Source organism: Homo sapiens, chromosome X, assembly GCF_000001405.40.
Source record: "Homo sapiens chromosome X, GRCh38.p14 Primary Assembly".
Lineage (NCBI taxonomy): Eukaryota > Metazoa > Chordata > Mammalia > Primates > Hominidae > Homo > Homo sapiens.
In genome coordinates this window covers 6,519,585-7,673,017 of record NC_000023.11, presented here as the reverse complement: position 1 = coordinate 7,673,017, position 1,153,433 = coordinate 6,519,585, and the positions used below count along the sequence as shown (strand labels likewise).

At 40.4% G+C, this 1,153,433-nt stretch overlaps 3 protein-coding genes, 3 long non-coding RNA genes, 1 other non-coding gene and 1 pseudogene across 18 annotated transcripts, besides 63 other annotated features; 3 read left to right on the top strand and 5 right to left on the bottom strand.

Annotated features, from left to right (window-relative positions):
- Positions 1-57,754: 57,754 nt before the first annotated feature.
- LOC124905241 (uncharacterized) lies at positions 57,755-79,335 on the bottom strand. The gene is made up of 2 exons (XR_007068386.1): positions 79,224-79,335; positions 57,755-58,244 (listed from the first exon to the last, which is right to left on the bottom strand). It is a non-coding gene; the product is annotated as an uncharacterized LOC124905241 (long non-coding RNA).
- Positions 79,539-80,141: an enhancer, noted in NCBI's record as "NANOG-H3K27ac-H3K4me1 hESC enhancer chrX:7510918-7511520 (GRCh37/hg19 assembly coordinates)". NCBI's record gives its function as "activates a minimal SCP1, AML or CMV promoter by ChIP-STARR-seq in primed H9 embryonic stem cells {active_cell/tissue: H9 hESC(primed)}" and the evidence as "EXISTENCE:reporter gene assay evidence [ECO:0000049][PMID:30033119]".
- Positions 223,545-224,088: an enhancer, noted in NCBI's record as "NANOG hESC enhancer chrX:7366971-7367514 (GRCh37/hg19 assembly coordinates)". NCBI's record gives its function as "activates a minimal SCP1, AML or CMV promoter by ChIP-STARR-seq in naive H9 embryonic stem cells {active_cell/tissue: H9 hESC(naive)}" and the evidence as "EXISTENCE:reporter gene assay evidence [ECO:0000049][PMID:30033119]".
- Positions 298,996-300,195: an enhancer, noted in NCBI's record as "MED14-independent group 3 enhancer chrX:7290864-7292063 (GRCh37/hg19 assembly coordinates)". NCBI's record gives its function as "activates an origin of replication core promoter dependent on BRD2, BRD4, P300/CBP and CDK7 cofactors, and independent of MED14, by STARR-seq in HCT116 cells {active_cell/tissue: HCT116}" and the evidence as "EXISTENCE:reporter gene assay evidence [ECO:0000049][PMID:35650434]".
- STS (steroid sulfatase) lies at positions 318,377-525,728 on the bottom strand. Of its 7 annotated transcripts, NM_001320751.2 has the most exons (12): positions 524,935-525,306; positions 512,965-513,118; positions 482,010-482,138; positions 419,682-419,822; positions 415,655-415,776; positions 415,430-415,552; positions 413,246-413,669; positions 396,931-397,067; positions 367,835-367,972; positions 347,520-347,679; positions 338,911-339,032; positions 318,377-323,130 (listed from the first exon to the last, which is right to left on the bottom strand). In NM_001320751.2, the coding sequence occupies exons 3-12, from the start codon at positions 482,039-482,041 to the stop codon at positions 322,757-322,759; spliced, it is 1,773 nt and encodes a 590-aa protein (NP_001307680.1). In that variant the 5' UTR covers positions 482,042-482,138; positions 512,965-513,118; positions 524,935-525,306; the 3' UTR covers positions 318,377-322,756. The 7 variants fall into 7 exon arrangements, with proteins under 7 accessions (NP_001307680.1, NP_001307679.1, NP_001307681.2 ...); NM_001320750.3 differs by lacking the exons at positions 512,965-513,118; positions 524,935-525,306 and adding an exon at positions 525,416-525,728; NM_001320752.2 differs by lacking the exon at positions 512,965-513,118.
- Positions 381,919-382,420: an enhancer, noted in NCBI's record as "NANOG hESC enhancer chrX:7208639-7209140 (GRCh37/hg19 assembly coordinates)". NCBI's record gives its function as "activates a minimal SCP1, AML or CMV promoter by ChIP-STARR-seq in primed H9 embryonic stem cells {active_cell/tissue: H9 hESC(primed)}" and the evidence as "EXISTENCE:reporter gene assay evidence [ECO:0000049][PMID:30033119]".
- Positions 427,136-427,430: an enhancer, noted in NCBI's record as "tiled region #5189; K562 Activating DNase matched - State 9:DNaseU". NCBI's record gives its function as "activates a minimal TATA promoter and a strong SV40 promoter by Sharpr-MPRA in K562 cells {active_cell/tissue: K562}" and the evidence as "EXISTENCE:reporter gene assay evidence [ECO:0000049][PMID:27701403]".
- Positions 427,136-427,430: a silencer, noted in NCBI's record as "tiled region #5189; HepG2 Repressive non-DNase unmatched - State 24:Quies". NCBI's record gives its function as "represses a minimal TATA promoter and a strong SV40 promoter by Sharpr-MPRA in HepG2 cells {active_cell/tissue: HepG2}" and the evidence as "EXISTENCE:reporter gene assay evidence [ECO:0000049][PMID:27701403]".
- Positions 435,710-436,334: an enhancer, noted in NCBI's record as "OCT4-NANOG hESC enhancer chrX:7154725-7155349 (GRCh37/hg19 assembly coordinates)". NCBI's record gives its function as "activates a minimal SCP1, AML or CMV promoter by ChIP-STARR-seq in naive H9 embryonic stem cells {active_cell/tissue: H9 hESC(naive)}" and the evidence as "EXISTENCE:reporter gene assay evidence [ECO:0000049][PMID:30033119]".
- Positions 453,907-454,096: an enhancer, noted in NCBI's record as "active region_29391". NCBI's record gives its function as "activates an Ori minimal core promoter by ATAC-STARR-seq in GM12878 lymphoblastoid cells {active_cell/tissue: GM12878}" and the evidence as "EXISTENCE:reporter gene assay evidence [ECO:0000049][PMID:35858748]".
- Positions 474,340-474,389: an enhancer, noted in NCBI's record as "active region_29390". NCBI's record gives its function as "activates an Ori minimal core promoter by ATAC-STARR-seq in GM12878 lymphoblastoid cells {active_cell/tissue: GM12878}" and the evidence as "EXISTENCE:reporter gene assay evidence [ECO:0000049][PMID:35858748]".
- Positions 524,386-524,435: an enhancer, noted in NCBI's record as "active region_29389". NCBI's record gives its function as "activates an Ori minimal core promoter by ATAC-STARR-seq in GM12878 lymphoblastoid cells {active_cell/tissue: GM12878}" and the evidence as "EXISTENCE:reporter gene assay evidence [ECO:0000049][PMID:35858748]".
- Positions 524,626-525,345: a silencer, noted in NCBI's record as "silent region_20649". NCBI's record gives its function as "represses an Ori minimal core promoter by ATAC-STARR-seq in GM12878 lymphoblastoid cells {active_cell/tissue: GM12878}" and the evidence as "EXISTENCE:reporter gene assay evidence [ECO:0000049][PMID:35858748]".
- Positions 524,865-967,180, top strand: PUDP (pseudouridine 5'-phosphatase). 6 transcript variants are annotated; one of them, XR_007068202.1, is made up of 8 exons: positions 524,865-524,965; positions 567,180-567,398; positions 595,569-595,798; positions 694,675-694,853; positions 695,776-695,885; positions 905,307-905,511; positions 951,474-951,601; positions 966,552-967,180. XR_007068202.1 is itself a non-coding variant. In NM_001135565.2 (5 exons), exons 1-5 carry the CDS (start codon positions 524,905-524,907, stop codon positions 622,720-622,722), a joined length of 756 nt encoding a protein of 251 aa, NP_001129037.1. In that variant the 5' UTR covers positions 524,865-524,904; the 3' UTR covers positions 622,723-624,098. The 6 variants fall into 6 exon arrangements, 4 of the variants coding, with proteins under 4 accessions (NP_001129037.1, NP_001171607.1, NP_036212.3 ...); XR_001755734.2 differs by lacking the exons at positions 905,307-905,511; positions 951,474-951,601; positions 966,552-967,180 and adding an exon at positions 903,350-904,184; NM_001135565.2 differs by lacking the exons at positions 694,675-694,853; positions 695,776-695,885; positions 905,307-905,511; positions 951,474-951,601; positions 966,552-967,180 and adding exons at positions 555,984-556,052; positions 622,546-624,098.
- On the bottom strand, positions 525,081-525,158 carry MIR4767 (microRNA 4767). The gene has a single exon (NR_039924.1). It is a non-coding gene; the product is annotated as a microRNA 4767 (primary transcript).
- Positions 556,163-556,662: an enhancer, noted in NCBI's record as "H3K4me1 hESC enhancer chrX:7034397-7034896 (GRCh37/hg19 assembly coordinates)". NCBI's record gives its function as "activates a minimal SCP1, AML or CMV promoter by ChIP-STARR-seq in naive H9 embryonic stem cells {active_cell/tissue: H9 hESC(naive)}" and the evidence as "EXISTENCE:reporter gene assay evidence [ECO:0000049][PMID:30033119]".
- Positions 556,663-557,164: an enhancer, noted in NCBI's record as "H3K4me1 hESC enhancer chrX:7033895-7034396 (GRCh37/hg19 assembly coordinates)". NCBI's record gives its function as "activates a minimal SCP1, AML or CMV promoter by ChIP-STARR-seq in naive H9 embryonic stem cells {active_cell/tissue: H9 hESC(naive)}" and the evidence as "EXISTENCE:reporter gene assay evidence [ECO:0000049][PMID:30033119]".
- Positions 556,879-556,988: an enhancer, noted in NCBI's record as "active region_29388". NCBI's record gives its function as "activates an Ori minimal core promoter by ATAC-STARR-seq in GM12878 lymphoblastoid cells {active_cell/tissue: GM12878}" and the evidence as "EXISTENCE:reporter gene assay evidence [ECO:0000049][PMID:35858748]".
- Positions 561,987-562,236: an enhancer, noted in NCBI's record as "active region_29387". NCBI's record gives its function as "activates an Ori minimal core promoter by ATAC-STARR-seq in GM12878 lymphoblastoid cells {active_cell/tissue: GM12878}" and the evidence as "EXISTENCE:reporter gene assay evidence [ECO:0000049][PMID:35858748]".
- Positions 562,247-562,296: an enhancer, noted in NCBI's record as "active region_29386". NCBI's record gives its function as "activates an Ori minimal core promoter by ATAC-STARR-seq in GM12878 lymphoblastoid cells {active_cell/tissue: GM12878}" and the evidence as "EXISTENCE:reporter gene assay evidence [ECO:0000049][PMID:35858748]".
- Positions 563,567-563,616: an enhancer, noted in NCBI's record as "active region_29385". NCBI's record gives its function as "activates an Ori minimal core promoter by ATAC-STARR-seq in GM12878 lymphoblastoid cells {active_cell/tissue: GM12878}" and the evidence as "EXISTENCE:reporter gene assay evidence [ECO:0000049][PMID:35858748]".
- Positions 563,767-563,836: an enhancer, noted in NCBI's record as "active region_29384". NCBI's record gives its function as "activates an Ori minimal core promoter by ATAC-STARR-seq in GM12878 lymphoblastoid cells {active_cell/tissue: GM12878}" and the evidence as "EXISTENCE:reporter gene assay evidence [ECO:0000049][PMID:35858748]".
- Positions 589,689-589,758: an enhancer, noted in NCBI's record as "active region_29383". NCBI's record gives its function as "activates an Ori minimal core promoter by ATAC-STARR-seq in GM12878 lymphoblastoid cells {active_cell/tissue: GM12878}" and the evidence as "EXISTENCE:reporter gene assay evidence [ECO:0000049][PMID:35858748]".
- Positions 589,878-590,378: an enhancer, noted in NCBI's record as "H3K4me1 hESC enhancer chrX:7000681-7001181 (GRCh37/hg19 assembly coordinates)". NCBI's record gives its function as "activates a minimal SCP1, AML or CMV promoter by ChIP-STARR-seq in naive H9 embryonic stem cells {active_cell/tissue: H9 hESC(naive)}" and the evidence as "EXISTENCE:reporter gene assay evidence [ECO:0000049][PMID:30033119]".
- Positions 590,379-590,879: an enhancer, noted in NCBI's record as "H3K4me1 hESC enhancer chrX:7000180-7000680 (GRCh37/hg19 assembly coordinates)". NCBI's record gives its function as "activates a minimal SCP1, AML or CMV promoter by ChIP-STARR-seq in naive H9 embryonic stem cells {active_cell/tissue: H9 hESC(naive)}" and the evidence as "EXISTENCE:reporter gene assay evidence [ECO:0000049][PMID:30033119]".
- Positions 603,647-604,147: an enhancer, noted in NCBI's record as "H3K4me1 hESC enhancer chrX:6986912-6987412 (GRCh37/hg19 assembly coordinates)". NCBI's record gives its function as "activates a minimal SCP1, AML or CMV promoter by ChIP-STARR-seq in naive H9 embryonic stem cells {active_cell/tissue: H9 hESC(naive)}" and the evidence as "EXISTENCE:reporter gene assay evidence [ECO:0000049][PMID:30033119]".
- Positions 613,694-613,843: an enhancer, noted in NCBI's record as "active region_29382". NCBI's record gives its function as "activates an Ori minimal core promoter by ATAC-STARR-seq in GM12878 lymphoblastoid cells {active_cell/tissue: GM12878}" and the evidence as "EXISTENCE:reporter gene assay evidence [ECO:0000049][PMID:35858748]".
- Positions 614,648-615,148: an enhancer, noted in NCBI's record as "H3K4me1 hESC enhancer chrX:6975911-6976411 (GRCh37/hg19 assembly coordinates)". NCBI's record gives its function as "activates a minimal SCP1, AML or CMV promoter by ChIP-STARR-seq in primed H9 embryonic stem cells {active_cell/tissue: H9 hESC(primed)}" and the evidence as "EXISTENCE:reporter gene assay evidence [ECO:0000049][PMID:30033119]".
- LOC107987331 (uncharacterized) lies at positions 646,148-660,519 on the bottom strand. The gene is made up of 3 exons (XR_001755781.2): positions 660,363-660,519; positions 657,465-657,533; positions 646,148-646,577 (listed from the first exon to the last, which is right to left on the bottom strand). It is a non-coding gene; the product is annotated as an uncharacterized LOC107987331 (long non-coding RNA).
- Positions 682,997-683,689, bottom strand: RPS27AP17 (RPS27A pseudogene 17; annotated as a pseudogene).
- Positions 696,608-696,778: a silencer, noted in NCBI's record as "fragment chrX:6894281-6894451 (GRCh37/hg19 assembly coordinates)". NCBI's record gives its function as "represses an EF-1alpha promoter that drives an FKBP-Casp9 reporter gene in an ReSE screen in K562 erythroleukemia cells {active_cell/tissue: K562}" and the evidence as "EXISTENCE:reporter gene assay evidence [ECO:0000049][PMID:32094911]".
- Positions 705,795-706,308: an enhancer, noted in NCBI's record as "H3K27ac-H3K4me1 hESC enhancer chrX:6884751-6885264 (GRCh37/hg19 assembly coordinates)". NCBI's record gives its function as "activates a minimal SCP1, AML or CMV promoter by ChIP-STARR-seq in primed H9 embryonic stem cells {active_cell/tissue: H9 hESC(primed)}" and the evidence as "EXISTENCE:reporter gene assay evidence [ECO:0000049][PMID:30033119]".
- Positions 712,983-713,606: an enhancer, noted in NCBI's record as "OCT4-NANOG-H3K27ac hESC enhancer chrX:6877453-6878076 (GRCh37/hg19 assembly coordinates)". NCBI's record gives its function as "activates a minimal SCP1, AML or CMV promoter by ChIP-STARR-seq in naive H9 embryonic stem cells {active_cell/tissue: H9 hESC(naive)}" and the evidence as "EXISTENCE:reporter gene assay evidence [ECO:0000049][PMID:30033119]".
- Positions 713,607-714,232: an enhancer, noted in NCBI's record as "OCT4-NANOG-H3K27ac hESC enhancer chrX:6876827-6877452 (GRCh37/hg19 assembly coordinates)". NCBI's record gives its function as "activates a minimal SCP1, AML or CMV promoter by ChIP-STARR-seq in naive and primed H9 embryonic stem cells {active_cell/tissue: H9 hESC(naive and primed)}" and the evidence as "EXISTENCE:reporter gene assay evidence [ECO:0000049][PMID:30033119]".
- Positions 739,772-740,437: an enhancer, noted in NCBI's record as "H3K27ac-H3K4me1 hESC enhancer chrX:6850622-6851287 (GRCh37/hg19 assembly coordinates)". NCBI's record gives its function as "activates a minimal SCP1, AML or CMV promoter by ChIP-STARR-seq in naive and primed H9 embryonic stem cells {active_cell/tissue: H9 hESC(naive and primed)}" and the evidence as "EXISTENCE:reporter gene assay evidence [ECO:0000049][PMID:30033119]".
- Positions 740,438-741,104: an enhancer, noted in NCBI's record as "H3K27ac-H3K4me1 hESC enhancer chrX:6849955-6850621 (GRCh37/hg19 assembly coordinates)". NCBI's record gives its function as "activates a minimal SCP1, AML or CMV promoter by ChIP-STARR-seq in primed H9 embryonic stem cells {active_cell/tissue: H9 hESC(primed)}" and the evidence as "EXISTENCE:reporter gene assay evidence [ECO:0000049][PMID:30033119]".
- Positions 954,030-954,079: an enhancer, noted in NCBI's record as "active region_29381". NCBI's record gives its function as "activates an Ori minimal core promoter by ATAC-STARR-seq in GM12878 lymphoblastoid cells {active_cell/tissue: GM12878}" and the evidence as "EXISTENCE:reporter gene assay evidence [ECO:0000049][PMID:35858748]".
- Positions 979,528-980,086: an enhancer, noted in NCBI's record as "OCT4-NANOG hESC enhancer chrX:6610973-6611531 (GRCh37/hg19 assembly coordinates)". NCBI's record gives its function as "activates a minimal SCP1, AML or CMV promoter by ChIP-STARR-seq in primed H9 embryonic stem cells {active_cell/tissue: H9 hESC(primed)}" and the evidence as "EXISTENCE:reporter gene assay evidence [ECO:0000049][PMID:30033119]".
- Positions 1,008,057-1,008,869: an enhancer, noted in NCBI's record as "OCT4-NANOG hESC enhancer chrX:6582190-6583002 (GRCh37/hg19 assembly coordinates)". NCBI's record gives its function as "activates a minimal SCP1, AML or CMV promoter by ChIP-STARR-seq in primed H9 embryonic stem cells {active_cell/tissue: H9 hESC(primed)}" and the evidence as "EXISTENCE:reporter gene assay evidence [ECO:0000049][PMID:30033119]".
- LOC124905240 (uncharacterized) lies at positions 1,057,687-1,060,650 on the top strand. Its single transcript, XR_007068385.1, has 2 exons — positions 1,057,687-1,059,010; positions 1,059,447-1,060,650. It is a non-coding gene; the product is annotated as an uncharacterized LOC124905240 (long non-coding RNA).
- Positions 1,137,662-1,141,827: a meiotic recombination region, noted in NCBI's record as "meiotic double-strand break mapped by DNA meiotic recombinase 1 chromatin immunoprecipitation followed by single-stranded DNA enrichment and sequencing in the germ cells of some male individuals with PRDM9 A/A, PRDM9 A/B, and PRDM9 A/C genotypes". NCBI's record gives the evidence for it as "EXISTENCE:chromatin immunoprecipitation-seq evidence [ECO:0000229][PMID:25395542]".
- VCX3A (variable charge X-linked 3A) lies at positions 1,137,900-1,139,400 on the top strand. The gene is made up of 3 exons (NM_016379.4): positions 1,137,900-1,138,060; positions 1,138,375-1,138,622; positions 1,138,815-1,139,400. The coding sequence occupies exons 2-3, from the start codon at positions 1,138,521-1,138,523 to the stop codon at positions 1,139,271-1,139,273; spliced, it is 561 nt and encodes a 186-aa protein (NP_057463.2). The 5' UTR covers positions 1,137,900-1,138,060; positions 1,138,375-1,138,520; the 3' UTR covers positions 1,139,274-1,139,400.
- Positions 1,138,554-1,138,569: a nucleotide motif, noted in NCBI's record as "nucleotide motif; similarity, but not exact identity to the predicted 16-mer PRDM9 C-type binding motif, CCNCNNTNNNCNTNNC".
- Positions 1,138,758-1,138,773: a nucleotide motif, noted in NCBI's record as "nucleotide motif; similarity, but not exact identity to the predicted 16-mer PRDM9 C-type binding motif, CCNCNNTNNNCNTNNC".
- Positions 1,138,985-1,140,581: a non allelic homologous recombination region, noted in NCBI's record as "sub-region a, recombines with sub-region a' within the S232-VCX2 recombination region". NCBI's record gives the evidence for it as "EXISTENCE:nucleotide sequencing assay evidence [ECO:0000219][PMID:15888481]".
- Positions 1,139,022-1,139,259: a tandem repeat, noted in NCBI's record as "variable number tandem repeat (VNTR); RU1 (repeating unit 1) with a 30 nt motif, and 8 repeat units in the GRCh38 reference assembly". NCBI's record gives the evidence for it as "EXISTENCE:nucleotide sequencing assay evidence [ECO:0000219][PMID:1549475]".
- Positions 1,139,234-1,140,253: a tandem repeat, noted in NCBI's record as "variable number tandem repeat (VNTR); RU2 (repeating unit 2) with a with a variable number of a tetranucleotide repeat (GGGA, TCCC on the complementary strand) within the repeat". NCBI's record gives the evidence for it as "EXISTENCE:nucleotide sequencing assay evidence [ECO:0000219][PMID:1549475]".
- Positions 1,139,427-1,139,439: a nucleotide motif, noted in NCBI's record as "nucleotide motif; similarity to the predicted 13-mer PRDM9 A binding motif (LD hotspot motif), CCNCCNTNNCCNC".
- Positions 1,139,464-1,139,476: a nucleotide motif, noted in NCBI's record as "nucleotide motif; similarity to the predicted 13-mer PRDM9 A binding motif (LD hotspot motif), CCNCCNTNNCCNC".
- Positions 1,139,497-1,139,509: a nucleotide motif, noted in NCBI's record as "nucleotide motif; similarity to the predicted 13-mer PRDM9 A binding motif (LD hotspot motif), CCNCCNTNNCCNC".
- Positions 1,139,530-1,139,542: a nucleotide motif, noted in NCBI's record as "nucleotide motif; similarity to the predicted 13-mer PRDM9 A binding motif (LD hotspot motif), CCNCCNTNNCCNC".
- Positions 1,139,560-1,139,572: a nucleotide motif, noted in NCBI's record as "nucleotide motif; similarity to the predicted 13-mer PRDM9 A binding motif (LD hotspot motif), CCNCCNTNNCCNC".
- Positions 1,139,593-1,139,605: a nucleotide motif, noted in NCBI's record as "nucleotide motif; similarity to the predicted 13-mer PRDM9 A binding motif (LD hotspot motif), CCNCCNTNNCCNC".
- Positions 1,139,626-1,139,638: a nucleotide motif, noted in NCBI's record as "nucleotide motif; similarity to the predicted 13-mer PRDM9 A binding motif (LD hotspot motif), CCNCCNTNNCCNC".
- Positions 1,139,655-1,139,667: a nucleotide motif, noted in NCBI's record as "nucleotide motif; similarity to the predicted 13-mer PRDM9 A binding motif (LD hotspot motif), CCNCCNTNNCCNC".
- Positions 1,139,717-1,139,729: a nucleotide motif, noted in NCBI's record as "nucleotide motif; similarity to the predicted 13-mer PRDM9 A binding motif (LD hotspot motif), CCNCCNTNNCCNC".
- Positions 1,139,747-1,139,759: a nucleotide motif, noted in NCBI's record as "nucleotide motif; similarity to the predicted 13-mer PRDM9 A binding motif (LD hotspot motif), CCNCCNTNNCCNC".
- Positions 1,139,777-1,139,789: a nucleotide motif, noted in NCBI's record as "nucleotide motif; similarity to the predicted 13-mer PRDM9 A binding motif (LD hotspot motif), CCNCCNTNNCCNC".
- Positions 1,139,810-1,139,822: a nucleotide motif, noted in NCBI's record as "nucleotide motif; similarity to the predicted 13-mer PRDM9 A binding motif (LD hotspot motif), CCNCCNTNNCCNC".
- Positions 1,139,843-1,139,855: a nucleotide motif, noted in NCBI's record as "nucleotide motif; similarity to the predicted 13-mer PRDM9 A binding motif (LD hotspot motif), CCNCCNTNNCCNC".
- Positions 1,139,873-1,139,885: a nucleotide motif, noted in NCBI's record as "nucleotide motif; similarity to the predicted 13-mer PRDM9 A binding motif (LD hotspot motif), CCNCCNTNNCCNC".
- Positions 1,139,906-1,139,918: a nucleotide motif, noted in NCBI's record as "nucleotide motif; similarity to the predicted 13-mer PRDM9 A binding motif (LD hotspot motif), CCNCCNTNNCCNC".
- Positions 1,139,936-1,139,948: a nucleotide motif, noted in NCBI's record as "nucleotide motif; similarity to the predicted 13-mer PRDM9 A binding motif (LD hotspot motif), CCNCCNTNNCCNC".
- Positions 1,139,969-1,139,981: a nucleotide motif, noted in NCBI's record as "nucleotide motif; similarity to the predicted 13-mer PRDM9 A binding motif (LD hotspot motif), CCNCCNTNNCCNC".
- Positions 1,140,028-1,140,040: a nucleotide motif, noted in NCBI's record as "nucleotide motif; similarity to the predicted 13-mer PRDM9 A binding motif (LD hotspot motif), CCNCCNTNNCCNC".
- Positions 1,140,087-1,140,099: a nucleotide motif, noted in NCBI's record as "nucleotide motif; similarity to the predicted 13-mer PRDM9 A binding motif (LD hotspot motif), CCNCCNTNNCCNC".
- Positions 1,140,120-1,140,132: a nucleotide motif, noted in NCBI's record as "nucleotide motif; similarity to the predicted 13-mer PRDM9 A binding motif (LD hotspot motif), CCNCCNTNNCCNC".
- Positions 1,140,150-1,140,162: a nucleotide motif, noted in NCBI's record as "nucleotide motif; similarity to the predicted 13-mer PRDM9 A binding motif (LD hotspot motif), CCNCCNTNNCCNC".
- Positions 1,140,183-1,140,195: a nucleotide motif, noted in NCBI's record as "nucleotide motif; similarity to the predicted 13-mer PRDM9 A binding motif (LD hotspot motif), CCNCCNTNNCCNC".
- Positions 1,140,209-1,140,221: a nucleotide motif, noted in NCBI's record as "nucleotide motif; similarity to the predicted 13-mer PRDM9 A binding motif (LD hotspot motif), CCNCCNTNNCCNC".
- Positions 1,140,283-1,140,295: a nucleotide motif, noted in NCBI's record as "nucleotide motif; similarity to the predicted 13-mer PRDM9 A binding motif (LD hotspot motif), CCNCCNTNNCCNC".

Here is a 1,153,433-nt window from a genome sequence, read left to right as displayed (position 1 = left end):
TCTCCTCCAGTTGGCAATGATGGGCTCTTATTCACGACCAGGATAAGAAACATAAAATGTATTCAGAAAGTACCACAGGGAAAAGGGAAGGCAAAAACACTCTTGTGTCTTTGACAGTCTCATCTATTCTACCAGTCTCTAGTTAAAATGAGCCAATTTTCTTCTAGCACTGGCTACTTATAGCTTGGTTATTTCTAGCACTGTCATGGATTTTTTTAAACCTGCAGTGTGGATGAAATGCATGAACATGTGTACAGATCTTCAGAAAGAATCTCCTACCCCCATGCAAATGTAAGTTGCTGTCAGAACCATTACACTAAAATTCCAAGGTGCTAAAATATTACAAGTTCCACTTGCCGATACCATAGGCTAGGAGATTAACACAAAGATAATATCCCCAGCATAGGAAGAAATACTACTCTGCATAATTTAATGAGTGCTATAGTAAACTTGCAGGAAATGAAATCCATAATTGCCCATCTTGGAGCACTGAAATTAAAAGAAGGCGCTAATGTATAGACAAAACTTGAAATTCAGGAAACTGTTAGGATCACTTAAATCATTGATCTTGGCTCTCTTCTACCTTTGAGGTAGAATTTGGAATGTAGACATTAAAAGGGTTAGGAGGGGTTCAGTTCAGAAGGAGAGGACAAGAAACCTGGAGGATTCTAGCTTGAATACTAATTCATCTCTTCTTCCTGGTCCAAGGCTAGACTCATTTTCCAACTTCCTTGAGGTTGGGCATCACATGACTGACTTCCAGAGGAAGGAATGTGAGCGGAAGTGTTGAGCGACACCATAAAAACCTCCCATGTGCACTTCCTTGTATTCCTTCCACTTGCACGGACTTGAGACTACAAGCACGGAGAACTTGGAAACTATTCATAGAAGATGGTAGATCCATAGGATGTAAGAGCTCAGGGTTCCCATTGGCTGCTTGGGGAACAGCTGCCTTCCATCAAGGATGCCTGTTTTGGTCTTTGCAGGAATGATAAATGAACTTCCAGCATGGTGGAGCCATTACATGTGCTCGGATTCACTTATTTTAGCAGCTAGAATTCCCTGACGAATGTAGTATCTGTGCAACATCGAATAAGATATTCCACATGTCTGAGACTCGATTTTATCATAAAAAAAATCACATTAGTCCATCTAGAAGGAAAAGAAGCAATGAAAATAATATATTTTGGATGCTGTAATCAGTATTATAAGCAGTGTTATCATAATCATCATCTCACATAAATGCAAAATTAGATAATTCCAGCCTAAATGTGCACCTAAGATTTAAAGACCATATTTCATTGATTCTAAGACCCAGATATGAAATTAGCATGTGACTCAAAATTGATGGACTGACATTGCCAAAGGGATAGCTTGTTGTTTTAGATGTGTGTGTATGTGTGTGGGTGTGTATTTTACATGCCCTCATTCTTTAGTGGCATGTAAAATAAGGATACAACTTTCAATCTATGGTATCTTAGAATTGATGAAGTGGCATGCCATGTTCTGGATTTCAGAATTATAATTTCCATACAGTTTCTGTTCTTCCAGGATTAGGCCACCCTTATTCTGAGTTTTCCAAAGCTACACCACCCCAGAAAGCAAGGATGTTACATAGTCAAGGCCAAAAGAAGTTAAAGTAAAACTCAAACATCAACAGTAACACAGTCCTGTCAGAGTTCTGTAAGAACAGGGTGAGAGATTTTACCTGGATATAACAGTTTTCCCCAAGCTAAGTACAGTACCCGAGGCTCAAAACTCTAATGTAATGGTTTATATAGATATTTAAATTTTGTCCTAGTGGTAACTGTATGGACATATGGAAATATTAAATAAAAAGAAATTGCAGTCATGTCCTAAAGCTCCAATTAAACCATAATTGGACAATAATTAATCTCTATAAATCATACTAAATGTATTTTATATGTCCCATTGATCCATAGTGTAATATTAAATACAGAACAATTAAACAGATGGTTGATATCTTCTCTAAATATAATTTCCAGAAATTAAAATAAACATGAAAAAACAAATGTGGTCTTAGTGTCTAATCTCCCAGGATAATGTTTTCTTAAAAGCACATGAAACTCTTTACTTCTTTTGCTTTTTCAGATAACTCCCATAAACAACTTGCATCTGGGGATGGAGGAGAATGTCTTGTTTTTATTCAAGTATAATCCACTTCTTGCAGATAGCTCAATCTACTATAGAATGATGAATTAAAGCAGAGATCAGTGCACTATGGTCCCAGGTCAAATCTGGCCCCCCACCTGTTTTCATACAGTCCATGAGCTAAGGAAGTTTTTTGCATTTTTAAATGTTTGAAAAAAACTTAAAATATAATATTTTGGCCTGGCATGGTGGTTCATACCTGTAATCGCAGTGTTTTGGGAGGCCAAGGCAAGAGGACTGCTTGAGGCCAGGAGGTCAAGACCAGCCTGGGCAACATAGTAAGGCCCTGTCTCTACAAAAAAAATTTTTTTAATTAACTAGGTATGGTGGCACATGCCTGTAGTCCCCCCTACTTGGGAGGCTGAGGCAGGAGGACCACTTAAGCCCAAAATGTGGAGGCTGCATTCAGCCATGATCATGCCACTGCCCTCCATCCTGGGAAACAGAGTGAGACCCTGCCTGAAAGAAAAAATAATATAAAATTCAAAACTTAGTGTCTGTAAATAAAACTCAACTGAAACACAGCTACAGTGTTTCATTTTTTCATTGTCTCTGGCTGCTTTTGGGCTAAACTGGGAGCACTGAGTAGATGGCACAGATCATCTAGACCAGAAATGTTTCCTATCTGGTGCTTTACAGAACACATTGGCTGATCCCTGACTTAAGCCTGACTACCCCAAGGACCTGAAGCAGCATGAACATGACCTAGCAGCTGGGCGGTAGAATGCAGAATCCCAGTTCCTGCTCCAGAGCTGCTAAATTATAATTCGTATTTTAAAAAGATCCCCAGGTGATTTATATAAACATTAAAATTTGACAAGTACTGCTTTAAAAAATGGATATGCTATATATTAATCAAGAATAGGATATCTGTTTGAGAAAATGCAAACAAACAGATTCATAACTTCTATAAGTCATGGAAACGATGTGTCCTAGTTCATTTTCTGTTGCTTATAACAGAATAGCTAAAATTCGGTAATTTATTTAAAAAAAAGTAATTTACTTTTTGCAATCATAGAGGCTGAGATGTCTAAGGTTGAGAGGCTGCATCTGGTGAGAGCCCTCTTGCTGGTGGAGACTCTGCAGAATCCCAAGGCGATGCAGGGCAGTATGTGGTGAGGGGGCTGAATGTGCCAACCCGCTCGTTCAGGTCTCTCTTCCCCTTCTTATAAAGCCACCAGTTTCCCTCCCATAATAACCCATTAAGCCATTAGTGCATTAACCCATTAATCCGTTGAATAAATTAATCCATGAGGGCTCTGTCATGATCCAGTCACCTTTTAAAGGCCCCATCTCTCAACCCTGCTACATTGGGAACCAAGTTTCAACATGAGTTTTGAAGGTGACAGACATTCAAACCATAGCTCATAGTTGAGAAGTAAATATTAGATGAAGAGATGTTAGCTTTCATGGGGCAATACTCTGAGGAAATTTTGGATTTAACCCTAAACAACTGTATAATGTAAGAAAATAACAAATATAAATCTAGATTAGTTTTGTAAACCACACACTTGCTTAATTGTAGTAGTTTGTTGTTACTGTTTCTTTCATAATTGATCTTAACTGTTCCTTACTGTATGTATCTGAATAATTAAACAGGAGCACCATATAAACTCATTCATCTGTGCAAGAGAAGACTGAAGATTACAAGGGGATATATGTTCTAAGGTTGCATACTATTATAATAAAAAATAACAATAATTTTAAAAAGTCAGTTAGATCATGATATGGTTTGTCTCTGTGACTCCACCCAAATCCCATCTTGTAGCTCCCATAATTCCCCCGTGTTGTGGGAGGGACCAGGATGGAGATGATTGAATTATGGGGTCGGGTTTTCCTCGTGCTGTTCTGTTGATAGTGAATGGGTCTCACAAAATCTGATGGTCGTAAAAATCGGAGCTGCCCTGCACAAGCCCTTTTTTTGCCTGCCGCCTTCCACGTAAGATGTGACTTGCTTCCCTTTGCCTTCCACCATGATTGTGACGCCTCCCCAGCCAAGGGGAAGTGTGAGTCCAGTTAAACCTCTTTCTTTTATAAATTGCCCAGTCTTGGGTATGTCTTTATCAGCAGCGTGAAAACAGACTAATACAGATCACTTCTGTGGGACAGGTACCACAACCAATTAGTCAATATCCAGTTATCAGAATAAGCAATGTATTGTGCTTTTCACTTTGACATTTTCAGCCTGAAATTTCATCTTCCTTGGACAATGATTTCTTAAAGATGACTCAAGTATCCTATATACTCAGAGAGTAGTTTAAACTCTTAACATTCTGTATGTCTTAAATTTAAGCCCATGTTTCTTCTGAGGGTGTTCCAGACAATCCTTAGAAATGTCTTCTCTGGTCATTAATCATAGAGGAAGAGCTGACAAGATGAGGATTGTAGTAGCTTTTCCTTGGGCAATTGTTAATTTTCCCAAAATAAGGTATGTAGTCCAGGTTAGAAGGGATGACCTCAATGAATTATCATTTTCCAGGTATTTTTCTCACCAATGCATATGTTTTCTGTTGGTCTAATTTTAATTTAGGGTGAGAAATTTCAAAAGGTTTAACCTTCAAAATATTGGAGGGTGTGGAAGTGTTTGTAAAAGACAATGACATCTAGTTAAACCTCTCAAGTTAAAACAGTCATACTTATCAATCAATTTCATTTACTTAGCTGTCATTAAATGGATTTGCATAGAAATCAGCTGTCACATGCTATTTACAAACTTAATCGATCATCTGTATCTTTTCTTAATTATTGGCATTGTGGTGATCTATGCCCACACAGGGGTTTTCTGATTCAATTTCAACCAGTGGTTATGGCCCCATCAGTTTTGGTCCACATCACTACAGCCTCATTTACAACATGTCGCAATGAGTTTGCCCTTTAATCATTCCTACCCTTCATATTACCAGAATGTCCATTAATCTGCCTCTGACTTAATACCCAGCCTGGCCTCATTCTACTGGTTGTGACTTGGAGACTGGGAATACTAATGGTTGTTTATAACTGCAGCTATTTCCCCATAGGAAATGGAACCCTACTGTGTTAATTTAATTATTGTGACTTTCACAGTCTTGAGTCCTTCAATGGAAGAATCTTTATTACTAAAGGCATTCTGATTTTTATTTTAAACTGTTACAGTTATTAATGCAATTCCTGTAATAAATATAAGATTTACAATAATATCAATATTCTGCACTGGGCACCCTCAATGATTAAAAAAACAGGAAAATGACTAATCTAGTGTTTTGAACCAGACGGATAATTGATTTTAAGTAAATCATATTCACCTAACAAACTATCGTATGTTGAAATTAGTCATAAGGAATGTCAATGTGGATTTATTTATTAGTCCCAGTGATAGAAACCATTGCTAGCTAACTTAAGGAAAGAAACAAAAATGATTTAAACAATAGGATCATTCATAGCTCAGAAAGAATTAGGGCCAGAAACTAACAAGGACAAAGGTGTCTCCAGAATCCAGGAAATAATGATTGCTTGATTGCTTCTTTGTGTACAGCTCCTGGGATAAATGAGCTCCAATTATTTTTCTGCCCTGTGTAACATTCAAAGGCCTTGAAAAGAGAATCCAATTTCTCTAACATGGATTACATGCTCACCCTTTCACGATGTTCTTGGAGGCCATTTTATCATAAAGTCCCTTATAAGACCGCACACGATGAAGACATAGCAAACCGCGCAAAGAAGTGAAGATACTATTCTGGGGAGTGATGAATGATTGATATGTGTTCAAAAACAAAAACTCCCATGAAATTCCTTGCTGCTCCACTACCCAAAAATAGGCTCTTCTTCATATATACATTTTCATAATTATCCTCCACCTAACACGTTGCAACAATTCCATGTACAATAAAATCCTGACTGACTTCTCCCTGAAAGGAGACAACTGAAAGCCCAGCCTTGAGTCCTGGACATCATGGGAATATCTATCTCCTCTCTGGCTTTATTTGGATCCATGTTAATATTCAACAATAGAGGTAGTAAGTGGTACATTTAGCCATCACAGCCAACATACACTATCATTTTAGGGCAAAAGACAAGGAAATAAGGCATTTGATTTAAAAATGTAAATAAGTGAGATACCAAAACAGGAAATATGGGTAGAACCTACAGACTCCATATGGTATTTTCCGCTTGCATCCTTCACTACCTAGTTCAAATCCCTCTTTATTGTAGATGGCTCTTCTACTCATGAGGGTTCTTTACTTGATGGAATGAGACCAATGTAAGCAATCATGACATCTCAAGTGCTGCCCAGGTAGGGTTAATACTGTCTTCTATGAACACTGACCATTACACATGGTGTGAAAAGGAAGCAGCCTCCTGGATCTCCCAAGGCTCTTCTCTGTCCCCTTGTAGAAGAACACATTTCCCCTTAAGTGTCCAAGTCTGTGACGCCAGACAATACTACTAACACCTAACACGGGGATACAGGGGCATGAAAAGCTCCCCATACACAAACATGGACGCCTCAGCTTCACAATACTGCTACTAAGGGTATGTCCCATTGAAGGGGAATTTAGTCAATGAATAATAAAATGTCTGCATCAGCTGACTCAGAGTCAACTAAAGGAAAAATATTTTCTGAGTGGGACTTTAGGAATACTCATGAAGAGAGACAGAGAGAGAAAGAGAGAGGATAAATGAAAACATGCTAGTCTGATGATTAAGGTATTAAGGTAGGGAGAATATTTTGTCAAAAATATCTTGAGCACTGGCAAAAATGTTATGTGTTTTTACCTAAAATTCTGCAATTCTTTTTCACCTTAATTAAAAAAAATTAGTTGTATTTGGATTTTTTAAATCTATGTGTTTTATGTACTATAGGGTAAAAACTTTACTCTTCTCTGTAGAAAAACTGTGCAAATTCTTCTCCAAGGCCCTTTTCAGTTTTTAAAGGAATGGTATCCTAATATGATGATAATTTTGCTTTCCCCATGGAAATTTAATGTGGAATTTTTGCTCTGTATTGGAGATTTCCAGGAGATCTATATATGGGAGAGAAAAAAATAATGTATTTTTAGATGGTAAGTTCACTTACAGCATTAATAAAATAATTAATGGTGAGAAATGTAATAATTTGAACACAAAAAGCAAAAGCATCTGTGTTGTTTGACTGTTGTGATATTTTTCTGGAGTATGTGCTACAACTAAGAAAGGAAGAATAAGGAGTTAGAGTATGAAAAATTTATGATAAAGGAAACCATAATCCTGTGGATTTATATGTGATTATTGCAAAGGGTAATATAGAAAGAGTGTAATAGGACAAAACCAATTACCTACTTATTACTACAGAGATGTGCTGAGCAGGAGAAATGGGAATATTTGTGCTTTCCAAGGCTCATAAACCAGCAAACATTACTGATTCATGGGTGCAGGAGTTGAGTTAGCTGATGTAACCTACCAAAAATGCTCTCTTGGGATACCTAGAATTCTTCATTTTTGATTTATCACAACAACATTCTTTATTTTATAGCAATGTTTACAGTTTACTGATTTACTGGTAAACAGGTTCATCCATTTTGGGACAGCACTCTGCTTACAAATAAACCATAAAAATCATAAAATTAATAAAAAGAGGCATGGCAAGAGAAACTTGGGCATGAAATTGAAGTAATAAATAAGGCAAATTTTTCTTTTGATGTGTGTTTTTATGACCCAGACTGTGTTTTATTACAGAGAACTAATGTGACCATTTGTTGTAAATGAAAGAATTCTCCAAGTAATATTCACCAACCAAGTACTCAGGCAAGATAAAGTTGAGCATTAAAATCATTAAGAGTATTTTGTAACTAAAAGAGATAAGCCCGCATTTTAAATGTTTGTTCAGCGTTTGATTTATAAAATATCTCGCATTTTATATCATAATGTGTTGCATCCGTATCATCAAATGCCTTAATAGTCAATCCCCAGCTTTTACTATAATCTCCTAGAGGACAAGAACTATACCAATTTAACTTTCTTGGAGATACAACTAATAGAACAGCTTGAGCTTGGAGATGGGGAAAATGTTTCTTTTGGTAAAGTCTTTGATTCATTCCTCATTTCCTTTCCCAAGCCATTTGCATAATCCAACTCATAGTTGATATTTTGAGTACATTTATATAGTTTTCACTTGTGTCCCTATTGGAAGACCTCCACTTGCAACATGTGTCATTTCTAGAAGCATCTATTTCAGGGGTTTTCAATCTTGGCACTACTAACATTTGGGGCTGGATAATTCCTTGTTATAGGGGGCTGTCCTGTGCATTGTAGGAAGCTTAGTGGCATCTAGGCCTCTGCCCACTAGATGCCAGTCACATTTTTACCACCCAGCCATAGCATCCAAATATGTTCCCAGACATTGCCAAATATCTCCTGGGACAAAAGAGTCCCCACTTGAGAACCATTGCCATAATAGAAGTTAAATACAAATCTAGAAACTTCATTGCCATAGATTGGCAGAGAGAAAGATATATCTATATCTATATCTATTGTCTTTTCTTCCAGTTCTCTTCACCTTCAATATCTAAACTTCTTACTGTTTTTTTTATTATTCCTGTTATTAATAGCTTTCATTTTTGCACAGTCACTATCTGCTAGGTGTTTGACATGCATTTTTGTAGACTTCATATTTCGGAAGATTGATAATTTTTCTGTATTTTACAATAGAGGAAACTAAAATTCAGAGTGTCTAGTCCAGTGCTTCTCAAAATGTAACATGCACACACATCACCTGGGGACCTAGTTAAAATTCGAACTCTGGTTCTGGATTGGCACATCTGGAATGGAGCCTGCAAATCTGCATTTCTAATAAGCTTGCAGGTGATGCTGATGCTGATGCTGCAGCTCATGAAACTATACTTTGAGAAGCAATGGACTAGATAACTTACCCAGACTCCTACAGCTACAAAATGCTAGAGTCAGAATTTGAACCCAGGTCTGCTTCTCACACAGGATACCCTCTCTCTTCCTTCATGCTGCCTGTCTATGAGCAATGCTGTGCCAGGGAGTTAGCTTTACTCTTCCTAGAACTGTCTCAGGTTCTGGTATTTTATCTCTACCTTTATGTTTAGCTATAGTGCTTCAGGTCTGGTGGTAAAAGATAGAATGAGTGTAGTCAGTTTAAGTAAATGGACAGTAGTTGGAATATAACTATGCTTCTTTAACTTTTCATGCATATATCCAATAGTCCCTGATTGTAACACATTCTGGCTGCTAGACAGGAGACTAGCAGCTTGAATTCACAGATGAAGGGATATAAACCTTTTGCTCTTAAAGTTCAAATTTAATTGGGGATATCAATGCATGCACAGATAATTATGAAACTACTTCCTAGATGTATCATTGAAGCCTGAACAGGGAAATTATTGGAGCATTGAAAAAGGAAGAATTACAATTGCTTGTTAGATTATGGTCATCGCAGACTGAAATTGATATTGTACCACCTCATCTAGGATAAGCCCGAACACTGGTCAAGTCCCCTCAAATTCTGTGGCCATTGCAATATGGCACCGCCATTTTGAAGTTGTTGCCCTGATCTTTGAACAAGCCTGTCCGGTTCTGCCTGACAAGCTGGAGGTGGTAATATAAGTTCACACTTGAACAAGGTATGTGACACACAATAGAACGAATAGAAAGCTTACTTAGAGAGATGAAAATGAAATAATCTACTGATAGCTTTCATAACTCTTCACCTTGCGATTTATCCAAAATGTATCCACTGTGTGCTACTGTATCTTTGCCTTTTATGAGATGTGTACTAAACACTTAAAAAAATGGTAGATAATGATTTCAACAATTGAAAAATGTTTCCAATTAAACTTGGGAGGTGAAGTTAACGATCTATGAGTTATTCAATGTGGTCCACTCATAAGATGGTGGAGTTGACTTAGATGCCTCCTAAAGGGACTTCATGGTTAAGGGATTACTCACATTCATGCTATCTCATCCTAAATTATTTGAGACCTCACTCCACCTACTTTGTCTCTCCTGCACCTTTAACATCATTATTTCTACAGATACATACCCATTTCTTTATCATTAATTAGCTGATAGGCCATTGAGAAATGGAAGAATAATGTCAGAAAAATGTGAAAGTTGCATTGGCTTATATTACTTTGATTCCAGAGATAAATGTTTCATACCACCAAATAACAGCAAAGGAATACAAAGTGTACTTTTAAAAGCATGAAGGCATCAGCCCCATACGAAAAAAAGAGAACTATAACAATTCCCGTTCACCCCATTTTCTCTTTCTGGCAGTTATTACCTGGTGCTCCCTGACTTTTGTGCATTTTTGCCTGTTTCTTCTGAAACCTTCTGTGCACCCCCTCCCATTAAACTATCACTATTTATTTTATGATAATATTCTACACTCATTTTGGCATCCTTTTAAAAATAGGACTTTAAACATCTGCATTTCCTGTGTTTTTGATACAGTTATATTTATTTTTTTAATTAGGTTAGAAAGTTGAGTTCAAAAAATTTTGAGAAAAGTATTTCCCACATATCTTCCCACGAGCCCTGCTATTTTTAGACAACAATTTTGCTAACTACTGGATATGTTTTTCAGGTGTGTATATATCATAACAGTAAAACAAACAAACAAGCAGGAACAAAAACTCTGTATTCTCCCTTTAAGTATCCCCCTTTAAGTATGATTAAATATCTATTTTCCTACAATAAAAGTAACAATCTTCATTTCAGCTGATTTCTCATTGGAACTACAGATCACTGTCTCTCCCTTGCTTCCCAGCCAAATTTCATAAAATATTAAACTAAAATTGCCTTCTCCTCTTCACAACTCCCCATTCCCTCCTCATCCAACGTCTGTTCAGCTTTCATTCCAACCACTGAACTAAAACAGCTTTTGCCTTGGTTACCAGTAACATTTTCTTAACTCAACTTAACAGATGAAAAAATAGAGACAGTACACATGCCCCTTGAATGGGGAATGTGGTTGCATCCATGCAATGGAATACTACTCAGCAATAAAGAGGAATGAACCACTTGTAAGCAGTGGCACAGATTTATCTCTTGTATATGATGTTAAGTGAAGGAAGGCAAATTCAAAGACTGACTACTTTGTAATTCCATTTATATGACATTCTTGCAAAGGCACCACTATATGGACAGAGAACAGGTGAGTACTGGCCAGGGCCTGCATTGTGGATGCTGTTAAGTGTAAAAGGGCATGTACTTCTGGAAGGTGTGTAGGAAGAGTGATGTTAATAAAGTTGATCTATATCTTCTTCATTTTGTGGTGTTGCACAACTGTCACTGTATATGCCATTCACATGATGAACACTTAAAGGGTTAATTTTACTGTATGTAAATTACATCATGTTGGGGCTCATAAAACAATATCCCAAAGTGAAGGTCTCAGAAACAGAAGGATTTCTCTGATCTTCTCCTGCCCTTCTGTCTCTCAGTTCCATTCTTTCCAGAGGCACCACAGAAACTAGAATCCCTCTTCCCCAAGGCAGGTCCTAGAAACCAAAACCCCTTTTCTCCAAATTCAGCCATAAAACCCTAAAAGTATGACTCTAATTTTCCCTCTGCCTTTCTGTGTAAAACCTGGCCATAACAAAATTCCCTGACCTACCTTGTTAGACTTTAGGTCTTAAGACCCCCTATTCCAGAGGGTCTTAAGACCTCAGAGTCTTAAGTGCTTTAAGACCCCAGAGGGTCCTGCCCCACACCCAGAAGGGAGAAATATTGCTCAGAGAGGCCAAGAAGAATCTCGACAGACAGGTCTTGCTGGGTTTCCCTGCTCAGTCTATTAGCATTAGATCAGGCCCTTTTTGTCCAACCCTGTTTCTACACAGCTTTTCAAACTTTGTCGAACCTAAGCATAAAAATGGGCAATTTCTCCGGTATCTTTGGGTCTTCATTTTGAAGTCTCCTGTGTGCACATTTTAAATAAATTTATATGCTTTTTCTCCAATTAATCTGCTTTTTGTGAGTTGATTTTTCAGCAAAACTTCAGAGGGCAAAGGTGTGAACTTTTCCCTTGGCTCTGACAACCACAATAAAATAAATAGGTTTTTAAAATAGACATATCTGGTCCCTGGTATATTTGATGCAATTGCTGTACATGGCATCCTTGGTTTTCTCTTCTTAGCTGCTTTCCGTGGACATCTTCATTTCGCTCCCTCCTTTCTGATGTCTTCTTAGTATCTCTCGTGGACCCCCACTTTCCTTTATCCAAATCCTCTGAAATGGCTCAGTTCCAAGGCATTCCTTCCTGACCCTCCTCTTGTCTTAGTCTGGCCTTTGCCAGCTCCTTCAACCCAGGAGCCAACAAGTCACCAGTTTCCCCAGGGATGTCTCCTGCTCTGGGGAACCCTAAATGACATGATTTTTGGACATCTCATTAATACGTATCCTATGTGCTCTACCCTTGACTTCCCTTCTGTGCCCTCCAGCTTGATAAAAAGCATCACAATTTCTCCTTCAATGTGGAGAAACACAACTTCATCATTGACTCCTCTCTTCCCCACCCTCCCTCTCCCACCACTGGATGAATGAACACCTGGGACTGAGTCCACTATTTCTCATCTTCCATGGGCCCTTGAATCTGTTTTCTCCTGTCAACATGCCTTGCCTCTGGCTTGGGTCAGACACCCATCATTCTCTCCTGGGTGACGGTGCTACCTTTCAGCTCTCCTTCCTCCCTCTCCCCCTGCTTCTTTCCCACCCACTTGTTGCAATGCAGTGAGAATGAACTTCCAGTCAGCTATTCATTTGCATAACATGTATTGGGCCCTCTCTGCAGGTCAGTACTCAATATGTGATTTCAAGGACCTCAAACCCCAGTCGGCACTGGCTAAAGTCCTGACAGGTACTTAAACCAGAAGATGCTCATGAGAGCTGCCCTCGAACTATGTTGAATTTCTCATAAGAAAAGTATTTATTTTCTGTGAAGTGACATACACTTACAAGCACTAAGCACTTAAAAGATGATGGATATTCTGTGCTTCCTTCAAGGAAGGAATTGATAAAAAGCATCACATGTTAACATGGTAAGTAGATAAGTTTAATAAAATGTCAATATAGACAGGCGTGCCTCAGCCAGGCTCTTCCCCACATCATTACCCACACACAGCCCTCAAAGGTACCTTCTGCAATACCTGTGTGTTTGGAAGAAATGGAGAGGAAAAGAGAAAAGGGGCTAGGCAGGGGAAGTGGATCGCTTGTTTTTGTCTTTGATTGTCCCCAAAGGAAAGCTGCTATTATGCTGTTTTTCAAGGTGAAAAATCAGTGCTGAATTGAAGTCCCTCCTCTATGTGGACACAAAATGACAAACAAAAACCTAACACAGTTGAAAGTGAGGAATTAAGGCATATCAAATATTCAGGTATGAGATCAAATCAACATTACCCCAAATTGATTAAACTATCACCTTAGCTTAAGAGAATGGAAGCAAGAGGATTGAAGAAGGAGATTTCCTACATTGGCAAAGCAAATGTCAGCAATGTTATTAAATAATGTTTAATATAATTTAATGTTGTTAAGTAGTAACGGTAATAACAAACACTTCTGACTTGCTTACTATACACCATGTAATGTCCAATACACTTCACATATATTCCTGATCATCACCACAACCTCATAAAATAGATACTTTTATTATCCCCATTTTACAATAAAACAAACCAAAAAGTAATCTAGAATAACCCAGAAGTCCAGTCATTTGCCTAAGATCACACATTTAGTAAATGCAGACTTAAGATTAGTAACCAGCCAGTATTACCCCATAGTATACACTCTGCATCATTTTACTTTTTCAGGAAATTGATCAAAATGAAGAAAAAAATGAAAAATTAATTTTTAATGCCCAAAGCTTTAAAACTGCAAAAAGAGAGAAGAGTAATGATTTCTGAAAAATCACTCCATAGAGAACAAGGGAATTAATAAGGACAACAATTCTGTACAAATTAGTCTTAAAAATGACATTTAAATTGATTAAAGAAAAGATGTCTCTATGAAGCCTATTGAATTATATGGACAAGACCAGGATGGACGGGTGACTATCTCCTTCCTGGGCCCATCAGTTTCTCCCTCGGAAAGCCTCTGGAGTTAGAATAGAATGCATTCACTCATAATGACTTCAAAACTTGGAAATCATATTTCAAGGGAACTCGCTCCATTTTTAAACTAAGCAGATAAAATATAGTCAGTTCTATTTTCAAAGGTATTTCACTCTGACAGACCTGGCAGAGTATGTGCTATAGCAGGTTGTTTTTCAAAAACTCACAAACTGTATCCTAATAACTTTTTTTCCCTGTTACCAGACAAAATATGGAGTATCATATATCTGAGAATGTTAAGTACCTTATTTTTTCAGTAAAAAAATAAAAAAGGAAAAATTTTTGCAGGGAAAAAATAAAGGAATGCTCATTTCATACTCAAACGTACTCTTTCATTTTCTTTTTACATATGCCCAGCATATGTCAGACTATAGAGGCAACATCATTCTGTTCTTTCAGTTTCCAGTAAATCTAATAGTAAATATGGAGCATTCTCTGGTAGCTGAATCCAATTTTTTTCAGATAAAAATATATGGAGGAAAATCTCTGCAGCATTTTCAAGATGGGCATTTCTTCAAAATATTAAGAATGCATCTGTTTGAATGGTCTATTTCAACATTTATCAAGTAAGTAATATCCATATGAGTGTCAACATGGCCAATTTTACAGTGATTGATTCCTTAAAAAGGATAATAACTTAGGGTGATAAACTACTTGTATGCTTTATGTTGCATTCCATGTCAATATTTGTATATCTACAGACCAGGACAATCTAGAGTCATACTTTGCTAGTAAAAGGTCTTTCCCAGAGTAAGGGGAAAAAGTCTGTGGGTGAAAAATCTATTGTATTTTTTTTTACTGTTGAAGTGTAGATCAATAATCCTCTATCTGGACGTTTTGTGTATTTTTTTAGATTTTTCTCCTGAGCTTGAACATCAAAGAAGGCATGCTAAACAATAATATATGCTCACTTGTCAAACTCAAAAATAACTGCACTTTACCCAGGTGCTTATACCTCATGCTACAAAAAGGGGGAAAAAATCTCCATTGAATGGAGAGTGGCCATCTCCCAGGATGTAACAGTGGCTCAGAACAGGAACCTCTGGAAGTCCTGGAATAGTCCTCATTGGTTACTCAAGTTCACACTGCATGGTGTGCTTGTGCCTTGGTGACCATGTGCATGTGCTTGTAGGATTTAAGGATTTATGCTCACTTGGTTTGGGCCAGCAGGGTAGACAAATGTGCTGAGTCTCCTATTCAAAGGAGGCCTGGTTTTTAATAAGGAGGTACAAGTGAAAGAGTAGGTCAGAGAAGCATTCTTTCCATTTTTGAAATGTATTCCTAAGACAGAAGGTGGTCGATGGCATTATCTTCCACATAGGGATTGATAAGTGAGTTTCATCTTCAATGGCTCAATGCTATTTATCTTCAGAGTTGGGGTGAAAATGATGCTACAGAGACGAGACATGAACTAAGAAATGAAACATATCGTGGTATTTCTGAGCCCCTCTAAATAGTCTCTAGGCAAAACTTAGAACCTAATATCCACCAAATCAAAATATTTTGGTCGGGTTGTTGATGTTGGTGTTTTCTCCTGCAGTTACGTGATCTCAGAGAAAGAAGTGTTCTAACCAAAAGCCTTCTCAACATGGCCTGGGATACAGCAGGACTAGATTTGAGTGTGCACTTGATCTCCTGAAATAGGCTGTTTTGTGCACCAGATGAAATTCACTGTCAGAAGTTCAGAGAACCAGTGTTGTCTGGTTTTTAAAGATAGGACTATTTAACCTTCACCTGTAATAGAAGAAAGTCTGTTTAAGGTTTTTTTATTGTGTTAATGTAGCTAAGGGAGTTCTACGCTTTTCAGAATTTGTTTACCTGTATGACTCTGGGTTAAGGTTGGCCACACAGAAAATTTTGTGAGACTGGTGAGATGGAGTAGAGAACCCTCTGAGGGACCTGCCAGTGCCCTTCCCCCATCCCCTGCCATGTATGGAAATAAAGGAAAGTCTTGAGTTCCTACAAGGGAAATTCCAGGCACCTAGCTAGCCTTGAGAAGTAAAGAAGCAACCTGATAAGCAAGGACGTAATAATAGCTTAAAACAATATTTAAGGAAGTTACAGTCCCAAAATGTTTGGTTCCTTATAGACACTAAAGATAATATCTTGACATATGACCCTAATTTTTCAGGAATCCAGGCTACTACCAAATGAAAAATGCCATCCATTTTCTAATTCCAAACTAATTCCAAACTGTAATTCCAAAACTCTAGTGAGTGATTCCATACTGTCTTATGAGAAGAATTTCTAAGCCTTGTAGTCATGTTCCTAATTCCCTTTATGTCCCTCAAAGTGCTAGGAGACTCTTTGAGGCTTACACCAACATACCTGGATCTGGACCTCAGATAAAGGGTGACCGAGGACTGACATCTGACTGCCATCCTTTGCTCTAAATTTATTCCTGAGGGGCCTGGAAGAACTCACACCCATAGAACAGAGTGAAAATTCTTTTCTGCTGATCCCAAGTCTGTAAACAAAGCTCTGCTTCCTTAACCAGTTGCAAATCAGAAAGTTTCTGAATCTACCTGTAAGCTCCCACTTCAAGATAAACTGCCTTTTTAGGTCAAACCAATGTATAGCCTCTGTGTACTGATTTATGACTTTGCCTGTAGCCTCTGCCTCCCTGCCTTAAAAACCCCCACTTTCTCGCACTGCAAACCCTGATGTCAGAATTTGGCTTTGTTGTGCCAAATGGGTAAACCCAAGTTGAGTTTAATAATACAGGGAAGTTATGAGGAATTAGCAGCCATTACAGAAGGCTGACATGGGGACAAGCAAGGATGTACCAGTTCAAGTTTTCATTGGTCACTTCCACTCCATGTTGGTATGGAGTGGTCACTGGGCCTATAACTCCTCCAAATCCTTCCAAGCACTTCCTCCAGTGACTCCAGGCCCCAGGCCAGGTCCACATGCAATTTCATCCAAAGGGCACTGGCTTTTTCTACAGATCACTGAATGGTCCAGTTTCAATGTGGAATTAAATAGATGTGGGTTCCAGTTTGTCTTGGTAGACTCCAACTAGTCTGCATGGGCTCCAGGTTATCCTTATTGGCTCTAGGTGTCCTTGCAGCTTTCAGTTCCAATACTCTCCATGAGTACTGGAGAGTATTTCTAGTTCCAATACTCTCCATGAGTGCCCAGTTATCCTAGAAAGCTCCAGTTTGTCCTTGCTTTCCACTGCTTCATGTCCAACTTTCTTCTCCCCTGTCTCCCCTGCTGGTAACTAGAATGCAATTTAATTAATTCCTCTACCAACCACATGAAGTAGGAATTTTTATACCCAGCTATTATGTGACAGAGCCAAACTGTAAACTCAGACTAATAAGTCTCTAATTCCATACTCTAGTGAGTGATTCCACACTCTTTCAAGAGAATGATTTCTAAGCCTTGGATTCATGTTCCTAATCTCCTTTGATTATGTCCCTCATAATGCTAGGAGATTCTTTGAGGCTTACACCAACATACCTGGATCTATATGTCTTGCAGCTGAAAAGCCCCTTTGAAACTATGTGCTATTCATCAGTTGCTTTATTTTAGAATTTCCCAAGTCCAGTGACCACCCACCTGAATGTCCTACTTGTTTGATTTCTTTGCTTCAAAGCTTGGCAAAGGGAGGCCAATGAGAAAATTCAGAGTGCCAGTAAAAACAAGAGTGGATCAGGGCTGCACAATGTGATGTGCTTTCACAGACACTTGAAATATAAACCAAAAGGGATGAAAAGCTATAGATAACTATGAAATACTTGTAACAAAGACAATGGTATGAATTCCATGCTGCTGCTCTGACTAGCTATTATACTCCTGTTTATATATGTTATGTTCAACCACATGAGTGTCTCAAAAGTGCAAAATAGCTCTGAAAAGAATTGCAGAACAAGCTCAGTCCCTCCATTTCTGTCTGCCCAAAGTTCAGCATGACAGAACCTGCTTTGTTCATGTCCAGGCTTCATGACATGCATTTCTATTGTTTTTGTGCTATTTCTGTCCCCAATTTCAGTCCCCCCTGAGTTGGTAAAATTAGAAACTGCTGGAGTTTGGATTCTGCACTGTGTTGTCCTATGAAGATCCTGGTGTGCCTGCAATTGTCTTCCTCCTTAGGTTGTTCAAGAGGATGCTTTAAGAAGAAAGAGGAAAAAAAGCAAATGTGTGTGTGTGTGCATGTACACTTCAATGCTGCTTCTAAACTCTCTGCATTACTCAGATTGCCCCTTTTCTGTGGTTAGATCCTGTCTGTAATGACAAATGCCTCCACTGGGGAGGAACCACCTGCTTCGTGGGCCTATTTGGGGAAACTTGGCTGAGCCAGCACTTTTATGTTAACTGCATAGTGCCCACACTCTGTACGCGACTCGTCAGGAGGAGAGAGACAACTGGGCAACATCCATCACGAAAAAAAGACCAAGCATAAAATGTATTCTTACATGATGGAGATAGATTTAGCCAGTAGTACATTATATAAGACTCATTAGTGAATTACTTCTATAAAGAAATATGTTATTACTGAACTATCCTGCTATGACTCTTTAATTTGAAGGTGGAAACCCTGCCTACTTCTATGTCTGAGAACAGACAAGTATTTATACATTAAACAATTAGGGAACGAAAATTCAAGTCCAACATAGACCTACTCCCTTAAAATGGGAAACAAATAAATATTGCTACTGGAAAGGAAGGGAGGCAATGTATAAGTAATTGATAAAAAGATATACACCATTTAAAAAAAAATGATTAGAAACATTAACAAGATACCAGCAATAGGTCATAATGGGCAATCTCTCAATTCTTCTCAAATTAGAGAGGAATCTCTTAGAGCTTAAAATACTGACACTTCATTATGGCCAAATAATTGGTTCTGATTTTTCCTACTTTTTCATTTAGATTTGTGACTAGGTTTAGGTGGATCAAGTGCTTACTTAGTTTTCCTTCAGGAAGACTCACTTGCTCCAAAACAGTCACACACACACACACAGACACACAGACACACAGACACACACACACACACACACACCACATTGCAGCAGCACTGAATGTCCATGCTTTACTTTTCTTTGCTTGTCAGATGCCTATGACAGTGCTTAACAAATATTTCCTGGAATTAATCTAATCTTTGTTAAGAATTTTCCCAAAGAACCTTTTTTCAAATACTATCTTGGAAGAAGCCATGCTTTAGCCACTAAGATCTCATTGATAATGAGATTATGAAGTCATTTTTTCTTTCTTTGAAAGAGAGAAATCAGAATCGTCCTTCATAACTGGGCAACACACGTGTGTGTGTGTGTGTGTGTGTGTGTGTGTGTGTGTGACAGAGAGAGACAGAGATACAGAGAGATACAGAGAGAAAAGAGAGAAAGGGGGTTGGGGGAGAGAGAGTGAAAAAGAAAGAGAGAGAAGGAGGAGGCGATGGGAGAAGAGGAGGAGGAGGAGGAGGAAGGAGGTGCTAATTTAAAGAAAGCTGAATGCAGAAAGAAAAGACAGCACCTACAGCAAAGAAGCAAGTACCTACCATAATTTTTCCTGGTAATACAATTGGTTTTTCTGGGATATGAGTGGAGGAGCAGGAATATCTACTTCTGTTCTCTCAAGTCACTCAGTGTGACACTACTGGCCTGTGTTTGAGCGAGGAACGACCTACACCTTAGTAATGACCTGGCAGGAAATAGCTTGGAGGACCCGGGACATGTGTGTCCAGTTCCAATACTCTCCAAAGTGCCTGTGATATTGTGACATACTAAGAAATATATTTTTGTTCTCTGTCCCCTGAGTCCTGGTACAGAGGTCCTAAAACCACATATGTAGGATTGCTAGGAGAATCATTTGTTTCTACACTTGGTCTTTGACCCTCAGTTCCCATCACAGAGCTCCTAAATTTGTAGGAATTTGCTGGGTGATAGGAGCATGTTTTTTTTCTCATGAGGAGACTCTTGGTGGGCTTCTGGACAGCCTCAGGATGGGGGCTGATGGCCAAGAAAACCAACCTTGTCATTAGAGGGTTGGAGCTTGCAGCCCCAACTCTTGACCTCTGGGGAGGGAAAAGGAGAAGTTTGAATTGATCACTGTCTTATCCTTTCATGTTGCTATGATAAAATATCTATCTTATCCTGGGTAATTTGTAAATAATAGAAATTCTTTTCTTGCAGTTCTCGAGACTGGGAAGTCCAAATCAAGGCATCTGCCAATTCAGTGTTGCATGAGGGCTTGCTCTGCTCCAGAGATGGTGCCTGTGGCTGGGTCCTTACATGGAGGAAGGGGCTGAAAAGACTACAGAGCTCCCATCAAGTTCCTTTCTAAAAGAACTAATCCCACTCATAAGAGCAGAGTGCTCCTGACTTGATCACTTCCCAAAAGGCCCCACCTCTTAATACTATCATATCACATTGGCTCTTAGGAGCCAATGTATGATTTTGGGAGCATACATGCATTCAGACTATAGCATAATCACCAATGGCTAATGATTTAACCAATCATGCCTGCATCATAAAGTCTCCATAAAAAGCCCAAAAGGATGGCATATTACTTCCTTCTCCTGCTGTTAATAAAGACACACCCCAGATTGGGTAATTTATAAAGGGAAGAGGTTTAATTGACTCATAGTTCCACAGGGCTGGAGAAGCCTCATGAAACTTACAATCATGGTGGAAAGGGAAGCAAACACGTCCTTCTTCACATGATGGCAGGAAGAAGTGCAGAGCAAAGGAGGGGAAAGCCCCTTATAAAACCATCAGATGTCGTGAGAACTCACTCACTATCACAAGAACAGGATGGGGAAAACTGCCCGCATGATTCACTTATCTCCACCTTGTCCCTCCCACAACACATGGGATTATCGGAACTACAATTCAAGATGAGATTTGTGTGGGGAAACAGCCAAACCATATCAGATGGGGCTCAGGGAGCATCCAGATATCTGAACACACGGAGCTTCCTCGAGGATGATGGACCCAGAAAGGGCATGGAAGCTCTGCATGTACCCTTACATCCCTTGCCCTGTGAATCCCTTCTATCTGCCCATTCATCTGTATCCTTTGTAATATCCTTCCTAATAAATGGGTAAAGTGTTTCACTGAGTTCTGTGACCACTCTAGAAAATTCACTGAACCTGAGGAGGAGGTTGTGGGAACCCCCAATTTATAGCCAGTCAGAAGCACAGGTCACAACCTGGGACTTGTGACTAGCATTGAAAGCGTGGGGGGCAGTCTTGTGGGACTCAGTCTTCAACCTGTGGGATTTGACACCATCTCTGGGTAGATAGTGCCAGAAATTAATTTAACTAGAGGAATCCCAGCTGGTGTCCGTGGGAGAATTGCTTGGCGTGTTGGGACAAATGCCCACCCATCTGGTGTCAGAAGAATTATATTGAGTGGCGTGTGAGTAGATGGGAAAAAACTCATTCTGTTATGGTGCCCCACGATGGGACTTGAATTGCTGGAGTAATTCAAACACTATAGCACCACTTACTCAACATATTATCTATAGGAGAAGAGATTATTTCCACTCACCCTGTGTGTGGAGGTATATAAGAAGGCACACACGTGTGTACATGCACACACATACACACACTATATATATAGACACTGTCTCCATTCTGTAGGGCAGACATTTGTGCACACTTAGGTTAGGAGAATACCTCCAAACATTGGAACATACATTTTTGTTGTTGTTATTATTGTTTGCTGTAATACGTCAGTTCTCCAATAAGATAAATTAGGGCTTTCCAACTACTCTAAACCAGGGATCTCAATTAGGGATGATTATGCCCTCACCCAGGGGATATTTGGCAATGTCTGAAGACATTTTTTAAATTTACAACTGGAGGCAGGATGTGCTACTGGCATCCAGTGGGTAGAGAACAGAGATTCTGCTAAACATCCTCCAATGCCCAGGTCAGCCCCTACTATGAAAAATTATCTGGTCCAAAAAGTCTGCAGTGCCAAGGTTGAGAAAGTTTGCCCAAAGTCTGTATAGGAAAAATCCACTGACAATAACTTGGTACAGGTTGCAGGATAGTGGTGCTTGGAAAAGAAGCAATCCCTGTATCCCTGAAGCTTCAGTTGTCCATTTTACTAGCACATATCAGACGCTTAAAAGTGGAGTGAAACCCATTCTGTTGTTTCACGTGCCCAATTACTTCAATACTCCATTGATAAGCCACTGGCCTTGAGGCAGGGATCAGAAAAAAAAAATAAGAGAAAGCCTCATATGCTAAGAAAAATCCACAGAGGAATACTAGGTGACAACACTCTATTAGGGCTGCTGGGAGTGTAATCTCCTGAGAGGGTAAACTGGACTCAACTCGCATGAGCCTTAATAAATTCATACCATACAGAATCATAATGTGGAAATAAGGGAGAGAAAAGAAATATTCATATCCTTGGGCACATTACATTTTCCTCATGAATTATATTTAACTGTGGGCAAAAGGGTTCTAAAATGCCTTCCAGTGAAAAACTCTATAATTAATATCTATGAATGTGAGCTTATATAGCTTTAGGGGAAACAAAACTAAAAAACTAAAGATCTTGAGGGGATAAGCATAAGCAGATTTTTTTTTTTTTAAGATGGAATTTTACTCTGTCTCCCAGGCTGGAGTGCAATGCCACGATCTCGGCTCACTGCAGTCTTCGCCTGCCAAGTTCAAATGATTCTTGTGCTTCAGCCTCCCGAGTAGCTGGGATTACAGACACCTGCCACCATCCCCAGCTGATTTTTGTATTTTTTAGTAGAGACAGAGCTTCCCCATGTTGGCCAGGCTGGTCTCGAACTCCTGACATCAAGGGATCTGCCCACATCGGCCTCCCAAAGTGCTGGGATAACAGGCATAAACCACCATGCCCAGCCAACACAAGCAGATTCTTAATGGTTTCCAGAATACAAAATACAAGTTGGCGCCTCTTTGAAATTTGTTATGTTTGGTGGGTTTCTGGTTGGTTGATTAGTTGGTTTTACATTAAAAAAATGTAAAGAGTCTGTTTCTTTTTCTGTTTATGTTTTAAATTTACATTTATTTTTTGTTCATTAGAGTTACGGATTCTGTCTTTCTGTCTGCTACAGGTACTTTTCCACCTAATGGTTGGATTTTTACATACAGTTTGTAACTCTTTTAGTGTTTTCATTACTTTAAAATTTTACAAACTCACCCATTCAGATTACATGATTACTAATTTGTTTATTTTTGTTGTTTGTTTGTTTTGAATTAGGGTCTTGTTCTATTGGCCAGGCTGGAGTACAGAGTCATGACCATAGCTCACTGCAGCCTCAACCTCTCAGGCTCAAGCGACTCTCCCACTACAGCCTCCTGAGTAGCTGGGATTACAGGCATGCACCACCATGCCCTGCTAATTATTGTATTATTATTATTATTTTTTTTTTTTAGTAGAGACAGGGTTTTGCCACGTTGCCCAGGCTGATCTCAAAGTCATGGATGGGCTCAAGCGATCCAGCCACCTTGGCCTCCTAAAGTGCTGAGATTACAGGCATGAGCCATTGCATTCATCCAATTCCTTTGTTTTCAAATTAAAATAGGTTAAGTATATCTAATTAGAATTAGAAAAACTAATTCATGCTCACGTAGAAAATTCAAGCATAATATCAGTCTTTGGCATTCAAAGAATTTTGATAAGTTTCAAACGCTCTGAATTATTTTAAGTTGACATCTAAAAATTTTAACATAAGTTTAAATAGTTGCAAGGGATGATTTTGCTTTCAGGATAAAATTTATTCTCTTTGTCATAATATCATTTGATTTAAAAAAATAATTCAAGCTTATTTCTTTAAGACTCTTCAAAATGATGATCCTGCAGACATTTACCTCCCCACTCTGTGTCCACAGGTCTCTGTTTTCCTCTAAAGGTCTTGGCTGATCTCCCCCACTCTGTCTCCAACATGATTGCTTTATTTAGTTCGCTCATCTGACTGCTCTCTTATCCTCCATCTCCACAGTGCATTTATTTTCTCAGTGGGAAAAACAAACATTTGCAAAGAGGCAGGTATTGGAGAGGGAAAGGATAAAGGAACTAGTTCCTGCTGCCAGGACTGACCTTTTGGCCATTTTGATAGACACAGACCTTAAGCCCAGGGGAACACTCCTGCACCACAACTACCCCAGCACTTGGCTGTTTGCTACAGAGCGGGCTTATTTTCCTAACTTAAGAAAACACAATATGTCCTTTAAGTCAGTCTGAAGACGTTTGCTTTCAGTGCCACAGAGTTGCGTGGCATTTTTCATGTTATGCCATGTTATGTCTTGTCGTGTGTGAACTTTGTTTTCTGTTATCAAAAATAAAAAATAAAAATAAAAGAGTGCATAGACAGGTTGATTGACCTGACAGAAAAGTAAGCTTGGAGGATTTTCAGAAGCATTGGTCACAGAAGCCCCTCTTTCCTCTCGAGAGCACAATTTCCCTTGTCCGTGATGATTTAAAGAATTGGAAAAGCATTTCAGGGGATAGATAAAATGTAGAGATTGAGAAGAGTCTCGACCTCTTTTCGGGCAAGGTTTTTATTCAATTTGAATAAAACAAAATGCACTAACTGATAAAGGAATTCAAACAGGCTGCTTTCCTAACATGATATATACCAGGCTCCAGGATTTTTTTTTTTTAAATCCAGCCTTTCTTCTTCACTGGGGGACAGGAGCAGTGAAATGGCCTAAAACAGAGTCTCACTTTAAATTGCTCTGTAGACCTCACTTTAAATTGCTCCGTGGACCATAAAAGCTACTTGATCTGTTTTGCTGGCTGAAATCTGATCAGGGATTTCCTGCGCAGGCTGAATGGAGAGAGAAGATTAAGGTAAATGCAGGCTGATCTTTAGGGCCCATCCTAAACGGTACCTTTTCTGTGATGCCTCCTCTCATTGCCTCCAGGTGGAATTTACAGCTCTGTCCATTGTACCTTCAAGGTATTTCTTATAACATTTCATTACTGATCATTCAGAAGATCATCTCTCCCACATAAATGGGAGAACCTCAGAGACAGCAGCAGCAGGACCTTGCTTATTTGTACTTTTTTTTTTTTTTTTTAATCTTAGAGACACGGTCTCCCTATGTTGCCCAGGCTGGTCTCAAACTCTTGGGTGCAAGTGATCCTCCTGCCTCTGCCTCCCAAAGTGCTAGGATGTACATTCTTCATATCCAATGCACAGTGGATGCCAATAAATGCTTATTAAATGAATGAATGCATGAATAAGAGCAATAGCTCACCCATTCAGCTTACCAAGTACCAGTTGCTATTCTAAGCCCTACAACACCATAAGGAGGGTAATTCAACTGGGGTTGCTCAACTCCAAAATGATGAAGCGAGTCCTTAAGGTCTTAAGGTCGTAGATCCTTTTGCTAAAGGCATCAAACTAATGGTTCAAAAGTAATGATGATAGGAAGCTCCCAAGGACAATGCCAATTGATCCTCAGAAGTTATTCATAAATCAAAATAATACACAGCACTAAACAAACTCCCTGCTAAGTGTCAGCAGACAGACAAGGGCATGGGCCATCTTATTATACAATCATCAAGTAAAATTAAAGATGTCGAATATTGTGACAAGGAGTCCTAGGCATATTATTCTGAATATAGGCAGATACGAAAAAGGAATGGAAAAGCATGTCACACAGATATAAATGTGCACATTCTGAGAACTACATTCTATAGGAACCTGCAGTTTACAATTCATGGAGTGAACAGGCTAAGACTTTGTCTGTGCATCTGCCAGAAAGGCTTAGAGGAAGAACCCCACCCCACTTCAGGCCCCAAGATGTCCTGTCTGGGAAGAAGAAGAAGGGGGAAAATTAAGGCCCTTCTTTAAGAGAAGCTGGATGTGAAAGCCAGAACTCAGCCTCTGTCTGCAAGCATTCTAAATAAGTAAAGAAAGACACAACTGGACTCAGTTTTAATTACTCCACTTATTCAATTATTTATTTATTTATTTATTTTTATTTATTTATTTTTTTGAGACGGAGTCTTGCTCTGTCACCAGGCTGGAGTGCTATGGTGCAATCTCGGCTCACTACAACCTCCAACTCCCTGGTTTAAGCGATTCTCCTGCCCCAGCCTCCCAAGTAGCTGGGATTACAGGCACGTGCCACCACGCCCGGAAAATTTTTGTATTTTTAGTAGAGACGGGGTTTCACTATGTTGGCCAGGATGGTCTCAAACTCCTGACCTCGTGATCTGCCTTGGCCTCCCAAAGTGCTGGGATTACAGGCGTGAGCCACCGTGCCCAGCCTATTCAATTATTTATTAATGTGAAACATTCATTTATTTATTCATGAATGTTGCACGTGAAAATAAATTTTACAAATTTATTCTATAAATACTTTCTATAAGTGATTACTGATCATCTGTTAGGGCCGCACTTCTCAAACTTTGATGGGCATGCGAATCAGCCAAGGGTTCTGTTAGAACGCACTTGCTAACTCAGTAGGTCTGAGGTGGGGCCTGGGATTCTGCATTTCTAGCAACCCCCCAGAAGATATAGATACTGATGGTCCGTGGATGACATTTTCCCAGGCACTGAGAATATTAAGATAAATAGGACACAGTCCTTCTGATCCAAGGAATGCCTCTACTAAACTAGGAAGATAACCAATGAGGCTTTCCTCAAAAGTTCATTCATACTGCAACCAACTTGGATGTTCAGGGACAAAAGTATATCCTTTGTATTCTGTCTCTATATGATTATGTATGTATATAATACATATAATATACATATGTACATATGCACATACAAGTTGACTATCCCTTATCCAAAATGCTTAGGACCAGAAGTGTTTCAGATTTTGGATTTTTTTGGATTTTGGAATCTTTGAATTTTACTTAGGGGTTGAGCATTTCTAATCTGAAAATCAAAAATCCAAAATACTCTAATGAGCATTTCCTTTGAGAGTCATGTTGGTGCTCAAAAAGTTCTGGATTTTGGAGCATTATGGATTTTGGATTTTTGGATAAGGGATACTCCACCCTTGTTTTAGAGGATAATTATTCTTTAATCTCATCTGGTTTGGAATTGTTATGAGGTTAATCTCAGTCTCTCACACTTGCTATGGTCTGTTCTCTGAATGGTACCACTATACTGATCTCTAGGTACATGGAAGGTCATGTGTGTGAATTGTCCTAACTCGATGAGAGGGATAGTCAGGGTGTCTGAACACAGCCTCTCTGGCTCCCATGTTCTCCTGGGAAGTGCACCCTAAAGGTCTCCTGGTCACTGCTTGTCCTGCTGGAAGTCACCACTGAAGCCCAGAGAGCTGACCACTTGGTCCCTGTCAGGACCCAATAGACCTCTCTGGTTGGTGTGGCCTGACTTTGGCCCTTCCTGGTACCACAGACCACGAGTCAGCTCTATGACTTCCGTCTTACTGAACCGAGCTTGGATCCAGCACCCCTGGAACAGCAAAGGCAAACATTGACAGGATTTGCAGCAAAAGAAGGTGAGGCATTTATTGCAGGGCTCTGAGAAAGAAGAATACAGTAGCTAACACTTAAGACCCAAACTCTTCAATGCCTTGTGTGTCAGGGTTTTCAAAGGCAGGAGGCAGAGGTTGCAGGCAAAGTCATAAATCAATACATGGAGGCTATACATTGGTTTGTGCTAAAAAGGTGAGCCACATTGAAAGGGGGGTCCACAGGTCAGAGGTGGATTCAAAGATTCTCTGATTTGGGATTGGTTAAGGAAGTGAAGCTTTGTCTAAAAACTTGGGGGTTTTAGACAAAGGAATTTGAGCTTGGCCTATAGGTGAAAGCTCCTCCAGCCACCTCAGAAACTTAGAACACAGAACAGCAGTCAGAGTTCAGTCCTCATTCACCCCTTATCTGAGGTCTACACGTAAGATCTCGTGAGAATTATTCACTATCATGAGAATAGCATGGGGGCAGACCTTCCCCTTGCTATTCTCATGATAGTGAATAAGTTTCATGAGATCTGATGGGTTTATCAGTGGTTTCCACTTTTGCTTCTTCCTCATTCTTCTCTCGCCACTGCCATGTAGGAAGTGCCTTTTGCCTCCTGGCATGATTCTGAGACCTCCCCAGCCATGTGGAACTATAAGTCCAATTAAACCTCTTTTTGCTTCCAGTTTCGGGTATGTCTTCATCAGTAGCGTGGAAACGAACTAATACAGTGAGTATTGCCCAAAAAAGATTAAAGTGGGTAGTGGGAAAAGGAAATCAGCTAAAACAATAAACTATAAGTCTTCACAGTCCTCTGTTTCATTTGTTAATTTTATTTTTATTTTTTATTTTAGATTCAGGAGGTACATGTGCAGGTTTGTTGGAAGGGTTTAATATGTGATGCTGAGGTTTGGACTTCTACTGATCCCATCACCCAGATAATGAACATAGTACCTAATAGGAAATTTCTCAGCCCTTGCCCTTCTCCCTCCCTCCTTCCTTCCTTTTGGAGTCTTCAGTGTCTATTGTTCCCATCTTTATGTCCATGTATACCCAAGATGTAGCTCCCACTTATAAGTGAGAACATGTGGTCCTCTGTTTCTACATTAATTTGCTTCGGTTATGGCCTCCAGCTGCGTCCATGTTGCTGCAAAAGATATAATTTTGGCTGCATAACATTTCATGGTGTATATGTTCCACATTTTCTTTATCCATTGCACCATTGACGGGCACGTGGCTCGATTTCATGTCTTTGCTATTGTGAATGGTGCTACAATTAACATACGCATGCATGTGTCTTTTTGGTAGAATAATTTATTTCCCTTTAAGTATATACCCAGTAATGGGATGGCTGGGTCGAACGGTAGTTCTATTTTTAGTGATTTGAGAAATCTCTGGAATGTCCTTCTGTTTCAGATGTAAATGTCACAAATATTTTGCATCTTTTCCTGAGAAAAACAAAAATCTTGGGACAATCTCCCTTCTGGTTTACAGTTTGGTCTCCCAGGCCTTGACTACAGCTTACCCTGGGAGGATGGGACCCTGCCTGATTATTGTGAATAGGTAAAAACTAAAACTCTGGGTTGTAAAATTAAAGATTTATTTCCTTATTTCACATACATTATGAGAAATACTCTCCTTTTCTAGAATTTTTCAAGACTCCAAGATTTTTGGCTATGATTTTCAGATAACTCAGATTCATTTACGGTACAGAGGGATAATTCTTAACGTTGTAGTGGCATTCTTCAGACAGAACAATTTCATTAAATCAACGTAAATAGTTTAGGTGAGCATACATGAAGAACATATTCATCACATGCCATAACAAGTATTTGTCATGCATTTCTGTGCATAAACACATATAGATAACATGTTACCATGTGTATATGTAGTCAGATATGTAATGACTGCATACTATACATAAATATGTAAACTTATATATGAACTCTCTCTGGATTCAAGCTTGTAGGAAATGCTCTTCACCTGGTGTTTTTTTTTTTTTTAATTTTGTTTTGGTTTAGCACCTAAATTAGCATTTAGGCCATGTCAGAGTGAGTGATGTTGTTAAGCCACTCACAATTGAAAATAATCTTTGTCTCCATTGATAAGGCATCTTTAAATCTTTTGAATACACACTGCTCTACAACAACATAACGTACTAATCCACTCCTGGAACTGCACAACTCCATTTCTCTGTTCTGTTTACTGTGTTCATTTCCAAGCCATAATGCTGTAGGCAATCAACGATCTAGTATCATTGTGTTCTGAACAAATACACTTCAATTTCAGTCACAAAGCACAGAGGATGAGATGATACCAAAGATGACAAAACATGGCCAAAGAGATAAAAGCAAACAAACATTCGCACAACCTTTTAAAACACAATACAGAGGCAACACATTCGGATAGCAACGTCTTTAACCTATTCTAACATTTCTATGTTCTACAGATGTTTTTTTCTCATCTCCATCATGCAAAAAATGTAATAATCAGCACACTTTTAAACTTACTGTTAAATAAGCCACTACAGCTTTAATTATGATAGCAGAAATGAGTCAACATCTAAAATGTCATGTTTTTTTAATGATCAAATAATGTATGCCCAAGTCAAAGGACAAAATTGTGAAAATGAAAAATCGTGGCTTAAGAGAAATTTTCAGTAACATGGGACAATATTTGTGGTGAAAGATTCAAGGAGGAAGTAGCATATTGTCCATGTATGCATTGTGTATATACTGTTTTATTAAATTTAAGCAATGGGTAGATAGGTGAGGGATAGACATAGCTATATAATGCTCTGATACATAAATATTAAGAAGAAAAAATGTAAAAGAAAAAGCTGCAAAGAGACATATCAAAATTATAACTATTTAGTGATGTGTGGAGGGGTTTTCTGAACAATTATTTTACAAAAGAGTTAAAGAACCCTGTAAACATCAATACATCTTGATAATTTGAGTGACATCTCATGGCTTTTCCCTAAATATAAAATTTTCATGGCCATATATGCTCATCTGTGTGTCTGTGCCTGCCCACCCAAGTTACCCCCTCAAATTAGTTCAAATCAATCATTAGTACAAATAAATTATTTATGTCAAATGTTTAATGCTTTTTTCTACTTCCCGAGTTACAGGCTGTTTAATATTCTAGATTATTTTAGTCTCAATGATGATGAGTAACTAAAACGTAGAAGCTAGGCACATGTGAATAACAATTGACTGTTGATTGTTAACACGTCATGTTAATATATATACACACACATATAGATACATATAAGTCTATACACACATGTATATATATAACACACATACACATATATATACATATTATATATACATATTTATAGTGTTTGTGTGTGTGTGTATATACATATGTATATATATATGAGATCATAAAGGTAAACATTACTGATTTAGGAGAGGTGTGATATTGTGATATAATAAAAAACATATATTTGATCTTCATCCCTAGCTCTTGAAAGAGAGGTCCTAAAATTCCTAAGCTCAGAATTTCCTAAGTAACAGAGATTTTTGTTATTTGTAATGAGCCCCTTTCAACCATAGTTGATGCTACCTGAGTTTATGCTAATAAGGTAAACTTTGGTGGGCCCATGGATAGTTTCACAATGGGTTCCACTTACCAGAGGAACCAGCCCTGTAATTAGAGAGTTGGGACTTTAAGCTCTACCCCCAACCTCCCAGAAGGGAAGAAAGGCTGAGACTTGACTCAAACACCAAAGGTCAATGATTTCATCAATCATGCCTATGTAATGGAAGCTCCATAAAAAACCCAAATGGAGGAGCTCAGAGAGATTCCAGGTTGATGAACGAGAATGTATCTATATGCTGGGAGAGTGGTGCACCCCAAGCTCCATGGGGCCAAAGCTGTCATGCTCAGGATCCTTCTGGACTTCACTCTATGCACCTCTTCATATGACTGTTCTTTTGTATCCTTTAAAATGTCCTTCATAGTAAATTGGTAATAGTAAGTAAACTGTTTGCCTTAGTTCTGTGAGCTGTTCTGGCAAATTGCCAAACCCAATTTGTAATCAAGTCTGATAGAAGTTGTGGGTAACCTGGGGACCACTACTTGCTATTAGTGTTGGGGTAAGAGTGGGCAGTCTTGTGCTACCAAACCCCTAACCTGTGAGTCTGAGTTAACTCCAGTGAGTTAGTATCGGAATTGAGGACACCCAGTCTGTATTAGCTGAGAACTGCAGAATTGGTTAGTATCGGGGGGATCCCCATAAATTTGTTGTCAGAAGTGTTGAGACTATAGAAAAACAGTTTATTTTCTTTTTAAGAGGCTGGTTTGGAAGAACAAACCCATGGCCTAAGGCCTCCTCCATCATCCTGTTTCCTGGTCTTGGTTCTGCTGGGACTCAGAGAATGATACCTCAAAGTGTCATTTGCTATTTTGGCATGCTGAGAACTTTTGAATTAAAGGACATTGGAAGGCCTTAGAAGTTGCCTCAGATTCAAAGACTTTCTAATCTTCTCATATTTCTGCCTCCAATGCTCAGGTAGGGCCTCTCTGGAAATTCCCTTATGTGACAAAGGAAAACTTCTTCCAAAAGACATGTTAATTGTCTTAAGGCCCCCTCCCTTGGAATCTCATGAAATAATCAGAAATGATTAACCACTGAAGAAGAGAAAAGACCAAAAGTTATCATGTGCCCAGAGAGATTTTTCATCTATTCTTCTGAGGACGGTTCCAAGAGATTACCTGGGAAATTTCATTTGCATAATAAGTCAACCTTTGTTCATTGTGCAATTCTGCTCCTCACCTTCCCTCCACTTCCTCCAGAGCTCCGAGGAACTTTGTCCCAGCCATTGTGTATTCTTTGGGCTCATTCATTTCTCTTGAAAATAATTTACTAGCCCTCACAATTGCCTACAGTTTCCATTCCCCTCTCTCCTATGAAGAGGGTATTTAACTGTCAGCCATCAGTGCCTTCTTTGAGTCTCATATTTTGTATGGTTTCCATGCTTATGCACGTTAGTAAATTTGTTTAACTTTTCTTCTGTTAATCTGTCTATTGTCAGTTCATTTCAGTAGACTTGAACCTTCAGTGGGGGGAAGGGTTTGGAGCGGAGAGGGAAGCTTTCCCTTGGCCCCTACAGTTCAAATCCTGCTTGCCCTTCTCCCCTCTACTCTCTTCATACACAGACATTCACTTCTCATCTGTGAGATTTTAGGAAAGCTACTTAATGTCACTTTGCCTCATCTTGTCAATCTGTAAAATGGGAGTAATAAGAGTAAGACAAGCTCTGATTTGTTTTAGGGGGATGTAAGTCTCAACACAGAGGCTAGTACACACTAAGGAATTAGTAACACTTATCTAGTATTGGGAATCAGAGTACTCTATTCCAATGTATTCACACTCACTGATTCCTCTCCAATCCCTTCTAAGCCAGCCTTCACCAATATTCAGAGGTATCCAGAGGTGGCCCATGTGGTAACACTCAGTTTCTATCCTGGGGCTAGAACAGGAATTAGCTAACTGCAGCCTGAGAGGCCACATCTGGCCAATGCTTGTTCTGTGCTGCCCTGAATTAAGCCAGCCACATTCATTCATTTCTGCACGGTTTGTGGCTGCTTTCTTGACGCAAATGCAGAGTGTATGTCTTGTTGGCCAGCAATGCCTAAAATATTTATTCTCTGATCCTTTACAGAGAAAGCTTGCTGAGTCCTGGGCTGGAATCTCGATGAGGGCTGTAGATAACATTTTTATTCTATATTCAAGGTTTTACTGATATATATTAATATAGTACCAAGACACGCACAGTTGCTTATGTTTGACACCAAGTACAGCGTCTCTATCCATTTGAAGTGCTACATGATGAGGTAATTGCTCAACTATAAATGATGATTTATGATTCATGGGCTTAAATAACCATGAAGAAATGTAATTACTAAAGACATAAGTGGGGAAACAGCACTAATCGAATCCATGCTACACAATAAATTCGCCAGCTGAGTGAATAATGCCATCTTTTAATAGGAAAGAAGACTAAAACAGTGACATGCTAATTTTCCCTAGAATCATCTTCTATTTCATTGGCTACATAATTATAACTCTCTGTGATTTTATTTTATTTCATTGTAGCATTCTCATTTTATAATGACTCTCCTCCAGTAGAATTCTCAGTGATTAGGGCTTTTGCTAGAACCAATGGTCCACATTGGTAACATTCCCCCTTCCACCATGGCACAACCATGGTCTTATGAATAAGTCAAATGTAAAGAGTAAAATATATGGACAGAAATTGATGAAGGGTGGTTTAGGAGGCCGGATGAAGGTAACAAGATGTCTCTTATTCCCTCAACCCTGAAAGACAGTGATGTGTCTTGTAAGTTATCAGGGCAGATGCTATCATTTATCTTTTCCAAATGGCAACCAGTATCCTCCTTTTTCTCTTTGTGGGCTGACAGTTGTGTCCAGAAGGCCTGGTTTTATGGGAAGATTCCCCAAGCTTTCTCAAACTTGCAAATTGTGTACCATTGACATTGAGTGTCAACCATTCCCTTTATAAGGGGAATGGAAGCATCGTGCTAATGATACTAGGCTTGGCAAGGCTTCAAAACTTATCTATCCACTCAAAAGAGCTTGTGCAAAGTTGAGGAACAATGGATCAATTCTCATTGAAATGGACTAGCCATTTCCCGATGGTAGAAAATAAAACAGAATTCTTAGGGTGGGCTACAATCATTAAGGAGCACGAATGCACCCACACTCTTGTCTTTTTAAGATCAGTGGACCAGAGTTTGAAAAGATTTAGCCCTAGAATGCCAGTTTCTGGAAGACTCTTTTCACTGATGACAAGCAGTTTATTTGCACTTTTGTTAGGGCTGCGGTGACTTACATGTCTGGCAAGCACTTCTTTGCAAAATGTGACAACTGCTGCCATGAAAATGCACTGGTTTTAATGACAATAACTTGATATTATGGGTGGCACCATCAATTGCTCAGAAATTGCTGTGGGTGATAAAAGGTCTGTAAACTTAAAACGTGATACAATGGTGGTTAAGAAGGAGAAAAAGACACTCTCGGGAAACCATCGTAATAAAAATGTCTGAGCTAGCGGTAAATTGGGACAAAGAAAATGCCCTTTGGGAAATAAAATTCCTGCCTGAAGGGGGCATAAAACCTGTTCCGGGTTACCAGATATCAGCTATCACTTGAGAACTAAACCAATTGTCTTCTATCTTTTTGAAAAATAGGATTTGAGTCTTTCTTTTCTGTTTTTCCCCTATAAAATAATAAAAGATTTTATCATCATTAAAATCAAATATAGAGGGTTACATGGCAGTTATCTGTACTCTGCTCAGGTTCTTCCGTAAATAAAAAACTCTTCTTAAAAATTAAATCTAGTAAAATGCAAAACTACAAAACGCTTAGAAGATGATTTCAACTATAAGGATGACATTCTGGAACAGGCAAAGCTATGGAGACAGTAAAAATATTAGGTGTTGCCAGGGGTTAGGGAGGGATGAATAGGTGGAGCTCAGAGGATTTTTAGGGCAGTGAACCTACTGTGTTATATTACGATGGTAGATACATGGCATTATACATTCATCCAAACCCATAGAATATGCAATATCAAGCGTGAACCCTAATGTAAACTGTCGACTTTGGGTGATAATGATGTGTCAATGTAGGTTCATAAATTGTAAAAAATCTATCACTCTGGTGAGGATGTTAATAATGGGGGAGGCTGTACATATGCAGGGGCAGGAGGTATATGGGAAATTTCTGTACTCAATTTTGCTGTGAAAAGAAAACTGCCCTAAAAGTGTAAAGTCTATTAAAACACACACACACACAGACACAAAATCCCCTTTTAAAAATAAAGTATATATATATATACCCAAAACCTGACAGTCAGTCAGAATGTTGTGGGAGAGATGAAAGAAGCACCGTGACTGTTTCGTTGGTGAAATTTGCTGGTTCTTAAGCTCAAGGCTGCTACCCATGGTTCCTTCCTTTCTGTTTCCTAAGCCTAGGGCTGCTTCACAGCTGTTTGCTAAAAATGTGGACAGATTCCAGAAAAAAAAGAAACTGAAGACAGTGTAACATGCTTTAGACTTTCTTTGGTGTATTTCAATGACAAAGAAAGGTCACTTGCTTTGAGGAAGCAGGCCCTGAAATACCATGTGCAAGTGCACTGCCAGGCCTGCCATCATTATGTCCAAGTCTGAATGAAATGTTTACCAGATGATGAAAGGGAACCTCCTGGCATGTGTCTCAGGAAGTCAGGCAGGATTCCAATACGAAGAGATGATTTGGGATGCTAAGATGGAAAATCTATTAGATCCTTAGGATACAGGGTTGAATGAAGTGTTTAATCTTATTTGATGTATTCACCTTTACCTACTTGTTTGGGTTTTTTTGGGGGGTTTTTTTTTTTGTTGTTTGTTTGTTTTTTGAGATGGAGTCTCACTCTGTCACCCTAGCTGGAGTGCAGTGGTGTGATCAGTGATCATAGCTCAAACTCCTGGGCTCAAGTGATCCTCCTACCTCAGCCTCCCGAGTAGCTAGGACTACAGGCGTGTGTCATCATGCCAAGTTAATTTTTTATTTTCTGTAGTGACGGGCTCTGGCTATGTTGTGGAGGCTGGTCTTGAACTCCTGGTCTCAAGCAGTCCTCCCACCTCAGCCTCCCAAGTTGCCACCACATCCAGCCCCCTCATCTGTTCTTTCAAGATATTCCATTTGTTCCCTAAAAATAAACGGCAGCCACACACTGGGATATTCTTTAAGTCCTGTTCCTGCTAGAGCTATAGAGAGAGAAAGAAGAGCAGAGAATGGAGGCCCTGGGGAACTCCAGGGCTTTCCGTCTCGGTGTCTGATTGGGGTACTGTGTACTAATGCCCTAAAGCTATACAAAGTGTGGCACCTGGGCACCTACCACCTCCACCTCCATTCTTGCTGGGAACACATAACCCCCTATTTGTAGCAGGTGTTCAGGTGATTGAACCTAACTCTCTCCATTCAGGTCATAGAATCTGAACCTCCACGAAATTGGTAGGCTGAAAACATGTGCTTTAGCTTGCTTGGGTTCTAGGGCAGTTAGGTTTTCTTGCTTAGGTCAAGAAGTAGGTTACTCTCTGTACTTCCTGGACCATATTAGCTCCCTATCGTTTTTATTTGTTTTTCAAATCTAAAAGTGCAGCTAATTACAAAACGTTTCTATGTCTCTTTGCATGTGCTTTCCTCAAAAACACACAGGACACGGCGGCTTGCTGAGGACAGAAATCATTTTCTCATGGTCAAGGTGGTTGGCAAAGTCAGTCTTCTGTTCAGGCCACTTAATTCTCTACTGCGACTGCCTCTCAACTAGTCATTTAAAGATGATTCTTGTCATTGAATTAAATGATTGTGGCAGTCTTAATGTAATAATTTTGTTTTAATATTCTAAAATAAAAGAAGATAACCCCCACCCCAACTCCCCTGTACATCTGTATGAATCGAATCCAGTTAGCTCAGGATCTTTTTGTTTGAAAAATTCATTCGATGTAAGACTGCTTTTAGCGAAGTATGAGTCATGCATTCAAAGTCATGCATACATTTAGATCCAGACTTCTGTACTGAGACTAGGAGATGACAGCTTTAGTGAGACTTTTTTCTACACTTTTGTGTTTACTGTCTCACTTACAAGGGACCACACTGACTTGTTTAAAGCAGTATTTCCTTTCATAAAATCTTATTTGCTGAAAAATGTTTTAAAATGAACTCTAATGCATTAATAAATTATGTCAAAATTCATTTGCAATTGACAAAAACATTATTTTATCAACTGTTTGAAAAATAACATTTCATCTGATTTGTAAAATTTAAATATTCCCTTTCCTCGCCAAAATTTAAAAAAAAAAAAAAGAAGCAGCAGCTTGTCATTTTCTTCATGATTAACATGAACAGGGCTTCTACTTGACATGTTAACTTGTTAAATTTTTTATATCTGAATTAACAGAACTTTCACCTTTTAATTAAACGAGGTACTTCAAAAGCTCTGACCTCTTTGGGCATGATCCTTTTCATCTTTCTCAGTCTCTGCCCAAAGGGGAGTTAATAGTGCTACAGAAGTTTTACTAACATGATTTCTTGAGATCTTCTAATAACTGTCAGCCTGGATGTGCCTCCTTTTATAATCCAGCAAATGCTGAAAGTTTGAAAAATGTCTGTTTTTTTCTCAAGGATTTTCTGCTTTCTTTGATTATACAAATCTGCTTTATGTGGGACCTGGAGGCTTTCTCCAGGTTGTTGGAGAATTGCTATTTCAGCTGACTACAGAATAACAGATACAATACTCCATCACTGTAGAAAAGGTAGGTTGAAAGATTTTAGATACACAGATATTGATACAATTAGTTATAATATATATTACATACTGATATATACAGCTATATATGATATACAATATACACAGCTTATATAAAATATGTATCATATGCTAAATTAGTTATGTAAATGTGTAACTACAAAGAAACCTTTAAGTGAACCAAGTATTAAAATTTATTTATTTTTTAAATTTCAACTTATAGGTTGGTGCAAAAGTAATTGTGGTTTTGCCATTGAAAGTAATGGTAAAAACTACAATTACTTTTGCACCAACCTAATATATTTTAGATACAGGGGTTACATGTGTACATTTATTACATGTTAATTTGAGATCTTTCTAACTTCTCGATGAAGATGTTTAACGCTACAAACTTTCCTCTTATTACTTCAGCTGTATCCTAGAGATTTTGGCAAGTTGTGTTTCTGTTTTCATAAATTTCAAATAATTTTTTGATTTCTGCCTTAATTTTGATGTTCACCCAGGAGTCATTCAGGAACAAGTTGTTTAATTTCCATGTATTTGCATAGTTTTGAGAGACCTTCTTGATATTGACTTCTGGTTTTATTGCACTGTGGTTCAAGAGTGTGCTTGGTATGATTTTGATTTTTTTAAAAATCATTAACACTTGCTTTATGACTGAGCATGTGGCCAAACTTAGAAAATGTTCTGTTTGCGGATGAGGAGAATGCATATTCTGCAGTTGTTGGGTACAGTGTTCTGTAGATATCCATTAGGTCCAAATAGGCAAATGTTGAGTTTAAGTCCAGAGTTTCTTTGTCAGTTTTCTGCCTTGATGATTATCTAACATTGTCATTGGGGTACTGAAATCTTCCAATGTTATTGTGTGGCTAAGTCTTTTTGTAGGTCGAGAAGAACTTGTTTTAGGAATCTGGGTGCTCCAGTGTTGGGTGTGCATATGTTTAGAATAGTTAAGTTTTCTTGCTGGATAGTATCCTTTATCAATATGTAGTGCTTTCATTGTCCTTCTTAATTGTTATTGGGTTAAAGTCTGTTTTATCTGATATAAGAATGGTGACTCCTGCTCTTTTTTTGCTTTCCATTTGCATAGTACATCTTTCTCCACTCCTGTACATTGAGCTTGTGGGTGTCATTACATGTGACATGGGTATCTTGAAGACAGCAGATGGTTGGGTCTTATCTTTTTATCCAGCTTGTCATTCTGTGTCTTTTGATTTTTGTTTTGTTTTGTTTGAGACAAAGTCTCACTCTGTTGCCCAGGCTGGAGTGCAATGGCATGATCTCAGCTCACTGCAACCTCTGCCTCCTGGGTTCAAGCAATTCTCCTGCCTCAGCCTCCTGAGTAGCTGAGACTACAGGCGTGTGCCACCACATCTGGCTAATGTTTGTATTTTCAGTAGAGATGGGGTTTCACTATGTTGGCCAGGCTGGTCTTGAACTCCTGACCTCATGTGATCCACCTGCCTCAGCCTCCCAAAGTGCTGGGATTACAGGCATGAGCCACCATGCCCGGCCCCATTCTGTGTCTTTTAATTGGGGTGTTTAGCCAATTTACATCCAGGGTTAGTATGTGAGATTTTGATCTTCCCATTGTATTGTTAGCTGGTTATTATGTAGACTTGATTGTGTAGTTGCTTTACAGTGTCTGTGGGCTATGTGCTTAAATGCGTTTTTGTGGTAGCAGATATCATGCTTTTGATTCCATGTTTAGCACTCCCTAAATGACCTCATGTAAAGCTGGTCTAGTTGAAACAAATTCTCTCAGCATTTGCTTGTCTGAGGATTTTATTTGTCCCTCACTTATGAAGCTTAGTTTGTCAGAATATGAAATTCTTGATTGAAATTTCTTTTATTTAAGGACACTAAAAATAGTTCCCAATCTCTTCTGGCTTGTAATATTTCTGTTGAGAGATCTGCTGCCATTCTAATGGGATTCTCTCTGTATATGACCTGTCTCTTCTCTCTAGCTGCCTTTAAGATTTCTTCTTTTGTATTGACCTTGGTGAATCTCATGACTATGTGCCTTGTGAATGGGCTTCTTATATAGTATCTAGCCAGGGGTTTCTGTATTTCTTGAATTTGCATGTAATCCTCTCTAATGAGATTAGGAAAATTTTCATGGACTACAGCTTCGCATATATTTTCCAAGTTGCTTATTCTCTCTCCTTCTCTTTCAAGAATGCCAATGCTCTTTACATAATCCCATATTTCTCAAAGGTTTTGTTCATTTTTAAAAAATATTTTTTCTTTATTTTTGTCTGGCTGAGTTGATTCAAAGAACAGGTCTTTGAGCTCTGAGAGTCTTTCCTCAGCTTGGTCTATTCTGTTGTCAATACTTCTTACTGAATTATGAAATTCTTGTGGTAAATTTTTCAGCTTTAGAAGTTCAGTTTGGTTCTTTTATAAAATGACTATTTCATCTTTTTGGCCCTTGGATCATTTTACTGGATCCTTTGGATTGTTTTTCAACTCTCTCCTGAATTTTGATGAGCTTCCTTGTCATCCAGGTTCTGAATTCTACATCTGTCATTTTAGTCATTTCTGAGTGGTTAAAAATCATTGCTGGGGAACTAGTGGACTTGTTTGGAAGTAAGGGGACACTCTGGCTTTTTGAGTTTCCAGAGTTCTTATGCTGATTATTTCTATCTGGGAGGGTTGGTGTTCCTTTAACTGTGGTGAAAGTTGAGTATAGTCAGTTGGCTTTGTTTCTGGGTGTTTTTACAGGGTCAAGGCTCTGCACAGGGTCTTTATTTGTGGCTGAATCCTTGCCCTTTGCTTCACAGGGGGGTATTTTAGCAAAATATTTTTGGTGTTGTAGTTTGGGCTGTGTTCCAGTAGATAATGCATAAGAGTAATGGCTGATAGGCTCTTAGCTGCCTGTATTTCCTCATGTTTGCAGCCATGCTCTGCAGTGTGGAGGGAAGAGAGGTGACTACCTCACCAGGCCCACTCCTGGGCCTTGGGGGAGCCCCCTCCAATCACTGGCATTATGCCTACACTTCTTTTGTTAGGTGTTCTGGGCCGTGGGGCTCCCTTGGGCAAAATCCATGGCAGGGAGCTAGGCCACGCCCTTTCTGGGCTGGCTCTATGGAAGGAGGCATGCCCCACTTCTGCAGCAGCCTATGAACCTGTGTATTTCACCCCTCTCAGTTCTCTGAGAGTGAGTGTTCCTCCCCAGCTCAAGTGCTGCCCACAGGTCTCAGCCCAGCACTCCTGAGCTGCACATCACAGCCCTGGGTGGTGGGACACCCCACACCTCCATCCTCCAGACACCTGGGCTTGGGTTCCTCATGTTCTAGGAGATCCAAAGTGCTTGGAGGATGCTGGGAATGTACTCAGGTGCAGCAAAGCACCTAGGCTGGGCAGCAGAGACTGTACTATGCACATGCACACACTCTTGTAGGTTGGCCAGATAGGGGCCCTGAGAGGGTCTGGCAGGCAAGAGGGCCTGCATAACAGACATGCCCCAGTCCCACAGGGAAGCTGGTTCCACTCTCTCCTGGCCCAGCAGTGAGCTGAGGCTAGAGCTTCTTGGAGGGAGGTGGGGAGCCCCAGGGGGATTGGCGCCTATGGTCGGGCTTGCTGGAGCTGCCCCATACACAAAGGCCCCCGGTTGTTCACTGGCTAAAGCCCTATCTCTGCCTACTCTCTGGATGATCCCCTGGCTGGCTCAAATGTCCATGGGGTTTGTGGGGTTCCCTCTAGCTAAGGATCCCCAAGGTCCACCGCAAGAGTGGGAAGTCCCACAGTCCTTCATGTACCCCTTCCCCAGGAGCCCTTCAGGGCTGGGAAGTAGCCCTAGCGTTCAAGTACCCAACGCCAGGTTCCCAGCTTCCTCCTTTTTGAGCCTCAGTGTCCACATCACATCTCCATCCATTCTCAGCATTTTCTCTCTAAGATCTATTCAAATTATGATGGTTTACTCAAAATGTTGGTCTCTCTTGGTGGGAACAGTACTTCCTGGCTATGTCTAGCTGGCCATCCTGTCCCACTCCAAGTATTGAAATTTAAATTCAAGAATGAAACATTTTCTCAAGATTGGGCAAGCCACATATGGTCTAGAAATTGTTTTTAAAATATGGACCTAGTTAGAAGAAAATGCCAACAGACACCATATGAAATGGTCATAGTACACTGTCTTATTGGAATGTGTTTATGCAGTTATCTAAAAGGTTTTTTTATTAAAAATCTCTAGTTTGGAAGGATTTTAAAGCCAGATTACCATAAACATTATTCATTTCTTCATAGCTGTATGTTTCTAAATGTATATGTACATGTTTAATATATTTGTACAACTATACCTGTTGGGGGTGTGTGGGTATGTTTATGTATACAAGTATCCATATCACTAAAAATATTTAATTTAGATGCAAATAATATATTTCATAGTGGATGATATTTTTACTATAAATTTTTTAAATACCATAGGAAGATTTTTAGAAAGGGGAATAAATTTGGCCAGCTTTCTAATTTTTTTCTAAATCAAATATTTCCCTAATATCCAAAATTTATATACAAAATTATGTGTCTTAATTAACTTCATCAGAAACATCCTGGGAACAGGCTTTTGCATAAGACTGATTATATTAATAAATGCTTTATACTGACTTTTTATTTTCTAATTAAATTTAAAATAAAGTCAAAACAATCTTTTACTTTTGATCCTTCATCAGAAGTAGAAAAGCGGTACAGAACGTAGGAAACAAAATAATCAAGGAGGAAGATAGGGTCACTGTTGGGAAGTTTATTTAAACATTTCTTTATGAATAGAATTTCAAGTTTGCAGAACAGATTACAGAATAAATCCTGTGTTGAATTCTAGACCAGAGAAGGTGAAATTAATGCAGGAAGGGCTCTGTATTTTGCCAACTCAGCTAATGACTGTAGAAATGTTCTTAGATTGAAACAGAAAATATTCCTTATAAGAGCAAATGTGATTATTTTTAAAGACATCAGAGAAGGCACCATTTGGTTGTGTAATCTCAGCAAAATAATTAAAATCAGCAGCAAGTAGAGCACAGAGGAAGATGAATGGAAAGGCAATGACATAACAGTCAACCCAAAGCAATTCTCCTTTAGAACCAGTCTTAACATACATACGGCTGCTGAGACCTCTGTTTCAGCAGAATTTGAGAAATAGCAGATCAGGTCTGGATATTGGAACACAATAGAGGGTAAGTTTATTTGAATTAAAAAGACTTAATAATACTATTAGATTATCAAATGAGCTATTTGAAAGGAAGCAAAGGCTAAAATGAAGACACTCCGTGCAACTGGAATGTGTACTAATTTTAGCTCCAATAAGGCAGTCTTTTATACTTTTTGTTCGCTCCTGTATTCCTCACACGTACAACCACGTCTGACACCCAGAATATGAATTACACATTGGAAATGACTCACCCATATTTCCATAACTAGGTAATATTATAACGAAGCCATAGAAAGCATAATGATCAAATTGAATCAACCAATTTTCATGGTGCACCAAAGAGGAGGCATTTTTAAAAAATCACACTGGTGTTATATGACTCCAGTTTTCCTAACAGAAAATGTGTGTGTGTGTGTGTGTGTGTGTGTGTGTGTCTGTCTGTCTGTCTGTCTGTTCTTCAATTTGATATAACTTTTGCCTAAAAATTATTGCTTGCTTCCTTGAGAAATCTACTGCCTCTCATACATCGCATTCTATAACTGTTAAAATTAGCCAAGAAAATTACCTAAAGAAGATATATTTAACAGAATTTGGAAGAACGGTGACTCAGGACATAGAAGAGGGAATCTGCATTGATAGGCTGAAGTCTGAGCTGTCTGGAGATAAGTGGCTTTCAAACAGAAGAACCGGGAATTGAACGTACACAGGAAAAACCAGTGTGAAGACCAAGAGGAATGCGGATAGGCAATGCAGTAGGGAAGCTTTAGTAGCCCCTGCATGGAAATGTTGTGCAATTCAGTAACAGGAGAGGCTTCAGGAGGCTTCATTCTTCTCCAAAGTGAGGACCTATTCAATCCTGTCTGTAACTGTCATTAGGACTCTCTTCTTTGCTTGTGTCCACATATCTGTGCTCATTAACAACCAAGTTTTTTAGCTTAAGCTTTCCTGTTGATCTCTTTGGTATAGGTATATCTCCCACTTTCCAGAAACCAGATATATCAAAACTACAGTCACTCAATCTCAGTTACAGAAGCCTGGTAATAAAACCAATTAACTAAGCTTAGGCTCCCACGAGTCAAAATGGGAACAGGGTGTGTGATCACAGTACATGAGTTTGCATGTTAGTAATTTTGGTGGCATCCAATTTCACCCTGGAAAATGTTTGTGGCCCTCTTCAATGAGAAGTCAATTTAAAGCCCAATATTTCTTCTGTTTTCCCCTGGGATGCAGCAGAGTCCCCTAAGGTGCAACACAGTTCGTGCATTGTATCCCTGGAGCTGGGACAGAGGCAAGGACTTCATTATAAGGAGGCAAAGGAACCAAGAGGATACCCAAGCCTCAAGGAAACTAGTGTAGCACCATCCTGCCACCTAAAGTTTTGAAGTTCACCCCATACCCAGGGGCACATATCTAATTTTGGAGGGGTGATTACTGGGATTACAACATCCTTCCTCTTCATTCACCAATAGATGCAGAAGTTGTGACAAGATGGGTGGCTCATTATCATATTATTAAAGTCTACACAAACTCTGCTTGGATATCTTTAAGACATGGGACCTATTCTCTACCCATAAGCAGACAGTATGTTGCTTACATTTCTTCCAATCAGAAAAAAACACAGACAATTGCTTTGTAATCTCAGAAATGCCATTGTATATCCAGGTTCTGCAGCCCTCAGCTATAAATTCATTCCTGTCCATAGTAGTAATTGTTCACAGCAATGTGAGACTTTGCAAAGTTAGAAATTAATATCAAGAGGATTTAGGTAAACCCTCTCTCATACAGAAGTTCCTCCCTTTGAGCCAGTCCATTTTGTACTAATTTCCTGGTATGTTCTAATCATGAATCTGACTACTTTTCTCTAAACCTAGCATAGTACTTGCTTGTGACTCTTAATTTTCTCTTAGAAAGTAGTCTGTGTCCTAGGCTACAAAAGTTGTTTGGTTTTAAAATTCACAACTTCAGCCACAAGACCACACATGAGCATGACTTAGCAGGCAGCTGCCTTGAGCCACTACAGAAAAGATATTTCTTGGACCACCTCTCTCAGGACTAAATACAGGAACATTTAGTTCCAAACTCTGCCATTGGAAAAATGTACATTGTATCTTCACTATGATATTTATTTCCCACATTATTCCAAAAACTGTCACGACAGAGATTTGATCAAATCTCAGTATTTGGTCATTGTTCCAATAGTCTGGCCATTCGAGTGAAGTGTGTTCATGATTCAGGTTTAAAGTCGTGATTTTAGCTCCAAATAAGACTAGATGATGTGCTTTAGCTAACACATGCTAGGCTACCCTTGACAGGCCAGCTACTATAAGCCCATTGAAGTCACCATCTAGGTGGACCATTCTCAGTGGGGCTTAACAGTCAAGGGAATAAAATCCAGCATCCAAAAGGTGACTTTGAAACTGTGCTCAATCTCCATACTTGTATTTCTTGAACACCATGGCATGATAGATTGCCCACAGCGATAGTTTACAAACTTAATTTCTTTCTCCCTGAGTTGCATCTGATTCCCTCCTAATCAGTGGCTCCTACAGCACTGCAACGTTCCAGACTTAGTCTAAAGCTCCTCATTTAGATGTAGCCTGGGGCATGGGGAAAGCTGAACAGGCAAATCCACGCTTCTTTTAAACAGACAAGGAAAGAAAAAAAGTGAGAAGCACAGATACACCTGCATTGTTATTCCTCAACAAGATATGCTTGTAGAAGACAGAACTCTGATTAAGAGCTTCCTGCTATTTTAAAAAGGAATTAAGTTCAAATATTTAGGGGACTTGCTTAGGTGACCTCTAAGCGATGGACTGATCCCTCTGTTTTTTTTTTCCCCAAACAAGCATGTTTCTTTGGGTCCAGCACTGCAACTTCAATTTCATCTGCTTCTGTTTTGTGAGATGATGCCCTCTTTGTGCCCTGTATTATCAAAACTTTGATAATGTGTTAGAAGATGAGGAAGTGGGTTCTCCTAAAGTTAATTGGTTTTATTACCAGGCTTCTGTAACTGAGTGAATCTAGTCTGGATACATCTGGTCTCTGGAAGGCAGGAGATATGCCTACCACATAGATCAATAGGAAACCTTCACCTAAGCTGAAAAAGTTGGTTGTTAATGAGCACAGGTGTGCAGACACAAGCAAACATCACACCTCCAATAAATAACCCCTGTTCATGGTAGTCTACGTGGGAAGGCTTCCTGGTAAAGGTGCCATTTCTGCTGCTAGAAGAATTAAGTCAACATTCAACTCGCCACACAGTAGAAGGTGGACATTTGCACAGATGCAAAATCATACCCACCTAAGGGACAAAGGACCTTCTAGAACTTACTTGAATCTGCCTGGAAGTTTAGATTTGGGCAGACAACTTGCAGAAAAGGAAGGACCAGGTTGTTTTTATTGCTAAAGCAGTTTGCTGTTTATGTGCATCCTTTGCTATGCCTGGAACTTGGAACTGTTGCAGGGCTGTCCTGGGAAAGCCAAGGAGACAGAGCTTAGCATATGAGAAGTTTGGGGAATGGGGGGCATCCTCTCAGGAGGAGGAAAGGAAGGAGGCACATCTGAGCAAAGGGAAAAATTTGAGCTATAGTGCTCTCACAGTAAGGACTTGGCTGAGCCCATGAGAGCTCTGAGGTTGCAGTGGCCTGGTAGAGTGCTCTGGAGTACATGAGGTTGCAGTGGCCTGGTAGAGTGCTCTGGAGTAGATAAGGTTGCAGTGGCCTGGTAGAGTGCTATTGAGTAGATGAGGTTGCAGTGGCCTGGTAGAGTGCTCTGGAGTAGATGAGGTTGCAGTGGCCTGGTAGAGTGCTGTTGAGTAGATGAGGCTGCAGTGGCCTGGTAAAGTGCTATTGAGTAGATGAGGCTGCAGTGGCCTGGTAAAGTGCTATTGAGTAGATGAGGTTGCAGTGGCCTGGTAGAGTGCTCCAGAGTAGATGAGGTTGCAGTGGCCTGGTAGAGTGCTCCGGAGTAGATGAGGGTGCAGTGGCCTGGTAGAGTGCTCCGGAGTAGATGAGGGTGCAGTGGCCTGGTAGAGTGCTCCGGAATAGATGAGGGTGCAGTGGCCTGGTAGAGTGCTCCGGAGTAGATGAGGGTGCAGTGGCCTGGTAGAGTGCTCTGGAGTAGATGAGGGTGCAGTGGCCTGGTAGAGTGCGCTGGAGTAGATGAGGTTGCAGTGGCCTGGTAAAGTGCTATTGAGTAGATGACGTTTCAGTGACTTGGTAGAGTGCTATTGAGTAGATGAGGTTGCAGTGGCCTGGTAATGTGCTATTGAGTAGATGACATTTCAGTGATTTGGTAGAGTGCTCTGGAGTACATGAGGTTGCAGTGGCCTGGTAAAGTGCTATTGAGTAGATGAGGTTGCAGTGGCCTGGTAGAGTGCTCTGAGGTGTGTTTGTGGGGAGGAAGATTTATACCCTTGCACTGAACAGTTACTGGATGCAGGATGGTCCTGAAGTAACAGCACGACCTAGGAAAAGAGATGTCTTCAGAGAAGGGTAATTCTTGGAGAGGATGAAGAGTTGAGGGCTACTAGCAGGGACAGCACCTCCTAGCAGCTGGAGGAGTAATCCCTTATCCTATCCTGTAGTGGGGCTGGCAGAGTAGCATGGTCTTCATCACAGGTCCTGATAAGATACTCCTGGGGGGCCAACACCGCCATGTGCATGATGTTCAGGGATGGGATGCGGGCAGCCAGTGTCCGTGGATAAAAGGTATTTCCTGAGCTGAGATGGAATGTGGACAGGGAGCACTCAAACTGATCATCTGACTGCTCAAGAGATGTCTCTGCAGGCTTTCCTGGATCCATTAGTACTGCCCAGCCCTTGATGGAAATGTTTGCTTCTCATCCAGGGACCACCCCACTGCCTCTCTTTCTTCCACTCAGTTCTGGGCCACTGGGAGCCCTGGGATGTAGTTAAACAAAAGTTCACTGGGGATGGGAGGAGAGGAGGAATGGGGACTCTCCCAGGACATGGGAAGTATGGTCAGGGAAGGCTTCTGGGGAAATATGATCTTTCTGCTGCCCTAGAATAAGTCAACATTCTACTAACCACATACTAGAAGTGGATACTTGCACAGATGCAAAACCATACCCACTGACAGGACAAAGAACTTTCTAGGAGTAATTTGTGTGCCTGGACTATGGTCCATTTGGGGCATAGGTTGAGGAGGGCCTTGGGAGAGGCTAGAATGGGGTCAGCTGAAGGGCCTGGAGAGCACTTGAGATTTTACCTTGATACTGAGAAGGGATCACTAAGGCCCTTTGAGCTGTTGAGAGAGATGCTTAGATGTGCGATTTGGTACAGGAGTCAAAAGGGAATGTTGCTAATACAAGTCAGTGCTGTGAACAAGACTTTTGTAATACTCTCAATGCTAATGCCTTTCACCTTTACTATGCAAATCCATACTTCAATTTCATCCACTTGAACTGGCAAGAAAATAAATGCCTGTAGTCAGTCCTTTGTACTTAGAGATAAGATTAGCTACTTCTGTAAGGCAGGTATTTAGTAACACTTTCAGGACAAAGAACCTTGTGATTAAAATATTTAAAAAATCTCAAACACTTAGGAAATTGTCTTTTAAAAGATCAAATAAATAATTTAAAGTAGTAATGGCAAGACCATCTTATCTGCTGTAGGAGCTATTTCTGTGAACCTTCCTTAATAATCATTTTTTTTTTCAGTCTGATAAATGTTGTGTACCAAGGCAGGGATAGACATTTCTCCACCTAAAGAAAATGCTGAGATTATAAAATATGCCTTCTCTATTGAGGAGGCATCAAGGGTAGGTATCCTGCAGCCACACATTACTTAAAACGAGCAAATAAAAGGCTCTAACATAATGCCCAAGCCGTGGCAGAGGGACACCCTATCCCTGAACTCCCAAGACCTTTAAGATAACAATTTATAAAGTCGAGGTCTCAGGCATTTCATGAATGAATAGTCCATGGGCTTCCTGTCTAAATAATTGCTAATTTTCAAAAAAGAATTGATTGGATGCAGGACAGATGAGAGCATCTTTAATAATTGAAAGGCTCAAACATTGTTTGCCTTAAATCAAAGAAAAAAGAAAAATGACTTACACCAGGAGGACAGGATAGCTTCCTTGGCAATTTAGGAAGCTCACTGCCATTGTCAATAAAGTCTCTGCAGAGAAACACTGCAGCCTGTCACCTATGCACACTGTTTCCCAGAGCACAGCCTCTCTCATACAGTTTAGACAATTATTTCCTCTTAACCAAAAATTGCCTTTTGGCTTATCTAACAGAATCAACTCTCTTTGCTGGAATAGGTGCTCTTTATTTCTAGGTCCCAGTAGAAAGGTCTGGGAATAGAACCACTTGGATTGTCTACCTTTGCCCACTACAGAGGAGATGCAATGAGTGATACAGCAGTTTGGGGAACAGAGCCAAGCTTATTAGAAGCATGTTCTCTTCCTAGGTCATTGCATAGCCACTCATAAGAATAACAATTTCATCCATAGGGCACACAGCACTGCTTACTGAGGATACTATAATAACCCTGGCCACACATAAGCAGATTCTGGTAGGTGATACTATTATAACCCTGTAGTATATTTCCAATACCAAGCACCAAATGTTACTAGAAGAAAACATGTGGTGTAATGGAAACAGAACTGTAGAAAGGGAGTATAAATACCAGCCTATAGAGTTATTGTGAATGTTAAATGAGCTATCATGTGTGGGGTGGTATATGACACAAGGGGAGAGAGTTACTACCATTTGGGTTGTTGGCTTTTCATATGGTATGCTCATATTTTCATCCCTTCATTTATTTATCTGTCCATTTATTCAACAGATGAGGAGTAGAGATAGAATTCTAAGCAAAATAGACTTAGTTTCTGTCCATAGGAAGCTTAGGGCTAAGATGAAGCGATGTCAACTTAAAAAGGAGAAGATAGTACAAGAAAGGATAATGAAGAAAGAAAAACAGAATGAGGAAGAAGGGAGGGAGGGAGGGAGGAAGGAAGGAAGGAAGGAGGGAAGGGATTAAGGAAGGGAGGGAGGGAAGGACAGAGGAAGGGAGGGAGGGAGGAAAGAAGGAAGGAAGGATGGATGGAAGGGAGGGAGATAGGGAGGAAGGAAGGAAGAAAAAAAGGAAAAGAGGAAGAGAGGGATGGAAGGAGAGGAGGAGGAAGGGAGGGAGGGAGGAAGGAAGGAAGGAAGGAAAAGGAAAGGAAAGAAGGAAGGAAGAGAGGGAAGGAGGAAGGAAGGAAGGAAGGGAAGGAGGGAGGCAGGAAGGGAGAGAAGGAGGGAGGAGGATGGAAGGAAGGGATTAAGGAAGGGAGGGAGGGAAGGACAGAAGAAGGGAGGGGAGGAAAAGGGAGGGAGTGAGGAAAGAAGGAAGGAAGGGAGGGAGGGAGGGGAAGGGAGGAAAGAAGGAAAGGAGGAAGAGGGGGATGGAGGGAGAGGAAGAGGAAGGGAGGAAGGAAGGAAGGAAAAGAAGGAAGGCAGGGAGGGAAGGAGGAAGGAAGGGAGAGAAGGAGGTAGGGAGGAAGGAAGGAAAGAAAGCAGGGAGGGAGACAGGAAGGGAGGGAGGAGAAAGGAAGCAAGGAAGGGAGGAGAGGAGAGCAGGAAGGGAGGGTGGGAAGAAAAGGAGGAAGGAAGAAAGAGAGGAAGGGAGGAAGGAAGGGAGATAGAAAGGAAAGACGAAAGGATGGAGGAAAGAAAGAAAGGGAGGGAGGGAGGAAAAAAGGTGTAAGGCTAACAAGATAGAAATAAGGGAGAAAGAAAATGACAGAAGGAAAGAGAGAAGGAAGGGAGGGAGGGAGGGAGGGAAGCTGTAAGATGGTAGCTGTAATAGTAGCTATGAAAGAGAGAATGGTGGCCCTTTTCCTAGACTGGAGTGCACACGGAGGGTGTCCCAACACTCAATGTTGGGGTGGTAATTTGACCACAGCAAGGAAGTACTACAGAAAGGTGTCTGGAAATGAAGACTCTGACAGAAGGTAAGATGTAGCAGATTTATGAAGATGGGAGTTGGAAAGTAAGACAATTTTCTGTGTGCCTGAATGTCTTCCTCTCCAAAGGGGGAGTAATACCATTGAGTTCCAAGTTGCTGTCAGGACTGACTCAGGTAAAGTAGAGGAAGACACCTGACAGGTCCTCACACTAATTAGGTCGTCTTAGGTTTGTTTATACATCTATCATTTTGCCTCTTTGTTCTTTGCATAAGTTTTGGTAATGATTCAGGCATGAGACGAGAGAGAGGAGAAATAGAGGCAAATACTAAGATTGTGGCTAAGAAAAGCTACTGTACTTGGAAACGTGTAGAAAATAAGATTAAAAATTAATGGACCACTGATTGTTATGGGAAATGGAAAATTTCTATTGCTTTGGGGTTTATGAGAGGGCAAGAAAATTAGAGGGTTGCTAAACTAATGTTTCTTGACTGCTCCCCTTAGGGGAAAAAAAAACTAAAAAATACAGAGCATCAGATTAGAGTCTCTTACCATTAAATGATCAACATATTAACGTTAATTCTTTTTTTCTTTTTTCATAAATGACCTTACTAAGTTATTAATGTTAATTCTTTACAAGGTTCACCTAGAAAAGTGTTGTTTTCTTTTGTTTTTTTTGCTTTTTGGTCTTTAAATATGGAAGAGGAAGAAACAGATTATAAACGCAAAGAAATAAGATTGCTGCATAGTGTATTGGAAAAAGCCCTGAGAAACAGGTAGGCCATTGCCTAGCACATACATGTATTGGAACTTATTTTACATACCTCCTTAGTGTCGGGGTGCAAAAAATGCTACCCCAAAACCTAGCACCTCAGAAACTGAGAAAATAGCAGAAGCAAGGATGGTCACTCTCTGACCATATCCCATCCTTCCTCCCTGAGAGCTGGCCATAAAAGAATTCTGGCCTACCTCCCCTGAAATGAAGTCATAAGACCTCATTTCAGAGGGATCCTGCCATATATACCTGGAGGGAAGGAATGCTGCACAAAGAGGCCATGAGGAATCTAAACAAACAGGCCCTGCTAAGGTCCTCCCCGCTGCCCCCAGCCCCCAGAGTTTCTTGGATGGCCCTGAAGTACAACAGTGTTAAGACCCCGTAGGGGAGCTCAGATGCAAAGCCATACCTATTAATATATACCCCTTCCTCCCCCGGTGCACTTCTCTGGATGATGTCATTCTTCCTATGCAGACATGTCCAGCCTGCCTGAACAGCCAGCTGTGCTTGCTCCTCAAGCTATAGCCAGTTCTTTAAATGCATCAATTCCTCCTTGATTTCCTTGAGCTTACTTTCTCTTGGTAAAATGTAATTCTGGGGGTAATCACTCTCTCATTCTCCCCATGTACATGTTGACATGTTGATAAATGTGTATGCCTTTTCTTTTATTAAAAAAAAAGTAGGCTGGGCATACCAGCTCATGCGGAAGATTGGTTGAGGCCAGGAGTTCACTACCAGGCTGGGCAACAAAGAGAGACCCCCATCTCTACAAGAAATGTAAACATTAGCTGGGCGTGGTGGCCTGCACTTGTAATCCCAGCTACTCTGGAGGCTGAAGCAGGAGGATTGCTTGCACCCAGGAGTTGGAAGCTGCAGTGAGCTATGATTGCACCACTGTACTCCAGTCTGGGTGAGACCTTGTCTCTAAAAATAAAGAAATAAATAATGTAATCCCACAAGCTGTGCCTTAGCCACTAGTTTCTATGGAATCCAGGTACAGACAATAAGCACCTTCTTGGACTAGAAAACAGACCCACTGGAGAGGATTCAGGACTTAAGTCGTCCATGTCATTTGAAGCAGTAGGGACTAGCTCGCTGGAGGTAAGTGGAGATGGTGATTACACTTTGCAAACAGTGGCCTCATGGTAGCAAAAGCTTTCACCTGTGGATAATTGGGATGCATTACAGATGGAAGAAAAGGCTTTGAAAGACGAGTGGCTGCTATCCTTAACTGCTATGCGGGCAGTGATCATTGGAATGAGTCTGGTGTGGGAGGGCTACTTTCAACAGGACTGAAGAAGGACCGCACTAAAAGAAAATGAGAGACTCAGAGTGGCATGTTGCCCATTTAAGGGATACTGTGATGGCCAGGAGGCCCCTTGGGAAGGTCTAGAGAAGACTTTCATCTTCTGCAGCTACAGGGCTGATTATGTAACAAATCAGTCCCAAGTTGGATAATAATAAGACTAAGCTCCAAAAGTGACTAAACAAGGAGCCCCAAGAGCAGCACCTTGAGACCTGTGATGGAAATATTTCGGTGGACAAGCTTGAGGATCTCAAGCTCCCAACATCTCCTGGAACATTCCTAAATGGCACAAGCAGCCCCATTCCACCGAGCAGAGGAAACATTTCTGCCATTGCAGTGACCTCACCTGGCAGAGGTGCCTTGAAAATGAAGCACAGGTTCTGCAAGACCCACCCCCATCTGTGTTTGTGTTCTCCAGAACTGTGGTTTTCAAACCTGAGCATGCATGAGAATCACTTGGAAGACTAGTTAAAGCACAGGTTGCTAAGACCTACTCTCAAGGTGTCTGATTCATTTGGGTTGGAGTTGGTGCTGAGAATGTGTCCTGTTAATTATTTACCAGGTGATGCTGCTGCTGGTGGTCTGGAGGCCACACGTGTAGGAACCTCTGGCAGATAAGAACTCTTATACAAGTGGTCTATATAGGAACCTCTGGCCTAGTCCTATAACCAGGTCTTATCATAGCCCGAGTTGGGCAGTACAAGCCCAACTCCTCAGAAATAAACTCCTGTATGTCAGAGGAGTTGCAACACTGGGCTCATCTGTATCAGTTGTGAAAACATAGGTTTGTATGCTTGTTTGTTTGTTTTTAGATACAGGATCTTGCTCTACCACCCAGGCTGTGCAGTGGCACAACCACAGCTCCCTGCAGCCTCAACCTCCCAGGCTCAAGCAATCCTCCTGCCTCAGCCTCCTGAGTAGCTGGGACTACAGGCATGTGCCACCATACCAAGATAAGTTTTTAACTTGGGTGTAGAGATGGGGTCTTCCTGTGTTGCCCAGGCTGGTCTCTAACTCCTGGCCTCAAGCAATCCTCCCACCTCGGCCTCTCAAAGTGCTGGGATTACAGGTGTGAGCCACTGCGCCTGCTTTGGGACTTGGATCTTAAAACAATGAGAGTGGAATTGGAGGATAATAATATAAAGCTAAAGAAGAGAGAAGTCATTGATTAGGTAGCACTCACACGTTCCTTGAGGTTCAAATTCTGGAAGGACATCTAGAGCTGATCATGAGAGTCTGACGTGAAGGCACCTGGAATAGTGGACATAGCAATGCCTTCTATAAATATGGTGGAGTTGCCAGATCTCCTTAGCATAGAGATGGGAAGGGGTGAGAAGGATAAGAGAAGCTGGGATGCTAGAATGAATTGCACATGGAAAATAAGAGACCTCCTACCTGACTTTGTTCTCTGGGAGGATTCAAAGGGACCCCTCCCCACTTCACTGTGGCTCTAAGCAACGCATGAATGAATGGGGCATTAGCCCATTTTAGAAGCTACTCAGTGGCTGTTATCTACAGGCCAGGGTTGAGACTGAATGATGCAGCCATACAACTAGGTTCCCTAATACCAATGACATGACTGAATTCTGGTGGAGGAAATGCCAGCAGTTAGCCATCAGATGCAAGGTGGATCTAATTCCTGTAACTAGCGTCGACCCAGGGTAACAGTCAGGATGTCTGATGCCTGGGGAACCTGTGGTTTCAGTGGTGTTTCTCTATTGCTTTCATAAAAAGAAACTAGAACTAGCAAACAGAAAACTCTATCAGCTGCATCAGTGCCGAGCCCCTTAATCAGTTTGCAAAGCTAAGGCAGCTCACAGACCTAGAGCCCACTGATAGGAGGGAAAACTAGATTCTGCTGAGGAAAGACCCTACAGCACTATTACAAGAACATAATGGGTAAATATTTCAGTTACTTTTCCTCAATGGTATCCATAGACAATTGCCAGGACATTAGGGAGAATGGAATACCCAGAAATTTTTAGGAGCCTTACATATGAACTTTTGACCCAAATTCTTCTCACAGTAGATTCACTGGTTCTGTAGAGTTTCCCAGGTCATTCTCCAAGTTTGCAAGTGTATAACTGAGATTATCTACTGAAGCGGGCAGAGGCTTCGTGTGAGTTTTCTGACCTAAGAAGTAAGTGTCATTATAATAGGAAAAGCCAAGAAGAATCCCCTAAACTCGTCAAGACAGTGCATCAGTAGCAATCATACATGTAGGAGAAATGGCAAAGGTTAGGGGAAGCATGAAGACATGAAGGACTCAGGAGCTGTAAGTACCATCATATCCTATTCAAATCACTTGTCTAATCTGTGCCAAAGTCAATTGGGACATAGAAAGTAATTGCTGTTCACCATAGACCTAACCAGACAGTAGCCCCAACTGCAGCCACTACTCCAGAAATGGTATGTTGTTTAGTGGAGCAGTTCAAAATCATGTTTGGTGTGTCACTATTTGAGAATTATTCCTTCTGTGTACTCATCATCAGGGATGATCAAAAGCATTTCCCTTTCACATGTTGACTCTTCTACTCTCTCGCTATCTTGCTCTCTCTCTCTCTATTTTTGATCATCTTGACATTCTGCACAGCATCACACTAGTCTATTGTATTTATAACATCACATCATTGAGCAGGAAGTGGCAAGTTCTGTTTATGGTCTACTAAGACAGGCACACCAAAAGGGGAGAGATTAACTCAATGAAGACTTCACGGCCTGCCACACTGGTGGAGTTTGAGGGGTCCAGCAGTCTGGGGCATGCTGGAACATCACTTCTAAGGTAAAGGGCAATTTGTTGTACCATAAACTTCCTCCTACTGACAGACAGGCACAGAGCTTGGGGGGGTATGAGAGAAACAGCAAAGTCCAAGTTGTATCCAAAGCTTGGGTCAAATTAACTTGATGAAGATTTCGTTTACTGAACAGAGGAGCAGGTTGGGTAAAATAGCAAAAATCACTCACTTTAGACATATGAAATTTAAGATTCCTATTCAAGAAGCACTTGAATATGTGGGTGTGTATTCAGGGTGGAAGTCACTGCTAGAGTCATCAGCACTCAGGTACTGGTTAGAATCATGGAACTGAATAAGATCACCTAGAAAAGTGAGCATAGCTAAGAGATTCAAGGACTGAATGCCTTAATATTTAGGGGCATTGAAGTGACACTGCCTGACAGAGCTCTCACAGGTGAGCTGATGGATTCTTGGCTCACATTTACGGAGGGGGCTTAGCCTGAAGTTTGTTTTACATTTATGAAACCACCATCCCAATTCTTTTCTGGGGAGTGAACTCCCCAGATGTGATGGAATCAAGCATTTAATAGACATAATGATTGCTCAACAAGAAGTGCCTCACAAAAGCATTTAGCCAGGTTTCAGTTCACCCAGGAAATGAAGATTTTCTTTAAGCCTTCAACAATTGCATGGCAAAATTTAAACAGCCTGTTAGACGGGCTGCTCACTCAGCTTGAATATTAACACACTTCATTTTCACAAGCCCCGGGTCCTTTTTTGTTTGTTTGTTTTTAGACAGAGGCTTGCTCTGTTGTCCAGGCTGGAGTGCAGTGGCTGGGACCTTGGCTTGCTGCAACCTCTGCCTCCCGGGTTCAAGATTCTCCCACCTCAGCCTCTTGAGTAACTGGGAATACAGGTGCGCACCACCATGCCTGGCTAATTTTTGTATTTTTTTGTAGATACAGGGTTTCACCATGTTGGCCAGGCTGGTCTTGAACTCCTGGACTCAAGCAGTCTGCCTGCCTCTGCCTCCCAAAGTGCTGGGATTACAGGCATGAGCCACTGTGCCCAGCCAGCCCTGGGTGGCTTTGAGGAGATTCTAACTATGACTTATTTAGGATTAGATGACACAAGAAAATTTGAGAATGCTTTGAGCTCCTGAGCTTACGACAAACACATATACATATATAAATTATAGTCATTTATTTTTTCTTATTTAAAAATGATTTTTTATTATATACGATATGAAAAATAGGGAAAGTTATAATGAAAAGAGTAAAACTATCCCAAATCCACTTCCTAGATTTAACTCTTGATAACTTATTGCATGTTCAACTCCAACCAAAATCTAGGTTGTGAATTTGCTCAAAGAAGATTGTAATGCAGGACTCCTATTTGGGGGATAAGAAGAGACTCATGGAGGTGGTTTCAAGCTAAGCAAAAAAGCATAGGCTTTGCAGAGTGTGAAAGAACGTCTGAGAAAACAGCTCAGAATATAAAATCTATAGGTATTTAACATGAATGGAATCTAAATATAAAAATAAATATATATGCATGTGTGTGTGTGTGCGTGTAAGGGTCTGTGCAAAGACCCACCCAAAAATGAGGATTCCATTATTGCCTTTGCACCTAGTACATAGTTGCCGATGTTACCTCTTAATTATCAGTTCCAGGTATCCAAGGATTAAATGAGAAAGAATATTTGGAAGAATAGATACATTTTAATTGGGATCTCTATATATGTGTCTTTTCCAGAGCAAAAGTCATCTCCCTTTTCAAGGAAACCACAGTGTGTGATTTTCCAAGAATGTGAATTCTGTCTCTTGGTTTATGGTCATTGTACTCCAAGCAGAGCGCAATGGGAGTTTTCTTTTTTATTAAAAAAATAAACAAAGAGAGCAATGAGACGTCACTTTTGCCAACTTTTTAATTATATTATGATGGTTTTTCAGGAATAATACCTTTCTGTAATCATACATCATAAGTAAACACAATTAAACCCACACCTGAGGGCCTACAAAATCACAGTGACCTTTACTGAAACAACACAAAATTATTTGAGAAATGTTTATAGGAAAACATTTTCCCCTCACTCTTATGTCTTCTATATATCAATACCTAAATGTTTGTATTACTTTTCATCGCTGCAGTTGGTAACCAGGTGCTGACATTGCCAGGATTGCAATAATCAGGAAAGGGTTTTTTTTTTTCTGCCCTCTGCTGTGGGCCATCTCAGTCTTTCTGAGGAGGCCTCTCTGTCAGTCCCCTGCATGACAGGCCTGCATCAATAACACCTCTCATGACACTCGGTGATTTTCCAAGAGTGTTGAGAGTGAAACCCACAAAGAGGTGCTTCAGATCCCCACATGCTAGGTGTTTGCCATTTGAAGAGCTCTCTCAAATCTGTGTCGAAAAGAACAATATGAGTGCTATTAATGTCTTTGCCCGGAACTCCCATCCCCCACCTTAGTATCAGAATACAGTTGCTGTCCTTGCCAAAACAAAGACACCTGGTTCCATGTGTCAGTGTTTTCTTCTGCTTCTCACTACTGAACAGCTACTTCCAACAATTCCTGAATTTACGTCAAATCCCAGTCCCATAAATCAGACAACAGTCCAATGGAAACATAGATGGTTGAGTGATAACATTGAAAGTATAAGGATCATATGCCTTTTGGTTATTAAACTCCGGCTTATAGGTGTGCAATATTTTAAAATCCAAACTCTTCATTAATTCATTCAACAAATATTTACTGGATACCACTGTGCATTAGACCCTGAGCCACGTGCGGGGAATTCACCACAAAGGGTGACCCTTTTTGTATGTGTTTTTTGTTATTTAAAATTTATTTTTTCTTCCTATATTCAACAACTTTTATTGGATACCTCCTAGTTCTAAAAACTGAATTTTGCAGTGAATTTTTGAATCGCCCAGCAGATTACATAGGAGTCCCTAGGAACAATGACTACCCAGAGATGGTCCCTTATTGCTTCTGCTAAATGGATAAGATCTGTGGTGGTAATACTACTAAAATGGATAACTAATTACAACTGGGATGATCCTAACATCAAAACTAACGTGTAGGAAGCTCTTGATCCCTGCCAGAGGCCATGCTATAGCTTTTTGCATGTTTTTAAAATGTTTAATTTAGAAAAAAATTTAATTGACAAAAACCTGTGTAAGTGTACAGTGTACAATATGATGTTTTGGTATATGTATATATTGTGAAATGGTTAAATCAAGCTAATTAACATATGTAACCTCATGTACTTATCATTGGTTTTGTGGTAAGAAAACTTAAAATTTACTCTTTTAGCAATTTTCAAAGATACAATATGTTGTTTTTAACTATAGTCACCATGTTGTACAATAGATCTCTTGAACTTACTCCTTCTGTCTCATTGAAATTTGTTTCCTTCGTCCAACATCTAAATAACCTGACATTGGTCTTATTAAAACTCCACTCATATAGATGCCAAATCTAAAATTTTAGAGTAACTGGTCCAATATCAGCACATCATTAAAAAGAAAGAAAATACTGAAATGCAGACGCACCCACCCTATAACATGGATGTCCCTCAAACACATTGCACTATGTGAAAAAGCCAGACAAAAAACAACTGCAAATTGCATAAATCCTTTTACATTAAAAGTCCAGAATAGCAAATTTGTAGACACAGAAAGTAGATTAGTGGTTGCCAGGGGCTGGAGGTGGAAGAAGGAATTGATTACACTTAGGCACAAGTGATTTTTTAGGGCAACGCCAATTGAATTGTGGTGGTGGGTGCACAACTCTATAAATTATTAAAAGCCATTAAACATGCGAGTTCTATGGTATATAAATTACACCTCAATACAGCTGTTTTAAAAAAGAAAGAAATGGTCCTTGTCTCGGGAACAATGAGGGACCTTGTCTTTCAGGGTGGTTAATCCACATTTCCACATGGTTTCATGTTTATCATCTCCCTCACCAGGAGACTGCAGGTCTTTTGCATGGCTTCCGGACCCCAGCTTTTCAGCTGAAGTTTAGCTGCCCTTCAGAATACAGGATGAATTGCCTCTGAGCCCCACTCCTATCTGAGCTGTCCATGCCTGAGGTTTCAGCGAAGTACAGGGTGCAAGTTCTGTTCTCTATGCCCTCTCTCCCTGAACAAGTCGGCGAGCCTGAGTCTTGGTATGTAGGAGAAGCAGTATGTATCCAGCCCCTGCTGTGTGCCAAACACAGCCACTTTGCAGAGGTATTTTATTATTCCTCATAAAACCATGGAGAACGCATCTCATCATCCCACTTTTCAGGTGCAGAAAGTAACACGTAGAGAGGGGAGCTATTTAGATCCAAGGTCACACAGATAATAAATGGCAGGGCCAGAATGTGATCCCAGCCATCTCTAGTTCCAAGAGCTCTCATGTTGATTGATTTGGTCTGCTCAGGTAGTGGTTCCTTATCCCCATATGCACTCTGAGTGTGTCATAATTCCATCTTATCGATGGGCATCTTAAAGCTGCCAGAAGGTTGGTGAAACTTGTATTTTGCAACCATAGAGTGCTCAGCTGTGGGACAAAGTTCAATAAATAGCCAGGCACAGTGGCTCATGTCTGTAGTCCCAGCATTTTGGGAGGCCAAAGGGGGAGAATTGCTTGAGGACAGGAGTTTAAGACCAGCATGGGAAACATTGTGAGGTCTCATTTCTGCAAAAATTTTAAAAATCAGCCAGGCATGGTGGTGTGCACCTGTAGTCCCAGCTACCCAGGAGGCTGAAGTGGAAGCATCACTTGAGCCTGGGAGATCAAGGCTCAGTAAGCTATGATCGTGCTACCGCACTTAACCTGGGCAACAGAGTGAGAACTTGTCTCAAAAAAAAAAAAAAAGAAAAAAGAAGAAGAAAAAAGAAAAAGAAATTTCAGTAAATACGTTTGCAATGCCTTCATTGCTTGAACTCTAATTACATTTTAACTAAAGCCACGCAAAAACCTTGAATAAATGTAGTACTAAGTTGTCTGTACCTAACGTATATCTTCAACATTTAGTTGAAGATTGGCCACACCAATGAGGCCAAACACACTTTAATTACTATATATATTTTTTCAAAATTCTACTAAAGTCCTTTTCTAAAAATAACATTTTCATTGCTCAAGGATCACGTAAGACAAGCTGAGAGGATGAACAGCATTCTGGTCTTAATAGAGGACACAAAAAATCCAGATAAAGAAATCGGGACATGTAGGGAGAAAGCGAGGCACACATGTTTGTCAAAGTGTTTAAAAAATGCTGGAGTGTTTTTCATGACAATTCAGAAAAAGACAATGAGAATGGAAGCATATGTATAAGAGGAACTCATAAGATTGTATTTAATTTCAAGAACATCAATATTGAGTAGTGCAGCAAGTAAGTTTCTATTTAAAGAATTATATAAATTGTGTTATTTATATCAGTCCTTCTCAAATGGGGGGATTTTATATGTGGGTACACACACACTTTATGTGATACAGTCAGCAATGTGTGGAGACATTTTTTTCTTTTCACAACTGCGGGAAAAAAGGGCTACCAGCATTAGGCAGGGACCAGGGACTCTTCCAAATATCCTACAATGCACAAGGTAGTTCCCCCCAACAAAGCTATTCAGCCCCAAATGCCGAGAGTGACAAGGTTGAAGAAATCTGGTTTCTACTGAAGCCGTGAAGAACCTCATGTGCTGCTAAAAAAATAACCGGCCTTAGGACTTTTACTTAGTGATGATTTGGATTATATATTTTCTTAGTATCACTTGATATCATTTATTAGAATTCTACAGACTCCCAGGCTGGGCATGGTGGCTCGCACCTGTAATCCCACTTTGGGAGGCCAAGGCAGGTGGATCATCTGTGGTCAGGAGTTCGAGACCAGCCAGTCCAACATGGTGAAACTTCATCTCTACTAAAAATATAAAAATTAGCTGGGCCTTGTGGCGCATGCCTTTAGTCCCAGCTACTTGGGAGGCTGAGGCAGGAGAATCATTTGAACCCGGGAGGGAGAGGTTGCAGTGAGCTAAGATCATGCCACTGCACTCCAGCCTGGACAACAGAGCGAGACTCTGTCTCAAAACAAAACAAAACAAAACAAAACAAACGAACAAACAAACAAACAAAAAAAGAATTCTACAGACTCCCAAGTCATCAAACCGGAGCATCATTTCAACCCTTCTTTGAGGAAAGGACTTTTTTTTTTTTTTTTTTTTGTAGAATAACTGTGCTACCGAAGTACTGTCCAGCAACATCCCGTGGGGAGGTTCATAGCTGGACTTGGAAGACAGCCATTTTCATCTGTTTTTAACATTGCCCATCATTGTGTGTAGTGCAGAATGATATACTGGATCACATAACCACTCAAACCAGCCTTTGCAGAAAAATGTTCCCTAGATGAAATGAACAGATTTTTGAAATCTCTGTTACAAGTATGAGATGTCATCAAGGAGCTTCATTTCAGAGCTACCTTTCGCTGTGAGATAGGAATTCATCTCTCTTTAGGATTTTTGTTTAGAAACTGCTCAGCTATGGATGTTTTGGTTTTCAGGCTAAGTTTCCCAGGCCTGATCATTGAATAAGTAGACTGATTGTGCTTCAAACAGAAGGACCTACAAATAAAGCTGCTCCAAGCTGCTCTATTCATTAATTTTGTGCAGTCACAGCAGCAACAATTATATATTGATTTATTAGAGAAATTTTGGGTTACTATAGCTGCGTTGCGTTCTCACTCATGAGAGTCACTTACGGTTTACCAAACAAAAAGCATTTTTCCAGTTAATAAACTTCTTATTTATCTATTAATCCTCACACAAAAGGACATTCATAAAATCCTTCTGGCTCTCCCTCTCCCTCTCCCTCTCTCCACGGTCTCCCTCTCCCTCTCTCCACGGTCTCCCTCTGATGCCGAGCTGAAGCTGGACGGTACTGCTGCCTGATTCTCCTGCCTCAGCCTGCCGACTGCCTGCGATTGCAGGCGCGTGCCGCCACGCCTGACTGGTTTTCGTATTTTTTTGGTGGAGACGGGGTTTCGCTGTGTTGGCTGGGCTGGTCTCCAGCTCCTAACCGCGAGTGATCCGCCAGCCTCGGCATCCTGAGATGCCGGGATTGCAGACGGAGTCTGGTTCACTCCGTGCTCAATGGTGCCCAGGCTGGAGTGCAGTGGCGTGATCTCGGCTCGCTACAACCTTCACCTCCCAGCAGCCTGCCTTGGCCTCCCAAAGTGCCGAGATTGCAGCCTCTGCCCGGCCGCCACCCCGTCTGGGAAGTGAGGAGCGTCTCTGCCCGGCCGCCCATCGTCTGGGATGTGAGGAGCCCCTCTGCCTGGCTGCCCAGTCTGGAAAGTGAGGAGCGTCTCTGCCCGGCCGCCATCCCATCTAGGAAGTGAGGAGCGCCTCTTCCCGGCCGCCATCCCATCTGGGAAGTGAGGAGCGTCTCTGCCCAGCCGCCCATAGTCTGAGATGTGAGGAGCGTCTCTGCCCAGCCGCCCCGTCTGAGAAGTGAGGAGACCCTCCGCCCGGCAACCGCCCCGTCTGAGAAGTGAGGAGCCCCTCCGCCCGGCAGCCACCCCGTCTGGGAAGTGAGGAGCGTCTCTGCCCGGCAGCCACCTCGTCCGGCAGGGAGGTGGGGGGGTCAGCCCCCCGCCCGGCCAGCCGCCCCGTCCGGGAGGTGAGGGGCGCCTCTGCCCGGCCGCCCCTACTGGGAAGTGAGGAGCCCCTCTGCCCGGCCAGCCGCTCAGTCCAGGAGGGAGGTGGGGGGGTCAGCCCCCTGCCCAGCCAGCCGCCTCGTCCGAGAGGTGAGGGGCGCCTCTGCCCGGCCGCCCCTACTGGGAAGTGAGGAGCCCCTCTGCCCGGCCAGACGCTCAGTCCAGGAGGGAGGTGGGGGGGTCAGCCCCCTGCCCGGCCAGCCGCCCCGTCCAAGAGGTGAGGGGCGCCTCTGCCCGGCCGCCCCTACTGGGAAGTGAGGAGCCCCTCTGCCCGGCCAGCCGCTCAGTCCAGGAGGGAGGTGGGGGGGTCAGCTCCCCGCCCGGCCAGCCGCCCCGTCCGGGAGGGAGGTGGGGGGGTCAGCCCCCCGCCCAGCCAGCCGCCCCGTCCAGGAGGGAGGTGGGGGGGTCAGCCCCCCACCTGGCCAGCCGCCCCGTCCGAGAGGTGAGGGGCGCCTCTGCCCGGCCGCCCCTACTGGGAAGTGAGGAGCCCCTCTGCCCGGCCGGCCGCCCTGTCCGGGAGGGAGGTGGGGGGGTCCGCCCCCTGCCCGGCCAGCCGCCCCGTCCGGGAGATGAGGGGCGCCTCTGCCCGGCCACCCCTACTGGGAAGTGAGGAGCCCCTCTGCCCAGCCAGCCGCCCCATCCAGGAGGGAGGTGGGAGGGTCAGCCCCCCGCCCGGCTAGCTGCCCCGTCCGGGAGGTGAGGGGCGCCTCTGCCCGGCCGCCCCTACTGGGAAGTGAGGAGTCCCTCTGCCCGGCCAGCCGCCCCGTCCAGGAGGGAGGTGGGGGGGTCAGCCCCCCGCCCGGCCAGCCGCTCTGTCCGGGAGGGAGGTGGGGGGGTCAGCCCCCCGCCCGGCCAGCCGCCCCGTCCGGGAGGTGAGGGGCGCCTCTGCCCGGCCGCCCCTACTGGGAAGTGAGGAGCCCCTCTGTCCGGCCGCCACCCCATCTGGGAGGTGTACCCAACAGCTCATTGAGAACTGGCCATGATGACAATGGCGGTTTTGTGGAATAGAAAGGGGGGAAAGGTGGGGAAAAGATTGAGAAATCGGATGGTTGCCGTGTCTGTGTAGAAAGAAGTAGACATGGGAGACTTTTCATTTTGTTCTGTACTAAGAAAAATTCTTCTGCCTTGGGATCCTGTTGATCTGTGACCTTACCCCCAACCCTGTGCTATCTGAAACATGTGCTGTATCCACTCAGGGTTGAATGGATTAAGGGCGGTGCAAGATGTGCTTTGTTAAACAGATGCTTGAAGGCAGCATGCTCCTTAAGAGTCATCACCACTCCCTAATCTCAAGTACCCAGGGACACAAACACTGCGGAAGGCCGCAGGGTCCTCTGCCTAGGAAAACCAGAGACCTTTGTTCACTTGTTTATCTGCTGACCTTCCCTCCACTATTGTCCTGTGACCCTGCCAAATCCCCCTCTGCGAGAAACACCCAAGAATGATCAATTAAAAAAAAAATTAAAAAAAAAAATAAAAAAAAAATTAAAATTAAAACATCAGCTTCGAAAAAAAAAAAAAATCCTTCTGAAGGCTTGCTTTGGAATTTTGAATGAAAGGCATCCACTGTAGGGAACCACATTTTATTCCTACAGCTCAGGTTTTTTATGATTCTGTGCAATCCTGGGTGCGTTCTGCCTTCGGCCAAGGATGGAATGTGGTCCACATCCTCCATTCAAAGGCAATACTTTAGCTTCATGCAGCGCTAAAACTCACCACATTGGTGAGACAAGCAAGACTTGAAGGTTGCCATAACTCTTGATTTTGAGGTTTGGAAATCTTGTACCCAAAACTACTCTCTCTTTATTTATGTTTTTCTTTTTTGAGACAGGGTCTCCCTCTGTTGCCGACACTGGAGTGGAGTGGCACACTCTCGGCGCACTGCAACCTCTGCCTCCCAGGTTCAAGTGATTCTCCTACCTCAGTCTCCAGAGCAGCTGGGATTACAGGCATGCGCCACTGTGCCTGGCTAATTTTTGTGTTTTTAGTAGAAACGGGGTTTCACCATGTTGGCCAGGCTGGTCTCCAACTTCTGACCTCAGGTGATCTGCCTGCCTCGGCCTCCCAAAGTGCCAGGATTACAGGCGTGAGCCCCAGTGCCTGGCCAAATCTCTCTTAAGAAGGGATATGAATGCTAACGGGGGTCTTTAATGGAGGATGCAACAAGTGTGTTTGAGTTCTGTCATTGACTTTACAAAGTAGTGTATTAGTCAAGGTTCTCTAGAGGGACAGAACTAATAGGATATATTAGTTAATATATATATAAAATATATAATATATAAACTCATGTATATATATATGAGTTTATTAAGTATTAACTTACACAATCACAAGGTCCCATAATAGGCTGTCTGTAAGCTGAGGAGCAAGGAAAGCCAGCCCGAGTCCCAAAACTAAAGAACTTGGAGTCCAGTGTTCGAGGGCAGAAGCATCCAGCATGGGAGAAAGATGCAGGCTGGGAGGCTAGGCCAGTCTCTCCTTTCACATTTTTCTGCTTGCTTTGTATTTGCTGGCAGCTGATTAGATTGTGCCCACCAGATTGAGGGTGGATCTGCCTTCCCCAGCCCACTGACTCAAATGTTAATCTCTTTTGGCAACACCCTCACAGACACACCCAGGATCAATAGTTTGTATCCTTCCATCCAATCAAGTTGATACTCAGTATTAACTATTAACCATCACAATTAGGGTGGAGTATCTGAGCATAAGGATGGAGAAGTCTCATCTATTAGACGTACCTAGCTGTGGTTAAAAAGAGGATCACTTCCTCCAACTCATGGGAATTAAATTAGGGTGTGAAGGGTGTTTGTCAGAGGAGATTAGAATGCTATTGCCTCTTGTCTTTCTCCTTATTCTCTCTTCTCCCTCCATCCTTTCTCCCCATCCTCCACCCTGTCTCTTCCTCCTCCTTTCTCCCATGCAATGCGAATATCCAGGAAGAATTGGAAACCGCTGCTCATAAAGCAGCGGTTCATGAGTTAAGTTGTCTTTGTGTTGGGAGAGCACCTGCATGTGAACACAACACCACGTTGTTTGCAACCACAGAATGACGCTTCAACTCCTTTCTTCTTTCCCACTTCCCGTGAATGTTTGTATAATATTTAACCATTAATTATGTAATGTTTGTCAAGTGTTTGAAGCTCCTAGGGAAAAGGCAGTAAATTAACAGCATTATTATTAGCATTTTCCCCATTAAATTTCCATTACAAAACACATCAAGAAATGAGAAGCAGCCATCTGTCACGCAGCTTAAATGCTTACAATCTACAGGACTGTGTTTACCTCAGAGTGGTGGTACTTTGTAAGCCATATATGAAAATAATTTGCAAAAATGAGTTGAACAGCTGCTGTGTCTTGTACTAAATTTAACACCTTGCTGGCAGTTATTATTTTTAACAACATGAAAAGCAAATCACAGTTTGCATTGCTCAGTTCTAATAATGACCATGTAAGCATGCATTGTGTTATACCACAAATAATTTCATTGGGAATGAACAAAGGCAGAGACTCATGTTTGGCTTTTTGATGGATCTCAGGGTCTCTGTCAAGGTCAGTTTTTGCCCAAGCCACAGCACAGCCTGGAGAATGACCAGAGAGGTTGTTTTCAAGTAGGGTTCAGTGAGCAGGGGCATCGTGGCCCTGCCTAATCTTCACCTGTGCTTTTCATCAACACTGAGATTACCCCACTTTTGATCCCTGCTAATCTAATAGGTGTAAAAAGCATCTTAGCTTTTAAAAATTTCTTCAGTGTTCCGTAGAATTGAATATTTTCTATGCATATTTGTGTTAAAGAAAATAATATTCAATGATACTTGTTAAAGCATGGTAAGGAAGACTTTAATCAGGACCTTTGAGTTAGGTGTAGGGCCCATAGCCATGGAAACCAGCGGTTTCCGATTCTTCCTGGAAATTTGCATTGCGTGGGGGAAAGGAGGAGGAAGAGGAAGAAGAGATGGGGTGGAGGTCTGGGAGAAAGGATGGAGGGAGAAGAGAGAAGAAGGAGGAGAAAGACAGTATGGGGTCTTGCAGTGAGGGAGAGAGATTGGGCTCAACTCTGAATATAGCATGGGCAAGTGGGAATTTATAGCCAAGGAGCAGAGGGAGGGTCAGTAGAAATTTGGACATTGGATGGAAAATGACTAGAAGGAAACATCAGGGGTAAAGGAGGTTCTGGATAAACCCATCTAACAGGATTCTAGCTGAAGACAGGCCAGAGTCACCAGATATCACCTGGGGAGGGTGGAGGATGAGGAACTCACTCAGGTATTGAGGGTGATAGGATATCGAGTGTGGGGAGTTCCTGCCAAACTGACTTAGCAGGGTTCTCTGCTAAAACTGGATTTTACAGGGAGGTACACAGGTGGGCCTAGGAGAAGATTCAGAAGCCTGACTACAGTTTGGCCAGACAGAGAATCTTTGTCATTCGCCATTGGTACTTTATTTTCTTTAAACTTCTTGTTCATACTCTTGTCCATATTTGACTTGAGTTGTGATCTTTTTCTTTTTTATTTCTAAGAGACCTTATTTTAGAAAGAAAAGCAACTTAACTAGACATACTGTTCTAAGTACTATTTTTCCCTCCAAATTTTCATTTCACTTTTAGATTGCTTATGCAATGGTGAGTGTGTGTGTGTGTGTGTGTGTGTGTGTGTGTGTGTGTGAGAGAGAGAGAGAGAGAGACAGACTTCACTATTTGGAAGACATCAACTTATAATACATTTTCTTTTTGACTTCTGGGCTTAACAGTGATAAGAAAAGCTGTTTCCAAGCCCCTCTTACCCCCTCAAAAAGCTATCAAATGATTTCTTTTTTTTTTTCCTCCAGACTGAGTCTCGCTTTGTCACCCAGGCTGGAGTCCAGTGGCACGATTTCAGCTCACTGCAACCTCCACCTCCTGGGTTCAAGTGATTCTCATGCCTCAGCCTCCCAAATAGCTGGGATTACAGGTGCCTGCCACCACGCCCAGCTAATTTTTTTGTATATTTAGTACAGACGGAGTTTCACTGTGTTGGTCAGGCTGGTCTTGAACTCCTGACCTCGTGATCCGCCCGCCTCGGCCTCCCAAAGTGCTGGGATTACAAGCATAAGCCACCGCACCTGGGCTATATTTTCATTTTTTAAGTAGATGTTTACATTACATATAATTTATTTTGGTGCAAATTGTAAGAAAGGAATACCAGTTGTGTTATTTTTCCAAATGGTTTTTTAGTTGCCCCAACATCTGTATTTTTTTAATTATTCATGTTTCTAAAATATAACACTAACATTGACTAAATTCCCATGTCTATCTGGTCATTTTTGCTGACATTCTGCTCGCTATATTGATCTGTCACTCAGGCCAATAGCAAACCATTTAGATGTGGTTTTTCAAATGCACGTTACTGAGGATTAAAAGCATCCTCAGTAGTTGCATTTTCTTTCTTGAATGACTTGGGATGGAAGCTACTATTTGCAAACCCTGAAATATGTCTTTACACATAGGAGAAATTAAGTGCCAATGCATTGACCAGAAACCCCATCAATATTTTCACAAAGCAAAGCCATTCTTGTCACTGAAAAATTTTTGTAGCAAAGCAAATCCATTCTTGTCACTGAAAAATTTTTGTAGCAAAGCAAAGCCATTTTTGTCACTGAAAAGTTTTTGTAGCATTGAAACTACACAACTCCTAGAGGTGAATGACCTAGAGTTTATCAGATATGTTACAAAATATCTTTAGGGTGCCTTATTTAAAAGTACAATTGATAGTTTTCTATTAGGATCTTTGAACTTTGTGTGTAAATGTGCAGACCTGAAGGCCACGGTGACTTTCCTCTTAGATACAGTAGTAGATACAGAGTATTTGGTCTTGACTCCAAACACAGATGTATGAAAAACCATGTGTCAGGACTTCCTTTAGCTGTTACCATATCCTTTGGCTATGAGTCACACAAAGCTCTGCTAGGGTAACTTAAATAGACAAGGGGTTTGTGATGGTTAGTTTTAGATGTCAACTTGAGTGGATTGAGAGATACTCAGATAGCTCTTCAAGCATGATTTCAGGGTGTGCCTGTCAGGGAGTTTTTGGAAGAGACCGGCATTTGAATCAGTGGACTGAGTAAGGATCCACCATCATCCAGTATGGGTGGGCACCATTCAATCATCTGTAGGCCCGGATAGAAGAAAAAACAGAGAAAGGCAAATGAATTTGCATAATCTTTCTCTTGTGGAGCTGGGAGACACTTCTCCTGTTCTTGGACATCATCACCCCAGCTTCTTCACCCTTTGGACTCCAGGACTTGAACCAACAATGCCCCTCTCACTCTGCTTATTGTCTGCGGGATCTCAGGCCTCTAGCGCTGAACTGATAATTACACCATCAGCTTCCCTGGTTCTGAGGGAAGTCCCTTGGACTGAGCCATGCTATTAGCTTCCCTGGTTCTCCAGCTTGTAGATAGCCTGTGGTGGGACTTCTCAGCCTCCTAATTGTCTGAGCCAACTCCTCCAATAAATCCCCGTTTCTCTATCTCTCTATCCATCTCTCCATATCTCTCTCTACTTGTCTATCTATCACCTATCTATTCATGTATTCTATCTATCTGTCTGTCTGTCTGTCTGTCTATCTATCTATCTATCTATCTATCTATCTATCTATCTATCTATTCATCCAGCTAGCTATCAGATCTGTTTATCCAGCCACTTAGCTATCCATCTATCATATCTATCTCTCTATTCATCAATCACATTTAACTATCTATCCAGCTAGCTATCAGATCTATCTATTCAGCTACCTAGCTATTCATCTATCACATATACTTCTTCATCCATCCATCATATCTATCTATATATCTATATCTATTCATCTATCTCTATATCCATCTATCTCTCTACCTACCTACCTACCTACTTACCTACTTACCTTCTACTCATTCATTTATTCTATCTATCTATCTATCTATCTATCTATCTATCTATCTATCTATCAATCATCTATCCATCCTATTGGTTCTCTTTCTCTAGGGAAACCTGATGAATACAAGGTTGATTCATCTCTGGAAACTATAGGGATTGGTGTGTTTATGGTTATTCAAGAAATGTACCTATGACATTGACTTCTTCTGTCTTTACTCACAAGTGGTTTTATCTGCATGGTCATCGAATGTCTGCTGAGCCTATAGATATCGTGCTAAATTTCTAAGCAGAAATAAAAGGGAAAAGAAAAACGGACAACAATAAATGATACATATGTTTCATTGGCCACTCTCACAGCACATGGACACTCATCGCTGCAGAAAAGGTAGATGAATCTAGTTATTTTCATAGCCTTTGGAAAGAGGCAAATTAAGAGGAAAGGAACTAGACATGGTGATAGAGTTAGCTAAGCTATAGTGTCATACTGTAAAAAAAAGGAGTCTTTCATCTTCACGTCAGTGGGAGCTCTAAATTAATTAAACTAAACCCATGCCTAAATATATCTTGAGAAAATGCTTAAATTCAAAGCCATGAAAAAAATATTGTTGGAAATGGGTGCTTGGTGTCACGAAATCACCACTGAGACAAAGGATCTCTCAGCAAGGCTAGCTTATTTTCTGCAGAAAGGGTGCCCTCTTGCTAGCAGTCTTGCCATGAGAGCACACCCAAACAAAGGAGACAGGGACATTTATAATCTTTGTAACCTGATGCAATCGTCCTATGGCTGTGTCCCATTTCCATTGGCTGGAACAGGACCTCACCTTCTAAGCTTGACACGATTGGCTAACAGCTTGAAACTGTTCTAAAGAGGCAAAGGGGAAAGAGAACAAAGAAAAGAGGAAGCTAGTCATGAGAGGGTTAGGAGGGTTTCCAAATAAGGAATGTCATGCACTATGGTTCGGGGCTCGCTTAAGCCTGTCCAGGCATGCCAGGTCAAGTCAGAAGAGCTCCACTGGAACATATATAGACATGCATAGAGCAAAGAAATGCCAAGCTCTTTATGGTTTTAAGAAACTTTGAAGAAGAACTTCTCCATTCCTCACAAATATGAAGACTTCAATCCTCCATATCTTTAAGAAATAAGATATTTTTGATATTTTGATATTTTTGATATTTTCTTTGAGAAAATATCAAGTTAGGTCCATAATTCTCCTCCAAAGTATAAGCTGTGAAAAGGACATGAGGATTTGGGGACCTAGCATTGTAACTCACAAATTCTACAACCAAACAAGGAAAATATTCTGTCATGCAAGAATTTTAAATGGATGCTGATCTTTAAAATACTCAAGTACTCCAATAAGCTAATAGATGAATCAAATTAATATCCCCATGAAGAGAAGTTATACGTATAAACAAAAGGTCAGTGAGCAACGGAACAGTGAAACTCTTGGCTAATGTCTGAACACTGGATGATATCATGGTGACTAAGCATAAGACAAGAGCCAAAACTAAATCTTAGAAGAGAAAAAAACGATGTAGCATTTATACATTAAAACATAATGAAATATGTTATATATAACATATATAATACATTGTAACTAACATGGTTACACTAGTCTTGATCTAAAAACTCAATTCATTTTAATACAAATCTATGCAAAGTGAAGTTAAATGCTACTGAAGATTGTGCTAAATCTCTCATTACTAAGGGGCAGAGGGCAGTTGATGCTAGTATAGAGCTAAGTATCCAAATATATTTTGTTTGATATAATTTCTAAATAACCAGAGGAGGGAAAAAGCCAATAATATTTGAGCCATCAAGTAAAACAGAGGACATAAGTAAGAAAATAAGAAAAAACAAAAATACAGATTTGAGAAAAAAAAATGGCAAAGCATCAAATATCATCCACTGATGGAATTATATATACTTAGACTGCTAACTTGGTAGTTGTACTTTAGACTTTAGACATGTGGTTCCTTAAACATTTTTCCCAAAGCAACTTGCCTTGTTCCTTTAAAAAGTTAACAGGTTCTCACTGATAACAACAGGTCAATATAACTGCTAGTTTCAAATCAGGGATTATGTCCCACTTCATCTCAGCATCAAGTGTGTGAGTCAACAGTCTCAAAACAATAACACACAGGTAATTCTGATCTATCTCTAACTTACGGAGGTTGGAAAACACTTGAGAATCACTCATTAGAGGCTTCAGTATTGGTACTCTTTTTTGGCAAGAAATAAACCAGGTGGCGGTAATATTCCACCATGAATCATGGCTCAGGAGATAAATAGATAAATTAGATATGCCTTACCAGAAACAATAAAACCCTTCTTAACCAAGGTGGAAAATCCTTATTTAGCATCTACTGGGGACACCCCCCATTAATTATGTGGGTTTTTCATAAAAAGTTTAAAGTCTGCTAAAGAGAAATTCCATTGTTGATACTAGGTAGCACATGGTATCAGTAACTGTCAAATTCAGAGGAAGCTATGTGACTTGGGCTGAGATAATTAAGAAAGGCAGGTGGAAAATGTAGTATTTAACTTAATCTTAAATTATGAGCTGCTTTTGATATCTATAACTGTGTAAAAAGGAGATGTATAATCATGTGAATTGGTCTTTTTTTTTTTTTTTTTTTGGTTTTTGGAGTTTTTGTTGTTTTGGGACAAGGTCTCGCTCTGTCACCCAGGCTGGAGTGCAGAGGCATGATCTCAGCTCACTGCAGCCCCAACTTCCTGGTCTCAAGTGATCCTCCCATCTCAGCCTCCTGAGTAGCTGGGATTACAGGTGTGAGCTGCCATGTCAGGCCTCGTGTGAATTGTTTTAAGTAAAAATACAAAGAACAAAGCCAAGTGCAGTGGCTCATGACTATAATCCCAGCACTTTGGGAGGCTAAGGCAGGAGGTTCACTTGAGGCCAGGAGTTTGAGACCAGCCTGGGAAACACAGCAAAACCCCATCTCTACAAAAAATTTAAAAATTAGCTGAGCCCGATAGTGCACACCTGTAATCCCAGCTGCTTGGGAGTCTGAGGGGCAGATTGCTTGAGTCCAGGAGTTTGGGGTTATAGTGAGCTCTGATCACATCGCTGCACTCCATCCTGGGCAACAGAGTGAGACCTTGTCTTTGAAAAAAAATAGAAAGAGGAAGGCATAATCAGGTTGGCTGAAATACAGAATGAACATAAGAAACAGGCAATAGATAAAGCTGTTCAAAAACGTGCTTGCCCTGCCTGAGGGTTAAGGATTATTGATTCAGGAAGAGCTGCCCAATGAGTGTGGCACAAATAACTTATATGTGATTTTCACAACTGAAATAAATTAAGGCTACTTTTCTTCAGACAGCTTACCTTTGGGATTCCAGCTCTATCTTTGCTCCAAAGATGTGAGCTAGACAAGGTTATTTAACTTCTAACCCTTAGTTTCATCTCTGTGAAATATGGATCATAATATTTCCTAGGTCATGGGGATTTTTATGATTTTGAATTAATTCAGGCAAAGCACTTAGCATCTCCCTGGTCATATATTCATGTTTCTTTAACTATTGCCATTTGTACTTGTTCAGAAGAAAAATATTGAAGAGCTAGTGGTGTCTCAAGGTGAAACTATTCAACCAGAGTTGGAAATTAGAAACTAGAAACTAAGTCAATGTACAGTGGGATGTATCTGCATGGAAATGACACCTGAAATCAAAGGAAGGAGGTACAAGGATATACAAATAGTGATTTCACAACAAGGATTTATGTTTCTGTTACTAAAACATTCAGGGAAAGATTAATTTGTCATAAGATTTAAAGATACATAAACCTGGAACTAAAGCAGAGGTTTCTATGAATTCTCCCAAGTATTGGCTTAGTTTATAACTTTGGCCATATGAAAGTCTTTCCCTCTCCTCCCTGCAGTCAGGAGAATATTCAGCCTGCTCTTCTTGGCTCAGCTTTTTGATTAGTCCTCACAAAGCTTTGTATTTCAAGTTGTGACACATTTAACTTTCTGACCTTCCTCTCCATCTACTTAAAAAAATCTGGTCATGCCCAGGTGTGGAGGCTCACACCTGTAACCTCAGCACTTTGGGAGACCAAGGCAAGAAAATTGCTTGAGGCCAGGAGTTTGAGACCAGCCTGGGCAATAAAGCGAGACCCTGTCACTAAAAAAATTTTTTTTTAAATGAGCTGGGTGTCTTGGCGGTGGTTGTAGTCTCAGCTACTCGGGACGCTGAGGTGAGAGGATAGCTTGAGTCCAGGAGGTCGAGGCTGCAGTGAGCTACGATCGCACCACTGCACGCCATCTGAGGTGACAGAGCAAGACTCTGTCTCAAAACAAGCAAAAAAATAAACAATAGAGTCTTTCTCTGATGTTTGGCATAAGCAAGATGTGGCATTTACCTCCACACCCAACTGTATTTCCTTAGGCACTAAACTTTGGCTTGTTCCGGTATTGCCTTGGTTTCCCCTAGACCTTCCAAAATTGAAGCTTTGGTCTGCATTGAAATATGGGACCCATGCTGAAAAGACTAAAGCCAAAATGTACAATGTAGATATTAGGAAGATGGCTACTTCTTCACCAAATCGATTGCCTCTTTTTCACTGGCACTTGGCCAAACAGTACTTCACAGCCTATCTTTCAGTTAGGTGCAGTTCCTGGACATATTCTAGACAATAGTTAATGAACAGAAGTGATGTGTGCCACTTCCAAGACTGGCTCACAAATTTCTCCAATGAATTTCCTCTGTGTTTCTCTCACTTTCTGTGGCCTGGGATAGAAATAAACCCTACCACTTCCCCACAGGGAAACCTTGGACACCATGCATTGAAGATGAGTCCTGAAAAGATGGCTTGGAAACAATGATCAGAGTGAAGAGACAAACCACAGATGACTGTGAGAAAATACTGGCAAACCATACATCTGATAAGGGGCCAATTCCAAAATGTATAAGGAACTCAATTCAATAGCAGTAAAACAAACAACACAAGTAAAAACTGGAAAAAAGGACCAGAACAGACATTTCTACAAAGAAGACATATGAATGGCCAGCAGATTTATGAAAAAATGCTCAACATCTCTAATCACCAGGGAAATGCAAATTAAAACCACAATGAGACATCACCTCACACCTATTAGAATGGCTATTATCAAAAAGATGAAAGATAAGTGTTGGCAATGATGTGGAGAAAAGGGAACCGTTATACATAGTTGGTAAGAATGTGAATTAGTACAGCATTTTGGAAAACAGTATAAAGAGTCTTCAAAAAATTAAAAACACAATTACCATATGATCCAGCAATCCAATTTTTGGGTATCTATCCCTTAGCGGATGAATAGATGCAGAAAATATGGCTTATATATACACAATGGAACACTAGATAAACTTTTAAATAAAAGGGAAATTCTGTCATTTCGAACAACATGGATGAACCTGGAGGACATTATGCTCTGTGAAATAAGCCAGGCACAGAAAGACAAATACTGCATGTTCTCACTTACATGTGGAATCTAAAAATATTGAACTCACTGAAGCAGAGAGTAGAATGGTGGTTACCAGGGGCTGGTTGTGGGGAAACAGTGAGATGTTGGTCAAAAGGTACAAACTTTCAGTTCGAAGAAAGTTTCACTGATCTAGTGCACAGCATGGAGAACATAGTTAATAATGCATGGTGTATTTCAAAATTGCTAAAAGAGTAGCTGATTGATATGTTAATTGGCTTGATTTGTTCTTTCTCCAATGTATAAATATATCAGAACATCACCTTGTACCCCATAAATATATACTGTTATTGGTTGTCAATTTTTTTAAAAAAAGATTGCTTGGAGCAGAGAACCCCTTCCATCCAATCCTGATAACTAGGTACCACATCTTAGATTGTTAGCAAGAAGACAACTTCTATTAAGCCAGAACATTATTCATTTTTATTTTATTCGTTACAGCAGTTTGGCATCCTCAAACTAACTTGGCAATTCTAACTATCTTGACCCAACAGGAGAATTCCAGAAAATGCTGGCCACCTGGGAGGGCCATCCACATTAGCAAGGGCTCCTCTTCTGCAGGATATATTGGATATAACACCAGCTGACTCCAAGAAGACACAGGTGGAGTGTCAAATCTATTTCTTATGTAGGCATAGTCTACATTTGTATAAGGCTTCAAATCCTTTTATCTCTCACAGTAAATTCGTATTAGGAAATTTTGATTTAAGAGGTCATTCTTTCACCTTTTAAGTATGTACACATATTGGGATTAGTAAAACGCTGGTAAAATATTAAATATTCTGAGAATGGTCCCCACAAAGTTTACGGAAAATGAATATATATCCATATATATTCATATATGTGTGTGTATATATACACATATATACATACGTGAATACATATTCACTTGTATATGCATATATACATGTATACAAATGAATATATATTATAAATATACAGATATCTTATAAATATACCTATAGTCAATGTGTATATATACTATATATGTATATATAAACAAATTATATATACTTACGATTATACACATATTCACTTATATATGTATATATACACTGTATGTTATGTACAATATATACATACACAACATATGTATATATTAGGTATATACATATATACTATATACATTATGATATATAATGTATATATGTATACATATACATAAAAGAATATATGTATATTTGTAAGTGTATATATATTTGAAATATATATATTTAAAATTGCAGTAAGGATATTGCCCACTGTCCAGGTCTCTGCATTTCAATAAAATAAAAACACAGCAGAAAAAGGCTCAAAGAAGAAGAACAGGATGATTAAAAGTCCAGAGCCGTTGCTGTATGCAGACAGCCTTAGAGGCTTAGTATGATTCCATCTGCAAACACTGAAGCTGACAGGGGATATGACTGAAGTCTATAAAACTCATAAAAGGTAGGGCTGTGATGAACACAAACATGTTCACTAAATCTCAGTTTGCCAGGACAACAGTCTTTCCCTTATATCTTGAAAGAGGGAAATTTAGAACAAACAGAGAAAGGATAAGTTAACAAAACAGAGCAAGTAGCAATGGCCACATTGGCAGAAATCATAACCTTGAAAACTAGAGGCAGACTGCAAATATAAATAACTTCAACTAAGTACTAGAAAAATCCATGCATGACAGTTCCATTAAGGGAGCTAAAATGATGCCTAAAAATTTAAAGAGGCTAAAAGTGATTGACCAAAAATGAATGACTTAGAATTAGGCATCTTTCTAGATTTAGAGTCTTCATAACAACAGCATTGCACACACATCCTCACCAGCTGTGCACCTTTGGAAATTGCCCCTGCATTGCTTCCTCTGGTTTGCTGCAAAATATTGTTTCTGGTAAATTTATCTCATGTCAGCCAAAGTGCTGTTTTTATGGAATTGCCCATGGAGAGAAGCCCATCACAGATTCTGAGCGACATGGAGAAGCCCTGGTACACCACTAAATTTAGACAGAATTGAGCCATACACTAAAACTCTTAAATGACTTCACTTTTCAAATCTCCAGGCATGAAATAGACCCACTAGTGTAAGATGTAGCATGGACATTTTCGGAGGAAATAGGAGATATTCTACTCTTCCAACAGCAGGCATATGAATCACAACGAAGTCATTGATTAAATCCCTGGATGCTTGCAGATTAAATTTAGTTACTTTTTTAAACCTTGCCTTCTGGATGATTGCACTCTAAAGCAAGTAGCATGGCTTCTGGTTACTGCCAGCCCAAGACTTTTTGCTTTTCTAGGAACTGTTTCAATTGGAAAAGGGCACTTAGTCTTTGGAAACAATCCCATTTCGAAATAGCAATGATCATACTCAACTGATTAAAAATTAGTATGTACTGTGCTTGAATGCTACACCACACAATTTCTCAAAAAAAAGGCTGAACTTCTAGGATTCTTCTCTTCAGTATTCCTTACCACACAAAATATGTGTTTTGTGTTAATTCCTAAATTATAGATCATGACTAATCTCTGTCTACTCAATAAATAGATGTTTGTTAAATATTTACTGGTTCTCTTTGGACTTACAAGGAAAAACACTTTTTGCAGTTATTTTTTCTTAAGACAGTGGATAAACACTGCCCAGCTGGAAATGTACTGCCTGGAAGTAGCTTCTGATGCATGTCTGCATGTCTGCATGGTACTCAATTTCAGGGCACCAATATCTTTACTGGGTATGGTGCTCTACCAGGTTATTGTTACCTTTTTCCTTCTGTAGGCACTTTCTAATAAAAGCATGAAATTAAGTACTCCTTGTGATTTACCAGTTAAAAACTTGCAAATCCCTGCTGGCCAAACATGTTATAGTCTTAATTGTGGAGGTATAAATAGACATCCTCCTAGTAAAATGTTCTATAATCAACCAAAGGGAAACCCTTTATAACCATTGTCATATCAACCTTATAACTAACCCTAAATCCCCTACCTGGACTGACAGTCTAACTGGGACCACAAGGAACAGAATAATATAGTTCCCAAAGAATTGTCCAAAGTAGGAGGAAAGATTTTAAGTAAGCCATGCACAAAAACTCTGCTACATAAAGTTCATAGTCTTGTGGTTTGCAAGATTGAGGCAACAGTCATTTTGTCCCATAAATACAATATTATTAAGGGCTGGAAAATTATGGAGGAATCAATAGTATAGAGGTCATTTTTTTCCAACAGCTAAAAAGAAGTGTGTGTGTGTGTGTGTGTGCGTGTGTGTGTTTTAGGTAAGTAGAATCCAGCTAGAAAGTGTAATTCAAAATACAGGAAGCTCCATCACAAGACACTCACCATTTGTTGTATCTTCATGTCCTCTTGAAAATCAGCCACTCTGAGGAGCCAAGATGGCCGAACAGGAACAGCTCCGGTCTACAGCTCCCAGCGTGAGCGACGCAGAAGACGGGTGATTTCTGCTTTTCCATCTGAGGTACCGGGTTCATCTCACTAGGGAGTGCCAGACAGTGGGCGCAGGCCAGTGGGTGCAGCGCACCGCGTGCGAGCGGAAGCAGGGCGAGGCAGTGCCTCACTTGGGAAGCGCAAGGGGTCAGGGAGTTCCCTTTCCAGGTCAAAGAAAGGGGTGACGGACGGCACCTGGAAAATCGGGTCATTCCCACCCGAACACTGCGCTTTTCCGACAGGCTTAAAAAACGGCGCACCACGAGATTATATCCTGCAACTGGCTCGGAGGGTCCTACGCCCACGGAGTCTCGCTGATTGCTAGCACAGCAGTCTGAGATCAAACTGCAAGGCGGCAGCGAGGCTGGGGGAGGGGCGCCCGCCATTGCCCAGGCTTGCTGAGGTAAACAAAGCAGCCGGGAAGCTCGAACTGGGTGGAGCCCACCACAGCTCAAGGAGGCCTGCCTGCCTCTGTAGGCTCCACCTCTGGGGGCAGGGCACAGACAAACAAAAAGACAGCAGCAACCTCTGCAGACTTAAATGTCCCTGTCTGGCAGCTTTGAAGAGAGCAGTGGTTCTCCCAGCAGGCAGCTGGAGATCTGAGAACGGGCAGACTGCCTCCTCAAGTGGGTCCCTGACCCCTGACCCCTGACCCCTGAGCAGCCTAACTGGGAGGCACCCCCCAGTAGGGGCAGACTGACACTTCACACGGCCGGGTACTCCTCTGAGACAAAACTTCCAGAGGAATGATCAGACAGCAGCATTCGCGGCTCACGAAAAGCTGCTGTTCTGCAAACACCAATGCGGATACCCAGGCAAACAAGTCTGGAGTGGACCTCTAGCAAACTCCAACAGACCTGCAGCTGAGGGTCCTGTCTGTTAGAAGGAAAACTAACAAACAGAAAGGACATCCACACCAAAAACCCATCTGTACATCACCATCATCAAAGACCAAAAGTAGATAAAACCACAAAGATGGGGAAAAAACAGAGCAGAAAAACTGGAAACTCTAAAAAGCAGAGTGCCTCTCCTCCTACAAAGGAACGCAGTTCCTCACCAGCAATGGAACAAAGCTGGATGGAGAATTACTTTGACGAGTTGAGAGAAGAAGGCTTCAGACGATCAAACTCCAAGCTACAAGAGGAAATTCAAATCAAAGGCAAAGAAGTTAAAAACTTTGAAAAAAATTTAGACGAATGTATAACTTGAATAACCAATACAGAGAAGTGCTTAAAGGAGCTGATGGAGCTCAAAGCCAAGGCTCGAGAACTATGTGAAGAATGCAGAAGCCTCAGGAGCCGATGCGATCAACTGGAAGAAAGGGTATCAGCGATGGAAGATGAAATGAATGAAATGAAGCGAGAAGGGAAGTTTAGAGAAAAAAGAATAAAAAGAAACGAACAAAGCCTCCAAGAAATATGGGACTATGTGAAAAGACCAAATCTACGTCTGATGGGTGTACCTGAAAGTGACGGGGAGAATGGAACCAAGTTGGAAAACACTCTGCAGGATATTATCCAGGAGAACTTCCCCAATCTAGCAAGGCAGGCCAACATTCAGATTCAGGAAATACAGAGAACGTGAGAAAGATACTCCTCGAGAAGAGCAACTCCAAGACACATAATTGTCAGATTCACCAAAGTTGAAATGAAGGAAAAAATGTTAAGGGCAGCCAGAGAGAAAGGTTGGGTTACCCACAAAGGGAAGCCCATCAGACTAACAGCGGATCTCTCAGCAGAAACTCTACAAGCCAGAAGAGAGTGGGGGCCAATATTCAACATTCTTAAAGAAAAGAATTTTCAACCCAGAATTTCATATCCAGCCAAACTAAGCTTCATAAGTGAAGGAGAAATAAAATACTTTACAGACAAGCAAATGCTGAGAGATTTTGTCACCACCAGGCCTGCCCTAAAAGAGCTCCTGAAGGAAGCACTAAACATGGAAAGGAACAACCGGTACCAGCCAATGCAAAATCACGCCAAAATGTAAAGACCATCGAGACTAGGAAGAAACTGCATCAACTAACGAGCAAAATAACCAGCTAACATCATAATGACAGGATCAAATTCACACATAACAATATTAACTTTAAATGTAAATGGACTAAATGCTCCAATTAAAAGACACAGACTGGCAAATTGGATAAAGAGTCAAGACCCATCAGTGTGCTGTATTCAGGAAACCCATCTCACATGCAGAGACACGCATAGGCTCAAAATAAAAGGATGGAGGAAGATCTACCAAGCAAATGGAAAACAAAAAAAGGCAGGGGTTGCAATCCTAGTCTCTGATAAAGCTGACTTTAAATCAACAAAGATCAAAAGAGACAAAGAAGGCCATTACATAATGGTAAAGGGATCAATTCAACAAGAAGAGCTAACTATCCTAAATATATATGCACCCAATACAGGAGCACCCAGATTCATAAAGCAAGTCCTGAGTGACCTACAAAGAGACTTAGACTCCCACACATTAATAATGGGAGACCTTAACACCCCACTGTCAACATTAGACAGATCAACGAGACAGAAAGTTAACAAGGATACCCAGGAATTGAACTCAACTCTGCACCAAGCGGACCTAATAGACATCTACAGAACTCTCCACCCCAAATCAACAGAATATACATTTTTTTAAGCACCACACCACACCTATTCCAAAGTTGACCACATAGTTGGAAGTAAAGCTCTCCTCAGCAAATGTAAAAGAACAGAAATTATAACAAACTATCTCTCAGACCACAGTGCAATCAAACTAGAACTCAGGATTAAGAAACTCACTCAAAACCGCTCAACTAAATGGAAACTGAACAACCTGCTCCTGAATGACTACTGGGTACATAAGGAAATGAAGGCAGAAATAAAGATGTTCTTTGAAACCAATGAGAACAAAGACACAACATAGCAGAATCTCTGGGACACATTCAAAGCAGTGTGTAGAGGGAAATTTATAGCACTAAATGCCCACAAGAGAAAGCAGGAAAGATCCAAAATTGACACCCTAACATCACAATTAAAAGAACTAGAAAAGCAAGAGCAAACTCATTCAAAAGCTAGCAGAAGGCAAGAAATAACTAAAAACAGAGCAGAACTGAAGGAAATAGAGACACAAAAAACCCTTCAAAAAATTAATGAATCCAGGAGCTGGTTTTTTGAAAGGATCAACAAAATTGATAGACCGCTAGCAAGACTAATAAAGAAAAAAAGAGAGAAGAATCAAATAGACTCAATAAAAAATGACAAAGGGGATATCACCACCGATCCCACAGAAATACAAACTACCATCAGAGATTACTACAAACACCTCTACGCAAATAAACTAGAAAATCTAGAAGAAATGGATAAATTCCTCGACACATACACTCTCCCAAGACTAAACCAGGAAGAAGTTGAATCTCTGAATAGACCAATAACAGGAGCTGAAATTGTGGCAATAATCAATAGCTTACCAACCAAAAAGAGTCCAGGACCAGATGGATTCACAGCTGAATTCTACCAGAGGTACAAGGAGGAACTGGTACCATTCCTTCTGAAACTATTCCAATCAATAGAAAAAGAGGGAATCCTCCCTAACTCATTTTATGAGGCCAGCATCATCCTGATACCAAAGCCGGGCAGAGACACAACCAAAAAAGAGAATTTTAGACCAATATCCTTGATGAACATTGATGCAAAAATCCTCAATAAAATACTGGCAAACCAAATCCAGCAGCACATCAAAAAGCTTATCCACCATGATCAAGTGGGCTTCATCCCTGGGATGCAAGGCTGGTTCAATATACGCAAATCAATAAATGTAATCCAGCATATAAACAGAACCAAAGACAAAAACCACATGATTATCTCAGTAGATGCAGAAAAGGCCTTTGACAAAATTCAACAACCCTTCATGCTAAGAACTCTCAATAAATTAGGTATTGATGGGACGTATCTCAAAATAATAAGAGCTATCTATGACAAACCCACAGCCAATATCATACTGAATGGGCAAAAACTGGAATCATTCCCTTTGAAAACCAGCACAAGACAGGGATGCCCTCTCTCACCACTCCTATTCAACATAGTGTTGGAAGTTCTGGCCAGGGCAATTAGGCAGGAGAAGGAAATAAAGGGTATTCAATTAGGAAAAGAGGAAGTCAAATTGTCCCTGTTTGCAGACGACATGATTGTATATCTAGAAAACCCCATTGTCTCAGCCCAAAATCTCCTTAAGCTGATAAGCAACTTCAGCAAAGTCTCAGGATACAAAATCAATGTACAAAAATCACAAGCATTCTTATACACCAATAACAGACAAACAGAGAGCCAAATCATGAGTGAACTCCCATTCACAATTGCTTCAAAGAGAATAAAATACCTAGGAATCCACCTTACAAGGGATGTGAAGGACCTCTTCAAGGAGAACTACAAACCACTGCTCAAGGAAATAAAAGAGGATACAAACAAATGGAAGAACATTCCATGCTCATGGGTAGGAAGAATCAATATCGTGAAAATGGCCATACTGCCCAAGGTAATTGATAGATTCAATGCCATCCCCATCAAGCTACCAATGACTTTCTTCACAGAACTGGAAAAAACTACTTTAAAGTTCATATGGAACCAAAAAAGAGCCCGCATCGCCAAGTCAATCCTAAGCAAAAAGAACAAAGCTGGAGGCATCACACTACCTGACTTCAAACTATACTACAAGGCTACAGTAACCAAAACAGCATGGTACTGGTACCAAAACAGAGATATAGATCAATGGAACAGAACAGAGCCCTCAGAAATAACACCGTATATCTACAACTATCTGATCTTTGACAAACCTGAGAAAAACAAGCAATGGGGAAAGGATTCCCTATTTAATAAATGGTGCTGGGAAAACTGGCTAGCCGTATGTAGAAAGCTGAAACTGGATCCCTTCCTTTCACCTTATACAAAAATCAATTCAAGATGGTTTAAAGACTTAAATGGTAAACCTAAAACCATAAAAACCCTAGAAGAAAACCTAGGCATTACCATTCAGGACATAGGCATGGGCAAGGACTTCATGTCTAAAACACCAAAAGCGATGGCAACAAAAGCCAAAATTGACAAATGGGATCTAATTAAACTAAAGAGCTTCTGCACAGCAAAAGAAACTATCATCAGAGTGAACAGGCAACCCACAAAATGGGAGAAAATTTTCGCAACCTACTCATCTGACAAAGGGCTAATATCCAGAATCTACAATGAACTCAAACAAATTTACAAGAAAAAAACAAACAACCCCATCAAAAAGTGGGCAAAGGACATGAACAGACACTTCTCAAAAGAAGACATTTATGCAGCCAAAAAACACATGAAAAAATGCTCACCATCACTGGCCATTAGAGAAATGCAAATCAAAACCACAATGAGATACCATCTCACACCAGTTAGAATGGCAATCATTACAAAGTCAGGAAACAACAGGTGCTGGAGAGGATGTGGAGAAATAGGAACACTTTTACACTGTTGGCGGGACTGTAAACTAGTTCAACCATTGTGGAAGTCAGTGTGGCGATTCCTCAGGGATCCAGAACTAGAAATACCATTTGACCCAGCCATCCCATTACTGGGTATATACCCAAAGGACTATAAATCATGCTGGTATAAAGACACATGCACACGTATGTTTATTGCGGCACTATTCACAATAGCAAAGACTTGGAACCAACCCAAATGTCCAACAATGATAGACTGGATTAATAAAATGTGGCACATATACACCATTGAATACTATGCAACCATAAAAAATGATGAGTTCATGTCCTTTGTAGGGACATGGATGAAATTGGAAATCATCATTCTCAGTAAACTATCGCAAGAACAAAAAACCAAACACCGCATATTCTCACTCATAGGTGGGAATTGAACAATGAGAACACATGGACACAGGAAGGGGAACATCACACTCTGGGGACTGTTGTGGGGTGGGGCGGGGGGGGGAGGGATAGCATTGGGAGATATACCTAATGCTAGATGACGAGTTAGTGGGTGCAGCGCACCAGCATGGCACATGTATACATATGTAACTAACCTGCACATTGTGCACATGTACCCTAAAACTTAAAGTATAAATAATTAAAAAAAAAAAAAAAAAGAAAATCAGCCACTCATAATGCATGCTCCAAGACTGCATAAGGAAAGATGAAACACAAGCAAGCATTGGTCTTTTAAGTGCAATACGAGAGCCAGGAGCTGAGGCAGCATGGCCAAGATCATAGGCTCTTACTATGACAACATGTAATTCAGAGGCCCCCTGTGAAGGGAGATGTCATAGGCAACTGCTGGAAATTTAATTGGTGTCTGGGACTTTATGAGTGACAGCTCCTTATTTGTGTTACCCAGAGAAGAGGAGGAAAAACACACTAACCAGCATCCTTTCAAAAGCAAGTCTCAAAGACCCAACTGCAGCTTACATGCAAACAGCATTTTTTAGAGGTGACACCAGACATTGACACCACACATGTTAGAAACAAACCCAGGCTGGGCGTGGTGGCTCATGCCCGTAATCCCAGCACTTTGGGAGGCCAAGGTGGGTGGATTACCTGGGTCAGGAGTTTGAGACCAGCCTGGCCAACATGGTGAAACCCCGTCTCTACTAAAAATACAAAAATCAGACGGGTGTGGTGGTAGGCACCTGTAATCCCAGCTATTTGAGAGGCTGAGGCATGAGAATCGCTTGAACCCGGGAGGGGGAGGTTGCAGTGAGCCGAGATAGCACCACTGCACTCCCGCCTGGGTGACACAGTGAGATTCTATCTCAAAAAAAAAAAAAAAAAAAAAAAGGAAAGAAAAGAAAAGAAAGAAACAAACTCAGGCTTAAGGCTGAGTGGCAAAAACAGCTGCTTGTATTGCTATTGTGCACTCAAGCCTCTTGCCTCAATGAAACTTGAGTGTTTTCATTTAGAACTTTTGAATTACAGTTTCTGGCCTTATGGCATGTTTCATCTGGGCCACTTCCAAATGGACCCTCTGGCATGGTTATATCCAACGATAGAGAGATGTTCAGTTTAAAAATAATTACCTAAATCATCTCTGCCACTTTGATTTAGTTTGAGGGGTGGCTGATTTTGTTTTCTTGCTCACTGTGAAAATTTTACTCATGGTAACATTACTTTGACTTTTAAATTGAACTTATAGACAACAAAATGCAAATTTAGAGTATATAGTTTTGGGGTTTTGTTTCTGACACCTGTGTTGAATCAAATTTGACAATGTAACTTTTCCTGAGTTGAACCAACCACAAAAATTTAGTGTTTGCTTGAGATAAGAGAACAGAAGAACTGAATGTATTGGGAATCTTCTGAATCTAGTTGGAGAACATTGTACTGTCAGTAGTTTCCATACTCACCCACTAGGAGGAAGACTCGAGCATGTTATGCAGCCAGATCTGTGAAACAACTTCTTGTCTTCATTCAGCTTGGCTTAATGACTTCATCTTGAGATGTTTCCTAATTTCTTAAAAATAGTTTCTTACAGGGAACAAAAAGAAAAATAGGTAATTTAAACTACTTCAAACGTAAAAACATCTGTGCAGCAAATAATATAATTAACACAGTGAAAAAGCAACCTATGGAACAGGAGAAAAGAATTGCAAATCAGATATCTGATAAGGGGTTACTCTCCAGGATACCAAACAAACAAACAAACAAACAAACAAACAAACAAAAACTCTTGCAATTTAACCACAGCAACAACAAAATATTCTGATTTTAAAACGCACAAAGGCCTGGAATAGACATTTCTCCAAAGATGACATGAAAATGGCCAACAAGCTTAGGGGAAGATACTCAACATCACCAGTCATTAGGGAAATCCAAATCAAGACCACAATGAGATATCATCTCATACCCATAAGAATGGCTACTGTTTAAACCAAACAAACAAACAACAGAAAATAAGTGTTGGGAAGGATGTGGAAATATTGGAACCCTTCTGCACAGTTGGTGGGAATGTAAAACCCTTCTGCACTGTTGGTGGGAATGGTGTAGTTGCTACTGTTTAATGGAGGTTCCTCCAAAAATTAAAAGTTGAATTATCATATGATCCAGCAATTCCATATCTGAGCGTGTGTTCAAAAGAACTGAAATCAGAGTCCTGAAAAAGTATCAGTGTTCCCATGTTCATAGCAGCATTGTTCACAATAGTCAGGAAGTGGAAACAACTCAAGTATTCATTGACAGATGAATGGATAAAGAAAATATAATGTATACACACAAAGAAATATTATTCATACTTAAAAAGGAAGAAAATTCTGACACATGCTACTACATGGATGAACCTTGAGGACATTATGCTAAATGAAATGAACCAGTCACAAAAAGACAACTACATCATGATTCAATTTACATAAGATATCTAGAGTCATCAAATTCATAAAAACAGAAAATAGAATGGTAGTGTCCAGGGGTTGGGAAAAGAGATTGGATAATTATTGCTTTGGGTAAAGAATTTCAGTTTTGTAACATAAAAAAGTTGTAGAGATTGGTTGCACAATAATATGTCTACACTTAACACTACTGAACTGTTAAGATGGAAAATTTTACATGTATTTTACCACAATTAAAACTGTTTAAATTTAAAAATAGTTTCAACCTAGCACAGTGGCTTATCCCTGCTATCTCAGTACTTTGTGAGGCTGAGGCAGGAGGATTGCTTGAGGCCAAGAGTTCGAGACCAACCTGGACAAGATGGCAAGATCCCTGACTCTATAAAAATTTTAAAAATTAGCAAAGTGTGGTGGCACATGCCTGTGATCCCAGCTACTCAGGAGGCTATGGTGGGAGGATCCCTTGAGCTTGGGAAGTCGAGGCTGCAGTGAGCTGTGATCATGCCACTATACTCCAGCCTGGGTAACAGAGCAAGACCCTGTCTCAAAAAAAGAAAAAAAAAATCGAACATCAAGAGATTTGCCCTTTTTTCCCCTTTCAATCAAAAACTTCTAAGCCACGTGTAGAATGCCATGTGTATCTACCTAAAACTAAATTGGGCCACTTTAATCAAACATAATGATTGAACAGTTCAAAAAACTGCCGAATTTTTGGAAAGATTTTCAAGCCAGACAGAAATGTTGGGATTTGATGTTACATTCCTAAAGCTACCTTTATCATTCCTTCTTTTGAACATCATGCGTAGACTTCTTGTAATGTTTAGCTTCAAAATACCAAAGTGCCATTTATAAACTGTGGATGTTAGCCCACAAGCCTTCAGTTAAAATAAGCATTAAAGTTTTATGTTTTCTAAGCTTTTTTAATTGATGATACAAATGAATGGGGGAGGGGTGGTGGTGAAGTGTGTGTTATCTGTCTGATGCTTAAATAAATATTTCAGTTTCAGAAAGCTAACATTTTTAAAGAGGCCTTGTAAAATAACATTATTTGGTGTCATCAACAAACACTGGTCAATCAATCTTGGGTATCTTGGTAGCTACCAATAAACAAACAAAAAAAGACATCCTATTTTTTGTCTTCATACACATATACAAAATTAACCCTGGGAAATAAAATAACAAGAAATTCCACATGCTTATGTCAGAATGTGTAAGTGTCATAGCACAAAATATAAATGCTATCATATCTAACCCAGTACCTCTTTTCTAAGAGGTGGATCCAGGAAGAGCTTACTGGAGTGTCCAGGACCCCAAACATGTGGTGGAGCAAGAATCTTGGGGCTAAAAAACAAGCTGGCAAGGCAAAGGTCACTAAGTGTGCAGGTGAGACACACAGACACTGGAACCAACTGATGTTGCCAGGTTAAGTGCCGTTGCTGGAGTGAAGGAGACAGCAATAGCAACCTTACAAGATGTAGTAAGTTCTTTCTCACCTCTTCCTGTCCGCCAATATCTTCTAGGTCCCCCTATTGGTAGCACTAAATATAGAGTCAACTGACAAAGGAGAAAGACATTTGCCCCATCATCACCGTGGAGAATATAGATGGTGGATTTGGAACTGAGAGATAAATGCTTAATAACTAGCACAGGAACCCTCTTGAATTTTTTACAATCCATTCTCAATGGGTATTATACGCTCTGCACACCACAAAAGAATGATTCCTTGCTGACTGGCATACAGAAGTGCCTAGCTTTGGTTTATCCTGAAAGTCCAAAGAATAAACCTCTGCACTGAGAAACAGCAAAGTAGGAATCTGTGAAACTCTTGCCTGAGTTTCCTGCCTGTCATCTTATCCTATGGAATTCAGACGTGCCAGACCCCCAATTACATGAATCAAGTCATTAAAGTAAATTTTTCTCTTTCTCACTCTTTTTCAATAGATTAGATAGATAGATAGATGATAGATAGATAGATAGATAGATAGATAGATAGATAGATACAGTGAGTGAGCTATCATTTGAATGCTTGTGTTCCTTCAAAATTTATGTTGAAACAACACTATTCCAATGCAATAGTATTAAGAGGTGGGGTATTTAGAAGGTGATTAGGTCATGAGCACTTATGAGGGATTAAAGGCTTTATAAAAGAGACTTCACACAGCATTTGACACTATTGCCCTTGCATCCCTTCCACCATGTGAAGACACAGTGTTTGTCCCTTCCAGAGAGTGCAGCAATAGGAAGCCACTTTGGAAGCAAATAGCAGCCTTCACATAACACCAAACCTGCTAGCACCTTGATCTTGGACTTCCCAGCCTCCAGAAGTGTGAGAAAAAAATATATTGTTTATAATTATATATGGTATTCTGTAATAGCAGCACAAATGGACTAAGATATGTAGATTATATATGACAGATAGATAGATAGATAGATAGATAGATAGATAGATAGATAGATAGAGTTCTTTGGCATATCCTATTGTTTGAAGAACCCCAATTAATACAGTTCTTTACCTGTGCAGGAAATCAATGGTCAGGAAGCAGAAACCTGAGCTGCAGAGACAATAGTGGCAACATCTTATGTCATACTCTCCCTGGGAGAGATAATGCTGCTTTTTCTCCCTGATGATTATTTTTGCTTGGTAAGGATTGAGCAGAAAAATTATTTCTCAATGTTGCTTGAATCCAGTGATCCCACAGAACTGGAATCATCTCAGTTTCCTTCTTTCCATCATTGCCATTGCCCTTTAAATATTGAGGGAGTGTTCTATCTGGTTATCGATGATGTGTCCTGCTGCATAATTCATTCTGGAGACTGGTGACACTGTGGCCACTTCCCTTCTCGAGATACCTAAGCCTGGAGAAGTGTAAACATACATGTGAGGACTCCCCATCAGACTTTGCAAATCCTTTCCCAAGCGAGACTCATAAATAAACATAAGCAGTAGCCAAAATGTGGTTAGCCAGCAGGGAAGTGCTCACGAATAATAGCTTTATTGTGGAGTGCAGCAGACCATAAACACAGAATGCCTGTGGGCAGCCTAATGAAACATGAATTGTAAGATGGAGTAAATGCATTTCCTTCATCTACCCTTACTTCTAAGATAGATTAAATAGCTTTTCTTAAAACAAAAACTATATATTTTCTTATTTAGGAAACTCAGTTTCAGTTCCCTAGGTGGATAATAATTAAAACCAATATCCATAAAGGAGATGCCACAGTAGATTTGGACAGTTAAAAACAGAATAGCTAGTTTGGAGCATAATCTTTGGGTTTTTGTCTCTTCAAATATGTTTTCTGTCGACAAAGGTGAATAGCTTCCAGTTTATTCACTGAAACCACTTCTTTACATCTCATTTGCCCTTATTTTCTCTTATTTTTGTGGGAATTATCACACCCAGACCTTCAAAATTTCTCACTTGACTTCTCAGTCATTTCTGTGGAGTTTTGCAGGTATTTCTTGGTACCTATATTATTAGCCAGGACACTAGAAAGTATCAAGGGATCCAGACATCTCTCTACATACCTTGTAGATAAACATCATTCATATCACCTAGATATTTCCCTCCTAAAGGATCATGGCGCACAGGAGGTAAAATATTTTGTGCAAACATCGTGCTAAGAAGAATAGTGATAAATTTTGGGAGAAATATTTCCTGGCTTCTTTAATGCATTTTGCATGGTGGGATTCAAAATATTGTACTACAGAATTCTGTGAGCAAAGCAAAGTCCTCTGGAATGTCATGAAATTTATTTCTGCCAATATATAGGTAATGTTAGTTTTTATGGAAATGGTATAACTAGGCTTGCAGACAGTAATTTCTATGTCCATCTTTATATTAAGAGAAAATTATTATTTAAAGGTAGATTCCAATCACAGGGTATCTTGTAAGCATACCTATGGGCATGTTCTATCAGAAATAACCCTAATAAACACATTAGTTTATTCTACAAAGTCTTTTCATGTATGAAGAGGCAGAAGACAAGGCATAAAGTACTGTAATTTAAAAGCATCTCTATAATTACCTGAGAAGTTCTTCTTCCCTACCCGTCTTTTCCCTGCCATCCTTTCCTATTTCTTTTCTGCTTAGCTTCAGAGGTTTTTGCTTAAGACAATATAATGCAAAAGATATAACTCTCACCCCGTTGACCTCTTTCTACCTTCTATTTACTACCTCTATTTCTTTTCTAGAGATAACTACTTTTGTGAGGTTAGTGTACAATTTCCCCTCCTCTTTTTATAGTTTCAGTTACAGGACAGTGCATTATTATTTTAATTTAAATTTTCATAAGTACTAATCAGGCTCATTCATTCCCACAAACCTGTCTGTATCCTCTGGCCACTTTTAGATTGAGTTGTTTGTCTTTTATATTGACTTTTAGAAATTCTTTACATATTTTAGGTACAAACATTTAGTCACTTGTATATGTTACAAATATAAACATTCCCAGTCCGTGGTTTCTTACTTGTTTGTTACTTGCTGGTTTCCTTTTAATGAAGATGGTTTTAATTTGTATGCAGTCACATTTACTTTATTTAGGGAGGAAATCTATGCATTCCTATTCCAGGCACTAACTTAGTATTCCATGTAGTGAAGAGGAAAAAAAGATGGAGGCTCAAAAATTTGATATGCATCTTTTAATTTCTTCTTCTGTTTCCTCCCTGTGTGTCTCTTATAACTATCATGTACCTTGTTTCATTGATTTACAAGTTTCTCAGGGTTAAATCATTTTCCTCCCCGTTGCCCTAATCACTCTCTACAAGTATCTAAGAAAAAGGATTCACCCACTTTCCACGCTCAATACCAATACTCTTCTATATGTGTTTCTGTGTTCAGAATTTTTGTGATTTATTTAAATACACCCTCCACTCTTCTCTTTATCATTTTATTATCTTAATATCATTGGGTGTAGGAAGAAATAAATAAATGTGTGTGATCCATTTATGCTTTTTAATGTAAAGACCACACAACTGTTGCCAACTCAAGGGATTTGTCTAATGCCCTCCAGAGAGCTAGTAGGGAGATGTCCATGGTTCTGATTTTAAGAACAACTCTTAGATGCTGTGATTGACTAATAATGTAGTCTGGCTTTGTATCCCCACCCAAATCTCACCTTGAATTGCAATCTCCATGATCCAAATGTGTCAAGGGCAGGGCCAGGTGGAAGTAACGGAATCTTGGGGGCGGTCTCCCCCATGCTGTTCTCATGATAATGAGTGAGTCTCATGAGATCTGATGGTTTTATAAGCATCTGGAGTTTCCCCTGCTTGGATTCACTCTGTTCTGCTGCCCTGTGAAGAAGGTGACTGCTTATCCTTTGTCTTCTGCCATGACTGTAAGTTTCCTGAGGTCTCCAAAGCAATACAGAACTGTGAGTCAATTAAACCTCTTTCCTTTATAAATTACCCAGTCTCAGGAAGTTCTTTATAAAAGAGAATGGACTAATACAACTAACAAGTAAAAATGTCCATAAAAATATAAAATGAGAAACTACTGCTTAGTGATATGGAAAGTAAACATATTACAATGTGTTTTCTATTTCTGCATGCATCTTTACATGTGGCTATATGTTAAATAACCACATATGTTTATGACTGTACAACACTGAATTTAATATATTATTATTTGCATAACCACTCCCCTATTGTTGGACCAGTTTAAAATTAGCCTATTCTTTATTTTGGAGATTCTAGAAGTGTGTGTTTGAGCAACTTACATTATAATTATCTTACATTATTTTGAAAAATCAGATTCCTTGACACCACCCAAGCCTTGCCAGAAAAGAAGCAATGATAAAATCAACACTTGAACTACCTCCTTAGTTGATTTGCATATGCCTCAAATTTTTTATATTATGTCTTAATTCTGTGCTTGCTATTTTGATTATGCTAGTCCAGCACCATAATAGGGAAGTCTGTAGAAAGAAATTGGTGATAAAACACTGAGAATAGAAGCAGAGAGGCAATTGGAGTGGGTAAATTTAAGTATATTCCTCTCCTTGACTACTCTACTGACTTCTAGTTCCAAATTTTTCATTTAATGAGAATACTAATACATGTTCCACTATCACTGCAAACTCAAAATGTTTGAAACAGATAATGAATTTTCAGTTATGACAGTTATATAAACAGTAAATTAAGCCCTCTGGGGACACAAAGTGTGGTTTGTGGATGCTGGGATGGGAAGACAGGAGTGGCTTCTCTTAGAAGATGAAATTTGAACAAGCAACAATAATTATGAAGCACCAAAATGTGTTCCACAAAAGGAGATAATATGAGAAAGAGCCTGACAATGAGGGAATGGGAGATAGGAGAGGGTAAGCCAAGAACGATACAAAGGCTGGTCATATGAAATAAGAAAATATGTGTTTGAAATTAAAGTGTTTCCATTGTTATGGGTCTCTTTAATAGGAGAATGATACATTGACATTCTAAGAAATAACATGGAGAGACTGCAGATTTCTGAACTGGTAAATAATATCTGTTGTGTGATCCAGATTATTCTGACTGAATGAAGCCCTATTTTAACCATGGCAAAATCCAGGTGTAAAATGATGAACGGTTGGATGGTGGTTTTGTGTTGCTAGATGAAGAAATAGAGAATAGGCAAAGAGACATGTGGAGCTCTTGCTGGGATTGGCAACCCAATCCAGAAAACTGCTACAATGTGTCTGCTAAATGAGCAACTTCCTCAGCTAAACTGTATTACTAAAGTGACACAAGTATAAAATAATTACCTAACATGTCCAAATTCCTTCTCATTCAAGCCTGACACAGCTGTTACTGTATCACTCACAGCTTGCTCTTGCCGACAGCTTAACCACCTTGAAAACCCATGCCCCTTCCATTCTTAGGCATCTGTTAGTAGGCAATTTAAGCCATCATTCTATGTCTGCATCCTCTGGGGCCATTTCATTAACTATGAGCAATGTTGCTAGTCAGAGAGAGGTGTAAATTAAAGCAGCCAAAATTGAATCTAGTAAATTTGATTACTTGATAATCATGCTCATGCAGATATTGAGACAGAGTTTGAGACTATTGAATGGAATTAGGTTTGAGATTTAACTTACCCTTATTCCTTTTGTTTATAATCAGCATAAATTACAGAGTTGAGCTTGCACTGAAAACAAATTGTACTTCTCACCATACGTATCACATTCATTTTTGCCAGAAAAATGGTGATATGTTTCTGAGAATATAAAACCTAGTGAGAATTTGTCTTGTACTATTTGTAGCTTTCTAATTGTTCACATTTTTCTTATTTTTTTTTAAACAGAGACAGGGTCTTGCTATGTTCCCCAGGCTGGTCTCAGACTCCTGGGCTCAAGCAATCCTTCTGCCTCAGTCTCCCAAAATGCTAGAATTGCAGATATGAGCCACTGCTCCTGGGCATGAAATCGCTTTTTCTTTACTTTCAGTACTTTAGCTTGCATATTGGTCAGGAGAGATTTAAAAAAAAAAAAAGAATGATAAAACAGTTAATTAGAAGAATGAGAGAGAAGTTCTACTTCAACCTCATTGCACTCCCAGTAGTGAATACTACTTAGAGAGGCCTAAGGAGGTGAAGCAAGAAGAATTTTTGAAGAATCAGATGTCTTCTCAATCTGTGACCTATTCATCTTGCCTTTATGGGGAGAAGAAGCATGTTTTGCTAGTATTCTAAAATCATGGACTGCAAATCACTTACAGCATGGATCATAACATCCATCTCTCTAACAGCAGAAAATATATTTTGAATTGTCATATGTTGTTATTGACCATTTATTGAATACTACATGCATTAATCTGCGAAAGCACACAGAAATGAGATAGACAAAGATGTTTCAGCAAACAGCTTGGAACTGGCTTTGGCCTTCTGAGATTAAAATCAGCTACAGGTTTTGTTCCTGTCTTATGAGAGTGATAGATAAAAGAACAAATCCCTACTGTAAAAAGTGCCTTGTGTTATTTTTATGTAAAAATGTTGGACATGTAAGGCTAACAACAATTTTGTAATGCCTACCTGTCTTAAGCCAGGTCCCAAAAAGCAAAATTTAATAAGAAGACACACATGAAAACAATTGATTAATAAAGTAGCCAGGTGTATTAGTCTGTTTTTATGATGCTGTTAAAGACATACTTGAGACTGGGCAATTTATAAAGAAAAAGAGGTTTTACGGACGCACAGTTCCACGTGGCTGGGGAGGCCTCACAATCATGGTGGAAGGTGAAAGGCATGTCTTATATGGCAGCAGGCAAAGAGAGAAATGAGAACCAAGTAAAAGGGGTTTCCCCTTATAAAGCCATCAGGTCTCATGAGACTTATTCACTATGACAAGAACAGTATGGGGGAAACTGCCCCCATGATTCAATTACCTCCCACTGGGTCCCTCCCCAAACACATGGGAACTATGGAAGCTATAATTCAAAATGAGATTTGGGTGGGGACACAGCCAAATCATATCACCAAGAAAGATAAATTCTCAATTTGATAAGAAAAAAAAGCTCTGGAAAATCTACAGCAAAAATTATACTTAATCATGAAATATTATAATTTCTTTCAAAGATTGGGAATAAAAGAAGGATATTGACTCTAACCACTTATAGCCAACATTGTATTGAAGTTGCTAGGACAAGAAAAAGAAATACAAGGCATAAGAACAGAAAGAAAGAAGTTAAACTATTTATATTTGAAGATAACATATTTTTTTCCATGAAAAATCGTAAAGAACTTATCAAACACACACTACAACACTTAATTTAGCAAGACCTTAAGACATAAAATCAACATATAAAAATCACTTGTATTTCTATGTCAGTAGCAAGAAACCAGAAAATGACATTTGGGAACCAAACCGTTTGCACTATTATCATCAATAAAAATAGTTAGGTGTCTACAATGAAAATGACAAGGCATTCCTGAGAGAAATGAACAGAGACATTAATAGGGACTTGAAAACAAAAGCAATAGCCCTCTGGCCCTTGAAAGCTTTGGGCAACAACTCTCTCCTCCAATACCCTAACTGTGGTCCTTAGCAGACAGTCCTTCTAAAGAAGAATGCAAGTGAGAGTGTTCGGAAAGAAACACATGAAGTTGGGGGGTAGGCACTCAGAACCAATTGTCTGAGTAGCTGGCAGAGCAGGACTGTCATTTCCTCAGCTGGTGAAAACCAGTAACACGTTTCAAGTAGGGAGATGAAGAGCTTGATATGGAGCTTGGTAAGTGAGAGCTGCCTACTAGACCCTCAAGTGAAAATGCTGAAAAAGAAGTTAGATTTATGAGTCTGGGCTTCAGGACTCATTATGTACCTTCAGGGCTGGAGATTTAATTTGGCTTTTAACATCATCCAGTTAACATTTTAATTTGAGATTATGTAAGATAATCAAGGCAGTGAATACAGAAGAAGAAGAAGAAACTGCCCAAGAAATAAATACTGAGGCATACTCCAAGATTTAGAATTGGGAGAGAGGAGAAAAAAGTGAAGGAGACTGATAAAAATTGACCACAAAAGTAGGGAGAAAATCACCAGAGTGTGTTCTCTTAGAATATAAATTAAAAATAACTATATTATGTAAGTTGAAGGACATCAATTGTCTCAAATAATGTTAATAGAGCAGACAAACTGAAGATTAAGAATTGGCCATTAGATTTAACAATATGAAGATTATCAGCGACTTTGGCAAGGGATGTTTTGTGGGATTGTTGGTGGCAAAGGTTTTAGTAGAGCACATTCAAGAGCAAATAGGCATTTAAAAGATAAATTATACAAATGTTAATGCTTTATATTTTCATCATGTAGCTACCATGTTTCTAGTAATGATAAAAAGTATTCATTGGTATATTAAGCTTACTGGAAGACTTTTTTTGAGACAAAATCTCTCTCTATAACTCACTGCAGCCTCGACCTCCCAGGGTCAAGTGATCCTCCCACCTCAGCCTCCTGAGTACCTGGGACAAAAGGCACTTGTCACCACTCCTGGCTAATTTTTTTTTTATTTTTTCAGAGACAAGATTTCACTATGTTGCCCAGGCTGGTCTCAAACACCTGGGCTCAAATGATCCTCCTGCTTCAGCCTCCCAAAGTGCTGGGATTACAGGTGTGAGCCACTGTGCCTGGCTGGAAGATATTTTTCAACTTAAAAATATATATAATGCCAAAGGCATGTTTTTCCTCAGTATATATTCCCCTAAATTTTCAGGAAGCAGAGAAAACATGCTTAAAGACAAAATACTTATATACCAGTATTCAGGAGCCAGTTCTCTGACACTATGGCCAAGAAGAAGAAGAAAAAAAAACCATGGATGGAGCTCCTTATTAGGATTCAGTTGGAGGGTGTTGGAAACCTAGGAGAAGACTTTAGTTGTAAAAAAGTTTAAAGAACCAAAGCAGGAAAAGGAGACAAGAAGGCCAGAGGATACCAAGCTAATGGCTGAGAGCTCAGATCAATAAGGATGTCAAAATGAGGTACAAGAGATGAATTGAAGGGTTAACATAAACCAAGCAGAGACAGCAAGGAGCTGATAGGTGAAGAGACAGTTCAGTGTGAATCTTGCAAACACTAAATTTTTGTCTCCATGTTTCCTCTCATTCAGGATTTGCCACTACTGCCCTACTGGAAGTTACATTTTTTTTAAGGATCCATTTAACTGGAGAAATAAGTGAATTGAGAAATTGAAAGTATAAAATGAAAGTATCCCTCAGTCATGAAACATATTGTAATATTTCAATTGGCTTGGACGACAAGCAGATAGCATTTCGTTTCAGAGAGTTGTTCAGAGGGCAAAGGGAGTTTGTGTAAAGATTCCTAGGACTGCTCTCTGCTGTCCCTGGTCCTGAAAGTTGAATATCAGCGTGATAGACAGTGTCATGGCAGTCAGGACTGTGTCTGTTCTTGTCAGCTCTGATTCATAAGGTACAAGGCAGGACTGAACTGTCCTTGTCTGTTACTAACTAAGCATACAATAAGATGGGGCAGATCAAATGTAGTTTTGGTGAATGGAATACTTTAATTCATATATTACTTGCAAAGGATGCTCTTGGTTTTAATAGTTAATGCTATTCTTGTATGTAAATGAGTTTAAGCATTATAGACCCAACTTTGATGGGTTACTAAGGACTCTTTTCTTCTGACACTAAAATCATTTAAGGGACCTGCAGTTTTGTGTCCATTTGTAAAACACTAAAATATATAATTGGTTTTTAAAAAGGGAACAATAATTGTAAACCATGGTGTCAAGAATTAGAAAAAGATTAATTGCAAGTGGTCCTTGTTTAGGGTGAATTAACAACCCCAACTAGCAAGGTTCTAGCAATTAATAAAACACCCAGCCATAAGACTTACATTAGTGTTCAAAGGTCAATCTATTACAATGAAGGAGTGTATTCATTAGGAAAAGGAAACTTCAGGGAAATCCTATAACTACCCCTCATTCTGCGCACTTCTATCAGTCTTTCCACTGGCGAAAGTCTATAGAAAGAACATGATGTTCCAATGGTAATGGATATGAACTGCTCCTCATAAACACTGAGTAGTAATTGGATTATTGTTTAGCTCTTGAACTGGCTTTCAGGAAACACAATAAAGGCTTGAGGAAGCGAATATGTTGCTCCACTTTCAATAATACAGAAATAATGACTTATTTCTGTCAATGAAAACGAAGAGGGCAGTGAGATATCTCAGAGCTTTCAAAATGTAAAATCTACTTTCTTTCATTCAAACCTTTTATCTTTTGATACAGATGAGATGTGTGAAGTTGTGATGGCAAGATTTCCGATTTGTAGAGAAGCAAGCCAATATAGTTGTATGGAAACACTCAATTTAAAAATGATGGATTCTAAAATACATATAGTAAAGTACATATTACTTACACTATAGCTTATATTAAAACTGAATATAGCTTGATTTTTTTTTCTTTTCTCTTTTCTTTTTTTTTATTTTTTGAGACAGGGTCTCACTCTCACCCAAGCTGGAGTGCAGTCGTGCAATCAGCTCACTGCAGTCTCAACCTCCCAGGTTCAAGCGATCTTCCCACCTCAGCCCCCTGAGTAGCTGGGACTACAGGCATGCACCACCATGCCCAGCTAATTTTGTAGCAACTGGGTTTTGCCATGTTGCCCAGGCTGATCTCTAACTTCTGGACTCAAGCAATCCACCCACCTCAGCCTCCCATAGTGCTGGGACTACAGGCATAAGCCACCATACCCAGCCTTGATATTTTTTTTTCTGTACATATATACCTCTGTAACCAAATACAAGAATAAAACATAAAACTTTTTCACTACCCAAAAGCCCCCTTATTTTTCTTTCCAGTCAACATTCTCTGAAGTTAAGCACTGTTTTGACCCCTAGTGTATGCTCTTGAAATTTACACCAATGAAATCATACAACACGTACTCTTTTGTGTCTAGCCTCTTTTACTTAATATTATATCTGTGCCATCCATCCATATTCTTGCATGGAATCATTCATTTTTTTGTTATTATATAATATTCCATTTTAAGAATACAGAACAACGCCTTTATTTTAATAATGGACATTTGGCTTCTTTTCAGTTTGGGGCTATGATGAACAAAGTTCCTATACACATTCTTGTTCACGTCTTTTGGAGAGAATAAACACTTATTTCTTGTGACCTAGGAATAGAATTTCTGTATTATATAGTAGGTGTGTTTTCAGTTCAAATTAATACTGCCCAACAATTTTTGTAGCAATTTATATTCCTACCAGCTGTGCATGAAAATTGCTTCCATTGTGACTAACTTTTGACATTTTCTTTCTTTTTAACTTTAGCCATTTTGTTAGGTTAAAATGCCATACTTTTGATGCATATTTGGCTTGCTTATGTATGTTACAATATCGAGTTATTTTCATATTTTTAAAATTTAAGATATCTTGTAAAATATGTATTAAGATATGTATTACTTTGTGCTTGATATTAAAGATGTTATCTCATATTAACCAACATTTATTTAATTACAAAAAATAGAGTTTGCAAGATTTACATTGCTTTCATTGGACTTAGTATGACTAAGACCTGGTTACATTTTCTTTCTAATGTCTCAGACCATTCCAGAGATTAGTATTTCTAAGCCCTTCTCATTTTTATCTCATTTTATTCCACTGCACCTGGCCATTTTCTCTTCTTTCTATTGATCTTCTGATTTTTCTATAATAAGCAGATGCTACACTTAACATTTTAGAAAGACTATGTGAAACATTTTTAAATAAATTATGTACAATTTATGAATAACTAGTGATTTAAGGTTCCTAAATGTCCCTTTTGAGGTCTTGGCATAAGTGTGCTTCATTTGATAACAATGATTGCTAGTTTAGCCTGGTGAAAATGTGATATCTGTGTTGCATACTCACATGGTATTTTATGCACAAAACAAACCTTGGGTCTCACAAATTAGTGCAAAACAAAACCCTAAACTTTTATGTGCCTTTAGCATGGCTACAGACCCTGAATAAAACAAGAAAACAATGAGCTGGTATAAATTTGACTCATAGATCTAAATGTTAGTATATCTAAAATGACTATAGCCTTTTTCAGATCCAGATGAGTAGCATTTTAAAAATAAAAGAATATCAACTCAAAGAGTTTCTACTGAAATCCTTAAAATGTATATTTACTGAGTATTTTATAAAAAATAAGAGAAAACAATTCAATATTCGAATGCAATACGTATTCACTTTTAAATTCATTCAACTGACATTTATTGAACACCTACTAGTCTATGCCAGGATTAAAGTGTGAGACTTTATTTCATGTTTACCTAGTTAAGGAGACAGAAATTAAAGTAACCAAATACATATTTAACAGTTTCAGGTAATTATTCCTTCAGGTCATTTGGTGATATGATCGCTAAATTTTAACCCAAGTCACTCACTGATATGGTTTGGCTGTGTCCCTACTCAAATCTCATTTTGAATTACAGCTCCCATAATTCCCACATGTTGTGGAAGAAATCTGGTAGGAGATAATTGAATCATGGGGGCGGTTTCCCCATACTGTTCTTGTGGTAGTGAATAAGTCTCACGAAATCTGATGGTTTTATAAGGGGTTTCCCCTTTCACCTGGCTTTCATTCTCTCTTGTCTGCTGCCATGTGAGACGTGCCTTTCATCTTCCACCAGGATTGTGAGGCCTCCCCAGCCATGTGGAACTGTGAGTCCATTAAACTTCTTTTTCTTCATAAATTACCCAGTCTTGGGTATGTCTTTATCAGCAGCATGAGAACAGACTAATACACTCACTGATTTTAAACTAAACATGGAATTTGATCTTTGGAAAAGTTTATTCCAAGTCAGGGATTTCAAACTTCAACATTTGGCATGATGTGCATTTTTTTGTTTTGTTTGTTTGTTTTGTCTCCTACCAACCAATATGAGTCACATTTTGGATGAAAAATGGACTCTAGCAGGCAGCTTAAACATCACAGGTTGCTGATTGGTTCTCGGCAATGCAATTCTTACAAGTGCCACTTTCTCGAGGAGGCAATTTGAGAAATGATTTTCCAACACCATCTGCCTGAAGCACCTGATGACATTCATGCTGAGCTATTTCATAAGGAAAATGTAGGATGAAAAAGACAGTGAGCTGAGGCACGTTCCTGGAATGTTCTGCAAGCACCAGTGCACCAAGCTGATAGATGACTGTCATCTGCCACCGGGGCTCACTTGTGCAAAAGGTTTTCTTCCTAGTTGATTTAATTTTTGTTAATTCAGCAACTTCCTGGAAGAAATTTGCAGTGTGTGCATTTTCCTTACAACAGCGGAAATCCCTGCGGAGGATTTCCTTGGAATACAAGACTAACGAAAGTAATCCAGATTGCCTTTCATGCAGCAAACCATTTACAAGAAAACCACACGTGTGCACAGAGCGAAAAAGCCCTCCTATTGAAATTGCCATTGTTCAGAAGAAGAGTAACTTTAAATCCCTAACTGAAGGTGAACTGGGTCAGGAATTGTGCAAGTTAGCACTGCCAAGGGACTCAAGACTCTTCTAGGGAGGCTTCAAATACATTTTCTGAGATTCCCATGAGTAGACATTTTGCTTAATGTAGCCTGAATTTACTATATCTCTGAGCTATTCTCCCTAGAATAGTAAATGTGAGAAATAATGAAATAAGAAATGAAGGTTCCACATCAGTAATATTATATTTTGTTATAATTTTAATTGCCATTTAACACTTAGCTCACCATGTTGATTGAAGGAGAGAAAATGCTTCAATTTTGTCATCACTGACAACATTTAACTGACAACATTTAACAGGCTTAAAATCTATATGTCAAATAAGAGATGAAATAACTAAATGCAATTCATCTCCATAAGTTACCTCCCGGTTATTGACTGATCTTTATGAAACATATAAATTCCTTGGAGTGTGTGATTCTACTTATGGAAGAATTGAGATAAGGAATGCATCATTCATATAGGTGACTCCACTGATGTAATTGCATGAAACTAGCACTTCTTATGCACCAATATTTTATTTATAAAATGTAGATAAAATCTACTTCTTAGAAAGTTAAAAATAATCATTCCCAAGTTTCCTCTGGTGGTCCATTTTTACGAAGCAACATTCATCTGATTTCTCCATCTGCAAAGGTATTTTAAGACCAACAAGATCAGGGGCCAGAAATCTATATTTCAAACCTGGGCTCCGCTTGTTTTTGTACATAAAGTTTTATTGGAACACAGCCACACCCATTGATTTATATTCTGTTTACAGTGTCTTTTGAGTGCCACACCAACAGAGTTGAATAGCTGCACTAGAGATAGTATGGCTTCCCAAATATTTACTGGCTGGCCTTTTAAGAAAAAGTTTCTTCATACCTGAACTGGCCCAATCCCCTCATTTAGTGATGAGGAGGCTGAGGTTCACATATATTCAGACAGCCACCCTAGAACCAAGCAAAAACCTCATTCAAAAAAAATCCAGGCTGGACATGGTGGCCCACGCCGGTAATCCCAGCACTTTGGGAGGCTGAGGAGGGTGGATTGCTTGAGCCCAGGAGTTCAAGACCAGCCTGGGAAACCCCGTCTCTACAAAAAATACAAAAAATAAAAAATAGGCATGGTAGCACCCGCCTGTAGTACCAGCTACTTAGGAGACTGAGGTGGGAGGATCACCTGAGCCCAGGAGGTTGAGGCTGCAGTGAGCCATGATCACACTACTGCACTCCAGCCTGGACAACAGAGTCAGACCCTGGCTCAAAAAAAAACAAAAAACAAAAAACAATAAATTCCAAGGCCACCTTTTGAACTTGATATTTGGATAGAACTGCAATGTTATATAAAATAATTGGTTTTCATTGGTGCCTTTCAAAGAGGGGTAAAATGAAATATTAATATACTTTTTTTAGTGTAACAGGTAAAAAGAACTCTTTGTATTATTGTTATACAAAATAAATTAGCTAAACATCAATGTGGATAAGATGTTAGTACTTATGTCAATTTAATCAAGCACTTTCTATAGTATTGCGACTGAGGGGGAAATGGTGTCTTTCCTTTTCTCGGTGCACATTACCACATAAGAAGTATGTATGAAACTGATACCACAGAACAGTGGTTGGCGAACTACATCCCAAGGACCAGATCTGCTTGCTGCCTGATTTTATGCAGCCTACGAGCTACAAATGATGCTTACATTTGTAAATAGTGTTCCAAAAGAAAAACCAAAAGAAGAATATTTCATGACATGTGAAGTGTATAAGAAATTTAAATTTTAGTGTCCATACATACAGTTTTACTAACATGCAGCCATGTGCATTGTGTATCATGTGTGGATTGCCCACTGTGACTTTTGTGTTAAAATGGTGCAGCTGAGTATTAGTGGCAAAGACTGGCCTGAAAAGCCTAAAATCTGATAATAGAGCTTTTTGCAGAAAAAAAGTTTGCTGACCCCTGATCTAGAAGCACTTGTGTCTCTCCTGGTGCCTGACAAGTCTCGCCTTTCAAAGTTCTGAATGCATAAGGAAAAGTTAAAACAGAGGCTTGCTTTGTTCTTGTTATAAAAATATAACTTCAGTTCTCAGCAGCTTCTCAAAAGGCCACGTGCTTCTGACCTTGTGTCCCTGTATATCTCTCTTGTGTAGTTCAGACCCTTTTCCCAAGCCCTCAAAAGAGTTGTTTTTCTTTGCACAGCTCAATGCAATTGCACAAGAACCTTGTCTGATAATAACCTGTCCCACGAATGTTGGGTAGGAGCTTAATGATGGTTGATTTAAATTGAAGTAAATGAGCACAAAATGAAGATAATCAGCGAAATCACTCCCATTTGATTAGATAAGCAGAAAGCCTGAATTCTGCCATTCCTTTCCAAACGAGTTGTGGAAGCATAATTTATGCTAATCAAATGGTATAGTCCTGACCTATGACATGGGAGTATTTGGAAAAGACTTTAATCCATTTACACAATGTGTGCATAAGTAGAGAAGATAGCTATATTAGTCAGGGATCTCCAGATAAATAGAATTGATATGAGATCTGTATGTCTCCAATAAAGATATACATATTAAGATGTGTCTGTGTGTGTGCATGTGTGTAGTCAGCCTCTATAACTGCATAAGCCAATTCTTTAAAACAAGTCTCTCCCTACATAGAGAGATACAGGATAGACAGCTCCAGTAAAGATATACATGATATATATAATCTGTGCACACACACATACACACAGAGAGAGACAGAAAGAGACTTATGATAAGAAATTAGTTCATGCAATTGTAGAAGCTGAAAAGTCGAAAACCTGTAGAAACTCCAAATGATCTCCCAATACAAGTCCTAAGGCTGGCAGGCAGCTGCAGAACCAGGAAGAGTCTATGCCCCAGTTTGAAAGCTGACAGGCAGGAGAATTCTCTGTCGCTCGGGGAAGGTCAGTCTTTGTACTTTTCAGGCATTTGACTGATTGGACAAGGTCCAGCCACATTGGCAAGGACAATCTGCTTCATTCAGTCATCGATGTAAATGTTAATCTCATCCTAAAACCCCCTCCCACCAGAGGTTAAATGCTGGAAGGAATGAATACCTAATTTTCCATGATGTGATTATTATGTACTGCATGACTGTACCAAAGTATCTCACGTGCCCCATAGTTATATGTGCCTACTATGTACCCACAAGAATTAAAAATAAAACATCTAAAACACCTTCCCAGACAGACTCAATAAGTTTGACCACGTATCTGGGCACCCTGTGGCCCAGTCAAGATGACAGATGCAATTAACCAGCCCAAGAGACTTGAGTAACCAATGACTGATACTTTCAGAGTCCAAGGACACTACAGATATGCAATAGATAATCTCTAAGCTTAGAAATGCAACAATCCTGATGGGAAAATAGAATAGGCTTGAAGGGAGGCCTTAGCAGTTTCAGAGCTTAATACACATGAAGTCCCTCACACTGCCAAACCTGCCAGACTGTGTCGGAAATCAACACCAAGGCCCAGAAATCATTATCTTTGTTATTACTCAACCCCATGAAACAAATAAACCTATCCCGCTTTCTGAGTGTGTTTCATCTTCTGCCCAGGTTTAAAAAAATTAATTTACATTTTATTTAGGCAATAAATCTGCTAATAAAGGTGTGAAACTTAAATTCTATAAGAAAGCTATGCAAAATATCGAGACCTTAAGGATGCTTCCAATATTATTTTTCTCACTTGTCCGTTCTCATAAATGCTTTTCGTTAACACCCTTTTCAAGGGTTTCAGTATGGATTGTTTATTATTATTTATTTATGTTTACAATCCTAACCCTCCTAATTATTTCTGCTTCCTGAAACGTTCCACCTGGACCTGATTCAGCACATCAAAATAAAACTCTTATGTTTTTTAGAGTATGTACATTTAACTTCCTTTTTTTGATGTGTCTGAACATCCAATTACACTTACTGGGTTAAAAGGAGCCTAAACACTCACTCAGGAGGCTGAGGTGGGAGGATCACCTGAGCACAGCAGTTTCAGGCTGCAGTGAACCATGACTGCGGCACTGCATTCCAGCCTGGGCAATAGAGCAAGATCCTATTTCAATAAATAAATAAATAAATAAATAAATAAATAAATAAATAAATAAGTGAATAAATTTTTTCCCAGGGCAATGAGGAAGAGAAGCCTATTTAGAAAATAAAGGAAAGGAAAAAAAAAAAGAAAATATGAGCAAAGGAAAAAAGAAATGGATGGAAAATGAAGGGAAGGAAAAGCAAAAGTATTTTTGTGATTTCCCCTCAAAAACCTATAAACCCAGTCTAATCCTGGGAGAAAAACATCTCATTCATATCAACTGAGGGGCATTTTACAAAATATCTGATTCTCTAACTGTCCCCATAATTGTCAAGATCACCAATAAAGCGTTTGAAAAATTGTCAAAACCAAAGAGAGCTCAAGAAAACATGACAAATAGTGCGATATGTTACCCCGGATGAGATCCTGGAACAGAAAAGAGACATTAAATAAAAATGTAAGGGAAATCCGAATAAGAAGTGGACTTTAGTTAACACTAACATGTCAACCTTGGTTTACTAAAATTTTGATAAATTTAGCAGATGTTTACAATAAGGGAAGGAGGGTCTGGGGTATATGGGAACTCTCTGTACTACTACTCATTGTAATTTTCCTGTAATTATAAAACTATCCCAAAATCTTAAGTTTATTCTTAAAAGAAAAACAGAATAAGAAGAAAACTAGAATTAGTTGAGCTGCTACTAAAAGTAAGGACTATTCCGGGGGGATAATGCCATTAGCCTCATTTTGTGGAAGACAGTGACTTACCTTGGGAATTATCTTGGGTAACTTTTGTACCATCCTGCTAAGGGATGACCATTCTTTCCACTGTTGTAGATGAAAACAAAACAAAACAAAAGAACAACTGAAGCTGAAAGAAGGAATCTTTGCCCAAGTCCAAAGAGGTAAAATACCCAACTCTTCCTATTTCCACTCTCATCTTCTCTCGACCACAGCAAGTATAGAAATAATTATTGTAATCTATCTATTAGAGTAATTGCAATGTTAATAAAATTTCAGACCGAGGATATTAAAGCAGTTCAAATGCCATTCCTTTTTACCAAGAGATCACAATTTGCACAACCAAGGAAAACTTTAGAGAACCACTCAAAACCTCATATAATTACATGCTAAGATGTACTACGTGATAAGACTGCCAACGATTGTTACTTTGGAATCACACACCCTAAAATAATCAGTGTGAGCCAGAAGGTAACTAAGTGGTAAGTGGGAAGATGTCTTAAAACCAGAATTGATTTTCCTCACTGAATTGTTAATGCCTAAAGAGAGGTGGTTCTTAAAATTTTGGAGCTGTGTTACCCTCCCCCAAATGAAAAGGCTACAAGTATGTCAGTATTTTCTCAGTGATTTGCTTTGAACTTATCTGTGCAGAATCATCCGCAACGCTCATTAACAGTGCTGGGAGTTGGATATGCCACAGTGAATTTCCTGATTTTCTAATTCACTGGTGATTATTAGCTAAGGAGCTACTTGCAGACAATAATACATATTGGAAGTATGACAGTCTGTGAATGGAAATATCAAAAAGAGACTGTTTCATTATGTCTTTTTTCTCCATATAGGAAGGTAGTTCCTTAGACTAGTATTTTAAGTAACTGTGATTTTTTTAAAGCCATCACAAACAGTTTTGAAAAAAAGACAGGTGGCTCTCAAAGATAAATAGCTAGAAGCGTCCACTAATGACTTCAGGTTTTCACTTTTTGTACAGAAGAGAATGGAAAGTACAAGGCACTATTTAAAATTGAATTCTAATAACAACTACCAGAAGCCAATACTAATTCCACCCCATCTCCAGCCCTGTCTGCCTCACAAGATGATGAATCGCCAAAAAAATGCTAACTTTGATTCCATGTGCTCTATTTAATATGGCAGCAAAACGTGCTGGTACAATCTGGAATTTTTTGCAATCACAAGAGTAGAAAGATGTCTCAATGTCCTTACATGAAATGGAACATTCAAATAATCAGGCCATCTATTCTCAAATATAGAGAATGTACACTATTTTTAAATTTTAAATCATACTAATTTTAATATATAAGTGAGGACAAAAGTGAGCTAATTTTATGCCGAGATAGGTAAACAAGATCGTTATAGATATGCATGTATATGTAAATATAGGCATAGATGCAGATGGAAATAGGTCATTTCCATCACTAAACACAGGTTCTGTCTCCACATGTGACATTAGACATGCAGCCTTTCAGTGGGTGGTGAAAATTACTACAAAATGCCTGTAAATGAACACTTGCATAATCCTCTGATTTCAGGCTCACTCATTTATACGTCTGTCTTGTCCTCCAGAATGGCAAGAGGGAAATTGCCAAATAACATGTTAGCATCTAGACAAGTTATATCCAGGGCTTTTAATAAAACTGGCTTGGTAGGGACATACTTTGGGCAAACCCATTGAGCCTCTGGAAATTGCTATTTCATTTGCTATGGGCTTATAAGACATTTGTTAGGTAATCTATTCTAGAACACAGAGGATTATTGTCAAATTTAATAGTCTGTAATTTCCAGAATGCTATCCTCTTTTAAGAAAAGAAAAGAAAGGGGAAATGGGGTTATATTTACCCATCTCTTATATTTCAGTAGTTCTCTTGTCAAGCATCATTAATCAACAACTACTAGCAAATATTCTCCATTCTGGAGATAGAATTCTTCTGAGTTGGAATTTATTTTAAGAAGCTTTGTCCTCTCATTGTTTCTTCACCTATCAAACGCTTAAATCCTTGTCACCTCTATTTGCTTTCACCTTTAAAATTTAAAGGCCATTTTCTTTGGTGTAGAAATAGAAGAAGAAAGTCAGTATTTGAAAAAGCTCTGAACTCTCTTTACAGCTGCTAACATACCACCTGCTCTCAGAAATAGGCGTGGGTTTTCTTGGTCTTCTTACCCAAAAGCTACCACCAAAATACTTCTTAGCTTTCCTTAGCATTTTTCATAAGCCTGCGATTCAATGTTCTTGACATTCATTTACTGTGATCTGATCACTGCATATTTTAAAATGTCATTTCGATTGTCAGTGTCAGTCAGGGAACATCTTGAGTTGCCACACACTCTCCCAGCCCTGAGAACTCTACTACTCCTGTTAGCTTAAAACATGGTATAATTGCTTTCATCTTCTTAATAATAAAAAAATCCCTGTTACTTCTATTGCTTCCCTTTATAGCAAAATTTGTATTTTTTCTTTTTAGAATATTTTAAACTTTTTACTGTGAAAAATATCAAATACAGAAAAAGTAAACAGACTGGTTTATTGACTCTCCCCCAAATCCACCACCACACCTCAGTGCTATCCATATTCTGCCATTCTCTATGATCAATACCTCTACCCATTCCCAAACCCTAGGTAATTATTATTTTCACAGTGCTTTTTTTAACGATAAAGTATGTAGTGCTAAAACACACAAAAAATAACTGCACAATTTTGACAAACAGATACACTTCCATAATCCACAACCTTGCTACCATATAGATCATTTTCATCCCTTTTACCTCTTCCCAGTTAATCATCCAACAAGAGGCAACCACAGTTCTGATACAGTTTTCCTTTTGTTAGCTTTACCTGCTCTAGCATTTTGTGTAAATGGAGCCATACAGTGCAAGCTCTCTGCTATCAAGTTTCTTTTTACTCATCACCGTGTATGTGAGCTTCATAAGCATTGTTGATGTGTCAGTCCTTTGTCCCTTATGATTACTGAGTGGCACTGCACTGTAGGAACATTAAAAAAAAACAGCTCCTTTACCCATTCTCCTTTTGCACATTTCGGTTGCTTGCAGCTTTTGGCAACTGTAAATACAGAAGTTATGATGATTCCTGTACAGTTGTTTTTCATAGATTAACCCCTAGGCATGAAATTTTGGGGTCAAAAGGTAGGTGCATATTTAATTCCATAAGAATTTGCCAACAATATTATTGGACCATTTTATACTTCCACCACCAATGCAGGAGAGCTTCACAAATATTTTGTTCTCAACTTAAAAAAAAATTTTAGCCATTCTAGTTGCTATACAAATGGCATTTTGTCTTGTTTCTAATTTGCTTTCCCCTGATGACTAATGACGTTGGAAGACATTTTCATGTGTTTATCAGCTATTTGTGCATCACCTTTTATTTAAAACAATTGTTTTGAACTAATGTTAGACTTACCCCAAAGTTGTAAAAATAATATTGTCCTTACCTCATACCCCAATGTGAACATCTTACATAACCATAATGTAATTATCAACCATAGGAAATTAACATCGGTAGAATGTTAAACTAGATCTTACTTGATTCAATGTATCTTAGACAAAAATTTATGTGGTTCCAAAATCATGGTATGAAAAGGCATATATTGAGTAATCTCCTACCTGTTAATCCCTCCTCTCCATTTCTGGCCTCCCCATTCTATATGCTTCAAACGTTTATTCAAATATGAATATATATTATTACTCCCCTTTTCCTAAGCAAAAACTGGCATACTGTATATACTCTGTTTCTGTTCCTAACTTTTTCTATGTAAAAGCTTTCTGGAGATTTTACATATCAGCACATAAAGCACTTTCTCATCCTGTTCACAACTGCACATTATTTCATTGTTGGGATGTGCTCTAGTTTATGTAACCAAATGTATTTTTAAAGGTTCCTCACCTTCCCATTTATTAGAGTGATCTTTTATGATGGTGGTGTCAGAATTGCATCTCGTTTAAGAATTTCCAATCAGATTGTAATCCAAGCACTTTGGGAGGCTGAGGCAGAAAAATCACTTGAGCCCAGGAGTTGCAGAGCAGCCTGAACAGCATAGTGAATCCTGGTTTCTACCAAAAAAATAATAATAATAAAATAAAAAAAGAAGGCCAAGGCGGGTGGATCATGAGGTCAGGAGATCGAGACCATCCTGGCTAACATTGTGAAACCCCGTCTCTACTAAAAAATACAAAAAAATTAGCTGGGCGTGGTGGTGAGCACCTGTAGTCCCAGCTACTCGGGAGGCTGAGGCAGGAGAATGGCGTGAACCCGGGAGGCGGAGCTTGCAGTGAGCTGAGATCGTGCCACTGCACTCCAGCCTGGGAGACAGAGAGAGACTCCGTCAAAAAAAAAAAAAAAAAAAAAAGGAAAGAAAATTAGCCTGGTGTGGTTGCATGCCTGTAGTCTCAGCTATTTGGGAGGCTGAGGCAGGAGGATTCATGGAGCCCAGGAGGCTGCAGTGAGCCATGATTATGCCATTGCACTCCAATGTAGGCAACAGAGTAAGACCCTATCTGAAAAATATTATTATTATTATAGTTTCTAGTCAGAGGACCCTAACCACATAAGTTCTGGTGTGAAGTACATGGGGTTAACCTCGTTAAGGTTTGGTTGTCACAAACTCTGAAACAGGGCCCCTCATGGCAAAAACCTCAGCTCATTCACAGCGAGCTGCTGAACTCCAGAGAACAAGGACTCCAGGGACAATGGGAGGGTGGACCTGCTGACTGCTACAGGAAGCAGAATGCCTCATGAAGACCCCAGCCCATCTGGTGGGCGTATTAATACACACTGACTCAAATATTGGAAGGTTCTAGACATAAGAGGACAGAACCTTCTACCTCCAGGAACTGTTTACTGATCTACCTGGCCTGTAAAATGGAGAAGGTCCTCTCTTTGTCACCTCCCACTTACCCTAGGCAGATCTCACAAAGTAGCTAAGACACATGCAGAGGAATGGGGTTCACAGGCTCTAGTCCAGAATCCAATCCCATAGCACCCTTGAAGATGTCCGGCATACGGTGTGTCAGGCAGTTCTTGTCATCTTCTTTCCTTCTCCAACAGGACCTACGCCAAGCTTTAGCAAGAGCTTTGGAGCTCAATTCATTTCCTGTCCTCATGCAGCATGACTTGGAGGCAATTCCTTAACCTCACTTGTTCTCTATGGTCTCGCCTTTATATCATGAAGTTCTTGTGAGCCACTTTTCCTTTTTGAAGAGCTCACAAATCATACTGTAACACATCTGTTCTAGAGTCCTTTGGTGATTAATTTTGAACTCAACAGCATAAATTTCTATAGTGATTCCCCCATTGATGAAAGGATAAAACACAGTCGTCATTGCAGAAGGGTGTATGCTATAACTCTATATTTATAAACCTCTTAAATATGTAAAATTATGTAATTTAAGAATGCACACCTATGTTATAAAAGTATAAAGACATGTATAAGAGTGCTAAACACCCATTCAGGATAGTGCTCATATCCATGGTGAAAAAGGAGAGAAATGAAATCAGGGAGGGGTATTTAGAGGGCTTCACTTAACACACACCATTAAATAAAAGAGAGAGCCTCCTCCTCCTTTGTTCTCCAGAGATAAAAATAATCAGCTACCAGCCCTGGTTTGGTCGCATGGTTCCCATGCGTGGGGTAGACTAGCTGAACCTGCCTAGCACAGAAGCCAGCGTTCACGTGATTCTAAGATGTTACAGATGGCATTTTCTGGACTAACAATGGTACCAAAAAAATCATGTCAGCAGCACAAAAGTATTTGTTAGTAAAAGTAAGCATAAGCCAAATTTTAACTTCAAATTCCATCAAGAGCTGGAGGATTGGAACTATTTTTAATTTAAGTTTGATGTCATGAGTGTAAGCATGGGAATAATATACTATTCACAAGTTGGTGGGAAATAAGACTTAAAATACACTGTTTTGTGGAGTAGTCAGGGGAGAAGTTGCATTCCTACTGTTTTTCCATTTATTTAATCATTGGAGTGTAGACTTTCTTATCCCCCACTAAGTTTTTAAGTTGAAACAAAGAAAATCATTTTTCAGTCTAGATGGATTAAACCCACATCCTGTTTTTCTCCAAATGCGCAAATGACTGGAACAATTTGATTAACACATATTTGGAGAGGTTGAAATCAAAAGTGTTTACTAAGAGAGCACTTAAAAAGCCTTCAAAGTTAAGGCTTTGTCACTCATAAAGCCTTAACTTGTGGATGTGCCATTTGTATATTGATGGAATTACTGCACATTCTCTATTGTCTTCTTTTAGCTACTTTATTCTAAAAACGCAGAGGGAAAAAAAGAAAGAAGGTAGGAAAGAAGTAAAGAAAGAAAGAGATAGAAAGAGAGAAGGAGGAAAGAATGATGGAAGGAAGGAAAAAAGGATGGAAGGAAGAGAAGAAGGAAGGAAGGGAGGAAAGGAGAGAGGGAGGGAGAATAAAAATTAATTTATCTACTATTTAATCTACCCTTATCAAATATAATATGGTGGTTGAGTGGCTGGGCGTTGTTTGCTGTTTCTGAACCACTGTTATTTTATTTATTTATCTGAGATATAGATCAACACTAAGACAATCAGTTCCTTATTTAAGCTGTCATGTCAAATGCCCTAACAGTATGCACGGATTTACTCTATGAACATTTATTGGGCATCCCGTATCTGGCTGGCTGTTTAAAGCCATCAAGAATCCAAGGTAGAATGATACATGGAACAAGTACTAAAGAGTTACAACAGTTACATCTCATTTTTAAAACTATGCATGGATAATTTTTTTCTTGATTCTTTCTAGAAAACTTATATTTCAAAAAAAAACACACCAAATTCCTTTGCTCTGGGCTAGTTTGGGATTTCTTTCAAGGAAGAGCAGGGAGGGGAGCAGATCACAGAGTCAGCAGTTGATGTCTTGTTAGGATTTTCTATTTTGTGCAGGGTATTTGAGGAGTAAAAGGCGGCATACTAAGATGGAATAAGTAATTGAGATTTAGTGAAGAACTACTTACAGATGTGCAGGAAGTTGGCTTGTGAGGGTAAGAAAATACATGGGGAATATGGAGCACCCTGAGTTTAGGGACTAGGGAGCCATTCTTATCCTGAGTCTGAAGGATCAGGAGGAGAGAGCAGGTACCAGAATTAGAAACAGCCTCCTTCAGCTCAGGAATGCAGCCAGCAGCGGGGTGTGGTCTCCTAGGCAGAGAGCACAGAGGATGCAGACCATGGCTTCACTCCCAGCTCACCTTTGGATACATTACTAGCTCACCCGGAGAGTTCAGCTGACAGAAAGCAAAGGGCAAAGGGACCTGTTAATGATGTCCACTGTAGGTCAGCTGAGAGCAGGCTGGAGAAGGGTTCAGAAGAGATACGAGGTGGAGAATGTCCAGGAAAATATTCAGGCATCGAGGGAGATTGCCAAGACTTCATTTTTCCTACTACACACCATGAAGATCCATCAGCAATTTTAACTGAGATGTCCCTAAGGAGACCAAATCTTGAGAAGCAGAGATTCCACTAAGAAGAGTTTGACCTATTGGCTCACTTGTTATTTTTCTTCCATATTAGACTCGAAGCAAGATGTTCATTTTCTTTCATATATCCCCAGCACTTATTAGGACAGTGACTGCACATCACGGGTGTTCAAAAAATAGCTACTAAGTCATCTGGCATAAATTCAGAAATATCCATGTGAGACAATTAGACACAAGGGCAGACACTGTTTAACAGTGAGTATTTTGTTCTAATTGCATCTCCATGGTGCTGAGACTTGCTCTCACAGAACCTAGCTCTGTAAACTAGAGTTAAATAATGTGCAGTTGCAATGGAATCACAGCAGCCTGCCCTGGTTCGCAGGAGGATGGAAGCATAAGTCAATGGTTAAAACTTGTCAGTTCTAAGTTTTTCCAAAAGCTTTTCTCAAGTCACAGGAATTTGCTACTGCCTGTCTACTTGTAAAAGACAAACCACTCTCAAAGAAGCAAATAAATAGCCTGAGGAAAAATTCAGAACTGGCCTGTTATAGAGAAGCACAGCTGTGGCTGAGCTTTGGGACTGCACATAGAACATGGTCATATTTTATTATAGAATTTCTCTTCAATAATTTCATGGAATTAAAATATCAACATCCCACCATGCCCTACAAAGAACGTTATGAATTTCAGTCTCTCTGTCAGCTGAAAACAGGACCCATGTCAGGGTGTCCGAATGTTCTTTTTTCATGTCCCTTTCATCCTGATAGACAGATCTTAGGTGGGATATAAATCAAGAATGTGACACCCATAGACCCTTGAGGAAACGTGCTGCATCTTCCCCGAATTTCTCCCAGGCAAGATTTTGGTTGGGATTACAGGTATGAGTGACTGTGCCCAGCCCCTAGTTGTTGGCAAAGATGGGAAGGTGGATAATGAGCTCCACTCTCAAAAATGAGATAAACAGAGTGATGACGCTTAGGGAATAGCTGCCAAGCCCATCAGAATGGGTAAGTCAAAATAGTGACAAGGAAAATTCAGCGGGGTTCTTTTCATTCATTCATTCATTCATTCATTCAACAAATGAGTAGATTATATGACTATATTAGAAGGTCATAAACATTACAGGGGAAAATAACGCAGGGTGAAGAGCCAAGATTTATTTTTAAGACTTTCTACTGGCTAGCCATATGCAGAAAACTGAAACTGGACCTCCTCCTTACACCTTATACAAAAATTAACTCAAGATGGATTAAAGACTTAAATGTAAAACCGAAAACCATAAAAACCCTAGTAGATAACCTAGGCAATACCAATCAGGACATAGGCATGGGCAAAGACTTCATGACAAAAATGCAAAAAGCAATTGCAACAGAAGCCAAAATGGGATCTAATTAAACTAAAGAGCTTCTGCACAGCAAAAGAAACTAGCATCAGAGTGAACAGGCAACCTACAGAATGGGAGAAATTTTTTACAATCTACTCATCTGACAAAGGTCTAATATCCAGAATCTACAATGAACTTAAACAAATCTACAAGAAAAAAACAAACAACCCCATCAAAAAGCGGGCAAAGGATATGAAAAGACACTTCTCAAAAGAAGACATTTATGTGGTCAACAAACATGAAAAAAAGCTCAGCATCACTGATCATTAGAGAAATGCAAATCAAAACAACAATAAGATACCATCTCACACCAGTTAGAATGGCGATCATTAAAAAGTCAGGAAACAACAGGTGCTGGAGAGGATGTGGAGAAATAGGAACACTTTTCCACTGTTGGTGGGAATGTAAACTAGTTCAACCATTGTGGAAGTCGGTGTGGCGATTCCTCAGGGATGTAGAACTAGAAATACTATTTGACCCAGCCATCCCATTACTGGGTATATACCCAAAGGATTATAAATCATGCTGCTATAAAGACACATGCACACGTATGTTTATTGCGGCACTATTCACAATAGCAAAGACTTGGAACCAACCCAAATGTCCAACAATGATAGACTGGATTAAGAAAATGTGGCACATATACACCATGGAATACTATGCAGCCATAAAAAATGATGAGTTCATGTCCTTTGTAGGGACATGGATGAAGCTGTAAACTATCATTCTCAGCAAACTATCGCAAGGACAAAAAACCAAACACCGCATGTTCTCACTCATAGGTGGGAATTGAACAATGAGAACACATGGACACAGGAAGGGGAGCATCACACATCAGGGACTGTTGTGGGGTGGGGGGAGGGGGGAGGGATAGCATTAGGAAATATACCTAATGCTAAATGACGAGTTAATGGGTGCAGCACACCAACATGGCACATGTATACATATGTAACAAACCTGCACGTTGTGCACATGTACCCTAAAACTTAAAGTATAATAAAAATAAAAATAAAAATAAAAAATAAAAGGAAGAATTGTATTTTATCCTCTCAAGGATCCCTCAAGAGGAGATGGCCAAGGCATCGATTTAAAGGAGTGCTTGATTTGGGAACGTCACAGTTATGAAGGGTAAAGTTCAGGACTTGGGGTTGTGTGGTGCCCAAGCATGGAGGCTCTCACAGACAATGGAGACTGCAGGGCTACCCTGGCAAGCTCATTCTCCCGCCATCCTCCCTCCTTCCCTCCTTCCCTTATTTTCTTCCTCCCTCTCATCCCCTTCTTTCTCTTCTTCCTCCCTTCCTCCTTCTCTTCCTCCCTCCCTTTTTCCCTCCCTTCTTCCTCTCTTCCTTCCTCCCTCCTTCCTTTCCTTCCTTCCCTCCTCTCTTCTCCCTTCCTCCCTTACTTCCTCTCTCCTGTCTCCCTTACTCTTTCCCTTCCTCCTCCTTCCTCCCTTCCTTCTTTCTTTCCTCTCTTCTCCCTTACTTCCTCCCTCTCTCCCTCCCTTCTTCTCTCCCTCCTGTTTTCCTTTTTCCTTCCCTTCCTCCCTCGCTTCCTCCTTCCCTTCCTTCCTCCCATCCTTTCTCCCTTTCTCCCTTCTTTCTTCCCTCCTTCCATTCCCTCCCTTCCCTCTCCCTTTCCTTTTTCCTTTCTTTCCCCTTTCTTTTCCTTCCTTTCCTCACTTCCTCCATCCTCTCTTCATTTCCTCCTTCTTTCCTTCCTTTCTTCTTTCCATCATCCCTCCTTCCAACCTCTCTTTCTCTTCTCATTCTAAAATCATTTCACTTACAGGATTTCTAAAACGTAATATGCATTACAAAATCTATGAAAATATATTTATGACAACAACATCAAAAAAACCTACCCACAAACTGAAACTATTATGAGAGGAGTTAGAATAGAGGCTGCAACCTGGGGATCTGGGTAGAAAAGAACATGAACAAGCTTCCCAGGGTGTCAGAAATCGCCCATGTCTACATTTGGGTGAATGTTACACAGGATTCTCATAGGTAAAAACTCATCCAACTGATCAACAAAACTGTTTGCACTTTTAGGCATTTGATACCTCAAATAGGGACAGAAATTTTAAAAATAAAAATATAGACCAGGCGTGGTGGCTCATGCCTGTAATCTCTACACTTTGGGAGGCTGAGTTGGGAGCATTGCTTGAGGCCAGGAGTTTGAGACTAGCCCAGGCAACATAGTGAGAAATCCTGTATCTACAAAAAATAAAAAATTGAAAACATTAGCCAGGTGCGGTGGTGTGCACCTGTAGTCCCAACTACTTGGGAAGCGGAGGTGGGAGGATCACTTGTGCCCAGGAGTTCAAGGTTGCAGTGAGCCACGATCAAGTCACTCTAGCCTGGGCAACAGAGCAAGAGCAAGCCCCTGTCTCAGAAAATAATATGTGTATATATTCATATAAATGCCTTACTCTTACCACCAAGAGGAAACTGATGTGTAGCTGTTTCTGACCATGTGTTGCATGAGTGCGTGAGTCCATTTGTGTGTGTGCACATGTATGTATGTGTGGAATTGCATGCACATAAGGTTTTCAACCCCTTTTTCCTCCCCTTAATAAATGAGAACATTTAGTCACATCCCTCCTTCCTCCTCCTCTTCCTCCTCCTCCTCTTCCTCTTCTTCTTCCTCTTCCTCTTCTTCTTCCTCTTCCTCTTCTTCTTCCTCTTCTTCTTCTTGTTCTTCTCCTCCTCCTCCTTCTTCTTCTTCTTCCTCGAGATGGGGTCTCCTTCTGTCACCCAGGCTGGAGTGCGGTGGTGCAATCTAGGCTCACTGAAACCTCTGCACCCCAGGTTCAAGCGATTCTCCTGCCTCAGCCTCTGAAATAGCTGGGAATACAGGCACCTGCCACCACACCCCAACTAATTTTTGTATTTTTAATAGAGACAGCTTTTCACCATGATGGCCAGGCTGGTCTCGAACTCCTGACCTCAAATGATCCACCTGCCTCTGTCTCCCAAAGTGCTGGGATTATAGGCGTGAGCTACCACACCCGGCCCCCTTAGTATTCTTCCTAATTATACCTTTTAAAGATGATAATATTCCATTGTGTGGAGTGCTCTCTATAGTAGGACCCTTAAGTAATCTTCTGTTTTCAACCATTAAAAATAATACTCTAAGAAGCATACTTGCAGCACGTTATGTGTTCAGTATGCTGCTATTTTGTTGTATAGTTAAAATATTTTTTTTTCTAAATTAGTCCTTTGAAATTGCCGCCCTTAATTAATCTTCTGATGTCCCTACAGAATTAAGGGACCGTAAGTTTAATGTTGGGCATCAGTATTTTGTATTTGAATGTTGAAAAGAAAATCATATTTTATTTTATAGTAAAGAGAAAAGTTATTTTGAAGAAGTAGCTGAAGAAAATAAAGAAGCCCTTTCCCCTTCCTTTTTGCTCTTATATATACCAATACATCTTTTAAATGGAGTTTCCATTTTTAAAACCCATTTAACCATCTGGGAGTTTTTAAAATTATTTGAGAAGTTGGACTGGGAAGGAGATTTTTCTCATAAAAAAAACCAAAGCCTATTCCACACGAATAAAGAGCCTCTCTTATTTTTTAAAAAATAAGAAACATATTATTAAACCGACTATTCCCTAATGTAAACAGAATTAGGTTAATTTTTAAATTATTAATGGATGAGTAAGGGCTCAATACGATTCCAAGGAAACCAAGGGGTATTTGGAAAGGAATGAAAGACTGAAACTGAATTTGAACACTGGCAAAGGAAATAACAAAACAAAATATACAAGGCATGTAATGCCACAGTCACACAGCAGAGAGCAGGAGGTTCATTCTTTCCTGGCCTACCATGGTGGACCCTAGGGCATATCTGAAGTTGCAGAAAAAGAGTGGGTTCTGGGATTTACTGGAGCAAAGTTGAATCTGATTCTTGAAAATGAGGGAGAACAGATTTCACAGGGAAATGGCAGAACACACAGAGACATTGTTTTTGTAAATGGTGTGATCTGCAAGAAATGGCAATAATACTGGTTACGACCCCATCATCCATGTAGAATGCCATGCTACATAAGGGTAAACCTGGTAGCAGGAAAGAAGTGACAGGGAGTGAATTTTTTTGTGGATAACGTGGTTTAAGCAAGAAAAGAAATTTAGGAAATAACCACATAATGTTAATTTCATTCTACATGTCTTAAGGATCTGTTGGTGTCAGGCTCTTTGATGGGAGGAGGGGAGGGGAGAAGGAAGACTCCAAGAATGAATAAGATATGGCTCATGTTCTAAGGCAGGATTCCTCAATCCCAGTTATTATTGACATTTTTTGCGTGGTGGGTCTTTGTCATGGGGGCTGTCCTGGGCATTGTAGGATGTTTAGGAGCATTCTTGGCTTATACACACTAGACACCAGCTCTTCCTAATAGTGACAACCAAGAATGTCTCCAGATATGGCCAAATGTTTCCTGGAGAACACACTTATTTTCAGTTCAGAATTACCGTGCTACATAAGACATGTCAATGTAATGTGTTAGGTGCTGTAGGGAGGATATTGCAAAGTGTCTGAGGAGAATAGAAGATAACTCTGCTAAAGTTAGAAGGAAAATAGATCAGCAAGTGTGATATTTGACCTGGATTATAAAATAGGATTTCCCCAGGTGAACTAGAAGGAAAAAGCTAATCTAGGTAGAAGGAAAATGGCAGGCTTAAAAGGGTCTTTTGAAGGGGTAGGTGCAGACCACTGGGGACAGGGCTTTTAATTGGTGAGGATTTCCAGGCTAATAGTGAAGGCTCTTGTACACACCATGGGAAATTTGAGCGTTATCCTCTAGAAAATGGAAAATACTGAGGGTTCTTAAACAGAGGAGTGATAATCAGAGGTCAAATAGATGACTTTTAGAAAGTCATTTTGGCTGCTAACTGCTTATTTGAAATTAGGACAGATGACGGGGGAAAAAAGGCCTTTGTAAGTTTCCAGAAAAGCAGTCAGTCAGTCTCATGTAACCAAATTGAAAACATGGTAACATACAGACTCCAAACAAAAAGTGATTGTTCCACTTACTGGATTAGAGGAAACATGTAGAAGAAAAAAAATCTTGTAAGTGAAAAACTTTAAGAAATTATTCCTTTTCTTTCTCTACCATACTAATTTTCAGTATTTATATTTATATCCCAGCTGTTAATTAGGAAATCTAAGAAAACACTTTTACAACCTGAATTATGTCTGTGTAAGATTTTTGGGCAGAGGTTTTATCATGAATGTATCTGAAGGGAGAGAAAAAAGCAATATGAAGGCCCACGTTCATGGAGCAAAGCTATTTAAAAACACACTGGGCCGGGCGTGGTAGCTCACACCTGTAATCCCAGAACTTTGGGAGGCCAAGGTGGGTGGATCACTTGAGGTCAGGAGTTTGAGACCAGCCTGGCCAACATGGTGAAACCCCATCTCTACTAAAAATACAAAAATTAGCCGGGTGTGGTGGTGTGTGCCTGTAATCCCAGCTACTCGGGAGGCTGAGGCAGGAGAATGGCTTGAACCCGGGAGGCAGAGCTTGCAGTGAGCCAAGATTGTGCCACTGCACTCCAGCCTGGGTGACAGAGCGAGACTCCGTCTCAAAAAAACAAAAACAAAAACAAAAACAAACAAAAAACAAACAAATAAAAATACATTGGATCCGACCTAGCATCCCATTCAACCTAAAACACAACTAGTAAATTCACTCTCATCTGTATACTTCTGTAACATTTTGCTGGCTTTAAAATGTCTGCAATATACCTAATGTAAATGACGAGTTAATGGGTGCAGCACACCAACATGGTACATGTATACATATGTAACAAACTTGCACGTTGTGCACATGTACCCTAGAACTTAAAGTATAATAAAAAAAAAAGTCTGAAATAAATGATTCCTCTTTGTCATTCATGAATCCAATACGTCAGAATGATATCAGCTTCCACCTCTGTATTCAACAAGAAGTTTTAATATTTTATAAAGCAGAGGCTGAGGTGGGATGTTAAGCCAGGAGCTAGAAACTAGCCTGGGCAAAATAGTGAGGCCCTATCTCCACAAAAATAAAAAAGTAAAATTAGCTGGGCATGGTGGCACTCACCTGTACTCCCAGCTAGTTACTGGGGAGGCTAAGGCAGGAGGATTACCTGAGCCCAGGAGTTCGAGGCTGTACTAAGCTATGATTGTGCCACTTTACTCCAGCCTGGGCAACACAGCAATACTCTGTCTCCAAAAAAAAAAAAATGTTAATGCATTCTTTTGCATGGGCCATTCCATTTTTTTCTCCACTGGGGATAGGGAAACCTTAGTGAAAGATATATGAAATCTGACATTAGATTCCAAAAACCCAACCCAATTGTCTATTACAAAAGTGTTAATGAGGAAAGCTAACAGAGAAGAAATAAGAGCTACTGTCAATAGTAATCACTCAGTAATCAGCTACTTAAGTTTGATAGCCTCTTTCCCACTATTATATTGTTAATTAGCTTAAGTACTATTGAATACCGTACTACTAAAACGTCCATGTAGAAGTATAAAAAGATCCTAGGGGAAAAAAAGTGAATCGCACTGACAAAATCAGCACCAATCTATAATAACTTAAACAGATATTCTATTTTAGCCGAAGAGTTAATTTCTAACTTGCAAATCATTTTTTAATTTTAATGGTATCATTCACAGTGGATTCCTGGGCAAATGACTTTGTTGTAACTGACTTGAATTCATGTTCTCTTTGAATTCCACAAACAGGATGTGACTTACTACAAAGCAGCCTTAATTTAGATATTACCAAGAACATATTGAATCTATCTTTCAAGAGAATGATTTTCAAACTATGCTTCAAGGATGGGCAGAAGACAGAGAATATGGAAGAATGAATAAGGGAAAGGGGGAGATGAGTGGGTGGGCTTAGAGTCCCCCATCTCCTCAACTTCCAGAGAAGGGTGGTTTAATTTTTTTTTAACATATTAGCCATATTCTAAAGAGATTTCAGTACAGACTAAATATTGGAAGAAGGTTTAGAAGAACAGTTTGTCTTCGTAATCATCCCCTGAGCATTATGGGATTCTAAAATAGACAAGGAAATTGAATTTGCTTTCTACTTTTACTTTCCTCTCACGTTTTCACTCAATAACACAGGAAAATCTTATGTGTGTAGCAATGTGGAGTTGCTGGATTAAGAAAAGAAGAGCTCATTTTCAAGTGTCTGTTTGCTTACTTCTAATACAGGGATTGCAATATCCACCCCCAATTTCCTTTACAAAAGGTACTAAAGTCCAAATGAAACACTAATTTTAAGAATGCCTTATGAACTATAAAGTGTTGTGCAAAGGATGGTATATTTACATAAAATCCCAAAGAGTAGGTGGTAAATGATTCTTCTCTCCGGAAGGTAAGGATATTGTGTCTCTGATATCTTCTATATTTTCTGATTTTTGTATAAGGCATAAGAATATTTATTTGATATATTCAGTGTTGGAGTACAGTAATTTTCTCAGAATCACTAATAACATGAGTTGGCAAAATTCTTAAAAGGGCCTTGTGTGTATTTCTGTGAAGTTGACATTGGTGGTGCTTTGAAACTGCAACCTCTTGCCTTAGACTGCATTTCCATAGACTCCGATTCCACGTTAAAGGTGAACCCCTAAGGTTTTCGTAATAAAATCTAGATTTTTCCTAAGAAATTCTACATTTTCCTAGAAAGAAGATCTGTGCAAATCTGGATGGGAAAGAATTTTCCAGTTACTAGTTTTTCTTTCTCCAGTAATGCTTTCACATTTCCAGCGGTCAGATGTACTGATAACCTCAGTCAGACATACAGTAGCTTCAGACTGTGAAACAATTGCAAGAAAAAAAAGGGGGGAGGAAACATCAGTGTTGGCGAACTTTGCTGCAAAGGGAGGCATGATGCTGGCCCAACCACAACCTACCAAATGGACAAGGTATATAATCACTATTTTAATGATGTCAATGATGTCATTTCTACTGCAGTGCTTTTCTAGGCTATATGTGTTAGGCTGAGTGTCAAGGAAGACAGAAAACAAAATCATTTAAATTTAAAACTGATAAACTAACAAATAATAAACTGAGAGCACCCTGGAATCCTAATGGCCCTTTGAAGACATCTAGTTGAGTAGTCAAAAGCTTTATAGATCTCTCTTTCTCTCTATATATACTGTATATAGTTATATATATAGTAGTGTGTATATATATACATGTATATATATATACTGTAATTTTTGAAGGAGCTTCCTGGAATAGTGTACTTTAAAAAATCAATATGCAATATCTAGAAAATTCACTTTTAATGAGTGCCCTCCCTCTTCAGTGATGATGGGGGAAATAATCTTGTGTTCATTCATTTATTCAATAAGTATGTTTAAATATTTACTACATGAATGGCAATAACCAATGAGTTAGAAATGTAACAGCCTCCAAAGGAGCCAAAAAACTCCACCTGCATGCTGATGTCAGCTTGTGGGTAATGTCACATTACTCTACCAGAAGAAATTTATATTAAAAGACAGAAACTAACTGTTACTGGTGGCATTGTCATATAGACTACCATCTATAAAAAGTATGCTTTCTGTTATCAATCCTTTCCTCCTACTATACTGGAGACACTGCTATCTTCAGATGGCATATGTAGTGTGTATATATATATATATATATATATATATATATATATATATATATATATTAGGATATACAATTATCTTCCAATCACATCTTCACCTTTCAGGGTTAGAATGACCATGATCATCCTATAACATCTAAATCTTCCTTCTAATTCCTAGCATCTTCTTCACTATACCCATAGGAATCTAAAGTTCACTTTGTCCAACACAAAACTAATTTTCTTCTTTCCCCCAGTCCAGACCCAGTTATTAGATCTCTTTTCCCACTCAACAATGGCACCATCCACACTTGCTGGAAACATCCACTCTCATATGTGCCTTTCCTTATGGTGATGATTTGTTACCAAGACAGCAGGGGTTTGGTCTAGGTCCTGCTTCTTACCACATGGAAAGCCAATCACTGAGACAAGTATTGCCAAAGAAGAAGGCTTTAATCAGGTGCTGTAGCCAAGGAGATGGGATATCAGTCTTGAATCTATCTCCCTGACCAACTAGAATCAGAAGTTTATATAGCAGGGAAGAAAGGTTAACTATGCCTGAGAAAACAGGAACTTGGGAGGGGTAAGAAAGCAATCATGAGGAATGAAGGGCCTGGACCCTCATTGTCTACATGCAGTGATCTGGTGAGTTTCAGCCCTTCGATACTTTTTTTTTTTTTTTTTGAGATGGAGTCTCCCTTTTTTGTTGCCAGGCTGGAGTGCAGTGGTGCGATCTCGGCTCACTGCAACTTCCGCCTCCCAGGTTCAAGCGATTCTCCTGCCTCAGCCTCCCAAGTAGCTGGGACTACAGGCACACACTATGACGCCCAGCTAATTTTTGTATTTTTAATAGAGACGGGGTTTCACCATGTTGGCCAGGATGGTCTTGATCTCTTGACCTCGTGATCCACCCGCCTCGGCCTCCCAAAGTGCTAGGATTACAGGCATGAGCCACCGTGCCCAGCGCCCTTTGATGCTTTTTGAGAGGCTTGGGGGGTCCTTTCCTGAGGATGGAACTCAGATAAAACAAATGTAAGTTTCAAGCTTTAATACCAGAAGGGCCCATTTTTATGTTTATCAAAAAACTCTGTGCAACTACTGAGTAGGTTTCAGATTCATGTAGTCTCCAATCTATCAGGTATAAGTTCTTCTGTGACCTTGTTATGTTTTTAAAACACAAACATCATCGATGCAGGATATTTTCTTGACCCCTTGGCGGGACTCTTGACAGGGGTGCCCCTGCCGTGCGGCGGGGAGCGTGCAAGCGAACAAGTGCAGGAACCAGATCAAGCGAGTGCAGGAACCTGCCGGAAGCCTGGCAGGAGCAAATTCCATTCACTAGGGTCCCCCGGGCTCCAACCCTTGTGGGAGGGAGCGTGTGAGTGAACGAATGCAGGAACTGGTCGGCCACTTCAGCGCCGGCAGGAGCAAACTCTGTGCAGGCCTTGTGGCAGCATCCAGGTTAGGGTGTGTTATCAGCTCAGTGGGCCCTTTGCCTCATCACATGGGACGGCTGCCCTCTGGCAGCGAGGGCAAAGGGCCAGTGTGACTGCCTTTTGGGGTACCCCACTTGGTGCATCCCAAATTCTTGTCTGGTTCCCTAGAAGAATGAGGTCATGCAGACAAATTGAAGGATGATGAATGTGGAGAATTTTATTGAGTAATGAAAGCAGCTCTCAGCAGAGAGGGAAGCTGGAAAGGGGACAAGAAGGGTAGTTTGCTCTCCCTTAAAGTCAAGCCACCTTTCAGTCTTTCTCTTCCAAAGTCAAGTTGCCTCAACCAGCCGCCATCTCTGAAGTTAAGTCTCCTCTCCCCGACGTCCAGCTGCTTCTCTCCTTTGCTGACTGAGTCTGTGCTCTTTATAGGCACAGGATGGGGGCAGGGCGGGCCATAGGTAGTTTTGGAAAAGTCAACATTCAATTGGTAAAAAGACATTATTCAGAAACAACCAACTGGGAGACAGAAGGCACACAGGGATGGAAGTTCTCCCTTTGGGCCTCAGGTTTCAGGCTTTCTGGCTCAATGGTGAGGTTTTGCCAGGGACCCACCCCTGTCTACTAAAATTTCTCTGCCTCCTGTAGCTATCATCATCATGTATTGCTCTGCTTAAAACCCTTCAAGGACCCTATATTTTTTTACCTAATAAAAGTCAAGCTCCTTAACATGGCACACAAGTTCCTCTCATCCTTTCCCTAGTCTCTCTACTCTCCTGCTCTTCAGTTCTCATCTCCTTTGTCTAATAATTCAGCAGCCACTCTCTTCTAGCTGTTATCTATCTAAAAAGAGCATTTGCTTCTGCCTCTGAGCCTGTGCCTAGGCATCCCCTGTTTCTGGAATGTCTTTCTCCTTCTTTGTTCAATGGAGATCCCTCCTCAGTCTTTAAGACCTGGCATTGTTGTCAGCCTCTGAGTCACTTGCTGACCTTTCAATTGGTGTCCTTGTTAAAATCACCCTCCCCTCTGCACTGGGTGCACACTTTGATTTGCGCCTGTGACCAGGCAGTATTACAAACCTCTTTTACTTCCTTTTACTCCTACTTTAGAGAGTTATTTTTATGCATAAAAGGCACTCAACTCATCTTGGCTTCTGCTGTATGTGGTCCAGCCCTTAAAATGAGTAGATGCCCTATTCAGAAAAGGTTGGTAGAAGTAAAGAGTTGAATACAAATCACATTTTAAAAATTATATCATGGCGTATATCTAAAAAGAGACTTTACTGTTCAAAGTACTATGCCAGCCTCAACTAATCTTGATGGAGATTCCTTGTGAATTGTGAATCTCTTCCTCAATTAATTATTCTGAAATGTTTAATGTTTCCAAAAATAGGCTAGCATCTGCATTTGCAGAAATATTGGCAATAAAAGTGCTTTACTTTGGAGGTTTGCTCCACTAGAGCTTGTAGTAAACTACATTGCAATACCTGCTAGCAAAAAGAAACCTCATGGAAGGTCATGAAGAGAACATCTGGGCTTGTCCTCAAGCACAGAATTAAAAAGCTCTAAGGATTTTATCTAGTAGGAACACTGCTTATCAAAGCCCTATTCACATTCTAGTTAATAACAAAAAACAATTTTGAAAAATCTTTCCAAATTGAGAGTTTGTGGGAAGCAGCACAAAACCAGATAGGTCCACATGTTCCTGATGCAAATCTGCCTTGTACATCCTTGGAAGCTTATTCATTACTGGCCTCTTGGCTTTTATTTTGTGCAACTCCCATTTCTTTTGCTTCAAAACAAAGAAAATATTCCACTGTGCATCTTAGGAAAGCAGAGGTGAGGAGCTCAGTGATTCCATAAAAGATCGACTGACAAGTGGGATGTAGACCAGTAAAGGATGTATTATATAAATTCTTATTTTGTTGGTGACAGAGAGAAATCATGGAAGTAGGAAATAACACGCAGACAATCAAAGATAAATTTTCCTTCAAATGTGCAGGTTTTAGAAAATATCTTCTTAGAAATCTGGATATTAATTGGTCAATGCTTAAAAAATAAAACACCTATCTGCTATAGTGAGCTGTTCATTATGAATACCTCTGGGCTAAAGAAAAATCACACACACACACACACACACACACACACACACACACATGCACACACAAACCTATGTTCACACTATGCATTCTGCATGTAGATAACAAAGAAACAGATAGTGTGGAGACAGAAGGAATGGAAAGTGTATTAGTCTGTGTTACCAGCATACTGAGAACTTAAGCAACATGCGTGCCCTCTCTGGGCTTCTGTTCCTCATCTGAAAAAGCAAATGAACAAAAAAAGTCTTGCACCAGAATATCTAAGGGTCCCAAACTCAAGTGCCTACAGCATTGAGCAAGGTGATGGAAATGAATCCTCAAAGCACTTGATTTAAGGCAATAGGAATAGGAATGCTACACTTCTTTCTTGTTCAGATGAGACTATCTTTGGGCTGGATAATTACTCACTGTAGTCAGGAAGGGAGGGAATGTCCTGTGCGTTATAGGGTATTGAGAAGCATCCCTGGCCTCTCCCCACCAAATGCTAGTAACCTCACATTCCTCCCCAAGTTGTGACAACCAAAAGTGTCTTCAAGCATAACCAAATGTCCCCTGGGGGATAAAATTGTCCTCCTTCATTTAAGAATTTGTTTTCTAGATATAAAGTCAAAGGGAAATGATTTTCTTTTAGTATCAATTGACTACATCTGAAAATAGAGAAGAATAGATTTTTTTTTTTTACTTTCTTGTTTCAAAATCATTACAAAAAAATCATATTTATTCCTCTGGCCCTTTCCTTTAAACTGATGAAGACAGAGTCGGATTAATCCGTTGGCTTCTCAAGCCCTGGTAGAAGGACGGTGAGGACATTCATATTTTCGCTGCCCTCTTAACCTTGCCACGACTCCTTTCCCATTGACAGAGCAGGCAGGCAGGCAGCCACATAATCTTACCATCTGTTTGCATCTAATTCACACAATTTCCTTCTGTGAAATTTTTTTCTCACATTCAACAAATGTCTAATTTCATTTTTATGATAGTTTTTTTTTTTTCAGAAAGATTGGACCCACTAAAAAGTCAAAAGACACATTCACGGTAGAAGACTAGATAATATTTTTTTCCCATGACAGTGCCAGATTTCTCATTAGAGAATCAAATTACATACATCTTTAATGCTCATACAGCCGTTTGTGAGAACATCATGCTGTATTATTCATTATGACACATAAATCACTAATACATTTAAATTTTAAATAAAAATTCGTGCCAACACTAGATGCCTTTGATCTTCTATGGGTAAGTTTTCCTCCTAGGTCCTGGCTAGAAACAAAGCTCTTATGAAGGAAACGCATCCAGTTGGGCATAAGCACAACAACTGTGGAAAAGAACACATTGTTTTGTGTTTGTGTGGCATGTGGAGGGCAAAAGGGCCTGAGCAGAATTGACCAGCAAAGCTTTTGTTCCTTTTTGAAGGTTTCACTCACAGCTGTGCGAGAAGAATTATTCCACACAATATATGACACCCTGGGGAGTCCATTGGCATGTAATTAATTTTCTTGCCTGTATTATGAGACCATTTGCAAGCTGTTTAGAAGCCAAGTGTCTGTCTTTTGAAATCACTTTTTAAAGACCAGCTTCCAGTTGTCCCTCACCATGCTGAGATACCGATTTTATCTGAAGTATTGGCAATGCGCTGCAGGCAGGATCAATATCATGCATTGCTAATAAGAAACAAACAAGCCATATTTGCAAGGAAGCAATGCTTTTCTTGATTCTTTCTGTCATGCTTCGGTATGTTGAGCCAGCACTCCCAGGGCCCCTGGCGATTGTTGACTCTGAGCTTCATAATGTGTCTGGCTTAGCCATGACATGAACACATGGACAGTGTGCTCATTCCTACTGAGAACAGCTCAGTGTAGTTTTGCCTTATCCACCAGTTTGTCTTTTCCTAAGGAATGTGCCATGATGCCAGTAGAGAAGGATGTGATGAGTAGAGCCAGCTGCAGCCCCAGTTTCAGAATTCTTGTGCAGTTCCAGAGGTTTCATACTTTGAAGGATTTCCTTCTGTTTTTCTTCTTTAAATAGTTTACCAGCTACCAAGATAATAAATGTGATGGGGAAAGATAAGAAGATCTCTTGATTATAAGCTATTTATGGTTTTTTATGGTAGGGATTTATGGATTGCATACTAAATCAAATATGACATGTGTCAACCTACAGTTTCTTAGGTTTGGACTGGAAGTCCTTGCAGATTTTTCTCATCCACACTTGAAATAGTCTAGCCAAAGCAAGACTAAACAAAAAGAACAAATCTGGAGGCAGTGCACTATCCGATTTCAAACTATACTATAAGGTCATAGTCACCAAAATGGCGTGGTACTGGTATAAAAATAGACACATAGATCAATGGAACAGAATAAAGAACCCAGAAATAAACCCAAATACTTACAGTCAACTGATCTTTGACAAAGCAAACAAAAACATAAAGTGGGGGAAAGACATCCTTTTCAACAAATGGTACTCAGATAATTGGCTAGCCACATGTAGGAGAATGAAACTGGATCCTCATCTCTCACCTTATACAAAACTCAACTCAAGATGGATTAAGGGCTTAAACCTAAGACCTGAAGCTATAAAAATTATAGAAGATAACATTGGAAAAACCCTTCGAGACATTGGCTTAGGCAAGAATTTCATGACCAAGAACCCAAAAGCAAATGCAATAAAAACAAAGATAAATAGCTGGGACCTAATTAAACTAAAGAGCTTTTGCACGGCAAAAGGAACAGTCAGCAGAGTAAACAGACAACCCACGGAGTGGGAGAAAATCTTCACAATCTATACATCTGACAAAGGACTAATATCCAGAATCTACAACAAACTCAAACAAATCAGTAAGAACAAAACAAACAATCCCATCAAAAAGTGGGCTAAGGACATGAATAGATAATTCCAAAAGAAGATATACAAGTGGCCAACAAACATACGAAAAAATGCTCAACATCACCAATGATCATGGAAATGCAAATCAAAACCACAATGCAATACCACCTTACTCCCGCAAGAATGGCCATAATCAAAGAAATCAAAAAACAGTAGATGTTGGCATAGATGCGGTGAACAGGGAACACTTCTACACTGCTGGTAGGAATGCAAACTAGTACAGCTAGTATGGAAAACAGTGTGGAGAGTCCTTAAAGAACTAAAAGTAGAACTATCATTTGATCCAGCAATCCCACTCCTGGGTATCTACCCAAAGAAAAGAAGTCATTATACGAAAAAGATACTTGCACACACAACCCAAATGCCCATCAATCAATGAGAGGATAAACTGTGAGATACATATATGTATCTCACACACACACACAATGGAATACTATGCAGCTATAAAAAGGAATGAATTAACAGCATTGGCAGTGACCTGGATGAGATTGGAGACTATTATTCTAAGTGAAGTAACTCAGGAATGGAAAACCAAACATCAGATGTTCTCACTCATATGTGGGATCTAAGCTATGAGAACGCATAGGCATAAGAATGATACAATGGACTTTGGGGACTTGGGGGAAAGAGTAGGAGGGGGGCAAGGGATAAAAGACTGCAAATATGGTGCAGTGTATACTGCTCGGGTGATGGGTGCACCAAAATCTCCGAAATTACCACTGAAGAACTTACTAATGTAACCAAATACCACCTGGACCCCAATAACTTATGGGAAAAAAAAAGAAATACTTTTTTCCCTATCACATGGGAAAGTTGCTATTCACATGCAAACCTAAGACTTCAACAGAATATTGAAAAACTATTGTTTCCAAAATTCCATCATCCCTTCATCCTGTTCCAAATTATTTTAATAGGACTCGTGGTATATTTGTTTATTTTTTCCTTATATTTATTCATTCTGGAACTAAAATTTTAAAAAAACATACACATCTAGCGTTTTCTGAGAAAGAAAGAGTGTGTTTTCCTTGGATCTATCTTTTGGAGGATATCAGTTGCATAAACTGTCTTCCCAGAGTTACAGATATGGGATAATGGCTGATATGTGGAACTCCTTACTCAGTCTTCCATGTCTAGCAGATTTTTCTTCTACATCAGAGCTGCCAGTTCCATCATGCTTCACCATCATGACTTTCTATTCAGATGTGCACGTGGAAATGGCCACCAGCAACAGTACTTCACCCCAGAGACAGTGCAACCCTTGTAATATCTAACACTCAAGAGTGCTAATGGTGTATCAGGCACCATTCTGGGCACTTTACACATGTACCTCAGGCAATGCTTTTAGCATGTCTATGGGGAAGGACTTCAAATTATTCCAAACAAAGAGAGTAAGAAACTGAGGCACAGAGAAGTGAAAACATTTGCTGCAAATAATAATGTTGTTAAGTGGTGGCACCGGCATCAGGAACAGACATTTTTATGTCTAAGGATCATACACTTAATTTGTACCCTGTGGATATCTCCACCAGGTCCCCTCCACTCCCCATTCATTGTTCACTCAACTTGCTCTCCATGGCTAGATTTATTTGTTGATTCAGAAGTATTTACTGAGTAGAGATTGATGGAAGGATGAGGGTATAATTCAGGGTGATTTAAACAGATACAGTCAGTCCTGGCCTCAGAGAGCTAAAGTGCTACTTTAGTAGAAAACTAACAAACTACTATAGTCAATACTGATACATTCTGCTAGAGCAAAATTATAGTCAACACGTTGCAGGAACACGTAATTCAGCTTGGGGGATCAGAGGCTGCTTCCATGCAGAAATTACATTTTTGCTGAGACCTAAAGTTAGAATTAAAGTGAAAGGGTTATGACCGGGATCAAGTGTGTTCCAAAAGGAAGGCATGATTTTTGAAAGCCCCCAGTTCAGGAAAAAAAAAAAGTTTCTACTGTTATTTATTCATACCATTATGGTCAGAAATGATACTTAAGATGATTTTAATTTTTAAAAGTTGGTTAAGTCTTGTTTTGTGGCCTACCACATAAGCTACCTTGAAGGACATTACATGTGCACTAGAGAAAAATGCTGCTACCATTGGATATTAAGTTCTGTATGTATATTTTTGGTCTGTTTTGGCTAAAGTGCAGTTTAATTCCAATACTTCATTATTAATTTTCTGTCTGATTGATCTGTCTATTGTTGAAAATGGGGTATTAATGTCCTTTACTATTATTGTATTGCTACCCATTTCTCCCTTTATGTCCATTAATATTTGCTTTATATATTTAGGTACTCTAATGTGAGGTGCCTATATATTTCCAATTGTTTTGTCTTCGTGATGAATTGAGCCCTTTCTCATTAAATAATGATCTTCTTTGTCTCCTGTGACAGTTTTTGTCTTTAATCATATTTATATAAGCATAGCCAATCCTATTTTCTTTTTCTTTCTCCATTTGCATGGAATATCTTCTTCTATCCCTTTACTTTCAGTTTATGTGTATCTTTAAGGCTAAAGTGGGTCTCTTTTAGGCAACATATTCTTGGATCTTGGATTTTTTTGTCCATTCAGTCACTTTATGTATTTTGATTGGAGAATTTAATCCATTTACATCAAACTAATTATTGATGGGCAAGGACCTACTACTGCCTCTTTATTAATTGTTTTCTGGTTGCTTTGTAGATCATTTGTTTCTTTTTTGCTCCCTTTGGAAACTGTGCATATACATGGAAATTAAACAACATGCTCCAGAACAACCAACAGGTCAACGAAGAAATTAAAAGAGAAATTATAAAATTTCTAGAGTCAAATGAAAATGGAAATACAACATCCCAAAACATATAGGTTACCAAAAAAAGCAGTATTTGGAAGTTATAGCAATAAACTATATTAAAATGCCTACATTAAAAAAGAAGAAAGATCTCCCATAAACAACTTAATGTTGTACTTCAAAGAACTAGAAAAACAAGAACAAATTAAACCCACAACTAGTAGAAAGAAAGAACTAATAAAGATCAGAGCAGTATAAAGAAAACAGAGATAAAAAAGATAAACAATATAGTTTGTTTTTTGAAAAGATAAACAAGTGACAAAATTTTTGTGAGACTAAGAAAAGAGAGAGAATATTTAAATAAATAAAATCAGAGATGAAAATAGACATTATAATGGACACTACAGAGATACAAAGAATTATAAGAGTCATCTGTCAACAAGTGTATGCCAACAAATTGGAAAACACAGAAGACATGGATAAATCCCTGATCCCATATAACCTGCCAGGATTGAATCATGAAGAAGTAGAAAATCTGAACAGACCATAACAAATAACAAGATTGAATTAGTAATAAAAAGTCTCCATCAAAAAAAGAGCCCAGAACCTGACGTCTTCACTGCTGAATTCTACCAAACATTTAGAGAAAAATTAATATGAATTCTTCTCAAACTCTTCCAAAAAACTGAAGAGGAGGGAATTCTTCCACACTCATTCTATGAGGCCAGCATTACCCAGATACCAAAATTAGACAAGGACACATACAGACAAAGAAAACTACAGGTAAATATCTCCAATGAAGATAGGTGCAAAAAGCCTCAACAAAATACCAGCAAACTGAATTAAACAGCATATTATAAAGATCATTCACCATAATCAAGTGGGGTTCATCCCATGGATTCAAGAATGATTCAACATATGCAAATCAGTAAACGTGATACATCACATTAACAAAATGGAGGACAAAAAACATATGATCATTCCAATAGATTCAGAAAAAGCATTTGAAAAAATCAACATCTATTCATAATAAAAATTCTCAACAAATTACACACAGAAGGAACACACCTCAACATAATAAAATAAATATATGACAAATCCACAGCTAACATCATACTGAATGGGAAAAAAATAAAAATCTTCTTCTCTGAATCTGGAACAAGACAAGGATGCCCATTTTCACCATTTCTATTCAACACAGTACTGGAAATTCTAGCCAGAGCTGTTAGGCAATAGAAAATTTTAAAAGGCATCCAAATTGGAAAGGAAGAAATTAAATTATCTCTGTTTACAGATGACATGATTTTATATTCAGAAATCACTAAAGACTCCACCCCAAAACTCTTTGAATTAATAAACAAATTCAGTAAAGTCACAGGATATAAAATCAACATAAAAAAGCAACAGCATTTCTATATGCTAATAATAAACTATCTGAAAAATAAATATAAAAATTCCCATTTATAATAACTACAAAAATAAGTAACTAGGATACCTAAGAATAAATTTAAACAGTGAGGTGAAGGATCTCAACACTGAAAACTATAAAACATTGATGAAAAAAATGGAAGAGAACATAAATAAATGGAAAGATATCTTGTGTTCATGGAATGGAAGAATTAATATTGTAAAAACGTCCATACTACCCAAAGCAGTCTATGGTTTCAATGCAATGCCTATTAAAATATCAATGACATTCTTCACAGAAATGGAAAAACTAATCCCAAAATTTGTATGGAACCACAAAAGACTTTGAACAACCAAAGCAATCTTGAGTGAAAAGAACAAAGCTGGAGGCATCACATTCTTTGATTTCAAAATAAACCACAAAGCTACAGTAACCAAAGCAGCATGGTTCTGGCATAAAAACGGACACTTAATGGAACAGAATAGAGAACCCAGACATAAAACCACACATCTACAGGCAACCAATTTTTTACAAAGGTGCAAGAATATACATTGGAGAAAGGACAAGTCTCTTCAATAGATGGTTCTGGGAAAATTGGATCTCCATATGCAGAAAAATGAAACTAGACCCCCATGTTTCACCATATATAAATATCATCCCAAAGTGGATTAAAAACTTAAATTTAAGACCTGAAACCATGAAACCTAGAAGAAACTATTGGGGAAGGATTTTTGGTTAAGATCTCAAAAAGCACAGACAACAAAAGCAAAAATAAACAAATATGATTACATCAAACTAAAAAGCTTCTATTCAGCAAAGGACATAATCAACAGAGTAAAAAGACAACCCACAGAATGGGAGAAAACATTTGAAAACTATACATCTGACAAGTTGTGAATATTCAGAATATATAAGGAACTCAAACAACTCTATAGAAAAAAAAACCCAACAAATAGTCCAATTTTTTAAATGGGCAAAAGAAGACATACAAGTGGCCAATAGGTGTATGAAAAAATGCTCACCATTGTTAATCATCAAGGAAATGCAAATTAAAACTGCAATGACACATCACCTCACTCCAGTTAGAATGGCTATTATCGACAAGACAAAAGATAACAAATGCTGGCGAGGATGTGGGAAAAAGGGAAACCTTTACATGTTGTGGATGGGACTGTAAATTAATATAGCCATTATGGGAAACACTAAGACATTTCTCAAAAATTAAAAATAGAACTACCATATGAATCAGCAATCCAACTACTGCATATATTCAAACCCAGAGAAAATAAATGATTCACATTGCAAAAGAATAATTTTGCAAGAGAGTTTAAGTTAAGAGTCAATGCAGGAAAAATGATATCTGCACTCCCATGTTTATTGCAGCACTATTCACAATAGCCAAGCTATGGAATCAGCCTAAGTGTTCATCAATGGATGAATAGATAAAGAAAATGTGTATACATATACACAAGGAAATACTAGTTAGGAATGAGATTCTGTCATTTGCAGCAACATGGATCAACCTGGAGGGCATCAAGTTTAAGTGAAATAAATCAGACACAGAAAGAGGAATACTGCATGATCTCACTCATATGTATAATCTTAAAAAGTTTACCTCATAGAAGTAGAGAGTAGAATGGTAGTTACCAGAGGATGGAGAGAGTAGAGGGGAGGAGAGGTGGGAAGAAGTTGGTCAATGGGTACAAAGTTACTGTTAAATACAGGAGTAAATTCTGCTTTTCTATTGCATAGTGGGGTGACGATGGTTAACAACAATATAGTGTATATTTCAAAATAGCTAGAAGAGAGGATTTTGAGTGTTCTCACCACAAAGAAATGATAAATATTTGAGGTGATGAATTTGCTAGGTACCTTGATTTAATCATTATACAATGTATACATCTATCAAAACATCACATTGTATGCCATAAGTATGTACAATTATGTACAATTAAAAATAAAATGACTAAATTAAAAACAAAACAAAAAACAAGGTATAATTAAATAACAAGGTATAATTAAACAACTGGAGAAAAATATCAGTGCATCTGGAACGTGGATAGAGTATGGGTCTATAGGGTTGGTTTGGCCAGGTAAAAGGGCCAAGTGTCAATTGATGTGGTTACAGAGTTAGGGAAACTCTAGGTAAAAAATAGGCACATTAAAGTCAGCATGTGGTGCCACCAAAAATCTGGGGCCATGGCTGGGCACGGTGGCTCACCCATGTAATCCTAGCCCTTTGGGAGTCCAAGGCGGGCGGATCAAGAGGTCAGGAGTTTGAGACCAGCCTGACCAACATGGTGAAACCCCATCTCTACTAAAAATACAAAAATTAGCCGAGCGTGGTGCGCTCGTAATCCCAGCTAGTTGGGTGGCTGAGGCAGGAGAATCTCTTGAACCCGGGAGGCGAAGGTTGCAGTGAGCTGAGATCGCACCACTGCACTCCAGCCTGGGCGACAGAGTGAGACTCCATCTCTAAAAAAAAAAAAAAAAAAAATTCGCAGCCACGTAGTTGCATACAGTTGGCACTTCTGAAGAAGGGGGAATAGAAGGTGAAATACAGAGGTCTTGTTCTCATCTTTTGGGTAGACACAACATGGGCTGGGTGTCCATTTTATTTTTTAATTCTGTTTTTCCTCTAAAGGTTCACAGATTAGCATTCTTAACTTCTGACTATGAATTGTTGGCAAAGTTCTCCAAGTTCTTCCCTTTGCTAGATTATTCTCTTGAACCTATCTGAAGCCATTGTTTCTAAGCTCTCACTTTTCTTTCCCAAAACACTCTTCCATGTTTATCAGAGATAGTCATGGCCCAGCATGTGTTCTTCCAGCTGTGGGGGGGCTTGGGTCTGCTGCTATATCATGAGGAGGTGGCTACAGAAATGGTTGCCAAAGAATATCTGAAAAATATTTGGACAATAAAAGATAAATATATGCTTCCCTAGTAGACAAGAGAACAAAGGTATTCTAGATTAATGAGTCCTTTCCTGCATTGATTTTCATCCTAGACACTCTTACCAGATCATTCTTCTGCAATGTGAATCATTCATTCACTTTTATTGATTACCTATACTGACTAAGTCACTGATATTTACCAGGGATTCTGGGGGTGACGTAATAATGACCTGCAGTAAAACATATGTTATCCTAGATAAAAAGCACAGATTTTATTTCCGTTTACTTACATCATTCTCAAAAAGGGAAGAAATGAAGTAGCATTTATTGATGTCCTCTATCAGCCAGGTGCTGTTCTATGTGTTTGGGATACCACCATAATTAGACGAGTATGGTATCCCAAACTCTGGGATAGACAATCAGACAGTCTGCTATCCCAAACTGAATGTACCATGTCCGAGATGAGAATTGCCTTTTAAAGAGTCCAAGATCAATTCTCTTGCAAACAGTACATTCAGTTGACTACCAAAATAGAGACTCCAGGGTATTTATTTGTCTATTATTTAAAAATTGGCAAAAAAATACCTCAAGGATGAAACACTCAAACTATCATATCCAGTCAATTTGAAGTTGTAACTTTAGGTAAACACAGGAATGCTTCTTTTTAGGCATTATGTTAGAAGACTATGTTTATATTATAAGATAATGGTTTGCTTACTCTTGTCATTTCTAGTTTTGCATAGAGATCAACAACAACTTCTATCATTTAGGATACATTTTTGATGCACTAGGCATTTTACATTTGTCAATGATTTAATTCCTAGAACAATTCCCTAGTGTAGGTGTTACTATTTTTATCAATTTTACAGACGAAGAAACTGAACTTATAGAGACATTAAAGAACTTTCTACATGTGTGAGAGGCCAAGTAGGACCTGAGACAGAGCTGTCCACCTGCATTCACTTGCTCTATGAATTATTAAAGCAAAACACCTACATCAATATGTGGTTCAGCCAGCTAAGCTCTAGCCTGCTGTTCAGGCATCTGTCACAAGCTAGCAGCAATGATGAAAATGCAGCAAATCAACCCAAACCCCCACATTATTTATATCTGTGGTTGCATTGGCAGCCAACAGAGTTGAAGAATTTTCAAAAAATCGATGTTGCAAAAATCTTTTCTTTAAGTTCTTGAATAAGCAGAAACCTGGATCAAAGCACTAGAACCTTTAAACAAATTCTATAGATACTTCTGAAATGAATCAAATTCCACTTGAACATCAGAGTCACTATTACTATCATCTGCAACATCCCTCCACCCTGTAATGGCAAAGAAAAGACCTTTGAGAGACAGAATATAATCTTTTATAATCTTTTTCCTGTTAATTGCAATTCTTTTTTATTTATTTTTATTTGTTTATTTATTTTGAGACAGAGTTTTGTTCTTGTTGCCTAGGCTGGAGTGCAATGGCACGATCTCGGCTCACTGCAACCTCCACCTCCCAGGTTCAAGCGATTCTCCTGCCTCAGCCTCCCGAGTAGTTGGGATTACACCCATGCACCACCACGCCTGGCTAATTTTGTATTTTTAGCAGAGATGGGGTTTCTCCATGTTGGTCAGGCTGGTCTCAAACTCCCAACCTCGGCCTCCCAAAGTGCTGGGATTACAGGCACCCACCTTGGCCTCCCAAAATGCTGGGATTACAGGCGTGAGCCACCGTGCCCGGCCTATTAATTGCAATTCTTAAAGAAAAAAGGGCCCATGCTTTTAGACAGCTATTCTTTGTGTGTAAACATGTAGATTTCAGAGCGGTGAATCTGTACACTATAGGTTTTATTTATGTACGTCAGTTCTGTCATTGCCAGTAACATGCAACATCTCCCGTCCTGGTTACTCACATTTAATGGGTGGGGTGGATATGTGTTCTGGCTCCAGAGAGATTAAGTTGCTGGCACTCATAGTCTATACCTCATTTATTTTGTATCTCACCAGTACAGAGCTAGTTTCAGGTACTCTATGAATGTGAGTGGGTGAGCATGTGGGCTGGTACAAAAAGAGCAAATTATTTCCCAAAAGGAGCACAAGAAGGTAGCAACAGACTTGAAGCATGGTCTAGAAATAATACTTTTAAGAACCCCAGCTCAACTTGGTGGTGGTAATCATTCCATAATATATACGTATAGTAAATCATCATATTGCACACCTTAAATACAAACATTATATTTGTCAACTATACCTAAATAAAGCTGGGAGGGGAAGCTAAAAAGAAAGAGCCCAGTTCAGTTCACAGTAGTTGCTAATGTCACCACTGCCTTCCATAGCTCAACACAAACCAAGTTTCTTTGAGCAGAAGATTTTGCTAGGTGCATTAAAGCAGGGGTCCCCAAGCCCCAGGCCATGAAATCGTACCGGCTCGTGGCCTGTTAGGAACCAGGCCACACAGCAGGAGGTGAGTGGCAGGCAAGAGAGAAAGGTGCATCTATATTTACAGCTGCTCCCTGTCACTCACGTTATGGCCTGAGCTCCCCCTCCTGTCAGATCATCAGGCATTAGATTCTCATAGGAGCGTGAACTACTGTGAACTGCACATGTGAGGGATCTAGATTGCATGCTCCTTATGAGAATCTAATGCCTGATGATCTGTCACTGTCTCCCATCACCCCCAGATGAGAGTGTCTAGTTGCAGGAAAACAAGCTGAAGTCTCTCACTGATTCTGAATTATGATGAGTTGTAGAATTATTTCATTACATATTACAATGTAATAATAACAGAAAAAAAGTGCACAGTGAATGTAATGAGCTTGAATCATCCCAAAAGCATCTCCTCCACCTGCTGGCCTGCAGAAAAATTGTCTTCCATGAAACCAGTCCCTGGTGCTTAAAAGGTTGGGGCCACTGCACTAAAGGACACCATCTGTCATCTTAGGGCACCTGAGTTCATGGTGCCCTATATCCCCCAGCTTTATGGCCCTACATCAATCACCAAGTCCTCTGGTCTCTGACCCATCTCCCTGAATCCATCCTTGTCTTGTCCTCACTTAGAGATTCTAATATGATCCTGTCCCTCTCCCATTTAAGATCCTCCAATACCTTCTCATTTCTCCCAGGATAAAGAGAGAAGCCCACAGGGCTGCTGCATCTCAAGCCTGCAGTTTGTTACCCCAGGGCCTTTGCACAGACAGCTCCCTCTCTCCAGTTTCCTCAGCCTGAAAGAACTGCCCAATCATTCTCTCCCAATTAGTCTATAAGCTTCCAGAGGGCAGGGAGAAGGTCTATTTTTTCTTACCTTTGTAATCTTTGCCATTATATCCATGAGACATGGGTATACCTGTGCACTTACGCACAAGGTAAGTGCACAGGTGTGTGTACAGGTGTATATACAAGTGTGTACATGCACACATACATACTGTACACAGCTAAGGGCATAATTATTTTTCCTGGTATATTTATCACTGAGAACAATGCCTGGCACATAAGAGTGTTCAATATATTCATGTGGAATGAATAAATATTAGCGGCAACTAACTATTTTTCTTATCAGATAAACACTCGGTGAATAATTATTGAATGAGTTTGATTGGGTGTTCTCTAAGACCCTGAGTGGTCTCTGTCATCTTTCATTCCACAGCCAAGAGGGTACCGTTATCTTTTTGCCTTCTTTGGTCCCATTAATCATAACAAATTGTACAAGGGCAAATTGAAGGGCACGGAAGAGAAATTCCAAATCTGCTTATGAACTTGCAGACAATGACAAATAGTTCCTCACCAGAATGAGTCACCTGAGTGTGGCACACAAATGACACTCAGTAGTTTGTCACATTCAGTGCAGAACTGACATCCTGAAGGAGAGGATGAGGAAATTCCAGCCCTTCCTGAACCGAGGCTGGGAAGAAGATTAGCAAACGAGGCACTTGGTTTGGATGTAAAATTTAAGAGGGCACACACAAAAAAACCCTCAGTCACAGAGATTATAATAGTGTAATGCATTTTTTTAATTTAACTTTAATTTTAGGTCCAGGGGTACATGTGCAAGTTTATTATATGGGTAAGTGTGTGTCATGGGGGTTTGTTGTGCCAATTATTTAGTTACTTAAGTTCTAAGCCTAGTACCCATTAGTTATTTTTCCCTGATTCTCTCCCTCCTCCCACCCTCCATCCTCCAATAAGTGCCAGTGTGTGTTGTTCCTCTCTATGTGTCCATGTGTTCTCACCATTTAGCTCCCACTTACAAATGAGAACATGCAGTATTTGGTTTACTGCTCCTGCATTAGCTTGCTAAGGATAATGGCCTCCTGCTCCATCCATGTTCCTGCAGAGGACATGATCTCATTACTTATTATATCTGCATAGTATTCCATGGTGTATATGTGCCACATTTTCTTTATCCAGTCTATCATTGAGTATTTAGGTTGATTCCATATCTTTAACGCAATTATTTCTTAAAAATCAGAATTAATACAAAACACCCATGAATAACAAAATACCAAAATTTGGAATGAAAGGAACATCAATATTGATTTTTTTTGCCTTAAGCTCCAATTTGGCTCATCACAAAAGGGCTACTGATTCTCAGTATTTAAGTCTGATATTTTGTTGTTCATGGATGTCTTACATTAATTTTTTTAAATATTGCATTAAAATACTATTTATCTCTATTACAGAGTTGAATTTTGCACTACAGGTAAATGGTCAACAAATAATAACACACCTCATTTACCATACCCTAATCCTGGCCCAGTTGCCAACTATCACAAAAAATATCCTGTTAAAAACCTTAGCAAGTCCTCCAAATTTTTCCAGCATTCGAAAAGAAATTAAACACTCCAAGAAAAACAGACCTTTTTTTTAAAAAAAAAAAAAGAAGAAAGAATAGTAAATGTGAAGTATATGTTGATAGTGTACCTCAATGATGTATATTACCCATCCCCCAAAAAAATCTTGGAGTTTAAATCAAAACTATCTACATTAAAATCCGAATAATTATTTTTACAAGGATCTTCCTTGAGTAGCTAATTAAAGAACAACTCATGAAAGTATATTTTATGCTGTAAGGTTTGCTGAGGAAGTATTTTTATTATTATTATTATACTTTAAGTTCTAGGGTACATGTGCACAACCTGCAGGTTTGTTACATAGGTATACATGTGCCATGTTGGCTTGCTGCACCCATCAACTCATCATTTACATTAGGTATTTCTCCTAATGCTATCCCTCCCCCAGTCCCCCATCCCCCAACGGGCCCCAGTGTGTGATGTTCCCCGCCCTGTGTCCAAGTGATCTCATTGTTCAGTTCCCACCTATGAGTGAGAACATGAGGTGTTTGGTTTTCTGTCCTTGTGATAGTTTGCTGAGAATGATGGTTTCCAGCTTCATCCATGTCCCCGCAAAGGACATGAACTCATCATTTTTTATGGCTGCATAGTATTCCATGGTGTATGTGTGCCACATTATCTTTTTTTTTTTTTTTTTTTTTTTGAGACGGAGTCTCGCTGTGTCTCCCAGGTTGGAGTGCGGTGGCACAATCTCGGCTCACTGCAAGCTCCGCCTCCCGGGTTCACACCATTCTCCTGCCTCAGCCTCCCGAGTAGCTGGGACTACAGGCGCCCGCCAACACGCCCGGCTAATTTTTTGTATTTTTAGTAGAAACGGGGTTTCACCGTGTTAGCCAAGATGGTCTCGATCTCCTGACCTCGTGATCCGCCCGTCTCGGCCTCCCAAAGTGCTGGGATTACAGGCGTGAGCCACCGCGCCCGGCCTGTGCCACATTATCTTAATCCAGTCTATCATTGATGGACATTTGGATTGGTTCCAAATCTTTGCTATTGTGAATACTGCCACAATAAACATACATGTGCATGTATCTTTATAGTAGCATGATTTATAATCCTTTGGGTATATACCCAGTAATGGGATTGGTGGGTCAAATGGTAATTCTAATTCTAGGTCCTTGAGGAATCGCCACACTGTCTTCCACAATGGTTGAACTAATTTACACTCCCACCAACAGCGTAAAAGCGCTCCTATTTCTCCACATCCTCTCCAGCATCTGTTGTTTCCTGACTTTTTAATGATTGCCATTCTAACTAGCATGAGATAGTATCTCATTGTGGTTTTGATTTGCATTTCTCTGATAACCAGTGATGATGAGCATTTTTTTCATGTGTCTGTTGGCTGCATAGATGTCTTCTTTTGAGAAGTGTCTGTTCATACCCTCTGCCCACTTTTTGATGGGGTTGTTTGTTTTTTTCTTGTAAATTTGTTTAAGTTCTTTGTAGATTCTGGATATTAGTCCTTTGTCAGATGGGTAGATTGCAAAAATTTTCTCCCACTGTGTAGGTTGCCTGTTCACTCTGATGGTAGTTTCTTTTGCTGTGCAGAAGCTCTTTAGTTTAATTAGATCCCATTTGTCTATTTTGGCTTTTGTTGCCATTGCTTTTGGTGTTTTAGTCATGATGTCCTTGCCCATCCCTATGTCCTGAATGGTATTGCCTAGGCTTTCTTCTAGTGTTTTTATGGTTTTAGGTCTAACATTTAAATCTTTAATCCATCTTGAATTGATTTTTGTATAAGGTGTAAGGAAGGGATCCAGTTTCAGCTTTCTACATATGGCTAGCCAGCTTTCCCAGCATCATTTATTAAATAGGGAATCCTTTCCCCATTTCTTGTTTTTGTCAGGTTTTTCAAAGATCAGATGGTTGTAGATATGTAGTGTTATTTCTGAGGGCTCTGTTCTGTTCCATTGATCTATATCTCTGTTTTGGTACCAGTACCATGCTGTTTTGGTTACTGTAGCCTTGTAGTATAGTTTGAAGTCAGGTAGTGTGATGCCTCCAGCTTTGTTCTTTTTGCTTAGGATTGTCTTGGCAATGTGGGCTCTTTTTTGGTTCCATATGAACTTTAAAATAGTTTTTTTCCAATTCTGTGAAGAAAGTAATTGGAAGCTTGATAGGGATGGCATTGAATCTATAAATTACTTTGGGCAGTATGGCCATTTTCAAGATATTGATTCTTCCTATGCATGAGCATGGAATATTCTTCCATTTGTTTGTGTCCTCTTATTTTCTTGAGCAGTGGTTTGTAGTTCTCCTTGAAGAGGTCCATCACATCCCTTGTAAGTTGGATTCTTAGGTGTTTTATTGTCTTTGTAGCAATTGTGAATGGGAATTCACTCATGATTTGGCTCTCTGTTTGTCTGTTAATGGTGTATAGGAATGCTTGTGATTGTTGCACATTGATTTTGTATCCTGAGTCTTTGCTGAAGTTGCTTATCATCTTAAGGAGATTTGGGGTGGAGATGATGGACTTTTCTAAATATACAATCATGTCATCTGCAAACAGGGACAATTTGACTTCCTCATTTCCTAATTGAATACCCTTTATTTCTTTCTCTTGCCTGATTGCCCTGGCCAGAACTTCCAACACTATGTTGAGTAGGAGTGGTGAGAGAGGGCATCTCCGTCCTGTGCAGGTTTTCAAAGGGAATGCTTCCAGTTGTTGCCCATTTGGTATGGTATTGGCTGTGGGTTTGTCATGAATAGCTCTTATTATTTTGAGATATATTCCATCAATACCTAGTTTATTGAGAGTTTTTAGCATGAAGGGCTGTTGAATTTTGTCAAAGGCGTTTTCTGCATTTATTGAGATAATCAGGGGGTTTTTGTCATTGGTTATGTTTATGTGATGGATTACGTTTATTGATTTGCTCATGGTGAACCAGCCTTGCATTCCAGGGATGAAGCCGACTTGATCGTGGTGGATAAGCTTTTTGATATGCTGCTGGATTCAGTCTGCCAGTATTTTATTGAGGAATTTTGCATTGATGTTCATCAGGGATATTGGTTTAAAATTCTCTTTTTTTGTTGTGTCTCTGCCAGGCTTTGGTATCAGGATGATGTTGGCCTCATAAAATGAGTTAGGGAGGATTCCCTCTTTTTCTATTGATTGGAATAGTTTCAGAAGAAATGGTACCAGCTCCTCTCTGTACCTCTGGTAGAATTCAGCTGCGAATCTCTCTGGTCCTGGGCTTTTTTTGGTTGGTAAGCTATTAATTATTGCCTCAATTTCAGAGCCTGTTATTGGTCTATTCAGAGATTCAACTTCTTCTCAGTTTAGTCTTGGGAGGTTGTATGTGTCGAGGAATTTGTCCATTTCTTCTAGATTTTCTAGTTTATTTGCGTAGAGGTGTTTATAGTATTCTCTGATGGTAGTTTGTATTTCTGTGGGAAAAGTGGTGATATTCTCTTTATCATTTTTATTGCATCTATTCGATTCTTCTCTCTTTTCTTCTTTATTAGTCTGGCTAGAAGTCTATCATTTTTGTTGACCTTTTCAAAAAACCAGCTCCTAGATTCATTAATTTTTTGAAGGGTTTTTTTGTGTCTCTATCTCTTTCAGTTCTGCTCTGATTTTAGTTATTTCTTGCCTTCTGCTAGCTTTTGAATTTGCTTGCTCTGGCTTCTCTAGTTCTTTTAATTGTGATGTTAGGGTGTAGATTTTAGATCTTTCCTGCTTTCTCTTGTGGGCATTTAGTGCTATAAATTTCCCTCTACACACTGCTTCAAATGTGTCCCAGAGATTCTGGTACATTGTGTCTTTGTTCTCATTGGTTTGAAAGAACATCTATATTTCTGCCTTCATTTCGTTATTTACCCAGTAGTCACTCAGGAGCAAGTTGTTCAGTTTCCATGTAGTTGTGCAGTTTTGAGTGAGTTTCTTAATCCTGAATTCTAATTTGATTGCACTGTGGTCTGAGAGACAGTTTGTTGTGATTTCTGTTCTTTTACATTTGCTGAGGAGAGCTTTACTTCCAACTATGTGGTCAATTTTAGAATAAGTGCAATGTGGTGCTGAGAATAATATATATTCTGTTGATTTGGGGTGGAGAGTTCTGTAGATGTCTATTAGGTCTGCTTGGTGCAGAGCTGAGTTCAATTCCTGGATATCCTTGTTAACTTTCTGTCTCATTGATCTGTCTAATATTGACAGTGGGGTGTTAAGGTCTCCCATTATTATTGTGTGGGAGTCTAAGTCTCTTTGTAGGTCTCTAAGGACTTGCTTTATGAATCTGGGTGCTCCTGTATTGGGCGCATATATATTTAGGATAGTTAGCTCTTCTTGTTGAATTGATCCATTTATGATTATGTAATAGCCTTTTTTGTCTCTTTTGATCTTTGTTGGTTTAAAGTCTGTTCTATCAGAGACTAGGATTGCAACCCCTGACTTTTTTTGTTTTCCATTTGCTTGGTAGATCTTCCTCCATCCCTTTATTTTGAGCCTATGTGCATCTTTGCCCATGAGATGGGTCTCCTGAATACAGCACACTGATGGGTCTTGGCTCTTTATCCAATTTGCCAGTTTGTGTCTTTTAACTGGGGCATTTAGCCCATTTACATTTGAGACTAATATTGTTATGTGTGAATTTGATCCTGTCATTATGATGTTCGCTAGTTATTTTGCCCATTAATTGATGCAGTTTCTTCATAGCATCGATGGTCTTTACAATTTGGCCTGTTTTTTCAGTGGCTGGTACCAGTTGTTTCTTTCCATGTTTAGTGCTTCCTTCAGGAGCTCTTGTAAGGCAGACTTGGTGGTGACAAAATCTCTCAGCATTTGCTTGTCTGTAAAGTATTTTATTTCTCCTTCACTTATTAAGCTTAGTTTGGCTGGATTTGAAATCCTGGGTTGAAAATTCTTTTTTTTAAGAATGTTGAATATTGGCCCCCACTCTCTTCTGGCTTGTAAGGGTTTCTACTGAGAGATCTGCTGTTAGTCTGATGGGCTTCCCTTTATGGGTAACTTGACCTTTCTCTCTGGCTGCCCTTAACACTTTTTCCTTCATTTCAACCTCGGTGAATCTGACAATTATGTTTCTTGGAGTTGCTCTTCTTGAAGAGTATCTTTGTGGTGTTCTCTGTATTTCTTGAATTTGAATGTTGGCCTGTCTTGCTATGTTGGGTAAGTTCTCCTGGATAATATCATGAAGAGTATTTTCCAACTTGGTTCCATTCTCCCCATCACTGTCAGGTACACCAATCAAACATAGATTTGGTCTTTTCACATAGTCCCATATTTCTTGGAGGCTTTGTTCGTTTCTTTTCACTCTTTTTTCTCTAACCTTGTCTTCTCATTTTATTTCATTAATTTGATCTTCAATCACTGATACTCTTTCTTCCACTGGATGGAATTGGCTATTGAAGCTTGTGCATGCGTCACGAAGTTCTTGTGCCATGGTTTTCAGCTCCACCAGGTCATTTAAATCTTCTCTACACTGTTTATTCTAGTTAGCCATTCTTCTAATCTTTGTTCAAGGTTTTTAGCTTCCTTGCGATGGGTTCGAACATGCTGAGGAATTATTTTACACACCCAGATGACAGAAATTCTCATTTGAGAATAATAGTTTTAGCAGCAGAATTTATAGTCTTCTCATAATCTATCTTAATGTTTAAGAATTGAAACTAGGGCAATCTGAAGTTTAAGAGAACTTTCAGGTTGCACTGTTTTTTGTCATTGTTGTGGAAGTTGAAATTTTCCAAATTGTCCACCCAAAGGTTGATCAAGATTTACATTCCCAGTTACCTTCAAAAGTGTCTATGATTTCATGTTTTCTTTGTTTTTATGTTTATGTATAAGTGGATCTCCCCAACTATTATTTGTTTTATTAAAAGCTGCCTCCTCTTATTCATATTATCATACGGACAGCTTGTGTCAACTCCTCCTTCTCTAAACCTTGGCATGTTTCTTGTCTTACAGACATAATTACCACTTATTTTCATATGTGTGGGCCTTGCCTCTCCAATTAGTTTGCAAGCATTTTGTGGATTAAAAGGTTTAAGTTCTTTTATAGCCAACTTACACTGGTATTAAAACAAAGTGTTAACAAAGTGTTTGTAGTACACTATTAGTACACTAATACTAAACGTTTAGTATTAGTGTACTAATACTAATACTAAATGATCTCTAAATGTTTCCATTTATTTTTAAATTGAAAAACCCAGAATGCAAAATTAATAATCATGAATTATAATATTTCTGCTTTGTTCCTCATTCTAGTTAACATACAAAACATTCACTTAGAAATTGCATTGAAGAGATTTTTAAAAATCTACTGTGTGAGAATTTTGCAGATTTTTAATGTAAGTGAAAGAGAATCTCTTTTTTTGGCAAATGAAAGGAATATAAAACAACAGATTGACTTTCTGGGCATGAACCTCAGCATGATAAAAATAAGAGTTACATATTGTGGACGAGAAGAAAAAAAAATCCCAAATTCTCATGAATCATGTGTAATGTTCAAGTGCTAAACTATTGAGACTTCATCACTGGAAAATAGTAAGCAAAAGTTGTACATTTGATTTTCATCAATTTCTTTTTCTCATCTAGCTTTACTAAACATCTTATGTGGAATATTCCATGCCTTTTATCTGTTTTAATAATCTACTTCTACCACGTTTTATTTTTGGTTAAATGTGTGAAAGCAGAACCTAGGATAGATATTCTGAGCTGATCTGGAAGGTAAGCCCAACACTAGACTGGTGTCACTGGCTCCTAATTTATGTCTGGGGGCATAGAATCTTCTTTTGACGCATCCTATAATTCCTTACAATGATAGATATGCATATGTCAGCAATATGCATTGCTCTCAGTTCCAGGGTATTTATTTGAATTATTTCTCCACTGGGCTGTTGGCCATTCTTTCTCTGTACAAAGATCCTCTTTTGTTTTATTGTAGTGCATAATTCTCTCACTCTTGTTCCACTCTCTTGCACACATTGTCACATGTGTAACTTTATGATCTATTCTGATCTTTGTGATCTGTTTATTCAAGATTTATTTAAGATTTATTTATGATATATTATTTAAGATCTTTATTATCTATTCTGCATACATGTATTAAGTATCTATCTACATAACCATGATAACTACACAGATCCAATGGCCATGAGCATCTCCTCTTTTGCACCCATTTGAAAGTTCTTGTGGGCTAGGAGTATGATTGTTGGTGATAGCCAGTTTCTTTCCATCTTGCTATATGGCTTTCCAAATTGATCGTTGATGGTAAATTGCTAACAGCTCACTGATCAGCTGGCTGTATTTTGAATGGTGCTGCAGGCAACAGCATATCCCCAATGAAAATCTGCACATAGGCTCAAGAGTCATTGGGAATAGCCCCTTGGTATGCTCAAGCCATTGGCTGTTGAGAATGAGTCTACTCTGACACACATTAAGGTGCAGTCTAGTTACCAACTCTATATTCATGTTCTGTGTGCGCATGCACAGTAAATCATGCTTTTGATACACGCCCAAGCCAATATGGTACATACAGCTGCACAACTTCTTTGTTCTCCTAGCTTGGCCGAACGTCTGTTTCTAGGCCGGCTCATCTGGGTGTCCTCAGTTATTTACAAGCTAAATTCAATCCCACCTGTCAAGAGCCTCTCTGTCTTGACTAAGAATTTAGGAACCTAAAGCAGAGCTGGGAAATAAGGAGAATTGGAAGGATTCCTAAAATTGAAAAAAAATGAAATCTCCTCCTGTTTCTGTTTTCTAATATGTTGTGGAATAATGGATGGGTGAGCCACAGTGTGAATATTAAAGGCACCTGCATGGACCTAAATTGGAAGACAAACTTTGCCTTAGGTTCTAGGGCCACCATCCTCTGTCCCCATATGTTCCTACAATGACAAACAACAGAAAACATATTTGTATGGAATATACAGGAAAGATTCAAATGTCATTGTCCAAAACAAGCAACATGGTTACATTTCACTTCCAGTGGACATGAAACACCAGGTGCTTCCAAAAGAGATTTAGAATATTTGCAAACAGGCTTCATGACTACTTAATTGTGTTTCTCTTTTAATTTTTCTTAGGAGGTTTTACTTATTTACTTATTTGTAGAAATACAAGTTTATATTTTAACTAATTGACTGTATTGAATGTTTTTCTTTTGCAGTTAAGTTTTTTGTGTTTTATGTAAGCAAGCCTTTCTTACTTGGAAGTCATAAAAATATTCCTATCTGTTGACTTCTAAATATTTTGCAGTTTTGTCTTTTACATTGATCCCTATGGGAGTCATTTTAATGTATGGTGTGAGAAAATGATTTTTATTTTTTTCCACATATAGTGAATTGCTACAGCAACAATTGTTAAGTGTTTCTCTTCTCAACCCTTGACTTTGTGAATTCTTGCTATAAGTTTGTCTAGGCTGCAGTGTAAGGTTGTTCAAATTTGAAATAAACAGTGTAGGGTGGAGTATTGTATAAATACACTACAATGCAAATAATGTTCTCTAGAGTTTGGCTATGCAGGTTCCTTAGGGTTTTGCTATGATTTTAACATTCCCTTCAAAACTTGTGTTGAAATTTAATTGTCATTGTGATGGTACTTAGAGCTCAGACCTTTGAATGGTGATTAGATCATAAGAGCTCCACCTTCATGCAAGGACCAATGTCATTACTGGAGAAGTGGGCTCCTTATCATAGACATGATTTTTAATAAAAGTGAGCTCTGCCTTGTCTTCCTCTCTCAGTCTTCCTCCGTCTTGCCCTTCTGCCTTCCACCATGGGATGACACAGAATGAAGGTCCTTGCCAGATGCTGGTGCCTTGCTCTTGAAGTCCCCAGTCTCCAGAACCACGAGCCACATTAGCTTCTATTGTTTATAAATTACCCAGTCTGTGGTATTCTGTTATAGCAACACAAAACAGACTAAGACAGGTTGTCTGTTTCTTTATTTGGCTTTGTTTTGTTTGTTTTTACATTCCCTTAGTTTCTACTTTTACCTTCATAATTTTACTGTTCATTTTCTATACTCTTAAGTTGGATGATTATTTATTGAGTTTTGATTTATTTTCTTCTCTTTTTCTAACATAACCATTTTGGTCTATAAATTTCCCTCTAATTTTGTTTTAGTGAAATTTACTGATTTTCATATGTAATACATTTATTTAGTCCTAATTATTTTCTCATTCTCATTACTATTTCCCTTTTTACCCATGAATATGTATCATTATATTTTAATTGTGAAAAATAAGATAATTTAATTATATTGTCACTTGAGTTCAAATTTTATTTTATTGTGTTCAGAGAATGTTATCTGCTTGATTTTTGTTGTTTCAATGTGTTGAGATTTACCATAGCAAATATGTTCATTTTGTGTTAAAATCATCAATATCTCTTTTAAATATTTTATTTTGAAAAAGTTCGAACTTACAGAAAGTTCATATATAATCTTCATTCAATTTTCCCTAATATTTACAACATATAACTATAGTATCATTGTCAAAATCAGGACACTAACAATGGTGTCCTATTTTGACAATGAACACTAACTATTAATTAAACCACAGACCTTAACATTACACCAGTGTTCCCCTAATATCTTTTTAATTTCTAGGATCCAATCCAGAATCTCACACTGCATTTTGTTTTTGTATATGTTTATTCTCCTGCAATTTGTGTGTCCTTATTCTACTCTAATTTATTTCCTTGTCTTTTATGCCCTTAATACTTTTGGTGAGTATTGGTCAGGTATTTTGTAGACTGTCTCTCAGTTTGGGTTTGTCTTAAGATTTCTCATAATTAGTTTGAAGTTATGCATGTGATGTTGTGTCTTCAGTGCATCCTACCAGGATACAATGTTTTTAAAGGAGAACCTTTTTATTTTCAAGAGTATAACAAAACTTTGTTTATATTGCCTCGTTCCCTCTTGTATTGTATAATTTTACTTTTTACTCCATGTCCTAGGAGTTATTAAAAAAGGTAATGTTGGCTGGGCGTGGTAGCTCATGCCTGTAATCCCAGCACTTTGGGAGGCTGAGGCGGGAGGACCATGAGGTCAAGAGATTGAGACCATCCTGGCCAACATGATGAAATCCCCGTCTCTACTAAAAATACAAAAATTAGCTGGGGGTGGTGGTGCGTGCCTGTAGTCCCAGCTGCTTGGGAGGCTGAGGCAGGAGAATCGCTTGAACCTGGGAGGCAGAAGTTGCAGTGAGTCAAGATCACACCACTGCACTCCAGCCTGGTGACAGAGCGAGACTCCATCTCAAAAAAAAAAAAAAAAAAAAGGTAATGTGAATTTTTAAAATACCTTCTTGTTCTTCTGATTTACTTGTTTTTGCAACATTTTTATTTACATACAAGATAATAATATTTTTATATTTTCCTGATGAATAAAATGTCTTTTTTGAATGTGGTATGTAGTGCCCTTCTCTGTCCCTATTAGTGAGATTTGCCTTGAAGGCTCTTTTCTCTGATAGTAATACATTTGCAGTAGATATATTTACTTTAATAATCATCTAGTATATATTTGTCCATTATTTACATTCCATTCTAGTAAGCTACACCTTTGTATTTGTAAAGTGTACTTTATTTATATAATAATTATATGTATAATTATTCCTGAGTCAATAAAACCCCTCTATAATGCAACTGTGTTCTAAAAATCTCATATGAACGGAATGTCTGTGGGATAAGCATGTTCTTCAGAGTTTAAATAATGTCCCAGGTAAGTGTGAGTTCCTAATGAGACATGTTTTAGAAAAAGGTTCTATAACCTTCCCACTCCTGATGGTGATTTGCCATCAGTGGGTAGCGGTTTACTCCAGATTAAATAACAATGGTGGAAGCTCTGGGTCTGTGGCTGGCTAGGAGAGTACCACTGAGTCCTGTAGTCATCCAAATAATTGGTGCTCAATTGGATGTTTAAAGATTTATATACAGTTTCTTGCTATTTTTTGCTCTTAATTATCCCCCATAAAATATTATGTTTCAAGACATATTTATTACTTATAGAGATGTGACACATATTTTTGTTTTGATAAATCATAATTAATAAAAATACAATGAAAGCTCAGAATAAAATGTTAACATATGAGTCACTACTATTTTAGGAATCAAAAAAGGTAAATTTTCAATTTCTATACTTATGTGAATATAGGAAAGGACATTATTATAATCAATATGTTTTCAAAAAATCTATTACATTGAGGTTAAAATTCTAGTCACTATGATATGAAAATACAGTTGGATACATTTGTAAGAACAATGTAAGAATTTTATTTTAATATGTCAAAGTTATACACAACTGAAAATTATGTTGTTTTCAGACATTTAAATTCATAATATAAAAATTTAAATGCTAACTTAATATGTATGCAGGTGAATAATGAGAGAATATTCCAGACCAATATTAGTTATGAATACTGATGCTTAAGTACTAAATAAAATATTGTCAAACAGAATCCAATATCACTTTGCAAAAAATGCCATGACCAAGTGGGATTCATGCTAGAAATGCAAGCCAGAATGTAAAATATCTCCACTGCTATTCAACATTATGCTGAAGGTGTTTTCTAAACAAGGAAATAAAATAAACCAATTAGAGGCATAGGGACTAGAAACAAATTAATTCCTATTATTTTTCAGATGATATCTGGAAAGCTTTAAAGAATTAATGTTCAAATTAATTCACAAAATAATATAATTCAGTAAAATTAGCAATAAAAGTAGCATATGTAAGTCCTTAATATAACCCTAAAATAAAAAATTATAGAGTTATTTAGCATGAAGTCCATGTACAATTACACCAAAGAAGATGACATACTACTTAAGAATAAACATAGTAAGAACTGTGCAAACTCTATATAATTTTTAAAAACCTTTAAAATCTCCTGAAAGAAATAAAAGTAGTAGGAACAAAAGGAAAATCATCTTTGAATAGGATGGCTCAAAAATGTAAAGAGGTAAATTCTAAGTGGGTGAATTTATAAAAGTAATGTTATCAAAATTTTTGAAAATTACAAATTGTCTTATGCAGTAGTTGACATGGAAGTTCATGTGGAATAACCAGCAGGCAAGAATAGCCAGAAAAACCCTTAGTAGGGTCAAGCCCTTTCAGATTTTAAACACATTATTAAGCATCTATAATGAAAATAATATGTTACAGGTGCATGAGAAGACAAAAAGACTAGAGGAATATAAGAGAACATCTAGAAACAGGTAGAGGTACAGAAGGAAGTTTAGTATACAATTAAGGTGGTATCTCAATTATTATTATTTCAATCCATTATTGCCCATCTCAAACCACTGGGCAATAATGGATTTTTTAAAGAAGGGTCTCACTCTGTTGCCCAGGCTGGAGTGCAGTGGCTCGATCATGGCTCACTGCAGCCTTGGTCTCCAGGCTCAAGCAATCCTCCTGACTCAGCCTCCAGAGTATCTGGGACTATAGGCATGCACTACCACGCCTGGCTACTTTATCATGTTTATTTTTAATTTAGAGACAGGGTCTCAATATGTTTCTTAGATGGGTCTTGAACTCCTGAGCTCAAGCCATTCCGCTGCCTCAGCCTCCTAAGTAGCTGGGACTACAGGTGCGCACCCCAGTGTCTGAAATAATGGATTTTTAAGTAAATGTTGGTGGGACCACCTGGAAAATGATATATTTAGATCCACAGTTTATTTATACACAGGAATAAACTCCACATGAATCATGTATCTAAACATACATGCACATACACATGCTTAGGGGTATGCACAATAACATACATACAGCCATGTAAGTACTAGAAGAAAAGTGAATTAATTCTTCTATAATCTCAGTGTGGAGAAAGGTTTCTAAGTACCACTCAAAATCCAAATGCAATCAAATATACAAAATTTGAATATATAATTTTTTAAAAAATTTGCTGGGCAAACAGTGCAATTAAAAAGTCATGAGAAATATAGAGATGTACCATATAAGAATATTTCAGTCAATGACAGACCACATATTTGACAGTGGTCCCATGAGATTATAATACCGTATATGTAGCCTACCTTACCTAGGTTTGGATACGTTTAGGTGCACAAATATCACATGTAACATGTGTTACAGTTGCCTAGAGTATTCAGTGCAGTCGCAGGTTGCACAGGAGTGTAGCAGGCTACACTATACAGCCCAGGTATGCAGTTACCTGTGCCATCCGGGTTTGGGTACATGCACTCTAGGATGATTGTACAAGGGCCAAATCAGCCAAGGATGCATTTCTCAGGAAGTGTTCCCAGCACAGAATTGTATAAGTTGCCTCATAAAGGGGCTAACGTTAACACATTTTTTTAAAAAATTGAAAATGGAAGGAAAAAACATTAAAAACATTCATGAAGAAGAAGTCCAAGTAAACTGATTGTAAAATGAGCACAACAGGAAACACAGACACCATTCCTCCCCTATCATACTGGGGGGAAAAATTAAAAGTTTTGCCACACATGAACTTTGGAAGGCATTGTTATGCATTCTCAGATGGGCTGAAACTTCCTGAAGGAGGCTTGGATACACATGTGTATAAAGATATGTTCATGTATTTGTGTACATATTTATGAAAATAAAAATATACTTTTATTACCAGCAATCTCCCTTCTAAGACGACTGAGGTGATGAAGAGATCAGTCCAGGAAAAGCAATCAATGACTGAGTCACTCCAGGGAACATAATCAATAACCGAGTCTGTCCAGGGAAAATAGTTGATGATCTAGGGATTCCAGGGAAAAGACGTGATTACACAACAGTTCAGGGAAAAGAAGAGATGACCGAGTCACTCCAGGGAAAATACTGATGACAAAAAGAAGAGGAGATGACCTCAGCCCAGGGAACACAGCCTCTGACAAAGTCACAACAAGGGAAATAAATAGTTGATGAGGTGGCAGGGCATGATCTCTTCAGTTCATTTAAAAAAGACAGTTACCAAGCCACACCAGAAAAAATAGTGATCATAAGTCATTCCAGAGATTGGAAAATAGTGATCATGAGTCATTCCAGAGATTAGAGTCTATGACTGACTTAGTCCAGGGAAAGCATTGATGATAGGAAGTCATGGAGATGCCCTCAGTGTGGAAAATAGTGAATGACTGAGTTGTTCCAAGTAAAACAGGAAATGAGGGCAAATGACTGAGTCAATCCAGGGAAAAGAGTTGAATACCAGACAGTCCAGGGCACAAATCATTTCAGGGTAGAGTCAGTCCAGGGAAATGAGTTGAATACCAAGTTAATCCAGGGAAACAAGTTGAATATGGTGTCAATCCAGGGAAACCAGCTGAGTACCAAGTCATTCCAGGGAAACCAGTTGAGTACCGAGTCGAATCAGGGAAATGAGTTGGGTACCAAATCATTCCAGGGAAATGAGTTGAGTACCCAGTCAAACTAGGAAAAAGAGTTAATGACTGAATTAATCCAGGGGAAATCAGTTGAGTACCAAGTCAGTCCAGGGAACACAGTCAATGACCGAGTAAATCCGGGGAAAAGAGTTGATGACCAATCAGTCCAGGGAAAGCAGTTGAGTACCAAATCATTCCAGGGACAACAGTCGATGACAGAGTCAGTCCAGGCAAAAGAATCGATGACCAAATCAATTCAGGGAAAATAATTGACCACCAAGTCACTCCAGGGGACACAGTTGATGGTGAACTGAGTCAATCTAGAGAAAAAATTGATGATGAAATGACAGGGAGATATCCAGGAGAAACAGTGAATGACTGTGTCACTCTAAGGAAAACAGTTGTTAAGAGGATGACAGGAAGTGATTGCCTCAGACCTGGGAAGACAGCCGACACTTGAGTCACTCCAAGGATAACAGTCAATCACTGAGTCAGTGGAGGGAACAGAGCCCAGGACAGAGTTGGTCCAGCAGAAACAATTGATGACCAATGACTGGGTATTCCCCTCATTCCAGGGAAAGCAGTCAATGACTGAGTGGCTCCAAAGGAAACAGCTACATGATGGCAGACAGTGATGGTCTCACTCCAGGGGACACAGTTTCTGATAGAGATACATAAATATTAAGCATGCATTTAATAAAGAGACAAAAGCACACCATGTAAACCAAACTCCTACCAAAGTAGAGAGCACAGGCTTCACCAGAGAGTTTCCTGTGTCAGTTTTCAGTAACATCCACAACTGCCCCAGCAAGCACTATGCTGACCTGATATTTTTCCAACAGGTATTGTTTTGCCTGTTCTAGACACTCATAAAGATGGAATCCTATAGTGGATGGTCATTGGTCAAGCCTTTATTCATTCAGCATATTTTTAATAAAATAATCCATATCCTATGTATCAACAGTTTGTGTCCCTTCATTGCCAAGTGTATTAAAATAGCAAAGTTTGTTTTCCCTTTCTCCTGTTCATAGATACCTGGGCCAGTTCCATTTTTAAACCTATTATAAATAAAGCTACTTTTAATTTTCTTGTACTAGTCTTTTTGGACATAAGATTTCATTTATCTTGGGTAAATAGGAGTGGAATGGCTAGGTCTTGGGTCATATCTAGAAGTTTGTGTAATTTCCAGCAGTTTTCCCAAGTCATTGTACCATTCTACACTCACTAAATGTATATAAAAGTTCCTTTTGCATGTGGGCACGGTGGCTCACTCCTGTAATCCCAGGACTTTGGGAGGCTGAGGCAGGCAGATCACCTGAGGTCAGGAGTTTGAGACTAGCCTGGCCAACATGGTGAAACCCCCAACTCTGCTAAAGAAAAGTACCAAAAAAAACTCCTTTTGCTTCATGTCATCGTGAACATTGACATTGTCAGTCTTTTCAATTTTAATGTTGGGATGTTGGGTGTCTAGTGGAATCTTGGTGCATATACCTGATGACCAAGGAAGCTGAGTTATTTTCCATGTGCATATTGGCCATTTATTTATGTTTTTATGAGAGTTGTTTAATTTTTTTGCCTTTTTAATGCAATAATTTGTCTTTTCATTACTGAGCTGTAAAACTTGCTCATAGATCATAGTTCTCAGTCTTTTATCCACAATTTATTTGGTGAGTATTTTCTCTGTCTTTGTCTTGAAGCTGTTGATGACTCCTGTGTATTATGAGATCTCTGCACTCTGGCTGGTGTGAACAAAAACTGTTTTCATTCCGGTGGGAATTCAGGGACTCATTCAGTGGACTTACTTCTGTTGGTTCTCTACAATATTGTAGAGATCTGAACAGAGAGGGTGGCTAGAGACTGCTCTGTAGATCCCAGGGGCTATTTCTTTGTAGTTATCCTTCCCCTCCACCACTGTGCCTTGCAAATCTCAGCAACCTCAGCCTCCTAACAGTTTTAACTTGGGTCTCTGTGTCATCAGTTCAGCAAAATCACCAGCTATTTAGCTTTCTCCTCCTTGCGTTGAAGCGTAGAAAGTACCCTAGGCAATAAGCCGGGGCCATGTGAGTGCTGACCTTTGGTGTTCTTCATCTCAAAGATCACCGTCATGTTTCCTCTTGTCCATAGTCTGAAAACCATAGTTTCATATATTTCCAGCTAATTGTTTACAGTGTTATAGCAATTCCCTTAGCTGTTAATCTTTCTTGAGGAGAAGTAGAGTGTTCCTAATTCCTTCATTATGTTTCTCTTTCTGTTGCAAATGTGGATCAAAAGTGCTAAAATTTACTATGTATAAATCAATTCTACAATTATAATATTCTTCTAGAATTGAATTCTTCATCTTAAACTTCTACTCTTCTCCTTTACTCAATATATACATCTATATAACTGGTGACGCTTCAATTTTCTTCCATCTCAACACAGAGCTCAAGTCATGGCCCAACCCTTTGTGGATACTCAGTGAATATTGCTGAACTACTGAGAGCCGTTAACTTAAGGCCATCAATTTACCTGTCAGCAATCCAGTTTTATTTTTCCTTTTAATTTCTTTTTCTTTTACTCATGTTCCCTTCTCCTGCCAGCAAATCTATTATCTCTGCATTTTATGTAGGTATTCAAACACTTTTCTTCATTATGTAAAGTTGCAAATTGTGTTTCCTGCTGCTTTTTTTTTCTTTGCACTGACTATAAATCCTTTTATTAGCATCTATCCCCCATGACTTTTACATTTTGTACTATTTCGTGCGACAGGCACAAATCACATGGCCTAGACCTTTTCAGAGAGTAAGAAAAATTAAATATTCTTTATACTGTGTTTTTTGTGCATCAACTGACATTAAAGTGTTGTCTCTCCTTTTTATCCTTAAATGTATATGTAAGTAATTACATGTGAATAACTTGCATTTATAACTTCTCAAAATATAATTTACAGCTTCTTGACTACAAAATTGAGGCCTTGAAATTCTGTGGTGTTGGAGGCTTAGTAGACATCTTTTCTTGTCCAATGTAACAATAAAAATGCCTTCCACTAACAACAAAAGGCCCGAAATAAAATGACTAGAAATATAAGAAAAATGACTGAAAATTAGTTTACACAACAAAAGGGAAGATAAAAAGGTGACTCCAGGATCAACAATTTCATGTGTTCAATTTTCTTCTAATAGTATATATATTTTCATTAATCATCAAACCCATGTGTAATTTGCTTGTAAATGTTATTGCCTGTAACAATGCAGGTATAAAGAATTTTTTCCGTGATAGAGCTACTTATCAATGAAATCAATCATATCAGTTTGTTTCCACTGAATTATACTGTTACCTTGATTACATATGTATTTAATATATATGTTATTTATTTAATAAGTATATATATGTATGTATAAGCACATACATATATCAGTAATCTCTTCAGGTTAATTAATATATTTATCCATTTCTTCACCAATATTATCTGCTTTAAATAGCAGGGACTTCATGGTAAGTGTTCATTTCTGCTGAATTATGCACATGCACACATGCACAGAGGCACACACTCGTAGACATCATGGTACAAACACCATTATTTTTCACAAGACCTTTCGCTCTTAAGGTAAGCTAACTAAGATTCTTATTGGAACGTTAAGAATATGTAATCAATTTCCTCTCCTTCTCCTCACTCACTGGGATTTTTATTGGAATGCATCTAGTTTACATATTTATGTATTTATAAAATTAAATATTCAGATCCAGGACAATGAACTATCTCTACATATGTTCAGGTTTTGTATTTTGTACTTAATAAGATTGTCCAGATTTCTGCATATAAATTCTAAATCTTTTTTATTAGAATACTCTCCATGAATTAATTATTTTCAACATTATTATGAGTTTTTTTTTAATTCCTTAAAGAGATGATTATCACCATGGGGTAAAAACTATTGACTTGTGTGTTTAACTTGTGTTGATGTTTCTAATTCAACCTGACAAGGTTTACTTAATTCTAGTTAGTTTTTATCAGTTTCCAAAAATACTCTGCAAATATAAATAATTTTGCCTCACATTCTAATCTTGCCATAAATTTTATCTCCTTCTTTTGTGTTTTATCATCTAAAGTAAACCAAAAAATTGATAATAGTGATGACAACTAATATCTCATTTCTGTACTTAACTGTAAAACAAATTTTCCAGAATGTTGCCGTTAGACTGATGATTATTATCGGTAAATAATATTTATCATATTTAAGCAGCTTCTTTCTATATCTATTTCACTTAGATTTTTTATTTGTAAGGGCTGTTTTATCTACCAAACACCTTTCTGGCACCCATTGGTAGTTATGTGTTTTTTCTCTTTCAATTTTTGTTATCAATTATGCTGATGTAATTGCTGATGTTGAGCCCTTTATCATTTATGGAATAAATTTTACTTGATTATAATATATTATTCTTTGGAGCTAGACTTGCGTAATGTCTGCCAACATTTTATTCAGAATTTTTCATTTGTGTTCATAATAAAAAATAATTTATTTATTTTCTTTTAATCTTACCATCTGATTTTTCATCAATGTTATACTCATGTATAAAATGAATTTGGATAGTTTACGTATTTTCTATTGTCTAGAATATTTTAAACCAGTGCTTCTCAAACTTAAGCATGCACAAGGCACCTAGAAAGCTTTTTAAATTACAGATTTCTGCTCCCATCCCCAGTGCTGTGTTTCAACTCAGTTATCTCCATGCGGGTCCTGAGGCTATGATTTCTAACTAGCTCCCAGTTGAGGCTGATACTTTTGGTTGACCAGCACTCTGTAGCACATTTAGAAATACTGGTACACCCATTTTGTAGGTTGCCTGTTCGCTCTGATGGTAGTTTCTTTTGCTGTGCAGAAGCTCTTTAGTTTAATTAGATCCCATTTGTCAATTTTGGCTTTTGTTGCCATTGCTTTTGGTGTTTTAGACATGAAGTCCTTGCCCATGCCTATGTCCTGAATGGTAATGCCTAGGTTTTCTTCTAGGGTTTTTATGGTTTTAGGTCTAACATTTAAGTCTTTAATCCATCTTGAATTAATTTTTGTATAAGGTGTAAGGAAAGGATCCAGTTTCAGCTTTCTACATATGGCTAGCCAGCTTTCCCAGCACCATTTACTAAATAGGGAATCCTTTCCCCATTGCTTGTTATTCTCAGGTTTGTCAAAGATCAGATAGTTGTAGATATACAGCGTTATTTCTGAGGGCTCTGTTCTGTTCCATTGATCTATATCTCTGTTTTGGTACCAGTACCATGCTGTTTTGGTTACTGTAGCCTTGTAGTATAGTTTGAAGTCAGGTAGCGTGATGCCTCCAGCTTTGTTCTTTTGGCTTAGGATTGACTTGGCGATGTGGGCTCTTTTTTGGTTCCATATGAACTTTAAAGTAGATTTTTCCAATTCTGTGAAGAAAGTCATTGGTAGCTTGATGGGGATGGCATTGAATCTATCAATTACCTTGGGCAGTATGGCCATTTTCATGATATTGATTCTTCCTACCCATGAGCATGGAATGTTCTTCCATTTGTTTGTATCCTCTTTTATTTCATTGAGTAGTGGTTTGTAGTTCTCCACAAAATGGGAGAAAATTTTCGCAACCTACTCATCTGACAAAGGGCTAATATCCAGAATCTATAATGAACTCAAACAAATTTACAAGAAAAAAACAAACAACCCCATCAAAAAGTGGGTGAAGGATATGAACAGACACTTCTCAAAAGAAGACATTTATGCAGCCAAAAGACACGTGAAAAAAATGCTCATCATCAATGGCCATCAGAGAAATGCAAATCAAAACCACAATGAGATACCATCTCACATCAGTTAGAATGGCAATCATTAAAAAGTCAGGAAACAACAGGTGCTGGAGAGGATGTGGAGAAATAGGAACACTTTTACACTGTTGGTGGGACTGTAAACTAGTTCAACCATTGTGGAAGTCGGTGTGGCGATTCCTCAGGGATCTAGAACTAGAAATACTATTTGACCCAGCCATCCCATTACTGGGTATATACCCAAAGGATTATAAATCATGCTGCTATAAAGACACATGCACAAGTATGTTTATTGTGGCACTATTCACAATAGCAAAGACTTGGAACCAACCCAAATGTCCAACAGTGATAGACTGGATTAAGAAAATGTGGCACATATACACCATGGAATACTATGCAGCCATAAAAAATGATGAGTTCATGTCCTTTGTAGGGATATGGATGAAATTGGAAATCATCATTCTCAGTAAACTATCGCAAGGACAAAAAACCAAACACCGCATGTTCTCACTCATAGATGGGAATTGAACAATGACAACACATGGACACAGGAAGGGGAACATCGCACTCTGGGGACTGTTGTGGGGTGGGGGAAGTGGGGGAGGGATAGCATTAGGAGATATACCTAATGCTAAATGACGAGTTAATGGGTGCAGCACACCAGCATGGCACATGTATACATATGTAACTAACCTGTACATTGTGCACATGTACCCTAAAACTTAAAGTATAATTAAAAAAAAAAAGAAATACTGCTACACACTGCACTGAATTATTAATCAAAGGGATACATGTAAATCAGACATAAACCCATCCATAAACCCATCAACTGCCATTTTTAACGACAGATTTTTTAAACTTACTAAGATTTTCTATATTGTGTAGATTAATTTTGGAAGTTTACATGTTCCTAGGAAATCATTCATTTCCCCTGGATAATCAAATATGTTGCCACCCTGGGCACTTAACATTATTTTATAATCCTTGTCTTAAGTTTTTAAAAGAACCTTGAATTAAAGGAGTATCTGCATTAGCATGACTTTGTAAACATTTTGTGAAGTATATGATACTTCAGTTTGGAGTGTGTGTGTGTGTGTGTGTGTGTGTGTGTGTGTGTTTTATTTTGTATTGTTCTGCTTTTTCAATGATAAAGTTTTTATTTTCCAAACAATTATACCATTTGTTATTATAGAAGAATGTATACCAAACCCAAGAGTCAAGGAGATATTTCTTACAATCAATTAGAGAAAGGCCATCCATTATTTTCATAAAGTATGTTTTCTGTTCCAAGAATGACAACATAAATATAAATCGATGAGTATAGGTTGGTGCAAATGTAATTGCTTTTAATGACCATTGCTTTTAATGGCCAAAACTGCAATTACTTTTGCACCAACCCAATAAAATCCAGCACACCATAAACAAAAAGAATCCCATGTGTCTTTGCTGCAGAGCCTGGTCTGGAATCCCGCATCTAAATAAAATGGCAGGATCCTATAAAATCCTTGAGATTGTGAGCCATAAAAATCACCTTTGAGTCTTCTTCACTGGCAGAGCCTACCCACCAAAACGTGAAGCAAGTTTAGCTATAATAACCTTCTAGAATGACAGCACCAATAGAAACCCTGGCTCTGAATCTGAAGTTGACCAGTTCATCTGGCAAGGGTAGATGGTTTTTCTGGACTTGGTAGGCAACCTCATCATAACTAACCATATTCCATGAAGTTCCTCCAGGTCAAAACTGGATGCAAATTGTTTTCGTAAGTCTTGTCAACATTCCACACTCTGTGGGTGTTGAAAGAAATACTCTTCCACAATAAAATGCCACAAGTGACCATGGAAATGGCTTCCCAGGAAAGGTGACCCATCTTCTTTAGGAAGATTTCAGGGGTCTTTCACACCCACCAATAACTGTCAGGCCAAGAACATGCCACAGGAATTGCATTTCCTGTTAAGGAAAAGCAGGCTGACATAAAGTGCTCTGCAGGCTGGTAATTGGAGATTGGTCTAAATTGCATGAAATCTAAAAGTAGATTCAGGAGCCTCTGTGAATCCTGATATCAAAGCTTGCAATGTGGGATACCCTCAAAATCTACTCTAAGACTCAAGTATCTCTGCTTCTGTTTCCACCCCTACAGAGTCATCTCAAAGATGGCCAGTTGTTGTCTCTCCTGAAAATCGTAGAATAATTTTACGCACTTTCCCTCTTCCTTACAAACCTCGTGGTCCCCCGCAATCACTGCTAAGATGATGTAACTCCTTCTCTCATACATTTCCATTCGTATCAAGTTTACCCTATGGCATTTATTACCCTAAATCCTACCTCTTTTTTCATTTTTTGCTGCTGCTTAATCTTGTCTAACACCCTTTCTCATGATTTCCATAGTGCAATGCTTCCCTAGTCATGTTTTGGAAACACTTCTAGAATATTTCAAATTATGTGCAATGGTTTCCAACTTTCTAATCCTTGTTCTAGATTTGAAATTCTTGAAAAAAACCCCAACTATATTCTATGCATCTCTCAGTCATAGTCTTGTGGTAGAATACACTGCAGGTGTGCAAAGGTTTTTTCAATCAAATTGAATCTTGGTGAATTCTTTTCCAGAATTCATTTCTGTTTCTCCAAGGCATTTATGATAAATCCTTTCTTTTGTGAATTCAACCCAATCATTTTACCTCCTCTCCTTACCACTATTAATTATTCTTTAAGTCATTTTTCTAGATTATGAAACAAAATGTTCATCTTCATTCCTCAGTTTATTTAGTTTCACACAAGAAGATGAATAACATAAGAATTATAAAGAAATTATGTATTTTAAAATGTACTCTGTTTTCTTTAATTGGATAGACAGCACTTAACAAGCTGTTCTTGTTTAGTTATAACTAGTTTGGTAAACAACATTTGTGTTTTATGCCTGACCGAATAAACCAAGTACGGACAAAAAGAAAAAAAAAAGCATTTCATATTCTAAGCATTGGATATAAGTAAAATGACTCTAAGCCCACATGTGCCATTATACAAGAGACTGATCCACCCGCCTGTTAAAAACATAAAGTAGCAACGAAGTCCCATGAAAGAACAGCAACAAAAGATCATTTATAGTTTCCCGAACAATAGCCATGTCCACTTATATTAGGAAATCTAAAAACCAGTAGCGTAGAAAGCATAAATTAGCATATTCTTTAAGATTTTCAAAAAGCATGGTACAGTATGAAATTTCTATTTTATTTTCAAAGCTTATCCCACGAATCATGCCTCTAAATACCACAGTGAGTACATTCACCCTGGCAAGGTTAGTGACACTTGGCTTGAATCACACCCCAGAATTAGAATTTTCAAAAGCTGGAGCCAAAGATTACACACCTAGAAAACTGCTCCATTGATTTTAATGATGGACTCTGTTTCAGGATTATTATTTTAAAGCTTGAAAGTTTTAGTCTCAGAACGCCTTTATATCCCTAAAGATTGTCAAGGACCCCAAGGAGCTTTGAAGGATACCCAGAGCATATATTTATTGTTATTTACCACCTTGGAAATTGAAACTGAGACATTTCTGTAATATGGACTGAGTAATGCTATGTCATAACGTAAATAACACATTTGTAGTTTGCAAAGCAAAGTGAAAAAGTGAGAAGGGTGCTATTGGTTTACACTCTTGCAAATCTCTTAATAGAAATGGTGGGATTCTAATACCTGCTCCTGCAAGCAATCTTTTGTCATATGTTGTTTTGGTTGGAGTCTATGAACAAAATCCAGTCTTGTGCAGATATGTATTTGGAAAAGAGAAGAGGCTTTAAACAACCTTTCAGATGATTGTGGACATTCTTTGACTCTATACCCAAAATCTAGAAAGAGAAGATTTTTAAAGATTAGTTGAAATTTGGAATCTGTCTTCAGTGTTCATAATCACACTGTTGTATTAAAATCCATGGATATATGGATTTAAATGAGTACTTCAAATGGGTCTCTTGGCTTCACTTGACCAGCCTAAAAAAAAATACATATTTTAAAATGGGTCTTTTAGCCATGCATCATTTTGTATCACAATGCATTCTTCATTTAAAAAATATTGTTTCAGTAAGTTTATTTAGATCTTCCAAATACTCACACATTTTATTATGTAGTATTAAAAATATCTTGCTGGTCAATATCACCATTCATCTTCTCAGAAAAGTCTTTAAGTATTGGAAAGCTGTTGAACATTATCATTGACAATTACTGTCAGGAATTTATCGTTGGAATACATACTTGGAATATACTGAAAGAGACCAAAGTGACCTCACTTTGGTCACTTTCAAGAAAATATCAACCAAATCCTCAAGTCCAAAGGACAATAGTTTATCTGGAAGTCATTATTTCAAATGAAAATTGTGCATCCTCTAAAAAGTGGCAAATTTAGCACACACTTCCCACATCTGCACAAGTGCTTTCCTTCACACATACACGAAATGACACTTTGGTATCTGGAGAACTCACAGTTTTTATCTTGTCATACCAAATATTGAATCTATGTTTACCCTAGGATTAAGGTTGAAGACAGTTAAGATTATTTTGTGCTTCATCAGGGACATTCTTCAGTGATACTGGCTTTTTATAAACTACTAGTGCATAGCAGGGAACCATACTGTGACAACTAGCACAGTTTAGTATCCCTGAATTGATTTGTGCTAAGGTACCGGCAGCTTAACTCTGCACTGTTTGGCACTGTCAGTACAAAAGAAACCCAGTAGGAAAAAGAAAAATATTATCTCAGCATTATTATCAAAATAGTTTTGGCTTAACCCCTGAAAGTGTTCAGAGACTCCCCGGGGTCTGTGAACCACACTATAAAACCCCCAATTTAGTGTCAGAAGTGTTTGTTTCCCTTGAAGACTTTGGACTATATAAGGTGTGTTTTTGTTTTTGTTTTGTTTTTCCTGTTATTACCACATAATTGCTCTTGCATTTGACAAAGTTTTAAAGGTCCTTGTCTGATGTTTGGAAATTGATCTTGTTTTATGCCTGGTATCCTGCAATGCATGAAGCACCTGTATTTGCAAAATGCACTATGATAATTGCAATGCATAATCGCCTTCCAGTCTCCAAAATGAACAATGCTAAGCTCTTATGAATTATATGGTCATGATTTGTAACAGAATGATTGATATATAAAAGGTGTTAGGGAGTAAAAAACTGCTTGCCCAGTGAAATTGAATTAAATTAGGCACAGGAAAGAGCAGAATAAAGTCAGGCAGGGTTCCGTGTTCTTGCCAATCCATCACTGGATGTCTTCAGGGAGCCTCACAGTTCCAAGAGCAGCTTCTCTGTAGAATGGAGTTCTGAAGAGGAATTCGAAAGGAAAAGGGTATAGCCCAGGGAGAAGAAGTTCAGAAAAGAGAAAAAGCAAAGCTTTGACTAATACCTCCTATAATCACCCTTTTGTGAACTGACAGGTCAGCACAGCCAGTTGACAACTTGGATAATCCAGGGATTTTTGCTAGTGACAAAGAATGCTGAAAAGACCGTTTGCTACTTTCTCATGGAAGCAAGACTGGGTAGACAGCCTATGTAAAGACCCCAAGGAACCTTTCCAGTCTTGAGTGTTGCTATGTATATTAAACTTACTAGAACTATTGAATCGATAAGCTGGATTCTAAACACACTTTGGACATCAAAGCTGCTTGGGTGAGAATCTTAGTGTTCTGATCAAACTGTGTAGCGTTTTTTGTTTTTGGGTTTTATTTTTACTTCTGGAATCAGCCCAGAGAATAAACAGGTCTCTGGAAAAACAGTGCATCCTTTCCTCTGTATTGTCTCGAAACACCTCCCTTCAAGAATTTGATAACGTGTGTAACTCCTTTAAATACACAGATGCACATACATAATTTTATGTATGTATGTATGTGAAGCCTTGAGTTTCACATACCCGCTAAAAAGTTTATCCACAAGGAGCTTTTTTATCTAAGTTAAGAACCTCAGTATAATGGTATCAGACATGTTTAATCCAAAGCTGGATGTACCTAGAACGTTTTCCTAGCACTCTTTAATTGCATTTGCTGGGATGTTGCAGACTGGCTGGGGTGTGTTGGGATGTTATTGTAACCCCTTCCACAACAACACATATCACTTCTCTTCCAGAAATTTCCACTTGGAATATTTACATTTTGGAATATTTAAATTTTAACAATAAAATTTGTTAATGTGAACTATACTGGAGCAGCCAGAACAATTCCAAAGCAGTTCAGTACCTCATTTCCTCTGCCGTTCTTCAGCTTATAATTATGCAAATGAACCTTGCCTTTTGCTAGTACTCATAATTCACACTCTCAGGGCTGCCCGCCGACAACTGCTTATTGAAAAACTGCCATGTATCCAGGGCTCCGCCAGGCGCTCTCAATCCATGACACAGCCCACTATTGAAGAATGCATAATAGGAATGAAAAGTCAAGGCTTGCATTAGCAGGAACCAGTGGAAAGAAAAAAGGCTAGATGGAATCAAGGGTTGAGTATGAAATATCAATAAGAGGTGCTACAGAGATCAGGAAATGGCATGTCCAAGTAAGGCTCCATCCTCCCTTGCAGAAATTGGGTGTAGGCTTAATGGCTTGGGGCAAAGTGCAGATACTGGCTAATTTTTAGCTCTGACTTTCAGGGGAAGGTGTGTGCCATTCCATGAAGTCTATAAGGATACACTATCTGAGGTCCACAGGGTATTAGCTTGATGAATCAAAGATGTTTGGAATTTTTTTCTTAAAAACAAGAAGTATTCCCATGGGAGTGACAGGATATTTGAGATGAAAGATACAAAAAGATACATCCTATAAACACAATGGCAATGCATTCATCTTCCAGCTAAGGAATCCTCTTACAGATGGCTCTTTTTTCCTGACCTCTTTTCCATAGCCTCTCCAGACTAAGCAAGAGGTAAGTCATATTTACATACCTAATCAGACACATGATTGCCTACTTCTGTTATATCAGATCACAAACAGCTTGAGAAATGATGGGGTGCCATTATTTGAGTCATTTGACAAGTAGGGTCTTCTACTAGTCCAGAAATACAGTCAGTATGATGTATGGATCTGTATATGCAGATTTTGGGGAAGTTAGATGGGAAGACAAAGATACAAGAATAAATACCATAAGAGTTCACAGGCTAACAGACAGACAGCTGCAGAGATGAATAATCATAAAATAGTGTCATGCTACAATGGAGATACGCCTAAAATGCTGAAAGAGCCCTGACAAGCTATGTTGAAGTTGCTAACACCTTATTGACACTCTGTAAATTGGGAACTGAATGAAAAAAGGAGTGCAAATTAAAAGCCAAGATCCCTGCACTGCAGAAAATATGCCATCCAGTGGAAATCAATACAGAAGACAGTATTGACAGTTGGTGGTGATGTGACACTTAAGTGACCCTCAGACAAGTCCAGCTGCTAATTAATGTGTGGCATGTTCCCGAGAAACAGAAAGGTACACTTTCGTATTTAATGCTGTGTGTTACTTGGGGATAGGATATGTCAATAAATACTAACAACAAAATAAGCTAAGTATTGTATTTGCTAAGAAAACAAGTATAAAACGCGCAGAGCTGTAATCTGAGAGCCACAAAAATAGAATGTAGCAAATTTATGACATAGTAACACAGTAATTCCATGTAAAAGGCAGATTAAGCTATGGTTGAGTAAACTGACAAACAAATATATATATATTTATATGTATATGTGTATATAAATATGTACACAAATATATACATTAATCTTAATTAATCTTAATCTGCCTTTTACATGGAATTACTGTTACTATGTCATAAATATGTTACATTCTATTTTTGTGGCTCTCAGATTACAGCTCTTATATATATATATTATATATAAACATATATATTATATATATTTCCATAGGTTTTTGGGGAACAGATAGTAGTTGGTTACACGAATAAGTTCTTTGGTGTTGATTTGTGAGATTTTGGTTCACCCATCACCTGAGCAATATACACTGAATCCGATTTACAGTCTTTTATCCCTCACCCCCTTCCCACTTTTTCCTCCTGACTCCCCAAACAAATATTTTTAACCCACTACACTAACATGTAAAACACTAATATGGAATAAAAGGCATTTTATTCCATAGCAATGACCACTACCTCAACAGCTGGTTTTTCTTCAGGTCTGTTCCACTGATGTGGGTTTCATTGTATTGCATCTATTTCTATCTTTTTGGTGGAAATGCATTTAGTACTTTGGTGGAAATGCTTCAGAATTATATACAGTGGTCAGTATATAATTCCACTAGATAGACAATAACAAATGATTTTGTAACTCTGGTGTAAAGCTGCTTGTGTTTCTCTCTCGTGCCATACACTTGTTAATGGCAATTTTAATAGGATGGTCACTCAATAGAATATCAAGATGTTCACTGTACAGCAAGTATACTAGACAAATATACTGGCTAGTGCGTCTATATATTGTTATTCTGCGAATGACCAAAGGGCTGACTTAGTAGAAAATGCCTTTCATCAAGGAAGTCGGCAGGGTTCATGCATTTTTTATTAGTGAATAACTAAAATCCAGCACTTTTTTTCAAAGTCACTTATAAACTAATCTAACCCAGTCAAAATAAATTCACTTCACATTTGAGCTTTAAAACTTATTGATTTCAAGTTTCTCATTTAGGCCTCTTTTTTAACTCTTCATACTCTTTATAATCTGATTCCACCGAACTTCCACCAAACCAGGTTCTTTCTCCCTCTGACAAATGCCACAGCCTTGTTCCATCTTTGCCATCATTTCCTTTCATTCTCCTGCTTTGAATGTCAAATTTCACAGAGCACAAGAGTGTCATTGACAGAGCTAATTCTCATTTTGATGATGAGTATGATGCTTGTTCTTTATTTTAAGCTTCCTTTGACTACAAAGTCTGATCTTTATGACTTTGAAACCCAGGCTCATTCCAGATCACTATTCTAAACTTAGATTTTGATTTTTCCTTTCATTCATTCTAATTGTGGGAAAAAAACAGATAACTAACTTCTCTATGAATATATTTTACCTTATTACTCTTTCGTCTATGTTTCTCCAAGCCATAATATGTTTATCTCATAGAAGAGCATGAGACCTGTCTCACACAGGGACCCTCCTGGCACCCTCTGTTTGCCTCTGATTTCAGCACTGTTGAAGTGAACAGCTCCAGGAACACTACCTCTGCCCCGCCTTTGACAATCTCTGTCCTGTTCCATGGCTTCATTCCAATTCAGCTCATAGAAGTGCAGGCCAAGAATGCCAATATGCCATAGGTTTCATTGCTTTACATTATCTACAATAGCAAAGTCGTAGAATCAACCTAGGCACCCATCAATGGTGGATTGAATAAAGAAAATATGGTACATATACACCATGGAATACTACACAGCCATAAAAAAGAATGAGATCATGCCCTTTGCAGCAACATGCATAGTGCTGGAGGCTATTGTCCTAAGTGAATTAATGCAGAAACAGAAAGTCAAATACCACATGTTCTCACTTACAAGCATGAGCTAAACGAAGGGTACTCATGGACATAAATGATGGAAACAATAGATACTGAAGACTTTTATAAAGAGAGAGTGAGAGAGGAAAGGAGGTAAAAAGAAACTACATATTGGGTAGTATGATCACTATTTGGATGATGGGTTCAATAGAAGCCAGCATTAGGCAATATACCCATGTAACAAACCTCCAAACGTACCCCCTGAATCTTTAAAAAAAAAAAAAAAAAAGACTTTCATGTTAGGAAGTTAAAACCCTGAGAACCACCTTCAAACCAACAGGAGATGGGAATCAGTGGGTAAATATCCTAACTTCCTATCCTTGTTTACCAAATTTTTGTTTACTAAAAATATCTCAATGGACTTTTGTAAGAGCGGTTGAGCAATGCCCTTTCTTTCTGATCAACCTTAATGTCAAATGGTAGGATGGCTAGCCAGGTAGATACTGACCTAATGGCCTACTGGCATTTCTTTTTACAAAGAAACACAAGATACATGTTTTAGAGGTGCCTTTTCTGTAAGCGATATTTCAAAGGCTGTCAATACCTGAAGATTTCAGGTGACTTTGTATCCAGAGACTGGTTAAATAGAAAGGCAAGCTCCACTGTAATTTTATCTGAAGGAGCGGTTGAAACAGAAATGGAAATTACCATCAAACATAGAAGATTGCTTTCGTGCAATTTCTCTATTTTATGTTCAAAAGCTTATATTTTCAGAAACATTGTCTGTCTTTTCCTTTCCAAGGGATCAAATTCACAACTTGTTCTTGAGTCTCTTTTGCTTAAATTGCCTTAGCATTAAACTGTACAATTCCTGGCTTCTTCAAAGCACCCACGTCCTGTTTCAGTGAAATTCCTGGAGAGACCAAGGGTTGTCTCTTAGAACAGACAGCACCAAAGGGCCTTCATTAGTTTCTCACAGAAACCTGGATGGTGAGAGACATCACACATGTCTAACTAGAGTGCTTCATCTTGTATTCGTTTTCTTACAAATGCCCACAGGTAAGACAGCACATTATAAGGGAGAAGTCCTTCAGAGGTGGATGCCTGGGATCTCATGATGCAACAGCGTAAAAAACCCAGACAAAATAACCCCACACAAAGAACTCCTGAAGCTAAACACCTTCATCATCTGTGGGCAGCACTGAGATGTAGCAAATTGCACAAAGAAAAGCTCCTATTCAGCTGTATATACTTTCCCTGAATCTCATCTTTCCCCAAAACCATCTGATAAATTGCCTTCCAATTGCTAAAATTTCCTCTGGGGAGGTATTAGATACATACTCAGAGTTTGTTTCTATACAAAATCAACTCTTACAATGGCTGACTGTTCACTTCCTGAATGGTTGTTAAAATGACTGACTATTCACTTCCTACTTCTTCCTCAACTCCCTGAGTTCTACACCCGTGCTCACTGTTTGCCTTGCTGACTACAGTTTCTGCTACAACTCTTGAGGTATACCACAGAAAAACAACAACAACAAGGGACAAGACAGGGTTTTCTGGGAAAGTGGTGCTGAATTTTTAATTAAAAAAACAAACAGCAAACATTACTCTTTTATTCTTTGAGAAGTTAACCATGATTATTCCCTATTCCCCCCAAATAGAAAAAGCTATAGTGCAATATGAAAATTAGCCCGTGTCAATAATAATTATAGTGAGGCGTTCAGCCTGTACCTACTCTATCCATCTGTATCAAAAACCATCTTAAGTTTGTGGAACTAAATAAAGACTTCCCCCTTCTTTCCAAAATGAGAGCAGAGACTTTTTAGTCAGAGCTTGCTCTAGCAAGGGAGTCCGGCACTATCGCTTGCATTTGGCAGAGACTCAAAGGCCAGTGGGGAGTGAGAATACTTTAAAGTGTTACAGGTAGTCAGGCATGAGCTGACTCTCCCCGCCACCCCCACTGGAAATATCAGGTGATGGTTCAGCAATTATGGCATTGCCTCTCTAAAAGGGATAAATTGCCAGCACTAGGAAGAGGCTAGTTGCTGCTGGTCCACACCTCTTAACATTAAAGTGTTAACTAAAGGCAGGCCCCAGGATGAAGCAACTTCCTGGGCATGCGCATTAAGAGACAAAAATGGTGACGTATGACCTTCCAGGTATACTCCACTGGAAGAAGGAAGAAATCCTCAGATGGGCATGCATACAATTCCCTAAACACACTGCGCATGCTCATCTCCCAAGGGTAAGGAGGACACTGCAGGTGGAAGGCCCACCCTAAGGGGAGAATCATGGGAAAGAGAGTACCCTATAAAGTCCAGGTACAAGACTAAAGTTTCTCCTCTTTTCTCTTTGACCTACAGGCGGCCACTTGGGTCTCTTCCAAGGGTTCTTTCCTTTCTTGCCTGTTCTAAAGCCTTTTTAATAAACTTCCACTCCTGCTCTAGAACTTGGCTTGGTCTCTTTTTCTGCTTTATGCTCCTCAGTCAAACTCTTTCTTCTGAGGAGGCAAGGGCTGAAGTTGCTGCAGACACACACGGATTCGCCGCTGGCAACTCAAGGTAACTTGGATCTCTTCCACCGCTAACAAAAGGAGAAGGCTGTGGATGTGCCGCATTTGGAGTTTGCTGGCATGGGGGAACCTCAGGTGAGCTGTCCGAAAGTGGGGCATCTCACGTCATTGGTTTGGGGAGCATATTTCACTTTCCCTGGTTGGTTCTGAGTTGGAAGAGGGGAAAAATATAGGAAAGCTGGCAGAAATGGATGAAGTCTTGATTGCTGGGGATGACTGTTGCAGAGATTGTAGTTTGGATCCCAGAACTGGGTGCTGAATGGGTGGTAGGACAGAGTTCTGTTGTCATATATGGTCTTACCATTGTCTGTTGGTGTACTTGGCCTCTAAAGTCCATTTGCAAAGCTCCACTATTGAAAAATGATTACCTGTTAGGATTAGTAATGAAATATTTGTTTACAAGAACAAAATAGATTCTTAAGAAATTACAAACTGCCAATAATTTGTTAACCAAACCAATGGAATTTTAGAATGATTTTATACATACACACACACACACACACACATATATACATGTATACATATGGACATATAGAAAATACAAAATATAATATGCACATATATAATACAAAATATATATAATACACATATAAACAATACAAAATATATACAATTACCATGATTATTGCTGGCTATAGGCATTGGAAGAGATCTCAATGGTACTGGGATATTTGGGGGCCAACTCTTTAATTTTCTAAATAAGGAAACTAAGGAATAGACAAATGTATGATCTTGTGCAAGATCATACAACTAGAAAAAGAAAGTCTGAACCACATATTCAAATATTTTCACATGGGGTATCCTGTGCAAGGTTCCTATTCGATTATGCTTTACTCTAAATTTGAAATCCACATGTCAAGTTTAGTAAAACTAGAGTCTCAATCGTGCATAAAACATTTACTTGGTATTGCGTTCACTTAATGTAAACTATTTGACTCCTAGTTTAAAGTGGTAATGCCAGATTCTGCATAAATGTTAGAACAGGCCATTCAGCAAGTGGACAGGGAATACAAGACTTTTTGTATCAACAATAACAACACATCTTGACAGGCACATTGAATGTGTTTGCAAAGTTCCAAACTTCAATATGGATTGAAGATGCCAAAAAACAATTATTAATTAGTTATATTAAATAATATTATAAAAACAGAAGATGAGCCTGATCTTAAAATTAAGAGAGTCTTTAGATAATTGTCTATGGGGTTGGGGGAAATTTAAGCATTATTGATGTACAGCAGTTACTCCTACCCTCTACTTTGATTTAGCCTGTATCTTCAAAGAAGCCAAGACTATTTTTGGAGAGAGAATCTTGCAAACAATGATCAAAGTGTAAATGTATGCAAATACAGTGCTTCACCTTAATTACCTAGCTAGCACTTGTCAGCAGTCTCTTCCTTGGTTTCGCTGATTAGCAAGCAATCACAAATAATTATTGTTTCATCTACAATTACAATGATTCTGAGTTCTGGCTTCCAGCCCAGCAACTGCACTGCCTTTTACCCAAGTTCACTCTTCATACATTCTGAATTAGCAGCGACCCCACCTCATTTTTAAATAAATCTCCATAAAGTCCATAAATTCCTTTATGATTTTGCAAGCCAGGATCTCTCCACCGCTACAGGTAAAGAAGGTGTGTAAAACTGACAAATAGGGTCTGTAATGTGGCCAGGAAAACCTTTGTGCTTACGTGATTCCAACCGCTCACCAAATCCACCCTTTTCGGTTTGCTGTAGCATGCTTTGACTTTCAAAGTTCACCTTTGCTGACTGAACTCAGAATCCTCAAAACTCTCAAAACAATGTTCCAAGAAAACAATTTCAAAATAACTACAAGATGAGATGGAAGTGTCGGGGCACATGAAATCAGCACGTTATTTCGTTCCATATAGAAATGACCAAAAGTTATATTTCACACTCAAGAGGAGCCAATTGACCTAATAGCCTGAACCAAGCCTTGTGTGTTTTAAGAACCCAGGCACTAGTATTAACTAAAGTTGGTGAGAAACCACCACAGTAGCTGGGAATGGGTTGTTAGCCTTTAAAGAAAAATCTCCCTTTTTGAAAGCTCATCCTTGTTTTAGCTCAATGAAGAAAGAGGAAAGATAAGACTTAGCTCCTGCTGAGTATTTAATATATATGTGTGTGTTGATCAGATGAAGAACAAATGAATAGCCACAAAGAGAACAGAAAAAGGGATGAATAAATGCCAGTTGAATTACTATGTTTCCAGAATCCTTTGGGGGTGATAATGAAGGGATATTAATTATATTCGTGCATTGGTTACATTGATTGGCAAAGTTTATCAAAATTTGAAAGTCCTTACATAGCCTTTCAAGGATCTTTGTGGTGCATATTCACAACCTCCCGTCCCAACATCATATTCTCCCGCTATGGGGCATTGGTTAATGTGGCCACAGGTGACACCCACTCGTGATGTGGTCAGGGTCCTGAGGGGGAGGTAGCTGCTTTCTGGACCTCCTGCAAATGCCTTTTGCCTATGAGCTTCCATTTTCTCATCTGTATCATGTGCGCTGCACAATTCACTTTGCAGGGTGGCGGTAAGGCTTAGCAACAGTTTAGGCAACATTCCTCAAACACACCAGGTTGTCAACAAAAATAGCTACTTCCATTGAACCTACCTGAATAAAATTTATTTTTATTGAGACAAGTGACTTTAAGAATTTTGACATAGAGTCTAAGAATATGTGATTATCTTCTCTACCTGAATAAGTAAATGGTTGATTTAGGGTACACTTTTCTTTGAAGTCTCTGTTTTTCTTTTTTCCTTTAAGTAAAAAGCTTAAATGTTTTGAATTTTTCTTGAGAATGCATGTGAACCACCTTGTGAAATATATATTTTCCTCATTTAATATATTCTATTTGTTATATTACTATATTAATGTCACGTATTTATTAACAGAAAAATATGGGGGCTGTGTTTTATTTTTTCCATGCAACAGTTTCTGAAAGGTTTAATGCTCTTTTGTATTCTTATATTTGTTTCCATAGAAGGATTTATTAAGACACAAAATGTCATTTGAACACTGAGTGAAATATTCCAGGTTACCAACCAACTTTATTTGTAACAGTATATTTTCCAAAACCTCCTTTAAACATTAAGGCTTAAAAAGATTGTTGGATGTGAAATATCAAAGGTTAAATAATATCACTGATTAAGAAGTGATCTGTCTATTGGCACAGCATGAAATTATAGATTTCAAAAATTATAAAACTAGATTTTTGAATATACATGGGACCCCTTAAAACATTTAAATCAATTCCATCCACCTACCATCAGATTCACTCTCAAAAAGGTCCTAAAATGTAACAAATGAGTCTATTGGTGCTAGCACCTAACTATAGAAAAGTGTTTATTTTGTTATTTTTTCCTCAATTCAGAGTTGAAGGTGGAAATAAACACTTGGAGTTTGACATGGAGTTTTAAATCCATAGGGTGTGCAGGTATACCTGTGTCTCCTTTTGCTTGTGTGTGTGTGGTTTTTTGTTTGTTTGTTTTTGAGACAGGGTCTCACTTTGTCACCCAGGCTGGAGTGCAGTGGTGTGATCTTGGCTTACTGCAATCTCTGCCTCCCAGGTTCAAGCAATTTTCCTGCCTCTGCCTTCCGAGAAGCTGAGATTACAGGCACGCGCCACCGTGCCCAGCGACCTTCTGTATTTTTAGTATAGATGTGGTTTCACCATGTTGGTCAGGCTGGACTTGAATTCCTGACTCCAAGTGATCTGCCCTCCTCGGCCTCCCAAAGTGCTGGGATTACAGTTGTGTGCCACCGTGCTTAACCCTTTTGCTTGTGTTTTGTTCTGCTTTGCTTTCTATGGAGGTGGCCTTTGCTATGACTTTCTGCATCTGCTCTTCATGCCTGTCATCGGGATGATGACAATATTTGAGATATCCACTACAGGGTTCTCAGCCTAAGGTGGGGGGGCATCACAGATCCAGGCCACACAGGTCCTTTTACATCAACAAAGGTCTAGGTCTAAAGCCTCACCTCCTCCTGTACCTTCCACCACTATGCTAACCATGTCTCTAATTCTATACCCTAAGTATACAGATGAGGAAATAGGTTCAGGAAATCACATGGAACCAGCAATCCCATTACTGGGTATATACCCAGAGTAATGTAACTCATTCTACCATAAAAATACATATATATGTGCATTCATTGCAGCACTATTCACAATAGCAAAGACACGGAATCAACCTAAATGCCCATCAGTGATAGACTGGATAAAGAAAATGTGGTACATATACACCATGTAGCCTTGAAAAAAGAACGAGATCTTGCCTTTTTGCGGGCACATGGATGGAGCTGGAGGCTATTATCCTTAGCAAACTAACACAGGAACTGAAAACCAAATACCACATGTTTCACTTATAAGTGGGAGCTAAATGATGAGAACTCATGAACTCAAAAGGAAACAGTACACTGGGGTCTACTGGAGGTTGGAGGGTGGGAGGAGGGAAAGGAGCAGAAAAAATAACCATTGGGTACTGGGCTTAATACCTGAGTGATGAAATAATCTGTACAGCAAACCCCCATGACTTGAGTTCACGTATAACAAACCTTCCTATGTACTCCTGGGCTTAAAATGAAAGTTAAAAATTAAACAAAAGAAAGCTTGGTGCCCGAGGTTCTAATGAAGAATGGAAGAATTCAGGTTGTACACATTTGCAATTCTATGATGACTTGTATGTCTTTTAGTGAGCAATTAGAAGGTATGAGAGGCACAGTAATTAATATCACTAGACATGATAATAGGGTTGGAATCTTCTTCCACCATGAGCTTTGGTGTGTACCTTAGCGTAAAACATTTTATAGCATACAACATGTTATTACTGTTCAGTGGGCTTTGAGCACCAACTTAGCTGTTGCTCAGAGCTGAATTTAGAATCAGGCAAGCTCCTGAACCGTTACTTGTTGATGCAAATAATGCTCTAATTTTGGTTCAAAGTAGATTAGTTCTATTCTTTGCTAGATGAGGTTTATTGCCTTTTCTGCTAACACTATAAATTGAGAAAAGCCAATTTTGACTGTTGAAAAATCACTGGTGAGTAAATTTTCAAGTGTTGATAGCCTAGGTGAAATTACTTTAGAATCTTTACCTGTGAAGGAACAGTTAACAGAGTGTTTCTCTTATTGAAATAGTCCCACTTCTAAGAAACTACTATAATTTCAGTTTATCCTGTATTTTGCTATTTTTTGGTGAGGTGTTCTTACTAAGTAGCCATATTATGTAAAATTAGATGTAGTTTTAAAGCACCTTTATAAAGATTAATTTCCTTCAGTCATTATAGTTCCTCTTAAATGTAACAGGAAATTCCCCTTATATTGTAAATTTGTGCCTTTTTATCTATTTCAAAGTTTCCTGACAAAACTAAGAACTCTAACTGTGAGAAAAAGCTCAATATGACAAATCATGTTATTCCTTACGTGTGAAGGACGGTATGAACTTGCAAATGAAGTGATGTTTACTGTATCCCCATTAGTGGAAACAGAATCTGCCTAAACATAACACTCTGGCTTCCTGATAAAGACACGGTCAATCTTCTGCAGCTAAATAATAATTACTCATATTTTGTGCACAGTTGGTCTGGTAAAATAGAAAATCCAAGAAAAAATGAGGTAGAGAAAGAGAGAAAAGGAACAAGTGAGAGAATGATGAAAAAAAAATTGGAAGTCCAATCCCAAGGTCAGTAGGTCAAAGAATTAATTGTAAAATATGAGTCAAAATGAAATAGGAAGATCAAACATCCAAAGATCTAATCAGCCTTGAGAAAACAGGTCATTATCCCGTGGGGTCAAATGTGTTTTGGGATCAGTACATACACATATTTTTGTTTAAAGAGAAGATGCAGAAATCTCAAAATCTCCATAAATCCATGATATAAAATAGGCTCTGATCATCTAGTTAATAATCATTTGTAAGGAAATTTTTAAGTGATAAGAGTGTCAACTGAGTCAGTTGCAGCCACATTTACCTCCTTCCCTCCTGGAAGTTATAAAAATAATTATCAATTCTGCAGTAGGGTGAAAAAGAAAAAAAGAGTCCACCGGTCTCCCAGGACATTTGAAACAACCAGAACTCACCCATCATGACAGATATCAGAAGAATGTTACCATTTTGGGATCTGTAGTGGTTCGGAGTGGGCAAGAATGGGTCTTCCAGAAGAGTCATGTTCCACTCCCTTTTTTTTTTTTTTTTTTTTTGAGACGGAGTCTCGCTCTGTCGCCCAGGCTGGAGTGCAGTGGCGGGATCTCGGCTCACTGCAAGCTCCGCCTCCCGGGTTCACGCCATTCTCCTGCCTCAGCCTCCCAAGTAGCTGGGACTACAGGCGCCCGCCACTACACCCGGCTAATTTTTTGTATTTTTAGTAGAGACGGGGTTTCACCGTTTTAGCCGGGATGGTCTCGATCTCCTGACCTCGTGATCCGCCCGCCTCGGCCTCCCAAAGTGCTGGGATTACAGGCGTGAGCCACCGCGCCCGGCCTCCACTCCCTTTTTTATCTTGTTACTGGTGACATACATCTGTCAGTTTGCAAAACAGAATAAGATGCTAAGTGTTGTGGACACCGATTTGGTCTGTGAGGGCCATAGAAAATTACCTTGAAATCTAAAGTAAGCATATTTCAGACAAACAAAGAAATGAGCTTTTGTGATTGAAGGTACTAAATAATGTTTTTTTTTTTTAGAGAAAAAGTCCACTGACCAGCATGGGAGGAGACATTTAACCAAGATCACACATAACATGAGAGGCGGATTTGGGGGCTAGTAAGTAGGGTCGTGCCATGGGAAGCAGAAAGCCCACATTCTTCCTCTGTCTTCATCTTTGCCAGGACAAGTAACCTCTGGCTCCATTTTCTCATGAGTAATTATAAACAATTCAGAACTTGGAGTGAGTATCTGAAAGAATGTATACCTCATAAGAGTGATCCTAATAGCTAGTCTATGTCTCAAGGATGTCATATCATCAATGATGCATTGATTAATAAGAGTTAACATTAACTGAACAGGCACTCCATTTTAGAGCCTGTGCTACTCAGTTTCTATCTATTGTGTCTTTCTCTAAAAAAAATTATTTTTTAAATTGACAAATAAAAATTGTATGCATTTATGATGTACAACATGTTTTGAAACAGCTACACATTGTGGAAAGGCTAGATTAACCTAATTGACATATGCATTACTTCACATACTTATTTTTTGCAGGTAAGAACATTTAAAATCTACTCTCTTAGCAATTTTCAAGTATACAATATCATTACTAACAGTAGTTACCATGTTCCTTAATATTCCTCCTGTCTAATTGACATTTTGTATCATTTGATCAACAGCTATTGTCGCTTTTAATCCTCATGGTATCAGAATGCCATAGAGTCTATTGGGTGTAGATCTTACACGTGGACAAAAAGTAGCTTATGAAGGTGGAGTTATTATACTTGGAACAGGTATGTGATGTTGGCATTCTGACTCCAGAGCTTACTGCTATGAACTCTGCCTATGCACTAACTTGGGATGAGAGGAAAAGGAGGGCCATGTGGTGTTTAGGTCCCCATCCTCTTCCCACTAAGAAAAGGCCTTCCCTCTAATCTACATGGCTCTGGTGGAGCCATCAGGCACATGTATGTATAAGATGACACATGTTTTTTATTGATTAAGCTGGCCCGTGAAGGTATCTGTGCCTTGCATACCCCCGTCCCCAGCCTGACTAATAAATCATAATGTGATAGACCTTGATGGACATTTGAGGTATTTCTGGAGCTGACAATTCCCATTTTGAAACAATGAAACCGTGCTTCTTTTTTACACAAAATTTATTTTAAGATAATTACTAATCCTAGGAGATATGGAAATGTGAGGCTAAGAAAACGGCAGATGAAAAAGAAAGCGGAAGAAGTCACAGGTTCTGAATCACAAGCAAATTCCCAAGGGCAGAAGTAAAACATGAAAGCCAAGTGTGGTAGAATAATGCTTACACACTTTGGGAGGTCGAGGCAGGCGGATCACGAGGTCAGGAGATCGAGACCACCCTAGCTAATACAGTGAAACCCTGTCTCTACTAAAAATACAAAATATTAGCTGGGCGTGGTGGCTGGCGCCTGTAATCCCAGCTACTTGGGAGGCTGAGGCAGGAGAATGGCGTGAACCCGGGAGGTGGAGCTTGCAGTGAGTCAAGATTGCGCCACTGCACTCCAGCCTGGGCGACAGAGCAAGACTCTGTCTCAAAAAAAAAAAAAAAAAAAAAAAAAAAAAAGAAGAATGCTTACAAACCTCACGTCACAGCAAAAATTCGAGTATTCAACAAAAAAATAGTAGTTTGTAATTAAGATCTACATTATCTATAACTCTGTGAGTAAAGTCATCCTCAGATTCAAACGCATCAGTATTAGCTCTGGGAGGACAGGAGTTTTTGTTTCTTTATACGTTGCTGTATAATACCTTGCACGTAGAAAGATGTTGTCACATAGTAGGCATTCAATAAATACATGTTGAATGAATGAATCATCCCACATTTCCCATCAAGTAATTCATAAGTTCCCTATGGTTTGAGTGTTCTGTGACAGGAATTATGGGACTTAAGTTTATCTTACAGCTGGAGGTTAAAGGGTACACATACGACAGCAGGTGGTTATGAATGCATGAGGTTACCTTGATAAAGTCCAGTGAGGCTAGAAACACAAAGCGGGTGAGGATATAGTCACTGTACTAAAAAGATCATACTTCACATGTGTTTCCAGAGAGAATGGATTTAGACTGGGGAACAAAAGACTGAAAAGTAAATCCTAGGAGGAAAATAATTAGGAGAAGGAGGAGGAGGAAACCACACTTCAGGGGTAGAATGTTTTGACTTCCTTGGCTCAAAAAAGGACATAAGAGATGATAGAGTTTTCACATCAGCTCAGAACGATATAAAAAAGGAAAAATAATACTATTGCACATTATGGGAAAACAGCGCATAATATCAAATTAAGTCTGAAGAGGAAAATAATTATATGAAAGAGAGTATCACTGTTCATCTTTTCCTCTCACTTTAATTCTCTCCCCCGCTGGCCCACATTAAATGTCTCCATTATAAGGTGATTTTAATATTTATAGCCGGATGCATGAAGGTTTATACTTCTTGGATTGAGATTACACTCATCTCTTTAGGATCACTATATATTGAATTTTAACATGAATGAATAGAACTCTTTTAGGTTAGTGCATTATACCATGAATTACAATGTTTGCCTGCATTGGATAGCAAGGCTACACATCAGCTCTCTTGCAGGTAAATGGGGAGATAGTTACTGTTACCGATGAGAAATAATTTTAAAGAAACTACTTACAGACATTCACTTAATTTCTTTTTACTTATAAAAGTTACAATAGAGAGACAACCGGGTTGTCCACAGGATAACACAGAGCAGCTGTCTCTTTTCTGGACAATAATGTACCTGGTACCAGTGCCCCCTCCTCTTCTCCCCAAAAGAGGGACTGTGCATAGGACATGTGACCTGCCTGTCCCCCTGCCTGGTAGCCCCAGCTTGCCCTGGGTGACACGGGGCTGTTTGCAGAGGCCTTTCACTCCACAGAGGAAATGATCAGAGAGTGAATGATAGGATGCCATTTGGAGGGAGAATGAAGTCAACACTTTTCTATGTACGTAAAGCATTGTGTGTGGAAAATGTAAAAAGATACTGCATGTGGACCAACAAGGTTGAATATTTAGTTTATCTTCAGGGAAGATTCCAGTACTTCTCCTTGCTGGTGACTCAGAATGTCACTGTGACATGGAGAAAAATTCATTTATTTAATAGTCCATTTCTTGGACAGTTTACACATTTATATAAATGGTATATAAATGGTTTTAAAGATTATCTATTTAGACCTTGGGCTAATAGTGAAAAGTTGGAAAAGGTATTCCTTTTCATAATACTAAGTATATCCAAGTGATATGTGTGTGTTTGTGTGTGTCTGTGTGTGAGTATAACTATAAATGTATATATGTTATAACAAATGTAGATTATATATAGTATTGTATACATACACATTATATAGAAAACACTGTATACATGTATATGTTATATATATTAAGCACATTACATATATAACTTATGAATTATAGTACAGTGAAAAGTATTATGTTATATATATGCATTGTTATATAACAATTTTACAATGTATAACATATATAGCATAATTTTTAACATTATATGTATCTCTACATATAGAGAAAAAGAGACATTATACATTGTGTGTAGATGGATAGATAGATAGATAGATAGATAGATAGATAGATAGATAGATAGAAAGAAAATTTCAATTTAAAGCTCAACTTTTCCCAATTACCTTTTTCAAAAAGTTCTCAGTCTAAAATTCAACAATCTTTGCATGCAGCTGAATCAAGAAGAGGTTTAATCTCCCATTATTCTCTGTACACAGAACCAATATCTTTTTCTCAGCTAATGGGAGTCACAGAAATAAAGAAAAAAATCTATAAAAATGTCTTATTTTATTTTTAATAGTTTCATAGTGTAGAAAACTTTAAATCCTCTCTGAAACTTAAGAAATGCTTCTCTGTGGCCTTTGCTGACCTCATTTTTCCACAGTCTCTTCCTTTTTGGTTTTAAACAAGCATGGTTGATACACTACATCAAAGGAAAATAAAGGTAATTTGTTCACTCTCTTTGTCCTAAGGGCAGTCAATGAATCTAGACAAGTTTTAAAAGATCCTTGAAGCAGATCTTCCATGACAAAATGAAGCAGATATTTTGAAAAGGGGAAGAGAAGAAAATTCAAGCAGACAAAATTATGAAATGTAGGTAAATCTCAGTTAAAATTCAGGCAGGGTGATTTAATGGCCTGGTTTGGTGCACAACATTAAACACATTTCTAAGATCTCTTTAGCAGATCTCAGAAAACCTCCATCAGTGGGATCTATGGATGCCCCTTGTAAACTGAGAAATAACTGGGCATTCTACTTCCGTGGAAAGTCCTCCAGAATGTGGCCATCTGGTGGTTTTCTCACACTGACAATTCACTCTAGCTAGAGTATGCATACTAAGTGCAGTCCCGCAGCCAGGAGTTGCTGAATTTCCATCACCTCCTTCATCAGACCTGGTTTTGCTTTTTCCTTGGAGGAACGCAGAAGAGTAGCCTTTGTCTGAAATAATATTTGCTTCCTTGCTTATCAACTAAACTCAACTCCCCTGCAGGAGGAATTTGTTGCTGTTTTCTTACCCACTTAGACTCAGTCTAACTACTGGCTGTGACCTTGAATCCCTGTTCTTCCCTGATTAGTGAGTCATCTCTAACTTTTGATCGTGGCTCCGTTTATGTTTTCCCTTTAAAATAATAGCTGACAGTTACAGAACTCTAACCACTTGCCAAACATCATTCTATTTGCTGGACAAGTATGAAGTTGCTTAGCTCTTCAAACACCCCTTGAGGTAGTTACCATCATTTTCTTCATCTCCCATTCAAGGACACTGAGAAGGAGGATTGCAGAAACTTGCCTAAAACAATGCATCTAGGGAAGGGCAACACTAGGATTGAAATCTGGAGTCCGCACAATTGTGACCCCTGAGAAGTTTCCATTCCTTAATCCCTGGGACTGTGAACATATTACCTTATGTGGAAAAAGGGAATTTGCAGATGTAATTAACATTACTAATCATTTGACTTTAAGATAGGGAAATTATCCTGCATGGTCCAGGTAGTTTCAAAGTAATCACAGGTGCCCTTAAAAGTCAAGGCAGGGCAAGCACAGTGCTTCACACCTGTAATCCCAGCACATTGGGGTTGCTTAAACCCAGGAATTTGAGACGAGCCTGGGCAACATAGCAAGACTCCATCTCTTAGTAAATAAATAAAATATAAAAACAAAGGCGGAGAGGAAGTCAAAGAAATTCAGTTTCCTTGCTGGCTTTGAAGATGGAAAGGGGGTATGAGCTAAGGAGTGTAGGTCACCTCTTGAAGCTGAGAATAATCCCAGGCTGAAGCCACTGAAGAAACAGGGATTTTAGTTCTGAATGAGAAGAGAAGCAGATCCTCCCCCTCTGACCCAGCCCAGACGACACCTTGACTTCAGATTTATAAGACTCTACACAAGGAGCACAGCCAAGTCCATCTGGACTTCTGACCTGAAGAACTGTGAGATAAAAAAATAGTGTTGTTTTCAGCTGCTTGGTTGGTGGTGATTTGTTAGGTTCTGGAAGCAATAGAAACCTAACACAAAATCTAAGCAAATCCGTAGCAGAATGGTTGCATTTGACACTGATGCTTCCAGCACTGCCACCTTGATATTTGGACATACATTCAACTCCCCAGCATCTTGGCACCCAGCTCCTGTTGCCTAATCATCACTGAAGAAAGTGTCAGATTCCCATGTATTCCCCTCATCATTTCCCCAAGCACTTCCCTTCTCTATTATTCTCACTTTCCAGAGGCCACCTCCTTTTGTTAAATATTTGCAGAGCGAAACAGAAAGACAAGAATGTCTAACTACAGTTGCTATCTCACTTCCCTTCATCAAGGTTAAGATTGAAACCTCATCCTTAATCATCTTGTCTCCTTAGCCACCTTGTCCCTGATACTACCAAAATTGATATATTCTGCTATGAATTTTTATGTTGATCTTCCAATTGAATCACACATAACCTAGCAATTTCCTCATTTCAGCATCTCTCTCTTCACTTAGTCCTCTGTTTCTTGGACACTATTTTTTAAGGTAAATATTTTAGGTAATATTCAGTGGAGATATGGATTAAGACTATGTGTGTTATATTTCTATAATGGATTCTTATTCAATTTATAATAAAATTCAAGCTACTTCTACAACCCCCAGAACCCTCTATAAACTGACCCCTGATAACTTTTCCTGTCTTATTCCTGTCATTCTAGCATTTACCCACCCAATTCTAGGCGGGACTGGCCTTTCTATTAATCAAACAACTACAGCAGCATCCAATAAATGTTTGTGATATTGATGTGCTTACCGAGGAAGGGCTTCCTTGGGAATTCCTCACCCCTCCAAGGGATTCTTTGGGTCTGAGGAAGTCCTTTCATTTTCATGAGTCAATCAAAGAGGAAATAGCCACTCTTTGGGCTACCAATTCTATGAGCTACCGTAACATGTCATCTCATATTTGTGCACCAGGAGAGTTTCAGTGAGGCCTACTGGATTCTCCGGGTTCATTTACAGAATCTTAACATAATCCTGTATACCATAGGAGTCTTTGAGGAAAACAAAATGATACCTAGGTGATATGGTTCAGCTCTTTGTCCCTACCCAAATCTCGTCCCGAATTGTAATCCTCATGTGTCAGGGAGAGACATGGTGGGAGGTGATTGGATCATGGGGGTGGTTTCTCTCACACTGTTCTCGTGACATTGAGGGAGTTCTCACAAGATCTGATGGTTTATAAGTGGCAGTTTCTCCTGCACTTGCTTCTCTCTCCTGTTGCCTTGTAAAGAGGTGCCTGCTTCTCCTTCATCTTCTCCAATGATTGTAAGTTTTCTGAGGCTTTCCCAGCCACGTGGAACTGTGAGTCAATTAAAACTCTTTTCTTTATAAATTACCCAGTCTTGGGGTAATATCTTTATAGCAGTGTGAAAATGGACTGATACACTAAGGAAAAACTCAATCCTTGAAATAGACTGTTGCATTAGTCTGTTCTCACACTGCTATAAAGAAATACCCAATACTGGGTAATTTATAAAGACAAGAGGTTTAACTGGCTCATGATTCTGCAGGCTGTACAGGAAGCATGGTGGCTTCTGCCTCTGGGAGGCCTCAGGAACTTACAATTATGGCAGAAGGTAAAGGAGGAGCCAGCACTTCACACGGCTAAAGCAGGAGGAAGGAGGGAGGTGCCACACACTTCTAAACAACCAGATCTCAGGAGAGCTCATTCACTACACAGTTCCAAAAGGAGTTGGTGCTAAACCATTCATGAACACTCCACCCCCATAATCCAATCACCTCCCATCAGGGCCCACCTTCAACACTAGGGATTACAATTTGACATGATATCTGGTGAGATCTGGGCAGTGATATGGTTTGGCTGTGTCCCTACCCAAATCCCATCTTGAATTATTGTTCTCATAATTTCCGTGTGTCATGAAAGGGACCCAGTGGGAGATAATTAAATCATGGTGTTGAATCATGGTGTCAGGTCTTTCCTGTGCAGTTTTCGTGATAGTGAATAAGTCTCATGAGATCTGATGGTTTTATAAAGAGGGTTTCCCCTGCACACACTCTCTTGCCTACTGCCATGTAAGACATGACTTTGCTCCTCTTTCACCTTCTGCCATGATTGTGAGGCCTCCCCAGCCATGCAGAACTGTGAGTGAATTAAGCCTCTCTCCTTTATAAATTACCCAGTCTTGGGTATGTCTTTATTAGCAGCATGAGAACAGACTAATACAGGCAGGGACACAAATCCAAACCATATCAATGTGTACAATTGTTTAACAGTGGAAATGTAATAGCAAACATAATGCAAGGACACTATCAATCCTTTCTAACCAGGGTTTGGTTTTCAGGCTGGTGTCCCTGGACCAGAGTCTCTGCTGTGCTCTTGGTCAAGAAACCTTAGTCACCTGAATTTTCTGTCTTGGACTAAGGTGAAACAGTACCTGAATGATGATACAAATTACTCTCAAAGAGTAAGAATCCAAGTGTGTGACATTACATAGCTTTGCATCTATGGAAACCTAAATCATAATTGTTTCCACTGCCCAATTATGTTCCTTTTCATAACATTTACTATTCTGGCTATATTTATCATAGAACCTAGGAACCTTAGAGTTGACCTGAATCTAATTAAATTTCAGACCTCCTGGCCAAAGACCCTAGTGGAAGAGCAAAACTAAATCAACATATTACCAATCTCAAGTATTTCTCTGAGGACCCAGACCACTGACTTTTTGTTGTCATTTTCAGGTTGATCCTATAACTGTATGTTCTACAATATCTGTGCTCCACCAGCTCAGTGAGGAATCAACGGAATATCAAAAGTAAATATTGGTCACCATATACCTTTTGGTACTAGTCTACGAAATAATTGGCTGAGGAACTGTTTCATATTAAAGAAAAGCTAAAAGCAATGTGTGATCTTAGATTAGACCTATGATTGGAATGTATGTATATTTTATATACAAAATATTGAGGAAATTGACAAAATTTAAATACAGAATATGGATTAGATAATAGGAATGTATCAAGGTCAATATTTAAAAAGATAATTTCAACTTTTATTTTATTCAGTGGGTACATGTGCAGACTTTGTTTTACATAGTACCCAACAGTTTTTCAACGCTTATCCCCCACCCTCTAGTAATCTGCAGTGTCTATTATTGTCATCTTCGTGGCTATTGTACATGGGATTCCATACTTGATTTTGCTCTCAACATGAACATTATTGGTGTAGAGAAATGCCACTAAGTTTTGTACGTTGCTTTTGTATCCTGAAACTTTGCTAAAGTTATTTATCATTTCCAGGAGCCTTTCGTTGGAGTCTTTAGGGTTTTCTAGTTAGAGAGTCATCAGTGAAGAGAGATAATTTGACTTCTTCTTTTCCTTTTTGGGTGCCTTTTACTTCTTTCTCTTCCCTGATTGCTCTGGCTAGGGTTTCTAACATCAAATTTTTTGATGTTGATCATTATACTGTAGTTATGCAGGGGAATGTCTTTGTTCTTTCTAAAGAACATTCAATGTTAAACATTGAAATGTTTAACAATGAAAGATCATTATATGTAATTTACTCTCAAATGGTCAAGGGAGAGGAGAGAGAAAGAGACAGAGAGAAAGAATAAGAAAAGAGAGTGAGTAAATGGGGCAAAATGCAAACAATTTGTCAATCTATGTAAAATGTTTACAAGAGTTCTGTGTTACATTTTTGCAACTCTTCTGTATGTTTAAAATAATGTTAAAATAACAATTTTCCCAAATGTCAAATGTTGCCACATACAAGCATTTATGAGCATGGAAAATGTGGCTTCTGAATGATAGGATACAAAATCTGGTGATGAGCGAATACACTGAATATATCAAGATTGAGTTGCCATCTTAGAAGGAGAATATTAGCTATAAATCACATGATGAATACATCAATATTAAATAGACTAGAAAACCAATAATTATAAGGTCACAAGAGTGCAATAAACATGAATTATCTCCATTGCATGTATTTTCATCTCTACTTGCCAGTTTTATGAGATTCAGTCCCCAATATATTTTCAATTAATTCAACATAGAAGATTCACTTCTAGTATGTTTTCAAATTGTTTCAAACCCTGACCATCTTTTTGATTGCTCTACCTTCCAAAAGAAAAGAAGGGAACACTAATTTTCTTTCCTGATTTACTTCATTGTTTTCTTCTGTTAGATTAACTTTACCTATAAAAGATTGTCTCTTGACTTTATATATATATATATGTGTGTGTGTGTGTGTGTGTGTGTGTGTGTGTGTGTGTGTGTATTTGAAGAGGACATGTGCCTCCATAAAAGGAAATAAAATGAGAGAATACATTATTGATTTTGTGAAATCAAAATATTTGAATTATGGTTTCTCAATATTCAAAAACTCTTGCAGTTTCTGTACTTATTTCTTCTGATGCATAGAGTTTCGGGGACTACATATGTTTCACAACCAAAGATATCCACTTGAAATAAAAACATTATAAAGTTAGAAAGTGACTCTGTCGAAGTTTTTCTTTAAACTCTCCAACCAATGCTTCCTAGCTATGACTCTTGTCTTTCCCATTCTTTCTCCTTGGCCATTGTATTCATCATTTATACCCACACCATGTGGCTGTGGACTAAAGAGGTTGATTTAAATTCCAATCCATTGTCTACCTCTGCTGGCTTATCCTGTGAAAGTTTAGCAATGGTGCTGCATCTACCCATGAATTCCATTTGTTGTTCCCTGCTTTTCCAATGAATAATAGAAATTTTGCTAGATTTTCTTCTGCCAGGGCACTTTTCAATCTTCCATGCCCTCAGGATTCAGAATTCAGTTAAGATGCTTCTATATGAACACAACCATCAAATTGTCTCCTAGGTTAGAGAGAAATCTCTCACTCGGCTGTCTAAATTTCAGCAACTGTAAAAGAATAAATAAAAAATAAATTGTTTTGTAATGCCAAAAGGATAAAAACAGCTAGTAGAAATGGAAAATATTTTTTATCATACCAAACTCTAAGCAAAAGAACTCCTTTAAGTTCAAAGAATGCAGTTCTGGAGCTGTGAGAAGTTCCAAAAATGTTTCTCCTAAAATTCACCTCAATCTGCTTTATACTATTTTAGATATCAGATTCACAGGTTTAAAGCTTCCTTGAGATAAACTATGATGTCATAAATTCAAAGATTCTTGGCTTTTTGTAAATCAAGCCTTATCTTGCCTTTATTGGCCCGTGGCTATATAGTGTCTCACCTACATTAATGATGTAAATCAGACCTTCCAGAAACTTTCTGATTTTTGTCTTTTAGGAGGTCCAACTTCCCTTTGCTGCCACAGGATGCCCCTTTGTCCTTAGAATAAACATGTTTTTATTTGATAAAATTAACTTGACTTGAATTCTGATGTTTGCATCCTTCATTAAGGGGGTTCAGAAAATCCACTCCCAATGCTGGCTGTGAGCCCTCGGAAGAATCATGCTTTGTATTAGAGTATGTAAATTGGTCCTCATCCCCAAACATGAATATCTCTTCACCCAGCCTGACCAATGTGTCAACGTGCTCAAACCATTCACACCTCCCTGCTTCCACCAAATAATTCTTTGCTTCTGAATATTCTGAACTTTGGCTTGGGCTGTCCCTGCATATAGAACATGTGAAACCCTTCTAAACCCTACTATCCCCACCACCACAACCTTGTCACCCATGTTCCAACCCGGTCTCTTATTGATGGTCTTCACTGCATGCCATTTATACTATAAAGACAAATTTAATTCCCTCAAAGAGGAAGTCATATTCTCCTCTTCCAAACTCCCATAGACCTTTATTTCAAACTCCCATAAACCTGGAATTCTTTATATTTATAGGACTTATCACACACTAACTTTTTTTTTTTTTTTTTTTTTTTTTAAGAGACAGTGTATCACTCTGTCACCCAGGCTGGAGTACAGTGGTGCAATCATAGCTCACTGCAGCCTCAAACTTCTGGGCTCAAGCAATCCTCCCACCTCAGCCTCCAAAGTAGCTAGGGCTACAGACAGAGCCACCACAACTGGGTGATTTTATTAAAAAAAATTCACAGAAACAAGTTCTTGCTGTGTTTCCCAGGATGGTCTCAAACTCTTAGCCTCAAGTGATCCTCTTGCCTCGGCCTCCCAAAGTGCTGGGATTACAGGCCTGAGCCACCACACCTGGCCACTAATTTGAATAACTGTGAGTCATGTGTCTCTTCTGTGTTCCCTTCATATACACAAGAACCTCTAGCAACGGGTTTACATAGTAGACATAATTTAATGAAGTTTTGTGAGGTGAAGGATGTGTGCTGTTTGTTCCTGTTTGAGGTCCTCTTTGGCCCCATAGATATCCCAATTCTGTTTCTACAGCCCTGACATTTGTGGCAATCAACTTGTTCTTGACTATCTACTGTGCAGAACAACCACTCAGAGCACCCAATCACTAAAAGCTCATGCACACACACACACACACACAAATACAACATACACACTCCTGAGAACTTCTCCCTCCACATCCCAACATTCTGGGCTGTTATCAAACATGATAGTAGGTAGTGCAGGCATCACCCTCTGGTCACGCTCAATTGTAGCAAACGTAGAATCATGCCAGCTGGACACTTAAAAACATATTTTTTCTCTAGGAGGAAATTAGAATTGAGATTTAGAAGCACTGTTCCTTTGAAGCAAGATCTTGCAAAGTCAGCATGGGAGCCATGTATCTTTGTGCATTCAGAATTAGTAAAAGCAAGATAGGAAGAGATGCTTTTCAGAAAAAAAGATAAAAGCATGACTTCCATACAGGTAAAAAAAATGAACACATGTAAATGATTTTATTTTACTCATTAATCAAATGAGACAACCGGACAGATAATATAACTGGTTCAAGGGGGAAAATGCACAAATTCATATACAGCAAATCAGTTGAATTGCAAAAGAAGGCAAAACTGTAGACATTTTTGAGAATCAGTTGAAACTCTATCATACAAGACAGAGTTTGCGTATCAGTTACCTCCAATTTACAAAGAGTTACAAAATAGCTCAAAGTCAATGAACAGGGATAGAGTTGTACTGCCTGGAAAAGTGTGTAAGAGCCAACGCATGTGATACGGTTTGGCTGTGTCCCCACCCAAACCTCATCTTGAATTGTAACTCCCAAAATCCCCACGTGTCATGGGAGGGACCCAGTGGGAGGTAATTGAATCATGGGGGCGGTTACCTCCATGCTGTTCTCATGACAGTGAGTTCTCACGAGTTCTGATGGTTTTACAAGGGGCTTTTCCCCTTTTGCTCAGCACTTCTCTCTTCTGTCACCATGTGAAGAAGGACGTGTTTGCTTCTCCTTCTGCCATGATTGTAAGTTTCCTGAGGCCTCCCCAGCCATGGGGAACTGTGAGTCAATTAAACCTCTTTTCTTTATAAATTACCCAGTCTCAGGTGTTTCTTCATAGCAGCGTGAGAGCAGGCTAATATAGCATAGTTTTTCATTGAAGTACATTTATTCCCTACAGTGCCATATGGGCAGAGGGAGAGAGCTAATGCCTGTTTTCTAATATATTTGCAGCATCTTGTTTCAGTTCTCAAGAGGCTGAGTTACACATCTTCCCCTGAGTTTGAAGAATGCTACAGTATCCTTGTAATAAATTCCTCTTATTTGGTTAGTTCAGCTTGTTTAAGAGATTTTCTGTTGTGCATTTGATAAGATAACATTCATTTCTTCAGAAACAAATCAAAACAAAAAGCCACCAATACTTGCCAGGCATACTTTCTGAACCCTTGGTTCCTTTCCTTTCGGGTACACGGTTTCTGGAATTTCTTTGGTTAAATCAAGACAGAGGGCACCCTGGATAGAGACACTCATATAATTTCATATCCTTTTGGGGTAGCTCGATGCTGGTCTGTGATTTGGAAAACCGTAAAATAAAATAAATAATGGAAAGAAGGCAATGGTCTTAGATAATTGTACTCAGCACAAGTGAGGGGTCATGACATCAAGATCACGACAGAGGGTGGGCACATTCTCTTGGAAAGCAGATGGCCTAGTGACACATGACCAGCATTTCTACTGAGCAGCCGTGGACTGAAGCTGAGTAGGTGATCTCTTTAGACAGTGCACACCTGCCCCATCTCACCCAGGTGCCCACTCCACCTATTCCACCCTTTCACGTTTCTCTTTCTGGCCCCAGAAGACATCAGAATCTCCAAGTCCTTCTTCTAAGCCCCTAGAGTCTGACCTGTAAAAAAACTCTGACTCCATTCACACCCACATCCAAAGACACACCCCGCCGTGATACAATTGCTATTCCTTTTCAGGCTGCAATGAATGTTATGAGCTTCTTTTCACCTGGGATGAAGCCCACCTGCATGGAAACCTTGTCTCCATTGTTAGCATCCCTCAAAGATTATCCTGCTTTATGGATGAATGAACGGTTCCCAACAAACCCCCATGTGATGGCAGTTCCTGACCTGCCACTCAGACTCAGTCTTCTCATCAAACTCACTAATGCTAGGTGGAAAAAAAAAAGATAGCATTATTTAAATACACTTTGACTGCACCATATAAATCAAATTTTACAAAAGTTCCAGGGAAAACGCCACTTCTTACTCTAGTGAGAACACTTTTTAAAACATATATTCTAAATTTTAAGCATCTGTTAATTTTGTTGTGCTTTATAGTGTCTTAGTTTCTTCTTTCTTACTAATCATTTAGTCATTTTCAAAGAATGGCTTAGGTACCTTTATTATTTTCTCATAGATATTCTTGATAAAAATTACTAATTAAAATAGATAAAATGGTCTTTTGTTGTAAAAATTATACAGGCTTATATTGTTCTAATTTATATATCTTCTTCATAATAATAAAAAGCTCAATAGAGAGTTAAAACAGAAAGGCTTCTACTTTTGAGTTGTATTAAAAATTTGGGTCAGATTCCTAGACTCAGAGCTGGAAGTAACCCTAGAAATAAAAATAGTTCTATGGTTCTTAAATTTTGTATTATTCCTTAGTTAAGAATGCCCTTTTGAAATAAAATCAAACAAAAAATCAACCTGGTATATGAAGCAGATCAAAGCTGAGCCCATTTTATACATTGGAAAATTGAAACACAGAAAAATCAAGTGGCTTTTCCAAAGGTCCAATTGTCATAGAAGGCACAAGAACTCAGATGTCTTGACTCATATCTTTCCTTTCTCTACACCTATTAAGAGTTGACCCTCCCACTGTGTGTGTGTGTGTGTGTGTGTGTGGTCTATCTTTTAATTCTGTTTAAGTAGAGCTATCACTTACTACTTACAAGAAAATAGCCAGTGTTTCATTTAAATTATTTCTTTGGAAAACAAAATACTCCTGGGTTATCTGCCATCAATCATGGGTTTATCACCCAGTTGTAGGTGGCAACAGAGAGATGATGTGAGAATGGGATACAGAAGGAGACAGTGAAGCATGGTCCAGAACAACTCAATGGAAGGTGCTAAGCCAGCAATGTATGGATGAGATACACATGTGTAAAGGATCTCAAAATCACCATGGGTGTGATAAAAGGGACCAACCAGCAAAGCAGACTGCACTGACATTTACACAAAGAAAGCCCACCTAACTCAAGGTTTAGCCTTAGATGCCTGCAACCATTCTACAGAGTGGGGATTATGAACACATAATCCGGAATTTTTAAGAATGACAGTTTACACACCCTAAAGACACTTATTGTCTTGTCTTTTTCTTTCCAGTTGTTCTAATGATGGGAGTTTGGCAAAGAGGAGAAACCAGGCTGCTTCGTGCACCTCTTTCTGCCCTCCAACTCCTTTTTTTTTTTTTTTTTAAGACAGAGTCTCGCTCCGTCACCCAGGCTGGAATGCAGTGGTGCGATCTCGGCTCACTGCAACCTCTGCCTCCCGGGTTCAAGCGATTCTCCTGTCTCAGCCTCCTGTGTAGCTGAGATTACAGGCACCCTCTACCACACCTGGCTAATTTTCGTATTATTAGTAGAGACGGGGTTTCACCATGTTGGCCAAGCTGGTCTTGAACTCCTGACCTCATGTGACCCGCCTGCCTCGGCCTCCCAAAGTGCTGGGACTACAAGTGTGAGCCACTGCACCCAGCCCCAACTCCTTTTCAACAGCTCGTAGCAGCCCACCCGGCTCTGATTCCCTATTCTGTGGAAGAGACCATGACAATATCCCCAACCAATAAATAAGTACACAGAGGAGGTCTGAACAGATACCAGGGAAGGCAGAATCAAACTTTGTCTCAGTATAATAAAGACAAACTACAACAAGCCCACCAGGAATTATTAGAAAACTAGGGAAAAGAAATAGAAAAAGTATCCTCTATGGCAAAAAAGGAACATCTTTTATCACAATTGAGGAAAAACAATTGAATTTTAGAGTTTCCTCATTCATCTGGATTAAAAAAAGTCACTGTTTTGATAACTAAGATTGACAATGATGAAAAAAGTTGATAATGCCTAATATCAATATACAGTGTCAATAGTTGCACGGACAGTTGGAAGTAGGCTTCAAAAATCTTAATTGCATATGCACTTCTTTCTACTCAGAAACCTCACTTTAGAAATTTATCCCAGGAAAAAAGTCTGACAAATATAAAACGGATGTACAAATACACTCATCACATTTTTGTATGAAAGAGTGAAAAGTTTAAAAACACTTTAAATGTTCATCAATAGCGTTGATTTAACAAATTATAGTACAATGAAACATAGCGAGTTACTTAAAATGATAATAGAGACAGATGAGCTAGATGATAGATAAACAGGTAGATAGATACATAATAGAGACGCAGATGGTAACAGACAGATGAATAGATAGATGAGATAGAGACTAGATTAGATAGGTAGATAGATAGATATTAGATAGATGTTGGATGGAAAGATAAGATAGGTAGATAGATGATAGACGATAGATAGATAGACGGACACATAGATAGATAGTAGAGAGACAGATAGGCAGACAGCAAAACTGAGCAAAACTGTCCTTGATGTATTCTTGGGAGGGGGAAGCAAATTTGAGAGAGCATAAAAATAACCGATGTATCTTTCTGTACAAATATATGTGCACATGTGTAGAAAGCTAAGTAACACGTTCACCAGTATATTTACGGTGACTCTCTCTGGGAACGGAATTTGTACATACAATTTTATGTCTGCTTTACTTCTGTGTTGTTCGGAGTATTTCACAGTAAACCTACATTTATTTATATAATTTTTAAAAATAAAGCAATTTTTATTGTAATGAAGAAGGGAAGGCCCCTGTGAGTTTGAATCAATGTCCTCCAGAGATTGCACAAATGTTGTCTTCCATATAAAACTGTTGTTTCATATTTATTAGAGCAGCCTATAATCATGGCAATAATCACATTACATTTTTTGTGCCAGGATGCACATTTTTTCCCTAAAATAACTGAGGTATAATCCAAAGATTTGACATAAATAACCCAGAAAACATAAAAGTGGATGCAGTGAGCCACAAGGACATAGCCAAAAAACCCAGGATGGTGTCGATGACCCTAACAATACCCCTGACATATCCTACCAACGTCAGGTGTTTTAACATGGAGACAGTGCTGTCAGCAGTGGCCCATGTATCTGTTGATGATCACAATTCACGAAGACCTGCATTGAGTGCAAGGTCCTCTCACACCAACCAAGATCAACTCTGCATGTTTCCATCCAAGTAATCCCAGCTGAGGCATTTTTGCTGCTATTATAGAGTTTAAACAATATGCCAGAGACTTCTTTTATTTGTCCTTCTCTGAAAGACAAGAATGTAAACTGTCAGGGTCTAACTCGAGTTCCTCATTAGTGCAAAACCCTTCAGTTACTCCTACTATTCCTATTCCTATTACACACAGCCTTCTCTTGACATGCCCTCCTGATGCTAAACCTCATGCCCATCAGAACCGTGTTCTCTCCCTGAAAATCTGTGACCACAGAACGGTGCAAGGTGAAAACATGATTCCAACATGTGTGAGTTTTAATTGTCATGATAGTGTGCAAAGTGAGGACTGCGGATTGTCATCAACAGTAATACTGGCATTAACTGTAATGAAGGTTCACTCTGGTTAGCCCTACCTATGAGCCACATCTTGTGCTAGGAATTTTATATTGATTCTCTCACTAAATCTCTACAGCCTCCCATGAATGGAGTAGCATTATTGTTAGCATTTTACAAATGATTGCATAAAGGTGTGATGTAGCAGGTGACTTGTCATGAACAGAGAAAATATTTAGGCCTGAAGTTTCATGGAGGAGGTGGCATTTAAAGTGGGCTTTTGCTAAATAAAGAAGAATCTTCTGAGACAGAATATTCTGGAAAAAAGAATACAGAAACCCGCAGAACTCTAAAGCCAGAAAAGGGCAGTATGCATGTGGGGAAGAGTGAATGCTGCATTGTGTATGGGATGTGATGAGGATGTGGCCTTTGCGGGGTCATACTTCCCTGAGAGCCAGGGTCTCTCACCCATTCTTTTTTTTTTTTCATTTATTTTAGAATCAGGGGTTTATGTGCAGTTTTATAATGCGGGTATACTGCATGGTGCTGAGGTTTGGAATATATAAATGAATTGCATCCCCCAGGTGGTAAGCATGGTACCCAATAGAAAGATGTTTTTGACCCTTACACCTCCCTTTTCCTCCTCCCCTTATATTCCCTAGAGTCTATTTTCCCATATTTTTAAACTTTGTTCAGGGGCACATGTGCATGTTTGTTACATAGGTAAACTTGGGTCATGGGGATTTGTTGTAAAGATTATTCATCACCCAGGTATTAAGCCTAGTACCCATTAGTTATTTTTTCTGATCCTCTCCCTTCTCCCACCTTCCACCCTCTGATGGGCTCCAGTGTGTGTTGTTCCCCTCTATGTGCCCATGTGTTGTCATCATTTAGCTTCCACTTATAAGTGAGAACATGTGCTATTTACTTTTCTGTTCCAGCAATCCCATTATTGGGTATATACCCAAAGGAATATTGTTCCCATTTTTATGACCATGTGTACCCAATGTTTAGCTCCCACTTATAAGTGGGAATGTGTGGCATTTGGTTTTCTGTTTCTCTATTAGTTCACTTGGGATAACGGTTTCCAGATGCATCCATGTTGCTGTAAAGGACATGATCACATTCTTTTTTATGGCTGAATAGTATTCCATGGTGTATATGTACCACATTTTCTTTATCCGATCCACTGTTGATGGGTACCTGGGTTGATTCCATGTCTTTGCTATTGTGACAAGTGCTGCAATGAAAATATGAGTGCCTGTGTCTTTTTGATAGAACAATTTCCCCTTCTTACTATCGGCCTTGGCAAAGAATTTATGGCTAAGTCCTCAAAAGCAATTGCAACAAAAACACAAACTGACAAATGAGACCTAAACTCTTGCCCTTTCTAAATTACTTTCACCACGTGTTATCTGTCCCACAGAATTGTGACAATACATACAGGATTGCCCTCTTCTATTGCTCCATTTGATAATATCTTTGGTTTTGAACTAGGTTATTATTACATTTAAACTTATTTTTTAAATTTAACTTTTAAGTTCAAGAATACGTGCGCAGGTTTGTTACATAGGTGAATTTGTGTTATGGGGGTTTCTTGTACAGATTATTTCATCACCCAGGTATTAAGCCTAGTACCCATTAGTTATTTTTCCTGATCCTCTCCCTCCTCCCTCCCTCTTGTCCTCTGACAGGCCCCAGTGTCTGTTGTTCCTCTCTAAGTGTCCACATGTTGAACTAGATTATAACCTTCAAGGATAAGGGGGCTTTGCCTTCAAAATTCCAGCATGCTGACTGGACATAGAGATGGAACTCAAATTAATCCGCTGCTGATCAATTACTTGTCCACTGTGAAAGTTCAGACACTACCTTCATGTGTCCTGTCAACACGTTCCTATTTTTTGAAAAGCTGCATTCTTTATGTAGATATGGGAGGAAAGATGTGGAATTACATCTTGTTTGTTATTTATTGGAATTGTCTGGCCTCTGGCAATTATTTAGTCTCTTCAGGCTTCAATTGTCCTTCGCTGGAACTTAAGCTCCCAAATCTAGGTTGGGCATCCATTATATATGCTATATGTCTCTTTTTGCAGTTGTCAAATTGTCCCTCCTACTCATCGTAAGCTCCAAGGGTGTGAGGAACAGCATCTATGCCATTCTGCAGCTCAACATCTGGCATAGAGTAGATAAACAGGATGTGATATTTGCTATATCAAATGGAAATTATATGAAATATGTGCCTGCCTAGGATTATCACTCATCTCACAGTGGTTTTTAAATAAAGTAGGATTATACTTGTGAAATTGTTGGGTTTCTTCTAAAGTTCAATAGCAATTGTATTTATATATGATAGAGGTAAATACTATATAATCCTAAGTTGTGATAAAAAAGAGCTTCCAGGAACAGATGTCTAGCAGAGGGTCTTTAAGAATTCCAGTGATATTAATTTTAAAGTTCCATTTTGGGACTCAGGATCAAGGAGGAAGCTACTTATAGCCAGGGAACATTCTGATGAAGCCCTAAGAGTCCAAATTAGAGGGACAGTGTTCAGCCGATTTCTACATTGATAATAGGTATCAGTGTTTGGATCTATGAAGTATCTAGCATTCCTTAGAAACTCAGGTGAATCAAAGTTCCAGTTGGTCTTTGAAATTATCTGCACCTGGTCACCTGGGTTCTCCATCCATTAAAAGGCAGCTCTGAGCTTGATAAGATGAGAGGCCACCATCAGCATCCTCTTTGCTTTCTCCCATGGCTGGTTTGACTCTCACTCCAAGGATGTATAGTCCATCTCATCTGAGTAATAAGACCAAGTAGAACAACTTCAGAGAAACCATTCTTATCTCTTGTAAGGACTGTTTGTGAGTTTAGGTCTATTTCCTTAAAAAAAAATAAGACTGAAATTCATGAGATGCCATAAAAAATACAGAGTTTACAAACTTGGGTCATTTTCCTGCACATTCTTTTAAAAGTGATTTGTCCTTTCTTTTCTTTCAGTGAACAGATGGATAGAATCATGAGTTTCTCCCTACAATATAAAATCGTGTTTGTTTAACATTTATGAAACTTGCTCCCTGGGAACATTTATCAGACAATTTGGGAGTAAAACCAGATATATGATGACAGAGAAATATTGGGCGGCTCCCATTTTTCAATTCATGTTTATGACAAACTTATTATGAATTAAATAATAATGGCCCAGGGTAGAATTAAAAGAACATTACTGAAGGTTGAGAATGTCTCATTTCTCAAATCTTCTGTTCTCTTCCGATATTTCTAATTCAGCAGGAGTATAAAAAAGAAAGAAATGCCATGTTAAAAATTATTAGTTTTATTATCACAGTAAAAATTTTCTTAAAATGGCCTCCAATTAATCATCTTGTCAGATTCATCAACAGAGCCCATCACTTCTGTAAAATGTTTTGGCTAATTCACTAACATGTTGAGGTCTTAGTATAAACATGGCAGTCTCTAGTTTGTCTATAACTTTCTGCTTCTGTGAGTAGAGTTGTTTGCCTACCAGAAATCCATTGCTTTGATCCCAAAACTGTGTTACAGCTTGCACTTGTTATTGTAATTATGGAATTTGATTTGCCAGAATGTAGCCTAATCTTATTTGATGGCATCAAGAAAAAGAGCTGCTACTTTCAAAAGAACATAGTGGTTGGTTTTTGTAAAACTAAGTAAAAGTGAGCTAAATATTTCTATTAAATTTGGTGGGGGCAGCATAACCATAAATGCTTGAGAAGAAAATCATAAAAATCTAGAAAAATTTTGCACTGAGATTTCTTTATATGTGTCTTAATTTCTACCTCTGCTTTAAAAAAAATACTGTCAATTGTATATAATAGATTAGTTACCTGTTACTATATAACAAACTACCACAAAACATAGTGGCTTAAAACAACACAAATTTGTTAGCTCATGGTTCCTATAGGTCAAGAATCTGGGCATGAGTTACGTATACAGTTCCTGTGTTGGGGTTTGCCACTGGGCTACAAGCTTGGTGTTGACCAGGGCTGAGGTCTCATCTGAAGGCTTGACTGAGGCAGATCCACTTCCAAACTCATGTGTGTTCACTCAAAGGGACATCTTAAGCTCAGCTGCCCACAAAGAACATGGATATGTCTTATACAGAAAACAACTCCAATTTGTGAACACATACTCAAAGAAACAACTTGATCTTATTTTAAAAACGCTGGTGGAGGATAGACAGAGATTGATCTATATCTATCTATAAGTAGATAGATATAATATAGGTATAGATATAGTTAAGTGTACTATTTTAAGTATGCGTACATCATTTTATGTGGATCTCCATTTTAGCCAATCATTTAGTAATTAAATGATTATAAACCTGGATCTCTTTGGATAAAAAATGACAAGCTCATGAGATTTCCTTTAAAAATGCCCTAGGACATATTTTAGCTTTGTTCAAATATCCTTGCAGGCCAGAAAGTACAACAACAATCCCAGCTTTGCAGTAACAGTAAAATTAAAGACCAGCAAATCTCCTAATTGTCCTTCCTGACTTGAGGAAGGCCAAGCCTTTCCTCCAAACCAAGGTGCATAGGAACATTCAGCCTGTGTACCTCCCACAAGAGGAGAGGAAGCAAACAAGACCTTGTTGACTCCCATACTCTGAAATACAGCAACCATAACCAATAGCATAGCAACTCTCCCATGTGAAGTAGCTATAAAACAGGGCAGGTGGAGGGGAAGAAATGTGGAAGGAAGATACACAAATGTCTACGTTTGAATGGAGAGATGGCCAAAAGTTCCCATTTCCACAGGCCCTACTGTATTGTTCAAATTGAGTGTATAACATAGAGTACAAAATTCTGTTAACTAAATAACATGAATTTTTATATAAATAAGTGAAATATGACTTCTATAAATGTCATAGAATTTTGGGAAAAATATGTGTAATTTGTAGCTATCAACCAAGGATTTTAAAATAATTTCCCCCCAATATCAACTTTTTTTTTAATGAAAGAATTTGCCTCCAAGAAAGAACATCCAATATACTGGGTACCAGATGTCTCAGGAAATATTTCAGTCAGAGTCCATGTACCCTGAACCTGGTAGTATTGATAAGTACACTAAGAAATGTCTTTGGTTGTCATATTATATCTGAATCAATCTGATGCTACTGTTATTCACCAAACTATTCAAGTTGATTCACTTGATGAACACAAGCTTCCTTTTTCAGATTTTAGGACCCATTTCAGGATGGGTTATTTTCTGTCAATCCATCCAGAACAATGTTCCCAGAATCCCTAGTGCATTGAAGGCACAAAAAAGTGACAGTAACTCATTATTTTTCTCTCTGATCCATAGTGATCTAACCTTAGACCTACCATTCAACCCCATTTTCACTTAGCATATTGGATATGGAAATTTAATCACCTTCCTATAAATGCAATATAGTGGGTAATGGATTTTCTGAAAATATTGTGTTTATATTCAATACGACTTCCCCCTTTTTTTTTCATTTAGTTTGAAACCCATAATCAGCAAATGCCAGTGCCATGTAAGTTTGGCGAGTGAGATAACACACGGCAGGAATTCCAGACAGAAGCCAGAAATCCAGAAACCTAGCTAAGCTCTTTACCTGCCGCTGGGATTGACTGTTTGACTTTGAGATGTCATTTCAGCTTTTGTCTGTTTCTTCATCTCTGAATTGGGGCTGATCAAAACACAAGCAGACCGTGCTCACATGTGGAGATGAATAACTAACCAAAGCAGTATGAACATTGCAGTGCTGTGTGACTGCCAGGGGTCATGAAATCCTGAACCTTCTCTTTGGGCTCCTTTGGAAGACACATGGATTTGTATTCCGAGCGGGAAGAACACTTGATCCAAGAGCCTGGCTGCTGACCAGCACTTCAAATCCTTCTGAAGGACTTCTTTGTCCCCCATTAGAAATTACAATGCTGAGAGGATGAGATTTTAGGTGTTTGGAGGTGTAGGGTGTAATTTCAGCTGGGAATGGATTCATTTCTTGGTTAATAGGAAGGTAAAGAAGAAATGGGTAAGGGAAAAAGAAATGTGTTTTTTCACCTGACCTAAAAAAAGAAAATGTATGAGATCTACAGTGAGCAGAATGAATTAAAAATGTGATATGAAAGATAAGTGTTACTCACGTACCTTGAACATCTACCCTCAGATGCCTGGCATTGGAGGTCTTTGATGAACTGAACCAAACTTGCATTTCCAGCCCCACCCGCCGTCCCCCTCTGCCTATGTCTGTGTAACCACTCCAGCGCTCTTGCACTTCTGGCTGACAGTTGAAATATGCAGCAGACATTTATAACTCTGTGACTGGCTCTCTCCATTCTCTTTGAGTAGAAAACTCTTAACCTCCACTGTCGGATAAAACACAATTCAGCTCATAATTCACTCCTCCAGTGTAATTAGAAATCACCACATCTCTGATCCATCAAAGCATGTTGTCCATCCTGACAAAATGGCCATAATTATGTTGCCTGTCACTGCATGCATCTATACTTCATTGTGCATTATGATCTCCAAAACGTAGGGGATGTGCTTCAATCATTTTCGTACTCCTAAGTTTGAGCACCGTACCCAGAACCCAATACCTTCTCAATCAATATACACGGGAGGAAAAGTGAGGGAGAGACAAACTGATGGATGAGGCCCATGAAAAAAATGAATTGCATGCATTTTCTTTGCACTAACAATTCCATTTATTATTATTATGAATATGTTTTATTTTGTTTATTTGGGCATATCATGCCAGAGAAGTCATTACTCCCTCTTAGTCATTTGGATGTTTTCTGAAGCTATTTAACTGTTTCAGGTTTTGTTTCCCTCCGGTTTATTCAGTGTGTCCCTGTTTTATTTAATCATGATCTAAACTGAATTTCCTCAGTCCCATGTTGTCGGGAGTCCAATTAAGATCCACAGCAATCCGAGTTCTACTGGTTGGCTCACTCCATCTGCCTTGTTCAATCTTTGCTAGTTTTTCTAGAAATTCAAGGTGCTCATATCACGTAAATGCAAACACAAATCATTTCTTCCACCACAGTGCTTCAGGTATGCCCATCTATGCTAAACACAGGGATTTCTCCTTCTAGTTGATGGTTCCCCACTGACATCTCCTGCTAACTGCTATGAATCACCCTAGGGGCCCAGAGCACATGTGGCACACTAGGATCACTGGTGCATTAGTAGCACCCAAGGTCCACTATTCTGTGAAGTGCACTAAAGCCCCAAGAACCAGGAAGATGGGAGAAGGAAATTCCTGTCTTTGCCACTACTGATATTTGGCCTGGACCCTTCCTTGCTGTGACAGGCTGTCCTGTGCACTGCAGGATGCTCAGCAGCATCCCTGGCCTCTACCCACTGGATCCCAATATCACCACCCCCTTCCAGAATGACAGCCAAAAATGTCTTCAGACATTGCCAAATGGCATCCCAGGAAAAGCTGTGGATTAGCACCCTCTCCTGAATATTCACAAAGAACAATAATTTGATAAAGGCTCTGCAAAGTCCTGTGGTACAAAAAGAAGTCTGGTCAGCTGCATTGTCCAAATACATGGAGCCATTTATCAGAAGACAGCCCACAAAGGTAGCCTTGAACACAATAAAATCATAGAACTACTCTTTCAACCCTATTTTAAGCACATGAGACCAGCACTTGACCTAACTTAACGTACTTTTGAAAATACAGCCTGTAATCAAATGTCTATTTTTAAAACCTCTTATTATTTACTTATGAATATTAATGCATACCTAATAGGTACATTTGTAATGGAGATTATCACTCTAAAATTACTTTAATTACTCCATGATTTATTATTTATTAGCATATTTATTTGGGATATATTTATATATATGTGTGTATATATATATATATACACATATGTGTGTGCATGCAATAAATACATTATATATTTTTTCTGGCAATAGGCAGTGTCCCAATAGTAACACCCTGTTGTGCTCTTATTGTGCAGGGAATATATTATTTGGTTAATTATTAGCACACACCTCATAATGCTTTGAATTCATTCAATACTTGATAATTTTTATATATGCGATATGCTGCAAAGACCACAAGCATTAAAATTGGCTGTGCACCCAACTCTTTCTCCTTCCCTAGCAAACACAGCAGTGCTGGATAAATCACTCCAGCCTTTCAAAGTAAGAATGGTGATATTTATTCCAGAAAATTATTGTCATGCTCGTGGAGGAATAAGTAAAATTTTCTTGGCACTGAAGATGCTCATTAGAAATGGATTTATGTCCAAGATCCAACCCCACCACCTACTGATTACAGAGAAGGAATGCTCTGATATTTTTTACAAGTTCGTAGGGTTTTTTAAAAAATATTTTTTATTATAGAAGGTATACTTCCATGCTTATTGTTAAAATGCAAAAAATATATAAATGTGCAAAGAAAAAAAATACAGCTATTACTTTACTTCCCAGAGATGAATCATTGATGAGAGCTGGTGTGTTTCCTCTCCAATCTTTTTTCATTCTGTATTTCAGAGACTTTTAATGAAAACATTAGGCAATAGGATATGTTGTCTTTCCTGAGATAAATTCTGACCTCTTATCTTCTCCCAGGATTTTGAAGGATCTGCTCAGAGGCCTCTGATTTTTCTATAAAGCAGATGAGGAAGGAAAGAGGTGCTGTAGGTTTTGGCATTCATCCACATCCTAATGCAGGGGTCAGCAAACTTCTATAAAGAGCCAATAATAAGGACTGCAGGCTTTGTGGGACATATGGTCTTGGTCACAACTACTCAGCGCTGCTCTTGTAGCACAAAGTAGAATTAAATTGCAGCCATAGGCAATACATAAATGAATGGGCATTGTTGTGTTCCAATAAAACTTTATTTACAAAAGCAGGCGATGGACAGAATTTGGTTTCTGAGCTGTAATTGGCTACTTGCTATCCTATGGTGGCAAATGATGATAAGCAATGAACTAGTAATAAAGTTCCGGAAATAGAATAGCACTTGTATCTAACTGCGAAAACAGTTCCTGTTCCGTTAAAAAAAAAAAAAAGGAATACAAAAGAACATCAAGGGGAAAAAAACATCCAAGTTTATGACTGAAAAATCATTTATTAAAACTTTGTGTCAGGGAAAAATATTGCACTGATGAATACTTTTCAAATTGAAATGCTGTCACGTGCTTCACTGACTGTTGTTTTGTTCGCAGACAACCCGTTTGAGGGAGTATCGATCCTACTTTAATCCCCATGATTCAGCTTTTTCTGGCTGCTTTCCAAGTTATAACCATTTCTGTCACTACATAAATCTCTTCAATAATTTTCCCCCAAATTAAGTCCCCTCTGTCTTTTCTGATAAACCAATTTCTCTCCTACAAACTCCAGATTCGACCAGCCACACATGGCTGACAGAATCTGTTTTTTTTTTCTTTTTGGAGATGGAGTTTCGCTCTTGTAGCCCAGGCTGGAGTGCAATGGCGTGATCCCAGCTCACTGCAACCTCCACCTCCTAGGGTTCAACCGATTCTCCTGCCTCAGCCTCAGCCTCCTGAGTAGCTGGGATTACAGGCGCTCGCCACCACGCCTGGCTAATTTTTGTATTATTAGTAGAGACGGGGGTTTCACCATGTTGGTCAGGCTGGTCTTGAACTCCTGACCTCAGGTGATCCACCTGCCTCAGCCTCCCAAAGTGCTGGGATTACAGGCGTGAGCCACCGTGCCCAGCCCAGAATCTGTTTTTAAAAGGCTATTTTGTGATTAGACAATTTTCTTCAAGGATGATTTGTGAAAAAAGCCATCAACAATTATATTTTTTTTTGCAAGGAATACATTCAAGATGAAGATGGATTTCTGGTGCATTTCTTTTCTTTTTTTTTTCTTTAAGTCATCAATTTGCTAGGGATTTAATCATTGCAGAGTCTACAGACAAATGGGGTTTTAGCTCAGCAAATACTGAGCGACCACTGTAGCCAAAGTTGCTGCTCTACCAAATTCTCAGCAGCTCCCTTTTACCTATTCTGTGTGGCAACGTCTCGCTGCTGAGTGCTTTTTTCTAGCACTTTTATCAGGGGACCTGCTGTCCTTGGGTTGCTGGAGCATGGAGAAATGCCAGTAGTTAATATCACTTCTCATTCTGCATCTCCATCCTCTCACTCACCAAAGCCCCAAACTGCAGCCAACATAGTCGATGATTGAATGGGGGTAGATAGGAATGCCCAGCTCCCTTACCTCCAGGCAAAACAAACAAACAAACAAACAAACAAACAAACAACAACAAACAGAAATCCTCTAAGACATTGTATAAGCCTCAGTGATCCCCAGAGATCAGACTGAAGCTGGGACTTTGCAGGAATCACACTCTATTTGACTTTCTCCCTTTTTCTATCCAGCTTTCTCACTCCTTTGCTGGCTTCCCCACTCTGAGATCCCAAGAACCCCAGTTTAGGAGCCACCTTTTGGGACCCTGACTTAACTAAAGCCCTAACCTGTAGTAGACACTGTACTGGTTACCTGCAGCTTTTCCTCACCTCTAACTACTTATGGGTCCATGCCAGTCTAGCTAGGATGCCATAACCTACACAGAGGGCTAGGATCAATGCACCAAGCATCTGTGCTAAGAGAGAACAAAAGCGTATGCATTGATCAGGTAGGTCTATAATTATTTGTTTTTTTTTTTTTTTTTTTTTTTTTTTTTTTTTTCAGATTTTCCAGACTGGCTACAAGCCATCGCATGGGTAGAATAAAGTATTAGTCAGGGTTCTGCAGAGAAACAGAGCCAATTGGAGACTGATTTTCCAACTGGAGAGATGGAGATAGATACATAGATAGATAGATAGATAGATAGATAGATAGATAGATAGATAGATAGATAGATGATAGATAGATAGGAAGAGAGAGATTATAAGAAACTGGCTCATGAAATTGTGGAGGCTGAAAAGTCCCATGATTTGCCATCTACAACCTGAAGACCCAATAAGTCCAGTAGTATCACTCAGTCTGAATCTGAAAGCCCAAGAACTAGGGAGCTGATAGTGTAAACCCCTATCCAAGGCAGCAGAATATGAGATGTCTCAGCTCAAGCGGTAAGGCAAAAGAAAAAAGGAGAAAGATGAATTCCTCCTTCTTCTGCCTTTTGTTCTATTGAGAGCCTCAACACATTGGGTGATGCTCGCCCACATTGCAGAGGGCAAACCCTTTGCCTGTACCATCCACCGATTCAAATGCTAATCTCATTCCAAACAGCCTCACAGACACACCTGGAAATCACGTTTAACCAGATACCTGGGAATCCTCTGACCCAGCCCAGCTGACACACAAAATTAGCTGTTGCAAGTTATGTGGGTCTCTTCCAAGGCATTATAAGAATTATCTGGGCGGTTAACTGAGTGTCTTTTAACCACATAATACTTGCATCGGGTTCTGCCAAATTATTGTGATGGCAAAAAGGCTAGAGCCTACACTGATGAATACTGTCACCTCTGCTCTCAGATCAATACAGTCTGAACCTGACCCAAAATACAATTTTTATCTGTTTACCCAGCATTGATCAAGCCCTGGGAAACTGATTCAAAATGATGATACAGAATAATTTATGAAACAAAGTGTCAGCTTGCAGACTAGCCATTAAAAGAAATTGAGTTTATTTATGGGGGCTTTTGTACAGCTCAGCCCACCTCAGCTGGTTAGTTATGTACATAGGAACCAAGATGTATTATCACATGGGAACTTTAGTAGAAATAAGAGTAAAATGATTTAAGAAAGGTCCAGCTAGGCTTGGTATGAATGTCCTAAACCCTTAAACAGGAGGGGTTTGTATTGGGAATTAGCTCAAATAGTCGTTGCCTTGGAGTTCTAATTGTTTGCATAATGAAACGTGGCTGATACCAACAAGAGTTCAACAAAGGTGATTTTGTTTTACCTCTGTTCCTGTTCAGGTTGTTAAATATACTTTAGAATTAAGGTGATTATCTTTACTTTTTATTAGCAATTAAGCCTGAGCATGGTATATACATTTTATTTTCTATTCCTCAGCTATGATAACACTTCTTGCAGCCTAAATACCTGACTTGATAACTATTAGAGTTCAGAAGCAGATGACTTTACAGGAAGGGTATTTTGAAAAGATATATATAATTAATTGTACCTGAGTAAAATAGATTAAAATGTTATGACTTTGAACAGTAAAAGTTTTCTTAGCTAGACATAAAGAACACGAATCTAGTCCAGGCATGGTACAGTGTGCACCTGTAGTCACAGATACTTGGGCAGATAAGGCAGGAAATTGCTTGAGCCCAGGATACCAAGGCTGCAGTGAGCTATGACCATATGATTATGCCACTGCACACCAGCCTGACCAACAGGGTAAGACCCTGTCTCTCTCTCTCCCTCTCTCTCTCTCTCTCTCACACACACACACGGAAATGACTGATATTTTGATAGCCTTAAAAGTTATACAGTAAATTGTTTAGCCACCACTTTGACAAACAACAAAAACAAGACCAAAAATACAAGCCACCATTGTTATCAGGGGTTTTTGTGCACGTAATTGACAAATGTTTTATATCAATAATATATGTATATAAATATATATAATATGAAAAATTTTATATTCATAATATATGTATATATGTGTGTGTTAGTGTGTGTAAATTTCTATAAATCTGTTAGAGAAAAAAATGGTCAAATAATCTGAACAGGAAATTCTCAGAAAATCCAAATGACCAATAAGCATATAAAATGATATTTGACTACACTGGTAACGAGAGGAATGCAAATAAAAACAATAAGTGAGCTCTGGGAGGTGGAGGTGTGAGGATCACTTGAGGTCAGGAGTTCGAGACCAGCCTGGGCAACCTGGCGAGGTTTTTCTGTCTTTCCCAAAAAAAAAAAAAATTAAAAAATAAGTACGATATGTTATTACATCATAACAATCAGATCAGCAAACATTTAAAAGTCTTCAATTTAAATTGTCAGGTAAATTGTTTCAAACCCCATATTGGTAAGCAATACTAAATAAATATACCTGCCCTCTGAGCCAGCAATTTCATTCCTAATTATATATGTTGAAGAAGTTCTCATATTGGTGTTCAAAATGACGTGTACAGGAATGTTCCTTGAGGCATTTTCTATAACAGCAAAAAACTGGAAACAACTTAAGTTTTCATCAACAGAGAAGCAAAACCATGTGTTTTATAGCCACACAATAAAAACATGTACAGTAGAACAAATGAGTCAACTAGAGATATATTGACACACACAAAAAATCTAACAAATTGAAAGCAACAGAGAATGGCAAGTACCAGGAGGATATGCACAATATAATTGCATTTATTTACATAAATACTTTACATTATTACAGTTTTGAAATCAGGCAAAACATGTCTACATGTAGGTTCTAAATAGCTAATACATAGCAACAATTTTAAAATATGTATAAAAAATACTAAATTTATGGTCCAGATTTTGGGGGTTCACGGGGAGAAGACAGTATGGAAATAAGTGGGGAAAAGGTACCAAAAAATTCAACTGTGTCTGAAATTTTCTATTATTATTATTATTATTTTATGAGATGGAGTCTCACTCAGCCACCCAGGCTGGAGTGCAGTGGTGCTATCTTGGCTCACTGCAACCACCATCTCCCAGGTTCAAGCGATTCTCCCATCTCAGCCTTCTGAGTAGCTGGGATTACAGGCACCCACCATCATGCCTTGCTAATTTTTGTATTTTAGTAGAGACAGGGTTTCACCGTGTTGGCTAAGCCTAGCCTCAGGTGAACTGACCTCAGGTGATCCACCCGTCTCAGCCTCCCAAAGTGCTAGAATTACGGGTGTGAGCCACAGTGCCCAGCCTGACATTTTCTATTATTAAAGATTGATAGAAGATACACAGATAAATAGATGATAGGTAGATACACAGATAAACAGATAGATGATAAAATCAATAGATTGATAGCCAATAGATAGATGGATAGATAGATGATAAGATAGATAGATAGATGGATAGATAGATAGATAGATGATAGGATGGTATATTAGCCTGTTTTCATGTTGTGGATAAAGACATACCCGAGACTGGGAAGAAAAAGAGGTTTAATTGACTTACAGTTCCACATAGCTAGGGAGGCTTCAGAATCATGGTGGGAGGTGCAAGGCACTTCTTACATGGTGGTGGCAAGAGAAAATGAGGAAGATGCAAAAGCAGAAACCCCTGATACAACCATCAGATCTTGTGAGACTTATTCACTACTATGAGAACAGTATGGGAGAAACCACCCCCATGATTCAAATTATCTCCCACCAGGTCCCTCTCACAACACGTGGGAATTATGGGAGTCCAATTCAAGATGAGATTTGGGTGGGGACACAGAGCCAAACCATATCAGATAGATAGATAGATAGATAGATAGATAGATAGATAGATAGATAAGATAGATAGATAGAATGAATATATAGACACAGGTAAATTTTCATTTTTTATTTGTAATTCCTTGAGCAGAGCCATTCAATATTTGTCAGACAAGTCAAAAGGCCTAACACTATGCCAGACACTATTTATTTAGGGAAAATAATTAAGCCACTTCATTTTCTCAAGGCAAATGATGGGTCTCTAAGACCATGCATGTCTTAAGCGGAGCTCTGGATCACAGCCAATGAGCTGACCCTGGGTTTTGTTCCACTTCCGCCCAATTAGATGTGTGGTTAGTCATTAAAAATTAATTTTATCTCACTTTAAGAGGATTGTGGTTGGGAAGTTGATTGTTACACTAAAGTTAAAAATAAAATCGCAATAAAAGCAAAGCTACCATTGTCTTCTGGATTCCTGTTGGCATGGCATCTTTTCAGGAGTATAGGTTTCAGAGGGTTAGCAGTTTCACAGAATTCTACTTTTGGGAATCAATATTCATCCATGTGATTGGAGGTGTGGAGACTGTCATTGTAAGCGGGTCGCTATTCTGCTGTCTCTTTTTCTTTGCAAAGTCATTTTAAGTAACTGAAGTCTTATAGTGTTTCTATGAAAGGAAATCCAAACTTGAAGAACATTCATAACGAGAAATATGTACAAGAGAAATTTTCAAAAGAAAAGCAGCAATTAACTTGCTGCTCTGTAACACATTCTATGCAAATTATTTCCAGAATTCTTAATAAGAAGGTTAGCTAACTCTCAGATATTAAGAATAAAAATAAAATTATTTAATATTTACCATCTATGAACCTCAGCAATCATAGAATTATTAATCTGAAGTAAATATCCCAGAATTACAATAATTTGGTATTGTTGAACCCACACTTGCCTAATTTCAAACATTTCCAGAAAGATACTTCAACCCAAATAGCATGGAGCTGCAGATTATAAAGTTTACTCACAATCACAGTCAATTCTATTAAATAAATTATGTTTCCTTTTGAGCTATTGGCCTACGACCCTCTATGTAACATAATTTGAGTGTCATGTTTTATTTAGGTAACTGACATTTTGACCGACATACACAATATTTTTGTCACTCATGAAAGTTTACATAATTTACTCTCAACTCTAAGGCTTACTGAATCATAAAGATGTGATTCATGCATAATAAATGTAACAAAATTAAAAGAAAGAAAGCAGCCTCAAGGTTATAGTTTGGTTGGAAGAAGAAAAAAGAAACAAAGAACTACTTACTCTTGTAAAGAAGACATAAATAAGAGTTTTATATCTGGTACCATATCAATACATTTTTTTTGTGGGCTAGACTTTATAATATGGGCATTGGAAAATTAGAGGTGAAATACACAAATACCCATTGCTTATGTGCATACACACATAAACACATAACTATGTGGTGTGTGTGTACACATATATTGTTTTACGGATGAAAATCACACCACTGTTCTGCTTGAATGTACCTAGCAGAGGATGCTTAAGATAATACATGAAATCAAGTCATGTTTGAGTGCCAGTGGGGCTCATGAAAGTTCTGAGCTAATTAAGAAAAAAATACATAAGGTTTATGGACATCAAAATGTCACCTTGATGGTTGATATGGCAGATCTTGAAGAATGTCATTTTTGTCTGGAGGCAATCTAGTCCTGACCCCGAAATCCTTCCCCTCCAGTGAGTCTCAGCCAGCATAGGACTGAGACAGACTTCCCTAGTAAGACTGCCCTCTTGAGACTCACAATACTGAAAGAGAACAATGGCTGCTCTCTATGGAGCTGCTGACTCCCAGTAGAAAGGGAAGAAGCATGCCCTGTTTCTCCTTACAACAAAGGTAAGTCATTCCACTCCTCATGGGGGTCAGGAAGTAAGTGAACAGCAAGAGAAGCTACACAGACTGCACCCACTATTGGAAAGACACACCAGCCATGGAGAAGTGTCCTCTCTTTTCTCGAGTTAGGAGGCAAAAATTATTTATGTGAGGACCTGAAATCCATGGCTATTCGACATCACATCTATCCATTGCACAAATATTTATTTGAGCAGCTACCATGTGCCACGTGTATATTTGCTGAGAATGTACACTCTGTGTTCATGCCCCTTGAAGTCTGTGGGTCACACTGGCATGTGCATTGGAAAAAATTTATTTGTGCCCATTGTGTATTCATACAACACCCAGAGCAATTTCAGCCCAAGAAACATAAGATTGAGGTAGCTAACCAAGATTTACATGCAGACTTTCACCATGGAACAAAGCCAAATAAAGCAGTCTTGACAAGGCTGGATGGGAGCCTCACCCTATTTAACAGGGTACCAAAACCACTATAAATTTAGAGTTACCCAGTGAGTGGGACTTATCTTCTATTGAATCAAGAAAGGAAGGCTAGAAAGAAAGAAGGAAGGAAGAAAGGGAGGGAGCAAGAGAGGAAGAGAAGGAGAAAGAAAGGGAGGGAGAAAGGAAGGGAGGGAAGGAATAGAATAACATGAAGATTTGTATGTCCACATTGCTAATGATGCCATCATACCCAAAATCAACTTCTCCAACAATTTTCATGTTGATAAGTCATGGCAAAGATTTAATAGAGACATTGAAGAAAAATACAGACAAAGGGCTTATCGTAAGTCAGAAATATTTGAAGAGCTAGTGAATGGAAAATAAAAATATTAAAATCTGATTTATAACACTGATATTACTCATTGAAGAGGTAATGTACTGAGCTTCGGATTAATCATCACCATTATTGGAATGCAGAGAGAGAACTGTGGGCTATAAAGATATCCTTGTTTTCCTTAAAGAATGATGCTGTTGAATTTTCATAAAACACTAAATTAAGAGTAACTTTTTTGTGTATCTCTGTGTATTTGCAATGAAATTTTAAAGTCAGAAGGCTCTATAAATTTTAATCTATGAGATATGCATAGCTCTTTTTGCACAAATAATTTAGTGAGGTCTTTTCTGCTTAACTTTAACTGCACAGGTAAGAATAAAGAATTTTTTTTGTCGCCTACATTAGTAGACAAATTCAAGTAAACTTCAGAGGAGCTGATTCAGGCAGTAAGTTTTTCTTCAGTTTCATAAACATCCTTCTTTGGTTTGGGGTACGACTACTTCTTTGCATTTTATGCACCAGTGTTAAAGAATAAAGTAGAAATTATAGGGAAAAAATTCAGTAACTGCATGATACTCTCTTACCTAATTGTGAATTTGGGGAATACTAATTGAAAATATGATTTAAAGTCTGGAAGCTTCGTGTTGCAGCAACTGTTTTTCCAGGATGGAACCTCTAAAATAACAGGTAAAATGTAACTATTCTTTTACTTTTTAAGTAAATCTGATCTGATGGTTAACTAAGAATCAAGTTCTTGCCCTAAAGTAGTCTTCCAAATCCTGACTACCATTAAGTCTCTCATTTAAGGGTCTCTGTGCTGAGGACTTAAGTCCAAGGTTTTGGCCTGAAAAATGGATGTGCAGTTTGAAATTCTTGCATAAAGCCAAGATTCCCAAACAATTACAACCACCATGGTCAGTTAGTGGTCAGAAACTACTCCGTCAGAGTGGCTAAGTTACAATTTCTTTACAGTGCCTCCAAATTTGTAAGTACCAAGAGGTTCCTGGTAGAAGCAAGAACAAATCCTTACCAAAAAAATCATTTTAAACAGAGTTCAAAGAACTTCTACAAATCAAGTTCCAAAGAACATGAGACTGTGTTCTTTCTCTCTCTCCACCCCGCCACACCAACACAATCATAACATACACGAGAAATCATTAGAGAATCAATTAATTTTGAAAAGTAAGGAAAAAAATAAATGCAATTTATGAAAGCAACAAAGGCTGGGCGTGGTGACTCACACCTGTAATCAGAGAACTTTGGTAGGCTGAGGCAGGCAGATCACCTGAGGTCGGGAGTTCGAGACCAGCCTGGCCAACATGGTGAAACCCTGTCTTTACTAAAAATACAAACAAATTAACTGGGTGTGGTGGCGTGCACGTGTAATCCCAGCTACTCAGGAGGCTGAGGCAGGAGAATTGCTTAAACCCAGGAGGCAGAGGTTGCAGTGAGCCGCGATCACACCACTGCACTCCAGCCTGGGCGACAGAGTGAGATGCTGTCTCAAAAACTAAAACGAAAATAAAACAAAACAAAACAAAAATAATACTGATAAAATCAACAAAAAGCATAAAATACCTAAAAATAAATTTGCAAGAACATGTATAAAATTTCTACACTGAAAGCTACAAAACTTCGCTGAGAGAAATTTGTTAAAGGCATAAATAAATGGAAATATATACCATTTTTACAGATTGGAAGACTCAGTATTACTAAGATTTCTACCGTTCCCAAACTGGTGTATAAATTGAATTCAAGCCCAATCAAAAAAACAAGCAGACTTTTGTGGAAATTGAGAAGGTTGTTCTAAAATTTTAGAAATTCAAAGGACCCAGCATAGCCGAGACATTATTAAAGAAGTTGGAAGACTTAACGTTCCACATTTTGAGACTTATAATGGTGGAAGTAAAGACACTCCTAACCCAAATGAGAACAGGAACTCTTTATTCAAAGCTTGCTATGGGAAGGGAGTCAGCCACCAATCTGTGGCCAGAACCTACATGCAGGCAGGAGAATGGTGCAGCTTTACCGTAAAAGAAAACAAGGAAAGGCTTCAGGTGTGAACACTGGAGGTTAGTGGTGTGAGAAAACTGTGGTCAGACTAAGTAAAAGTAGCATGCTTTAGGTGGTTGGCTTGCAAAACATATTTGATCTTCCCTGGTTGGATCTGATGTTGGAAGAAAAGGCAAAAACTAGGGAAACTAGCAGAAATTGACCAGATCCTGATCATTCTGCGTCAGTAGCTGCAGAGGCTGTGGTTGGACTGCTAGGCTGGTCAGAGTTCTAATTTTGTATATAATCTGGACATGGTGCATTTGATATTCACTTTCTCAATGTGACACTATAGTAATTAAGATGGTGTGGTCACGACACATGCATAGACAAACAAAACAGACTGGAGAGTCCAGAAAGAGACTCACACATGACTTAGGGCAAAAATGTCATTGCAATTTCAATGCTGGAAAGATGGTCTTTTCAATAAATAAAGCTGGAGCCGTTGATTATTTCTATTTTGAAAAGCAAGCCTTGATTCATTTCAGACTTATTAAGCTAAATGTGCCTATTAAGATAAAAGCAGAGTGCGCAAATGTGCATATAAAATAAAAGCAGAGTGCACAACTTCTAACTCTACAGGGGGAACAAATGAAATTTTAAAAGAATATTAAATCTAGGGTCCTGCACAAGGTTTTTCAGGGTTGCAATTTTTTCCTATGCACTGCTGAATGTAAAATTGATGACCAAAAAAAAAAAAAAACACTGCAGAATATCCAGGTTAATGAACTAAATTTAATTATTAGGTGCAGAAAATAACAATAGCGATTGCTAGTGGAATACAGTGGCCTGGATTTTTAGAGACAGGCAAGAAAAGGGAGTTAAGTCCATGAATAGAACCTGAGCTTGCAGATTGTAAATTTTTCTTGCTAATTATAACCTCAAAATGAGTTTCCTTTTAACTAAATGTACGCTATACAAGCATCAGGATGCTAGAGACAGCATTGGATCTTAGAGCTTAGCTCCCACATTTTAAAGGTTGAAAGTATTTGAACAAAATGACATGAGTTAATGTGATAATTACTGTGATTGGTTTCACGCTATTGTTGCCTCAAAGCTTCCCAAGGCAGGCAAGCGTATTCTAGCTCACTGCAAATGCATCTGCAGAACAGAGCCTAGCAGAGAAATATTTCAGTCTCCACTGAGCACTATGCATGGGCCACAGTCAGGCAGAAATCCTGCAAGGGTGCATTGTGCACAGGGGATATTGCTGTAAAAAAAAATAATAGTAATGATACTCTCAGAATTGGCAGGGTTCTGAAGGTTAGAAGGCAAACTAAATATTAGCCCTTTGTCAGATGAGTAGATTGCAAAAATTTTCTCCCATTCTGTAGGTTGCCTGTTCACTCTGATGGTAGTTTCTTTCGCTGTGCAGAAGCTCTTTAGTTTAATTAGATCCCATTTGTCAATTTTGGCTTTTGCTGCCATTGCTTTTGGTGTTTTAGACATGAAGTCCTTGCCCATGCCTATGTCCTGAATGGTACTGCCTAGGTTTTCTTCTAGGGTTTTTATGGTTTTAGGTCTAACATGTAAGTCTTTAATCCATCTTGAATTAATTTTTGTATAAGGTGTAGGGAAGGGATCCAGTTTCAGCTTTCTACATATGGCTAGCCAGTTTTCCCATTACCATTTATTAAATAGGGAATCCTTTCCCCATTTCTTGTTTTTGTCAGGTTTGTCAAAGATCAGATAGTTGTAGATATGTGGCATTATTTCTGAGGGCTCTGTTTTGTTCCATTGATCTATATCTCTGTTTTGGTACCAGTACCATGCTGTTTTGGTTACTGTAGCCTTGTAGTACAGTTTGAAGTCAGATAGCGTGATGCCTCCAGCTCTGTTCTTTTGGCTTAGGATTGACTTGGCAATGCGGGCTCCTTTTTTGGTTCCATATGAACTTTAAAGTAGTTTTTTCCAGTTCTGTGAAGAAAGTCATTGGTAGCTTGATGGGGATGGCACTGAATCTATAAATTACCTTGGGCAGTATGGCCATTTTCATGATATTGATTCTTCCCACCCATGAGCATGAAATGTTCTTCCATTTGTTTGTATCCTCTTTTATTTCATTGAGCAGTGGTTTGTAGTTCTCCTTGAAGATCCAGAATCTACAATGAACTCAAACAAATTTACAAGAAAAAAACAAACAACCCCATCAAAAAGTGGGCAAAGGATATCAACAGACACTTCTCAAAAGAAGACATTTATGCAGCCAACAGACACATGAAAAAATGCTCATCATCACTGGCCATCAGAGAAATGCAAATCAAAACCACAGTGAGATACCATCTCGCACCACTTAGAATGGCAATCATTAAAAAGTTAGGAAACAACAGGTGCTGGAGAGGATATGGAGAAATAGGAACACTTTTACACTGTTGGTGTGACTGTAAACTAGTTCAACCATTGTGGAAGTCAGTGTGCTGATTCCTCAGAGATCTAGAACTAGAAATACCATTTGACCCAGCCATCCCATTACTGGGTATATACCCAAAGGATTATAAATCACGCTGCTATAAAGACACATGCACAAGTATGTTTATTGTGGCACTATTCACAATAGCAAAGACTTGGAACCAACCCAAATGTCCAACAATGATAGACTGGATTAAGAAAATGTGGCACACATACACCATGGAATACTATGCAGCCATAAAAAATGATGAGTTCATGCCCTTTGTAGGGAAATGGATGAAGCTGGAAACCATCATTCTCAGCAAACTATCACAAGGACAAAAAAACCAAACACCATATGTTCTCACTCATAGGTGGGAACTGAACAATGAGAACAAACGGACACAGGAAGGGGAACATCACACACCAGGGCCTGTTGTGGGGTGGGAGGAGGGGGGAGGGATAGCATTAGGAGATAATACCTAATGTTAAATGACAAGTTAATGGGTGCAGCACACCAATATGGCACATGTATACATATATAACAAACCTGCATGTTGTGCACATGTACCCTAAAACTTAAAATATAATAAAAAAAAAAAAAGAAGGCAAATTAAGACAGCTGATTGCTTCTTTATCCAGTGCCAGATACGCGCTAGTTTCCCAGGCATCCCCTTGCTTTTAAAACTGGGATCGTTAAGGCTTCTAAACACCTAAATCTACACATGCAAAAAGACATGCACATATGCATACTTCGTAAAGTGTCTGAGAGTAGGTCACCCTTGTTCTTTAAAACCATGTCCAAGAAAAAGGATCTTGTTTGCCTCATATCTGGAACATACCTTCATTGTCCTGTGCAAGAAAGCTGAATGATAAAGAATCCAAGCCTTGCAGAAATGCAATCACTATTTAAATGAAAAGCTTAGGGGTATATTTAGGCTTCTTAGTCCAGGACTAAATCTGCTTTCACAAGGGAGTCCACCGCTAGCAACTGTGTTTGGCACAGACTCAATGGCAGGTGGAGAAATAAAAAAGCTTTATAGTGGAAAAGGGAAGGCTTCAGGTATGCCCCAAGTGGAGGTGGTTGGCATCAGGGGACCTGCCAGTGGGCTACTTAAAAGCACAGCATCTCATGTGATTATGTGGGGGAGCATATTTGTCTTTCTCTGGTTCCTCCTAAGTTGAAAGATGGGCAAATATTTGGGAAGCTGACAATCGCTAACCCAATCTTGATCATTCTAGGCAGATTCCTGCAAAGACTGGAGGGCAAAGTTCTATTGCCCTGTGTGGTCTGGCCACTGGCTTTGTGCATCTTCAGTCTTGAGTACGAAACTCTAAGTGAAGCATTACAGCATTACAGAAGAATGATATGTTTTGAAACCACCCTCACAGGATTAAGAATTCTGGATAGAAATACAGCCATAATTAAGCATTAATCAGGCTGCACTTTGACCCCCTTCCTTGTAACTGAAAGTTACATAGCAGATACTGACCATTTGCACCCCCAGTGTTCCTATAGATAGGATTTCTGACACTAGAATCATAAGGATTTGTTTAAGAATCAATTTGAATCACCATTGTTCTTATAGATAGGCTCTCTGATGTTAAAATTAGAAGGGTTTTTGTTTAAGAATTGCTTAAGACTTTTTTCAGATCTTAAATTCCAGCAAAACAGCTGACACCAACCAGTTTGAAGACACCCCCGCCCCACGCACGCACAGAGAAATGGGATCAGCATGAGAACATGGCTTCTTCATCTCCCTGATCCATGACTTCACCCTACACTCTTCCACCCGTCAATGATTTCCACACTTCCACCCACTCCAAAACCCTTATAAACCCTGGACCCAAACTCCTCGGAGAGAGGGATTTGAGGTTTCCTCTAGTCTCCTCATTTGGTAGCTCTATGATTAAACCTCTTTCTCTGCTGCAACCTGTTGTTTCCACATATTAACCTAATACATGAAAAGATGGGAGAGGATCAGCAGATGCCCTTTTACTCACTGAAACTGAAGACAGTCTCACAAGATCACACTTGATCATTCTAGGACTACAAAAAATGAGGATGTTAAACTTCAACTCTCTGAGCCTGGGCGTAAATATCTGGCTAGACCTCCCTTAAGGGCTCATATCTCCTGACTTGTGATGTTGGACTTGTGTGACAGTCACTGGAACACAAAGAGGAAGCTATGTTTTTGTGTCTCATTTGGGCAGTGAGTAGTTCTGTTTTACTCATTGGTGCCAGGCTGGGTATGCCTGGAAGGTGGAGGGAAGGAGATCCAGCCACCAAAACACCCAAGATGTTAGGCGATCCAACCACCAAGACACCCAAGGTATTAGGAGATCCAGCCACCAAAATATCTCATGACGTTAAGGTGTAGTGAGGTGTCTCCTTTGGAAGCAGAAAAGATAGGCTCATGAGTGTTGTTGTGGAAATTTAATTAAAAAATAAAATAAAATTTTCTCCCAATCCAGAAAACCTCTTCACAAAGGAAGAAGGGGAAGAAAACAATTTCATTATTGAATATGCATTAAATCAAAATGTAATGGATATCATATTCCACAATCTCTTAGAAATTGTGAAGATAGAAAGAAATCTCACTCTGTAGAACCAAGCAAATATAACCCCCTTACATATACATTCCGAAGATAAACAATAACTAGTCCTCAAGTAAGAGGACTTGACAACATTGTTTATTACACATAGTTCACCATCAGTTCACCCCATAAATGGGGTGACCATCGTGTTAGTTAATTTGTTTTGTACAAAGCAAAAATAAAGTCTGCTTACTTTTATGACACAGGTGGTTTTGCAACCAGGATCCAGGCCCTTCTGAAGTTAGGCTCCTACCTTCCTACAGAGACTGAGAGCGGGAGGTGATAACTCCCTTGATGTTTACATTTCAAAGGGATGGCTCCCAGGTCCTTAAGGAAGACACTGCTAGTTCCTAATGCTGGAAAGAGTCTTCTTGAGCTTTCAAAATGATTTACATATATTTCAAAGAGACCAGGAAAAAAGTTACAAGTTTTCTAAAGGAAATGTTCCAAATAAAAATGTAAGGGCAATTTGGGCCTGCCCTCTTAGGTCCGGTGGTCCTGGTAAGTCAACATGTATCTTACAAGGGCAGCAGTCTACTGCTGTTGCTCAAAATGCCTTCACGTTTTCCAAAGTGAATTCACTTGTGCTAAGTACTAAGACTATTTCTCAAATTTTAATTGGGTAAGAGGAAAAGAAAATATTTCTTTTAACTCTACCAACCTACATTGATGTCCTTTCCCTAAAAATCAGCCCACGCTTTGGCTCAGTAACTTGTCCCTTCTGGTGAGATGGACTGAAGCTAAGGGGATAGGATAGATGAGCAATATTTTTGTCTACCCCTTCTCCAAGCCTTTGAGAGAACCTTAAAAGAGATACATCTAACGTAGCCTGTAAGAAACATACCTCGTATGTCATAATGTTGGGATGCTACATGGATATCAATTTAGGAATTGATTTCAGAATTATTTGATAAAGGAGGAACAGGGGGAATCAAAACTTACGATTTCACTTATGATTTGATGAGCACATCATTTATACCTTTCTCGCTACCCAACATGTTATTCTCCAAACTCAGGTCCCAATAACTAACGATTTTTGCAAAAGTGGTTTTACTTACTGCCCTGTTCATGGATAGCATATGCAGTGGCCCATGAGCACAGACTTCTGGTAAACCCACAGTGCATAGGAGATCAGCGAGATTCAGAAAGAGGACAATGTAAGCATGGGACACCTACAAGTGAGTAAGCTAACAGCCAAGCGAGGCCATGCTTTCCCTTGAAACCACAACTTCCTTCAAATTCAGAAAGAAGGCACAGGCGTTCTGAGAAACATGCAAAACGAAAAAATCCTGGGTTACCCTGCATGAGCCAACTCCTTAGGATGAAAAATGATGACAGAGAATAAAAGACTAAGAAGGGAAGCCTGTAATTCCTTTTCCATTAAGTCCTTCCTTACCAGTAACTAATCATAGTGAGGTACAATGTGCACATAGAAAGAAGCAAAATAAAAACAGTTGATTTAGTTTTGTGTAGTGTTTCCACTGTTCTGGTAAGAACAAAATACATATGCATGTATGCACCATGAAACATAAATTAGGTAATTTCGGTGATTCTGTCCACAAGTTAAATGCTCTTCTATTTGCATTTAAAGCTGGTATTACGTCATATAAAGACGAATGGTAATACTCATGCTAATAATTTAAAATTTTAATTTTCCTTTTCTCAGAACAACATTAAATAGCAAATACAAAACACCATGACAAGCCAAGTGAGAGACTGCAGAAGAGAGGTAAATGCTTTATACTTATTTTTCCTTTAATGGCACTTTGGGCTGTTTTTTTGAAAAAGGGGCACTACGTTTTCATTTTATACTGGGCCCCAGAAATTAGATAGTCAACCTCATTACAATATGTACACTTTACATCCTCCACCCAAGTTTCTAGAATAATCTAGATATTATAAACCAAATTCTGCCATTCTATTCACTGGTAGCTTTTATTCACTTTGATACTCAAAAAACATCTTATACTCAAACATCCTGCAATTATGTGTGCTTTTTGGAACATTTTAGAATAAATCACTTTAACGTAAAAAGATGAGCTGACAGTCTTGCTTGGAGTAGGTCAGTTTTGTGGGAAAGCACATATCTCTTAGAACATTAATGGCCTCTATCCCTCTTCCCCATTATATAACTAGCATGCTTACTTGATGGAGTACTTGACATTTGCTATCTTCTTGCTAGGGCTTGCTGAAGATCAGCAGTTCTTAAATTTGGCTGCATGTTAAAATCACATGGGGAGTATTTTTAAAAAAAAAAAAAAAAAAAGAAAGAAAAATACCAGTCCCCAGGCTTCATCTCAGACAATGCACCTCAGACTCTATGGGAGTCTAAAATGTAACCAGGGTCAAGATTCACTCCCTAGCTATATGACAGTGCTTCTCAACTTTGCCTGAGCAAAAGAATGTCATGAAAGTCTCGGTGAAATTCTAGACTCCTTGGCTCCTCCCCCACCAAGTCAATGAGTCGTAAAGGTAGGAATTCGGTACATTTCGCAAGCACTCCAGGTTATTCTTATGATCAGGGTCATTTAGGGAGCATGACTCTAAGATGAGTTGAGAAGGAAGAGAGAAGAAAAATGATTAATAAAGCTGCCAGTGATAAAAGGCTCTGAGAATCAAGCTGTTCTCTGGTCTTCCCTCTCTAATCATACTAGCCCACCTGCATTACTTATCTATATGTGTGTAACAAATTACCATGAACTTAGTGGTTTAAACCAGCCCACATTTATTATCTCATGGTTTCTGTGGATCAGGAATCTGGGTATGGCTTGTGTAGATTTTCTGCTTCAGGGTCTCACAAGACTGCCACCAGCAATCAAAGTGTTAGCCAGTGCTGTGGTCTTATCTGTGGCTCAACCGGAGAAGGATCCACTTCCAAGCTTGCAACATTTTTGGCAGAATTCAATTCCTTGTGAAGTGAAGGACTGAAGGCCTCAGTTTCCTGCTGGCTGTTGGCCAAAGATGGCCCTCCCTTCCTTGCCATGTGGGCCTCTGAAATATGGTAGCTGATTTCTCCAGTGCCAGTGAGGGAGAGAAGCACCCAGCAATATGAAAGTTACAACCTTATGTAACACAATCACAAAGGAAGCATCACATCTCTTCTGCTATATTCCGCTGGTTAGAAGCAAGTCTCAGGTCCTGCCTATGCTCAAGAGAAGGGAATTAGGGTCTGCCTGTCACAACTCTACACAGCAGAGTACTATAGCCACAGCAACTGTCCATAAATTCTAAAGCCATAACACATGGGTTCATATATCTGGCATCCCAGCTTACCAACATTCACCTTCAACGGGCTCCTTAGCTTCATGGATCCTTAGTTTTCACATCTGTACAATGGGGATAAAATAGGATATACCTTATAGTGTCACCGTCATAGGCATTTGAATGATTACATGCAATGAGCTTGGCAAACTGGTCTACACATACTATGTAAAAATAAAAGCAAGTCTTGTAACTATTTTTATATGACACATGGTTAAACCATATTCAAGGCGCATTTGTCCAGGGTTAGTGAACCAAAATCAACGTTTTGCACACCAGTTCTATTGGAAAGTGGCAGAGCAAAGGGCAGCTTCTGTGACTCTCTTAAATGCGTGGGTATAGATACCTGGTGCATAATAAATGGCATTGTGCTTTTCTCCTGTCTTTGCTATTGGCACTCAAAATGGATTCATTTATACATTCAGGGAACATAGATTGTATAAGGCACTGTCCCATGATGACCAGGCAACCCTGCCTCCAAAGCTCTGCAATGTACTCATTTTGTGAGTACCGTAGTATAACTGCAGTAAAAGGAATAACGTAATAAGTTGTGTAAGAGACTGACAATCAAAATGCTATGGCAGTTTATAGCAAAGAGAATCACTTTGGGCTGTGGAGATAAAAGAAAATTCCATGTAGAAGGCATCTATGGACACAGCAGTAAATAAAATATATTGCTATTAGAAAGTATATTAAAAAGCCAGTCATTCAAATATCGATGGGTAAGTGCATTATTATTTTGCTCCAAGGAGTAAATTCTGCTTGTTCTGCAAAATGATATTGGGCTCTTTATGGTATTGCTCAGGGCTGGGACCTAATACCCACTGTAGTCATTCCACAGAGGTGGGATGGACCCCTCCCTCCAAACACGCACACATCCAAACTTTGCTTTAGAGGTCAAGACTGATGACATTACATGCATAAAGAATGTATGAGAAGGCTTATGACACAGTGGGGCTTTCTGGGAAGAGCAAGGAAGACTCCCAAGCTAGTACAAAGATGGCTTCAGTCACAGAGAAAGGAGATGACTCAGCTTTCATGGTGGTTAAGGTGTGAGGTTGCAGGGAGCCTTCTTGAACACAGGCTGTGGCTTGCATAGTTTCACTCCCTCAACCTCCAGGCATTCTTATTACTTACCTGGCTGTGGTGACAGAAGGGGAAGGGGAGTTGTGGGTTTGAATGCTGTTTGCGGTAAAACATCCAAAATGGATTCAGAATATTTATTGCAGTTTTTTCTTTATGCACGTGAAGTAACTGAATCACAAGGATTTATTTGTATGCCCTGGGTCACATGCCAACGCAAGAAGCCCAGAAACAAACCAAAGAAACAGGCTTCTCTCGGCCTTCCTGGGCTCCAGGTTAAGCTTGTGTGTGCTTTCTATTCAGAGTAGAAAAAGAGAATAACAAAGAGTTTTCCCTTTCATGTGACCTCTTGAAATACATTTTCAAGGATGGAAGACAATGGACTCTACCTATCATATCACGGAAGAGGATGGGTGAAGAGACTTAGAAGTTCAAGGATAAGGGCTCAGTCAGTTACAAGGCGTATATTATCATTCCCCTTGTTTGTGATAATACCCTCCAATTAAACTCAAAGATTTCATGCCAAGATTCTTTTTTAAAATGACAATTTTATGCCAGGGTTATGAATTACACATCTCCAGAGGAGACAGTTCAAGGTTTTCTATTATTAATATTACAGCATTACTATTAAATAAACAATGATCAGTATCATCCCCTCCTCTTCAGAGGGCTGGTTTTCTCACCAGACTGTGGGACATAACAGAAGTTTTCAGAGATGAGGGTCCTCCCCTGGTCCTCATAGAAGTAAATAAAAGTCAGAGACAACAGACAAGGACTTCACTATCTGGAGTGTCTCTTACCACAAGTTAGCAATGTGTGTGTGTGTGTGTGTGTGTGTGTGTGTGTGTGTGTGTGTGTGTGACAAGGTCCTGTTCTGTTGCCCAGGCTGGAGTGCAGTGGCATGATCTCAGCTCACTGCAACCTCTGCCTCCTGGGTTCAAGCAATTCTCAGGCCTCAGCCTTCTGAGTAGCTGGGACTACAGGCACGTGTCATCATGCCCGGCTATTTTTGTCATTTTAGTAGAGACGGAGTTTCATAATGTTGGCCAGGCTGGTCTCAAACTCCTGACCTCAAGTGATCTGCCCACCTCAGCCTCCCAAAGTGCTAGAATTATAGGCGTGAGACGCCATGCCCAGCCACAAGTTAGCAACATATTTTAATAGGAGATGAAATAACTTCAAGGCTCATTCTCAAAATCCATTCATCTTTTCTCAGTAACCAAATCCAGTTAGCCGACATAAGTTGTTAGAGACATCACATAACAGATGCTCTCTCTTGTAATAAAATCTCCTTTAAACATTTTGAAACGACTCTTTGAGTAAACCCCACAGGAAAAAAATAATACCAGGAAATGCTTCCACTGTCTGAGAAATCATTTTATGTACTTGTTTCTTGCTGGCTGATAAGTACGTGTGAAGTTCCATAGGCATGTATTCTGTGCTGGGCACTGGGTGAGCACCACGAAACACATCAATGAATGGCCAGAAACACAGGTAAATGCAGGGTGCTTGGAGGCATGTTAAGGTAAAGAAATGTGCACCATGCTAACTTGAGCAGAAGCAAAACTCAGACCAAATCAGGGATGAAATTCAATTCATGCTTCAATATCTAGTCCAAAGAACTTTTTTGAATTCAAGACTTCTTCAGTGTTTTCTTATTCAGTCTATGGCTGAAAGAGATGGCTCAACTTTTATGGTGGTTAGGGCATGAGTCCTACTTGAGATGATTATAAATAATGCTGCCAAAAACACTGTTTTCCATGCTGATGGTGAACAAATGCACAGATTTTTAGGATTGGAAATGTTGGCCCATAAAATATGAATACATTCTACAATACTTAAATACTGCCCAACAGTTCTCCAAAATGACCAATTTGTATTTTCACCCAACATGTATGAAATTTCCAATCATTCCACATCTTCATCAAGATTTGATGTTTGCCTTCTTCATTTTAGCAAATTCTGAAGGTTGTGTAGTGGCATCACATGGTTGTTTCAATTTGCATATCTCTGATTGCTGATAGGTTTGAGAAGCTTTGAATATGTTCATTGGTTTTCTAGTCACTTTTTAAAGGGCCTATTCCATCCCATCTTTCTATTGGGTTTTCTACAATTTTTATATTGACTTATGGGAGTTCTTCATATATTCAGTCAGTCAGTCTTTCATTGGACATATGTTGCACTTCTTCCAACTCTCTAATTGGCTGCATCACTTCTTTAATGGTGTGTATTGATGAACAGAAGTTACGCATATTTGTATTTTTGATTTTGGTATAATTTACCTTTCCCCAGTGACTGTGCCTTCCATCCGTGACCACTGAAAAGCACATATTTCAGTAATAGTCTTTATTAAATGCATCCATTGTAGTTTTCAACAAACTACATCCTGTGTACTTGTTTATGTATTTAAATCATCATACACAGAACACGAACTGCACCACAGCATGGCTGTCTTCATCATAGTAGGAGTTTAATAACTCCTGATAGCTATTTTTTTAGATGTGAAGATTTAAGCAGCACTCAATAGGTTTACTGTAAAAAAAAAAATCAGCAGGCAGTTTGCACTAAAGTCATATGATAATTTCATATCAAATGAATATCCTCAAGCTATTAGAGGCAGTTTTTGTTCAGTCAGTGACTCCCAAATCCACCTGGATTAGTCACCAGACTTACTCTTTGAGCTGCAGTCAATCTGCTTTTTTTCAGATATCTATCTGAGTTTGACTCTAGGAACTTGTAATTAGGAATATGTTATCTCTTGAGAAGCCAGACCATGGCAGTATTTCTGCTTAATCTTTTATAATCAAGGTGCTTGAACAACTAGTTGATAGGTAAACTGCCTACTTAGCATGCTAATGAATGGAAACAAAAATAAAATGTAAGTGTGGAGATATTCATGCTGATATTACCTTGTGTAGGATAAAAATAGGGCTAAGAGGCTGGGACGCGATGGCTCACGCCTGTAATCCTAGCACTTTGGGCGGCTGAGGTGGGTGGATTGCCTGAGCTCAGGAGTTCGAGACCAGCCTGGGCAACAGGGTGAAACCCCGTCTCTACTAAAATATAAAAAAGTAGCCAGGCACAGTAGCATGCACCTGTACTGTAGTCCCAGGTACTCAGGAAGCTGAGGCAGGAGAATTGCTAGAACCCAGGTAGCTGAGGTTGCAGTGAGCCGAGATCACACCACTGCACTCCAGCCTCGGTGACAGAGCGAGACTCTGTCTCAAAAAGAAAAAACAAAAAACAAACAAACAAACAAACAAAAAACAAGGATCTGGGTGGGAATGCATCATAAAGAGTTTTATGAGGATGAGAGAACCCAGATTAGAGAAATGGAGGATTAGCTATTAACTGGCCCACAAATTCCCTGGAGCAGTTGTCAAAGGGAAGTGTATCAGTCAAGGCTTAAAGCATTGGCAAAATAAGAGAGGAAGGAATGGCTGGATTCAGAGGATCATAGACGCTAGCAGCTGACAGAAGGTATAGCGTTAGAGACTTCGAGAAGAGGAGAGGTTTGCAGGATGAAAGAGGATTTTAAGGCAGTTTTATAAATTTCTAATACTCCCTAGCTTCTGATCTTGGTCTAACTTCTCCAGAACAGTGGCTGGCCTGCCCTGCCTGGATTAGTATTAACAGAGAAAAGAGTTTGGAATGGAAAATGCCAAGATTCCAGTTAAAGTCACTTTGGCTCCCAGGAATTTCCCTGTCAGTATCTCATTAACAGAATCTTTACCATCGACAAAACAGATCATGAAAATGGCATATATTTTAAAAGTTTCAAATGGATAAAGATTATGAAAAATTATATACTCTGTGGTACAGCTAAGAGATTTATCCAAAAAAAGTTTTAATTTTTTAATTGATACATAATAATCATACATATTAATGGAGTACATAGTAATGTTTTGAGACATGTATACTAATCAGATCAGGGTGATTAGCACATCCATCATTTCAAATATTGATCATTTCTTTGTCTTGGGAACATTTAGCATCCTCCTTCCAGCTATTTGAAACAACAATATATTATTGTTAACTACAGTCATCCTATACAGATAGAGAACACTAGAAACTATTCCTCTTATCTAGCTCTAATTTTGTATCATTCAACAAATCTCTCCCTATCCTTCCCTTCCCCCTTCCCTTCCCGGCATCTAGTATCCTCTGTTGTACTTTTCAAGTCTATGAGATCGGTATCTTTTTTAGCTTTCACATATGAGTGAGAACATGAAGTAGTTAACTTTCTGTTTCAGAGTTATTTCACTTAAGATAATGTGCTCCAATTCCACCCATGGAGGTGCTCATGACAAGATTTCATTGTTTTTATGGCTGAATAGTACTCTGTTGTGTGCATATAGTGCATTTTATTTATCCCTTCATCTGCTGTTGGCTATTGTGAACAGCTAATAAACACAGGGGTGTAGATGTCTCTTCCATATACTGATTTCCTTTCCTTCTATTTGGACAAATACCCAGTAGTGGGATTCCTGGATCATATAATAGTTCTGTTTGTGGTTTTTTGAGGAACCTCCATTCTGTTTTCCATAATGGCAATACTAATTTACATTCTCTCTGTGTATAAACGTTCCTTTTTCTGCACATCCTCACCAGCATTTGCTGATTTTTGTCCTTTTGATAATAGCCGTCCTAACTGGAGTGAGCTAGTACCTCATTGTGACTATGATTTGCATTCCCCTGATGATTAGTGATGTTGAACATTTTTTCACATATTTGTTGGCCATTTGTATATCTTCTTTATTTTATCTAAATAATTTTGCAAACCTCTCATGATGTTGCTAAATAAAAAACATAGTACCTCATCCTGCTTGGATCTCTGAATGAATAGAGGTAGTTGTTGGGTGTGCACACCAATTACCTGGGCATCTTATCCAAATGCAGATTCTGATGCAAGAGGTCTAGGGTGGGATGTGAGCATCTGCATTTCTAACCAGCTCCCAGGTGATGCCTAGGCTGCTGGTCCACAGACCATACTTTGTAGAGTCAGGGTCAAAATCATTTGAGGTTATCAGGTAGAGACCCAAAACAGTGGTAAAATACACTTGTATTAGTTTTCTATTGCTGCTGTAACAAAATTTCACAGTTCAGCAAGTTAAAACAATACCCATTTATTCATTTTCCATTCTGTAGGTCAGAATTCCTGGTGGCTCCATGAAGTTCTCTACTGAAAGTCTCACAATGGTGAAATCAAGGTGTCAGCTGGGCTGGGCTCTTATGTGGGGGCTCTGGGAAAAATCCATTCCAGGCTTATTAGGGTTGTTGGCACAATCTGGTTCATTGCAGTAGGACTAAGGTCCCTGTTAGTCTTTCTGGCTGTTAGTGGGGACTGCCCTCTGCTCCTAGAGTCATCTTTTAAGACCTTGCACGCAAGTAGCCAGCTACGTCTCAGAACCAGCAATGATGCACACGTTTCTTTCTTTTCTTCCGCTGCATCTCTCAAACAGACTCTTCTTAGACGTTAAAGGGATTGAGTGATTAAACTGGGCTCATTCAGATAAACCAGGATGATCTCCCTATTTTAAAGCCTGCAAATTTAATCACATTTGCAAAGTCCCTTTGGCTGTGGGATGTAATAACTGCACAGGTTCTGGAGACTGGGGCATGGAAATCTCTGGGCAACCATAATACTATGTACTGCCATGCCTGAGGGTATCATTTTGTAATTACCTATAGTCCACGTCCTTGTGCCAACAAGGGCAGGTGTGAGTTAGGTCTCTTGACCTGTCTTTGAAAGACAGCTACACCCAAACACACTCTTCTCCCTTGTCAACCCCTGCCCCCAACACAGGGTCCTTTTATAGTGTATTAGTTTGCTCTTGCTATTATAACAAAGGACCACAGACTGGGCGGCTTAAACAACAGAAATGTATTCTCTCACAGTCCTGGAGGCTGGAAGTTGGACATCAAGTTGTGGGCAGGGCTGGTTCCCCCTGAGGCCTCTCTCCTTGCCTTGTAGATGCCATCTCCTCCCTGTGTCCTCACAGGGTCATTCTTGTGTGTGTGTCTGTGTCCTCATCTCTTCTTGTGAGATGTCTAAGTCCATTTCAGGCTGCTGTAACAGAATACCATAGACTGGTGGCTTATAAACCAAAGAGATTTATTCTCTCACAGTCCTGGAAGCTGGAAGTTTGAGATCAACGTGTGGGCAGGGCTGGTTCTCCCTGAGTCCTCTCTCCTTGGCTTGTAGATGCCGTGTCCTCCTGTGACCTCACAGGATCGTTCCTGTGTGTGTGTTTGTGTCCTCATCTCCTCTTATAAAAACACCAGTCCTATTGGATCAGGGCCCGCCCTAATGACCTCATTTTAATTCAATTACCTCTTTAAAGACCCTATCTCCAAATAAGGTCACATTCTGAGGTCCTGAGAGTTAGGGCTTCAACATATAAATATTAGTCGGTGGTGAGGGTTGGGGGGTGACACAATTCAGCCCATAACACATAGGAAGGGCACTGTCACTGGTTCAGTCCCCTTCACTCCCTATGGATGCTTTTGATCAATTCTAGGGACCCGTAAAACTGCATCTAAAGCTTAGCTTCCATTCTCATTAAAGAGAGTAGCCAATGTTCATCCCCACCACACACACACACACACACACACACACACACACACACACACACACACTGCAGGTATGTATACATTTTGTTCTTGCAAATCAACCTTTTTCATGTCGGGGTCACAGAGAGGCACTTAAAGAGAACAGCTGGTCCCAGCAATAAATAAAAGTAGACTAAAACTCAGTACTTCATAATAGGTTTGCAAAAGACCTGAAATGGCTTCAATTATATAGCAGTGCACTTTTCTTGAGAAGTGGGGCAATTTGTACTTGAGTTACTCTCTGATGTCAGATTATAGGATACGCAAATCAATTAGTTGAAAGCGTTTGCAAGTATTCAAATGCAAAGTTCAACAGCAACAATCAATATGTTGCATTTTCTGTCAACAATAGATGAATTTGCATAATTACAAATGTGAATTTCAGGGTCCTATGTAACCAGGCTGATTTTGTTCTGTCCTTCCTATTAAGGGACTACTGACAAGAAAAGGTGGGTCAGCCATTTCCCTCGGAATGAAGTCATATTGGCATTATTCCATGTAGACACACACCTCAGGCCCTGAGGACTGATGTGTGAGTTTAAAGACAGATTCCAGGGTTAGGGTTTGCTAATGTTACAAGAGCTTTTGAAACCAGCCACAACTTAAGTCACTTCAGATTTCAAGCATGTTCACAGCTATCAAAATACATTTGACCTCAAAGTCTATGATCTCAAATAGACTTTATATTTTGTCTTTATTAAGGTTAAATTCCAACTGCTTAATGTACTGATTAATGTATATCTGAAAAAAAAAACACCAGGTGATAATAATGTTGTTACTGCGCTATTTTGCAGAATCATGCTAGACCTTTATCAGATTCTCAGGGAAATTACTTCTATAAAAAGAAGCAGCATTCTCCTTTATAGAAACCAAGGAGGAAGGGGGAGCATGAGACATTTAGAGAGCTGACTGCTAGGACTTCGGAAAGAGAGCTTGTCTTGTGAAGCCGACCAACAAACACGTGGTATTTTAAGTAAACTAAGCAAGATGGAGGAGGTAGGTGATTATAATAAACTTTGCCTTGAAGTGAGTTGGAGTTAATATGCTGTGCCCACATTGGCTAAGTAAAAGCACTTAATAATTACTTCTAAGCATGAGCAGATCACGTGCATGCAACACAAGACAGCTTCAGAGCGCTAAAGGTGCAGGCATTTTGCATACCTGTTTGCAAGGTGTCAGGGCTCTGCCTCCTAGACTGGCCTCATGTGGTACCCACCCACACTGGCTGGAATGCAAAAGCAACACTCCAAAGAATATGCTATTGGCCATGGCCCTTGTACCCCAGTCTTCCTCTAATTCCTTATCTCCTGATTCCTCTCCTACCTTTAGGGTGACACAGAGCAGGGCCCAAGCCCCCAGAGAAATTCCTTTAAGTCAAGGAAGACACCTTTCTTGAGGATTTTTTCACTGCTCCCCTGCTCACAAAAGTCCCCTTTCAAGCCCAGGGAAGAAGTCAGGTGGAATATCACTCTCCAGAGATATCACTCTCCCAGCGGCGCTAGAGTTCCTTATGACAAGGTAGAGTTTGTATTAACTCTGAAAACTCTGAGGCCCAGCATGATGGCTCATGCCTGTAATCCCAGCACTTTGGGAGGCCGAGTTAGGAGAATCACTTGAGGCCAGGAGCTCAAGACCAGCCTAGCCAACATGGCAAAACCCCATCTACACAAAAAATAAAAACTAGCCAGATGTGGTGGCATGCATCTGTAGTCGTAGCTACTCAGGAGGCTGAGGTGGGATGATTGCCTGGGCTCAGGAGTTGGAGGCTGCAGTGAGCGATGATCGTGCCACTGAACTCCAGCCTGGGTAACAGAGCAAGACTCAATCTCTACATAAAATAAAATAAATAAGCCTCAGAAATCTGACTCCTGGCAAACTCTACTGGGGAGAGGCCTTAGTACCCTAACATCAGCAGAGTGAGTATTTGTTAGAGTAGGAATTTCTAATCTCCATCCTAGTAGAGACAAGGCCCCAGTGGGACCTGTGAATGAAGCAAAGTAAAGGGAAGATTCCAGGGCATGAAAACATGGCTTTTGAGAACCCCTGAGCTATTTAGGGACAGAACCTAAGGCACAGCCACTGGGGAGCAAAATGAAGGGGGATGATAGAGAAGACAAATTCTGCCTGCATCATAACATTGACTTTCTTTAAAGTATTATATAGGCTGTCTCTCTCTCCTAGGTTATGGAATTATTTCATTTCCATGAACAAAAATTTTAAATGACCGAAATTTTTCTGTGTAAACGTGATATGAATAACTCAAGCATTTCCAACTATTATTTCTCTTTCAAGAAGCAAATAATTTTCTTTGTGCAAAATCATATTTCCTGAAAATGAAAGCCAGGTTCATTGTCCATACTAAACAATTCTAATTCATCTCATGCCATTTTTTTTCTTTTGTTCCATTTTAATAACAATTATTTTAATTTCAAATTAGGTTGGGACAACACAGAGCTGCAAAACAAATGCTGTCAATGGGCTTTATTATCACAAAACAGAGACTTGAGCAAAAGTTGATTGCGAAATCCACAGCTTGCTTAAAAAGAGTAGCTAGAAATAGGAGCAAAGCTTATGTTGTTCATTTCTGGATGTCTTGTGCAAAAAGGTTTTATCTTACCCAAAACTGTGTAGCGTGGGCTTATTTCTATTGTGTTTGTTGTCAGAGACTTGGTCTACTAGGTTTCTTAAAATTGAAAAGAGGATTAGGCTACATTTATAATTGTACCTATAAATACAGTGCTTGAAAGGACTTTTTTCTCCCCTTGGGGAGAAAAAAAAACATTAGATTAAATGCTCTGCATAAATGCACATTTTCTTCTTTTTCTACTGAAATCCAGTCTTTCCTCTTTCTGTCATGTCTGTCTTTTAATTTTTCCCGGTGGTCATGATCCTAATTTTACCTAACTGAGTCATCACCACATATGCTGAAGTGACAGCTGTGTTTAATATTATTGGAATTTAGCCTGTCAAAATAGCTTCACTCCAAAAAGATGCCATTTCCATATATTGACTTTGGATTGTCACTTCTGAGTGCCATTTATTATTAATTGCTAGTGATATTAGGAGGGTTTATTAATGCTCAAGATGTTTCTACACTTCCCTATTGCTAAGACAAAACCAAGACTGTGCACTATTCCAAAGACTTTCACCCTACCCTACCGGGTTTGACTTAATGAAATTTATCCTAACCAAATGTTAAGCAGGGAAGGGTTTAACTACTTCAGAACTCATAATGTCAGGAGTTTTGATAACCTCCCCAGAAAAGATATTTCTAAACAGGATTTCTAGTGAGTGGGAATTCCTGGGGCCAGAGGTTTTGGAAAGGCCATTCACGCCCTCTAAATTTTAAGTTGCCAAATGTTGACTCTACTCTTATCATCAACAGCAAGCATTATTGAGTATTGCCTGACATCATATTTTTCCCCCAGAGATCTTTTTTTAGTGAGAATAAACTGGGTTGATTATAGTATCTAACCACTCAAAAATTTCATTGGCTTAAAACAACAAAGATTTATTTCTTGCTTAAGCTGGCATCCAATGTGGTTGGCAGAGAGACCTGCTCTGCCCTTATAGAAGGTCATCGTCTCAACATAAGGCATCATGGGAGGAGATGGCCAGAGAGTCCAGTAAAGGTGATTAAATACTCCAGCACATGCAAAACACATCACTTCCATTCATGTTTCATTGCGAATAGTGAGGTAGTCACCTGAACACATCTACTACTTCCAAAGGCTTGGGTATAATTATAATCCTCCCTGTACAGAAGTAGAGGAGATACAGAAGAAATTTATGATGCATACCACAAGGGAAAAGGAACCTTAAGTATGACTAAGCCATGGCGCTAAGCAAACACAGGTGCCCTGAGTCCCCTAGTTCATTTTTTAAGAATAGTCATTTATTCCTCGGAATTAATGCAACTAACTTGTAGAGATATATTGTGTTGAACAATATACAAAACTGTCATGGGTGAATATTGGCAATTTCATATGATTCAGCATAAAATTGTTGATGGAATGGTGTAAACATATCCAAAATCGACTCTATCAAATAATGACTCTTATCATGTACCTCGTTTAGGGAGGGTAGAGGGTACACCATGCTCTGGTGTAACAGCAGCAAGTTTAGAAGGGAGACACTGTAAAAAAAAAAAATAGATAGTAATCATCTCTGTTTTCAGGCTCTTTCTTTCAGCACCATGGATTTATTTATACTTGTCTTAAGAAAAGCATATCGTATGGCCCCAGGAAAGTGAGGGGGAAAAAGAAGAAGATCTAGCAGCATGTGGCTTTATGATTTTTCTTATAATCTTCCTTTTTTATTTTTGATTCATCTCCTCTTCCTCTGCCTGCATTTTGCCTCTTGGAGAGCACATGGCGTTGACTTTGTTTCCCACAGAAAACTCCATTTCACAGGATGTTTTTCCTACCCAGTTTCATGGAGACTGGCCATTGCTGTGGCTGAACCAATTATCTTACAGGACACAGATTTCGACAAGATCCTTCCAGTGGACAATTGAGCCCAGCTGGGCAGAGATTACAGGATTTGTTTCCAAAGAATAAATTGTGTCTTGACCGTCTAGTTCAATGAGATAAAATCCTCTTTCAAAAATACAGCACCAAACGTTTCGAAAACTGTTCAAATTATAATAGCAATTAAGTTTCTTTTTCTTACACCATCTAATTTCAGCATTGTCACTGAAACAAGCAAAAAATGAAATTCAAAAGAAACAGCTAGCAAAGGATGTTAAGCAACGTTTGGTTCGACTATATTCTAAATGTTAGCATTTTGAAATGAAAACATTGGCATTCAAATGCAGTCAGTTTGCATTGATCATGAGATTATGACCAGACAATGCTAATTAGATCATCCAGGTAATCCTCCAGGTATTTATAATCCTTTAGTTGAAAAAAACAGCATTTTCTCTTGTGGCTTTTGATGTGACATGTCCAAGGTGTTCTCCTGTATGTAGGGCATATGGCTGTGGTTACTGAGTAGGTACTTTTGGAGATATTAAAGAGAAACAATAACAAAGTATATGTGGAAGGAAAAATAATGCTACTGTAATTATTTTAGTTGTGCATATTCAGGAATGACAACAGATACATGGAAATGTGGACAGTAATTGGATTGCTTCTTCCAGCCTCCGCCTTCCTGAGTTTGAAGACCAATGTTCATACCTTACAGATGGATAGATGTAAATGTTTATTCTTGCTTTATTGATATAGATCATCGTTTTATGTAAGGAGTGATAACCTGTGTCAAAACTCCTTGGGTGTCATTCCTATCTGCCAGGAAGGGAAAGAAAAAGAAATATCTACTTAAAGGATTTAATGTTAGGAACCCATATGCATATTTTCCAATGCAATTTAGGCAATGACTGAGTCTACATTGTATCTGGTTTTGCAGACCAATGCCCTCTAATGACTCAGTCCAGTGGCCCTGTCTAAAATCATGTGTATTCTTGCCTTACGGTTTCTAGCATTTCTTGTTTGGTAAAAGTACAAGCCATGTACATGCTTAGACAAGAAGAAAAAACACTTATAACAGACAACTTTTCAGTTTTGCCTCCTTGAAATATTATCACTTCAAAGACTTGGCAACTTCGGAAATGTTTCTCTGACTCCCAGCCTTTCTTCAGTCAATATGTTTATGTCTTTCTGCCATGTCTGGGTTTGTTTGATTTTTTTCTTAATTGTATGCATTTCTGAGTATATATGTTCAACGATTGATGTTACTGTAAAATACCCTTTTATAAGATTAAAAATGATCTTGCTGATTGAATATGCAAATCTAAAGCAACTCAATCATCTTTTCTTAGTTCTGATCAATTTTGTTGCCCTAAGAATTTAAGATGCTTTTATTTTCCTCTTACAGTTTTTCAATGACTATGGTGAACGGATAAGACCCTGCCTTTCTTTGCAAAGTGGTATATTTCAAGAGGCAAACTTATTTCATGTTATGATTCTATATAGTCATTGTGTGGACAAAAATATGTTATTTCTAACTTTCCTCTTCTTTCTTGATAGGAAAAAATCTAGAAAATATTAATTATTTCTATAATACTTATATGACAAATATTATGTAAGTGTATTAACTATTTGACATCTGATAATTATCAATGCTTGGTTTCAAAAGCAATGATAAAAACAGGTTGGTAAGAATGAGATGTCTTACAAGATTGGTACTTGATACTATATTATTCTCAACAATGCATGAACTCAATTTTGCTATAAGAGAAAAGATGAAAAGTATGAAAAAGCTAGTTTGTTCAGGCTGCTATAACAAAATGCCATAAACTGGGAGGCTTATAAACAACAGAAATGTATTTTTCACAGTTCTGGAGGCTGGAAGTCCATGATCAGGGCATGGCAGATTCACTGTCTGGTGAGAACTCGCTTCCTGGTTCATAGACAACTCCTTCTCTCTGTGTCCTCACATGGTGGAAGGGGTGAGGGAGCTCTCTGGAGTCCTTTTATAAGGGCACTAATCCCATTCATGAGGCTCCTCCCTCATGACCTCATTACCTCCCAAAGCCCCACCTCCTAATACCATCACCCTGGGGATGAGGGTTTCAACACAGGAATTTTGGAAGGACACACACATTCAGACCATAGCAGGATCTATACATTATGATAGAAACCTGGAGCACAGAGGATTAACAGTTTTATGTTATTTTCTTTCTGAATTCATGATAATTCCAGGACTCCATGCTGGGCAGACCAATAAAAGTCATCCACTCTACAACAAACATTTTTGAATGTCTACTATGTGCTAGGCACTATTCTAGCCACTGAGAACATAAAACAAAGTCCTGCTCTCATGGATTCATATTTAATGTAGAAGATAGATAAGATAGAGGATAAATAGAAGATAAATAAACAGAAGATAGGTGGATAAGATAGATGATTGATAAATAGAAGATAGGTAGATAGGTAAGATAGATGATAGATAAATAGAAGATAGGTAGATAATAGGATAGATGATAGAGATAGATGATAGATAGATAGGATGGATAGATAGATAGATGGAACAGATAGGATGAACAGATAGATGTTAGGCAGGTAGATAGATAGATAGACAGATAGGACAGATAGACAGATGATAGGTAGATACATACATACATACATACATAAGATAGAGAGATGATAGATAGATAGATAGATAGATAGATAGATACATCAGATACGATGGATAGCTAGGTAATAGGTAGGTAGGTAGGTAGGTAGATAGGTAGGTAGATAGATAGATAGATAGGACAGATAGGATGGATAGATAGATATAGGTAGATAGATAGAACAGATAGGATGAATAGCTAGATAACAGGTACGTAGATAGGTAGATAGATGATAGATAATAAGATAGTGACAGAGGATACATAGATAGTAGATAGATGATAGAGAGATTAGAGAATGAATAATAAGGTCTTAGCTGGAATTTGGGATTGCCATTTTATACAGAGTATTTAAGGAAAGCCTCTCTAATAAGGGGATGTTTGAGAAGAGAATTGAAGAAAATAAAGACCGAGCAATGTGTCTTTCCACCTACACAGAGAAAGTGGTAAGCACAAAGTCTCCAGATGCTGTTGGCATATTTGAAGACCAAGCATGGGAAAGAAGGAGATGTGGAGGGGTTGTTTGGGCAGAACACAAACAGAAATGAAGAGTAATAGCAACCAAGAAGGAATCTTAGAAAGAAGGACTGAGAGTCTTGACACAGAGGCTTGCAAGCAAAGGAAGTGTGGTCAATACATGGTAAAACATGCTTGAGGACAATTATTTACAACTAAAAGGGTTGGGCATGGTAGCTTATGCCTGTTATCTCATTGAGAGGCTGAGGCTGGAGGATCGCTTCAGCCCAGGAGTTCAAGACCAGCTTGGGCAATATAGTGAGACCTCAACTCTACAAAAAGAATTTAAAAATTGCTGGGCATGGTGGTGCTTGCCTGTAGTACCAACTACTCGGGAGGCTGAGGTGGGAGGATTGCTTGAGCTCAGGAGGTAGAGGCTGCAGTGAGCCAAGATCGCACTACTGCACTCCAGCCTGGGCAACAGAGCGAGACCTTGTCTCAAAAAAAAAAAAAAAAAAAAGATTAAAAAGATTAGGCTCGATCGGGCCGGGCGCAATGGCTCACGCCTGTAATCCCAACACTTTGAGAAGTGAAGGTGGGCAGATCATGAGGTCAGAAGATCAAGACCATTCTGGCCAACATGGCGAAACCCCGTCTCTACTAAAATACAAAAAATTAAAATAAAAAAAAATTAGCTGGACATGGTGGCACACACCTGTAGTCCCAGCTACTCGAGAGGCTGAGGCAGGGGAATCGCTTGAACCCTGGAGGCAGAGGTTGCAGTGAGCCAGGATCATGCCACTGCACTCTAGCCTGATGACAGAGCGAGACTCTGACTCAAACAAAACAAAACAAAACAAAACAAAACAAAAAAAAACAAAAAAGGAAAGAAAGAAAGATTAGCTTGATATCAGCTTATAAAGCAGATGGTGGGTCAGTCCATAGTCTATTTAGCCATGGACTAAAACAGAATGAATGAGACTAGACGAGATAACAGCAGAATGCCTTGATCACCTCCCAGGTTTCCTCCACTGTCTTTCTCTACCCATTCACTCCACTCTCTTGCATCTTCAAAGCCCACTTTGCAGATGTTTTCCCACGGTCTACATTCAGATGGAAGCTTCTCTCATTCTCAAAAAAAAAAAGACCTCTTTCCCTGGCTTCCTCAGATGTGCCATTCCAGATCTCTAGTGGAACTCTCACACCATTCGAAAGGGAAGGAGAGTGGACCTGCCATGCCTGCCTATCTTCATATCTCACTGCCTATGAATAGCTCGCGCTCGAACGTTCTTTGTCTTAGCGCTACCTGCCAAACCAGGCTCTCACAGCTCACAGGCGACCTGCAAATCCACACATCTACTGGCCCTCTGCAGCTCTCTCTCTTTCTTTTGCTCCCCTCCACCTTCTTTATCCTTTTCTCCTTCCGTGAGGTCAACGCCAGCTGGAAACCTGGCTTCCTTCCTTTCCTCTCAAGGCTCCTTTTCTTTCTTCTCCTCTTTTACTCGCTCCACTGAAATCACATGTTCCCTCTCCTACTTCAATATGTTGTCCAGCTGTGCAGGTAACGCCTACATCTCTATTGCAAGTTCTATACCTTCTGGTGCTGACCGTATTCATGTTCTACTGCTGCTGTAACAAACCGCCATGAAATGGGCAGCTGAGAACAACACAAATTTATCATCTCATACTTGTATAGGTCAGAAATCTGGGTGGGCTCAGCAGGTTCCTCTGCTCATGGGCAGTCTCACAAGGCTAAAATTAAGGTGATAAGCAGCCTGGGTTCTTATCTCCAGGCTCTGAGGGAGAATCCGCTTCCAGGTTCATTGAGGTGGGTGCAGAACTGTGTTTGTTCCTTACAGTTCTAAGACCAAGGTCTCAGTAGGACGTCTCTGGTGCCACATCTCTTTCTCCTCAGCCAGCAAAATTCTCTGCTACTAAGGACTCCTGATTACATTGGTCCCATCCTGATAAGCCAGGAGAACCTCCCTCTTTTAAGGTCAGCTGATGATAACCTCAATGACATCTGTAGACTCCCTTGGGCCATCACATAACCATGGGAGGAACACCAAGGGCCAAAACTCATGGGGGCCAAAATTCTGCCAACCATACCGCCTTCAATATCTTTGCCTGAACTTCCAGTCTGTACCTCAAACTCAACAAGATGACAGCTTGGAAGTTAAGGAAAACGTGATCAACACATGGTAAAATGTGGTCAATTTATTAAGCAGAATAAGTTTCAAGGAGCAGCTACCCTCTTAGGACATATGAGAGAGTTTGTAGTAGACAAACAGCCTTCCCTTTCAAAATTATATGTCTTTCAATTTTCTAAATAGTTGTAACGGCATCTCCATTCTTCGTTTTTTTTGTTTGTTTGTTTGGGTTTTGTTTGTTTGTTTGTTTGTTTGTTTTTGCCCCTTCTTGTCTCTTCCTCAACTTGTAAATTTCTCAGTATCCTTAACATGGTGTGAGAGTATGAATACCAACCCTTTTCTTGCCCCTGTTCATATAGAAAATAATCACATTGTGTACCTCACTGGTGTCCATAAATATGGCTGCTCCTGGCCAGGAAGAGGGGAGCTGATCAGCCATCCTCATGGCTGCACGGATCAATATCACAGCATCACCTCTCACTGTAGGAGAGTGTCCTGATGACTTGCTCCTCAAACTGTGGTCCACGGATCAGGAGCATCAGCATAGGCAGTCTCAGGCCCACCCTTGTTTACTGAATCTAAATCCAACATAATCCCCAGCTGATATGTAAGCAAGAGATACAGAAAGAGGTCCTATGCCTGAGGTCTGGAATTTCCTTCCTCACCTTCAGGGTGTTGCAAAGAAGTTTTCCTGCCAAAAATGTAACCAACTATTCTGATTTCTTCTCTTTCTTTTCTGGGTCTGCACATCCTATCTCTCATCTCTTTAGATACACGTGTGCATTCCTGCCATCCTTGACACTCTTAACCCTTTTCCAAAATCTCACACTCTGATTTTCTCTCCATCGTCAAACACTATCTAAAGTTGATGCTTCCTGAAGGTTCTTTGAAGGCCATTGATAACATACTTAATCTTGGTGGATAATCACAGATCTGTGATGAATTCCTTCAATTCCTCAGGCATGCTCTCATTTTATTTTGTTTCTGTAATTCACATTTTTTTTTTCCAGAGACAATGTCTCACTGTTACCCAGGCTGGAGTGCAGTGGTGCTATCATGGCTCAATGCAGCCTCAAACTCCAGGCTTAACCAATCCTCCTGCCTCAGCCTCCCAAGTTGTTGGAACTACGGGTACAAGCCAGCATGCCCAGCTATTTTTTTTTTTTTTTTGTAGAGACGAAGTCTCACTATGCTGTCCAGGCTGGTCTCAAACTCCTGGGCTCAAGTGATCCTCCCACCTTGTCCTCCCAAAGTGCTGGGATTATGGGCATGAGCCACTGCACACAACCTCATGTTGTTCTTTATCAGTTTTCATATTCATTATTTCTCGATGGATTACTGCCTGGTTACAACAAATATTGTTATTGATATTTGTCATTAAATGCTCAAGGTACAATTGAGTTTGATTCCTTCTTTATTTTCATAAGGCAAGGGAGAGAACGAATTTTAATCTCAGTAATATATCTTCCAGTGGGTTATATCTGTATAGGAATGTGAACCTTAGACTTAAATAGTTTATGGGGATGAATTGCATATCATTCAACAGTCACCATTCTTTGTGTTCCATTTTCCTTGTATATTTATAAAATGAGATTTAATTGCAAATGGCTGAAATTATGATAGAAATTGTTTTCTATCAATGTCCTTTACATTATTGATTTTTAGCTGATTAGTAATCTTATTCTGGTTTTAGAAACTATTATTATTTCATAATCATGGTATCTTCCTTGCCAGGTAAGTATACAAACTAGTATTATTTCAAATCTGAAATTGCATAAATGATGCATGTCCTTATAGTGATTAATTAAATGTCATTGGTTAACATAAGAAACTTGTATTTTAATCCTATTGTTAAAGTGTATAATTGCCATATCATCTCTAAATATAGAAAGCACCAGAATCTCAGAAATCATCACTAAAGAACTTACTCATGTAACCAAACACCACCTGTTCCCCAAAAATCTATTGAAATAAACAATTAAATTTAATTAAATATAAAAAAAGAAAGCAACTATAAAAAGACAAAAAATAATAAATAAGTAAATGTACAGATTTCATTTTTATTCTGGGCCTCTCGTTCAGCTATGTTTCCCATAACTGGGGAAGACTATAATTCAATCAACAATATATATTTTATTGGAAACTATGAGAATACAAAAAAAAAATAAATAGGATGTAGAACCCACCTTAAAATCTTACAGTATAATTGTCACATTGACACATGAAAAGTTACAGAGCAGAATAAGTTTCAAAGAGCAAGTACTCTCTTAGCACTCAAGAGAGCACTCACAGCAGACAGGACTGACAAAGAAAGGCCCCCGGTGCCTTAAAGAATGAATAGAATTTGAATAAATGGGGGAGGTAGACGGGGAACTGAGGAAGAAATCTCAGTAATGGGAACATATGTCGCTTTGTAGAGGAAAGCCATATACATCAAAGTTCTCATTATGTGAGTAGCACCTAAAGATTGATTTTAATTCCAGAGAACCAAAATGGGAGGGATGTGATGGGAGGGTGGGCAGAACAGGGAAAGACCTGTCTTAAACCCACCTACTTTATAACAGCCATTCCCTTTTGCCTATAAAATGCTCATAAAGCAATGGCAAATAAGCCATGCATAATATGTAATCCACTGACATAAAACTGGAACATTTAATAATGGAATAAAGTTTAATGGAAAGATACTCATTAATTGCCATTGAATATGCTCCTCTTGGCTGCATTCATTATTTAGGATGTAGAAATTCTAGGGGAGAAATGTGGAAAATTCATGTTCTGAGTTTTCAATGAGAGCAGAAGTTTGGTGGAGAACAAATGATACTAGCTCTCTATGTTGACGTTTTACTGCAAGAGGAAAACATTCTCTTGGATCCCTGAGAGCTTTCCCCAACATCCACACTGGCATGTAAATCTACCACCTTGACTATCTTTTGCATTTTACATCTTTTCAAAAACTAATATCATTTGTCCATTTTCCAGTCCCTAGGTAGGTGGACTATCACATGATTTAGAGAGATGTGTAAAGGGCCATGGTTGTGTTGATTAGCAGTATGAAATGCTGTCATTTTCTTCCCATTGGGTTTACAGATTATTGGTTTCACGGCCTTCTGAGCGATTTAAAAAAAAATAGGGTCTCACTTGGTTGCCCAGCGTGGAGTGCAGTGGCACAACCATAGCTCACTGCAGCCTTGAACTCCTGGGCTCAAACAGTCCTCCAGCCTCAGCCTCCTGAGTAGCTGGGACTATGGGCATGCACGACCACACCCAGCTACTGAGTGATTTTTATAGCCAGAGGATCTGATACTTCTTGGCCTTTTCATATGCCTTTCCTAACATCTGCCTAATAATGGTAGAGTTGTTCATTTTTGTACATTTCTGCCTCTTTCAGTAGAGACCAAGCTTAGTGAGGTCTTTCTCAATTTTGTGCCACTCACCAGCCTAACACAGCCTCTTACACAGTTACTGTTCAGCAGGCATGTGTTGCTTGACAGGACATTCAAGGAATTATGACAGAAAATGGAAACTGTTACCAAACAAAAAGAAATGTAAAGATGTCTAACTAGAAAGATGCTAAAGGAAAATGAAAGAAAAACCACAGAACAGATAAATATTTTCCTTTTTAATTTATTTATTTATTTATTTATTTATTTTTGAGACGGAGTCTTGCTCTGTTGCCCAGGTTGGAGTGCAGTGGCGTGATCTTGGCTCACTGCAAGCTCCACCTCCCAGGTTCATGCCATTCTCCTGCCTCAGCCTCCCGAGTAGCTGAGACTACAGGTGCCCGCCACCACACCTGGCTAATTTTTTGTATTTTTAGTAGAGACGGGTTTCACCATGTTAGCCAGGATGGTCTCAATCTCCTGACCTCATGATCCACCTGCCTTGGCCTCCCAAAGTGCTGGGATTACAGGCGTGAGCCACCGCGCCTGGCCTTTAATGTATTTTTAATTAAGAAATAATAATTGTGTATACTTATGGGGTACAATGTGATGTTTTGATCTATGTATACATTATAGAAAGGTTCACTCAAGCTAATTAACTGTATTTCACAAATATGGTTTCAATATTCTTATCGTGCCTAGTAACGAAATCTGTTAGGAAGCATTGAACACATAACAACACGAGCTTTCTGTACACAGCGTTTAAGAGCTCTGCTTTTCAAGGTGGTTTTATGTGCAACCTGAAGGGCACATTGATGTGGACAGTTTCCAGTACTAGCAGTTTTATTTACTGTATTTGAAACCCACGACTCCCGCCTAATGGCTTAAAAAAAAGTAACATTAGGCTTTTGATAAAAGATTGAACTACATGAAATTCTTGTTCACAACTTGAGACAGAAAGTATGAGCACACAAACACATATACACACATACATCACAAGTATTGGAAGGAGTTGGAAGGAGATAAAATAATTACTGGATATTGAAAAAAAAAATTTTTTTTTTTTTTTTTTGAGGGAAGGTCTCCCTCTCTTGCCCTGGCTGGTGAGCAGTGACGCAATCTCTGCTTACTGCAACCTCTGCCTCCTAGGCTCAAGCAATCCTCCCACCTCAGCCTCCCGAGTGGCTGGGACTACAGGCACGTGCCAGCAGGCCCGGCTAATTTTTGTTCTTTTTTAGTAGAGATGAGGTCCCACCATGTTGCCCAGGCTGGTCTTGAACTCCTGAGCTCAAGCGAGCTTCCTGCCTCAGCCTCCCAAAGTGCTGGGATTACAGACAAGAGCCACCATGCCCAGCTGCAGAAAAATTCTAACTAAATACTTTACAATTTTTCCTTTACCAAGAATGAGTTATTTCCTTACATGGCATAACTGTTCCCTGGAGCCTGAAATAGGCTGTGAAAACTGTGACACTGTAAACTGTTCCCCACATGACTGATACTAAATTGACATTTGCAGGGAATAGAATTGAGTACTTCTAGTCTGAGAACAAGTACTTCCATACAATTCGTAAAAGGGGTCTACAGACCTGCAGATAACTTCATTCTAGGCTGGTATTGAGAACTTTTACACTTGAATAGCAATATGGAACTACAAGAAATATTTTACTTTAAAAAACAATAGCTTTATCACACTGCGGGTGGTCACACTTGCTTTCTCTCTTTTTAGGCTGACACACTATGTTTTGGTTTATGCCAGTTTACTTAACAAAAACATGCACATGCCTGCTTTTTCCCAAGACTCTCCTTAAAAAGTTTTTCCTGGAAGTGAGGATTGTCCGGGAGAGGCTATTTTTCCTGTGTCCTGTGTTCACCTGAATGATACCAACATTTCCATTGTACCTATTCATTTATTGCTTCTATAACCTATCTCTTTAGCTTTTCATTAATTCTTTATTCTTACTTTCCTGGGGCAGGGGCTTGGGGGAAACTGGATCCCTCATATCTCAGGGGATTATCCCCTTTAGAAGCAAATATCCAGTCCCTGGCATACTACAAAGACTCAAATGGCAACTATTGTTATTAGGAAATATTATGATTTTGTTTGTGATCAGACAGCTTACATGTTCTCCAAGAAAATGGGCTCTCAAACAAGCTTTATACTTTATAACTAAAAATAATCATGTATTAAGAGCAGCTAGTTCTGAAACTCACATTTTCCCCAACATCCACTTTTAGAGTTAAAGGTCAAATTATATGGGCAATCAGTCTTACATAGCAATAAATGGCCAAGTTTTTTTTCCCCACAATGAGCCCAAACAGACATAAGTTTAAAACGTTTTTCTATTATCAGATGGTGTTTAGAGCATCTTATTTTGGACTTGTGGATTTTTCCAAAGCCATTGTGTGAAAGTCACTCTATCTCTGGCTCCTATAAACTGACATAGCAAATTACTTCTACTATTTCATCGTAATTCACAGCCCAATAAGCTTGCCTAAAAATGTAACTATAACTTTCCAAATTTTCCATAACTTGCTATGATCACCAACTCTTAACACTGAGGGATAAATCATAGAGACAGAAAATTAACAAAGACATTCAGGATTTGAACTCAGCTCTGGATCAAATGGACCTGATCGATATCTACAGAATTCTCCACCCCAAAACAACAGAATATACACTCGTCTTGGTGCCACATGGCATTTACTGTAAAATTGATCACATATTTGGAAGTAAATCCCTCATCAGTAAATGCAAAAGAACTGAAATCATAACAGTCTTGTAAATTAGTTCAACCATCATGGAAGATTATGTGGCGATTCCTCAAAGATCTAGAACCAGAAATACCATTTGACCCAGCAATCCCATTACTGGGTATATACCCAAAGGAATATAAATCATTCTATTATAAAGATACATGCATATGTATGTTCATTGCAGCAATATTCACAATAGCAAAGACATGGAATCAACCCAAATACCCATCAATGATAGACTGGATAAAGAAAATGTGGTACATATATACCACGGAATACTTTGCATCCATTAAAAGGGAATGAGATGATGTCCTTTGCAGGGACACGGATGGAGCCGGAAGCCATTAATCTCAGCAAAGTAACGCAGCAACAGAAAACCAAACACTACATGTTCTCACTTAGAAGTGGAACCTGAAGAATGGGAACACATGGACATGGGGAGGGGAACAACACACCCTGGGGCATGTCAGGGGGTAGGGTGGAGGGAGGGAGAGCTTTAGGAAAAAAGCTAATGCATGCTGGGCTCAATACCTAGGTGATGGGTTGATACGTGCAGCGAGCCACCATGGCACACGTTTACCTATGTAACAAACCTGCATATGTACCCCGGAACTTAAAATAAAAATTAAAATTAATTTTCTTTAAAAAAGACTGTGGGGTGATAATAGGGAACTGAACAAACAATACAGTTCTGTTCCACTGTGTAGGTTTGATGTGCAGAAAAGAATTCTACACCCCTACGTCCTAAGATACTTTTACTAGGGCATTCCTGCATAATTATCTCTACTCAGCTTCCAATATTTTCTTCCTTTGTCTGGGAACTGATTTCTCTCTCATTTACTCTTTGAAGTTGAGAATAATTAAAAAGCCATTAGGGTTCTCTCTTCACAATGACACTACATAAATTAAATCTTGGTAGTGTTGAAAAGCAACAACGTGACCTAACCCTTCCAGAGTGTCACTTTATCTACAATTCAAATTTCATCTGTGCAAACGGGTCTCCTTCAAATGTTGTTAATTTGAAACTCAAGGATTTGGATGAAAATAATGAAAATATATTATTTATTATTAATGTGACAGCTTGTAAATAATCTTCCATATTGGAGACGTATATTAGTAGGTAAAGAATAGTATTTTCTATGGCACCTGGAAGGGGCATCTCTATTACTATTTTAGAAGTTCAGTGGTTGGTTTCCTTGCATTGCTTGGTAGAAGACAGCTTCTTAATCCTTCTACATTCTGTCAGTTGGTATCTAGACAAAGAGGATATTTACTGGTTTTCAAGTAGAAAGGATTGATGCTGGAATGAAATAAATCCAGGGTGATTAGAGTCACAGGCTACAAAGACATTGAAGAGAGTCCAAGAGAGCATTCTCATAAACACACTCTCACTCTCCCACTCTCTCTATTTAACTCAATAGCATGCACCAGTTGCTATCCCTAGCCATGAAGATTCAGAGTTGAATATATTATTTTTGCATGACTGAGTCACAGGGCCCAGTAGATACCACAGGAACAGAGATGCAATATAAGGTCAAGTGTGTAATGGGAATGGTAGCCTCAAGATTGTGCAGCGGCAATGAGAAGAGAGCCCCAGGAAGAGCAGAACTGAAGGATTAAGGAAGGCTCCCCAAAAGACTGGGCTGAGTCTTTGAGAATGAGGAGGAATTAGCAAGAGAAAAAAAAAGGCAGAAAAAGTGTCTTAGGAAAAGCAGCAGAACAGAGGTGGTAACTACTGTAGTAAATGTATCCAAGCAACTGTTGCTATGGCAAAGGTATCCAGGTAACCACTACAGCAAAGATACCCAAGTGACTATTACTATGGTAAAGGTGCCAAGGTAACTATTACTATGGTAAAGGAGCCCAGGTAACTGTTACTATGGTACAGGTACCCAAGCAACTATTTCTGTGGGAAAGGTGCCCAAGTAACTATTGCTATGGGTAAGACACCTAAGCAACGAATACTATGGTAAAAGTACCCAGGTAACTATTACTATAGTAAAGGTGCCCAAGCAACTACAACTATGGTAAAGATACCCAGGTAACTATCACTATGGGAAAGGTATCCAAGCAACTATTGCTATAGCAAAGGAACCCAGGTAACTATTACTATCGTAAAGGTACCCGGGCAACTAATACTATGGTAAAAGTACCCAGGTAACCACTACTATAATAAAGGTACCCAAGCAACTACAACTATGGTAAATATACCCAGGCAACTATTACTATGGCAAAGGTACCCAAGCAACTGTTGCTATAGAATAGGTACCCAAGCAACTACTACTATGGTAAAGGTACTTCAGATAACAATTACTATCGTAAAGGTACCCAAGCAACTATTGCTATGGGAAAGGTACCCAAGCAACTATTGCTATGGGAAAGGCGCCCAAGTAACCATTGTTATGGCAAAGGTGCCCAAGCAACTACTACTATGGTAAAGGTACCCAGATAATGGCTATAGTAAATGTACCCAAGCAACAATTACTATGGTAAAGGTACCCAAGCAACTACTACTATGGTACAGGTACCCAAGCAACTACTACTATGGTACAGGTACCCAAGTAGCCACTATAATAGAGGAACCCAAATAACCACTATAGTACAGGTACTGAAGAAACAACTACTATAGTAAAGGTACCCAAGTAACCACTATAGTAAAGGTACCCAAACAATCACTATAATAAAGGTATTGAAGTAATGACTCATATAGTAAATATACCCAAGTAACTACTAATGATACTGATGTTTGTCCTGTTCAGGTTTCAGTGAAAGGCTCTGGAAAACCAAAACACATTGCAATCCACAGAAAACAACTGGCTGTGAGAATATTGTGACTACAAACTAAGCCAGAAGGAAGGTGCTTGGTTGGGGTTGAATATCATTGTTGACATTCCTCATATACACTATGCACCTTCTAAAAGGCATGAAAAAATATGGTTTTGAAGGAGGGATGTGATATGCATAACAAAAATGTGCAAAGATTCTATATATTGAGTTTAGGTCTCAGTGATAAAATCTCCATGGGGGATTATTTCAGGTTTCAGAAACAGCTTCCATGGTGTGTTACCGCTGCTGAAGAGCTTCAGTCCCGATCACCTACTCATTAGGTCTAAATTCTTCCACCTAGCAGTCAAGACATTATAATAATAAGACCCCACAACAGCATTCTCTGCCATGAAGTTGAGCCTATTTCTGCTTACCTTTCCATGTGGGCGCACTCTAGGGTCCACCTGCATGTGTTTGCCCACATTGTTGTTTTCTCCTTGATAACATCAGAAAATCTCCCTCCTCTGAGGACCCTTCCAAGTTACTGGGGAGGATGAAAGTGCTGTGTGCCAGGTAAAATAGATACTACCATTGTCCTCCAGCCTACTGGAGGAGAGAGGTATCCAATACTTTAAAAAAGAAATATAACTTCCAATTGAGTGCTGCAAGGAAAACAAATAGGACTCTGAGAATGACAGGAGGGAACTCACTGAGATTTGGGCATGAAAGAAAGACTTTGGAAAATGAGAAGTCATTGAAAGTGGAGTCTTTGAAGGGCTTTAAACAGAATTGTAATATAATCTAATTTATTTTTTTAATCAGAATCACTCATGTCTTCAGTTTTCCAAACTAGATATTATTTCTCCAATAAAATGCTTGCTTAATTATCCTTCCTCCATACTGTCTCCTGCCTCTTTCATGTTAGAACATGTTGTGTTGTTATACATAGTAGGATTCTTGGTGAGTAAGTTCTATGCCTTCTCTTTAATACCTTAACCCGTCTCCTCAGATTACTAGTAAGTGTGGATGCCAATTGATAGAGACTACCCAGCCTGAAAACTGTTTGTCTGACTTGCCCCAGCTGTCAAATGGGGGTAAAGGGAGAGTTAGACAGAGAAAATTCTAAAGTAGGATTTCTCAACATCAGTAATACTCACATTTGGGGATGCAAGACTCTGTTATGGGGGTGTCCTAGGCATTATAGGATGTTTATCAGCATCTGTGGTGTCCATCCCTTCATGACAGGTGGGAACTCACTAGATACAAGTAACATCCCCCTTCCAGTTGTGACAAACAAGAATGTCTCCAGGAATTGCCAAATGTCCCCTTGGCAGGGGGCAGGGATGATTGACAATCATTCTTATAAAGTAATAAATATATACAACTCACTCACGAATCATGAAAAAAAACTTTTGTATGCCAAAGAATATTTAAGGTGTGCAAGATCATGTTAAAATATAAATATTCAAATTCAGAATATATTAAACTTTTCAGAAAATATTAAAAAATCAGAAGAGGTATTAGTTTTAGGAGAAAAACAGGTTTGGAAGAAACAGGTAATGAAAATATTGGTGACGAGTCTCAAAATTATATGAAAAGGGAAATGCAAATTAAATAAAAAGTATTCTTGCTTATTCTGCAATGCAAAAATAAAAATTATTCCTCAAGTTTCTTCCAGTTCTCAATGAACAGGACTTACTTTAGTAGTGGGTCACCTTCAAGTTCATAGAGCTTGCTCTCCTAAACTTGAAGGCATGAGAGAGCTAATCCTATTTATTCTACCATGAAATCCATTTTTCAAACATGGTAAGTCCGTCCCTAGATCACAAGTTCCTCCACTTTCTGTAACTTTCTTAAAGATAAACATGTTTTATACCTATAATCTTTGTCATAGGTAACAAAAGTTACACCTTTCTCTTTGAATCTGATATGATTATAGTACACTGAAAAGAAAAATAGGATTTTGTGATGATAGCATTTCCTTTCCATCTATATTCCCTTTACAGTGTAATTTCTGAGCTTGCCTTAGTTTACAGTCAGCTTTTTTCAAGTCTCTTTTGTGAAATGACATTGAAAAATATTTGTATTCTGTAATGCTGGATAAATGTTATTATGTACTTTTCAAAACCCACAGAACTATACAACACAAAGAAGAAAGCATAATGTAAACCAAGGACTTTATAGTTGATAATAATGTATCATTATCAGTTCATTGAGCATGAAAAACTGTACCACACTAATGCAAGAGATTAATAAGAGGGGAAACTGAGGAAGGCTAAAAGACAGCATATGAGAATTCTTGATGCTATGTGCTCAATTTTTCCATAAATATAAAGCTGTTGTTTAAAAAAGAGTCTGCTAAATGAAAAATACATACTGTATTTAATAAAATTCAAACATATGAATAATAAACTAAAGGTGAACAGTAATTCTGGAATGTGTATTCTCCTGTCATGTCAATCATACCCAATCCCAAGGAAGAATCTGAATAGTCCTCCTTTATCAGAAGTGGTCACAGATGGATGGGATATTATAAACCCTGGGATTCAGTGACTGCTGGGTGACCATTAGATATTGGCTTCTCATCTGAGAGACGTCTGGGGATTAGCTGAGCCTCAAAGCATCATCCAGTTAGTAAGATGTGCTGCAGGTGCGCTGTGGAGATGGTTCAACCTGAGTCCCTGCAGCTCATGACCACAGAGACAAACTGTCTCCTATGGTTACTCTGCTCCAGTGTTTCTACATCAGGAATGAGATGTACATCTTTCAGTGACTTGGCTTCTTCATTTCCCTGGTTGTAAAATGACTTGGAGGTGCCGGAAATCAAAACATTTGTCTTCTATGACCAGAATACACAGATCAACAGTAACTAGTCCCTCTAGAGAACAGTGTTCTCTAGATGTTGTGTTTCTTATATGAGTAAGAATATACCTAGCTATCCTACTAGTGGATGTTTATTCATGAGAATAAAAGTATATGTCCACACTTAGACTTGCACATGAACCTTCACAGCCACTGGATTCACAAGAGCCAAAAATGGGAAACAATACAAATGTCCACCAACAGGTGACTAGGCAGACACATTGTGGTATTTTCATTCAACGGAGTACTACTCAGTAATGAAAGATTTTCATTCAGCAAAATACTACTCAGTGACTAGTCAAATGATCCACATACGACTAAATCACAAATTTCTTATTGAGTAAAAGAAGCCAGACTCAAGAGGGGATGTACAATACAATTCCACTTATATAAAAGTGTAAAAAAAAAGTTGAAGCAAATATTTAGTGTCTGAAAGCAGGTTGTTGTCTTCATGAGCTGGGGCAGATGCTGTCATTAACAAAGAAACTTTTGGGGGTTTGGGGAATATTCACTGTCTTGTTTGTGATAGTGGTTTTATGGGTGTACACAACTCATTTTATACTTTCAATGGATGCAGCTTAATTTACACAAATCATACCTTAATAAAATTATTTTTAAAGAGCCAGAGAAGCAAATTTTACTTAGTGGAGTAGAGTTAGAAGTACTACTGACTTTTAAATACTAATTATGAGAAATAGTAACATAGAATATATAATAATAACAACTAATATGCAATAACTAGTATAGAGACAAAGAATCTAAAAAAAAGATGGAAACAAATAGATGAAAGAAAAGAAACCTCATCTATACCAAATAAATAAAAACCAAATTAAAAATATTTTGTGCTATCAGGCAAAATATATTTTATAAACGAATTATTGTTGAATAAATGAAATATATAGTGAGAAAAATATATCAAAGCCCCAAAAGATGTAAAGTAAAAACTGACAGAATTAAAAGGAGTTATAGACAAATTTGTAATTATCAAGGAAGAATTTAATATATCTTTTCCAGCCATTAAGAAAACCAAGACAAAAATTTTAGTAACAATAGAGGAGATTAGAATGATTCAATTAGCACCTTTGACTTAATGGACATATATCAATTATTGCACTACAAATGGAAAAGTACGTATTCTGTGCAGCCATGCCTAAAACATTCACTTAAATTGATGATATACTGCACCAAAACACAAGTCTTCAGATATGTCAAAAGACTGAAAACACAATGCAGATCTCTGACTTTGAAATCCCCATATGTTTGGAAATTTTTAAAAATTCTCCATTATCCACAAGTAAATGAATAAAGTAAAATGGAAGTTGGAAAATATTTTTTAAACAAATGATCTGAAAAATACATATCAAACATTTTAGGTGTATCTAGATCAGGGCCTAGGATAACAGTGTGTATTAACAAAGAAAACAAAAAACAAAATTAGTAAACTCATCACATCTTAGAAAGTTATAAAACAAAAAAAATCAAGAAGATGGTAGAAGGAAGGAAATGTAAGATAAGAGAATAATTTAATTAAATAGAAAAAATATATATTCTATAGGGAGAACTGACAAAACCAAAAGTTGATTCTTCAAAAAGTCCAATGATATTAACAAATTGGCAAGTCTGATCAATAGGTAGGGAAGGAGAGAAGGTAGAAATAACCAACATTAGCAATGAAAAACAGAGCACCATAGAATCGTACCACATTAAAAAGACAATAGTAAAAACATGAAGCCAATAAATCCCTAGAAAGATGCAACTTAAAAACTAAGGGGCTACATGGAAAGCCTCAAGTGATGTATTCATTAAGAAAATTGCATTCCCAGTCCAAATATTTCAAGAAAGAAAATGCTTGATCCACATGGTTTCATCAATGAGATCTACAAAGCATTAGGGAGAACAGAGAACGGAACATTCAATAAATCATTTTATGAGACTAACATAATCTCCATTCTAGTATCTGATAAGGCAGGATGAGAAGGAACACTTATGAGCCACTCTTTCTCAACAAATTCAAAAAGTATAAAGAAAATTTTAGCAAATACCTCCAGCAGTGTATTAAAACAATGATAATACATCCTAAGTGACTTTTGCTTAGGGACGTAAGTGCTGATTTGACATATTAGTATCATTCTGAAAACCTTTACTTATCAACTAAGTTTTCATTGTATGCATTTCCATTTTCATATGAAATTAATAACTTTATTGGATTCCTTGAATCAAAATCGTGTGAAATAAAATATACTGTTTGTTAGGAAATATTGTTTGGAAAATGAGGTTGAAAGTAGATCATGTTTGAATTAATTCAGTTAATTATTGCATGATATTTATGTCATCTTTAACAAAAATTTTTAAAGAATTTGTTTTAAAATCTTTTAAAAATCATTTTTAAAGAAAAAAATATTTTTAAAAAATTTTCCATGTTTCATTTATACAAGCATTGTAAAGGTTAATATATTTCTCTGATAACATTCTTGGTTGAGTATTTTTGTTATTTGTCTATTGAGATTAACTGTGCTGAATTGACCAACACTGCATCACAGATTCTGGGAAAATATGAAATGTAATTTAAGCTCTCTCTACTTTGCATCAAAAAAACTTGCAGTCTTCTAGGGGTTGAGAATGGGGAAAGATTTATTCTATTACCATTTTGCTCCTACCTGGAGTGTGGAATGCTTGAGGACCCAAACTTTATGGAGCCAGGTCTTCCATCAGACCCTAGTGAGCCTGGGCTTAACCCTAATATCTGCTCCTGTGCCCCTTAAGACGATCCTCCCCAAAGCTCAAGTTCTCATGATTCCATGAATGTCTTCAAAGAAATAGCGTCTGCTCCATTCTGCCTGCCTCTCTCTGAACATTGTGCCATCATGTCTTAGGGGTTATCTCCAAACTCCCTTGTCCATCCATTCTTTATCTTCTTAATGTGTGCTCCATTTTATAATTTCCCCTTAAATATTAGTCTTGTATGGAATTATTTCTGAGGTTATCTGTCCCTCAGTCATTTCCAGGATAAAATTCAATCTTCTTGCCTTTGCACACAGAGCCTGGCATGACCTGGTCTCTGCATGCTCTTTAATTAGTATGTACTGCTTTTGCCAGTTATATAGAAACAACACTACTTCTTTAAATGCTCCATAACAATATTCAAAAAATAATTTAGTTTTCTTTGCCAGAATGTTTCTCTTCTTTGTCTAGCTAACTGCAACAGCTCACCCCCCCATTGCAACAACTCACCCCCACATTGCAACAAGCTCATATTTCCTACAACTTCTCCCATTGCATTTTATTTGGCAATTTCCATATCAGACTCTCTCTGTTATAGAAACAAAGAGTCTCTTCTCCCTGAAGGAAAGAGAATATCTAATTTGGTTTAGTATTCCCACACTTTATCCCAGACATGGTACTTAGTATGCATTCATAATAGTCACAGTAATTATGAGAATGTGCTAATGGCAGGAGTAAGTCAGCAGTCGTGATAGGAAGAAGAACAGGAATAAATGTTGTGATTGACAAAATATTACTTAAAGGCATCATTTTTACAGCTCCTTTCAAGAGGCATATAGTAGAAAATAAAATTGTGTGAAATTCCCAAATGATTTAACCCTGTTCTTCCACTTGGCATTCTCCGCCATTGGACTCAGAGAGTGAAGCACCATTATCCAGTGAACAGGAAGCTTAACTGCCTAGTTTTCCACAAAATGGAGCTAAATCTCCTGTGTTATGGAATTCTTACCTAAGGAAATAGAAGGAAATTTTGCATCAACACTATAAAAGGGCTTTGGACATGGCCAACTCTAAGGTTAGTCTACAACACAACTAGGAACTTGTCATTTCCCGAACACAGTCCTCTTTAAAGAAGGACGATTACATGACTCTAGAAGAAAAAGTAAGGCACATCCTCAGAAAACAGGGCAGTGTGTTTGACTTTAAAGCAATCATAAAAGGGTTTTTGAATGTTGGAAAAAAAAAATAAAAGCATTGTAATTTCAGACTGCCCAGAAACCATGCGGCTGAATAGGTTTGCAGATCTGTGGCTCAGATTTCAAGGTTATCGCTCCAGGCAGTGACAGTCTGTGTTTTGTAAAATTGACATGGAAGCATATTAAAAAAATTTTTTTTCATCTCTTTGCTGCCATTGTGTTTTGAAGGTCAGGAATGCATGTAGGGTCTATTCACTGACAGCAGATGTAACAGGAGTGTGGGCAACCTACTTAAGTTTTTCTACAGGCTGTGATTCTAAAGTTGGAAGTCAGAAGGCATTACATGCATAGATAAGTGTGTGCTAAGTAGTTAGCATCCTCCCACAGTGGTTGGACCTACGTATGCCAAAAGGTGGAAGGCAGTAGATGGATTTTGGGCAAATTGCAAAGGTGAAGACTTCCATTCTTTGCACTTTTCCTATCTTGCTGTAAAACCTCAATCAATTCACTTAATTTGCTGGTCCTAATTTTGACAGTTAATGAATCAGAGTAGGCATCTATGGAAGTCAGCCTTCTAAGATGGCTTCCAGTGATCCCCACCTCCTGATATTCATAATCTCTTGTGATACCCTCCCCTCAGGTATGGGCTGGGACCTAATGATTCACTTCTATAAGAATATTGTGAAAGTATAGGAAAGACATGGAATCAACCCAAATGCCCATCAAAGATAGACTGGATAAAGAAAATGTGCTACATATACACCATGGAAGCAGCCATAAAAAAAGAATGAGATTATGTCCTTTGCAGGGACATGGATGGAGCTGAAGGCCATTATCCTTAGCAAACTAATGCAGAAAAAGAAAGCAAAATATCTTATGTTCTCACTTATAAATGGGAGCTAAATGAAGAGAACACTTGGATACATAGAGGGGAACAACACACACTGGGGCCTATTGGAGGAGGGAGGAACGAGGGAGATGATAAGGAAAAATAGCAAATAGGTATTAGGCTTAATACCTAGGTGATGAAATAATCTGTACAACAAACCCCCATGACACATGTTTACCTATGTAACAAACCTGCATACCCTGTACATGTACCCCTGAACTTAAAAGTCTTTTAAAAAAAGAATATTGTGAAAGTAATGGATGTTGCTTCATCATGAGGTTACAAAACACTGTGGCTTCTATTTTGCTAGTAGACTTTCTTGGTGGCTTTGATGATACAGAGGCCATGTTGCAGACACCCAACTTACATATTGGAGTGCTACATGTGACAGAACTGAGGGTGACCTCCAGTCAAGAGTGCACAACGAACTGAGTCCTTCAGTCAAAGAGCTTGCAAGAAGCTGAATCCTACCAATAAGATCAACTGAGTGAGCTTGAAAGAAGATCCATCCCCAGTCAAGTCTTGAGATGAGAATGCAGCCCTAGCCAACACCTTGATTGCAGCCTTCTGAGAGATGCTGAGCTGGAGGGTCCAGTTAAGCCATGACTGGGCTCCTGATCCACAGAAACTGTGAGATAATAAATGTGTGTTTCTTTAAGCCACTAATTTTTTAATTAAAAAAATCTAGACTGCCATATCCAGTACACTGATAGTTACCTACTAAGTCTTATTTTTTTTCAACGGATCTTTCAACCTGGAAATAAAAGTAGAAATAATAACATGATCTCAGAAAAGGGTTTATATATCTAAGGCAAGATAACATAATCTGCTGCATCAACAACCTAAATAATGTACCATATTTTTCAGTATTTATTATGGGTAATACACGTATAGAGCCTGCAACATAATTTTGATGAAAGTCCTTCTATTCCCAAACTTATAGACATGCTTTAAGTATGGGGGCAAAAATAAAAGTTTTTTAAATTCCTTTCTAGAAAATTATAAAATCCACCTGAAGTCACAAAATCTGTAACTATACAAGCCCAGCATGTATTATCCAATAGTGATAATTCAGAAGGCAAAATTCATAACATGCCAAGTCATTACCAAATATTCTACGAAGATCTAACAACTGAAGTAATTTGCCCTCACTTTTCCTTCTAGATGAGAAAATGCCTTGCAAAATTGGAATCTGCTTGACTGTTACTTTATAATCATTTGTTGCTTATTTTTGTTGGTTTATGTTGTTTCTACTTCTCATAGAGGTTTTTTTAATTTAAAAAATTTAATGTGATACTCTACTAATACTTCATGGTAGTTGCTGGGTATTATCATTTTCAGTACGATGTAAACAATAATGAAAGTCATAAAAAATTTCCAAAGTCACATGACTGTAGAGTGGTCACTTGCATTCCAATGTCTAATTGTAGGGCTCCATCCAAAAATCCCCCTTTCAAATCCAGTATATTGGATATCACTCAGTCTTCATGGCATGCTTTCACGCGTAACTACTATGCTCTATATTATTCTGCCGTTTTCTTCAATTAAAATCACTAGCTCCAAAAATGCTGTGCTCTCAAACTTTTCCTTCTTGATTTCTTTCCCTTTGGTGAAACATTGATGTTCTTAACCAAGACTGAAGAATACCCATTGTATTAGCCCTCTTTCACTCTGCTATGAAGACATACCTGAGACTGAGTAATTTATAAATAAAAGAGGTTTAATTGACTCTCAGTTCCTCATGGCAAGGGAGGCCTCAGGAAACTTACAATCATTGCGGAAGGTGAAACAGGCACATCACATGGCAGCAGGTGAGAGAAGTGAGTGCTGAGCAGAGGGGGAAGCCCCTTATAAAACCATCAGCTCTCATGAAAACTCACTTGTTATTATGAGAACAGCATGAGGGTAACCGCCCCACCTGGTCCCTCCCATGACACATGGGAATTACGGAAACTACAGTTCATGATGAGATTTGGGTGGGGACACAGCCAAACCATATCACCCATGTTGTTTGAGAGGAGGCTAAGATACTCTATTAATTAAAACAGTCTTTCACCTCTTCTCTAGAAACATGACGTCTGATCTAAGTTTTCAGCTTGCTCCCTAGTTGTCTGTGTCCTTGATGTGTTGGTTTCACTATTTGCAAACTGTCTGTCTGTCTCACACATACGCCACGCAAAGCTAAGAAATGGGATCAAGAAGCAGATGGGAGCACATGTGGCCGTGTTCCCTCTTGCAACAAATCCAATAGAATGCCAGAAACTATATTCAAAAAGCAAAACACTCCTTCCTTCCAGAAACCAGCATAGCATGAAAGATAAGAAAGAATATCATCAACAGACCAGGAATTTCAACGGATCCCAGAAAGATAGAAAGCAAACACACCTACAAGGAAGAGAACACACCTATGGTGTTGGAGTGATTCAAAGTTACTCCAAGAGGCAACAAATAGAAGGAATTAACTGTGGAGAGGCAGTCAAACCTATAAAGCTTTATCGACGTTTTTAAAAGAAGACTGATACGGAGAAGCATAATATGTTTCCAGACTTAATCTATATAGTCAGTGCAATCACAATTGGAATTCCAAAAGGATTTTTTATGAAGGTGTACAGGCTGATTCTAAAATTCTTATCTAAATGAGATCCTGTCATTTGCAACAACATGGATAGAAATGGAGATTGTTATGTTAAATGAAAGAAGCCAGGCACAGAAAGACAAGCATGGCATGTTCTCATTTATTTGTGGGATTTAAAAATCAAAATAATTTAACTCATGGAGACAGAGAGTAGATGGATGGTTACCAGTGGCCGGGAAGGGTAGTGGTGGGAGGGGAAGTGGGGATCATTAATGGGTATACAAATATAGAAAGAATGAATAAGATAGCACAACAGGGTGACTACAGTCAATAATAACTTAATTGTACATTTAAAAATAACTGAAAGAGTACATATAGTTTGTAATACAAAGGGTAAGTGTTTGAGGTGACAGATACCCCATTCTCCATGATGTGATTATTAGTATCTGGTATTTGATAACACAAAAGGGTGACTATAGTCAAAATAATTTAATTGTACATTTTTAAATAACTAAAAGGGTATAACTGGATTTTGTAGCACAAAGGATAAATGCTTGAGGGGATGGATACCCCAATTTCCATGATGTGATTTTTACACATCGCATGCCTATATCAAAACATATTATGTACTCCATAAATATATATCCCTACTATGTACCCACGAAAATTAAAAAAGAATCTTATCTATTAAAAATATGTGAGAATAGAGAAATAGTTTTGAAAAGATGAACAATTATGGTGGAAATTTTTCTTCTGAGATATCAAAACTATCATGAGTCTGTATTGAGTATGAACTCGATGCAGGGGAAAAACAATCAGTGGCTAAGTAGTATTTTCTAGAAATTTAAGGTGACCTTACCACAAATTCCAGTTCTTTTCCACCATATGCAGGCCATGAGAAACTATCACATTTTTTCCTTTAGTTATGCTAACCCAACTGCACATCAACAATGGGATAAAGAAAATAAGAGCAATTTCTGGTTACCATAAAGAACATTTCTAAATATTACATCAACAATGGGATAAAGAAAATAAGAGCAATTTCTGGTTACCATAAAGAACATTTCTAAATATTACTCTGATATGTAAAGTATAAAATAGACAGAAAAAATAACATTCAATTAAGGCGGTACTATTACTTATTATGTAAAAACTTTAAATATTTTTTACTGTCAGAATATTAAAAATATATATTTCCAAAATCAGTGTGATATTTCCTTTAAAAAGATAGTACTGTATTTTACTAATAAGCAGAACATTACTAGCAGTCACTTTCCCACTTTTAAAAATGTTGTACCTTTTCAGTTAATTAACGTAATTAATTAATTAGAGAAAGCATCTTGCTCTGTTGCTCAGGCTGGAGTGCAGTGGTGTGATCACAGCTCACTGCAGCCTCAAACTTAGGCTCAAGCAATCCTCCCACTTCAGCCACCCAAGTAGCTAGGTCTAGAGGTGCAGGTCAGCATGCCCAGCTAGTCTTTTTATTTTTTGTAGAGACTGAGGTCTTGCTATGTTGCCCAGGCTGGTCTCCACCTCCTGACTTCAAGCAATCCTCCCACCTCAGCCTTCCAAAGTGCTGGGATTACAGGTGTGAGCCACCATGCCTGGCCCCTTTTCAATTTAAATTTATCGTGCTTTAAAAGTTTTTAATTACCTGGTAAGCATGAGGTATAAGTATGTTGGAAACATTTAATATAACATGACTGAGGATTACACAAATACAAATACCCTGCAAAGCAAATCAGACCCTTGAACATAATGACGCAAAATAATCCTGAAATCAAACCATGAATATTTAGCACGTGTTGCATCTGTTTTCTGAAATTATGTACCATAATGTAGTCACCTCCAAATTATTAATAATAAGCAGAAACATTTTTTAACAAATCACTCCCAAGAAAACATGAACTATTGCTTCTGGAAGCCTTGTTCAAAGGATTACTGGTAAATAATATGCATTTGTTATTTCAAGACTTATTGAAGACCCACACAACAAGCTTACAGTCTCCAAAGAGAAACAGATGTATGAACAATTCACTACAACACAAGGCCATGCATTCTACACCAAGGAAATAGCAAGAAAAGAATCAATTTCATGGGTTTGATGACATGCAATGCAGCCACGGCAGGAGAGGAAGAAGGAGGGAGTTAGAAGAAAGGAAGGAGACATCAACAATGAGTCCAAGGTCTCCCACTTGGTGACTGGGCATATGGACAGAAACATTCAAAGCCGTGGCAATGATGATATTCACAGAGGGGTTGAGATGATTGAGCATGGGTTCTAGAGGAAGCAGAAAATCAAGAGGCACATAGGGTATTGGTGGTGTGAAGTTCAGAGATGAGTCGGGGGCTCCCAGGAGAATCTCAAAGAGTCGTGGACAAACTTAATGGACATGAGGATCTGATGGAGCGGAGATAGTGGATGATGTCCCCACGAGTAAGATCTACATTTCTGGAGAGCTCACCTACTGAATTTTCAGATTATCAAGGTAGGGGACCATATGCTGTTTATCTGTATCTTCAATACCTAGCAAAATGTCTGCTCCACGCCAATTACTGATGAATATTCCTGACCTAGTCACATCTCCACCTGCTGCTGACCTCAGCAACATTGCTGTGGATACAACATGGATTGCAGCATCCTCTAGAGTTTCTATGGGTCTCAAGTTGTCACGAACAGTTAAAGTCAGATGCCAGGTGATAGGGTTTGGCTCTGTGTCCCCACTCAAATCTCATGTTAAATTGTAATCCCCAATGTTGGAGGTGGGGCCAACATTGTAGTGGTAGGTGATTGGATGATGGGGGTGGTTTCTAATGGTTTAGCACCATCCCCCTAATGCTGTCTCGTGATAGAGTTCTCATGAGATCTGGTTGTTTGAAAGTGTGTGGCACCTCCTTCCTCACTCTCTTTTCCTCTTGCTCCCACCATGCAAGACATGCTTGCTTCCCCTTCACCTTCTGCCATGATTGTAAGTTTCCTGAGGCCTCCCCAGAAGCAGAAGCCTGTACAGCCCGCAGAACCATGAGCCAGTTAAACCTCTTTTTATTATAAATTATCCAGTCTCAGGTATGTCTTTATAGCAATGTGAGAATGAACTGATAGAGCAGGGTTGCAGATTTTTTACATTTATACTTAGATTATGTTGACAAAACCATATTAGCTTTGCTACATAAGTAGAGGAGTAAGGTGTTGATATTTAATACAATATATTGATGGTAAACTAGTTGAATCTTTATTTTCCTTTATTTGAAACAGAAGTCATTGGGGGCAACAAATTTTATTAATAGGTTAATATAGTATAAGAGACATTTCATGGTAGGGGAAATATATTTTCATGGACCAGACAGATTTTGAGTAAAGAACTGGATGTGTCAGGATTATGAAAAACACTTTCATTTGTTCATTTTGTTTTTTCTTTGGACAAAATAGCTTAAAAACTTGTGATTTCTAATATCATATTATAACAACAGCTGAGTTTGGAGGGCATGGTGAGGTGGTATTGTGGGAGAGACAGGAAAGGTAGACTTCTCAGACCTTAAGACAGAGCTCAAGTTCACTTACTGGACGCCTATCATCTCTACTTCCCAGAGTAACTTGACAGTGAAACCTTTTTCTTCTAGAAATGAGCACAGCATGGCATATTCTAGATAGCTTAAATTTCTGGATAACCAAAGATTTAGTAAATATATATATATTTTAAAAATGTGTTTCTGGTCATATGACAAGCATTGTAAAACTTGATAAATCCATTTTTCTACCTTGTTTTCTGTTTTTGTTTTTTGCCAGGGATGGTCCTTCTTGCTGGAGAAAGACAATTTCAGGTAACCATGGTTTACATGAGGTTAGAAATTTGGAAAGATCTCAGAAGCTGCATGGCCTAGCACCACACTGAAGTGAAATGCCTTGGGTCACAGGTTAGGATTCTCCAGAAATTCTAGTTTTGGGGTCATCTGCCATGCTCTGTTGCTTGCTCTCTCTCTCTTTCTTTCTCTCTCTCTTTCTGTCCTTTCCTCTCTCCTTCTCTCTCTCTTTTTCTCCCTCCCTCCTTCTTTGTCTCTGTCTGCCTCTCCCTTCCTCCCTCCATCCCTCCCTCTCTCTCTTTTTCTCTCCCTCCCTCCCTTTGCCTTTCATTCTATTTTAAACAATTATGGATCATAAAATGGTGATTTTCTTAATTCCATCATTCCTTCTACATTTTTTTCTTGATTTTCAGAAAATAATTTCCTTCCCCCTCTTTATTTATTCACATATCTAAGCTTATCAGCCTAGACTCATGGGCTCTTATTTTAGTCAATGAGTTATAATCCCTTCCTGTCATTACTTATTTTGGTGCTCAACTCATGCAGGATTGGCTGATAGGAGTGCCTTCACACCGGCTCCTGTGTCCTTTGTTATTTCCCTGTCGTTATTTGGGTACTTGTTACATTCTGGAATGGCAAGGTGTTGAAAATCATCTTGTGCATTTTCTGTTCCCATAGTGAATGAGACATTTCTCAGGAGCTATATCTTAAAGCACCTTAGGACAAATTACTTATTCATTACAAAATGAAAATTCATTCCTTTACACTGGAGAAATCTGTCAGATGATGCCTTAGCCAAGGGATCCAGTTTTACATCACCAGTAAGGGGACAAATCGACATCACATGTCTCCTGATGCAGCACACTGAGAGGGACATAGCTACAATTCAAAGTATCAAAATGTCAAAGTCATAAAAGAGAAAGGGAGTCGGAGAAGCTTGTCTACATTAAAGAAGACTAAGAAGCCATGGCAACTAGATACAATGCATGAACAAGGTTTGGGTGCTGGAATGGAGAAGGGATTGGAGAAGATTTAAAAGACATGATGGAGACAACTGACAAAATTTGAATGTAAATTGTGGATTAGATAATGACATTCTAGGAATGTTGAATGTCCTGATTTTGATATTTGCACTGTGGTTAGGAAAGAAAGGGTCTAGTTCTTAGGAAATATACTAGAAGTATTTACAGCTAATGGGGCATAATGTCTACAACTTGGTCCCAAATGGTTCAGAAAAAAAGTGTGTAAATACACACACACACACACACACACACACACGCGGAGGGGAGATAGTCAAAAAAGCTTGGTCAAAATGTTATGACTGGTAAATCTAATTAAATTTTTCACAGGACAGGAGTTTTTTGTTTTGTTTTGTTTTGTTTTACTAGTCTTGCACCTTTTCTGTTGATGTGAGGTTGTATTAGGAGAAAAAATGACCAGACAAAATCCCTCAGAAGATGGTTACAGACAAAGCAAGCTCTCTGTGGTTTCTTGGTGAAGTACCTTCCATTGCTTGCTTGCCCCAGGGTGCTTTTAAAGCTATGGTCAAGCTACTGGACATCAATTACCCACAGCTTCTTCTGCATTTCTGCCTGAAGTCCTCAAAGGCATCTGCAGACCAGGCAGGAGCTCAGCTGAATGGATGAGAGTATCATCATTTCAGCAGAGGTTTTTTTTTTGTCAAACCTCTGAATCCACAAATAATTTTTTCTTTACTAAATGACTTGTATGGTATGCCCAAGCTATATAATTTTGTTAATATTCTGTTTTCCCCCAAAACAGATGTGGTTTCTAATATAAAGAGGAATGGACTCAAAGTCACTAGAAATGGGTTTAGTTCCAGTTTTCTACCCACTTCATGAGGTTGAATCACTTTTTTAATTGCTATAGACTTTTTTTTTTAAGGCCGGGTGTGGTGGCTCATACCTGTAATCCCAGCACTTTGGGAGGCCGAGGTGGGAGGATCTCCTGAGGTCGGGAGTTCAAGACCAGATTGGCCAACATGGAGAAACCCCGTCTCTACTAAAAATACAAAACTAGCCAGGCGTGGTGGTGCATGCCTGTAACCCCAGCTACTCAGGAGGCTGAGGCAGGAGAACTGCTTGAACCTGGGAGGCGGAGGTTGCAGTGAGCTGAGATGGTGCCATTGCACTCCAGCCTGGGCAACAAGAGTGAAACTCCATCTCAAAAAAAAAAAAAAAAAAAATTTTTTTTTTTAAAGCAAGACCTGATTGTGAAAATCAAAATGCATCTATGTGAAAATCCTTTGGCAATAGTAAAACCCTACACAAGTATAAAGTTTTGGTATTTTGAATACATTTGTAATTGTTACACATCTTCAGCTAGAGTCCCACTCACATGATTTGCTCCATCTCAATTAATAGCAACCAGCCCCTCCCATGATAGTTAATTTATTATGCACACAGAATATAATTGCATTTTTGATGTTTGGATGGTTTTGAAAATCACCAAAAGGCCATTGTAATCTTGAGCACATTTTGTGTGCAGTGCACTTCATCAGAGGTTTGATGGGATCCATATAAACTGATCATTTATGTCCCTTTAGGGGGAGAAAACCCCTCATCACACTCAATGTTCAGTCCATTGAATGCATTAGCAATGACTAGTTATTAATCTTATAACCTTTTCTAATTAACAGAATAAACTGTAAAATGAAGACAAATTGAATGTATCCAAGGGTGAAACACATTCAAGCACTTATCGCAAACTTACCCTGAAAAAGTAATCTATAAATATTTCACGACAGAGGGAAGCTGGTCTGTACTTATTTATAGGAAAAACGCAAAAATGCAAACTAACTCCTTTGTCATTTGTTTCTCTGTGTCTTCTTTCATGATGCCCGGAAAATTGTTAGGGATAAGTACTGTAAACATTGTCATTATTGTTATTTATTTTATATAGCACCCCTAATAAGTATCCCAGAGCTGCAGAATAAATAGCAAACCACAGAGAAATAACAAGCAACAATAAACAAATTTGTAGCAGCAAAACACTTACCCACAGGAAAAAAACATAGACAAAGAGTTGAAAAGGCAAAGGAGACAAGAATCATAAAAATGAACTGGATTAAATGCTATGGCCATCAGTGCTGAATGCAGTATTTATATATGTAGAACTACAGCAGAATAGCAAAGGGATTTTTTTTTTTTTTTTGCTTTTTCTAAAAATAATGTTTGAGAAACAGTTTATTAAGTCAAAATGTAGTGTGGAGTTTCTCAGCCTTTACTAACATTGGCTCTGCTGGCATTTGGGGCCAGATAATTCCTTGCTGAGGGGGTTTGGAGGGGTGATGTGCATTGTGGGATATTTAGTAGCATCTCTGGTCTCTACCCATTAGTGGACAGCAGCAGCCCTGCCCCCCAGGTATGACAACCAGAAATGTCTTCAGACTTTCCAAATGTCTCCTGGCCAGTGGTAGAGAGGTGGGGCCAAACTGCCACTGGTTGAGAACCACTGATGTAGTGCAAACTAACAGGGAAGAATTTGTTATAATGTGGAATAGTTTCCAGAATGAGGCTTTCTGGCTTCATGGCTTAATTAATAGGCTTCCAAGGGCTTAACAACCCCAGTTTGATAATACAGGTTCATCAGAGATCACGGTGCTTAGGTCAAACCTACCTGGGTTTAAGATACCTTATTAACTGAATGACCTTGAGGCAGTCAAGACACTTGTGACCACCACTTCCCTACCTGTAAAGTAAGAATAAAAATTAATGATTTCCAAAGATCACTAAGGGATGTCTTTTTAAAAAATTTATTTTATTTTATTTTAGGTTCAGGGGTACATGTGCAGGTTTATCATATACATAAATTGCATGTCATGGGGGTTTGGTGTACAGATTATTTCATCACCCAGCTGATAGGCATAGTACCCAATAAGTAGTTTTCGATCCTCACTCTCCTCCCAATCTCCCCCATCGTGTAGTCCCCAGTGTCTATTGTTTCCATCTTTGTGTCCATGTGTACTCAATGTTGAGCTCCCATTTACACGTGAGAACATGCAGGATTTGGTTTTCTGTTCCTGTATTAGTTTGCTTAGGAAAATAGCCTCCAGCTCCATCCATGTTGTTGCAAAGGACAAGGTCTCATTCTTCTTATTGGCTGCATAGTATTCCATGGTGTATATGTACCACATTTTCTTTATCCAATCTGCTCTTCGTGGGCATTTACACTGAATTCATGTCTTTGCTACTGTGAATAGTGCTGTGATGAGCATAGGCATGCATGTATCTTTATGACAGAACTATTTATATTCCTTTGGATATATACTCAGTAACAGGATTGCTGGGTTGAATGAAAGTTCTGTTTTAAGTTCTTTGAGAAATCACCAAACTGCTTCTCTTTGCATGTGAAAGTCCCTAACCCAGTGGCTGGTGCATAAATAGGAGACTCTGAAAAATTGTGGACTTAATGCCTTCAAGTGCAGCCAAAATCACGTCTCAGAAGATGAAGAGAATAGAAGCAAGTATCAGTTTAATCATTCTAGATTACAGGCTGAAGAACCAAAAACAGGAAATGGCTTTGTGTGCCCTGTTACTAAAAGCCACTAAATCACTGGATTGAAAACCAGACTTTGTTTTTTTAAGTCTGGTGGTTGCTGTATTGGAAATATCTAGAAAAGTGAAATCTTTATGATCGGGCAATTGGATGGACAGTAAATGTCCCAAAGGTTCACATACAGTTCAAAGCAGGCCAGGGCTGTTTAGAATAGAATCTGTTATTTTGTTGACATTGCTCAGAGAGAATGATGGTGAGAAGTAAAATGCTAGAATTGTCATCTACGTTGGATTTATCTTTAATCAGGACACAACTTCACGTGATATTAATGGAAAGATCCACTACCCATCTTCTTTTCCCACCGGAGATTTTGGAGGATTCTCCTAAGTGTCTATGGAGAAAGGTCTTAGGACAGTATTCATCGAAATGAATCTAAATGTATTGCAAATGTAAACTGCTGACTGGATAACCAGGTTCAGCTCAAAGTGGACAGGAGCAGTGGTTGATTTTCCGTCTGTGGTGGGAACCTCTAGGGTGGCCCCCAGGATTTTCACCCTCTAGTATCCATGCCTTTGTGTGGTTTTCTCCTTGGAATGTGGGAAGGACCTATGACCTTCTAACCTATAGAATATGGCAAAGAGAATGGGATATTACTCCCATGGTTATGTTTCATGGCAAAAGTAAAGTGGTTTTGCAGAAATAATTGAGGTTCTCATAATCAAAAGGGATATTATCTTGGATAAGCCTGATGTAATCAGGTACACCTTTTTTTTTCTTTTCCTTTTTTTCTTTTCTTTCTTTTTCTTTCTTTCTTTTTTTTTTTTTTTTTGAAACAGAGTCTCACTTTGCTGCCCAGGCTGGAGTGCAGTTGCGTGCATTTTGGCTCACAGCAACCCCCACCTCCAGGGTTCAAGCTATTCTCCTGCCTCAGTCTTCCAAGATGCTGGGATTACAGGTGCGTGCCACCACGCCCAGCTAATTTTTGTATTTTTAGTAGAGACAGGGTTTCACCATGTCGGCCAGGCTGGTCTCAAACTCCTGACCTTAGGTGATACACCTCAGCCTCCCAAAGTGCTGGGATTACAGGCGTGAGCCACCAAACCTGACCTAGATGTACCTTTAAAGGAAGACCTGGCCAGGCATGGTGGATCACATCTTTAATCCCAGCACTTTGGGAGGTAGAGGCAGGTGGGTGGATTGCTTGAGCCTAGGAGTTTCCGACCAGCCTGGGCAACATGGCGAAACTCCATCTCTACAAAAAATACAAAAATTAGCCAGGTTTGGTGGTGCACACCTGCAGTCCCAGTTACTCAGGAGGCTGAGGCAGGAGGATCACTTGAGCCCAGGAAGTCAAGGCTGCAGTGAGCTGTGGTTGTGTCACTGCACTCCAGCCTTGTCAACAGAGTGAGAACCTGTCTGAAAAATAAATACAGTAAAATAAGGACCTAGAACTACCCTGAAGTCAGAATCTCCAAGCAGCAGAATCTTCTCTTTGACTCTCCCTCCTCCTTTCTCTCTTTCTCTCTGACTCTCTTCTCAGTTTCTGGATTTGAAGGCGCAAGTTGCCTTGAATTTTGTAGCCACCAGAAAATGGTTTCTGCCAACAACTCAATGGAGCTTGAAAGCAGATACTTCCCCAGCCAAGTCTTCAGATGAGAGCACAGCTTAATGACACCTTGATTGAAGCCCTGAGATATTCTGAGCATATGACCCAGGTAAGTTGCACCCAGATTCCTGACCCATGGAAATGGTGAGAAAAATGGGTGTTGATTTAAGCCGCTAAGTTTGTGGTTATCTGTTGCGCAACAAGAGATAATAATACACCACCCATCCCCACTACTCCTTCACAAACACTCTTTCCTAAGGAATCAGAGGCTTCAATATCTACTCTGGCATGCTACATATTCAAAGACCTTAACTTATAGTCAAGTTCAGTAGCTAAAACTGGGCTGATACATAGGTTCATAAAGAATGGAAACATTTATCTTTGCTATGCTAATGACGAGAAAATGTGTAAATCCCACCTCTTCTTCTAAATATTAATTCAGAGCATTTATTAGGCTTCTCAACCAAGAAAAGGAGAGTCGTACAGTTTTGAGTGCCTTGATTATTAAGGCTACATTTACAATATGTCTGTTGATGGAAAGGAAAATCCATTCAATAGCACGAATATAGGTGGAATTCTTTCACATACAACATGAAGGGCTAACCAAGCCTCTCATTCCCACAGAAACTTCCTCATCTAATATTTTCTGCATTTTACTCCTTCAGATAAAATCTCTTATAGAACTTAAGGTGAGCTTTTAATATGGAGTCTATGCTTTATCTTTATATTCTGTCTTATGCTTAAAGACAACTGGAGAATATCAAAGCTGCAGTCTCTAAGGCATTTCTCACCATTGGTGGAGCCTCAAAAACTATTGGACAAAATATTATTAAATACACACAAAAACTATGTACAGTGCTCTTGGATGCATCAATTTGGGGATGGATGGCTGGTTCTATTGATGCCTGATTGCATTTGACACTCTATTTTCTGCATTTCAAGAGGTTTTCTCCAGTGCTATTGCTAGGTTTTTTAATATACCTGACTTCGAGGGAAAGGCAGATATTTCCAGAAATGGGTAGAGGATTAAGGGAGGAATAAATTCAGAGTGAACTATTGTGTTCTGAAACTGCCCTGGGAGACTCACTGCACCAGAGATAGTCTCCTGTCAATGAACTAGGGCTACATATTTGAGTTCTCGGTAAAGACACATTTTTGCAGGTTCTTCCATGGGCCAACAGAACAAACCCAAAGTATTTCAAAGGAGATCCCTGAATTGAGCTTCAGTTCAGACCCAGAAGGCAGCACTGCTACTCTCTTGTCCCCCACGCTATTATGAGTGACCTTTCTGCAGTCATTCCAGCACCCAAACTGATATCTAATATCATGGGCTATTATGAAATGATCAGAAGAGAACTTTTATCTCCAGCAGAAGGGCCACAATCAATGATAATCCTCTATGATGAACAGCAATACAGTGGTGGTCATGGTGGTGTTTGAAAACCAGGGAAATAATGTGCTGGGATTTCCCTGCAGTTGCTGGGAGAAATTGAATAATTTCTTCTATTTCATTTGTGTAAAATTTTAAAGTGAAATGTTCTGAACTAAATAGCAAACCTAAATACAGAAGTAGTATGTTTGCTATACTTATATGGCCAGACATACAACTTAGTATCATAAATTGGAATTAATGGTAAATTTTTAGTGTGAACCATCTACGCAAATAAAAAACATTTATAGTTAAAAGACTTATTACTATACATACGGTATCAAGACTGTTACTATGCATTTGATATGTGTTCATTTAAAGTGAGTGATGCTAGGTTAGATGTGGTGGCTGACACCTGTAATCCCAGCACTTTGGGAGGCCAAGGCAGGAGGATTTCTTCAGGCCAGGAGTTCAAAACCAGCCTGAGCAACATAGTGAGACCCCATCTCTACAGAAGATAGAAAAAATTATCCAGGTGTGGTGGTGCATACCTGTGGTCCCAGCTACTTGGGAGGCAGATGTAGGAGGATCACTTGAGCCCAGGAGTTGGAGGCTGCAGTGGGCCATGATTACACCACCGTACTCCAGTGGGGGACAGAGAGAGACCATGTCTCTTAAAAAATAAAAAATAATAAATAATAGAGTGAGGAGTTGCTGACTATGTTCATGTTCAAAACCATACTTGGCTGGGTGCGATGGCTCATACCTGTAATCCCAGTGCTTTGGGAGGCCGAGGTGGGTGGACTTGAGGTCAGGAGTTTGTGACCAGCCTGGCCAACATGGTGAAACCCCGTCTCTACTAAAAATACAAAAAATTAGCCGAGCGTGGTGGTGGGTGCCTGTAATCCCAGCTACTCAGGAGGCTGAGACAGGAGAATTGTTTGAACCTAGGAGGTGGAGGCTGCAGTGAGCAGAGATCACGCCATTGCACTCCAGCCTGGGTGAAAGAGTGAGATTCAAAAAACAAAAACAAAAACAAAACCATACTTACAGAGCATGAACCTGATGCGTAACCTTAAAACACAGCTCAGTAAAATGATTCTGTGGCCAGACCTCAACATTTACTGGTGCTTTCATATTACAAAGCCTTTTATTCAATTAACTAAATTATTTAATTCTTAAAGTTTTGTTTGATAAGTTATAATTGTATATATTTATGGAGTATAATGTGATGTTTTGATATATGTTTATAATACGGAATAATTAAATCAAGTGCATTAACCTATCCATCACCTCAAATACTTATTTTTTTGTGGTGAGACCATCTGACATTTACTCTCTTAGCAATTTTGAAATATATAACACTTTATTATTAACTATAGTCACCCTACTGTGCAACAGATATCATACACTTATCTGCACAAAGCTGTTTCAAGTAGCACATTTTATCCTGAAAGGCTGGCATTCACAAACCCACATTCTGTGAATCGTTCAGGAATTCATCACCTCGAAAGTGTGTCTGCCTATAGGGCATACTAGGAAAAAAAAGTCCTAAAGAGAAACAAAGGGCATGTTCAAATTAGGATTATCCGTAAAAGGATTGTGTTGTTTTAATTTATTAAGTAGAAATGTGTGTAGGGAGGTCATAAACCATGCAGGAAGTCTTGGTGAGGGTCAGGCTCCTGACATCTGGAAGGAAAGCAGTTTGCCTCTAGCAGCCACCTCAAGAAGACACCAGGTGTCTTCTCTGTTGAGGTCATCCCAGCCCTAGATGTCCTCACAGGGAGCACGCTGGGGGAAGAGGCACCTATCTTTATTCTCCACCCTTCCTTGGATTTCCCATCAGTGATACCATCCCCATAAACTTTACAAAAATAATCAAAGAAAAACGGGGGGGGGGTAGAAACAAAAATAAAGCAAGCTTGCAGCATATTCAGCATTAATCTCTAGGTTAGCTCACTCTCTGACCTGTTTCCTCATAGTGGTTTGGCATCTATTGTCCGAGTCTAGATTATAGCTCCCCATAACTGCTCTATAGATAACAACTTAAGCATCGTGAAAAGTTAAGTTTTCCTTTAAGATATTCTTTCAGGACCTGCATACCAAAAAAATGACTGATGCCAGCTGGTCTAAAGGACCCTGCAAGGAGTTGACTTCCCAAAGAATGCAGTTGCCACATCCTGATGATTTCAACCCCCTTACGCTGAACAATGACCCCAATGTTCTAGCCCCTTGCCCTCCACAATCCCCTTAAAAGCTTCAGCCAAGATCTCTTTGGGGAGATGGATTTGAAGGTCCCCTCCCATCTCTTCACTTAGCACCCTGTGATTATTAAACTCTTTCCTTGTTGCAAACCCTGCTGCTTTGGTGTTTTGGTATGTTACTGTGTAATGGGTATATAAACCTATTGTTCCTATAACAACAGGGCTTATCATTGCCCACACCACAGGAGACATGGGATCCACTGACATAGCCCACATTGGTCATCCTCCCAGGGCACAAAGCAAGAAGAAGAAGGAGGAAGGTCAATGGAAGCTCTAGAGAAGCAAGAGAATGATTAGGGATCATAAGGAGACCTCTACACCTGCATTAGAGAACAATGGCATGGCAATGTATACTCCCTCCTGGAGCTGCCAGATTATTCCTCACCATCAACGGAGCTCACAGTATTAGAATTCATGGATGTATCATAATCATCATGACCACCACTGGGTAGTGCCTATCACTACCACCAGGCACCGTGCAAATCATTCCTCATGAACCATCTCATTCTGATCCTCACAACAAGTCAATGAGAGAGGTATCATTCCATCTGCCCTGTTTCAGAGATGAGAACAAAGAATCCTAGAGAACAGTTAAAGAACCTTCCAACATTGCAAGGACAGCAAAGGAAAGATCTCATATGGAAGTTTAGACGGCCTGAGTCCAAAACCAAAACATGTATTGTTACTTGGAATAGTAAGTAGGCATTCACATCACTGGGAGTGTGGTGGGGGTAGGGGGCAGTTCAGGATGCATAGTGAAAGACCAGCAGGAGAACTATATATATGAAGAAGATTAATCTAAGCTCTTTTCTAGCTCATGATCATAGCCATTGCTCAACTTTGCTAGTAGAAAAGTGAAGGGGAGAGGCCGCTGCATGCAGCCTCCAGATGGGTCTCTCTCCTCCTATGGTGAGAGTATTAGAGCAAGCAACATAGGGTGTTAAAGTTTCCTCTCTACTGCTAGACACACAGCTTCTGGCAAGACGAAGCCTGGTGCATTCATGAGGCACCCTACCACTGTATCTCACAGACCCTGCCCAAAGAGGACACGCTGCCTCCTCCAGCACTAAATACATTTATTCTCCATTTTCACCCTGGTTTTCCAACTCTGGGAGCCTTGTCCTCTGCAGCCAAACAAAAATCCTCTGAGATGTTAGCACATCCATCGGATACTTCTTATTTCTCATGGAGATACTTCCCTCTTAAATTCGAAAACTACAACATTGACAGAAAGACTGCACATCATAGGACTGGATAATAAAAATAAAAAGCAAGACCAATCACAGCATATATTCAAAGATGGTTGGATGCAAGATTAAAAACCATATTCCACTGTTGTTCTCTCATCACAAAATGTCATTGTGATTTGTTAAACTCTACTGACTCTTGTCCTCTGAACTGCTTTGCTCAAAACAGCTTTGCCTTTCTAACTCTCCCTTACTAACAGATCAGCTCAAACTTCATCCTACTACAGTAAAATACATCAACCCAACACTTTATTTTCCACTGGGCTTTTCTAGAACGGAATATTTTATCACATTTATTTCCTGGACACTTTCTTGCCCATAAGTTCTTAGCACTCATACTAGGATATTATCCAACATAAATACCCTCACCCCAATTCTGACTTCTACTTTGCTGTCTCCATGAAACTCCTACTAACAATCTAGGGCCCTTATAGGCACTTAATACACCTTGAAGAACATCTCTTCCTATTGCCTTTCTTTTCATGTTGGATCTCTGAGTTGCACTTGATATTATTCTATGTTGTCCTAATTAGTCCTTCTCTTGTCATTATTCAATCAAAGAATACATGACATTTTTAGTACTGTTATCTCGGAAAGTTCAGGTTTGAGGCCAGGTGCAGGAGCTCACACCTGTAAACTCAGTACTTTGGGAGGCCAGGTGGGAGGACTGCTTGACCCAAAAGTTCGAGACCAGCCTGGGCAACACGGTGAAACCCCATCTCTACAAAAAATTTAAAAAATTAGCTGTGCGTGGTGCTGTGCACCTGTACGTCCAGCTAATTAGGAGGCTGAGGTGGGAGGATTGCGTGAGCCCAGGAATTTGAGGCCGCCGTGAGCTGTGATCATGCCACTGCACTCCAGCCTGAGTGACAGAGTGGAACCTTGTCTCAAAAAGAAAAAAAGAAAGTTCAGGTTTGAGGTCTTTAAGTCTTTAACTCTAAATCATATTGATAGAACATGTGAGCAAATGAAAACCAGCTGAACTCATTTCATCATGTGGCTACCTGCTGATGTTTTTAAAACAGTCACTCGTTTCCTACCTTAATTGTCTTTGTGGACAATTACAAACAGTGAAATAATACAAATGTTAGCACTTATTCAAACTCAGGCCTGAACAAAATTTTTTTGTGGGCTTGGAAAATAGGAATTCTGTTAGATCAAAACTCACTCATCTCTTTAGGGCTGTAAAGTGAATTAAAGATAAGACTGTCTGGATTTTAGGGTTTGATTTATGCCCCATGATCAAGAAGGCTGAACCTCAGTCATTGTGTGTCTACTATTTCTTTTCTATCAGAAGCCCTAGTTTCAAATCAAGAATCGACTCTAATACACCTTTTTGTATATGCAGGTTCATGCAGGGTTGAAGTTAAGGGGAAAGAAATCCCGACAACTTTACATTAAAATTGGAACACAGTTGGATCTCCTCATTTCATAGAAATCTAAAGAACCTGTGATGTTTTCACAGTCAACCACTGCCCCACCCGCCCACCAAAAGCGAACTGTGTATGTATCACTTTTAAAAAGGAAAAAAAAAGTAAAAGAAAAAACCTGCAGTATATAATCCATGTTTTCTGGTGAATCCTTGAAGGTTATCCGTTTGATAGTGGGTTTTTATCCAACTCAGAAAATGTCATAATTATTGATGATCTAATACAGTCATTTTTCATCACGGACATTGCAGAAAGATAAGAAAATACATGCTGTGGTCAAACATAGCTTACAAAAAAAGAAAACACATGCTGTCTTGTGAGCTAATGTCTTTTATGTTTCTGTGGAAAGAACTGATCGGTTTCTCTGGGAAAAGAGGAAGGGAAAGGTTGGCAAGGCAAAGGTTAACAGACTCAATGTAAAGAACTGATGTGTTATAGACTGTTTCCTCCTATATATTTTGAAAACTCATTGAGAGGCTTTTCTGATATCCATACTTCTGTGAAAAAAATAATGTGCACATCTGTATTTCCCCAGAATGAAGATGACAGGTGGTGGATCTTCCTTGTAATATGTGAGCTGATGATTTTGCCCTTAGGGTGGGAAAAGCAATATGAATCATTTTACCTGGGCACTGTACCAATGAGAGGCACAAGGTCAAGTGAAGGTTCAATTCAAAGGGTGAGGCTATCTTCAACATTTTAAATACCTTAAACACCACTCTGCTAAGTTTCTCAGGTAAGAAATGTGAATCAGTATACAGCTTTTAATGCTCTTGAGCTACCAAGGGTGTTTATTATGCCAAGTGAAGACACTCAGAAAAGAAAAGAAAAAAAAAAAGAATTTGAGAAGACAATGTGTGCCCCTCTAGATTAGCTCACTGTATCAGTTTCCTCTTGCTGCTGTAACAAATTATCAAAAACATGGGCTTGAAACAACACACACGTACTGCTTACTGTTCTGGCAGTCATAAGTCTGAAATGGGTTTCAAAGAGCTAAAACTTTCTCTTTCAATTATAGGGACCTTGTGACTATATTAAGCCCACCTGAATAATTCGACATCCTCTTTACATCTCAAGTTCCTTGACTTCATCACATCTGCAGAGTTACAGTCCCTTTGGTCATGTAAAGGAATATATTCAAAGATTCTAGGTATTAAAACATGGACATCTTCAGGGTGGGTAGAAGAATTATTCTGCCCACCACACTTGGCTTAATGGGAATTTCCAAAGTTTTCATCTAAGATTTTGAGAGGACACTTTCTTCACTTGAATAATACAGTGAATTTCCTCTTGCCATGGCCTGGCCTTCTATTTGCAATTCTTCCCTTTGTGAATTTCCAACTATTTTTTTCTTCTATTCTTCTCTTTCCCTTTCATGATTCCTGGCTTCTTGAGCCCCATACTGAGGGTCAAATCTCTCTTCCACTAACCTTTTCTGGTCATACCTTAAGTTATATTTTTCTCCAAGAATTCCCTTTTAACATGTTATAACAACTGTCTCTAATTGCTGCCATTTAGTTGCAAGGCAGATTTTTATTATCAGACTTGAGGATATCAGCCCTATTGGCGTCAACTTTTCATTCCCAGCCCTCTGAGCCTAGCTGATTATACATGAGAGTTGCTCATTCAATCATTCATTCATTCACTCACTCAACAAATATTTATTGAGTGAACATCTTGTGCTAGACGCTGTTCTAGGTGCCCAAAGAAGTGGATGCATTAGTGAATGAATAAGTGAATTAATTCTCTAGTATTCTAATAGAAATAAGTTGTCAGCATAAAGTCTTCTTGGCTTAATTTGGAGCCCTCTCTCTAGAACAGTTTATTATTTGAAGGGAATTAGTCCTATGAATATCCTAATCTGAAAAATGAGAAAACTGCTTCTACCACTAGGAAAAGATTATATAGTCTGTGTTAATTTATAAATACGTAGCTCAACACAAGTGCTTAAGGAATGTTAGATGTCATTATTGTCATAAGAACAGGTTAGAGGAAAAATTTGTTAGAGTCATGCCTGTTTGTTTCACCAACAATATGTAAGCTACATGCCATGTGGGGAATCCATTTCGTTTTGCAATACTCTGGAATGACAGCAAAGCAATGTCAATATACTACCTTAGTAAAAATTGTGGAATATATATATGTACACACAAATATATATGTACACACACAAATACACATATATGTATGTGTATATACACCTTCCCCATTATAAGAAACATGTTTTCTCTTATCAGCACTTGGATTTATTTCATTTGTCAAGCTCTTACTCAGTGGAAATTCCATGGAGAATTGTGCTTATTTTTGAACCGCCTGTCCAAAGCCATTGGGAAAATGTGAACAAACAAATCCCCAATTGGCTTGTAGCACATTTATTGTATTTGTAAACATGTTGATTTATTCCAGACTCTTGTGAGAGGGCCTGGAAAAAAATTGTCTCTATTTTTAACTGAGAAAACAAATTTTACTTCCATTAGAACACAGACTTTACATGCGTAATTCCAATAGATGTTACAGACTCTCTGTACGCTCAAGATAATAGAAGGATTAAATGCAATGAAATTATACATGAGAAATATAAAATACAGGAAAAAGAATGTCTTGATCTATTCTTCACCTCCTATGGCATTGTCTTTCCCCTAACTTCTTGCTTTTCTTCTTTCCTCCTGATTTTTTATCAGCAAAAGATAGAACCCCTATTCATAACGAGTAATTTCTCTCTTCCTAGGCTTTGTCAACACCCTCACACTCATGTTTGAGGAATTTTCTCAATAGCATGCCTTCTCATATTATTTTAGAAAGGCTTCTGGATTCCCCCTATGGGAAAACAAAAAGCAAAAACAGTCAAGTGCTTGAAATTGATTAGCTCAACCAGATGTACTTTTTCATTCCATTACTGTCCCTACCATCCACGTCACTTTGGAGGCTAGAAAATGTAGATTCCTATGTGCATAACTTAAAGAGTGAGCCAAAAATAAAGTAGAAATCTCTTTTTTTAGTACTTTTTTTTTTTAAATTGATGAACAGGCTTGAGATTATCTGAAGTTGGAGGGGATTATATAGGGAGTAGGAAAAAGAAATGCAGGGTCCCATAAGAAATAATTCTTAGTTGCAGAATAGAACTATAGTTTTCCATCTCTGAATTGCTATCCATGGAGAAGAGGCCCCCAGCTGAGAGACTGCAAGTAGCTTCCTTACTTCCTATCTCCCACTAAGAAGTTATGCTTCAGAAATATCTAGCATGACTAAGATTGCTCTTCTCCTGGGCCTTATTTTATATTAAAAATCTCCTCTGGCTCTGACTTTTCTACTTTAGCAGTACCTAGCACTTCCTCAGATAAGGACGGGAAATTTAGGAGTTTACAGAGTAGCCATAAGGATCCCATGCACATTTACGCTGATAAGAATCTAAAAACAAGGTACAGGCAGCATGCATAGCTACAGCATCAAGCTTTAGTAGCAACTTCATGGACTGACAGGGTTAAAGAGAATGAAAATGGAGAGGATTAGGAAATGCCCTCACACTCCACAGTTGACCTTTATCATAGTGGCTGTTATAGCAGATGGATTTATGAAGTCTATCAAATGGCATATTTTTCATGAGCCGTGTATAACATTTCAATAGAGTATGTTGAAAAACAAGATATCCCCTGACATCTGAGAGGCTCAGAATATCAAGAGGACTGGAATTCAGCAATGTTGACTTTTGCAACAAAATGTGTCCGGCTGTGATTGCAGATGTTCTTTGGTTTCTGGTTGAAGCTAGGATGCCTTGAAGTGTGCAAAACAATGAAGAAATGAAATTAGAAAATGTGTTTCAAAGCTAACCAGTGATTATGTCTCAGTGGACTGGGTTGAGGCAAAAGTTTAGGGCTGGGTATACAGTAGTTGAATCAATTTGGTTCCCAGTAAACAATACCAGATAAAAATACCTCTGTAAGCTATTTCTCTCTGTATCTCTCTCTCTCTGTCTCCTCCTGCTCCTTTCTCCTCTCCATTCACTCTCAAACATTTCTCTTTGGGTCTTTCTCTTTACCCACTCATTAGATTATACCTTTTGAATTCCAACTCCCAGATCCTACTATGACACATGCATTTTTTCCCCTCTGAGCAAAAGTGAATTCTACTGGTAGAAATTGCATTTTACTCATGCATATGAGCAAAACTGCCACAGCATTAAAGGACAGGGCAGTAGATGGATTTTTCCCCACACATGTCAAACTTTTCAATCATGCAACTCTAATCACCATTCCTTTGGCATGTTCACACTATTTTCTCCTTTGTTAATTCTTCAGCCATTAAGCAGCTACAAGTGATGAAGTCAAAAGCCCTTCACTCTAATCATCCAGAGTCATACGAATCAACATGATTTTCCACTGACCTTGAAAACCATGAATATTAGGGAGACTAATGTTGAAATAAACACTGAAAAAAAAAACACAGAAATTATGCAGTCCAATTTGCATGTAAACCTCTGGATTTCAGCACCTGTACTGTATAAGACACTTTGAGCCTAGACATGCAGCTGAGGTCAGGGGTCATGGGGCAGCTGAGAATAGGTTGTTACAGGTAAGCCTCCAGAAGGAAAGGAAAAATCAGCATTTACTGAGAGTGTACCATGCCCTAGGCACTTTGTCATGCCATATTTACTCTCCTATGAATTCTGTCATGTAGGCAGGTGAAAATTATTCAGATTTTGTAGGTGAGGAAGGTGAAATTTTAACAGATGGAGTAATTTTCCCAGGGTCACACAGCTAGTGTATGACCAACTAGGAATCTGAACCAAAGATTCCAAAGCTCAGTCTCTTTTATGCCACTTTTGCTCTCTTAAGCATTTTTAGGGTTCAGGAGCCCTTCCTAAGCCAATGTGGGTAAGTCAGTGGACACATGTCTTGGGGTACAATGGTAGTGCTGGAGGGAGGTGTGTATATGAGTGCATGGTGTTACACCCTCTATCTTCCTCCCACAACTACTGATAACCTACCTTCCTAGTACCTACCCTGCTAAAAGAGCAGAGAACTGGAGTGGGAATATTCTAGCCCAGCAGGAAGGCAGGAACTAGGAGGCAAAGTGAGGATCAAGGCAACACCAGGATCAGAGCAGAGTGAGGAATGAGGCCCAATGTAGAAACAAACTAGGATCTCCAGAGCTAGCAGACCCACACTGCTCTTCTCTTTCCTTCCAGAACTTGATGGGCGATAGTTGGTGGGGTATATTTCATTCCTCTCCTAGGTTGACAAACCCTGGAGTGGCTGAATAACAACATGATCCCAAGAACAAAGGGCTGGAAGGGCCTAGATAAAGACTGGAATTTGGGGTGAGGACTTGAGCACACCATAAGCTATAAAGAGATTCTGCCCATTGTCTTCAAGGATGAGATTGGCAATTTCTGATATTTATTTATTTATTTATTTATTTATTTATTTATTTATTTATTTGACAGAGTCTTGCTCTGTCTCCCACGCTGGACTGGACTGCAGTGGTGTGATCATGGCTCACTGCAAACTCCGGCTCCTGGGCTCAAACTATTCTCCTGCCTCAGCATCCCCAGTAGCTGAGACAGCAGGTGTGCGCCACCATGCCTGGCTAATTTTTATTTATTTATTTTGTGTGTGTGTGTGTAGAGATGAGGTCTCACCATGTTGCCCAGGCTGGTCTTGAACTCCTGAGCTCAAGTGATCCCCCCACCTCGGCCTCCCAAATGCTGGGATTACAGGCTTGAGCAACCGCACTCGGCCTGCAACTTCTGTTCTTTAGAGTTTATTCACACTCTCAAATCATGCCACCCTTTAGGGTATTACAGTTTATAACTGCTACTTTTCCTAATTATAAACATATAAAACTGGCTTATTTTAATAACTAGTAGTAGATGGGAAATTGGTGATTCAATAAAAAATACACACATATTCATATATAAAGCTGACAATAGATCTGAAACAGTAAACCAAAATATGTTTTCTTCTCCCTAGTTCATGAAACTCTGCCCACTGAACCCATTGAACCAGGAGAGCTGATTCCTTCAGAAGGAGGCACACATGCCTAGAATAAAGATCTCATTGCTGCATTTTGGGTTTGCAAAGTGGATGTGTCTCAATCTTCAGAGATGGTCTCGTTTTGCACGCAAGGTATTGACAGCAAAAGAAAAGGCTTTCTAAGTCCATAACATTTTTCTTGATAAACCAAAGTAAAACCTGGAAGTACAATCCTGGCATTTTGCTGTAAGCAATTAAAGAAGCACAGAAGTTAACATATAAAGAAAGTCCTCAAGAGACATAAAGGTGAAATAAGTTATTTGATATTGGAAGGATGAACTAAAGATGAGAAGAGGGAGAGGAAAAGCCAGGCAGTTGACATGAAGGGTGGGTTAAGTTCTTTAAGCTGAGAACCTCAAAGAGAAGGAGAGAAACTCCTGAAGTCTAGGCAGAGGAATCCAAGTAGAGAGTATTAGTGGCATCCCTTGCCTAGGCAAAGAAACATCTCCTGAGAAATACTTTTAGGGAAATCTCCCAAACAGCTACCCCTCTGACTCTCCCGTAAACTCTACACTCACTTGATGTGAGAGCCAGTAGTTCCTCCCTAGAAGACAGCTGGAGACAGTGTTTGGCATGCCTTTCTTTCAGATGGGGAGTGAAATTACTCCATATTGGAGGACTGCAAACTGGGGTGCCCAAAACAAGAGACCAATGGAAAGAAGAGTCGAAATCTATGAGCAACAGGACCAGCGAAGCCAAGATGGGGATCCCTTTCATTCAGAGAACTGTCCCTGAGCTATGCCAGCTGCAGGTGCTTCAGCAGGGCAAAGAGAAAGACAGAGAAAAAAGGCACCTCGCTACACAGGTCACACTCTCACATGCACAAACATTGAAAGGCTTCTCCTGAACCCAGACACTATTTTATGATGAGGATGGGAAGCAGCGTTTGAGATGGAGTGGAGGAGGACTCTAACCTGATGAAGATTGAATTCTGAATTGACTGAATATTTACCCAAAATATAAGATCGGAAGAGACTGTTATCCTGACTGGCAAGTTGAAGCTTGAGCTTTTCTGCCTGCCCCCATCAGCAGAGGAAATAGAGGTTTTGACAATAATATGAAGCAACACAAACAATAATGCAAGTTCATTGTTTCTTCATGCACCTATAATGCAGTGTGAAATACTTTGTCATATGTTTATTTTTTGGCCTGGAAGTCTGTGGCTATTGCAACGAGCTTTCTTTTTGCTTTTGGGTATTTGTTTTTTGTTTTGTAAATTCATTCAACAGACTGAATCCTGAGCCAAAGAGAATCACAGAATCATGACACTTACTCAGATGACTGACAAACCTACCCTAGTTTTCTATTCTGCTTGGATTATTTCCATGAATTTCCCACCAGTTGATTTTCATGTAAATGCATCTACCAACTTTACACAAATGTGTAGCAGTCATTTTTTTAAGTCTAGTTGTACACATGTTTGATGGTTCACAGCTGCAACAAGATGTATATGCTGACAGCTCCATGCAAAAACACTTAAAGTATCCAATTAGATTCCAGTTTTCCCAAGAGACCAAGCTGGGTTTTTGAAGTTGGCACATAGGGACAGCCTATGCTGGTATGTCCATCGCCACTAGGAAGATTTGTGAAAGCTACAGCCTTTCCATGTCATCGGCCATGCATCTATCCATATAATATGTGAAAAGTGTTAATTACCATGTGTAAATCTACATGACTGACTCAGTAATAATATTAATAATAATTGACATTCAGATAGAATTACCAACATGCAGATTATATTTTTAAATTAATCTGCATAAGTGCTAATGTGGGAAGAATATGTTGGTTTCAAGATGGTCCCCTTGACACGCAACTTGTTTCTCCTTGGCAATAAACCATTGGAACTTTGGGCACTATGAAGTATTTTGATTTACATGAGCACACAACAGTGTAGAAGAAGAATCCGATCCTGTCATGTGATGCATTCCAAACTCTGCATGTAGAATTTCTGGATGACCACAGAGGTTATCCCAAATGATACTCATAATATGTAGTCCTTAGAAAATACAGGACATTGCTCTAAGCACCTTACATGTAGTAATCATACCTACTAATTCCAAGGTCATTGCCAATTGTAGGTTTTGTGATGACACAGCAATACAGCCTTGCCTATGAATAAGTCACTTACGTGCAATAAGCTCTCAAAACATTCTGAGACTATTTAGTTGTCCGTGGTTGTGTTTATTTCAGTACAGAATGACAAGGTCAAAAAATTCTAACAGTTCTCTTCATTTCAGACATATTTATTCAGCATCTATGAAATAATTACTACGTGGAACAGCTACATGCTGCCAATTAGTATGAAGGATTTGCTTTCTCTCTGCCTTAACTACTTTGGCAACGTGACTGAACTGACCAACTATTTCCCCATTAGCAGGCAGATCCTGAATCTCACCTGACTTACTACACTTCTGAGGGACTTGAGAGCCTGGGATATGAAAAATCCATTGTCATGAAAAGACCTATCAAAGGACAGATTGATAAGAAGAAAAAAAAAGCCAGGCTCATTAACAGGAAAAAGAGTGCAATCATTTTCTTAAAATTAGATTACTGAGTTTAACTATTTGACACATATTTATTCCAATTAATTTCAATTAGGAAAAACAAGTGTAAATGGATGCGCAGACATAAAGTTACGAGGCAGCTTGACTGAGATCATTAGACACGATATTCATGTGTAACTATTAGTATAGCTAGTAGGTGGTGAATCATTCCTTCTCAACAGTCACTTCTGTTTGCTGGAAGTCATGGTATGGCACTCCTAAAATTAAGTATGTCATTAAGGATTCTAATCAATCTTGACATGCATATGGCTTTTTTTTTTGTTAAGAAAATTAATAATGCACAAGAGCCACAGAAAGTAACTAAGGCATTCTTGTCTTCCTCTCTTTCAACTCCTCTCAGAATGCTGCACACAAAGGAAAGGCAAGAACGGGCCAATGATTTTGAAGCAGGTCTTGGTAGTGAATATTCAAGGTAGACTCTCTGGAGGATCACCACGTCATAGCACATTTATCCTGGAACCTGAGATCTGTTGCTAGTGTTGCAAATGAAAGAATTATGATAGTCATGTTAGCAAACCTCACTTTCTCTGAGGGTTCCAGACATGTAGGCTATGAAGAACCATCAACAAGGAAACCAGACATGGAGCACCTTTATCCAGAAAGAGTTTATCAAGAAAAGGTGATCATCACAAACCTGAAGCTCAGGCTTAAGACCCCTGAGAGTCGGGGAGATGTTTCAAGGGATTCTGGAGAACATATCTATTTTTATCATCATACTGAGATGTCACTGGCCTTTTTTACCTTGCTAACAATTGCACTGATGGTGCACAAGCAACAGGCAAGACTGCTGGCATGTTAGACTTGATCAAGGCAGTGACCTCACACTGTACAACTACTTATTCATCTTTTACCATGACATGGTGAGCAAACAAAGTGAGGGTAAAAGCTGGTTTGTTAGTGGTAAATGAAATGCCTTGGAGAATGTGTTTTGTAGGAGGTAAATTATGAGGATAATTGCATTATTTTTAAATAGTTTTCTCAGACATCAGTGAAATGGGAAAATGGCTATGTGATAACACAGAATAGCCCTTATGAAAACAACAGTTGGCCGGGCATGGTGGCTTCTGCCTGTAATCCCAGCACTTTGGGAGGCCAAGGCAGAGGGATCGCTTGAGCTCAGGAGTTTGAGACCAGCCTGGGCAACACAGTAGGACCCCATCTCTACAAAAAAAAAAAATTAAAAAATTAGCCAGGCCTGGTGGTGCACACTTGTGGTCCTAGCCACTTGGCAGGCTGAGGTGGGAGAATCGCTTGAGTCTGAGAGGTTGAGGCTGCAGTGAGCTGTGATCACACCACTGTGCTCCAGCCTAGGCAATAAAGAGAGACCCTGTCTCAAAATAAATGAATAAATAAAATAAAATAAAATAAAAACAATAGTTATGCTTATTATCTGCTGTGTGCAAAGTGTTCCATATATATGATTTTCAACTTTTACAACAATTTTGAGATGTTTTTATTCCCAGTTCACAGAAAAGTGAACCGAGGCTCAGAGGAAAGTGAAGGAATCCCCCATTATCATTGCCACATCCTTGTTAGTAGAACCTAAAGCTCTCCCATCTCTGTCAGGCTGTGAAGACATACAAGTTGGTGCTTCATCATGGAAAGCCACGCTGGTACAATCTGGGAAATCAGGTCTTGGGCAGATGTAAAGTGATAACACCTGGGATAGAAAATTGTCCATAATCAAAGCATTTATACAAATTTCTAACCCACATTGTGCCAAACAAGCTTTAAGATGGAAATGCTGCTGGGCCATGAGCACTGAGAATCACCTCTACACGTTAAGCTATTTCCCCTATGCAAACTGGATTGATTAAGAGCAATTATAGAACACTTGCTTTTAAGAGTTAGGTTGTTATTTAATCACTTTTCATTTTAACCACTATTTCTCTCTCTCTCTATCTCGAACTGCTTTAATTTATAATTGCTAATGTTGCCTCTGTTATATGTTTCAATGAGCTTTTCAAGGTGTGTTTTAGTAGAACAGAATTGAAAGATTGTGTCAATTTGCTTTTATTTTCAATTCGCTATTTTGCTATTACAGAAACAAAGACAGCTGCATTCTCTATGGGGTTTATACACTAAACTGTACCTTTATTTTCTCCATCGTTTGATTACATGACACATATTTCTTTATTTTTATTTAACAAAGATCTTTAAAGTGTTGAATATTTCAAAGGGTGGCATAACTAATTAGGAAAGGCACAAAATCCTCAAAGAGGTATTGGGTCTCATTGAACAGACAGACATTCACCAAACTACAATCAAAAGAATAAATTCAAGTCAACCAATCAAAACCAAAAACAAATAACAAAACAGGAAGCTCTGAGGATCTAATTTTGGCTCATATAGAAGTAGCCAGTATTAAGTTTCCTCCTAAGTTGAGAAGTTTTGCTTCATTCTGGTATCTAGAGAAGTGATTGGAGAGGAAGACAATGTTTAGCTAAATTGTAGCTGAGGATAGGGAGTACAGTGGAGTTGTGAGTTAAGTAGATCTTGATGTTTGTAATCTCCTCTTGGAGGGTCACTTGAACATGCTGCTTGCTATAGTGCAGTGCAGTGAATGGCAACGTTGTACATCAGACCCCTGGGAGTTGGGGAGATATTTTAAGGGATACTGGAGAACACATCTATTTTCATCATAATACTGAGATGTCACTGGCTTCTTTTTACCTTGCTAACAATTGCACTGGTGGTGCACAAGCAACAGGAAAGACGGCTGGCATGTTAGACCTGATCGAGGCAGTGATCCCACATGGTACTACTACTTATTCATCACCACCATGCGGTTGCAGTCAAGGGATGCTAGTTTCACATAAAAAATTTTGATTTTCTTAACCACCTCCAGAATACATGTCTTTTTAATATTCTGCATGATGAGATGGGAAGTACACAGAAAGCTCTCCTGCTATACAATGAAGCTAGATGTTGTCTCCAGGAAAAGAACACGTTCCACTATTTCAGTGGTGATGTGAAATAGTAGCTACCACTTATATTTCAAAGACTAACAGTCAATCTATGGAAATTCAGACTTGGCTATTTGGCAGACATTTTTTGAAGCACGAACAAAGTGAGCCTTTCACTTCATGGAAAACAACTGACAGTATTTGCTGTTGAGGATATGATTCAAGATTTCAAGAAAAAATAAAAAAATAGAAATCTTACATCTGATGCCAGGAGCTTGATGACCTCCCAACACTTAAATTCTTCCCTAATCAAATGAGTGGTGCTATCAATAAATGTGAATTTTTTTATCTTGTATAATGAAATGTATGAATATTTGCAAGTCATGCATAACTTAGTAAACCAATATTTTTCCAAAATCTTGCATGGGTCAAATATGCATGCTAAATGTAAGATAAAACAATGGGTTTTAACGTTACAAAGGACAGAAAGGTTTTTGATATGGGTTCCAATTACACTTTTTAATGAACCTTTAAGAAACTATCCGTGTTGAGTTTTGGTATAGTATTAAAGAAGAATATCCACAATTATCTAATTATCTTTTTCAAACTATATCTCTGCGAGAGGACAGATTTTCTTCATACACACAAATTAAAACAATATATTGCAAGATATTGAGTACATCGGCTGATATGGGGATCCAGCTTTCTATTACTGAAATCAGACATTGAAAAGATTTTCAAAAACATAGAATATTCTGTATCTCACAATTTTTTTTTGCTTTGGGAAATATAGTTATTTTTAATAAACCTGTTTTTATGTTAACCTGAAATAAGATTATTATGCCTTTTAAATAAATTCATAAACATTGTTAAATTTCTCAGTTTTAACATCTAATTTGGTAAACATCAATAGACATAACCCACCTAAGTAAAATCTCTGTGAGGTCCTCAATAATTTTTTTTTATTATTATACTTTAAGTTTTAGGGTACATGTGCACAACGTGCAGGTTTGTTACATATGTACACATGTGCCATGTTGGTGTGCTGCACCAATTAACTCGTCATTTACATTAGGTATATCTCCTAATGCTATCCCTCCCCCCGCCCCCCACCCCACAACAGTCCCCGGGGTGTGATGTTCCCCTTCCTGTGTCCAAGTGTTCATGTCCTTTATAGGGACATGGATGAAGCTGGTCCTCAATAATTTTTAAGATGGAAAAGAAGTCCTAAGACCAAACCATTTAAGAACCACCATTCTAGAAACGTATTCATTTCTGCACACAGGAATATGTTATGCTTTTATATGTTCAGAAGTGGGCAGACAGGGTTGTTAACCATTGGGGCATTACTTGATCATTTATGTCAAGACTACTAACTTTAGCCTTGAGGAGGAGCTTTTATAAATAAAGGATTCCATTCATCTTCTCTCATCTCCTAAATCACTTTCCTCAAAATATCAGCCCCTCCATCTAATTTCTTGGTCACAATCCCAACAAACTCTATGATCAGCTGCTTTCATTCTCTCCTCCTAATGCACATGTTTTTCCATCTACTGAATGATTTAATCTGCTTATGTATCTGTGTCTCTGCATGGGTGCATATGACAAGCTGATGCTCACATGGCCTCCAATGGTTCTGCCTCCTGATAACCCACACCCTGTGTAATCCCTTCCCTTCTGTGTGGCTCGCTTAGTAACCTGCTTCTAACTAATAGAATACTACAAACGTGATGGTGTATCTATTTCATCATTAGGTTACACAACATCTAACTCCTGCCTTGCTTTCAGATCTTCTTGCCATCTCAACTTTCACACTCGGTGGATACAATCTGCTATGCTGGAGCTGACCATGTGATAACAAACTAAGGGAGACTTCTCCAAATAGCTGAGAAGGAACTGGATCTGCCAACAACCACATTAGCTTAGAGGCAACTCCTTCCTCACCCAAACTTTCAGGTAGGACCCCAGCCCTGGCTTACACCTTGTCTGTAGCTTTGTGGAAGACCTTGAAACAGAAGATCCAATCAAGCCACCCCTAGATTCCTAACATATAGTAACTGTAAAGTAATAAATATGTGCTATTTTAATCCCCTAAGTTTGTGGCATTTTGTTATGTGTCAATATGCAATTAATACAGTTGAGTATGTGGGGGTATTTATTCCTCTATATACATCAGTGTGCCTTGATGTAACACAAACGAAAGTTCACCTATCATGTTTAACTCTACCTGATGTCTTCAAATTGCTTCTCATCTAAAGATAACAATGCTTCAGACATAGCAAAAGCTTAATAAACATTCAGCAAATTATTACGGAACATACTCAGTTTACTTGACAAAAACACATAAGGCACTGTGAGATTCTGCATAGGAATGTCAAGGTGATTAGGGTATGTTTTCTGAGTTCATGTAATTTATTATTGATAATAGGAGACATATTTGTAAATAAGTTCCTATAATAAAATACTGCACAATTGTCAGAGGACATTAACAAGTACAAGGTTAGGGTAATACCCCGAAGGACGCAACTAAGTGAAAATCACTTTACAGAGATAGAGTTTATATTCTGAGAAATTACTGCACTTTTGTGGTAGGCAAAATGCCCTCCCCACTCTCCACCTCAATAATGTCCACACTCTAATACCTGGAACTTACAAATATGTGAAGTTGTATAACAATTACATTTGCAGATGGATTTAAGTTTACAGAGTTTAAGAGATGGACATAATCCTGAATTATCCCAGTGAACCTAATCTAGTCACATGCACCCTAAAAAGTGAGGAAATTTCTCCAGTCGGAGAGGAAGACGTGGTAGAAGGAATTGTCAGAGAGAGATTCCAAGCATGGGAAAGACTCAATGCACTGTTGCTGGTTTGGAAATGCAGGAGGCACCATGATAAGGAACGCAGGTAGCCAGGAGGAGCTGAGAATGGCTCCTGGCTGACAGCCAATCAGGAAAGGGGGACCTCAGTTCGACAGCTGAATCTTCCAACTACCTGAGTAAGCTGGAAAGTGGGCTCTCCTCAGAGTCTCCCTATAAGAGGTCAGGCCACTGACCACCTTGATTCCAGCCATCTGAGAGATTCCAGCAGAGAAACAAGCCAAGCTCACCTCAACTCCTGACCTATATAACTGTGAGATAATAAAGGTGTGATGTTTTAAGCTGCTACATTTGTGGTATTTTGTTATGGCACCCACAGAAAACTAATACAGACTTCAGTAGAGGGGAAGGAAGAAAGGTCATACCAGACAGCAGGATCTGCTAACATGAGCCAAGATAGATGGCCACAAACAAAAAGAGGAAATGGCAAGTTATCTGATACAGCCAGCGCTTAAGAAACACAGAGAGAAGAGCCAATGGAGACAGAAAAGATAAGGTCGAAGAATGAGTGTCGTGAAAGATAGTTCTTGCATTTGTCTGTAGAACAGATTAGCATGAGCAGGAAGCTGCAGGAAGAATGATCAGTCAGAAATAATATAGATCAGATATGATAAGACCCTGAACTAAGAGACTGCCATTTGGAATCAATAAAAGTTTACAAGTTCAAGAGATATTCCTAAAGTGGAATCAACATAACTCGATACAAATTGAATGAAACGTTGAGAAAGAAACAAAAGGTGACTTCCACATTTTGGGGCCAAATGAATTGAAAGATGGTAATACAATGAACCAAAAGAAAGGGTACAACTGTATCTGTTTTTCCTCCCTCAGGGAAAGGGGAAGTTGATTCATTTTGTTTGGAATGTGTTGAGTTTAAGTGTCTAGCAAGGAATTTATAATACTGAGGGAAATTCTAGGTAAAGGTGGAAACTAGTGGAGGGGAAGGAACTGGAAGTCATTTTTATGAAAATATTTACAACCAGGAGTAAGTATAAACTCAGGGGAGACACAGGTCAAAGGAGAAATCCCTACACTTAATATAAAGGCAGCAAGAATAGGATAATGGAGAAATAGTGGGGAAACAGATAATTCATCAAAGGAAAATGAATGATCTAATGAGATAAGAAGAGAACTTGGAATGTATAGTGTCTTAGACCCAACAAGGAAGACTGATCCACTACTGGGTATCTGCCCAAAGGAAAACAAATCATTTTATAAAAAAGACACCTGTGCACACATGTTTATTGCAACACTATTGACACTAGCAAAGTCATGGAATCAACCTAAGGGTCCATCAGTGGTGGCTTGATTAAAGAAAACATGGTACATATACATCAGGGAATACTATGCAGCCATAAAAAAGAATGAATCATATTCTTTGCAGCAACATGAATGCAGATGGAGGTCATTATTCTAAGTGAATTAATGCAGAAACAGAAAGTCAAATATCACTTGTTCTCAGTTAGCAGTGGGAGCTAAACCATGGGTACATATGGACATAAAAATGGCAACAACTGACACTGGGGACCCCAAAAGGGGGACAAGGGCTGAAAATGATCTATTGGTTACTATGTTCACTATTTGGGTGATGGGTTCAATAGAAGTCTAAACCCCAGCACCACAAAATAACCCCATGTAACAAATCTTCATATGTACCACCTAAATCTAAAAAACTTCTTAAAAGGGGGGACATGGAAGAAAGAAGCATTGGTTAGCAGTGTCAAATAGCACTGAGCATTCCATTAGAATGAACGTGAAAAGAGGTCACTCGAGTAGGCAACTACTTGGAAAGAAGAGCTCTAAATGGACAACTGTATGAGAGGGGATGTTCCATGGTTGAAGGGCGAGCTGGATAGGTAGAAGTAAAATCAATGGCATGCACTACTGTGTTATGATGTGGCAAAGGCTTGAATGCAACCAAGAATGTGATGAAGCATTAGTGTATCAGGGAAGGAGGGTCAAAGAAAATCTTCCTAAGAAGACGGACACAGGGTGGGAGGGGATGGTGGAGAGGAAAGGGCTGATGTTACAAAAGAAAATTCCAGATGGAAAAAGTTCCTAGAGAGAGGACAGTGGATGAGTTCAAGAGTTTGAGAGCCCAGCACAACAGGTGAGACTTGCAAAAAAAGTCTGCTGAGACAGAAATAAATGGCCAGGGGCAGTGACTCATACCTGTAATCCTAACACTCTGGAAGGCCAAGGTGGGAGAATTACTTGAGCTCAGGGGTTCAAGACCAGTCTGGGCAACATAGTGAAACCTTGTCTCTACTGAAAGTCGGAAAAATTAGCTGGGTGTAGTGGTGCATGCCTGTAGTCCCGGCTACTTGGGCTACTGAAGTGGGAGCATTACTTGAGCACAGGAGGTTGAGGCTGCAGTGAGCTATGACTGCACCATTGCACTCCAGCCTGGGTGACAGAGTGAGACCTTGTCTCAAAAACAAACAAACAAACAAACAAACAAAACAACAAAGAAATAAAATAAAACATAATGACATGGATAATATTTGAGTTGACAGGTAGAAAACCTGAAAATGGGTTAGCCAAGGGAATTCCATGTTCTTAATCAAGTAAGAGTCCAGAGAGAGGGATGGTGTAAAGCACTAGAAACTCAAAAACAGTGAACACGGTATGAACAGCTGCCATGTGGAATAGAATACGACATGCATTATGGATGAAAAGACCATCTGAGGATGGGCTAAGGATGCTTGTGATGGCAACAGAGACCTGTCTGGAGTGGCCACTGCCATGATGCCGGCTGTGGTGGGGGAGACGTGGCCAGAGCTGTTCACTCCATGGAGCCAGTGGGAGCTGGGAACAGGCGGGAGCCCCACCCCCTTCTGAGTTAGAGGGGTGGAGCCCCACCCTCACAGGCACAGATGCAGCCACCCAGCCATGGCTGCAGACCTGGGCATCCCTGTGCTCTTGGGGACTGGTGTACTAGTCCGTTTTCATGCTGCTGATAAAGACATACCTGAGACTGGGTAATTTATACAGGAAAAAGGGTTTAATGGACTTATGGTTCCACGTGGTTGAGGAGGCCTCACAATTATAGCAGAAGGCAAGGAGGAGCAAGTCACATCTTACATGAATGGTAGCAGGCAAAGAGAGCTTGTTCAGGGAAACTTCCATTTTTAAAACCATCAGATCTTGTGAGACTCATTCACTATCAAGAGAACAGTGCAGGGAAGACCTGTCCCCATAATTCAATTACTTCCCACAGTGTTCCTCCCATGACATGTGGGAATTGTGGGAGTTACCATTCAAGATAAGATTTGGGTGGCGACACAGGCAAACCATATCAGCTGGGAAGCTCCCCTCCCTCCACAGGCTCAGAAGTGCCTTCTCCAACTGCCTGGCCTCTCCCCACTCCCAGTATCCAGTCTGATTTTGCAGCAAAGTTGAGGTCAAGCCCAGATGCTGTCACGATTCACCTGGGTGTGTGTGTGCTTGAGGCAGCACTGACACACCAGCCTCCTGCTGCCTCAGCCCCCTCTGGGCTTTAGGCACTGATGACCACAGGAGGGAGGCCAAGGAGTGGGGCTGAGGGCAGCTCTGTGTGGGCCTGCAGGTTCCCCTTGGCGTAAACAGTCTGGGTGCCATGGGCACTATGGATGACAGGTCGATGACAGCAGGAGGCAGACAGGCTTCTGGGTGGAAAGGGGTGGGTCACTGGTGAGGCCTTACCTTCAAGCCAGGGATGACCTGAGGCCAGGCTGTCAGTTCCACAGACCACAGTGAGAACTAATGTTGCTTTTCCTTGGCCTGGCCATGGCCGCCCACGGACCAATCAGCAGGCACTTCCTCCCCTCTGAAGCCCATAAAAACCCCGGACTCAGCCAGATTCGGGCAGATGAAGGCATGACCTGCCTGTGGATAGGAGCTACCCATTCTGGGTTTCCTCTCCACTGAGGGCTGCACAGATGTCAGGATGACTTGCCTGTGGATAGGGGCTACCCACTCCAGGTCTCTTCTCCACTGAGGGCTGCACAGACATTGGGGTGACCTGTCTGTGGAGGGGAGCTACCCACTGCAGGTCTCCTCTCCACTGAGGGCTGCATAGACATTTAGATGACCTGCCTGTGGAAAGGAGCTACCCATTTTGGGTCTCCTGAGAACTGTTCTGCCACTCAATGAAGCTCCTCTCTGCCTTGCTCACCCTCCAGTTGTCTGTGTACCTCATTCTTCCTGGAGACGAGACAAAAACTTGAGACCCACTGAATAACAGCACTAAAAGAGCTGTAACACAAACAGGGCTGAAACATGCACCTCCGCTCACAACGGTGCAGATGACGAGAAGAAGAGAAGAGCTGCTTCCCTTTTGGGAGCCCAGACCCAGGGGCTCTCAGAGCCAGGGCTGTGACACCCTCTTTGGGATTCTGCAGTTCCTGGCATCTCCAAGCTTCAGGACACCACCACGTTTCCCTTGTCCAGATGGGAGTGCCCACAGCAGAAGCTGTGTGCAGTACATCTTGTCCAGCCACAGCCTGGCATGGAGCTGGCACCTGTGTTGGCACCTGGAGCTGCCTGACCCACTGCAACAGCCAGCATGCCTAGCTGCATGCAGTGGCTGGACCCCATGCTCGCTCACCTACACACCCCTTGCCACTCCGCACCTGACTTGCACTTGGCGAGTATGAGATCTGGGCTGGTAGTGCAAGCCAAGCACAACCTGCCAGGCCAAGTGGGTGAAATGAGCCCAGCAGGTGCAAGAAATACCCAGGCAGAAGGCGTCACTGGCCAGAGAGGTTTCTGGCTGGTGAAGCAACACTCCAAGGATTCCATGACACTTGAATAGGTGGATGACCAATGAATGTTGAAAAATGAGTGTTAGGCATACATTACAGATACTGCAAACACTTTTACATATGTGTGTGTATTCATTATATTACAGTATGACCCTCCAAAGTGACAAGTGTCCATATGTCCATATTACAGAAGAGAAACTGCGCAAAAAATCGCAAAACTGGCAGCCATGGAATTTTTAACTTTTTTCATGTATATTTTTAGAAACAGGGTCTTGCTTTGTCACCCAGGCTGTAGTGCAGCGGTGCAATCCTAGCTCACTGCAGGCTTGAACTCCTGGCCTCAAGTAATCCTCCCACCTTGGCCTCCCAAAGTGCTAGATTACAGGTATGTGCCACTGCATCCAGCCCAGACTTGGAGTTTTAAATGTAGGTTTGTCAAGCTTCAAGGACTATGTTCTCTGCCTCACTGTGAGACCAGAGGGTGGGGGAGATCTTGCCCAGGGAAGGAAGACTTGGAGAAGTATGAGGGTAAGAATGTGAGTGAGGCTTTGGCCCCTGGTACTCACAGGAGTGAGTTCTGCTCTGACCTTTTACTCTTCTTCTTTCACTCAACTCATTCAGACCTACTCCTGGTCCAGTTACAGTCTATTGAGCAATTTTCCTTGGTCACTTAATACTGTTCCTTACATTATTGTTGTAATTGTTGTCATCATTATTGTTCCCTCATATGCACAGCTTTCTCTTTTTTTTCCCTCTAGATCCACCCTCTCTTCAGGAATATCCAATAGCAGTCATCAATTGAATTAACTGAAATCCTGGATTGGGATCCACTTACATTTTAATGTACTGTCAGTCCAATGGCTGTTGCAGGACAGCTGAGAACCTTATATTATAAATAAACCAACTAACACATAAAATACATCCGGTACAGAATTCACATTTCCTTCAGTAAAACATATAACTTAACTCTTCCACGTGAATCTCTGATGTGTCACACAATATAGAGGCTGAGGGTGTGGCATCTGAGTCACACTGAAGAATGTGCCTTTCCTAGCCTCATTTTCCACATTTTAAAATGTAGCTAAAATACCTAATAATGCCCTTTGATAAATAACAGAGTCAATATCCATAAAGTTTTTAGAATATGGTCGGGTACCTAGTAAACAGTCAGTGCATATTAGCTAATTTTTGTGTAAAGTGAGACTGTTGTTGTTTTTCTTGTGAAATCAGATACTCTCTTGAGGAAACCCAAGTTGGGCAAGAAGTGCACGTTTTTATGAGACATCATGGAAACGTCAGGAAATCCAGAGAAAGGAAACCAGAAACAACCTAGCACCCAAGGAACTAGAAATGAAGCCGTATCTTTGCAGAATCACAATGTTTCGGTTTTCACTCTCCCAGACATGTGACTGACTCCATTTCTGAAGTTCCCAATTTCAAACTGCTGGCAAGAAATTGGACTGGCCCAGCTCCTGCATTCACAGCAAATCCCACAGGCCATAAACATCTTAGCAGCCTGTACATGTATCCATTATCTAATCCTATTCCAAGCTTCTCGTCACCTCATTCAGAAGTGAATGTAGCTTCTGAATAGGGGCTTTGACAGGGGTCATTCTAGAAAAGTTCTAGGTAGAGTCATTACCTTGAAATACATCTAGTGCAAGCTGCCAAGCATGAAATTTATAGCACCTCCACTTTCTGTTCTGCCATCATTTCTTTGATGGTAGAGCATTTTATACAGTGCCTCAGAGTAAATAAGGAGGAAGGAGGAAAAGCCGTCTTTCCTCTGAGATATATTGGTTGGTTTAGATGTCATATCTCAAGACAGCAACCAGTTTATTGCATTTGCTACTCCTCCAATTCATTTATAGTCCTAATGCGACTTACATTTGCCTTGTGACATGATGCTGGAGGCACTTCAAAGACAGTCTGTGCAAAGGAAGGAGGCAGGAATAGGGGAGAAACAGGGATGAGCCCCTCTGGAGAAGGGTCCTATCATCCTTATTCACCCAGGAAGAGACATGATCCCTTTGCAAAAAGGATGCTTTCAATTCTGGAAGGGAAACTCCACACATATTCATTACTTTCCCTGTTTGAATTACAGGAGCATAAATTGGGGAAACATAAGGAAGCATTTCTGCAGTTTTATGGAACATCGTATGAAGTTACATATTTTTTCCCTTCGAGTAAAATAGTTTTGGGTATCCCTTGTCTGGGCAGTGATATCTTGAGTGACTCATTTTAATTACAAAACACCTTACTTTTTTTTTTTTTTTTTTGAGACAGGGTCTCACTCTGTTGCCCAAGCTGGAGTGCAGTGGCACCATCATGGCTTACTGCAGCCTGAAACTCCTAGGCTCAACTGATCCTTCTTCCTCAGCCTCCCAAGTAGTTGGAATTACAGGTATGCACCACCAAGACCAGCTATATAATTTGTTTTATTTTTTGCAGAGACAAGGTCTTGCTGTGTTGCTGGTCTCAAACTCCTGGGCTCAAGCGATCCTTCCACCTTGGCCTCCAAAAGTGCTGGGATTACAGGGGTGAGCCACCATGCCTTTTATGTATGTCACCTTTCACCCAGCTGATCCATATGGGTTCTGTAGACACCAGAGGTGCAACAAAGAAACAGCTCCAATGTTTAATTTCTGAGAAATATTTTAGCCCCCTTCTTAAAACCTTACAATGCTAGTCTCTTGAACCACAGCTCTCATTTTCAGCCCTCATAATTAACACATACAAAGGCATACTCACATACACAGACACATAAACACACACAAATTCAGACACACACACATAGACACAAGAACATTAAAGAAACTGCAATTGCTAAACTGTAGAATAATATTTCACCCTGTCTTCCTCATCTCCCCTACCACCTTCTGCCTAGAATTTCTTCCCTACATTACCCACCCACTAAACACTAATACCCTCAAGTATCATAGGTTTTTCTCAGTTGTTAATTGAGAAAACTGTCACTCCCTCATGGATATAGTATAAGAATAAAATGATGTAATGTAAGCAAGACTGATGACATACTAGAATGTAAATAAGCCATTACAATAGATATTGGCTTAACACTGGCAGCCTTTACTACCTGCAGTGTTAAGCCAACATCTATTCTGCATTTCTTTCACAATTATAGAACTTTTTTATTTGCGCATGCAGCTAGTCTGCTAAAGACTACATTTCCCAGCCTCCTCTGTGGCTTGGTCGTGTGACTACATTTTAGCCAATGAGATATTTTATTTTGTATATCTTATTTTATTTTTTAGAAACAGAGTTTTGCTCTGTTGCCTAACACTCAGTGCAGTGGTGTGATTATAGGTCACTGAAGCCTCAAACTCCTATGCTCAAGTGATCCTCCCACCTCAGGCTCCTGAGTAGCTAGGACCATGGACACGTGCCACCAACCTGGCTAACTTTTGAATATTTTCGTAGGGACAGAGTCTTACTCTGTTGCCCATGCTGGTAACCAATTAGATGTTTTAAAAAGTTGAAATCATCTCATTTCCCAATTAGGACTTCCCTGAAAGAGCAGAAGAGAATTGGTCACATGGAGCAAGAACACTGGGGAGGTCATGGTGATGTTTTAGGTCAGAATAGGGCTAGGGTGAGGTAGTACATTGTTCAGCAAATATTTGCCTCTGTTTCTGGGGTAGGCAGAATTTTCACCATCATGACTTTCACTTCCTGGTGCTGCTCCTGTGGTTTAAGTAGGTTACATAGCAAAAGGGATTTTGCAGATGTAATTAAGGTTACTAATCAGTTGAATGTATCTTCCAAGTTATAATAACTTAAGTTGAATAACTTAAGCTGAATTAGTTGAACTTATCTTCTGACTGAATAAGATTACTCAAGCTCACTTAATAAGCTTCCTACTCAATTGGAGATTATCCTGGATTACCTGGTGGATTCAGTGTAATAACATGAGCTCTTAGAAGTAAGAAAAAGACAGAGGATACTATCAGAGAGATTTGAAGTGTGAGAAGGACTTGACCTTCCATTGCTGTTTTAAAGATGGAATAACCTGGTTGGGTGTGGTGGCTAATGCTTGTAATCCCAGCACTTTGGGAGGCTGAGGATTGCTTGAGCCCAAGAGTTTGAGACCAGCCTGGGCAACATGGAGAAACCCCATTTCTACAAAAAATGCAAAAGAAAAAAAAATCAGCCTGGTGTGGTGGTGAACACCTGTAGTCCCAGCTACTCGGGAGGCTGAGGTGGGAGGATCACCTGAGCCTGGGGAGGACAAGGCTGCAGTGAGCCGTGGTCACACCACTGGACTCCAGCCTGGGTGACAGAGTGAGATCCTGTCCCAAAAAAAATAAAAAAATTAAGATGGAGGAACCCATGTGGACAGTGTGAGAAGTAAAATAATTCTGCCAATAATCATTGATCTTGGCAGAGAACCTTCAGCTCCAGGTGAGACCAGAAGTCCTAGATGATACATAAATTTCATTCTGGTAAGAACTGGAGCAGAGATCCCAGTTAAGCTCCTCTGCATTTCTGGCTTACGGAACTGAGATAATAAATGGGTATTGTTTTAGACTGCTAAGTTTGTGGCAATTCATTACACAGCAATAAAAATCTAAGTAGTACAGTCTCCCTCAAGCTCCATGAGAGTATACTTCACTGACACATGGTCTGACCAAATAAATGTAGACAGAAATGACACTTACAGGCTTAAATCTGAAAAGGAGCTTGTGTTTCTTCTTGCCCTCTGGGTGCTCTGTCCTCTGCCTCCAAGCTTGGCCCTGAATGTAACACATGGAGTAAAGCCACAATAGATGACTCCCAGAAAAAAATGAGTATGAGAAGAAATATGTATTTTTATGCATTGAGTTAGAGGCTACCTTATTATGTAGCATTATTGTGGAAATAGCTGACTGACACATGGACATGTTCAAGCCAAAGCCTGCGGGACCTCAGCCAGAGTTGATATACTCCTTTGAAGGTCTATGCCCGTGGTCCTCCTGTCCACAGTATTCAACAGAAGAAAGCACTAGCATCAAAGAGGTTAAGACCAAAGACCACCAATAACTGCCTCCAAATCAAGAAACGACAACAGAATGAAAATAAACCCATGCAAGTAAAGGTTAGTTCTGAAACACATCCATCGAACTCCATATATTCAGAAATACTTTTAAAACTAAATACTAATGTGTGTAAATGCTTACATAAATTAATCACATGACATATGACTAAGAAATTTGACTGCATTTTGAGTCACCAAAATGATCAAGTTCTTTCATTTAAGAATCTATATAGAGTTGAGTTCCTCTGTCACATGTCTGGTGGTTCAGTAAGTCAATAACAACCAGTTATTTAATTCATGATGCCAGCATCAATAAGTTAGCTCACATTCATTCTAATTCACCTTGGAAAATTTACACCTTCTTCAGAACATCAAGCCTTGTGAAAACTGTTTGCAAAATGCCAAACAGCTCAGACAATAAGGGAATAATTAACCAATCAATTTGAATGACGCATAAGAGCAAACACACACAAATTATTTTGTCCTTTTTAAGGCTTTACTTATAAAGCTAAAGTTTATTTATCACTGACAAACCACCAAGTATCTGATGTCTTGGATAACTGAAAGCTATGTTATATATCTTTTGGAATATGTAATTTTAATTAGGCCAAGGCCCTATTCCTGTGATTATCCTCATAGATGGGTTAAAGTTATTTTAAGCCTGTACTATCTGCAAAAAAAAAAAAAAAAATCAGATTTTGCCTTGTGGCTCCAGTATATTTATTCCTAGAACTAGCTATGTCTGCATTTTCATTTTTTTATTGTTAAAAATCTATCTTTCCAAATATACCAATGTATCACTTGAGGTCTAGAACCTGTGGAAAGCCTGGAATCTGCGAACACAGGAAATTCCATCAGCTATTTTGTTTATTTCAGGGTAGCCTAAAGAAAGATAAGACATCGTCCTATAAAAAAGAAGTGGATACAAATGTTGATGACATCAAAACAGTCACTTATAAAGTGAGATTTTTAGGTCAATGAAAAATTACACAAATGTATTGGATATATACATTTAGACCATGATGATTCTTATGGAATAATTTCTTGTAAGGTAGTCATTTTTATGCAGGCAATTCAGACTCCACTGAATGGCAGCTGAGCTCAGTAATGGTGTCTAGAGTGATTTGCACCTCAGATAAGAGAGAGTCCAAAAATACATGCTTCTTTGAAAGGTTATGTTAGCTACTCAATTTTTAAATAATTTTATCTAGATTGCTTTGCAAAAGTCATTGCATCTTAGGTAAGAGACATAAAGAGTTTCAGATAAATGCCCATGTAGAAATGGGGACAAGAGAGTTACAGGAGCTAGTGAGAATGAGAATGAATACAGGGGATTAATTTCCATTCAAAGGGACAAGTTTAACTATGAATAGTGGGGCAAATTCTCAGCCAAGTTTAAACTATAAAGCCATACTGGAGGAGACAAGTAAAGTTTGGATTGAAAGTTTGAGAATAAGGTTAATTATTCAGAGCCAGGTTGAGAAAGAGCCCCCAAAAAAGAGTGGCCAGAAATCTGTGCACTTGAGGCTGTCAGTTAGAGCTGGGATAAGCTGGTGTATTAGTCTGTTTTCATGCTGCTGATAAAGACATACCCTGAGACTGGAAAGAAAGAGGTTTAATGGACTTATAGTTCCACATGGCTGGGGAGGCCTCACAATCATGGCAGAAGGCAAGGAGGAGCAAGTCACATCTTACATGGATGGTGGCAGGCAAAAAGAGAGAGTTTGCACAGAGAAACTCCCGTTTTTAAAAACATCAGATCTCATGAGACTTATCCACTATCACGAAAACAGCATGGGAAAAACCCACCTCCATGATTCAATTATCTCCCACCAGTTTCCTCCCATGACACATGGGAATTGTGGGAGTTACAATGCAAGATGAGATTTGGGTGGGGACACAGCCAACCCATATAATTCCACCTCTGGCCCCTCCAAATCTCATGTCCTTACATTTCGAATCCAATCATGACCTCCCAACAGTCCCCCAAAGTCTCTACTCATTTCAGCATTACCTCAAAAGTCCACAGTCCAAAGTCTCACTGAGACAAGGCAAGTCCCTTCCACCTATGAGCCTGTAAAATCAAAAGCAAGTTAGTTACTTTCTAGATACAATGGGGTATAGGTATTGGGTAAATACAGCCATTCCAAATGGGAGAAATTGACCAAAACAAAGGGGCTATAGGCTCCATGCAAGTCCAAAATCCAGTGGGGCAGTCAAATCCTAAAGCTCCAAAATGATCTCCTTTGACTCTGTGTTTCACATCCAGGTCATGCTGATGCAAGTGGTAGGTTCCCATAGTCTTAGGAAGCTCTGCACCTGTGGCTTTGCAGGGTACAGCCTCTCTCCCAGCTGCTTTCACAGGCTGGCATTGTCTGCGGCTTTTCCAGGTGCATGGTGCAAGCTGTCAGTGGATCTACCATTCTGGGGTCTGGAGGACAGTGGCCCTCTTTTCATAGCTCCGCCAGGCAGTGTTTCAGTAGGGACTCTGTGTGGGGGCTCTGACCCCATGTTTGCCTTCCACACTGCCCTAGAAGAGGTTCTCCATGAGGGCACCACTTCTACAGCAAACTTCTGCCTGGGCATCCATGAGTTTCCATACATCTTCTGATATTTAGGCAGATGTTCCCAAACCTCAATTCTTGACTTCTGTGCACTCGCAGGCTCAATACCATGTGGAAGCTACCAAGGCTTGGGGCTTCCACCCTCTGAAGCCATGGCCAGAGCTCTAGGTTAGGCCTTTTCAGCCATGGCTGGAGCAGCTGGGACACAGGGCACCAAGTCCCTAGGCTGCATACCACATGGGAACCCTGGGCTTGGCCCATGAAACCACTATTTCCTCCTAGGCCTTCAGGCCTGGGATGGGAGGGGTTGCCGTGAAGACCTCTGACATGCCCTGGAGATATTTTTCCCATTGTCTTGGGGATTAACAATCGGATCCTCATTACTTATGCAAATTTCTGCAGCTGGCTTGAATTTCTCCTCAGAAAATGGGATTTTCTTTTCTATCACATTGTCAGGCTGCAAATTTTCTGAACATTTACACTCTGCTTCCCTTATAAAATGGAATGCCTTTAACAGCACCCAAGTCACATCTTGAATGCTTTGCTGCTTAGAAATTTCTTCTGCCAGATATCCTAAATCATCTCTCTCAAATTCAAAGTTCCACAAATCTCCAGGGCAGGGGAAAAATGCCACCAGTCTCTTTGCTAAAACATCACAAGAGTCACCTTTGCTCCAGTTCCCAACGAGTTCCTCTTCTCCATCTGAGACCATCTCAGCCTGGATTTCATTGTCTATGTCATTATCAGCATTTTGGTCAAAGTCATTCAACAAGTCTCTAGGGAGTTCCACACTCTCCCATATTTTCCTGTCTTCTTCCAACCCCTCTAAACTGTTGCAACCTCTGCCTGTTACCCAGTTCCAAAGTTGCTTCCACATTTTTGGATTTCTTTTTAGCAGCACCCCACTCTACTGGTACCAATTTATTGTATTAGTTTGTTTTCATGCTGCTGATAAAGACATACCCGAGACTGGGCAATTTACAAAAGGAAGACGTTTATTGGACTTACAGTTCCATGTGGCTGGAAAGGCCTCACAATCATGTTGGAAGATGAAAGGCAAGAAGGAGCAAGTTACATCTTACATGGATGGTGGCAAGCAAAGAGAGAGAGAGCTTGTACAGGGAAACTCCCATTTTTAAAACCATCAGATCTCATGAGACTTATTCACTATCATGAGAACAGCATGGGAAATACCTGTCCCCGTGATTCAATTACCTCCCACCAGGTTTCTCCCAGGACACGTGGGAATTGTGGGAGTTACAATTCAAGATGAGATTTGGGTGGGGACACAGCTATGAGCTGGATAGAATAGAGTTGGCCAGAGATTCCGAGCAAAGGAAGGATTTGGAGGAGCAGATGGCTATAGTACACAAGTCCAGGGAGCACTGTTCATATTGCATTAAACGGTGGGCCCCATAGTGGAGTATTGTTCACATGGGCAAAGTGAAATAGGCTCATTGGACTTGGGGTGGCATTCTGTTGGGGTTCAGGTTCAAGTCAGATACAAAATGCACATTCTGGATAGAAGAGTACACTCTATATCTTAGAACCGAGGAAAAGCTGAATGAGTCCACCTAGGTGGCCAGCTTACAGTTCAAGTGTCACCACTCGGTGTGTATGCTTATTATGAGTTAAAACCTTATTTTTTATGTATGTAAGAGTTAATACTACTTTTAGAGCAATTGTACATTCATAGCAAAACTGTGTGAAAGGTATAGACATTTCCTCTATATCCCTTCCCCAACTCATGCACAGCCTCCCCCATCATCAACTTCATTCACCAGAGCAGTGCATTTGTTACAACTGATGAACCTACATCAACACATCATCATCACCACCATCTACATTAGGGTTCACTCTGGGTGTTGTACATTCTATGGGTTTGGACAAATGTATAATGACATGGATCCACCATTATATAATGTTACACAGGGTAGGTTCACTGTGTTCTACCCTAAAAATCTTCTGTGCTCCACCTATTCACCCCTCCTTCTTCCCCCTGGCAACCACTGATTTGTTTTTTACTGTTCTCATAGTTTTCCCTTTTCCAGAATGTCCCATAGTTGAAATCATACAGTATGAGCCTTTTGAGACTGGCTTCTTTCACTTAGTGATATGCATTTAAGTTTCCTCCATGCCTTCTTGTAGCCTGACAATTCATTTCTTTTAGGTGCTGAATAATAGTTGTCTGGATGTACCACGCATCTACTCATCCACTCATTTACTGAAGGACATCTTCATTGCTTCCAATTCACAATTGTGAATAAGGTTGCTATAAAAATCCGTGGCCAGGTTTTTGCATGGAAATAAGTCTTCAACTCCTTTGGGACAACTCCGTTTTTAAGTTGCCTTTACAACCTTGGGCAGAGGAGGAAAAATGACAGTGGGTGCTGGTCTGGACTAAATGTTACAGAGATTGAGGGGGACATAACCTTCACTGTGCCCAGAGAAGATGAAAGATTCCTGCTAAGGTGTCTGGCACCATGCTGTGCACTTTGGATACAAACATGAATAGAAATTGGTCCCTTTCTGAATGAGTTGGCAGTTTAAAACACACCTAGTTGAAATCATCTGTTACAAAAGATATAACAGCAGCACTAATGGGTTCCAAGGTGGAAGTGAGTTTTATACAGAGGAGACGATGGAGCTGAGACCTCTAAGATAAACTGTGGTTCATAATTTTGGGACTGTAACTAAGGTGCATAGAGAAGGGAGCATTCAAAGCAGGAAGAGTAGCTGGAATACAGACATGGGAATTTGTCCAACAAGGCGAACTAAAGAAAGTGCCATCAACACTCCAGGAATCCATCCTAAAGATGGCATAGAAGTTGGACAATTTTGCAATGATGACACTCTAGAGAGTCCATTTTGAATAACTGATGGCAAAAGAAATTTACTTTTTAAAATTAATTAATTAATTTTTTTAGAGACAGGGTCTTAATTTGTTGCCCAGGCTGGAGTGCAGTGGCACAATCTCAGCTCACTGCAACCTCAACCTCCTGGACTCAAGTGATCCTCCTGCCTCAGCCTCCTGAATAGCTGGAACTACAGGTACACATAAGCACACCAGGCTAATTTTTCTTTCTTTTTTTTTTTTTTTCTTTTTTTGAGATGTAGTCTTGCTCTGTCACCCAGGCTGGAGTGCAGTGGTGCAATCTCAGCTCACTGCAACCTCCATCTCCCAAGCAGCTGGGATTAGAGGTGCCTGCCACATTTTTGTACTTTTAGTAGATATGGGGTTTCACCATGTTGCCCAGGCTGGTCTCGAACTCCTGGGCTCAAGCCATCTGCCTGCCTCAGCCCCCCAAAGTTTTGGGATTACAGGTATGAGCCACCATGCCCAGCCTACTGTATCTTTTTTAATTGAAATGGTGGATTTCATTTTTTAAAAAATCAGATACAATTCACATCCCATAATACTTAGCATCTTAACCTGGACAATTCAGTGGTTTTTCTATCATAAAATTGTGCAACCAGCACCAACACCTAATTTCAGAATATTATCATCCCTGGAAAAAGAAACCCTCTACCCATGAGAGGTTGCTCCTTATCCCTCCTCCCTCCAGCTTCTGGCAAAGGCTATCTCTCCTTTCTGTTTCTATGGGTTTGCCTGTTCTGGACATTTCATATAAATGGGTCCTAGATGTTGTGTTTCCTTGTATCAGGCTCTTTTACTGAGCATTATTTTCCACATTTATCCATGTATTATACGTATCAGGGCTTCACTCCCTCAGAGAAAATATTTCTTTGTACTAGGCAACTCCATATCAGGTCAAACACAGATAAATACACCAGCATTAGGAATGAAGATTTCCTGGAGCTCCAGCCACACTCCGCTCCCTCTGCTCCCTGCTAGAGAACCCACGGGCTGCTGTTTTTCCAGCCACCATTCAGTTGGAGAATACAGGCTTGCACTAGGGTAAGCTCAAGGTAAGCTCAAATGCCAACGAGCACACTCTTCTTACTGAGATCCCACCGTTGTTCCCAGGGGATGTAATAAGTCTTTCGCTAATTTCCAGAGTTCTGTAAAAGTTATTTCTGACAACTTTCTCTAGCTTTATTATTGATTTCACAGAGAAGAGAGTTTTCGGAAGTCCTAATTTGCTATGTCAACTTCATCTCCTTTTGATAAGACTTTAACTTTATGAAGTAGATTGTAAAACTGGCCACAGAATCTTCCCTCCTTTGTATGCATGTTCTTTTTTGTTTTTTCTTTTGTTTTGTTTTGTTTTGTAATGTGCCTTTGCAGCTACTCCCTTTAAGAGTTCTCTTTATATCTACCCTTGCAGCTGGGCTTAGCCAGGTGACTTGTTTGGGCTCTAGAGCAAGCAGACACAAGCATAGATTTGCAAGGTATCTGCACACTGGGCTGGTCCTCTCTTGCTGATCTTGTAACCACTAGAATTATAGCCTTGAGGACTGGCTGGGCTAGCCTGCTGGAGAATGAGAGAACCACATGCAGAGAGGCCCCAGGCGTTCCTGCCTTTCCAGATGAGGCCGTCATAAACCAGGTAGCCCAGTTGTTCATCAACCAATGTCAGATATTGAAGCAGGCCCAGCCAAAGTCATCTAAGAAAAACCACTCAGCTGAACCAAAATGTCAACCCACAAGACCAGCAGTTAAATATGTGGGTATAGCATTAGACCACTAAGTTTTGAGATGGTTTGACACACAGAAGATACCAATATAGTTTATGTCTTTATTAAATTTAACTCCTTTACTATTTACCTTTATGAAAATATATATACTTTGAAGAAACACATTGTCATAGCAATTTATGCAGTATATCATGAAACATTAAAATCCTTATTTTCTGTTCATGGATGACAATCCAAAATTTTAAAATATCATGACCATGATTGTGTTTGAAGATAGATAAAATGGTGACAATTATTGACGCTTGGGAATAAAGTTGTGGGGATTCAATATTACATTCTTTCTACTTTTGTGTTTGTTTGAAATTTTCCACAATAAAATATTTTTCTTAAAAATATGCCCAGCAATTACAATGCACTTTCTATCTTGTACTCTATTTGAAAGCACATAGATGAGTTTAGGTTTTAAAATTTAAATTTTCATGTGAGTCTCTCTCAAAAAACATGCCTTAGATTATTTTATTCTAAGTTTTCATTCCAAATTACTGAGGCTTCAATGGGCAGATTGAAAGCATTTTCCTTTCAGCATGAGCACAATGCAATTCCATGCAAATTATAAATAAATGATCTACACTATTATCAAATTTAATATAAAAATGCAAAATGCAAAGAGTCTCCTGTAGCGGTTCATGTCATATTTTAGCTGTCTTGCAAATAGCTTTAGCATATTTGATGAAGCTGTCTTGCTTTTGTAACATCTAAGGTATTGGCAACTAAAATGGACCACAAAGTAATCAGAGAACTGAGTTCCATGCTGAAAAGAACTCTGTTCTTCTGCCAAGATAAAAGAAAATCTAGGGCAATGTTATTAACTCCCTAAATTGGCAAATCCATATTTTATGGTTCAGAAAAATATTAATTGACCAAGCAGGAAATAGCCTAGAGTACTATTTCAATTTGTATTTATCCTTACACACTACAGTTAAACAGGAGGAAAGATACATCACATGAGTGTTAATATGGTCCTGCTGAAAACATTTTGTAATTGGGTAATCCTCTCTTATTGGCATAATTAAAATGTGTTATGTAAGATAATTGCATTTAATCACAATAATGCCTTAAAATTCAGCCACCTCTGTCTTCACCATCTACCCTTCTCAGACACTAGAGTGACTTTTGTTATGGAACTGAATTATTTTGTGTTGAAACTTAATCCTCAAAATTGGTGACATAGGGCAATGTGAATTTGCAAAGTCTAATCCTTTTCCCTCCATTGTATGCACACTTCTGTGGTTATAGTGTAAAAGGGCGACATTGGAAGCTTAGCCACAGAGGTTAGTCTCTTGATATACAACAGAAGGAAAGAGGACAGATCTAACTCCAGGCTTCTTATTAAAGGTTTCAAAATGGATGGGCAGTACTAAGTGTCTTCAGCACTCACAGAGTGCACATTAACATAGCTGCCTGGGCTGAAGCAAAAATAGATTTGTCATTGCCATTATATTCCAGAAAGGGCATCAAGTCATCTAGCTGTTAGGGACACTGCTCATTGCCAAATCTCACTGAAAGATAATCCAAGAGCATTGTCATTTTCTAGAATAAATCTCTGCATCTCCAAAAGGGATTTCTCTTATTTTTAGAAAACTTCTGTGGAGCAGAGAGGTGCCGAGATGAACTTTTGCAGAGAAATATTTATTTTTATGCCATGGTAAGTGATGAGCTGATATTAGATCTCTGCACATTTTAGACACACAAGACAGTGAGGGGTAAGGATCTGAAATTCTGGTTCTTTTCTCTGCCCTGGAGCTTAAATAGTGGTTAGGATGGAATCATTCATCAAGCACTTTCTTATGCATTATCTAAGATAGTTGAAGATAGACTATTACAGGGTAATTGTCACCCTGAGACTGATAGCATGTTGGTTCTCTCACCCTCTATTTTATCTTTAAGATAACTGCATCATAAACAGACGTGGGATGACTAAGGTTTGCCTACGTGTCTCCTACTAATCTTTCTCTTGCCTTTCCATTCCCTTCTCCCATTTTGACACAGAAGTCCTTGTCTCATTTGGGGCTGGTAGCTCTCTTCTAAGTGTCATCACTGTTGAATTTAATGAACTTTACACAAAAGGAGCCATTATAACCCTGGAAAAGGTTTAACATTGCTTTGTTGTGATGGAAATAATACAATAAAATTTTAAATATGCTTCCTCACACAAGTTACCCTTTAAAGCATTGTCATGGAAAATAATAGCACTATATAATTTTTTAAACACCAGAATTCACTCAGCATGACTGGGATGAATAAAAGGCGAACAATTTAAATGAGAAAGGGTCAAAAGACCATTTACTTGCATTCAAAGCACTAATAAGTAGGATGCACACGAATATTATTGTTCCTACTAGATATTATTTTCATTTTAAAAGGATTGTCAAAAAATTTAACATACAATTAAGTAGGATTAAATATTTTAAACACATTTAAAGTGACATTAAAATGCAGGGCTTGCTATAGTTGTTGAAACATAGGGATCTGAAGTTGTACAATCCTTCAATTTCCGTGTGGCATAAGATGTTACCAAATGAAGTGCCATTCACCTCCCTAAGATTCACTCAGTAAAAGTTAGTAGATGTGTATATTTCTGAAGATACAGTGAGTCTCAACATTAGTTTTGTTTTGTTTTTACCTGGCCCAAAGCCATTCTCATTTTTCCTTTCCTCCAACTATCTGAATTATTTTTCCAAGTCTGATTAAGCCTCGGATATTCCATGGTCCAAAATATCCCAGGATCCTTTAGCTATAAACTCCCTGAGGGATAAAAATGGGAAATGAAATATTTTGCAAAATGTAATACTCATTCCTTTGCAGAAACAGAATGGTAATATAAGTTGCTCAGGATGAATGTATCTAGGCTGCAGGAAAAATATCCAAATCTCAGTGGCTTCAGCAACAAAGCTTTCTTTCTTGTTCACACTGTGTATTACTCCTAAGTTATCTGGACTCTGTTTGGTGTCATCTTAACTCTGAGACCACCCGGAGGGAGCAGCCTCTGTGTGGGATGTTGAGAAAGTGCTGGTGACAGATGCTGTAGCGCTGAAGTAGCCTGTGACATGTCTCCTCACGGCTCACGAAGGGCCAGAGTGCAGTCCTACCATTTGTCTGAGCAGCATAGTAAGCTGAAAACCTTTAGCAGACAGTGTGGTGATGCCCAGGGAACAGTGAACCAACAGATAACCACAAAACTATGTGCCGTTTTTTCCCTCAACGCAATACATCAACTCTTGGTGAATTTTAGCTCTATTTTAATGATCTGTACGCTTGGATTACCCTTTTCACTCCAGAATGTCTCATGTCAATACATTAGTTCATAGATTCATCCATGGGTTTTACAAACCGTACTCCTGTGTCCCTTGCTAGAAAAATCAAGGTAGTCAGTTGTGTCCATTACTTACATATCCATCTATTTTTGCAACATCACTATCTAATGGATATTGCTACATATGGTGGCACAGGTTGTGCACTGCACAAATTTAGAAAATGTTCTTCCCACTGCGGATTATGTTAATGCTGCCTCCTGGAGTTGTGCAGTACACAGCATGCACAGTCATATATGAAGGTCATGAATCTATCCATTTCTTTTTTTATTAACCAAAAAAGCATTCCATAAATCTAAGCATAAAGCAATGTATGTACTGTTTTTTTGTGCCTGGATCCTCATATGTAAGAGGACAATAATAACAGCTATCTAACAGATGTACAGTGAAGATTAAATAGACGAATCCACTGAAGCACTTAGAACCATGTCTGGGATCCATGAGACTCATCAACCACCATCCATATCCCTGCCTGTAACACCTGCATGTGGACCCAGACACTGCCCTCTTCTTCCCTTCAGTGCAATGGGATGTGCTACAGAGCTCACTTTGTCTCTGCCCCTGATGTGACAATGTGAACAGCTCTCCCTGATACAAGCTCTAATGGATGGCCTGTCTGATCCGGCTTTCTCTTAGTAGTTACTGACCCGATGCATTTCCCTTGTCTGATAAAATGCCACCAGTGCCACCAGTGCCCTTTCCTGAATTATTTCAAGCTCTGACTTTCCCCAGCCTTTTCCTATAGTACTTGTCACCTTCATGCACATCAGTCCGAGAGGCACTAGACAAGGGTACTTTCAAACCTTGCTGCAGAATGCCTTCAGATTTTAACACAGAGCCTACACTTTGCATTAACAGCATAGTTTACAACCTGACTTTGAAAGAAAAGCACAAGATGCAAGAATCTCATGAACTAATTAGAAATATTAAACACGAGTTGCATGGTATTATTTCAAAGGTTGATGAAATAGCGTGGCTTTAAATATTATGTCATTGTTTGATATTTTGCTAAGACTAAGATCTGATCAACAGAACTAAAATATTGCATCTACTAGAGTACTACACAGGCACTATTTTAAAAAGTATTTCAAAAGTGACAAAGTTTATAGGGAATTCAAATAATATATTATAAAAACATATTCATTGGAAAATTCAAAATTTTCAAATGCCATTAAAAACAACATCATCTTTCCATATGTGTAATATATTTTGAAATCTATTATCCTCATAGAATCCAGTGAAACAAAATACAATATTTCAAAAGAACCTCAATATTTAGTAATAGTCGTAATAATTATGTTTGTTGCTCAGATTAATCAACTCTGCATTTTCACTCATTTATACTAGAATTGCAGAATCACTTATAATCAATCCTGGGCCACAATTAATTGATGGTAGACTCCACTATATTTTTATCTTTAAGTTTATCTGACTTCCACCTTCACACAGCTGATAGCCTTTAAAGAATTAATGCACAGGACTTCTATTTAAAACAGTACCAGTAAATCAAAGCATCTTTTTGAAATCCAAAGAACTATCATCTTTTTGAAATCCAAAGAACTATCATAAAATGTTTGCAGCTTGCACTGTGCACCTGGAAAAGCCGCAGACACTCCACACCAGCCCATGAAAGCAGCCAGGAGGGAGGCTGTACCCTGCAAAGCCACAGGGGCAGAGCTGCCCAAGGTCATGGGAGCCCACCTCTTGCATCAGCATAACCTGGATGTGAGACATGGAGTCAAAGGAGATGATTTTGGGGCTTTAAGATTTAATGACTGCCCTATTGGATTTCGGACTTGTATGGGGCCGGTAACCCCTTTGTTTTGACCAATTTATCCCATTTGGAATGGGTGTGTATTTACCCAATGTCTGTATCCCCATTGTATGTAGGAAGTAACTAACTTGCTTTTGATTTCACAGGCTCATAGGCAGAAGGAACTCACCTTGTCTCAGATGAGACTTTGGACGTGGACTTTTGAGTTAATGCTGGAATGAGTTAGACTGTTGGGAAAGCATGATTGTGTTTTGAAATGTGAGGACGTGAGATTTGGGAGAGGCCAGAGGCAGAATGATATGGTTTGGCTGTGTCCCCACTGAAATCTCATCTTGAATTGTAGTTCCCATAATCACCACATGTCATGGGAGGGACCCAGTGAAAGGTAACTGAATCATGGGGGGTGGTTACCTCCATGCTGTTCTTGTGATAGTGAGTTCTTATGAGATCTGATGGTTTTATAAGGGACTTTTCCTCCCCTTTGCTCTGCACTGCTTCTTGCTGCCACCATGTGAAGAAGGACGTTTTTGCTTCCCCTTCCATCATGATTGTAAGTTTCCTGAGGCCTCCCCAGCTCTGTGGAACTGTGAGTCAACTAAACGTCTTTTCTTTATAAATTACCCAGTCTTGAGTATGTCTTTATTAGCAGCATGACAACGGACTAATATATTACCATTCATCCCTTAGGCCCTCCTCTGAGCTCTTATCTCAATTTTCTGTATTCAATGACAACAAGCAGAGTACCCATAGAGCAGCAGTTCCCAAACTTTTTGGCACCAGGGACTAAAAGACAATTTTTCCACAAACTGGGGGTGGCGGATGGTTTCGGATGATTCAAATACATTACATTCATTGTACACTTTATTCCTATTATTATTACATTCTAATATATAATAAAATAATTATACAACTCACCATAATGTAGGATCAGTGAGAGCCCTGAGCTAGTTTTCCTGCAACTAGACAGTTCCATCTGGGGGTAACAGGAGACAGAGACAGATCATCAGGCATAAGATTCTCATAAGGAGCGCACAACCTAGATCCCTCGCATGTGCAGTTTACAATAGGGTTCTTGCTCTTATGAGAATCTAATGTGGCTGCTCATCTGACAGGAGGTGGTGCTCAGGTGGTAACGTGAGTAATGGAGAGAGGCCGTAAATATAGATGAAGCTTTGCTCACTTGCCCTCCGCTCACTTCCTGCTTTGTGTCTCAGTTCCTAACAGGCCATGGACTGGTAGTGGTCTGTGGCCTGGGGGTGGGGACTCTCACCATAGAGGATTATGCAGGAAACTTATGGCCAGGCCCGAGTGGCTCATATGGTGCCAACATTACTATAAGGGAAACAGGAAAATATCATCTTGCTCAGCACTCACTGAGATGAATCTGTATATTTGAACCATGAGATAGTTTCTATTCCAAATGTAGCAACCATTGGGCCCTGCGCACTGGAGAATATGCATATCTTTGTAAATATGGTACTTTGTGTATTTATTTTTGCACCCATTGTTAAATTAGTATAAATATTGACAAGCAATTCAAAGTACCTATTTCTAAAAATATGTTCATTAACAATTTTACCTTTAGAAAAACACTACAATCCCCATGTATAATTTAGTTTCAAACCTTAGATACTCATATACTCAGTGAAGCAAATTTTATAGCCCAGACCTCAATATAAAAGTGACTGTGTTTGCTTATTGTGTAAAGTGTATGTAAGAAATTATACAATTTGCTACTTTGAAGATGTGATGTGTTTGCCAGGTAAGATAAACTTACCATGGCCAGGTGCAGTGGCTCACACCTGTAATTCCAGCACTTTGGGAGGCCAGGGTGGGTGGATCACCTGAGGTCAGGAGTTTGAGACCAGCCTGGCCAACATGATGAAACCCCATTTCTACTAAAAAATACAAAAATTAGCCAGGTGTGGTGGTGCACACCTATAGTCCCAGTGACTTGGGAGGCTGAAGTGGGAGAATCGCTTGAACCCAGAAGGTGGAGTTTGCAGTGAGCCAAGATTGCACCACTGCACTCCAGCCTGGGCGACAGAGTGAGACTCTGTGAAAAAAAAAAAAAAAAAAAAAAAAAGATACACTTACCAAAAAATCCTTTAGAGGATTTGAACTTAATGAGTAGAACCACTCTCAGATGAACCCCCAGATTTGAGGGTCTCCTATATGGAAGGCCCATGAAGTTCTTAGAAAACTGATACATAGTTACATGGCAATGTTTCCTTTCCAGAAAGACATGGGTAGTTTTTAAGCTGCTTGCATTCTAACAAGGAAAGCTGATGTTTCCTTCATTGGAAAGGCTCCCATTAAAATAATACTCAACAAAGTAAAATATTGGTGTATTACAATTACTTTATTCAGATCTATTACACAAAGAGATGGTATTAAGCAACACTGGCTTGAGTGATATCTTGCAACACAGAACAGGTTCACGATGTCGGAAAACCAAGAATGCTCAGGGCCTCAGAAAGCTGAGCTCTAAAGACCCTGCACAGTCATGCTGTCCCAATAGGTTTCATGTTGTCATGAATGATGTCAAAGAAAAAAATTTTTCAATGCTACCTATTAAAGCACAGTAAGACTTTATTTAGGACCATCATGACAGGTACGGGGACCACAGCAATGGGGACTTGTAGTAGGGGAGAGAGACTGGACTCAGCTCTGAATACACCATGGAAAACTGGGGATTTATAGACAGGGAACAGGGTCAGGGGCAGTGGATGGAAGATTACCAAGAGGAAATATCAGGGAGCATTCATCTAAACCGACCTAACAGGATTCTAGCTGAAGGCAGGCCAGTTGACCAGACATCACCTGGGGGATGGTGGAGGCTGAGGAGCCTGATCAGATACTGAGGTTGAACAGATATGGGGGGGTTAGGTGTTCTTGCTAAACTGACCTAATAGACTTCTTGCCAAAACTAGATTTTACAAGGAAGTGCCCAGATTGGGCCTGGGAGAAGGTTGAGGAGCTTGGCTAAAGTTTGGCCAAGTGGAGAATCTTTGTCCATGAAGCCTCAGATGGATGTGAGGTCCGTAGAGGTCAGACAGCTATGATTTAAGAGGTTTTGAGCATTTGCATCACACATCCCATTCTCTAGGCATTAAAGAGAAGGCAACAAGGCTTTAGCTTTTAGAAGTATCCATGTAATCAACACCTTTCCTCCCGGGCATGTCGGCTCCCTATGGCCACGCACTCTCCAGCAGCCTCTTTATGGACACTTTTTGTCATTTTAAGAGAATAGCTCGATCGAATGAGAGCCGATCCTAGTCCCAATACCATGCCCTTCTCACTCCAATTTCTTACTGTTTCGGGGTTTGTTCTGATACTAGTTTGGTTTTCCAAAGGAATCCAGTTGAAACAAAGAGAAGAGAGAATAATACTTTTCAAATCAAATTTCTGCCCCAGGTATTTGTAGAGCAAAGCAGCTGCTTCACCAGGGTAGGATACCTTCCCCAGGGCCCAGTAAGACTTTCATGGGCCACAAAGGCAAAACATATTAAATATATTTTAATATATAAATATATAAAGTAAAAACATATTAACATACTATTTTATGACTATGTTGGTGCAAATACCAATATGATTTTCAATCCCCAATGTTCATTTCCTTTTCTTCTGATTATAAAATAAAACATTTTTGTAGGCCCCTTAAAAGGCCTTAGAGAGTGTGCCTTATGGGTAATAATCGGGCCTTTTCCCACTCTCGGATCATGGAGGTCGGAGCTATTTTATGTCTTATTCTTCTCTGCATTTCTCAGCCTCTCTCTTGAGCTAAGAAAGTTGACGAATCTTTGCAGAACTGGAACTTGTATTCCCCATTGCTTGACATCAAGTTGGAAATGTAGTAAACATTCCCCACATTGTTGAATTGAGTCACGATAGAAAGCAGGGTATTAGCGCACAGCATTTTTAATTGCCAAGGAAAATTTTATTTTAGCTTTGCATTAACATATTCTAAATAATCCTTTCACTTAATGCAATCAGATTCCTGTGACAAGCCAAATACTTGTTTTTTTGTGTGTGTGTGTTTCCCCTTCACTTTTCATTGTATGCCCTTCAGAAAAATCTGAGAAGTGGGCTTCCATTTTTGAAAAACAGGACTTCCTTAGTACCATAGATACGTAGATTGCAATTTTGCTTTTCCTGCAGCATTACTGACCTTGTGAAATGATGCCTATGTATACGTCATTAATCTATTTGCTTAACTTTTAATATCTAGTAATGCTAGAAATACAAGAATTTTTTAAAAGAATTTGCTTAAAGCTTCAAAACTCACTAAGGTTTGGATATGCAACTCCACAGGTAATATGAATGAGATGCTTTGTAAACAAGCAGCCATGCCTTACAGCCTGCAACAAACAAGCAAACAAACAACAAAACTATGCCTTAAAGAAGGTTTGTGAGGTTTCTCCTGGACAAAGGAATTCCAATTTCCTGTTTTACATTCAAATCAAAACTTTCAGATGGTAAATGGTTTGAAATTTAAGATGACTACAGTTACCACAAATCGACCTGATTTCCAAATGTCCTGAAATGTGATCTCAATTATTTTGAGGCACTTTTAAACTCAATGTATTTGCATCTAGAGATATACTTCATCCTTCATTTGCTATTGACATTTTACAGGTTAAATAACTGGTTCTAGACACAAATAGGCATTCATATAATCTATAAAGGCTCTTCAAGTTATTTAATCCTGCAGCATTTCCACATCATCAAGTGTTTTCAGAAAGTCTTACTTGCATTGAATATGTTAGACTTTGAGTAAACATTGTCATCTTATAGGATAAATTTATAATAGTGCCTTTAAATAGTTTCCACATGACAGCATCAGTAGCAATCCTAACACATCATCAGTAAGCTAGTACCCTCTCTAAGAATGTTTTCTAAAGCAAGAATACAGATTATCCCACAATTTCTGGAACGAGAAATCCAAGTTAAAAGGAAGAATCTTGTATGCTTTTCAGCTTTCAACAACTCTGGAGGTAGGGGGTAGGAATCACTTCTTTCTTCTCTTTCTTTTTTTTTTTTTTTTTTAGAAAGAGAAGCAAAATTAACGTTTGAAATAGAAGAACTTAAAGGGCAACTGGGGAAATGCTGTCAAATCCTCCCAGCCCAATAGTATGCCCCTCTTGCTCCAACTTCCCAGGGTTGTGGGTAGGGATAGAGAAATTATAGCCAACTTTCAGAAAGCCCAAGTCATGGCTAACATTCTCTGCAAACCGCTGTGTGGGTTACATTACAGGTGTCCCATTCATGGGCACTGTCTTGGAATTGAGCAAACTCTGGGCAAATAGAAGGTGGTCAGACAAGTCCACAAAAGAGATAAATGCATAAGCAGGTGGATGGCAGCTTCTCTCGATTTTGCCATAAAGGAATCCAATCACATTGTTGGGGAAAGTCTTATATCTGAAGAAATGATTGCACTTTACATTCCATAGGAGGCTTTCCTCAGGATGGGCTGGTGGTTTAGACTTTGAAACTATCTCCAGCTGTGCCACTACGAGGCCCTCTCCTAGGCGATCAGTTGCGCATTTTCCCTGATTTACAGGGGCTTGGGGGAAATGGGATGAAAACAAAATCATGCATCTCATTGTGGATTGGAAGCACAGAAATTTCTCAGTCACAAAACTTGCATACATGACTGTTCTCTGATGACTAACTAGAACTAAAGGAAATTATGCTTATGTGTATAGATCATGGATTGCTTGTGAGTGATTTTTGTTCCCCTCCAAATATCAGAGACTTTCTAGGCCAATGATTCTGAATTACACTGGAAGAGATTCCATGAACCACAGCATCTCCACAGTGGGCTTTTAATTCAGAACTTCCATTCCCCAAAGAAAACAGTGGAATCCAAGAATTATACTACAAATTATGGAATGGAAAGCAGTTCAGGAGAGATTTGCCTTGGGATTATTATTACTGTAAAATTTTGCAAAAAATCATTGTGCAAAGAAATCTATTTGTGAGCTTCTACTGTATTTACTTAAATAGTGTTAAGCTTCTAGGTCCCTATTTTAGACATCTTAACCCTTTTGAGGAAAGAATATACTGTATGTGTGTGTGTGTATGTATGCATAACTATATATATGATGAAGAGCAAGCATTTGATATGTGTTTTAACTAATACCAGTAATAATGACTTGCCTTCCAATAACCAAAGTGGAACTTACCATCATCTATTATTCCTAAAGAAGATCTTTCATTCACCTTAAAGTTACTTATGTTTAGACGACTAAACTCTTTTTTATGTGATTGCCTTTTTATTATGCTGGTTATTGCATCACTGCAGATTATAGAGTAAATGGTAACTTATACTGTTGACATAGGTATTTGCTGAGGGGTGAGTTAAGGTACCTCCTGCACCTTTCTGTTTTAAGATTGCCTTCTGCACCTTTTTGTCATCTGCTTGCACTGGTGTGCCTTGTGAATGCCCCTCTATTCATTCTATTTCCATGAGTCCAAGACTCTGGCCACAGAAGGCATAAACCTACCATCTTCCTGTCTGTATACTACAGACCTTATCCCCCTCACCCCTCCAGTTGAGTAGCTGTTGAGCTCTGGCCCAAGCCTTCAGGTGATAAAATGGAGAATCAGTCCAAATCCAAGGTGTAGATGGAGTTATGTTTCCCCAGTGCCACTCTCAGGCGTGTTTGTAGTGAAGATGGTGAGCTTTGCCACATGCGTCTGTCTGGTCCCCAGGCGCTGCTAGCGGCTCAGTCTCTTATCCTGTTTTTCTCTATCACACTGGCAAGACAGGCCGGTGGAAGGACAGCACAGCTGAAGCCAGGGCTTCCAAAGAAAGTTGTTCCATGAAAACTGATCGGGCACCTCTGGCAGGGTCTGGGTGTGTCTGTCCGCAGCTTCCTGCATGACTTTGAGGATTTCATAAAACCGGGGCTCGGATGCTGGAGTTAGTGGGTTTCTCTCTCTGGGATCTTTGGAAATATCAAAGAGTAAAGGTGGGTCGTGATGGGTGACATAACTCCCGAAACAGAAGCACACGTGTGTGGCAAAGCATCCGTTGGAACCCACGGGGTTGAAGTTGGGGGTGAAGAAAAAGGCCTTCCAGATGGATGTGCCTGTGGTTTAAAAGGATGGAAACGGCATTAGGTATGAAGCATCCTTGTATGTACCACAAATGAAAAAGTGATGCGGAAATTATGCTGCCATGTGCTTTAAGAAGGTGAAGATATCATAAGGCTGCAGACACAATGTTAATATGTACAGGAAAGATTATGAAGCCACACATAGACGCCCACACACACAGCCAGCAGGAACAGCGTCAAACTTGGTAGGACCATAGTTAACAGTTTATTTTCTCAGTTTCCAGAAAGTCCAAAAAATGTCGAATCAAGAATTAAATGAACTTTGGGAGGCCGAGACAGATAGACCACTTGAGGTCAGGAGTTCGAGACCAGCCTGGCCAACATGGCGAAACCCCGTCTCTGCTAAAAAATACAAAAATTAGCCAGGTGTTGTGGCAGGTCCCTGTAATCCCAGCTACTCAGGAAGCTGAGGCAAAAGAATCACTTGAACCTGGGAGGTGGTGGTTGCAGTGAGCTGAGATTGTGCCACTGCACTCCAGCCTGGGCGACAGAATGAGACTCTGTCTCAAAAAAAAAAAAAAAAAAAAAAAAAAAAAAAAAAAAAGGAATTAAATGAGGGCCGAGTGCAGCGGCTCATGCTTGTAATATCAGCACTTTGGGAGGCCGAGGTGGAAGAATCACTTGAGCCTTGAGCCTAGGTAGGGGTTTGAGACCAGCCTGGGCAACACAGTTAAAGCCCATCTCTATAAGAAATTAAAAAAAAAAAAAAAAAAAAGCTGGGTGTGGTGGCACGTGTCTGTAGTCCCAGCTACTCCAGAGGCTAAGGCAGGAGGATTGTGTGAACCTAGGCAGTTGAAACCGCAGTGAGCTATGATCATGCCACTGCACTCCAGCCTGGGTGGCAGAGCAAGACCCCGTCTCAAAAAAACAAAACAAAACAAAAAACAAACCCACAAAAATAAACAAAAATAAAAAAGAATTAAATGAGGCTAGAAGTGATGGTGAGGAGGGATTACAAATGGGGAATGGAAATGATCTTTTGGCGATGAAGGAGATGTTCTGAAAGTAGACTGCTCAACTCTATACATTTTCTAAAAATCTTTAAATTAGAATATAATGGCATGCAACGTATACCTTTAAAAGCTGCTAGGAATTCCAAATTAGGGGAATTCATCAACACCAGAATAGGATGGTTAGTTTTTAAAATGTAAGTTCTGTATTTCAATAAACTCCAAAATATTGAAATTGCTAGGAAAAACTAATTCACAAACAAATGAATAATTATGAAATAATTGATTCATTTCCTACTTATCGGACAATGTTATCATTTTCTGAGGAGCTGACTGCTCTCAAACACCTTCTAAGAGAGGCCTAAACATGTTTCATGGGTAGGCAAAATGTAGCAGATAAAAACAGAGAATTAAAATGCATGAACCGACTAGAATCAGGTGCAGAACGTGAATGCCCTTACAGCTTTTACATAAAACCAAAGAGGCATTCCTCCTAGGAAGCCCTCCACCCCTGTGTAAGTCATCCCGATCATTTGTGCATATAATGGCATGTGTGACTTTTGTAATTATAGGCATTTCATGATCAACTGATCAAAATGCAAAACTGATTAATGCAATCGGTTTAAACCAACAGTCACTAGGGCATGTGTTGTCCCCAAATCGCCCCTAACCTTGGACAAGGTTAGTGATGGTAAAAGTCAGCCTCTTTGTGTATGTGGGTTTTTTTTAAAGCTGAGAAAGACAGGGAAAGCGAGGTGAATACGTTTAGATTAATATATTAAAGAAGATTCATAATGAGACGACTGCAGTCTGTGGCATAGCTGATTCTGCGAGAGCAGGACATGACATCTGTGCACTTTACATGGGCTCAGTGCACCTGCTTCAGAAAGATAAGGTCAAGCTGACACACAGACACGCCAGGCTGCAGGAAGAATTCCAGGACTTGGTTACCATCTCCAGCAGGGTTTAAAAAGGCAGCAAGTAACCTTAAGATGCTTCCCATCCACTCGTCTCATCCCACACTTTCTTCCAGGGTATGAGAAATTTCCTTCAGAAGCCTTTTTGGAGACAGGCTGACAGAGCCTGCCATTTGCAGCCACTTAGAATCCTTCATCAGGGTCAGCCGAGAGAGAAAGTGGGTACACAGAGAAGCGAGCCAGGAAGCCTCTCTTGCTCATGCTCCCAATGATGCAAATCTAGAGGGCGTTTTGAACTTGACATTCGAGTCAAGCCTCTTTGTGTTTAAAACCCCAGGAGAATACAGGCTCCTGGAATAAATTCATGTAAAGAGCCTGTATTTTCCACTTGCTTTTGAAAGCCACTCAAATGATCCTGTCATTACTACTAGAGCACAATCCTCCTCAGGTGTGAGCTGGAAGATCAGATTGACATCAGGCCCAGTCAAGAGATGCAGGCACCCCGGCCTGGGAATGGCAGTGGTGTTGCTGGGTAGTTCAGACAAGTGTAGAACTAAGAATTAATTATTCTAAAGAATTATTTAGCATGCTCTGGGGTTGCTTGCCTTTTTATCCTTTCATTTGGATTTTTAAAAACTTTTCATAAAAAGGTAGATTGCTTAGTCTCTGTGCTGTTTCTCTGGACCACTTTAGATTTACTGAAAAGAGAGAACTAGAACTGCACTTTTTATTGTACAGTGGCTCACAAGGTAACAACCCCGACTTTGGAAGCTTGTTCTATTATTCACCAGGAACCCAGCAACTGACATCTCCAAAGGTGTCATTTCAAAGATAAATAGCACAGCTCAGTCACTAGATAAAACAGAAGGCACCTGGCAGAGTCATCTTCTTTTGTTTAATTTATATTTTCGATTTGTATTTTCTAGAGACAGGGTCTTGCATTATCACTCAGGCTGGAGTGCAGTGGTATGATCATAGCTCACTATAGTCTTGAACTCCTGGGCTCAAGCAATCCTCCTGCCTCAGCCTCCTAAGTAGCTGGGACCACAGGTGTATGCCACCAGGCCCAGCTATATTTTAAATTTTTTTGTAGAAATGGGGTGTCTCCATGTTGCCCAGGCTGGTCTCGAACTCCTGGGCTCAAGCAATCCTCCTGCCTTGGCCTCCCAAAGCACTGGGATTACAGGTGTGAGCCACCATGCCCAGCATCATCTTATATTTTTCATAGGTATATTTAGTCCTGTATTCCAAAATTATCTTGATAACATACTTCATCCTGAGTATCCTCATATACTAGAAAAATGTTAAATTTTTAAAAAATGTTTATTCACTACTGTATTTTAAAAATTATCATCAACTGCTCTGATAAAAGACTGTTTCTCCCTCACCACTGAAAACGATAAGTATTTTGACCAAACTGGGAACTTAGACTCATTTATAACTGAGATCCAATGACCTGGAAAAGGAATGATTAAATTTGGTATAAAGAATGCAGGGAAATTAAAGTGGACAGTTTTTTTTTTTTTTTTTTTTTTACTTGTTTAAGTAGTCTAAGTAGTGGTGAGGACAATAATTCTACTGAGATTTTAAAAATCCTCCCCCAAATTAAGAAAACGAATTGTCACAAGTGATGGTCAAAGATATCAATGACATATGATATAGCACTGTTATGTCACTGTGCTAGAACAAAATGCTTAGGAAATCATCACCCATCTGGTGAAACATATTTTTATATAAAATCACCACTAAACAATGTGACTCAACTCATGAGAGAAGAAAGTTTATTGTCATTTGACAAAAAGGCAAATAGAATTGAAGTGAGAAAAAGTTGATGCCTAAGCCAGAAACTGATTCAACATCCTCCACATAGGATCCTAAAACAGCTATCTTATTAAAAATAAACTAAGCTGTGAACAAAGAGAAATAAAGAGGTATCTGGGTTCCCTGGGATTGCCTGGGGACCACAGGGGCTTCTGACCCTGGAACAGAAGAGACGTTGTGATTTCTATTACTTCGTATTACAGCGACTCAGCCACAGGAAGTGGGAGCCCTGGCAAGGAAGCCCCGAAAATGAGCATATGTGCTCCCCAAGAACAAAAATAGAGAGGGCGCAAACCAGAACTTTCGTTATGTACTAAAATATTTTTTAAAATCAATATTAGTATCTAGCACAAGCTCCCTCTTAACGTCTTGGAGTCGGGTTGTGGCAGGCCAGGTCTCACTAACGCAGGCCTCCATGACATCTGTTTCGGCACTGACCGAGTGGTGAAGTTACTATTAAAAGCTGAAAGAGCCAGTGTCCTCATACAAAGGCTGGAATGGAACAAAAGCCCATCAGGAGTTTTGCCCAGGCCTCTCCTGGGCCTTGAAGCATGACATGATAACGAAGGATTCTTAACAGGACTCGTTTAGGATTAAACAAGTTTTACTGGGGGTCTGAAGAAACTCCCCAGACCTCCACAAACAAGTTTACTGGAGATCTGAAGGAACTCCCCAAACCTCCATGATTTAGCAGGAGACAAGATAAGGGTAATCACCCCAGCACCTGGACCCATTTAGATTAAGCCAATTTACTGGGGCTCCAGAGGAAGGTCTTCAGGACTCAGATCTTGGTTATAGATTAAAAGAAGTTCATCACTTATATCTTTAGATGAATGCACACTTACACATAGACTAATAGCTTAGAAGATATATAAGCTCCGGAAAACTGCAATTTTGAGTTGGTCTGGGCAATATTTTCCAGGCCTTCTCCCTGTAACCGGTTACAGAAATAAAAACTCTCTTTCTCCCCAGTTCATCTGCATCTTTTTGTTGGGCTGCGAGAAATAGCAGTCCTACCCTCGGTTTGGTCCGGGAACAGGGTCATGCTACATCGCCTACAAATTTTAACAACGTCCTCGAAGGCCTCATTCTGTCTTTATCCCAAGGGCCCCAAGTGCTTCTGGCTTCTCATAGTGACGCAAGCCTCTCACATCTTGCATTCTGAATTCTCTACTTAGAGCAGTCACAACAGTCCATAACACAGCTCGGCACAGTCCAGACCCCAGGACACTCATTTCCAGGCCTCTCTGAATGTTTAAACTGCTGTCTTGCAGAAGTCTCAGAGCCATCACGTGAGACAAAACAAAACCAGGTCTGGAAAGCCTGTTCGGCACAAGTAAAGACACTGCGCGCATGATAGACACTCAGAGGCATCACACAACGTGAGTGTGCCCTTACGGCCCCTGCTTCTAACCCACAGCGGCTAAAGCAAGGTGCCCCCAACCTGGAACTCTGAGGCCACAAAAACAAGACTACACCTCCTTTTTGGGGATAATAAACCCTGAGTAATTCAAGCGCTCCAGAACACCTTCCAGCTTCCTTGAAGTCAGAAAGGCCGCATGGCCCATTCTGGCCAAACGTGAGCAGTATGTGGTATGTCTTTTCCCAGCCACAGCACAGAGGAGCTGTCTCTTCTGCTGGTGACACTCGAGATGATGGGGCCTCTGTCAGGGTGGTCCCTGACAAATGGATGGCAGAACCTTCTCCTCCTAGACCCCCACCTTCCCACCATGACAGGCACTGAACACAGTTATCTCCTGAACCTCTGGCCGTGTCGGAAGACACATTTTGTGGTCATAGCTGCAGTGGGGCAGACTTGCTACTGATACCTGGTAGGGAGAGGCCACGGATGCTGCTCCACAGTCTAGAATCCACAGGGCAGCCTCCAGCACAGAGAATGATCTGGCCCCAGATGTCAATAGTACTAGTACCCAGGTTGACAAGCTCTGTTCTACAGCAAGAGTGAGAATAAATGTTTGCTGGGCTGAGCCCCTGAAATGTCAGGGCTAATAGTTATCATAGCACAAATTCGCCACTCCCTACACATGAACCCTCTGAGAGCTAAGCTATAAAATAAGACAAACTTTATTTTTGATAAAATGAGCCAGAAGCTGGACTGAGACAGACAATCCTCACAAGTCCCAAGGCGTGGTGATAAACTGCATGAATGAATGAACAGCTCTAAAGGACAGGAAAGGCACCAAAGATCCATAGGCAGTATAGAAAAAGCAGAGACAGGTAGAGTTGCTGTGCTCTTCCAGGACAAATATGATGGAGAAGGGGTGGTGCCAGGGGCCCGAAGACTCTCTTGTTCTAGGATGATAGCAATGTCTTTAGAAAAGAGCATTTGCCTTTCTTAGCCTGATGCTATGTGAGACTTGCATAGACAGAGGAGTCCCGGGAGGGGCGGGGGGTGCTGGCGGTAGGCGGGGAAGAGAGAGAGAGAACGCACTAGCTAGAGGGCAGGTGCTTCGGCCAAGGTTTTTCCTGCCACTGACTTGATTAAGGGCATAGCTCTGAGCATCAATAGTTTAGGTTCAACCCCGAGCTCTGCAGTTTCTTACATACGTGATGCTGGGCATAGCTGCTCTCACCTCTCTGTGTCCCAGTCTGCTCCTCTGTTAAATGTTCATAATAATAGTTCTTCCCTGGTAGCATTGCTTTGAGGATTAAAAATTGGTTCCTATATGTGATGCTGTCAGAAGGAGGCTGGGTCTATAGTAGAGACTATACATGAGTTAGCTGTGAACAGAAAGCTGCAGCCAATTTACGCAAGAAACAATTCAGTTTCCATCTGCCCTTCAATCTGTTGCTACTGTAATACATGTCGTAAGACATTTTTTTTTCTGCTAAGGATTCTTAAAGTATATGGAAAACTATTAATAAATCTACATGGTTTCAACACAGTGGCTCTTAATGTATCACTCAGATTTAAACTTCCCTTGATGAATGATGTTCAACTGGTAGTTTTGGCGAGATTTATTTTGGGTGCTTGGAAGACTGCATGTATATATCATAGAAGGTATACACAGATATTTTGGGTTTTCAGTCTTGGCAGCATGTACCTCTGTTGCCATCTTGAAGTTCTTCAAGAACCATTTCACATACTGTTCCATTTTTCCATTGTGAGGAACCCCCACACAAAGAACCCTAGGCCTGCCCCCTCAGTAAGTTTACAGAAAAGTTAATGTCATCCACTGAACTGATGTCTGAAAACCCATCTCATGGTGCCCTCCTACTCCTGCGATCCACCTAAAAAATTGTTCCATACATTACCCTAGTCTCATCCAGATACCCCACACTAATGCCTCAAATCTTTTCTTACACCCAAAGATTTTACAGTGTGTCCATACCTGAGCCTCCATAGATCATGTGTCTTCTAACTTAATACATGCACACTCACCAAAAGCATCTTGGCCCCAAGCTCTGTTTCTGACCCCTGAGGTTCACTGCCATCTGTTTACCATAGCACAAACCCCCTAACTATTCAGCCCTTGGCTGATATATAATCGATGACAGTAGATAAGTTCTGCCTGCTTCCTGCAGCTGGCAGTACCAGAGCTCACGATACAACAACAGTGAGAAGGATGAGGAAGCAGCTCTGGTGGCTGGGTGCATCTGTTTCACAGCCAGCCAATTTGAGAGCAACACAAGCTTTCCCAACTGATGCCTGAGTATTTGAGGACAAAATACTCCCTTTTACCAAGCCTTGGGTTTTGCATATTAAGGGACAGAAATATATAACCTGGAACAAAGTGGGTGTAGGATGTATATGAGACTCTTCCCTCACTTTCCCTTCCTTGCCTCCATATTGATATTCTAGCTGTCCTTCAAAGCCCTGCTGTGTTCTCCTCCATGCACCCATCTGAATTCCCAGCTGGAAGTCACCAGTCTTCCTCTGTTCCTCTCACCACTTTTCATCACTCAGTCAACACTTGAGGTCTCCAATTCTCTGGCTGGATTATTTCCTCTCTGAAGGCAGGGACTATATCTCCCACATCTCCTAAATGTGTAGTGCCTAGTATCTTAGATAGAATAGAGGCCCAATAAAAATTGTTGGGGCCAGGCACAGTGGCCCTCACCTGTAATCCCAGCACTTTGGGAGGCCGAGGCGGGGTGGATCACCTGAGGTCAGGAGTTCAAGACCAGCCTGGCCAACATGGTGAAACCCCGTCTCTACTAAAAATATAAAAACTAGCTGGGCGTGGTGGTGGGCGCCCGTAATCCCAGCTACTCGGGAGGCTGGCACAGGAGAATCGCTTGAACCTGGAGGTGGAGTTTGCAGTGAGCCGAGATCGTGCCATTGCATGTCAGCCTGGGCAACAAGAGCAAAACTCCATCTCAAAAAAAAAAATTGTTGGATAAATTTAAAAAAAAAAAGAGATGATGGTTATTAGGAGGAAGGGATGGAAAGAGAGGGGAGGAACCAGCTGTCATTATGAAATCCAGGGTGAGCAGACAAGAAGCCAAATACACTCCACAGTCCCCTCGGGACCTACCCGGAGCATCCTGCCTGAAATCACACAATGGCTCTGCACCATCTCCAGCCTGAAGGACCAACAGACTACTGTGAGGCACTGGAGATTACTGTCTGATCATGGCAGATAACGGAGTGAGGAAGGCAGAGAGCTTGGAAGTACATTTGCTTTGGGATTGCTTGGTGTCAAAAATGGGCAGTCATCAGGAATTGTGCAGGGGGCATAAGTCATTTGGCCCCCAGGAAAGAACATTCATGGAGAGGGAGGAGGGCAGCTGAGAGGACGAGGACCAGGCATGGAGCCAGTGGAAGGAGTATGAGACCTGATGATGCCAAGGATGTCCACATTTGGGGAATAAGAGGATGTGGATGAATCGTGGACTCAGTGCATGGGGGCACAGAGATGTCCAGATACACGGTTAGGTGGAGGAATCATGATTTATAATTGTGAGTAAAAGAACATATTGTCTTAGGGGAAGACATTTCGATTAATGGGAGACAGACTCAAAAGCAAATGGTGTTGGTTGCAAATCCCAACTTGGCCATCAACTTTGCAACTGTATGCCAGTAATGCGACCTTCTACCTCTCTGTCTCCCCATCTATAATTGGGAAAAAATAACACTGGGAGGAGAGATAGCTAGCTGATCCGCCAGCCTCCCACAGTCATTGAGTGTTCCTCTGGGTACATGAACACCCATAACAAAACTCTCCTTTGCAGCCTCCTGTGAAGCTAGGTGTGAACAGGTGACCAACTTCTGGCCTCTGAGAAGAGTCTGACTATCTTCCTTGGGAAGTAGTAGCCATGCACTTTTTTCTTCTCATCTTTCCCATCCGTCCCGCCATTGTATGCGTTTAGGGTAGACACAACCATCATTCACCATGAAGATGAAGCTGTCACATTCTACAGGAGGTGGAAAAGCCGCTTGAAAGATTCTGCACCCCAGAGATTTTGTAGACCATTCGCCTCTGGATGTCACCCATGAGATGGAGATATAAACTTCTCTCTAATGTAAACTACTGTTTTTTTTTATTGTTTTTTGTTACAGCCAAATCTGAAACTAATATAATCATAATCTCTTCTAATGAGATATCAAATACAATGTTCTTGACAAACTGTCGGGCAGACAGTAAATATGCAACAAACATCAGTGTTTACTGTCATCAAGCACGTCTTCAAAAGATACATAATGATCACAAAAAGAGATGACAAATTTCAAGAACATGAGATTAACAAACGGAAACGTCTATAACCACCTACAAAACATTTTTGTACAGAAGATACGAAAGTAAGGAAGACACAAAAAATTGCTAAATATTGCATGCCCTGGTTAGAACTAAAATGTCTATTTAGAAAACACCAGGTCTGAGAGCATATGAAAGCAAATCTGGCGGGGGGTTAGAGACATAAGCAGACATTTCGGGAGAACTGAGAGACACCCCGTGTTGAAGTCAGGGAAAAGAGATGTGTAAAATACTGTAGAAAATCAATGAAACGGTAGGACGGAGAATGCAAGGGGAAAAGATCAGAAGTGACCCCTGGCAAAAAGATCAGAATAAGCTGGGTGCCAAGCTTAGATGGAAGAGGGCATTTGATCATTCAGCCACACCAAGTTTTTTGGCGCTTTTTTTTTTTTTTTTGTATTCAAGAAAGAAAATTCAATTTTGATTTACTTTGTTTCTATAAGGAAGTAAGTTTGCATTGTAGCAAATTATCAAAAGTAATGACCAGGAATTTTTCTTCCACAGTATTAGTGTAATCTTAGATCAGACATACTACAACTTTGGTTGAAAAGTGAACGTTTATCTCAAATATTGTCTGATACTGTCTATAAGGTAATATGAAGTTCCATAAGAAAATATATGTTTAATAGGCTATGTTGGAAAACACAAAATCTATTTATGTGGTGATTTTTTTCCACTGTTGGAAATGACTGTTAGGGGAAGTTAAGCTGTTACTGATGTGTCTAGATGATAATGATATAAAATAAATTTAATAAAAAATTAAAAGTTCTATGAAATCTTTTCTAACCTCATAAATCACTCCTTTTCCTAGATCTCCAAAGCAAATTCTGTTCATCCCAGGACACCATCATCCTGTGTTGCTACAATTACAAGTACAAATGTTGTACCTTGTACTGGGCTTCACAGGCACATGAGTGAAATAATAGCTGCATGCCTGAACTATTAAAAGCTTGTGGCAATGCAGCATTTGAAGTGTTCACAGAGAAAATAAATCCTAAGACTTAAAAGTTATCCTTGAAATGGTTTACATATATGTGCTTTTTCTTAATTGCTACAACAGTTACAGAGTAGGATGAAAATATGTCCTTTCATAAGGTCAGCTGAAACACAGGATAGATCCTGGTGAGCTTAAATTTGGAAATGCTGCATCTCACATTAGGTCAGCTTCAGCCTTCGATATTTCATTTCTGACACTTTAGATCCTAATTCTGAGGATTAGATGAGGAAGGGCATCTGACAAGTACTCACCAAAATTACTAGTGATGATGAAAGCCAAGTGCTGCCTTTCTGATGCTGTTAACTCATAAGTGGCTGTTATGAGAATTTCTTCTCTTTTATTAGGTGTGTTTTAGAGGCAAAATTAATTTTTTAATTAAATGAAAATGCTAGACAGTGAGCCATGCGAGCACTTTTCTTTATGTTACCACGGTAAGCTGGTTTTGATTTTAAACCATTTACTGAGCTTGAAATGAAGGTATCTTTCAGAAAGCCGGAAAGGAACACATTCCTTTGGAATGAATTCCATTACCCTATGGCTGTTTGCTGTAATTTTATTTAATTATTTACTTTTTATTGATGCATATTCAATGTATGTATTTTCAGGGTACCTGTGATCATTTGAAACACTCATATAACCAAATCAGGGAAATTGGGATATCCATCACCAGTTAACATTAATTGATTGTATATTTCACAATAGCTAGAAGAGAATCATTCAAATGTTCCTAGTATTGTCATTTTTAAAATAAAGCTTTATTTATTTATTTTTTGTTGTTGGGAAAAAGTTTCCAACAAACTTGAATAGAATATGGAGCCAGGATTTATGAAACTCTGCTAGTCCAATGTGAGGATGTCTACATCCTTCTCCTAGGGAAATAATGGTATTGGTGCCCCGTTCCCCTAAGTAATTTTTATAGCTTCATGGAGATCCCGTTTCTGACTAAAGTGTGACATTTTAAATATATGTGACTTTCTTGTCTACATGATGCTAAGATTCCATATATGTCTGTACAAAACGCTTTAAGCTGTTAACTATGTACTATATTGCATTGCATTCTAGAATATATCTACAGCTATCCCATGGATTTTGGTATGACCAGCTGGTTTGGGGACTCTCCATTAATGTGAATATTTATCTCACAGACTACAGTCATCAGCTTAAAAATCCTGGAGCCAAGTATCCACCTACCCTCTAAGATCAATTCCATCCATAAAATCAAGTTGTCATTGTGGTGAATTTTTAATAACATTAATTCATATGTCAAACATTAAAGCCAAAATTTTTCATACCCATTGAATGTTAAATTTTAACTCAAAATTCTTATTTTAGTGCAAGAAAAGTTATCCATGTTATAATCATGCTTTCATGAGTTCTTATAAAATGTAATAGGAATAATGATATCAGGTCATAATTAAATTATGTCATTCAATTTACTGAGACAACTAAATTATAGCGAAGACATTATATATAAATTTTAAAAGAGATTCATGTTTTAAAAGGGTGGAAATGAAATCCTAGCATTAAGTTTTTTGAAAATCAGTATTTCATGAGTTTGGAATTATAACATTTAATCCTCTAAGTAATCAAGACAAATGGTAAACTGCATCTTAAAAACATCTGCAGTCAGTTCTACTGATACCAACAAACTGTTGTTAATCTAGGGCTCTGAGGGAGAAAGGCAACCTGTATTTGTTGTGTTTGCCAATTGCCGTGGTGTAAACACCCACAACACAGCCAAATGAAAACAGACAATGGTTTAATAACAAGCTGGCAAGATTTCTGAACGATCAGGAGCTGATTCCAGCATACCACTGCCTGCTACTAAACCCTAATACTACATTTCTTTTTTTCTATTTTCTAATAAAGTATTCTGAGGTCAGGCGACAACCCTCTTATCCCTAAGATTCATGGAATATGTTCCACAGTCTAGTGATTATTGGCAAGCTCCTACCAAAGTCTATCTGAGATGACCTATGCAGTCACACTCAACTATTACTAGTTTAAGATCTGTCTTCCCCAGGTGACAGAAAGCTCCATATGGATGAGAGTCACGTTTTCCTTACGCATCCCTGTATTCCCAGCACATTGTACAGCTAGCAGTGCCTCATGCTCTAAAATGTAAGCTACTCTTCAGCAGGGAACTTTGTCTGTTTTGCTCACTGACAGATGCCAGCGCTAAGACGATATGTTCCACACAGTAGGTGCTCAATACATATTTCTAGGAAAAATGAACACATAAAATACAAAATGACTAAACATGAAGCCATACACAAAAGCCAAGACAGCAAATATGGTTGCTGAGTTTCAGATAGCATCTGAAAAATAAATCATAAATGATTCATAAACGTCTTGTTTTCCTGAGGTCCTTTATCTCGATAAATGATTCTAGCCTTCAGATACTGTGATTTCTCCTTTTTTTGTTACCAGTTCAAGGCAGAAGAGTTGAAGGAATTGCATTCAGAGTCTAAGAAGCAAATTTTATCCCGGGGCCAGTTGCCTATCAGAAACTGGGTCTTGTTTTTCTCACTCCTATTTTCTGTCTCTTCCTGTCCCCTTTCTCTTTACTCCTCCACATAATGTGTTCCTCCAGCCTCTGATCCAATATGTTCCTTCCCGCTTCTCTAACTGGGGATTTGGCTCTATTAAAATACAATTTTGCAAGGTTCAGGACATGATACAGACTTATTCGAACATGCAGTAGTCACAGAAACTTTGTTCTTCACATTTCTTGCCGGCTCCATATGAAAAGAAATTAAGAGTCCTTGAGCTCTCATTTATTACAAAGCTCAGAAGTTGATGCTATAAACTGATCTAAAAAAGAAGGAGTATTCTTATGGAAACTAGGAATTGTGGCCACATGGATGAGATATGTGAATAAAATGCTTCCAGAAGTAAAATCGCAAGCCCATGTTTCTGTTGTTTTTTTGTCTTCTAGAACATATCATGAGAAAACTGCCAGACTTAAAGGAGAAACTCTGAAGCATAAACCTGGTGTGATTTCTGTGGCTAATAGAAAGGTTGTAATTTTATGGAAAAGTTGTAAAAATAAAAGAGAGGCTTTTCTTTAAATGATAAGTCTTGGGTAAATTGGCTAGGTGAGTGGGGAAGAGACAAAGATTTGTTGGAAAATGGAATGGAATCACCCTAAGTTTAAGAAGAAGTTAGCACCTAGGAGGTTATTACACACCCCTCCTTTGGGGCGGGTGGGGGGGGCAGTCCTAGGTTCTAGAAGCAGAGCTCCAAAGCCCCTTAGAGAAAAGGGGAATTTCATTTTACCTCCAAAGAAGGAACTGAAAGTCCAGCCTCAACAGGTACCTCTAGAACATACAATAATTGTGTAAATTGCTCACCACTTACCATTGACTGCCAGGTATCTTAGTGATAGGAATATTACTGTAATTCTAAGTTTCACGCTACCTGACTTCAAACTATACTACAAGGCTACAGTAACCAAAACAGCATGGTACTGGTACCAAAACAGAGACATAGACCAATGGAACAGAACAGAGTCCTCAGAAATAAGACCACACAACTATAACTATCTCATCTTTGACAAATCTGACAAAAACAAGAAATGGGGAAAGGATTCCCTATTTAACAAATGGTGCTGGGAAAACTGGCTAGCCATATGGAGAAAGCTGAAACTGGATCCCTTCCTTACACCTTATACAAAAATCAATTCAAGATGGATTAAAGACTTAAATGGTAGACCTAAAACCATAAAAACCCTAGAAGAAAACCTAGGCAATACCATTCAGGACACAGGCATGGGCAGGGACTTCACGTCTAAAACACCAAAAGCAATGGCAACAAAAGACAAAATTGACAAATGGGATCTAATTAAACTAAAGAGCTTCTGCACAACAAAAGAAACTACCATCAGAGTGAACAGGCAACCTACAGAATGGGAGAAAATTTTTGCAATCTACTCATCTGACAAAGGGCTAATATCCAGAATCTACAAAGAACTCAAACACATTTACAAGAAAAAAACAAACAACCCCATCAAAAAGTGGGCAAAGGACATGAACAGACACTTCTCAAAAGAAGACATTTATGCAGCCAACAGACACATAAAAAAATGTTCATTATCACTGGCCATCAGAGAAATGCAAATCAAAACCACAATGAGATACCATCTCACATCAGTTAGAATGGCAATCATTAAAAAGTCAGGAAACAACAGGTGCTGGAGAGGATGTGGAGAAATAGGAACACTTTTACACTGTTGGTGGGAGTGTAAACTAGTTCAACCATTGTGGAAGACAGTGTGGCGATTCCTCAGGGATCTAGAACTAGAAATACCATTTGATCCAGCCATACCATTACTGGGTATATACCCAAAGGAATATAAACCATGCTGCTATAAAGACACATGCACAAGTATGTTTATTGTGGCACTATTCACACTAGCAAAGACTTGGAACCAACCCAATTGTCCAACAATGATAGACTGGATTAAGAAAATGTGGCACATATACACCATGGAATACTATGCAGCCATAAAAATCAACAACCACACCTAAGATTATAAACCATTTGTTCCTGTATGCTAATTGGAAATGCCACTATAAAACAAGTATTAGAAAACCCACAAGATATCCTGTTCAATTGCACAATTAAAAGAACCCCCAGTTCAGAAAATGAGATAGAACTGAAGAACATTTTAACTTTGCTTTAAATATCTAAATGTAGCAAATATGCATGACGCACAAAATACAGATGCAGTGAGTCACGATCCATCATCTTTAGGCTGGGAAAGTAAGTCAGATAAACATTTAAATGCTCTTCATTCCTTCTCTAGCCTTTAGTGGCTTGCTAGAAGAGTGAGGGGAATGTTTTGAGGACATGCAGAGGAGGTGGCATTTCAGCAGGGCCTGGGGGGCATTGAGGAGTACCCTCCAAGAAGGATGAGGCAAGACATCCTTCCAGGAGAAGAGCCTGCAAGTGTAAGCACAGCAATGCACAGAGCACAGGGGCTGCTTTCTTCAGTGTGAGAGGAGTGCTAGGAAGTGAAGCTGGGCAGCTGTGCATGCAATAAAGCAACCGGCCACAGCGCCCTGTTGAGAACAGGGAGCTTTCTCTGCTGGGATAGAGAAGCTGTGGGTGGTGTTCAGGTGGGTGAATGACATGGCCTTCTGATGTCCTCCTACCTGGACAACTATGTGACCAGAACGAAAAGAGAGGAGGAGGAGGGAAAAGAGGACAAAGCAAAGCATGGGCGCACATTGAGGCACCTGTTGGCCTCCATTGAGCAGAGCCACCTTTTTACCCTTTAGTTTTATCTATTCCCATGGCATAGGTTGCACGGAGCATGAGGAGCGTGGAAAGGTCTGTTTACTCACTGTTCTGAGGGTGCCAGCGCACAGCATTTAAGTAGGCGTTGCAGTAATGGAAGAGAAACTCATGATCGGAGCGTTGGCTTTTTCCTTCAAGCAGGGGCATCAGATCACGTCCATCAATGATCCTGTGGGATAAACAGCCAGGCATCAAGACGTGAATCAGTCCTGTGTTCTCAAATGTCCTTCTGAACCAATAAGAGCATGAGGGAGCTCCAGTCGTAATTAATACAAAGAAGACTGACCCCACCTGGGTGCCCTGTGCAACACACTGATCCCAGCTCTGTCCGTGCATTATCTCATTACATCTGCAAAGAGCACCATGAGCTGGAACTACTGTCATCCCCACTGCACAGATGAGAAAACAGAGGCACAGAAAGGTTAAGTAATTTGCCCAAGGTCATGGGACGAGTAAGAACTGATGGGATTGAAATCCAGCTGATCTGGCATTCATACCCTTATTCTTCCTCTTGCTTCTCCAAAACACAATTTTCTGTCTATTGCCTGATCAAAGGGAAAGCTTTATTCATGACATACAGGCCTGCTGAAAAGATGGGCACCTGACAATTTGGGATTAAAATAAAAAGATACTATATTGCATGAGGCAACTTGGATTCGTAGACTGCAATGAATGCAAATTTCTCCTTAGAATGAATTAATGTATATATAATAATAATGATACCATTAAATAACCAGGGAACGGATTATTCCCAAATGAAAATATATCTCCTCTACTACTGGGTATCTAACTAGGCCAAGAAAATAAGACATATGCAGTTGGTGATGAGCAAAATAAGATTACTTATAGTTTGAAGAAAGGAATAAGGTATAAAATTGTGTTTTGCATTAAACATAAATTAACAGCTACATGAGAAATTGAAGCCATGATACCATTAGGCCATTGCCATCAAAATGAGAGGCAGATAATTATTTTGAAAGGGTGAGTGTTTAACTTGAGGATTTTCTTTCTCTGATTAAAAACACTACATCCCTGCCATCTCTTGTTACAAGGCGTTTAGAAACTGGAAGTTTGGCGTGGCTGTACAATTTTGGTAAGTGTGCTTAAGAGGTCCTATGTCCCTTGAGCTTTCTCCCATGGTTTATTTTGTTGTCACTAAAAACCTATAATGTAATTATAGCCTTGTTGTTAGCACTTCTCCGGTCTCAACCCTTGTTATTAATCATGCACTCTGCAGAAGTCTGCAGACTGAAAATATTCTATTATCATAAGTAAAAATAAGAACAAAAGACTGGCTTGGCTCACTTCTCAAACCAAGGTTCCTGTGAACCACGAGGGGAAGAAAAAGAAACACCGTAGAGAGAGTTCTATTGAGACACAGCGTGTGCCCTGAAATACTGTTTCCATCCCGAAATGGCAGTCATTGTGCGTGGTTCTTTTCAAATTCCTTTCAAGAAAGACTCAGGCCTTTATGAGATCCCAAATAAAGCTGAAAGGAAGGAAGAAGTAAGAGAGGAAGTGGGCAGGCATGAGAATTAGACCAGGAAAAGCCCCCAGTGGTGAAAAGTGACCTGAAGGGGAGAGACGAGGGACAGAGGATTTCTATCCTTCCCCAAGCAGGGAGAATGTCTTTCAATGACTCCCCAAAAGCAAGATGAAATCCCCATTTTCTGGGACACAAGCTAGAATTTTACTTTTTGAATCTGGCTTTTTTTTTTTTTTCCATCTGCCAACAAAATTCATCATGTGATATTGTGATATAAGAACATGAGAGATGGAATTGCTGTCTTAAGATCAGTATTTTTCGATTTTTTTTTTTTTTTAGAGACAAGGTCTTGCTCTGACATCCAGGCTGGAGTGTGGTGGCGCGACCATAGCTCACTGCAGCCTTGACCTCCTGGGCTCAAGCGATCCTCCTGCCTCATCCTCCCAAGTACATGGGACTACAGGTACATGCCACCATGCCCAGCTATTTTTCATTTTTTTTTTTTGGAGCGATTTGCCCAGACTGGCCTTGAACTTCTGGCTTCAAGCTCTCCTCCGGCCTTGGCCAAGATCAGTATTTGATAACTGAAATTGATCATGATTATAGGAAAGGGGGATTTAACTAAAACAAAATAAGACTCCAAGTCTTATAATTATTTTTTCTTACTTAAAAATGAAATATTTGAGGTTTTTTTAAAGGAGGGGCACAAAGTTTATTCTGCAAACTTATTTTTCTATTTTTCTTCCAAAGTGGAGATAGACTTTTTTTTTTTTTTTTTTTTAATATCCCACACCTAACGTGGTCCTTCCTAGAGGCAGGCCATAAATCACGCTGCTATGGAAAGCCACCATTTAACAGTGCTGCAGAAATATGGTCTGTCAAAGGAAGCCTCATTTCTGCCATGAAAAATGGAAAGTGACCCTGTTGAGCTAAACTTTTAAGTGGTGTCTAAGCTATCGAAATATTTGGGATTGTCTTAAACCACTTGTGGGATTCGCAGTTAACTATGGCAATAACCCAGAGAACAGCACATTTCCATTAACGCTGCTAGTACAAAAATGCTTTTAGAATGTCGTGTTCTGGGGGAGATGGGCCAATCCACTTTCAAAGTGACTCAAAGCATTGCTGTTTTCTCTGGAAACAGTCTAACGGGATTTTTCTTGCAAACTAATTCAAGTTTTTGTAGCATGTTTGCATAACAGCCAATGCTAAAAAAAACTGAATGTGTTTTCTGCCCTAGTGCCCTCATGGCTCTTGGTGGAAAAGGGAGTGTTTGGGAGTGTTTTTAATTTGGAAGGTGAAATTATTCTCCTTGGGTTCCTGACTGACAATGATGGTAGCGCTATTAACAGGTTGTTTGCAAGGTACCCTTGTGTCAAAATTTCAGGTCAAGTTAAATACCATACAGACAATTTTTACATAATTAAAAAGGGCATGTTCTGGAAACCTTCCCTGAACCCTATTGACGTCATTCCTCCAAGAATGTGCTGTGCTCTCTCTCAGCTCTGAGGCTTTCAACATCCTCGTCCCTCCACGTGGGATGTCCTTCCCACGCGCCCTTTGCCTGGCCAAATTGCCAGGCCAAGGACTGAAGGATCATAAGAGAAAGAAAAGGTTTGGGGTGATACAGAAGGTAAGGTCTTGGAGACTAACAGAGAAGCTTATTTGGGGCACAATGTTGGTGAGCAGCTTATTTGATATACAAATGGCAATGATTTCAATGTAGACAGTCATAGTTAAGGAAACATCTTTAGGAGAAAGTACATATATCTGTAATAAATTAAAGGGAATCTTAAGTATTCAGAAAGTTATTATCACAATTCAGAAAAATATGTTTCCATTTGTAAACATTAAACCCTCTGCCATAGTTGAACAGAAAGCAAGATCAGTATAAGTGGTTACACACACAAACTTGGGATTGTTCCCATGAAGAGAGTCACCTTTAGTTCTGCAAAACTAATGTAAAGCAGATACAGCTCACTGACTTTTTCATCTGTATCACTCTATTGAAAAGGTCTTCTCTAGTGGCTCAACTGTAAGTCAGCAAAAGTTACTGGGAGAAGTCAGCTAAATCCATTCCTTGTCTCCATTAGACAAAAGTGTGTTAAGCATTAAAGCATTAATTTGTTTTTGTAACTTTAAAAAATGAAGTCAAATTTTGTTTTAATTATGGACCACAAGCTCTAAATATTTCACCTCTAAAATTTGATTCTTGAGGTTGCCAGCACTCTGTTTCCTTGCATCCCAGCTGAAGGGTCTATGGTTAAAATGTTGATGTTTTCCAAAAGGTGTAACCAACTATGGCTTGTTGCCATTCTCTATTACTGATGTTAATACCTTGTTAGGAAGGGGCATGGTCATACTCATACTATGGCAATATTGTATCTGCTTGCAAAGATGAGACCCACAGAAAGAATTTTCATGTTAATGAATTAATACATTTAGATATTCGATTCTTCTTTTTTGTAAGTCCTTGTTGCTGCCTTTTGTAACACAAAAGGTTGTCCTCCATTTATTTCCAAAATCAGCTTATTTGGAGACCTGGAGGGAAATAATTTTTCTGAATATGCCCAGGGTGATGGACACTGAAATTTCTTCTGATAAGTCATGCCACTGAATGAAAATGAATCACTAACGTGCATATGAAGGAAAAATTCACTGCCAGAGAGAAATCTCACGTAAGCACATCATAGGGTTGAATTAGAGAATTATTCTCACTGCAGTGTTAAGATGCTGCAAAACAAAAACAGAACAACAACAACAACAACAACAATCTTTCCTGTGTTCCTCCGGACTACCTTTCTTTTGGCTTAAGTAGAAACCTTGGATCCACGGGCTTCTGATCTCCCACCATGCTTTGATTGGCCATGAAGGACTCCCACTAGATCCAAAATGCTTCCTGAGAATTACAGGACAGTGCGTGAAGAATGGAGGTCTGCTGAACAGAAGTTATCTTCTTCAAACAAAACGCAGAAAGAAGCAAAGGCACTTTGTTAAGTGCTCATCAAACAGCTTGGGTCCAACCGTCTGAATGAGTTTCTTCTCCTGAGAAATGCAAATTTAATATCTCTCTAGCAGGGAGCTGAGAAAGCTTATTTGCACCACTCTGAGCAGGAAGGAGTTAAGACTATTTTCTAAAGGGCAGACATCTGTGTATCACATTTATAGATGGATATAGATGTGAGGGTATTGTCTAGATGCTTTTATTGAAAAGTTTTGATGGGATTTTCCATTATAACAACATTTTCCATAAAAGAGCAATAATAAATTTCAGGGTAGGATTTCTCGACGTCAGCACCGCTGACATAATGGGTAAGATAATCATTGCAGTAGGGCTCTGTGCTGTGTGTTGCAGGATGTTTAGTAGCACCCTGAGCCAAGACAATAAAAAATGTCTCCAGGCATTGATAAGTGACCCCTGGGGGAAAACACTACTTTAGATATTCAAAGTCTTCTGGACAAATACATAAGAATATTACTGTACCTGGTTGGCAATATGCTTTAAATAAGGTACTGTGTGATAATTCTATTCCCATAAGGCACTTGGAAGCACATTTCTGTTTTCTAACCTGTGCTGTCTCTAGGATGACAAAGGCATTTTACAGCTGGACTAGTACCAGGAGCTAGGACCTCAACACAGAAGCAACATCTGTGGTTTAAAACCAGGTCAACTGGCCGGGCGTCGTGGCTCATGCCTGTAATCCCAACACTCTGGGAGGCCGAGGTGGGTGGATCACCTGAGGTCAGGAGTTCAAGACCAGCCTGGCCAACATGGTGAAACCCCATCTCTACTAAAAATACAAAAATTAGCTGGGCGTGATGGTGCGCACCTGTATTCCCAGCACTTTGAGAGGCTGAGGCAGGCGGATCAGCTGAGGTCAGGAGTTTGAGACCAGCCTGGCCAACATAGTGAAACCCCGTCTCTATTAACAATGCAAAAAATTAGCCAAGCATGGTGGTGCACGCCTGTAGTCCCAGCTACTCAGGAGGCTAAGGCAGGAGAATCGCTTGAGCCTGGGAGGTGGAGGCAGAGGTTGCAGTGAGCCGAGATTGCACCACTGCACTCTAGCCTGGGCAAATGAGCAAGACTCTGCTCAAAAAAAAAAAAAAAAATGAGGTCAGCAAGCACCTCTGAGGTCCATGAAAGGAATCAGAAACAGAGGGGAATCTTCAATATTGAGAGTTGGTTCTACTGATGACACAAACCCACACACAAAATCCTTGGGTCTTCTAAGAGGGAGGCTGTTATCTTCTTCATTGAGCACATAGAAGAAACACAGATTGGCCTCCATCAGCCTCAGACTAGAGTGGCTAGAAGGTAGAAGCAGTAAGATTTCCCTTTATGAATCTTCCTCTTTGCCTCTGAACTTTTTCCTTACCTTGCTTTTCCCCCACTGGGTAGAAAACCATTCCAAGATATTATGAAAGTGAAGAGCAGTGATGGTTTTAACATTATGGGTGATGAGAGACAAACGTAATAAATGAGATTGGCTGAACACTCTGTTCTAGCTACTTGAGGAAGTATTAACCTTTATTCCAAAGGTAAGAACTACAGCCAAGGAGGAGGTGAAATAGAGAATGGGATTTTTGGCTTTATATAGGAAAAACTTTCTGAGACACTGCTGCCATGTTTTCCATCACTAGAGTGTTAAAAAAGAATAGTTTGACTGGAGTAGGAGATCTTACAATTCCCCTTTTGGCCTCATACTCTATGATTTTATGACCTCGGATGAATATTAAATGTGGAAGAGGAAAGAACTGTACTAATAATGTACATCTGACTACTACCTCAAAATGATAGGCAAAACAAGAAATGGCAAACATTCATGCCTTCTTTGTACTGAACATTACAGGCAAGGAGGTTTTTAATCCTCCTATTGATCCTGTAAAGTCAGTGTTATTATTGAACTTATTTTCCAGAGAAGGAGTGAAGGCCCAGGAAAGTTCAACGCTTACCCTGCAGTGATGACAAGAATATGAACTCAGCTGGGCTCAGTGGCTCAAGCCTGTAATCCCAGCACTTTGGGAGGTCGAGGCAGGAGGATTTCTTGAGCTCAAGACTTCAAGACCAGCTTTGGCAACATGGTGAAACCCTGTCACTACCAAAAATACAAAAAATTAACTGGGCGTGGTGGTGCATGCTTGTGGTCCCAACTACTCGGGAGGCTGGGGTGGGAGGATCGCTTGAGCTTGGGAGTCGCAGGTTGCAGTGAGCTGAGATCGCGCCACTGCACTCCAGCCTGGGTGACAGAGTGAAACCCCCATCTCAAAAAAAAAAAAGAAAAAAAAAAAGAATATGAATTCAACCAGTGCAGGTCTAGAAAGGTCTAGAATCTCCACTCTTAGCCATAGCACCCACTAGTCTCAAAGCGTGATCCAGAGACTCTCTGGGACCCTTTCAGGAGGTCTGCGAGGCCAATGTTATTTTTATAACAATAGGAAGGCACTCTTTGTCTTTCTCACTATCACCTTTTTAGGAGTGTACAATGGACATTCCTTGTGGCCACAGGGTAAATGATGACATCATCGATGTATTAGCCAATGGAATGTGAGCTTGGAGTACTTTGGTGCCTTAAAAAATTTCATTTTTTATTACTAATATAATAAGCGTCGCTCAATACAATCCACATCAGGAAAAGATCACTGGGGTCCTCGATCATGGAAGAATGAAAAGGGGTTTTGAGACCTCAAAGTTTGAGAATAGTTGAACTGTCAACGCTGCATTTCTCATTGGTGTGTGTGTCTGTGTGTGTGTTGAGGAAGGGTGTATACCTAAAGCAGAGTTGAAACCAGTAAGGAAACAAGGTCGAATACAGCGGGAGGGGAGGAAACCCATCTCTGGACTTGCTTTGGCAGCGTGGCTGTTTTTGTCTTTCCTTTCCCCTTTCCTCTTCCTTCTCATTACAGCTGAATTTAAACAAGATTTGCAGCCGCCTGCGTGACATTCGCCTGGTCTGTCACCAAACTAATGAAAACAATTAATCAGTGTGCTTCACTTAAAACTCTTCAGATTGGTAATAACACTTAGGAAGAAACCACTGGCAATGTCATATGAAGTCGTATTTAAATTTAAGAGAAAGACATTTCATTTAGAACTTCTCAGTGAAGACGTGCTGGGAAATGGGGCCTTAGCTGGGGACCCGGCTGCATTTCTCCCTGTTACAGCAAAGGGCTGCTGAGTGTGGACAAAGGAAAAGGTGTGGGATCCCAAAGTTGGAGGTCAAAGAGGTTGTGGCCAAGCTGCACAATGGCAAGCTACGGTGGGGTGAACAGACGAGAAGAGCGTCAGCACGATGCCGAAAGACCAAGGCTGAATTAAACACCACCCGTCCACATTCCTGGTCACTAAAAACCTTCAGTGCCTCTGAGTTTATTTCCCTCTGGATAAAGAGATTGGCAGAGGGGTTTTTACATTGGCAAACCCACCAGTAAGGCCCCAGACCGGACAGAGATAACAAGTACAGCTGGAGGCATCGTGACACTCCAAACCGAGGGCCTCAGCAGTGGCCTCAGTGCAGTTTTCCTCTGACTTTCTCCTGCCCTCCTGTCTCTCAGTCCCACTCTACCCCAAGGCGCCAGAGAAACTAGAATCCCTCTTCCCCAATGCAGGTCGTAAGAACCAAAACCCCTGATCCCCAAAGCCAGCATCAAACCTAAAAATATGACTCCAACTTTCCCCCTGCCTTTCTGTGTAAAAACTGCCCATAAATAAATCCTCTGACCTACTTTGTTTGACTGTAGGTCATAAGACCCCCGTTCCAGAGAGGGCCCTGCCCCATGCCCAGAAGGAAGGAAAACTGCTCAGAGAGGCCAAGAAGCATCTAGATAGACAGGCCTGGCTGGGTTTCCCCACTCAGTCCGTTAGCATGAGGTCAGACCTTTCCCTCCAATCCTACTTCTACACACTGCCCATACTTTGCTGAACCACAGCAAAAAAATGAACAATTTCCCCTGTATCTTTGGGTCTTCCTTTGGAAGCCTGCTGTGTACACATTAAGTAAATGTATATGCCTTTTATCCTATTAATTGACCTGCCTCAAACCTGTGATTTTCAGGAAAACTCCAGGGGGCCAAAGGCCTTGGTCCCCACACCATTATGCAGGCAAACCAGAGCATACTGGGCTGTGAAATCAGAGCTCAACAATACCAACCACCCTGGCATCAGAGTACCTGTCCTCAGGCAAGGGAGCTCCAGCCAGCTTGGCTACTGTAGGAAATATGTCCATGTTGCTAGTGGGCTCATCAATCTTCTGGCCAGCCTGTATCACCCTGGGCCAACGAAGGATGCCTGGAACCCGGATACCTCCTTCCCAGTTGTTTGCTTTTCCTCCTAAAAGATCAAAAAAGAGGTAAGAGGCAACAGGGAGATTTCAATCCTTTCAATGCTCACTTCAATGGACTCTTTCGTGCTCAATGTAGAAGAACCAACTGCTCTAATTACATAGATTCCATCTATGAGTATTCCATGAGCAATATAGTATATGTTGTATTGAAAAAAGGAATATATATGATACAGTCACCACCATATGTGACATGGTCAGCACTGTATGGCATCTTGAACAAAAACTTTGTAATCAGAGGGACTCAACGCAACAAAGATTTGAGTCACCAAAGATTCAAATCAATGACTCTGGAGTCAGGGAATTCAAGTTCCATTTCTACTTTACACCAGCTGTGGCAGGCAAAATAATGGTGCCCCCAAGTGTCCGCATCCAAATTCCTGGAGCCTGGAGCCTGGGGAAATGGGTATTTTGCCTTATATGGCAAAAGGGACTTTAAACATGTGACTAAGGATTTTGAGATGAGGAGATTACCCTGCATTGTCTGAGTGGATCTAATATAATCATAGGGTTGTAAACCAAAAATAAAATTCTAAGCCCCTCGACTAACAGAATAGACACCTCCTCTCAGCAAAGGGCATTCTAAAGGTTTAACCTGAAACACTAGTTCAGTCCATGATGGAAACAGGGGATTGGACATGCCTCATTTTACCCTCCTTCTTTTGGAATTCAGGTACAACTGACCAGCATTAGCATTAAAACACAGACCTTAAGACTGACAAAACAGACTGTTTGTAGCCATAAGATACCAACACGACAGATAGCAGGCCCTGATAGAAATTGAAGTAGTTTACCCCAAAATATATTTATTTGACATATTTCAAAATAGCCCCACAAAGCTGTCTCTTGTGCAGAAAATCTACATTCTGTAGACAATCTCCTTCTCTTTTGGGGTCTTCTCCCTGATCCGGGAGAGAACTGACCAAGAGTCTGGTATCTTTTAAAGTCTGATAAGAAACACGTACAATCTGTTCTCTCTGAAGCCTGCTACGTGGAGGTTTCATCTGCATCATAAGAACCTTGGCCTCCACAACCCCCTTATTTTAACCCAGACACTCCCTTCTATTGACTGCAGGTCTTTAAATCAACTCTTTCAACCAACTGCCAATCAGAAATTCTTTGAGTCCACCTATGACCTGAAGCCTCCTCACCCCCCACCCCCCGATTTTGACTCATGCTACCTTTCCAGACTGAACAATGTACATCTTACATATATTGACTAATGCTGTATGTCTCCCTAAAATGTATAAATCAAGCTGTAGCCAGAACAACTTAGGTACATATTCTTAGGATCTCCCGGGGCTGTGTCAACTTGGCTCAGAATGAATCTCTTCAAACGTTTTACAGAGTCTGACTCTTTTTGTAGACAGGGTTCTTTCAAGGGAAAGAGGGAGTCAGAGAAGTGGAGGGGTGTAATCACAGAGAGAGGCTGGAAGATGCTATGCTGCTGACTTTAAAGGCAGAGAAGGGCACCCCAAGCCCAGGAATGCAGGCAGGCTCTAGAAGTTGGATAAGGCAAGGAATAAGATTCTCCCCTAGAGCTTTCAGCAAGAAACATAGCCCTGCCAACACCTTGAGGACCCATTTAATTCATGGTTATTCCCAAAGGAAAATAAATTATTCTACCAAAAAGATACCTTTACCTGTATGTTCATTGCTGCACTATTCACAATAGCAGACATGAAATTAATCCAGGTGCCCATCGACAGGGATTGGATAAAGAAAATGTGGCACATATACATCATGGAATACTACACAGCCATAAAAAAGAACAAAATATTGTCCTTTGTAGCAACATGGTATAGCTAGAGGCCATTATCCTAAGTGAATTAATGCAGGAACAGAAAATCAAACACTGCATGTTCTTACTTATAAGTGGGAGCTAAACATTCAGTACTCATAAACATAAAGTTGGCAACAGTAGACACTGGGAACTACTAGGGGGGAAAGAGGGAGGAGGTCAAGGAGTGAAAAACTATCAGGTACTATGTTCACTACTTGGATGACAGGATCATTAGAACCCCAAACCTCAGCATAATGCAATATACCCATGTAACACACCAGCACACGTACCCACTGAATCTAAAAATTAAAAAAAAAAAACATGTTGTTTTGAGCCACTAAATTTGTGGTCAATGATTACAACGGACATAGGAAACAGATACACCAGCCCTTTGCACTTGAGAAAATAGCTTCAGCTTTCTGTATCTCATATTCCCACTATGTTTCCACGTGATTATTACATGGAATGATTATCCCAACTGCCAAGCTCAGTGCCTGCAAGAGAGGCACAAAAAATGGCTATTATCTTCGTTGGTATTATTTTATTACCAGGATGGCTCTTAACCAGGAGAGTTGAGGAAACAGGCTTGGTGCCTATGAAGCAATTAGAATATAATTAAATACAGCATCGAAAGGGTACCGGCAGAGGCAGGAAGGGTGAGTTCAGAGTGGATCAGAATGTCAGCAGATAATCTCAGAAGATGGTCACTGAAGGAACCAAAATATTTCACCCCAAAATACTCTTCTTTGACATATTTTGAGATGGATGTTCACAGGGTCTGCAAACAGAAGCAGCCCTGCAAAACTGTCTTTTGTAGAGGAGGTTTGAATCTATAGAGAAAATCTGGCTGGGCATAATGGCTCACACCTGTAATCCCAGCACTTTAGGAGGCCAAGACGGGTGGATCACCTGAGGTCAGCAGTTGAAGACCAACCTGGCCAACATGGTGAAATCATGTCTCTACTAAAAATACAAAAATTAGCCAGGCGTGGTGGCGCACGCCTATAATCCCAGCTACTTGGGAGGATGAGGCACGAGAATTGCTTGAACCCGGGAGGTGGAGGTTGCAGTGAGCCAAGATCTCACCAGTGCACTCTAGCCTGTGTAACAGAGTGAGCATCTGTCTCAGAAAAGAAAAAGAGAGAGAGAGAGAGAATCTGCATTGAGGCAGCCAGGCTTTCTCTGAAGGCCTCCGTTGTCCGATCCAGGAAAGATGAACTGAGAGACACATACCTTTAAAGGTCTGCAAGAAACATTCACCATCTCTTCTCTCTGTGGACTGCTACACAGGAGGTCTCATCTGCATAACAAGACCACCTCTGCTAGCCAGGCGTCCTCTTCTCCCCTCTCCTAACCTGTGTTGCCAGGAGGCAAGGCCCCATTCTTTCTGTAACCTCAAGATGGTGTAAAAGCATCAACCATCCAGCCATTTCTTTGAGATCTATTTTGTAAGGCTCCACGCACGTGAATAAATTTGTGTGCCTTTTCTCAGTTGCCTTTGTCAGCTGATTTTTAGCAAACCTTCAGAGGGCAAAGGGGCAGTTTTCCTGTGGCCCCTATATGACCAACACCTCCCGTTGAGGGATGGAGACCAAGTGCTCCAGTATAGGGCTCAGACAGGCCAGGGCTGAGGTCACTCCAGCTGGGCAGGTGACCCATCGCTGGGGGAATAAACACTGCTTCCTCACCCTTCATGACAAAGACAGCATAGGGCTAAGGGGCACTGAAGTAGCCGTCAGGAATTTAGGCTGGGGACAAAGGGAGTGGAGTTGAAGTTCAGCTACTCAAAAAAGAGGCTGTTTTAAACAATTGGTGTGAAGCATTAAATAGACAGTTAAGTGAGAACGAAGCCAATGAAAAAATGCTCATTCCTTGCAGGAATATCATGTGTGAGTCAACTGGAAATAAATGCCACTTATATTTAGGAAGTAAATTACTAGAAACAGAGGTTTCAGGGGTCCTGAAGCAAATTTCCATTGTTAAAAGCTCATCTCTTTCTCTTTGTTTTTCTAACCTTTACAGGAATGCCTCCTTTTATTGCACTCTGCTCTAGTGTGTTTTTCAGATGTTACATTATTTATCTATGTATGTATTTGTTTATGTATTTACTTTTATTTATTTTAGGTTCAGGGGTACATGTGCAGGTTTGTTATATAGGTAATCTGCATGGCTTGGGAGTTTGGTGTGCAGATTATCTCATCACACAGCTAATCAGCATAGTACCTGATATTTAGTTTTTCAATCCTCTCCCTCCTCCTCTTTCCCTCCACTCTCAAGTAGGCCCCAGAGTCTGTTGTTCCCTTCATTGTGTCCATGTTTACTCAATGTTTAGCTCCCACTTATAAGTGAGAACATGCAGAATTTGGTTTTAGGTTCGTGCATTAATTCTTTTAGGATAGTGGCCTCCAGCTCCATCTATGTTGCTGCAAAGGACAGGATCTCATTCTTTTTTATGGCTGCATAGTATTCCATGGTGTGTATGTACCACATTTTCTTTATCTAGTCCACTGTTGATGGGTATTTTGGTTGACTCCATGTCTTTGCTATTGTGAATAGTTAAAAGCTCATTTCTTACAGCTGAAGACTGTAGTCTCCTCAGCAGGCTCTGACCTTTGCAGATATTCAGACATTCTATATGCACAGTCACTTAGGGGAGATTCCTATGGAAGTTCACATCATACTTTGTAGTTTCTGTGATGGCCTCCTAAGAAAGTTAAAACTCTTCCCCTTATTTTATCCTTTCAACATCACTTGAAGGTAATTCTCTGACAGATACTGTGATTCCTGCTTCACAGACATCACAGCCAACAAATGGGAAGTTTAACTACTTTGCCGTAGTTCATTCAAGCAGTTGAAAGCAGATCTTTGGGAGGAATCTCAACGTGTGAATTACTGTCTAGTTTTCCTTCTGTTCCATCAAACTCATAAAATTTTCACCTGCTTATCCTGCTACTCGATCAAACTCACACCATCTTCACTTTAAATTTAACAACAAAATAAGTGATCGCTATACAACAAAAAAGGGCTGATTTCATTAATGGTTTAGATATACACATATTGCCCCCTTGTTTTAAATAAAACAGCATAAATAAACAGGAACAAAAACCAAACTATTAAATCAGGAAAAAGCACCCTCTAAAAGTTAATCTTCTAGATGTAACGTGGCATTGTGTATTGATTCTGAAACAGAGAAAGGGCATTAATGGGAAAGCTGGTAACATGTGAAGGTTAATTTTGACAAATACACCATAGTTGTGTAGGATGGTAAGATTGCAGATAGCTGGGTGAAAAATATACCTCTGTACTACCTTTGTAATTCTCCATCAATCTAAACTCATTCATAACATTTTAATATTTTATATATATATAAAATAAAATATATATAATAAAAAATATATAAATATATAATAAAAATATATATAAAATAATACTTATATAAAATACAAAAAATATATATAACTATATATAAAATATATATAAAATATATATATAAATATATATAATATATAAATATATATATAAATATATATAAATATATATATAAAAATATATATATAAATATATATACATATATATAAAATATATATATAAATATACATATAAAAATATATATATATAAAATAGTTGCACAATCTGAGGCTGAGAGAACTTCAGTTATGTGCTGACTGTCACTTATTTAGTAAGCGGTAGAGTTACAGATAGAAATCCAGGTTTGTCTGACTGACTCCAAAGCCTGTGAATTTAAACAGTTCTCCAATATCACTTTATCTTTGCAGCAAGAGCACTGGTGCCAAGTTGTCTATGTCCTGAAAGAAGAGGATCACACCATATTTGTAAACCACATTTAGTTTCTACACCCTATGTAGAAACTCAGAAAGATACATGTGAACAGTAGAATTAAGGACTGAGGCACCGAGCGAATTTCGTACCCTCCCAGGAGTTGATCTGTACATCATCTTTAGGGTGAAAGGCAATGTCTGAGGATGGTTTACTAGGGGCTCACCAGGGGAAGCCAAGGGATGCACCTGGCTGTAGAGCCACTTGACAGAGTGGCTGAAAAACATGGCCCTTAAACAGCAGATAGTGGCTGGGTGCAGTGGCTCATGTCTGTAATTCCAGCACTTTGAGAGGCCTAGGCAGGTGAGATGCTTGAGACCAGGAGTTCAAGACCAGTCTTGGCACCATGGTGAGATGCCATCTCTACAAAAAAATATTAATAATAATTAAAAAAATAGCCAGGTGTGGTGGCACACACCTGTAGTCCCAGCTACTCAGGGGGGAGGACTGCTTGAAACTGGGAGTTTGAGGCTGCAGTGAGCTATGATTGTGTCCCTGCACTCCAGCCTGGGTGACAGAGAGAGACGTCATGTCTTAAAAAACAGAAAACAAAGCACATAGTTTCACAAAAATCCACAGGCACATCCAATGTCTGTGTATTTTACAACCCAAGTGCCAGTGATCTATTCCCCTCTGAGGAATTTGCTAATATCCCAGAACTCCAGGTGATGGAAGAGACATCTTATGAGAACATGGCTTGATGTATAACCACTTTGAAAACAAAGCAAAATAAAACAAATCTCCTGCAGAGGCCCTGGAAATATCACAGCCTGCCAGAGATTCCAGATTCCCAAAGGAGCTCCAAGCCACAAATGGCCACCTGGTGGCAATACTTCTGCTTGGGTGCAAAGAAGTAGCTTACCCCTGCTCAGGTAAGATGCACAGAGCACCTCTATTGCAGGCACTGGACTATGGGGGCAGCTGTGCCTGTAGCCCCTAGATCTAGCCACCTACTGACCACCTGAATGGTAGCACCAGGCATGGTTTCATCTGCAGCTAGTGTTAACAAATTGTCACACCCGAGAAACGCTCTGTTGGAAGCTCTGAACCCACTATGTGGAACATCACGAGATTCCCATCTTGTATTAATAGTTCTGAGTCTATATTCAGGTCCTAAAGAAATGTATCCATAAACATAATCTTGTGCAATTTTCTAAAGCTATAAAGGGAGAGTTTTTACAACAGTCATGGCAAAAAAATGTTTTAAAATTTTTTTAACAGATGATAAACACATCCGAGCACACACTGCCTATGGAAAAACATGTTGGAGGAAGCATGATCACACATTTGCAGGCATGTGTTGATGAGCAAGTGCCCTTGCTTGTCAGATGGTGTAGCTTTGAGTCTCCTTCCTCCTGCGATATTGTGTGGAAAGCGAGATGCGCCAAATGTGTCTGTCAGGCTGAAAAAGCACCGAAATCTGCTCTCCCGGGCACCACTCACATTATCATCGAGCAGAGTTTAGAGGAACTCAGAGGGTGGACACGGGATGCTTCATTCATTCAGCAGACATTTAATAAGCAATGACTTGCTATGATCAGGACTAATGATGGAGTTTCACATGTTCCCCAAACCATTCAAACTCGTGACTTTATTAACTCTTGATTCTCACCATGACTCTGCAAGGCAAGTAACCCATTTCACAGCCAAGAAAACTTTGGCAAAGGTTACACAGCCAGTAATTGATGGTATTAGGTATAGTTCTAGAACCTGTCCTGCCAAATGCTAGGCTTTACTGATTTTCACATCCCCAAATGGGACACAAAGATATACAATGGAGATTACGCCCTACAGAAACTCACAGCCTCAAAAGATAGCTCAGATAATACCCACTGAGAACTCTGATTGTATGCCAACAGAATCCCAGAGAGAACACAGTGAAGAGGGACCTTGCCCTACAGAAATTAAAGGTCTCAAAAGACAGCTCAGATATATCCACAGGCCAGGCACAGTGGCTCACACCTGTAATCCCAACACTTTGGGAGACTGAGGTAGGAGGATCACTTGAGGTCGGGGTTTGAGACCAGGCTGGGCAACACAGTGAGACCCAGTCTACAAAAAATAAGAAATAAAAAAGCCAAGCATGGTGGTGCATGCCTCTAGTCCCAGCTACATGGGAGGCTGAGGCAGGAGGATTGGGTAAGCCTGGGAGGTTGAGGCCATAGTGAGCTGTGATCACGCCACTGCACCCTAGCCTGGGTGACAAAGTGAAACGCTGCCTTAAACAAACAAACAAACAAACAAACAAACAAACCAAAAGATATGCCCACAGATAACTCTGATTAAACACCAACCAAAATAAAAAGAAATGTCTTTTACCTGGGCAAACCTGCCCTGTGCCAATAGATTTTGACTTGGGTTTTGAAGGAGAAATAAACTTAGGAAAGTTGGAGAATGGGATATGGGGGAAAGAAAAAAAAAAACAGGTGAAGGAGTATGAACTATTTTTTCTGAAAATTTATGAGCAGAGAAAAAGCCATGGTCTAAGTTTAACTTTTTGTAGAGTAATTGTCCAATTCACAGTTTTAACATCTTGATGGCATGTTGTGATGATGTTCTCATCACAGAAGGATGATGGCTGAGTTACTCAATCTCTCTAGGCAAGCGTAGCGAGGATTCTTCTACAATTTACTCAAAGACTCTTGTTAGAAACAGCTGTTTGCAAACCAGGCTTCTATTTTTGTCCTTCTGAATGCTACCACACAGCAGGTCAAATCACTTTTAATGGCAAGAGCATATGCTAGTCATTCTTATGCTTGATCTGGGCAGAGTTTTATGAAATATTGTTTTTCATTTTTCTCCTCAAATCTTCCCATCTGAGATAACACTAATTCTCTGAATTGAGGCAAACCCCGTTGAAGTGTGTGATGATAATTCACGGGAAATGTTTTCTCACCCAAGATGCTACATTTTATACTCTCCTTGATTTATTCATGCCAAAGACTAAAACCCATGAATTGCAGATGGGAAATATAACAATATTTTTCAGGTTCCACCAACGTATTACCCATCTATTATGAAGGCAAAAATAAGGAACCTGGTGATATCAGTTCCTAAATAACATGTCAAGAATTGAAGAATATCCTTAAAATTAATTGACACAGGTCAAATGATTAAGAATGACTCATCAAGCAATACATCCAACTGCTAAGGAATCTAAGTCAAGGGTTGGCAAACTTTTTCTCTAAAGAGCCAGGTAGTAAATATTTCAGGCTCTTTGGGTGGCTTTCTCAACTACTCAACTCTGCTGTTGTAATTAAGAAGCAGCCAGGAATGAGACATCCACAAATGAGCACAGCTGGGTTTCAATAAAACTTTATTTAGAAAATCAAGGGCTGGTTTGCATTAGGCCCACATGCTACAGCTAGGCCAGTCCTGTTCTAATTTACTAAATTTTGATTTTTTGGGGTGGGGTGAGCACACCAACTTGGACCTTACTCCATAATATTAAATCCTTCAGCATCGGGGGGAAGTGTCACAGCAACTTCTACTAACATTTTTCTTGTCACTTAATTGAACTCATACTTAATATTGTCTGCAAGAATGAAAAACTAAAAAATACATCTTACTCTGGAATGCGAAGCTAACCATGTCCTGACTGGGGTCCACCTTTCCAACATCACACCTTGGTTGAGCTGAGTCCCACGAAAATGTCCTGGTCAACAGCTCATCCTCTGCTCTCCGGAAAGTTCTGCTGCTCCCTCTTGATGGTTGCTCTGCTAGGATTTGACCCTGGGATGGTTAATATTGAGTGTCAACTTGATTGGATTGAAGGATGTAAAGTATTGTTCCTGGCTGTGTCTGTGAAGGTGTTGCCAAAAGAGATTAACATTTGAGTCAGTGGGCTGGGAGAGGCAGACCCACCCTCAATCTGGGTGGGCACCATCTCATCAGCTGCCCATGTAGCTAGGATAAAGCAGGCAGAAGAACGTGGAAGGACTAGACTGGCTGAGTCTTCCAGCCTACATCTTTCTCCCATGCTGGATGCTTCCTGTCCTTGAATATCAGACTCCAAGTTCTTCAGGTTTTGGATTCCTGGGCTTACACCAGTGATTTGCCAGGGGCTCTCGGACCTTCGACCACAGACCAAAGGCTGCACTATCATCAGCTTCCCTACTTTTGAGGTTTTGGAACTCGGACTGGCTTTCTGGCTCCTCAGCTTGCAGACAGCCCATTGTGGGACTTCACCTTGTGATTGTGTGAGTCAATTCTCCTAATAAACTCCCTTTCATATAGACATCTATCCTATTAGTCCTGTTCCTCCAGAGAACCCTGACTAATACAGCCCCCACACCCAAATCATTTACAAAGCTCCTTAAAAGCCTAGATAACAAGCCTCTCCGATTTCATTAAGCCTTCTATGATCACATATTATTTTTCAACTTTCAATTTCCACAGTATTTTTCAAGTTCAAGTTTATGGGACATATGACAACCAATTCTATGCATGTCTCATTCCAACAGTATCAACAGTATTTGAGAACAAACTGTCTAATGCACTGTTAAATCAACTAAAGTAATAGTGAAATCCCTTCCAAATAGATGGTACTCAATATATTTTGTGAAATAAATGAAATAATGAATTAATCAATGAAGCGTATTACTGTGGGAAAAAAACAGAAGCCTATAGGTGAATGTGATTACAAATTCCTATGTCTAACCTCTTCTGGTCTCTATTTTGCTAAATGTTTCATTTCCCTAATACATTGCATTCCTAAAATTTTCTCCACCAGTCATATACTAAACAGCTTGACCTTTGACTATCAAAAGAGAAACTCTCCCTGCATGTCATCAAAGAAAATGAGCCCATAAGCATGAGCTATGCCCACTCCCTGCCCTCACAGAGCCCAGTTACCCACCGTGGCCACATCCTTCTCACTTTCCCACCTCTTTGCTGTCCCGGAATCCCAACCTTTCTCTCCTGCAGAGCACGCTTGACCACACAACTTCAATCTTGCCCATCTCAAAAGTGAGAAATTCAAGCCTCCCATTACGGGATCACAATCTCCTGCCTGTCCATGTGACTTTTTCAACAACAGGTGCAAGCTCTGCCACATTTAACTGTGTAGTATTAAGGTCATACATTTTGTCAACTGAAGCCAATGCAATCAAATCACTCTGCCTACGGCAATGCCTGAGACAGTGGTGATCCAGCAGTTGCATTTTCTGCTAAAGTGGACAGTCCCAATCATTCCAAATGGCCCTTCCATTTTCAGGGTGTTCACTAATGTTAACCCATCTGTCTGGTCCCTACTCCCAGCTCAGATAACCCACAAGGCAGAGCTCAATGCCCGGACATGATACCAAGTCTCCATCACCTGACACTGTCAGTCCTTGCTCACACTTTTTTTTTGAGACAGGATCTCACTTTGTTACCCAGGCTGGAGTGCAGTGGTGCAATCAAGTCTCACTGCAGCCTCCACCTCCCAGGCTCCACTGATCCTCCCATCTCAAGCCTCTGGAGTAGCTGGACTGCAAGCACATGCCATCACATCTGACTAATTTTTAAATCTGTTTTTTAGAGATGGGGTCTAACTATGCTGCCCAGACTGGTCTCGAACTCCTGGGCTCAAGCGATCCTTCTGCCTTGGCCTCCCAAAGTGATGAAATTACAGGTATAAGCCACTGCGCCCAGCTACATTTTCATCCCTAGAAATACTGAGCTGCTTTTTCGCTCCCCATAAGTATTTCACACCTGCCTACTGTGTACTTCCCACCTGTCCTCTCCTAGCCAACAATGCAAAACGTCAACCTGCAAAATGTCAGCTCCTCCTGGAAGGTTCTCTGAATTCCCAAGTTGGGCTAACTGCCTTTACCATTCTTTAACAGTTCCCTTACCAGTACATTACACTGAAGTGGTCTCTTATATATCTATCCTAAAAACTAGTAGAATTTAGAGGCATTCTGTCTTTTAGTAGAATTTAAGCTACTAGCTTCTAGTAGAATGTAAATTAGTAGCAGTCGGAGACCCTTTATTCTTTGCCTTTATACCCTATCAGCTAGCCCTGTGCCTGGCATGTTCTATAGAATCAATATATAAATGCATGCCAGTAAAATTAAACCAAATGCATGAACACATAAATGAGACTGATGTGATCTTTCAAAGGTTAAAAGGCTGTGGATACCTGCTGGAGGACTAAATACTGACACTAGCATGAAGAGGCAGCTTTGCCTACTCTTGGGAAGCCAATGACAATGTTTGCCAACATCATTTGAACATAACTACCTTGTAATAATCTACCAGAGTCAGTTGCTACTATTTTTCTCTCACAATAAAAGTATCAATTGCTCTCAGAAAGCTGTGTTATTGAATGACAGGAAGAGATGTCAAAATCAGTGACTGTAAGAAGCAACTCATAAGTGACATGGACTCAAGCCACGTGTTTGGAATTTGGCCTTAAGGTAAGGAAAAAATGCCTGAAGAGCAGTGCCTTCCATGCAGCCATCAGGGAATTTTAAAAGCATTTCTCTGCACATGAAAAAAAAGTATATATTCTTGAACACTCTGGAAAATATGATCCCCCACCCCCACACTTCTGCAGAAGCCATCTATAGAGTTAATTTATCCATTCCATTGACATTTATTACTTGCCTGTAGGCAGAGAAAAAGGGAGGGAGGAAGAGCCTCCTTCAGGGTGACCTTGACTTGGGAGAGGGATGGAAATGAAGCCAGACATATGAGTTTAACTGTTCTGTTCTGAGAATAAGGAAATCTTGTAGTATGAGGAAAAGGCAAACAACTCTAAACTCAACTAAAAGAAAATCTTAAGGAAGTTATTCTGGTCCCATCTAAGGGATATTTTAGGAGAAAGGGAAGAAATAGGGAGAGAAGGAGACAGAAGGAAGAGAAATCTGAGAAGTGTTCACTATTTGTATTAGTCCATTTTCATACTTCTATGAAGAAATATCTGAGACTAGGTAATTTATAAAGAACAAGTTTTAATGGACTCACAGTTCCACATGGCTAGGGGGCCTCAAAATCATGGCGGGAGGTGAGGGAGAAGCAAAGGCATGTCTTACATGGCATCAGGCAAGAGAGTGTGTGAAGGGGAACTGCCCTTTATAAAACCATCAGATCTCATGAGACTTATTCATTATCACGAGAACAGCACAGGAAAGACCCGCCCCCATGATTCAATTACCTCTGACCAGGTGCCTCCCATGACATGTGGGGATTATGGGAGCTACAATTCAAGATGAGATTTTGATGGGGACACAGCCAAACCATATCCCTACTCATTCAGTAAGTTCTTATTGAATGCCTACTCCATGGTTACTCAAGGCACTAGGACACAGTGGTAAATGAGGCAGCCCAGATTCCAGCTTCCATGGGAGAAGGACTATGAGCAAATAAAATAATAAACAGGTAAGTTATCAGAGATGCGAGCAATTAGAATAAAGTGGTGGGAGAGACAAGGACTTTTGATTTGGTGGTCCAGGGAGACCTTACAAAGGCAACATATGAGTGAAAGATAAAATCCATCCAAAGATGAGATGGAAGGATGAGTTTCTAACACAAAGACTCTGAGGTGGGAACAAGATGAAGGGGTTGGGGGACCCAGGAAAAGCCAGGAAGAGAGGAGGAGAAAACTGTACAGCTGGGGTGCAGACTTCACATTGTATTTTCAGTGGATGAGAAGATATTGGAGTGGTTTTTTGTTCTGTTTGTTTGTTTGTTTGTTTGAGACAGGGTCTTGCTCTGTTGCCCAGGCTGGAGTGTAGTGGTGCAATCATAGCTCACTGCAGCCTCGACTTCCTGGGCTCAAGCGATCCTCTTACCTCAGCCTCCTGAGTAGCTAGGACTCCAGATGTGTACCACCACCCCTGGTTAATTTTGTTTTTTAAACTGTTTTTTTGTAGAGACAGTGGTCTCCCTCTGTTGACCAGCCTGGAGTGCAGTGGTGCAATCATAGCTCACTGCAGATTCAAACTCCTGGGCTCAAGTGATCCTCCCACCCTAGCCTCCTCAGTAGCTTGGACTACAGGTGTGCAACACAACAGCCAGCTAATTTTTACATGTTTTTTGTAGAGACAAGGTCTCACTATGTTGCCCAGGCTGGGCTCCGACTCCTGAGCTCAAGTGATCCTCCCATCTCAGCCTCCCAAAGTGCTGGGATTACAGGTGTGAGCCACCATGGCTGGTTGATATTAGAGTGTTTGAAGAAAGGAAAAAAGCCATGTGAAGGTGGAGGCAGAGATTGGAGTGACACATCTACAAGTCAAGGAAGGTTAAGAATTAATGGCAGAACAACAAAGGATTCTCCCCTAGAGGTTTCGTAGGGAGCCCACCACTTCCAGCAGCTTGCTTTCAGACTCCTGGCCCCCAGAACTGAGAGAAAACAACTTTCTGCTGTTTTTAAGTCACCCAGTTTGTGGTGCTAACAGTTATGTCAGTCCTCAGAAATTCAATAGAGTACATTGACACTATGTTTACGAAAGCTCACTCCAGTGTCTGGGTAGAGAACGGAGTGTGAGAACAAAGAATTAGGGAGACCACCAAGAAGCACACTGGAGAAGTCCAAAGGGCAGACCACAGTGGCCTGGACAAGATGGAAAATTGATACAGCTGACAAAAGATGACCAATGTCAGATAAACTTAGAAAATAAAGTGAATAGGATGTGATTCCAAAATATGGGATACATAGGGGTTAAAGAGAGGCAAAATAAAACAAGCCCATCAACCAGCAAATATCGTAGCACTGAGGTTCAGTCACGGGGTAAAGCATTCAATAAGATCATGCAGATTTGGGCATGTGTGGGCTTGGGCTAGCTTGCATTTGATGTCTAGCTTGCATCTTTCCGAGATGACATGCCTACTGAGCTTCCAGGTCATGTGGCAAGTGGGCAGCTGAACATAGCAATGTGGACCTCCACAGCAGGGTCCCGGCTCTGTATGTGGGATGCCCTGCAGTTGGATGTCATATGACGTCCTGGATTTGGATGACATCAGATAGGGCAAGTGTGAAGATAAAGGGAAGGGGGCCCAGGACAGAGCCCTGGAGGTCTTCAACATTGAGAGGTGGATCAGGTGAGAAGCAGCTGCAGTGAAGGTTGAGAAGAAACTTCCATGAATTTGTTTGCAACTCCTCATGCAAAGAGAGGCTCAAAGGCTTTGAACCCTGATTTAGAAAAGTGAAGCTAGGGGTGGGGCCACTTGCTCCTTCAATAAGAGAACTGCAATTTGCAGGACTCTCAGCTTGAACTCCTTTCTGTTCTACTGCCTTGACACAGATACAAGTGCAGAATGAAGCGTCTTCTCAAGACTCACCCACCAGGCTGATCCAAATAGATCCAATACCTGTCCAGGGTGTAGGAACATAAATTGAGAGCCATAAACTAAATTTCCTAGAAAGAGTTAAGGATTGCATAGAAATCTTAAATCCTCTATTAGTTTCAAGCAATGGTTTCTACTCCTAAGGTCCCAAAGAAGCAATGTGAACATTTTCAAATGTCAACAGCCCTGATGGAAAATTTTACATTTAACAGCTACAAAGGGTCACAGGCTATGGGATGTTCAGTGGTTTACTTATTTATCTTGCTGTCTATGAAAATCATAATCACATGGTATGGAACACAGTCAAATTAAGTGGAAGCCCTAATGGAGATAATGATTTCTTAATTATTAAATGGGAAGATAAATTATTCCTTAGAAAATTGGTTTTATTAGGTTGACACAATCATTCAAAGCATGTGGACAATAGAAGAAAATTTATTTTAGAAGGGTCTCAGAGGGAAATATTTTAGGAACTACTGTATAAAGGACTTACTGCCAAGATTTCTAAACTTTGACCAGAATTATATCCAAAGTATACATTTGACCCTACCCTTATTTCCCAATTTCCCTTTATGCTAGAACATTTTGACAAAGACAAAATTTACCCATATCCAAACCTAAACAGAATAATCATACTGCAAAGTCATTTCCTTAAAGAAATGAAACAGTCCTATTATTACTCCCTCACCCCTGGAATATTAGATAATTGTTTTTTAAATGTAGACTGCAGCAGACATGTAATGTACCTCTTATTAAAAGGAATAACCTATTGAATTTAATGGAAGGATGATTTAATCCTAGCCATTCTACCAAATTTAGCCCATAGATTTTTTTTTTAACAAGAAGTCTGGTATATTTTATTTTATTTATTTATTTATGTTTAACTTATTTTAGGTTTGAGGATTCACGTGAAGGTTGGTTTGTTACATAGGTAAACTCATGTCATGGGGGTTTGGTGTACAAATTATTTAATCACACAGGTATTAAGCCTAGTACCCAATAGTGATCTTTCCTGCTCCTTTCCCTCCTCCCACCCTCCCCTCTCAAATAGACCCCAGTCTCTGTTGTTTCCTTTTATGTGTTCATAAGTTCTCATCATTTAGCTCTCACTTATAAGTGAGAACATGTGGTATTTGATTTTCTGTTCCTGCATTATTAGTTTGCGAAGGATAATAGCCTCCAGCTCCATCCAAGTTACAAAAGACATGATCTCATTCTTTTTTATGGCTTCACAGTATTCCATGGTGTATATATACCACATTTTCTTTATCCACTCTGTCATTGATGAAGCCCATAGATTTCACCAGGGAAACAGATTTGACTTGGGAATACAGTAGAATCATTAAGTTCAAATACCGAGATGGCTCCGCTGCACTGTAGCCTGGGTGGCAGAGCGAGATTCTCTCAAAAGGAAAAAAAAAAGTTCAAATAGCAAAGTCCTTTGAAGGGTTTTGATGGACAGTAGAAGTCATCATTGTTTAGAAAGGATGCTATTTTAAACAGGGTGTTAAATCCTATGATTTCTCTGTGTCTGCGTAAACCACAGGTATGTGTTCGAGTTTGCAGCTCTAGAGAACAAGATATCTTGACACTTGACACTCAGAAGCCTACTTCCCATAACTAGAAGGAAACCCCATCTTCCTTTTAGGGCATTGTATTTTAACAGTGTTTCACTGTGAACTTGATTTCAAATAAGTTGACAAAAGGATAATACTTTGCAATAGAGCGGTGGCTGAGACATTAATCATGTTACACATTCATGGTCTCTCCAGCATGCAAGCAAAACATTTCTAATACATCAAATACATTTCTTTAAAAAAAAAAGAAATTTATGGAGTAGCTCCTGACATGCTTGCAGGGTTGTATGATAAAACTGGGGTTCCCAACCATTATTCAAGACCATTGAGGCTCCCTTTCTGATCTATACCTCTCGTGTCTCTGAACCCTGGTGAACTATCTGTGCAAAACGTGATGCAGCTCCTTCTCTGTCCCATGAAACTTCCCCGGGATTGTCAGTCAGGGGTCCCCTCTCCCTGCCCTGGGGCTCTATAGCCTTCCATAGGTAACTTTCTTAAGTAACTATTACTCTCCAACCACTTCTAGAATTGTGATTGATGTACACGTCTCCTCCTCGGCAGCTGCTAAGCTATTTTGGAACTGAACAGGCACTAAGAGAGAGAATGAATGAATGGATGAACTAGAGCGTGGAATGCAGCCTGGAACTCCAGTCTTTAGGGACACTGGCATCTACAAAATGAAATAAAAACAACTCTATCCACACAGGTTATAGCCTTGTGAAAATAAGACTGAAACACCAATGAGATGGAGCAGGGACCCCTCTTAGGGGCCTGCTGGACTCCCCCAGGCAGGGAAATAAGGAAAAATCTTGAGTTCCTTCAAAGAAAATTCCAGGCACCTAGCTAGCTTTGAAAAGTAAATGAGCAACTGATAAGCAAGAAGGTAATCATAGAGTAAAATAATAGACAAGGAAGTTAGAGCCATAAAATGTTTGGTTCCCTGTAATAACTACAGATAACACTTTAACATATGTCCCATAGTTGTTTTTCAGAAAGTGGACCCCTTCCAAATGGAAAATGCCATCTGCTGGCACCTAGGCTCCAGGTAAAGAGGAACTGAGGACTGAACTCTGACTGACATTCTTTGTTCCAAATTTCTTCCCAAGGGGCCTGGAGGAAGCCACGCCCACAGGCCAGATATCATGTTTGTTTTTGCTGACCCCAAATTTTCAGACAAAGCTTCACTTCCTAAACCAATCGCAAATCAGGGAATCTTTGAAGCCACCTATAACCTGTGGGCGCCCTTCTTTGGGATGTCCTGCCTTTTTAGGTCAAACCAATGTATAATCTCCATGTATAGACTTATGACTTTGCCTGTAGCCTCTGCCTCCCAGGCTTTAAAAACCTTTGCTTGCAAACCATTGGGGAAGTGGAATCTTAAGTGAGAGAGGCCTCATTCTACTTGCTTGGAACCCTGCAAATAAACACCCTCCTTTCTCCCACTGCAAAACCTCGGTGTGGATGTTTGGCCTTACTGCGCTGGGTGAGTGGACCCCAGTTCAGCCCGGTAATACCAAGTCTTCATATATTAGGAATACATGTTTCCACTTTTTACTACTTTTAAAGTAACATGGCACACAGAGAAGGGCTGAAAGAGTGATAGCCTACTGGGGTTAATCCTGTTCAGATTAAACACACCGGTTCATTAATCAAACCCACATTACATATTGATTATGTGTCCTGCATTGAGCAAGGTAACAATGAGACCTAAAGGAAGGGGCTGGGAGGAGGTCTGAGCAGCCTATGAAGGTTGTCCAGATGCACCTAACAGGCATCTTTTTGTGCTAGGTGCCAGGTAACAAAAGGTGTAGGAGACGGTTCCTGCCCATGGGTGCTCAGCCGGTCATAGGGCTCCAGATGTGCACACAGAGACGTAACTAGAAGCATAAGGCTTCATAAGCTACCTGCAGCCTTATGCTGCAGGGATAGACTACAGAGGACTATTTCTCTTTGCCTCAGGTATGGTGTAATCTGGCCTTACTGAGCTCCTTGCAGTTTGCAGAACAAGCTATTTGCTGCTTCTCCTTCTTTCCAGCATGACAAAAGAGAGCAAGGGGTTGGAAGAGCAGAAAGAGACAGAAGGGGAAAGAAAGCAGAGGCACAGACCCACTGGTGACCTCCTTTCTAGCCGTGTCTCCTTTGCAAACATTCCTGGGAACCCCTCAGCCAAGTGAGGCTCTCTTTCCCCTTGTGCCATTAGTATCTTGTGCATGCAAGTGTTAGCGCCCTTGTCAAATTGTACTGGGTCTTCCCAGGCTTCACGTCATCATCTACCCACCCACCTACCAGTTCAACATGACTTCCTTCAGGGAAGACACCATGTTATATATTTACTGTTGTGTCTGGCCCAATGCAAGACACACAGAAGATAATCAATATTTCTAAACAAATTGATAGATAAAAGCATTCCCTATATCATCCTTTCATATCTTTGCAGGTAAACTGTGATTCACCCTCCCCTTTTGGTTAAGGCGTCATCTCTTCTTGTACCTTCAACCCATATCCACTGCAGATTTGGCTGGGGAGTCCTAACCCTTAGCACAAATACACCCTTTTAGGTATCATATCACTTTATGAAATGGGCCACGTTGTGTGTCATGTAATGTCTGTCATATAAGATAGACATTAGATATGTCTAATGTATATAGACATTAAATATTAGCTATGTATAAGTACATAAGATATGTCTAAATGTATATATTAGACAATATATATGTCTATCTTATATTGGCAGAGCATACACTATACAAGCCAGTAGCTGGGTCTCATCAAATATCTCCAATGACTAGCATGATGCCCAATCCACCATGAAAGTGGCTCAGCTAATGCTGCAAAAAAAATTTTTGAAAAGTGTTAGCTCAAAATACTATTGTGGGTTCACGTAGGCAGAATAACGGTCTCCCAAAGATGCCCTCGTCCTAATCCCTGTAACCTGTGAATATGTTACACCCCATGGCAAAAGACACTTTGCAGATTAAGTTCATGATCTTGAGATGGGAAGATGATGTGGGATTATCCAAGTGGGCCGAACGTAATCTCAAGTGTCCTCATAAGAGGGAGGCAGGGGTGTCAGAGTAAGTGAAGGAGATGAGATTATGGAAGCACAGGTCGGACACAGACACGGAGGTTTGAAGACAGTGAATTGTTAGCTTTCCACATGGAAGAAGGGGCCATGAGCCAAGGAAAGTGGGAAGTCCCCAGAAGCTGAAAAAGCCAAGGAAACAGATTCCCCCCAAGAGCTTGTAGAAGGCCCTACAGACATCTCAATTTCAGACCAGTGAGATATCCATCTTGAACTTCTGACTTCTAGAACTGTAAGTTCATAAATTTGTTTTAAGCCCATAAGTTTGTGTCAATTTGTTACAGTAGTGACAGGAAATCTACACATAGGTGTAGAGGAATTCTTGTTTTAATCAGTTACATTATATGAGGCTGCATTTACATTTGGAGATACATACTCTCATTCTAATGTCTTGACACAAGATGTGGGCTTTTAAATTCTGTGGGAACCAGAACAGAAATGGTCACTTTGGCCTTCTGACTGTCTCCATGACACAAGGAAGTCCTACCTATTGCAAAGTAGCAGAAGAACTATGGAAAAGCTCGAAAATCAAGAAAAAAGTGACCAGCGGATGAGCTGAGAGGCCAGAGCTTCTCCATCCCAGCATTTCTCACCTTTATAGATCCCATTACTTCCGCCATGAATTTCTCCTTTGGAAGACACTTCTTCTACATGTGCTCCCTGGTCCGATGTGAAGTAGATGAGGGTATCATTAGCCAATCTCAGCTCATCCAGAAGGTTCAAGATCTGCCCTGGAGGGGAAAAAGACTCCATTTAAAAATAATGCATATTCATAAAGCAAATGGAGATGGTTGCCCTACTCAGTGGGTGGCTAATTTCTCAAGGTGGAAGTAAACGTTCTTACATATTGGAGTTTATCCCAGCATGAGACGTGATGCAATCAAGACTGGCTGTGGCTGGCTTCTTAGAATAGACACCAAGATTCATTGACTTGAGTGCCATTTAGAAGCACCATTTGAACCTCTGGGTATCATGAAGTGATTCTGCAGGGAGACCTGAGAAAGTATTCTAAAAGTACCAGGTTCATTGATGGAGAGCCACTTGGAGGCAGGTGCCAGAAGAAAGAAGCTGAAAGGTTGTTCTCACCAGCTGGTGTTGGCTCTAAGGCTATAAAGAAGTCTATCATTTTTCTTTATTGGATGGGAAAACTAAACCAGTGATGTTCCTCTTATGTGAACAAATATGTATATAGATATTTTATGAGAATATTCTCTTTTAATACTTACAGTAGATACCCAAATCTAAACTATCCCTCACATGAATATCAATATTCCTCATTGATAGAGGAATAACCGGGAGTTATTCTCCAAGTCTAAACCGTCCATCACAAATATCAACATTCCTCCTGACCTCACCTTCTTTCCCCAGAACTAACATTGTATACCACCTCCAGATAACCCCTCAAAAAATAATAGCAACAACAATAATAATAACAATAATTGCTACCCTCTGTTGAGCACTGTCTACATGTAGAGAATTTTATTACATATTATCTTGTTTAGACCACACTGAACCCTATGAGTAAATGGCACTAGCTTCATTTTATGGGTAGAGCAACAATGCTGTAAAAGGCCGATTTGTTCAAGTTCAGATACTTAAGAAGTGGAAGAATCAGAAAGTAAGAATTAAATCTGATTGAAAACTCAAAATGCTCAAATCCTGAACAGGTGAATAGATAGACTCAGTGAGAATCAGAGGAGTAAAAAGTACACCAGAGAAAAAAAATCTTGTAGAGATATATCCTGAAATACCCGTAGATGAAATGGAGGTGGTGAGGAACATGATAGCTGCTGTCTTATTCAAAAGAATGCAGGGCGAGAATAAATGAGTATGGGATATAGATTCAACAAGATTAGCCAGGAGTTAATAACTGTTAAATATGAGTGAAGGGCATATGGAGGTTTAACTGTACTATTTCATTTCTGCATATGCTTATAATTTTCTGCAAGAAAAAAACAGAGGAAAGTTGAAGTTTGAAGAAGGAGCTGAAACATGGACTTTCTGATTAGGAAGCTATCACTCAGCTCTCAAATCAGAAGACAATGATGGGCAAACTAGAGGTAGACAATGTACAATTTCCACAGGGCTCTACATAGTCATATGCTGCTGATTTAATTTAATAAGTCAGTGCATACTGCTAGGCTTTGACTGGTATATTAGAGCCTGACTCCATTTCTTAATGTTTGAGTGCTAAGAGTTTTTAAGCCTCATCTCTCCCTCTTCTGCTCGTGCCACGCAGGCTGATAAGAAATCCTGGGCGCTCCCTCCTTCACCGCCGGTGGGAGGTTGGAACTATGCAAGCCCCTGTCTGCATGCAAGAGACCCTTATCCCAGCCCCAAGTACTAATCACCATAACAGCAGAATCCGTTTCTTTTCCGAGCTCTCTCAAGCTATTTTTTGTACTGGTTTAGTAACCTGCTGTATTAGTCTGCTCTCACGTTGCTAATAAAGACACACCCGAGACTGGGTAACTTATAAAAAGAGGTTTAATTGACTTACAGTATCACATGGCTGGGAAGGCCTCACAATCATGGCAGCAGGCAGGAGAGAGAGCCAGCCAAGCGAAAGCAGAAACCCCGCATAAAACCATCAGATCTCGCGAAACCTATTTATTACCATGAGAACAGTATGGGGGAAAATCTCCCCCATGATTCCATTATCTCCCACCGGGTCCCTCCCACAACACGTGGGAATTATGGGTGCTACAATTCAAGATGAGATTTGGGTGGGGACACAGCCAAACCATATCACCTGCTCTCCTCAGAAAGCCACATTATATGAGTAATAAGCCTTTTCATATCCTCTTAGTGTGTGCATGCTGTCACTGGTCTAGACATGGGAATCAAATTTTGGGTGGGCTCTTAGTCACACTAGGATGTCCACAACAACTGATATTCTACAATGGCCGCAGGCATCCTCTGCAGTCGAAATAATTAAATATAGGATTTGGAATACATCCTATCCAGCAGGTAGATCACACCCTGCAGTGCCAGACCCTTCGCTCCAGGTTGCACTCACACCCACTTGGTCCCGAAAAGGGGAAGGAGAAGGACTGCAGAGTGAGATGCCCATGGAGGTGGCAGAGATGATTTCTGATGCAAAAGCAACAACCAAGTCATTTGTGGCAAGGCATATTTTTGCTATTTGATTGCAAGTGCCACGGGCTAGAGTATGTTCAATGTTTCTCAATTTTTAACTCAAATGATAAACATTCCCAGAACCCACACCATATATGTAAATGTCATACTCAGAACCAAAAAATAAGACACCCGAGGGCCATTTTAGCAATTTGTCTCCCATGATAAATCATGATCAGGCAGACATTTATTATGGTGTTATCTGGTGCAGCTAAGCAAACCACCTGTGCTCTCGGGCTTGGGGTTGTTTGGCTGAGACACTAATTTAAGCCTAATTACTTTGAAAATGGTAATTAGCTTAATGAGTTGAAATAGAAGGAAACAATAAGGCGCTATAACCCCCGTTTATACTTTGAAAGAAAAATGCCCCCTTTTGCTCATACAACAACCTCTGTGTAAAATAACACAGATTAGGCAGGTAGCAGAGGACTTAGGAATTTGCTTCCGTGTATTGTAGTTAGTATTTAGTAAAGGGCATATGACCATACACCCTCCTTTGAAACAAAATTCATCTTTCTATATGTAGAAGTATCTGCACAAAGAAAATGCTGCAAAGAAATTTCCTATAAAAATGTGTCTCCCATAATAATTCATGTGCACACAAAAACCCACACACAAATATTTATACCATGTCTATTTATAATCGTCAAAACCTTGGATGCAATGAAACTGCCCTTCAGCAGTTGAATGGATAAATAAACTGTGGTACATCCAGACAATGAAAGATTATTTCAGAGCTAAAAAGAAATGAGCTATAAAGCCATGAAAAGCATGGAAGGATCTTAAGATATTTCTAAGTGAAAGGAGTCAATCTGAAAAGGCTACATACTGTATGATCCCAGCTATGGGACATTCTGGGAAAGGCAAAGCTATAGAGACCTTAAACAGATCAGTCATTACCGTGGGCTTGGGAGAAAGGAGGGATGAGGAGGCGGAACACAGAGGATTTTGGGGGCAGTGAAACTACTGTGTATGATCCTGTAATTGTGGATCCATGCCATTATACCTTTGTCCAAACCCACAGAACATACAACACGAAGAGTGAACCCTAATGGAAACTATGGACTTCAGTTAATCACAGCTTATCAATGTTGGCTCAATTGTAACAAATATACCACATGAATACATAATATATATAATAAGGAAACTATGTGCAGGGGAGAGTGTATGAACACTCTTTACTTTCTGTTCAGTTTTTATGTAAATGTAAAACTGCTCAAAAATAGTCTATTATTTTTGTTGTTTTTGAGACAGGGTCTTACTCTGTCTCCCAGGCTGAAGTGCAGTGTCACAATCATGGCTCACTGCAACCTCTACTTCTTGGGCTGAAGTGATCCTCCCACCTCAGCCTCCTAAGTAGCTGGGACTACAGGTGAGTATCACCATGCCTGGCTATTTTTTTTTTGTATTCGTTGTAGAGATTGGGTCTCAGTTTGTTGCCCGGGCTGGTCTCAAACTCTTGGGCTCAGGCAATCCCCTTGCCTCAGCCTCCTTCTGTTAATTTTTTAAATGCCTTTCAAATGCAGTTTTGACTCCTAGACTTCCTCATGCATTCATTCAACATGGGTTTATGAAGTGCCCACCTTACACGGGCTGTGTGCTAAAGGCTGGGGTGTCACAGAGTTTTTCAGGGACAGCTCTTATCCCCAAAGCCAAGGCCAGCTACATCCTACTTACAGCTTCTCCTCTTGCCTATTTTTAACTCCAGACAAATTTACAGCTGCATTTATTATGCAGATTCTCTCAACTGAAATATCCTGCATCCTTCCCCATCTTAATGCTTATCCCTGGATATCTCCTCCAAATTCCAATATTTCAAATGACCATGATATTTAACATGTCCTCATCAAGTTTCTTCTTCATTGCCTAGAGTGATCACTTTCATTAAAGTGCCCTATACAACTGGGCTGGGATTAGTACAAGAGAAAGTAGCTGAGGCTGCCATGCACGTATGCATGGTAGAATATTTAGCTCAACTTCCTGAGAAATGGTCAGATTTCTAATTTCCTTTTAGCCCATTCTTTCCCAAAAGATACAGTCTGGATCCCATACTACTCAGGTCTTAAGCCAGAATCTCATTTGTAAATCCCAGAGCCCATTCGACATTTAATTTTTTATAACATTGATCCTACAAAGGTCTAACATGTTTCCCTCCTAAACACTGTGAACAGAAATCTCCCATGAGAACAAATGCTGCTGTATTATTTTTGCTTTCAGAGCAATCTATTATAAATTAGAGGTCTGCAAATATTATTTCTCAGGAAGGTTCTCAAGATATAATGACACTGATTTATATAGAGTGATAGTTTTGAATTGCCGATGGTGAGCTGCATTATAGCTTGTAAATGAAATGTTCTATCTCCAAAGCTTTCTGCCTTTGTTTTCTGAAGGAAACAAATATAGAAAATAAGCCATTTCAAGAGCACTTTGTTATTTAACTGGAGATAACAAGAACAAGCTTATCAATGTGAGGGCTTCCTAACCAGACCTTTTGCAGTCCCAAAGAAGAAACCTTGGAAATGCAAAAATCTGGCTCCTTCCTCTGTCAAGTGTGGATGTGGGTTGCAGAGGAAGCCTAAATTCTAGAAAGTTCTGTCATTCCATTTATTTAGCCCACAAACAAGCACTAAGCTACTATTAAGAGTCAGGCACTGAGCTACAAAGTGCAGAGAGAGAAGGGTTTCAAACATGAAAGCAGAATTCGAGGTCTTAGGTGAGTGAGGTGCCACAGCATAGGACTAAGTGCTAAAGTTCTTGCTTCTAGGTCCTGACTTAAGCGAGTTGGTTTGAAACCCAAGTCTCTGGCTTCTCACTGGGATCCTCTGCCACTAAGTCAGAGGTGATAATGGATAATAGTAGGGGGTTGCTGTGGAAGAATGAGGAATTCCACCCAAAACACTTCATCCTGGACTGGCCGTACAGGGAGTGCTCACTGTTCCTTAACTTTACAATGGAGTTAGAACCTCAGCTTGCCTCACCAAATCCTTGTCATTTTAGTTCATTTCGCTTTGCCTTTTCTTCTACAAGGTAGGTACACTCAGACAGAATACTGGAGCAAAGTGCTATGAAGTCACTATATATATATGAAAGTTATACTTTTGGAAGCATTAGGCTCATTAAATATAACATAGATATGTTTTATATTATATATAACACACACACATATATGTATATATGTTTTATATTATATATGTGTATATATTTTTATATACACATATATAAAATTATATATTTTATACGTATATTATATAAATTTATATAGAATGTTATAATTTTGTAAGTATACATGTAAATTATGTTTTATAATATTTCTAAATTTAATTAATATAATTATATATTTATTATCATGTTATTTATATTTATATACTTACATATAATTTATAATTATAAATTTTATAATTATATATAATTATATAAAATTTATATATTTTATATAATTATATATTTATATATTTATATACTTTATATATAAATTTTAATTATACAATTTATATAGAAATTATAATTATATAAATATATACTTATATATGTTATATACATATAACATAATTATTATAAAATAATTTATATATAAATAAATATATTTATTTATATATAAATATATAAATAAAATATATTTATATATATATAAATATATAATTATTTTATATAATATTAATATATAATATAAAACATAGGTGTTTTATTTTTATATCACATATGCTAGATAGATAGGTAGATATCCCCTTAAACAGGCACCCACTGTTAATAATTAAGAAAGCCTCTTCACTTACTCAGTGTAACTCCAGGGCACAATGGTACCCTAAAGTCTCCCTGAAGCTATGCTGGTGAGCAAGTTACTCCTACATCTGACCAACAGAGATGGCGAGACTCCAGTATTTCAGCTAAAGCTAGAATTTTAAGATAGATAAGAGTTGCAATAATTGTACCACCTGGGGGTGGCTACGACTCTCTGCTGGCCATATAAAATGCTAGGTGTTACTTCAGGGATGTGGCCTTTGGAGCGTTATTCTCATGCTCTCCTGAACCATTGTGGAGTGGCACAGAGATATTCTGCTGTCACTAGTCCCAGAAAGGGAATTCTTTGTTAGGATTAGAAGTAACACCAATGTCCCATACATCAGGGTATATCTGTCACTGCACAAATAGGTGTATCATCTCCAGTTTGATACAATGTCCATTTCATATAGGTGAATTCAATCTAGTACTTCTTCCTGAAATAAATGGTCAAGATTTCCAAAACTTTAGTCCTGATCTCCTCCATCCATATGGAGCTCAAGGGACCCTTCAGATCAGACATTGGAAAGCATATGATTTATCTACAGTATAAAATCAAATCTAAAAGTTTACACATAAAAGAAAAATAGTATAGGACCAAAATAAAAAGGCATAAAGTTGATAATCTGCATTTTGTATGTTGGTTGAGATACAAAAGTGATGTGCTGTCTTTTGGGGGGTTTATTAAGGAAGTCTTTCCTACCTACTCAATGTAACTGCAGGGAATATTGGTGTTTGTATGGCTTTTCCCTTTTTTTTCAAGAGAAGAATGCAAAATGGCATAATAGTTAAATAGGAGAAGTTGTGCTTTGCTGTACTCAACATGGATCTAATGCAACTCCTGCATAAAAGGTCATCTGGGATTCAATCAGTCAAATGCCAAGTGGACAGCAAGGTCTAAGGAGGGCACTGGAAATGAAACTCTTGCAGGAGAGTTGCAGGAACTAAGGAACTGGGAGGCAGATGGTGAACTCCAGCACATACTGTATCTACTTCCTGAATAACAAGAGAAGAGTGGCTCCTATCTCCCCTAATGACTGAGCAAGAGACAAGGGGCTCAAACTTCTGCCATGGGCAGTTTATGTTAATAAATGCAAATTTGTCTGCCTCAAATAGATGATGGAGAATCATCCTCTCTGAAGTTCTTGGATTAGAGGATAAATTTCTCTTCGACGGTGATGGGTGGACGTACCCAATGCAAGATCTTCCCATTCAACTAGTCACTACATGCATTAATTTGTGTATCATCATGCTTTTTATTAATTTACTCACTTTCACATGTCATAAGTTAACATAAAAATTTCATTCAAAACATGTTAAGAAGACATCCCTAATCGTTTTTTAAATAACTATGGAAAAGTAAGCAAATGTGATATTCGGAAACTGATTAGATTAACTTAAACAATTTTTTAAAGAATTCTGCTGGCTGAACCAAACTAACACACAAGACCTTGTACTTAGCATATAGGTTTCATAGTATAGTCACCTTATATACCAATGTTTCTTGAATTTCAATTGGCTAATTCATGACCATGCTAAAATGAAGGTTCTGATTCAGTAAACCTAGAGTGGGGATCTGAGAATTTCTAAAAAAAAAAAAAAAAGCTCTTACATAATGCTGATGGTACCTGCCCAAGAACCACACTTTGAGAGGAAAGGTTACCTGCGACTAAATGCTTAATCAATGTTGACATATAAAAAGAGATGGCTGGAATTTCACAGTTCTCAGTAACAATGCTCATAATGAGACTTGGCTAGTTTCAGACAATTTGACACATAACTTTCAAACATAGTAAATAATCATACTATGCATATAATCGGAATTATTAGGGTACTTAAAACATGGAAAACTGTAAGAGTGCAATGTCGCCATTCTACAGATAACCCTGTCTTCACTTGACTGGGTTTCCCTCTTTGGTTTGTTCCTGAGTTCATATTGTCCCCTGGTAATTAATTCTTATATTGTGTTGTACCTGGTTGTTGTGATAATGTTGTGATTTCCTCCATTAAACCCATCTTTGCCCTAATGGCAGTCGTAATGTGTGATTTACCCTCCTGCACTTGCATCTGCTCTCACCATCTGGGATGCCTTCACGGATCTACTCCACTATTTTCTTGGATTAACAATAACTTGTGTGTTTTCCAGGGTGTTGCATTTGCTGGAAATAATTTAAATAACTCCAACTTGTTCTCACGTTCATGGGGCACACCAGTGTTTTCCTGCATAGATGGGAAAAGGTGCGGGGAAGAACAAAGTCATTGTACCTGTTCTGTGGAACTATACTCCTTCCGGTGTCTGGGAGAAGACCCAAAGTCAGCATGCCTGTAGCTCAAGGGAAGCCACTTTGGACATCGTTTCCATAGGGTTATCGACATCACAATAGAGTGGTTTCCCTGAGCCATGGGCATTCAGACTAGCAGGACATGTTTTGAAAGAGCAGAGTTCAAAGTGAGCACACTGTCTTTCAATTCTTGATCCAGCAATGCCATTGTATTTCCTGGACTTTCTCTTCTTGCAAAGATAGAGATTGGGTAATCGGGTACAGCCATTTGCTGTTTGGTATGGCCATCAGCTGAACTTGCCCTGGGAGGTAACCCAGCCTGTGCCATGGAGTAGGAGGTTGCACAGATGCTCATTGCATCATTTCTATGACAGAAGTCAATGCAAAGCTCTGGACACAGATCAGCCAGAACTTCTCCAGCAATATCCAACTGGAGGTGCAACCTTAAACCTCCAGACTGAGCCACAAGGGAGGGAGGACTGTGAGTCGAGAATGGCCAGAGGCTATGAACAATGGACTGGGAAACAAAGCCCTTCAGAATTCTTCATATTTATGATGCTCTACCACACCATCGAGACTCACGTTCATGCTACAACTAGGTCTTTGCATTGGATTTTACCATCTCTAAAGCTGAAGATACAAAATTGAAAATGATGTTTTCCTTTGCTGACACCTTGTACATCAGTCACAGGTCCAAGCCTTTCTTTCCACTTGAATTAAAACATGGACAGATTGATTAATGCCTTGGTAAACTCATCTTTTATGTTTTGCAACCTCCTTAATCCATGCAACCTTCAGTTTGCCAGTCACAGCTTCTTTGCAATATCCTCCTAACTCCAGGATGATCTGTTTGCTTTATGTGGGGACTTGCAGTGTTAGTCGAGAGAAGCAGATCTTTCCCCAAGATCCTTAATACCAATGCTATTGGTGGGCCCTTCTAGGGACCGTGGGTCCTACCAGAGATACCTTAAATATAAGGTGAGCTAGTAATAAAAAAGATAAGATGATGCAAATATCTGCTTAGTTTTCCATTATAGACGTTTTCTCATCTATGATTTTTCTACTCAATGTAATGGAGGTATAGGCACATTTTAAGCAAAGATGCTTTACACATCTGTGGAAAGAAGAGTAATCATAACAATAATGATAATAATAATGATAGCAGTTACCATTTATTGAGCCTGTCTTGCAAGCCAGGCACTATGCTCACTACTCTAAATATATTACTTCATTTAATCCAATTAATTAATTCAATTATTTCAAGCAGGCTGAATAAATTCATGGAGGAGGAATGTTCCACTAGATTTTTTTGACTGAGCTATAATTGGGCCATGACTTTAAAGCAACAGGTATTCAACTCTAGTTCTGACCCCTAATTTTGACCTCACTTTTCAAATATACACATTGGTATTCAGTGGAGTATTATTTAGAACACAGCTTTAACTCAAACTCATGGATTCTAATGTCGTTCCTTTCTATGCCTTGAAAGACTTAATTAGCAAAATTAAATGTGCTTGGAATGGTTAGATGGCAGAAAAAGCATTACCCAAAACACCCTTGTAGTACCCATAGCTTCTACTGTCCTCCACATCCCTTGTTTAACTTTGAACCCAGATATCTTTATAGTATCTGAGGCAAACTCAAGAACTCAGGACTTGATGGAATACTAGAATACAGGAGTGAGAAGAAAACTGTCAGAGGCCATTGGTCCAAACAGACTTGTCTTATACACAACCTGCAGCTCCAGAGCAGGAGACTCTCCCCAGCAACCAGGTAGGTCTACTGTCTGAATTCAATTCACAATCCAGAACTCTTCTCATGCAGCCAAGAAGCTCTATAGTGTAGTGGCTGTTGGGCAATCCTGACACAAGTTGCTCAACCTAACCAAATTTTGCTTTGTTGCCTTTAAACCAGAGGTGATGATAAAAGTATCTTGTAGCATAGTTGTAGGGATTACATTAAGTAATCCATGTTTAGACGCATGACTAAGATTGTGCTTAGAGATGTGACTAAAATAGACTAAATGCTTTTGCATTTTAGCTATTGTAAGTCTTAAATGTTTATTATTATTGTGGTGCAATTGTGTTGCTGCTAATTATTGATAGTATTCAGATGCTCTCATGTACTTTTATTAATCCCATCTGAATTAACTAGCCAAATGGTCTTTTAATGGTCATTCCATCATGACCATTTTAGCGTGGTCATGATAATTGATAACTTGATTCTTTGATAATTTCTTATGGTATCTTCTTGGAAGATACCATAATAAATGGAAGATACCATGGAAACGATAGAAATAATTTATAAGACAACATTAAACACTATTAATTTTAATTTGAGATACAAATTCCAGGTAAGATAATATTAGTTTCAGGCTCAAGAACCTGAAATTAGGTTTGCAGATGTTTAAACATGGTAACATCATTATAGACTTGATAAGACTCAGAGATTAATGATTTATAAGCTAAATTAATGTAGAGGACCAAAATCAATACTCTATACAATGGATTTTCAACTATGTATTACAGTTAAAAGTTTTTTTTGGCTCTCCAGGCCTACCTTGGTCTGGCCATAATGCCCTTACCCCATCTCTCTCAAATTTTATTTTTTTTAAATTTATTTTAGAGATGGGGTCTTACTTTGTTGCCCAGGCTGGAGTGCAGTGGTGCAATCATAGCTCATTGTAGCCTCAAACACCTGGTCTCAAGCTAACCCTTCTGCTATTTTTCCTGCTATGTACTGTTTCCATCTGTAATCTGAGGTTGCAAAAACCTCTTTCTGCAAAGTTTACTATTTTGTCACAAATGCAGATTTACTGGAAACTCAAATAGAAAGTGGAGAGAGAAGAAAAACATACACAATATCTACATATCCTTCATTCTTGCTGCACTGTTATCACTGGGTTTTCTGATACCCTGGTTTACTTTGAGCTTTCCATATGGGTGTAACTGAGGCATACATTTAAAATCAAGAATAGGATGATGGAAGAAAAAAAAATGCCATTTTCGAAGATGTGGATTCACCTGCAAGAGCAAAGGATTTAACATTAATGCCATTGAAAGCATGCTATATTCTGACTACAGCACATATGGGGAATATCAAATTAGTGGGCAAATGGGTCACAAAAAGAATCATTGAGGAATTCAGTGGAAAATAACTCCAGCACTGCCACTCATACCAGATAGTCGAGGAGAGGCAATGAAGAGTTTCTCATCTTTATGTCCCTAGTGTTCCGGCCTTGTCTTTAATCATACTTCAGTTGATACTGGCTTTATGTAGAAGTTCCATTCCTCAACTCTTTAAAAAGTACCAAGTAAAGAAGTCCAATAAACATTTTTGTGGGGCTCATGTTCAGGGGCATGAATAGTTCAACTATCACACTCCAGGAGGCTGCCCAAGGGCACAGAAGTCTAACCCGGAAGTAGAGATGGCAACTGAGAGCCAATGAGGCTTGTTGCATTGAACTAGTGTTTAGACAGCAGTCACCTAGAAAGTCATTCTTCTCCCTCCCAAAACAGAGGCAAGCCCTGCCACCCTACCCACTCTTGCTTTAAAAGCACAAAGAGAAGCCAATGCCAAATATCAGGCAACTGGCATTGAGACAGTGTGGTACCAGTACCATGCTGTTTTGGTTACTGTAGCCTTGTAATATAGTTTGAAGTCAGGAAGCATGCACTGAAAGGATGACCTTGCCCAGTGACCTCCATCTTCAGTCCTAACTAGACTGGTTCAGTGGCAAAGTGAGAAAAGTATTCTTTGGAATACTCTTAAATTAAGAAATGCTTCAAGCAGGACTCTGATGCAATTGCAAGCAGAGGGACTGAGCAATTTCATTAGAATAAAGACCTTCCTCCAGGAAATGACTATTCTGTGAATGGTCAACTTGGCATATGGCATGCAGTGGATCAAAGCACATGGCATGCAATGCAGAACATGGTAAGGAACGACAAGACTATGGACCAAACCAAGCAGAAGCCATCTGCAGAGCCATGAGTAGCTAAAGGATTTACTGGCTTTGGGTGAGACATGGTGGAAGGAAATATGCTACATATTATGTGTAGTTCGCTGCATGCTTTTATGCAAATCCATATGAATGTGGATGTATATTCTATGATGTGGATCCAGGCAGTAACACCACTTGTGGATGTTATAACTCAGTGTATACTGTTCTGTACAAAGACTCCCTTTCCATCTCCCAAACTGAATAGACTGAAGCCCTTCTTGGCCAACGATATCTGAGCAAGACCCACTCCTGTCTACAAGAGCTGTGTTTTGTACAGATGCATCCCCATGCTGGGACACCCTCTCGGGAAGTTCTGCAAGGATAAAGTTACAAAGAAATAGTAACACAGAAGCATCTACTCTATCTGTAAGTATGGCAATTCTCTCTGTTTCCAAATAAATTGTAATGTCATTTCACGTCTCTCCTTCCTATGCTTAATTGCAAGGCAGCACTACGCAAAACCAAAATGTCAAGTTGTGTAAACAAAACAAAATCGTTTTTCTCAAAGTCAGCGCTCAAAGCTTCAAAGATTGTCAAAGAAGCTTGTTTTCTCTAGGTTTTTTTCTTCCTAAAGTATGGTATATTTACTTGCAACAAATCGGATGCATAAAAGCATTTATAGATGGTTGTTACTGATGAAACTTGGCAGACAAGAAATAGCTATTGTCGGCACAGGTATTTGACAGGTAATTCCACCTTCAAGTGATTAAAGTTAAAAGACTTAAAATGCTGTAATTTTGTCATTTTTGTTTTGTTCTGGCTATTGTCTTACCTTAGAATAAAAAAAAAATTATGACAACAATGTTCTTTCACTAACAATTTTCTACAAACTGGAAGTGTGAATAGGTGCAACAGTTAGATTTTGCCGTGACTGACTAAATGGAGTTCATTTAGGTGAGCATCAGTATTTGTTTTAAAATTTAAGTAATTGATGAGCTAAATTAGTCAGGGTACACTCACTGTGAGTGACCTTAAATAAATGAAATTTTGTGTTAAGTATGGCAGGCACTAAGGTAACGCCAGAAACAGCAGAGGTTTGTTCTGTTTTAATTTTTTTGCTTCAGTGGTATCTGGGGTACCCAATGAACAAGATCCATTTTGCACTGAGAAGGAGTAATATACGAAAGTATATGCTATGTTATAACCTTCTCTTTTTTCTACTTCTTGAGAGCAAATAAAATGACTTACAGAATCCTGTTGTAAAGAAACTTTCCTTCCTAAGTGTTTACCTCCCCAAGAAAGCATTAAGCCACTGTTGCCCCCAAACCACGGGCGCTGCATGCCATGTTGAGAGATGCAGTCCAAGTGGGTGAGCCCAGAAATCACCCTAAGACAGACAGTTAGCTCCCAGCAGACTCTGTGAGCAATCCTGAATTTCTACTCCACGAGGCTTGTTGGAGAAGTGACTCTTCAGATTGCAGGCAGAGAGGCGTGCTCACATGATCTCAGATGACAAAGTTATGGAAATATTTCATTTACTCCATTTTTCTCATGGTGAGATACCAAACCAACGAAAGGTCACAAGACTCGAACACACGAAATTGTGCCCTAAGAGAGCTATGGCCATTTGCTCCCCTTTCCTACCAAAAAGCAAAATAAAATATACTTGGAGGAGAGACGGCAAAGTCAAGATGCACAGAAAAGAGAATCAACTGACGCTGTGATGCAACAAAAGCTCTGTGTGAAGGCTTCCTAACAATAGTGAATGTTTGCCCAGTGCTTAATACACCGAAGGCACTCTTCAAAACATCCCCAGCAAGAAAGGCAATGAAATGATCTCATTTTACAGAGAAAGAAGTGGGGGCTCAGTGAGAGAGGTCACCTGCCCACATTTAACCGCCAGAGGTTGGTCAGTGGGGGATAGAATCACATGCAATCTGGTCACAAAGTCTGTCCTTTCTTGGCACCGCTGCTGCCATCAATATGCTGAAGCCAGAAGTGGTATGATATCATCGTCCCAGTATACACTGTGTGGGGCGGAACCATATACACATGGCTCTGAATGTTGCCTCTGCAATCTGCTGATTTTGTGAGCTTGCTGAGACTAGTTACTGCCTTCCAATGCACCTTGGTTTACACATCTTTAAAATGGGATAATACAGTTCCATTCGCAGAAGGCTGCCATGAGAACTACTATGAATGCATAACACCTGGCAGACAGTAAGTATATAGTGAGAGAAGAACGAGTAACTTTATTAGTAGTAGTATTAATATTATCAGTGGAGCAGATGACAGCGGCAGCGTGACAACAGGACACAGTCTAATGTGACAGTGAACACAAGAAGAGCAAGGAGAAGAGATGGCAACACAGCACTGAACCCCCAATTTAATGCTGCCAGTACCATTAAGGGCCTTTTGGTTTTTGAAAATGGTCCCATGATGCCAAAGAAAGGGCTCAGATCAAGAACTGTCTGCTTTCAATTAAGTATGCATTCATTCATGGGATAGAAATGTCTTCTCTTCAAATGATCTCATGAGTTGTATTTCTCTTCCCTCTTTTCTAAATGCAGAAATCTAAACAGCTTGAGCACTGGTTTCATAAGATTCCAGAAACAAGGAGAACATAGACCAATTTCTGCCTCCTTCTTTTTCCTAGCTCCCTTTGCAAAAGTGACATAACTACTCTAGAAGAAACATATTCTGTCTGTAATCCCAACATTTTGGGAGGCTGAGGTGGGTGAACTGACTGAGCTCAGGAGTTCAAGACCAGCCCGGGCAACATAGTAAAACCCTGTCTCTACAAAATACATACACACATACAAAAATTAGCTGGGCATGGTGGCACATGCTTATAGTCCCTGCTACTTGGGGGGCTGAGGCAGGAAGATTGCTTGAAGCTGCAGTGAGCCGAGATCACGCCACTGCACTCCAGCCTAGGTGACAAAACGAGACCTCATCTCTTAAGGAAAAAAAAGACATATTCCTGGATTCATGACCATCATAGGAATCTGAGTGGGGGACATGGCTGTACACCTGGATACAGATGAGATTCCACAGGTAAGGACCCACAGGTCAGGGAAGGATGCACAGTAGCACCAGCCAGCTGCTCCCTCCTCACTGCTTGGGGAAGACATGTGGGAGCAAAGCAGGAGGCTCCCTTTGGAGGCAATTGAGAAAAGCCCCTCCTTCACTTGATTTCAAGGCTTTGTGCTCCTCATCCAAGTGGGAATGGTAGCACCTGAGGAAAATAGCTCTTGGAGGGTACAGTCACCAAACCATCCCACCCTCCCCTGTGTGCAAACTACTTTCCCAGCCCTAACCTTGCCCCTGCCTGCTCACATGGGTTGCAAATCACTGTTGCTGCCCCATGGGACCAAGGGAAGCCCAACCACCTGATGACCCTCACCTCCTCCTAAAACCCCACCCAGAAATGGTGGCTACAGAAGCCAGTCCAAAAGTGAGGCTGTTAGAAGCCATCAGCAGCTCCCAGAAACCATAGGTTGCTCTTGACAGCTCTAGCAGTTGAAGCCCTCCTTGTGGTCCTAACTCATTTGGCTGGTGGATGCCACGACCACCATGAGGACCTCATGTACTTGCAAGGGGAGCTTGGCTTCACTCCCAATCTCCTGCAGTGACAGTGTAGGTTTGAACTAATTATTGCTGCCCACTCAAGGGTGGATCTAGCTAGATGAATCAGCCAATGCTGGACCTCATGGGAAGAGACTACTGGGCTACAGCCACCTGGCTTCCAGTGGTTTCATTATGGTGACCCTCTGCATAGCCCTTGCAGAAAAGATCCTAACTGGATTCCTACCACCTGAAGACAAAGTATAACACTGGGCCACCAACACTTGTCCTACCCAAGTTTTAAGAGGTCCCACACCAGCCAAGAGTACTGATCAATCAAGACCCAAATTCACAAGAATAGGCAAATAACACATGGTCCATCACAGACACACACACACACACACACACACACACACACACACACACACACGTACAGAATTTCCTCCACAGATGAAATATCTAACTGTAAAGCATGAAGCCATATACATATTGGGTGAAAATACAAGGGAAAGGGTGTATACATATAGGTTGAGTATTCTACATCTGAAAATCTGAAATCTGAGATGCTCCTAAGTCCTGAACTTTTTGAGTGTCAACATGATGCTCACACAAAGGAAATGCTCATTGGAGCATTTTGAGTTTCAGATTTTTGGATTAGGGATGCTGAGCTGGTGAGTATAATATAAATATTCCCAAATCTGAAAGCATTCCAAATCTGAAACACTTCTGGTCCTGAGTATTTTGGATGAATATTTGAGTATTTTGGATACTCAACCTGTAATTTGTAGGGGAGTAAGAAAAGCTTTAAAAAAAAAAAATCTTCCAATTACAAGCCCCAGACATCATGAAGGTTTAACTACAAAAATTTATTGCAAAAGACTCTTTAAATAGAATGAAAAGACAAAAAAAAAAGGCAGGAAAAATATTTGCAGTGTACAATAAGTAAAATATTAATGTTCTTATCATATAGATAGTGCAAACAAATCAATAAGAAAAAGATCTACAATCCAATAGAAAAGTGACCAAAGAATCCTTGGGAGAAGAAATACAACACTGTACTAACCCTACACACAATAGAAAAAAAAATAGTGAACTAGCATTTTTCACCCGATAGATGAAAAAGAGACTGATAATATCCAGGGTTGCTAAGAGTATGAGGAAATTAGCGTTCTCATTGATTATCAATGGGTATCCTACTATCATGGTGAAAAAAAGAGTATACCTATTTTAGGCAATATCAAATGAAAGCAAATTTTTTATGCTCTTTGATCCAGCAAATTTGATCTCGGCTGAATTTTTATTTCAAAATTATTCCCACCAGTTCACACAGCTTTACAGAATATTCACTTATAGCACTACCTGAAATACAAATAAATAAATAAATAAATAAAATAAAAAATAAAAAAATTTTAAAAAAGGAACTCAGATGTCCCTCACAGAGGAATGATTAAACAAATTGTAGTCTAAGAAAGGTAAAATGAAAATCGAAATGGTGAAATGGAAAAATGACCAAATAGATAGTTGAGCGAAAAGAAAAAACTGCAGAATAGCATATAGAGTTTGTGTAAAATATTCTTAATAGTCAAATCTTGATATTAATATGTCATACTGGCAACATATAAGAAATAAATCTATCCAGCAAACTATTAATGATGCTGCCTATTTAGGGGTGAGATTTCATGGGTCATTCCCTTTCTGTACTGTTTGTGTCTATATTCTTCGGTTTTGCATACTGCGGATTACTTTGGTAATCAGAAAAACATTTATACAAAGTGTGGAAAACACTAAAAAAACACAGAAGACTGAGGCAACAATTTAAATTTTTTTTTCTGTTGCAAAGTGGTATGTGACATGCTATCTCACACTCACCCCCAGAACTCTGCTCTTGAACTACATTAAATCATAGACCTTAGCTCTCAGTGACTTCATCCTAAGCCTCTGCATGAAGAGAAAGCTGTCCAGACATCGTAGGAAGGCACAAGAAAAGCATAAACTCTGGGACAGTCAGCGAGCATCTCATAGCTACTGTCTCCTCCATTCCACGCCTTGTCACTCACAAAGGCTTCCCAAACACACAATTCTGAAAGTGACAATCAATAGAAAATGTTGACATATGTGATTTTATTTCAATTTACCAAAAATTCATTTTCTTCCTGCAGTAATGAAAAGGAGTAAGAACCCTAGATAAAATTATATTCCAGTAACAAATGGTCTATCCTATTTGAGAAAGCCTTGTATTTTAAAAAGTATATACAAAACACTCCCAAACAGCAAAACAGCACATATCCTAAAGTGTACTATATATCTTTACAGTCAAGCATGTAACTGGCGGTTTTTAAACTGTCTCTTTATTAAATACGTTTGGCAATCGTGGAAAGAGAATCACGCATAAGTGGGTTTGTATTAGTCATTCCTTTGCAATGTAGAGGTTGTCATCACCTCCTAGATGTTTTCCTGAAGTTTCAAAACCTCATTATGCATGTTGCATTCAGGTAAACAGTGGTCTGTAATGGAAATGATTTCATTTCTCTCCTGTCTAGATCTGCTTGAATAAAAAATTGGTTCATTAGGCAGCAGAGGCTTAATACCAGCCCCTGTCAAAAGTCCCTGAGAAGATACTGTCTATCTGCAATTTCATGATTATCACAGCAATCTCAGCAATACGGGTGTGCAATGACACGATCAGAGGTCATATTTCATCTGATCCAGAGCTCAGCTATGACTGCAAGCATATACCAAGAGTTGACAGTCTGAATAAACCAATGGATTTCCTTTTTTTTTAACTGCAGTTTCCACTTTGGGGAATTAACATTACATTAGCATTATTAAAATAAGTAGATTTCACAGACTCATTTTTTAAAAAGTGTGATTTAGGATGAGTGGGAGATAAATTTAATGTAAAATATCATGTGTAAACACACACATACATACACACACACACAGATAACCTAAAGCCTTTTGAAAGACATTTCCTAAAGGGGATTTCCAATGAAGAAAAACATCAGTGTGAAAATAAAGCCCAATTTGTTGCTTCACTTGAGTTTTAATCATTGTGTCATAGATGCCTTGGGATTCATAAATGAGAGGTGTTGGCTGAATATTTAAAATATGCCTCGTAAGCTGAAACAACAGTAATATGGTATCAGCGGCAGACTCATAAGGGATTCAGTGGCCATAGATTTCATCAGGTCCTCCTATAAGCATTGGGGATTAAGGAAAGATTCTGACTCCACTGGATAAATGGCAACAGATTTTTTTTGTAGTTTAATTATTTTTTTAAAAATACAAGAAAAAAGTCTGACCTATTCAGGAATCAGTATAATGTGGTATGTGTAATTTTTAAAAAGAGCTGATCTCTTTCAGTTATTTTAGCAAACATTTAATTTTTTAAAATCATAATGCCCAATGCTAGAACATGTGTAATGAACTGATACAATAAATTGGTATAATCAATGTCTTTTTCTGATATTTATCTTTCTATCATTTGCTTTGTATGAGCTCTTCCTATATCTCAGGAGTTTTCTTTTTATGTTGATGATGCACATGCTTTTTAAGTCTTTTGTCATTGGTCTTTTTGTTCAGTTTATGTTATATTTTTACCTGACATCAGGAGATTTTAGATTTCATGAAGTAAAATTCTGCAATCTTTCTCTTTGAGTTAGTTATTTCTTGGCTTTTGTGCTCAGAAAGACCTTTCTCAATTATCCTGTATATCAGATAAATATATCTCAATATATTTTTTGGAATTCTTCAGTACTTCCATTTTCCAAACACAATCTGCATGGGGAATTTATTTAAATATATGAGGAACAGCAAGAATAGCATAGTATGTAAGACAGACAAGATTAAAATCCTAGCCATCATATGCCATCTCCATGACTTTGGGCAACTTACTTTAATCTTCTATACTTCTTGTAAAATTGACTTCTTTATTTTGAGCATCACAACGTCCCCCTGCTTCCTCCTCTTCATCTTCATTATTTTCATCATTATCACCATCTTCACCACCATCATCACTATCATCATAATTACCACCATCATCAGCATCGCCATCATCATACCCATCATATCATCATCAACATTATCACTATCATGACCATCATCATCATCATCACCATCATCAGCATCACCACCATCACCATCACCATCAACACAACACCATTATTATACCATTTAAGCACATGCAAAGCACCACAATGCCAGACAGTAGTGAATTAACTACAATCGCTCTCCTAAAAGTTTAATCATACCATCACAATTATTGTATAATCCATTCTTAGCCATCTGCCTTGAAGGGTCACCTTTACATTTACATTTTACATGAAATTCTTTTTCTGGGCTTCCTGCTCTGTTCCATCATGCTGTCTAGTCTGGAGCCAGTGTCACATGGCTCTATGCTCTATTTATTTATCTTTATTTGAACTCTATGAAGCGCATGTTTAAAACAAAATGAAAATTAAAAACACATTTAAGAATTCATACCACATCCAACCATTGCTGCGGAAGCAGATGAGAGAGAGACTAGGGGATACATTTGCTTTTCTTAAGAGTTTTAAGACAAAATGCTTCCACGTTCTATTTCTTATTGCTCCAAGTGCATCCCCCTGCACATCACATCCCACTGGGATGTGTGCCACAGCTATGAAGAGATAACTAGTTGTATAGTCTCAGCAGTTAGCTCTTAATACTGCCTTAATGCCATTGAGCTAACAGATGGGTCTGTGCTGGACAGAGGGAAGCCAGCTTTCTTAGTGTGCATGGACCACCTCCCTGACTCCCTGAAACCTGTTAAAAACCTGAAACGTTGGCAGGTAACCAACGATTGAAATAATTTTCAAGCCTCAATTTTGAGTGTTTGATAATATTGGAAGCTCAGTTAATGAATGAGCAGTCCATAATGGTTCTACATTCCTCCTTACAAAGTAAACCATTATGCAAGTAAACCATTATGCATCCCCTCTCTCTGCCTGGCTATAAACCTCCACCATGAAAGTGAATAAAGATAATCAGCCCTAGGAATCACAGGACAGCCGTGCATGGCATCTTTGCTGGTGCACAGTCATATGAAGGCACCAGCTGAACACTCTGGCTTCCCAATTCCATGACCTCTCCAACGCCAGGAACTTGCCTTCCATTCATCATCCAGCAGGCATGCCATGCACCTGGGAATACCTGGAATGATTCAACCTCTGGAATATAAACACTTCCACTCTGCCCCAGCCTTCCAACACCTTTGCTGCAATCTTGTTTGAATCTCCAGTTCATCATCACAAGCCACCAGCTCTCTTCCTTCCTCATCCCCCACCACCATCTGCCACTTCAGTCCTTCTGTTGCTAATCACTCAAATTCCACTGCCCAGTTGCCTTTTGTGACACTCCCTGCTAGCAAAACTTCAATCATCAATAAGTTTGGTGATCCTACTTTCTGGCCCTGCATTGAACTGAAAATCCACATACCTATGTGCCAACACCCAATTCATGGTCTCCAAGCAGAGATGAGCTCAGACAAAGCCTGGTAAGTCATCCCTTGGCACAAATTCTTCCATTCCTCTTGAAAGAAATATCCAACCTCATTGACCTCAGCTCCTCAAATATCATTCTCTGTAATACACTATAATTCTACAATTTACAGGAGTTACATTCACTTGTCCCTTTTCAGCCCTTCTTGATGTCTCTGAAGTACTCGTTGGTATTGATCATTATCCGTTGAAATGCTCTTTGCTCCTGAATTCCCTGATCACACTTCTCTGAGTCTGTCTTCCCAGTTTTTGGCTGTTCTTTTGGTTTTCTTTTAGAGGTTCTTTCTGCCGTGACCTTCCTTTGGATGCTGGACTGGACCTTCCATCCTCACTGTGCACCAGAAGTGAGCACATTATTGTCACTTTTTAAAGAGGGTTGCATTGATCAAAAATAAGAATGTTTAAGAAATTCAAGATAGAAAAGTGATGCATTACACCCCAAGGGAAATACAAAGCCTTAAGATCCAGGCTAGACTCTGTATAGGGCAAAGAATGTCAAATAGAACATGGGCTTTTGTTTTTTTGGGTCTTACAGTTTTGAGAAGTAAAGACATGAAGGTTGATTTCTAAACTCTTATCCTGGATTAGATGGAGATAAATTGTGGGTCACAGGTTGCCCAACTGCCTGAAATATTCTTGCAGAACAATCTCATCCATGCCCATGGTTGGACTACTATTTTGATATATAGGAGAAAGCCAAGTCAACCTTATTCATATCTGTGTTCCTAGTAATTCCTGGCACCTTGGATCAGGCTTTGCAAATATCAGGCACCTGACCGCCATACTTTCACTTTTAAAACTTCCTTATTGAGCACCTAATGTGTACCTGGTCTATAGAACTTGAAGGAAATCAAAATATTTTACCACAAAATATATTTATTTCATATATGCGAGATGGCTCTCAGACAGCATGCAAGGAGAGCTGTTTTTGTGGGGGAGATTTGCATCTGCAGAAACTCTGTATTCATGTAACCAGGACTTCCCTCGTCCAGATCTAGGAAATACGAAATGAGAGTCCTACACTTTAAAGATCTTAAAGAAACATTAACTGGCCAAGCATGGAGGCTCACGCCTGTAATCCTAGCACCTTGGGAGGCCAAGATGGGAGGATCGCTTGAGCCCAGGAGTTCAAGACCAGCCTGGGCAACATAGTGAGACCTTGTCTCTACAAAAAATAAAATTATTAGCTGGGCTTGGGGGCAAGCATCTGCAGTCCCAGCTACTCAGGAGGCTAAAGTGGAAGGATTGCTTGAGCCCAGGAAGTCGAGGTTGCAGTCAGCCAAGATTGAGCTACTACACTCCAGCCTGGGTGACAGAGCAAGATCCTGTCTCAAAACGAACAAACAAACAAACAAACAAACAAACCATTTACCACTTATTTTATCGGAGGGCTGCCATGATGCAAGCTCCCATTCTTTCTGTAACCTCAATATGGTATACAAGCTTTGGTATCCCATAGGGGGTTTGGGTAGCCACTCTGTGATGCTCCCTGTGTGCAGGTTAATATAGTTTTTATGACTTTTCTCCAATTAATCTGCGTTTTGTGAGTTGAGCTTTAGAGAAACTTCAGAGGGTGAAGGGGAAGTTTTCCCCATGGCCCCTACAGATTCTAAAAGTAGATGTCTTCTACGTATATTGAATCAGAGGACTTTTGTCCATGTAAATGAACCTATATACAGAGGGGTTATTCATTGCATGCTACAGTCCATACTTTCACAATCATTTTAATCCAAACCTCCTAAAAGAGTCTATTTTAAAATGGATAATCCATTACAACCATGTCTGATAATCCAGGCCCTACTTAAAATTACACTGCAAATTTGAAGGGCTTAGACCAATACCTATGGTTCCCCATTGCCAGAGTTTTCTTGTGTTTCTTGAGGTTCTTGACACAATCCTGAGCTCTTACGAATGAGGCCTTCCAATTTATTCTCCATCCCTCAAGACGAGTTGGGTGCATGGCCCTTGCTGCTACATTGAGTTGCACATGACTGACTAAATGTCAGGCATGGCAAACACGCATTCATTCTGTAACATCCCCCAAGCTCATCTCATGAATTCACCACTTATTTTTCCTCCAGGTTGGTTCTCTGTGCCCAGAGGGTACGATAGCAATGTCCAGGTCCTCCTGCAGGGAAGGCAGAGGAGAGTGAGAGAAATCAAACTGAGGGTTGCCCTGTCATGCTCAGCCAACAGGGGATGCCAAGCTACCAATCCTGAGCAACTGAACGACAAATGCACAAAGACTTCTGGAACTCCATCTAAAGATGAAGACTTGCCATTCTTGTTTGAAAGAATCTCATAAAATCAGTTGATTCCAACTCTCAGCAGTGGAAGGGTGTTTTTTCTTTTTTTTTTTTCCATAGCAAGGCTTTTTTTTTTTTTTTGATGGAATCTCACTCTGTTGCCCAGGCTGGAGTGCAGGGGCGCAATCTTGGCTCATGCCAATCTCCGCCTCCCGGGTTCAAGTGATTCTTCCATCTCAGCCTCCCAAGTAGCTGGGATTACAAGCATGTGACACCATGCCTGGCTAAGTTTTGTACTTTGATTAGAGACGCGGTTTTGCCATGTTGGCCAGGCTGGTCTTGAACTGATAACCTTAGGTGATCCACCTGGGATTACAGGCATGAGCCACCACACCTGGCCAGGAAGCTTTGATTGGAAGCCAGAGATTTGTTTTAGCATTCACCTTCTTGTTCTCCACTTGAATTTTTCTTTGTAATAGTACAGAACTTGCTAGTCTAATCCTGAGCAAAGGCTGATTTATGATTCCTTCATGTTGTTCTATTAATAGCACAGGGCTCTGAGTGAATGCTGATTGCATGCAAATTCCACTTCACAGACTAGCTGTGATCACTATAATGGTGTAAGCTGTAGATAAGAAACCCCCGGTGAGAACTACATCCATCCTTCCACCTGACCCCCAACCATGAACAGGTCTATGAAAAATGTCAGTCTATTTCCAAAGGAAGAGAAACAGCCAGAATGACACGCCTCCAAAATGCTTGTTGTATACTGGAGAACAATGAGATTTTACACGTTTGTTCTTCCCTGATGCTTGGGCTGCTTCAGAATTAACTGGGATTGAAAATCAGACTTTGCAATAGCACCATGATTGCCCAAAGAATTCCACTGTGGGTGTGCCCTGCTGAAATGATGTGGCTGCTGTATCCAACATGCACAGCACCACTGCCCTTCCTGCTTCCAAACTGTTCAAGCACTTTATCTGCACCTCCCTCATGACATTCCTCACTTTCTGCCCTGAGTTGTTATAGGATCTCCTGAAAGAATCTTAAATTTCTTACTATCCTGTAGGCTGAACATTCTCCCCTAAACCTATAGTCTTATCATCATTGCACCCCACTCCCACCCTACACTGCCAAAAAACATTTAAGCACACAGTTAGCATCCAGTCAACATGACTAATGAATGAACTAGATCTGTCCCGGAGATATGTTGTTGGTTGTGCACTGACATGATGCACGCTTTCTTATTACATGGAAAGAAAAGAAACAAAGTGGTGTAGATTTCATGTTCTAGGTGGGACACCTGCATTGGAACTCATGCTCACCCATTATGAATTCTGTAACCTGAGGTGGGTGTACCTAACCTGCAAGCCTCACTTGCCTTACCTGTGGAATGCGAATGATGAGAACATCACCTGCTGCACAGGGACCACTGGCAGCACAAAATGAGGTAAGATGCTGGGACTCAGAAACTGATATCCCCAAAGATTGCATTTTGACATGCTAAACCGAAGAAGCCTCAAGTCTCTCTAACCTCCCCCTCATCCCACACACAGTTTCTCCCATAGAAGGTGAAGTTCTTTTATCTACCTAAGATCCAGACCCCCACAAGGAGAACATTTTTTTCCCTTCCCCTCCCTGTAATTTCATTGTCTGTTGCAGAAAAGAAGACCAAGATATGACTACCCCTGAGGAGACCCTTTTCCAAGTACAATGACTAACTCCAAGGATCATTTAAATTACAAGATAATCTCTGTTCCTGTATCCAATAATTCTCCCTAGCAATCATTTATTGCCCCTCAACAGAACTCCTCTTCTCCCTGACCCGCATAACCTGTTTTACCAGGATCCAAGCCCCCATCATACACACACACACACACACACACACACAGACACACACACATATATATACACACACATATATATACACACACACACACACATATACACACACACACACACACATACACACACACACACACACACACACACATATATATATATATATATATTTTTTTTTTTTTTCTTCCTGGAGTACAGTGGTGCGATCTCGGCTCACTGCAACCTCCGCCTCCCAGGTTCAAATGATTCTCCTGCCTCAGCCTCCCCAGTAGGTGGGATTACAGGTGCACACCACCATGCCCGGCTAATTTTTGTATTTTTAGTAGAGATGGGGTTTTACCATGTTGGCCAGGCTGGTCTCGAACTCCTGACCTCAGGTGATCTGCCCGCTTCGGCCTCCCAAAGTGCTGGGATTACAGGTGTGAGCCCCCATGCCTGGCCCAAGCCCCCAACCTTTCTGTAACCTCAGGATGGTGTATAAGCTTCTGGACCCCATTGGGAGGTTGGGTCTTCATTATGAAGGCTCTTGTGTATGCACATTCAATAAATTAGTATGTCTTTTCTCCTATGAATCAATCTGCCTCATGCCAGTGATTTCTTGACAACCTTTATGGGACCAAAAGCCTATGGCTCCCACAAATACATGTGCTATCAGGGCCCAGTATACGGCCAGCTCTCAATGTTAGTCACTCTGATGATTAAAATCATGTCGACCACCCCGTGAATTTGCAGAGCAGAATTGTATCTCCTGGATTTCAACTGCCCTTGTGTGGTTGTACTGAGAAGCCCCTTCTGCAGCTCTCACAACATCTGTATGAAGTCAGTCTTTCTCTAGTTACTATAACAATATGAGACACAGCACTCACTCAGCTAAGAATAAGGCAGTAAGCCACAATCACGGGCAGTAGAACTGGTGTACAGTTACATAATAAAGGTTCTTGGTCACTGAATATGCCTTTCCAGGCTTAGAGAAACCTGCAGTGGAGAAAGTGATGATCCACAGAATTATACAGCCCTCAAACATGTGGAGAGAACATGCTCTGAGTGACTGAGATGCACCCTCACTAGTTAACCGCTTCCATCTCAGTTTTCCTTTGTGCAGGGAGTGTTTCTTATGAAGCAAATATCCCCCTTTTATTTTATTACATAATTATTCAGAATCCAACAGTCCCGTCCTGTGTAATAAGGAAAAGCCCTTCTTGGAAAGAAGAAATATTCTTTAGAACACTCATATGTATTGGATTTAAAAAACAAAAACTTTCTTAAAAATTCATGGAATGCTTAGGGGAAGGATTTTATCTTTCCGCCAAAAACAAAAAAACAACACAAACATCTATAAATCAGGGGCTAAGGCAGGTCTTGAAGATTGAAAATACTCTCCAAATACTTTAGAGGAACTAGTAGTGAGACAACACTGGAAGTTAGACTTTCTAATGAGTCAGGCATGTATGCCATGCTAATTAAATAAAATTTAATCAACAGGTGTGATGAGATCAGCGTGAGGTTGCTTGCTAGCCAACAGAAATCTTAGAGTTGCATAAGCAGCCTGACACATTAAAATAGAACACTCATTAAAAAGAGAAAATATTCTACTGATTTACACTAAGATGCGAAAAATATAAATTGATTTATGTGCAACATTTTAGAAAGGAAAAAATAAAAGGAGGCAGGCTTGTATTGGTATATGTACGAGCCCTAAGCGTAATGCATTCTTCTTATAAATCTTGTTAGAGAGAATGTTCTGGTTTTGTTTTTCCTAGTTAGTATTACAAATGGTACTCACTCTCATTACTTTATAGAATCACAGACTATTAGAGAAAAAAAGAACCTCAGAACTCGCCTAATTTGAATCCTCCTATCAAGATGATAGAGGAGAGGCCTGAAGATGTAAAACATCTCCCAAGTTCACAGAGATAATTAAAGAAGCATCTAGAAGCTGGAAGAAGAGCCCAGTCTTGTTTCTTAAGAAGGTGCTCCTTTCATGATTTAAAACAAAACAGAACAAAATTTGTTCTGACAATCACCACAGTAGGTGACCACCACTGCCATCAATTTTCTGCTTTAAACAAACAAACAAACAGAACTAGGAAGCAACTTTCATGGATTTCCAAAACATCTGGATCCAAAGATTAGAAACTATTGAGTTATTTCACCAAAAGAAATGGAAGGAAGAATGAGAGAGAGAAAAAGTAAAAGGAAACAAATATATGAAAATCTTCAGGAACCTGGGCGAGTACTGGAATATGGACAAAATGATCTCTTCTGTCACTCTGATACTGTCCAGATGAGCCCAGCAATGTAAAAGTAAGAGGCAATGCTGCTAGAAAAGACTGGAAGTTGTGAGAAGTTCCGAGTGGACTGGAATGCTGATTTTTCACTCCTTTGCGTAACTCACACACTAAGGCCTTCCCTACCTCATTCAGCATGAGATTGCATGCCAGCCAACCCCTTAGCTGTGTACAGCTAAGAGACCCCAGGTGTAATCCCCCATCCTGGGATCTCTGAGCTCTGCAAGACAAAATAAAAGCATAGGGATGATGATGTAGATATGGAAGACATGCATTTTAACTTAAACAAAGCTTCAGTAAGGAAGTCTTCCCAATGTCAGTGAAAAATGCCATGTTTCTCAGAAATAGGGTTATTTGCTCAGGAAGGGAGAGAAGGAGTTTGGAGAACAAGCAAAGCTTTGCCATCGTTAGATGCAGCAAGAAGAACACGAGGATCTCGTCACTGTTGCCCTGAGAGCCTCGCCAAGGCTGTAGCCAGCTGCAGGTATTCTGGATCCAAAATCCATCACACATTTAACTGCTAATGACAAGGCATTGTTCATATTTCATTGTTGATAGAATAAGGGATAATAAGGACTAAAGTTTTGTCTCTTTTCGTCCATGAATCTCTTCCATCTGCAGCCCACAGACTAGACTTCCCCTGAAATGTATCCACTAGGAACTGCAGACATGCAAAAGAGGGTAAAGATATATATATTTTTTTTAAGAGACAAGGTCTCAGTCTCACCCAGGCTGGAGTGCAGTGGTGCAATCATAGCTCAGTGCAGCCTCAACCTCCTGGGTTCAAGACGTCCTCCCACCTCAGCCTCCCAATTAGCTGGGACCACAGGCATGTACCACCACACCTGGCTGATTTTTTTTTATTTTTTGTAGAGATGGGGTCTCCCTATGTTGCCGAGGCTGGTGAAGGTGCTTTTTGTATTCTATTTACCTTTCAGGATCAATGCATTTTTGGTTACTTTCAAAAAACCCCATACATTTGCTGTCTCTAAAGGCATCAGGAACAAAGATAGAAATACACAGGAAAGAAAACACAAGGAGGCAAAGACTTAGCAGCTTTCTAAGCACTCACTGAGGAGAAACGTACCCACACTCCAGTCCATTTCCTCAACAGCATCCCCGTAGACTCCGTGTTGACTTTTGCCAGCAAAGTCTTTGCTGGAGAACAGGGCTGTGTGCACGTGGAGGTAGGACAAGACAAGCAGGAACGGAGTCTCAGTGTTCCTGCAAAAAAAAAAAAAAAAAGGGAGGAAAAAAAAGACCACAGATAATGTTAAGTATGTCTGCCACCATTCTGATTAAGATCCACCTATTATCATAGCAGGCTATTTGAAAATTCACAAAATATTACAAGTTAATTGCCTAATATGGTATCTTCTGTCAGAGAAAGGTAAGTCTCTGTTGTGTCTCTATGAAGTGACTTATTGTTACCCTCTATGGATCAGTAAGTGAAGAATTATGTTATTGAGACATCCCCCAAAGACCCAACTCAGGAAGAGATTTAATAGAAAATTGCCTATATTTGTTTTTTGTTGTTGTTGTTTAATTCTGTTCTTCCTTCTCTATATGGTGATTAATATGAATTCAAGCACCTTGAAAATAGTATTTCTTTGGGAAAAAAATTTATACACAAATACACATACACACACTGCTAGAGAAGACTACCTTTTAAAATTTTTAATTGATATATGCAAACAATTATACAAATATATATACAAATTTTGTATATATAGGTATCATTTGATATATACAAATAATTCTTGTATAGACTTGTTGGGGACAGTGCAATAATATATGTTTACCATGTGGAATGATTAAATAAAGCTAATCAAAATATTCATTTTCTCATATAGTTGTCATTTCTTTGAGGTGAGAACATTTAAAATCTACTCTCTCAGCAATTTTGAAATATATAATACATTGTAAGTCACTACAGTCACCATGTAATGCAATACATCCCCAAACTATTCCTCCTGTCTAACTAAAACTTTTTATCCTTTGACCAACATGTCCCCATTCCCCATCCACTCCCCTAACCCCAGTCCCTGGTAACTGCCATTCTACTCTCTGCTTCTAGGAGTTCAACTTTCTTCTTAGATTCCACATAGAAGTGAGATCTTGCAGTATTTGTCTTTCTGTGTCTGGCTTATACAACTTAGCAGAATGTCCTCCAGGTTCATCCATGTTGTCAAAAATGACAGCATTACGTTCTTTTTAAAGGTGAATAGTATTCCATTGTGTACCTTCAGTTGTCAATTACTTTCATCAATGCTGTTTGAACTCCAACTCAATTTTGTGTTCTACCCTCTTCTATAATACAACAAGTCTCCTAGAATGAACACTAAATGGTCAATACTGAAATTTTCAAAGTTAAATAGAACATTCATTCAATTGGCCTAAACCTCTCGAGAGAGGGGAATGATAATGCAAACATATTCCTTAATTCAGAGAGCACCTAAACCTCCTTCATTTGAATTGATTAGAATGCACAGATACTCAAGAGTTATAAGTCACTGTCAATGCGTGGCCTTTGCTACAATGGGCTGTGAGCGATGTTGCTATACGAAGGTATGAGGTTTCACAACTGAGTCTGCTGATAGGGATCAATAAGTCCCATGGGTGCTTCTTCACATCGGGTTGCCCTCTGAGAAATGCATTTAGTGCTGTGTCTCAGTTTCACCTCGTAGGCTCAATCTTTACCTCTCGTCTGGGAAATAATTAGCAATTCCTTTCTGCTGAAAGAGAATACTGGGTGAGAGGCCTTTTTGAAGGCTATCAGGGAACAGGACAAGTGTCCACTTCCCCAGGGTTGGTGAGAGCTCTGAGAGATTTGTGCAAGAAGCTGCAATGCTTAGAGGGGACAGACACACCTTAATGACAGCCCCTGCCTCACTGCCCACTCCCCAATGGCTTCTTCTTACTGTGATTCAAGCTCTTCCTTTAACTACTTCTGTGAACTTGGGTGGGTTCCTTAAATAACTACACTTCAGATTTATTATCAAAACATGAACAGTCCTGACGAAGCCTTATGTTGATGCCAATACTCTCACACAGCCCAGCTTCTACCCCAATATGGTAACCAGTCCCAAACACAGCTTGCACATTCACAGCTCAATGCTCTGCACATCATCACCTCTCAACCTAAAACTTACTTCCCCCTCTCCCTGGCAAGCAGTCATTGTTCAGAAGCCATCTCCAATGCCACCTCCTCTGAGAGCCTGTTCCCCTTTTCCAGGAAGTCCCATCAGGGCTGAGCACCATGGAGCATTAACCTTCCACTGAATCTCCAGGCCCTAGTGCCATGCCTGACCTGTAGAAGATACTTAATAATATTGCCAAACAAATGAGAGAATGAATGCATGGATGGGGGCAGGAATTCAATTTCTTTTTTTTTTAATAGGAGAAAGGGCATACAAATTCATTTAATGTGTACACATAGGAGCCTTGAGAATGAAGACCCAAAGATAAAGGGGAAATTGACTATTTTTATGCTTAGGTTCAACAAAGTATGTACAGCCATGTAGAAATAGGATTGGACAAAAAGGGCCTGATCTAATGCTAATGAACTGAGTGGGGAAAGCCGGCAAGGCCTGTCTGTCTAGATTGTTCTTGGCCTCTCTGAGCAGCGTTCCTTCTTTCTAAGTGTGGGGTAGGACCTTCTCTGGAATGGGAGTGCTAGGACCCACAGTCAAGGTAGGTTGGGGAATTTCTTTATGGCCAGTTTTTACATAGAAAGGATGAGGAAAAATTGGTCCTATTTTTCAGTCCTATGACTTGATTGAGGGAGAAGGGGTTCTGGTCTCTATAACTTGCCTTGGGGAAGAGGGATTCTAGTTTGTATGGCTAGCCTCAGGGGAGACTGAGATGATTCTCTGCTGGTCATTTCCTCTTTCTCTTCAGTATTCTCTAGTTTCCCTGTTGGGGCTCAGAAAAGGGAACCCTAAAACAATATTGTTAAGCATCCCCTACAGGCCAGGCATGGTTGTAGGGTCTGGAGCTTATTTTTTTGTTATTATTTTATATTTGAGATAGAGTCTTGCTGTGTTGCTCAAGCTAGAGTGCAGTGGCATGATCTCAGCTCACTGCAACCTCTACCTCCTGGGTTCAAGCAATTGTCTTGTCTCAGCCTCTGGAGTAGCTGGCATTAAAGGTGCACACCACCATGCCCAGCTAATTTCTGTAATTGTTTTAGTAGAGATGGGGTTTTGCCATGTTGGCCTGGCTGGTCTGAAACTCCTGACCTCAGGTGATCCTCCTGCCTCAGCCTCCCAAAGTGCTGGGATTACAGGTATGAGCCACTGCACCCAGCCCGGAGATTCAATTTTTATTAGCAAATGCTAATAAAGTATGTGTTCCACGACACCAGAGCTCTTTATGTGCTCTCTTCTCCCACCAGACCACCAGGCAGGAGGTGTCATTTATATCATGGTGTTCCTGACACCCGCAAAGTGATTGGCAGGTGGCATGAATTCAGCAAATCTCTGCTATTGGATGAAATACTGCATTTGCTTTCTGAGCATTGGCAGCCCCGCCCAGCAGTCAAGTGAACGACAGGGCCTTGGGAATGCAATGTGAATTGCATTGTGAATGGTTTATGTTGCATATGGTTTAGACTTCTGCCTAAGTCTCTTGTTACTTAGAAGGGATGTGGTTTATGTAACGGTTGCTCTAGAGCAAGGATTCCTCTGCAGAACTTCTGTCCTAAATCTCGTTACTTTGAAGGAATGTGGCTTATGTAACAGTTGCTCTAGAGCAGAGATTCCTCTGCAGAACTTCTGTCCTCAGTCTTTTGTTACTTTGACGGGACATGGTTTATGTAACAGTTGCTCTAGAGCAGGGACTACTCTGCAGAACTTCTCTCCTAAGTCTCTTCTTACTTTGAAGGGGTCATCTCCTATGGTCCACATCTTTACCAGCCAGTAAAAGTTCAGAAGACTACATATATATATATATATATGTAATTAAATTAATTTTTCTTCTATGTATTCCTGGCTTCCTTAACTTCTCATGATAGCCAAAAACATTCCAAATTTTGGACTGGGTGTCACAAATACTAATAAGTTTTTCTGGAAACAATAAATGGATATATGCTTTTCTAAATGCATTTTGTATTTTGCTAATGTTAATATACCTTGGGCTCCTCGAACTGCTCACACCTATGGCTGTAACACTTCCCTTTTCAGTTCTTACATTTATTAACCCCCTACTCCTTTGAAAGAGAAAATTAGCACAAAACAGCACACTTTGGGTTAGAGCTAAGCCAGGCATCCCCAGTTCTCTGAAAACAGGCAGATCAAATCTAACAAGTTATTGGTAATCATCAGTACCATGTTTTATTATTCCAGTACTTGGTGGCAAATTAGGTACCCCCCAACCTTTTTTTTTTTTTACAAGAATATGAAACAAGGAAATGTTGTTAATATCTCACAGCCAAGAAAGTTAAAAAAAAAAAAAATCCTGAGTGGCTTGTCTCACCTCTCACAGGAACTGGAATAAGAAGGCATGCAATGAGAGCCCACTGGACCTGGTCTATAACATTCACTGTTAGATCTCAGAAAGAAAAGAGGACATACTACTGCTTAGATGGAAGCACTGTAATTGTCATCCTAGCTGATGACTTACATATGAGCATCTCTACCAAGCCATGTGTTTGGCTCCTTCTAAGAGAAGATGCCCTTGAGGAACCTGGAGGAGCTGAAATGGAGCCACAGTATGTTAGAGAGCTTGGCCACACAGAGCAGACTGTGAAGCCTCCATCCTACTTATTATGGGGAAAGTTTACTCACACCTGGGCAAATTGCACCTCCTTCCCCAGAAGCAGATTGTGTTCCCCTAAACTGGCTTAGATTCCTCAAAACGAACATGAAATTACAGTCTTTGTGTTCCTAAATAGAGAGTTACATTATGTATGAGAACAATCTCACTGCAATTTCACTCTCATCTGTTCTCCCATTTATTTTTAGATTTAAAGTTAAGGAAAATAGATAAGAAAGCTTAAAAAGTCAATCTCCCAAGCATAGTACATGGTCATACAGGATGTGAGTGACAGAATTTGCTGAGAACGAGGAGCTATTGCATGGATTGAAATGCCCAGCACTGGGCTCCAGTCCAGTTTCGACTTGGATTCTCCAATTTTGGATAGCAGTCCTCTTGCTCAAAAGTTAAAAAAAAAAAAAGAAGAAGAAGAAGAAGAAAGAGACATCCATCAACATGATTGGCAGGATCATAAAATTGTGGCATATTAAAATGTGAGGTGGAAATAAAGAAATAAATGATAAAGATGACACAACCGGCAAATAATAAAGCCTGAAATAAAAGCTGGTTCATGAGGACTGAAAGAACAGTTGAGTCAAAGACCTGAGCTTCAGGGTTCAATCAAGGCTACGGAACATGACCTTTGTCTTGGAATGCAGGGGAATCCTCCTTAGAAGGGGAGAAGGGAATTAATGTGTTTATTATCAAAATTCACATATTTATGGAACTTGTTTTCTATCATCTCTCTATAAAGCAGTGGTTTTTTATTCTATAGGGGTGACATCAGAGATACCAGCATCTTTATGTATACTCTGTGCATCGAGTAGAGTTGATTAGGTTTGACATACAAAAACAAACCCAGAAAACAGAGAAAAGCATACTTGGCTTGCAAAAACACTGTTCCAAGATTTACCATTCAGGAACAGAAGTGAAATCAACGGTGCATGGGAATGTTGGCTAGACAGACATAAATCACTGGCTTTCCTGCACACACCTGGGGTGTAACTGACAGCCTGTGCCCAGGTGAAGGAATTCTTGCTTTGTGATATCCTTTGAGAGACCAGGAAAGACCATTTGCTTCAAACCCAGGCTCAGGAAGGAGATCTGGGTTTCTCTTCCTCTCTACGACCTTGAAAGCTGAATGACACATCAGCAAGTTGGTGGAAGAAAGATTTCTCAATAACAGCTTAATTCCTTTTTTATTAGCTGGAGTACTTCAGTAAACAACTCTTCTGAAAATTTATTGCCACTGTCTTGCACACTGTGCGAAAAGATAGAACTTTCAGCTGCTACATGCCTGCGCTCCATTTGTTAAAAATACAGAAGACAGCCCTGAGCCTTTCCAGCAACATGTAATCATTCCAATCTCAGAATCAAAAGATTTACATTCTATAGAGGCAGGAGTGAAAATTCACACAAGAAGATGGCTAAGGCATTTTTTTTCTGTCTGCCATAAAGTATACTTTTGAGGATCTTCGGAATAATAATCTTCATCTGAGTGTCTGACCTTTATTATTGTAGTATTGTTCCAACTACAGTGGGCATAGGGAATAACAGGAATGCAAATAGGGATGTCTGTGAATTCCTTCTGGCTACCTTCTGCTGCTGGTAATTAGAGTATGGCATAAATCAGATAGCGGTATCAACAACCGCCACCCCCAACCCCCACAAAGTTCATGTGACCACCTCTGCGTGCAGCAGGTGGATTTATACACCCAGCTGTTCATGTCTTCCATCTATAAGTTTTGCAGTTATTAAGCAAATGTTCTGCTGACACACAATACCAGGCACCAGAAATATAAAGAGAGACTGGACCGGACCCTGCCATCAGCAACCCACAGTTCAGACAAGAGCATTGACAGCTAGTCTAAGCTGTCTTAAATGCCCCACTCAGTGCTGCAGAGAATGAATTCAGAGGAGAACTTATCTCAACCTGGCAGGGGTCAGAATTTGCTCCCAGAAAGAGGTAGCTTTCAATGGTTCACATAGCATGACAGTGTTTGTGAATGATTTCCATAAACATGTAGGCTTTCGAGCTATTCACAGGCATGATATTCAGAGATACAGAAATGTATGGCTGGAGAGGCATTTCCAGGGTCAGGTGTAAGTATTCTTTATCTATGCCCCAGTGAGTTGGGAATGCCATGGACCCACTAGATCTAGTATGGCAAAAGACGAACATCCCTCAGTACCTGTATTGTTACAATATGCTCAGCCCGAAACCAGAGGTTCATTCAAAAGAGAAGCCCTCCCCTCCTTTTTTTTTTTCAGAGACAGGGTCTTGCTCTGTTGTGCAGGCTGGAGTGCAGTGGTGCAATCATAGCTCACTGCAGCCTACAACTCCGGGGCTTAAGAGATTCTCCCACCTCAGCTTCCTGAGTAGCTGGGACTACAGGTGTGCACGACCATGCCGAGCTAATACTTCCTGATTTTTTGTAGAGACAGGGTCTCACTATATTGCCCAGGCTGGTCTTGAACTCCTGGCATCAAGTAATCTTCTCATCTCAGTCCCCCAAGTAGCTGGGACTACAGGCACACACCACCATGCCCGGCTAATATTTCTTTATTTTTTGTAGACACAGGGTCTTGCTGTATTGCCCAGGCTGGTCTTGAACTCCTGAGCTCAAGTGATCCTCCCACCTAGGCTTCCCAAAGTGCTAGGATTACAGGCATGAGCCACTGTGCCCGTTGCCCTCATTTTTAAATACATATCCCATAGGCCCACAAAAGTTAGAAACAAATCATGTGTTACCTGCAGTTATTGAATAATGTGACTCTTTGATAATTCTTTAATTATTTACTTTTTCCATTTTTGAATGAGCATCTGTGTGTGTCCCTGTATATTGCTCTTAGTGTTTAATCTGATTTACTTTTCTTACCATGAATTAAAATCAATATCACCCCATTCCTTCCTGGCTTACACTCTTATCGAAACTAATGAAACCTCCTAAAGATCCCTTTATTCAAAAGACACTTTGAGCCAAATCACAGCTATTCATCACAGCCACTTACACTGGGGTCCAGCTGGAAGTGGGAGAGGCTAGGCTGGAGGAACCCAATAAATGCATTTCGGGATTGTGACTGTGCCAAATGGTGATAGCAGTACATAGACCAGGACAAAAGGTCATATCTTCTTCCAATAATACATTTATCAGCTGTCATAGATTTTAGGGAATTATGATTACACAAGCAATGCTTGTAGAAAGGAGTATTTATTTATCATAAAAGTACAGACCATAGGAAATGGTAGGAGAGATTCTTCCCCATGGCTCTCCACTAAATGTATAATCTTTTCATGTAGGTGTTTCCCCCCCACCCCTTGATTACTGATACTTTCCATCATGCTGATGTCTTGGTGTGTTTTCTGTGGAGAGTTGTCAGGGAGCAGGGTTTACTGTTTTCAGAACAGGAGATCTTACCACTCCGGGAAGTCAGAGATTAAAAACAGAACTCTACATAATTTCCAAATTTTTGATTTGCTATCCATAAACCCTTTGCTGAAAAAATTCATCTATAAAGAACAAGAGTTATCCTACATTGAGCTTGACTAAAACTTATTAGCTTTTATTGAACTTCTAATTAAAATATCTCAAAATATACATACATATATTTAATATATTGAAACAACTTAATAAACTTCAGCCTGGAGAACCTTATACTAATGGCAAATTCCAGATAAATCTATAAATCCCATAACTGTATAACATACTATACAGATTATGTAGGTGTGTATAAAGTCATTGCCATTCTTGGAAATCTACTGTTCGAAGTGGGCATGTATATATCTTCAGAGAAAAACACGAAGTGATTTACTTAAATATTTTTCCTAGCAATGAAGCACTGTTTCAATGAATTCAGAGAAGAGGCCAACATATCTGTTTTTTCACAAAGCAGAGTGACCAACATCCATCTCTTTCTATTGAAGACATAAAACATGAATCTCATTCTACCCACCAGCATGACACCTTTTTAAAAATTAGCCTTGACTTGAACTAAAGAAAAAAGCTGTTTGTGAATAAAATTAACTTGCTACATTCACCCATCATCCTTACGCTTTATTTTCTCTTCAGAGCATCCAGGTACTTCTCGATTACCATAGTAATGATAAAACTACTGATCTTCAAACTTATCTATAAGAATTACAGAGATGCATTCTCCTTCCTTGAGCATTGGACCTAGACTCTTCCATCTGGAGAAAGGTGTTGAGACACTCATACAATGCCCTAATCTTCTTCCAACTAATCCTCACTCGGACTAATCCTCACTCAATAAGTCTACCGCACTAGAGTAGATGGAAAAGATTCCCCCAACTGTTTATGAAGCATTCCAAAATTTAAAAGGTTGAGTTAGTTCTGTTTAAATTCAGCCTCTACTCTTTATTACCTGTGGAGCTTTGTTCATTCAAAGGATTTCAGCTTCAAAGTTTCTCCACAGTGAGACATCTATTTACCGACCTCATGAGGTTGTTATGTGGTGTGAAGGAAGCAATGGGTGTGGGAGGTGCACAAAACAATGTGTGTATCCACAGCACCTGACGTATAATTGGCAACCATTCCACGGTGTCCATTACACTTGAACATGTCCCATTATGTGTTACCATTTCTGCTGTGCACCTAAGTTGGATCTGTTTTGCATTGCAATGAAGACAGGGATGGCAAAACCGAAAGCTGTGATAATGGGATGACCCTACAGGGCACATACAGAGAGTTGGGTATCTCCAAGAAATTTATAATTCACTCCTTTATGCAAGAATAGCAAGGATTTCTGGCTAATTAAAGTGCATTCAGGATGACCCATCTCCTGAATTACTATACAGTGTATAACATATGGTGAGCTAATTATCCAGCTCTCTAATAATAGAAGCATCTCCCCCAGATAAATTTATCCCTGAATGAGTCAATTAGGGTGAGGGATTGTGGAGTGGATGGTTATACATTCTAAATCATCGCTCTCCTCAACTTGAAAATATGTGCTTGGAATCCCAGGCCACAAACTGGGTTTGACTAAGTGGACCTCATTTGCAAGAATCACAAACCAATGAAGCATCTTTGCCTTATGCCTCCTTGTCATTCATACCCTAATATTGCAAGCTAGCATCTCAGGAGCAAACCCTTGAGTATAAATCATATCAGTAACACAGTGTAGAGAAAGGCTATAAATTTTAGAAGTAGGAGTTTTAAATCATTTTCCTCACCACCTTTGACAGATGAACTGAGAAGCAGCTGTGTACAAATATATATATATATGTTAAAATATCTAAACAAGGCACCAGTTGTAACTGGAAATTTTTAAATTTGAAAGCATTTGAGTAAATTCCACTAATACTACCATTGCTTTGATCAGGCATTCCTTTTTCGGCTGCTGAATAACTCTACCTCCATTTCTCACAAAGGTGGTAAGACCTGGCTAAATTGCTCAGGATATTCTGGATAATGAAATAACACATATAAATGTGTCTTCAGACATTGAAAAAATGTTTTATGAACATGGTGGTGTCACCAATGTTAGGATTCTTTGGTAACATATCAAGGCCATTCTCTCAGGACCCTTGGATATTATATTTTGTGAATCAGATAACTAATCTAACACAGATAGACAGCTCTACCCAAGGATGATTGTAACAATGTGCTTTAAATCTTTGTATCTTCAGATAAAGTATGTAAGAAGCTGTTTGTGAATGTACACAGTGTACAAGATGCTAGCATTTTCACTAATATTAACCATGCTGTGAGTGCTCCAATGTGGACAATAGCCATCTACACTAGAATCACCTATTTTAAAGAAAAAATCCTTTTGTTGTAATTCAATAACCATCCCTTCAACTTTGGTGCTGCCAGAACATCTTAAATCTGTAGTTCTAAAAGAAAATCTCAGCTCTCTAATAATTAGAGATAATCAAGATTAACTTGTCAGGCTTCAATATCCTCATGATCAATAAATTTGTTTTGGTCCCCTCTCAAAATTATATACCCATTAAAATGACTTGTAATCATATGAATATTTATATACCTAATAGATTAAATAATTTCTGTCAAAATACATGTCATACAAGGTGATTCACCCTGGAAGCCAAGTATCATTTCTGACTATCCATTGTATAATGGACGCTGTATTAATCTCCACCTTGTCTCGTTTTGAGAGATTTGTGGTAGATGAAGACTGATATAAGGATGTCCAGCTTTCCCAGCAAATTTGATAAACAGCACACTGTTGTTTTCTGCCTTAAATAGGCCCAAGAGCGCCGCTCCATCTTGGAATGGCTGTGCTCCTGTTTATCAAACACAGTAAAGCTCACACACTAGGTAAGAGCATGGTCAATCATGTAGACTGTGACCCATTGATACATCATGAAATTAATTAGTTCCAAAACCAGATTATTACCAAAAAAAAAAAAAAAACAGAATAAAATGGGGTAGAAAATATTAGGGCAATCACCCTAGTAAGAGAAAGATCATTTCCATAAGCTTTTGTTTTAATCACATATCTATGTGCACCTTACTAGATGATGATATAACTGAATGATGTATCTTATAAAGTTCCAAAGCTTTTACATGAGATCACCTGTCAGCATCACCTTCTAGAAAAATCTAGGTGACAAATAACTGCAGTGTTTCTGCACAGTAGCCAAAGCTCATACATGTATATGAAACCCAGTGTTTCTTAGAGTGTCCTATGAAACACCCAGTTTAGAATGTCTTGAGAAGCTTATTAAAATGCTGATGCAAAGTCTCATTTGGAACTACTCTGTGACAGTCCCTAGAGTTCATCTTGGCCATCTTCAGCTGTAATAAGCACCTCTGGGGTTTTCCTTATGCAAAGTCTGAGGTATCACTTGTCTACCCCTGTAGTCCTGGACTCTCCCTTTTCCCTTCTTTGTCTACCTGCAGGAAGTCATAGTGATCCTACATTATACGCCACCATACACTAGGCTAGCAAAGGCCACCCTACAATGTACAGTTCTGAACCAAGCGCCATGCCCAGGAGGCAGGTGGTCAGCCCTGCAATGCCTGCATCTGGCTGTGTGGGCTGACCACGGGCACTAACTCTGCAGTATCTCTGTACAAATAATACTGGAAATAAATGTTCAGGAGTGTGACTGACAGCTTGAAGTCTTCCTTCCTCTCTTAGGAATTGCACGACATCCTTCACCATGCCATTTTGCTGTGAGCAGAATCCGAGAGGTTTCTGCAGTCTCTGGCACCTGGGTAAGACAGGCTGTCAGCATGGGCATGACATGATGGAGCTATGGTTACTCACAGATCCCAATGTTTACCAAGGACAGGCACCCAGACAACAGGCATATTGCCCAAGAACGACTCATAACCCCTCCAGCAAGTGCCTGTCAGCCCAAACCTGTGAAAATCATGACAAATAGCTCATGTCTTACCTGAATTCTGATAGATCTATAAATAGTTGCTTAAAGGACTTTTAGTGGCTATTATCCAACCCTGGGCAGAAAATTCTTTATTCTTTACATTAATACTTGCTGCTGCTGTACATGTATATCTCCTATAGCTTCCCTTGGAAATCAATTTCAATAATTTATCTCTTTGTAAATTAAATACATATGTGTGTAAAGCACACACACACATATATATACACAAACACACACACATATATACACACACATATTTACACATACATATATATATACACACACAAACGCAACACAACACCAAACTATAGATTTTCTTTACTCTATTTTTCTCTGATGAAAATATTAAAATACCAATAAGCAGTATACTTCACATCAATGCTTCAAGTACAGACATGCATCATATAGTGACAGGGATATGTTCTGAGAAATGTATCATTAAGCAATTTCATCATTCTGCAAACATCGTACAGTGCACTTACACAAGCCTAGATGGTATAGCCCACTGCACACCCAGGCTATATGGTAAAGCCTATTACTCCTAGGCTACAAACCTGCACCGCATGTGACTGTACTGAGTACTGCAGGCAACTGCAATGCAATGGCAAGTATTTATCTAGACATATGTACACATAGAAAAGGTACAGGAAAAAATACAGTATAAAAGATACAAACGTGGCCGGGCGTGGTGGCTCATGCCTGTAATCCCAGTACTTCGAGAGGCCGAGGCGGGTGGATCATTTGAGGTCAGGAGTTCGAGACCAGCCTGGTCAACATGGTGAAACCCTGTCTCTATTAAAAATACAAAAATTAGCTGGGCGTGGTGGCACACACCTGTAATCCCAGCTACTTCAGAGGCTGAGGCAGGAGAATCACTGAAACCCGGGAGGGGGAGATTGCAGTGAGCCGAGATCGCACCACTGCACCCCAGCCTGGGCAACAGAGCGAGACTCTATCTCAAAAAAACAAAAAAGATACAAACGTACAGCTGCATAAGGCAGCTCCATTATAATCTCATGGGACTTCTGTCATATACGTGGTCCATTGTTGACCAAAATGTTATTATGCGGTACATGTCTGCAATCCAAATTTTTATAATAAAATAGCCCCTTTAGTTTACACCTATCTATAACCTTGGGCAAATTCCTTCAACCTCCACTCACATAGCTGTAATATCAATTCTTTTTTAAAATTCCAAGGCTGGTGTTGATTTTTCTCCTGGTGTGCCTACCTTTTTTACTTACAAATGTCTGTTAAATATTAATTTGCCTAGAGTCTGCACTAACTAGATGTTTGCTCACATGTTCTTTTATTCTTTTGTTGCAGAGTCTGCCCTTTCTCTCCAGCTGTTCATGAGATTTCCATGGGGCTTTATTAAATGTCAGCAATTTCCAAATGCAGTCCTCTGTTCCAGGTTCACCCAAGCACTGCAACTTTTATCCCTCTGACATACTTAGCTTCTCATAAAATTTCATCTGAAATATTCCTCAGCTTTAAAACAAATTTGAAAATCACTGTTTGCAGTAGGAAAATCACTGCTATATGTTCAGCAAGGCCGTTTCATTTTCTTCTTCCTGAAGACATGGGGAGACTGCCTCTTAGCCCCATGTCAAGTCAGGGTGGAGACATGGGGCCTGGTCTACATGCTGACCCCTGGGTCAGTGAAGTAACAAAAAGCCCCCAAGGGACCCTTCAACTCTTTTCTCCTGTGGACGCTACTGGGAAGGCCATCTATTGAGATGACAGAACCACAAGATATTAGCAACCTGGATCCCTGAGTCTCCTCATGGAGCAAAGCTTCCCTAGAGCATCACCCAACCAGCAATAGATTTTGCATGGGCAAGAAACAAATCTTCAAGTGTTAATCCACTGAGATTTTGTCAGTCTTCACTGACAAAAACAGAAACTGGCAGCAGAAGTTGGATGTTAACCAAAATAAAAACTTAAATTGTGTGGTGCTCCCTCAGCCGTTGGGCAGCTAGTACATAGAATACTCTCTGGAGCCAAGTCCCAGAGGCTGAAACTGAGAATACTTAAAATGACCAATGACCAGTTTATATATTTCACAGTTCAATGACAATTTAGATTTTAACAAAATCTGTCAAAACTGAGAGGCGGTGTGAACTATAAGAACTAATCATTCTATTTGTGTCTCATTTTTAGAAGGAGGAAGTGATACTATCAATTGCAACTTTTGTGTAAGTCACTTCGTAGTCTGTTCAGACACCCAAACCATATGTGGGCTTCTGTCAGAGTTGATGAAACACTTTTGTGATACCAGAGAGATATACTAAAATACACCCTATGATTTATCTATTGCATAATCCGTGATGTTGTGGGTAGCAGGACACTGTTGTACCTCCAGGTGAATGGGTTGCTCCTATGCTGTTTCATAACTGGAAGAAGAGAGTGAGGAGAACCACTGCCCATTCCCAACCTCCAGTAAAGCATCAACTCCAGGCACACAAGATCTGGACAGAGGAACACAACATCTTCCATGTGAGGAAATGACAACATAATTTTCATAGAGTACGTTACCTTTTACCTTTCTCACCAGCCCTAACTTATGTAGCTTCCACATACCTTAACTATGTATTCTCTTCTTAGGCTGAGCATATTTGCTTGTTTTTAAATTAAATCCCTAATATAGTTTCCCTTCATCACAATAACTTCCTTTTCATTGTCATTCATTGTTCAATCCAGAGATTGATTTTACAATTTTGTGTCATGCAATTAATTGGATGACAAACCAATATTACCTATATTTCCTCTGTCTCCTTTATAATTTTTAAATCACCCTCCCAACTCTCTTTTACATCTCTCATAGAGTTTAAGTCACCATAAAGACCAAACGTCTGATTTTCAGATGAACTTTCCATTTCTCTTTAGAGTCCTGTTCTCCACAGTTACAAGTGGAACAAAATACTTTTATTTGCTTGTTTTGAATAGCAAGTGTTTTTGACATAGCCTCTATATAATATCTACTTAATTATATCTACTTATGCTCTCTATATTATGTATTATAATATAGATATATATTATACCTACCTATGTAATTCAGGAATGCTGTCTGCTCCACTGTTGATGGTTATTCCATTTACAGATTGCAATCCCCAAAACTATAAACTCAATGGGACCTGACAGACCCAAGAGACATCATTCACTTCACCCAGTTTACTCACAGAGGTTTTTGTTTTGTTTTGTTTGCTCAGAGATTAATCCAAAATATTTTGGATCTTTCCACATTGTTTATATCACAAGGACAACCTATAAACTAAACATAAGCCATTATCTTGCCTCTCTTGATGGCCACATTTGAAAATTAAAGACCAGTGGGGCTGGGTACTGTGGCTCACACCTGTAATCCCAGCACTTTGGGAGGCCGAGGTGGGTGGATCACCTGAGGTCAGGAGTTCAAAATGCAGACTGACCAAGTTTGTGAAACCCTGTCTCTACTAAAAATAGAAAAAAAATTAGCCAGGCATGGTGGCAGGCACCTGTAATCCCAGCTACTCAGAAGGCTAAGGCAGGAGAATCACTTGAACCTGGGAGGTGGAGGTTGCAGTGAGCCAAGATCGCACCACTTGCACTCCAGCCTGGGCGACACAGAGAGATTCCCTCTCAAACAAACAAACAAACAAAAAACCAGTGGGATATCTGACACCTCCTTTGTCATCAGCAGACATTAATTTGCCATGGGCCTTTCCAGCCCAGGATGTGGGGAATGTTGGCAAAGAGACTCTAAGGAGAGCACACTGCATTGCAATACCTTTCTAAGGCCATTAAACATGTGCTATGGCGAGCTCTGGCTGAAGAAATGTGTTAGGCATGGAAGGGAAAATGTGGCTAGCATAATAACCCTACCAGTTCTGGCTGGGCGTGGTGGCTCACGCCTGTAATCCCAGCACTTTGGGAGGCCGAGGCGGGCGGATCACGAGGTCAAGAGATCGAGACCATCCTGGCTAACACGGTGAAACCCCGTCTCTACTAAAAATACAAAAAATTAGCCAGGTGTGGTGGCGGGCGCCTATAGTTCCAGCTACTCAGGAGGCTGAGGCAGGAGAATGGCGTGAACTCGGGAGGCAGAGCTTGCAGTGAGCCGAGATCACGCCACTGCACTCCAGCCTGGGCGACAGAGCAAGACTCTGTCTCAAAAAAACGAACAAACCACAAACAACAACAACAACAAAACCCTGTTGGTTCTTCCACCTCCACGAGAAATAACCCAGAATGTTTTTTAACAGGCAGCATCAGAGGACAAGGCAATACCCACCGCTGTATGAACTGGGCCGCCTCCACCGTTAGCCTCTGGGTGAGATTGTCATAGGACATGGGCTGCTGAATGATCTCGTAGTTCCTCATCATGAAGCAGTTCAGGGGCCGGAAGTAATGAAGGAAGCCCAAGAAAAGGGTCAGGATTAGGGCTGCTAGGAAGAGAAGGCTGAAAAAAACGCCTAGAGGCACGTGGAGTAGCCCCAGACAATTGAGTGCAGCAAGGGTAAGGAGGGTGACCCCGACGATCTGCAGGGGGAGGAAGACCAGCCTCTTGAAGCCCGTGGTGAAGACACTGCCCTCTCCGGGCTTGCAGTCTCTCAGATTGGTCAAAGAGATCCCATAGAAATAATTGAAGCCGTGATGTAAAGGGTGGTGACAGAAGTCAGTCTTGCTGTGACAGCTCATCCCAAGGTGCCATTTCCCTGAGAAGACAAATGGGGGATCACTTCAGTCCCAATAAACACCCTGATTCCAATCCAAGCTTCTGTTCCTACATGCTGAAAAGGAGGTTCTTTCTGACTATTTCATGAAGCTAGCCTTCCCGCTCATAGGACCCTAGAATTTTTCACTTTTTTTTCCCCACAAACGCTAAGGTATTACCTACTCACTCTACCAGAAAATAAGAACTAATTTAGCGATTCCAACAAAACAAAACAAAAAAACAAACAAAATCTCAACCAGATAAAAATCCTCTACTCACTCTACCAAGAAATAAGAACTAATTTAGTGATTTCAACAAAACAACACAAAACAACAACAAAAAACCCCAATCAGATAAAAATCCAAAAAGAAAACTAGCTAATATCTTTAATAGGCAGGAAACCACACTCTACAGAAAAATACAAGTTTGTTTTTTTTTTTTTCTTTTTCCTGGTCAGATGCTTTTCTGAGACAGGCCCTTAAAATTAAAGTTTTAGAAGCAACTTAATTTTGTTCCTTGAATGTTAAAAGTGGAAACGAATCCTTACTTCAGAACCTACCCCTGAGGCATGAGGAAATCACACTCAGTAACTCAGCAATTATTTTAAGCACCTCTGAAAATTTCTTATAAAATGTTAATTAGATCACTAAATTAATGAGTGCCTCACAAAAGAAAAAAATGATAGTTTTTTAACAAGATGTTGGAAGAAAGAAAAGGGTCATTTTGCTCCTCTGAGATTTGCTAGGATTCATTTTATGGCCTGCTTAGATTCAAGCTCTTCATGCAAAAAGGAAGGTGTCAACCCTATCTACATGATAAAATCAGTGGGTGTGTCAACCAAGACAAATTCTGACATAATTTTATATTGGAAAGTAAAATGAAAATCTTTATCAATAGCATGGTGTGAATAGTTTTGTATATTCTTTCTATGTATATGTCTATCTTTCATTTGTTCCATCTATCATCTATTTCATCCATCCAATTGCCTCATTATCTATCTATCCATCCTATGTAATCTTTGTCTCTCTCCCTGCATCTATTTATATATAACATCTATCTATCTATCTATCTATCTATCTATCCAACCATCTATCATATCTATCATCATCTATTTCATCCATCCATCCATCTACCCCATCTATCTCATCTTTGTCCCTCTCTGCATCTATCTATCTATCTATCTCATCTTTGTCCCTCTCTGCATCTATCTATCTATCTATCTATCTATCTATCTATCTATCTATGTCTGTTTTTCTATTTCTCTATCTATCTAGCTAGCTAGCTAGCTAGCTATCATCTATTCCTTCCATCCATCCATCCATCCATCCATCCATCCATCCCATCTATCTCACCTTTGTCTCTCTCTGCATCTGTCTATCTAGCTAGCTAGCTATTTCTCTACCTATTATCTATCTATCCATCCATTCATCAATGCTTTCTTCCATCTATCCATTCATCCATCTATCATTAGGTATAACCTAAGTATCTATTTATCTATACACACATGCACACACACACACAAACACACAACACACACACACACACACATCTATACATTTGAGTAGTCCAGATAGGCTCATTGTGTTTTAACCTACAATTGAAATCATTTTGTTTCCATTTAAAGTTATGCAAAGTGTACCAGCAAAGTCATCCCTAAGATAACTGTCATGATGTCCTCTCCCACTCTTTTGCTAACTTTGTCCAAGTCCTCCCTCCCATTCCCATACCTATAGATGGTTCCCATCCCATAGATGTCCATACCTATCAGTGCTGTTGAATAACCTTGATCCTTCAGAAGCTTAGCAAAGGTAATCTCATCGGTGGGAAGTCCTCCCGAAGAGGCTGTGAAGAGGAAAACTCCAGTGCGGGACCAAGATGCCATTCCTGGACCAGGAAAAAATCAACCCTTAGGAACCAGGAGATACCTCGAGGTGGGAGACTGTCCCGAAGGTGACCACAGCCCCTGCGATGCAGATAGGAGGTTACCTGATCGGACAGGGTACCGGCCAGTCATGAAGGCTGCCCTGCTTGGTGTGCACAGCGGTGATGCTGCCAGGTGCTGAGTGAGTTTCACTCCCCCACTGGCCAACCGGTCGATATTGGGAGTCCTAGAACAAAAGAATCATAGCATTTGTGATCATTTTCATTTATTGTTCATGTATTTAGTTTTGAGACAGGATCTCACTCTGTCACCCAGGCTGGAGTGCAGTGGCGCAATCTCGGCTCACACTACCACGCCTGGCTAATTTTTGCATTTTTTGGTAGAGGCAGGGTTTCACCATGTTGGCCAGGCTGGTCTCAAACTCCTGACCTCAAGTGATCTGCCCGCCTCAGCCTCCCAAATTGCTGGGATTACAGGCGTGAGCCACTGTGCCCAGCTCTGTGATAATTTTCAAAATGAAACTGTCTATGGCTCTTTATACTGGGAAACTTCTCAATGAGCAAAGGCAAGTCTGGGGTTATGTGGGAAAGAGAGGCGAGATGAGAGGCAGGGGAGGTGGGGAAGAAGTGATACAGAATCAAGACTCAAGCTACAACAAAACCATGCAGATGTGTGAATGATGCAGGCGGGACATCCCCAAAAGGTCCATTCATGTTACAGAGGGCTCTGAGCTCCTGGTCCCACTAGCCCTGAATTAGAAGAGAGAAACCAAGTCTTTGAAATAGGATACTGCAGGGAGGGAAAGTAAGGGGTGAATGAGGATGAGGCTTCACTCTTCTCCGATCCACATCTCCTAAGTTACCTCTGTGTCACCAAAAGAGAAATCTCCAGGGTCAATCTGACTCCCCTCTCTTTCCAACCACAGCCAAAGGGAATCCCACAACCAGCTTTAATGAGCCCCTGCCTAATTTCTACATGCCCCCAGGGACAGGGAATAATCAGACTCCATGTGCCTCAACCAGTGAGCATCAATAAATGGGTTAATACGCTCCAGGGAAAAGGCACAAACACTACAGTGAAGAAATTAGATGCTGCGACCCCCACATACCCTTTGCTGGCTTATATTTTTTATGCTTCATAAATACTTATTTATGAGCTCACTTGTAGAGTGATACCTTTAGCCTTTCTCTATGAATGGATTGGCTGAACATTTTGGGAAGTCATTTAGGAATTAATATCTTTTAGTTTTTGGACCATACCAAGTTATACCCCACAAGATATATCCACGTCCTTCACCAGGAATCCAGGTCCATTCCTCCCTGCCTGGCTTGTCATCTGCCATCCTTCAGTTCCAGGTACAGATGGAATTCTCATGGGCCTCCAGTGCCCTTCCTTGTTTATGCAAGGGGATTGACCTATATTTGGAACAGTAGTCCATACTCCACCAGACAAGCAGCTTCTTCACTGTAAAGCAATGGCATGGCTAATTGTGCTCCCCTTCAAGATGGCTGCCTGTAGGGTGGGAGTATACATCTTGTTCATTGGTCCCATGGCTTCCCTAGATCAGTGCCCTCACAGAGTAGTGCTGCAATGATGCATAGCTTGAAGGGGGAAATAATTTTATTGCATCTGTAATGTCAAACTAGTGACCATTTATTAATTTAGTGAATGTGTTTAATTACCAATATTTCTAATTTGCTTTTTTCTTAAAGGGTGAGATGCTTAGAAGACAGAGACTGTTTTTACATTTGAATTAATCTTCCTAGTGTCTATAGTGGCCTACAAAAAAAAGTGACTATTTTGGGGTGTGATATTACAAAATATAAAAATGAAAAATGTAATTCAGAAATAATGGGACTCTAATACAGAGACCAAGGCAGATTTAGGGTATATATTGCCATGAATTCTTCCATGGGGCTTTATAGACATTTTTTCTTTTGATAATTGGTAAAGATTTAACCTCAAAGGCTTGATTTTAACTTTTTAATTAAGACATCTTGGTAGGAACAGTTATCTACTATCTCAATATATCTTAGGAATACATAATATTAAAGAAACAGATAAAATGAAAAAGCTGAATAAAATTATGATGCTGATAAGAAAAACTAAATTAATAAGATCTATATCACAAATGTATAAAGTGATCTGTAAACATTTTACAAAAGTAGGCAAAAGGTGGGGCAGAAAACATACAAAGATAATTACAATTTTAAGAGGACATTTAAAGTGCTCTCTTAAAATTGCAGATCTTACCCTTGCATATGCTTTTTAAAATTTAAGCAATGTCATAAGTCAATATACTCTTAAAAAAATAAAAAGCAACATTTGATGCAAAGTTTCAGATTGAAAGTGAGACATATTTGGCTATGTCTTGTGGGAAAGATTTTCCTTAATATCATAATCTATTTAATTTTTGTTTGGTCTGATATGCAATGATTAAATATACTGTCCAAGATTTCTCATGTTAAAAAGAAGATGAGGAGTAAGAGAATGGAAGGAAAATAACCAGCGCCCCATGGCACTTGGCAATGGGTCCATTCCTGGCTTCAGGTATTTAGTATTCACATATCCTACAAGAAAGTTCTGGGCCGGCGCAGTGGCTCATGCCTGTAACCCCAGCACTTTGGGAGGCCGAGGCAGGTGGATCACGAGGTCAGGAGTTTGAGACCAGCCTGGCCAACATAGTGAAACCCCATCTCTTCAAAAAATACAAAAAATTAGCCAGGCATGGTGGCGCACACCTGTAGTCCCAGCTACTCAAGAGGCTGAGGCAGGAAAATTGCTTCAACCTAGTAGGCAGAGATTGCAGTGATCCCCGAGATCGTGCCACCACACTCCAGGCTGGGCGACAGAGTGAAACTCCTTCTCAAAAAAAAAAAAAAAAAAAAAAGAAGAAGAAAAAAAGAAAAAAGAAAGTTCTGGTAGAAGCAAATAATCTCTTTCCTCATCCTCTCCTTTAATTCAGTTTGTATTGATCTTTCATGTGATGAAGCTCTCCATAGAACTATTTTTATGCCATCATCTCCACATTATTAGGAAGAGAAAGTGAAATTTTAATGTCAGTATTCTACTCCCCAAGGGCTTACTTTCCTTTTTAAACAAAAGGGTCCTTAAAATAGGTCTTATGTTAGGTTGATTTTACGCAGAGGGAGAGAAACAAAACACCCACTTCTGGGAGGATGTTCAGACCCAAGGGTCAAATGACCTCGAGTCTCGTTTGATTGCCTTGTTGCCACTGTTTTGATAATTACTGGCAAGTTATGAGGTCCTAAAACATGATACCTCTCCTGATTGTCAGCTATGGTCTCGATGTTTGTGTCCCCCCCAGATTCAGATGTTGAAATGCTCACCCTCAATGGGATTTTATTAGGAGGTGGGGTCTTTGGGAGGTGATGAGGTCATGAGGATGAAGCCCTGTAAATGGGATTTATGACCTTATAAAAGGGACCCAGAGAGCTCCCTCCCCCCTTCCACCATGTGAAGACACAGTGAGAAGGTTCTGTCTATGAACCAGGAAGCACGTCCCCACCAGACGCTGAATCTGCTATGCCTTGATCTTGGGCTTCCAGCCTCCAGAACTATGAGCAATACATTTCTATTGTTTAGAAGCCACCCAGCCTATGGCATTTTGTCATAGCAGCCTTTACAGACTAAGACAGCCTGCATAGCTGACGACAGGGTAGGGCCTGGGCTAGAAGAGGGAGAGTTGGGCATGAGTGAGAGTGAGAGTGAGAGTAAGTCACTGATGAGCCAGGACAGAGTAGTACAGACCCATAACCAACCAGAATAAAGCCAGATGCCAAAAGGAGAAGACGAAATAGGTGAACAAAAGGGATGGAAATGTGAATGTGTGGAAAGCAGCATCGTAGCCATTAGTAAAGAAGAACTGTGATGCACACCTTCTTAGTGATCTCCCTGAGCTCATCCAGCTCCCTGTTCATAGTCAAACAGATAAACTCACACCTGCCTTCATGACACCTACATCTCAGTGTATCTACATGAAGCCAGGCATGGTTTGGAGGGTTTTGAACGTTTCTACATGTTCTGTGCTCTGTAGATCAACAATAACCATCCCGGGGACTGTTGCCTATGAATACAGCCATGTGTTTACTGAGGAGCTGCATTACCAACCTGATAGTTTTGTTCCCATAGCACCCAGGATCTCCAATGCCGAGGTCGTCAGCCATCACCAGGATGATGTTCGGCCTTGATGCTGCGTGGCTCTCGGCTTCCCACAGAAAGAACAGTAGGAGGAAAGGGATCTTCATCTTCCTGTAAAGGACAAGGACACAAAAAGGAACTGAAGGATGTCAGCTTGAGACAAGGTTTTGCTCTGTTGCCCAGGCTGGGGTGAGGTGGTAGGATCTTAGCTCACTGCAACCTTGAAGTCCTGGGTTTAAGCGATCCTCCTGTCTCAGCCTCCCAAGTACCTGGGACTATAGGCATGTGTCACCACACCCAGCTAATTTTTGTGGATTTTGTAAAGATAAGGTCTTGTTATGTTGCCCAGGCTGGTCTTGAACTTCTGGGCTCAAACAATCCTCCTGCCACACCCTTGCAAAGTGCTGATTACAGGCCTGAACGACTGTGCCTGTCCTGGTTTAGTAGCTTTCTAAGGGAAACACAGAAACCTTTCAAAACTCAAAGTGTATGGGGTCAACAGCCTGGGGCAGCTCTTTGTGCTGGAAAATGTACAGAGGGAAGAGAATTCATCCATCGTCCATGTCTGCCATCCCAACACGCTCTCACCTCACTGCATTTCATTCCTTGTAAGAATAACAGGTGATGGAATCTTTGGGGAGGATGGTGGCTTGAACACACACATGATGTCTTTCTTGTATGGAGGTCTGTGTACGTGTTCCAGCAACCTGCTTCCTTTGAGTTAGACCCCTTCTTGTTGAGGAGGACGTGGGCTTTCTACTTCATTTTGCTGTTTGCCTCTCTTCTCACTCTTGAGGTTTTGCTGCCCCACCCTGCAACAGGTTCTCCATTTAGAACCGGAGCTTATGTTGGCAGCAAATATGAGGAGGTTGCTCAACAGGTTTCCCAGCCAGAGAGAGGCCTGGCTTGGTTCCCCGGAAGGTAGCAGGTAGGTGTGCAGTGTGGTAGCCTGAGGTCTTACTTACTCAATATCGATGTCCTTCTAGTCTTCCCACCAGCAGTGGTAGGCAACACCTCTCCCAGCAACTGGTTCACAGCCTTGAGCCAGGTTCTTACTCTCAAATACTTCCAGAACCAAGTCTCTGTGGCTCTGACCCTGACATCAGGAGACAAAACTCACTACTTTCTCTTTCTGTTTCTCATCTGCCTGGGGAGAAATTTTTATACTTTATTTTTCTCACTGGCCCGGGGAGAAATTTTATGACCTTTATTCTAGGTGGGGGAGTCAGGGGTAGGTGTTAATCATATCAGTTCTCTGAATCTTAGTTTTCTTAACTGTAAAGTGAAAGAAATTGAACAATTTCTTTGTTCTATTAAGTAATTTTATTTTTATTTAAAAAAATTTGAGACAGGGTTCTGGCTCTGTTGCCCAGGTTAGAGTGCAGTGGTGTGATTATAACTCACTGCAGCCTCCAACTCCTGGGCTCAAGCGATTCTCCCATCTCAGCCTCCTGAGCAGCTAGAATTACAGGTGCACACTGCCATGCCTGGGTAATATTTTTATTTTTATTTTTTAGAGACAAGGGTCTTACTATGTTACCCAAACTGGTCTTGAACTTTTGGGTTCAAGTGATCCTCCCATGTCAGTCTCCTGAGTAGCTGGGATGATGGTGAGGACCAATTTTATTTACTTTTAATTTTTAAAAATGTTTATAGATTTAGGGGGTACAGCGCAGGTGTCTTACGTGCATGTGTAGTGGTGGAGTCTGGGCTTTTAGTTTACCTATCTGTTCTCTCCTGACACTGGACCCTCATTGCCGTGTATCTGGGAGCACTGACAGTCCTTCAGCGTGTGAACTGGCATGTGAGCTTGACCTCACTCTGCATCTATTTTTGCACTCACACCAGCCTTGGTGCATGCAGACAGCTCCCCCAGAGTCACTAAGGACACTGGACATCAAGGCCAGTGCACATGGTGTGGCAGAGTCTCTTCCCTGGCTTTCCAGCAACACCTGTCAGAGTGAGCCATTCCCTTGCTCAGGAATGCACTGCTCTTTGAACATACTCTCTGAGTTTCCTATTGTGTCTCTCTTTCTGCAGAGTCTCTGTTTGCTGGTTCTTCCTCATTCATGGACCTCAGAATCAGGAACACAACCCCACATAATTACAGAGGCTGGATGGGGGATGGGAAATGGCCTGGGTTTAGTCATCAATATGGGGAGGGGCTTTGCCAGCCAAGAGCTTGCACCCCTCCTAAAGAATGTCACCCTTGTAGCAGCTTCCAATTTTTAAAGAGAAGACAGACACACAGATTTGCATGTGCAGTTGTATGACCATCAATTTAATAATTTAAACAAATGTGTAGGCTAACTTGGTGCAAAATACTCAAAGAAACAATCAAACAACGACTAAACATATTTCCTGGCCTGGTGCCACTTCTGAGTGTCCACTGTCCAGTCTGCACTTTAAATGTTGTGAGCCTCAAGACACTTTCTGCTTTCCTCATCTCCTCCCTACCTTTATGAAATACATATGCTGTCTTGGTGAGATTAAATACTGAATGAATGCTTAGAAACACCTAAGTTTTATGTCCAGAGAGACTGTATATCCAAATACTGAATTAAGGTCTCCATACAGACATATATCTGGTATCTTGAATTTAACATGTTCAAACAGATATCATGAATGTAAAAAGCACCCTGCTATTATTACGTGAAACCATTTTTGCCATTTAGTCTAAAGGCCCTCAATTCGGCTTAATCTGCTAAATGCTAAATACAGATAAAGCTGATGCAAAGTAACTTCTTACTGAATTCCTCACATAAGACTGCATGAAATAATCCAGTTATACAATGCCATCACAACAAAAACCTTGTCTATCTTAATGCTTAAGCTAATATTTATGCTTGGAAAGAAATGAGAAATTGCCTATTTCTTTCTTTCTTTCTTTCTTTTTTTTTTTTAAAGCATGGTTTAAGACTATGGTCTTTATACAACCAAAATCTGGCATGAACTTAAAGGCTGGCTTGAGAGCAAATCACAACATTCAGATAATATAATTTCAGTTCAAAAAGGTCTTGCAAATCATGTATCCCAATTCTCTTATTGTCAGATGGAGAAACAAAGACTCAGAGAGATTGGCTGGTCATGGTGGCTCACACCTATAATCCCAGTGCTTTGGGAGGCCGAGCAGGGAGGACTGGGGGAGCTCAGGAGTTGGAGACCAGCCTGGGAAATATGTAAGTTCCTATCTCTACAAAAAAATTTAAAAATTTTCTCGGCATGGTGGTGCACGTCTGTAGTTCCGGCTACTCGAGAGGCTGAGGCAGGAGAATTGCTTGAGCCCAGGGGTTCGAGACTACAGTGAGCTCTGATGGCGCCACTGTACTCTGGCCTAGTTGACAGAGTGAGACTCTCTCTAATTAATTAACCAATTAAATAAATAAAGAATACAGACTTTCTACAACCAAAACGTGGCATGAATATAAAGCCTGGCTTGAGATCATATAACAACATTCATATAATATTCAGGTAATACAGTATCGGTTAGAAAAGACCAGGCAAATCATGTATCCCAATTCTCTTACTTTTAGAAGGGAAAACAAAGACCCAGAGAGATTCAATGAATTGCCCTAGTCATACTCATAGCAAGCTGTGGTATCTAGACTAGCACCCAGGACTCCCTATGGCTCTTCTCTCTCAGATTGTCCCTGGAACCCAGTATTTCTAGGGCTTTTCAGCATTCCACATGGTGGAGACTTCAGTGCTTTTCTAATTACTCGAGCAGTTCCCTTGGCTACTGAATAATGCCTGTCATTTCCCAGGGCTCTGTAGTGATGCCTCCTGTTCCTGCTGATAGAAACAGGTCCTGTCTAAAGGACCTCACAACCACTGCCTACCCAGTCTGAGTCCCACCACTGGTGGCTGATGATAAGGATACTGAGCTCCATCTCATGGGCTCTGGGGTTTAACACTGCTAAAGCCCCTACTGCTGCCAGCTGGCTGGCTCCTGCACTGGTTGCTCCTGAAGCTGCCAGCTATATGCTGCTGATGCCCTAAGCTCCTAATATTCCATGTAGATTTCAGTAAAAGCACACTTCACTTTTTCCCCCTTGGATTAACCTACTACTGCTTGGAACCTGAGAATTAGGTAGACTTCCCTGTTGAGTGATTGATGGACATGGGTCTGAATGTCAACCAATTTCTCTAATGCAGGCTCCCTGGCTATGGCCCATACTGCTTCTCGGCCTGAACTTGGAAGGAATTCCTTCCCAAAAGGCTTTTTTATCTGAGTAAAACACACTTCTGTGGGGCTCCTACCTTAGGTCCCGAAGACATACATGTCTGTATCTTGGATAGAATACACCTTGGGCATAGGTTGGGCTGACAACTATAAATGCATGCTATATGCCAATTATCTCTATAAAAATAAGCCTTGCTCCCATTAAAAATGGGTGGTAGATTATTATTTTTTTTAAATAAGTACTCAATCCCAGGGGAATTGGGAATAATTATTTAATAGATACAGAGTTTCAGTTTTGCAAGATGAAAAGAATTCTAGAGATGGATAGTGGTGATGGCTGCAAAACAGTGTGAACATACTTAATGCCACTTAAAAATGGTTAAGATGGAAAATTTTATGTTATGTGTATTTTGCCACAATTATAAATAGTAATAAATCTTAAAAAAACAAGAAAAATTCTTATAATGTTAAATTTGAAATGGAAATATTAAAATGAACTTATTAGTTAAAATAACGCAATCCTTTCTCTGACCCACCGGTATTGAGTGAGGCCATGTATCCTGCATTGGCCTTATAGAGACCACAGTATACTTGTTCAGCCTTGATTTGGAGCTCAACCATGTGATTTGTCTTAGCCAATGGGATGCTATCAGATGTGAGGGAAACAGAAACGTTATGCTTGCATGTTTAGCTTGGTCCTGTTGTACTTTTGCCATCACCACAAGAAGCTCTTTCTCTAGTATGTGCTACCTCCCTTTCAGCCTGAGCCCCAGAGTAAATGCATTGTAGCAGACACAGCCCAACAGACAGCCTGGAGCTTGTTTGTTTCAGCCAACAGACAAACCAATGAAAATATACACTGTTGTGTTAATCTGTTGAGCTTGGAAGAGAATTGGTACATGACATTATTGTGGCAACAATTCACTAAGACACTATATTATCTGAATTGACAGTTTGCAAAGACAGACAAAGGGTATGCACTGCAAATGATAGAATATACATAATTAGGGTCTGGAGAAAATCAATAACATTTTGAAGTAGAATTTTTTTGGTTTGTTTTCATGTGTGTTCACCTTGCCTTCCCATTAGGTATTTATAATCCCTCAATTTTCTTTTGCAGTTCTCCCCCATGGCCCTGCGAGTGAATAAATATTCACTAAATTACTTAATTGAGCCTTAGTAAAGGAGTACACACAAATGCAAATTAGCCAGGATAATGGGTTCCATTACAGGTCATGAATTGCATTAAATCAGGATTTCTCAACCTCTGCACTATTGACATTTGGGGACGGATGATTTGTTAGTGTAGGGGCCTGTCCTGTGCATTGCAGGATATTCAGCACATCTCAAGCCTCTACCCACTACATGCCAGTAGCATGTATAACTCCCCTCAGTTATGAGATCCAAAGATGTCTCCAGACTCTACCAGCCATTGCTGGGAGAAAGGGAGACAAAAATTTCTCCTGCTTGAATAGTACTCTATTACAGCAAAAGAGGAAGCTGGTGTGAGAGAGTAGACATCCAGTAATGAGAGAGAAGTCACTGTCAACTACATAGCTCTTAGCTCCAAGAGAAGTATATTTTCTTACAACATCCTATACAGTTGTTCCATGCAATCATCAACTCTATGTTCGTGCAGCTGCACTCTTAGAATGTGAAGTATTTTGAGAAGCATGATATTTTTTAAAGAAGACAGAGTAAATGTGGGAAGCTATGTGACTGGCAGTCCGGGGGTACTTCCTTCACACATGACACTACTAATCATAGTCAATCACCTCTCTCTCTCCTGATCCACTCAATTCTCCTTATCTACATTGAGTTGGTACTTTTGTTATTCAGTTAGATTCCTAAGCTTTGCAAAGTGATTGAGTGATTGACTATCTTACTCTTATTTATTCAAATAAATAGGGCAAAAGAGTTTTTTGTTTGTTTTATTTTAAGTCTCTTCACTTTTATCTCCTTGGGAGACTTAAATCCATGGGACTAATCCTAGAATTCAAGGATGTGTTCGATGGTCACATTCACTTTCTATGATAGAGGAAAATGTTTACATGAAAACACACACACACACATACACACACACACATATTTGCTATATTTATTCAGCTTAGCTCTGTCATTAACTATTACCATAGAATTATTTTATGTGACACACTTATGTCTTATTTATAATTTATGACATTTATTTGACATGAATTCTATACAAAGTCTGAAGTGAAATGATTTAGTCCCTGGCGTAGGCCTTGCATCTTCTCTCTTTTAAAATAGGCCAGAAATAAAACTACCCCTTATCTCATCATAAAATTATTATTTTGCAGCTAAAGATATGTAATGGCTTCATGCTGGCCTAAGACACAGACTGAGAGTGTAACTAATGGATCATTTCCTTCCCGGGTGAGAATTATCATCCCCTGAACATCATTAACATAAAATCCCATGCAATACCCTGCTACCTTCCTTGCAGACTGTGAACACTGTGCTGGGCAGGACCTGCAGCTAAGTTGAAAGTCTCTCCCAGGGCCGGGCGCGGTGGCTCACGCCTGTAATCCCAGCACTTTGGGAGGCCGAGGCGGGCGGATCACGATGTCAGGAGATCGAGACCATCCTGGCTAACACGGTGAAACCCCATCTCTACTAAAAATCCAAAAAAAAAAATTAGCCGGGTGTGGTGGCGGGTACCTGTAATCCCAGCTACTCGGGAGGCTGAGGCAGGAGAATGGCGCGAACCTGGGAGGCAGAGCTTGCAGTGAGCCGAGATCGCGCCACTGCACTCCAGCCTGAGCGACAGAGCGAGACTCCGTCTCACTGCACTCCAGCCTGAGCGACAGAGCGAGACTCTGTCTCAAAAAAAAAAAAAAAAAGTCTCTCCCAAATCTTAACTCCTTAAACACAAACTTGGTAACAAAGAGCGAACAATGGCTTATCTTGTGAACGGGTTTTTTTACGGCTAGGCTCAAGATGATGTGTGCTCTAACAAATGTTCTTTTTATTCGAAACACTATCCCTTTCTTGGAACAGCTGTTTTGAGACAATTCTTCATTGCGTTCAACATCTGTTAACTCTTTGGCTGGCAAATCCAGGCTCCAGCCCCACATCCGTGACAGAGAAATTGCAAATATGAGCAAATATATCTATACAAGTACTACATGCTTGTGTTTAAATAGCTAGGTGGGTGTAATAAAAGGTGAACTCTCCTACCTTCAACACCACGATTGTAACAATGGACCTCATATTGGAGTGAGGTGCGGAAAGGCTGAAGAATGAGAGGAGGGCAGAGATAATTTGGAGAGGCCAATCTTCAGCCCCCATCCCCAGCTTTCATGTGACTTATCTAGGGACACCCTCTAAGATTCCTTGCATGGGAGGAAGTTCCCCTTTTCTTATCACTGTGCATTTCTTTCTCAGCACTGATGATACAAGCAAGTGCAGTTTGAGTTATTTTGCGTTTAATCTTCCCTGCTGCACTGGAAGCATTCTGCAGCCAGGAAGAAGTCTAAATGCCTCCTGGCTATATCCCTAGCATCCTCTCTCATGCTTCGCACACATTAAATAGTCAAGATTTGTGGACTAGGCAAATGAATAAATAATGACAGAGAAGGGTTGTAAATCTGAGATCAGATGATTGTTCCCCTTCCTAATTAGACTGTAGACACCATGTGAGCAGGGGCTGGTTGAGCAAGTATCAAAGAAAGCCACATTAAATCAAAAATGTATGTTTATTCTGTTTAATTAAAAGGCCCTCATGCCAGTTCAACCAGAGAGGAAATTAAGCAGGGCCATGCACTATTTTTTTAAATGGCTGGAAGGTTTTACGGGGCACAGAGAAGATTCAAAAATTAGCATCCGTCTTTAAATATGAAGAGTGAGACACACTAGAGGTTTTTAAGAAAACTGAAAACACCATTAATAATGCCCACGAAAAGCTCAGGGTTGGAGCATCAGGGGTCCCTAAGTAGATTTAATGGCTTACAAATCCATAACTAATACCAGGAATTTGCAAAAGAGTGAGTTTAATAACCTCCTGTCCCCATAAGAGTGCAACATATAGCATTCATATCAGAGAAGGCCAGAGCCAGCAGGCTGTGTTCTGCATCTCTACTTCATTACTAGGTTCATGTTTCAGTTGATACAGGAAATAAATACATAACTTTTCTTATTTTAAAATAACAGTTTTTTGGGTGCTTAGTATGTACCAAGCACTGTAACTGCTTTACCTACTTCTTAACCAATTTCTCCTGTGTGAAAAAATAACATGAGAACATGTTTTTATCATGAGTTGATATTTGACTTAGGGACCTCAGATTTTGTTAATAGTGTTTCTCAGCCTCAACACTATTGACATGTGGACTGGATGAGTCTTTATTGGTGGGGAGGGGGCTGTTCTGTGCATTGTAAGATGCTTAGCACCATCCCTGGCCTCTACCCACTAAACCCCGACAGGATGCTGTCCCCAACTTCTCTGTTCTCCCCTAGTTGTGAAATAACAAATGTCCTCCAGATATTGCCAAATGTCCTCTGGGGAACACAACTGTCCCCAGCTGAAACCACCAACTTAGTGCTAGCATGTTACCCGCCCTATCATCTGTAGAATTTTCACCTCCTGAACATAACAGAATTGCAATTCATTCCCTCTGCTCCTGTATGTAGGCAGATCGGCATCTACCAAAGGATTTGGAAATGCCAAACCATTTGAGTAGGTGTAAATTTCTCATTTGCACCCACAAGTACATCTTCGGTGTTAACAGACAATGTTTCTCGGGTATAACATACTTCCGCAAATTATGGAAGCTCTTAAATTCTAATGCACATAGGCAACCATCTCCAAAAAGGCTCTTCAAGGAAAACATTAGGCTGCAAGCATTCCTTCTTCTCATGCCTTCTAAGTTGCTTATTTTGTCATTTGTCCATGTGGCAAATCTTTTGCTACCTTACATTTTTATCAGGAGTTACACTCTGCACAACAGCATCATGCTCCTTGCCTGTCTGAACCCCAGTCAAAGAATCCTTACTCCTACACATTAGTCATTGGGAGCCATACTCTTCTTCTTTTTTTCTTAGACAGAGTCTCACTCTGTTGCCCAGGTTGGAGTGTAGTGGTGTGATCTCGACTCACTGCAACCTCTGCCGCCCGGGTTCAAGCAATTATCCTGCCTTAGCCTCCTGATTAGCTGGGATTACAGGTGCCTGCCACCTCAGCTGGCTAATCTTTTTTTGTTGTTGTTAGTAGAAATGGTGTTTCGCCATGTTGGCCAGGCTGGTCTCGAACTCCTGATCTCAAGTGATCCACCTGCCTCGGCCTCCCAAAGTGCTGGGATTATAGGCGTGAGACACAGCTCCCAGCCTGGGAAACATAAAATTCTCTCTCTCTCCCCTGACCTACTTCCAATAGTCCTCTCACCTCCCTCCCTTTTCGGGGTCTCCCCTTTTCATAAAAAGCAAACGCAGATCACCACGATTCTTCCTGAAAGATAACCAACCCAGGGAATGTGATAGTCTCTGTTTGTTTTTGTTACAGCTACCCTCTCATTCCTAACTCTCCTTAATTCTCTTTTTGCTGGCTTTTATTCTCTGCTTGTCAAGAACTAGCAGAATGAGAGGAGAAATAAGAGTCAGAGCTCTGGCCTCATCTCAGGCCACCAGCCATGAGGCTTTAGAAGGCATGTTCTCCTTGTGAATCACTCTTCTGCACATTACCCTAAGATGTCACCTTGACCATGGGGGAGTTACTCAGGATACTAGCGATAAAAGGTTTCCAAAATGCGACCAGATGCAGTAGATTACACCTGCAATCCCAGCAGTTTGGGAGGCTAAGGTAGGAGGATTGCTTGAGCTCAGGAGTTCAAGACCAGCTGCAGGAACATAGCAAGATCCCATCTCTACAAAGAATGTAAAAATTAGCTGGGTGTGGTGGCACATGCCTGTAGTCCCAGCTAATCAGGAGGCTGAGGCAGAAGGATGGCCTGAGCCCAGGAGTTTGAGGCTGCAGTGAGCTATGATTGCGCCACTGTACTCCACTCTGGGCGACAGAGTAAGACCCTGCCCTATCCAACCCCAAAAGAGGTTTCCAAAATAATAAAGTGCTAGACAAATGTAACTTGTTAGGAGCATTTTAGTCTAGCTACACCTTTCCAGTGGAAAGCAATTCACTGAGAATTCAACCGAATCTATTTCAATTCCACAAATACAGGGCAAAACCCAGAAAGATGACATTATAGCAGTCCTATGGTGGTTCTATGATTGTATGAGACACACAGTCACCCTGCAAGACTCTGACAGGTCAAATGAGGAAATGCACAAGTACCAAACCCACTAAGGTGGGCAGTGGAGTCAGAACTGCAGTTTATGCTGTTGAGGTTTTCTTTCTTTCTCCCCCACTTGCTAGCAGTGAAACCACAAGCTATATATTTAGCCTGTTAGTTTTCTTTTCTGTAAGAAAGGAATAATAATACCTTACAAGTATTATTTTGAAGATAAAACTACACACTTAGGACCTTTTTATTTTTATTAATTAATTTATTTATTTTGAGACAGGGTCTCACTGTTTCACCCAGGCTGGAGTGCAGTGGCGTGATCACGGCTCACTGCAGCCTCAACCTCCCGGGCTCAAGCAATCCTGCCACCTCAGCCTCCCAAGTAGCCGGGATTACAAGGGCACACCACCATGACCAGCTAATTTTTAATTTTTTTTTTTTATAGAGACAGGGTCTCTCCTTCTGGGTTCTTAGTACTTATTGATTCAGCAAGGGAATCATAGTAAGAGGCCATAGTTGTTCATTATAGTTATTTAATAATATTAAGTTATTATTAACTTATAAAGTTATTATTAAAATTACAACTATTAATAATAATAAAATGTTATGTAGAGTATAATAAGTACACTAATAGAGTTTTGAACAAAAATGTGGTCAGCCAACTAAAAGTGGCCCCAGTGACTTCCCTTCTGGTATTCACATCTGATACAATCGCCTCCTGTTGAGTATGGGCTGGACCTAGTGATTTACTTCCAATGAGTAGGATATGGAAAAAGTGATGAGATGTCAATTCTGTGATTGGGTTGTAAAAGACTATGACCTCTATCTTGCTGGCAAACTCTATCGCTTGCTGGCTGTGGATGAAGTAAGTGGCCATTGTGGAGAGACCCATGTTATAAGAAAAAGAGAGAAGTGTCCAGCCAACAGCCAGCAAAAAAAAATGAGGCTTTCAGGTGAACATCCTGCAAGGAACTAAGTCCTGCCTGCAACTATCTGAATGAGCTTGGAAAGAGATCCTGCTACTTTTGGACCACAGATGAGACCACAGCCATGACACCTGAAGTAGCCTGAAAGAGACGTAGAAGCTAAGGAGGATCCAGCTAAGCTGTGCCCAGATTTTTGACCTACAGAAACAATGAGATAACAAACGCAAGTTGCTTTAAGCTGCTAAGTTTTGGGGTAATTTGTTACACAGTAGTAGATAACTCCAATAGCTTGAGGTGAGAAGGTCAATTTTGTCAATGAGGACGAGAAAAAAGCTCCCCAGGACAGCGGCTCTGAAATGTCATGTTGAACTTATTTTAAGAACATGTTTCATTAGTAATGAGTCTCAGAATTTATATAAGCAATTTAAGGACACATGTCTCTGCTCAGCAACCATGTAAAAATGAATTTTTGTTTTATAACTGAAAGTTGAAAGCACCTGAATTAGAAAAGGGCATTTAGGGTAGACCAAAGGGAAATGGCTAAAAAAGAGATTAAATAGAGCAAAATTCAGGCTCTATATGAGGACTAACTAAAATCTCACCAAAAAAACCTAGCTATTTAGAGACCTACTTTGGACTATTATGCTTTGTGATTTTTGTACACAAAAATTGATTTTTTTAAATAAATGTTTTGTTGTATTTTTACTATTATAAATGTACAAAAGAGAAACATCAACCAGCCACTCAGAGAGCCACTCAGGTAATATGTGTGTTTCTCTCCATGTTCTTTGTTTTTTATCATTATTGTATAAGTTGCTGATGTTGCAGTATTCCTACAAACTGTGCGCATTGGTTGGTTGGTTATTTTTTCCATGCAAAAGTCTGACTGTGAGGTGGAGAAGAGGTCAGGATAAATCATCGTGATCAGACATGGAGGGCATTTATCTTTTTCCTTTCTGTTGTTTTAGGTTTGGGGCATTTATCTTTATCCAGAAGTGATGAAGCAGAGATTGAGGACACTAGGGATGACAGGCATGGTTTCGTTTCACTCCCGCAGGCATTCTGGTTGCTCCCTGGCAGAAGGGTTGGGCAGAAACTGGAGTGGATCGCACGACAATGGCCATAACCCCCCAAGGAAGCTGGTCCAGACTAGCACAGGGGCAGGTGGGAGAGAACTGGAGAGAACTGAGCCGATTTGAGACACAATCAACATGAGCTGGTAATTGCCTGGATGTGAAGTGTCAGAAAGAGGCAACAGTCAATGATGACTTCAGCCTTGTTCCTTGGAAAGATACTGGTCCCATTAGCTGGGTAGGGAACAATTAAAAATACTGGAGGATTAAGATTATGAATTTGTTCCACACCAAGATGCCATCATAGAAGGGATCCATTTTATATATATATATATATATACACACACACACACACACACACACACACACACACACACACATACATATCTGTGTGTGTGTGTGTGTGTGCGCGCGCGCTCCTTGGAGAAGATTCATTTCCATTTTCTATGCTTTGTGGTAAAAGGGTTAGTTCAGGTGCAGACCATTTTATTGAAATTGAACACAATAGGATAAAAGCCCATTAATAATTTTTCATGCCTATATTAATCTCTGAATCACAAAATGATTTTGGTTAGCTCAGCATATCATTCATTATACCTCCAAAATGTGCCTGGAGGTAGATATTATCAGGACTAGGATGAGAAATACCATCTAGCCCAATTAAGAATGTGTGAAAATTTAAGTTTGTTAAGAGCCACTTAAGGCTGGTCAGGGTGGCTCACACCTGTAATCTCAGCAATTTGGGAGGTCAAGGCAGGTGGATCACTTGAGACCAGCCTGGTCAACATGGTGAAACCGTGTCTCTACTAAAAGTACAAAAAATCTGCCGGGCGTGGTGGTGCTTGCCTGTAGTCCCAGCTACTCGGGAGGCTGAGGCAGGAGAATCGCTTGAGCCTGGGAGGCGGAGGTTGCAGTGAGCCGAGATCGAGACACAACACTCCAGCCTGGGTGACAGAGTGAGTGACACTCGGTCTCAAAAAAAAAAAAAAAAAGCCACTTAGAATCCCACTGTATATAAATTATTACCAGCAGAAGTAAGTGGACTTTGCTTTTTCTTTCCTACAAGCCTGGCTTACAAGAAGGTATTGATAAAGAGGTTTCAAAAAACTGAAACAGAGTCAGTTAACATAAAAGTACTTAAAATTAAATAAAGCTGCTCCACTCCAAAATATTAAGAACATGGCACATTAACTTCTGAAAAACTGCATAATTTTCCCTTTAAAAATTATTTTTCTGAACAAACTTAATTTGGCAAAAGAGCACGAAAAACTTTTTTTGTGGAGAAAGCAGCTATTCCTACAACAGCATCATTAGGAAAGAGAGAGACAAAGGAACATTTTTATAACTAGAGATGTAATTATATTAAATTTGTTCATTAGAAGAAAATTAACAATGTGCTTACGTAACAGAAACTTTAACCACAGCAAAGAAAATGTTCCTGATCTATTTGCTCGATGGGGAAGAAGGCTTATTAAAAACAGAGAAAAACTTGCACGACAAACAATATTTTTTAGAAGAAAAGCAGCTTCGTTCAATCCAAGGTATGTACACTGGTGAAATTTGATTCACAAAGTGCTATTATCCAACAAAGGTCCTGTTTTAAATCGATAAAGAAAAATAGTCTGACATGAGGACAGAAAAAACCCATTCTGAAATTGTGTCTAAACAGACTTTTCTATAGATTTAAATACCTATTTAAATCACTTGTGATTTTTCTAAAATAAATGTTCATGTTTTATTGATTTAGCGAATCTGTTTCTATCGACTATACAACAGTACCTGGTGCATTGGTCTTTGTATTTCTCAATACAATCAATTATACCTAGTATAGTTGAATTCATTATAATATACATTGAGTATTAATAAAATACTAATTAAAAATTATGTTTAAAAAAGTAAGCCTTGCCTAACCTGTTTGTTTACATTTGAAGTCTTTACACTGAAGTCTTCACTTAGTGAAGACACACTAAGTGTTGCATGTGTGAAGATTCTATTGGTTCCTGCTGATTTTTTAATTTTTTAAATTAAAAACACAATTTTTAGAGACAAGGTCTCACTCTGTCACCCAGATTGGAGCACAGTGGTACGATCACAGCTCACTGCAGCCTTGAACTCCCCAGCTCAAGCAATCCTCCTGCCTTAGCCTCCTGAGTAGCTAGGACTACGGGCATGCACCACCACACCTAGCTAATTTTTAAAAAAATTTTTGTAGAGATGGGTTCTCGCTATGTAGTCCAGGTTTATCACAAACTCTTGGACTCATGGAATCCTCCCACCTTGGCCTCCTATGTAGCTGGGATTACAGGTGTCAGCCACCACTCCTGGCTTTCCCCTTATTTTCCCCCTTCTCTGTCATTGCTCCAGTTGATGCATCATGAGATGGAGGGGAGGACAATCAGCAATGGATCCAGAGATGGTAGCTGCCATCCTGTTGCTGCTGCTAACTAGCTGTCAACATTTGGACATGTCACCCAGTCTTTGCAGGTCCCTGTTTCTACAGCTGTACAATAAAAAGGCTCCTATCATGTCTAAAACCCTGTGATGTTTATGCTTCTATAATCTGATGCTTTTTCTCTGAATCTACCTGGAGCTAAGGAGATGGAATCAATGTAAATGTCCATCAACGATGACTGGATAAAAACAATGTGCTATCTATCTATCTATCTATCTATCTATCTATCTATCTATCTATCTACACCACGCATTGTGTGTACACACACACACACACACACACACACACACACACACACACCATGGAATACTACTCAGCCATAAAAAAGAATGGGCTCATGTCTTTTGCAGCAACATGGATGAAACTGGAGGACACTTCATCCATGTTGCTGCAGAAGACATGTAAACAATGTGCTTACATAACAGGAACTTTACCACAGCAAAGAAAATGTTCCCTAGTGAAATGATTCAGAAACAAAAGTAAAAAATCTCATGTTCTCACTTATAAGGGAGAGATATACAATGAGTACACACAGACAGACAGAGTGGAATAACAGACATTGAAGACTATTGAAGATGGGAGTGTGGGAAGGGGTGAAGGAGAAAATACTACTTATTGGGTAGAATGTATATTATTTGGATGATGGGGGCAATGGGTACACTAAAAGTGCAGACTTCATGACACAAAATATTCATGTAACACAACCACACTTGTACTCCTAAATCCATAAAAATAAAAATAAGCAACTGCTAATCTCTTCCACAAACACCCTCACAGACACACTCAGTAATAATGCTTTACTAGTTATCTGGGCATTCCTTAGCTCAGTCAAGTTGATGCATGAAATTAACCATCACAACATACAATGCAATATTATTCTTACAGTATTATTCTTGCAATATTGTTAACCTTACAAAATGAAGAAATATTGCAATATGCAATACACAGATGAACTTTAAAATACTATGTTGAGGCCAGGCATGGTACTTCACACCTGTAATCCCAGCACTTTGTGAGGCCGAGGTGGGTGGATCACTTGAGGCCAGGAGTTCGAGACCAGCCTGGTTAACATGGTGAAATCCTGTCTCTACTAACAACAACAACAAAAAGTGTGTGTTTGTGTGTGTGTGCATGTTTGTATTTAAAAGGCCTTCGTGTTTTGTTGTTTTGTTTTTCTCTCCTAAGAACTTGTCTTTTTTTTTTTTTTTGAGCAAATCTTTGGTTTTTGGGGGGGTTCTGGCCAGAGTTCAGAAATCTAGTTAAAAGATAGATAGTCCTTATCTAAACAAAATTGGTGTCCTTATGCAATCACATAATAGATATGTGTAATTTTACGTTTGATCTGCTCAAAGAAAAATAAAAGGATCTCCCTCTAGCAACACCAGATCTTTTCTCTCTCTGCCTTATGATGTAAATTTGCTGTTTGATTTTTACTTGAGTGGTTTCCTTTAACATGCAATTTTAAGGCTATTTAGCTGACAACCACCTAAGGTTGTAAAACAGGTTATCAAGAATCTGAAAGTCTAAGATAGAAAAAAAAAAAGGATGGTCTTTATGGATCTACAAAATGTACTTTCATTCGCATACCTAATGCATCTATGTATTTATGCGTTGTGTACACAATGTTTCACTACTAAAAATATATAAAAGAGCTCTAATTAATTGGCTTAAAGAAAAATAAAAACACTTAAATACTTTATCAGGAAAAAAGGACTAGTCAAATGCTTTTTCAAGTTTATATAACTTAAAACCTTTAATAAATAAGTTAGCTTTAAAATTATTGGTAAGTAATATTAGAAATTTCTTAAGAATTGTCAGCATGCATTGTTTGCATTTATTAATTAAGCAATGTCATACTTATCCCTGCCAAATACTATAAGGTGTCAAATTTTGGCATAGGGGTTACAAAACTAAAAACCCAGCCCAAAACAGAACGACCTTTGCTTGTGTAATTTTTAATAAATAAGACATTGATATTGGTTTAATGAAAATAGCTACATCTTTAATTATTTAGTAAAATTACCATAACTTCTAATCTCGTGGCTTTAGGCAGTCTAGTCCACAGGCAGTAAGGAGGTTTGTTTTGGGAAAGGACTGTTATCATCTCTGTTTCAAAGCTAATCTATAAACTAAGTTCCTCCCAAAGTTAGTTTGACCTATGCCCAGGAATGAACAAGGACAGCCTGGAGGTTCAGAGCAAGATGGAGTCAGTTAGGTCAAATCTTTTTTCACTGTCTCAGTTATAATTTTGCAATGGGGGTTTTATAACTTTAAATCATAACTATCACAGTTTTCATAAATAATCTAGGTAAACAAAATAAAATAGATAAATGTAATAGGATAAATACTTGTAGTTAAATTGGTCATAATTTAGAATATAAAGTTATATTAAATTAAATAATAGGTATTTCTTTATTTGGGTATTTTCCAATAAATATATATTGTAGAAAAACATTCTTGTTAAAAACAAAGTGAACATGTTTTGTCTAATTCAAAGCTTATCTAAAGGTTATGTATAAAACAAGGTAAAAGGAACCAGAAAATAAAAAGAGCACATTCACATACACAAGTGTGTAATAACCAACATTGGATATCTCTGCTAGGACTTCAATTTCCTTTAATTTCCCTATGTTTTTCAGAAGACTAATTTTTATTTGAGACAGGGTCTCAGTGTTTCCCAGGCTAGAATGCAGTGGCATGATCACAGCTCACTGCAGCCTCAACCTTCTGGACTCAAGCAATCCTCCCACCCAAGTAGCTGAGACCATAGGCACAAGCCACTGTGTCTGTCTGGCCAATTTTTAAAAAATTTTTGTAAAGATGGGATCTTGTCATGTTGCCCAGGCTGGTCCTGAACTCCTGGGCTCATGATTCTCCCACTTTAGCCCCTCAAAGTGCTGAGATTACAGGCGTGAACCAATGGACCCGGCTAACTAAATATTTTTCAAACAGTTTTTCTGAAGAAGGTTCAAGGTTTCAAACACAAGTGCATACCACAGACCAAGGCAACTGGAATTAATGTTACCTTGGTGTAAGCTCCTCATCCCTGTTAGTTTAGCAAATGTACAGACTTGGGATACATTTGAGTGCCATCATAGGCAGGATACCTCTGTTGCAATTTTGGTTTTAACCTCTCTAATGAGATCCAGAAGGCCCATTATGTGTAATATGTGTGCTCTCCCTGAGGCAAGATATAAATGGTGCTCACCATAAAGTTACCATGTGGAAGGAGCCATTTCTCTCTTGCTCAGATCTAAGACCTCTACCCAACCTCCAAATCCAAATGCTTTGCTATGAACCACTCATCACAGCTTACCTAATATTTTCATTTATTTACAAGGTACCAAATTTGATGGAGAGGACTGTGTCCCATAGCGGTCCTAAACAATCTGGGGAGTCTGAAAACATTCCTCTCTGGCATGTTAAGAGGCCACCATATTTGGAGAGTTCTTGGCACTGTAGAACAGTGGACAAATGGTTCATGATGGTGGGATTTGAAGAAAAGGTTGAGAAGGCTATGTTTAAATGATCTCTTCATTGGTAATAGTGAATTATAGAAGGATTTTGTAAGAAAAAAAACACGTCTAGAAACATATATTGAAACTTTTGTACTTAACAGAGGGTGAGCCTAAGACTTCTTCTTTCTCCTGTAAAAGGATCAGATTCAAGAACAATAAACTCTCCATGAGGATGAGGATAGTCTTTACATCCTCCAAGTGCCTAAAGGATGCTCAAGTTTGAAGTCATGGGTTAGGTCACAGATTTCAGAGGTAGAGTGTTCTAAAGAAGCCAAGGTTCCCAGAGACTGCCTTAAGAATGACAGTGAGCTAAGAGGCCAGAGCTGCCTCTGACTGGAGTGTCAATTTTCCCTCCTTGTCCAACATCTACTCTCCCATATAGTCTCTGTCCCAGCCCTACAGCTCCACCACCCTTTTATTTGCTCTGTCCCTCTATTTCCTTTCCTGTTAAACCAAGAGAAGTCCCTTTCCTTGCATGTCGGCAACAGAGTCAGTCAGTCAGTCTGGACTTAGGAGGAAATGATGGTGGATGTCTGGGACATGCAGGAAAGGAGCTCTGGGCAGAATTCAGTCTCCTGTGAGAGTTCTTTGAGGACCAGTAGTGGAGAAAATAATAAAGTGTTATTCTGCCCCCTGAGGGCATCTCTGTGCACAGAGTTTTTCCAGGGACCTCACAGGAAGCTTTGGTCATGATAGGTTTTGTATATTTGCATTTTCCAGGATCCCCTGGATGAAACGCCATAGAGCATTCCCATCTTATCTGACTTTCCAGCATTTGGTAACCAGGGGTTATGTTACAGGGGAAATCAGGCAGAACAAAACCATGGGCAGCAGATGTAAAAGGAGAGAAAATAAAATACACACAAGTTTGAGGAGAAGAAAAAGCAAGGGATTTGGGGATGGCATGAAGTGCTTCCACACATTTAATATATATCAGCATCTGCGCTGTCAATATCAGAGGGCCTCTGGGATTTAACAACCAGATGAGGAAACAAGACAAAGATAGCTCAAACCATCTTGGCTCAGCTGCTCTGTGGATGAGCATTTTCCAGGATCAGTGGATGGCCAGGCTGTTGTTATTCTTACCTCCCACTGCAGCAAGCTAGTTAACCCTCTGTGTTAAAGAGGTATTTCATAGACATGGTAATCAGCCCGGGCATCTGACATAGGAAGACAGCGATGGGAGGCCCTAACCTGTACACTGAGCTCCTTCCCCTGAACAAGCTGTCTCATAATTGCTGCTCTTTTTTCAGGGATCATAAATTGGTGCATACAGCTGTGATTATCTATAAATAAAAAGATGTAGAGGAATTTTGTAAAAATTGCTTTGGTAATTAGATGACCAGCAGGTGACCTGCGCAGGTGGAAATGTAAACTAGTACAGCCATTATAAAAAACCGTATGGAGACTTCTCAAAAAACTAAAACTAGAACTGCCATATGATCCAGCAAGCCCACTAATGAGTATTTATCTAAAGGGAAATATATCAATGTGCCAAAGGAAGACCTGCTATATTAGTCCATTTTCTTACTGCTGTAAGAAATATCTTTGTGAGGTCGAGGCAGGCAGATCACTTGAGGTCAGGAGTTCAAGACCAGCCTGGCCAACATGGTGAAACCCCATCTCTACTAAAAATACAAAAACTAGCCAGGCATGCTGGCACATGCCTATAATCCCAGCTGCTTGGGAGGCTGAGGCAGGAGAATTGCTTGAACCCTGGAGGCAGAGGTTGCAGTGAGCCAAGATCGCGCCATTACACTCCAGCCTGGGCGAAGAAGTGAGACTCCATCTCAAAAAAAAAAAAAAAAAAAAGAAAAAAAGAAATATCTGAGACCAAGTACTTTATAAAGGAAAGAGGTTTAACTGGCTCACAGTTCCACATGGCTGGGGAGGTCTCAGGAAAGTCACAATCATGGCGGAAGGTGATGGCGAAGGAGAGACCTTCTTTGCATGGCGACAGGAGAGAGAAGTGCAGAACGAAGTGGGGGGAAGCCCCTTATAAAACCATCAGATCTTGTGAGAACTCAGTCACTACGATGAGAACAGCATGGGGGGACCACCCCCATGATCCGGTCACCTCCCATGAGGTCCCTCTCCCAACATGTGGGGATTATAATTTGGATTACAATTCAAGATGAGATTTGTGGTGGGGACACAGCCAAACCATACCACCTGCACTCCCTTTTTTACTACATCACTATTCACAATAGTGCTTCTACCCAGTGGAACCAGCCTTCCCAATCGCAGGGTCTCCAGACCTGGGCTGTCTGCAGCAAAAGCAGATACATTCTTCTCATGCCCCTGTTCAAGGTAGGAAACTGCTCGCCTGCTATATCTACCAAATTGGTATAAGTAAAGGTGAAAATAAATTTTAATGGAAACCTTGCCAGCCTCTTCCCCTTGGCTAAAAGATATCAGAGACAAACTAAGGCATAAGAATACCCAAATTGCAACAGAACAAAATGCATGTCACTCTGCCTTCTCTAAACCCATTCTCTATTTCTCAAGGTGGTTAAAAAAAATAAAGGGGATAAAGTCCTATAAGTGCCTTTTGCTAACGCTAATGCACTGTATAAAGGTTTCGCTAGCCCTAATGCAGTGTATAAATGCACCATCCCTCCCTCCTCACTCATGCACCTGCAGCTGGTGCCTGCTTTTGGGGACGACTCCATTTCCCCCAGAGCTTCTGATTCACGCTGCTTCTACCAAACTCCTGGCCCCTGGGCCTTAATTTGTTACCCCAGATGTGGTCAAGTTTTCCTAAAAATTTCCACTTACCCTCACTGTTGCTCTTTGCCATAGGATCCTAATAGGACCCTATGCCATAGCACCCTAATAGAACAACCCAGAAAGCAAAAGCTGACAATTAGCCTCTGTCTACTCAAGACATATGTGGCCAGTTGAAAATGTTTACAGAAAAAAACAAATTTAAAGTTATAGGCTATGAAAAGAGCAGTCAGCTTTAACTGCTAATTGTCATGGGTGAGTGGCGACTATCTGCGGTCGGTGGTGCAGGAATAAAAAGAATTTACCAAGACAGTTGTAGGTTAAGAAAAAAAAAAAAAAAAAGCAGATTTATTAGAGAGAGTATGAAAATACGTTGCAAGCGTGCAACAGGCAGGTCAGTGAGAGAAGAGCTGACTGCAAAGAGACAAAGACTTGCTGGGGATTTTATAGGATGGTGCTTGTGCTGTGTGCTGAAGAGGGCTTTGTGCAGTACCGATAATGCCAAGGTTGCAGTGAGATAACTTGCAATTTTCTATCAGCCAAGGGTCTGGAGATAGCTGGGTGTAGGCAGACTGTGAGTTATTTGCACAGGAGGGCTATCTGTTCTGGAGCATGAAGAAAGGGAGACTTATAACTTACCTGCCTTCTCTTTCTACTTTCCCTCCATCCCCCTAGCCTGACCTCTCTCCCTAATTAGGACTCCACACTAATTAAGACGTGGAAAGCCAAAGGGACCAGTGAACACACATTGACAAGGTAAAGAAGCCATGAAGCCTTGAACTCATAGTTTCTTTTTAAATTATTATAAAACCACGTAATATCAACTTCACCGTTTAAAGCACTTTAAGTGTACAACTCAGTGGCATTTAGTACATCAATTTAATTGTACAACAATGTTGTACAACTGTCAGGTGTATCTCATTCCAGAACATTTTCATCACCCCTAAACGGAGATCCCTGTGCCTGTCAGTGGTCACTCCTCATTCCTCTCTCCCAGCTCCTGAGAACCACTAATTAGCTTTCTCTCTACGGATCTGCCTATTCTGGACATTTCATATGAATGGAATCATGCACCATGTCTGGGTTGCTTTCACTTTAGGAAAATCATGAATAATGCCACTATGAGCATTCACACCTGTTTTCAATTCTTTTGGGTACATACCTAAGAGTGGAATGGCTGGGTCATATGGAAAATAATCAGGCCTTTTGTATCTGGCTTCTGTCACTTAGCATGATGTTTTCTAGGCTCACCCACCTGATAATATCGGCATAAACATACTACAGTGTTACCAAAAGTACTTTGTTCCTTTTATGCCTAATATGGTTAGGCTTTGTGTCCCCACCCATATCTCATCTTGAATTATAATCCCCAGGTGTTGAGGGAGAGACTTGGTGGGAGGTGATTGGATCATAAGGGCAGTTTCCCCCATGCTGTTCTTGTGATAGTGAGCTCTCATGAGATCTCATGGTTTTGTAAGGGGCTCTTCCTCCTTCACTTGCTCTTCTCTCATCTGCCACCATGTAAGATGTGCCTGCTTCCCCTTCTGCCATGATTGTAAGTTTCCTGAGGCCTTCCCAGCCATGCGGAACTGTGAGTCAATTAAACCTCTTTCCTTTATAAATTATCCAGTCTCAGGTATTTCTTTATAGCAGTGTGAGAGTGGACCAATACAATGCCCACATAATATTGCATTGCATGGCTGTGCCACATTTTATTTATCCATTCCTCAGCTGACACATGTCTGGGTTGCTTTCACTTTAGGGAAATCATGAATAATGCCGCTATGAACATTCACACCCATTTTCAATTCTTTTGGGTACATACCTAGGAGTGGAATGGCTGGGTCATATGGAAATTCTAGGTTTAAATTATGAAGGAACTACCAGAATGTTTTCTAGAGTGGTTGAACCACTTCACATTCCCAACAGTGATTTATGAGGCTTCCAATTAAAATCATGGCTTTTTAAGATCCATCAAAAAGCTGAGGATGGACCTGGTGGTGGCTCATGTCTGTAATCCCAGCACTTTGGGGGGCCAAAGCGAGAGGACTGCTTGAGGCCAGGAGTTTGAGACCAGCCTGCGCAACATAGAAAGACCCCATCTCTACAAATAAATAAATAAATAAATAAATTAGCCAGGCATGGTGGCACATGCCTGTAGTCCCAGCTACTCAGAAGGCTGAGGTCGGAGGATCTCTTGAGCCCCGGGGTGCAAGGCTGCAGTGAACCATGATCACACCAGTGCACTGCAGCCTGGGCAACACAGCAAAACCCTGTCCCCCCGCCCCCCGACAAAAAAAAGGCTGAAGATGCAGAAAAAACATAAATGAACTAGAATCCAGGATGTGATGAACCTTCCTACAAAGAAGAAACCTTCAGTTGCTTTCACCCCTGGTAGCAGGAGTAGGGAGAAGAGGAAGAATCCAGCTGACCCTGAAAGGAGTTTTTAACGACTGGGTGTAGGTAGGCTGGCACGGCAGATCAGCATCCTGATGAGGTCCAGCCAGACAGCCCACCTGCAGCCAACCCTTCAATGCACTCCTGCAGTCTTCATGAAGCCCCCTGGGGAATCGTACACCACACAGTGCAAAAAAAACTCAGAGTGAGGCAGTGCAGGGAAGCTCAGATGCACCCCTCCAAGGCACTCCAAATCTTCCCCATGGGCAGCCACACACCTGTCCCTGTTCCCCAGCTAGGATGGGAATTTGGAATGACCAAATCCAGGGCAAGACAGAAAACAAAGAGGACCCTTCAAAAACCCAACAAGTGAGCAGTCAGGCTGCAAACAGAGCATGACTTAAGAGTCTCACCAATGCTCAGATCCTAAGCTCTGCTAAAGGGAAAGTGTGGATCCCCTCTCAAAGCATCTGAAGCCAAGGGGGTGAGCGGAACCTAATTAAAACCAAACAAATCACAACCACACTGAAATGGCAGCTTACCAAGGGGCCACACAGATGAAGCGTGTGATGTTTTCTAGGCGAAAATATGACTGACTCGGTCTCCACTATTTTTTATAATCAATGTCTATTATGCATGCATATTTATGTTTGCACGTATGACATGTGAAATAGCAGGAGGTATGCAAATGTTAGATATTTCATCTATATCCTTTAAGACATCCATAGGAAATCCATAAAAGAATCTAGCAGGAAAGGCAAACAGCATGTGTTAAGAGATGGGGAATTTCAGTGGCAAGATGAAAATACAAAAGAAGAAACAAACAGAAATGCTAGCTATAAAACAAAATAGATGTAACATCAGAAATAAGAAGTTCATGTCATGGGCAAAGAAAAGAATCAGAGACCTTGAAGACAGGTCAAGAAAATTATCCAAATTAAAATGTAAAGAGTAAAAGGTAAAATGAAGCAACTATTTCTATTCATCAAAAGATACTTTTAAGAATGTGAATAGGCTTCAGGCCATAGAAGCAAAAACAGACAAGTGGGACTACGTCAAACTAACAAGCTTCTGTGCAGCAAAGGAAATAATGGAGTGAAAAGGCAACCTATGGAAGGGGAGAAAGTATTTCCAAACCATATACTGATAACCATATATCCCAAATATATAATGAACTCCCAAACTCAATAACAAAACTACAAATAACCCAATTAAAAAATGGCCAAAGGACTTCACTAGACATTTCTCCGAAGAACACATACAAATGCCAAGAAGCACATGAAAAGATGCTCAACATCACCAATCATCAGGAAAATGCAACTCAAACCCACACACAATGAGAGATCACTCCACACCTGTCAGAACAGCTGCTCTTAAAAAAACAAAAAACAAGAGACAAGTGTTAGTGGGGATGTGGAGAATTTCTTTGCACATGGCTGGTGGAAATGCAAAAAGGTGCTGTTGCTACGAAAAACAGTACAGAATTTCCTTGACAAATTAAAAAATGGAACTACCTTGTGATCTAGCAACCCCACTCCTGGAAATATACCCAACAGCATTGAAATCAGGATCTCAAAGACATATCTGCACTCCTCTGCTCACTGCAGTACTATTCACCATAGCCAAGATATGGAAGCAACCTAAATGCCCATCAACAAATGAATGGATTAAAAACAAAAAAAAACATGGTCTATACATACAATGGAATACTATGCAGCCTTAAAAGGAAGGATATTCTACAATATGCAACAGCATGGATGAACCTTGAGAACCTTATGTTAAGTGAAATAAGCCAGGTACAGAAAGACAAATTCTGTATGATTCCACTTACAGGAGGTATCTAAAGTAGCTAAATTCATACGACCAAAAAGTAAAGTGGTGGTTTCCAGGGGATAGGGGAAGGGAAAATGGGGATTTATGAGTCAGCAGGCATAAAACTTTAGGTAAGCAAGATGGATTAAGTCCAGAGACCTGCAGTCAAACATTGTATCAGCAGTCGACAATACTGTATTGCACACTTAAAATTTTAAGAGGTTAGATCTGATAGTATTCTTATCACTATCAAATAAAAACATTTTTTAAACATATTGCATGGAACAATGACAATGGCAAATACTAAGGTCACCGTTCATTATTTCACATCTTTATGTCTATTCTAAGACTTTTGCTTGGAAACTTGGCCTAATAATATGTGCTTTCCTTAATAACTATGTGCTTGGAAACTTTCCTTAATAATACAAATATCCATGTTTTTTATTCCAAACTCTCAAACTAGCATATTGTCTCATCAGATAGCAAAATAAAGCTTGCTTTTATAAAAAAAAAAAAAAACAACGATTTGAACAAGGCTAATAGAGTAACTAGAACTGAACAATGGCTATAGAAAGGTTTTAATTTACTTTTTGGGGAATGATTGGTTTTTTTAGATGCTTCTAATTTATCATCAAGTGAAGAGAGTGGGACTATTGAGAGGATACATGAGATAAAATAATTCAAAGTAACATTCAATTTTTTAAAAATTAAGGAAAAAGGAATATAGATAAGCAACATAGACCAGGGAAACTTATTTGTAAGACAATTATTTTTTAAAGGATTTATATCCAGAATATGTAAAGAACAAATCAATAATAAAAAAGGAATGAAACAATGAAATGGGTAAAACAATTGAATATGCACTTTATACAAGAAGATATACAAAAGGCTAATAAGCAAATAAATAGGTATTCAGCCTGATTAGTAATCAGAGAAGTGAAAATTACCACCATGAGATAGCATTTTACAACCCCTACGGTGGCTAAAATAAAAACAAAACAAAACAACGAAAAACGGAAAATATCAAATGCTAGTGAAGATGCAGAACAAGTGGAACTCTAAGTTTTTTTCTTGAGACAGGGTCATGCTCTGTCACCCAGGCTGGAGTGCAGTAGCACGAACAAAGCTCACTGCAGCATTGACCTCCTGGGTTGAAGCAATCCTCCCAACCTCAGCCTCCCAAGTAGTTAGGACTAGAGGCAAATTAGCCACCACCCTGGCTAATTTTTTTATTTTTGTAGAGATGAGGTCTTACCATGTTGCCCAGGCTGGTCTCAAACTCCTGGGCTCAAGCAATCCTTCCACCTCAGCCTCTCAAAGTGCTGGGATTGCAGGCATGAGCCACCGTTCCTGGCCCCTAGAACTCTTATATATCACTTGTTGAAGTGTAAACTCATGCAAACGTTTTAGAGAAAAGTTTGGCCATTTCCTATACAATTGAATATACATGTATCTTACTGTCAAGCAATTACACTACTCGATGTTTAAACAAGAGAAATAAAACTATCTATCCACCCAAAGCCTTAGTCACAATAACCAAAAACTGGAGACAATCCAAATAACTATCAACAGGAGAATGCATAAACAAACTCTGGAACATCAATCTAACCTAAGACTACTCAGCCATGAAAATAAATGAACCACTGATACATGCAACAACACATAAGAATCTCACACACATTATGTTGAGTGAAAGAGGTGAGACCCCAAATAATCTATATGGCTTGAATCCATTCATATGCAGTCCAAGAAAAGGCAAAAATTGTCTGTGGTGATAGAACTCTGAAAAGTGTTTGTCTCTGGCTGGGGTATTGATTAGAGAGGGGCAACAGGAACGTTCTGAGATGATAATGGACATGCTCTATATATTTTGTTTGGGACAGTGATTATATGTTTGTATAAAATTATCAAAACTTAAACGGAACATTGAAGATCTGTGCATTTTACTGTAGGAAAATTATATCTCATAAAAATATACTAAAAATAAGAAAAGAGAAAAAGAAGAGAATTGGCTTTCTTATCTATAAAATGAAGTCATGGGCTACATCCAACATTCTCCTCTAGCTTTTACATTCCGGGATGCATCTAGGACTTCATGGTGACAGAGTTTGTTTCCTTAAAAAGATAATAAATATAAAACACTTTAGAAATATGCAGAAAGAAGTTAACATAGAGGACCTGAGATTGCTCTCCTTAGAAAGGCCTGCTTGTAACATGTGCTCTTGGTTGGCAATTGGGAATTAGATTTGGGGAGGGTTCTCACCCTTCCCAGAATTAACAAGAATGGCTCACTCTGCCTGAAATGCTTGTACAAACAACATAGTTTATGCTGAACACCTGCTTCCTGTCTGGGAGTCTGCAATTTTGGTAGTACTAGGCAAAGGGCACCTATATGAACAGCTCCCAATAAAAAACCTGGGCACTGAGTCTCTAACCAGCTTCCCTTGTAGGCAACACTTCATATGTGTTGACAGCTCACTGCTGGAGGAGTTAAGTATGTCCCGTGTGACTCCTTTCAGAGACATACCTGGAAGCTTATGCCTGGATTCTGCCAGCCTTTACCCCATGTGCCGTTTCCCTTTGTTCAATGTGTTCTGAATTTTTTTGCTGAAATACATCTTAGCCATGAGCCCCACTATGCACTGAGCCTGTTAGTCCTTCTGGTGAATCGCTGAACCTGGGGACCTCCAGCACAAGAAACAACATCAGACCATTCTGGCTTCGGGGTTCTCACTGTCTCCTCCCACACATTTTCTATTATTGAATCCGAGCTACATTCAGTCCAGTGAGCCAAAATGCATTTATATAAAGGTTGATTCATAGCTGGGAGTCACATTAACCAGAGGGTATGAACACAGGGACAATTGCTGTCATCTCACCTCCTGGAACAGTTCTAGACCTCAGCCTACTGTTTTAAAGTTTAATCGGCTTCCCAATGAGGACCCCAGCTGTTCTTACACCTTAGCCAGAGGCTTTGAAAGACATCTTCCATAGCCCACTGGTGAAACTGCAAGTGCCATGCAGAGAAAATTACAGGGAAGAGAGAATTCAGCCAAGGAAGCCAGAAAGAGCAAAATAAAGTTGGAAGCAAGAGAAATGTTCCACCAAGTAGGAAACATCAACCTTCAAATGGGGAAGGCTTTGAGAACCACAGACGATTAGACCCAGAAGGTTCTATGAGACCTCATGGGTGGTGAATACCCTTATTTTACAGATTGTCTTAGTCTATTTGGGCTGCTATCGTGGAATGCAACAGATTGGGTAGCTTATAAGCAACAGAAATTTATTGTCACAGCTCTGCAGGCTGGAAGTCCAAGACTAAGGTATTGCAGATTCTGTGCTGGTGAGGACCTGCTTCCTGTTTCATAGACAGTGCCTTCTCCCCATGTTCTCATATGGTGGAAGGAATGAGGGAGCTCTCTGGGGTCTCTTTTATATGGGTACTAATCCCATTTTTCAGGACAAACCCCTCATGATTAATCACATTCCAAAGGCCCCTCATCCAAATACCATCATCTTGGGGGTTAGAATTAAAATATATGAATTTGGGGGGGAAATAAACAGTCAGTCCATTGCACAAGTGAAGGGACTGAAGTCCAGGGAGGTTAAATGCTTAACTCTAATGACAGCCATAAAATTGGTATGAGGAGGGACTAACCCTACCCCTGTGCTTAGTGCTACTGGTTGATGAATTATCCAGTGCTTTGAAACCATTACATTTTAATTCCTGCTCAAGTCAGAACTTGGCTAGTATAAAATAATGTCCAGGACACCTACTTTTCTCATTGAAGAACTGAGAGCTTTAAGTGAAAAGATCAGATCATAAAGTCAACTCGTCCCCTTTTCAAATATTGGCTTTATCACTCCAAGCTTCCATGTCCCATTATCTCCATTTTTAAAAGAGATGAAGTGCACCCAACTTCCAAGGCAGATGGGAGGTGTTTAGTGAATGATATTCCACTCTTTTCCTTTCTCCTTCTCTTTCAACTAACTCTCGCCAATGCCTCTCCTTGGGTCACAGTGATGTTTCATGTCTCAGAATATTTCCATGATGAGGAAAGTGAAAAAAAAATGAATGTCTATGTAGTCTATGTCTTCTGCTGGTTTCCATAAACTTAAAAAAATATATCTAATTCACTCTTGGCTTTACTTCATGACCAAGTCCTCAAAAGCAAATGCAACAAAAACAAAATTAGGTAAACAGGACTTAAACTAAAAAGCTTCTGCACAGCAAAAGAAACAATCAACAGAGTAAATAGACAACCTACAGAATGGAAAAAAAATTGCAAACTATGCATCTGACAAAGTGCTAATATCTAGAATCCACAAGGAACTCAAACAACTCAATGAGAAAAAAAAACAAAAACAAATAACCCCATTAAAAAGGAGTCAAATGACACAAACAGACATTTTCCAAAAGAAGACATATAAGCACCCAACAAACATATGAAAACAAAAATGTGCAAGACCACTAATCATCGGAGAAATGCAAATCAAAACCACAATGAGGTACCATCTTCCACCATCAGAAGGGCTATATTAAAAAGTCTAAAAACAACAGATGTTGTCAAGAATGCAGAGAAAATGGAACACTTACACACTGTTGGTGGGAATGTAAATTAATATAACCTCTATGGAAAACGGTATGGAGATTTCTCAAAGAATTAAATAGAACTACCATTTGATCCAGCAATCCCACTACCGGGTATGAACCCAAAGGGAAAGACATCATTGTATTAAAAAGATACCTGCACTTGTACATTAATCTCAGCACTAGTCACAATACCAAAGATATGGAATCAACCTAAGTGTCCATCAACAGAGGATTGGATAAAAAAAAGTGGTATATATATATTCCGTGGAATACTTCTCAGTCATATAAAAGAATGAATTCATGTCTTTTGCAACAAAATGGAGGGAACTAAAGGTCATTATCATTACTGAAATAACTCAGAAAGTCAAATACTGCATATTGTCACTTATAAGTGGGTGCTAAATAATGGATAGACATGGATATACTAATTGGAATAATAGACATTGGAGAGTATAAAAGGTGGGCAGTGAGATAGGAGTGAGGGTTGAAAAATTACTTAATGGGTACAAAGTTCACTATTTGGATGATGGGTACACTAAAAGTCCAGACTACTGCTACACAATATATCCCTGTAACAAAATTATACTTGTACCCCCTAAATATATAAAAATAAATAAATGCCTAAAAAGCAATAGGAAAAAATACAGATAATGAATGCTATCTCTTAGACATAAATTCCTATAGGGCCATTTAATATTAATTGAATATTTAGGGCAGTAGTTTCTGTTCTGAGATGGAAAACATTGCAAAGTCTAGATAGAGCAAAAAACTTAATGATGATAGTTGTCTTTAAACATAATTTTGAAAAAGACTGAAAACATCTTTTTTTTTTTTTTTTTTTTTTTGCAGCTGAGGGCATCCTTTCTCACAAATAGCTGTTTTTGTGCTCAATCCCACTGGGGAGGGGTCCTAATTGAAGACTGTCTTTTATAAAGCAGAGATGCCCTTGACACAGATTTTCATATGTTAAGTTTGCTTAGGCTTCAAGCTTATTGTTACTTGCAGACAGACAGTTATGGCAACAATAAACCAACAAGATCCAAATTCAAACAACATGATTACACAATTCTACTTAATTAGCCAATGACAATTCCTTGTTTATTAAAATGGTTCTTGCATTGGTCTGTTTGGCTGTTATGCCAAAGTACGATAGACGAAGTGGCTTATAAACAACAGAAATATATTGCTCACAGTCCTGGAACAACACATCTGTTCTTGGAAGTGCAAGAACAAGGCACCAAGAGATCCAGTATTTAGTGAGGACTTGCTTCCTGGTTCATAGATGGTGCCTTCCTGATGTGTCCTCACATGGTGGAACAAGCAAGGGGACTCTCTGGGGCCTCTTTTATAATCACTATGGGAAACTAGTCCCATTCATGAGTTTCCACCTTCAGAACCTCTTCACCTCCCAAAAGCCCCACCGCCAAATACCATCATTTTGGGGGTTGGGGTTTCAACATATGAATTTTGGGGAGTCAGAAGCAGTCTATAACAGTGCTTATGCAAATGCAAACAAAAGATGCCCAATATAGCCAGAGAGTATGCTGTGTATATTAGGTGAATGTCCACCGATAAACATTTACTGCCTAGAGGCGCACATGGTTTGATGTCACTTTATAAACAACCATGTTATTTTTAAATAAACAAAGAAGATATTAATTATCTTTCTTTTAGTTAGACTAGTCAATGCAAAATTTGTCTGACATAAGATTCCTGAATTCATATTCCTAAAGATGGTTCCTGTGCACTTAGGAAGCTAAACCGTGAACTTTTGGTGCCATCTTGAGCTCTCTGGGAACGACATTGGCCTCCTGTCTTTTGAGGTAATGCTACCAGACTTCCTCCTTCCAGTAATATCAGCAATAGAATGAATAGCCATCTAGCTTAGAATTAGAAAATCATGTGTTACAGCATCTAAAAGTTGTAACTAGCTAAACAAACGCTCCACAAGGGTGCTGATTAAAGCTTTGTACCGAACCAGAGAGGTTACTGAGCCTGTGCTATACAGCTCTGCACTATTCCATAATTTACATCAATGATTTGTATGAATCGACTATCAGAATATTTATCCAACATGGGGAATGGCATGTGCGTCAGAAGAGAACAGAGATTCAGAAAAGACCTTGAGAAGTGGAACAAAAGATGGAAGTCACAAAATTAAATGCAATGGGGAAAACACATAATCTTCTTATTTAAGAAACGTAATCAATGACACAAAGATGCCAATATTCAGACGTGACCTACTTGCAGCTCCTACGAAGAAGACTTTAGACAACTACAAAGCAAGTTTTGTCAGTTGGGGAAGGGAATGACTGAGAAGACTGAAGTTAATACTAGTTTGGTGTACGTTAAGAAGAAGATGCTTTTGGGACAAGGAAGATGAGTTCCACTCAGCTGTTTACACGAAGTCAGACCAGAGTCGGAATATTTTTCAGTGCAGATCCCTGCGATTTAAGAGGGATGGAGATTCAGTGGCATATCAAGGGAGAGTGATCAGGATGCTTAAGGGTATAAAAACCATCTGATGGCCAGGCGCAGTGGCTCACGCCTGTAATCCCAACACTTTGGGAGGCCGAGGCGGGCGGATCACGAGATCAGGAGATCGAGACCATCCTGACTAACACGTGAAACCCCGTCTCTACTAAAAATACAAAAAAAGTAGCCGGGCGTGGTGGCGGGCTCCTGTAGCCCCAGCTACTCGGGAGGCTGAGGCAGGAGAATGGCGTGAACCCGGGAGGTGGAGCTTGCAGTGAGCCGAGATCGCGCCACTGCACTGCAGCCTGGGAGACAGAGCGAGACTCCATCTCAAAAAAAAAAAAAAAAAAAAAAATCTGACATCCAGGATTTCTTAGGAATCGGTAACATTTCACCCAGAGCGGAAAATGGCATTCGAGTTGCACTTAAGTGTGCTCGAATGGTGGTCTGTAAAAGAGAGAAAGGATTTAGCCATTGTCTCAGAAGCCACAGCTGGGACAGTGTCCAGAACAGAACCAGGGACTTACAAGTGCTGCCAGACCACGAAATGATCAGCCTCTCAAAGTCCCTTCCTCCCATGAGGGAATTGGGTGGAGGGTGAAAAGCCGCATCTGTCGGGGATATTGCAGAAGGGATTCGTTTATGGAAAATTAGGAAATTTAAACAAAGTGGCTCCCACCATCTTTCTCAACCAGAAGATTCCGACAGCCCATAGACAAACTCGTCATCTGAGATACATAGAAGTGGGAACAAAAAATAAAAACACACCAATGGAGACAGAAACCCAACAAAACAAGCATTCTTTCCCACTCTGCAACACATATGCATGATGCTCTTCCTCACTCCACCTTTTAGACAGTGAATGACATCTCCTGATGCAATAAACTTGATAGGAAGATGATAATTAACAAATAATTTGGCAACAAAATTTAATTATAGGTCATTTAGATGTTTTGAAACAGCCACAAAAGCGATTTGCATGTCACTAATTAGCCGCATTTATAACCTCTCCTAAAATGTTCCCTCGCTAAGCCTCACAGAAAATCATTATAATCAATGGAAATTACCAAGCAAAAACAGATTTAAGAAACAAGAACAAGACAACACATGTTGGGAGAATATGCAACACAAGCAGGTAGCTGCTGTGAACATCCCAACTAGTATGTTTCAGGGTTAAAAACTCCCAGCCTGGCCAGGGGAATAGACGCTTACCTTAAAGGCATCTCCAGCTTGTGATCCTGTTGTTGGGGAACTGAGCTGTGATGGAGGAGATTGCAACTTCACTTGTTCATCCTCTGTTCATGGTTTCTGCACCAGTGGGAGTTTAATAAGCATATTCCCATGAGAAACCTCTGCTTTGAAGCAGGCCAATCCTACTCAATCACTGCAACCTCACTACAGCTGGGTCCCGTCAGCTGCTGGAGGCTTGGCCAACAGCACTGTGCTTGGGCAGATAATGTGAGGCGGAGACACTCTTTGCCTAGTTGCTGCATTCTTTTGGGAGTTTCAGGTGATCCTGGTAAACCGGATTCTTCAGAAGGGGCAACTTCTCCCCTTCGGTATGATTTGTGTCAAAGATAAATGCAGACACAATCTGATACCCAAGCGGTTTATGCTAGCAGCAGTGTTATGAAACTTACAGCAGGAACAGGCCAGTGACATGGGCCATAGAGAATGAGATGGTCAGATAAGAGACTGAACGGGAGTTTAAGGGATTTTCCCCCCTCTCTTATACCTGTCTTCAGTCTGGGTCAATGACCAGGCATTTCTTTCCTAAAGATAGTTTAAGCTATTCTTATAAGAGTAAGCTTTATTTTAAGGTCTATAAAAGCTGCACCTGTGCTGAGGTGGTTTTAGCTTTTGGAAAGCCCAGGTTTGCTAACTGCAGAGCCAGGTTGCATCATGCTGCTAAGTGACAAGTGGTGTCAGCCTGAGAGACCCTCAAGTGAGCTTTTTGGCAATCGTTGATCTTATAACCACAACATATCTCTTATTATATGCTGTTCCAGCCTAAGTGAGCATTTTCTTGGTGGATCCCTTGAATATTTTCTCCCTTTCAGCTCAGCAACCATGACAAAACAAAAAAAGAGGTTGCTAAGTTGAAATACCACCGACATTGTCGCATTCCACCCGAACCCTTTGATCTTGGAAAACAGCAAAGGTTAAGAAATCCCTTGACAAAGATTCCTTCCTTGACCAAATATAACCCAGTCTCCTGAATCTTGTTCTAAGATTATCTGTGCACTTCTTTGTAAAATCCAGTTTTTGCAAGAAGCCCTCACCCTCACTATCTGATCACACATGATATCAGATCATTCTCTATAGGGTTCCTCAACCTCCACCTGCCCCCAGGCGATGTCTATATTCTTAGCATTACATAGATGTTAAAAGTTAAGCACATAGATTAGTGACGCATACATAAGCATCATTTTACAAGGTCAGCAATCCCGCAGGAAAAGCAAAATTGCAGTCTACATATCAATGTGACTAATGATTCAAAAAAGCCAACTTTTCAGATTTCCTTGAAGGGCATACGATGAAGAATGGAGGATAAAACACAAAAACAGGAAAAGTATTGGCTTCTCTCAGGAATCTGATTGCATCAAGTATAAAGGTTCCTTAGAACATATTAATGCAAAGTTAAAATAAAATTTTCCTTGGCAATTAAAAATGCTGTGCGCTAATACCCTGCTTTCTAATGTGATTCAATTCAACAATGTGGGGAATGTTTACTACACTTCCAGCTTGATGTCAAGCAATGGGGAATACAAGTTCCAGTTCTGCAAAGATTCATCAACTCCCTTCTTAGTTCAAGAGAGAGGCTGAGAAATGCAGAGAGGAATAAGACACAAAACAGTCCCAACCTCCATGATCTGAGAGTGGGGAAAGGCCAGATTGTTACCCAACAGGCACACACTCTAAGGCCTTTTTAGGGGCTCACAAAATGTTTTAATTTGTGTTATAATCAGAAGAAAATGAACATTGGGGATTGAAGATCATATTGGTATTTGCACCAATATAGTTGTAAAATACAAATGTTAATGTTTTATGTTTTTACATAATATATTTTCATATTAAAACATATTTAATATGTTTTGCCTTCATGGCCCATGAAAGTCTTACTGGGCCCTGGGGAAGGGACTCTAGCCTGGTGAAGCAGCGGCTTTGCTCTACAAATACCTGGGGCAGAAATTTGATTTGAAAAATATTTTTCTCTCTTCTCTCTTTCAACCAGATTCCTTAGGAAAACCAAACAAGAGTCAAAACAAACCTCCGAAGCAGTAAGAGGTTGGATGAGATGGGCATACTATTGGGACTAGAACTGGCTCTCATACGCCCGAGCAATTTTAATAAAAAGGCAAAAAGTTGCCATAGAGAGGCTGCTGGCAAGTGCATGGCCATAGGGGGCCGACATGCTCAGGAGGGAAGGTGTTGATCATGTGGAGGCCTCTAAAAGCTAAAGCCTTGTTACCTTCTCTTTAGTGCCTAGAAAATGTGGTATGTGATGCAAATGCTCAAAACCTCTTATATCATAGCTGTCTGACCTCTGGGGACCTTCAACCTTCTTCTAGGCCCATCTGTGCACTTGCTTGTAAAATCCAGTTTTAGCAAGAAGCCTGTTAAGTCAATTTAGCAAGAACACCCTACTGGACCCCCCCTCCATCTGTTCAACCTCAGTATCTGATCAGGGATCAGGCTCCTCAGCCTCCACCACCCCCAGGGGATGTGTGGTCACCTGGTTGGCCTTATGCTAGAATCCTGCTAGGTCGGTTAGGAGGAATCTCGCTGGCCCTTGGTGTTTCCTCTTAGTAGTTTTCCATCCACTGATGGGCACCCTATTCCGTGGCTATGAATCCCCACTTTCCCATGCTGTATTCAGATCTGAGCCCAATCTTTCTCCCCCACTGCAAGTCCCCATTGCTGTGGTCCCTGCACCTGTTGCGATGGTCCTGAATAAAGTCTTCCTTACTGTGCTTTATCAAGTGCTACTGAATACTCCTTAACATCCTCCCACACCTTGTGTTCTGGAAAATGGCTTATTGCAAAGAACCCCCTTCCCCATATGACTGAGAAAAGACTCACAGATGTCCCTTGTCTAATAGGACAGAGACAGACCCTCTAAATCCTAATTCTTTGTCTTATAAACAGTTATAAGTTAGCTGAGCCACTTGTCCTCCCTAGTCAAATGTTGGATCAGTTTCCCTCTTTCCCCCAGAACCCTGAACATGGGCCCATCCTCAGTCTGAGTGAGCAGGCACTTCCTCCTGGGAACAGTCTGGCCTCAGAGCAAATGTTTTCTCATCTACTGTCTAATCAGGCCACCCTTAAATTCAAGGTCAGTGCCTGTTATGTTTTCTAGCCTTGTTTACTCTTCTCCATAAAAGAAAAACCATTTTTGCCCCTAGCCTTTGAGAGGCTTGCAGACCTAGAGTGTTTTCCCTCTTGCATTAAGCTTTTTGAATAAAAGTCCCTCCTTACTAAGTCTGCATTTGTTGTTTTTTTATTTGATACCAACCGGGGAGACTTTTGGACCAATGGAGTTGCAGCCCTGTTGAAGTTTGATTTTTATATAAAATAAAATTTCCTGGGAGACCCCCTAAAGACTAGAGAATCACAGCCCTTGATGTAGCATCCTGCTATTCTGCATCTATTGGAAGCCACATGTCACTTATTCACCATCATGTTGATAAAAAGGGGGTGCAGGTGCATGTCTGCTCCATCTCTTAAGATGTCAGTTGTATCACTGTTAGGTTGCAAGGCAGATAACCCCACTGATGACTCAGTGACTATGGCAAATGTCTCTGACCAGCTTGGAGGAGCAACACATTCCAATATGTTTGCTATGCACATGAGCTCCTAATTAGCCCTCTGGTTCCTCTGCTGTGGACAGCCCTGTGGTCTGTGAATAGGCTGTCATTTCCCTGGGGGTGCCAAGCAGGACCTAGCATTGGTCACATGGTCCCAGCAGAAAAGAAGAGACACATGGAATATAGGACAATGAGAGGAGAATTTACTGAAAAGACAGCTAACAGCAGTGTGGACAGGAAGAGGAGGAAGACGGCTCATCCCTGAGGCTGGTACCACTCAGGCCCAAAGGCGAAGGAGTGATCCCAGAGCTTGTGATGACCTTTGAGGAGTGCAGGGTGCAATCCTGGGCAACCCTGCAGGAGGGAACAGAGGAGATGAAAACCCCAACCTTGTTCTCCTTTCCCTTTCATTTGTTGACTTTCCTTGGCCAGAAACAACCAGGACAACAGAAAAGGCAAGACAGCCTATGGATGCCGTTCATCCTGGGCTTCTTCCAGGGTAGAGAACAGGTGGGGATAGGTAGAGGGGTTCCAGGGATAACAGGAAAGATTCCAATCCAGGCCAGTCTCCACTGGAGGTATCATTCATCAGGAGCCCTAAATCCACAACTGCATCACTCCTTTCTCACCCCATATTAGATGGTAATGTTTTTCTCCCCATTGCACAAGAAGTGAGGCTTAGAGGGTCCCCACATTTATCCAGGATTTGAAGAAGTTGAATACCAGAGGGGGAGCATTGAATGGAACCCTGGTTTGTCTGCCTCCAAAACACCTTGTTCTCACTCCTGGGTATCTACCCAGAGCTAAAGAAGTCATTATACAAAAAAGATACTTGCACACTCATGTTTACAGCAACACAATTAGCAATTGCAAAAATGTGGAACCAGCCCAAATGCCCATCAATCAACGAGTGGATAAAGAAACTGTGGTGTGTATATATATATATATATATGTGTGTGTGTGTGTGTGTGTGTATATATGTGTATATATATACACATATATACGTATACATATATACGTGTATATATACATATATACGTATATATATGTATATATATACATATATAATATATATATATACGTATATATGTATATATACGTATATATATGTATATATACATATATAATATATATATACGTATATATGTATATATATATACACACACACACATATATATATATGATGGAATACTACACAGCCATAAAAAGGAATGAATTAATGGCATTCACAGCAACCTGGATGGGATTGGAGACTATTATTCTAAGTGAAGTAACTCAGAAATGGAAAATCAAACATTGTATGTTCTCACTCATAAGTGGGAGCTAAGCTATGAGGATGCAAAGGCATAAGAATGATGCAATGGACTTTGGGGACTCAGGGGGAAAGGGTGAGAAGGGGGTGAGTGATAAGACTACAAATAGGGTTCAGTGTATACTGCTCGGGTGTGATGGGTGCACCAAAATCTCACAAATCACCACCAGAGAACTGACTCATGTAACCAAACACCACCTGTTTCCCAAAAACCTATTGAAATAAAAGCATAAATAAAAATACCTTGTTCTCATTATGTGTAATGTGTAAATTCCTTTCATTCCACAAGGGAAGAGAAGACATTTTAAAAAACAGGAGTAGTGTACTGACTCAGATTTCCATTAGAGTATTAAGACAGCTAGTCATTCTTTCTAGATAGCCAGTTTCAACTGTGATTAATCAGAGACAATAAGGCCACTGTGACCATGTGAAGGCTTTGGAGGAATGGTTTTATGGAAAAGTTAGGAAAAGGAAGACATAGAGAAAGCTGCCAGAGTTACTAATTTTGCATTGGGGGCCCCCCTCCGCAATCAGTCAAAAAATAATGTGACTCAGCAGAAAAAGGGAACATGTTCAAGGGGGAAAAACATGTAAATAGTGTTTATTGTCTTCCTACCATGTATCAGGCATGCTTTGCATTTTATATAAATGATGATGACAATTAATACAATCTTTTATATTTTTATGTTTTCAGACAGGGTCTTGCTCTGTGGCCCAGGCTGGGGTACAGTGGTGAGATCATAGCTCACTGCAGCCTCAACCTCCCATCCCAGACTCAAGCAATCCTCCCGCCTCAGCCTCCTGAGTAGCTGGGACTACACGCAGGTACCACCATGCCTGGCTAACTTTTTAATATTTTTTTTCTAGAGACAGGGTCTTAGTATGTTGCCCAGACTGGTCTCAAACTAGCCTCAAGTGATCCTCCTTCCCTGACCTCCCAAAGTACCATGATTACAGGTGTGAGCCACCACCGCCAGCCTAGATTAACAGTCTTTAAAGTAGATATGCTGGGATAGGTGAGAGGAAGTGAAAAGCCAACTGGGACACACAAAAACAGTCAGGAGCAGCCTGGGAGGGTGACTGTAAATTGTTCCTTTCCTGAGCTTGGAGATGGATACAGTTTTTACACACGAAGGAAACCAAAATATCCCTTTTTAAAATAATGAGGATTATTGATTGAAAAGAAGAATCCTAAAACGCAGTGGACACACTGCCCCTCCATCTGCCTTCCTCATAGCAAGACAGCAATTTACAAAGACAAGGTCTTCTGTCCACCTGTCTGCCTTTGCCACCTTCCTGCCCTCCTGCCTGCCTTTCCCACCGAAAGATGGTCCCCTTTACAACTCTCGCCTATTAGCTCAGAGACAGCACTACAGCAGCTAGAGGCAGATTTTACTCTTTCCAGAAATTTACCTTTTGGTAGCCTGCAGATGTTCTCCTCTGTGTCTTGTCAGTACATAGGATTTATGGCTCTTTGTTAAAATCCTATTTGAGCAAGGCCCCTAAGCCACTGCCTTGAGAGAGAAGTATTTTTGAACTGAGGCCTCTCCTGTGTGATGGGTAGAATATATGTCATCCTCCTAGGCTGCTCCTGGCTGTTTTTGTGTGTCCCAGTTGGCTTTTCACTTCCTCTCACCTATCCCAGCATATCTACTTTAAAGACTGTTAATCTAGGCTGGCGGTGGTGGCTCACACCTGTAATCATGGTACTTTGGGAGGTCAGGGAAGGAGGATCGCTTGAGGCTAGTTTGAGACCAGTCTGGGCTCAACAGTTTTTCTTTTGTGAATCTGACTTTTATTTTCAGGAGAGTGTCTCAACTAAGAATCTATGAGGGAAAGAACAGACATTAGACTTTCTCCCTTACACATACAAAAGAAACATTAAGGAAGTGGGATGTCCATTAGAAGGCACTTCAGATTGTCTCATTTTCAACAGGAACTGCATTTGTAGACACACAGCAAGCATAAAATTTAATTTCATTATTACAATTTAATCAAGCAAATTCACTAAAGTACAGTACTTGTCAGCCAGAAAATTGTTTGTTTAGTATAATTCATCAATTACCTTGAAAGGAAAAAATTATGGGACATATATGTATAAATAACTACGTATTCTGGTTATACCAGAAGGATTATCTGCAGGATCTGTAGATGAGCTATCTATTTAAAAGGAGTAACTCCTGGGGCAAGAAGGCACAAAGTCAAAGGTACGCATTGTATAAAATCCCCTTTATAAACAGCAAACTTTTAGCGTCCCTAGTATCTTGAGACAGAATTCTTTTTTCTTTTTTCTCTTTTTTCTTTTTTGAGATGGAGTCTCACTGTGTCTCCCAGGCTGGAGTGCAGTGGCAAAATCTCAGCTAACTGCAACCTCTGCCTCCCGGATTCAAGCAATTCTTGTGCCTCAGTCTCCAGAGTAGCTGGGGATTACAGGTGCGTGCCACGATGCCCGGCTAATTTTTGTATTTTTTAGTAGAGATGGGGTTTCACCATGTTACCCATGGCTGGTCTCAAACTTCTGAGCTCAAGCCATCCTCCCACCTCAGCCTCCCAAAGTGCTGGGATTACAGGCATCAGCCACTGTGCTTGGCCCAGAATTCTTTCATAAGTAATCATTAATAACCACATCCCCTTCTCAATTCACATCTTCCATTAGCCATATTATCACTTGCATACACCTGGATATCAGCGCATATTATATTTCTTCTCTTATGCATTGCTGAATGATTCTGACTGGCCCAAATGGACAGGCTGCAAAGGGAAGGAATACATTGACACGTATCTGCTCCCGCGATCTGCAGCAGGAAGTCCCGAAAGGAAGGGGAGGAGGAAGGAAATGCAGATGTTTAGATTCAGTCCCAGTTTGGCTTTTATATGTAGCTCTGATCTCTATGAAGAGATGTCCTATTCCCATTTTGGGCAGGGCAGGGATGACTCTGGCCCTGAGATTAAAAAATAAAGAAAGATAGGCAGTGCCTCTGGGGCATAAGAACAGGTCAGCCTTCTCCTCAAAGCCCACCAGTAGAGACTTTGATGCCTGTTGGAAATCTTAGCAAAATGATAGGTGTCCCAGGAAACTGGAGCATCTCACAGATATACTCACATTGTGGAACATGAGAAATACTGGTTGGAAAAACAAAGAGAGTGGTTTCCCTGCAGAGCAACTTTCTACAAGGGGCAAGGCCAAGCCAACCCAGAAAAATTCGTGGGAGTAGTAGGCAGAATTCTAAGATGGCCAGAAGTCGGACAGAGATGCTGGACACCAACTGGTGCCCACAAAGAAGCTGACGGTGATGATGTGAACTTCCTGTGGGGTCCACAGACCTAGAAATTACTAGTGGCCCAGGACTTCCAGCAGTAAGAAAATGGGGACCTCAGTCCCAGAACCTCAAGGAACTGAGTTCTACCAACATGCACTGAATTTGGAATAGCACCGGGAGGCTCAGGGGAGAACACAACGTAGCTGGCACCCTGATTTCATCCTGGCGATCCCCTGAGCAGGGTAAAGTCTGTCCTTGCTTGGACTCCTGAGCCCAAAGAGAAGATACACAGGTGTTGTTGCCAGCCACTGTGTGCTATGGAGCAATAGAAAATGAATACAGTGGAGTGAATATTAAAGTAAGTGTTTTTCATTGGGGAGATGTTGGTCTAAGGATACAAAGTTTCACTTAGGAGCAAGAGTTCCAGAGATCTTTCCTACAACATGGTGACTACAACATTCATGTGTAGTGAATAACAACACATTGGATATTTGAAAATTACAAAACAGTAGATTATAAGTGTTCTCCCCACAAAGTATGTCAGGTAATGCACATGCTAAGTAGCTTCATTTAGCCATTCCATAATGTACATACATACATATATATATAAAAAACAAAATGTCATGTTGTATACCCTAAATATACATAATTTTAATTTTTCACTTAAAAAAATTAATTTTGCTAAAAAGTAAATGCTTTTCTATCCAAAGCTAGAGATCTCAGGCTGGGATATTTGGTTTAGAAATTTATTTGCATATTTTACCTAAAAAGTTATTATTAAAATATTATAAAGTATTAAAAGGAATATTATTTATAGATTTAATATATATTTCAACATATAACACCTAGTATATATTAAATATACATTTATATATACATTGATTTATTTATAATTATACATTTAATATAAAAATATTTATTCATTTATGTATAAATATAAATACATCAATTTATATATTTAATATGTATTAAGTGTTTATTATTTATTATACATACATCTATTTTTTATAAATATATATTTAATATTTAAAAATTTATTTAAAATAAAACATTTATATTGTATAATTGTATAAATATATAAATATTTTATATTTCTATGAATACGTGTGTGTGTATAGATATATATAAGTAAATGCATATTCTCTGATCATCAGAAAAATGCAAATCAAAACCACAATGAGATACCATCTCACACCAGTCGGAATGGCGATTGTTAAAAAGTCAGGAAACAACAGATGCTGGTGAGGCTGTGGGGAAATAGGAACACTTTTACACTGTTGGTGGGAACGTAAATTAGTTCAACCATTGTGGAAAACAGTGTGGTGATTCCTCAAGGATCTAGAACCAGAAATGCGATTTGACCCAGTAATCCCATTACTGGGTATATACCCAAAGGAATATAAATCACTCTACTATAAAGACACATGCACATGTATGTTTACTGCAACACTATTTACAATAACAAAGACATGGAACCAACCCAAATGCCCATCAATGATAGACTGGATAAAGAAAAGTGGTACATATACATCATGGAATACTACACAGCCATAAAAAGGAATAAGATCATGTCCTTTGCAGGGACACAGGTGAAGCTGGAAGCCGTCATCCTCAGCAAACTAACACAGGAACAGAAAACCAAACACCGCATGTTCTCACTCATAAGTGGGAGTTGAACATTGAGAACACATGGACACAGAGAGGGGAACAACACACACCAGGGCCTATTTGGGGGTGGGGGTGACGGGAAGAAACTTAGAGGATGGGTCAATAGGTGCAGCAAACCACCATGGCACATGTATCCTATGTAACTAACCTGCACGTTCTGCACATGTATCCCAGTTTTTTTTAGAAGGAATACAAAAGAAAAAAATTTAAAAATAAAAATAAAAATAAAAATAAAAATAAAATATATAAAATAAATAATATGAAAATAAATATTTTTTTAAATCTGTGGTATTCATCTATTCGAATTCATTTTTAAATTATATTAAAAATAATTTTTTTCATTTTTAATCATATATTTTAACTAAATATATTAATATTTAAATAAATATTTATTTAAAATAAAACATTTATACTATATAATAGTAAGTATAAAAATATATATTTCTATAAATACATATATATGCATTTATATATAAAATTATATATAAAATACATAATATGAAAATAAATATTTTTTAAAATCTGTGGTATTAATCTTTGTATTGCAATTCAGTTTTTAATTCCATCTACAAATATTGATTGAACTACAACTTAATGTTACCTGCTATGGAAGATCTGGCACCACCCCTACATGTAAAAAAGGCCCAGAATCTATTGGCTGGATGGTCCAGTCCCAAAACAGAAAGAAGAAAGGGACGTGTTGTGGGCTAAGTAATGGTCAGGCCCGAGGCGCCCACAGCCTGATCCCTGGCACCTCACACTTTACCTTACATGGCAAAGGGCACTTGGCAAGTGCCATGAAGGATCTTGAGATGGGAAGAACTTCCTGGATTAGCCAGGTGGGCCCACTGTCATCACAAAGGCCCCTCTAAGAAGGAGGTGGGGAGAGACTGGAAGACACTATGCTGCCAGCCTTGAAGATGGAGGAAGGGCCCAGCAGCCCGGAAGGTAGGTGCCCTCTAGAAGCCAGAGAAGGCAAGAAGAGGAATTCAACCCCTAGAGCCTCCAGAAAAGAAAGCAGCCCTGCCCACACCATGATTTTAGGACAGTGAAACCCACTTTGTGCTTAAGACTTCCCGAACTGTAAGGTTATATTGTTTTACATAGTTTTAACCCACTCAGTTCACTATAACGTGTTATAGCAGTGTTTGGAAATTACAGAAAGGAAAGGAAAAATATAAGGAAGGAGGAAGGAAGGTAGGAAAGAAAGAAGAAAGGGAGAGAGGAAGAAGGGAGGTGGAGACAGAAATTATTTGAATCTACTGAGGAGTTTCCAAGTCTAGAAATACAAGAAAAAAGATCTGCTGAAAAACAGCAGTTTTTGTTATCACTGGAGAAGACAGGGTAAAGGGTAGGAGAGACTCCTCTGTACCATTTTTTCATAACTACTTGTGAGTCTATAATTATATCAACACAAAATATTTAAAGAAAATTATAAAGTGGAATGAATAGTAACCTGCCATTTCTATATATTACACATAGAAAATTCTGGAATTATATCTGTAAACTGTTTCCATGGTGAGTATAGACTATCATATGCTTCTTTTCTATGCTTTTCTGATTTTTGGATTTTTTTACAATAAGCATATCTCTTTTCTTTAAAAACAAAGACACTTTTAAAAAATAAAGTATAAAGGGTTGAAGAATAAGAAACACTCATTATCTCTTGGAGAGAAATAGCTTAATGCCCAAGTTTTGTTAACTCATATTTTTACTGTATTTCAAATACCACGGCAAATGCTATTGCTTTGTATCACCGTATGTGAAGCAAATGTTGGATTTTACCGTAATAGATAAATGAGCATTTCAGTCTCTTTGTTGTTGATTCCAATAACATCCAACTGAATGGCTGTTTTTTCTGCTGTCCTGCAAACCAGGAGGCTGGGAAACCATTCTTTTGCCCCCTACAATCATCTCATCTCCTAAAGCAGAGTACAACAGGGAAAATTGTTTCACACATCAATTTGTGGACAAGTCATGATATTAAAAAGGTATGTGTACCCCTGAGCCTGCTATCGAATAGCCGATTCTTTCTGTCAAGTTATAGTATAATTCTTCAGTTACTTGTGAAGTTCCTGACCAGTTTATAATTATGAATGATTTTACAAAAACATAACAAAATATATATGCAATTTCATTTGTGCATAATGATCCTTCTTCCATTAAAGCTCAAAATTGGTTTATGACATTAAAATACTTTGAACTCTGAATTTCCCTATCATTACATTGTACTATATGGTGAAACCTTCCTACTGGGACTTGGTTATTTCATCATTACCTAAAAGACCCTTTTATGACATCATTTAGAAAAAAATTAATATGTATAAATCCAATCAATATGGAAAACTCTAAACTTCCTCCCTGCCTAAAAGTGTTCATAACAAAGAATTTCTTGACTGAATTGTTAAAGCTTAACCACCATTCTCCAATCCTGTACTTCCAGGTACAATCTAAATCCCTGTAACTTGCACATATCCTGGAAATGCTTGAAGACAATGCCAACAAATTCATGTCGGCAATGCAAAAGAGATTTGAGGACAGGGTGCTAGTTGTTACTTCTTGAATAAAAATGCAACTCCTGGGCAATGCAGAAAAATCAATCAGCAACTCTTTAAAATGTGTTTCCTTTGCATGAGAGAATAAGTGTAATTTTTTTTTTTAAAGACAGGGTGCCACTCAGTTGCCCAGGCTGAAGTGCAGTGGTACAATCTCAGCTCACTGGAACCCCCTCCTCCCAGGCTTGAGGGATCCTCCCACCTCAGCCTCCTGAGTAATTGAGATGACAAGTGACTTTTTTATTTTTAGTAGAGATGGAGTTTCACCATGTTCCCTAGGCTGGTCTCCAACTCATGGGCTCAAGCAATCCACCCTCCTTGGCCTCCCAAAGTGCTGGAATTGTAGGCATGAGCCATTGCCCCCCAAGCCCAAGGTGTAATTTTTAATGAAAACTTTAAGCTATTAAAATGGAGTACAGAAAAAGAATATCAATTGTGTCTGCCAAACCAAAACTAAGTAACTGTTTTTTCCCTCTGATGACCATTGGATCGAGATGATGTATCTAATAATAATCAAATTCACAACAAAAATCCTTCAGCATAGCTTTCAGGTTAGTACTTCCTTAAATTAAGATTTAAATTTTATGCATACAGATACCTGCATGCCTCTTATTTAAGGCCCTTGGATCACACAGCTCTATGTTGGTTTGGAATGAAAAAGAAGGGTTTTCATTATTGATAAGTGAGATAACATCTCTTTATCAAATAGGATGAATCATTTGAAATAGCCATTTTTGCAGATAAAGTATGGTTAACTATCAGCAATGTCATATGGCTGGTCATATATGGACAGCGATCAAAGAACCAAAAAAAGAAAAGAAAAGATTGATCAATAAGTAAATAAATAATAAAAGGATGGTATGAGAAAAGTACATTTAGAGAACAAAATAGAACTTTTGGGCATGCGGAACATGATAAATGAAGTAATTCAGCAGAATGCTGCGAAGATCAAGGTGAGGACATCTCAAAGAGAACTGGAACAAAAAGCCAAGGTGATTGATAACAGGAGAGAAAAGACATGAAAATTAGGATATCATAACCAGGTCCCAATCTTCAGCTAATAGATATTCCAGAGGAAGAGACTGAGAGAGAGCAAGAGATTACCAAAGCAATAAAACAAAATATAGTTTTAGAACTGAAGGGCATGAATCTCAGTATTGAACAGGCCTGGGGGCCCAAAACGATGAAGGAATATAAACCCAGAGCAAAGCCCATTTTCATGGAACCTTAGGATACAGAGGACCAAGACAAAATCCTAAGTGCATAGGGGGTGCAGTGGGTGGATGGGTTACATACAATCAAATCACGGCTTTGGCCTTTACCCTGAGTGGTACAAGACAATTATGCAATGACTGTGAAATCCAGAGGAAAAATGATTTCCACCGAGAGTGGTGGCTCACACCTGTAATCCCAGCATGTTGTGAGGCTGAGGCAGGAAGATTGCTTGAGCCTGGGAGCTCCAGACCAGACTGGGCAATATAGCGAGACCTTGTCTCTACAATTTGTTTTTTAATTAGCCAGGTATGGTGGTGGTGTGTGAGAGGACCACTTGAGCCCAGGAGGAAGAGATTGCTATGATCGCATCACTGCACTCCAGCCAGGAGTGCCTTGCTCTTGCAACAGAGCAAGAAACTGTCTCAAAAAAAAAAAAAAAGAAAAAAGAAAAGAAAAGAAAACGAAAGAAAAGAAAAGAAAAAGAAAAAGAAAAAGAAAACCAAATAATTTCCAACCTACAGTTTTATACCAGCCAACCCCTCCAGACACAGTTGCATTGGCCCCTGAATAAAGTCAGTGAATACACTGAGTGCCCACTATTTGCTCCTCAAGCTGAAGGTCTCTGCTCCCAAGCAAGCTGCTAGTCAGTATGGGGAGAAAGCCTTCATGCCTAATTGATGTGATTTTCTGTGGTTGCACTCTCACATGTAATATCCCCAAAGAACCACAGCATAGAGTTGTCACTTTTAGCTTGGGGGGAACAACAAAACGTGATGAATAATAATTGCAATAATTACATTCCCATTCTTTCTCTTCCTCACTATGAAACCAGGATGTTGGTGTGTAGGCAGGGAAAGCCCCTCTTCTTTCAAAGTAAACTGGAAGGAGAAACACCTGCTAAGAGCTTTCCTGTGCTAGCATGGATGATTGTGCAATTGCCCAAAAGTCTATTTTACTAACAACTCCAAATCTTATATTTCTTCTTCCGTTGTCCATGGAGTCTGGGTACCACACATGCCCAAGCCCACCAGTGTGTGTACAACAACAGGCAACAGAAGCACCTGGCCTAGGGCCATGTGGGGCCACAAAGCAGGTCAGCAAAACAATCATGACTATCCATGGTCTCAGAGTGGAGAAGGATATCATAAGTAACTGATTAGGGAGCAAGAGAGAGAGCGAAGGAGGGAGGAATAAGGGAAAGGAAGGAAAAAAAGGGAGGCAAGCAAAGAGGAAGGAAGGAGGGGAGGAGGGAAGAAGGGATGGAAAGAAAGGAAGGCAGGGAGAGAGGAAGTTAGGAGGAAAGAGGGAGAAAGGAGGGAGAGAGAGGGAAGAAAGGAAGAAAGAAGGGAAGGAAGGAAGGAAAAATGAAGGAATGAAAGAAGGAGAGAGAGAAAAGGTGAGGAGGAAAAAAGGAAGGAGGAAGGCAGGAGAGAGAAAAAAGGAAGAGAGGGAGGGAAGAAGGAAGGGAAGGAAGAAAGAAGATGGAGAGAAAGGAGGAAAGGAAGGAAAGGAAGAAAAGGAAGGGAAGGAAGGGAGGAAAGGAGGGAGGGAGGGAGGGAGGAAGGGAGGAAAGGAGGGAGGGAGGAAGGAAGGGAGGGAGGAAGGAAAGAAGGGGAATCAACAGAGAAAATAATCAACATCTAATATTTTTTAAAATGGCAAAAGACAAATGATGAATGAGAAAACAATTGTAAATTAATACAAATATGGAAAATGTTCAACCTCACCAGGAAATCAAAGAAAATTAAAGTTTAAACACAAGGAAAATGCTATTTTTAACCTACTGATTTGGCAAATATTATGGCATGCCAACACTTGGGTTAGAAAATTAAGAAGTAGGAGACTTGAAGAAAAAATAAATTAAACACTAGAATATTCTCGATTTTTGAAGAATATTTTTTCATATATAAAACCTTATGGTATAATTTTAGGGTGTAAAAGGCAGAACCAAACATGATATAAAGGCAACATCAGCACAAATGTGAAAAACAATCTGTCCAGGTGCAGTGGCTCATGCCTGTAATCCCAGCACTTTGGGAGGCCAAGTGTGGGAGGATCACTTGAGGACGGAAGTTTGAGAGCAGCCTGCGCAAGATGGCAAGACCCCATCTCTACAAAAAAGTTAAAAATTATCTGGGCGTGGTAGAACACGCCTGTAGTCCCACCTACTTGGGAAGCTGAGACAGGAGAATTGCTTGAGCCCAGAAGTTTGAGGCTACAATGAGCTATGACTGTGCCATCGTATTCCACCCTGGGCAGCAGAGCAGGACCCTGTCTCTCTCTCTCTCTATATATATATATATTTGCATATGGATATGTATGTTTCATATGCATATGTTTGTATAGAAAGGCATACACATAACTGGAAAGAATGATGATATAATTTTATTTGGGATTAGTTTGCAGGGAGCAGAACTACCAGTGGTTTTATATGATTCTTTATAAATTCTTGTATATATAAAATGTTCTACTTACTTTTATAAACAGAAAAAAACAGTTTACAAAGTACAATTTAATCATAGTGTATTCCTACTGATGGAGAAAGTGTCATAAATTCACAATGCTCCTCAAATGTGATAGTTTTTACTAGTGGGAATAAAAAGAAAATGAACTTGGGCTTACAATTGGCCTAAAGAGACCCTAATTTAGAGAACTTCAGCTTAATGAGCTCTGATCCCTGTGCAGCTGTCCCTTGTCACATAATCAGAAAAAACTAACAAGGTTCCTTTTTTTAGAGAAATTTGTTTAGTTCCTATTTTTTAAGCACATGGTAAGTGTCTAATAAATACCTGTTGCAGAGAAATGAACTAATACAGATTTCTAATCTTTAGAGTTTTTTGCCCCATGGAAGAATGTTCTAAGTATAGTAATTCTCAGCCTGAGGCCAAAGGCCTAAGAACTTGTGGCGTGGGTAGCATAGATCCCGGAGTCCAAGGGTGGGAGAGCCTGGAGCTCTAATATTCTAGGGCTAGAGATGAAGAGTGTCTCAGCTTGAAGAGAGAGAAAGAGAGGGACAGGGAGAAACAGAGACACAGGCAAGGAGGGAGAGACAGAGACAAAACCAGGGAAAGAAAGAGAGAGATGAAGAGAGGGAGAGAGACACAGAGAGACAGGGACGTGGATAGAGAGCGAGAGACAGAGATGGATAGAGAGAGATAGACACAGAGAGACACACAGAGATAGAGATAGAGAGGGAGAGAGACAGAGAGATAAAGAGAGAGAGGGAACTCTTTTCTCTGCTTTGTGTTCTATCTGGGCCCCCAGCTGATTGGATGTTGCCAGTCCACATTGATGGTGGATCTTCCTCACTTAGTCCACCAACTCCCATGCCAATGCCCTCTGGAAACACCCTCACAGACACACCCAGAAGTAATGAACATGTTACCAGTTCTCTAAGTATCCCTTAATCCAGTCAATTTGACACCTAAAATCAACCATCACAAATCCACCCATCATCAACTTGGCACCCATAAGCATCTCCTTAAACCATACTTAATTTCTAAATGAAGATAAGAAAATTACAACAGTTCCACCTAACGTGATGTAACCATTCTGCACACAGCTGAAAATGCAGTAATCCCCTTCCCCGGAAGAGGAGGTCAAGTCCTTGGGTGATGTTGACTCTTCTCCTGACATCCCATCACTTAAATACCATGAGGTAAAATTAATAATACTTAAATACTGATAGAGAGGTAGTCAATAGAGTGGTTTATATATTATATGCATTTTTGTGGTTTCCATGTTGAGAATGTTCTCAAACAAACATGTTTGTGGTCAAAATTTCTGAGTCAATAACAAAGATACTCCAAGAACGCTCTCAACAGGAAAACACAAACCATCATATCATATACTGATATAAAGTCAATATACCTTATGTTATATAATAAAGGAATAAGAGAGGAATGAAAACAAAGATATTTGCTAAATACATGTATTTATGTTTTATCTTGATACTAAATATATTTATATATACACACAGATGTATTCTTAACAAAATGGGGAGAAAATACTCGTGACAATGACAGTCCTCATTTCTGTAGCTGGCCACACCAGTCTCCTCTGGAAACACACTCACAGACACATCCAAAAGTAATGCTTCAGCAGCTCTCTAGGTATTCCTTAATCCAGTCAAGCTGACACCTAAAATTAACCATTATGAGCATCGTGGATTAGAAAACAGAACAGGTGGCCATGTTGTCAGGGGTCCATCCTAGCAACAAACATAGACAATTCCTTCTTCTGAGGAGGGCTCAGATCTGGACTCTCTAAAGGCTTCTCTGTTCTTGTATCCCTGAAGCCCAAATAGCTGAAAGTCTCTAGATCAGTGTTCAAAGACAAACGCATGAAATCTCTGGCGCAGTTCCCTAAAGCACAGCGGATCTCCCACATCTACACAAACCATGAAGCAATAACAACTTGCGAGTGGATTACTGTTGAGAAGAATGCCTTTGAAGAGTGAAATGGATGTGATGAAAGAACATACCTCCCACAGCACAAGCAGAAAGGAGACAGGATGGAAATGAAATTTCATTCACTAGGTGGAGGGCCTGCTGACCCTTCTCTATAATAATAATGATTCTAATAATGATTCATAAAGCCACAACTCTGGCCAAAAAAAAATTAAAAAGTTAAGTATGTGTGTGAGAAAAGAGAGGCTATAAAAACACAAAATTGGTTTAGGTTTTTATGCTGAGAGAGCAATCTTGAAGGAGTGATATTTGTTGTTGATTCAGAAAATTTAACCACAAACATGTCCCTTTGAGAACATTCTCAACATGAAAACCATAAAAGTACAGAAATGGAAACTGCTATCTATCTATCCATCCATCTATCTGACATCAACCTATATATCAATCTAGATATCTATATATCTATATATCCATCTATTTATCTGTCCATCCATCCACCTATCTATCATCTATCTACATATCTGTCTGCCTATCATCCATCATCTATCTATATATCTGTCTATCATCCATGTAGCCATCTATTTATCCATCCATCTACCTATCCATGCATCCATCATCTATCTATATAGCTGCCTGCCTATCTATCATCCATCGATCTATCATTTATCTACGTATCTGTCTATCATCCATCCATCCATCCATCCATCCATCCATCCACCCATCTAACCAGTTTATGGTTTTATATATAGCTTCATTTAAACTGTGGGTGGCAAAGCAAACTGCATGTGGAAAGACAGCTCTTGTCATATGTGCTGAGGGTCATGTGTGGCTTGCAGGTGAACAGGGGAAAGGGGGCAAAGTGGTTGAAACATGAGAGTTTAAGAAGGGCTAAGCTTTAGAGAAATGTGTCAGATGAGACTACAAAATATGCTTGGACTGCGGTTCTTGGTGTGAATCCACAGAAGCCCCCACTACCAAACTCAGAGCTAAGGAAATATGTTCACTGTGGCACTGGGGCATCCATTTTTGTCCTTGGCATCTCCTTCCCGTCACTGAACACACAAACGAAAAATCATCTCCCCTCCTCCCTTTCCGTTTCATCCATCTTTTTCATGCTTGGTCCAAGAAACATCCAAAGACAGCAAGAGAGCTCATTTTATTGTTTTTAGCATTTGCTTGGTCCCATTTCACTAGTTCTATCTCCCAAAATGAGAACATGAGGTTATCAATTACATGTCAGAGGCAGAGAAAGCTGAAGCATGTTTTTCCATCAGAGACGTCATAATATGATTTGAAATTTGAGAGTCTAGAGTTAATATACGGGATTTCAAAATTTCCGACATGTCTGACAAAAATTTTCTTAAAGGAATTACATCATAGTTATTGAATCTTCCCCCATGCGATGAAAGAAGAAAATAACAAAAATATTCCTTATAACAAATTTGGGGAGTTAGCAGTAAAAAACAAAAAATATTACTTAAATAATATTTTCAAAGGACTAAGAAGAAAACTAGGAATTAAAGACTAAACTGATTCTAGATATTCTCATACAAGAGGACCTAGGATAATATTTGAAATAAAGTACACAACAGTATTATTAAAAAAAAAAAAAAGAAAGCTCACAAAGTTTTCTAATACTTCAAATGTGTGGTTTGTAGGTAGGAAATCAAAATGAGTTTGAGTTATCATTATTAGGTTCAGTGTTATTAAATGTGCTTCACATACTTATCTTTTACATTTGTATGGTAATGTCTCCAAAGCTAAGGGTTTTATTAGGTAATTTATTTTTTTTTTTATTTCTAGCAAAGAAAAATGTCCTTAAATTTATATAAGAGTCAAAGTTTGGATCTCAGAATAACTGGTCTGGGCCTTATTTTAAAAAGCAAAGAACATAAGTAACTAAGCAAGGAAATGACATCTGATTCATTATTGTAAATGTATATTATATTGGCTATGTACTTAATCAACCCCCACTCTGAATACTGGAATCTTGAAATAAATAAAGTTGACAGATGACTAATATCAACTGGCTCTCCATTCATCAGGTGTGAAATATCACACAAACATACAGCAAAGCCCCTCAGGCTCTGGAAAGAAACTGCAAAAACCCTAAGGACTCCCAGAAACTAAAACAGTCATAAAAATTTAGAAGTCTAAGCAAGAACCTAAGTTTTAAGTTAAGAGAAGAGGAAACTGTGAAAACACGATTTATTATAATAAGTGGTAAATTTCTACTATGCTATAACATTCAGAGTTGATTTTAATAAAATAGAGATAGAAAGTAGGATCGATTAACACAAGTATTATACTAACCATTCTTTGTCAACTGATTATTATTGTAAAATTAGAAGGCTGTGACCCTAAATTATAAAATCAATCTAATTTTGGACACTTCATTACTCTTCCAACATTTTATATTGAAACATGATGAGAAGTTGTAGTATAGATGGATCACTTCCTGATTGACTTCAAATATCATAATATTGTATTTGAAAACTGTATTGCAGGCTCGCTCCTAAAATAGAGAATTTCCATAGAACTTTCTATAGAACTCACTCCTAAAATGGAGGATTAAATATGAATTTTATATAGAAAAATTATTCTCATAAGCCAGCTATCTCACATGCAGTATAAACTAAGGAACTGCTATACTTATTAAGTGATTGTCAGTAAGGCAGCTGAAGCACACACAGGAAAATATGGCAGGAAATTCATGGACCTTAGTTTAAAACTCTATAAAGAAAAAAAAAAAAACTTGCTGCCAGGCAGCAGACGTTTTTGCTTTCCTCTGGAATCTTGGGTAGGTTCACTGGATAAAATCTTTTAACAGGTATTAGGCTTCACCCTATTTGAGGATATAAACTCAACAGAACAAGGCTAAAGTTTGTGAAACCCCAGACAGGGTTAAAGATCTGAAACTGCCTTTGCAAAAGCAGTGAGAAAATTACGACAGTGAAAGAGATGTGACCTAACCAACTACATCTTGCCTTTAACCTGCAGACTGCCCTCGTTCATTCCTGAACACAGACTGAGCTAACTACAGGAGGAATTTACAGTGTTAACATGGAAACAAAAATGGTAACAGCCTTTTCCGGAAAAAAATCCCATTTTTGCCTGGGGACACACCACCTCTGTAGGACAACAAATTCGCCACAAGTTTAGAAAGTATGGCTCAGAAGTCCTGCAGTCAGAGGCCACAAGATTCTCAACCTCCCCAGTTGGTCCTAGGGATACCGTCACTATTGGAATGCCTAAGATTGGAGTTGAAGATGTTTTTTAGACCCTGTGATCTGATCTACCAACTGGTGCCATGCAGACCAGGAATCTGCCTCAATCAGTTCTGCAATCTCACCCAGGCACAGAAGACAGCAAGAAGAACCCACTTTGGGCCCCTATTATTTCATCTCCAATCTGACCAATCAGCATTCCTCACTTCCTAACCCCCTACCTCCCTTAAAAAAAACTCAGTCTCCAAATGCACAGAGAGCGTGATTTGGGTAATAAAACTCTGGTCTCCCATTTAACTGGCTCTGTGTGCATTCAATTCTTTCTCTATTTCTGTCTTGATAAACAAGCTCTACCTGGGCAAAGATAATCCATTGGGGGGGTTACAGATCATTTTTTATATTGGTGTCAGTTATTGGCTAAATCATATCAGAAAGTTGTTTTTTGCCTGTGTGACTGAAATCCAAAAATATATAATTTTTATCAGTATTGTATTAATATGGCATTGGAACTATTTTTTTCATCCATGTATTTAGCAGTTATTTACTAAACATCTACTAAGGCACGCTGTGCATCGTAGGGATACAGTAGTGTTAGAGGGGTTTGAACCAGAGCGACTCAATCTTGAGTGAGGGCTAGGAAAATGAGGCTGGAACTTGCTGGGCTGCACTCCCAGAAAGTTAGGTGTTCCTAGCCTCTAGATGTTTACGGTTAAGGGAACAGATTGATAATGTTTAGTAAACAGACCCAGAACTGGGAGTGTCCTAACACCCTGATATCTTGAGAACAGAGGCATTCCTAATTTTGCTTTAAATATAATAATATCGATTCTTGTAAAATATAGCAATTAAGAAAATTAATCCTTTATCACAAACACTTGTAGCAGAGCACATCACCCCATGATCTTTTTTTATCCTATATGTAAACAAGTACTGTACCTAGAGTGGACACATTCCTCCTCTTAGCTTCGGGAACGCCCTACTCTGTCTATGGAGTAGCTGTACTTTCACCACTTTACTTTCTTAATAAACTTTGTACTGTGGACTCCCCCTGAATTCCTTCTTGCACAAGATCCAGGAACCCTGTCTTGGGGTCTGGCTCGGGACCCCTTTCCTGTAACAGTAGGATGCACTGCATGGTCTTGCCTTCATAGAACTTTGCAATGTGTTTGCAAAGTCAGATCTTATTCAAATAATCAATATTGGACAAATAATCACACAAGAAATAGTATGAAACTGCAAATGCAACAAGAGTGCCTGGAGCACGGAGTGGTCATTACTTAGCCAAAGAGAGGAAGGAAGCCTACTGGAAGGAGGAGTTGGCTGGGGAGATGGCCCTGAGGGGAAGACAGCCTGGGTAGTAGGACAGGTTTTAAGACAAGTTGCCTGATGGGGTAAAAGAAAGCCAGGGGGAGGCAGATGCAGGGAGGACCTGAGAGTAGGAAGAAAGGTAGGAGGCAGACAATGGAGACCCATCCAGGCCTGGTTCTGAAATTCCACCTTCCTTCCAACGGGAAGCCATTGAAGGATTCCAACAGGGCCAGTGGCAGGGTTAGGCCTGGGTTTTGAGAAGGTGCCTCTGGCTGCTGGTGGTGAGAGGGAGACCTTGATGGATACAGGCAGACTACCAGGAGACCAGAGAGTTGCATACCTAAGACATGAAGATGACTCAGCCCAAGGTGTCCAAAATACAGATAGAGAGACAGGTACACGTGAAGAGACAGCTAAGAAACAAATGAAAGACAGCTCAGATTGTTTGCATTAAAGATCTTTGAGTCTGAAAATAATTTATTCCACTAAAATCCGTCCATCTCTTTGTTGTGGTGGTCACTGATAGTTGTAGTGGTGGTGGTGTGGATCCCATGGCTAGAAAGTGTAGAAGACAGTGGAGAGAGAGGTGTATACACACATATGCATATATCACTTTTTTTTTTTACATCAGTACAGTAAGAAAGGACAAGAATACGTCACCCCACAATGTGCTTCTTTGGCGTAAGAATTATTTTGAGTAATTGCAGACACAGGAGAAGCTCTTAAAACAGAGTAGAAGTTACTGTTTTCTAAGAGAGATTTACATCTGTAAAGGAAATCTCCATTTGTAAGGGTTTCTCCTTCATGGTACTGGAAGAGAAGGAAGGCTGAATGATTAAACACTCTTAAGGTTGGAGAAGGCACCAACTGAAATGTGCACAGCCAACCTTACCCTGGTTTACCATACTTTTCCTGGTTACTTCTCCATAACTGTCCCTTCCCACACCTTTCTCTCTTTCACTTCTTTGAGATTTACTCAATATTCCTTGGATATTGCCCAGATACACAGGAGGTATCCATGTTAATAAACTATTTGTTTTCTCTTGTTTATCTGCCTTTTGTTACAAGGGTCTGTCCTAGATAAGAACTCAGACAGGGTAGAGGAAAAATTACTTTTTCCTTCCCTATGCAATAATTCAGCTAAAGAAATCACGGCTAAGATGCAGGAGAGGGTATCCACAGACCTTATCTAGTCTTTACATAAACAGCTTAATATCTTTCAGCTTCAGTGTTGCCTTCTGTTATAAAACAGAACAGGTAGAGAAAGTAATGGTTGTCATTGTTTTTAGTCACAGAAACTTCTATCCATAAGAATGTCTAATAGAGATGAAAATCAGTGCTGTTCTTACAGAAGTGGGTGGAATTAAATCTCTGACAATTCCCACCGCAGGGCTGAAGAAGCTCCCAGGAGCAGCCTGAGGAACCCTGAGGGTTCCAACAGGAGCAGTTTGCCAAGCACTGAACATAAAGTCAAACATTCTAAGTGCTTTCACTAGAGTGGATGTAAAGATAGCAAATTAAGTGTTTGGCTGGAGTGTTTGTAAGACGTCTTCTTATAAATGCAATGTTTTCTTCCTTAGGCACTTCTATACACTATGTTTTAAAACATAGAACAAAGTTATTCTCAATTCTGAAGCCAGGGTGTGCTTGCCGAGAAAAAGCAAGACAGGCTTTGTCGCTCTTGCACTAATTCACAGGTCCACAGAGCCACAACACCTGTGTTAATCCTGATTCTGCAAACCATGCAGAGACAAACACAGAATGGGAAGTGTGAAATCCACTACTATGTCTATAAATCCTGAGACAACTCTAGAGATTGTATTCAGTAGTCATTATGTTGTCACGTGAACCCTGTCTTGGGTAAAAGAGTAGAAGTTGAGAAGTTTGGAGGGTGGTACAGGTATTACCAAAGACAAGTTCTAAATGCACTTCTTGACAAAAATCTCCCACGTGCTGAATACTACATAAAGAAGCAACATGGAAAAGAAACATTGCGGCCTCCACACTTATTTTATAAATATAGTCATGTACTACATAACGATGTTTCGGGTAACGATGAATCATATATACAATGGTAGTCCTATAAGATTATAATTCCATATTTTTTACAGTACCTTCTATGTTTAGACATGTTTAGATACACAAATAATTACCATTGTGTTACAACCGCCTGCAGTATTCAGTACGGTCACTTGCTGTCCAGGTTTTTAGTGTAGGAGCAATAGGCCATACCATACAGTCTGCGTGTATAGTAGGTTTGTGTGAGTATACTCTATTATGTTCACGCGGTGACTAAATCACCCATCAGAGCATTTCTCAGAACGTATCCCTGTCATCCAGCGATGCGTGACTGTATCACGTAACAAAGCAATAGGAATTTGAAAAACGCCTATGCAAAAATTGTAACAGTGAGAGAAATCTAACATAACTGGTTCCATCTTGCTTCTAATGTCACAAGCTAACTTCCCTTGTTCATTTCTGGGTAGGCCAGGTCAACTACGGGAGGATTTTAGTTTACAGTTTAACATTAAAGCAAGGATGACAACAGTCCCTTCCCAAAACTACCCCTCCTTGTTCGGGGACCAAAACCACCTTTGTAAAACTAATGAACGGCCCCAAGGTTAGACTTGTGGGAGGGACCTGCATTCTGCTAAGACCTATACATAGTTGCATGATAACTAGCCATTGCTTCGTAACCTGCTTACTGCTCAGGAGTCATGTAGCTGGTGGTCACAAGATGTGCAACTTCCCTGATTGCCCCTATAGATAACATCACTATTGTAAAACCTAAGACTGGTATGTAAAATATTTTTCAGATTTTGCATTCTGGTGGAACAAGTGACGTCACTGGACCAGTGACCCCCATGCAGGAACTGACTCGGCACACAACGACAGTTTTGATAACTCTGTGATTTCTTTGCTGATGGTGCCAATCAGCCTTTCCCATTCTCTAGCCTCTTGCCCGCCAAACTGTCCTTAAAAATCCCAGCCTCCACACGAGGTCAGGAGTTCGAGACCAGCCTGGCCAATATGGTGAAACCCCATCTCCACTAAAAATACAAAAATTAGCCGGGCGTGGTGGCGCTTGCCTGTAGTCCCAGCTACTCAGGAGGCTGAGGCAGAAGAATCACTTGGACCCGGGAGGTGGAGGTTGCAGTGAGCTGAGATTGTGCCACTGCACTTCCAGCCTGGACGACAGAGTGAGAGTCTGTCTCAAAAAAAATAATAATAATATTTTCCTATTACTAAACCTTTTCCTTGGAGGAGAACAAATCAGGAAAACTACAGACAATATAAGTGTTCTCCTGACAATCCCCAAAGTCTTCATCCATTTATGGGAGGGAGAGAGTTTAATACTCTGTATGTAAGAACCCTGAATTCTGAATTGTGAAGCACATTAAAATACCTCTATGAGGATGGCTTTATGCTAGTAAGATAGAATGGACACTGTTACTAGATATTTAGAACAAATATTTTAACCCCCACTGCAACACTCCCACTTTATCTGAGAACATTAGGAAAGGATAATGAATGCTGTATTCGTTTATCATGAATTAATCATGAACCCTTTCAGCTGCATATTTTTAATTAGCTACTGCATCTGTCATTTTTTTCAGAGCCCTTCTAGCTGGATCTAGGGAATGTCAATCTCTCCCGTAGACTAAAATGACCGAAAAAAAAAAAAGGTACTTAAAGCATTTCCCTGCAAAATGTACAGTTTCCAAAGAAATTAAATAAACAACAACAACAACAACAACAAAAAACCCTACTTAGCTGGTGCTAAAGACTTTGAAAGCGAGGTCAGAAATTCATGCCAGCCCGTGTATTATCAATAACTTTAGAAAATAAATTATTCTTGAAAATGCCCAAAAAGTTTGTTTCTGAAACAGAAAAAGGAACACACAATCCTTTTAAAGAACAAATTACAGAAATCACAATGGAAAATGAATCTGTTAAGCTGCTAAGTGTTAGGAATGAATATAAGCTGAGGCTTTAAGCCTCCACGGATGTTGCTTTCAGACGGAGAATCCTCTGTTATGGGGTTTAAATTTAATAGAAAGAAAAATCCTAAAAGGTCATTGTCCTTTTGTTCTCTTTAATTCTTATTCTGACTCATATCCCTCAAAGTAAAAGACCATTGACTATTCTAGGAAGAAAGAGAAGATTAAGTTAAAGCCTCTTGTTGCAGTGAGCAGGGTTTGTCGCCCTCAGCACGACATTTCGGATTTGTGAGGAACTGTGGGTGCACCGTGGGATGGTTAGCGGCACGCCTGGCCTCCACCCACTACATGCACCCCACTCCAAAGTTCTGACGACCAAAAATGTCTCCAAACTTTACCAAATTCTCTCTGAAGGGCAAAGTCTACCCTGACACATAACTACTACCATCCGTAACCCCCGAAGCTGCCTTCTGAAAATCATTAAATCACCCTGCAAGCCCGCTTTCAGCTCCCATCTCCCTGGCTGGCAGGATCATCCAGGTCTTCACCACATTTTTCCCAAAACAGAGGTCATCTTTTACGTTTCATAAGCACCCTATGAAACTGCCGTTCATCTATTTTTTTTTTTTTTTGAGATGGAGTCTTGCTCTGTAGCCCAGGCTGGAGTGCAGTGGCACAATCTCAGCTCACTGCAACCTCTGCCCCCGGGGTTCAAGCGATTATCCTGCCTCAGCCTCCCAAGTAGCTGGTACTACAGGTGCATGGCACAATGCCGGGCTAATCTTTGTATTTTTAGTAGAAATGGGGTTTTACCATGTTGGCCAGGCTGGTCCCAAACTCCTGACCTCAGGCGATCTGCCCGCCTCGGCCTCCCAAAGTGCCGCGATTACAGGCCTGAGCCACCGGGCCCAGCATCTTTAAGTCGCTTTTTACAAAGGAGGAAACTAAGGCAGGAAGAGGTGAAACGTTCTCCTGGGAACACACTGCCAGCATGGGGTGGGATGGAATCCCCAGCCCCAGGGTCTCTGACTTTGGGAGTCTCTTCACACTTATTTGAACCAAATATCTCCTCCAAAAGTATCTTCCTGCCCATTTCTTTGAGCCAGCTGCTATGGGGGACCATAAATGCTCTGAATGGCCAAATATTGTGCCCCCTGGTGTTCTGATAGCATAGTGCCATAGTGGTCCAGACATGTCCAAGAACAGGTGTAAAATAACAGGGATTCTTCCCTGCAGGGGCTTTTAAAACTATGTTTCCCTCATCCACCCTAAAGACTTGCACCATGCACACTCACCTCCCATCAGCGAAAAGAGCTCTTCCTGCAGGCAGGGACCATGCTCTGCCCCTCAGCCCTCACTTCCACCAGGGGGAGGAGCTCTTCCTGCAGGGAGGGACCTGGGTATGCCCTCACCTCCATCAGGGGAAAGAGCTCCTCCTGCAGGGATGAACCTGGGTATGCCCTCAACCTTCAACTCCACCAGGGGAAAAAGCACTTCCTGCGGGGAGAGACCTGGTTATGCCCTCAGACCCCACCTCCACCAGGGGGAAGAGCTCTTCCTGCAGGGAGGGACCTGGATATACCCTCAACCTTCAACTCCACCAGGGAAAGGAGCTCTTCCTGCAGGGAGAGACCTGGGTATGACCTCAGCCCTCACCTCCACCAGGCGGAGGAGCTCTTCCTGAGAGGAGGGACCCCATTCTGTCCCTCAGGTATTGCTGCAGCTGATCAGCTGAGAACAGGTGTACTGTGAGCCTTCCCACTGTGCCATGTTTCTGTACCTTTGCTGATTCAACTAGAGTAGAGCCACCTCAAGGGTCCAGAGGATGCATTAAATCATTTGTAAGCCCCCATACCTATATTCCTCTAGACTTGCCACATAATAGGCCACTTGCTTATGCTCATCAGATTATGCACGCTGCCCCCATTGGCCCAGGACAGTCTTTCTCTATAAAAATATATTTGCCCCACAGATGCTCCCCTTTGACCTTTTGATGGAAAGTTCTTTCTGAATGAAAGATAGCTGCAATAGCACCATGTGTATGTCATCCCTGCAATAACAGAATGTCCTCAATACCATTATCAAGATCACTGCATACCACTATTTGACTTAGACAACATGGTCTGGGTGAGTCAAACACTTGAGTTTCAGGGCGAAGATACAAACATATGCACCTCTCATACTTACGCTATGAACAGCTGAAGACGATCTTGCGCCATTGTCCTCAGGAAGATCTTAACTTACTGAGATGACTGTGTGCAGGTTCAGCAACTGAGGGGCTCTTAGTAGAGTCAAACCAAGGGCATCGGGCTCTTCCTGTGAATTCATTCAAAAGATGAATAATCACACGCTGGGTAATCATATATTGACATACTTAAATGACATGTGCTCTTTTATTTATTTATTTATTATTAGTATTTTTTTTTTTGAGAGAGGGTCTCACTTTATTGCCCAGACAGCAGCATGATCATGGCTCACTGCAGCCTTGACCTCCCAGGCTCAAGTAATCCTCCCACCTCAGCCTCCCAAGTAGCTGGGACTACAGGTGTACCACCACAGCTGGCTAATTTTTGTAATTTTGGTAGAGACAGGTTCCCACTATGTTGTCCAGGCTGGTCTTAAACTCCTGGGCTAAACAGAGCCTCAGCCTGACAAAGTGTTGGGATTATAGGTGTGAGCCACTGTGCCCAGCCTCTTAAGCTCTTTCTTTACTGCAGCAGGGGTTCCCAACCCCTAGGCCTCTTAGGAATCACACTGCACAGCAGGAAGTAAACAACAGGTGAGCCAAGCTTCATCTGTATTTACAGCCATTCTCCATCACTCACATTACTGCCTGAGCGCCACCTCCTGTCAGATCAGCCATGGCATTAGATTCTGATAGGAGCACAAAACCTATTGTGAACTGCAAATGCGAGAGATCTAGGTTGCACACTCCTCATGAGAATCTAATGCCTGATGATCTGTCACTGTCTCCCATCACCTCCAGATGGGACCATCTAGTTGCAGGAGAACAAGCTCAGGGCTCCCAATGATTCCACATTATGGTGAGTTGTATAATTACTTCATTATATATTACAATGTAATAATAATAGAAATAAAGTACACAATAAATGTGACACACTTGAATCATCCCAAAACCATCCCCCTCCCTGTCCATGCAAAAACTGTCTTCCACAAAAATGGTCCCTCATGCCAAAAAGGTTGGGGACTGCTGGTCTAGAGGATTTCTCTCCCCACTTTTCTTCTTCCCACTCTCTGCCTAACTCCTACCCATCCTCACCTCTTGGCTTACACCACTGCCACAAGGAAGCCCTCCTTCATTACCCTGTATGAAGCAGGCTCCCCCACTGTTGACTATTATAGCACCTCTTTTCCCCCAGATAGCAATTATTACTACTTGTATAATAGATTCATTTATTTCCTGATTTATTCATGTGACAGCTGTCCTTTCCACAGCTCTAAGGATCAAGAAGGCAGAGACCACATCTCATTTGTTCACCACAGCAAACACTCAATAGATGTTTTCTGAATAGGGCTGGGTTTGCACAAACAATGGCCCACAAGAAAAATCTGTCCTGACACCTGTTTTCATAGAATGTTTACATGTTTAAATGGTTGAAAAAAGGATATTATTTTGGGATATGTGAAAAGTACGTAAGACTCAAATTTCGGTGTCTGTAATACAAAGTGTATCAGAACACAGCTGCCTCCACTCCCTTAATGCTTTTGTGCTACAATATCAGAGTTGAGTAGTTGTGATAGATACTATTTGTCCCTCAAAGCTGGAAATATTTATTTACTATCTAACCCTTTACAGAAACAGTTTTTTGACCTCTGATACAAAGTCCTAGAAATGAATAGAAAATGGGTCTCAAAAGAAAGCCAAGAAGATAGCTTTGAACCTATTGAAGACTTTTCTTTTAACTTGTTGACATTTAGACCAAAAATCTAGTATATGTCTTGAACTATTTATTAATATATAAATCTATTGTTTATGCTTTGAAATATGAAGCATAATCCCACTTGGTAAAAAAAAATATTCACAAGAGAATATCACATCAGAGAAAAATTACCATTCCATATAGATTTTTATAAATGTGGATTTTGCTTTATTAAAGTTAGGCTTCTAGCAACAATTTCTGAGGTTCAATCAGAATCTCAGAAATGTTATTTTTTCCCCCCAGAGATGGCATTTGAAACTGTAATCAATCTTCCAGCATGGCTTTTCATGTTAGATTCTTGTTGAAATGGAATAGTGTGCTGTCAACATTGATCCTTAACCTCCCACTGCAGGAATGACAAAACCACTGGGCAGGGTCTCCCCTTCTGCTCATTCACCATGACATCATCAGGCAAGACTAAGATTGCATGGATGTGGGTTTGAACAATTGGGCGTCTCTCCTTGCGAGATAAGAAAGGTCATTATTTTCCTTTTTTTGTCCCCACCTTTTATTTACAGAAAATAGATTTTAAGGTATCAGCATGGAAGCTCTTTGACCCACACTTGATACTCAGTGCTTACCAACCCCCCAGTGAGAAATGAAGACAAAGAACATATCTGAAGGGATTAAGTCACAATGCTTATCACAGTGGTACTGCCACGAAGAGCCTATACTTACAGAATGAAACAGCACAATGGAAAATCTAAAGGCCCACGTTCCGAGGACATTTTTCAAATTAGTATGAGATGGGTTCTCACCCAGGAGTAATTTTACCCCACCAGGAACAGAAGGTGATATGTAGAAACAGGTTTGGTTGTTGCAATTTGGGGGACAGTAATGGTATCCAGTAGGCAGAGGGCAGGAATTCTGGTAAATATCTTACAATGCACAAGGCAGCCCCCAAGACAAAGAACTATCCAGCCCAGTGCCCGCCCTCAATCAACAAAGCATGGTCTTCTCCCAAGTGTCAACAGTGCCAAGGTTTAGGAATGCTGTGCTAGATCACTCATCCAATGCTCATTAAAGTGGGTGTGGCTACAAGCACAGGCAAATAGGTTTTAGGGGTGAAGGGGAATGGTACCCAGCTGACTCAAACAATCGCACCTAGTAACTATGGTGATTCCTCTGTTACTATCACAAGTTATATGAAAATAAGTCTCTTCTGATAAAATATATAATCCAAACTGTAGTCACAGAGCAAGAAGATTGGTTAAGCCTGTTTTATTATGAGGAACCTACATTCTGATTTGTGTGTTCAAAGATAATAAGTATGCATCTTTATCCCCTTGAGTCTCTGTTTATCTATAATCCTCACAACTGCCATTTGCTTGGCCATTTTTCTCATTTGCATGCCCCCTCCAAATGAAATTCCAGTTGTACAAGTCTGAAAATGATAATGATCTAAGAATGCCATTGGGGTTTGCCATCCGTTGTCCATAATTCTGAGACACAAAAAGCCCTGAAAACCAAATGATTTTTGTAATGCCCATTTTGTTGTATTGAGCATCAAAACCCAGACTGAACCAACTTGAGGCATCAGTCTTGTCTCAGCCTACCAGCTTCTGCTGTTCATTAGTATTGTGTTACTTTGTTGTGACTTCAGGTTTAATGGCACGGGTTTAATTTTGACTGTGAAAATGTCAAAAAGAGTTAAAGGCATCCTATGTTCAACAGTGAGAAGAAGAAGAGAATGCATTTCTCCTTAGCCATAGCCCAGGCCGTGTAGTTATTAAAGAAGACTGACTGTAGTATACAAAGTGGAAAGGTTAGTTGTTGAAATTTGACTGATTGATTTGCCATAGGGTGAACCACATCCCAGTGTGTCTAGGACTGATGAGGTCCAGTTTTCAAACTGGGACAGTCTCAGGCAAGCTAGGATGAGTCATTTATCCTACTTTCTCGTGAAAGCTTCCAGAACATTCCATGTAGAAGTAAGCACTGAAAACCACTGTGAATATTCTAGAGATTGATTGAAGGAATTTACAAGGGTAAATGGTAATCCAGGGTGAAAAAGTGTATTTTGAAGAGGAAGACATAGAGTATGGTGCCGAGAATTTGCACAGAGAACGTCCTTTGTGGGTGCTGTGGTAGCAACTTAGATGTCAAGGGAAGACCCAAGTCTTCCTCCCCCAGCTGCTGCTGATAGTTTTGATGGCTGACACACTTAGCAAAGTCTGTCTCTGGAAACTGGCCTCGGTCAAAGAGAACTGCCTTTTCCAAGGGGATGGCATCTCCTTGCCTCAAGGTGGGAAACCTCTGAGGGACCTTCCTGGCTCCAGAGCTCCCTCTGAAATGAGCTGAGGTCTTTGTTGCAACAGCTGTGCTGCTCAACTCCTCCCTTGGCCTCAATTTCCTTTCCTCACTCCCCTGCAAGTGTTGACCCCAAGAATACACTCCCCACAAAAAATCTCCTGAGCACCTCAGAGTCTATTTCCCATGACTTGACCTAAGATGATATCTGATTTTAAAGAAACAGTTTATTCCCGGAAATATTTACAATGCTGATCAAATAGCCTCATCTTGCTGATCAAATAGCCCACCTTGCTACTAAGCTATAATCCTAGAGAAACTCTAATGTATAGGAGCACTCTTGACATAAGTGACTCCATCTTAGGAGAAGATTACATCTTGCTTTTCAGAAGGCATCTTCCCAATAGGACCAGATGTTCGCCCAATCAATACAGACTGCACCCAATCAGATGAGGTTGTAACCCTTTACTGTCACCCCTCACCAGAGGACTCAGGGGGATATTAGCAGGACTTCACCAGTTCAACATGACCACCTCACTAGACCCCGTCTTGCTAACACTCGTGGTCTCCTCCATGTACCCACTGCTGAACCCTCTGCCCAAATCAAGGCCTCTTCTTTACAAGATGTGGGCTATCATCCAGATCAGCCCAGAACACTCTCCTTGTCCATGTCACTCTCCATGGACTGGTTCATTAACTCCTTTTCCTATCCCCTTTATATGGATGTTAAATGTTACAACACATGTTAACATGTGTTATGGAATGTTTAATCTAGAACATTTATATATTGATTAAGTATACTGCCATGTTTGGTTTGCAATATTGACTGTTGTAAACTGGCTTGAGCCTGTGTGTCCCTGGCTCTGGCTACCAAGTGAATGGGAAGTACTAAGAAGTAATAAGGAGTGCTTAGCACTAAGGAGAATTGGCTCTTGTGGCTTTTACGACTGAATAAACATTTTCACAAGTCCAACCTCGTGGAAAGACACAAATATGTGCAGACCTTGTTGTCCGATCTTGTGCCATTCACAACACCTAACAAAAGCCAACAGGAGGGAGGTCTGCAAGCTTGGATTGACAGTCCTTGGTTGTGTTAACACTCAAAGGCAAACACAAAGTAAAGTTGTCAGTGACTGGAAAAAGCCAACATCCACAATGATGGAAATGTTAACTCAATTTACCTATTCATCATCATGCAAATAGGAATTTCCTGAGAAACATTTTTTGAGTAATCTAATAACAAGCATACCAGTAGCAGACAATCGGGGCTAACAGAAAAAGCATAAAATAATATAGTTTCTGAAGTGTCCTCCCTCCTTCAGACTTCATTAAAAATGAAATGTTTTAGGTACTGCTCTTTTCCTCAATATGAAATGTATTTAATATAAACTTATGGCCAAGGAATTTTGTATTCCATCAAGAGAAGATGTGCATTTTAACTTTATGTTTGCCATATACTGATAAGCATGAGAATAATAGTAATAATAATAATGGAATTGTGAACCACAGTGAAAAAAAAGCCATGCAACAGGGGTCAGCTAAGTATGGCCATGGGCCAAACCCAGCTTACCACCTGTATTTCTAAATAAAGATTTATTGAAATACACCATGCCCATTCCTTTATACACCTACTTTTGAAATACAATTGCAGAGCTGACTGTATCCTCCACAAGGCTGAAAATATTTACTATGCAGTCCTATACAGAAAATGTTTGCAACCCCTGACCTAGATGATAGGGTTAGAATGTGTGATCTGTTCATTGTTGGCCTTGAGAATGAGTGGGTAAGACAGTTCATTCAACTAGCAAAAATGCTCTGAGAGAATGCCAGGTTCACATGACAGACGGCAATGGGAGAAGTCTTTTAAAGGGTCATTTTTCACATTGCCATTTCATCCTTGGAGAAGATGTTCCCTGATCATTCTTGTTCTCTGGCCAACAACACGTGGCCAACTCAGACTCAGTGAGAGACCTATGACAGCCCTGATGCAACCTCTTCTCAAAAAGCCGAAGCAACCAGAGGTCACAGATGTATATTGCAAGTATGTGTAAAGGTATTTAACTTATTCTGAATTGACTCTCTCTGATGTTTTACTTAGAAATCAGAAGTGCCCAGGGTACTGATGGTCTGTCATCACACAATTTAATTTACCAGTGCATTACTATAAAAATGCACTATATTATACCACTTGTGGTCTTCCTGCATCCCACTGGGAGGAATAGTCATACATTTTTCTGCAAAAATATTAATGTGTTTGATTATTGAATGTTGCCCTCACCTGCTGAGAGTGTCTTGGGAGGTAAAGTAAAGGCATATATTATCTTCCTAAAATATGCGTAACTGAATTCCAGAAAACACCTGGCTCTCAGGGCTTCAGATGAGATATTTGGGATGTGTATCAATATTCAGCATGTGTCACCCAAGACTGTGGAAATACCCTGAATTTAATCAAAGCGGATGTCAAAGTGTCACTCTATACATGAAGAACACCTGGAATTATCAGACCAAATCCCTCACATCCCTGATTTACAGAAGCCCCTGTCTTGCAGGAGTAAATTTTTAATTGGCAATGCAAAATGATTTTTTAAAAATTCCAGGCAATTATTTCTTCATTTTGCATGGTGGAAACTCAGTCATGCTGCAGGGAGTCTGGGTTTATTTCAAGACCACGATGGAAATTGCTAGAATTTTTGGTAGTTGAGCCTAACTATAAAATGGCATTGATGCCTAAAATAGAACCAGATTTGAATTTATGATGAAGCTAATTCCCTAAATCAGCTAAACATAATAATGTTGACCCAATAAGGGAGAAGAATTTCAACTGCAGAATTTTCTTCTGTTGCTTCCTTGTTGTGCATTGGGGATAGTTTCAAACTGGCCAATGAATTTGATTTGTGTTTTGCAAAGTTACTCAAGCCACTTTTTGGCTTGTTCATGGTGGGAGAATTGCTAGTCTTCCATTTATGCTAAGGGTATTGCCATTTTTTTTTTTATTTTTATTTGAGATGGAGTTTCACTCTTGTTGCCCAGGCTAGAATGCAGTGGCATGATCTCAGCTCACTGCAACCTCCACCTCCTGGGTTCAAGTGACTCTCCTGCCTCAGCCTCCTGAGTAGCTGGGATTACAGACGCCTGCCACCACACATGGCTAATTTTCGTATTTTTAGTAGAGATGAGGTTTCGCCATGTTGGCCAGGCTGGTCTTGAACTCTTGACCTCAGGTGATCTACCCACCTCGGCCTCCCAGAGTGCTGGGATTAGGCATGAGCCACTATGCCCGGCCGGTATTACAATTTTGAAAGAGCTAATTGGTGATTTGAAATCTCAAAAAGAATGGAAGGCATTCGGAATCATTTGACTATTCTCATTCCTATGCTCTACATAATGGAAATGTCTTCTTTTGCAAGATTACATTGGTGATGTGATTAATATCCACTGTAACAAACTCTGTGTGCGTTAGGAAACAGTAAAAACCTTAGCTGTGGACCAGGCACAGTGAGGCTCAAATTCTAGTTCAGTGAGTCATTACTTGTGTGATCTTGGGCAAGTGATTTTGCCCTTTTGCATCTTAGTTTGGGGGGCATTTACATCTTGTCTCCCTGAATCCACTGTGTAATTCTCCCAATGGAAGCCACATCTTCTTTTTATTTCCATTGTCCACGAGGTTGTGTCCAGCAGCAGACAGAGGGAGGTCTTACTAAACATTTGCTGGATTTATTGCTTAAATTGTACAATGAGTTCTGAAGGTTTCTCCTGGGGAACTATGAATAGTCTTAGGGTTTAAGATTAACACCAAATTGGACATGAAGACCTGTGCAAAAGTACATCTTATAAATATCAACCTGGATGAAAACTGTAAATGTGAAAAAAAATCAAGCAAAATATAAAGCATTTATTTGACTGCTGGCACTCCTTGGCTTATAGATCTATCACCTGAATCTCTGCCTCTGTGGAAATAGGGCATTTGTGCTGCGTGTCTTCACATCATGCCTCCGCGAGTGTCTTCTTTTTTGATAAGGACGCCAATCATATTGGATGGGGCCCACCCTACTCCAGCATGACCTCATCTTAACTTGGCTAATTACATCCACCATAACTCTATTTCCAAAAAAGGTCACATTCTGAGGTCGTGGGAATCACATGATTTTGGGGGGACTATTCAGCTCATTGCAAGCAGAATTGATGGAGGAACTGATATAAGGTCCCTTCTGTAAGGTCCCATCTGTAAGAACTGATGGAGGTCTCCAGATTACCACCCCCCGCAGAGTCTAGAGAGGTAGACAGGGAAGGCAAGGCTGATTTGGAGCTCACTGTCTTTTGTCATATCTGAGAATTGTTATAAATTTCCTCATTTCTATCATTCCTCAAAGCAGCACCCATAAATCAAACCCAGGGACCTTATACAATCCATGCGCACTTACTGTTGTTCAAAGCACTTTCCTATCCAATATTCCACCAATCGCTCCAATAACAGGTTGTATTTATGAAAAGACACTATAGGCACAAGGACCAGAGTGGTGAAAGGTCAGTGGGAATGCTAGAGTCCATTTCTGCTTGTAGTTAGGTACCCGGCCCCAAAAGCTCTCCAGGAGGCCTTGATGCAAGTTACAGCCACCCCATGATAAGGAGTATCTGCCAGCTGAGGCCAGGGGAACAGAATTCGCTCAAGAAGAAGCCAGCACCCTGCACGTGAGGACACACTATCAGTACTGAGCCCACCCCTACAGCATGCACATGTGCAATAGCTTTACCTCTCTCCTCTTCAGCTAGACCCAACTCTTTCTGGCAACCACTGTGGGATGAATTAGTAAGTGCCTGCTCTATGATTGATAGATAAAGCCAATATCGCGGGATGCTTGGAAAACAGAATGAAGGTATGACAAAAATAATCATCATTGGTTGTTTTGAGGTTTTTTTGTTTTTTTGTTTGAGACAGGGGGACTCACTGTGTTGACCTAGCTGGAGTGCAGTGATGCAATCTCAGCATGCTGCCACCTTTGCCTACCAGGCTCAATCAATCCTCCCATCTTAGCCTCCCAAGTAGCTGGGACTACAGGTGTGTGCCACCGATTTGTATATTTTTTTGTTTGTTTGTTTCATCATATTGCCCAGGCTGGTCTCTAACTCCTGGGCTCAAGGGATCCACCCACCTTAGCCTCCCAAAGTGCTGGGATTATAGGCATGAGCCACCACACCCAGCTTGATCATTGTCTTTTTGTTTTTTGTTTTTCAAAGGCATCCCTGCAATATCTACCCATAGAACAAAGAAGCTTCATCTCAGCCTCAAACAGGAGACTCCTGAAACTGCTGCCAAGTTTTCAAGGCCAGAGCTAAGTCAGTAAACAACCAGAAACCCACTGCCTCTAGGTGATGTTGGCATGACATGGGCTGTGATAGGTGTCTGGTGGGGATGCCCAGGTTCACAGTCCAAAGGCCAGTTCACTGTGAGACCTGGACCAGCACACTCCAGGAGTCCTTTGCAGAGTCACTTCCGATGCTCTGAGGGTGTTTCTCCTGACACCTTACAGTTACCTTCACAGGAGGCTCTAAAACAGTACTTGTTATTCTTCACTCTTCATGTGTCTTGCCCTGCACTTCCTTTATTAACCCAGGTGTTCATAATGACAGCTTCGACAAATGAGTTTTGATTTGATGTCTCCAGGATCTGAAAGTTAGCAGACTGGTATTTGTATTTTTAACATTTGAGGCTAAAAAACAATAGTTTCTTCTTTTCTTTTTAAATTTTAGATTAAGTGGATACATGTACAGGTTTGTTACACGAGTATATTGTGTAACACTGAGATTTGGGGTTCTAACAATTCCATTGAAAAATGACACTTTATTGAATTCATAAATGTGTGTAGAACTTTAAAAGTGTAAGTGGTTAAGGACTACTGTGTTTGTCACTTTACCATCGAATAGCATCCATATTCCCTGGTGAGCAGACATAGCGGCCCTGCCTACCAAAACAAGAAGGGTTCCTTTAATGGGCATTAAACATTGCCTTCCTTAAGACAGCAGGATTGAGTTACTGCATTTAGAAGCATGCCATCAAGGAGAGGCAGCTCTGAGTTTTCCATGCTGTGAACAGGTTGATAAGTGGTGTCTGACTTATGAGGACAGTTTGTCAACTTTTGAGTGTGGATTTTAAAAAAGTGATTTAGAGGCAAATTCATAATTACTTGCTTTCAGTATAAAATTATTAATCTTGGGTAGCTGGGGGAATTTATGGAGCTTATCAGCTCTCTCAGCTGACGACTTCTATGAATTACCTAATAGTTGATTTCCACTCCCCCACACTACAGTAACATTCATTAAATTAACACCTAGTTTTACAGGCAGAAGTAACCTCAGGACATCAATGTCCAATTTTTGCCTGCGAGCTTTGGAGAATGTGAGAGTCAAGGCTGTTTCCACCTGTATGCTGACTCTGTGGAGCAGGGGTCCCCAACCCCAGAGCCACAGACTGGTACTGGTCCATGGCCTGTTAAGAACCTGGCTGCACAGCAGGAGGTGGGCAACAGGCGAATGAGTGAAGTTTCACCTGTATTTACAGCCACTCTCCATCCCTTGCATTACCACCTGAGCTCCGCCTCCTGTCAGATCCGTGGCTGCATTAGATTCTCATAGGAGTGTGAACCCTATTTTGAACTGTGCATGTGAGGGATCTAGGTTGTGTGCTCCTTTTGAGAATCTAATGCTTGATGATCTATCACTGTCTCCCATCACCCCCCGATGGGATCGTCTAGTTGCAGGAAAACAAGCTCAGCTACATTATGGTGAGTTGTATAATTATTTTATTACGTATTATAATGTAATAATAATAGAAATAAAGTGCACAATAAATGTAATGCACTTGAATCATTCCAAAACCATCCCCCCTCACCCCAGGTCCAGGGAGAAATTGTCTTTGACAAAACTGGTCCCAAAGGTTGGGGACCACTGCCGTAGAGTATGAGGAACACTCTCTAGGAATTATAATCTGAAGACTATGCTTCATATGCATACAATGTAGAATGATTATTATCAAGTCAATTAACATATCCAGCACCTTATATACTTCTCAGTTTTTGTGATTAAGAACATTAAAGCTCTGCTCCCTTACCAAATTTCAAGTATACAATACATTACCATTAACCACAGTCACCATGTTGTACAATGGATGTCCTGAATTTATTTCTGCTGTCTAACTGGAACTTTGTACCCTTTCACCAACATCTCCCCATTCTTCCACCCGCACCCTCTGCCCCTGGTAACTGCCATTGTACTGTTGTTTCTATGAGTTCTTAGAGTCAGTATTTTGAACCTTTTAGATACACTCATTCATTGACAGCAGATGGGTGACTAATCTCAGATGCCTAACAGTTGTCAAGAAATGACTTTTTAACAAGTGGGAACATTGATGTTTCCTGCTGTTCACTGCCGGTTGGTTTTGAAATCAGAGCCTTGGGTGTGAATACATGTACCATGCAGGAGATCCTATGAATATGAAAGAAATCAGAGGAGAAGTACTAGAGAAAGCTAGTTACCACTTTCATGAGGAGGACTAGAGAAAGCCAGTTACCACTTTTATGAGGACTAGAGAAAGCCAGTTACCACTTTCATGAGAAGGACAGAGAGAGCTCATTATCACTTTCATGAGAAGGACTAGAGAAAGATGGTTACCACTTTCATGAGAAGGACTAGAGAAAGATGGTTACCACTTCATGAGAAGGACTAGAGAAAGCGAGTTATCACTTTCAGGAGAAGGGATAGAGAAAGCTAGTTATCATTTTCACGAGAAGGACTAGAGAAAGCCAGTTACCACTTTCATGAGGACTAGAGAAGGCCAGTTACCACTTTCATGAGAAGGACTAGAGAAAGCCAGTTACCACTTTCACAAGAAGGACTAGAGAAAGTAAGTCACCACTTTCATGAGAAGGACTAGAGAAAGCCAGTTACTACTTTCATGAGGACTAGAGAAAGCCATTTACCACTTTCATGAGAAGGACAGAGAAAGCCAGTTACCACTTTCATGAGAAGGACAGAGAGAGAAGGACAGAGAGAGCCCATTATCACTTTCATGAGGACTAGAGAAAGCGAGTTACCACTTTCATGAGAAGGACTAGAGAAAGCCAGTTACCACTTTCATGAGGACTAGAGAAGGCCAGTTACCACTTTCATGAGAAGGACTAGAGAAAGCCAGTTACCACTTTCATGAGAAGGACAGAGAGAGAAGGACAGAGAGAGCCCATTATCACTTTCATGAGGACTAGAGAAAGCAAGTTACCACTTTCATGAGAAGGACTAGAGAAAGCTAGTTATCACTTTCAGGAGAAGGACTAGAGAAAGCTAGTTAACCACTTTCATGAGAAGTTTGTTAGGAAAGGAAAGAATAATGTTTTACTTGAGGGCATTTAGAATTGAAAGGATTTTGCAGGAGCTCAGCCCTTGAGAATGTTTTCGGAGTGGAGAGAGGAACCCAAGCAAAAGGACAAAATCAAAGGCAACAGTGAGGGGAAAACAGATGAACTCAGTCGATGCAGGCGATACCCCTGCTGCCCACGATGCGGCAGCGGGAGTATATGAAGCCAGAAGGAGCTAAAATTCCCTTCATTGTATCTACAGCTAAACATCTTTTCCTCTAAATTAGGTTCGATGAAAAATTGTTCAACAAACACCAAAGGTAGCATCATTGAACAGAGAGGTAGCGCATCTCAGCACTGAAGCTCGGGTAGCAATCGAACAATCAAGGGAAAGGGCAAAACTTACTTTAAACTTTTGCACATGTCTGATTATGCTGAAGAACATTCTGATTTGTTTATGTGCTTTGTCTTAACAGAATTAATTTACTGTACAAAAAACCTTTTGTCTCTCTATATCCATCAGATATCCCTGAACTGGCTCAAATATACCAGTCAGAATTAAAAATCTCTATTGTGGGCATGGTGGCTCACACTTGTAATCTCAGCTCTTTGGGAGACCAAGGTGGAAGGATTCCTTGCCAGGGGTTCAAGACCAGCCTAGCCAACATAGCGAGACCCTGTCTCTCCAAAAAATTAGCTAGAAATGGCGGCATGTGCCTATGGTCCCAGCTACTTGGGAGGCTGAAGTGAAAGAATCACTTGAGCCCAAGAGTTTGAGGCTACAGTGAGCCACAATTGAGCCTGGGCAACAGAGTGAGACCTTGCCTTTAAAAATATATATATATTTAAGGCTGGGCATGGTGGCTCACATCTGTGATCCCAGCACTTTGCCGAGGTGGGGTGGATCACTTGAGGTCAGGAGTTCGAGACCAGCCTGGCCAACATGGTGAAACCCTGTCTCTACCAAAAAAATACAAAAATTAGCCGGGTGTGGTGGCATGTGCTTGTAATTCCACCTACTTGGGAAGCTGAGGCACGAGAATCACTTGAACCCAGGAGGCAGAGGTTGCAGTGAGCTGAGATCATGCCTGGGTGACAGAGTGATATCCATGGTAACAGCCAGTGAGAGGATGACAGTCTGGGTGACAAAGTGACACCCTGTCCCAACTCCAAAAAAAAATATATATATATACATATATAATATATATATATTTTAAATTAAAATTATATGTTGTATAAAATTGACATGATGACACAGAAAAAGTTCATGTTCACATTACTTGTTTATGAACAAATCAACACTACTATTTATATAACTATGATTTTATTTTCACAAACAATGCTACGCATTATTAATGAACTCCTAAACATATAAATGGCTCACCCACAAAAGATTTTGATCAAGGTCCATCTTTACAAACTACATCAATGGAAACCAAGTTGGGTAGACAGAATCACAACCCCCAAAGGTGTCCACATTCTAGTACCCTGATCCTGAGAATGTTTCCTTCCATGGCAAAAGGGAGTTTGTAGATGTGATTATATTAAGGGTTTGGGGATGTGGAGATGATCCTGGATTATCTCAGAGAGCCAGGAGCAAGAGTTTTGCCAGTATGATGAGGTAAGTTTTTAAAGAAAAATGATACACGCTGTGGGAAAATTATTTTCATAGAGGCAAAATGGGTAGACTGTAGATCTAACAGAGGTTTGCAGAAAATGACACCAGTGCCAAGCCAAATACAATAATCTAAGCCACTAGTCTTCAGACTGGGGCTCACCTATTGATATGGTTTGGCTGTGTCCCCACCCAAATCTCATCTTGAATTATAGTTCCCATAATCCCTTCATGTTGTGGGAGTAACCTGGTGGGAGGTACTTGAATCATGGGGGTGGTTTCCCCATGCTATTCTTGTGTTAGCGAGTAAGTTCTCACAAGATCTGATGGTTTTATAAGGGGCTTCCTCCTTCACTCGGTTCTCATTCTTCTGTCTCCTGCTGTCATGTGAAGGACATGTTGCTTCCCCTTCTGCCATGATTGTAAGTTTCCTGAGGCCTCCCCAGCCATGTGGAACTATGAGTCAATTAAACCTCTTTTCTTTATAAATTACCCAGTCTTGGGTATTTCTTCACAGCAGTGTGAGAATGGACTAATACACCTACTTGTAGAGATACACAAAGACATGCTGATGGGGTGTAAAGGGTTGGGATGCTCTAAGGAAATCAATTTCCAGATCTTTCACATCCATGTGTGCTCTGCTCTAAAACCCAGCTGCTGGAGTATGCCGGCTATCTCAGTATTAGTCGGTTTTCCAAGCCCACCCCTTTCCTAATCAACTTTCTTCTACTTTGCACAAAAGGCATTCCTCTCACTGGCTGTTACCATGGATATCACCCTTGGCTGTCAAAGTCTTTACCCCCGTGATCCTGTGAAATCTTGGTATTCATGGGATATTGGCCAAATTACCGAAGAGTGACTTTAGAGCTAGGCTGATCAGGGAGTTATTGGAAAACAATGGAAACTGTTCCAAAGTGCCAATACAAAACCCACGTTCAAGGAATATTCTGAATGGAAAGGAGATAAACTAAGGGACTAGCAAGGAACCGGGTAAGCACAGAAGCTGAGGGTGAGTGGAGAGGCAAGGTAGGAACATGGAAAGAAAATCACAGACTTTTACCACAAAAAGGGAGGTGGTGCTCAGATGTCCAAATAGTGTATTATTGTTAAAGTCCTAAGGATGAGGCTGAAAGGCAGTAATGATGGAGACAGAGTGGAGGTAAATTCAAGAGGTATTTTGGAAACTCAGCCAAACAGATGACTAAGTGGATAAGAGCATGGAGAATAAATGGTTCTAGCTCATGAACTGGATAATGGAGGACCCCACTGATTGAGCGAGGAAGTACTGAAGGCACAGTCAATCTAGAAAAGAGACACTAAAGAATTTATTTTAATCATATTGAGTTTGGAAAATATTTGTAGCTCATGCTGGAGGAAACAGACAAGGTCACTGCCATTATCGTGTACTAAGGGCTAACAATATGCTGGGTGTTATCTTCATTCTGCAGATACTATAACCTGTAATCATGTCATTTATTCCTTCCCATTTTATAGGTGGAGTAGAGAAGCTGATATGTACAGAGGTGGGGTTTTGTTTTGTTTTGTTTTGTTGAGACCAGGTCTCACTCTGTCTCCTAGGCTGGAGTCCAGTGGCATGATCATGGCTCACTGCAGCCTCAACCTTCTGGCCTCAGGTTATCTTCCTACTTCAGCCTCCCAAGTAAGTAGAACTACAAGCACGTACCACCATGTCTGGCTGATTTTTGTATTTTAAAAAATTTTGTAGAGCCAGGGTTTCGCCACATTTCCTAGGCTAGTCTTGAACTCCTGGGCTCAAGGGATCCTCCTGCCTTAGTCTCCCAAAGTGCTGGGATTGCAGACATGAGTCACTGCATCTGGCTTTTTTTTTTTTTTTTTTTTTTTTTACCAGCTCAGATTCTATGTGAAAAAGATAGAATTTGGATCTAGGTTTTCTGATTCTGGAATTGTCCCCACCATCACCGTGATATGAACACTGTCTCCATGGATACTGAAACAAAGGGGATAACTAGAAGTGTTAATCATCACAAAGGTATTGACTGGGTTTGACAATGAAAAGATCAATTCTGACCTTCGAAAAGAAGTTCCAGAAGACGCCAACGCCAGTTAGATGTCAGTAGACATGAAGACTTGGATGTGGGCCTGATGAGATCAAACGTTTTGAGAAGGAAGGTGGCTTTGTGAAGCCAGGTGGGGAATCATCACAGCAGCTTACAATCAGGGCCCATCTAAGGACTGAGTACAAGTTAGGGAGGCAGATCTGATGACACCCATTTGGTGCCTGTCAGTTTGTTTGCTTGTTTGTTCAGAGTTTTTAGAGCAAAATTTCCTAGTAAATGTGAGAGGAGCAACTGTGATGTTTGGGATTCCAGGAGAGGGATAAATTTGGGATGCTGAAGAACGCAAAAAGAGGCTTACACCTTACGAGAAGATCAATCTGACAAGGAATCCCCAAAATGCAGGTGAGGCTGTCAGTCAGCACTTTGGAATGAATCAGGTGAGCACTTCCATGCAATTGTCTCAAAGAACCTCACTACCACTCTTTAGGGTTCGACCCAAAATATGGCAAAATGTTATCGCCTGCCAATTCTTGGTGAGTAAATATGTCTGTTATTACAGTTTCAGAAGTTGCATGCAGTTTAAATGGAGGGTGAGCGTGATGGGTTAGTTTTCATGCAGCAGGTATGCTGGCTGGTGAAAGGGCGAGGAGATTGAATCAGGGTAGACCTACAAATGAGGGAATGAAGTGAGTCTTTTTCTCATCAGTCTTATCAGTATCTTTGGGATTTTGGTCTTCTTAACATTATATATAGAAAAGTAAGCCATTCCTCTAGCCCTTCTCCAACTTCTCAAATATTCTCTTTCAAAGTCTAGGTTCATTAAAGAGAAACCCTATAGGGCCGCATTGCTTTCTTTCAATGCTTCTTTTTTTCCCTTCTCTGTTGGATGCTTTATGGTTTTGTGATTGTATGTGCAGATATTTCATGTTTGAGTACATCCTAGCACTTGATCCATTTCTTTCTCAGAGTCCCTGGCCAGGAGATAATATCTATATTTTTATCTGAACAATGCTAAACTCTGTTTTCCCAAACCCCAATGCACATGCCAAGCTATGTTGGTCATTTACCATTATAGATTCTAAAACTGTATGGCCACTTTCTCCCAAAGATTCTACCACTCTCACTTCAACAACCAATCTGTCCTTGTTCATTACAGTCCATTTCAGAGCAATATTTGATCTGCAGGATAAAGTTTCCAAAAAGAAAAGAGTTGATCACAACCCCATTAAAAAGTAAGCAAGGGACATGAATGCACATTTGTCAAAAGAAGACATTAATGTGGCCAGGAAACATATGACAAAAAGCTCAACATCACAGATCATTAGAGAAATGCAAATCAAAACCACAATGAGATATCACCTCATGCCAGTCAGAATGGCAATTATTAAAAAGTCAAGAAACAACAGATGCTGGCAAGGTTGCGGAGATGTAGGAACACTTTTACACTGTTGGTCGGAATGTAAATTAGTTCAATCATTGTGGAAGACAGTGTGGTGATTCCTCAAAGATTTAGAACCAGAAATACCATTTGACCCAGCAATCCCATTATTGGGTATATACCCAAAGGAATATAAATCACTCTATTATAAAGATACATGCACGTGTATGTTCACTGCAGCACTATTCACAATAGTAAAGATATGGAATCAACCTAAATGCCCATCAATGACAGACTGGATAAAGAAAATGTGGTACATATACCAGATGGAATACTATGCAGCCATAAAAAAAGAATGAGATCATGTCCTTTGCAGGGACATGGATGAGAGTGGAAGCCATTATCCTCAGCAAACTAATGCAGGAACAGAAAACCAAACACCACATATTCTCATTTATAAGGGGGAGTTGAACAATGAGAACACATGCCTACAGGGAGGGAAACAACACACACTGGGGCCTGTGTGGGGAGGATAGGCTGGGGGTAGAGCACCAGGAAAATGACCTAATGCATGCCAGGCTTAATACCTTGGTGATGGGTTGATCTGTGCAGCAAACCACCATGGCACATGTTTACCTATGTAACAAACCTGCACATCCTACACATGTGCCCCAGAATAAAATAAAACAAAGTGAATAACACTGACTGAGAAAAAAGAAAAGAGCTGATCAGATATTAAGTTTTTAGCTGGGCAAGACTTCCAACAGGTATCCCACTTGTCAAGTCCCACATCACCAACAGATCAAGCCTCTTACCAATTTTGTTATTTGTAGGTAAGAACTCATTATTCACCGTCTGGACCAGGCCTGGTGGTTTATTGCATATTCCCAAATTATACTGCTTTGGATTTCTTCTCTCTTTTAAAAATACTTACTCAAGCATACCCCACATGCTTCCATGTCTAAGTTAAAGCTTTGTGATTTGCTCTTTTTTTGGTACAACTGTGTAATGTGCCAACATTCAGTATGTTTCCCTTACTCTTTTCTATTAGCTGTGTCTTCGAAATAATTATGCACATCTCCAAATGACAGCAGCCTGAGATACACAAGCAACGACAGGTGTTGACTTGCCTATAAGAGAAATCAGTCTTAAGGGGCTAAGTACAGGAATGAATTCCATAGGCGATTTGTAGAAAATGACTGTAATTAGAAGTGGGAAGAGAAGCCAGGCTAAATGGCAGAAGAGGGGCAAGCTGACAGTGCTCAAGCGGAAAACAGGCAGGCATCACGAACAGTGAGGGGCGTGGGGGCTTCCAGAACACATGGATGTTATTTCCCCATGCCTGAGCAATTTCATTCTGGGTCCCTTAAGGATGCTGCTTCTACAGTCCTATAATACAATTACTGATTATAGGGTCATACTGCAGAGTGATACAATCTGATGATCATCAACACTCCAGAGGCCAAAATTCACATGACCTGTGTTCAAACAAATATGATGAGGCCCAGAAAAATGTGACTTCCTAAAAATGTATTCAGGTGGGATGTGGGGATAGGGACTCACAGCAGTGGGCTTGAAGAATCTCACTTGGGTGATGAGAATATTCCCAAACTCATTTATGGTGATGATCGCGCAACTTGGTAATTTAATAAAAACCATTGAATTGTACAACTCGGTGAATTAAATGCAATGTAAAATAAACCTCAAAAAACTTGTAAACATGATTTTCATCAATATTATTTAAAGAAAAGAAATGGTTCTAGAGTAGCTGGGAATGTATGGAATTTCTTTAATTATTTCAAGAAGGCCTCTAAGAGTCACTATACTGATCCCTCCAATGGATCTAATCGAATATACAAGTGCCACATATATTCCACAGACACTATTGTACCGGGTGATGCTTCATTTCCTATTAATGTCTGGGCAGTCGTCAGGAGTACTTTTTGCTGGAAAATAATTCGCAATTAGTCACTCAAGCCACTTCTATGCTATTATGGCTAATAAAATCCCAAATCTCATCATTTATCGGCTGGGTGCAATTGTGTTTGTTGATGGTGAGGACGTGGGATTGCAAGAGAGGCTCTTTCCACTGGATATAAGTTAGTCCAGTAAACCCAAGGATAACAGCTCCTCAAATAATTGGAATTTGAATATGCAGAAGCTGATTGGCCATTGGTTCCATCCTCTGCCCATTTCTGTCCCAAGACCAGGGCAGGCTAAGACTGGGGTTGACATTTTTGGGGAGAAGCTGGGGGTAGAGAGCTGAGAGAGGGCAGGTGGCAATGGAAAAGTCAGAGACCCCTCCTGGAAAACGCTGAGTCCTCATAGATCCTATTTTCTTCTGGCCCTACCTCCAGGTTGAGGCTGAGGAGCAGATTCAGCTCACCAACTCAGAGAGTCTTGGAATTACTGCCAGGATTCTGGAAGCCAGCCAGCCCCAGGAGGCCGAACTGCCCCTATAGATTTTTATGCTTTGAGCAGAGAGCTACCAACAGGTGGCGACAAACTGCAGCCACTCCAGGATGGATTTGGAGGGTTCCTCTGGACCTGGTTTTGCAGAGGCCTCTGAGTCATTTCATGACCTTGCAATCATATGACCCTGCATATCCCATGACTGGCCCATTGTACCAGGGGATGGGCAGAGACTGCCCAGCCATTAATAGGAAATGAAGCATCCCCTAGTACAATGGTGTTTGTGGAATATATGTGGCATCTAATTACGTGTTTGATTAGATCCATTGGAGTTATCAATACAGTGACTCTTGGAGGCCTTTGTTAAATAGTTAAAGAAATTCCATACATTCCCAGCGACTCTAGGACATTTTATTTTTAAAAATAATTTATGCCTGGTACAGTGGCTCACACGTATAATCCCAGTGCTTTGGGAGGCTGAGGCAGGAGGAACATTTGAGCCCAGGAGTTGAGACCAGCATGAGCAACATAGTGAGACCCCATTTCTACAAAAAATTAAAAAAATTTTTAAATTTTTTAAAATATAAATTTAAAATTTAATTTAATGTAAATTAAATGGGCATGGTGGGGCACATCTGAAATCTCAACTACTTGGGAGGCTAAGGTGGGAGGACTGCTTGAGCCCAGGACTTTAAGGCTGCAGTGAGCTGAGATCACACCACTGCAATTCAGTCTGGGTGACAGAGTGAAACCCTGTCTCAAAATAATAATTTTGATGAAAAACATGTTTACTTTTTTGAGATCCATTTTACATTGCATTGAATTCACCCAGTTGTACAATTGAATGTTTTGATTAAATTACCATATTGTTCGACACCCCCCGTACCCCTCCCCCAACATCAGTTCTGGAACACTTCACCCTAGTGAGATCCTCCATTCCCACTGCTGTAAATCACTATTCCTACCTCCTGCCTGTATATATTTTTAAGAAGTCACGTTTTTCTAGGTCTCATCATATTTCTTGGAACCTGCAGTATGTGATTATTGCCCTATTGTCTTCTGGGGTGGTGACAATCATCAGATTGTATTATTCTACAACAAGACCCTATAATCTGTGATTGCTTTATATGACCATTTAATCAGTATCCTCAAAGCACCCAGAACTAAATTGCTCGGGAATAGAGAAATAAAACCTATATGTTCTGTAAATTCCCATTCTCTTCACTGTTTACAAGGCCTGCCTCTTATATGCTTGAGCACTAAGTCAGCTCACCCTCTGTGGTGCCGTTTCTGGGAACCGCACCCACCCCCCAGCCCCCCCCACCAACAAACATGCCACCCATGTGTTATAATGAGTTTTTCTAGACTTAATCAGAGCTGCTTTTGACACTGCCTTTTCCAACAGGCTGCAGGGCAAACAAACGAGTCTCAGAAATGCTGATAAGTAAAGGGAGGCTTTGCCAAGTGCACCTTCCTAAGCCAAACCTATTTTCTCCTCAACACAAGTTCTGGCAGGAGATACTATAATTGCTGGATGTTCAATCAAAGGTGAGAATTGTCTGTAATGTGAGGACTTTAAAACTAAGAGATAGTAAAACTTGCTGTGGATAACAGTATGGTGGTTCCTTAAAAAGTTGAATTACCATATGACCCAGAAATCCTACTGTGAGGTATACACCCAAAATTACTGAAAATAGGAACTCAGGTATTTGTACATCAATGTTCACAGCAGTATTATTCACAATAGCGAAAAGGTGAAAGACAAAGGGATAAGCCGAATGTGGTATATCCACACAATAGAATATTATTCAGCAATGAAAAGGAATGAAATTCTGATACATGCTACAACATGGATGGACCTTAAACACCATGCTCAGTAAAAGAAGAGAGAAGAGAAAGGGCAGATGGGAAAAGAAAGGTCAGAGATCCCTCCTCTTGGAGAGCACTGAGCCCCCAGAGACCCTGTTTTCATCTGGCCACAGGGTGTATAATTCTACTTGTATGAAATGTCTAAAATAGGCAAATTCATAGAGACAGAAAGCAGACTGATGGTTTCCCAGGGGTGGGGGTATGGGAGGAATGTGGAATCGCTGTTAAAGGGTATAGGGTTGTTTTCGGTGGTGATGAAAATGTTGTAGAACCAGACAGATGGTGGTTTAATGTGGTCAATGTACTCAATATGTCAGAATTGTATATTTTACAATGGTTAATTTTATAAGAATTTCATCTCAATAAAAACAATTCAGAAAAGAGATGATCAAAGCTGAAGCTATTTTGTTAATACCATAAAGCCTTCTGATATCACTAGCATGATATGACATCCCCAAAATGAAATTTGGACAAATAAACCCTACTGTGAGTGGAAGGAGGACCCTCACTGCCCAGTTGGTGAGCAATTCAACCAAGCCAGCCTGGCACCAGACCCAGGCATCTGTGCTGTTCTTCTAAGGAACATCCTGGGTAAGGACAGAGAGGAAGGCAACTTGAAGGTGCTCGAGGAAGAATTCCCAATCACTGAGAGATGATATCCCACTGCAAGGCCTGGGTGCAGGGAAAGGAGGGGCACAGCTCATCCACCACCCAGGGCAGCAGAGGAAGAATTTTGATGGGATTCCCTGTGTGCAGGGAGGCATGAGCCATTCCCAGAAACCTGCCCACACATTATGAGGGATGCCCTCTGATCCTGTTTTCAGAGGAGCCACAGCCCCTAGACACATTCCTGAGCAACTGGAAAAAATTACTGTGATGCATTGCAGGAGACTTTGTCATGACAAGAATAAAATATTCAATTATGTAGGGGATTTTTCATGATTTTATTATCATCAAATATAAATCAATGACATTGAAATTGGCTAACTAGAGTCAGGACTGGCAACCAAAGCCAATCTTACATATCCGTTTCCCCCAGACATCTGTTTGCCATTAGGTTATCTGGTTCTCAGAACACATTTTTCCCTACATTATAATTCAGTTCCCAGGTGCACTCACACAAAGGCACTCGTGGGAAGCAGAGTTCTAAGATCGCCTTCTGGGTTTCCAGCCCCTGGTACTCACAACTTTGTATTGTTGTGAGTACAATACAACAATACACCTTCTCTTGAGTGAGGGTGGAAATGATGACTTGCTTCTAATCAATAAAGTATGGCAAAAGTAAAGGGATGTTTGTATGTGTCATTAAGGTGCCTAATCAGCTGACTTTGTGCTAATCAAAAGGCAGATGAGGACCAGGCATGGTGGCTCATGCCTGTAATCCCAGCATTTTGGGAGGCTGAGATGAGAGGATCACTTCAGGCCAGGAGTTTGAGACCAGTCTGGACAACATAGCAAGACCCTGTATCTACAAAAACTTAAAAAAAAAAAATTAGCCAGGCATGGTGGTGAGTACTTGTAGTCCCAGCTACTTGGGAGGCTGAGCCAGGAGGATGGCTTGAATGCAGGAGGTTGGGGTTGCAGTGAGCCATGATCCAAGCAACAGAGTAAGACCTTGTCTCAGAACAAAAACCAAACAAAAAAATGATCCTAGGTGAGCCTGCCCTAATAGGGCAAGGCCTTGAAAGCAGAATCCAAGCACAAGAGGCCTTCTCCTGCTGGCCTTGGTAAAATAGACAGCTCTGTTGTAAGATGCCTCTCATGAAGAGTAGTCTTTAGAAGCTGAGAGCTTCCATCCTACAAGAAGGAACAAAACTCTATCAACAACTTGGGCTGGGCGCGGTGGCTCACACATGTAATCCCAGCACTTTGGAAGGCCGAGGCAGGCAGATTACTTGAGGTCAGGAGTTCGAGACCAGCCTGACCAACATGGCGAAACCTCATCTCTACTAAAAATACAAAAATTAGCTGGGCGTGGTGGCACACGCCTGTAGTCCCAGCTACTTGGGAGTCTGAGACAGAAGAGTTGCTGGAACCCGGGAGGCAGAGGTTGCAGTGAGCCTCAATCCTGCCACTGCACTCCAGCCTGGGCGACAGAGCAAGACTCTGTCTCTAAATAAATAAATAAATAAATAAATTTTTTATCAACAACTTGATATTGAGCTTGAAAGAGGACCCCACGCTCTGGGTGAGAACACAGCCAACACCTGGACAGCACCTTGATGGCAATCTCGTGAGACTCTGAGCAGAGAACCCTGCTAAGCTATGCCTAGACTCCTGGCCCACAGTCATTGTAAGATCCTCAATGGGTATTTGTTTTAAGTCTTTAAGTTTGTGGTAATTTGCTCTGCAGTGATAAATAATGACTACAGTATCTAATCCCAAATATACATAAAATAGTACCAACACTATACAACTTAACCAGAATGTAAAACCAAGTGTTTTCAAATACAGTGATGGCTTCTATCTGGAGCCATAGGTAGTAGCTATGGGTCATGTCAAACAGGCTTACAAAGAATTTTCAGCTGGTCTTGAAGACAACCGTTCCTGGTTAGTGGTTTTCTCTTTGATTCTATGAACTTCCCACATATGCAACTGAAAAATCTCTTTCTAGGTTGGAGCAAGGTTGCACTGGGTCTCCATCATGTCCAACTAAAAATCTTCTGAGTCATGCAACCTGCAAGCTCTAGGCACCTGCAGCTATAACCTCCTAGATTAAGTAATTCATCAGTTACATGAGCTAATTTGCAATTGGAAGTTCCTGGAATCCATTTCATATTGCTAACTGTGGTGTCTACTTAGTATCATGTAAATTATTTTATATGATCCTGTCTGCCAATTAAGACAAATGGCTTTGCATATCCCCATACTTCAGTCATCCATGTGATATCTGGCAACATGGCAGGGTACAAACAAAACTCTGTGACACACTGTATAGATTGCTGGGGTTAGTTTTCCCACCGACAAAAATGGGACTCAAAAATACCTCACAGGGTTGAAAGAGAAAAGTATTAAATGAAGCAAAATATAAGATAATGCAGCCAGACAGGATGGCTTATGCCTGTAATCCCAGCACTTTGGGAGGCCAAGGCAGGTGGGTCACTTGAGCCTAGGAGTTCAAGATCAGCCTGGGCAACGTGATGAGACCCCGATTCTACAAAGAATACAAAAATTAGTCAGGTGTGGTGGTATGCACCTGTAGCCCTAGCTACTTAGAAGGCTGAGATGGGCGGGTCGATTGAGCCTGGGAGGTTGAGGGTGCAGCGAGCCGTAATCACGCCACTGCACTACAGCCTGGATGACAGAGCAAGACCCTGTCTCAATTAAAAAAAAAAAAAAAAAAAGACAGCGACAGAGAGAAAGAGAAAATGCTTTCTGTAAAATATGAGGCACCACACAAAGTTAAAGTAATGTGACTCTGTAGACTACGGCACTAGCCTAGACCAGTGGTTCTTGCCAGGGCCCAATTTGACCCCCGGGGGACATTGGCAATGTCTGAAGATATTTTTGGTTGTTACAACTTATGGACAGTGCTATTGTCATCCAGTGAGCAGAGGCCAGAGATGCTACTAAGTGTGGACAGAACAGTTCCTGACAACAGAGAATGATCTGGCCTCAAATGTCAATAGTATCAAGGCAGAGAATCCTGATTAAGTCGAAGCTTTGCATTACTATTTTTATTTTATTATTATTTTATTTTTAGAGACAGGATCTCACTCTGTTACCCAGCTGGAGTGCAGTGGTGTGATCACAGCTCATGGCAACCTCAAACTCCTAGGCTCAAGGGATCCTCCTACTTCAGCCTCCCAAGTCGCTGGGACTACAGGTGTGAGCCACCACACCTGGCTGATATTTTATTTTTTTACTTTTTGTAGAAACAGAGTTGTCCAGGCTGGCCTCGAACTCCTGGTGTCAATCTCCTCGCCCTCCTTGGCCTCCCAACACATTGTGACTATAGATGTGAGCCACCATGCCCAGCCTGTTACTCCTTTTAAAATGCTTTTTCTAGACCAGTGGTTCTCAACCAGGGGTGATTGTGCATTCCAGGGAATGTTGGACAATGTCTGGAGTCATTTCTGGCTGTCACAGCTGGAAGGTAGATATTGGCCATCACAGTCCAGCAAAGCCACTAACACCCCACACTGCATAGGACAGTCCATCCCACAAAAGGGAATTATCCTGCCCCAAATATCTAGTGTGCAGAGGATGAGAAATTCTGTCCCAGATGTACCCATACTTCAATAAAGAACAATTTTTCTTTCTTTTTAACAAACCAAATAAGGACTTGGTAGTTGTTTTTGTTTGTTTATTTTTCATTGTTGAGAGAGGGTCTTGCTCTGTTGCCCAGGCTAGAGTGCAATGGTACAATCAGTGCTCACTGCAGCCTCAACCTGCCAGACTCAAGCTGTCCTCCCACCTCAGCCTCCCAGGTAGCTGGGACTACAGGCATGTGACACCACACCTGACTCTTCTTTTTGTGTGTGTGTGTGTTTTTTTTTTTTGTAAAGATGGGGTTTTGCCATGTTGCCCAGGCCACTCTTGAATTCCTAGACTCAAGCAATCCACCCACCTCAGCCTCCTGAAGTGCTGGGATTCCAGGCGTGAGAGCCACCATGCTTGTACTTTTGTTTTCTTTTTTTTTTAATGGAATTTAGCCTTTCAACAATGAAGAAGTGTCTTTTGGTTTAATAGCCGCAAGCCATAGAGTCCCCAGGTCTGGTCACTCTGTCCCCCAGATTCGTGTAAATGGTTCTTTGCATCTTAGGTAATTGGCTGGGAAGTGGGGGCTGGGAGCTACTTACAAGTGGGCCCAGAACCAAATGACACAGCTATTCTGCCCAGCTTTTCTGGCTCAATTTCAGTTCCTGAGTGTTCTCAGGTTATTCTAAAGCTTAAAGAGTACAGAAAAGGAAGGAGGTTTTACATAATGGAAGCTGCATCCGAGGACACACAGAAGCACATGATGATACCATAAACCAAAAAACAACAGCACCATCGGGTGGTCAAGGTCACAAGAAGTTAAGAATGAACCCTTTTCCACTTGCAATTACATTCTCAGGCCCATAGTCTTGAGATGGAAACTTTTGAGAAAAGGTGTGTGTCAGAATGCAGAATGTTTTGGGTTTTATAAGGTAATGGTGAATATCTCATGTCATATATAATAGCTCAAGCGAAGTCTTGGACAGCAGCCTGTGGTCACCCATGTTAACAGTTTTGCAGTGAGGCTGGGCACAGTAGCTGACGCCTGTAATCCCAGCACTTTGGGAGGCAGAGGTGAGCAGATCACCTGAGGTCAGGAGTTTAAGACCAGCCTGGCCAACATGGTAAAACCCCGTCTCTACCAAAAAATACAAAAAAAAATTAGCTGAGCATGATGGTGGGCACCTGTAGTCCCAGATACTGGGGAGGCTGAGGTGGGAGAATTGTTTGAACCAAGGAGGCAGAGATTGCAGTGAGCTGAGATCGAGCCACTGCACTTCATCCTGGTGACAGAATGAGACCCTATCTAAAAAAAGTTCTGCAGTGAAACAAAATGAATACCCACAATCTGTGGGATGAATGAAGACTTTTCACTTTATGTTAGTTTTATGTTAGTTGGTTCGAGCTGGTGTCACTGCCAAGTATGTTAGAAAAACTCTGGGTTTTCAATGTTTTTCTTTTCTATTTTTGGTTATGGACAAAGGATTGCAAACCTACATTTCTGAAGGCAAGATTTGAAAAGAAGTGGTAAAGTCCTGTGGGCTGAGAAGTCAGGTACTGGAAAAGCCACCTATGCTGAACAGAACCTTGGCCAAGTCACTTGGATGTGGATAGCTCCAGAGTTTCCTCATAGGCAGAAGAGGTGACAAGTTGAGACCCAGGGAATGCTTGCCCAATGACCCAGGTCAAACCAGCTGTGACAAGCTCTAGCAAAAACACAGAGCTGCCTGGCCAGCTGGAAAAAGAGCTGAGAACAGACTCAAAACAGTGATCTCCACACCTCTTCTGTGATCCCAGATGCCGGTTCTTATCTGTTTCCAATTTGGTGATTCTACACAAGAGACAGTTTTGCAACCCAAGAAACATCTGGTGATATCTGGAGACAAGCTTGGATGTTATAACTTAGCAGTGGGTGGGAGGTGCTGCTGGCATCTGCTGGGTGGAGCCCAGGGATAATGCTCAGCACCCTATGGTGCACAGGACAGCCACCACCAGAGAGTGACCCAGCCCCAAATGTCTGCAGTGCTGAGGTTGAAAAACCCTGCTCTAAGTAAGCTCTGTCTCATGCATTTTTTTTTTTTTTTTTTTTTGAGACGGAGTCTTGCTCTGTCGCCCAGGCTGGAGTGCAGTGGTGTGATCTCGGCTCACTGCAACGTCTGCATCCCGGGTTCAAGCAATTCTCCTGCCTCAGCCTCCTGAGTAGCCGAGATTACAGGCGCGCGCCACCAGGCCCAGCTAATTTTTTTTTTTTTTTTTTTTTTTTTAGTATAGACGGGGTTTCACCATGCTGGCCCAGCTGGTCTCAAACTCCTGACCTCGTGATCCACCTGCCTCCGCCTCCCAAAGTGCTGGGATTACAGGCGTGAGCCACTGCGCCCGGCCAGTCTTACACATTTTAAATGCTTATTTCAGGCCAGAGATTGTCATCCGGGAGGATGATTTTACCTACCAGGAGACATTTGGCAACATCTGGAGATATTGTGGGTTGCTGCATCCTACCACGCACTGGATAGCCCCTACAGCAAGGAATCACCCAGCCCCACGTACCAACAGTGCCTCCGTGGGGAATCGCTGGATAGACAAATTCATTGTGAAAGAGAACGTCCCAGTCTCTATCTCTAAACTAAAAATCTCCCAGTCTTGGAACCGCCAAGAGGAACCCGGGACCCTAAGCCATCTCTGTTCCATCCCCCTGGGCTTTCTCCCAGACCTCACAGTTGAAGGTGCTTCTCCTAATTAGCCCTGTGCCAAGTCTCTGCCCTGCACTTCCTTCTCATAATAAGCATTTAATTATTATTGACATTGGTACTTGCAGTATTTATACTGCTTGTTTTCCTTCACAGAAAACACCTGAGGTGAGACTGGACTTCTGCTTCATCATTGCCACATCCTCTGTTACCTGTGTCCCTGGGGCACTGGGGAAGTGCTTGTTGACTCAGTGGCCAAGTTTGACAGGGGTTAATTTCCAACCAAGGCTCGAATTTTAAGGAGAAGACAAGATGGAAACAAAACAATGGTGACAGAACCTGGTCTAGAAAGCATGGCTTAGGACTTTTGGCCATAAACTCTTAATGCTTATTTTATTCAAGCTTTTAAGGGATGCTCAACATCTACTATTTAGGTTTTTAATGCAAAGAGGAGTCATTATTATCTTTTTTTCATGCACTGAAAGCTTTTAGATTTCTGTCTCCTGATATCAGCTGTGATGTGATAATCTCATTATAAATGAATATGGGGCAATTTCTCAGTTGGCAAATAGTAATGTCACTATAGATACCAACTCACAGGGTACTCAGTAAAGCATTGTCATGTGTTCCTTGAGACAAAGAGTACCTACAGTAAATGACACGAAATGGAGCAAACTTTCTGTAAAATAATTTTAACACTTTTAGTGATATTATTTTCAGTGAAAATTATTTCTAACATTCCTCCAACTCAATCTGCTCGGGTTGGCACAGAAGACAAAACTGATGTGTACATGAAATATGTTGATACTCTGATAAGAAGTAAAGTAAGCATGAACTGGACATCTTAATTCATTATAATTGCTCATAAGATAACAGAGAGTTTACTTGAAAGAGATCAAAGGAATTTCTTAGCATCTCTCTTTGGGGAAAAAATCATCCATTTGGTTGGTTCATAATTACTAGATTATGTACAGCATGCATTGCAAAAGTTAAATTGTTTTTGGATGTTCATTTTCTGCAATTAATATAAATTTTCAGAAAACACTAACTGATCTCTGAACTACATACCCATTCTTCAGTTAACCTAGTTCTTTTATAGAGATGATCTTACATACACAAGTATACTGTAAAAAGTGCAGTAATAAACACCACATCTTAAAACCAACATAGCCTGTTAAGAAACATTTGGCTTCAGCCGGATGCAGTGGCTCATGCATGTAATCCCAACACTTTGGGAGGCCTAGGCAGGCAGACCACTTGAGGTCAGGAGTTCGAGACCAGCCTGGCCAACATGGCAAAACCCCATCTCTACTAAAAATACAAAAAAAAAAAAAAAATTAGCCAGGCATAGTGGCACATGCCTGTAATCCTAGCTACTCGGGAGGCTGAGGCAGAAGAATTGCTGGAACCCAGGAGGTGGAGGTTGTGGTAAGCTGAGATCGCACCACTGCACTCTAGCCTGGGAGACAGGTCGAGACTCCATCTCAAAAAAAAGAAAAAACAAAAAGAAACATTTGACTTCATGCATGGTCCTGAGGATAAACTGAGAGATCTACGTGTATGCCCCTCTAGAAGTAGGCATGTATGTTCTTTTTCCACTCTTTAGGATACGTATTTCCACTCTTTAGGATACATACATATTAACATTACAGATATTGAATCTGTATATTTAAAATGAAAAAGAGTGAAACAACTGTTAATTCCTTCTCAAATTCATCCTTTAGAAAAGCAGTAAGTTGAAAGCTTAAAATCATGCCAATCTTTCAGGGAATGCATTGGATGGCAAAGACATCTCCCGCATAGACATCGTATCTAACTCAGAAGCAGTGGGTGCAGTATTTTCATATATGAGGTTAATTGATTTAATTTCTCTTTTGTGTAAACTATAGCACAAAATCCACCACTTCCTTTGCTCATTTCCTTTTAGGATTCTTTCCTCTAAACTCCAGTATTCTTTATACCAAGCTTGTGTTTTCAAACTACCACTCTAATCCACAAAGACAAACTATTTGGCAATTACTTTCTTCTCCTTATAGACAGCCTTGTTTCAGGGCAAATGAGCAAATGAAAACATATTAGATAAATTGTTGTAGGTGGTTTTACAGATATTTTCTTTAATGTAACACTACAGATAAAAAATGTATAAACTTTGATCAGTCCCACAGAAGAGAATTTAAAACTCCGCCTCCCAGAGCAAAGACTTGGCTCTTCTACTTATTCAATTAACTCTTAACATGCTGCTCTTGGGCTATTCCAGGAAGGGAAATAAATAGAAACCTTTAGACTTCCTTTGAAGCAGTGCAACTAAAGTAAATATTCCCCGTAAGCAATTTTCTGTCATCACGTATCCCAACATCTTAGCAGCAGAGAAGAAAAAATAATAATCATATTAAAAATGTAACTCACCAGTTCTTACAAGGCTTTCAGAGAGGGCTCTTTACTGGAAGACTCAAGACACTTTGTACGTCTCCTTCAAGGATCTCAAACAGCTTTTCATACCATCACATTGGACAAGTATCCCAGCCGAACGCTCATCGTGTGTGAATAATCATTTGACAGCCTGGGCAGTTATATTGGAGCATCATTGGCAATAAAGTCATCACTGAGTAATCAGCGAATCTATCATAAAAAAGTTATTTAACTGCATGTATTTCTCCACCTGGCCTTCCTCTCCCCCAGTGCCCCACACATTTTTAACATCACTCAGAGGGAAGCTGGACTTCCTTCACCAACTCATCACTTTGGAGGAGCTTTGGGTGCCAGCCCTGAATACTTAACTGCAATTCTTATTCACCTATTGACTCCCTAACCTGGAAAACAATCAGGAGTTCACTGAGAGCACTTCCTGTAGGCACTGAATTTTGCATTGCATGGTGCGCAGCAAGGAAAGGGAGCATGTGTTGAGGAAGAAGAGGGAGGCTATATAATGGTGGGGTGGGACAGACAAACAGTGATGATTATTTTTTCGATGAACAACATAGGACGTGGTTTTAGGATGAGAAGAGCAAGGGTTTTGTTTTTAATGATCTGTGGAGAGCCTGATGTGCCTAAGCCTTGCCAGCCTGTTTGTTACGTGAGTTACACATACAACACAGTGCCAAGAGCCCCAAGGAATTCATTCTCTGTGTCAATACCACAGGGTTGGGCAATGAGCAGGGCTACCACTCAGCAGGGAGGTGTCCCATCAACGCTGATGAAACAGCAGGCAGTCTTCTGACCACACACCTTGGGGGAAAATCACACCCCAGGAAAAATAACCTCCAGTGTTTCTCTTTTATTAGTTTCCTCGTGTTGTTTGTTTTTACAGCATTTAGGGAAAAAGGAAAGGGAGAAAGAAAAAAAAAAGCCTAATCTGAGTCTTTGCTTCTATAAATAAAAAATTGCTTATTTCTAATTATTTTGTGTGCCTCTGGCTCTCAGTAGGCACTCAAATAATATATAAAGTAGCAGTGTTAGCCCATTTTCTAGTCTTAATAATAACTAAGGATTTGGGCATGCTGAAACCTGAAAAGTATTTTAACATGAATAAATACGACTCGGATTTTACCAAAAGGCCATGTTTTGTCTCCCAGGGTCTCTGTAAAACTTACTCATTGCAGAAATGTCTTATACCAGCTAGTGGTCAAAATTCCAGCACATCACATGATGTTTCTGGTCACTGAATGCTTTCAAGATCAAAGTTAAATGTCGAATGAAAGGCTAAATCTCTGCAGCTTTAATTCCAGAGTAAGACTTCCCTTTCTCCCCACCCTACCCCCAGCTAAGGCATGCTTTTCATGGTCCTGAAACAGAGGGCACACACGGGGAAGCTTCTGGCTTTCTCAATTGTCATCCTCCCTCATTCCCCCTGCTGTGGTTACTGATCCCTCCACCTGGAGAGTAGCAGGAAAGGAAGGCGAAAAGGAGCAGAAGGTTTGTTCTTCTCTCACTGGTCCTGTCATGTGAAGATTTCAGGCAAAGCTGAAGGGCATTTTCTTAAGTTCTTGGAAGCCAGGACAGCTGGATCACCCCCATTTGCAACTCCTGAGATGCGGGCGATGTTGTCTCTTCCTCCAACTGGTTTTCAAGTGGCGCCTCTCTGCTGGAGTTTCCTCCTCATCCCAGCAGATTTTGTGGGGCAAAAGTCCAAATCATTAAGGTTATCTGGTTATGCATATTTGTTTGAGGGACTCTGGAAGTGCAACCTAAATCAACTCCCCCTAGTCCTCGAGATCAGAAGTCTCTAGAGCAGATCAGGCAGGGATCAGGTGCCACCCACCTAGGTCCCCCAAGAGATGCACAATCAAATATCAACCTCTCTGAGGAGTGTCGCTGAAGCCTCAACATTGGACTGAGGCTAAGAGAGATGCATGCCATGTCATTTGTTTTTATTTCATTTAGGAAACAAGAAAAAAGAAAGCCTAACTCCACTGGGGAGGAGGCAGGGCTATAATGCCACAGAAACCTCTTCATAAGCCCCCACTTCTCTCCTTGCTGTGAGGCCAGAGATCCATAGGGTTCCTGGTTATCTACATGGAAAATTCCTACAGAATGCCATTTTTTTCCATCTCATTTCATGATGCTGTCAAATGAGTATCCTGTTACAATAAATATTTCCCAGAATAATTTGTCTTGATATGTGGATGGAGGACTTTGGAGTCAGACAGACATGGCATTCTGATTCCAGCACCCACTAGCTGTATGACCTCCAAAAAGTGCTTAATCACTTGGGGCACCAGCTTTCTCACCAGTAAGGCAGGCAGAAGCATACATCTCAGGCCCCTCTAATCAATAACCCTTTATTGATTAGATATAATGTCCCAGGGCATGGTGCCTGGCCAAAAGAAATGGATGATCCTTTTTGGCAATTTTGAGAAGACAGAAGTGAAAAGATTTTACTTTACGAGCTATGAAAATTACTGTGCTTTAAGATCATGAAAAGCACAGACTTTGGTATATGAATCCACGTAGATGCTTAATGAAATTGTTCAGAGTTGAACCTACCTGATGTTTGACATTCCTATAACTGTGCCAACCATCAGTGGCATTGCACAGGAACCCTCAAGCTAACACTGGGCATGTCTTCATACTTGGGCCTCTACCCAGAAAGAACCCATAAGAGAGACTGTTGGTGGGAAATCCTGGAGTCCCACAGAAGAAGGGCACATGCAATCAGAGATGAGCAAGGGAACACTTACTCTCAAAGACTCGACAGGCAGCAGTCACATGAGCAAAGATCGAGGCTTGATAATTAGGGCCCTGAATCAAGGAACAAGCATCTCAATGCAAATTGGGCAAGTGGGATGAGAGCAACACGGTGCTCACAGAAGGGTTCTCCTCTTAGCCATGCAGAAGGAAGAGACCTGGAGCCCCAGAATCCAGCTTATAGTCTCCCTATTGCATCATCCACTACTGCACAAGACAAATAGCAGTGAGCTCTGTATACATTCAGTGGGCTCAAATATTCTCCTCCAAGCCATTTGCCAGCTTCATAAAGTCTAGAAACATTAAAACACCAAAAGTGCTCTCAAATCTCTGGTTTGGGGACCCCCTCCTTGTCTATTAAAGTAAAGGGTATGGCACAGGAAAGGGCAAAAACATGTGGAAAACCCCAGAATTCCTCCTATGTGTGTTACATGGAACATGGTTGGGGGCAGATCAAAGAAGGAACACAAAAAATCATGAATAGTTTCTAGGTATTTTTGCATATTTGTGGTTTTTAATTATCATTCGCTTCCCATTTTGCAGGAGCAGATTTAATCACAGCCACTGCATTTCCATGTTTCAAGTTATAGCTTTATTATTAAACCAAAACCCAAGTCCTAGTAAACTACCTTTCTTTAACTGGCATCCTAGTTTACACCAGGAGGAAGGAGTCATGGAAATTTATTGCCTCTAAGATTCTTTCAGAGTGGTTTAAATGGCCCTAGGAAATTGACTTGAAATAGATGCTTCCAAATGTTATTGTTTACGCACTAATACAACAGCAGCCAATAAACATATTCAATTGAAATGTGCCCACAAGAGAAGAAAATACATGTGTTGTACCTGTTTGACCCACCTACTTCACTTAGCCTATTAAACAACTCTCAAACCTGTGCAATTATATATAAATATATATACACACATATATTATATATAAAGACCTTTCACCTGAAGATTGTTAAAACCACACATACATCCAAAGAGAAGCAAGAGCCAGCCAAAAATAAAAAAACCCACACATGCATGCATCTATATGTGTGTATATATGTAATAAATTTAAATCATATATACAATAACTCCTCACTTAACAATGTCAATAGATTCTCAGAATTTTTTTTTTTTTTGAGATAGGTTCTCACTATGACACCCAGGCTGGAGTGCAGTGGCATGATCAGAGCTCACTGCAGCCTCGACCTCCCAGGCTTAAGCAATCCTCCCATCTCAGTCCCCCCAAGTAGCTGGGACAACAGGTGCATGCCATCACACCCAGCTAATTTTTGTATTTTTTTTGTAGAGATGGGGTTTCACCATGTTGCCCAGGCTGGTCTTGAACTCCTGAGCTCAAGCATTCCACCTGCCTCAGCCTCCCAAAGCGCTGAGATTATAGGCGTGAGCCTCCATACCTGGCTGATTCTCGGAAATTGCAACTTTAAGAGGAACGATATATAGCAGGTTATTTCATTCAACATCATTTTGTTATAAAGTTGATGAGAAAAAAATTGGTTTTGTTATATGTGGCTTTGCTTAAAGTCACAGTTTCCAAAAACCTACCAACAAGTGAGAACCTACTGTAATCACCTTTCTTCTTAACTTTCTTAAAGCCATGCAGTTGCATTGTTTGTAATATAATATTTAACATATACATTTGTGAATATATACAAACTAAATATATTTAAGTTATATATAAAGGCATTTCCTCAAGTTTATAAAAATCATGCACACCAATATATTATTTATATAGATTATATAACATATGCATGGTATACATATATACATATAAACATAATCTGTTCCCTTTAAGATTCTTAAAATCTTAACTATTTGAGGTACCTAAGATTCTCATTCTCTGAATTTTACTCTGTAAATTTAGTCTGCTTTTCCAATGTGTTTGGTGTCACGCTGACTTGGCAAAATCCCACAGCCTTACTGAATGATTGCTTCAAGAAAGTTGGTGGTGAGGCAGAATGTAAGTCAGAATGGACCCTATGCTGAACAGTAGTCTGGTATTTCTAAAGTGTGTTTGAAGGAGATATTATGTTCTTTTTAAAGAGCATATGTGATGGTCCCTGTTGAGTAAGTTTGGGAACTGTTGTGTTAAAAAAAAAAATGGGAAGACCATCGTTGACCACAGAAATGGGAGAGTTTCAAGTGAACACATGGCTGTGAATTGAGGAGGCAAGGACTCATTCAGCACATTTTCCAGGCTTATGTGATCATGGGGAAGCTGAAGGGAGAGGCTGTGCAACCAGCTTTCTGTTCCCTCCAGATGTTAGCTTGCACCAAGCAGCACAGGAGTTGGGTGCAAGTAAAATAAAGGAGAAAAATTTCAATCCTAGAAATGACTGGTTGGACCACGTTATCGCTGACATGCCATACTGACATCATAATTGAAGAAAACAAATGTTCCTTGTTTATTTTTTGAAGCTTCCTTTTCCTTATTTTTTTTTGCTGGTGTTTTCTAGAATACTTTTTTTCCCTTTATTTGCACATTCACTCCTGTGTTTGATTTTGATATTATCTATTCACGTTGTGGTCCTGATTGCTTACATACAACATAAGAAATTTTGAAAACATATAGGAAACATATTAATAGATAGTTTTTGCCTTTTGGCTCTTTTTGAGGAAGGAAGACCAACAGAGGTTGAACTCTCCACCCTGATCGTTTTCAGGTATATGACTTGTGGCAAGCTACCTGACTTTCCTCAAGCTCCATTTCTTTATTTCTATAAGAAGAAGAATTCCATTGTTTACCTTGCAAAGTTGCCGAGTCAATGAAGTAACAGATCATTTATAAAGTTGTAAGTACATCATAATTATTTGAGGGCTGGTGGCTATTACAACAGTTGCTATGAAACAATGAGCCAACTTTAACCATAAACGAATCACTCTTTCATCTCAGACTCTCAGCATGTGGCCTTTATAAACACTTCGGAGAAGTGACCAGTGCACTAAGCAACTTGCATAAGATGTGACAGGAACTCAGAGCCTTGCAGGTGGGCATGTGGTTTATTCAGAAGCAGAGACGACGCAAGGCGCACATTAGAGATGGCATTCAGCTCTCTGCGTGGTGAGCTCCAGCTGTGATTCCATTCAAGGAGAGAGGCTTCAGCAGGCAGGGCCAGTGGGTACCCCTCTTTGTGAATGTGGTACAAGACACAGCAAAGGCCCAAGTTGCTGACATCCCCATTTGTATCCATTATGGGTGCACAAACCCCTCACAGGTCCTGGAGAGAGGGAGCTACGCCAGAGGAAATGTCAGGAGGGAAAGAAAAAAGGAAAAGAGGGAGAGAGGGCAGGAGAGGGGGAGGGAGTTTAGGAGGAGAACAGGAAGACAGGAAAAGAGAGAAGAAAGAAAGGAAGGGAAGGAAGCAGAGAGGGAGGGAGTTGAGCAGGAGGACAGGAAGGAAGGAAGACAGGAAAAGAGAGAAGGAGGAAAGGAAGGGAAGGAAGCAGAGAGGGAGGGAGTTGAGGAGGAGGACAGGAAGGAAGACAGAAAAAGAGAGAAGGAGGAAAGGAAGGGAGGGAAGGAGAGAGGGAAGGAGTCGAGGAGGAGGAGGACAGGAAGAAAGACAGGAAAAGAGAGAAGGAGGAAAGGAAGGGAGGGAAGGAGAGAGGGAGGGAGTTGAGGAGGACAGGAAGGAAGACAGGAAAAGAGAGAAGGAGGAAAGGAAGAGAAGGAAGCAGAGAGTGAGGGAGTCACGGAGGAGGACAGGAAGGAAGACAGGAAAAGAGAGAAGGAGGAAAGGAAGGGAAGGAAGGAGAGAGTGGAGGAGAAGAACAGGAAGGAAAACAGAAAGAGAGAAGGAGGAGGAAAGGAAGGGAGGGAAGGAGAGAGGGAAGGAGTCAAGGAGGAGGACAGGAGGAAGACAGGAGGAAAGGAAGGGAAGGAATGAGAGAGGGAGAGAGTGGAGGAGGAGAACTGGAAGGAAGACAGGAAAAGAGAGAAGGAGGAAAGGAAGGGAGGGAAGGAGAGAGGGAAGGAGTCGAAGAGGAGGACAGGAAGGAAGACAGGGAAAGAGAGAAGGAGGAAAGAAAGGGAGGGAAGGAGAAAGGGAGAGAGGGGCAAGCAAGGAGGGAACTGTTTGGAGTCAGGAGCCCTAAATCTCAGAACAATGAGATGATAAAGGGTGGGGTGTGATGAAGCCTGAGCCCCTCTCTCAGATGTCCAGTCATGTCTAGTCAGTGAGAATCCTGGCAGGACAGAGGAAATTCGAATGCATGGTAAGGTCTGACCACATGCTTCACTTCTCCACATTTTTGGAGCACACATCCTCCCTTCACATGTGCTATTTTAGAATAGTGTGTGTCTACTTAGGCACTAACATTACGGATATTACGAAACATGATCTGTAATCATTAGTGAAGGCTATAAAGCTGATGCTGGAATTTCTACTTTCTTGTTATTAACTGGAAGCTACATTTTATTATTTTCATAGGCATGTCTTTAATCCCTCTGTCCATTTTTTGACAGTTGATTTAAAAATTAAATAATATAAGCCATAAATACACTTTACCTTAATATGTACATTGCATTATGCTGAAATCAAATAAAATGGTTGAGAGCAATGATGTCTCCCCTCCTCCCTGCAAGGATACCTGGAGAAAAGACCAGGACACAAGAACATTCGCCAGTGTTCACACAAATATTAAATGTTAGGGCTGGGTGCCATGGCTCCTGCCTGTACTTCCAGCACTTTGGAAGGCCAAGGCGGGCGGATTACTTGAGGTCAGGAGTTTGAGACTAGCCTGGCCAACATGGTGAAACCCCGTCTCCACTAAAAAATACACAAGTTAGCTAGGCATGGTGGTGGGCACCTGTAGTCCCAGCTACCTGGGAGGCTGAGGTGACAGGATCGCTTGAACCCGGAAGGAGGGGAGTTGCAGTGAGCCGACTTCACGCCACTGCACTCCACCCTGGGCAACACAGTGAGATCCTGTCTCAAAAAATAAAATAAAATAAAATAAAAATAAATCTTGGTAAACTTAACACATTTGCTACTTCTTTACATTAAAATAATAATCCTGGCCGGGCGTGGTGGCTCACGCCTGTAATCCCAGCACTTTGGGAGGCTGAGGGGGGCGGATCGCAAGGTCAGGAAATCGAGACCATCCTGGCTAACATGGTGAAACCCCGTCTCTACTAAAAATACAAAAAACTAGCCAGGCATAGTGGCGGGTGCCTGTAGTCCCAGCTACTTGGGAGGCTGAGGCAGGAGAACGGCGTGAACCCGAGAGGCGGAGCTTGCAGTGAGCCAAGATCGTGCCACTGTACTCCAGCCTGGGCGAAAGAGTGAGACTCCATCTCAAAAAATAAACGAATAAATAAAATAACGATAATAATAATAATCCTAAGCCCCCTCCCCACAATGAAGTAGCTGGTATACCCCAGGAGGGGGTCAATGGTCTAGACCATTGGATGCCCTGGTTGAAAGGCAGATGCTGAGTTGGTCAGTCTGGGGGTGGCAGCTGGGATTCTGCATTTCTAGTGAGCTCCCAGGGGATGCTGGCACTGCCAGTTCCGACCACATCTGTTATCCAACACTGCAGAGAAGCAAACTGGACCTCTCGCTCAGAGCCAGTTTGCACTCTGATGGTGAAGGGGTTCAAAAACAATGACCCTCCCCACACAAAAATACCAGATATGTCCGAGAGTACAAAGCCAGGAGTGGCGAATTCAGCCATCTATGTCAGGCTCCCTTCCAGAGCTCACTGGGCTTGGAGGAAAGCAGCAGCGGGAAGGGGTGAGAATATTCAGTGCCTCTGAAGCAAGAGACTTCCTAAGTCAGCGTTGCAAAGCCAGCTATCTAGGGGAAGAAGGCAGGTAAGTCTGCAATGAGGAGCTCAAATTCAGGCCCCATCAGATGAAGTCAGAGCTTTCTGGTCTCTCAGCATCATCAAGAAAAGTAGACTGTGTACAGCCACTGAGAAAGATGGTCCCTAGTCCAACCTGTTACCCTCCATCTACGCTGGGCAAGATTTGTACCCCTAGAAAAGTAAAGAGAATAACAGGGCAAAGTGGGCTCACAGAAAACAGATACAGCAGACTGGAAACCAAATACAACAGATAACAAAAGCACAGAGACACAGGAACCAGGACAACAAACTAAGGAAGTTGAAATAAGCTAAGACTCCCTACAGGATGGCATATATATACACACAATAAATGGCATGTTTAAGTTTACATGTTGTGTGAAAGAAGAGCATCTGTTTATTTGTCCCATTGATAATGTGCTTTTGATGCCATCGTACTGTAGTTTACTGGATCATTTCTATTGTGTCTTAAAATTGTCAGGAAAAGTAAGTTATTGTCCCATGGGGAGAACACAACTGTACAAAAGTAAACTGTAATTCATGGAAGGAAATGCATCCCCATCAGCATAGAAACTGCCCATCTTTGGCTGTTGGAGAATTATGAAAAGCTAAAAACTAACTTGTTATATGTGTACAAACCACATTGCTAGAACAAAATTTCATTCTTTTCCAATCTAGCTTGTGACAGAGAAGCATTCACCATTCAGTTTGTTTTTTTTTTTTTAAGCAAAGAGGAGTCTTCCATCTTATGCATAGAAGTGATGTTACTGAAAAGTGTAGAAAATAAGACTGATAAAAACATAATGTGAAGCATGTTTTCACATCTGTGGAGAGCTGAAGTACCTACGATTTCCCAATCTGTCTCTTCCACAATCGCTGTGAGGCTTTGCCATTTCGTCAAAATGGCATTGGGGCCTTTTTTCCTTTGAAAAATACTCTTTTTTGGCCGGGGGCGGTGGCTCACGTCTGTAATTCCAGCACTTTGGGAAGCCGAGGTGGGCAGATCACTAGGTCAGGAGTTCAAGACCAGCCTGGCCAACATGGTAAAACCCCATCTCTACTAAAAAATACAAAAATTAGCTGGGTGTGGTGGCTGGCGCCTGTAATCCCAGCTACTTGGGAGGCTGAGGCAGGAGAATCACTTGAACCCAGGAGGCTGAGGCTGCAGTGAGCAGAGATTGCGCCACCGTGCTCCAGCCTGGGTGACAGAGTGAGACTCTGTCTCATAAAAGAAGAAAGAAAAAAGAAAAATACTCTTTTTTAATTTAATGACTAAACAGAAATGTGAGGTGGTTACAATACCAAAAAAATAACAGTAACTCTGACATGTGTGCATCCATTTGTTTCCAGAGAATGGAAGGAAACTGGGAGGGAGAATTCTACAGACTCCAGGTGGGAAATACTGTCATACTTACTGTAGGTACCACAGCTATGTGTGTGCAATGCATCTATTATGGAATTGTGTTCCCAAAAATATATGTTGGAGTCCTCATCCCCGCTACCTCAGAATGTGACCTTATTTGGAAACAGGATTTTGTCAGAGGTAATCAAATTAAAATGTAGTTATTAGGGTGGTCCTTAGTCCAATAAGAATCGTGTTCTTATAAAAGGAGAAAATTTGGACACAGAGACACACACAGAGGGAAGACGATAGGACAAGATACAGGGAAAGGAAAGCAGGTTCAAGCTGAGGAGAAAGACCTGGAATAGGTCCTTTCCTCACAGCCCTCAGAAGGAATTAAGACTGCTGACATCTTGATCTAGGACTTCTGGCCTCCAGATCTGTGACACAATACACATCTGCTGTTTAGGTTACTTAGTCTGTGGTATATTACTATGGCAGCTGTAGTAAACTAATACAGAAACCACGAACGACTGTATTTGAGGCGCAAGTCCCTACCTAATTTGCTCATAAATTGCCTTCTCTGAAATCCCGTGTCCTCAAAGGGAAATCACGATTGCATTAAATGGGGGAAGCTCTCTTATAGTACCACCTCTAAGAACACATAATTTTATTGACTATATATTATGCACTGGTACTAAGGGCTTGGCCTGCCTCACCTCCTTTATCACCTCCATTTTACCCAGGAGGAAACAGACACAGGTGCACTTTGTCTATCATAGATAATAATTCTTGCTGAATCCAGGCATGCCCCTGTCCACTATGTCTGCACTAAACTAGAAATACACTCTCATGTTTACACCTTTTTTTTTTTGTCTTTTTCCCCTTTTGTGGAGAACAGGGTCTCGCTATATTGCCCAGGCAGTTCTTAAACTTCTGGGCTCAAACTATTCCCCCAACTCCCACTTCTGCCTCCCTAAGTACTGGGATTACAGGTGTGGGCCACTGCGCCCAGCACACCCTCACGTTTTTAAAGTCTTGAAATTCTCCTATTTCCGCTTCTCAAAAGGTCCAATCCTTTTCCTTAAACGTGAATATACCACATAAACGAACACGAAATAGAAACAGGGACAAAAAAGTATTTTTTTGACGATGGCAAACGGGAAAAAAAAAAAAGAAAGCTGTTTAGGTGGCATTTGAAAAGTTAAAAAAGAAAGAAAACTCAGAGCAGCCCAAAAGACAGATGATACCTAAGAAGGCACAACCAGCAAGACATGTTGACTGTTAGTATTATTTCAGCATCCTCCTTGAGCAGCTTGGCTTTGCTCTGGGACAATGCACCAGCCTGGGATGCTCAGAGATGCAGGCACGGAGGTTGTGCAGCCTCTCCGCACACTGCGCATGCGCGGCTGCCGGTTCAAGTCGCGGTCCAGGACCGCAAGGAGGCGGGCAAGCGAAACTGAGAAAAACCCACCCACGGTCCAGGGACTGGGGGCTCGGGCGAACCCACCCAGGGACCTCCTGACCAAGGCCATTTGTCTGCAACCTGATGGCTAGAAGTGATACCACCCTGAGCATCTTCAATCCCCTTTCCCCACTCTACAGCCCCTTGTACTGTCCCTCCTTCCTCATTCACACCCCTGATCCAAACTCAAGCACTGAATTTGTCCCCAGACGAGGGCCTCGGCTCTGCGCGGCCGCTGGCTGAGTAGCTTGGCCCGATTCCGGGTGTGAAGTGAGGAGGAATTGATGCGGGTAAACATACAGCGCCGGCCCGCGCCGCATCCCGGGTCTGCAGCTACAGCTGCGGCGAAAGCCCAAGGTGCGCGTGCGCGGAGCGCCACTAGGCAGCCCAGGACGCGCGGGCTCGGAGCCGGGCGAGGGGCCGCGGAAGGCGCGTGCGCAGAGCGACCCCGGGCGCGCGAGAAGGTCCTCAGTGCGCGTGCGCGGGGCGGGCGGGTGCGCGCGCACTTCCTCCTCGCCCCCACCCAGACCCAGAAGGCGCCACCATGGCGGCGCCCCCGCAGCCCGTCACCCACCTCATCTTTGACATGGACGGACTTCTTCTGGGTGGGTAGTGTGCAGCCGCCGCCTCCAGTAAGGGCGGTCTTGTGTGGGCGTGGGGACGGTCGGCGCGGGGTACGTCACGGCCTGGGGGCCGCGGCGGGGCGGTGTTCATGCAGGGACGCTCGGGCTCCCGCGCGCTCTGCCCCCGGCTGGCCCCGAAGTCGGGCGGCGGCCAGGAGCGCCCGCGGGCCCATGTCCGGGCTGGCGGGCGCGCGTGGCCGCGGCGTCTACGCGGCCCCAGCACCCGCTTCCGGTCGGCGGCCCGCGCGTGGGGCCGGAGCACGTGGGAGCAGTCCCTGGGGTCCACCGGGCGGGCGCGCGGCTCCGCGTCCTCTCCTCAGAGCGAGGCGCGGCGGGACCTCCGCGCTCTCTTTTCGGTTACGCATGCGTGCGACCTTGAGCGGTGCCCAGCCTCAGCTTCCCCGTCTGCAAAGTAGCCTGGAGGATACTTGCCTGCCTGCTCCAAGGTTGCTGCTGTGGGCGCACTTTGATGGTAGCATCCTGCATGGTAGCGGTTCTCTACCTGGCGGTTTTGCAGCCCTGAGGGCATCTGGCAATGGCGATGTCAGGAGACATTTTGGCTGTCACAGCTGGCGAGGAGTGATGGGGTCACTGGCATCTAGTGGAGTCCAGACCAGTGATACTGTTAAACTTCCCGCAGTGCACAGGAGTGCCCTATGCAACCATAAGGAATTATCCCGCGCCGTCAACAGTGTAGAGGCACAGAAGGTCCGTCAAGTGGCCTGGCTGCCTAGGGTGACCAGCACCGGGGACATCACCTGTGGGCTACTTGTAAATGTAGAAGCTGGGGCCCCACCCTACCCCTGCCCAATCAGAATCTGCATTTTAAGCGCGTGAACGTTTGAGAACAGCTGCTCTATCAATCCGAGGCATTAAGAAACCCTTGGCAGTGTACTAAGGTAGTCAGTCTTAGCACATGTGAACTTCACCAGCCAAGAGGAATTCAAGTAGAATTCAAAGAATAAAACCCTGTTTTTAACTCAAGACAGAACTATGCTGAGCTCTACCGAAAGCCTTGACACAGTTAACACTATGACACATAATCACCAGGAGGCTTCATATATCTATAAACATGTCTGCATACTCTTTGTAGACAGCTGACCTGCTTGGTTACGTATATCATTCCTTCATTTCAAAACCCTGCAAGTTAGGAGGAAGTATTTGCATGTCACTAATTAAAAAAAAAAAAAAAAAAAAAACCCTGCAGCTCAGAGAGGTAAAGCTACTTGCCCAAGGTCACACAGCTAATAAGCCAAGCTGAGAAACGATTCTGGATTGATCCAGTTCTAAATATAAATGATGTTGAGCTCATCTTAAATTGTGAATGTGACCTTGTTTCTGCTCATCATATTGCTGGGTAATTCCCTAGCAGTGTTTCCTTTTAAAAAGGCATGCAGAAACCATTCTCTTCATTTTATGAACACAGAGGTGTAAACTGATGAATTCCAAAGGAAAAAAAAAATCCCCGTAGAGGTCACTAATTGGAGCCAACGGTGTATGCAGCTACTAAATTTGAAATGACTCAATTTCAGAAAGCTTGTGGGATACATAGGTATAGTTTGTAGACATGAATTTTCCTACTCCGGTGGTCAAAAAGTTAAATTGTCAAATAAATTTCTTATCCTCTAATAAAGGTCCAGAGAACCTGTTCTGGGAGTCTCATGAATTTTAATACCAAACAAGATGTCTCATTAAAATTAAATTTATTAAACTTCTAAATGAGCTTGGTGCCTAATTCTGATTCTAGATTCACACATAGCCATGCCCTGAAGTGATGAATGTGACTTAAATGGCATTACAAGCATTGACCTCACATTGTTACCCAATCCTCTGATCTAGTCAGATAACCAAGAATTAGTGCTATTTGGAAAAATAAGCCCTGCTTCTTTTTATTCCCCCCCCTCATTTTCTGCCCATTTCCTCCTTTCCTGCCCTACCTCTTCTTTGAGGTGGTAAGGCCTTGCAAAACTTTCTTGGAAATATACCTTTGTTTATCCCATTCTTTCACCAAATGTGTAAATATAAAACACAGCTTTCCAAGATGTGCCACTTTAATTTAATCTACCAGATTATGCCTGCTGTCATTCTTTAGCACCTCACTTCAGTGTATCTGTTGTTTGCATAACAATATACTATCAATTTATAATGAGTTATTTTACAATAGGTCTGTTTTTCGGGAATTTTGAATGCATTTTTCTAGGAAGTTCTGTTTGTCTATGTAGCCCCAATACTTGCATACTTGGGGAAGTAAAATTGAAAACGAATAGTTTCATGGAGGATTGTTAACATTAGAGGAGAAGATTGTTTAATCAGAGGAGAATGAGGAAGTAAATGGAGATTTTAGAGGAAATGTTGACCAGGAAGAAAGCCAGGACACTTTCCCATGCTTTTGACATGCACGATGCTGTTAGTTGTCCTTTAAAAAAAAAAAAAAATACACTTCGGTTTCTGTTTCTCATGACCAAGGTAAGAGTCAGTTATGATTTAGGTAATATTAATAATTTTGGCTCTCAAATGCCATTCAGAGAAAGAGAGTAGGGGAGTGGGATTAGTTAAAAACTGGGATGATTTTGAAATAAGAAGATGACAATTATTAAACAGTATCTCAGCAGCTGGACAGGGAAGATTATTCTGTTTGTAAATAACTGAAATTAGGAACACAAAAGATGGTCCCAATTTCTTTAAAAGAGAAGACAGTTTGTTGTCCAGAGCAGTTCTGTCTCATAGAATTGAGCCAGGTAAAAATTTTGGGGAGCAATTTTTAATAAGTAAAAAGATACAGATGACATTGATTTGGATGATGTATGTTATGTAACCTAATGTATCAAAAATATTATTTAATACAAAGTCAGTATAAGAAAATCTTTGAAGTGTTTGACATTAATTTTGATACTAGGTCCTCAAAATCTGTGTGTGTTTTATACATACAACACATCTTAGTTTGAACTAGCCTCATTTCAGGCACTCTGTAGCCTCATTTGGTGGGTGGCTACTGGCTTGGACAGCATGGGTCTAGGTCTTTGTGGAGCAACCCAAGATGTCTGTTGATAATGGCTATGCTGGGAGGGTCAGGCAGAGGGTGGGTGTTAAGAATATTCAGAATTAGGAGTTTTGGTGTATGTAAAATGTGGTATGTGTAAAATGTGTTTTCTTGGAGTCTAATACAGAATTATTTAAAATCCTTTTAAAATCAAAGGAAAATAAGCTTATTTCCAGTTTCTTAAATATCGTAAAATAATAAGGTAGATCTGCGAAGGGTAATAAGAACATTTGCAGTGTTGACCATAATATACCATATCTTTATAAATCCAGATTGCAGGATTTTAATGAGTGACTTCTACTTCACCTTTAGTAAAATGAAGACCTCTTCTGTGCCTTTTTGCACTCCCGTAGCTTCCTCCTTGCCAAATAATAGCACTTGAGACTATAAGTGCCTGCCTCACTGTCTGGGGCCCAGGAGACCCTAAAAGGTCATGGAGGTAGGGTCTCTGTGGGGATTACCAAGCCCAGTACTGATGGGATTGTGGGCTGCCTGAGACAGTTGACAGTCATGTCCACTGTGTGGCCAAAATTCCACAGACATAGCGTGAGTGTGTTTTGCGCTGTCATTCTTTGTTAACTTCATGTAGGCTGTTTCTTTAGACACCAGAACATCTATATAGCTGATGACAAAAATAGATTTTTCTTACGTAATATTAGCGCATGCCCTAGGTGGATTGTCAGAAGAATCTATGTATGTTGTCATTTGACCCCATGAAATACGTCTGAGGTTTAAAAGTGCAGCTGACAAGCTTTTCAGCCTCAGTCGGTTCTTACTACTTGATGTTATCAAGTCATTCATTCCAAGTGGGATTTCTAAGAGTTTTGGCACATTTCTGAGGAAGGTGGAGCAAAGTGAAGGATCATTCTGCATGCTTCCATAGGTGGTTATTGTTTAACCCCAGAACGTGCAGTGATCCTAGTTGGAATGAGATCGTAATCACAATCTCCCCTCCTTCCATCATTTGTAATGGGTCTTGCTCTGGATGTCAAAGCAACTCTGGTGGTAGGTTCACATTCTTTCTTTGCCCTGTCTTCCCTGGAGGCTGACAGTGTACCCTTGGGTTTTACCCTTGCTAGGTGAAATGTAGGTTCTCTTCCACGTTTGCAAAGGAGATGGCTGAGGGTGGAGGCCAGTGTGAGGGCTTGGGACAGAGATGAACCCTTATCTCAGGGGCCATGATTGGCCTTTCACTACAGGGTGATCAATGAGTAATCTGTTGTTTCTGGAAACTGAAAAGGCTTCTGGAATATAGAAAGCACAAGACACGTGTGTTCCTATTAAGGGTCCGAAGAGATTTAGAGTAAGATGCTATATTGTATGTTGGAGAAACAGCATCAGATTATAGATTTAGCTCCGTTTGGTTCTGTTTTCTAATTGACCTGAACCATGCCAACCTTAAGTTCTTGTAGTAAGTGGTTGGTTGTCCACTGCAGCTGTTTCTGTTTCTAGAATAATTGAGAAGGGGGTAAAACTTAAATTGCAAAATTCTGCAGATAAATAATAAGAGTTTTGTCCAGCTGGCAACACAAATATTCAGCAGATTCTAGGCATGCAGGTGTAAAATATCCTTTTCTTTTTTCTAGCTCTCTCTTTCAAATAAAAGCAATATGGTTTTATTTAGAATCTTTAAGTAAACTGGATACAGGCATGTGTGAGAACTATTGTGGGTTCAGTTCCAGACCATCACAGTAAAGCAAACATCGCAATAAAATTAGTCACATGAAGTTTTTGGTTTCCCAGTACACATAAGGTTAGGTTTATACTATACTGTATTCTATTAGGTGTACAATAGCATTATGTCTAAAAAATGTACATAACCTTAAATACATTTTATTGCTTTAAAAAAAAAAGTGCTAGGGATCATGTCATCCTTCAGTGAGTTGTAATTCTTTTGCTGGTGGAAGGTGTTGTCTTGATATTGACTGTTGACCAGAGTAGTGGTTGCTGAAGGTTGGGGTGGCTGTGGCAATTTTAAAAAATAAAACAGCAATGAAGTTTGCCACATCACTTGATTCTTTCTTTTACAAAAAAATTCTCTTTTGGCGAGGCATGGTGGCTCATGCCTATAATCCCAGCACTTTGGGAGGCAGAGGCAGGCAGATCACTTGAGGTCAGGAGTTCGAGACCAGTCTGGCCAACATGGCAAAACCCCATCTCTACCAAAAATACACACACAAAAATTAGCCAGGCATGATGGTGCACACATGTAGTCCCAGCTACTCAGGAGGCTGAGGCCCGAGAATCACTTGAACCCGGGAGGCTGAGGTTGCAGTGAGCCGAGATCCCACCACTGCACTCCAGCCTGGACGACAGAGTAAGACTCTGTCTCAAAAAAAAAAAAAAAAAAAAATTGGAGTCCTCTCAAACTCTGCTGCTGCTGCTTTACCAACTAAGTTTATGTTAATATAGTGAATCCTTTGTTGTCACTTCAACAATGTTCAACAACATCTTCACCAGAAATAGATTTTTATCTCCAGAAACCACTTTCTTTTCGCGTCCCTAAGAAGCAGTGTCTATTCAGTTCAGGTTTCATCCTGAGATTGCAGCAACTCAGTCAAATCTTCAGGCTTCACTTCTAATTCTAGTTCTCTTGGTATTTCCATCACATTCTGCAGTTACTTCCTCTGCTGAAGTCTTGAACCCCTCAAAGTCATCCATGAGGATTGGAATCAACTCCTTACAAACTCCTGTTAACATTGATATTTTCATCTTTTCCCATGGATCATGAATGTTGTGAATGGCATCTGGAATGCTAAATCCTTTCCTGAAGGTTTTCCATTTACTTTGCCTAGATGCATCAGAGGAATCACTATCTATGGCATCTATAACCTTAGGAAATGCATATCCTAAGTAATAAGACTTGAAAGTTGAAGTTACTCCTCAATCCATGGGCTGCAGAGTAGATGTCGTGTTAGCAGGCCTGAAAATAACACGAATCTCCTTGTACATCTCCATCAGAGCTCTTGGGTGACCAGGTACGTTGTCAGTGGGCAGAAATATTTTGAAAGAAATATTTGTTTTTGAGCAGTAATTCTTAATAGTGGGCTTAAAATATTCGGTAAACCATGCTGTAAACAGATGTGCTGTCATCCAAGCTTTGCTGTTCCATTTACAAAGCCCAGGAAGAGAAGATTCAGCATCATTTTTAAGAGCACTAGGATTTTCAGAATTGTAAATGAGCACTGGCTTCAAGTTAAAGTCACCATCTGCATTAGCCACTAACACAAAAGTCCGCCTGTCCTTTAAAGCTTTCAAGCCAGACACTGACTTCTCCTCTCTAGCTATGAACGTCATGGGTGGCATTTTCTTCCAATAGAAGGCTGTTTTGTCTACATTGAAAATCTGTTTAGTGTAGCCACTTTCATCGGTGATCTTAGCTAGCTCTCCTGGATAACTTGCTGCGGCCTCTCCATCAGCACTTGCTGCTTCAAGGAGCTGTTCAAGGACAGAGCAAGGAGCAATTCTTTCCTTAAACCTCATGAACTTCTGCTAGATTCAGACTTTTCTTCTGCAGCTTTCTCACATGCCTCAGTCCCCATAGAAGTGAAGAGAGTTAGAGCCTTGCTCTAGGTTAGGCTTTGGCTTAAGGGAATGTTGTGCTGGTTTGGTCTTCTACCCAGATCATTAAAACTTCCTCTATGTCAGCAATAAGGCTGTTTCACTCTCATCATTCACGTGTTCACTGGGGTAGCACGTTTAATTTCCTTCAAGAACTTTTCCTTTGCATTCACAACTTGGCTAATTGGGTGCAAGAGACCTAGCTTTCAGCCTATCAGCTTCTGACATGTGTTCCTCACTAAGCTTAACCATTTCTAGCTTTTAATTTAAAGTGAGAGATGTGTGACTCTTCTTTTCTCTTGAACTCTTAGAGGCCATTGTAGGGTTATTAATTAGCCTGATTTCAATATTAGTGTGATTCAGGGACTAGGGAGGCCTGGAGGAGAGGAAGAGAGATGGGGGTCTATGGAGCAATCAGAACACACACAACATTTATCCCTTAAGTTCTCTGACTTATATGGGTGCGGTTCATGGTGCCCTAAAACAATGACAATGGTAACATCAAAGATCACTCATCACAGATTGACGTAACAGATGTAATAATGAAACGATTTGACATATTGCAAGAATTACCAAAACGTGACACAGACACGTCACGTGAGACATGCTGTTAGGAAAATGGTGTTGATAGACTTTCTCGACGCAGGGTTGCCAAAAACCTTGAATTTGTAAAAACTACAATCTATGAAGCACAATAAAATAAGATATGCCTGTATAATATGGGACAGCAGTGCATCGTTTTGTTTTGTTTTGTTTTTTGAGCCAGAATCTATTTTTCTCCTTGAAAAGCTATATATTAGAGATTATTTGGTCCTTTTTATCTTTGCGATTATTCACTCCTTACTCTGATTCTATTTCTTTTTTTTTAAACTGCTATAATTTATATACTATTTTCTGTCATTTTTCAGGAGTAGATGGAGACTTAAAGCAATGTAAAGGAGCAAGGTAAATGATATCTCCTAAGAAATGTCCCCTGAAAGCACTCCTTATATAGATGCTCAGGCGACTGGTCAGACCTTCTGATGAGATGTTTGAAAAGTGATTGATAGGCAGTCTGTAGGTAGAAAGCACAATAGTGTTATTCTGGAATACATTACGCTTGAAAATAATGCTCCTACCATCGGCTATAAGGGAATTTTAGTGATTAATAAATGCAGCATTTAATATATTAAGAGCTTCCTTCAATAGTGTTAAAATGGTGGAAGGGGGCAACCTTGATTTTGTGTTGCAGATATTTGCAGTTTAAAATTGCCTTGTTGGTGCTTAAAGAGCATTTTTTTGAAGACATAGTAATCCTAACACATGCATTTCTACTGTGTAAGAGCACAAAAAGGAAGACTTTTCCCCATGGCTTTTCATAGCTGGGCCATCCATGTGGCTTCTCTTCACATCCCTTTTCAGCAATGTCTGGCAGATAGATCACCACCTTTCCTGATCCTCCTTTATCCTCTGTCTCCCTTGTGTCCTTTGCTGTGATGCCAACAGTGAGTAGCAGCTAAGGACCCTGGTGCAGCTGGCCACGTGGCAAGGTGCCTGCGTATGAGAGGAGGATGGTCACCTCTTCACAGCCATGCCTGGCAGGCAGTTTCATGGCATTGCTTGTGGCGCTTGGTGGGGCCCTTGACTCTTCTCTCTCTGAGCTCTGGGAGCTGGGCCGAATGATGTGCCCTTTTGTGATTGATGGTGCCTTATTTAAAAAACACTGCAGATGACATAGCTGTTCAAGGACAGAGCAAGGAGCAAACCAAAGTTTGCTCTTTGACTCCCAATAGACTGTTCCATGTGTCTATGAAGTAAGAGCAAATGGTCATAGTTGGCACATCGAAGCTTATCTGAGCCTTCAGACAAAAGCCAAAATAAGCACCAACCCTCTCCCACTTGTGTCAGCTGCCATGCACATGGAAGAGAAGCACATGGTCCTTGAGCACTGTGCGCCTGTCTGCTCTCTAGCCCAGCACTGTGTATCCAGCAAATCTTCCTGCCAGGATGGAAATGTTCTGTAACTATACTGCATCCGATGGGAGCCACAGCTGGAAACTGGGTTCATGAGATGTGACTCATGCAACTGAGGACCTGAATTTCTCGTGTTATTTAAATAGCCCCCAATGACTAATTGCCAAAACGTAACATAGAGACACAAAATATAGAGTGGACAGCACAACTCTAGAGGAATGCATTCACTCATCCTTAATCTATTTAGAAAATACTCTGCTGGGTGTTACAAAGGCTTCAAAATTAGTCTCTTCCTTTAAGGATCTTAGAGTCCTGCTGGAATCTAAAACATGATTGGTAAAATCTGTGAATAATTGCTAATGATATACACAATAAGAATGTGTTAGCAACAGTGCAGGATTTTGAACTGAAATCACATTTGGGGTAGCATACTGTCAAGGATAGATAGGAGCCAAGAAGAAAAATGGATATTCCAGACCAGGAGAAATGGCCAAGCCATAGGCATCTTTACTAAAGCATAGAAGAGAGTCGTTTTTTGTTGTTGTTGTTTTTATCAAGCAAAGACTGTATTAAAAAAGATCTTGCTAATGATTACATTGAAGTGTGGAGGTGAGAAGAGATTTGAAAACATAATAATCCTAACACATGCATTTCTCCTGTGTAAGAACACAAGAAGGAAGACTTTGTTTTCCCCTTGGGTTTGCATAGCTGGAGCACCTGTGTAGCTCCTCTTCACATCTCTTTTGAGCAATGTCTGGCAGGTAGAGATTAGAAATCTCTAATGTTTCATTGAGAAATACGAGACTGGGGCTGGGGACAGTGGTTCACGCCTATCATCCCAGCACTTTGGGAGGCCGAGGCAAGTCGATCGCTTGAGGCCAAGAGTTCGAGACCACCCCGGCCAACATGGCGAAACCCCATCTCTACTAAAAATACAAAAATTAGTCTGGCATGGTGATGCGTGCCTGTAATCCCAGCTACTTGGGAGGCTGAGACACGAGAATCACTTGAGCCTGGGAGGCGGAGGTTGTAGTGAGCTGAGATCACGCCACTGCACTCCAGCCTGGGCAGTAGAGCTAGATTCTGTCTCAAAAAAAAAAAAAAATACTAGATTAATCTCTGTCAGGCTAAGATTAGTATTTCTTAAACTGGGTGCCCATTGGTAATATCCCTTTAGCCTATTTTAAAGTGAAAATCTCACCCCATCCTGCAAGCACACATCCTGGGTTTTCCCCCTATGACTTTCAGAAGAGTCTAGGATGGTTATCGAGACACCAGCCTACATTCTGGATTTGTCTGATTGTTTCCACATGATACCACCTTACTTGTTCCTCTGTCCCCTGTATTTCCTCTAATCTAGAAATTATGCCTAGTGCTTCAGTTGGACACAGGTCAGCTGCCTCTGGCAAGAATAATGCTGTGCCCCTTCGTCACCTTTTTGGGGAGATGTTTGTATTCAGTCTATATAGGGTCAGTACCTTCATGCTAGCCCCAGCCCTGCAGAGTAGAGTTGTCCTCAGGAAAGCTGGTGAACTGACTCCTCTCCCATAGTGGTACATGGAACTTTTTAGTGAGAAGTTCAGAGCCTGAGATACAAGTTAGAAGTACTGGCTATAATGCCTGTGTGTGTGGACAGCCGGAACCCTTAGGCAGGAAGAGGAGGCTGCCGGGGACAGAGGTGTGCCATGCTGTGCACCCTTCGAAGAGAAGGTACTCACAGGAACCTAAATAGGTTTCACGTGTATGGGTTCCTCTGTTCCATGCAGTGGGATACAGGAAAGAAAGAGCAGCCATGCAGCTGTTTTCTCACTGTGTCGGAGCACACACCACAGTCTCTTTGATGTTTGCTCATGAGATTGAAGGACACTCATGGCTTTGTCACAAGATGCCTGAGAAAGCACAGAGGTTTTTTGTTTGTTTGTGTGTTTGTTTTTGAGACAGAATCTCGCACTGTCGCCCAGGCTGGAGTGCAGTGGTGCGATCTCGGCTCACTGCAAGCTCCGCCTCCCAGGTTCACGCCTTTCTCCTGCCTCAGCCTCCCGAGAAGCTGGGACTGCAGGTGCCCGCCACCACACCCAGCTAATTTTTTGTATTTTTTTTTTAGTAGAGACAGGGTTTCACCATGTTAGCCAGGATGGTCTCGATCTCCTGACCTCATGATCCATCTGCCTCGGCCTCCCAAAGTGCTGGGATTACAGGTGAACCACCACACCCGGCCTTAGTTTTATTTTTTTTTTTTGAGATGGAGTCTCGCTCTTGTCACCCAGGCTGGAGTGCAATGGCGCGATCTTGGCTCACTGCAATCTCCACCTCCCGGGTTCAAGCAATTCTCCTGCCCTAGCCTCCCTAGTAGCTGGGATTACAGGTGCCTGCCACCACACCCAGCTAATTTTTTGTATTTTTAGTAGAGATGGGGTTTCACCATGTTGGTCAGGCAGGTCTCGAACTCCTGACCTCAGCACAGAGTTATTAAAATCAAATGCAGTTGCCTACGCTTTGTCTGCTTTTGAAAAGTAAACTTAATGTTTCAGACTGAGGTGTATTTGTCATTGGGGTCCTATGTTCTGCACAGTTTGTAAATCTACTTCACCCAAAGTGATACAGTGATACTCAGGAGGGCTTAAAAAAGATTAAATCCTTCATTTGGAAACATCATGCCCAGTGAAAGGAACACAGGCCCTAAGGAGATGTGGCTGATTCTAGGGACCGGGACCAGTAAAATACAACATGAGCACAGAGCACTTTCTCATGCCAGGATGCAGTGGGCGGGGTTGGGGGGGGGGGTCCCACTGGCACAATATGAACCATTTGTAATCAAAAGAATAATGACCAGAAGAGAGTATAATACTCTGTCTATATATTTTTTAAGTCTCTGTGTTATGATTCTCAAAAGAGTAAAAGGGTGGCTGGGGGTGAGCTCTTTTACAGAAGAATGCCAGTTAATAAATATGGACAGAATGGGAGAATTAGCCAGGTCACCATTTTGGGATCCCGACTGTAAGTGGTTCCCACAAGCATTGTCAGTGGAAGCCAAAATCATAGAGTAATCATGCAGGAGACGAAGGTGCCCGCAGTGCCATGTCAGAAGTCACTGACTGATAACAGAGGCAAACGGGCCTTCAGAGCGGGCAGCTCTGGGGGCCACAATTGACCCTGTGGCCCAACTGATGTAGCTTTGCCATCCAGAAAGCAGCATGTCACGTCACGTGTGCTTTCTGAAGTGACCTCAGAAATGGTTAACCTGAATCCATCTGGACCTCTAGCAGTTTCAGAGGGGTAGAGGAACACGGGAGGGGGTGTCATGTGGAAACAGCAAGACAAATCCTGAATGTAGGATGTTCCACCAGGTACCTGGACTGGGTCCTTGAAAATGTTGACTATCATGGGGAAAAAATAGGGGCTGGCTTTTCCACTTTTAAAGAGGCTAAAGGGACATAGTCAAATTCAGTGGACCTTAGATTGGGGAAAAAAATCTATAAAAGACATTTTTGTGACAATTGGAGAGGTGTGATGTGTGCTATTTAGGGGGTACTATGAAATATTGCTGATTTGCCTGGGTTTGGCAGTGGTATTATGGCTGTGTAGGAGAGTGTTATTCTGAGGAGAAACGTGCAGAGAGCTAGAGGAATGAAGAGTTAGGGCATCTGCATGTTTTCAGGTGTGTTGCGTGCAGGTATAGGGTATGTAGATGTTTCCTATCCTACTATTGACTCTTCTGTATACTTGAAAAGTTAAAATAGGAAAGGGAAGATTAAGTCTTAAGCATGAACCACTAAAAACAACCCCAAAAGCAGTATTAAGTAGTAGTCAGTTAATTCTGTTTAAGAGACAAGAATGTAAAGCATGCATCTTTAGAAAATTGATGTTGGAGATATGGAAGAAATAGTTTCAGAACCTTCAGCTCTCTCGAACATTACAGTGGCAATGCATTCATTGCAATGTGTATTATAGCAGAAAACATTCTGAAGGAAGAGTCCCATTTCCTAGTGCTCATTTTTCAGTTCCTCGTCTCTCTCATAGTGCAGGAGATTTGTAGACAAATGTCTACAGGATTTAGACAGATGTCAGGAAAATTGTCTTTTGTTGATGTCTTAATTGGAATCCGATAGTTTGTCAGGGCATGATGCTTATAAAAGGAATAAAAGCTTTCTAAAATTCTTCAAAGAGTAGCCACTGGTACCTGTGTGTCACATCATATGCTGATGAGACATGACAGAAAATGCTCCTAAGTAGCCTTATAGCTGATCCTGAGGAGCTACTGTGACTGGGCTCTCACTGCACCTCTCAGCTGACTTCTGCCTACTGGGTCTGTGTCATCCCTTTTTACTCTGAGGCTACCAAGGTCTTAGGAAACTGGAGGTTGGAGCTTGAACTGAGTGATGGGAGGAAAAGACTTCCTGAAGTGCTGCCCACATCTCATGTATGTTCTCTTGGACCCAGTTGTATCCCTGCCATTCCCTGGAGGTTACCTGTTCATACGCAGACTTCTCTTTCCCTTATTTACCTCAATTGCAGTAGCTTGGCAACCTTTTAACTCTTGCTTTTTAAAAGGAAAATTATTTGGTTATCGTAGAAACATTTTGTGCAGCAAAGTGTTACACATATTTCTGTTCTGGCCTCAAATAATCATGGATTTCATTAAATACTAAACATTTTGCTGATTTTAATACAGTGCTTTAGTGTATTCTTATTTTCTTTTTGCATCTCTTATTTGCCTCGTTTATCTTAACATAAAGCATTTCCTTTGGTTAAGTAGATCCTTATATCTGCTTTTTCTTTTTGTATGACTCCTATTTAGGTTGGTGCTAAAGTAATGACGGTTTTTGCCATTACAATACCTGTAGACATAAAGGTCTAGCTTACTTTTTGCCATTTGCTACCCTGTGTTTAGTACTGGCATTTTGCTGACTGCTCATCAGCTTTTGATACGGTGTGCTTACGTGACAAGCTCTTTAAAGTGAAATCATAATCAGATTTGAGATTTAGAATTGAGGCGACTTGTCCTGTCTACAGTGAAACTGAGGCAGGACAACCTGGGGAGCTATGAATAGTAGGAAAATCCCAGTGAAAATCCAGCACTTCTAACTTCTACTCCTGGGCGCTTCATCACTTAGAGTTACCAGCAGTCTTGGTACCATTTGTTCATAGTTTTGCCAGCCCTCACAGGTACAGGTACAATTGTAGATACTGAAACTCTCACCAGCTGACATCTAATTTACCAGCTGATTTAATTTTATCTCATTGATGATTGAGAGGCTCTACTGATAGCCCAAAACCACTTTAGCTTAGGTGAAACATGAGCTGCGTTGGTAACTGAAGCCTGGCCCATCTCATTGACAACTTACTTACTGTACTGATTTAGTAAAATTACCCATCCTCTGTGTCCCCGAGTATGGTTTGCAGCATATCACAGGCAATGTGTGACATCTTCCAGGATATTGCATGCCTACCAAAATATAATCAGATTAAAGAACATGTTCAGTTCATATCTGACCTACGGCCCCATTGCACTGTTTAACATGATTTTGCAACAGAGATGTAACCATCTGCACATGTTATGCATCCCCTTATACCATTAGGGTTTATGCTGAGATCAAGTAAAATCATATCCTCTCATAGGGAGGGGACGGGACTTCTGTGAAGTAGCCTGAAGAAATTAACATCTTTATATGATCACATCTATAATACAGAATAATAAATGCCATGTACCTGTTGCTGTGTTTATTGCTTCTGCTGGCTGGGACTAGTGAGTGTCCCGATTTTAAGGACGTGTTTTGAAACTGGCTTGTCTGTCTTTCTGCCTCTCTTCTCAGCCAAGTGTCTTGCTAAAGTGGGCTGTGTTTGCCGAACTCACTCCCCCATTTTCCTTCCCTCGCTATGAGCTGGCTTTTTGGCCCTACCACTCACAGAAATTGTTCTGACAGAGGTAGCAGTGATGTCCGTGCTGCTAGGTGCAGAGGGCACCCTTTTCTTAAATTGCCAGAACTTCCGGCTTCCTTTGCCGCTTCTGCACCCTCCTTGGAAATCTTTCTCTTTGGCTTCACGGATAGTTCCTCTTCTGGCTTCCCCATAGCTTTCTTTTCCTCCTGGTGCCTGTTTGGCGTCCCTATGGCTTTGTTATGGGCCCTGTCCTCTTGTGGAAACCTCTTCTGAGCTCATGGCTTCGGCACATGCTTCTGCTCTGATGACCCCTTGACCTCCCTGGCTGGGCCTCACCTCTTTTGAGTTCCTGTCTACGTTTCCCAGTGACCACAGGCTCTTCCTACCCGCGTGGCCAAGAGGCAGCTCTGAAGCATTGTATTTTAAACGGGGCCTCTAGTTCTCTGCCAGATCTGCTCTTTTCCTGCATTCCACACCAGGCAGCAAACCCCGAAAGCCCCACAGCAGATGGCTGGGAGTTATCTTCCAGTCTTCAATTCCTTGCCATCCCCACCCACACCTTCCAGGCACCTCCTGATTTATAAATATTTCAAAGCCACTTCTGTGTCATTCCAGCTGCCATTTCCTGCTTCAGGCTTTCAGGCTTTTTTCTGATCTAATAGCAATATTTACTGAGAACCTTTACCACATGCAGTTCTGTTGGTTACCTGCAGTGAGATCAGTGGTGGCTGTGGGGTTTTGATGCTCATGAGGGTGAAATCGCAGAGTTCTGGGGCCCAGGTGTATTTGCATGAGGTGGCTTTGGTGAGAGCATAGCCTTCACCAGGATGTTTTTGGAGGTTTTTCTCCTAGTGTATTTTCCTAGATTCCTTTGTCAAAGGAATTTGGTCATAAACTGGCCCTTAAGTACTTTCTAAGAGAAGCCTTGTTCATGTGGATCACAATGACCTTAGACTTTGTGTGCGTTGTCAGTGCTGCCCTCTCCTGGGCATTGCTTCTGCATTCTTAATGCAAATATGTGAGTTATTCCTGGGTGTGGCTCCATGACTTGTTCCTTTCTGGAAGCTCTAGCCTTATCTCAGCCCTCATCTTGTTAAACCAGTTGTGCTGACCTTGCTTCTCTGACAGCAACCTGATAAAAGCCTGTAAAGTTGCCCACTTCAAGTCATTGAGCAATACAGGTAGCCAAGCAGTAGAGGTGGTTACAATAAATGGCTTAACATTCCCAGCATTTAGGTGGCTCCATTCAGATGGCGGAAGGCAGGTGGCACTTTCTGTTGTGGAGAATTTGAGGAGAGAGCTTTAAGTTCAAAAGGAATTTAAGAAAAGCCTAAGTTGGATCTATGAGGGCTCTGGAGGAGAGATTGAGATGTTCAGGGTGTTCCTTCGATTCATGAACCCGACTGACTTTTCACAGCAGGACCACCAGTTGCCAGATACTGAGACAACTGAGTCAAATGAATACAACAGCATCCCTGTTCTTCAGGGGACTGCAGGCAGGGGTGCTGTAATTTGTACGGGGGCGGGGGTGGACATGATCTGTTCTTCTATATTATCATCATTCATCTGCTAGAGACAACTCGATTTTCTTGGGAGCCAGGAAAAGGAAGTTGGCCAGTCGGATGTGCCTCACAGCAGAGCAAACGCATCCCAAATGAGCCACCGGAAGGGTTGGGGAGTCACTGAGGTGGAGGAGGAAGGGCTGAGGGTATTTCAGGCCAAGAGGACTCGGTGAGAGGCGGAGCACAGGTAAAAAGGCCTGCCAAGGGCAGATGGCGGCGAGCCCTGTGCCAGGCTAAGGAATTCACATTTTATCTCGTAGCCATCATACAGCCTGGCGAGCACACGATGTCTAGAAGGGTGGTGCTTCTGATGATGTGGACTGTTGGCGCTTAGACACTGGAGACTGGTAGAAGGCTGTTGCCATTGTCCAGATGAACGATAGAAGGACTGCATGAGTTTTCCACAAACTGGGGGGCCTAAAACAACAGGAGATTACTTTATCTCAGCTCTGGAGACAAGAAGTTGGAAGTCAGGATATCAGCAGGGCTGCGTTTTTCCTTGGCTTGTAGCTGCATCGCTCCGGTCTCAGCTTCTCTCCACGTGGCCTTCTCTTCTCTCCTTTTGTCTCTTATAAATAAGGACCCCTGCCATTGGATGTAGGGCCCACCGGGATAATACAGAGTGCCACATCTCCAGATCCTTCACTTAATCACATCTGCAAAGGTCTTTTTTCCAAATAAGGTCCGATTCTCGGGCCCTAGGGATTAGGACGTGGACATATATTTTTGGGAGCCACCCTTCAACTGACTACAAGGACCCACAGGGTTGGAATGAAAGGAAGAAAAGTGGCTGATTCAGAGGCCGTTCAGCTGACAGCTGGGCATAGAGGGATGGGAGGGAGAAGGCAGGTGAATAGCAGTGACTTGTCCTGAAGTCGAAATTAGAGGAAGCTGTGAGGCCTGAAAATAGGGATGAGTTCCATTTTAGGCATTTGGACATGTTGAGTTTCAGGAAACTGAAAGACTGGGCACCTCTTAGGTTGACAGCATTGATGGAAACAACCATGATTTCCCATTTAAGACAAACAAAACTCTTGGTGCCGTTAACCCATGAAGAAAACTGACATAGGTGGCCATCGACCTACACTCGTCTTTGAACAGCTACAGTACCTAGAAGCCATTTTAGTTTTTACTTTTATTATTATTATTTTTTGAGACAGAGTCTCATTCTGTTGTCCAGGCTAGAATGCAATGGCACAATCTCAGCTCATTGCAACCTCTGCCTCCCAGGCTCAAGTGATCCTCCTGCCTCAGCCTCCCAAGTAGCTGGGACTACTGGTGTGCACCACTGCACCCGGCTAATTGCTGTATTTTTAGTAGAGACGGGGTTTTGCCATGTTGCCCAGGCTGGTCTCGAGCCGTGCACCCGGCTAATTTTTGTATTTTTAGTAGAGATGGGGTTTTGCCATGTTGCCCAAGCTGGTCTCAAACTCCTGGACTCAAGTGATCCACCTGCCTCGGCCTCCTAAAGTGCTGGGATTACAGGTATGAGCCACTGTGCCTGGCCCCTGGAAGCCATTTTAAACTTATTTCTAAGTCCCCTTCCTCAGAGAGAATACATGCACACACACAGTTGGATAATTAGCCTAGGAAGGGTCTGGAAATTTAGCCATATGCCCACCATGTTTTGTCCTCCTCCTCCTTTTGTGTGTGTGTGTGTGTGTGTGTAGTATGTGCATCTCTGATACAAAGGGAGCAGCTCTGGATCCCTAGTCATTCTCCAATCAGCCTCCGAATTCCCCCTAACCCTGCATCAAAACCTGAATCCCCCCAACCCTGTGTGAAAGCCTGCCACTTCAGGCTTAATCTTTGTTGACACGTAAGGGTGCCGAACTCACAACTTTGAAGTCCTTTTATTCTACTCCCTTCTCCTTTTCTCATCCCAGCTGGGTTGTAAATGTCAGGGAGAAGTAGAGGGCCCAGTCCTCCTTCCTGGGGTAGGGAGATTATTTAACCATGGGATGCACCATGATTTCCAAACACAGTTGATTTTCCAGAGAAGGGAGTGAAAAGAAAAGTGCTTTGGAATAACCTTTGGACTCCACGCACCATGCCGGGGATAAACATGGAAAATAACCATTTGTTGGGCGGTGCTCCGTGTCACATATTCTAGTATGTAGTTTTATACCCAGCCATTGCCCTTACCCTTTCGATTTTTGTTAGAGCGGGACGGTGCCCTGCATGCTGTGTGCTGTCTGAGTATGACATTTCTAGTAGTAAGGAAGGTTAGGATGGCTCTTTCCTTTGCCTTCATTAAAGTTCTCTTGCCCAGATGTGAGATCTTTAAAAGGTCAGTGTTTTTGAATAAGGAATGAAATCATATTCTAAGATAAAAGTTCAGAGAGTTATACAATAAAATAATAAATTAGTAAATGGCACTTCCCTGAGAGGCGATGGTCACTGGTCACTGTTGTTGCATCCCATTCCTCTTGCCTTCAGGGAATATCCCCTCAGGTATGAGAATGCTCAGGGCTCAAAGACAGAGAAGAGCTGTACGTCACACTGTTGGGGCTGGCAGCAAAATGCTGAGCAACCTTGGGCTCTACAACATGTCCTCCATGGAGGTCAGGCTCTAGGCCTGTTCTGTTGACTGCTGGAGTCTCAACATTCAGAACACGGGTCCAACATGGCATGTGTATTGACAGAGAAGCTTCAGGTAATTTTTATGTCCTTGAATGAATGGGCACATGTTACATGACAGAGCAGGGACTAGATGGAGCCAATATATTAGATCCCCTTCTCTCCACACCTCATTTTCTATATAGTGCAGCCAGTATGAGAATATAAAATGGAAAGGAAGAAGGCATATCATTTTGTATGTGCTCTATGATCTTTAAATGTTATTAAATGTTGGTAATGAAATGCTGTGGTATAACTAATTATATCCTAGCACCTCTTTCCCATATACTTGCATTCTCTAATTATGTTCAAAGCAATGGTTGCCCGAAGGCTAAGGGTACTCGGTCCTTTCCTCCCCCATGAGGACTATGTTTTAGCTTGTAATTTCACCTGCAGGAGCTCACAAACCAGCTGCATTTGAGTGCAATTATACTTTATTCATAGTGACTAATAACAGAAAAGAGACATCGTGGGGGTTTGGGCTGGAGATTTATAATCTCATATAAAAAATACGAATTCTTGCTTATTTATGGGTTGAGCACCTTGGGCCCCCGCTGTTTCATCTGATGGCTGCCTGATTTTTATCCGCAAAATCATTCATTAGTATCTACACTAGAATGTAAACACAGAATGTAAGATAAATTTGTTGTGCAGTACTTGGATAGTTAGAACACATTTCCCCAGATAGAAACATTAAAACTAGAGGTTATTCACTCCCATATTCACACAACCTTTATGCACCTGAGGAGGTTCCGAATGTCCCTGACCATCTCTTATTTCTTATGGGAAAGTGTTTGGGTACCAGCTTGGAATGCCAGGAGTGTAATTCTCCAGGGCAGCGACTGCCGCCCGTGCCATTGGGTCCCTAGCCCTTTTTCATGCTCTGCTTTCTGATGAGCTTACACACACAGGCATGGTGTACTGTGGGTGCTTAGTATTGCTGTAGGACTTCTTGTGTCCTGAGTTCACCACTACCCTTTAATTCTAAACATTTATAAACTATTGAAGTTAGATTCAAAACTTTCTTTTCCCTAAGCTTTTACTTTCTGCTTATTCTGCTTATAAATTAGTAAATGTTGGCCGGGCGTGGTGGCACACATCTGTAATCCCAGCACTTTGGGAGGCCGAGGCATGTGGATCACTTGAGCCCAGGAGTTCAAGACTAGCCTGGGCAACATGGCGAAACCCTGTCTCTACAAAAAATACAAAAATCAGCTGGGTGTGGTGGTGCACGCCTATAATCCCAGCTACTCGGGAGGCTGAGGCATGAGAATCGCTTGAACCTGGAAGGCAGAGGTTGCAGTGAGCCAAGATCATACCACTGCACTCCAGCCTGGGCAACAGAGTGAGACTCTGTTACCAAAAACAAAAAATCTAGTAAATGTTAACAGTCACTGTTCAGAGGCCATAACAGTGTTTGAGTCTCAACCTTTACAATTTTTTCATAAACTTCACCTTTATACTGTTAACTCACACTTACAAAACTCTAATATATTTTATTTCTTTGTTGAGTACTTCAGTTGTCTGAATTAAAGAATGAAACTCTTTTAGTCAATAATCATCTTAAACATAATAAGTTTATAAAAATGATGAACCTAAAATTCTTAATATTTCAACATCATTCTGATCATGCCTTAAATTGCAAATGTAAATAATTCAGGTATGCATTTAAATGGTTATTTATTAGCATTATTGTTCTCATAGGCCAAATTCAATTAAAAAGTACAAGTAATAAAATAATAAGTAACATGGAAAATGTATTCAGTGGTCTTGCTGCTTTTAAGCATCCCTCTAAATGATTTGGGAGTTGAGAGATGTCTGTTCATTAAGGAAAACAGTTCCCTCCCAGGTACTTTACATTCCCATGCAGGTGATTAGAGTTTTCATTTCTTAAAATAAGTAAATATCTTTCCACCTAACTCCAGTAATCTTTGAACTTGGGAGGAATTCTCCATTCTTTTATGCTTCTCAGGTCAGTACAAGTCGTAGGTACAGCTATTAAAAGGATATCTGATTGAATTCTGGATATCTTTCATGTAGTTTGACTGACAGTAACACCTCATAGGGCCACATTACTGACATAGTTAGAACATTGTGCTAGCCTTAGTTATGTGTCTGCCAAGCCCCTAGCTGTTCAAAGAAAAGGCGGTCTCTTACCAGCTGTCCTTCCCTGGTAATTGGAGCTGTGGAATAAAGGTCAGTTGCTCTTTGAGAATGTGAGTGAGCATTTCTGACTCCTCATCCTTCAGTGCCCCCATGTGTGGAAGGCTTGGTAAATTGAGCTGTGCCTGCAGTTACCAAGCTATGCCTCCTTTTGTCAATATAATTCCCACTTTGCTACTTTGGGTACCAGAGGTACACTCTGCATAGCAGGAACCATACCCTATGCTTTTTGGTTCTTTTGAGAAATCCTAGGTAGAATTAGATACATAAAATCTGAGATACTCGAACCAATTTATACATATGCAAATATGTATTCTTTAAAAAAGGATCTTGATCCTTATTTCTTAGTGATCTTCTTCATCCCTTCCCCATGTTAAGATAGCACCTTCCATTAACAAACTGCTCTTGCCTTTTATATAAAAAAATAAAAATTAAAAAAACCAAGTAGATGAAGATGAATAACCCAGTGTTACGGGCTGAGTCATGTCCCCCTCAAACTTACGTGGTGGAGGCCTAACCCCAGGACCTCAGAATGTGACTATATTTGGAGATAGGTCTTTAAAGGGCTAAACAATGTCCTAATCCAATGGGACTGGTGTCCTTATAAGAGGCGATTAGGACACAGACACACTACGGACAACCACGTGAGGACACAGGGAGAGGACAGCATCTACTAACCAAGGAGAGAGGTCTCAGAAGAGACCAACCCTGCTGACTGACTCTGATCTTAGACTTCCAGCCTCCAGAATTGCAAGAAAATTAATTTCTATGTAAGCCACCCATTTTGTGTTATTTTGTGATGGCGGCCCTAGCAAACTTACAGTCCCAAGAATCTAAGATTTTTGATTGTGTGAAGGATCAAGCCATCTGGACCAATGTTTTCCTGAATTTCTGGGCAGACCTTTCCAGGAAGGTGGGCAGCAAATGGCCCAGGTCTGTTCAGTTAGAGGATCACCAGAGAAGTTTCTCCATTCTCAGCTCCTATCATCTTTTTACAGCTGAATTTTCTGACATTCCTCCACCCCCACCAGCACACAAAAATAAGTGAACCAAAAGCATAACAGCTAAAGAAATATTCCTGTGACATGGTCACTCATGTGTCTTTAGGAGAGAAGCACTTTGTACTGTGTATTGCTGTTTATATTCTTAATGTTTTTCTTACATTTCATGATGATTTACATTGCCCTAAATTTTTTAAAAATGTAATTTTGGCATTATCTTCATATATATGCATATATCCCTGGTGGTAATTCCTAACAGGCCATTGATAGGGAATGCTAAGAGTAAGGATAGTGATATGGTTTGGCTGTGTCCCCACCCAAATCTCATCTTGAATTGTAGCTCCCACAATTCCTGTGTATTGTGGGAGGGACCTGGTGGGAGGTAATTGAATCATGGGGGCAGGTCTTTCCCGTGCTGTTCTCGTGATAGTGAATAAGTCTCATGAGATCTGGTGGTTTTATGAAAAGGAGTTTTCCTGCACAAGCTCGCTGTCACGTCTGCCGCCAAGTGAGATGTGCCTTTCATCTTCTGCCATGATTGTGAGGCCTCCCCAGCCACGTGGAACTGTGAGTCCATTAAGCCTCTTTTTCTTTATAAATTACCCATTCTCAGGTATGTCTTTATCAGCAGCCTGAAAATGACTGATACAGATAGAAATGGAAGGGTAGCGGAGGGCCTGTCACCTTCACTGAAAAAGAATAGAAGTGATTGAGTTTTGGTAGGAAAGATGATCTTTAAATAAAGCCTTTGTGCATGTTGTGGAGGACAGTTGCTGGTTTTCATTAATTCAAAAGGCCTAGGGATATGTGGGTTTGGCATTAATCTATAATGCCTCAGACACTGGAAAACTAGCTCTGAGAAGGGTTTAGGCAAAGTGACATCCATCTAGAGCTCTATGTTTGTATATTTAGCTCTTAAAATTCAAAAAGAATTTAGATTATTGCCATTAGCTAAATGGAAGCATCATGGTGCATCAATAGGAAATGGGAAAAAAAATGATTAATAGTATTTATACATATGTGTTATTCTGTAGCAATAACGAAGGCCTAGCATGCTGGGGTTTGTTTTCATTTTGTGAGGACTATACTGTGCTGTTTTTTAGTAAACTGGTGAACTGCCTCAGATAAATTGTCACACATAGTTCTGTAAACTCTGCCTGTAGCTTTCATTGACTTTAGGTTGTGAATGAAACGTTTAAAAGTTTATTTTTATGTTTTTTTTATGTTTTTTTTTAATATGTTTGAAAGTCATTGTACAGTAGCCCGATGAGGGAAAAACAAAAAGATAGCCAAAGTTACTTTTTTTTTGAGACAGAGTCTCACTCTGTCGCCCAGGCTGGAGTGCAGTGGCGCCATCTCCGCTCACTGCAAGCTCCGCCTCCTGGGTTCACGCCATTCTCCTGCCTCAGCCTCCCGAGTAGCTGGGACTACAGGTGCCCGCCACCACGCCTGGCTAATTTTTTTGTATTTTTTAGTAGAGACAGGGTTTCACCGTGTTAGCCAGGATGGTCTCGATCTCCTGACCTCGTGATCCACCCGCCTCGGCCTCCCAAAGTGCTGGGATTACAGGCGTGAGCCACCGCACTTGGCAACAAGATAGCCAAAGTTTCTTAAATGCCTTCTATTTCTATTGCTGCTGTAACAAATTACCACAAACTGAGGCCTGATTTTACCAATCTCTTGGTAAAATCGGGTGTTGGCAAGGCTCTGTTTGTTTCTGGAGGCTCTAATGGGGAATGTTTTCTTGCCTTTTCCAGCTATTAGAGGCCACCCACACGTCTTGACTCATCTTCAAAGCTAGCACTGTTTCACCTCTTTGAACATACTTTTTTAGTGCAGACGTTTGTAGCCATAATTTCCCTCCACGCAGTGCTTTTGCTGCATCCCATAAGTTTTGGTATGTTGTGTTTCCATTTTTATTCTTCTCAAAGTATCTTTTAATTTCTCTCATAATTTCATCTTTGACCCACAAATTTTTAGGAGTATGTTGTTTAATTTCCACATTATTTGTGAATTTCCCAAGTTTTCTTCAGTTACTGATTTCTAATTTCATTGTTGATTGGGAAAATATATGATTTCACTTCTTTGTAAACTTATTGAGACTTATGACCCAGCATATGGCCTATTCTGGATAATTTTCCATGTGCACTTAAGAATAATGTATATTCTGTTATTATTGGGTCAGTTTTGTATAGATGTCTGTCAAGTTTTAATGGTTTACAGTGTGTAAGTGGATTAAATCAAGTCTTGTATTTGTCTTCCGTCTAGTTGTTCTGTCCATTGTCAAGTGTGGCATTGAAATCTCCAGCTACTATTATTGGAATCAGCTATATCCCCTTTCAGTTTTGACAGTTTTTGCTGCTTGTATTTTGGGGCTCTGTGGTTAGGTTCATATATGTTTATAATTGTTGCATCTTCTTGATGGGGTGACCTTTATCACTATAAAATGTTTCCATTAAAATTGTTTGGTTTTTTTTAGTGAAATGGTTTGTCCTAAGTCTACTTTGTCTGATATTACTATAGCTACTTCAGCTCTCTTTGGGCTGTTGTTTGCAAGGAATCTCATTTCCATCATTTTACTTTCAATGCTTTTGTACCATTTGGTCTAAATTGTATCTCTATTGTAGATATCATATAGTTAGATCATGTCTTTTTTAAATCCATTCTTCAATCTCTACCTTTTAATTGGCGTTTTTAATCTATTTACATACAATGCGATTATTGGTAAGACAGGATTTACGTGCGGCATGCTGCTGTTTTCTGTGTTAAGTCTTCTTGTTACCTTATTTCTTTATTACTGCCTTTTTTAACTTTAGATATTTTTTAGCGTGCCATTTTAATTATTCTGTCCTTTACTGTATTTCTTAGTGATTGCTCTGTGGACTATGATAAACATCTTAACCACTTATTTTAAGTAGTTCACAAACCTCTGCTCCTATGTAGTTCCGTTTCCGACTCTCTTATTTCTGTTGCTGTTGTCATACAAATTACATGTTTATACCTTGTTTGCCCATCAACACTTATAATTTACTTCACACAAAATTTGATTTACAAACAAAACATAACGTTTATACTGTCTTTAATATCTCCCAAGGGGCAAAAGCAAAGCCCAGTTGTGAGCCATTGCCTTAAAGTATAAAAAATAAGTGTTACAGCATTCTTGTCCTTTATCTCATTTTAAGGTAACTTAGCACGATTTAGAAAGAACACCAGAGACGTTTTTTTAATTGGTTATTGGATAATGAGACCCCAAAAAACCCTGGATAAAAAATGTTCCATTTTTAAGTGTTTCCAAATCTGGCTTGATAGTTTCCAGAACAAAAAATAAAGTAAAACTTTATAACAATTTTTGGTATAAATACTTCAAGTTAGAACTTTGATTCATTAATCTTTATTCAAATACTGAAAGTATGTTGAGAAGGAAAATATATACAAACTCATAACGTAACTCTAGTAATAATCTCAAGTGAGTTTGACCTGGGGAGAAGGTCTGTTCAGAGAAAGGTGCATGTAATCGGGTGATGAGAATCTGAATTTGAGCCAGCTGTATCCACACAGTCTTTATAAGTCATCCCTAACACTCAGAGCAATTGCGCGGGATAGCTGTTTGCCCTGGAAAAAAGCTTGACTCTTGCTGGTGGAGCCCAGATTCAAAACGGGGGCAGGGGGTGGTTACAAAGCATATCAATCTGTTATTTCATCACATACCTGCTGCCTTCTTAAAGGAAACAGGAAAGCATTCTTTGATCAGCATCTACAGGGTCTGAGATTCTGCTTTGAAAAAATCCATGTAGGAAAAGCGAGAAGGAAAGGAAGTACACAGGAAGGGAGAGCCAATTCATCTCTGTGACCAGAAAAATTAAAAGTTCTTTTTGCACTGGTCATCTACTGCCAAATATGTGCTTTTAAATGGGAGAGAGAACAATATGCATGTACATAGCAGTATTATTCAGTATCCTGGGCTTTTTCCTCTTCATTATGGTTATCAGATTTGTGTGCAAATGAATGTAAACACACACACACACACACACACACACACATATATGGGTTTTTTTTTTTGAGACAGGGTCTTACTCTGTTGCACAGGCTAGATAGAGTGCAGTGCAGTGGTGCAACCATAGCTGACTGTAGCCTCGAACTCCTGGGCTCAACCGATTCTCTTACCTCAGCTCCCCGAGTAGCTGGGACCAGAGGCACATGCTACCACACCCAGCTAATTTTTAAATGTTTTTTGTAGAGACAGGGTCTCGCTGTATTGTCCAGGCTGGTCTCGAACTCTTGGTCTCAAGCAATCCTCCTTGCCACAGCTTCCCAGGTGCCTGGGATTACAGGCATGAGCCACAGCCCCCAGCTAACATATTCTTTAACCCCAATATCTACAGGATTTAAGACTCTCTCTGTTGGATAGCTCAACTTAAAGATATGGTAGAGCTCTCCTGAATTTATAAATCCAAATCAACAGTTATTTATTCTCCCAAGCTAGGGACCCACCCTCCTTATGGTCGCAGGGGGTTCCCTGGCACACTGCATGCTAGTTAGAAAGCCCTCACACTGACCCCAGGCTCCTCCCTATATGCCTGTACCCTTTGGCCACCTACCTGTGGATCTTTTCTCTCTGGGAGCCTCCTTGTTCTCTGTGTTTGGGACAGGCTGTCACCTTCTGTCAACTAGGGTACCTTGCTCTTAAATTATCCCTTCAATCCCACCTCCACCATAATTAAAGTTAAAACAGTAGTGGGACCTGCTTTTAGCCTGCAGTGTGTGGGCGTGGAGGGAAGGCACCCTGAAGCTCCAGGGAAGGAATGGCGCCATACTTTGTGCGCTCACCAGTGCCCCAGAAAGGATGGCACTGGGGACAAGAGCCCCAAAACATGGGCATCCCCTCCTCCCTAAGAAGGCTCAACAGAGGGTCCCCTTCAGGGATTCCATCAATAAAGAAAGCACATTTTATGAAGGGGAGTTGAGAAGTCCCAGGAAGATTTCCTCACATTGGATTCCAGGGGTCATTTATGAGTGTTGTGATGGTCGGTGGGTATTTTTTGTCATTCAGGGCTACTTCTATTAACATTGTAACTGTTCATTTTTTCCCAACCTAATAAGTTTTTCTTTTTAAAACAACTTTATGGAGGTTTAATTGGAGTACAATAAACTGCACATAAAGTATACTGTGTGACCAGTTTTGGCATGCAGTTACCGTGACACAGTTCCCACACCCAGATGACAAATCTTCCCACAACTCCCAGAAGTTTCACGTGCCCACTGCAACCCCTGCCTCTCTCTGACCCCATGCCAAAGGAACCACTGGTCTGCTTCTGAAATTAAAGATTTCCTAGAATTGTATATAGAACCACACAGTATATGTTCTTTTTTTAATCTGGCTTCTCTCATTGAGCATAATTTTGGGAACTCATGTCATTGTGTGTACCAGTAGTTTTTATGCCTTTTATTCAGTTGTGTGGCTGCACCACAGGCTGAATATCCATTGACCTATTGACAGTCTTGGCTTCTTTCCAGTTTTTAGCTGTTACAAATGAAACTGCCATAAATATCTGTGCCTAAGTCTTTGTGTAAACATAGGCTTTTCTTTCTTGAGTAAACATGTAGGACTGGACTGATTCCTTCCTGAGGATTGTATGGTAAATTTATAGTTAACTTTTAAAGAAACTGCCCAAAGAGTTGCTATGTTAGCCTTTTATTACTGCTGTAACCAGTTGTCACAAACAGTGGCTTAAAACAACACAAATGTATTGTCTTACAGTTCTGGACACCAGAATTGGTCTCAGTTGGTAAAATCAAGGTATTGGCAGGGCTGTGTTCCTTTCTGGAGGCTGTGGGGTATTGGCTGTTTCCTTGCCTCTCCAGCTCCTAGAGTGGCCGCCATTCCTGGGCTCTGACTACCGCTCCTCTTCATACCTTCTCTCTCTCCCTCCTGGCCGCCTCTTATAAGGACCTTGTGATTATATTGAGTCCACCTGGATAATCCAGGGTCACCTCCCCACCTCAAGATTCTTAATTACTTTTGCAAATTCCCTGTTGCCATGGAATTTAACATTCACAGGTTCTGGGAATTAGGACTTGGACATCTTTGGGGGACAATTATTCTCTCTACTGCAGATTGCGTCATCACTGAGTTGTAAAGTTCAGTTCCTTACGTATTCTGGATACGAGTCCTTTGGGTGTCTGTGTGTGCATGTGTGTATGTATGTATTGTAAATATTTTCCCTCAGTCTGTAGCTTGCCTTTTGCTTTCTTATGTGTATGTGCCTTTTAATTTTGAAGAAAGCCCCTTTATCCATATGTTCTCGTACGACCCTTGCTCTTTGCGTTCTATGTATAAAACCTTCACATAATCCAAGCCTCCAAGAATTTTTCTCCTGTTTTCTTTACAGAGGTTTATGATCCTAGGGATCAATATTTTTCCCCAATACAGATATGTTTTCATACAGATAGGTATGGTCTAGCAACACCTTTTGAACCAGTTCATTTTTTAAGTGATTTTTTAAATTTAAATATGGATGAGAAAAAAATTCTTAGACCAATTCCCATACCTATTAAATAGAATTGCTAATGCCTGTGAATTATGCCACATGCTAATCAAGAGTTTTACTTTGCAGATGATCACTCAATTATCTTTACAGATCTCTATTTTAAGCAATCATATTTATTATTTTTTCTCTACAGTTCAAAAATGATAGCTTACAGCTACAGGAAGCGATATATCAAATACTTAAATACTTTTTTCTAAGCCCACTAGAGCAAGCTTCTCATTTGAGGCAATATTACTGAGACTCTTAATTTTATGCTTAATTATTCATTTCAGTCCTTTAAATTCCTAAACACGAGAAAGCACTAGCATTTACATGCAGGCTCATTTGTAAAGGTGAAACAGTGACAGCACGGTGCTGTGGAAGTTTCTATCCTGTATATATAAAGCACAAAATACGTTAGTGGTTGTAGGGAAAAGCGCGGTAGTGCTCACAGCGTGTTAACAACTTGCAACATTTGTTGAAGAACAGATGATTGCACTTCTCATCATTTGATGTTCTCATCACCGTGTCTTCTCCCTTCTCATACTGCTAGGAATTTGTGCTTGGCTTGTAACATTGCTTCTACCTGACTTCTGTTTTCGGGTCTGAGAGGACATTTCTTAGATAATAGGTCATTGAAATTAGTTAGCTGAAGGTGACATATGGATAGGTCTTCAGGTGAGAAAAACATTCTGATTTACATAGTGATGTATTCTTAATCACTGTTTTTGCAAGGTTTCTCTTTGTCAGTATTTGTTTCAAAATATATTAATGAACTTATCATTTCTGATTACTGATTTATTTAACCTTGTAAGGACTGTCTCCATGTCAGTTGTCACATTTTTCTTGGTGCCTAGCACAAAGTAGGTACCCAGTCAACATTTGTTTAATTAAACTGATTGTATTCTGAGCATGTGCCATTTCTGCATACCCGGGATATCTGGCTTCTCGAGATTTTTCATCTATGATTTGAATCAATATTACATGTTATGTTTACTTGTGTGACACAGGATGGTCCCAACTTAGAAATATTTGTCTCAGAAGGGGCTCTGTGCTCAGTCACTGGAAACCTGGACTGAATTTTAATTTAAGGGGAAAGTCAATTTTAGGTTCGTTTGGATTCTAGTTCATAGCATTACAGTTTTGTTCTTCAGTTTCCACAGTGTAAATGAAATAACACATATAGCAGCAAGGAGCAGTGAGCCAGTCATACGGGTGCAGTACAGTACTTAACCAAAACAAGCAAACCATACCGTTAAATTTTGAACCAGGTAGGTTTGGGTTTTCTCCTAGTTTATAGACAGGTATTTATTCATGGAAGGCAAGTTGGATGGAGATTGCAGAAAACCTAAAAGAGAGGAATATATTTTGTGTTTTTGGACTTTAACAGCACTAACTTTGATTTCCTTTTCCTGTGACATACTTACCTCTGATTTTTGCTCACACTCAGCCTCACTGTTCTATAGTTTTGGAGTGTTTCCTGCAAATCACAGTGTCTTTCTGCTATACATTGGGATAAGAAAATATATACATGAATTAGATCTGGTAATGGCAGGCCTTGAGAATAGAGCAAAGGGTAAAACCCAAATATGTCAGCATCCAAGCCCACATAAGTGTGACAGTTCTCCAGACTGTGTTAAAGTTTCCTGATTGTATTAGGACATATTGTATTGCTATAAAGAAATGCCTGAGTCCACGTAATTTGTAAGAAAATGGGTTTAAATGGCTCACAATTCTGTAGGCTATACAGAAAGCAAGCCACTAAGGCGTGTGGCTTGTGTGCCTACAGAGCACCAGGATGAGCTCCCTTTGAGCCCTGGCTGAAGCAGGAGCAGTGGGGATGAGGGGAGCAGTGTCCTGAGGCAGCTGGGCCCTGGGCGTGGCTCAGGAAACCACCCTTCTCTTCTAGGCCCCTGGGCCTGTGATGAGAGAGGCTGCCTTGGAGACTTCTGAAATACCTGTGAGACCTTTCCCCCACTGTTTTGGTGTCAGCACTTCCCTCCTTTTTAGATATGCAAATTTCTCTGGCAAGTGGTTGCTCCACAGCCTGCTTGAATTCCTCTCCTGAAAAAGCTTTTTCGTTCTCTGCCACATGGCCAGGCAGCATATTTCCTAAACTTTTTTGCTCTACCTTCCCTTTAAATATAACTTCCAACTTTGTCATTTCTTTGCTTCTGCATCTGAGCGTAGTCTGTTAGAAGAAGCCAGGTTACACATAGCATGCTTTGCTGCTTAGAAATTTGTTCTGCTAGATAACCTAAAGGATTACCCTGAAGTTCTAACTTCCACAGAACCCTAGGGCATGAACAGAATGCAGCCAAGTTCTTTGCTAAGAAATAACATGTGTGACCTTTCCTCCAGTTCTCAGTTTCTCATTTCCATGTGAGACCTTGTTGGCCTGGACTTCACCATCCATATCACTATCAGCATTTTGATCACAACCATTTAACTGTTCTCTAGGAAGCTGCAACTTTTCTCTCATCTTCCTGTGTTCTTCTGAGCCCTCCAAACTCTTCCAACCTCTGCCTGTTACCCAATTCCAAAGTCACTTCCATATTTTCAGGTATCCTTGTAGCAACACGCCACTTCTGGTACCAATTTTCTGTATTAGGCCGTGCTTGCATTGCCTTAAAGAAATGGCTGAGTCTAGATAATTTAGAAGAACAACGGTTTAATTGGCTCACATTTCTGCAGGTTATACAGGAAGCATAGTGGCAGCTGCTTCGGGGGAGTCCTCAAGAGGCTTACAATCACGGTGGACGGGTAAGCAGGAGCAGGCATGTAACATGGCAAAAGCATGAGCCAGAGAGAGAGTTGGGGGGAGGTACCATGCACTTTTAAACCACCAGCTCTCATGTGAACTCAGAGCAAGAGCTCACTGATCACCAAGTGGAGGATGGCCCAAGCGAAGGATCTGCCCCCATGATCAGTATACCTCCCACCAAGCCCTGCCTCCAACATTGAGGGCTACAATTCAGCATGAGATTTGGGAGGGAATAAATATATAAACTCTATTACTGACCAATGCAGTTTCTCCTCATAAACACTGACCTGATGCAGGGTCTTTTTGGCGTAGAGGGGGCATGGAGATTAGTTCATTCTGATTGGTCATTACCAAAGGCTGGGCAAGGGCATGTGGTAAGGGATGCAGGAGTGCCTGTGGAATATAGAATGGTGAATGAGGCTGAGCAGGGCAGGGGTCCCAGGGCCCAGAGAGAAGTGCCTGGCCCACCATCCACCTGGGAACATGCTAGGGGTTTGCTAACGGATGGCCAAGGTGGCTGGGAAGAAACCAGGAGGCAGGCCAGGGTAGGAGGGCAGCCACACTCATCCCATGAGTCTAGTCGGCAGCCCAGGGTCCTTGGCCAGCTCAATGACTTATCTCCTTTAAGGGACTTGATTGTCTCAGGCATGCCTACAGAGTTTCCACCGCCAGCCAGAGAGCCAAAATGTTTCCCAAGCCAATCCCATGAGATGCCTCACTTCTAGTGAGCCACCCCCAGCCCCCACAACAGCCTCCAGTCAGGGCCCACCTGAAGCCTCCCTTTTCCAACTGTAAAGCTTTCCCAGCTCCCCAACCTGCATTTGAGCTTCTGCCAAAGGCAAGTGCTGGTGTCCAACTTTCTTGCTATGCAATCTCTGAATGAATAGCCTCTGCTCGTTCTCATTTGAAGAGATTTTCATTTACCTTCACACATGGACAGTTATCTTTATAACTTAACTCAGTGCCTCCTCATTTACCAGAATCTGGTCTTTTCGTGGGCTTCTCTTGTCTTCCCGCAAATGTAATAATGCCTTCCTATGACACTAGGATGCTTTGAGCAGATAGACTCTTCCAGTCCATGCAAAGAGGTGGTGTGGTTTGGCCTCACTCCTCACTGCAGGCTTAGGCCAGCTCCCCCTTGCAGCCACGTGCGTGGACGTGACTCTGGGAGTGAAGTGAAATAGCGCTGCCGACAGGATCTGGGCTCTGTGCTGTGTGCCAGGAGCATAGAGAGCAATGTGAAACAGCTGTTGCCCACAGTGACCTTTCAGAACAGTTTTTGCTGTTAGGGTTCTAGGGATTACTAAGTAAGCTTGGCTGGTTAAGAAGGTCAAAAAAAGCCCAAGGCAACCCCAGCTGTCTGAACTAGCCATTTCAGAAGGCTGAAACCTTTCTGCTGTGAAGGGCTGGATTTCCTAGCTTATGTAGTTCAAAGCTCAGTTTTTAGGATTGCTGTGCTACTTACTGACCGAAAGTTGGTTTTTGGAAATTGACCCTTATTTTCCAATATCTTTCATAAAGCTGGAAATGCTTTCACTAGAAGAAAAGGAGGATCTTATGTTAGAACATATATATATAGCGATGTAAAAGTTTCAGTAGTTACTCTCAAAAGAAGGTCACCAAGGACAACTGTGATTTCATATGTAATGATTCCAGCCTAGAAAATGTTTTTTTCTTGATTTCCATTTAAGAGAGTTGAGCCAATTAACTAATCCTTGCATATGGTATGTTCCATTAAGTTGTCAGTGTTTTTATTCCAAGATGCATGTTTCTTTAAAAGAGCTAGCTTATTAGGGCATGTCTTCATAAGCACTTTACCCTGGCCATGTCCGTGAGAATGCTGTGCATAACTTTCATTGAATTCTACATCTCATTTGATGCAGGCCTAATTAACTATTATTAACTGAGAACTCCAATTTATTGGAATCATTTGCTGCAGTTAACTTGAGAAAGAATGGGGCATGTTTAAGGGTCCTTATTTTTAAATCTCTCTTTCATTACAAACACATTAACATAAGTCTGATTTGGGGGTGACAGAAGGAAATAGGAAAATAAATGTAACTAAACCATAATGGGGTACAATATAAAGGAAAGTAAGTACTGGGATGAATATCATCATAGATTGTTTATTCTTTAATTTGTACTAATTTGTACATTTGTATATGTACAATTAAGCACTTCTTAGTTAAGATTGATATATTTTTAAAATCACAACTTTATAGAGCACAAGTCTTACATGAAAACATAATGCCAGGTCAGTGGCCCTCCACTTGAGCACACATTCAAATCACTGAGAGGGCTCTGTAAAACACACATTGCTAGGTCCCACCCCAGCTTCTGATTCTGTAGATCTGGGGTAGGGCCTGCTGTGTGGTTTGAACGTTTGTTCTCTCTGAAACTCATGTTGAAACTTAATCCCCAATGTGGCAGTATTGAGAGGTGTGGGGTCTCTAAGAGGTGTTGGGTCATGAAGGCTCTGCCCTCATGAATGGACCCTTTCGTTCATGGATTAATAGATTAGTGAGTTGTTGGATGAATGCGTTATCAAAGGAGTGGGACTGCTGGCTTTGTAAGAAGAGGAGGAGGCTGGGCACTGTGGCTCACACCTGTAATCCCAGGACTTTGGGAGGCCGAGGCAGGTGGATCATGAGGTCAGGAGTTTGGGACCAGCCTGGCCAACATAGTGAAACCCCATCTCTACTAAACCCCATCTCTACAAAAAATTAGCCAGGCATGGTGGTGTGCACTTGTAATCCCAGCTACTCGGGAGGCTGAGGCAGGAGAATTGCATGAACCTGGGATGCAGAGGTTTCAGTGAGCTGAGATCACGCCTTTGCACTCCAGCCCTGGCTACAGTGCGAGACTCCGTCTCAAAGAGAGAAAAAAGAAAAAAAGAAAAAGAGAGAGAGAGAGAGAGACCTGAGCTAGCATACTCAGCCCCCTCAAGATGTGATGCTCTGTGCTGCCTCGGGACTCCATGGAGTCCCCACCAGCAAGAAGGCCCTCCCAAAATGTGTCCCCTCGACGTTGGACTTCTCAGTCCCCATAACTGTAAGAAATGAATGTCTTCATACATTACCACGTTTTAGGCATTCTGTTAATAAGCAGCAGAAAATGGAATAAGACAGAGTCCAAGAATATGTAGTTGGACAGCATCTCACTTCATACTGATGCTGCTGGTCCGGGGACCTCATTTCGAGAATCAAGGTGTTTAGGAAACAAGCAGTAGAATATCTTAGATGAACAATACTAGTGGTGTACATTTTAAATAAATTGAACAATTACTGATTAGCTACTATGTACTGTCAAAATGGTTCAGAAAAATGACACCACCACTTCTATCAAAATGTACTGGATGTTGGGTTTTTTAATTAAAGCAACTTCACTTTAAAATGTGGTTTTACACACATTCAAAACACTGCTGACCCTCTTTCCTCAGCTGCCATTAAGGTGCTTAGCCCTTCCGAGGAAGCTAAGGCCTTGTGAAGCTGTCACTCATTGGGTGACTAGCACCCTGCCCGGTGGCACCAGCCCCGCACTCGCCCACACCATGGCCTCCATCTTTGTTTGAGCTCACTTGCATCTACTCGGCCCTCATTCTACAGTGCAGTGTGGTGACCATCACATAAGACCGTCGCCCTCATTAAAGCAGCTAGTGTAAATGGTGAAACTTTTGGGCCTGACCTGTTTGCAAGGGCCTGGCCAGTGTCAACATCGGGAGCCTTTTTGGTAGCATGGGGGCTGGTGGACCTGTACCTACAGGCAGTTCTGCCCCTGTACCATTTCCCCAGCCAGAGTCAACATTGGGAACCTCCTCTGCAGCAGCATGGGGGCTGCTGGACCTGTACCTGTAGGCAGTCCTGCCCCTCCACTGCTGCCCCAGCTGAGCAGAAGGAAGTGCAAGCAAGGAAAGAAGCATCTGAGGGATCTACTTAGGACACGGGCTTTAATCTTTTTGAAGAAACCTCTTTTGTAACATGATCAGTGAAAAGCTGAACTCTTGGCTGGGCACCGTGGCTCACACCTGTAATCCCAGCACTTTGGGAGTCCATAGTGGGAGGATCACTCCAGGCCAGGAGTTCAAGACTAGCCTGGGCAACATAGGGAGACCGTGTCTCTACAAAAAAAATTAAAAATCAGCCTGGTGTGGTGGCGCACACCTGTAGCCCCAGCTACTTGGGAGGCTGAGGCGGGAGGATCACTTGAGCCCGGGGGGTCAGGGCTGCAGTGGGATGTGATCACCCTACTATACTCAGGTGAGACCTTGTCTCAAAAAGAAAAGCTGAACTCTTAAAACGTGCACACACACAGTCAGCTAACATCTTCATAACTGTCAGATTGTGACAATTTGATTCTAACTCAAGATCAGCCTTTCTTGTAGTTTATTTTGTGTCTTTAAGGAACTAGCCTATCTAACACAAAACACTGGCTTTAAGTTTTTTCTCTTTTTTGTAATTGGGAATAAAAATTATGCTCAAGATACATCAAGATTAGTTTTGGAGAAAAAAAGCATTAAGTAGATTCAGTTGTGCAAGATGCACAAAGTGTAACTTCATAAGTAAGCGGTCACAAACTCGGGTTCATAATCCGTTACCCAAAATCTATGGAGCCAGATGTATTTAAATATAGGTTATTTTTAAAAGGTATTAGAATTCATATGTTCCATGACACAGAACGTTCTCAGGCAGCACCCGTAATCAAATCCATTAGTATTTCTATAGGGAAGTGCTTGAAGAGTCGCACTAAGTATGATAAATGTGGACCATTAAAACCACCTCATGCTAGCCCAGTACAGATTTTGCAGTGTTTTCAGAAGCTTTTGGGTTATGGAATTGGGAACAGAGGCTGTGTTTGTTCCTCTGCAGCCCCGGCAATTAAGAAGTGTTTGTGAAGCTGGTTTAATGTGCCTAGCAGGTGTGATGTATTGGTGAATTCCAAATAATTGATAGTTTTGTTTGCTTTTTTTTTTTTTTAAGCAAAATATTTGGTAGGAGGCACTTTAGTTTCTCAAGTTCAATAGCTGTTTGCTCTTACTGGAGCGTTGCTGTTAAGGGAGACAGCAGATCTTGTCAATTCCCTATAACTCACGGTTAACAAAAGCATTCCCTAATGATTCCATATGTTGATGCTCAGAGGTAATTCTGGGCCAAGCGCTCAGAGCACAACACAGATTATTTCACTCCATGGACGCAACCGCCTAGAAGGTGTGTGGCATGACTACATCATTAGGATCCCATTTTAGAGGTGTGCAAGCCAAGGTCCAGCAGGCTTATAAGACCTGCAGTATGAATAGGATCCTCATTTTATAGGTGCTTTACCCAAGGCTGCTAGCTTCCAGAGTTTCCGGCTAGAAAGCTGCAGAGTTGGGGTTTCCCGAAAGACCACCAGGCTTTAGAGGACCTGGCTTCACTGCCTGGGCTGCCTGCCACCTCCCACACCTAAAGCATCTCCCCCCGCCCCACCCCACCCCCAGCTTTAAGGCCACCCCCGCTCTGCAGGTCAGCGGCTATTAAATACATTTCTCCAATAAACATCGTATGTTAGACAGGCTAAGAAACTTGTCCCAGGGCGTGCAGCTGAGCTGGGAGTTTTCTGCAGGTCTCTTGGGTCCCCAAAGCCCTAGGTCTTGTATGAACATGAGGGTAGGAGCAAAATCAGGCCTTCCCATGTGTATTAATGTTACTCTGTTCTCACACTGCTATAAAGAACTTCCCTGAGACTGGGTATTCTGTAGAGGAAAGAGGTTTAATTGACCCACAGTTCCACATGGCTGGGGAGGCCTCGGGAAACTTACAGTCATGGCAGAAGGGGATGGCAAGGCAGCAGGAGAAAGGGGCAAAGGAGGCACTTGCAAACACTTATAAAACCTTCAGATCTCACTATCACGAGAACAGCATGGGGGAAACCACCCCAACGATCCAATCACCTCCCTCCCTCCACACTTGGGGATTACAGTTCGAGATTGTCAGGCCTCTGAGCCCAAGCTAAGCCATCATATCCCCTGTGACCTGCACGTATACATCCAGATGGCCTGAAGCAACTGAAAAACCACAAAGTGAAAATAGCCACTTCCTGCCTTAATGGATGACACTCCACCATTGTGATTTGTTCCTGCCCCACCCTAACTGATTGACCTTGTGACACTCCTTCTCCTGGACAATGAGTCTCAGAAGCTCCCCCACTGAGCACCTTGTGACCCCCACCCCTGCCCGCAAGAGAACAACCCCCTTTAACTGTAATTTTCCACTACCTACCCAAATCCTATAAAACTGCCGCACCCCTATCTCCCTTTGCTGACTCCTTTTTCGGACTCAGTCTGCCTGTACCCAGGTGATTAAAAAGCTTTATTGCTCACACAAAGCCTGTTTGGTGGTCTCTTCACAGGGCTGCATGTAACAGATGAGATTTAGGTGGGGACACAGCCAAACCGTATCACCATATGTGCTTCTTAATGACAGTTGGCTCAAGGTGTTTTCCCCGTAAATAACGCAACTCACAGTTATAAAATTGAAGATAGGTCCCCATTTGCATGGTAAGCAGGTACAGCTCCCTGAGAGAGCAGTTGGGGAGAAACCCTCGCTTTTTATATCTTTGTTGGGTAAAACATCAACCACTGTGCCTCAGGGGCGGACTTAGTGAGCATTTAAGATACATTTTCAGTTATAAAATGTTACTTGATTTGCAGCAATTACCCAGTCTCCGCCTTAGACAGAAACTTAGAGGCCATCGGCCTAGACTTCCTCCAGGCACAGGGCTTCCATAACAGTTGAATTAATTTAAGCCTTAATGCCTCCCATAAGCCCCCGGGAACTCAGGCTGCCTCTGAGGATGAAAACACCCGCCAGTCTTTGGGCCCCAGCCTGGGGCACCCTGTAGCTTCTTCAGAGCTTCCACCTCCCTGCCAGGCTCTCCCCCTCCCCATGCTGCCCTTGCAGCTACTACAGAAGCTGCTCTCAACATGCCACACAGATTCCAGCTGGGAGGAGGGGAGTGGTCACAGTCACAAGGGATATTTTCTAATTCTCCTAAGGAGGGTAGTAGTGTATGTGGCCCTAGCATGTTAAAAACAATATGACCTTTCCTGGTAAAAAGGACCCTGAAGCAATGTTAAAGCTGCAAGCTTGTTAGTAAGCAGGGAAGAATATCCATCTGATGGCCCTAGTGCAAGTGTTTTATGCTCCTTTATTTTATTTCAGCATTTTTCCTTTCACAACGCTGTCCCTTTAAGTGTGCCATCATCAACAGCTGTAGTTATCATTTGATCTGAGGAGTTTAATTACTTGTTTAGATCCTTTCTTATTCCACGGATTTAGGATTATTTTATCTAAATGGTGAGGAAAAGTGTCTGTCTGCACAGTCCCCTACAGATTTATAATCCCACAGTTCTGTGTCTTTTAAATTAAAAGCTCCATGACATTTTAAGCTTTAAATAAACACTGTTGGAAGCATTTTTAGAGGATACAGCTGTTTTCCTGCCTTTGTCCACACTCCTTTCTTCCTGTTCGCACACTCGCCTTAGTCAGAGTTCCACGGAGCACCTCCATCGTCCTGCCTGCCCTCTGTTCTGTTCCTTCACTCGGCTTTTCAAACCCGACAGTGGTGTCTCACTTGTTCGATGCCTGCAGTTTCCTTTTGTCAATCTTCCTCTCTCAACTACTAGAACAAACACTCAAGGAAGTAAAATGTGCCGCCTCACTGCCAATCCGTCCATCTCCTTGCCCTGAGAGCCTTGGCTCTTTCTCCCCCTCACAGAGAAGAAGAAAATAAAAGGAGCGCTCATGCCTGGGTAACCCTCCCTTAGAGGAGGCTTTTCACCACTCAGCTGTTGAGGAGGAGGGTGGGCCAGCCCTTCCTTCTGTTCTGCAGCTTCTGTAGGGAGACCGAGTGCAGGATGGAATCCAGGAAGCCTTGAGTTACTCAGGTTGTTACTTGAACTTCGACTTCTACAAACCAGCCCAGACTTTTCTAAGAGTCCTGTCTTTTGTACTCTCCTAAAGGGCTTTGAGCCCTCCATTCAGGGATTGGGCCTTCACAGTCTGCAGTATCCAGAACGGTGGAGGTTCTGAGGTTTGTTTGGTGTGTTTTACAGCAAACTTAATAAAATACAGCTTGTGGCCAGGCGCAGAGGCTCATGCCTTAATCCCAACACTGGGAGACCGAGGCTGGAGAATCACTTGAGGCCACCAGTTTGAGACCAGCCTGGGCCACAGGGCAAGGCATCCCATGTCTACAAACAAAAAAATAAATGAAAAAAATACAGCTTGTGGTAGAAAAGCAAGGAGAAAAATATTATAGTGCTGAAAATGAAATGGCACCTGCAGATGCAGCTGTGGGTGGATTTGCCAAGAAAAGCAGAGAAAGAACAGAGGAGGGCTCTTCTTGTTGCTGTTAGCAGTCAAAACCAGAGTATCCATCAGGAGGTGGAGAAGCCAGGGGTCTTCTGCAGGGAAGAGGGCCACAGAGGGGGTCAGTGCACAGGGGGAGGAAGGAAGATGGGGAGTGCAGGGCAGGGGCCACCCAAAAGCCCAAGGAAGAGCCCAGTCCACAATAACCAGCCTCTCCTGGTCTCCAGTGTCCACAGGGTGGACTGGGCCCAGCCTCAGCCCCATCCCAGGAGGAAGAGCCAGAGAGTTCCCCAGGCAAGTGCAGTGAGCCCTGGGACCAGGAGAGAAGCGTGCACAGAGGCAAAGTCCACACCGTGGCAGCCAAAGCAGTCAGTGAGCCCAGTCCTCTGAGTATAAGGCGGCAAGAGCCCTAGCCGATGCTGCAGGTGCAGTCAAGAGATGCAGTTTGGATGCTGCTGAAGGAACATGATACAGGGCCACACGGAAAACTTTTTCTCAAGACAGCAGCACTCTGCCCTTGGTTCATTCAGGAATTTTGCATATAGGTGGTGGATATGATTGACTGCCCAGGCCTTGTGTCTACACAGATGACCATTCACCTTCTGTGAGAAAGATGCAGGAGACAAAGCACAGGTGGCCCTACCATTGCAGCGGCTCACAAGAGACCTTCCCGGCCTCCTCCATGTGTGACACAGCGAATCCTGCCGTGTGGTGCAGGCAGCTCTCTGCATGCCTATCTGGGAGGAGCAGATATTTTGGAGTTAAAACCTGCCCTAACTCTCTTTTTTTTGAAGACATAATTTCGCTCTTGTTGCCCAGGCTGGAGTGCAGTGGCACGATCTTGGCTCACTGCAACCTCCGCCTCTTGGGTTCAAGTGATTCTCCTGCCCCAGCCTCCTGAGTAGCTGGGATTACAGTCACATGCCACCATGCCCAGCTAGTTTTTTGTATTTTTAATACAGACGGGGTTTTGCCATGTTGCCCAGGCTGGTCTTGAACTACTGAGCTCGGGCAGTCCTCCTGCCTTGACCTCCCAAAGTGCTGGGATTATAGGCGTGAGCCACCGCGCCCGCCCCATAACTCTCCTTTAGTCGCAGTTCATACCTTGCCAACTTTCAAAACACATCGAGGCAATTACAGACAAGCATGCATACCTATGTGCATGTAAGCATGTGAACATACATAGGAGTATGAAGACTTACATGCCTCTTGGATACACATAGCCTTCTCTGTGCGTACACGTTACTTCCCTCAGTGTGTCCTGGGTCTCCCAGATACTATCTTACAGGGAAAAAAACTAGTATTTAGGGATGATTATTGTATTTGTTTATGTCATTGTGGGACAGTTAAAGGCCATTGAGATCGCCTGCTCTTTTCAGGACTTCTTGTTGGGTCCAGCTGTACAGATTCAAGGTAGACTACGTCCTGCTAATGCTGCTCCACACCCTGTGGGAAGGTTTCAGTGCTAAATCTAGAACAGGTGGTCAGTCTCCTAACTGAATTTGAATCCAGATTTTTGTCAGATGCATCCGTGTGTCTTCTTCTTAAATCAGTTGTGAACAGGGCTATTTCCAGCCTCTCGGGTTCAGGGACTGCCTCTGTGCCACCGCAGACTGGAAGACAAGGACTCTGCCCAGGCCTTGGGATAGCCTTCTGCCTTCACTGGGGCCTTGGGGGGATTGTCATCAGGCAACACTCAGCTCCATGGAGCTTACCTGGGTTTGAAATTCCACTTGGTAGACATTCCTCTGTGTTGAAGTATTTCTTTTTTTTTGGCATAATGCCTCCTAGCAGGTCAGTTAGTTGGTTCTTCAGTAAAGTAATCTTTCTAGGCCCACACTGGAGACAGAGTGGGGAAGACAGCTAGTGTGTAACAAGCATGCTCTAGGAGGCTGGCACTAGAATGTTACTTATGTGCCCTGAAATATTCATTCTGTAAAGTAGGATTATTTCACTGTAGTAGCATCCTCAGTAGTATTCTTATTGGTAATATGAGTGCAATTGATACTATGTATATATTAAATATACATACAGAAAAAACACATGAATAGAAATGGGTGTGAGCCAGTACTAGTTATTATATTGTATGTAGTGTAATCTAGCGTATATTAGTGGTACTGGTACTATTATTAGCAGTATTCCTGTTCATCTTGTGTAAGCGTGAGGAAAGCAGGCACCTGCAGGCTCACTATGTTTCTGAGGCTGTGCCCTGAGTAAGTGCCGAGCCGGGAGTTAATTCTCAGGTCAGCTTTCACCATCCCGTGACAGCCTGTGCATTAAATGTTCTGTTCTTACCTGGGAGCTTCACAGCAGCATCCTGGCCAGGCATGGTGGGGATTCATCCCACTGGGCAGTGGAAATGTCCTTAATACTAGTGGGCCATGCAGTGGACTTTGTCAGCTGGTGCTGGCTTCCATGTTGTTGGGAACACCGAGTAATGATGCCTTGTGCTATCGAATGGAATTGACCATTCCAAGGATATATTTAGATTCAAATACGTACATTTAAACAGAAAACACAATAATACAGATTTCATTTCTCTCCTGAGTTCTGAATTTCCAGATCACAACTCCAGACATAACTCCAGCAGCCTTGAGAGGAGGCTGCCCATAGTATAATTTAGTGAGAATGACCTGCAAGCCTTTCTCCTGTTCACTTAGGTCTCCACAAAAGCCTTTGTTCATGGAATGAGACCTACACAGTGTATGTTTATGCGGACCTGATACAAACTTACTGTTCATACAGTATGCACTCTAAAAATCTCTTTTTTTTTTCCTGCAGATACTGAACGGCTGTATTCAGTGGTGTTTCAAGAAATATGTAATCGCTATGACAAGAAATACAGCTGGGATGTAAAGTCCCTGGTTATGGGTAAGAAGGCATTAGAGGCGGCACAGATTATAATAGACGTCTTGCAGCTCCCGATGTCCAAAGAGGAGCTGGTGGAAGAAAGCCAAACGAAGTTAAAGGAAGTGTTCCCCACGGCTGCGCTCATGCCAGGTGCGGTTGCCTCGCTGTTTGCAGGGTTATGTTTGTGACTATTAGCAATGGTTTTGTAAATCACCTTTAAAGTCTAGCATAGGGCATGCTTAGTTTGTCCTCTTTTCTTCAGTATCTAAACTAAGTCCCTCCTGGTGCTCCTGAAAGAGTTTGGCTGATGCTGTGGGATGCTGTGATTCAATTTTCTCTTTAAAAGCTTCTTAAAATAATATGCGTTAGTTTCAGTGATTTCTGGGTTCCAAAAACATTTGAGTATTGTTTATATTACTATATATAAAGATTATGTTAATGACAGAATGTCTTCAAAGTTTACCTTAATAGATGGTTTTGCCTTTTTCTTTTCAAAATCAGATATAGGATTAATATTTCAGCAACTATTCAAACTTTAACAAATTGATAAGCAGCTAAATCTCCCCAAAGACGCTTAATTAAAAAAAAAAAAAAGTAAAAAGTCGAATTCATTTTTAGCCTGTGTGTTTATATGCCGTTCAGCCCTTTCTTTACTTGTATCCAGTTTTCTTCGGAAAGGAAAAACAACTTTGTTCCCTCCGTGCTTGTTAACTGACATTCAATCAGAACGGGCTTGCCTGACGCTCCTTGTTCAAGAATATTCTAGATTACAGACCTTGAAAATAGACTATTTGAAGATTTTTCTGGGATATACAGGATGAATACTCTGTCTTTAGAATTCCTGGTGCTAGGGGAGAAAAAAAACAGCAGTTATGTGAGTAATCTTGGATTTAAAATGATATTAATATGAAGCATACCTACTTTTGAAATGTATGTTATTATTTATATTTATACATATGTCCAAACATGTGGATTGACCATTCCTGGGCAGCACACACACACATGCAAACACACACCCTTTGTAATCACTCTGTCTGCATCCACTGAAAATGGTAGTGTTTGTGAATCTCAGGCATGGGTACGAGCATCGTGATACTCAGTTCTCTGCATCTAGTGTCTTTCTGCACCATTTGCACATGAAGTTACCTTGATAAGTCTTGGTGAAACACATCCATACAGTTACTATATACAAATTTAATTGTGGTAGGACACAGACACACACACTAAAATTTACCATTTTACCTATTTTAAAGTGGGCAGTTCAGTAGTGATAAGTCTATTCATGTTGCTATACAATTGACCTCCAGAACTTTTTCATCTTGCAAATCTGAAACTTCGTGCTCATTGAACAAGTCCCCATTTCGCCCTGCCCTCAACCCCTGGCAGCCACCATTCTACTTTCTGTTTCTAAGATTTTTACTACTCTCCATACCTCAAATAAGGAGAATTATGTAGTATTTATCTTTTTTTGATTGGTTTATTTCACTTAGCATAATGCCCTCAAGGTTCATCCATGTTAGAGCATGTGATAGGATTTTCCTCCTTTTTAAGGCTGAACAATATTCTATGGTATGTTAGACCACATTTTGTTTATTCATAGTTCATTTGTTGAGGGACATTTGGGTGGCATCCACACCTTGGCTGTTCTTGTGAATAATGCTTATATAAACATGAGTGTACAAATATCTCTTTGAGATCCTGCTTTCTAGTCTCTTGGGATATACCCAGAAGTGGAATTGCTGGATCCCATGGTAATTTTATTATTAATTTTTGAGTGACCACCATATTGTTTTCCATAGTTGTTACACCATTGTATATTCCCACCAAAAATCTATAAGGGTTCCAATTACTCCACATTCTCATCAACTCTTGCCATTTCCTGGATTTTTTTGATAGTAGTCATCCTAATGGGTGTGAGTTGATATCTCTTTATGGTTTTGATTTGCATATCTGATGATTGGGGATGGCAAGAATCTTTTCATTTGCTTGTTGGCCATTTCTGTATTATCTTTGAAGAAATGTCTGTGCACATCCTTTGCTTATTTTTGATTTTTGTGTTTTTGTTTTTATGTTGTAGGAGTTCCTTATGTATTTTGAATGTTAAACTGTTATCAGACATATGACTTATGACCATTTTCTCCCATTCTGGCTCCCTTTTCGCTTAGTTGTTGGTGTGCATAAGTTTTTGATTAGATGAATTTGACATATGTCATCTCATTTGTCTAATTTTGCTCTTGTTACCTGTGCTTTTGGTGTCATAGCCAAGAAATGATTGCCAATTCCAATTTCATGAAACTTTAATTTATGTTTTCTTCCTGGAGTTTTAGTTTTAGGTCTTACATTCAGGACTTTAATCCATATTGAGTTAATTCTTGTGTATGGTGTTAATTAGAATCTAGCTTCATTCTTTTGTACGTGGATGTCCAGTTTTCCCAACACTGTTTGTTGAAGAGACTTATCTTTTCCCCATTGAGTAGTCTTGGCTGGCTCGTTGAAGATCGTTTGACAAATACGTGAGAGTGTATTTCTGGGCTATCTATTCTATTCTATTAGTATGTAGGCCAGTACTGCACTGTTTTGATGAATGTAGCTTTGTAATATGTTTGGAAATCAGGACATGTGAGACCTCCGATTTTGTTCTTTTTCAAGATTGTTATGGCTATTTGGGATCCCTTGAGATTTTTTATGAATTTTAGGATGTATTTCTCTGTTTCTGCTCAAAATGCCATTGGGATTTTGATAGGGATTGCATTGAATCTGTAGGATTGCTTTGCATGCTATGAATGTCTTAATATTAAGTCTTCCCATCCATGGGCATAAGATGTCTTTCAATTTATTTGTGTCTTTCTTTCAGTAGTGTTTTGTTTTGTAGTTTCAGTTTATAGGTCCTTCACTTCTCTTATTTCTAGGTATTTTATTCTTTTGATGCTATTATAAATGGGATTGTTTATAATTTTCTGTTCAACTTGTTCATTGTTAGTATATTAAAATGCAACTGATTTTTGTTTGATGTGTATTCTACAACTTTGCTGAATTGGCTTATTGGTTCTAACAATTGGGTTTTTTTTTTTAATATGTTGAATTGTAGTGATTTCTATATATATGATCATGTAATCTGTGAACAAAGATAATTTTGTTTCTTCCTTTCCAGTTTGGATGCCTTTTGTTGTGTTTTCTTGCCTAATTGCCTGGCTGAGACTTCCATTATTATACTGTCTAGTAGTGACAAGAGTGTGTATCCTTGTTGTGTTCCTGAACTTAGAAGAAAAGCTTTAGTCTTCATTGAGAATGATATTAGCTGTGAACTTCTCATATATGGCCTTTAATATGTTGAGGTAGTTTTTTTTTTCTATCCTTAATTTGACTGTTTTTAATCGTGAAAGGGTGTTGGAGCTTTTCAAATGCGTTTTCTTTCTGCATCAATTGCGGTTTTTGTTTTTTTTTTTTTTTTTGGTTCCTTATTCTGTAAATGTGGTTTCATATGTTGAACCATTTTTGCATTCCAGGAATAAACTTCACTTGTTCATGTATATGATCCTTTCAATTTGCTGTGGAATTGTTTGCTAATATCTTATTTAGACTTTTTAACCTGTGTTCATCAGGGATATTGATCTGTATTTTGTTTTTCATATAGTGTTTTCCATGTTTGGTAGGGTTCTCCAGTGAAGCCATCTGGTCCTGGGCTTTTCTTTGTGGGGAGGTTTTCTTTTATTACTGATTCAGTCTCCTTACTACTTACAGATCTGTTCAGATTTTCTATGTCTTCATTTTTTCCCCCTTCTCAAAATCATCAGGGATTCTCTGTCTTCATGATTCAGTTTGGGTAGGTTGTGTGTTTCTAGGAATTCTTTTATTTCTTTTAGGTTATCCAATTTGTTGTCAAAGGATATGCCAACAAATAGTATTCTCCTTTATTTTTGTGGCATTGGTTGTAGTGTTGCCCCTTGCATTTCTGATTTTAGTCATATGAGTGTTTTTGTTTTTTGTTTTTTTAGTTAATGTAGCTAAGGTTTGTCCATAAAGTTACTCTGTGACTGAGTGTCTTTTGTGACTTTACAAAGCACTCATGATGTATGAGGCATGCACGTGTCTTATTTCTTCCATATCTACCCAAGCCTTTCACATGGTTTTCTTTCTACACTTTTTGTTCTATATTCTAAGATATACTTGAAATATGTTCTACTGCAATTCTTAAAAAGAAAAAAATGTTTTATCTAGATAGTCTGGTAGTTTGGCTGGAGTGCTAGTGAATCTGTTTTATGGAATCTACTTGGTGATCCCATCAACGTAGTGTCTTCATTTGGCTTTCTAAGCGAGCAGGTATCAGATTAAGTAAGGTGCCAATCATAGAAACTCATAGAAGGTGAACAACCAGCCAGGAGCTAGTTCTTCAAAGATAGTTCAGTCCTATAGAACTTATCTAGATGGCTCTCTTTTCTTTCTTTACTACTTTTTGACCTCTTTAACTTTTTTTTTTTTGACTTGACAAATCATGTTTTTTGGCATATGATTTGTGTGTGCGCGTGTGTGTGCACACGCATATACTTATTTTAACTTTTACTAGCCGCTCAGTTGCGAGTAGGGACTTCAATACTGAAAGTCTCTCTTTGAAAATGATCATATCTACATGCCATATACACAATTAGCTGTGCTTTGACAGAGCAGAGCATGCAGAAGACTTGAAGAGTATACAGAAATGCACAAGGTAATGCTGGAGAGAAGAAACTTAAAATCATGCTGGGATGCTGGCTCAGATGATGTGCAGGGACAGTGGTCAGATGATGTGCCGCTTTGGTATTCTGAAACGAGTTAGGTGTAGGATAAGACAAAATTATTAGAAATCATACTTAACCTGAAGGGAAAGCAAGCCAGAGGAGGACAATGTTGGACTGAATGTATAGAGCAGAAAGACAGGCCGTGCCTAATTCCAATCCAGAAATGTGTTCTTCCTTAGGGTTTCTGCTCAATATTATACCAGTCACAAAAATGAAGATAAAATAGCTCTTCTGTCCTGAAAGAACATTCTTGGAGACCTAGTTTCCATTCATTTTGCACTCCTCCCATCTCCTCTTTTATCTGCGCCAAACCTGAATTCCCCTCGGAAGGTGACCTTATAGCGTCATTGCTCTGGTGACTAGATTCAGAGAAACTTGCTGCTGTAGTCTTTCTTCTAGGTGTTCATTTTGCTCACTTACTACTTTGTTCCTGTTCTTAAGGTGTAGATGATAATATAACCCTTGACTTTGTTTCTTTTCCTTCTGGAAGTATTTTCTGGTAGGGTATGTTAGGTTGTGGAAATGACCTTGAGCTCTTTAGAAAAGAAAGCTGTCTGTAGGGAGGGCTTTTTAATTCAACGTCATTCTTTTTCACATGCTTTCAGAGCGACAGCCGAACCCAAGGAGGTATTTAGCAAGTTAAATTGCCGGAGTGAATGGTAGATTACCAGGGGAAGCAGCCCCTGATCATGCTGCAGGGGCTGTGTGCTGTGATTAGGCTGCAGGAGGGTGTCTGCTTGGGCCAGTCACCAGGGAATCAGCTTGATTATGCTGCAGGGACATGACTACCTGGGCCAATAACCAGGGAATCAGCTTGATTATTCTTGGGGGTGTGTCTGTCTTGGCCAATCACCGAGGAATCAGTCCAATTATGCTGCAGGGGTGTGTCTGCCTTGGTCAGTCACCAGGGGATCAGCCTGATTATGCTGTTGGTGGGTGGGTGGTAGGGGGCCGGGGAGGGGGACGGGATGGGGTGAGGTGGGGGACGGATGGGTGTCTGCCTTGGCCAGTCACCAGGGAATCAGCCTGATTATGCTGCGGGAGTGTGTCTACCTAGACCAATAACCAGGGAATCAGCCTGATTATGCTGCAGGGTGTGTCTGCCTTGGCCAATCACCAGGGCATCAGCCTGAGTATGATGTGGGGGCATGTCTGCCTGGGCCAGTCACCAAGGAATCAGCCCCCTGATTATGGTGCAGAGGTGTATCTTTGGCTTGATCATGGTATAGAAGTGTATCTTTGCCCTGATTATGAAGCAGAGGTGAGTCTGCCTGGTCATGGTATAGGAGGGCTCTTTGCCTGGGCCAGTCTAGCCACTAAGAAGACAAGGTGGACCTAATGGACTTGAAAGACGAGGCAGAGTGGCCCTGATGCACTCGCACATCAGCTGCCTATTTGCTATCATCACATTTCTGGAAGGCCCTCTCTATGAAAAGGTGGGTGGGCCTACGATGTCCTCAGTGGGAAATCCTTTTGAGCAGTTAGTTCTGTAGGCATTTCTTATATGGCTTCATGGTTCCATGTAAACTGTCGGTCAGCCAAGGCTTAAATTATTTTAGGAAAATAAACTTTTAAATTGTGGCACAAATTTTAGAGGAAAAAATGCATGTGGTTCATCTCTTGTGAGTTTTCTAGGGATTTTAAAAATAGGTACCGTATTACAACTGGAAATGTATGTCACATTACTTAAAAAAAATCTTCACTTAGGATATCAGAAAATCTTGTTTAAAACATAGCCTATGCTGGTTACCTCCATTGTATCTTGAACAAATCCTTTCAGTAATGAATTCCTTGGGACAGATGAAATTCTACATTTCATTATAACTCAGCGAGGGTAATTTGGATTCAAAGACCAATAAGAAGAAAGTTGGTGCCTTTTATTGTGTAGAATCCCCCAGGAGTTTTTTCTGTTGTCCCAGCTCTCTGCTTTCCCATGTGTTTTCACTAAGCATGAGATTCCTAGAGGAAGAGCCCAGGGCATGGTATCTGGGCCAGTAGAAAGGACAGCCTGCCTTGCAGATGTGCTCCTCAGCCTGGCCGGCTCTCCCCTGCATCTCTTGGCCGGCTCTCCCCTGCATCTCTTGGCCGGCTCTCCCCTGCATCTCTTGGCCGGCTCTCCCCTGCATCTCTTGGCCGGCTCTCCCCTGCATCTCTTGGCCCTTACCGCCTGCACCAGGCTCTCTGGTGTTAACTTCCTGCCCTCTACTTTCCCCCTCTCAGACCATCTGGAGCAGAAAAAGCAAACTAGAACCCTGGCCCCCTGGAGAGTCGTGGATGGGTGCCAGAGCTCCCCTTAGGTGGCTGAGGGGAGGGAGCAGGTGTGGCCTGTGTGGTAGAAAGGATGGGTCCAGTCACAGCTCTGCAGCGGAGCACTCCTCCTGCTGTCCAGCCCCAGTCCCCTTAGGACAGTAGGAGTACTGACTGACATGCCCACTGTGGGGTACTATGATCTGAATGTGTCCCCCAAATCTAGTGTTGAAACTTAATTGCCAGTGTGATAGGATTAGGATATGGGGCCTTCAGGAGGTGATTAAGTCCTGAAGGTGGAGCCTCATGGATGGGATTAGGGCTGTCATGAAAGGACTAGAGGGTAAGGCCTGCTCTTCCATTCCTCTGTCACCTGAGGATACAGCATTCCTCCCCTCTGGAGGGTACAGCAACAAGGTACCATCTTGAAGCAAGGAGCAGTCCTCTGCAGAGACAGACCTGCTGATGCCTTGATCTTGGACTTCCCAGCCTCCAGAGGTGTGAGAAATACATTTCTGTTCTTTACAAGTGTCCAGTCCCAGATATTTTGTTATAGCAGCACAAACAGACTAACACCTGGGGCATTGCTGTAAGACAACCTTGGAGCATGTGTGGTTACACCTGGCCCAGTGAGTGGCTCCTAGCAGGCACTTGTGTCATCTCCTAACCCAGGAGGATCCAGTCCTCACCCTGAATCCCACCTTGAGGAGTTAGTAAGGTCGTTCTCCATCCCTGCTCGGCTTCGTTGAAAAGCACACACCAGCCATGACATGGACACCATGCACATGACATGGGCTCTAGTCCTCTTTCTGTCCAAGCTGTGTCTTCCTCTTGTAAGTAAGCCTTCCTCCTCAGGCTGACTTAGGTAATTATGGTTGTTTCCATCCTTCTACTTTTTTTCTTTTTAATTTTGTTCTTGGTTTATTTTCTTACACCGTTGTCTTCCTGGCTGTTAACAGATACACCCCCACCCTTTCCATTAGGAGCATCTGGCAGGAAGGCACTCATCCTCTGGAAGTCAGCTAACAACTTGCCTCTCTTTCCTCTGAACTCTCGTGCATGTAGTGCTGAGTGAGTGCTCGGGGGGACACAGGAGAAAGGTCTCTTTCCTAATGGAGTATGTCATCCATTTGGGGAGAGGGGACAGGCATATCTGCAGCATCCAAGTGAAAACCCGTGGTAGGATATTGTTGCACAGCAAAATGAGAAATTCAGGAAAGAGATGCCAAAGGGATGTAGAATTAAGTAAAGCAAGATATTCTTGGAGTAGTGGCCGCTCCTGGGGTAGGGGGTGACCTCGGGGGAGTCCACAAGAACAGAAGAGATACAGATGGGAGAAGCCATTTCAAAAGGAAAACAGCACCTGTGGAGGATTCCAGTCAGCCAGTGAGTTTGCTTCTATACAGCATGAAGCCAAGCTTCTCATGGCTCACAAGCTTCAGAGAGGAATTGTGGCTCTATGAGTTGAGCTTCTTATTCCCCAGCTCATCTGTTTGCTTTCTGGATAGGGAGAACCATTGGGATTTTTAAAAGGAGGCGTGTCAGAATGCAACCTGCACTTGGGGAGAATCCTCTGGGTTTGTGGCACACAACGCCTGCAGCCTAGAAGAGATGGGCCAGAGGAAGGCCAGGGTGATGGTAAAAGACATGCACCCCCCTTGACTGGGCCATGAGGTGTCCAGACGGAACATTCTTTGGAGTGTGTGTGTGAGGGTTTTTCTGGAGGAGATTAGCATTTGAATTGGTGGATTCAGTAAAGGAGATTTTCCTTTCCAGTGTGTCTCATGAAACACATCATTTTTCGCATCATGAAATTTGTCACTAGAGGAATGAAAGGATGATCTTAAGTAGGGAGAATATCCCTTCAGGATAAAAAAAAAACCACAATCATGATATGCTTTTTTTTCCATTGGAGACACAGTCTCATTCTGTCACCCAGGCTGCAGTGCAGTGGTGCTATCATAGTTCACTGCAGCCTCGAACTGCTGGGCTGAAGCAATGCTTTCACCTCAGCTTCTGGCGTGGCTAGGACTGCAATTATATGCCACCACACCCACTAAGGTTTTTTTCTTTTTTTCTTTGTAGAGACAGAGTCTTGATATGTTGCCCAGTCTGGTCTCAAAAGTTCTACCTCAAGCAGTCCTCCTTCCTCAGCCTCCCAAAGTGCTGGGATTACAGACATGAGCCACCACACTGGGCCTTTTTTTTTTCTTTAATTACACAAATTACACTTGTTTCACACGGTACAAAAATGTATAGCATTAAAATTGGAAGCCCTTCTAACTCCCACTCTCCTACTCCCTGGAGATAACCGTTACTCAGTGTTTAACTATTTAAGGTACCTCATTTCACCCCTTGTCTTATGATGCCTATGTGTTTGTGTGTAGACCCACAGGCACACAGAGATATGCTCACCTACACTCACCTACATGCACCTTTATGGAATGAGGCCGCTGACATAATTCACCAAGATCCAGAGCAAGTACCTATAGATTAATGGGACAGAAATCCCAAATGCTTTAATTAAATTGTTAGTCAATTTTTTTTTTTTGGAAGTAGGTCTAACAAAAGTGAGGACATCTTTTTCCTAGCTCTTAAATGAATTGTCACTGTGGATCCCTGAAATGCTGGACATCCCTTGGGATGGGAAGGCACTCAGAGCACTTCCTGCCTGGGAGCACTTACAAGGTTGCATTAGTCCATGCAGTGCTAACATGATTCTTGTGTCAAGGACAGCTTCCAGAAGACCTCAGCAGGCAAGCTGTGCTGCTTTGGTTTGTCCTCCTTAGTGATGGAGGTATTGTGCTGTCCACACCCTTACAGTCCTGTAGATTTTCATATGTCCACACTGACACAGTCACATCTCTTGTTCCGTCTCCTGTGCCAGTGGCTTCAGGGCCAGCTGTTACCTTTAGGAACCAGGAAGCACCCAGGTCAGCTTCCAGGCCAAGAAGGAAGCCAGCAGAAGAATTATAGCCCTTGGTTTATAGGCCGCTCTGATAATCCATTACTTTCTAAGTCTGGGCAGCAGGCCTCAGTGTTGAGGGGCAGTATAACACCTAGGTGGCAGGAGCCTCACAGAGAAGAGGGACCCATTTGTGTACATGGCACAAACTGTGTCTCCACCTGCCTGTCATTCCTGGCCTATCCTCAGCCAGATTTCACAGCTCGGTGCTGGGGCTATGCCAGTTAGATCTACCCAGGGTGTTGGGGCTTCGAGTCTCATTAAGATGGACAGTGCCTAGGAACCCCAGAACACATTCTCTGTGCCATGTTCAGGAAACATGCACCTGAAGGGTATTCATGCCACTTTTCCTTGTTGGTGTCCACTATGGTCGTGTTGGCTCACAAGCATTGAGGACTCACTGCATGTCATGCTCTCAGTGCTTTCACTCGTGGGGGTATGTGTCAGCCTCCTGCCGCCGCTAAGAAGCAGTCGCTCTTAGCACAGGGAATGGCAGGTAGGACTGCAGGGGTCAAGTTACTTGTCCAAAAGCTTGCAGCCTCTGATTATGGAGGCTGGCCTCGAACCCAGGTGGGGAATGAAGAGTCCATAGCTCTTAGCCACGGCGCTCTACTGCCCCAGATGATGTGGCGGTGACCTTCTGTTGAGGTAGACAACATCAGAGTACAAAGGGGAGAAGATGTGTTCTGACACGGGTCACAGGGCTGAGCCCTTTAAGGCCATATATAACCCATGTGGAGAAGTCCCCAGTGCTCGGGGACTCTGCCTCGTCCAGCTCCGTTTCTGGTGGTGGTCTCGATTTGGGGCACTCAGCTGATTCTCAGTCGCTGGAGAGGCTCTGCTGGCAAAGCTGGACCTCAGGGATTTTTACTTAGGCAGATTGTACTCCTTGGATAACAGCACAATTAAAGGACACACACAACAAGCGAAAAGGAAAATTGTACGCTGACAGTCATGGTAACACATTCAACTTACGCTGTGTTCCTTTTCCGTTTAACAAATCGAATTAGCCCCATGTTCAGGAAAATTTATGATCGTAGGGAGGAAGAAGCCCATTTGCCAGTCAAATGTAAATGTAAATGAAAATTCTTACCCCCCTTTTCCTTTAAAGTATCAGCTTATTGGCCAGGCGCGGTGGCTCATGCCTGTAATCCCAGCACTTTGGGAGGTCGAGACGGGCGGATCACGAGGTCAGGAGATCGATCGAGACCATCCTGGCTAACACGGTGAAACCCCGTCTCTACTAAAAATACAAAAAATTAGCCGGGTGTGGTGGCAGGCGCCTGTAGTCCCAGCTACTTGGGAGGCTGAGGCAGGAGAAAGGCGTGAACCCGCGGGGCGGAGCTTGCAGTGAGCCAAGATCACGCCACTGCACTCCAGCCTGGGCAATGGAGCGAGACTCCGTCTCAAAAAAAAAAAAAAAAAAAAATCAGCTTATTCAATGATGTATATGGACATTATTCCTCTTTTCTGAATATAGTGACTTTCATAGGCAGCTAATTGCCTTGTTATTTAGTAAATTGTAATGAAGACATCCTAGACTAAGGAGAATAAGATACAAATCTTTGCTTCTGATCATCCTAGATATTACCTCACTGCGCATGTGGAGATGTTTCTCAAAGAATTACAATTTATATTTTTTGCTTTGTTTGTTTGACACAGGATCTCACTCTATTGCCAAGGCTGGAGTGTAGTGGTGCAGTCATGGCTCACTGCAGCCTTGACCTCCCTGGCTCAAGTGATCCCCCCAAACCCAAGCGATCCTCCCACCTTGGCCTCTCAAGTAGCTGACACTTCAGATGTGTGCCACCATGCCCAGCTAATTATTTCTTTCTTTTCTGTAGAGACAGGGCCCTACTATATTGTTCAGGCTGGTCTCAAACTCCTGGGCTCAAGTGATCCTCCTGCCTCAGCCTCCCAAAGTGCTAGGATTACAGGAATGGGCCACCACACCTGGCCCAGTTTCTGTTTCTAAATGTGTGGTGGTTCTCCTGTGGATTTCTAAGTCTTTAGGAGTATAGGATAATGAACAAGAGAAATCCTTACCTCAAGGACCTCTCGATTCAAAGGAGAGGAAATGAGTAGATAAATGACCACAATGGGTTGAATCAAGTCACTGTCCCTCCGGGAGGGGTGTGCTCACAGCATAGGACAGCACTGTGGAGCTGCACAGACAGGCTTTGAGGGGTGTTAGGTGCCAGCACTCTCTGCACACTGCAGTCAGGACGAGGGAGTGGGGAGGGCAGTGACTTTTAGGTGAGCATCCAGGTGTAGAGCGCTGCCAGCTTGCCCCGAGTCCCAGCACCCGCTCACAGCCTCCTGGCGCCAGTAGTAGAAATGGTTGCACAAAGCAACCAATGAGAAATACTTTCAGTTTTCCATCTGCCACACAGAGAAGGTAGGAGAGGCTTGCAAAGGGAATAGCATCCAGTCCTTTTGTTACTTGGGCATGGAAAGTTGGGGTTTTCCTTTTGATTGAGTTCTGGGAAGTCAGCATGAATCAGCTTTCGGTTCCCTGCCTCCAGACCCTATTCTCCTGCTTCAGTATGATGTCCCTAGAGTTGTCAAATCCATAGAGGCAGAAAGTAGAATTGTGATTGCCAGGGGCTGGGGGAGGGGGATGGAGGTTTTAGCATTTAATGGGGACAGAGTTTCACCTTGGGGAGATGAACACGTTCTGGACATGGATGGTGGTGATGGCTGTACAACAATGTGAATGTACTGAATGCCACAGAATTGTACACTGAGAAATCATTAAAACAGTACATTTTATATTGTAGGTGTTTTACCACATACAACAATAGTTATTCTTTTTCAAATGGCAAGAAGCCATTCAAGGATTTTGGAGTTGTGTTTTGGCAAAGCTCCTGTGCAGATGAGGTAGAAAGCCTGTAGTGAGTAGACACAAATGTGGTTTTTCACATAAGTGTTGTGGATAAGTGCATCTCCTTATCCCCAACAGAATCATACACTCTTATCAGGGAAGACAGGTGTCTCTCATACGCCCCAAGCACCTGGGTCATGGGGACTTGGGCCCAGTGTCATGGGCAGGTTTGAGTGAGGTCAGGAGTACCTCGCACCACGCCTACTCTCTTGAGGTGGTTTCTGCACCACTTCTATACGGTGGGACCTTTCATCTCCATAGCATGGTAGACACAAGAATACAGGGAAAGTCTTACTCTCTCCTTTCTAGAGGATTCCTTAGAGAGTAGACTGTAAGAGCAAGACTTTAATATTTGAGACTATTGACAGAGACACCATCAACAGAAACTCCTCACAACAAAGCTCTAGCCATAAAACTGAAATTTCTATGAAATATTTGCAAAAAAAAATTGACAATAGGAAACTATGATATTTTATAGTAAGTAGTCCACAAATTAGGTTAAGAACTTTAAAATTAGTTTGGGATTACTATAACTTAAAGTATTCTGTTATTTTTGTCTTATTGTTGAATGCATAAGGCAAAATGAATCCATTTTTGATGTGAGTTATTTAAAAGAAGAATACTTTTCTGTTACCTCTTATTTGTGAAGAAATTGAAAACTGAAACTCTTTCCCAATCTTTATATCATTTGCACTTTTATGTTTGTTTTGTGACGTAGTCAGGGTTGTTCTTATTTGCATTATGTAGGTGAGGATACAGGTTCAGAGAAGTGAAACGGAGAAGGAGAAGTTTGACCCTGGCCTTGTAGGCCATTACCAGGCTGCTTTTATTGAGAACCTCAGGTATGGCATTCTCTACGATGAGTTAAATGCCTTCTTCAGATTGGGTTTTATAATACTTGTGCTTGTTTAGGTAAGAGAATTTACATTGTTTAATCACGTAGAGAGCTATAGTAGAAAATCAGGAAAATTGAATGAGCTATTATGTTAACATTTCCTAGTTTGTATCTTTTCCTTTGGCTATTAATCATAAGCTATTTAAATAGCTGTTTTATACATTTATTTTGTAGTGATAGATCCTTAGAAGTAGCAACCCGAAAAGTGATTCAAAGTAAATGAAATTAGTACTGTAAGCAGCTTTCTGGCAAATCAAAGAAGACACAAAATCAAATATTTTTCTGAGGATGGTCAGTATTTTGAGATAGTTGGTCAGGTTCTCCAGATCTTAAGAAAGCCAATGAAAGAAAAAGTCCATTTAAGGCCGGGCGCGGTGGCTCACACCTGTAATCCCAGCATTTTGGGAGGCCAAGGCAGGTGGATCACTTGAGGTCAGGAGTTCGAGACCAGCCTGGCCAACATGGTGAAACCCTGTCTGTATAAAAATACAAAAAAAATTAGCTGGGCATGGTGGCGGGCGCCTGTAGTTCCAGCTACTTGAGAGGCTGAGGCAGGAGAATTGCTTGAACTAGGGAGGCAGAGATTGCAGTGAGCTGAGATCATGCCTCTGCACTCCAGCCTGGTGACAGAGTGAGACTCTGTCTTAAAAAGAACGAATAAAAAGTCCAGTTAAATGTGCCTTCCCTTTGAGTTTCCAGAGCTTTCCACATTCTAGTGAAACCTAGGAGACCTGAGTTACCACAGTCAAGTGGTGAACTAAGTGTGTCCTGATCAGAACAAAATACTGTTCCTCGGTATCTTTCCCTTTCTTTTTTATTTACCATTGACAGCTGGCTACAGAGATCATATAATCTCCAGAAAGAATGCTGGTATAGCTTCTGTGAGGACAGGAGGCTCCTGACGATCATAAAGTCTTTTTCATGGAGTCACCATTGACCCTTTGGAAGTGTTCAGTGCCACTTCTTTCTCATATCAACGTAAAACTCTGCAAAGTCATCTCCTTCTCATCTGTTACATAATACAAAAGAATGCATTTTACTTGATTTTCAGGGCAAAGAGCAGATTCTGAAACTGATAGCACATTTGCACACTGAACTCAGAATTTGCCAGTGGTAGTAACCTTTGTCACATGGCGGGGAGCACAAGATTGTGTCTGATTGTGTCTGGCCTGGTTGGGGTGAAGTCGGGGCTAGTGGGTCGCTTACATGGTAGCCTCCAGCCTCTTCATTGTGACAACACAGGAGCTTCTGGTGTTGAAACTGCCTGTCCCTGTAAGACTGAGATGAGATGTGAGGCATATGATCAAAGGGTCACTTACCAGCTAGCTAGGGGGAAGTGGACATTTCCTGAATGTCCCACATTTTAGAAAATAGTACGAAATTCCCAATGCAGATACTGTCTGGGTTGTATGAGTCTTATTTTACTGAGTTTTCTTTGTACCATGCACAGCCTATTGTAAGCGCAATTTAATAAGGAGATTTTAAGCATGTTGGTATATCAAATTGATTTGATCTTTATATACATCCTTTTTGTCTATTAGGGATTTATATGAATTCAATTTCACAGGGCTAAGAAAAATTTTTTTAAATTTAAAAATTTCTGCTCCTTTGGTTGCATTGAAATGGTGGGTCTATGGCTCATAAAATATTCTATGCATGGTAAGCTAAAATATATCTGTATTTGGATTTAGCTGCATAAGTACAGGAACTGAACATCAGACTTTAATAAACATTAATAAACCCTTATGCTATATGTTTTTCAATGAGTTATTATATAGTATATATAATATTTAGATACTATATATACTTTAAATTCTCAACATTGTTTTGATAATTTGCTCTAATAACGCTCTAATAATTTGAGCACTTGTAGAGAATATTTAGTTAAGTGGTTAATGGAAGAAACTCGTTGGGGATTTTTGGATTCCGTTTCTAGGAGGGCAGTTCTCTCATGAGGTAAATTTCCTATCTGGTCTGTGCATGAATTTCTTGAAGAACTGACAATAATTCTTCCTATTAGTGTCACAGGCAAGGGGGCAAAGGGGTTAGGTGTCAATGCCTGGCTGATTTCCTGCATTACAAAATTTACCTCTTACTTTTCTGTCTTCCTGATGTTACCCCCTCTTTTCTTTCACCTCTTGGGCCTGCACATGATTTGTTTGCTATCAGGGGCCAATAAGCTTTCTCTGTGTTTTCAGCTTTACAGACCCCATGGTATATGTGTGAAGCCTTTAGCTTTGCTGTGTTAAGAAGCAAGTAGCTGTAAACAGTGCGTGAGTGGGTGCTGGTGCTGCACTCCAGTCAAACTGTCTCTACAGACACAGAAAGTGGAACTTCATCTCATTTTCACAGGTTATAAGATCATATTTTTTGACTCTTTTCATTTAAAAACAGGTAGTAAGTTGAATTTGTGTTTCAAAAAAAAACAAAAGGCAGGATAAAACGAAGAGCTAAAACACCACAGAGCAGGTTGAAATCCCGGATGTGAAGTAGTGGAGCCATTGGGCCCTCCACCCCAAGCTGTGCATTCAGAATGCCACCTGGGGCAGAAAACAGGTTTATACACAGAGCCAGAGAGACTTCAGATCTCCGGTGATCAGGCACAGTGGAGGACGTAGATAAAAGATCCCTGCACCCTGCGCTGTGAGCCCACCAGGTCCCTTCACCTCACTCTCTTTTATGCACAACCAAAAAAGATCCTGGAGAACTCTTCTCTGGGGAAGGAAGTTACCTCATGACAACAACTCTTAAACACCAACATTTCGAGGCCCACTGATGGAAAAACTGACTACAGGTAGTAACTTCGAGTTTGGAGAAGGCTCCCACCTGTGCCCCCAGGTGGTGCTGTGTAGCTTACTGAGAATCTGCCTGGCGGCTCAGCCCCCACTCTTCTGTTGTGGCAACCCACATCTGAAATGTTGTCCTCTGGGGAACATGCATCCTTTCCAGACACTCCTGTAATCTATATATTTGTTCCTCCCTTTCAAGAGGCTTAGAACTTAAACTTTGGTTGTCATTTTTGTTGATATTATGCTGTTCATTCCTAGTATAGCCGTTTTCTAAAAGGAGAGAGAAGCAAGGATCATGGATCAGTAGCCAACGTTAGAGTCAGAGAGCAGTTTGCATGCAGGTTGTCACAGAGGCACATCTAGAACACAAGGAAACTCTCATGCATTCCATGTGCTTATTAAAAGGGCATTATACTGCGAAGTACTAGTCTAATAATTCTCTGCAAGGGATTTAAAAAAGGGATCAGGGGTTAGTACTACTTGCTAGAGTCAGAGGGCAATTTGTATGTAAATTGTTACAGTGGCAAATCTGGAACACAAGGACACTCACATGTATCCCATGCTATTAATAAAACGGCATTTTATTGTTTAAGTCCTAGTCTAGTCATTCTTTATAAGGGAAAACAAGGATCAAGGATCAGTACACCATGCTATAGTGAGAGGGAAATTTTCACGTTAAGTTGTTACAGAGACAAATCTACAGCACAGGGAAATATTGAGTCATTTTTAACATTAAGGTGTCAAGTCCTGCCTGGAGGAGGGGCACTTAGGGTCAGTAGGATCAGGTGGAGAGGCTTTTCTTCTAAAGTCCTAGTGCTTAGCAGAGGAATGAGAGAGACCATTCAGTCCCACTATCACATTGTACACCTGTAGTTGCAGCACTGTGGGAGGCCAAGGTAGGCAGATTGCTTGAGGACAGGAGTTTGAGACCAGCCTGGTAAAATCCTGTTGCTACTTAAAAAAAAAATTACACGCTGTAGTCCTACGTTTACTTCATAAAAACTAATGTAGAAATGCAAAATTAATTTTCCTTAAATAAAATTTCTGCATTACTCTCTATATTACTTTGTCTCTTTTATTTTCAATGGCTGAAAAAAATAGTTTTGTTTTAATTTTTATTATTTGATCCATCCTTAATTACCAGGCATTGATCAGTGGTTTGAATTGCCCTCCCTGGCTTTCCATTTTAATCTAAAATTCTGCTATAAGTCTATGAAATTGGACCAGAACACAAGCTGTGCCATCAGTGATACTGATAACGAGATTCTAGAGAAAGGTGCTTCTTTGGCTGGAGGAGTTTAGGCCGATCACATTTCAGTGACCCCGGAGAACATTAGACAGCACCTATTGCCACAAAGCAAGCAGCCAGCTGTGGGTAGAACAGCAAAGGCAGTCGGATGCTCATCGCCTGTATTGCCCTGGGACCAGCAGACCAAATAAATGTAAACTGGACTCTTGCAACTGTTTGTTTGAAGATTTGAAAGGAGTTAGTTTATATTTATTTTCATAACTGCTTTATTTCTGTCAGTATTTAATGTTTGCCAAAAAAGGAAACACAGGTTTCCCACACTGTCTCCCCATCAAGTATCACAAATTTGTGTGTCAAGTACCAGAATTTGAGAAAGATAATTAAGATGGTTTAAGGTCATCTCACAGATAGAACCTCAGTCTATCCAAGTTTTCTCCTCCAGGGTCAACCCACTGTATTAGCTTCCTGGTAGTGCTGTGTTAATTAACAAACTCCGTGGCTTAAAGCAGCAGAAACTTAACTGTCTGACACCTCAGAAGGCTAGAAGTCCGAAGTCAAGGTGTGAGCAGGGCTGCACTCCCTCTCAAGGCTCTAGGGAAGGATCCTTCCTGCCTCTTTTCAGCTGCTGGTAGTTGCCGGCCACCCTTAGCTTTCCTTGGCTTGTACCTTCAACTCCCCAATCTCTGTCTCCATTTTCACACGCCCTCCCTCGTCCTGTGTGTCTTTGTCTCCAAATTTCCCTCTCCTTTCTTTGGATTTAGGGTCCAACCTTAATTTAGTATGGCCTCATAATAACTTGATTACATCTGCAAAGACCCTATTTCCAACTAAGGTCCTATTCCCACGTTTTAGGTGAACATGAATTTTGTGGGGAGAGCACTGTCAAGCCAGTACACCTCCACCCATACTTTCCTACTCCCAGCTCAGACTGCCACTGTTCAGGTTGCCCCAGGAGGGCCCTGAGCTGGGGCGCGGACTCAGTCAGTCGTGTTTGGCTGGAGTGTTCCATGAGGTTCAGCCAGTCTTGCCAGAGCCTTGCTCCTCTTCCAGCCCCTCAACCCAATTCCTTTCTCCTGTTTCCTTTCCTTCCACACTACCACACTGTCTTACGTCCAGGATATAGGTTAGTCACTCAATTCCATAAGCCGGATCCTGTGGTGCAAATTCCATAAGTGGCGATCCCTGATATTAGCTTTGAGTTGGTGCCGGGTCCCTAGTAAATTAGGACTGAAGATCTGCACACAGCCAAGGGCCCTCTCCCTAGCAGCAAGCACCTTTTCAAAAGAGCAGAATTCATTTGGAAGGCCTAGAAAAAGGAAGGAGGTGCTCTGCCAAAATCAATGATGTCTGAGAAAGAAGCATGCTCCCTAGAGCTTGGAGAAGATCAGAAGAGGGATAGCCTGAGGCATGGCTCTGCAGTAAATCATTAAGAGACGCCCACTCACAGTGGCTGTGGCTACCAGAGGTTTCCTGTGAGGGAACTAAAAAGCGCACAGTAGTGTTTGTAAGTGATGGTTCCATTTTAATAGATAAACATACAGAACTTATAAAAAATCAAGAATCTATATTAGCCAGATTTCCTAAATTAGTTAATATTTCTTTTAAATTTATACTTAAAGTCACAGTTTTTAAAACTATATATATGAATGTGAATACTATATGCTTTGGGGAATTTGACTTTGGTTATTTTCTAGTGTCAAGGATAAACACAGCCAGACAGTAGTTAAAGCGATCAGCACAGATTTTCTTCCATAATATACTATTGCAATAGAGAAAAGAGACCAATGTGAAACTGGGCTCAACATCAATTATCCCAGAGGTGACTGGGCATTTTAAAGGGAAATTCAGGGAGTAGGGAGGGGTCAGCAGGGGCTCAGCAGAGTTGGGGAAGTGAAAATTGCAGAAAGCAGGAAGAGGGTTTGGTCAGTGTGAAGCCATCTGGGTTTCACTGGTGCTGATAGAAGTCAGGCTCCTGCCCTTCCACAGAGGCTTGTCTGCAGGAGTGGCTGGAACCAACAATCAGTTATTTTGGCAGCCTTGAGTTTTCGTAGGCAAGTACTTTAAGGGGGCTAGAGTCATGTAGCGGTGTGACCTTGAGCTGTTGAACTTGTTCAAGTCTTTATAGGCCAGTGTGGGGGCCTTGTGGAGAAAAAGACTCAGAGCAGCCTGAGTAGAGTCTGGTCCAGGAGACACTTTTGTCACTGAGCATGACCAATCCATTTATCACAATGGTAGCAGCGTGTCCTCATGGAATTATGTTTCCTTCGATAAATCTTGAACAAGAAATAAATGCATCAGCATATGTTTTTAAAAGTTAAACAGATGTTAAACTTAAAGGAAGTTTGCTAAAATCCATTTCGTGGACCCCTTTGTAAATACCTGACCTACACAGCTTACCCCTTATGATTTAAAGTTAACTTGCATCCATTTTATGGAATCCCAGGTGCCTGTTTGACCTGCAGACATCTTTCTCCCTTCTTGGTCACTCTCTCAGGGCATCAGCTCTTCACACAGCAACAGCTTCCTGCATGTGGCCCCTGACTGTCCATTGATGACCGAAGGCTCGTGGACTTGCCAAGTTGCCCACGTAAAACCCAGGGTTCAGAGAGCGAGACAAGTCCTTGCATTGTGAAGTGCCAACAATTCTAGTATTCCAAAGCTCAGTGTTGTTCAGAACATGGTACCCTTGTGAGATCACGTGTGACATTTGTGAAGAACCTGGAACTGATGTTTCCTTAGGAAGCCTCGCAACAGTAAGTGCTTTCAGCTCGCTCAAGGAACTTCAAGTAGGCAAGAAATAAGAATGGAAACCCTGCATTACTCCATCAGATCTTGAAAGTTTTCTCTTGGATAAATGTGCCTGTCAATCACATCGAATCTTATCCCCTGCCTCCATGTGCTATACCACAACAGCGACGTCTGCTGGACCGTGTGTGCTCTCTGGGTACACATTTTCCAGGAGGCAGCATCTTATTAGAGAGTAACAGGTCTGTCTTGTGTAAAGGAGAATGCTAACCGCTTCATGAGAAGGCTCCCCACCATGAACTCGGATAACCGGATGCTATTTTTTTAACTTATTTATTTTTTAATTGACAAATAGAAATCGTATATAGTTATCACACACAACGTGTTTTGAAGTATGTATACATTGTGGAGTGGCTGCGTCAAGGTAATGAACACATGCATCATCTCACTTTCTCATCATGTTTTGTGGGGAGAACACTTAAAATCTAGAATCTGAGTGATTTTCACATAGCCAAATGTTATTTTTAATGACCTTTGCCTTAATTGTCCATTCAATATCGGTCATAGATATTTATTGAGGGCCCAGCATGTGCCAGCCAAGCGTGGCCTCCTAATTGGAAACACAAACCCTGAGAAACTCTGAGCATTGTTGTGTAGTGCAGGGGCCATCCTCACACCCCCACAGCCAGCATTCAGCTTGCTTCATAAGCCATGGATGGAGTCAAAGGAAAACTAGCTCACCTTCCCACTATGTATCTGAAATCACTTTCTATTCCATGCTGCACACATGTACTGCAAGGAAAAGGAATGATTCCTGCCCCCACCACTGCCTTCCATTCCTAAGAACAGAGAGGATGGAGTACGAGGATGAGGAAAACAGACGGCAGGAAATAAGCAGTTTATTCACTGGATGTCTGCATGGGGTCTTGGGAGTGCAGAGGTTGTGACTCATTCTTGAGTGGAAGTTTCTAACCACATACATACAACCGCAATAACTGCAGCCAGCTGCTGGAGGTGTTGTGGTGAATCCCAGCGGGTTACAAGGGTGTGAGAAGCCTGGTAAAGTTTCCAGGAAGTGAAAGCACATGAGCTATGTCTTCACCCGCAAAGATGCAGGTAACAGCTCAGATTCTGAGTCTTAGGAAGAGGATGGAGGCCGGAGGGTGACAGGGTTTCTCTGTAGTCCTCAGGAAGTGAAACTGCCTCACAGGAAATAAAGCAATATCAATCAGGCAGTTTCTTTCTGTGTATATTTGAATATTGTCAATGTTTTAAAAATCACGACGTATTTCTTTTTTTTTCCTTCTTTTTTTTTTTGTTGTTGTTGTTGTTGAGACAGTCTTTCTCTGTCGAGTGCAGTGGTGTGATCTCGGCTGACTGCAACCTCCGTCTCTTGAGTTCCAGTGATTCTCCTGCCTCAGCCTCTCGAGTAGCTGGGATTACAAGCATGTGCCTCCACGCCTGGCTAATTTTTGTGTTTTTAGTAGAGATGGGATTTCACCATGTTGGTCAGGCTGGTCTGCAACTCCTGACCTCAAGTAATCCGCCCACCTCGGCCTCCCAAAGTGCTGAGATTGTAGGCATGAGCCACCATGCCCAGCCAAACCGGACATATTTCTAAGGAACGAGAAAGAGCAGCCGTCTGTCCACCACCTGCCCCCCACAACTGTCTTGAACCGCATCCCAGACAGCTTGGTGTCGTAGCTGACATTGCCTGTGTCGGCCCTCCTCTCCTGATTTATTTTAATCCTCATATGTTCTTTCTTCTTCTGGGAATTGTTCTTTTCTAGCATTCTGTTTTTGTTTTAAGGACTCAGTAACTTATATGTCTTCATGAATACTAATTATTATCATGACTGTTGCTTCCTCGCCCACTTTTCTCTGGATTGTCATTTTTTTCTGGCAGATTCCTGTCTTCTGCCTGTTTGAGTCTTCTTCCACAAACACCTGGCAGTGTCTGTTCTGCTCATTCACATTCAAGAACAGAGCACCTGTGTGTTCATTTCCTGGGGCTGCTGCCACAAGATACTGAAAACTCAGCAACTTCTAATAACAGAAGTTGACTGTCTCCCAGTTCTGGAGACTGGAAGTCTGAAATCAAGGTGTCTCAGGGCCACACTCCCTCTGTAGGCTCTAGGGGAGGATCCTTCCTGCCTTTCCCAGCTCCTGGGGGCTCTAGGCATCCCTGGGCTTGTGGCCACATCACTTCAGTCTCTGCCTCCGTTTCCACGTGGCAAAGTGAGCTCATCTCAAGATTTTTAACTTAATTACATCTCCAAAGACCCTTTTTCTAAACAAGACAGAAGTACCATGGGTGAGGACTTCTGTTTGGGGGCTACCGTTCAACCCACTGCTCTCAGTCACACAAAGCTTTTGAAGCATAACACCTGCTGTTCAGGCAGTTGCAAAAGTAGCCCCTAAGAAAGACAGCATGCCAAAGCACCTTCCCCATGGTGGGGTGGGGTGACGGGCCAGGCACCCTTAGGATGCCCATGCAGGAAGTGGAGGCTCAGCAGAATCCCACAGGTGTGTCTGGTCCTGGGATAGCATCAGCGTCTTCTCACAGGTAGCCAGGTGGCATCCATCAGCTGACCACATCGTCTGCCCCAGTGGCACGGGCTGTCTTCCATGTCTCACTTCATAGAGCTCTTCTAGACTGAGGCCCAGGACATGGTTCTCGGCACACAGCGTTAATGACATGCACGGCCCTCTAAGCGGTTCCCTCTCCCACTTTGCGTTGTCAACCCCCGGTACCCCCCACTTGATTCTGTTGCTCACTGCAGGTCTTAGGTAGTACAGAGAATGTTCAGGCTTGTAGGGTTCTGATGGCCAGATCACCCAACAAAAGAATGCCACGAACACCTGAGACCGCGCGGCAGCTGCCTGTCTTCTGCCTCTTTCCTTTGTTTAATCCTGTTTAATTGCACATCCCTGTTCTCACCCACCTTGGGTCTCTAGGATGGAGGAAAGCAGGAGCGTTTCTTCCCACTCACAGTGCTGATTCTCCACATTCCCCAGTTCTTCCCCTGGAGATGTGTCCTGTGAGCTGATTGTTTGGAGCAACAGATACCTAGATATCTGTCTCTCTGCCCTTCCTGTAAACCCACGGAAGCACACCAAATTCTAGGAGCTGGGAACTGGAGTTCATTTATACACATAATTAACCAGCTTCTCCCTAGAACAGAACTCCATTTGCATTTTTTCGTCTTTTACTTCTCAGGGAAAGCCACTGAGTGAGACAAAGTTTGTGTGCACTCTTTAAAAGATGAAAAACTTTGTGAAGGCATCAGGCAGTTTTGAATCAGGTGATTAGGATCGTTCATTCCTGATGATACACTGGAGCTATATCTGATGATAACGACACTACCTAACATTTATCTGGGGCTTCCTCACCCATGTCATTTTCCAGGCATTGTTCTTCTTGTGAATTAATTCCATGAGGAACGTTAATCATTGCTCTTTGACAGATGACAAAATTGAGGCCCAAAGAGGGCGTATAATTGACGGATGTCCCGTAATCTCTGACTGTGGTCATAGTCTTGTCTTGGCTTTCATCTTCATAGGAGTCCCAAGCATTTTGGAGATCTCAGTATGTTGTGGTGGTGTAAAGCAGTCGTCCAAAACCGTTTTTGATTCATTCTCCATCAATAAGAATGTTGAGCTGCATTCCAGTCTAGACACATTGGTGTGTGTTTGTTTATCTACTCCACCTTAGAAATAATTCACAGCAATAGAAATGCAAGAAGGATAAGCTAAAATAAAATAATCGGCCGGGTACAGTGGCTCACATCTCTAAGCCCAGGGCTTTGAGAGGCCGAGGCAAGAGGATTACTTGAAGCAGAACTTCAAGACTAGCTTAGCTAACATAGGGAGACCCTGTCTCTACAAAACATAAAAAAATTTACCAGGCATGGTGACATGCACCTGTAGTCCCAGCTATTCGGGAGGCTGAGGCTGGAGAATCGTTTTGAGCCCAGGAGGTCAAGGCTGCTATGATTGTTTGACTCTGCTCCAGCCTGGGTCACAGAGCAAGATCCTGTCTCAAAACAATAATAATAAAATAATCTGTTTAAGTTTTTAAAATTAATAGCACCAAAGTACTTTAAGAAAATTTTTATACAGTGTGTTTTACAGAGCCATGTGTTTAAGTGTGCTCCATTTTTTAAAATATTGGTTTAAAATTGTGTGATCTAGCAATTTAAAAATCTTGTTTTAAATTCAGATTGTTTTGATACTCAGCTTTAATCACTGTTTATATCCAGACAGAAGTTCATGATTGGCTAATTTTTTTTTTTTTTTTTTGAGATGGAGTCTGGCTCTGTCACCCAGGCTGGAGTGCAGTGGCGCTATGTCGGCTCACTGCAACCTCCACTTCCTAGGTTCAAGCGATTCTCCTGCCTCTGCCTCCCAAGTAACGGGTTACAGGACGCACTGCCACACGTGACTGTCTCTTTTTTAAAAAAATTAGAGCCTTTTATCTCATCCATCAGTTAGGTTAAGGTTTAAATTGAAATTTAGCTAATAAATATAGTCCTCTGTGATACTAATCAGTGGTTGTTGCAAACTAATGAAATAGTGTGGCATTTTAGTATTTTTAACTAATGGATTCAAGTTCTGTAGAAGCTCTTTAGGTGGAGTACTTCTACACTGATTGAATATTGTTTTTATGCGTGGAGGTATGTGTATGTATGTTCATGAGATCTGTCGTTTTCTTGTCTGGCTTTTGTCTGGTTTTGGGATCAGGGAAGTGCTGATGTAAAATGTAAAATGAGTTGAGAGGTGTTCCCTCCAATTTCCTGAAAAGTCTGTTTAGAATTGGCATCCTTTTTTTCTTGGGAAGTTGGTAAATTTACCAGCAAGGCCATTTGATCCTAGATGTGGGAAGGAGGTTTTTAATTACAAATTCAATTCCTTTCATAGGCAGAAGGCTATTCAGGTTATTTGTGTCTTCTTGAGGGAGTTTTATATCTTTCAAAGAATTATCTCATTTCATCTAAATGGTCAAATGTGTTGCCATTAATCCTATAATAATTAAGTTTTTATCATTTTATCGATGTTAGAATCTGTAGTGATGTCTGTCCCCTCTTTCCCTGCTAATGTTAGTACATTTGGATCTTCTTTATTTTTTTGATCAGTTTAGCTAGGAGTCTACTAATTTAATTGCTCTTCTCAAACAACTCGCTTTTGATTTAGTTGGTTTTCTGTATTCTACTTTTATTTCATTGATTTTCTCTCTCATGTTTATTATTTCCTTCCTTTTATTTGTTTTGGGTTTAATTTGCTCTTTTCCTTCACTTTCTTAAGGTAAAAGCTTAAATCATTGAACTTCTTTCTTTCAGGTTTTCAATGTGGCAACTTAGATCACTTATTTGAGACCTTATTATTTAACATATCACTCAATGCCATCAGTTTTCATCGAAGCAATGTTTTAGCCACATCCCAGAAATTTTGGTAGTTTTTAGTTCTCTACAAAATATTACCTAGTTTCCCTTTGTGATTTCATCTTTGACCCATGTCTTACATAGAAGTGTAACATCCAAATATTTGTGATTTTCCACATTCCTATTATTAATGTCTATTTTAATTCTACCATCGTTAGATAAGGTATTCTGTATGATTTTAAGTATTTTATAATTTTTGAGAATAGTTTTATCCTTATAATAGGATATTTCTTGTTGAATGTTCCACGTGCACTTAAAAATAATGTGGTTTCTGCTGTTGTTGGGAGAAGTATTACATAAACGTCAATTAGGTCAGGTTGCTTGACAGTGGTTCTGAAGTCTGCTGTGTCCTTACTTCTTTTCTGTCTACTTGTTTTATCAATTACTGATAGAGGAGTTTTAAACTTCCTTCTACGTTTGTGTTTCTCCATTCAGTTCTATTGGTTTTTGCTTTATGCATTCTGAAGCTCTGCTATTTGATGTTTACACATTTAGAATTATGTCTTATTGATGAACTGATCTATTTGTCATTATGAAATGTCCCTATTTATCCCTGATGATAGTCATTCATTGTTCTAAAGGCTTGTTTGTTATTAATGTAAGTAACCTGGCTCTCTTTTGAGCAATAGTTATGTGGTATGTAGTTTTCTATCCTTTTATCTTCAATCTATCTGTGTAGTTATATTTAAAGTAGGTTTCTGTAGACAACATGTAGTTGGGTCTTTTGTTTTTCTTTTTTATTCTGATAGTGTCTATCTTAGGTGTGTTTATAATACTTATAAAGCCGTTACATAAGGTCATGATCTGCTAATTCCATCTGTCTCTATCATTTCTGTGTCTATTTCTCCTGATTGTGGGTGGTATTTGCTTCTTTGCAGCATGGTAATTTTTGATTGAATGTTAGACACTATGAATTCTACACCCAGTGGAGTGCTAGATTTTGCTTGATTTCATTTGCTTTATTTAACTTTGTCCTGGAACTACATTATGATCTGTCCATGCCTTCCTTTTAAAAATCTTTAGAGGGTCAGGTGCTCCAGATATCTGTTACCTTATCCTGAATGACTGTAGGTGTTCGGAAAAAATGAGTCTGTTGATTGTTTTGTGTAACAATTGACAAAGTAGGGACATTAAATCATGACATTATTAAAATAGGCATGATTATACAATTATTTAAAATAATTTTAGGCCAGGCGTGGTAGCTCATGCCTGTAATCCCAGTACTTTGAGAGGCTGAGGCAGGCGAATCACCTGAGGTCAGGAGTTTGAGACCAGCCTGGCCAACATGGTGAAACCCCATCTCTACTAAAAATACAAAAATTAGCTGGGCGTGGTGGCACATGCCTGTAGTCCCAGCTACTCTGGAGGCTGAGGCAGGAGAATCGCTTGAACCTGGGAGGCCGAGGTTGCAGTGAGCCAAGATCAGCCATTGCACTCCAGCCTGGGCAACAGAGTGAGACCCTGTCTGAAAAATAAAATGAAATTTTAGGCAAACCGTCACACCTTGTGTGGATTTAGATGTTCCTGTTGTGCTAGTCGCATAAGTTAAAGGTAGGAAGGACTCCTGGTATTTTTGATTCTTTCTGATAACTAGTCCTCTCATGATTGGCTCTATGATGACCTCCATGGACCTGTGTGGTCCCTGTAGTTAATCCGTGTGGCTAATGACAGTGTGAGGATGCTCTTTTCATATGGCACGTTGCTGTTGATCAGCTGTGTTCAGCAGCTTTCTTTTGTCCCCTGATCCCTTGTTAAGTAGCGCTGCAGCAGTCCCTCAGCCACAGCCTTCTTCAGCATCTGGTGGACGCCTTTGTGTAATTTCCTCTCCTTAGCAGGGTGAAGAATGATTGAAGTGTTTTCTGTAGAATACAGCATTTTTGCAGAAAACACCAAAAGCATAGTCCTTGTGTATTTACTGCTCTGGAAAAAAAAGTATGGTTCAGCGAGGCCCTGCTGAAGGGCCTTCCCCGGTGCCCTGGCCAGATCCCAGGTCCAGTCACCTCCTGGGCCTGCTCTCTGCCCTTCTCCACGTTTCATAAGGAGGCCCAGCAGGCAAAGCAGCAGTGCCTCCCAGTGCGCTCTTCTTCTGTTCCTTTGGGAAACGTATCGCTCAACCGCCAATAGCTTTTTTGATTTTTTGGTTTGTTTTATTTGAGCAGGGATGTTGTGGAGCTGACAACCGCTTTTAGACAATCTGTCCTAGGTCAGAAATTCCTCAAAAGGAGCAGCCTGAGAGTGTGCTGCCACACAGCTGGAGGGACTGTCCCTGCAAGAAGGTCTTATGGTGGAGGCCTCGCCCCTCACCTCAGTCCTTCCCTCCTCCTCCCCAGGGGCGGAGAAACTCATCATCCACCTGCGGAAACATGGCATCCCCTTTGCACTGGCCACCAGCTCGGGGTCCGCGTCGTTCGATATGAAGACAAGCCGCCACAAGGAGTTCTTCAGCTTGTTTTCCCACATTGTGCTGGGAGATGACCCCGAAGTGCAGCATGGCAAGCCAGACCCGGACATCTTCCTAGCTTGTGCCAAGAGGTTCTCTCCCCCTCCTGCTATGGAGAAGGTAAGTGGGTGCCGGTGACACGGGCCGTGTTCCACAACCATGTTCCACCAAATAATATCCATGTAGTGTTTGCTAAATGTGAAAAGTTGTGGTTTGTGCTGTTGAAGGCCACTTTGCAATGCTCCCTAGAACTTGGGTATGTGGGCAGGGAGATGGTCTGGTTGGAAGATTTTGTGAGGAATCGTGGCCGCACCTAAGTCACCAGGCCAGGGAGACTCAGCCAGAATCCACTGGGTCTCAGGGACAATCTGAGAAGCTTACAGTGCCAGAACAAGGCCTATTCAGACATTTTCCAGGGAAGCGGCGGTTTTAATGATGTGGGGCTTAAAACAGTCTTATTGTCTAGGTGCAGGCTTTAAGGTGAGTATTCACTGCAGTTCAGATGTAAATCACTAAAACTCACTTCCCCTCCCCAACTGCTTATAGAGTGCTCGTTGGTTGCTGCAGTTTTTGCTTGTGTAGTGACGCTGGGTTTTTATCGCCAAGTTTTTGGACTTCCATCCATTTCTCCATTGGAAAGTGGCAGCTGGTGGGCTTGTATGCCGTGGCACCCCCTGTCCCGCACCACGGCTGCTTGACCATGCAGGGTATGCAGTGGAGACGGCCCCTGGCTCCCTCTTCTTGTTAAATAAGGCTCCTCCTCAGGTGACCTGGGCAGAGCGTTTAGAGAGCCGACCGCTTGTGGTGGCTGGGCCTGGCTCCAGATTCCTCTGACCGTTCTGTGACTGCCAAGATGGAGTCCTTGGCCTGAACGATCTGCAGGTACAGATTCCAGAATCACAGGAAGTCACCCTTGAAAGGGGGGCTCCCGCTGGCGATGTAAGTGTAAGCAGCTGGGGAGGGCATCCGTCGGGGAGTCTCTGCAAATGCCTGCTTCCCCTGGGTTCCTGCATGTGAGGACTTTTGTGGTTTGTGGGGAAGAGCCTTTCAGTGAGAGGTCTTTTTCAGGCCTCACCTCTCATTACTAACCAGTGACACCAATCACGAGCTCAGGGAAATTACTCAGAAACCTTCCCAATAAAGCGGAGCTACCGGAGTAGTCTTGAAAGACCTGTTTTTTGTTGTTGTTGTTTTGTTTTGTTTTGTTTTTTGCCCAGGGTGCAACTTACTACCTTGAGCCTATAGAGGCAGCCGGAACCTGTGCCTCAGTACACAGGCCTCTGATTCTCTGAAGCTAAGTGGGCATCCAGCAATTCAGTTCAGTTCTGACACTGACTCCTACGGTTAGCCCAGACCCCGAAGGTTAAGGCCCCAGTCCCACAAGACGCCCATTGCACGTTCCAGGGGCCACCTGTACTTCTGATTGGCTACAAATTGGGGGTTCCTGCAATCCTCTCTTCAGGTCTAATAATCCCCTAACATGACTGACAGAGCTCAGGAAAACACTTTCATACACTTGCTGCTTTGTTATGAAGGATAAAACTCAGGGACAGCCAAATGGAAGCAAGGCATTGGCCAATGTATGGCGGGTGGTTGCAATGCTCCCCTGCCCTCTCTGGGCACCTGACCCTCCCAGCACCTCCATGTGCTCACCAAACTCAAAGCTCCCCAGGCCCCTTATGTAGAGGTTTTTATGGAGCTTTCTTACGTAGGTGTGAGTGATGACATCACTGACGATTGCTCATTGAACTCAATCCAGGCCAAGGTGCCCTCCCTGGAGATGAGGGGGAGGGCTGAAAGTTCCAGTCTTGTTTGTTTGTTTGTTTGTTTGTTTTGAGATGGAGTCTCGTTCTGTTGCCCAGGTTGGAGTGCAGTGGCATGATCTCGGCTCACTGCAACCTCCACCTCCCGGGTTCAAGCGATTCTCCTGCCTCACCCTCCTGAGTACCTGGGATTACAGGCGTGTGCCATCACGCCTGGCTAATTTTTCTATTTTTAGTAGAGACAGGGTCTCATCATGTTGGCCAGGCTGGTCTTGAACTCCTGACCTCGTGATCCACCCGCCTCAGCCTCCCAAAGTGCTGGGATTACAGGCGTGAGCCACCGTGCCCAGACCTAATCTTCTAATCGCATATTTGGTCTTTCTGATGTCCAGACCCTGTCCTAAAGCTATCCTGGGTCCACTAGAGGCATCTTATTAGGTTGAAAATGGCTTATTAATGACTCAGAAATTCCAAGTGTTTTAGGAGCTCCATGTCATGAACTGGGGACAAAAACCAGGTGTGTAGTTTTTATGATGCCATAGCTATAAACAGTCATTGAAAGACAGTGGGGCATTCTTAGCAACACACATACCTGGGCTGATTGAAATCTCATTCTTGATTTAAGTCTCATTATTGAATTCAACTTGACTGCAATTGCTTAACGTGGGACGTGCCTGAGACCTCCCAGCTAGTAAGTCAGAGAGTCAAGGCTGAGCCTCCAGGTGCGGCTGGAACAGCTCCCAGTGGGAACATGTATCTGCTTCTTATGTCTGGACATGTGTATGTCTGCATGCTTGGCACCCTGTTACAAATTCCTCTGCAACATGTTCATTTTTCCTTAGAATTTCCCCCTTGTGGAAGAATTATTCCATAGCTTCAGGCTATAAAGCCTTCTTCCCAGAAACACCATTTTTGTTGTTGTTGTTTAACCTGAGTTATTGTTCACTAGAAAAGTGAAGGTGCTGCACTCCATAACCATGTCCCAGAAGCGATCAGAGTATGTTGGCACTTGCATTCAGTTCTGTATTTACAAACTGATAAAGACAAGGTGAAATATTTGCCTTGTTAACATGAGCTGTTCCTATAGCTAAGGCAATTAAACGGAATTTCAAGTACAGGCAGTCCTTGTTTTGCAAGGTACTCTGTTAATGGAAACATGGTGTTTCATGTGGGGTTTTTTGGTTTTGGTTTTGTTTTCCTTTTGTTTTTCAGATAGGGTCCCCTTTGTTGTCCAGGCCATAGGCGGTGGTAGCACAATCGTAGTTCACTGCAACCTCCATTTCCTGGGCGTCAGCAATCCTTCTGCCTCTGCCTCCCAAGTAGCTGGGACCATAGGCACACACCACCATGCGCAGCCGGGTGTGGCAGCTCACACCTGTAATCCCAGCACTTTGGGATGCTGAGGCAGGAGGATGCTTGAGCCCAGTAGCTTGAGACCAGCCAGGTCAACATAGCCAGACCCTGTCTCCACAAAAAATTAGCCATGTTTTAAAATGTATATGGAAGCAAAGTGTATGTGGAAACCACATGCTGCCATTGCATGGGACCAGTTATGGTGAAACCCACAGAGCAAGGGCCCTCATGAGGAGGAATTTCTCTCACAAGGTACCCTGCAAAGAGGCCCATGGAATGAATTGTGTTTTAACATCTTGGTGTTCTCATTGACAATGTTTGTTTTAGACTTGTCAAAGAAAAATGAGCAGTTGCATTTTTTAAAAGTCATTTAGCTTTTAGAAAGTTCTAAACATTTTCCTTATTATTAATCTACATTTACTTACAGATATATTTCTCTTGCAGAAATGAAATGTTTCCTCTCATGCTTCTTACTTAGAGACAGTGACACATTGTGGGTCTTCCTCCTGTGATGTGCATATTGTAATACTAAAGGAAGTTTTTCCCAAGCTCCTGTCAGGGAAGCAGCCCTGGTTTTGTACTTGGCATTTGTGTCAGGAATACAGGAGGCAGTGGCCAGGGGCCGTGTGGACGATCTTGGAGCTCTTCAGTCAGGCCCTGCTGCTGCTTCTTGCCCGCAGTGTGGGTGTGAGCTCACAGGAGCAGCATGCCTCCAGAGTTCAAGGGCATTCCATTAAATCATCAGTCACTGAAGAGACTTCTGAATCTCTTAGGGAATTGCCTTAGGGAATTGATCATGCCATAGGTGTCACCAGGTTAATTAGGCATAGTAGTAGTAGTAGTCATAGGAAAGTAGTCAAAAACAAGTAGGATCAAAGGGTTATTAATTATGTTAAATATTAATTCCCATCTTACTAGGAGAAAGTGTCCAACAGAGCTGACATTAAAGAATCAAGTTTTCACTGAGAATATTTTCTAAGTTATTCATGTATCATTATTTTGTTCTAAAAAATATCAAGCAAACATAAGGCCACCTTCAGAAGCCCCCCAGAAACCACCTTCAGGATAATGAGCACCCATCGAGTGAAAGCACCCGCCCACTGTGTGCCAGGCAGGGTGCGACATCTGCCAACACATCCCCTGAAGGCCAGAGACCCAGTGGGTAGAGGGCCTCCATGTGCCGAACGCCAGGTCCTGAGACTTGCGAGTGTGAGCACACTCATTGCTTGGTGGGGACTTGAGCGACCAAGCTGGGAGGCACCCCAGGGCTCTCTGTTCCCAGCCACAAAAATGCCATCATTGTTGTGAAACAAAAATGATGGCATTGCTTACATATCACTTCTAGGGTTGATATTTATTACAAGTAAAACCAGAAATCGGAAATCAGTTTTGTTTTTTTTTTTTTTTTTTGAGACACAGTCTTGCTCTGTTGCATAGGCTGGAGTGCAGTGGCACGATCTCGGCTCACTGCAACCTCTGTCTCCTGGGTTCAAGTGATTCTCCTGTCTCAGCCTCCCAAGTAGCTGGGATTACAGGCACACGCCACCACGCCCGGCTAATTTTTTTATTTTTAGTAGAGATGGGGTTTCACCATGTTGGCCAGGCTGGTCTTGAATTCCTGACTTCAGGTGATCTGCCCACCTCGGCCTCCCAAAGTGCTGGGATTACAGGAGTGAGCCACTGTTCCGGCTGGAAATCAATTTTTTACAGCCTAGCCATCACTACTTTGCGTGTTTTAGTTTTCTTGTACTTGTTAGTGTTGTTTTAGGAGCTGAATTTCAGGTTTTAAAAAAATTATTTTTGTTTTTGTTTTTCTGTTCTATTTTCAAGAAAGTTATACATGTTAAACTGCATAAACAGATAGAGTAGACTCATTTTGCCAGCCTAAGTTTTGTGTATATTCGGTATCTGTCTTTTTTTGTATAATACCAGGGTTGAAGTTGTGAGATAATATTCACAATTAATAAACAAGGGACGTGGTAGATTCTACTCTTTTTCGTGGAAACCTGCATATTTCTTAATGAATAAGGGCTAAGTCCACATAAATAGGTAGACTGGGCTCATTTCAACCAGCCTTTAGACATTTCTACTCATAGCCCAAACTATTATGCTATCACCTTGTTAAGAATACAGTCTTACAGGTGGTGGTTCATGCCTGTAATCCCAGCACTTTGGGAGTCCAAGGTGGGAGGATCACTTGAGCTCAGGAGTTAAAGACTAGCCTGGGAAACATAGTGAAACCGTGTCTCTACAAAATATAATAATGATGATGATGATAAATTTGCCAGGTGTGGTGGCGCCTGCCTGTAGTCTCAGCTACTTAGGAGGCTGAGGTGGGAGAATCACCTGAGCCTAGGAGGTGGAAGTTTCAGTGAGCCGAGATCATGCCACTGCCCTCCAGCCTGGGTGACAGAGCAAGACTCTGTCTCAAAGGAAAAAAAAAAAATAGAGAGTACATTCTGGGTGGTGACTTAGGGATACAGGTGTTCTGTGAAATTCTTTCAACTCTGCTGTACGCTGGACCATCTCTACAGTGCAATGTTGGGGGAGGCAGCTCTGCCTAGTGTGACAGTCAGACCAAAAGTTCACTCAGGCACAAATTAGAGCATCATAGGGGAACTGGGGATGGCACAGGGCCTGAGATAAATGCTCAGCGTTTTTACAGAGAAGAACAGAGGGTGGGATTAGTGCTGAACAGAACAAGTCCAACAGGAGTGCAGCCAACACAGAATCAATCGTGAGGACTTTGGAAACCAAGCAGAAAAGTTTACACATGGTACAATAGGCATTTGAGCTCACTGGAAATTCTTAGAAGGACACATTGGCCATGTCTGTGTTTTAGAGCTCAGTGGAGTACTGGGTGACAGATTAGAAATAGGCAGTAAGGGAGGAGGAAGTGCCAGGTGTGATTCCAATGTGATTTCCTTCAGGGAACTTATAGTTCAATTAGAAAAAAATAAGTAATGTCAAAAGTTATAGGAGGCTTAGGAGAAAGTGAAATTAAGAAAACTGTCGCTGGGCATATATTCATATCAACTTGTACCAAATTTGAAGAACTTTTTGCATCTCTGTGACTCTTTCCTAGATTTAAAAAAACTGAAAAAAAGATGTAGCTAGTTAAAAATACATGTATTTTTCTAATACCTGTAACTGCATGTGACATTTACACAAAGTTTCATCTTAACTTATCCTTATCGTACATTGCATATGTCCCAAAAGAATGCAGACAGGAGCAGGCAGGCTGTCAGTGTGAGCTGACCTCTGTAACTGGAACTTCTTTTCCTCCGAGAATAATAGAGAACAAATAGCTGTATACTACTTATGTCCAATTTAAAGTTAATATTTGGGCCAGGCGTGATGGCTCACGCCTGTAATCCCAGCACTTTGGGAGGCCAAGGTGGGTGGATTACTTGAGGTCAGGAGTTTGAGACCTGCCTGGCCAACATGGTGAAACCTCATCTCTACTAAAAATACAAAAATCAGCTAAGTATGGTGGTGCACACCTGTAATCCCAGCTACTCGGGAGGCTGAGGCAGGAGAATCGCCTGAACCCGGGAGGCAGAGGTGCAGTGAGCCGAGATTGTGCCATTGCACTCCAGCCTGGGTGACAGAGCAAGACTCCTTCTCCAAAAAAAAAAAAAGTTAATATTTGGTGACCAGCTGAGCTTTGCTGGACCTCTGGTTTTGGGGAGATTAGATGTTCTTGAATCAGCTTCTTACCCTGCAACACTGAGTTACGGGCACAGCCACACTGGAGCTGCTCCAGAGGGTGAGGACCGTCACCTGCCATTGTTTGCCACCCTCTGTGGGCCTCAGGACCCCACAGCCTGGGTCCTCATTGCTCCAGCCTCAAGGCCACCTCCTCCTGTCACCCATCATCGCTGAACAAAATAGGCATGCCTCTGCTCACTTGTCCTTGGTATTATTTCATTTCCCTTTCTCCCTTCTTTCGTTATTTAAAAAACCGTAATAACAAGGACCTTCACGGTTACTGTCCTTACACTTCTTTTCTTTCATTGAACTTGCCTTTGGGCTTGGTGTCCCTTCTGAATTTCCTGGCACGAGGGCACTTGCTTAAACCAAATTTCACTGTCAGAGGAAATGTGTTTCCTCTACCCTCTTAGGTGCAGTGATTGGGGGCCTGTAAATCAGACTAACAAAAGACAGACTATCAAGAGTAAAGATAGATTTGTATTTACATACAACGAAGGAGTTCACAGAAAAATGTGACTCAAGGAGGCAGTTAGAATTTCGGATTTGTATGTCATCTTAACATGGATGGGAGAGAGGCAGAAGGACACACAGAAGAATAAACTTTTAGGAAAACTTTTAGGAAAACTAAGTGGGCCGTTAGGAGACTAGATGGTGGATAAGATAGTTTTATAACAACATCTTTTGGGGCGATTTCTCATCTAGGTGTGACAGGTGCTGACTTCTTATCTTTGGTGATAAGACTCACACTTCCCTGGTTGTGAAACTCCTGAGCATTGGATGTATGAGGGCTGAGGGCTGAATTCTTCTGGAAGGCTTTCCTTAGAAAGGGAAGGGAGTGCAGAAGCCTTCTGTTCCTGTACTTGATGCTTACTGTCTTCAGCTCTAATAACCCTCATGCCACTGTGGCATGTTCCTCAGTCCATGGAGGCCCCATCTGCTTCTCCCCAACACCCCATCATTACTCCCCTGCCCCCTTCTCTGAATGCCCAGCACCCAGCACTAATAAGAGGCCCTCTGCCTGCCGAGCGCACGTGGCATCCTTGTTTCTAAACAACCCTGAGGTGCCCGGCCCCTGGTTCTCAGGTCCTGCCTTTATCCAGCCCGAGTAGCCTTACGTCCGTGTCCAGAACACTAGCCTTGGGGCATCTTGCTCTCCCAGATGACCTCGGTGTCCCTCAGTCTTGTTCCCACATTAGCTGCCAGGTGCCACAATCCCTGTTTCTGACTGCATCCTCGCCTCCTCACCTCGCCTCGGGGGGCATTTCATCCTGGCATCTGCCGCTCCTGACTGCTGAAACCACAGACATCCGTTTCCCACGCTCCTCTGCAACGTCTCCCTCTGCTGGCTGCACCATGCCCATCCGCCCTCATCCACTGCTCCCACTGTTTCTCTCTGCACTTCCTCTCACCCAGGAACTCGGTTCAGCAATCCCCAAATGTCAGCATCTGTGTGTGTGCAGGTGTTGTTTTGGTGTTCATCTCACTCTGTCCCATCCCCCTGGGTGATCTTATCTGCTACTTGTTGTCACTGTGCCTGACTCAAATCTTGGTTTCTGGACATGGGTAGAGTCCTGGGCCCAGTGGTCTGGAAAGGGGCCTTGGGAAAATCTTATGTAAAAGTTCAGCCAGGCCACACTTACTAGGAGTCTCAATAGAGGTTCTCCTACCTTAAATCTACTCTTGGGGACCCTGCTGCTTGTCTGAGCCCCAGGCTCATGAATCTGCACTGCCTGGAAGTCATGAGCACCTCTGAAAACACGGCCAACACTCCATTTTCCCACATTTTCCTTCAGCCTGCTCCTGTCCCTCCAGGCACCCTGGAGTCCCTCAGCCAACCTTGAAGCTTCTCATTGCACGAGGATTCTCTCTCCTCACATGCCGTCTGCAGCCAGCAACCTCCTTTATCCATCCACTTCTTAGGCCCTCTCTTCTGAAAACCTCCCTTGTCCTCATTTGTACGTTTCTTCCCTTCCTGAATTGAGGCTGTAGGTAGCAGCTGCTATGTTGACTTCAAGGTCTCATTCCCAGCCTGAGAACACAGACTCCTCCCCTGTCCCCACACCCAAATCAGAGGCTATCAATGCACGATATACGGAAGCAGAAGCCAATAGACACAGAATCCAGTCACTGATTCTGTAGGTAAAGAAACAGATTCACACCAAGGGACTCAATTCCCCTCTGTAAGCTTTTATTGAACCTTTCGTGTACGTGCCATTTTATCAGATTGCAAGATGCCAGGAATACCGAGTGATTTAGGAGCACACACTGTCATTTAGTTTTAATAATAGCCAATGTCATTTCTTATTAGAATTTAGTAGTTATTTCTTGCTCTTTGATTTTCAGTTCTTATAAACTTTGGCAAAGAAACCCTACATTCCCAGCTATAGTGTGGCCTTCTATATTAGTCTGTTTTCACGCTTCTAATAAAGACATACCCAAAACTGGGTAATTTATACAGGAAAGAGGTTTAACGGACTCACAGTTCCACATGACTGGGGAGGCCTCACAATCATGGCGGAAGGCAAGGAGCAGCAAGTCATGTCTTACATGGATGGCAGTGGGCAAAAAGAGAGCTTATGCAGGGAATCTCTCCCTTACAAAACCATCACATCTCATGAGACTTACTCACTATCACGAGAACAGCATGAGAAAGACCTACCCCCCTGATTCAATTACCTTCCACCGAGTCCCTCCCATAACATGTGGGAATTGTGGGAGCTACAATTCAAGATGAGATTTGGGTAGGGACACAGCCAAACCATATCACCTTCTTTTTCTTTTCCCGTGGTGTTCCCCACAAATAGAGAAGGCATTCCTCTTCTGTACTGTTATTTCACAAACCCTGACTGACACTTAGTCTCGTGATCCTTGTCTCCATCTCCTGCCACTACAGCTGCAGTGATGTCAATGGGGAGGCTGTCTTTTTCACCTTCAGGCTCTCCCTCTCCCCTTGGGTACATCATCAGCTTTGATAGGAGGTGGAGCTGTGCTTTGGCCAGGTCACAGCTCAGTAAGTGTTCTGGCTTCTTGGCAGACCCACAGCCACCTGCGTTCCTCCAGACTGGTTTCCAGGGCTTACAGTCAGCGGCAGAATCTGTCCTCCTTTGATGGAGAGCTGCTCGTCATTCTTGGGGAACTTGGGGCACTGCAGTGTTGATTTCTAGTTCACAGCCCTGCAGAGACCTCGACACAGGTTGCATGCACACGGGCCCCTGTACTGTTCTGCAGAATTACGCCAGAGCTGAGCCATTCCTGGGGCATGAGGGTCTCTGGGAAAACACAAATTAGAGGCATGAGGCCCTTCTGCACTCTGTCAAATGCAGAGAAGTGAAGAAATAATTTCACTAAATGCTAGAGAAAAACAGCAAATCTCAGAACAGAATGAAGTTCTGTCCTCTCATAATTACTCTTCATATGTCTTGCCTTCAGATATCTTCTTTATGCTTGGCTGGAGAAATTCCAGGATGGCACTGTGCCCTGTGCTTTGTGTGGAGAAAATATGATGGATGAATCCCTGGTCCACTATTTCCCTTTTAAAGGCAGATACTTGTATGACAATGGAAAATGTAACAAAACTTCATTTAATCAGCACTGTGTGTGTGTGCGCATGCATGTGCGCACACGTGTGTGTGTTTATGTGTGTGTGATTGATATGTGTTATGGAAAAAGCTCATGTCTCTGGAAATACTTTCCAGCAAAAAACATCTAATAGCTTAATCTTTATAGCAGTGCTGGTTTTGGCCCTTTAACTTCCCCGAAGTTGTAAACCAAAAAATTGCAGTCTCCATATATGTTTTATTGCATCCTCTAAAACAGGAGTCCCCAATCCCCTGGCCATGGACCAGTACTCCATGGCCCGTTAGGAAGCAGGGCGCACAGCAGGAAGTGAGCGGCGAGTGAGCCAGCATTACCACCTGAGCTCCGCCTCCTGTCTGATCAGAGGCCACATTAGATTCTCACAGGAGCCTGAACCCTAGTGTGAACTGTACATGCAGGGGATCTGAGTTGTGTGCTCCGTATGAGAATCTAATGCCTGATGATCTGAGGTGGAACAGTTTCATCCCAAAACCAGCCCCTTTCACCCCCCACCTATCTAGGAAAAATTGTCCTCTACGAAACCGGTTCCTGGTGCCAAAATGCTGGGGACCACTGCTCTAAAACATGTATTTTTTTATTTCTGGACTGTCACTCAAATGCCTCAAAAAAATCCATGCCTCGTAGTTCCTTGAAACACTTTTTAAAAGAACTAGTAGCCACTATTAGTACAAATGCCACTACCCTACTCGGGGCATTTCATTAGGTTGGCTGGTGACCAGCTGTGCATTTTTTGTAATGATACTGTGTTCACTGAGTCTTTTTGATAGCAAGGTTTCAGACAACTAGCCAGTAAAAATACAATCTAGTCACTATTCCCCCATACACTAGTGCATCAAGTTCGTTGGTCCTGCATTACCAGTTATCTTTTACAATTGTGTCAATTTTCAAAATATCTTTTAGCTTTTAACTAGTAATTATTACTAATAATTATTGGATGTTTTGGGCTAAAACCTTGCTAAATGTTTAGCATCTCATTTAATGTAGTACCACAGATTATTGGCAAATTTGGGCATTGTTTCTCTTCACTGCGATTGGAGGAGAATGGTGTATTGAATACAGAGAACACGTGACCCATAAGTAGCACTAGTGCTGTTTGTATGTATGGCTCCCCACCTTGCATTGCATAACATTGCTGTAGTTGAGGAATCCGCTTTTTAAAAGTGTTTGGCCTGGGCTAATTTGCAATAAAGCCCGTGAACTCTCCCACCCCTGGACATGTTGTACCTTCCTTGTACCTTCCTCACCCGATCTGGCCTCCACAATGCTTGTGTACACATTCTCGGACTTGCCCTCACCCAAACTAGAATAGGGAGAATAACCAGTGAATTCAGCCTCGTTATGTTTGGGGATTTATGCGAGGATCAAGGTGGCATTTCAGATTGTTGTGAAACAGATGGATCAGTCAGGAAATAATACCGGGGTAGATGTCTTGCCAGTGGAGAGGGGGACATAAACCCCAAGGCTCTGGCTTACTTCCAACACTAAGGTGAATCCTACTCCAATCAAATATTAACATGTAAAACTCGAACCAAGTCTCCTTCTGGTGATAGGACCTAAGCAAGCTGCGCTAACTCTCCCCTTAAGAACAGTGAGAAAAACTGGACAAAAACTCGAAAGCATCTTTTTGAAGGGATCTGATTACCCAGCAGGTAGGGAACGGTGGGACCCTTTACCCCTAGAGCTGTCCCCAGAAGAAGTGGCTAATGAGAATGAGAAGCCCGAGTTTGTTTTTTGTTTTTTGTTTTTTCTTTTTTTGGTTTGGGGGCAGGGGGGCTGAGGTGGGAGAATCACTTGAACCCAGGAGGAGGAGGTTGCAGTGAGCTGAGATCACGTCTCTTATATAGAACCTAGTTTGAAAAGGAAGGGATATTTTAAGTCTTTTAAGATAATGTTAACTATTTTTCTTTCTTTAGCTCTATTTCTGTGTGTAGCTGTTTTACTACACCAGAATTCAGCAAGTGATAGTTTCTTAAGAGTTAGTTGCTATGTGGAAATTGAAGCCCTATCAGTAACCTTTTCCTCCTCGTGTATCTTCAAATCTATTACCGAGCCTTAAACTTTGAATGGATCTTGTATCCCTAGCTTATTCAAGGGTTAAGAAAATACGTTTTCTGTAGAAAAGAAGACATGTTCTGTGGCTCATCCAGAGTATTATTTGAGCTGCATGTCTATAGTTTAATCACATACTGTTGGAGGTCTTCCTGGGAGATGCTGGAGGCCCAGGAGTCAAGGGGCTCTGTGTGCCGTTCTCCAAACACAGCTCTCTAGAAAGAAGGTTCCAGCATGACTCAGGAGAGGTTGGTGCAAACTGGGACCCTCTGGGCACCTCTCAGGGACACAGACTGTCCAGCTGGTTACGGAAGCACATCTCCCACCTGATTTATTCCTAAATAGGAGCGAGGAGGGGGACAATCTTTCCCTTCACCCCCACATCTTCCTTTCCTCTTCCCTACCTCCCTGTATTAATACTGAGAAACCACACCTGAACAATGAAATGACTAGGAACTACGGTTTCTGGTTGTGTTCCCAAGTGGGAATATGGGCTGTTCACGACCTCGGAATGTAGAATGCCCTCATTATTTATTCAGTAGACATCCAATAAATGCGGATCAACAGCTTGCCTATCTTTGATAGTTTTTGGCAGTGTGTGCTGGTTTTAATCTTTGTACTTGTCCCATAAGTGACCCCATGACTAGAGAGTGGGCTCTTCCATCTTGTAAGAGCCTTCTGTTCACGTTCTGTTCTTTTTATGAGAAGGAAGTTCCAGTGCATATCCCAACATAAAGAGAAACGTTGAATACGTACTGTTTTTCTCTTATATATATGCTCAAAATAACGACTGTAGTAAACAGTCGTCATGATTATAGGATGAATTACGCAGCCATTCATAGATTTTTGTAGTTGTCATTTACAAGTGGACTATGCAATAGTTCATAGGCTTATGAATACATAATCTAACAATATTAGCTGGGTGCAGTGGCTCACACCTGAAATCCCAGCACTTAGCGAGGCCAAGGTAGCTTGATTGCTAGAGCCCAGGAGTTCAAGACTAGCCCGGGCAAAGGGCAAAACCCCATCTCTACAAAAACTACAAAAAGAAATTAGCCGGGCATGGTGGTGCTTCCCGGTAGTCCCAGCTACTTGGGAGGCAAAGGTGGGAAGGTCACCTGAGCCTGGGGGTGTCAAGGCTGCAGTGAGCTGTGATTGCACCACTGCACCCGAGCCTGGGCGACAGAGTGAGACCCTGTCTCAAAAACAAACAAACAATATTATACTTGTAGTATTTAAAAAACATAATTATCTGGTATTCCCATAGCTAATAGAATGAAAGGGGAGACTTTATCTCCCTAGACAGGAAGCACGGTACCTCCTACACTCTCTTCTCCCCACATCAACTGGATAGGTGTGTGAACGCATTTCAAAGTCAAGTATGGTTAGTAATTACTTGATCTTTTTCCAGCCCCTTCAGATAAGCTGAATTGAACACCCAAAAGTGATAGTAACATCATTTTCCTTTGCAATTACAAAGACCATTAACCCAACAGAATCTCCATGCTTTACCTGTTTGTGATGTTTTTGTTCCATTTTATTAAGTATGACTCCTGATAAATGAATCACTACACAATTAATTTTTTCTCATTCTTTAGATTCATACACACAGACACATATATCAAGCAAACTATAAATTGCTAAAATGACAGGCCAGCAGTGACTACTTGTTATCACGTGTGTAACATCTCTTGAGGGCTGCTTTGTAATTCATTTGTATGGTGTTGTTGTACCAGTGTAACTGCTAAGTGGTTTCTCTGGTTCCATGTGCATTTGTACATGAAGTTGTGCAATCTCCACATACCAGCAGTTTCAAAGAATGACAGTTTGCATGAGGCCATCTTAATAGCAGGTAGCATGTAACCAACCCATCTGAATTAAGCCACCATTGCAGAATAAAACATTTGACACTAAGCCAGGTATTTCAGTGGATGAGTTGTATTTTGGATTTCCAAAAAAAAAAAAAAAAAAAAAAATTAAGCAGTCATGCTCTCGAATAATCTTACTAGACATAAACAATACTGCTAGGGTAGGGGGGCACTGCCTTTAACAATGGTCAGAGTTTCTTGGTAAATCAGTGGTTTTGCTTCTTTGATGTTTCTAAAACACTGATATGCCCAGTTGCCCTGCTCTGACCTCATCTCACCCTCCCCAGCTTCCCTCCCCACCCACCTCGTAAAGCACAGACCTCTCAGCCTGACCCCTTGCTCCCTACCTCACTCATTACTTCTGGTTTCCTTTTGGGGCCTTGTCTTCTGCCTGCCCCCAGTACAATGTTTATTTTTCTGCATGTCCATCTCATCCTGACAAGCCTCTCCACACTGGAGTGCAGCCAGTAGCTGTCTCTGCTAAGCTCTTCCCTCTGCCTGCATTTCTCACCCCACACACACCTTCCATTTCCCAGTGGCTACATACATCATGTGCGATTATGCCTGTCTTTCATGACCTGCCTCTGACCAGAAATCCCTGAGTCATCTTCCCTAAACCCACTCCTTCAAATCCACCTTCCAAATCCTGGTGAATGGACTGCTGTCCCTGCTCCAGAGGACTGTGTGCCTCAAACAGGGCTCCCCACAGTGGGCCTGTATTAGCAGGGATTCCCCAGTGCATGTTTCCTGCCTTGGAGACCATGAACTCCAGGGAGGCTGGAGAGCTGTCTGCTCTGCTTTCTGTCTTCTGCCTGCCCAAGACAGTACTTTATGTAGGTGTTAATTTCCTAAAAATATGTCTAACATGCTTGAATTGCTGATAGCTATTGATTAAAGCCCAGCTTCTAATATAAATATGCATTTCTGATGAATCTCACAAAAAAACAGGAAGAAACAAATGCCATTAATTTGCAGTTTATCAATATCCTGGCTAGTAATTGAGATATTTAGTGGCATAGTCACTAGAATATAAGGTGCTAGTCCCAGTCCCAACACGAGCTTGAGTAATTTTAAACTTCATAGTGAATTTTTTGTAACGTCTACAGAATGGATCACCATTATCATAATAATAGCTGATAGCGACGGAGCATGTCCCATCTGCCAAGCACTGGATATCATTGATTCATTCATTTATAAAATTTGAAGTTGGTGGGAGGGCATATTTAAAGACTGCTACCTGGAATAGTGTTATTTGTCAGAGATTCATTTGTTTGTTCTCCACATTCTTCAATATATGAATTATTCCATGCAATTGAACAGCTCCCCAAGTACGTCATAGTTATGAAATGTTGTGTGTTGACTTTGGAAGGTTACAGTTCATTTGTGATCTTCCAGGCAGCGGGGGTGGGGGTGGGGGGATTCTTCTCTGTAGTGAAAGTGTTTTTCTCTGAAATCTTCAGCTACTTTCCTACTCTGTGAAGCCTTCTTCTCCTGGGTCAGTGGGACCCTTCCTTGAGAGTGGTTTCAGTAGGTTCTCCAAAAACTGTTCAACTGAGTAAAATTGAATAGAATAGTCCATGCATTTTGTCCCAAGGTATAAAAATTGGCTTTGGGGAGGTGAAAATGAAACCTTACTTTTTTTTAATGTATCAAGCACCAATACACATACAGAAAAATATAGTGTATCTGTGTTATTATAACATGTTATGGGGATAGACTGTTGGGGAAAAATAACTGGAAAAGCTTTTTTGGGGGTGATCATGAATGAAATGGTTGAGAAACACTGAGTTAGTCATACACAGTATCAGACAAGTACTGTGTCAGTAGCCCCAGTAATTTCCACCCTCAGGCCAGGCCCCACATCCAGCACATTCTCGCTCTTCTCTAGCCCCCACAGCCAGGTCAGTCTTCTAGCCCAGGCTCCATCAGCATCTCAGGTTAGAGAAAGGAAGGCAAGATGCCTTCCACCTCTGTTTTCCAGGATTGAGAATATGCTCACGCCCCTCTCTATCTAAAGGAAAGGAGAGAGGGATGGACCAGGCCCTGTGTTGCCCTCACAGGTGCCCTGGGCGCCATTTTGTCATGAGTGGTCAGCAGAGCCCATTGCCGAGGGGCCTAGGGAGGGTGCCCTCACAGAGCTGGTCCCTTCAGTTCTGAATTAAGCAGTAGCCTCAATGCCATGTAAGCAACCATTCCTGCAAGAGGATAGGCATTTAAGGTGAAATCTGCCTCATCTGTCGTTATTTACAGGTAAGATTCAGAATAGTTCAAGAAAACAAGGCAAATGAATTGCATTTGCATTGACGTGAGTCATGCCACATTCAGCTACTCTTTGTGAAAACGTCCCCAAAATAGATTCCTCGGAGTGCTGCTTTGCGGGACCTTCATCGATTTGCTCTGAAGATAGGTGTCCATGCCTGAGAGGCCTCAGTGAGGTTTCAACTACACAGTTATCCATGGCAGCACTTCTGGAAACATTTCTGTGCTAATTGTACATGGCAGGTCCCCAGTTCCTCATTTAATGGGAGGAATCTCCTTTTTCTGGAAAATTTCTCTGGACTGCTGTGTCACAGAACATTCTAGAAACCCCTTACCTCATGAACATTCTACTACTAGACAATTTAGAATTGAACGTTAATATGGGCATGGGAGGCCAGTGAAAACAACATAAGCCTCACCTGGTACTGCAACACATCTTTGTTTGGGAAACACTGACTTTGCAACCACAGCTATAAACACCGGCTTTTATTTCAGGAGTCAGCAGTTACTATATTTGCAGGAAGGAGAACTGAGGGCATCCCTGTGAAAACCAGAAAATAAATCCATCCTGAAGGGCATTGGCTTTGTAGGCCTCTCATCCCCTGTTGAGTAGGTTGCTGGGCCATGCACAACGGGTGTCAGTATGGAAAGGACCAAGGAGAGGACCGAAGAGAGGCCTCTGCATTGCCAGCTGCCACGTGCTCACCACACAGACAGCTCATTGGCTCATCCACCAGCTCATTTAATCACGAAGTCTTTTAATCCCCTCCAGGTCCAATGAATTCCTTAGGCTTTTTTCTCTGTGTTTATCAGTTCCCATTATAAATGGCAGCTTCTTCTACATGGCACATTTGGAGATGACATGGAAAAATCACTCACACAGGCCAGCAAAGGCACTCTCTTTATGCTGTGATAATCCTGTTTGGGGAAGCCCCCTCTGTAGCTTCTCTCAAAAGCAGGCAAACATCGCTGTGCTTTTGCTGTCCTGACAATGTGTGGAGTCATATTATACAGCAAGCATACCACAAGCAAGTCACATCTAAGGCACCTAAATGTGGTTTTTCCATAACGAAAGTGCTGTTGAAAATAAACACAACTTGCTGCTCTACAGGTTAGAGCATTTTAATCCCGTACATGGCTAATCTTCCCGAGTCTGTCTGAAGTCATAATGTCCCTCTAAACACACAAAACCGATAGGGGCCTCCCGTCACACTTGCGGATCATGAGTCTCATGCAGAAGGCTACGTAAGATGAATTGATTTCACATGTTTTACTCAGAGGATGTGGAAAAAGAAAATGATTCTAGTGACCATCTAGAAACTTGCGGTTTGTTTTTGACTTTAAGACAGTCAGCACCTTTCAGGGCCTTGCTGGGTTTTCACTGGTTTCTGACAGATTGGTGGACGCGGCATCTGTACCATTAAAAGAGGAAATCAGGAAGGTTTTTTGAGCTGTCTTGAAGTCTTTTGCTCACCACTTAATTTACATACATACACTTTAATATGCATGCTAAGAGTGCCCGTAATGTACTTTTATTGAGTAAAATGACACAGAGAGAATTCGTTAGGAAGCTTTCCTGCCCACCCCCCAACCAAGTCGTTAAATAACTTTTTCAAAGGCTGTTCTCTATAGGAGAAGGAATCAATTTAGGGGTGTAGTTCATTCATTTACCTAGCTTGTAACTCTAAAGGGTTTTGTTATAAACATGTTTATATCAATAATGGTTTTATAGTTTGATTTTCAGAGCACTATCGATTCAGTAAAACAGTAGCTCTGCGGTGCACAAGGGATACTGACCTCCACCTCAGCACTATTACTTAGAGGAATGCAGCACCATATGTAGCTTACTAGTAGGTAGGTGGATGTTTGGATGAAGGAAGGGAGAGCAGGAGGAAGGGAGGGATGGATAGATTGATAAATAGGGATGGATGGACAGATGGATGGATTGATGAATAATATAAACAAAAGTACTAATTAATAACAAAATACACACATACCTCAGCAGTCATTTTGACAGCAGTACTTAAAAGTTTCATGTTTAAACAAACATCTAATAGTGTATATGTATCCAACATGACAACATTGTGGTACTTATTTACAGATCACTGTCTGACAAGGAACATGAAGTCAAACAGAACTTAAACCTTAGATATGAGCACTGCCAATCAAAATTAAAAACAAAGTTTAAGGCCCCCTTGAAGTTTTGATGTCTCACCATGTGAAAATTGAACTTCATATTACAAAATTAATGCATAGGAAAAAACCTCCTATGAAAAAGCCTGGTTTTGGTGATGAGATTCAGATCATACATGGCTTTATAATTGATGAATAGTTGTGAGCAGCTGCTGTACTTTCTGTGCTTCCATGTAATTCCAGGACCGCTTCTGGGAGCCCTGAAAGTACCCTTCAGTGACTTCCTTCCAAATGTTGTATTTCACTAAGCAAAAGGGAAAGCTTTATTCCTTAGAGATGATATAGTAATATTTGGAAAGCTCACTAGTTCCAATGAAGCACATAATTTAAAACAGACACATCATAGTTTAAAAGGTAAAATCGGTTACGAAATGTGATCCCAAGTAGGCACGGGCAGCACTCTGCCTGTGGCCTGGAGGAGGTCCCGGTGTGCAGGATTGGAAAGGGGCTGGCTCCTTCCCTGCTGTGACTGTTCTGTCTGCTTCCCGATGGGACGTGCTGTTGATCCCAGCTGCTGAGAAGAAATGGTGGGCAAGTGCCACGGGGACAGGATTTGCAGCAGGGAGGAGCCAAAGGTGGAAGCATCACCGGGAAGTGAGACCTGGGGAGGAACACGAGAGCATCACAAGCCGCGGGCCCTTCTCCTTCCCTCTTGAAAACCTAACCTAGCTCCTGACACTGCCTCCTACTGTGTTCCCTTCCTGCCCAAACTGTACCTAGAGCTCCATCCATAGACCTCGTCTGCTCACCGCACAGAAATGCCAGGGCTGCCGGGATCCCTTCTCAGCGCTCCTCCTTCTGTGTAATCAACTGCTTCTCTGCTCTGATGACACCTGACCGCACCTCCAGCTCACAGCCACAGTGCATGGAGACCCCGAGCCTTCTACTTGGGTGTCCCACGATGGCCTCAAACCCAACTTGTCACAAAAGCTACCTCTCCTTCCTGCCACCAAAATGGCGGCCCCAAGACCCACCACATCAGAAACATGAGAATCAGCTTCTCCATCAGGCTTAACATCCCAGGTATCATCCAGTTCCCTATTGCTTCTCAGTTTTTCCTCTAATCCCATCCATTTTTATTCATTGCTCTTGTGTTTGGACTGTTTCCCTCCCCCAATTCAGATGCTGAAATCCTCACCCCCAGTGTAATGCGTTAGGGGGAGACCAGGGAGCCAGAGACCACGCTGGCTCCCTGATCTCACACCGCCTGGCCCCAGACCTATGGGAAATCCCTGTCTGGGGTTTAAGCCACCCAGTCTGTGGTATTTTCTTACAGTAACCTGAAGGGACTAAGACACCCTGCTGCTGTCAGACAAAGATACTCTTATGTGCAACTTGCTAGTTATAAAATGGAACTTTTAAGCTATATGATATTTGTCTTTTAAGAAATTAAAGTACAAGGACTTTTTAAGTCCCCTGGACAGAGACCATCCCCAGGTCGCTGCTGCGCTTCAACATCGTTGGAGAAGTCAGTTCATCACCTCCAAGTGATAAGCCGCCAAGGTGCTTCACCTCCCTTGTCGTTGGAAATGTCATGCTCCCTAAATTAAATCCCTCAAGCTACAGTTTAATTAAGCTCATCTCCTCGCCTGGAGATGGAAATCAGATATATTTTAGCCTTCAGCTGGGTAGAGTGAAAAGAACATTGGATTCTGCAGACCTGGATTCTATTCAAGAGTTCTGTCTTCCGCCTGACTGCATGACCTCCAGCTTGCCTCTGAACTTCCCTTGCACTAAGCAGAGGAGATGCTGCATTTGCTCTGTCTATTCCCTAGCGCTGACTTTCCATGGCCCCTTTGTGGCTCTAAGTCCTGTACCCAGGACACCTCCACCATCTTCACTAATTTAGCAGACGTTCATCAGTGCTCACGATTTGCCATGGCATCCTGGGAAGGTGCGTGAAAACTGGGCCCTGCCTAGTTACAGCCGATATGTAGGCTGTACAAGCTGCGTCAAGAATATTCTTGACCAGATACTTCCTTGAAGATGTGGAAGTCAGCCTTAGAAGGTCCACTAAATACACTACAAAATGATCACAAAATTAATTAAAATCATATAGAATATGCATGCATACACACACATCCATGTGCATGTCCTGACACAGAGATGATATGTGGGGTGAAGGAGGGAGATTTCAGGGTAGGCCGCAGGCCTGCCGGGAGCATGTGCAGGTGGCAGCGCCATCCCCTGGACCAAACCCCAGTTCTCCGGCTTCACTGAAGGTGCAGGAGCCCTGCTAGAAAAGAGAAGGGAGCCGTGGGCACTTCCACCTTCCCTGTCCCTGGCCACCACCCTCAAAGGAGCAACCCACCAAGTCCGTGCAGAGAAAAGTCAGTCTGCCTCCACTCCCCACTTGCAGAGGCTGAAGTCCCTTGGCTTAGAGAGAAAAGTTTCTTTCTACAGATGCAAACATACGAATCCATGATTCACTGTATGGGTGGTGGTATGAATGAGTTTTAGGTCAAGTGTAATTGGTCAGTCATGGTGGGACAGGAAGGGCTGCCCCCTAAGTGAAAACATGAGGTGCTTAAAAGGAAGCATGAGAGCCAGGTGCTTAAAAGGAAGCATGAGAGCCAGGTGCTTAAAAGGAAGCATGAGAGCCAAGTTCAGTCAGGGTGAACCTCCTTTCCCTGTAGCTGGGTGTGGCAGACGGAAACTGTGTTGAGATATTTCTGCCTTCGAAGATAAGAAACATACTTCTTCCTTAATTTTATTTGTGCAAAATATAAACTGTATTTAGCTTATATTCTTCTTTCTTTTTTTGATGCTTAAGTCCTGTGATTACCAGACACAGTTGTTCCAAGATAGCTTTTAAGGATTTATTCTTAAATCCTTAAGTTTCAGTAGACAGACAGCCATGCTGTGAACATTCTTTAAATGGTTAGGCTTTTAGATACCAGGTACTTTTCTTGTAGGTGTGGTCCTATTTACAAGTGCATTAGATCTTTGGGTGTAACGAAGTCTAAAGACGACATAAAAATCTTTTGGGGCTGGGCACGGTGGGTCACGCCTGTAATCCCAGCACTCTGAGAGGCCGAGATGGGTGGATCAGTTGAGGTCAAGAGTTCAAGACCAGCCTGGCCAACATGGCGAAACCCCATCTCTATTAAAAATACAAAAAAAAATTAGCCGAGTGTGGTGGTGCATGCCTGTAATCCCAGCTACTCGAGAGGCTGAGGCAGGAGAATTGCTTGAACCCGGGAGGTGGAGGTTGCAGTGAGCTAAGATCTTGCCATTGCACTCCAGCCTGGGTGACAGAGCCAGATTATGTCTCAAAAAACAACAAAAAAAAAAGAAAATAAATAAACCTTTTGGGACATTTTTAATAGGTGCTTCAGGACACAGTAGTTGTTCTGCTTTATAATTCTACTGTTTCTAGGGGAAAAAAACCAAACCAACAAAACCCAAACTTCCAGATGCTGTGGCATGACCCCGAATCATTTCCCACGTGCAGGCTGTGTGTGTGGTGCAGTTGCCATCTGGGCCTAGCACCAGGGGGTTTCTTCTCAGGACTCATGTTTGATGTCTTCTCTTTGTCCTGTGTCTGGGGCTTTCTTTAAATTTTGTGTGCAAACAATGCCTGGTATTACAGGCTGTTTTCCTGTAAACCACTCACTTCTGCTCCACTCCTGTTCTGTTGAGTTTTCCTGGCACGTTTCCATCATCGACCACCTCCAGCTGACTATTCTATCAGCTTTTGAAACTTCAGGTTCCGTTTTCAAATTCCATCTTGATCAAATGGAATTCTCGTTAGCGGACATGAAGTGTAAGAGTCCGGCAAATGTCGGGGAAAGGTATCTCCTGACAGCTGTTAGCAAAGCGGCCACATGAGAGGAGGAAGAAGAGGGTTTCAGGTGCCAGGGGTGTCATGTATCCCATTGCTGTTTGTTTTGGGCTGAGATCACCCATGGCTGTTTACATCAGAGGCTGTACTTACTTTTGACCTTTTAGAATAGTTAACTTTGCAAGGGTCTTGTGCTGGAAAACCCAAGCCAACTGGCCTGTCTTCCTAGGTTTCCCCTCAATCATTTGAACACTGAGGGTTTTACTTACTCACATGGACATATTTCAAATGGCCCTTCTGTTGCATAAGCTTATTATGTCACCTTCTCTCTTTTTTTCTTTTTTTTTTTTGAGACGGAGTCTCACTCTGTGGCCCAGTCTGGAATGCAGTGGCACGATCTTGACTCACTGCAACCTCTACCTCCTGGGTTCAAGCCATTCTCCTGCCTTAGCTTCCAGAGTAGCTGGGAATACAGGCATGCGCCACCATGCTTGGCTAATTTTTTAATTTTTTGGTAGCGATGTGATTTTACCATGTTGGCCAGGCTGGTCTGGAACTCCTGACCTCAAGTGATCCGCGTACCTCGGCCTCCCAAAATACAGGTGTGAGCCACTGCGCCCAGCCTACGTCACCTTCTTATTGTGATTGATTGTGATAGCAACCAGTTACCAACCTTGACTTTTCGCCACTCTTCATGCTTATTCGAGTCCCCCTTACTTTATGTACGACATTTGTCTTACATGTTGTGTGTAGTATTCCAGATGTCAGTGCCATTTTGGATTATTCTTAAAAATAGGTGAGGACAGATTAATTGAACACAGAGGAACCAGCAAAACGTGAAAGCCATGAGAAACAGTAAAAAGGTCTCCAAGAGCTGGTGTCAGCTGCTCCTGCTGTCAGTGCCGCAGACACTTGCAAGTTTCCCTCCTCACTCACAGCCCTCACTTAGTTGCCTTTAAACAGGGGCTGCCTTTGAAAAGATTTCTCAGGTGTGAAGGGACACCATGGGGCCTGCATTTCCCTCCACTGCAGACCCCCTGTATTAGTCCATTTTCACACTGCTGATAAAGACATACCCAAGACTGGGTAAATTACAAAGAAAAAGAGGTTTAATGGACTCACAGTTCCACATGAATGAGGAGGCCTCACAATCATGGCAGAAGGTGAAAGGTATGTCTTGCATGGCAGCAGGCAAGAGAGAGAATAAGAGCCAAGCGAAAGGGGTTTCCCCTTATAAAACCATCAGATCTTGTGAGACTTATTCACTACCATGAGAATAGTATGGGGAAAACTGCCCCCATGATTCAATTGTCTCCCACCAGGTCCCTCCCACAACACGTGGGGATTCTGGGAGCTACATTTCAAGATGAGATTTGAGTAGGGACACAGCAAAACTGTATGACCCCCTTTAGGTGAGTGCAGGTGTATTGGGTGCCTTCCATTATCTCTTTGGGAACAGCCACAGTCAGCTACTGATTTCCCGTCCCACACACCTGTCTTGCTCCTTGGAAGCAGCCTCACGCAAATAGAGAATAAAAGCTGCTTTCACAACTTAGCCAAGCAGTGTTACCCCAGGGGATAATCCATCTCTTCCTCTACCCCAGTCCACATTTCACAGGTGGACCCTGCACAAAGCTTCAGAATCCCCGGAGAAGGTGACGGATATTTTGAAATGTCATTTGACATTTAAGTGCCTATCTCTGGTCCCAGATAAAAACAGTGGAGGGCATTTAGAATACAATCAAGTCATAACTTTTAAAAAGGCAAGGGCAGAAATATCATGAACAGGTAGTCACTGAATGAGATAACAGAGAAAACCAACTTGGACAGTCTAAGTGGAGTCATTTCTTCTCGCGTCCTACGGTGACCAGTGTCTCACAGGAGAAAGAAACCAGGGGGCATCAGAGGCTGTTGGAAGGGAGGTGTTGGGACGGACTACTGTGGCTTGCCTGGGACTGTCCAGGGTGTAGCACGGAACATCCTGCCCCACAGCTGACCCTTCAGTTCCAAGCAAACCGAAACAGCTGGGCCAACCAAGTTCCCTCTGTGAAAGTAAGGTAGCATTCACATTCCATTGTCACATGGATTAACTCACTTAATCCAGGGTTCAGCCCTGTTGGGATAAGTTGGCTAATATGATATTTTAGCCCCAGATTGAAGGAAAGAATGGGGTAATGGAAAGAAAAAGGGAGGGAGGGAAAAAGAAAAAAGTCATTGTGCTGGCTACAGCACAGACCACTAGTAGTTAAGACTGTGTGTGTGTTTCAGTGTTTTCTACTGAAAACGCCAAAGAATGCAGAGCTTCTCTTTCAGACCTGGCATCAGGCTTCCGTGAGCCCTTTCCAGGACACCAGTGCATTGAGTCGCTGCTATATACCTGGTGATGAGCCGAAGAGGACATTTTCATAATGAAAGGCAAAGGGGGCCAGGTGTGGTGGCACACACCTGTAATCCCAGCACTTTGGGAGGCCGAGGCGGGCAGATCACTTGAGTCCAGGAGTTGGAGACCAGCCTGGCCAACATGGTGAAACCCTGTCTCTACTGAAAAATACAAAAAAAAATTAGCCGGCTTGGTGATGCATGCCTGTAGTCCCAGCTGCTTGGGAGGCTGAGGCATGAGAATTGCTTGAGCCTGGGAGGTAGAGGCTGCAGTGAGCCAAGATCGCACCACTGCACTTCAGCCTGGGTGAGAGAGCAAGACTCTGTCTCACCAAAAAAAAAAAAAGAAAATGCAGAGGGACAAAGGAGACAAAGAAGAGATGAGTGGAGAGCTGAAAGGCCCCACCTCAACAACTCCTGGAGTTCTAGGCCACATGTGGAGAAGAGCAGGGGAGACTCCTCAGCATAGGTCGCCATGGCGAGGACCTCTCTTCCCTTACAGATGTCTGGGCCTCTGCAGAGTCTCAGTTAAAAAGCATCAGTACATCTGTTTTCACATGAAGTGTGTGCCATTCTAGGAATGCAGGGAAGAAGCTTCCTTCCTAAGTGTATGTCTTCCTGAGAGGGTCGGTGATATGAAGATAGCACATGTGGATTATGCTTGTTTATACTATGGAGCAGGCTCTGGGGTGTCTCCTTTGGAGGGAGCCCTCATGTGAAACTTACTGTAACATTGTCAATGTGGTGGCACCTTTAGGAGCTCACTGATAAATGCAGTGTACAAACACCCCATTTTATGTATTGGTTTTTCTTTTAGTACTTTATTTTTTTCCTTTTTAATTTTAATTTTTATTTTAATAGTCTGTAGGGTACAGGTGGCTTTTGGTTACATGGATAAGTTCTTTAGCAGTGATTTCTGAGATTTTAGCACACACGTCAACCGAACAGTGTGCACTGTACCCAGTATGTAGTCTTTTCTTCCTCACCCCGCTAGTCCCCAAAATGCATTATATAGAATTCTTATGGCTTCCCATCCTCATAGCTTAGATTCCACTTATAAGTGAGAGCATACGATATTTGGATTTCCATTCCTGAGTTACTTAGAATAATGGCCTCCAGCTCCATCCATGTTGCTGCAGAAGACATTATTTCATTCCTTTTTATGTCTGAGTAGTATTCCATGGTGTATATATGCCTCATTTTCTTTATCCGCTCATTGGTGGATGGGCACTTAGGTTGGTTCCATATCTTTGCAGTTGCCAGTAGGAAACACCCCATTTTCAATGTGGGTATCTGAATGAAGAGACCACGGGTTTTGGATGGTGTTGTGTCTGTAATCCCAATAATAAAGTGGATTTTCGCGATTATCCAAAAGAGAGCATGCACGCACACTACGTTTTCGTGCTCATTTGTCACGTCACACTAGCACACACAGGAACTGAATTTTTAACTTAAAAGATTCTAACCATTTAATTTTCAAACCACAGTACATAAAACAGGAGCAGCTCTGAAGTGGTTTTATATTTTAAGAGCATGATTTTTAGTTTTGCAATTGCCTCTCACACTCTGAATGTTCAATTATTGATTGAACAGATTGTTATGATCCCAATAAAATAATAAAGTTTTAAGCTGAGAATCTTGCCTCACCACACAGCTGCGCTCCATTTCAACAATGCTTTGGCTGCAACAGAAACCTCTCCCCTTTAAAGGAGCCACGGCGGGGAGACCCCCGGAGCCAGTAAGAAACAGCATGCTGTCCTCACCACAATCTCTACTCTGGGGAGCCCCCACTGTAATTCTGTCTCTTTCTGCACAGTTGCAGAGCCAATGGTGACGACGATAATAAACACTTCATCCACATGTCTGGTTCCATAAAAGGCCATCTCGACTTTCTTTTTCTTCCTACAGTGCCTTGTCTTTGAAGATGCTCCCAATGGGGTGGAGGCGGCCCTGGCAGCTGGGATGCAGGTGGTCATGGTTCCTGACGGAAACTTGAGCCGAGATCTGACAACAAAGGCCACCCTGGTGCTGAATTCCCTGCAGGACTTCCAGCCCGAGCTGTTTGGTTTGCCCTCCTATGAGTGAGAGGGAGGGCCTCAGTCTTCCGCCCCCAGCCCACTCTCATGGTCCACACTGCTGGGGGAAAGGGAAAGGAAATCAGCAACTCTTCAATCCCAACCTGCGCTGTGATTTTAGCCTCCTGAGATTGGAGTTTCCATCCCATGTTGGTTTGTCCCAGTCTAACGTGTTGATAAAATGTGACTTGACGGTTGAGACAAAAAATACAGTAGAGACAGAAACGAAGCCCAGAACAAAGATGAAACTTGAATTACCATCTCAGAAGTCAAGCTGATGGAGTATGTGATAAAGTGAATGTACATGTATATACACACACACCTCCATATATACATGTGTGTATCAGTTTGGTAATATGCAGGTAGGCATTACATGCATATGTATGTAGACATATGCATGCATGTATATGTAAAATATATACTTTTCCAAGACAAAATGGAACATCACTTCTCTCTTCTAGTTTTTCTGAACACTGGCTGGGAAATGTAAACTGTGTATGCATATAAGTATATGCTTTATGTATGCATATGTATGTAGATATGTTTATATCTATCGTCTGCATCACTCTCCTCAGTGTTGATGTCAACATGCAATGACAACTGATAAAGCGAGATGGTAGTTCTGCCTGGTTTGCAGTCTGAGTGGGAAAGTCCTGTTTTTGATGAGCACTCCTTGTTAGCTAACATTTAAATTCTTTTTGTGACCTCAGAATGTCTCTGGATCTTTCCTCATTGACTGACTCTGTGCCACGTCATCCATAGTTTATTGTTAGTATGAACACAACTGTAACATTTACCTGGTATCTACATCCTTACCTGCATTGGAAAATGTTTGCTACCTCACAACAACCATTTGCCTCCTTTAAGAACACTGATGGGCTGCACTTTTTGGATAGAAATAGAATTTGATTTCAGAATGTATGCTTGGTGAGTCTCAGTGCCCAGGAACACTTTTGGAATAATTTATCAGACATTGAACTTCTGTGATTAATCGCTTTTATAGATTTACTCAGTCTTTAAAATTCGTCTCTGATTTGCCAGAGAAAAACGGTGGTAGCCATGGAAATCGGGAGTGAAGGAGCACTGCTTCATTGTGGCTCAGCCCTTCCTAGGGGCCTCTGCCCTTTGATGTCCTTGAGCTACTCTTCAGCTCTGGAAGTTGTGGACAAACCGTAGGAATGTATGTGTGCGTGTGGTGGAGTGATTGTCTGTGAATGACAGGCCCTGGCTATTGATTGATGTTGCATCAATTTAGCAAATTCATTTCCTCATTCTTGATGGCCTGAATATATGTCTGCACTTTTAATGCTCCTCTTAACCAGTTGTAACATCTTACCATTTCCCTAACAAATTGAATTAGTTTAATAAAATCTTTTGACACATGTTGATATTTGTATGAGAGTCATGATTTTACCTTAAAAAGAAAAAAACAGTCTTCCAAGAAATGTAAAATATATATGTGACTAATTAAATTTTTTAAAAATCCCAATTAGTACTCCAACTGTAAACGGATATTTATATATTTTAAGTGAGCCGTCCTGCTCCTGCAGTGGTGAATAGAGGCTTTCAATGAAAGACTTACTTCTTTGATTTAGTATCTTCTCCTTCCCAAGTATTTATGTTGGTGTTTTCTAATCATTAAGCCATTTTGTATGAATAAGACAAATGGGTGTAATGCATATCTAAGTGATGTGCATCTACATCTGGGTGAATTTCCTACAGGGTAAATTTGATCTCATGTCCGTTACTGTTTTTTAACCAAAGCTGCTGCCAGATTCTTATATTTTTAGACAAAGGACACACACTGATGCTTGGCCAAAGCACATACGTTCTTTTTTATTCTTCCACATTAGCCAAATTGCTTCAATACATTTTAGTGATGTTACTCCATTGAATAGCTCATGGATTTCACAGAGATATGGTAATACAAATTTACACTAGAGTGATACATGCCAAGGAAGTTTAAAGAGTAATTATACTTTCATAGCTCATTGAAAGTATGTCGTATTAGGGACACACAGTGATTAGTAGAATGTATACAGGTGTGCTGTAACTAGCAGCTAATGTTTGCTTATATATTGTGTGCCCCTAGGAAGGACCTGTTATACTGCTGATATCATCCAAGAGATGGCGCTATCAACGTCATCTTAATTTCACTTAAATGAAACATACACAACACTTAAGAACTTACTGATTACTACTTATTAGACTTTTTTTCCACCTCATAAATCCTCAGATGGAGTTTGGTGTTTTATATAAAAAAATAATCTGGAAGACACCTGTCTTATACTTGAAAGAATCGGCATTCTAAGGAATAGGAGTGATGCTGCTGTGCAACAGTAGTCAGTGTCTAGACACTGCAGTTTATATTTCTTTGATTACATTTGGCAGTTATGCTAAATTTGGCACATTTTATATGGTGTTTCAAAATTTTAAAAAACGTGCACATTAGAACAAGTTTTATAATGAAAAATAATGAGTTTTCACCTATCTGTAATAATGCCTCTGCAGAACATTGTTCTGTAGTCTGCACTGTACTCTTCTGCTCCACAAGCAGTCGGCTAAAGCTCCTTGGTCTCACATGAGACTCTTTGTCTCACAAGCAATCTCTAGAACTATTATCTTCTAAAAAGAGAAAATGAAGTGTTAAAGAGCAAGGGATATTAGTATCATTTCAAAGTCTGTAGTATTCTCTGGTGGTTATTGTTGGTTGGAGAGACTTGCTTTACGAAGATGTTGGTGAGAATATTTGTTGGCTGAGGAGTACACGTTATCTCTGAAAGCAGATCTTCAGGATGGCTCAAAATATTCTGGTTCTTTATGAGTCTCTTGAATAGATAATATTTTGTACACATAAGCAATATTATTTTTTTCTCCTTCATTAGCCACACAATATTTCCATGGATTGTAATTGTTTTCATCAGAAAAACTGTTATCCAGATAGAATTAATTCAGGAAATACTGTTTACTTACATGACAGTCATTGTAGATGTACAAAACTGAATAAGAACATAACTTAGGGTATTTTGTCTGTTAAACTTTAGTCATGACATGTTGGGGTTGGTTTCGAGATCTTTTTCCAGCACCATGGAAAACACAAGGGACAGAGAGAAATGTTGGAATTCGCAGTGAGATCATTGTGTTACCTGTTCCGATTTAATTGCTCCTCAAATTAACTACATTTTTTTCTGTACATCTTTTGACCTAAGTTGTTTGTGAAGGATTAAGTCGTTGCCTCCCTTTCCTTGGTTCCCAACAGTATGGCAGGGGCTTCTCACAGAGTCCTTTTGAAACTGTAAAACTATCACCCTTGTATTAAAGCATTGGATATTCTTCATTGCAAAATGCCCATAATTTTCAAGTTCTACGTTAATTTCAACAACATGGTATATGAAATGAATTTTTTTCATGAAAATATTTTCAAATATTTACCAAAATGTTAATAATTATTTCTCTAGGGGACAAAATGTATTTTAAAAACTACTTGAGAATTTTAATATTCCCTAATCTCTGAGCGAAGATGAAGGCTTGGGAAGCATGAAGTCATATTCATTCACTGCTTATTTCAAAACCGTGTGAAAGGGATGGTGAATTCATCCTTCACATAGGCAAAGTCACTTAAAATGATGTATTTTCAAAATTCACTTTAGGAAAGAATTGGCAGTATTCCATATTCAGAGTCAAAATAAACTGAGAATAAATAGATAAATATAAAGAATACCTATCTGTTTGTAAACCAACAGTTAATACTGTACATAGTGGTAAAATAGTCATTCCATTTAAAAGTCAGAAATGAACTGTCTTAGTCTTTTCCAGCTGCCATAACAAAATACCTCAGGCTAGAGTATTTAAACAACAGACATTTATTCTTTCACACTCCAGAAGCTGGAAGTCTGAGATCAAGGTGTGGGCAGGGCTGGTTCCTCCTCAGGCCTCTCTCCTTGGCTTGTAGACACTGTCTTCTCCCTGTGTCCTCACATGGTTGTCCTTCTGTGTATGTGTCTGTGTCCTCATCTCCTCTTCTTACAAGGAGTTCAGTCCTATTGGATCAGAGTCCACCATAATGACCTTGTTTAACCTTAATTACCTCCTTACAGGTCCTAGCTCCAAATACAGACACATTACGGTGGTTAATGAGCTTCAGTGTAGGAATTGGAGGGAGGTGGAGCAAATTGAGTTCATAATACAAACAAAAAAGAATTTTCACTATCAATTTTAATTATCATTCTTCTAGAAACTCCAGTCAATGAATAACATCATTTAGTGTTTACATATATGGATCCGATGATGGCAAATCATCTCAGTTGTTTGTCTCACAGTGTCTGTATTTGACTTTCTTTTCAAGGATGTTTTCACTGCATTTCACTGCATATTCAATTCCAGTTTAAGAGCAATATTTTTTCATCTTTTAAATATGTAGCTTTCTTTTTACCTGACTCCTGTTTTCCATTGAAAAACCAGCTCTTGGTGCTGCAGTCACACCTTTAAGGCAGTCTCTTTTTTTCTAGCTACCGTTCAGGTTTTGCTCTTGATCTTTGGTCTGTTGAGGTGTGGCTTACTTTGTGTTGATCTTGTTTGGACTTTTTAGATTTCCCTGGGGCTCTGCTTTGTTTTATGTATGGCTAAACCTCTCAGTCATTATCTCTTCGAATATGCCCAGGCTCATCTCTTAGGGTCACTTCCACACAACCAAACAGAAAAAAAGCAAACTCCAAGCAGTCCATATAAGCAGGAAGTCATGCCCAGGCATGGGTTATGCCACCAGCCAAGAGGACAAGGGGACGACTGGGGAGCTTGAATCTGAGCATATGCACCTGGAAAGAGTTAGACTGCAAGCTAGACCAGAAGCCTGGCATGCAGATACCAGCCAGGTGGAGACCAACCCCTCACTGCCAGGAATCAAGTATGTTAGTAGGGCAGAAATCCAGGAAACCCAGAGAACCAAAAGCCAGCGTGTATTGGTCTGTTTTCACACTGCTAAAAAGATACTGCCTGAGACTGGGCAACTTATAAAGGAAAGAGGTTTAATTGACTCACAGCTTTGTGTGGCTGGGGAGGCCACAGGAAACTTACAATCATGCTGGAAGGAGAAGCAAGTACCTTCTTCACAGTCAGCAGGACAGAGACTGAAAGAGCGAAGTGCCAGACTTAAAACCATTGGCTCTCATGAGAACTCCCTCACTGTCATGAGAACAGCATGGGGGAAACCACCCCCATGATCCAGTCACCTCCCACCAATCCCATGTGGGGATTACAGTTTGAGATGAGATTTGGGGGGGGACACAGAGCGAAACCACAGGGGATCTGTCAGGCCCAGGACAGAACACCCTGAAGGGTACCATTCCTTTACCACTACTCGGGTGCATGCTATTTGTCTCCCATGAAGGCAAAACCAAGAGCTGCTAAGCCCACCAACCAATAGAAAAGTGCTTACCTAGCAAAGAAAGGCACAGACGAGATAGTTGCTGAAATAGGGAAAACTCACAGGAAACAGTTAGTATAAAGTATTCTCATATGCTGATGATCATTTGAAAATGACAAAATAACTCTAAATTTCTGCACAAGTAGGTCACCTACCACTTGTCATTCTAATCCCACACTAGGCACTTTAAGAACATGCGCCCCTGGGCTTTTGCTACACTCTTTTCTTATGTTGGTACCCACCTTGTGGTGACTGAGGGTACTCTTAATATCCCCAAGTCTGAGGAAACTGGGGCACAATTCGATTATCCACTTATGAAGTGGTGAAGCTATGGATTAAACTTATAAGACATATCCACTTCACACTCCAGAAAACTTCATCATTCCCAACATTATTGTCTTCAACCATTGGGAAAGAAATACTTTTCTTGGTAATTAGAGGAGAAAAGGTGTTTGGTGTTTCATTGTCACTTTCCTGGTGTAGACCAGATACTTGCGGGTCTTTCCTAGGGCCAGTGAGTCCTAACATGTTTGAACATCTACCCATGCTATTTAAGGCAGCACACCAAACACATTCCTGCTTCAACTGCAGTATCTGTTTCATCAAGAGTATTTTCCTTAAATAAGTTTGAGATGCCTACTACTTGGGGAAATACTAAGCCTTTGGTATGCTTCTGCTCATCTAGGCATGAAACGGCTCCCTCATTACTTTGGTCTTCAGTTTTCTGAATCTGCTTCTGGAAAACACTGCAAAATGTCATTTTTGAGAACTGCTGCTTTGCAAATACTTTTCATGCCTATGTGATGTGCTGTTATTCTCTCTCATTTCCTTGCTAACATACAGTCATGTTTATGAAGCAAGTTATGAGCCAGTTAAGACTGGATCTGAGTCAGTTAGATTTGCATGCATTTTCAGCCACAGTGCAGGTTCCTAAAAGTCATCACATGTCTAGTCTCAAAGTTCTTATAGAATAGCATCTGATTATTATTAAGTAGATTTTTTAAGGCCTCTCAAGGATAAAGATCCGAGGTGTTATATCCATTGCTTTCCTCCCTCACACTGTTTTTGACTTTTAATTCTTCCCTTTCTCCACTTTAATTTCTTGTCTCCCACTGCTAATTCTCCATATAACCCATCCCCACCACCACCACCCTCAACAGCCACCAGTGAGAATTCTTACTACTTGAACTTCACTGTGACAAAAATCAGCCTTGGACCTGTGGGCTAAATTGTTCCAAGAGTCCTGATGAAGTTCTCAGATTCAGGCAAAGCTAGGTCTCCTGATACCCTGTCTTAATCAGTTTTGCATTGCTATAAAGGAATACCTGAGTGAGGCTGGATAATTTATTAAAAAAAGAGGTTTATTTGGCTCACAGTTCTGCAGGCTGTACAAGAAGCATTGCACCAGCATCTGCTTCTGGTGAGGCCTCAGGGAGCTTCCACTCATGGTGGAACGGGAAGGGGAGCTGCTGTGTGCACAGATGACATGGTGAGAGAGAAGAAGCAAGAGAAAGAGGAGAGGAAGGTGCCAGGCTCTTTCTAACAATCAGCTCTTGTAGGATTGAATAGAGAACCCACTCATTACCATGAGGGCAGCACCAAGCCATTCATGAGGGATCTGCCTCCATGACCCAAACACCCCCCTATAAATCCCCATCTCCAACATTGGGGATCAAATTTCAACGTGGGTTTTGCATTTTCCTGTAAACTCACGTGCTGTGCACTCCCTCATGTCATCTGTGAATGATCACCTGCCCCAGGACTTCTTGAAGGAATAGCTCAAATCATATTCTAAGAGTTCTGGGGGTAAAAAAGCAAAAACTAACTCTACTGACTCCCTTGTTTGTCTCCCACTGTTTATGGAGGGTGGCCGGTGTTCACAGCCCTCTGCCAGGCATCGCAAATACAGAGGTCAAGGAGATAGACATAGCCCTGCCCCCGTGGAACTTGTAATATAGTTGGGGAGACATATGAAACCACTGCTCACTTAAAGGTCTGATTGCCAATTATTACACAGGCTAGCAAGGGAAAGAACAGAGTCAATGACAGAACGGCTCTGGGCACCTAACTTAATTCAGGTCTTGTAAGGCCAAGGAGTGGGCCTCACTGCAGAAATGGCATGGAAGGTGAAATCAGGAAGCAGTAGAAGTCCAGTTTCTGAAAAATTAGAACACAGATTCATCATACAACCCAGCAATTCTACTCTTTGATGTCTACCCCCCCCAAAAAATGAAAACATATGTCCACCCAGAAACTTGTACATGCATGTTCACAGCAGCTCTATTGATAACAAAAGGAGGAAATGACAAGAAACTACCAAAAGAGAACAATGTGAAGGGCTGGGTGGAAGTTGGTTCTTCAATGAAATCTCACAAATTCCAGTGTTTCTAGTACTTCTTACCAACACTTACTTGTATTCACCCTAATTAGCTCATGTGAAAAGGATCTTCCTGTATTTCTAACAAGTGTAATTTGGAGAGTAGATAGATCTCAGGTGAGGACTTTGGAGCATGCCAAATGAATTAATGGACTCAGTCCATTTTCTAACTTAACATCACTCGCTTACTTAGCAATACGTGACGTTGGTGAGAAGAACCAGCAGAGGACACAGGAAGTAGAAGATGAGCTCACTTCTGTCCATGATTTATATTGCATTTCAGTTTATGTTGTCATTGGAGACTCAGTTTGTGAAGGTAAGCCAATCTTTGCCTTGAGGAAGATATACATCTTTAGGGGAAGATGGGTCTTACTAGATGAAAAGATAATAAATGAAAAGAGGGAGAAGGGAATGCATGGTGGCCCCGACAAACCAGAGAAGACAATTACATGAACATGGACGTCAACCACCAAATGTTGTACAGGTCAAAAAGGAAAAGCAAAGGACTGGAGACCAAGCAGAAGGGCTCACACCCCTACCAGCTACTCAGGAAGATGAGGCCGGAGGATCTTTTGAGCCCAACAGTTTGAGACCAACCTGGGCAACAGAGTGAGACCCCTGTCTCAAAAAAAAAAAAAAGAGAGAGAGAGAGACTGGGAAGTAGAAGCTGAGATGATATGAGGGTCACCTGTGGCTTGGACAGGATTAATGCAGGGACCATTGGAGATCAGAGACAAACTGGAGAAGGTTGCACTGAAGAAGCAGAGATCATGAATGCAGAAAGCTTGAGAAGTTTTTCCAATCAGGAAAGCCAAGACATGGGTCTGTCACTACAGGTCAAAACGGAGCTTGCAGGGAGTCATGCAAAAGTATTTGTCTCTTTTGAAGTTTGCTGTGACATGAGGGATTCAAAGAGAGTTGACAGAGGAGGGGAAGCTTTTAAACTCCAGATGATGAAAGAGCTCAGAAAGGAATCTTAACTTTCTTCCAAAGGGGATGAGATGGACAGAGTTTAAATTTCTCTTTCAAAAAATGATGCCTTCGAGGGAACAGTAAGAGGAGAGCAGGCTAAGAGGCCAGCCAGGTGGACGAAAAGCATGTTTTTTTCACTTAAATTTGTGCAGTCCTGCAAATGTAACACAGCCAGATAATTCCAGAGCTCCTGGGTCACCGTTCCCTCTATCTTCTCAGACCCCACTCAGCAGAAGAGATGTTTGTTTATGGCCCCGCCCAGGAAGCAACTGCAAGCTCCTATGACTTCAGCATTTGAAAAGTACTTCAGATCCAAACTCTCGCTTCCTGCCCTGAACGGAGCTCATCCCCACTCCCCTGTCACTCTGCATAAGATTCCAGGGTGACATTGTGAGACGTCGTCATTAATCTCCTTTTAAAAATGCAAATCCCCTCAGAACATGACTCTGCTCATCGCCTGTTTAATCAGATCGCTTCCTTCTCATTTGTAGCTGAGAAGTGCTTTGAAGAGGGAAGCAGGGAAGAGGGCAAGGAAAGAAGGGGAGGATGAGAAGCAAAGTACTTTTGAAGAAGAAGCACAGCAGGAGAGGAAGTAGGTTTGAGTGGGTACTTGTTAGGACGCTGGAGAGGTTGAGTGTAACAGGCCAGAAAGAAAGAGGGAGCTAAGAACAGGGGTGTCAAGAGATGGGGAGAGGGGGTCTTAGGAAGGGGATGACAGTAGACAGCATGATGTCCCGAGCACTCATGTCTGTTACTCAGTTCTTGGGTGGAGGAGGTAAATGTGCATGTGGGAAGACAGGATTAGGAAACTACCATCTGAGCTGTCGGGGGCCTTTCTTGAATATCAGAGGAGCCCAGTACCATTCTTAAAAGTAGAACGCTGCATGCATTCTACAAAATTCAAGCACTTATTTTCCTTGCACAATTCAGGGCCTGCTGTCTTCTTTGAAAACTCAGTGGCGCCCCTACTGTGGGCAGCACAAATGTAGCAAGATCAGGTTTGGAGAGGAGCATCCCTGTACTCTCCAGGGAAGAGTGTCCAGTGTCTGGAGGCAAATCACTGTGACTGTTTTTTGTCCCCCTGCCCTTTCCTGGGACACTTCCCCAGGGCAGCTTTTCCATGTGTGAAGAGCCCTGCAGTAGCAGGCACTTGGCTGGCTCTTTTCTGTGGTGGGCACAGATTGGATGGGAGTAACCTGTCCTGAACCAGCTCCTAGAGCAGACCCCCAGCTCCGGGTAGGCACAGGTGCCCAGACATGAGGGTCTGCATATGAGGGTGATGTTGTGTGGGTCCAGCTTTCCAGGGGAAGCAGAATTGGGGCCCAAGTTCATAAAGAATCCCACCCCCACACCAGTGCCCAGGGTGGGGATGCAGGCCAAGGGGCTGACCACGGGTGCTGGGAGAGTTCTTCCATGCTGAATTTTCAGCCTTTGTTTGGATAGAGAGTTATATGAAAATGGCAGATGTCTGTGTGATGGTCCCTTACCTGTGAAGGTCAGAGGTGGTGAACTCACAGAAAGAAACCCAAAATTCTGTTTTAGGATTGGAATGGTTAGTATTCCTCCTCCTAACCCAACCATGTTATGGCCTGGAGGGCATTTTTAAACATTCTGTGCCATTTTCTGCACTGATTGGAGTCTGCATTTCTCCCGAAGAATGTCAATATTATGCCCCCAAATTAGACACTTACTCATAGCAGCACCTATAAAGATAAAGTTTTGAACTCAACACTGGATAGTCATTTCCAAACCAACATTGTTATACATTATTTAAAGAAAGTCTTTGCACTCCCATTAGGCTTCTTGGGCAGCCATAACAAAGTCCCACATATGGGAATGCTTAAACAGAAGAAATTGTTCTTACAGTTCTAGAAGCTAGAGGTCTGAGATCAAGGTGTCAGCAGGGATGGTGCCTCCTGAGGCCTCTCTCCTGGGCTTGTAGGTGGTGTCTTCTCCCTGCATCCTCACAGGGTCATCTCTCTGTGTGTGTCTGTGTCCTCATCTCCTCTTCTTGTAAGGAAACCAGTCCTATTGGATTAGGGCCCACCCATGTGACCTCATTTTACTTTAATTTCCTCCTTAATGACCCATCTCCAAATACAATCACATTCCGGGTACTGGGTGTTAGGATTTCAACATAAGAGTTTTGGGGTAGGCGTGGCACAATTCAGTCTGTAACATTTCTGTTATATAATGCACTTGTAAATATCAGATTAATTTTCAAATAAACCTTGTTGATGGTTGCTTCAAATCTGCCTTTCTTTTAAAAATATCTGTTGTGAGATATTCAAAGGAAAACCTTCCTTCATTAGAAATGAAGGGACACACCTGTAATCCCAGCACTTTGGGAGGCCAGGGCAGAAGATCGCTGAGCTGAAAAGTTTAAGGTCAGCCTGGGCAACATAGGGAGACCCAATCAATACAAAAAAACTTAAAAATTAGCGGGGCATGGTGGCAAACACCTGTAGTCCCAGCTACTCAGGAGGCTGATGCAGGAGCATCACTTGAGCCCAGGAGTTCAAGGCTGCAGTGAGCTATGATTGTGCCACTATACTCCAGCCTGGGCAACAGAGCAATACTCCATCAATCAATAAATAAATAAATACAGAAATAGACCCCATCTCTAAATAAATAAATGCATACATAAGTGAATGAATGAAATGAAGGAACAATCCGAGGAAAGAACGATATTCATCCCAATGGGATCTTGAGCTCTGAGTAAACCTAGGATTTTCTTCCATCCTTTAAATGTATGACTTTTTTCCTATAATTTCCTTTTTGCTGTTTTAATAGAAGTATATAGTAACATGAAGTGACTAAGTAATATGTATTAATTTCTTCCCAATCACAATGGTATGAGTTTTGAGAATAATATTGGTCTATTTATCAATTTTGAGCTTTTTTTCCCTACCCATTGCACTATACTACTGGGAAGAATCCCTGTTCTTTTTAAACCTTTTAGTTTGTTTACATCAGTCAAATGCTACAAGCAAGAGGTATCAAAACTAGTGTCTTTCTGTAATCTCTCAGAAATCTACACACTTCACCTAATTTTAATTATTTTTAAGGATTATATTAAGCATCATGAAAATGAAAAGAACCCCCTATGTGTTCACTGTTGGGGGCTCTGAAGGTGATTTATACAACAAATCAGAATCCTCTTTCGTGTATTGCCAGCCTACGTCACATAGCCCAGATGGATGCTCCCTAATATTTCATGTAAATATGTGCTATGCTCACCTGGGCCAAATGTCTGCTCCACTCATCTGGGCCAACATTTTGGGAACTCCCAAGAGAAGGCTTTCTGCACAACAGCATGTTGAGCTCAAGTGGGAAAAATGTACTCTATAGCACAGATAAAATGGGAGGGAAAGAATAAAATGGAAATTAAGGTAAAAGGATATATATATATCTGCATCCTCTGGTGCATTTCAATCAAATAGCTTAGAATTGAATGTGGCTGTCTATATAAGCAATCTAATTGTTTTGGATTAAAGAAAAAAAATGATGGCTATATACATCATTCTCATAGAATTACAGTTCCTCATCAGGTTTGTTCTGTAGCTCCTCATCCTCATTAACAGCATTTTTGCATAGTCTGTCCTTATATAGCATTAAAACTGCCATCATTATACTGGTAAAATTTTCTGTGCCTTATACCTGTGACTTTTTGGATTTGAGTAGATTAGACATTCTCTTCAGTCCTCCCCTCACCCCATGAGATTCATTGGAAAGAAAAAAAAAGGAATGAATTTGAAAGAAGGAATTTATCTTTTCTTTTCAAATGGTAGTATAAGTATATTTTTGTCTCATTTCCTTTATGAAACCAATCCAAAGCAAACAAGAGAATAAGAAACAAACAAATGTTATCTTTGATGAAGCTACAGATCCCCTATAACCCTGGATCACAGTAGATGCAGGAAGATAGCCAAGTGTATGAAAAGTGGATGGAGGTATTTGGGAACTCCAAGAGAAGGTGTCTGTCTATGTGTGACTCAGGCAGAGTGGACCCAGTTCATAGTTATCCAAAGTGGTTGGGTGGCACACATTGAAAGGAAATGTGTTTATCCCATGCTTAGAAAGTTAAGATCAAGGTTCATGTCCTGGTTTTGGAAGCCTACATCATGTTTCAATCATGGCATAGGATAGAAGGAAGAGTCAATAAGATAAAAGCTACCTGGCCATCTTTGCCCAAAGCTGCCTGGTGAAGATAAGTCAAGGTAAAATAATCACATTAAAATGTTCTGTAAAATGCACAGCCTCCTTGTGAGCCTGGAAGATGTCCTGCTATGCTGGACCAGATAACCCACAGGCCAAGTCCAGCTGAGAAAAATCCCAGAGATAACAGACTGAAACCAATCTTCCCATTTGTTTAGCACATTCCTCTTCCCCTTTCCCCAGAACTTTGCCCAAAATTCTAGTCCAAAAAGATGAGGAACAGTGCTACTTAAAAAGGGTGGAGCCAGCCGGGGGCCTTTAAAATGATGCTGAAATGAAAAAAGAAGAACAGAACATGATTTATGAAGATGAGAACCGGAAAGATTGTATACCACAACGCAGCCAAAAACCGTGAACAAAGTTATTTCTAAGGAATCAATTAAAGACAATATTGTTTCTCTGAAATGAGAATTTAAAGAAGCAATATAAGGCTTTAAGGAAGAACTGATAATACATTAGGTTAGACGGGAATGAAAAGTGAGTGGGTAAAGCCTCAGAAATAAATTACTAATAAATGAGAATGAAAAGGGAGCAGACAGAGTCTTGGAAACAAATTAGAAACAAATGAGAATAAAAACGGAATAGGCAGAGCCTCAGAATCTCAGAGAGAGAGACACAAAAAGAGACCAAAATCAAAGGTCATGATAGAAGCAGCAAAAAGGAGATGAGACACCACTGAAAGAATTTGAAGGATGGTTTTGAGAAGAAAAAATGAGCATGTGAGATGGAAAAGAACAAAAAGTAAAAGATGGAAGACAGAGATAGAGAAAAAGAGGGGGATGGGAGGGGGTGGTAGGGAAGAGATCAAATATCTATAACACTAAATGCCTTGCATGGGTTAAAAAATGAATGGAACATGAAAACAAATTTTCAAAGATACAATTCAAGGTGAAATTCCTGAAATACAATGAAATTTGAATCTGCAGACAGAAATAGCCCAAGAATTACAAGGCTGTGTTTATATTGAATAATTAACAAATATCCCAATAAATTCCTGGTATTTGAAGTTATGGAAAGAATTCTGTGGATATTCAAAAAAAACAAAAACCTAGGAGGCTAAGATTTCTTTATGTGACACATGAAATGCTAGAAGACAGTGGGGCAAGATATAAAAAGTCCTTGTCCCTTTTGTGTTGCTATAAAGAATACCTGAGGCTGGATAATTTATAAAGGAAAAGGGATGATTTGGCTTATGATTCTGGTGGCTGGAAAGTTCAAAATTGGGCATCTTTGTCTGGTGATGGCCACAGCCTGCTCCCACTCATGGCAGAAGAGGAGGGGAAGCCAGCATGTGCAGAGATTACATGAGCGAGGAAGCAAGAGAGAAACCGGGGAGGTGGCCCGCTCTTTTAACAACCAGGTCTTGCAGGAACTAATAGAGGAAGAATTCATTCACCATCAGGAGAGGACATTAATCTATTCAATGGGAGGGATCTGTCCCCATGACCCAAACAGCTTCTATTAGGCCCAGCCTCCAATATTGGGGACTAAATTTCAACATGAGCTTTGGAAGGATCAAATATCCAAACCTTAACAGTCCTCAGGGAAAGAAAATGTGCCCCAAGAATGCAACCAAACAAACTTCCATAAACTTCAAAGGCTACAAATAGCTATGTACAAACATACAACTCAGGAAATATATATTCATGAAGAAAACAAATGAGTAAAGGCTGGATCCTCAGCAACTGAGAGGAGCTGTGTCTAAAAGATTTCTTGTAATCTTTAAGGATGCATTATGGTTAAATCTGTGGAAATTATGGTCCCAGAGAAGAAAACAAATACCATCAACTGTGACAATGTAGAGATAATGTAACCAATTAAAAATAAAATAGCAAGTGCAGTTGAAACTGAAATTGACATCAAGGGGACACTGATTTTCTCATTTTTAGTTCCAAGATTCCAATATACATTGTTTTAAAACTTATATCAGGCAAAACTGCATGTACAGCATGTGTATTCATTTCAGAAAAATAATTGCATAAGTGGTTAATGACACCAGGAAACCTAATTTTTGCAGACTATGTATATATTACCTCAAAATAAGAATATTATAGCATTATATTCATTTTAAGAATATTTAGTAATAAACCCATATATATCGTATAAAAAGTTATAGTCTATTTTGTTCCAATACAATAAAAATCATTGATATTAATTAAGCAACTTCTATACAGAAGGTGGGTGGTTTTCAACTGTGAGTCTGTTTTGTCTTAAGGAAGTTAATATCCCTTAATCCAAACTTTCAAAATAGTGTTCAAGGAACAGGAATGTTATTCTTAACTTGAAAATACTTTGCCCATACACATAATCTAGTTGAATCCATAAAGAGATTGTGGTGTTTTGATACCTAATAATTTCTTTATAAAAAAAGAATGTATCCCCTAATAAAATTAAAAATAACTCTCTTTGAAGATAGAGAACTAGACCTGCTGATGTTTATGAAAAACTCAGTTGGATGTTTCAGGTTTTCATGAGCAGCAGATTGTCAGACCATTGGACATGAGCTGTTTCATTTTGCATTTCATAGCCCTGTGTCCAGAAACTTGATTTTGAAGATTAGACAAAGTGGGGAGCAGAGGGCGGTATGGGCCAGTCCTGTAAATTTTGCAGTTCTGCATAGATAGATTATTAGATAGATACACAATAGATAGATCATAGATGGATAATTATGATGATGATGAAGATAGATACATACATATATACATACATACATAGATGCATGGATGAACAGATTTGTTTTTTGTAAAAATTAAAATTATAAGAAATACCCACAAGACTCTACAATAATAATTAGAACTAAATCTCTAAGAGATGTATGTCTTGACATTCCAGGCCAGAAATGACATTTTTCTTCTTTTTTAAATACCTTTCCTAGAAAGAGTTGCATGATGAATACTTCTTGAGGATACTGTTGAAAAAAATGTCCACATAGAAGTTTGAACTTTTCATGTAAAAAAAATGCATGTGTGAATCCAGAAAGCACATTTGTGTTACTCAGTATCACCACTTATATCAGTTGGGATGGTTCAACTTCAAGTTACATAATACCTGAGTCAGATTGGCTGAATCAACATGGACATAGCTTTCTCAAGTTAAGGAAAGGTCCAAGGTAGGGCTGGTGCCCTGCTTTGTCTTGTCCCATCCATACCCTTTATTCCAAATCTCTCTCTTCCACCCTACCCTACCCCATAGCCAGCAAACTATAATATGTCCTCAAATGTTTCTTAAAATATTCTTTTCAACTTCTTGCCTTAGTTAAAACTAGGTTGTCCTCTGAGGACCCTGACTCTGTTCCTATCTGTCATCGCTTAGGGCTTGGGTGGGTCATAGACATGACTGCTGCTTCAGTACCATCTCCCTTCCTTTCACCTTGAAAAGTCCTGTCTCTTGACAACTCATGCTATTGTGCTGTATTGGCATTTACGCCTCTCTCTTTGCTGTCTTCTATCAATCTACTGGTCACACCCCAATATGTATTGACAATTGAAGCTCTGGGGTTCGCATGATACTTTCCACCTCACTCTTAGCAGTACATTGGCTTGGTTCAGCATCCATGTTGATGCCCTCCCTCCACTCCAGTTGTTCTTCCCTGAGCTTTGTCATCACCACCTTTGGCACCCCCTTTAAAATCCCAATGTACCAATTCTCTCCAACCCCTAGACCATGAGCTCTAGGGAGCCAGGAACTATATGTTCCTTACATTCACCCACTCCACACCCTACACTCAGCCACTGCCACATAGGACATGCTCAACAGATATTTGTTGAACAAATTAATGCCAAAATCAATTTTCCTGTCTTTTACAAATTCATTATTAAATGAAAACTTTAGACTTATTCTCAAGTTTCAGACAGAAAGTCTCCTTTTGGAGGTTGAGAAGATATTTATTTTTAATTAAGGCATAATTTACATTTAATAAAAATGCATAACTGCATTACTCAAGGTTCTCTAGAGGGACAGAAGTAGTAGGATAGATGTATATATAAAGGGGAGTTTATTAAGGAGCATTGACTCACATGGTCACAAGGTGAGGTCCCACAATAGGCCATCTGCAAGCTGAGGATCCAGGAAGTCAGTCCAATCCCAAAGCCTCAAAAGTAGGGAAGCCAACAGTGCAGCCTTCAGTCTGTATTCCAAGGTCTGACTCCCAAAGTTGAAGAACTTGGAGTCTGATTTTTGAGGGCAGGAAGCATCCAGCTGGGAGAAAGATGTAGGCCAGTAGACTAAACCAGTCTAGTCCTTTCACGTTCCTCTGCCTGCTTTTATCCTACCACGCTGGCAGCTGATTAGATGGTGCACACCCAAATTGAGGAAGAGGCTGCCTCTCCCAGTCCACTGACTCAAATATTAATCTCCTTTGACAATACCCTCATAGACACACCCAGGAGCAATACTTACATCCTTTCAATCCAATCAAGTTGACACTCAATATTAACCATCACAATAACTTTTTGTGGTTTTTTTAAAATTTTATTTTGAGTTGTAGGATCTTTTTATATATTCTGATGAGTTTACACAAATATATTCACCTGTGAAAACATCATCCTAATAAAGATATAGAATATTTCCATCACTCCAGAAAATTTCCTCATATCACCAACCCCCAAAACTTCAGGCAACTGCTGTTCTTATTACCATGGCTTTCATGTTGCCTCTTCTAGAACTTTATATAAATGGAATCATGCAACATATTCTATTTTGTATCTGGCCTATTTAACAACATACTATTTCTGAGATTTATATGTGTTTCCGTTGCAGGTAACAATAGTTATTCCTTTTTTTATCTGTTAGTAGTATGTCATTATATGAATATGTAACAGTATGTTTATCCATTCATCCTTTGATAAGCATTTGGGTTCTGCTCCATTTGAAGTTATCATGAATAATGCTACAATGAATATCTGTGTACAGGTCTTTGTGTGGATGAATATATGCTTTCATATCTCTTTGGTGTATATCTATAAGTGGAATTGTTGAGCCATAGGGTAGTTATTAAAAGTGGTTGCGCCATTTTATATTCTCACCTCAATACATGAGCATTCCAATTGCTCCACATCCTCATCAAAACTTAGTATTGTCAGTCGTTTTAACTGTAGCCATTCTAATGGGTATGAGTATCTTATGGTTTTACTTTTTATTTCCTTGATAACTAATAATATTGAGCATCTTTTCATGTGATTGCTAGCTATTTGCATTTCCTTTTTTGGGAACTTTTTGTCCAAATAATTTGCTCATTTTTTGTTTTTTTATTTTTTGCATGTGTTTTTGTTTTATTTTTGTCTTTTTATGTTGAGTTTTAGAATTCCTTTACATATTCTGAACACAAATACTTGGTCTCAAAGTCAGTGAATTGCCTTTTCATCTATCTTGAAGAGCAGATGTATTTTTGATGAAGCACAATTTATGATTTTTTAATGTTTAGTGCCAGGTATTTGTAGAAGGAGTCTTTGTCTACCTTTGTTTTATTGTAAAAGCTTCGCAATTTTAGATTTTACGTTCAGGTCAAATCTCAGTTAATCTTAATTTAATGCTTGTGCAGAGTATGGGGTAAGGGATCAAAGTTCATTTTTATACATATAGGTATCCAGTTTTTCCAATTCCATGTGTTGAAAAAGACTATTATTTTCCCATTGACTTGCATTGCCAGCTTTGTTTAAAATCAATGGACTGCGTAAGTGGCAGTTTGTTTGTTTGTTTGTTTGTTTTTTAAAATATAATTGAGCCTTTAAAAAGGCCAATCTTTGTTAAAAGTTAAACAAAAGTTAAAAGTGATGATGACAAAGACCTAACTGGCTGTCCTTGTGGCTTTAAAGCAGATGATGGAGCAGTGGAGCGAGTTTAGCGTGGAAGGGTGAAGCAAGCTTTAGGGACAATCATCATTACGTCTCAGGGGAAAGCTGAGACTTTCTTTATACCCAGAGATACATGTCAGCCAATTCTGTTCAGGTTGCATTGCCTCTGATGCCAGTGTCTGAGCGTTACCTATTACATCTGTCAGAGACATTTGAACAAGAGCAACTCCATCTTGAATAAAGGCTGAGTAAAATGAGGCTGAGACCTACTGGGCTGCATTCCCAGACAGTTAAGGCATTCTAAGTCACAGGATGAGACAGGAGGTCGGCACAAGATACAGGTCATAAAGACCTTGCTGATAAAACAGGTTGCACAGAAGCCAGTGAAACTCCACCAAAACCAAGATGACAACAAGAGTGACCTCTAGTCATCCTCACTACTACCTTCCCACCAGCGCCATGACAGTTTACAAATGCCATGGCAACATCAGGAAGTTACCCTATATGGACTAAAAAGGGGAGGCATGAATAATCAACCCCTCGTTTAGCATATCGTCAAGAAATAACCATAAAATGGGCAAGCAGCAGCCCTTGGGACTGCTCTGTCTATGGAGTAGCCATTCTTTTATTCCTTTACTTTCTTAATAAACTTGCTTTCACTTTATGGACTCGACCTGAATTCTTTCTTGGCAAGATCCAAGAACCCTCTCTTGGGGTCTGGATCTGGACCCCTTTCCTATAACACATCCACCCTAATTATTTTATTTTTGGCAAAATAATGTTAGAGCCAGTAACGTCTGAGAGGCCAACATTCCATGGCCTCTTGCATATGAGGAAGGGCAGTTTACAGAGGGACTAAATGAGTCACCCAGTGTCACCTTGTCAGTGTGTGCCAGAGCCAGAACTGTTCCCAGGCTAGAGAGTGGCCTCCCCTGTCTCCAAGCATGTTCTGGGATGTGTGTTTTGCATACTGTTCATCCCACAAGATGACCTGAGCAGGGGCTGTGCAGGTCTGGGATGTGGGGTGCTATGCCATTCTCCTGGAAATACTCTAAGCTTTTCAGCATGGTTAAGGATTTGAGAAGCATCCAACACAGAACACTGGTTTTGTTTAACTCAGCTTCCCCAATCTCATTCCATCGCGGAAGCCTTTTATCAAGTAGCTTGTATTAACTTGCTTCAAAACATTCCCCGAGAGATGTGGATCTAGCACACCATGGGGCAGGTCATGTTAGTTTTCTCTTGTCATTATTCTTGTCATCTGGATGGCAAACATTTACATGGGTTATCAATACTAGGTTGTGTTGGCCGCCATGAATCTAAAGCCCCTGGTAGGTCTTGGTATTTCCTAAAGATGATTTACTTAGATTCCTATAGCAGAGTAAAATGAGAAGGAAAGATAGAAATAGCCAGTGTTTTGGTGAGGACTGACATAATGATTTTTAAAAAATACACCTGATTCTGCATTCTGAATCCTCCAGCCTCCTCAGCATGGGGATGGAGAATTGGAATGGGGCAAGACACACACATGCACACACACGCAAGCAGACACACACCCACAGAAATAGTCCTCTGAGGATTCATTTAAGATTGGCTTAGAAGAGCTTTAGAAAAAAAATGTGAACCTTTCTGAAACTCTCAATGCCTCAAAATTAATCTTTGTTGAAATAACATTTTCAAGACCCTTTTTAGGAGCCTGCTCCCAATCTCCATCATCCCTCCAGCCAATGAGTGTTGGGTAAAGTGAATGAGATTAAATTGCCAATTAAGAATCTAAATGAAGGCTATTGATTTACTCCATGGCAATGAACAGGTTATCCCCAGAAGGTGGCCTGTGAAATGCTTCATAGAATTCCACAAATAAATAAGGGAATTTCTCCCCACCACTGTAATCCCTCAAGTGCCAGTGTCTGCAGGGATATTTTCTTTTACAGCATACTAAATGAAAATCTATCAGGAGATTGAAATTGGCACTAATAAGTGAGCATTTCTCACCTCTATCACCTTGGACTTGGGGAATGCCCTTGATATGTTCGATTCCTCCCCCTACATGGGGTTTGCCTGGGAAGTCTCTATTACTTAAATTGTATCTTTTCCATATGTCGTTATTTAAGCGACCACTTTCCTCAAAATAAAGACTGAGAACCACCATTAGAAGTATTTTGTCATGAGCTGAGTCGAGGCCCCCTCACCCAATCCATACATTGAAGTCCTAGCCCCCAGGACCTCAGAATGTGACTGTATTTGCAGGTAGGGCCTTTAAAGGAGTGATTAAGGCAACGGAGTCCAATCTTTTGGCTTCCCTGGGCCACATTGGAAGAAGAAGAATTGTTGTGGGCCAAACATAAAATACACTAACAATAGCTGATGAGTGAAAAAACAGGTCCGTGTTTAAATCTCATGTTTTAAAAAAGTACGAATTTGTGTTGGGCAACATTCAAAGCTGTCCTGGGCTGCATGTGGCCCTAGGGCTGCAGAATGGACAAGATTGGATTAAGGTAAAACAAGGTCACTAGAGTGGGCCCTAATCCAACAGGTCTGGTGTCCTTATAAGAAGAGGAGATGAGGACATAGACCTACACAGAGAGGGAACACCATGTGAGGACACAGGGAGAAGACAGCATCTCCAAGCCCAGGAGAGAGGCCTCAGGAGGAACCAGCCCCGCTCACACCTTGTCTCAGATTTCCAGCCTCCAGGACTGCAAGAGAATCAATGTCTGTGGTAAGCGGCCCGGTCCGTGGCGCTTTGTTATGTCAGTCCGGGCAAACCCATGCAGATAGATGCTTATGAAATCTTCCCAGTCACGTGGTTTGTACATTTCAAGCAGCCCTTTTTACCCATTTCATCTGGTGGCTGGCCAAGCGGAGTACCTTTTAGTTCCCATAACTCTAGAACTGAGCTGCATTAATGCCTCTGTTGCTGCCTCGTTCCAGTCAAGCTTATTTCTCTGGTACCGCTTCCCTTGTCTTCCAAGCCTGACCCAGTTTTTCCCCAGAACATCTTTACACAGACCAGCTGCTCCCACATTCCCACTGCTGACTTCACTCTCTTACTCCCTGGATGAGTCGGGGCCTCTCATGCCAGCTTTAGTGATCACGTGACTTGGCCTGTGTGATCTTGTGACTGGGCAGGGTAACTTGGCTAGGATGCAAAATAGCCCGATTTTTTTGGATACAATTATGTACAGTACCTTGCCAGTAATTTGAATTTTCTTGTCTCTATTGAGATATCTGTACTCAGTAATACATGTTTATGAGTCTCACCCTGGATAAAAAATGAGCCATTATCTTCCTCCTTACAATATATAGACTATATATAGTAGTACAGAAAGACTATATTATCATTTGTTATATAGTCTAGACTATGTATCTATTATATATATCTATATATTTTTATTGAATGATAATATTGTCTATCTGTACTAGACTATATATCAAACAATAATAAAGTCTATGAGTTTGCTAGGACAATATATAGACAATATCATTCTATATATAAACTATATATAGAATAATATAGTCTAGACAATATATAGACAGTATATAAACTTTATATAAAATATATATAGAATAATATAGTCTATATATAGTCTATATAAACTATATAGAAAAATATAGTCTATATATAGTCTATATATAGAAAATAATATATTCTATATATATAGTCTATATATAGTCTATATATAGAATATAGTATATTCTATAGTCTATATATAGAAAATAATATATTCTATATATATAGTCTATATATAGAAAATAATATATTCTATATATATAGTCTATATATAGACTATAATGTAGTCTATATAAATAGAATAACTATATTCTATATATTCTAAATATATAGGATATATTCTATATATATTATATATTCTCTTTATATGTATTCTCCTTTACATATATTCTCTATATTCTCATATATATATAATTCTCTCTATATTCTCTCTATATATCTCATATATATTCTCATATATATATTCACACATATATGTGTGAATATATATATATTCTCTCTATATTCTCATATATGTGTATATACATACACTCACACACACACACACACATATATATGTATTCCTGCTTTGCAAGTGAAGTGTGAAAAAGTTATCTTAGGATAAGCTCAGAAAAATCAGAGAAATATTAGAAGACACCTGCGTACATGGTAGGTCCTGCAGCAAAGGTTTACTTATTCGGTTGTTAGCAGGCAGCACTTGAGCCAACTTCTGCAGGTGGAAGTTTTCAGTGTTGGCTCGTGGCCACGGTTTTATCCTGATGCAGCAGGCTCAGCTGGGAGACCTGCTGGTAACTGGGCATAGGGGAGCAGGGCTGCGATGGGAGAATGAGCTGAATCTGCTGGGGATGGTTCTGGCATGAGACGCTGTGCAAGCTAAACACAGTGTGTCACACGTGTGCATGGTTTGGGTATCGTGGATACCTGAGGGAATGCAATGAGAGGTTTCCAGGAAACCAATAAAAATATGAAGTCAAACTCCAGCTGGTGAGCATTGGCGGGATAATTAAGTTTCCTGAGGAAAGATTTCTTCCTAAGGGAAGATCTAGGTGTCAAAATCTCAGTCATTGTGGACAGCACCATGGGACAGAGTCCAATCCTAGAGGAGAGAGAATCGCAGGTTTCCTTGTCAGACACACGAGAGTTCCCCAACCTTGATGCTACTGACATTTAAAAAGATTATTCTTTGCTGTGGGACATCGTCTGTGTACCATCAGCACTACTGACATTTAACAAGATCATTCTTTGCTGTGGGAGGGGGGTCTATGCAACATGGGATGTGCAGCATCATCCCTGGCCTCTTCCCACTAGATGCCAGTTGCACCCACTCCCAATGGTGGAAACCAGCAATGTCTCTAGATATTACCAAATGTTCACAGGTGGTAGGAGGGTGGGCATCACCCTGGATGGAGACCCATGGAGCGAGACCAACCGCATGGGGGCCACACAGAATCTCAGCACCATGGACAAGATCAAGAAAGGCACGCTGGGTGGATGCTGGGTGCCACTTCCCAAACTGCAAAGGTGATGCTGGATATCTGGCACACTGTCAGAAGGATCTGAGGGCACGATTCTGCAGGGAAGAATTGAACAATCCATCAGTGGCATCTGGCCAAAGCAGAGGAGCAGGGATAGTGGCGTTTCTGCCATGTCTTTGTCATTGCAGGCCCAAGAGACAGCAGGGAAGGGAATGGTGTGACTTGATGGGCCTCTGATAATGGGTCTGCTTTGCAACAGGAATCAGCACTATTCCCTGTAGGTAAGGAGCACTGAGCCTGCAGCTTTTCTTCCCATCACTACCGTGCCATGATTGTTGCAAGGATAGTGAAGCCTTGGGCAGGCTGCTGGGGCCCTTGGAAGGTCGAGATAAAGAGAAACAATACACATTTATAGTTCTAAGAGGTTATGCATTATAGAACACCTTCTCCAGTTTAATATAAGAATAAGCAGTCTCTGTTCTCTAAAAGCCAGAAGGCTTATGGGGGAGACCAACACACTAATTTAGGGCTTCAGCAGAAATTTCTGTAAAGTGAGGTGTGCCTACCTTCCCTTTCATGTTTCCCTAAATGATATGTCCCCTACCCTGCAGATTGATATCTGATGATGCAAAACAATTAAACAAAACCCTCTCTTTGCTGACCTGTGAAATCTGAAGTTTTTACAGTGAAAAGTGCTAAATAAATGTTCAAAGTTGACATAGTATATTTATCACTTTACACCTAATGGTCTTTCTATGATGAATTGACTTAAGTGCTTTGTACTGGAGAATCAGCACAAATTACCTTTTTTAAATAAGGAAGGCTGAAATGACAAGCTTGTCTCCCTTGGGGTTAACAAATACAGTTCTCTCTTAGAATAGGGCGCTTTAAAGTTGGAGAAGTTCTGAGAGCTTGAGGGTCATTCAAACTGCAAGGTACCCTGTTCACCGAGTAATTCAGGTTCAGAAAAGTCAAGCACAGATATATGCAGTGATGTGTGCAAGGCTTCACAGTTGGGAGGTTGTACTACATCCCCACAATGATAACCCTTTGCTGCCTACCTTGATCACTTTTGCTACATCTGAATTTTGTTCAGTATCATGGCAGGACCTTGGAGTATCTTTGTAATCACTGAAGGGTGCACCAAATATGTAGAGAGAAGCCATGCTTAGAAAAGACTTTAAGACAGAATTGGAATTTTGGGAAATGGAAGTTCCAGTGAGTGGTGTTAATCTATATAGCAGACAGAGAAGAGTAACTTCTATCAGGGTGAACAGACCAGTAAGCACATCCTGAATATGCCCGAAAGAAGAGGACGTGCTCTGACAGGCTGGCCACAGCTCTCAGTTTTTAAAAAAGCAGGAAGAACACCTACAACAGTTCTCTTATGGAAGACTGAAGAAATCCTCCTAGGTAATTACACCCGAGAACACAAACTGCAATCACACTGTTTTGTAAGGGAGCCGTTCATGCCTGGGCAGATTCACTCCTGTTCAGTTCCATCACCTCTGAGGCGTTGCTAAGATTCAGGTGCTACTCTGCTAGTAAAAGAATACATTGCAGCCATGTGGGTCCTGGCAGAATGTGATACTGTGATCTATTTAATCATGCACACACACTCAGACAAAGAAGGCTAGGTTATGTCGGCCAGGTGCAGTGGCTCACGCCTGTAATCCCAGCACTTTGGGAAGCCAAGGTGGGCAGATCACGAGGTCAGGAGATCGAGACCATCCTGGCTAACACGGTGAAACCCCGTCTCTACTAAAAAAAAAAAAAAAAAAGTTAGCCGGGCGAGGTGGCGAGCGCCTGTAGTCCCAGTTACTTGGGAGGCTGAGGTAGGAGAATGGCGTGAACCCGGAAGGCGGACCTTGCAGTGAGCTGAGATCGCACCACTGCACTCCAGCCTGGGCGACAGAGCAAGACTCTGTCTCAAAAAAAAAAAAAGAGAGAAGGCTAGGTTATGTCACAGAAGTAAAAAGTAATTTGAAACATAATATTGTTTCAAAACATTTGAAGACCAATCAGTGTTACCCACAATATTGAATATTGTCAAACTAAAAAAGACGAAAAAACAAAAACAAAAAAACAATGTGATCATCTTAGTAGATGTAGAAAAAGCATTTTTAAAAAACCCAAACTCCAGCCCTTATTAAAACCCTACAGCAGACTAAGAATTGAAAGGAACTCCTTCAACCAACCTGATAAAGGGCATCTACTAAAAATCTAAAATTCTTGTTAATGGTAAAAACTTAATACTTTTCTTTAAGTTTAAGAACAAAATAGAAATGCCAACTCTCACCATTCTATTCAACGTTTTACAAGAGATCAGAACCAGTGCAGTAATAAAATAAAAATAAACAGAAGGCACTCAGATTAGAAAAGAGGTGGTAAAGCCATCTTTATGCCTAGACAACATAATCAAAAATCCAATTGAATATACAAAAAAGCTACTAGAACTATTATTAATTGAGTTTAGCAAAGTGACAGGACACAAGCTCAATATACAAAAATCATGTACTATTTTATATACTAGCAATGAAGAATCAATACTATTTTCAGTAGCTTCAGAAATATGAAATATTTCGAAATAAATTTGAGAAGATATGTATAAGACCTGTACTCTGAGAACTACAAAAAATTCTTGAGAGAAATAAAAGGAGACATAAATAAATGGGGAGATATACATTGGGCGTACGTTGGAAGACTTAATAATGTTAAGATGTTTAACTTTGAAAAATAGAACAAAGTTGAAAGACAAATGCTATTTGATTTCAAGCTGTGTTAGAAAGCTGCAGTAATCAAGAGAGTGTGGTATTGGCATAAAGATAGACAAGTAGATCAATGGAACAGCATAGACTCACATATATATGCACAACTGATTTTGGCAAAGGTACAAAACAATTCAGTGAAAAAAGGATAGTCTTTTCAGCAAATGGTGCTGGAACAACTGGATATTCATATGCAAAAAAAATGAACTTTGGTTTATGCCTACAAATAATACATACAAATAAACATACATGCATCCTAATGTTACTCAAGATAGATCATAGACCTGTATGTAAAACCTAAAACCACGAGACTTCGAGAAGCAAACAAACAGCAAAATCTTGAGACCAAAAATATGATCTCACATATGCATCCATTCCGAGTCAGTGTCTGTTGATGAGTTTTTTATATTATGTATCATTTTTTCCTGCTTCTTTGCATGCCTAGACATTTTTGATTGGATGCCAAACACTGTGAATCTTCTTTTTAAGACGCCAGATATTTTTATATTCCTGCAAATATTTTTGAGCGATCTGCTCAGTTTGGGTTAAGTTACCTGGAGACAATTGGCAACATTGGAGCCTTGCTATTGTGAATCATTAGGGAGATTCAGAGCAGGACTCAGCCTGGAGCTAAATATTCCCCACTATTCACACAAGACCTTTCTGAGTAGTCTAGCCAAATGGCTCATGAATTACAAGGTTTTTTTCAGTCTGGCTGGTGGAAACAGGCACTCTTTCCAGCCCTGTGTGAGCACCATGCACTATTTTCTCTATTTCAGATGGTTCTTTCCCCAGAGTGGTTTGTGTGCCCTACAGCCCTGTCAAGGCAGTCAGCTGTGTCAAACATGGTGTTCACCTTGTTAGTTTCCTGGCTCTCAGGGAGCACTGTCCTTCACTGCCTTATTTCCAGAGTCATGAAACCACTCTTTCATATATTTTGTTTGTTTTTCTGGTTGTTTCAGGTACGAGAGTTAAGCCAGTCTATGTTATTCCTTCTTGGCCAGAAGAGGAAATCCCTCCTTTACTTATATGTAATGTTCCAGAAACAATAGCATGCTCTAAATACCCTCATTTCAGAGAGAAAGCAATAGAAGCCCAGGGCATTGCTGTAATTCTTCACATGAGCAGTTCCTGGCAGTGTCAAATTTTGAACCCAGGGATTCTGGCAGTGGAGGCCAGAATCATACGCATGTGCTCCATAGTGATTCTCACATCCTAATATGCTTTGGTCTTGACTGCTCCCATCGCCTTATTGACTGGACCTGTGAATCGCTTTGTGATTAAAAATGAGACCAACCTCTACAGAGGAAACTTGAGGATACATTTAGCCCATCATGTAGCTACCATGGGAAATCTTACCCTTGCTGTACTCCTAGTTTTAATTTAACCTTTAAATCAAGTCTTAGTCATTTCCAGAGCTCCATTTTCCCAGCTCTATTTCATGAATCCAGAGCCTGAGAAACAGGATGTACTTCATGCAATATTGGTAAGCTCGGACATCTCAAACACATACAGAAGGGCTCTGAGATCATCATGTGCTGCATCACCTTTGCCCTCAGGACTTCTCTTGGCATGGTTAAAACAGCTGTGGACTTCGGACCATGCCCTTCCTTCAGTATGGATTCTTAAGGTAGAAGACAGAGTTCCTCCTTTATCTCAGTACCAGCAGAAGGAAGGCAGAGGAAAGTACCGACCTGGCCGAGATGGTGCCCACAGTCCAGTTTGTTAATGATGAGGATGAAGTGGTTTGAATGATACTGATAAAGCCCAAGGATGCTGACAATGGCAAGGGATGAAATGACTTTGCAGGTGGATGAGAAAACCACTTGGGCAAAGAACAATTCAGTCTGTAATGCTGTAATTAATTTTGCATAAAATCAGCCATACTATATTGTTCTGAAAATTAGGTGGTAGTCTATCCTTCACTTGCTTTTATGAGTTTACAGCAAGTCTCAGAAATCGAGGTAGGATTACAGGCATTTTGTGAATGCAACATTCCAGCGAATGTCCTCAGAAATCATACCCAGCCATTGCTGGTTCCATCCTCAACACCAATGTGCACATCTGCATTTATAGCTATAGTTTTGACATACGCATATGGATATGACATACTCATATCCATAATAATAAATCACTAAGACATGATTAATGATAAACCTGAGAGCCCACCCACAAAAGTTTCATGTGCATAGTTTTGAGCAAATTTGCAACAACAAACTTTTGCCATTGACACTTCAAAGCATCACGGTTTAACCAACAGTTCATGACAATTCTACAGAGCACATCTTCTCTGGCAGTGTTGAGTAATTGGGATGGCAATGTGATAGAAACTAAGGGGGGGTGCATTAAAGGCATTTGTGGGGTGAACACTATATGCATTTTGGTCTCTGAGGGTCTCTAGTCTATAGCAAAAGCCCTTTCTTCCAATTACTTTCAGGTCGCAAAGGAGTTAGACACCAGTTGAGGCGGCCCATTGGGATGATTTTTCTTCCCTATCAGTTTGTTCCAAAGCAAAAATAACTTTCCCATTCACTTGCCATTTCAATAAAAAGACAACACATTACTTTTTTATATAATAAAAGGACACGTGTTTGAGCAGGAATACCATTTGCAGCTAGAAAAGATAAGATACTGGCCATGGTTCAATAAAAAGACCCTGAGAGCTTCATCAAGCATTCCTCTGTCTTCATGACCTCTCTATATATGCTGAAGGTCAGGAGAAGAGCCAGAAAGCCCCTGCCCTGGCGATTCCAGCAGACATGTGCATGAATTGGCTGAGCCATTCTCAAAACCCAACAGGCTGCCTCTCACAATGGCTCTGGGCCACCTCTCAGTGGCCAGTCCACGGTGGTGAAGTAATCCCACATCCAATTGCTAATAGACAGGGGGCATGAGCTAGCCAACTCTGGGCTGGGTTCAGACACTGGGATCACCCACACACTTTGCTACATTGGCCAGTATTTGGGATGGATAGTGCCAGCCATGAGGCTGATGTTAAGCATTCAAACAGGAACAGCAGTTCCCTAATTGCATTTCATTTTTTGTTAGAGCATCTCCTTCATGCCACTTTGGATAGGGAACTGGGGCCTTCCCCGAGTGACAAAGAGCAGCTTCCTATGGAAATGACAGGGAAAATGAATACATCATCTTAAGCCTTCATAAAGATGGTGGTATATGTGGTTGTGCGTGTATTACAGACATGCTATTAACATTTAAACTGGTCCTGCAGTTTGCTACCCTGGGTGCTGAAGACATGAGAAGTCTTCACCTTTTGGCATCAGTGATAATAAGTTTGAGCAGCCAAACTGCCTGAGATGGGAGTCAGGGGATGAAGGTGAGGTGCTGAGGACAGCTCTAACTCATGGACAAATAATTGCAGTTTGGGAGAGAAAGAGCTGAAGGTTAGGTTAAGACAAGTAATTACTACAGCCAACCTGAATAGTTGAGTGGAGACCCAGCATGGTCACCTGAGTGGCAAGTTTTTCAAAAGGCTGGCGAACTATGAGGCCCCTTTAAAGAAAGCCTTATTTCCTGGCTCAACATGGTGGCATCCCATTCAAATGGAAACCATCTTCTATATCCAGAGAAGCTCTAAAAAATAATTCCATTGTTTCACCAGTGTCTCGAATAGGCACACACTAGAACCTCTTAAGCTCATATTCCCACTATCTCTCCAGCATGTCAGACGTCCACAAACCCTCCTTCCACCTCACTTTCCCCAATCTCCCTTTCTCTCTCTCTCTCTCATTCTTCCTGCATCCTCCTTCCAATACTATTCCTTTTTTTTCCCCTAAGATAAATTCCTGGATCTTTAAAAAAAAATTCTCCCAATCTTTCCTAAATTTTTCATGTTACATCTGAATTCATTATCCTTGCAGAGGCCAAGGGAAAACATTCATTTTTGCTCTGAAGTTTTGCTGGAAAATCAACTCATGAAAGGCAAAATTAGTTGGAGAAAAATCAAACAAATATACTATCCTGCACACAGGGAGCATCGTAGGGTGACTAATAGGGTGATTACCCAACCCCATGCCCCGGATGGAGTGCAGAAGCTTTCACACCATCTTGAGGTTGAAGAATGGAGGCTTGCATTGTGACAACACAGGCTATGGGAGGAAGAGAAGAAGAGGCCAAGCTAGCAGAGGTGGTCTTGTCATATAGATGAAACCTCCTGGGTAGCAGGCGTCAGAGAGAATAGATGGCAAATGTTTCTTTCAGACCTTTAAAGATGTCAGACTCTCTGTCCATCTTTCCTACAGTAAGACGAGGGAGGATGGTCTCCGAGAAAGCCTGGCTGCCTCCATGCAGAATTTATCTGCAGACGCAAATCGCCCCATACAAGACAGCTTTGCAGGGCTCCTCCTGTTTGCTGGCTTTCTGAACAGCCGTCTCAAACTGTATCATAGAAATACATTTTGAAGTAAAAGAGTTTTATTTTCTTCATCCTGATAAACATAACAGCTGCCTTCTAAATTGACCAGGTGGATATGTTACAGGAAAGGGGTCCCGATCCAGACCCCAAGAGAGGGTTCTTAGGTCTTGGGCAAGAAAATTCAGGGTAAGTCCACAGTGCAAAGTGAAAGCAAGTTTATTAAAAGAGTAAAGTGGTGAAAGTACAGCGACTCCATAGACAGAGTAGGGCATTCCAGAAAGTAAGAGAAGGAACACACCCACCCCTAGGTACAGTGCTTGTTTATATAGAGAATTAAAAAAGGTCATGGGGAGATGTGCTCTGCTACAAGGGTTTGTGATAAAGGATTAATTTTCTTAATTACTATATTTTTCAAGAATCAACATTATTATCTTAAAGCAAAATTAGGAATGCTTCTGTTCTCAAGATATCGGGATATCAGGACACTCCCAATTCTGGGTCTGTTTAGTGAACGTTATCAATCTATTCCCTTAACTGTAAACATCTAGAGGCTAGGAACACCTAACTTTCTGGGAATGCCGACCAGCAAGTTCAAGCCTCATTTTCCTAGCCCTCACTCAAGATGGAGCCACTCTGGTTCAAATGCCTCTGACAGATACAACACCCTTCTTGGAAAGGGAGGGAGGAAGGAAGGCCATGGAGAACCAGCAAGTTAGCATTCATTAGCATTTTTGCATTTATCAATAAATACAATCTCAAAGGAGAAGACCACACTCTCATTGTGTTCCATGGGAATCAACCACATCGCCATTGCAGAAATGAAAAACACATGGCCTGATCTGTAAACAATGAATTTTCGTTTTCTTTAGCTTTTTGCAACCGTTGGTTTTCTCCAAAGTGCATTAAGATATCAAAACCTCATTCATTCAACTCCTCAAATTTTTCTTTGATTTAGACCCAATACACCAAAGGTGTGCTGGTCATGAAAGACATTTGGGATTATGAGTAAAATTACAATCATATATTATTTTCCTTATTTATAGTTGTGTTTGCTTGGTGATGACCAAAAGATAAAATGAATAGTTCTTTTACTGGAAAGGGGTCCAGATCCAGACCCCAAGAGAGGGTTCTTGGATCTCGCCAAGAAAGAATTCAGGTCGAGTCCATAAAGTGAAAGCAAGTTTATTAAGAAAGTAAAGGAATAAAAGAATGGCTACTCCATAGACAGAGCAGCCCCAAGGGCTGCTGCTTGCCCATTTTATGGTTATTTCTTGGCAATATGATAAACAAGGGGTGGATTATTCATGCCTCCCCTTTCTAGACCATATAGGGTAACTTTCTGACGTTGCCTTGGCATTTGTAAACTGTCATGGCGCTGGTGGGAGTGTACCAATGAGGACCACCAGAGGTCACTCTTGTGGCCATCTTGGTTTTGGTGGGTTTTAGCCAGCTTCTTTACTGCAACCTGTTTTATCAGCAAGGTCTTTATGACCTGTATCTTGTGCCAACCTCCTATCTCATCCTGTGACATAGAATGCCTTAACCATCTGAGAATGCAGCCCAGTAGGTCTCAGCCTCATTTTACCCTGCTCCTATTCAAGATGCAGTTGCTCTGGTTCAAACACCTCTGACAGTTCCACATGTGCTCATGTTACTTCTGTTTTGGGAAAACATTGGGTGGGTTTGCACCGCTCATCAGGCTTTGGTGTGTATGCAGGTGGGCATGAGTAAAGTAGATCATATATAACATCCAATTCTAGGAAGAACTCTGAGAAATCTCAGCTGCCAGGAGAAAAGAAAGACTTGTTTTTTCTGCTGATGCACAGCAGGTAAAATGAAATCTATTCTCACTTCCCACAGTCCTACCAGCAAAGGCTGTTTTAACAGCAGGAAAACTGAAAGCAAGATTGCAACTGGAACATAGAACCAAGAACTTGCAATTTGCTCAGTCCCATTCCCCATTGCAGTGGGATGTGTGGCCTGAGAAGAGAAGTTTGACAATAAATAATATCTCAGGATGCTGCTCTCATGGGCTGTGAAATACACAGACTTTATGGTCATAACAGCCTTTAAAGCAAGGACCTTTGTTTATTCACTGGTTCCCTCACCCTTCCCAAAATAGAGTGAATAGAAGGGCCTTTGAGGGGACCTAAAGAATGTGGTGCATTCGATATGTTTAATTTCAGAAAAAATGCTCTCCTGGCTACTCAGAAACTAATAACATGTATGCAATAATATAACATGAAAATGTGTAAGTGCAATGCCTTAGGCTTCAACTCTGTGTGCAGTGGCAGCTAATAGTGGAGGGTTTCGGGCAGTGGGGTGAAGCCCTATGACTTTTCTTCAAAAAGAATGTTTGCTGTAAGGTCAACTCAAGAGCCAGGTTATCAATTAGGGGGTCATTGCAGAAGTTGAAGCCCAAGGTGATGGTGCATGGGACCACAGCCATACCACGGCAGGTGGTGGAAAGTGCTGGATTCTCGCAGATGGATATTGTACATGGAAACAATATCCTGGACCCATGTGGAACTGGAGTCTCAAGGTCTGGGGTTGTGGCCAGCCAAACACCACGTCTTTGCTTGCATGAGAATTATTCCCAACATTGGCTCCAGTGTTCCTCTGCCCACAGCCTTGACCTCCCCACTGTCCAGCACCCAAAAAGATACTTCCTTCCAGTGCTCCATGAGCAGAGAAAAGACCCTCCTTACCCCTGCTATCATCTCAATCACAGCATCCTGGCCTCCGTGGCATTAGGGTCACTGAACCTCGTGTGGGCTGGAGGTCATAGAGAAAGGTATAGACCACTCTCTAACACTATATGAATTGTGAAGTTCAGGAAGGGTCTCAGATTGGCATATGATAAATGTGTACCCCATTATTGAAATGGGTGGGGTGGGGAGGACTTTATCTTATGCTACCCAATCTCTTTTCCTGTCCCTACCCACCAAAGGTGTATGACAGGCCTATCAGTGAGAGCATCTCCAAGTGGCCCATGTGGGAGTCACAGTTTGATAGTTAAAAAATAGAGATTCTCATATGAACTTCCCCCATGACCTGAATACTGATTCTAGGTCTAAGGCTCAGAAAGCAGTACCCCAAAATCAAAGCCTCAGAAAGTTCACCACACCTTAAACTCCTGGCTTCAAGCAGTCCTCCCGCCTCAGCCTCTCAAGTAGCTAGGACTGCAGGTACATGCCACATACCAGGCTATTTTTTTTTTAATTTTTTGCAGAGATGGAGTCTTGCAATGTTACCCGGGCTGGTCTTGAACTCCTGAGCTCAAGCAATCCTTCTGAAAGAGCCTCAGAAGCAAAACTTTCTCTCAGAGCTTCTTCTGCCCTCCTGTTTCTGAGTCCCATTCTCCCTGGAGGCACCTTAGAAACTAGAATCCCTCTTCCCCATGACGGGTCCTAGAAACCAGAACCCCTTTTCCCCAAAGCCAGCCATAAAACCTAAAAATCGGACTCTAATTTTCCCTCTACCTTCCTGTGTAAAAACTGGCCATACAGAAATTATCTGGATTGGGTGTGGTGGCTCAAATCTGTAATTTCAACACTTTGGGAGGCCAAGGCAGGAGGATTGCTTGAGCCCAGGAGTTTAAGACCAGCCTGGGTAACATTGCAAGACTCCATCTCTGCAAACATTTTAAAAAATTAGTCTGGTATGTTGGCATGCACCTGTAGTCCTACCTACTTGAGAGGCTGAGACTGGCAGATTGCTTGAGTCCAGGAATTTGAGGCTGTGGTGAACCATGGATCAGGCCACTGCACTTTACCCTGGGTGACAGAATCAGACCCTGCCTCTTGAAAAGAGAAAACAAAAGAAGAAATGATCTGACCTACTTTGTTTGACTGTAGGTCCTAAGACCTCCGTTCCAGAAAGTTGGTTATTCATTGGTCCTCTCGCCCTTCCTGAAATAGAATGAATAGAGGGGCCTTTGAGGGGACCTAAGGAATATGGTGAATTTTTCCCACATCCAGAAGGAAGAAGCACTGCTCAGACAGGCCAAGAAGAATCTAGACAGACAGGCCTGGCTGGGTTTCCACACTCAGTCCATTAGCTTTAGATCAGGCCCTTTTTGTCCAACCCTATTTCTACATGGCTGTCCATACTTTGTTGAACCTAGGCATAAAAATGGACGGTTTCCCCTGTATCTTTGGGCCTTCATTCTAAAGGCTCTCATGTCATATACAACTGTGATCAAATAAATATTTAAGCTTTTTCTCCTGTGAATCTTCCTTTTGTTAGTTGGTTATCAGCAAACCTTCAGAGCGTGAAGGGGAAGCTTTCCCTTGGCCCCTATACAGACAAGAATTTGGAATGCCTTATTTAATTTTTGCCTTCTCAGTACTAAGCGGAGTAGGAGTGAATTCGATATATTCTGTGTCATCCCAGAGAACAGAAACAAGACCAGGGAGTGAGTAAAAGTTATCCAAAGGCAGATTTTGATTTCATATTAGAAAACACTATTAAAAAGTGATGTTAGTTATTATTGCAGTGTTGCAATTTGTTGAATCTTGACTTCCTGTTCCTGGCCATATTCTAACCTAACTAAAGGCTCCAGGTTGGGTTAAATGCCTTGAGGTTGCCTAAAATACTCCTCTGTTGTGCTTCATTCTGTTTCTAGAATTTTCTAGATAAGATTAATCTCTAATTTTTTGGCTGTCTTCCACACTAGTTTTCATCTTTTTAGGGACAGAGATTAATAATGTCTTACTCATCTTTGTATTTCTAGCATCTAATACAGTTTTGAATACATAAAGTTACTGAAAATATAACCCTTGAATTAGGAACTGGGGAGTGGTGGAGGTAATTGTATTGACTGAGAGATAGTATTCGATTCGTTTTAAAATCCTGCTACATTTGAAGATTCGCCAAGTCTGCCCCTACCAAAAGATTCTATTGCTAATTCATCATTACCAAATTAGATGCTACGAATTGGCACCCTAGTAGATTGAGTGCATTCACTCCTACTTTCCAACCTCCAAATTCTGGGTTCATGTTGTGACCACACATTCATGAAATTGATATGGACAGGAGACAGGGAAATACTGGGTAAAGAAGGCAGTTCCCCAGCAAAGTCCCCACCCTCAAGCCTGGAGACCCGCGGCCCTAAGTGGGAAAAGTTGCCTTTTTGCCTGCCATGTCCCCCTATCCTGTACCCATATAAACCCCAAACCCCAGGCTCCAGAAGCAGATGAGGAGATGAGGAGACAAGCAGACAAATGGCAGATGACACGGCAGAGAAAGAGAGAAGGGAAGGAACGTGTGAATGCCAGGAGTTAAACTGGGGGTGGTCAGAGGGAATTTTGGCTGCTGGATGACCAAACTCCAGGGGAAGATCATCTTCTCACTCCATTCCCCCTTCCAGCTCCCCATCCATCCTGCTGAGAGCCACCTCCACCATTCAGTAAAACCCCACATTCATCCTTCAAGCCTGTGTGTGTGACCCAATTCTTCTGGGACACTGGGCAAAAGCTGGGAATACAGAAAGCTGTCACACTGGCCCTCTGCCCTTGTGAAAAGGCAGAGGGTCTATTGAGCTGGTTAACACTTAAGCCATTTGCAGACAGCAAGACTAAAAGAGCATTGTAAACCTTAGGCTGCAGGCACCCCCCCTCCCCAGACACTACTGCGGGGCTGGAGCCCAAAGCACTCACTCCAGCCCCCGCACCTGCCCATCTGTGTGCTCCATCTCCCATCAGGGGTTTGAGCGACCAAGCGGGCGAGCCACACGCCTGTTGCACTTCCTGTGAGGTGGATCAGGGAACTCTCCTCCTTCAAAATGGCTAGTGGTAGATATGGAGTATAGATTAGAGCTTACATACCAGGGCCAGCACTCTGTTTTAATCAGTTTTAGCTCACCGGAGACACTCAGCAAAGCTGACAACTTATTCCCATGACAAGAGATTCCCCAAATCAGTATTCCCAAATTACCACCTTTGCTGCAGAATCATAGCATGGAAAACCAACCTATGCTTGCTATTCTAATTATTTTTCTTCTAATTTCATCTCTGGTTGTTGGCCTATTCCCTTGAAGTTGATATTGGATTGATTAGATCCCGGATTCTAGGAGTAGAACTTTTTAAAAAGTCACTCAATTTTATTCCCTGGAAAACCAGTCCAAATCTCAGTCATCATTTTTCAGGACTGCTGAATGACATGTGTGCTTTTCTATGCCAAGTCTCACCGAAAAAAAGAAGCTTTTGTTAGCACTGGGTCAGAGCATTCACTGTGGTATTATTTTTAACTTCCTGTGCCTAGACACATCTTGAAAACTAATCAGGAATAAGCCTTTTGAGTTCTACCTTTATTTTATTCTTTAAGCATTTAATGGAATTAGTCATTGAATTCTATATCCTCTTGATAAATCAGTCTCCAATTACAGAAATGAAGAAAAAAATTAAGAGTGAACTTAATGCTACTCACATAGGGAGGAAATTACACCCCCCACCCCCACTACCATCAGACATTTCTATTTTATTTTCACAAATGACCTTTCTCCATATTGCTGAATGGATAATACTTTTAACAGAAGAAAATGCCTTTGAGATCAACAGAGGACATTACGTTTCTGATGAGTTAGGAGCAGGACTCCTGTAGAATAACTCTATACATCCAGGAGCAACCCATTTGCAGAGAGAAGTCAAGAGAGTTCCACGGTGCACTCAGGTCTGAGTGGCATCATCTCTCACCAACCTGTAACGTGTGCACCATCGACTTTGCACATTGGCACTTACCCATAGTCCGCTCACTGATGTGCTTCTGCAGGTTTAAAGTCCCCTCAGTGAGAGAACAAGAGGATCCCTTTTCTTCCTAATCTAATCCCTTCCCATCACCCACCCTGCCTTGCTGGGATCAGCAGCTACTCTACCGATGACTCTGCCAAGCAGAATGAATACCTTTCATCTGAGCGTGCGGCAGTGACTCTCTCAGCAAAGAACTCTCTATCCTTGTGGAGCCAAGGGGATCTCTGTAAAGAGAGAGCTATCAGGAACATGTGTCCAGGGGCTAAAGATATGAGGCTTTAGAAGAGAAATGCTTGTTAGTTTCCAAAGATAAAATCTCAGCAGCTTGCTAATAATATTTATGTAGCACCTAAGTGCCAAAAGCTCAAAGCTTTTTTCTCCTATAATCACATAACTGGGCTGGCATCAAAACACGTCTCCAGAATGGCTCAGGGGTATCTATTATCCCCATTTTCTCACAAAGGAAACCAAGATAAAAGGTTTAAATGGTTTTGCACAGAGGGACAGAGAAGACATTAGAAGTAGGGTCAGAAATAGAAGAGAATCACTCAATTTTTACTCTAACGGTGTTATACAACTCTCTGAAATAAATAAATGCTTTGATGTGCATGTTTATATACACAAATCATACACACTTCTATTCTCCAACTGATACAGTTCCTTGATGTTGTAGTATTTATTTCAAAACATAAATGATCTCAATGAAAATACCTTAATGCTAGTGCAAATGCTAATCTTGATATGAGCCACAGGTTCATAAATCAGACCATAGCAATCAAGTCTTTTCTATGGATGTTGTTTCCAGAAGGTAGGTGCCTACTCAGTTTCTTTTGAAATTGTGTTTAGTTCTCAAGCCCTTGAAGGATCCAAGAAATTGCTCTAGAGGAGGTTAAAGTGAACATGCTCTGACGAGGAAAGCCATGGATAGAAACCAAGGTGGAAGAGCAATGTATAAATGCTACCGGGCAGTTGCAGGGGTGCTGCCTGCTCCCCACACCTTTTCTTCCCCAGGCATTTTCATGTCTTCATGCTGATAGAAAGTCCCCTGGTAATGGCATGAGCATGGTGATGTGCATAAGTAGATGGCTTGTGACTGGAGGAAAGAATGGCAAAGGAGCTATGCTTTCATGAGGGAAGGAAGGAGGGAGGGAGAGAGGGAGGGAGCGAGGGAGGGAAGAAAGGAGGAGAGAAGGCAGGAAATGACAGAGTCAGCATACAGTACACTGTTGGGTATTTTCCACTACCAGACACAGTGTACAAATGCTGTTCGTCATCCTGCACCCTCTGTTACTATCTTAAATCTCTAAACGAAATCCAGAACCAAGTGGGCTACTTCCTAACTGATACCCATGATTTCATGGAGAGAAGATTCTGTTGTTTTGCAAGCAACAAAACTGGAGGGAAGTAACGATATTGGAAGATAGCTAGGCAGTTCATCTCACTATCATGAGGACGTCCCCATTGTCTGCAATTGGCCTTGTCTCTCATGGGTTCTTACAAACAAGAGGGAGAAATGTACTCAATATCTCTACAATTTGGTTAATTAATAATCATGGTAGCAATCAAATCCAAAGGGCACATTTGCCCCAATCATTACCAACCCGAGATGTTTCTAATGAAGAGCCTTTAGAACCTGGGTTGAAAGTAGTAATTGATAGTTGAATGGCCAAGGCTTGGCACTGGTTTTGTTGAAGACATTTAATCAGGTCCGACTCCAGGTTCTCTGTCATAACAGTGCTCACCCTCTTGGATTGTGCTGTGCTGTATTGAATAAAGGAAAGGGTCAGAGTGAGAAACTGTCATCCTGTACCCATGAGGGGATGCCAGGAAGGCCGGGCTGGGCACATTACTGAGGACAGTGGGCTTCAGTCTTGGTTGCATGTTCAATGAGCCTGGGGAGATTCCAAACATCCTGATGTCCAGATCTCACCCCATAGCATTACACCAGAATCGTGGTGGGTGGGATTCAGCATGGGTATCTTTTATAGTTCCCCAGGCAGTTCTGGTGGGTGGCTAAGTTTGAGAAACACTGCTGCAAGGACTTTACTCTGCTCTTTGTCTCTATGGGCATCTTTTGGATGAAGATTTATGGACATTGAATCACATGAGTCAAAAATTGTGTCTCCCATAAGAGGCTCTGCACATCTGCTGACAGACCAGTGTATCAAGTTTAAGACTTTTAAAGGGGCTGTTCATAACAATCTGCCCTTGGATTCAGAACTCTTGGTACAGCATCCGCAGTGGTGCAGCATCCACAGTGGTGCAGTGTCCATAGTGAATGTGTAACATGGTGTGTGGCCAAGATGGTAGAGAGTCTTGGAAATCAAGCCCTGTGAAGAATGGATGAAGATGCAGAGAGTGTTGGGCTCTAGGGACAGAAGATTTGGGTAGAATGACTGTTCCAGGACATTGAAGTGATGCTTCATGAAACAGGGATGGATTAGCCTTCTCCTACACTAGATGTGAGCAATTTGAGGTGTTTTCTGATTGCTCTAAAAGTGCCAATGGGTCCTCACCAGATATGTATTAAGTGACTATTCCAGGAAAGATTGCTGGGACGAATTGTGGCTGTGACAGTGTATTGACTTGCATGAATGTTTACCCAGCCTTTTTGGTAGACACTGGGGAGGGAGGAAAGCAAAGACAAAATTCAATATGACTTTTTTCATTATTCCAAACATTGGAACCTTCATTCAATGACATATTAAAATTTGACCTTGGGACATCCAAGGACACAATTCTTCTAGCTTGAATTCTGCACCTCTAGAATGTTTTCTTTTTTATTTAGATATAGTTTTCTTTCGTTTTTTTGTTATACTTTAAGTTCTAGGGTACATGTGCACAACATGCAGGTTTGTTACATATGTATACATGTGCCATGTTGGTGTGCTGCACCCATTAACTCGTCATAGATACTGTGTTCACTATTTACCCCAAATAAATTTCAAAGGACATGCAGCTCTCTCATATCTAGCTCCACTCCAAAAGTAGGTAACATCACCATACCAATGATGCTGCTAATAATAATAATTAAAAAAAAACCCAGTGCATTCTATGCTTACATTGGTCCTTCATCATAAAGTTCCTTGCTAGATTGATTTGTATTCCTCAGAATCTGTTTTATGCAATCTTTCCATTCTTTCTGTATGGCCGAAGAATTAATTGGTCTTTTTTGAACACTGTTAAAATAACACCACCTTCGTTGTACCTCAGATTAACTAGTAGATGATGCATGTTTTCTTCAAACTACCTTAGCTTTTCTTTTGAATCAAAAACACTTTTTACCCTCCGAAGTATCTGCCTACCCTTCACTTCACTGCTTCCCTACTTTCCTAAAATCCTTAAAATTGTCTCATGTCCCTCATTACTTATGATCATAACACTGTATTCCTTTGATTCATAGGAAGAATATACCAACTAAAGAAAGTTCTCTAGAAGGCAACTTCGGAGACAATTTGATGCCCAACATTTACATAACATAAATATTTTCATTTCTATCTGTAGTAGATATTTGTTGGCCATTCCAAGTGTTTTCTTTGACATTGCATTTTTCTAAAGATGTTTATTTCATATGTGATAGAGATTATATTTTTCTTAATTAGGTCAGAAATGACTTTATAAAAATCTTTGTTTTATTACTTTAAGTACTCCTATTTCAGTGTCTACTTCTATCTCAACAATTCCATGAAACCACACATTAGAAAATGTAAATAGTTAAGTAGTAAATTTTATTTTTGCTTAACTGGTGTTTGACTACATTGTAAACCTCCCAACAAGCATTCAAGTAGTTTTAGTCCTTCTAAATTTTTTAAACTTACTGCTCCAAATGCTATTTTCAATGTTTCATGACCACAATGTCAGATTATTTGGACAAAAACCTTCAAACGCAGGACTTTTCCTTAGGCAGAATGTATTTCTTGATTGTTGTCTTAAGGCATGGGTTTGGTTTATTTCATTTTAAAGCATGGGTTATGGTAAAGAGAAAATGCCATTTGAATGATGTCTATGTCTATGTCCCCATTAGTTACTCTGGGCACAGAATTAGCAAGAAACACCCTTATAAGTAAAGCAGTTAGGGAAGCATTTTCCTACTTCCAGAGAAAAATCAGAGATTGAAAAATATTTCTTTGAATGCCAGTGACCTGGGCTATAGAGAAAGAATGTGCCCTGCCATAGCCACCCACCCTGGTGTTGACCACCGAAGAGCACCACCTGTTCCTGGGCGTTTATGTGTTGTGCAAAGATCATGCAAATATTAGTTGAACTAAATTTAAGTTGTGCCAACACTAAGGCAGTATCAGCTAAAATAAACACCTGGCTTAGAGGTGATTCACCGACCTTGGGATTATATGGAAAAGAGAGCGCATTAAAAAAAATTTTTTTGGCCAGGTGCAGTGGTTCATGCCTGTAATCTCAGCACTTTGGGAGGCCGAGGAGGGCGGATCACGAGGTCAGGAGATTGAGACCATCCTGGCTAACATGGTGAAACCCCGTCTCTACTAAAAATACAAAAAAATTAGCTGCGCGTGGTGGTGGGTGCCTGTAGTCCCAGCTACTCCAGAGGCTGAGACAGGAGAATGGTGTGAACCCAGGAAGTGGAGCTTGCAGTGAGCCAAGATCACGCCACTGCACTCCAGCCTGGGCAACAGAGCAAGACTCCATCTCAAAAAAGAAAAAAAAAATTTTATTATTATCCATAATAAAGCCCTTGTGTACCTATTAGACTTTGGAATTTATATAGTTTTCTTGGGGTTTCAAAGAATAAGATAATCGTTAATGAATGATGAAAATCCCCACAATCCTTTTACATTAGGCAGCAGCATGATGACCTTCATTTAATAGAGGACAGAGATTAAAGGACTAATCCTGAAGTCTGTCTGTGCCATCAGTCGTGGAGCTGGCAGCAGGACTTGGACTTCTGTGCCTGTTTTGGTGCCAAATGATTTGCCTGCAAGGGAAATATGAGGAATGATTTAAGCTAAGCCCCCACTTGCAGTGCTCATATGGCTGGATCTGGTGAAATTATCAGGGGAGAGGTAGCAAAGTGGCATCTTCAGAGATGCCTCATTGCTCAATATAACTGAGTAGACAAAGGGAGTTCACTGAGCTATATTGTCCCAACACACCACTTGTGTCATGCACTCTGTGTGTGTGTCAGACACTGCTGGTGTTTTACTTATATTGCATCATTTAACCCTAACTGTGATAACTGGGGGAAACCAGCTCAAGTTCCACATAGAACTGATATTTACAGGGTTTTTGAATAAACATAGAAATTGACCCATCTGGTCTTAAAACTTGAAACTTAACATTTGTCAGTCATCTGAGTTAGGAAACGGACCTTCAGGCAAGAGACTGAAACTCACCACATCACCATCAGACAATGAGACACCAGACTCCTCATTTATCATGATTGCTTCCTTACCCCTCCTTAATTGCTGTTTTCCCTGCAGGTAGCTACCTCCCTTCCCAGCTATATAAACCCTCCAATTTTAGTCAGCTGGAGAGATGAATTTAAGACTGATCTCCCACCTCCTTGGCTGCAGCACCCAAATAAAGCATTCTTCCCTGGCAATGCTCATTGTCTCAGTGGTTGGCTTTCTGTGCAGTGAGCAGTGGGACCTAGACCCAACCACTGGCATTTCAGTAGCATGGGGAAACCAAGGCATGTTGTTATCTCACAGAGCCAGGATTTGAACCTCAGATTCTGGACCTAGTGTCTTCTTGCCTGGCCACTGTGCCATTATCTATTTTTCTGCTTACTTGCTCCTTGAAAGTGATTCTGCATGTTAGAATCACCTTTTTCCAGTGGAAAGTCTCCCTTTCCACCTGTTCTTGTGTCAGTCTCATGTATAGCCTGCTGTCATCAGGCTGAAATTCTTTAGCAGAGAGCAGTCACACCATGTTCTTGCTCCTGGACCCTTTGTGGCTTCTGATGAAATTCACATTGAATTTTGGAAAAGGCACTCAACCTCAGCCATGATTGAAACCAAACTCACATTCTAATACCTCATACAACTTCTCGTGAAATCAATGGCCCAGCATTAGTGAAACATCACTGGTATTCAAAGATTGCCTTCTCTACCTAAACAGCAGCAAAAAAAAATCAACCCAATTTAAAAAAATAGGCAGAGGACCTGAATAAACATTTCTCCAAAGAAGATTTACAAGTAGCCAGCAAGCATATAAAATATTGATCAATATCACTAATCATTAAGGAAATGAAAATGTAAACCACAATGAAATTATACCTTATGCCAATTTAAATGGCTACTATCAAACACAAAGCAAAAACCCCGGAAAATAATGTGTTAATGAGACTGTGGAAAAATTGGAACCCTTTTGCACTATTCATAAGAATTAAAATGGTGCAGCCACTATGAAAAACATTATGGTGGTTCCTCAGAAAACTAAAACTAGAGGTACTGTATGACTTGGCCATTCCACTCCTGTGTATAAACCCAAAATAATTGAAAGCAGAGACCCAAACAGATATTGGTACCTCAACGTTTATGGCAGCACTATTTACAATAGCCAAAAAGTGAAGGCAACCCAAGTGTCCATGGATAGATTAATGGATAAACAAAATGTGGTCTATCCATACAATGAAATATTATTCAGCCTTCAAAAGGAAAAAAATTTTCACATATGTTACAATATGGATGAACCTTGAGGACATTATGCTAAGTGAAATAAGCCAGTCACAAAAAGATACACAGTGTATGATCTCATTTATATAAGTCCCTAGAGCAGTCAAAATCATAGAGACACTGAAATAGTGGTTACCCGGGGTGGGGAGGAGGAAGAATGAGGAGTTAGTGTTCATGGATATGAATTTTCCCTGTTGCAAGATGAAAAATACTCTGAAGATGGGTGGCGCTGATGGTTGTACAATGCAAATGTATTTCTGAACTGTGCACTTAAAAATTTTTAAGATGCGGTCAGGTGCAGTGGCTCATACCTGTAGTCCCAGCACTTTGGGGCTAAGGCAGGAAGATCATTTGAGTTCAGGAGTTCGAGACCAGCCTGGGCAACATAGGAAGATCTCGTCACTCCCAAAAATATAAAAATTAGTTGGGCGTGGTGGTTCATGCTTGTGGTCCCAGCTACTCAGGAGGCTGAGGTACGAGGATTGCTTGAGCCCAGGAGGTGGAGGCTACAGTGAGCCATGATTGAGCTACTGCACTCCAGCCTGGGCAACAGAGCCAGACCCTGTCTCCAAAATAATAATAATAATAATAATAATATGGCAAATTTTGATGTGTATTTTATAATACCACCATTAAAAAGTTAAAACTGCTCACCCTTGCCTCACTCCTGTACCTCTGCTCACTTTCATTCTTCCTGCTTCCATATCCTTGCTTTTAAATTATACCAACTTTTAAAGGTCTAGTTCAATATGACCTCCTCCATGAAACAGCCCTTCTTGGAAACTGTGGAATGGAACTCTACCTTCTCTGAATGGCCATCAGTTTACTTAGGTTTTGATAGCCCTTGACTCACAAGTCTATACTTAGCGCTGCTCCAGGCAGGTCACACCACCACCCCTAGTGGCCCCCACAAGACTGTGAGTTCCCTAGGGGTAGAAGTCATATTTCCCTCCTCTCTTCATCTGCCGACTGACTTATACGTACATAATAAGCATTCGAGTCGAATAATTTGATAGTTATTTTCCTTTTTGTCAGAACTTTAGGGAAGATACTGGAATTGTCTCCTGTGCTTCTAAGGCTTTGCATTCTTTCATCATTGGACTATATATGGTTTCTCATATAGCAATTTACATTTTGCAGAAAGACCTCAAACTGGCCTAAAGCTCTTTGAATGAATCCAGATAAGCTGCTTCCTAAAGAAAGAACCTCCTGACTTCCTAATACTCCTTTCATACCCTAATCTTTAAACAGTGTTTCTAGCAATAATTCCATTTTCCACATATGTAGCAGAAGATCTGAGTATCATCTAAATATAAAATCACTATTTTTCAAATTTTATTAGGTTTCTGCTTAATGGAGAATTATCGCTGTCAGTACATCAGATCTAAACATATGGTCATTTAAAGGAATAAAAGGCAAACCTTTCATTATGATCTTTATGTTGTGGTACATTGTATATGTTTGTATGGAAAATTTCGGGAAATGAGCAAAGTGTTTGGGTTGGATCAACTATTTCATATCAGTCTTTGTAAGCCACGTTATTGTTAAGAAGTCAGTCAGAACCACCCTTTTTGGTAATTTTACCTGGCTCATACTTGGCAGATCTGGCTGTGAGCAGGGTTTAAAGTTGGCTTACTATATGGAATTATTTTTAGGACACCTTCAATGCACTCTACACTGAGCTAAAACAAAAAAAAATGAGGCTTAGCTCCTGACTCTGGACAATCTAAATCTACATTTGCTACATCCAAAGCAAATAATTTCTGTTTATTTATTTATTATTACATAAGATGTTCATTCTTATTATAAAAAGCATGAAACCGGCAGGAGCAGTGGCTCACACCTGTAATCCCTGCACTTTGGGAAGCCAAGGCGGGTGGATCACTTGAGTCCAGGAGTTCAAAACCAGCCTCAACAACATGGTAAAACCCCATCTCTACAAAAAATACAAAAATTAAGCGTGCGTGGTGGTGTGTGCCTGTAGTCCCAGCTACTCAGGAGAGCAAGGTGAGAGGACTGCTTGAGCCTGGAGGCACAGGTTGCAATGAGCTGAGATTGTGCCACTGCACTCCAGCCTAGGCAACAGAGTGAGACCCTATCTCAAAAAATAAAAATAAAACCATGGAACCAATAGGACATCATTAAAAAAATGTCACCAGTAATTTGCCCATCTGGAGGTCATCACTATCAAAATTGTGGATATTTTTGAAATTTTACTGAAGTTTTCAGCCTCCCCATAAATACTCTCTTTCCCAACCACAACGCTGTCCCCCTTTCAAAAAACTCAGCAGGTATGTGCTCATTGCCTGGGGCAGAGATGTACAAAAGAATGGCATGAAGAGAAAAAAATTCCTTCCTTTTCTTTTTCAAAAGTCTAAAAGCAGCAGGAACCTGGACTGCTAATGGCATAAAAAGTATATTTTAGATCAAGGGACATGAAAATAGGGTGGAAAAATTAAAAGGATTTTTTGATCAAATAGGCACATATATTGTCTTCTAGCTTTTTATGGTTTCCCTTTAAGTGTTGTTTTATACTAACTATTGAATACTTGCAAAAATGATCAGGGAATCAGGACTCACAATACATTGGCCACCGCACCCAACACCTTGAGTCACAGAATGTCATCAGCACATCTACAGCCCCGGTGTGCCGCCTCCTGAATTCCATCCTACTCACTCTACTGCCCACCATAAATGATCTCCCCAATTTTTTTGGTATCATTCTCTGGCTTTTCTTTATAGTTTTACCCTCTATGAAAACAATATAGAGTCAGAATGTTGACCAAGCATACAACTTTATTATCCTCTCCGACCACCCATTTCAAACACTTGGAGAGATCGTCACACTCAAAAAACTAAACTATCCTCCAGCCACTTTTGGTCATAAAACTGTTTCGTCTCAGGAATTGGAATATCCAGTCCCACATAATAGCCAATACTTCAAAACTGGCTTGACATTACGTCTTCTACGTATTTTCAGTTTCAGTTCAGTCCTCCCTACCTGAATATGTGGACAGAGAGGTCCCTCTGTGTCCCTAGGTAGCTTGCAGAGGGCAGAGGTTGCCTCCTTTTTCTCGGTGCTTTCCGGGGCTCCTTGGTGGGTTTCAGCTGAGCCCCTTCACAGGGGATGAGGGAGAGTGTCTGTATTCCACTGGGTGCGTATAGTTCTGTCCTGTTCCCAGAATGTCCGGGAACTCAAAGGAATTCCACTCCGGCTTCCCTCTGATGAGTTCCATCTAATTTAGGAAATGTGGATTGATCCCATTATGCAGCCCCTCCTGGCGCTGCCTCTCTTCTGCACACTACACTCCCCAGGTGAGTCAGAACCTAGTCCACAATCCAATTTAACTTTCCCAGAAATAGGTCAGACACCCCTTCTCCATGTCTTCCAACTGCAAGGATCATTTCAAAGCATTGTGAGGATCTCCTTGAAGCTCACCCATTAGGCAAGGGACCAGTAATAACCCACTCTCCCCTCCAAAAGGTTGGGTTACTCACAGCATGGCAACAGATTTCTCCAAAGAAATCTCCTCACCAGTATCACATTTGATCTAGTTTTAATATTCTCAAAGTCGGTGAAAACATTTGCCAGTCTTGAAGCAAGTTTTAGAGTCCTCCAGTACATTGTCAGCATTTCCCATTGAAAACCCACCATATGCAATTTTGCCTCCACATTTACCTTGGTAGCTGATATGGGCACCTCAGCTGATATTTCTAGATTTTTAAGTTTCTGCCAATCTGATGAGTATAAAACAATATCTATGTCTCATTTTCCTGATTATTAATGAGATTGAACATCTTTCCATATGATTTTGTGTTTCCTCTTTTACAAAGTCTTCATTCAGGTATTTTCTTTATTTTTTTCTGTTGGGTGGTTTATCTTTTTTATATTGATTTCTAGACGTTTTAAATGTAGTCTAGAGACTGAGCCATGGTGACTTACGTGTTGCAAATATCATCTTTTATTTATGGCTTAATTTTTTCTCTTTATGGCATTTTTTGACAAACTGAAGTTTGTTGAATATAGTCAAGTTTGTGTCTCTTTTTATTTATGGCTATTGATTATTATTTTATTTGATTTAAGAAGTGCTTTCCTATCCATAGGACATGAGATTGTCCCCTAAATTGTCTTGTGAAGTGTTAAGCATTTGACTTTGGCATTTAAATTTTTCAATCATCTGGATTTTATTTTTGTGTAGAGTGTGAGATGTAGTTTGAGCTCTCCTTTTTTCCGTATGTATAAATAACCCCTTGTCCTAGTACCATTTATTTTGTATTTTCCCACACATCAGAAAATCTCTTTCCGTTATACATGAAAATTCAAGGGACTTAAGTCTGTTTCTCTGATCTCGATTCTTTTCACTGGTCAATGCGTCTGTTCATGACCCAAATGGCTCTTTATCTTTTGAATTGTCTAGTATGTCTGTTCCAGTCCTAATTCTACATGGGTTTAACCACCAAAATTTTATATTAATTCTGAATAGAATAAGTTTTTCCATCTTCTTCTTTTTCTCAGAAGTATCTTGGTTATTTATGGCTCTTTGTTCTTTCATATATATTTTAGAATCAAATTTTCCCTAAAAATCTTCTTGGCATTTGACTGAAATTAAATCTATCTACAGATTGAATAGAGGAGTAGTGACTTCTTGAAAATGTTGTGTCTTCCTATTCAAGATTATGCTATAACTTGTCACTTATTTTTACTTTGTTATTTTTCAGTATTTCTATAATTTTTCAATAAAGTGTTTTTGAACAAATTTTATTCTATTCAGTACTAATTCTTTATATTTTGTGGCTTTCATGAAAGCTATTTTCTAAAAAATATATGTTCTAATTTTTGCCAGTATTAAGATATACAAGTGATATGAATATTTATGTTGTATCCAGCAATCATCAAAAACCCTCATTAATTCTAATAATGTATCTAAATATTCTTTGAGGTTTGAGGGTTTTTTTAGGTAGACAATGAATAAGCAAGCAATGATAACAGCTTTTTTCTTTGTAATATTTATATACTTTATTGTTTTCTTATTTTATTGAGCTAGAATTTTCCCCCAAGATGAAGCTTGATACAATTATTTAATATTATATTATATGTAATATAATATAATCTCACTAACAATGTTAAATAGGAAAACTTTTACCTTTTCACAATTAAATATGATGTTTCAATTATGTTTCTTAAACTAGGTATTATTTATCAGAGTAAGGGAGTTACTTTCTATTCCTAATTGCTAAGAATCTGTAAAAAAAATCAGGAATAAATAGTGACCTTATCAAATGCTTTTTCTTCATCTGTTAAAATGATCATTATAGGTTTTTCTGTGGTGATTAATGAGTTGGTCTTTGTAATTTTTTTTCTATTTTATTTATATTTGTTTCTATTTATATATTTTTTATTTATATTTTATAAATGTATTTGTTTCTATTCATATTTGTTCCTATATTTAATAAAAATGTCTTTCCTTGGATAATTTGATTACTAAAGTTAACTAGTCTCATAAAATGAATTGGGGTAAATTTCTTATTTTTTCACTCCTTGGAGGAGTTACATTGGTTTGGTATTATTTGTGGATTGTTTGTGAGAATTAACATATTAAACCAACTGGGCCTAGATTTTTCTTTGGTGGAAAGATTTTTAAACCACTGACTCAGTTTATGTTTGTTTGTTCGTTTGTTTTTTTAGTTTATCTGTTTCTTCTTGAGTCAGTTATATTTTTCTAGGATTTTGAACATTTAAGTTTAAGTTTGTTGGTGTAGAGCTGTCAAGGCTATCATTTTTATCTCTATAGTATTTACATTTGTGGGTTTTACAAATTCCAGTAGTGTGTGTTTGTTTCTCTCTCTCTCTCTCTCTTTTCCTCTCTCTCTTGCTCTCGCTCTCTTTTTATCTCGCTTCTATTCAGTCTTGCTAGACGTTTTTCAGTCTTAGTACTTTGTTCTTTCTACTTTACAGAGGTTTAATCCGTTGTTCCTTCCCTAGCTCCCTTTGGTGGATACACAATGTCTTGATTCCTGCCCTATTTTCACCTCGAATCTCTACATTCAAGGCTTTAAATTTCCCACTAGGTACTGCCCTAATGGTATTCTCTTTTTTAAAAAATATTTAATACTATTATTGTTTACACATATTTTCAGTTTCCATTACAGTTTCTTTTTTGACCGTTGAGGGTTTTTTTTTTAATTTTTAAATTATTATTATTATTTTTTATTTTCATAGGCTATTGGAGAACAGGTGGTGTTTGGTTACACAAGTAAGCTCCTTAGTGGTGCTTTGTGAGATTTTGGTGTACCCATCACCCCAGCAGTATATACTGCACCCTATTTGAAGTGCAGCCCCTTGAGTTTTTAAAATGTGTGTTTTAAAATTTCACTTAAAATAGTCATCTCTGCTTTCTTGATTTCTAACCTAGTGCATATGGGAAAAAATGTGACGTCTATACACCAACCTGATGAAATTTATTGAAAACCTGCTTTATGAACTAATAAGTGGTCAATTTTCATTACTATTTTATGTACCTCATTGTATTGAAAGAATGTATTTTTTCTTCTCAGGCTGCAATGTTGTGATACTAACTTGAGGTGTTTCTTCTTCTTATATTTCCTATTTTTAAATTTCCACCATGTAGGGAATCTATTAAATCGCTGAGCAATGTTCAAAAATTCAAACTTTTTTTATAGAGTGTTTCATATGTGCTTACGTATGGCTATATAGGTGGCGTTAAAGACATAGTGATGAAAGTGACCAACACAGTCGCCCTGCTCCCATGGACTTATCTTAGTGTTTAGAGGGGAAAGAGAAGTACTCACATGGTGGTCTAGTTATTGCTGTGTGAAATGTTACAAAGCACAGTGTATGATGAGGGAGGTTACCTGAGATCAGGTACTATGGCGATTGCATGGCGCTTATCACTCCCTGTACCCAGAAGTCTGGACACAGACATAGAGAAAAGTCACCCAGCTATATGGATCATCAAAAAAAGTTCAAATACAGAGCGTGTCCCTCTACCGTGCTTAGTCTTTGATCCTCATTCCCCACCCTTTCCCCACCAGTTCCCAGCCTCTTTTCCCTCCTCTCCCTTTCTCCTACTTATTCATCTGTCTGCATTTTGGTTCTTTGCCGTAGTAGTCATCTTTCTCTGAAAACATATTGTTGGGCACTCAGGACAAAACTCCACAGCTCTGTGGGTGATCTGTTCATCAGAGACTATAATACCACTCACACTGAATAAATTCATTTTTCCAACCCCAAAGTTACATGGTTAATCAAATTTTATTCTTAATTGTGAATTTGCATAAATATCAAAGATACTTTTTAGTAATTAGCATGTGCTCTCGATTATTCTAATGAAAACCATCACTCAAAGTGAGGTACAAATTGAGGTTACTTTCATTATGCTCAACACTACATTTATACTGCAATTGTTGGAAGTTATATGAGGTTGTTTTTTGTGAGGTTTTTTTTTTCGGCTGGAGAAAGACTAAAGTCTCATATTGCCCTGACAGTCAATTGCCCTGATTATTTTTCTTGTGTAGCCCCTCATCCCTGTCTCCCCTACTCGGTACTTGTGTAGCTGGTATATTTGAACAAGAGTAGTACTTTGCTGCTATCAGTCTTCATCTTGTTAGCTTCAGTCCATTGATCTAGTCCAGCAAGTCTCCTTTGAAGCTTGTTTCTTCATTTCTCTTTTCCATTCCTGGTTTCTTTTGGTCTCAATTGTGTCATACAAGGCATTATTATCTCGTCATCCCAGCTTCCCCAAATTGGCAGCTCTGATTCCCACACCATCCTTTTACTCATCCAAATCATTAGCTAAAATGGCCAACAGGAGACAGCCAGAGAGGGACCCTGAGAAACACCCCTCCAGGTGGACATCCATCTCTTAATCCTCAGTGTCAATACTTGTAAGCTGATCTTAATTGTATCCTCACCAGGTCCACAAGACTATGATGAAAAAGCTTGTCAATTATTTTAGCTCCAAAGGAGATACAATCCTTCTAGTCTACTACATTTCTTGTACTTATCAGTCCAGTGAAATGAGTTTAGTCTGGCATGACTTACTCAAAATGAGCCCATTCTGACTCAACATGACCTCCACTTTCTGACTTAAGTACTCACCAATGATCCTTAAAATAATCCATTTTCAAAGTATCCTCAGGGATGACATTAAGCTCATGTTTTCTCAAAGCTAAATTGCTTTCTCAGCAATCTCACGTAACTTCTAATCCCCAAACTCAGCGTCCTCTCTCAACTCCCTCTGCCTGACTTCTCTGTGGCACGCATTTGACACTGCCCAACACCCCATCTTCTTGCTCTCACATTTGTGCAATTCATGTTCTTCTAATCTTTGAAAAATCAGAACATTTGTTCATTTTAATTTTCAGTTTTCTAGATGGAAATCTGCACTATTTTATAAATGATTTCTCAACATTATCAATGATAAGTCCAGAAAAATTGTAAGCTTTTCACAAATTTAAGAAGCAGCTTATTCAGGCTGGAAAATATTTCTTTCACAACTTGATTCTCTTGTAACTTCCTCATAGTTTTAGGATTTTAATGTTCTTCTATATTTTAACTTCACAATCACCTCTCTGCAGGCTATTCTGAAAGAGAAGAAGCAGGAAAATAAAAGTCCAGGAGATATTCTGTCTTGCTGTAGAAGAACTAGTAAATGGTTTTTACCATTATGTAGGTGATGGAACACCTAGAATTTGCAGTACTCCCTATAGGACACCTTGATATTCTGAAGGACTATGATTATTGATAGCTATTTTCATTTTATGATTAATATGGCTAGCCAAAGCTAGCATATATGACAAGTATTCTATAGAATATATAGAATTATAGTTACAAACAAATACACAACCCAGCCCTGCCCTCAAAACAAGTTGTTAAACTTATCCCATTGTGGGATTTTCTGCTAATAATTGTTGCATTTTGTTTATTTATTTATTTTTTTTCAGTTAGTACTTCCAAACCAGCAAAGGCAGAGGATGTCAAACCATTAAGTAAAAGAATTATGGGAGGGGCCTTGTGCGGTGGCTCATGCCTGTAATCCCAGCAGTTTAGGAGGTTAAGGCGGGTGGATCACTTGAGGTCAAGAGTTCAAGACCAGCCTGGCCAACAAGGTGAAACCCTGTCTCTACTAAAAATACAAAAAATTAGCTGGGTGTGGTGGTGAGTACCTGTAATCCCACCTACTTGGGAGGCTGAGGCAGGAGAATCACTTGAACCCAGGAGGTTTGAGGTTGCAGTGAGCCGAGATCACCCCATGGCACTCCACTCCAGCCTGGGCAGCAAGAGTGAAACTGCATCTCAAAAAAAAAAAAAATGTATATATATATACACACACACATATATATATACACACACATATATATATATACATATGTATGTATAAAAATGTATATATATACATATATATGTGTATATATATATGAGGAAAAAATGGAAATTGAAACTATTTTTTTATTCCAATGAATTTGGGTAGGTTGTGAAAAGACCACAGCCATTCCATAATTTTAGAAGCAAGGACCCAAAGAGATCTTGGTAGTGCACAGGGGACCTGACAAGCTATGTGTTGGAAGTTGGAATGATTCCCACACATGCCCAAATTCTCAGACAAGCAGTTACCTGAGCACAGTAGTTCCCACCTATTGTTCTACCCTTTGATTAATGGCCTTTTGGGAGGAAAAACTCAGTGAAATCCACTATTTGTTTCTCATGCTCCTCTCTCCATATTGCACAAAATAACTAAAAACAGTGTCAGCTTTACCTAAAGAAACACAAATGTGTGCAAAAGGGGAGCTGTGAAGTGCCCCAGGGCAGAGGAGAGGTAGTTAGATGCCTTTGGACGGGGAAAATGTTTTATATCCCAAGTTCATTACAGTGTATGTATTTGCCCATATGGATTAGCACCTAAGCCCTCAAATAACTAAGCAGCAGTGTATACCTTTACACAGGAGTATTGTATTGGGAATCAGGAATGACTGTTAGTAGCTTGGCTTTGTGGGAAAGAAAAAAAGAGAACATCAAAAGATGGAAAAGACAGTGGTAGCTAGAAAGAACCAATAAGAACTGTTAACTCTCTGGCCCTGAGGAAGAAAGGGCTTGAGAATAATCTTCAGAGAAGGACCTGTGAGCGCCTCTCATATTTGGCTGATGCTATAAGACCCAAGATGAGGTTTTTCTCCTTGTTCTTCTAGCTATAATATTAACTCAAAGCCCCTTTTGATGCCTTTCATATTTTTATTTTTATTTTTTATTGTTTTTGTGACACAGTCTTGTTCTGTCACCCAGGCTGGAGTGCACTGGCATGATCTCAGCTCACTGCAACCTCCACCTCCCAGACTCAAGTGATTCTCCCACCTCAGCCTCCCAGGTAGCTGGAACTACAGGCATGCACCACCACAACTGGCTAATTTTTGTATAATTTTTAGAGACGGGGTTTTGCCATGTTGCCCAGGCTGGTCTCGAACTCCTGGACTCAAGCAATCTTCATGTCTTGGTCTCTGAAAGTGCTGAAATTACAGGTGTGAGCCACCATGCCCAGCCTCCTTTCATATTTTTAGATCCCTTACCTCATTCTGGGATTAAGACTTCCTGATACTTTTTCTACACTTTTCTGCAAAGGCTTTCGATATTTTGGTTGACTGTGCACTCTACCTTTCCTATTTGGTGCATGTACTTGTCATACCTAGGTTCATTTACAGGGTTTTTTTGTGGTCATGATAATTTCTGTTGAAATGTCAGCCTTCTTGTATTCATTAGGATGATTTGCCATTGTACTGTCTAGTTTTCAGTTTTGAGAATTGCATGTCCATTCTCTGTTCTTGTTCCACATGTAAATAAATGACTTCTTTATTATTTTGAGCTTTAAAAAAAAAAGAAAGCCATGCCTCTTTGAAACTGAGATTCCTCATAATATTCTCATAAGTCTATGCAAAGATTTCAGATTCCTTCACAGTTTTGTGCCCTTCCTGTCATTTCTTGTCACATCTTCTTTTTTTCCATATTTTGACTTTTTTCCTATAGTACTTTCCCTTCTTTTTATGAGAGTACCAATTATACATACCTTGGATCCCCTATGCCATTATTTTGTCATCTCTTAGCACTTTTCCCCCCATCAGTTCTCTGTTATGACATGACATAGCTCACAGTTAGGAAGGAGTTTCTCTGCCTCAAAAGAAACTCCATTATGTTTTTTCGATAGGGTGAAAAAATTAACTCTTTTCTGCTCAGTAAACCAGCCTTGCCAAGCAGCTGCCGTTTGTCATATCTCTTCTGTCACACCATGTTTGTAGCCTACATCTCACTATGTCTGAAAGTTTCCATGATCATTCCTGCTTTCCCTCATTCTTTTCTGCATTCTTACTTTGAATCCCCACTTTGTCTTTTCAAGCAAAGTTTTGCCTTAGGGGTTTTGCCACCAATTCTGGAGAACATATCAGAGGTGTTCTCCCTGTCTTAGTACCTCCCCTTCACACTGTTCAACTTTTATTTGGCTTGACAGTCTTTCTTCATAGATTGTGCTTTAGTATTTCTATGGTTCTTCACCTCATCAAAGACAGACTTTTATTTTATTTTATTTTGGAACAGGATCTTGCTTTGTCACCCAGGCTGGAATGCAGTAGTGCAATCATATAGCCTCCAACACCTGGGTTTAAGCAATCCTCCCACCTCAGCCTCCCAAGTAGCTGCGACTACAGATGCATGCCACTATGCCCAGCTATTTTTTCTGTTTTATGAGGAGACAGGGTCTCACAGTGTTGCCCAGGCTGGTGTCAAGCACCTGGCCTCAAGTGGTCCTCCCACCTCAGCCTCCCAAAGCGCTGAGTTTATTGACATGGGCCACTGTGCCTGGCCTAATTTTTTCCTTTTCTTCATTGTTTTCCATTGCTTTGGTCTGGAAACAGGAGATATCTGTAACAAAGCTCATCAATATGAAGACATTATTTTTGTAGGTTTATTTCTGATGGACTCAATAGCAGTTAAAATTCTGAAATGTAAAAGAAATCTAATATTCCAATTTGTTCTGTCTTAATTGTCATACAATTTCATATGGATTTTGTATTGGCTTTCAATATTCTCCCTTAGATCCACGTGCCCTACTGGACATCCCACTCCATGAAGATTGATTCCTCTAGCACATGTGGGGTGAGCTCAGTCCAATTGACTCAGTAAGAGAAATGGTGTTATGCTCTGCTCCTTTGATACAAAAATGTGGTAGTCCTTGGAGTGGAAGCAGCAACATAAATTTGAACATATTTATTTTTAACAATATTATAAGATTAACAATATTAGTACAGTTAACATCATTGTATATAATTCTATGTGGCTATTTTTCCCCATTTTCAAAATGGCCTGTTATCAAATCCATGTATGAAGTGCATGTCAGATTGCCTCTATCTGAATATAAAGAAGTGTGTGTCACATAATGTGTGTGGCTTTCCCAGAGTCTGAGAGGACTCTGGACTTCCTCTGTTTCAGTTTTCATGGCACTCTTTCTTTAATACCCTCTCCTATATTTTCACAAACCCCAGAGATACCTCAGTGGAAATGAACAGGCTCAGCCTTGGTTATAATTTGCTTCCTATTTTTGTTACATTTCGTTACATTTTGTTATCTTTCTGTAAGTAATAATACCAGGGAACTTTGGGAAAAGAAATCATTCTAGAGACCATCAACTCCAGCTCCCTTATTTCACAGACCTAAGGATTCATCCAAGGTGCTAAGGGACATGCCCAGGTGTATTACTCAGGGTTCTGTAGAGGGACAGGACTAATAGGATAGAGGTATATATAAAGGGGAGTTTATTAAGGAGTATTGACTCACATGATCACAAGGTGAGGTCCCACAATAGGCTGTCTACAAGCCAAGGAGGAAGGAAGCCAGTCTGAGTCCCAAAACCTCAAAAGTAGGGAAGCTGGTGATAGTGCAGCCTTCAGTCTGTGGCCAAATGCCCCAGAGCCCCTGACAAACCACTGGTATAGGTCCAAGAGTTCAAAAACTGAAGAACTTGGAGTCTGATGTTCAAGGGCAGGAAGCATTCAGCATGGGAGAAAGATGGAGGCCAGAAGACTCATCCAGTCTAGTTTTTCCATGTTCCTCTACCTGCTTTTATCCTAGCTGCATTGGCAGCTGATTGAATGGTGCCTACCCAGATTAAGGGTAGTAGGTCTGCCTCTCCCAGTTCACTGACTCAAATGTTAATCTCCTTGGCAACACCCTCACAGACACACCCAGGAACAGTACTTTGCATCCTTCAATTCAATCAAGTTGACACTCAATATTAACCATCACAACAAGTTCTTACGCTGTTGAGTGGTGGAGCTCATTTCCCAGAGATCAAGTCTCACGTTCTTCCTACACCCCACTGCCTTTGGCTCATTCTGCCTGAGGTCAAACAATATTAAGACACCCTGGGCCGGGCGCGGTGGTTCACGCCTGTAATCCCAGCACTTTGGGAGGCCGAGGCGGGTGGATCATGAGGTCAGGAGATGGAGACCATCCTGGCTAACAAGGTGAAACCCCGTCTCTACTAAAAATACAAAAAATTAGCCGGGCACGGTGGCGGGCGCCTGTAGTCCCAGCTACTCGGGAGGCTGAGGCAGGAGAATGGCGTGAACCCGGGAAGCGGAGCTTGCAGTGAGCCGAGATTGCGCCACTGCACTCCAGCCTGGGCGACAGAGCGAGACTCCGTCTCAAAAAAAAAAAAAAAAAAAAAGACACCCTGAAAATTCTCCTTTAAGAACATTGCCCATGTTCAGAATGTAGCTCTATTTTGAACTTGAACATCAGCTGAGTAGACAAGTACATCCGATGCAACTGCAATCATGTCCTTGGAAATTTATAGCATCGCTTTCAAGCTCAACAACTTGTTGGCAGCCACCCAAACTTCAGTTCTGTCTCTAAGTAAAAATAAAATAGAATACATGTCATTAGCATAACTATGACATTTAGGCAAACTCAGGAACATTTAGACCTCATGCATCTGGGTAATTAATTATATAATTTTTTCTTACGCATAGATGTCCTTTCTTTATGTTTGTTACAGTCTCAAATTCCTCCCCTCTCAGAAGATAAGCCAAATATTTTCACTTTGTCACTCACTTTTTAAATTTTCTTTTTTTTCCTGTTTTTCTTTAAAAATTTTTCTTTCTTTTTTCCTTTTTATTTATTTTTCTTTTTTTGTCACTTACTTTTTTCTATTCTAAATGATTCTCTTTAAGTTATCAAACAAATGGGGAAAATAATGGGACTTAGCAGGTTATCTTAAGTGGTTATTTTTTAAAATTTTATTTTATTTTTTTTTTTTTTGAGACAAGGTCTTACTCTCTCACTCAGCTGGAGTTCAGTGGTGCAATCATAGCTCACAGTAGCCTCAACCTCCTGGACTCAAGTGATCCTCCTGCCTCAGCCTCCCAAGAAGCTGGAACTATAGGCACATGCCACCATGCCCAGCTAATTTTTAAATTTTTTATAGAGACAGGGTCTCACTCTGTTGCCCAGGCTGGTTTTGAACTCCTGGGCTCAAGCAATCATCTTGTCTCAGTCTCCCAAAGTGCTGGATTTCAGGTGTGAGCCACTATACCCAATATTTAAAAAAAATTTTTTTAAAGACATCAAATAAATGGGGAAAATAATGGGCCTGAGCAGGTTGTCTAAACACTTGACTTTGGTGATCACAAACAAGGCATTTACTTGCTGAGTGGGCAAGAAAAAAAAATCTTAAAAGAGACTCAAGTGCAAGTGATTGAGATACAAATATAGTATGTTTGTATTTGAATGGTCCGCTGGAGAGTAATGGTAAAAATGCACACAACCTCATCTGTGTGGGGCAGATAGAGAAGAACTTGCTTGGGGGCAAGCGTCCTGGCAAGCTAGGTATTGCAAAACCATAATGTCAAAAATTTGAAACAATTCCACAAGCCCAAACCTGACCAAAAGCCTAACCTGGGAAGTGCAAGCATGCTCCCGTGGGAATGAAACAAGTGACAGAAGCAACTATCAGCACTCTTGTGCCCGTGCAGAGAGGCAAAACACCCGCCAGTAGGCACTTTCCATCTGGAGTCACCCGAAACCAGGACTCTGTAACAAATAAACATTTATATTCTGACATTCTTTATATGCAGTGTCCACTAGCCTGACACCACCTCACACACCCTCTCTCCAACCTGCTGGCTCTCCCTCTCTTGGAAGGTACCAATTCCCAGTTTTCTGACTTCGTTCCTTCAATAAGGGAAGCTCTCTCTGCAGTTCCCGGCCCATGCGGCATTGGCATTTCCAGCGAGATGCATTCTCCCTCTGCCTACCCTGTCCCCACCTTCTGAGGCGAGATCCAGTTGCTACCACTCCTCTCTGCAGCCTGGACAGCTTCTCTCTCATTCTGCTGGAGACATTGGAGGCAGTTAGAAGGGGAAAATGGAAGAAGAGTCCAGCCAAAAAGAGTACTTTTGGGGCAGGAGAGGTGAAGGAGGAAACTGGAACTTAATTTTCTGTTGATTCCTCGTTTTTTAGAACTTTCTATTTGGGGAAGTTGGTTCAAATAAGTGAATTTTTCTTAATTAGAGGCTACCCTGGGAATCCCAAGAAAAGACATGGCCCTTGATATTGATGTACCCCTAGACCTTTGGGATAGATGGGCAAGTAGACAGATGTGTTCAATGGAGGGATTTTACATGGCAAACAGCAGTACACACAGACAGCCCAGAGCTCAGTATCGAGGCATTCGGGTTAGGGAGGGGCTCTTGAAGAAGCAAAGGCTCAAGGCAACCCCTGGAAGGGGCTCAGGATTTAGAATCCTGCATAAGCATTTCTCAGGAAGTTGGGAGATAACAGCCTTTGTGTGTGTGTGTGTGTGTGTGCATGCGCGCCTGCACATGTAAACCTAGGGTGTTTGAATGTAGGGCGTGGGAGGAGAGTTCCTGTTGGTTTGGAGTTAGTAGATTATAAGGTGCGACGTTGGGAGGGAAGGAAGTAATGCCAAAGAGGTGAGAAGGGACTAAGACACCAAAGTCCTCCTTCCCCTGCCTTCCCTGAGTCCTGGAGGAAGTCAGGAGGCTTTTCTGCTAGCTCCGAACATAACCACCACTAAAGGTGAGCAGCTTCTCTTTGTCAGTGCTCTACCTTATGTCAACTGGCTGAACAATCTCTATTTCAACTTATGACTTTTATTTTCTTAGTTCATGTCTCTTATTAACTCATACACGATTACTTGTCTGGTTTGTTGAAGCAATAAGACAACATTTGCCACAATAATGCCTGTCAAAGTGGCTGGCCATAAAACCTCCTGCACCACATTCATCTAAAAGGCACTTCCCATGAAGGCAACCAATTTTGCCATTGTCATGCACCTTGGAGTTTTTCAGGACAGCCAGCTTAATCTTCTTTCTGTAATGCATATTCTTTTTGGCAATGGCATAAGACTTCTTCATTTTCTTAGCACCACCATGAAATCTCAACACATGATGAAGAGTGGACTCCTCTTGAATGTTGTAGTCAGACAAAGTACGTCCATCTTCCAGTTGCTTGACAGCGAAGATCAGTCTTTGCTGGTCAGGAGAAATTCCTTCCTTATCCTGGGTCTTGGCCTTTACATTTTCTATTGTATCCAATGGTTCAATGTTGAGAATGATGGTCTTCTCCATTTTTACAAAGATCTGCATTTTTAAAAATCCAAAAAATATTTATTACATTCCCACTCTGAGGCAGGTGCTGTAACATTTGCTAGGAATACAAGGACCATCAAAACTAGATGGGTTCTTATCTCAGTGGTTAGTTAAATAATTACACAAATAAATGTGAATTTACAACTCTTCTAAGTGCAGTGAAGGATACAGATACATGAATATGTATACATTTATACATGCAAATATATATGCATGTATATGTATCTTATAAGGGGATTTGACTCAGTCTTGGGGGAGAGATGGTTCATTTGAAGAAGCGACATTCCAGTTGATATTTTGAAAGTGTTAACTAAGAGTTAACTAGGGAATACTTGGGTATGCATGTGGCAGGCTAGGTCTCACTAACAGCTGAACAGGCAGGCCTCCGTAACAACTGTTTCAGCACTGACTGAGTGGTGAAGTTAAATATTAAAAGCTGATAGAGCCAGTGTCCTTATACAAAGGCTGGAATGTAACAAAAGTCCACCAAGAGTTTTGCCCAGGCCTCTCCTGGGCCTTGAAGCATGACAAGATAATGAAGGAAATCTTAACAGGACCCTTTTAGGATTAAACAGTTTTATTGGGGGTCTGAAGAAACTCACCAGGCCTCCACAAACAAGTTTATTGGGGGTCTGAAGAAACTCCCCAAACCTCCATTCTTTAGCAGGAGATAAGATAAGGGTAATTACCCCAGCACCTGGACCCATTTAGATTAAGTCAATTTACTGAGGCTCCAGAGGAAGGCCTCCAGGACTCAGACCTTAGTTATGGATTAGAAGAAGTTAATCACTTAAAGCTTTAGATGAATACACACTTATGCGTAGACATATAGCTTAGAAGGCATATAAGCTCTGGAAAAGTTTGTAATTTTGAGTTGGTCTAGTGATAATTTCTAGGTCTTCTCCCTGCACCCGGTTACAGAAATGAAAACTCTCTTCTCTCCCAGTTCATCTCCATCTCATTATTGGGCCACGAGAATAAGCAGCCTGACCATTGGTTTGGTCCAGGAATATGCATGTTTAGGGGCTGGGGATATAGGAGAGAGCCAAAGCCAGCCAGCTGAGGGAAGAGTGGGAGCACCAAAAGAGATGAGGTTGGAGGAGCCTGACCTCGCTGGGTTTCGAGAAATCAGGTTCACAGTTTTGTCTTTGAAAATCTGCCTTTTCGTGGTGGTTCCACTGCAGATGGCAGATGAAAAAGAAAGAACACTATGCAGACCCACGAGGTTGCCCTAGGACATTTTTCCCCTCTTCCTGCATTGTATCCTTACTTTTTCATAAAAATGCCACTGAGAATCAGTGTAGAATTGACTTTGAAATCAGAATGTTGGTGTTTTCAATGGTATGACTTTGGGAAAATAACACCTGAGAACCTCAGTTTTCTCAAAATTAGAATGGAGATCGTAATACCTATAAGATTAAATGAAATCACATATGACCAGACATAACAGATGGTCAACAGATGGAAGCTTATTGCTATTCCCAAGTGATTGGTGATTAACTGATGTTCTAGACCAGGGATCAACAAACATTTTCTGTAAAAGCCAGGTAGTAAATATATTCCACTTTTTGGGCCATATGGTATCTGTCTCAATGGCTCAATTCTGCAGCTGCAGCAGGAAAACAGCCGTGGACAGTATGTCATGAATGGGCGTGACTGTGTTTTAATAAAACTGTATTTATAAACATGAGCAGTGGGCCACATTTGGCCCATGAGCATAGTTTGCCGACCCCCATTTAGAACATTTTCTGTGGGTCACGATATACAATGTATGCTATTAAGCAGTCTGTCTTAGTTGCTGTCACATATATAACAATCCAGTAACCCTGCAAGGTAGGTATTACTGCCTCTCCTTTACAACGAAAGCTCAGTGATGTTAAGAAATTCATTTCCATTCACACACTCAGCAGTTACTGCAAAATGAACCCCCGAGTCTCTAATTTCCTTGAGCTTAAGCTGGTTTCCTTATCGTGTTTCCTTCTTAACTTGGTGTTTAATGCTCCTTGGTTATCCTGATGTTCTTGGAGGAACATAGATGCCCATTATTCTTAGGGCACAGATATTTCTAACCTAAACTCTTTCCTCAGGCCACCTCTAAGGCTGCTGGATTTTGCATTTTTCTTCCCAGGTTTTTTAGCATATGCTCCCTGGGCTTTCTCTCTGCTGCTCTGTCCACATCCATCACATCCCACCTACGTGAAGCTCACACGTATAATTCTTCTTGGCTGGTGATTTCCAGTTTTTCAGGTTTCCCACATCAGAGGTGACTGCTCTGGAGCAGGCTTCTTAGCCTTTACTTTTATTTCGGCTGGATGGTGGATGAAATGGGGTGGGTCTTGGCAGGCAGCTGGAGGGAGGGTTGCATGCAAACGTTTTTAATTTGCATGAAGCAACTTAACAGGTCTGAGATTGGCAATGAAATTCTGCTTTGGGGATATTCGGATGCAGAAGAAAACGCAACGTGAACCCAATTTATTTTCTTCTGACACCTCTAAAACTATATTTCATACTTGCTCCTTTTTATCACCTCTGAGCAGTGGATTGCATGGATGCCTGGGGCTGATGGCCCTCCAGGATGCAAGTTTCCCTGGAAGCCGGGGAGAGAGCAGACACTAAATTCAGAGTCAAACACAATGACAGAAATAGCAAAAATCAAAGGTTCATGTCAGACCCGAGCCCTGGGCAACTTCTTGAGTTTTCCACTTTGCAGTCAAGTTAAGCCTTTAGAATGCTTTCAAAGGTGTCTCCTCTTCGGGGTACAATTTATTACATTTCTATTAAAATACAGGGGTGCCTCTTTCAGACTTCTGTGGCCGGAGGGGGCGATTGTCATCTGCTGTGGTTTTTCACTGTAATGAAAGCATAACTGGGAAGAGCCTGCGCCGAGCCCCTGGGCTGTGTGGGGTTGGAGGTGGTAGGTGCACTCCAAATGCAGTTCTCAGTGAACGTGAAAGGTCCCGCTGAGGGCGGTTTGTAGGGCTGTTACAGGAAAGGGGTCCGGATCCAGACCCCAAAAGAGGGCTCTTGGATCTCGCATAAGAAATAATTCAGAGCAAATCTGCAGAGTAAATTGAAAGTGAGTTTATTAAGAAAGGAGAGGAATAAAAGAATGGCTACTCTGATCATCGACAGGTCAGCCCCGAGGGCTGCTGGTTGCCCATTTTTATGGTTATTTCTTGATGATATGCTAAACAAGGGGTGGATTATTCATGCCTCCCCTTTTTAGACCGTATAGCATAACTTCCTAACGTTGCCATGGCATTTATAAACTGTCATGGCGCTGGTGGGAGTGTAGCAGTGAAGACGACCAGAGGTCACTCTCTTCACCATCTTGGTTTTGGTGGGATTTGGCTGGCTTCTTTACTGCAACCTGTTGCATCAGCAAGGTCTTTGTGACCTGTATATTGTGCCGACCTCCTATCTCACCCTGTGACTTAGAATGCCTTAACCGTCAGGGAATGCAGCCCAGTAGGTTTCAGCCTTATTTTACCCAGATCCTATTCAAGATGGAGTTGCTCTGGTTCACATGCCTCTGACAGAACCACTGAGTCACCCCTCCAGGAAGGTGGGCACTGAGAATTATTACGGGGCAAGAGGCTGCCTCCAGATGGGCCGTGTGGAAGGCCAGGTCTCACTAACACAGGCTTCCACAACAACTGTTTCAGCACTGACCGAGTGGTGAAGTTAAATATTAAAAGCTGATAGAGCCGGTGCCCTCATACAAAGGCCGGAATGTAACAAAAGCCCACCAAGAGTTCTGCCCAGGCCTTTCCTGGGCCTTAAAGCATGAAGATTTTAACAAAGTAATTCTTAGCAGGACCTATTTAGGATTAAACAGCTTTATTAGGGGTCTGAAGAAACTCCCTAAGTTTCCACAAACAAGCTTTATTGGGGACTAAAGGAACTCCCCAAACCTCCATGAGTTAGCAGGAGACAAAATAAGGGCAATCACCCCAGCACTTGGACCCACCTAGATTAAGTAAACTTACTGAGGCTCCAGAGGAAGGTCTTCAGGACTCAAATCTTAGTTATAGATTAAATGAAGTTAATTGCTTATATCTTTAGATGAATGCACACTTTACACATAGATGTATAGCTTAGAAGGTATAGAAGCTCTGGAAAACTTTGTAATTTTGAGTTGGTCTGGTGATAATTTCTAGGCCTTCTCCCTGTAACTGGCTGCAGAAGTAAAAAGTCCCTTCTTTCCCAGTTCATCTGCATCTCATTCATTGGTCCTCTAGAATAAGCAGCCTGACCCTTAGTTTGGTGTGGGAACAGCCGGGCTGTAGAACGATTTCTGAAGGCTTTTGACCAACCCAAAAGCACTTTTCCATAATAAAACTTGCAAAAATATCAAGTCCATTCATTTTTAAAAGTACCAGCCCCATAATGGCTCAGGCACTGATTTCTTGACTCTATGCTTTCAGTGGGCCAGTTGGTATTGAATCACCTAATTTTGGTTCTGGTGTTTCTGGCATTATATTTGCAAAGCACAGCCCCTGAGTGTACAAATAGTGTGAAACCCAAATTGCGTGAATCCTTAGATAAAATTCCTGTTCTGAAGGCAGGATTTTCCATGGATTCGGAGGCAGTATTCTCCTGCTTACACCCTGAATTTCCTGGAGTCACAAAGCATTTGAATGGTTTTTAAATCTGTACTGATGTAGTACAATCTAATTAATGTACCAGGAGGGTGGTGGCTGGCTCTGGGTGTGGCATTACTTGACTCCTGATTCAAGGAATCTTTTATGATTTACTAATTTATAGGAATTTAGGGAATTTTGGGAAGACATTGAACTAAAACTTAACCCACCTCCACTCCCTGATCTCCTCCCCATTTAATTTTTTTGTATAGCACTTATGGCACTCTATATTTTTCCTTAAAAAATAGAACAGCTATATTGAGATATCATTCACATACCACCCAATTCGCCCATTTCATGTGTACAATTGAATGCCTCTTAGTATATTCACAGGTTTGGGCAAACATCAGCACAGTGTATTTTAGATCACTTTCATCACTGCCCAAAATAAACCCCATACTCATTAGCTCCTTCTTTTCCTTCCCCTCTCCAGTCTCTGGCAGCCAATAGTCTGTCTTTCTGTCTTGATGGATTTGCCTATTCTGAACACTTCAAATAAATGGAATCATACAACCTGTGACTGAAACCACCTTTGCAAAAATCATAACTGAGAAAATTACGACAGTGAAAGACATCAGACCTAGCTGACATCATCTTATTTCTAACTGTCACCAGTGGAGGGTGTCCAGGTTCTTGACGTCTTGAATAAAAAATTGGACAAAATGCACACACAAAGCAAGGAAGGAATAAAGGGATTTATTGAAAACGAAAGTACACTCCACAGTGTGGGAGTGGGCCCGAGCATAGGGGATCAACGGTCCTGTTACATAATTTTTGGGAATTTAAATACCCTCTAGACAATTCCATTGGTTACTTGGGGTACGCCCTATGTAAATGAAGAGGATGAAGTAAAGTTACAAAGTTATTTACTTGGCCTATGCCCTATGGAGAGGATATTTCCTGTCATAGCTGAAGTGTGAATCGGCCTTCTGTTTCTTGCCTCCAGATTCTATTTTCTTACCTCATAACCTCTAAACTGTCCTTATTCATTACTGGGCGTAGGCTGAACTGGCTTTGGGAAGGAATTTAATATATAGTTTAAATAATAGCCCTTCCCGAAAGGCTAAACTGTTCTTGTAAAACAAATGAAAGACCACCAGCCAACAAGTCAAGATGAAAGGGGCTGGAGTTCTAAATATTACCAGCCATTATTCCAGAGATCATAAAATTTGCAACTTCCCCAATTACTCTTGAAGGTAACATCACTATTGTGAGCCTAAGACCAATATTTTGAGATTTTTTTTCATGTTTTTGCATTTCTAACAACCGGATGGCCCCATCTGGACCTGCCAACCAGTTCTGTGGTCCCCACCCGGGAACTGACTCAGCAGAAGAGAACGGCTTTGCTCCCTATGATTTCATCCCCAAGCCAACCAATCAACACTCCCGATTCACTGTCCCCCTACCCACCAAATTATCCTTAAAAACTCTGATCCCCAAGTTCTTGGGGACACTGATTCGAGTAATAATAAAACTCCGTTCTCCCGCACAGCCATCTTTGTGTGAATTACTCTTTCTCTATGGTAATTCCTCTGTCTTGATAAATCGCCTATGTCTAGGCAGCGGGCAAGGCGAACCCCTTGGGCAGTTACATGACCTTTTGTGCCTGGCTTCTTTCACTGAACCTCGTGTTTTCAAGGTTCCACCATGTTGCCAATGTATCAGAACATCATTCTTTTTTGTGGCTGGATCATATTCCATTGTATGGATGGACCACATTTTGTTTATCCTTTCGCCGGGCAATGGACATTTGTGTTGTTTCCACCTCTTGGCTATTATGAATAATACTGCCTTTGCAAAAGTATGACAGTGAGAGAAATCTGACATGGCTGACTCTGTCCCGCTTGTAGCCTCACAGGTTGGCCATTTTTGCTCATTCCTGGGCATGGGCCAAGCTAACTTTGGGACAAATTTGGCTTATAGTTTAAAAGATAATAGCCCTTCCCCCAAACTAAACTGTTTTTGGAAAACTGATGAAAAGCCACCAAGTTAGAAGGATGAGAGGGGCTTGAATTCCAAATAATTACCAGGCATCATTCTGGAGGTTGCAAGATTTGCAACTTCCCCAATTACTCCTGCAGATAACATCACTATGGCAGAACCTAAGATTGGCCTTTTGAGATGTCTTTTCAGGTTTTTGCATTTCTGACAATCAGATGGCTCCACCTGGACCCGTGACTCAACCAGTCTTGTAGCCTCCACCCAGAAGTGGACTCAGTGCATGAGGACCACTTACCACACCCCTATGATGGCATCCCCAACCAATAGCATGCCCCCTACACTAGTCCCTGCCCACCAAACTATCTTGGAAAAACCTCCAACCTCCAAGCCTTCGGGGATATTGATTTGAGTAATAATTCTGGAATGGCTGACCTCACGCCAATTAAGCTCTTTCTTTACTGCAGTGCCATGTCTGGGTGAGTTTATTTTATATTTGCAGTTGGCAGGAGGAACACATTAGGCAGTTACACTATGAACACCTGTGTACACATTGTGTCTGTGTGTGTGTGTGTGGCTCCGTAAGTTCTAATTTCTCTTGGGTATATGCTTGTGTGTGTGTATTTGTGTGTGTGTGTGTATGTGTGTGTCTCCATAAGTTATCATTTCTCTTGGGTATGTGCGTGTGTGTATGTGTGTGTGTGTGTGTGTGTGTGTGTGTATCCATAAGTTCTCATTTCTCTTGGGGGTGTGTGTGTGTGTGTGTGTCTGTAAGTCCTCATTTCTTTTGGGTGTAATCCTAGGAACAGAATTGCCAGTCACCATGAAGGCCTGGACTTTGGCTGCATTGTTTATTCTGCCCGGCATCCAGCAGATGTGCACCAAACTCTTGTAAAATGAATATACGAATTTTAAAATCCTAATCTGAAGGTCTGTGTCCAATCCTTGCCTTTTTTCCGATTGACTCTACGATTTGGGGAAAGGCAAAAATGTTTCTTGACCTCAATTTTCACATCTCTAAAATTTTGGACTGGAATAGATGATTTCTAAAATGGCCCAAGAAGTAAAATATATGAAATGATGGGGCTGAGGTTACTTTTCCCTTAAAACATAGGGAAAATGAAAAAATAACTTTTAAATCGGGGTTGGGATTTATAGGTTAAAAAATGGCTTTGTAATTATTTCCAGTTCTTGGAACAGAAGGCATTTTTCAAGCGAGACTCTCTGATGAAACTTTTAATTTTTTTTTATACTAACAATGGCACTAAAAATGCTATATCGGCTGTTTCAAGAATATGGGAATAACCACGGTAAGAAGCACTCATTAGTAGATAAGCCATAGCAATAAGTATATAGAGAAAGTTTTATTAAACACCTGCCAGTTTTAAAACATTGGGGTTTCTTCCTAACCTTTTTAAATCAAAAAACAGAAACATGTACAACATAGAGAAAATAATGGCAATGAACATGATGTAACTCAGCTTCAACAGTTCTCAACTGCTGACCAATCTTGTTTCAATTACCCCCCACCAACTGGCTCATTTTGAAGTAATTCCCAGACATCACATCATCTTATCCATCAATATTTCTGCGCCACATAGGATTTGGGTGAAGATTTGAATTTAGTTGATGCTGAAGCTCAGCTTCAATCCAATTCAACATCAATTTATGGAGCCTTGAGCTTTTGTCGGTCTCATGCTGGGTTGTGTGGGTGATGTGGAGATGAGTATCACACAGCATCTGTTTTTCATGCTTTCTCTAGTGGGAAATAAAGCACCATGCAAAGGAGAGAGTGCAGTTTTCCCTTGGTATCTGTGGGGGATTGGCTCCAGGAACCCTGTGGATACCAAAATCCACAGATGTCCAAGTCCCTGTTATAAAATGTCGTGGTACGTGCATATAAACTACACAATCCTCCCATATACTTTAAATCATCTTTATATTACTTAGAATACTTCATACAATGTAAATAGTATGTAAATAGTTGCTATACTCTCTTGTTTACAGAATAATGACAAGAATAAAAGGACATACGTGTTCAGTACAGACATAATCATTCTTGTTGTTTTTTTTTTTTTAATTTTCATCCATAGTTGGTTGAATCCTCAGATGCGAAACCCATGGATACAGAGGGCCGGCTGTAATGCACCTTGAGTGCTGCAAAACTGATAACAGAGCTACCATTGGAGGTGCTAATGGTCAACAACAAAGGAGGAAGTTAATATTGTAAAAGGAGGCCAGGCACTTTGGCTCATGCCTGTAATCTCAGCAATTTGGGAGGCTAAGGCGAGAGCATCTCTTGAGCCCAGGAGTTCAAGACCACCCTCGGCAACAGAGCAAGACCCCTTCTCTACAAAATATTTAAAACATTAGCCAGGTATGGTGGCACATGCCTGCAGTCTCAGCTCCTGCAGAGGCTAAGGTAGAAGGATCACTTTAGCCTAGGAGGTTAAGGCTGCAGTGAGCCATGATTTTACCACTGCACTCTAGCCTGGATAACAGAACAAGACCCTGTCTCAGAGAAAAGAAAAGAAAAGAGAAGAGAAGAGAAGAAGGAAGGAAGAAGGGAGGGAGGGAGGGGAGGGGAGAGGAAGGGAGGAGAGGAGAGGAGAGGAAAGAAAGGAAAGGAAGGAAGGAAGGAAGGAAAGAAGAAGAAGAGAAGAGAAGAGAAATGAGAAAAGAAAAGAAAAGAAAAGAAGAAAAACTACCTATCGGGTACTATGCTCATGATCTGGGTTTGCAATCTACCCAAGTAACAAACCTGCACATGTAACCCCTCAATCTAAAATAAGTCAGAAAATAAAGAAAAAATATGGTTTTTAAAAGCAGAAGCCAAAGTTCAACTATAGAAAAAAAATTTCATACTGATTATTATAATTTTAATTCTAGAGCTACTATTTGCCTCTTTTTAAAGAATTGCTTTGACAATTTTTATCAATTCTTTCTCCTTTTTGATATTTTCAAGCTTTAAAATTTTATTTAAATATAATAAACATATTTATTTAATTAATTAAAAAAAAGCACTGGAAGCCAAGCTTTGCTTAGTCCTCGCCTATCAGCAATGCCCTATTGGCTTTCTGCAGGGACCTAGCATCAATTATCCGTCTCTGGAAAAGGCTTAGCAGGAACTAGGTGCCCTGTTTCATTTTCCAATAAAATGATTCTATTATACATATCTTCCCCCTCATATCCCATTCCTTAAATATGCCTTTTGTGCCTATAGACCAACCATTCATTACCATTTTATGCTATTGTCTTTATTTCCAAAGTGGGAGCAGCTTATTCATTTTATTTTTTATCTACAAGGATTTTGTGGAACAAACTTGCTCAGGATCTAGAACACTATAATCGGCAATTTCACTTGCTTTTTTTCACCAGTATGTTCATGGAGAGTATCTTTCTAAGTGTCCTTCAGATGTGTGTGGAGGAGGTGGTGGGGGACAGAGAGTGACCACCTATAATTCGAGGAGCTAAACAAAATAAACAAAGATCCTGCATGGTATTTATTTTGAAATACTTTAATCATGGTATGTTAATGTGTGCTGTTGAATGCATGCTAATTTAGCTGTAAGGAGACACACTTTGGAGGGTACCATACTATTACGCGACATAACAAATTATGACATTTTATGCATGATAACATTGTGTTATAGCATTATATAACATTAGGTATTAATTAAAATAATTTTAATCGAGAAACAACCCTCAGCCACCAGTCTTTGTTTCTTGCCCAAAAATGTTTTATCCTCTGCACATGCTCCTTGATTTCTGCGTATATGGTGTCTGCTTTAAGTTGCTTGGGTTTTTTAAGAAGCAAGGATTCTATTAGTGTTAGCAGTTGCTTTGAGGTCCACATCTGGATGTCCTGAGGCTGGTGAATGGACTTGGGAATGGAAAATGGAGCAGTTTTATCAAGAGACAAGAAAGCAAGATTGTAGAATACAATTCACACTTTCTGCTGCACCAACAGTCTTCCCATTTGCTTTTGGCAACTTCTCAGTACCACGATCACTGACCATACCTATCTGTAAAAATATTCATTGGCTAAGATGGCCCAGAATTGATTCTTGAAAGATTTTTTAGTTATTCTTTTATTTTATTATGTCTTTTTTGTTTAAGTCTGAGATGACTGTTGTTCATTTTTTGTTACGTCATCTGTCTGTTATTATAAACATTTTTAACAACCTTTGACCTAATAGAGTCAACTATTGCTCTTTTCTCATTCCTTAATGGTGAGTACAATCTGGACAACGATACACATGTATTAAAAACAAATTAAACTAAAATTAAACAAATAGCTACTTTTTTCCAAAAATGTTAACAGCACAGGGAAAAATGAATACAAATAGTGTTTACATTGTAAATCCAAGTTGTTCTCTCTCTCTCTCTCTCTTTTTTTAGAAAGAACATTACATGGCATTTCCTACTGAAGATGGGACTTAGCACAAAAACCATCATGGATTCCATCAAAGAGATCATTAATGTCTCAAAACGTCTCCAAGGATACATGATCTACAAAGGACCACAGAGTGCCCTGCAGAATTGGGTTGAAAAACTAAAGAAGGCAAACAGAGTTTATGGTAAGGTTCTGTGTTACTAGACTGCCCTTGAACCCATAGCCATGGAATTTGTTCAAATCCTACACACACTGTTTAAGGCATTGTTTAATTGGCATCTTCTGTGTGAGGAATCATCAGTGCCATGTACCACTTTATGATAACCTGGGACTCTGGCCCCAGACTCCAGTGTCCAGGCTAGCAGGGCTGGACCATGTGAAGGACTTGTTTTGCAAGGACAGGAGGTAGCCAAGACCTGGAACCCAAAGAGGTTTCATGATGTTCTTGAACATCTTCCTGGCAAGTCCATATTACAAAATGGCAGAGCACAGGCTCAGATTCAGACTGTGGAGCTAGCTCATGCATTGTCTATGCAAGTGCTGACTTTCTCTGCCATGGCGGAGCTTCCTATGGCCAGGCCAGATAAAGGTATCAGCATTTTAGCCTCAGCTGGTAGAGCCTCTTTTTCCTGGCTTTTGGTTTGCCAAGTCACTGTCCAAGTATCTGAGTAGCAACAACACATGGAGACCTAAGCAGAGGTCCCAGGTGGGACTCCTGGGATGCTCTCACTTTAGTAATGTTGATTTCAGCTTTATATCACTTGCCTTTAATAGTCAAGGTGTCCAAAGTCACAAATTCAAACCCCAATGGAAGAAAATAATAATTTGTTCCATGGGTGCAAAAATACAGTCTGATGTCTCAAATTTATTCCATTGATTATTCTTTAAACTAGAAGAGGTACATGTCAACACAGAAATGGTCTTTATTATGGAGAACAAATTCCTTGAAGGTGTATACTATTGATTCTAGGTCAACAATGTCATTTTCAGACTTGCAGGGCAGCAAAGTTTTGCTTAAAACTCCCTCCTCTTAGATGATTCCAGCAGTCACCTTACTGTCTACATCCTGAAGGTGTCCTTGATACTACATTTTCTGCTCCTCTAAGGTAAGGCGGCAGTCTCTGGTCCCCGTTGTGAGATTGGGTTCTTCCTGCCTGTTCCTGGAGTGGCATGGAGAAAAGAGCATGGATTTGCAGAAGAGACACTTGAGAGAGAGGTAGGAAACTCTGTATTTATTTAAATGCAAGCTCAAATATTGCAAATTTAGTAAAACATGTGGGAAGAGTTCTTTTACAGAGCAATTTTCTGTTGCCTAGGATATAAATCCTTAGAGTTTTTCTGTGTAGTGATTGGCATTTACAAATAAGAACCTTCCCTGTTTTGCAAGGTTACATGTTAGTTAATGTTTGCAATGCCTCTTGAGTGGCTAATTATTTTGTTTATATTCCATGCTCAAAAAATCAGAGGAGAGGAGTTTCACCTCAGGCTTTGGCTCTGAGAACAGTACAGCAGAAGCTTTGATTTTCATCCATAGAAAGTAATAGGGGGTTGAAGTCTCCAAATGACCAGAGGTCAGATGCCCCTTGATGCTGTGTTGTTCTTTAAGTGGAACCCACATTCAGAATTCTCTAAGGAAGGAGCTGGGACAGAGGTGCTAAACTTTGGCTCAGAAAAGATCCTCTTGGGTGGCTGGCGAGATGACTGAATAGGAACAGCTCCAGTCTGCAGCTCCCAGTGAGATCAACGCAAAAGGCAGATGATTTCTGCATTTCCAATTGAGGTACCCAGCTCATCTCATTGGGACTGGTTAGACAGTGGGTGCAGCCCATGGAGGGTGAGCAGAAACAGGGTGGGGCGTTGCCTCACCCAGGAAGTGCGAGAGGTTGGGGAACTCCATCCTCTAGCCAAGGGAAGCTGTGAGGGACTGTGCCATGAGGAATGGTGCATTCTGGCCCAGATTCTATGCTTTTCCCATGGTCTTTGCAACCCGCAGACCAGGAGATTCCCTCCGGTATCTATACCACCAGGGCCCTGGGTTTCAAGCACAAAACTGGGCAGCCGTTTGGGTAGACACCAAGCTAGCTGCAGGAGATTTTTTTTCATACCCCAGTGGCTCCTGGAATGCCAGCAAGACAGAACTGTTCACTCCACTGGAAAGAGGGCTGAAGCCAGGGAGCCAAGTGGCCTAGATCAGTGGATACCACCCCCATGGAGCCCAGCTAGTTAAGATCCACTGGCTTGAAATTCTCACTGCTGGCACAGCAGTCTGAGGTCAACCTAGGACACTCAAACTTGGTTGGGAGAGGGGCATCCACCATTACTTAGGCTTGAGTAGGCGGTTTTCCCCTCACAGCGTAAACAAAGCTGCTGGGAAGTTCAGATGGGGCAGAGCTCACTGGCTGCAAAGCTGCTGCAGCCAGACTGCCTCACAAGATTCCTCTTCTCTGGGCAGGGCATCTCTGAAAGAAAGGCAGCAGCCCAAGTCAGGGGCCTATATATGAAACTCCCATCTCCCTGAGACAGAGCACCTGGGGGAAGGGGCGGCTGTGGGCGCAGCTTCAGCATTCCTGCCTGCTGGCTCTGAAGAGAACAGTGGATCTCCCAGCACAGTGCTCAAGCTCTGTTAAGGGTCAGACAGCCTCCTCAAGTGGGTCCTTGACCCCCGTGCCTCCTGACTGGGAGACACCTCCCAGTAGGGGTCAACAGACACCTCATACAGGAGAGCTCTGGCTGGCATCTGGCGGGTGCCCCTCTGGGATGAAGCTTCCAGAGGAAGGAACAGGCAGCAATCTTTGCTGTTCTGCAGCCTCCACTGGTGATACCCAGGCAAATAGGGTCTGGAGTGGACCTCCAGCAAACTCCAGGAGACCTGCAGCAGAGGGGCCTGACTGTTAGAAGAAAAACTAACAAGCAGAAAGGAATAGCATCAACATCAACAAAAAGGATGTCCACACAAAAACCCCATCTGAAGGTCATCAACATCAAAGACCAAAGGTAGATAATTCCACAAAGATGAGGAAAAACCAGTATAAAAAGGCTGAAAATTCCAAAAACCAGAATGCCTCTTCTCCAAAGGATCACAACTCCTCGCCACCAAGGGAACCAAACTGGACGGAGAATGAGTTTGATGAATTGACAGAAATAGGCTTCAGAAAGTGGGTAATAACAAACTCCTCTGAGCTAAAGGAACATGATCTAACCCAATGGAAGGAAGCTAAGAACCTTGAAAAAAGGTTAAAGGAATTGCTAACTAGAATAATCAGTTTAGAGAAGAACATAAATGACCTGATGGAGCTGAAAAACACAGCACGAGAACTTCATGAAGCATAAACAAATATCAATAGCCGAATCGATCAAGCAGAAGAAAGGATATCAGAGATTGAAGATCAACTTAATGAAATAAAGTGTGAAGACAAGATTAGAGAAAAAAGAATGAAAAGGAATGAACAAGCCTCCAAGAAATATGGGACTATGTGAAAAGACCTAACTTACATTTGATGGGTGTTCCTGAAAATGACGGGGAAAATGGAACCAAGTTGGAAAACACTCTTCAAGTTATTATCCAGGAGAAATTCCCCAACCTAGCAAGAGAGGCCAACATTAAAATTCAGGAAATACAGAGAACACCACAAAGATACTCCTTGAGAAGAGCAACCCCAAGACACATAATCGTCAGATTCACCAAGGTTGAAATGAAGGAGAAAATGTTAAGGGCAGCCAGAGAGAAAGGTCGGGTTACCCACAAAGGGAAGCCCATCAGACTAACAGTGGATCTCTCTGCAGAAACACTACAAGCCAGAAGAGAGTGGGGACCAATATTCAACATTCTTAAAGAAAAGAATTTTCAACCCAGAATTTCATATCCAGTCAAACTATGCTTCATAAGTGAAGAAGAAACAAAATCCTTTACAGACAAGCAATTGCTGAGAGATTTTGTCACCACCAGGCCTGCCTTACAAGAGCTCTTGAAGGAAGCACTAAATATGGAAAGGAAAAACCAGTACCAGCCACTGCAAAAACAGCAAATTGTAAAGACCATTGACACTATGAAGAAACTGCATCAACTACATCAACTAACTGGCAAAATAACCACCTGGCATCACAATGACAGGATCAAATTCACACATAACAATATTAACCTTATATGTAAATGGGCTAAATGTCCCAATAAAAAGACACAGACTGGCAAATTGGATAAAGAGTCAAGACCCATCAGTGTGCTGTATTCAACATACCCATCTCACATGCAAAGACACACATAGGCTCAAAATAAAGAGATGGAGGAATATTTACCAAGCAAATGGAAAGCAGAAAACAGCAGGGGTTGCAATCCTAGTCTCTGATAAAACAGACTTTGAACCAACAAAGCTCAAAAAGGACAAAGAAGGGCATTACATAATGATAAAGGGATCAATTCAACAAGAAGAGCTAACTATCCTAAATATATATGCACCCAATACAGGAGCACCCAGATTCATAAAGCAAGTTCTTAGAGACCTACAAAGACTTAGACTCCCACACAATAATAGTGGGAGACTTTAACACCCCACTGTCAATATTAGACAGATCAACAAGACAGAATATAAACAAGGATATTCAGGACTTGAACTCAGCCCTGGACCAAGCAGACCTGATAGACATCTACAAAACTCTCCACCCCAAATCAACAGAATATACATTCTTCTCAACACCACATCGCACATATTCTAAAATTGACCACATAATTGGAAGTAAAACACTTCGCAAATGCAAAAGAGTGGAAATCATAACAAACAGTCTCTCAGACCACAGTGCAATCAAATTACAACTCAGGATTAAGAAACTCACTCAAAACTGCACAACTACATGGAAACTAAACAACCTGCTTGTAAATGACTACTGGGTAAATAATGAAATTAAGGCAGAAATAAATAAGTTCTTTAAAACCAATGAGAACAAAGACACAACATACAAAAATCTATAGGACACAGCTAAAGCAGTGTTTCGAGGGAAATTTATAGCACTAAATGCCCACAGGAGAAAGTGGGAAAGATCCAAAATTGACACCCTAACATCACAATGAAAAGAACTAGAGAAGCAAGAGCAAACAAATTCCAAAGCTAGCAGAAGACAAGAAATAACTAAGATCAAAGCAGAACTGAAGGAGATAGAGACATGAAAAACTCTTCAAAAAATCAATGAATCCAGGAGCTTGTTTTTTGAAAAGATAAACAAAATAGATAGACTGCTAGCCAGACTAATAAAGAAGAAAAGAGAGAAGAATCAAATAGACACAATAAAAAATTACAAAGAGGATATCACCACTGATCCCACAGAAATACAAACTACCATCAGAGAATACTATAAATACCTCTATGCAAATAATCTAGAAAATCTAGAAGAAATGGATAAATTCCTGGACACATACACCCTCCCAAGACTAAACCAGGAAGAAGTCGAATCCCCGAATAGGCCAATAACAAGTTCTGAAAATGAGGCAGTAATTAATAGCTTACCAACCAAAAACAGCCCAGGACCAGATAGATTCAGAGCTGAATTCTACCAGAGGTACAAAGAGGAGCTGGTACCATTCCTTCTGAAACTATTCCAAACAATAGAAAAAGAGGGACTCCTCCCTAACTCATTTTATGAGGCCAGCATCATCCTGATACCAAAACCTGGCAGAGACACAACTAAAAAAGAAAATTTCAGGCCAATACCCCTGATGAACATCGATGTGAAAATCCTCAATAAAATACTGGCAAACTGAATCCAGCAGCACATCAAAAAGCTCATCCACCATTATCAAGTCGGCTTCATTCCTGGGATACAAGGCTGGTGCAACATACACAAATCAATAAACATAATCCATCACATAAACAGAACCAATGACAAAAACCACATGATTATCTCAGCAGATGCAGAAAAGGCCTTCAATAAAATTCAACACCTCTTCATGTTAAAACTCTCAATAAACTAGGTATTGATGGAACGTATGTCAAAATAATAAGAGCTATCTATGACAAACCCACAGCCAATATCATACTGAATGGGCAAAAGCTGGAAGCATTCCCTTTGAAAACCAGCACAAGACAAGGATGCCCTCTCTCACCACTCCTATTCAACATCATATTGGAAGTTCTGGCCAGGGCAATCAGGCAAGAGAAAGAAATAAAGGATGTTCAAATAGGAAGAGAGGTCAATTGTCTGTTTGCAGATGACATGATTGTATATTTAGAAAACCCCATCATCTCAGCTCAAAATCTCCTTAAGCTGATAAGCAACTTCAGCAAAGTCTCAGGATACAAAATCAACGTGCAAAAATCACAAGCATTCCTATACACCAATAATAGACAAACGGAGAGCCAAATCATGAGTGAACTCCCATTCACAATTGCTACAAAGAGAATAAAATACCTAGGAATACAACTTACAAGGGATGTGAAGGACCTCTTCAAGGAGAACTACAAACCATTGCTCAAGGAAACAAGAGGACACAAACAAATGGAAAAACATTCCATGCTCATGGATAGGAAGAATCAGTATCGTGAAAACGGCCATACTGCCAAAAGTAATTTATAGATTCAATGCTATCCCCATCAAGCTACCACTGACTTTCTTCACAGAATTAGAAAAAACTACTTTAGGCCAGGCGCAGTGGCTCACGCCTGTAATCCCAGCACTTTGGGAGGCCGAGGCGGGCAGATCACGAAGTCAGGAGATCAAGACTATCCGGGCTAACAAGGTGAAACCCCGTCTCTACTGAAAATACAAAAAAAAAAAAAATTAGCCGGGCGTGGTGGTGGGCGCCTGTAGTCCCAGCTACTTGGGAGGCTGAGGCAGGAGAATGGCATGAACCAGTGAGGCGGAGCTTGCAGTGAGCCGAGATTGCGCCACTGCACTCCAGCCTGGGTGACAGAGTGAGACTCTGTCTCAAAAAAAAAAAAAGAAAAGAAAAAAGAGAAAAGAAAAAACTACTTTAAATTTCATATGGAACCAAAAAAGAGCCCATATAGCCAAGATAATCCTAAGCAAAAAGAACAAAGCTGGAGGCATCACGCTACCTGACTTCAAACTATACTACAAGGCTACAGTAACCAAAACAGCATGGTACTGGTATCAAACAGATATATAGACCAATGGAACAGAACAGAGGCCTCAGAAAAAAAGTCAGGTCTGTATAAATGGATCTGTCAGGTGGCGCATGAACATGCAGCATCCTCTTGTCCATAGCGGGACCTTTACCTGTAGCAGGTATAAGACAGGGGCTGAAGCTATTCTGACATCTGTTTTTTTTTGTTTTTTTGTTTTTTGTTTTTGAGATGGAGTCTTGCTCTATCACCCAGGCTGGAGTGCAGTGGTGTGACCTTAGCTCACTGCAACCTCCACCTCCCAGGTTCAAGCGATTCTCCTACCTCAGCCTCCTGAGTAGCTGGGATTACAGGCACCTGCTACCACGCCCAGTGAATTTTTGTAGTTTTAGTAGAGACGGGGTTTCACTATCAGGCTGGTCTTGAACTCCTAAACTCCCACCCACCTCAGCCTCCCAAAGTGCTGGAATTACAGGTGTGAGCCACTGCACCCAGCTGTTCTGACATCTATTGACCTTATCCATCATACAGGCAGTCCTCTCTTTTCCTCCTCTTGTATAACTTTATGGATAAAAAGCTTGGCTGGCTAAGTTAATATTAATACATCTAAATGAGATCCCGAAAGTCTGTGTTTGGAGCCACCTGGAGAGCAATCATTACTCTAGTCTTTGAAAAGATGAATAATTATTCTCTAGGGCAATTTTGTTTCAAAATATGAATGCAAAGGGGCTCAATGCTTATGGCCAAATAGGAGTCCAGTCTATTCTGCGTACCGCCAGGTCCTACCCCAGATAGATCCTCCTAATCTTGGGTTCGCTCAAATCCATCATCCATCCGGCAACCCCCTACTGCTCACCTCCCTACCCATAAAGCACCACAAAATTATTTTTTATGCCCAAAAGGAATAATTTATTTAAAAGGCCCTTTGCAGATAGTCATTGCATTCTAAAATGTTACACAACACAAAATAATTATTGTATAAACATTTAGCTTGAAATAATAGCATACCTTCCAAAAAATTTTACAAAGCGATTTTCAAAATGGCTAAATGATTGACAAAGAATGACTCAGTTGCTAAATTGTGTTAATTCAAACTCAGACTTATTTATTTTATTATTGCTATATTTCTTTGGATCTTCATTCTGAAGCCTCCCGTGTATACACATTGATTTGTGTGTCTTTTCTCCTATTTATCTGCCTTTTGTAAGTTTATTTTTCAGTGAAACTTCAGGGGACCCCGTGGCCCCTAAACCCCACACGTTTTATGCCCAAAAGGAATAATTTATTTAAAACACCCTTTTGTATGTATGTCATATTCTAGAATGTTACACAACACAAAGCAATTACTGTATAAACTTTTAGCTTGAAATAATAGCAGACCTTCCAAAAAATTTTACAAAGAGACTGGGTCTTGCTCTATGCAAGCTGCAGTGCAGTGGTGCAATCATAGCTCACTGCGGCCTTGAACTCCTGGGCTCAAAGAGTCCTCCCACCTCAGCTTCCCTAGTAGCTGGGACTACAGGTGTGCACCTCCATGCCTGGCTAATTTCAAAAGAAAATTTCTTGTCAACACTGGATCTTTCTATGTTGCTCAGGCTGGTTTCGAAATCCCAGCCTCAAGTGATCCTCCTGCCTCAGCCTCCCAAAGTGCTGAGATTATAAGCATGAGCCACTGCCCTGTGGGCCCAGATGTGCTTAGGGGAAAGTACTTTGTGTTTAGAAAATGTGATTAACCCTTCACAGTTTTCAGACACAATAGGTTGTGTCCTGCAGTTGTTATTAGTGTTTAAGGGATGATTAGCTTTTGCAAAGAGATCTGTTCTGAAAAACATAAGAGATCTACCTTTATTCCTACAGCAGGGCCTGATGTGGGAACATTTCTTCACACCTCACCCCTTGGGTTGCTCCCTGAGACACAGTCTGCCTTGGTGTGGCAGCCAAGAGACGAGGACACCTATGGCTTGGGTGGAGGTGGAGCTCCAGGCTGTCAAGCAGTCTATGGACAATGAAATGCCGGCCCATGACTATTTTAAGAGCAGATAGATGTTTTTAGCGGAGTTCATGTGGGTAGCAAGGTTTGTCATAGGACATCTCAGCCTTAGGGTGGTTTGGGAGTCATTCACACCCACCGTGCTCACATACACTCTGTTGCCTTCTTTTCACAGATGGTTTAGAGAGGCTTGGCCCCCTGTCTGTGGGGCCATGTCATGGCCATAAGGAAGGCAGTTAGTGCACAGGGGGAGCTGCTGGTCTCAGTAAATCCTAGAAGTGACTGAACAACGTTGACCAACACTAGATCTATGAGAAGATACTGGCAACAATGAAGCCTAGGCCCTTGGAAACATAAGAGATGAAGAAGGGCCAGGTGCGGTGGCTCACGCCTGTAAACCCAGCACTTTGGGAGGCCGAGGCGGGCAGATCATTTGAGGCCAGGAGTTTGAGACCAGCCTGGCCAACGTAGTGAAACCCTGTCTCTACTAAAAATACAAAAATTAGCTGGGTATGGTGGCACGTGCCTGTAGTCCCAGCTACTGGGGAGGCTGAGGCAGGAGAATTCCTTGAACTGGGGAGGTGGAGGTTGCAGTGAGCCGAGACTGTGCCACTGTACTCCAACCTAGGAAAAAGAAAAAAAAAAGGAGAGAAAGATGAAGAAGGTGGAAACTAATTACTCCAACCCCCTAAAACACAGACCCCTGCTCAGCCAGCACACTGCAGCTTTAAGAGATGATGGTGACACCAAACTCTCCCGCAGAGAGACGATCGGCCCCACCATCAGCTCTCCAGATCACAGACTCTGAGCCACAGTGAAGACAGTGACTCACACCCCCCTGCCCCAGACCCACAGGGCCAAAGTTTTCACATTCATGAGATTCCCAGATGGTTCACTTGCTCCTGAAACTGGGAAAGGCACGGACACATCCTTGTTAAACACAAACCTTCCCTTCCACTGATCCATCAGATAGAAATAGAATTTTGCATTTGCGTCTCTGCATCCCACCTTATTTCTATCCACTGTGTACTACACGGATGGTGGTGAGTATGTGCCTGTGTGCAAGTGTGTGGGGTGTAGGGGCCAAGGGGTCCCCTGAAGTTTCACTGGAAAATAAACTTACAAAAGGCAGATTAACAGGAGAAAAGGCACACAAATTAATGTGTACAAATAGGAGACTTCAGAATGAAGGCCCAAGGATACAGGGGAAACTATCCATTTTTATACTTAGGTTCAACAAAGCATGGACAGCATGTAGAAACAGGGTTGGACAAAAAGGGCCTGATCTAAAGCTAATGGACTGAGTGTGGAAACCCAGCCAGCCTGTCTGTCTAGATTCTTCTTGGCCTCTCTGAGCAGCGCTCTTTCCTTCTGGGTGTGAGGTGGGACCCTCTCTGGAATGGGGGTTTTAGGATCTACAGTCAAATAAGGTAGGTCAGGGAATTTCTTTATGGCTAGTTTTTACACAGAAAGGCAGAGGGAAAGTTAAAGTCCTATTTTTAGGTTTTATGGCTGGCTTTGGAGAGAAGGGTTCTGGTTTCTAGGACCAGCCAAGGGAAGGAGGGCTTCTAGTTTCTCTGAGGCCTCTGGGAAGGATGGGACTGAGAGACAGGAGGGCAGGAGAAGGTCACAGAGAGAAGTTCGCTTCCAAGGCCACTGCTGAGACCTGCATTTTGGGGCATTGTTTTCTGAGCCCCAACATGGGGTAGTGAGGAGTTAGTGATTGCTCTGGTTCTTTTTTAATGAAGGTGGGGACATTTTCACGGCATAGGTGCAAAGCGGCCACTCAAATGGACTTCTGGGTGAGGGAGAGCATCTGCTGCCACGCAGACCTGGATGGCAGAGCTGTATTCTCTTGGATCCTCTCAGAGCTCCAGAGGGTCACAGGGACGAGGCTGCAGCCTGCCTAAGAGGAAGGAGAACAGAAAGAAGAAGCAGAGTTCTGATGTCTTCAGGCAAGAAAAACATGCTGGGGACACCAGCTAAGGGGTGAGGGCCAGGATGGAAAGGAAAGGGCCAGGCAGGAAGCCAGAGTCAGGAGACAGCCAGGTCTAGCAGCATGGGGGAGGAACCGCGTGGGTCTGCACCAGATAGAAGGCCAGGGCGGCTGCAGATGCCTCTGTCCTCCTGTGGCAGCCGCTCTCTGGGAAAGGAGTCCTACAGGACCAACTCCTGCTTCCTGAAAGGAGGAACGTGACCAATTACCAATGACCCTCAACCCCTGAAACACGGCCCCCTACATACCCTCCCTAGACACAGCCCGTCTCTTTCCAGTCCAGAGAGAAGGCAGTGGTGCACTTCCCTTACCTTCCTCCAACCGGGAATCAGCTTCCACCCTCAGCCACGCTGTGGGAGCAGCACACATGAGGCCACCATCAGGGAACCTTGTTAAAACCAGCATCCCTGTTCCTCACCATCCTTAACATGCCTGAAGGTGGCTGGGTGGGTGCAGTGGCTCACACCTGTAATCCCAGCACTTTGGGAGGCTGAGGCAGGAGGGTCACTTGAGGCCAGGAGTTCAAGACCAACCAGGGCAATATAGCAAGACCCTATCTTCACAGAAAATACAAAAAATTAGCCAGCTGTGATGGTGCACACCTGTAGTCCCAACGACTCAGGAGGCTGAAGTGGGAGGATCTCTTGAGCCCAGGAGTTCAAGGTTGCAGCAAGCTACAATTGCACCACTGCACTCCAGCTTATGTGATAGACTGAGACCCTGTCTCTAAAAAAAAAAAAAAAAAAATATGAAGGCGATCCAGTCTAAAGGACTCAAACACAACTTTCAATATTTGGAATTTTATTGCTTATAACTCAAGAAGTTCATAAAGTGTTGGTGGAATGATTAAGAGAAATGGCAGAGTGAGATAATCTTTTTGCTCAAATTGTACAATTCTTTGATGCACTCCATCATTTACTTAGTTTCTATATAACAGGCATAGAACCAAGATTCACTCAATTTTAGTAATTTTAACTTTTACAGGTGGGTGTGTATGTGAAAGACAATATGTATGATGTGGTATACAAAACAGCAAGCAAAATTGAACAACACTTACATGCAAACATATCTACACAAAATAGATATTTTTATTTCCTATATTATATATAAAATATATATATGTGATAATTGTAGAAAAATGTGCTTTAAAGGACAATGATGCATTTCCTGGAAGAGTACAGCCTCTAGGATTATCAGATTCTGATTCTGTGGGACCAAACTTACATCCTCATAAGTTGTAGATAACTGAGTGCAAAATCATTCCTGTCTATTCATATGCAAATTATGTCCTGTCTGGTACAGTTTCAATTATTTCCTTCCCGAACGGTGGAAGAAGGTAGTTTTATGTTCTGAGGTTTCAATATTCCTGATCTATAAATGTGTCTGTTTGGAGTCGACTTTGAACTGGTTGCAACATCTTACAACCAGTTTCCTAACTCAAGAGTTAAATAAAGTCTTTAATACAGTTGATTTTTATAGCTGCATAGGTTTTTATTTTTCCTGCTTATGAAAATGATTATTTCACAAGTAACATAGCATTAGATATCCGATTGACATAATCCCACAAATGAAGAGAGGATTGGGTTTTATATACTGTATGCCTAATTATTTTGTGTATAACTCCTGTTTAACAATAATCTTAGCACTCATCACTGCAGTTTATTGAGTGTATACTATGCAGCTGGCTTTGCTCTTTAGCATTTGTATACAGTATCGTGTTTAATTGTCACAATCTTTGAGGCAGGTAGTTTTGTATTATATGAGGCGACTGAGCTCAAAAACTTTGATTTGCAAACAAAATGGGCATAATCAATGCAAGGAAAGGCTGGAATTTGAATCCAGGTCTCTGTGATATTCTAAAGCCATCTATTCTTTTCTTTTATGTATATTGTTTCATGGGTTATAACCATGTGCTTGGGGGTAAGAGAAACGTATCTTTTCCATGTCTGTTGAACCATTTCTCTAAATGTGTATTTATGAAAAATTTTTCTCCTCTCCAGTGTTTAAAAAATATCTTAGAGTTGCGTTAAGCCTGTTTTCATGAGCCAGAGCCTCTCTGACCTTCGGCTGCTTACTGTTTTAAAACAATACTTGGAAGAAAATAAATCGCTGCTCTCATGGAAGAGCACTTACGACAGGCTTTAGGGGATCATTATGCATTGGGAAGTCATTTTCCAAATGACACTTCAGTGACCCCAAAGAGCCTTAAATCAAAGAAGAGAGCCTTGGCCTATGACTATTTCATGCAAAAACAGTTACTGACTTCTGTTTGTTAAAATAATCAAGCAAATATCACACAGAGGACAATGTTACCTAGCTTTTAATTCTTTGGATGATTGCCTGGGCTTAAGTAGATATCACTGTTTCCTTGGTTCTTACGAATTGAGATGGTACTAGGAGGGGGAAAAAACTTAGGAAAGGTGTTATTATCTGACATAGCAGTTGAGAATACCTAAATGAATTATTGTAAAGCTAGATTATAAATTTCTTGGGGGAAAGGATCGTATCTTATTTGACCTTTAATCCATGGCGGCATGAACATCACCTCAAAGGAGCTCAACACTTTTTATTTATTTATTTATTCATTTATTGACTTTTTTACTTATTTATTTATTTTTTGAGACATAGTCTTGCTTTGTCGCCCAGGCTGGAGTGCAGTGGCATAATCACTGCTCACTGCAGCCTCAACCTCTAGGGCTCAAGCAATCCTCCCACCTCAGCCTCCCAAGTAGTTAGGACCATAGTTGTGTGCCACCACGCCCAGCTAATTTTTAAAATTTTTTGTAGAGACAGAGTCTCACTATGTTGCGCAAGCTGGTCTCAACCTCCCAGGCTCAAGCAGACTGTCTTCCTCAGCCTAACAAAGTACTGGGATTATAGGCATGAGCCACTGTGCCCATCTCAATACCCATTTCTTGAATCAAATTGGTGTATCTTCCCAAAGTAGGGAATCGAATCTTTTAATTGCTACTTGGTTTTCCTTTTGCTTCAATGGCTTAGTTCTCCTGAAAGTATATAGAATGTGCATTTCTCACCATTTCCTGTACATTTTCCAGAAAATAAGACATATGCTGATGCTATTTCAATTGAAAGAGGTTTTGACTACAAGTATTATGGCCATTTGAAAATAACTTGCTATTTGTATTATGCAAAAGACCTTGTCTAAAGCACTTTGTTTGTAAATAAAGCCCCGTGTTGCCTATAATAAAGATATCAACCCACATTTTACTTCCTAGAATGCTTCTAGAAAAAGTCCCTGAATAGGCGTGCTAATGCAAGCCACTTATCCCTGAGTGATTTGAACAATCGCATTCTTCTTGTTAGAAAATGTGACGAATGAAAAACCTGGCAAACACTCACCGAAGAGTCAATTCCTCCCACGAATATAGAGTCAGTTTTTTATAGTGCTGGCTTTAGAACCTGTATGTTTCTTTAGAACAACTGCAAAATGTTGGGCATGAGGGATTAAAACCAATAGCCCAAATATTGTGCATATGATCCGAAGGATTGGCATGGTGGAAAATCACTTCTGACGTCTCACTTTGAGCACAGCATTTGGTGGCTAGCATCAAGGTCCCCATTGTTTGCTCTCAGACCACCTGGTCTCACCTTTAGAGGTTTCACAAACACACCCCTGCGGATCTCTCAGTTACAGCCTGCATATTTGTTTATGTGAAAAACAAGAAGGTCATTTTTCTCTTATGTCAGCCCCTACTCACTTCTGATGCCAGATGTATGTGGGTTTTTCCCCCATAAACCAAGCAATTCTCCAATGAATACCCACTAGGTGTCCTATAATTCAGTTCCATCCTGACACTGTCTGCCTGGAGTTAGAGTGGGACCCTGCAGGTTAAGGGCTCAATCCCACAGGGCATTCAGACAGTATAGACAGAGGGCTGAGGACTTGGCTCAGTCATGTCAGAGCCAGGCTTTTTCTTACCTGAAGGAGGTAATAAATGCTCCTCAGGCATTCCCATTTCCAGCCTCCCTTTCTGTTAGCTGTGCCCATGTGACCACATCCTCCCAGGAAGAAGCCAAGCAGAAATGAAGCCAGAACCTCCTTATAAAAGTACCCCACAGATTCCCCTGCTACTCTTTCTTCCAGCTGACTGTGATGGTGATGCTCACAGGGACCCTTGAAGACATGAGTTAAAGATCGTAGAAGCATGACAAGTTGGATACCTGAATGACTGTGTGGATCTGAGTTTCCCAGTGCCCTGCAGTACATGATCACATTGTTTATGAGACTGACTATGTCTGAGCCAGAATTGATTGCATCTATTTGATGCTGCAACTTAGCCTGTGCTAAGACACTAGCTCTGGTAAAATAGTCTCAGAGCTTCATCTGCCGATTAGAGAAGATGATGGCACCAACATCTGTTCCACCAAAAATAAATTAAATAATGCATGTAAAATGCTTTCTAGTGTTAATTTGTTATACCAACACCTATTGTTAGAATTAAGAGAGATGTGAGAAATAATTTCTTATCAGATATATTTGAAACTCTAGATTTATTCACACAGAATGGTGTTAGAAATGTAGTTTTTAGAGAATTTACAAAGAAATCAACAGCCATATAAAACCAATTTTAAACCATCTAAACTTTAACATTGTATGGAACTCAAAAAACAAAAAGTAAAATCAAAATGTTTCTTTGCACATAAAGGAAACTTTTCTACTAACTGAATTTTATGGCATAAAAGTTTGCATTTTGAAGAGACTGTAATTACTTAGACATATGCTCCGGGACCCCTTTAACAAAATAAGACCTTTCCAAAGTGACTGTGTTATATAGAAAATGAGTTCATGCTGTAGAAATAATAGAATCAAATCCAAACAAGGGACTTTCTGGAATTGTCTTCTATTTTATAAGGAAGATTGAAAACTAGACAGAATATAAGGGATTAATACCTACAATTGTGAGCTTGTTAAATTTATTGTGTGTAAATGTGTTTGTAGACTCAAACACCGGGGTGTAGTATTTCAATCAAACAAATTCGATGAAATTATGCAGCTTAATGAGAAAGTGTGTGCTATTTTATTTGGCTTTTTTTTTAACCTCAGAGGCAGACCATGCTAAATTAAAACAGTGATCCAACCACAGTGACTGGCATTTCTACCACTGGTTAAAATTATACTTACATAGCACAGGGAATGAATTTTGTATGCTCAACACTCTCAAGAATGTTGTGGATTCTCCATACATGGAAAATTAAAATGATTGTTTTACTTGTTAGTTCTTTCAGATCACTAATTGATTTTCCTTTTCATATTTGAATTGTAGAGTACCCTTAAAATGTTTTATTAATTCCTACCATACTTCAGACTCCTTGAAAGCAGGTTTCCACTCTTCAGAAGCAGTTAACTTGTTTTTTGCATTATTTATGAAGGGTATGTTTATTCTTTCTTAGCATAAAGAAGACTTCTTGCATGTGCTGTGTTGCTATCACGGGTAAAGACCATGCACGGATATGGAATTCCAGAGCAGTGCAAGAATGAGGCTCTGGACTCAGACTCCCAAGTTCTGTTCTTGGGTCATGCACTGACCATCTATATAAACTTAGGGATGTAGCTTGAAGTCTCTGTGCCTCATTTGCCTCATTCATAAAATATAAATGGTAATCACAGTCTCCTTCCTAGAGTTTCTGGGAAGGTTAAGGAGAGTCATTAAACAGTTCTTTACTCCTTGTAAATGCTTAACACATGTGGGTAATTTTTTGGTTAATATTTGCTTATTACCTGGTTTGTTCATCTTTTCATGAAACAGTTGTTTAGCACTCCTGTGTGCTAGAGACTATGCTAGTTTCTTGCAAATACAGGGATGAATGCAAGCATGCTTTGGTGGATTTCATGCTTGAGAGGAGACACCAACACATGGGTAGTCTTTTTTATTTTTTATTTTTTTTTAGACAGGGTCTCACTCTGTTGCCTAGGCTGGAGTGCAGTGTCATTATCATGGCTCACTGCAGTCTTCACATCCCAGGCTCAGGTGATACTCTCACCTCAGTCTCCCAAGCAGCTGGGACTACAGGCATGGCTAATTTTTGTGTTTTTTGTAGAGATGGGGTTTCACCATGTTGCCCAGGCTGGGCTTGAACTACTGGGCTCAAGCAATCCACCTACCTCGTCCTCCCAAAGTGCTGGGATTACAGGTATGAGGCACCACACCTGGCCTACTTTTGGTGAGTCTTGAAGGATGAATAGGAGTTTGCCAGGTGGCATTTTGGTATAGGAAATAGTTATTAGAAAAAAATAAGGAGAGTGTAATTAAAATGAGTTTTGTATGTGTGGAATCCAGATCCAGCCCACATCTTGTTTTTGTAAAAAAAAGCTTCATTGCAACAAACCCATGCCCATTTATTTCCATATTGTGTATGGTTGCTCTCCCACCATAGTGGCAAGGTATGAGCAGCTGTTCCATGGATCATATGGTGCAAAACGCCTAAAATATTTACTGTCTGACCCATCACATACACAAAAAAAAGCTGGCCAACCTGTGTTCTATACTCTGTTGGTGGCAGCTGATTTCTAAAGCTACTGTCTCTGCATGACCTGATGTTTCATTTTTGCTTTTGTAGCTGTCAACACCTGTGTAATCAATTCCCTACATTCAATGTCCTCTGTGGAAATACCTAGTGTGATTCCTGGTTTTCTGGTTGGACCCTGTCATAGACTGATTTGTGCTGCTATAACAGAATACTGGAGTCTCAATAATTTATAAAGAACAGAAATGTATTGGCTCGCAATTCTGGATGCCGGGAAGTCCAAGATTGGGGGTCCAGCATCTGGTGAGGGCCTTCGTGCTGTGTCATCTCATGGCAAAAAGTGAAAGGGCAAAGAGGGTGAGAGAGAGCAAGAGCAGTAAGTTACAGAGCAAGACCCTGCCTCAAAGAGAGAGAGAACGAGGAGGCGGAACTTGGCCTTATATAAGGAACTCACTCCTGTGATAATGACATTAATCCATTCATGAGGGCAGAGCCCTCAATGGCCTAATCACCTCTTAAAGGTCCCGCCTATTAACACTATTGTAATACATTGAGAATTAGATTTCCAACACCTGAACTTTGGGGATACATTCAAACCACAGAATTCTGCCCAGGGCCTCCTGAATTTCTGTTCTTCTTACATGCAGAATACTTTTATTACATCCCAATAGCCCCAAAGTCTTAACTCCTTCCAGCACCAAGTCAAAAGTCCAAAGTCTCATCTAAATCAGATACAGGTAAGATTTGAAGCTTGATTTCTTCTGAGGCAAATTTCTCTCAGTTGTGAGCCTCTGAAATCAAACAAGATATCTACTTTCCAAATACAATGGTGGGACAGGCATAGGAGACACATTCTCTCAAAAGGAAGAAATAGGTATTTGTAAAGAACAGAAATTTATTGGACTTACAGAAATGTAGGTCCAAAACTCAACAGGGTGAACAACATCAAATCTTAAGGCTCCAGAATAGTATTTCTTGACTCTATATTCCACCTTGTAGATACCCTGGGGTGGAAGTTGGGCCTTGAAGGCCCTAGGGGCCCAATCCCCACCATTTTACTGAAGAGCACACAGTTTCTCTGATGAGTTGGGGTCAGGCGCCTGTGGCTTACTGGGCTGGCATTAAATGCTGGTAGCTCTGTAGTTCTGGGGTCTCAGGATTAGGGGGTTACTCTTCTCCCAAAGCTCCACTAGGCATTGCCCTGGTGGAGACTGTCTGCAGCAGCTCCTCCTCTGTCACAGGCCTGTTTCTGGGTCCCCAGGTTGTCATTGACATCCTTTAAAATTTGGGTGGCGGAAGCCATGCCTGCACAGCGCTTGCATTCAGTATGCCTGCAGAATTAGCACCACGTGGACACCACCAAGGTTCATGACTTGTGCCTTCTGCAGTGGGGAGTCAAGCTGAACCTAGGCTCACTTGAGCCACAGCTGGGGCACCTGAGGAGCACTGCACTGGAATGTGGGAAGCAGACACTTCAGGTGGTGCAGGGCAGTGAGTACTGTGGTCCCATGGGCACCATGGGCCTCTCTTTTGACATATTTCCTTTCCCCAGACCTTGGCACTCTGGGCCTGTGATGGGAGGGGCAGAATTGCTAATCTCTGAAATACCTTCAGGATCATTCTCCCATTGTTCTGCTGAATGGCCTCTGGCTTGTTTTATCATGTTAATTTCCTTATCTCTTGGCCACACCCCTGTTTTCCTCTCTTGAAAATGCTCTTTCATTCTTGACCTCCTAGCCAGGCTGAGAATCCTTCAAATCTCCAAGTTCTGTTTCCCTTTTAATTATAAAGTCTGCATTTAAATCATTTCTTTCTTCTCACATTGTATTATATGCAATTAAGAGAAACCACACAGCATCCTGAATGCTTTGCTGAATTTCTTGCTCATCAGTCTTAAGTTCTGCCTTATATAAAGTCTTAGGACATGGACACAATTCAGCCAAATTCTTTGCCACTTGGTAAAAAGGATGGCCTTTCCTTCAGTGTCCAATAAGTTGTTCCTCATTTCCATCTGAGACCTCATCAGAAGGACCTTTTCTCTTTTTTTTTTTTTTTTTTTTTGAGATGGCATTTCACTTTTGTTGCCCAAGAGTGCAATGTTGGCTGGAGTGCAATGGCGTGATCTCAGCTCACTGCAACCTCCGCTTCCCAGGTTCAAGCGATTTTTCTGCCTCAGCCTCCAGAGTAGCTGTGATTACAGGTGCCCACCACCATGCCTGGCTAATTTTTTGTATTTTTAGTAGAGACTGGGTTTCACCATTGTAAAAAGTAAAGTAGAGGTTCCTCTTCAAAGACTTTCCTCCCCATTTAATTAGGAATAAATAGTAACTTCTCTTAGAAGCAAAATTTATTCAAAGGCCTGTGCTAACATTCTTAAATACCGGCTAGCCATGATAAGGAAATTAGTGTACTTTATGTTCTTAGCTCCCACAATTTAGCCTAAATATTTGACCTGGCATACTTATACTGGTCCAAGCAAGCATTAGGTCATAGCCTGCTCCTCTTCCTTCTTTGAAGGTGTTTTTACCTTTCTCAGCATTCCACAAGTTACTTCCGCCTTCCTTTGTTCTCCTCTACCTTTGCCTCTTTTAAAAAGTTATAAGTTGCTAGCCAGTTGGAACAAATACAGAATATGAGGTCCCATTCCAGCCAATGGAAACCGGACACAGCAGTAGGGTGGACGCGTAAGGTTATAAATGACCCTATCTCCTTTGTTCGGTATACTCTGACAAAACTGCTGGAGCGTGTACCCTTTCTGTAGGAAGTAAAAATGGCCTTGCTGAGTAAATTAAATTTATGTTCAAGTGCTATTTCCTTATGGCACTGGGGAACAAGCATTTCAAACAACCATGTTGGTCAAGCTGGTCTGGAACTCCTGACCACCCACCTTGGTCTTCCAAAGTGCTGGGGTTACAGGCATGAGCCACCACGCCCAGCCTCTTTACTCTTTTCTACCAGCATTGTGATCACCACCACTTAAGTAATCTCTAACAAGTTCCAGACTTCCTTTACAACTCTCCTTTTCTGAGCCTTCATCAGAATTGCCCTTAACATTACATTTATGGCAATGTATACTTTTTCTAGCCTGCTCTTCCAAATTCTTTCCGCCTCTACTTATTACCTAGTTCCCGAGCCACTGCCAAATTCTCAGGTATTTGTTAAAGAAGCAACCCCACTTCTAAGTACCAGTTTTCTGTCTTAGTCTTTTCTGTGCTGTTATAACAGAATACCACAGCCTGGATAATTTATAATGAAGAGGAATTTATTGGCTCACAATTCTGGAGGCTGGGAAGTTCAAGACTGAGAGGCTGGCATCTGGTGAGAGACTTTGTACTGTGTTATCACATGGCAAAAGGCAGAAGAGCAAAGAGAAGGTGAGAGAGAGTGGAAAAGAGAGCTGAACTATTTTTTTTTTTTTTAATAAGAAACCCACTCCTGAGATAAACTCATTCCCATGATAAGGGCATTAATCCATTCATAAGGGCAGAGCCTTCATGGCCTAATCACCTCTTAAAGGTCCCTCCTCTTAAACCTGTTGCATCAGGGATTAACTTTCCAATGCCTGAACTTCCAGGGACACATTCAAACCATAGCCGACCTTGACTGATGGAACACTATCTAGCTCTCTTTAACCTTATCTTCAACTCCTCCCCTGGGCTCAGGCTGCATGCATCAGCAGTTATTTGGGATAAGGCACAACACTGATACTTCTAGTAAAAGGATAGATGAGAATTTCCCATTATGGAAGTGGTTTTCTTTAAATTTTTCATCTGCCTTTCATTGTTTAGTCATGGCTTCATTGGACATGATGAGGTGAATCCATTCTCATTCTCATCTCATCTGAGAGATGTGTGCCCTTAGGCTCACATAGGTGATGCTGTGTAGAAGATGCCAGGCAGTGGAAAGGAGGGGGCTTTTCAAAGCAGACCCAACAGAGTACAAAACACATAACTCACCAGGAAGTGACTCCTGCCATTAAGAATGGAATCAGGACCCTTCTATGGTGGCTTTTGGTTGCAAAGTCCATGACAAACAGAGTTGTGCCTAGCTAGGTTGGGCCATAGTCAGAGGGATAAAATTCAGTCTTGGTCAAGAAGTACTTAATGTTAGGCATTTTGTACACCGTAACAGCAAAGCATCCTTCTCTTTCTAAAAATGTATTTATAAAGAATTTGCTGAAAATGAACACTTTACAGTTGCAGAGACAGAAGCTAAGAACATTCTGCAAACAGGGTCACCACCTCCAGCCCAGATAGTTCAGACTGATGTTTTTCAACATCTTTCCTGTGTTTTGGGCATTTTCCCCTCCCCACAAAAGTTTAATACAGATATATTACATATCTGTTTATGTACTGCATGCATTTCTATACTTTACTGATAAAGATAGTTTGATTTTTTTTTTTTTGCCCTAAAAATCTATTTTGTTCCCTAAGGAGCAATGTTTGCCCCCACTGAAGATGCATACTTAACAAGAAATAGTAGTGGCCGGGCGTGGTGGCTCATGCTGTAATCCTAGCACTTTGGGAGGCTGAGGCTGGCAGATTGACTGACAACACAGTGAAACCCCGTCTCTACTAAAATACAAAAAAGTTAGCTGGGCGTGGTGGCATGCGCCTGTAGTCCCAGCTACTTGGGAGGCTGAGGCAGGAGAATCACTTGAACCTGGGAGGTGGAGGTTGCAGTGAGCTGAGATCGCACCACTGCACTCCAGCCTGGGCGACAGAGCGAGATTTCATCTCCAAAAACAAACAAACAAGAAATAGTAGCATTGAATGGGCAGAAAAGGAATTTAGACCAGATAGAAAGGAGATTTATCTTCATTATCACACTGGCTACAGAGTCTTATATGTTCCTGAGTAACACAATGCACAAAATGTCCATATATCTACACAAGTAGCTAATTATTGTTTGCATATATGTGTCGTGTATATGTTTATATTGTTCAGGGGTAATATACAAGCCCTATAGTTTAAACTATGTGTAGTTTAATTAATGAATGGAGTTTAAATTATTCTTAACATATTTTTCTGTCATTTTTTACATAACTCAGAAATAAAAGCATAGGATCCTCTAAATATTATGTTATATAAGTGACTTACTGAGTGGACAAATTCTGGTGCTCATTGTGAGCAAAACTGGTTAAGCAATATGTTTTAGGGAAAAAAGCCTCATTAAAATCTGTTTTCCCATCCTAATTATAAAAGCGACAATTTCTGTTGAAAATATGGATATAGTAGAAAAGCATAATGAGAACTAAAAAATTGTCTGTGATCCTAGCACTGAGAGAAACATCACGGTCAATGTCTTGGTGTCTGCATACACAAACATAATCTGGTTATGTTAAGAAGGCATATAAAGAACTAAAAGTCGACCAGCCTAAGCAACATAGCAAGACCCATCTCTACAAAAAACAAAAAGAATACCTGGGCATGGTGGCATGCACCTGTAGTCCCAGCTGCATGGGAGGCTAATGTAGAAGGATCATTTGATCCTAGGAGTTGGAGGATGCAGTGAGCAACGATCATGCCACTGCACTCTAGCCTGGGCAACAGAGGAAGACTATGTCTCTAAAAGGAAAAAAAAAAAAGGAACTAAAAGTTAAAAGAGGACAAAGGTCTCCAAGATAGACAGAAGTACCTCACTATGTAGTAAAGAATTTAATCTTGTTCAGCAAGAAATCTGCCCAGGGAGGTGATCCCAAAGCCCTTGGAATGTCAAGCCTGGTAGGATTGACTGCCTGATAGCCTTGGGTCACTGCATAGTTTAGTAATGTGATGTCAGGTAGGAGGCTGGTCATGCCAGAGTCTTATCAGTGGAATGTAGGGGGGCAGGGTCTTTGACCCATGCAGCATCAGCTTGACCTCCTGAGGGGCTGGAGATGGAGATCTGCCCCATGGGCAATCATCAATACCCGTGTGATAGAGCCCCAGTGAAATCTCTGGACTCAATTCTCAGGTGGCCTTTCCAGGTTGGACATACTCCATGCATACTGTCACATAGCAATGCAGGGAAAGCAACACTGCCCATGACTCCACAGGGACAGGACATCTGGAAGCTCAATATTTGCAACTTTTCCAGACTCTTTTCTGTATGCCTTTTACCTGGGCTGACTTAAATCTGTCTCCTTTAGCTGTAATGAACCATAACCATATGCATAACACCTTTCAGTGACTCCTGTGAGTCCTTTTAGCAAATTATTAAAACAGGGTAGTTTTGTGAACCTACTTGAAATTGGAGTGATTGTGAGAAGCAAGCCAGCCTGGAGGACTGCCCCTCTAACCTTGCAGTTGGCTGACACGGACTGACACGGAGCCATCTATATGAGAGTGACCACAAGAGGGGTAAAAGCCGAGAGGAGCCAGTATGTGGTGAGAAGGATGCAGTGCATGGTTCCAGCCAGGATGCTGGAGAGCTCTCCTGGGGGTTTCTAGCACAGCACTGTCAATCAGGACTGGAAAGTTCATCCCCTCTACAGTATGGCACATGCATGGACTGACCCTGTTTAACAAACTGGGAAACAAAGGAGCCCAGAATATTATCAAGTGCCAAAGAATGTAAGAAACAATGTGTTCAGTGTAAAAGGAACAGTTGTTGAGGGCTGTATTAGTCCATTCTCACCCTACTAATAAAGACATACCGAGACTGGGTAATTTATATAGGAAAAAGGTTTCATTGACTCACAGTTGCACAGGGCTGGGGATGCCTCAGGAAACTTACACTCATGGTAGAAGGGGAAGAAAACACATCCTTCACATGGCAGCAGCAAGGAGAAGCGCAGAGCAAAGGGAAGTGGGAAGTGGGAAAGGGAAGTGGGTATAAAACCATCGGATCTCGTGAGGACTCACTCACTATCATTGAGAAAAGCATGGAGATAACCACCCTCATGATTCAATTACCTCCCACCAGGTCCCTCCCATGACAAGTGGGGATTATGGGAACTACAATTCAAGATGAGATCTGGGTGGGGACACAGCAAAACCATATCAAGGGCATAGTGATCAACAAGAGCTTTCTGGAGGAGGTGGGCTTCAGCCAGGCTTGGAGGATAAGTGACATTTGGAGAAGCAACTTGGAGAATGGGGGCTATAGGGGTGAATGTTCAATGCACTGCTGCTTAGGGAATGTTCTTGCTGCAGGGCACAGACCCTGGCATTTCTGTAGGAGTGTGTCCGTGCAGTAGAACTCCAGGAATCAAATTTGAAAAGTTTATGGTTGATCTTGAACCTCTGGCTAAACAATCTGGGTTCTATCCTACCTATTTTATGACTTCCTCTCTTTCCCTATGGCCTCAGGAAATTGGTTTCTTCATTTGAAAAAAAAAGTGGTGTATTAATATTTAACTTACATTTCTTATGAAATGTAAGTAGGAAATGTATATAAAATATTTATTAGACTCCCTCATACCTTTTGAGATGCTCAAAATATGGGTTTTCTTTTATCCCAACCATGAACAGCCTCCAGGTTTAAGCAGGAGAGTTCTATGAAAAATGTGATGTTTAATTTTTTTTCTAGACGAAAGAAAAGAACAAAGATGGAATTGAATTAGAAATAAATTGAAAACAGAAAAAATAAACTCAATTGAAGTAAGATATAAATATAACACCAGATATTTTTAAATTAACATTTCTTTTAAATTTCATGGTCAAAACTAAACAAGGAGTAACTAACAGTGGGAAAACTTCACAGACACTGTCTTTACCAGGTGATCATGGCTAACATCATAATGATAAATCATGTGAACCCCTAATATGATATGATGAAAAGTGCTCCTCACTGCTAAGATCTTCTTCCCCAAAACCTATAACTCTAGTTTAATCATCAGAAAATATCAGACAAACCAAGATAGAGGGACTAAGACAAAATATGTCTTAGTCCATGTGTGCTGCTATAACAAAATACCTTAGACTGTGTAATTTATAAACAACCGACATTTGTTGTTCACAGTTCTGGAGGCTGGGAAGTCCAAGATCAAGACATGACAGAGTCTGTGTCTGGTGAAGGCTCACCTCCTGGTTCATAAATGGTGCCTTCTTGCTGTGTCCTCACATGGTGGAAGGGCAAAAGGGGGGAACAGCTCCTTACCACCTCTTTTATAAGATCATTAATCCCATTCATGAGGGCTCCACCCTCATGATCTAATCACCTCCCAAATATCTCACCTCCTAATACCACCACACTGGCAACTATGTTTCAACATGTGAATGTTGGGAGAACATATTCAGACCACAGCAATATCAAGGTCACACAAAACAAGGAATTCTGAGAAACTCTTACAGTATAGAGGAAACTAATGGTGACTAATTGTAACAGTGTCCTGGATTGAATCCTAGAATAGAAAAGATCATTATTGGAAAAACTGTGGAAATCCTAATACAGCCTGTAATGCAGTTAGTAGTTCTGTAACAATGATGGTTTCATAGTTTTGACGAATGTGCTTTGGTTGTGTAAGATGTTAACATTAGGGGAAGCTAAGATATATGGGGAATCTCTGTACTATCTTCATAACTTTTCTGTACATTTAAAATTATTTCAAAATAGAAATTTTACTCTAAAAAAATTACTACCAAAGGAGAAAAGAGTCAAGGAAAAGAAAATTGTTCCTAATCCACTGTGGACTGTACAAATATATGTAATGCCCATTGAACACTTACTTTCTGTGATATTCCATTTTCTCAATAATGGGTGTTTCCATATAGCAGGATTGGAGATGAGCTTATTGAGTCCCTAAATAAAATAGTGATCCAGGAATATTCTGGGATGACTTCAGTTGTAGCTCCTGTATTTAACAGTTATCAAGAGTGAAATTAACTACCCAGGTTTTAGTTTTAATATGTGTCTTCTCCCACAGGGCCCAAATTCCCATGAAGTTATTGGTGCTGCAAACTCTTTCTTCTCCTCTAAGAAACTAAGGGCAACAAGCATTTGTTGTCATTGTTAGCTATCCCTGGCATTGACATTTTATTATAAACATTTAGGATCTAATGAATAGATATTCTGAAAAAGTTCCAGCCAATTCAGAGTGTTCTGCAACCAAGGAAGGCATGCCGACTGCAGCACTATAACACATCAGCTGCAGTTGTAAGCCAGGCACTGTGCACAGTAGCGGTTTGCAGCAAGTTGTAGAAATGGGCCATTTCCACTCAAGAGCATCAACCACCATTGCATTTATGCCTGGCTGAGCTGGGGAGGTTGTCTTCATGCAGGCATCTTCTAAATGGTTTCAGGTGTCATTATCCCTCCACTGGTAGAGGCCATGGGGAATGTGACCATAGCATAAATAGAAGCTCCAGTTCCCATTCCTTTGGTAGATATTTTCATGAAGAGCAAAATATGGTGCTGGAGTCCTCTTGAGATGTCATGGAACTAGAGCCATAGGATCCCTAGAGTAAAGAGTTGAGTAGAATAAGGATTTATCAGTTATTGGAAGAATACAGAACAAAATATCCAGCATTTTGTTGGATGGCTCGATAGATAGATATGATGGATGGGTAGATATAATGGATGGATGGATGGATGGATGGATAGATAGATTAGATAGATAGATAGATAGATAGATAGATATGATGGATGGATGGATGGATGGATGGATGATGGGTAGATAGGTAGATAAATGTAGATAAATGAGATAGATTTTAAATACATGATACTTATATCTATATTTAGATAGAGATTCATTATAAGAAATGGGTTCATGCAGTTGTGGAGGCTGACCAGTTCTAAGATCTGCAGGGTGAGTTTGGAAGCTGGGGATCCAGGAGCACTGATGATGTTGTTTCATTCCAAAGTCCTGCAGGCTTGAGACCCAGGAAGAGCCAGTGTTTCAGTTTGAGGCTGAAGGCAGGAAAAAAAAAAAACACACAACCAAGGTCTCAGCTCAAAGCTAGTTAGGCAGAAGGAGTTCTCTCTTACTGAAGGAAAGGTCAGTCTTTTTGCTCTACTCGGGCCTTCACCTGATTGGACGAAGTCCACCCACAGTAGAGTGGGCCATCTGCTTTCCTAAGCCTACCTATTTACGGGACACTGCCATCCAAACCTATTTAAATGTTAATCTCATTTTTAAAAACATGACTTCTAACCAATAGAAATGACTAACTGATGGCCAGACGCAGTGGCTCACGCCTGTAATCCCAGCACTATGGGAGGCCGAGGTGGGTGGATCACGAGGTCAGGAGATCAAGACCATCCTGGCTAACATGGTGAAACCCTGTCTACACTAAAAATACAAAAAATTAGCCGGGAGTGGTGGTGGGTGCCTGTAGTCCCAGCTACTCTGGAGGCTGAGGCAGGAGAATGGCGTGAACCCGGGAGGTGGAGCTTGCAGTGAGCCGAGATCACACCACTGCATTCCAGCCTGGGCAACAGAGCAAGACTCTGTCTCAAAAAAAAAAAAAAAAAAAAAAGAAATGACTAACTGATGAGAAATAAGTTAAGTTATAAAACTATGACTCCATCTTTTTTTTTTTTTTTTTGAGACAGAGCTTTGCTCTGTCACCTAGGCTGGAGTGCAGTGGCATGATCAAGGCTCATTGCAGCCTCCACCTCCCTGGTTCAAGTGGTTCTCCTGCCTCAGCCTCCTGAGTAGCTGGAACTACAGGCATGCACCACCACTCCTGGCTAATTTTTGTATTTTTAGTAGAGACAGGGTTTCACCACGTTGGCCAGGCTGGTCTTAAATTCCTGACCTCAAGTGATCTGCCTGCCTCAACCTCCCAAAGTGCTGAGATTACAGGTGTGAGCTGCCACACCCAGCCTGACTCCATCATTTTTACCAGACTCTTTCTATTGGAAGCGAGCAGCCATACTGGAGACAGGGCAAGGTCCCATTTCCACATGGCCAGGAATTGAGGGTAGCTTCAAGCCAATAGCCTACAAGGAATCACATCCTCCCAAGAGCCATGTGAGTTAGCTTGGAAGCAGATTCTTCCCCAATGGAGCCTTCAGATGGATGATATGAGATCCCAGCCCTGGCTGGCACCATGATCACTGCTTCATGAATGATCCAGAAGAAGATACTTAGTGGGCTAAGCTGTGCCCGGATTCCTGACCCAGAGAAACCATAATACATGTGTGTTGTGTTAAAAAGATAAAATTTGGATGTAATTTGTTTTTCAGCAGTAGACAATTAATACAGGGAGTTTTGACATTAACATTTAACATAAGGGTAATGAAAAGCAATATTTATAAACAGAAAAAGAAAGAACATTTTATTTAATAGAGTTATCTGCAGAAAGATTAAGCAATTAGCAGTTGGGGGTGAGAGATGAGCCTTAACTGATGTACAAGAGGAACAATACATGGTTGCTGAATAGTCTCTTAAAGAAAAGCAGACCCTTTGGTTTTATGGAGCATGGAGTTTAGTGGTGTATATGGGTTTAAGGGCTGTGCTTCACTGGAAAGATACAGATCATCCAAGGAGGAAAAGGATAAGGAGGAGGGAGAATAGGAGCAAGAAGATAGTGAAAAGCACACAAGGTGATAAAGATCTGGAGGACTGAGTCAAACCCCTCCATCTCACTTGTGATACATTTAATAAAGTTTTCATAACAAATCTCAAAGTACTTAGTGGGAGTGGACTTCTCATGGAAAGCAAGGACAACAAATTCTGCATGCCATTTGTCTCAGGCCACTCGGATGAAGAGACCGCCTTCTTTCTGGGTTGTTGATATAGTGTATGTATATGTCAAGGACCACCCAACTCCAGATATATGATTTCAGTAATATGATTTATGTTTCTGTTCTGATATATCATGGTGCCATGGGTTGACCTAATGTGTCACCATCTCTGACTTCTGTGCAATGGCAAAGGATTGGCTTAGGAAACACCAACATCATGTGCCCCCATTGCGAACACAGCTCATCACCACTGTCCTTAAATTATATTCCAGTTCTGCCTCCTCGCTGAGCATGATACCAGCCTAGTTGTTTAAATTTCCATGGAAGTGGACAGTTCCCTTATGCTCCACAGACGCTAGATTGAAAAACCCTGGAACATCCATGTCTTTACTGTTTTATCCATTTCAGAGACATTCATTGTGTTGGAATGACCCAATCCACATTCTGGGATGGAAAATGATCCACAACACTGCCTTGAGCTGAACACACGATATGCAAACTATGGAAAATGATCATGTACAAGAAAATATTCTTGTTTTCTTTAGCATCATCTAAAACCTTAATATTCAGGCACAGTCTGGGACCAATAGCGTGGGCTTCACCTGGGAGCTTGTTGGAAATGTGGACCATTGGACCCCACCCCAGCTCTGCTGAATTAGAATCTACAATTTTAACAAAACTCCCCAGTGGATATGTGTGCACATTAATGTTTAAAAAGCTCTGTTCTCAAATAAGAAACATGAAATATCAGTTGCCCCCACTGATAAAATGGGAAGCGAGCAAAAGAGACCAGAGTTGGTATTTAGGAGTCTGACTGAGGGGCTGGAAGGGCAGTGTCTCAATCTCTCAGCCTCTGCATGCTCTGAGAGTCTCAAAGGAGTAACGTAGAAGACAAGGTGTCGGTTTCACCCAAGGGCACTTATTTAAAGAGTGATTGAGAAAGGCACTCCTTTCCTCCCCTTTTCTAAAGCCTGCAAATAGCTGTCAGAACCAAAGAATAATTTTAGGTGAGTTCTCTCCTGAGTCAATATAAAAATAGTGCTTTTGTGTACTAGGAGAATGGGCCTCACTCTATCTAAAACTTCTTCGTTTGTTTTATCTGCAGCCACAAGTCATGGAGGCAGGAAGGGCAGGGAATCATGTTAGATGTCTAATATTCCTCCTTTTTGTTTTTCCTTTTAAGAGGCTGGCTGTGAAAGATAGTATCATTTGAAAGCCCAAAGGACAATATTGTGGTTAGATGCTTGTTCTGTTTAAAGGACAAATGGAATTGCTCAAATTTTAGCATCTGTCTATAACTTTAACCACTGTCAAATTATGAATGATATGGTATATAATTTTCATGGGATTTATGTGCAATTCAAACAGCTTTATTTTTATTTATTTATTTATTTATTTATTTATTTATTTATTTATTTTTGAGACAGGGTCTCACTACGTCTGGTGTGATCACAGTGCACTGTAACCTTGAACTCCTGAGCTCAACTGATCCTCCCACTTCAGCCTTGCATGTAGCTGGGACCACAGGAATGTGCCACCATACCTGGCTAATTTTTAAATTTGTTGTAGAGATGGGTTCTCACTATGTTGCCCAGCTGGTCTTGAATTCCTAGCCTCAAGGAATCCTCCTGCCTTGGCCTCTCAAAGCGTTGGGATTACAGGCGTAAGCCACTACACCCAGCCTCATACAGCTTAATATTTTTTAAAGCACATTTGATGTGGTTACTACTTCAATTAATAACTTTTGGGTCCACCTTAGTGATAAAATGTAAGCAATCTATGAATCTGTTCATTCCCAACTGCCATTTGTAGTTGCACCCTCCTCAACTATGCCATTTTTGTGTATTTGTTGAGACCAAGACAATATATAATGCAACTTTCAGCCGGGTGCAGTGACTCATGCCTGTAATCCCAGCACTTTGGGGGGCCGAGGTGGATGGATCACCTGAGTTCCACTTGAGGTCAGGAGTTCAAGACTAGCCTGGCCAACATGGTGAAACCGCATCTCTACAAAAATACAAAAAAATCAGCAGGGCGTGGTGGTGCGTGCCTGTAGTCTTAACTACTCGGGATGCTGAGGCAGGCGAATCACTCGAACCCAGGAGGCGGAGGTTGCAGTGAGCCAAGATGGCACCACTGCACTCCAGCCTGGGCAATAGAGTGAGACCCTGTCTCAATTAAAAAAAAAAAAACAAACAAACAGAAAAACAAACAAAAAAAAACAGACAATATAGAATTCAACTTTTAAAACAGCTTTTCTTTTTCAAAGCATCAAATTAATCCATGTTTACTTTACACCTAGAAAATACCTATAAGCATAAAGAACACTGTGAAGACTAACAACAAACCCACCACTGGAATGATTCATGTTTCATATATGTTTGTGTGACCTTCCATACTTTATTCAGTGTAGCAAAACTTTTAATGTTTTTCCATAAGACAGGATCATTATGTAATCGCTGCTTTGTGATTTTTTTTTACATTTCAGATATGATTCACGTCTTTCTGTATAATACACATAATTCTTTGAGATCATTGGTTTTGGGTACACATTACTCCATTTGAGAGCTTTCCACATTTTGCCTCCCCTGTCCCAGTATTGGGCAATAAAGTTGTTGTCAGTTCTGCTAAAACAACCTTGTAGCTAAATCATTCCTTATATTGTCAACTGAAGAAAACAAGGTACATAAATTTGGAAAGAAGAGCTTTATTTCTTATAAAGGGTTGTAGCCTGTAGGGTGGCTGTTCTGACAGACTGGGAAATGTAGCCTGTGGCCAGAAGACAGAAACAGACACTTCGAGGGAGGGGCAAAGGGAACAGGAATTTATGCTGAGCAGGGTGGTTGAATATACGTATTCAATAAGCTATAAGAGGCATCACAGATATTCATGAAAGAAGAAACGTGTGTATTTGCAGTGGAGCTTCATGCCCCTTCATGTGTCCCATGTACAAGGAATGGTGATGTTAGCATGATCCCAGGATTGAGTTCTCAGCCTTCTGATGTCAGAAGGTGAAGCAGAAGACACTAACACCCTCATTGCACATTCTCCATAGACGAGCCAGAACCACTCCATGGTCAGGGTCTCTTATCAGGAAGAAATACTGGTTGGTTGCTGTGCTGAAATCACAAAGGGTAGGGGCAGCATCGGGCGGTTGGTTGATATCAGCAGTGGAGTCTTTGGAAAGGGCTGGTTTCTATTTAACCCTTAGGGAAGCAAGTCTAATGGTGGTTAGCGAGGGATGGGGTATAACGAGGTGTGTCTGACACCCCGTCTCGTCGTGGCCTTCAGTTTTCAAGGTTATTCTGGGGTCCCTTTGGCTAAGAGATGTTTCATTAAGTCAGTTGTGGGGCTTAGAATTTTATTTTTAGTTTACGATATTCATGTTTATCTCTTCAGGCTGAATTCCCAAAGTTTGAGTTTCCGAGTCCAAGTGTGTGCACAACTTTATGATTTGCTTTTTTTTCTGTGTTTCTTTTTTTTCAATTTATGCATTTTTCTGCAAGGTGTAGAAGTCCCCATACTGGTGCTTTCCTGAAAACTCTTGGGAACCCTCTTAAAAACATTCTTGCAATTTTCATAAATTGAAAAGGAGTAATTTCATCTTTTTAATAAACATTTCTTTGATTTCTTTGTGTATATTGACCATTTAGATTTTATTCATCAATGGTTGCCTTACCTTCCTTGGCCACTTTTTCATTAATATTTCCAAGTAGCTATAGTTTAAAGACAGACAAAATACAAACATATTAGATTTTAAAGCATATACAGAAAAACATCTAAATATTTGTTTTTAATGACAAAAAAGGGGAAAAAACACAGGTATGTTTGTGCACATTGGAAATCACTGCCTCCTGATTCCCAGGCTTCTTCTAAGTCTCTCCTTCAACTTTGTGGCTTGCTGATGTAACCAAGTTGGGTCTAGGAGCTTCTGGATCCTTCCACATACAACACACTGTTGACATCAAACCGAACTAGGGTCCACTCACCCGGTACCCCAAAGCCAAACACTGACATCAGGATTGCAGTAAGAGGAAGTGAAGTATTTATTGAGGGCAGCAAGCAAGGAGAATCAAGCAGCTCAGGCTTAAGACCTGACCTCCCTGATGGCTTGCAGGTGGAGGTTTTAAAAGGCAGGGAGGCAGAGGTTACAGGCAAAGCCATAAGTTAATACATGGAGGCCATACGTCGGTTTTACCTAAAAAAGGTGAGACATCTCGATTTCAGGGGAGTGGCCTACAGGTCATAGGTGGATTCAAAGTTTCTCTGATTTGTGATCGGATAAGGAGGGAAAGTTTTGTCTAAAAATTTGGGATCAGCAGAAAGGAATGCTGAGCTCTGGTCCATGGGCATGACTTCCTCTAGGCCCCTCAGGAAGAAATTTAGAACAAAGAGTTGCAGTCGGAGCTCAGTCCTCAGTTGCCCCTTGTCTGAGGTCTACATGCCAGTGGATCCATTTTTTCAGGGATCCAGGCTTCTGAAAAACAACTCAGGAACATATGCTAAGATATTATCTTTTGTTTCTATAGGGACCCAAACAACTCTTGGCTATGAGCTTCCTTGGCTATTGTTTTAGGCTACTATTCCCTTCTGGCTTATCAAGTTGCTCTGTTACTTCTCAGGGCCAGCTAGGTGCCTGGAATTTCCCTTGAAGGAACTCTAGATTTTGCCTTATTTCCATGCTTGGGAACAGGGGATGGGTGGGGGGTGGGCCCCTAAGAGGGGTCCCTGATGTATCTCACTCTCAATATATATAGCATGTTTTTCAAATAATGTGGAATCATTCCATGTATTAGTTCATTTTCACACTGCTGTAAAGATACTGCCCGAGACTGGGCAATTTATAAAGGAAAGAGGTGTAATTGACTCACAGTTCTGCATGGCTGGGGAGGCCTCAGAAAACTTACAATCATGGCAGAAGGCAAAGAGGAAGCAAGCAACTTCTTCACAAGGTGGCAGGAGAGAGAGAGAACCCCAGGGGAAAGTGCCATTTATAAAATCATCAGATCTCGTGAGAACTCACTCACTATCATGAGAACAGCATGGGGGAAACCACCCCCATGATCCAATCACCTCCCACCAGGTCCCTCCCACAACACATGGGGACTACAGTTCAAGAGGAGATTTGGGTGGGGACTCAGCCAAACCATGTAATTCCACGTATTCTTTTGTGCGTAGATCTTAGATAGTTGGCTCCACAAAAATGACCAAATGGAAGGAATGAAATTTGGACTTCTTTCTTTTTAATTTTTTTTTCTAACTCTGTTCATTTAAAATTGTGCAGCCATGGCCTTAGGTTACAAATCCTTGAACGGCAGAGAATGGATGTGTTTAACTGTTTTATTGAGAGGGAATAAAATATTCATGGCTGCCTCCAGTGGCAGTGTGTTCAATGCTTTGTGAAGTGTTGGAAATGCAGCACCATTTAGGAGGAAAGCAGAAAAGCAGCTTTTCTTTACTGGTGAAATGCCAACATCATACTCTTGAGTATTAGATATTGTGAGTACAGATAACACCTACCGGAATATTTCTGGTATTAATAAAAACATCATTTTCTAGAATGTCAGGGTTTTATTCCCAATATATCTGCCTAAATGTCTTGTATTTAGGGTAAATATTGCCTACTTTTTCAACATCTCACACTGGATCAAGTGTGGGAGCAAAATTTCCATTCAATTCCAAATTTCTGAACCATAATAACAAAAATTCAAATTAACGAAAAATCTGGGATAATAAATGGAATGGCTTTGCTTCTGAGCTAAAATACATCTTTGAGTCACAGCTCCCTGGCTGCAAAGAATTTCTACCGAGATGAAAGAAACCTTTAAAATATTTTAGATATTAAAGTAACTGCTGAAATGTTAATTGGCAAAGGAAGAAATGTTCTATTATTCTATTAAATATTTTAGAAGTACTAGTGATGAGGGCTCTCTGGGGATGTGTAGTTGGTAGCATAACTTGGAAATATACGTGAAAGTCTTGAATTGTACGTGCCATAGAAGGCCCCTCATGGTGTCCTGCTTATGTTAAGGCCTCCAGAATTCCTACATTGTACATCATAGTTCTGAGGCACTGGGTAAGGACTTTCACCATGCACAGAGATAAATGTGGCAGGTGATTACTAAAGGGGGTTGATGAGATGTTTCTTTGGGTGCATCGGTTTCATTTGGCTGCTGAAGCAAAGTACTGCAAACTAGGTGGCTTACAACAATGGAAATTTATTCTCTCACAGTTTAGAAGGCCATGTGTCCAAAAGTCACTCTTGTCAGCAGGACCACGGTCCCTCTAAAGGCTCTAAGAAGGAGTGTTACCTTGCCTCTTCCAGCTGTGGCCAAGGTGGCCCCATCCTTGGCTCCTTGGCTTGGGGCTACACCACGCCAATATCTGCCCCCATCTTCATGTGGCTGTCTTCCCTGTGTGTGTTTCTCTGTGTCTTCCCCACTTCTTATGAAGACACCACTTACTGGATTTAGGGCTGACTCTAACTCCAGGATGATTGCATCTTGAGATCCTTGACTCATGAGATCTGCAAAAAGCCTGCTTTCAAATAAGTTCACTTTCTGAGATTCCAAGTGGATATCACTTTTTAGGGGACACTATTCATCCTTAGGGTACCTAAAAGGTATTAGAATACACCACCCCAAAATACACCATTTGGCCCTAAGAATTATTTTGACCTGAAGGCAATTAAGAAGCAGCAAATGCAGAAAGAGCAACTTATCCTTCCCTATCTGGACAGCCAGTTCTCTGATAGGTCTCAGATTACGTAAAGGAAGTCTGTCATCTTAAGATTGTAGGAAACTAGGGCCTGTGGTGGTCCCTAGTTTCATTTCTTGTAAATGTAGCAAATTGTTACTTTTAAATATTAAAGTTTTCAAATATATAATTCAGTATTAGAATAATTCAGTATTACAACATTGGACAATATATTTGAAATTTGCTAAGAGAGTAGAACTTTGTTTTATTTTTAATATTAATTTTTAACATTTTTATAGATATAGTGGGTAAAAGTGCAGATTTCTTACATGCGTATATTGTGTAGTGGTGAATTCTGGGCTTTTAGTGTATCTATTGCCAGAATAGTAAACATGGTACCCAATAGGTAATTTTTTAACCCTCCCCTCGCCTCCCTCCTCCTGCCTTTTGGAGTCTCCAGTGTCTATTATTCCACATTCTGTGCCCATGTGTAGCCCTTGTTTAGTTCCCACTTATATAAGGGAGAACATGCAGTATTTGACTTTCTGTTTCTGAGTTGTTTCACGTAAGATAATGACCTGCATTTCCATCCATGTTGCTGAAAAAAGATTATTTCTTTCTAGAGAGTAGATCTTAATTTTTCTCATACACACAGAAAAGCAGTAAGTACATGAATTGATGGATATATTAATTAGCTTGATCGTGGTAATTATTTCACAATGTATACATATATCAAACATCACATGTATACCTTAAATAAATACAGCATTTTTACTTTGTTATTTATGCCTCAATAAAGCTGGAAAAAAAAATCCCAAGTTTTGTTCTTATTTTCCACAAGATGACTCAACCTTAGAAAATAGAAACCAGGCCAGGCATGGTGGCTCACACCTATAATCCCAGCACTTTGGGAGGCCAAGGTGGGAGGATTGCTTGACCTGAAGAGTTCAAGACCAGCCTGGGAAACAAAATGAGACCTTGTCTCTACAAAAAGTTAAAAAATTAGCCGGGCATGGTAGTGTGCACCTGTGGTCCCAACTGAGGCAGGAGGATAGCTTGAGCCCAAGAGGTAGAGGCTGCAGTGAGCTATAATTGTGTCACTGCACTCCAGCCTGGGTGACAGAGCAAGACCTTGTCAAAAAAAAAAAAAAAAAAAGACAGAAAAGAAAAAGAAAAAAGAAACTGGAAATAAATTATCATCCTTGAACTTGACTAGTCTTTATTTTTTTAGAGGTTGAGTCAGCATGGGGTGAGGAGATTGGAATTTCCTTCCCTTAAGAGGTCAACTCTTACAATAAAAATCTCCACTGACCATGTCACATTAGGTACATAGTAGATACACAATCAACATTTATCCATTGATTAAGTGGATTGCAGAAGGAATACTGTACTACACTCTATTGTAGCATTATAACATCTATGCTATGTCACCACCCAATGTTTGTAAGTTTGGGAAGAAAATGGGAAAGAGGGAGGGCCATTGCAACAAGATATTGTTTGCTTCACTTGGGCTTGGCCTTGTCATAAAATTGCTTTAAAATAATATATAAGGTTTTTGTCAGTTTTTGCCAACTCTGAAATTGATCTTATCACTCAGTGAAAATTGAAATACATATCTAAATATCTGTTTTTTGCAGATTTTCATGTTTCTAAAAGACACACTTTGTACTTGGGGCTCCACTGCACTTAGGAGTCAACAGTGGTGTGCAGGGACATGGGAGTGGAAGTTTGTAAACAAGAGCACCCAGATAGTTTGTAAACAATGGTCCTTAGGAGGGCAGGGACTTGTTACTCTCGTGTCTCTGTTTCCTAATCCTGCAAGGAAGATGGCTCCCAGCAGGTACTCCATCATAGTTCTTAATCAGTGGGTGAGGAGTAAAAGAGTGATGAATTACAGGGCCAAAGTCTGGAGTTCTAGTCAGGCCTCCAACTTCGCTATCTTCAAGAACAGCTGCAACATGAAAATCACTCTGAATTTTGGTAAGCTGGAGTGAGTGCTTCTAATTGCTGGCTGTAATTTTGCCTAGTGATGAAGCAGAACAACTTCATTCACTCTGGCCTGATGTTGCTGATTCCCATCAACACCTGTAATTGCCTCAAACTAGGGGTCAGGCAGTGTTTTCTCTAAGTGTCCAGAAATTAAATAATTTTCTCTTTGTGAGCCATATGGTCCTTGTCGCCACTTCTCAATTCCGTCATTGTAGTGTGAAAAAAGCCATGTGCAATATGTAAGCAATGTCTGTGGCTGTGTTCCAATAAAACTTTATTTGCAAAGACAGGCAGAGGGCCAGGCTTGGCCAATGGGCCATAGTTGGCTATCCCCTAGTATAAGCTATGAATGAAGCTGACCCCTAAAAAGAGTTTTGAAGATTCTTATTTTACAGAGGAGAGGCTAAAGGTTATAGTCTCAGTATTCCAGGACAGTACCCTTATATCTGTCTCAGAATGTCTTTCACTTCTTGATTTCAGTTAACACAACTGTATAGAAGGAATGATGCCAACAGAAATAATGATACCAAACACAAATGATCATATGCAAGCCTTTTCATTTTGAAAAGATATTTATGGGATTCCTTCTTTAACAGCTATCCAGAATATCCAGAATTCTTTTTTCTTTTCTCTTCTTTTTCTTTTCTTTTCTTTTTTTTTTTTGAGACAGAGTCTTGCTCTGTCACCCAGGCTGGAGTGCAGGCCTTGACCCTCCTGGGCTTGAGCGATCATATGAGCTATGATCCTCCCTCATAGCTGGAACTACAGGTGCAGACCACCATGCCCACCTAATTTTTTGTATTTTTTGTAGAGACAGGGTTTCACCATGTTGCCCCAGGCTGGTCTCAAACTCCTGGGCTCAAGTGATCCTCCAGCTTTGGCCTACCAAAGTGCTGGAATTACAAGCATGAGCCACTGCACCTGGCCTCAGAATTCTTGAGTTTTTTTCATGGAATAAGATTTCCGAGTTGTAATAATAAATATGTCTTTTTTATAAGCACTGGGAAATGTCTATTAAAATAATAGATTATTTCATCTAATGCCATGGTTTTTGTGATGACTTTAAGGAATCACAAAATAATGTATCTATTATAGATTAAATAGATTAATAATATTAATAATATATATTAATAATATTAATATAGCATTAAATATTATATTTACAATATTAATATAGATATTAAATAATTATTAAATAGATGAATAATAAATCTAATAAATAATAAATCTAAAATAATATATTACTTTATCTAATGCTATGGTTTTATGGTTTTTCTGACTCCTTTAAGGATTCTCACAGATAGTAACATATTTTCCTTCCACACTTTTTCAAGACTGTTGATAAAGATAAAAATCTATCTTGTCTAGCTGGAAAAGCAATTGGATTTCCTCCACTTCCTTAAAGGTAAAAGTTTTCACCAGATCTCTTAAAATGAGGAATGAAACCTAGAGATAAAAAGCCGTGGTTTGCATAAATCAAAAGAACCAAAGAGTTGAGAATGAGTTTGTAAAAAGATAATTTTTGGCATACATTATAATTAGTCCACCAGAATACTTATCCATTATCTGCTTTTTTAAGTTATTACCAATTATCTGGGACATAATGGATAATTGTGCTTAGGAATTTGAAAGTAAAATGTGACATTTGCATAAAGGTGTCATGTTCGCCTTCATACCTCTTAGCTTCTGCCAGGCTAGTATTGCAAAAAAAAAAAAAAAAAAGAAAGAAAGAAAAGAAAAAGAAAAAAATGTGCTTTAGGCAGGTGGTTCTTAAATTGGCATAATTCATGCGACTCCTGACCAAAAATAGGCAGTTTGTTCTCTTTCGTGAGATTTAGTCCTCACTTTAATCCTCCCAGCTACTGGATTTTTTTTTTTTTAATTTAAGTTCTAGGGTACATGTGCACATTGTGCAGGTTAGTTACATATGTATACATGTGCCATGCTGGTGTGCTGCACCCACTAACTCGTCATCTAGCATTAGGTATATCTCCCGATGCTATCCCTCCCCCCTCCCCCGACCCCACAACAGTCCCCAGAGTGTGATATTCCCCTTCCTGTGTCCATGTGATCTCATTGTTCAATTCCCACCTATGAGTGAGAATATGCGGTGTTTGGTTTTTTGTTCTTGCGATAGTTTACTGAGAATGATGATTTCCAATTTCATCCATGTCCCTACAAAGGACATGAACTCATCATTTTTTATGGCTGCATAGTATTCCATGGTGTATATGTGCCACATTTTCTTAATCCAGTCTATCATTGTTGGACATTTGGGTTGGTTCCAAGTCTTTGCTATTGTGAATAATGCCGCAATAAACATACGTGTGCATGTGTCTTTATAGCAGCATGATTTATAGTCCTTTGGGTATATACCCAGTAATGGGATGGCTGGGTCAAATGGTATTTCCAGTTCTGGATCCCTGAGGAATCGCCACACTGACTTCCACAATGGTTGAACTAGTTTACAGTCCCACCAACAGTGTAAAAGTGTTCCTATTTCTCCACATCCTCTCCAGCACCTGTTGTTTCCTGACTTTTTAATGATTGCCATTCTAACTGGTGTGAGATGGTATCTCATTGTGGTTTTGATTTGCATTTCTTTGATGGCCAGTGATGATGAGCATTTTTTCATGTGTTTTTTGGCTGCATAAATGTCTTCTTTTGAGAAGTGTCTGTTCATGTCCTTTGCCCACTTTTTGATGGGGTTGTTTGTTTTTTTCTTGTAAATTTGTTTGAGTTCATTGTAGATTCTGGATATTAGCCCTTTGTCAGATGAGTAGGTTGCAAAAATTTTCTCCCATTTTGTAGGTTGCCTGTTCACTCTGATGGTAGTTTCTTTTGCTGTGCAGAAGCTCTTTAGTTTAATTAGATCCCATTTGTCAATTTTGTCTTTTGTTGCCATTGCTTTTGGTGTTTTAGACATGAAGTCCTTGCCCATGCCTATGTCCTGGATGGTAATGCCTAGGTTTTCTTCTAGGGTTTTTATGGTTTTAGGTCTAATGTTTAAGTCTTTAATCCATCTTGAATTGATTTTTGTATAAGGTGTAAGGAAGGGATCCAGTTTCAGCTTTCTACATATGGCTAGCCAGTTTTCCCAGCACCATTTACTAAATAGGGAATCCTTTCCCCATTGCTTGTTTTTCTCAGTTTTGTCAAAGATCAGATAGTTGTAGATATGCGGCGTTATTTCTGAGGGCTCTGTTCTGTTCCATTGATCTATATCTCTGTTTTGGTACCAGTACCATGCTGTTTTGGTTACTGTAGCCTTGTAGTATAGTTTGAAGTCAGGTAGTGTGATGCCTCCAGCTTTGTTCTTTTGGCTTAGGATTGACTTGGCGATGCGGGCTCTTTTTTGGTTCCATATGAACTTTAAAGTAGTTTTTTCCAATTCTGTGAAGAAAGTCATTGGTAGCTTGATGGGGATGGCATTGAATCTGTAGATTACCTTGGGCAGTATGGCCATTTTCACGATATTGATTCTTCCTACTCATGAGCATGGAATGTTCTTCCATTTGTTTGTATCCTCTTTTATTTCCTTGAGCAGTGGTTTGTAGTTCTCCTTGAAGAGGTCCTTCACATCCCTTGTAAGTTGGATTCCTAGGTATTTTATTCTCTTTGAAGCAATTGTGAATGGGAGTTCACTCATGATTTGGCTCTCTGTCTGTTGTTGGAGTATAAGAATGCTTGTGATTTTTGTACATTGATTTTGTATCCTGAGACTTTGCTGAAGTTGCTTATCAGCTTAAGGAGATTTTGGGCTGAGACAATGGGGTTTTCTAGATATACAATCATGTCGTCTGCAAACAGGGACAATTTGACTTCCTCTTTTCCTAATTGAATACCCTTTATTTCCTTCTCCTGCCTAATTGCCCTGGCCAGAACTTCCAACACTATGTTGAATAGGAGTGGTGAGAGAGGGCATCCCTGTCTTGTGCCAGTTTTCAAAGGGAATGCTTCCAGTTTTTGCCCATTCAGTATGATATTGGCTGTGGGTTTGTCATAGATAGCTCTTATTATTTTGAAATACATCCCATCAATACCTAATTTATTGAGAGTTTTTAGCATGAAGGGTTGTTGAATTTTGTCAAAGGCTTTTTCTGCATCTATTGAGATAATCGTGTGGTTTTTGTCTTTGGCTCTGTTTATATGCTGGATTACATTTATTGATTTGCGTATATTGAACCAGCCTTGCATCCCAGGGATGAAGCCCACTTGATCATGGTGAATAAGCTTTTTGATGTGCTGCTGGATTCGTTTTGCCAGTATTTTATTGAGGATTTTTGCATCAATGTTCATCAAGGATATTGGTCTAAAATTCTCTTTTTTTGTTGTGTCTCTGCCTGGCTTTGGTATCAGAATGATGCTGGCCTCATAAAAAGAGTTAGGGAGGATTCCCTCTTTTTCTATTGATTGGAATAGTTTCAGAAGGAATGGTATCAGTTCCTCCTTGTACCTCTGGTAGAATTCGGCTGTGAATCCACCTGGTCCTGGACTCTTTTTGGTTGGTAATCTATTGATTATTGCCACAATTTCAGATCCTGTTATTGGTCTATTCAGAGATTCAACTTCTTCCTGGTTTAGTCTTGGGAGAGTGTATGTGTCGAGGAATTTATCCATTTCTTCTAGATTTTCTAGTTTATTTGCGTAGAGGTGTTTGTAGTATTCTCTGATGGTAGTTTGTATTTCTGTGGGATCGGTGGTGATATCCCCTTTATCATTTTTTATTGCATCTATTTGATTCTTCTCTCTTTTTTTCTTTATTAGTCTTGCTAGCGGTCTATCAATTTTGTTGATCCTTTCAAAAAACCAGCTCCTGGATTCATTAATTTTTTGAAGGGTTTTTTGTGTCTCTATTTCCTTCAGTTCTGCTCTGATTTTAGTTATTTCTTGCCTTCTGCTAGCTTTTGAATGTGTTTGCTCTTGCTTTTCTAGTTCTTTTAATTGTGATGTTAGGGTGTCAATTTTGGATCTTTCCTGCTTTCTCTTGTGGGCATTTAGTGCTATAAATTTCCCTCTACACACTGCTTTGAATGCGTCCCAGAGATTCTGGTATGTTGTGTCTTTGTTCTCGTTGGTTTCAAAGAACATCTTTATTTCTGCCTTCATTTCGTTATGTACCCAGTAGTCATTCAGGAGCAGGTTGTTCAGTTTCCATGTAGTTGAGCGGCTTTGAGTGAGATTCTTAATCCTGAGTTCTAGTTTGATTGCACTGTGGTCTGAGAGATAGTTTGTTATAATTTCTGTTCTTTTACATTTGCTGAGGAGAGCTTTACTTCCAGCTATGTGGTCAATTTTGGAATAGGTGTGGTGTGGTGCTTAAAAAAATGTATATTCTGTTGATTTGGGGTGGAGAGTTCTGTAGATGTCTATTAGGTCCGCTTGGTGCAGAGCTGAGTTCAATTCCTGGGTATCCTTGTTGACTTTCTGTCTCGTTGATTTGTCTAATGTTGACAGTGGGGTGTTAAAGTCTCCCATTATTAATGTGTGGGAGTCTAAGTCTCTTTGTAGGTCACTCAGGACTTGCTTTATGAATCTTGGTGCTCCTGTATTGGGTGCATATATATTTAGGATAGTTAGCTCTTCTTGTTGAATTGATCCCTTTACCATTATGTAATGGCCTTCTTTGTCTCTTTTGATCTTTGTTGGTTTAAAGTCTGTTTCATCAGAGACTAGGATTGCAACCCCTGCCTTTTTTTGTTTTCCATTTGCTTGGTAGATCTTCCTCCATCCTTTTATTTTGAGCCTATGTGTGTCTCTGCACGTGAGATGGGTTTCCTGAATACAGCACACTGATGGGTCTTGACTCTTTATCCAATTTGCCAGTCTGTGTCTTTTAATTGGAGCATTTAGTCCATTTACATTTAAAGTTAATAGTGTTATGTGTGAATTTGATCCTGTCATTATGATGTTAGCTGGTTATTTTGCTCGTTAGTCGATGCAATTTCTTCCTAGTCTCGATGGTCTTTACATTTTGGCATGATTTTGCAGCGGCTGGTACCGGTTGTTCCTTTCCATGTTTAGCACTTCCTTCAGGAGCTCTTTTAGGGCAGGCCTGGTGGTGACAAAATCTCTCAGCATTTGCTTTTCTGTAAAGTATTTTATTTCTCCTTCGCTTATGAAGCTTAGTTTGGCTGGATATGAAATTCTGGGTTGAAAATTCTTTTCTTTAAGAATGTTGAATATTGGCCCCCACTCTCTTCTGGCTTGTAGGGTTTCTGCTGAGAGATCCGCTGTTAGTCTGATGGGCTTCCCTTTGTGGGTAACCCAACCTTTCTCTCTGGCTGCCCTTAACATTTTTTCCTTCATTTCAACTTTGGTGAATCTGACAATTATGTGTCTTGGATTTGCTCTTCTTGAGGAGTATCTTTGTGGCGTTCTCTGTATTTCCTGAATCTGAACGTTGGCCTGCCTTGCTAGATTGGGGAAGTTCTCCTGGATAATACCCTGCAGAGTGTTTTCCAACTTGGTTCCATTCTCCCCGTCACTTTCAGGTACACCAATCAGACGTAGATTTGGTCTTTTCACATAGTCCCATATTTCTTGGAGGCTTTGCTCATTTCTTTTTATTGTTTTTTCTCTAAACTTCCCTTCTCGCTTCATTTCATTCATTTCATCTTCCATCACTGATACCCTTTCTTGCAGTTGATCGCATCGGCTCCTGGGGCTTCTGCATTCTTCACCTAGTTCTCGAGCCTTGGTTTTCAGCTCCATCAGCTCCTTTAAGCACTTCTCTGTATTGGTTATTCTAGTTATGCATTCTTCTAAATTTTTTTCAAAATTTTCAACTTCTTTGCCTTTGGTTTGAATGTCCTCCCGTAGCTCAGAGTAATTTGATTGTCTGAAGCCTTCTTCTCTCAGCTCGTCAAAGTCATTCTCCATCCAGCTTTGTTCCATTGCTGGTGAGGAACTGCGTTCCTTTGGAGGAGAGGCGCTCTGCTTTTTAGAGTTTCCAGTTTTTGTGTTCTGTTTTTTCCCCATCTTTGTGGTTTTATCTACTTTTGGTCTTTGATGATGGTGATGTACAGATGGGTTTTTGGTGTGGATGTCCTTTCTGTTTGTTAGTTTTCCTTCTAACAGACAGGACCCTCAGCTGCAGGTCTGTTGGAGTTTGCTAGAGGTCCACTCCAGACCTGTTTGCCTGGGTATCCGCAGCGGTGTTTGCAGAACAGCGGTTTTTCGTGAGCCGCGAATGCTGCTGTCTGATCATTCCTCTGGAAGTTTTGTCTCAGAGGAGTACCCGGCCATGTGAAGTGTCAGTCTGCCCCTACTGGGGGGTGCCTCCCAGTTAGGCTGCTCAGGGGTCAGGGGTCAGGGGTCAGGGGTCAGGGACCCACTTGAGGAGGCAGTCTGCGTGTTCTCAGATCTCCAGCTGCGTGCTGGGAGAACCACTGCTCTCTTCAAAGCTGCCAGACAGGGACATTTAAGTCTGCAGAGGTTACTGCTGTCTTTTTGTTTGTCTGTGCCCTGCCCCCAGAGGTGGAGCCTACAGAGGCAGGCAGGCCTCCTTGAGCTGTGGTGGGCTCCACCCAGTTCGAGCTTCCCGGCTGCTTTGTTTACCTAAGCAAGCCTGGGCAATGGCGGGCGCCCCTCCCCCAGCCTCGTTGCCGCCTTGCAGTTTGATCTCAGACTGCTGTGCCAGCAATCAGCGAGACTCCGTGGGCGTAGGACCCTCCGAGCCAGGTGTGGGATATAATCTCGTGGTGCGCCGTTTTTTAAGCCCGTCTGAAAAGCGCAGTATTCGGGTGGGAGTGACCCGATTTTCCAGGTGCGTCCGTCACCCCTTTCTTTGACCTGGAAAGGGAACTCCCTGACCCCTTGCGCTTCCCAAGTGAGGCAATGCCTCGCCCTGCTTCGGCTCGCGCACGGTGCGCGCACCCACTGACCTGCGCCCACTGTCTGGCGCTCCCTAGTGAGATGAACCCGGTACCTCAGATGGAAATGCAGAAATCACCGTCTTCTGCGTCGCTCACGCTGGGAGCTGTAGACCGGAGCTGTTCCTGTTCGGCCATCATGGCTCCTCCACCACCTCTATGGCTACTGGATTCTTTAAGGATGAAGACATGGGGGTTACCAAGCACAATGGATGAGCTATGCACTTTCAAAAAGGGGCCAGAAAAGGGAAAATCTGTGTGCTTCCACCTGTACGATTAGGAACTGCTGAAACACGCGCCTCACACGTTTAATCATGGGAGGAGAAGCCCTCCCGGCAAGAACAATCCATCATCCGACAGACGCTTGATTGTAACAGATGACGGAGCACAGGTAAGCCCACCTCTGTCTGCTCCATATCAAGTCATCTGCCTGCCAGGAACGCTCGGCTTTTTAACTGTGTTAAAAAGCAGTTGCCAAGCCCAATACCAAAGACAGGCAGGGTTTTGTAAGTTTGCCTTACGAACTTAACTTATGTATGGTGCACACATAAACACACACACATATTTGTGCGTTTATTTATAAGTATTTAATTAAAGAAGCTACTTGCATAAGATATTTCCTGAGATAAGGGATGAATTAATTTTTACTGATTTAAAAGCATTTGGGTGTGAAGCAGCAAAAGAGTTAAACATCTTTAAGTTAGCATTTCAAAACCTCATTAGAGAGGTTTTTTAAATAGTGAAGTCTTTTGTTGTTGTTGTTTGTTTGTTTTTTTAACCTACTCTCTGCAGCTAAGACTATAGATAGAGTAGGGAAGAACCGAAAAGGGACATGACTGATCTTTTTTATCTTGGGATTGCGTCCTCCCGGTACTGCAGTCTGGATGTCGTCTGGGTCCTGTCCACAGGTGCAAGGGTTCATGGAATCCTTCCCTTTCAGCTGAGCTTCTTTGAGTTTCAAGATTCCCACACAGGAGCGCTGCTCCTTAAATTTTCTGATTTATACTGACTGGCTGGCTCTGCAGCAATTAGGAACGGACACAGAAATAGCAAATGCAATTATTTTATTGGCTACATACACTTCCCTCCTATGGAGTAGAACAAATCTACCTAATTATTTCCTTCGTGTTAGACGCTTTTGCTTTTAAATATAATGCAAAGCTGGTCACGGTGGCTTGTTCCTATAATCCCAGTGCTTTAGAAGGGCAAGGCAGAAGGACTGCTTGAGGCCAGGAGTTTGAGACCAGCCTGGGCAACATAGCGAGACCTCGTCTCTATAAAAAAGTTAAAAAATATTTAATGAAATTGATGACATTCCAAGTCTGGCTCTTTTTTGAGCATTCTCTGTTGCTGTGACCAAGACCACCATCCATTCAGTTATATAAACCAGGAACACAAGAATCTTCCAAATCAATAAACAATGACACCCAGGTCCTGGCGCTAATAATAATTCCAATCAATGCAGAGATGGAACGTGTGTGAGAGGCACAAGACATTTGAGGAATGGAACCAGAACCTTTCTCTTTCTTGGGACTACTATTGAGTTTGGAACATGACTTCTATCCTTCAGGTCACAGGATAACTGCAGCGGCCAAGCATCACACACCCGAATAAAAATATAGGGTACACAGTTAAATTTGAATGTCAGGTAAACAACAACAAACTTTTTTTTTTTTTTTGTATAAGGATGCAACACTTTTTTTGACATTCAAATTTAACTGGGTGCCCTCTATTTTGTTAAGAAACTTGAGGCAGGAGTGACCAGAAGTTCCAGGAGAAACAAACAAGAAAGCAAGGTCAGGAGATTTAGAGCTCAGACCTTGATCTAAAGGAATTGTCACTGGAGAGGGCTCCCAATTCAGACCCCAAGAGAAGGTTCTTAAATCTCACACGAGAAAGAACTGGGGGTGAGTCTGCAGAGTAGAGTGAAAGCAAGTTTATTAAGAAAGAAAGGAACAAAAGAATGGCTACTCCATAGGCAGAGCAGCCCCATGGGCTGCTGGTTGGCTATTTTTATGGTTATTTCTTGATCATTGCTGAATGAGGGGTGGATTATTCATGAGTTTTCTGGGAAGGGGGTGGGGTTTTCCCAGAACTGAGAGTTCCTCCCGCTTTTAGACCATATGGGGTAACTGCAGGACGTTGCCAAGGCATTTGTAAATTGTCATGGTGCTGGTGGGAGTGTCTTTTAGCAACTAATGCATTTGAATTAGCATATAATGAGCAGCGAGGACAGCCAGAGGTCACTTTTGTCACTATCTTGGTTTTGGTGGATTTGACCAGCTTCTTTACTGCATCCTGTCTTATCAGTAGGGTCTTTATGATCTGTCTCTGGTGACACCAGTCCTGCTGACCTCCTGTCTCATCCTTTGGCTAAGAATGCCTAACCTCCTGGGAGTGCAGCCCAGCAGGTCTCAACCTCATTTTACCCAGCCCTTGTTCAAGGTGGAGTCACTCTGGTTCAAACACCACTGACAAAGCAACACCCCCCCACCTTGTCTTTGTCTTCTCTCAGGTAGCCTAGGATCACCTTCATCCTGGAAGACCCTGGAAAGTCCTATCCTATTTTTCAACCACCTGCACCTGTGCTGCTTCCACCACCTCCTCTATACTCTTGGGGTACCACAAAATTCTCTTCTTAACCATGGCCTGGTGCAGAAGGAGATGTTTAGTAATGCAGTGAATTCTCAGTAACACAGCCCTATCATATGAAAGGATAAGCCCCATCACATCAAAGGAAAGAGGATTGAGACAGGACTGGGGGCAGGAAAAGCCCTAAGAGTCATAGAGTTTCTAGACAAAACACAGGGCACCCAGTTAAATTTGAATATCACGTAAATATGGGGCATGTGTATAATAAAATATTATTTGTTGTGTAAGCCAAAAATAAAATTCTAAGCCCCCTCAGCCATCTGAATGGACCCCTTCTCTTGACCAAGGGCATTCCGAAGTTAACCTGAAAAACTAGTTCCGGCCCTGACAGAAAAGGGGAGCTGGATGTGCATCAAGATTCCCTCCTCCCTTTTGGAATTACCAATAGAATTGGCTCCTTATGTCTGATAAGAAACATTTACAATCTATTCTCTCTGAATGAGAAAACCTTGGTCTCCACAACCCCTTGTCATAACCCAGGCATTCCTTACTATTGATTCCAGGTCTTTAGACAATAACTCTTTCAACCAGTTGCTAACCAGAAAATCTTTAAAACCACCTGTGACCTGGAAGCCCTTGCTTCCGGTTGTCCCATCTTTTTGGACCGAGCCAATGTTCATCTTGTATTGACTGATGCCTTATGTTTCCCTAAATGTATAAAACCTAATTGTAGCCAGGCCACCTTGGGCCTTGTTCTCAGGATCTACTGAGGGCTGTGTCACAGCCATTGGTCACTCACATTTAGCTCAGAATAAATCTTTTCAAATATTTTACAGAGTTTGACTCTTTTCATTGACAGTTGTTTATCTGACATTCAAATTTAACTGCGTATCTCATATTTTTATTTGCTGAATCTGGAAATCTAGTAGAAAGTAGCTCCTGTGTAATGTGGTATTGCCTTCTCGTTTCTGGCGTGTGCTGTACATGATTGATACCAATGAACAGGAATAACTATGTACATCTGATCATGTTTTTCTAGGACCATGCTTTGCAAACTGAGGTCCCTAACATACGTCAGAGTGTTCCAGAGCACACAAAGTGATAGGATAACTATGGCTCTGGGTTTTGTTTGTTTGTTTCTTGAGACAGGGTCTTGCTCTTTCACCCAGGCTGGAGTGCAGTGGTGGCACGATCTGGGCTTACTGCAACCTCCGCCTCCCCGGCTCAAGAGATCCTCCTACCTCAGCCTCACTAGTAGCTGGGACCAGAGGCATGCAACACCACACCCGGCTAATTTTTTTTGTTTTATTGGTAGAGACCGGGTCTCACCATGTTACCCAGGCTGGTCTCGAACTCCTGAGCTCAAGCAATTCACCCTCCTCGGCCTCTGTTTTTTGAAGTGTCAATATTAGGAAGTGCTAAGTCATTTATAGTACATCATTTTGAAGGTGTCCACTTGATTGTAATTTATAATTTTAATTTTATATTATACCCAATATTGGGATGTGATTATAAAGTGGAATGACAAATATTTGAATTTTCAAAAATGAAACATAAGATCTCAAGGAGATTTCACAAGCTATTCCTACTGTTAGAGCTCAGAAACCAAAAGCCCAAAATCTGGCGTTTGGACACGCTGAGCTGAAGAAGCCTCAAGGTCTCTCTGATGTCCTCCCCAAACCCCTGTCTCTCCCATTGAAACTGAAGTTCCTTTATCTGCCTAAAATCCAGACCCACCAAGGAGAACAGTGGTTTTTTTCTTTCCCTCCAAATTATCTCATTGTCTATAACAGAAAAGAAGACCAAGATGTGGCCAGGTGCGGTGATTCACACCTGTAATCCCAGCACTTTGGGAGGCCGGGGTGGTGGATCACTTGAGGCCAGGAGTTCAAGATCACCCTGATCAACATGGTAAAACCCCATCTCTACTAAAAACACAAAATAAGCTCGCCTAGTGGTGTGCACCTGTAATCCCAGCCACTTGGGAGGCTGAGGCAGGAGAATCACTTGAAGTGAGCCGAAATCATGCCACTGCACTCCAGCCTGGATGACAGTCTGTCTCAAAAAAAAAAAAAAAAGAGAAGACCACACCTGCCTTTTCCAAGAATGATGAGTGTCTCTAAGGATCATTTAACTTCCAAAGAGAACTCTTTACAAGTTAATCTCTGTTCCTGATCCATTCCTTCCCTCTAGTAATCCCCTCCATAGAATTCTCTTCTCCCCCAGCCCACCACCTGTTTCACCAGGATCCAAGTCGCCATTCTTTCTGTAACCTCAGATGGTATATAAGCTTCTAGACCTGATTGGGGAGTTGGGCCTTCATTCTGAAGGCTCCTGTGTATATGCGTTAAATTAATCTGTATGCCTTTTCTCCTCTTAATCAGTCTGCCTCATGTCGGTGATTTTTCAGTGAACCTTTAGGGGCTAAGGCTCCCTACACATCCCAAGAAGCTCTCTGTGCTATGGGCACAGCACCTGAGAAGAACTGGTCTGCAGGTGCCCACAAAGTGAGATGCAGTTAGAGCTGATGTGAACTGAGTTGATGTCTGCATAGGCATCTTAGCACTGGGACAACTGAGGATCCCAGCTATAAGTGTATCCACTTTCAACAGCATCGTTATCTGATAAGGAATATAAGAATGTTCTTTTCTTTAAAGGAGAGGAAATTACTTCCCAGAATTTTCAAAGTGATTCACTAAACACCTAATTAAAAACACGGGGTAGCTTTTTGTAGATGTCTCATTCTATGCCTATAGCATAGTAATTTTAACTTTTTAGAGCTGGAGGCACTATAAAGAATTGTCTTCTTGGCCAGGCACCATGGCTCATGCCTATAATCCCAGCACTTTGGGAGGCCAAGGTGGGAGGATCGCTTGAGCTCAGGAATTCGAGACCAGCCTGGGTAACATATTAGGACATCATCTCTAATAAAAATTCAAAAAAAAAAATTAGCCAGGTGTGGTGGCACACACCCATAGTTCCAGCTACTCAGGAGGCTGACGCAGGAGGATTGCTTGAGCCTAGGAGTTTGAGGCTGTAGTGACCCGTGATTGTGCCACTGCACTCCAGCCTGGGGGACAGAGTGAGACACAGTCTCAAAAAAAAAAAAAAAAAAAAAAAGGAATTGTCTCCTTGTGTCCATTAGAGGTCATGGCTAAGAACATTTGTGGAAAAGACAAACAAACAAAAAAACCAGGGTGCCAGTCACTTAAAAAAATGATGGAGGATTCATTTATCCAAAGCAAATCAAGCTCACTGGTAGACTCCTCAAGAGTAAGTGGTAATGTGAGCTCATTCTATAGGAAGCATGGAAATGCTATTGGAACAATCCTAGTTTTATTTTTGGTAGCTCTGAATGCACAATAAAATGGTTTTGTAAAAGAACAGAGAGCAGTTAAGGAAGGACAGATATAGCTATCTTGCAATTTCAATAACTGTTTGTAGACTAAAGAACAGGATGGCATTAATTAAACTGAATTAGTGCGGAGCTGCCTCATTTTTCTCTTTTAAAGGGTTACATTCAGTGTTCATGGAATTAGCATCATTAGAAAAAGGAGAACAGCGCCTTCCAAGAAAAGAGCACGCTTTTCAGACCTCTAATTTAAGTTTTGCTGTTCCCATTTAAGTGTATCCACAATTCGTGCCTCCTTTGTGTTTTGCATTGTGTGTTTATTCAGCTGTATTTTTAGGTGCTCTAATTCCACAGTACACTCCTGTCTGACTGTCAGCAGAAGGCTGAGAGGCAGCTACGGGTGCGGAATTCGTGAGGGCTTCCTCTGGCAGGGCTTTCTCAAGAGCACTTTCTTTGTCTTAACGCACAGTACCATCTTGGAAAAGAGCATGGTGTCCTATGCAGGACCCTACCCAGTGTCAACTAAAAATAGAATCCTAAGTCCCCCACCAACTGAATGGACCCTGTCTTGGCCAAGGGGATCCCAGAGAAACCTGAAAAACTGAGTTCCCGGCCATGATGTGATGGGGGATCAGACACACCTTATATCCTCTCCCTTTTGGGGCTTAGGCACAAGTGACCAGCATTCATGTTAAAATACAGATCATAAGACTGACAAAACAGACTCTTTGTGGCAATAAGATACCAAATTATCAACAGGACCTAAGGCTGTGCTGGGCAAGAGTTAAGTCACCCCTACAGGCCATCATCAATCTTGCTACACAGCATCCTTATCTTAACAGAAAACATCCCTTTCTGCTCACTCCAGGTTTTAGACAGAGCCTTACTGCTTTACCCAGCTGCAAATTAAAGCATCTCTGAATTCACCTATAAACCTATAAGCTCCCATTTCAAGATATCCCACCTTTATGGACTAAACCAATGTACACCTCCTCCCATGTATTGATTTATGTCTTTGCCTGTAACTTCTGTCTTCTTAAAATGTGTAAAACCAAATTATAATCCGACTGCCTCGGGACCACTTGCTGAAGGCTTCGTGGGTTTGTGTTTTTCCTGGGCTGTGGTCACTGCTATTGGCTCAGAGTAGGCTTCTTTAAAATATTTTTCAGAGTTGGTTTTTCCATTAACACCAGGGACCTTGAAGCATGAGGATCCACTGATGTTCCTGCTGCCCATTCCTTTTGCTCAAAAACCAAACCCTGTCACTGCAGATACAGTTCTCAGCATCTGCCTAATCATGAGACATCTGACTGAATGGGGCACAGGGAGAGACCTGTTGCTTAAACAGGCTTTGAAGAGGGAAGACACAAATGAAGAAATGTTATCCCTGGCTTATGGCAGATCAAAATATGAGAGAAAGAGAAGAATCCTCACTGCAACCTCCACCTCCCAGGTTCAGGCGATTCTCCTGCCTCAGCCTCCTGAATAGCTGGGACCACAGGCGTGCACCACCACACCCAGCTAATTTTTGTATTTTTAGTAGAGACAAGGTTTTGCTATGTTGGCCTGGCTGTTCTTGAACTCCTGATTTCAAGTGATCTGCCTGCCTTGGCCTCCCAAAGTGCTGGGGTTACAGGCGTGAGCCACCATGCCCGGCCTTAAATTGTATTTATTTTAAGGCAAGATGTGCACCTTAGTTCTCCTTGGGCATCATGTTTACCAGCTGGTCTCATGCTCACACATAACAGCAGCTCGTCTTCCCACGAGCATTCTGGCATCTGAGATGCGCATAGCCAAATCCCAATAATTGGGCCAAATGAGTATAATGCCCAAATGCTTACAAAGAACAACAAGGATATTCAGGCACATTGCATAGCTCTAGTTCATATTTAAATAACGCATTGTTTTTTTAAGAAATGCAAATATAGGTTGAATATCCCTAATCCTCAAATCCAAAATTTGAAATGTTCCAAAGCTTTTTGAAGGACAAAATGACATCACAATTATAAAACTCCACATCTGACCTCCTGGGAGGAGTCACAGTCAAAATACAGCCACTCAACATGTGGTGTATCCAGAGTCCCGCAAGGGAAAAATGAAATTAACTTCAGGCTCTGCATATAAGGTGTCTATGAAACATAAATGAATTTTATGTTTACACTCAAGGCCTCATCCCCAAGATATCTCATTATGTGTATGCAAATATTACAAAATCCGTAATCTGAAACACTTCTGGTCCCAAGCATTTCAGGTAAAGGATACTCGACCTGTAGCTCTAAAAAGCCAATAATGCAAACAGTCCTCTTTCAACCCCCGTTCTATTTCTCATTAGCAACTACCCTCAATTCTCCCAGCTATTTCCTTTGGTACTTAACAGATAGTTATAAAGCAACTCCTTGTCATAAGAGATACAATAGTGAACAAAACAAGTAAAAATGCATGTCATTCTGGGGCTCACTGTCTCAGGTGGGAGGTAGGTAACAGATGTAATAAATACATAGAAGATACAGCATGTTAGATAGGGATGGGTACTAAGAAGGACGTATCAACAAAGAAGGGAGTATGGAGTGTCAGGGCTGGGGTTGACATTTTGCACAACGTGTCTGGGAAGGGCTCCCTTAGATGGTGACTTTGCAGGAGGACGAAGGAATGGAAGGTGTGAGTCAGGTGGATGTTATCAGGATAACATCTCAGCCAGCAGCAAGAGAAGGTGGGAAGGCTCCATGGACATGGTATGAGTTTGGGGCTGGCAAGGGAGAAAGGGTGGCTGAACTGCAAAGGGGAGTGTGTGGGTAGCAAAGTGTGTGTCCCCGGATTCATGAGGGACCAGATGGTGCATGACCTTGAGAGTCACAGTCAAGCCTTTGGCTTTTACCTTGAGGAGACGTGGAGCCACTAGAAGGTGTGAGCTGAGATGGTTCACGATGTGTCTTTAACATTTTAGCGGGGTGAAGAGATGAGAAGAGGCAGTTGATGGCAAGAGTAGAAACAGAGACCACTCAGGAGACACTTGCAATAATTCAAGGAAGCCATGGTGCTGGCCAAGACCAGGGCGATGTCCTGGGGGTTCCTGAGAAGTCACTTGATTTCTGGATACATCTTGATGGATTTCCCAAGAGACTAGATGAGGACTATAGGAGAAAGCACTGACCCAAGGATCACAAGCAGATTTCTGCCTGGACAACTGGAAGAAACAAATGGAAAAGCACTAACAGAAGACTGCAGGAGTTGCTGGTTTGGGAATGAGACGAAGACCTTGGTTTTGGATATGTCTTCAACTTGACAATCAGATATCCATGTGCAGAGGTCACATAGGAATTGGTTGTATATTTTTGAAATTCAGGGGAGGTGTCTGTCTGGAGTCATCAGAATATAGGTAGTATTTAAAACCGTGAGGCTGAATGAGACACTTAGTAAGTAAGTGTAGGTAGAGAGAGAAGAGGCATGAGAACTGAGCACATGACATCCTGTTAAGAGGGATAGGAGGAAGCACACAGAGAAAGGCCATCCAGAAATGCAGGAGGCAAATCAGGAGAGATAAAAGAAAAGACATCAAGGAGGGAAAGCAGTCCACTGTATCAAATGCTCTTGAGAGATCAAGTTAGGTGAGGAGTGAGAAATAACCATTGGATTTACCAATGTGGAGGTCACTGAGGACTTTGAGAACTATGGTGGTGGGGAAGTGATTGGGGGTTGATTCAGGACAAATGGTAGAAAAGAAAGTGGCAACACGATTTTAGATAATTATTTCAAGGAGTTTTGTGGCAAGAACAGAAGCATGTGATGTAGCTGGAGGATGAAGAGGGCTCAAGAGAGGGTTCTGTATTTATTTTGTTTAAGATGAAAGAAATAATAGCATCGTTGTTTGCTGTTTGGAATGGATCCAGTAGAGAAGGAGAGAGAAGCTGGTATTTCCAGAGGCAGAGATGACATTGCCAGAGCATGAAACCAAGTGGATGGAGAGAGGTGGTGAGATTCTTTGGACATTCTCTTCTAAACCTTTCCATTTCTTTCTGTGAAGTCAGAGCAGAAGTCAACATTGTAAGCTGAGAGTGAGGATGGGAATGGAGATGCTGAAAATTAAGGAGTAAGAAAGAGTCATTAAGAAAAGCGGGAAAACATAAGGTCTAGATAAATTTAATATGCTTACTGGCCGGCATTAAAAACTTACTTGGGAGTAGTGATCCAAATTTAAAATGAAGCCATTCGGCATGATCTTGTTTGCCTATTTGTTTGCTTGTTTGCATGTTTGTTTGTTTTTTAAATATCTATTTATTTTTTAATTTAAAAAATTTTTGTGGGTATATAGTGGATGCATATATGTTGTACATGAGATGTTTTTATACAGGCATGAAATGTGAAATAAGCACATCATGGAGAATGGGGTGTCCATCTGCTCAAGCATTTATCCTCTGAGTTACAAACAATCCAATTACACTCTTTAAGTTATTTTAAAATGTATAGTCCAGTTATTATTCATTATAGTTATTCTACTGTGTTATCACATAGTAGGTCTTATTCATTTTTTCTATTTTTTTGTAGCTATTAACCATCCCCACTTGCCCCCCAGCATCCCCCTACTCTTCCCAGCTTCTGGTATCCATCCTTCTACTCTCTGTGTCCATGAGTTCAATTGTTTTGACTTTTAGATCCCACAAATAAGTGAGAATATGTGATGTTTGTCTTTCTGTGCCTGGCTTATTTGTTTTTTTCCAACCATATTCATCTGAGCCACTTCAAACATGGAGTAGGTGAACAGTACAATTTAAGTGTTTGGTTTGACAGATGAGCCCGGGGAAGTAGGGAAGAGGAAAGAGAATTGAGGGCATAGGTCAGGAAACACACAATTGAAGGAAGAGAAGGAAGAAAAATAGTTCATGGGAGCCATGGGAAACAGTGAAAGGTGATAGGGCCAATGGAGGGAGGGTTCTCTTTGGGTAAATGATTGTTAACTTTGGAGTAGTCGGCAGAGAGGGTAGAAAAATTAGGAGGGAGTTATCTAGGATGGGATATTTGAAACTGACTTTATGAAGAAGAGAAGAAATTGATAATTGTGAGGTCTAGGGTATGGCCATGGGAGAGAGTGGCCAAGATGTGTGTAGGACAAGACCATTGAGGTACAGAGGTCACAGAACTGAGACATCATCAGTCATTAACAAGTCATCTAATTATACATGCATGAGAGTTAAGAATGCCATAGTTTTTAAGGAGTGAGTGAATTAGAATAACAGGGAGTTGTTGAGTGTCAAAAGACACCAACAACAATGAGAGTTGTGAGTGGTATTTTTTTTCTTTTTTTTGTTTTTTGAGACAGGGTCCTGCTCTGTTGCCTAGGCTGGAGTGCAGTGGCATGATCGTGGCTCCCTGCAGCCTCAACCTCCAAGGTCTCAAGTGACCCTCCTGCCTCAGCCTCCTGAGTAGCTGGGGCCAGGGGTTTGTGCCACCATGCCTGGGTAATTTCTTGATTTTTTGTAGAAATAGGGTCTCACATGTTGTCCAGGCCGGTCCTGAACTCCTGAGCTCAAGTGATCCTCCCACCTCGCCTCCCAAAGTGCTGAGATTACAGGTGTGAGCCACAGTGCCTGGCCATGAATGGTATATTCTGATGACCCGTGACTCAAGCCAAGGACTTATTCAGGAGGTGGGAGAGATATGCTACTGAGGAACAAGGAGGACACTCACCCCACTCTCAGGCCCAGTGGTCCATGGGGTATATAAGAGAGTGATCACTACTTAGGGGGCTGCAGGGGAAGCTGTGTCCTAAGGATAGAGCTGGTTTTAAACAGAGGAGGAATGTTAGAGGAATTGTGAACCCCAAAATTTGAGACAGGTCTTAGTTAATTTAGAAAGTTTATTTTGTCAAGGTTGAAGATGTGAGTCCATGACACAGCCTCAGGAAGTCCTGACGACGTGTGCCCAAGGTGGTCGGGGCACAGTTTGGTTTTATACATTTTAAGGAGACATGAGACATCAATCAATTTATGTAAGAAGTACACTGGTTTTGTCCAGAAAGGTGGGGACAACTTGAAGCAGAGAGGGGGGCTTCCAAGTCACAGGTAGGTGAGAGACAAAAGGTTGCATTCTTTTATGTTTCTGATAAGCCTTTCCAAAGGAGGCAATCAAAATATGCATCTACCTCAGTGAGCAGAGGGATGACTTTGAACAGACTGGGAGGGAAATTTGCCCTGAGCAGTTCCTAGCTTGAATTTTCCTTTAGCTTAGAGATTTTGGGGGCCCAAGATAATTTTCCTTCCACAGAATGCACAGAAGAGTTGAGGATGAAAGGTATTTTGCATGAGATGGACCTAAAATTTCAGAAAGCTCAGACCAAGGATATCAAGAGATGAAGAGTGAGAGATGAGGATCAGAAAATGCAGTGTACAATGGGACTAGAACCTAGGTGATGACCAATGACCAAGAACCTAGGTGATGACCAATGACCAAGGGCTCTGGACTTTTCAGAGTGACTCACAGAAGCAGAGATGAGGGATATGGTAATATTAGAGCTGAAGGTTCCAAGGGGAAGACTGCTTGAAAGGATGCGATTATTGATAGCAAGGGGGTGGAGTCTTTTCTTTCCAGGAGATGGTAACTTCTAAAGCCCCTTGCCCCATTGATTCTAGGAGAGGTAAACCTTGCCCCAAGCAGCCTCCTGAGCCATGGCCATGGTGTTCTGCAGAGGGAGGTTATACTCAGCTCTCTCTGGGATTCATCTTAATACATCTAAATCACATGACTATCCTGTTTCCTGTTTTATTCAATGCAAGCACGATCCATTGGTTTCCAGACATTCTTTTTTTTTTTTTTTTTTTTTTTTTTTTTTTTTTTTTTTGAGATGGAGTCTTGCTCTGTCACCCAGGCTGGAGTGCAATGGCTCAATCTTGGCTCACTGCAACCTCTGCCTCCTGGGTTCAAGCGATTCTCCTGCCTCAGCCTCCCACGCCCGGCTAACTTTTGTATTTTTAGTAGAGATGGGGTTTCACCCTGTTGGCCCAGCTGGTCCAGACATTCTTTCAAATATTCAGCATCCCCTCAGTACAATCACAGTTTTGGCCACCTACTTTCTGAAGTTAGGGTTGGATCAGAAACCTACGGGTCTTTGTGCTTTTTTATGGATTCTCAAGTCGTTCTCCTGTTTTCAACCTGTGTCTCATTCTCAGCCTTTTACAGCTTTGAACCTCAAAGTCCAGAGGCTTTTCAGGGTTGACAGGATAAATTGACTTCTTTCCCTTCAGTGCTCCACTTGGCAAGCGCTTAGAGTTTGGAACTATGATGCCAAATAACAGCCCTCCAGGGCTTTTCATCTTTTGAATACCTGTTGAAATATTCACTGTGGGTTTTTCTTGGTAAATTTATTTATGTTTTTCTTAATTCATTGTCATTCTAGTTCAATTTTGAGAAGATGAAAAAATGGATGTTGGTGGTCAGTCCACCCTATTTAAGCCTGGCCGTATATTTGCATTTGAAAAAAGAAAAGAGTACAATGTATATGATAAATATTTCAAACTCTTTGAAGACTGTATTTGGGAGAAGGTCTGAATTCCACAAAACTTTTCAGACTCTCTTTATCCCTCTTTGTATTAAACATATCTAAAGCAAAAAAGAGGAGCCTCTATTTTTATGAGCCTCCTCTTGTAGATTTTCACTAGGGGTCGAAAGTTGTTCTCTCCTAATTCTGTGTTGCAGAATTAATGGAGACATGAACGTAGATCAAACAGGTGGCAAACCAACAGAATTAAGTAGAAGTATCATTTTGTTTCTGAATTTGAATGATAAATGTATCCTTGTGTAAAGATTTACATTGTAGGATTGACTGAATATTTCTGCTCCCCAAATTTACATATTGAAATCCTGATCCCCAAAGTGATGATACTACGAGGTGGGGCCTTTGGCAGGTGATTGAGTCATGAGGGCAGAGCCCTCATGAATGGACATTTTCACCTTTATGAAAGAGATCTCAAAGAGATCCCACTTCCACTACGTGAGGTTACAGTGAAAAGATGGCTGTCTGTGAACCAGGAAACAGACCTCACTAGACACTGAATCTGCCAGCACTTTGATCTTGGACTTCCTAGCCTCCAGAACTGTAAGCAATAAAGTTCTGTGATGGGTACCCAGTCACCCTGTCTGTGGTTTCTTTTTATAGCAGCCAGAACAGACATTAGCAGGTTAAGCCTGTAGAGGCAGGAGATTTGTGAAGGCCGTGATGGTATAAATTATGTTTTTTTTTTTGTATTTCAAAGAAAAGCTCATGATAGATGATTTTCACTTGCATACTGCAATGAGGATCAGCTTACACATAGTAGGGGTTCAGTGAATGCCCATGGAACTGGGGGACATTGAATTTCGTTTCTCTGAGACTGGTTTACAAATGCTGATGTCATTCGAGGCTTAATGACTTCCTTTGAACAATAAAGGATCACAATATTTCTAATACTCTTATTTTAGATGTTGAAATTTCCCACTGAATATGCATTTGTTGACTGCCTATATCCAAAGAGCTGTGTGTGGAAGCGTGGGAAATCAAAGAAGAGTCAAGAGCAGATTAATAAGATCTGGTATCTCAGGCATCATACATAATTAATATGTCCCTTTTAGGCTTATTAAAAAGCAGGAAATGTTATGGAGGCAAGGTTTAGATTTGATGTTGGCTAGAGGTGAGATGGCACATGTCTTTGCTGAAGAGCTGTGACTTTTCCTTTAGCAATCATTCATTATGAACGCATGTACTGGCTCAAAGGAGGAAGGACTCTGGTTTGGCGTTTCTTTGTTTGCCCCATGACGTCCAAATTACCCATCGCCACATTATCTCTTTATGTTCTCACGGACCTTTCTTTGTTTGATGTGATTTGGCCTTTCTTTGGTGCAATTTCAGCAATGCGTTAGAGTGGTCAAACAGCAAGTGGCTCAAGTGACTTTTTATAATTGCAAAGTAACCCTATTCAAGAGTTCTTTAAGAGGAAGGTCATTAAGTTCTATTTTGTAATAATTCACATTTAGCCACTCATTTAAATGATAATTACAAAGGCATTATGCATTACATCTGAAGTAACAATGCATTAGCTTTGAATAAATAAGAATTATAACTCATAAATCCACAAAGCTTGTTTCATCATGTGTCGGCCCTATTTTATATTTAGATAATTTTTTCAACAATTTCTCTTGTTTTCTGACTTGACGTCTTCAACTAGCATGTTTAACCACAAGATGTATGAAGTTTTACATTTAAAATCAAAGTCAGAATGCAAGAAGAAAAATTTTAGTTTTGTTTGCCTCCTGCAAACAAACTTTTAAAGTATTTAAGTTTTTTTTTTTTTTAATTTTGAGTTAGGGTTTTCCTCTATTGCCTAGGCTGGAGTGCAGTTGTGCGATCATGGCTCACTGTACTTTCGACCTCCTGGGTTCAAGCAATCCTCCTGCCTCAGCCTCCCAAGTAGCTGGGACTGCAGATACGCACCACAATGCCTGGCTAATTTTTTTAAAATTTTCATAGGGATGGAGTTTCACTATGTTGCCCAGGCTGGTCTCAAACTCCTGGCCTTAAGCCATCCTCCTGCCTTGGCCTCCCAAAGTGCTAGGATTATAAGCATGAACCACTGTGCCTAGTGGAACTTTTAAGGTATTTTTAAGGCAGGTCTTCCATAAACATAAAAACAATGAAATGTCACATTTCCTTTCTGATGTACCCTGGATATTGTTTCTTTTTTTTCCCTGCATAGATACACACATCAAATACAGGAACATCTGCATAGATATAGAAACGATAATTTTATTAATTGAAACCTTGTTTTACTAAATGCTTTTCAGTTCACATTGGAAGAGAACAATAGATAACATTAATGCTGACCATTAAATGGAACCCACATGTTACAGTTATTTCAATGTAGACAAGCTTCTAGGAAGGAAAGACATCAAAATCAAGTCAAAATACTAGCTGAATTAGTGAAAAGGTTTATGGATTTTCAGGGTTAGTTTAGTCACCCCAGAATGGCATCAACAACACAAGCTTCACCTTATCTTCCTGCTCTGCCACCTTTACCATGTGGCTATTGACCTTACGGTCCCATGATAGCTGCTGCACTTCCAGGCATCACATCCGTATTCAAAGGAAGAAGAAAAGGGCAAAGGAGTAAAGACGAGGGAAACATGCTGAGTCTGATTCTCTTAGTAAACTTAATAAGCTAGAGAATCAACCCATTAATTTTTATTTACTCATTTATTACATCTTATTGGATAGATTGGTTCTGATGACTACTCATAATTGCAAAAAAAAAAAAAACTGGGGATGCAAGAAAAGAAAGGAAGGAAAAAGGTAGAATGAATGGTTTGGGGAGGCACGACACAGTGTGTAGCATAATCAGGCTCAGCACAACTTACACAATCATGACATGGACTGTTTGATAGGCAAGACTTGAGTCCCCAAATTTACCAGTTCCCCAGGGTGTGTGTGTGTGTGTGTGTGTGTGTGTGTGTGTGTGTGTGTGTGTGTGTGTGTGTGTAGAAAAAGCATGAGTTGGTGGGTGACTGGGTAGAAATGCATTGACATGAAGGAGATAACAGTACATGTGTATGTGTGCGGGGAAGCCTGTTAAAAACAATAACCAGTTTGGTGACTTGAAGGAAGGATAGACACTGGGAATAGAGCAAAACAGTGCTTTGGTTTCAAGTTAAAATGGATTAAAATCCTACCCTAACAGCCACTTGCTGGATGACTTTGGCTGAGTTACTTAAACTTTCTGTGCTACGGTTTCCTTCTCTATACAATGACAATCATATTTGCTGCCCCAGAGACTCCTTCTGTTCTGATATTAATATTCTAATATTAGTTTATACCATTAAGTGAGATCACATATTATAACACCTAGGGCAGTCATTATTGAACAGATGCTATTGTGGACAAAGTATCAGAATTTGAATTATCCATATTAGAAGATTTTAGATACTTTATATTTAAATGGATAAGTTGAAATACTCAAACACTTTAGTATCTTTTTTAGTTTTTAGGTAGGGTAAACAAAACATATAAGAAATGTACTCTGTTTTCAAGACCTTGAAATCTATTTAGTAGGCAAGACTGACACATGGAGAAGTGGGTGGGACATGGCATATAATCACAGGTCTATATACAAGGTCCACATAACTGTATTTGCTTGTAAGTAGACAGAGGCACTTTCTTTTTGCCTTCCTTTCAGTCTTTCTCCTTCTCTCCCCTCTCTTTGTTTCTCCTTCTCTCCTTTCTCCAAGGTTGTATAAGTGAGACCAGAGATACTGAGGCATCCCTCTAAGCAGGAGTATGTGTGAGGACAAGGGGATGGACATTTGTGAATTCATAAATTCGTTCAAAATATATTGTGTCTAAGGAGAAATCCATACACTTTTTTTGAAAATATGGGAAAACTGGAGGCAAAATAGCAATGAAAATATATAATTACTCTGTTTATATAATGACTGAAAACAAACCATGTATTTGTGAGTGAAACACATAAAGGCAGTTTTTAGAAAAACGTCTATGGGAAAATGAGTAGCTATTCAAAGCAGCCCTTCAAAAAGAACTATTTAGAAATGGCAATGCAGAGATACAAAGGCTAATTCTCTACATTCGCTGAAAACAGAGTCTCAATATAGTTAAAGGGGTTTGTTTGAATGACATTTTTTAAAAATGTGATACTGGGAGCTTATGTTGCTATACATGGAAATTGAACACCAACATGCTTTATGGAATCATGTTCCATGTGCTTAGTAGTATGTTAACAATTTTTGAATATACCATTACTTTCAGATTAGAACAAGAAAAAAAAAGATTCCTTCTAGATTGTTAACAAATTGTAGAGGGTGGTTCACTTTATATCGACGTGAGAGCACAAAGTAAAGAATTGGGCTCTATTTCATTTAGTACCTTATCACTGTTGATTCTTTCGGTACCATAATAATGTGAGCATGAGATGTGCTTGTGTTTAGTCTTACAAAAATCAGTCACTGCCAAGGAGGTGGAAGGGAAATATTGTAGGAGACACATAAACAGACAATTTTGCCTAGAAGCTTTTCTGAGCGGTGCTCCAGGTCCAGCGTGCCTATTTCTAGACGGCCACCATTGTTCCTGCAGGGCCATTGCATGCAATTTGAATAAATTCGAGGATTCACCCGAACTGACTGACTTTTAAACACACTAAAAATAAGATGTGCATGATGTTCTACAAGGCTCTTTAGAGACACCATGGAGAGTCCTTGTCAAAATACCAAGTTCTTCACAGACTGCGTCGCGAAAAGGAAATGAAGCACTTCCCAGGGCGAATCTATTTCATCCTTGTCAAAGGGTCTAGGTCCATGATTCTGTATGTGGACAAGGGAAATTAATCACCAAAGCAGATGCAAGAAAACAAGAAAACAGTGTGTCCATCTTCCTGTTTAACTCACTTTAGCTTGTTGGCCCTTTCTTTTCTATGTTCTGTGTCTATGTAACTGTGATTTTTCTTCTCTATATAACTGTGTCTATGTAACTGTGATTTTTTTTTTTTTTTTTTTTTGAGACGGGGTCTCTCTCTGTCACCCAGGCTGGAGTGCAGTGGCACAATCTCGGCTCACTGCAAGCTCCGCCTCCCAGATTCACGCCATTCTCCTGCCTCAGCCTCCCGAGTAGCTGGGACTACAGGTGCCCGCCACCACGCCCGGCTAATTTTTTGTATTTTTAGTAGAGACGGGGTTTCACTGTGTTAGCCAGGATGGTCTCTACCTCCTGACCGTAACTGTGATTTTATATTTAAAGCTATATGCCAGTGGCAGTTGGGGGGGCACAGATCTTGAGAAACATTTTAAAACTCTTCATTTGTATAATATTTCTATACAAATTGGAGACAGGGGGACAAAGTAAAACTAACAACACTAGGAATGTTTTCAGTCTCCCAAGTGAGAGAATTTGGAAGAAGGGGTGCCCATTGCTTTTTGAAGTATTTTTTCTTTGAAGTTAGAGTGACGTGCTGCACATTGGGAATCTAAAACTTGAAATAACTTTGTGATAGAGTAGATGAATAGAGGTATTTTATGTATTTTTTAGACAAAATATTTCCAAAAAAGTTTTTGATGGAAGACTGGAGTGGGTAAGATGAAAAACAATGCTCTTTTGAAAGAAAAATCCATCTTTTGTACAAGAGATTTTAAGGATAACTATCTCACTAATCTTTTGTTATGCTTGCAAAAAGATTACTATTACCATGCCTAGATTATGGTGAAATTAGGACTTGGAGTATCTCCCCAAAAAAGGTTCTTCAACATTTAAAACATTTTAAACAATGTTTTCTTTATGAATATTTCTAGGGTTTTCCACAGAGTCTTTCCACAAATTAGTAAGTTTTGTAGATCCAAAATATAATATATATTAAATGCATGTTATCTAATGCAGATGCTAATTTCTTCAATCCAAATCATTTACAGAGCAGCACATAGTTATTCCAAGGGTAAAAGGAGAGAGTCACTAATAATCTAAGTAAGACATAAATATATTGATCTCTTTGACTCAGTAATTCCATTTGTAGAAATTCCACTTTAAGGAATTTTTCATGGTTTGTCTAAAAAATATAGGCCCTAGGATTTGTAAGCGATATAAGTATCACTTATAAAAATGAAGGATGAGAAACAATTTATATGCCCAACCATAGTGGATTGACAAAATTGATTCTGCTATATTCATGTAATAAATTATGATATAGAAATGATATATTGACTTGGAAAAGTGTTTATGATATTCAGAGGGAAAAGCAGTATTTGAAACATATTTTGTAAGGTGTATTTGCAAACGTAGGCAGAGAAAATGATTTGGAATGATGTATATAAAACTGTGGACAGTAATTATTTCTGGGTGAGGGTATTAAGAGCATGTTAGGTTTGTTTTCTTTTGGTTTATTTTTATATTCTAATTTCTCTAAAATGAAAATGTGTGATATTTTAGTAAGAAGCTTCCAGTCAAAATAGTTCGCTTTTCCTTTAGGCTCTTCCTTAGATCAAAACACATGGGAATAGTAACATGAAATCAGAAAGAGAAAATGAACAGGACAAAACTACCTCACACACAGGATCATTGTCCTGGCTGACCAGGAAGTGTGAGCAACTCAAGTTGGCTTTGCTAACATGCTAGAGATGGTGATTCTGAAGGAGAAATGTAGACTCAAGGAGAAAATGTGGGATGCCTTAAACAGCCAGGAAGAGGGAAAATATAAGCCTCTTGGCAAATTTAATTAACTAGCAGTTAAGGAAGAAAGAAAACACTGAATGAAAAGGTGTGATTCAATTCTAGTTAACATTATTGAGAGAGATTGGGTAGCATGCACACTGGTATGATAAAATCACACCAAGGCATTTTTCTTATATGCAAGAAAGATGCTAATAGCAAAAAAAGAACAGGTGTATTAAATCTGTAGCTTCTGAATCAACAAAGGAAATCTTAAACCTACTGTAGAAAGCAATCAACCCAACAGAAATCAGGAAAGCAGAAAAATAAAAACCAGAAAAAGGCATAAGAGAAAATCAATACAAATACAGCAGTATTTAAAAACAAAGACAGACCATTACTTAACATAAAAGGAACCGTCTAGGAAAATCTAAAACAATTAAGAAGCTTTGTCCATTTGACCCATAACTTCAAAAAGAAAAAAAGTGAAAAAGTAACAGAATTAAGGGAAACTTTTAAAATTGTAGGTTGTACTTTTAATATAATACTCTCAGAAAATGATTGATCAAGCAGAACAAAAAATACTAAGGTTATAGGAAATGTGAATGATAAGATAGTTTTATCCGGACAAACAAAGAGAATTCACGTTGTTTTCAAGGACACACAAAACATTTATAAAAATTGCACATTGGTGGCTTACAAAATATCAAATAATTTCAAAGTATTGACATATTAGGCCACTTTGACCACATGGAAATTGAATTAGAAACTAAAAATAAAAAGACAAAGCAAATAAATACTTGACAAATAAGAACACACTTCTAAAATAAATTTTCAGTTAATAAAAAAATTAAAAAGGCAATTCAAACATTAAAACCTTAATGACAAATTATGTAGTATACATTCAACATGAGGCATGGTAAGTAATGTAGAATTTTAAAACATGGCCTGAAACACATTTATTTAAAAAAAGAAAGGCCAGTAAAGTAATACAATTAAAGATGCAAAGAAAAGCTTAGTAGAATAAAACCAAAGAGGCCAGGCACGGTGGCTCACGCCTGTAATCCCAGCACTTTGGAAGGCTGACGTGGGCGGATCATTTGAGGTCAAGAGTTCGAGACCAGACTGGACAACATGGTGAAACCCTGTCTCTCCTAAAAATACAAAAATTAGCCAGGTGTGGTGGTATGTGCCTGTAATCCCAGCTACTGGGAGGCTGAGGTAGGAGAATCCCTTGAACCCTGAGGCAGAGTTTGCAGTGAGCTGAGATCATACCATTGCACTCCAGCCTAGGCAATAGAGTGAGGCTCTGTCTCAAAAAAAAAAAAAGAAAAAGAAAATCAAAGAAAAAATCAGAAAGTAAATATATATTAAAAAAATGAAAGTTTATTATCTTTTATTCTAACAAAATTTAGGGAGAGAAAACTCTACCCAAAGCAAAGGGCAGAAGTATCTATGCACTGGGCAGGTGTGTGAGGTGGAATGTTCCACATGCATACATTTATCCATCCTTACTCTGTTAAGCGAACTGAATGGATATTTCCTTGCTTTGCAGCCAGCTCTTATGAATGAGATTATAAAAGAGGCTCCAGAGAGCTCCCTTGCCCCTTCCACCATGTGAGGATACACCAAGAAGTCACCATCTATGAACCAGGGAGCAGGGCCTCACCAGTCATTGTATTTGCCACATCTTGATCTTGAACTTTCCAGTCTCCAGAATTGTGAGCAATAAATTTATGCATAGGAATGGTGGGTCCTTGAACCCTGTGCTCTGTGATTTTTGCAGGTGTGCACCCCAAGCAACGCCTGGTTAAACCACTGTGCCTTTTCTTTGCTCACACAGTTTTATCCTCCAGAAACACTTCCTTTTTTTAGTCCTGTCTCCTTCCTCCTCCAGGGAGCCTTCAGCTGCATGACCAACAGTACAATACTGTTCATCTCTATTCCAGGACTCCTCAAACTTGGAGACACTTTCTTTCTCTGACATCAAGTCCTAGCTCCTTGCAGGATGGGTCTGTGTTCTGTATCCTATTCTGAGAGAGCCTGGACTTGTAAAACCTGAATATGTGCCCTTTGTCTGGTACATCTCACTCCCACACACTATCTAGGTCTGCTTTCAGGTTGGTTGTACTCAACTTTTTCAAAAGCTGCTGTTCATGACTCACTACTGCATGAAGGAGGTTGGAATAGTGTCTGATGAACAGGGCCAAGTTTAATCTGCTGAATGAAAAAGATGCTATCATACATGGGTTAAAACACATGTTTTCTCTCTGCAGTGCATTAATCCCAGGCTGAGCATTCTTATCACAGTTAAGGTTCTGCTCCCTGGGGCTACGGGGAAACTTCATCCACTAGGCTGTTCATCTTCTGTCTGATAAGCTCAGGGCACTTCCATCTTCCGTGCTGCAGGAAGGGAAGGTGAGTACAACCATAGCATGTGCATGGCCTAGCATAGCAGAAGCTGTTTCCATCATCTCCACTCTCTTCCCCATAGTGATGACTGAGTCCACATGGCCAAATTCAGCTGCAAAGACAGCTTGGAAATGTAGCCTTTGGCTAAGTCTCTCCTTGAAGACAACACCTACTCTGTTTCCACAGAAGAGGAGTGAGAAAAGGCTTTAGTGGGCAACTGGAAATCTCCCCCACAGAGTCTTAAATCAGAATCAAATAATACTGAATAGGACTTGACACATTTTCCTATAACTAAAATCCATCAATCAGCTTGAATACTCTTACGGGGAGGGGGACATGCCCTTGAGTGCAGGATTTCTGGAAGACAGTTTTCCACTTCTCAAAATCCACGCTGACTCCTATGCAAAGGCAGAGGATAACCAAGCCTTTAGACCAAGGTGTAGCTAACTTTTCCTGTAGAGAGACATACTTCGGGCTCTGTGGTCTGGGTGGTCTTTGTTTCAATGACTCAACCTTGCATCTGTAGCCTGAAAGCAGCCACAGATCAGATGTGAAGGAATGGGCATGGCTATGTGCCAAAAAAGCTGTATTTACAAAGACAGGCAGACAGCTTCAACCTGCAAGCCAAAGTTTGCCAACCCCTGCTTTAGACTAATGAAGAAAAAAGAAGGTGAAATGGATTTGGACAACCTTGCTTAAACTCCCAAGGACCCTAGTGATCTTGGGCGATGGCTGTTTGAAGAACTGAAGATGCCATATGAATGCTACCATACTCAAAGTACTACCATACTACCATAGTCAAAGCAGACAGGAAGAAATCTTTGAATTTCAAATTATGTTTCAGCTTTGTTCTTTTTTTTAATACCATATTACAAGCTTCAAACTATTCTTTTAATTATATGATTTTTAAAGTTCCAAAAAAGAAAAAAGGCAGATAAAATATATATATTTGAACTTACTAAGACATTGCTTTCATTAAATACTGATTTTTATAAGAAGATATTTAGATATCTGTATGCCTTCAGTCTAAAGCATGTGGGTCTCTTTCAGTGAAAAGCATAGATCCAGGTATCTTTGGATCAGAGATACTGATACAAGTTGATCTCATATCTAGCTACTTAGTAGAGACTCCCAAGCTCTCATCTATGGATTAGGGCCTGGTCCAGGCACAAGAATCTCTTGGAGGTGTTCTTACAGCTATCGGCTTCTGGTGTCTAGCCATGGAGGCTTGATTTTGTAGGTCATGAGTGGGAACAAGGAATCTCCCTAGATAATCTGATGAGATGATGGATTTGGAAAACCACAGGTCTGTATTAGTTCTTTTAGGCTGCTATAACAAAATACTATCAACTAAGTGGCTTATAAACAACAAATATATTACAGTTCTGCTAAGGCTTAGTCATGCTAAGCCTCTCTTTACTGTTACAGGTGTCCAACCAATTTTATATGATAGAGCTCTGAGGAAGACTCGACACCAAGGTTCAGGCGAGCTTCCCTTATTGTCATATTCCATGACTATTTTCACACATCTATGTCCAAAAAGTAACACTGTTCAAGACTCCACAAGTTCAGGACCACTGGAAGTTCCACATTTGGAACTCTCCTGAATTCTGCCCTATGCTGTTTGTCCATTGACTGCTTTTTAATTCTCACCCCTTCCCTGTAATAAACCATAAGCATGAGTATTACAACTTTCAGTGAGCTTTGTGCATCTTTCTAGCAAATCATCAAACTTAAGGGTGCTCTTAGGGACCTTTGAGCTTGCAATTGGCATCAGAAAAGAGGGGCAGCCTTGTCGACTGTTTCCTCCAGTGCTTCATTTAAAAAACAAATTCAGGACTGTAAAGACTAAAACAGAATAGTACGTGATATGTAGGAGTGCTCGGGTTTTATCAATCCCTGTCTCCTGGAAAGGCTAGTCTAGCTATTTGCAGTGTGTCAGCTCTCTCTCACTTTCAGAATTTCACCTTCTCTGGAATCCCCAAAGAAGCCCATGCGGGCATGCTATGGTTGTATTGTACTGGGTGGCCCTGATTTAGTGGCTGTTTGCCCCAAAGCTGGACCTCGCAGGTCGCTAGAGTCTGCAATGACATCCATTCATTCATCCAGTATGTTGTCCAGCATCTGATGAAGGTGAAGACCAAGCAGTCTCTGGGGAGATAACAATGAACAAATTAGTCAGGGTTCCTGCTCCCATGGAGTTTGGAAGTGAGATATTGGCAGCTCATGAAACATTCCATCCTTTTCTTACTTTTCTGTTTATGTTGCCCCCTTTGCCTTTTTCTCTTAGGAAGCGGGTACCCTTCACCCTCTTGCCCATCCTGGTCTCTCCAGTGAAGCTGGAGAGAGGTTTTCCTGCCTGACATCAGCCAGCTCAATGTGCCAGGTCTAGACTTGTATTTCCATTGAGTTATCTGCTTTCTTTAATGAAAAACCCCAGAGTAGACCTTGCTTTAGGTCTAATTCATTCCTACAGTGACTTTATTGAGCTCTTACTTTGTGGGAGGTGCTCCTCCCTACTGGGTTGTAGCTGAAGACAAAACAGGGCTTTCTCCTCTGGAGCTTCCATGGAAACTGACATTAAATGTGTATGTAGCATGCCTGGACATACTAAGTGCTGTGGAGAAGATAAAACAGGGTAAGGGATAGAGAATGATGGACACATGTGGGGACAGACATGGAGAGCGGCTCATGAAGGAAACAATGTTTGAGTAGTGTATTAGTCCGTTCTTACGGTGCTATAAGGACACACCTGAGATTCGGTAATTTGTAAAGGAAAGAGGTTTAATTGACTCACATTTCCACAGGGCTGTGGAGTCCTTAGGAAACTTACAATCATGTTGGAAGGGGAAGCAAACACATCCTTCTTCACATGGTGGCAGCAAGGAGAAGTGCAGAGTGAACACAGGGAAAGCGCCTTATAAAACCATCAGATCTTGTGAGAACTCACTCACTGTTATGAGAATAGCAGCATGGGGGTAACCGCCCCCATGATTCAATTACCTCCCACCGTCTCCCTCCCATTACATGTGGGATTATGGGAATTATGGTTCAAGATGAGATTTGGGTGAGGACACAGCCAAACCATATCAAGTAGAGACCAGTAAACTGAGGGAGTGTGCCTAAGACTCAAAGGAGAAAGTTTTAGCAGCAACAAAACCGACTGCTTAGCACATTCAAGAAAGTGCAAAGAAAATCCTAGTGCCTCAGGGGAAGCCAAGAAGCAGGAAGGAGCTGGACCATTTCCAGCCATGTCTTCCACAATAGGGTTTGCATTTTCAGTGTGCTGGAAGCTGCCACAGGTGTCTCAGCTACAGTCTGATGTTCCCACATGTGCTAGGCATGTGGTTCTCTCAGTCTGGAAACAGGCTGTCTGTTTTGTTTTGTTTTACTTTTCCCCCCAGCTGAAATTGGACTGGGGTTGTCATACCCTCTTTGATGTTGCTGATGCCTCTCTGTGCTTTGGGGCCTCTTCCCCAGCAATTTCAGATAATTTACAGCTCTCATTCCTGCCTCAGTTTAGCTTCTTCATGCCCAGCATGTCTGTTTCCAGGAGTGTCCAATAGCATCTTCGCTCTGCCAGTAGATGATTCTCGACAAGAAGCGCCTGCGTTCGAGGCCTCTGCACAGAGCACATAATTAAAATCTCACCATTTCTCTACACTCAATGCAATTTTCAGTGCAAACACGGTTGGGGGGCGAGGTCAGAGAGAATACATAATCATTTCTTTATCTCCTCTTCTTGGCTTCATATAGTTTCTGTCTTTTGCAACTCACTGTCCCTAGAGTCGTGTTTTAAATTTTTCCCTAAGTTATTGGAAACTTGTGCCTGTTGTCGTCAATTATTTCGTGTCTTATGGTATGAAGCTGAGAGGGCCACCAGGAGGAGAGTCAACATGCAGGTGCTTTTTGGATATCCAATAGCAGCAGTAAACAACAGATGTTTCCAAACTGGCTTATCTCCAGATGCAACACCTTGCCCCCCAGAGCCATGGCATGGGAACATCTCACATTGAGCTCTTTGAATAATGTCCTTGGGCATAGGGCCGCATGGAAGATAATGAAAAGGTTTTGATGAAAAGGTTTTAGGCATAGAATGCGTCAAGTTTGAGAACATGAAGATTACTTCCTGAGGAATGGAGAGGAGAAAACAATTCAACATAGCCAGAGGGAAAATTTCCAATGTTATTGGTGAAAATTGTTTCAAATTATTCTATCTTACCTTTGGCTTAGGGCGTAAGTGCATTAAAAATAATAAATATCATTGCAATGTTTTTATTTTGCATTTAAGATACCTCTTATATGTGATTCCCTCATGGAAATCATGAGGTTTTCTTCATGAAAATAATACTTACTCTTTGCTATTTTGTACACCGAAGTCTCTGGGCTGATCGCTATATGTGTGCCATTTGATATGATTTGGCTGTGTCCCCACCCAAATCTCATCCTGAATTGTAATCCAATTGTAATCCTCATGTGTTGAGGGAGGGACCTAGTGGAAGGTGACTGGATCATGGGGGAGGATTTCCCCTATGCTGTTCTTGGGACAGTGAGTGAGCTCTCACAAGATCTGGTTGTTTCATAAGTATCTGGCACTTCCCTCTTCTCTCTCTCTCTCCTGCCACCTTGTGAAGACTTGCCTTGCTTTCTCTTTGCCTTGCGCCATGATTGTAAGTTAATTAACCTTCTTCCCTTTATAGATTATCCAGTCTCAGGTATGTCTTTATGGTGCTGTGAAGATGGATTAATACACCTTTGTATAATCTTCGTCATCTTCCTTTGTACTTGCTACTATGATCCTGATGTTGCCATTGAGTGCACCTCAGGGTTAAGGAACCTGTGATTACTCAACTGGGACACATATGAGCCTCAGAGTCCAGTGAATGTCAGAGCACTGCCTCATATCCAAAACCTCTGACTTCAGATCCAACATTTTTCTAAGAAACAGAGTTGTAGGATTCAATATCCAAGTTATCACTGTTAAGATGATTAGACTTTTTTCTTCTATGTCAATACAACCTTCAGAAGAATGTAAGCAGCTGTGAGAAAGTGCACTACCAAGGAGATGAAGTAAAGAAGAGAGCCGTGGTTGGATTTATTCAAGCAGTCAGGGATGGACAGGCATTGACCATGAGGATCTCAGAGCAGTGGACAGTGAGTGTTGGCATCCAGGAATCCGAAGTGAAATAGCCTCAGGCATCAGATAAGTCAGTGCAATGCTAGAAAATTCAGTGTGCTTAGAGGGCTTGTGTGTGTGTCTGTCATTCTTGCCCTGCTTTCTCTCCCTCCTGGGCTGCCTCGCATGGACACCATCCACAGGGCTTCTGTACTGCTGGTGTCCTGGAGAGTTTGGCCAATGGGGAGCCCCAGTTGGACAGTGAGCAGGGGAGAAGAAAGAATTGAATTATATATCTCTTCCCTTGGCTGCTCCCTTCCAGGGCACGTTGAGCTTGGCTGAGCCTCTCAACCAAATGCCGCAGCTCCTCTCAGAATGGCTGAGAGTACAAACCTCTCCCCATTTCCAGTACCAGTTGGACTTCCTTCCCTCATCCTTCTGAGCCTGGTGGTGGAGACAGTTTGGTAGCTACTGGCCTTGGGTTATTGCCAGCTCCCCCTTGTTCCTATAAACCACAGTTGCTCAACCTTGGCACCTGTTGACGTTTAGGGATGGATAACTCTTGTTTGTGTGTGGAGGGCTGTGCTGTGTGCATTGTAGGCTGTTTCGGAGCATCCCTGGTCTCTACTCACCAGATGCTGCTATCACCTCCCTCCACAGCAGTGACAAACCCAAATGTCTCCTGACACTGACAACTCGCTTCCTGTTGAGAACAGCTGTTCTACACCCACATTAAAAAAATTATTTTAGGGCCAGCCGTGGTGGCTCATGCTTGTAATCCCAGCACTTTGGGAGGCTGAGGCGGATGGATCACCTGAGGCCAGGAGTTTGAGACTAGCCTGGTCAACATGGCAAAACCCCGTGTCTACTAAAAATACAGCAATTAGCTGGGCACGGTGGCGGGTGCCTGTAATTCCAGCTACTCGGGAGGCTGAGGCAGGAGAATCATTTGAACCCAGGAGGCAGAGGTTGCAGTGAGCCAAGATTGAGCCACTGCACTCCAGCCTGGGCGATGGAGTGAGACTCCATCTCAAAAAAAAAAAAATAAATATATATATATTTTTTAAACTTGGGGGTACATGTGCATGTTTGTTACATGAGTATATTCCATAGTGCTGAGGTTTGGGGTACAAATGACCTTGTTACTCAGGTAGTGAGCATAGTACACAATAGGTAATTTTTCAGCTCTTACCTCCCTCCTACCCTTCCCTCTTTTTGAGTCCCCAGTGTCTATTATTTCCATTTTTATATCCATGTGGACCCACTGTTTAGCTTCTACGTATAAGTGAGAACTGCAATATTTGATTTTCCATTTTAGAGTTAATTCCCTTAAGATAGATGGCCTTCTGCTGCATCCATGTTGCCGTAAAGGACGTGAATTCATTCCTTTTTCTGGCTGCGTAGTATTCCATGGTGTATATATGCCACATTTTCTTTATCTAGTCAGCCATTGATGGACACTATGTTGGTTCTGTGACTTTGCTATTATGACTAGTGCTGCAATGAACATACAAGTGCAGGTGTCTTTTTTATATAGTGATTTCTTTTCCTTTGGGTAGATAACCAGTAGTGGGATTGCTGGGTCAAAGGTACACCCACATTTTTATAAATAGACCTTTTGTGACTACATCTGTCTCTCATTACCCTGTCTGTGGGCCACTGAGACACTGACTGATTCAGTGAAAAAAGAGTAAAGCAAAGGAGATCATTAATTCTTTGGAAGGTGAAAGGTGATTTGAAAGTTTCTTATATAGGATTCCTGAAGAGGATACCTAAGGAATGGGTTGTAATAAAAGCTGAAATGGGATTATTTAGCTGTAAGAAGTTCATGCTCATTTGCCAATAGAACCTTTGTTTTCAGAAATGTGACATTGCTGCATGTGGCATCATTGGGTTTAGAAGCATACTTTCAATATTATAGTCAAGTTAAGATAGATTTAGAGCAGTGATTCTCAAGTGGGGAGATTTTCTTCTTGGGGGACATTTATTAATGTTTAAATGTATTTTGGTGGGGAGGGGGACAGCTATTACTGACATTGTAACCGAATACCTTGTTTTTAAAGAAAAAAATGAATTTCCTCTTTTCCTTTTTCCCCCTCCTCCTACTTAGCTCTTTAGGAATGCAATTGTAGCCTTTACCTTCTCTCCAGCAGACACTCCCTACATGGCAAGCTTTTGTAACTATGTGTTAACTTAGAAGTTCCAGAGAGCGAACACTGAAGCAAACCAGGCCCCCCTGGAACTCTCTCTCACCAGGAGATTGTGTCAGTTTACAGGCTAGCTCTGCCAGTGATGGCACCAGCCAGACCACCAAATAGATAAGACATCCCAAGCAAGTCACATAGACCCCACATCTCCTTGCCTTCTCCCTTGCATGCCATTTACGCCCAGTGCCTCTTTAAAAGCCCCTGCCCTCTGCCCCCAAATACAAAGCAATACCCTTAAGGCAGGAGCCTCTACCTCTTCCCCTCAGCTAAGTTCTGGAATAAAGTCACTTTCTTTATACCGAACATGCTCTTTCTAACTGGTCTCTGCAATTGGTGAGCAATTGGACACGCATTTGGTTACAGTGTCTAACAGGTGGAAGCCAGGATGCCACTAACCATCCCACATAACACAGGACAGCCACTTCCACCAGGAATTGCCCAGCCCAAAGTGTTAATAGTGCCAAGGTCAAGCCTGGTTGAGGGAAACAGAATTGAATTGGGAACACAGACTGGCTTCTAGTACTGTCTGGTCACAAGACCTATGTGATTTTAGCATGTAATTTACCATTTGAGATTTCTGTTTACCAGTTATGAAACCCAAGTGTTGGAAAAGAGTATTTCTGGCTCCTGCCTATAATCCCAGAACTTTGGGAGGCTGAAGCAGGAGGACTGCTTGAGGCCAGGAGTTTGAGACCAGCCTGGGCAATACAGTGAGACCCCCGCCCCCCGCCATCTTTACAAAAAAATTTTAAAATGAGCTAGGAATGATGGTGTGTGCCTATCGTCCCAGCTACTCAGGAGGCTGAGGGGGAAGAATCGCTTGTGCCTGGGAGTTTTTGGCTGCGGTGAGCTATGATCGCACCACTGCACTCCAGCCTGGGTGACAGAGCAAGACACTCTCTGAAAAAAACAAGCAAACAAAAAAAGAGTATTTCTCATGATCTGCCCAGCTCTAGCTTTGCAAGAAACCAGTTACATTTTCCTGGAATTTAAAAAATTATAAAATCAAGTATTTGTATATTGCACATGTCTCCCTGCCCAATGCAGGGTCTTTGTGGCAATACCGTTTCCTCTTATATTTAGATATAGTTATTTAGATAGAGTGATGCATCGCACCCAGTGGCTTTTAATTATAGTGTGACTATCTGGAAAATTGTTATCGCTATTTTTCAGATGAGTGGAGAATTCTTATTATCGACTGCATTATTCAACAGATTCAGCCAGGAGACAGGTCAGGCTGCGCCCCGTGGAGCAAGCATGTAAATAAGTGGAAAGGCTGGGTTTGTCCTTCAGGTAGAGACACGGTTTTAAATAACCACACAAACAAGATAGCAAGGTAAGGAGTGTCCTGGCATCAGTGTTTGTTGACTCAGCTGTAGACGTCCTACCTGTAAGAAACCTATCTTTGATCGTTGGCTGTAGATGTTTCGTTGCTCTTTTGTTAGGCTTTCCAATATAGGAGGCATCTCCTTGAGTGTTTTTACAATTATGTTAAGAGAAATCTTGTTAGAGTTCCCTAGGCCCAATGATATCTAGGATCAGATTTATATTTGATCTGATCTTACATCATCTCTGCAGCCATTTGTTCAGTGTCTATGAGACACAGACAGACTGTTCCAACTCCAGCAAAAAGTTGTCCAGCTGATGAGAAAGCTTATCTTTTCATTTTGGGTCAAGTCCTGTATTAGTCCCCATGGAGCAATTTAAAAATAATTGGTCGGCCGGGCGCAGTGGCTCATGCCTGTAGTCTCAGCACTTTTGGAGGCCGAGGCGGGCGGATCACGAGGTCAAGAGATGGAGACCATCCTGGCCAACATGGTGAAACCTTGTCTCTACTAAAAATACAAAAATTAGCTGGGTGTGGTGGCACATGCCTGTAGTCCCAGCTACTCAGGAGGCTGAGGCAGGAGAATTGTTTGAACCTGGAAGACAGAAGTTGCAGTGAGCTGAGATCGCACCACTGCACTCCAGCCTGGGAACAGAGCTAGACACCGTCTCAAAAACAAAACAAAACAAAACAAAAAAACAAAAAAAATTGGTCATCTGGTATGCCCTCGTGTCCTCAGTGGTTGACTCCCTCTCTAAAAAAGAAAGTACAGAGTCCTTTTACGCCATAGCGATTTAAAAGCAGTGATTTAATTTCCTGAAAAAGTTACTTAAAGGGAAGGAAATGCCTGTTAGCATTCTCTCTCTCTCTCTCTCTTTCTCTCCCTCTCCGTCTCCCTCTCTCCTTCTCTCCCTCTCTCCCTCTCCGTCTCCCTCTCTCTTTCTCTCTCCTTCCCTCTCTCTTTTACTACCTCACTTTCTTGCTCTTTTGTAAAACAGATTTCTCAACCTTGGTACTACATTGCCATTTGGAGACACATCATGTTTTAGTTGGAGGCGGGGAGCATCCTGTGCATTGTAGGATGTTCAACAGCATCTGTGGCCTCCACCCACCAGATGCCAGTAGCAGCGCCCCCCCCCCCAAGTGGTGACAACCAAAAATGTCATCAGTCATTTCCTCCAGTTTTTTAGGGGAAAAAAATAGCTCTATTTATAAATGACTACTGTAAGGAAACAGATTATTATTATTTTTTTAGAGAGAGAATCTTGCTCTCTTGCCCAGGCTGGAGTGCAGTGGCATAATCATAGCTCACTACAGCCTCAAACTCCTGGGGTCAAGTGATCCTCCCACCTCAGCCTCCTCAGTAGCTGGGACTTCAGGCATGCACCACCATGCTAGGCTATATTGTTTTATTTGTTGTAAAGACACGGTCTCACTATGTTGCCCAGGCTGGTCTTGAACTCCTGGCCTCAAGTGATCCCCCTATACTGGCCTCCCAAAGTGCTGGGATTACAGGTGTGAGCCACTGCACCTAATATCTTAAGATATTAAGATTTTAATATCTTAATTTTTCCAGTTAGGCCTGAAGTAGCAGTTTGAGAGGGATTCATATTTGGGGACTTTAAACATTTTTCATCCAGAAGGGGCATTTCCATCTGATATAGCCACAGTCAGCGTTAGTATGGAGGGATAGAGATTTCAAATTTACAAAGTTCATCAATTAACCAAAATTATCGTACATGGTTACAGTTCATCTTCATCATCATCATCATCATCATCATCATCATCATCATCTCTATCACAGATTTGTTTTACGAGCTAAAATCATTTAGGGTGTTTTAAATGTACTGTCTTTGTTTAAATCCTTACAATAACAATCTTAAAAAAATTTTTTTGGGACAAAGTCTTGTTCTGTCACCCAGACTCGAGTGCAGTGGTGTGATCTCGGCTCACTGCAACCTCTGCCTCCTGGGTTCAAGCAGTTCTTGTGCCTCAGCCTCCCGAGTAGCTGGGATTACAGGCATGGGTCATGCTAATTTTTGTATATTTTGTAGACACAGGGTTTTGCCATGTTGCCCAGGCTGGTCTCTAACTTCTGAGCTCAAGCAATTCTCCCTCGGCCTCCCAAAGTGCTGGGATGACAGGCGTAAGCCAGTGCACCCGGCCCACAATAACAATCTTACCAAGTATGTATTATGATGATGATTGTATAGACAGGAAAACAAAGACTTGAAGTGGCCAGTAAGAGCTGGAGATCAAACCCTGTTTGGCCCATCTTCAAAGCCATTGCAGTTGTCTTTATGATGAGTGTGTCACACCCTGTGATTGACAGAAATTTATAAATATGACAGTAGCCTGTGTCACACTGAGCGATTGACAGATGTTTATAAATGTGGTTAAAGAGACTGGAGGGAGTTAGACAGGCTACACAGAACAAGTGGATCTTCAACCAGCCCTCTTAGGACTGGATTTAAGTAGGTGCAAATGAAGGGGTAAGAAAGACCTTCTCTTGGGTAGGATAGTAAGACAGAAATCTTAGAGACCCTGGACTCTTATACTGAAGAGAAGCGTGGATTCCATCACTTGGACAGTTATGGCCCAAAAGCTAAATCCAGCCCACCACCTCCTTTCAGTGTTCTTGCCTACAAGCTAAGAATGGTTGTTAGATTTTTAAATGATTGGCAAAAAAGAATCAAAAGAAGAATATTTCTTGACACACAAAAATTCTGTGAAATTAAAATTTCAGTGTCCAGAAAAAAAGCTTTATTGGTCCTCAGCTGCCCCATCCCTTTCTGTGTCGCCTGTGGCTGTTTTGCTGCTAAGCTGGCAGAGTGGAATACTTTGACACAGACCCTGTGGCCGACAGAGCCAAAAATAATTTTGCAATCTGGCCCTTGACAGAAAACATTTGCTGACCCCTGCTTTAGTTGTTTAAAAAGTAACCAGAGTCACCTCGTTGGATAAGCAGAAGGATGAACCCATGATCATACCCATTAATCAAATCTAGGCCTTCCAATAATAACTGGGGTTGTTTAAGGCAAGACCAGAAAATCAGCAATTGTGTTTGGCTTCTCTGTGTTTGAAACCTTCTGATGTTGAAAAAATAAAAATGCATGAACTCGATGAATCTTGACATGTCTTTTGCCGAAAGAAAAACAGAGTTGAGTTGAAAGATGGCCAGGTGTTATTTCTGCATTTATGCAGCTGCCTTCAAGAGGTGTCTACTTCCATGATGGGGAGCTGAGGATGCTCAGAACATGGAGCAACCAGGAAGACCTGTGGACTCATGTGCTCCCTGGGCTCCATGGGCTTAGCCTCCCTTCCTCAGCCCTTTCACCTTCACATCTCACTGCAGGTGGCTGTGACAGCAGAAGGAAGACACAGGGTCTTCTCAAAGTGCCACTGCATGATACCCTGAATAATAATATTGGCTACCAGAGAGTGAGTGAGCACCTACTATGCGTGAAGTACTTCTCTCCATGCAGGGTTTACATATCTCATCTTCTATGTGAAACCTACAATGCCCCAGGTGCAAATATAATCCCTTTTTGCAGAGGAGATGCTGTGCTCTGAGCGTCGGTGTCCCCTGCAAGTTTTTGATGTTGAAATCCTCACCCCTAAGGTGATAGTATCAGGAAGTGGAGCCGTTGGGAGGTGATAAAGTCATGAGGACTCCCTTACACCTCCCACCATGCGAAGACACGGTGAGAAGTTGCCGCCTATGAATCAGAAAGTGGGGACTCACCAGACATTGAATCTGCGGGCACTTTGATCTTGGACTTCCAGCCTCCAGAACCATGAGAAATGATGTCTGCTGTTTAGAAACTGCCTAGTGTATGGTATTTCATTATAGCAGCCTGAATAGACTAAGATGGGGAAACTGAGGCAGGGGGCAGTTAAACGACCTGCCCAAGGTCACAGACACTAGTTCATGATGGACTGAAATTCAACAGTCTGACTTGAGACACTCTGTGTTGAACCAAGACAAACTGCATCCTACAAGAGAAAAATGAATGTTGAATCGTGAATCCTGTGACCATGGCTGCAAGGGGCTACTGCAAGGAGTATTTTGATTTCTTCTGTTAAATGCTGAATAATATATAGAGATTTTGGAGTCTACTCCAATATCTATCTGGCAGTGCACACACACACACAAGTATATTATAATTTTAAGAATCATATATACACTAAAGAAATCAAACACTATTGAGTTATGTCATGTAGAAATATTGGTTTTCTACAAATGATGTTTAAATTACCTAGCAGTGGAGTAGCTTTCTCTCCCTATGATGTGCTGTCTGCCCTCTTCCTGACTTGCTGACTTCTACTCCTGACATCCTAAGAAAGGAGACCATAGCCATCTGAGGATTAGGGCAAGCAATGGGTCTGTCCCGGGGTTTTTACTACCTTATGAACATGGCCAACAACCCCAACACATCTAAACCACAAACTCTTATATTCACCAACTACATAGACCTGGTGATATATGTTATTTAAGCCTGGCTTTAAAAACAGGCTTATAAAATACTTAGCAGAAACTCCCAAACAATGGAATTGCAATAATTATACTACTCAGAATTTAAAAAAACAAACAAACAAACCCCAGAATGTGTTAGCAGTCTTCTGTCCCGCCACATCTATCATCCCTAACAACTCTGTAGAAGCAAAGGCCGGAACAGCCCGGAGACAGAAAAGTCTACATCTCCATGTACCAGGGTCACATTAAAATTTAACTCCAAGTCCAGGACTCTCAAGACATCTTCTGTGAAGCAGAAAATAAAAAATAAAAAAAAACTCACCTGTGTTATACTGCAGGAGGAAGGTGAAGGGAGCTCCTGGCTACATCACATATGGGGACAAACCAATTAACCACATTGAAGGGTGAAATTGCACATCCGCCTTAGACAGTGGCCAGCATCCCTTGGTCCTTGAAATAGAGCTAGGACATCCACCAGCATTCAAGTGCAATGTATAGGCACTTCCATATTGCATTACCTGCCCTTCTGTGAGTGCTAAGATGCACAGGTAAAACAATCTAATGTTCAGGCAAAGGAAAACATTTACTTTTCCATTTAAACAATGTTAAGGACCTTAGCACTTTGTTACTACATTAGATGTTCAAATTCACTCGGCCTCAAGAGGGACTCATCTGAGACTGAAGATGCGCTCAAGGGTCTTCTCCACGTGATTACTGCCCATTAAAGAGCAAGAAATGAAAGTGCAGATCAACGACAACAACTCAATGCATAACAACCCATTCAATAATCTGCTGCTAAAGAAAAAAAATCAAGTTTCAGCCTATAATATAAACTGGAGTAGGATTCTAAACTCCTGCCTGTTGAGGTAGATTGTAGCGATTTCACAAATCCACTAATGAAAAGGTCCTTGCTATAATCTGAACATCTGTGTTCCCCCAAGTTCCTATATTGAAATCCTCACCCACAATGTTTTGGTATTAGAGGGTAGGGCTTTGGGGAGGTGATGCTATCATGAAAGTGGAGCCTCATGGACGGTATGAGTGCCCTTATAAAAGAGACCCCACAGAGCTCCCTCGCCCCTTCCCCCACGTGAGGACATAGTGAGAAGGCGCCGTCTATGAACTAGGAAGCGAGTCCCCACCAGACACTGAATCTGCCATGGCTAGATCTCGGACTCCCAGCCTCCAGAGCTGTGAGCAATAAACGTCCGTTTTCTTTAAGTTACCTAGTCTATGGTATTTTATTATAGCAGCCCAAATGGACTAAGGCAGTCTTATTAAGGAAAACTATTTGATCTACTTTTTATTTTGATCTGCTTATTATCTGCTTAGATTTATCCCTTCACAGTGTTTATATGAGTTTAGAGTTTGGCAATTTGACTCATTCCTTGGGGACCAATAGCAGGCAGTTTTATTTTAGCTTATATATCAAGGTGGTAGGTGATTTTGAAATTTAAAAATGAATTTTAAATTGTCAGGCTTCTCTAGAGAAAAAATATAATAACATATTAGTATTATGTATAATTACTATATTACTAATATTTTACTAATAGTAATGAGTAAATTACTATTATTTGCTAATAATAGTAAATAACAAATAGTAATAGTATAATAAATAAATAGTACTAAAAATATTAGATATTATAGTAATATATAATAGTATATATAATAATTATGTCCAATAAATGTATTACATTTGTTAATTATATAATATATAGTAATTACATACAATAAATATGAAGAATATATAGTATATATATATATTATATACAGCCTACACAATATTTGGTGGTAGTTGTGGGAAATTAAATATTCTACACTCTTGTTTTATCTTCTCTCTTGCAAATATAAAATATTTTTAATCACTTTCCCAACTAACAGCCCACCTCCTCAGGACCGACAGTCAGCCTATTCTGAGATTCCTGCACTTTCTCTCTTTGCACCCATGATCAGAAATAGCAGTCGGCTTTTCTGGTGGTCAGCATTTAGACAAGAAACTGTATCTGGCCTGTTGAGTAGTAACAGCAACCTACTGGAGACCAAACACACCCTCTTTTTTGAAGTAATTGTTGAAACGTGCACTTTGGAAAGCATCATTTAATTTTGTATGCTATCTCAAGACTTCCCACATAAATAGATTTAGAAACAAAGAAAGAAACCCATGCATCCTTTTCAGGGTCGAACGACTGATTCCCTGGTTTGGGGTACATGTGAGTTCCTCCAAGTAGCCTCTGTAACAGATGGAACCTTTTGAGAGATCAAAACCAACCCCCCCACACCATCCTTGGCTCTGCTGTCCTGTTCCTATACCTTTATCAACCTGAGGACTAGCCTGGAGATCCACTTCACACAAATGATTGCAAACTGCTCCAGTGAGTCTTTTTTGGCTGTTTGTTCTCAGAAAATGGAGCTGATGTCAGACTTGTGATACAAAAATAGGACTTTGCATTGTCTCACAAATCTCACTCCAAGAGCTGAGGCAGATAAACTTTGCACGTCTCCGCTACAGAAACATCACTGAAGGAATTGAGAGCTGAAATCTTTGGAAGCTCTTGTTATGAAAGATTGTATTAGATGAGTTTCTTTGCTGTATTTGTGGAGGTGGTTGTGGTTAGGAGTAAAGCCAGCAGAGAACAACCATTCCAAATGTATGACAATACCTGCATCCCTTTACTGGGGATTTTGAGAGTTAATTGGTCCTAAGGCTCTAAATTTTTTTTTCCTTCAACTTTTATTTTACGCTCCGTGGTACATGTGCAGGATGTGCAGGTTTGTTACATAGGTAAGCATGTGCCATGGTGGTGTACTGCACAGATCATCCCATCACCCAGGTATTAAGCCCAGCATCCCTTAGCTATTTTTCCTGATGCTCTCCCTCTCCCATCCCCCACTCCAACAGGCCCCAGGGTGTGTTGTTCCCCTCCACGTGTCCATGTGTTCTCATCCATCAGCTCCCACTTGTAAGTGAGAACAAGCAGTCTTTGGTTTACTGTTTCTGTGTTAGTTTGCCAAAGATAATGGCTCCCAACTTCATTCATGTCGCTGCAAAGGACATGATCTCGTTCCTTTTTCTGGCTGAATAGTATTCCATGGTGTATATGTACCACATTTTCTTTATCCAGTCTATCACTGACAGGCATTTGGGTTGATTCCATGCCTTTGCTATTGTGAATAGTGTTGCAATGAACATACATGTGCATGTATCTTTGTAATAGAATGATTTAGATTCTTTTGAGTATATACTCAGTAATGGGATTGCTGGGTCAAATGGTATTTCTGTAGGGCTCTAAATTTTTTAAATTTGCCTTTCTAACTAAGTTAATAATGGTTGCATAGAATAATGTTACCAATAGGAATTTTCATCCTAGGGAATCATCTTCATAGCATGCATAAATACTACCATATAGTGATTAATTACTTCCCTGCTTTTTTCAGACAAGTAAGTACTTTTTATTTCCCTGGCCCTTGCAGACATTTGCAGAAGGACTCATAATGGTCCCTTGTGACTAATTGTATCAGGCTTTGTAATTCACAATCCATGAACACTTTTCTTGATATTTTAGGGGGAAAATGGTAAAAACAAACAATAACACATCAGTGACAGTGACGTGGAAGAGCAAGACATGAATGAATTCATGTGATCATTTCTACATTAGCTTCTCCAGGGCATTTGTTTACCTTTCCTTGACTTCTCTAAAAATCTGGTTCTCTCTTCCTCCAAAATCGGGTTCAAGGTCACGTCCTTGGCATCAGCATCAATTCATCTAACCTGACTTGGATCACATTTTGTGTCTCCTCAGCCATGATATTTACAGATTGCTTTCTATACATTTACCTTTGATAATAATTTCCTCACTAAGGTTTAAATCTTTTAATTGTGTATGTTTCCACTTCACAGTTAAGAAGCTAGAAATCTGCTACTTTTGTATTCCTTATAAAGTAGTTTTTTTTCCCCAATGACATAGCAAAAATTAAAAACTTGTCAGTAGGTATATAAATCAGCACAGCCTGCCATAAAAAAATACCACAGACTGAGTGGCTTAAATAACAGATACTTGTTTTGTCACAGTTCTGGAAGCTGGAAGTCCAAGACCAAGGATCAGTAGAGTTGGTTTCTGGTGAGGGCTCCCTTGCTGACTTGCAGATGGGCTACATTCTTGCTGTGCCCTCTCACATGGTGGAAAGAGAGAGTTCTGCTGTCTCTTCCTCTTTTTGTAAGTGCACTAGTCCTATAGAATTAGAGTCCCATCCTTATGACTTCATTGAACCTTTATCACTTTCTCATAGGCCCTATCTCCAAATACAGCCACACTGAAGGTTAGGGCTCTGATATGGTTTGCCTGTGTCCCCATTCAAATCTTATTTTGAGTTGTAACTCCCACAATTCGCATGTGTTGTGGGAGGGACCTGGTGGGAGGTAACTGAATCATGGGGACGGGTCTTTCCTGTGTTGTTCTCATGATAGTGAATAAGTATCATGAGAGCTGTTGGTTTTATAAAGGGGAGTTTCCCTGCACAAGTCCTCTCCTGTCTGCTGCCATGTAAGGTGTGCCTTTTGCCTTCCACCATGATTGTGAGGCCTCCCCAGCCACGTGGAACTGTGAGTCCATTAAACCTCTTTTTTCTTTATAAATTACCAAGTCTCGGGTATGATTTTATCAGCAGCATGAGAACAGACTAATACAGGTTCCAACTTAAGAATTTTGTGGAGAGCACAACTCAGTCCATAGCAGTAGGGTTATCAGACTTGGCAAATGATAATATGGAACACCACATTTAATTTGAGTTTTTATATGAACAACAAATCATTTTTAAGTACAAGTATATCTCAAGCAATATTTGAGTTAGACTAATTCTAAAAAATGCATTTGTTGTTTATCTGAAAATGAAATGTAAATGAGTATCCTATATTTTGTCCTGCAACCCTAATTGCAGGAAGTCTCAATTTGATGGAAACAGGAGCAAAGTTCAATCAGCAACTGTGCTGAGTGCTGTGGACAATCCCAAGAAGCACAAAGAGGTTACCGGTTCTTCCCATAAAAAGTGCTTGGCCATGGGATCTGTCCAAACTGATGAGGAAGTTGACTTGGTTGAGAAAGTTGACTCGGTTAGTTTATTACATTAGTGCCTTGGACCATAGGACCTCTGAGAGTATGGGGATAAGGGAAAGCGGAAGGTAGGAACCATAGAGGTCTTCATGGAAGAGGTGCCCCTTCCACTGGACTCTGCAGATGGTGATACATCTCACTGGGTGGAAGGGAAGGTGGAGGACACTAAGAGCAGAAGTCAATGACTTGTCCAAGGCAGAAGGCAGTGGCTTGTGGAAAGGCAGAGGGCAATGGCTTGTGCAAGGACAGAGAGCAATGACTTGTCCAAGGCAGAGGGCAATGGCTTGTGCAAGAACAGAGGGCAATGCCTTGTCCAGGCTGACAGAGAGGAGAAAGGAGTTGGGAGCTGGGGAGAACAGCTCCTATCAGATGGCAATGATTCAGCTATCAAATAGGTTCCAGGAAGGGAGGATTGCTTTGAGAATGGAAAGAAAGGGGAAGGCAGAGAGCCTGTGAATCGAGAATTGTAGAAACCACATGTTAGCTTGCAGGTGAAAGAAGGCATAGCAATGAAAGACAGGCTGCACCTTAGTGCAGGAGGTTGGGAAACAAATGCTGGGAAAATAGAGCACAGTTGATTCTTGTTATTCATGGAAGTGATACTCTATATGTCATCCTAAACATTGAATTAGCAAATATTGAATATTGCTCCTAGGGGAAGATACAGAGTTAGGTTCCTGGGAACTTCTGGTTACATTTTCATCAACTGATCAATACATAACATTGTTTTATGTGTATTTCTGTTGATTTATTTATTTACTTATTTATTGACACAGGTTCTCTCTGTGTCCCCAGGCTGGAGTGTAGTGGTGCAATCAGCTCACTGCAGCTTCCAACTCCTGAGCTCAAGTGATCCTCCCACCTTGACCTCCTGAGTAGCTAGGATACTACAGGTGTGTGCCACCATGCCCTGCTATTTTTTTTTTTTTTTTTTTTTTTTTTTTTTTGGAGAGATGAGGCCTCATCATGTGCCCCAGGATGGTCTTGATCTGCTGGCTTCAAGTGATCCTCCCACCTCAGCCTGTCAAAGCACTAGCATTACAGGCATTAGCCACCATGCCTGGACTGTATTTCCATTTAAAGACACCTTGTGGCATGTATATTGTTGATTTATTCACGTGGACTCCACAGCCAACAGCACTATGACTCATCCTGAACAAAGCGTCTCTAACATGTATTTTCGCTATACAGCACATCCCAGCCTTCTTGAACATGGGAACTCTAGACAGCACTGCAGCAGTCTACTCTTGGGAGCTGTTTCAAACAAGGAAAGTCACCAACAAAGAGCACAAAAATGTGGAAAATGTGCCACTATATTGATATAAAAAAGGATACTTGTTTTAGGTCTGAGGGTTGAAACAAGAAGGCAAAGTGTCTCCTTATTCAACCTCAGCTGGGAACCTATGCATCAGGTGACTAGAATTTTTTACTGCTCTGCGTTTGCCAGCAAATGACCTCAAAACTGCTGTAGATATTGATTTGGGGTTCCAAATAAGTTTTACTAAATAAGTTTGCAAAGACTCAATCAGAATCAGTAGTGTGTGAGTTTAGTTATAGGTTACTTAAGGTGATGGGAGAAGGCTAAATTCTAAATGTCCAGGGTATTTGAAGAGCAATAGTTCCACCAGTGAATAGTTAAAGGCTGAAAATTATAATGGAATCTTTACCTTGTGTATTCCTTCAAAGGCGATGCATACTTGGTCTGCCACAGTGGGGTCCTTGGTCAATGCCCGGCAGAATATGCCCTGTGGAATCTGGCATGTGGAAACCATACCTCTGACATGCATGCCATATTTTCTCTTGTCTTCCTGGTTTCCAGCACTGATTAACCAAACTCCCATCTTAGCTTGCTACCCTAGTTAGTGCTTGTCTTACCTTTCATAACTGTGCTCACCTGTAGTATCTAGCTACCTCCTGTACTGCTTAGAAGTGACCTCCCAGCTCAGCAAATCATGTCTCAAATCCTGTCTGCCCACACTCCCCAGTTCTACCTGTTTCCTCACAGCCCGTGAGGATGACTCCTGCCCTTATTCTCTGTTGCCTGTAGTAGATCTTTGCACCCACCCATTCTGCTGATCATAATGTCATGAAATGAGAATGGATGAGGCATCCAAAGATGGGAAAACAGCCGAGTGATGAGTCTTAAGGATCATCCAGAGATTATGTAAAGGAAGTGGTAATTAAGCCAATACAGGTAAAACAAAGAAGACAGAAAGGAAGGAGAAGAATATGGAAAAAAAGGGATAATTAATGAATTACTTTATTCATTCATCAATCCAACAACTATTTATGGAGTATGCAAGGTACTGAGTTAGAGTCTATGAAACCAAAATGTCGCATGACAAGCCAGAAGAGAATTTCAAAGGCATAATGATCAATCCTATCAAATTCAATAGAAAGATAAAGGAAAATGTCTGCTGGGCTCAGTGGCTCATGACTGTAATCTCAGCGCTTTGGGAGGCTGAGGTGGGAGGATGGCTTGAGCCCAGGAGTTCAAGACCAGCCTGGACAACATGGCGAGAACTCATCTGTACAAAAAATAAAAATAAAATAAAAAGCAAGATAAAGGAAAATGTCAATCAACGTGGAGGGAGAGAGGGAGAATCAGAAAACATCACAAATATGCAAGAACTAAGGGCACACTTATATTCCCTGTCACATTCATGCAGAGAGGAAAAAAACCCAGCAAGTAGTATGTTTGCCTCTGAAGACAGTAATATAATGAGTTAGAGTCACGTCTACATCCAGCACTGCCTTGTACGGAGAATGCATCTTGTGTAATGATTCACAGTGTGTGTCCTGGGTAATTAGCTCAGTACGTCATGTTTAATTTCTTCTTATATTTCCAAAACTCTGTTTTCTGAGCCAGTGGCCAAATCATACGTTTCCCTTGCCAGAATCCATGTGAACTCTCAGACCTGTCTTTTGTCCAGAATGCATTCAACGGTGTCTTCCTGTTGGTAGTGCAATATCTCGTCAGGGGCGATCTGGCCGGGAAATGATGGGGCATTCTTAAAATGGAATTTGGAAGCACTGTTTCTGGAAGGACCTTTCTGCTTTATGCATAGCCACAACATGAGGTTTCTGTCCTCTGCCATGTTCAGTCACTGGCGTCTCTCTGGAGTCATTAATGAGGATGCCAGACACTGTCAACCATGATACCTCTTCTCGTGGATTCTATGCCTGTGAAACAAATTTCCTCCTTTTTTTGTTTTTGTTTTTGTTTTTGTTTTGAGATGGAGTCTCACTCTGTTGCCCGGGCTGGAGTGCAGTGGTGAAATCTCGGCTCACTGCAACCTCCACCTTCCGGGTTCAAGTGATTTTCCTGCCTCAGCCTCCTGAGTAGCTGGGACTACAGGCGTGCACCACCATGCCTGGCTAATTTTTTTGTATTTTTTTTTTTAGTAGAGATGGGATTTCACCATGTTGGCCAGGCTGGTCTTGAACTCCTGACCTCAGGTGATCCACCCACCTTGGCCTTCCAGAGTGCTGGGATTACAGGTGTGAGCTACTGCACCTGGCCCAAATTTCCTCTTGATAAAAAAATGTTCACGTACATGTGATCAATTACCTTTTCTGGGGCCACTTAAATGAGATTTAATGCTGTGTTCTTTCCCCACGAAACTGAAGGGAGGCAGTCAGCTGTTGTCACACAGCATTCCACGCTGCTAATCACACATATTAGCAGCGTGGCAACTTCCAGGAATTATTCTTAGGGCGGCCTCTAGCAATGAATTTTAATACACGGTCTTGATGTTCAAACTTTAGTCAAGTAACAATTATTAATATTTTGGAATCATTGTTCTCGCTCTCAAAAAGAGCACATTTCAGGTTAATGTGGCCACAGGTATGTTTTCCAGAGGACTGACTATAGATGGGTGTCAATCCCTAACTTCGTTCCTGTGGTTTGGGCGAGACTGTCTGCCCTGTCTCTGAGCTTAGCTTCTTACCCCATCTTTTTGGCTTTTCAGAAGCTGTTCCTATAAAATTCCAGGGTCTGTTTCCCAAAAGGCAAGCCCTCTTTCCACACTACCATATTGCAGTTCTCAAATTTGGCAGAAAGCTGACAAATGACTGACTTTGGCATGTTGCTAGGTACTTAGAAGTCTTGGCCATGGAGTGAAGGTGAAGATGTGGATTTCAAACAAATGGTTTTGAAGCTGTATTTATAACAAGGCATTGTTACTAAATGACTGATGCTCATTTGCTGAGGTCCTTTGTAATGAATCTGTCCCTTACTATATATTCTATTCATGGCCTTTAATTTTGATGGCTGTGATTTACTTCTGTCCAGGGTACTCTAACTTGACTGTTGGAATGTGAAAAAAAGCTCACGCCCGAGACCCACCCATAGACATTCAGGTGCACCTGGGTCAGGTTGTGGGCTGGGCATCAGGATTTAAAAACCTCTCCAGGAGAGTCTTATGTTTCGCCAGTGTTGAGGGGTCCTGCCTTAATACGGCTCTCTTTCTACATCTTAATTTACCATGAAGTCATCAAGATATTTCTACCATTAAAATAAAAATTCAAGGAGGTTTCTTTCAAGGAATCAGTCCAAAAAATCTTTAAAACCTATACTAACAAGAGCTAAGAGCACATTTGGAAATGTACATATAAATAATATATCATAATTAATATATAATAGATATAATGCATACAATAATATATTTATTTGTAAATAAATATATTTAATTATAAATAAATATATTTAATTATAAATAAATTAAATTAAATAATTAAATTAAATCAAATATACTTATATATCATATAATATATTATATATTATATATAATTTATCATATAAATATACAATACATAATATATCATATATTCATATATAATTTATCATATAGATATATAATATATGTAATCTATATTATATGCAATATCATATATATATATTTGGAGCTGCATGTTTCTTTGACTATCCTTTGCCACTTTTAAGAAACTAAGATCCTCCTGGTACAACCATGATGCAGAAAATGTGTTTCTAATTTCAAGAAATATCATCAACTTCATTTTTCTGGAATGCAAGGCTGTTTCTTAAAACACGTGCACTCCATCAGACAATAGTTTAGCTAAATGATATGATTCTGAGTACTCAATTTTTAATTATAAAAGAGACATAGGGATTTTGTAGTCCTTGTTCAACTCTTTGTTGAAGATAAAGAGTGTCTGTTAACTCCAGTCCCTGTACTAGGTGCTGGGCAGCTGCTCTCTCTATCTCCACAGAGATATCTTGGATTTATTAGTTCTGTTGTCCTTGTATTAACTCAGCACACTAGAAAGGGGTGCTTTTTGGTGAGTTAAAAAACTAGAATCCAAATCCTGTCCATCCAAAAATAAAGAGATAAACTTTACTTAGAGAAGTCTGTCAATTGTCAATGACAAGAATTTCTTGGACCATGAGTACCTGTTATAAATGCAGAGGGAAATACTTTATATCCACACTTCCATGATGCTTTGGAAAATTTCCTTGAAAGAAAAATTAACCTACTTTACTGTTATTTCCAAAGTAAACAGTTCATCTGATATCAAGACAGGTGGCATTATAATTAAACTCATTGCCTTTAGAACTTCAATTATCAGCCTTGTGAAAAATTTTGTGTAAATTAGTAAAGGACCTGCCTCTTTTATGGATAAACCCATTTTAGAACAACTGCCATAATTGGAGTTTAAAATTATATACCCTTGGAATTTATTCTGGGAAATGATTCAGCTTAATGCAAATTATATCAGTAGAAGAATGTGCTCATATTTGCATAGGTGCTTCTGGAGAGCTGTTTATTTTACAGTTAGATGCAGATGGCCAGGGAACCGTGATAGCAATACAACATAGACGATGTTTCTGTTTCTCCACTTCACAAGAAGGCCAAGACACAATAGAAATGTTTGTACAGCAGAAAAACAATTGGAATTTTAAGTGATCAATTATACATTATAAAAAGCCACTCCATACATTCTTAGAAAGCAACTTGATAGCAAACTTAAAGGAAAGTGTAACTGTATCTCTGTATTCAGTTCCATTTGTTTGGTGTTGCAATATCACCTTACACCTGCTATACCTGATGTATAGTTATGAGCCTTTGTTTCTTTTTTCTGCAATGTATGCTGCTATTATATAAGTAAGAGTTGGCCAACTCTTTCTGTAAAGGGCCAGATAGTCAATATTGTTGGTTTAGCAGCTGTACAGCTGCTGTCTTCACTACTCACTGCCGATATAGTGTGGAAATAGCACAGACACTGTGCAAACCAATGAGTAAGGCTGGATTCCAGCAAAACTTGATGAACAAAAACAGGTGGTGAGCTGGCTTTGGCTTCTGTGCTGTTATAAACAGGGACCATTGGATGATCCCCCTTAAGGTTTGTATTGGGTAGGAGGAGAGGAACCTTGTTGAGTGCCATGACTTGTTCTGATAACACCCTTTAGAAATAACCTGTAACTCTCTCTTCTCACGGGTACATCAAAGTCTAGACCTGTTTCAAACTGCTCTTCAGTAGATCCAAAACTCCACCACCAGAGGCGAAAGTTTTAATCTTCTTCTGTCTCATGCATTGTCACAGGTTGCAATTTGTAAAAAGTAACCTTGATTGTGTGTCTTCCAAAGGAGACTCCAGGCTCCATGGACATAGAGACAGCAGCTGCCCAGCACCTAGTACAGGGACTGGAGTTTAAAGATACTCAAATATTCATTGACTTGGACTCTAAGTTCTCAAAGTTTCTTTCCACTGCTTTAAAAAAGGAAAACAACTGTAACTGTCCTATCTCCCTTCTCTGTGAGCATTTCTATGGCATCTAAGGCACAGATGTTCTGCACTGATTTATCTATGTCAGCTTCTTCTCCATATTGCTAGAATCTCATTTTCATGCTATCACCAACTGACCACCTGGAAACTTTCCATCTCCTTCATCCTAGATTTTTGGTTTTGTGCTCACTTAATGCCATCTCAGTCTGATCTGGGAGCAGCAGATGGCACTATACAGAAACACTCACTGGGTTGGTCCAAGTCACGTCCCAGCACAGATGTTCATAAAACCCTTATTCCTTTCAAAGTGATCACTTTCGGAAACCAATATTGGATATTTAATCCAGAAACTTCTGCAGTGATAGGAAGTTGCATGTGACTTCCTTGTTGAAATTGATATCAGGGCTTGAACATGTCCAATACTTTTAGCATTGGAATGCCCACGTTGTACCTGTTTCTGGGCTTAGCGCTTTCGGTTGGAGAGCTGCAGGCAATAGTATTGAATAGGGCAGGTCTCTCATGTTGCTGACTTTGTGTCCATTGTAACATTCTCCATGGCGATTGTCCTTCTTGGTGGATGAATTTGCTTTCTTGTATCACTCAAATAATTGCATCCAATTCTGGTGATAAAAATAGAGATTAATCTGGCTTTTGGTGAGAATGCACAAAGATGTGAGCAGCATGGTCTTTTCTCTCATGAGGCTTACATCCTAGCCCATTGCCCCAAAGTGGTGACAGTATGCACCTTGGAAACACTCTATGGGCTATTCTAATAGATCAACATTTGGGCACAGTGATTCCCTTCCAAAGGTGACTACTCTGAGGAGGATGTCCTCATTTTGAAACACTAGGTTGGGTATATTTCTTAAAAGAAAGGAAAGATGGAATCATGCCAAGTGCCTTTCCCAAAACTCAAATTGTTTGAAAACGTCAACAGAAGCCCTCACAATAAGAGTAAAAAGGAAAGTGTGAAATGGAAATAAGAATGAACATTAAGGCCCGGCACGGTGGCTCACGCCTGTAATCCCAGCACTTTGGGAGGCTGAGGCGGGCGGATCACGACGTCAGGAGATCAAGACCACCCTGGCTAACATGGTGAAACCCCGTCTCTACTAAAAATATAAAAAATTAGCTGGGCGTGGTGGCGGGCGCCTGTAGTCCCAGCTACTTGGGAGGCTGAGGCAGGAGAATGGTGTGAACCCGGGAGACGGAGCTTGCAGCGAGCCGAGATCGTGCCGCTGCACTCCAGACTGGGTGACAGAGTGAGACTCCGTCTCAAAAAAAACAAACAAAAAAAAGAATGAACATTAAAAATGTGGACAGAATTGATTTACTAATACCTATGAATACTACCTCTATTACTCATAGGCATTAATAAAATAAGGAAAACTGAGCACAAGGAAATAGAATACAAAACATAATAATTATTATGAGATAATTTTTTCACTTGTTCATTTTTACTTTATTAATTTAAAAACATTTCTGAAAGTCCCTGCTTGTAGAATATTTAGTCACTAATCATTCCCTACTTCTTGTGTAATAGGATCAATGAGACGAATTTGTTACTTGGCATTTATGCAGATTGTTTAAAATTTTTTTTTTTTTTTTTTTTTTGAGACAAGGTCTCACTCCATCTCCCAGGCTGGAGTGCAGTGGCTCGATATTGGCTCACTGCAACCTCTGCCTCCCAGCTTCAAGTGATTCTCTTGTCTCAGCCTCATAAGTATCAGGGACTACAGGCGAGCGCCACCATGCCCAACCAATTTTTGTATTTTTAGTGGAGATGGGGTTTCGCCATGTTGGCCAATCTGGTCTCAAACTCCTGACCTCAAGTGATCCACCTGCCTTGGCCCCTCAAAGTGTTGGGATTACAGGCTTGAGCCACTGTACCCGGCCTTATTTAAAATATTTTAAAGTCACCTTCTTTAAATAGGCACTCCTATGAAAATTGGAAAAATTGGAAAAAGTGATTGATGCAGTCCATCAAAGAAGGGGAGGGAATTGATGTTTGCTGGGTGCCCACATGGGGCCAGATGTGGGGACCAGTACCTTTAAGAATGTGTGTGTCTCACAGTAATTCTGTGAAATTGGTATTATTCTCACAGTGATCAGAGAAACCAAGGCTTCCAGAAGGGAATTCAGTGTCCACAGTCTTAGGCAGAGCCAGCCCTATCCTACCCAACACCCTCTGTCCACAGGATGAAATCCAACCTCCTTGGCTTGCCTGCTTTTCTTAGGTGGCCTCTCTTGCCTAGAATCCTGATGGATCCTCCTTCCCTGGACCCATCACCTCAGACATAGCGACCCAACCCAGCCTCAGTGCCGCTGCAGGACTCTTGCCCCGGCTGCTCCTTCTGCTTCCATCATCATCGCCCTGGATAATTGCACAACTAGATCCATTCCATATTTCCATCTTTGTTCCCATCTCCACCCCAGGGATCCCTGATATAGTCGTTGTCTTTCCTGATACCCAGTTGGATTTTCTTTATTGCCTTAACCACCGCTCATGACTACTCCTGATGTTATGATCCCACCCTGCAAGGCTTAATTTCTTAATAAAAATAGAAAAGCCAAATTGTATTTGATAGGTTGAATCACATGAAATTACCTTTCTGTAGCCCCCCCGAAAATGGTTGCATAACATCATTTTCATATGGTTCTTCTCAAACACAGACAGCCATGACATTCAAAGGGGACTGCTAACCATTACATTTCTTAATCAATAGAATGGGAGTGGCTAGAACATCATTCTCCAGATTTTTGTGGTCACGTATCCCCATGATAAAACAATAACACTTTCCTGTGCTTAGCTATTAGGTTGGTGGAAAGTAATTGCAGTTTTCACCATTGAAAGTAATGGCAAAAACCGCAATTACTTTAGCACCGACCTAATATTATTTGTAAATTATAAACACATCCAACTGTTATCAAATGTCTCACGTGATACACAATACAGGAGTGGTGAGATTCCCCATCTCCACTAAAAATACAAAAATTAGCTGAGTGTGGTGGTGTGTGCCTGTAGTCCCAGCTGCTTGGGAGGCTGAGGCAGGAGAATCGCTTGAACTCAGGAGGCAGAGGTTGCAGTGAGCCGAGATCGTGCCACTAGACTCCAGTCTGGTGACAGAGCAAGACTCCGTCTCAAAAAAAAAAAAAAAGTAAAAAAAAAAAGAGATTCCTCTATCATGATAGCAGATGCAGATCACCCCATTACATAGTCTTCCAGAAAATTCAGATTGTTGTTTGGAGTGGGAGCTAAGATTTTATCAGATTTTATTGGAGAGTTGTTGTCTTTCATTTGAAAATGCCCTGACAAGGGTTAGGTGATGCGTTGCCTCCTTGTGCTTGCATGATTCTTAGCAAATTCACTCTTGTTTTTTTGTAGGGGCTTTAAGTCACTCATCCATTTTGTGAGGATTAATATACTTAAACCCAGGTGGCATCACCAGCAAATTCTCTTAAGCAGGCACTTGTTAATGAAAGGTTGCAATCTGCTGAAAATAAAAATGAGTAAAAACAAGTGAGGCACTCCTATCCCTACTGGGGAGCCCCATCACATCTTACATCTTGCATGAGGGAGGAAGCATTAATCTGGACTTGAACTATTACTATTTACTATTCATGAGATACAAAGTGGAAATCCTCACATTTCCTTCCCACTCACCGAGGGATATCTCTGCAAACACCCTGAGCTTGGTGCATCCACTCTAAGAACCACTGGAACAGAGAATATTTATAATTCCAGTAAAAGATTATAAACAGAGAGACTGTTGGGAGCAAGGTGTTAGGTCTGAACTTGGCAAACTACAGTCTTTACTTATAAGATGCTCTTCCTAGGTTGCTGATGACCTGAAGTGAGCCTTGTAGTTTAACGACATATGCCTGAAAACTGCTCATTATAAAAATTGCACTTGCTGTCTTAAGTTATGGAGTGTGTTTGTAATAGGAAATTCAATTTGCTTACATAAGCTCTAAATGAGCCCACTGACCCTGAGATCGTTGACCATATAACTCTGTATAGTGTGTGGATTCTATGACTACTGAGAAAAGCCCAGACTTCTAGTTCAAGTTTGCATTTTGCAAATTGTGCCCTGGCAGACTCAGATCCAAACAAAAAGTAAAGTTTCATTCTCTAATAATACATTCTGGTTTGTTTACTTATTATCTTTTTCTCTGCCAAACTACAAGATTCATGAGAGAAGAGTACATGCTCTTCACAGGTATGTGCACAAAACTTCACCAGTGTCTGGTACAGGGTAGGTAGTTAATCTATATTTGTTAAATTATTGAATAAATAAACAGATGAATGAATGAATGATATAGTAGATGGCAGAGCCAGGACTGTAATTCTAGTCTTCTGACAGTAAGAAATAACACAGTCCTGTGTTATTTTCCAATTCTCTGTAAGGCTCATTATTTGGAATAGGCATTGGCTTTAAAATTACTTCTTAAATGTTCATGTTCATACAGAAATCTCATATTAAAAAGAATTATAGACTTGCAGAGTGCTCCATACCAGACATAGAGTAAGATTGGTAATTTAGTGCCAAGCTGCCTGGGAAATTAATAGTAAACAAGAAATAGTTAATTGTGTCAAAATATATTTTATAGTCCCTCTGTTTTTGTAAACTAAGGCAATAAGATTTGAAGGGAAGACATTTGGACAATCTTAAATTCTGGGCTGGATAATATTTTCAATGATAGGACAATGGCATTCACAGCAACCTGTTGAAATTGGAGACCATTATTCTAAGTGAAGTAACTCAGGAATGGAAAACCAAACATCATATGTTCTCACTCATAAGTGGGAGCTAAGCTATGAGGACGCAAAGTCACAAGAATGATACAATGGACTTTGGGGGCTCAGGGGAAATGCTGGGAGGGGGATGAGGGACAAAAGACTACACATTGGATACAGTGTACACTGCTCGGGTGATGGGTGCACCAAAATCTCAGAAATCACCGCTAAAGAACTTATATAGTCAAACACCACCTGTTCCCCAAAAATCTATTGAAATTAAAAAAAAAAAAACCTTAACGATTCCTCTGTCATTCTAACTGAATTGTAATTCATCTGTTTCCACTGATGCAGGACAGTCCTTTGAGTAGTCTTGGTTCTCCCCTCTTTTTTTTCTTGGAGTTCTTAAGAATAACTATAGAATGTGCTGGGAATGCAACATCTTGAGATAAGGGGGAGTTACCTAGAACAGTCCAGGCTCTGTTCCAATCCCCTCATAGAAATAGGATGTCCTTCAATGCTTTAGCCCAGCGGGTCCCATGGCCCCAGGTGTGAAACCCAGGGCAGGCTGATTTATGGGGTCTCTTAGCTTCAGTGCAACTTGGGCATGCACAGAAGAGACCCCCATCTACCCGGGGCAGCTTTTCTGAGCCTTGGAAGAGTGGCTTGCTATGAAGTCCCAGCTTCTATTGCTTCTTGCTGCCTAGTTGAAAGTAACAAACCCACTTTACTTACTCTGTGCATGAGTGTTCTGTCTCACTGGATGCAGACAAGTGGGTCATCAGTGCACAGTGAACCTGCTTCACAAATGAGAAAACTGAGACCCAGAGGTATGGAATGACTTGCCCAAGATGCCATAGTGAGTGGTAGGATTTAAGCAAAGAACCCTAGAATGTTGCTCTTACATTGGACTCAATGCATGTGATGTACACGTGTGTGTGTGTGTGTGTGTGTGTGTGTGTAATTGTGCTGTCTGTTACATCTTCACTTCCAGACCACATGCTGAATGGCAGAGGGAGGAACAACAACAACAAAATTCAAGGCCATTCTGCAAAATCAACACATATGATCCCGCTTTAATGCAAGCATAATCCAATCTTAGCACAGTAATATGGCTCACGGACATTTCACCCAAAACACTGCAGTGCAGAAGTCTTTTTGAGCATTATCCTCCTTGGCCTCTGCCTTTTTCCTTCACTGCATGTAGAACAGTAACCATGGGGTAACATGGTCCTGGGCCATGAGGAATGGATTTAGACTTCTCCAGTGATTGAGGGTATATGTTACATGCTCTTAAGTTTTTATTTAGAAAAGCTCTTTTCCATCTAGGAGGCTATTCAATAGACACTTTTCACCATGAAACTGACCATGGAAAATTATTTTTCAAAGTCCTCATACCATTTTTTACTGCTTCATGAGGTGTCCTGACAAGAGAGGAGGCTGAGATTGAGCCAGGAATCGGCCTTCTAAGCAATAGCTCTGATGGTTAGTGTATGGCCAGGCATGCTTCTATGCAAAGTATTGTTTGATCTTTAGTGCAAGGAGCTCATCAAGGCACACTGCACTGAAAGTAGAATAAACACTGTTGTCTGTACCCAACCAGCTGTTGCCACTGTTGGAAACAGGTCTGCATTGCCATCTGTTACTGGATGTAAATTATCTTATGAAATCTTAACTAATAACTCAAAATTTCATCCAGCTGAAAACTTTGTAACATATGCTATCAAGAAAAGTCATGAAGACCAGGTGTGGTGACTCACGCCTGTAATCCCAGCACTTTGGGAGGCCAAGGCGGGAGGATCACTTCAGGCCAGGAGTTTGAGACCAGCCTGGGCAACATAGTGAGATCTTGTCTCTATGAAAAATTTTCAAAAATTAGCCAGGCATAGTGGTGTGCACCTGTAATCCCAGCTACTCAAGAGGCTGAGGCAGGAGGATTGCTTGAGGCCATTGCAGTGAGCTATGATTGTGCCACTACACCTCAGCCTGGGCGACAGATTGAGACCTTTATTCTAAAAAAAAAAAAAAGCCAGGAAAACTAAGTAATGTTTTATAATATAGGATGGCTCACATGGTACTTCAATGGCAGGAATTTCATGTTATTCATGATAACTGAAGATGAGCAGATTCAGAGAGAAACCTAATATTTATTCTACTACTTACACAACAAAAGTTAACACTGCTCTTTGATTTAAACTTGAGCTAAACAAAGCAGACCCTTCTGGGAAAGGATAGTGGCCCAAAATAATATGTGAAAATCGTGTGTGCTTCCATTTTATAAGAGTGTGGAGGAGGTTCTCCAATATACCATGCCAATAGCTTTAAGTTTGAAATCTAAAAGTACAAGCCAGTTTTAGAAAATGTCTTTTTTCCCTGCAAGAATGCAACTCCAGTTTCTAACTAGAGAAAAATCATAAACTGGAGAAGGTTGTGTTCTTTGCTTTGCATGAGGTTTGCCTAACCCGCGTTCTTGTCCCTTCACCTCCCCCATGGCATTGTCCAGCTTCTCTACAGTAGCGACTCAGCCAGCTTTTATCAGCATTACTTGAGGGAGTGGGGACAGGTTCTGTAGTCCAAGCCCAGGATCTTGAGAGTTGAGGCTTGAGACCTTTATTTTAAAAAGCTTCTCAAGAGATTTTGCTGTACATGAAATACTCAGCTGAGTAATTACTCGTAACAAGCTTAGTCACAGTTTTGCAGCCATTGGGAAGTGCCTGCCTATCAGAGACATTGTGAGCTCTCTGATAGATGCCTGTGGGTATTGCTTATTGAACTGGCTGAATCAATGACACTCATGGGCTGACTGCTGGGACTTCGTCGTTGACTCTCAGCACCATCCCCTCTCCACCCCAGATCTGCTGAGAGTGCTTGTAGGGAAATCTAATCCTTCCTTGATAACACCATAGGAAAACTTCTCACGTTATGGTCCTCCTTTGCCCTGGCACCGCATGCTTCTCTGCCATATTGCAGATCCCGTAAGTCTAAGAGATGAGGTTCAGAGAGAATTTTTGGTGTTGTAGCCTTTCTATTTCTTTAAAAACTGCTCCATATTCTTTTTTATGTTAGGATGAATAATTGATAGTGTTGTCCTCTGAAAGAAGACCCAAAAGTACAGGAGTTTAAATATACAGATGCTTGGCTGGGTATATAGTGGCTCATGCTTATAATCCCAATGCTTGGGGAGGCTGAGGCCAAAGAATCACTGGAGGCCAGGAGTTCAAGACCAGCCTGATCAACATAGAAAGACCCCTCTCTCTTCAAAAAATTAAAAAAATTAGCCAGGCATGGTGGCACATGCCTATAGTCCCAGCTACTCGGGAGGATCACTTGAACCCAGGAGTTCCAGGCTACAGTGACCTATGATCACACCACTGCACTCCATCCTGGACCACAGAGTAAGACCCTGCATCTAAAGTGTTATGTGTGTGTGTGTGTGTGTGTGTGTGTACACATATATGAATGTATATATGTGTCTATATGGATAGACACATATATATGTCTATATGTATATGTGTCTATATTTATATGTGTGTGTATACACATATGTCTATATGTATATATGTCTATAGGTACACACATATATGTGTATACACATGTGTCTATATGTATATATGTCTATAGGTACACATATATGTATAGACACAAACATGCATACATGCACATGTGCATCTACATGTATAGACATATATGTATAGACACATATATGTACATATGTGTGTACACAAACACACACACACACACACACACACACACACACATAACATTTTAGGTGCAGGGTCTTGTTCTATGGTCCAGGATGGAGTGCAGTGGTGTGACCATAGGTCACACATAGGTATATGTATGTGTGTGTTTATACATATATGTGTGTATATATATGTATATGTCTATATGTTTATGTGTATATGTGTCTATATGTATATGTGTGTATATACATATATATGTGTGTGACTGTATACATATATGCATATACACACACACATGCACACACACAGATATTCCTCAACTTATGATGGAATTACAGCCTGCTAAACCCATTGTAGGTGGAGAATATCCTAAATTGAAATGCATTTAATACACCTAACCTGCTGAACATCATAGCTTAGCCCAGCTTGCCTTAAACTTGTTCAGAACACTCACATTAGCCTACAATTGGGCAAAATCATCTAACACAGTCAGATTTATAATAACATGTTATATATCTCATGTAATTCATTGAATATTGTATTAAAAGTGAAAAACAGAATGGTTGTATGGGCACTCAAAAGATAGTTTTTACTGAATGCATATTGCTTTCACATCATTATAAAGTCAATATATCATAAGCTGAACAATTGTTAAGTCAATGATCATCTGTATAATTGTGTCAGGACTTAACTTTATGCCTGCTTAAACATAATACAATTTGAAAGGCAGATGGATTAAAATGATCCCACATACTAGAAAAAATAATGAACTATGTAATAATAAAATACCATTGCTTTTCAAATAACAAACATGTTGGCAGGGAATAAGCCTACATGTGGAGTAGTTTTGTGGGAAGCTGTGGTTAACTGACTGACTTGGCATGTATTCCACATCATTCAAGTGTGTAGTCCAGTACTGCAAAGGATGGAAGGCCAACAATGCCGTTTCCTGGACTCCCTTGCAGCTAGGGTTCCAGATGGGATTTAGCTCCACCAATCAGGCATTGTCTTAACACCTACCTGCATTAGTAGTTGAGGCAGATGGAGAGAAAAGTGGTCATGCCAGGGAAGGTCTGGAAGGTGAAATAGGGCTCTGAATGAAGTTGTAGGGACAGCCTCCTAGTCTCCCACCTGTGGCAAAACCCGCAATTACCCTGGAGGGCTGTTTTTGTTAACGTTGGTCTGGAAGTCCTTCCTGGAGACCTAATCATGTTCTTCATTAATTCCTTTCTGCAGAAAACAGCTGGGGTGGTGCCTGAAAAATCAAAAGTTTATGAATGTGTGCTCATGTGTGGGAGATGGGGGTGAGAGGTATAACTGATGAAAATCATTGCCCCATTTAATTTTTCTTTAAAAGTCCTTTGGGCCGGGTGCAGTGGCTCATGCCTCTAATGCCAGCACTTTGGGAGACTGAGGCTGGGAGTTCAAGACCAGCCTGGGCAACGTACCGAGACTTTGTCTTTACAAAAAATATAAAAATTAGCCAGGCCTGTTGGCGCATACCTGTAGTCCCAGCTACTTGAGAGGCTAAGATGGGAGGATAGCTTAAAGCTGGGAGTTCAAGGCTGCAGTGAGCCATGATTATGCTGCTTCACTCCAGCCTGGACGACAGAGCAAAACCCTGTCTCTACAAAATAAAACAAAATAAATTTAAAGATAAATAAAATTTTAAAAAACATTTGATTTTGCAGGGCACAAGCACTCACGTAAATGAAAATTAATTGCTGGAAAGTGTAAGAAATGCATTTAAAACCACATACATTTCTTATTGTCTCAGGTTGTTTCTTTCTCTAAGACTTTGAGTCATCATTGGACTGAAAATGGAGGGTAGTTTCAGATTTTGAAATTTAGGTTTTAATATCCAAATGAGCATCATTTCTCAGAGAAAAGATGTCTTCTGGAGGGAAACATTGCTTGAGTTTCCCAAAAGAAACATTAGTCAATAGTAACAGTATATTTATTTAATCCAAGGGAGAGAACACCGTGGGAAACTTAGCCACATGGCTAGCAACACACCTAGTCAGAAGAGAGGATACACTTCTTGTTTTCACTTAACAGATTTGATTGGCATCTAGATGGATCAACTTCACCAGCATGGTACAACTTCACACTTCATTTGGCGTGTATAAACACAGCCTATAGTTTCCCAGTTTGAGTTTTCTCCTGGGCAGCTGAATGCTACAGAGTGCAGTAATTGGACTGACATCTACACTGATAACAGAATTGTCTGCAGACAACTGCTCATCTTTTCAAAATGTTTACATCTCTATTGGTGGTCTGTTTCCTCTCTACTTGGTCTGAAACAATTTATGAGACATTTAACAAACAATAATAAATGAACCCTATTAATATACTCAGATGGGGTTCTTGACTTCTATTTTCTCTGTGAAAGGATGTCTACTGGTAGATATTAAGCGGTTAGTTATGAAAGCAGCTTTCATATAAAGTGGATAAAATATTTTTGTAATCTGTAATAGAATGAGACCCCCCCTAAAAGGGGCAAAAAGGTAGAATGTACAGTCAGCATTTGTGATTCATGCTCAGGTTGGAAAAAAAAATCCTTTCTTTCTTTTTTTTTTAAGAGATGGGGTCTCTCTCTGGTGCCCAGGCTGGAGTGCAGTGTCGTGATCTGAGGATCATCACTCACAGTAGCCTTGAGCTCCTGGCCTTAAGCTATCCTCCCAACTCAGCCTCCCGAGTGGCTGCAATTACAGGCATGCACCACCATACCTGGCTAATTTTTGTTTTAATTTTTTGTAGAGATGAGGTTTTGCCTTGTTGCCCAGGCTGAAAAATTATTTACCAGAGCATTTACTTGAATTCTGCTAGAAGTGTTTAAACCTTAATTTTTCTGATTAGTGTTTTTGCTTAATGGATAAACAACTATATGATCTTAGGTTATGTCAGCATATAATGCAATTTGATGTAATGGCAATGTACAAGAATAAATTGGTTGCTCCATCCATCTGATTGACAACTAGTTTTTATAGTGCTCGTAAAAAGTGGGTAATTACCTATTGCTGATGGGGTTTGACAGATAATCTAATACCAGGTGAGTATAATATATAGTTGAGGTTTTTGTAGCTAGCATACTTTTAAAGTACATAGGATATGACATTATATAATTGCCAATTCATTATTTTATCATAATACTGATCAATTTCATAGGCTTACTCTGTAAAAACAAAATCTATGAGCCATTTTAACATAGATTTAGTCAATGAAATCCTGTTCGTGGTTTCAGGGCGAACTACTCAGTGTTTCATTATGAATGAATGGTTTTTAGACCAGGAGCATGTTACCATTTATTGAAGCAAATGTTTACTCAATGTGAATCTAGTAAACCAGAAGAAATAATTTTCTTTTAGAAAATATGTTATTGGCATTTGTCTTTGATTCGTAGTAACTTAGAACTAAAAGAGTAAATAGCAATTCCTTGCTACTCCTTTATTTGTCCAGTGAGGAAAACTTAGATTCTGAGGATATTGGTCACATAGTCAAAGCTAGTTAATATTAAATACCAAAGCCAGGAATGGATCCAAGAGCCCCTAAGTTAAAATTCAAAGCATCTGTACAAAAACAAAAAGTTTGATGACCAAAGCGCTATGCCGTTTGAGTCTTCCTGAGGCACATGGAGGGATTTCTCTCGTGCTTGGGAGCTCTTGATTTTCTGTTTCTTATGAACTTAGAATGTTTGTTCCCACCTGATGTTTTTATGTGTCTGCCTTGATTCAGACACCTCTGGAAGTAATTCAGTTCACTAATTGGGTTGATTTGATTTTTAATGTAGCCATGTGTCACAGGATCTGCAAACTTCCAGGGGATACCTCGTATCGCTAGATCTTCCCCCTAATTTCTGCTCCCTGACTTAGTTACCTGGTTAAAGCCTTTATGTATGGTTATGGATTGAATTTTACCTTCCCCCATCCCAAATAATATGTTGAAGTCTTAATCCCTAGTACCACGGGAACGTGACCTTATATTTAGAGATGTGGTCTTTTTTTTTTTTTTTTTTTTTAATGGAATCTTGCTCCTTTGCTCAGGCCTCAGTGCAGTGGTGCAATCTCAGCTCACTGAAACCTCCGCCTCCTGGATTCAAGTGACTCTCCTGCCTCAGCCTCCCAAGTAGCTGGGATTACAGGCACCCACCACCATGCCCAGATAATTTTTGTATTTTTAGTAGAGACAGGGTTTCACCGTGTTGCCCAGGCTGGTTTCCAACTCCTGACCTCAAGTGATCCACCCTCCTCAGCCTCCCAAAGTGCTGGAATTACAAGTGTGAGCCACTGTGCCTGGCCCCAGAGATGGGGTCTTTACAAAGGTAATCACGTTAAAATGAGGTCATTAAGGTGGATCCTAATCGAATAACACTGGTGTCCTTATAAAAAGGGAAGATTTGGATACCAAGGTATGCATAAAGGCAAGGCACAATGAAAACTTGCTGGTAGAAGACAGCTGTGTGCAAGCCAAGGAGAGAGGCCTCACAGCCCTTAGAAGGAACCAACTCTGCAGGTATGGACTGAATGTTTGTGTCCACCCCCTGCAAATTCAGATACTGAAACCTAACCCCCAAGGTGATGATGTTAAGAGATGGGCCTTGGGGAAGTGATGAGGTCATAAAGATGGAGCCTCATGAATGGGATCTGTGCCCTTATGAAAGAGACCCCAGAAAGCTCCCTTTCCCCTTCCACCATGTGAGGACACAGCCAGAAGGCACTGTCTATGAACCAGGAAGCAGGTCCTCACCAGCTGCTGAATCTGCTGGTGCCTTAATTTTGGACTTTCAGCTCCCATAACTATGATAAATAAATGTAAGGTTTTTTTAAAAAGCTATCAGTTCATGGTTTTTTGTTGTGGCAGCCCTAAGAATCTAACACATGCCTGGAGAGTGATTTTAACATGAGGGTGACAAAATCCCAGAGACAAATGCAAACTTCCCACAGGTGATCAAATTTATCCTGGTTTGTGTGGGAATCTCCTGGTTTTGACACTGAAAATCTCATATCCAAGGAAGCCTCTCATTCTGGAGCAAACAAGGGCAACTGGTCACCCTGGCTGGCACCTGGACATTCAATAATGTTCCCTTTGGCCTTTGGGTGTTGACCACACTGTCTCCCTGAGTTGGTACCTTGGTTCTTAAGAACAACAGGTCAACAGGAAGAATGACAGTCATTATCTTTGAAGGAAATATGGTTAAGTGATTAGGATAGGTCTTGTGAATAGCTGACATCCTTCAAAAGGAGTGATGAAAAGGCTTCCTGTTTCAAAATATATTCCCCACAGCCCTGAAAAAATCTAAAATTCCACTGCCCTTTTGATTTTTTAATAGATTCCCAGCCTCACAGTCTGTTTTAGGTCAGATTCTCTAGAAGCAGTCTGAGATGAGGACTCATGGGCCAGTGATTTATTGATGGAGGGCTCAGAGGAGAAACCCCTCAGGAAATGAGGGAAGCAGGAGTGGGTGGAGAGAGAAGGCAGTCAGAGATCTGATTACAGATGAAGCCTCAGCTTGATTCCATGAGGAGTTGTGGAGCAGAAATAGTGCTACAGATTTGCCCTGCCTTGTGGTAAAGGGACTGGTCTCTAGTCCACTGCGGTGGCTTTAAAACACAGCAATTTCTTTGGGAGGCTGAGATTGGAGGACGAGACCAGAAGTTTGAGACCAGCTTGGGCAACATAGCAAGACCAGGTCTCTATAAAAATTTAAAAATTAGCTAGACGTGGTGGTGCCTGCCTGTAATCCCAGCTACCTGGGAGCCTGAGGCAAGAAGATCGCTTGAGCCCAGGAATTTGAGGCTGCAGACAGCTATGATTGCACCAGTGCACTCCAGCCTGGGAAACAGAAAGATTCGGTCTCTATAAAAAAAACCTCCACCTGAAAATAGCAGCAAATTTATGACACTTCCCATCAAGAGACAGGGTTTGCATCCCCTGCCCTTGAATATTGGCAGAAGACTGATTGCTTCCAACAATAGAATATGGTGAAAGTGACATGATGTGACATTTTAAAATAATTTTTAATTGTTGTAAAATACACATAACATAAAATTTACCATCGTCACCATTTTTAAGTGTTCAATTGTATTAGTCCATTTTCACACTGCTGATAAAGACATACCTGAGTCTGGGAAATTTACAAAAGAAAGATTTAATCGACTTACAGTTCCATGTGGCTGGTGAGGCCTCACAATCATGACAGAAGGCAAGGAGGAGCAAGTCACATCTTACATGGATGGCAGCAAGCAAAGAGAAGAGAGCTTGTACTGGGGAACTCCCCCTTATAAAATCATCATATCTCATGAGACTTATTCACTATCACAAGAACAGCATGGGAAAGACCTGCCCCCATGATTCAGTTACCTTCCACCAGTTCCCTCACACAACATGTGGAAATTCAAGATGAGATTTGGGTGGGGACACAGCAAAACCATATGAACAGTTCAGTACTGTTAAGTTTATGTTGTTTTACAATGACCACCACCTCCCATCTCCAGAACTCTCTGCACCTTGTAAAACTAAGACTCTGTATCCATTAAATAATAACTTGTCTTTCGTGACTAGCTTATTTCGCTAAGCATGATGTCCTCCTGGTTCATCCAGGTTGTAACATGTGTCAGAATTTCCTTTTTTTTTTTAAGCCTGAACAATATTCTACTGTATGGGTAGACCAAATTTTGTTTATTCATTTATCCATTGATGAACGCTTCGGTTGCTTCCTCATTTTGGCCATTGTAAGTAGTGCTGCTATGAACATGAGTGTACAAATATGTTTTTGATACCCTGATTTCAGTTCTTTGGAGTATATATCCAAAAGTAGAATTGCTAGAGCATATCATAATCCTATTTTTAATTTTTAGAGGAATTTCAATATTGTTTTTCATAAGAGCCGCACCATTTTACACTCCCCAAATAGTACAAGGGTTTCAATTTTTCCACTTTCTCAGCAGCTTTTGTTACCTTCTGGGTAATTTTTTTTTTAATAGTAGTCATGCTAATGGGTGTGTAGTATATCTCTTTGTGGTTTTGATTTGCATTTCCCTAGTGATTAGTGATATTGAGGATCTTTGCATGTGCTCACTGGATACCATGTGACTTTTAAGGCTGGATTGTAAAAGGCCAAAGGAGCTCTCCCTTGTTTGCTGACACAGTCACTGCTGGAATTTCAATTCACCACAGTATAAGCCCAAGTAACCAGAAGCTGCCATGCTGTAAGGGAGTTCAAGCTACACAAAAAAGCAATCTGCAGTTGCTCTCAACAGCCCCATCTGAGCCCAGATTTTTAGTTTTGCCAGCCCAGGCGCAAGAAAGTGAGGGGAGAAATCTCCAGGTAATTCCAGTTTCCAGTTTTTCAGGTCACTCCCATTCATTGGAGTCTTCCTCATTGAGGCCGTAGACATCATGGAGCAGGACAAACTGCCCAATGTGCCCAGTCCAAATTCCCAAACCATCTAATTTATGAGCAAAGAAAACGATAGTTGTTTTATTCCACTAGGTCTGGGGTGGTTTGGTATGCAGCAGTAGATCACTGGAGCACTGTCAGTCATGGGCTTTGGGACCTTCTGGGGAGGAATGTAAACTCCAGATATTTTCATTTGGCTGAGAGCAGGTGGTGCAGCTCTGAGCTGCTAGCAGGCAGTATTCTTCTCAACTGGCCAATGGGTATCCTGGGGGATAAAATGCCAGCATGAACCTGAACAGAGCACCAACAGTCATTGCTACAGAGAACCTTTAGTAATTCTTCTTCTCTGGGTTTGGAATTAATACTTTGCCAGGAAATTAGCACTGTCAAGTTGAAAGTAGATTAGAAAAGTAAATGAGGATTAAGACAAAGACTGACAGGGAAGAGTGACTGAGATGCTCACCCCATAATTTTTCCATTTCACGGCCTAACACCAGGCTGGTGGCTCCTAATTTAAAGACACACAAGAACAGCTAAATCAATAGTTAGGAAATTGCCAGAAAAAGTCTATTTTCTGCAGATGACATAAAATTTTGCAGAGATGTTCTCAAGAATATAAAGATGCCAGAATAAATAAAGTAGGCTTTCTACTTACAGCAAGTTTATAGGAACAGAAAGACTTTCTAGAAGCTTAAGAAAAGACATTTGTATAGAGAGACACAAAGTGGACTTTAGAATAAATGTTAAATGCTAATTTGAATCTTTTCCCCTGTGTAGAGTTTATGTGATGTGATGGAAAATATTGTTATGAAAAATTCTCAAATGTTTATAGAGAAAATGAGATTATAGGAGAACCAGCTCATTCATATTTTGACCATAAGCTTTATAGGAGCTTATTCTCTATTGCTAATATTCTTGAACCTTTAGACCTGTTCAATACAATCTTAATCATGAATATGGAGCACAGGGTCAGGCCACTCAGCTTTGAGATCTTGGCTTAAATGTCACTGTGTCTGAGAGGTCTTTCTTGGCCATTCATTTGAAGTAGCAGCCCAGGTCCACTTCATTACGTTTTATATTTTCCACTTTGTCTTTAGTGTATATAGCTGTTATTTTTCTAGTACACTAATGTGCTTGTTTGTTGCCCAACTCCACAACCCCACTGCCACCTGCACTGTCACCTCTACCACCAACACTACCAACCTCACTGACACCACTGTTGCTATGGTTTGAATGTGTTCCCCAAAGGTCATGTGTTGGAAACTGAAATCCCAATGCAACCAGTGCTGGAAGGTAGGGCCTAAGAAGAGGTGATTAGGTCATGTTGTCCTTATAAATGAGATTGGGTTAGGTATCCTGAGAGTGGCTTTGTTATAAAGCAAGCTTCATCCTCTTGCTCTCACCCTTTCTTGCCCTTCTGCCCTCCATCATGGAATTATACTGCACGAAGTTCCTCACCAGATACTGGTGTCATGCTGTTGGAATTTCTAGTCTCCAGAACCATAAGCCAAATGCATTTCTGTTTGTTGTAAATTACCCAGTCTGTGGTATTCTGTAATAGCAACACAAAATGGACTAAGACCACCATTGTCACTACCATAAACACTACCACCTCCACTTTCGGCACCACCACCACCACCATTATGACCACTATTATCACCACATCATCAGTATCCATCAACACCACCATTGCCATCAACATCACCATCACCAACAACACCGTCACCACTACCACTACCATCATCACCATCCACCATTATCACCAACCATCATCAACGTCATCACCATCACCAACACCAAACCATCACCAACATCACCACCATCATCACTACCACCACCACCATCACCACTATTATCACTACTATCACTGCCATCATCATTACCATCACCACCACCACCACTACCACCACCATCATGCTGGCTTCACTGTGACCCCCATGAAAGTGAGGGTGCTGTATTCCTTGCTTAGTGCTGAATCTGCCATGCCTGGAGCACTACCCAGCTCAAAGAAGACATTTAATAAAAAGCATTTGTTGTTGAACATAAAACAACAAGGATACAGCAGCTTTGACAATAACTTTGAAAGGTAGGGGGCAATGTGTTCTCAGGGGAAGATTTGGTAGAGTGACTTAGATGACCTAGATCTTATTTACAGAAGGCTTCTTAGGGCTCTCAGCAATTGGAAAATGGAAAACTTGGTGGAAGCATTCAGTATAGGCAGGTATCTTGGAATACTACTAGTGCCTTCTGGAGAGCAATGAAAAGAATCTGAACACATTATGAGTATGGAGCCTTCCTCTGATTGAAATCATGATTGAAATCCATGCCCATCCTCTCAACCTGACCCTACGCCTACCCTCTGGGGCCTGATGGACTTCTTTTCTCACCCCAGTTCCAGCTGAAGTTTTCATTCCCAGAGCAAGTTGGGTGATGTCCCGCTGTCTGTAAGTTTCCGTGACATTTTATTTTTCTCCACCATAATGTGAGTCCCATAGAGCTGGGAATCTCATCTATCTTGTTAACTGCTGTACCCCAGTTCTCAAAGTGATGACCACTACAGTGAATGTTCTCACACACAGTCGTCAAAAGAATTGACTGAATCTGTGACATGCCCTTCCCCTAGGACTGGATCTTCCCTGGTCTTCATCTTTGTGCCTGCAAACTTGATCTGCAGGTAGAGGCAGCACCAGCAGTGCAGCCCTTAGGAGTCACAAGGAGGCACCATCTTCCTAAGGCAAATCTCAAATTGATGCCCCTCTCTCTCACCCTGGCAGGCCAACATGCGCTCACTTGTTACAGGGCGCAGCTTCCCCAGTTCCCTGAGACAGCCCTGGAGCTAAATAAATACCAATGGGTGAAATGAATTCTCTTTATTTGATATTTAAAAACACACTTTTGCTCCTGTGGCAAGGGTGCACTCCTTGTAGCAAACATTGAATTAAAAAACAAGTTTTGGGAATATTTGAATTTACTTTTCTATTTATGAATTTTTAAAAATTTAACAACCGTATACTATCTTGCATTCTGTGGTATAATGTAAGTAATACAAAAAAAAAAACCATAAATTTTAAATTAAAAAAAAAAAAACTTTCAGCTGGGTATGGTGGCTCATGCCTGTAATCCCAGGACTTTGGGAAGCTGAGACAAGGGGATCACTTGAGGCCAGGAGTTCAAGACCAGCTTAGGCAACATAGCAAGACATTATCTCTACAAAAATAAAAAGAAAAAATAGTCCTGCATGGTGGCACGTGCCTGTAATCACAGCTACTCAGGAAGCTAAAATGGGAGGATTGCTTGAGACTGTGAGTTTGAGGCTGCAGTGAACTACGCCTGTGCCACTGTACTCCGGCCTGGGCAACAGAGAGAAACTGTCTCTTAAATTTTTTTTAACTTAAAAAATAGAAAAACAAACTTACATTTCCATTGCTGTGCGTACTTGTTTTGAAAGCAGATATGATGTCCTATTTTACTGTGAGCTATAAATTTATTTCTAAACCCTCAAGAAAAATAAAATCTGTTTTTTTTTTAGCTTAATCAGCTCAGCATGCTTAGATGTGTCTATATTTTGACTTATGAGGTTTGTGTAAATTTGTTCCACTTTTTTTGCATATCTGCCATGATATAGGCATCTGAGGGAATGCTCCATCAAATGGCAATTAGTTATTTTCTTTTGTCTAAAAAAAGTTACCCTCATTTAAAATTCAATGACTTGTTCACATAATTTTAAGAAGGAATGTGCTCTTCTGAATGTGGAAGCTCTAGAGATGTTGCTAATGGTAAGAACATCTACTGTTGAGTTTGTGGTTCAGTTCCCAAAATTGACACATTTACCAAGTGACTAAAAGTGTTATAATATTTCTTGGCTTCACTTCTTCCATATGTCTTATGGGAAAAATCTTTCTGTGCTCTGATGCAACAGTTGCAAGTCTCTGAATGAGAGAGAATTTAGAAAGATATGTTAGAAGGTATTTTTGATGGGGAGGTTGAGATGATTTTATGTAGATAGTTGCCTTTACAGAAAATCAGCTACTTATTTTAAAACTAAAAAATATTTAAGACACAATAATCACTTTAGTCCAGGAAAGAGCTGGATTAACCCTAACCCTAGCCCTAACTATAATAACCCTGATCCTAACCCCTAAACTATAATAAGAGTGAAAAATAAATAGTAAGAATAGTTGTCAATAAATTAAAATATACATATACTCTAGAGGCAAACACTACTTTAGTTGGGCATTTCATTTCAGAACATAGGGCTTCAGCAAACACAACAGCATCGACAATGAAAAAGAATTACAATGGAATGCGACTGAGATTGACAAAATAATGACACCTCTATCCCCAAACATCTACATCTTAATTACGAGGACCTTTGAATATGTTACTTTACATGACAAAGGTAATTCATGTGGAGATGAAATTAAGGTTGCTAATCAGTTGACCTTAAACTGGGGAGATTAACTGGATTATCTGGGTGGACTCAGTGGAATTGCAGGGATTCTTTAAATGGGGAAAAGGGAAATAGAAGAATCAAATGATGTGATTTGAGAAATACTTGGCCAACATTTGCTGGCTTCAAAGATGGAAGGAGGCCAGGAGGCAAGGAATATCAGTCTGACTCTAGAAACTGGAAAAACCCAGGAAATACATTCCCCCCAGAGCCTCCAGAATGAACGTCTTTACTGACACAGGTTTTAGCCCAGTGAGATTCACTTAGGACTTCTGTCCTTCAGAACTGTGGGATGAGAAATGTGGCACTCAATTTGTGATAATGTATTGCAGGTAGGCAAAGGAAACCAGTATGGCCCCCTACTTTGATTAGGGGAACAAAGACCAAAGATACAGTGAGTGGGAAATAGGGACATTCCTTGGCAAGTGTTATATTGTGTGGTTCCAAAAAGTGGGGCTGGACCTAGACCAACTCTTTATTCTCCCAACAATTGAAGTACCTTCTACACTCAAAGCTTCCTTTCTTATCCTTTTAACTTCATCTAATTTCACTTTTTCAGAATGTTCCAAACCATAGTTTTTCTGCCACATGACAGTCAGCCACAAACATGGACACCAACAGAGAACTCTGTTATTACATTACGAGTAGGAGAGATGTAGCACATTAACAAAAGGAATCTCCAGTGGATGAAACATCTATGGAAGATATTCTCTTCTCTATCTTGAATCCTATTCACCGATTTCAACTCTACCCTCCACCAAGATCCCCCACAAGATAAGCTGGTCTTGAATGACCCAATATGGTGGCCACTCACTACATGTGGCTATGGGCTCTTAGAACATTGTGAGTCCTGGGATCTGAGAGACCAAAACAGACCCCACTCTATCAACTAAGATGGACCCCAAGGTTAAGGAGACAAAAGTTAGTAGGACCTACTGGTCAAGGGTTCAGGGCTAGGCTGGAATGACAACTTCCTAAATCCCTGCAGCTGTCAGAACCATACCCTTGCTGAAGTCCTTAACAAGAGGAGTTATCAGACCTCTCCCAATTCTGGTTTACAACCCAGACTAGTGTAACTGATTGGACAGAGGACCACCCTTACAAACATTCTTTTCTGAAAAGCAACCGTAGACCGTATGCCAATTTCAGCTCGCCTATAGAAGCTATACACAAATTGGATTTGGGTCTTATAGTTCACCTTTCCATGTGAAGAGCCAAATTCTAACTCATTTTAATGGGAAAACCATGCCCCAAAGTGAATATGAGACATAAGTTACATGTATGTTTACCCATTGCACATGCAGTCACCCCGATTATAAATATGTATAGCTTTCCCCCCAAACCTGCTGAATATGTGTAACTCCACTGTGTAATACAGAACCTGTGAGGCATAAAGCCTAACCTGCCTCTTCCATCTTTGAAGACAGAGCACTTTTGGTCCACACCGGAGACTATCCTCCCCAATTTACAATCTGATATCTCCAGTAAAGCTCTCTTTTCTACTATTTAGCCATCCTCGTCTTCTTTTGGACAATAGTCCAAATTGAGATGTGTTCTATGTGCAAAATACACACCAGATTTCAATGATTTAGTAGAAGAAAGAGAATGTAAAATATCTCAGTAATTTATAAAACATTATTGACAGACATATAGCCAGGCACTGTTGCACATGCCTGTAGTCCTAGCTACTTGGGAGGTTGAGGCAGGATAATCATTTGAGGCCAGGAGTTTGAGACTGTAGTATGCTATGATCATGCCTGTGAATGCCACTGCACTCTGGCCAGGGCAACATAGCAGACTCCTTCTCTAAAATAATAATAAAATTATTTACATAATGAAGTGATCATATTTTGGGTATATTGGCTTATATAAAAGTACGTTATTGAATTTAGCTTCGCCTGTTCTTTTTACTTTTTAAAATGAGGTTACGGGAAAATTTAAAATCATGTGCATGGCTCCTGTTTGTGGCTCGTGTTATGTTTCTATTGGATGGTGCTAGTCTTTAATTAATATTGTGAGCGACCATCACCCCATCCACCATCCTTTGCAAATTAATAATCAGCCAACATTGGCAATGTTGGCCATAGAGTTTTAAAATTTCAAACTATAGATGTAATCATGGAAAGGACCTTCTGGAAATCATACCATGGTGTCTAAAATATAGTAATGGCTGTGCTTCATGCCTATATACTCTCCAAGTTAACCTTTGGGAAATTCTGTTACATGGTTGTCTTCCTATAGAGAACTTAGAGTGAGTTATTCAAATGGAATTAAGAAGATATAAAGACACCGTGGGAAAAACCCCGTCCCTTTTAGTGGTTCTTTTTAAAATTTTCACTTTAATGACTCATTTTATGTGCTTTAAAATGACATGAAAAAAAAGTTGTTGGAAAAAAAGCATTTGTTTCTTCTTTCAGACTTCTGAATGTAAAATGAACATCTTTAGGAATTTCAGCAAATGATCTGCTATTCGTCTGAACTGAATGTGTAGGAGATGGTGGTATTCATCAACTCATGCCTTCATTTAACAAAAGGATTGAGTGCTTTCTTGGTATGAGACATATTGCCAGAACAGAAGACCTGATGTCTGTCCCTTACAGCCTTCTTATTTTTAGTAGGGGAAGCTTGGGGCCATAGACCGGTGGTCTTTCCAGTCTGGATGGTGCTAAGGAGGGCCCTTAAAAAGGACAGAATTTTGTTTGGCATTCTGAATCCTTAAAAGGGAGACCTCTAAATAAATATATCAAGGATTACTTTCAGCACAGTCACTTAAGCTCCATCTGTGGAAGGTGCCTGGATGCTCCACCCTCATTCCCTTGACCGTTCTCAGTTCGCTAGCAGGTGCACTAGAGGGTTCACAGCAAGCTGACAGCCTCTCACTAAGCATGTCTGGCTTCCTTCTTCTCAGCTCAGGGCTGACTCTGTCCCTAGGAAACTTACTCAGCGGCACGTGGGTCAAAACCCCTAAGATAGCCCTCAGACACTGGAAAAGGGAGTCGGAGGTCAAATGCCTCCTTCCCTGGGGTGGGGGTGTGTTTCCAAGACCATACCTTCCTTCCCAGGGGTGAGAGTGACTAAGCCCCTACTTATTAACACATTCTCTTTACTTCTTCTCTCTCACTCCCCACTTGCCCAGTGAGCTTCTTGGATAAGCTCTTGCATAAGCCACTGCATAAATAAGGCCACTACACTCACCTCCTTGTCTCGGGGTTGACTCGTGGGAGAATTCAGACTAATATATCTGTAAGAACAATCTACGTCAAGATTTTCAAGCTGATCTTGGCAGAATTTCAAAACTGTCACATTTTCTCAAATTGTGCTATGTGCGCACTTTGAATATCACAATTTCATTTTTAATATTGCATAACATTAACGACACATGGAATTATGACATATTAAGCATTGCAGTGTCATGTGATGGAATTTCTTTAGAAAGCATTAGGGGAAAGGTGATGGGGAGAAACCATGAGTCCCATACACAGTTAAAAACCTCCCTTTAATATATGTATTAGAAAGCCTCCTCATCTTGCAGTGTTTCAAACTTTGGAGCATGCATCTTGCTTTTTATGGAATGGGAGTATATCAGAGACTCTAGTCATTGAGCCCACGGATAGCCTTGGGGACTTCAATGCCTAAACCTCCTGGGGGCAGATCAAAAGACTGGCTCCTCCACAGAGATGTAAATTATGCAGGAGCTGGAAGAGAAGTAGAGGGTATTACTTGATGAAACTTTCATCAGATCCTTCTAAAGTCAATATAGATGGGATTTCCAAAGCTTTTATCATGTTGGAAAATGTCTGCATATGCAAATATGACTCCTGGGATCATCACAGCTATATTTCTTCCTCTATAAAATACCAGATAAATTACTTAGATTTACAGCAATAGAGATATACCTGTGGTTGTGATTATTTCTTTTATTATAGTGTCATGTACGTTTTTGTTTACTTATTTCTCTTCCAAGGGTTGAACATTTTTAACCCTTCTATTATGATTAAAATCATGATATGTCATTAATATATCTTCCTTGAGTTTGGATAACACATTAGCTTTTCATTAGGAGGCAGAACATGAGAGTGTTAAGAACATGGGCTGGCTGGGCGCAGTGGCTCACGCCTGTAATCCCAGCACTTTGGGAGGCCGAGGAGGGCGGATTACCTGAGGTCAGGAGTTCAAGACCATCTTGGCCCACATGCTGAAACCCCGTCTCTACTAAAAATACAAAAATTAGCCGGGTGTGGTGGCACACGCCTGTAATCCCACCTACTCGGGAGGCTGAGGCAAGAGAATTGCTTGAGCCTGGGAGGCAGGAGGTTGCAGTGAGCCGAGATCATGCCACTGCACTCCAGCCTGGCCAACAGAGTGAGACTCTGTCTCAAAAAACAAAAAACAAAAAACAAAAAACCACACACAGAAAAACATGGGCTTGGAGGCACAGTGGCTCACGCTTGTAATCTTAGCAATTTGGGAGGCCAAGACAGGAGGATCACATGAGCCCAGAAGTTTTAGATGACCCTGGGAAACATAGTGACACCCTGTATCTTAAAAAAAATTAAAATAAAAATAATAAAGAGAAAAAATAGGGGTCAAGCACAATGGCTCACACCTGTTATCCCAAGATTTTGGGAGGCCGATGAGGGAGGATTGCTTGAGCTCAGGAGTTTGAGATCAGCCTGGGCAACATAGCAAGACTCTGTATCTATAATTGTAATAATAATTAAAGAACATGGGCTTGAAACTGAGCTACATGGGTCCAAAGCCTGGCTCAACCACTCTCTGACCTTGAGCTGATTATTTATTCTGTGCCTCAGTTTCTGCATCTGCAAAATAGGGTTTATAACAATATCTACCTCTATAATTGTTTGATGAGTTCTTCCTGCCCACTGCACAGACAAAATCAATTCACTGAGATACGGCATTGCAGTAGAGAGAGAGTTTAATTGATGTGAGGCCAACCCATAAAGGAGAAACAGAGTTATCATTCATGTCAGTGTCCCTTGGAGGATAGTATTTTTATGGACAATTTGGTGGGCAGGGGATTAGGGAATGGGTGCTGCTGATTGTCTGTGGGTAAAATCACACAGCCAATCAGCAGGGGTGTGGAAAATGGTCCTCATACATTGAGTCCACCTCTGGGTGGGGCCATAGGAGCAGCTAAGTCATGAGTCATGAGTCCTGCTGTGGTCAGTCTGAAAAACAACTCAGAAAAAAACAATTTAAGGTTCTACAATAGTGATGTTATTTATGGGAGCAATTGCAAAGGTCACAGTTCTTGTGACCTCTGGCCACATGACCCCTGAGCAGTAAGGAATTATAAAATCTATGCCTAAATCTTAGCACAGTACAAGCCCTTCCCATAATCCTATTCTTGTGGCCTTTCAAAACTGGTTTAGTTTTGGGGAAGACCTATAATCATTCTTGCTTTAATGTCAAACTACAACCTAAATTTCCCCTAAAGTTAGCTTGACTTATGTCCAGGAATGACCAAAGCAACTTGGAGGTCAGAAGCAAGATGGAGTCAACTATGTCAGGTTTCTCCCACTGTTATAATTTTGCAAAGGTGGTTTCACCTCCAATGGTAATGGGAGTATGTGTAACTGGGGTGTTGTATTAGTCTGTTCTCATGCTGCTAATAAAGACATACCCAAGGCTGGGTAATTTATAAAGGAGAAAGGTTTAATTGACTCACAGTTCTGCATGGCTGAGGAGGCCTCACAATCATGGCAGAAGGTGAGGAAGGAGAAAAGGCATGTCTTACATGGCAGCAGGCAAGAGAGTGTGTGCAGGGGAACTCTCCTTTATAAAACCATCAGATCTCCTGAGACGTATTCACTGTCATGAGAACAACACAAGAAAGACCTGCCACCATGATTCAATAACCTCCCACTGGCATGTGGGAATTATGTGAGCTACAATTCATGATGAGATATGGGTAGGAACACAGCCAAGTCATATCAGGTATTATTCTGTTGCAACCCCAACTGAGTGTACTGCCATTCAGCTTTCGTGCTAATCATCCAAAGTTAGCTCAGACCCCACAAGTTAAAGGATTTAATCCTCAAGAAGACTTCCCATGCCATGGGCACCAGCCACACTGTTGGTATCCAGGCCACCTGCACTTTGTACCAACTTACTATAAATTCAGGGGTTCCTGTGAATCCCTCAAGTTCTGTAATTCACTAGAACTTACTAAATCAGGAAGTACTATACTTAACAGTTATAGTTTTATTACAAAGGATACACATAGGCTGGGTCCTGGGGCTCACATCTGTAATCCTAGCACTTTGGAAAGCCAAGGTGAGAGGCCAGGAGTTTGAGACCAGCCTTCACAACATAATGGGACTCCATCTCTACAAAAAATTTTTAAAAAGTTAGTGGGGCATGGTGTGTGTGCTGTGGTCCCAGCTACTCGAGAGGCTGAGGTGGGAGGATGGCTTGAGCCCAGAGATTCGAGGCTGTGGTGAGCCATCATTGTGCCACTGCACTCCAGCCTGGATGACAGAGTGAGACCCTGTATCAAAAAAAAAAAAGAAAAAAAAAAAAGAAAGAAAAAAAAAAGGATGCACATAGGGCAAGATCCGGGAGGGAATTGGGAATTCAGAGCTTCCGTACCCTCTCCCCATGGAATCAGGGTACATCCTTCTCCCAGCATATCAAGATGTTCACCAGCCAGGAAGCTCTACTGAGTTTCAGTGTCCAGAGTTCTTATCCATGTTTTGTTTGGTAAGCATGATCAATTAAGTATTAGCCATGTTCTTGACTTTCATCTCCTGCTGTCTCCCATCGCCAGAGGTCAGGCAGATGAAAATCCCCCCAACCCTCCAATCACATAGTTGGTCTTTCTTGTGACCAGCCCCCATCCTGACGCTATTAACTTCAGTGCACCCTGAGTCACCTCATTACCATAAGGAAGACACAATTCTCTCAGGAAATTCCAAAGGTTTCAGAAGTTCTGTGCTGGGAACCCAGGACAAAGACCAGGCAAATTATTTACTGTCTCACATGAGTTAATAACCTGTAATAAAGGCTGGCACAGGGTGAGTGTTCAACATATGGCAGCCAAGGTTCTGTAGGAGGGCATAGAAGACCAAGAGACATATTTACATCTCATTTTTAAATCCCCACCATTTGCTGGCACAGAGGGTGGCTCACAGGTGTAATCCCAGCACTTTAGGAGGCCTAGGTGGGAGGACTGCTTGAGGCCAGGAGTTCAAGAGCAGCCTGGACAACGTAGCAAGAACCTGTCTCTACAAAAAATAAAAATATTATACAGGTATGGTGGCATGTGCCTGTAGTCTGAGCTACATGGGAGGCTGAGGTGGGAGGATTGCTTGAGCCTAGGAGGTTGAGGCTGCAATGAGTTCTGATGGTGTCACTGCACTCCAGCCTGGGTGACAGAATGAAACTGTCTCAAAATCATCATAATAATTTTAAAAAATTCCCATAATTTGAAACATATTTAACAGGTGCATTTAAATGTCTCAATTTCCACGGTTTTCTCTCTCTACTCAGAAGAAATTCTATGAGTGCAGCTTTATCAACCCCTTGTGTGCTCCTCCAAATATTGGCTTCCGTGGGGTTCCCCCAGTTTGCCACATTATATTCTGATTATTCTGTGGTTCACGTTCCTTTGGGAGAACACTTTTATTCTTCATTCTCTCTGCCTGAAAGTATTTCCCATGCTCCAGGGTAAATGCTCTTGGTAGAGTGTTGTTGTTTTGTTTGCTTTTTTTGAACAAATAAATCAATGTTCACTAAATTTCCTCAGATTTTAACCTCTTGGTTTTGTTCTAAACACATCGGTATGGAACATGGACATTCTTTCGTTTAGTATATCTGTAATTCATAACAGCAGCCAGATCAGAACCATCTAACTAGCCATGGTTACTTTAAAACAGTTTAATACAAGGTATATACAAATTTCAATTTAATTTGAATATACGTATGGATGCTAAAACATCTGTCTTCTTAATTGGCTTACTTAAGTCAAAGTGGCAGAAATCAGGTAGGAAATCAATGGACTGGATGAAGGATACCCACACTGGGGAGGGCGATCTGCTTTCCTCAGCCTCCCAATTCAAATGTTAATCCCATCCTGAAACACCCTCACAAAATAATATTTAATCAATTGTTAGGGCACCCTGTGGGCCCGTCAAGTTGACGCATAAAATGAGTCATCACAGGTGGAGAGGTGCCTGACATGCAAGGTGTCAGAACCCCAGCATCAGAAAGTGTTTTGCGACAGTGTAGGTTTGAAAAAGGAAAATTTTATTAGAAAGAAAACTCAGCAAAAGCATGCAGCTGGGTGCCTTGGCAAGAGAGGACTGTGTGCCGAGGTGCATTTTCCTTAGCAGTTATGGAACTTAAAGCGGGAACTGAGAGGTAATTTGCATGATAAATGATTGCATTTGTAGGCATTTTGGTGCCCTAATGTGAGCAAGGGTTGCACAATGAATTTCGGCATGCATGCATTCCAGAAATGTATAGAAATTCTAGTCACCTATAAATTGTAAGTTGAAAAGAAGCCTGGAAACAGGTGCTCACTGCAGATAATAGGTGAGTCTAATTACTTCTAAATCCCTCTGATAAGGAGTTTTTGTCTTTGGATGGTCACCTGCTTGGTGGTCACCATGTGATCTTTGCTTTCCTGAGGGTCCAGTTACCTCCATCCCTTCTTTGAACAGAGCAGCTTTCTTTTCCTATTGCACCTCTCCAACATTGGTAATGCCTGCAGAGTTCACATGCACGTAAGAGCAATATTAGAAAGTAGACAAGTTTATCTTCAGTTCCTCCGATCTCAAAGCCACAGGGCTTCCCAGAAGCCTGGTTAATGTCTGCAAGTCCCCTTCTGAGCTCAGTTCCCCTTAGCTCACCCCCCAACTGCTAGCCACATTTGCTCCTAGATATATTTTTCATTCTAAGGTATAAATATCTGGCAAGAACTGAGAGAATCATTTCCACGGCCTGCACTGAGGAACCTTAGCCCAGGGAGAGGGTTGTTGAAGCAAGGTTCCTGAGACTAAATAAAACCAAGAAATGTTCTAATGTCTACCCCTATCATAGAACACTAGTATACTCAAGATATGCAAATCAGGAAACCTTGGCGGTAAGACACTGGTTGAAGCTTGTTTTAATTCAGAATTTTTAGACTCATTGCATCACCATTCTTCCTCCACTATCCCCAATCCTAGCATCTGTCAGTGTCTTTCAAAACAATTGTTCCCCCGACTACATTTTTTAAAATGCTGGTCAAAAGTGTTGTGGCCACTCAAAGTGATGTTTGAATTGAATATAGACGGAGGATTCAAACTAAAGACTCAGTATCTAATGGGGATTGGGGGCTTGTAGGACATAGCATGGATAAACATCTAAGACAGGGAAGGGAAGGCTACCAGCTCTATGAGGGCATCGAGGGAAGCCCAGCAAATTGCAGAGGTTAGGGACATCAACACCTGTGTAGTCAAAAATTCAAGTATAACTTTTGGCTCCTTAAAAACTTAAACTATTAACAGCCCACTGCTGACCAGAAGCCTTACTGATAAGATAAATGGTCAATTAAAATATGGGATTTATAAATTATGTGTACTATATACCGCATTATTGCAATGAGTAAGCTAGAGAAAAGAAAATGTTATTAAGAAAGTCATAAAGAAGAGAAAATACATTTACTATTCATTAAGTGGAAGTGGATCATCATAAAGGTGTTCATCCTCCTTATTCTCACTTTGAGGAGGCTGAAGAGGAGGAGGAAGAGGAGGGGTTAGTCTTGCTGTCACAGGGGTGCAGAGGTGGAAGGAAGTCCACTGATACTTGGATCCTCACAGCTTAAACTCATTGTTCAAGAGTCTACTGTAACTCATTTAAAAAACTAAGTCTCATGAAATTATACCAAGGTGTCAATTTTACTTTTGCAAACTAGAGAGTTGAACTTGAAATAGATAATGCACATTTATCTTCTTTAACTTTCTTTAACCTTTAACCTTATTGAACAAGGAGTTTGAGGATCCACTTATCAGTGAACTTCCTTCCACCTCTGCACCCCTCTGACAGCAAGACTAACCCCTTTTCTTCCTCCTCCTCTTCAGCCTCTTCAACGTGAGAACAAGGAGGATGAAGACCTTTATGATGATCCACTTCCATCAAATGAATAGTAAATATAGTTTCTCTTTCTTATAACGTTCTTAATAACATTTTATTTTCCCTAGATTATTTCATTGCAATAATACAGTATATAATACATAAAATATATGTTAATTGGCCATTTATAGTATCAGTAAGGCTTCTGGTCAACAGTAAGCTGTTAGTAGTTAAGTTTTTGGGGAGCCAAAAGTTATATTTGAATTTTTGACTAAACGGGGAGTTGGTGCTCCTAACCTCTGCAATGTTCAAGGGTCAGCTCTATTTAGAAAGGGCTTAGCACTGGATTGAAAAAGTGGATTTCAATTTTGAAATTCGACAAAATTACACAGACCAATCTTTGTAACCTGAGATGACTGGTAGTAAGTAGCTCCACATTTCTAGCAGATTTTTTTTCTTTTTTTCTGATTCTGAATGTTTTGAAAGTTGGAATCCTAATTTCTTTAAAGAGTGTATGCATCACAATTGCTCTGGGATAAAAAGTAGTCTATGAGTCAGAGTGTTAAAAAAGAAAAACTGCATGTGAAAGTAGAGTGGTCTTTATTTGATATACACATTATAGAAGATTAAAAACTAAAGGAGATGGAATATTGTTCAGTTATAAAAAGGAAGGAAGTACTGATATGTGATACAACATGGAGGGACCTCAAAAACATGCTCTGTAAGACCAGGTGTGGTTCCTCATACCTATAATCCCAGCACGTTAGTAGGCTGAGATGGGCAGATCACTTGAGGCCAGGAATTCAAGACCAGCTTGGGCAACATGACAAAACCCCATCTCTACTAAAAATACAAAAATTAGCTGGGTGTGGTGGTGCATGGCTGTAGTCCCAGCCACTTGGGAGGCTGAGGCAGGAGAATCACTTGAGCCCAGGAAGGGGAGGTTGCAATGAGCCAAGACTGCGCCATTGCACTCCAGCCTGGGAAACAAGACAGAAACATTGCCTTAAAAAAAAATTTAAAAACATGCTCTGTAAAAGAAGCCAGACACAAAAGACCACATATTGTATGATTTCATTTATATGAAATATCTATAATTGACAAATCTACAGAGATGGAAAGGAGATTGGTGGTCCTCGGGAGTGAGGGACTGGGAGAATGGGGATTGACCATTTAGTGGTATGAGTTTTCCTTTACAGGTGACAAAAATGTTCTGGAAGTAGATAGTGGTGATGGTTGCATAACAGTGAATGCACTAAATGCCATGGAATTAATTGCACACTTTAAATTGTTAATTTCATGTTATGTGAGCTTAATCCCAATTAAAAAAAAAAACACACACAAAAGGGGGGAATATTTTCAGAATTGACAAGACCACTTACTGTTCATGGATACCAGTGACTTTGGACTTGGGAGCTATGGGAGGAAATTTTTAACATGAGCCCGGAATTCCCACCAAGTTGCCATAATGACTATGTTCCATGTGAGAGAGGAGAAAGAAAAAAACCCCATCAGGCAGGCAGGCAGTTAAGGTGGGTCTTCTGTTGAGTTCTTTCAAACAAAAGAACAGCCTGTAGACATAGATAAGGGAACTTGCACAGGGGGGCTTGCCTAAGACATGCCGACAGCTGCATAGATAACAAAGTCTACACAGGTGACTTGCCCAGACGTGCCTACAATGGAAAATTCTGTCCCCTGACACATGAGCAATAAGAGGAGCAAAGCAATGTGGAGTCTAAGGGCTTGCATGTGCATTAGTAGGAAGTGGTGGAGCTACCAGAAATGTGTGCCTTATGCAAAAGAGATGCCTGGCCCTCATCAGTTTCCTATAAAAGCCGTTGCATTCAACTGTAAAAGTGGTAACCCTTTTCCAGATCCCCTCTCTGCAGCAGAGAGCTTTCTTCTTTCACTTATTAAACTTTTGTTCCAACCTCATCCTTTGTATCCATGCTCCTCAATTCTCTTGGTTGTGAGACAAAGAACTCCGGGTGATACCTCACAATGAGAGACTGCTACATTGTGGTACATTGATGAGACTGTAACACATGGATGATACATTAAATATATTAGTCTCTTTATTAAAAAATATTAAAAATAGTGTTTACAAATATTAAAGATATTAGTCTATTTTAAAAATCACCTCTTGTTTTCTCTCTTTCTGAATAAAATGACGTGAGCTTAATGAATGGTTTTCACAATTATTGTTTGAGAATGAATTTGCAATCATTTAGTGAAGTTGGCTGTTTTACAAAACTTAAGCACTTTTTTAAGCTATAAACAGACCCTAAGGAGCATGAGGATCATGGAGCTGGATGGCTTTGTCCTTTTCCTGGTGAGCCCTACACCCAAGTGCTGTAGGTTGGCTGCAGAGCAGACAACACCCCTGCCAGCCTGCAAATACCATCAGCAGCTCTGGCTGCTGGGACCCAGCAAAGGGATGCTGAGTATGCATCAGCCCGATTGGCCTTGCAAAGTTGATCTTACCCTGACAGGAACACATTACATTCTAATTTTGGGGGTGTACTGAGTGAATTCTGCCTGACACCAGTATGCCCTTCCAATGTCTTGCAGGGAGAGCTGGACTTGTGGGTGGAGACCATGCTGTGTCTCTCTTATTTCTGCTGTTTCTCCTGTAGCCATGCACAGAGTAGGTGCTCCTGGAATTATGCAAGCCTGCTGGTCAAATGCATCTGTACAGGTTGTTACTTTCTTCTGCATGAATTCCTCAGCTGTCAGTAGAAAAAGACCAGAGGCTTTATTTGACATATAGAAATGAAGACATTGTCATCTGCCTTACCACATGTTCCAAATTCATTCTTCAGAAACACCCTTGGAGCTGTTGGAAACAGTCAAAATTAGTTAGTATTAAGGCACCGTAGACTTGGAAAAGGTTTCTGGGGATGATGTGGTATCACTCCATCATTGCATGGACAAAGGGACTGGTGACTTGGCCAAGGTTTTTTGCTATTGGGAGTGGAGCAAGAGTTGGACTCTGTGTCCCTGATTCCACAGTTGGTGGTGCCTGTGTTAAGGTGATACCCATATTGCTTTCTGGTTTTCAGTGCCCATGGGATAGCTGTGGTGTGACATTCTTATGGTAGCCTTCTTTTGTGGCCACATCACAGAAGATACGTATGATAGAGTTTATCATTGTGTGTTACATGCTAAAATGGTTTAAAATGCCCTGTAATTATCGTAACTAGGAAATAACATTTCAAAATAATGCAATTAATAAGGTTTATTGTATATGCATAGCATCTAATTCCTCGCTCCCTTCTCTCTCTCTCTCTCCCTTTCTCTCCATCTTCCTCTCTTTCATCCCACCCCACCAAGGAAAAATTATAATAAGATTCTGTTCTACCCCACTTTATTTTAACAATGACAAAGTGCCACCTGCAAGATGTACATCATAACCGACACGTCTGCAATCTTTGGTAATGAGATTCTGAACAGAAGAAATGAAGGATAACGTCTAATTGCTTTCACTTCTCTAGAAATCTTCAGACAAATTTTAACATCTGGCATTGTATCATTGCTTGAAAAGTGATTGGATTTTCTGAGAGCAGCCCTTTCCTGATTTTGCAAATTCTCCTCCCTCTTCAAAGATGCTTCAGAATTCAAGAAAGGAAATAATGATCTTTTCATATAAACGTGATTTTTCTTTGATAGATTCTAGGAGGTGTCTTCTCTTAAAGAATGGTAATTTTCCAGGGGAAGAGATTTCAAATATATATTTATATATCTGTATGATTGCAAAGCCTACAAATAAGTTAGATGCCTGGGAGATGTGATTAAAAATGAACTTTTCAAAATATTCAATGGATTTTTCCCTTTATCTTTTTCCCTAAGGAGGCTACACTATTACTGTCAGATGAATAATCATATGACTGTGTATTTTATTTTCCTATATAGTACATCATGTCTACATTGGGTTGTTGGGTTAACCTCAGATTAATGTTTCTGTATATGTCTCCAGAGGGTGACTCTACCAGGTGTCAGCTATTTTCATTTAAATGTGTGTATTTGGCAACAGCAAATGTGCATGGCTATACATCTTTGGAGAAGCCCTAAAGAATACTGCTAATTTTTCACTCCTTCGGGGATTATGAGCAAATATATTATAAGACTCCAAAGTATTAGGCTGCAAAATTTAGAATAATGTTGTTTATAAGGTAAATTTCTAACACCACCAGTATTCCCATTTATTTTTCTTTCTTGTGTGAATTTTCTGCTCATAGGTGCTGCCTGCGCAGTTGAGATTCATAGGCAATTTATCATTTAGATTAATTAAATACTCTGATTCTGTGGATTTCTTTAGGATCTATGACAAATTGGTGTTGGCTAGATTTTCAGTTTTCAGTTTAAAAACAGTAATTCTTTATCCTAGGACGTTGTCTGGAACAACCACCACCCGTGTCTCCAACCTTGCATCTTATCAATCCTATTTTTTAAAATAAATGTAGCTGCAGCAAAGCTTCCTTGCCCATTGGATATTAAATTCCTGAACAACTGACGTGCACTTTATTTTTCTGTCCAGGGACTCAGAGTGGAGCGTGATGACCGCAGCATGTAGTGAAAGTGTTTGTGGAAACCTGCACAGTCATGTAAATTTTGAGGAAGTTGGTGGTTTTCAAATGCTTATTCTTTTAGAATTCCAATCTCCTTTTTTTTTTTTAATTTATGTCTTGCCCCTTCTAGAACCACAGGAGTGTGCCTGAAGAAGATAAATGTTGTCTTGATCAGGAATTTAGAGAAACTCATGTACATTTTAAGAAAGGTGAAGCAAAAGCCTTCTAAAACCTCCAACACTTTCCTGCTTTGATTTACAATGCTAGAAATAGAATGCTATGTTTGGAATGGAGGCAGTTTGGGAATGTGTAGTACTGTAAAGAATGATGTAAGCTCACAGTCAGGAAACTGGATTGGTTTTTTTTACTGTGCTGTGGACATAACTACTTAGCATTTTAGAGTTTGTCCTATATGCAGTGAACTTACAGAAATCTCATTCTTTATATTTACTCATCAGCACATCCATCCGCTTCCTCCTTTCTATGGTAGGTTCATAGTAGATTTTACCTGGATCAGTTAGAAGAGAGTGCCTGGAATCTAAGAAAATTAGAATTGGCTTTTTGGGGCACATGGGGGCAGGGCTCTGTATTTATGCAAGAGATGATTAAATGCATATGTATAACATTTTACTCTTTTTAAGATATGCTCATCCATTACTCTATTTAAGCCTCCAACCAACTTGTAAGTTTGGCCAGGTCAATATGATCTAGGATACCAAAAAGGAAACAGAGAGCTTGAGTCTCTTGCCCAGGTCCTACCACTCAAGCATAAAGAATCCAGAGTGTCCACGTAGAGGTCTTTCTACTCTCACACCAGATTTGCACAACTTGAGGCTTTCCTAAGATGCACCAAGCTGGATTGAAAAAACTCATATTCATTAAATGATGCTCACATGTTAAGATCATTCAAGTCAAGGTACAAATTATTGGGTGGTGAACGTTGGGGGAACCCTGAGACACTTGCTCGCATGACCCACTTTCCCTTCTCAGGTCTGAGCTAGGCGCCTGATGTAGTCTTCGGTACATCTCACCTTCAAGGAGCGGCATCACGCTCTCAGAGGGCTTCCAATAGAGGTCACATTCTTCACACTGACGTGCGGGTCTACCACCCCACATACTTCCCAGCTCCAGGGAAATGGGAATCACACTCTTTGTAACTTCCCCAAAGGAACGTGCCTTCCACGGTTTGATCCATTTTCACGTCCTTGATCTGGCGAAGGGATCTGAGAGTTAGGGAATACTTCCTTTTTAAATTCCGCATTCCCAACTGTGTTAGGCCATTTTTGCATTGCTCTAAAGGAATACCTGAGGCTGTGTAATTTACAAAGAAAGCTGGTTTAATTGGCTCATGGTTCTGTAGGCTCTACAAGCATGGCTCCAGCATCTGCTTCTGATGAGGCCTCAGGAAGCTGGCATATCAAATGATGAGAGTGGGAGTAAGAGAGTGGGGGGAAGTCCCAGACTCTTTTAAACAACCAGATCTCGCGTGAACTAATTGAGAACTTCCTTATCACCAAAGGGATGGCTAAGTCATTCAAGACGGATCCACCCCCATGATTCAATCACCTCTCACCAAGCCCCACCTCCGGGACACTGGGAAGCACATTTCAACATGAGATTTAGAGGGGAGAAACATCCAAATCACATCATTGTCTCACCTCATTTTTGTTTGCAGCATCTGTTACATTCTGGTGTTGCCACAGTCACAGCTTCAGTGTTCACATTCTCTCCATCTGTAATGTCTACAAAATTTTCAACAAATAAGCCAGATAAAATCCGTAATATTAGTCCCATATAACAGAGGTAAAACGGCCTCTCGACTGCAGACTTTGGAGTCCCACAGACCTATTTTCAAATTACTAGTTGCCTGATGGTGGATAACTTGTTAAATTATTTCAGCCTTGATGTAATTGACTGATTGCACAAACTGCCCTGTTGAACGGCCACCCTATATCCACACCCTTTGCAACTGGCTGCCTACAGTTCAGATCTTCAAAGGGCTTTGTGAAAAGTGCTTCTCTGTCTGCTTCCTGTGGTGCATGTTTATAAATTTGATCAGCAGGACAACAGCCACTTTCTTGACTCTAAACTAGGTAAGGATTAATTGTAATTGTTTAGTGAAGATGTACACAGGATCCCTTGGTGTAAATTTCATGAGGCAAGGTAGAAAGCACATGCACGGGATTCAGACCCGACTCCTAAACCAGCCCAGGACTCAGCTATGTTGCAGTTTCTCTTATTCCTGATCCTGGACTTAGTCTTGTAACTTGCTTTGGCCAATATCACATATGCAGAGGTTTCACAAAGCACTTTTTCCCTTCTACTTCCTTTCTTTGACCCAATCACTACTATGAGAACAAGCCCAGGCTAGTCTGAATGCAGGATCAAGGCCACCCAAGACCAATAAGCTCATTCTAGATCAGAAATGCTTCTGATTCTGATGCCAGCTGATTCACAGAGATATGTGAGGAATAATAAATGGCTGTTGTTTTAAGCCACTAAGTCTTGGAACCATTTGTTATACAGCAATAGCTAACCAATACACTTATTTTCTTCATTTGTGTAATACTGGATATTGTGAGAAGTCAATGAGATCCTGATCATAAAGAGTTTTGTCATTGTCTGGGACACACAAAATAGCCAAGTGGCAGATATGATTTTAAGGTTGATAATATATGAAGGTTGGGATCTTTTTGTGTCACTTAAAAGTAAGATTGTGTTGGCTCAGACAAGGGAGAAAAATAAAGTAAGATTGTGATTAAACAGATTTTTAATGGGAGACAAGAATTCTTATTTTCTCTTTGTCCAAACTGTATTGAAATTTTAGATTTTATGGTAATTCTAAAAGAGTTTGAGTTTAGGCAATTTTTTTTTTCTTTAAATTCCTTTTTTTGGGGGTGGGTACTGGCAGTACACAACTCTAAAATCATTTCTGTTTTGGATCTTTCTACTGTAATTTAGTCTTAGAAAATAGATTTGCATAATCAAATGTCAATTCCTGACAACCTGCCTTCGAGAAAGGGAAGGTATATAAGTGACATTTTCATGATTCTGCAAGAGCCACAGAGTTTTCATCAAAATTTATATCCTATTTAAATAATGCCTTTAAAATCATTCATTTTACTGTTTAGCAAAGAACCTTTGCAATTAGCTACTTAGAATTCAGATCTTTAAAGGGTTTTATGAAAAGTGACCACAGAGCTTCCTGTAGAGCACTTTTTATAGTTTTAGGTCAGCATAGCTGGACTTTAGATGGATTATGACCCTGAACTAGGAAAATATTAAATTATAATTATTTGGTGAAACTAGGCATGATCCCTGCATATAAATTATGACAGAGCACAGAAGGAACATGCACTGGTCCCAAACCAGCTCAGGCATACTGTCTATAGACTCCCTTTCCTTGTCTATAAGGTGTTTCACCTCCCTCATGGCTATTGTAAGGGTAAAAGACAATATATTAATATATAAAATACTCAGTAGTTGTTAGAACAAAGTAGCTCATCAGTAATACTCATTTTTTCTTAATACAAGTTAGAATTTTGAGGACATGCCTTTTTTGAATCTGAAGTGCATAGTTTAAGATACCAAAGCTAAGGTCAAAACTGATGACAAGAGCAATGGAAGGTCCAGTAGGGTTTGGTGGAGATTTAAATGCAAAGGGTGGGGCAGTAGAGATCCCAGGGAGGCCAAGTGAGAGCAGGTAGGAGAGGGAGTCTCACAGCCATGCCCCTGTGTCTACCTGAGTTACCACACTGGAGAGATGGAAAAACATCCAAAACTGACACTTTTCTTTTTTTTTTTTTTTTTTGAGAGGGAGTCTAGCACTGTCACCCAGGCTGGAGTGCCGTGGCACGATCTCCGCTCACTGCAAGCTCCGCCTCTCGGGTTCACGCCGCGCCATTTTCCTGGCTCAGCCTCCCGAGTAGCTGGGACTATAGGCGCTCGCCACCACGCCCGGCTAATTTTTTTGTAGTTTAAGTAGAGACGGGGTTTCACCGTGTTAGCCAGGATGGTCTCGATCTCCTGACCTCGTGATCCGCCCGCCCGCCTCGGCCTCCCAGAGAAAACTGACACTTTTCAAAAAAAATTTCCAATGTTTCCAAAACCAATGTTTACAATGTTTACAGTACAGTTTTATAAATAAAAACAAGTTTTGAGAAGGAAGAAATAGAGACCTACAAATACAAGCTCTTATTTTTACTATTAGATTCAAGAGCTATACAATTACTCTATTGAAGTGCTGTACATATTTTAAAATGCTTACTCTCCATTTCTTTACTTAACTCGTTGCAGATTGGTAATGACTTGGGAATAGCAGCCATCCACAGACTCCACTTTAGGTAGCAACATCCTAAAAGGCACCCCAGCAAGACTTCCTCACAATGCAACCCTCCCTTCTATAGTATTTCTCGTAGTTTTCATATCATCATTAAGGGGCTGAATATTTCTAGGGAAGGACTATTTGCTATTTCACAGGATTGTTTCTTCTACTTTTGAAAATATTCAATCTGTCCTTTCAAGATATCAGTGAGTGTAAAGAAAAGAGAGGAAGACATAGCTGAGTTAAGGGAACACAATCCTTCATGCTGGGAATGCTCTAAAAGGAAATTCAGGCAAATCCAAGGACTTGGACTGGGATGGTTTTACCAGGTACTAAGAGACTGGGATTGAAGGATGTTATTCCAGCCCTTATAAGGACTTGAAACATTGGTCTGCAAATTAAAGCATGCAATTAGGGATGGAAAAGTTGCCATTTTTGGAATGGACTGCGAGGTTGATTGTCATACAAGAAAACAACAAAAAAAGAGCTTGTTATTGGAATTAAGGCACAGGTAACTGGTCTTCTTGCCCCCAGCTTCTTCGTTTTTTGGTCAGAGAGATTGTTTTCACATGCAGGTCTAATCATGTCCTGCCCCAGCTTCACGCTTCTCAATACCCCTATTTATTTTTACATAAGGACTCCAAGTAACTTTCCTTGTAGGTCTTATATTCCATATACCTTTACCTGGAGCTCAATATCTTACCATCAGCATTCATTTGTGTAATGGTTCATTGTAAGTGTCGACTTGACTAGGCTAAAAGAGGCCCAGAGAGTTGGTAAAACATTGATTTCGGTGTATCTGTGAGAGTGTTTCTGGAAGAGATGAGCATTTGAATCAGTAGACTAAGTAAAGAGGATCCACCCTCACCAATGTGGGCAGGCATTCTCAAATCCATTGGGAGCCCAAATAAAACGAAAAGGCAGAAGAAGGGTGAATTTGCTTTCTCTTCTTGAGCTGGGACATTCATCTTCTTCCCTTAGACATCCCAGCTTCTCGTTCTCAGGCTTTCAGACTCTGGGACTAGTGGTCCTCCCTGATCTGAGGAATTTGGCCTCATACTGGGAGTTACCCATCCATTCCCCTGGTTCTTAGCCTTTCGAACTTGTGCTTAATTATACTGCTGGCTTTCCTGGTTCTCCAGCTTGAATATGGCATCATTGTGGGACTTCTTGTCTTCATAATTGTATGAGCCAATTTGCATAATAAATCCCATCTTGTATATCTCCATATCTATATCTGTGTTTATATCTATACCTATATATCCTATTGGTTCTGTTTATCTGGAGAATCCTAATACAATTTGGCATCAGAATACTTGTTCTTTAAGATTTAGCTCAAATGCTACCTCCTTGAGGAGACTTATCCAGCTGATGTCTCCGACTCATGTCTTCTATGTTCTTATTGGGCCGTATGGTTGAAATATTTGGTTGCACACCATTTTCCCCGTTAGAATTGGAGACCCAAGATGGCAGGGCAAATATTTTATTTACTGTTGTATCTCTGGAAAAAAGTAAGCTATCTGTAGCTGGCAGCATAATGGTTGCCCAAAGATGTCCATGACCAAATTGCCAAAACCTGTGAATATGTTATATGTTGCATAGCAAGGAGGAATTAAGGCTGCAGATGGAATTAAAGTTGTTAATCAATTGCTGAACTTAAAATGAGAAGATGATTCTGGAGTATCCAGATGGACCCAGTGTAATCACAAGGGTCCTTATATATGGGAAAGGTGGATTCATCAGAGAGAACCAAATAGGTTCAAGGTGAGAAACACTCAATCAGCCATTTCTGGCATTGAAGATAGAAGGGATCCCTGAGCCAAGGAAAGCAGGCAGCCTCTAGGATCTGGAAAATACAATCAATGGATTCTCCCCTAGGACTTCCAGAAAGGAATTTAGCCCTACTGATACCTGAATTATAATCCAGTAAGATCCTCTCTGGACTTAAAACCTTTGGAACTGTAAGGTTAAAATTTTATGTAGTTTTTGTGGTCATTTGTTACAGCTGCAATTGGCAACCAACACAGTGTCATAAATATTCAATGCTTCCTAAATATTTGTTTGGACAGGTAAATTCAAGTTTCACTCAGAGGAGAGCAGGAAGACTGCACTGATGGTTAGTTAGCAAAACTATGATGCAGAATTTTCTTCATGGACAGGATTGGAGTTTGATTTCAGGACCATATTGAATCTGGAGGGGCATGGTTCCCATAGGGTGGAGATTTCCACGTCAGAGTGGCATGCTGATCTTTTGGGACTGCACCTTCCATCGCTCATCGACATGCTGTTGATTCACCTTTTTCTCAACACTCCCATGACATTTTTTAATATAGACAGAACAGTGCTTATTTTTGTGTATGTGTGTGTGGCTTAGTTCCTCTTATTACTACCCTATTAATTGAGCAATAGGACCTAGGGTAGCATTCACAATACTCCCTTTCTTTTTTTATAGGATATTTGTGTCTTGTTTCTCATTAACACCCTCCACTGGGGCCACTGGACCAGCTGAAGGGTTTTCTGACAGTTCTCAGACTGAGTTTTCAGTTATCAGGGTGACTGGAGCCCAAAGTGGTGTTTAATTCACGGAAACACTGCCATTTCAAGGGCTCAGGAGACGCAGAATTATGTCTTACATTCCCAAGGGCTCCAGGAGGATAAAGTCCATTCATTAGAGCCAGGGTGCCCCTGTTTAGCCTGTTCTTAGTCACTTTGAGCTTTGCCTTTGGTCCATTGGAGCTTCTGGACACCACAGGTGAAAGAAGATGGCTGTATTAGTTATCTTTCACTGCATAATACATTATCTCAAAACTCAGTGGTTTAGAATGACCTCCCCAAAAAACTCACACACTTTTTGTCTTTCCATTTCTGTAGGGTCAGAAAATTCTGGAGCAGCTCAATAGGGTGATTGTGATTCAAGGTCTCCCATGAGGTTTTAAATCATTTGACACGGGAATAAAAGCAGAGGACATTTTAAAGAGCTTAGACCCATTGTAACACTCTCTGGATAAGTTGGCAAAAATGACATGACCTTTAATTGATGGTCCGAAGCCAATGAGACTAAAAACTGTTGGAAGAGGGGTGCTCATAAAGCTGTAACCAGCAGATAGTGAAGTCATTTTATATTGCTTAGTTAAACACTAGCTATTAAGAAATGCCAGTGTTTGGTACTTTTGTTCTATTTCAGTTGTACTGATGTACAGATATCTTGGTGGATATATTTTCACAATATATGTAATAGTTCAAATACAAGTTTTGAATTTACTTTTTCCTACCTAAGTCCATCGTTAGGAGGCAATGCCACAGATAGGACTGTGTAATTGTCAATATACATACATTTAACATTTGCATTATTTTAGTTTTTTTCTTTTGCAGTTATAGAAATTCTATTAAATACTGCTAAGACACAGAACCACTCTTTGTGCCTTGGGTCTTGTTTTTAATAATCTAAATAGGTACAATTTGGTAATACCCAGTGTCAATATTAGGTTTACCATTGCAGATAGAGTGTCAGCAGTAAAGCCACAGTGGATTTTTCCTACACAACAATATAAATAAATGTGAGGGTTTTAAAAGAGATTGAATGAATGCCTGAGACTGACAAGGAGGCATTTTATATTCAAGTATACATATAAATACATATGTAAGTGTATATGTTACGTTTTTCATAATAGTAACATATATTTGGAAAGTATGTCTCAAAAATGAAAATTAAACTGGCTGAAAATCTCATTTATCAGCTTTCTCCAAATTGGTCTTAGCAAGAGGAATATGAGATTTTGAGAGATATTATGAGCTATTCACATTGAAACAAATGTCCTATCGTGTCTCTTCCAAGATTCTTTCATTGAAGAAGCTTGCAAATTGAACGTACACAGCATATACACAGTTCAACATGCGCAGCACACACATGCAACAGCACACACATGAACTCCCCACATAGCACACACAACACATAATACATAAAACATACACACACATAACCCCCCCCACACACACACAGAATTGGCATGTGTGACTATTTCTTTTAGTTAATCAGGGTTTTCTCAATACTGCAGACAGAACAAGATAAAGAAAGAAAGTTGATTCTGGGCAACACAGTGAGATCCCATCTCTAAAAAGAAAAAAACAAAGAAAGAAATTTGACCCGGAAGTTGATAAGACTGCAAGTCATCTTTAACTGTGGATTTCAAGCATTTATGCACATCTCAATAACTCTATTGATCTGGTTCATTGAACTTACATTAAATAAATATTATGTGTTAATTTCTATAAATAAAATGCATTTTTTTTGAGAGAGAGGGAGAGGATCTCACTCTCACCCAAGCTGGAGTGCAGTGGCATGAACATGGCTCACTGTAGACTTGACCTCCTGGGCTCAAGCAATCCTTCCACCTCAGCCTCCAGAGTAGCTGGGACTATGGGACTACAGGCATGCACCACCACACCTGGCTAATTTTTGTATTTTTTTGTAGAGATAGAGTTTTGCTGTGTTGTCCAGGCTGGTCTTGAACTCCTGGGCTCAACTCATCCACCCGCCTCACCCTCTCAAAGTGCTGGGATTATAAGCATGAGCCAGCACACCTGGCCAAAATATTTTATTCAAATGCATTTTTTTTTTTTTGAGGCAGAGTTTGCTGTGTCACCCAGGCTGGAGTGCAGTGGCGCAATCTCGGCTCACTGCAACCTCTGCCTCCTGGGTTCAAGCAATTCTCCTTCCTCAGCCTCCCAAGCAGCTAGGATTACAGGAGTGCGCCGCCATGTCCAGCTAATTTTTGTATTTTTAGTAGAGACAGGGTTTCACAATATTGGCCGGGCTGGTCTCGAACTCCTGACCTTGTGATCCACCCACCTCGGCCTCCCAAAGTGCTGGGATTACAGGCGTGAGCCTCCGCGCCCAACCTAAAATGCATTTTTTAAATGTTTTTTTAGAGTCAGATTTTTAGAGTCAGATTACCTTTTTTTTAAAAGACTATTTTTTAGAAATTTGTTATGTTCACAGCAAAATTGAGAGGAAGGTACAGAGAGTTTCCATATACTTCCTATCCCCACATATGCACAACCCCCCCATCCCCATTACCAACATCCCCCACCTGAGCAGTACATTTTTTACAATTGATGAACCTATGAGGACACATCATTGTCACCCAGAGTCCAAAGTTTACATCAGGGTTCACTCCTGATGTTGTACGTTCTATGGGTTTGGCAGATGGATAATAACATGGATCCACCATTATAGGATCATACAGAGTAATTTCCCTGCCCTAAAAGTCCTCTGTGCTTCACATATGCATCCTTTTCTCCCCACTAACTCCTGGAATACACCAATATATTTTTACTGTTGCTATAGTTTTGCCTCTCCCAGAATGTCCTGTAGTTGAAATCATATAGTATGTAGCCTTCTCAGACTGGTTTATTTCATTTAGTAATATGTATTTAAGTTTCCTTCATGTCTTTTCATGCTTGATAGCTCATTTCTTTTTAGTGCTGAATAATATTCCATTGCTGGATATACCACTGTTTATTTATCCATTTACCTACTGTATTAGTCCATTCTCATGCTGCTGATAAAGACATACCAGAGACTGGGTAATTTATAAAGAGAAAGAGGTTTAATGGACTCACAGTTCCACGTGGCTGGGGAGGCCTCACAATCATGGCAGAAGGCGAAAGTCACGTCTTACATGGCAGCAGGCAAGACAGAATGAGAGCAAAGCAAAAGGGGAAAACCTCATGTAAAACCATCAGATCTCATGAGACTTATTCACTACCATGAGAACAGTATGGAGGAACCACCTCCATGATTCAATTATCTCCCACCAGGTCCCTCCCACAACACATGGGAATTATGGGAGCTACAATTCAAGATGAGATTTGGGTGGGGACACAGCCAAACCATATCACCTACTAAAGGATATCTCGGTTGCTTCCAAGATTTGGCAATTATAAATAAATGCACTAAAAAATCTAGGTGCAGTTTTTTTGTGTGTATGGGGGAGGGGGGGGCATACATTTTTAACTCCTTTGGGTAAATACCAAAGAGTGCAATTGCTGGATAGTATAGTAAGAGTATGGATAGTTTTGTAAGAAACTGCCAAACCGTCTTCCAAAGTGGCTGTACTATTTTGCATTCCTTCCACCAATGAATAAGCATTCCTGTTGCTCCACATCCTCACCAGCATTTGATGTTGTCAGTTTTCGGATTTTGGCCATTCTAATAGGTGTGTGGTGGTCTCTCGTTGTTTTAAGTTACATTCCTCTCATGACATATTATGTGAAGCATCACATAAGTTTTCATTTGAATGGTAAATAATTTTAACCCTAATGTGAAAAACCCGTTGGTTTAGGGTATGTGAGCAAAACAACTTTCATTGACTCACAAAGAATGGTCCAAGGCAAGAAATTTATCATGGTCGGGGGAGTGGTGGTGCTCAGGGACATTTTTGGGACAATTATTTCCTTCCACACCCCAAATTTCTAACGACTGCTCCTCTTTTGGCAAAGACAGCTTTTGGGCAGTGCCTACAGATGATCTAGAAAGTCCAAAAATATAGGAAAAAGGAAAATCAGACATGAGGGACCTAATCCTAGAAACCAGATCAGATTTGTGATCCCTGAAGAAACAGAAACGGGAGATATTACAGAGTCCTAGGCCCAGAGGAAATAACTCTGTTAATCAGTTTGCCGCACTCCCTACTACTTATTGCCTCAAAAGAAGGCAATGAAAAAAATGTGCAATAAACACTGAAAGCTGCATTGACTTAGGGTTTAATCAGACTGGATGAGATCATCAATGTGCTATTCCTTAGGAAGCTGTTACCTGTGTGTAGTTACCTATGATGCAGAAGATAAAAACATGGTTGTGTTTATTCTCTGAACCAATTTGTCAGAAAGACTTGACATAGATAGCATGGCTATGGCTGACAGAAAGGGAGTCTGTGCTATTTCAAGAATGTTTAAGGAAGAAACTTCTCTTGTGGACCCCAAGAGCCCAGCTGAAGCCCTTTAGACATGCATGACTTGATGGAGCACAGTCACTTTCAAGTTCAATGTCTTTATTCTACTAGCAAAGAAATACTGAAGTCCAGAGAAGGTAGAAGTTTTGATAAGGACATCTTGCAGACAAAATAACAAACAACAAAAGACAGACAATCCCCAGATAGCCAACTTCCCATTTTAATGCTCCTTCCATGACAAAATTTTCCCCCTTCTCTAGCCAGCTCATGTTATTCATCCAGCTGGACCTCCTGTATCAATTTTGTGATAATCTGAGTTAATTGCCAATGAGTGGCAATAAGTTGTTGAGTATTTTGAATGCTGCGGTTCTGTAATTAAGCCCAAAGAGTTTGGATGGGGGAGTTGAAGGTTTTAGAAGCACGTAGAAAATTATTCAAAAATATGTATCATACCCACACCCATCTGCCATGGGCAACTTGAAATGTCATCAATGCAAAGTTCTTGCTACCTTGACTCTAGCCTAAGTCTCTCAGAAATTTTTGCTCTGAGCTATCTGCGTGACAATTTTAATTCTAAGAGACAGATGGCAGTGAGTGGACACCTCCATCCACCTGCCTTACTTTGGGCATTCATTCAAGCTCGATTTGCAGAGGCAAATGAGTTAACTCGTCTAGATTTTAAAATCATATTCTAAAGAGAAAGAATACAAATTATCTGAGGATTTTCTCCTTGACCATATAGCACTTTCTTTCCAAATAATTAAAAGGTTCTGGAAAGAATATTGTATGTAGCTAACACATCCTCACTGGCGAGGGGGATAAGAAAGCAGACAGAACAGGTCATGTCCATCCTTACCTTCTCTGATTCACATGGATCTCTGGCAACAGGGTAGTGGATGAAAATTATTTTGTCTTTATTTTTCTAGAAAAGCATGATTTAATGAGAACCTAGCACATCATTTACATTCTGATTATACATTGATATTTCTATTGTGTTGAGATAATTACAAGTTATGGCACTCCTTGAGTTATTTACTTATTTTTTTTTTTTTGGTAGAAATAGGTATATATCCCATCTGTTGTTTTATGTGTCCTAGGATGGCTGATTCCCTTGATGGGGAGATGTTAACCAAAGAGTCATGAAGGCCAATTTCTAGCCACAGAAAGGGCTGGGGCATTTTCCAATGAGAACTACAGATGGGTTGCGCATCAGTGTACATACTTGTTCAACATGTGTGTGTTTCTAGAATTCCAGATTCCAGAGCTGGAAATGAAAAAGGCCTTCTGACCATGGCAGTAAGTTCCCACCTAAACACGTGGAATGCGGGGCCAGGGGGAAGAAATACCAAGGCTAGAAGGTAGACATTGGAGCCAGGGTGAGGTTGCTGGAATTCTAACTCCCTTCCAGGATGTGTGTGCTTGTGTTTGTGTGTGTGCGTATGCACATGCTGATGAGCACAATTTGCTAACGGTAGGCCATTCTCTGAGATTTCCCAAGTGCGACAAAAGTCACCTGACATCAGGAGAGAAAGCTCCATCATGCCATTATGGCAGGGCTATTCTGCCCCTTCCATCGTAGCTTTGTGCTGGCGATTATGTGGAGAAATCTGCCTTCTCATTGTGCACACTGTCTGATGTGATAGCAGATCCTTTCAGGTGTCCAAGGAAATATTTTCTCCTCCTCAATCCATGAGATGTATTATTTGTTCTTGCCTGGAGGTGAATGATGTACTCAAAGACAGGGAGGATCGTCACGGCAACCTTTTAGGAAGCCTTAAATTCACTTTCTGTGTTTCATAGACTACTGACTTGACTCAATTCCATATTCCCTTATGCATGTTCCTGTTGAAACAAGGACACTGAAACTACATTTGTGACATGGATTGCACAATTTAAATGCGCTCATTGGTGCCCAAATGCACATGTAGCAGTTCTGTTTGAATATTGACTTGACCAATGCATACTACCCCACTATCTCCTTTTCCTGCTTTTCCTCAGTTTTTATCACAAATGGCATGGACAGAAAATAGGAATTTGGGCTTTCATGTCTTCTCTGAGCCTCCAGTAGAGACCAATCACAGTTGAATTTATAAGCAAGTCACTAAGTGCCTGCTTTCTGCCCAGTGTAGACTGTAGGGAAGCTGTTTATATTCTACTCCCCAGAACTTATGAATGTTTTCTTACACGACAAAAGGAACTTTGTAATTGTGATTAAATTAAGAGTCTTGATGTGTGGAGGCTATAAGAGATTAGCCAAGTATGTCCAAACTAATCACATGAGTTTTTAAAATTGGAAAGCCTTTCCCAGCTGTGGTGAGAGGGAGATGTGACTATAGAAGAATGGTCTGAAAGATACAATATTGCTGACTTTGAAGATTGGCAGAATTTATTCCTTGCAGTTCTGTAAGTCAGAAATCTTACACAACATTGTTGTGTTCTCTGCTCAGCATCTTACCAAACCATGAGGCAACGAATGCAAGGAACCTCTAGAAGATGGAAAAGTCAGAAAACAAATGCCTTCCTCCAGCCTCTAGAAGAAACACAACCCTGACAACACCTTCATTTTAAACCAGTGAGACCCATGTCAGGATTCGGACTTACAGAACTATGACATGATAAATTGGTATTATTTTAAGTGACTGAGGTTTTGGTAATTCATTACAACAGGGATAGAAAATTAAGGCAGTGAACTGGGGTGAGATGGAGGGGAAGTTCAAAAGGAAATTACGAATCTGTAATAGTATTTACAGGTTTTCTGACATAAATATGCATGTGCATATTAAATATAAAAAACACAAAAGAACTTATGCATAAAATACAAATTTTAAAATAGTATTATTAGAACATACAACTTATTATAGTGCAGGTAATATAATATAATTAAAATAATATTATAGTATTATTACTAAATGCATAAGTGGTGACGGCCGGGTGTAGTGGCTCACACCTGTAATCCCAGCACTTCGGGAGGCCGAGGCAGGTGGATCACTTAAGATCAGGAGTTCTAGACCAGCCAGGCCAACATGGTGAAACCCTTGTTTCTACTAAAAGTAAAAATAAAAAAAAAAAAGCCAGTGGCAGTGCACACCTGTAATCCCAGCTACTCGAGAGGCTGAGGCAGGAGAATCACATGAACTCGGGAGGTGAAGTTTGCAGTGAGCTGAGATCGCACCACTGTACTTCAGCCTGGGCAACAGAGCCAGACTCTGTCTTAAAAAACCAAAAAACAACGTAGCAATGTATAAGTGGTGAAATTAACAGTCTCTCCTACAAAATTGGGAGAGACAAGGGAATCTTTCTTTCTCCCTGGGAGAGTAAATGATGATCTTTTATTCTCTTGGGAAAGAGTCAGATTTCTCAGGAAATAATCTTTTCATTGTTGTTTATTATATTTTAACTAGATTTCCCTATGCATTCTTGCTTATAGACATGCTATATTATAATACATTCCATTACTGTTTTAGATTTCTGTTGTGACATTAACAAATTCCCATATATATGGGAGCTTAAAACAATGCAAAGTGATTATTTCACAGTTCTGCAGGTCAGAAGTTGGCTATGACGTTGCTGTGTCCTTTGCTTGGGGTATCGTCGGGCTAAAATCAAGGTGTCCACCAGGCTGAGCTCTAATCCAGAGGCTCTGGGACAGCATCCACTTTCAAGCTCATTTGAGTTATCATCAGAAATCGGCTCCTGGTAATCATCAGAGTGGGGTCACTGTTTCTATGCTGGCTATCATCTGGAGTTGTTCTCAGCTTCTAGAGGCTCCCCAATTTCTTCAGTTCTGGCTGCCTTTCTTCATCTTCAAAGTTGGCAAAGATGGGCAGAATTCTTCTCCTGCTTCAGATTTCTCTGGTCTTCCCTCAAACAACCTCTCTCTACTTTGTCTTCTGCTTCTTCTTCTAAGGGCTCACGGTATTACATGGAGCCCACCCAAACCATCCAGAACCACCTTTTGCTATGGTTTGAATGCGTCCCCCGAAAAGCATGTGTCGGAAACTTAATTCCCAATGTGACCTTGTTGGGAGGTGGGGCCTAATTGGAGGTGTTTGGGTCCTGGAGGCTGCACCCTCATGAGTGGATTAATGTTGATTACAAATGGGCCTGGGGCTGCAAGTTTGATCTCTTGCACTCTCTCACCCTCTCTTTGCCCTTTCACCATGGGATGATGTAACAAGAAGGCCCTCGGCAGATGCTAGCTCATTGATTTTGGACTTCCAGCCTTCAGGACCTTGAGTCAATTGATTTCTGTTATTATAAATTACCTAGTCTGTTGTATTCTGTTATGGGAGCACAAAATGCACAAAAACACTTTCCTATCTGAAGGTCAATGAATTAGTAACTTTAATGATAGCTGCAAAGTCCTTCTGGCCATGTAAGGTGACATATTTCACAGATCTGGGAATTCAGGCATGGAATTTCTTGGGGACCACAATTACATTATATAACAATGTAATGATATTAATATTATGAAATAAAGTATGGAGACCCGATGAGCCAAACCAGAGGCTAGGCAAAATTTAACTGTCACCTAAATCCTGCCTGGTGACTTAGGAACCAGGTCCTCAGGGCTGTCCACAGACAAGGCAGAGAAGGTGCACATTAAAATGATCTGAATGATTAGAGAACATGAAGAAAGCAATAAAGTCAGCACTAAATAAGGTAATGCTTGAGACATTTCATGCAGTATGGTAATTGCATCTCCATTCAGAAGAGAGCACATATTATTTCACTCATATTGGGTCATTTTGATAGATTAAAAATTAAACTCTCGCTTTTCCTGTTTGTTTCCTTTCCTGCCCTTACCTTATAGACAAAAAGATCATGTAGATCTGTTCACGGTCTAACTCTCTGTGTATCTGTTTTTATTCCTTTAAGGAGTACAGTTATATAATACTCTTGGTCATCCTAGTTTTTCTTAAAATGTAATGTACAATTATAGGACACACATATTTTCAGTTTGGGATTTGATTTTCATTTGCCCCCAAATAGTACAACATTTAGTGCTGCTTATTTTTAAAGAATGTCTTTATGAGGTAATGTAATTTTAAATTGGAAGGAAACCATCAATTTTTTAACAACTCTTATGGGTCAGGCTCATGGAAAATAATAGCTATTTGATCTTTGCAAGAAGTAGACTGAATATATGTTATTATTCCTGCTGTACAGATGAGGAACTAAAGCTCAGAGAAGTTATGTCATCTGTCCCAGATCACAGAGCTGTAAATGTTAGATTCTTTTTGATGAGTGAGTTCAAAGACCAACTTATCCAAATAGCTGTCAGTCAGACTATCCATGTATCTATTTCTATAAACTTTTCTCTATCCATCCATTCATCCATACATCCGTCCATCCAACCATTCATCCATTCACCCACTCAGCCTCACGTCTACCTATTCATCTATTACTTTGTCCATCCATCCAGCCAGCCATTTAGCTATCTATCCACCTATTCATTCATTCATTTGTGCCTTCATTCATCCATCTATGATCTATCCATCTATCTTCCATTCATTCGTCCATCTATTTATCCATCCATCCATTTATCCACCCATCCATCCATTTATTCACTCAAACATCTATTTACCCACCGATCTTCCCATCTATCCACCTACTTATTCATGCATTTGTCCATCCGTCCATCCCATCCATCCATCCCATCCATCCATTCATCCTTTCTTCATCCATCCATCTACCTACCTACATTATAATTGTAAATAAATGTGTACATTAGATATAAACTTCATAAGTATATGTGTTCATTAGAAAGAAACTTTTTAAATAAAATTGGTACAGTGAAAATGTAGTCTTGCATTTCTTTTTACCCTAACTTACTATTTATAACATTTTTTAACATGCTTGTGAGTGGCCATTTTTAATAGCTTGTTATCTAAATACTAAGCTAAGCCTTGATCATGTTTAGTTAACTGGGTGAAGTGTGTGTGTGTGTGTGTGTATGTCAGAGAGAGAGAGAGAGTGACATGAGCAGGCAGTCTGAGATGACAGTAAATTATTTATTCTAAGGCAGATCTTGATTCAGCTCCGGTTTGTGCTAGAATTAACCATTAGGAATGTGCAGAAGGGCCTCCACAGCATATTCAGAATTTGGGCAGCAGCTGAGTAGTACAATTCTAGGCAGCTGAGGGGCAGAAGGACAAGCATTTTGCCCCAAGGCAGAACCCTATGGGTTCCATGCCTAGCTAAGTAGGGAGTGTATCCTGGCTTCTGGGGCAGTTACTCCCCGGAAGGGCTTAGCTTCTCTATTGGGTTGTCCTTCTGCTATAATCCTACAGCTCTGAAAATAGCTTCAAATATATCCATCCTATCTCTTTCACAGTTAGCTCTTGTGCTTCAAGATTCAGGAATTCCCAGCCATCCCATCCTTCTCCTTTACCCCAAATGGAAGACTCTGAGATTGCCGTTAACATGCCAGTTTAGAGAAAAATTGCAAGTAGTGGTAGTGGCCAACTTTTTGTTTTTTGTTTACCACATTGCCTTGGCGTCCCACTCATAGGGAGGCTTTCCCACTTCTTGTGAACTGTCCCCAACCTTGTCCTTTGTAGGTCCAAAGTAGAGGATGCTATTTGAGTTTTCCAGATTATCTTCCATTTGCTTTCTCCAAAATTACACCCATCTTTCAAAAGGAGGAGTTGTTGAGCTGCTTCTGGGTGACCTCTTTAATTTGGGCCAATATGCTCTAAACAGAACTTCTTTGGTGTTATGTTGGTTGCATTTCTTGGTGCCATTTGCCAGTCTGAGGATGGCAATTGTTTTTATTCCCTCTTTTCTCTTTTCTTTGGTATTCTTTTTTTCCAGTTTCTATAGGTTTTGTTAAGTAGGGGCAGAGGGGATAAAGAGCAGTTTTTGGCCTGTTATTTTCCTCCAAATATTTGTATTTGTTTTTGTTGGTTTTCTTTTTAGCACATTTTGAGAGTCTTTGTCTGTTTAGGTGGGAGTTTAACCTTTACCTTTTCCAACAGAATAAAATATATGATTGGCTTCACTTCTGTCTCCTTGCCTAATGAGTGATTTTAAAGCTGCCTTGCTAGTTCCTTTGTTTTCTGTCTTTTGCCATATGATTATGTCTTGCTTGTTTGGGTCTTTTCCAAAGATTAGAAAGCAGATTCTGCTTTGTAAAATGTACTTGTTCTCTTTTACTATTTCAAGAAGGTTATTGAACCCATATTGCAAATCTACAGGTAAAATGCTGAAAATGACTGGCACCTAGTAACTGTTCAATACATATTGATTATTTTCATTCTTCTTAACATCTAAATTGTTCAATATGATGAATGACATGGTATCTTTTAATTCTCACTATATGCAGTGAGGATAATTTGTCTCATTAACTTGTATTTTTCCAAATAGAATACTGAAACTGTCTTTGCAAAAATTATAACTGAGAAAATTATGACAGTGAAAGGGATCTGACCTAACTGAGTCCATCTTGCTTCTGACCTCCAAGCTGTCCTCGTTCATTCCTGCACATAAGCCAAACTAACTTTGGGAGGAACTTAGTTTGTAGTTTAACTTTGAAACAAAGTCAGTCACAGCTTTTGCCTAAGACAAACCCCTTTCTTACCTGGGGACTAGACTGCCTTTTCAAGGCTAACAAATTAGCCACAAGATTAGAAATTATGGTTTAGGAGTCATACAGCTGGAAGCTGCAAGATTCTGAACCTCCCCAAATTGCTTCTGGGAATAACATCACTATTGTCAGACCTAAGATCAGTGCTTGAGATATTTTGCAGACCCTGCACTTGATAGATCGGCTGCAACCACCCAGATCAATAAACTGGCTCATTTGATCTTGTGGCCCCCACCCAGGAACTGACTCAGCACAAGAAGACAGCTTCGATTCACTATGATTTCACCTCAGACCTGACCAATTAGCACTTCCCACTTTCCAACCCCCTACCCACCAAATTACCCATAAAAGCCTTGATTCCCAACTTTTTAGGGAGACTGATTTGAGTAATAATAAAACTCCAGTCTCCTGTACAGCCGGCTCTGTGTGAATTAAACTCTTGCTCTATTGCAATTGCCCTGTCTTGATAAATTGGCTCTTGTCTAGGCAGCGGGCAAGGAGAACCCATTGGGTGGTTGCAATATGGGATTTTAAACTTAAAGTATATTTTATTTAGTTAAGTTACAATATTTACACTCTTTTTCAACAATTTTTGGCATCTACTTTATTTTGATAACTACACTTAAAATTCTTTTTTGTGCAAAACACTGTGCTAATTTGGCTACAGTAGTAACCCCTAGGCTTCGTATCTCTTAACTTTTGCATTCTTAAATTTTTCTTTGTGTTTCTCCTCTTGATGAATTGAGACAGATTTTATTTTTGAGAAGTCTATTTGGTTATAAAAAATGAATCCTTAGATATTCGATAATGGTTTTCCTCTTGCTTCTACTTATGATAGACTTCCCGGTTGGGCATAAAATTCTTTTGTCACTAACTTTTCTACTTTAAAAGAAAAAAGACATTTCAAATTCAGGATTCTGTATGACATATATGAGTACCACATAATTCTGACTTCTTGCAGGTAACCTGTTTTTCTTCTTCTCACTTTTTTTTCCTGCCTGAATGCTTGAAGGATTTTTTTTTCCCTTTATCATTTTACTTCAGAAAACGAAAAATGCCAATTACATCTTGGTGTGAGAGAGTCCTTCTCAGCCTCCAGGTTGATGTTGTATTCCCTTGTTTTTACTGTCTTCTTTTCCTAGATCCGTGTTGCTTTTTCACTTTTTTCTTTATCATTTGAATAAAGAGAGACTTATCTAGGCCTGATCTGTGCCAAGAGACCGGGTATGTGTCTTTGTCTTAGCTCTTCTTTCTGCTTGTTGGAGTGGAGGTTTTTTAGATTCATTCTCAGGGGTGTATTTTCTGGTACTGACAGGCATTCCCTCATGCAGGGCTGCAGTTTTCTGTGAAAGCTCTTCTTATCCCATTACTAGATTATTTTTCAATTAATGTTCTGGATTAATGTGGTGAATCCCTCAGCTCACCAGTTGCGTGAACGCTGGAGTACTGCCTCCCTCAACCCAGCCAGCAGCCGAGATCCTGAACTCACCTCCTAGGACCTTCTGAGCTACCAAAAGCCTCCTTGTACCTCTTACCCAGTGGCTTACCTGAGAGTTGCCATCTCTGAATGTAGAGGAGCTAGGGGTGGGAGGTGGAAAGGATCAATATTCTGTCTTAAAAAGCAACAATATCCTGACTTTAAAATGGGCTCAAGGTCATAACAGACACCTCACCAAAGAAGATATGTAGATGGCAAATAAGCCTATGAAAAGAGACTCTATATAACAGGTTGTCAGGAAAGTGCAAATTAAAACAACAGGAAACCACTACATACCACACTTGCTAGAATGGGCAAAATGCAGAACACCAACAGTACCAAATGCTAGTGAGGATGTGGAGCAACAGGAACTTTCATTCATTGATGGTGGGAATGCAAAATGGAACAGCCACTTTGGAATACAATTTCTTATAAAACGAAACATACTCTTTTAAAAATAAATATACTCTTATCCTACGATCCAGCAATCTCAATTTCCATGGTATTTATTCAAAGGAGTTGAAATTTATATCCACACAAAAATCCACACATGGATGTTTGTGGCAGATTTATTCATAATTCTAAGAAGTAGAAGCAACCAAGATGTCTTTCTATAAGTGTCTTAATCCATTCAACCTGATATACCAATGACAAAACTCATAGATTTGCTGGCATTTAAACAACATAAATTTATTGCTCACAGTCCTGGAGGCTGGAAGTCCAAGATCAAGTCATGGCACATTCTGCATCTGGTGAGGGCACTTCCTGGTTCATAGATGGCTCCTTCTTGCTGCATCTAAGTGCACGAATCTCTTTCATGAGGTTCCACCCTCATGACCTCATCACCTCCCCAAAACTCCAACCTCCTAACATCATCCCTTGGGGGTTCGATTTTGACACAGGAATTTTTAGAGGGACACTAACATTCAGTCCATATCAGTAGGTGAATACGTAAATGAACTGTGATACAACCAAAAATGAAATATTGTTCAACACTAAAAAAAAAATAAGCTATCAAGCCATGAAAAAACATGGAGCAAACTTAAATACATATGACTAAGTGAATGAGCCAATTGGAAAAGCTTACGTAGTGTATGAGCCCAGCTGTATGACACTTTGGACAGGGCAAAACTATGGAGAGAGTAAAAAGAGCTGTAGTTAGGGGGAGGGATGAATATGCAGAGAACAGAGGATGTTTAGGGCAGTGAATCTACTCTGCATTATACTCCAGTGGTGGATCCAATGTCATGATACATTTGCCCAAACCTATAGAATGTACATCATTAAAAGTGAACCCTCATGTAAACTATGGAGTCTGGGTAGTAATGATGTGTCCATGGAAGGTCATTGATTACAACAAATTCACTACTGTGCTGGAGGATGTTGATAGTAGAGGAGGCTGTGCATGTGTGGGTGCTGGGGGTAGGTGAGAATTCTCTGTACTTTCATCTGAATTTTACTGTGAATCTAAAAGTTTTCTAAAGTATGTTTACACACACACACACACACACACATATATAGCAACAGTGTCATAAGTTTGTGTGTGTAGGGGGAGGTTAAGTTATCCATTTTCTGTTCCATGTGAATTCTGAATCAGTAGACAAACAAGTATGCAATGTGCATGGATCTCACTTATTTTCGCTGACATCTTTGTTCCAGTATATATTGTAAACTGGGTGTTGGCTATGAAACGGTGTTGCAAAAAGGACTCATCACAGATATACACGAATATGTATTTATGAGCTGTAAAATACTAGTTCCCCAAAGATGCCTGTAGCATCTTTCCTGTGGCAGCAGCAGGAAACTAATGCATGTGTATATGCCTATTGTTAGAAAACCCTGTTAGTGCATACATTTTTAAAGCACAGAGCTGAAAGTTGAAACATTCTCCTCCCTGACTTAAAATGGTGCCTGATCCCCATGCCGATACAGTATAAAATACATGTGTTACTCACAGTAATAATGAAAGAGAACTTCATTTAGTCCTGCAAATATCCAGTATGAATTGTAGATAAACTACTCGAAGTGTGTATCTTCCTTTGAGCTGTGCATCAGATTGTAGATGAACCTGCAAGTGACAATATACAGGCTCTTCTGTGTTTAAGCTACTCAACAAGGATGCAGACGTTGACAGAATAGGGTGGCTTCAGATTGTAGAGTGGATGGCAGTGCTTCTCAATGGGACTTTTCTTTGCTCCCATCCCTTGCTTGGAAAGCACATTTGTTGACAAAATTCTGCACAAATGTGGATTTGCTCTAGTTGAGAAAGAGGTAGAATTTTTGCTGTGCACTTTTAAGGCAGGAAAATAGGGTCTGGAGCCAGGGAACATAAGGGCAATTCACACTTCAGCTATGACAGGAAATAACCTCTCTATAGGGCAAACTCCGAGTAAATGACTTTGTAACTTTATTCATCCTCTCCATTTACATACGGCATACACCAAATAACCAATAGAATCCTCTAGAGGGTATTTAAACTCCCAAAATTGTGTGACACAGCTCTTGAGCCCCTATGCTCGGGCCCGCTCCCACACTGTGGAGTGTACTTTCATTTTCAATAAATCCCTTCATTCCTTCCTTGCTTTGTTTTTGCATTTTGTCCAATTCTTTGTTCAAGACACCAAGAACCTGGACACCCTCCACCGGTAACACCTTCCTTTTCATAATAATGAGCTTGGGTCACCAATCCAGAAGGATTTACACTAACAACACTGAGGTTTATGTAAGGAAGTAATTGGGCAATGTGGGATCCAAACGCAACCTCAGCCCAGCCACATTCTTGTTTGAGAGTAGAAGGTAGAGTCGCCACTTAGGCATCCCTGAAAAAGAGCTGAGCATCCAGCTGTCTGGAGAGCTGTGTCCATGACAATCCCTAACAATCACTGCTTCCATGACATCTACAGTGTGCTGGCCTCTGTCTTAAATCCTTGCTGCTGAACAGTCTCAGAGGGGTGAGATTCCTGCCCTCCCAGAGCCCACAGACAGTTAAGGGGACTTCACCCTAGTTTCTCCAGGAGTTTATGGTCAATCTGTGGTTTTCCTTTTACATGGAAATTTACAAGAAGACAGAGGATACCTTAGAGAGGATCTTGTCTAACAAAAGGAAAATCAAGAATGAGTGATGTACCTGCATTTCTGAATTAGTGGTAAGACTTTATATATTTTCTTAGATATTAAAACCTAGGACCTATAACTTGTTGCTGAATTAGCATGAATATCAAAGGTTCTTGACATTTTCTTCTTCTTTTTTTGCTACGTTGTACATCCACATAAATTTATGCTACTATATCTATATAAGTTTAGTGTGGACATCCATGTGAGTTTGTGCTACTATATATTTTCATATATGTTTATACTACTATGTCTATGTATGTAAGTTTTCAGCTACTATTAAATAAGAGCATTCCCTGTACCTCCTTGTCTTTCAATTGTCCCTACCTGGTGTTCTGATCAAAGGGTAGAGACTTTGGAGAATGACTAAGATAAGGACCTTCTTAAATAATGAGACATTGAATCCCTCTGTAAGGACTTAATTAAGCTTATAAGTTAAAAAATAAATGTGGCACTTGCTATTTTATATAAATTGTACATTTGTTACAGTTATGCAAGTTGCATGTAGGTATTATTTTATGGTATATTAGAATTAAAAAAATAGACTTTCCATTTAAAAATACTTAGAAAATTTCTTAAAGCTCCAGCTCAGATTTGAGAAATGAGAGGAGTATGGGGGAAGGGGACTTAAAAAATCTAGCATACTACTTCTGATTATCTTAAAAGTATTTGCAAAAGTGGTACTATGTGTTTTGACTTAGAATTTATATGAGATCAGAGACAATTTTGCAAAGACAATGAGAATTGTCCCTATGGGTTTTTGTTAAAAAAAATTTCTTAGTATTAGTTTAACTTTGTTTTCCTAAGTAAGACCAAATCAGTGAGTCGATTTTGGTTATGTGCATACCCCAGCCTTGTTGCCGCCTGCTTCTTTGGAGTGGGTCTTAGGTATAAACCAACCTATAAGAAATAACCCCTGTTTCTGACATGTGGGTCTGCTGGAGAAGGAACCTTGAGGGATAGATCTGTTCTCTTGCACAGCAAGCTGGGGTGGGGCTCAGCTTGCATTCAGGATGGGAGAGACAAGAAGGGAATTCTCTGGGAAGCTCCATAGCTCCTGTACTCTGCTCACAGACTGGCTGGTATCCTCAATTCCTCTTGTTTGAATGCTGCTAGAAACCCCACACTCAGCTTCCTGTGGCTCTCCTCTCTCCATTCCAAGCTGGAGACTTAGAGGTGGGAGTCAAGGCCCCCTAAGTCATATTCCAGGAGGTGCCAGAAACACCATGTCCATCACCTTTTACCAAGCTCCCAAGGAGCAGAATACATGGTTTTTGATATTATACCATCTGCCAGGGGACCTCCTTTCCTTTTCACTACATCTAGCACATTTTCTTTTTGCAAGGGCCCGGAGCAGAGAGCTCAGTGTGATCAGACCACGCGGGTGGGCAGGGAATGACCCGGTGCTAAGCTGTTTCTTTCTGCCCCAATTCTCCTCGTTCATTTGGAAGCTGTTTTGCTGCAGGGTGATGTGTGATTTTCATTTCTCTGTCATTGGCAAGGTCTGATGTGTGTTTCCTAGTGCTGCTCTGAACCATCTTGTGGGACAAGTTGCCCAGGGATATATTTTTTTCACCCTATATGATCCTAAAACGTTATGTGCAGTAACAATATTTAGTCCCTCTGCGTGCTCTTGTAGGATCCCATTTCTCGTGGCTGAATCCCTTGCTCCATGGCTCCTTCAATAAATGTCTTAATACTTTCAGGCTGCCATGACAACAACAACAACAGAATCCCATAGACTTGGTGGCTTTTAAACAACGTAAATTTAAGTTTTGGCTTGAAGTCCAAGATCAAGTCCAAGATCACCTCTCCCTTAATTGCAGTAAACAACAAACCGTCTTCCACCTGGGTGCTCTTTGAAGTTATAGGAGAGTTGCTTTCCTGAACATGTTTATTTTTATTTAGTGAATTTTAAAAAGGCAACATTTTAAATTTGATTTTTCATTATATATGCCCAAGTGGGGGCCATTGCCTTTGGCTCCCTGGAAGTTCACTGAAAAGCAACTGACATGAGGCAGATTGATTAATAGGAGAAATGGCATACAAATGTATTTAACATATATACATGGGAGCATTTAGAAGGAAGACCCAACCCGACAATAAGGTACAGAAGCTGATATACCAGCTTCAGGTTATGGAAAGAATGCAGACTGGAGCATAGCCAAAAACAGGTTACGTTGGTCAACCAGGTTTAGTGTCCAGACAGGTTATGGTGTCAGGGGCCTTTGAACCAGAGTGACTCCATCTTGAGTATGGGCTGAGTAAAATAAGACTGAGACCTATGAGACTGCATTCTCAGGAGGTTAGACATTCTAAGTCACAGGATGAGATAGGAGGTCAGCACAAGATACAGGTTGTATTAGTCTGTTCTCATGCTGCTAATACAGACATACCCGAAACTGGGTAATTTATAAAGGAAAGAGGTTTCATTGACTCACAGTTAAGCATGACTGGGGAGGCCTCAGGAAACTTACAATCATGGTGGAAAAGGAAGCAAAAACATCCTTCTTCACATAGTGGCAGCAAGGAGAAGTGTCGAGCAAAAGGGGGGAAAGCCCCTTATGCAATCCTCCGATGTTGTGAGAACCCACTCACTATCACAAGAACAGCAGCATAGGGGTGGTGACTGCCCCCATGATTCAATTACCTCCAAATGGGTCCCTCCCACAACATGTGAGGATTATAGAAACTACTATTCAAGATGAGATTTATGTGGAGACACAGCCAAACTATATCACAGGTCGTAAAGTCCTTGCTGATAAAACAGATAAAGAAGCCGGCCAAAACCCACCAAAACCAAGATGGCAATGAGAGTGACCTCCGGTCCTCCTCATGGCTGATTATATGCTAATTATAATGCATTAGCATGCTAAAACGCACTCCCATCAGTGCCATGACAGTTTACAGGTGCCACGGCAATGTCCGGAAGTTACCCTATATGGTCTAAAAAGGGGAGGAACCCTCCATTCCAGGAATTGCCCACCCCTTTCCTGGAAGACTTATGAATAATCCACCCCTTATTTAGCATATCATCAGGAAATAAGCATAAAAATGGGCAAGCAGCAGCCCTTGGGGCCTCTGCCTATGGAGTTTCCATTCTTTATTACTTTACTTTCTTAATAAACTTGCTTTCGCTTTACTCTATGGGCTTGCCCTGAATTCTTTCTTGTGTGAGATACAAGAACCCTCTCTTGGTGTCTGGATCAGGACCCCTTTCCAGTAACAATGGGAGCAAGAAAGAAAGAGGACTGGCTAGTAAAGCAGACTTTGTTGTGTAGGTGAAGCCTAATAGGTCACCATTCTCAGAGAGAAGAGATGGTAAATATTTCTTTTCAGACTTAAATGTAAAGGTGTCAGAGTCTCAAGCTCTCCTAGATCCTGGAAAGGCATGGAAAAGGCCTGCATACATTCATGGTGATTCTCTGTAGATGCAAATATCCCCCCACAATAGACAGCCTTGCAAGGGTACATCTGTTTGCTGAACCTGTGACAGCCATTTCAAAATATGTCAAAGATATATCTATCGAGGTAAAGGATTTTTTTTTCCTTCACCCACTACATAGACAGTTTTATTTATTTATTTATTTTAAGACAAGGTCTTACTTTGTCACCCGGGCTGAAGTGCAATGGCAAGATCATGGCTCACTGCAACCTCACCTCCCTGGGCTACAGTTTTTGTTTTTGTTTTTGCTTTTTAATGTCTAAAAGTAATTGCACATGTAGGAGAAAAGAAATACCTTTTCTTCCCATCCTATACTCATGCCTGAGGCCCCTTAAAAGAAAAGACAGATTAACTTGGGTAAAGCAAACACATTTCTTTAATGTTAGTTTTTATATCACACAGGAGCTTTCATGAGGAAATGAAAACTTAAAAAACAGGGAACTGGGGTCTACCTGAGAGTGGAGGGTGAGAGGAAGCAGAGGAGCAGAAAAGATAACTGTTGGGTACTGGGCTTAATACCGGCGTGATGAAATAATCTGTACAGAAAACCCCCATGACACAGATTTGCCTATGTAACAAACCATCACGTGTACCCCAAAACCTAAAATAAAAGTTAAAAAAAAAAAAAAAAACACTTTGGGAGGCCGAGGCGGGTGGATCACGAGGTCAGGAGATGGAGACCATCCTAGCCAATATGGCGAAACCCCGTCTCTACTAAAAATACAAAAATTAGCCAGGCATGGTAGCACGTGCCTGTAATCCCAGCTACTCGGGAGGCTGAGGCAGAAGAATAGCTTGAACCCGGGAGGCGGAGCTTGCAGTGAGCCGAAATCGCGCCACTGCACTCCAGCCTGGACGATAGAGCGAGACTCCGTCTCAAAAAAACAAACAGGGAAACCTGCAAGTTTTCACGCTTGTTTAGGTTTGATGAAGAGGGGGGCAGGCATGGAGAAGTATGATTGGAGGACGAGAGGCTGTGACCTCATGGAAACAAACTTGGGGGAACTTTAACAAGACCTGTCTTCAGATTCTTCATCTTCGGAGATAAAGATATACCTTTACCCAGGTATGAGGACGGCCCCTCTTGAATGAAGGCCTTAGTGAAGTGGCATTGTTGTCTGGGGTAAAACCTGAGGTTTGTTGTCCCGTGGCCATGGAAAACTAGGACGCGGTCACACCAGAGTGAGGTTAAGAGTGGAAGTTTAATAGGCAAAAGAAAGAGAAAAGCTCTTTCTGCTGCAGAGAGTGGGGTCCTGGAGAAAATGGGTTGCCAGTTCCGTGGTGAAATGCAGGCAGTTTTATAGATGAGCTTGAGGAGGTAAAGTCTGATTTACATAGAGCACAAAAAATTGGTTGGACTAGGTGTGCCGTTTACACAGTACACAAAGAAGCTGACTGCCCCACCTTAACCTTTTATTATGCAGATGGGTTCTCTACCTGGTCAGCGCCATGTTGCCTGGCCCTTACTGTACACGTGGTGAAAAGAAAAGGGAAGACGGAGGCTCCATGCTGAACACCCCTGGCTTCCAGGTAGCCCTGCTGTATTGGCATGGCTGCCGGCATTCACCCATGCAAACTTGCAGCTTGCTTATCTGTGTCTGCAGCTCGATTTTTCAGGCTGCTCTTTGTGAGAAAAGAAATTATGTGGGGCTGCTTTTTATTAAAAGGGAAGCCTTACCGAGGACTCCTTTTACCCTAACTATCTGCCTAAATAATTTCTTTCTAGCTCCTGTATCATTAGGGCCTGCTTTGGGGAAGGTCAGAAAATCCTTCCTAGGTTTCATGGCCTGCTTTGGAGGAGAAGGATGAGGGGAAGGTGAACGTGGGTTTCCTGCTCTGCCTGTTTTCCCAAATGCCAATAAGTGAGTGCTGGGGTTCAGGATATGCCACCCTGAGCCCCAAAACTCACACGCTTTCCAAGCAGTCTCTATTCTTGATCCTCTTTGGAACAGGGCAGTCTCACCCCTTTTCTCCTTACCCTACCTTCATCAGATAATTGGACCTGTGCCTTGAGCCCCACGCACAGGCTGTGGGTGTCTCTCCTGTTCCTGTCTTCACTTATAGAGTCCCGCCCTTTGTGAGGATGCAGACTTACACCTCGTGTGGAGCCAGTTCTATGTGACTTACATCAAGGTGTCTTGCTGCTTTGTAGGGTGAATCTCTCTCCCATGGCCGCCCAGTCTCAGTGCTTTAAAATTATCCCCTGGGTGGAAGTTCCAACCCTTGGCAGGGTTGGAACTTGCAGGTACACAAAAGTCAGGAATCGAGGTTTGGGAACCTCCACCTAGATTTCAGAAGATGAATGGAAATGCCTGGATACCCAGGCAAAAGTTTGCTGCAGGGGCAGGGCCCTCATGGAGAGCCTCTGCTAGGGCAGTGCAGAAGGCAAATGTGGGGTAGGAGCCCCCACACAGAGTCCCTACTGGGGCACTGCCTAGTGGAGCTGTGAGAAGTGGGCCACCGTCCTCTAGACCCCAGAATGGTACATCCACTGACAGCTCGCATCATGCGCCTGGAAAAGCCGCAGACACTCAATGCCAGCCCATGAAATCAGCCGAGAGGGAGGCTGTACCCAGCAAAGCCACAGGGGTGAAGCTGCCCAAGACCATAGGAACCCACCTCTTATATCAGTGTGACTTGGATGTGAGACCTGGAGTCAAAGGAGATCATTTTGGAGCTTTAAAATTTGACTGCCCTGCTGGATTTTGGACTTGCATGGGCCCTATAACCCCTTTGCTTTGGCCAATTTCTCCCATTTGGAACAGCTGTATTTACCCAATACCTGTACCGCCATGGTATCTAGGAAGTAACTAGTTTGCTTTTGATTTTACAGGCTCATAGGCAGAAAGGACTTGCCTTGTCTCAGATGAGACTTTGGACTGTGGACTTTTGGGTTAATGCTGAAATGAATTAAGACTTTTGGGGAACTGTTGGGAAGGCATGATTCGTTTCGAAATGTGAAGACGTGAGATTTGGAGGAGTCAGGGGCAGGATGATAGGGTTTGGCTGTGTCCCCACCCAAATCTCAGCTTGAATTGTATCTCCCAGAATTCCCATGTATTGTGGGAGGGACCCATAGGGAGGTAATTGAATCATGGGGGCCAGTCTTTTTCCCGTGCTATTCTCGTGATAGTGAATAAGTCTCATGAGATCTATTGGGTTTATCAGGGGTTTCTACTTTTGCTTACGTCTCATTTTCTCTTGCCGCCACCATGCAAGAAGTGCCTTTTGCCTCCTGCCATGATTCTGAGGCCTCCCCAGCCATGTGGAACTCTAAGTCCAATTAAACCTGTTTTTCTTCCCAGTCAAAAAAAAAAAAGAAAAATTTATGGCGAAAAAAATATATATATTTTATGTCTGGATGGTAGATTTGTGGATATCTGTTATGTTATTATCTGTACATTTCTGCACACCTGACGTATTTTCTAATAAAAATACAAAATACAATTATAAAATTATCCCCTGTGTGTTCTCTCTTCCGCTCTCAAAATATTATGCAGCTGGTAAAGACACCATGGGGCAAACTGCACCTCATCTGCAGCTCACCTCAAACTACACCTCATCTGCAGCTCAATATCAGTGGCAAAAGGAAAATTCTTTTACAAAAATGAAAAGACTGCAAAGTCCCCTGTCAGATCCCTACGATTATGAATGGAGACAAAGTATTACAAGTGAAAACCTACTTTAAAAAACATACCATGGATCCATGAAGACGTGTTTCAAATATGATTTTGAGTGAATCCGTTCTTCCATCGCCTCCTCCATTCTATGGAGATAAAAGGGGGAACTTTCAAATTTCGTTTAGTAGCACTCAAATCTTGGCAATGTATGGTGCTCCAAAGGAGCCTATGTCATATCTCCAAGGACCATTTTGTGTTGCAGAGAAGAAATGAGTATTGAATCCATGAATTAGCAAGTGTGGAATTGTACCATATCTTCTTGAATGAATAGTACATCTAAAATTCAGGATAGAGGGAGTGAGTGTATGTGGGCTTCTGTTTGTGTGCATGTGTAAAATATTACTAAGGCTCAGGGTGAGGGGACAAATAATTGTAAGAAGAAAGCTTTCATGGAAAGCAATTTTCAGAACTCTCTTCTCTTGAACAGAAGACCCAGTCTTTGTGTTGTTGGCTTATGCCATAAAGATGCCCAAATCCCACCCCAGTCTTTAATATATTGCTGGGATTTTCATTCTTTATCCACATTTAAGTGGTGTCACTTGAGTATTAAAATTCTGGGGGTCTCCGTACATTTTACCAAGTTTTTCCAGTAAGAAGGATATCTTTCTGGAAGAAATTTTCTAGTGAGCTCTAGAAACAGCAAGAAGGAAGAGAATGAACAACTTTTATATACCGTTTGTTCTTTGTTTCTTCAACATTTTGAACTATCATCATCTTTAATATTCCTAGTATTAAAATTTGTTAAATCATGGGAAAGCAGGCTTACGAAGAATCAATGATTTATACACATTTCTGAAGTGGTTTAATTAAATTCAGGTGTATACTCAAATCTGTATAAATCCAAAACACATGATGTTTTCACCCAGCTACAGGGATATTATATTTTACCTGTGGCAGGTGATAGAAGTCAAAGGAAGCAAGCCAGCCTGGATTTACTTGATCGTAAATGCTGGCTGTGTTCTGAGCTTATTCCCAAGATGCATTCACTATATAGACACCCAAGGTAAGTCCAGTATGGACTTCACAATAAAGATGTCAATGACAGTGGTTTGTATTTCCATTCTGAGGAAAGAAGGAGGATTGACTGACTTGGTGTACATTTTGAATACATGAAATATTAAATGTAGAAAATTGGAAATTTAGAGAGTTTATTTGTCCTATTAGCTTTAGAATTTGCACAGTCATAAATATGCATCTTTACAAATTCATTTACTTTAAGTTGGGAAGCTATGGCTGACAGGTGTATCCATGTATTAAATCTTGAATGCGATGTTTGGCAGGACTATTACAATGGCAGCCCCTCTGTGACAGAAAACAGACCAATAAAACTAAAAATAAAACCCTTTAGTCAATTCTAAATGTAAGATCATCTTTATAGACTTTCCTCAGCTCTGCTGAGAGTTGCTCAGCATGTGCACTTCAAACTGCTGGGATTTGAAGGAAGAGCTCAAAATAACCTAAAGGATACTACTCAGGGTGTGTGTGTGGTACTGTGACTTTCTGTGTGTGTCTAAACATCAAGGATTTTGGAGAACAAAGCTTTCCCAGCTTGAGCAATGAGACTTCATATAGAATATGGGTTTTGAGACATCCAGCATAAACAAGAAAAGAAAGTAGTTGGAGGGTGGAAATAGCGACACACACTTACACAGGCAGCCTGCTTATCTAAGTTGCTGCTTGTGGACTTATGTGGAAAATATCCTAAATTTTGGGGAAGATTCAAATAACATTTTCTAAATTAAAACAAAAAAACAGGGACTTGGGGGAAATGAAGAGACAGAAAGGCATCCCTTTTGGTTTTATTTTTGAATGAGATATGAGAAGAGCCATGGCTAAATGTCTAAGTCCAAGTAAGGACTAGTGCAGAGTATGAAGAAATGCAGACCTGGGCTTCCTGCTGGAGAGATGATTAAGGAAAGTGTGGACCCGGAGAAAAGAAAACAGAGCCACATATGTGGTAGGCGGCCTTCAAAAATGTATCCAATCATCCCTGCCTGCTGAAATTGGTGCTCTTGAGGATCCGTTTGCACTTGTGTGTGGGCAGGACTTAGTGAATCTTTCCCATTGACTAGAATATTTGTAGCCTATAAGAGATCTTCTTCTTGAAATGGAGAACCCAGGTGACCACATCCAGACCCTCAATTTGCAGAAACCTCAAGGAATGCTTTTTGTTTTGGGTCACAAACTTGGAGATAGTTTGATAATTGGTTAGATAGTGACAGATAATTAATACAACAAGGTAGCTCTTTTCAAATACTTGAAAGGCTTAAGGCGGGGCATGGTGGCTGGTGCCTGTAATCCCAGCACTTTGGGAGGCCAAGACAAAAGGATCACTTGAGGCCAGGAGTTTGAGACTAGCCTGGGTAACACAGTGATCCCGTATCTCTGAAAAAATAAAATTATCTGGGCATGGTGGCATGAACCTGTATTCCCAGCTACTCAGAAGGCTGAGGCAAGAGGATGGCTTGAGTCTAGGAGGTAGAAACTGCAGTGAGCTATGATCACAACACTGCACTCCGGCCTGGGAGACACAGTGAGATACTATCTCAAAATATATATATATACACACACATAGTATATACTATATAGTGTATATATATTGTATATACTATATAGTATATACTATATGTGTATATATATTATATATACTATATAGTATATACTATATGTGTATATATATTGTATATACATATAGTATATACTATATGTGTATATATATTATATATACTATATAGTATATACTGTATGTGTATATATATTGTATATACTATATAGTATATACTGTATGTGTGTATATATTGTATATACTATATAGTATATACTGTATGTGTATATATATTGTATATACTATATAGTATATACTGTATGTGTATATATATTGTATATACTATATCGTATATACTATGTGTGTATATATATTGTATATACTATATAGTATATATAGTGTTTATATGCTATATGGTATATATAGTGTATATAAACTATACAAATATAGTATGTCTAGTATATGTACATGTATAGTATACATACATATAGTATGTATTGTGTATAGTGTACGTATATTATACTATATATGTATATAATATGCATACTATATACACATAGTATATGTGTGTATATACTATAGTATAGTATAGATGTATAAATATAGTATATAGTATACCATATAGTATAGTATGTAGGTACTATATATAGTATATATGGTATAGTACAGTACATTAGTATAGTGTAGTATAGTACATATACTATACATATACTATCTATAGTATATAGTATATGTACTATATGTATATATAAAAATACATACGTGTCACATAGTACATATATGTATTAATATATGTACTATGCATATAGTATATATACATATATACTATACATGTAATATATATACACTGCATATACTATACTATGCATATAGTGTATATATGTATATGTATGTATAGCTAATTCTAAATGTAAGATCATCTTTATAGACTTTCTTTTTCTCTTAGCTATTCCTTTGTATTGTTTGTGTTTATGTTTATTCATGTTTATGTTTAAGCCTCTCAGCAGATTGTAAGTATATATGCATAGTGTATATGTAGTATATATGTATGTATATACTATATATAATAGCTATATACTGTCTCAAAAATATATAGTATATACATTACATGTATAATGTATATACTATATATAATATAGTGTGTATATATACATATATATAAAGCCCCATATATATGGGTTTAAATGGCGAGGAAGGTTTAGATTTGCTCTGTTGATTCTCCAAGAGCAAATAAGTGACAATGAGTAAAAGTTATGGGAGGATTTGGTATAGTTGATTTAAAACAGTAAGTATATTTCAATGATTTGAGGTTTCTGAAAATAGAATAAAGTTCTGTGAAAGGCAATGAGTTTTTAATTAGAGGATTTCAAGCAGAGACCAAATGGCCATCTCTCAGAAATGCCACAAGTCTATCCACATGTTTTATGGAGGCTGGGCTATAGTCTAGGTTCTCACGCCTGGACACGCATCAGAGTTCTGTGGGGAAATTTTAGAGATTGCCCAGTTCTAGGCCTCACCCTCAGAGATTCTGATTTGGCAAGGTAGCCAAGAGGCCCTGAATTGCTTTTTTGATGTTTTTTTGACAAATTCTTTATCTCTCTTTGATAAATCAAATTAAAGGACTGATATTTGAAATTCTCTGGACTGGCAACAGTCTAAATAACCTTTTAATTTGAGGTTTTCAGTTTGAATGACTATAACGGATGTAGTTGGTGTCTGTTGTTTCCAGTTTTTTCTTCATAGACATACCTTTACTTTTTCTTTATTATGTATGCTTTTTTTCCCTTGTTTACAGCAAAGTGGACTGGGAGAAGAGTTGGAATCAGAATTTCTTTTCCAGAGAAGAATGTGGCATATTTGGGGCATGTTATTTTCATCACTTTGCCAAATGGACAGGCTGGGTTTCTTTCTTTTTTTTTTTTTTCATTTTCAATAAGTTATCATTTAGGTACCCTTTCTGACAATCTGATTTTTCCCCCAAGCATTGGTCAGGAAAATGAGAGAAGAAATGTCTGTCCATTCACTTAATAAACATGAAGCCGTCGTGTTGTCACTGAAACAATCATGAATAGCAACAAGAAAAAGTGTCTATATCCAGGGAACCTGGAGTTTAAAGGAGACACAGAAACATTCTGACATGATAGAAGAAGTCCAAACTGCTATGAAAACAGGCAAAGAGGTCCCTAATCCTGACTTCAGGAGAGAAAGAAGAGATGAGGAGAAATGGAAACACCCATTAAGCTCTAGTGGAGCATCTTTATTTTAAGGGCATTTTTGGTTGTGCTGAAAATTTTTAAAAAGAGGAGTAACATAATCACATTTCAAAAGCTCCCATTAGCTTTGGTTCTCAAAAGATTAGGAAGCAGGATGTTGTGTTTAATTTTATCTGAAAAATTACTCACGTCAGAATTAAACGTCAGATCTCATTTTAAAAAGGCTTATAGCAAAAAAAACACATTTTCTTATCCCAGCTTTCTCATTTTTTATTTAATTGCTTTCCCACAGGCCATCAAACTTTTTATTGTTTCCTCTGAAATTTAGAGGGGTATATTTGCCCATTGGTTAGTTTGGAGGTGGACGTTTTATTATTAATATTAAAACAAATTTAAAACAATCATGAAAATAAACAGAACCCCCACCCCTCCTAACTCACTGTACCTCATCTCAATATCTGATAATATTTGGTGGCATTCGTGGCGATTTGGGAGATGGGGATGGGTAATAGTTGAAAGAATCTTCTGAAAAACTGAGAGTTTTTTTTCAGAACAACTAGAAAAATGAGTCTTGCATGAAAAGATGGCTCGCATTTCATTGTAAGAGATAGAAGAAAAAGATTTGTAGGGTTTCAGATAAAATGTTGAACTGGGTGCCAGGATAGTTCACAAATGAGGAAGTCATTGGGACATTCAGTAAAAAAGAAACCTGGTGCCACGTGGCTTAAAGGGACAATGTGGGCTGATGTTTTCAGGTTGTTAAGTCCTAGGTGTCTGGACCAACCAGAATGAGAACCCAGGATCAAGAGGAGAGGGAACCGTGTTAGGGGAAACGTGTGTCTTGGAGCTGTCCGTGGTGCTGTCTCACCTCCCATGTTTCTCCCGCAATGGCAGCCAAGGGTGAGCCAATGCGTTTCACTCCTGCCTTTGATGAGCCTGAAGCCCAGATGTGACTCCTTCACGTGAACCCCCTTGGAAGCACTACAAAGTCTAGCATAGGGCTGGCCACTTGAATCTTTCAGTTAATCTCATTTTCAATATGACTTGACCAATCCCTGACAATTGCTAAGTCATGAATCTCCTGACAAGTTGTGCTGGGCTGAATCTGCTGAAAACACAACAAAAGTTACACCCAAACCAAACACCCACCCCCCATCATCTGATCTGTGACCTACTACAGCAAAACGAGAGTGATAGCTGAATAGGGGTGCTGAGAGGATGCGGACTGGCTGCTGGAAAAATCAGAAGCAGGAGATTCGGGCATTAGTCTCAAGTGTCACCAGATTCCATTTTTCTGTTTTCCAATTTTTTGCTACGCCCTACGGGGGGAAAGGAGAGAGTAAGACCATTTTTCTCCTCTTACACATTTTATTAGACTGGCTACTGGGTGGGTTGCAGGAGAGAATTCTTTGGAAGGAAGTCTCTGTTCCAAAGAAGATGTTTGAAAGAAAAACTGTTTTTCTTCCAAGCATTAACCAAGAGGGCCCTGAGCTGTTTATCATGAAGTCTTTGGAAGAGTTACAAAGCTCTTCAGCATTTTTTAAAAAAAGCCATAGTTGAATCTTTTTCTCTTAGCTATTCCCGTGTATTGTTTGTGTTTATGTTTATTTGTATTTATGTTTAAGCCTCTCAGCAGATTGTAAGGACCAAGTCCCCTCCCTCCCTCCTTCTTTTCTTTTATTTTCTCTTCTTTTTTTTCTCTTTCTTTGTTCTTCTTTCTTCTTTCTCTTTCTTTTCTTCTCCTTCTCCTTCTTCTTCTTTTCTCTCTCTTTCTCTCTCTTTCTTGCTTTCAAGACAGTGTCTCTATCTGTTTCCCAGGCTGGAGTATGTTAGTGTGATTATAGCTCACTGCAACCTTGACCTTCTGGGCTCAAGCGAACCTCCCACTTGAGCCTCCTGAAGTGCTGGGATCACAGGCATGTGTCACCATACCCAGCTAATTTTTTATTTTTTTGTAGAGACTGGGTCTTGCTATGTTGCCCAGGCAGGTCTCGAATTCCTGAGCTCAAGTGATCCTCACACTTTGGTCTCCCAAAGTGCTGGGATTACAGGCATAAGTCATCACATGCAGTCTTTATTTATTTCTTAAAGCTGAGATCAGTTCTTTAAAAAGCAAAGATACTCCATTTTTGTTTATTGAGCTATCTTTCAAATTTGAAGTTGCTGTGTCTTGGGGTAGGGAAAAACACAGGGTGTTGTTTTGTTGATTGTTATCAAAACTTGATGGCAGAACTTGAAACCCTATCATACTTTTCTATTTCCCACATGTAAGGAAAAGCTTAGGTCTCTCATACATAAAATATCACATTAAAATCGTTTCTTTGAGTAATGTCTCTTCAAACTTTCTTATTGAAGACATCATTTTTAAACTTTATATCCTTACCCACCTCCACTGCCCAAGGCATGGAGAAACTACCTGAGAACCATAGTAACAGGTAAATAGATGTCTTGGGGAAGGTAATTTGCATAACAATGGAAAAGTGCAATTCCACTTGTTTTAAAGAAAAAAATTACTGGAACTTTCAAGTCACTTAAGATTTGAAGGGTTTGACAGAATTGTCAAAACTCCTATTCATCATCCTTGCAAGATGAGTTTTGCAGAGTTACCTGTCTGGCATCACTCCCCAGCTCTTTGCAGTGTTTGTTGAGACATCTCACCCTCCTTGTGCTTTGAGTCTGAAGATGGTGGATGAGAGACTGTCTGTGCACACCTTTCTCACTGTAATTTACAGTCTCGATACTCACCTGGAGATGCAAATCCTTCTCTTGAGAAGATGCTATGGTGAGATTGCAGGGCTACCGTGCTGTTTTGCTCCTGACTTTGTTCCAACCATGTTGAATTATCTCAATGTTGATGTCTCATGCTGCCTTAGTCACCATTCTTTCTCACATCCCCTGGTACCTTCTATTTTCTCTTTCCCTCTGAATGACCTCTTTTCCTGGGGGCCAGTCCCTTCTTTCTTTCTACATCTGAATTGCATGTTATGGCAGCCCCTTCGGGGCCCAGCATATATTTGCACTTAAAATGGAGATGGACTCTCTGGGTTAGAGCTTCCTCCCTCTCACAAGAATGAGCTGCAAGCATTAACAGATAAAAATAACAGGCCAGGTATCATGGCTTACTCCTGTAATCACAGCACTTTGGGAGGCCAAGCCAGGAGGATCACTTGAGCTCAGGAGTTTGAGACCAGCTAGGGCAATACAGTGAGACCCTGAAGCTAGTTTTTAAAAAATAAGAAAAAAATAATTAAAAAAAAAAAAGGCCAGGCGTGATGGCTCACACCTGTCACACCTGTAATCCCAGCACTTTGGGAGGCCTAGGCAGGCAGATCAATTGAGGTCAGGAGTTTGAGACCAGCCTGGACAATATGGTGAAACCCCATCTCTGGTAAAAATACAAAAATTAGCTGGGCATGGTGGCATGCACCTGTAGTCCCAGCTACTGGGGAGGCTGAGGCATGAGAATCGCTTGAACCTGGAAAGTGGAGGTTGCAGTGAGCCGAGGTCACACCATTGCACTCCAGCGTGGGTGACAGAGTGATACTCTGTCTCAAAATAATATTAATAATAAAAAATAATGCCCACAGAGAATGGCACTGGTGGGAGAACATACCTGTTTGCTTAATGCTCCATCTCTGTTCACAAGATCAGTCAGTCCTCCCCAAATGTTAAAGACATGGAAAGAAATAAGAACTTCGTCAGTGCAAGTGTATCAATGCTATCTGAACCATTTATAGGTTAAACCTGTATACACTCCTATTTTTGAGAATCGAAGCCTGACTTTTTGACTATGAGTAAGAGCAGCAAGGGGTTCTTAGTGTTGCTGGGCTATGCTTCAGGACAAAGGAATGTCTTTGAGTTGCATGACTCTTTTCTCCATGTTTGGCTTGGTCCACCTCCCTAGCAAGGCATAAATTACATACAGCCTGTTGCCAAAAAGCAATCATGTGATGAGTGAGGAATGACTAACGTTATCTAAAAACCCACTCTCCATGTGGGTGGTGGAAAGAACCTGGGGCTGTAGTGGGCAGAGTTGGGGACAGCAATAGTAGTTCAATAGCTGTCTGAGTTTGGGCTCAATATCTAATTCTTGAGCTTCACCTGGTAGCTGTTGTATTTCATTTTCCTTCTTTCTGCCTTCCTTCTACATACTCGCTGATTGCTCATCCCCTCAGAGGGCAGTAATTTCTCAGTTCAATCAGGAGCTAATCTTATCATTGACTTCCAGGACTTCTAATAATTCTGAATGTAGATGGTGTTGCCCTCTATGGAGCATTTTGGGAATTCATAGGGCCATTTTTTTCATACGGAGTCTGAGAATTGCAAAAAGTGAGGTAAGACTGTACTTTGTTTTGTCTAGAATTTTTCCAAATGTTGAGCCCTGCTTTGGAAAATTGTGTCAGTGAAATGCACTCCACTCACCATATTGGAGGCATCGTAACACATGGTGGAGTTTCCAAATAGGGCTATGTTTTCTGTGATCGTTTGTTACAACCTGTTTCATGTCATAGCCCGGGAAGTACCTCTGACACTACACTTAATAAGCAACCCAAGCTCATGTGCGGAGATCTCGTGCTTTCTTTCCTTGGACAGTCTGCAATTTGTCTTGGCATGTTATCCCTACTTTATTTGCAATCACTTCCTTTCTTTTTTCTTTTACTACTATCAACGAAATCTTGTTTGTTGGTCCTCATCTTAATACTAGTTGTTATTCTAGTGCCATTTGCATCCTGATTTTTCATGTCCTGCATTTTCTCTTAGGAACATTTTCTGATCTCCTCATATTTTTTTTTTTTGGTTTTCGTTTTTGAGACAGGGTCTCTGTTCTTCAGGTTGGAGTGCAGTGGCACCACCACGACTCACTGTAGCCTGGAACTCCTGGGCTCCAGTGATCTTCCCACCTTAGCATCCCAAGTAGCTGGGACCACAGGTGCATGCCAGCAAACTCATGCCTGGCTAATTATTTTTTTATTTTTTGTAGAGACTGGGTCTCGCTATGTTGCTCAGGCTCTGATGTCCTCTTAAACCCAGGCTTATGCATCCTAAGGAGGTATAGGGATGTGTGTCTCATGATGTCTTCTTTTGCAACTGTGCCTGATCACTTGCATATTGGAATACATGTTATTTTATAAGAACTACCTTCCTTGGTTTTTGTCATTTATATCGTGGTTTGCATATTATCTTGACTCATTTTCAAATTATGACTGTGGTAGGTTCTATGATACATTAATTTTATTTCAAGATATAAAGAAGGCATTACATTTGGTATATTTTAAAAAGGCATATAGGGCTTGGTGCTGTGGCTCACACCTGTAATCCCAACACTTTGGGAGGCTGAGGGAGGAGGATTGCTTGAGTTCAGGAGTTCAAAACCAGCCCTGGGCAACGAAGGGAGACCCTATTGCTACAAAAAAAAATCAATAAATTAGTCGGGTGTGATGTGTGCCTGTAGTCCCAGCTACTGGGGAGCAAACTCCTATGCTCCCTTGAGCATAGGAGTTTGAGGCTGTAGTGAGCTATGATCGCGCCACTGTACTCCAGTGTGGTCACCAGAGCAAGACCCCATATCTTAAAATTTTTAAAAAGCATATTGATGATGACCATGTTGAGAACCCATGGGATGTATGAATTAAATAAATGTGAGGTGATGCCCCTGTGGTCTCTCTTCTCCACTAAGAAGGGACATTTTTCTGTGGCAACTTGAAGACATGCCAAGGTCCTGGCTAACAAAAATACATAAATAAATAAAAGAATTCAGCTTGAGAGTAGGGAAGGAGCAGTCAGCCAGCATTTGATTGGGCTTGGCCACATGCTATGGGATCATGTGCAAATCTGATGCCTTCAATTCTCTTCACATCCTTATCCCCAAACACACGTGTCCAGCCCGTGAGCAGATTTTCTACTCAACATACAAGGACTTGTTTTCATGCCACTGCCTCTGAGAAGGTTAGTTCTTTTCACTGATTTGCTTCCAGGTATATCCCTGCAAGGCAACCGTTTCCTCTTTGAGAATAGGGACTATTTCTTGTTCATCTTTTTGTCCTTGGACATGAGTACTGAAAAATACAAGGCACTTCAAACATGCTGTGGGCTCACTATTTAAATTCTGTGTTTATCCCAAGGGTGGGTCAGGTTACATCTATATTTTAAGATCTTTCTTTCACTGTGTGCAGATAACTTCACTAATTTTGATAAGCCAGGAGAACCATTGTCATACTTAACTAAAATAATGAACGTAAACCTGCTTGGGAGCCACTGTAGTCATTATTATTCTCCCTTATTCTGACCATGGTAATTCAAGGAGAAGGGAAATGGAAAGGGAATTCTGTCAAGCAAAGGGTGGCTTTATCCTTCCTATCCAGGCATCAAAATCAGACCATAAATGTGATACAGCTTTATGCATATAAAGGGTCATTTCCTGGAGGCACACATCATAACCACAGAATAAAATTTACATTCCTGCAGGCTCTAATTTCATATTTATGAATTTTTTATAGGTTTTCTAATAGAGATGAAGCCTAAAGTTTTGCCAAGGTGTGAAAAATATTTTATAGAGAATGGATGGGAACGTGGATATTCTTAAGATGTGAGAGCAAAAATACAAGTTGTTGAAATGTTTTCCAAGGAAAGACTAAAGTATTCTGGACATGAATCATATGCCATGCATGCCATTAGGAACTTAGATATGTATCACTCTATGTAATGCTCATCATTTTTTTTTTAATACAAGAAGGCTGGGACCCAGAGATGTGGTCATGCTACTAATAAACAATGGCTATGTTGGAAGCTAGGTTTGCCTAACTCTAAAATCATTTTCTCTGCTAGGTTCTGCTCCTCATTTAGATGCTGCCCTTCTTTTGTCTTTAGATATTTTTTCAGACTTCCTTTTCCTAAATGGAACTGGTACCCTCATTTTGGCTATTCACTCCATGAACATATTTTCTACAGTCAAATTTAGCCACTTTCACTTGTCTATCCTCGTTGACAAATGCTTCCTGGTATCTATAATAGAGATGCATATATTTCCATCTATCTGCTTATGGCAAAGGGAGATTTCAGCCAACTGGAGTATCATTCTGAATATCTGTCCTCATACATAGAGATGAGGGCAAACGTTGAGCACAGTCTAGTGACAGCCGGCCTTGGGAGACACCTTTGATCTTTGGGCCGGCAGCTGGGCTTCCTCCAGGATGGGGCTGACTTGCTTCAGCTGTCCTGAAAAGAGACATCATGTGCTGTCTTCATCGCCACCCTCCGACGGCAAGCCAGGTCCTTGCACACCGTGCCTTCTCTACCAATATCACACACGCTAAAAACTCACTGATGTCCAAACTTCTGCTTCCATTGCGACACCTGGATAGGCAGGGACATAGTTACACTCGCAAATGGAAGTAGAGAAACTCTGCAACAGACCATTAATGGTACGAGAGGGGAAGCTAAATTTGGACTCACAAATAATGCGGTCAGCAATTTAATTTAGGTCGGTACTTTGGTTATCAGGGAAAGAGAGTAAAATGTTGGCAATAGTTCTATTATGTTGGAGCTACCTAATGCCTGAGAAAGGAATTACAAAGAGCCAACACAGGGTAAGACATCTGTGCAGGTCCCTGGATATCGGATTACTCCACCTGTGCACTGTTAAACGTTCATGGAGTGACCTCCGTGAGGAATGACAAAGGCAGCAAAAGGAATGAAAGCAACCCAAAAGCAAACAAACAGTCAAAAAATAACAACAACCTTCTTTAATGGCTCTTAAGTGAACACATTTTGTAAACATGGCTGTATAAAGGTTCTCTAGATTGATGAAGGAGAAAAATACAAACTTCCAATAGGCAACCTTTCAGAGGGCTCATTTCCTGCTCTTCTTCCTCCACCTGTCCAGTAGGTAGTGGAGTTTCCTCCACCTGCCTCTGTGTTTCCTGGTTGCATTCTGTGACCTTCATACCCTCTGTGTGCTAATGGAATTCTATATTCATATCTCTCTTGAGAATTCCAGATTTCTACATTTTATTGCCTCACTAGCACAGCTATTTTGATGCCTTAGTGGAATTTCAGTCTTAACTATTGCCAACCATAATTCCTGGGCTTCTCTCCTCTCAGGATGCATTGCTCCAACATGAGCCTTCTGCATGTTCTCTCTCAGGAAATACAGGGTCATGGATCTAGCACTCATGCTTCCTGGAAGTCAGTCTTCATACCCTTTTCTCTCTAACTGCTCCCCTTCCAACCTAAAAGCCATCATAAAAATCTCACCTAGGCCATGCATGGTGGCACACGCCTGTAATCCCAGCACTTTGGAAGGCTGAGGCAGGCACATTGCTTGAGTTCAGGAGTTGGAGACCAGCCTGGGCAACATGGTGAGACTCTGTCTCTACAAAAAATAAAAAATAAAAATTAGCCAGATGTGTTGATGTGCACCTGTAGTCCCAGCTGCTTGGGCTGAGGTGGAAGGATCAGTTGAGCCAGGGAGTTCAAGACTATGGTGTGCTATGATAATGCCACTGCACTCCAGCCTAGGTGACAGAGAAGACATTGTCTCAATAAATACATTAATAAATAAAAATAATAAATTTCACCGAGTCTACTCTCAAAAGGCCCCCCAGTTTTGGATTGAAGATGTTGCTGGAAGATGCTTAGAAAAGGTAAAAAAATATTAAAATGATCACCAAATAAATGACACAATGTCAATTGTAAGTTCATGAGAAGCAAGTACCTGGAAGTGTTAAAAAAGCAAATCACACCTTTGGGAAGAGATGGCCACACTTGCCAGAGGGTAGTAGACGTCTCTCTGTCCTATCTCCATCCATTCCCACTGCTTGTGCTGTACTGCAAAGTGCCAATTTGTCTCACCACTTTTACTAGAGAAACCTTCCTATTGGGGCTTTCTGCTTCCATTATTTTCCCTTCACAATCTGCGTGTTAATTGGCATTCCAAATGATCATTTAAATGTGCCTGTTTGTCATGAAATTCCTCTGCTCAAACTTCACCCTTGGTCCACCGTGGCACTTGAAATGAAATACAAAATTCACAACATGATTTATCTTGCTGTGCAAAACTCCTCTCCCAGACTGGGCACAGTGACTCAGGCCTGTAATTCCAGTACTTTGGGAGGCCAAGGTGGGAGGATTGCCTGAGCCCAGGAGTTTGAGACCAGCCTGGGCAACATAGCAAGACCCCATCTCTAAAAAAAAAAAAAATTAGCCCCGTGTAGTTGTGCACACTTATGGTCCCAGCTACTTGGGAGGCTGAGGTGAGAGGATTACTTGTGCCTGGAAGGTCGAGGCTGCAGTGAGCCATGATCACGCCACTCCAGCCTGAATGACAGACTGAGACTCTGTCTCCAAAAGAAAAAAAAACTTTTTGGTTTTGGTCCCAACGTCCTTTCCAGCTTCATCTTATGCCCTTCCCCTCTTTGTACTCTGGGCCTCAGGCACTTTGATGCTTTTTCATTGTGTGACATGTGGGTCTCTCTGCCCTTAGGACCCTCAAGCGGACTGTCTTCTGGCTAGACCTAACCCCTCACCTCTTCTTCTTTAGGAACTTCTACTTACCCTTCAGTAAACTACTATCATTTCCTCAGGAGCTCTTTGTATTTTTTATTTTTATTTTTTTAAGAGACAGGGTCTTGCTGTGTCACTCAGGCTGGAGTGCAGTGGCATAATCACAGCTCACTGCAGCCTCGACCTCCCAGGCTCAAGCCATCCTCCTGCCTCAGCCTCCAGAGTAGCTGGAACTACAGGTGCATGCCACCACACCTGGCTAATTTTTTTGATATTTTTTGTAGAGATGAGGTCTCGCCATGTTGCCCAGGCTGGTCTGGAGCTCCTGGCCTCAAGCAATCCTCCTGCCTCAACCTCCTGAAGTGCTGGAATTACAGGCATGAGCCCCCGTGCCCAGCCTTCCTTGGAAAAGTTTTTTCACCGGCCATGAGACCCCTCTCAATTTTTCCCCATGGTATCCTATACTTAGGTCCACAGACCTTATACTAATTTGCCATGAATAAAAACCTCTGCAATTCTTTAGTTTGATGCCCTTCTCCTCTCTGAACTGGGAGGACAGAAACAAAATTGGTTCAGTTTGGCTCTGTCTACTCAGCCTCTAACAGTACTGCATGCACAGGAGAAATTCTGAGTTCAATGAGTGAAGGAGGCTGTGGCTGGGAGAGATCAACAACCATGCAGAGGCCAAGCATCCTTTAAAGAAGAGGATCTCTCTGGGAATCCAGGAGGAAGCGTAGACCTGCACAGACTCCACATCTCCGGGCTTCCTGCAAATTAAGACACTCAAAACAATCCCCTCTACACGGCACCATAAAGAATGCAGAATCAAGACCTTGAGGATCTCCAGTACTTTTGTTAGACTGTCAGTGAGATTCTTCCCTTTCCAAAGCACATTTTTTTTCACCATTCAATAGACACTATAAATTTGGAGAGTCAGAAAGGATGATTGATACGTCATAGGTAAGGAAATTCAGCTACTGTGAAGTTAAGTAATTTTCAAAGACCTCAAAGCAAAACACAGAGTAGAACTGTATCTACAAGTTTCAGGTTTGTGCTCCCTCTACTAGAAGCTCCCAAAGTCCTTCCAGCTATGAGAGGGCATCAACCACAGTGGAAACGGGAATCAAAGGGGTTATGGTTCTGCAGGCAGCATTGGATGACCAGGATTTTTCAGTTAATTTCCAGCGTGGGTGGAGATACATGCATGTGCCTGGTGTCTGCGTGTGTGCATTTCTCTCTGCTCACAGAATTGCTTCATGCTCTTTTCTCTGCTGTGCCATTAATTTTGGAGCCTTTGAGATCTCATCATCTCAAACAATACCATGCTTTTCTAAATGTCTATATGTCCTGCATATAACATCAAATGAAAAATCAATGAAAAAATATGAACTTTAATATTAAACTAATAGAAACATCCCCCCCACCCCGAATTAAATTACCATATGTTGGCCTAGGAATAAAATTCTTGCAACTATAATTAAAATAGCACAAAAGAAAAGGCATCAATATTCTTTACCTTGGAGCTATCCCTGTACAAAGTGACATGAGGGGTTGTGCAATGATCTGGAGAATTGATCGATGCAGACTGTTAATCCGTGAGTTTCACACACCCTGGCCCATTTTTCTTATCTTTCAGTGTTGTAAATTCCTCAGTGGTGTAAAATAGGATTGTGCCATTTTCTTCACTACTGAGGAAATGCGTCGAACTCGGAGATATGTACATCACTTATCAAAATTTTAGGAATTACCACATTCATAAGAGACAAAATTTGAGATAAGGTTGAATCCCTGTAAGGCAGTCCTTTTTTTGGACACTTTTTTCTTCTGCAGTCACTAAAGTATCTTTCTTTTCATGCTAAAACTAGCTTACATGCAAAGGGCATGTTTTAGAAGTGGTGATGGGGTTGGAGGGGTGACACATTTATTAGCTAAATGCTGAAAAATGTATTTCATCTCAGTTTTGTCTTAGTCCCTATTTTTCACTTGTTTTTTTTGAAGGATTTCTTAAGCACTTCCACTGCAATTGGATGTAAATGTCTCATCAACCTGTCTCCTCTTCCAATGTAGCTTTCCTCATTGATTGCCTGATTATTGTTGCCGTGTGATACTTATGGTTACAAAGGGAGATTCTGATTAGCATCAAGAATGTTGCATGGGTTTCCATCGGCTGAAGAACAAAATGCAAGGGTCTCGTCGTGGCCTCTGATGCTGTCATGGCTCCTGCCTGGGGCTCTCCAGCTCTAGTTATTTTATTTTATTTTGTTTTATTTTATTTTATTTTATTTTATTTTATTTTATTTTATTTTATTTTATTTTATTTTATATTTTATTTTATATTTTATTTTATATTTTATTTTATATTTTATTTTATTTTATTTTATTTTATTTTATTTTATTTTATTTTATATTTTTATTTTATTTTATTTTATTTTATTTTATTTTATTTTATTATTTTATGTTATGTTATGTTATGTTATGTTATGTTATGTTATTTTTGAGACAAAAAGTCTCGCTCTTGTTGCCCAGTCTGGAGTGCAGTGGCACCATCTTGGCTCACTGCAACTTCCGCCTCCCAGGTTCAAGTGATTCTGCCACCTCAGCCTCTGGATTAGCTGGGATTACAGGTACCTGCCACCAGGCCTGGCTAATTTTTTGTATTTTTAGCAGAGACGGGGTTTCACCATGTGGCCCAGGCTGGTCTTGAACTCCTGACCTCAGGAGACCTCCCCACCTTGGCCTCCCAGAGTGCTGGGTTTACAGATGTGAGCCACCGCACCCAGCCCTCCAGCTCTAGTTATGTTACCATTTTCCCACAGACTTTACCCCCTCATCTATTCTCTCTCCTAGGATCTACTTCCATTGACTCTACGATAGATGTTAGCAGCTTAGAGGCTAGAGCCAAATTACGTGTACTGCATCACTTATGCAGTCTGGAGCAATTTTCTTAGATGCTCCATAGCTCAGTTTTCCTATCTGTAAAATGAGGATGATCATCTTTCCCATTGGCCGGCATTACGATGCTCATGTTACAGAGGAGGAAATTGAAGCAGAATGAGGTTCAAAGGTCTGATCTCAGGTTGGGGCTCATTCCTCCCTCCCTCTTCATGATCTTAGGAGTGTGTGTCTATTCACCCATCCTCTTCGAGCCTCAGTTTTTCCTCCTGTAAAATGGGAATGGGATAATTTACCTTCTATATAAGATCGCCCTAAGGCTCAAGTCAGATAGTAGAAGCAATCGAGCTTTGTAAAATTAAGCCTATGAACCACAGGCTAATTCCTATTGTTACAGCAATAAATGTTACTATTGGAGTAAATATACACCCATAAGAACCATCCTGGTGGAAGAACTCATTTCTGGTCTTTTGCTCATCATAGGAACTCAGGAAAAGGGAAAAAAAATACTGCGTTGGTAACACTCAGTGTTGCCTTCACTCACCATAAAACTTTCCATTTATTCCTGTATTTGTTTCCTTTTATGTCATGCTGTCTGACAGGCAGCCAACACATCTTCGCTCATCGCTCTCTTTGAAGCCGAATTTACCACCGGAGGCACACACTGTCACCTACTAACAGGGCGTACCTTAGCTAGGAGTGCACAGAAAAGGGCCTTTGCATATTTAAAATTAATTACAAAGAGACACATGTTAAGCAGCAATGGGGAATTATTCTAACTGGGGTTTCTTCTTTTTAGAAAAGAGTCCCTTTGGCAAGATTCAGAACGCTGGTGGCCACAGGAATACAAGCTAGACCTTAAAAAGAAAATCACCTATTGTAATGCACTTAGGCACATGGAAGGTGTGTGTGTGGCGAGGGGGACTGACCTCTGACTGGTTATATTGTGTTTTGAAAATAAAAGCAATTTAAATGAACAATGACACGTTCTACCCTGCCAGCATTGGCCTTTTCTCCCCTCACCTTCTCCATTTTTTCCGAACCCTACTCCTTTGCTCAGTTGGCGGTCATTGGTTCTGTAAGTGACAGAGCAACACTGTATTTCACGTAGTTTAGGAGGGTGTTTCTTTGCATTGTTTTCTATACAGAAATGTCAGCTCTGACGACTTACCCATCTTCCAGGAGAAACTGGGGTCTGCCACATAACCCAGGGGTGTGGGTTTTTAAACCCTTGGCACAGGTAGTATTTGGCCCCAAAGTTATTGGATGGATCACTCTTTGTGGCCAACTGGAAGGAAACAAAATTATGTGGGCTTTCAATATCCTTTTCTTTTTCTTTTTCTTTTTAAGTAGCTGCAGAGCAGTATTACATTAAATTAGGCTCCGGTACTTAATTCTCCTGGGGCTTCACCAAACAAGGCTTGCATCCCTGGGATCAAACAGCAAGTCTTCGCGGGCTCTGTCAGCAGGCTGAGTCCTCCATCCATCAGACTCAAAGCTGGAAGGCAGCAGTGGCATTTGAGGTGGTGGCAGGGAGAATCCTTTTCCCCTCTGGCAGTTCTTGTAGTCAGCGAAGATGGAGAGGAAGGGATTGAGAGATGCTATTTGTATGCAGCTGGTGGACTCAGCGGGCAAGTCGGGAGCAAATTGCGATTTTAGGCAAGTCTAGGTTGTTAACAAGAATGGGACCCTCTATTTTACTCAGAAGCCCAAGAAATTGACCACGAGAATGGCTTGAGTTGTGAATATCGATCAGTGACAGTGAGAGGAGATGTTCGCCATCACTCGTGCTGGGAGGCCTAATTAACAGAGGCCTGCTTGCTGAATTAGATAAAATGTAGTGTCCACTGAAATTAATGCGATGTTGTCCGAGCATCCTTCACCTAACAGTGGAAAATCAAGTTTAAGTGGTTGGAAGTGGGAGTGCTGGTGAGAACCGAAACATTGCAGAGAACAAAAGAAGTGGATTTTAAAAGAGTTTGCAGGGGCCAATCAGAGGAACAAACACTTTAGATTTCTATCTAGAGCCAATAGCCCCTTTTTAAGTGCAATAACTGTCGTCTGTAGGAACTAATATTAAGAACTGTTGGTGGTGGGTATCATTTTCTTTCATTTTCTCATCTAATGAAAATGGAGAGATTTCTTCTATTAGATAAAGATAGCAGGGGATGCAGATTTATGGCAGTTTGGTTGCATGAGGGAGATAAGAATATTAGAATTTGAAATTCCTTATTTAATATTTTGAAAGGCGGGACTGAGGAGGACTATATCAAAGTCTCAATGTGGACTGGAATCTGAAAGAGGAAAATGTAATCCATTATCTGGCGATGTCAATTGCCAGACCAGTTTTTGCATCTGTGATGTGTGTAAAATACAATTCTTCCTATTGTATTCGAATTTATCACTGATGCAACATTTTAGTTAAGTAGCTCGGGTCTGTTAGGATTTTGGAGACTTCAGTGAAGAAAACCTAGTCTTCCGTTATAGTACTCGCTAAAATAGATACTAATTTCATCTTTCCTGAGAAACTAACAAGAAGAAAAAAGAGTTTTATACTGGGTTAGTTACCAAAGTCATAGTAACAGGAAGGTCTAGATGCAATTTGTGGATCACAGTGTTAAAGCCCAATGTTATTTTTTTTTTATTATTTTTTTTGAGACAGAGTTTCGCTCTTGTTGTCCAGGCTGGAGTGCAATGGCGTGGTCTCGGCTCACCGCAACCTCTGCCTCCGGGGTTCAAGTGATTCTCCTGCCTCAGCCTCCTGGTAGCTGGGATTACAGGCATGCACCACCACGTCTGGCTAATTTTGTATTTTTAGTAGAGACTGGGTTTCTCCATGTTGGTCTGGCTGGTCTCGAACTTTGATAGAGTAGTGATAAGGTTTTGTTTTTTACTAATGTATATTCAACTTTTATTTCTCTCTTCCCATTAAGGTTTTCAAAAAATAAATAGTCTTGCTCTGCTTTTCCCAGGCCTGGATTGATAGCTAAAAATGCTGTTTATCTTTCAGTTTGGTAATATGTTTGAATATATAGAAATAAAGAATTTTTTAAAGCCCTCCAAACTGTGTTTTAAATATTGAGATTTAATCTTAAAATACCTTTCTTTATGTACTTATTTTGCAGGTTTAGCCAAGAGTATTTTAAATTCTTTCTAAAATACTTAAGTTTTTCAGTGAAAAACAGAGGCTTCCAGCTAACAGCTACATAAGTGAGTCATGGGTCCACACTTCCTCTAAATCCTTCAGGTAAATTAGAATCAAATGCCATAGTAAAGAAAAAATTCTACTACATCATTGTGAACTTAAGAACTCGTTTTAAAGGATGAAGGTTAAAGTTTAGCAGTTAACCACATATCATATCTCATCCATTTTGCATCTTATTTTAGTCACATGAAGAGATTACATGGGCTAAGCATGGTGGCTCATGCCTGTAATCCTAGAGCTTTGGGGGGCTGAGGTGGGAGGATTACTTGAGACTGGGAGTTCCAGGCCAGCCTGGGAGCATAGCAAGACCTTGTCTCTACAAAAAAATAAAATATTAGCTGGTCATGGTGGTGTGAACCTACAGTTACAGCTACTGGGGAGGCTGAGGTGGGAGGACTGCTTGAGCCCAGGGGTTTTAGGCTGCAGTGAGCTATGATCATGCTACTGCATTCCAGCCTGGGCAACAGAGTGAGACCCTGTCTTTAAAAAAAATATCATTTGGAGACTGCTCCACAATTATGCTGAGATGATTTATTATTTTAAATGCTTGCAAGATATTTGATTGAAAGCATAATTTACTTAACCATTATTCTACTAGTGGACACAAGTTATTTCTAATTTTTTCTGCTTTATTATAAAGAGTTATATATCAGATATTCTTATACTCCATGAGACAGAACCAAACTATTTTAATTAGAATAGCTTTAAAATATACTTTAATATCTGTGGGGCATCATTTTCCCCCTTAATTACCTTTCTTTTACCCTTTTTTCCAAATGTGAACATGGGCATCTGAGAATGATGAAAAAACAAAACTATTTTATACTGCACTACTTTCATTTGGAAGAGATTATGCATTGTAACATGATATGGTTTGGCTGTGTCCCCACCCAAATCTCACCTTGAATTGTAATAATCCCCATGTGTCAAGGGTGCGGCCAGGTGGATATGATTGTATCATGGGGGCAGTTTCCCCCATACTATTCTCATAGTAGTAAATAAGTCTCATGAGATCTGATGGTTTTACAAACAGGAGTTTTCCTGCACAAGCTCTGTTTCTTGTCACCATGTAAGATGTGCCTTTGCTTCTCCTTTGCCTTCCATCATGACAGTGAGGCCTCCCCAGCCATGTGGAACTGTGAGTCCATTAAATCTCTTTCCTTTATAAATTACCCAGTCTTTGGTATGTGTTTATTAGCAGCAATGAGAACAGATGAACACATAACACATTGGCTATAATATTTTGGAAGAATGGGATTGTGCCAACTGTTGGGTTTCCTATACATAATCATTAAAGTAGTTTAGTTATTAAAGTAGTCAGGTCAACATTATTGATACCAATTTCATTGATATCAATGTTAAACCATGTTGAAATTTTTCACCTCAGCTATCATCATCATAATTTCATCTTGTTCCCAATGTGAAAGATGGCATTGGGGATTATATTAGTTATCTAATGCTGTGGAACACAGCAACTCAAAATGTAATGGCTTACAACAACATACATTTCTTTTCTCACATTTTCTGTGACTCAGCAATCCTGGAGTGGCTGAGCTTGGTATTTCTGGCTCAGGCATCTCATGAGATTGCAGTGAAGATGTCATCTGGAGCTGATGTCATTTGAAGGCTTGACCAGGGCAGGAGGAACCACTTGTAAGATGGATCACTTATGTAGCTGTTAGCTGGAGATCTCAGTTTTTCACTGTCTATTGGAAGAAGACCTCAGTTCCTCACCATGCAGCCTTCTCCATAGAGCTGCTTAAGTGTCCTTACAAGATGGCTGCCATCTTTCTTCAGGATGAATGACCCAAGAGAGAGAGCAAGACAGAAACCATAATCTCTTTTATGACCTAGCTGCGGGAGTCATGCACCATTACTATGCAAATAATAATATTTTATTGATCCAATAAACCAACCCTGATGCAATGTAGGAGAGGACTGTATGAGGACATGCATAGCAAGGGTCAGGGACTGTTGGGGGGCATTTTAGAGGCAGCTATGATAATGATTAAAAGCTGATGCTCTCAGTTCTTGTGCTAGAGACAAAGACAGATCATTTGTATTCAAATTTTCAATTCCATATGGCCTAATGATTTTCTTCCATAATTTGATACCACTGCCAACATGAGCAATTCAATGTTCTACGGTGATCACAGTTACACAGGTACCCTAACAGCAGCCTCTTAATTTATCAGTTTCTTTTTTTCCAACATAGTTCTTTTTTAAATTTAACAATTTATTTTTTTCTCTTCTATTGTTAATTCCTCACTTAGGTTGAAAATTATTTCTCTAAACCAGTAGACTTCAAATTGTTTCTGTCAGACGCATCAGAAATTATACCATCTGGCATGTACTCAACAGAGACTACAATGATGAACATTTCCGGCAATCTGGATACATACTTTTTATTTTCAGGCCCCATCTCATCCATTTATAAGTGCTGTATTTTGTTCTTAAAACTCAGATGAGGTAAATAATGTTAAAAAATGATCAAGTGATATGGCTTCTTGTCCTGTTTTTTATTAACATACACGTCTCTCTCTTAGCCTTCTCTCTCTGTTTCTCACTCTTTCTCTTTCTTTCTCTTTCTCTCTCTTATTGTATTTTAGATTACAAACATATACAAATATACACACACATGAGTATATAATCTAGAAAGAATTGGACTATCCGGTGATTCTAGCAGATATAAACTAAAAAATATAATTTGTTTCAAAGTGAATTCTTTACCAAATTATATATGCCATCAGTAGGGATGTTGAGATAATAGTTTTGTGGAAGTATTCAACGGAGGAAACACTTTAGGATGTTTGTGCTTTACCTTACTGGCCGGGAAACTTTGATCTTTCCTTTTATGCATGCTTCCTCAGCCGTAATTTGATTTCCTTTAAGCAATAACTTCAGCCCCAAATAATCAGTCATAATAAAGGGGCTTGCCGACAAACACTTGCTCATAAAGACTTGTACTCACATGCACAGAACCCAATTAAAGCAAACTATTATCAGTTTCCATCCTTCATGCATCGCTAGTGATATGCAAGGTGTCACATTTGATAGGCATAGTCAATCATGGCTGTCCACTTGGGGCCTTCTTATGGTCCAGAAAACAGACACTAGTGCAGTGAATAAGACATGGGTTTGGGGTTGCTAATGGTTTTGAATCACTGCGCTTCACTTGTTTTCAGGGAGGTTATGGTCGGAGTTAAGTTCACAATTCACATGGCCAAGACAATTCATAATGGAAAGCTGCTAGTTGTCCGGAGATCAATTTTCTTTTGGGATTGCTCTGGAAAGCTCTAAACTCGCAGTGAAATCTGCTGATGTGCATAGCTACAGGCCTAATTTCAAGGAAGAAGAGTCACCCATGAGGGGTTTCTCACCCCGTTCTCTGGAAGGACTGAGAATCATTATATCACAGCTTTTGACATGGTATGGGCTTGGTTGGTTATACCTCTAAGTCATTTTCTCATTTATTCAAAGAGTCCAATAGAGTAGATATAAGGAAGCAGTTTTTCCTGTATCTCTTGCGTTTCTGCCTGTATTGCAACCAGAGGTGCTGACAGCCTGTATTGTGCACATCCTTTTCAAGCATGTGTGTTTATGTAAAAGCCTTGGAAGATAGAAATGGTGTCGTCCTTTAAGCCAAATGGTAGGTTTCCTTATTTACCAGTTCAATGAATATCTCCCCCTAGAGAAGAGGCCATGTAGGCTTACTGGTCATGATAAGTATTCAGGTCAGGTCCCTAAGCACAGGGTTCATCTCCTGTAATGCAATCCACTGTAGGCAGGCATCATCCAGCCCTTTACACAGCCCCCATGATGGTGGGTGGGAGGAACTGCAGTTAAGGAAAGCAGCACAAACACGGCTGCTCTGCCTACTGCTATTACTGTGTGTAGAAACTGTCTTTTGTCTCTGACCCAGAGGATTTGTGTCTTCTGCCAACATCAATGAAGCTCTAGCAGGCTAACTTGTTAGCCTGAAACTAGGATGAAATTTCAGATCCTTCACAGTACTTTACAAAGGATCCCAACTAAAGAGCAAAATGAAATACAATTACAGTCATGAGCCACGTCACGACATTCTGTCAGTGACAGACCACATATACGATGCAGATCCCCTAAGATTATAATAGAGCCGAAAAATTCCTGTCGCCTAGTGACAATCCCAACCCTTTGTAGGCCTAGACAAAGTTATGTGTTTGTGTTTTAGGGTTTTTTTTTAAAGTTTAAAAAGTAAAAAAAAATTAAAGATGGAAAAAGCTTATAGAATAAAGATATAAAAAAGATTTTCACACATGTGAATGATGTGATTGTGTTTCAAGCTATGTTTTTATAAAACAGTCAAAAGCTAAAAAAAAAAAAAACCTAAAAAGTTTATAAAGTAAAAAAATTGCAGAAAAGTAAGGTTATTTTATTATTAAAGAAAGAGGTCGGGTGTGGTGGCTCACACCTGTAATCCCAGCACTTTGGGAGGCCAAGGTGGCAGATCACCTGAGGTCAGCAGTTTGAGACCAGCCTGACCAACATGGCGAAACTCCTTCTCTACTAAAAACACAAAAATTAGGTGGATATGATGGTGGGTGCCTGTAATTCCAGCTACTCGGGAGGCTGAGGCTTGAGCCCGGGAGGCAGAGGTTGCAGTGACCCGAGATTGCACCACTGCACTCCGGCCTGGGCGTCAGAGTGAGACTCCATCTCCAAAAAAAAAAAAAAAATTAAAGAAAGAAAAGTGTTTTTTAAGTAAATTAAATGTAACCTGAGTGTACAGTGTTTATAAAGTCTGTAGTAGTTCACAGTAGTGTCCTAGGCCTTCACATTGACTCATTACTCACTGACTCACCCAGAATAACTTCCAGTCCTGCGAGCTCCATTCATGGCAAATGCCCTATATAGGGGAACCGTTTTTATCTTTCTTACCATATGTTTACTGTACCTTTTCTATGTTTAGATATGTTTAGATACATAAATACTATTGTGTTACAATTGCCTGCAGTGTTCAGTACAGTAACGTATTGTAGAGGCTTGTAGCCTAGGAGAAATAGACTAATCGCACACAACCTCGGTGTGTTGTAGGTTATCACATCCAGGTTTGCATCCTAATGACGCCTTTCTCAGAGTGTGTCCCCATCGTTAAGCAACACATGACTGTATTATGAATCCTATATGAATATACATATGCTTTTTAAGCCAGCTTCTGTAGAGAAAGAAACATTTCCTCTAACAGCTAGGTTTTTGCTGGTTGTAGCTAATAACTCCAGTATTCCATAGTCTTTTCCATTGATAGCCCCAAGTTCACTGGTGGAGGGAGAGAGATGGGAGTAAGGAGGATAATAGGTAGTAGGAAATCAGGAGAAGGAGAGGAAGTACATACACAGTGGGGTCCCATTACATCAAATGATATATTTAACGTCCAGCCAATTTCAAGTCTTTTCTTAAATACTTCTGAGGTTTCCAGGGTTTAAGACTGCCCCCAGCCTATCCTTTCCTATCAACTTGTTTTCTATTCCTCATAGCAATCTTTACCGTCTTTTCTTGCCTCAGTCTGAACAGGCATTAGCCATGGCTGGGGTTAAGAGCTTTGGGAGTGGGCATCCAAGCAGCAAGCTGCCTCTACTGTAGATGGTGGTCCTTCCAAGCAGGGATGCAGGCAAAGTGACAAGGACATGAAACTACATTCTGTATTGCTCAGCTTTGCTTGACCAGGGTTGATTGAAAGAAGCATCATGTCATTGAGACTCTTTAATCCTTTTATGTGTACTTTAAATGCATTCCATCATGACTCCTGCTATGGTTCGAATTTTTGTGTCTTTCCAAGATTAATGTTGGAACTTAATTCCCAATTAACGTTCAGTTAATTCCCAATTAGTGACACTATTAAGCAATAGTATTAAGAGATGGGGGCCTTTAGGAGGTGATTAGGTCATGTGAGCTCCATCCTCATGGCGGGGATTAGAACCCTTATTATGAGGCTTGAGAGAGCAAGCTTATCCCTTTTCTCCCATCCTGTCCCATCTGCGATGTGAGGACATATTAGGTTGGTGCAAAAGCAATTGCGATTTTTGTCACTACTTTCAATGACAGAAACCGCAATTAATTTTGCACCAACCTAATAGTCTGTCTCCTCTGGAGGACACAGCTACAGGGCACCATTTAGGGAGCAGAGAGCAGCCCTCACCAGACACCAAGTCTGCCGGCTGCTTAATCTTGGTCTTCCAGCCTCCAAAATTGTGAGCAATAAATTTCTACTCTTTATAAATTACCCAGTCCAGAGTGAGTGCTATAGCTGCACGAACAGACTGAGACAGTTACATTCCTGTCAAATGGGCCTATGCCCCTCAACTTTCTCCCCAGGCTGTTACCACTGGCAATGCTAAGTTAACCACGTGTAATTCTAAGTCCTATTTTCACATCCGTGTGTATAAGAGAGAAAAGACTTTTCACCCATTGCAAGGTTCATGGCTGAGGCACTTATAACAAAAATCAGATTAGCAAGAAAAAATCAGACAGATCTGTTTAATGTAAGTTTTACATGACATGGGAACCTTCAGAAACAAAGCCCCAAAGAAACAGGAAAAACTGTCCATTTTAATGCTTAGGTTTGGTAAGCAGCAACAGTTGTATAGAAGTATAATTGGACAAAGGCGGTGGGATCTAATAGGAGTAAACCAGGAGGAAATGTAGGAAAGCCTGTTTGTTGACATTCATCTTGTCCTCCCTGTGTCTTCAGACAGGACATTTCTTTACTCTGGGTATAGGGAGGACCCCTTTGGAATGAGTCATGACCTCTTTTCAGAGGAAGGTCAACTAGGTTTTATGGCCCACTTCAGGCAACTTTTGAGGAGGGGTGGGTGAAGTTTTTTCTAGTATCTATGGCCGGCTTCTGCTGTTTTCCCAAGTGCCAAGTTTCCATATTTGGGGGAAGTGTGTCCTGAACCCTGTCTCATTATAAAATAAAATTAGCATGGATGGTGAGGGCATTCTGCTGCCTGGGAACTTGGGTAGGGGGTACATACGTTTCAGCTTCAGTGGGATCCTCTGTTCCCTTGCTGTAACTCCAACCATGTGCTTGGCCAACCTCACTCTATTGGTCTTAAGAACGTACACATTATTTTCCCCCTCCTTGTTATTTTGTTCTATGTCACCAAAAGGTCTTAGACCCACGTATACCTTTCTCTGAATTTGCTGACTTCACATAGGCTTGAAATCAGCCTGCTGACTCTTCTCATTCATCCAATGCAGTAGGAGACCTCTGTGCACAACACTGGCCACCTACGTACCACAGCATGACATTCTCTCCATTATTTATTTGATGACTTGAGTCCCACTCCCACTCAAATGTTTTTCTCAACATTTTATTATAAAAATTTTCAAATATCCAGAAAAGTTGAAAAAATTGTCCACTAAACAGCTATGTGCCTGTCTCCTGAATTCTACTGTTAGCGTTTCACTAAATGTGTTAGTTTCTCATTGCTGCTGTCTTGGGTTACCACAAACTTTGGGGCTAAACAACACACATTTATTAACTTACAGTCCTGGAAGTCTGAATTCTGATACAGCTCTAGCAGGGCTGTGTGTTCCTTTTTGGAGACTCAAGGAAGAATCTATTTCCTTGCTTTTCTAGCTTCTACAAGTATCCCGCATTCCTTGACTTACTGCTCCTTCCTCCACTTTAAAGCCCACAAAGCAGAAAAGTTGATAGAGTCCCACCCTCAATTCCTCTCCCGTCTCCCTCTTCTACTTTAGTGACCATGTGATTACATTGGATAATCCAAGATAATCTTTTCATCTCAAGGTCAGATGACTAGCAATTTCCATTTCTTTCATAACCTTGGTTACTCTTTGCAGATTCGCAGGTCTGTGGATTCAGACTTGGGCATCTTTAAGGGACCATTATTCTGCCTAACACATTATACTTTTTCACATATATATTATTTTTCTTTTCTTTTCCTTCTTCTTTTTTTTTTTTTTGAGACAGAGTCTCTCTCTGTTACCTAGACTCAACCTCCCTGGCTCAAGCACGCTTCCCATCCCAGCCTCCCAAGTAGCTGGGACTACAAATGTGTGCCATCATGCCCAGTCAATTTTTTGTTTTTTGTAGATACAGGGTCTCACCATGTTGCCCAGGCTGTTCTTGAACTCCTGGAAACAAGCAATCTTTCCACTTTGGCCTCCCAAAGTGCTGGAATTAAAGGCATGTGCCACCACATCTGGCCAACAAATATATTCTTGTGTCAATCCTCCACAACTTTATCTATTGACCATCATTAACATATTTTAAGATAAATTGCAAGTACCTGTAAATCTCCCCCCAAAATTTCCACCAAGCTTATATTTAACTAGAATTTTACATTTGTTTACAGGTCTTTTTGTGTGTAAATTTACGTACAATGTAATGCAGAAATCTCAAGTCTACATCTGCTAAACAAATGCTCACATGTGTGTAACTCAGGTCCCTATGGAGATGTAGACCATGAAAAGCACCCTAGAAAGGTCCGTCATGCCGTCTCTTAGTCAATCATTGTGCCCCACCTGTTATGTGAATATTGTTTAACTATTTTCCACCATGAGTTAGCACATAAGTGGAGTTATACACTTTATTTGAAGGAGTGTCAGATAAAATACACTATGTGTAGTTAAATGTGGATTTCAGATAATCAATGCATATTTTTAGTATAAGTCTGATCCAGGAAATATTTAGAACATATGTTGAAATGTATGTATTACCTGTCTAAAATCCAAATTACTCAGGTGCTCTGAATTTTTATTTACTAAATCTGGCCATCCTATGTGTAAGGCTCTTTGTCTGAGCATAAGATGATTGAGATTAACTCATATTGTTATGCATACCAGTAGTTTTTGATTTTTATTTTTTGCATAATATTCTGGTCTAGGATTGACACACATTTTATTTGATCATTCTCCAATTGATGGATACCTGGACTGTTTGCAATTTAGGATTATTATACTTATAAAGTCAGTGTAAACATTTTTGTACAAATTCCTCTGAGTGTATTTTGAGGTGAAATATTTTTATTTCCTTCTCCATCTATATATCATATCCATCATTCTATCCATCTATGTATGTTTGTATGTCATTATCTGTCTATTATCTGTCATCTGTCTTCCTTCTCTATCTACCTATCTACATCTGTATATATCTATCATCTATCGTCTTTCTCTATGATCTATCTATCATCTGTCTATATATCTTCTGTCTCTATTTGCTGATATATATCTATCTTGTATCTATCAATCATCTACCTTTTTTCTCTACCTATCTCTATGATCTATCTACTCTATCTATCTCTATGATCTATTTATCTATCTCTTTCTATCTATGTTCTATCTTCTCTATCTATCATCTATCATCTGTCTATATATCTTCTGTCTCTATTTGCTGATATATATCTATCATCTATCAATCGTCTTTTTTCTCTATAATCTATCTATCTCTATGATCTATCTTCTCTATCTATATCTATCTACTTATCTATCTATCTATCTCTCTATCTACCTACCTATCTATCTGCCTACCTAGGTATCTTAAATAAACAAAACTTCTACCCCACCTCTTTGATTTTTCCTCCTTCTTTCCTTCCCTTCACATCCTATATCCAATCGATGCTCAGGTTGTGCTGCCCTACCTATTTTCTCCCTAGCTAACCATCAGCGCTCCAGCTTGGGGGCCATGAGCTCTTATTCCTGGCCTGTCTCTCACTGCTTCCACTCATCCTCCCTTCTTTATTTGTTCACACTGCAGACTCAGTCACTTTTGGCAATAAGAAACACCTGCTTTTTAAAAAACCCTCCAACAGCTTCCCATTAAACTTGGGACACAATGCAAATTCCTTCTCAAGACCCCAAGGTCCCGAGTGACCCACATTCCCTGCCTATGGCTTGAACCTCATCTGTTTCTACTCTTCTTGCTCACTAGCCTTGGACTGCACTGTTGCTTCTTCTATTTATTTATTTATTTATTTATTTATTTATTTATTTAGAGACAGAGTCTTGCTCTGTTGCCCAGGCTGGAGTGCAGTCGTGCAATGTCGGCTCACTGCAACCTCTACCTCCTGGGTTCAAGCGATTCTCCTGCCTCAGCCTCCCTAGTAGCTGGGATTACAGGTGCCTGCCACCACACCCTGCTAATTTTTGTATTTTTAGTAGAGACGGGGTTTTGCCATGTTGGCCAGACTGGTCTCAAACTCCTGACCTCAAGTGATCCGCCTGCCTCAGCTTCCCAATGTGCTGGGATTACAGGCGTGAGCCACCGCGCCCGGTCTCTTCTGTTTAATTAACTGACAAATCCACCTTCTCTGCATCTGCATGGCTCTTCCACTATTCAGATGGTTTAGGTATCATCTCTCAAAGAAACTTTCCCTGAGCGTTTGTCGAGACTATACCCTCCACATTTATCTCCTTACTCACTGTGACCCTTTATTTCGTTTTGTGGATTTATTTTCCCCTTCAAGAGAAATAGCAAAGTGATAGAACTAACTTTTAAAAATATACCTATTTACTTGTTTTTTGTCTTCTTCTGCTTCAATGTACAGATGCTCCTCGACTTATTTTTATTTTATTTTTTGAGACAGGGCCTGGCTCTGTTGCCCAGGCTGCAGTGCAGTGGCACGATCTCGGCTCACTGCAACCTCTGCCTCCCGGGCTCAAGTAATCCTCCAGCCTCAGCCTCCCAAGTAGCTGGGGCTACAGGTGCATGCCACCATGCCTGGCTACTTTTTTTGTATTTTTTGTAGAGATGGGATCTTGCCATGTTGCCCAGGCTGGTCTGGAACTCCTAGGCTCAAGGGATCTGCCCACCTCGGCCTCTGGAAGTACTGGGATTGTAGGTGTAAGCCACTACAGCCAGCCCCTTCTCAACTTATGATGGGGTTATATCCTGTCATCATCAGTGGAAAATATCATGAGTCGAGACTGCATTGGATCCATCTAACCTACCAAACATTGCTCAGCCTAGCTGACCTTAAACTTGCTCAGAAGACTTACATTTGCCTACAGTTGTACATAATCATCTAGCACAAAGCTTATTTTATAATAAAGTGTTGACTATTTTATGTAACTTATTGAATACTGTCCTGAAAGTGAAAAACAGACTGGTCGCGTGGGTGCTCAAGGTATGGCTTCTACTGAATGCATCTCGCTTTTGCACCACAGTAACACTGAACAATTGTTAAGTCAAACCATAGTAATTTGGGGGTCTCCTAAGAGAGAGACTTTCTCTATCATTTCCATTGTCTTCTCCCCCCGACACTTTGAACAATTATCAGTGGAAATCTTTTGTTATGAAATAGAAGAACATAAAATTTGAGGTTATATATTAATTAGTATTTTTCTTTACTAAGCAGAGGCTTTGGGAACAAAATTACAGCCAAAATGTCAGAAATTATATGGGTCTGCTTTAGCAGTCATGAATGTATATTTTTCTAAGCTTTTGGCAGTGACTACAAAGATAATCCTTGAGTTCAAAGCTTAAAATAAAAGCAAACAATTTACCCATATGTATATAATAAGTTCAAGTATAAAAGTCAATTAGTATTTAAAAGAAAGTAATTAATGACCACAGTGTCTCATCCTCAACAGATAAGAAATTATGTTCCAAATTTTGGTCCCAAGTAATTGTGCTATAAAACATCAGGAAATTGTGAAAAATGTGCCAGGGAAAGATAATTACCTACAGTTGCATTAAGGATTGTATCAATTGGATTGGATTCAGCAGTAATGCCACCGAATTTTTTAAAAATAATATTCTACAGCACAGAAAGCACAAAAGCAAAACACAATATGACAAGAGACAGAGAAATGTGAAAATTGTCTTCAGCAATGGCATAGCAACGACCCTCTTCGCTGGGTGTCTGCCTAAATAGAGATTGGCATGCAATGCATTTTGCTAGGTGATCTGTACCAATGCACACAGCTACCAATAGCAGAGACACAGATGTTTCAGCTTCTACTTAGCAGCTAGCCCAAGGTCTAAAGGGTACATGTTTTGAGGGTAATAGAAGCAAGGAATTTTATGTTCTCTTGTCATAATTGATATTGTGGGGTTTTTTTTAGGCTATTCAAGATTCTGACTATTCCTTGGTTAATTTTTAATGGATTTTTGAGTGGCCCTCAAATCATTTCGGAGCTCTGTCTACTGAGATGAAATCACAGACTTCATGAACCATGGGAAATTTAACCAGTGACATGCTGGTGAGCCATTGTTCAAATCTTCCAATGTATTAATAAATCAACCGGAGACAGAGACAAAGGTCGGGGGGTGGGGGGAGAGACAGAGAGTGACAGAGAGAGGAGAAAGAGAAGTTCAAGACTGAACATGAAGGATCGAAGGATCTCTGGAAATGCCTCCCAGAGCAGTAAAGAGGAAAATATTGAAAAAACAAACAAACAAATAAACATGGGTTTTGAAAGAAATAGAAAAAGTTTCCATTGACTTTTAAAGATGTAGAATGTGGTGATGGAATATTTTATAAGGTACTGTGGAACAAATACCAGGGGTATGATGGATGTAATTCAATGCCAGCTATAAGCAAAAAGAGGCAGGAAAGTTCATATGGATGGGTGAAAAAGAGATGCCCAAATTTTCAAGCAGATTGGATAGTTTAATCTGATGCTCAGAAGAGTGAAATGTGCACTCCTAAACTTTTGAAAGTTTGAAAATACAAAGACTCAAGGTAGCATAGAATGTTTGCAATACCTGACATCTGAGCTAAGACGTGTTACCAACACAATGCCCCGAAAGAGTGGATGCTATTGCAGAGAAGAGGGATTCCATACAAAATAACAGACAACATTCATTCAGAGGGTTTCTTTTTCTTCTTTTCTTCTTGTTTTATTTTTATTTTTTTGAGAAACTGCTGAAAATTTCACTCAGAGGGCTGTAATCTGTGTAAGACAGGTCTCTTGAACTGAGATACTACTATTCTTCATGTGGGACTCATGATACTAAAAAAACAGATACCCTGTGGGTTTCTTTGCTAAGGTCTGATTCTGCTTCAGGGTTTGTAAATCCAAGACCCAGGACTGAGTATGTCTATCCCACTTCTGTGTTCCTGGTGCCAGGCATTCTGTTGGGCACCTAGTGGATGATTCATAGTTATTGAAGAAGTGAATGAAGAGTGAAATGGCACTGAGTTGACTATAAATGAGTCCACAAGTGACCTATAGAGTCAATGCTATGAGGTTTTAGAAGGAGAGAGAACAGCACATTGAGTATTACTGGAGGTGGTTGGGCTTGGTGGAGACCTTACATAATAGTTGAAATTTAGAGAGAAATGACCTGAGTCATTTCTCAGACAAGAATGAGCATGGTATGTTCAGGTTCCATCATACAGGACCTCAATGCAAGTGGAAGAGAAAGCCTCTCATTAACTTGAAAAAGAAAAGCATACATTGGGCAAGAATCCAGGGCCCTACCAATGCCTTGCCATCAAACCCATATCTGTTTATAACAAATGCTGCCCAATTTGTCTTTACATGTCAAATGGCTTCCTTATAAAGTTGCTGGGATTTTTTTGGTAGTGGTGATAGGGATAGAGAAGATATGAGAGTGACATATTATATAATATGTTTGCCATACTGCTCACTGCTTGTTGGAACATATTTAGGAAAAATTAAGTTAAAGCACCAGTTTATATAAAAGGGAATTAAAGTGTTTTTTTTTTTCTTATAGTAAACTTACCTAATGATTATGTTTTAATGGGAAGAAATAGAAAACGCGCAAAGTATGTGTAAGATTGGAATGCCATCCGGGGAGATAACACAATTAAGGTGCAAGAAATGTCAATTTCTATGAAAATGAAAACCATTAAAAAAGAAATATAATTTGAAGAAGAATGTTCAAACATTGAAATGTGAAATCTCTTGGAAACGAATCCCTGGGTAGTAAGGAAATTAGCTAATGGATTTTCTTACCTGTATGGAAAGCATTTGCAGAATAGAAGAATCTTAAAAACAAAATAAAATCACAGATAATGCAATGTAGTTTGATTCAGTAAATTTAAGTAGGCAGCTGTATAGAAAGAACTACTTCCAAAACTAGCTGGTGGTGACTATAAGCCACAACACATTTTAGGGAATTACCAGAATCAAATCGAATCAGAAATAATGAATTACTCATTGATGTGTTCAAAGGATGACAGTCAATGTGATCACGTGCGTCTCTGAGAGGGGAATTAAATTTAGTTATTCATGGAAATCATGTAAAAGATAACGTCGTGGAAAGATTCAGGGTTCTGGTTAGGGCTTGCTGAAGATGCTGTGTAGCGATTGCACTGGGTTATGTGGGGATGGGGGTTTTGAGTTTTGCCTTTAATTCTTTCCCTGAATTTGTCTTCATGTTCCTTGCCCATCCTTGCATGTGCATTATGGTGTATGCAATTGCTACCCTACAAAGACCTTCTTAGGTATTTATGATCCTGTTGAAAATGAAAGGCTTGTCTACACAGGTTGCACATTCATTTTCACTCTGCAGCTTGCGAAGATTAATCATTGATCTGACAAAAACAGTGTTCCAAGGAGTCAGGGTAACTAGGACAATGTTTGGATAGATAACATGTTAAGGAGGATTTTGACAACCCGTCAGGAAGCAAGTCTGTATTATTGTTGACTAAGAAATAGCTTTCTCAAGTCAAAGAGACTAAAGAAGTGGCTATACCCCTCAGATGCTGAGTGAGACAGAATTTATAGGACAACGAAGATGAACAGGTAATTCCTGCACCTTGGGTAAAGATTGCTGATGGTGCCAATGCTTCAAAGCTGGTTTCCCTTCGGTAGACTCTCCACCCTCTCAGATCTAGTAAATCAGTTTCCTGACATGTTCTAGGAGTAAGACCTAATTCTGGAGGGATGCCAGCCCTGACATCCAGGATCTATGTTGCTGAGAATGAATATGTGTCCCATAATGTCTGTTTGTATAATCCAATGCACACAACCAAGCAGCATAAAGCACAAACAACATTTGCACCCTGCTTGCAAATATAAGAAATGAACAGCAAGCCTCAATTAGACTCGAATGATGTGTACATGATCCAGTGACCAGAAGATGTTGATGTGAATGTATTTGTAAAACTTCTGCTGGAGGGCATCTAAACTAAAAAACAGAGACAATTTGCATGGTGGTTAGTTTTATGTGTTAACTTGACTGGGCTAAGAGATGCCCAGACAGCTGTGAAATGTATTTTGGGGTGTGTCTGCGCTTCCAGAAGAGATTAGCATTTAAATCAGGAGAATGAAGAAAGAAGATCCATCCTCACTTATGTAGATGGGCATCATCCAATCTATTGAGGGCCCGTGTGGAATAGAAAAGCTGAAGAAGAATAAATCTGCTCACACTTCTTGAGCTGAGACACCCATTTTCTCTTGCCCAGGGACACTGGCACGCTTCATTCTCAGGCCTTCGAACTTGGGCTGAATCATACTATTGGCTTTTCTGCTTCTTCAGCTTGCAGATGGCGAATTTTGAGACTTCTTGGCCTCTACAACTGCATGAGCCAAATTCTGTAATAAATCTCTTCTTATATATCTCTCTCTTTATAAATAGCTGTTTTCTCTGGAGAACCCTGATTAATACAATTCACTTCTGAGTCCTAACGGGAAAAGCACAGTTATCTCCAATATTCCACAAATTAAAAGTCCATTCATGACTTAATTTTTCACAAATTGAAAACATCACCACTCGTGTTCATTGCCTAATTATTGACTGGTGATTAGTGTGTACTCCTTCCCGGGACTCACGAAATCCAGTGTTCACTAAATCCTTCCATTACAGGAAAGAAGTCTCGATCCAGACCCCAAGAGAGGCTTGTTGAATGTCACACAAGAAAGAATTCGGGGCGAGTCCACAGTGCAAAGCAAAAGCAAGTTTATTAACAGAGTAAAGTGGTGAAAGTACAGCTACTCCATAGACAGAGCAGGGCGTTCCCGAAAGCTAGAGGAGGAACGCATCCACCGGTAGGTACAAAACTTGTTTATACATAAAATAAAAAAAAGATCATGGGGAAAAGTGCTCTGCTACAAGGGTTTGTGATAAAGGATTAATTTTCTTTATTACTACATTCTGCAAGAATCAATATTATTATCTTTAAAGCAAAATTAGGAGTGCTTCTGTTCTCAAGATATAGGGATATTGGACACTCCCAATTCCGGGTCTGTTTACTAAACATTATCCATCTGTTCCCTTAACTGTAAACATCTAGAGGCTAGGAACACCTAACTTTCTGGGAATGCAGCCCAGCAAGTTCCAGCCTCATTTTCCTAGCCCTCACTCAAGATGGAGCCGCTCCGGTTTGCTGCGTGAGGGTGGGAGTATGATAATATGTGCAAGACCTTAGGCCAATCTGTTTGTAAAAGATGCCCATGTTCTTTGCAGCAGGAGAGAAATCACGGAGAAATGATCTCATTCTCATAAGGCAAACTCAGACTTCCTGGTGAACCAACTGAATCTCTTCCTTTGAAAATGCTGGCTCACTTCATTGCACACAAAGCAGAGAAAATATATTAATTAAAGTTCCTACAAGTGTTACTTTTCAGACATTTTTAAAGATGTCTAAGTGACTGACATCTTCTAGACAGGCTGTTGGGTTTTGGAAGATTGGACATCAGGGGAGACCAATCGTATGGTGGAGGCCATTGCTCCATGTGCCCAGAGTATTGTCAGAAATCGTAGATGTGGTTATTTTATTTTATTTTATTATTTTATTTTGAGATGGAGTCTTGCTCTGTAGCCCAGCCTGGAGTGCAGTGGTGCGATTTCTGCTTGCTGCAACCTCCACCTCCTGGCTTCAAGTGATTCTCCTGCCTCAGCCTCCTGAGTAGCTGGGATTACAGGCACCTGCCACCACGCCCAGCTAATTTTTATATTTTTAGTAGAGATGGGGTTTCACTATGTTGGCCAGGCTGGTCTCAAATTCCTGACCTCAGGTGATCAACCCACCTTGGCCTCCCAAAGTGCTGGGATTACAGACGTGAGCCACTGTGCCCGGCAATTAGATGTGTTTTAAAATGTATCCAGGGATGGAGCTGTACTGTTCACAGGCGGGGTTTGTATTTAGAAAGGAAAAGGGAGAATCAACTACTAGGGCACCGGAATTTCCCGGCCTGGCATGAACCCAGGAGCACCCAATACTATCCGTGTTTCCAGGAGTTATGTCCACATTTCTAGCACTCTCCGATTTAAGCCCATGAGCCTAAATTATGTCTTAGGCAGTGTAGACACGATGTGGTTTTATAGGCTCTTAAACGTTCATATGGATAATTCAGAAAAAAAAATCCTCTTGAGAAAAGGACTCTGATAAGCGTTTCTCTTCACCAGGTTTGCCAAATCCAGGCAACACTGTGTCAGGTATGACCCAACCTGCTCAGGTACATAACCACCAAAAGAACAGAGTTTCTCAGCCTTGGCATTAGTAATACATTAGGCTGCATAATTCTCTGTTGTGTGCATTGTAAGATATTTAGTAGCATCCCTGAATCCATCCTCCAATAATCTAACAACTCTGAAAGTCCTAAAGTATTGCCAGGCATTGCTAAGGATCCCCTCTCTGAGAACTACTTCCCTAGTGGAATTATTTCTCCTGGAACTTTACAAAGGAGGCAAAGGATTTACTTAGGCTCATTAAAGCACTCCCCAGAAAGAGACTTCTATGGAGTCCATGACATGCACTTTCTGTTCTGAAAACAGAATCAAAAGCCAAATCAGGATTTCAGGTGTAGGCAGCTCAAAAACATACCTTTGATCCTTCAGAGGATTCTGAGAGGCAGGAACCTACCTGTTCCTTGTTTGTCCATGAATTACTTTCATCTCTGGGTCCAAAATTGGGAGGGAAAAAGTGTTTTGGAGAAGTTGCATGTAACTTTATCCCAAGAAGTCATCATGTGACACAGATTGATCATGTCAGAATGATCATAAAAAAAGAGTGCCGTAATGGGTGACCCATGGCCTTTTAGATGCGTATCCCTTGAGAATGAATCAAGTTTGTATTACCTGGACATATTAGAATATCAGACCCATAAAAGTTTGATGAATGAATATCTTTTACCACCAAGTCATGCCATGGTGTGATATGTGATTGCTGGTGTGATATGTGATTGCTGTTGCTGTTGTTATTGTTGTTGTGTGTGTGTGCATGTGTGTGTGTGTAGCTTGGCCAATGAGTAGTATTTCATCCTAATAGGTAATATTATAATGCTGTCCTCCCTCTTACTTGCATTTTTGTTGTTTTTGTTTTTCTTTCTTTGGAGACAGAGTCTCGCTCTGTCACCCAGGCTGGAGTGCAGTGGTGCCACCTCCTAGGCTCAAGCGATTATCCTGCCTCAGCCTCCTGAGTAGCTGGGATTACAGGTGTGTGCCACCACACCTGGCTAATTTTTGTATTTTTAGTAGAGGCGAGGTTTCACCATGTTGGCGAGGCTGGTCTCGAACTCCTGGCCTCAAGTGATCTGCTTGCCTCAGCCTCCCAAAGTGCTGGGATTGTAGGCGTGAGGCACTGCACCCGGCCTGTTTTTGGTGGTGGTGGCGGTGGTGGGGTGTGTGTGTGTGTGTACATGTTTATCCAGCCAGCCTCTCATCCTGAGATGAGATAATTGGGGAATTCATTCGCCATCATGCATCTAATGAGTTCCTGCTGCTACACGCCTTAAAGCCTAGGATGAGGACTCACTCAGGTGCAAAGCATCTCAATTGCAAATCAACTTTTTGGCTGTTCTGAGGGATGATCATTTGTCTTTTCCATGCAAACCATGAAGCCTGTATTGGACCAGCCTATCCCTGCCTTCTTTATTTGGTGAGAATCCATGGAGCTATTTTCAGTGATACAGTGTCTTGACTGACTAAAATGTTTATATCTATATCTAAATATATGTGTATACACTTAAACACTCTGTAGTTTAAGTCTGTGAGCCTAAATCATGTCTTAAGTAGTGTAGACATGGTGTGGTTTGATGGGATCTTAAAAGTTCAAATGGATAATTCAGAAGAATTATATATATAATATAGATTATACAGTCTTTTGTGTGTGTATATATGTATATACACATACACACACACATATTCATAGATACATATGTGACGCTGATCAAGAATGTGTGTATGTGTATATGTGTGTGTATGTGTATATATGTGTGTATATATACAATATGTATATATACATATATACACAAACAAAGGATTTTTTCCTTTGCTTTTCTGAATATGCCTAATATTTTTGAGGTTTTAAAGAGAAGAATGTGTCTATCTATATTTGTTTCTTTTTAATGGCATTTTTGATACAAGTACAAGAACATGCTATAGAACTTCAAGAGGGAGAGTTTTCTTTCCCTTGACTTTATTTTCATTTTTGAATTTTTTGAGATAGGGTCTCTCTGTGTTGCCCAGGCTAGAGTGCAGTGGCGTGAACATAGCTCACTGCAGCCTCAGACTCCTGGGCTCAAGTGAACTTCTGCCTCAGCCTCCCAAGAAGCTGGGACTATATGCATGCCACCACACCCAGCTAATTTTATTTTTTTTGGTAAAGGCTGGATCTCACTATGTTGCACAGGCTGGTCTTGAACTCCTGGGCTCAAGAGATCCACCCGCTTGGTCCTCCCAAAGTGCTGGGATTAAAGGCATGAGCCACTGCACCCTACCTTTTTCTTGACAATAGAGTAGCTCCATGGTCATGCCTTAAGCTGCAATGCCGTTATGTCAAGTGGGGAAACCTAATGTAATCTACCTGTCAGTAAGCCTGGTCCAAGGGCAGTTGAAACGCTTGGAATCTGAGCTTTAGATTAGGGTTGGAAGTCCAAGAATGTAGAAGTGAGTCAACGCAAGCACAGAAAATGACCATCTCTCCTGGTCGACAGGCTCAGTGGGTGCCCACTTAGAAAAGACCCTCTGTCTTTATTGGGACCTTCTGTTCTGTTTCTCTCTGGGGCACAGCAAAGCTTTGCTTTCACACTGCTTTGCTTTCATACCCTCGGCACAGCACAGGTCTTCTTTTGTGGCATGCTCAGAACTGCAGACATTCCTAACATTCACAAGGAGGATGAATGAAAAATTATTGAGTTTAAAAATAAAGGCCATTCTGGAGCATGGGAAGTGGACATGGACGGAGGTCTGTGAACCCCCGGCGGCGTTCTGAATGAACCCTGTTGTTGGATTGCCGCATTCCCCTCCCCCTGCTCTTTGCTTTCTCATTGCCTGTGCTAAAAATAGCAAATAATTAGCAGTGGTCACAATGCTCGCTCTTATGCGCACCTAGTATATTTCAATCCTGCTGGAGCCCTTGTGCCATGCTCTGGTTCGAATTGGCTTTCCCATTTGGTATCCAGAGAGCTAATTCATTTTGTGGCCGCACTCCTGCATTCTTGATCAGTCTTTGACAACGAACACTGTCTGCATAACAAATGTGTCTTTCTCAGGCTACAGCAACTACAAGAATGATTAACATGAAATAAAGGCTCCAGCTGGCACGCTCTCCCCGTTCTTCCACGGGTACCACTGTTTTTATTTAACCCTGCATTTGTCGGCTCTGTGGGAAATGGTCTTTCTCTCTCTATCTCTCTTTCTCCCCCCATGCTGAGTTCAAAACTAAACAGGGGTCCCCGGCCTCCTCGGAAGCCTCAACTTCTGCGGGCTCCCTCTTGGAGAGCTGCCTGCGGCACTCTGGATGCAAATGATTATTCACTCTCTGCTCCCTGACATTTCCTCAAGTACTGCATCAAAAGGGGCTGAATCACACATCCCGTGTCTTGCAGGGAGCCCCAAGTCACCATGTTTCTCCCAGGCTGCAGGTGACATGCAGGGGAACTTGAGGAGTGTTAATTCCCTGGAAATCAAAGAGGGCAAAGCAGCAATGCTCAGGGTGGCTGGCCTTGGGAGCTTGGCCCAAGGTTGCAAATAGATTTGCATGCCTCGTCATCCTGGTTTTTCAGCTCAGTTTCTTCGTTGGGGATGTATAGATACCCTATTCTTTACCAGAGTGTGGGTAGGTCCTGTTCCAGATAGAGGGTGTTTCCAAGACTTCCCTTTCGGGACTGCCCGCTTAGCAAGTCCTACCTTTGAAACTTTGGAGAGAGAATATTTCAGGGACGTAAGGGGGCCAGCGTGTCTATAAAAAGGCATAGAAGCTTCCTTCTGCTCTGATGAGCAGTCTGTCGAGCTGTTTCCACAGCCCCCTTCTCATTTTCCCTCATTAAAACATGCCAACAGCTTCTCTTATCTGCCTCGGAATAGTCTTTTCAAAATGCATCTTTACTGGAAAAAAGAGTACTTGTAGCCTGGGTTCGTGGCGGGGGGACAGGTATCTTTCGAAGCTATTAAAGCAGCACTATAGTAGACTATTGCTCATTTGCACCTCTCAAAGTCTACAAATTTTCCTAATTCAGACAGAAAACCGAGGCTTTTTACAGTCAACTGGTGAAAATGGATAGCCTTACCTGTTTCCGGGTAGGTGTCATAGTTTCTATTTAAAGTTTCCATGTAAGTATAGACCTTGCTATAAAGGTTCAGAAAGGAAGAGGAAGTATCAAATAGATCCTACAGTGTGCTACTGTATCTATCTGCTTGCTTGTTGACTTGTTTTTCTGTTTCTCTATTGCCTCTTCCCCAAAAAGGATTTGAGGCAAGCTCTGTAAAGATGGATGCAATGGAATCGGCACATGGCTTAAAATAAAAAGGAAATAGAAAATAAGCCAGAAATATACTATTTACAAATTCTGCCTAAGGTGAACCAACTCCCAGAAATTTAAGGAGTGCATTCATACAGTTGCAAAATATGCATATGTGAATAGTAAAGCTTCTGCAGATCCCTAAAGAATTCAGAGCAAATAATACAGCTTAGGTCAGGCTGATGAAAGCCACGGCTCAAAGCAAATGAGGATATTTCTATTGGGGGAGTCCTCTGGGAGTGAACTTTTCAAAGCACTGAGCCTAGTTATAAAAATATCTCACATGTTGTATTGTGCTCGGCAGTTACAAAGGGCTTTCTGCACAAGTTCTATCATTATTATCTATACCACTAAGTAGGTAGGGTATTTTTACCCTTAAGGTGTAGGTACAGAAACTGAGGACTGATAAATTAAAAAGCTGGGCAAAGCATCATAAATAGCAAGGAAGCAGTGAGACTGGAAATATATAGCATCTATTTCTCCTGGATTGAGAGAAAAATTAACCCAGAATTGGTGATCCAGCAATATTTGCAATAGAATAAAAATAGCCAATAACCCATATTGTCTTCCTTGTTTGTGATGAATGAAAGTATTGGTTTTCCCTCCACAGAAAGAGCTCAGATCCAATGAAGTGGCCAACACAGCATAAAGATAAAAATGTCTAAACGCTGTAATTTGGTAATTATGATTCTGAATTTAACTCAAGGAAATATTCCGAGATGTGTGGAAATATTTATTGTCAAGAGTATTCATGGAGTATTATTTGTATTTCATAAAAAATGGGAAAAATCAAATGGCCCCAGATATAATGATTAAGTGCATAGTGGGCTTGTTTTATATTAAAAGATTACAAGTAGATGTTAAACTGTGTTTTCAAATAATAGTACAGGATGTGGGAAAGTGCGTATGATATAGGGTGAAGTGAAACTATTGCAAATTATAAAATTATATGTGGAGCATCAGTTCTCAAACTTTAGAATCCCCTGGAGGGCTTGATAAAATAGGTAGTGACCACCATCTGCCTCCAGAGTTTCTGATTCAGTCAGTCCAGTGTGGGGACCAAGAAACTGTGGCTTTGTTTGTTTGTTTGTTTTTTGTGATGGACTCTTGCTCTGTCACCCAGGCCGGAGTGTAGTGGCGCAATCTTGGCTCACTGCAAACTCTGCATCCCGGGTTCAAGCAATTCTCCTGTCTCAGCCTCCCAAGTAGCTGGGACTACAGGCTCCCACTGCATGCCTGGCTAATTTTTGTATTTTTAGTGGAGATCGGGTTTTGCCATGTTGACAAGACTGGTCTCAAACTCCTGCCCTCAAGTGATTTGCTCACCTTGGCCTCCCAAGGTGCTTGGTTTACAGGCATGAGCCACCATGCTGGACCTAGAAACTGTGTTTCTAATAAGTTCCTAGGTAATGTTGATGCTATGGGTTCAGGCACCCCATTGAATTAAATACATGTGTATTAAGTGTGTGAATAAGGCCGTCCTTGGTTGCAGGATAGTGCTGTCCACACTTGCTGGTGATCGCACTCAATGGGGAACCTTTAAAAAGGTATAAATGTCCAGTGACGTTCTCCAGTGAGAATGTAAAGTGGCACAGCCACCGTGAGAAAGGGTTTGTCATTTCCTCAGTAAGGTGAAAACGGAGTTACCATATGTCTTAGTCCTTTCTGGCTGCCATAACAAAATGCCATAGGCTGGGTGGCTTATAAACAGTAGACATTTCCATCTCACAGTTCTGGAGGCTCAAAGATCAAGGCACCAGCAGATCCAGTGCCTGGTGAGAACCCGCTTCCTGGTTCATAGACGGGGCCTTCTCGCTGTGTGGTGGAGAAGGCACATGGTGGAAGAGGTGAGGGAGCTCTCTGGGGCCTTTTTCATAAGGACACTAATTCCATTCATAAGGGCTCCACCCTCATCACCGCTCATCACCTCCACCCTCATCACCTAGATCATGTCCCAAAGATCTAAGTCACCTCTTATAGCTCCATCTTGGGGGTTGAGATCTCAACGTATGTATGACTTTTGGGAGGACAGAGACATTCAGTCTATGGTACCATATGAACCAGCAATTACACTCCTAGGCATATTTTATATACATATATGTGTGTGTGTGTGTGTGTGTGTATGTGTGTGTATATGTGTGTATCTATCTATCTATCTATATCTATCTATCCATCCATGCCCCAAAAGATTAAAAACAGGTATCCAAAGACATGTAAATGAATGTTAATAGCAGGGCTCTTAACAATAATCACACTTGGAAACAAACAAAATGTATATCAACAGATTAATGGATAAACAAATGTGGTATATCTATACAGTTGAATAGTATTCAGCCATAAAGAGAAATAAACTACTAGTGTATACTACAATATAGATTAAAAAATTAGACTAAGTGAAATAAGCTAGACACAAAAGACCACATATTGTATCACTCTATTTATATGAAATATTCAGAATAAGAAAAGCCATAGACACGGAAAGTAAATTAGTGATTGCTGGGGTCTGAGGATGGGAGCAGGGAATGAGGAATGACTGCTAACAGGCACTGGGTTTCCTTTTGGGGTAAAGAAAAAAGTGATAGTTGCACAACACTGTGAAAGTACTAGAAGCCATTGAATTGTACACTCTAAAACAGTTAATTGAATGTTATGTACATTTTGTCTCAATATTTTAAAATGTCCAGACAGCACCCTCAAGAGATTCTGATATCATAGTTTGGAGAACAGGCATTCATCTTTTTAAAAAGCCTCCCAAATGATGCTAATGTGCAGCTGGGCTTGACTTAAAACCCCAGATCTGGTAGGATTTCAAACAATAGTCGCAAAGGCTGAATAACACTGAGTGTTTATTTGGTGTGGTTCAGTGAAGCACAAGGGAGCTTGGAAAGATGGAAAGATCAATTGCAATGGCTGGATTCTTAGCACTTTGCTAACTGTGTGTCCATGAACCAGCCACAGCAACCCTACCTGGGAGCTTGTCAGAAACAGAGACTCTCCAACCCCACCCTTGACCTCGTAACTGAGACCTACCTTTTCATAAGATCCCTGAGGTTGACATAGGCAACAAAGCTTCAGGAGCACTGGAGAGGTTGTGTAGCCTTTCCATCATTGTGTTTTAGGAAACGTTATGTTGCTGAGGTACTATTGCCCACCCTGAGACAAATGGCTTGTATTGTCCAAGTGGTTTAGAAAATGTTGGTTGGAAGAAAGTTAAAACATAGTCATATATTTCAGGATCTCTCTGCATCTTTGAGAAGTTCCCATGATGCAGGTCAGGCAAGCCACAAAGTGGGGTTTAATCCCTGAGGGTTCTTGGCTGTGTCTAGGAAATAATTGAAGGGCAAGCTGGAGGTAGAAGAAAACAGCTTTATTGAAGAAGCAATGTTACAGCTCCAGCTGTGTTACAGCTCTGTGACTTTTCCTGCAGAACGGGATAACACTGTAGGCAGAGAGTGTCACATTTATGCCCACTTTTTTTGCTGTTGTTTCTGAGATGGAGTCTCCCACTGTGGCCTAGGTTGGAGTGCAGCGGCAGTCTCAGCTCACTGCCAACTCTTCCTCCTGGGTTCAAGTGATTCTCCTGCCTCAGCCTGCTGAGTAGATGGGATTACAGGTGCCCACCACCACATCCGGCTAATTTTTGTATTTTTAGTAGAGACAGGGTTTCACCATGTTGGCCAGGCTGGTCTCAAATTCCTGACCTCAGGTGATCTGCCCACCTCAGCCTCCCAAAGTGCTGGGATTACACGTGTGAGCCACAGTGCCTGGCATATACCCACTTTTAATTTCCTGCAGATTAAGGGGCAGTTTGTGCAGAAATTTCTAGGGAAGGGGTAGTAACTTTTGGGTCATCGGGTCATTGCCATGGAAAGGGGTGGAAACTCCTGGGTGTTGCCGTGACAATGGTAACTGACATGGCACAATGGTGGGCATGTCTGATGGAAACCTGCTTCTGCCTTGGCCCTGTTTTAGCTACTCCTCAACTTGGTCCCATGACCAAGCTTTGCCTCTGGTGTTGAGTTCTGTCTCATACCCGACCTGGACCCAGCAACTCTCCACTGAGTATTGTCTGGTTTGCTGTGCAATCACATCCCAAACTATTTGAAAAAGGAAACTCCTTTTAAAGGACCACCTCATGACCCTGACGGACTCTAGTGATCTGCAAAGTACAATGTGGGAAACGCAGCTCCAGGATCTTCTGGGCCCACCAAGCCTCAACTAAATGTTAGAAATTATCTTGAATTTGGTGAAACTTTAAGGGCAACCCTAAATTTCAGTACCCAAAAAGATGGAGTGTGAAGCAGTGGATTTCACTGAAACCTGTATCACAAAGCAAGAGAAAATGTGGAAAAGAAGCAGAGTCCCCTGATAGCATGGCTCTTTTTCATTGTAGACCAAAAAGATTTTGAAGTTTCATCCTCAGAGTTAGAGTAACTTGAAAAGCCAAGACAGCACAACCAACATGGAGCATGTTCCTGAGAAATTCCCAACTTTCCACTCATCTCCAAACACCGTGAACTTTTCCATCTAAATTTTCCAGGTTACATTTGTCTCAACTAATGTCTGAGAAAAACTTTAAGATGTGATTTTCAAATATATCCTGAGATGACTTAACTACTGTACTAAATAAAGCTATCCAGATGAAAAAGAAAGCTTGTGAACTTGTGGAAAAAGCTTCAACTATTGCCCTTCTAATCAGATCAACAGACTTGTCTTTTTTTGTCTTTTTGTTTTTTTTGAGACAGAGTCCCACTCTGTCACCCCAGCTGGAGTGCAGTGGCTTGATCTTAGCTCACTACAACCTTAATGTCCTGGGTTTTTTGTTGTTGTTGTTTGTTTGTTTGTTTTAATTTTCTGCTGTAGAGATGGGGTCTCACTTTATTGCTCAGGCTGGTCTTGAACTCCTTGGCTCAAGTGATCTACCCACCTCGGCCTCCCAAAGCGCTGGGAATACAGGCATGAGCCACTGTGCCTGACCTTCTTTTTTTTTTTTTTTCCTTGTCTGTATTTCTCTGAAAGTCAGATAATCCATACTGAAATTTGTTTTTCTGGGAATGGCTGGAAATATCAACATAATTTTTAAACTGGTGCAATCTATTCAAAAAGTTAGGTAGATGGGGACCTCAGAGTTGAAAGATGAATATGGTTATAGTGTTGAGGTGATGGAGAATGATTTTCTCTGTTCTGTGTCTCAATCTGTTAATATGAGTTTATAGATGAGCTGCTGACTCTGCTTGTAGCCCCTTAAACCAAAGGTGCCCTTAGCTTTCACGTCTGCTGAAGACTCAGGAATTGATTAACATAATTATTTTGGAAAACTGAGGAAAAATTTATTTCATTGTAATATAGGAAAAAAAAGAATTTCCAGCCCAAGCCCACATTTCTGAATTCAGTTAATTTCCCTAGATTTAACTGCTACATAAAACAAGTGATTCACAAGCAAATTGTGCTAATAAATGAGGAGACAAAAGCAAATGAATGCAAGAGGAGTGATGTGCACTGTGATTAGGATACAAGGCATTGCCCCAAACGTTTTTTAAAAAGATTTTACTGAGGGAAAAAAATAACATCTGTGGTTTTAATTCCTGAATAGAAAACAAATGTCAAGGTAGTTTCCATCCACATTTCACTTGGTTCTGCATCACCAGAATGGTGCAGGATCTTTTTGTTGAGGGTTTGGAGGGACTAGAAAACTACAGCCTGAGGGCTGAATCCAACCTATACCACCTGGTTTTATAAATAAAGTTTTATTGACACACAGCTACAGCCATTCATTTACAGATTGTCTGTGGCTCCCTTAATGCTACAACGGCAGAGTTGAACGTTTGCAACAGAGACCAGAAAGGCCTAAAATACCTGGGTCTTTGCAGAAAAGTCTGCCAATCCCTGGCCTTGAGTAATTCTGTGTATTAAGTCATTTATGTACACATTTCATGATCCGGAGAGTTTAATGCCAAAGAAGAACAATATCAGATCCATCTGTGATGTCAATAAACATAAGCCAACAAGTAACTATTGAGTTTTCTTAACTCTTACAACCCAATTCTGAGAATCTATTATGTGGAAGGCAAGGTGAGGGTTAGGAAGATGAGGAAAACTGTTCTTGCCTTTAAAATGGTCTAATGGGTGAGAGGCAAATGACTACTAATTTGAGTTGCGGACATGCTCCAAAAGAGATATTCACAAAGTTCTATATTGGGTGATGGATTAAAGAGGAATATAACCAAAAGCAGTCCAGTAGTTGCACAAGACTTCCTAAGGGCAGTGGTGTTTGGGGTAGTCTTCAAAAATGAAATGCATAAAAAGGAGATAATTCCAGCGTGCAAAGAAAGGAAGCTTGTCAGAAGGCCATGGACGTGCAGGTGTTGAAGTAGATCTATTAAATGGGTTTCTGGAGCAGAACAAGACTTCTAGGTGGCACGTTTCTTTCCATGGGGTCATCTCTCTGTGCATTTCCTGTGACTGTGCAATTCCCCAGGGCTCTGAGCCTGGTATGTGTGTCAGAGAGCAGTGGGAAATAAGGCAGATAGGAATGAACTTGAATGGGGGCAGATTTTACATTCCTGACTGAGGAGTTTGCATAGAACTCAGAGGAAGAGTTTCAGAGAGTGAAGCTACAACTTATTTGGAATGATTTAACTTTTCTATATGACTGAGTTGGATTAGAAGGGGGAGAGGTTGACTTCTTCTTCTGTCAGGGAAATTTTCCATCTCATGATGACTTCTGTCATGAGATGATAGGGTGTCATCATCTTTTCCTCATCATTTGAAACGTAATGAGAGATATTTGCTTTCAGATGGGTCTTCTCTTCAAATTCACCAGGCAGCCCAGCATTGCATATCTGTCGGTCAGGTTCTGAATAATTTGTTGGCTTTCTATTCTTAATGCAGATGGGCACCATGTGGATGAATTGGTGGTGTGAAACGCTGTTTGGGAGGAAACAGCCCCAGCCCAAAGCCGGCAATCCTATGTATCTCCTTTCTTGCTGGCCTATCATAGGACAGGTGTGTTTCTTACAGGTTAGTTTGCATTAGAGAATGTGCAGCTGTGTGATGTGTGCTGACTTTCTGTAGATACCCAGGCAGCAGGTCATGGATCCATCACAAAGCCATAAAAAAACAAAAAACAAAAACAAAAAACAAACAAAAAAACCAAGGCTTCTGGCTCCATCCCTATCTGCCTGCATGGTTTTGACAAATTATCTTACCCCATTGGGTCTGTGGTTTCTTAACTCTGAAACAAGGGGTCAGCAAAATATTTTCTGCAAAGGGCCAGATAATAAATGGGTTCAGCTTTTTAGGCCACAGCATCTCTGTTGCATCTACTCAACTCTGCCATTGTAGAAGAAAAGCAGCCACAGACAGGCATGCAAATGAATGTGTGTGGCCAGATTTGGCCAGCACAATGCAGTGCATCCACCCCTGGACTAAATAACTCCTCCGGCTCCAAGAAGATTGTATGATGGGAAGTCAAGAGTAGAAAGAAACACAGAATGTGCTTGAGCTTTTCATTTTCTGTAATGGGAGAGAGCTCCTTTTTGTAGAGGGAAAGGCTCTGAATGGGGCCAGAAACAAAATGAAAATGGAACTCCATTGTGGGAAGGGGTTCATTTAAGTCACCCTAGTCACCTGTCCTTGAAGCTTGTCATGACTGAAACAGACTGTAGGGCTTTGCAGACCATCTGCAGAACAGACTGCTTGCAATTTATCCCCCGTTTAGGTTGTTCAGACCCCACAGTGCAAACAGACCCCAGCACATGACTGTAAACAGTTTCTTTATATTAATATTTTCTCGCCATCAAAATTGCTATTTATTTAAGTACGATTGAGAGCCCAGGCGCTAGGCTCACCCAGAATCCAGTCCAACAGACTTGATGAGCTTGTGATTGTGCTATAAAGCAGCTCTCTAAGCAATAGGAAGATGCAGCAATGATAACGTACCTTTGCAATTTTCTCAGATACAACAAAGCTTTAAAGCACGAAAAAGATGAACTCGAAACACCAGTGACTGGAGGAACCATGACAACACAAACAAGAAGGAAACAAGAAAGAAAAAGCATAATCCTGGTTTTTGTGTTCTGAATTGTGGATTTGAAATGGAGGCTCCCGTGGCTGCTGACAGCCTGCCTTGATGCTGCTGATGTCTGGGTGATGAACAGTCATGGGTTTCCTCCCACCTGCCTCTGTGGATTAATGAAGAGCAAGGCAGGAATGGCAGACCTGCCATCTGGAATGACCTTACCTGATAAGATTGTTCTGCCTTCCCCGCCAAAGGTGAGGAGGGCTTTCAGGATGCAGGAGACTGTTTTCCCCACAACTTAATGAGAAAAATTGACCTGTTTATTCACCAGCTGTCTTCTTTGTTTCTAATCCAAGCAATTGCTGCAAAATCTTTTTCACTTCTTCCATGTTGAAATTGAGCAGAAAGCCCCTCGAGTGGCTTATCTTTGGCAGACAACAAGGAATCAGGTTGGAGGAGTCACACAGACTCGCTGGGAGACACATGGAATGGGAGACCAGCAAATATTTACACACTGTGTTCAAGATCCATTCTTAGAAGTGTGAGCATAATTTATGTGACATTTCGAGCACTGTGCCAGTGAGCGCCTTCTCTATGTACAAAATGTGCTACTTTCGTTGTGGCTGTATCACTTTTGGTGGAGTGCAGCCTTTGTGAGTTTCAATGGTATGGCGGCCTTTTCTCTGGGGCTTGAGTAAACACCACCACGGAAAGCTATTGTTTTACTGTGTGAGCTAGTGTTTTCTCTATAAAACTCGTAAAAGTGTGTTCTACCTGTTGTGAACTTCTTGCTGAAAACTGTTTACTTTTGGAATATGCATATATGTTCATAAAAAGGGAATGAAATCTATTGGGGCCCCCAAACAATGACAGAAATCAGAATGTTAAAATAACTCCAGCAATCTAGATATTTCCTGTAAGTTTTCTGTGAATTCTGGATCTTACAATTTTTAAAAGACTTTAATTTTTTTTTCTTTTCAAATCTCCCTCTTCACAGAATGGATCTTGCAATTTTTAATATCTAAAAGAATTCTATAGATAATAACAGCCAACATCAATAGCCTCCACAGTATTCAAAGGGCATGATATGTATTTACTTACTTAATTTTCCCTACAATCCTGAGTCCGAAATTATCATTATAACCATTGTAGCTAACATACCCAAGCACACACAGAAATTAAGTGGTAAAACCATTGAGTTCAGGCACTGTACTTCAACTGCATGTTCTTAAATCCTATGCTACATTTGGCAGAACTGTGGTTTGTCCACCTTGGCACCAGTGACATTTGAGGATGGATGAATCCTTGTTGTCTAGGGCTGTCTCGTGCACTGTAGGATATTCAGCAGCATCCCTGGCCTCAACCCATCAACTGCCAGTGCCATCCCCACAACCCCTCACTGTAACAACCCCAAATGGCTCTAGAATGGCCAGATGTCCCCAGGGAGAACAAAATCGCCCCTGGTTGAGAACCGCTGGGTAGAGCTACCTAAAATTCCAACATTGGATTATTCTTAACCTGCAAAAGTGGCAATTTCAATTGAACTTTGTCCAATTGAAGTCTGTTCCTGGTCAAGCTTCCCTGATAGACTAGTTTTTCAGATGGGTTCAGAAGGGTGTTGAGTACATGGGAAACGAGAGATCTGGAAGGGCTTTGCAAACCCCAAAACTCCAGTATGTGTAGCAGTCACAGAGACACCCCAGATTCGGAATAGACTGAGATGAGAACCAAGGAACTGATGGAGTTTGAAATTACTTCACTTTAAAGCACACGTGCAGGTTAATTGCTGACAAAGAAAGTTGCAGGTGGGCATGGAAAGCTGGAGAGGGGTTCAATGCAAAGTTTCTTAAAGGCTTAAACCAATAAAACTCGAATCCCATTCCTCATTCTCCAAGGAGCCCACTCCATTATGAAAAAGAACTTCAAGCAAATTTGAATCTTTCTTCACTGAGTTCTAACATACTCCAGACCTGTATTGTGGAAGCTCTTCCTAAAGTCCATTTGTGTGGAATGACTGCGCTGCTATATCCCATCGTGGGCAAAGGATACCTGCTATGAAGGGCGAACTGGCATCAAGCCTAAGTCTTCATTAAGAGCAAGGTAAGACCATTAAAATGTGTTTTTATTTCTGTATGGCCATGTATTCCACATTCGCCAGCGACTAATGAGGAAGATAAAATAAAAAGCAGCTCCCCTTCTGTGAGGTGTCCATTCAGGACATTGCAGGGCCTCATTAATGAACTAGTGCTGTAATAAAGCAGAAATATACAAATGGCAGCACTGACACCCATAAGCCCTTCCTCTGGCAGGTGCTTTACAAACAGTAAGGGAACTGACTCTCCTTTTGTTAGCAATGGACCCAAACGCATGCCATGGTTGACCAGATTCTTTGTGTATCATTAGCTTAGCTACGCTAAATAATTCCACTAAATAATTCCACTGCCTTACAAGGCTGGGCCTATTCAATGCATTAGGGTACAATTTTTCTAGTTACGAATGTCACCTTTTAAAATATGGAAAATACAAAGTTAAGAAAAACCTTGTAAATTCTTATCAACTTGCCATCACTTCTTACAGTTTAAAAAATTGGTATGGACCATTTTAATTAATGTGACATGTGTGTTTGTCCATCTCATTAAAGGTCCTTTTTGGGTTGCTATTGTTGCTGGTAGCTTTATTCTTTTATTTTAATTAAACATTTTATTTTGAGATAATTAAAGTCATGTAGTTGTAAGAAAGAATACAGAGGGATCCTGTGTATTTTAGTACACATTTACATGATGTTCTTGAAATGGCAATACTATAGAATTGCAGAACAAATTAGTGCATGCTGAAAATTAAGGAGGGGAGGGCAGGAGAAAAGTGAGTATGGCTTTAAAAGGACAACATGAGAGATCTTTGTGTGGATAGAAATATCCTATATCATGATTACATCAATTACAGTATCTTGGTTGTCATGTTGTACTAAAATTTTATAAAATGGTACTATTCCTATTTTGGATATCTATAGTGTTTTAGTTTATGTCTTTGCGTAACCTTCCTTAGTAATTTCTCTAGATGCTATATAATATATTCATAACTATCACAGTCTACTGATGTCACCATTTTACCACTTCTAGTGAATGTAAAAACATCACTTCCCTTTACCTTCCCCCATTTATAATTATCTTAAGTATTTTTCCAGCAGATGCATAGAACCACATCAAACAAATGTTCTAATTTTTGGTTCAACCCTCAAATATGGTTTAGAGTATCCCAGATAAGAAGGAGAGCATATTTATTTACCCATAGTTTTGCATATTGATTTTCCTTCCTGGCACTCCAAGATTTATTCTGTTATCATTTTCCTCTATATAAAGAACTTCTTTAAACCATTTGTTCTAGGATAGGTCTGCTGTTGACAAATTCTCTTAGATTTTCTTCATTGGAGAACGTCCTGATTTCCCTTTCATTCCTAAGGGATATTTTTACTGGATATAAAGTTCTGGGTTGACAGTTTTTTTTTTAAGCATCTGAAAAATATTGTGCCACTTCCATCTGTCCTCCATCAATTCTGGTAATGAATTTGCTATTACTTGAATAATATTTTTCCCTAGAGGTAAGGTGTTGCTTTCTGTGGCTGCTTTCAAATTTTTTGTGTGTGTTTGGTTTCCAGGAGTTTCATTAAGAAGTGTCTTGGCATGGATTTCTTGAGATTTACCCCGTTTGGCCTTCACTCAGTTTTTTGAATCTGTTTGTTTATGTCTCTTGGCAAACTTGGGAATTTTTTGGCTACCTTTTCCTTGAGTACTTTCTCAGCCCCAACCTCTTTCTCTTCTTTTTCAGGCATTTAGCTAGTTGTTTTATCCCTAATTGTTAATTACAGCTCACATTGCATGCCCAAAGAGGGAGGCTAGGGCTGGGTGGACTTTCTATGATCTTTCTGTATAAAATATTTTGCTATCACATCTCAGTCATTTCTCACTAATGTTTTTAAGGTTTATTGATAACATTGCTTATTAGTGATTTCAGATGAATTTTAGAAAGAAAATCTGACAAGTTCCTGAAAATATTTACTAAAGTTTCTAATTGTCATTGTAGAAATCGACATGATAGTATGAAAAATGGACATAATTAAAATATTTGTAATTTGAATCCTGTGACGTGATTTGTTTATCCTGTTTATGCAAGTCTAATTTTATATTGCTCAGTTTCAAGCAGTTTAACTTAAGGCTTTACGATTTTCTAGACAGGTTTTACATATTTCTTGTTAAGGTTAGTTCTAGGTATTTTCAGGGCTTTCTTTTTGTTGTTGTTGTTGGTTTGTTTGTTTGTTTGTTTGTTTTTTGAGACAGGGTCTGGCTCTGTTGTCTAGGCTGGAGGGTAGTGGCGTGATGTTGGCTCACTGCAACCTTTGCCTCCTGGGCTCAAGCCATCCTCTCGCCTCAGCCTCCCAAGTAGCTGGGACTACAGGTGCACACTACCACACCCAGATAATTTTTGTAAATTTTTTTTTTTTTTTTGGTAGAGGTGCAGTTTCACCACGTTGCCCAGGCTGGTGTCAAACTCCTGGGCTCAAGCGATCCTCGTGCCTCGGCCTCCCAAATTGCTGGGATTACAGACGTAAGCCACCACACCTACCCATATTTTCAGCTTTAATTGATATTGGGATAGGTCCTTTTCAGATAATATTTTAAAACTAGTTTTATTGTGTATATGGAAATCCTGTTGCTTTCTTATATTTATTTTACATTTAGCCATTTATTAAAATTTGTAATTAATTGCTAGTTGTTTATCAGTAGTAGTCAGTATTTTTTCAGTATGTTCCTTGTGGATTTCTTACCTCCTACCACAGATGCCCAAATTTTAGCCACAAAACAGATTCAGGCATATTCTGAAATATGCCTAATAAATAAACTTGCCCATAGTCAATAATTTTGATGAATGTTACATTTAAATTCATCATGTGCTGATTCACATTCATCGTATCGTACTAAAGGCTTTGAGAAGTCCTGCATTTAAGGGTCCAACTAGCCTTGTTTAACCCACTGTTTCTGACATGCAAGCCATACATATCAAAAACCCATGGAAAATACATAGAAACCCTACATACACTGCACTTGTAGACAAGTGTTTATAGTCTTAAAATGTAAAGAAATCTTACAAAGCAGGACCAACATGATAAATTCCCACAATAGAAAGATGGGGAACTGACAGAAGAAACCCACAGGGCCAATAAGCCATTTTCACTCAGCAAATTCACCAGGCCACAGTTATGTCCAGGGTGGCCTTTGTTTCTGATATTCCATTTCAACAGCTGCCTTGCACTGAAATTTGAATTCTTTATAACCCGGGCTGCCAAGACCACGATGGGGTGTCTTCTGCTTTGCCTCCTGCTTTGCAAAGCAGTTAGTCCCATCAATCTGATTCTCTGTCGACTTAGCAGGGATCTCTCTGCCTTTACCATCCTATTTCGTGATGCCAGCATGGTTTGATTACTTTCTGAAGGTCAAGCAAACCAAGGGGTTATTTTCCTGGTTAAAATCCCTACTGGATATGAAGATGAAAAATTTGCTGCACTCTAGATGAGTGAGAAAAATAGATATGGATTATTTTCTAGCTCCCAATGCTATGATAAAGGGTTGAAACAATTCTAGAAAGAGAAAGACACCAGCCAATAATTTTTAGTTGTTTCTTGGTTGAAAACATAAATCTCTGTGTAGGAAAACATTATGGTGCCAGTTCAGAACCCCTGGTTCTTATAAACACCCTTGCTGCTGAACAAGGTATCTATGCCTTTTCTGCTTTTCTAAAGGATAATATATCCAGAGGTATAAAAAGGTCCATGACCTTTGATCCATAATTAATTACTTAGAAAAATATTCACAGATGTCAACCACAATTTAGGTCAAGAACATTCACAACAATGTTATTTAAAACAGCAAAAACAACAAAAACCCCATGGTGCTCAATGATAGGGAAGCGTTTAACCAAGTTTTGATATAAACAGAGGTCATGTGGTTACATAGTCTAGGGGTCAGGAAACTTTCTCTAAGAGGCCAAATAGTGAATATTTTAGGCTTTGAGGGACCGACGTTCTCTCTGACAATTACTCAGTTCTGCCCTTGTGTCTCAAAAGCAGCAATAGTCAATAATATGTAAAGAAATAGGTGTGGTTGTGTTCTAATAAAATTTCCTTTAAATTTGAATTTCATAATTTTAAGGTGTTACGAATTTTTTTTTGACAGTCTCACTCCATCACCCAGGCTGTAGTGCAGTGGTGCAATCTTTGCTCACTGCAACCTCCGCCTCCCGGGTTCAAGTGATTCTCCTACCTCAGCCTCCCAAGTAGCTGGGACCACAGGCACACATCACCACACCCGGCTAATTTTTGTAATTTTAGTGGAGACGGAGTTTCGCCATGTTGGCCAGACTGGTCTCGAACAACTGGCCTCAACTGATCCACCCACCTCGGCCTCCCAAAGTGCTGGGATTACAGGCAGGAGGCATCGTGCCTCCCTGAAATATTATTTTGTATTTTTATTTTTAAAAGCTATTTCAACATGTAAAAGCCATATTTAGCTCATGGGCAGGGGGACACTGTTTGGCCATGGGCTGTGGTTTATTAATACTGGCATAGCCACTAAAATCATATTTTCAAACGCTATTTCACCTGGTAATATGCTCACAATATAATATTGAATGAAAAAAAGTAGAACCTGAAATTATTTTTAGAGTATGCCCTTATTTTAAAAGAAGAAAGGAATATAAGAAGAACTAGAAAGAAATAGCCAAAAGCATTAAAATGTTTTTCTCTCCAGGGTGGCCTCTGAATGATTTTTACTCCCTCTGTGTGCTTTTCTGTGTTTGCTAAATGCTTTACAAGGAGTATTATTTTTACAATAAGGAACGTTACTTTAAAACATACTGTTCTTTAAAAAATCATTCTCAAGCTGGTTCATTCTCCTGCTATTTTAAGTATTCATTTTCCTTATTTTGAAATTTATTTCTTCTGCCTGTCATCTGTTTCCTTCCTTCAGAGATATTTGTCATTTATTTTCAGAAATCCTTCACTCATTTCCTCACTCATTCTTTCTCTTTTCTCCACTCCCTGGAACAATCTTTGTCACGTATGACATTTTTCAAAGTTCTATTCTGAGCCAACAGGAGAAAAAATATTAAACATATTCATTATACTGAAAATGAAGGTAGAAAAGTGTGCTTTCCTTTCAAAGCCACTGATAGTAATTTTAACATCTTGGGCATCGAGCAATCCCTCAATGTTGTAACTGTGATGTTTTCAACAGAAAACTGAACCAGACTGAAGACAATTAAAAATAGGTTTATCTTTAACGTACACTGAATTCTATATAGACCATTGGGTCAAGATTCTCTCATCAGAGGCGCAGGAAGTATGGCTTTATTTTATTTTATTTTGAGACAAGATCTGCTCTGTGGCCCAGGCTGGAGTGCAGTGGTATGATCTCGGCTTACTGCAGCTTCGACCTCCCTGACTCAATCCATCCTCCCGCCTCAGCCCCTGGAGCAACTGGGACTACAGGCGTATGCCACGTCACCCAGCTGATTTTTGTATTTTTTTGGAGCGATGTGGTTTTGCCATGTTGCCCAGGCTGATTTCAAACTCCTGGCCTCAAAGCCATCCACCCTTCTCAGCCTCCCACACCTGTGCTGGGATTACAGGCATGAGCCACTGCGCCTGGCCAGGTGCAGGAAGAATGCTTTAAGTGGCTTGCCTTTTCTTGACGATATTCTCATTTGACTCATAAAGAGTGTACAAGGACTCCCCTTATATCCCAGGTATTCTCATTAATGTAATCGTTCCTCTTCTGCTGCAGATGCCCAACCGTCACCACAGCCATGAAGAGAAGGCAATGCGGCTGCTGTGCTGGGTGGCTTGCTTTTATTTCAAACCCATCAGCATCTCAATCCTGTTCTTTAAGAAAAATCCTATTAGGATTCTTTTTTTCAACATTCTGTATCTATTAATTTGCATGGCTGCTCTTCACTGAGTGTGTATTTTGCAAAGGGCACTGTTTTAAAGACTAGAAATGACAAGGTGGCAGCACTATGTGAGCAAATGAGCTATAATTAATGAAGGAAGATAGGGCTTCAAGCCAGAGAGGCAATAGTACTGTCAGCATTAAGCATTGGGGTGTGGCCATGTGTAAAGGAAATAGTCCAAGTGTTCACAAAGGGGTCAGAAAATAGTGTCAAGGAGGTTGCAAATGAGGAAGAATGCCAGGGTCCTATTCTTAGTGGAGCCAGGTAACTGCTAGATGCTTTGCACATTCCTTGTCATGAAAACCATGCGGGGTAGATGCTCTACAGAGTGTAAGTCCCTTGTCTTTTATGCCACGTGGGGAGAGATTATGAAGGAAGAGGAAATAAGACCGTACAGGAATAATGCTAATTACACAGGGCTTATACAAATCCATCCCATACCATGTGCCGTCCTAGGCACTTGACATGCCCTATCTCATTGAATCATCTAAACAATGCTATGGGGTTAGAACTGGCTCTAACCTGATCTTGAGATGAAGGAACTGGGTCCTGGAAAAAACAAACAAACAAACAAACAAACAAACACTAACTTTCTTTGATCATACAGCTAATCAGTGGTGGAACCAGTACCCAAGTCTACTATAGCTGTTCTCATCCACACACAGTAAGAATTATGTAGTCCACAACCTTAAAATATGAATCAAACACAGCTTCAATCTTATTATTCCATTAAAATGTATGTAAGTCTGATCTGCTAATGATCCTAAATCATTACCGTATGACAAGTGTGGACGGTAGTGATGCTTACTAATTTGATGCTAATTTTAAAAGGAAATATTCCACAGGTAGAAAAATCTCCACGTTAAAAATAAGGGAGAATAAGTTTAAGAAGAAAAAAGAATAAGAATGTCATTTTGTCCATGAAGTATGCCTGCCTCCAGGAAGAAACTTACCAGATTTTGAAAATTGGGACTGATTTTCGACGTGTGGCTCTGCAGAAGGTGTCTTTCCTGACTTTGGGTAGTTAATTGATAAAAAGTAATAAACAGGAATGCATGATTGCTTGAATGTAAAACTACCACCTGAGTACAGATGGGATGCATTCTGTATCTGCAAAAGTAGATTCCCATGAACCCCACCCTGAGGAATGTGAGCGGAGTGTCTGGTTTAACAAGAGCAATATCTTCACCAGCTTTTTGGCAATCTGGTAACATGTGATCCTGCCTTGCCAAAGGGCTGAGGCTTGCTTTTCACATCAACATCATATTCAGGCCATAAAACTACAGTGGGCTGAGGCTAGACAGAGCCTCCAGGGCTCAAAAGAAAAATCAAATCTTGATGCTCAACCCAGAGAATGGCTGACAGATGGGAGTGGGACAAATTCACTCCCAGTTGAGAAAAGAGGGACAGCTGAACAAATTTCAGCACTCTCCCTTCATACATACAAGTTAACTGACATGGAGGCTGTCTTGACTCTGCTCCTGAATACTTTGTAGAAAGATGGCATTGCCTTGCAGTTGGATCTGCCAACCTCCAGTAATTCACATTAAAGAAAAAAAACCTAAATAAATAATAGATCAATAAAGAAAATTCAGCAACACACAGGGAAGAAGTGGGAAGGTTCTGTCACCATGGCAATGTGCTTTTGGCCACTTCCCTCTGAATTGACAGCTAGGGTGCCATGATATCGAGGGCATGCAGACTGCTAGCGAGCACTGCTCCATGTTGCTATGGCGAATGAGAAGCGTCCACAATGCCACAGAGCTTGTTGGCAGCATCGTTGTAAACAAACACTATAAGGCCAGTACTTTTGCCAACAGAATTCATGAGAGTATGTTGCATATTCATCTCTCCTAGAGCTGGGGAACACGTCCTGAGGCAAAGGAAAAGATCAGAATAAAACCATGAAAGCAACCGAGAAAATTACCTACACACTAAAGTGCCAACATACTCAATGCCAGTGCTTCCCAACCAAGGGTGATTTTGCCTTCTGGGGGACATCGGACCATATCTGGAATCATTTTTGGTTTTCACTACTTGGGGAGAGGTGCTACTGGCATCTGGTAGGTAGAGGTCAAGGTGCTGCTAAACATCTTACAATGCACAGGACAGCTCCCTACAGCCAAAGATTATATGGTCCCAAATGTCACCAGAGTTGAAGTTGAAAAACCCTGCTCTCTGCAGAGAACCTTTCAAGAGAACCAGCTGTAAGAAGCTTGATGTTAGAATCTACTTTCTATAAATTCATGGCATAATGGATGAAGCACAAAAATCTTGACTGGGGAAAGTGTCAACAAGAAAACAAATGAAAAATAAAGGAAAATGTCGCACTTGTGTCAACTCCCACTACAGTTCCTAAAGGTGCTGAAAAATGTAATGAAGCTGATTGCACAGAAATCAGATTGATGACCCAGGAAAACAAGGGAACAGCTGACTCTTTGGGCTCCCATGAAATGACAAGATGTATGTATTTCTAAAATTTCCTTTTATAATATGGAATGCTATGTTTGTCAGAGACTGTCTAAGTAGGGAAGCTCACAGCCAAGAATCGGGCTGTCATTTCATAGGATCTGTCCTCTGATTAGCAGGGGTGAACACCTTTTGCAGGGCCAGGGACTAGTTGTGGTTTCATCTCTCCACCCAGAATCTCTGTGTGATGCTTCTTTTTGGAACCTGCCACTTGGCCAGTAATCATAGCCTACATGTGCAGCAATTTTATCACTCTGGCCGAAGGCTGTGCCACACGGCTGGATTCTGCATTTCATCATGTCTTTCTGCTTGCCTTCCGCACGTTGATGAGGCAGGTCTCTTCAACTTCGCACAGAGCGACTGTAGTGATTTGGCTGCCATCTTGCACATGATTTGTCTGATTCAGAGCCAGTTGGTTCTGAGGGCTCTGCCTTAATACAGGTGGATGGACACTACTCTAGAAATGTGTCTGTAAGTCTCCCTTTTCTGTGCTAGGATTGACTAGAAAGATGGTAGAAAATCCATGTCAGGTCTTTGTCTCATAATCACACAGCCCATCATCTAATATTACCTTGGTTGCATTAAGAATGTTTTGCAAAATGTCTGTTCTGGCGGCTAACTGAGCCAAGGATGAGCTTCTTTTCAATGCTTACTTTCACTTTTTTGTTTGTTTTGAGACAGAGTCTCGCTCTGTCACCTAGGCTGGAGTGCAGTGACGCCGTCACAGCTCACTGAAGCCTCAACCTCCTGGGCTCAAACGATCCTCCCATCTCAGTGTCCCAAGTATCAGGGACCAGAGGTGCATGCCACCATGCCCAGCTAATTAAAAAAAATTTTTGTAGAGACCGGGTATCACCTTGTTGCCCAGGCTGGTCTTGAACTCCTGGGCTCAAGTGATTCTCCTGCCTCAGCCTCCCAAAGTGCTGTGATTACAGGAATGAGCCACTGCACCCAGCCTACTTTTATTTCATTACTGCTTAACCAAGGTAGCTTGACACTGATATATTTTTTTGAAGATATTTCTCTGAGAAGTGAGTATATTGTCCCAACCATCTTTAAAATTACACAATTATTTTCCACAACAGTTCATGGGAAATGTGTCTCTCAGTGCATCCCCATAGAAAATAACTCTTAATGATCCACATCGAAACGATATCCATTTGAGGGAATTGACAGCATCTCGTGTCACTAAGACAAATCACACGTTGAAGCATTGGGTCTCACTGGAAAGTGATTATACTGAGTTGAATGCTAGTACACAGAACTTACAGAAAAGGTGGCAGCACAGACTTACTGTTCAAAACAAGATCTGCCTACCAACATTTCACGACATATTGCTTAGTGAAAACTGAAATGCATAATTTCGGCATTAAGAGACATATGTAAATCAACTTCCATTGTTTTCCTGCCCAGTGACATCTCTCTCTATTGTTCACATTCAAATGAATGTGTCTGAATTTAAGGGGCTACCATTTTCTGCATAACCTTGTTCAGACTTTTTAATTCATAAATCAAAATGAAAAATATATAGCCCATTGCATCTCTTGCAAAAACACTTATCACACTCATCGTTTCTCCTTGAGTTTTCTTCCAGGGGAAAAAAATAATTTATCTCTTGTTGATAAAATTTGACCTTATCAATATATCTAGTTCCTGATGGTTTTCCCCATCCAAGTCAGCCTTACTACTTGTTTCAACCTCCCACCCCCACACCCATGAAAACTATCTTCTTTTCCTTCCATTTTTCATCCAAAGTTTTTCATTTCAGCTTTCTTCTCCCTAGCACTATGGATTCCCTTAACCCTCATTTCTGTTTCCTCTGCCTCGTAAATTTCTTGACCCTGGCTGAAAATATGTTCACTATATTAATGGCTAGAGAACCAATTAGCTTCTCAGACTCTAACTGCTCAGTGTTTGTAGGGGTCAGGGATCATCCGGCTCTATCTACTTCCAATTTACATGAACCCAATGCCACCAGCAATCCTGCCCACAATGATCCACTTTTGTGTTCCTTGGGGTAGTAATTCTAAATCCTTATCACTTTGCTCAAGGCATTCTCACCTCCTCCGTCTTCTCTCTGCTCTGCTCTCAGGATAATCTATTCTCTACTTCGGAGGGAACATAGGATCTATGTGGTGTGAGGACACTTCGTGTTTTGCAACTCACTATACCTTGTCCGTATCCCGTGATCTACAAATCTTCCCACTTGAACTCCTTCCTTCTGATCTCATGGATGAAATGTTGTTCCTGTAGCCTAAGAGAAATATCCGTCTGCTGTTAAGATCTTATTTGTTCTCTCGTTTATTTTCTCAGTCTTTCTTGCCATGTCTTCTGAATTTTCCCCTCTGATTATATAATTATGTATATCTCATTCCAAAATAAAAACAACCAAATAAAACCACAGGAAACAAAATCATTTTTTAAAGGAATCTGTCTCTTCATCTGTTACGTATCTTCATCTAGCTACTGCTATGACCTCTACTCTTCATGGTCAGCCATCTAGAGTCATAATAATAATGTATATTTTCCCCACCTTTTAAAAATGACAACTGTATTGAAATATGAACCACATATCATTAATCCATTTAAAGTGTGCGATTCAGTGGCTTTTGTTCACAAAGTTGTGCAACCATCCCCACTATCTATTTCCAGAATATTTTCAGCATTCCCAAAAGAAGGCCTGTGCCCATTAGCATTCATTCAACCCTGTGCCCATTAACATTCATTCAACCATTTGTATGGCTGAATAGTATTCCATTGCATGTATTGACCACATTTAATTTATCCATTTATCAGTTGATGGACATTTAGGTTGTTTCACTTTTAAGCTACTATAAGTAGTGCTACTATGAACATCCATATACTTTTTTTTTGTATAGATACGTTTTCATTTCTATTGAGTATAGACCTAGGAGTGGAATTGCTAGGTCCTATGGGAACTCTATGTTTAAGCTTTTCAGGAACTACTAGACTGTTTTCTGAAACTCTTTTCCCCACCTTTTTTCCCTCCATATGCAGTCTGCTTCAACCTGTGGTCTTACTTCCTAGTTTATGGGGAATCTCTTTCTCTTGGGTTACCAGTAACCTCCATGTTGCCAAATCCACTAAGGGCTTTACAATACTTCTTTAACTTTGATCTCTGTGACTTTGACCTTCCTAATCTCTTCTCATAAAAAGCTCTGTTCCCCTTTGGTTTTCAGGACAACATTCTCATCTCCTGGGAAAGCTCTCTTTAGTCGTAACTCATTATTTTTTTTTTTGTTCCTTTAATCCCACTTGGATGCCTCTCTCGTGTTACCATCAACTTTATCTTCTCACTGAGCATACTCCTCCCAGATATTCGGTGCACAAATGACTCAAAATCTGTAACATCACCCCAGATCTCACTTCTGAGCTATAGGATGAAGTTCCCTACACAGATGCTCCATATACATTTTACCCTCAAGAAAACAGTGCTGTGCCTATCACCTCCTCTGACTCATTTCTCCATGAATGCGACCAACATCCACCCTGTTAGCTATTTTCATCCAACTGGATGAGAATAACTCTATATGATGAAAGATTGAAATATATTATTGATGAGAGCATGTTGTAAATACAAGGTATGGAGACTTCTTAAAAATTCGGGAATCACTTTATTATAGTATGAATACATTGAGAGAAGAAAACATGACTATTATTTTTTTAAATCTCTGTTTCCCTAGTACCTGGCAAGGTGTCTGAAATATAGACATTCAGTGATTGTTGGTTGAATTAATTTATGTTATATAAATGTCTATAATTTGTATATACAGTTGACTCTCATTGTTTGTGGTCATTACAGTATGTTCTATAAAGTCACCAAAAACACTGGATTAGCTGAACCATTGGCTAGGTTCTTATGAGCCCCCTGGTTATAACATTTTTGTCAGCTGATGAATATGTGACCTTGTTTTCTGTGTGTTTCTGTATAGAGACAGCTAACTTCATACATATTGTTATTCATTCACCTTGAACTCATGGCCAACAGCACTCTAACTCATGCCTGAATGAAGCTTCTCTAATACCATATTATCTCCAGAAGGGACATCAGATGTCCCTGCTTGTGCTTAGGGACACAAGACAGCACTCCAGCACTGTGATTTGGGGCCATTTTCACAGCAAAACCAACAAGAAAAAACACAAACATGCAAAAAACATGATATGAAATTGACTGCTCAAAGGACACACGTTTACAGGATGAACTGAGCCAAGAATTCACAGTGTAACCTTGTTCATTCTCAGCTGAGAATGTGTCTGTTAGGTGATTTAGATGTTTCCCCACACTGCACATGTCTGTAAATGACTGTGAACACACCCTAAGCATTGATGCTGCAGTTAGAAGTACATTTTAGTGAGTAGGCAGACAGGTAAATACAGAATCTTCATATGATGAGGATCCACTATATATAATTCATATATCTATAATATATAATGTGCTAAATTATGTATAAAGCTATAATAAATATAATATATAATATTTTATAAACTATGTTATAATATTATACAATTTCAATATCATAATTTCTAATATTTTATAATAGTCTGTGATTTTATATGTGGTATATATAATGATATAATTTATAATGTATGACATATATGAGTTATATATGTTATAGTATATAAGCAGATCTCACCAATTTACATATAATTATTTATATTGTATTAGTCTGTTCTCATGCTGCTAATAAAGGCATACCTAAGACTGGATAATTTATAAAGAAAAAGAGGTTTAATGGACTCACAGTTCCACATGGCTGGGGAGGCCTCACAATCATGGCGGGAGGCAAAGGAGGAGCAAAGGCACGTCTTACAAGGCAGCAGACAAGAGAAGTGCACAGTGAAGTTGGGGAAAAGCCTTTTATAAAACCATCAGCTCTCATGAGAACTCACTCACTATCATAAGAATAGCATGGAGGTAACCGCCCCCATGATTCAATTACCTCCTTTGGGTCCTTCCTATGACATGTGGGGATTATGGGAACTACAGTTCAAAATGAGATGTGGACCTGAAACTATAAAAATTCTAGAATATAATGTTGGAAAAACCCTTCTAGACATTGGGTTAGGCAAGGATTTTATGACCAAGAACTCAAAAGCACATGCAATAAAAACAAAGATAAATTGCTGGGACTTAATTAAATTTAAGAGCTTTTACACAACAAAAAGAACCGCCAGCAGAGTAAACAGACAACCCACAGAGTGGGAAAAAAATCTTCACAATCTATACATCTGACAAAGGATTATTATCTAGAATCTACAATGAACTCAAACAAATCAACAAGGAAAAAAACGAACAATTCCATCAAAAAGTGGGCTAAGGACAAGAATAGACAATTCTCAAAAGAAGATATACAAATGGCTGACAAACATATGAAAAAATGCTCAACATCACTAATGATCAGGGAAATGCAAATCAAAACCACAATGCGATAACACCTTACTCCTGCAAGGATGGACACAATCAAAAAAACAAAAAATAGTAGATATTGGCGTGGATGCAGTGAAAAGGGAGCACTTCCACACTGCTGGTGGGAATGTAAACTAGTACAATCACTATGGAAAACAGTGTGGAGATTCCTTAAAGAACTAAAAGTAGAACTACCATTTGATCAAGCAATCCCACTATTGGTTATCCACCCAGAGGAAAAAAAAATCATTATATGAAAAAGATACTTGCACACACATGTTTATAGCAGCACAATTTGCAATTGCAAAAATGTAGAACCAACTCAAATGCCCATCACTCAACGACTGGATAAAGAAACTGTGGTGTATGTATATGATGGAATACTACTCAGCCATAAAAAGGATTGAATTAATAGCATTTGCAGTGACCTGGATGAAATTGGAGACTATTATTCTAAGTGAAGTAACTCAGGAATGGAAAACCAAACCATATGTTCTCACTCATAAGTGGGAGTCAAGCTATAAGGATGCAAAGGCATAAGAATGACACAATCAACTTTGGGGACTCAGGGGGAAAGGATGGGAAGGGTGTGAGAGATGAAAGACCACAAATAGGGTGCAGCATATACTGCTTGGGTAATGGAGGCACCGAAATCTCACAAATCACCACTAAAGAGGTAATAAATGTCTAGGCACTTAAAAAAAAATGTGGGTGGGGACACAGCCAAACCATATCAGTTACAAATTTTGTGTATATAAATTGTATTTCTATCTATATGCATATATTTAACTAATTACACATATATATGTTTATATGTACACATCTAAGGGATAATCACATATTCCTGAGAAAATAAAATGCGTGGCTCCTGTATTAGGTGACCAACCATATGATTAAGCAACCTTGATTGCTTAATAATATCTTTTCCCTCTTCTTCCTAGTTTCTCCTTCAGTTTCTTATCTCAGTAAATGGCACCATGATCATCCAGGCAGAATCTAGGAAACATTCCTATCCTTCCCTCCTTCTTATTTCTTATATCCAAAGCATCATTGAGGGCTTCTTGACTTTGCCTTCCTGACGTCACTCTGTTCTATAAACTCCTTCCTGTACTGCCACAGCCTTAGTGCCACCTTTACTTCATTTGTATTAAGGAAAATATTCTTCAAATTGCTTTATCCTGTCTCTACAGTTTCCTAGTTATTAATAAATCCTCCACTCTGAGCACAGTGTGGCTTTTAAAAAAGGACAGCCTGGATCAGGCCACCTTTGCATAGAATATTTCAGTGGCTTTTCATGGCCCCTACCTTCAGGTGAAAGTCCACCTCTTCCATAGGACATAGAATCTGTGCAGTGAGTTGTCAGATGAAAATACAGCAATGGCCAGGTATGTGCAAAGAGTCTAACTCAGAACCTTTGGGGGTGCTGCCTCCTGGTTGATCAGAAAAAGGAGGAATGATTAAATGGATCAAGACCAAGAAGAAGCAATCGAGTGAAGTTTAGGAAACCAGGAAGAAAGTGCTGTCAGAGGCCAAAGGAGAGAGAATTTGAAGTGATATGGGGTTTAAATGCTTCCGAAGGAGGTCAGAATGAATGAGGATTTATAGTCCCCTGGGTGTAGCAGGTGGGAGGTCCCTTGGGGAAACAATTTGAGAAGAATAAAGCACCACCTGCCTGCTAGGGACTGAAGAAGAGGAATTTAGGAAATGATGAGATGAAACATAGATTATCCCACCGGGACTCCTGATGGAAGAGAGAGAACAAAGTGGCCAGGGAGGATTCAGGACAGAGAGGGGTTATAAGAAGCACAGGTGATGCTGCCTCATAATTCTGACTTCTCAAAACTGCAGTGAAGCTGCAAAAACACCAATCGTTCTTCTGCTTGAGTGCTCGGCTAAATTCCTCCTGCTGTAAAAATATCTTGCATAATTTATAGGTTTTTGCACTCAAAATATCATTCATACAAATATGAGGATTTCTGAGGTGAGAAGTGAGGAGAAATATTTACCTAAGCGTGGCCGATAATGAGTTTTATATTTCTGACGTCTCTTAAAGTGAGATGAAAGGTTGCACTTTTTATCTTGAAAAATGATCTCAAAGCTCCTTCCAAGAGATTCTCCTTACCTAATAGGATTGTGGCTACCTGCTATTTTATTTCTTTTTCTTCTCTTTTCAAAGGAAATATCTGGTATTTTTCATTGCTCAAGTACTGATGAACAGGGTGTTTACTAAATAAATTCATAGAACATAGAAATGGAAGAGGCAATTGTGAGAACTTAGTGCCAAAATGTCCCTCCATTTCCAGCTACTGTGATTTCTTTATTGAAAACCAGAGACTTTGCGAAGGGAATTGTCAAGCAAGTTACCTAAGGGAATCCATCTATAGCAATGATGAAGGGCACCAGAATTGGCATCTGATCTTCCCTTTTCCTTTCAACATATAAAGAACGTAGTATTCTTTTTGAGGTCACAATTGCAACCATCATGACACAGTTGCAATTTTCTTTTTCTTTCTTTCTTTCTTTCTTTTTTTCTTTCTTTCTTTCTTTTTTCTTTCTTTCCTTTTTTTTAGACGGATTCTCACTCTGTCACCCAGGCTGGAGTGCAGTGGCACAATCTTGGCTCACTGCAAGCTCCGCCTCCCCGGTTCACACCATTCTCCTGCCTCAGCCTCCCGAGTAGCTGGGACTACAGGCGCCCACCACCACACCCGGCTAATTTCCTTTTGTATTTTTGCTAGAGACGGGGTTTTACCGTGTTAGCCAGGATGGTCTCCATCTCCTGACCTTGTGATCTGCCCGCCTCGGCCTCCCAAAGTGCTGGGATTGGAGGTGTGAGCCACCAAGCCCGGCCGCAATTGTATTTCTGAACTAGAAATTTCCTGGATATTCTTGATAGTGTCCAGTGTTCAGAGATCATCTTTGTATATCCTTCAGGTCTTCCTGTTGAAGTAGTTACTGGGTTAATAACCAAACTGCCACTGATGGAAACAAGTGTTTTTGTGAAGCCGATAGTGCATCTTATAGTTGGAATGAAGCTCTTAAATGAGGTCTTTGGAATTTTTACTGAAACTGTTTCTTTGAGGGAAATGCAAACCCCCAGCCATTTTCAACAAAGCCTACCAGGGGTCAATGTTTCCAGCAGAAAACCCCATCTACCTGAAGTTAGCCAGTCAGCAACATACACCGAGCACCTGAAGTGAGAAAATCTTTAAGCAGTGTGCGTTTATGTAATGGTAACAGTGAACTGCCTCTTCAGGGGTTTACTCTCTTCGTTTGGGAGTAATGCACGCTCACACACACACAGACACACACACACACACAATTCATCCAAAGTCCTATTTCCAAAGGTACCAATCAACAAGCACAAATCAATGTAGTAAGAACAAAATGCTACTAGGTGCTGAATGAAAATGGCAGGGGGTGACCCAAGACTCCAGTGGGCTGCAATTGCTGAAACGATTTCAATCTGATGAAATCATTCATATAAATCTGTGAGATTTTATATATTTGAAATGCAGATCCAGCCTTTTGAACATGAACGGCTCCACACTCTGAAACAACACCTGTAATAGTTCCCTGGGTGTAGCCTTGACTGTGTCATCTCTTAATGCAAGAAGCTGCACAGCAAACGTTCAACGAGTGTGTACCATCCATCCCCTTATTGTATTCTCATCTCCCCAAATACGTTCCATTTAACTTCAGTTATTTTATACTCGACTCTTTGGTTTCTGTCATCCTCCAGTGCTGTTAGTCAATAGTCATTTCATAATCGAATCTCATGCCTTCAGGCAAAAATCATTGCTGGAAGGAAAGGGAGGAGAAAAAATTAACGCACTCCATCTCTGTGGTTCATGGGCAGATTTTAAGGGCCATTTTCACGGTCGCATGAGAGGACACCAATGCAAGAGAGGTTGTTAGTGACTCAACGTGTTCATTTCCTTCAGGTTGCAGGAGACTGATTTTTAAGTGGCTTGTTGGGAAAAATGAGATCTGTGGTTACAGAAACATCTTGTATAAATGATCATTTCCCATATCTTAGGCAAAGGCATCATGGAAACAAAATATTTAATGTGCACCTAACATTCAGCAGCAATGTGAAACTCATCCTGCCAAGATTCATTTCTGAAGTCTCCATTGCAAATCATTTAGTGTCTTCCCTGACGTAGGCATAGTTCTTTCTCTCTGGATAATTCTCCATCCACCCTGCAATTCAGCTTCAGTTACCGTCCTCTCCTATCCAGACAATTGCAGCCTAAACACAACGGCCACCTCCTTTCCCTCTTCTTCTTTCTTCAAATCAGCTCAGTCCCACCAACCACTAATCCCAGATCAATCGAACCATATACTCCCTCTGTACTATCACCAGGCACATCCAACAGTGAAAATTCATGACTTTACTGCTCTCTGAGCACCAAAATTAACTGGTGTTGTGCACAATCCCGATGCTGCTGCCTGATAAAAGTCCCTCTCCCATTTCTCACACTGGCTTTTGCCAACATACTCCAATTCGTCTCAAGTCCTCCACTTCACCCCTCACTTTCAGCACACAATCTTTCTTTCTAATGCACAGAGAAATAGACATTATCAGGAATAACCTTCGTTGGTGTTTTGCATCTCCTGCAAAATGATCTATACCTGCATTCTTTCTTCACTGCCGCCTCTGGGGTGCATAGGATCCGAGATAAGAATCTCCCTCTCTGCTCTGTAAATTCTATCTCATCCACATGATGGTCCCCATCATTCATCTCCTTTCTCTTCTTTATCGCCAACCTTTCTAAGAATGGCACATCTGCAGATGAATTAGCTCTCTGTGGTTCTCAACATACTTGCCAAATGTCATCCATCAGTATGTTTCCAATTTTAGCACATCCATTGCTGGGCAAACATTCACAAATTTGTCCACACCTACTGTCACAACTTTTTCACTTCCTACTTATTCTACTTTCAGAATTTACTACTCTTCAAAAATAGGTATCTTCAAGGTCACTCGTCAATGACCTCCTAAATGCAACCTTAATCTCTTCTTTTAGTTCATATTCTTGCATGGTCTCTGCATGTGTCAAGATTGAAAAAGTGGTGTTCGTTATTTTTTTTAAGGGATTGTCTTAATTTTTTCAAAGGAGTAGAAAGTGTTAAACTGAACCTGAGTTGTTCAAACAGCATGCTCTCCTCCTAGGATTTTTGCATTTATTTAAGCTTTGGCTGAACAGCCTGTTCAGGTCTTTGAGACATACTGAACAACGAGTCTATTCAGTGATGTTTACTACAATGCTGCCTGCACCGTATTTGAGAATTGAGTACGTTGGATCTGACTGATTTTGATGGAAGGAATGATTTCATCAACAGTAATGTGACCATGGTTCTGCAATAAGAATTTGTATTAAATCTTTATGGTTGAACATAAAAGAAGCCTGCAGGAACCCCAGCAATTATTCAGACTCTGGGCCCGAGGGCTCTGTATTTCAGAGACAACTAAAAATGGATCTGGTACAGGTGTGGTGATTTGGACTCCCTGATTCAACACACATTTGCACAGTTTCTACCAGGTCATGACCCATGAATGGCATCTTTATTCTGCAATGAAGATGACAGGGTTTATGTATGTCTGTATCCTATTACTGATGAGACCCCCAGGTGTCAAATAAACAAGTCCTGATATGGAAAGACAATTTGCTCTTATACAAAACAGAGGAGACTTATTTTTCCCCTCCAAGGTTTTTCTCTTCTTTTTTGGTGTGATGAACTGAAGGACATGTAGTAACTTAGAATGATTTTCATAGAACATCTTCACACCCATTTTTCTCTTACGTTCTCTGCTGCTAGTTCTGCAGACTTCAAGATGTGAGTCTAAAAATAAAGACGCATGAAGATTCAATCACTACTATTCTTTTATTTAAACTCTGGACAATTACTGAGAAAAAACCCCTAGGGGATAAAAAATAGATTAGAAAAATTGAATAAGAAAGTCATTATGTACAATACATCACTTGGTATATGGTGCTTTGCGATTTTGAATTTTAATAATGAGTCAGAGACTAGTTAGAATTTTTACCGAGTATTATGATCCCGTAAAATTATTCCCACTGGGGCATTTTCATAAGTACTTCAAAGATTAAACTGATATTTAAATATACCTTTCCAAAGCAATGTGGGATATTATTTCCTGTATTTCCAAAAATGATTATGTTGTCTAATTAACATTAGCCAATGATCAATATACTCATCACTAATTGGAAAATTCTCTAAAATGATATGTATAGTTAATTGGGCAGCAACAGAGGAATGTCTATCCAAATTGAAAGAATTTTTAATATTGACAAGGGTCTCATGCATATGCATATACCTGAAAAGGTCAAGATGAGTCATAGGATGGCATTGTACCTTCTGAGAATAAGGGTGAAAAACCATGGCTCGTGTGCTTCCCAGCTCATGAAATCAGGACAAATTCAAGCACAGACACTGCCCGTGTACTGAAACCAGAGGGGAAACATAATATCTTCCTTTGGGCATCAATAATTCATGTATTTATTCACTTATACCTTTACAAAAGTATGTATTGACTAGTGTACTCTACTTAAAAACGGCCAATCATGCCCGTCAAAATGGCAATTATTAAAAAGTCAAGAAACAATAGATGTTGGTGAGGTTGTGGAAAATTAGGAACACTTTTACACTCTTGGTGGGAATGTAAATTAGTTCAACCATTGTGGAAGACAGTGTGGCGATTCCTCAAAGATCTAGAACTAGAAATATCTTTGACCCAGCAATCCCATTACTAGGTATATACCCAAAGGAATGTAAATCATTCTGTTACAAAGATACATGTACATGTATGTTCATTGCAGCACTATTCACAATAACAAAGGCATGGAATCAACCCAAATGCCCATCAACGATAGACTGGGTACAGAAAATGTGGTACATATACACCATGGAATACTATATAGCCATAAAAAGAATGAGATCATGACCTTTGTGGGGACATGGATGAAGCTGGAAACCATTATCCTCAGCAAACTAACGGAGGAACAGAAAAACCAAACACCACATGTTCTCACTTATAAGTGGGAGCTGAACAATGAGAACACATGGACACAGGGAAAGGAACAACACACACTGGGGCCTGTTGGGGGATGGGGTGGGGGGAGAGAGAGAATTAGGAAACATAGCTAACGCATGCTGGGCTTAATACCTAGGTGATGGGTTGACAGGTGCAGCAAACCACCATGGCACACGTTTACTTATGTAGCAAACCTGCACGACTTCCACATGTGCCCCAGAACTAAAAATAAAAATAAAGAATGTTGTGTAAAAAAGAAAATGGCAAATCAAATATAGTGCCCAGTCTCTGGTCACTTAAGGTCTCAAAGGGGAGATAGAAAAATAAGTTTGTGGCACAAGTAAAAATAAGAGAAATTTCTCAAGGGAGGCACTGACAGAGAGTTCTTCAGGTTCACAAGCATTAACCATTGATTCTGATTTGAGAGCTGGGCTGGGTAAGGTCAGAGTTGGAGGTTATTGAACACGATGCTGTTGGAGTTGCATAGGAAGAACATATAGTCACAGGGAGGTGCTATGTGTTCTTCCAATTTAAACAGCCTATAAGATAGAGCACTTCTTGTTGAAATTTCTTTAAGCAAGAAATTTCAGTTGTTTCAATTCCTAAGCCACAGCCCCAGGGGGGCTTTGTGATCAGTGGATCTTGCCCCTCTCTATGGAAAAGTTCTGAGGAGTCAAGATTGGGTCAATGAAAGAGGACATGGGAGCCAGGGGGCAGTGACTCATGCCTGTAATTTCAGCACTTTAGGAGGCCAGAGCAGGAGGATTGCTTGAGCCCAGGAGCTTGTGACCAGCCTGTGGAACATAGCAAGATCCCATCTCTACAAAAATTAATAAAATTAGCCAGGCATGGCAGCACATGCCTGTAGTTCCAGCTACTTGGGAAGCTGAGGTGGGAAGATTGCTCATGCCCAGGAATTCCAGGCTGCAGTGAGCTATAATTGTGCCACTGTACTCCAGCCTGGGTAACAGAGCAAGACCCCATCTCTCTACAAAAACAAACAAACAAACAAACAAACAGCATGTGACATCCAGGATACTGTTGTATAACATATTTTGAAAAAAACCCACTGGCCACTTCCAGAAAAGAGGATCCTGTGTCCAATTTTCATTTAGAGGTAGTACTGGTCTTGAACAATGCATAATAATGAGTTTCTGTGGTGTGATCTTTGTTGTTTACTCCAAGCTTTCTCTTGACACCTTGATTCATTTCCATTGGGAGCAATGGTCACAGTGCAGTGGCCAAGACTACTAAACAATTTACCTCAAAGAAAGTACTGGCATGGGACTATCATGAAATGGAATCATAGATTCCTGCATGAATTCTGCAGATAGAAGACCCCATATGTGAGTTAAGAGAGTTTGTTTATTCGTGGAAGTCTCTATAATCAGCGGTGAGGAGGAAGTAAAGTATCAGTGCCAGAGAGAATTCAGTTAGTGCGCAGCTGCATGGTAGAGTTTTAATTTCACCCAAGTACAGTCACATTTGTACTTATGGCCCCATTCAACTCATCCTCTTTACAGAGTGTTGACACAGTCCTTGATACTGCCATCATGCTGCAATTTTCGAGCAGGACTATGTAAACAGGCAAAAAGCAGAGAAAAGGATATAAAAATATATGCACCAAGGATTGTCACAGTAGTTGCTGACTGGTGGCAGAAACTGGTTTTTATTTTCTTGATTCTTTTCGCCAATCTAACTCGTTGATGATATTGTCTTTTTACTATTTATTATGATGATTAATATTTCGTTTAATATTTTTCTATTGAGATCGTTTTTATTATTGTTGCTTCCATCTATCTAGGTTTTAAAATATTGCACCAATGTTATAATATGAATAATTTTGCATTGTGCATATGGCCTCAAGAGATACTATTGTATCATGCATATTGCCTGAAGAAGTAGTCTTGACTAGTGGGTCATCGCATAGCTGTTAGGGTCAGTGATGTCTTTCGCCCCCCTGGGAAATACCTGTGAGACCTCGGATAGGATTCTTATCTCCTCCCTGCCCCAGTTTTGTCAGGTGTAACACAATAGCTTTAATAGTATATTAGGGCTATAATAAATATTTAAATAAAGTAACCCATTACAGTGCCTGATCTAAGATACAGACTCAATGATTATCAGAATTATAAGAAATGTTTTACCAGGGTAATATATACACTTTCCATCATAATTTTAAATAGTTGCAAAAGGTTCCATCAAGCATACCTTCCATTGTAGCCGTAACACTTCTTCTATCTTTGAATCCATTGGGTCCAGTTTTATGCTGTTATATATTGTTCAATTATGAAGATTTTTGTGCATAAAGAATTCTGCACATTGATGATTCCATCCCTAGGCATAAAAACTCAGAAACAGAATTACCTGTAAAGCATCCAACATTTTTAACATTCTTGCTCTATCTTGCCAATTTGCTTTTTTGGAAATAATATGAAGTAGAAAACACTTTTTAGGAATGTTTTAAGGGGCACAGCAGTGTTTGTATAATTGACAAAATTGTCCTCCTTCAAACCTTGTGTGTTACTAATTCTTCCAAATAGCATGTAGACAAATACCTGACACCAAGTCTAGACCTCATTCCCCTCAAGCCATTCAATTGCTGGATGTGTGACCAACAACTTTTGACCTCCATGGGGTAGCTAAGAGATGCCACTGGGTGAGGTTCCCTAAAATGCCTTAGGATATTACATCATGAAGACACTGTGGTCGTTCCGATTACTACATAGATGTGGTCATTATAAATGACACCAAAAAATAAGGTGGGAATTATGAATTCAAGATTCTGGATCATTTTACTTCCCCTTATTATAACTTCCCTGTATGCCAAATAACAAATTGGCATTTTGGAACTTGGGGGTACTCCAGCTTTGCTGGCGCCCTGTCATGGCACACCTGGGGAAACTGTGGTTTGTGTTTGGATGATTTAAGTCACATGGCAAATGTGTGGTGGAGCTGACGTTGACAGACCTGGAAATCTGGACTCCTGGGCATCCTGTTACAGCTGCAAACTATTGCGATGCTGACCTATTGATTAACTTGCATGCTCTCATGTCCCCATGTCCATTGAATATGGCTTCAGATATAAATTCAACATATGGAACAAAGGAAATGAGATGTGAAACACAAAAGCAATGGAAAGCATGGAAGTGAAGATAAAACCAGGTTGTACGTATTAATAATCATGCAAGTCCTCATTGAGTTCTTTAGAGGGTGAAATGTGGAAGAACCCACCACCCCAAACCCTTTACATTAGCTGGTACAATCTTGGTAAATGGGAAACACTAAGTCAATGTTAGCCTGTAGCAATGGAAGCCACAGTGGCTTGTGTTGTATCCAAAACAAAATTTGGAATTTTATTCGTGATGAAACTTGTTGACTGGCTGGTGGGGCTGCCCTCAGACAACCACGTCTTATGGGAACCATGCAATAATGATAGAGACAGTCACTGCAATAAGAACAGAGCAAAGCAGGCTTGAGCTTATTTATTTTTTTAAGTTTACCTATTTTAAAACAAATACAGATTTACAAGAAGTTGCAGCATGATGTACAGGAAGCCGTTGTGTATTCTTCATCCAGTTTCCCCTACTGAAAGCATCTTGAAGGAGAATAGGGCAAGGTCAACACAGAATGGTTCCCATTTTTCCAAACAAAGAAGTCCAGCATTTTAAAAGGGGGCTTTTTATTTTCCTAATTTTTGAAAACACTATATTTGAATATATGTGACTTTGTAACCTGAGCGGAAGCTATGTATTTCACTTTCTCAAACCATGTGTTCTTAAAAATAACTGTACCTGGTTCTCTTTAATCTGACTTAAGGATAAGCAAAATTTTTTTGTGTTTGTTTTTGGTTTTTTGTTTGTTTGTTTGTTTTGAGGCAGGGTCTTGCTCTATCGCTCAGGCTGGAGTGCAGTAGCATAAGCATGGTTCACTGCAGCCTTGAACGCCTGGTCTTACACGATCCTCCCACCTCAGCCTCCTGAGTAGCTGGGACTACAGGCGTGTGCTCCACCACAACTGCCCGGCTAATTTTTATTTTTGTAGAGAGTGTCTCTAAAAAATATCTTGCCCAGGCTGGTCTAGAACTCCTAGGCTCAAGTGAGCCTCCCTCTTTGGCTTCCCAAAGTGATGGGATTACAGGTATGAGCCACCACACTCAGCCCAAAGATTTTTTTACAAAGGGCCAGATAGCAAATGTTTTGGCTTTGTGAACCACACAGTCTCTGCCATAAATAGGCAACTCTGCCATTGTACAGCAAAAGCAGCCACAGACAATACCTGAATAAATTAATGTGACTGTTCCAATAAAACTGTATTCATAAAAACAGGCAGTGGGCCAGATTTGGCCTGTGGGCAGTGATTTGGGGACCTTGGCCTAAATCAACCCACTCAATGTCTGAATCCAGAAAAGGGTTTTGAGAGTTAATTCAGTAAATCCAGTTATATCATTTCCCTGTTATTTATCCAGAATCCTCCAACTATACACATTAAAAAAGAGGGAAGGCCGGGCCTGGTGGCTCACATCCCAGCACTTTGAGAGTCCGAGGCGGGCAGATCACTTGAGGTCAGGAGTTCAAGAGCAGCCTGGCCAGTATGGTGAAACCCTGTCTCTACAAAAGTAGCAAATTAGCCAGGCGTGGTGCCATGTGCCTGTAATCCCAGCTACTCGGGAGGCTGAGGCATGAGAGTAGCTTGAACCTGGGAGATGGAGGTTACAGTGAACCGAGATTGCACCACTGCACTCCAGCCTGGGCGACAGAGTGAGACTCCATCAAAGAAAGAAAGAAAGAAAGAAAAAGAAAGAAAGAAAGAAAGAAAGAGAGAGAGAGAGAGAGAGAGAGATTTAAAAAGAGAGAAATCTTTATACAAGCATGTAGTATTCTACTTTGAGGAGAAAAAATGGCATAAAAATGAGTTGATATTAGGAATTTACTTGTATGTAACTTTCCAGGATGTATCATGAAATCAGTCAATCAACTTATCTACCTACCTATACCTATCTACCTCCCTCCCTCCCTATCTACCTACCTACCTATGTATACCTATGTATCTCTCTACATATGTCTATATCTGTTTTTACCTATCTATTCATCCACCATCTATCTCTATATATCCCTCTATATATCTATATCTATCTTATCTATGTATATTCATGTGTGCCTATGTATGTCTATATGTATAAATGTGTGTATATATGTATATATGCATATACAGACACATCAGTTTCGATTAAATTCACATACAAAGATATATTGAATTCCTATTGACTTCCTATAGATGCATTCATTTACATATGCAACAGTTGCCATATGTATGCATGTGTGAATCCATTGTGGGAATGTAAACTAACACGTTTGAAGTCACATAGATAATTCTCAAAAACTGTGTTGGAATTTGTCAATTTTCCACTGGCTTAGAGCTGCAGAGGAAAACTAAGACTTGGAGGTACAAACAATTTCAGTCTCTGCCGAGTTTTTTTTTTTTTTTTGGAGATGGAGTCTTAACTCTGTCGCCCAGGCTAGAGTGCAGTGGTGCGATCTTGGCTCACTGCAACATCTACCTCCCAGGTTCAAGCAATTCTGCTGCCTCAGCCTCCAGAGTAACTGAGATTACAGGTGTGCCCCACCACGCCCGGGTAGTTTTTGTATTATTAGTAGAGATGGGGTTTCACCATGTTGGCCAGGTTGGTCTCGAACTCCTGACGTCAGGTGATCTGCCCACCTCAGCCTCCCAAACTGCTGGGATTACAGGCGTGAGCCACCGCACCTGGCCTCTGCCAAGTTTTTAAATTAAAATGGCAATTATTCTATCAAGTGCATGTAAGTTTATTGTATTAGAACTCGTTGATAAGATGTCGTGAAAGTGTGGGATGAGGAGCACGAGAGGGTGTATCATTATCAGCCCTCTTGGTATTACTGACATGACATTTCAATGAATGCACTCACTTGGGCTCAACATGTGGCCTCTGGGCCTTCTCAGGGATCTCTGCAGTGGGTTCCAATTATTAATAAGGCTATTATTTAAATTTAATGTATGATCTTATGTTGGAAAAGGAAAAAGTGATTACAATACTGACAGGCACGCAAAAACAGATTCTTTAAATTTGCAAAAACCTTACTCTTAGGGACATCTCTAATGGTCCTTGAGCTTTATAAAATCTGATAAAAATAAATTTAATATTGAAGTGAAAAATCTGGAATAATTCAGAAACAACTCTATAAAATAGGTATCCTTAATTGTTAAAAATATAATCTTTTGTCTCCCTAGTTAAAGGTCCAACCATGTGTACAAAGAAGTGTCTATTCCATGACAACAGATTTTTGATCAATTATTTTCCCAATGGGAGAATGCTAATTACCAAGTTATCCTTTGGGAAAATACCAAATACCAAATAAAATACCAGATAAATAAAATAAAATAACAAACACCAGTGCTGCATTTCACAAAAATTATTACTTGGAAAACCAATTCCATGGAATGCAGGGTGACCACCCACCCCACAATACGGAAAGTTGCCAGGATATAGGACTTTCACTCCTGAAATTGTGACAGTATTGGGCAAACCAGGATGAGTTGATCACCCTAAAGGAATAGGGAATAGTAAAAATTACCCTGCTAAAGGTGTCTATGATCAAACATGACAGAGACATTCTGCGATAAATAAAATTTGACCATTGTCTTTACTGTAACCATTCACAAAATCTTAGTAGGCTAATAAATAAATGAGAAGAGCATCAGTTGGGCACTGCCTATTCCCAGGTTCTAGAAACTAAAATACTACTCCAAAAATAGCCAGGTATTAAATTTTAGCTCAGGTTCCATCCCTCTTGGAACATGAAGACAAGCTCAAAGTTTTACAGTAAAACTCCCTTGAAGATCAACAGATGAAGGAGGAAATATTTGGAGAAGAGAGGGAATATTTGTGCCTCTATCTAAATCACATAGTGGAAATTATTTGTAAGTTCATTCATTTTTTCTTTATCCTACTGTTCTCTTTCTAGGGCTTCTCAGCCTTGACACTATTGACATCAGGGGCTGGACCATTATTGTGGAGGGCAGTCCTATACTTTGTAGGATGTTAAGTGGCATCTCTGGCCTCTGCCCAACAAATGCTAGCAGCACCCCCGACACACACACTCTGCCATTTCCAGTTGCGACAACCAAAAATGTCCTCAGACATGGCCAAATGTCCCTGGAGAGGAGCAATGTTACTCCGAATTGATAACCTATTTGAGCCAGTCTGAAAAATAAGGTCCCACAAACAGAGAAGCAAGCTCAGGAAGCGGTTACTCAGAAAAGCAAACCCCTTTCAGGAAATTGTCCTTGATGGCTTCTAGGTCACTGCAGCTTCCTAAGGGATGCCATGTGACTGTTGAGAGTGGAAGTGTTCCTATCATCCATGTGCACGATTTCAGCAAAAAGCAGGCCCTTCCGTGAACCATTTTCGAAACCTTGAAGAAACAGACATTGGTGTTCAACCGCAACACCTGGCGTGTGAATGTGGCTCTATCAGATGATTAACTTAGCTCTCACAAACACAATTCAGGAAGGAAAAGAACATGCAAATAGTTGTTCTCATCACTCTCAAAAACTGCTAATTGTCCCCCTCACTAGCTACTAGAGGCACTCAGGGCTGCAGGAAATGGTGACTCAACGCAGGTGTTTGTACTCTATCTCTCTCTTCCTCTATTTCTTTGCTGTCTTCCCATGCGACCTTCAATTTGTCAATTAAATTCAAAAGCACCGAAAAAAAGAGGAAAGGCATTTAAAAATGTCTGGCAATGATTAATGAACCCATCAATGCAGTAATCAAATTCCCTGGGTTTGAGGCAGGTTTTCTCATTCTCAACTTTGACATTTGAGGGTTTGGGGTAGGTTTTCTCAACTTTGACATTTGAGGGTGAAGTCATTCTCTGTGGTAGGGGCTGTGCTGTGCATTGTCGGGTACTGAGTAACATCCCTGGTCTCTACCCAACAGATGCTAACTGGGTTATTGCAACCCAAAATGTCTCCAGACATGGCCAAATGTCCCTAGGGAAAGAATAATCCCTGTAGAGTATCACTAGTTTATGGGATAAAGATGAAGAGAAAATGGACAGTTGCTCAAAACATTTAGGAAAAATCTAAGGGTAACTTTCAAAAATACATATGCCTGGATTCCACGCTTGGAGACTTAGAAGTCATTGGTGTGGGATTCAGCTGGGGTACAGGATTCTTTAAGCCTCCCCAGGTGGTTCTAAGGTGCAGACAGAGTTGGGAACTACTCATCTAGAAAAGAAGACAATAATGACCAGAGTTCCAATAAAGCTTCACAACACTTCTCAGAAATCGACACGCATGGCACCAACAGATTCCATTACATTGTTGCCCATCATCCATGATGGTTTTGTAAGCTGTAGAATTGTCCTCAGTTCTAGAAACTGTGTGTGTTTCTGAGTGTCTAAGAACTCTTGTACATGGACTAAATTAGATGATGTGGACTGGGGGACCAACCACACCCCCTGGGATATGAGAAACCAAGAGTTGCATCAAGCACTGCCTGCACCTGCATCTGCTAGCATTGTCCAAGGTTTTCTAGGGTGCCATGATGGCATCTTCATCTACTCCTTTTTTTTCATATCCAGTTCATTAAGTCCTGCCTGTTGAACTTTAAAAACATATCCAGAATATGACCTCTTCTCATTAATCTCATCATGACCTTCTAGAAACTGCTACCATTGGGTCTTTCAGGATAATAGTAATACTATTTGTATTTTTTGCTTCAGTGCTCGCATCGACAGCACAAAGCCCTCAAGGTTATTCTAAACCCAGTTGATGGAGTAATCCTTTTAAAATAGGAGACAAAGTTGTGCCAACCTCCCAACCTGGAAACAGGAAATGGGGTGGGTGGTGCTGCTGGCATTTTTGGGCAGAGACCAGGGATACTTCTCAATATCCTACGATACCCCTCTCCTGCATCCTAAAATTTGAGAACCTTGCAGTGACATGCAAAGATGGGTCCCCGCCATCACTTCTGTGGCCCCACCTCCTACTACTCTCCCTCCCTCCCTCCCTCATCCATGGCCACTCTGGGTGCCTAGGGCATTCCAGGAATGCTCCTCCTTCAGGGTCCTAATACCTGCTGCTCACTCTCACTGCAAAGCTCTCCCAGAGTTATTACCAGGTTCTAGAAACAATCCCCTCCCCTCCCTTCTTGAGGTCTTTGCTCAAACGTTGCCTTCTCAGAGCAGTCTTCTCTCACCACTTTATCTAAATTGCAACTCCCTACCCCAAGCACTAGCTACTCCCCTCTAATGTTCTTCATAATATTTCTTGCCAACTGTATTTGCTTTCTCGGGCTGCTTTAGCAAATCAGCACAAACTGCATGGTTTAAAACCAACAGAAATGTATTTCTTCATAGGTCTGGAGGCCAGAGTCTGAAATCAAGAACAGATGAGCTGCCTTCGAAGCCTCTAGGGGAGGATCCTTCCTTATCTCGTGCAGCTTTTGGTGGTAGCTGGCCTTCCTTTGCTTGAATCTAAATCTTCCTTTAGCCTGAATCCCATCTTGAAGATCAGCACAGCACACAGATCTTTTTTCTCTACATTGTCTCGTCCTCTGTGTGTGACAGATGTCTCTCTGCCTCCTCTTTTTTAAAAAAACTGTTATTTTAGGTTCAGGGTTACAGGTGCAGGTATGTTTAGGAAAATTGTGAGTTTCAGGTGTTTTGTATACAGATTATTTCATCATGCAAGTAATCAGCATAGTACCTGATAAGTGGTTTTTGAATCTTCACCCTCCTCCCACTGTCCACCCTCAAGTAGGCCCCAGTGTCTATTTCTCCTTTTTTTTGTGTCTATCTGTCCTCAATGTTTAGCTCCACTTATAACTGAGAATGTACAGTTATTGGTTTTCTGTTCCTGTGTTACTTCACTTAGGATCATGGCCTCCAGCTCCATCCATGTTGGTGCAATGGACATGATCTCATCCTTTTTTATGGACGCATAGTATTCCAGGGTGCATATGAACCATGCTTTCTTTATCCAGTCTACCAGTGATGGATATGTAGGTTGATTCCATGTCTTTGCTATTGTGAACTGCGCTGCAATGAACATATGTGTGCATATGTCTTTATGGTAGAATGATTTATTTTCTTTGGCTATATGTGCAATAATATCTGCTTTCTTCTTGTAAGGATACACATGATTATATTAGGGCCCACCTGGATAATTCCATTACCTCAAAATCCATAATTGCATTTTTCATATAAAGTATGAAAGAGCCTGTTTCATATAAAGTAACCTTTCCTGGTTCCAGGTATTAGGACCTGATATCTTTGGGGATAGGAGGGCATTATTCAGTCTACTAGACCACTTATTTATTTTTCATATTGATTGTTCATTGTATCTTCCCTCAGTATAATACAAAATTCACTGAGGATACGAGTTTAAATTTTTTCTTATTCTTTCACTATATTTCTCATCTAGAATATACTAGAAGCTCAATAAAGTTTTCAATGTTTTTTTTTCTTGAATGAAGGAATGAACATTTACAAATGAAGTGTGTCGTTATTGGTTTAGAAATACCTTAATGGAGTAGATTTTTTTTCCTTTTCTTGCTTCTTTTTTTTTTTTTTGAGACAAAGTCTTGATCAGTTGCTTCAGTGCAGTGGCATGATCATGGCTTACTGCAGCCTCAATCTCCCAGGCTCAAGTCATTCTCCCACCTCAACACCCTGAGTATCTGGGAAAACAGGTGCATGCCACCCTGCCCAACTAATTTTTTTTTTTAATTTTTAGTAGAGATGAGGTCCTACTATGTTGCCGAGGCTGGTCTCAAATTCCTAAGCTCAAGCAATCCTCCCTATTTGGCCTCCCTATTTGGAAAGCTGTACACATCAAGTGTGTAAATGGAGTGTGAACAACACTATTGTAAAAGTATAAAGCAGTGCATGGAACAGATTAAAAGATTAATTCAAGAGAGGGATGAATTACTACAAGGTGGAGGGGAGTGAAGGTTGGTTGCAAAAGTATACACAGGAGACTGCAGTTGTTAGTAATATTTTATTTCTTCACTTAAGTGGGTAGATCATTATGTGAAACATTGTAGCTTCTATGTCTGAATTTATTTCTATGTGATACTTATGTAAAATAAGTAAATACACAAAGAGAGAAAGGTATGCAAAAATAAGTATATTTTGTTTCTATGGAGGTTTTATCTTTTCTGCTTTCCTCAGCATTTTTAATGACCTCATAACATTTTTTTTTTTATGTTGAGGCAAAACGTTTTCCTTCACTTTGCAGTGTCCGAGGTGGTTGGTCACTGAAAACATCTGGAGAAGAGGGCAGTGTGGACAGATCTGTGTCCCAAGTGTAGATGGTCTCAGCCCAACACTACCTGAACCATGGAAACATATTTTTATCTCTTTAACAGAATGCAATCTTAACTTGGTTAAAAAGAAACCAGCCTGCCCTGAGTAAAACTGGGCCTCTGAGAACCATGAAGTGTTGTGAGGAGTACAGGAAAAGTTCATGATATGCACCAGCTTCCTGAATATCACTGGCTCACATAGCAAAGTCATTGATAAGCAAGAGGTTAAATGAATTATTTTGATGTAGAACAGATTGTGGTTGGGAGCACTTGAATACTATGTAACCAGTCGGATCCAGCAGGCATTCTGTATTAATATGATTCATTCATTTGTAAATTGCTTGCAATGCATATTCCAGCTTTGTATTGATAAACCGCAAGCATCAGGCCTCCTATACGTAATTTGTCTGTGCACCTGATTCTCGTAAATCCAAGAGAAGCCCCCAAACACATGGCCTTTGCTAGCACTCCACTGCTGCAAAATCTAAGGCAACATTCTTTAATTTTTGTTTAATTATTATTATTATTAGAGACAGGGTCTCACTGTGTAGCCCAGGATGGTCTCACTGTGTAGCAGGGTGTGACCATGGCTCACTGCAGCTTCAAAATTCTAGGCTCAAGCAATCCTCCCACCTCAGCCTGCTGAGTAGCTGGGACTACAGGCGCACACCACTAATTTTTTTCATTTTGTAGAAATAGGGTCTTGCTACATTGCCCAGACTCATCTTCAACTCCTGGGCTCAAGCGATCCTTCCTCCTCGGCCTCCCAAAGCACTGGGATTACAGGCGTGAGCCAGCCCACCGGGCCTAATAATATTTTTAATAGACAAATCATAATTGTATATGTTTATGAGGCACAATGTGATGTTTTGCTGTATGTATGCATTGTAGAATGATTAAACTATTAACATATCCATCATCTCATTTACTTATCATTTTTGGTGATAAGACGTTTGAAATTTAATCTCTTACCTATTTTGAAATATGCAATAAATTTTTATTAACTATAGTCACCTTGCTGCATAAGAGATCTTAAAAACTTATTCCTCCTGTCTAGCTGAAACTTCATACCCTTTGGATAACACCTCCCTGTTTCTTCCCTCCACTACTCAACAAGGCAACATTCTTGAAATGAGATTTTTTTGTTGAGCTTTGCAAAGGTGGAAGCAGTCTGGATCCCTGTCAAGGCGGAAACAGCTGTCCCAGAAACGATCTTTGCTTGGCCAGGCGTGGTGGCTCATGCCTGTAATCCCAACACTTTGGGAGGCCAAGGTGGGCAGATCATTTGAGGTCAGGAGTTCGAGACCAGACTGACCAATATGGTGAAACCCTGTCTCTAGTAAAAATATGAAAATTAGCTGGGCATGGTGGCAGGCACCTGTAATTCCAGCTACTCCAGAGGCTGAGGCAGGAGAATCACTTGAATCCGGGAGGTGGAGGCTGCAGTGAGTCGAGATCCTGTCACTGCACTCCAGCCTGGGCAACAGAGCGAGATTCCATCTCAAAAAAAAAAAAAAAAAAAAAAAAAGGCTTTGCTTTAGGGCAGCTCCGAGTTTAAACTGTGGATCCCGCTTCTCATCATGAATTTGGCCCAATCTCTCACCTTTCTAAATCTCAGTGTGTTCCAATCAGATCCGCAGCCAAACCTTTCCTTCACCCTTCTGGTCTGAGCCGCTATGGACCATCTCTCTCTGGATTCCTGCAGAAGCCTCCCCCATACCAAATACCCTCAGCACAGCAGCCGAAGGGAGCCTTTGACTGGGAAACCCTGTTCATCTGATGATGTCAGCCCTTGACTCAAAACGCTGCAGTGGCTACCATTTCTCTAGAGTCAAGGCCAGAGTCCCCATGAGGTTCTGAGGCGCCGCCCCCATCAGGCCTCCTCCACCTCTACTTCACCCCTGTGACTTTATTTCCTCCTGCCGATGCCCCTAGCTCCTCCTTCCCATTCCTGGAAGGAGTCAGATCCCCCTGGATTGGCTGCTCTGGTCTGGTCTTCACCGGGACGAAGCGTGCCTCTCCCGAGCAGACTGGCTGGCTCCCTCCTCTGCCTCAAGTCTTGCTCCTTTCCCCCATACCGTCTCCCTTAAAAGCCTTACTTAATCCCGTCACCTGGTGTCCACTCCCCATACCCAGCATTCCTGTTCCTTTTCCCTGTAGAAGACAAGGCTTCAAGCGTAAGTGGATGAGCTCCATGCAAAGGCTGGAGTCAGCACAGGCCCAGTGGCTCAATCCATGCCCCTTCTCATCACCCTGCAGTCTTTTACCTGGTGTTGGCTCCACATGCCACCTTTGCGCGTGCAATTTGAGAGACCGTTCCTGAATGCACCATTGCTCCTTTGAAATGTTTATTTATGGTCCGTGCGGGCCGCTGACATTAGCATCCTTTCCTGGCTGTGGACCACTAATGTATCTTTAAAGTTAACCTACAGTGCAGGAAAGAAAAATGGTACTCAGTGGTTAGACTGGTTTCATAAAAAATATATGAAAATTAAGTGGAAGAAATTTATCAGAGACCTCAGATTACATACAACTTTATTAATTCATTTATCCAGTTATAGTCTCAACCATCTTATTTACAGTTACTCCCTCACTGATTTCTCTCCTCTCCTTTTCTTTTCCTTCCTTCCTCCCTTACTTTTACCTTCCTTCCTCCCCTCCTTCCTCTCTTCCTCCCTCCCTCCCTCCTTCCCTTCCCTTCTCCTTCCTCCCTCCCTCCCTCTCTCCCTCCCTACCTCCCTCCCTCTTTCTCTCTCTTTCTTTCACTTACCTCACGTGTGCCTCTAATTTAAGCTAAAAAGAAAATATAAATTAATGAGTTTTTACTTTGTTCAAAAGCTTTTAGTGAGATTTTACATTTTAATAAAGAATGTGTGTGTGTGTGTATGAGAGTATGCACATATAAGCCCACACAAGTTTGTCAGGGAAAACAGTGGTTTTCCTGTGGTTGATAAAGGAAAACAGTTCTAAACCTACAGACAAATGAGGCCTCCTCAGTGAGCCAACCCCAGGACACGAAAATGCAAAGCAGAGAGGGCAAATCTATCTTTGGGAGCCCAGAATAATAATTTTTAAGCTGACAGCATTCTGAAAGGTGCCTTTCATCTAATGATGCAAAATACTGGGGAGGAGAGATGCCTGGAACAGCCTCCTACAATTTCCCCCAAAAATTACTATCATAAACTGAACTGTTGAGAAAGTGATTTTTAAATAAAAGAATATAAAGGGATCAAACTATTCCCATCCTGCTCTCCAGAAATAACTTTTGACAATTAGTTGTGTATCTCTTCATAAGTGTTCTGGGCTTTGCATATATGTATTTATATATGAAATATGATGGAGTACAAATGGGACCTGTCTACAGTCGTTATATTGTAACTTCTCCTGCATTTAACATTATCTATTGGCATTTTAAATTATCATCACACTGAAATGTACAGGAACTCAGTATGAAGTACCGGAGGTTTTAATGGCCTTCCTTCCTTCCTTCCTTCCGCCGTCCCTTCCCTCCTTCCCTTTTCCCTCCCTCCCTCCCTCCCTCCCTCCCTTCCTTCCTTCCCTCCTTCTTTTCTTCTTTCCTTTGGTGGACATTGACTTCGTTTCCAGCTTCTGCTACTAGAAACAAAAACGCTGTGAAATATAATTATATGAACCTGTTTGTACATTTGGTTGAGTGTAGCTGTAGCTTATTTTGCAGGTTATACTATGAAAATGACATTGTTATTTGAAAGGGCATATACATTTTGAATGTTGAACAGGAACAGCCAAGAACCATATTTTCAAGGGTATTTGAAATGTGTTAATCTTTGCTAATGGGATGAGTGACAATGGGTATCCCATTATTTTAGTTGGTTTTTCACCAGTTTTTAGTCCACTGAGATTTTGTTAAGACTCAGACAGCTCGTAGCTTAAGACTGTATCCCCTGGGCTGGATGCAGTGGCTCATGACTGTAATCCCAGTGCTTTGGGAGGCTGTGGTGAGAGGATTGTTTGAGGCCAGTAGGTCAAGATCAGCCTGAGCAACATAGCAAGACCTTGTCTCTACAAAAAGTTAAAAGAAATTAGCTGGGTATGGTGGCACACACCTGCATTCTCAACTACTCAGGGGGCTGAGACAGGAGGATAGCTTGAGCCCAGGAAGTTCAAGGCTGCAGTGAAATATGATAGCACCACTGCACTCTGGCCTGGGCAACAGTGTGAGACCCTGTGTCTAAAAAAAATAAAATAAAATAAAAATAAAAAGACTACATCCCTTGGCAAGGGTTTGGACTATAGATGTTCTACAGTTGAGTAAGCCATGGCTTTAGAAACCAAGTGAGTTGGTACCCTGATATATTGATGTTCTCTATTGGAAATTAAAGATCCAACGTCAGCTCTCAAATCCCACTAGCTGCCAGATGTTTCTGTTCAAGTCTTGAGTCTTGAACTTCACAGTTCTTTGTGATGTGCTTTGTGAGTTTCTTTTCAGGTCTGTCACTTGGTGCCTCACTTCTAGCACTGTGGGCTCCAAGAATAGTGAACTTAGGTCTCTACTCAAGTCTTCAGCTCTTAGCATGGGTGGTTTCTTAGTTGGCAATAATTTACCTTTATGTTGGATAACTCTTACTTATTCAACAAGATTCAGCAGAAAGGTCACCCCCTCAGCCAGACCTTCTCTGAACACCCAGCAGCGATATTCTTTGCTATTTCTATTCATAACCTCATACTGTAACCTTTGTTCTATTGACTTGTGGGTCTCGCTCCTAGACCAAAGGTTTCCCATGAGGGAGTGTGCTTCTCAGAAGCACACAAAACCAACTAAAAGAGGATGGGAAGACAGGATTGGAACTCAATTTGTTTTTCCCATCATTTAGTGATTCCCAGTTTTGTGATTGTGTAATGGCTAAGAACACACATCTTGTGTGAAAATCCATGCTCCACTCCTCCCTTGAGTGTAGGCTGTGCTTCGAGACTTATTTCCAAGGAGTACAATGTGCAAAGGAGAGGAAGAAGTCATTTTACAGTGGATAAACCTGACAGTCATGGCCTCAGCCAGGCGATCATGTCAGCATCATCAGTGGGAGGTCAGGGATTCTCTGGAGTGGGTGCTTCCAGACCTCACCAAATTGTCCTATTGGTTTGAGCCATAAAGTTACCTCAAACTGTTACCAAGCACCAACAGGAGATTTGTCAAAGGTCAGGGGCACCTCCACTCATGTTGGGAATAACACTCAAAACCCTAAGGAAATTGAACACTGAAACAAAGGAGTCTTAGCAAAGCAATTTTACTTCTGCGCAGAGGGTGCTTCTCCTTGGCCAGTCACCATGAGAGCACACCTGAACTAAGGGGCATGAAAGCCTTTATTCCTGATGCAAGTCCTGCCCCGGTATCCTTTTCCCATTGGCTGGGGTCGGGTGGCACAATTTGGACTAATCCGGGTTGGCTAAACATTTGAACTTTCTTTAGATAAGGTGGGCACGTAAGAGAGAGAGGGTAAAAGGGGAAGGGCTGTCTGCAATGAGCTAGAGAGCTAGTCTTGCTTCCAAATAAGGAAAGGAATGTGAGCTGGTACTGATAAGCCTGGTACTGTGGCGTGTCCGGGCGTGTAACGAAGGCAGAAAGGAAAAAAGAGAAAAAGGAAAAAGGAGTGTGTGTGTATGTGTGGGGAGGTACTATGAATTAAAGAATAAAGGATTGATCAGGCTATTTGAAGAGAAACCTCATCATATCCCACAACTCAGAATCCCTCCATGGTTACAAAAATGTGAACCCCGGATATTTGAGACAGGTCTGAGTTAATTTAGAAAGTTTATTTTGTCAATGTTGAGGACACGTGTCCGTGACACAGCCTCAGGAGGTCCTGACAACATGTGCCCAAGGTGGTCAGAGCACAGCTTGGTTTTATACACTTTAGGGAGACATGAGACATCAGTCAACGTATGTAAGATGAACATTGGTTTGGTCCGGAAAGACGGGACAACTCAAAGTGGGGACAGGGCTCCCAGGTCATGGGTAGATAAGAGACAAATGGCTGCATTCTGTTGGGTTTCTGATGAGCCTCTCCAAAGGAGGCAATCAGATATGCATTTATCTCAGTGAGCAGAGGGGTGACTTTGAACAGAATGGGAGGCAGTTTGGCCCTAAGCAGTTCCCAGCTGGACTTTTCCCTTTAGCGTAGTCATTTTAAGGGCCCAAGATATTTTCCTTCACATAAGTCGTGTTGAGAGTTGTACCCTTAATGTGATGTGAGGAACACGGCACTTTGCCTCTGTGATCTTCCTCCCCCAAACACCTAACCTTAGTCTAATCATGAGAAAGGCGCCAGACAAGCCCAAATTGCAGGGCATTCTAAAAAATACCTAAGCAGTTCTTCTCAGAACCATCATGGTCATAAAAAGCAAGGAAATTCTGAGAAACTGTCACAGCCAGAGGAGTCCAAGGAGACTTGATGACTCACTGCAGCGTGGTATCCTGGGTGCGATCCTGGAATAAAAAAGGGACATCAGGGAAAATCCAAGGACATTGGAATAATGTCTGGAGTTTACTAAAAGTAATGGGTGACTTCGTTGCAACAAATGTGCCATGGCAGTCCAAGATGCTAACGGAGGGAAAGGGATGTGGGGTAACCAAGAGCTCTCTTTAATAGCCTTTTCAATATTTTGTGAACATAAAAGTATTCCAGAATTAAAAGTTTAAGCCTGTATCTCACTGCCTACGTGACTTTCGGCAAGTCACATAATCCCTTTGTGCCCTGGTTTTCTCATCTGCAAAATGGGGATAGTATTAACATCATAAAGGGCTTAGAACAGTTTCGGGAAAATTGTCCAATAACATAAAGTAAATAAGCATAAGCATGTTGCTGTAAATAAGCATAAACATGATGTGATTGCTTCCTATGTTAGGATTGTGCAATTCTAATGTCTAACAGTGTGCGTGTGTGTGTGTGTGCATGTATGTGTGTGTGTGTTATGTTTCTCTATGTTGCCGAGGCTGGACTCAAACACCTGGCCTCAAGTGATCCTCCTGCCTCGGCCTCCCAAAGTGCTGGAACTACAGACTTGAGCCACCTGGTGGGAGATAATTGAATCATGGGGGGCGGTTTCCTCCATGTTGTTCTTGTGGTAGTGAATAAGTCTCATGAGAGCTGATGGTTTTATAAGGGGAAACCCCTTTTCCTTGGTTCTCATTCTCTCTTGTCTGCCACCATGTAACACATGCCTTTTGCCTTCTGCCATGATTGTGAGGCCTCCCCAGCCAGGTGGAACTGTGAGTCCATTAAACCTCTTTTTCTTTATAAATTCCCCAGTCTCAGGTATGTCTTTATTAGCAGCATGAAAATGGACTAATACAGCAAATAAACCTCCTAATAAATAAACCTCCTAATAAACCTCAACCTCCTGATTGAGACTTGGCTCAGTCATTTTCTTTGATTTGCAGGCATTCAGTCTCAGGTTTCACAGTGACATCGATAGCTTGAATCTGTTTGTTCAGCTGAAGACCACCTGTGTCATCCTGTGCCACCTGTGCTGTTGCACCACCTCTCTGAGGGTGCCTAGCTCTGGGAAGCAGGTAGCCCCCCATAATTCTACAGCTGGTGTGCATGCTGGGATGACAGCCACACCCACTGGCCACAGGGATATAAAAATAGGTTGGCCATCTGACTAAGACAGCTGGTTTTAAAATTATTTCTTCTCCACCTACGACCATGTTCCTCCTTCTCAAATATGATTGGTCGACTCATTAAGCCACCTGGATCCAACAAGACAGGAGTGCACACCCAGTAGTAAAAAGTGCTGAGGAATAAATTCTCCAAAATTCTTCGAAGGGGAAATTTGCCTTCTTTGAAGTCAAGATCCTTAACAACATGTTAGATTTCTTCCATGGTAATTGGTCTTTTTAGTTAGTCTAAATTTTCTTAATTTATAAATTTATATTTTAAGCATGGATTTTATACAGATTTTAAAACTTAATAGGATAGTGTTCTATTAAGTACTTCTAAGATTCTGTCATGTCATCCTTATCTATATAATTATAGCCCATTTATCAATTCTATTGTTTTCTACTTTAGCAATCTCTCTTTCTCTCCATCTCTATTTTTATCTTTTTTTCCTCTTGAACATTTTTAAGAGGGAGTCACAGATTTATACCTGAATCTGTTTATCAGTTTTATGATTTTTTCATTTTGTCATCCATTAAATTTTACCTGTGTGTTAGCATTATTTCTTCTTCTTTCCCAAGAAAAAATTTTCAAATATATATACCTTTAAAAAACTACATAATCGTAATTTATCACACTGGTGTAAGTTCTTTCAAGAATATAGCATTTACATTCCATTTTGTAATGGTGTTTCTTGGAATTATTTAGACTTTAAAGAGACCCTTTATTTAGCACTTCTCCTCTCATGCCTTACTGCCTTTCATAGTAAATTGTAAAAAAATTGAAATTGATTTTAATTGATTGGTCTCTTATTTAATATAATTTAATTGATTAAATGAATCGACTTCAATTGACTGGGCTCTCATTTTATTGGAGCACATCTCCAAGTGTTTATGTATTTCCAGGAAGGCTTCCTGAGTAATATGTTTTCAGTGTCCTTACACATTAAAAAAATCTCCCTTGGCTGGTTTTAGATGTGTGTGACATTTCTATAACTGTGTGCTTTATGACCATCTCAACTTGAGAAGAAGAAAATGTTAAATCATACCAGGATTTGCTTTAGAATATATATGTTTTCCTTTTATTTTTACTTGACAGGTAACAATTGTACATATTTATAGGGTGCAGAGGAATATTTTGATACATGTACACAATGTGTCATGATCAAATCAGGTTAATTAGCATATCTATCACCTCAAACGTTTATCATTTCTTCGTGTTGGGAACATTAAAAATCCTCTCTTCTAGTTTTCTGAAAATACACCCTAAATTATTGATAATCATGGTTCACCCTACAATGCTACAGCACACAGAAACTTATTCCTCCTATTTAGTAGTAAGTTCATATCCGTTAACCAACCTCTCCCTAGTCTCCCCTGCTCTCTGTGCTTCCCAGCCTTTAGTAACCACAGTAGAATGTATACTGTTAACATATGTACCAGAGGCCATGTTGGGACACACGGCCATGCCCATTTTAATTCCTAAGTGTTGTTATAATGTGTCACCTTCAGCATGATCAAGAAGAAGGGCCACTGATGTTCAAACCTGCTACTTCTCTAAAGTAGGAGAAGTAAGGCAATGAGAGATAAACCATCCTCTGAAAGGTGAGAGATTTGAGAAGGGAGGAAAAGAGGACACGTTCCTGCTTGCTTTGTGTGTTCACGAGCTCCAGGGAGGATTATAAAATACCTTCATACAGGTGCAGGTGTCTTTTTGATACAATGATTTCTTTTCCTTTGGGTAGATGCCCAGTAGTGGGATTGTTGGATCGAATGGTCGTTCTATTTTTAGTTCTTTGGGAACTCTCCATACTGTTTTCCATAGAAGTTGTACTAACTTACACTCCCATTAACAGTGTATAAGAGTTCCCTTTTCTCTGCATCCTCACCAACATTTGTAATCTTTTTGGCTTTTTAATAATGGCCATTCTTGCAGGAGTAAGATAATATCTCATCATTGTTTTAATTTGCAAGTCTCTGATGATTAGCGATGCTGAGCATTTTTTCATGTGCTTGTTTGGCCATTTTTATGTCTTCTTTTGAACAATGCACTATTCACAATAACAAAGATATGGAATCAACCTAAGAGTCCATCAGTGGATGATCGGAGAAAGAAAATGTGTTATATATACACCATGGTCTTAAGAGAAATAACTCAGAAACAAGAAGTCAAATCCCACATATTCTCATTTATAAGAGGGAGCTAAATAATGTGTACAGCTGGACATAGAGTGTGAAATAATAGATATTAGAGACTGGGAAGGATAGGAAAGTGAGAAGGGGGTGAAGGATGAGAAATTATGTAATGGGTATAATGTACATTTCTCAGGTGATGGATACACTAAAAGCCCAGACTTCACCACTATACAATGTACCCATGCAACATAACTGCACTTGTATCCACTAATATATGCAAGACAAGACAATATATGCCTCCACTTTATCATAACCTTGGGAATTCCTCATCCATCCTGTAGGGATGATATTCTGAGAATCAGTTCCATTCTCTCTGCCCTCCCCTGGTGGCATCCTTGGGGAGGAAACACACCTGTGCCAGTTCTATCACCATCCATGGCCATGTCATTGGGGACCAACCGTGCTCGACCCAAGAGGAAGCGTTTACAGACCATGGGCATGTGATGAAAATTAGGGGAAAGGACGGTTAGCAGTTGCCTCTTGTTCCATTGCCAGTTTGTTTATTTAAAAAGAACTCCTTCTTTTTCTTTCAAGTACCTGGTATTAAGAGTGCTCCATGCTGCCAGACTGCAGGGTTGGGTTGATTAGAAGAGACTTGTGAAAAGGTCTTCTAACTCCTTCAACCCATATTGATAAGCTGCAGTTTCTCCGCAGCTCATGGTGGATGGGGGGTGGGAACCCTCACTCTTACAAATATTTCTCCAAGATTTAACCGAGTGAGATCAAAAAGCCATCTGGTTAAACAATCCTGCATACAAGAGCAGTTCTTACTTTAATTTAGAACACTGCTTAATGCACAAATTATTAAAATATAAAAACTGGGAGATCAAATGGAGCTCATTTAAGATAAGTCCTGAAATCACAAATTTCACTTAACCTTGCAATGAACATATGCTAGCAGGATTTTCCTACTTTTGTTGGTTCCCCCACCCTTTCCTCCTTCCTTTTTTTTTTTTTTTTTTTTTGGAGAGAGAATGAGTGGTTTCTAATTCATGTTTTTGTATTTTTCTTTCCAAATATCATGAAAATGTCATGAAGAATAGAAAAGAGAAATGAAAACTGTACAGCATACAGTTGCAAACAGCAGCAATTCATAAGTTTTATGAAGTATAAGTTTGCTCATTTTAGTAAATGCATAATGAGATGGTTTTATTATTCCTTGACCTTTCAGGGTTTGAATTTATTCACTTTATTGTTTGAGATATTGTAACTCAGGCAACATGTTTTTGTAAGAAATTCTGAAATTGTGCTTTTTTCCATCTCTGCCATGGGATGTGACTTTTGACATTATTGCACATTAAATTACATTATACGTGAGGTTGCTTTTATTTGGAATTGTTATATTTTAGGCAGTGCCGTTTAACGGAAATAAAATGTAAGGGGAAAAGATTAAAATGCAAGATAAAATAAGGCTAATCTTGGAATAAAACAGTAACAGATTTCTTTCCAATTTTGAATTAAATCTGCCATCGACATATTTTGCTGAACCCAATCAACTGAGCTTCTTAAATTAAAAAAAAATCTTTTTGAGTAATATGGGGAACATTCATAAATCCAACACTCATGTTTAACAAATACTAACATTTTTGCCGTATTTACTGAAGCTTCAATTTTCCCCAGAAATAAAATATAATATATACAGTTGAAGCCACACTTACATTTTACTTTTTCATCTTCCCTAGAAATACCCACTGTCCTCAAGTAGTGTCAAGTAGTGGAGAATCTATCTTTCCAAATCAATCAGGCGTTTTTTTGTTTTGTTTTGTTTTGTTTTGTTTTGTTTTGTTTTGTTTTTTTGGTGGGGTTTTGTTAGGTTGCCCAAGATGGACTCGAACTCCTGGGCTCAAGTGATCTTCTCTCCTCTTGCCTTAGTCTCCTGAGCCAATCACATTTTTATGTAATATGCATACATCTCTAAAAACAATCTGTAGTATAGCTTTCTCTTTTTAACAAAAATGCATAAATAATATCAAACTATATATTTATGCCACTTGTTTTTTTCTTCTCTTTTTTTTTTTTTTTTTTTTTTTTTTTGACAGAGCCTCTCTCTGTCACCCAGGATGGACTGCAGTGACACGGTCATAGTTTATTGCAACCTCAACCTCCTGGGCTCAAACAATCCTCCAACCTCTGCCTCCTGAGTAACTGGGAATACAGGCATGTGCCACCATGCCTGGCTAATTTTTTTTTTTTTTATTGTTTTTTGTTCGTTTTTAGAGAGATGGAGGTCTCACTGTGTTGCCCAGGCTGTCATGTATACTTTTTGAGATGTATCCAGGTTCACATATGTACATCTATTCATTTATTTTTCACTGTTGTACATATGCCCTGACATTAAGGTTATTGTGGTTTTTATTTTAACTGCAAACAATACTTTGTGTATTGTTGGTTATTTATGAGCTTTTTTTGTTTGTGTGTATGAAATTGCTAGTTTGTAATATCACAATGAGGTACATTTGCAACTTTACTAGGTATTTCCAAAATAATTTAACAGATTTACAGAATTATCAAGAGTGTGAAAAATTTCATTTTCCACTATCTTGAAAACACTTGGTGCTATCCTATCTTGTAATTCTTTTAACCATTCTAATTGGTATCAAATGTTGTTTAAAGGCATACTTTCTTAATTTTTAGGGTTTGAACAAATTTTCATATTTTTAGTTGTTCAATCTCCTTTACTCTGAATCACCTTCTTATATTACTTGATCACTTGGTTCTAAGTCTTCTGTTTCCTTATTGATTTGCAGGAGTTCTTGCGGGAGTAGGAAATAATCCATTTAGGGTTTGATTCCTTTTAAACCTCTGTTCGTCTATGGCTTATCTTTTAGCGTAGTTTCCAATGTCTTCTTTTATACAGAAACTTTTGACTTTCTTGCAGTTTGGTACTCCAATATTCTCCTTTAAAATTTATGCATTTAGTATCTTCAGGAAACTTTCTCCAGTCCAAGATCATAAAAATATTTTAATATACTTTCTTCTAGTTGTTTGGGCATTTTTCTTTTAAATTTAGATTTTTTTTTTTTTGAGACAGTCTCACTCTGTGGCCCAGGCTGGAGTTCAGTGGTGTAATCTTGGTTCACTGTAACCTCTGCCTCCCGGGTTCAAGTGATTCTTGTGCCTCAGCCTCCTTAGTACCTGGGATTACAGGCGCGTGCCACCACCTCTGGCTATTTTTTGTATTTTTAGTAGAAATGGGGTTTCATCATGTTGCCAGGCTGGTCTTGAACTGCTGACCTCAAGTGGTCCACCCGCCTTGGCCTCCAAAAGTGCTAGAATTACAGGCGTGAGCCACCATGCCCAGCACAAATTTAGATTTTTAATCCACCAGATTTTTAATTCTTTTTTTTTTTGGTAGTGCGATGAAGGGATCTGCCACCCTCTCCCCCCATTTCTACACACAATTGCTTGTTGACTAGCCTGTTCCTTTCCCACCGTTGTACACCAAATTTCTGCCATATTGTCAATGTCTTTTTATATATTCCTCTATTTCCTGTCTCCTTATTCTGCTAAGTGTAGTCTATCCAGTGTTCCACCAATCTTTCTAATGTCTTGATATTTACTAGGAGATTTCCCCATCTTTATTAGTATTCTTCAATATATTATTAGCGATTCTTGGCCACTTACATTCCATATGAAATAAGAATCAACTTGTCCAGTTTAAGGATATGCTGTATTGTGATTTGATAGGTGATTTCCATGGAATATAGAGCTTAATTTAAGGATGACAAACATCTTAAAGATATTGAACCTTCCCTTTAGTGAACATCACGCACCTATCCATTTGTTACATCTTCTGTTATGTCCTATAACACATAAAGTTATTTCTCCTCATAATGGGCTTTTATGTCCTATAGTAAGTATATTTTAGATAACTTTATATCTGAAATGTTTTGTATTTTTCCATTGCCCTCTGTTCTTTTAGAACCACAACATTTGGAGATTACCAACATGGTTTTCAGCCCTCAGCTTTGGCGAGACTTCTTCCTTTTCATTCTTTTCTGGGCAAATCTAAACCTTTGGAGAAGTAGATGAGTGAAGTCAATTGCAAAGGTAAGAGAGATATTCTGGGCTCTCCTATAACCTCTTTTAGGACAGAAATGGTTGGCAGGGATGTCTATCAGTCATAACACCTTCACCTCACTTGGGATGGGTTGCATGAGCAGATTGCTTTCTGCTGTGTTGCAATTGCTTTCCATGAAAAGCTGGCGTAATTTCTAAAGGAGGATTTCTCACAGAAACTTTGCAAGCCTAACTTGTGTTTTTCTTCATTTTTTTCATTAAATCATGTTAAATTTATCAGCCTGAAGAAAATCTCTCAGTTGTTGCTGTCACTTACCTGAGGACTGTAGTTAAAGGTCATATGGGATATTTGCATCTTTTCTTTCAAAAATAAAATTAAATAAAGAAAGTAAATTTAAACTAATGAAAAGGAATTTGACCCAGGATATCATGAAATAATAATGTACCTCAAAGTGTGACACAAAGCTGTACCTAAACAGTTCGTTCTTGTGACATTTTCCCCAGCATGTTTTTCTTCTGATGGGCAAGGGAAAGTCTCTTTGGTTGGATTCCAGAAACAGACACTGAGGGAATCAGAGAACACAGGGCCATAGAATAGAGATATGAATTCTTTTATTCCCCCACCTTTATTGAGGTATAATCGGCAAGTAAAAATGGAATATACTTACTGTGTACCGTGTGAGGTTTTGATAAACGAGCACGTTATGAAACTTTTACTATGCACTAGGTAAATAACTTATCTATCACTGTGCATAGTTATTATTATTATTATTATTATTATTTGGGGATAGTGTGAATATTTGAGATCCACTCTCTTAAAAAATTTCAAGTAAACAATACGGTATTGGTAACTATAGTCACCATGCTGTAGATTGCATCCCCAGAACTTATTTATAACTGAAACTTTGTACCCTTTGACCAACATCTCTCCAGTGTCCCCCACTCCCCAGCCCCTCGTAACCACCTTTCTACTCTCTGCTTCTGGGAATTCAACTTCTTTAGATTCCAAATCTAAGTGAGATCATATGGTATTTGTCTTTCTCTGTCTGGCTTAATTTGCTTAACATAATGCCCTCCAGGTTCATTCACATTGTCCCAAATGGCAGAAATTACTTCTGATTAATGGCCAAATACTATTCATATTTATGTGTGTGTGTGTATATATATATATATATATATATATATATACACACACACACACATACATATATACACACATATATACACATATATATATACACACATATATATACACATATGTATATACACACATATATATACACATATATATACACACATATATATACACACGTATATATATATATGAATAAATGTATATATGTATGTATAAACATTTTCTTTATCTATTCATCTATTGGTGGATGTTTAGGTTGGTTCCATATCTTGGCTATTGTGAATAATGTGGCAATAACATGAGGGTGCAGATATCTCTTTGAGACGCTGATCTTGTTTCCCTCGGATATATATGCAAAAGTGGGATTGCTGGATCATCAGATAGTTCTATTTTTAACTTTTTGAGGAACCTCTGTACTGTCATCCATAGTGGCTGTGCCAGTTTATCAATGTGACTTATTTGAAGCTTACCATGTTGTGAAACATCCACTTCAAAATTCATCTTAAAGAATATTAATTGAGAAAATTATTGACTGTGGATTGGGCGTGCACCTAATACACTAGACAACTCATGCACTAGTGATTTGCTAAGCATATTTCTTTCTCCCAGAAAATCTGGACTTTTGGAGAGGTGGACATACAGATCAATGGGACAGGGCAGTGAGATGTTCTAGGTTCTTTTGTAACCTCCTCTGGGGCAGAAATGATTGACAGGGATATCCACCAATCTTAACACCTTCACCTCATTTGAAGCAGGTTTCATTGATTTTCAATTGCTGCATAACAAGTTACTGCAAAGTAGCAACTTAAAACAACATACATTTGCTATCTCACAGTTTCTGTGAATCAGGAATCCCTAGGCATAGCTTAGATGTTTCTATGGACTGAGCTGTGTTTCCCCAAAATTCATATGTTGAAGCCCTACCCCGCAATGTGACTGTATTTGGAGATGAGGCCTTGGACCTTAAAGAGGTAATTAGGTTCAAATGAGTTTGTAAGGTGGGACCTAATCCAATCTGGTGTCCTCATAAGAAGAGGAGTTTGGGACACAGACTTGTGTGAGGACACAGGGAGAAGACAGCGTCTACAAGCCAAGGAGAGAAGACTCAGGAGGAACCAGCCTTGCCCACACCTTGATCTTGGACTTCCAGCCTCCAGAGCATAAGAGAATAAATTTCTGTTGTTTAAGTCACCCCGTCTGTGGTAGTTTGTCATGGCAGCCTCAGCAAGCAAGAGAGCTGGTTTCCCTTCTTCAAGGTCTCACAGGCTCCAATCCAGGTGTCAGTCAGGGTCGAGGTCCCCACACAGGCCTCTCTCGGGGAAGATCTCCTCTCGTGCTTCTGCAAGTTGTTGGCAGAATTCATCTCCTTGCAGCTGTAGCACTGAAACTTCCCTTTTGGCTGTCAGCTAGCGGTTGCTCTCAGCTCCAAGAAACCACCTACGGTTTGTTCTTTGCCCTGTAGCTATCTTCATAAGCCCCCTCACAGCATGGGAGTTTGTCTCTTCTAGTCCAGAAATAGGGAGAAAGTCTTTGTTTTTTAAGGCATTTTTTGATTTTTAAAGTTTTTATAGGTTTACAGGGTACAAGTGCAGTTTTTTTACATGGATAAATTCCATGGAGAAGTCTGGACTTTTAGTGTAGCCATTGCTTGAATAGTGTACATTGTACCCATTAAGTAATTTCTTATCCCTCACTCTCCTCCCACCCTTCCACCTTTCCTGGTCTCCAGTGTCTATTATTCCACTCTTTATGTCCAAGTGTACGCATTATTTAGCTCCCACTTATAAGTGACATTGTGCAATATTTGACTTTCTGTTTCTGAATTGTTTCACTAAAGGTAATGGCCCCCAGTTCCATCTATCTTGCTGCAAAATACATAATTTCATTCTTTTTGATGGCTAAGTAGTAAATATTCCATGGAATATGTATACCAGATTTTCTTTATTCAGTCCTCTGTTGATGGACACTTAAGTTGGTTCCATATCTTTGCTATTGTGAATAGTGCGCAATGAACATACGAGTGCAAGCATCTTTTTGATGCAATTATTTTTATTCCTTTGGGTATATACCCTGTAGCAGGATTGTTGGATCGAATGGTAGTTTTAATTTTAGTTCTCTGAGAAATCTCCATATTGTTTTCCATAAAATCAACAGGGTGACCACACAGCCTACAAGGCGGGAGAAAATATTTGCAAAACTATATATCTGACACAGTGCTAATATCCAGAATCTACAAGAAACTCAAATAACTCAACAAGAAAAAAAAAATTAAAAAGTAGACAGAAGACATGAAAAGACGTTTGTCAAAAGAAGACATACAAATGACCAATAAACATGTAAAAAAAATGCTCAACATCACTAATCATATCAGAGAAATGCAAATTAAAACCACAATGAGATACCATCTCACATCAGTCAGAATGGCTATTACTAAAAAGTCGAAAAACAATAGATGTTGGTGAGGATGCAGAGAAGAGGGAATGATTTTATGCTGTTGGTGAAAATGTAAATTAATTAGAGAGAAAATCTTTGACCTCAGGGAAGGCCATATCTGCCTTTTACTGCTCCTCACCTAATCAAGTCAAATCCACCGAAGATAATTCCCCTTTTAGAGAACTCAAAGTCAACTAATTTGGAACCTTACTGACATCTGCAAAAGTTCTTTGCTGTGGCCATGTTCTGTTGGCCAGAAACAAGTCACAGGTCTCGTCCCTGCTGAAGGGGAGAGGATTATGTAGGCTGTGAGCACAAGAGGGCAGGGACCACAGGTGTTCACCACAAAGTGCTTCCAGGAGGAGTCTGGTAGGAAGTGCAGGAAGGAGGACAGAAGGAAAAGAAACCAAGAATAGATGTGAGGCCAGGTATCGGGTACTGACAGCAGAGAGGAGCCTCATCCTGTCAATACACTCAGTATTGTTCCAACCCAGAGCAGCAAGCTTTGATGCCCCATAGCTGCCAGCCACTAGTGAAAGGGAGATACAAAATCCCAGACACTTACAGCTCTCTGTGCATAAAGGGGCAATCGCTCCAGCAACCCAAGGGTATCATTCTGAAAAAGTGCCCCAGGTGCTAGCCATCAAAGGTGGAAGCATATTAAAGCCAAGATGGGAGTCCTAAAAATGGTTAAAAATGAGCCAATAGCACAGTACTTGCATTCTCTCCTACCGAAGGTGAGGATGAATCAGTCACTCTTCTTCTGGAAGTAACATATACTTCCTCTGATTATAAGATTTAATATATTCTGGCCAGGCACAGTGGCTCATGCCCATGGTCCCAGCACTTTGGGAGGCCAAGGTAGAAGGATTACTTGAGGCCAGGAGTTCAAGACACGCCTGGGCAACATGACAAGACCCTGTCTCTACAAAAAATTAAAAAATTAGCTGGGCATGGTTGTTTGTGCCTGTGGTCCCAGCTACTCGGGAGGCTGAAGTGGGAGGATCACTTGAGACCAGAAGTTCAAGACCAGCCTGGACAACATAGCAAGACTCCAGCTCTGCAAAAATTTTGAAAAAATAGCTAGGCATGGTGATGTCTTCCTCTACTCTCAGTTATTCAGAAGGCTGAGGCACAGGGGTCACTTGGACCCAGGAGTTTGAGGTTGCAGTGAGCTGTGATTGTGCCACTGCACTCCAGCCTGGGCAACAGAGCAAGACCTTGTCTCAAAAAAAAAAATACATACATACATAGAAATATATTTAAAGGAAAAGCAAATTTCAGAAATTCAGAGACTTGGTAAAGAAGGGAACAAAGATCATGTGTAATCCCATCAGCACATGGTTCACGTCTCAGTTTATCTGCTTCTGGACTTTCCTTTCGACATGCATATTTATTCTTTTCAGAGTGTCTAATTACAGAGTTGGATAGTAATTGCATTTACTATCAGGGTCCACCAAGCCATTCGTTGTAGCTGTCAGTACCAGCCTCTGCACGCTGCTGTCTACCATGAATATTTTTTCTTCAAGCAGTTCATTTCACTTTTTATCAGCATTAAAGTAAATAATCAGCACAGATATGAATTCTGCTGACACATTATCTTCACAAGTAAGATGATGATTTACCATTCTGGGTAAGTTCAGCCCAGAGCCATTCCACCAGCTTACATATAATGCTTCCCACTGAAATAATCAGCATCTTCTCAAAAATGGGGAAGACAGCTATGTAAGCGAATTGGAGACCTTTTTTTTTTTTTTAGCTAACATATTCATTTAGGCTCACAAGTATGTATTTATCATTTTGGAAGAACCTCTAAGCCTTTCTTTTATTTTGGTGATTAATAGATATTAGATAGAATCAAGAACATGATCTAGTTTCGTGGGAGCCCTTCTCTGACATGCCTTGGGTTTCTGTTGGAAGATATTTCCCTGGTCCCTACCCCTGGCCTCTCACCTGGGTTCCCTGCCTTTGGCAGCTCAGCCTGGCTTCTCCCACACCCCACTTCAGATCTGCTATTAGCCATGCAAGATAGGGCAGTGGGTGGTTCTGTGCTTCTTGCAGTTCTGAGGGTAAGCCTGCCCACTTCTGGATCTCTATCCAGGGAACCCCAGGGCTGCTACGTACCTAATCATGGCCTCCAGTATTCAATTCACCAGTGATAATACCAACATTTTGAACTCACTTCGTCCTGAGTCCTCTGTCTACCTCAACTGATGCAAAACTCATGTTGTGAAGGAGAGCTATTTATTCAGCCTCTTACAAATGTTTGCTTGTTTAGCCCTTTTAAAAAAAGTCTAGTTATCTGCAATTACATAGTTTCACTGATTAAGGCATCATTTATTGAATACATTCCATGAGTAAGGTAATATACCGGCATGTATCATTAGCCATGACTTGACAGTGTCTGAGCTTAGTCTAACTACTGAATGTTGCATTTCTTCTATGCATCTTTTTCTCTCAGGGAGAAAATCTTTACCTGTTACTTGACACCATTTTGGGGGTGAGATCAGGTGCACAATTTTATTAGATTAAGGCCATTTAGCAAAACTAAGAAGTATCCAGAGCATGGATGATTAAATAATAAAAGCATAGCCACACAATGGAATGCTGCGGGGGCCACAAAATGATGTACAAATATTTATTGGGATGGAAAAATGATCATGATCTATCATTAAATGAAAAAATAATATGGGTCAAGGATGTCAGTTTATAAAATTAAAATAAAACATGATCAATATGAACTACCTTTTGGTAAAAAATATTTTTATAAAAATATGTGTGTATACATATTTATGTTCCTTTACATTTTATGTGTATATATACATTTTGATTTATAAGGATGTATGTCCTTATAAAATATGTACACACACACACACACACACACATATATATATATACACACACACATACACACACATATCTATATCTATCTCCTGCAGAATATATATACATATCCTATTGGGTCTAGATTAACTGGAACAGGCAGTCAATTTAGGACACATAAGTTCTGAGTGGTGACAATGATGTGTTAAAGGAGGAATAAATGAAGGTTGGTTTGAAGAATCACTTGCAATACATGAGTCAACAAAATATATCCAATAGACAAGACACATCTTTATCTATATATATACATCTATATCTCTACCTATATCTATCTATCTATCATCAATCATCTATCATCTCCATTTATCTGTCATCTCTATTTATCACATCTATCAATCATCTCCATTTATCTATCATTCTATCATCTCCATTTATCTACGTATCTATGTATCTATCTATCATATCTATCTATCATCTCCATCTAGCTATTGTATCTATCTATCATATCTATATATCATCTATCATCTCCATTTATCTATCATCATCTATCATATCTATCTATACATCAAAAGACATATAGACTGATCTATCTATGCATCTATCCTTTCATTTACACACATGTGTATCCTCCGTCGTTTGTGTGTATCTGTCATACCTTGTTATCTACCTTTCTAGCTGTCTATCTATCCACTCATCACCTATTTATCCATGTAGCTATCTATCATCTAGCTATTGATTTATCTCCCTACCTCAATTTTCCAATGATTATTTCTTGATGGTTGAATCTAGATGAATGACCTAAACTTTTGCATTTTCTGTAATAAATACATACTATGGTTCATGTAAAATGAATAAATCAGTTGAGGCTGGGTATGATGGCTCACACCTGTAATCCCAGCACTTTGGGAGGCTGAGATGAGATGATCACTTGAATCAAGGAGTTGGAGACTAGCCTGGGCAACATAGTAAAACCCTGTTTCTTCAAAAAATACAAAAATTAGCCGGGTATGGTGGTGTGCGCCTGGAGTCCCAGTTACTCGAGAAGCTAGGTGAGAGGATCGCTTGAGCACAGGAGGTTGAGACTGCAGTAAGGTAAAATCATTGCACTCGATCCTGGGTGACAGAGCAAGACCCTTTCTTCGTAGTAATAATAATAATAATAATTCTAAACCATTGGAGACTCTGTTGTTAACATTATTAGTTTAAAATGGGACCTGTTCCCTCTTAAGCTGTGCTCTTCACTTTTCCATCTGGAGACGGCTTCAATCTATGGATCCACAGTGCCCGACAGTCCCTTCCCGGGCTCCCAGACCACACCCTATGCCCTGGCCTGGTTGTGTCAGCCAAGAAAGAAAGGTATATCCCAACAGAAAAATGCTCACTGTGGCCTCTCCTGGGAGATACATAGATGTTCCTCCACTTACGATGGGGTTACATCCCGATAAGCCCATAATAAATATAGTAAGTTGAAAATGTATTTAATACACGTCACCTATCAAATATCATATCTTTGCCCAGCCTGCCTTAAACATGTTCAGAACACATACATTAGCCTATGCTTGGGCTAAATCATCTAACACAAAGCCTATTTTATAATACAGTGTTGAATATCTCATGAAATTTATTTCAGTATTATACTGAAAGTGAAAAAAAAATTGTATGAGTACTCAAAGTATGAGTTCTACTCAATGCATATCACTGTTGCACCGTCATAATGTCCAAAAATTGTAACTCAAACCCTCATAAGACAAGGACTATCTGTAAATAAATGTAAAGTTTTGGAAATGGCATCTTGTTTCTAGACACTGTGCTTCAAATGGAAAAAAACAAAGTTAAATAATTAGTGATCCTTTCCATTAAGTTGTGAATCTCCATGGACTTGCCATTGTGCAAATTGTGGGGGATGTGAAGATGAAAAGACAGGATTCCAGGCTCAGAGGAGGAGGAGCCAGGAATTGTTTTCTGAGCCCCAACATTAAGCCTTTTGGTGTTTCTTTTTGTTTGTTTTTTTGAGACAGTCTGGCTTTGTCACCCAAGCTGGAGTGCAGTGGCACGATCTTGGCTCACCGAAACTTCCACTTCCTGGGTTCAAGCAATTCTCCTGCCTCAGCCTCCCGAGTGGCTGGGGCCACAGGGCACGCCATCATGCCCAGGTAATTTTTGTGTATTTAGTAGAGACAGGGTCACACCATGTTGGCCAGGCTGGTCTGGAACTCCTGGCCTCAAGTGATCCACCCGCCTCAGCCTCCTAAAGTGCTGGGATTACAGGCATGAGCCACTGTGCCCGCCCCTTTTGGTGTTTCTTATGCAGAATTGCAAGGACCCAGGGAAGACTTAGTAGCATGGGGCTTTTGACTTTCTTGAGTTTTGGAGTCCTGATCCTGTGAGGGCTGCTTCCACAGTATATGGCTCCCCAGAATCCCCAAGATGAACATGGTGAAGGTGCAGGACCCTTGTTCTTCTAGCCAAAATCATTGAACCGCTTCATCTTACTGCCTGTTGCCTAGAGAGATGAGGAGCTCCTTATCATTGCCCGACTTTAAGCTCTCATGATTTGTATATTCCAAAGCACTGTTTCCAAAATTCCCACTAGAATTTGGCTCATAGGCTGGGCGTGGTGGCTCATGCCTGCAATCCCAGCATTTTGGGAGACTGAGGCGGGCAGATCACTTGAGGTCCGGAGTTGGAGACATTCTGGCCAACATGGCAAAAACCCGTCTCTACTACAAATACAAAAATTAGCCAGGCATGGTGGCACATGCCTGTAATTCCAGCTGCTCCAGAGGCTGAGGCTAGAGAATTGCTTGAACCTCGCAGGCAGAGGTTGCAGTGAGCTGACATTACGCCACTGCACTACAGCCTGGGCGACAGAGTGAGATTCTGTCACACACACACACAAAATAAATAAATAGATAAATATTAAAATAAAATAAAATGTGGCTCCTTGAGGGCATTGCATCCTTTGGTTCCCTAGCCCTGCACCAATAGGTGGCATGCAGTTATTTTGTGGATGTGGAGAGCAGTTTAGAGATGAGTCAACTCCAGCCAGAGAGCCCGAGTATGCTGACTCCAGGAAAGAAACATTGAATGCTGCACATGCTGTAGATTGACAGTCTGAGGATGCGACTATAGGTGATCAAATGTAAAAGCAGAATATTGGCTGTGCCTGAGGCACCCAGGCCCTGTGAGCTGGACACAGTGGAGAAGCAGTGCTTCCTGGCTTTGAGAGCACAGCAGGGAAGGTCCCATAAGCTGCGGTGAATTGGACACAATGAAGGCTTTGTGCAGCCCCACGTGGACCAGAATTTACTAAGGAGACAAAGCCTAAATCTCTTCCTTAGCTAATGTTGTGCTCAGAGAACACTACCCCAAAACGAAGGCCTCAGAAGAAGCCTCGGAAGGAAAAGTTTCTTCCTCACCTTCTCCTGCCCTCCTGTCTGTCAGTCCCATTCTCCCTCCAGGCCTCATAAAAACTAGAATTTCTCCTCCCCAAGGTGGTTCATAGAAACCAGAGCCCCTTTTGCCCCAAAGCCAGACATAAAACCTAAAATAGGACTCTAACTTACCCTCCATCACCTCTCAGTGTCAAAACTGGCCGTAAAGAAATCCTCTGATCTACCTGGTTTGACTGTAGATCCTAAGACCCGCATTCCAGAGAGGGTCTCGCAGCACACCCGGAAGGAAGGAGCGCTGCTCAGAGAGAGAAGCAAGAAGAATCTACACAGACAGGCCTGGCGGGGTTTCCACCCTCAGTCCATTTGCTTTAGATCAGGCCCTTTTCCTCCGATGCTATTTCTACATGGATTTTGTTCATACCTGCTTGAACCTAAGCATAACAATGCACAGTTTCCCTCGTATCTTTGGGTCTTCAGTCTGAAGGCTCCCATGTCACATAAAAATGTTATAAAATAAATGTTTGCGCCATTTCTCCTATTAATCTGCCTCTTGTCAGTGATTTTCAGTGAAACTTCAGAGGGGGAAGGGGATGTTTTCTCTTGTCCCTGACATTCTCAGTGATATTTCCTTCCAGTTGGGACATTTCCACAAAACGGAATTTACATACGTGATCAGTGCAGCTCCACACTTTTCCCCCCTTTCTCCATGGAACCCAGTCTTCAATTGATGAGCTGTGTACTTTGAAGAGATTTACAACAATGAGGCTTTGGGTGTGTCACAACCTCCAGCTATGGAGGAAAACTGGGACGTACACAGTGTTTCTTATTGGCTTCGGAGGAAATTGGATAATCAAAAATAATTATAAATGAAACAAACACACAGAAAAACCCCAGACCTTTGGCACACAGTTATGTGCTCCTACTGTTTGGTCGAGTGAGCAGAAGGTGATTTTATTCTGCGAAATCCAGCGTCAGCAGCTCCTGCACTATTTGGAATGGCACGTCTGACATCCACCACAATGAACAGATGGTGTTAATAGTTCATTTAGTTGCATTTAATAATAATGACACTGCCAAAGTGTTGCTCCTTGAACATTTGACGCCAACCATTTCTGCTGGGTCTAGACTGATGGGAACAGGCGGCTGACTTAGGGGATGTGAGTCCTGAGAGGTCACAGCAATGCAGTCCATGAAGAGTGAGTGAGGCTTGCTTTCAAGACTCACCTCTATTTAACTCTGGGAATGGAGTGGAAGGGTGGCGAGGTCTTCAACTTAGCTACAGTTTTATAGTTTACACTGCATTGCCAAGCAGTGGTTTAATGCATGGGTCAAAGTCAACTGCCCTGTTTCGAGGTGTTACCTGCTTCCAGCTGCAGCTGAGTCTGTCTTGAATTGGTCAGATGATATGGACGATTATATCATTAGTGTGGACTGAAGATTGGGAGTGATTAGAACATTTTGTGCTTAGAGTGTGCTAGGCTCCCAAATTCAGCTTTCATTTGTTTGTTTTTGTTTGTTTGTTTTGTTGTTGTTGTTTTTGGACAGGTTCTTGCTCTATCGCCCAGGCTGGAGTGCAGTGGCACTATCTCGGCTCACTGCAGCCTCCACCTCCCGGGTTCAAGTGATTGTCCTGCTTCAACCTTGTGAGTAGCTGAGATTACAGGTGCCCACCACCACGCCCGGCTAATTTTTGCATTTTTAGTAGAGATAGGGTTTCACTATGTTGGCCAGGCTGGTCTCGAACTCCTGACTTCAAGTGATCCACTTGCCTTGGCCTCCCAAAGTGCTGGGATCACAGGTGTGAGCCACCACACCTGGCCCAAATTTAGTTTTTAAAACGTCCAGTTTCTCTGGTTGTGCCTTAGGTTTGAGAAAATAAGGAAACTTTACAAATAAAATGTATCTAAGTCCCTGACTTAAAAGCGAATTGTCCAACAGATGATGGAAATACATCACCCTATAGTCTGAGCATAAAATTACATCATTTTAAGAACATCAGTCAGAAATACTCAATTCCACTCAAGCAACTTTTGTCGAATGTCCAAGGAAGGAGGGGGCTGAGACTTCTCACCAATGTCACTTTGAATTCAGAGACTGTCAATGACTCTCGTACTAAACCCAGTGATAAACGCTTCGGGTGATGGAGGCACCATTGTTGAGTGAGGGATTCCTTTTGTCTGGGAGATCAAGAAAGATTTTCCAAAGCAGATGGACTAAAAGCTGGACTTTAACGGATAAGTGGACTTGAAGATAGAAGGGGAGTGGAGTGGAAGGACATTTGGGACTGGAGGATGGGTATAAGGGCCTGAGAGTGTGTGATTTATCAAGAGAATCATGAATTAAACAGAAGTGTGATCAGAGCACAGGGCACAATAACACCACGTGTTGGGAGGTAAGATTAAACAGCAAGTGAGAGACCAGACCCTGGAAGATCCTGTGTGCTATGCTAAATACCTTGGGTTTTATTTCACAGGCAATGCAATCTCAATGGGGATTTGAAGTGGGGGGAGTGACATTTCCTAATCTAAATCTTCTAAGAGGATGATTCTAGCAGCTTTACCGTAAAGCCTTGGAGTGATGTGCTCTTTTTCAGATCTTCCAATTCCCTGAGCCATGCTCATCTGTTCAGTGTTTTCAGAGAACAAACTCTACATGCACTGTCTTGCTTAGAAGTGTGTTCAATATATATACCTGTGAGCACAGGTGGCTTCATCTAGGGTAGCTCTTGCCTTGAGGTCTCTGCTGTGTTTAAAACTGAGTAGATTAGTCACTACCACTAATTGCAGCACAGTTTAGAGGGTGTGGCAGGAAGACAGCATTAGGCTGGTCATACCTTTAGACGTTTAAGGGACAGTTCTTCTCGGAGAAACGAGGATTTCTGGGACCTCAGCCAGAGCTTGTTCCTTGATGCTATTCATCCTCAGAGGGTTGTCTTGGGACCTTGGTCATGGAGATCCTGGCAATAAATGGACCATGATGAAAACAACGGCAGCCAAAGAAACCGATACATTATTTATTTGCAAAGGTCATTTTCATTTGATGAAATGATAAAGAACCAGGAGAAGGAGTTACATTTTCTGTCATTGCTAAATAATCTAGTTGATGTGAGCGGTATTAGCATACAGGCTAATGTCAAAATGCAGCTAATTTTGTATGCAGTACATTTTCCCAGAGGCCCCAAGGATTCCACAGATACAATCTCATTAATCTCCTCAGCATTTCTTTGGAGCTACCTGACAGCCATGGGCCATGGTTTATAGATTAAGGAAGCAAAAGGGAGACACCAAGTGTCCTACCTCGGGCTGCAGAGGCTTTTTCTACCCTGGCAGAGAGACAAGTCTTATTTTGGAAAATTCTCTCAACACAGCCCTTCTCACACTGCTTGGGGCATCCTTGCTTCCCAAATGCTACCAGAGGCTGTTGGCATTTCAGAAGAATTCTTTCTATGAGGGTGACAAAAAGATGACTCCCCCATTCAGGAATGTGGAAACAGACAGGCTATTCTTTCTTTAGGGCATCTCTCCTTGGTTGGTCCTTGTTTTGAGTTACTAAAAGTATTTTAAGAATTCAACTTGTTTTTTGAGGGGGTTAGGGTGGGAAGTGCATTTTCTGGGTAATCCAGCCAGGATTGCAGGAAATCCCACCCAAGTTTCTTGCTTTAAAGGAGCTTCGTCGAAAATTAACAGTGACATTGTGAAACAGGGCTCAACCGTGGAAAATAATATGGATTATGATGATAGGTGCTTCTCCACAGTTGCTACAAGGTTATAAAAGAAAGTGCCAACTTCATAGGCTGCCATTAAATTGTGTTTCCAACCATGTTTCTTGTTACTCTGTTGCAATCCATCCTGTGCTCTAAAGCAGGGATGCCCAAGCCCCAGCCACTGACGGGTCTGTGGCCTGTTAGGAACCGGGCTGCACAGCAGGAGATGAGTGGCGGGCTAGTGAGGGAAGTTTCCTGTGCATTTACAGCCGCTCCCCATCACTCACATTACCACCTGACCTCTGTCTCCTGTCAGATCAGTGATGCCATTAGAGTCTCATAGGAGTGCGAACCCTGTTGTGAACTGCACATCCAAGGGATCTAGGTTGTGTGCTCCTTATGAGAATCTAATGCCTGATGATCTGTCACTTTCTCCCATCACCCCCAGATGGGACCGTCTATTTGCAGGAAAGCAAGCTTAGGGCTCCCACTGGTTATACATGATGATAAGTTGTATTTCATTATATATTACAATGTAATAATAATATAAATAAAGTGTACAATAAATATAATGCACTTGAATCATCCTGAAATCATGCCCCTGTATCCCCACTGCAGTCCATGGAAAAATTGTCTTCCACAAAACCAGTCTCTGGTGGCATAAAGGTTGGGAACTACTGCTGTAGAAGGATGCACCCAGCCACAGGTCTGAGTGTGGTGCACTGCTTGGAATCCTCTAGTAGAATTTTTTACTAGTGAAGGACCCTCTAGTAGGATTTCTTCCTCTTTGCATGGGAGAAAAAATTTCCTCTACTTTCTTGGGTTGTGTGGATGAGCTTGCAACACAAACTGGCAAAAGACAAATTAACAGGAGAAAATCATAGATATTTTACTTGATGCTAAGCTTTATGTTACATTGTTGGTTGGTGGTGTTGGGGGGTGCTTCACAAAGAAAAGATCCCTCCTCATCCCCCAAGAAGCACCTAGACTTGAACGCTTTTATACCATTCAAAGAATGATACACTTGTAGACAAGTGACACAACAAAGGACAAGGGTTTTTGGACTTTTTAGGGGCTGTAAATGGTGGGAAGGTGAATATAAAGGGGATGCTGATGGTTGATGAGGGTCATTTGGTAAGGTGTGTTTATTAGATTCTTTTTGGTGCCATCTTGCCCCTGGTCGGGAAGAAGGGAAGCAAGGCAAAATTTGTTTTGCTTTTAGGCAGCTGGCAAAGGGCAGAGAGCCTCATTGTGTGTCTGCCTTTTCTCAAAATAATCCTTACATCACAGTGGCATATTTTGGGTGTCGTATTCTGATCTTCTCCACCTTCACGGCACCTCACTTTTCTTTTGTGTATTGAATTCCACCCATCCTTTAAGAAATTATCATATATGATGACTGATGTCTACTCTGGTAATCTTTTAGAAGTTGTGGTAAAATATACATAACATAAAATTTATCATTTTAACCTATTTATTTACTTATTTTAGGGACTGGATCTCTCTCTATCACCCAGACTGGAGTGCAGTGGCACAATCGTGGCTCACTGCAGTCTTGAACTCCTGGCCTCAAGAGATCTTCCTGCCTCAGCCTCCTGAATGGTTGCGACTACAGGTGAGAGCCTGGCTCATTTAACCTTTTAAAAGTGCATGGTTCAGTGGCATTAAGTACATTCCCCTTGTGCAATTGGTACTCCCATTCACTTCCAGAGCTTTTTTCTTTTCCCCAAAGTGAAACTCCATAACTATTCAGCAATAACTCCTCATCACTCCTTTCCCACTTCCCCAGCCCTTGGTAACCACGAATCTACTTTTTGTTTCTATGAACTTGACTATCCTGGGTACCACATGGAAGTGGAATCATACAATATTTGTCCTTTTGTGTCTGGCTTGTTTAACTTGGCATGATGCTTAGTTCACATGGTGTGATGTCCTCTAGGTTCATCCATGTTGTAGTATGTATCAGAATTTCATTCCCCTTTTAAGGCTGTATTATATTCCATTGTGTACATACACCACATTTTGTTTATTATTTAAGTAATCTGAATTTGTTTGTTTGTTTTGTTTTAAACTTTCTATGCTGATATTGTATTCCTCTGACAATTAAAATAATGGAATTGCAGAAGACACTCATCCTGTTTTGCCAATATTTCATGTGTGAATATACGGTTAACCTTGAAATAGTAATTGGTGCTTTCTAACTGAATGTTTATTAATTTCTTTTGCAGAGGCACAATTCTATTTAAGTGAATTTAAGGAAATAACAGAACAAGCCAAAGTCCTTTGTGATGGTTAATTTTAGGTGTCGACTGAATTAAGAGACACCTACATGGCTGGTTAAGCATTGTTTTCGGGTGTGTCTGTGAGGGTGTTTCCAGAGGAGATTGGCATAGGAGTTGGTGGACTGAGTGGTGGAAATTCTCCCTCAGTGTGGGTGGCCACTGTCCAGTTGGCTGCGGCCCTGAATGGAAAACAGTGAGAAGACAGGTGAATTCTTCTCACTTCCAGAGCTGGCACACCCTTGTGATTCTGCCTTTGGACCTCAGAACTCCAGGTTCTCCAGCTTTTTAACCCCAGGACTTGCATTAATGCCCCACCGGTCTCTCAGGCCTTCAGTCTGGGACTGAGAATTACACCATTAGCTTGCTTTGCTCTGAGGCTTTCAGACTTGAACTGAGCCACACTGTAGGTTCCTGTGGGTCTACAGGTTGGAAAAGGCCTCTCATGAGACTTGTCAGCCTCCTTCATCATGTGAACCCATTCCCATAATAAATCCCCTTCTACATCTCTACCTCTGCCTATCTATTTATCTGTCTATCTATCTATCTATCTATCTATCTATCTATCTATCTCATGTATCTATGTAGCTATCTTGTCTATTTCATCTATGTATCTCATCTCTCTCATGTATCTAATCTATCTTATCTATTTCATCTATCATTTATCTGTCTCATCTACCTTGTCAATCTACCTATCTCATCTCTCTATATATATCTCTCTATCTCCTCTATCTATCCTATCTATCATCTATCTAACTACATACGTACCTACCTATCTTATCTATCTATCTGTCTATCTCATCTGTCTTATCTATCTCATCTATCTCTATTTCATCTATCATCTATCTAATTTATCTAATCCATTTTATCAATCTACCTATCTCATCTATCTATCCTATCTAGTCTATTTCATCTATGTACCTCATCTCTCATATCTCTGTCTCGATCTCATCTATTTCAGCTATCTCATCTCTCTATCCCTATCTATCTCATCTCTCTATTTAATGTGTCTAATCTATTTATGTACTGATCTAATCTGTCTACTTATCTATCTCATTTATCTATCTCTCTAATCTATCTAATCTATTTCATCTATGTACCTCATCTCTCATATATCTATCTTTCTCTCATCTACTTCATCTATCTATCACATCTGTTTATCTCTAGCCATCTCATCTATCTATTTAATGTATCTTATCTATCTTTGTTTTTTTGTTTGTTTGTTTTAGACGGAGTCTCGCTTTGTCGCCCAGTCTGGAGTGCTGTGGTGCGATCTTGGCTCACTGTAAGCTCTGCCTCCCGGGTTCACTCCATTCTCCTACCTCAGCCTCCCGAGTAGCTGGGACTACAGGCACCCGCCACCACGCCCGACTAATTTTTTGTATTTTTAGTAGAGACGGGGTTTCACCGTGTTAGCCAGGATGATCTCAATCTCCTGACCTTGTGATCCACCCGCCTTGGCCTCCCAAAGTGCTGGGATTACAGGCATGAGCCACTGCACCTGTCGTATGTATGTATGTATGTATGTATGTATGTATGTATCTATCTATCTATCTATCAATCATCTATCATTCTCTCTCTCTCTGTCTCTCTCTCTCCATCTCCATCCATCCATCCTATTGGTTCTACCTCTCTGGAAACCCCTGACTAATCCACCCTTCCCTTTATACCTTCATCATCCTATAACCCAGTTGTCACACATGCTTCTAATTTGGAAATAGTCAAGGGCACACGTGCTAATATAGGCAGAGCATGGTTTAGATTAAACCTCTCTCTGCAGGTTCAAACTGCCTCCCACATGAAAGGTTCAGTGAGACCCTCTGGGGCTCCCTATCTTGTATTTGTCAATAATTTTCCAATAGCTGAGCATACATTGCTTAATGAAGTAACCGTCAGAAAAATGAAGCAGAAAACTAAATTACTGAATGGCTAGTTAAGTAAGAAAGCAAGCAGATGCAAGCTATGTAGTGATCTTTTCAGGGTGAATGTCCATATTATTGAGAGAGGAAAACAACCTTGTCAACAAACAAGTCAAACTGAAACATCAGTGATAGCATTCCAAAATGTGGGAATGACCCCAGCCATATTTTTAAAAGCTCCTCAGGTAATTCTGATGTGCTCTAGGTTGAGAACCACTGGTTAGACAAGCAATGTGTTTTGAATTCTAATTGCAGAATAAATGAAAACCATTTGGTTAGTCTTCATATCCACCAAGAAATAAACTAATGCTATTTAAAACAAAGGGGGCCAGGCACAGTGGCTCATGTCTAATCCCAGCTCTCTGGGAGGCGGAGGTAGGAGGATTGCTTGAGCCCAGGAGTACGAGACCAGCCTGGGCAACATGGTGGGACCCCACCTCTACAAAAAAATTCAAAAGTTGGCCAGACATGGTGTCATGCATCTGTGGTCCCAGCTACTCAGGGAGCTGAGGCAGGAGGATCACTTGAGCCCCAAAGACTGAGAGTGTGGTAACTCATGATGGCCTGGGTGACAGGCCAAAATAAATAAATAAAATATAAATCTGTAAATCCAAATGAAAGAGAGAATATATTTGCAAATGTGACCAATTGTAAATATTAATAGAAACTTTTTTTGCAGTGATTTTTAGAGGATTGACTTTATAAAGCATTTGTTAAGGGAGGGGGAATGATGGGCATGACAGTTTCTACTTCTTCATCTAAGTCAATTAATTATGGAACATGCTTTATTTTAGTAAGCTTGCTGCACAAATGTTCTCAAATTAGATTACTCACAAAAATTATATTTATTTACAAAAATGGCAGGCCCCTTCTGACTAATCCATAATATCTACTCTATGGAATTTGGAACATCTGTAGAGTTGAATGCATCATGATCAGAGCTAAGCAGTCAATATATTTCTAATGAGCACTCATTTCTCTGTTGAAGGTTTTTGGTGGGTGATTTTAGAGAAGATCTCAGAGACTGGCAATGTAAAAAACAGATAAACAGAACAAGAGACAATTATGTAACTGTTGTTCATTTCTAGTTATAACGTAGAGGCACAGAAGCAATGGTTCTCTAAAGACGCAGGTGAATAAAAAATTGTTGGGATTCATTAATCTGGCATTACATTTATCTCGTTAATTATATTCTGTTTGTAGAGACAAAAAGTAATTGCATTCTCTGAGTACTTTTTAAATGTGTTTTTGGATACAGCATAAGAATTTGGTGGAAGCTATTCCAAATGTTAGATTCACTTCTATGGAAAAAAAGAATCAAGTGATTTGTTTAAAGTCCCCAATTTCATTGCCAGATAATCTTGCAGCACAGTGGTTTCTATGCAATTAAGAACAAAGTTATATAACTGGATACTTAGATACTTGCACATAACAAGTTTATACCTCTATACTTGATACATATGTTTAAAGGATGGGATTATCCTATACTTGGAATTTGTTTATTTCATTAAGAATATACCACAGATATTTATACAGATTAACACTTTGAAATCTTATTCTTTGTGGGTCCATCTTGAGATGAAAGAAAAAGTAAGCACACGAATCAAAACATTTTCAGAAAAGATACTTGGAAAATCACCTTAGGTTTTTGACAGTTAACTATATTGGACACAAAATAACATGTACATTTTCAGTTGAATAAAGAAGAAAAATAATTCACCTCTTTGGAGAGATATTTGAATTACAAAGGAGTGACTTTTTTGACGATCAGTTCGCAGTTTCAACAAACAAACTTAGAAAGAAAATATTGTAAGATCTCACAGAGGAGAGGCTGTGCTTTGTGCATAGCTTTTACTCTTCAGTTCCAGTCCTGCAGCAGATGATTAATAAGTGAAGATACTTTATTTTTATTTTTTTGAGTTAGAGTCTCTCTCTGTCACCCAGGCTGGAGTGCAGTGGCACGATCTTGGCTCACTGCAACATCTGCCTCCTGGGTTCAAGCAATTCTCCTGCTTCAGCCTCCTGAGTAGCTGGGACTACAGGCATGCACCACCACGCCTGCCTAATTTTTGTATTTTTAGTAGAGACGGGTTTCACCATGTTGGCCAGGTTAGTCTCAAACTCCTGACCTTAAGTGATCTGCCTGCCTGGGCCTCTCAAAGTGCTGGAATTACAGGTGTGAGCCACCATGCCTGGCCAATAAGTGAAGATACTTTAATAATAAACATGAGTGGAGAGGTGATAGGCTGTAAAGCACAGACAGCGCTACTTAAACCACTAAATTCAGGTGTAGGGCAGAACTCAGAAAAGCTTGCTTCAATAACTCAGCTGTCCCCTCACATTGCCTTTTATAGCATCAGCGTCATCATAGCCACAGGCAGTTGCTGACAGCAACCAGGCCTTCCTCATCTGCATCTTGATAGGAGAGTTGACTGGCCTGTTTCCCAGGAGCCCCATCCCGTAAATGTCTTTCTGCCATGCATGGCAGAAGAGATGGGATTACCAGAGTTGGTGCATAATGGTATCCTGGGATAGAACATAGTCAGGCAGCCAAGAATAGGGAGCCACTACATATCTCCAGGCCGATGTTTATCTCTCTTGCTTTTAGAAAACATAACATGCTGTAATTTAATCTCACGAGGTTTATTCTGTCTCCATTAGCAGTGGGGGCAAGGTAACAAGATTTGGTATAGAGAAGACTGAGATACAAACAATGTAAAGAGATTTTCCCAAAGTAATTGCTAGTCAATGGTGGGCCCAAAAGAGAACTACAGGCTATAGCCCAGATATCTTAACATCTGGTCCAAGGACTCATTTCCCTCCCCACCCCACCCCCATTTTTTTTTTTTTTTTTTTTTTTTGACAGGGTCTCACTCTGTCACCCAGGCTGGAGTGCAGTGGTGTGATCATAACTTGCTGCAACTTTGATCTCCTGGGCTCATGTGATCCTCCCACCTCAGCCTCCCTAGTAGCTGGGACTACAGGTATGCACCACCATGCCTGGCTAATTTTTGTATTTTTTGTAGAGACAGGGTCTTGCCAAGACTGGTCTTGAACTCCTAAGCTCAAGAGATCTGCCTGCCTTAGCCTCCCAAAGTGTTGGGATTACAGGCGTGAGCCATCATCGCCAGCTCCAAGGACTCATTCCTGTTGGATTTTATATTGATGGCAGTAATGACAGATAAGTTTAGTGCCTGTTTTTACCCCAGCAGTGCTTGCAATGAGGGTTCTTGGAGATGGCTGATTAGTTGAACTGAGAGTATTCTTAAAGACAATAGCCATTGGAATCTAAACTCTGTAGGAAGCAGAGTGGACTGAAGACCCCAAAGAAGGCAACTTTATTGATAAGAGTTATGGGGAATTCAAAGTTTTAAAAATGTGTTCTCTTCCCAGTGCTTTTTTACTGCATTCACTACACACAATTTATTGCTTAAAAAAGGAAGTGCTTCAATAAGTGGAAATGTTCATTCAGAAATAATAATGTAGGAGAATATGAAAAATAGTAATAAAATTTATACAGCAGACAATAATAGATATTGATATAGATTATCTTATTTAGTCCTCTAAATAACACTCTGGTGAAGACAGAACTTGGAATCTTTTTACATATCACCTTTCTCTACATATCTATCTGCCTAACCATCCATCCATCCATCCATTCATCCATCCATCCATCCATCCATCCATCTATCCATCCTTATATCTATCCATCCTTTTTTGTTTCTACCTTTTCTGCCTATCCATTTATCTATCCATTTATCTATCTATCTATCTATCTATCTATCTACATACTAATGTTAAGGAAGGCAAAAAACTTTTCTTGTATCTCGTTGGTTCTGTGACTGGGGCCTGTGATCTAAATAGACAAAATATAGATTTAAAAAGGCATATGTTTCTTTATTAATGTTAATTTTTCTATGTGCATGAGACCCCCACAGAAAAGAGGTCAAAAACTGAAAGAGGCAGTTAGACCCCAGGGCTTATCTACCACTTTCACAAGAGGTGATGAATTGTGAAGAAATGACAAGACAAAAAAAAAAAAAAAAAAGAGGTGGGGAGGGGATTTGGGCTTCTTGGGACAATAAATTGTGGGAAGGTGATTAGGAAATATATGGTAGTTAAGAATCGTTTAGTAAGGTTTATTACACCTTACTAAACCACTTATGGGAAAGGGGAACCCTTTACAAATAGAAATTTACATCAACTTTAAAAAGTGAAATTTATGTCATGATTTTAAGAGGGAGAGCAGAGATTTCTTTCCCTATCTGTTGCTTGTCAGGTACATTCAGCTAAAAAATAATCCTTATGCCAAAATGGCACATTTGGGGTAGCATATTCTAATCCCCTTCACTATCTATCTATCTATCTATCTATCTATCTATCTATCATCTATCTATCTGTATAATCTATTACTTATCATTTATATCAGTCATCTATATCTATCATCTATTATCTATGTATCATCTATTAGCTATCTATCACCTATATCTCTCTATCAATATCTATCTCTATCTACTTATCATCTGTTTCTATCAATCATTTATCTCTATCATCTATCAATCATGTATCTCTATCTCTCTATCACCTATCTCTATCATTCATCTATCATCTAACATCTCTATCTATCAATCATGTATCTATCTCTCCATCCTATCATCTATCTATCTATCTATCTATCTATCTATCTATCTATCTAATACCAAAACTTCAGCTCTCCACAATATACTTTCACATCCATATATGTAAAAATATTTTCAGGCCGGGCGCGGTGGCTCACGCCTGTAATCCCAGCACTTTGGGAGGCCGAGGCGGGCGGATCACGAGGTCAGGAGATGGAGACCATCCTGGCTAACACGGTGAAACTCCGTCTCACTAAAAATACAAAAAACTGTACGGTGGCGGGCGCCTGTAGTCCCAGCTACTCGGGAGGCTGAGGCAGGAGAATGGCGTAAACACAGGAGGCGGAACTTGCAGTGAGCCGAGATCGCGCCACTGCACTCCAGCCTGGGCGACAGAGCGAGACTCCGTCTCGAAAAAAAAAAGAAAAGAAAAAAAGAAAAAAATTTTCAGAATGTTTGCAACATGATTCTCAATAAATACAGTGAGGCTTATTATCATGAGTGTCTGCAGAGTCAAGAACTTACCCAATAGCAAATAGAGTTAAAAAACATAAAAGCAAACAAAACCCCCAATTTTTATTCTCTAACTTCCAGTGCAATGTGTTTGTATTATACCTGTATCTTGAATTTTTAGAGTGGAAAAAAGTGCTTTCTCAGGCTTAACTGAACTTCAAAGAAATAATCCATTTAGACTTTGTATCTTTAATTTGTTTCCAGGCCAAAATCTCCCCTCTCCAAAGGGGAAAAGAACAGAGATACAGAGAAAAAGAAAGAGGTGCACACTTTTTACATATATAAAACATAATTTGTTCTGTAACTGTGTAGACCAAGGAAATGACAGAATTTGCAAACCATTTCTAACCAGCTTAGAAGTAGCATAGAACTCAAAGAAGATCTGAGTGCTGGTATGTTAATCCTCCTGAATCCTGGAAGCCTCCTTATTCAAGGTTGCCTCCACTTGCTCTCTGTACCTTCGGCTGAGTTTGTTTTTGGTGGATTATGTAAGTCAAGAGGGTGCAGGGGCTCATTGTTATTTCTCCCAACTGAAGCTATCCTTTTTGGTGCAGAAGAAATAAGTTGTAGATAATCCTGAACAGGGGAACATGCTTATGCTGATTCCATAAAGGGAATCTTTGCAGTCTTTCTCCATCAGTCCCACGATTCAGTCCAAGGGAACACAGGTTAAATGATAACTCCATATTTTACATCTACAACCTAAAACTACTCTGATAATACTTCTTTTATAGTGTGCATGACTCACTGATATCCTGAAACAAAAATAATCATCACTCTTCAATGGGAAAACTGCATTTGTTTTTTTGGTCTGGAGGGAAATTTCTAGATAAATTTGTATTCCTGGTTTTGAATAAACAAGTTAGTCAGCTTCATCACTGTCAATCATGTTTTTTTAATCATAATAGATTTATAGATGGGGGATTTTTTTTTTTTTTTTTTTTTTTTTTTTTTTTTTGTAGAGATGGGGTCTCAGGCTGGTCTTAAACTCCTGGGCTCAGGCGATCCTCCTGCCTCAGCTTCTCAAAGTGCTGGGATTACAGGTTTGAGCCACTAGGCCTGGCCTGGTTGGAGAAAAATTTTGTTTTGGGATAAAATGGCAAAATGATGTCAAATAATAATGATGATAATGATTATCTTGTTTTGTTCTTGATTTTTTAGCCCTTTAATTACCTAAGAGATTTTGAAACAAAACATAAGTAGATTTTTGTCCTTTATTCTTAAAATAGATAGTTAATAACTTCAATGAGATAATTAGCTTTCATGCATTTGAGAAACGTTTTTATTTTATATAAGAAGTTTATTTTATATGTTTTCCTCACATTTCACATTTTTTGTGTCTAAATATATTAAAATTTACATGCTATGAAATGCACAAATCTTAAGTGTACAATTTGATGCATTTTGATAAATGCTTACTCTCATGTAACCAGCATTTTAAATAAAATGTAGAACATTTCCATGACCATAAGAAAGTTCCCTTATGGATACTTCCAGTGTATCTCCACCACCCAATATAGGCATCAAGTTTTCTCATTTTCATCACCATAGATTAGACTCTTTTCCTTGAAGTTCATATGCACCCAGTAGGACCATATTTCACCTTCTATATTGTTCCATACATCAGTGGTTTGCTCATTTTCAGTGCTGAGTAATATTCCATTGTATGAGTATACCACCATTCTTCTGTTGATGGCCTCTGCATTATTTACAGTCTTTGGTTATTAGAAATAAAGTTTTTATGAATATTCTTGCTGAAGTATTTTTGTGGACATAAAAATATTATTTATCTTGGGTCAATACTAAGCATGGAAGTATAGACTATAGGGTCAGTATGTGTGGTTTTATAAGAAAATGCTGGTTTCCATCAGCAATATGGGAAAGTACCAATTTATGCAACTACCATTTTTTAAAATTTCAATTCTTGCAGTTGGTGGGAAGTGATGTTTTCATGGTTTTAATTTGTATACTCTGATGACTAATCATGTTGAGCATCTTTTTTTGTATTTATTGGCCATTTCTCTATTTTCTTTACTAAAATTTTCTCATTTTTCAGTGGATTGCTTTTCTTTTTATTATTGATATTTTAGTTTCTTAAATCTTCTACATTGAAATCTTTTATCATAGATATGTATTGCAGCTATTTTCCTCTCAGTCTTTGGCTTATTTTTATAACTTTTTATAATAAACTGTTTATAACTGTTTACTAACAGTAAGCTTTGATAAGTAAACAATTTACCTTTGACAAAGTCTAATATGTCTTTTTTTCTTTTATGTTTAATTCTTTCTGTATTTCTAAGAAATGTCTGCTTTGGGGTAGCAATTTTATTGTCTGACTATATAGAATTTAGATGAACAATTTATAATTAAAGGTTCAAGGAAGATGCTATATTCTAGATAAGAAAATTATAGAATAAGAAAGTTTGCCCATTTGAAAACATGTGGAATCAAACAATATAGCATCAAACCCTGTCAAGTATGACTGACAAAGCTTCAGGAAAAATTTTGTCTATAAGTAATTTAAGTTTGGAAATTGAAGAGATCAAACTGTCAAATAATAATAAATAAAGAAGTTCAACTATGCAATGGGTTCGCCTTGCCCACTGCCTAGACAGAGCCGATCTATCAAGACAGTGGAAATGCAATGGAGAAAGAGTAATTCACGCAGAGCTGGCTATGTGGGAGACCGGAGTTCTATTATTACTCAAATCAGTCTCCCTGAGCATTCGGGGAGCAGAGCACTGATCTTAGGTTTTACAACAGTGATGTTATTCCCAGGAGCAATTTGGGGAGGTTCAGACTCTTAGAGCCAGAGGCTGCATGATCCCTAAACTGTAATTTCTAATCTCACAGCTAATTTGTTAGTTCTACAAAGGTAGACTGGTCCCCAGACAAGAAGGGGGTCTTTTTGGGAAAGGGCTATTGTCAATTTTGTTTCAGAATCAAACCATGAACTGAATTCCTTCCCAAAGTTAGTTTGGCGTATGCCCAGGAATAAACAAGGGCAGCTTACAGGTTAGAAGCAAGATGGAGTCGGTTAGGTGTGATTTCTTTTAGTGTCAAAATTTCCTCAGTTATAATTTTGCAAAGGTGGTTTCAGAAGTAGAGATGTTACATTTTGAACAATGCGATTAATAAGGATGCGTCATGAGATATACACTGAATTTTCCATCCACAATCTTTTTAAGATATTACATTTTAGAAAAATTAACGATGTCCTAGGCATGCAAGAAGTGTCAACATTTTCTAAAGAATCAGAATTGTACAACCTATGTTCTCTAGTCTTAAAGAAAAATGTAAAGTAATATAAAAAATGAGTTTAAATGTAATAAATTCAGCCAGGCAACTGCTTTGTTCTTGCCATCTCAGGCTCAAATTACCAAGGTGATTTTTTGCATGCTAAATTGAGCACTTGTGTTAGTTTCTTCTAATACTTATCCAAACAGGAAACGCTGGGTAAGCATGAAATGAGTTGGTTGAACACTTCAGGGCAAATCTGACAGAAGAACATGTTCAGGGAAAACTGCAAAGCATGTTTCAATGCACCAAGAGAAACAAAACAAAACAATGTAGCGTTTTCACTGAAGGGCTTTGGGTTCGTGATGCAGGAAAATGTCGGGCCTATGTTAACCAAGGTTTGGATTAAATGACAGTTATTTTCAGTATTTATATATGTGTTCAGAGCAAAAGTTTTAACTTTCCTTTTAAAAAGATAGTGCTTTTGTTCTCTAAAAATATAGCATTATTATGTACTACTTAGACATTGTGAATTTGATTAAGTATATTTTTCTCCACTTCGGCCTGTTTGAATTTTAAAAATCTTTGTTTTCAGCACTTCTGAGCCATTGCGCTAATAAGACTTTACCCACTAAGCATCTATTTGCAATCATTTATTGCCACTCCTAAGTCCATCTACAGCCCTGAAAACTGAAGAGAGAACTTATGCTTTCCATGTAGACAAACGAAAATCCCTCCAAAGATTAAATAAAAGAGAAATTACATTTAAATCACAGAAGGAGCGTGGACAGGGTTCTTCATTTAACCAGCAGAGAAAAAGACAATCATTTCCATTCCTGGTCTCTACTGGCATTTCCCTTTATTTTAAATGTTAACGGTGTCACTCACATTTATCTCCTTTTGCATCTCCTCAAAGCAGTTTCCTGTACTTTCACAGACAAACATGGCAGGCCGGAGTGTAGTTAACAATGCCAGGATTTCTGGAAAAAATTCCTAGGTCTTTTGATCTGTCAATTCAGTGAAGAGATTGAGCTCCCGCAATGTGGTCAAAGGCAGGACTCCACTTGAAAGGGGCAAAAGCTACTGAAAAAAAAAAAAAAAGAAGAAAGAAAAGAATAAAAAGAAAAGTTTCATACACATTAAAATGTTCTTATTATATATAAATTATACTGGAAAATACATTAAATGTGAATTCAGCTCTTCAGTTTCTTCCAGATGATAATCTTAGTGTTAGTGTTCATAGACAGGATTTTCTCTTTTTGTTTCTAATCCAAATAACAGTTGTTTCGGGTTAAAAGGCTTTTCTGCAGGTTTTGGTGTGTTCATTGCACACAATAGCTGCAAAACTGCTGGCTGTGCCTTAGAGGGGTGACATTATTGTGCATTTACTGAGCATGCAAGGAGTACAGAATATATTTTAGGGGCTGGGATCAATACTGGAGGGGCAACAATGAACATCCCACGGCCCCAACTCTGTGTAACTCTGAATCTTGTGGGAAAACCGCTGAAAGGGTTCCAGAGAAATAGTGCACGTGCGCCCACAAACACACACACACACACACTGTGCGATCACAGAACGGAAAAATATAGCTCTTGAAAATTAATTAAATAACTGGACATAGAGTAACATCCAGGGATCATGGTTCTCATAATCAATACGAGTTCTGATAAGAATGTCTTACGTGTGTGAAATATATATATATACATACATGTCTATACACACACATATACGTATATATATAATATAAAATATCTATTTAGATACAAATACATATTTATATTATATATATTTATATATTGTATGCATATTGTAGATTAAAATTGAATACCTGATATGTGTGATCTGGTATTCAATTGTCTTTCCTACATATGAGCTGTGTAATTTTAGGCAATTTGTTTAACCTTTGTAATTCTCCTTTTGTGCCTAGAAAATGGAGATAGCAAATGTACTAGGGTCTTCATGTGTTACCCGAAATTCACTTGTTAAAAACAATTGTGAACAATTGTGGTTTACATCAAAATTAAGCCCCCTCTCCCCAACCATGGCATGAACTTCCTCCTCTGGGCCAGAGCACTCCAAAATTTAACCTGAAAGACTGGTTCCAGTTAAATGACCGGAAGTGGGGGGTCGGACATACCTCATTATGCCTTCCTCCCTTGTGGAATTCAGGAACAGCCGACCAGCATTTAACATCAAGAGACCTTAAGTCCGACAAGAAACATTTACCGTCTATTCTCTCTGAAGCCTGCTACCTGGAGGCTTCATCTGCATAATGAAACTTTGTTCTCCACAATCTGTTATCCTAACCCAGACATTCCTTCCTTTCTATTCATAATAAAACTTTTAAATCTACCTATAACCTGGAAGGCCTCCACCCCTCCCATCCCCCACCCCTACAACTTTGAGTTGTCTCACCTTTCTGGACCAAAGGAATGTATATCTTAAATGTACTTGATTGATATCTCATGTCTCCCTGAAACGTAAAACGAAGATGTGCCCCGACAGTCTTGGTCACATGTTCTCAGGTCCTCCTGAAGGCTGTGTCACAGGCCATGTCACTCGTATTTGGCTCAGAGTAAATCTCTTCAAATATTTTACAGAGTTTGACTCTCTTCATAAACAGTTTAAATTCCTATGTCATAAAAATAAATCTAAAATGTACTCTTTGTTTTATGTCTATATACATGTAAATATAAATATACAGTCATGCAACATATAATATTTCAGTCAACAATAGACTGTATAGATGATCGTGGCCCCATAAGGTTATAATATCATGTTTTCACTATACTTTTTCTGGGTTTAGATATGTTTAGATACATAAATACCATTGTGTTACAATTGCCTACAATATTCAGTACAGTAATATGCTGTGAAGGTTTGCAGTCTAGGAGCAGTAGGCTGTACCATACAGTCTAGGTGTGTAGTAACTACACCTTCTGGGTTTATGTAAGGACATTGTGATGTGCACAATGATGAAATCTAATGACCCATTTCTCAGAATGTAGTCCCATTGTTAAGCAATGCATTGCTATATATACATATATAGTTACTGTATGCATATATATTTACTTACACAGTATATATTTATACCATATATAGTAACTGTATATATGTATATATGTACTCATTTTTATATATACTTATATTTATATATATTTATATGTACTACAAAGAGCATGCTTTAGATACACTTTTATGACACTGTATGGATTAAAAAATAAGTTTTAATTTATATCACAAGTTGTAATATATATCACAAGTTTTAATATATAATATATTTTATATATTAATATATAAAATTATAATATAAAAATATATAAATACAATATTTAATATAAAAATTATAGCAGTATTATTTTATATTTCATAAAATATATTAGCTTATATACTTACAAAAACTTCCCCTAGCATATATTGCTTTGTCATCTATATATATTGCAATGTAGGGTATGTTACGTGTACTTTTATAACATCACATAGATTAAAACAACTATTAATCATGCTGATTTTTCCATAAATATATAGTATTCCTGAAGTTTATAAATTTCTGAAGTGGTTTTGACATATAACCTTTGAAGCAGTACCAGTCTCCCATGGCAATTCCAAATAGCATAGCCAGTCTTTAACAACATCAATTCTGATTCTCCTATTCAAGACGTAGCTTGTTTTTTGAAGACCCAAATCAGAGATATTTTAAAGAAATATTGCCTGTTGAAGAATAAAAAATAAAACTGATTGGTATGCAATTATGTGTTGGGGAATAAAATATTATGCAAGGTTTGCAAAGGAACGCATTTTTTAAGAAACGCTACTGCTGCATTTTTAAAAAGCCATGAAACTATAAGTGATACAAAATGTATAAAATTCGATATTCATTTCTGGTAAACAACCTGCTGCCGTATATTTTATTGCACATCTACAAAGCGAACTTTTCATGTTTTGATTTAGCAGTTGCTGTGGGAGATATTTCCTTTGCTCTGTGCTTGAGAGGTTAGAGGCTTAATATGTAGAGAAGAGGCCATGCAATGTAGAGTAAGACAGATCTGGCATTCAATTGTCTTTCCTACATGTCAGCTGTGTAATCTTAGGCAATTTATTTAACCTTGTAATTCTCTTTTTGTACCTAGTAAATGGAGGTAGCAAATGTACGAGGGTCTTCATGTGTCCCTCCAAATTCACATGTTGAAATTTAATTGGTCATGTGATAGTATTAAGGGGTGGAGCCTTAGGTGATGAGGGTGGAGTGTCACGGATGGGACCATGACCCTTATAAAATGGCTTGAGGGAGTGAGTGTATTCTGTCTTGCTATGAGAGTGAGAGGTGACAGCGTGCTGGTAGTCCTCAGAGCCCTCACTTGCTCTCGGCGCCTCCTCTGCCTGGGTTCCCACTTTGGCAGCACTTGAGGAGCCCTTCGGCCCGCCGCTGCACTGTGGGAGCCCTTTTCTGGGCTGGCCAAGGCTGGAGCCCACTCCCTCAGCTTGCAGGGAGGTGTGGAGGGAGAGGCGCGAGCGGGAACCAGGGCTGCGCGCAGCGCTTGCGGGTCAGCTGGAGTTCCGGGTGGGCGTGGGCTTGGCTGGCCCCGCACTTGGAGCGGCCGGCCGGCCCTGCCGGCCCCGGGCAGTGAGGGGCTTAGCGCCCGGGCCAGCGGCTGTGGAGGGTGTACTGGGTCCCCCAGCAGTGCCAGCCCACTGGTGCTGCACTCGATTTCTCACCGGGCCTTAGCTGCCTTCCCACGGGGCAGGGCTCGGGACTGCAGCCCGCCATGCCTGAGCCTTCCCCCGCCTCCGTGGGTTCCTGTGCAGCCCGAGCCTTCCCGATGAGCGCCACGCCCTGCTCCACGGCGCCCAGTCCCATCGACTGCCCAAGGGCTGAGGAGTGCCAGCGCATGGCGCGGGACTGGCAGGCAGCTCCACCTGCAGCCCCGGTGCGGGATCCACTGGGTGAAGCCAGCTGGGCTCCTGAGTCTGGTGGGGACATGGAGAGTCTTTATATGTAGCTCAGGGATTGTAAATACACCAATCAGCACCCTGTATCTAGCTCAGGGTTTGTGAGTGCACCAATCGACACTCTGTATCTAGCTGCTCTGGTGGGGCCTTGGAGAACCTTTATGTCTAGCTCAGGGATTGTAAACACACCAGTCAGCACCCTGTGTTTAGCTCAAGGTTTGTGAGTGCACCAATCGACACTCTGTATCTAGCTGCTCTGGTGGGGCCTTGGAGAACCTGTGTGTCGAAACTCTGTATCTAACTAATCTGATGGGGACGCGGAGAACCTTTGTATCTAGCTCATGGATTGTAAACGCACCAATCAGCGCCCTGTCAAAACAGGCCACTGGGCTCTACCAATCAGCAGGATGTGGGTGGGGCCAGATAAGAGAATAAAAGCAGGCTGCTGGAGCCAGCAGTGGCAACCGGCTTGGGTCCCCTTCCACACCATGGAAGCGTTGTTCTTTCGCTCTTTGCAATAAATCTTGCTGCTGCTCACTCTTTGGGTCCACACTGCTTTTATGAGCTGTAACACTCACCGTGAAAGTCTGCAGCTTCACTCCTGAAGCCAGCGAGACCATGAGCCCACAGGGAAGAACGAACAACTCCAGCCGTGCCGCCTTAAGAGCTGTAACACTCACCGCAAAGGTCTGCAGCTTCACTCCTGAGCCAGCGAGACCACGAACCCACCAGAAGGAAGAAACTCCTAACACATCCGAACATCAGAAGGAACAGATTCCAGACGCGCCACCTTAAGAGCTGTAACACTCACCGCGAGGGTCCCGGCTTCATTCTTGAAGTCAGTGAGACCAAGAACCCACCAATTCCGGACACAAGAGGGTGCAGCAAGAAGGCTCTCAGTAGACACCACATGCAGGTGCCTTGACCTTGGACTGCGCAGCTTCCAGAACTGTAAGAAATAAGTTTCTGTTTTTATACATTACCCAGCCTAAGATATTTTGTTATAGCAGCAACAACAGACTAAGACACTATGCCTACATAGCTGGCCAATGGATAAATGAATACATTTATATACAATTGACCCATGAACAATGCAATTGTTAGGGGTGCTGACCTTCTGCACAGTTCAAAATCTGCATATAACTTCTGACTTCCCCCAAAAACTTAACTACTTACAGCCTCCTGTTGGCCAGCCTTCCTGATAACATGAACACATACTTATGTGTTTATGTATAACACATACATATGTGTTAACTGACTGTTTATCATGTATGTTTATAACTAAACTGTTGGTTAACACATACATAAGTTAACACATATGTATGTATTAACCAACTGTTTATGTTATACACACACGTATGTGTTAGCCAACTGTTTATCATATGTACATGTTATACATATGTGTTAACAAATGTGTGTGATTTATGCATTCGTGACATGAATATATTTTGTGAATTAATGACATGCCTTTTTCCTATTTTTTTCAATATTTCTAGGCCATGCAGTTTATCTGTGAGTTTTTAAAAATTGTCACAATCTCAATAAAAAAAAATTCCAACATATTTATTAAAAAAAAAATTTTGTATAAGCAGACCCATGTAGCTCAAACCTAGATTGTTCTAGGGTCATCTGTGTACATCTATATGATATATGGCTCCATGCCTGGCACAAATGATGTGTTATTTAATAAGTTCTCTGATGTAAGGTAGAGTGTTCCTTTTCTATTAGTGTACTTTAGGAATGGTGAAGGCAAACCACAGAGGCCAGATAAATAAAGGACGAAAATGACATACGGTTTGGCTCTGTGTCCCCACCCAAATCTCATGTTGAATTGTAATCCCCAGTGTTGGGGGAGGGACCTGCTGGGAGGTGATTGGATCATGGGTGTGGATTTCTGCCTTGCTGTTCTCATAATAGTGAGTGAGTTCTCAGGAGGTCTGGTTGTTTAAAATTGTGTCACACTGACTCCCTTCGCTCTCTCCCCTCCTGTGCCATGGTGAGACGTGCTTGCTTTTCCTTTGCCTCTGCCATTATTGTAAGTTTCCTGAGGCCTACCAGTTATGCTTCCTGCTCAGCCTGCAGAACTGTGAGTCAATTAAACTCTTTTGTTCAAAATTACCCTGTCTCAGGTAAGTTCTTTTTATCAGTATAAGAATGAAGTAATACAATGACCAACTAGGAAAAGACCATGGCTCTTCATATGGGGCATCAGCTCTTCCTGAGTGGAGCAAGGATTACCAGGCAGGAATGCAGCTTTTATATTGCTTGTTCTCTGCATTTTTCAAGAACAGTCCCAAAACTTCAGATTTTATGTAAATATCCAAATTTTCAAATGTTGGCAACTGATTTGATTAAAGAAGAAAGTACGTGTAGCACAAGCACATTTGAAAATAATATGAAAATAATAGAAACATCAGCACTTTATTGAAGAAGAACCGGCCCATAAGCTCATTTTTGAACTGTTTTCTTCATCCACCATGTAGATGAATGGTTCTCACCTGGGGGCCAAACCTGAACTGTTGTAGTAAAGAAGGCTGCCAAAACCCACCAAAACCAAGATGGTGACAAAAGTGACCTCTGATCATCCCCACTGCTCATTATATGCTAATTATAATGGATTAGCATGTTAAATGACACCCCCACCAGCGCCACGACAGTTTGCGGATGCCACGGCAACAGCAGGAAGTTACCCTATATGGTTTAAATAGGGGAGGAACCTCCAATTCCAGGAATTGCCCACACCTTTCCTGGAAAACTCATGAATAATCCAAACCTTGTTCAGCATATAATCAAGAAATAACTATAAGTATACTCAGTCCAGCAGCTCAAGCCACTGCTCTGCCTATGGAGTATCCATTCTTTATTCCTTTACTTTCTTAAAAACTTGTTTTCACTTTATGGACTCACCCCAAATTCTTTCTTACATGAGGTCCAAGAACCCTCTCTTGGGGTCTGGATCCGGACCCCTTTCCAGTAGCAGAACAACCACTTGCTTTTTCATGCCTCTGAACTAAGAATAACTTTCACAGTTTTAAATGATTAGGGAAAATTACAAAGAAGAAGAATAATTCACAACACATGGAAATTATATGAAATTCAGATTTCATGCCCGTGAATAAAGGTTTATTGGAATGCAATCACTCATTCACTTTGTATTATCTGTGACTGCTCTCGTGCTACAAGAGCACGGTTGAATAACTGTGATAGAGACTATATGAACTGCAAAATGAGAAATATTTATTATCTGGGTTTTTACAGAAAAAGCTTGTGGACTCCCATTCTCACTGATTCTGATGCATGTTTAAGCTTGAGAACCATTGTTTTAAATCATGCCTTCTCTCCCATCATTGCAATATAATGTCATGGCTGTGTTGAAATGGAAAAGGGAAGAAGAAAAATTGTTTTCAGTCTTCCTTGGTGTATTTGTCTGTTCTCACACTGCTGTGAAGAACTTCCGAGGCTGGGTAATTTATAAAGGAAAGAGGTTTCATCGACTCACAGTTCCCCTGAGCTGGGAGGCCTCAGGAAACTTATAATCATGGCGGAAAGGGAAGAAAACATGTCCTTTTCACTTGGTGGCAGGAAGGAGAAGTGCAGAGCGAAGTGGGGAAAAGTCCCTTGTAAAACCATCAGATCTCATGAGAACTCATTCACTATCACAAGAAGAGCATGGGGAAACTGCCCCCATGATCTAATCACCTCTCACAAGGTCCCTCCCTCAACACGTGGGGATTAAAATTCAGAATGCAATTCAAGATGAAATTTGGGTGGGAACACAGAGCCAGGTCATATCACTGGGTACCTGATTGTGAATCCATTAGAGGCAGACAAGTTAAAAGAGCTTCAGTTTTTGCCTAAGATGGACTGAGTTCAGATTCTTCAGCCCTTTCTTGGAAGTTTAGATATATCAAATTATTTTCCATTCAGATTCCCCTTCTGTAAAGACACAATAAATGATCCACACCATGCAGGATTATTTTGAAGGTTAAATGAATAAAACAGATTATACCTAAAGTCCGTAACACATTTCCTGGCATATAGTAGGTGTTTTAGAAACAAGGTCATCATTTCAGTTTTAAAAGATTATTTTCATTATCTGGAGACTCTAGGAGAGTGTGACATACCAGGAACTGACCTACTGGAACTGAGTCTAGACTTGAAAAAAATATTCATGGCAACATTATATATGTAGAAAAGCACTCAGACATGGAGGGAAATGCTGTATTTCCTTTTCAACTTCTAACATTACAGAAAACTCTTTTAACAGGACTCAAGGAAAATGAGCTTGTAGCGATACAGGTCTTAACTGATCGTTTTCCAGGTGTCTCCTATCATACAAGGCACCTGTTTCAAGTAAGCATTTAATTACTCTTTACTGAATGAACAACATGTCTATTTTTAATTATTTTTGTGTTGTATGATGCATTGTTTTATTAGGCTACTCTTACTTTGTCATATTCCACATCCTTCTCATTTTACCACTAGGAATTATTATCTTTTCCATCTCTCAGGACTAAACATGGTCCCTGAAAGAGACTACTTGATTGATTGAAGACGAAAATGTCTGACATCTTTCATTTATTTAATCCGCAAAACTCATTAAAAAACGTGTTATTCACCACTCCTCCCTGATGGCCATGGTTATGTGGCTCCCACAAGATAGCCTTATACAGTTTTTCATCAGAACACTGCAGGGCATTCTGCAGGCACCCAGCGATCTTCCTGGCCACAGCTGGAAGTTAACTCCTTAGAAATGGACTTTGCCTCATTCCTGTTAATCTTTTCTAAACTGTGAACACTTTTCTTCATGTCTGCCAATGCCTCCCTTCCTTGTTCTTTTCCCAAATGTATTTCCGTCTTTCTCTATTTCCAATGATAGTTCTTAAAAATAGTCATTGGGTTAAAAATTCCTGAAGTAAAAAATAGAACGGCACGACTAGAGTTTCCAGAGAGGGGACTTTGTAAATCAGAGAGATCACTCCATCACCAACTTGAGCAAGACATAATAGATTTCAAGTATTTCTATTTTCTCCTTTAGGTGAAATTGGGAAATTCCAACTTATTGCCTGGAAAATTGTCTCAGTATGCCAGCTCCCTTGAAAGCAATTTTGAATTGGGTGGATGCACAAAAACTCCCTGTCTTGTGAAATTTAAGTCTGCAAGATTATTTTACAGCAACATGTATTGATAAAAAAGGAATTTCTCCAGAGTGGGATACAGCAAATAAGATGGTGTTTGTATATTTCCTCACATTACTATTTTCTGTTTATTTAAAGCCTATTCTGTCATTTGAATTAATCTCTATCACCCCTGCTATTCCTCCTCTGCCAATATCCCTTTTAAAAAATTCACTGGTGAGGTTGAGAGTGAAATGCATTTTTGGCTTAATTTAAAAATTAGATAAAAGTCTCCAGGTGCAAATGCAAGCCCTAAATGGGAAATTCTTGGCAGGCGTATATAATTCATAAAGTCCAGCACCTGTAAATATAACACTAATGGACCTCACTCAACTTTCACATAAAGGGTAGATTTGAATATAGATGAAGAAAGAAAAAACATCTCATTTCATCTCTACATTCATTGTAACAGTCTCCACAAATCAATCTTTTAGCCTTGCTACAGATTTTATTATTTTCCAGAGCAAAAGTTGATCAATTTTTAATCTGGTCAAAAAATTATTCAAAAAACCAAAGGGTTTATTTTTTAACAGAACAATAAAAATATTTTTTGAAAGACTTTATGTATTAGTGAATGTAGCCCTGAAAAGTATGTGTAACCTTGAATTAATAATTTATGCTTTCTTTGCCGATGCTTATTCATTTTGTTCATATAAAAATATAATAGTTTACTCAGATTTTCTTCATTAAAGAATCATATTTTATTTAAATGAAGCATTTATGAAAATAATTGGGCTAAGAAAATGTAGTGTAATAGGGGTCCAAACTGAAAATTATCAGGAAGTTTACATAGAATCATGATTTATTTTTCATAAGAATCATATAAATTGGTGAAGACATACAGTTTAAAATAAATCCAACTAATTACTCCTATATTACCTCTATACCCCACTTTATAATGCCATTCTTATTTTATATATGACAATCTATGCTAGTGTGAAAAGTTGTGTGAGATTTTTGTTCCTCTGTGGAAGCAAAGTTATGAGCTATAGTCAGATGAGTTCTGAAGGCGATGAATTCTCACCTGTCAGTATTTAACAGTGAACAGTGCTTATTGAATTGTTGCTGTCTTCATTATTCTAATAGTTCTTACTCGTATTATTTCAACTGCTATAGAATGAATGATTTAATGTCTTTTACCCAGTAATATATTGCAAGATTTAGCAATTTGCCCATTATTGAAGTAGGCTGAAATTATCTTTTATTTTCTCCAACTTGACTTTTGGTCCGCTTTTCTTCCCTTAATAGGTACACAGTAAATTTTTGTTTCATAGTGTTTATATTCCTAACATCATATAAATAAGATGAATTTTATAGCTTAATTGTACTAAGTTATAAGTGACTGATACTGGTTCTGTTTGAAAAGTATTAGTGTATTTTATTAGAGGGAAAAGTCTTCAGAGAAAGGAATTAATTAAGCCAGGTGTGGTGGCTCACACCTGTAATCCCAGCATTTTGGGAGGCTGAAGTGGGAGGATCACTTGAGTCCAGATTTCAAGACCAGCCTGGACAAAATAGCGAGAACTTGCCTCCACAAAAAGAATACAAAAATTAGCTAGATGTGGTGGCACACGCCTGTAGTCCTAGTTACTTACTCTAGAGGTGGGAGGATTGCTTAAGCCCAGGACATCAAGGATGCAGTGACTTTACCCAGTCTCAGATATTTCTTTATAGCAACGCAAGAATGGTCTAATACAACACATGAAAATGGTACTGAAACTCATCAAGCGTTGGAGAAATTTGCATTAAAACCACAAGGGGGGAGACATCTACACCACCACCGAAATGGCTAAAATGAGAAAGACTGACATCATCAAGTGTTAGCAAAGAAACAGAAAAATCGGACTTCACGTACATTGCTGGGGGGTGGGAGTTACCAGAAAGGGAGCATATGCTTTGGAAAATTGGTTGGCTGTGTCTTTAAAAGCTGGCCATAGAAGAAGCTTGAAGAAGCTGACCATTTTTCAAAGATTCCACTCCTCAGTATATACCAGATAGAAATGTGTGTTTATGTGTGCCAAAAGATTGGTTCAAAATGTTCATAGCATCAGTGCTATGGTTTGGATCTGTGTCCCTGCTCAAATCCCATGTCAAATTGTAATCCTAATATTGGAGAAGGGGCCAGGTGGGAAGTGACTGGATTACGGGGGCAGACTTCTCATAAACGGTTTAGCACCATCCTCTTGGTGTTGTTCTCATGATAGTGAGTGAGTTCTTAGGAGATTTGACTGTTTAAAAGTGTGTAGCACCTCCTCTCTCTCTCTTTATTGTTACTCCAGCCATGTGACATGCCAGCTTCCCCTTCATCTTCTGCCAGCTTCCCCTTCACCTTCTGCCATGATTGTAAGTTTCCTGAGGCCTCCCCAGCAGCCGAGCAGATGCCGGCACCATGCGTCCTGTACAACCTGAAGAACTGTGAGCCAATTAAACCTCTTTTCTTTATAAATTACCAGTGTTTATAAATTATTTTTAATATTTCATTTTTCTTTACAAATTATCCAGTCTTTATAAATTACTTTTTAATATTTCCTCATAGCAATGCAAGAATGGCCTAATATAATCACTATACATAAAAGCCAAGAACAGGAAAAAAACCTAAAGATTTGTCAACAGTAGAATGAATAAATAAATTGAGGTGTCGTCATACAACAGAATAGTATATAGAGATAAAAATGAATGAACTACCCAGTCTATACAACAATGTGACTAGGTCTCATTCACATAATGTTAAGTGAAAGATGCTAGACAGAATAATAAATACTGTGTTATTCCATTATATAGAGTTTGAAAACAAACAAACCCAGGATGTAAGTATTTTGGCATGGGGAGTGGTAATTATTGGAAGGGACTATGGGGGTGTGCTTTGAGATGCATGCAGTGCTTCATTTTTTGACTTTGGTGGTGGTTCTGTGGGTGTGTTTACCTTGTGATCACTCACTTACCTGTGTAGGTATGCTGTGTGCACTTTTCTTCAATGTCACACATCAACAGAAACATAACTTTTTAATGCCACTTGATTAAACCAATCACCTGTCCCCATATACTTTATGGACCTAAGGGCTGATTTTTGCAGGAAATAAAATCTCACTTGCATTTCAAACCTAAGGTAAACCAGAAGTTTTACGAGTTTTCTAGGAAATTTATTTTCTCCCTCTCTTCCCCTTTCTGGCCTGAATGGAATATTCTTTTCCCTTTTAGCTTTAGGCAGCACTACAAAGGTACAACAATGCACTTTTTTTTTCCCCAGAAACTGCAGCTTTACACGTGGCCTGATTTTCAACCCATTCCTATTCATATGGAGAGTTCTGAAACTTGATGTGCCCAGTGATTTGAAACTAGGTGGGGCAAGAGGCTAAGGAGGATATAAATGCTATCTGTTTTCTCTCATCAGATTTCCATAATGGAGATGCTTGTTTGTTTATAATGTGGTACATTTTTTTGGATGGTTAGTTGAATAGAATCATTGACACTCACTAACTCTTTTCTTAGTCTGACCACTAAAGGGAAAAAGCAAATAAGAAAGGCTAGTATTTGTGTCTATTCACAGTGACTAATGCGATTATTTCCCTCTGAAGAGCCAATATAATGCTGACGTTGACATTTATCAGTAAATCGACTGAGTCAGTTCTCTGTAAGGCCGTGTTCTTCATACAGCAGAATAGTATATAGAGGTAAAAAATGAATAAACTACCCAGTTTATACAACAATGTGGCTACGTCTCAGAAACATAAGGTTAAGTAAAAGAAGACATTTAGAATAATAAATATTGTATTATTTCATTTATATAGAGTTTGAAACAGAGAAACCCAATCTATGGTATTAAAATGTAATTATTTTGGCTCTGGGTAGTGGTAATTATTGGAAGGGAATATGGAGGTGGGTTGACCTGGTTTGGCTGTGTCCCCACCCAAATCTCATCTTGAATTGTAGTTCCCATAATCCCCATATGTCGTGGGAGGGACCCAGTGGGAGGTAATTTAATCATGGGGGCGGTTATCGCCACACTTTCCTCATGATAGTGAATGAGTTTTCACAAAATCTTATGGTTTTATAAGGGGATTAACCCCCCTTCAAACTGCACTTCTCGTTGCTGCCGCCATGTGAAGAAGGATGTGCTTGCTTCCCTTTCTGCCATGATTGTAAGTTTCCTGAGGCCTCCTAAGCCCTGTAGAACTCTGAGTCCATTAAGCCTCTTTGCTTTATAGATTACCTGGTGTCGGATAAGTACTTATAGCATTGTGAGAATGAACAAATACATGAGTGCTTGGAGATGCATGCAGTGCTTAATTTTTGGACTTTGGTGGTTGTTCTTTGGGTGTGTTTGCCTGTGATCACTCACTTATCTGGACAGGTATGCGGTATTCGCTTTTCTGATGCACATAGCTAAAGTGAACATCACTAAATGGACTGAGCCAGTTCTCTCTATGGCCACATTCTGATCTCTCTCTTTTAGTTCATCAGACTAGTTCTTACTGAAATGGTTGTTCACACACACAAAAAAAACCCATGTCCCCCATTCTCTTTATCTCACCAGATAGAGCTTAGAATTAACCTTAATTTTCACAATGGATTAGAAACCATGTAGGAGAAAAGACTGAAAAATGGTCTTAAAAGATGAATTAGTTTTTTTTAAAAAAAAAAACAGGAAATCTACTACCTTCACCTTTCTATAACCTGAGTTCTATCCCTGCATTTCTGTTGATTTATTCAAACCTCCAAAGTGACATGTATAATGCCATTTTTCAATAAGAAGGTCAATGGTTAGCTTTATAACTTCCACCATTGTGGGGGAAATATTGTAGTCAATTTTGTAAAACATATTGAGAGACCACCTCAGAAAGGGCTATTTTGTTAGAAATAGCCAGCAAGGATTTAGGAGGCAGAGGTTTTTGTTAAAGCACCATTACAAGGGATGTTCAAAGATATTGTTGCCACTGGAGACAATGGCAGTTCACTGGATGCTTTATGACGAGATTTTCAAACAGCTTTGGATAATGTTTTACCGGTTAAGGTATTGTTAAATCAAAGTGCCAAGAATCACTTGATAAGGAAAAAAAAATTGGTCAACACCTTAAACCAGCAGAAGTCAGTCATCTGTAGGAAATGCCAGCTCTCTTCTGACTTAGGCTAGGAATGAAGGCATGGAACTTACACTAGGAGCAAGGCTACTGTGTATCTTTTGAAAAAGTTACATGTCCTTTGAGGCTTCATTTCTTTATCTGGAAAGTAGAAGTTATAACCATTACAGGCATGGAAAGTAATTGCTATACATTAGCCAAAATACCATCCTCAGCACCCCCATAGATTACTTCTGTCTAGCTGTTAGGGGGAGATGGAGGTTTCTCTTACGCCCATCACCATCCTGTCCACTCTACCATTGCTTCCTATATGTAGTGTCTATTTTTATTTTTAATTTTTTTTCGAGACAGGGTCTTGCTATGTCACCCAGACTAGAGTGCAGTGGTGTAATGACAGCTCATTGCACCTTTAACCTCCTGGGCTCAAGCAATCCTTCCGCCTCAGCTTCAGAAGTAGCTGGAACAGCAGGTACGCACCACTACTTCTGGCTAACGTCTCCTTTTTTTTTTTTTTTTTTTTTGTTTTTGTAGAGACAGAGTCTCACTATATTGCCCAGGATGTAAATATAATGTTTATGTTGTTTCTTCTAGCTCTGACTTGGATCATTCATAGCTTGTCTTGTTGCTAATCATTACCTAAACTGCCTGGTTCCTAGTACCCCTGGAGAAGATATTCTCCTTCCACATAAGCAACAGAAACAGGTGACTATGAGAGGTCAGTGCCAACCCTATAATTTGTACTCCTCACTGTCAAGGTCAAACTGGTGTTTGCAAATAATTATGATCGTGCATAGCAAGGCTATCTTTGTAAGCAGTTTACTTACCTGCCAGTCAGTAATCATTAACAGTATTTGTTGAATTGTTGCTATATGTGTGATTAAATTTGTTCTTACTAATAATTTGAGGTTGTTGCTTATGTTAGAGTTAAATACAGGGAACTATAAAAATAGGAGAATGTTTTCAAACTTCAAGCTTCCTATGTTGTTTTCTTAAATTCAAAAAGCAAGCAAACAAACCCAAATCAAACCGAAACAAACCCTTAGTGCTTCTTCTATCTTTAGATTCAGATCTCTCAGGAGAGCATTTCCTCTTTTATTTGTTCCCACAAAAATCCCAACCTCCTTTTAGGAAAAAACCTCAGAGCTATGGATCTGGCTCTAGGATCATTCTTCCCTCATCCCCTCTATCCTCCTTCAGGGAGCATGGGAGAAAAGAGAGTTTGGATAGGGGAGTCCAGGCTGGGTTTTCTTCTTCTCAGTTACTGTACCTGGCAAATCTCCCTCTCTGTGCATCATTTTGAGGTTCAGCTTTGCTTCCCCTTCCAACTGGACCAGCCAATGGGTGACCAAGGAAACCCAGAGACAATTCATTCTCAATTCATACTGAAAGAGAGAGAGAGAGAGAGAGAGAGAAAGAGAGAGAGAGAAAGGGAACAATTTTCTAAGCACCCTCCTTGCAGCTGATAACTTGGAGGTGATGGGTCTTTGTCATCTGCCACACACTGTACCCTTTCACTCTGAACAGGTAGTGTGCAAGGAAGATCCCTGTGTGTCTCCCAGTGTAGCTCTGTGAGTAGTTTACCCAACTTAAGCAGACGACATCCTCACCGCCAGCAGTAAATACTCTTCTCGACAGCACGCCACTTTGGCAAAACACTCAAGTGAGCAGATAGGAGCCGCAATGCAAACAGTGTTTCGAGGCTCAGTGTAATATGTGAGTTTTATCAAGGGATTTGTAAGAGGAGTAGGCAGCCGTTGCTGGCATTGCTATCACAGGGATAAAGGAAGTAAGTGAAGAGTGCCAAAGCACAGTATTTAGGAAGTCATAGTAATAATAATAATAATAATAATAATAAAATGTGGAGTTCAAGGAGCTGCAATAAAAGGAAAAGAGCTTCAGTCTTAAAACTAGGGCTCCTCGATTCATGAAAATGACAAATGCAAGGTGGAAAACGCACATGGTGCCACAGTTTAGGCACCTCTCCCAATATCAGTTCTGTTTACTTTCTTTGCATAAATGCATAGGTGAGTTGATAGAATATGGCCTGTCTACCACACTCACGCCCTGATGTAAATATCTGTAAGTAGAGCTTGAAAATTATTTTCAATCCCTTGCAGTTGTTTCCCATGAACTATTTTTTAAATTTGTTTCTTTTTTTTTTTTTTGGCGTGGAGAGCTGCTTGCACTTTGTACACATTCATTTTGTTGGTGGATGGATTTACAGTCGCATTTCCATGCAGATAAGCTGTTGACGTTAGCCAGATGTTTTAATAAGATTCTGTTTACCCTGCTAGTAAGGAGAAGCTCTGATTCAAGGGAGAGAATAAAGAGAGTGGGATGGATTGTGCGAGGTCCCAGCTGGGGATTTGTCCAGAAGGCAGGTTAGCTAAAATGTGGCAGCCAAGTCCTCATCCTAGGCAGACTAGGAAGACAGAAAATTCGTTGTCAGTACCGGCTCTGCTTCCTTAATTCTCACCAGTCCTCTGTTGTAACGTTCTTTGCTTGCCCACCCCACAGCTTTAAAATTGCCTGTTGCTCTCATAATTTCTTCTCATCCCACCCCAATTAAAAACAACACAAAACAGAGCAACACTTTACAATTCTCTTCCTAGTAGCTATGGCTAGTGGACAAATTTGTCCTTAAGTGCAGAGAGTCGTGTAAGTGTGAGGGTAGATTTAATGGATTAATCTTGCAAGATAGCATGTGAAAAAGAGACGATCTCAGTTCATTCGAGCTCCTATTAGAAACGACCCTAGATCAAGTGGCTTATAAACAAGACACTTATTTTTTTTTAAAGTTTTAGTTGCTGGAAGTTCAAGATCTAGGTGTGGCAGATTCAGCGTCTGGTGAGGACCCATTCCCAGTTTATAGACAAGCTTCTTCTTGCTGTGTCCTCACACGGTGAAAGGGGCAAGGGAGCTCTCTGGGGTCCCTTTTATAAGAGCACTAATCCCATTCATGAGGCTCCACCCTTATAACCTGTATTAGTCAGGGTTCTGTAGGGGAACAGAACGAATAGGATAGATGTATACATAAAGGGGAGTTTACTAAGGAATATGGACCTACATGATCACAAGGTGAGGTCCCACAATAGACCGTCTGCAAGTTGAGGAGTGAAGAAGCCAGTCTGAGTCCCAAAGCTGAAGAACTTGGAGTCTGATGTTCGAGGGCAGGAAGCACCCAGCATGGGAGAAAGATGTAGGCCAGAAGACTAAACCAGTCTAGTCTTTCCACGTTCTTCCGCCTGCTTTTATTCTGGCCATGCTGGCAGCTGATGAGACGGTGCCCACCCAGATTGAGGGTGGGTCTGCCTCTCCCAGTCCACTGGCTCAAATGTTAATCTCCTTTGACAACACCCTCACAGACACACCCAGGAACAATACTTTGCGTCCTTCAATCCAATCAAGTTGACACTCAATATTAACCATCACATGACCTCATCACCTCCAAAAGGCCCCACCTCCTAACACCATCACCCTGTGGGTTAGAGTTCAACATAAGAATTTTGGGGGAAAGCAGACATTCTGATCATAGCAGAAATCATGTTGTGCAGGGTGGTTCAAGAGCTACAGAATGCCCATTTCTCATGAAAAACATTATAATTTCTGTCACTGTGGTAAAATTTTCTTTCTATGTGTTCTCCTAAGATCCCATAGTTTTCCTTTGACTAGGCTCAATTGTGTAGATAACCCATGCTTTTCATTTCTAGTTCCCTGAAGGCAGGAGCCACATCTATCCTGTTGGGTGCAGTCTCTCCAATGACTGATCCAAGTGGTGGATACTACATAGATACTTTTGGTTTCAGAGGAGAAAAAAAAAGACTCCCTGCTGTGAAAAAGCTGCAATTCAGTCACCCTCAGTATGGAAGCCTCTTGTGTTAGGTAGGGTGTGCACACTGGCTTCCCTATGTACTGTTGCTGACTCTCTCAATGCCATTTCACCTCCTTTGGTTCATAACCCCTACGGGGAATTGACAAGCTTAAGAGACATCTGTCTTATCTATTCTGTCTTTTCAATTTTAATTTTTTGTTGTTTCTTTTTGAGACAGGGTCTCACTCTATTGCCCATGCTGGAGTGCAGTGGTGCAATCACGTCTCACTGCTTGATTTCCTGGGCTCAAGCAATTCCACCTGCTAAGGCTCCAGAGTAGCTGGGACTACAGCCACTTGCTACCACACCTGGCTGATTTTATAAATTGTTTTGTAGAGATGGGGGCAGGGGGTCTTTACTATATTGCCCAGGCTGGCCTCAAACTCCTGCTCTCAAGCAATCCTCTGGCCTCGGCCTCCCAAAGTGCTGGGATTACAGGCCTGAGCCACTGTACCTGGCTGTATTCTGTCTTGGTGTTGCTGAAGAAGCGTCAGCATTGGTGAAGTTGGAGCAAAGAGAGATAATTAAACATATCTTCAGAGATCACTAATAGAGAGACAGAGGGGCTCTTCTATCCCCAGTAGAAAATGGCATGTTCATTCAACACTCTCTACTTGGGGAGCAGAGGGAAGGTACCCCCTTGGGGCCAGATGTTGACGTTGCTGGTGAGGGTGAGTTCTTTCTTTGCCAGAGCCCCTCCATACTCAATAGTTTTGCCTGAATCTCCTTGACTCTACTTTACACCGAGTAGCCATGTGTTCTCATACGACAGATGGTTGATCTTCTAGGGCCGAAGGCAATGAGAAAGTTGTTCATGCTCTTTACAGATTAACAGCAAAACAGTATTCTCAGTGTGAGTAAAGTTCCTGATGACCTGTCTTTCCTTCCTCTTTCCTATGGAGACAGATCATCAGAGACAATGATCTGAAAGGTACCCACTCATGCCCTACCTTTAGAGGCCAAGGAGATAGAGAGTAACTATCCACCGACTATCAGCATGCTAGAAATTTCAAAATGAGCAAGAGAAGAATTTGTGAATGTTTTGCTCCAGGGCCCATTACTCAAACATATGTCTCTGCAAATGGACCATATGTTATGGTCTTTACAGAGGCAAAATTCCTGTGGAATCATGGGAGTTTCCGTAAGTAAAGATTAAAGTTCAGCACATGCTCTCAAAGCTGCTCCACAGGCGTTTGCAGCTGGCCAGCCCTTGAGTATATCATGCAATTAGCTTCAGATAAACTTATTGAGCTCCACTTCTCCTTTCTGTTGCCTACTGAGTTTCCCTTGGAGTTTACATTCATGGGAGAACTGTTAGTCTGTTTGACACATGCAATTTATTACGTACATCCCATGTCAGAAGAGATTAGAATAAAAGGTGTGGCTATCTGATTCAACCACACAGTGGCTCTGTGTCATTTATAGCTACTAATAAGCATGCCTCAGCCAGGTTCGGTGGCCTGTAATCCCAGCATTTTGGGAAGCTGAAGTGGGAGGATTGCTTGAGCCCAGGAGTTTGAGATCAGCCGGGGAAAGATACTGAGACTTCATCTCTATGAAAAAAAAAATTAGCTGGGCAAGGTGGCGTGTGCCTGTGTTCCTAGCTACTTGGGAGGCTGAGGTGGGAGCCAAGAGGTTGAGGCTGCAGTGAGCTGATGGTGCCACCACCCATCATCCTGGGAAACAGCGAGACACTGTTTCAAAAAAAGAAAAAGAAAAAGAAAGAAGAAGCACTCCTCTTCTATTTTTGTGGTCATAAAACTTTCCAGGATCCTCAGAATTATAATAACAATGAGATAAAATATATAGAAAGAATATTTGGCTGGCAAAATTGTAGGTGACTTTTGTTTAACACAGTAGGTCCAATATCCAATATGCAATGCGAAACAGGCAATGTCCTTTTTGAAACACCACCAAGAGATAGAACATTTTCAGAAATCTTATATAAAACAAGGTTAGCAAACATATTAGAGATAACACCTCCAGTTTCCACTGTCTCTATTTCCCTTTGACTCATCTTTTTCCTCGGCAAAGCACATAACTGGTGCAAGAGAAATTTCTGTCTTATCCTGGCTGAGAACTGTCTTCTACTTTGATAATTCAATGGTTGTAGCATTTCTGAAAAGTTTAGCATTGAGACTTGAAAAGCAAATTCAAAACAAGTGACTTTTATCATCAGAACTTGTTGTTGCCATAGGGATATAGGGAATAATGTTATTCTAAAGCAATTATGTAGGGCTACAGAATGGAGACAGTCAAACTAAGGTAAGGCTATTTCTTTCTCTGCGTTGAGTATCTTTGGTGGGTAATGGAGGAGGGCAGTCACATTGCAAATTTTCTGTCCTTTTATTAGATCTTCTAACAGTTAATTCTCCTATGAATTCTCTAAATGATTAATAAGATTTCTCAAAGTGTGCCACAAGTTTCCAGTCTCTAGTGTGTAGAATCTATCTTTCTTCCATACACCCAGATTGGATACACAGGTTAGCAGGGCAGCTCAGACTAACTGTGGGAATGGAAAGCCCACTAGACTATTATAGATTCCAGCAACCTAGAATAAACTCTCTTTTGTACAAATGTGCGTAAACTCATTAATCTATGCTTCCAAACCTCAATTTCCTTATCTCAATATTGAGTATATTAATACCTGCTCTACCTCACAGACTCTTTTTCTGGATTTAGGAAGACAAAAAGATGAAAGAGCCTCATGAGACCACAGAGCCCTGTATGACAGTAAGCTAGCATCGGTTCAGAGATTGAACACCTGAGACTTTGTGCCCAGGTCTTCATGAATAAAACAGTTCTTCGTAGTGGGCATTTAAACCATCCTTTGATATTAGTTATGATTAACATTGAATTGCTTTGTCTTAAATATTAAGTTCCACAATGGTGGAAAAAAGCCCACAGATTCTGGTGTGTATTATGGTAGTTCCTATGCATGTGTAGGGGAGAAGGAAAAGCATGTACTCTATCCACCAAACTGAGACATTCTGGGGAGCAAAAGGAAACACTCTTGATAATTCCATTGGGAGGGCAACGTATACATCAAGACTTTCCTAGGCAAACCAGGACATGCGTTCACCTTATCTATAAGGATAGAACTTGGAAACCGATAGTATGATGATGACTGCATCCAGGTTGGGGGACTCTAAGTCCTAACTCCTCTCTCCATTCTAGTCTTGTGTTTATCTTCGTATCTCAAAGGTGATATATTAGTCCATTTTCATGTTGCTGATAAAGACATACCCGAGAGTGGGTAATTTGTAACAAAAAAAAAAAAGAGGTTTAATGGACTCACAGTTCCACATGGCTGGGGAAGCCTCATAATCATGGTGGAAGGTGAGTAAAAGGCACATATTCCATGGCAGCAGACAAGAGAGAACTTGTGCAGGGGATCTCCCCTTTATAAAACCATCAGATCTCATGAGACTTCACTATCATGAGAACAGCATGGCCAAGGCCCGCCCCCATGACTCAATTACCTCCCACCAGGTCCCTCCCATGACATGTGAGAATTATGGGAGCTACAATTCAAGAAGAGATTTGGGTGGGGATACAGCCAAACCATATCAGGTGATGCTATGAATCCTTCAGAATGGGTGAAACCCTCCTGCCTCAGTCAAGCTAGACCAATACTTGATCATTTTAGTCTTTTCCTGATTGGTCATATCATATGTACTCTGTCTTAATGATCATTGTAATATACTCTATCTCTAAGTAACAACTGTAATAAAGGATCTGAATCTATTATTTTCTTATTTAGAGACTGGGTCTCACTCTGTCACCCAGGCTGGAGTGCAGTAGTAGTGTGATCATAGCTCCCTGCAGTCCTGACCTTCTGGGCTTGAGCAGTCCTCTTGCCTCAACCCCCCAAGTAGCTGGGACTACAGGCGCGCACCACCATGGTTGGCTAATTAAAAAAATTTTTTTAGAGATATGGTCTCACTGTGTTGCCCAGGCTGGTCTTGATCTCCTGGCCTCAAGCGATCCTTTTGCCTCAGACTTCCAAAGTGCTGGGATTACAGGCATGAGCCATAGTGCCCAGCCTGAATCAATTTTTAATGGCTGACCACTGATAGTTTTCAAATTCTATGCCTTATCCTTTTGTTTTTGTCCCACAGCTGGACAAGCCAATGAGAAAGCCTGGGAGCTACCCGCTTGGAAAGCAGTGGGAGAAGTTTAAGCCATGCACATCCTAATGCATGTTCAGGCAGGATGCTTCACCCTGGCCCTATCTCCCAACCACAAGAAAACTCAGAGCCACTGCCCCCAAACCCCTTGCTCTGGTTCCACTCTAGAGTGAAACTGAGCCCTTCTCTTTGGGAAATCCTCTTGCCATTTACTGAGTGTGTAATCAACTATTTCCTATCCATTGGTAACTGCTAGTCATCTGTCTGTACATCCATAAATCTCTGGTCGGGGGCTGACCAGAGTCCAGCAGGGGATGCTGGCCACCCACATAAAACATCAACCTTGCCAGGCAACTAGCTAACCATCATTAAATACATTTATTATGGAGTTTGCCACACATCCGTGCATAAACAAATCAGCTCAACCATTACCTGTAGCTGTTCTGGGCAATGATTTTAAGGTGCACAGTTCTAGCCCCTCAACCAGTAAAAAAGTTGGTGACCTCCCTACACTTTGAAGTCAAGACAACTGCAAACATAAATTTTAAGTCTGGCTAAACTTTATTTAGTTGATCTCATGTGATGTGAAAGCAAACCAACACACAGAATCCACACTTTATGTAGCTGCCTTGGGTTTTTCTCATGGGTCTAAATCAAGGATTTTAAACTCCTTGAATTCATGACCTATTGCTGTGTAACACATAACTGCGACATTCTCAGCTTGAACAACACATATTTGTTATTTGACAGTTTCTGTGGGTCAGGACTCCAGGGGCAGCTTAGATGGGTCTTGTGCTTCAGGGTCTCCCAAGGCTGTAGTCAAAGTGTTGACCACAAGTGGGTTTCCCTGAAGTCTTGCGTGGGGCGGGATCTTCTTCCAAGGTCACGTGAATGTTGGCAGGATTCAGTTCCCTGCAGATTGTTGGAGAGAATGGCTCATTTCCTTGCTGGCTATTGGCAAGAGGTCAGCCTCATTTTCTTGTCTTGTAGACCTCTCTATAGGACAGCTTATTTTAGCCAAAGCCAGCAAAAGAAACTCTACTAGAAAGACAGAAGCCATTGTCTTATGTAACTCATTGTGGAAGTGACATCCTGCCATCTTTGATATATTCTATATGTTTGAATCAAGTCACTATGGCAGTTCACACACCAGATTGAGGTTATTTGAGTGCCATCTTAGTGTCTGTTCACCATATTTCTTAAGCACCAGAACAAATACCAGAAGTTGTATTCTTCTGCACATCCATTTATCCATCTTTTCATCTTCTAATGACAGACTGTACGCTATAGCGCTTGAGAGTAAATGGTGTTACTCAATGTTCTTCAACCTTTCTTCATCATTGCCCACTAAGAAATATTTTACACATTTTTTAACCCACCCCCCATGCAAATTTAACAGATATACTCCTTATCTGTGTATGTCTGTATCTCTGAGCTTCGTACATGAATGGCTTTTTCACCTTCCAAGAACCAATTTTCATTCCCTTTGGGAAGATATTATCCCCATTAAAAATGCCGAAGGAGCATGCTATAGACTCAGACTCCTTTGTTTCTTTCTGTCCCACCACTTATCAGCTTTGTGATAGGCAAGTCGCTGAACACCTCTGAACCTCAGCTTTCTTAACTGCAAAATGAGAATCACAATAGAACCTACCTCTTACTACTGTTAGGAGGATTAAAGGACACAAGATACCAGAAGTATATATAACAGACACAGTGGATTGTAGGAACACCATAAATGCAAGCTTCTATTACTGCAGTGCGCAGAACACTATGTCTAGCATCAGGAATTTTAAGATAATACCAAAACAAGAGTCTCAAAGAGGCTCACTGTTTGTTAAAGGAGATTGAAAGATTACAAAAGGTGTGAGATGTGCTATCATACAGTTATATTCAAGACGATTTGGCTGTAGAAAAAAAGGAGTCTCTAAAGTCTGAAAAAGAGAGAGGAGGGCAAAAGAAAGAAGGGTTTCTCAGAGGAAAGACACTTGAAGGAAGAGAAATAATTTGAGCTGAGGAATGAAGAACCAAACTAAAGCAATGGCAATGTTGATGATGACAGAGAGGAGGAGAAGGCCTGGAAATAAATGATCATGTGGTAGAATGCTATGGTTATTCAAAAGATTCACTTATGTAAGTAGGCATTTCTCCACTTGCTTGTTTATTCACCCATTCATTCGTCCATCTCCACATTCATCCACCCACTTTCCATCCATCCATCATCTATCCACACCTGTTTCCTCTGTCAATCCATCTACCTATTTATTCACCCATGTCTTCATTGATTCTTACATTCCACTCTTCTATACATCTGTCCATGCATTCATTCATCAATTCCTGCATTCATCCACTCACTCTCCATCCATCCATCCATCCATCCATCCATCCATCCATCCTTCTATCCTTCCATCCATTTATTCACACATTCATCTACCTGCTTCCTTCCATTAATCTGTCTATTTATTTGACCATCTCCTCATCAGTTAATCCATCTCACCCTTCTATACATCCATCCATGCATCCATCCATCCACGCATCCATCCATCCACACATTAATCTACCTGTTTCCTTCTGTCAATCCATCTACCTATTTATTTGTCATCTCTTCATCAATTAATCCATCCCACTCTTCCATCCATCCATCCATTAATCCATTCGTCCACTAGTCTGTTCCTAGATTCATCCACCCACTCTCCATCCATTCATTCATCCATCTATCCTTCCTTCCATCCATTTATTCTCACATCCATCTACCTGCTTCCCTCTATAGATCCATCTACCTATTTATTTGTCCATCTCTTCATCAATTCTCCCATCCATCCCAACCTTACATACGTTCATCCATCGATCCACACATGTGTCTACCTGTTTACTTCCATCTGTCCATCTATACACTCATCACTTCATCCTTGGCTTCATCAATTCATCTATCCCACCCTTCTATACATCCATCTTTCCATTCATACATCCATCCATCATCAATCTATCCATTCATCTACCCATTCACCACTCATCCACTAATTCATCCATCTATCCACCCATCCTCTCATCCATCCATCTGTCCTCTATCTTTTTCCACAAAGGAAAAAGTGGTGTAGAAAGACATATAAAATAAATATAGAAAATGAATAATAAATGAGTAAAATATGAACAAACCAAACACTAAACTCAGGTAAGAATGGAAAGGAGAGAACTAGAATAAGGACATAAAGTAGGACCAGGGGTTTGATTTAGGCAAGTATGCATTCCATATGCCTGACCTATGAGGGCCAGACATTCAGTATGTTAGGATGTTGAGTTGTTTGTGCTCCCAAGGTAGCCCGTATCTGTACCAAACTTTCTACTGCTTAGAGTCTAAATGGAGGAATCTTTTAAGTTATTTACTGTACTCCACATCAAATGTTTGCTGGCATTTGGATAGACTTTAGCAAATGTAGTCCATCTTCTAATTTCTTCTTTATCTGCATTTAAAGGGCTTTGCGCTACAGAGATGAGATGATACTGATTAAAGGCAAGTCAGATTTCAAATACTTTCTCCTGAAAATCCATTTTACTCCTTTGCTGTTAGCAGCATTTACTACAGGAAAATGTATACTTAACATTTAGCCAAAAATAAAAACCTCTGCAAAATGCCTAAATATAGATTGCTTCATTGCCTTCAAATCAGACTGGAAAGAACACAGAGGCTGGTGCTCAGAAGAAACTGAGTGGTTGGAGACTGCAAAGCAGTCTGCAATCAGAAGAAATTACAATTATGGCACCGAGCACTAATCCCAGAAAATCTAAACACAGACAACCACTAAATCCCATTATAAAATATAATAATCATTATTAGAGCTTTTTTTTTTTCTCCCAGAAAATAAAGAGTTGGAGACATTATGCCGTTGCTTAACCATTTTCCATAGCAGGTCATTATTCTTTATGATGCTACTAAATATACTCATCATCTTACAAATCCCAAGTTCACCTTCCAAATACATGATCTCGTCCTTCTGTGTAAAGTTAATGAAAGTTGTAAAAGTGCTTTATTCCGTATCTTTATTTTTCCCCACAGGGACAGGGGAATAAAAATGTGATGCATTGGAGGAGAATCACAGGACTCAACAAATAAACCTTGAGATGTCATTGTCACCTGTGTGTACTTTATGAGAATACACGTAGAGATTAACCCTTTCCTGGAAAATGAACGTCTATTGCTTCTTTTGGGGACAGCATGCTTTATAGTTAGGACATTCTTCTTTATATCCAGCCTGACTTCTTCATGCTGTACTAGCCTTCCAATCCTTAACTAAAAATTTTTTAAAAATGAATAAACACTGGGCAATGTGTTCTATGGGCTCTTTAAAATACTATGAGACTGTAGTAAAAACATCACAACACAAATGGCAAAGTAGTGAAGAATGGTGCTGATATGGTTTGGCTGTGTCTCCACCCAAATCTCATCTTGAATTCCCATAATCCCCATGTATCCTGGGAGGAACCCAATGGGAGATAATTGAATCATGGGGACGGTTACCCTCATGCTGCTGTTCTCATGATAGTGAGTGAGTTCTCATGAGCTCTCATGGTTTTATAAGGGGTTTTTCACCCTGTTGTTCAGCACTTCTCCTTTCTGCTGCCATGTGAAAAAGGATATGCTTGCTTCCCCTTCCGCCATGAATGCAAGTTTCCTGAGGCCTCCTCAGCCATCTGAACCGTGAGTTAATTAAACCTCTTTCCTTTATAAGTTACCCAGTCTCAGATAACGTCTTTATTAGCAGTGTGAGAACAGACCAATACAGATGCTGTGCTAAGTTTTCTGATTTTACCACCTCTTCTAGAACATGCTAGAACCAGTCCACATCAAATTTTCCCTTAAGGCACAAACTGCTTCCTTCTGTTTTGTAGCCAAACAATACAGTACATTTGTGGACCCACAATGAATATCCATAAATCCTCACAGAATGAGTGAGTCAGCGAATCAATGAACCATTACTTCCTGAATTCAATACAAAGCACTTCAGACAATGAAACCAAAATCTCCATCTCTCATCTCTTTCAATTCCCATTCTAATAAGGAAAGAAAACATAAACATGCAGTGAGTTCTCAGTTAATGAATTATTTCTAGATTGAACTACAAGAAATTGCCACTTTGGTTTATAGGTCAAAAACAGTTGAATATCAGCTGTATGCTAATATTTGCAGTCTTTGGCTGATATTTGGGAATTTCTTCTTTTCTTTAGCAACATCAGAAAAAAGTGCCTTAAGATGAGTTAGAGATATGTAAATAGCATCTCATTCTGGGAAAATAGCTAAGCAAAAATCAGAAAGGATGCCAAAATGCTCAGTTTGGGTGTGCACTCTTTTGATTACACAACACGTTTTGGTCATTGGTAAATGTTTCTTTTAATGTTCACCCAGCAAGATGAGGCATTTGGGACAACAAAGCAGTGGGTTCCTTCTTCTGATGACTTAGCCTGAGGAGCTAAAGAGTCAGTTAAGAATGAGTGTTGTCTTTGATAGAGGAGCCTTGAAGGAGATGGGTCTGTTTTAAGAGTAGAAGCAAGCCTGCGCAACATAGCAAGACCCCATCTCTGCAAAAAATAAAAAATTAGCTGAGTATGGTGACAGATGCCTGTAGTCCCAGGTACTTGGGATGCTGAGGGGGGAGGATGGCTTGAGCATGGGAGTTTGAAGATGCAATGAGCCGTGGTTGTGCAACTGTACTCCAGCCTGGGTGACAGAGTGAGACCCTGTCTCAAAAAACAAAACAAAACAAAACAACAACAAAAGAACTCTTGTGAGTACATCAGCACCAGATAATCCAGGATTATCTCCATATCCCAAGATTCTTAATCACATCTGCATAGTCCTTTTTGCCAGGTTATGTCACATGTTCACACCATCTAGGATTGGGATGTAGACATTTTGGGGGGGCACTATTTGACTGACCATAGATTCCCCTGGCCCTTCATTTAACCAAGACTGAGTCCAAATGGTTCAGTGTTTTGCTCATTGCAGAATCCAACACTCTTGTTGGGTGGCAAAGCATCATCTGATCAAGTAAAGTATGCACAGCAGAGTTAGACCTTGGTCAGGATTTGCCTCTACACTTTTTAAAAAATTGTTTAAATAGAGTCTTGCTCTGTCACCCAGGCTGAAGTGCAGTGGTGAGATCACAGCTCACTTCAGCCTTAAACTCTTGGAATCAAGTGATCCTCCTGTGTCAGCCTCCCAAGTAGCTAGGACTACAGGTGAGTGCCATCATGCCCAACTAATTAAAAAAAATTGTAGAGACTGGGTCTTACTGTGTTATCCAGGCTGGTCTCGAACTCCTGGACTCAAGGAATTCTCCAAGTCAGCCTCCCAAAGCACTGGGATTACAGGCATGAGCCACTGCATTCAGCCTCAGAGTCCCTATAAGAAGGTAAGGGGGTCTGAGAAAAAGGTGTGATGATGGAAGCAAAGAGTAATTTGAAACACTACACTGCTGCCTTTAAACAATTGAAGAAAGGACCACAAACCAAGAAACACAAGTGGCCTCTAGAAGCTGGAAAAGACATGGAGACAAAATCTCCCCTAGAGCCTTCAGCAGGAGCACAGCCCTGCTGAGACCTCAATTCTAACCCATTGAGACCCACTCCTGACTTCTGACCTCCAAAACTGTAAAATAATAAGTTAGTGTTGTTCTAAGCCATTGAATTTGTGGGAATTTGTAACAGCATCAGGAGACCTATACGGAATCTTTCTTAGGATCTATCACTAGGCATGTACATCTTCAGAGAGGATGTTACATGACAAGTTTAAAATGAAAAGTGGCTGGGCGGCATGGTGGCTCCCACCTGTAATCCCAACACTTTGGGAGGCTGAGGCAGTAGGATCAATTGAGTCCAGGAGTTCGAGACCAGCCTGTGCAATATAGTGAGATCCTGTCTCTATTTAAAAAAATTTTTTTTAAATTAAATTAAAAAAAAACTTAGGAAGATGAAATACCTTAGGGTACCTGTGGTGGGAAGTCAGGAACCCCGAATGGAGGGGCCGGCTGAAGCCACGCAGAAGAACATAAATTGTGAAGATTTCATGGACATTTATTAGTTCCCCAAATTAATACTTTTATATTTTTTTACGCCTGTCTTTACTGCAATCTCTGAACATAAATTGTGAAGATTTCATGGACACTTATCACTTCCCCAATCAATACCCTTGTGATTTCCTATGCCTGTCTTTACTTTAATCTCTTAATTCCATCACCTTTGTAAGCTGAGGAGGATATCTGCTGCCTCAGGACCCTGTGATGATTGCGTTAACTGCACAAATTGTAGAGCATGTGTGTTTGAACAATATGAAATCTGGGCACCTTGAAAAAAGAACAGGATAGCAGCAATGTTCAGGGAACAAGAGAGATAACCTTAAATTCTGACCGCTGGTGAGCCAGGTGGAACAGAGCCACATTTCTCTTCTTTCAAAAGCAAATGGGAGAAATATCACTGAATTCTTTTTCTCAGCAAGGAACATCCCTGAAAAAGAGAATGCATCCCTGAGGGTAGGCCTCTGAAATGGCCACTTCGGGGGCGGCCGTCTTTTATGGTCGAAGCTGTAGGGATGAAATAAGCCCCAGTCTCCCATAGCGCTCCCAGGCTTATTAGGACGAGGAAATTCCCGCCTAATAAATTTTGGTCAGACCGGTTGTCTGCTCTCAAACCCTGTCTGCTGATAAGATGTTATCAATGACAATGCATGCCCGAAACTTCATTAGCAATTTTAATTTCGCCCCGTCCTGTGGTCCTGTTATCTCGCCCTGCCTCCATTTGCCTTGTGATATTCTATTACCTTGTGAAGCACGTGATCTCTGTGACCCACACCCTATTCGTACACTCCCTCCCCTTTTGAAAATCACTAATAAAAACTTGCTGGTTTTACGGCTCAGGGGGCATCACGGAACCTGCTGACATGTGGTATCTCCCCTGGACACCCAGCTTTAAAATTTCTCTCTTTAGTACTCTGTCCCTTTATTTCTCAGACTGGCTGACTCTTAGGGAAAATAGAAAAGAACTTATGTGACTATCGGGGGCAGTTTCCCCCCATAGGTACCCAATAACTATCGGTCTGTTTAATGCTTTAATGTAAACTTTTATCTGTCAGTGAGGACTGGGGTAGTCTATCTTCTCCTCCCCTTGTTCCTTGAATTAACTAACACACAGTTCTTTAAAGGAGGCTGTGGAGAAATAGCTTAGACACTGGGCCATTAGTGGTGGCTTTTGTTCAGTTAGAGAAACATATGGCTCATTTCTGAAGTGGGACAAATTGGAAACATGTAAAGATGGAAGGATTAAGTTACATAGGGAGCAACACACTAGCAAGAATTGACAATAAAGAATGCAAAAAGAAGTGAAAGTATAATCTCTCCAAACAGGGTGACTAACCATTCCTGGTCTGTCCAAAACTGGGTCTCTCCCAGGATGCCAGACTTTCAGTACCCCCAAATCCCAAAAATCAGTACTTGCAAAACCTGAAAAATCCTCAGTAAACTACCAATTTCCATATAAAGATAACTTTGTTTATGGAGACAGAGGAAAATACCGCAATTAATAACTCAATAGGGCTATTAAATCATTCATTCATTCAACAAATTCTATTAAATACCTCTGATTTTCAAATAATGTATTAAGGTGCTTAGGATAAAATAATTGTGATCAAGTCTTACTTTCTGAAAAGGAAGAAATAGAATACGAAACTTAAGTGTGATACAAACACTAATCTCAAGAAACATGTTCTTTACTGGACATAAGATACATATATATGTGTGTGTGCATATATATGTATGTGTGCATATACATATATATAAATATCACATACATGTGAGAAGTCCACTGTGCTATCAAAGTCTAATAAAAATATTACCCAAATATCTTGCATTAAAAAACAACTTCACTCTTTTTTCTTACTCTTTTCTATCTACATTATATATATAATAAGATCAATTATATTACATTATATATGTATTATATATAATGTAAGTATTACATATGTAATGTAATACAGTGTATATGTTTAAATGTGTGTATATATAGTGTATATGTATATAATGTATATAATATGTATAGTGTGTGTTAAATATACTGTGTATACACACACTATGTAAAAATATTTTATACAAATATGAATTATATATAAATATTTCTACTTTATAAATATAAATATTATATACATTATATTACCAGTAGTACAGTAATATATTACTATATGTTATATAGTAATATACTATTTTATACAAATTATATTTTATAGTAATATAGCATATGTTACTGTATATATTACTATATGTATATGGAGAGAGAGAAGCTATGATAAACGTTAAACCAAAAGATAAATAGATTCTGAAGTTTTTAGTTTTTTAATGCAAGATAGTTGGGTAACATTTTTATTAGGCTTCGATAGCTCAGTTAGCTCTCATGACACAATGAGGATACTGCTAAAATAGATCAAATGTAGGAAATTGAAACAGATGTGCTACCCTACTTAGATAGGACATTTTGCTCGAACAACTTATTGGGTTCATTCAGGGGGAAAAATACCCACAGCAGGGCATTGGAAAATGGCAAAGTGCCGCATTTTGTTGAATGAGATATGTGGTTTGTGTGACCTTTTCCAGCTAGGTCCAGTTTCCAGAAGGATAAAATTAAGTTTAAAAAGACCATTTTCAGTTTCTCTCTCTGGTCATTTTTCCCTCTTATTCATTTTAGGAGAATCAACCAGTTTGAAATTCTTTTTTCATTTTTTGTATTTTTGAGTGGATGGTTCGGGAGTTTGGGTAAGGATTGCTACATTGGCCTATGCATTACCTCATTCACAGAGTTCCAGAACACCCTCCCAATGAGATACACATTGTTCCTTTCTATTCTTTTCCTCATTTCAAGCCAGCCTTTGTTTATGCACTTACATATTTAGAGAGCACTGCTGCTATGAATTCAAGGTTCTAAACTGTCATTGACCTAATTAACTTGAGATGGTTTGCCTGTTGATTTTCTGTAAATGAATATATTTATCAAAATCTATAATAAGTTTACAGGGTCCATTTTAATGTTTGCAGATAATGAGTTTAAGAGCAACCTGGAAAATGTCAATGATCTCTTCTATAGAGGACAATTGGTGAGCCATCACAGCACAGGGCTGTCAATTACTCACTCCGCCTTGCTAATTTCAATACCGTGGCCAACTTGAGATATTAGGAAAGCTAATTAACCTCTGTGTAACTCAATTTGCCAATCAGAGAAAGCTGCAAAATTGGATCATTCTCTCAACTGCACTTTTCCATCTCACAAGGACAGGTGCTCACTGACATCAGAAAACAAAGCATTAGAGTCGTGACAAGGTGGGGAGAAGAAAATCCGGCCAAAAACAGGCAGCATGTCTTGGCCAGGTGAGGAACAGCTGAACTTTCTGCTTTCCAAATTGTTGACCTTCAGTCCATGTTGTTCTTCCCTCCTCATGGACTGTTTATAAGCTGGTCCTTTCAAAAGCATCAGAAAGAGATGGAAGAAGGAAAGGAAACTAGCATTTGTCAAAATCCAGATTTCAGAAAGAAGATGGTTAACCTTTGGTGCAGCAATATGGTGAGAAATAATAAGACACAGAAGCCAGGAGATACTGGATTGGCTTCCTAACTTGGCCTTTTAAAATCTCTGTGCAAAGAGCAAGTTACTCTCCAAGTCTAAGCTCAGTTTCCACGTTGAACAAGGATAGTAATGCCTACCTTACAGCACTTGGGGAAGGCATATAATAGGACTATAGTGGTGACCAGCTGTAGATCACTTGAAGAAGTTTAGCCACATAGGTTGAGTTTGGCAATGGTGGTGCTGGAAGCAGATAGTATAGGAAAAAAATAATGTTGCTACTTTAGTCTTCAGATTCAGTGTGGTGCCCAGACCAGCTGCAGCAGTATCTACAGGAAGCTTGTTAGAAGTGTGAATTCTCCAGGCAGGCATAGTAGTCCCAGCTACCCAGGGGGCTGAGGTAGCAGGGTCCTTCGAGCCCAGGAGTTCAAGGCTGCAGTGAGCTGTGATTGCACCACTACACTCCAGCCTGGGTGACAGAGCAAGATCCTATCTCTTAACAAAAATAGAATTGCAAATTCTCACTTCAACCCCACCCCTGCATGCCAGACCTCCTGAATCAGGAACTCTGAGGTGGGGCCCTGCAATCAGTGTTTTATTAATAACAAGTCCTCCAGAGGCTTCTGATGTACATTTCAGTTTGCTTTAGAAAGACTTTGGTCAAGGTAAAAATCAACAAGAAGAAAGTAAGGCCCAAATCTTGAAGAAACAGGAGAACTCGATAGGTTGGCAAGAAAAGATTTTAGACATGGAGAGCAAGGCAAGACTTTTGTTATTAACCTGGGATATAAGATGGTGGAAGGTGGGGCAGGAATTTGGGCTTAGTGACTCAGAATTTCCATGACAAGCTGAAACACAGCCATGAAGAGATCATGTTGCAAGTTCACCTGAAGCTGAACCCAGGTGCAGAATCAGATGTACCTAGAGCTGATGTTAGGGCAGGACTGACTTTATATTTTTTAATTTTAAAATTTGTTTTTTATTTTGTATTTTTTTGACAAAGGATTTCACTCTGTCACCCAGGCTGGAGTGCAATCATGAGATCATGGTGCACTGCAGCCTCGACCTCCGGAGCTCCAGCAATCCTCCTGCCTCAGCCTCCTGAGTAGCTGGGACCACAAGCATGCTCCACCATGCTCAGCTAGTATTATTATTATTATTGTAGAGATGGGACATCCCTATGTTGCCCAGGCTGGTCTGGAACTCCTGGGTTCAAGTTATCCTCCCACCTTGGCCTCCCAAAGTTTTGGGATTACAGGTGTGAGCCACCGTGCTCAACCTGGACTGACTTTATAGAACAGAATCATCATTCCAACATTCTTCTCTTTCCCGTTTTTTTTCTAGAACAGAGAGACCCTGACCTTTTTCAGTTTATTCTCATCATACCTCCCACTCACCTTCCTTCCACCTCAACCCTTTGGATGTTAATTGGTTTATCTGAATGTTCTTTTAAGTTTGTGTGCATCTGTTGATATTTTCACTTTGAGTTGTTTTTCAGTTAATTTCCTGTCTGTCCTGAGGCTCGAAGGCCAGCATTGTGCTCTGGGAATTACAAGTGAAGATACATTATAGTTGTACGGACAGATAGGATTATGTTTTCTCTTTGGTTTCCAACATTGTGACTTAGCACTTCTTGGCTGTCAAGACGTCAACAGCGTGTAGGGGGTTGTCACCCACAAACAACAGTAGACAGAATCAAATTGGAGTATGTAGGGGGCTGGGACTCTGACACCTAGGTTATTCTTCTGTGTGAATCCACTGCCTCTGCAACCTGTAGGAAGCCTCTAATGTGTCAGGGCTTTCAGCTCTTAGAATAAAGATATTTGAGAAAAAATGTTTATGGTCCTTTCTAGATCTCAAGTTCCACAATCTATAATCTATTGGTTTCCATCCTAAGTCGTGAGTCCTACTTAGCGCCTGAACTTCACTCAACATTCTGTATGCATGGTTAAGAGTCAGCAATAAATCTGAACTGTGCATGATGTTCTTTTATTTTGCCATTTTGAACAAGTACAATTCCCAACCCTGAGAATTATGTGGTAGCTCTCTCCTGAATCTGCATGACTGACCTGACTCTGAAATTCAGAGTCTAAATCAAATCAGCTACTAGCAGAAGTTTTTTAAAAAATGGATAGAGGAACACAGTTCTTGCATAAACCCCATTTCTCAAACACCAGCAAAATCTCTCATTAGAGGTATATGCAGGTTAATTAAGTCTTTTGAAAAGAAAGATGACCTTTGAAATAAAATTGACATTGCTTAAGTCATAGACAAAACTGACTTGCTGTGTCATTTTACAGCATGGCACAGAATTTATAAGAGAATATCTGGTTCTATGCTAAGTGTGAGGGGCAGAATTATCACACAGCCTCTAAGATTCCCACCCACTAGACTACATGTCCTGTATAATCCCAACCTTTGAGTATAGTCAGGGCCTTTCACTGTGATTGATGTCAAGACAGAGACTAGGTTATAATATTTAGCATAACTATGGGGATTTTTGTAGATGTCATTTTGTACCTGTGATTAAGTTTCCTAATCAGTTGAATTTGAGTTAAGGAGATTATATTTGGGAGACCTCACTAATTTGATGAGCCTTTTAAGAGAAAGTCTAGGAGCAAGAGATCTGAAACAGCAGATCCCTTTAGTCATCATGCATTCTGCAACATAAGAAAATAAATTCAACCAACAGCCCTGAGTTGGAAAGAAGACCTGGGCTCCACATGAGATGATCACTGCAGCCTTCAAAAGCCAGCCAAAGACCCACCTATGCCATGCATGGACACTTGGCTTAAGGGAACTCCAAGGAAATAAACATATATCATTTGAAGCCTCCAAGTTTGTAGCGATTTGTTACGAAGCATTAGAAAATGAATACAGTTAGCTTGTAGTTCCTTACTGGGAAAATGGATCATTTAGAGTATTTAGAAGAAGTGCACAGAAGACAGCATTCATTCAGTCTGAAGAAAGGAAAGATGATCTCACTGAATGTCATTATTGAAAAATAATGTGTTACATATTCTGTTGTTAATCTGGTAATAACCATCCAATTAATGGATGATATGGTTTGGCTGTGTCCCCATCCAAATCTCATCTTGAATTGTGCCTCCCATAATACCCACATGTCCTGGGAGGCACCTGGTGGGAAGTACTTGAATTATGGGGGCAGATCTTTCCCATGCTGTTCTCATGCTAGTGAATAAGTCTCACAAGATCTGATGGTTTTCTAAGGGGGAGTTCCCCTGCACATGCTCTCTTGCCTGCCGCCATGTAAAATGTGCCTTTCCCTTCCTTTGCCTTTCGCCATGATTGTGAGGCCTCCCCAGCCATGTGGAACTGTGAGTCCATTAAACCTCATTTTCTTTATAAATTACCCAGTCTTGAGTATGTCTATATTATTAGCATGAGAGCTGATTAATACAATGGACAAATGTGCAAACGATTGCATACAAAAGACAGCTTCACCAACAATACAAGAATCATCTTGAGTAATTGTTGCAGAGTAGGAAGGAATAAAGAAGAAAATGAAGACCTCCATTGAATTATAGCTTGTCCTCCAGTAAAAGTTAGGAGTATAAGGCTATGGCTCCCAAATGTCATTAAACAGGCTAGTGCTCACTGTTGAGGTGTTCTCTTCATGTTTTGACACTTCCTTCAGATCAGTTCCTAACTGGTGTCCTTTATACAGGCAAGGTTTTCCTCTATCTGCAAACCCCTTTCCTTATTGCATCCAGCAAGCCATTGCCAAATTTCTTACTGGGTTAGTCTTAGTCTGTTTAGTGTGGCTATAAAAGAATAGCTGAGGCTGGGCAATCTATAGAGAAAAGAAATTAATTTGTTCATGGTTTTGCAGGCTGTACAGGAAGCATGGCACCAGCGTCTGCATCTGGTGAGGGCTTCAGGCTGCTTCCACTCAGGATGGAAGGGGAAGGGAGCTGGCATGTGCAGAGACCACATGGAGAGAGAGGAAGCAAGAGAGAGAGGAGGAGGTGCCAGGCTCTTTTTAACAACCTCTGAGGAACTAATAAAGTGAGAACTCACTTATTATTGTGAGGATGACACCCAGACATTCATGAAGGATCTGCCCCCATGACCCAAACACCTCCCACTACGGGATCAAATTTCAATATGAGATTTGGAGGGGTCAAACATCCAAACTATAGCAAGATTCTTTAAAGGAAAGAGAGAAGAAAGCCAGAGGCCTCATTTCTCAGAATATTCTTATTACAGCAAGGAAGGACTGAGAGTCAAGAACAAAAACAAAAACTGTTTGGATGACAAGCATTATCAATTTTTTAAAAGATTTATAACAAGCTTGACATTCAAGCTCCATTTCCAGTTTGCATTGGAAGAAAGCAAAGAAGGTCAGGAAACTGACAAACTTCATAGAAGAGTGCAATATCATAGAACAGAGTTTTATCTTGTAATTGTTTTCTCCATGAAAATTTCAAATACATATCTAGGGGAAAATAGATAGGTGTAAGTTTGTCAATATTTCTTCCCTGGGAAGTTTTTCCTTTCCTAAAACTAAGTCCACTCCATGAAAAATATCTTTTAAAGGATAATTTCCAAAGAAGGAAAAATTATGACTCTCAGATAGCTAAAAATAAACCAGTGTTAAAGATGTTATTTAACTCATTATTGGTGTGCGAACCACCAGGAAGGTCTTATAACACATTTAAAAAACAATCCAAGGAACAATCATATTTATAGGTTTAAAAATATCAATATGTATGTGCAAATAGAGGCAAAACAGACTTTTATTTTTGTGGGTGGTGGGAGTCATTTGCACTTCCACAGGAGTAAATTTGCATGTCTAGAGACAAGAATTATTTTGCATTACCCTTGGCTATTTGCAACGTACAGAGTTGTAAAATAACTCAAAGACGATGGGTGGCACAGAGCTTTATAGAATCAGAATCCAATACCAGTAGGGGTGTGATAGAAACAACGAGCAGTTTTCTGCAGAAGCACACAATTTTGCCCTCCACATCCTTTATGCTATGAATTACAGTAATTACTTGGTACCCTTTAATTTTTTGTTTTACTGGTAACCCTATGCAGGCCTCCAATTTTGGGGGGAAATATTACTTATGAATATGGTTCAAAAGTATATAATCAGGCCAGGTGTGGTGTCTCACACCTGAAATCCCAGCACTTTGGGAGGCTGAAGTGGGAGGATCTCTTGAACCCAAGAGTTTGAGACTAGCCTGAGCAACATGGTGGGACCTTGTCTCTACAAATAATAAAAAAGAATTAGTTGCACGTGGTGGTGCATGCCTATAGTCCCAGCTACCCTGGAGTCTGAGGCGAGAGGGTCACTTGAGCCCAGGAGGTTGAGGCTGCAGTGAGCTATGATGGTGCCACTGCACTCCGCACTCCAGCGTGGGTGACTGAGTGAGACTCCATATCTTAAGAAAAAGGAAAAAAAAGTCTCTGGAGGCATAGGGAATAGGGGATAGAATAATTACTTTTATATTAATAGTGTCAATGAAAAAACAAATCTGGACTAAGTAAGAAAAGACTTCTTTGAAATAATTATTGCAAGGGTTGAGGAGGACTGTTCACCTATTATTTTAATTGGGAAATATGAATTATTGCAATAGCAAGAATGCTCTGACTATAGGTCTGCAAGTGTCTGAAGAGTTAGGCAGAGAGGGTTTTTCTTTTATGGGCAAGAGGAAATGAGGCTAGAGAAAAACAGGAGAGGGGAAGTTGGATAAAGGGTGATATTATAGGACAGTAGTTCAGAGAATGGTTTACCCCAAGAGCAGGCTGTTTTCAGAAGAGGCCCTAAAGGAGGGGTGTTCTGTTGGCGTATGTTGAGGGTGAGCTAAAGTCCGAGGTCCTGGGGAGAAGAAGAACTGACCCAATGTTTGGTTCACAAGCATTTTGTTCCCATTGATTAGTGGGGACAAGAGGTTCACCTCGTCAGTTATCAATTGTGATGCAAAGAATGGAAACTTGGAGGGTCTGGGTCTGGTCTTTTCCTATGTAAACTGGGGGAACATTCATGAGTATTATCTAAGTCATATGGGTAAGGATAGTTCTTTGCAGTAATCCATTTTCCAGAACTCAAAATGTGGGAGAAATTCTTTAACTGTTGCTGTTTCCAGGATCACAGGGCTTGGGTACAGTTCAACATCATCAACACAAACTCAAATACATTGTAGACTAGAATGCAAAGGCTGAGGGCTGCCCATCTTCACCTGCTTTCTCCTGAGAGCAGAGCCAGGGCCAGTGGCTTAGAGGACAGTGCTTCCCTTGGTCATGCCATCCCAGGCAGCAAGAGGGCTGGGGCAGTGAATTAGAGAAGACCTAGCCATGGCAAGAATACATTGGTCACCTGCAAGAGCAGCTGGTGGCCACCTGAAAAGTCAAGTGACAGCCATCTCAGGATAGTCTATCCAAGGAAAGAGGAGGAGGAAAAAATGAGACACATAGATCAATCCATTTCTTTCTCCCAAGAGTGAGAAGTTCCCTCCATGATTACTTCCTGCCCATGATGGAGCTCTGGGACATTTCCTAAGGTATTCACGGAGAAGCCACTGTGTGGGAGACAAAAGGAATGTATCATTGATTTGGCAAAACACACCTGGCCAAGTGCACCTGTGTGGAGCTATACAGTGTTAAGGCAAACTAAATATGGCCTCAGAAGGACTCCGTGATTATATTTGAGTCCTTGTGGATCAACTGTAACCTAGCTTAATAGGCAGATAAAATTGAAAATCTAACTTAGTAGTATGCACCCGTAACAATAGCTAAGTCTTGACCAATCCCAGTGGCCATACTTCAACCATTCATACACCGCTGAGTGTTCAAACTGTGTTCAAATAAGGCATATGCCGAGCTGTAACCGATCCAGCCGTTCTGTACCTCACTTCCAATTAATTTCTGTACGTCATTTCCTTTTTTTGTTTGTTTCTAAATCTTCTTCCACCACGTAGCTACGCTGGAGTCTTTCTGAATCTGCTGTGATTGTGAGGGCTAACTTATTCACAAATTGTTCATTGCTCAATTAAACTCCTTTAAATTTAATTCTGCTGAAGTTTTTCTTTTATCAGTAGGAACTGGTTGCTGAAGCTATGGATAGAGTGGGAAGCTGTCATAAGAGAGAAGTTCTGGGAGGACATCTCATACCATATTTTATGAAAAGATAATACATCTTTATAACTGGGCAACAACCCCAGGTTCCTGCTGGAGCTATTTCCTCACCTCTTCCAAGGAGAGCCATTGCTCATAGTGCAGAAAAATTTGAGACTCACTTGGGAGTTTTCAGCTTTCTTAACTGTGGGAAAGAACATTTAGGAGGCAACCGTATTAGTTTCCTTTTGATACTGGAACATATGACCACAAACATTGAGGCTTAAAACAATACACATTGATTATTTAGAGTTACTACACGTCAGAAATCTTGTGGGGTCCTCTGAGCTCTCTTCTAGAGCTTGCAAGGCTGAAATCAAGGTGTCTGTCAGGCTGCCTGCCTTACAGAAAATGCTGGGGATAAATCTCCTTCCAAGCTTGTACTTGTTAGCTTGGGCTGCTGTGACAAAATACCATAGACTGAGTTTCTTACACAATAGACATTTATTTCTGACAGTTCTGGAGGCTGGGAAGTCCAAGGTCAAGTCAGTGGCAGATTCTGTTCTTGGTGAGTACTCTTTTCCTGGTTTGTGGATGGTGCCTTTTTTTTTTTTTTTTTGAGATGGAATCTCACTCTACCGCCCAGGCTGGAGTGCAGTGTTGTGATCTCAGCTCACTGCAACCTCCACCTCCTGGGTTTTAAGCAATTATCTCTGCCTCAGCCTCCCGAGTAGCTGGGATTACAGGTGCTCGCCATCATGCCTGGGTAATTTCTGTAATTTTAGTAGAGATGGGGTTTCACCATGTTGGCCAGGCTGGTCTTGAACTCCTGACCTCAGCTGATCCATCCGCCTCAGCCTCCGAAAGTGCTGGGATTACAGGCGTGAGCCACTGTGCCAGGCCAATAGTGCCTTCTTGGTGTGTTCTCACATGGCAGAAAGAGAGAGAGAGAGAGAGGGAACACATGAGAGAGTACTCTAGTGTTTCTTCCTCCTCCTATAAGGCACCTGCCTTATTGAAACAGGGTCCCACCCTTATGACCTAATTTAACTGTAATTAAAAGACTTTTTCAAAGACCCGATCTCCAAATACAGTCTCATTGGGGAATTAGGACTTCAACATATATTAATTTGTGGAAGGCCTAATAGATCCACAGCAAAGCTCATTCAGGTTGTTAGTCAAACTTAGTCCCTTGCAGTTGTATGGCTGCAGTGCCCATTTCCTTGTCTGGCTGTCAACCGGAGGCTGGTCTTTGCTCATAGAGGCTGCTTGCATTTCCACTCAGTGTTTCCATGGGAAGCCCCCTTCAGCAATGGAATTTTGAGTCCTTCTCTCTCAAAAGAGATGAAGAAAATAAATTTGCAACCAATGAGGTTATTTGTACTTTGTGGCAGGCTTTAAAAATAATCCCAAGCATAGACTTGAAAACCTAGCTTGACCATTTACAGTGTGTTTAAGTGCTTCAAACAATGATTTTCTTCTTGATGGAGATAATGCACATCTGTGTGTTTACATTCTGTGTCATTGACAACAAATAAATTACTTTAACTTTAGAGTCACACGGTATTTAGAATGGAAATAGCATAGTGTTGGATTTATCACAAGTCAACCACAAACAGTGAGGTGTCCAATTAGCTGGGGATACAGTGGCCAAAAAAAATGCTTAAGAATATGCATTTTCAACATAGAGCACACGCTCCTGAGTTACATGATTTTAGCCTTTGATTTTTTTCTGAATTATTTTATAACTGTGTAGATTGTATTTAACAGATAGTATGCCAAAATAATTCTTAGAGATTTGCAGATTCTTTTCTGTCCCACATTGGCTGAATTATGTGGTATGATTGACTTTTTCCCCATTCCATATAGAGAAACCAGTTAAGACTCCATTTGTATATCCATTTCAGCCTTCCTGATCTATATATTTGTGATTTTTCAAAAAGCTTTTCCTTGGAACCAATCAATCTGCTTAGTTCCCTCAATCAACGAGTTATGTAAAGTTGCTTTAAAAAATAAAGTTATTAAAATATATCCATTTTGATATCTTATTATGGCTGTGATGACTTTACTCTCCTGTGAGTTTAACAATTTCAAGCACAATGCATTATTAGTCATGGAAAAAGACATAGCATCAGTACTTATTAAAGAAAAATTTAGTATTTTCCAAGAGATGGCCTCAGAGCTGTGAGCTGCATATAATAATCTAGAGGGAACTTTCCTTTTTTCTAGGCACTGTCCCTCTGGTGCTCACATACGTCTTCATAAAGTTGCCCAACGTCAAGGAAGAATCCTCTAGAGGGTGGAGTACAGTGTTACATTTTTCTTCTCCCCTTTCTCTTTATTTTGAACTTTCTTTTCTTCTTTGAACTGCATTTCTCTGGGATTGCTTTGAATTAATTTTCCCCCTTCAAGCTTAACTCCACCATGGCTGATGTTTTGAGATAAGCTTCCTGTCTTCTTCTGGAAGAAATACACGTCTCCTCTCTTAGTTTCTCAGATGGTGATACGGATGGATTCTATCCAAGCTTGTGACTGACAAGACATTTTGGACCATGTACCAGGCCATGTTGGGGTGACCAGAGCATTCTGTGGATCACAAAAAACAGAAGATGAGTTGGTAATACATTTAGTTTGGATGTGAGTGCCCACAGTCACTTCTTTGTAATGCTAAATTTTCCTAGCTTTCCTGGCCTATAATGGTTGGCTTCCAGAAATACACCTATTGCCTTTGGTCAGAAATACACCTGCTGCCTCATTCACCTGACGTTGTGAGAAGGGACAAGTATATGAATGTATCCTCAGTGCCCAGCAGTGGAAGCAGGTGGGTAAAGGAGGAGGAATATCCTTTCAAATATGTAAAGACAGAGCTATTCAGTAGGTCTCCCCTCTTCCAGTTTCAGACTTATAATATTATAGGGGAATATTCAATTCTCACCAATGTCTGATAAAATAGAAGTTTTATTCTGTCAGAAATATACTACATCATACAATACATTAAAGGATAAATACGTAATTCAATTTGGTGAATCACTGTGTTTGTTGGGCAAAAATCCGCTGGAGTAGGACTACAAATGGCCAATGCATTTGTAACAGCTCATGCATATGAGAACTACTCGATCGCAGTTTCCATGTTTGGTCCCATCTTGAAAATCTACATGATGTTATCTATAATGAGCTGCAACAGTGAAAGACATTTTTCAAATTATAATTAATGAAAATATGCAATCAAACCCTCTCACCCTAAAATAAAACGTGCATATAGCTATGTGAACACCAGAGATCTCCCTAGTACATGTGCTGTTTCTCTCTCTCTATTAGAAGTAGAGGTCAAGCCCATCACCATGGCACATGGGTAGCAGGGTGACAATGTTGAACATTACCTGAGCCCTAAGCTCCCAGAACATAGCAAGAGTTAACAATTTCCCCTCACAATTTTTTTTTCTTTTTTTCTTTTTCAACTTTTATTTAAGATTCAGAGGGTACATGTGCAGGTTTGTTATCTGGGTATACTGCATGATGCTGAGGTTTGGAGTACAAATGATCCCATCACCCAGGTACTGAGCATAGTACCCAACAGTTAATTTTTCAACCCTTGCTCATCTGTCTTCCTCTCTTAGTAGTCCCCAGTGTCCACTGATGCCATCTTTATGTCTATGAGTACCCAGTGTTTAGCTCCCACTTGTAAGTGAGAACATGCGGTATTTAGTTTTCTGTTCCTGTATTAATTTGATTAGGATAATGGCCTCCAGCTGCATCCATGTTGCTGCAAAGGCATTTAATTCTATTTCTATGGCTGCATAGTATTCCACGGTGTATATGTACTACATTTTCTGTATCCAATTCACTGTTGATGGGCACCTAGATTGATTCCATGACTTTGCTATTGCCCCCACATTTTTGAATTCCAGTAAAGGGTTAACTGAGTATCCCCAGATAAGTCCCACCTCCTTCCATCCTTGAGACCAGCAGATGACAAGGATGATTGCCCCCACACTTTTGAGTTCCGGGAAAGGGTTAAATGAGTATCCCCAGATAAGGCCCACCTCCTTCTATCCTTAAGATTAGCAGATGATAAGGATGATTATCTGTCGACTTCCCTCTACAAAACCCCAGGCTCCAATCCTGTCCTTTGAGATGCTCCTCATTAATGAACATTTTCCCTGTTGCAATGACCTGAATGAAATCAGCTCTTTAATTGTACACTGCATATTTCTTTTCTTCTGCAAAGGCAATTAGAAATTCTAATGCTCGCTGTACACTGACAAAAGGTACAGAGAGTCTGTATGTGGGAAAACTTGGAGGTAGCATAGGAGAAGTAAATAAGTTTACAAACTTGGGGACCTTAGGAGAGAAATTAGGCATAGGAGAGTGCCATTAGCATGCCATTTCTTATATTCAAGTATATTCATATCACCACCGCTGTGCTCATATTTCTTATGAGCTCTTTATTGCCCAGAGGAGGAAATTGAGATTCCATAAATTACTACCAATCCAGAGAAATTTCTACACAAATCCTAGGGCTCCGTCAGATACTGACAGTTGGTAAGAGATTCCTGCCTGTTTTGGCTTTTCTACTCTTGTACGCAAGCTTCCCTCTGCTTAAAACCCTTTTCCCAATCCTTTGTTGGGCTGTGGTTTGCTAGCCCCTCAAGACTTAGTCCAAAGCTGCTTTCTCTGGGCCTGATCCTTTAACTCTGTCTCCAATACTGTATCTGTCTTTCCTTGTTCATTTCCCCACTGGGTGGATGTGGATAAAAGGACACTATTTGCACATAGTCGCTATGATAAGGTTAGACTATGACAGAGGTCACCAATAAATGCAAAGTCTTGATTGCTAAGTAAAGGCAATTCGAATCCCACTAAATTTAAAAAGTTTTGGAGTAGGCAGAAGTGGGGAGCCAGAATAAGTGAAGGAGTCCAGAATATGCATAAATATGATTTTCAGATGAGCGACTCAATTCTCATAAATCTCCTTTCTTGGAGCAACCAGGGAAGATGAACTCTTATCACTAGAGACAAGAAGTTGGCATAACACCAGACATTGTCACAAAACTGTTGTATCTATAAGGGCCCACTTGTCTTTCCTAAAAGTCATTATTTTTAAAAAGTGTGACCCCGTCTCTACCAAAAAAATTTAAAAAATTAAAAATCAGCTCTGTATGGTGGTGCCCACCTGTGGTCCCAGCTACTCGGGAGGCTAAGGCAGGAAGGTTGCTGGAGCCCAAGAGGTCAAGGCTGCAGTGAGCCATAATTGTGCCACTGCTCTCCAGCCTGGGCAACAGAGCAAGACCCTGTCTCAAAACCTTATCCCCTTCCCCTTCCATTGCTAAGATAGTATATAGGCCCTAAATTCTCTTTCCTTGAGTCATGTTTTTCTGTTAATTCCCACATACAAGTAAATAACGATCTGCTTTTTCTCTTGCAAATCTGTATTTTGTCAGTTTAGTTTACATATTCTCAATTTTAGGACTTAAGCGGGGACAGGAAAAGTTTTTCCTCCTCAACATGAGCCACAGAGAAGACAATGACTTGTTTTATTTCTGCATGGCTACATGAAAATGAAGGTTTTAATGCTGATGTGTATTGAAAACAATTGATAAATGTCTTCTAAAAGAAATAATGAGGCTAGATGCAGTGGCACACATCTGTAATCCCAGCAGTCTGGGAGGCTGAGGTGGGAGGATGGCTTGGGCCCAGGAGTTTGAGATCAGACTGGGCAACAGGGCAAAACCTATCTCTACAAAAACTAAAGAAATCAGCCAGGTGTAGCAGCTACTCGAGACGCTGAGGTGGGAGGGTCGTTTGAGTCCTGGAGGCCAAGGCTGTAATGAGCTGAGATTGTACCACTGCATTCCAACCTGACTGACAGAGAGAGACACCATCCCCCTGCCACACACACAAAAGAAAAGAAAAGAAAAGAAAAGAAAAGAAAAGAATGATAATTGCCAAAATCTATATATACGTACACATTTGTACACATACATGTAAAGGCAAAACATGAGATTCTCTTAAGTAGACCATAACACTTTCTGGAATTCACAATATTTATTTTTCTTTTAATTTTTAGCATCTTTATTGAGATATAATTTACATGCCATAATGCTCACCCGTTTAAAATGTGCAACTCAATATATTCCTACTTATTTTTTATTACAGTAAAAAACATATAACATAAAATTTACCATCTTAACCACTTTTAAATGTACAGTTTAGTGGCATTAAATATATTGAATATATTCACATTGCTGTACAACAGATCTCTGAAACTTTTTCACATTGTGCACAACTAAAACTCTACCCTCATTGAACATCTTCCCATTTACCCCTCCCTCAGCGCCTGATAACTACCATTCTCCTTCCTTCCTCCCCTCCCCTCCCCTCCCCTCTTCCTTCCTTTTTCTTTCTTTCTTTCTTTCTTTCTTTCTTTCTTTCTTTCTTTCTTTCTTTCTTTCTTTCTTTCTTTCTTTTTCTTTCTTTCTTTCTTTCTTTCTTCCTTTCTTTCTTTCTTCCTTTCTCTCTCTCTCTTTCTTTCTTTCTTTTCTTTCTTTCTTTCTTCTTTCTTTCAAGGGGGAGTCTTCCTCTGTCACCCAGGCTGGAGTGCAGTGGCACAATCTTGGCTCACTGCAACCTCCGCCTCCTGGATTCAAGCAATTATTGTACCTCAGCCTCCTGAGTAGCTGGGATTACAGGCAGGCACCACCATGCCCGGCTAATTTTTGTATTTTTAGTAGAGATGGGGTTTCACCATGTTGGCCAGGCTGATCTTGAACTCCTGACCTCAAGTGATCCGCTCACCTTGGCCTCCCAAAAAGTTGGGATTACAGGCGTGAGCCACGGCGCCCAGCCTAATGGCTGGTTTTAAATGACTATCACAGGACCAGAGTTCCTCCTCAGGTATTTTATGATAAACAACATCACATAGGGCCCGACATACCATTTTTTCAAGTAAAATAATAGAATCACAAATAGTCCCCAAAAACCTGATTAGGTGAAAACATTGTAGAGATGAAAAATATTTGGAAATGAAGACACGGAAGCTACTGTAAATACAGAATTTGCATGACTTCCAGGGACTCCAGCTCCTCAAATTGTAATTGTCTCTCAGATTTCTGTTTACAGAGCTCTGGGGAAATAAATGTGGAGAAAGTACTCCTTTCCCTGGATTGTTATCTTATCTTTATCTAAATGTATCTAAGTGTCAGCAATTTCATTCCCCGATGCTGACTTCAACTATGTTGCCCATTTTCTTTGAAAAAAAAAATTAAAAGGATTCAGCAATCTTTGTGTGGGGATATATATCCAAAAGAACTGAAATCAGGATCTCAAAGAGATATTTGCACACCCGTGTTCATTGCAGAACTATTCACAATAGCCAAGAAGTAGAAGCAACCCTAATGTTCAATGACAGATGAATGGATAAATAAAACATAGCCTATCTATTCAATGGACTAGTATTCAGCCTTAAAGAGAAAAGAAATTCTATCACATGCTACAACTTGAATGCCCATGGGAGGGGTTGGCCATTTCTAGGAGCTGTTAGGAATGTTAGTTGTGCAGAATCTTGCTGCCTTTAGCTCAGCAAAACACGCAGAGCTTCTCCCCTTTTGGTGGTTTCCTCCTAGCCAGGCCCTGATATTGTGGCTGGATTGGGCCAGTGCTCCTGCCTGTCACTATGCTATAAAAATCTGATCTCTGTGGCCTGGCAGAAAGCTTCTAAAACCCTTGGCATTTCCTGAGTGATAGAGGAGTGTCTTTTGTTATTCATAAGGACCCCCTTTCCAGCGTACCTGAGTTTATGCCAATGAGTGGTGAGGGGACCCCTAGATAGCCTCAGAGTGAGGACCGGTCACCAGCAAGGGCAAACCTGTGATTAGAGAATGGGAACTTTCAGCTCCATCCCCTGACCATAGGGAAGTGAAGCTGGGCACTGAATTCTATGAAAACCCTTAAGCAATGATATGCGGAGCTTCCAGGTGGGTGCACACACTGATGTGCTGGGAGGGTGGAGTGTCTGCAGAGGGTATGGAAGTTCTTGGCCCTGTGCCCCTCCTCACCCCCATGCCTTGCTCTATATGTCTCTTCCATCTGGCTATTCTTGATTGGTATCCTGTAAATAAGCCAGTAATAGTGATGTAAAATATTTTCCTAAGTTCTGTGAGTCATTCTAGAGAATTTTTATTGAGCCTGAAGAAGGCATTATGGGAACCCCCAAACTTCTAGCCAGTGGGTCGGAAATATAGGTGGTCTCTGGGACTTGAAGTATGACAGCCCTGTGGGACTGAACCCTTAACCTGTGTGGTCTGTGCTAACTCGAGGTGTTAGTGTCAGAATCGAATGGAGCTGTTGGAAACCCAGTTGATATCAGAGAATTGCAGAATTGGGATAAGAAAGTGACACATAGATGGTATCAGAAGTACTGTTCGAAAACACTATATGATCACACATCTTGTTAAATTTGTAAACTAAAAATAAAATCCTAAGCTCTCCACCAACTGATCAGATCCTGTCTTGACTGAGGGAACCCCAGAGAATCCTGAAAAACTGAGTTCTGGCCATGACAGGAAGGGAAGTTGTATTCGTCCGTTCTCACGCTGCTGATAAAGACATACCCGAAACAGAGTAATTTACAAAGGAAAAGAGATTTAATGGAGTCACAGTTCCAGGCGGCTCAGGATGCCTCACAATCATGGTGGAAGGCGGAAGACACGTCTTACATGGCAGCAGAGAAGAGAGAAGGAGAGCCAAGCAAAATGGTTTCCCCTTATAAAACCATCAGATCTCATGAGACTCTTTCACTACCACGAGAACAATATGGGGGAAACTGCCCCCCATGATTCAATTGTCTTCCATGGGGTCCCTCCTCCAACAAGTGAGAATTATGGGAGCTACAATTCAAGATGAGATTTGGGTGGGGACACAGCCAAACCATATCAGAAGTGAAACATTCTTCTTTATACCTCTTCTCTTTTGGAATTTAGATACAACTGACCAGCATTAATGTTAAAAACTTCTCCACCGCAAGACTGACAAGACCCTGTGGCAATTAGACACCAAATTATAAATAGAACCTCAGGCCATGCCAGGCAAAGGTTAAGTCATGCCTGCAGGCCATCAGTCTTCCCATACAGTTTCCTTATCTTAATCTAACCATTCTTTTCTGCTGACTCCAAGTTCCAGAAAGAGTCTTAGTTCGTTAGCCTGCTGCAAATTAAAGAATCTCTGAATCCACCTATAACCTGGAAGCCCCTGCTTCAAGTTATTCCACCTTTCAGGTCAAACCAATATCTACCTTCCACATATTGATTTATGTCTTTGTCTGTAACTCCTGTCTCCCTAAAACTAAACTGTAATCTGACCGCCTTGGGGTCACTTACTCAAGGCTTCTTGGGTTTGTGTTTTTCCTGGGCTGCGATCAATTATGGGCTCAGAATAAACATCTTTAAAATATTTTATGGAGTTTTTTTTTCCATTGATCAATTTCAATTTCATTAAATTCAGTCCAATGGTAACATTGGAGCAGAAAAACTTCTGGAATCTTTAACATGGCTGTATACTGAATAGAACATGTGTTCATTCTTTGCAGAACTTTGTGAAACAGAGCCAGCCAGTTATCTGCGAGACAGAAAACACTTAGGATTTTTCTATCCAAAAAGATAAATCTAACATTCAAGGCCACCTGGATTTCTCAAAACCTTGAAATGAGAAGAGTAAATCTTTTTTAGTAAAATGATTTGGGAATGCAAAGTGGAATATTTTTTAAAGCATTACAATAGAAAAAGGGTTTTACATTAGTAAGGAGAATTTTGTTATAGCTATGCAGATAATAATAATTGTTGCATATTCTTTGGGTAAGTACCTCTTAACATCATAGGGTTCTCAAGCAATGCCAATTTTGTCCACCAGGGGACAATGTCCAAAGACATTTTAATAGTTAGAGGTAGGGGAGTGCTCTACTACTGGCTAGTGGGTGGACGCCAGAAATGCTGCTAACCATCGTGCAATGCACAGGACAGCCCCATCACAGAGAATTATTGTAATCGCCCTGTGGGTTCTTCTTGCCCACTGCACAGACAAAATCAATCTACTGAGACCGTAGCATTGCAGTAATGGAGAAAGAGTTTAATTGACATGAGACTGGTCCACGCAGCAGAACTGGAGTTATCACTGAAACCAGTCTCCCTGAAGGCTTAGAGGTTAGAGGGTTTTATAGACAATTTGGTGGGCAGGGGCATAGGGAATGGGTACTGCTGCTTGGCTGGGGATGAAATAATAGAAGTGTAGAAAGCGGTCTCCATGCACTGAGTCCACCTCTGGGTAGGACCACAGGAACAGTGCAGTAATGAGTCCTGGGTCTGGGTGGGGTCAGCCTGAAAAACAACTCAGAAAAAAACAACAGTAGTGATGTTTTCTATAGGAGCGATTGGGTAGGTCACAAATCTTGTGAGTTGGCCACATGACTCCTGAGCAGTAAGGGATGAGAGAAACTATGTCTATCTTCTGACTCCTCATTAGTCTTACAAAGGTGGTTTCAGCCCCTAAAAGGGAGGGGATTATTTTTTAGGGAGGGACTATAATCATTCTTATTTCAAAGTTAAACCATAAACTAAATTCCTCCCAAAGTTAGCTTGGCCTATGCCCAGGAATGAGCAAGGACAGCTTAAAGGTCAGAAGTAAGATGGAGTCAATGATATCAGATTTCTCTTACTGTCATAATTTTGCAAAGGCGGTTTCATTATCAGGCCTCAAATATCAATAGTGCCAAGGTAGAGGATTCCATCCTGTTAGAGACTCCTGAAAAGTTGCCAGTCCCAAGATTCTAGCTTCTCCATTGTCGTCTTCTTCTCACGATTTTACTATATTTGAATGAGGAGGTGGGTGTCACGAGAAAAGGATGTTTTTAAAGGAGGAAGGAATATTTTCAATGCAGTGTTGTGAATTCTTCAGTCTGAAACATCAGTCCCTGAGATCTAGGCTTCTCTGAAAAGAGAGAGAAAGAAAGATTATTTTTATTGTTTTTAAATTTAAAAAAATTAAAGGAAATCAGAGACAAGGTTTTACATGGGAGCTTTGATGGATATACTCCCTCAAAAGAGGGCTCCTGGGTTGATCTAGGAATTAAGTCCTACAAAGAGAAGGCAAGACGCTGACCTAACTATCTGTCTGCCCTAAATATTTAAACAAAAATAGAAATCAGCAGGTGTAGAAAAGCCAATACATCAGCTATGTCCCTGTTACTTTTGCGGTGTGGCCAACACCCAGCCTGTCCAAGAAGGAAGCTGAAATCCTGTGGTCCTTGACTAGTCTTTATGGGTCAGGGTCAGCATTTTGAGGGCAATCAACTAGATTGTGCTTGAAATTACAATTTGGAATTGTACCTATCAAATTGGGCCATAGAATTTCAGAAAACTGATAACCCACAAGCCCAGTTTAGACAGTCAGTAAAACCCCTTGGGGAGAAATTTTAAAAATGACAGCATACCTTAATTCTCCACTTTTATTTGTACAAATGGTTGGTTTCCTTCCTGCTTAACTGTGCAAACAAGAAGAGCTAAAGGAGAAACCACATGACCAGGTATGAAGCTGAAATATTCACTTTAAAGCAAGTTACAATGAGTTACAGAATACTCCCAATAAAGGCCCTTCCATCACTGATAATAACAGAACAAAAGAAATCTCTTTGAAATGAGCATTCTGGACTCTGAAAGGTATGTTACTTTAAAAGTCCACAGAAAAATGACAAGTGGGGGGAATATTCTTTGTGGTTCAATGGGTGTGGGTTTCATTCTCCTTTGAAAATGTGGATTTATGAAGGCAGGCAGAGCTGAATTTTATAAATATCCTTCATTTTCACCAGGAGGTCATTACTCTCCACGATGCAGTGTGGTTGAGGGCAATCTTGTCAATTCTAACTAAGTATGAAATCAAAGTTTTTTGAATCAAGATACATAGAAAAACTTACAAAACCAGATTTCTTCAGAAAATAATTTGTAAAGAGAGAGAAAAGTAGCTGGAGAACAGAGTTCATTCAAAATGCTAATTCTAATATATCAATTGTGGTTACTTTCAGACTATATCCTTGTCTGTCAAGTCAACCAGTTCAGTCTCAGCTAATTAGCTTTTTTTAAGCCATTGAATAACATTAGAACCTTCTTCCATGAATTAGTTACCTCTGTGAACCCCAAATATCTGAGACAGGTCTTAGTTCATTTAGAAGGTTTATTTTGTCAAGGTTGAGGACATGCACCCATGACACAGCCTCAGGAGGTCCTGGTGACATGTGCCCAAGTTGGTGAGAGCACAGTTTGGTTTTATACATTTTAGGGAGACATAAGACATCACTCAATATATGTAAGATGTACATTGGTTCCGTCCGGAAAGGCAGGACAACTCAAGCAGGGAGGGGGCTTCCAGATGACAGGTATGTGAGAGACAAATGGTTGCATTCTTTTAAGTTTTAAGTTTCTGATTAGCCTTTCCAAGGGAGACAATCAGATATGCATTTATCTCAGTGAGCAGAAGGGTGACTTTGAATAGAATGGGAGGCAGGTTTGCCCTAAGCCGTTCCCAGCTTGACTTTTCCCTTTAGCTTAGTGATTTTGGGGTCCCCAAGACTTATTTTCCTTTCACATCTCTTAGAAGAGTTATTTCAGTGGTTCAAAAAAGCAGCCCAACTAGCTTTGTGTAATGACATGATTTGGCTTTGTCCCCACCCAAACCTTATCATTAGTTGTAGCTCCCATAATCCCCATGTTTCATGGGAGGGACATAGTGTGAGGTAAATGAATCATGAGGGCAGATTTTCCCATGCTGTTCTCATGATAGTGAATAAGTCTCAGGAGATCTGATGATTTTATAAAAGGCAGTTCCCCTGCACATGCCTTCTTGCCTGCCACCATGTAAGACATGCCTTTACTCCTCCTTTGCCTTCCACCATGATTGTGAGGCCTCCCCAGCCATGTGGAACTGTGAGTCCATTAAACCTCTTTTTGCTTATAAATTACCCAGTCTTGGGTATTTCTTCATAGCAGTATGAAAATGGACTAATACATGTACATTTTGTGGGATTCATGGCATTGAGAAAAGTGGATTCTTATTGGGCAAAATTGAGACTCAGATGTGGTGGGTGAAGCACCTTCCCTTGTGTGATTATGCATCTGTGGGCTTGCAGTGGAGAATGAACTTCCAGAGTGCTGTTGAATCCAGTGCATAAAAGAAATTCTGATCAGAGAGGAAGGCTGGGATTAAAAGTGCATTCTCATTTGAAAGATGGAATAATAATGCACTTAACAGCTTCCCCAAGGAAGTTATTCCTTTTCTATTCATATTTTTCAAATCAAGATTATAATTGCAAAACTATTTATAGGCTGTTTGCAGTAAAGTAACTAAATGATAATTCCACTTGGATATACAAGGTCAGACCGTGTGTTAGCGAGTTACCACAGAAAGCATGTGGATAGCAGAGTGACACATGGCATAGAGGTGGGGTGTCATTGCATGAGATTCACATGCCAGCCTTTTATGTCTACCCAATTCTATAATAATTTCCTTTCTGAACTAGAAATCAATTTTGCATAGTTTGCGATTTTGTAACTGGCTTGTGCAGCTTAACTGTGGCACCTTCTTGGTGCCATCTAAACTGCTGGATTTTCATGCCTGGGTACAGTAGAATTCAATGAAGGACTGGTGTAACTGAACATTATTATTAACCCAGCAGATGCTCAATATTGTCTGAAGAGTCCGCCTCTTGTCTTGATTCTATTCAGACTGTTCCATTCAAAGTGCATGAGTAGGTATTTTTGCATCCTTGATAGTTTATTTTAATATGTGCCTTCTCAGTTGATGGAAAAGGTTTAATGAGAAAAATGAAATGCCATTCATGTATCATGCTTAGTAGAAGAGATATACAGATATATATATATATATAATATATTATTTCTTATTCCTGTCTTATTCTGCTGTCTTCTGACTTTTTGTAACAACTGAAGCATGAAATCTGGATTTGAGAATTGGAACCATAGACTCTACAGTTATAAAACATCCGTCTGACCTAGCAATCCATTACTGAGTGTACACCTAAGGGAATAGAAATAATTCTATTATAAAAATACATGCACTCATATGTTCACTGCAGCACTATTCACAATAGCAAATACATGGAATCAACCCAAATGCCCATCAATGATAGACTGGATGAAGAAAGTGTGGTTCATATACATCATGAAATACTATGCAGCCATATAAAAGAATGAGATCATGTCCTTTACAGGGACATGGATGGAGCTGGAGACCATTATCCTTAGCAAACTAACACAGGAACGGAAAAAAAAATATTGCATGCTCTCAGGTATAAGTGGGAGCTAAATGATGAGAACACATGGACACAAAGAAGAAAACAACAGATAGCAATGCGTGCTTGGGGCTGGAGAGTAGGAAGAGGGAGAGGATCAGGAAAATAACTAATGGGTACTAGGCTTAATACCTGGATGATGAAATAATCTGTTCAACAAACCCCCATGATGCACCTATGTAACAAAGTTGCTCATGTAACCCTGAACTTAAAAGTACACAAAAAAGCTAAACATCTATCTATTAGAAAATCTGAATTTTGTGCTTACTATTTTCATGGCAACAGGCTAGGTGCTGGGGGTAAATATCACATATAAGATATATGTGGTTCCTGCCTTGAGTGTCCATATATAAACAAAATAAAGCTGGACCCCTGCATCATACCATACAAAAACTTACCTCAAAATGAATCATAGGCCTAAATATAGGAGCTACATTATACAGTTGCTAGAAGAAAATCTATGAATATTTCTTCCTGACCTTGGGTTAGGCAATTATTTCTTAGATTTAACACTAGAAGCACAAATGACAAAAGAAAAAAATTCAAAAATTAGACTTTATCAACATTAAAAGTGTTTGCTCTTCAAAAGACACAACCAAGAAAGTGAAAAGGCAACATACAAAGATAAAATATTGGAAAGCCACATATCCTATGGGGGATGTTATCCAGAATATATAAAAAACCCTTAAAACTCAATAATAAAATAATATATCACCAAATTGAAAATGCAAAGGAACTGAAAAGACATTTCTCCAAGAAAGATAAATGAATAGCCAATAGACACACAAAAGATGCTCAATATCATCATCATCATCATCATCATCATCATCATCACTATTATTATTTGAGAGTCTCTGTTACCCAGATTGAAGGGCAGTGTTACAATCTTGGCTCACTGCAACCTCTGACTTCTGGGCTCAAGCAGTCCTCCCACCTTAGCCTCCTGAGTAGATGGGACTACAGGCACACACCACCATGCTTGGCTAATTTAAAAACAATTATTTTTGTAGGGATGAGATCTCACTATATTGCCCTCACTGGACTCGAACTCCTACGCTCAAGCAGTCCTCTTGCCTTGGCCTCCCAAAGTGCTGGGGTTATAGTCATGAGCCACAATGCTTAATAGTATTAGCCATTAGGGGGATGTAAATCAAAACCACATTCACACATCACAATCACTAGGATTGTTAAAATAAAAACAGCAGACAATAACATGATCATAAGGATGTGGAGAAGCTGGAGCCCTCATATATTATTTGGGAGTGTAATGTTGTGCAGCCGCTTTGATAAAATAGTCTGGCAGTTTCTCAAAATATTAACATAGAATTTGACACAGCAATTTTTTTTTCTTGTTTTTATTATACTTTAAATTCTAGGGTACATGTGCACAACGTGCAGATTTGTTACATATGTATACGTGTGCCATGTTGGTGTGCTGCACCCATTAACTCGTCATTTAACATTAGGTATTTCTCCTAATACTATCCCTCCCCCCTCCCACCACCCCATGACAGGCCCCGGCGTGTGATGTTCCCCACCCTGTGTCCATGTGTTCTCATTGTTCAATTCCCAACTATGAGTGAGAACATGCGGTGTTTGGTTTTCTGTCCTTGTGATAGTTTGCTCAGAATAATGGTTTCCAGCTTCATCCATGTCCCTACAAAGGACATGAACTCATCCTTTTTTATGGCTGCATAGTATTCCATGGTGTATATGTGCCACATTTTCTTAACCCAGTCTATCATCGTTGGACATTTGGGTTGGTTCCAAGTCTTTGCTATTGTGTATAGTGCCGCAGTAAACATACGTGTGCATGTGACACAGCAATTTTACTCTTAGGTATTTACCCAAGAGAAGTGAGAACACTTGTCCATACAAAAACTTGCACATGAATGTTCACAGCAGTCATTATTGACAATAGCCAAAAGGTGAAAACAACCCACATGTCCACCACCTGATGAATGCATAGATGAATGTAATATATACACACAATGGAGGAAGGAAAGAAGTACTAATACATGCTAGGACATGGGTAAATTTTGAGAAGAAAGCCAGTCACTAAAAAAAAAAAAAAATCACATACTGTAGGGGCAATAGGAGTTCTTTTTTGTTTTTATTTTTTTAGTAGAGATGAGGTTTCACTATGTTGTCCAGGCTGGTCTCAAACTCCTGACCTCAAGTGATCCACCCCCTTTGGCCTCCCAAAGTGCTGGGATTACAGGTGTGAGCCACCATGCCAGGCCCGGAGTTCTTGTTTAAGAAGAGCTTTAGTTTTGCAAGATGAAAACAGTTCTGTGTATGGATGATTGTGATGGTTGCACAACAATGTACTTAATGTCACTGGATTGTACACTCTAAGGTGGTAATTTTATGCCATGTATATTTCATCACAATTAATATTTAAATAAAGATAGATAGATAGAATGTATAAAATATGATTTCATTTATATGTACTATCCAGGAAAGGCAAATCTATAAAGACCCAAAGTAGTTTGAGAGTTTGTTAGAGCTAGGGGAAGGGTGGGATGAAGGAAACAGGTAGTGACTGACAATGAGCATGAGTTTTCTTTTTACAGTGATGGACATGTTCTTTTTTAAATTTAATACTATTTTTTAGAGATAGCATTTCACTCTGTTGTCAAGGCTGAAGTACGGTGGTGCCATCACAGCTCACTAAAGTCTTGACCTCCTGAGCTCAAGCCATCCTCCCACTTCAGCCTCCTGAGTAGCTGGGACTAAAGATCCATGGCACACATCTGGGTAATTTTTTCATTATTTGTAGAGATGCGGGGGGGGGTCTTGCTGTGTTGCCCCAGGCTGGCCTTGAACTCCTGGCCTCAAGTCATCCTCCTGCATTGGCCACTAAAAGTGCTGGGATTGTAGGTGAGCCACTGTGCTTGGCTGGAAATGTTGTAAATTACAATATGGTGATGGGTGCACAGCTCTGTGAATATCCTAAATGTCACTGAAATGTACATTTAATGCATGTGAATAAGATATGGAGGTTATGCCTCAATAAAGTTGTTACAAAACCAAACCACAATGGCATCTATATTTATTAAGCCATAATTATGGGTAATTGTCACCTTGGCTTAGTCGTTTGTAACCGGTTGCCATTTCATTGAGGAGAGGCTTAGGCACCCCAAATAAGAGGGTAAAAGAAGAAAATTGTTCATGATATGTGAAAACCATAAGGGTGAGGGCCAGATTCTGAAATGCCTAAGGCGAATGTCAAAATGAGTTTATGTAGGACCAGGAATGAGGAGACACCTAAAACAAGAAAAGAGATAAAAGAGAAGAGACGACAAAGAGCCTGTTTCATTTATCTGAGGCAAAACAAGCTCATTTCCAAATTATACGTCCATGTATTAAAAAAAAAAACACCTCATGCCATACGCAAACTTGCCACAAAATGAATCATAGGCCTAAATGTAAGAGCTACATTATACAACTCTTAGAAGAAAACCTATGAATATTTCTTCCTGACCTTGGGTTAGGCAATGATTTCTTAGATTTGACACTAGAGGCACAAATGACAAAAGAAAAAAATTGAAAAATTGGACTTTATCAATATTAGAAGTGTTTTCCCCTGAAAAGACACAATCAAGAAAGTGAAAAGACAACACACAGACTAAGATGAAATATTGTAAAGCCACATATCCTATAAGGGACATTATCCAGAATATATAAAGAACTCTTATAAGTCAATAATGAAAGAATAAATAACCAAATTGAAAATGCAAAGAAACTGAACAGACATTTATCCAAAAAATATACATGAATAGCCAATAGGCACCCGAAAGGATGCTCAATATCATCATCATCATCATCATCATTATTATTACTACTATTTGAGACAGGGTCTGACTTTGTCACCCAGGTTAAAGTGCAGTGTTATGATCCAGGCTCATTACAACCTCCTCATGAAATCGAAGTGCGTCTCTAACTTTCCACAAGCCAAAGAAACCCACCACCAGCTGACTGATTTTCTTTGTTTCCAGGAACCATGGGGTGGAGGTACTTGCTCCTGCTTGTGACTCTAATGGCAACACAGGAAGAACAGATCTCTGGAATGCCAAGTAACGGCTTTCCTAGAAGGGCTCTTTTCCACACAGGCACGGGCGATCAGTCATGAGAGGCCAATGTTGACCAGAGATGTCGTAGGCTGGTGGAGTAGACATCCTGCCATCCTGACCATATGGGCCAAGGCTTCTGCTCCCTAAACAGAACAGATGTGGGAGGGAACACAGTGAGGGCCCCCAGCCGGCAGTACAGACACATCCTGTTAATTCTTGCTTTGGATGGTATCCTTATTACTGGCTGGCGGCTGGGCTAATCCAGTACTGACACATAGGATACAATTCCTAAGATGGTGATAGAGCTTGGATCTGTGTCCCTGCCCAAATTTCATGTGGAACTGTAATTCCCAGTATTGGAGGTGGGGCCTGGTGGGGGGAGATTTGATCATGGGGGTGGATTTCTCCTGATAGTTTAGCACCATTCCTTTGGTGCTGTCCTCAAGATAGTGAGTGGCTTCCAGTGAGATCTGGTGGTTTAAAAACTGTGTGGCACCTCCTCCTCTTCTCTCTTACTCCTGCTCTGGCCATGTAATGTCCCTGCTTCCTCTTCTCCTTCCACCATGATTGTAAGTTTCCTGAGGTCTCCCCAGAAGCCGAGCAGACACCAGCATTATGTTTCCTGTTCAGCCTGCAGAACTGTGAGCTAACTAAGGCTCTTTTCTTTATGAATAACCAGTCTCAGGTATTTCTTTATAGCCATGTGAGAATGGACTAATAGAGAGGGATATGCCATCATCGTAGATTTGGGTGACCCTTCACTGTAATTTTCATGACCTCCAGGAGCAGTCATCAATAGCTTAAGAATGGTAATGTTATCAGGGTGTGGTTACTCAGGAGGCTGAGGCAGGAGGATAGCCTAAGCCCAGGAGGTGAGGGCTGCAGTGAGCTATGACTGCACCACTGCACTCCAGCCTGGGCAACAGAGCAACACTCTGTCTCTAAATAAATAAATAAAAGTAAATTTTGTTTTTGTAGATATATGAACCCTCAGACACTCCCCCACCTCCCTCAACTTTCCTGAATGGGTCTTGCAAAGAAATATGAATAGCTTTTTATGCTTGTCTCTTCTCTCTCTAATAGATTTCCCCACTTATTTCAACTCACATGTCCCTGTATCTTGAAGTATTAACAACAATGGAAATCACCATGGGCTTATGACAGAAGTCACTTCATTCTGTGTTTTAAAAGAACGAACACATAATACCTATCGTATAGCTTATTTTTCACGAGTTTACCCTCTAATAGAGGAAGGGCCCAAGAACTCCTCATCAAGGTGTTCGTTATCAGAAAATCTTTAAGAGACCTATCCTCTGTGTAAAATCTACCCACCCCAGTCCCTTTGAGTTAAACTCCAAGATTCAAAGAGGCGTAAAAACATTTCTCATGATAGAATATTACAGTTGGGGAACCTTTACAGAAAATTTTCCCTAAGCCACATGTCCTGTAGATATTTTGTTTACCAGACACATGATCAATTTGGTTGTGCATCCCTGACAGAGGCCAACGTTTATTGCTCCCACCTTCTCTTATTTTAGGAGCTCGAGTCTCTCCTCAGGCAATGACCGGACAGCTGGACAGTTAAACCTACATAGAGCCAAGATAATAATTACTGGTAATTACGACTATATATAATTGTGTTTTTTCAAGGGATTTGAGCCCTAAGGGGTAGTGCTGAGTGTTGAGCTTTAAATACAGACTCTGAAACTTATTAGCCATAGACACAACTCAATCCTTATTCTCTTTAAGCCTTCAAATCACATAAAAATGAGAATAACAAGACGGTGTGTGTGTGTGTGTGTGTGTGTGCGCTCCACATTTATTCAGATGTATTTCTGGTCAGAGGAGACTTTCATGGAATACTAGATATCATTTTTTCTATCTATCGATCTATCATCCATCTCCCTATCACCTATCAATCATCTATAATCTATCAACCTATCCGTATTATCTATATGTATACCTATCGCCTATCAATTCATCTATTATCTAGCTGTCCGTCTGTGTATCTTTGGTCAGGATTTAGGCACTACATGAGAGTGATCAGCAACTGCTGTAATCTCAGAAGCCAAGTTAAGCATATTCCATGTCTATTACAAGTTCCTTAATTTTAAACCCATAATTTGGCAATTATTCAGTATGATTGCTGTTACTCTTCTGATTTGGGAAAGTTTGCCTGGTTAAATTTGGACAAATCATTACATTTTATAAAATGATCTTTGCAGCATGTTGATGATGTTTAATTGTTATATACGAGAGTGTTTCAACCTAAAATATATCTTTGAAGTTCCATGACATTTTCGTTAGAAATGAATCTAGTGGATGATGATGCATTTTCTATGCCAAAGGAAGAAAAATATCCCACAAAAGAAAATTATGCATTTTGGGTCACACTTGATTATTTGAAGGCTATTTGCATAATGATAGAATTTCATTTGTTAAGAGTTCGAGTGCCTGCTGTTTATTCCCCACTTGAAGTCATAATCTTGTTTGTGATATCGCAATCATCACCACAGCAACCAATTGTGATTCAACAAATTGAGGATTATGACAGGAATCAAGTGAGAACAGAAGGTAGGATGGGGGGAGGGGAGCGGGTAAACTTTCCCCAAAAAAGATTTTTTAAAAAAACTCAGTGTTTACTTTAAAGTAAAAGAAGTCTTGCTGGAAATATTGTCCAGTGAATCATGGTTTTCACCAACTATATGCTTATTTCTGAATCATACTCACTAGCCTACAGGATGTGCAACAGAACTGCCATTTTGATTTGTTAAGATGTTGCTTCTAACAATTTACAGGTTGTGGTAGCGAGCCTTTTTCTTTCCTGAAACTGGCATTTCTCTGTCAAGCTGTTGTAAATTTGTAAAGGTATCCCCTCTAGACTTTTCCAAAGGATAGAGGTGAGTTCATTCTATGTTTAATTAATTTTCTAACCTCTGTGATTAGCCTTCCCCAAAATCACGTGGTAGGAAATAAACTGGGCTCGATTTAAATTCTGATTTTGTGACTCTGTTAATAGTCTTTCAAGTAACCTACCAGTGGCAAGGGTCCAACTATCAAATGATGAATATATATATTATATATCTTTTCCTGACCTTCCTTCAAAATGAAGTTTGCTTCTGAAACATGGCTAATTTTTTTTTCAAGTTTTAATGTAATGTGTTTTCTAGAGACTGGGGTTTGAAAAATGAATCTTTCCATGTCTAAAGTTTTAAGATCTTTCCTCAGTCAGTGCTTTAGAAAAGTGAACTTAGAGAGGAAATGTTGATCAAGGCTCACTGACATTGGTTGACATTCTAGGCAACACTCACAGACACGTGCATCCAATCCCACTTAATACTTTTAGAATACTCTGATGCGAAGATTGGTTGTTTCTGCATATTCATAGGAGTTCAGGCCAATCAGTTATTTCTGCAGGTAATAATGCAGAGGGATAGGCTGTGGAAGAGGGCATCGGGAACTGCACTCATATTTAAAGTGCTTATGACAGGCTGAATTTCATCCCCAAAAATTCATGTGTGGAAGACCTAACCCCCAGAATTTCAGGATGTGACTGTATTTGCAAATGGAGTCTTTAAAGATGTGATTAAGATACAATGAGGTCAGTACGGAGGGCTCTGATCCAATAGGACTGATGTCCTTATAAGAAGAGAAGATGAGGACAGAGACCCACACAGAGGAATGACCACATGAGGACACAGGGAAAGGACATCATCTACAAGCCAAGGAGAGAGGCCTCAGAAGGAACCAGCCATGCTCACACCTTGATCTCGGACCTCCAGCCTCCAGGACTGTGGGAGAATCAATGTCTGCTGTTTATAAGCTCCCCAGTCTATGGTATTCTGTTATAAGCCTGAAATGGACTAAGACACCCCATAAGAAGAGGAGATGAGGACACAGACACACACAGAGGGACGACCCTGTGAAGACACAGGGAGAAGGTGGCATTTATAAGCCAAGAAGAGAAGCCTCAGGAGGAATGAACCCTGGGGACACCTTGATCTTGGGCTTCCAGCCTCCAGAATGTGAGAGAATACATTTCTGTGGGTTAAGCCACCCAGTCGGTGGTATCTGGTTATGACAGCTCTAGCAAATAAAGACAACAGCCAATAAATTTTTAAATTTTATTTTAATGAGATTCCATTCCTTATTTGGACAGTATAAAGATTGAAAAGTGATTATGTCCTTGATTGTGAGAATAGGGCTTATGAAACAGAACAATTAGATGGACAAGAAGGTAGGAGAGAGGAAGTCTTCCTAATTCTATGATGAGCCTTCAGGGTCTGTACAGAATTGATGCTAAGGCATTCAAATTGTCTTCTGCAAAAGTCTTACAATGTGAACTCATAATGTGATTGCCCTGGGTCAGGAAACTGGGAGCAGGTTATCCCACACTTTTTTTTTTGAGCGAACAGTACCATGAGGTTAAAATTTCAGCTATCAGCCTAGGTACGATGACTCACACCTGTAATCCCAACATTTTGGGAAGCTGAGGTGGAAGGATCACTTTAGCCCAGGAACTCAACCCAGGTGAAAGAATTGCTTGAGCCCTGGGCAACATACTGAGACCTTGTCTCTGCAAATTTTTTTTAAAAAAATTGGCTGTGCATGGTGACCTGTGCCTGTAATCCCAGCTACCCAGAACGCTGAGGTGGGAGGATTACTTGAGCCCAGAAGTTGGAGGCTGCAGTAAGCTATGATTGCACTACTGCACTCCAGCCTGGGCAACACAGTGAGACTCTGTCTCAAGAAAATAATTCAGCTATCAGAAAAACAGTAGAAATTGCTTTAAATCCTACGAAAATATTTTAAGTGACTCCATTTATAAGCTTTGGTGTCTCTTCAGGAACATTTTATCATTATAATGTAATGTTCTGGAGGACAGAAGCAGGGGCAAGATTAACGAAGTAGAGCCTATGTAGGCCATTTTAAACATTTTGACTACCCAAATGTTAAATCAAAAAAACAAATAAAATAATTGCAAGATTTTAAGCAGAGAAGTGGCCCAATTGCCCAATCTAAATTTTGTTTTAGAAAGGTCACTCAGGCTGCCTTGAAGAGAATGGATTGGAGGTGCACATGAGGGAGTCTGAGATACCTTGCTGGGAGTCTACTATAACAGTCCAGGCAGAAGAAGACAGTGGTGTGAAGTTGGGTGGTTGCAGTAAAAATTAAGAAAATGCACAAATTTGGAAAAAGAACAAAACAAAGTACAGGTACACAAACGTAATCACACATGTACACATACGTAGATATTAGATTGAAGAGAACTTACTGATGGTGCATGATAAGGGATGAAAAGGTAGAGGAAAGTCGGCAAGGTCAGTCAAGGGTCCCTTCTGGAACTTGATGCACCTGCATGCCAGGTGGTCTTTCATGAGGGTTCTTTTGACTCTGAAATGAGTCAGAATTGAGGGCCAATGTTTGAAACCTGCCAGTCTATAGATTATAACTATGTGTGTTAGTTAGAGAAAAGAAGGTGGCTGAAATGAATGAAAGGGTCAGGAGACAGGACACAACTATTTAAAGCCAAGCACTGGAAACAATGATGTGAACCTATCATGTCCGAGGTAAAGACTCAAGAAAGACCTGGGAGGCTGGGTATCCCTCAGGCTGGCATTGGCCAGTGACCAGGTAAGGATGCTGATTTTTCTGGATAGATTCTGATGTAATAATGATTCCTAAAAATGGGTTCTGTGAACTACTAATAGGGCTAGGGTGTGTGACAGACAAATTTATAAGTCCAAATGTCCTGTGCTCAGTCCTCCTTTGCATTGCCTAACTCTGAAACTTCATAATGCCATTAAATGAACCGGTTACATATTATTTTTTGGAATACAAAATAGAAAGCCATACACTTCCATAAAGATCTGATAGACAATCCAAAGCGAATGGTGCAAAATCCTTGCAAATCTCTAGGAAAAGTACAGGCTTGTGTGAATCTAGCACAGTGGAAGTGGAATTCGGCCTAAGGTTATGAGGACGGGTTGGAAAATCCTGTACAGTTTCTCCAAGGCCCACGACTTTGGGAATTTAGGTCGTTAGTACTCCTTCACAAAAGTAGGTCAGAGAGAGCAATCAAAGCACTATTTTTGTTTCTGGCTGAACAAAGGTGGGTGGTATGAAGAGATTTCTTTCTGTAGCAGCTGTTGTCCTGGGTAACTTAGAGAGTACACTAGAGAGATTTTCCAGGGTGTCACTAAAATATGTTACCTCCCAAAGACTGCTGAAATAATCAGGAAAATCAATTTCCATCAATGTGCTTTGAAGAGGTACAAAGTCATTAAGGATAGCATAAATTATCAAATCCTTAGGAAATGATATGAGAAACAATATCAATTTTTGTTAAAAATTTTTTACAATCTATTTGCTCCAGCCTATATCCAAATTAGAAATTAAGGTTCACGGACATTAAATTAAATCTTTAATTGTATTCTGAATTGCTTCAGAGGACAGTTCCAGGATAATCATTGAAAAGATAATATTTTATTTTAAATATGTCATGTTTTATATGCAAGCTAGCAGAGCATCTCAATTCTAGGAAAATCGGCACAGAAACTCCATAAAGACAAGGAACTTACTGAAAAATATTTATTTAAAAATGTTTACCTTTTTTGTAGAAAGTTTGGAAAATACAGAAATCTTTAAAAGGAAGCAAAATTGACCTCCTTGGGAAGGACACAAGGGGGATTTCAAGGTTGCTCATTTTGATCCAGCTCTTGATGTGCATAGTGATTATATAGGTGTGTCCAATTTCTAAACATTTACCAAGATGTGCACCTATTCCTCCATTGGCTTTTGTTGATGAATAGTATTTGACATGGTTTGGCTATGTCCCCACCCAAATCTCATTTTGAATTGTAGCTCCCCAAATTCCCATGTCTTATGGGAGGGACCTGATGGGAGATAATTGAATCATAGGGGCCGTTTCCCTCATACTGTTCTCATGGTAGTGAATAAGTCTCACGAGATCTCATGGTTTTATAAGGGGAAACCCCTTTCACTTGGCTCTCATTTTCTCTCTTGTCTGCCACCATGTAAGACATGCCATTCGCCTTCACCATGATTGTGAGGCCTCCCCAGCCACGTGGAGCTGTGAGTCCATTAAACCTCTTTGTCTTTATAAATTACCCAGTCTTGGGTATGTCTTTGTCAGCAGCGTGAAATCGGACTACTATAGTATTCATTGTGTGACTCTATTGCAATTTGTTTATTCATTCCCCTCTTCATAGACATGTGGGTTGTTTCCTGTTTTTCTTTATTACAAATAATCTTGCTGTAGACATTCTTGAAGAGTCTCTGTGAGGACTTGTATTTTCGTTCCTCTTGAATAAATATCTAGGAGAAGGAGTGCTGGGTTGTGGCATCATCGTATGTCTGACTTTATAAAAAATACTTCAGATGATTTTACAAAGTAGTCTTGCCATTTACTATCCAACCAAAATGTATGTGTGAATTTCAGGTAGGTATAATTCTACCACAGTTATTTTCTACCTGTTTCTTATAATTCCATTACTCATTTCATACCTTCCTTTGGATTGACTCTTTCTTAGTGATATGACTGTGTCCCAACCGAACTCTCACGTTGAATTGTAATAATCCCCACGTGTCAAGGACGGGGCCAGTGGGGATAATTGAATCATGGGGGCAGTTTCCCCCATACTTTTCTTGTGGTGGTGAATAAGTCTCATGAGATCTGATGGTTTTATAAATGGGAGTTCTGTACAAACTTTCTCGTCTGCAGCCAGGTAAGATGCAGCTTTGCTCCTCATTTGCCTTCTGCCATGATTGTGAGGCCTCCCCAGCCATGTGGAACTGTGAATCCATTAAACCTGTTTCCTTTATAAATTACCCATTTCAGTTATGTCTTTATTAGCAGCATGAGAACAGACTAATACACTTAGTATGTGGTTTTATCTACTCTACTAAAAAATACACATATATGTATGTATGTACATATACATATATATGTATGTACATGCATGTATATATACATACACATGCATATATACCTATACATGTATATGCACATATACATGCACACACACACATACACATATTAGTGATTATTCTATAGCAAAGCTGTAGCCCACCACCTGGTTTTGTATGGTCTACTAGCTAAGAAGGGTTTCTACATTTTTAAATAGGTTACATTTTAAATAGTTATATATGTACCAACATGATATCCTTGACATTGCCTGTCAGTCTATAAATCCAAAACTATAGAACAGCAGTCCCCAACCTTTTTGGCACCAGGGACCAGTTTTGTGGAAGACAATTTTTCGATGGACCAAGCTGGGGTGATTGACTTAGGGAAGATTCAAGTACATGACATTTATTGTGCAGTTTATTTCTATAATTATTCCATTGTAATATATAATGAAATAATTATACAACTCACTGTAATGTCGAATCAGTGGGAGCCCTGAGCTTGTTTTCCTGCAACTAGACAGTCCCATCTGGGGTTGATGGGAGACAGTGACAGATCATCAGGCATTAGATTCTCATAAGGAGTGCACAATCTAGATCCCTTACAAGTGCAGTCCACAATAGGGTTTGCGCTCCTGTGAGAATCTAATGCTGCTGCTGATCTGACAAGAGACAGAGCTCAGGTGGTAATGTGAGCAATGGGGAGTGACTGTAAATACAGATGAAGCTTCACTCGCTCACCCACTGCTCACCTCCTGCAGTGTGGCTACAGTACTGGTCCATGGCCCAGGGGTTGGGGACCCCTCCTATGACTATATACTGCCTGGTGTTTAATAGAAAAAGGTTGCCCACCTCTACCCTGGAGCTTTACTTTCCAATATGGTACTTGCTAGTCATATATGGATATTGAAAGAAAGTAGAATTAAATACAATTTTAAAAATTTGCCCCTCAATCACACCAGCCACACTTCAAGTGCTCACTAGCCAAGGTGGCTGATGGTTACCATATTGAATGATGTAGAATACTTCTGCTATAGACTAAATATTTATGTCCTCTCACCAAATTCCTGTATTGAAACCTAACCCCCAAAATGATGGTAGTAGAAAGTGGGTACTTTGGGAGGTGATAAGGTCATGAGAGTGGGGCCTTGTGAATGGGATTCGTGTTCCCTTACCCCTTCTACTATGTGAGAACACAGTGAGAAGGTGTCATCTATGAAGCAGGAAGCAGGTCCTCATCAGGCACTGAATCTGCTGGTGTCTCAATTTTGGACTTCCAGCCTCCCAGACTATGAGAAATATGTTAGTGTTGTTTATAAGCTACACAGTCTCTGGTATTTTATTATATCATTTCCAACAGGCTAATGCAACTTTCATCATCTCAGAAAGTTCTGTTAAAAAGCATGACTGTAGATAATTCAATATTTATCTTTAACATATCACAGTCAACTTTAGAAAAATTATACTCCATTTTTTCCCCTTTACCAAAGGGGATATGTTCCAAGACCCCTAGTGAATGCCTGAAACTGCAGAGAATACTTAACCCTATAGATATTAATACTATATTTTTCCTATATCTACATACCTATGACAAAGTTTAGTTTATAAATTAGGCACAATGAGAGATTAACAGAACTGATAACAAAGTAGAACAATTATAACAACATGCTGGCATGTCCACTCTTGTGCTTATTGAGGAAAATAAGGGTTATTTGACCACAGGCACTGCCATACCAGGACAGTGGATCTGATAACTGAGATGGCTCCTAAATGTCTACCGCATAGATATGCTGAAAAGAAAGTTGATTCATGTTCCAGGCAGGACAGAGAGGGATGCTGGCAGATTTCATGATGCTATGATATGGTTAGGCTTTGTGTCCCCATGCAAATCTCATCTTGAATTGCAATCCACAAGTATTTAGGGAGAGACCTGATGGGAAGTGATTGGATTATGGGGATGGTTTCCCCATGCTCTTCTTGTGATAGTGAGTGAGTTCTCATGAGATATGATGGTTTTATAAGCATCTGGCATTTCTCCTCCTTGCATGCTCTCTCTCCTGCCACCATGTAAGATGTGCCTGCTTTGCTTTCTGCCATGATTGTAAGTTTCTTGGGGCCTCCCCAGCCATGTGGAACTGTGAGTCAATTAAACTTCTTTTCTTTATAAATTACCCAGTCTTGGGTAGTAATAGTACTGTGAGAACAGAATAATACATACTACTTAGAACAACATGCAATTTAAAACTTGGGAATTGTTTATGTCTGGAATTTTTCATGGAATGTTTCGATGCTATTTTTCAGGTATTGCTGGCATGCCTATTTGCTCTGTCTCTCATGCCCAGCTTTCTGTACCTCAAGAGAACTTTCTCCACCTTGTGACACTGCCTTCAGTCTTTGGAGGGCTATTGTCCCATACTCTGTAAAGGTCAGAGATGACCATGCAGGGTTTCATTCAGGCTTCCTTCCCTGATCCCTACCTTCTGAGAGAGGCTGCCTTGAACTTGGGGTAGATTCCTTGTGTCTGCAGAGCTATGTCTCCCAGCTCTTTCTTCCTGTCTCCACCACATTTGATGTACTATCACTCTACCCTCTGTAGAGAGGTTTGGGAAGCAGGTGGCAGGTGGATGAAGATATGTTCAGAGACTAGGACTCCTAAGTTGTCTAACCTGATATGCCTACCTGCCTGTGGTCACTACATTTTATAAAAAGTTTAGCTAGTGTCTCCTTTCCCACATTAGCAGCTTCCTCTGCCTCTCCAACTCCAACAAAGATGAAAGTAGTCAGGGGTATTTTCTTTCTTATATAGAGCTGTTACTTTTTGGAATTGAGTTTATAGGTGTTTCATTGTTTCCTGAGGTTTAATTAAAATTTTTAGCTAGGTGCAATGGTTCATGCCTATAATCCCAGCACTTTGGGAGGCCAAGGCAGGAGGATTGCTTGAGGCCAGTACTTCAAGACAAGCCTGGGCAACACAGCGAGACCCTGTCTCTATAAAATTATTTTTTAAAATTAGCTGGGCATGGTGGCATGTGCCTGTAGTCCCAACTACTCTGGAGGTTGAGGTGGGAGGATCCCATAAGCATGGGAGTTTAAGTCTGCAGTGAGCTACGATGGTACCACTGCACTCTAGCATGGACAATAGAGCAAGACCATCTCAAAACGAAACAAAACCGAAAACAAACCTAAAAAACCACAAATGTTTAAGAAACTATGATTTTTTTAACTTAAAACATCTTTTTAACAAATATCTATTGTTTTGTTTATTAAGATGAGAGTGATATTCTTTCTTGAACTGGAAGAGGGACTCCTAACAACTATATTTAATCCTGGGGTTCAATTAGGTAAGAAATGAATTTTTTTTCCTAAAGAATTAATCCAAATGCTTATAGCCTTGCATTACAAGGCAATCCAATACGCTTTTGCTTTTTTGCTTTTTCATTTGTTTTTTATTTGGCTACTTCATTTTTTGCATAATCAGTCACCACACAGCTATTATACTATAACATGATTTTAATAATTTGAAATTTATACCAAGATAATTCAAATCTTCCTCTCTCTTCCTGTATTGATCTTTTTACTCAAATTGCCATGACTGTGCTTGTATGTTTGTTCTTTCAGATGATCAGAAAAATCACTTCTTAATCTAAAGAACAGAGCAAAATTCCATTGTGGTTTTCATTAGTGTTGTGTCAAACCTGATATGCTAACTCTGAAATATCTAACATGTTAACAATATCGAAAAGTCTCATCCAAAATCATGCCATATGACTTCATTTATATTTGTGTCTTCTACGTCTTTCAGTAATGTTTGTATTTTTCTTCATTAAAAAAATTAATTTTGTAACAAAAACAACGGAGAACTGGGAAGTTTGTAGACATCAGGGACCTTGTGGACAGTTCTCTGTGCCTAAGGCAGCCTTGATGAAAAAGGACATGTAGTCCCTGGTCTAAGTTAACCATAGTCTGCTCACTCTAACCTTGTATTACACTGCACATTGTTACCTTCTTTTCAACCCACACTCCAGCCTCAGGCCCCATGTATGTTTGTCTATGATCACTTGCTTATTTTCATAGAGTAAGTGAGTTTTTTTTTCTTATATCAGCATTGAATAACTGATTCCTATTGTACACTTTCCAGAAATGGAAAAAAATTACTCCATTATCCTTTGAATATTAAATTTTCTAATATGCATTTTAATAGGACAAATTTTGATGGTCTGGTAATATACAACAGTTAGGATGTTCATGACAAATGAAGAAAAATGGATATAAGTATTAACTCCATGACCTTGTGAAATGTTGAAAGTGTAATTCTTCCTGAACTTGTTGCTAAAGATTATGGTTGTTAAGGTCTGGCAGAATCATTGCTGAAGAACAACTATTGCACCATTTTGCATTATTGAAGGGTATTATCATGCGCAGAGCAGAAGGTGAAAGAATGAAAAAGAAAAAAGAAAGATATCTAGCAAAGTCCTCTGAACTGATATTCACCTCTCAGCATTGACATAGCCTACAATGAAACTTGGATAGCAACTGGAAACCACTGTGGAAAGGTAGTCACTGCATCTTAACTTATTAGAGGCAATATGAAATCACTAAAATTTATAGGTCAGACCTAGCATAAATACCCAAGTGGTTTCATGCTGTGTATGTCCCAGAAATATAGGTATGAAGGCCAGCAGGTCATTCTCAGAGAAGGGCTGGAGTGGGCTGTGTTAACATATGTTATCAAATTTCAAAAGGAAGTCAAATCATGTCAAAATTCATGCTGTATGTATTAGCCTGTTTTCACACTGCTGTGAAAAAAATACCTGAGACTGGGTAATTTATAAGGAAAAGAGGTTTAATTGTGTTCGTGGTTCTGCAGGTTGTACAGACTTCTGCTTCTGGGGAGGCTTCAGGAAACTTACAATTATTGGAGAAGGCAAAGGGGAGGTAGGTCCATCTTCACATGGCCTGGAAGAAAGAGATACGGTGAAGGAGGAAGTGCTACACACTTTAAAACAACCAGATCTTGTGAGAACTCTATCATGAGAATAGCAAGGGAGAAATCCACCCCCATGATTTAATCACCTCCCAACAGGCCTCTCCCCCAACACTGGGGATTAAAACTCAACATGAGATTTGGGTGGGGACACAGAGCCAAACTATTTCACTGTAAATACAGATAACTAACATCCAAATTCTATCTGAATATATTAGTCCATTTTCATACAGCTATGAAGAACTGCCTGAGCCTGGGTAATATTTAAAGGGAAGAGGTTTAATTGACTCACAGTTTAACATGAGGCTTCTGGAGGCTTCCAGAAACTTACAATCGTGGCGGAAGGCAAAAGGGAAGCAAGGCACCTTCTTTACAAGGTGACAGGAAGGAGAAGTTCTGAGCAAAGGGGAAGAGCCTCTTATAAAACCATCAGATCTCATGAGAACTCACTTGAGAACAGCATGTTCATGAGAACAGCATGGGGGAATCTGACCCCACGATACAATTACCTCCACCTGGTCTCTCCTTTGACACGTGGGGATTATGGGGATTACGATTCAAGATGAGATTTGGTTGGGGACACAAATCCTAACCATGTTAATATATGTCAGCATATTCAAAGTAAAATATAGTTCCTCTTCAATTGTGAAGACCCATAAGATGTTATTAGATATGTTTGAAACAATCGCCTTTTCCAAGAACTGCAGATGTTAGACTTAAATAGTCCCATATCACAGAGAAAAAATGTTGGAGAATGAAATTGAAGTCAGAATACTGAAAGAAACTCTGTATGTGAACATAAGTAGGAGAAGTTTTTTTTTTTTTTTTTTTTTTAAATCTAGTGGTCCAGACAGACATTTTATATGTAGGAAAGAGAATTATGTTATGAAAGTAAACACTTTTTCTTGCATATTTTATTGTTCATCTTTAGGGTAGAATTCTACATGGTCTCACTGCTCTTGGTATGGCATCTTCCTTTCTCTCTCCCTTCCTTGCTTCCTTCCTTCCTTCTTTCCTTCCTTTCTTCCTTTTCTCCCTCCTTCCTTCTGTCCCTCCATTCCTTCTTCCTTCCTTCCCTCTTTCCATCCTTCCCTCCCTCCCTCCTTCCTTCCCTTTCTCCCTCCTCCTTCCCTTTCTCCTTCCTTCCTTCCCTCCCTCCTTCCTTCCTTCCCTCCCTCCCTCCTTCCTTCCCTCCTTCCTTCCTTCCCTCCCTCCCTTCCTTCCTTCCTTCCTTCCTTTCCTCCATCCCTCCTTCCTTCCCTCCTTCCTTCCTTCCCTCCCTCCCTTCCTTCCTTACTTCCTTCCCTCCCTCCTTCCTTTCTTCCCTCCCTCCCTCCTTCCTTCCCTCCCACCTTTCCTCCCTCCCATCCTTCCTTCCTTCTTCCTTCCTTTCTTCCTTCCCTCCCTTCTTTCCTTCCTTCCTTCCCTCCATTCCTTCCTTCCTTCCCTCCCTTCTTCTTTCCTTCCTTCCCTCCTTCCTTCTTTTCTTCACTTCCTCCCATCCTCCCTTCCTCCTTCTTTCCCTTCCTCCTTTTTTCCTTCCCTCCCTCCCTTCCTCTTCCCCTCCTTCCTTTCTTCCTTCCTCTTCCTTTCTTTCTCCTCCTTCCTTCCTTCCTTTCTCTCTTTTAAATCTTTTCTTTAGTACTCATGAATGGCTTGTGATTTTCTCTCAATTATTTCCTTACTTAGTCGATATCATGGTAGTCATAAAAATATTAAACAGCAAGCATATCACAGACGAGGAATCTGTTTTGCTACACACTTTGCTCCACAAGACTATTGATCTTCTACAGCAGGAACTAACAAATGTTTTTGGTGAAGGGCCAGAGGATGTGTATTTTAGGCTCTTGGGGCCATGGGGTCTCCACAATTTCTCAAATCTACTTCTACAGCATGAAAACAGCAACAGGCAATGTGTAAACAAATGGTCATGACTTCATGTCCATAAAATTTCATTTACAAAAACAGAAGCAGGCTGGGTTGGACCAGTACCATCATTTGCCAATGTCTGCCTTAGAAAGAAGGAAAACTCAATACTGCTCAGGTTACAGCAATAATAGAAGCAATCTGTTAGTGGACTTTTGTGTTCAAATTACTTCACGAAACCTTAGTACTCAAGGAATGGAATAAGAATTTAGTATCAGCCATACGCATCCTAAAACAATAAGATAGTCCAGTGATAACATGAACTCAAAGAAGTAGAACATTATTCAACATGCCGAATAGGTTTCAGGCTGGAACTGAACTTTCTTAGCCACAGAGGCTAAGTGTTATGACCAAGCCTCCACCTCCTCCTCCTCCTTTTCTTCTTCCTCCTCCTCTTCCTTCTTTGCCACTTTTCTCTTTTTCTTAGGATGAGGAAATGTAGACAACCTTACAACCTACAAGATGTCTTTTATTTCAAGATCTATAAACTCTTGGAGGCACAAGGCTGAGGTAAGTAACATTAACGATCAGATTGAGTTTGATATTATACAATAGAGCTTTCTGGCAACTGGTGCTAACTGGATAGGGAGTGGTTTCCCAGGTATAAAGGAGGCTGAATCTATTCAAAGCAGTGTCATGTGCATAAATGGTGTTAGGAATAAATAAACCTGCCCACTTTCCCCTACCTGCCCCACCCCCCCACCCCCAAAATCCCTGCACTAGATTTTGCTTGGAAATGAATACATGCATCACCAGACTTGGTTTCATTGTTCAACAAACCTTTTCTTTTTTTTTGAGACAGAGTCTCACTATGTCGCCCAGGCTGGAGTGCAGTGGTGCGATCTCGGCTCACTGCAAGCTCTGCCTCCCAGGTTCACGCCATTCTCCTGCCTCAGCCTCCCGAGTAGCTGGGACTACAGGCGCCTGCCACCACGCCTGGCTGATTTTTTGTATTTTTAGTAGAGATGGGGTTTCACCGTGTTAGCCAGGATGGTCTTGATCTCCTGACCTCGTGATCCACCCACCTCAGCTTCCCAAAGTGCTGGGATTACAGGCGTGAGCCACCACACCCAGCCATTGTTCAACAAACCTAAAATCCACAACTCAGAGGAAAATAAAATCAAAGAAAACACCCCCCTTGGTGATTTTGCTGCATCTCCATAGACTGGTGCCCAGGAATTCATTTTTCCTCCTCTACACTCTCCTTATGATAGCTCTGGCTTATTTTCTCCTACACCAAATGCTGTTTGAATTCTGTCCTTCCCTGTCACCTCTGCAATGACTCTCACTAATGTGACTGATGGAAGCCATACTATCAAAATGAGAGGGAGTTTATTTTAAGATGCAGAGGACTTGGCAATGGTTATAGAAAACTAGGAAACATGTTGAGAAGGAGAAAGACCAATAGATTAAAATATTTGAAGGAACCAGAGGAAAATGCTATGAGATCTGAAGTAAAAAAATAGTGTGTTGTTCATAGTTGGTACACTAAACATTGATGTTCTGCAAGATGTTCTCAATGGCTATGTGTTCATCTGCACCATCTATAAGGATGGTGTGCGTGTTGGCTGTTGTGTGAAGGACTTGCACACCCAGTTGATTAATAGCCTGCACGGATATGGCTATTTTGTTTTTCTAAGGCCGGAAGGCAGTCACAGATTCATTCAGACCCATGGTCAAACAGCTTGAACACCAGCTCTTCTCTGTCCTCAGCGCAGAGAACTTGGCCTCAGAACTCTGGATTTCTAGCCAATTGTCTACCATCCATTTCCATCTCAAATGTGTTACTGAGCAATCAATGGGCTCTTGTCTGACGCAAAAAGAAGCCAATTCCATGACACTGGCTTTTGAGAAAAGAAAAGCTTTATTGCAACTCAACTGGCAAGGAAAGGAGACAGGAGGAAATGCTCAAATCTGTCTCCCTGATTGGGAGATAGGTTGGGTTTTATAAACATGGAATAATGAGGCATGATGTGATTGGATCTTGCAATGAGGTGAGGGTGGGAGGCGTCATCTGACTGGATTCCGCCATGTGGTGACACCAGGGCTCAATCTGATTGGATCGTGGATCCTGCCATGCAGTGTCTGCTTCTTAATTCAGTTCCCATTCCTTGTTCCAAGGACTTAGGTTCCACCTTGGTTCATCTGGGAATGCCCAGGTTAGGTGACCTTAAACTGGGGATGCATGATAACTGAAAAACAACTCATAACTTTGTTACATAAAAGTTGAAACAGATTGCTCTGTCATGGTTACAAATGCAAGGTGTGCAAAAGAAAATATGTATTTATTCCCAGAACTACTCCTCTGTGGAAGGACCAGGTGAGAGATCCACCATCCATGTAGTTGTCCTCCACAACCTGGGAATCAACCTGCTGTCTCTCTCCTCATCTGTCCTGTATTTTCTTCCTGTGGCTGCGGTAACCAACTACCATAAACTTAGGGGCTTTAAAAAACACCCAAGTACTATTTTACTGTTTTGGAGATGAAAAGTCCTGCTTGGGTTAACATCAAGGTGTAGGCAGGGCAGTCGATATGATTTGGCTGTGTCCCCACCGAAATTTCATCTTGAAGTGTAGCTCCCACAATTCTCATGTGTTGTGGGACGACCCAGTGGGAGGTAACTGAATCATGCAAGCAGGTCTTTCCCATGCTGTTCTCATGATAGTGAATAAGTCTCATGAGATCTGATGGTTTTATAAAGGGGAGTTTCCCTGCACAAACTCTCACTTGCCTGCCACCATGTAAGATGTTCCTTTTGCCTTCTGCCATGATTGTGAGGCCTCCCCAGCCATGTTGAACTGTGAGTCCATTAAATGTCTTTTTGTTTATAAATTACCCAGTTTGGGATATGTCTTTATCATCAGTGTGAAAACAGACTAAAATAGCAGTGTTTCTTTCTACAAACTGTAGGGAAAAATCTGTTTCCTTGTCACTTCCAATGTCTATAGGCTGCCAGCATTCCCTGGCTCATGCTTTCCTTCTTCAAGATCAGATTTGAAGATGCTATTGATCATTCTTCTGCAATATCAATAGCACCTTCAAATCTCTCTCTGACTCTGACCCTCTTGCCTCTTTCTTATAAGGACCCTTGTGATGACACAGGGCCACCTGGCTAATCCAGGATCAACTTCCCATCTCAGGAACCTTAACTTAATCACATCTGCAAACTCCCTTTTGACAAGAAAGGTTGCGTATTCACAAGCTCCAAGGATTAGGACATGTGCATTTTTATTCTGCCTGCCGCATGCCCCAAACCCAGTTATTAGTCTCAGGTCATGCTTATCTTTAATATCCCTCCAACAAGTTCTTTTCTCTCTATGTTGATGCCCACAGCCATGGACTGCATCCACAATCTTACCTCCTCTCACTTGTATCACCCCTGCAGCTTTTTAATTTGTTGACTTTGATAAACTGCAGGTCACATTTGGCAGGGGTATTAGCCCATTCTCACACTGCTATAAAGACATACCTGAGACTGGGTAATATATAAAGAAGAGAGGTTTAACTGGCTCATAGTTCTACAGGTTGTACAGGAAGCACAACGCTGGAATCTGCTCAGTCACTGGGGAGGCCTTGGGAAACTTACAATCATGGCAGAATGTGAAGGGGGAGCAGGCATATCACATGGCCAGAACAGCAGCAAGAGAGCCAGAGGGGAGGTGTTACACACTTTTAAACAACCAGATCTGATGTGAACTCACTATTATGAAGGCAGCACCAAAGTGGATGGTGCTAAATCATTCATAAGAAACCCACCTCCATGATTCAATCACCTCCCACCAGGCCCCACCTCCAACACCAATTTTCTGTGTGAGTCTGTTCTTGCATTTCTATAAAGAAATACCTGAGAGTGAGTAATTTTTTTAAAAAAGGTTTAAGTGGCTTATGGTTCTGTAGGTTGTATAAGAAGCATGACAGCTTCTGGTGAGGCCTCAGGATACTTTCAATCGTGGCAGAAGGTGAAGGGGGAGCAGGCATGTTACATGGCTGGAGCAGGAGGAAGAAAGAGAGTGGGGGAGATGCGACACACTTTCAAACACCCAGATATCATGAGAACTCGCTCACTATCACAATGACAACACTTGGTGAATGGGGCTAAACCATTTATAAGAAATCCACCCCCATGATCAAGTCACCTCCCACTAGGCCCCACCTCCAATGTTGGAGATTACATTTCCATATAAAATTTGGGTGGCAAAACACATCCAAACTATATCAGCAGGCTTCCAAACTAACCTGCCTTAAGAAGGTCTTGTGATGCACGGAGACTCCATCTCTGAGCAAAGAATCTTAACATAAGTTTCTCAGACTGTTGACATACTGATTAATGCATAACCTACTGACATTGAATAGGATGCTGATTTACTTCTGAATTACAAAGTTTTGTTGATGTGTTTCGGAATGATGAAGTTTTACTGATTGTCTTGTTTGTAGAGCATTTTAGCCTATGTATTGTCATCAGTAGTCAATGATTGTAACCTCTAGATCTACTCTTGTACACTTAAGATATTTTCAGACCTAAGAAACCAATCCCTGTCCATCTCTGCTCTCCTCCCATTACCCTTAAAGTACTCAGCAATGTGGCCTTAAGACACTGCGTGGCGTGGTCTTCCATTCTGGTTCCAAACTCATTTTATGATGCTGTCTCTCCTCTGTTCGTTGCCCTAGTCATTCAGGTTGGCTTTCAGTCTTCCAATGTAGCTAGCTTCTTCCTGGTTTGTGCTAGAAATAGTGTAGCTCTGACAGATTACCAGATATCATGTGGTTTCCTATATTTCTCAGACTGTCCCACAATTACATAGCACCAAGTACTAGTTCTGCCTGGTGAGATGTGAGCAGAAGGCACATGTGGCATTTCTACATGCAGGCAGTGAGTAGTCAATACTCCTTTTTCTTCTGTCTCTTTCCTTGTGAGGTGTCCCCTGTGAGGTCATGAGTTCCAGACGGCAAAGCTATAAGGCCTAGGGAGATGGCCCAGCCCCCATCAGACAGTGATGTGAGAAATTAATAACATTTGAAGCTGTGGCTATTTATGTCTCATGGATTTTATTTCAGCAGCAAAACCTAGCTTATCCTAACATATCTCATTGTATATGTTTATTCTTGCATTGCTATAGAGAACTACCTGAGACTAGGTAATTTATGAAGAAAAGAGGTTTAATTGACTCACAGTTCCACAGGCTGTACAGGAAGCATGGCTGTGGAGGCTTCGGGAAACTTTCTATGATGGCAGAAGGTGAAGGGGTAGCAAGCACATCTTACGTGGTGGAAGCAGGAGGAAGAGAGTGTGAAGGGGGAGGTGCTGCACACTTTTAAATAACCAGATCTCATGAAAACTCTATGATGAGACAGCACTAGGAGGATGGTGCTAAACTATTAGAAACCACCCCCATGATTCAGTCACCTCCCACCAGGCCCCACCTCCTACACTGGGGATTAAAATTCAACATGAGATTTAGATGGGGATGCAAATCCAAACCATTTCACTCATGGTCTTGGATTTGCTGCCAACTCCACCAACAATGCCAGTGCCTTCTCCTCCTGTCTCTTGCTCCTGGATATTGCTTAGGCTTATGCTAAAAGTCACACTCTCTAGTCCTGCTCTCTGCCTCCCAGACAGACCAAGGCCACATTGTTTTATTTCCCCATAGCCTTGTGCTCTCTACCTCAGAGGAAGTCATCACTCATAACCATCTGCCTTGCTTAACAATGCCTTTCTAGCCTCTAGAACATCTCCTACACTTAGTAAACCCCTGATACACATGGTTGCTTTATGAGTAGCACATGCTAGACAAATATTGAATGAATGGATGCAGGAAAGAATGAGTGAATTGAAGGTGGTGATTGTGGGATCTAATCATCTGGATCTAAACACATTATGTTCCTGGATTCAAACAAGAAGATCAGAGACTTAACCTTAAGATCAAAGTAATGCTTCAAGGTCAAAACATGTTCAACCTGATGACAGACAAAGCTTTTGAGCAACAGCATTCTGAAGAAGGAAGCCAGGATGATGAGAAATCAAAGTATGCATACTTTCTAACCCCAGGGGAGGAGAGAAGGCGGAGTTTCCATTTTCAATCCTAGAAAGAAAAATCACTAACTATGCACACAGATTTACCATAATCACTATGATTACTACGTTTTCTTTGGTATCGACTTCCAGAAAGGCAGGCAAATGTCACTGGTTTTTTTCACATCTTCATCCATCCCGGTGATACATTTGTGCATACACTTGTGTTATCCTGGTTGACTTGAATGAATACCCATTAGAGATGAAAGGAGCTATTAAGTCACCTCCCCTCTGCTTTGCACACAGGTCAAGCTCAATCCCTCTTCCTCAGCCAAAACACTCATTGGATCTCTCTTTGCTTTTCTGCAGTGACTGGAGTGTAGCTGCCGCCGCCACCACCACCACCACCACCACCACCACCATCTTATCACCGCCAGCAATGAGATCTCAAGACATTCTGTAAACATTTCTTTGGCATGTATCAGTGTCCCTGAGAGCGTTGATAATCTGCTTGAATGTGAGCTCAATGCTGGGACGGCCTCCCCGGACTTGGCAGGCAGCCCTTGAACAAACCTTTTGTGCCTGCATCCCTCTGATGGACAGGCACTGAGGATGCCGGTGACCCAGCTTCTAGAAAGAATCACAGCAGGGAAGGGGCATTGCTAAGTAGTCTTCCAACCTGGGGACACAAGCTAAAAATGAGAGAAAACTCAGATCAACAGTGCTGCTGAGCTTATTACGTTTAAGACGAAAAACAATACCTGATTAAAGCAACAAAACACCTGGATATTTTGCAGTTAGCCCCGTTAATCAGAGAAGGATGAGCCTTGGGGCTGTGGCTCAGGTTCCTAATCCTGTTGCTAGAGTTTTTCACTTTTGTTCTCATTTCTGCGGCTGACATGGGATCCTACAGATTGTTTATCCCAAGGCTGTCTGGGCCTGGGCTCTGTGAACAGTGTCACTCTAAAAATAACAGGCTGTGCCGAGAATAGCAGACTTTCTCCTTTTTCCTGCAGAAGACGACTTCTCAGCTCCTTGGAGGGGTCAGTACGAGGTGAGAGCCATAGAAAGATGGCAACGAAAAAGAAAGAGACATTCTGCAATGGGTTGAATGGGGTCTCCCTGACATTTACATCACCCAGAACCTCAAAATATGACCTTATCTGGAAACAGGGTCTTTTGAGATGTCATGGATTCTGCTGCCATCAGCAGAGAGACAGAAAGGTAAGCTCGAACAGGAGAATCAGGATGATTGAACTGGGTCTAATTTGTTTCCTTTTCATGAAAAAGAAATAAGATGATATCGTGCAGGACCCCAGGGTGAGAGCAGATGATTCACAACACAAACCCAAAAATAAGCTTGCCTTTCACACAACCTTTTTATGCATCGAACCATGCTGCAACGAAAACAAGTTTAATGACTTTATGACTTGCACCTCGAGGTATCCAAATACTTTTACAAAATCTAGATTCTGCCATGCAGTGTCCTTTTTACAAAAGTGCCATCAGCGTTGTTAGGACCTGAGGTTATCACAGCTCTTTTTATAAACATGGCCGAGCCAAGGGGGAAGTGAGATGGGGCAGAAGGGAAATTTTGGAGGACGCAGAGAGATCCATCTTAGTTCCTCTCTATTTTCATCTACTTTCTGTTGGTCCACAGGTCTGCCCTCTGGAAGTCAGCTGAAGCCCAGTGCAAAGTGCAGCTGGTCAAGACATTGTGGTTCTCAATCAGGAACCCTTTGCAATGTCAGCCTCCCCTAGGATGAGTGAGCAAGCTTGGCGGGAATATGGGGGTGTTGATTATGGTCTCTCCTCTGGGACATTCAGAATCAATCTGTCCGTCGCAAGATCGAAATAAAGTGGTGATATAGATGAGTCTGAGAACTTATCTACAACTCACAGCAGCAACTCTCTGTGTAAATGTTAATTGTACAATCAGGGTAAAAAAAATAACTCTAATACCATATGTGCATGTTAGGAAATTATCTAAGTGCATATGGAATCGGGAGCTCAGAGGCTGAAGGAACTGAAAGGATTTTCCATATAAAATTCTTTACTGCATGTTACAGGCTGAATTGTGTTTCCTCAAAATTTATATGTTAAATCCTAAACATTGGGACCTCAGAATGTCACTGTATTTGGAGATAAGGTCTTTAAAGAGGTGATTAAGGTAAAATGAGGTCACTAAGATGGGCACCAATCCAATAGGACTGGGGTCTTTATAAGAAGAGAATATTAGGACACAGACATAAATACAGGGACGACCCTGTGAGGACAAAGGGAGAAGACAGCATCTACAAGCTCAGGAGAGAAGCTTTAGGAGGAGCCAACCCTTCCCATACCTTGAGCTTAGACTTCCAGCCTCCAGGACTGTGGGAGAATAAATGTCTGCTGTTTGTAAACCACCCAGTCTATGGTGTGCTGTTATAGCAGCCTGAAATGGACTAAGCCATCTCATAAGAAGAGGAGACAGATACACACAGAGGGACAACCATTTGAGGACACAGGGAGAAGACAGTGTCTACAAGCTCAGGAGAGAGGCCTCGAGAGGAACCAGCCCTGCCCACACCTTGATCTTGGAATTCCAACCTCCAGGACTGTGGAGAATAAGTGTCTGTTGCTTGTAAGCCATTAAGTCTATGGTATTATGTTACAGAAGCCTGAAATTGACTAAGACATCTCATAAGAAGAAGAGATGAGGACACAGACACACACAGAGGGACGACCACATGAGGACACAGGGAGAAGATGGCATCTACAAGGCTACGAGAGAGGCTTCAGGAGGAACCAGCCGTGCTCACCCCTTGATCTCAGATTTCCAGCCTCCAGAACCGTGAGAAAATAAATCTTTGTTGTTTAAGTCACCTGGTCTGTGGAACTTTCTTATGGAAGTCCTAGAAAACTAATATACTGCATGAAAAGAAACCTTCCTATAACATCATTCATGAGGATAAATTTAGCTTGTATTGTGTTTCTTCATCGTCAATAACTTAGAATAAAATGTGAGAAGAACAGTAATGTAAACATACTGATATTTACCCCAAATGGGAAAATTGTAGCTAGTATTTTCCCTCAAGAAGATCTGTTCCCTTTATTATAGAATTGCTATTCCAACCACTTCAATATTATAATTCCTACTATCTTCCTTAACATCTCTATAAAATAAACCTTAAACATTTTCCATCAACATCTTGCAAATCAATTTGCAGGCCAAAAATTATTTCTAACATCTTCCTGAATTTTTTCATATGATAATTTAAATTTATACTCTCTTTGTTTCCTTTGTGAAAAAACAATTCCTAGTTAGAATGAGAAGAAAGCCCCAATTATGTTGGGATTAAATGCCGGGAACAATTAAATGTTGGGAACATTTTAGTTCAAAAGAAGACCATGTTTCATTTCATTTACCCTTCAAGAAAGGTAAGGTGAATATTATCATATATTTTTCCTCAATTCCTTGCTATTCACCCATCAAGATTTTACACTTTTTGAGAACCATACCTAAGTTTGGGTTCCCCAAATGTAGATTCTGAGAGAAGAATTTTGGTAAAAGTAGTTTATTTGAGAGGTGATCCTTGTAGGTATGGCCAGAAAAAGACTGGGAGGTGAGGAAAGCCAACTGTATCAGTGTGCTATTGCTGTCTAACAAATTAGCACAAATGAAGTGACTTACAACAACACACTTTTATTAATATTACCTCAGAGCTTCCAAATGATGCCAGAGAGGTGAGCCTCAAAGCAGGGCTTAGCCTGCAAGGGTTCTTGGCTTTGCCCAGGAAGGAATTCAAGGGCAAGCTGGAGGTAGAAGAAAATTTACAGAAGCAGCAGTGTTACAGCTCCGTGGCTGCTCCTGCAGAACAGGGCTACCCCCTGGGCAGAGAGTGGCAGCTCAGGGTGATTTCACAGTCACTTTTATACCCATTTTTATTTGCATAAAGATTGAGGGGCGGTTTCTGCTGAAATTTCTAGAGAAAGGGTAGCAACTTTTGGATCATTGGGTCATTGCTGTGGAAATGGTTGGTAACCCCCGGGGGTTGCCATGGCAATGGCAAACTGACCTGGCACACTGGTGGGCATGTCCGATGAAAAGATTCTTCTGTCCGGGACCTGTTTTAGCTAGTCTTCAATTTGGTCCTGCATCCCAGCCCCACCTCTGGAGTTGAGTCCTGCCTCCTCTCTCACAAGGATCAGGTATCCAGGTAAAGGTTAGCAGCATCCTCTGCACAGGTCTCACAAGACTGCAGGGAAGGTATACTCATTTAAATCTCCGTGTTCTCTTTGTTGATTGATTTTTTTTTTTTTTTTTTTTTTTTTTTTGTGACAGGGTGTCACTCTGTCACCCAGGCTGGACTACAGTGGCATGATCATGGCTTACTGCAGCCTCTAACTCCCAGGCTCAATCAATCCCCCCACCTCAGCCTCCTGAGTAGCTGGGACTACAGGCATACATCAGGGTTCTCCTTCAAGCTCAGGTAGCTGTGGCAAAATTCAGTTCCTTTCAGTTGTAGAACTAGAGTTCCCAGTTTTCTGTAAGAGCTATGTTAGAGGGACCACTCTCTACTTCTCGAGTTCTGCCTGCATTTCATTGCCACGTTGTCCCATAAGCAGTTATCATCATGGCTGTTTGCCGACTCTTCCCCCTCTTAAAGTCTCCTCTGATTAGGTCAGACCCACCCAGGATAACTGATGGACTCAAAGTCAACCAATTGGTAACCGGTTCAAGTGAGTGACATTCATCATATTCAAAGTCCTTGTCCACTCTCAAAAGAAAGGGATTATACATGTTGGGAGCCCAGGAGGCTGGAATCTTGGGTTGCATCTTAGATTTCTACCATCTATAACAATACAAGAAGTGTTGACAAAGGGCTACTTCTGTGGACAATGAGATCTTCATCCCACTGGAGATTCCGCGAGGGACTATGGTGGCAGCAATCTCAGAATTGTCCAGCCCAGGGGAAAGGAAGCTGGAGCATTTATCTAGAAAATCCCATCCCTTAGTGAGTGAAGGTAGTTCCTGGGGTGTCCACTTACACCCGTAAGTTTCTAGACCCATGGGCCTACCATGCCCCTCTATGTTATACTGCCTGAGAAGTTCCCAAGCAGAGCCATACAGGGCAGACCTTGTCAAGAACTCACTATACAGATGGGGCCGATTTACCACTGAATTGCAGCAGCTTTATCATTATCCCTGAGGCTACCTGCAAGTGTGATTTCTGACTCTTTGTCAAATTAAGGGCTGTGGGATTTAGGATGTGCTGCTTAAAGTCTGAAGTGCCCCCTGGAGACCATCATGATTAATTTCTCCACTGATGGTTTGCAAAATTGGCCTAATCAGTTAGACAGAGCTGGTTTGATGACATAGCCAGAGGAGCTTTAAACGCTGGCCACAAACTTGTACTTTGCATTTTCCTGAAGAAGTCAGACTTTTTTGTGCATACCTTGATGGTTCAATTCTAAGGCAGAACAGGGTTTATGTGCAAATAATGCCCAAGGACTTTGTGTCTGGTCCTTGGAATATCTTTTGGATTCCTTATGTGTGCCTTCTCTGTCAATCTGTCTGTCCCTATCTCTCTCTCTCCCTCTCTTTCTTGATTCACCATACCTTTGCCTTTAAATGGAATCTCCCTTGATTTTGCTCTGTGGCATCTTGGGGAGTTCTCTCGTATACCCCCAATTGAAAACTCTTTGCAGTCTGCCCACCGGAGCTGTGGCTGACTCCTCCAGCAAACTGAAAGGTTATGATCCAAATGCCAACAGCATCTGCTTCAAAGTCTGACTGCTTTCAGTGACTGCATTGGCTTCTAGAACCCTTCTTGATATTAAATAAGTGTTCGAATATTCATTGAATTCACTGCCTTTCTTCATCTATTGGATTTTAGAAACAAAAATGGGTGATTATTGATTCCCCTCCTGCCATGTTTTCCTGGGTATCATTTGGCCATTCGTTTTGGTTGCTATCACTAGAAATCAGCCTTTTCCCTTGGCCTTTTTGCTCAATGGATTTGACACTCTTGTTTCCGTGGAGCCTCCTCAACCTTTCTGTCCTGCTCACCATGATTATTCCCCAGCTATCAATACACAGCATGCCTCAGACTGGGAAGCCTTGAAGTTGGCTTCAGTCAAATCCACATGAGTGTCTCTTTCTTCTGTTCCCCATACAGAGGTTGTTTTGGCAGTCAGCTGTCATGTGCCCTTAACATCACCAGCTCATCAGAGCACTCTGTTGAGTTGCAATGCCTGCGGATTACCTGAGCTCCGCGACCTTTTGATGTCTTCATACTTTCAAAAAGAAATGACAATGCGTTTGAAAATTCAGCAGAAAAAAGGTTTCCTTCCATCCTGAGATCACACATAAGATGTTACCTCCAGGGAGATGTCCCCGTATGTGGCTTATAAGTGTTACATAGGTAGGAATAATTGTTTCAGGGAAGAACGGGGAATTTGAGCCCAAGTTAAAAAAATTGGTCTTGGAGAGAGTGTCTGAATGGATATAGCTTAGGCCAAACATCTGCCTCTTTTCTTGGGAAAATCTGTCTCTTTGCACTCACCAAGAGGGAGGAGGCATATGGAGCTAACTTCTCAACAAATTTATGCACGTTGGGAGAAAGTATTTCCCCACAAAGAAAATCAGGGGCAGAGAAATGGATCCCTAGACAGTTTTTCCCCAGGAGCTGGAAGCAAAGACAAGAAACAGTGTAAGCGGAGTCAGGCAGGGAGAGAAATAACAATGGATACTGATGTAAATTGATTCAACTCAACTTCACAGCTCAAAGTCTTCACCATCACACCATAGTGCCCTTCATATATTGAAAAATGATTTGGAAAGTTTTCTTTTAAACAATATGTGACAGGAAAGGAGACCCATAATTTATGAACCCAATGCATACAGTACTTAGCATATCAGTTATCTGGGGGAGACACAAGGATAAATAACTCACCCCTCCTGGCTTTAAAAGCTTGCATCTTGTGAAGATAGAAAGAAGCTGAGTTCAAACCACCGGGTTGCACAGTGCCTCCTATGGCAGAGCTACGAATCTGCTAAGTGTTTTGTGGAATGTGAGTGACATTTACTTTGTACAATTGTGGTGAGAATTAAATAGGATCATAGTTTTAAAGGTTATGATATGTACCCCTCGTAATGTCGGGTCCTTCCTTCCTTTCTACCCAGCTAAGTCTGAGCTCCCAAAACTCATTGCAAAAGGGACCCTGATGAAGCCAGGAGTTAAATCTGTCATACTTTCTGTTGATGTTATTGATGGTGTCTCTGACTATCAATTTAGACCAGAGACAAAGTCAAATGCAGGAAGGATTTAAGATATGACCTTCCTCTTATTTTATTATTGATTGCTTTAATATTACCATGTAGCAATTTATTATCAAGCTGACATATTAATGCATTTAAAATTTACTTACATACATGTCTGGATGTGTTTACATACATACACTTATGCGTGCATACACATTCATACATGCATACACATTCATGCATGCATACACATTCATACATACATGTGATTATTTGTACGGTGAATGGGATTATCAAAACCTTTTCTGCATTTTCATCAACAAAAGGAAATCTGGGTTAAAAGTCTAGTACTAATCTGTCATGTTATAGTTGAAATTGTACTGGTTGCAAGTGAAAAGTGTGGGTTCTACAGGTTGAATATCTTTTTATCTAAAACACTTGGGACAAGAAGTGTTTTGGATTTCAGATTTTTTTTTTGGATTTTGGCATAATTGCATTATACTTACTGGTTTGACACCCCAAATCCAAAAAACCCCAAAATTTAAAACGCTGTAATTAACATATCCTTTGGGCATGATATTGGTGCTCAACAAGTTTTGGATTTGGGAGTATTTTGGATTTTGGAATTTCGGATGTGAGATGCTCAATCTGTATTTGAATCTCTGCAACAAACTTGTTGTGAGACATCAAACAAGTCACCCAAACAGTCTGGGCTCCAGCTTCCTTTTCTGCATAATCAGGGAGTTAGGAAACTGATCGTGCCCATCCCTTCCCATCTGTATGTTTGCAGATCGATTAAGGGAATTAACCTGAGCACTGAGGAACTCAGGTACATACTCTCTCCTGGGGGACACTGATTTGCATGGATTTCAGGGTGGAAGTTTTACTATAAAGGTGAGGGCACTAAAGGGTGGATGTGTTCAATTCATTCTGGGTTTATATTTGCATCGTATATTGCATCATGTGTTTAGATTTGCATCATTGGGCTGCCATAATTACAGTAACAACAATAACAACAGCAAACCATAGGATGGGTAATTTAAGAACAGAAATGTATGTTCTCAGCTCTGGAGGCTGGAAGTCCATTATCAAGGTCCCAAAAGATTGGTTCCTGGTGAGAACTCTCTCTTCCTGTCTTGTAGACGGCCACCTGGTCTCTTAGTCCTCATATAGCAGAGGGAGAGAGAGGGGGCTCTGGTGACTCTTCCTCTGCTTATAAGGACACTAATCCCATCATGAGGACCCCACCAGCTCGACATCATCTAAACTCAACTGTCTTCCCAAGGATTCACCTCCTATTACTATCGCATTGCGGGGGTCAGGGCTCCAACGTATGAGTTTTGGAGGAAGCATAATTCAGTCCATGGCAATACTGATGCTGCCGCTCCTGAAAAGTGTAGCTTTATGAAACAAGTGCTTTTGTAAATATAAATCCTTCCTCATCTGAACATTCGTGTCATAATTTTGAGCCATGACTTTTACTGGTGTGCAGTGGGCTTTTCACGTGGCTGGAACAGTCTCTGACATGAAGTGTTTGTTCAGCAAGCTGCTTTTCCCCGAGGGAAGAAGATAATGGTGTGTGTTTCATAAACCAGTCCACATATTTTGCTTCTGTGAATTGGAAACCCATGGATATTTGTATTCTGGTGGGAGACTGTTTTTTTCTTTTCCTTTTTCTCAATTGTTGGATCATCTTGGGAAACTCATTCCTAATTAGCTCACAAAGTAAACACTTGGAGTGTTTATGAGAAAAGCCAAACCCTGAGTACTACCATTGCCTGAGAGAGTTCCTTTTTTCTTTTTCTTTAATCTGTGGCTATAGGCTGAATTCCAATCAGTAGCTTCCATATTGGCCCAAACCAGTAATCATCCCCATAACTTGGAAGAATAGAACACAACAAAAATGAAATCACGTGGTTTGTGACATCAACTCAGTATTGGTATTTTTATACTGAAAGAATATAACATAGTGCCAGCAATATAATAATAATAATAATAGTAATAATAATAATAAGCATGACAATACTTGTAAGCTGTCTGAAGAGTTTCACCGGGAATAACGGAGTGCATAAATGACGATTAGTTAACGAAACAAATAGCCTTAGTTCCACGAGACGTGATGGGAAGTGTTATCTATAAGAATGAGATATGCAGAAATGTTTCCTTTCTTCTCTTAGGAGAGTAAAACAACTCTGCCTCACCACCCCCCAATTTCTTCTCCCACTCTATGTCTTCGCAAAACAAACAAAAAAGCTATATATATATGTATATTTCATTTTTACCTGAAAAATTACTGGGAAGAGATCAAAAGAAACTTTCAGTGCTTGGAATCTCACACAAAAAAAGTGAAAACAAAGGAGCGTTAAATCCCATTAAAAAAGCTTAAATAAAATATGCAAAAAGCAGGGGAATATTTAAACTCATATGCTTCATATGTAAAATCTTTAAAAGGGAAAGCAACATAGTGATGTTTTTCTGTAATTTGACATATGCTTTACTGGGAGAGAATCATGCTATTTGGTAATTACCAGAATTGCTACTTCTTAAATTCTCCTAATGATTTTACGTTAAACATGTCAGTCTGGTCCCATTTTTAAGCAGACATTTTAAATGTTATAGGGTTTTTTTCTGGTTGCAAAATTGTGCAGATAGAATAGTACTTCACAGAATATGACTTCATAACACGTCGGTTAATAGCATTATTTTAGGATATTTGTTCATCTCCTGGTTATTGAAAAAGCTCACAATGAGTACCCACAGCCTTGGTCATGCTGTCATATTATAGTTATTTGTGTGTGCATTCTCATGATCCTATATGATAGTGTCTTACATTTGTGCAGTATTTTACCATTTTCAAAAATCTGTGCCAGGATTTGTGCATTGTGTAGTGGGAATGTGAACCCAATCAATGTCATTTTGGTGTAGTCTAATTCTAATATCTTATTATATTTTATTTTATTTTATATTTTACAGATAGGCTGTGTTGCCTGAGTAACTATCCCCCAATACATAAATAGACTTCTTTCTCAATGTCTGGGTTAGCATTTTCAAAGGACCATTGAGGGATGAAGGTCACAGAAGAAATAGATACTGGTGGTCCCATTGTATCTCATCAGTGGATTGAATTTGGTATTCAGTCAAATATATGCTGACTTTTTTAACACCTGCTAGGAGCCAGGAATTACACTAGGTCCTAGAAATACAAAGGTGAATGACAGACCCTCCTTACTTCCCCCCATAAGAATGCAGTCAAGTGGGGTATACCATTCAGAAGGGAACTCAGCAAAGTAAAACAATAGGAAGTTTGTTGACAGGGAAAGGATGAGGAAGAAACATGGGAGAAGACAGGAAATGCTTACTGCAGGAAGAGTGAGTAGACATTTTGCAAAATATACATGTTGGTGGTAGATGTGGTGTTTCAAAACAGGAGGAGAAGGTAGAGAGTCTTTGGGGCAACATGAACTTCATGAGAGAAAGCCCAGAGATCTAACAGGCTAAGCCTCATGTAGGAAATAGAAATAAATGCAATGTGTCTGGGATGAAATGTGAAGAGGCCAGGGGAGTGGAGGCTGGGCCATCAATAGGAAAGGACAAGGTAAGGGAATAGACCTTACCCTAAGAGATATGGAAAGCCGTCCAAGTTGTGCATGGTTTCCAAGAGTGTCATGATCAGATTTCTATTTTTAAAGGTAGCTTTAGCTATAGTTTGAAAAACGGAGCAGAATAAGGGAGAAACTAGAAGCACGGATATCAGTTAGGAGTCTCTCACAATAATTAGAGTAAGAGATAACGATGACCTGAATTGGGATGATCTTGGAAACAGCAGGTGTAGGACACTAGTATTATAGAAATGGTAGCTACAGTCTAAAGAGTCTTGGTGTTTTTTGCCACATACCTATTCTCACCTTGGAAAGAGAACCATGAGACTCTAGTTCCATTCCTTACTTGTAATTTCTATTATGGTTTTAACACAAAGCTGAAATTCACTGGATGACAATAATAGCACCCCTGTTTACCAACCCAACCAGAGTCGACTCCACAGTTTCACATTTTAATACAAATTGTCTCAAGAGAATAAAACAAACTCACACACAAACTCAAAGTGCTTTTCCTCTGCTCTCACACTGCAATGACAATCCACATAGAAGCTGTCTACAACCAAATGTGTGGGGGCTTCTCCCCGCACGCCAAGCAAGCAAGCAGTTCTGCAGGGGACACCACCTCAGTTCACACAAGACTGCCTACTCCATCTCCCCAGTCACAAGTCTGGGCCTCCGGAAATTCTGACCAATCAGCTTCAACTTGGGGTAATTCCCACGACCTGCTCTTTGGGTTGGATTAATTTGCTGAAGTGGCTCACAGAACTCAGAAAAACACTTATTTACACTTCCTGGTTTATTATAAAGGATATTTTAAAGGACAAAAACAGTCACATGAAGAGATACATAGGGTGAGGTCTGGGCAGATCCAGACCACAACAGTGTCTCCCCGTAGTGTTGGAGTGCACCACACTCCAGGCACATGGGTGAGTTCTTGTCCACCTGCCTGCCAGCCTCCACGTGTTCAGCTCTCTAGAAGGTCTCCAAACACAGTCTTCTTGGCCTTTTTGTCCAGATTTCATTGGATAGGCATGATTGACAACTATGTAGAAATGTGATTGGACAAAAAGGCTATGATGTGACACTAGAAGGGTGAGTAAGAGGACACAGCAAGGCCTAACTGTTCAAATCCTTCTTGGCCTCTCTGTGCAGCAGTCGTTCTTCCAGGGTATGGGGCAGGCTGTCTTCTAAAATAAGGGTCTTATGTCCCACAGTCAGACTACTAGGGGAGGGAGGGTGTCTTAGACTGTTCTCATGCTTCTGTGAATAAATATCCAAGACTGTGTAATTTATAAAGGAAAGAGGTTTAATTGACTCGTAGTTCCACATGGCTAGGGAGGCTTCAGGAAACTTACAATCATGACAGAAGGGGAAGCAAACACATCCCTCTTCACAGGGTGGCAGGAGAGAAGTGCTGAGCAAAAGAGGGAAAAGACCCTTATGAAACCATCAGATCTTGTGAGAACTCACTCACTATCATGAGAACAGCATGAGGGTAACTGCCTCCATGATTCAATTACCTCCCACCGGGTCCCTCCCATGACATGTGAGGATTATGGGAACTACAATTCAAGATGAGATTTGGGTGGGGACACAGCCAAATCATATCAGTGGGTCAGTGGTGCAAAAGATAATACATCTTACTATGGATAGTAAAGTCAGGGAAAGGTCCAGGTGCAGTGGCTTATGTCTGTAACCCCAGCAATTTGGGAGGCCAAGGTGGGAGGATCACTTGAGGTCAGGAGTTTGAGACCAGCCTGGCCAACTTGGTAAAATGCTGTCTTTATTAAAAATACAAAAATTAGCTGGGTGTGGTTCCAGGTGCCTGTAATCCCAGCTACTAGCTGAGGCAGGATAATTGCTTGAACCCAGGAGGTGGAGGTTGCAGTGAGCGAAGATCGCACCACTGCACTTCATCCTGGGTGACAGAGCAAAACTCCATCTCAAAAAAAAAAAAAAAAAAGTCAGGGAAAGGTTATAGTCCTACTTTCGGCAGGTGGAAGGAAGGCAGGAGAAGGTCAGTGAGAAAGAGATTCTGTTTTCTGAAGTGTGCTTCTGAGGCCAAAAGCACCCCAACATTATAGCAAGGGTTATGGGAGTTATGACCCCGGAACTGTGGATAAAAAACTATATCTTATACACAATATATCGTATTTATTATATATATATATATGATTTAAAAAGGGGTGCTGCTTTTATCATTCAATGAATTTCAGCTTTTTGTTTTAAAGGGAACAAAGGACTAAACACTTGATAGAAAATGGTAGATGAGGAGTAGAATGTTTCTCTTTCCCAGGTGAGAATAGGTATGTGTCAAAGAACACCAGTGTTCTCCAAGACTCTTTACCTAGAGCTGTTGTTTCTACAGGGTCTTACATCTGCTATTTCCTGAACCACCCCAATTGATTGATAGATAGATAGATAGATAGATAGATAGATAGATAGATAGATGACAGATTAGATCGACACATGTAGATATAGATACAGATAGATATGCTTTGGCTATGTCCCCACCCAAATCTCATCTTGAATTCCCACATGTTGTGGGAGGAATCTGGTAAGAGGTAATTGAATCGTGGGGGCAGGTCTTTCCTGTGCTGTTCTCGTGATAGCAAATAAGCCTCACAAGATCTGATGGTTTTAAAAAGGGGAGTTTCCCCGCACAAGCTCTCTCTTTGCCTGCCACCATCCATGTAAGACGTGACTTGCTCCTCCTTGCCTTCCACCATGATTGTGAGGCCTCCCCAGCCATGTGGAACTGTAAGTCCATTAAACCTCTTTTTCTTCCCAGTCTCAGGTATGTCTTTATCAGTAGTGAGAAAAAAAGACTAATGCATATATATAATAATATCACACAACTAAACAGCAGTCTTCATGTCAAAATTTACTTTGGTGCAACTCTGTCTCTATCAAAAAAGAAAAAAAAAATTAGCTGGCCATGGAGGTGTTCACCTGTAATCCCAACTACTTGGGAGGCTAAGGCCTGGGGATCCCTTGAGCTGGGGAGGTTGAAGCTGCAGAGAACTCTGATTGTGCCACTGCACTCCAGCCTGGGAAGCAGGGTGGGACCCTGTCTCTAAAAAAATGATAAATTCAGAAAAAAATTATGTTAAATCAAGGTTAAACTTTACTTTTAAAAAAACTGACACAATTTAGCATTTAGTCCAGTGGTTTTTCTGGATATAGTCACAGTCTTAAAGTACAAAATGAGAATGAGTTACTTAATTCCTTATAAAGGTTGCCTTTGTAGTCATTTTTTGTGGATGAAATTGATACTCATGAGATAAATAATATGAAACTTAATTTCAAATGTTTATTCCTACCTCCTGTCACACACCTTCCACTGGGGAAACATCTATATCACTGTGGGTTTTAGTCCAAGGCAATCGAAGCTCATTTTGGAATTGGGAGAAATACATTGGAAAGAGATACAAAATCCACTTGAGTGTGGAGATAAACACTTGGGATCAAGTGCATACAAAGATATGCACTTGATCTCTGATCTTGATTCTAGAGGCTCCTGGAAGCCATTCGTTATCACACCAGTCTGCAGCAATTAGGCAAGGGCCATCCATCCCATGCTCGTCCCTTGCACAAGAGGCAATGCCCTGACTAGGGAGACTTAAGTCAAATGCCTGCTTCTTGGACAGAGACCACATTTGTCCCATTGGGCTTTCTAAAATGGAGACAGTTGACTTGGTCTACCTTAGCACTCAATTTCACACAATGAAAAGGAGACAATTCTCCCAAAAGGAAATGCAGATGCTCCTATAGACTGAGTGTTTGTGTTCCTCTAGCATGCATATGTCGAAACCCCAATCCCCAGTGTGATGAGATTAGGAGATTGGGGACCTTTGGAGGTGATCAGATCATGAGGGTGTAGCCCTTGACGGAATTAGTGTACTTTTAAGAAGAGAAACGGGAGCTTTCTCTGTCTCTCTCTCTCTCTCTGTCTTTCTCTTTCTCCTTCTCTCTTTCTCTTTTTCCCTTTCTCTTTCTCTTTCCCTCTTTCCCCTTCTCTTTCCCTCTTTCTCTTTCTCTCTCCCCCTTGGCCATGTGAGGATACAGTGAGAAAGAAGGTGGCTGTCTACAAACTGGACAGAAGCCCCTTGCCAGAACCTGAGCATGGCAGCACCCTGATCTCAGATGTCTCAGCCTCCAGAACTGTAAGAAATACATTGGTTTTTAAAATTCACCCAGGCTAGGTAGGGTATTCTACAACAGCAGCCCGGACAGATGAAGAAAGATGCAATGATGACATTCTCAGTAAATCTTAAGAAGCAAAATATGGCATTAAGCCTTAAGGACCATCAGTTAATCAAATATTCAGACCTTTTGGTTTAGATATTTTCCTAGCCAGAACATCTGCCTCAATAAGGGACAACTTTTTTGACACAAGACCACATGCATATGAGTGAATAATTCTATAATATGTATGGTCATACACATTTTTCTATGTAAAGCAAACAGCCTGAATGGGCTGGTTTCATGATGATTTCTGGTAGGAGACTGATGTTCCTTACGATACCTGTTGAAATATAACTGCCTATTCATTGTGTAGTCCCAGAGAGCACTTACAAGATTTGAAAGATAAAATACGGTTTGCAGATAGGTTAAGTTAGTTATTTTACACACATTGCTAAAAATCTAAGTGAATTTCACCTAATCCATTACATGCAATGAATCAGATTTCATGTGACACTGCTCCTGTGTGACAAATGCATTTATAAAGTGTTACTCACACAGCACTATGGTAATCTGTCTGCCCAGTGGCTGGAACCCAGGCACTATATTTTCCTCTAACCATTCTAAATCTCATTTCAAAGCATCATAATACATGTAAATACTTCTTTCCCAACGGGAGATAAATAGGATATCCACACTGGAGTCACAACATTTTCCCCCAACGTTGTGATGAGACAGAGGAATCAATCCACCCTTCCAAAGTCCAGTAGCTCTCAGGGAAGTGATAGTATTTACAGGAGATTAGGAAATTGGGCACATTTACGTTTGTGCATTGGATATTCTCATTTTGAATGGTCTAGAGAGATTGACTCAATGGCTGTGTATCAAAGATATACTCCAAATGAAGCTGGATTTTAAAAAAGCCTCTCCTTTTCAAATGTTTTGCACCTATATTGCAATAAAAACATGCTTTTTGTAACCCATCTCATTCTATTACTTTAGTACAAGTGATATTTTGGTGCTGATTGTAGACATGGTAAAACTATTTTCCACCCCAATATTTTTATATTTATCACCATCCCTTTCCCCAATGCTGCATGCTCTGCAATTCCATTTTTAGATCCACATTTTTAATCATGTTTCGGTATATTATAGGAAATTTCATAGACAAGGTGCTTTCAGCTCCATATAAATCTTGGAAGATTATGATATTCTCCCAGAGGCAGTCTTTTCTGTAAATTGATGAGATATTGTCAGGTATGAATTTTCAAACCTTCTATGCTAAAAGGCTATCTTAGTTCAAATTTTAAAATCCCTCAGCATTGGGGAACTAAACCATTATAGTCATTTAAACATGAGGGTTTTCCTGAAAATACAAAGGATTTCTTTGCAGAGTAGGGGGAGAGGGAAGGAGATTTTATTTTATATGTTAAAATTTCTCTTTCTTCTTGTCTATGTCATCTCAGATGTGAGTGGGAAAAGAAAAGAAGAAGGTTACACCTCTGCCCGGTAATTTCTTTATGGATCAAGTAAAAACACTAATCAAAAACTCTGCTAGAAGGTAAATGCTTCTTCATACCACACAATGTTATGAACATAAAATGAGCTTTCCTCTACATTTTTGGAGCAGTATGTACTATAAAAGTACATCTTTTTTTGGTAGAGATGGGGTCTTGCTGTGTTGTTTAGGCTGGTCTTAAACTTTTTGGCTCAAGGGATCTTCCTGCCTCAGCCTCCCAAAGTGCTGGGATTACAGATGTTAGCCACCATGCCCAACCTAAAAGTGCTTTTTCAAGAGCACTTTCTACTGTCCTTGATGATAATGACTCTTCCGAGTATCTTTAGCAACCATCCTTGCCTGCAAGAACCTAGCACAAGGGAAGACCATGTAAAGAAATAGAAAACTGAACTATACCATACAGTCTCATCCTGGGAACTGTTTGGAAATAGTTTCTCTTGGTAAAATTTGTCCAGACCAAATTTTGGTGTGAGCCAGGGTTCTTGACCAATGGGACATCCGTTGTATACAATTGAAGACTATGGGAGATTTTCACATTTCGCTCTACTTTCTCTGTACATTTATTTTACCAGGAAATTTTAAATAATTGATTTGAAAGGAGAAGTAACATGTGGGATGTCTTTGAAACTACCACTGTCTTGAGGATTCCTAAGCTTTCTCATAGGATGTTGAATGATTTACGTCAAAGCCTAAGGTGATCAATTTGAACTCTGAAGGTACAACTGATAAAGAATGAAAAATGGCCATTAATCCCTTGAAGAATGTCATCTAATACAGAAGTACCCTGATGGAGCTAGAAGCACAGCATATGTTATTGGCAAGTATACATTGAGACAAAAATAATCAACCTGCAAATATCTTCTTTGAGAAATGACTGGTCATGCCTAAGCACATCAGTAATACAAGCAAGAGTTATAGGTAATAGAAATGGGGTGTGAATCAGAGCACATTCAAGTTAAAATAAATGCACTATAAGAACATGTCAATAAAGGAGCTTGGTATAATGAAATAAGGGAAAATTGTCTCATGATTTGTAGCAATTGTCTTCTACTCCAAAATAAGTTGGATTTGTGTTAGACAGATACGGCAGATTTAAAGGATATTCATAGAAGAAGCTGAAAATATTCAGTGATAAAATAACATCGGTAAAGAGTATACCATGAGGGAGAATTGAGCTCAGAGACAATTGAGGGCCAACAATTTATTGAGGGGAGATGATCCTCAAGGAGATAATACAAATACAGAAATTAAAGTCAAGAGTTAGGGGACAGGGAGCGAGGGCATAGGGGGAGTGGGTGTTCCCAATCTTTGAGAAGCTTGAGTTTAAGTAACACTTGATATAGTAACAAGCAAAGCAGGGCCATGATAAGGGTGGCCTTGTCATGCCACCATGGTGAGATGCTGATAGGCTAAGAGCTACATCTAAACTACTCTAGACAGCCTCATCCCTCACCCGCTGCAAATGGTCAGCATAGCATCACATTTGCCAAATCTTTCTTTTCCCCATCCTCCCTGTTAATTTCCATTCACTATATGAACTTCTTGCACTTCTGCCATTTTGTAGAGACCTTGTTCATGTCTGCAGCTTGACTCCGTATCATTTAAAGAATTGGTGTTCATAATTTTTGAGAATCCGATTTTTTTTTGCCATTTATTTCTGCTTATTCCCGTGCCGAACATTTCTCAGATGAGTATGTTTATCTCTAAATACTTAATTTCTTCCTTTGAGATCTTTAGATCTTTTAAAACTGTCCCACAGACAAGATACAAAATAACTGACGATGGCTCTTCAAAAGCATCAAGGTCATAAAATGCAAGGAAAAAAGTGAGAAAATGTCACTGATTGGAGGAGAATATGGAGCTATGACAATTAAATACAATGTGCAATCCTGGATTGGCTCCTGGTCCATAAAGAGTACATGATATATTTTGGCTCTGTGTCCCCATCCAAATCTCATCTCGAATTATAATCCCCACGTGTTGAGGGAGGGACTTGGCGGGTGGTGATTGGATCATGGGGGTGATTGGACTATGCTATTCTCATGATAGTGGGGGAGTTCTCACAAAATCTGATGGCTTTAAAAATGGCAGTTTTCTCTGCCCTGTCTCCTGCTGCCATGTAAGACATGCCTTGCTTCCCCTTCTTCCATAATTGTAAGTTTCTTGAGGCCTTCCCAGCCATGCAGAATTATAAGTCAATTAAACCTCCTTTCTTTATAGATTACCCAGTCTCAGGTAGTCTCTTCACAGCAGTGTGAAAACGGACTAATACAGAACACTAGGGGTAAAACTGTCAGAATTTTACTTAGATCTGTAGTTCAGTTAACAGCATTCTATCAATGATAAGTACCTGGTTTTATAATTGTACTATGATGACAAAAAACATTAACATTAGAAAAACATTCTGAAGGGTGAGCAGAACTCTCTGTACTATTTTGGAAACTTTTTGGAAAGTCTATAGTTATCTTCAAACAAAGTGCTAAATAATAAATAAGGCTTAAATTATTAAGAAAAAAACATCCTGCAACTCTCTGGCATTTTAAAAGTGGGGCATACATTCTTTTTCCTTTGTTTGTCTTAGAGATTTTTTAAAAAAGTTCTACAGACATTTACCTACATTCCTTATATGCTACCCAGTTTACCGGGTTCTGTTTCAGACTATTTTTATTGCAGAGAAGAGCTTCATTCTTTTTTTTTTTTTGATGGAGATAAAATTCACATAACATAAGATTAACCATTTTATAGTGTAAAATTCTGTGACTTTTAATGTGTTCACAATGTCAGGCAACCATCACCTGTATCTGGTTCCTAAATATTTTCATCACCTTAAAAAGAAACCCCAGAACAGGTTTGGTGGCTCACATCTGTAATCCCAGCACTCTGGGAGGCCAAGGCAGGTGGATCACCTGAGTCTAGGAATTCCAGATCAGCCTGGCCAACATGGTGAAACCCCGTCTCGACTAAAATTACAGAAAGTAGCCAGGCATGGTGGCACACACCTGTCATCCCAGCTACTCAGGAGGCTGAGGCATGAGAATCACTTGAACCCGGGAGGTGGAGGTTGCAGTGAGCAAGAGTGTGCCACTGCACTCCAGCCTGGGTGACAGAGCAAGACTCTGTCTCAAAAAGAAAAAGGAACCCCGTATCCATGCAGCAGTCACTCCTCCCACCCCATCCTCACACCCAGCTCCTGACAACTACTAATCTACTTTCTGTCTCTATGGGTCTCTCCATGTGATTAATAGAAGTGGAATCACCTAATATGTGGCCTTTTGTGTCTGGCTTCTTTCACTGAGCTTGGTGTTTTCAGGGCTCATTCACGTTGCTGCGTGCATCAGTACTGCATTCCTTTTTAAGGCTGAATAATATTCTATTGTATGAATAGACCACAACTTGTTTATCCATTCATCTGTTGATAGAGATTTGGGTTGTTTTCACTTTTTGATCATTGTGAATAATGCTGCTAATCCCTGTTTCAGTTTCTGCTTTTATGTCTCTTGGGTATACACGTAGGGCTGGAGTTTCTGGGTAACATATGGTAATTCTATGTTTAACTTTTTGGGCCTCAATGTTTCCATGCCCCAATTCCATTTTTTTTGACAGAAATTTTGCTGGATTAATGACTTTTTCTGTGACTATACTTCTCAACTGTTTTGTAATGTTATAATTTAGTTCTAAAAATCTAAAATCATAAAATATAATCTTCCAGAGGTGTAAAGGATGCACATCAGGATTATATTTTATAATGTTAGTCTCTTAGAACAATTATCAGGTATGGCTTTTTTAGAGCATGCTGGATTTTCTTTTTTTTACAGTTACCATCTGATATGGTTAGGCTTTGTGTCCCCACTCGAATCTCATCTTGAATTATAATTTCCATAATCCCCATTACTCCCATGTGTCAAGGGAGAGACCAAGTGGAAGTGGTTGGATCATAGGGCAGTTTCCCCCATGCTGTTCACGTGATACTGAGTGAGTTCTCACAACATCTGATGGTTTTATAACTGTTTTGTAGTTCTTCCTGCATTCATTCTCCTTCCTGCCACTTTGAGAAGAAGATGACCATTTCTCCTTCACTTTCCATCATGATTGTAAGTTTCCCAAGGCCTCCCCAGACATGCTGAACTGTGAGGCAATTAAACCTCTTTCCTTTATAAATTATCCAGTCTTGGGAATGTCTTTATTAGCAGCCTGAAAATGGACTAATACATCATCCTTACATACTATTGACAATTATAACATGATCACATATCCGAGGTGTTTTAATCCACCTTTTATATTGATGAGCACACACATTTCTACCAACAATCTTTTTTTTTAAAAAAAAACTCTAAACAAAATAACCCAGGCCTATGTTTTGCTTATGTCAGTATGAGCTCCATAGCAACCTACAAAGTTGTTATCCTCACTGAAGAACATTTTTTCTGTCTTCCTTCTTGATACTTGTTTGCTATGACTTCCACTCATCTCACTGCATTCAATTTGCTCTACAAGAAATCTGTCTTTTTATGTTCTCCCATTTCTTGCCTTAGGGACAGTTTTTGTTACCTTCCCTTCTTCTGCCTTGAATTCATTTAGGTAGATACCACCACTTCTATTCAAGTCCCCTGGAAGTAGCACGTTCTGGTCAGAGAACTGCTTCTGATTAAGTAATTTGCTTTTCATGTTTTTTTGTTTTGGTGGAGGAGGTGACAGGGTCTTTCTCAGTCACCCTGGCTAGAGGGCAGTGGTATAGTCACGGCCCACTGCAGCCTCCAACCTCTGAGCTCAAGCGACCCTCCCACCTGAGCCACCAGGTAGCTGAGACTGCAGGTGTGTACCGCTGCACCCAGATAATTGTTTTTATTTTTATTTTTGTAGACGTGGAGTCTGACTACGTTGCCTAGCTTGGTCTCGATCTCCTGGCCTCAAGTATCCTCCCTCTTCAGCCTCCAAAAGCACTGGGATTATAGGCATGAGCCACCACCCCTGGCCTTTTTTAGGTTTATTTATATTTTGGTCACATACATATTTATCTATATTCCATATTGTTTTAAATATATTTGCATATTTGCATATAGATACATCGAATATATTAGTAATATTTTATGTCATTCTACTTTTCATGTTTTGATATTATGATAAATATGATCGGACTGGACCAATTTTTCTTTGACTTTCTTAAAAAAATTTAACGTTATGCTTGTAAATTGCTTTAGGTTGGAATATTTCGCTGTAATTTATTATTTATCACTACTCCATTGTGTAAATCTATTCTATCAATAGACCATCTGAAGAAAAACTGATAGCTTTGTGATGTAATCATAAGTGGGTCATTATTGATTTGCTCTTGAATATTTTGATGTGCACCCAATTAAAGGATACTTTTGCCAGGTTAAACTTCCCATAATACATAGATTATGTACTTGAATTGTTGGGTTTTACTGTGAACTTCTTTTCCTACACTTAATTCTCTTTAATGTGAGGTATGAGTGGATGGAAAGCTGTCTGTTAGTAATGGAGTGTCCATGATGGTTTTCAAAATTGCATTCCTACATTCTGATTTCCAAATATACCCACTTTTGCTTAAATGAGCCATTTTCCTTTAAGGGTATATTCACAATATTAATGCCATGTCAGCAGCCAAATTTTTCTCATTCTATTATTCTACAGAATTTAAATGAAATCCATGAGTTCTTTGAGTGATTTCAGTATTAGAGTAAAAATTATCCCCAATAATAGAGTATTAGAGTAAAAATTATTCCCAACAATAGGTCCATCCTACACTACTCATATCCATCCACAATTATGCTTTTATTCCCTGCATTCAGTTAATCATTACCCACTCTACTCTTGAGTTTAAAAATAATAATAATCAACAGTGCAACCAAATTGACAAAATAAATCGAAATATAGGGATTTCCCATTAGAATGTGCTGAGGCAAAGAAAAGCAGGTCCATTGTTCAAGGAATCATGGCTTTGAATCTCAGACTTTAATCTAATTAAAAATTGGTTTTTGTATGCCACTAAGAGGGTGATTTACATTAGAGAGCTTTATATATTCTTTTTATTACCCATATACCTTCTGGTATTCTTCAAAATACAGTTCATAGGTGCAGTGTTGCCTTTGAATATTTACAGCTACCCAAGATATCCCTAATGGCTAATTATGATAGAAACTGCAAGGCAGTAACATATTTTATCAAGGAATGCTAAAGGGGCTTAATGAGCCCGTTAAGAAGAATGAGGTGTTTGACTCTCTGAGAATACAAGATTGTGAAACCGCTCTCTGGGAAGAGGAAAATTTAAGATCCTTGACAAAAACTCTTAATAGAACCAAGTAGATGAATACATTCATACGTCAAGTAAGTGGCATGGATAGATTTAAGGTTTCTCATTTTTTCCTTATACATCTCTAATTAATTTTAGAGTTTCAAAATACATGACTCTGTACACCTGGGTGCTATGGAAACTCTATCATTCATAAGCACATTTGGACTTCTGCAATCCTACTATCTCTTTCTAATACAACCTTAGCACTGGACCACATCTGATATTCACTGCCATCTAAACTTCCTTGATCTCAACTGAATCCCATCTTATGCTGTGAATTCAATGTCTGCGCATTGAACCTAAAAAAATAATGAAGCTGTTTTTGGATTGTGCTAAAATGTTGACTTGTCTTGTCCCAAATAGTTGTTGCTTTAGGATAGAGCGTTGGCCTTGAGCATCGCTGAGATGATAAATCAATAAATCCATTTGAACATTCCCATGAATGTTTGTTTTACCCACTTACTGGAGTTCATAAGAGAATGTAAAGCCAGACAGTGATTCAAAAGCGTGGAATTCAGAAGAAAAAGCAGACACGTTTTCCTACACTATCAAGACTGAACAGGGAGCGTGGGAAATTTTATACATCAAAGAGATATATGAATGGATACTCTAATGGTTCTATCATTCTTCAAACATGGCCGGAATCAGGACTTTTGCTGGGATAGGTAAGAATGTGCCCTAGGCAAACTACAAAACCCAGTTTGTCATCATATGACATCTTAGGATCTACAGTCTTATCCAGTGATAGTCTCATTTCCTAAGAAATTATTATACAGTTAAAGAAAAAACTTCTTATCACCATTTTGTAGTGGAAAAAAACCAGCATCAGGCGAACTTTTTAGGATTCGCTCCAAATCCCCATAGGTGGTCAGTACCAAGGCCATGATCAGAACCCAGAACTTCTGAATCTTTGTGGAGTGAAGTCCTCTCCATCCTAGTTTTCTCTCCATCATATAGAGAAGGAAACTTCTAAAAACTGTACTAGTTAGAAAGAAAGAATAAGTTCTACTGTTCGATAGTATGGTAGAAGGATTATAGTTAATAATAATTTATTATATATTTCAAAATAACTAGAATTAGAATGTTCCCAGCACAAAGAAAAGATAAATGTTTGAGGTGATGGATACCCCAATCACCCTAACTTGATCATTAAGCATTGTATACAGGTACCAAAATATCACATGTACCCCCCAAATATGTACAACTATTATATGTCAACAAAAATAAGTTAATTGATTTAAAATAAAATAAAAACTAATTTATTTTTATTGGAATCCATATTCTAATTAATTGGAAAGATTCATGTACTCAATTATCAAATGTGCAGGGCTTTCCAATATGAAAAATAAAACGGCATTATTGCACCTGAAGTCTGAATAAAAATGAGAAAAGCTGATAGCAAAAATTTAAAAATTGGGACATACTGCAAAAGCATCAACAATTCCAAGTTAAGAAAATAAAATAGGGCTTTATGTTGGGTTACGAATGAAGATTTCCAAAGGTACCTCTTTATAAAGGCATCTTCTGGTGGAATAGCTATTAGTTTTGACTCTATATTATTGGACCTAATCCACTTGGAAAAATAAAAATATTGTGGTGATAAAGGAGATAAGAAGAATTAGCTTTAAAGAGTTTCATGTTTAAAAGAAAAGTCGATTGTGAATCAAGTCTAGATTTCTTGGCATTGTCCCAAGATAAAAACATTTAATAGTGCTTTAAAAATATGAAGAACTGTGTTCATGAAAGCATTGATAGTATTATATTAACGTTTGCAGAGAATTGTCAGTAGGAAACCTTGTGTTTTAGTGGCCTTTTGGAGGGAAAATGAATAAGCTGAGTAATTCGGGCTCTTAAGTGTTTCAGAGGGAGAACGTGAAGACAGAGCCAATTAAGAAGGATGGTGAATATGTAAAAAAGAAGACGCTTCGAGAAGGAATTTTCCTAGAAACCAGTCAATAAGGAGCCATTTGAAGAACCTGGGAAGAAATAAAAAAAGACTTGGAAAGATAAGTCCTCTTCTGTTTGTGGTTTCTAAAGGGTAGTTTTAAAATCTCAGCAAAGCAATCCATAAAATAAAAGATTGATGTATTTCTTGTAAAGTCTTGAAAAATGATTCATTGCTGTTCATGCAATTTTCTGGCTTTAAAGTTGTACATACATTATAGAGAAGCAATACAAAGAAAGCCAAGAAGAAACGTAAACCTCCCATTAGAATTTTTGTAGGAAAAAATCTACAGAATATCACTATTTTGAGAAGAGAGAATGGCTAATAGGCAGGAAGGTGAGCCCATCATTATGGAACTCATGAAGCTGAAAATGAAAATGGTTTGTGGATCACGTTTTTAAATGGGATGGAGACAGCGTGACAGTTTGTTATAAGTGTGCAGAAGACACCAGGAAGGAAAGTATCCATGGATAAGAGGGTTCCAGCCACTCTTGTGAATTTTCTGTGTCGTGCAACAGCAAAAGTAACCTTGTAAGTCTGAATGCCAAGAGGTTCCTCAAACACAGAGACTCTATAAAAACACCATAGAATATTCTTCCTGTAAGATAAAATGTCAACATTGTGAAAGCAACGATTAAGCCAACTAGGTTATCGAAACGGGGGCAATAACCAAACATTCATGCGCAAAAGAACTACAGACACATTAAGATACATAATTTTGTAGGTCTGTGGGAGATTTCTGCCCCACTGTAATCAGGACTTGAAAACTTCAGAGAGGAAAGAAATTTAGCACATCAGGAGTAGATCCTACCTCTTTGAGGAGCCGTAAGAATTCGCCTGCTTTGGGGGTTCTCAAAATGTGGTCAGCAGCATCAGGCTCAGCTGGAAACTTGTTAGAAATACAGATTCTAGGGTCCTGCCCTTGACCTAAAGGAATCAGGACCTTGGGAAGTGGGGCCATTCAGGTGATTGCAAATGCCTACTAAATTTGGAGAACCCTGCTCTAGTTGACCTTTGCATCCAACCATCCTCCAAAGCACAATCTTATTTAAAAGAGCTTCTTTGTTGCATTTCTAAAATGGCAAGCTCTCAGTATTAGGGCATAATGAGTTTTCTGTTAACACTCAGCTCTTCCTGTAGGTTTTTGCTGAATAGTTTAGGTTCCTCTGCACCACTCTCTAGGCACACCTGCTGGTGCCTGTTGCAAGAATCCTATGCATAATGGAATTGAAGCTGTGATAAGATCATCTTTCTAACGACATGCTGGAAATGAAATTGCTAAGAAAATTGCCTCAAGGTTAAAAAACATAAGATAAGTAATAAATAGCACCTGGGTGAGTTAAAGACTTCTGCCTTATTTTTCTCATTAAACTTTTCCTTCTGAAAGATGAAAGTATTAACTATCACGGGTGGAGTCCGATTACAAGTTGATTTTCAGGTGCAAAGAAATGCCATTCTTGCAGAAGGAAAAAGATACCCTTCTCATGAAACTCATTGTCTTTCATCAGGAACTTGTAAGATTATTGATTAAATTATTCTTGCTTAAAGGAGCTGACGGAGCTGAAAACCAAGGCTCGAGAACTACGTGAAGAATGCAGAAGCCTCAGGAGCCGATGCAATCAACTGGAAGAAAGGGTATCAGCAATGGAAGATGAAATGAATGAAATGAAGCGAGAAGGGAAGTTTAGAGAAAAAAGAATAAAAACAAATGAGCAAAGCCTCCAAGAAATATGGGACTATGTGAAAAGACCAAATCTACGTCTGATTGGTGTACCTGAAAGTGATGGGGAGAATGGAACCAAGTTGGAAAACACTCTGCAGGATATTATCCAGGAGAACTTCCCCAATCTAGCAAGGCAGGCCAACGTTCAGATTCAGGAAATACAGAGAACGCCACAAAGATACTCCTCGAGAAGAGCAACTCCAAGACACATAATTGTCAGATTCACCAAAGTTGAAATGAAGGAAAAAATGTTAAGGGCAGCCAGAGAGAAAGGTCGGGTTACCCTCAAAGGAAAGCCCATCAGACTAACAGCGGATCTCTCGGCAGAAACCCTACAAGCCAGAAGAGAGTGGGGGCCAATATTCAACATTCTTAAAGAAAAGAATTTTCAACCCAGAATCTCATATCCAGCCAAACTAAGCTTCATAAGTGAAGGAGAAATAAAATACTTTATAGACAAGCAAATGCTGAGAGATTTTGTCACCACCAGGCCTGCCCTAAAAGAGCTCCTGAAGGAAGCGCTAAACATGGAAAGGAACAACCGGTACCAGCCGCTGCAAAATCATGCCAAAATGTAAAGACCATTGAGACTAGGAAGAAACTGCATCAACTAACGAGCAAAATCACCAGCTAACATCATAATGACAGGATCAAATTCACACATAACAATATTAACTTTAAATATAAATGGACTAAATTCTGCAATTAAAAGACACAGACTGGCAAGTTGGATAAAAAGTCAAGATCCATCAGTGTGCTGTATTCAGGAAACCCATCTCACGTGCAGAGACACACATAGGCTCAAAATAAAAGGATGGAGGAAGATCTACCAAGCCAATGGAAAACAAAAAAAGGCAGGGGTTGCAATCCTAGTCTCTGATAAAACAGACTTTAAACCAACAAAGATCAAAAGAGACAAAGAAGGCCATTACATAATGGTAAAGGGATCAATTCAACAAGAGGAGCTAACTATCCTAAATATTTATGCACCCAATACAGGAGCACCCAGATTCATAAAGCAAGTCCTGAGTGACCTACAAAGAGACTTAGACTCCCACACATTAATAATGGGAGACTTTAACACCCCACTGTCAACATTAGACAGATCAACGAGACAGAAAGTCGACAAGGATACCCAGGAATTGAACTCAGCTCTGCACCAAGCGGACCTAATAGACATCTACAGAACTCTCCACCCCAAATCAACAGAATATACATTTTTTTCAGCACCACACCACACCTATTCCAAAATTGACCACATAGTTGGAAGTAAAGCTCTCCTCAGCAAATGTAAGAGAACAGAAATTATAACAAACTATCTCTCAGACCACAGTGCAATCAAACTAGAACTCAGGATTAAGAATCTCACTCAAAGCCGCTCAACTACATGGAAACTGAACAACCTGCTCCTGAATGACTACTGGATACATAACGAAATGAAGGCAGAAATAAAGATGTTCTTTGAAACCAACGAGAACAAAGACACCACATACCAGAATCTCTGGGACGCATTCAAAGCAGTGTGTAGAGGGAAATTTATAGCACTAAATGCCTACAAGAGAAAGCAGGAAAGATCCAAAATTGACACCCTAACATCACAATTAAAAGAACTAGAAAAGCAAGAGCAAACACATTCAAAAGCTAGCAGAAGGCAAGAAATAACTAAAATCAGAGCAGAACTGAAGGAAATAGAGACACAAAAAACCCTTCAAAAAATCAATGAATCCAGGAGCTGGTTTTTTGAAAGGATCAACAAAATTGATAGACCGCTAGCAAGACTAATAAAGAAAAAAAGAGAGAAGAATCAAATAGACACAATAAAAAATGATAAAGGGGATATCACCACCCATCCCACAGAAATACAAACTACCATCAGAGAATACTACAAACACCTCTACGCAAATAAACTAGAAAATCTAGAAGAAATGGATACATTCCTTGACACATACACTCTCCCAAGACTAAACCAGGAAGAAGTTGAATCTCTGAATAGACCAATAACAGGCTCTGAAATTGTGGCAATAATCAATAGTTTACCAACCAAAAAGAGTCCAGGACCAGATGGATTCACAGCCGAATTCTACCAGAGGTACAAGGAGGAACTGGTACCATTCCTTCTGAAACTATTCCAATCAATAGAAAAAGAGGGAATCCTCCCTAACTCATTTTATGAGGCCAGCATCATTCTGATACCAAAGCCGGGCAGAGACACAACCAAAAAAGAGAATTTTAGACCAATATCCTTGACGAACATTGATGCAAAAATCCTCAATAAAATACTGGCAAACTGAATCCAGCAGCACATCAAAAAGCTTATCCACCATGATCAAGTGGACTTCATCCCTGGGATGCAAGGCTGGTTCAATATACGCAAATCAATAAATGTAATCCAGCATATAAACAGAGCCAAAGACAAAAACCACATGATTATCTCAATAGATGCAGAAAAAGCCTTTGACAAAATTCAACAACCCTTCATGCTAAAAACTCTCAATAAATTAGGTATTGATGGGACGTATTTCAAAATAATAAGAGCTATCTATGACAAACCCACAGCCAATATCATACTGAATGGGCAAAAACTGGAAGCATTCCCTTTGAAAACTGGCACAAGACAGGGATGCCCTCTCTCACCACTCCTATTCAACATAGTGTTGGAAGTTCTGGCCAGGGCAATCAGGCAGGAGAAGGAAATAAAGGGTATTCAATTAGGAAAAGAGGAAGTCAAATTGTCCCTGTTTGCAGATGACATGATTGTTTATCTAGAAAACCCCATCGTCTCAGCCCAAAATCTCCTTAAGCTGATAAGCAACTTCAGCAAAGTCTCAGGAAACAAAATCAATGTACAAAAATCACAAGCATTCTTATACACCAACAACAGACAAACAGAGAGCCAAATCATGAGTGAATTCCCATTCACAATTGCTTCAAAGAGAATAAAATACCTAGGAATCCAACTTACAAGGGATGTGAAGGACCTCTTCAAGGAGAACTACAAACCACTGCTCAAGGAAATAAAAGAGGACACAAACAAATGGAAGAACATTCCATGCTCATGGGTAGGAAGAATCAATATCGTGAAAATGGCCATACTGCCCAAGGTAATTTACAGATTCAATGCCATCCCCATCAAGCTACCAATGACTTTCTTCACAGAATTGGAAAAAACTACTTTAAAGTTCATATGGAACCAAAAAAGAGCCCGCATTGCCAAGTCAATCCTAAGCCAAAAGAACAAAGCTGGAGGCATCACACTACCTGACTTCAAACTATACTACAAGGCTACAGTAACCAAAACAGCATGGTACTGGTACCAAAACAGAGATATAGATCAATGGAACAGAACAGAGCCCTCAGAAATAATGCCGCATATCTACAACTATCTGATCTTTGACAAACCTGAGAAAAACAAGCAATGGGGAAAGGATTCCCTATTTAATAAATGGTGCTGGGAAAACTGGCTAGCCATATGTAGAAAGCTGAAACTGGATCCCTTCCTTACACCTTATACAAAAATCAATTCAAGATGGATTAAAGATTTAAACGTTAGACCTAAAACCATAAAAACCCTAGAAGAAAACCTAGGCATTACCATTCAGGACATAGGCGTGGGCAAGGACTTCATGTCCAAAACACCAAAAGCAATGGCAACAAAAGCCAAAATTGACAAATGGGATCTAATTAAACTAAAGAGCTTCTGCACAGCAAAAGAAACTACCATCAGAGTGAACAGGCAACCTACAACATGGGAGAAAATTTTCGCAACCTACTCATCTGACAAAGGGCTAATATCCAGAATCTACAATGAACTCAAACAAATTTACAAGAAAAAAACAAACAACCCCATCAAAAAGTGGGCGAAGGACATGAACAGACACTTCTCAAAAGAAGACATTTATGCAGCCAAAAAACACATGAAAAAATGCTCACCGTCACTGGCCATCAGAGAAATGCAAATCAAAACCACTATGAGATATCATCTCACACCAGTTAGAATGGCGATCATTCAAAAGTCAGGAAACAACAGGTGCTGGAGAGGATGTGGAGAAATAGGAACACTTTTACACTGTTGGTGGGACTGTAAACTAGTTCAACCATTGTGGAAGTCAGTGTGGCGATTCCTCAGGGATCTAGAACTAGAAATACCATTTGACCCAGCCATCCCATTACTGGGTATATACCCAAATGACTATAAATCATGCTGCTATAAAGACACATGCACACGTATGTTTATTGCGGCATTATTCACAATAGCAAAGACTTGGAACCAACCCAAATGTCCAACAATGATAGACTGGATTAAGAAAATGTGGCACATATACACCATGGAATACTATGCAGCCATAAAAAATGATGAGTTCATGTCCTTTGTAGGGACATGGATGAAATTGGAAACTATCATTCTCAGTAAACTATCGCAAGAACAAAAAACCAAACACCGCATATTCTCACTCATAGGTGGGAATTGAACAATGAGATCACATGGACACAGGAAGGGGAATATCACACTCTGGGGACTGTGGTGGGGTCGGGGGATGGGGGAGGGATAGCATTGGGAGATATACCTAATGCTAGATGACACGTTAGTGGGTGCAGCGCACCAGCATGGCACATGTATACATATGTAACTAACCTGCACAATGTGCACATGTACCCTAAAACTTAAAGTATAATAAAAAAAAAAAAAAAAAAAGAATTTTAGTCCTGGAAACCTACATTAGGAAGTATTCTTTTATACTCTAGCTGATTTGAACTTTGTGTGTTACCTAAACTCTTCTAATCAATCCTAAATAGAACAGAAAATATATAGCACATCAAAAACCACTTAGTGCAAATCAAATAAGTAGAAGGCTGTGAGAAAATAATGCCAAAGCAGGCAGGCCTTCTTAAGTAAACAAACAAACAAATAAGTTAATACATGCAAAAAAAGCCATGGTTAGCCATCTACAAGAACTCACATCATTGCAAGGTATGTCACACAGATACATGTAAAATGTAATGAAGTCATTTCTTGAGTAAGTCAATCTTTACACTTTTTTTTCCCTTTTGACTCTAAAAATACGTTAAATAAAAGATACAAGATAGAAATATGGGAGGTTTTTCACTGCCAAAATATAGCTGTGATGGTCATAAACACAATCATATCTTTATACAAAGAGTTATTTATAAAAGGAACAGCAAGAATTATAAGTCAGAGACCAACATGAGGTCCTCACAGGTCATGATAGTTCAATTATAATTTATTTGACCAGTTTCAGATGATAGAATATTTTAAACAAATTTATTAGAAATACTACTCCACAAAATAAAAAAAGTTGTAGTCGATATAAAAGTAGACATGGTAATGGAGTTTATCATCTTATAAGAGCACTTATTAACTAATAGGTGAAAAATATCTAACACTAGAACAAAATAATACCCAAGGGATACAGATTAGAAAAAAAAAGTAGATGGCTCTTAACCATGAGAAACAACCACATGCATTACAGTAAGAAAAGTATGAACAGATTTTTATCTAAGAAACTAGCATATCATACACTCCTGGTGGGACTGAGAACATTCTGAAATGTTCCTTTAAAGCAATTAGGGTATTGAAATTGAGTCTCTGCTTTTGACCAAGTAACCCCATTTTTAGAAATATTTCATACAGAAACTGTCAGACATGTAGTAAGAGATTTATCTTACTACCTGGATAGTCATAGTCATATTTTTATAATACCTATAATAAGAAGCAATCTAAATATGTGATAATATGTAAATTGACTAAGTAACATATGTGATAATATGTAAATTGGCTAAATATGTGATAATATGTAAATTGACTAAACAGCGTATTCATATGATGATAAGTAGTGGGGCCACAGAAGGAAAACACATACTATATATTACATGAAAAAACTAGGATATAAAAGAGTATACATGGTCTAATCCTCATTATAGTATTTTATGTTGGCATATCAATGTAAGTTTGGACATTTAAGCCCCATTGACTCACTCAAATTCTCCTTTCATAACCAAACAAAAATGGAAATCAAGTAACTTGTCTCATACCAAATATGGTATCTATATACTAGAACTTATGGAAAGAATCAGGAGAAGTTATTTGAAGATTTCTGGTCCATTAACACATGCATGAACATACACATGCACAATTCAAGATGAAAGCACATCTATACACAAGAAAAGGAAGTCATAGAGAGGTGATTTGAAGTCAGACACTCATGGATGGAGACAAAACAGAGAAACTCAGTGAAAGCAGCCAAGGAGACAATAAACAGCAGAGTGGATACTAAAGAAAGCTGAATTATTGAAATAAAAACAAATGTGAGAAGGAATGCCAAGACAAAGGCAGTGGAAAAATGGATGAGAGTAATGGAAAAAAGATGAATGAATGATAGATAGATAGATAGATGATAGATAGATAGATAGATAGATAGATAGATAGATAGATGATAGATAGATAGATAGATAGATAGATAGATAGATGATAGATAGAATGGATAAATGGATAGTAGATAGATAGGTGGATAAATAGATAACAGATAGAGATGATAGAGATGATACTTAGATAAATAGAATAGATTATAGTTATAGGTAGACAGAATAGATGATAGAAATAGAGAGATAGAGAGATAGATAGATAGATAGATAGATAGATAGATAGGCAGATATGATGGGTGGAGAGGTAGGTAGGTAGGTAGGTAGGTAGGTAGATTGATAGACAGACAGATAGACTCCTAATTTCAATGTAGGTCTAAGGAGAAACTTTGGACCAGGAGCCACAGAAGCAAACAAAGAAGAAGAAAGCTCCATAAAATTTATGAAAGACCTGAAAACTGCAGAGCAAGAGGACTTTGCCCAGGGCCAAATAATATTACTTGCACTAGCATAAGGAGTGTGCAATTTCTCCCACGCACCACAGAGCTCTGAGCAGAGGAGAAACAATTTCAAAAATTTAAGGGGAAAAGTTCATGAGGAGAAAGAGAAACATCTAAAATGGCAGGAGGAGACTTTTAGTGTTGGGGCCAGAAAGTGGGTAGTTCCTGCATCCTCTGGTCACACACAATGGAAAGAAACCACTGCCTCTGTGCATTACAATGCAAAGGGCAGGTCCAGTAGATGGCAACAATCCCCTTAGCGCCCTGCTCCCACCCCTTTGGGAATTGCTAGATCTTGCAATGGGATTCTGTCTTCTCTGCCTGGGTCACGAAGATGTTTCGTGTGGCCAGACTGAGATATTCCAGCCACTGGTCCTGATCAAGATTCTGAATTATTGAGATGATCTGGCTCCCGAGAAATATCAAGTATTCAAGAAACATATGAGATGAAACAGATTCACAATGAGCAAGGAGGCACGCTGTACTAGGCGGAAGTCTGGCTACACTAGGAAACGTGATAGAAAGGTGGTTCTGTCAGAGTCGTCTGCCATCAGCCACGTTACCTGATACTTCTCAGAGATTCAACTTCTCAGGCACCGCGTCGGACCTACTGAGTCAGAAGCCTTAGGGACAAGGTCTATTAATCTATGTTTTAAGAAGCAACTAGGGATTGTGAATAAGCCATAGATGTCACACTTGTGAAATAATTTTCCACTTATTCCTGCCATGTGCATTTATCCTATTATTTCAAGAAAAAAAAAACTAACAGCAAATGAACGAGAGCAATTCAATCCTTCCCAATGCAGGGCATAGCTCAATCTCTTCTAAATTGAGACACAAAGTCTGAATGCAAGAATTCCTGGAGTTTCTTTATATTATTCAGAGAAATGAAAAGCACAATCATTAGCTTCTACACGATACTCAATTGAATGCGTGCTATGACACTCCTAAGTTTTACTGATGTGACAGGGCTTACTTGTATTCTTCCTGAATAACAGAAAACTTCACACAGTATGGTTTCAGCAAAAGTTTCATGTCTCATCATCTAGTGTCTGTTGCACTATTTCTGAAATAGACCCGCAGGGAAGAAAGACAGGAGATTTTGCAATTTGTCATTGATACCATAGAACATGAAGTATAGTGTGAAAAATCAATTTATAGAAATCTCGCTTACAATTAGTGGATTTATCAGCCTTGGACATCCATATAGCTAAACCATAATAATCTGAAAGAGTGAGTTATGGACCTTGCCGAACTGAAATACACTTCAAATGGACATCTGGCCAAGGTTCCTGCCACTGAGAAATAAACACCCAACATATTGCTTTAAATAAATCTGAACCACTTAACCAGTAAGCAAAGGCTTTCTTTTAATAAGAGGAAGAAAAAAGAGAGGAGACCATATCTCCATGTCCAAAGCTTCAGGGGCATTATGGATACTGCCTTGTGTTAAATTTATGGGAAGAATACAGATTTCTGTTTATACAGTTAGAAACGGCCAAATACTTAAAGCATAGGTGCTACTGTTGTTGAGAAACACAGAGGTTGCATCTGTCTCCAACTGATTTTGTTTGGCTCTATGTCCCTACCCAAATTTCACGTTGAATTGTAATCCCCAGTGTTGGAGGTGGGGCCTGGTGGGAGGTGATTGGATCATGGGGGTGGTTTCTAATGGTTTAGCTCCATCCCCCTAGTGCTGTTTCATGATGGATTTCTCACGAGATCGGGAGGTTTATAAGTGTGTGGCACCTTCCCCATCACTCTCTCTTCCTCCTGCTCTGGACATGTAAAATGTGCTTGCTTCCCCTTCGCTTTCTGCCACAATTATAAGTTTCCTGAGGCCTCCCCAGCCATGCTTCTTGTAAGGCCTGTGGAACTGTGAGCCAATTAAACCTCTTTTCTTTATAAATTACCCAGTCTCAGGCAATTCTTTATAGCAGTGTGAGAACAGACTAATACACCCAGCGAACTGTCTCTGTTATAGCTAACCAAAAGTAAAGAAAGTGAGAAAATCACAATAAATTTTAAATTTTAAAATTTATTTTTAAATTGGATATTTCAGTATCCAATTCTTAAGTTTGCCATTGGTCTTAAAGGTTATACTAGAGCAAGTCTTCCCTGAGTGAGTGGTATCCACTGAAATATAGAAAGAAAAAGAAACATACAAGAAAGATATAAAGATGGTTAAATCATAAGCAATTTTCAGACCTTCATACTGGCTCTTTAGGTGATGGGAGAACCTTGAAAGATGAAGAGTGTAACAATGTTTTCTGAGCAACTCATTATAAAATGACACTGAAAGCTACAAAAACCTGAGGGGTTGGCACAAATAAAATTAGATTTAATGTGCTTATAGGTTTTAAAAATTTTATTTAAAATTCATACACTGCCATTTTCAAGATAAATGGAAACATTTACTCTTCAACTAAAATATAAAGTACAGGCCGGGCATGGTGGCTCATACCTGTAATTCCAGCACTTTGGGAGGCCGAGGCAGGTGGATCACTTAAGGTCAGGAGTTGAAGACCAGCCTGGCCAACATGTTGAAACCCTGTATCTACTAAAAATACGAAAATTATCTGGGCATGGTGGTGGGCCCCTGTAATCCCAGCTAACGGGAGGCAAAGGTTGCAGTGAGCCGAGATTGCGCCACCACACTCCAGCCTGGGTGGCAGAGCGAGACTCCATCTCCAATAAATAAATAAAGTACAGTCTGTGTATATGTAATATAAAATATACTATGTACTATTGTTTAAAGAGTCTAAATATACATGAGATGCATATGATTTCTTTTTTTCTGTATGAGTTTGACTTACTATCTTGTGACTCAGATTATTTGGAGTAGGATTGTCTTACCCATCAAGTTTGAAGACAGAGCAAATTAGTTTAAATTTTAGGCAGTGACTGGGTTTAGAACTAGATGATTATGTCTAGACAAGGTTCTGGCTCTGAGCTATGTATTTCCTGTTGTGAGATAGCAAATGTAATATTTGCCTAGATACCCTCTTTGTTGGTCCTTTAAAGAGGCAGTGGGCTGAATGATGTCCTTTTTCGTGCTTGGTGGCAGACAATACATTTTTGAGACTTTTTTTGTTTCAAAATATGCTTAGGGTCTTTGTATGACAAGTGTGAAATATTAAATTGTGGAATGTCAGAGACTAGGTGCGGTTGTGCATGCCTATAATCCCAGTGCTTTGGCAGGCTGGGGCAGGAAGATCACTTGAGCCCAGGAGGTCGAGGGTTCAGTGACCTATGATTGTGGCACTGCACTCTAGTCTGGGTTACAGAGCAAGACCTTCTTTCAGTAAATAAATAAATAAATAAATAGTCAAATAACAATAGTCCTGAATTCTACATTACTATGCTGCAGGTTGAAAAAAAAGTCCATTCAAAAGTGAATTAGGGCAGGGTGCAGTAGCTCACACCTGTAATCCCAGCACTTTGGGAGGCCGAGGTGGGCGAATCACCTGAGGTCAGGAGTTCGAGACCAGCCTGGCCAACATGGTGAAACCCTGTCTCTACTAAAAAAATACAAAAATTAGCTGGACATGGTGGTCGGATTACAAATTCCAGCTACTCGGGAGGCTGAGGCAGGAGAATTGCTTGAACCCAGGAGGTGGAGGTTGCAGTGAGCAGAGATCCTGCCACTGCACTCCAGCTTGGGCAACAGAGTGGGACTCCATCTCAAATAAAAAATAAAAAAATAAATAAATAATTACATAAGTAAATAAAGTGAACCTGTCCTTCTGCTTTAGATCTTGTCTTTAGGAAGATGAATGGGCATCTAGATTTTCTCATGTTGCTTGGCAACATATTTTTCTATTTGTGATGAACAGGACCAGCTACACAATTTGTGGGGTTCAGGAAAAGTGAAAACGAGTGGCCCAGTGTTTATAAATTAAGGACTTCAAGACCACATTAGCAGAGCATTAAACCAAGCATGAGCCCTTTGAGCTGAGGCCCTATAGGACATGGGTCTCACCCTCGTGAAGTAGGACCCACTTGATGAAGAGCAGGTGCAAGCCTGGTGAGTTTCTGAATATGCTAACCTCGGTCCCCTGCATGAGGATTAAAATAGATGCAATAAATTCTATTTGGTTCACAAAGCTGGTATGCAGTCTCTCCATTTAAAAAGGGACATGCTTCTTCACTATGTACAATTTGCCAACCTATTGTTTGAATTTTAAATCTTCTATTAACTCAGCACAATTTTGGGTATTGTCTATGTACCAGGCAATGGGTAATACCTTTGGTGTGGATGTCCTGCAAGAGTTTGTGGCTTCTCTAGGGAGACAAGGAGAGGAGGCATAAAACATGTGGTGGTGGATGCAAACTGGAGGAACACTTTCACCTGTCTGGAGGATTTGGAAGCTCTCAGGACAAGAAGAAAATTAGAGAAAGATCCAGAAGGCAAGTGTGATAAGAGAAAGAGAGATCAAAGCAACCATGGAGATAGAAATAAGCATAAAACCAAACCAGATAGGTTGTTATGTTTTTTTCTAGTAACCGGCACATATATTCAATGCATTATCACATGCTATGAGAAGGATACAGTGAGGTGCTGGGAAAAGATCGTGGAGACAGACCCAAATTGTTTTCTAGATAGCTTCAAATTAAAGTCTTAATAAAGTTTGTATTTTATCTGAAATATCACCTTTGCACATGAAGATAAAACACTCCAACATTTACCTTTTTCTCATGTAGTTTGAAGTACATGGTAAGCGCATACAATTTTTATTTGTCAATGACAAAAGCATTCTAGATAAAATAGAAATATAAATAAACTACCTTAAAAAAAGAAGTTCTACATGAACTCTGTGTTGTTCCTTTTTTTCTCTTCACTCTTCCATGTAAAATATGTTCAGCAAGGGCAATCTCCATCTGTATATCCACTTTATAAATTGTCTTCCTCTCTCCAAAATACTTTTATCCTCTCTCTTTTGGGCTTCTGAAACTTTTGATTGGTATACCATGTACATTGAGAAAAATACAAAGGCCAACATGTGCAGCTTGACGAATTTGCCTGAGAAAATTCATGTCACCAACATTCAGATCAAGAAACTGGACATTTCCAGCACCCAGTAACTTGCCCTTAACCTCTTAGAGTTACCACCCATTCCGAGCACAGGCCCACACCTGATTTTAGCAACCTTGATTAGTTTTGCCTATGTTGTGAACTTATTTAAAGAAAACGGGACAGCATGTAACCTTTTGTTTCTGGTGGCTTTTAGGTAACATTGTTTAGGGATTTATTCATATTTTTTGTGTAGTTGTAGTTTATATTTTCCTATTACTGCAGGGTATTTCCTTGTATGAATATAGCATAAACTGTTTGTCCATATTGATATCGGTGGACATTTGACTAGCTTTGGGGTTTTTTGGGAGTTAATATGTCTGTTTGGGTGAATGTATAAAGCTAATTTGTCTGGGTATGGAATTGCTGTGTCACAAGTGGTTGTATGTTTAATTTTTGTGTAAGCTACCAGTTTTTCCAAAGTAGCTGCCCAGTTTTCATTTCCAGCATACGTGAGTGTGATTTCCAGTTGCTCTACATTTTCTCCAACATTTGATATTGCCATATTTTCAAATTCTAGCCATTATGGTAGACTGTAGTTTTCATTTCTTCTCTCTGAAACTAATCAAGTTGAACACCCTTAAAAAATGTTTATCAGCCATTTGAATATTCTTTTTTTGCAGGATCTGTCTATTTTGGATTTTTCATGTGTAAAAATCTCGAGGTATCAAATATAAGCTTGTTTTTTCTCCTGGCCTTACTCCATTCATCCTTTTTACCCCAAGTATTTGGAAATGTAACAGTTTTAAAAGTAGGACTGAATGTTTAGCAAAGAACTCTTTTTCCTTTTGGAGTTTTCTCCTTGTCAACACATCACACAAATCTATGTAAATCCAGTGGCTTTTGAATTGGGAAAAAGTCTTAGGTAAGCAATAAGGCATGGGGAAAGAGTAAAGGTTTGGAAATGAAGGGCTTGTCTTGGCTCCATCATTTATTATCAGCTGTTACCTTGGGCAAGTTATTCAAACTCTCCACACCTCATTTTCCTTATCAATAAAATGATGCAAAGCGTTGCTGGAGGATTAAATGAAGTAGTATTTATAAAATTTCTTATAATGTGTATAGTTACTTATTTGGAATAGAAACTCACCAAAGTCGATGTTAGAATAGAATCTCACAAAAGCCAGTGTTGCAAAAGTTGGTGTTCTATCACATCTTGCGGCCAGTTACTATATCCTGAACTTGTATGGGATTTCTTTAAATAGTGTGTTAAGAGAGTAAAGGATGAACTTGAAATCACCATCAAGGCATTTTTAAAGAATCTACTTTTATTTCATAGCTTTCACAAATTTTGAGGATAAAAATTCCATATATTACATAAATACTACCAGTCACAAGGCCTTTAAACACTGTGATGGGACTTGCCTCGCTGGACATGAAGAAACTGCAGGAAGAATGAATAACTCCTAGAAAGCTGTATCTCTTCTTTGCTTTGTGCAAAGAGCATCTCAGAAATAGACTGAAATATTCCTGTATGGGCGGAAAACAATAATTAGAGGCATCTGGTTGGTCCGATCCCCTAGGAGCTTAAGGCTGATCCCAGCAATACTATTGCTAATTAGTAGAGTGTTATTTTTCTTCATTTGATTTGTTTCTTCATCTGATTAAAATGAAGTTGAATACATTTCGGGAGGAAAGATTTTAGTATTACCCACCTGAGTTTTAAAGGCAAGCCGGTTTAATAAAGTTCCCTATTTTAGGAAAACCTGAATAACCTAAGCAGCATTTGAGAGGTTGCTCTAGATTTTTCGATTTGGCATTTCTTGTCTACTCCCTGGAGGGACCAGCAGGGGGCACGGTGCAGAGTCAAAGCCAGAAATGGCAGGAACAGTTCAGAAGCTTGATTGGAAGAGAGCCATCCCCAAACCCACCCCTCTTGTGTCTGTGCCCTGCATATTAGTTTCCTTTAAGCTCTTTCTCTATATTTGACGGTAAGTTAGAATTATAAGGAAACAGATAAAGTTGGAGGAATGAATCAAAAATATGACTAGTCTCAAAAAAAGCTTTCAAATAATAAGAGTAAAAACCTGTCTAGAAGTGTTGCAAAGAATGAAGCCATTCTTTTCCACTTTCCCCTCAACCGTCTTTCAGCCACTTTCAAATGAAACGTTTATGTCAGAAACCAGTTTACTCTTACAAAAGTAACCTTTTTTGTAGGCAAAAACATACTATAACTCCTTTTAAAACTTACCCTGAAAAGCTGAGGCCAAAGTTGTATAAAGGCAAGGATGGCCTGATAAAACATTAGTAATGCATAAACAGTATCCTTTAGAGATGTATCCCAATTTTGAGTCCAATATTCATTTCACATGAATGTAAAGAGCACTTTAATTTTTAATTTAAGAAATTCTGTAGTATTTCAAGGGCTAAAGTAGAACTTTGCAATCACACCTATTCAATATAGAACAGAGTTAACATTACTAGTACAAGTGCTCTGGATACTTTACATGAATAGCTCTATGATTCATACTAAACTTGATAAACACCATAATGGTCTAGGACTGAATTATTATTGCTGAACTTGGAATGAAAAGAAAAGGAAGATTAACCTGCCACTTCAGGAATATCACCCTTCTATTTTGTTTTGCTTTCAGACTGAGGTCATTTAAGTCACTTAGGAATTCCTTGATGTTGATGAGAGCAGTCATCTAGGCTTACTTTTTGCATGAAAGGATACCATATGCCAACTGGGGTTGGACTTTCCATGTAGTTGCATGTGTTGTCAAATTATTTTTAACCTCACACATAAATATTGGACCAAAGAAAACCCGATGTGCAAGTTTTCTTGCCTGCACCATGTAAGACGTCCCTTTGCTCTTCCTTCGTCTTCCACCATGTATGTGAGGCCTCCCCCTCCATGTGGAACTGTAAGTCCATTAAACTTCTATCTTTTGTGAATTACCCAGTCTTGGATATGTCTTTATTAGCAGCATGAGAACAGCCTAATACACTGTAAAACAGGGATGACTCCTTAGGGAGGTGGTAAAATTAAATACGGCAATGGTCTATAAACATGATCTGTGATTTTCACCACTTAAATTGGGTCACACCAACTATGATATCCTCAGAGCTTTTAATGGAAATATATCTCTTCTCCAATTAGCAAGTTAATGGTTTTGCTGTGCCATTCTTCTGGTGAAAAACATAAAAATAAATTAATTGTAATTCTCCCATGTTTCTTCATACTCTATTAAGCCTTGCAGATACAACAGGAACATGCCTTAAACTTGCATAGAACGTACAACGCATTGGAGTGGCGGAGATCAGCCACGACACAGATAACTATGCAAATCAATAACCAATTTTAATAGGGGCAACAGTGATTCAGAAGAATATTTTAGAGGTGAGAAAGAAGGGATCAGAGGTGGCAGGTGGCACTGCAGTTTAAAACGACACTTATCAAATAGACACATCCCGTTTTTACCCATTCATGCTTTATTAATGGATATCACTAGGTATTGATTTAAAAGACATATTAAAATTATCTAGTGGAGTCATTGAAAGCTTATTATCTAATTTCCTAGATAACATCAACTGGTGGAAAATAAAGCATAAAATGATAGATAAATAAATCCCAAATTTCTGATGTATTTGGGATGAAGAGGTAGCTACAACAATGACCTAAATATCCACATTGAGTTTAGACACTGGATCGAGAAATGACACACAAGTTTTATAGAAAAACAATCAAAGATGCAAAATTGTAAAGAATGAGCGATCATATCCCACCCTCTAATTTTCTTAAATTTTGGAATCAGCATCCTTTATTATTCAGCATGCTCTATGTCCGTCTAGTGAGCCAAAAGCCATTTCTACTTTTATAGATGTGAGGCCATTTTTACTCTTTATTTTTCAGGCATTAAAATGGATTAGTGAAATCTAAGCAGTCCATTTCCAGGTCAGTCCTTACATTATGTTTTTCACAGGAGGGTTTTTTTTTCCCAGCAAACCCAGGCAAGGTAAGAAAACTAGTACACCCCAGGACCACTCAGTTATCTTTAAAAAACCCTACAGTAGATAAAGTGTTCCAGAACACTGTATCTGCTACCTTTCACGACAATGCCCAACACTGAATATTGACTGCCTTATGAAACCAACAAAAACTTATTCATGATAAATTGCCACCTACATTTGTTTCATATTAGAAGGGTTTTTTGTTTGTTTGTTTCTTTCTTTCTTTTAGAGATGGGGTCTTTCTCTGTCACCCAGGCTAGAGTGCAATGGTGTGATCATAGAATCACACCTGAGCTCACTACAGACTCAATCTCCTGGGCTTAAGTTATCTTCCTACCTCAGCCTCCCAAGTAGCTGGGACTACAGGTGAGCACCACCACATCTGACTAATTTTTTAAAAGAATTTTCTTTTTTGGTAGAGATAGAATGTCACTATGTTGCCCAGGCTGGTCTTGAACTCCAGGGCTCAAGCAGCCCTCCCACTTTGGCTTCCCAAGGTGCTGGAATTAGAGGCAAGAGCCACTGCACCGAGACATACAGGTTTTCTTTCATCCTCCAAGTTAAAAAAATTGAAAGCAAAAATTCTGAATTTAATATGTTCTTTTCTAAAAAGTATCCCATTATGGTAATTCTAATATTGATGGCTTAAAAGCAATCCTAACTGTTATGATTCTCCAACTAATTATACTTTATTCATTCCTTGGAGTTAGAACAATTTTTTTTTCTGTGTTATATTCAGACTGGGTGATCACTGGGACTAACTAGTATTCTTTTGAGTTCTGAAGAATGAGTTCAGCAGTTTAAATTCAGTATTAAAGAGTCTACTCCACCTGAAGCATTAAAGGGACCCATGATGAAACATTGGGGCACCCCAGGAATGTGCAAATAAATCCCTGATTTCAAGGTTCCAATGATCCAATCATGTTGTGTTTAGAATAATCAAAAAGTAGGCTGTTGTGCCCAAATAAACATAAGTAAAATTTTCAGTGTCTTCAAATACATTTCTTCAAAATGTCTTTGAGGTTTACACACCTTTTTCTATCAGATTAAATGTAATTAATTTCATTAGTTCAAAAGCCTTCATGAAAAATATAAAAAGAACCCAAGAGAAGTCCGAACAAGAAAAAGTACAAATGCCTTTCTTAATGAGCAAAGTGAGAACAAAAGCCAATCTCTAGGCTCTGTGAGGTCAGAAACAGGGTTTGTCTTGTTCTATTCCTGGTGCCTGGTGCCTGCCTCTTAGATGAACAAATGAATAAACATAAAGTACCCCACACTGTGGGGCTCATTCGAGGAATTTCAGTTCTGAAACTGCTGACCCTAAAATCAGAACCTCTCTGCCAAAGGTTGATGCCCAGTGCTGAAGAAGAAATGTCTTTTTTAATATTATCAAATTTAAAAATTATTAGGAGACTTAAAACTGTTTCATTCTGTAAAATATAAGAATGGATCAATATTTATTAATGTCATTCTCCACAATAATAAATCAGAGAAGATATAAACCATGTGATCTTTGTGTGCCAAAAGGAATCTGATAAAACTCCATGTGTATTCTGATAAAAATGAGTAATAAAAATGGACTGATAATTTTGTTATAAAAATACACATTTTAAGCCATGAACCAGCACCTTAATTCATATGAAAACATTAGAAAAAAATCCTATTAAAGTCAGTGCAAGATAAGGATGCCCATTGTCCTTGTAATAATTTAATGTTGTTCTGAAATTACTAGTCAATTTAGTGGGAGAAAAGAGAGAAATATGGAAGGAATATTAGGAGAGAAGAGACGGAATAATTTGTAGATATGAGTCTATAACTGAAAAATATCTAGACTGTTATTCCAAAACCATTGGAAACAAGTAAATATATACATATATACAATTTGTATTATATTATAAATATAATATATAATTATATAACATAAATTATGTATAATATAAATTATGTATTTATATATAATACATAATACACCCAAATATATATGTTTATGAATTTAAAGAAGTATATGAACTTTATAGAAGTTCATACATATTAAGTTCATATGAAAAAAAAGAATTACCAAAACATTTCTGAAAGCATTGAGATAGGACTGGTGTATGTAATATGGAAGCATGGTATTAAGCAATATTAATAAAAATTTCATATAGATGTGTAATTAGATCTATAGAGGAATGGAGAATCCTGAAACTGCCTTCAGTATGCTTCAAAATTTTATTTTTAGTAAAGATAGCAATTCAAACCAACTTGGAAAACATGGATTTGTCCATCTATGTATTGAGTCAAATAAGTAACAATTTGGGAAAAAAGAAAAAAAGGGTAAGTTCACTTGTTCCAGTAAAGATAATTATACATAGTCCAAAGATTTAAGCGTTAAAGAAGGAAAAAGTCCATTCAGACTAGAAGAGATAAGATGAAATTTAAGAGTATCACAGGCATTTCTGATACTCAGAATGGTATTTCAGATACCATTTTTCTTTATGTTATCTGAATTTCTGCTTTAGCAGAAAAATTGATAAATTTGATGATATAAATTTGAAAAACAATAATTGCTGCCCAAAACAGGAAAAGTCAAAATAAATCAATGCAAGATATTATATATAGTGTATATATATATGTGTGTATGTGTGCGTGTGTGTCCCATATATATATATATGCCTAAATTTGCTTAGCAGTGAAAGAGTTTTTACAGTTTACTGAGAGACCAAAATCCTGGCAGAAAGAATGGACAAAAGATAGGAACAGATATTTCACAGAAAAATAAACCGTTTACTTATAAACATACGAAAAGTTGCTCAATAATATTCATAATATTAATTGGCAAATTAAAACAGCAAAAATTCTTCTTAGCCTGTTGTTTCAAAAGTTTGAAAATATTTACATTAATGGCAAAGATAACAGGCTCACTCATATGGCTGTTGGTCACGATGTAAACTGGTTCAACCTCTTTGGAAAAAATTTGATATGGCAATTGAAAATCTCAATATGTAACTACCCATATATTCAAATATGCACAAAGCCCTACAGACACAAAGGTTCATTTTGACGTTATTTATAAAAGGCTGGAAACAACCCAAGTGGACATAATCGGGGACTAGTAAAATAGAGTACTCTCGTACAAAGGATTACTTTGATGCTATAATGTATGTGTGAAGATATGAAAAGGTTTTCAAGATAAGCTATTGAAATAAAAAATACGGTACAGAAGATTGTATATGTGTCTCCAATTGTGAAAAGATAACATGCATAAATATATATATAAATACACACAGACACGTAGATACATATATACATACACATTCATATACACAACTAAACACAGATGTCTGTTCACCAGAACAATACACAAAGGGTATAGAAAGAGTTGTTCATCTGGATTTTGACAGTATTATTCTCCATTGCACACTGCTTTTTTCCCTTGAGATTTTCCTCCCATGTATGTGCCTGACTTTTAATTTAAATTTAAAAGCAAGTTAAAATTAAAACCCAACGAAAGCAGAAAAAATAGATAAAAGGTATTTGTCACCTTACTGCTCTGATTGTTTTTTTTAATAGCTTTTTAAATTTTTTAAACCCAATATCATTCTCTTTTGAGAGGCAAACAAAAGCTGACAACCTCTGGGATATTTTTCCAAATAAACACAGAATAGTTACTGAAGTATAAACTAAAATCAATCTCACTTTTGTCCTGAGTGAATTCATAATTTAATATTTCTTTGACAACTCAGGAGATAGATTAGAAACTTTCAGTGTCTTGTACTTGGTCTTATGACTGTCAATTATTGTTGTGCATTAGATGCGCTGAAGTCTATGTTAAAAATGTTAAGAGTACCTTTTGAAGGAATGCTAATGAAAGCAGCACTTCTTGATGTTATCTATAGCTTTTTATATTTTCATTGATATTATATTTTTACTTTATCTCCCTCATCACAGAGGATATGTTATATCCGTATATCTATGTATCTCTCTCTCTCTTTCTCTTTCTCTAATCTCTATATAATTATATTCATTGTAAGACGCAATATTTGGGAATGAAATATATAACAGACACATACCTAACAATTTTAAAACAACATTCTTGGTAACAACGATTTCCTCAGTCTAAAAATAAAATCTGATGCTCACTGGTAGGAATTTTTCAAGCCATAAAAAGTCGCATCTGACTCATTTGAGTTCTGTGAAGAATGGTACTATAGAAATACAAAATACTACTATCGTACTACAGCACCAGGTTGTCAGTCTGGTAACTTCACTACCCTCACCTTTATAAGCCTATCGTTTGCAAACATCCGCTTCCTGCCTGCTTTCTCCTCCTAACACAGAGCTTTACGACATCACATTAAATATCCGTGTAGCTCCACCACAAGATGGGCAGATGAGAAATTAAAGAATTAAAACTGTCCTGCATTTTACTAGCATCTATATCAACTGCAATAAACATGTGTGCAGGCTTCTTGACGATGGTTGCTTCTGCGATAATGGTTCTTAGAGCTTGGCAGCACTTGCTGACTCTGCTAAGTAAATGACAAATGGAAAGACGGAGAATGCAAGTGAGGAGGTGGTGGGGGTGGATTAGACTCTGTGACAGTGGCATGCATTTTATATTTAGGTCACTTGTCAGGAACATAAATCAGACCACTCATTTCCCTATGTTTAGATGAGGGACCATCAGCTCTTCTAGGTTTGGCTGCACTTGGAGGCTGTGCAAACAGATCCTGAGACATCTTTGATGAGGGAGCATAGTAGAACACACCTGGCTGTTGGAGATGGGGAGATGCCAGCAGGTGAGGCATCAGGACCACATGGGAGAATGTAGGGAGACCCCCTGAAACTATTGCTATGGAATAAAAGATGAAATGCTCCTGAGTATTGTAAATACAAAATTGCATGCAGGATTGTGTAAAGACAATGCCAGGTTGGACTGCCAGAACGAGCCAACAGTGCGTGATGTGCTTCCCCCTGCAGAGAGCCTATGAATGGACGTGCAGTCAGGGAGGTTTCACATCACCAAGATTCCTATCCCAGAAAAGCAGATGTTCATAGCTCTGGGAATGGAATGCGACCCTTGTGGAGAGCCTATAAATGGAAGCATGGGGGGCGCCTGTCCATATGGATAAGATAGGGCTATAAACGCCCTCATCTTGCCACAGCTCTTCTAGGCCCCTTTAGGGTTAAAGCATACTCCCTTCTGAGAATTTCTGGTCTAACCAGTTGTTTAGCTTCACGTCCTGTTTCCATGGATTGTTTGTAACCAGCTTTTGTTGCAATTGTTACTGCTGATTAATATCTTGCTAATCATAGGTTATGGAAGGACTGTGTTTCTGTTCTAAGGCTCTGTTAGAAATTACTGACGCACACACTATATTGTAAATTCTTATCTCTGTATGCTGTACTTCTACATACAAATGTACTGTACTTCTACATACAAATGTTATGTTGAAGAATTACTTCATCCCCATGTGACCATCTCACCTCATAATCAAATGACCCTAAATCCCTCACTAACCTACCCCCGCCCTCACTAAACTTAATAATAAATGCTGGTATATCCAGTGCATGGTTGGCACCGTGGAAGCATAAGGCGGTGACCCCCCTGGACCCAGCTTTCACTATATTGTGTGTCTCTATTATTTCTCAACCTGCCGATCCACCTAGGAGCAGAGGGAGAGCCCCGTTGCATTGCGGGCTGCTGGCCAGATCCCGCAATAGGGGAAGGCTAGGGGCACCAGGTGGAGGAGGAGGGTACTGGGATAATAAGTTTTAATTGTTTTTCATTCTTTGTGTGTTTTTTTTCCGCATTATTATTTTTTTTTAGGGACTGTTTTTTAAATTTTAGGTTTGAAAGTGCATGTGAAGGTTTGTTGCATGGAGGTATTGTGTAATGGTGGGATATGGGCTTCTAGTGAACCCATCACCCAACAAAGTAATAAACATAGTACCCAATAAGTAGTTTTTAAATCCTCGCTCCCTCCCACTCTCCCTTGGTTTGGAGTCCCCAGTGCCTATCGTTTCCATCTTTATGACCATATGCACCTACTGTTTAGCTCTCACCTATATGAGAGAACATGTGATGTTTGATTTTCTGAGTTATTTTACTTCAGATAATGGCTAAGTCCATCTATGTTGCTGTGAAACACATGATTTCATTCTTTAAATGGCAGCGTAGTATTCCATGGTGTAAAAAAAAAAAATCCCATGTTCATGGATAGGAAGAATCAATATTGTCAAAATGACCATACTGCCCAAAGCAATCTACATATTCAACACAATTCCTATCAAATTACCAACATCATTCTTCACATAATTAGAAAAAACAATTCTAAAATTCATATGGGACCGAAAAAGAGGCTGAATAACCAAAGTAATTGTAAGCAGAAAGTACAAAGCTGGAGGAACCGTATTACCCAACTTCAAATTATACTGCAAGGCTATAGTAACCGAAGCAGAATGGTACTGGTAGAAAAATAGACATATAGATAAATGGAATAGAGACCCAAGATATAAAACCACACACCTACAATCATCTGATCTTTTGCAATGACAACAAAAGTAAATGGGGAAAGGACACCTTATTCAATAACTGGTGCTGAGAAAACTGGCTAGTGATATACAGAAGAATGAAACTAGACCCCTGTTTGTTACCATATTCAGGAACTTTTAAAAAGTAACACAGAGATGTTTGAGAGGAAGAGACTGATGGAAGGACATCTCTGTTGCAAATGTCTCTGAATGAGGCAAAGGAAAACTGTTCAAAGGCAGAAGTAGTAAGAATGTAGAAAAGAGGCTCAATCTGTGAAACCCATGAAAGGAACTAAAACAATCTCCTAGGAATGCCAGATATCTTTCATTCAGATGCAAAACCAAGACTGAAGTCTTATGGGAGAGCCTGATCCTGCACACAAGAACAGACATTGTAGAGCCAAGAGCAACTATCTCAGCTGCCCCTTTGCTGAAATCTCTGCTTATTGATTCAACTCCTTCCCAACATAAAGCCACCTCCGACCTGTTAGACACCAGCAGGTGTCTAAATTTCGACATGCAGCTTCAGAAAAGCATAAACATGCCTGTCTCACTCCTTGTAAAGGCTGATGAAAATATTTGCAAGCTATCCAAAAATTGAGAGAAGCCAGCTCAAAAAGCCAACTCTATTTTTCCCTCTATTATTACAAAATGGAGGAAAAACATTTATGTGGACACGTGTTTTTTAAAATATATTTTTGTTGGTATACAGTAGTTGTATGTATTTTGGGGGTAAATGTGAGATTTTGATACCTGTATACAATGTGTAATGATCAAATCAGGGTGATTAGCGTTTCTATCACTTTAAATGCTTGTCTTATTTTGTGTGTCAGGAACATTTCAATCCTTTTCTTCTAGCAATTTAAAAATATGCAATAAATTTGTGTCAATTATACTTTCCTTATCTGGTATCAAATACTAGAACTTATTCCTTCCATCTAACTGTATTTTTGTACCCATTAACCAACTTCTGTTTATTCCCTCCTCCCCACTACCCTTCCCAGCCTCTGGTATCTGTCATTCTATTCTCTACCTCCATGAGATCCACTTCCTCGGCTCTCACATGTGATTGTGACCATGCGATATTTGTCTTTCTGTGCCTGGCTTATTTCCCTTAACATAATGACCTCCAGTTCCATCCATGTTGCTGCAAATGACAGGATTTCATTTTTATATGGTAAAATAATATTTCATTATGTATATATACATATATATCACATTTTCTTTATCCATTCATTCATTGATGGACATTTAGGTTGATTTTACACATTTTCTATTGTGAACCCTGCTGCAAAAAACATGACAGTACAGATATTCCTCTAATATACTGATCTCCTTTCCTTAGGGTAAATACCTAACATTGGGATTGCTAGATCATATGGTAGTCCTAATTATAGCTTTTTGAGGAACCTCCATATGGTTCTCCATAGCAGCTGTACTATTTTACATTCCCACCAACAGAACATAAGAGCTCCCTTTTTCCACATCCTTTCTAGGATCTGTTATTTCTTGTCTTTTTGATAATAGACATTTTAACTGGGGTGAGGTGATATCTCACTGTGGTTTTGATGATGCTTGTCTTATTGTCACAGAGAAACTTCTTGAAAGTGTTGTCTTTAGTCAGTGTGTGAATTTCTCAAATTGCCAATCACATCCACAACCATGATCATGTTCCCTGTCTTTAGCTCAACATCCTATTGAAATTGATTTCTAACTTGGCTTTAGCCATACTGGCTTTTTAATGTCTCAGAACACACTCACCTTTTCTGACGTGCTGGGCTTTTGTTTGCCATCCTGGATCCCTCTCTTTTCCTTTTCCGTCTGATATTCTCTGATCCCTCAAGGCCCACACCCAATGTACCACCTCTATGAAGGTACCCAGGCTCCCCTAGGAGAAGTAAATCCTTGTCCTGGCTCCTAGAGGCTAGGGTTGCCCCATTATTAAATTGTACAGTATTGTAGTGTGTATGATGGGATTGTTTGTTTTGACTTGTGTTGAGTTAACTGGGCTATGGGTTGCCCAGGTTGAACATTATTTCTGTGTGTGTCTGTGAGGGTGTATTAGTCAGGGTACTCCAGAGAAACAGAGCCAATAAGAGATAGATAAATAGATAGATAGATAGATAGATAGATAGATAGATAGATAGATAGATGTAGAGATAGGTAGATGTAGTGATAGATAGAAAGATACATATTAATAGATATAGAAATAGATACAGAGATAGGTACAGATAGACAGTGTATTAGTCCAATTCACCGAGAGCCTGAATAGTACAAAAGGAGGAGGAATTAGGAATCATCCCTTTTTTTCTGACTTACTGCTTGAGGTAGGACATCCCATCTCACCTTCTCTTGCTCTTGGGCTGGTTGACACTCCTTGGCTCTTGACTGTCCTGGTTCCCAGACCTTCAAACTCAGAATGAATTACAAGACCAGGTTTCCTGAGTCTCCAGCTTGCAGATGGCAGGTCATGGGAATTCTCAGCCTTCATAATTGCATGAGCCAATTTATCATAAATCTGTCATTTATCCATCTACATATCTATATCTGTCTATCCATCTATCTATCTATAGCTATCTGTATCTATATCTATATCTCTATATATCTCTATGTCTATCTATGCCTCTATATCTATTTAAATTTATCTATCTCTATATCTATGTCTTTATATCTATCTGATATGGTTTGACTCTGTGTCCCCACCCAAATCCCATCTTGAATTGTAATCCCCATGTGTTGAGGGAGGGTCCTGGTGGGAGGTGATTAGATTATGAGGGCAGTTTCTCCCATGCTGTCCTTGTGATTGTGAGTGAGTTCTCATGAGAGCTGATGGTTTTAAAGTGTAGCACTTCCCCTTTGCTTGCTCTCTGTGTCCTGTCACCGTGTAAGACATGCCTTGCTTCCCCTTTGCCTTCCGCCACGGTTGTAAGTTTCCTGAGGCCTCCCCAGCCATGCAGAACTGTGAGCCAATTATACCTCTTTTCTCTATAAATTACCCAGTATCAGGTAGTATCTTTATAGCGTGTGAAAACAGACTAATACACTATCTATCTATACCTATCTCTACATCTGTTTATATCTATCTATCTCAATGTCTAATTATCTCCCTATCATCTATCTATCTATCTATCTATCTTTTTATTGGCTCTGTTTCTCTGGAGTACCCTGACTAATACATGTGGTTGCACATCTACTTTCTCTGCTGAACTTCAAGTGTTGCATGAGCATTTTACTTTGCTTTTTATCCCCAGGCCCTATCATAGAATTGAAGCTCTTTAAAAGTTTATTCAAACAAAACAAATTTAAAAAACCAAAATTTAAAAACTGAATTAATATTTGCAAGATGTGATGAACCTCCAATTCATATTAGATTTATTACAAGCATTATATTAGTTAAGGTTTTCATTAATTTTGTTGTGCTGTTTCCCCCACTGTGTGTCAGAATTATCAAAACTGAAGTGCAGCAGAGTTTCTCGAGATCAACACTATTGACACTTGAGGCCAGACAATTTTTGGTTTTGGAGGTCTGCTATGAGCATTGTAGGATGTTTAGCACCATCCCTGGCTTTTACCCAGTAGTTCCTTTTCTCCTCAACTGTGACAATCAAAAATATTGTCTCCAGACATTGCTAAGCATCTCCTGGAGAAGTGGTACAAGATCACCCCCAAGTTGAGAACTACTAAGTACCACTAAGTATCTTGTACCACTTATCTTTCTTCTCTTCCAGAGGAATGAGAAAGGAATAGAATTAAACAGAGACAAACATAATAAAGACATTTCCAACCAATGGGCCTTGTTTGGGATTCAGGCTCAGAACATGGGCACATATCATACAAAAGCTTGGTTTGGAGTCAGCAACTGGGGAGTGGAATGGTTTAGGTGCTCTTTAGTCTTGACTGTATGGCCCATTGTGCACACATCTCCCTCCTGAATGGTCCTAAATGTTCTAGGGTCTGAATTCTGTCTTCTTCACATCTATATTTTTGTACAAGTCATACAACAATGCTTTGAACATGAATTGGATTAACAGCCTTGTCAGTCTTAAAGGTCAGATTTACTTTCATTTGAATTAGAGGTATTACTGACAAGCAACAACAAAACATTTTTCTTAGAAATCACATAATTTCTTAGAAATGGTACATCATATATTTACCATTCTCGCTTTAATGGGCAATGAGAGAGATTTACTGTAAAGAATTGGTTCATATGATTGTGGAGGCCGTGAAGTCCCAAGATCTGCAGTGGGAAAGCTGGAAAGCCAGGGGAGCCCATGATGTGAGTTCTGGTCTGAAGGCCTGAAACCCAGGAGAGCCAAGGGTATGAGTTCCAGTCTAAGTCTGAAGGCCTGAGACCCAGGAGAGGTGTTGGTGTGAGTTCTGGTCTGAGTCTGCAGGCCTGAGACCCAGAAGAGCTGAGAGTGTGAGTTCCAGTCTGATTCTAAAGGCCGAAGACCTAGGAGAGCCAAGGATGTGAGTTTCAGTCTGAGTTTGAAGGCCCGAGACCCAGGAGAGCTAAGGGTGTGAGTTCTGGTCTGAGTCTGCAGGCCTGAGACCCAGAAGAGCTGAGAGTGTGAGTTCCAGTCTGATTCTAAAGGCCGAAGACCCAGGAGAGCCAAGGATGTGAGTTTCAGTCTGAGTTTGAAGGCCCGAGACCCAGGAGAGCTAAGGGTGTGAGTTCCAGTCTAAGTCTGAAGGTCTGAGACCCAGAAGAGCTGAGGATGTGAGTTCCAGTTTGAGTCTGAAGGCTTGAGACCCAGAAAAGCTGAGGGTGTGAGTGCCAATCTGAAGGCCTGATACCCAAAAGAGCCAATGGTGTGAGTTCCAGCTGAGTCTGAAGGCCTGAGACCCAGGAGAGCTGAGGGTGTGAGTTTCAGTCTAAGTCTAAAGGCCTGAGGCTCAGGAAAACCGATGGTATGAGTTCCAGCCTGAAGGCATGAGACTCAAGAGAGCCAATGGTGTGAATCCCAGTCTTTTGGCTAGAGACCCTGGAGAGCTGAGGGTGCAAGGTCCAGTGTGAATCCAAAGGTCTAAGGATCAGTAGAGTCAACAATGTTATTTTTAGTCCAAGATCAAGTCTGAAGACAGGAGAGGACCAGTGCCTTAGCTCTAAGACCGTCAGGCAGAGAGAAATAATTCTATCTTACTCAGTCTTTTATTGTATTCAGGTCTTCCATGGGTCAGATGATGTGTACCCACAGCAGGGAAGATAATATGCTTTACCCAATGTACCAGTTCAATGCTAATTTCAGCCAGAAACACCCTCGGAGACACACCCAGAATAATGTTTAATCAAATATCTGGGCACTCTATGTCCTTGTCAAATTATTGCACACAAGTAACTGTTGTAGACTTTATATACCCTTTTAATACTTTTACATTTTTATAGGGAGAAAATTTACATTATTTGTGACAATAAAAGAGAAATCACTGGGGTATGAAATCTTTAAACCATTTAAAATCCTCAAATTATTCTATTTGAAACTTGTTCCCTAAATTTGCAAAATGACAAATTCTGACTATGATTTGCAGAGATCTTGCTGTTGTTCTCATGCACATTTGAAGGTATTATTAATTAGAAGGATAAGCAAAGATCATAGTGTGGCTGTACAAGCCATATGGCTAACCACTTAAAAAGAAATCTCTTCCCTCATCCCCCATCCTATACCCATGAATATCTATATAATATGTACATAGATGCAGACATATATACTGTCATACAGACTTCACACGGGCACACACATACATATATCTGAAAAATGGAATAAATGAAATTAAAAAGGTTTTCACCAGGTGCGGTGACTCATGCCTGTAATCCCAGCATTTTGGGAGGCCGAGGCGGGCAGATCACTTGAAGTCAGGAGTTTCAGACCAGCCTGGCCAACATGGTGAGACTGCATCTCTACTAAACATACGAAAAATTAGCTGGGCATGGTGGTAGGTGCTTGTAATCCCAGCTACTTAGGAGGCGGAGGCAGGAGAATTCCTTGAACCCAGGAGGTGGAGGTTGCAGTGAGCTGAGATCCCGCCATTGCACTCCAGCCTGGGTGACAGAGAGAAACTCCATCTCAAAAAAAAAAATTAAAAAATTAAAAGAGTTTTATAGAAGTTCCTTGAAAACAAATGCAATGTGCTAACTCAACATATTTTTTAAAATAAAAATATGATTAATGTAAATTTGCCTAACAAAATTCAAAAACCCTAATTATTTCCCATTTATGAGATGAGAAATGTTGGTCTCAAAAGTGTAACTCTCCTTTTCCTTGTACTCTTCAAACATATTTTCAATTGACAGAGGATTTTATGCCAATTCCATTAAATATTGCAAATTTGTCAGATGAAACGATAGACTTGTCATGATATTTTATTGTAATTTTACAAAACATTCAGACCAATTCACTTGAAATCGTGAGACAAAACACATGCACACATACACACATATACACACATCTAGGTATTTGAAATATTCCTATTTGAGAGCCATCAGTATATGTAGAAGCCAAAATTTGTTATAACTCAATATTCCTATAAACTACCATTTTTATTCTTGGATTAGAAACAATTCTATTTTAACGGAGTCTTCAATATGTGATTTTTTTTTTCCTTTGGAGAAATCATTTCTACTGGTGATAAGTACTCTGCTGTTATGTGGTACCTTAAATAACTTAGAACTATCAAGTTTGAAACCCTGACTTTTAAAAGATCATTTCAGGCCATCAGATAGCAATGCAGATTCTATGAAAATGTTTGTTGGGAGACTATCAATCACACCGGTGTTCAGAGTGTATCAGGAATGGTGACGTGCTTTCTATTACTGGACTCCTCATTTGTGTGCATTTGCCCTTCACACTCTCCTTATTCTAAAAAGCCTTTTATAAGTCTTGAAGCTCTTCACCTTTTTTAACCCAGGGCTGTTTCTCCAGATTTGCAGCGTAAGTGATGCAGCAGAAGGTCAGTGATGCTCGAGTAGATCTTCTGCCCTGAACTCTACCCTGTTACCACTTGAGTGAATTAAGTTGCCTACAACGATGGTCCCTCTAGAACTAGTGATTCAGGGATCTCAATCACAAGAAGTATAATTAGATTTACCTGGGATGGTGATTCTGATGTGCGGCCAAGATAAGGGATCTACCACCATGGAGGAAGAGCAATTAAACAATGGCTAGTGGGCCAAATCTGTCTGGCCATCTGTTCATTTAGGGCCCATTGGCTAAGAATACATTTTCATGTTTTTTAAATGACTGGGAAAAGAATCAAAAGGAGGCTTATGTTTCATGACAATAAAAATTATACGATATCCAAATTTCAGTGTGCATAAATGGGAAAACTACCATATTCATTCATTTTCATATTGCCTGTAGCTGCCTTCTCCATATGACAGCAAGGTTGAGTAGCTGCAGCAGAGACTGTGGGGTCCAGAAAGCTGAACACATTATCTGGCTCTTTCCTCCAAACATCTGCCAACTCCTGCACTAGAGGAAACCTTAACTTAACCCTTTGACTTTTAACCCTTTGACTCTTAACCCTTTGACTCTCTCCTTAATACACAGAATAAACACAAAATTCCCAGCATCAAACGATAAAATAATAAACAGATGTGTTCTAGTCATAAGAATTATTGAAGTCCAAGCATATAGGAAACTGGAGATAGCATCCACGCTCAAAAGTACACTCCCCAAAGCTGAAGGTTCCAAGCTTAGCAAACAGCCCTATAGTGAGACTTCATCCATGCTCAAGGTCTTCTTACCTCTCACTCTCAAGGTTTTGTGCATAGTGTAGGGGGCATCTGCTCATGGCTTCTCCTGCTTTCCTAAATATTTTGGTTGCTACATGGTTCTGAAGAAGATCACCATGGCCCTGGATTTCCAGGTTGAGTATAGGCAATGTAGATAAATTGTATCATAACATTATCTCCCCCTGAGCTCTCTGATTGGCCGGGAATGTTGGGGTAAGTGAACTCATGCCTCTTTTCTGGACGTGAATCAAGAAGCAGTGAAATTGGAAGTGACCTTAGGCCATCAATGGAGTCAACTTTAAGATGAATGAGACAACAGGCAGGCCAGTGTGAGGAGAAAAAACAAGTGCTTGGTTCATAAAGGAGTTGCTAGATGAAGTTTCTCCAAAGTATGCCCAAACTCTGAACTTTCCATTTAGAGTTGTCAGAACTAGTAAATGATACAGGACGACCAGCTATATTCAAATTTTAGATAAACAACAAAAAACTCTTTAGTATAAGTATTATAAAAATAAGGAACTCAAAATTAAAGCTGTTGGAACTTTAATTTTGTTTTAGACGTAAAGGAATGTAATTATGAGAACTGAGTAACCTGACAGACAGCTGTAACCTACGCAGCTGCAACATTTGTTCCGCTGATTATGAAATAGCCTTTGCTTTACCTACATTGTTTTGTAAAATGTTGTGAAAGGCTAAAGGGCACCAGGGAAGATCCCTTTCCCACTGCACTGTTGATTTTCATTATGGATTAACTTCTCTCTTACTTCTCATACAGAAAGACCTCACAATTACCACATTGTCTAAGATGAAATATTAAATATATTTTTTAATTGGAAAAGGAAAATAAAACAGCTGTAATTAATCAAATTGCTGAAACTCATAAACTAGCCTTGTAGAAAAACTATTGTAATCCTGTTCAATTTTTTTTTGTTTTCTCCCCATATAAGCAAGACCTTAGCGTTCCCGTTTAGAAGCAATGATCCCATTTCTTCAGAATCTGTGTTACCTGAATGGCTGTTCTTAGCTTTGCAACTGAATAAACTCTTTTATACTGGATTCTGAGCCTTTTGATGATTTTAGGTTGACAGTATGTTGTATGATAGTGTGTATGTACATGTGTATATATGTATATGTGCATATATGTATATATATGTGCGTGTGTACACTAAACTCTTCTTTTTTCCCCTACTGCCAGTTCTCATTTATTTGGATAACATCTTGAACATCTTGTTACTACCTGTTATTACTGTTCAGAAGTTTGGCAGCAAAAGCAGATATTGAACCCAATTAAAAATTCTAAACTTGCATAAATGCTAAACTTGCATTAGCTAAACTTACACTTATTCTGTATTTTTTAGAAAAACAAATCATTTGCCAAAATGAGCTCTAAATACCTAGAGGTGTTCACTTCTTAGGGAAACCTTATCAGAATCACTTATCAAAAAAGATAGGTGGCACAACTCTCTGGACTTGCCATTTTAAAACCTATGATCTTTATCTGTGAATTACATGTAAGGTGTTTCACTGACAGACTTTTTTTTCTACAATGAACCACTCTTCTTGGTATCAAGGCATGTCCTGGAGCCTGACTTCCATATCCCACCACTTTTGAGTGGGTAATTGTGACTGATGATAACTCATTGTGCTGTCTTCTGGAGGCTGCTGCTTTTTAAAAATTTTAGCCAGTAAATATTTGCATAGAAGAGTAGATAAAATGTCTGCATTTTGCTTAAAAATGCATACAGAATTCAAGAGGTGAAGAGTCACAAGAATAAGAAGCCCACTTAATCTATGAAAATCAATAATTTGGTTGAAGGAAGAGGGGATGAGTGTATAAATGCAATCTAACTCTGTTTTGGGAATAATTCTCATATATAAATCAATAGTCGGGTTCAATTTCAGCCCAAGAACCATGGCTCTCTGAGCCGCGCTTCAAAACCACTTGCCGTGAGGAATACATGCACTAAACATCTACTCTTTTCAGCTGTGTCTTCATCTATTTCCATTAGGGACTCTGCAATCTATTTTTTAAAATAATGGTGTCCATATGAAGTGGCTATGTTTCCTGGGGTATATACCCTGAGATGCGTCATCGCATGCCAGGAAAATTTAGAACACGGACACACATGAGGAGTTTAGGATGGAGGTTTAACAGACAGAAGAGAAGAGAAAGAGAAACAGCTCTCTCTGTAGAGAAAGGGGTCTCCAAGCAGAAAGGACCGGCTGGCAGAGAATGCGCCAGATTTTATAGACAGGTTTGAGGAGGCAGTGTCTGATTTACATAGGGCTTAACAGATCGGTTCGATCAGGTATGACATTTACATAGTGTGTGGGTTCGGGGGGAGACTGGTTGCCCCACCCTAATCTTATTATGCAAATGGGCTTTCCAGTTGATCAGTGCCATCTTGTCTGCTCCTTATAGTACATGTGGCTGACAGAAAAGGGAAGATGGAGCTGCCATCTTGAACATGTCTAGTCTTAAGTTCCTGCCAGCATTCACTCGTGGAAGCTCCCAGCTTGCTTGTCTATGTCTGCAGCTCGACTTTACAGGCTGCTCTTTCCTAGAAAACGATTTGGGGCTGCTTTTCATTAAAAAGGAAAGCCTTACTGAGGACTCCCATACCCTTACTATCTGCCTAAGTGATTTCTTCTTAACTCCTGTGTCACATATACCAATGAGGTAAGTCTCTGCAGAATACACACACTTTAAAAAATCACTTGTTGTTCAACAAAAATTCAAACTTCACTGGGAATCCTAAAATTTATCCCTCAACCCCAATTAAGTCGGGGAAGCCAATGCATCCATTCCCTTTTGTTCAGACCATGCCTCTATGATTCTTTCTTGCATGCAAGGAGAGAATTTGTTTAAAAAATAAAGAGAAAAAATACGAAGGGGAGTATTTTTCCATGTTCCCTGCTCCTGCATGGAAGAGTCTTTTATCTGTGCTCATTAATTTTTCATCCTTCATAAATTTATTTAATCTCAATGGCTGTCTTAGTGTCCTATGGTTGTCACAACAAGTTACCACAAATCCAGTGGCTTAAAACAATATAGACGTATGTTGTTGTATTAGTCAGGATTCTCTAGAGGGACAGAACTGATAGGATAGATGTATATATAAAGGGAAGTTTATTAAGGAGTATTGACTCACATGATCACATAGTGAGGTCCCACAATGGGGCGTCTGCAAGCTGAGGAGCAAGGAAACCAGTTCAAGTCCCAAAGCTGAAGAACTTGGAGTCTGATGTTCACCGGCAGGGAGCATCCAGCACGGGAGAAAGATGGAGGCCAGAAGACTAAATTAGTCTGTCTTTCCATGTTCTTCTGCCTGCATTTATTCTGGCCATGCTGATAGCTGATTAGATGGTGCCCAACCAGTTGAGAGTGAGTCTGCCTTTTCCAGTCCACTGACTCAAATGTTACTCGCCTTTGGCAACACCCTCAGAGACACACCAGGAAGAATACTTTGCATTCTTCAATCAATCCAATCAAATTAACACTCAATATTTACCATCACAGTTGTCTTACAGTTCTATAGGTCAGAAGTCCAAAATAGGTCACCAGGGCTGCATTTGTTCTGAAGGCTCTGAAAGAAAGTCTGCTGCCTTACCTATCCCATCTCCCACAGCCCGCCTGCATTCCTTGGCTCATGGCCCCGCATCACTCTGACATCTCTTTCTATCCTCACGTCTCTGTCTCTAACTCTGACCCTCCTACCTCTCTCTTATAAAGACCTACCTGGCTAGCCCAAGATGATCTCCCCATTTTAAGATCCTTACTCATTTCCTTTTTTCCAGGTACAGTGACATTTTCATAGCTTCTGGGATTAGGATGTGAACAACTTTGGGGACTGTGGATTCAACCTCCCACCATTACACAAAAAGAATTTTGATTTAATCCTTTTTTTTTTCCATGGTGTGTCCTAGATATTGTGTGGACAGACTTCTTTGGTCACATAAGAAGAAAAGTGAAGAATAGGGGTCATATATTTTGGTCCCATTTGTGATAGAACCGGAGAGATCTATCCAGCATTAATTATTGACATATTCTTACTGAGAGGTAGTGTGGTGTCTTGGGAGAAAAATGATGGTTTCCAAGCCACACAATAAATATTTAATTCTTTTACTAACCAGTTAAGCAAAATTGCTTAATCACTGTGATCTTCCTTTTCCTCATATATACTGGAGGCATAATCAATACTTTACAGAATTGTTGTGAGCTGAATGAGATAATATATATGATGTTCAGCTTGAAGCACATTGAAAAATCCCCTTACCAAACAGAGAGGCAACCTGATTTTGGGTGCATTGCAACTCTTGGCAGGTGACAGGGTGCTGAATGTGCAGAAGCTTCTGGATGAACAAGAAATCATCTTAGACTTCAAATAGGTGTCAGGTAAGTGAGGCAGATGTATAACCTGGTCCCCAAAAAAGATAACAATTCAAATGTTGACTGAGAAATGCGACTAATACTAAGAAAAATGTAGTTTCTTTCAAAGATATTTAATAGGGCTGGGCTGATTGTGGTTTAAAGAAAACAATGAGATGGAAGAAGTGAGAAACTAGAGAAAAATCAGGGAGGTGCAAATACAACGGGGTGGGCAAGTGCTTGATGAATGCAAGGAAAAATCGAGAGAAGAATTCAGAAGAGACGTTTGAAAGCTGTAAATAATAGATTTTGACAACCAATTGTATTGCTGAGTGGGTGGATGGGAAGGAGACCATGATAAAACAAAGCGAAATGTTGAGTCTGCAGGCAAGGAAGGTGGTTTTTGTTTGTTTGTCTGTTTGTTTTCTTGAGACAGAGTTTCACTCTTGTTGCCCAGGCTGGAGTGCAATGGCACGATCTTGGCTCACTGCAACCTCTGCCTTCCGGGTTCAAGCGATTCTCCTGCCTCAACCTCCTGATTAGCTGGGATTACAGGCATGCGCCACCACGCCTGGCTACTTTTTGTATTTTTAGTAGAGATGGGGTTTTGCCATGTTGGCCAGGCTGGTCTTGAGCTCCTGACCTCAGGTGATCTGCCCACCTTGGCCTCCCAAAGTGCTGGGATTACAGGTGTGAGCCATCATGCCCGGCCCTTTTTTTTTTTTTTTTTTTTTTTTTTTTACATTTTTCAACTTTTATTTTAAATCCAGGTTTGTTACATGAGTATATTGCATCATCCTGAGGTTTTGTGTATGGTTAAACCCGTCAGCCAGGTAGTAAGTAGAGTCCCCAGTAGGTAGTTTTTCAACCCTTGCACCTCCCTCTCTCCCCGTTCTAGGAGTCCCCAGTATCTATTGTTCTCATCTTTATGTCCATGAGTACCTCATGTTTAGCTCTTGTTTGTAAGTGAAAACTTGTATTTGGTTTTCTGTTTCTGCATTAGTTCACTTAGGACAATGGCCTCCAGCTGCATCCATATTGCATCAAAGGACATGATTTCATTATTTTTTATGGCTGCGTAGTATTCCATGGTTTTATTATTAAATTAGAGAACACAAATAAACAATCAAGACTGCAAGAAGAGAGTAGGCAATCACGAATTTAATTTTAGAAGTGCTGAGTTCCGGGTGTAGGTGTTTGGCATTTAGAAATGAGAGCAGAGAATCACAGATTAGGGACTTAGCAGCAGAGAACTCATGGTGGAAGCTATAGGGATGGTTAGGAGCCCATAGAAAGCAGAGTTTGGAGGCACAGGCTGAACTCAGGCATAGCTTTGGGAAATTCTGACTTATAAGAAGTGTTGTTGAAACAGAAGTCAATGAAGAAGGCAAACAGACTCAAAGCCACAGAGCCATGCCTTGAAACTGAGATGCACGTGAACAGAGTCAAATACTGTAATGTCAATAATGGACTAACAGGAGTTAACGGGATCTGACTGCTTTTTCTGAGGTCACTGGTAACCTTGGAGAAAAAAAGTAGATTCAAAGGGGTGGTGTGGATGTGCACTGGGGGATTGGTGGGAAAATCAGACAGCAAGAGGTTACAGGTATCAATCAATAGGGACAAAGGTGGATGCTGAGAGAGTACTGGGTGATCCCAGCAGAATCTGGGGGAATTATTGGACAAAGCAGGAATGAAATCCCAAACCAACAAAAACCTCAAGACAAGACATGGGAACTGAGAGAATCCACAGATGACCGATGGAGCTCTGTGTCTCTAACGATTTGGGGAAAGTCCTAAATCCCACTGAGTGCACTTTTGCTGTTCCTAGATCGATAGATGTACGGCTTGGACAAAGGCTGTGTCAAGCTTCTTCTGACCCCGAGCCAGGGCTAGTCCACCCCAGAAGTCCCCTGAGCCCAACCGACCATTGCTCATTTGCTCAAGGTCCAGGAGCAGTGTGTCACTGTGAACTTACCCTGGGAATTGCCTCAGTGTCTAAAGTCGTCGTTATTCTCTCTCTCCAGGCATTTTATCTCGTTGTGCCTTGAAATCACATCCTGGGATAGGAATTCAGGCATTCTGTTCTATCACAGAATCTATCCTTATGTTTATTGTGTTTTAACATGCATTCTAAAATGCTCCTTCACCTTCCACATTACACGGAGTTGTATGATTTTTAGTCTCACTGGCATACTTTCAATCCAATTGCCTGTTTGAAGAGTGTGTATGGATGCATAAACGTAATTTATTTCCAAGTTATATCCTTTTTCACAATAAGAATGTCAAACACAGTCAAAATCACGTGTACCACATTGTAAATATCCCACTCAGAGCAATACTACCTGTTACCTTATCTATATCTATATCTATCTATCTATCTATCTATCTATCTATCTATCTATATCTATATCTGTCTATCTATCTATCTTAAATGGAGAGGTGTGTGTGAAAGAAAGAGAGAGAGACAGAGACACAGAAAGAAACAGAGAGGCAGGCATAGAGAGAGAGAGACAGAGACAGAGAGAGCAAATGCTATTTCTATGTTATTTACAGTTTTCTGTAATACAGTAAATACAGTTTTTATTACTTACTTAAACTGATGTGAATATTCAAGATTTCTAAGATTCTCTTTATTTTGTCTTCTATCATAATTAAGTAAAAAAAAAAGGATTCACTTTTGCGTTTCAATTACCTTGAAATATCCTGTTTCTAGTGTATCTTCCCTTCACTCTCACTTTACTGGGAAGACTAACTTTCACATCCACTTTCCTGCTGCTCTATGATTCTCCTGTGTCAAAGCACTCCCTCAACACACTCACACAAATATTCTATACGATTTTCACTTCTTCAAAATGGAAAGATGGCTCATCTGAATGTAGCCTTTTGGGTATAACCAGATGAGAAAACAAATTTTATTCTCTGATTGCAATCCTGTCATTATCGAGGAGATGATTTAATTTCGTGTTGCATTCTTTTTTACTAGAGCTAGGACTGTCATCAGTAATAAACTCAACAGGCTTTATGCAACACATACGGCTGGGTCTGCAAAGCGGTTTTGAAATCTAAATAAGCTTTGGAAAATGGGGACACGGAGCCTACTGGTCTCACTCTTTTCTGGAAATCAAGAGAGACGGGAGAGTAAACTTTTCAGTTTTTCTCTGGAGTTCACCCGCACCCCTTCTCCAGGTCACCTGTGTATCCCACAGAGACGCATGGCTTTGCATCTCCCAGGGTGGGGCTCCAACTGAAGGTTGATTTCATCCTCTGGGAACATATTAACTTTTCCTGGAGAGCAGCTTGAGCAGCCAATTTAGGGACGAGGCTGTTACCAACTGCTTCAGGAAGGGAAAACTCAGCACTGATTCCAGGTTTTCCCCAGGGGCGTGATCAAAAATGGGCTCTCCTGCAGCCATTTTCCGCAGCCAGGTTTTGTCCAGATGTAATTTATTAGCTGAAAACCTGTTATCACTAAGGTTTAATAATAAAATGCAGATTTCCCAATAGCCAGTCTCGTTAAGAAACCATTAAAAGGTTACATGTTCGGTTCTCCAAAGTAGTAAAAACTATATTCTTTCTATACAATTGTCACATTCTCTATGAAACTACTCATAGAGCTAGTAGAGTAAACGGTTTCGTGTTAGCCATATTCTAGCAGAAGTTTTGCATCTGCATCTCTGGGAGGACTTGTCGAAATGCAGATTTCTGGGCCTCACTCTGGAGCGTTTGATTTAGCAAGTCTGACTGGGGTGGGACCTGAGAATGTGCATTTATAAGCAGGTCCCAGATGAGCCTGTTTCTGCTAATGTGGACACTGCTTTGAGAACCTCTTCTCTAACACTTGTTTCTCATAATTTATCTAAAAAAAATGTGTAATCAAATGATTCTTTATTTTGGTCTGATTCCTAATGATTAGCTCCATTACAGATACTCACCTTCTCAAAACTTCATAGTTTAACTATCCTCATCTTGGCACTTTAGGATACTTTAATTCTAGCTTGTAAGAGAATCAAGTTAAGAAAATCAATGTAGGCATCTTCTGATGTGCCCGTCACAGACATAATGTCTTCTTAGAATTTACCATTACAAGTTATTTCTCCCTTTATTAAAATTAATTTTTAAACTCTTCTTTATCTGTTTGAAAATACACTAGGAACACCTACCTACCCACCAATATCGGAGGCACCTATACAGTCTACTCATTCATGGAAGGCCTGTGTTAGCTGAGGCATGCCTATAGTTCATCTTTAATGTGTGCTTATTAACCCAGGGGTCTGGGAGAGCTGTCTGGGCGGCTCGTTACCTCACCTAAGCAGTGGAATTTCAAGTGGCTCACTCCTCTAAACAGAATCTCCCTCACCTGCAGGACAGTATCTGAATTTACATCCTCTATTTGATTACCAAGTCTTTTATTCAATAATTGGAACACAAAGTCAAAATGTAAGTGTTCATTAAAGAGATGAGCTATTGAGTAAAATTCATAATTATACTACAGGACAGTATTCATTTCCTAGGGATGCCAGAACAATTTACCAAAGGCTGTGTGGCTTAAACAACAGATATTTATTCTCCTGCTTCTGGAGAAAAAAAGTCAGAGATCAAGGTGTGGAGAAGGCCATGCTTCCTCTGGAGGCTCTAGGGAAAGAATCTTTCCTGCCGATTCCAGCTCCTGGTGACTCCAGGTGTCCCTGGGCTTGTGGCCTCATCACTCCAGTCTCTGCCTTCATCACCACGTGGCTTCCCCTCTGTGTGTCTTCTCTTCTCTTATAAACTCATGACACTGAGGGCTTACCCTAATCCAGAATGACCTCATCTCAAAGTCCTTAACTCAATTACATCTGTAAAGACCCCTTTTCCAAACAAGGTTCCATCCACAGGTTCTGGGTGGACATGTCTGCATGGAGATACTATTCAACCCATTACAAGGACAAATGACAGAAATGACTAGACTGTATGCTCTGCCTCATGGGGGATATGGAACAGGCAGGCTTTACAAGCAGATATTCTGTGAATACAGGCTACATAGAGAGGAAATGGTGCTCCTATTGGAAGGGAAAGTGGGACTTGAATGTTGATTTTCTATCTCTGCTGTCTGTCATGATCTATAGAAGCCCAACAGACACACAGGATGCCAGAGATGTCATTTGTGAGTGACACTAAGAACATAGAACTGTATTATCTTTTGACTTATAGGTAAATGGAAGAGACGATGGCATATTGCTTTTGCATAGTTCATGCTAAAAGACTCATATGGATCTGTGTATTCAAAACAGCCACCGAGGCTGGGTGCGGTGGCTCACACCTGTAATCCCAGCACTTTGGAAGGCTGAGGCAGGTGGATCACCCGAGGCCAGTAATTTGAGACCAGCTTGGCCAACATGGTAAAACCCCATCTCTACCAAAAAATACAAAAATTATCCAGTCTAAATTAGCTAAAGCTTTAGCAGAAAAATGCCCAAGAAAGCTTCACCAGAGAATCCTTCTCCACCACTACAATTGGCGTGGCGCACGCCTTTAGTCCCAGCTACTTGGGAGGCTAAGGCAGGAGAATCGCTTGAACCCGGGAGGCAGATGTTGCAGTGAGCTGAGATCACGCCACTGCACTCCAGCCTGGGCGACAGGGTGAGAATCCGTCTCAAAACAAAACAAAACAGCCACCGAGAATATAAAAATGAGAGATTGTGAGCAATGCTTGCATACATAAGCCCTCCCCTTTCCTGAATCATATCATGAACTACATTTGGAGATTGAGTTAAAAAGTAGAAGTGGGAAGTTAGCAGGATTTTATCAACAATTTCTTTTTGGGAGCCCACATGGAGAAGCTGTGTGAGAAATTGTCTAGCTTATCCTTCAGTCGCTTATTTTGTAATTATGAGGATGTCTTTTCTTAGTTGCACTTTCAGTGTGAAAGAGGATCTCTTCTTTGCTACTGTTTACTCACACAGTAGGTGTTACTCACACAGTAGGTGTATCCATTTTGAAGGTAGCAATGGAAAAAATAAACAAAGAACACTCTTTTGAATGAGACATAGAAAAGAAAAATAGTTCTGGACCCTGGTAGTGGGGAGATTTGAGACTTGGCTAGAGGAAAACCAGAAGAGACAGCACCTGATAAATATTCCATGTCCAAGTCTGATCATATGCGAGATCAGGGCTGGAATTAGGCAAGAGATTTCTCTCTCCTGATGAAAGGTACAGCCAGGGAAAGGGCCTGGCAGTGGGAAGTGGCTTATTCTATTGAATGCATATAAAGAATTCCTCTGCCGTTAGACATGAGGGGACTTCAAAAAGTTCGTGGACAAATGGAATTAAAAGATAAAAATGTAAAAAATATAAACTATATTTCTCAACTTAATCTCCATCAAGTTCAAGTTCTGTAAGTGATAATACCAGCCATTTTAGTCCATTCCTAAAGAACTCAGACTCCTGGGAAGTTAACCGTCTCAATGCCATCTTTTCTACATTATTAACTAAAGAAAAATGGGTGCCCTTTAAATGGGTTAAAAAAATAAAAGTGCCCTTTAATTTTTTTTTAAGATTAGGAAACAAAAAGCAGTCAAAAAGAGCCAAATCAGGACTTTAAGATGGATGCCTAATGATTTCCTATTGAAATTCTTGCAGAATGGCCCTTGTTTAATGAGAGGAATGAGTAGAAGCATTGTAGTGGTGGAGAAGGATTCTCTGGTGAAGCTTTCTTGGACAATTTTCCACTAAAGCTTTAGCTAATTTTTTCAAAACACTCTCATAATAAGCAGATGTTGTTGTTCTTTGTCAATCCAAAAAGTCAACAAGTAAAACGCCTTGATCATTCCAAAAAACTGTTGCCATGATCTTTGTTTTTGATCCATCCACTTTTGCTTTGGCAGAACCCCTTCCACCTCTTGGTAATCATTGCTCTGATTGTGCTTTTCCTTGAGGATGGTACTGGTAAAGCTATGTTTTCTCTCCTTTAATGGTTCTTCAGAGAAATGCTTCAAAATCTTAATGTCACTTGTTTAAAATTTCCATAGAAAGCTTTGCTCTTGTCTTCAGTGGATCCAGGTGCAACAATTTTGGCACCCATCTTCTGGAAAGTTTGCTCAACTTTAATTTTTCAGTCAGAATTGTGTAAGCTGAGCCAGTTGAGATGTTTATGGTGTTGGCTATTGTTTCTGCTTTTAATCATCAGTCCTTTTCAATTAGGGCACAAACAAGATTAGTTTTTCCTTTCAAATTGACGTGGATGGTCTTCCATGCAAGCTTTATCTTCAACATTATCTTATCCCTTCTTAAAATGAGTTATCCATTTGTAAATTGCTGATTTCTTTGGGAGCATTTTCCTGATAAAACTTTCATAAAGCATCCATGATTTCACCCTTCTTCCACCCAAGGCTCATCATAAATTTGATGTTTGTTCTTGCTTCCATTGTAGTGAAATTCATATTGCTCTGATAGGGGCTCTTTTCAAACTGATGTCTAATCCTTCTTCGTGCCTCAAACTCGACCCATGTTATAACAAGCTAGTATGAGTTTATCTTGGTGGAACAAAAATTTGAAATCCATGCATAGTTTGTTCATAACACAATATTTCCATGAACTTTCTGAAGTCTCCTTTTAGAGTGGACAATGATGGTGCAGAGGATAAGATGGAGTTGCATAAACCAGGGCCAAGTGTTCCCAGTGCATTTCAAATGCAGCTGTACATTGTTGCAGAGGTATGAAACTGCCTTCATAGAATTTTAAAAGGCCACAAAATTAAAATTATGGTAGGGGCCTGAATTTCAGTAAGATATTTTCCTTTCTCTCTGATGTTTTCCTCCTCCATGCATGATTGTTTGTTTATAGTCATTTCAGTAAGTGGTAATCACTAATAATTGATTATCTTCCTGTCCTAGCCCCTAGGCAGGCTGCCCGCAAGATTAATGAACTTGTTTTTTCTTTTAAAAAACAGGGATCCTTAGATCATGCAGACCCCCTCAATGGCTTCCAGAAGTTGAGCTTGCCAAGGGGGGTGCCAGGCAGCTTTGATTACTGGAAATATCACCTCCTGAAAACTTTTCTGCTATACTCCAGGCATAGTAAACGATAACCTACCACTGCTTCCCAGCTTGCTTTCCATAGTAACTGGCAGTCACAAAAGGTATTGTAAAACCTAAAACTGGTCTTTGGGATATTTTTCAGACCTGGCTCGCGAGTGGGCCAACTGACAGCAACCAGACTAGTGGCCTGTCACCCCAACCAATGAACTGACTTGTCTGGTGTTGTGACTCCCTCTCTTTCCAGGAACTGATTCAGTACATGAAGACAGTTTCAACACGCCTATGATTTCATCCCAGATCAATCAGCAGCACCTGCCACTAGTCCCCCTGCCTGCCAAATCAACTTTAAAAGCCCTAGCCTCTGAAGTTTTGAGGAGGTGGCTTTGAGAAATATCTCCTGTTCTCTTTGCTCGGTTGCCTTGCAATAATTAAACTCTTACTTTACGGCAACATCTCTGTCTCAGTGTTCAGCTTTATCCAGGCAGTGAGTGGGCAACAACCTGGTCAGACATCAACAGGCTTAGCAGCAGAGAGCATGCTATGGTTTATGTTTTTAGAGAAATACCCTGGCCTCTGAGCTGAGCACAGATTGCAAGAGCAGGAATTGCAGAACTCAAAATGAGGGAGGCTTTATGACAGTCTAGGGCATGTCTGCATGACTCCCAGAAGCCAGAAGCAAGTGGGAGTCATGCAGACATGCCCTAGACTGACACAGAACCTCCGCCAGGAACCTGCAGAAGGAAACATATATTTCCATATATGAGGATCATAGAGAAAGAACTTTTCTCAGGAGTCCATAGCTATCCTAGATGCTTCTTAAACTTTTTAAGGCTCCTAGGACATCAGAGAGATTTAAGTAAAAACCTATGTCCTCATTTTTCAGAGTTAGGATATACAGTTTTAAAACTTTTTTTTCTCCTTTACAGCAAACACTTCCTTCTCTTTGGCCCCTCTGGCTCTAGGATGTATCACCTACAATGTGTTCTAGTCTCTGTAGTCAGAGTTTATAGAATTTTCTAAAACAAAAATTGGATCATGTCATTTTCCTGCATAAAACATTTATTGGTTCCCCATGGCTATTTGAAAAAAAAATTTTTTTACCTGGCCTGTAGACTCAGCGGAGCAGATGACATGAAGGGTGGCCATTAATGTAATACACAAGGATGCCCTCTCTCATCACTCTTATTCAACACAGTATTGAAAGTTCTGGCTGGGGCAATCAGGCAAGAAAAAGAAATAAAGGGTATTCAAATAGGAAGAGAGGGAGTCAAATTGCCTCTGTTTGCAGATGACATGATCCTATATCTAGAAAACTCCGTCGTCTCAGCCCCAAAGCTTCTTAAGCTGATAAGCAACTTCAGCAAAGTCTCAGCATATAAAATCCATGTGCAAAGATCAGTAGCATTCCTATACACCAACAATAGACAGGCAGAGAGCCAAATCATGAATGAATTCCCATTTGCAATGCTATGAAGAGAATAAAATACCTATAAATACAGCTAACAAGGGAAGGACCTCTTCAAGGAGAACTACAAGCCACTGCTCAAGGAAATCAGAGAGGACACAATCATTTCATGCTTGTGGATAGAAAGAATCAATATCATGTAAATGGTCATACGGCCAAAGTAATTTATATATTCAAAACTATTCCCATTAAACTACCACTGACATTCTTCACAGAATTAGAAAACACTACTTAAAAATTCATATGAAACCAAAAAAGAGCCCATATACACAAGACAATGCTAAGCAAAAAGAACAAAGCTGGAGGCATCACTCTACCCAACTTCAAACTATACTACAAGGCTACAGTAACCAAAACAGCATGGTACTGGTACAAAAACAGACACATAGACCAATGGAACAGAATAGAGATCTCAGAAATAAGACTGCACATCTACAACCAAGTGATCTTCAACCACCTGACAAAAACAAACAAATGGTGCTGAGAAAACTGGCCAGCCATATACAGAAGATTGAAACTGGACCCCTTCCTTACACCTTATAGAAAAATTAACTCATGATGGATTAAAGACCTAAATATAAAAACCAAAACTATAAAAACCTTAGAAGAAAATGTAGGCAATACCATTCAAGATGTAGGCACAGGCAAAGATTTTATGATGAAAACCTCAAAAGCAATTGCAACAAAAGCAAAAATGGATAAATTGGATGTAATTAAACTAAAAAGCTTCTGCACAGCAAAGGAAATTATCACCAGAGTAAACAAGGTAACCTACAGAATGGGAGAAAAATTTTGCAATCTATTCATCTGACAAAGGTCTAATATCCAGAATCTACAAGGAACTTAAACAAATTTACCAGAAAAAAATCAAACAACCCCATTAAAATGTGGGCAAAAGACATGAACAGACACTTCTCAAAAGAAGACATTTATGCGGCCAAAAAACATGAAAAAATGCTCAACATCACTGATTGTTATAGAAATGCAAATCAAAACTACAATGAGATACCATCTAATGCCAGTCAGAATGGCAATTATTAAAAGGTCAAGGAATGACAGATGCTGGTGAGGCTGTGGAGAAACAGGAACCCTTTTACACTGTTGGTGGGAATGTAAATTAGTTCAACCGTTTTGGAAGACAGCATGGTGATTCCTCAAAGACCTACAACCAGAAATACCATTTGACCCAGCAATCTCATTACTGGGTATGTAACCAAAGGAATATAAATCATTCTATTACAAAGATGCATGCATGTGTATATTCATTGCAGCACTATTCATAATAGCAAAGACACGGATTCAACCCAAATGCTCATCAATGATAGACTGGATAAAGAAAATGTGGTACATATACACCATAGAATACTATGCAGCCATAAAAAGAAATGAGATCATGTCCTTTGCAGGGACATGGATGGAGCTGGAAGCCATTATCCTCTGCCATCTAAGACAGGAACAGAAAACCAAACACTGCATGTTTTCAATTAGAAGCGGGAGTTGAACAATGAGAACACATGGACATGTGGAGGAGAACAACACACACTGGGGCCTGTCAGGGGAATGGGGGGAGGGAGAAAATCAGGATAAATAGCTAATGCATGTGGGGCTTAATACCTGGTTGATGGGTTGACAGGTGCAGCAAACCACCATGACACACGTTTACCTATGAAACAAACCTGCACATCCTGCACATGTATCCCAGAACTTAAAATTTAATTTAATTTAAAAATAAAATAAAATAAAGGCACATTGCTTGTTTTAAGGCAGAAGTTTAGCCCATATGTCCATATGTATATATATACACACACACATATAAATATACACACATATATATACACACATGTACACACACACATATATATGGGCTGATGGAAACTTGTCCCCTACAGAGTATATCTCAATGTATTTTACACTCTGTATTTTATTATTTCAAGACTGCTTAAACATTTTTTTCTTATTACTTATATCTGGCATATACAAAAGATATTGAAATACTTTAGAACAAATCAATTTGCTCAACCATCTAATAATAGATCATCATGCTTTTACAGCAGACATTCGGAGAATCTGCAAATAAATCTAATTTTTCCTTGTCATTTCCAATATTTGGACCTTTCATTTCTACTCCAAATCTTAGTTTATTGTGCAGAATTTCCAATAATCATATCTATATGGGGATCTTTGTTTTGTTCTTGGTTGAATGAGCCTATCTCGATTTTGTTCAGTATAATTGGCTTTGGGTATGAGGTCAATAATCATCATGTTTAAGATCTATTCAAAAACAAAGCGAGCTTTAACTTCTTTCGGTAGAATTTAAGGCAGGGTAGCAACTGGAGAGAAGAGAGGCAGGGAAATTTGTGCAGTGCATGGTCAAGTTTTTCTGATTCAGCTTCTTGCCAGCTATAGAAACTGCTATTATATGTTCCTTCAATGCATGTATTCAAATACTGTTGGACACATTTTAAGAAGTAAATATTATCAGTTTTAAGTGGGTCATGTAGCCAGTATCATTAGTCCAGCTGTTCTAAGTGGACTAAGAATTATTTTAATTTGTATTTAGGTTATTGCTACCTCGGTCAATATCATACTTGTGCAAAGGCTCCCAAAACTTCTGGGTTGTTAGTTATCAAACTACAACAAGCAAATGAGCAGCAAAGCTTTCTGACTATTTTTGGCCAAATTCAACCATCCATCTAGTACCTCATTTCCTGGCTATACAGAATTTCTCCCAAGTCTAGCTCTCCCAGAATATTGCACTCCTGCTCCCAAAACATTACCTCATTCTGCATAGTTACAAAATCATTCCCGAGAAGGTATTTCATGACTTATTACGCATTTGAGAAATTCTGCATTTATTTATGCAGACCTTCTTAGAACCTTGAGTGGACTGGTATACATTTGGTTAGTCAAAGATGAGCATACCCTCAGGAGCTCTCATCAAGAAAGTGGGACAGTCTTCAGGAAACATCAGCCCAGTGGAAAAGGACCAAGTTCTCCAGCTATGTTTGCTTCACATCCTTGCCTTGAGAAAGAAGCCTCATTTACCTTCTTCTCCTGTTAACCTCTGCAGTTACCCAGCTGGAAATCATCTCTCTATCTTCTGGAAACCTCTTCCAGTATTTTTGATAATTTTGTTATTGCTCTGAGTTTTAACCACGTGAAAAGGTTTCTTTTTCTGTTAGTTGCACATAGTAGATGCTCTAAATCAGAGTTCTGCAACCTTTTCCTGTAAAGGACCAGACAGGAAGTATTTTAGGCTTTGAAGACAATATGGTCTCTTTTACAACTACTCATCTCTGCCTTTGTAGCAAAAAAACAGCCACAGACAATATGTAAATTAATAAATGTGGCAGAGTTTCAATAAAACTTTATTTACAAGAACAGGCAGCTGTCAGTTTTGCCTCATCGACCACAGATGGGTCTCCATGAACTTAAAATAATGAAGTCACTAAAGATGCATAGTTTTGTCAATTTGATGTTGTGATTATTTCCTATACATTATGTGTATATTGTCTTCTGGGATACCAACGCATACATGCATATTTGTCCTTCTTGTTTTGCTGTTATTCTTTGATGAAAAATTAAATAAATGCTCTGTTAATATTTCTGCAAAAGGAGCATTTGTTATGAGGCAGGTTTTTGAGATGGAAAAGAGAGGAATTATAACAATCTATTAATCTAAAGGAGTTTAAAGCTACCCATGGTTTTTTGACATAGCATTATTTATTATAGTAAACTCGGTTCAAAAGGAAATAATTTTTGTCTAGACAATAATCTAGGAATGTCAGGACAAGGCAAAAAGAGAAGCTCAATCCTTTCAGAAATTCTGTGACTGACTGAGCATTGTGGCTCATGGCTGCAATACCAGCACTTTGGGGGAACGAGGTGGGAGGATTACTTGAGCCCAGGAGTTAGAGACCAGCCTGAGCAATTGTATTAGTCCGTTTTCATACTGCTATAAAGAAATACCAGAGACTGGGTAATTTATCAAGAAAAAGAGGTTTAATGGACTCACAGTTTCACATGGCTGGAGAGGCCTCACAATCATGGTGGAAGGCAAAGGAGGAGCAAAGGCACATCTTATATGACAGCAGGCAAGAGAGCATGTGCAGGGGAACTCCCGTTTATAAAACCATCAGCTCTCATGAGACTTATTCACTACCACAAGAACGGCATGGGAAAAACCTGCCCCCATGATTCAATTACCTCCCACTGGGTCCCTCCCATGACCTGTGGGGATTATGGGAGCTATAAGTCAAGATGAGATTTGGCTGGAGACACAGACAAACCATATCAGCAATATAGTTAGACCCTGTCTATAATAAAAAAAAAGAAGAAGAAATACTGTGACTGATATGAACACATTAGTTAATTGACCATTTCCCAAATTGTGTGTATTGCCTGCCAATAAAAACAGGATTAGTTTAAATGAAGACATGAATGGACTCCACATAATTTGGCTATTTTTGTCACTTCATATAATTAATCAAGAAATGATTGAAAATGTATAAAATGAACAAAAAATTATAGCATATATTAAAAAGAAGATAAGAATCACTCCAGATCTCTCCACCTAACAGTAACTCTGTCAGCCTTTGGAAGCCAATTATGTCCAAGAGAAGGTGTATATTAGTCTCAGAGTCCAGTAACACAAATATACATATATATTTCTATTTAAATAATCATGCTATGTTTGAAACCATTTTCTATTCAGCCTTTTCTACTTGGCATCATCCTCAGAGCTATTTGTATAATGTTATAAATTTCATCTTGGCAAATCCAATAGATACTATGCTGCATCTTCTTTTAAGTCCGTTTAAGCATGATTTGATGGGAGCTAAATGGGATCCCTTCCTAGAATGCTTCTCTCTTGGAGTTGGTAACTTCACATTCTTCTGGTTTTCCTTCTACCTCTCAGTGTTCTCCTTATCCTCCTTTCTACAGGGTCCTGCTCTAATCAGTTTCTAAGTGCTGGACTTGCTGAGGGTGTGTGGTGGGTACTCTCAGCTCCCTCCACAGAGTCTCCATGGATAATCTCAACTGTTCCTCATCACCTTGCTGATGAGGTATGCATTGACTTCTCCTTCTCAGATCCATTTTCTGAGCTCCCACTTCCTCCTTGATTTCTGCAAGTATGTGTCTCACAACTCATTATGTCCAAATGTGAATCCTTTAATTTCATCTTATTATTATGTTTCACCATTCCCAGTTTCTCTAGCTTGATAAGGAGTCTACTACCTACCTGGCACCTTATGTTAGAAGTCTGGAGTCATCATGAAGACCACTTCAATAGTTGAATTCCATTCCATTTTCCATTCCATCTTCATTTCACATCTCTTCAAAGTGGTCTTGATTTCCGAATATCACAGAGACAAATGTGGGATATTTCAATGTACTGAGTTGTAAAACAATCCTCAGATCCCTGCAGCTGACAGAGCATATCAGACAGAATTCCACTCGGATTCAGATAACAGAAAAGCAACATTATTCCAGCTTCAGTGCTGAGCCGTGAGCTGGTGTGATGGCTCAGTGATAACCTTAGGTAGCTAGGCTCATCCCCTCCTTTCCTAAGGATGAAGCAACCACATCCCTAGGCTCCAGGCTTTCGTCCTCAGGCTTTATGGTTACAAGATAGTGCAACAACTCCATGCTTCAAGATCCCTAGTCCAGAAAAAAGGAGAAAGAGCAAAGGAGTGAAGGTTTTGCAAATAAATCTTTGTCTTTTTATATCAAAGAGTTTGTAGTCTCAGCCACCCAAGGCAGCAAGGGAATCCAGGGGCATTGATGGGTTTAATCAGTCTTATTACTTTTCTGAGCGAGCTTGAGGTCTGTTTATTGAAAAAAAGAAGGAGATATGGATAGTGGGTAGGCAAGAGACAGTGGTTGTCCTGGTGAGTCAGGCACTAATGAAATTATTCAACATCACTGCTATCTCCGAAGTAAAATCCCTGATGCTCAAGTATTGAAGCCTGCTGAGAAGTGCTCAATGCTCTGACAAACTCTGTCATCATCATCATCATCATCATCATCCTATCATCAATAACATTTTCTATATTAACAGCCCAAATCACAGGGAAAGGATGAGAAAAATAATTAATATCTGGAATTCAAGCTTGCCTCTTGATGGGAGCTGTATTAGGGGAGGTGAGATATTGGTCAGGTGAAAGCCTTGAGTAGTAGAGTCTTAACATCTTTGACAAACGCACATATTTCATGGCGGTGGCCATGACCTATATCCCAAATTAATTGGAATGCTGAATTGCCTGGATACTCCCAAAATTCTCATTCTCAGTCTGAATCATTTTGTAACACAAATTCAATTTAGAAAACAGAACTATGAGGATTTTTTCATCAACTAGACACTGCCAAAGAGGTGAAGGATAATTCTGTCTCTCAACAGATGGTTAAAACATAAGCAAAACAAACAAAATATTCTCTCTTTCCCGGATGGAATTGCTCCTGCTAACCAAACATGGTGGCGTATGAACTTGGAATCATAACAATGTCAATAAGTTTACAAAGGATCATCCATGCTGTCTTCCAATAAGGCTATGTGAGACAACGATGCATTATGAGATACTTGGCCAAGGTGAAGAGTTCGAAATGTGGTTGGGAATGTCTGGACACATCTTGTTTTCTTGTCTGTTTGCAAACACTCTTTTCTCACTGGATGGATTTATTTCACTGGCCTCATGAATACTCAGCCTTGACCAAATGCTTCAACACATAAACGAGTGTTAACCTCTGAATAATTTGTCATCTACAATGAGATACCTCTTCACACCCACAAAGATGGCTAGAGGAAAAAATCAGATAATAACAAGAGATGGAGAGGATGTGGAGAAATCAGAATGCTCATACACTGCTGGTGGGTATGCAAAATGGTATGGTGGCTTTGGAAAATATTCTCACAGTTCCTCAAATTATGTAAATTACTACAGCCACTATGGAGAAGATTATGGAGTTCCTCAAAATCCTAAAAGTAGAACTACTATATGATCCAAGTATTCCACTGCTAGGGAAAGAAACAGAGAAATAAATAAATAAATAAACCTGTACATCAAAGAGATATATCTGCATGCTCATGTGTACTGCAGCATAAGTCACAATAGCCAAAATATGGATTTAGCCTAAGTGCCCATCAATGGATAAATGGATAAAGAAAATATGGTATATGTACACAATGGAATATTATCCAGCCATAAGAAGAATGACATCCTGTCATTTGCAGCAACATGGATGGAACTGGATGTCATTATGTTAAATGAAATAAACCAGGCACAGAAAGACAAATATTGCATATTTTCACTCATTTATGGGAGCTAAAAAAGTGGTTCTCATGAAGATAGTGACTATAGTGATGGTTACCAGAGGCCAGAAGGGGAAGGGGGGGATGAAGGGTAAATAAAAGACTATAAATGTATTTATTACCACTGAACTGCACACTTACAGGTGGTAAGGAAGGTACGTTACATATGTATATTTTACCTCGATAAAAATAAATTTCAAAATAAAATCACGTTCTTCTCACCACTTACTGCTGAGTTATTGTTGGAATAATGAATTAGTACTACACGTAAGGCATGTACCTACGTAAATAGTAAAATAGAGACAACAAGAATAGTTCAGTGGAATGTAGAACATAGGGAATCTAGTCTCGTCAAATATAATTTTATTGGTGTTGAGTTATATACAAATTCTACTTAACTGGGCTTTCCCATGAAACACGTTACATAGAAACAGCTAACAATCATTACAATACCAAGTGAACCTGACCCTGAAACTCATGTTCTTTGCAAATCTCAATTATTGATTTTAGTTGGGATAAGAACTTAGAAGGATAGGTGCTGAGTGTTACCCAGGAAAAAAGGTACAAAGGATAACAGGAGATAATTTGAATATCTATGTGATGCCAGGAAAAAGCAAAATCCTTCCTTATCATTCTACTGTTTTGTTGGGATAATAAATTACCACAGACATCTGGTGGTAAACATTTAATTAGCAACCTAAAGATAGCTAGAATTAACCAGACCAAGTAATTGATCCCAGGAAGCTGAAGATAACTGGCCTATGCCAGGGAGTTCAATAACCATTTTCCTCAACGCAAAATTCCAACCTCATGTTAGAAATATTACCTCATACAATAGATATCTACTTTATCCAAGTAAGTAATTAACTAGAGATAACTAGATGAAGCCAGTACTTGAAATAAACAAATTCTTTTCAACACTACTTCTTATGTCTTAGTGACATAAAACTAGACATTTAGTGGTACCTAGGCAAACAGTTGAATAAAAAACTAGCAATTACTGGGAAAACTGGTTAACATAGAAAGTTTAGTAACGATTCTAGTCAACTCTGTGTTCTCATTTTTTTAGGATTGTTGACTAGGTACGATGGATATGGTAACTAGAGTTATCTGAGTAAGAGTTAAATACAGAATCCTCCATAAAACCAGAATAACTGGTTGAAGACAAGAAGCATAACATTGCATTTTCCTCAACATTTCTCATCTCTTTTTGGAATAATGAGTCAGTTCTGTCAGTGGGTAGTAGTACCTAGATTATTACAAAGTAAGAAATAAGAAGAGATGGCTAGAATAAATATTTGATACCAGAATGGTGAAAAAAAAAAAACATTCTTTTCAAATAGAAACTCTAATTTCCTGTGTGATTAATGAGTTACACTTAGTACTGGAGATATCTGTGTAAGATGTGGATTTCATTGTGGGAGTGGGGTACCTACTCAACAGATGAACTGCTGGGTCACATGGTAGATCTGTTTTGATTTTCCAAGGAACCATTACACTGTTTTTCCTAACGGCTGTACCAATTACACGTCTGTCAACAGCGTGTAAAGGTCCCGTTTTCTGCACACCCTAAAAGGGTTTCACTCTCTCCACAGCTTTGCCATCATTATCTTTTATCTCTCGACTTTTTGATAATAGCCGTCCTAACAGGTGTGAGGTGATAGTTCATTGTGGTTTTCATTTGCATTCTCTGATTATTAACGATGTTGAGCACATTTTCATATACCTGTTGGCCAGTTGTGTGTTTTCTTTCGAGAAATGCCTATTCAAGTCCTTTGCCTATTTGTTAACCAGACTATTTATTTATTTGCTATTGAGTTGTGTGAGTTCTTTATATATTTTGGATATTAACTCATTATTAGATATATGGTTCGCAAATAGTTTCTCCCAAACCATAGCCTGCCTTTTCATTTTGTTGATTGTTGACTGTGCAGAAGCTTTTAGTTTCCAGGCTGCCCACTTGCCCTACATATTTCAGCTTCCTAGACCCCCCCACATTGTGTGAATGTGTGAGCCAATTGCTTAGAATAAACTGTATCATATATATAATATTATTCATAAATCAATACTACATGATAGTAAATACATATTTATCATATATATTACACACTCACACACACACACACAAAAAGTATCCTGTTGGTTCAGTTTCTCCTTCTCTGAGGAACCCAGCCTGATACAGATACCCAGCTGAGCGAGTGTGTTTGCTGATCTTGACCTCTGGAAGCCAGTGCTTTAAACCATGAGAATGAAAAATTGTGAGGCACTATGTGGATGCTGGGAGAAGTATGTGAGATGGAAAAGTTGTTTCATGGCATCCAAGAAGTGAATGATCCTCAAGGTGTAGCAGAGGAATCTGTAGGAGAGAGGGATGATTGACGTCTTCGTATAGCCCTCCATCCATCCCAGTTAGCATGGAGGGATTTTAGGTAGGTCATACAGAAACTGGGTAATGATGGCAGGTGTGGAGGAACAGAATGTACCACTGAATGGGAGGTCCGGGGGAAACATGTGGGGGAAATATCCTCCCGTGCCACGTGATCTGCCAAAATTGAACACGGGGAGTTTAGGAGGGGTGACATGTCAGTTTGGGAACTATCTTTAGGGGTGCTAACCCAAATCTCCCTTTCTCCAATTAGAGCACCCTGCCTTCCTCATTAGATGTCACCCCCCCCCGCCCCCGACTTCATCCGCCATGTCCTGATGGTGCGTTGTGACGTATAAGGCCTTCCTTCCCACCCAGGGCTACCATTGGCTGGGTAGTGGAGTGTTGACCAATCACAGCTCAGGGGCGTGATTGTCTCGTCCTGGGATCGCGAGAGGGGTATATACAGGGAGGCCAGGCAGCCTGGAGTTAGTCGACCGTTGCGAGACGTTGAGCTGCGGAAGATGAGTCCAAAGCCGAGAGCCTCGGGACCTCCGGCCAAGGCCACGGAGGCAGGAAAGAGGAAGTCCTCCTCTCAGCCGAGCCCCAGTGACCCGAAGAAGAAGGTGAGTGACCCTCCCAAGCTCCTCCTCGTCTTCCCCTCGCCTCCTTCCTCACAAGAAGCCTCTCCTGTCGTCACTTGGCAGAACCCCCCAACCCGGCCCCCACCGCTTCTGAGGACACGTCCCTGTTCCCAGCCTCCTCCATCCTCGTCCCTAAACCAGAGCCCTTCTGTGATCTCCCTGTTGTCCTTCCAGACTACCAAGGTGGCCAAGAAGGGAAAAGCAGTTCGTAGAGGGAGACGCGGGAAGAAAGGGGCTGCGACAAAGATGGCGGCCGTGACGGCACCTGAGGCGGAGAGCGGGCCAGCGGCACCCGGCCCCAGCGACCAGCCCAGCCAGGAGCTCCCTCAGCACGAGCTGCCGCCGGAGGAGCCAGTGAGCGAGGGGACCCAGCACGACCCCCTGAGTCAGGAGAGCGAGCTGGAGGAACCACTGAGTCAGGAGAGCGAGGTGGAAGAACCACTGAGTCAGGAGAGCCAGGTGGAGGAACCACTGAGTCAGGAGAGCGAGGTGGAAGAACCACTGAGTCAGGAGAGCCAGGTGGAGGAACCACTGAGTCAGGAGAGCGAGGTGGAGGAACCACTGAGTCAGGAGAGCCAGGTGGAGGAACCACTGAGTCAGGAGAGCGAGATGGAAGAACTACCGAGTGTGTAGACGGCCAGCTACTCCCCTATCTCCGAGAGCAGCGACTAAGTTCAGGCCCAGCCGCCAGACCTCAGAGATCTCACCAGCGGGGTGCTTGCCATTCTGAAGATAATAAAATGAATGTGTTGCAAATTGATCTGAGTGACTCTGTGTTCTCTGATGGTGGGGAGGGAGGGAGGGAGGGGGGAAGAGGTGGTGTGTGGGGAGGGAGGGAGGGAGGAAGAGGTGGTGTGTGGGGAGGGAGGGAGGGAGGAAGAGGTGGTGTGTGGGGAGGGAGGGAGGGAGGAAGAGGTGTGTGGGGAGGGAGGGAGGGAGGAAGAGGTGGTGTGTGGGGAGGGAGGGAGGGAGGAAGAGGAGGTGTGTGGGGAGGGAGGGAGGAAGAGGTGGTGTGTGGGGAGGGAGGGAGGGAGGAAGAGGTGGTGTGTGAGGAGGGAGGGAGGAAGAGGTGGTGTGTGGGGAGGGAGGGAGGGAGGAAGAGGTGTGTGGGGAGGGAGGGAGGGAGGAAGAGGTGTGTGGGGAGGGAGGGAGGGAGGAAGAGGTGGTGTGTGGGGAGGGAGGGAGGGAGGAAGAGGAGGTGTGTGGGGAGGGAGGGAGGGAGGAAGAGGTGTGTGGGGAGGGAGGGAGGGAGGAAGAGGTGGTGTGTGGGGAGGGAGGGAGGGAGGAAGAGGTGTGTGGGGAGGGAGGGAGGGAGGAAGAGGTGGTGTGTGGGGAGGGAGGGAGGGAGGAAGAGGTGGTGTGTGAGGAGGGAGGGAGGAAGAGGTGTGTGGGGAGGGAGGGAGGGAGGAAGAGGTGGTGTGTGAGGAGGGAGGGAGGAAGAGGTGTGTGGGGAGGGAGGGAGGGAGGAAGAGGTGGTGTGTGGGGAGGGAGGGAGGGAGGAAGAGGTGTGTGGGGAGGGAGGGAGGGAGGAAGAGGTGGTGTGTGGGGAGGGAGGGAGGAAGAGGTGTGTGGGGAGGGAGGGAGGGAGGAAGAGGAGGTGTGTGGGGAGGGAGAAAGGAAAGAAGGAAGGAATAGGTGGTGTGTGGGGAGGGAGGGAAGTGGGGTCCCGTGGGGTTGAGGTCACAGGGACAGGTCACAGTTAGCCAGACAGGAGGATAAGGATTGCGTCATGGCTGAACACTGGAGACAAATTTCCCCTTCACAGGATGACTCCGCTTCTTACACGGTTTGTTTCTTCATGCAATCTTGCTAGCACATACACCAAGTACCAAGAACTGGATTCTACCTACTTAGGTTTCATTGTTAAAATACCTTTCCGGTTATAGAAACTGATGGAAGAATCGTTTCCATCTCTTTCCTTTCAGCGTCCCCTCCCTACAATCTAATATAATTAAGAAGAAAAATTCAAAATAGAGCAAAATCTATCTACTTGATAAAAGCCTTTTTATTTTTGCAACTGAAGAGACAAAAAGTACATTTCATATTTCCATACATTAGAAATACACAGGTCTTTTCTATATATAGTAGAATTTAGTATATACAAATATATGTAAATAAAATATAATATGCAACTATATTTACTATATACAAACCTATATAGATTATATATATTTATATATAAAAATGTAAATACAAATATAGAAATATAGATTATATATTTATATAATATACAAATATAAATATATAGATATAGATTATATATACACATGTTAGAAATACATAGGTCTTTTCTATATATACTAGAACCTAGTATACATATTTATATATTAATATATGTATTTTTATGTTTTTGTGTAGATTATATATATTTATATATAAATATATATTTTACGTATAAATACATATATAAAACATATTTATATGTAAATATATATGTATAAATACACATAAAACATTTATATGTAAATATATATTTTATGTATAAATACTTATGTAAAACATATTTATATTTATATGTTATATATAATCATTTATTTTAGAAGGTAAGGCGTTAGTATTGTTCAAGCATGGTTCTCAGGCAAAAGGAGAAAGGAAATTATTTTAAGAAGAAAAGAGTACAAAATTCTCCCAATTTAATTTCCAGTTGTTACTAATTACAGGGACAGAATAACTCATGCCCTTTAATCTTATAATGAATAGCACGTTAAACTTTTATGTGATTATGAAAACATGAATTTCCATATAATAAGGAAAGCAGTAATTTTATAGGCAGTTTTCACTTGTTACATAGATTGTTCTTAGAGCTTTAAAGATGTTAAATTAATGGTGTCTTTGAAGAGACGGTAGCATCATTTGAGAAACAACAAATGAGTTCTGTTTCATCCTTTCCTTGGTGCAGTCATGGCTTCACTTCATTAGCTTAGGAAGGGATTTCAGAGCTTTGCATGTTGATCTTGTAGCTGCCTCCTATGGAATCCTACGAAACCTAGGACGCTATACCACAGAAACAGGGCCTTGCCCCATGTCCTGAGCACCATCATTTTGTGGTATGTTTCTTTTGTATTTCTTATATGGAAATACCATATAAGAATGAGCATGCTTGGTATAACTCAAAGCCTGTTTATTTGCAAGGCTGTATTGACCCTGAACGATAAATATTTGTATGTTACGGATGGGAAACAAGTCTGCATGAAAAGCTCCTGCTGTCTTTTAGGAAAGCCTATTGGCTGTGGTTGTATATATCTTTCCAAAGGGAAATTGGTGAACTTCCTGCTATAGTTTTTTCCATAATGACAGCATAAAAACTGAAATAAACTCATCTTGTCAGTGGTCACTTTTGGGTTTGGTGTATATTAGGGAGCAATTTTGCAATGTGTTTCAAAATTACATTCAAGAACTAATTTTGTGCACCTTATTTTAATGCCATATTTCCATTCAAGCTCTGCATGTCACAACAGTCTGTGATGATTCTTTTGGCATTGAAAAAATTATCCATGGCACTTAAACTGTGTTTCTTTCATCATTTCATGGCAGTAGGAGCTTCAACTGCTATTTGTTGGGAACCCATCCTGACTAGCTCTTTCACTGGGGCTTCATATTTTATTGTGGTGATTGGCAGACTCGTGTTTCAGGCATTTTCAGCTTCAGAAAGTTGCTATGATTTTGAAATTATAAATGCAAAAATATCAGTGAATTTATTTTCACAAACTGTTTTAATTCATTATAGACAATAAGTGGTTTAATCAGAAATCAATATTTTAAATAATCTTTTAATTTGTTGGAGCATTCACAAATACTACATCTTCCTTTAAGTCTTTCTTTATTCTACATGTTATATACATAGTTAAATTAATAAATAAGAGTTTTAAATATTTTCCCTCCTTTTCCAACTACACACAAGCTCGGGGTTAAAATAAACAGTGGAATGAGTAAAGACCTGAAGTAATAGCAGTAAAACTGTAGTTGATTTTTATAATAAAATAATAGATATCAAAGCTTCCTAGCATTATAGGCAAATCTTCCTGTGTCCCTAAAGGGAGGATCCCCTTGACAACAGTCATGAACAACAGGTGATCTTGAGATTCTCAGCTGTCAAAGACAGTTTGTGGGAGAATTTGAAAACACCTTGTACATATTAAAGAGCTAAGCATGAGATGATGTATACATACATATGTCTCTGTCTCATTAGACCGCAGGAAATACGGCACATGGCAGGAAGGCTCATGTTGATTCCCCTTGACCATGCAGCTTCCTTTGCTCCTGACTCCTAAGAACTTTCTGACCTATTGGTCATTCCCAGCTTCAGATCCCCACGCATACGGATTGTTTTTGGCCCCACGTCAGTGATACACAGGACACAGAATTGCTCTCAAAAAACACTCTGGAATTGAAAAATGACAGGAGAAGCTCAACACGATGGCTGGGTGCCAGAGGGAAGGCCTTCCACTGTTTTGAACACTGATGCTAAGCTCTAGAATAAATGCAGCTGCAGCCTATCGGACCTGGGCATGTGTCAGGCAGGGTGTGAAATGCTCCCCAAGCACGACCTCATTTCTCCCTCACGTTACCCCTGTGGATTAATCGGGGCTCTAGAGAGACACCACCAACAGGTTATCAGCAAAGATAGATGAGAGGGGATTTATTAGGGGAATTAGAGGGTGAAAAGTCTCAGGACAGGCTGTCTGCAAGCTGGAGCCCCTGGGATGCCAGGAGCGTGACTCAGGTCACAACCAAAAACCTCAGAACTAGGGAAGTGGATGGTGTAATTCTCAGTATAAAAGGAGCCTGAAGTTCTGGTGTTCAAGGGCAGGAAAAGAAGAATCCCAGCTCCAAGAGAGAAAGGGAGGAAAGTGCCTTTCCTTTGCCCTGTTTCTTCTATCTGGGCCCTCAGAGAATTGGATGGGGCCTGTCTCTATTGAAGACATCTTCCCCACTCTGTCCACCAGCTCACGCCAATCTTCCCAAGAATACCTGTGCAGGCTCACCTAGAAACAATGCTTTACTAATTCCTGACGTATTCCTTAAGGCAGTCACGTTGACACCTGAAATTAACCATCACACCCTGTAAAATGGGTAGTGTCCCCACTGGACAAATGAGACAGACAGTTTGGGTACCTTTCTTATACTGCTTATAGGTTATAGAGCCAGGATTAAAACTCAGGTCTGCAAAGACCAAATTCTAAACTCCACCCTCTTAAGGACTGCTGCTCAACACTGTGGAAGTAGTACTGCATTAGACACTGTACAAGGATTGAAGAGGCATTCGAGACACATCCCCTGCTTTAGGGACCACATCCTAGCTTGCATTCATGACAGGAGTCATGTTTCTGTGACTCTACTATAGACCCCGGAACCAAGTGTGAATTGGTACGCTTTAGGTGTGCATACGCTCTGCAGAAATCCTAAGAAAGAGCCAGATAATTATAGGCTCGATTCATATAGGGAAGTTTTTATGAAAACAGCTTTTAGCCAATTCCTGAAAGAAAATATTTTTACTGGCAGAAAAATGTTCTGCTAGAGAATAACTAGTTGAAGGGCTTTGGGGGAAGGGGCTCTGGACACATGTCCACGGAAGTGGGGAAAAAAGACACACAGAATAGAAACAGAATTGGGGACCCTTCAGGAAGAGAAGTAAGGAAAAGTGCTAGCCCAGCAAGCTGATATGTAATTTTGAATCTTAACTAGATTGAGAATTTGGATACAACTCAAAACTAGAAAAGAGTAATTGCACTAAAAAAAAAATGGCCCAGAGCAGGGTAAATTAAAATAAAAATTCATTAATAATGAATTAAATTATTCATTCAACAAACATTTATTGGGCACCTACCATGGTCCAGGTAGAGGGCTACATGCTAATCAAAAAATAATAATCGCTGCCAGGACTGAGCAATGCCTGTGAGTCATCCTTAGACTGGTGCTGGAAGATAGATGGGGCTGTCTTATTCCATCCTGAGTTTACAAGAGATGACCCTGAGGACCAGCCAGGCTAAATAACCTTTTCCAGATCACCTAGTACTTGAACCGAAGCTTGTCTGACTCCAAAGCCCACACGTTCTCTGATACGCCATGCAGCCAGAAAAGGGCAGTGAAGTACTAAGGTTTGCTAAGGTGTTGAGTATATGGAATAAGATACTCAGGAGTATTTTTAAACTTGTGGTAAAACACACACGACACGACATATACACTCTTAACAAATGTTGAGGTGCATGGTACGGTATTGTTAACTATATGCCCATTGTCCTACAGTGGATCCTTACAACTTTCTGGGATGGTTAATATTGTCAACTTGGTTGGGTTGAAGGATGTAAAGTATTGTTCCTGGGTGTGTCTGTGAGGGTGTTGCGAAAGGAGATTAACATTTGAATCAGTGCATTGGGAGAGGCAGACCCACCCTCACTCTGGGTGGGTAACATCAAATCAGCTGCCATTGCGGCTAGAATAAAGCACACAGAAGAAACTGGAAGGAACAGACTGGCTGAGTGTTCCAGCCTTAATCTTTCTCCTGTGCTAGATGCTTCCTGCCCTCGAACGTCAGACTCCAAGTTCTTCAGCTTTTGGACTCTTGGACTTACACCAGTGGTTTGCCAGGGGCTCTTGGGCCTTTGGCCACAAACTGAGGGGTGCACTGTCGGCTTCCCTACTTTTGAGATTTTGGGACTCGGACTGATCCACCACTGACTTCCTTGCTCCTCAACTTGCAGATGGCCTCTCGTGGGACTTTACCTTGTGATCATGTGAGTCAATTCTCCTTAATAAACTTCCTTTCATATATGCATCTATCCTATTAGTTCTATCCCTCCAGAGAACCCTAATACAGCTTGGTACACCAAGGTTGCTGTGCAGTTCTGGGCATGACATGGGGGGAAATATGTGATGTGGAAGCAGAGAGACCGTCTCCTCTTGTGTATATCTACTAGTTAGGAAGACGCATCTCACAAGAGCCTTGCGGAAGACATTCTTCCTCATCTTATTAGCAACAATAAGTTTACTTGCCCAATTCCTGAGCTGGTCACCAGCAGGGGTACAGGGATTGCCTGTGGTTTCATCAGGTATCCCATGGAGATGCACATAGCATCAGCTATTTCATAGATGCTGCGCTGGCTACATGGGGATAAAATTAGAGGATAAGAACATGAACAGAATCACACATCAAAGTGGATGAATCAATGGGGAAATATATCCTGGAAGGCAACTGCTGATGTTCCAACGCATATATCTACAAGGGATTGTTGGTTTTTGTTTTTGTTGCCAACAGAATAAATTTTCTAATGGTATAAGACTATGAATGCCTGCTTTTGTTAACATCAAATTGAGCAAAAGTTTAAAAGGGTTAGGAAAAAATAGCATGATAATGTTTATGCATTCTTTGGATTTTATTTTCACTCTGCTGAACATGACGGAACTCAGTAACAACGGTCCTCTTCATATAGCAAAGTTCTTGCAAGAGGAGGAATGAAAGTAACCAAGCTGAAATAATAGCTGAAGACTTCCCATCCCTAACATGCATTGGACTTTGTAATTTTCTCATAAAAGAAACTGACTCCATTTGAAAAGTCTTTACACAAAATCCTCCCTGTTGCAGCCGTTGTCACCAATGGTCCATTTGAACAAAGACAAAGCAAATAAAGTATCATGAATTCAACTTAATTAGTCTCAGGGCATTTTCTTGGTTTTCTCCATGTAACTTACTAGTACCTCAGAATGTGAACTGGGAGGATCTTTTCTTTTTTCTTTTCTTTTCCTTCCTTCCTTCCTTCCTTCCTTCCTTCCTTCCTTCCTTCCTTCCTTCCTTCCTCTTTCTTTCTTCTTTCATTTTTGAGATACAGTCTTGCTCTGTCACCCAGGCTGGAGTGCAGTGGCACGATCCAGGCTCACTGCAATTTTTTCCTTTCTTTTCTTTTTTTTTCTTTTCCTTTCCTTTCTTTTCTTTTCTTTTTCCTTCCTTCCTTCCTTCTTCTTTGTTTTTCAAGATAGATTCTTGGTCTGTCACCCAGGCTGGAGTGCAGTGGCACGATCCTGGCTCACTGCAATTATTTCTTATCCCTTCCTTCCTTTCTTCCTTCCTTCCTTCCTTCCTTCCTTCCTTCCTTCCTTCCTTCCTTCTTCTTTGTTTTTTGAGATAGAGTCTTGCTCTGTCACCCAGGCTGGAGTGCAGTGGCACAATCCTGGCTCACTGCAATTTTTTCTTTTCCTTCCTTCCTTCCTTCCTTCCTTCCTTCCTTCCTTCCTTCCTTCCTTCTTCTTTCCTTCTTTTTTTCTTTTTTTCTTCCTTTCCTCTTTGAGATGGAATCTTGCTCTGTCCCCCAGGCTGGAGGGCAGTAGCGTGATCCTAGTTCACTGCAGCCTAGAACTCCTAGGCTCAAGTGATCCTCCTACCTCAGCCTCCCAAGTAGCTGGGACTTCGGGTGCACACCACCATGCCTGGCTAATTTTTGTATATCTTTGCAGAGAACAAGATCTTGCTGTATTACCAAGCTCATCTTAAACTGAACTCCGGGCCTCAAGAGATCCTCCCAACTTGGCCTCCCAAAGTGCTGGAATTACAGGTGTGAGCCACTTCGCCTGTCCCTGAACTGGGAGTTTTTATACCCATTTGCACTGAAGGATTGAGAAGAAAATTTGAGCATTCCTATACACAAATCAACCAAATGAAATGTGTCAGATTGTAGCACAGTGATGAATGTTGCCAATAAGCCCTAGTAGTATTTTTGGATATACAGCAACTTAAATGGGTTATTCTGAACTAATTAGCAAAGTACCTATAATTCTAGTTTTCAATAAACATAGATTTTCACTAAATTCTTTTCTTTGACTTTACCTACTCATAGACAAAGACGTTCCTTCCTGCAAAATAGCTATTAGACCTCCATGATTCAACAGGAGTGGCAATACTTGGGAGGGAAGCTTCACTCACAATTTTGATAGAATGACCAAGAAAAGTTTCATTTTTATTCCTGTATGTGTAAATTCCTATTTTTATTACTATTTATTTAAATTTTTATTTATGTGTTTATCCAATTCCCATCAGGAACTGCTGTTTACTCAATGCCTCCTCAATCCTTTTGCTTCTGTTTCTTCAGTTCTCATCTGGCCTCAATAGGAGCACTATCTGAATTCACTCTGGATTCATGGCCTGTCCTGTAATTTCTGTGTCCTATAAAGAAGGTGTCTTGTGACTGGTTGTAGTGACTCATGCCTGTAATTCCAGCACTTTGGGAGGTTGAGGTGGGCGGATCCCTTGAGGTCAGGAGTTCAAGACCAGCCTGGCCAACATGGTGAAACCCCGTCTCTACCAAAAATACAACAATTAGCCAGGTGTGGTGGTGCCTGCCTGTAATTCCAGCTACTCTGAAGGTTGAGGCACAAGAATTGCTTGAACCCAGGAGGCGGAGGTTGCAGTGAGCCGAGATCACACCACTGCTCTCCAGCCTGGGTGACAGAGTGTGACTCTGTCTCAGAAAAAAAAAAAAAAAAAAGTGTCTTGTGTTGCTTTGGGAAATCCCAATAATCAAATAGCCACTGCATTTCCTTGTATCTAAGAGACCTTCAATGATAAGACACACCCCTGTTGTTGGCCTCTGAAAGAGACTAAGTAAACATCGTCATTTAAACAGATGATACAATATTTTCTTATCGTTTATAATTTGTATTTTATACTTATTCAAACAGCACTTTTTTGTTTATTTAGTTACACCAATTTTGTGTATATATAAAAGAGAAATGAGATTAAAACACAAATTAGGTAAGGGATCCCTAAAACTTTTTAAAAACTCAAAGCAATCAGAGATTACTCTGAAGTTTACATTCTTGGACTCTATGGCATAATTTTCCATGTCATTAAATGCACTACTAACATGCCGTTTTTTGCTGTGTTTACCATTTATATGGAACTATAGCATACATACAGACAAGTGCACAAATAATTCATATGCAGCTTGATGAATTATCACAAGAGAACACACCTGTGCATGTACCTCCATCTTTGAAAAATGGTCAAGAATCTGGCAAGCAGATCCTCTCACCACTAACTCCTCTGCTTCCTCTCTACCAGCCTCCCAATTATGACCGCACCACAGACAAGTTCAGTATCTTTTTGATACTCAGTAAATTAAATCATAGAATAATTATTCTTTTGCATCTGGCTTCTTTTGCTTAGTGTTATGGTTGTGAGATTCGCCAATGTTGTGTGTAGTGGTGGTTAGCTCATTTTCATTGCTATGTGATATTCTATTGCATGAAAATACTCATTTATTGATTGATATTACTACTGATGAACCCTTGGTATGTTTCTCACTTGGGGCTATTGTAAATAATGCTGGTGAGCACAGTTTTGAAAATGTCTTTAGGTATATACCTAAAAGTGAATTTGATGTGTCTTGGGGTATGTGTACATTCAACTTTAGTAAATAATGACATAAACTCTTCATAGAGTTTGTATTAATTTACACTTCCACCAACAGTGGAATTCCCATGGAGGTTCTGTATCTGCTCTATCCCATCTGGTAGCCACCAGTCACATATACTTGTTTAGATTTAATTATAATAAAATAAAATTAAATATTAAATATTTAGCTCCTTAGTCCAAGTAGCCAAATTTCAAGGTCTACATGACCTCATGCAGCTAGTGGCTTCTATATTTAATGGCACAGAATGACCATTTTTGTCATCACAAAAAGTTTTATGGGACAGGACTGTTCTAAGTCCTTGCCACACTCAGTATTGTGAATGTCTTTAAATATGGAAATCCAGGTGAGTGTGTGATGGTATCACTTTACGGCTTCATTTGCATTTACCTGGCTGCTAATAAGTTTGAACAACTTTTCATGTTTCCTGCCTGTTTAGGAATTCTCTTTCATACAGCGGCCATGAAAGTCTCTTTCTTTTATTTGTATTTGGTTGTCTTTATTTCTCTCTGATGGATTTGAAGCCGCCCATTATATATTCTACTATATCAAGCTCTTTTGGGGGCTATAATTGTTGCAAATATCTCCTTTCACTTACAGCTTTCCTTTTCATTCACTTAACTGTGACTGCTTTTATACAGAGGTTGTTTGTTATCAGGCAGCAACAATTTACAATCTTTAACTGTAAGGTTAGTGTTTTTGTGCACAGTTTATAAAAGCTTGTCTACCCCAAGGACATGAGCTCTTTGTTTATTGAGATGGACACATTAATGAGTGCTGTGTAAAAAAGAAACCTGTTAGATATTCAGGATAAATAAGAAAAGTAGAAACAAATGGATTTCTGCCAAAAGGAGCTTTCATAATATGGTGCCATGGCCAAAACCGCAGTTACTTTTGCACCAGCCTAATAGACCACTGTGAAGGAGGCAAAATCCTTCCATGAAGATTCTAGAAAGAGTGCCATGGTACAAGTGATCTTTTAAAAAATATCTTATTTTTATCTCAGTCATATCTTTAATATGAGTACTCATGACATCTATTAAAGACGTGATATGATTTTATGATACACTTTTGCATTTTTATGACTAAAATTACATGCATTATTTCTGTGTATAAGTTAATTCTAATTTCATTGACATTATTTTATAGGCACGTGAGACCAGCATATTTACCAGAATTTAATATATGATGAGGCTATCTTTTAATAATAAAAGGGCAAGCTAACCATTTGATGGGAAAAAACAACATCAGCAAAACAGCAATTAGATAACTAGATCCTTGCCTCACATCCTATAGTAAATACATTTCAAGATGGAAATGCAGGTAAAAAAATAATAATAAATACATTATAAAATATAGATAAACATTGATAGAATTTGGGAATGTAGAAAGATTTTCTAAGCTCGACTCTAAATATGGAAATCAGAAGGAAACCACCTACTTCGGCTACCAGCACACACCCAGTTCTGCCATCCACCTCACCTTCCTCCCACCCCAAACCCCTAATTCCCCCCACACACATAATGGACACCAAGTCATCCTTGAGACAGTAGCTCCAACATCATTTCTTGCCCATATACACCAACTCTATAGATTATAGAATCTCCCCGGGGAACATTTTGATATCCCTTTATAACATTTATGAAAATTATTAGCTACATATTTATTTCTGTAATTTTAAAAATCTACCTTCTTATCTCCAACACTTTAAGGCCCTCATGAGAAAGACAAGGTGTATTTTTTATACCATTAATACTCTGGTAATAGCGTCTCTTGCCCATAGACAGGGCTCAACAATATTTTTTTAATGAAAGAGAAAATACTTATAAGTTTTACTATACAAATAAATGCTTCTCTATAACATAAAGGACATGTACAAATATGCAGAGACTAGCTTTTTAAACATGTGGCTTACATGTATTGAACAATTATTATATAAAGAGTTCTTAACATCAATAGAAAAATATTAATAAAATAAAATGTTGGATAAGGCTATAAAAAACTATTTGCAAATGCATTTATAAGACCCATAAACATATAAAAATGTTGAAAGTCACTGGTAAATAAAAACTGCTAGCATTTAAACACTGCATAAGTTTTCCATGATGTAACTGAAATATAATGGTAAATCATAGACAAGGTGGGCCAAGATATAGGGAAAAAGATACTCTTGGACACTTTTGATAAATGTGTTTAACATGTATTTATTGTAAGCCATTAGGAAATATATAATAAAGACCTTAAAAAGTCTTAAATGGGTTTCTGTAAACATAATTTTAGGAATTTAACCAGAAAAAAATAGCAGAAGTGGGAAAATCAATAATACGAAGGAATTTTGCAACACCAAAATATCAGAATGAATTTACTCTCCTATGATAGCTATTGATTAATTAGTTATGACACATTTATGTAAGAAAACACTGATAATGAACACAGATATAATCATTACATGTTGTTTAGTGGCTGGAATAAAAATAGAGCCCTAAATAAGGTTGACAGTTTTTGTCTCTAGTGTGGTACAATAGTGGGTGATTTTTTTTGAAAATTGGTTAATGGTATTCTCATTTTTCTACAATGAAATTATATATATGCATATATACACATATACATATGTATATATGATTAAGAAAATGTGGCACATATACACCATGGAATACTATGCAGCCATAAAAAGGATGAGTTCATGTCCTTTGCAGGCACATGGATGAAGCTGGAAACCATCATTCTCAGCAAACTATCACAAGACCAGAAAACCAAACACTGCATGTTCTCACTCATAAGTGGGAGTTGATCAATGAGAACACATTGACACAGAGAGGGGAACATCACACACTGGGGCCTTTTGGGGGGTAGGGGGCTAGGGGAGGGATAACATTAGGAGAAATACCTAATGTAGGTGACAGGTTGATGGGTGCAGCAAACCACCATGGCACGTGTAAACCTATGTAACAAAACTACACATTCTGCACATGTAACCCAGAACTTAAAGTATAATAAAAAATAAGTAAATAAAAAACAGCTTTGTTGAGATATAACTCACAGTTTGTACAATGCACCCATTTAAATTGTACAGTCCAACAGCTTTTATTCACAGGGTTGTGCATCCATCGCCATGATCCATTTTACAACTTTTTACTGCCCCAGAGAGAACCCAACATCTCTTAGCCATCATCCCCTCAACCCCTCCCCCTCCAATCTCTCCAAGGCCTGGACAATCAATGGTCTACTTTCTGTCACTATGGATTGGTCCATTAAGGATATTTCAGAAAAATGGAATGATATCATATGTGATGTTCTCCATCTGCCTTCTTCTACTTAATATAACATTTTCAGGTTCATCCATGTTGTAATATGTATCATATATAATACGTATGTACAATACATCCATGTTGCATATGTACATATATAATATGTATTCATATTATATATGTGTTACATAATATGAACATAATATATTCGTTTCTTTTTAATTTCCAAGTAATATTTGCACGGATATACCACATTTTATTCATCTTTACTGTTTAGGTTTATATCTTTGAAACTTTTAAATATCTGCCTTATATACTCAACATTATATAACTAAAGTTTCTGTAGATTACTAAATATTCCACGTTTGTATTGATCGCTTTATAATATTTTATTATGTGGTTATGCCCAATATATAAACATTGGGCATATATATTATTTCATAGTATCATTTTTATTAATTGTTACACTTTTATAAACTATACTCACATCCTGTCAAAATAAGTTCCTTCCTTCCATTCTTCTTCCTTTAATTTGTTTAAAAAATTTGCCCTTTTCTGATAAAATTAGAAATATGTTGTCAAGGTCCAATAAAAATCAATATTATATGTTTTCATACAATTTTTTTAATAAATGGTAGTAACATATAAAATTTTGCTGTGAGGAGCAAAGGCCATATGGATTGGTCTATTCGGGATATTTCAGATAGAGTGCAGCAGGATGTTTAGAGCAGCTTTCTTCATCATTGCCAAAACTTGGAAGCCACCAAGATGTCCTTCAGCAGGTGAATGGATAAATGTACTGTTGTGCATCCAGACAATGGAATATTACTCAGCACTATAAATAAGTGAGAATCAAGCTCAAAAAGACATGCATATTACCAAGTGAAAGAAGCCAGTCTAAAAAGTCTACGTGCTGTATAATTCTAACTATATGACATTCTGGAAAAGACAAAACTGTGGAGACAGTAAAAAGATAGTCAGTGGTTGACAGGAGTATGCAGGAGGGATGGTTTAATAGGTGGAGCAAAGAGGATTTTTAAGGAAAGGAAACTATTCTGTGTGATACTATTAGGTTGGTGCAAAAGTATTGCACCAAAGTATTGGCGAAACCCATAATTACTTTTGCACCAACCTAATATAGT

Coding starts and splice junctions, on each gene's coding strand:
- STS (NM_001320750.3), bottom strand. CDS start 482,041: ATGGCGCAAGATCGTCTTCAGCTGTTCATAGC. Junction 415,777..419,681: donor TATGGGAACAAAACTATCAG/GTTGGTAATGCA, acceptor CTTTTGTTCTAG/GACTCCCAATATCGACCGGT. Junction 339,033..347,519: donor GCTCCCTTGCCTGAGGACAG/GTACTCTGATGC, acceptor TTTATCCCACAG/GATCATTGATGGACGTGATC.
- PUDP (NM_001135565.2), top strand. CDS start 524,905: ATGGCGGCGCCCCCGCAGCCCGTCACCCACCTCATCTTTGACATGGAC. Junction 567,399..595,568: donor CACGGCTGCGCTCATGCCAG/GTGCGGTTGCCT, acceptor CCTCCTCCCCAG/GGGCGGAGAAACTCATCATC. Junction 595,799..622,545: donor CCCCTCCTGCTATGGAGAAG/GTAAGTGGGTGC, acceptor TTCTTCCTACAG/TGCCTTGTCTTTGAAGATGC.
- VCX3A (NM_016379.4), top strand. CDS start 1,138,521: ATGAGTCCAAAGCCGAGAGCCTCGGGACCTCCGGCCAAGGCCACGGAG. Junction 1,138,623..1,138,814: donor CCAGTGACCCGAAGAAGAAG/GTGAGTGACCCT, acceptor TTGTCCTTCCAG/ACTACCAAGGTGGCCAAGAA.